The 1,093,939-nt window shown below is 51.6% G+C and overlaps 69 protein-coding genes and 4 long non-coding RNA genes across 173 annotated transcripts; 43 read left to right on the forward strand and 30 right to left on the reverse strand.

The window, feature by feature from the left end:
* The first annotated feature begins 1,250 nt into the window (after positions 1 to 1,250).
* Positions 1,251 to 4,407, forward strand: LOC141950442 (pepsin A-like). Its single transcript, XM_074885240.1, has 9 exons — positions 1,251 to 1,306; positions 1,566 to 1,713; positions 2,016 to 2,133; positions 2,337 to 2,455; positions 2,545 to 2,744; positions 2,988 to 3,104; positions 3,221 to 3,392; positions 4,029 to 4,121; positions 4,216 to 4,407. Exons 1-9 carry the CDS (start codon positions 1,251 to 1,253, stop codon positions 4,363 to 4,365), a joined length of 1,173 nt encoding a protein of 390 aa, XP_074741341.1. The 3' UTR covers positions 4,366 to 4,407.
* An 881-nt stretch (positions 4,408 to 5,288) lies between these two features.
* Positions 5,289 to 12,778, reverse strand: VWCE (von Willebrand factor C and EGF domains). 3 transcript variants are annotated; one of them, XM_074885216.1, is made up of 20 exons: positions 12,421 to 12,778; positions 11,322 to 11,416; positions 11,144 to 11,233; positions 10,781 to 10,909; positions 10,570 to 10,686; positions 10,379 to 10,495; positions 10,030 to 10,158; positions 9,612 to 9,952; positions 9,441 to 9,534; positions 9,286 to 9,368; positions 9,022 to 9,109; positions 8,829 to 8,914; positions 8,509 to 8,629; positions 7,966 to 8,051; positions 7,665 to 7,761; positions 7,382 to 7,464; positions 7,109 to 7,199; positions 6,919 to 7,001; positions 6,740 to 6,830; positions 5,289 to 6,128 (listed from the first exon to the last, which is right to left on the reverse strand). In XM_074885216.1, the coding sequence occupies exons 2-20, from the start codon at positions 11,353 to 11,355 to the stop codon at positions 5,752 to 5,754; spliced, it is 2,337 nt and encodes a 778-aa protein (XP_074741317.1). In that variant the 5' UTR covers positions 11,356 to 11,416; positions 12,421 to 12,778; the 3' UTR covers positions 5,289 to 5,751. The 3 variants fall into 3 exon arrangements, with proteins under 3 accessions (XP_074741317.1, XP_074741315.1, XP_074741316.1); XM_074885214.1 differs by lacking the exon at positions 12,421 to 12,778 and adding an exon at positions 12,052 to 12,406; XM_074885215.1 differs by lacking the exon at positions 12,421 to 12,778 and adding an exon at positions 12,052 to 12,404 and having other exon boundaries at positions 9,612 to 9,928.
* A 1,620-nt stretch (positions 12,779 to 14,398) lies between these two features.
* DDB1 (damage specific DNA binding protein 1) lies at positions 14,399 to 31,330 on the reverse strand. The gene is made up of 27 exons (XM_074885204.1): positions 31,176 to 31,330; positions 30,058 to 30,206; positions 29,821 to 29,937; positions 28,367 to 28,588; positions 24,994 to 25,108; positions 24,785 to 24,882; positions 23,267 to 23,425; positions 22,784 to 22,867; positions 22,490 to 22,606; positions 22,016 to 22,118; positions 21,774 to 21,849; positions 21,585 to 21,693; positions 21,241 to 21,419; positions 20,976 to 21,139; positions 20,497 to 20,604; positions 19,959 to 20,166; positions 19,679 to 19,774; positions 19,330 to 19,441; positions 18,655 to 18,778; positions 17,937 to 18,101; positions 17,424 to 17,518; positions 17,087 to 17,257; positions 16,318 to 16,427; positions 16,036 to 16,205; positions 15,687 to 15,789; positions 15,288 to 15,411; positions 14,399 to 15,159 (listed from the first exon to the last, which is right to left on the reverse strand). Exons 1-27 carry the CDS (start codon positions 31,234 to 31,236, stop codon positions 15,076 to 15,078), a joined length of 3,423 nt encoding a protein of 1,140 aa, XP_074741305.1. The 5' UTR covers positions 31,237 to 31,330; the 3' UTR covers positions 14,399 to 15,075.
* On the forward strand, positions 31,260 to 36,090 carry TKFC (triokinase and FMN cyclase). Of its 3 annotated transcripts, XM_074885225.1 has the most exons (19): positions 31,369 to 31,423; positions 31,761 to 31,884; positions 32,053 to 32,136; positions 32,223 to 32,412; positions 32,485 to 32,595; positions 32,683 to 32,864; positions 32,973 to 33,051; positions 33,200 to 33,289; positions 33,412 to 33,446; positions 33,523 to 33,607; positions 33,684 to 33,773; positions 33,875 to 33,991; positions 34,176 to 34,295; positions 34,414 to 34,551; positions 35,055 to 35,161; positions 35,270 to 35,373; positions 35,458 to 35,491; positions 35,613 to 35,702; positions 35,835 to 36,090. In XM_074885225.1, exons 3-19 carry the CDS (start codon positions 32,131 to 32,133, stop codon positions 35,985 to 35,987), a joined length of 1,731 nt encoding a protein of 576 aa, XP_074741326.1. In that variant the 5' UTR covers positions 31,369 to 31,423; positions 31,761 to 31,884; positions 32,053 to 32,130; the 3' UTR covers positions 35,988 to 36,090. The 3 variants fall into 3 exon arrangements, with proteins under 3 accessions (XP_074741327.1, XP_074741325.1, XP_074741326.1); XM_074885224.1 differs by lacking the exon at positions 31,761 to 31,884 and having other exon boundaries at positions 31,342 to 31,423; XM_074885226.1 differs by lacking the exons at positions 31,761 to 31,884; positions 32,053 to 32,136 and having other exon boundaries at positions 31,260 to 31,423.
* Positions 36,091 to 36,670: 580 nt separating this feature from the next.
* CYB561A3 (cytochrome b561 family member A3) lies at positions 36,671 to 40,950 on the reverse strand. 2 transcript variants are annotated; one of them, XM_074885260.1, is made up of 6 exons: positions 40,581 to 40,950; positions 38,396 to 38,601; positions 38,122 to 38,330; positions 37,895 to 38,049; positions 37,472 to 37,628; positions 36,671 to 37,328 (listed from the first exon to the last, which is right to left on the reverse strand). In XM_074885260.1, exons 2-6 carry the CDS (start codon positions 38,577 to 38,579, stop codon positions 37,305 to 37,307), a joined length of 729 nt encoding a protein of 242 aa, XP_074741361.1. In that variant the 5' UTR covers positions 38,580 to 38,601; positions 40,581 to 40,950; the 3' UTR covers positions 36,671 to 37,304. The 2 variants fall into 2 exon arrangements, with proteins under 2 accessions (XP_074741361.1, XP_074741360.1); XM_074885259.1 differs by lacking the exon at positions 40,581 to 40,950 and adding an exon at positions 39,887 to 40,001.
* Positions 37,933 to 43,141, forward strand: TMEM138 (transmembrane protein 138). Of its 2 annotated transcripts, none has more exons than XM_074885280.1 (5): positions 37,933 to 38,064; positions 41,182 to 41,417; positions 41,497 to 41,668; positions 42,603 to 42,678; positions 42,783 to 43,141. In XM_074885280.1, the coding sequence occupies exons 2-5, from the start codon at positions 41,290 to 41,292 to the stop codon at positions 42,893 to 42,895; spliced, it is 489 nt and encodes a 162-aa protein (XP_074741381.1). In that variant the 5' UTR covers positions 37,933 to 38,064; positions 41,182 to 41,289; the 3' UTR covers positions 42,896 to 43,141. The 2 variants fall into 2 exon arrangements, with proteins under 2 accessions (XP_074741381.1, XP_074741380.1); XM_074885279.1 differs by lacking the exon at positions 37,933 to 38,064 and adding an exon at positions 40,014 to 40,122.
* Positions 43,142 to 43,780: 639 nt separating this feature from the next.
* Positions 43,781 to 45,460, forward strand: TMEM216 (transmembrane protein 216). Of its 2 annotated transcripts, XM_074885284.1 has the most exons (5): positions 43,781 to 43,813; positions 43,997 to 44,098; positions 44,213 to 44,305; positions 44,838 to 45,039; positions 45,148 to 45,460. In XM_074885284.1, exons 1-5 carry the CDS (start codon positions 43,801 to 43,803, stop codon positions 45,161 to 45,163), a joined length of 426 nt encoding a protein of 141 aa, XP_074741385.1. In that variant the 5' UTR covers positions 43,781 to 43,800; the 3' UTR covers positions 45,164 to 45,460. The 2 variants fall into 2 exon arrangements, with proteins under 2 accessions (XP_074741385.1, XP_074741383.1); XM_074885282.1 differs by lacking the exon at positions 45,148 to 45,460 and having other exon boundaries at positions 44,838 to 45,128.
* A 262-nt stretch (positions 45,461 to 45,722) lies between these two features.
* CPSF7 (cleavage and polyadenylation specific factor 7) lies at positions 45,723 to 56,680 on the reverse strand. Of its 3 annotated transcripts, none has more exons than XM_074885233.1 (10): positions 56,615 to 56,680; positions 55,766 to 55,884; positions 51,058 to 51,276; positions 50,393 to 50,496; positions 49,943 to 50,088; positions 48,058 to 48,466; positions 47,833 to 47,951; positions 47,567 to 47,735; positions 47,264 to 47,437; positions 45,723 to 47,149 (listed from the first exon to the last, which is right to left on the reverse strand). In XM_074885233.1, the coding sequence occupies exons 2-9, from the start codon at positions 55,817 to 55,819 to the stop codon at positions 47,269 to 47,271; spliced, it is 1,389 nt and encodes a 462-aa protein (XP_074741334.1). In that variant the 5' UTR covers positions 55,820 to 55,884; positions 56,615 to 56,680; the 3' UTR covers positions 45,723 to 47,149; positions 47,264 to 47,268. The 3 variants fall into 3 exon arrangements, with proteins under 3 accessions (XP_074741334.1, XP_074741333.1, XP_074741335.1); XM_074885232.1 differs by having other exon boundaries at positions 56,576 to 56,658; XM_074885234.1 differs by lacking the exons at positions 55,766 to 55,884; positions 56,615 to 56,680 and adding an exon at positions 54,197 to 54,309.
* A 2-nt stretch (positions 56,681 to 56,682) lies between these two features.
* Positions 56,683 to 59,738, forward strand: SDHAF2 (succinate dehydrogenase complex assembly factor 2). The gene is made up of 4 exons (XM_074885281.1): positions 56,683 to 56,792; positions 57,267 to 57,490; positions 58,300 to 58,409; positions 59,445 to 59,738. Exons 1-4 carry the CDS (start codon positions 56,778 to 56,780, stop codon positions 59,573 to 59,575), a joined length of 480 nt encoding a protein of 159 aa, XP_074741382.1. The 5' UTR covers positions 56,683 to 56,777; the 3' UTR covers positions 59,576 to 59,738.
* Positions 59,739 to 59,835: 97 nt separating this feature from the next.
* Positions 59,836 to 62,106, forward strand: SAXO4 (stabilizer of axonemal microtubules 4). The gene is given in 10 exon segments (XM_074885148.1): positions 59,836 to 59,932; positions 60,094 to 60,258; positions 60,321 to 60,453; positions 60,533 to 60,998; positions 61,001 to 61,144; positions 61,231 to 61,281; positions 61,387 to 61,464; positions 61,535 to 61,639; positions 61,708 to 61,780; positions 61,874 to 62,106. Coding segments are annotated over 10 exon segments (1,440 nt in total). The 3' UTR covers positions 62,002 to 62,106.
* Positions 62,107 to 62,838: 732 nt separating this feature from the next.
* On the forward strand, positions 62,839 to 63,833 carry LRRC10B (leucine rich repeat containing 10B). Its single transcript, XM_074885258.1, has one exon. The coding sequence runs from the start codon at positions 62,839 to 62,841 to the stop codon at positions 63,688 to 63,690; it is 852 nt and encodes a 283-aa protein (XP_074741359.1). The 3' UTR covers positions 63,691 to 63,833.
* A 3,397-nt stretch (positions 63,834 to 67,230) lies between these two features.
* On the reverse strand, positions 67,231 to 101,285 carry SYT7 (synaptotagmin 7). Of its 4 annotated transcripts, XM_074885218.1 has the most exons (13): positions 101,171 to 101,285; positions 87,644 to 87,747; positions 85,367 to 85,446; positions 83,552 to 83,683; positions 82,769 to 82,984; positions 79,525 to 79,893; positions 77,004 to 77,129; positions 74,108 to 74,243; positions 73,389 to 73,659; positions 72,759 to 72,928; positions 72,137 to 72,251; positions 71,856 to 72,055; positions 67,231 to 70,288 (listed from the first exon to the last, which is right to left on the reverse strand). In XM_074885218.1, exons 1-13 carry the CDS (start codon positions 101,244 to 101,246, stop codon positions 70,184 to 70,186), a joined length of 2,100 nt encoding a protein of 699 aa, XP_074741319.1. In that variant the 5' UTR covers positions 101,247 to 101,285; the 3' UTR covers positions 67,231 to 70,183. The 4 variants fall into 4 exon arrangements, with proteins under 4 accessions (XP_074741319.1, XP_074741320.1, XP_074741321.1 ...); XM_074885219.1 differs by lacking the exon at positions 77,004 to 77,129; XM_074885220.1 differs by lacking the exons at positions 77,004 to 77,129; positions 79,525 to 79,893.
* A 27,858-nt stretch (positions 101,286 to 129,143) lies between these two features.
* Positions 129,144 to 202,301, forward strand: DAGLA (diacylglycerol lipase alpha). Of its 6 annotated transcripts, none has more exons than XM_074885189.1 (21): positions 129,180 to 129,235; positions 151,303 to 151,442; positions 160,867 to 161,005; positions 161,550 to 161,761; positions 164,149 to 164,250; positions 164,848 to 164,986; positions 168,181 to 168,268; positions 172,579 to 172,713; positions 173,571 to 173,648; positions 174,847 to 174,971; positions 176,151 to 176,307; positions 176,628 to 176,711; positions 176,832 to 176,909; positions 181,011 to 181,091; positions 183,266 to 183,408; positions 184,950 to 185,018; positions 186,066 to 186,138; positions 187,187 to 187,383; positions 187,754 to 187,883; positions 188,872 to 189,053; positions 191,535 to 202,301. In XM_074885189.1, the coding sequence occupies exons 3-21, from the start codon at positions 160,911 to 160,913 to the stop codon at positions 192,460 to 192,462; spliced, it is 3,096 nt and encodes a 1,031-aa protein (XP_074741290.1). In that variant the 5' UTR covers positions 129,180 to 129,235; positions 151,303 to 151,442; positions 160,867 to 160,910; the 3' UTR covers positions 192,463 to 202,301. The 6 variants fall into 6 exon arrangements, with proteins under 6 accessions (XP_074741291.1, XP_074741293.1, XP_074741290.1 ...); XM_074885187.1 differs by lacking the exon at positions 129,180 to 129,235 and adding an exon at positions 142,009 to 142,111; XM_074885186.1 differs by lacking the exon at positions 129,180 to 129,235 and adding an exon at positions 157,787 to 157,952 and having other exon boundaries at positions 151,427 to 151,442.
* Positions 202,302 to 214,392: 12,091 nt separating this feature from the next.
* Positions 214,393 to 278,607, forward strand: MYRF (myelin regulatory factor). Of its 6 annotated transcripts, XM_074885175.1 has the most exons (28): positions 214,393 to 214,514; positions 240,347 to 240,434; positions 241,234 to 241,560; positions 245,103 to 245,164; positions 250,823 to 251,132; positions 251,593 to 251,765; positions 252,079 to 252,202; positions 260,739 to 260,934; positions 261,381 to 261,457; positions 261,749 to 261,859; positions 262,173 to 262,263; positions 263,993 to 264,193; positions 264,840 to 264,948; positions 265,414 to 265,523; positions 266,855 to 267,015; positions 267,540 to 267,612; positions 267,890 to 267,978; positions 268,172 to 268,240; positions 268,923 to 269,003; positions 270,838 to 270,923; positions 271,132 to 271,293; positions 272,088 to 272,193; positions 272,293 to 272,381; positions 272,932 to 273,019; positions 273,293 to 273,367; positions 273,504 to 273,606; positions 274,405 to 274,479; positions 274,733 to 278,607. In XM_074885175.1, the coding sequence occupies exons 1-28, from the start codon at positions 214,469 to 214,471 to the stop codon at positions 274,817 to 274,819; spliced, it is 3,369 nt and encodes a 1,122-aa protein (XP_074741276.1). In that variant the 5' UTR covers positions 214,393 to 214,468; the 3' UTR covers positions 274,820 to 278,607. The 6 variants fall into 6 exon arrangements, with proteins under 6 accessions (XP_074741276.1, XP_074741273.1, XP_074741277.1 ...); XM_074885172.1 differs by having other exon boundaries at positions 272,088 to 272,381; XM_074885176.1 differs by lacking the exon at positions 268,923 to 269,003.
* Positions 278,608 to 279,605: 998 nt separating this feature from the next.
* TMEM258 (transmembrane protein 258) lies at positions 279,606 to 280,700 on the reverse strand. The gene is made up of 4 exons (XM_074885294.1): positions 280,614 to 280,700; positions 280,408 to 280,517; positions 280,125 to 280,298; positions 279,606 to 279,752 (listed from the first exon to the last, which is right to left on the reverse strand). Exons 1-3 carry the CDS (start codon positions 280,614 to 280,616, stop codon positions 280,172 to 280,174), a joined length of 240 nt encoding a protein of 79 aa, XP_074741395.1. The 5' UTR covers positions 280,617 to 280,700; the 3' UTR covers positions 279,606 to 279,752; positions 280,125 to 280,171.
* Positions 280,701 to 280,803: 103 nt separating this feature from the next.
* On the forward strand, positions 280,804 to 283,369 carry FEN1 (flap structure-specific endonuclease 1). Its single transcript, XM_074885237.1, has 2 exons — positions 280,804 to 280,836; positions 281,275 to 283,369. The coding sequence occupies exon 2, from the start codon at positions 281,276 to 281,278 to the stop codon at positions 282,416 to 282,418; it is 1,143 nt and encodes a 380-aa protein (XP_074741338.1). The 5' UTR covers positions 280,804 to 280,836; position 281,275; the 3' UTR covers positions 282,419 to 283,369.
* Positions 283,370 to 285,002: 1,633 nt separating this feature from the next.
* On the forward strand, positions 285,003 to 290,988 carry LOC141950447 (olfactory receptor 5J3-like). Its single transcript, XM_074885248.1, has 3 exons — positions 285,003 to 286,243; positions 286,933 to 287,124; positions 288,652 to 290,988. Exon 3 carries the CDS (start codon positions 288,677 to 288,679, stop codon positions 289,643 to 289,645), a length of 969 nt encoding a protein of 322 aa, XP_074741349.1. The 5' UTR covers positions 285,003 to 286,243; positions 286,933 to 287,124; positions 288,652 to 288,676; the 3' UTR covers positions 289,646 to 290,988.
* A 1,905-nt stretch (positions 290,989 to 292,893) lies between these two features.
* Positions 292,894 to 293,847, reverse strand: LOC141950403 (olfactory receptor 8I2-like). Its single transcript, XM_074885149.1, has one exon. The coding sequence runs from the start codon at positions 293,845 to 293,847 to the stop codon at positions 292,894 to 292,896; it is 954 nt and encodes a 317-aa protein (XP_074741250.1).
* A 1,088-nt stretch (positions 293,848 to 294,935) lies between these two features.
* On the reverse strand, positions 294,936 to 298,521 carry LOC141950405 (olfactory receptor 8U3-like). The gene is made up of 3 exons (XM_074885150.1): positions 297,545 to 298,521; positions 297,154 to 297,175; positions 294,936 to 295,019 (listed from the first exon to the last, which is right to left on the reverse strand). Exons 1-3 carry the CDS (start codon positions 298,519 to 298,521, stop codon positions 294,936 to 294,938), a joined length of 1,083 nt encoding a protein of 360 aa, XP_074741251.1.
* Positions 298,522 to 302,583: 4,062 nt separating this feature from the next.
* LOC141950444 (olfactory receptor 5G9-like) lies at positions 302,584 to 304,588 on the reverse strand. Of its 2 annotated transcripts, XM_074885243.1 has the most exons (2): positions 303,616 to 304,527; positions 302,584 to 302,915 (listed from the first exon to the last, which is right to left on the reverse strand). In XM_074885243.1, exons 1-2 carry the CDS (start codon positions 304,525 to 304,527, stop codon positions 302,829 to 302,831), a joined length of 999 nt encoding a protein of 332 aa, XP_074741344.1. In that variant the 3' UTR covers positions 302,584 to 302,828. The 2 variants fall into 2 exon arrangements, with proteins under 2 accessions (XP_074741344.1, XP_074741343.1); XM_074885242.1 differs by lacking the exon at positions 302,584 to 302,915 and having other exon boundaries at positions 303,589 to 304,588.
* Positions 304,589 to 308,355: 3,767 nt separating this feature from the next.
* LOC141950406 (olfactory receptor 5AP2-like) lies at positions 308,356 to 311,812 on the reverse strand. Its single transcript, XM_074885151.1, has 2 exons — positions 310,901 to 311,812; positions 308,356 to 308,388 (listed from the first exon to the last, which is right to left on the reverse strand). The coding sequence occupies exons 1-2, from the start codon at positions 311,810 to 311,812 to the stop codon at positions 308,356 to 308,358; spliced, it is 945 nt and encodes a 314-aa protein (XP_074741252.1).
* A 4,333-nt stretch (positions 311,813 to 316,145) lies between these two features.
* LOC141950407 (olfactory receptor 5AP2-like) lies at positions 316,146 to 317,105 on the forward strand. Its single transcript, XM_074885152.1, has one exon. It carries the CDS (start codon positions 316,146 to 316,148, stop codon positions 317,103 to 317,105), a length of 960 nt encoding a protein of 319 aa, XP_074741253.1.
* A 2,978-nt stretch (positions 317,106 to 320,083) lies between these two features.
* LOC141950449 (olfactory receptor 5T17-like) lies at positions 320,084 to 321,541 on the reverse strand. Of its 2 annotated transcripts, XM_074885253.1 has the most exons (2): positions 321,486 to 321,541; positions 320,084 to 320,945 (listed from the first exon to the last, which is right to left on the reverse strand). In XM_074885253.1, the coding sequence occupies exons 1-2, from the start codon at positions 321,539 to 321,541 to the stop codon at positions 320,084 to 320,086; spliced, it is 918 nt and encodes a 305-aa protein (XP_074741354.1). The 2 variants fall into 2 exon arrangements, with proteins under 2 accessions (XP_074741354.1, XP_074741353.1); XM_074885252.1 differs by lacking the exon at positions 321,486 to 321,541 and having other exon boundaries at positions 320,084 to 321,013.
* A 3,205-nt stretch (positions 321,542 to 324,746) lies between these two features.
* On the forward strand, positions 324,747 to 327,976 carry LOC141950448 (olfactory receptor 9G19-like). Of its 3 annotated transcripts, XM_074885250.1 has the most exons (3): positions 324,747 to 324,771; positions 326,480 to 326,492; positions 327,052 to 327,976. In XM_074885250.1, the coding sequence occupies exons 1-3, from the start codon at positions 324,747 to 324,749 to the stop codon at positions 327,974 to 327,976; spliced, it is 963 nt and encodes a 320-aa protein (XP_074741351.1). The 3 variants fall into 3 exon arrangements, with proteins under 3 accessions (XP_074741351.1, XP_074741352.1, XP_074741350.1); XM_074885251.1 differs by lacking the exons at positions 324,747 to 324,771; positions 326,480 to 326,492 and adding an exon at positions 326,781 to 326,797 and having other exon boundaries at positions 327,040 to 327,976; XM_074885249.1 differs by lacking the exons at positions 324,747 to 324,771; positions 326,480 to 326,492 and having other exon boundaries at positions 327,041 to 327,976.
* A 3,354-nt stretch (positions 327,977 to 331,330) lies between these two features.
* Positions 331,331 to 332,329, reverse strand: LOC141950445 (olfactory receptor 5AP2-like). Its single transcript, XM_074885244.1, has one exon. The coding sequence runs from the start codon at positions 332,327 to 332,329 to the stop codon at positions 331,331 to 331,333; it is 999 nt and encodes a 332-aa protein (XP_074741345.1).
* Positions 332,330 to 333,562: 1,233 nt separating this feature from the next.
* Positions 333,563 to 337,053, reverse strand: LOC141950408 (olfactory receptor 5AR1-like). Its single transcript, XM_074885154.1, has 4 exons — positions 336,175 to 337,053; positions 334,293 to 334,317; positions 333,906 to 333,953; positions 333,563 to 333,627 (listed from the first exon to the last, which is right to left on the reverse strand). The coding sequence occupies exons 1-4, from the start codon at positions 337,051 to 337,053 to the stop codon at positions 333,563 to 333,565; spliced, it is 1,017 nt and encodes a 338-aa protein (XP_074741255.1).
* A 4,998-nt stretch (positions 337,054 to 342,051) lies between these two features.
* On the reverse strand, positions 342,052 to 344,490 carry LOC141950450 (olfactory receptor 5G25-like). The gene is made up of 2 exons (XM_074885254.1): positions 343,575 to 344,490; positions 342,052 to 342,068 (listed from the first exon to the last, which is right to left on the reverse strand). The coding sequence occupies exons 1-2, from the start codon at positions 344,488 to 344,490 to the stop codon at positions 342,052 to 342,054; spliced, it is 933 nt and encodes a 310-aa protein (XP_074741355.1).
* A 2,147-nt stretch (positions 344,491 to 346,637) lies between these two features.
* Positions 346,638 to 350,234, forward strand: TBX10 (T-box transcription factor 10). The gene is made up of 12 exons (XM_074885155.1): positions 346,638 to 346,680; positions 346,898 to 347,002; positions 347,348 to 347,492; positions 347,770 to 347,851; positions 348,040 to 348,122; positions 348,211 to 348,503; positions 348,771 to 348,954; positions 349,027 to 349,128; positions 349,198 to 349,369; positions 349,459 to 349,614; positions 349,700 to 349,767; positions 349,856 to 350,234. The coding sequence occupies exons 1-12, from the start codon at positions 346,638 to 346,640 to the stop codon at positions 350,232 to 350,234; spliced, it is 1,812 nt and encodes a 603-aa protein (XP_074741256.1).
* A 67-nt stretch (positions 350,235 to 350,301) lies between these two features.
* Positions 350,302 to 356,546, reverse strand: TCIRG1 (T cell immune regulator 1, ATPase H+ transporting V0 subunit a3). Its single transcript, XM_074885213.1, has 20 exons — positions 356,441 to 356,546; positions 355,878 to 356,051; positions 355,166 to 355,244; positions 354,846 to 355,075; positions 354,646 to 354,740; positions 354,157 to 354,283; positions 354,003 to 354,085; positions 353,763 to 353,856; positions 353,468 to 353,680; positions 352,963 to 353,113; positions 352,723 to 352,862; positions 352,366 to 352,523; positions 352,202 to 352,292; positions 352,003 to 352,121; positions 351,638 to 351,851; positions 351,328 to 351,444; positions 351,122 to 351,232; positions 350,916 to 351,036; positions 350,652 to 350,823; positions 350,302 to 350,556 (listed from the first exon to the last, which is right to left on the reverse strand). Exons 2-20 carry the CDS (start codon positions 355,992 to 355,994, stop codon positions 350,475 to 350,477), a joined length of 2,514 nt encoding a protein of 837 aa, XP_074741314.1. The 5' UTR covers positions 355,995 to 356,051; positions 356,441 to 356,546; the 3' UTR covers positions 350,302 to 350,474.
* A 583-nt stretch (positions 356,547 to 357,129) lies between these two features.
* Positions 357,130 to 359,243, reverse strand: NDUFS8 (NADH:ubiquinone oxidoreductase core subunit S8). Of its 3 annotated transcripts, none has more exons than XM_074885270.1 (7): positions 359,163 to 359,243; positions 358,346 to 358,393; positions 358,201 to 358,263; positions 357,980 to 358,069; positions 357,699 to 357,871; positions 357,466 to 357,594; positions 357,130 to 357,366 (listed from the first exon to the last, which is right to left on the reverse strand). In XM_074885270.1, exons 2-7 carry the CDS (start codon positions 358,383 to 358,385, stop codon positions 357,235 to 357,237), a joined length of 627 nt encoding a protein of 208 aa, XP_074741371.1. In that variant the 5' UTR covers positions 358,386 to 358,393; positions 359,163 to 359,243; the 3' UTR covers positions 357,130 to 357,234. The 3 variants fall into 3 exon arrangements, with proteins under 3 accessions (XP_074741371.1, XP_074741372.1, XP_074741373.1); XM_074885271.1 differs by having other exon boundaries at positions 358,346 to 358,427; positions 359,163 to 359,192; XM_074885272.1 differs by having other exon boundaries at positions 358,346 to 358,413; positions 359,163 to 359,179.
* Positions 359,244 to 359,512: 269 nt separating this feature from the next.
* On the reverse strand, positions 359,513 to 378,911 carry ALDH3B1 (aldehyde dehydrogenase 3 family member B1). 2 transcript variants are annotated; one of them, XM_074885227.1, is made up of 11 exons: positions 378,790 to 378,911; positions 374,996 to 375,190; positions 374,452 to 374,614; positions 371,832 to 371,942; positions 370,978 to 371,098; positions 370,773 to 370,858; positions 370,476 to 370,557; positions 369,765 to 370,151; positions 369,517 to 369,683; positions 369,213 to 369,312; positions 367,027 to 367,600 (listed from the first exon to the last, which is right to left on the reverse strand). In XM_074885227.1, exons 1-11 carry the CDS (start codon positions 378,864 to 378,866, stop codon positions 367,407 to 367,409), a joined length of 1,683 nt encoding a protein of 560 aa, XP_074741328.1. In that variant the 5' UTR covers positions 378,867 to 378,911; the 3' UTR covers positions 367,027 to 367,406. The 2 variants fall into 2 exon arrangements, with proteins under 2 accessions (XP_074741329.1, XP_074741328.1); XM_074885228.1 differs by lacking the exons at positions 367,027 to 367,600; positions 369,213 to 369,312; positions 369,517 to 369,683; ... (6 more) ...; positions 374,996 to 375,190; positions 378,790 to 378,911 and adding exons at positions 359,513 to 359,786; positions 360,738 to 360,837; positions 361,018 to 361,184; ... (5 more) ...; positions 366,053 to 366,215; positions 366,392 to 366,707.
* Positions 378,912 to 378,953: 42 nt separating this feature from the next.
* On the forward strand, positions 378,954 to 381,088 carry UNC93B1 (unc-93 homolog B1, TLR signaling regulator). Its single transcript, XM_074885156.1, has 8 exons — positions 378,954 to 379,134; positions 379,202 to 379,331; positions 379,426 to 379,519; positions 379,609 to 379,733; positions 379,807 to 379,989; positions 380,061 to 380,334; positions 380,578 to 380,696; positions 380,819 to 381,088. Exons 1-8 carry the CDS (start codon positions 378,995 to 378,997, stop codon positions 381,086 to 381,088), a joined length of 1,335 nt encoding a protein of 444 aa, XP_074741257.1. The 5' UTR covers positions 378,954 to 378,994.
* An 862-nt stretch (positions 381,089 to 381,950) lies between these two features.
* Positions 381,951 to 385,679, forward strand: MAX (MYC associated factor X). Of its 4 annotated transcripts, none has more exons than XM_074885276.1 (5): positions 381,951 to 382,069; positions 382,284 to 382,310; positions 383,742 to 383,849; positions 384,432 to 384,555; positions 384,645 to 385,679. In XM_074885276.1, the coding sequence occupies exons 1-5, from the start codon at positions 382,034 to 382,036 to the stop codon at positions 384,830 to 384,832; spliced, it is 483 nt and encodes a 160-aa protein (XP_074741377.1). In that variant the 5' UTR covers positions 381,951 to 382,033; the 3' UTR covers positions 384,833 to 385,679. The 4 variants fall into 4 exon arrangements, with proteins under 4 accessions (XP_074741377.1, XP_074741376.1, XP_074741378.1 ...); XM_074885275.1 differs by having other exon boundaries at positions 383,742 to 383,848; positions 384,425 to 384,555; XM_074885277.1 differs by lacking the exon at positions 382,284 to 382,310 and having other exon boundaries at positions 381,956 to 382,069; positions 383,742 to 383,848; positions 384,425 to 384,555.
* A 162-nt stretch (positions 385,680 to 385,841) lies between these two features.
* FNTB (farnesyltransferase, CAAX box, subunit beta) lies at positions 385,842 to 390,591 on the reverse strand. Its single transcript, XM_074885236.1, has 12 exons — positions 390,424 to 390,591; positions 389,142 to 389,206; positions 388,844 to 388,916; positions 388,423 to 388,514; positions 387,836 to 387,982; positions 387,648 to 387,731; positions 387,448 to 387,534; positions 387,228 to 387,357; positions 386,969 to 387,101; positions 386,520 to 386,631; positions 386,318 to 386,432; positions 385,842 to 386,201 (listed from the first exon to the last, which is right to left on the reverse strand). Exons 1-12 carry the CDS (start codon positions 390,514 to 390,516, stop codon positions 386,091 to 386,093), a joined length of 1,242 nt encoding a protein of 413 aa, XP_074741337.1. The 5' UTR covers positions 390,517 to 390,591; the 3' UTR covers positions 385,842 to 386,090.
* Positions 390,592 to 391,989: 1,398 nt separating this feature from the next.
* On the forward strand, positions 391,990 to 395,684 carry RAB15 (RAB15, member RAS oncogene family). 6 transcript variants are annotated; one of them, XM_074885263.1, is made up of 7 exons: positions 391,990 to 392,204; positions 393,689 to 393,749; positions 393,907 to 393,967; positions 394,086 to 394,163; positions 394,258 to 394,347; positions 395,012 to 395,077; positions 395,161 to 395,684. In XM_074885263.1, exons 1-7 carry the CDS (start codon positions 392,081 to 392,083, stop codon positions 395,314 to 395,316), a joined length of 636 nt encoding a protein of 211 aa, XP_074741364.1. In that variant the 5' UTR covers positions 391,990 to 392,080; the 3' UTR covers positions 395,317 to 395,684. The 6 variants fall into 6 exon arrangements, with proteins under 6 accessions (XP_074741364.1, XP_074741362.1, XP_074741367.1 ...); XM_074885261.1 differs by lacking the exon at positions 391,990 to 392,204 and adding an exon at positions 392,463 to 392,723; XM_074885266.1 differs by lacking the exon at positions 391,990 to 392,204 and adding an exon at positions 392,463 to 392,723 and having other exon boundaries at positions 394,258 to 394,319; positions 395,161 to 395,296.
* A 421-nt stretch (positions 395,685 to 396,105) lies between these two features.
* Positions 396,106 to 397,369, forward strand: GPX2 (glutathione peroxidase 2). The gene is made up of 2 exons (XM_074885273.1): positions 396,106 to 396,758; positions 396,838 to 397,369. Exons 1-2 carry the CDS (start codon positions 396,534 to 396,536, stop codon positions 397,186 to 397,188), a joined length of 576 nt encoding a protein of 191 aa, XP_074741374.1. The 5' UTR covers positions 396,106 to 396,533; the 3' UTR covers positions 397,189 to 397,369.
* Positions 397,370 to 397,885: 516 nt separating this feature from the next.
* CHURC1 (churchill domain containing 1) lies at positions 397,886 to 399,801 on the reverse strand. Its single transcript, XM_074885292.1, has 5 exons — positions 399,703 to 399,801; positions 399,494 to 399,629; positions 398,963 to 399,033; positions 398,235 to 398,344; positions 397,886 to 398,095 (listed from the first exon to the last, which is right to left on the reverse strand). The coding sequence occupies exons 1-4, from the start codon at positions 399,739 to 399,741 to the stop codon at positions 398,252 to 398,254; spliced, it is 339 nt and encodes a 112-aa protein (XP_074741393.1). The 5' UTR covers positions 399,742 to 399,801; the 3' UTR covers positions 397,886 to 398,095; positions 398,235 to 398,251.
* A 505-nt stretch (positions 399,802 to 400,306) lies between these two features.
* On the forward strand, positions 400,307 to 420,806 carry SPTB (spectrin beta, erythrocytic). Of its 4 annotated transcripts, XM_074885163.1 has the most exons (37): positions 400,307 to 400,370; positions 401,330 to 401,404; positions 404,737 to 404,934; positions 405,015 to 405,166; positions 405,359 to 405,532; positions 405,650 to 405,741; positions 405,824 to 405,904; positions 406,007 to 406,122; positions 406,337 to 406,449; positions 406,530 to 406,717; positions 406,800 to 406,917; positions 407,517 to 407,675; positions 407,751 to 408,053; positions 408,229 to 408,379; positions 408,473 to 409,340; positions 409,419 to 409,556; positions 409,651 to 410,410; positions 410,497 to 410,699; positions 410,788 to 410,878; positions 410,950 to 411,096; positions 411,197 to 411,460; positions 411,662 to 411,877; positions 411,954 to 412,043; positions 412,146 to 412,421; positions 413,973 to 414,103; positions 414,388 to 414,592; positions 414,674 to 415,048; positions 415,139 to 415,383; positions 415,482 to 415,620; positions 415,694 to 415,778; positions 415,875 to 416,071; positions 416,190 to 416,299; positions 416,641 to 416,716; positions 418,564 to 418,733; positions 418,810 to 418,983; positions 419,062 to 419,104; positions 419,719 to 420,806. In XM_074885163.1, the coding sequence occupies exons 3-37, from the start codon at positions 404,787 to 404,789 to the stop codon at positions 419,893 to 419,895; spliced, it is 6,975 nt and encodes a 2,324-aa protein (XP_074741264.1). In that variant the 5' UTR covers positions 400,307 to 400,370; positions 401,330 to 401,404; positions 404,737 to 404,786; the 3' UTR covers positions 419,896 to 420,806. The 4 variants fall into 4 exon arrangements, with proteins under 4 accessions (XP_074741264.1, XP_074741263.1, XP_074741265.1 ...); XM_074885162.1 differs by lacking the exon at positions 400,307 to 400,370 and having other exon boundaries at positions 401,247 to 401,404; XM_074885164.1 differs by lacking the exons at positions 400,307 to 400,370; positions 418,564 to 418,733; positions 418,810 to 418,983; positions 419,062 to 419,104; positions 419,719 to 420,806 and adding an exon at positions 416,962 to 417,449 and having other exon boundaries at positions 401,248 to 401,404.
* On the reverse strand, positions 420,759 to 430,248 carry PLEKHG3 (pleckstrin homology and RhoGEF domain containing G3). Of its 5 annotated transcripts, none has more exons than XM_074885181.1 (16): positions 430,147 to 430,248; positions 426,604 to 426,923; positions 426,397 to 426,497; positions 426,235 to 426,304; positions 426,106 to 426,152; positions 425,887 to 426,037; positions 424,866 to 425,000; positions 424,595 to 424,777; positions 424,431 to 424,523; positions 424,267 to 424,353; positions 424,114 to 424,147; positions 423,921 to 424,028; positions 423,710 to 423,784; positions 423,524 to 423,562; positions 423,112 to 423,401; positions 420,759 to 422,805 (listed from the first exon to the last, which is right to left on the reverse strand). In XM_074885181.1, exons 2-16 carry the CDS (start codon positions 426,883 to 426,885, stop codon positions 421,171 to 421,173), a joined length of 3,330 nt encoding a protein of 1,109 aa, XP_074741282.1. In that variant the 5' UTR covers positions 426,886 to 426,923; positions 430,147 to 430,248; the 3' UTR covers positions 420,759 to 421,170. The 5 variants fall into 5 exon arrangements, with proteins under 5 accessions (XP_074741282.1, XP_074741285.1, XP_074741286.1 ...); XM_074885184.1 differs by lacking the exon at positions 430,147 to 430,248 and having other exon boundaries at positions 420,759 to 422,661; positions 422,734 to 422,805; positions 426,604 to 427,728; XM_074885185.1 differs by lacking the exon at positions 430,147 to 430,248 and having other exon boundaries at positions 420,759 to 422,535; positions 422,734 to 422,805; positions 426,604 to 427,727.
* Positions 430,249 to 431,984: 1,736 nt separating this feature from the next.
* Positions 431,985 to 462,220, forward strand: NUP160 (nucleoporin 160). Of its 3 annotated transcripts, XM_074885166.1 has the most exons (35): positions 431,985 to 432,215; positions 432,364 to 432,574; positions 436,303 to 436,525; positions 436,753 to 436,831; positions 437,650 to 437,764; positions 438,527 to 438,685; positions 439,649 to 439,726; positions 439,892 to 439,989; positions 440,829 to 440,913; positions 441,376 to 441,444; positions 442,215 to 442,298; positions 443,165 to 443,335; positions 443,450 to 443,549; positions 445,159 to 445,324; positions 445,935 to 446,050; positions 446,158 to 446,318; positions 447,598 to 447,731; positions 448,036 to 448,106; positions 449,620 to 449,779; positions 450,452 to 450,521; positions 453,318 to 453,416; positions 453,737 to 453,856; positions 454,788 to 454,883; positions 454,997 to 455,091; positions 455,782 to 455,878; positions 455,973 to 456,078; positions 456,181 to 456,341; positions 456,938 to 456,998; positions 457,787 to 457,897; positions 458,966 to 459,089; positions 459,876 to 459,977; positions 460,285 to 460,426; positions 460,650 to 460,775; positions 461,569 to 461,673; positions 461,829 to 462,220. In XM_074885166.1, exons 1-35 carry the CDS (start codon positions 432,013 to 432,015, stop codon positions 461,913 to 461,915), a joined length of 4,185 nt encoding a protein of 1,394 aa, XP_074741267.1. In that variant the 5' UTR covers positions 431,985 to 432,012; the 3' UTR covers positions 461,916 to 462,220. The 3 variants fall into 3 exon arrangements, 2 of the variants coding, with proteins under 2 accessions (XP_074741267.1, XP_074741268.1); XR_012631027.1 differs by lacking the exon at positions 460,285 to 460,426 and having other exon boundaries at positions 461,829 to 461,909; XM_074885167.1 differs by lacking the exons at positions 431,985 to 432,215; positions 432,364 to 432,574 and adding an exon at positions 432,589 to 433,570.
* Positions 462,221 to 462,750: 530 nt separating this feature from the next.
* Positions 462,751 to 475,265, forward strand: FNBP4 (formin binding protein 4). Of its 4 annotated transcripts, none has more exons than XM_074885199.1 (17): positions 462,751 to 462,970; positions 463,175 to 463,255; positions 464,571 to 464,707; positions 464,887 to 465,082; positions 465,715 to 465,865; positions 465,950 to 466,073; positions 466,323 to 466,661; positions 467,038 to 467,248; positions 469,151 to 469,269; positions 471,731 to 471,835; positions 472,128 to 472,261; positions 472,587 to 472,684; positions 473,244 to 473,422; positions 473,833 to 474,066; positions 474,174 to 474,689; positions 474,777 to 474,934; positions 475,071 to 475,265. In XM_074885199.1, exons 1-17 carry the CDS (start codon positions 462,847 to 462,849, stop codon positions 475,159 to 475,161), a joined length of 2,997 nt encoding a protein of 998 aa, XP_074741300.1. In that variant the 5' UTR covers positions 462,751 to 462,846; the 3' UTR covers positions 475,162 to 475,265. The 4 variants fall into 4 exon arrangements, with proteins under 4 accessions (XP_074741300.1, XP_074741301.1, XP_074741302.1 ...); XM_074885200.1 differs by having other exon boundaries at positions 465,953 to 466,073; XM_074885201.1 differs by lacking the exon at positions 472,587 to 472,684 and having other exon boundaries at positions 473,750 to 474,066.
* Positions 475,266 to 475,520: 255 nt separating this feature from the next.
* AGBL2 (AGBL carboxypeptidase 2) lies at positions 475,521 to 479,550 on the forward strand. 6 transcript variants are annotated; one of them, XM_074885198.1, is made up of 10 exons: positions 475,521 to 475,830; positions 475,990 to 476,202; positions 476,292 to 476,399; positions 476,484 to 476,634; positions 476,719 to 477,492; positions 477,577 to 477,733; positions 477,846 to 477,972; positions 478,081 to 478,178; positions 478,262 to 478,371; positions 478,447 to 479,550. In XM_074885198.1, exons 1-10 carry the CDS (start codon positions 475,521 to 475,523, stop codon positions 479,210 to 479,212), a joined length of 2,814 nt encoding a protein of 937 aa, XP_074741299.1. In that variant the 3' UTR covers positions 479,213 to 479,550. The 6 variants fall into 6 exon arrangements, with proteins under 6 accessions (XP_074741299.1, XP_074741298.1, XP_074741297.1 ...); XM_074885197.1 differs by having other exon boundaries at positions 476,292 to 476,634; positions 477,846 to 478,178; positions 478,447 to 478,717; positions 478,832 to 479,550; XM_074885196.1 differs by having other exon boundaries at positions 476,292 to 476,634.
* Positions 479,551 to 479,667: 117 nt separating this feature from the next.
* On the forward strand, positions 479,668 to 483,094 carry MTCH2 (mitochondrial carrier 2). Of its 2 annotated transcripts, XM_074885256.1 has the most exons (13): positions 479,668 to 479,806; positions 479,895 to 479,979; positions 480,113 to 480,219; positions 480,394 to 480,420; positions 480,586 to 480,639; positions 480,759 to 480,816; positions 480,944 to 480,995; positions 481,096 to 481,155; positions 481,623 to 481,716; positions 481,892 to 481,939; positions 482,313 to 482,380; positions 482,671 to 482,746; positions 482,892 to 483,094. In XM_074885256.1, exons 1-13 carry the CDS (start codon positions 479,720 to 479,722, stop codon positions 482,976 to 482,978), a joined length of 903 nt encoding a protein of 300 aa, XP_074741357.1. In that variant the 5' UTR covers positions 479,668 to 479,719; the 3' UTR covers positions 482,979 to 483,094. The 2 variants fall into 2 exon arrangements, with proteins under 2 accessions (XP_074741357.1, XP_074741358.1); XM_074885257.1 differs by lacking the exon at positions 480,394 to 480,420.
* Positions 483,095 to 484,244: 1,150 nt separating this feature from the next.
* On the forward strand, positions 484,245 to 485,896 carry NUDT8 (nudix hydrolase 8). 2 transcript variants are annotated; one of them, XM_074885268.1, is made up of 4 exons: positions 484,245 to 484,474; positions 484,554 to 484,686; positions 485,218 to 485,295; positions 485,432 to 485,896. In XM_074885268.1, exons 1-4 carry the CDS (start codon positions 484,260 to 484,262, stop codon positions 485,660 to 485,662), a joined length of 657 nt encoding a protein of 218 aa, XP_074741369.1. In that variant the 5' UTR covers positions 484,245 to 484,259; the 3' UTR covers positions 485,663 to 485,896. The 2 variants fall into 2 exon arrangements, with proteins under 2 accessions (XP_074741369.1, XP_074741370.1); XM_074885269.1 differs by having other exon boundaries at positions 485,474 to 485,896.
* A 243-nt stretch (positions 485,897 to 486,139) lies between these two features.
* Positions 486,140 to 488,608, reverse strand: NDUFV1 (NADH:ubiquinone oxidoreductase core subunit V1). The gene is made up of 10 exons (XM_074885235.1): positions 488,449 to 488,608; positions 488,270 to 488,352; positions 488,021 to 488,191; positions 487,757 to 487,940; positions 487,478 to 487,667; positions 487,103 to 487,315; positions 486,851 to 487,017; positions 486,696 to 486,777; positions 486,458 to 486,603; positions 486,140 to 486,365 (listed from the first exon to the last, which is right to left on the reverse strand). The coding sequence occupies exons 1-10, from the start codon at positions 488,500 to 488,502 to the stop codon at positions 486,282 to 486,284; spliced, it is 1,374 nt and encodes a 457-aa protein (XP_074741336.1). The 5' UTR covers positions 488,503 to 488,608; the 3' UTR covers positions 486,140 to 486,281.
* Positions 488,609 to 488,978: 370 nt separating this feature from the next.
* Positions 488,979 to 491,709, forward strand: CABP2 (calcium binding protein 2). Its single transcript, XM_074885241.1, has 8 exons — positions 488,979 to 489,322; positions 489,551 to 489,721; positions 489,805 to 489,951; positions 490,113 to 490,143; positions 490,244 to 490,378; positions 490,476 to 490,585; positions 490,685 to 490,832; positions 490,908 to 491,709. The coding sequence occupies exons 1-8, from the start codon at positions 489,080 to 489,082 to the stop codon at positions 490,931 to 490,933; spliced, it is 1,011 nt and encodes a 336-aa protein (XP_074741342.1). The 5' UTR covers positions 488,979 to 489,079; the 3' UTR covers positions 490,934 to 491,709.
* A 586-nt stretch (positions 491,710 to 492,295) lies between these two features.
* On the forward strand, positions 492,296 to 493,503 carry CDK2AP2 (cyclin dependent kinase 2 associated protein 2). 2 transcript variants are annotated; one of them, XM_074885291.1, is made up of 4 exons: positions 492,296 to 492,404; positions 492,782 to 492,882; positions 492,986 to 493,118; positions 493,268 to 493,503. In XM_074885291.1, the coding sequence occupies exons 2-4, from the start codon at positions 492,868 to 492,870 to the stop codon at positions 493,333 to 493,335; spliced, it is 216 nt and encodes a 71-aa protein (XP_074741392.1). In that variant the 5' UTR covers positions 492,296 to 492,404; positions 492,782 to 492,867; the 3' UTR covers positions 493,336 to 493,503. The 2 variants fall into 2 exon arrangements, with proteins under 2 accessions (XP_074741392.1, XP_074741391.1); XM_074885290.1 differs by having other exon boundaries at positions 492,310 to 492,654.
* Positions 493,504 to 493,908: 405 nt separating this feature from the next.
* On the forward strand, positions 493,909 to 506,594 carry PITPNM1 (phosphatidylinositol transfer protein membrane associated 1). Of its 3 annotated transcripts, none has more exons than XM_074885169.1 (24): positions 493,909 to 494,014; positions 494,204 to 494,309; positions 495,144 to 495,358; positions 495,462 to 495,583; positions 498,099 to 498,320; positions 498,463 to 498,777; positions 499,202 to 499,297; positions 499,459 to 499,566; positions 499,683 to 499,744; positions 499,839 to 500,083; positions 500,321 to 500,510; positions 500,634 to 500,741; positions 500,864 to 501,021; positions 501,312 to 501,478; positions 501,863 to 502,033; positions 502,267 to 502,416; positions 502,516 to 502,664; positions 502,741 to 502,854; positions 503,067 to 503,183; positions 503,407 to 503,555; positions 504,532 to 504,681; positions 505,070 to 505,253; positions 505,551 to 505,679; positions 505,791 to 506,594. In XM_074885169.1, the coding sequence occupies exons 1-24, from the start codon at positions 493,962 to 493,964 to the stop codon at positions 506,055 to 506,057; spliced, it is 3,747 nt and encodes a 1,248-aa protein (XP_074741270.1). In that variant the 5' UTR covers positions 493,909 to 493,961; the 3' UTR covers positions 506,058 to 506,594. The 3 variants fall into 3 exon arrangements, with proteins under 3 accessions (XP_074741270.1, XP_074741271.1, XP_074741272.1); XM_074885170.1 differs by having other exon boundaries at positions 502,744 to 502,854; XM_074885171.1 differs by having other exon boundaries at positions 499,459 to 499,559; positions 499,904 to 500,083.
* LOC141950466 (uncharacterized) lies at positions 503,678 to 504,738 on the reverse strand. The gene is made up of 2 exons (XR_012631031.1): positions 504,560 to 504,738; positions 503,678 to 504,196 (listed from the first exon to the last, which is right to left on the reverse strand). It is a non-coding gene; the product is annotated as an uncharacterized LOC141950466 (long non-coding RNA).
* Positions 506,595 to 507,284: 690 nt separating the features above from the next.
* AIP (AHR interacting HSP90 co-chaperone) lies at positions 507,285 to 509,854 on the reverse strand. Of its 2 annotated transcripts, none has more exons than XM_074885246.1 (6): positions 509,681 to 509,854; positions 509,362 to 509,541; positions 508,815 to 509,003; positions 508,499 to 508,675; positions 508,270 to 508,403; positions 507,285 to 508,144 (listed from the first exon to the last, which is right to left on the reverse strand). In XM_074885246.1, exons 1-6 carry the CDS (start codon positions 509,777 to 509,779, stop codon positions 508,072 to 508,074), a joined length of 852 nt encoding a protein of 283 aa, XP_074741347.1. In that variant the 5' UTR covers positions 509,780 to 509,854; the 3' UTR covers positions 507,285 to 508,071. The 2 variants fall into 2 exon arrangements, with proteins under 2 accessions (XP_074741347.1, XP_074741346.1); XM_074885245.1 differs by having other exon boundaries at positions 508,262 to 508,403.
* Positions 509,855 to 511,504: 1,650 nt separating this feature from the next.
* Positions 511,505 to 516,038, forward strand: LOC141950425 (scavenger receptor cysteine-rich type 1 protein M130-like). Of its 2 annotated transcripts, XM_074885206.1 has the most exons (13): positions 511,505 to 511,556; positions 511,657 to 511,977; positions 512,068 to 512,385; positions 512,476 to 512,778; positions 512,863 to 513,177; positions 513,328 to 513,627; positions 513,706 to 514,014; positions 514,125 to 514,508; positions 514,592 to 514,735; positions 514,856 to 514,951; positions 515,124 to 515,207; positions 515,522 to 515,656; positions 515,835 to 516,038. In XM_074885206.1, exons 1-13 carry the CDS (start codon positions 511,505 to 511,507, stop codon positions 515,948 to 515,950), a joined length of 2,877 nt encoding a protein of 958 aa, XP_074741307.1. In that variant the 3' UTR covers positions 515,951 to 516,038. The 2 variants fall into 2 exon arrangements, with proteins under 2 accessions (XP_074741307.1, XP_074741306.1); XM_074885205.1 differs by having other exon boundaries at positions 515,522 to 515,932.
* A 96-nt stretch (positions 516,039 to 516,134) lies between these two features.
* On the reverse strand, positions 516,135 to 531,373 carry LOC141950426 (NACHT, LRR and PYD domains-containing protein 12-like). Of its 5 annotated transcripts, none has more exons than XM_074885208.1 (11): positions 531,195 to 531,373; positions 530,905 to 531,003; positions 528,368 to 528,546; positions 522,525 to 522,659; positions 521,370 to 521,665; positions 518,996 to 520,697; positions 518,325 to 518,441; positions 517,564 to 517,734; positions 517,193 to 517,366; positions 516,935 to 517,105; positions 516,136 to 516,772 (listed from the first exon to the last, which is right to left on the reverse strand). In XM_074885208.1, exons 5-11 carry the CDS (start codon positions 521,650 to 521,652, stop codon positions 516,529 to 516,531), a joined length of 2,862 nt encoding a protein of 953 aa, XP_074741309.1. In that variant the 5' UTR covers positions 521,653 to 521,665; positions 522,525 to 522,659; positions 528,368 to 528,546; positions 530,905 to 531,003; positions 531,195 to 531,373; the 3' UTR covers positions 516,136 to 516,528. The 5 variants fall into 5 exon arrangements, with proteins under 5 accessions (XP_074741310.1, XP_074741312.1, XP_074741309.1 ...); XM_074885207.1 differs by having other exon boundaries at positions 528,348 to 528,546; XM_074885209.1 differs by lacking the exon at positions 522,525 to 522,659 and having other exon boundaries at positions 516,135 to 516,772; positions 528,348 to 528,546.
* On the forward strand, positions 521,847 to 554,234 carry CEND1 (cell cycle exit and neuronal differentiation 1). 5 transcript variants are annotated; one of them, XM_074885288.1, is made up of 2 exons: positions 521,847 to 522,505; positions 544,220 to 554,234. In XM_074885288.1, exon 2 carries the CDS (start codon positions 544,389 to 544,391, stop codon positions 544,788 to 544,790), a length of 402 nt encoding a protein of 133 aa, XP_074741389.1. In that variant the 5' UTR covers positions 521,847 to 522,505; positions 544,220 to 544,388; the 3' UTR covers positions 544,791 to 554,234. The 5 variants fall into 5 exon arrangements, with proteins under 5 accessions (XP_074741389.1, XP_074741386.1, XP_074741387.1 ...); XM_074885285.1 differs by lacking the exon at positions 521,847 to 522,505 and adding an exon at positions 530,695 to 530,765; XM_074885286.1 differs by lacking the exon at positions 521,847 to 522,505 and adding an exon at positions 530,768 to 530,913.
* Positions 554,235 to 557,954: 3,720 nt separating this feature from the next.
* GATD1 (glutamine amidotransferase class 1 domain containing 1) lies at positions 557,955 to 584,328 on the forward strand. 7 transcript variants are annotated; one of them, XM_074885342.1, is made up of 11 exons: positions 557,955 to 558,051; positions 558,840 to 558,916; positions 559,283 to 559,388; positions 559,964 to 560,071; positions 560,618 to 560,712; positions 561,899 to 561,992; positions 563,755 to 563,866; positions 564,389 to 564,903; positions 573,781 to 573,953; positions 574,848 to 574,959; positions 584,198 to 584,328. In XM_074885342.1, exons 1-8 carry the CDS (start codon positions 557,955 to 557,957, stop codon positions 564,396 to 564,398), a joined length of 699 nt encoding a protein of 232 aa, XP_074741443.1. In that variant the 3' UTR covers positions 564,399 to 564,903; positions 573,781 to 573,953; positions 574,848 to 574,959; positions 584,198 to 584,328. The 7 variants fall into 7 exon arrangements, with proteins under 7 accessions (XP_074741443.1, XP_074741440.1, XP_074741445.1 ...); XM_074885339.1 differs by lacking the exon at positions 564,389 to 564,903; XM_074885344.1 differs by lacking the exons at positions 573,781 to 573,953; positions 574,848 to 574,959; positions 584,198 to 584,328 and having other exon boundaries at positions 563,755 to 563,883; positions 564,389 to 566,320.
* On the reverse strand, positions 580,298 to 588,302 carry TALDO1 (transaldolase 1). The gene is made up of 8 exons (XM_074885338.1): positions 588,128 to 588,302; positions 584,813 to 584,936; positions 584,224 to 584,331; positions 583,414 to 583,545; positions 582,787 to 582,962; positions 582,420 to 582,617; positions 581,220 to 581,365; positions 580,298 to 580,533 (listed from the first exon to the last, which is right to left on the reverse strand). The coding sequence occupies exons 1-8, from the start codon at positions 588,222 to 588,224 to the stop codon at positions 580,501 to 580,503; spliced, it is 1,014 nt and encodes a 337-aa protein (XP_074741439.1). The 5' UTR covers positions 588,225 to 588,302; the 3' UTR covers positions 580,298 to 580,500.
* A 1,500-nt stretch (positions 588,303 to 589,802) lies between these two features.
* EPS8L2 (EPS8 signaling adaptor L2) lies at positions 589,803 to 655,635 on the reverse strand. Its single transcript, XM_074884940.1, has 21 exons — positions 655,297 to 655,635; positions 633,152 to 633,216; positions 631,825 to 631,880; positions 617,685 to 617,749; positions 612,023 to 612,184; positions 610,962 to 611,111; positions 610,748 to 610,827; positions 610,474 to 610,613; positions 608,248 to 608,327; positions 607,619 to 607,745; positions 607,166 to 607,254; positions 604,786 to 604,860; positions 603,563 to 603,711; positions 603,275 to 603,401; positions 602,785 to 602,900; positions 598,986 to 599,097; positions 597,802 to 597,909; positions 596,172 to 596,313; positions 593,346 to 593,529; positions 592,399 to 592,531; positions 589,803 to 592,068 (listed from the first exon to the last, which is right to left on the reverse strand). Exons 2-21 carry the CDS (start codon positions 633,193 to 633,195, stop codon positions 591,997 to 591,999), a joined length of 2,211 nt encoding a protein of 736 aa, XP_074741041.1. The 5' UTR covers positions 633,196 to 633,216; positions 655,297 to 655,635; the 3' UTR covers positions 589,803 to 591,996.
* Positions 598,121 to 645,808, forward strand: LOC141950309 (uncharacterized). Its single transcript, XR_012630994.1, has 3 exons — positions 598,121 to 598,429; positions 599,638 to 599,687; positions 645,676 to 645,808. It is a non-coding gene; the product is annotated as an uncharacterized LOC141950309 (long non-coding RNA).
* Positions 655,636 to 659,686: 4,051 nt separating the features above from the next.
* TMEM80 (transmembrane protein 80) lies at positions 659,687 to 668,377 on the reverse strand. 7 transcript variants are annotated; one of them, XM_074884946.1, is made up of 6 exons: positions 668,040 to 668,108; positions 667,277 to 667,403; positions 665,254 to 665,270; positions 663,115 to 663,208; positions 662,913 to 663,005; positions 659,687 to 661,599 (listed from the first exon to the last, which is right to left on the reverse strand). In XM_074884946.1, exons 2-6 carry the CDS (start codon positions 667,398 to 667,400, stop codon positions 661,394 to 661,396), a joined length of 534 nt encoding a protein of 177 aa, XP_074741047.1. In that variant the 5' UTR covers positions 667,401 to 667,403; positions 668,040 to 668,108; the 3' UTR covers positions 659,687 to 661,393. The 7 variants fall into 7 exon arrangements, with proteins under 7 accessions (XP_074741047.1, XP_074741048.1, XP_074741050.1 ...); XM_074884947.1 differs by lacking the exon at positions 667,277 to 667,403 and having other exon boundaries at positions 668,040 to 668,377; XM_074884949.1 differs by lacking the exon at positions 667,277 to 667,403 and having other exon boundaries at positions 663,115 to 663,187; positions 664,218 to 665,270; positions 668,040 to 668,070.
* On the forward strand, positions 668,377 to 704,619 carry DEAF1 (DEAF1 transcription factor). 5 transcript variants are annotated; one of them, XR_012630990.1, is made up of 19 exons: positions 668,377 to 669,028; positions 670,057 to 670,154; positions 670,558 to 670,687; positions 671,533 to 671,679; positions 672,509 to 672,648; positions 673,385 to 673,450; positions 674,331 to 674,457; positions 676,252 to 676,380; positions 677,154 to 677,282; positions 682,637 to 682,887; positions 690,158 to 690,223; positions 691,954 to 692,043; positions 693,510 to 693,970; positions 694,929 to 695,254; positions 695,462 to 695,617; positions 697,766 to 697,886; positions 701,656 to 702,006; positions 703,730 to 703,963; positions 704,223 to 704,619. XR_012630990.1 is itself a non-coding variant. In XM_074884941.1 (13 exons), the coding sequence occupies exons 5-13, from the start codon at positions 672,571 to 672,573 to the stop codon at positions 693,612 to 693,614; spliced, it is 1,041 nt and encodes a 346-aa protein (XP_074741042.1). In that variant the 5' UTR covers positions 668,377 to 669,028; positions 670,057 to 670,154; positions 670,558 to 670,687; positions 671,533 to 671,679; positions 672,509 to 672,570; the 3' UTR covers positions 693,615 to 694,232. The 5 variants fall into 5 exon arrangements, 2 of the variants coding, with proteins under 2 accessions (XP_074741042.1, XP_074741044.1); XR_012630991.1 differs by having other exon boundaries at positions 694,977 to 695,254; XR_012630992.1 differs by lacking the exons at positions 694,929 to 695,254; positions 695,462 to 695,617; positions 697,766 to 697,886; ... (1 more) ...; positions 703,730 to 703,963; positions 704,223 to 704,619 and having other exon boundaries at positions 693,510 to 693,684; positions 693,805 to 694,232.
* Positions 697,256 to 711,753, reverse strand: DRD4 (dopamine receptor D4). 2 transcript variants are annotated; one of them, XM_074884945.1, is made up of 4 exons: positions 710,847 to 711,628; positions 699,061 to 699,173; positions 698,184 to 698,731; positions 697,256 to 697,535 (listed from the first exon to the last, which is right to left on the reverse strand). In XM_074884945.1, the coding sequence occupies exons 1-4, from the start codon at positions 711,108 to 711,110 to the stop codon at positions 697,333 to 697,335; spliced, it is 1,128 nt and encodes a 375-aa protein (XP_074741046.1). In that variant the 5' UTR covers positions 711,111 to 711,628; the 3' UTR covers positions 697,256 to 697,332. The 2 variants fall into 2 exon arrangements, with proteins under 2 accessions (XP_074741046.1, XP_074741045.1); XM_074884944.1 differs by having other exon boundaries at positions 698,184 to 699,173; positions 710,847 to 711,753.
* LOC141950308 (uncharacterized) lies at positions 711,684 to 716,595 on the forward strand. Its single transcript, XR_012630993.1, has 3 exons — positions 711,684 to 711,760; positions 714,357 to 714,457; positions 715,358 to 716,595. It is a non-coding gene; the product is annotated as an uncharacterized LOC141950308 (long non-coding RNA).
* A 3,092-nt stretch (positions 716,596 to 719,687) lies between these two features.
* On the forward strand, positions 719,688 to 720,901 carry LOC141950341 (uncharacterized). The gene is made up of 3 exons (XR_012631000.1): positions 719,688 to 719,784; positions 719,917 to 720,084; positions 720,795 to 720,901. It is a non-coding gene; the product is annotated as an uncharacterized LOC141950341 (long non-coding RNA).
* A 5,096-nt stretch (positions 720,902 to 725,997) lies between these two features.
* Positions 725,998 to 730,054, forward strand: SCT (secretin). The gene is made up of 5 exons (XM_074884924.1): positions 725,998 to 726,298; positions 726,834 to 726,938; positions 727,224 to 727,328; positions 728,507 to 728,608; positions 729,669 to 730,054. The coding sequence occupies exons 1-5, from the start codon at positions 726,210 to 726,212 to the stop codon at positions 729,778 to 729,780; spliced, it is 513 nt and encodes a 170-aa protein (XP_074741025.1). The 5' UTR covers positions 725,998 to 726,209; the 3' UTR covers positions 729,781 to 730,054.
* A 2,159-nt stretch (positions 730,055 to 732,213) lies between these two features.
* On the forward strand, positions 732,214 to 745,893 carry CDHR5 (cadherin related family member 5). The gene is made up of 14 exons (XM_074884576.1): positions 732,214 to 732,400; positions 732,615 to 732,793; positions 733,708 to 733,758; positions 734,075 to 734,167; positions 734,290 to 734,388; positions 735,961 to 736,071; positions 736,412 to 736,588; positions 737,062 to 737,152; positions 738,693 to 738,790; positions 739,576 to 739,782; positions 740,839 to 740,955; positions 741,844 to 741,916; positions 743,732 to 743,883; positions 744,527 to 745,893. The coding sequence occupies exons 1-14, from the start codon at positions 732,322 to 732,324 to the stop codon at positions 745,151 to 745,153; spliced, it is 2,154 nt and encodes a 717-aa protein (XP_074740677.1). The 5' UTR covers positions 732,214 to 732,321; the 3' UTR covers positions 745,154 to 745,893.
* An 8,225-nt stretch (positions 745,894 to 754,118) lies between these two features.
* BUB1B (BUB1 mitotic checkpoint serine/threonine kinase B) lies at positions 754,119 to 778,941 on the forward strand. Its single transcript, XM_074884475.1, has 24 exons — positions 754,119 to 754,204; positions 754,869 to 755,031; positions 755,532 to 755,591; positions 755,831 to 755,975; positions 756,893 to 757,089; positions 757,189 to 757,367; positions 757,483 to 757,676; positions 759,609 to 759,703; positions 761,865 to 762,091; positions 762,370 to 762,482; positions 764,125 to 764,222; positions 764,512 to 764,564; positions 765,021 to 765,131; positions 765,382 to 765,460; positions 765,845 to 765,947; positions 767,002 to 767,288; positions 768,229 to 768,398; positions 770,511 to 770,657; positions 770,830 to 770,942; positions 771,223 to 771,384; positions 772,109 to 772,251; positions 773,764 to 773,935; positions 774,269 to 774,375; positions 778,386 to 778,941. Exons 2-24 carry the CDS (start codon positions 754,889 to 754,891, stop codon positions 778,573 to 778,575), a joined length of 3,288 nt encoding a protein of 1,095 aa, XP_074740576.1. The 5' UTR covers positions 754,119 to 754,204; positions 754,869 to 754,888; the 3' UTR covers positions 778,576 to 778,941.
* An 11,991-nt stretch (positions 778,942 to 790,932) lies between these two features.
* Positions 790,933 to 830,503, forward strand: PAK6 (p21 (RAC1) activated kinase 6). Of its 7 annotated transcripts, none has more exons than XM_074884894.1 (13): positions 792,747 to 792,847; positions 793,750 to 793,788; positions 800,168 to 800,255; positions 802,873 to 803,201; positions 804,345 to 804,409; positions 813,562 to 813,770; positions 817,638 to 818,255; positions 821,433 to 821,924; positions 822,170 to 822,303; positions 825,164 to 825,290; positions 825,481 to 825,606; positions 826,277 to 826,411; positions 828,376 to 830,503. In XM_074884894.1, exons 6-13 carry the CDS (start codon positions 813,567 to 813,569, stop codon positions 828,541 to 828,543), a joined length of 2,004 nt encoding a protein of 667 aa, XP_074740995.1. In that variant the 5' UTR covers positions 792,747 to 792,847; positions 793,750 to 793,788; positions 800,168 to 800,255; positions 802,873 to 803,201; positions 804,345 to 804,409; positions 813,562 to 813,566; the 3' UTR covers positions 828,544 to 830,503. The 7 variants fall into 7 exon arrangements, with proteins under 7 accessions (XP_074740991.1, XP_074740995.1, XP_074740996.1 ...); XM_074884891.1 differs by lacking the exons at positions 792,747 to 792,847; positions 793,750 to 793,788 and adding exons at positions 798,912 to 798,973; positions 803,592 to 803,713; XM_074884890.1 differs by lacking the exons at positions 792,747 to 792,847; positions 793,750 to 793,788; positions 800,168 to 800,255 and adding exons at positions 790,933 to 791,070; positions 803,592 to 803,713.
* Positions 830,504 to 836,237: 5,734 nt separating this feature from the next.
* On the reverse strand, positions 836,238 to 884,846 carry PLCB2 (phospholipase C beta 2). 4 transcript variants are annotated; one of them, XM_074885113.1, is made up of 32 exons: positions 884,395 to 884,836; positions 880,426 to 880,503; positions 878,074 to 878,142; positions 868,837 to 868,977; positions 867,997 to 868,076; positions 867,308 to 867,361; positions 864,845 to 864,920; positions 864,177 to 864,277; positions 863,332 to 863,498; positions 862,990 to 863,136; positions 862,512 to 862,669; positions 860,271 to 860,353; positions 859,805 to 859,889; positions 858,245 to 858,416; positions 857,326 to 857,423; positions 856,501 to 856,597; positions 855,487 to 855,571; positions 854,944 to 855,068; positions 853,760 to 853,914; positions 853,155 to 853,319; positions 851,973 to 852,072; positions 851,600 to 851,704; positions 850,514 to 850,599; positions 850,320 to 850,416; positions 848,587 to 848,640; positions 846,870 to 847,077; positions 846,478 to 846,646; positions 844,738 to 844,814; positions 841,671 to 841,766; positions 840,544 to 840,601; positions 839,883 to 839,969; positions 836,238 to 839,268 (listed from the first exon to the last, which is right to left on the reverse strand). In XM_074885113.1, the coding sequence occupies exons 1-32, from the start codon at positions 884,476 to 884,478 to the stop codon at positions 838,996 to 838,998; spliced, it is 3,630 nt and encodes a 1,209-aa protein (XP_074741214.1). In that variant the 5' UTR covers positions 884,479 to 884,836; the 3' UTR covers positions 836,238 to 838,995. The 4 variants fall into 4 exon arrangements, 1 of the variants encoding a protein (XP_074741214.1); XR_012631020.1 differs by lacking the exons at positions 836,238 to 839,268; positions 839,883 to 839,969; positions 840,544 to 840,601; ... (1 more) ...; positions 844,738 to 844,814; positions 846,478 to 846,646 and having other exon boundaries at positions 846,994 to 847,077; positions 850,320 to 850,414; positions 884,395 to 884,838; XR_012631021.1 differs by lacking the exons at positions 836,238 to 839,268; positions 839,883 to 839,969; positions 840,544 to 840,601; ... (4 more) ...; positions 848,587 to 848,640; positions 850,320 to 850,416 and having other exon boundaries at positions 851,600 to 851,679; positions 884,395 to 884,838.
* Positions 884,847 to 898,551: 13,705 nt separating this feature from the next.
* INAFM2 (InaF motif containing 2) lies at positions 898,552 to 905,702 on the forward strand. Of its 2 annotated transcripts, XR_012631023.1 has the most exons (2): positions 898,552 to 899,501; positions 899,986 to 905,702. XR_012631023.1 is itself a non-coding variant. In XM_074885118.1 (1 exon), exon 1 carries the CDS (start codon positions 898,806 to 898,808, stop codon positions 899,226 to 899,228), a length of 423 nt encoding a protein of 140 aa, XP_074741219.1. In that variant the 5' UTR covers positions 898,552 to 898,805; the 3' UTR covers positions 899,229 to 899,830. The 2 variants fall into 2 exon arrangements, 1 of the variants encoding a protein (XP_074741219.1); XM_074885118.1 differs by lacking the exon at positions 899,986 to 905,702 and having other exon boundaries at positions 898,552 to 899,830.
* A 572-nt stretch (positions 905,703 to 906,274) lies between these two features.
* CCDC9B (coiled-coil domain containing 9B) lies at positions 906,275 to 955,465 on the reverse strand. 3 transcript variants are annotated; one of them, XM_074885114.1, is made up of 14 exons: positions 955,276 to 955,465; positions 950,064 to 950,177; positions 948,357 to 948,461; positions 947,551 to 947,613; positions 946,992 to 947,156; positions 938,408 to 938,557; positions 929,059 to 929,133; positions 926,273 to 926,457; positions 924,849 to 924,910; positions 924,284 to 924,337; positions 923,739 to 923,844; positions 917,967 to 918,024; positions 916,802 to 917,610; positions 906,275 to 907,872 (listed from the first exon to the last, which is right to left on the reverse strand). In XM_074885114.1, exons 1-13 carry the CDS (start codon positions 955,294 to 955,296, stop codon positions 916,834 to 916,836), a joined length of 1,935 nt encoding a protein of 644 aa, XP_074741215.1. In that variant the 5' UTR covers positions 955,297 to 955,465; the 3' UTR covers positions 906,275 to 907,872; positions 916,802 to 916,833. The 3 variants fall into 3 exon arrangements, with proteins under 3 accessions (XP_074741215.1, XP_074741217.1, XP_074741216.1); XM_074885115.1 differs by having other exon boundaries at positions 906,277 to 906,376; XM_074885116.1 differs by lacking the exon at positions 947,551 to 947,613.
* A 16,544-nt stretch (positions 955,466 to 972,009) lies between these two features.
* DISP2 (dispatched RND transporter family member 2) lies at positions 972,010 to 992,341 on the forward strand. Of its 2 annotated transcripts, XM_074885044.1 has the most exons (8): positions 972,010 to 972,117; positions 979,721 to 980,167; positions 982,436 to 982,465; positions 984,584 to 984,707; positions 985,568 to 985,683; positions 986,160 to 986,278; positions 987,234 to 987,331; positions 987,937 to 992,341. In XM_074885044.1, exons 1-8 carry the CDS (start codon positions 972,047 to 972,049, stop codon positions 991,354 to 991,356), a joined length of 4,425 nt encoding a protein of 1,474 aa, XP_074741145.1. In that variant the 5' UTR covers positions 972,010 to 972,046; the 3' UTR covers positions 991,357 to 992,341. The 2 variants fall into 2 exon arrangements, with proteins under 2 accessions (XP_074741145.1, XP_074741146.1); XM_074885045.1 differs by lacking the exons at positions 972,010 to 972,117; positions 979,721 to 980,167 and adding an exon at positions 980,693 to 980,721.
* Positions 992,342 to 993,203: 862 nt separating this feature from the next.
* Positions 993,204 to 997,892, forward strand: KNSTRN (kinetochore localized astrin (SPAG5) binding protein). 2 transcript variants are annotated; one of them, XM_074884662.1, is made up of 8 exons: positions 993,204 to 993,319; positions 994,327 to 994,459; positions 994,610 to 994,666; positions 994,892 to 994,991; positions 995,827 to 995,941; positions 996,256 to 996,317; positions 996,464 to 996,538; positions 997,434 to 997,892. In XM_074884662.1, the coding sequence occupies exons 1-8, from the start codon at positions 993,256 to 993,258 to the stop codon at positions 997,563 to 997,565; spliced, it is 738 nt and encodes a 245-aa protein (XP_074740763.1). In that variant the 5' UTR covers positions 993,204 to 993,255; the 3' UTR covers positions 997,566 to 997,892. The 2 variants fall into 2 exon arrangements, with proteins under 2 accessions (XP_074740763.1, XP_074740762.1); XM_074884661.1 differs by adding an exon at positions 993,520 to 993,581 and having other exon boundaries at positions 993,214 to 993,319; positions 996,464 to 997,562.
* A 78-nt stretch (positions 997,893 to 997,970) lies between these two features.
* Positions 997,971 to 1,016,962, forward strand: IVD (isovaleryl-CoA dehydrogenase). Its single transcript, XM_074884660.1, has 12 exons — positions 997,971 to 998,132; positions 1,000,656 to 1,000,745; positions 1,002,667 to 1,002,718; positions 1,005,470 to 1,005,639; positions 1,008,331 to 1,008,424; positions 1,008,895 to 1,009,031; positions 1,010,057 to 1,010,153; positions 1,012,990 to 1,013,083; positions 1,014,280 to 1,014,361; positions 1,014,756 to 1,014,860; positions 1,015,495 to 1,015,567; positions 1,015,710 to 1,016,962. Exons 1-12 carry the CDS (start codon positions 998,001 to 998,003, stop codon positions 1,015,841 to 1,015,843), a joined length of 1,260 nt encoding a protein of 419 aa, XP_074740761.1. The 5' UTR covers positions 997,971 to 998,000; the 3' UTR covers positions 1,015,844 to 1,016,962.
* Positions 1,016,963 to 1,044,487: 27,525 nt separating this feature from the next.
* Positions 1,044,488 to 1,085,077, forward strand: BAHD1 (bromo adjacent homology domain containing 1). Its single transcript, XM_074884957.1, has 7 exons — positions 1,044,488 to 1,044,828; positions 1,069,177 to 1,070,829; positions 1,074,001 to 1,074,362; positions 1,076,335 to 1,076,494; positions 1,077,488 to 1,077,564; positions 1,080,305 to 1,080,396; positions 1,081,804 to 1,085,077. Exons 2-7 carry the CDS (start codon positions 1,069,194 to 1,069,196, stop codon positions 1,081,991 to 1,081,993), a joined length of 2,517 nt encoding a protein of 838 aa, XP_074741058.1. The 5' UTR covers positions 1,044,488 to 1,044,828; positions 1,069,177 to 1,069,193; the 3' UTR covers positions 1,081,994 to 1,085,077.
* Positions 1,085,078 to 1,093,939: the final 8,862 nt, after the last annotated feature.

A 1,093,939-nucleotide genomic window follows, 5' to 3' on the forward strand; every position in this document is an offset into this window, starting at 1 on the left:
CAGGCAGCCCACGGAGCTGCTCGAGCAGGGCCAGAGGAGGCCACGAAGATGCTCGGGGGGCTGGAGCAGCTCCCCTGTGAGGACAGGCTGAGAGAGTTGGGGGGGTTCAGCTGGAGAAGAGAAGGCTCCAGGGAGACCTTAGAGCGGCCTCCCAGGACTTAAAGGGTCTACAGGAAAGGGGGGAGGGACTCTTGATCAGGGGTGGAGGGATAGGACGAGGGGGTGACGGTTTTAAACTGCCAGAGGGGAGATTTAGATGAGATCTAAGGAAGAAATTCTTCCCTGTGAGGGTGGTGAGGCCCTGGCACAGGTTGCCCAGAGTAGCTGTGGCTGCCCCCTCCCTGGAAGGGTTCAAGGCCAGGTTGGACGGGGCTTTGAGCAACCTGGGCTAGTGGAAGGTGTCCCTGCCCAGGGCAGGGGGGTGGAACTAGATGATCTTTAAGGTCCCTTCCAGCCCAAACCAGTCTGTGATTTGTGATATGAAGCCAGACCCCAGCAGCGCAGTTCCTCTGATGACTCCAGCATGGGGGCAGGGGGTGCAGGCAGGGGGTGCAGGCAGCAGCTGGAGGAGGCCATGGGCTTCCACCCTCCCCACCCAGAGCCCCGGGGCAGACGTTCAGGGACAGGGGTGTTGAGCTAAGAGGAGCTGCCACCTGCAACGGACAAGGCTGGTGAGGAACGGTCATGTTTGCCCATTGGATGTTGGTGCAAGATAAAGCAAATTTACAGAAACTCTGCTCTTCAAAGCAGGGCAGGGACGGTCCAGAGCAGCCCCAGGACCCTCCGGACCACAGTGCTGGGAAAATGTCATCCCCTGTGGTGGCCACCCCGGGCCAGCTAGAGCCAACTGGAAAAGAAATGCTTTTATCTAACGGCGCATGATTTACGCTGCGATTCCTCAGCCACAGTGGGAGGAAATGCCCGGAAATGGCCCCCAGCCAGCCCCACGTCCCCCTCACCAGCCCCCCAGTGCCTCCCGCTCTGGACTCAGAGTAACTGGAAGGTGCTTCTCCCCCAGTCCCAGCCTGCCACAAGCATCCCTGTGCTTTTGACCCCGGTGAAGATGAGAGTCCTCAGCTTGACATTCCCCCTGCCTGCCTTAAGGACGTTGTGATAACTTCCCCTGGAGGCGTTTGCCTTTCTTATCGAGGACGCTGGCCAAACAAGCGTGGCCAGGATATAAGGAGCCAGGTTGGGGCTGGTGGCACACTCAGTGCATCTCTTCACCTTGGTCGCTGTCACCAGTCACCATGAAGCTGCTCCTGCTCCTCAGCTTGGTGGCCATGGCCCAGTGCCTTGCCCTCAGGTGAGCACCGGGGTTTTGGGGTACCCACGCAACCGCTGGTGATCCCCAGCACCCCCAGCAGGGAATGTGGGGGGGGACAACCTGCAGCCTATTGCCATGGCCGAGGCTCCCTGCGGCGAGAACGGGCCCCGGGGTCCCACCCGTGGGGCTATGGGATGGAGCACAGGGCAAGCGCAGTGCAGGGGTACCCACAGCTCCCCCCCCAGAGACGTGTCCCTGCCTGGCTCTGGGTGACGGGTGGGCTCCCCTCTGCCCGCAGGGTCCCTCTGCGGAGGGGGAAGTCCCTGCGGCAGTCACTGCAGGAGCACGGCTTGCTGCAGCACTACCTGAAGCAGCACCCCTACAACCCGGCCACCAAGTACTTCGCCACCAGTGCCTCTGCCGAGCCCCTGCAGAACTACATGGACGTGAGCATGGCGGGGCAGAGGGGTGGCCCGCAGGGCCCTTGGCCCCTTACCCATCCTCCTAGCCTCTTACCTGACCCACTAGACCCTTACCTGCCCCACTAGCCCTTTACCCATTCCCCTAACCCATTACCCATCTTGCTAGCCCCTTACCCATCCCACTAGCCCCTCACCCACTGGTTCCTCACCCATTCCCCTAACCTGTTACCTATCCCACTAGCTCCTTCCCCATCCTGCTAGCCCTTTACCCATCCTGCTAGCCCCTTATCCACCCCACTAATCCCTTACCCATCACTCTTTGACAGAATGAGTACTTTGGCACCATCTCCATCGGTTCCCCAGCCCAGGAGTTCACTGTTATCTTTGACACTGGCTCCTCCAACCTGTGGGTGCCCTCCGTGTACTGCTCCAGCCCGGCCTGCAGTGAGTATCCAGTGGCCCCGTGGCCACTGGGCAAGGAGTGAAGGCAGGGGAAGCCCTGGGTTTTGCCAGGGAGGGGCTGGGAGCTGAGGACGGCTCTGCCCTGTCTCTCCTGAGGGACGTTGGACGATGGGAGAAGCCTGGAGGAGCTTCCTCGGTCCCCAAGGGCAGGACAGACCCTGACTCTCTCCCTTCCATCCCCTCAGCGAACCACAACCGCTTCAACCCAGCCGACTCCTCCACCTTCATCGGCACCAACGATAGCGTCGAAATCGCCTATGGCACCGGCAGCATGACTGGCATCTTGGGCTATGACACCGTCACAGTAAGACACCAGCCCCCTCCAACCCCTGGGAGCGGGGACACCAGGGCACTTCCCGCCTAAACCAAACCCTTCTTCCTCTCCCCAACCAGGTTGCAGATATCGAAGTTCTCAACCAGATTTTCGGGCTGGCTGAGACCGAGCCCGGTGATTTCTTCTACTACGTGCCCTTTGATGGCATCCTGGGGCTGGCTTTCCCAAGCATCGCCTCCTCCGGAGCCACCCCTGTTTTTGACAACATGATGAAGGAAGGACTTGTTGCCCAGGATCTCTTCTCCGTCTACCTGAGCAAGTAAGCCCCGGCCGGAGCCACCCAGCCCTCAACAAGGATTTTTTTCCTGTTTTTGTCCCACCGGGGCTGGCTCCGACACCGTTCCCCAGCAGCACGACTTCCCGTGACTCCCGGGGAGGTGACTCACCATCGCTGGCAGCGGCACAAGCACAGGAGGATGGTGGCAAAGCCCCCCTCAGTGGCGGCACTGCCAGCGGCATGGTGGCGGGCTGGGACCCCCACTTGACAGCTCCCCCCTTGCAGGAACGGGCAGAGTGGCAGCTTCGTCCTCTTCGGCGCCATCGATTCCTCCTACACCACCAACGGCATCTCCTGGATCCCCCTCTCTGCTGAAACCTACTGGCAGATCACCATGGACAGGTAATCCCAGCACAGCCCGTGGGCTCGGTGACACCCCTTGCCCTCCAGCTGCTCTTTTTGGGGGTGCAGCCCCTCGTCCCATGCCCGGGAGCCTCACCCTGTGCCCCTCTCCCCAGCGTCTCCATTGGCGGGCAGGTCGTTGCTTGCTCTGCTGGCTGCCAGGCCATCGTGGACACAGGCACCTCGCTGCTGGCTATGCCCAACTCAGCCCTCAACAACCTCCTGAACGCCTTCGGTGCCAGCTCCAACGGCCAGGTGAGGCCCCAGGGGAGCACACAGGACTTACCCGTCCCTCTTTCCCCTCACGACAAAAAGGCCATTGAATGACTCGAGCGTGTCCAGAGAAGGGCAATGGAGCTGGTGCAGGGTCTGGAGCACAGGTCTGATGGGGAGCGGCTGAGGGAACTGGGGGGGTTTAGTCTGGAGAAGAGGAGGCTGAGGGGAGACCTCATCACCCTCTACAACTCCCTGAAAGGAGGGTGCAGAGAGGGGGGATGAGTCTCTTGAACCAAGGAACAAGTGACAGGACAAGAGGGAATGGCCTCAAGCTGCGCCAGGGCAGGGTCAGACTGGCTCTTAGGAAGTATTTCTTTGCAGAAGGGGTTGTTGGGCGTTGGAATGGGCTGCCCAGGGCAGGGGTGGAGTCCCCATCCCTGGAGGGGTTGAAGAGTGGGGTTGACCCAGCGCTGAGGGATCTGGTGGAGTTGAGAACGGTCAGGGTGAGGTTCATGGTTGGACTGGATGATCTTCAAGGGCTTTTCCAACCCAGATGATTCTGGGATTCTGTGACTTGGGGGACTTCTGGGGCTCTGCTGGGTGCCCAGCTGGATCCCGCGGCTGCTCCATGGTCCCCACTGCTCCCTGGAGTACATGAGCCCTCCTGAGGTGGCCGCTGACCCCCCCTTGCCCCCGTTTCCCCCCCAGATCAGCTGTGAGGCTGTCAGCAGTCTGCCCGACGTCGTCTTCTACCTCAATGGCCAAGGCTTCCCTGTGCCACCCAGTGCCTACGTGCTGCAGGTGAGCATCCCACCGGGGAGGGGGGGACTGGGGGGGCTCGGGGTGGGGGGGTCCAGCAGCTGATACCCACCATCCACCGTGTCCTTGGCTGCAGAGCAACGGGTACTGCAGCCTCGCCTTCCAAGGCATGAACATCCCCACCGAGTCGGGCGAGCTCTGGATCCTGGGGGACGTCTTCATCCGCGAGTACTACGTCATCTTCAACAGGGCCAACAACATGGTGGGGCTGTCCCCGCTGCCCTGAGCTGCGCCTTAGGGCTGGAACCAGGGCCAGGTAGCCCATCCTGCTGCCCTGGTGGCTCCACCTTGGTGCCTGGCACTCCTGACCCTTGCCCAACACTCCCATCCCCTCTTGCCACCGCCACTGAGCATAATAAAGCTGTGGACGAGCTCCCTTGTGTCACGTCTCTCTGGGAAGGGCTGGCTCCATCATCCCAGTGCTGCCACCATGGCCCTGGGTGTGGACCCCGATGATGCCCCGCAAACCCCTCCACCGCAGCCCCAAAGAGCCCCAGGCTGCCCGGGCCACCAACCAGGCCCCAGGGCCACTGCTCTCCATCCCCACGGGCCATGCTGGGAGGTGGCTGTGGCTACTGGTGGCCAGGTGGGCCAGAGAAGGACCACGAGGATGGGAGCACAGCTGCGGCTCTGCCAGCATCCCACACCCACTTTTTTGGGGTGAAACGGTGCCTGTTGTGGCGCTGGGTCCCAAATTGGTGCTGGGAGGGGGGAGGAACTTTGTGCCACTAAGCACCATCTCTCCGTGCCGGATAAACCCCTGTGGTGCTGCCGGGAGCCATGGCCCTGGTTTGTCACCATCTCCCAGGGTAGAGCAGCCTCAGCACCTCGCAAACGTTTCCCAGGACCTGACACTTCTCACTCGGGTCAAACCCCTGGAAAGTCTCGACTAGGAGCTGCCAAAATGTGGCACCAGCTCCCCGCCACCCCCCCCCAACCCCCTTTTCCCCCCCAGCTCAGCTCCAACCAGGCTCCTGCCACGGGGGCAGGACACGTCCCTCTTGTCCCCAAACCCTGCTCAGAGAGAGCTGAAAACCTCCAGCACTCCCCACATCATCCGGGGGGGGGGGGCATGCACCCCAAAGCCCCCCCCGCAGCAAGGGGAAGCCCCAGGGCTGGCCAGGTGCAAGAAGGAGGAGGGGGACGGGGTATAAATACCAGGGTGACTTTATTGGGGGGAAAGGGGAGGGGGGGACACAGCTCACCCCCTCCCCACGCCAGGGGCAGTTCCCAGCCCAGGGGTGCGTGCTGCAAGTGGGGGCTGGCTCGGGGCACCCCAGCCCAGCCAGGAGCAGCTCCCAGCCCCCCATTCTGCACCCAGAGAGCCGGGGAGGTGCGAGGCTGGGGGGGGGGGGGGGGGGCGGGGGGGCTGGTCCTGCACCCCCAGTCTTGCCTCATCTGGGGGGCCCCAGCCCCCCCAGGGCAGATGGGGTCCGTGTCCACGCACCCATGGGAGTGGGGATGGTGTCACCCACCCTGTTCTGCTTGGCACCCCCTCCCCAGCCACCCACCACCCCGGGAGGGGCCTGGTGGGCCAGGCCTGCTGGTCCTGTAGATCCCCTCGTCCTCCTCTTCTTCATCCTCTGTGCCAGGCACACATGGCACCTGGACCTTAGGGAACCGTGTGCCCGCCGGGGCTCTCCCCGCTGGCCGGTGGCACGACAGAGGGGTCCACGTCCCCAGGGGGCCCCTGAGCCTCGGGGCTCGAGCTGGGGGTGCCTGTGGGGGCTGCAGCCTCTGAGGGGGTGTCAGGGGGCAGTGCGGCTGTCAATGGGTGCCCAGGAGGGCTCAGCATGGTCAGAGGGGGCTCCTCAGCCCCTGTGCTCCCTGGAGAGGGGCCGAGGGGGGATGTGTTGGGGAGCAGGAGCTGGGCCAGGCGGTGGCGGGGGGTCTGAGTCGATGGGGGGCTGGGGGTGCTGGTAGGGGGTTCCTCGTGGGATGGGGACAAGGACAAGTCGCCGCTCTGCAGCAGGAGCCGGACGTCTGTGGCTAACGGAGAGATGCTTTCAGTTAGCACCCACCTCTCCCCTGGGACCCCCCACCCCACCCCAACCTGCATCCAGAGAAGGGCAACGAAGCTGGTGCAGGGTCTGGAGCACAGGTCTGATGGGGAGCGGCTGAGGGAACTGGGGGGGTTTAGTCTGGAGAAGAGGAGGCTGAGGGGAGACCTCATCACCCTCTACAACTCCCTGAAAGGAGGGTGCAGAGAGGGGGGATGAGTCTCTTGAACCAAGGAACAAGCGACAGGACAAGAGGGAATGGCCTCAAGCTGCGCCAGGGCAGGGTCAGACTGGCTCTTAGGAAGTATTTCTTTGCAGAAGGGGTTGTTGGGCGTTGGAATGGGCTGCCCAGGGCAGGGGTGGAGTCCCCATCCCTGGAGGGGTTGAAGAGTGGGGTTGACCCAGCGCTGAGGGATCTGGTGGAGTTGAGAACGGTCAGGGTGAGGTTCATGGTTGGACTGGATGATCTTCAAGGGTTTTTCCAACCTTGATGATTCTGGGATTCTGTGATTCTGGGGGCACCCAACCACCCCAGCTGTGTCCCGCAGGGCAGGGGGGCACAAGCCAGACTTTATCCCAGCGTCTGGGCATCCCCGTTACCTTGGCAGGGCGGGCAGCAGGCAGGGGGCAGTGCGGCGAGCTCTGCGCAGGAGGGGGGACACAGCCTCTTCTCGCAGCTCACCTCGCCAAGCTGGCAGCGAGGGGCAAAAATCGGGGTGAGCCACCCGCCGCCATCCCCTTTGCCACCGGCACGGGCACCCCACGGGCACCCCGCTCACCTGGCAGGTACAGCGGGTGCAGGGTTGTCCCTCGGGGGTGAAGGTCTGGCCGTTCACCACCTTCCTCCCCTGGTAGTTGCAGTCTGCGGGGAGTGAGGCAGCACTCAGCAGGTGGTGGTGGTGATGGGGGGTCACCAGGTGGGGGGACAGGACCCCCTGGTCCACCCCCACCCCCTTTCCCAGCTCCTACCGTTACAGACAGGGCAGCACTCGCCCTCGGGGTGGAAGGGGTAGGTGCAGAAGATGGCACAGTCCACGGGCGAGCAGGCCACCGAGCCCAGCTGCGAGAGACGGGAGAGACGCGCGAGGGCCGGGCGTTAGCGCCTGCCGGGGTGGGCTGGGGTAAAGGGGGCAGCCCCGAAACACCCGGGAGCTTTTTCCTGCAACGGAGGAAAAAACTGGGGCTCAGCCCACGGGGCAGGAGCCGAAAAATACATTTCGCGATCCCCGGTGCAGCCCTCACCAGGCAGATGCAGCTGAGACAGGGGTCCAGGACGGAGGGGAAGGTCTCATTGTTGTAGAAAATCCTTCCCATGTAGGTGCAGCCTGTAGGGAGGAGAGGGGCACTTATGGTCCCCAGGTGGTTTGGGGACCCTTGGGAGACCTCACTGCTTGAGCCCAGGCTTGGTGGCTCTGGCTCTGCCCAGGACCGCAGGCAGGGAACACAGAGGGGGTGCAGAGGGGGATGCAGAGGGGGGCACAGAAGGCCCAGCAACCTTCTGAAAAGCACCCACCACCCCCATCACCTGCCGAGCAGTCGGGGCAGCACTGCCCGGGGATGCGGATGGGGTAGGGACACGTCTCCACGCAGTCCGTCCTCTTGCAGCTCACCGAACCATCTGCCTGCAGGGGAGAAGCACTTGACAGAGACCTTGGGCTGCCCAAAACCGCGGGGTTTAAAGCCCACAAAGCCGGGGAGCTGCTGGGGAGCTGCCAGGGACCACGGCCACGAGCAGCCCGGCATCCCGAGGGAAGGAGGGGGGCCAGGAGCCGTGCGCTGGGGCAGGGGCAGGTAGGAGGAGTGAAGCAGAGCAGGTTCTCATTCACCTGGCAGATGCATAACTCACAGGGATCGCCCGGAGACCAGATCTGTCCGATGGGAAACTCCACCCCGTTATCGTCCACAAAGCAACCTGGGAGTGGCGGGGACGGGACCCGGGGGGACATAGACACCCCCAGCCTGTCACCCTCCTGCTGCACCGCTGGACTTGTGTGTGGTTGCCACCCCGTGCCCGCTGCCCACCTCCAAACCCCGTGGCTGTGCAGTCCCCCCAAGGCCCTGCCGGACCCTGTGCACCTCCACATCCAGATCTCCCACTTTCCCCTGCTCTCCCTGTCCCCAGGTGTCCCCTAAATCCCATCCTCCCTGTGCTCAGGTATTTCCAACCTCCCACCCTCCCCATACCCCAGTGTCCCCCACATCCCGCCCTGCCCATCCCCAGATGTCCCCCCCCAGCCTGTCCTCACTGTCTCCCACATCCCACCCTCCCCATCCCCAAGTGTCCCCCACATCCTGTCCTCCCTGTCCCCTAGCTGTCCCCCTCCATCCCACCCTGCCCATCCCCCCAGTACCCCCCAGCGTGGTCTCACCGGCAGGGGGGGCTGGGGGGTCCCGGCAGGTGAAGCAGCACTGCCCGGGGCCGAGGTGCTGCTGGTGCTGTGGGCAGTCCAGCATGGGGCACGGGGCGAAGGAGCACTCCACCTCACCCCCCTGGGGACACAGGGACACATCACCCGCAGGGACACGTCACCCGCTGGCCCCCACAGCCAGACACAGCCCCGTACCCTCCCATCTTGCCTCAGCCCCAAGCAAAGGCTGGATTCCCCCCCGCCATCCCCATCAGGATGATGCCTGGAGCATCCTTGGGGATCCCCAACCCTGGGGACCCCTCTGGCCCCCCAGGACCTACCCGGCAGATGCAGGTGGTGCAGTCATCCCCATCCAGGCTGAACCGGGCACCATGGGCGTACGTGTGGCCCCGAAAACTGCATTTTGCTGGGGAGGAGCGAGGCAGCAGGGTTGGGAAGTGAAGCGTGGTCCCTGCTGACCCCCCACCCCAAAACCCCATCGCCAAGGGTTGGGGGGGAGCCCGGGGGACCCACCTGGCTGGCAGGAGCAGCAGTCAGCTGGCGAGGTGCTGGGGCAGGAGCCCGGGGGGCACTCGGGGGTGATGCAGGAGACGTTCCCAGCCTACAGAAGAGAGTGTGGGGCTGCAACGGGGCAGCCGAGGGGCGACGCACCCGCTCCCCGATACCGGGGCATCGTGCTGCCCCAGCACATCCCGCTTCATTGCCTCAAAGATACATCCCAGGGATGTTTTTTTTGGAGGGGGGGGATGCTCCCACCCCAGGATGGCGCGGGCTCACCAGGCAGACGCAGACGGTGCAGTTCCCGTCGGATGGGGAGAAGACGTCGCCCTCAGCCCGAGTCACCCCATCGTGCAGGCAGCCTGCGAGGCAGGAGGGTTAAGGGGGGGCTGCCCCAGGGTGTTGGGGTTGTTGTGGGGGGGTCTGGGGTTTACCTGTGCAACTGGGGCAGCAGCTCCCAGCCGGGGCGGGCAGTGGGTGAGAGCAGGACACGGGGCAGCTGACGGCCTCGCAGAGCACTCGTCCTCCCTGCGAGGGCACACACCAGCTCAGCCCGATGTCAGGCTGGTGTGGCAGGGAGAGGTGGGGGGAAGAGGGGTGCTTACTTGGCAGGTGCAGCTCCGGCACCCCGACTCCATCCAGCGAGCTCCAGGCTCCCGGGGAGCCCCCCAGTACCAACAGCGAGGAGCTGAGGGAGTGGAGGTACCAGGGGCTCCCACGGCACGTGAGGATGGTTCAGTGGTTGGGGTGGGGGAGGAGGAAGGGAGTTGGGTGCCAGGAGCTGCAGCAGGGAGGTGGGGTGAGGGGGAGCCCCTGGGGACAAGGAGGGGTCCCCCAGAGCCGGGAGGAAGCAGAACGAGGGTGGGCGGATGCTGCAGGGACTGAAGGATGGGTGACGGGGCCAGGATGGATTTGGGGTAGCCTAGGAAGGAAGGAACAGACAGCACTTAGGGCAGGCAGGGAGCTGGGAGCATCCCACTCCACTCCACTCCCCTCTCTGGGCCCGGAGAAGGAGCAGGGTACCTTCACAGGAGACCCTGTCACTGCCGAGCCGGTAGCCGGGGCGGCAGGAGCAGAGGTAGCTGCCCGGCGTGTTGTGGCAGGCATGCTGGCAAGCTCGGCGCTCTCCCGGCCGCCGGCATTCGTTGACATCTGAGGGACACAGGGACTCATCAGTACCCCGGGGCGGGAGATGCTGCACCCCGGGAAATAGCTCAAGGGGGACCCTGGCACACCAAGCTGTCCCCTCCAGCATGGCCCACACAAGGATGGGGACAAGGCGGTGGCAGCGGGGTGACGGGCTCAATAGCCACCTCTGTCTCCTGGATTTCATAGCGTGGGAAGGGAAGGGGGGCCGGCGCACAGTGCTCACCCACGCAGGAGTGCCGGTTGCCGTGGAGGTGGTAGCCAGGCCGGCAGGAGCAGCGGTAGCTGCCGATGCTGTTCTTGCAGCGGTGCTGGCACGGCGTGGCCAGGCACTCGTCCGTATCTGGTGGGGGCAAGAGGCTGAGGGTCAGGAGTCCTGGGTAGCCCCTGCTTGTGCCCCCATTTGCCCCCACGCACCCTGGCAGCTGTGGCGGTCAGCGGAGAGCTGCATGCCGGGGCCACACTCACAGACAAAGCCACCCTCGGTGTTGACGCAGAGACCTTCGCAGGCAGCACTCAGGCACTCGTCAATATCTGGGGGGGGGAGTGGGGAGAGCTGGAGATGGGGGGCCACCGCCACCTCTGGGACCCCCCTCACACACATTGGGACCTCCCCACCACAGCTCACCAGTGCAGCGGATGCCGTTGGCCGTCTCCACCATGGAGAAGCCGAGGGGGCAGACGCGGGCCACCTCCTGGCACCCGCCGTGGTTACAGGAGAGGTCACAGCCGTACTCCCCACATGTCCCCGGTGGCTCTGAAACACGGACAGAGGGTCCGCAGGGCACCGACACCACCCCAGCACGCACCCAACCTCCCCGGACCCCCCCCCCCACCAGGGACCGCACCCTGCCCCAGGAGCACCCGTACCCTGGCTAGGGATGGGGACCACGCTGGGGGATGCGACAAGGAGAGGTGGCAGGGAGCAGCGTGCCCTGCTAGGAAAGGCCGGGGATCCCGGTTTTCGGCACGGCCGGGAGCGGGTGGTTACCTGGGCAGGTGATGCCCTGCTCTCCATTCGGGCACGAGCAGAGGTTGGGGGCGATGCACAAGCCACTGCCGCAGCCAAAGGAGCAAAGCGCTGCAGGGAGAGGGGGGGGACAGGCAGCAGTCAGGAGGGCAGGGACTCCCCCCTCCCCATGCACCCCCTCCCCGAGGCCGTTACTCACGCAGGGTGCACTGCCCGCTGCCTGGAGACAGCATCCACCCGGGGCAACATCCGCTGCCGAAGCCCGAGAAGCAGACGTGGGGCCCCACGCGGCGCCTGCGCCGGGGAGGAGAGGCTGAGGCCACCCTACCCCGAGCCCCCAGGGCAGAGCGAAGGGCCTGGGGGAGCTCCTCACCCCCCCGCACCCCCAGAACACAAGGATAGGGGGGACACACAGGAGCGGTCACGCCGTGCCTGTGGTCACCCCATGCCGGGTGGCAGAGCACAGAGTCGATCCAGGGAGAGGCAGACACAGGATGAACCAGGGTGCAGCGTGACCCCAAAATAAGGTGGGACAGAGAGAGGGGATCGTGCCCAGCTCACCCAAACACCCCAACACGCGGTGACAGAGGCGGAATGTCCCCCAGCAGGACAAGGGGCAGGAGGATACGGATGCTGGGGAGCAGGACCCCTGCGAGGGTCACACTCCCATGATCCCGGTCAATCCCCCCTGGGGGCAGAGGGAGGGACGCGGGGGGGTGCCAGCCCCTCCAGCTGGGATGGGACACACGGCCGGAGCCCCGGGGGGGGCAGCTGAGGGGGTGGATGGCCGGAGCTCGGCAGGACACGGGGCAGATGGCCGGAGCTTGGCATGGCACGGCACGACACGCTGCCATCCCCAGGTGTAGCTGGGAGAGGGAGAAGGACAAAATAAAAAAAAAATAACAAAAAAAAGGGGGGGACATGGCTACCTCTCCACAGCAAAGCTGGCCGGCTTCTTCCTCCCGGGGTACACCCTGCCCTGGCCGCCCGGGAGGAACAGGGACACACAGGCAGCTTGAAAGAGCAGCTCGACCAACATGACAGGCGGCTGTGGCCGGCGGCACGCTCCCAGCGCCTGCCTTCCTGCCTGCCTTCCTGCCTGCCTCGGCGGCACGGGCGCCTACCGCATGCTGGCCCTTGGCCCTGCTCCTCCTCCCGCCCGCCGGGCCGGGAACAATGCGGGGGGTGGAGGGAGGCGAGAGCGGGGAGCGCTGCGGGGGGAAGCCGTCGGCACCCGGCTCTCCACCCACCCACCCAACCCCGACACGGGGGGACGCGTTGGCCGCGGGGATGCTCACCCCAAGGCTGGTTCGCTTGGCCGAGGCGAGCGGCTTCATCCCCGGGCCATGAGCGTGGTGGCGGCTTGAAGACGTAGGGCTGGGGCAGGGAGGGGTCCCCAATACGGCGGGAAGCAGCAGCAAGAGTGTCTCCCCCTTCTCTCCTTTCCCACATCTGGCAAAGCTCCGGCATGGCCTCTCCCCACCCCTCCTCCTCCTCCTGGCGGCACTGGGCCGCCTTCCCAGCCCTGCACAGGGACCCACCAAAGAGGAGCACGCAGCAGATAAAGGGGCCAAAGTGGAGCCGGGATAGTGGGGTGCACCCGGCAGGGAGAGGGGCGTGGGATGCTGCAGCACAGCGGTCACCCCCCAGCCAAAACCCCCCCCTCACCCCGGCCCCTCAACCCTTCCCAGGCTGGGGGCTGAAGCGAAGGTCACAGGCAGGTAAATGATTTATACCAGGGAGCAAAGGGCTGCAGCCTCCTCAGAGAGGGAGCGACTCGCAGCCTCCAGTTCCCCATCCAGCATGGATTTCCCCCAAAATTATCGATTTTCCCCTGCTCAAGGCTTGGGGTCACCCAGCACCCACCTTTCCCTGCAGCATCACCCCCTGCATGCTTTGAAATACAAGTTACGGGGTGCTGGGTGGGGGGAAAACGCTGGGTTTAGGGGTGCAGGACCCCCCAAGTGCAGCTGGTTTGGGGGCGGGGGGGCGGAGGGAAACATGAATCCCCGGGTTTGGGGGGACACGACCCCAGCCCTGGCCCTGGGGAAGTGGCTGCACAAACAGGGCTGGAGTATGGCCAGTGGCACGGGATAAACACCCAGCCCTGCCCCAGCCGGCAGCGTTCCTCGCCCATTAAAAAAAAAAAAAAAAAAAAAAATTAAAAGGGGAGGCTGCCAGCATCACACCAGCACCAGCATCCCCAATTCGGCAGGGGAAGGAGCAGTGTGCCGCTCTCCGCAGGCTAGTGCTCCCCGGGACCCCCCAATTTTGGTGAGAAACGAAAAAACCAAGCAGCTCCGGGCAGGCAAACACAAAGCCCAAACACCCGAGCGACTAAAACCAGCGTGAACACGCCGTCCAGACTCACTGCAAAGGGTCAGAGTTTGCTTCCCCCAGTCTTAAACAACCTCTCTGGGCAGAGCTATGGCCAAATATAGCCTTCTGCCTGCGACCTCCTCCGAGAAACCGAGACTTGCAGGAGCCTGAGGATGCTTTCGGCACGAGCTTGGCCTTCAGGACAGCGGCCACCTCCTGCCGCTGCAGAAAGGGGGTTTGGGGGAAAAAAAAAAAAATCTGTGTTGACACCAGCCTGCCCAGGATGGGACACGGGGGGTTTGTGGGATCTCAACAGGGTGGGTTACGAACAGGGCTCGCACACAGAGCCACGGAGAAGCTAAGGAGGAGGAGGAGGAGGAAGGTGGTGGTTGGGGATGACTCTGCCACCCTCACGCGTATTTCTGGCAGCAGCGAGCCAGGGGCAGCCCCCGGCTTGGACAATTTACAGCGTAAGTAAACAAATGGAGAGCGGGAGGATAATTATTAATCTGTAAGCGACGCACAGAGAACTGCAGCCCCGCGGGGAGGGAAGCGCTCCCCGGGCAGCCCCGCTGTGCTTGGGGATGGGGGGTGGCAGAGGGGGGTCTGTGGAGCCAGAATTACTCTCAGCGTGATCCCCTGGGCAGGGAGGATTTTTCAGCAGGGAGGATATTCAGGAGCCCTGAGATATCAGCACTAGGCTACAGCAAGAGGCGAAACTATGATTTCTTAGTCAAAAAAACCCAAAAAGCCATAAAAACGCATCTGGAAAGCAGACATGCACCCCAGCACCTTGAGCTGCTAAGCCCACTGTCCCCCTCTCGCTGACCCTGAGCACGCAACAGCATTTCAGCACGGGAAATGTCCCCCAAAATTCCCTCAGATTGGGAACAGGGGTCCCTCAGCCAGCCGAGGCCACAGCTCCACGCTGCCAGTACTGCAGAGGAGAGACAGACCTTTCCTCTTGGACTACTTTATTTGGTACAACTCAAAACCCACCAACTGCTTGAGCTTCCCAGAACTTCCCTCCCTGAGCGAGCCACAGATCCTGCGGAGAGAGGAGAGGGCTTGTCCCGCTCAGCTTCGTCACCTAGAGGCAGAGAAATCCTCCCCCTCGGCGCCCGCGCGTCTCGCCAGCCCCAGATGCTTCTTCCAGCAGCCCTCACCCTAGAGGCAGCTTCACCTCCTCTTCAAAAAAAAAAAAAACAAAACCCCAAACAAAACAAAAAAACCCCACAATGAATCAAAAAGAATCAAAAACGAAACTGAAAGCAAAAAGGAAAAAAAAAATTAAAAAATACTAAAGACAACAGTGAAGAGTGAATCCTGGCAAGGGCACCGCGTCAGCCAAGCGCTACTGGTCGGTCACCCCAGAGCGACCAGTAAGCCCAGTTCTGGGTCAGGATTGGTGAATCTAAGCAGGCAGCGCCGTGGTGCCTGACCACCACCCCCCCCAAATCCCTAGCCAGCTGGCTCCCCCCTTCAGAGACTCCTTCCCCCACGTCCCCTCGGGCAAGGGCCACCACCGCTGGTGGTCTGTGCAGCCAGCCGGGGGGTCCCCAGGGCTGCAGGCGGGGAAAAAAAATTCCCTTGCGCTACGTGGAGAAGGTGGTAGGGAACGACCCCGAATCCTGCTAATGGATCCGGGTCAGCTCCTCCACGATCTTTATCAGGTCGTCTACGGTGGCCTCCCGCTTCATGCCGCTGCCGTCGTCGATCTGTAAAGGAGAGAAAAAGGCAGCGGAGCACGGAGGGGGCGGGAGGTGCTGAGGAAGACTCCCAGCCTGTCGCGCGTTGAGGATTTACTGCAGGCCTGATTCCTGAGCTTAGGAAGGGCCCATCTCACCTGCAAGTTGGCCACCACCTCTTGCATCTTCGGCCTGCTGATGTCCAGGAAGCTTTCAATCAAGTCGCCATCAATGAACCCCGTAGCCGGTTCCGTCTTGCGTTCGGTGTGAAACGATCTCCAGGTGCCACCGTCAAGGAGCCAAACCCCTGTGCAGCAACACCCACCCACAGCTGCCCCAGGACCACCACAGGATTTGTGCCGCCTTTTTAGGGCCAGATTCATCCTTGAACCCTACAAAATAAGACTCCTCTCTACTGCAGGCAACTTCTCTGTGAGCACAAAGCACCTGGCAAACATGCTCCCACCGGAGATAAACCTCCACCCGGCGCCTGGCTCAGGCCAAATTCACCAGCCAGCCCCCAGCACTGACTGGCCCAAGCTCCTGCGAAAGGATATAAGGAGTGTTCGATCTTGCCCACACTCTTGATGACTTTATTCAGCCTGTTCTGCATGTCGAGGAGGAGGTTGTACCAACTCTCCGACAGCGAGGTCACCAGGCCTGCAAAAAGAAAAAAAAAAAAAATGGAGATGAAGGTTCAGGGCTCAGCCCGGGAGTTGTGCTGGGAGCTGGGACAAAGGAGTTTCAAAGAAAACCTCTCCCCGTTTCCTCTCCTGGAAGTAAACCAGAGAGAAAAGCGGGTTTCTGAGGGGTGTATGGCACAGAGCGTCACTCAGCTGCAGACTGGAGACACGAGGAAGGGGACCCCTCACCCTCCTGCCCAGGCTGGGGACCCCCGGCCCTCACCGATCATGCCGTTGACAGTGCCAAAGAGAACCGAGCCCTGCGTCGGTGTGGACGTCTCGCCCAGGTTCTGCATGACCAGAGAACCGTGACAGAAAACGTTGACAAACTCTCCCAGGTGAGACAGCCCCACCTCCTGCAAGTGCTGGCGCTCCTCGTCGGTTGTGGCTGCGCTGAAATTCAAAGCACCCCCCTGCTCAGCTTGTGCTGGGGCGATGGGAAAGCTTCCCCCGCTCCTCCCAGCTTTCCTGCCACGCATTACACCCCCCCTCACAGCCAGCTCACCTGTCCTTCTGGCACACAAACAAATTGAAAGCATTCTCTGCTCCTAAGAAATTGTCGTCGTCCAGGATCTCCACAGCACTCATCCAGTTTGGATTGAAGTCCCGGGCGATCTGGAAGGGGACAAAGAGGAGACACAGTGTGCCCAGATGGCCTGTCCTGTGATCCAGCATCTTTATTCCACAAAATATCCAGGAGGGAGGCAGGATCCAGTCCGTTCCTCTCTGCTAGACAGAGCAGCCGAGCGCGAAAGGCACCAGGACAAGGCCAGGGCACTCCCTGGGCAAAGACAGACCTGCCCGTGCCAAAGCCAGGCCCATTCTTAATAATTTAAGCGCACAGATTGTCTCAGTGCCTGGTCCATCCCTCAGTTACACCGCATTTACTGACAGAGACGCAGCTACAGTTGCGCTAAACCCTTCTAACTGTCCAACAGGCAGTCCAGATGGCAGCTCCCCACCCCTGGCAGGCAGCAACCTTGCACCCAAAGCCTGCTCTGCTCCAGGCTGCTGATTCATTGCCCAGTTTCCTGGAAGCCTGGGCATCCATCCCTTCAGAAACCACAGGGATCTGCCTAAGAGCATGTCCAGGTGATGCTGCTCTCACTGTACAGCCCTACGTCCTTGTCTTCAAAGGGTTGGTGAGGTGGAGTGAGCCAGGCTCCTTTTTTTAATCACCCTAAACACCATTTCCCCTGTGCAGAGCCAACTGGAAGAGGCAGCACAGGCTCCCAGCGCGCCTTCAACTACGAGGATTCCAACAGCATCGATACCTCCTCGAAGTTTCCTTCCATGGGCTTGTACGCAAGGAGGAGGACAGACCGCATCAGATCTCCCACGAGGATAAAGTCGCCCTTAGTCTTCAGGTAGAGAGCCATGATGTTGTTGTAATGGTTGCACTCTGTGCGCAGCTCCTTCTCGGCTGTCCACTCGTACAGGCGCACCTGAAGGGAAGGACACAGCTTGGAGCCAGCACGGACACCCATGCCAGCCAGAACACGCTCCTCGATGGAGATCTGCGGGGATCTGGCTGATATCCACCCAGCTGGAGCAGCTTCCAGCTCAGAAACATGCTCCTCAAAATAAATCAGGGTCTTGTGAGAGCCCTACCGTGCTGTTGATGCTGGCTAACAGCTTCCCGTTGAACTCCACCATGGAATACACAGCTCCCTTGACCTCCTTCTCAGCCAGGCTCTGCAGCTTCCCTAGAATAAACCCACGCACCGCCCGGTTATTTGCTCTGTTCTTCCAAGGGCAGCGAGACCAAGGGATTCGGGAGCTGCTCTAAACATTGCTTCCCTAGAAACTCTCTTGGAGGGTCTGTGGGCAAGTAACAGAGGAGTAACGTGACAGGGGCAGACACAAAGGCAGCAAATCCCATAATCCAGTTCTGGTGAGGGACTCTCGGACTTCTCTAGGAGATGGGGGGGAAAGAGAACATGCTGCGATAGCCTACATCGGAGCAACAGCACCTACAGATGCTGTCTGCGGGCAGCTGGCAGCAGGTCTCAGGAAAAACTCTGCCTGATGCAGGGATGTGAGTGCTCTCAGGCATGAGGAGCTCATCCCTGATCTCCCTCTCAAGCTGCTGGGCTCAGCCACATGAGAAGACCTTCCTCTTACCGTCGGAGTAGTGGAAGACGACAATGCGGCCCTGTTTGGGTTCTGCCTCCTCAGGATACACCATGGCAGTGCCCACGATGAAGTAGGTGTTCGGATCTTTGCCAAGCTTGCAGGAGACCAGGCTTAGGGCGTATTCATTTTGCAGAAACTGGTGAGCATGAAGCACTGTGCAAAAAGGGAAAGGCAGAAACAACTGGGTCCCCCCAGGTCCCAGCAGGCAGCACCTCCACGTGTGACTGGCTCTTAGGAAGTATTTCTTTGCAGAAGGGGTTGTTGGGCGTTGGAATGGGCTGCCCAGGGCAGGGGTGGAGTCCCCATCCCTGGAGGGGTTGAAGAGTGGGGTTGACCCAGCGCTGAGGGATCTGGTGGAGTTGAGAACGGTCAGGGTGAGGTTCATGGTTGGACTGGGTGATCTTCAAGGGCTTTCCCAACCCAGATGATTCTGTGTGGGCAAAACAGCTGAAAACTTAAGACACGTCCAAGGTAGCTGCCTGGAGATCTCCTTCTATTCCCCACCACCACTTTGTGCCATCAAAAATCACTATTCCTACGTCCTATGGCTGACACTCCTCCAGGAAAAAGGCTTTGACTGAAGGAAACGTGCAAGATCACAGATCCTCACAAGACCGTGAAGATCACCAGTCTCAGCCACGCACTGAGGGGCTTGTCCTGGAGGAGAAAACTGGACTAGGGCAGGGCCAGCATTTGGGAGCGCTACCTTCGAAGGTGTGCTGATCTATGATGAGCAGGTTGTGCACCTCCACCTCCTCTCCGAAGGATGTCTCATGCGGCGCGGTGCTGCTGGAGAACAGCTTGCTGGTGCTCACGCTGCTGGACAGGGCCTAGGACACAGTAAGATCAGTCACATCCTCGTGCTACTCCACATCCTCACATTGCTCTGCATGGGCTGAGGCAACTGGGGAGCAGATGAATTGATGGGGGAGAAGGTGAAGCAAGGACCTCCTCGGGCTTGAGTAAAGGGACGCGCTCCCTGCGCCAGCAGAGACGCGCAACAGGCACAGCAGAGGTGGCACTGCTGCATTAATAGAAAAGTTTATGCAGTTTTGTGGCTTCTGCCAAAGCTGCTGCCTGGAGGGGGCTTGTGCCTGCGTCCCTGGGAGAAGGAAACCACTTGAGAGCGAGCAGAAGCCTGTATGGGGGGGCTGAAGGAGCAGCACCCAAACCCAAAGGTGATCAGACAGAAGCGCGAGCACACCGAGGCTGCCAGACAGCAGCAGAGAGCCCTTGTCACCACCATCTCCTCCCAGGCTGCCGCTCAGAGCTTTGGAAGGGAAGATTGTAAAGGAAAATCTGCATCATGTTTGGCCTGAAGAATGATGATAGTCACAGCCTGGAGCTCAGGGGGGATGTAGCAGCTACCCCCGCCCCTCACCTGGGTGCTGGCGCTGGGTCTGAGCGCAGTGGTGCCCCCGCTGGCATCCTGCACCTCGATACGACTGGAGAGCACGCCGAAACACTGTGATACCTCCTGGTAGCAGATCTTCCTGCGGGACAAAGAGAGCTGGGTGGGGAGGAGAGCCAGGACAGGCCACCCCAAGGAGGCTCTGGAGACAAGAAACAGAGCAGTTCGCTTGCCCAGACTGCTCTCAGCACAAGCCACCAGTTCAGTCCGCGTGCCAACGGAGCCCACACCGGGAACGCTGACTGGAGTCTTCCCCCAGCCTTGTCCCGTGCAGCAGACTCAGGCCCTGGACCAGGCTCCCTCCCCCTGCTCAGCTCACCTGGGCGATTCAAAGAGGGGAACCGTGCGGATGTGCAGCTTCTGGATCTCATCAATGGTGCCGATTGTCAGGGTGCTGTTATTAGCCAAGGCCAAGCTGTACGGGGGGGGAAAAAAAAAAAAAAACAACTAAAAACATTAGCAATGGTGCTTGTAAGGCAGGTGGCACAGCAAGAACCTCCCTTTACTCCATACCCTTCAAAACTGCTGATCCCAGGGCCTCCGTTTGCCCAGCCCAGGGCCCCCCAGCCCGCATCACACAAAGCAAGGTGCAGGCTGACCTGTCGGGATACCCATCCGAGTTGAGGGGACACATGTAGTTCACCTCCTTCAGGTTGACGTTGGAGAAGACCAGCTTGTGGTTACTGCTGTAGATGACGGTGGGGCGGTCGGAGCAGGCAAACACGTTGGTGGTGGACAGAGAGCGGAAGGTCCTCAGGACAGTGGGCTGGGTCCCAAGAGTCACCTTCTTTCGGTCGCTCAGCAGACCTGCAGGAAAAGGAGCAGTGGTGTTGGGAGCTGCTGCAACAGAGCTCGTGAGAGCAGGACAGTAGAGAGCAAGGCGGCTGCAACATCTCAGGAAGAAATGAGGGTGGGTGAAGGCATCCTGCTGTCAGCACACGGCAGGGAAGGAATGGGTGTAAATATTGGTCTCCTTTCTCCAGAATCTGCTGGAGAAATCCACCAACTCCCAGTGTGCGCAGCCAGTCCCACCTGAGCAAGACCCCATCACAGTGAGAAAGCAAAAAAAGGAGAAATCTCTCTCCAGAAGGATGAAAGAAAGCACAGGTCAGGGTTAGGGTTAGGCCCTGTAGTCACCTGTCTCGAGGCTGAGGCCAAAGTAGAAGAGAGCTCCGTCCCCCAGGGCACACAGAAGGTAATGGCTGCTCTCAAAGGTCGTCATCAGGATGGAGCGAGGGATAATTTCTGCAGGGAGCAGGAGAAGAGAAGGCTGATGTCACTCAGCTGTATGAGGAGCAGCTGAGGGAACTGGGGGGGTTTAGTCTGGAGAAGAGGAGGCTGAGGGGAGACCTCATCACCCTCTACAACTCCCTGAAAGGAGGGTGCAGAGAGGGGGGATGAGTCTCTTGAACCAAGGAACAAGCGACAGGACAAGAGGGAATGGCCTCAAGCTGCGCCAGGGCAGGGTCAGACTGGCTCTTAGGAAGTATTTCTTTGCAGAAGGGGTTGTTGGGTGTTGGAATGGGCTGCCCAGGGCAGGGGTGGAGGTCTTTTCCAATCCGGATGACACTGGGATTCTGTGATTCAGCCATGCAGCAGCCCCAGGAGAGCCCTACCTCCTCCCAGCATCTCCTTGTGCAGCAGCTCAAACGAAGGCAGCTTGAGGATGCGGGCAGAGATGTCAGTCCAGAGCCCGATGGCGCACAGCGGGGACATGCCGTTGGTGTCTCCCAAAGGGGTGATGTCCAGACAGGCGACTTCATGCTCCATTTCTGTGCAGCTGGCAGGGAGGAGGAAGCAGACAGAGGTGTCTGTCTCGAGCCCAGAGACAGGCAGCAAAGACTGAGAGCCCTCGGGCCAGGGGGAGAGATGTGCACCCACCTGATCTGTCTGAGCTCCTGGGGTCGGATCTCCAGGTAGTACAGGGCTCGTCCCACAGCCACCACTACCTGGTTACTGTTACACGAAGCCACGCTGATGTTCTTTCCGTTGGGCTCCTTCCACTCGCTCACCAGGGCTTTGGGATCCTGACTAACCAGTCTCACAGAAGCAGAGGTGATCTGGGGAGAGAGAACACCTCTGCTCAGAACCAGAACAACATCTCCCTTCCAACATCGGTCCTGTCAAACCCTGTGCCTGGTAAGCAACACAGATCTAGGTTTAGCCCCTCCAATCAATAAGGGTTGTACTGAGAGATATCTGCGTTCCCCTAGAACCAGCTTTACCTGGATCAATTGCTGATGTGCCACGTTGCCACAGAAGAAAGTCTGCTGGTCATCCACAAACCCTGTGAGCTCCGTCTCTTCTACTTCCTCTCCATTTAACATAAGCACCCTGAACGGGCAAGGGAGCTCCGGTTACATCACTGTCCCAAACGTGGCCGAGAGCCTGGCTCAGCCTGACCCCCACCTTACCTGGTCTGGCCAACAAAGGACAGCACCAAGGTATTGTCTGTTTCACGATGAGAGTCTGACCTCAGGGGCCACAAGCCTGCAACAAAGAGAGGCCCCATTTGCTCACAGTGAATATTCCAAAAGCTGGTGGGTGGCAAATGTCCTGCCCCACACCCCAACCTCAGTCTGTGCCCCCGACATGTCCCCCCGCAGCCCCTCTCAGGCCATGGGTTGTATCCCACAGCCCTGAAGAGCTCACGCACCTTTAATCCCTGGCAAGTCGATGCTGGCGTGCTCGTGAATCCCAATGCCATTCCGGATGATCCGCAGGGAACCCTCTTTAAATGCACCCGAGCACGTGACCAGCTGGAGAAAAAAGTAGATTATCTTTACTGACTATTGCTGGGAAGTTTCCCTACTCCTCCTTGGAGTGATGGGTTCAGAAGATGAGGTAACCCATTTCCTCCGCTTCTCAGAGGAAGTTTTTTGGCAGCTGATCCTTCCCCATTGCACGAAGGCAACCTCTTCCTCCCAAACAGGGGTACCCAAGAATTAGGGTACCCACTCACACCACTCTTCAGCGTAAGACCTCAATACCATCCCTACACCTGGATAAGACTTTGAGATCCTCCAATAAATGGTTTGGAGGCTTTTCCTTCCATGGACAACCCACACATACACCTGGCCAGCCTAAGACATCCCCAGCACTGAGAAAAGAAAAGCAGAATCAACATTACCTGCCCTTGACCTTGTCTTTCCAGGTCTACCACACACATGTCAACGATGGGGCCGAGGTTGGTGAAGGTCTCCATAGCCATTACGTAGGATCCCTGCTCGTTGCTGTCCACGTTGAGCTGTGAATAAACACAATCATCGGCTTTCAACGAGCCAGACCGAGCAAGGGGAAAGGGTGTAGGGCAGACAAGAAAGGAAAATTTATCCACATACACCTCTTGAGGCCATGAAGAAAATAAATATGTACAAAATCCTGTCTGAATGCACAATGAAGGCAGGAGACAGCTGCCACGTACCTTCACAAGCTGGGAATCCCCAAGCCGAGAACCGACAAACACAACTCCGTTGTCCAGGTAGGTCAAGCACTCTGCAATGGATGTCTGGGGATTGAGAAGACACGGATGAACCACCACGAGCATGAAAAAGACCCTGGGACAGCCCACAAGCACCACATCGGAGCTGCAGCCCAGCGGGAAGACCCAGGGCACAGGAGGGGAATTTAATCCCTTTACAAAACCCACGGAGTGCAAACTTCTCTCCCAGGGACAGCACACAAGCACCAGGCAAAAACCTGAGAAGAAGGTGTAAATTTTCAAATGTCCAGATGGGGAATTTCCCAGCAACCGACAGTTCAGAGCGGCGATAACTGTGAAACATCACCCCACTCCGGGCTCCAAAAGAGACACCGTTCCCACCACTCCATCCTCAGCGGAGCATTTCCAGCCCGTGGAGCCTCCCAGCCCCACGGGGAGAAGCGAGAGGGACAGTTTGAGTCCTACCTCGCCGAGCAGTTCCACACGCAGGTCCTTCAAGGTGACAGTGCCGTCCATCTGCTCCTCCTTCTCCAGGAGCAGCATGAAGAGGCGTCCTTCCATGTCCCCCAGCAAGTAACGGGACCCATTGGGGTCCACACGGTTGTGGCACACAATTGTACTTTGCTGCGTGCAAAAGAGTTTGAAGAAACCCGTTGAAACAGCCCCAAACTGGCATCTAGCAAGGACCACTGTACACACCAGAAGGGAACAACCCCATCCACAGCACGTCGGCTGTAGTTACAGCACAGTCCTGCTCCTCCTGCATGGGGAGGGCTGGATTCACCCTTCAATAAACCGTATCAGCAAAACCAACCAGAATCTGTGGTCAAACAGGCTTGGTTCTGGTCACTAGGAACCACCTCACATTCCTAAATTAAACATGTCGCTAGCCTGTTCACAGCACAAAAAAGGTGCCAAGAGAAAACCTGTTTTCAAGCCTGTTTTCCTAACGCTGGGCCATCCACAGATGCAGGGATGCTATTTGGGACCTGCAGAGCTCCAAGCCTGCTGCAACTCCAGACCCAAGCTCTGCAGACGTTTCGCTCTGTGTGGTAGATGTTGTCTGGTCTCCTGTCAACATGTTTGGTTTTGGTTTAAGAATCCTGATCTTGCAGATCTTTATTGTACGCAAATACCCCCCTGGCCTTGAGTAGAGATGTGTCTGCGCTCTGTTGCGGGTCAAGGCCCAGATCTATGTCAGCAGAGCGTGGGTGACTCGCTTCGCCTGCTCCAATATAACACCCTCCATCACAGAGCTCCAGTATCAGTCTGAGAGCCTGCAGGCATCCAGGCAACAATATTAGTATTTCTTTACCCAAGATCTACAGCCCTTTTCTAGCCTGTCATTATTTCCAGCTTAAAAGGATCTTCTGATGACAGCACAAGCTCTGTCAGCCCCGAGCGGCACCTCAGCTGTGCTTTTTCTGCTTCCTGCACCGTTTAAATGTGGGAACCGGCCCGTTCCTCTGACAAAAACCACAAGCTCAACTTTGTCACAAACTCTGCAAAGCCTTTTTTCCTTTGAACAAGTGCCCCAATCATACACCAGCAGACTCAAGTCTCCAAGGGGCTCATTCATATCTTTTGCTGCCTGAAATGAAACCAGGTTCTGGCCTGGACCCATGCCCAAGCCACACGCTACCTCCTAATTAATCCCCTTCTTTGAGGCCCAAACAACCTTTTGGCTTTACTGCACCGTTTCCAAGCACTCCACAGAGAGCAGAGCCAGATGCTGCAGCACAAGCACGCACTGCCACCAGTACTGGGATCACATACACCCCTCAGGCCCCAAAAAAACACAGACCGGGCATCGTACAAAACATCCACACTTGCCAAACCTCTGGGAGTAAGAGGCCCTGTTAGGCTACAACTGGAGACAAGAGCAGTTTAAATTCCTGACTACAAGTAGCCCAACGCCCTCAGAGATACCTGGGAATAGAGGAATTGCCCGGGACACATTTCTTGATCTCAGTAGGCTCTCACCTTGATGATAGGTGGGGCTATAGCTAAATATTTATCTCCGTTGTGGTAGGTGATAGACTCCTGCCCAATGATGATTGCACCTCCAAAAGGCTCTGGCACTGTGCAGGGGAGAAGACAAATATCTTGTTAGAGAACCTGTGCAGCAGCGCTGAGGCATTCAGCCTTGAGGATGAAACGGGAGGGAAGATCTTTGACAAAGAACCACCAACCTGCAATGACCATGGAGGCTTCAGCCTCCACGTTCTCCTGTTTCCACGGACCTTTGTTAAACTCCTTCTCGCGCAGGGACACCTCGTACGTCTTGACGTGGCGACCCTGGGGGTCCTGAAAGAGAAGCCACATGTGACGTCATACACTGATGACGGCAACGGAGGCTCCAGAGGCAGAGCTGACCAGCAACCTGGGAAGCGAGGAGATTCCACCTCTTCTCCTGGAAAACCACCATCACCAGCGAGCTGCGGCCGCTTCCCACCCTGCCCTCCTCCTCTTCAGTCTCCCTCAAACCACACACGTGTCTGAACATCCACACACTGATGTTCTCCCTAACTTTATGAGATGTAGAACAACCTCTGAAAAAATCCCTGCGCCAAAAGACACGGAAAACTGGTTTTGTACTGTTTATAGAAGTGATTTTTCTGGGACTCATATTGATCTGACGCACAGTGCTCTAAAATCTAGGCACAAGTGCCACTCCACATCGTCACCACCTCCAGCTCCAGCAAAGCGTTCAGGAATTCAGCTCTGCAGGTGCCGGAGCAGCTGAGCTCCCATCTCAACGTTCCTCAAGCCTTTCAGCCCAGTTTCCTCGGGAAACATAATCTGCTGGCCAAATAATTCCCCTCGGTGACTCCATTCCAGTAATTCCTAGCCCAGTGGGCAATTTCAACCAAACCTGAGGCACATGGAGGTCTCCGAGGCAGTGAGTCCACGCAGGCTTCACCGAAATATGGGGTGGGTGGGGAAGAGATCCCCAAATCAGCACCCTGCTATGGGAAAGGTGGTCTGTGCTAACAAGCGCTTGGCAACCGGCGCGGGCAGGAGGCCTACAAGCACCCAAAGCACAAGAGAGGGCTTTGAACATCACCCACAGACCCATTTCAAGTCTCAAAAGCTAAGACAAGGCTCTAAATCACAGGGAGCCAGGTCTCCTTAGCCACGTTGTTCATAGAACTACTTAAAAAGAGCTGTTCATCTTCTTATTTATTATACCTCCCCACTTTTCAGATCTAAGTAAAAGCATTTTTTTCCTCCCTGTAGCCATCAGCTCTGCACACAAACGCTGGCAGGAAAGCTGGGCACCTCCTGGCTCACCCCTCACAGCCTCTGCTGCTTGGCAAATGTCCTCAGTGACGGCACTCCAGAGCCCGAGGTCCCGGCCAGAGCCAGCAGTGCAGCACCGAGGGGAGCAAAGAGAAGTCCTGGCTGACAGAGAAGGGGAAGACAGGAAGAGAAATAGTTCTGCGGGGAGGAGAAAGCTGAAGTGGGGCTGTTAAAATGGCAGAGGAGTCACTAATGAAACTTTCGATATTTCTAGACCTTTTTATTCCAAACCACAGCTGCTCACAAGCGTGGTTTTTTTAATATTTTTATGAACTTCCCCTTTTTGTGATACCTTCCTCTGGTTTCAGAGCTACACAAAAATTATCTCAGATTATGTATTCAGTCCAAATCCTATGATAATGATTAATAAATTGAAAAGGAATCAAAGCAGCAGCTTGGAAACGTTCCCCTCTCCACACACACGCAAGTCAGACACCCAGGGACCAAAACAAAGCCAGAGTTTTATGTAAGGCCTAATGAGTCAGAACTTACATCTCGCTCCTGCTGCAAAGAGAAAATTCATATTAAGAGTGTTAGACATGGAACAAGCTATTAATTTACTCTTTATTCATACAATAGAGGTTTATAACAAATGAACCCTTAATTGATTTGTTCTGACTTAATCTGTAAAGATGCCAAGATCTCCAGATAAGACCTTTTTTTACTTGATGACTACAGGGGGTGTCCAAGCTCCTCCTTTATGATACTCTTGAGTACCCAGTGGAAACTGGTGTGCTCCTGTCCACACCCTGAGACAGAGTTTAAGATTTTATCTAAATCACCATCCCTCTCTGCCTCAGTTTCCCCAGCACGCGACAGCAACGGTACTAATCCAACTCATGGGTAAGCTCAGCACTTTCCAGAGCAGCACACCGCTGCCACGAGGCTTCCGGGCTTTGGGGAAGTCACCCAGCCAGCGAGTCAAAACCAGAAATACACAATAAACCAGTCGCCCTTATTGCTTATTTCTAGAGCAAAGCCGCGAGAGTCCGTTTGGGCGCCAGGTTTCAGAGTCAGTGCGGCTGCACAGGAGAAAAAAATATGGTCCCCACGTCCACTCCCCAGTCACACAGAAACGGGACAGCCATGTGTTGTGAAAGCGTGCACGACATGGTCAGGCTCCAGTCTGCCCTGCAAGGGATCACGACTCCCTCCTCCCTGAAATAAGAGCGGAACAGCAGTGCTTTTTGTAAGAAAACCGCTCGTTTCAATGCATTAGTTGAAAATCCTTTGCTTTTTCAGATCATCAAACCCCTCCCTGTTTTACTCCTTTTTTTGGGCACACTGTTAAATCGTCACGCGAGTGTTTGCGAGGTAGGTGGGATACGTGAGGGCTGGGGACACTTCCCAACAACGAGGGAGAGCACCAGCTCCCCACAGGGTGTGGGAAGAGCACTGTCCTGACACAGGGGAATCTGGGCTGCCCTCCCAACCCATAGTTATGTGGTGACGAAGTGATTTTTTCCCCCCACTGTGTCTTTATTCAGTGTCAGGGGAGTTCAACAGCACCCACCCCTCTTGGGAAAAAATAATAGTGACTTTTGAAACAGTAAATAACCAAGTTGCTGCTTCCCCGTGGTTTGTAGCAGCAAACTCATATCATAAGAGCTAAGAACTACGCTGAAGCTGAACTAAATCACACCAGAGCCTGTGCTGTAGTCCCAGGAAGTTTCAGCTAGGTCCAGGCTAGTCCTGACCTCAACAAAGCAAAGATAATCCCTCGCCCAGTCAGCACAGCAAAGGCTCTTTGGTTCACAATAAAGGTTTAGAGAAAGGCCTACAATAATTGCCCCCGGGACAGAGGACCCAGGTGATGAGAGAGGTTATGGCCCCTCTTCACACCCCTGGAGCGGCCTCACAAATACCAAACAAAACATATTGCTTTTTTTCTTTTTTTTTTTTTTTTAAAAGGGGAATGCTCAAGTCTCTCAAGTCTAATCCAGCTGCTCAGCACTTGCTGGGAAGCCCCACGCTCTCCTCCCGAGTGCTTAACATCGGAAGCATTGGCTGCCCAGTTCTCCTGTGAGAGAACGTGGCTTCCCCTCTCCCAGAAATGGAAAAAAGCAGCACAGAGGAACCCAGATTTTCCTCAGCTACACAATGAGGCTGCAGGCGCCAGAACTGCCTCTCGCTCTGTCCGAAGCACTGCTTTCTGTTGGCTCCAGGACACAGCTGCTGCTCCAAGCCCTTTGGAAGCCCTTTAGAGACCTTGGCTGGTGCTCCAGCACCCTCCACCTGAGTCACCAAGCGAGAACAAGGTACCTGGTAGACGAAGCAGATGGTCGGAGCCTGACAGCCATAGAGAAACTTCACATCGATGACTTGGAGCTCTTCCAGGCGGATGTTAAAAGCCTTTAACTCCTTGTTCTCCCGGTCCAGGGGAATGACCTTGAAGAGGCCATCATAGAGCCGCAGGCCGATCATCCGGCACTCGGGGTCGATGATGCCAATGATGCCGGTCTCCGAGGGACGGCCGATGCGATCCTGAGCGAGAGGTCCGTGGGGAGGGGAAAGACAAAGGGAGATCAGTGTCAAAAAAAGACCACCTCCGTGGGACTCGAGCATAGCAGGTACAAGTTACCACCCCTCAGCTGAGGAAGGACTCCCTGCACACCTCCCAACAGGCTTTAAAATACCATCTGGCAAGCCAAAGGTGATTTATGCACCTCCTGCCTAAAGTAGCGGGTCCTTTCCACCAGAGAGCCCGGCAGAGCTCCCACAGCACACACTTCCTCTCTCCCGGGAACCAGGAACTCCAGAAGCAGACCCTGCAACTGGTTTTCTAATCCCAACTCTCTCCTGAACAACCTCAGAGAAGCCACATCGCTGTCCCACGCCTCTGCTTTCTGTCACTGCTGGAGAGCAACACTCTCTGCTACCGTGAAGTGCCTTGATCTCCACGACCAAAAAAATCACCCTCCAGAAATCCAGCGCTGTTATCAGCCTCCCCAGCCCCCTCGGTGCTGCTTGGCGGGGGCCGATATCAGCATCTCTGTGTGTCACGAGGCAGAACCGTGGCACAGGAAGATTAAGCACTTTTCCCCCAGCACACTAACACACTACTGACAGGACATGTCCACCTACATCTCCTGCCTGTAACCCCCTGCTCAGGTCCACCAACAGTGAGTCAGTGGAAGCTCAGTGCCTGGAAACAGATGGAAGATATTTTGGCTTGACAGCTGATGGAAACCATTTGGCTAATTACTAACAAAAAGCCAAAGAGACATGGGAATTTCTGACCTGCTCAGAAGGTGTGATTTTAATCCATATAAAACCGAAAAATGAAAAGTAGCTACAATTATTAACGATGTTGTGTGACCATGACGGTAAGAGTAACTTCAGCAGCCATGCTTCCGGTATGCAGCGTGTAGAGACCAGCCACAAATACCAGAGGAGTCATTTCCCAGGGAAAATTCTACCTAACATCAAGTTTTGAGTACTAATTCTCTTTACAGTAGGAGTATTTCAAGTTAACCTTATTATTCTGCAAAATACCCCGAGAAAACAGCTGTAGCTGTGTCGTTCTCAAGCCCTGACTCACTGCAGGAAAAAAGCCTCTGGAAATACCAGTGAACCTTATCGGCGCCAGTGGGAAGCAAAGAATCGTAAATAATAAGGCAGAAACCCATCACCCAGGCTCGCCTTCGATACTGGCAAAACAAAACCATCCCTAAGGAAGGGAATTCCCCGCTTCCAGGTGCTGCAGCTTCACTCACCTGCACGTTGCCATGGGCCCGGGTTATAATATCAATGCTGTCCCCGTTCTGCTTGTACTCAAGGATGCAGGCGTTATACTTGGCTGTCAGGATGAACAATAAATCCTTGCTCTCCCCCTGTCAAAGCAGAGCAGCAGAATGTCTTCAGGAGGGTGTCAGAGGCAGCAGCCCCGGCGCGTTCACTCCTGTCCCCCTCCCCGCAGCTGGAAAGCGGCCCCCTCCCCGCAGAGCACCCACCTTGGGGCGGAAGAGCTCCATGACAGCGGTCTTGCCGTACATCCCCACCTCCTTGACGGGCCGCAGCCCCTCTGCTGTGACCACATAGATCTCCAGTCGCGTGTTTTTAGCGATCAGCAGGTTCAAATCCTCCGCCGAGGTGAAGTGCCCTGGAAAATGGAGAGAAGTCATTGGTGAGACACAAAGAAGCGAAGAGGCGGCACCTTGGGGTGCTCTCACTGAACGATCTGCAGCAGCCTGACGATCCTGGGGAGGCTGGCCCGCAGCCCCACACCAAACACCAGCCTCCCTGCAGCACCCTGAAACCCCAGGATCTTCCTCTCAACATCTGGCCCCCTCAGGAACCACCTTCCCTGAGCTCCAACTTCTCGTCTTTCCTCAGGGAACCCCATTCCTGGAGGCAATACCCCAAAACACCTCACAATAAGGCAAGACACAGCGACAGACAGAGACATCACCTCTCCCCACAGCACCCCAACCCTCTGCTGCTCTGTAACCCCCTCAGGAATGCCACTATGCTCTCAGAAACCTCAAGCCTGTCCCAGATCGAGACACCCCACTGCACCCCCAAAAACCTCATTGCAACCCCAGTGCCCCACAGCACATGAACCTCCACACATCCCCAGTGCCCCACAGCACCCTGCAAAGAAACTCAAGACACCCCCAACTCCCTCAATGCCCCACAGCACCCCAACAAACCTTAAGTGTCCCCATCCCCCCGCTCCCGACTCCTCCTAGTGCCCTACAACCCACCTACAAACCTCAAGGCACCCCAAGGGCCTTCAACACTCCCGCAGCCCCCCCACCCCACCCCTCAGCACACCCCAAAGCACTCACAGTCCCCCCCATAAACCTCGGGGAACCCCCTGGTTCTCCTCACAGTGCCCCACAACCCCCTCCACGGGCCTCAGCACCCCCCAACCCCCCACTGCTCCCCCAGGAACATCAATGTCCCTCCAGCTCCACGGTGCCCTCCAGGCACCCCCGAACCCCTCAGCCCTCCGCTACCCCGTAGCCCCCCATCACCCCCCAAAGGCCGCACAGGCCCCAGCGCCGCGATCGTTAGGCCAGGGCGGGGGGGGGGGGTGGTGGTCCTGGGGCCGCCTCCCCAGCAGTACCGGTGACGCAGCCGTTGACGGCCGTCGGCTTCTGCGCCGTCACGACGTAGTTATAGGACATGGCGGCGGGCCAAAACGGGGGCACCGGAGCAGGGCTGGGGCAGTACCGGGAGCGGGGCCTGGCGCGGCCTCTCCGCCACCGCCGCCACCGCCTCTTCCGCCCGCCGCCGGCGTGACGTCAGCGGAAGGGGCCGCGCGGGGCCGCTCTAGGCCGCTGGGAGGACCCCGAGGAGCAGACGAGAGAGCAGGTAGGGAAGGGGGATGCTCTAGCGGGTTCCTCCTCCGGGAGGCCTTTGATGGGGGTGGTCTTCATTTAGGGGTGCAGCCCCTGGTCTCCCCACAGCCCAGGGGATCCCTGTTGGGGAGGGGATGCTCCCATCCTGGTCCCACCCCCTATCCCGGGCGGGGGGGGTGTCCCACTTGGGGAGTGCAGCCCCTCCTGCTTCTTCGACTGCACCTCGGAAGGGGGGTGCACCCTCTGGGCCCCCCAACACACCCCAAAAGAGGGGTCCCTGCTGAGGGGGTGCACCCACCCTGGTCCCCCTCTGCCCCACGGTCAGTGCCCCCCCTTCCCCTCTGCCCCAGGAGGGATCCCTGTTCAGGGGGATGCCCCCACCCTGGTTCTCCCCCACCCCAAGACGGGGGTCCCTGCTTGGAGGGGGTGCTCCCATCCTGGTCCCCCACCCCATGAGGAGATTCCTGCTGTGAGGTTTGTCCCACCCTGATCCCTCCACCCCAGGAGGTGGTCCCTGTTTGGGGACAACGCTGAACCCAGCACCCCATAATCCCTCCCTGTCGCCCTCCTGCCATCCCCGTGGCACCCCCGTGTGGGACGGGGACCTGTCCCCGCCGGTGACGGACCTTGCCCTCCCCTCAGCCCCCGCCGCCTCCCGACAGAGTTTGGACTCGGAGCTAAAGGCTGCGGCGGGATCCTCCGCCATCCCCCACCGCCCGCATGGAGGTGAGCCCGGGGTGGTGGGGACCCCCCTGCTCCCCGTCCCCCCTCCTCCACCATACCCCACCACCATCACCCCTCTGTGCCACCAGGTCCCCAAGAAGCTGGTGAACTCGGTGACGGGCTGCGCCGATGACGCGCTGGCGGGGCTGGTGGCCTGCAACGCCGGCCTCCGGCTCCTTCAGGGACACCGGGTGGTCCTGCGTGCCGATCTGGTAGCCATCCGGGGCCGGGTGGCCCTGCTCTCCGGTGGGGGCTCCGGCCATGAGCCCGCCCATGCAGGTGAGCCCCTTGCCCCTGCCACGGGCCGGTTGCCCCCCGACACAGCCCTGAGCACCCCATCCCACTCCGCAGGGTACATCGGGAAGGGCATGCTGACCGGTGTGGTGGCTGGGGCCGTCTTCACCTCTCCGGCCGTGGGCAGCATCCTGGCAGCCATCCGGGCGGTGACACAGGCTGGTGCAGGTAGGGTGGCACGGTGGGGTGCGGGTCAGGGCTTCACCCCCCATCACGGCTTCACCCCCTTGCCTTGCTGACCCCCCCTACCTCCAGCTGGGACCCTCCTGATCGTGAAGAACTACACCGGGGACCGGCTCAACTTCGGGCTGGCGCTGGAGCGGGCGCGGGCGGAGGGGGCTGACGTGCGGATGGTGGTGGTGGGGGACGACAGCGCCTTCGCCGCCCCGAAGAAAGCTGGGCGCCGCGGGCTGTGTGGCACTGTCCTCATACACAAGGTCTGTTGGGGTCCCACCGCATCCCTGTGGGGATGGGGGATTTTGGGGGGGGGCAGGGGGACAGGGGCCTCGGCCTGGTAGTCCCTCACCCACCGCTGCCCTTCACAGGTGGCAGGGGCCCTGGCTGAGGCGGGGGCGAGCTTGAACGAGATTGTCAAGAGGGTGTCGGCGGCTGCCAAAGCCATGGGTACACTTGTGGGACCCCTTGCTGCCTTGTGGGGACCCCCGGGGGGGCTGGTGATCCCAGGGGGGATGCTGTGCCCTCCCCCACCCCTCCTAGCTATTCACAGCCCTGGGGCAAACCTGAGCCCCCACCATCTTCCCTCCCCACGCAGGTACCCTGGGTCTCAGCCTGTCCCCCTGCAGTGTCCCGGGGTCCAAACCCACCTTCCAGCTGGCTAATGACGAGATGGAGCTGGGCCTGGGTGAGGAGCTTCCCCCCTGTGTCACCCCCACCCCATACCCCAGCAGGGGCTGAGCATCTCCCCCCCCACCACCAGTGTGGGAGGTGCCCACAGCCTGGGGTGATGCCCCCCCATCTCTGTAGGGATCCACGGCGAGGCGGGTGTGCGCAGGATGAAGGTGAGTGGGGCCCCCCACTTCCTCTCGCTCCTGGGGTCCCCCCCTAGTTCTGCCCTCATGGCCCCGTGCCCCCCAGGTGCTGCCGGCGGACGAGGCGGTGGAGACGATGCTGGCGCACATGACGGACCCCTCCAACGCCTCTCACCTGCCCCTGAGCCCCGGTGAGCCCCCCTGGCCCTCTATGCCCCCCGAAAAAACCCTCCAGGCAGGGGTCTCATTCTGCCCCGTACCCTGCAGGAGCCTCTGTGGTGCTGGTGGTGAACAACCTGGGCGGGTTGTCCTGCCTGGAGCTGGGCATCGTGGCTGGTGCTGCTGTGCGCTCCCTGGGTGAGTGTAGGGGCGGGTCTTGGGGTACCATTCGCTTGCTCTGACCCTTCCTGCAACACCCCCCATCGCTCACAGACCCCCTCTTTTCCCCGTCCCTACAGAGAGACGAGGGATTCGCATCGCTCGGGCCTTGGTGGGCTCTTTCATGACAGCGCTGGAGATGGCTGGGGTCTCCCTCACTCTCTTGCTGGTGGATGAGGAGCTGGTGGGGCTGATCGGTGAGTGCCCGCCAGCGGGGACAGGGCCACGAGGATCCCCAGACGCTGAGTGATGGGACAGGGTCCCCCTCACCAGTCCCTGAGGTGCCCCAGAGCTGGCTGCCTGCGCAGGCAGCGCTGGCGAGGATCCAGGGGAATCCTGCTGAGTCGGCACCCGCCGCTCTGTCACCTCCTGCTCCGCCAGACGCTGAAACCACGGCCATGGCTTGGCCCAACCTGACCATGGCGCCTGCCACGAGCCAGAGGCAGGAGGTGCTGGCGCCGAAAGAGGGACCGGGGACAACACAGCGTGAGCCCAGCACGGGTACGGGCGGTACAAATCCCCCAGCAGCTGTCACTTTTCCCCCCCCACCCCACTCCGTGACTCAGTTCCCCATCCCACCCCCCCAGGGTCGGGCAGGGGTGACATATCCTCCCCGCAGGGCCCGGTGCAGCGCGGGTGCAGCGGGTGCTGGAGCGGGTGTGCAGCACCCTGCTCGACATGCAGGATGAGCTCAACCAGCTGGACCGTGAGGCTGGTGACGGCGACTGCGGCCACACGCATGCTCGGGCTGCCCGAGGTGGGTGACGGTGAAGGGTGGAGCGGGCTATCAGATGTGAGGGGGGAGAGGGTACCCCAGCCATTGCCTCCCAGGAGTGGGATCTTCCCTGGGGTGTCCGTTCTCAGTAAATGGGGAACCCCGAGCTGTTTGCTCCAGCTGGGGAGCAGGATCTGTCCCCCAGCCGTCCCTTCCTAGGGGACAGGTTCCCCCCCAGCCATCCCTTCCTGGGAGACAGAGTCCCCGCCCCCCCCCCCAAAGCTGCCCCTTCCTATGGGACAGGGTCCCCCCCAGCCGTCCATTCCTGGGGGACATGGTCCCCACACCCTGGGTGCCACAGCTCCAAATGTCTCTGCATCCAGTGGCAGTTGCCCCAAGGCATTGGGGGGGGGGGTGTGTGTCCCTGCTTGTCCCCAAGAGGGACAGGGATCCCCAGCTGACAACAGGGGTCTCCAGGGCCCAGTGGGTCACCCCCGTGGGGCCAGGGGAAACATCCCAGCCTGTTGTTGCCTCCGTCCCTGCAGCCATCCAGGAGTGGGTGCGCGCGGGGCCCCCCCCGGCAGCCCCAGCCCAGCTCCTCTCCGCCCTGGCCGACCTGCTGCTGGAGCAGATGGGCGGCTCCTCGGGCGTGGTGAGTGCGGGGTGAGAGGAGGAAGGTGGGGGCGCGCTGCTTTGTCACCCTGTGGGGACCCCAGCTGTGTCCCCAGCATGGGTAATGACAGGGCCGGTGTCCTGGCAGCTCTACGGGCTGTTCCTGACGGCGGCTGCCCAACCCCTGCTCAACCACGACGATCTCCCAACGTGGGCCGACGCCATGGACGCTGGCATCGAAGCCATGCAGCGGTGAGTGCTGCGGGACCCTGGGCCCTCCACGGGTTCCCCCAGTCCCTCTCTAAAACCTTGCCAACGCCCCTGCACCCCATGCAGGTACGGAGGAGCTGCGCCGGGAGACAGGACGATGGTGAGTGCTGGAATCCTGAGGGAACACGGGGCAGAGCCACCTCGCTTCCTACTAGCCACGGAGGGGCTACCAGCCTGGCTGGCTCTAAGCCCCTTTTTTTTTTTCACCCTGTCTCTCCCAGCTGGACTCGCTGTGTGCTGCAGCGCAGGCTCTGCATGGCCTGCGCAGCCCCGGCGCAACCCTGCTACCAGTGCTGGCCACCGCCGTGGAGGTACGGGGGAGCCCAGCACGGCAAAGCCCAGAGCGGGCAACCCAAAGCCATGCTGGCAGGGGAAACGGGGTGGGAATCGGGGTGCTGGGTAGCCCAGCCGCATCCTGAGCGTGCTCCATGTGTCCCTGGCAGAGTGCAGAGGCTGCAGCAGAGGCCACGAGGACCATGGAGGCCGGAGCAGGCAGAGCCAGTTACATCAGCTCAGCCCAGCTGCTGCAGCCCGACCCAGGGGCCGTGGCTGTGGCGGCCATGCTGCGAGCCGTGCTGGATGGGCTACGGAGCTGAGGGGCAACTGGCCCTTGGGCACCCCCCGCTGCGGCTCTGGTGGTGATGGGGGACGTGGCAGCACATCCCATGTACCCCCAATAAACATTTGTGGTCCGGCTGAGCTGGCGCAGATAATCCATCGCCAGGAGAGGGGAGGGGATTGGGGCTTGGGGGGGGGGTTGCACCCTGTTCCTCCAGGATGTGTCCCCCTGGGAAAGGGGGGAGCCAGCGGGTCCTGTGCCCCAGCACGAGCGTGACTGCTGGGGAGGAAGGAAGCTGCTGGTCTGGCCACGAGCGGTCCCCACTGGGTGTTGAGAGGGGAAACCACAGGGCTCACATGGCCCCAGGCACGGGGTTTGGAGGAGACTCTGGGAGAAGGACAAAGAACCAGAGACAGCAAAAAAGGACCAGGGGATGGCAAAAAAGGACCAGGGGATGAGGAAAAAGGACCGGGGGCAGCGGCAGAGCCTGCCCTGCAGCACAGGGTGGCCCCAAGCTGGGGGTAATGGCCAGCATGAGCCCAGGCTGCCAGGGGAGCTGGTGGCAGAGGGGAGGGTCTGTAGGGGCCAAGGCAGGCCCTCAGAGGGGGGACACAGCCCCCAGGTAGCGTGGGTTGGCTTGGAGCTGCTCCCCAGGTACCCACCTCTCCCTGCTCTGGTTCCTGGGCCCCCCCCTTGTCCCCAAGGATGTGGGTGCAGGAGCACTGCAGAAGCCAGTGGTTTATTACGTGTCCATGAGGGCCCCGGGGAGGCTGCTCAGCCAGTCCCAGCCCCCGCGGGGCGGAGGGGAAGGCACAGGCAGCCCGAGGAAGGGCAAGGCACGGTGTGAGGGTCCCCCCTCCAGCCCTGTCACCCCAAACTGGGCCCCCACCCTGTGCAGGAGATGGTCCCGGGGTGGGGGGCAGCAGCGCCGGGCACACGGGTGCTCCTCTGGCAGGTTGTGACCTGACAAGGCTCTGGCAACTGCAGGGCCCGGGGAGGGCAACTGGTTCAGCAAGGACTAAAGTCCAGGCATGAGAGGCCAGCTGGACCCCGCAGGAGCTGGCAGGTGGAGGCGTGAGGACGCAGGCAGGAGCATCACACTGCGGCTGCCTTCATCCTCCAGCAGGCAGGAGGCCAAGGCCAGGCCACAAAGAAGAGCAAAGAGATGTCCTCACCGCTGCCGGAAGGGAGCTGAGCCCGTTCCTCCCGCGGGCAGGTGAGCGTCAGGCACAGGCAGCGGGAGTCCCTGGCTGAGAGCAGGGCCGGCAGAGCAGGCAGGGAAGTGACAGGGTCGGAGAGCACAGGGCTGGCAGCCCCGGGAGGGCAGGAAGAGACCTCAGCTGCCGCATCAGTGTCAGCGCTCGGCGGCGAGCAGGGGCTGCGGGGAGAGCATGGGTGAGCCTAATGCCTGCACCCACCCTGGGGACGGGCCAACTGGGGCTGTGGTAGGGGGCAAGTCCCCTCACTCAGCTCCCCAAAGCCACCCTGTAACCCAGCATGGCCCCACAGCGGAGCTGGTACCTGACAAGAGTCTGGGGAGTCGGCATCGGGACGCTTCCAGCTCGGCCTGGCCAGGGCGCCCAGCACCAGCACCCCAAAGAGGAGGATCAGGAGCCCCAATGTGTTGGCAAAGACAGCCTCGGCGGGCAGGCGCTTGTACTCCATTGTCCCGTTCTTCCTTGGGAGAAAAAGGGACCGAGAACTTTCCTGGATGTGCCCAGCCTTCCCCCAAGGCCACACAGCCCTGTCCCCACCCCACAGCATGGAGCTGTGCAGGTTAACCACGCACCTGAGGAGGGGAATCGCTCGCTTCCCTTTGCCTCTCCGTGCTCGGTTTCACGCCGTGCCGCTTCTGGCACTGAGAGATAACAACCCAAACTCCCCACCCCACCCCTGAGCCTCCCTCCCTGCAACGGCTCTCCCCACACCCGCCACGATGCTCACAGGCTGAAGAAGAGCTTCTCATTGATGCCTGACATACACGAAGCCACAGACAGCATGAGGATGGTGGAACCAAAGAAGACGTGGACGGGCTTGTAGAGGGCCCGGAGCCAGGTGGGAGCCCAGGGCAGCAGGAAGGCGCTGAAACCAGCCAGCCACTGCGGGAAGAGGAGGTGAGGCCAAGGGGTACAGGGGTGGCTGGGGTGGGGGGGGGCTGGAGCAGCACCCACCTGGCAGGAGAAGAGCAAGATGGTGGCCAGCCCCAACCAGCTGTGCAGCGAGTACATGTTGGGCGTCCCGTTGTGGTTGTGGAAGCGAAAGACGGCCACTAACCCCAGCACGGCTAAGCCAAAGGCTACCAAGGCCAGGGTGCTGTGTAGCACCTTCCAGGGAAGCTTGGGGCCGCTCCAGGCGGGGGGCAGGCGATACACCAGGGCCGCTGTTGGGCGAGAGGGTCAGGCAGGAAGCGTGCCAGGGCCGCGCCGCGCCACAATCCCCGCTCACCTGCGCCGTACAGCACCACCATGCCTGTCACCATCAGCACTGGGTGCCAGTTGAACATCTGGGCGCTGCCGTCCCAAGCAAAGCCACCGCGCCAGTGTTGGCACCAAGCGCTTGTGAAGGCCACGCACACGAAGCCCAGGCCGCCCAGGAGGACGCAGAAAGGCAGGAAGGGGAGATCCAGCATCTCCGCGACGGGATGGCGGCACCTGGGGAAGAATGAGACACCCGCTCAGCCTCTGCCGGGGATCTCCACCCGCACCGGCGCTCTCGCGTGTGTGCAGACACCCCCAGGGAGGAGCCAGACAGAAAGGGGAACCAGGCACCCCGAGGAGGGCTGGCCCTGGCCCAGCTGCTGCCTGGCTGAGGAAGGAGGCTAGGGCTGGAGTTGGCCAGCTGGGACTGGGCAGGGTGAAACTGGCCCCTGTGGAGCCAGGTCACTGGGCAGCACCCCACTGCGTTGCCCTGGCACGCCATGCCCAGGGGACATCAGCAAGGGCCTCACGGGGAGGGGGCAGGTGTCTCCTGTAATGCTGCACCCCCTCCCAGCCTCCCCTCCCTTGTCCCCAAGAATCCACTGATCTGACCCCCTCCCTCCCTCTCACACATGCCCTCTCTAAATCCCCCCAGCACCCTCAAACCTGCACCCCAGTTGCCCTTTCACCTCCCCACTGGCACCCACACTCCTTCTCAAACCCTCCCTCAGTACCTTGTGCCCCCCCCAGCTGCACCCACAGCACAGGGCTCACCCCAGCTGGGTGTGAGGAGGCACTCCTGTACCCCCCTGCCCCAGACCCTGGCAGCTGCTGCACCCCTTCTCCCTCCTGCCTCACCCCACCTGCTCCATGGGGGACTGGGGGGGACCCGCTGGCAACAACCACCCCCCCACCCTGCCTGGGCTGGGCGGTGGGACCAGCAAGGCCCTGCCCTCGGGGTGGTGCCCTCATCCCACGGGGCTTGCGCAGGTGAGTGGCTGCGCTCATTTGCCTGGCGATTTGCATCTGCCTCCAAAAATAGATATTTATATCTCTTCACAGGGTGGGGGACGGCCCTGTCCCTCCCCAGATCAGCCGCCCCATGGGACTGTGAGGCAGGAGGTGGGTGGGACACGGCCCCGGCGCAGCGTGGGGATCACGAGCTCAGCCACCCACTCGCTCAGGGCCTTGCGCTGCTCGTCACGGCGCTGAGCAGCCCCACGGCTCCCCCAAAGCCTGGTCCCACAGCTCCCCCAAAGCCTGGGCCCCCACAGTTCCCCGGGGCTTGGGGATGTGGGGCCTGGCCCCACAGCTCCCCTACAGCTCCTCCAGACCTGGTGACACAGGGCCTGGCACCACGGCTCCCACAATACCGGGAACATGGGGCCCGGCCCTACAGTTCCCCCGAGTCTGGGGACACGGGGCCCGGCCCCGAGGCTCCCCCAAACCCGGAACACAGGGCCCCGCCGTTCCTCCCAGCCCAGCTGCCGCAGGGCCCAGCCTGGTCCCAGGGCCGTACCTCAGCCCCGCCCGCCGCCCGCCGGGCCCCACCGCCCCCTCGGCCTCGTCGGCCACCTCCATGTTGGACGGCGCCGCTCTGGCCGCTCGTCTCGGTGGTGGCTCTCAGCCAACCCGCCCAGGGCCAGCGACCAACGAGAGCGGTGGCCAGAGCGGCCCCAGCGCCGTTCCTCCACCCGCGCGCTTCCGCCTCGGGGGTTGCGGCGTTGCCGTGGAGACGGAAGATGGCGGCCGCAGGTCAGCGCTCGGCCGCTCCCGGCTTGCGGAGGGTGGGAGGCGGCGGGGACCACCGGCCCTGGACACCGCGGATTGTCTGTGCACCGGGGGCGCGGGACGGGGCCGAGAAGCGGGGGAGCGACCCCGGGGACGGGGAGCACGGCGGCCTACCGGGGCGGGGGTGGGAGGAGTGGGTGGGCCTGGGGGCACTACAGCCTCTTAGGGACTGGGGTCGGGGGGAATGGGGGGGGACGGGGGCTGCGTGGGGACACAAGAGGGGACCCGGGGGCCACGCGGGGAGAGGATGTCTGCGTGGTGACTGCGTGAAGGGGTGTGGGGGGGGCCCCCTTTCCCCCCCAGTGTCCAGCCCTGTGGTTGCCTTTCAGAGAAAACAGGCCTCAGTGCAGCACTCTCCTGCCAGGACCCGGGGGACCCCCCGTTCTCCTGGACTCCCCCCATCCCTCCGAGCACCACCTTACCTCCCTCCGTGTCACGTCCTTCCTTCCCCAGGCAGCGTGGTCCCCGGCCTGGCTGTCAGCTCTGCCTCCTCTCTTGTCCCCAGACAGCCCAGTTCCCTCACTGTGTCCTCATCCCCTCTCTGACCAGCTGCCCCAGGCGGGGTGTGCTGTCCTGGGGTGGGGTGAAGCAAAACGATGCTGGGACACTGCGTGCCCAAACCTGCCCCTGTAGCGTGGCCTGCTCAGCACTGCCCACGGAGCCAGCGGCAGCTTTAGGGTTTGTCTGGCGTGAGAGGTGTGAATAACCTGTCTGGATGCTGCTCCCCGGGACTCACACGTCTCCCTCGTCTCTGCATTTCATCACATTTGTTTCCTGAGATCGGGGAGGGGGTCTGTGAGGCTGGAGGGTGGGAGGGAGAGACTGAACCTGCGTGTGAGAAGGGAGGGGAGACAGCTTATTTGTGAGAGACCAGGGGCAGAGCACGGCTCGGCATTGGTGTGCTAGAAACTGGCAGGAGCTGCTATTGATTTGACCTTCTTTTGGGTTTCCTGGCAGAGGAGGTTTCCGAGGTGCAGGGGGGTGTGTTGCACCCTGGCAAACAAAACCTTTGCTCTCCTCCAGGTCTTGGCCGTAGGGAGAGGCGACGCTGAGCACCTCAGCTCTGGACCATGAGCTGGCTCTGCCACTGGGGATGCCGGGGCTGAAGGCTCCAACCCCCAGGGAAGGAAGATGCTCCAGACCAGCAACTACAGCCTGGTGCTGTTCCTGCAGTTCCTCCTGCTTTTCTATGACCTTTTCGTCAACTCCTTCTCGGAGCTGCTCCGCACGGCCCCTGCCGTCCAGCTCGTCCTCTTCATGTGAGTGCCAGGCGGGCGTAGCGGGCAGCATGGCGGGGCAGCAGGGCTGGGCTCTCACCACGTCTCTCTCCTCCTGCAGCATTCAGGACATTGCTATTCTCTTCAACGTCATCATCATCTTCCTCATGTTCTTCAACACCTTCGTCTTCCAGGCTGGGCTGGTCAACCTTCTCTTCCACAAGTTCAAGGGGACCATCCTGCTGTCGGCCACCTATCTGGCGCTCAGCATCTCCTTCCACGTCTGGGTTATGGTAGGCTGGGGTGGGCTCAGGGCTGTCGGCTTCTCCTGAGGGCAGGCAGCACGGGCAGCACAGTCTGCCTGCTTAGCTGGCCACAAACCCTGTTTCCTTCAGTCCCTCTCTCACAAGAGGAAGGCCACAATCTACCACCACAGGGACAATTCAGTGTCCCCCTGTGATTCCCTGCACGACCCCCCTCTTAGGCATTGGGCTGGAAGGGCACTGCCCCATCTCAGGCCCTTGGAGCTGCTCCATCTCTGGCTGTGACCTGCCAGAAAATCCTCTTTCCCCAGGGGAAGCCCAGCAGCTCCAGCTCTGTGCTGGCACGAAAGCCCGCGCTGGGGTAATCCCTGCTGAAGTCTGTGACAGCGGCTCCTGCTTTACCTGGGATTAATCCCCAGCAAACACCAGCGCTCAGAGCCTGGGGGCAGCCCCCTCCCCACGGGCATCAAGCAGCACTGAGGGCTGGCAGGGGTCCTGGCTCTGTCCAGGCAACAGCTTCCCCTTCTGTCCCCTGACAAAATTCCCTCCTGTTCCCTGCCAGAGGTCCTGGGGACCCTCCTTCATGGGGCTCTCATGTCCCCCACCCAGCCTCTGAGCGAGGGTCCTTCCCCACCCCACTCCGCCAGGGCAGGGGAAGTATTTTGAGCTGGGCCAGGGGCCGCCCCGGTGCTGCCCACGTCATCTGGGCAAGGGATTGATGGGGATTTATGGGGATCTGAAGTCTGAAGCTAGAATAGGGCCCGGCTCGCTGCCTAAATCCCCTGAGCTGCTTAACCTTTGGGGTGGGGGGCTGCTCCCCCAGCCGGCAGTGTTGCCCCTGGCCTGTGCACAGCCTCGGGGCCAGCAGCGCACAGTGCTGAGGGAGCCAGAGGCACGGGGCTGCTGCCCCCAAACTAATGCAGGGCTTATTTTTGCCTCCTGTCTGTCTGTCCATCTGCCTCAGAACCTGCGGTGGCGAGATTCCGGCCGCTTCGTCTGGACCGAAGGCCTGCAGACTCTTTTTGTTTTCCAGCGGCTGGGTAAGAGCTTGTGGTCGCAGGGTCCCTGGGGGGGTCCTACCCTTTTTGGGGAGCCTTTGGGAGTGAAGGTGGGGGATCCACCCTCACCCCCCTCCCTCCTGCAGCGGCTGTGCTCTACTGTTACTTCTACAAGAGGACGGCGGTGCACCTGGGAGACCCCCTCTTCTACCAGGACTCTCTTTGGCTGCGCAAGGAGTTCGCACAGTTCCGCGGCTGATGGCTCCCCTCGGGCTCTGGGCGATCCACCGTCTCTCTGCGCCTCACGGGCCTCCATGGGGACGGCTCCGGCTCAGCCATCTTCCTCCTCTTCCCCCTGGGGACCAGCCCTTCCACTGATGCTGGCACAGCTTGTGCGGATGCCAGGAGTCGGTGGGAGGTTTGTGGTGCTTCTGGGCGCCGCCGCCCCCGTTGGGACTTGAGTGGTTTTGTAACGAGTAAAGAAATAAATGGGCTGCATTTTCCAGAGGTTGCCTGGTGTCTGCGCACCCCGGGCCCCCCCCTGCCTCTTCCCTTCCATCCCGGCAGCCTTATGCTGCCCTTGCTGCCACAGAACAAGGCTCACAGAATCCCAGAATCATCAAGGTTGGAAAAGCCCTTGAAGATCATCCAGTCCAACCATGAACCTCACCCTGACCGTTCTCAACTCCACCAGATCCCTCAGCGCTGGGTCAACCCCACTCTTCAACCCCTCCAGGGATGGGGACTCCACCCCTGCCCTGGGCAGCCCATTCCAACGCCCAACAACCCCTTCTGCAAAGAAATACTTCCTAAGAGCCAGTCTGACCCTGCCCGGGCGCAGCTTGAGGCCATTCCCTCTTGTCCTGTTGCTTGTTCCTTGGTTCAAGAGACTCATCCCCCCTCTCTGCACCCTCCTTTCAGGGAGTTGTAGAGGGCTCTTCCCACCTTGCAGCGTGGGACATTGTAGGTAGAACCGGAGGGCAACCAGGGCTCCTCGCTCCGCCCCACCCCGCAGTCCCTCGGCCGGGCGCGGGACTCGAACCCGCGGTTTTCCGTCCTGGTCCTCCAGAACCATAGAGAGGGGCGGAGAGAGAGGCCGGGCGCTTTCCCGCCCAGCGCTGCCGGGAGCGAGGGCGGCGGCGGCGGTTCCCATGGAGATGGAAGATGGCGCCCAGGAGTGAGTGCGGGACTGAGACGGGCCGGGCTGCGGGGCCAGGAACGTGGGGCGGGGGGGGCAACGGGGTGGGGGCCGGGAGCGGGCCAAGGCACGGCGGCACCGGGAGCGGGGTTCAGCGCGGCGGGAAGTGGGGGCTGAGGCCGGTCCTTACCACCCCCACCCACGGCCGCCGTGCTCCCACAGGCCGCCAGCGCTCCTCGGCGCCGCTGCAGGTCCTGCTTTTCCTCAACGGGTGGTACAGCGCGACTTACTTCCTCCTGGAGGCCTTCGTCTTCGTCTACAAGGGTGAGCCCCCCACCCTGACCCTCCGCGCACCCCCAGGGTGGCAGCAGCAGCCCCCCCCCGCCCCGCCCTGAGGCCCAGCGCGGGCCCTGAGGGCAGCGCTGGCTGTGCCCGCAGTGCTGCTGCTGCCGTACCCCTTCACCAACCTGGTCCTGGATGTGGTGTTGCTCTTCCTCTACCTCGGCACTGAGGCCACTCGCATCTTCTTCGGTAAGTTGAAGCAACTGGGGGGGTTTAGTGTGGAGAAGAGGAGGCTGAGGGGAGACCTCATTGCCCTCTACAACTCCCTGAAAGGAGGGTGCAGAGAGGGGGGATGAGTCTCTTGAACCAAGGAACAAGTGACAGGACAAGAGGGAATGGCCTCAAGCTGCGCCAGGGCAGGGTCAGACTGGCTCTTAGGAAGTATTTCTTTGCAGAAGGGGTTGTTGGGCGTTGGAATGGGCTGCCCAGGGCAGGGGTGGAGTCCCCATCCCTGGAGGGGTTGAAGAGTGGGGTTGACCCAGCGCTGAGGGATCTGGTGGAGTTGAGAACGGTCAGGGTGAGGTTCATGGTTGGACTGGATGATCTTCAAGGGCTTTTCCAACCCAGATGATTCTGTGAAGTCGTGGGGACAATGGGGTGTTTGGTGGGCTCCAGAGCCCCCCCAGGAACAGCTGGGACCGCGATGTGGTGTTTACAGCATCCCCCACACTGTAGCATCCTGGCTTTGTGGGGGACACCCCCCTAACTGTGTCCCCCACAGGGTCCAAGGGCAACCTGTGCCAGCGGAAGGTGCCGCTTTCCATCAGCCTGGCCCTGACCATCCCGGCAGCCGTGATGGCCACCTATTACCTGCTGCTGCAGACCTACACCCTGCGCCTGGAAGCCATCCTCAGCGCCATCCTCCTGCTTTTCTACGCTGTGGAGCTGCTGCTGGGTGTCCTCGCGCTCGTCTCCTTCTCCAGGTACTGCAGCCAGGCCGCGCGGGGAGCTGGGTGACCCCGGGGTGCCGCAGGAGTGAGCTGCCAGGCTGGTTTGGCACCAACACATCCCCCCTTTTCCCTTCTCTGCAGCGTGGATTCGTACTGAGGCCTCGTGCCACACCAAAGGACCAAGCACACGCAGCAGCAGGAAGCCAGCGGCCCCGGTGCCGGCTCCACCTCCCAGCTAGCCCCAAAAAACAGGGTGAGGGGGTGTCTGCACCCTGCCAGCTCCCCGCTTCGCCCGCAGCATGCGCCAGCAATCTGCCGGGCAGCACCCAACCCGCTGCCACCCAGGATGCGGCCCCCAGGGCTTGTGACAGTTTGAGGTATGGAGAATTATTTTTTTTTTTTTCTACTGCCTTCTCAAAATAATTCACTATTTTCCAATAAATATTTATTTTTACCTGGTGCTTGGGCACGTGGCTTCCCCTGGGGCATGAAGTGCTCCGGTGCTTCCAGCCCCACAGTGCTGCCCTGAGCCAGCTGTCGGGGGGGCACAGGAGCCCCCCAGAATCGTTATAGGACGGTCAGGGTCAAGGTCACAGAGGCACTAATACTCCCCCAAGCGCTGCTCTTCCCTCCCACAGTGGCCCTAAAACTCTCACCCCACTCAGTACCTAAAAAAAACCATCGCAGGGAGAAAACGTGACAGAAGAGCCCTACAGTGCCATATAAAAGACTGACAACGTCATCAAGTTTATTACACAATTTCCAACCTATCAGAAAGACAAACAAATCTAGTCACTGCGAGCAGGAGGGGCAGCGCCTCGCTGGGTGGTTAATAGGGGTTTGCTCTGCACTTTTCCCCACTATTTGGAAAGAAACTAAAAATTTTTTTTTTGTGTCGTTAAGTAAAAAAACAGAACTCTCCCACCAAGCGCTCCCCCCTCCCTCCCAGCACTCACCCGCTAAGCCGGCACCTCATGATACTTTAAAAGATGGGGGTTTTTTGGGGTTTGTTTTTTTGTGTGTGTGTGTGTCATTTCAACCTAAAAAGACTTCTGGAGCCAGGTTGCTCCTGCCCAGCAACAGTTGGGAGGGTAATGCCGCCCATCCAGCAGCCCTAGGGACTGTCACCCACCCTGAAAGTCACCCTGTGTCCCCTCAGCTTGACCCGACCCCCCCGGGCTCTCCCTCTCCTGCTGGAGGGACCCCTTGAGCACAGACAGCCACCCCCTGCCATGACCCCACCACCCCCCAGCCTGTTTGGAAAGGGCGAGTGAGGGGACACAGCTGGAAAAGGGGGAGCACCCGTGGGGGACAGGGGGTCCCCGAGGGCAGCAGGACGGGGCTGGGGGAGGGTGTCACAGCCTGCCCTGCCTCCTCCGCTTCCTCTAAAACAAGGAAGGCACTGCAGGAGAGGCTGGCTCCGCGCAGGACCCTGCCGGTGCTGCTGGTTGGGGTGACAATGCCGCTGCGGAATGGGGGGGCAGAGGGAGGGGGTGACCCCCAGCCCAGCTCCAGGTCCCCCCTTTCTTCCCCAGCACGCTGCTCCCAGGGAGGGTGAGGAGGGAGAGCAGTTTCCCAGTATGGGTGGGGGGGGGGAAAGGAGGAGCGTGGCAGCATCCTGTGGGACAGGGGGGCCCACAGTGGGGACAGGAGTGTCCCCAAACAAGGCTGGGAGGATGGTACGTGGTAATGACCCCGTTTCCAGTGACTCCAGGCACGGGGTGGGGAGCTGTGCGCCTCCAAAACCCCCCCCGTGAGGAGGGGTCCATCCCTTTTGGCAAGGAAAGGGCTCACAAACCTCCCTCCGTGGCCAAAAAAAAAAAAACCAAACCAAAGAAGCACCATTTCTCTTTGGGTCCGAGTGTCCGTGGAGCGGAGCAGGGCGGCCTGGGCGCTGGGGCTCCCCGTGGCTCCCTGGGAAGCGGCGGTAGCAGTGAGTGCGGGCAAAGGGCTCAGGCCCCAAAGGCCACGAGGTGTCGGTGGGAGTCCCGGCGGGAAGCGGCGCGGCTTTCCTGGGGCGCCCGGAGAGAGCTGGAGGTGGCGGGGAAAGGGTAGGAGGGGGGTGGAGGAGCGGCCTCGGTCACGTAGTCCTGGTCGAGGTGAGGAGATACGAGTCCATTAAAAACCACTTACTGCCAAACTCCTGTGGGGAGAGAGAAAGAGAGAGGAGGGGAGTGGCGAGAGCCATGCTCAGCACCGCCTCAGCCCTCGTTCCTCGACAGGGGGGAACCCCAAAACCCCTGCGGTACCAACTCACCTGTCTCAGTGGTGCCGGTCCCTCTCTCTGTCCCTGTCCCGATGTCGCTCGTGCTCCCGGTTCCGCTCCTGGAAATAGTCCTCGTGTCGATCCTCGCTGTGGAGCAGGTCCCGGTGTCGCCGGCTGCTTTCACGGGACCGGCTGGGAGAACGCTCCCGAGATCGGTGTCTTTTCCTTAGACAGAAGGAAAAGAAAAAGCTTTTGGTCACCTCTGAGGAGGATCTCGCTGGGGTGGGGACAAAAATAACGAGCAAAGCCTTAAGATGAAGTGCCTTTGGGGCACTGCGAGGCCCGGAGGGGTACCTGGAGGAGCTGCTGCTGGCACCCGTGCTGTAGGACTTGGCTTCGATGCCGTGCAGACAGTCTTTGAGGGAGGAGAGGAGGACGCGGCACCGCTCGTCGTTAGCGACACGGGACTGCTTGATGACGGCGATGGCCGTGAGGAGGGTCTCGATGGCGTCGCTGTAATCGCCTGCGGGGAGCGGAGGGATGTAGATTCACTGCGGGGTGGAGTTTTGGGGGGACATGGAGTTGGGGGGACACTCGCACACGCACACGGTCGCCATTACCTGCACTGGCACCGGACACTGCCTTGGAAATGGCGCTGCTGGAGATCGCCCGGTTCCTGTTCATGATCTCCTCAAACTCCCCTTCGCTCACAGGGGGGGGTGGCGGGCCGAGCTCCCGGCTGTGCAGGAGGCACAGAGGTGTGTGTGGGGGGTCAGTGTAGCTCCCCCCCACCTCCCCTCCTCAATTTGGTACCCTCACCCTCGCTCCGCCTCGCCCCGTCTCACCTGCTGTGGTTGTAGGGGGCCATGGCCTTGCCGTAGGTGTCCGGTGGAGGCCCCAGGGCTGCGTTGGGTGGGGGGAAGAAGGCAGGATTGAGGTGTAGGGCAGGGGGAACAGCCCCCGGGGGTGGCACAGCCAAATGGGGGGGCAGTCGGGGCGGTGGGGGCATGAGATGCTGGTAGTGGATGCCGGGCGGAGGCGGGGGGACACCAAAACCGGAGGAAAGGGGTGGCGGGGGTGGCATTGGCGGCGGGGGTAACCCCATGAGGGGCAGGGCGGCGGGGGGGCGGTTGAAAAAAGGCAGGACAGAGGGGGGTTTCTCCACGCGGGCGGGCGGCAAGGCGTTTTCCGTCGGCGTGGCACGGCCATCCACCGAGTCCACGGAGTCTCGGGAGTGGGCCCGCGGCGGCACACCTGCAAACGGCACAGGAAAGAGCCATGAGTCGTGGCTGGAGGGCTTGCAAGTCTTGGAGACCTCCTCCTCCTCCTCTTCCTCCCCACCCGCAGCAACCGGCGCAAGGACTGTCCTCTCCCGCAGCCCCAGAAAAGGGCAGCCTCGGGAGAGCTCAAGTTGCCCAGAGAAAGAGCCAGCTAGCCAAATGTAGCCTCTGCTTCCACGTGCCTCCAGGAGGGTAGCAGCTCTCCGGCAAGACCCCGGCTTGCCCGCAGAGCGCCCCAGGGACGCTCGTTCTGGGACAGCGGGGGCTTTGCGGAAGCCACTGAGCAAAGCGGGGTCACAGGGACGAAAGGGAAAAGCCACAAGAAATGGCGAGAGATCCCCAGCAGAAAAGTCGCCGGGTCCCCGAGTCCCTGAAGATTATTAAATGACCCAGAGAGCCTGCGATCCGCACACGGGTTGGGAAAGGCCTGAGCATGGAGGACAGGACCCAAGTGCCGACAGCAACAGAGCTGCTGGAGGAAGGAAAACTCGGCGCCCGTTTGCCCTCAAAGAGAGGGACAGGAAGCCTTGCTGCATCCAAAGAGGCCTCGAGGATGAGACTGGAGTGGTACGACGGCGAACGCTGCCTCTGCCCGGGCCTTGCCACTCTGACAGCCGTCAAGCGGAGCCCGAACGAGGCCCCACGCTGCCGGCAAGGCCCTGAAATTCAGCCTCCCCGTGCCCGGCGAGGCGAGGGGTGAGAGAAAGGAACACGCCCTGCTCCACCGAAACGCGAGGGCAGGTCGGGACGTGGTGTAACAGCGCCCGGCGCTGCCAAGCAGCGGATCACCGCGGGCGCTGGAGCTGAAGGGAGGGTGCAGAAGGTCACGGCTACCCCGCTGCAACTCGGCTTAGAAAGAAGGGCTTTCCTTGCGTGAAACGGGCCACGGGGGATCTACAATGACCACAGCTGGTCAAGACCTCCTCATCAACGCGCCTGTCAAAAACGGTCCCTGCGGCTCCGCGGAGCCCCCCGGCGCGGGGCTGGGGCGTCACATCGCTGCGGAGTGAGGCGAGGACCACCTATTGCCATTGTAGAAAGCCCACGGCCAGGCCCCAGCTGGAATACTGCGTCCAGTGTTGGGCACCTTACCTCCGCAGGGATGGACAAATTCTGGAGGAGATCCAGAGAAGAGCTACTAATAGATATGGAGGGTCTTAGCTATGTTGATAGGCTGAAGAGCTTAAGCCCATTCAGTTTGGAGAGGAGGAGGAGGAGGCTACGAGGGATCTTCGCAGTGTGTGAGCACCTAAAAGGGGATCATAAAGACTCGGGTCAGGATCTAATCAGACTCAGCAGGCACAGGAAACAACCCCCAGAGACTCCTGGCAGTGTCCCTCCCAACCCCGAGGCTCTCGGTGGCTTCGGCCTGACAGCTCTGCTGGGGATCTGCGGGGCCCGCGGGAGCACGGAGGTCCCCCCACCCACAGCGTGCGTTCGCCTCACTCACGTTTGCGAGCCTGCGCCTCGAACTGGGACAGGTTCTGTCGCGTTGCCAGCCTCACCTCCACCTTATCCCCATTGAGGATTTTACCGGGCAGAAGCTCCAAGAGTTTGTGGACCGAATTCTCAGAGGCGACCACCACCTCTGCGTACCTGCAGGAAAGACCGGCGGTCAGCCAGCAAGAGTGGTTCACCCCCTGATAGGGGGGTAGGGACCCCCCCCCAAACCCCGCCCCGGGCTCCATGCTTGCTGGCAGCCCCATCACACCCCACTGAACCCAGCCTGGTGTTCCATGTCCCCTCCTCCCTTTCCCATACTGGTTGGGAGTCTCTGCTTTACCATCCCAGCTCCAGGCAGACTGGGCATCACCCAGGGAAAACGACCAGCTGCCCCCCAACACGGAGGATGTGGCTGCGAGGTTCCCCCATTCCCCCACATCCCTGCCTCAGCTCTCACCCTTTTGACTGGCCATTGGCTCGGTTCTCTGCGAATTTCAGCTCCACTACATCATAGACACCAACTGAGCGGATGGTTTGGATCAGCTGCTGGTCAGTCGTCCACTGAGAGGGGGGAGAGGCTGGTGTCAGCTCCCACAGCCCTTCGCAGGACCCCGGTGCCCCCAGCTCACCCAGCAGGCTGGGGCAGGGCACTTGGAGTACAGACACCCCCTTAGAGCCCCTACGGGGAGTTTAAAATCAACCTCGAGGCTGAAACAGGCCCTGGGCATGGCTATGAGAGATCTCTCTGCTCTCTGGACAAGACAGAACTGTCCCTGTATCCAGACTTGCCCACGCAGCCCCCAAGACAGCCAGGCAGCAAGTGAGACGCTACAGCCGCTGGTCACCCACCCCAGACCAGACCCAAAGCCCCTCAAGGGGCCCCTGAGGATCACAATATCAAGGCCAGCTCATGACCCAGCTTGGGACACTGGGTCAGCATGGATTGAGGAGGAACAGCCCCCCCAGAGAGCCCTTCAGCCCCCGAAAAGAGCCCTGCAGCCCCTCAGGGGTTTCTCTGGAGGACCCTCATCTGCGTACATACCACAGGAGACCCCAAACTACCCACGCATGCTAGGAGACCCCCCTCCACACCAAGCCCAGCCAGGCAGCCATCCCACTCACCCAGGAGAAGCTGCCCACGTAGACGGCAGCTCTCTTGTTGCGCAGCCCACTGTACGTGTACAGGATGGCGGGAGATTTGCTGTTGGGCTTGGGGGACGGCTCCTGACGGATCTCCGGCGGTGCCTCCGAGCTGCTGGTGCGGCTTTCGGGGGGCTGCGAGCTGGCTGCTAGCACGTCGTCGTACAGGTCCATCTGATCAGCATTACTGAACTCAGAGTCCTGCGAGGGGAGACACTGTGAGCACCTTCGCAGAGGGGAGACCCCCGGGGGTGAAACCGCAGCTTGGAAAGGGACCTGGGGGCTGTTAAGAGCCTGAACGGGGCTCTGGAGGACTGCCCCGTTCTGCTGGAGTCCTCCCAACACCCCCCTAGCAGAAACAAACCACCCCAGGAAATGTTTAAAAGTCCTCTCGCCGCTGTGCCGCAGGTGCCCTGGGGGCTGTGGATGAACAGCTGGAGGTGAGGAAGCCTCCTTGGCCGTTGGCAAACCAGTTGTCCCAATTCACCGAGCGAGCGAGCTCTTTTGAGGCAGCACGAGCCGATTCCAAAGGTTTAGCACCCAAACCGCTTGTCTGGGGTCTGCTCGCAGTTAGGAGGTGGTGAATCACTGCCGTGAACGAAGCCACAGCAAACAGAGCTGGTGGCTGTGATCGCTCACGAGGCAGCTCCTCTCCCCTCTTTCACCATTTCATTTTCGCAACAACTCCCCCCGTGCTTCCCCTCCCTGGCCCAGCAGCCCCCTCTCAGCACCGACCACCCAAACCACACCATGCCCTAGGCTTCTGCAAGCCACCACGGCATCCATTATTCCTCCTGGGCAATGTGGAAATCCCTCTCGCACGGCTCCAGTCCAGCTGCTCAGCTCTCCAACTGGCCCAGCATTAACACAAACCCCTGCAGCAACGGGATCAACATCTCCCTTCCCCAGCAATGGGGATTATCAGCACTCCGAAGACGGGGCTTTAGGCTCTGCTTTGCGATGCTTGACATAACCCTGGAGCAGTTTTTACACATAAAGAGGCGGAGAAAAACGCTCCAGGAAGCAGAACCGTGCGGGGTTACCCCACCGGTGACCCGCGCTGGCTTGATCTTCCTCCCCTCAACTTCAAGCCTTTTGCTTTTTTGCTCCAGCCCTCGCCTCGTGCGAGCGGAGGAGGCTCACTAGGATATCAGCTGCCCTCAGCAATGAGGCAAGACCCAACCTGCTGCTCTGGGAGGCTACCAGGAAGCAGCTCACCTTTTTTTTGAAGCGTGCAAGGGCAAAAGTTCAGCGGTGGAAAACCAAACGCCCTCGATGGACGAGCCTCTCGGCAGGCACGCGCTTCACAACAAACCCAGCCTGAGGGTTGCACACACCCACCCTCAAACCCTGCTCGCCTCGGATACGCCACCGCAACGCGAATTTGCTCCTTTTTGGGCCAGCGGAGCCCTCCTCAGGGTAGGAGCTCCACGCTGTCTGCACACACAGATGCACGTGTCTCCCCTCCCCTCGGCGGCGCAGCCTTTCACGGCGTGAACCAGCCGCCAAGGAAGCTCCTGAGCTGTGAACTCAAGTGTCCTAGATCTGCCTTCCAATTCCCACTCTGTTCCGGGCTATATTTAATTTGGAGTGTACAGCGAGTGCTGTGTTTACTATGGATCTTCAGACTAATTGCTCACCCGGATTCAGCGTGAGCTGAGCATCATTGCATGGTACAAATTACTACGTTCATATCTATCCCACGGGAGCAATGCACAGGTCTTGTGCAGCACAAAAACCAGAAGCTCTGCTCCCAAATTTTTAGTTCCAGGACTTCAAAGGCAGTTCAGACAACATTTTCTGCTAGAGATGGTTAAATCCCCTACGCTGCGACGGTCAGGGAACTGCACACATAAAACACGGCCCTTTGTGAGCTCAGGGGAGAGACGGTGAAGGGTGCTCAACACACAGCTTTCAAAGGGTCATAGAAATCTAAAAATCAAACCCTTTTCCCCCCCAGACACTCTTCTTGACAGCAAAGTGTCCATTTCTAAGGCAAGTTGTAACTTTTGCATCCGGCTATTTCAGCTGCAGAGCTGATAAAAAGGTTACAAGAATTTCAACAGGGCGCAGTATTTTTGTACTCGTTTTCTGAGTGTGTTTGTTTAATCCGCCTCCCACACTCCTACCTCCACTAAGTGCCTTTGGACACGGCCCAAGGCTGGAAGATTTCTGCCTGGAAGTTTCAGAAAGTTGAGAACAAAAATAGTGGGGAGGGGGGGGCTAGAGGAGAAATCGCTCAGAAGCCGGGATACTTCAGCTTGGGAGTTTTTAGAGACCCTCTGGGATCTCTAAAAAACCTTTTTTTTGAAAACTAACAGCCTGATGGGAAGATGGTGTAGAAGTACTCACAGTCCAAGCGCTCCCAGACCACTCTGCTGGTCTCTGCCCCTCACTGCCACCGTGAAATTTGCAGATCCTCGCTCGAAACGCATGGTACCGAGAGGCTTCTCGCATCACCCGCCAGCCAACCCCTCTGTGGCAAACGCGTCCCGAACCCACGCGTGACACCTTCTGAGGGTGCTCTGGGACGCAGCTCAGCGTGCGCTGGGGGATTTGGAACCACGTCGGTGGCCCACAGAGACCACGGGGCAGCCAGGGCACCTTCCCCCCCACTCCCCCTCCACGCGGCATCATGCACAGATTAACTCTGGGTTTCTTCCTGCCACCGCACAGCCCGAAGTGAGCGAAACACCACGCTCGGCGGCCCTGATAATCACTTCCAGCTTTAAGAAGCTTCTGTCTACTTGGCCATGTCAAAGATCTTTTGTGTACTGTCCCCTAAACCCTCCAGTTCAATCTTTCCACGCCGTTTCCCGGTGCGCAGCCAGGCTCACTCCATCCTCCTCTCAACGCTGGTTAACTTTTTTTACTCCCGAAGACCCCCAAGACTTGATTGAGAACAAACCTGACCCATCAGGGACCCTCTCAGCTCCCCAGCAGACATTCCCACGTCCACTCAAGCCACTGCTTTTGTCACGTTTCCTGCTCCAGGCCTGCCGGGGGCCAAGCCTTCGTAGGAATGCCTGTCTGCAGGCACAGGCAGGCCAGGCAACACTGCGCCGTCTCCGCAGAGCACCCGGGGAAGCAACACCAGAGTTCTCCTGTGAATTCCTCCCACCTGTTTGTTGTTTATCGGTCGTCCTCCGAGACGTTACAGACTTTCCAACTCACACCCGCCAACGTCACAGCTCTCCTTCTCCAGACGGAAGGTACCACGTCCACTTTCACTGCTTCCCTTTGGCGTTCAGAATAATTGCCATAAATGACGTTTCTTGGTTATTCTGTGCACTTCCAAACTCCAGCCCAGCCACCTCCACACATTTTCTTAATCTGCACTTTATTCCCCCAGCTCTCCCTTTCACTCCCAACTCCAGATACACCTATTTCCCCATTCTGCTAAAAGCAAATTGCATGAAAACATACAAATTGAGGCAGTTCCTAAGCCAGAGCAGTTCCGTTTGGTCCCAGCACGGTACTAGATAGTTGAATACACAGGGAATCGGGTTTATTCCGGGAGTTTTTCGGGATGGATGCAGGAAGTGGTATTTCAGAGTCAGAGGGTGTCTGGGCAGGGCTGCCCGGCTGCTACAAGCAGCACGGACATTTGCTTTGCACCTCACTTTTCTAGTGAGGTTCCCATTATTTTGGCAACATTACAGCCAGCTTGGACCCTGCCCTTCTCCCAAGGAAATTGCTCTCAGCAGAGAACTCCTGCTTCTTCCCAGGCAGCTGGAAAGCACCTTGCAGTCCCCTTGGCTCAGAGGCAGTTAACAGAGTTTCCACCATTTCGCTTTTCCCCCGAAACGTTTACTCACGGCGTATCCTCACCCGATAACCTCCCGCCTCCTCAGAACAAAGGGTTTATCACCCTCAGCCCCTCTTCAGCCCTCTGGGAGCTCACGGCCATTCCCTCCTCCACGTGTTTTGTTTCCAGTTCACGCAGCTTGCCCTCTAGTGCAGACCAACTTCCCTCTGCGGGCTTTCCATGGCCATTTTTAATCTTCAAACATCTGCATTCACACCCGCTCTCCCGGATCCCCAAACTCTCTAAAATCTGCTTTTTTAACAGCTACACCCCCCCCCCCCCCCCCCCCCCTTCTCTGTCATTTCTTCCCACGGGTCCCAGACAGCCTCAAGGTGGGAGAGGTGGCACACGGGCACCTCTCCGACCGCAGCCAGTCCCTGCCACAGCTTCCCAGCCTCTGTGGTCCCATGGGTCCCCTCACCGTGCAGTTCCCTGGCAGGGCCTCTTCCAGTTTAGATTTCTCATTTCTCCAACCACGCTGCAACTATCCCCTTCAATCTCCGCTCATCACTGCCCTGGCAAACATCCTGGTCCAAACCCTGCCTCCCCCTCCCAACCGTTTTGTGACCAGCCACATGTTGAACCTCTGTGGAAACCTGCAGAAAGACTCTTTATTCCCAGCTCGAGATGACAGAATTTAGGATTCAGGAATGGTCCCAGCCCTCGGTTCCCCAGAGCGACTCTCCAGCGTTGTGCCACCCTTCCCCGGGCACAGCAGCCACATTTTCTGCCTCCGTTCTGTGCGTACGCACCAGCTGATGGGTACATCCACCCTAATCGCTCCAGCGCCTCGCTAACCAGCTGGCTGACACCAGTTATGATGCTCTCCCCCAAAAAAGGAGGATGTGCAGCCCCAGCCCCGCAGCCGGACGCGTCACTCACCTGGTTGAACTCCTCGTCGGCGTAGATATCAATCAGATCCACCCCCTCGGACATATTTCCAGAGACGGGAGCAGGAGCCCGGGCTGGGACCGGGGCGAAGCAGGAAGATCAAAGGTGACCTGGAGCGGGGTGAGGAGGGGGGACAGGGTCAGCGAGGCACTGGGGACCCCTCTGCCCCCCGCTTCCCTGCAGGCACCAGCCACCCCCTCAGAGGGGCCCACAGCCTCAGCCCAGACCCACCCGGGGGCCGCAGCAGCCCCTCACCCTCTGGCTGGGGCAATCCCACCTCGACCCCTCGCTGAGGGCCACCCCCGGGGGGAGGGGAGGCGGGCAACGTGGCCCCGTTTCCCACAAACCTGACAGATCCCTGGGGGCAACAACCCCCCCCTCAGGGGGCAACACCCACCCCCCCAGGACCCTCAGTCAACCCCCCGCGCCCCCAGACCCTCCTTAACGCAAACGCGGGGCACCAACCCCCCCTCCCACCGCGACTCTTTCCCGGTGAACCCCCCCCCACCCCAGGCAGCCCCTCCCCAGCAGCGAGATCACCGGGGGGGACCCGACCACTCCCCCCGCCCCCCGCCCACACCCGAGCTGGGTCCCCGCCCCGGGGCAGCGTCGCCGCCGCCACCCCCCGGCCCAGACACCCCCCCCCCCCCCCCCCTCCGGGGCCGAGACCGCCATATCGGCCCGGCGCGGCCCGTCCCCGCCGAGCGGCGGGACCCGGGGGAGGGGGGACGGGGACCAAGGGGTGGGGGCGAAGGGTCGCGGCTCCCCCCGGCCCGGTCTCCCCGCGGCCCCGCCCGTTACCGCCAACAGGCCCCGAGCGCGCGCGCCAACCGCGCTCACCGCCACCGCCAGCGCCGCCGCGCCACGCCACGCCCCCTCCGGTTCAAGGCCCGCCCCTTCCGGCCCGCCCCGCTCTGCCCCCCCCCTCCAGCCTACCCATAGAGTCGGGCCGCCCGCTGTCACAGAGCGGCCCAGACGGAGGCTAGAGCGGCCCCGCGGGGCTATGGCGGCGGCCAGGGTGAGGCCGCGAGGGAGGTTTACTGGGCGTGAAGGGGTGTTGCTGGGGGGCGGTGAGTCCCGGGGCAAGGGCAGGCGGTGGGGAGGAGCCGGGGAGAAGTGGGGGGTCTGGGGGGGTCAGTGTGTGGGATGGGGGATCGGGGGCAGCGGGATCTGGGGGGTTATAGATGGGGAATCGGGGGGCAGCAGCGTCTGGGGGCGTTGTAGGCAGCAGGGCCCGGAGTGAGGGGGCTATGGGATCGGGGGCAGCGGGGTCTGGGGAGATTATGGAGGTTTAGGGGCAGAAGGGTCTGGGGGGTTACATGGTAGGGGCAGCATCGGCAGGGAGTTATAGGATGGGGGGGCAGCAGAGTCTGGGGCTGATGTGGGATGGGGGACCGTGGATTTTGGGGGGGGGGGGGGTGTGCACGTGTGCTGGGGATCCTCTGCTGTGCAGGAGCAGCCAGGCCTGACGCTGTCCGTGTCCCTTTCCCAGCTCTGCTCCCTGCCTGGGCGGGCTCTGTGCCGGCACGTTGTGTGGCCAGTGTGCCTGCAGCGTGGCTACCGCGGGGACTCACCGAGGGACTCGGGGAAGGACGTGCTGGAGATCCCCTTGCCCCCCTGGCAGGAGCGTCCCAACGAGCCACTGGAGACGAAGAGAGCCCGGCTGCTGTACGAGAGCCGCAAAAGGGGGATGCTGGAGAACTGCATCCTGCTCAGGTGAGGTGCGGAGTGCCCCGTCCTCCCTCCTGGCTTCACAGCCACCCTCCAGCGCTTGTCTGTCCTTCCCCCCAGCACCCTGACAATTTGTCCCAGGGGCAGACGGGGTAAGGGGGTGGTGAGTACTTTACAGGATAGATAACATCAGCCCTGGCGAGCTAAGGGAGAAAGACCAGTCGAGTTGAGTGTAGCTGCTGTGTAGTTCAGCTCCCTAAAGATGTCACAGATTTTTAATTAACAAGGAAGATCCCCAAGCAGGGGGGGTTTGGGACTAAAGCAGTGGTCAAGGGAGAACAGGCTGGGGTTTGAGGCAGGTCGCTTTGGACCCAGCTCCTCCGTGACTTGTGGCGTCGTGGAGCGAGCTGGGTGCCAGCCAGGCTCTTCCTCCAGTCCCCTGCACTCACCCTCACACATCACAGAATCATCTGGGTTGGAAAAGCCCTTGAAGATCATCCAGTCCAACCATGAACCTCACCCTGACCGTTCTCAACTCCACCAGATCCCTCAGCACTGGGTCAACCCCACTCTTCAACCCCTCCAGGGATGGGGACTCCACCCCTGCCCTGGGCAGCCCATTCCAACGCCCAACAACCCCTTCTGCAAAGAAATACTTCCTAAGAGCCAGTCTGACCCTGCCCTGGCGCAGCTTGAGGCCATTCCCTCTTGTCCTGTCGCTTGTTCCTTGGTTCAAGAGACTCATCCCCCCTCTCTGCACCCTCCTTTCAGGGAGTTGTAGAGGGCCATGAGGTCTCCCCTCAGCCTCCTCTTCTCCAGACTAAACCTCCCCAGTTCCCTCATCCTCTCTGCAGCCTCTTCGCGAAGGAGAACCTGAACCGCATGAGCGAGCAGCAGCTGAACCTCTACGACCGGCTCATCAATGAGCCCAGCAACGACTGGGACATTTATTACTGGGCCACAGGTACGGCGTGGCTGCCCGTTGCCCTGCCCGCTCCCAGGCAGCGCCGTCACTTGGAGCTGTGGGCGCTGGGTTTGGGTGGGGTGGGAGGGGTGGGAGGTACTTTGGGACAGGCCGGAGCCATTCTCTTGCAGAAGACACCCAGTTGGGTGGGAGTGTTGATCTGCTCGAGGGCAGGGAGGCTCTGCAGAGAGACCTGGACAGGCTGGAGCGATGGGCTGAGGGCAACTGGGGGAGTTTCACTAAGGCCAAATGCTGGGTTCTGCCCTTGGGCCACAACAACCCCCAGCAGTGCTACAGGCCTGGGGAGGAGTGGCTGGAGAGCTGCCAGTCAGAGAGGGACCTGGGGGGGTTGATTGCCAGCCGGCTGAACAGGAGCCAGCAGTGTGCCCAGGTGGCCAAGAAGGCCAGTGGCATCCTGGCTTGTATCAGCACTAGCGTGGCCAGCAGGGACAGGGAAGGGATCTTCCCCCTGTACTCGGCACTGGTGAGGCCGCCCCTCGATGAGTGGGTTCAGTTTTGGGCCCCTCGCTCCAAAAAGGCCATGGAATGACTCGAGCGTGTCCAGAGAAGGGCAACGGAGCTGGTGCAGGGTCTGGAGCACAGGTGTGATGGGGAGCGGCTGAGGGAACTGGGGGGGTTTAGTCTGGAGAAGAGGAGGCTGAGGGGAGACCTCATGGCCCTCTACAACTCCCTGAAAGGAGGGTGCAGAGAGGGGGGGTGAGTCTCTTGAACCAAGGAACAAGTGACAGGACAAGAGGGAATGGCCTCAAGCTGCGCCAGGGCAGGGTCAGACTGGCTCTTAGGAAGTATTTCTTTGCAGAAGGGGTTGTTGGGCGTTGGAATGGGCTGCCCAGGGCAGGGGTGGAGTCCCCATCCCTGGAGGGGTTGAAGAGTGGGGTTGACCCAGCGCTGAGGGATCTGGTGGAGTTGAGAACGGTCAGGGTGAGGTTCATGGTAGGACTGGATGATCTTCAAGGGCTTTTCCAACCCAGATGATTCTGTGACTCTTGCTGCTCTTTCCTGGTTTTCCCACAGAAGCGAAGCCCACACCGGCTGAGTTTGAGAACGACGTGATGGCCATGCTGAAGGAGTTTGCCAAGAACAAGAAGAGGGAGCAGCGGCTGCGGCAGCCAGACCTGGAGTATCTCTTTGAGCCACCCCACTGACAGGTTGGGGGGGGCTGCCTTCTCCATCCCCACCCCCTGGAGCAGAGGAGGGGCACGGGGCCCTGTGGAAACACTGATGCTGCTGCCTTCCTCGCGGCTCTCCTCCTCCTCCGGCAGCAGCTCCCTCGGACTCAGGGCACGCTAAATAAAGCTGTGGCTGCTAGCCCTGCTGCTCCTGCTGCCTCCCTCCTGCTGCGCTGTGGGAGCAGGGCTCTGCTTGGGGCGGGGGTGGCAGCGACAATCCGAGCTTGCTCGGGGACATGCCAGCTCGCTGCTGTCTCCAGCTCCTACCTGTCCCTTTGAAACCCTTTTCAGGGGACCCAGGGGAGGTGACCCCACACCTGGAGGGCGCAGGAGGTTGGAGTGGGGCATCCTGCTCCACTATACCCTCTGTGGGGTGTCCCAGCGCTCCCCGAGCAGCGGTGACAGTCTCCAAGGTCCCCACGTGTCACCATGCCGGTGACCGGGAGACGGAGTCACCATCCCAACGTCCCAACTTCCGCGGGGACATTCCACAGCCCCCTCCTCCATGGCATCCGCCCGTCCGTTTGTCTGTCCCCGTGCCGAGCCGCGGGCCTTGGCGCAGGACTCGCCTGCCGCGGGGCTGGGCGCCGTCTCCCCCTCGGTGAAGGCACGCGCCGACCTCATGAACTTTTACGCCATGACCTATGCGGTGGCACATGGTAGGGAGTCCTGAAGGCCTCCCTGAAAATTTGGGGGGGGGGCTTTATTCCCCAGGGCTGAGCCTCTTCTCCTAGCTGTCACCCAGGCCAGCTGCGTTTCCGTCCCCACTTTGGCCACCGCACCGAGAGCGGCTACGTGTCCAACAACCACCCGACCATCTCCTGCCTGCTCTGCCCACGTAGTGCAGCCCAGGGGTAGGTACCCCTGCTCTGGGGGGGACACAGGGGCAAGTTTCGGTGTTACTGTCACAGCCCTGCTGGCCTCCTGCCGCAGCCACTGCCAGGACACGGCCACCTCCACCACCGCTGACCACTTCAAGCCCTTCTGGCTCCCTGATGGCCGGAGCCTCCTGCCCCAGCACATCCAGCAGTTGGGGAGTGGGTACCCCCACGGGTCCTCCCTTCCCTTCCTCTGCATCGGGGCGGTGAGTCCCCGGCACACGCGGCTCCCCCAGGGCTCCCCCAAAGCATCCAGGAAGCACAGCACACGGAGCTGCTGCACTGGTCCTGCCCAGCCAGGTATGGTTTTGGGGGTGTGGTGGTGGTGGTCCTGGGGCCAGCTCCATCCCCAGGAGGTTTTGGGATGTCGGTGGTTCCAGGGCCAGCTCCAAGCCCAGGAGGTTTTGGGGGTGTTGGAGGCCCCCTGCCCTGCATCACCCCTCCCTGCCGACCCCCAAACACAGGGGTCAGGCAGGGCCCCCAGGCTGTGTCCAGCTACTAATGCCATGGCTGGCTGTGGGGCTGGGAAAAGGGGGGCTCCCCCCTGCCCTGCTTGCTCCCCACAGATGTCCTGCAGAAGACGACCATCGGCACCAAGGAGCAGTCAGGTTTCACCAGAGCCACCCCAAGGAGCGACCATGTCCTGCCAGCCCTGCCAGCCCAGCCCGTGAGCCCCCTCCCCACCACGTCCCCTGTCCCCCACCAGCCCCCTGCCCCTCCTGCACCCCAAGGGATGCTTTTTCTCTCCCGCAGCTCGGCTTTAGCATCACCATGACAGATTTCCTGCCCTCTGCGTGCAGCCACGTAAGCAGGGCGAGGGGAGGGGGCGGCAAGCCCCCAGCAGGCAGGGCTGGGGGTGCAGGCAGGGGACACGCGTGTCCCAGCCACCCCATCTCCATCCTCTATCAGGGCAGTGAGATGCTGCTGGCGGGCTCCGAGAGAGGCAGCGGGTTCAGCCGGGAGGCGCGGAGGTGCCTGGGCACGGCGGTGAGCATGATCCCACCCCGCTGCCCATCTCCATGCACCCTCCCCAGCCTCACCTGTTGTCCCCACGCAGACCTTGCCTGCCGTGGGCCACCCCGTTGTAGTCGTCTCCCGAGGACTGCAGGCACCCCGAGTGACCCAGGCTGGCCTGCTGGGACAACAGGTTGCTGGCAGGAAGGTGGGTGCAGCCATGGCCCTGGCCCCGGCCCTGCAGGACCATGCACCCAATCCCTCTCTATCCCCCAGGAGCTGTCGGGGTTCACCAAAACCCACGGCCAGTACGTGACCCCCCGCCCGACCCTGTCCCGCGCAGCACCAGGTGAGTTTGGGGTGACTCTGGGAGTTGGGGAGGGGGGCTCCTTACCCCAGGGGGACTCCAGCCTCACCATCCCATCTCTCCTGGATTTTCCAGCCCGGTGTTGGCGGGATCCAACCTGGATGGCAAAAAATGGGGGTATCCAGCCCCAGCGCCCCAGCAGCTTCAGCACCAACAACTGCCCCACGGGGCTGGGGGACATCGTTGGCCACTGCCCGGTGTAGCCCCCCCCTCCCCTCCCCTGCACCCCAGGGGTCCCAGCCTCACCTTCTTTGGGGACACCACCCAATCCCTGAGAGCACATGGAGAAATAAAACCCCAAAACAGTCTTCCTGGGCACAGTGTCATTGTCACCTCTGGCCCTCCAAGACCCCGTGGTGAGGCTGCGGCTGCCCCCAGCCCTCATTTTGAGGGCTGCCTGCACCCCAAAGGCTGACAGGAGGATTGTAGGGGGGGGTGGTGTGTTGGGGGGTGCCACCTGGCCAGCAGCCGCTGGAGGGCTGTACGAGCCCGGTTTTCTGCGCCGGCTTTGGGATGACACAGCTGATTTGCGGCAGGCGGGGCTGGTTGGGGTGGGCAGCGGGAGGAGGAGGAGGAAGAGCCCCAACTTGTCCTGCAGGGTGGGCAGCCATGGCATTGCAGGGGGGTGGGGGGGTGTCTTCATCCATCCCCTCCCTGGCCGTGGGGCGTGCAACCGGGCTCCGGGGAGGAGAGGGGGGAAAGGGCAGCGGGGAGGGGTGGCTGTGCCGGGGGGGGGGGCCTGCAGCACCTCCCTGGGGTTCCCAAGGGACGCGGGCGATGGCAGAGGGGGACACCCCCACGCGCCCCCCCCCAGCGCAGCGCCCAGGGAGATGCCGAGCCCCGGCTGCCGGTAGGGGGCGTGGCCTGGCAGGGAAGGGGGCGTGGTCTGGGAAACATGGGGCGGGGCCAGATGGGGCGTGGTATTCCCACCGGCCAGGTACCCCGGGGGCGTGTCTCTCCCCTCAGGCCCCGCCCCTCCCGCGCTCCCATTGGCTGCAGCCGGTTGCCTTAGCGACGGCGGCGCGGGCCCCGCGGCGGGGATGGGGAGCGGCGGGTCGGCGGGACGCTGGGCCTCGGCCGAGGGGCCGGACGGGGACGAACAGCGGCTGGAGGTGCGGGGAGGGCGGGTCCCGGCGGCCCTGTGGGCTCAGCGGGGACTGCGAAAGCTTTACCTGAGCGGTGCGGGGCTGCGGGAGCTGCCGGCTGAGCTGGAGGAGTTGAGGCACCTCCGCACGCTGGCCCTGGATGGCAACGAGCTGATGGAGGTGCCCGAGGCCTTGTGCCACCTGCCCCGCCTGGCCTACCTCTACCTGGGCCGCAACGGGCTGCAGGGGCTGCCGCCCGCCTTCGCCCGCCTGCAGAGCCTGCGCTGCCTCTGGCTGGAGGGAAACTTCCTCGCCCGCTTCCCCCGCGCCCTCCTGCACCTGCCCGACCTCCGCAGCCTCCAGCTGGGTGACAACCGCCTGGCCCGCCTGCCCGCCGGGCTGCCCCGCATGGCCGCCCTGCGAGGGCTCTGGCTCTACGGGAATCGCTTCGAGGAGTTTCCCCCGGTCCTGCTGCGGATGGTTCACATCCACGTCCTCGATCTGGATCGCAACCGCATCGCTCGCTTTCCCGACCTGACTTGCCTCTCTGCCCTGCAGCTCCTCTCCTACGACCACAACCCCATCCAGCAGCCGCCCCCCGTCGGGGATACCGTTCAGCTGGTGGGTAACGGGGCGCAGGAGTTCATGGAGGCACGGCAGGAGCGCCTGCAGAGCCTCCAGCAGCAGGAGGAGGAGGAGGAGGAAGGCACTGAGGCCGCACCGGCAGCCCCTGGGGACGGCTCACCGCTGCTGGAGGACGGAGAGAGCAGCTTTGCAGCCTTGCCGGGCTCCACGGAGGAAACATGAGCCGCCACACTGCAGCCGGACACCCCCAGGGATACACTACAGCGGGGTGGGGAGCCTTCTCCGGGCTCCCAGAGCCCACCATCTCCCAGCTAGCGCTGCTGGGGAAGATGGAAGCTCAGAACCTCCCTGCGAAGAAAAACAGATGGTCCGAGGACCAGCATCTCCCAGTCAGGACAGCCAAGAGCTGCCTCCTGGATCTGCAGGGCTTGTGGATCACGATCAGGATCCATGAGCCCACCTCAGAGCATCCCATGTAACCGCAGGGTGCCTTGGATGGGGACAACAGCCCTCTGCCATGATGGGTGACACCCCTCCCCCACGCCCCAGACCCCACTTGCCTGCTGGGCAGGCCCTGGCAGGCAGCACAGTGCTGCTGCGAGCCAGGCGAGCACGGGGACCTTCCTACCACCCGCCATGCACCTCCTTTGCTCCTGTTTGTGTGGGGCAGGACGGGGAAAAAGCAATGCTGTTTGCATCCACATGGGCCCCGTTGCCCTGAAGAACAGCGAGGTTTGGGAGCAAATGCCCAGAGCCCTTCTCGCCCCCAAGACCCCCGTCCTGCTGCTGGAATTGGGCTGGGGGAGGGAGAGGTCTCCGCCGGGCTCCTCCTGGCCATCAGGTTGGGGAAGGAGCAGATGGAAACTGCCTGTCTCAAGCCTGGAAAGGGTTTTGCCTCTGTATGGGAAGAGGAGCCCCAGCTCCAGCTCTGTGTCCCTCAAAACGGGCACCACAGCCCGGGCTGCCACCTTGTCCATCCTCTTCCCCTCCCTGAGTGCCCTTTGTACCAAACTCAAGCAATAAAAAGCACAAACCCAAGAAAAACTGGTGTGAGAGAAACGTGATGGGGTCTGTCTCCGGAGGGGAAGGGCCTGTCTAGGAGCCGTTCAAAATGCGGCGACACATCCTGGTGCGAGACTACCAGCTCCTCTGATTTTTTGAGATTTGAGGGGGTCCCGTTTTCCCGCTCCGGCCCGTCTCCAAACCGCTCTCCCCCTCTCCACTGAGCCACCCCCCGTGTGGCAGGCGAGCTCGGCCGCGCGGGCACGGAACGCTCCCCCCCGAGGGCTGGGGCTCGCTGGAGGTTTCAGACCACGCATCCGCTTTTTCATTGCGAGGGGTTTGGGGTTGGTGGCTGGGAGGCAGCCAGCGCTCCTGCCACATCCTCACCCGCGCTCACGGGGCGGATGCTGCCGGGTTTCCCCCCCTCCTCCTCCTCCTCGCTCTGCAGCAGGAACCGCGGCTATTTTAGATGCGGTGGAACAGCCTCGGCTGGGGGATGCACAGGGTCTGTCAGCGCTGGGCCCTCCGGCAGCAGAGGCTGACGAAGCCTTTCCAGTGGTAACGAGGCCCCATTTCCACTCCCGCTTGTGGACGGTGGATTTGGGGTTCGGCAGGAGCTCGGCTCACTCTTCCCCCTCGGGTTGTGGTCGGTCAGTCCCTCTTGCCACCCACGTGGCTTGTAGCCATCCTGGCACAGGCCACCCAGCCCCACACATGGCACCCTGGGGGTCATGCCATCGATCTGGGGTGCTGCTGCTTTGCCTGGGGAGACAGTGCTTCTAATTAGCCGCTAATTATCCATCACCCCACAGGGTACTGGCCCTGGCAGAGCGACGCAGAACTCCGAGCCCCAGATCTAAGTGAATTTCTGCCTGGCACAACCCATCTGCTGCCACCAGCTCCATGTCTGCTCTCAGCAGGGTGAGGGGTGCAGGTGGTCCTGGGTGCCACCAGCCTGTCCCCACATCAGTGGCTGGGCCCAGAAGCTCTGACACATGGGGAGGGGGGGGGTCCCTACCTCCCTACACCCTTTTCCCACCACCTCAGCCTTTCACAGCCCTGGAGTTTCACATTCTGGCTGGGGAAGGAGCTGGGTGGGGGTCCAGGCACCGCGCTGGCACAGCACCAATCGGCGCGGCGACACGAGGGCCAGAAGCTGCCGCAGTCAGCGGAAACCTCACATGTTTCTGCTACGCACAAGTATTTCGGGGACGCTGGCATCGTCGAGCCCCAGCACCCGGCGAGGCGTGCGCGCAGTGCATCATCCATACGTCTGTCTCTATATATATCCCTGCCTACTCGCCCGGCCCCGCGTACAACGGTTTGTGGCCTCGCTGCAGCTGGGATCACGCTGCTATTTCCATCTGCTCCCGCTGGTTCCGAGCACAAAGGATGGGGCTTGGGGATCGCTGCGGCTTGGGCCGGCTCTGCGCAACAGGAGCACCGGGGTGGCAGCATGAGGCCAGGCGTATTTTCTTTTTTGCTGCGTTCAAAGATGTAGCGGGATAAAAGAAACGCGGCTCTGGCGTAACACAGCCCAGACAGCAGCCAGGCTCAGTGGCACCGCGGCCGTCGGTAGCTTGTTGCTGCCAAAATCTCCAGGTTTGGCTCAGCTGGACATAAAGCAGAGCCGGAACAGGTGCAAGCAGCAGCGTCCTACCCTCCACTGGGACACAGGAGCTGGCCAGGGGACAGCCTTGTCCCCTGCTGCCACCAGTCACCTCATCCCAGCGCCTGAAAAGCTGATCCGGAGGGATGGTACCCTGGGCATGGAGCACGCGGCTCTCCTGCCATCCCCGCGTTTGGAGTTTCTTTTATTTATTCAAGACCAGTGTTCAGTGAATTATTTAACACAGCCACTCGAGCCTTTGCAGTGCAGCCAGCACCCCAGGCAGCCACGTGCCCCCTGTTTTGCCACAGGCAGCTGCCCAGGATGTGGCTCCCCCCACCCAGTCCCTGCCTGGCACCTCATCCCACCCCCCCCAGCTGGGATGGGCACTCACCTTTCTGGCCCCGTTGCTGCCTGTGGGGACCCGCTGGCTGTGTCACCTGGCTCAGCACAGGCTGAGGCTGTCAGGATCGGCCCCCAGGGCTGGGGGAAGCCCAAAACCCCCATCAGGACCCCAAGCCCTTGCACTACCCCCCAGGAGCTGCCACACAGCACAACCACTTCTTGCAGCCACCACAAGAAAGAGCTTGCTTGGGCTGCTCTTAATGAACCCTCACTAATTGCCCTCATTAACTGCCCTCATTAGCAGGCCCAACCCTGCAGCCCTTGCAGGTGGCTTTCCCTGTCCCCTCCCTTTGCAGGGACTCTTCAGATTGTTCTGCACACACACACCCCCCCCCCCCTCCCCGTGCCCCCTTCACCAGGGGTCCTCGAGCCTGCCCCATCTTTCCCCCTCCTTGTGGGTGCAGTGGGGGGGGATCAGTGCTTGGGGGGATGCTCAGTGCTGGGGGGGTGCTCGGTGCTTGAGGGGGGATGCTTGGTGCAGGGGGGGTGCTCAATACTGGGAGATGCTCAGTGCTTGAGGGGATGTTCAGTGCTGGGGGTGGTTCTCAATGCTGGGGGGGTGCTCAATACTGGGAGATGCTCAGTGCTGGGGGTGACACCCAGTGCTGGGGGATTCCCAGCCAGGTGCAGGTGACACTGTGACCCCCCCATCCCTACTCTGACAAGCGCCCGCTGTGGGCACAGCTGCCGGGGGACCGCAGGAGCCATCCCCCAAGTCCCCGCCCCAGCCCAGAGACGAGGCACACTGGCAGTTACTGACTGTCCTTTATTACTGAGAACAGGGGCTGCCTCCAGAAAACGAGGGGCCCCGCTCCCCAAAAATAGGATTCTGCAAAGAGGGCGCCCGGACCCGCACACCCCGGCCCTCGCCCCCCAGCCTCCCCGCAGTGCCAGCCCCAGCCTCTGCTGCTGTTATTAGAAAAGGGGGCAGCTGGCCACGGCCACCCCCACGCAGCAAAGCCACCGGCAGCGGGGTGACATCGCCAGCTGGGCATCCCCTTGATCCAGCCGCTCATCAGGCGGTCTGGGCTTTTGTCTTTTTTTTTTTCTTTTTGTGTCTTTTTTTTTGTCTTTTTTTGGTCTTTTTTTTTTTTTTCCTGTTTTTCTGTATTTTACACACCAGTTGGATGTTACCGTCACATGAAGAAGAGAGATACCTGAACAAGATAACGGCTAAGAGCTCTAGAGTTAAAAATGAACACACAAGCCCTGGGGAGCCGACCGCAGACAAGAAATCCTTCCTGGAGGAGCGGGGTGCCCGAGGGGCGATGGGTGGGCACCCAGCTTGGCACAGTCCCTGCAGGCACCTGGGCCACGCCCGCCCACAGGGAGCCCCTGGGGTTTGGGGGGGTCCTGGCACAGCCCACCGCGGTGCCTGGCCTTGGGGTGTGTGGCCTTGCTGCCCCTCAGCTCTGGCCCCTTCCCCAGGCATGTAAATCTCTTCTTTTATGTTAAAAAAAGAGAGAATATGATAAAAATACAAATGTCCCTAAAAGCATTATTATTACTGTAGTAGCAGTATTATGACTTCTCTCCAGATTGTCCAAAATCGTCTAAAGAGGGACTGTGGGGGCTGCTGAACCCTTCCTGGCTGCAGCCACGGGATGGTCCCGCTGCCACCGTGTCCCCAAGGTGGCTTGTCCCCAGGGTGGCAGGGATGTCCCCCCTCAGCAGGAGAAGGGACAAGCAGCTGGGCACCCTGGGGACGTTTTGGGGGCCATTCTGGTGCAGGTTCTCCCCCTGCCCCCCGCCCCATGCAAGGGAGAAACCCCACGGAGCACCTCGGTGGCTCAGCGGGTCCCCCTCTGCCAGCACCCTGTGTCCCCCCTGCAGCCCGTGGGGTGGCATTAACACTCAGGGAGACATCCCTGCCCTGGCACAGGGACGATGACAAGGGGGTGAAACACTCTCCCTCCCTAAAACCGGGCTCTCAGCTGTACACAGCACCCCAGGGGACAACCTGTGGCCTCGGCGGGGGGGGGGGGGGTTGGCTTGGTGACACCCTGTGGGGGGGGAGTCGGTGTCATCCCCGTGGGTGCAGGAGGAGTGAAGGGTGGGTGGTGCCACGGGGGAGCAGGAAGACTGAGGATGGGGGACCCCCAGCCAAGGCGGGGTGGCTCGGTGCTGGTAGGCATCCGGCTGCCTCTGGGCTCGCTCTGGGTGCCTCCGCACCCATGGGTGGCCGTGCCCTACCTGAGATGGCTGCAGAGGTGGCAGCACCCACCTCTCCCCTGCTCTGGGAGGGCTCGGCCGATGTGTCTCCGTTCAGAGGGGGACAGGGGGGCTGACGGTGCCTGGAGAGGCTCTGCTGACCCGGCTGGGGGCACCCCGAGACCCCTCCCCGAGGACACACACACACACACACACACACTCTGCCCACGGGGACAGGCAGGGACGTGTCACATCACACCCCACGAGCCACATCCACTGCCGTGAGCCAGCGCAGGTCGGTGGGGAGGACCCTCAGGGCACGACCCCTCTGGGTGACCGCCCATCTGTCACCCCTGCCTCGCCCCCCCCAAGAGCTGCCCCGAGACCCTGCACCCCATGGGGCTCCCGGGTGGGTCTGTCGCCACTTTGGGGAGCCCCTAGGACTTGGGGAGCAGGCAGGGGTCTGGCATGTGCACCCCGGGGGGATGTTGGCACCGTGGGGACGCTGCTGGCATTGCCCCTGCCAGGCTGGCTGGCCCGGGGAATGCCACCCACCCAGGACTGGGACAATGGCACTTGCTCCATCCCTTAGTCCCCAGGGACCCCAGTGCTGGCCACAGGGCTCACGGGGGTCCTGGACCAGCCCCGGTGCCTGGGTCAGCCTGGCTGGAAAGGGATGTTCTGGGGCTCGGCATCCCCCCAAGGAGAGGGGGGCACTGCCTGGCTTGAGGCCAGGCCCTTGCCCAGCCCAGCGGGGACGTGCCCAGTAACGGGGGGAAGAACTGAGGTGGGGACAGGATGAGGGGTCCCCATGCGGGGCTGGGGGGGGTGAGCCCCAGAATGGGGTTATCGACCTCCCGCTCCTACCGAGCCCCAAGACGGAGGTAAAGCATCAAACCCGGCTGAAGGCAGTGCGCAAACGAGCCCGCTTTGGCTAACGAACTGTGTCATGGCTTCCGATCCCAGGAGCCTGCGCCTGGCCCGGGAAAAGGGGGGCTGCCCTCCCCCCCCCAGGGTGTCCCCCCAGCCCAGCGTGGGCCAGGGGGGCTTGGGGAGGGTGGCAGGGACGTGGCAGGGCATGGGGGGGCTCCACAGCCCCGCCCGGGCGACGCTGACGGCTCGGAGAGGTTTTATTGAGCTGAAAGGGGAGGGGAGGTGGGGGGTCCCTCTCACACTGGCAGCCTGGCCCCCTGAAATGGTGGGGGGGGTGAGGCTGGGGAGGGGCAGAGGGGTCCCAAGGACCGGGGCTGGAAGCACTGGTAGAAGTCCTGCCCGGTGGTGGGATGGGGATGGAGCGGGGGGGGGGTCATTGCTTCTGGCACCCTTCTCGGCCGGGGGTGCTGGGCGGCTGCGTGCCCTCCCACACCCCAGTACCAGGGAGAGGCAAAAGCGAGGGGCTGGGGGGCTCCGTCCCCCCTCCTACCGCAGGGTCCCCACGAGTCCGGGCCGCTGTTCCGCCGGTCCCTGGGCTCCTCGCTGGGATCCCCATGGAGGGGTGACGGGGGGCTGGGAAGGGGGTGACCCCCTGGCCCAGGAGTTCTGGGGCACTCAGGCTTTCAGCTGGTGCCACTGTGCCACTGCCTGCCGGGGACGGGCGATCATGTCCTTCCAGTGCTTCACCTCCCCAGGGCCGCTCTTCCAGGACAGGTAGATCTGCGGGGACAGGCAGCCCTTGAACCCACGGCCCCGCATCCCAGCTCCTCCAGCCCCATCCCGCTCCCCAGCGCTGCCGCTTTCGCCCCCCATCTCCTCCCTCCCCGCTCCCTCAGCCCGTGCTCCCAGCTCCACGCAGGGCCAGGTTAATTTTATCCATTGATTTTCCCTACGGCGACATGGAAAACGGTGCGTGCCAGCCCTCCCTGCAGCTGACAGCTTGGGGAGCTCGTGCTGCCGACCTGCTTCGTCATATCGGAGTGGGGCTCGCTGCTAATTACACAATTAAAAGTGATTAGCAGGCTGCTGGCCACGGCGGGGTGGCCAGGGTGTGAAGGCCACGCTCCCCTCCTCTGGCTCCACCGCCGGCAGCACCAAAGTCCCAGAATCATCTGGGTTGGAAAAGCCCTTGAAGATCATCCAGTCCAACCATGAACCTCACCCTGACCGTTCTCAACTCCACCAGATCCCTCAGCGCTGGGTCAACCCCACTCTTCAACCCCTCCAGGGATGGGGACTCCACCCCTGCCCTGGGCAGCCCATTCCAACGCCCAACAACCCCTTCTGCAAAGAAATACTTCCTAAGAGCCAGTCTGACCCTGCCCTGGCGCAGCTTGAGGCCATTCCCTCTTGTCCTGTCGCTTGTTCCTTGGTTCAAGAGACTCATCCCCCCTCTCTGCACCCTCCTTTCAGGGAGTTGTAGAGGGCCATGAGGTCTCCCCTCTCGCACCACAGTGCTCCCGGCAGCTTTAACACAAAGTGGAGACATCACAGGCACCATCTGTCTGTCCATCCATCCCACCTGCTGGCTGGCACTGGGCTCTGGGCGCAGCCGTGCCCATATCACCGGCGATGTCCCCACACCGGTGACGCTGGCACCTCTGTCCCTCTCCAGCAGCCCGCGGTGCCGAGCCGCTGCGGCCACCCCCTCCCAGGTTTATCCCAACCTACATGTTTGTTCAATTACAGGGCTGCGTGTGGGGGTCACTGACGCTCTGCGGTGAGCAGTAATAATGGAGATTACTGAGCTCATTTGTCATCATTACCCTAACAAGCGGAGAGTTTGATGGATTTAACGTAAATCAAACTGAGGGGGGATGAACTCCTCCGTTCCTGGCATTGGGAGGCAGTGGGTAGTCCCGGCATGGGGACATGGCAGATGCAGACCCTGGGGACACCTGGCTGAGCCCTGTGCCTCATCCCTGCTCTCCCGCAACTGGGGACGGTAACGATGTCGGTGGGGGGGGAGCTCTGGCTCAATTTTTGCCTCACTATAAATAGACTTCGGACAGGTTGAAGCTCACCCTGGCACGGGCTGTGCTGCAGCACGGCATGGTGGCAGGTGTGGGGCATCACCACGCTGGGTGGGGGCCACCACATCATCCCTCGGCTTGTGCCGGGTGAGTCCTTGCCACCGCACACCACGGCTGGGACTGGAGATGGCACAAGGGGTCCCCTCCACGCTCCACCTTCCTTCTCAGCTTCCTCCCACATCAGCCCAGGACCTGGCTGTCCCCCAACATTGCTAAGGTCCCCCTCCACCCCGCGCCAATGCTGCAGGACCCACCTTGCCAATGACATCATTGCGGCTCAGCCTGTCCTTGTCCATGACGGTGATGACGATGGTGGTCTCGCGCAGCCGCTCCGTGGGGATGTCGAAGGCGAAGGACTCGTTGAAGACGGGGTTCAGGCACCGCTTCATGACCACCGTCTTCTTCTTCTCCACCCGCTTGTCCTTGTACATCAGCCACACCTTCACGTAGGGGTCTGGAGGGGAGAGGAGCTGCGCTCAGCCCCGGTTGGACGTCGGGCAGCGATGCCCGGCGTGGCGGGAGCCGGAGCTCGTACCTGACGTGCCCCCGATGTCCATGGCTTTGAGGTTACGCGCTTTGATGATGTTCACCACGATGGAGTTGGCGGAGGGGTTGTAGCACAGTGACAGGAGCAGCTCCCCACGGCTTCCCTGTGGGATCCACGGGGGATGTTAGGTGGGCACCCCAAAAACACCCACTCCTCACCGCGGCACCCAGCCCAAGCACTGACAGGACACCCAAAGCACCCGTGTCCCACTGTGGGAGCGGGGTGCTGGGCTGGGACACCCCCCCAAGAGCTGTCCCAAGGGTGGACTTTGGGGCCGCACAGAAAATCAGAGCAGAGGGAACCAGGGCCATCCCCAGGGGGCTGTTTTCTGGTCTTGCTAGAGACAGGAGAAAAAGAAAACTTTCATTTTAGATTTGCCTGAAATGGCTTGTTTTCACCCAAAATGAGACACTCATTTTGGGCTACTTAGTGCCTTAATATAAAGATTTGGGAGGAGAAACCTCCCCATCAGGTGTCAAAACTTGCAAAGCAGAAAACATCCCTGTTGGGGTAGAAAGAGGGTGGCCCTGTTGGGACACCCCAGGGACAGAGGGTGGCCTCCCCCCTTGAGGACTGGCCCCGGGGGGTGGGAGGAGGACCAGGGCCTTACGCTGCCGTCACTGCAGGGCTTCAGATCCTTCCAGAAGGTCTGCATCTGGGTGAGGTCCACCTTGTTGAGGGGGATGGACACCTCCCCGATGGGGTCATTGCGGCTGAAGCGGTCGTAGTCCAGGACCTGGAGGTACAGCACCCGCTGCACCACCTTCTCGTAGGGGAACCCTGTGCCAGAAACAGAGGCGATGATGAGGAGTTGCCCCTGCCATGGCGAGCAGCACCCCTGGCCATGGGTGCTGGTGTCACCCTGCCTTGCCCGTGCTGATGGGGAGAAGTGGGTGCTGGGCAGTGGTTGAGGAGCAGCGTGGGGCACCTCTCGTTGCTTCGGGCCACCATGGTGGCCACTAGCAGACTCATTTCCCCATGTGCACCCACCCATGGGTGCTTTCTGAGGCGGGAAGGAGCCTCTCCCCCCATGTCCCCTTTATGGGGTGCAGCTCAAACACCTCCAACCTGGCCTTGATGGCTTCGCCAACCCATCTCACCACCGATGGCCACCACACATCACCAACGGCCACCACGTTGGTAGCTCAAGCTGAGTTGATCCAGCCCGGGAGGGAGGACAGAGGATCCCACAACCGCTCTGCTCCCACCCCAGTCCACCCCAGTCCATCCCAGCCCATACCTTCGAAGAGGAAGGTCTCGTTCCAGTGTGGGTTGAGGTTCTTCCGCTTCACCTTGGTCTCCAGCTTGTGCTTCTTGTCGGGAAGCAGGTAGATCTTGACAAAGGGGTCGCTGGTGCCGCTGAAGTCCTTGGCCGGCAGCTCCTGCGCCTTCATGATCTTGACGGTCAGGGTGGACTCCTGGAAGTTGTAGCCGACGCTGAACTGGATGCGGCCCAGGTTCTCCCGGCTGATGCCATCATGGCCCTCATCGTCCTCAGAGCCTGGGGAGAGCTGTGGCCAGGGGGAGGAGAAGAGTAGTGAGTGCAGTGCCGGGGGGAAAAGACCCTCATCCCCCCTGTTTCAGCACCCGAACCCTAGCCCCGCGAGCTGTCAGAGGGCATCAGCCTCTCCCCAGCTCCCCGGGGCTGCCATCGCCTCAGATGACTCCTGGCTCTGCTCCGGAGTGCCAATTAGCCAAATTCCTCCTGACAGCCCATCCCTGGCGCTGGCCCCGGGGTGAGGGGACAGCCACGTCGCCTCAGCTCAGCCACGGCTGTGCTGGCCATGGCGCCCGGCGGCGACGGGGACTTGGCAGACCGGGCCGGGACGTGCCAGAGTGTTTGTGGCACAGGGCAGGCACGGGGAAGAGCCGGGGGGGTAGCAGAAGACACCCAGGTGGTGCCCAGGGTGAGACGCCATCCCTGGGGAGCCCATCCCCAGCACACCCCCATCCACTCACCATGAGCATCTCGCTGGTCAGGGAGTTGACCAGGTCGGAGACGGAGGAGTGCGGCTCTGTCTTGCGGTCGGACTCATCGTGTGGTGGCTGCCCGGTCACCGGTGCCGTGTTCGCCGCTTTGCCGCCAGCTGGCAACCTGGGGAAAGAGAGGCAGCGCCTTAAGAGGAGAGATGGGCTGAGAGCCGAGGGCGAGACAGCGAGGGGCTCCCCGGGCACCCTCTCCCAGCGGATGCTGCGCCCGGGCTGTGCCAGCCCCCGATGGCCGGGACATGGGCAGAGCTGAGCTGGTGGGATGCAGGGGGCTGCGCTGCCGGCGGCTGCGTGCAGCCCCCCCAACAGCCTTCTGAGGGGCCGAGGCTGGTGCAGGCAGCTGGTTCTGCCTGCGGTGCTGCCAGGCAGGGCTGGGTGCCAGCCGGTGCCCTGGGACCCACGGCACGTCACCTCAGAGCATGGCAGCAGGTCCCACGCCGTCCATGTGCCCCCCCTTGCCCCGGCCACATCCCACCTGCAGCGGCCAGGTGCGTGGCTGACCCATGGGTGCTTCGTGCTGTGGTGTGGGCTCAGTGCCCGCTATAACCAACCCCCCCCTTTCCTTCTGCCATCGAGCCCTCCCTGGTGCCCCGGCTGTCCCTGTGCACCCCGGCTGTGGCAGCCGGGTTTGGGTGGGTGGGGGGCCGTGCCGGGACGGTGGGCACGGTGCCGGCGTGGGAGGGTGGGCAGCCGGGAGCTGCAGCGGGCACACACACAGAGCAGCGATGGAGGTGGGTGGGCACACACCAAGGCCACGCTGCCACGGGGACAACAAGGGACACAGGCACAGGGCGGCAGGGACGGGGCAGCCCTTGGCTGGCTCCCACGGTGCAGACAGATCCGAGAGGGGAGGGGATGCGCACACAGACAGGCACCCAAAGATGCACCCCACGCTCCCACCCACCCACCGCCGCGGCTCCCGCCCGAGCCGAGCCACGGTGATAAACCAACAGATGGACCAACGGACGCAGGGACGGCCCCAGCGTTGTGGCACGCTCAGCGGGGTGAAGCCACAATGCATGCCACAAGACACCCACCGACACGCCAAGCACACACAGACACACGCCAGTGGAGACACTGGGGCGGGGGGCATGACGGGGACGGAGGCACACGCAGCGGCACGGGGCGGCAGCCCCCTCGCACACCCACACACACGTGGCTCGCCCACCCCGGTGGGACGGTAGCCAGGGAGGATCGGAGAGCCCGAGGTAGCTGGGGAGGCAAAATTGGGTTAAAAACAGTGAAAATGAAGGCGGAGGAGCCGGTGGTGGGGAACGCCAGGCGAGGAGGTGCTGGTGGAGCCGTGGGTGCCGGGGCAGTGGTGTACACCGGCGGAGGTCACGGCCAGCGAGAGAGAAAGAGCGGGAAAGAGCAAGAGAGAGGAGGAGAAGCATCGTCCAGCGCCGGCCTGCCAGGAGGGAAGGGGGAGAGAGGAGCGGGGTGGATGGACGGACGGAGAGTGGTTAGTCGCCGGGACAGGAGACACACCGAGGCGCTGGGCTTGGAGCTGCTGGGGACGGGCTGGAAGGAAGAAGCTGAAAAACGGGGATGGAGGAGACGATTGGAGGCAGAAGAGTGGGCGGCCAGCAGCGCCGGGTGGGCAGGTGAGAGTGGAGGGTGCCGGAGCATGACCCCTCTGTCGGCTGCACCCCCCCAAAACATCCCGCGGGGCTCGAGGGGATGGGGAGCAGGGGGGAGATGGAGGCGGGGAGGCCATGCGTGCGCTGGGATGGGTCTTTTGGACCAGCGATCTTGGCGGGGAGGAGCGGGGAGCAGGGTCTTGCTGCAGCACAGCCACCCACCCCCCCCGTGCCCGGCATCCAGCATCCCCCATCCCCTCGCCCGGCACGGGGCAGCCGGCACGGTATGGGCACGGTACGGCACGGCGTTCCCAGCAGGGACCAGCTGCGCAGCGCGACGCCGGGGAGGGAAGTGCTAAAAGATGGAGCGAAACTAAGCCGAGCAGGGGTAAAAATAGCCAGTGGGCGAGAACGGTGCCAGTTCATTAACACGCTGAGCACGCCGGGGAGGCAGCGCCCGCCGGCTTCACACCTCCTCCCCGCTCCGGAGGGGATTAACACCCGCTCCCGGTGGCGTGGGGCCCCTCTGCTCCTGCCAGCCCTCGCCGGTGGCCGTGGCTGGGCTCCGGTGCTGGTGCCGGATGCGGTGCTGAGCCTTCAGCACCCCGGGAAGGCGTGGAGCAGCCGGAGGGGCTGTGCCGCGCTGTCACGCTTGGAGGAGAAAGGGGGGTAATGTGTGTGTGTCCCCCAAAAAGCCTGCGGTGCTTGCTCTGCCCCCGCCCCAGGCAACCTTGGGGCTCGAGCAAGGGCTGAGGACATGCCACCGCAGGGATGTCCCCGCATCCCCGGGGGGTTGCTGGGCTGCAAACGGCCCCGCCGGGCTGGAGGTCGCGGCAGCACGGTGCACAAGACATGCGTTAGGGTGGGACGCAGCATCATCGGGGGGTCCCCCCTGTGTCCCCTCCTCTGCATCCCATTCTCTTCGTGGCACAGGGGCTCTTGGCCTGCCCTGCACCCTGCTCCCGAGCCTGTGTCCCCCCCAGCATGCAGCCAGGGAAGGGGGGGGGGGGGGGCTGGTGGTCGGGGAGGGCAGGAGGGGCAGGACAGGGAGGGAGGAGGAAGGGATGGGGGGGTCCTCTCGGTGCCGCTGCTCCGGAGGCAGAACCGTGGGTGCTGGCGGGGGAGAGCTGCAGATGTCACCGTGCCCGCTGCCCGCTGGGCCACCCTGTGCCGCTCCAACCTTCGCGCTCCACCGAGGCCAGCCTCCTCCTCCTCCTCCTCCTCCTCCTCCTCCTCCACCCTGGGTCTCCTTCCTCCTGCGGGACTGCCCTCGTCCTCGCTCATACCTCTTGTCCCCCTGAGCGTTCGGCTGGTTCGGCTGTGTCCCAGCGGGTTGCAGGTCGGGGATATTGGCAAAGTCATCTTGCTCTGAGAGTCCCAAAACCAGGGATAACACCACCATCCGGCCTTCCCTGCCCAGGCGGCCCCGCAGGCAGCGGGAGAAAGAGAGAGAGAGAGAGGAGAACAGCATCAGGCAGAGAACAGGCAGGAGCGGCGGCACCCCAAGCTCCCCTGTAGGGCGAGGGGACCCCCGGCTCTGCCTGCTGGCCCCTGCGCAGGAGACGATGGCCAGGATGGGCGCAGAGGGCTGTGGGGAGAAAGGTGTCAGCTCTGGGGAGCACATGGGGACTGCCGCCACCCCTCTCCTCCACCGGTCCAGGCAGGGAGGATGCCAAAGTCCTGCCGAGGAGGAGGGAAAAGGTGCCCAGAGGGGCTGGGGACAAGGGACAGCACAGAGGGAGCGAGGTCCCAACATCCTTCCATGGAGGAGGAGATGGCAGTGGCATGGTTGAGGCTTTTTGCCCCGCTCCAGCGCCGCCGGCGCAGCCTCCCCGGGGCCTGTAACCGCATTTACGTCGCGGCGCCGGGGAGGCAGGCGGGAGGGTAAACAGAGTAAAGAGCAAAAGCAAAGTTAATGGCTTGGGAAAGCGAGGATGGTAAATGGCAGCGGCTCCTCCGTGGGGAAACGGCACGCTGGCTCGGCACGTCCCGGCTCGGCGGCTGCTCCCCCCCCTCCCCGCCAATTAAAGCTGGAACCAGTGTCGATGCTGGGTAAACAGGGAGGGACGTGACCCTCTCGATGGCTAATGAGCCACATCTCGACATCGGGAAGCCGCAAACGGAGCCGGTGAGGAACCTCTCAGTGGGAGAGGGCAGAGCCAAGGGACACCGACTGGCTGGCAGTGAGGAGGGGGGTCACAGCCGGTGCCAGAGCTGGGAGGGAACCCCAGGCAGGGCTGCAGGCAGCAAGCCGGGGTGCCTCTGCCTGCCTGGAGGGGAGTTCAACCCTCTCTCCAGGGCTGCCTCCACAGGCAGGAGGGGGGTGGGCAGCCAAATCTGTGTGTCTTGGGGCCTTTCCCACCCAACCCTGATTCAGAAGGTGCTGAGCTGACTCACGCAAGGGCAGGATCAGGCTTGTCCCCCTCTTCCAAGCACTACCAGCCTGTGGGGAGCTCAGCTGGGACATCAGCATCCCCCCTCTCAGGGTTCCGGGGGGCAAACGGAGGCCAGGGGGGAGTAAGAGGACCCTAGGGAGAATGGAAGCCGGGGGGGACTGGCTCTGCGGAGGAGTGACAATGTCATGTGCTGAGATACGGCAGTAGCACGGGACTCAGATTAGTCCTCGGCGCTTGAGGTTTGAAAGCCAGCGCTGATCCAGGAGATAGGGTTAAGACAGATTAAAGATCACACGGCTACGGCAGCTCCGAGCTGGCTGCTTTTGCAGCTCCCAGCCTGGGCGGAAGGCAGCGGGACAGGCAGCGATATCGGGGCCGAACAGATGGTCACCCCTGCATGGGGGCTGCTGCCAGCATGGCTGCCACTCCCCCCTTCCTTCTTGGGGCAATGTCACTCCCTGGGGACCACGGCGGTGGCATCCCGTGGGCTGGAACATCCCTGTGCTCCCTGGGGACCGAAGGGGACCCGAGCACCTGCACCAGCCAGTGATGCAGTGGGTGACCCGCAGCAAAGTCATGGGGAAAAGCAAGTTGGGGGAGTGGGTGAGACCCTTCCCTGAGCCCCCCAGGCTGGGTAAGCCGTCCCTGCACCCTGTGACGGGGCCAGAGGGGAGATGGCTCTTCCCGCTGGCCCCGGGCAGCGTTTCCCCAAGGTGGTGCCAGCTGAGTGAGAGTGGTGCCAGAGGAGAGAGTGGAGAGCAGAGGAGACAGAAACAGAGATAGATGAGGAGAGAGCAGAAGAGAGAAATGAGGAGAGAAATGAGGAAATGAGGAGAGAGCAACAGAGAGAGCAATGGAGAGAGCAACGGAGAGCAGGGGAGAGAGCAGAGGAGAGAGCAATAGAGAGAGCAACAGAGAGCGCAATGGAGAGAAATGAGGAAAGAGATGAGGAGAGAGATGAGAGAGATGAGAGAGATGAGAGAGATGAGGAGAGAAATGAGGAGAGAGCAATGGAGAGAGCAATGGAGAGAAATAAGATGAGGAAAGAGCAACAGAGAGAGCGACAGAGAGTGCAGAGGAGATGAGAGCAGAGGAGAGAGCAGAGGAGCAACAGAGAGTGCAGAGAGCAACAGAGAGAGATGAGGAGGGAGATGAGGAGAGAGCAACAGAGAGTGCAGAGGAGAGAGCAGAGGGATGAGCAGAGAGCAATGGAGAGAGCAACAGAGAGATCAGAGAGATGAGGAGAGAGCAACGGAGAGAAATGAGGAGAGAGACGAGGAGAGAAATGAGGAGAGAAATGAGGAGAGAAGATGAGGAGAGAAGATGAGGAGAGAGCAACAGAGAGCACAGAGAAGAGAGCAGAGAGATGAGGAGAGAGCAATGGAGAGAGCAGAGGAGAGCGCACACTTACAGGAAGGACTTCATGTCCAAGCCGCGGTTGCGGATTTGCCCCACCACGTGGTCCCAGCTGCCGGGATTGGAGCGGCTCCGGCCGCCAGCCGTCCGATGCTTGGAGCCGGCGGCGATGCCCTGGCGTGCCTGGCCGCCGCGGGAGCCCCGGGGGTTGCCGGCGCCGGCGGAGGAGCCGCTGTGGGCCTGGAGGTGGCCCAGGCTCTGGCTGGTGGTGGGCTGGCTGTGGTTGGTGCGCTGGTGCTGGCTGAGGGGCTGCTGCAGACTTTGCTGGCGCATGAGCGTGCGGGGCCTCTGGCATTTGGGGTCGCCTGCTGAGGTGGGGATATACTCAAGGGTAGTGGCTGTGGACAAGGTGGAGTCCTCGAAACTTAGGGAGAGGAAGGGCAGAGGAGAGGAGAGAAAGGAGAAGAAGGTGAAGGGGCAAAATTGGAGGAAGGAAAAGAAGAGAGTTAGAGAGAAGATGCCCCAGCGCAGGGAGCGCTCCGGCAGGGGCCAGCGGATGCAGCGACTGGTTCCTCTGCCTCTCGGCCCCAGCTCGGCCTCGCCAGCGGCACGGGGCTCTCGCGCCGCCGCCATCTCGCCCGTCCTGCCTCCCGGCGTGTGTGTGTGTGGGGGAGCTCGGCCGCAGCACCGTGGCACCCGGCCGGTTGGGTGCCCTCCCGCTCCCGTGGCTGCTGCGCAGCCGGCGCCTTCCCAGCACGCCGGCCGACCTCGTCTGCGAGCTAATTAGGGCTGTTGCGTGAAGGCGAATCCCCCGGCGCCCGCTCACGTGCTGCCAGCCAGCCCGCCCCGTCCCCATCCCCATCCCTCCCAGCCCAGCACCCTCGCCGCCAGGTCTCAGCATCCCCCATCTTGCAGGACGGCGCCGGCCAGGGGCTCCCACAGCGATGGGGGGGGCCGAGCCCCCCGTAGCCATGGCCATGCCAGCACGCCAGGTGTCCCCAGGGCCAAGCCAGGCTGCCAGCGGAGAGGGGTGGGAGTCCGGCCACACTCCCAGCCCCCTGATTCTGGGATCCTGGTGGGACTGGGAGAGCGGAGGAGCCCAGCCCTGCACGGACGGGCTTTTTTGGGCCGGCGGAGAGGGAAGAGCAGGCGAGAGGCCGGCGGGGGAAGCGGCGATGCCCATCGCTGGCCATGCAGCCGGCCCTGCACCGTGGCAGCAGCACATGCATGGCACAACCCATGCAGCCGGGTAGGAGCCCCGGGCACGGTGCTGATGCCCACGGCAGCCTGCAAAGCTTGTGGCTATGAAACTGGGGGACCAGCCAGCCTGGCAAAAGCCCTCAGGGGTCTTCGATGCATGAAGGCAGGGGTCCCCCCGAGACCACCATCCTGTGTGGCACCAGGGAGTTGCCTTCAGCAGCAGCCACCGACCTTACCCCGGTCCCTGCGCTGCCCGGGGCTGGCCGGGGTGGCGAAGCTGTGCCGTCGTGCATTGCCAGCAGCAGGGGACAGAGAGGGAGGGGGGAAGGATAAATAGCTTAAAAAAAAAAAAAAAAAAAGAGGTGAAGAAAGAGTGAAAGGTGAGAGAAAGAGAGAGAGGAGGGAGGGAAGTTGAGAGGAGTGGAGAGCTGGGACAGATCCAGCCCCACGGCCGGGGCTGAAGGCACACGGGGCACTGCCCGGGTACTGCGCCACCCGCCCCCTCCCCGCGCCTGCCGCCGACCTCCTTTCACTTTCCTATCAAATCCTAAATTAGTTCAATTTACAACCTCTCAGTCACAGGAAACTAAATCTGGCTCCTCTCGGCCCGGCGCCAGCTGGAGGCGCGAGCTCCTGCCAGCACCGTGCCAGGCGGCAGCACGCCCTGCCCGCACACCCTGCCTGTGCCCGCTGGGTGCCCCCGGTACCGGGAGGGGGTACAGCGGCCAGACCCCCAGCATGGCCCCACCATGAGCACCCCCAAACCCGAAGGCTTTGCGCAAAAGAGATATGGAAAGGCGGGATGCTCCACCACCGGCTTCCCCATCCCCTTAACTCTGCCCTCGCCACCTGTGCCAGCCCAGCGGCTGTCCATCCGTCTGCCTGTCCATCCGGCTGGCTGGCTGTCCAGCTCCCAGCCCCTCCGGAGCTCCCAGCCAGGACAGCAGAGCCCGTCGCCACGCCGGCGTGGGCCGGCTGTGAGTCAGCAGGAGCGGAGGTGCCGAGCGGCGTGCGGGCTCTCGTCCCTGGCTTTCGGCACGGCAGCTGCACGACGCCTTTTCTTCGCCGGCCCTCGCACATCCTGCCAGAGGAGCGCGGGCTCCCAGCGGGTTTCGCTTCGCCACCAAGACTGAGTATGGCTGAAGGCTCCACAGCTCCCCCTCTTCCTCACCTCTCCCTCCCGCCTCCCAGCAGCCGAGCCGCAGAACACCAGCATCACGCCAAATGGGCAGCCGCGGCTCCGAACGGAGGGGGGGACACACCAATTTTTGGGGCTCCAGGAAGCATTTGGGATTTGGCCAAGGCGGCAGGACTGGAGTTTCTCTTTTGAAAAGGCTCTTTCCCTGCCAACGGGTCTGGAAGAAGCAGCGGGGATGAGGCATGTCAGCCCTGGGAAGCGCCTTTGCCATCGCCACCGACCTTCCCGGCACGGGGAACCGGAGCAGAGAACAGAAATGTAGGACAGAGCCCACAGCCAGATAAATCACCACCATTTCTCCCGACAGAGCTACCGTCACTGCCAGCAGCAAAGGGTCTTGCTGAGACCTCCCACCCAGCCTGCCTGGGCCACTGATTTCCCCTAAATCTGAAAAACCACCAACTTTCCCCAACTCTCCCTCGGCATTGGATGGTGGAGCCGCAAGTGAGGCGCCGGGTCTCATGGCTGTGCTGTGGGTCAGGGGAGCGCTGCAGAGGGATGAGTCTGGCGATGCCACGCGCCATCCCTGATGGCCACGTCCCAGGGACAGGGACATGGGAGAGCAGCTCCTGCCCTTGGGCCATCACCTCTGCCCCAGGGAGCCCCACTGGGGATGCTGAGCCACTTCCCACCGGCACTGGGCAAAGCCAAAGGTGCTCTGCTCACCTAGTTGGGGCTTGAGCCCTGCAGCCCCCTCCTCTGCTCCCCTCACCAAGCCAAAATGCTGCTGAAACGCTGCTGAAACACCGCTGGGGCTTGGGCAGCCCCCTCAGTGTGATGGGCTGAGGGATCTCTCGGTGGCCCCCATCCCAAGCGCAGCCCACAGAGGGGTGCCCGGGCACGTTGGCGCGGGGGGTTCCGTGCCGGCGCGTGCCGTGCCGGAGTGTGCGTGCTCACTCACTTGGACAGGCTGAGCTTCCCTGCGGCCAAGTGGCTCTGCACCGTGTGCCAGCGGCCTCGCGCCGCCTTCCCCGCGCCGGGCTCGCTGTGGGCAGAGACGCTGCTCCTCATGCCGTCCTCGCCGAGCCGCTGCTTCTCCCCGGGCCGGCCGTCGCGCTCCCCTGCCAACCCCGCGGCGGCCGACGCCGTCAGCTTGGCCCCTGATAACAGAGAGCCACTGGGCCGGGCCGGTGGCCAGACACCCCCCAGATAGACACGGAGGGAGCCGGACAGACAGACGGACGGACGTGGAGGGATGGGAGCCATTTGATAGGGGTGGGTACGAGGGGAGGGGGACAGACGGACAAGAGACGGACAGACAGACAGAGAGAGAAAGAGAGACATCAGCACTGCAACAGAAAAGGGGTCCTGGCCGCGGGGTGTGCGGGGGCCTTGGCAAAACCATCCAAAATAAAGGAGTGGAGGGAGGAGGACGAGGGTCAGGACAGAGGGGGTCCCGCTCGCTGGCAGCCCAGCCCCGGGGGGGACCCGTCCCCACGCCGAGGGGGTGCCCCCAACGTGCAACCCCATCCTGCGCCGCCGCGAGTTGGGGGGGACCCGCTGCCGCCCCCGGGGTTGGGCGGGGGGCGGGGGGAGAGCGGGAAGGAGGGGTTGCTCGTCTCCATGGGGCTGCCCATGGGGTGGCGTGCGGGGAGCCCAGGGGAGAAGGAGGAGGAGGAGGAAGGCGAGTGGGTGCTGCTCATATACTCACTACACGGAGCAAACCCGGTAAGGAGAGACTCACTTGAGGGAAAGCCGCGGATCACCGTACGGGGCGTAAGGTGAAATGTTTAGTATAAACTCCTTGGGAGGGTAGGAGCTCCATTTCTGCTGCACTGTGTTGTCATTGTTATTCCAAAAGTCTCTGTCTAGATCGCTACAGCGGCCGGAGACCAGGGGAGAAAGAAAAGGGAAATACAAGAGAGAGAAGCTGAATTCCTGTAAGAGGGGAGGAAAAACAGCCCTCTGCCCCTGGAGCGCAGGGATCCTGTGGAGAGAGATGGGGCACGCGGCCGCCCACCCCTTGGCCACCGACACCACGCGCGTGCACACACACACACACACACACACACACACGTGTGCGCACACACGGACAGACGGACGGATGGACGGAGCGGGGCAGAGCTGCAGAGAGACAGGAGCAGGTGGCTCCACCAGCTGGGAAGGAAAGAAGAATGGTGCGGGGTTAGAGAGGTGCCCCGGCGAGCGCGGCACCGGCGCGGCGTCCCCGGTATGTGTGTTTGTGTGTCCTCGGCACGTGTGTCTGTGTCTCCTCAGCACGTGTGTCTATGTGTCCTCACCTCTTCAGCAGCCGAGTCCTGGAATCGCACGCTGCTTGGTTAACCGTGACGCTGCTGCGTGTCGGAGACCCCTCTGGGTCCCCTCCTGCCGAACCAGCTCGCTGCCGGCACGGAACCTGAACCTCCGGGCTCCGGTGAGCTGCCCACAGCACCAAGTTGCTTGGCCCCGAGCTGCTTGCCCGGGGCTGTGGAACCCAGGGGGACTCGAAAAAGCTGCCGGTGCCCAGCCCTGACACCCCTCGCCGATGCTCGACGGCGACTCCGGGTTGAGCCCGTCTGCCTGGACCCTGTTGGAGCTGGGGAGGGAGAGCTGTGTGTGCCACACCATCGGCCAGGGATGTGCCTCTCCCTCCAGTGCCAGCTCTGGTGCAGCTGGGAGCAGGCAGAGGGGTGCCTGAAGTAGCCCCAGTGGCCTGCACCCCAATAACCCCCTGAGCGGGAGGACAGGCCAGCCAAGGAAGGTTTGCAATAGTCACACTCCAGGCAGGGGCTATTTCCCTCCTGGTGATCCAGCCTCAGCTCCTCCCAAGAGCCCTGTGGGGTGCCAGGGGGTGCGGGGGGCAGAGCTGGAGCTGGGGTGCCCAGGAGACCCCCCATCTCCCTCCATACCCAGCACCGTGGGACACCCCAGCTCCACTCTCCTTTCCTCACCTCATCCTGTGGTTGGCAGGGCTGTGCCAGGATGCAGCACTGGGGTCAGGGCTCAGGCCGGGGTGCCCCTGGGGACACCCATGCTGAGGTCCCCACGGCTCCATGCCCGTGGCTCTGGGGGGTGGTACCCGAGGGTGCTGGAGAGACTCACCAGCTCTCCCAGTCTCCCAGAGCCCCTCTCCCACTGGGGCTGGGGGACCATCCCAGTCTCCCGCAGCTGCAGGAGGAGCGGGGATCAGCGATGCTTTGGCATGATGGTGGGGACGCCCCACCACTCGCTCTCCCCAGAAACCCTCGTTGCTCCCCAGGACAGAGCCGGGCAAGCAGCCGCTGCCAAACTCCCTCTGCCAGGGCTGGGCTTGGGCACAGACCCTCCTCGCTGGGACGGTCACCTCTGTCCCCAAAGAGGGACCTCCCTGCTGCCGGCGGGGACGGCACCGATCTGGCACAGTGTCCCCAGGAGGGCAGAGCACCCACGACTGGGGGATGGCACATGGCAGAGGGCAGGGCGCTGAGCGGGCTGCGGCTGTGCCAGCCCCGTGGGCAGCGAGGCTCCTGGGCACCGCAGCCCCCTGCCCCTCTCTTCCCCCCCCGACCTTGGCACCTACTTGATGGTTTTCTTTTCACTGCGGCCTCGGCTGGAGTCTGGAGTCCCCACAGTCTCCAGGGAAGTCTTGTAACGCTTACCCTGCAGAGAGGAGAGGAGAGGGGGGTTGGGGGGAGGCAGGAAGAGCCCCACCACACCACGGCAGAGGATGGGACCTGCCAGGGTGGCACCACCATCAATTTTGCCCTTTTCCCTTCCAGCCTCCCAGTTGCTGGGCTCCATCCCACCGAGCCGGGCAGCAAAACTCCTGAAAGCTTCATCCCTTGGCCCTTACGAGCCAGCAAAGGCACTGGTGGGATCTGGCCTGGCCACCCTGGCTTCTGGGCACCGTCCCCAAGGGGCTGGGGGGGCTTGTACCCTGCGTCACCCCAAGGACAGAGCAGCAGTCGCCGCCTGTGTACCCTTCCACAGCCTCACTGGGGGAGGAGCGGGTAATTTTAGGATTAATTGAACCTGAATTAATTGAGTTCACCTTCCCCATCGAAAGGGAAGAGCTGCCATATGATAATGAAGCAGGCGCTCGCTCCTAACTGGGGCTTGTAATCAGGGCACTTCACTGTGATTTCCGACGGCAGGTTCAGCGTGCTGCTCCGATCCAGGGCGGACAAGAGCGCAATTAATGCCAATTAGCGAACAATTAGAAGCGGAGGCTGCTCTGCGCAGGTGCGGGGAGGCCGAGGCAGGATGGGAGCAGCTGCCGGAGCAGGCTGGGGTTGCGGACCAGCCCTCCCACCATGGTAGCCCTGGACCTGTGAGCATCCCTCCTGCAGGAGCCAGCCCTGCACGCAGCCTGCCCACGAAACAGGGAGGATTTCTCCCTTCTCCGTAGCCTCATCACCTCTGCATGGAGCTGCCTCCTTGGCAATGCTGCGTCAGAGGACTCCCTGCACCCTCAGCACGGGTGTCCTTGACCAGCCGTGGGCTCGTCCTGCTGGGAGCTGAAGGGATGCCCAACCTATTTGGGTGCCCATGGGCTAATCCTGCTGGGGGGCACAGGGATGCTCAAACTCCTTGGGTGCCCAGGGGCTAATCCTGATGGGAGGCACAAGGTTGCCCGACCTCCTTGGGTGCCCATGGGCTAACCCGGATGCCCACGGGCCATCCCGGAGGGAGTGAGCCCTGAGCCCTGTGCTCAGCGTTGTCCCCAGCCAGCCACAACACAGGGCTTGTGGGGTCACGGCAGCAGTGGCTGCTGGCCCACGCTGTCCTGGCACTAGCCAACCTGGGGCTACCGCGTGGGCGCAGACCAGGGCCAGCCCGGCAGCCACTCAGCGGGTTTGGCCATGGTTGCCACGCAGCCGTTCCAGCTCTGTGCACTGTTGAGGGCCGGCCGGGACACGGCTTTCCGTTCCCAGCAGCCTGAACGCCTTCGCGGCCAATTTATACTTATTTGTTCCTCTGCCAGCTTCGTCCTTCAGCACAACCGGCCCTTCTCCTCACCGCTTCCTCACCCTCCACCACCTCCAGCCTGCCCTTCCCTGGGTGGCACCAGCTGGGCTTGGAGACCATTTGCCACCTCCTCACAGCTCCCATCACCCCCCCACGCTGCCTCATCCCTGCCAGACCCCCTCTCCCCTTCCCACGGCGCGGGGGGAGCTCCTGGCACCGCCAGGGTGGGCATCTCCCGCCCGGGAGGAACCGCCGCCATCGCAGCACTTGACCCAGATTTGAGTCTGATGGCGAAGGAAACGCGGCCGAGCACGCGGCCAGATCCTGGTGCTGCTCCGGGAGGAAGAGGAGGAAGGATGCAGGAGGGAGTGCTGTCCCAAGTCAAAGGCCCTCCTGATGCAGTGGGGCTCAGGGAGGATAGCTGGGTGCCCTGGGGGGCACAGCGGGCAGCAGGGCTGGCTCACGGTGGCCAGTGCTGCCAGTGACGGGCTGGCCACCTTCCCGCAGGGCTCTTCCAGGCAGGAGCCAGCCCAGCAGGACAGGGGCCAGATCGTTACTGCTTGTCGCAAATATATATATATATATATATATTTGGAAACTTCCCTTGATGCCGCACAGTTTCGCCCAAACATTTAATTATCACATCTCCTAAAGAGAAAAATAAAAGCCGCAGCCGGTACCCGCCGCAAAACCGCTCTCGGCAACAGCCTCTGCCTGCTGGTAGCCTCGCTGCCCAGCCGTGCACCCCAACCGCCCCACAGCGAGTACCACCCCCCGCAGCGGGACCCCCACCCCAGCCATCACGACCCAGTACACCCCGAGAAGGGCGGAGGGGGTCCCCTGTGCCCCCTCCCCACCCCGGGCACCCAGCCAGCACGGGGACACTTACCAGTTTGCGCTGGCACCACTGGCAGATCCCGCAGAGGACGATGGTGACGCTAAGGCTGACGGTGATGATGGCTGAGACGAGAAGGACGTCGCGGGAGGGACCCCCTGCGGGGGAGAAGAGCAGAGCCACCGCTCAGTGAGGGGACAGAGAGGTGGGGAGCGAGGTCAGCCCCCCACCCAGGGGTGACCCCGGCGTGGGCACAGCACCCTGCACGGAGCACCCGGGGAGAGCTGGGCAAGAGCAGGGAGGGCAAAAAGGGGGGGACGTGGTCTAGTTAAGAGGCTCCAACCCCAACAGATGAAACACCCCGGCACGGTGGCCCCCCCCTCTCACCACCAGCCCTTTCGGCTGGCTCCAGGCTCCCAGGGGGGGTGTCCTGGCCCCCCACGCTCCCCGGGAGGGCTGGTTGGAGCAGAGCGAAGGCTTTAATCTCTGCTGGCACCCTGGGAGTGCTGGCATGGACGGCAAAGGTCACAGCATCGCCACGCCACAGCAGCTCAGCACCACGGTTGTTGCTTCCCCGTCCCCTTCCTCTTCCTCTTTGCCTTCCTAATACCCATCCCTTCCCCATCCCCATTATTTCACCTTCTCCACTCTTTTCCCCTTTTCCTTCCTCTTCCCCTTTCCCTTTTGAATCGCCACTCCTTGCCCCTGCCCATCCCTTCCCCATCCTTTCACCTTCTCTATCCTCTTCCCCTTTTCCTTCCTCTTCCCCACCTCTTCCTCTTCCCCTTTCCCATCCCCTCCAGACAAGCCATTCCCAGTTTCCTTGCTGGATCTGTGTCCTGCATCCACCCCACTGGAGGGGTTCCCTCTTTGGGTCAGCCAAACCCACACAGATTTACAGCAAATGGCTCTTGGTGGGGGCAGGAGGAGGGGGTCGGCGCTGGGCTCCTCTGCTCCTTCCCACCTTGGCCATGGGGACAACCTTGGGGACCCCAAAAAGTGGGGATGGACCCCTCTGCTGCTGCAGCATCACCCCCCACGAGAACTGGGACAGTTTCGGGGCCAGGCAGGCATCTCCCACCCACCCTGCTTCTGTTTCGCACCCAACCAGCCCTGTGGGCAGGAAAACTCCCTTGCCAGACCCCGAGGGACCTGCCTGCCTCCCCCCACGGCCCCCACCCCAGCACAGGATGTCCCCAGTATCCGTCAGCCCCGGCACAGCCGCTGAGCTCACGGCCACACTGCCAGCAAGCGTGATGGCCCTGGCACTGTGGGAGGATTAATAAGGACTCAAGGTGGCTTGGGGGGGGGGTGGGTGTCCAGTGGGACCCCCAGCCCAGCTCAGCTCCCCCCGCTCCATTGTGGCATCCCTGAGGGCACCCCACAGCCAGCTCTGCACCCCGGGATCGGGACAGGCCACTGTTTGAGCCACAGCCCGGCGGTGGGAAGCATTGAGGCCAGAGCAGCTCGCCTGTGGCTGTACTGCAGTATAAATATTAAACAATAATCGTTAATAATTAATTTGCCCGCAGACCTTGTTATTATAATGAAATTTGCCAGTGGCTCAGAGGCTGGGGGGAGTCAGAGCGGTCCAGGCGGCCGGATCAGGGGCTCAGGCATCCCCCTGGCACCCCGCTCCTGCCTGGGCATGCAGACAGGTGCCGAAGCGGCCGCAGCCCCACAGCCCCCAGTGGAAAAAAAAAAAAAAAAAGAGAAGCAAAGGGGATGGTGACAATAAAGAGGAGTTTTATAAAAGCCCCTTAAGTAGCCACACGCCTGGCGCTGAGCCCCTGCCAGGGCGGGATAGAGGGACAGGAGGGGGGTGAAGTCACCCCGGGGGATTTTGGGGGACAGGGCTGGGGGGTCCCGGGTTCTGGGCCATTAGCAGCCCCCCGGCAGTGGCACAGCCAGCCGGCACATGTGTTCCCTCCACCCAAACCCAGTGAGGGGGGCCCCACCATCGCTCCTCGGTCACGAGGAGCCTGTGTATAAAACTCACTTAGCAACTGTTGCCTAGGAGGGAATTTGGGACCAGCCCTTAATTTCAAACATTTATAAACCCCGGCTAGATAAGCTGCTGGGGGGGATGTAACGCAGCCGCACCGGTGGGGAGTGCTGGGGCAGCCCCCTCCTTGGGACTGCGGGCCCCAAGCAGTTCAAGTTTGGCACACGGGCTAACCAGGCAGGCTGGCGTGGCTAGGAATGGGGGTGAGCCCCCCATAAAACGCTGGCTCACAAACACCACCACCCCCCGGCGCTCCCCACAGCCCTGCTGCTTGCGTGGGGACACTGTGACGTGCTGAAAGCAGAGTGTCCTGCCAAAAGGCACGTTAGGGACTGCAGTGAGAGTGACCCCTCCAGCCTGGAGCTTAGCCCGGAGCTTCAGGAGATGCTTCAGTCCTTATGGGGTCAAGTTCATCCACAGTGTAATCCAGCGAGAGGGAAATCAAAGGGGAGAAGGTGAAGGGGGGGCGCGCGCTGCCTGCGGAGGTGCTGGTGTGGCACAGACCCGGCTTAGGAAGGAGAAATCCCACACGGTGTCCGGCCGCTGCCACTGAGGAGGTCGGAGGGGGACGTTGGCGCACGCCGGTTCCCACGCACCAAATTCCCAGTGCCAAGCTTGGCAGCACCCAGTGAACCCGACGCTTACACCGGCACAGACCTGTCTGCTGCGGGGGGGGGGGGGGCTCCACGCCACGATGTTGGGGGGCTCGCTGACAGCACAGCTACTAGCCCCTGGCAACCTCCAGGCTCAGCCACGCTGGCCCCTGTGCAGCCCTCCCCGGAGGGGACACGCATCCCTCAGTCCATGCTGGCTGCGTCCCCAAGGCTGGGGGAGAGACGCTGGCCCCGGGGGCTGCTGCCAACCACAGCACGATTTAAATGACTCGTTTTCCAGGCAATTAGCAGTGGTTAATTAGAGAAGCCAGAGCAGAGCCCTGGGTCCCTGCCGCCGGGCGCTGCGTGGGGTCACCCACACCATCAGCATCCCAGTTGGGATCCTTGGCATGGGGATGCCGTGGGGTGGGTGGCCCTGGGCACGGGGGCACCGAGAGGCCAGAGGGTACTCAGGGACCTGCATGGCTGCAGCCCCAAGAGTGGGTGACAAATGTGGTGCTTGTTTACCGTCGCCTCCTTCCCCCACCACTCGCCATAAATCTCTTGGCTCTTGCTGGCTCAGATACAGCCGGAAGCGTGCAAGACGGTGGTGGGGGACCTTAGCCCCACGCACTGGCGGGGGGGGTCCACACCCCTGTTCTGGAGTCCCTGCAGCCACATGCCCCCCCCCCAAAATCACACCAAGAGCACAGCGAGGGGTTGTTCCATGACCTGGAGACCCCCACGTCCACTCTAGGAGGCCATCAAGGGCTTGAAGCACTGGGGGGACACCAGGACTTGGGTCTCCCCCACCCCTGGCACTCGCTGGCAGAGGAGGGGATGACTGTGGAGGGTGAGGAAGGGGCCAGCACAGCCCTGCGGCTCTTTCATCAGTATTCAATGCATCTTGATGGGATATAATTCCACTTTTACAGCTGGTTATTGATGAGGGGATTACCTGCCTCGTTAGCGCAGCAGCTCTTCAGCATGGGATTTGCGGGGAGCAGCAGTCGGTTGCACCTGGGGAGGAAGGGGTCCCTGTGCTGGGGGGAGGGTGCCTGTGCCAGGGGGAGGGTCCCTGCATACAGGGAGATGGTGCCTGTGCCCGGGGGAGGGTCCCTGCATACAGGGAGAGGGTCCCAGTGCCAAACACCCTCCTGTGAGAGTGCACCTTCACATGGAGGACCCACACCCTTGGCCAAGCAGGGCACCATCCCCAAACCCTTCAGGGTCCCCCCGTGCCCCACAGCCCCCTGTGGTGCTTGGGAGAGGTGACAGCATGCCGCTGTGTGCCCATCTCCCCTAAGCCGCTGTTCCTGCAGGCATGGGATTAGCTGCCTCCAGAGCACGAGCAAGCTCCAGCCTTTGTGGCTGCGGAGAAAACACTTCAAAACCCGACCCGAGCACAGGCGAGAGGCGCAGAAATCCAAGAGGGATTATTCTTCTCTAAGCAGCATGTAAGCTGGAGATCCTGTAAGATCGGCCCGGCGGAGGCGAGGCGCTGGCGGCCACAACTGCTGATGCCAACGGATTCAACACGCGGCTGAGCGCCAGCACGGCGACGCGCAGGGAGGCAGCTCTGTGCCGGGGGGGTGGTGGGTGCCAGTGCCACGGCAGAGCTGGGTGCTCCAACCTGCTCTCTGCTCCTCCCTGGCTTCGGTCCTTCTCCCTGTGGCTTTGGGCACTTTGGTGGCCTTGGGTATGTTGGTGGCTTTGAACATCTCGGTGGCTTTGGGCATCCCGGTGGCCCTGTGCACCTTGGTGGCTTTGCACATCTTGGTGGCTTCATGCTCCTTGGTGGCTTTGGGCATCTTGGTGACTTTTGGGCATCCTGGTGGCCCTGCACATCTTGGTGGTCCTGTGCACTGTGGTGGCTTTGGGCATCTTGGTGGCTCTGTGCATCATGGTGGCACTGCACATCTCAGTGGCTTTGGGCATCTCGGTGGCCCTGTGTACCTCAGTGGCTTTGCACATCTTGGTAGCTTCACGCTCCTTGGTGGCTTTGTGCATCTTGGTGGCTTTGGGCATCTTGGTGGCTTTGGGCATCTTGGTAGCTCTGTGCAATGTTGGTGGCTTTGAACATCTTGGTGGCCCTGTGCACCTCAGTGGCTTTGCATATCTTGGTGGCTTCGTGCACCTCGGTGGCCCTGCACATCTTGGTGGCTTCATGCACCTTGGTGGCTTTGGGCATCTTGGTGGCCCTGTGCATCTTAGTGGCTTTGAGTATCCTGGTGGCTTTGGGCATCTCGGTGGCTTTGGGCTTCTCGGTGGCCCTGCACATCTTGGTGGCTCTATGCATCATGGTGGTACTGCACATTTCAGTGGCTTTGGGCATCTCAGTGGCTTTGGGAACCTTGGTGGCCCTGTGCACCTTGGTGGCTTTACAAATCTTGGTGGCTTCATGCACCTTGGTGGCTTTGGGCATCTTGGTGGCCCTGTGTGTGTTGGTGGCTTTGAAGATCTTGGTGGCTTTAAACATCTCAGTGGCCCTGCGCATCATGGTGGCTTCGCACACCTCAGTGGCTTTGCATATCTTGGTGGCTTCGTGCACCTCGGTGGTCCTGTGGGCAGCCAGCTCTCCAGGACAGCCATCGGTCACAGCCGGCACAGTGAAACCCTCACGCTCAAGGGCACCTACACCCCTCTTCCCCCTGCCCGCCTTCCCCGCAGCAGGGACACCCTGGCTCCCTGTGCCCGTCCTAGACCTCAGAGTCAACCCCCAGCTCCCCCACGGCCCCCAGCTCCCCATCACGGCCCCGCACCAAAGCCCACGGCGCTGGAGAAGCACCTGGGCACACGGCAGCACTGGGAGGGCAAAGCACCCACGAGGGGCACCCAGGTGAGGGTTCCGGCTCCTGGCTGCTCTCCCGAGGCTCCTGCGCAGAACAGAAAGACTGGAAATCTCCACGGAGTGGCAAGTGGCCAAGGGCATCAGGTGAGCAGTGGGCACAAGCTGGCAGCATCTGCTGGCACCAGGGCTGGGGCGACCTCTGTGCAGGTGCCCCAGGGCCGTATTTTTGGGCGCGGAACCCAAAATGCCCAATTTGGGGCCAACCAGGGAGGGGTGGGCATGATGTCTACCTCATGGCTGCTCGGTATTCCAGCCCCATCTCCCTGAGCATCCTCCCACCCGCCCTGGCCCAGCAGTGAGACCCATCGATGCGGAGCACCCCGGGGGAGAAATCAAAGCTCCATGGAACTCCCCCCTCCCCAAGTCTCAGCCGCCTGCTGCGCTCTCTGGAAGCGGCGATCAAAGCCTCTCTCCGCAGCCAGCATGCCACAGCTCCACTCAGAGAAACTTCTCCGTGTGCCAAGCCGCCTGCCGCCGCCGCCGAGCGAGCAAGCGAGCGCCCGGCGTGCCAGCCTGCGCCGCTCGCCGCCTCGCCAAACCGGCAGCGGAAACGCGTGTGCGCCCGGGGAAAATGGGGGGGGGGGGGGGGGGGGAACGGGAGAAGGTGCCAAGCGAGCGGCGCATCCCCCACCACCACATTTTGCCGCCAGCCGTCGCCGCCAGTCGCCGCGCTGGGGTGGGATGTGACGCTGAGCCCGAATGGGGAAGATGGGGATGGGGAGGGGATGGGGCAGTGCTGTGGAGTCGGGGAGGGGAGGGGGCCTGATCCTGCCCTGCATGGCATCGCAGCATCCTCTGGCATGGCGGGAGGGCTGTGCCGTGGCGGAAAGCTGCTGGGCAGGGAGCGAAGTGGCCACATTGCCACGCCGGGGCTTCCCAGATGCTGTTTGCCTGGCGCCAGGCCATTAATTCCTCCTCTTTTCATCCTCCCACTCATTTGCTAGATATTTCCCAAACCTCTTATTTTTAGGTTGCAGCTGAAAAGCTGTGAATTTTCAGCTTTCGCTCCTGTGCAGGATCCCGGGCGCAATGCGGGTGGGAGCAGGGCAGGGGAGCTGCCCGATGGGCAGAGCAGGCAGGAGAAACCCACGGCCCCAGCGCAGGCAGAGGGAGCAGGGCCGGGCACGGCGGAGCTGCCAGGAAGCAAAACCTCCAAGGAGGGACGAGGCTTCACCACCATCCCTGGAAACAATCCGATGGGCATTTTGGGGCTGTTCTGAGCCAGGCTTGGCGTGCCGCGAGGCAGAGCCGGGTGGCCACAGAGCTGGCAAGCTGAAGGGCTTGTGATGGCTGGGTCTGGCCGTGCCATCCAGCCAATGGGGTCTGTGGATGCTGTGGGGACAGTGGGACCCCCACAGGCCGGGGTCCTGGCCAGCGTCCCACTGTCAGATGAGCCTCGGGGGAGAGAGGACCAGCGCAGCGCCACAGCTCAGCACCCCAGGCGTGCCCGGGGTGAGAGGGAAGGGAACAGGCGTCTGTTCTCCATCTGTGCATCTGTCTGTCTATCCGTGCGTCCCCCTCTCCAACACATCCATCAATCTCTCCATCCATCCAGCCCTCGTACACATCTGCTTCTCCATCCAGCCATCTGTCTGTCGTCCCCCGGAGCTGTCAATCTGTCCGTCTCTGCCTCCCCCACACTGAGCTGCCTGCCCTGGGGGGCTTTGCCTCTGGATTAGCACAGACAGCCCCCCCACCCCAGTGTGGAGCTTTGCCTCCGCTGGGGACCCCGTGGGCCAGGGACAGGCACCCACTGAGCAGCACCCTGCACAGGCACCTCTCCCCCAGCACCCACATACCCAGGGCTGCCGCGATGCCAAGACACCTGGCCCGAGGCTGGCAGTGCCCGTGGGCACCATCCCTGCCACACGGGCTCGGGGGGAGGAGGACACCCCCCCAAAACACCGCACAGCTCTTTCCCAGTGCCTGGGTGCCACCAGACATCCCCTGTCCCAGCCTGCTGCCACACATCGACGTGTCCCTCGGGCTCTGATGCCCTGGTGAGGGGCAGAGCGAGAAACTGGTGCGACAGAGGACAACGGGACGGGCATTTTGCCGTTAAAGCTGTCAGGTCCCTCACGTGGTGCCTTCATGGAGCAAGCCCCCCACTCCCGGTTTGGCTACGGCACCAGGGTTGTGCATCAGCCCCGCAGCCCTCCCCAAGGCCCACGGGCACCGCAGCGGCCGGTTCACCCTCCTGCCACAGGCCGTAGCCACTGGGATGGGCTGAGCCCACAACTCCCCATAGAGAAGCGAGCCAGAGCTCCTGGCACCCCTGAATCAGCTTGGTCATGGCGAGAGGATGCTCAGGACACCCAGCACCTCGCCAAACCCCCAGCCAGGCAGCGCTGCCCGCTGCCATCCCCCCCTGCCTGCACTTTCCCAGCACGCCAGCAGCTGCCGGCACGCCGCAGCTGTGCCTCTGCCCTGCTCCGGTATGCGGCCGGCACGCAGGCTGCATGCACGACACGTTCACGTGCTGCTCAGCGAAGCCACAAGGCCCCGAGCGACACGCGCACGCAGCCGTCACCGGCCCCGTGGCACAGCAAACCCCACGGTCCCCCCCCCACGAGCCCCCCCCCCTGCACCGGCTGCCACCCGTACCCCCTCCGGGGCAGCCGCAAGCAGGAACTGGCGGTGGAGGGAGAATTTGGCAAGTGAAGGCGCTTCTTCCCCCGATGCTGGGCTATTTTTGGCTGAGGATTTCCGGAGAAGCATGTGGTTTCTCTTCCTAGTGGTCCCCACCGCATCTCTCCTCCCGAGGAGCGCCTAGACCCCTTCCCCCCGAGGACTTGAGTCCCACGGGGTTTGCATCCACCACTGCCCCCCCCCATTTCAAACCTTGCTCCTGACGGCCTCGTGATGCCCCTCGTCCCCCCAGCTTCTACTCAACCCCTGCTCCACATCCTCTCTGCTTCAAAACACGAGCCCCGTGGTCTTGGTTGTAGCCCCAGCAGCCCCCCAGCATTGCCCCCCACTCCAGAGGCAGCCCCAGCCCCACCTCACCGGGGTGCAGGAACCTGTCGCGGGGCGGCGGAGCAGGCTGGGCTCTCCCAGCGAGCGGCACTGCCAGCTCTCGGGCTGCCGTCGCCGCCACCACTTAGCCTCTCGCCCCAGGGCCCTCCATCATTCCTGGGCACTTCGGGTGACAGCGGGAGAGAGGGAGGCAGAAAGCCAGAAGCTCCCCGGGGACAGGAGCGAGCAGGCTCCGTGTGGCCGTGCCCAGCCCCACGAGTCCCCGCTTGCTTCCCCAGCTCCCCAATCCCCCTCCCTGGGCAGTGTCCTCCCCAGCCACCGCTGCCCGGGGCCCACATCAATGCTGAGTTTGGTGGCCAGACCATGGGGACAGGAGCCCCGCAAGAGAGGCTGGTGCTGAGGGGACGCTCAGCATCAGCCCCAAATCAGGGCGCTGGGGGAGGAAGAGGAGGGTTGGTGGAGAGCACATGGGAAGATGGAGAAACACCGCTCAGATGAGAGGAGAGAGGAGGCAGAGGAGGGGAATAAAGGGCTGAGGAAGGCCCCAGATGGAGGATTGGGGACACAGAGGTGTGGGCAGGTGCCTGGGGGATGTGGGGCTGGTGGAAATCCTCCCGCAGACCCCGGTCCCTGGGCTGCATCCTCCAGTGACACACGCCGAGACCTTGGGGGAGCAGGGACCATCACCCATTGCCCCCCCTGCAGCCACCAGTGTCCCACAGACCCAGCCGGAGGGGAAGGGCTGTTCACGCTTCGTTTCAGGGGTGCCTGGAGCCCTCCCCAAGTGCAGCCTCAGGGCTGTCCCCATAGCGTCCCCTGCTCGGGAGGGCAGGGATGAAGGGCTGCTGCGCTGCACTGTCCCTCTGCCACGGCCCCGGCTCCATCTTCGTCGGCGCGATCGGCCGCTTCCCTTTCAAACCTCATTAACTCCCCCCAAGGTGACCCTCTCCCTCCTGCAGAGGGCGAGCAGAGCCACCCTGGGGAGGTGGGGGGGGGGCCCAAGAGGGGATGGGGTGCTCACAGAGCACCCTGAGCTTGCAGCCGGGCATGCAGCACCCCGTTACTGCTACCAGCCTGGCACCCACAGGGATGCAGGACCGTTGCTTTGACCCACTATTCCCTGAGCCCCACCCCAGCCCCACATACGCCCCTTGCAGCCCCCCCAAGTCACAACCTGGGGAGCCCAGCCCCCCCCATTTGACGCCTGCTCGACGCTTTCGCCGCCGCTCTGCCTTTGCACACAGTCCCCGCGCACCGGCGGCTCTTCGAAAGCCCTTCCCCTGCTGAATCCATCTATAATAGATATTGTAGCTGAGCCCCCAGGGGCCGGGGGGGTGGCAGCGATATTATCTGCATCTGTCTTCATTCCCCGCTCCCCCGCCCTTCGCCGCCAGGCTGAAAAGCCGCGAGATCAGGCGGTGGAAAGCCGCCTCCAGCTCCAATCCTGCTCCTTGGTGTGGTGGTGGTGGGGGGGATCAGGAAGACCTCCCAGCTGGACCCCCTGCCTGGTTGTGGCTCCCCCCCGCCTCCCCTCCGGCTCTTGTTCTTGCTGTTTCTCAAGCCGTGTGCAGGGCCCTGGGACACACATGTCACACGCCTGCACGTGGATGTCCCCCCCCCCTCCCCTCCGGGCACGGGGAGGCTGAATGGGTCTGGAGGCGGTGGGGGGAGAGGGAGAGCGAGCAGGACCCCTGGGAGGGAGCAGAGAGGGGGGGGTCAGCATCTTCACGGACCCCCCACTGCCACGGGGGAGCTGCCGTGGGGGGACGTGAGTGCGGGGGGGACACAAAGGGACAGCGTAAGGCCACGGGGGGATGCTCTGAGGTGCATCCCCCAGGCTTGAGCCCGCTCCGCGGCGCAGCAGAGGGGCAGGGAGGTGAACCCCAACCCCGAGTGGGATGGGGGTACCCGGGAGGGGGGGGGGGTGCTGGAGCCGGCGGTGCCTGTGCCGTGTGGGACGCGTGGCTGCAGCAGGTGCCTGGCTCCCAGCGAGGCCGGTCAGCCCGTACGCTGCCAGCTCGCCGCTCTTTGTCTGCTTTCCCCGGCTGGCGCGTTTCCCCTCCATCCTCCCAGCCGCTCCCCGCACCCCCCGGCCCCCCGACTCGCTCCTCAGGGTATTTCAGCTTATTTTAAACCCCACTTTTGGGTTTTATCCCAGCCCCGGGGAATCTGCTCCCACAGCCGCCGGTGCTCGCAGACCTCTCCATCGCCTGCCCTCAGACAGCGCTGGGGGAAAACAGGCAGCTGCCTGGTTATTGATTCACCACCTTCACCGGGGCCGCCACGGCACAGCGTGCTCGGGCCAGGAGCCTGGGAGGATGGGGACGTGGGGCAGGGGGTCTGGAGCCCCCCAATACCTGTTTGATGCGCTGAAAAAATGAAGAAGTTGGGGTGCAATCGCCTCCCTGGAAAGGGGATGGAGATGAAGGGGGGGGTCTCGCACGGCAGCGGGGAGGAGGGAGCTGCCCCGTGGTCCCGGAGCTGGCGTGGGGGCCACTGGCCCTGTGGCACTGGGGGCACCTTTGTCTTCAGACCCAATCTCTGCTTCGTGCTCAGCCACGGCTCTGCCGACACGGCTAGCACAGGCGATGGCCCCATCAACCACACAGCCCCCCGTGCCCCCGCCCCAGCAAAGCCACCCAGCTTTGGGAAACGCCTTGGCTGGGTCCCAACCTCAAACACCTCCTGCCAGCTGAGGCCAAGCTCCCTCGGGCATCTCCCACCCCCAGCATCACCCCCGAGCTCCACTTTGCCCCCCCCAAGCCCCCTGAGCACCAAAGCACGGCACAGATGGCAGCAAAGTTTCCCAAATTTCCCCATTTTCTACCCCCCCCCACCCCCCCCCGCCATGAAACGCAGCCAGTGCTGGGGGCCGCAGCCACTGTCCCCCACACGGTGACACAGGGGATGAGGCCAGTGCCACCCTCGGGCAGGGATCTGTGGGGGCACGGGTGCTGCTTCACCCAGGGATGTGGCATGGCAAACGCCCAGCTCTTGCCAAACCCAGCGGGGGGGGTGAGCTGCCAGCACCCTCCCAACCACCATCGGTGGGGGGGGGACAGACCCAGCACCCGCACGGCACCGCGGGCGAGCAGTGGCACGGGAGGAAAAGCAGGGGTGCAGTGAATTTAAGCAGGGGGGAAACAGGGAATTTAAGCAGATGGTGTCCCGGCACCAGCCAAGAGAGCTGCTGGCACAGGTGCACGTACCCCCGGCCCCACCACAGCACCCCCTGGCCCCAGGCACCACCCCACAGCCGCGGTCAGTGACGTGGGAAAATTTCCACGTGATGGGAGACCCGGCAGCCAGGGACCACGGGGTTTGGGGAGGGGGAAGAGGGGGTGTCTGCCTCCCCCCCAACCCCATCAGCTCTGCCTTTTAACCTTGCAGCCTGCCAAGCGGCACCGGCAGCAGCACAGCCAACCGGCGGTGGCCCACTGAGCGCTGTCAGTGGCCCACCGAGCGCCAGTGGTGATGCCAGGGGGCAAACTGGGGGTTGATGGCGAAGTTTGGAGGGGAAATAACATGGGTGCAAACCTCGGGCACCGGGAGGGAACGGCAGCCCTGCCACGCTGCTACCAGACAGACTCATGTCCCTGCTCTGCCACCGACCCCCCCAGGTGACCTTGGGCCAAGGCAGCCGGTAGCACTCGGAGGGGACATCCCCAGGGGGTGGCGGGAGGGGGTCACAGGGACGGGGTGACAACACCGAGCTGCTCCCGGCCTGCAGCAGGCGGGAACGTTCAACCTGCGGGCAGGTGGAAACTTCACCTCAAAGGTGGCTTGTCCGGAGCCACCAACTCCCGGGCACGGCTGAGGGTGTCACCTGCTGCGGGTGACAATGTGTCGCGGTCCCCCAGCGTTGCCCCAACCTGCCGGTTCCCGCAGGCCTGGCTCTGCCAAGCGCCTGCAGCTCGCCCCAGCGACACGCACCGGCAGCACCCGCTCTCCCCGCCTCGGTGCTCCCCCGCTCCCCGCCGGCACGTCCCCACGCCATCGCAGGACACGTTGTCCTTCTGTCCGCCGGCGGCTGCTCCCCAGGGCCCCGGGGCCACCGTGGGTGATGGCTACCAGGCCCCGGTGAGCCGCGGTGCACCGGTAGCATCCCTTCGCCTCCAGCCCGGCTGCCGGGAGCTCAGGCAGCCCTCACCGGGCAGCCGCACACCCAAAACCTCGCCGGCATCGTCCCAGATTTCTCGGTACGGGGCCGAGCGATGCCTTTCGGAGCATGAGCTCAGCAAAACGGCGCTGGCAAAAGCCCCTTCCCCAGTCGCCCACCCTGGTCAGGCAGAGATGTAGCGGGACGGTGCTGGGGATCAGGGTTAGGGGACCCCCAGAAGGATGGAGGGGGGGGCAAGTGATGGGGAGCGGAGTGATGTGCTGCCAGCTGGATGTTTGTCCGGGTGCTGGCACCCAGGGAGGTTGGGGGGTCACCCCGGGGGGACTGGGAGCTCACTCGGGGTGGGGGGGGGGGCTGGAGGCTCACCCCACGGTGCTGGGGGCTCACCCCAAGGATTGGGGGCTCACTCCAGGGGGATGGGGGTTCACCCCGAGGGGCTTGGGGGCTCACACAGGGGGCTGGGAGCTCACCCCAAGGACTGGGGATTCACCCCGGAGGGCTCACCCTGGGGTGCTGAGGGCTCACCCCAAGGGCTGGGGGCTCACCCTGAGGGCTGGGGGCTCACCCCAAGGGCTGGGGGCTCACCTGGGGGCTGGGGGCTCACCCCGGGGTGCTGAGGGCTCACCCCAAGAGCTGGGGGCTCGCCTGGAGACTGAGGCTTTGCCCGGATCCGGGGGCTCCCCCCAGGAGCGGGGTGCTGGGGTGTCCCCGGGCGGGGGGTGTGTGTGTGTGGGGGTGCCGTGGACAGCAGCTCTGCAGGGCGGTGACTCATTTAAAAGCGGCGGCGGTGACTTTCTGCCCAAACTACCGTTAACTCCCGACCGGCCGCTCCGGCAGAGCCGCAACCGGGGAGGCGAAGGGGAGCGGGGGGGGCAACCGGGCAGCGGTTGGGGGGGGCGGCACGGACCGGTCCCGCCGGGCTGGGGGCAGCGGGCGGCGGCGAGTCCCCCCGGGGTGTGTGTGTGTGTGGGGGATGTGGATGGAGGGGGGGTGTCCGTGTGCCCCCCCCCCTCCCCGGGGCTCGCCGCGGGCTCACCTGCGCTGGCAGCCTCCGGGTGCAGGTACATGGTGGCGGGCGGCGGCTGCACCGGCTCGGCGGGGCCGCGGCTCATCAGACGGCGGCGGCGGCGGCGGGAGGAGGCGGCGGCGGCGGCGGCGGCGGCGGCGGGAGCGGGGGGGGGGCGGCCGCGGGGGGCGGCGGCGGGGCGGTGGGGGCCCGCATGCGGCGGCGGGGGCAGGCAGCCCCGTGCTGCCCGCCCGCTGCCTGCCTGCCTGCGTGTGTGCGTGTGTGTGTGTGTGTGCGTGCGTGTGTGTGTGTGTGTGTCCCGATCGCGCATCCACTTGCTGCTCGCTGCTGGCGGGAGAGGAAACTGCAGCCACCGGGGGGGGGGGGGGGGTCGGTGCTGCTCACGGAGAGGGGGGGGACACGAGTGGGGGTGTGTGTGTGGGGGGGTATGGTCATCGGCAGGGCTACAGGCAGGGACACCGGAGGAGAAGGGGACACACACACACACACACACGACGACACACGCACACACGCGGAGACACACCCGCAGTCCTCCCCCCCCCACGCAGCCCGGGGATGGGGACACACACACCCCCACACACACACACCACACAGGCACGCACCCACGCACCGCACCCACGGGGGGGAGGACACACACGACACACACGACGCACACACACACGACACCGCGCACACGCGTGGTGACAACCGCGGGGCACCGTGCGGGAACACTGGGGGCTTGCAGCACGGAGCCCACGCGGGGGTGCACGCCCCCCCCCCCCGGTGGCACCCCCGGGGAAGCCCAAGGACACCCCCCGCACCGCGGACACCCCCCTGCGTTACCCCCTTTCCCCCGCGCTGCCACACACGCCCCTGGCCACCCCCGCCGGTTCCCCGTTGCCCCGCTCCGATCCGATGAACTCCAGGCCGGGTTTTCCCGGTGCCGGGGCGCGGCGGCCACTGCCGGGGCATTGCGGGCTCGGCGGCGGCTGCGGGCGGCGGCAAACCCGGTGCGGAACACTAGAGCGGATTCGAGCCGTGCGCTCGCTCCCGTTATCTACCGCCCCCCCCCCCCACCCCAGCACGCAAAGGCCATTTCTGCCCCGGCGTTTATTGCCACGTTTGCCAGAGAGATGCAAGCGAAGAGCAAACAAGCAGGAGAGCTCCTCCGTGGAGCTCTCAGGGGGGGTGAGTTCCTCCGTGGAGCTCTCAGGGGGGTGTGAATAATAGGGCCTGCCAGGCACCCCCACCTCCAGCCGTGTCTCCGGGGTGCTGGCTTGGGGGTTCCCGGGGTGGGAAGGAGCAGGGTGGAGGAGGACACCCTGCAACTTGGTGCAGGAGGTGCCCCCAGACAGAGGCTATGGGACAGGGGTTGGGAGCTTTGCTCCCAGGATGGGGTCTGTGCCTGCTTCCCCCTTCTGCTGGGGTGAGAGGGCCAGAGACTCACCCCAGCTCGGAGTGACGGAGCTGGGACACTCGTCTGGAGGGTCTGGGGCTTGGGGGAACCTCGAGGGACCGAGCCTAGCCTGGCCTTGTGGGATGGAGGGGATCAGGTGGGAGCTCTCTGGACTCATACTGGGCTGGGAACAGCCGGAAAACCATCATCGCAGTGGGGGAGAAGCTCTTGGGACTAAACCGCGACTTTCCTTGCCCACAGCCTGGCTTTTAAGCAGGGAAGGAAGAAGAAAATATCTCTGTATAATAACGTTTAACGCAAAAGAGCCTGCGGAGGAAACCCTGAACCGTCAGGGACCGGATTTAGGGATGGAGCTGAGCCGGGGGCAAGCGTGACCCCAGCACCGTGGGCTTTCCCAGCAGCAGGGTGCCGGCACTCGGCGTTGCTGACTCCGGTGAGGCCGCGTGGGTGCTAAGGGACGTGGTCTCGTGCGCCTGACTCACGCCGCGGGCTCCTTGTAGCCCGCCCTGGCACGCTGCCTGTCATGGAGCTCGCTGCGGGGCCGGGGGGCTTCTCCCAGCCCTTTGGAGCTGGGCCAGCAACAGCCCATCTTGGGGGTCGGTGCCAGGAAAGCCGTTGCCCGTGCGCGGGCGGCAGCCGGTGCGGCTCGCTGGGGAGCTGCGTGCCAGGCAAACTTCTGCACGTACACCCAGGCGAAGCTTTTCCAGCGAGGGGGACGGGTGCCAGCCTGCTGCCAGCCCTCCGAGGCCACAGGCGGGCTGGGGATGAGGGAGCAGCCCTCTGCCCCTTGCTGCTCAGGGGCTGGCAGAGTCTCCTCACAGGGATGTGTAGCTTTATTTTGATTTCCCCCCCACCACCACCCTTTGTGGGAACCTTCTCATTAAACCCTTGGCACAAACCCTTGATTTCACTCTGCTTTTCTCCACTCGCTTCCCACACACTCTTCAGCAAGCTTTAAAATCCCCGTCCCCGCACGCACAGACATCCCGGCAGCACCGTAACCTCCCGCACCCACACAGCCGCTCTCCGCCGCCGCCCGCCGTCACTTCCACCAGGGCCAAGTGGGTGTAAAACGCTGCTGACTCACGGCAGAGCCAGGCCCGGCGCCTCGCCGAGTGCCACGCGTGAGCCTCCACCATCGGCCGGGCTCCTGCTGCGGGGCTGGCACCCGCCCGGGTGCTCAGCAGCACCCGGGGATGCTTTTCCCTGCCCATTAGGCCACCATGGAGGGAGAAAGTTGGCTAAAACCAGAGCTTGCCCGAGGTTGGGGAGGTGGCTGTGCGGGGAGAGGAACCCCGATTCACACTTGCCCTGCGGTCACCCCCATCACTCCCGGCCTTCCCAGGGTGGAGATATGAGCTGCCCCCAGCCCTGCCCTGTCCAACCGTTCTCTCAACATACGACCCTGCAAATCTCTGCCCCCCAAACCCCTGCCCCCCCCAAACTCCTGGGTAACCTGAGCCCCTGCCACCCCAAATTTCTGGGTACCTCAAACCCCTGGATAACTGGGCCCCTGCCACCCTAAATTTCTGGGTACCTTGAACCCCTGGGTAACTGGGCCCCTGCCATGCCAAATTTTTGGGTACCCCAAATCCCTGGGCAACCTGAGCCCCTGCCACCCCAAATCCCTGGGTACTCCAAATCCCTGGGTACCCCAAACCCCTGGGTAACTGGACCTCTGCCATCCCAACCCTCTGGGCACCCCAAACCCGTGGGCAACTGGCCCTGGGCCATCCCAAAGCCCTGGGCACCCCAAGCCCAGCCCAGTGTGGCCCCCCTCCCCTGGCCACAGGGCAGGCAGATGCTCCCATGTCTCCGGCTGTACCGGGGCAGCACCATGGGGACCGTGGGTGTCCCCCCGGGGCTGGCCTGCTCCTGCCCACTCCCCAGGGCTCGTCTTGGGGAGCAGAGCAGCCCGGGCGCTGCGGAGAGCAGCTCTGGCTTCCAACACTGCCTGAAACCTCACTGGCAGCCTGGAGAAACCACAGCTCCTCTGCCAGCCCCAAGCATCCTGCCCCGGCCCTTCCCCGCGGCGCCAGCCCGGGTGTGGGGAGCTCCCCCAACCCCCAGCCACGGCTCCGGTGTGGCCAAAGCTTCACCAACTCAACCCAAATTTCTCTGGGAGGTGCCGGCACAGGGCTCCCCAGCAAAGGCGGGTTCCACTGCCAAATTTCAGTTTTCAGTTCCCAGCCACTTTGGCTTTCACACTGTTCAGAAAAGAGTCATTATGCTCCTTTCTTCTTTCTTTCTCTTTTATTTTGTCGATGGGGAGAAAATGGATATTTCTTATTCTCCCTTCCCACTGAACGGGGAGAACCTTTTCTTTTCTTTTTTTCCCCTCGCTCAAGCCTTTTATACAAATTAATCTTTGGGCTGAGGCCAAGCCTGGGGAAATTTCATCTAAAATGATGAAATTTTCAGAGCCTAACGGGAGTAATTACAGGGGGTTAGAAAGCAAACTATTTCTCAACTTTAACAAGAGCAGGCTGTGACCCGGCACTTGTTATAGCTAATAAAAATGTTAATGAGCCAGCAGCAGCAATGGGGCTCTCCCATCGCTCCTTCTTCCTTCTCTGCCGGTCCTGGTCCTCTGGCCGGGGCGGAAGCGGAGCCTGGAGATGCGGCGCTGTGTTTGCCTTCCTGTGCAAACACCACGCGGGGCAGAACCGGTCAGGCAGCTGAGCGGGATCAGCGGCTGCCGAGCTCGCCTGTGTGCTGCCGTGGGTCCCGGGGAGACACGGGCTGTGTGTGCACGGGGAGGCGAGCGGCAGAGATTTGCTCCAGGGGGGAGGATACTCATCCCTCCGAGGAGTTATGCCGGTGTATCAATGATGCCCATCAACAAACTCTCCAGCCTGTGTGTGAGCAAAGCACCTGAAACACGGGGCTGTGGCTCCCCGGGTCAGCTGGAAACCCACGCACAGCAGACCCGCTTGGCTTCGGTTGCCACGGGCCAGTCTCCCTCTCGCTGACGAGCCGTGCTTCTCGCTGGGAGCCTGAATAATTGGCCCGGCGGCGACTTAACGCCCTGGCGTATATTTTAATTACCGAGAGAGCATCCGTCATGTGCCACTCCCGCAGCGCAGCTGCTCGGCACCGCGTCTGCTCGGGCTTGGAGGGAGATTTCCATTGTGGCCGGCGGTGTTTGCCATGGGCACAGCCCGGCCTGTTTGCTCGCGCTGCCAGGCCAGCCCTGCTGCCGGTCGTGAGGCTTCCCTGCCGTGCCACGCCAGTGTAAAGAGATGTCACAGGGCGCAGGCTGTGGTGACACTTCGGTGCCCAAGGTGTGGTGGCTCTTCAAGAAGCTGTGTTGGGGATTTTGGGGTTCTCAAGGTATAGGTTGAAGCCATCAGGGCTCTGGATGATGAGCCAGGAGGCTCTGACACAGAGCGTGCCGGCTGCTGAGATACTGTCCATCCAGCCCTGGAGCTGCGCTTTCTGTCGGAGGAATTCATTACTGCTCCTCTCCCAGGCAGCAAACATTATTAAAAAACCAAAATAAACACAACCAGAAACATGAATTATAATGAATGTGCAATGCTGGAGACGGTGGCATGGCTGGAGAGACGGAAGCCAGGGCGGCCGAGGTGCTGTTCCCCACAGCCCCAGGTCAGCATTGCTGACCCTGAGCCACTCTCCAGCCCCCAGTGGGTCCCCCACCCCAGACTGTACCCCATATTTATGCTCCAAAGTTCCTTTGTCCCCAGGCTGTGAGGGAGGATGAGCAGTTATGGGGGTTCCTAAACCCCAGACAACCTCCCTGGCCTCATCCTGAGCAGCCCTTGGCTGCCAGCCCCGATCTTGGGGAGGGGGTTTCATGTGCTGCCTGGGGGATGTTGCATCTCGCCTCCCCTCCTGCCACCCTGTCCCCACCCCTTGCTGCTGCACAGTCCCATTTGAGGTGTTTATATACCTCAGCTTCCTGGCTATCCGATGCTTCTTGTCTCTTTGGGAGCAATTTTGACTAAAAATACTTCTGGCTAAGCTCTCTGCTCTCCCGGAGACGGCTGCCTTCCCCGGCAGCAGCGGGGGGCTCAGGTGGGATTGAAATGTGAAGTTCCCCGCAGCGTCGCGCTGGCACCTCTGCCTCCGTGGAGCTGCGCTGGGAGCCCCAGCAGTGCCGGTGTGGTGGTGCAGGGAGCCGGGACGGTGCTTGGTACCGTGGGGATGGCCAGTTTAGCTGCTGCTGGTGTAGCAAGGAGGGCTCTTGGCTCACTGGCATCGCCAGGGCGGCTGTAAAGCACCGAGGAAAGAAGGGAAAGGCAGCAGGTGGAGGCTGAAGGTCGTGGTTTGGACTTTGCCTGTGGCACCGTCAGGAGCAGCTGCTCAGCAGGCAAGACAGGTGCCAAGGCCGCACCACGGGGCTGGGTTCCTCCCCACTGGCCCCAAGCCGGGAGATGCAGGGAGACCCTATAGATTCAGTGATGCCCCAGGAACCTCTGCGGTGGGTTTCGGCCAGGGCTGTACGGGTCCTGCGCCCCCAAAACCCCGCAGACGAGGTGGGCAGCTCAGGGCAGCCTCCTCGAGTCCAGGCTTGTCCTTTCTGGCAGCACAGAGCCAAAAGCTGGGCTGTGGCGGGGTCCTTCTCCGCAGCCGGACCTTTTCCCCTCCTTCTCCCTGCACCCCGCTCACAGCGGGCAGCATCTCATCTCCTTTGTGATGCCATTAAATAAAGGGATAGATTGCTGGAGCACTTGGCCTGGAATGAAGGACGTGTGGGCACCCATCACCTCTCAGCCCTGCACCCAGCACTGGGGGCTGCTGTAAAATCCTGGCCGACGCCAGCATCTACCCAGGGCTGGGGGGAGCGATGCGGCGGCCGCCCAGCAGCCATCGCCTGAGGAAGACTTTCATCTTCTCGGCCCTCGGTTTGGAATCAGGTTTCGATCGATGAAGAAACGCTCGCTCCAGCCCCGTGGCCCTGACTCAGCAGGTCCCAGCTGGCTGGTGGGGCTGGGCACCGCGGTTGCGTCCCGGCGCCGGCGGCTCCCGGAGTCTGACCAGGAGGGCTGGCACTGGCCGGGTCCCCTTGCAAGGGGTTTGGGAGTGACATGTGCACCCACCGCTGTCCCCAGGGGAGCTGGGAACCGTGGCAGTGGAGCACAGAGAGCCCCGGGGACGTGTCTGTGGTGGCCCCGCTCTCCCAGGACAAGCCGTACTGGGCTCAGGACAGCCTGGGAGTGGTTTGCAGCAGCATCAGGCCCCGCTCTTCCCTTTGACCCCCACCCACAGCCTGTTGAATCCCCATACTCCCTCCTGCTGCTTTCAGAGCCCTTCAGGGCTGGCCTTGGGTCATCTTTATTTCATGAGTGCTGGAAGTTGATGGTTGACGGCTGGGAGAGGCAGCGCTGGAAGAAGACAGTGCCCTTGGGCAGCCTGGCCGGGGCACAGCCACGCTGCTCCTCAACCACTGCCCTTCCTGCCCGCCCCAAAGTGCTCCTGCGATGCCAACATGGGCCTGAGAGCTCATGATGCAGCCGAAACAATATCTCTCCGCGTCCTGATGTTTGTATAATTTGTGGTACGCAGCCCCGTAATGAGTGGTGACCTCTATTAGGCATGCTATTAGTCTCATCAGGAGTTCCTAAAGTACATCGCTGGGGTTTTTTTGGTGGGTAGAAAGGCTGTCAGGTTCTGCCGAGAAACTGTACAATTAGGAATAAATCATTCCTGCGACGGCAGTTGCTGATGGATCGGAGCCGGTGGGGATGGCAGTGATGTGCAATTTCTCTTCCCATGGCTGCTCTCAGCCATGGCACGGCTGCAAGGGCAGGAGCGAGGTCGCGTGGGACCAGCCACTCTGCTGGAAAAATCTGATAGAGATATAAAATGAAACATCTGCCTGAAAATCAGAGAGAGATATATAAAAGGGCCAGAGAGAGAAATCGCCCCGACTCGCAGCAGCTCCCCAGCTCTCTCCCACATCTGGGCACCCCTGTGCAGCCACCTTGGACATGCTTTGGGGTGAGCCCCCCCCTCCAAAGCCTCATAAGATGTTTCGGCAGGGCCAATGAACCCTTGCTTTGCCCTGGCATCAAAGAAACCTCCTCTCAAGGAAGCAGCAGGGTGGGCAGAAGTAGCCTGGAGAAGAGAGAGCTCTGGAGAAGATCTCGTCTGGAAAGACCAGAGTCCTGGGGGAGGGATGGGCTTGGTTTTGCAATCCCTGTGCGGGATCAAGGGACTGCCACAGGGGTGTCTAGCAGAGCCCTGTCCTCTCAGGGGACAGTCACCGGGGAGCAGGGACCAGCCTGTCCCCAAAGCAGGACCTGAGAGGGAGAGGAGAGAGCCTGGCTGCCCATGCACATCCCCGGACAGCACGGAGGTGGGACTCAGCGCTGCCACTGCCCTTCCTTGTAACCACAGAGGGATAATTTGTGGCCAAGCTCCCTTTCACAGAATCACAGAATCATCTGGGTTGGAAAAGCCCTTGAAGATCATCCAGTCCAACCATGAACCTCACCCTGACCATTCTCAACTCCACCAGATCCCTCAGCGCTGGGTCAACCCCACTCTTCAACCCCTCCAGGGATGGGGACTCCACCCCTGCCCTGGGCAGCCCATTCCAACGCCCAACAACCCCTTCTGCAAAGAAATACTTCCTAAGAGCCAGTCTGACCCTGCCCTGGTGCAGCTTGAGGCCATTCCCTCTTGTCCTGTTGCTTGTTCCTTGGGTCAAGAGACTCATCCCACCCTCTCTGCACCCTCCTTTCAGGGAGGTGTAGAGGACAAATCTCAGTGCTACCAAATCCCCCCCAGGGCTGCTGGCACCCCCACAGGCCCTGGGCACCTTTTGTCCCCCTGCAGCCCCTCCTGGGCTGGCTAACACATGTGGTGGCATCTTCAGCGGCTTGGGAAGGGGCCAGTTTCTTAATGCAAGCACCACGGCCCTGGAGCGACCGCCTGGCTGGAGGGTGCGGAGCCGCTGTGCCCTGCGCTCCCGTATCTCCGTCATCGCTGATTACATTTAAAGAGGCTATTAGAGGGGTTTGGCACAACCTGTTCTTAATAAACCCGTGTTGCTCGCCGGCTATTAGAGACCTTTCTCCTGAGCGCTTGCATTAGTGAGTACGCTCCACCGTAAACAGCTGTTTATTGCCAGGGCGGGATGTCAAGCTGATTTTTCCCACATTTGCTCTTCCTGTAGCTGGGACAGGGGTCCCTTCCCTTCAGCCCCCCTGCTCCCAAATTCTCCCTGCCCTGGGTGCCCTGGATTTCTGGATCCGTCACAGGCAGGTGCTGGAGGATTTTCCTGCAGGGACACTGCCTGGCCTGGACTTTGCTCCGACACCTGCGGCAAAACAGAGATGTTTGGTTTACAAGCGGATGTGGCAACACTCAGCCACGCATCATCACCCCTGCCCTGCGCCGTCACTTTTCCATGCTCCTCCGGCTCTGGCTTGGCATGAGTTTCCCACACGCTTTCCCCACCACATCCTGGCTTCATGGCTTTCCCCGAGTCCTTTTTGCAGCTTTTCAGTGGCACATACCCCGTTCCCCTGCCCAGCCCGAGCTGATGGGCAGCTCCAGGGTATTCTCCAGGGCAGGAGGTTTTGGCAACGCCCACGGGGATGTTTGGTGCCCAAGCCCTTGCGAGCAGCATGCGATGGGTGCGTATGGATTGCAAATGCAGACTTGGGCATGGTGAGGGCTATATATTGGCATCACACAGGGCTACAGAGAGGAAAAGTGCTGTGCTCCCCACAGCTTGGGAAAGGAGCGGCTGAGGGAACCAGGGTTGTTTAGTTTAGTCTGGAGAAGAGGAGGCTGAGGGGAGACCTCATCACTCTCTATAACTCCCTGAAAGGAGGGTGCAGAGAGGGGGGATGAGTCTCTTGACCCAAGGAACAAGCAACAGGACAAGAGGGAATGGCCTCAAGCTGCACCAGGGCAGGGTCAGACTGGCTCTTAGGAAGTATTTCTTTGCAGAAGGGGTTGTTGGGCGTTGGAATGGGCTGCCCAGGGCAGGGGTGGAGTCCCCATCCCTGGAGGGGTTGAAGAGTGGGGTTGACCCAGCGCTGAGGGATCTGGTGGAGTTGAGAACGGTCAGGGTGAGGTTCATGGTTGGACTGGATGATCTTCAAGGGCTTTTCCAACCAAGATGATTCTGGGATTCTGTGAAAGGGGGGAGCCTAAGGGCTTAGAGGGGACAGAGTGGGTGGTCATGCTGGAGGAGAGGAGCTGGCAGGCTCATCCTTCTGTGGGGTGGGTGAAGGCACTGGCAGAGCCAACTGTTGCTGTGCCAGGCTGGGGATCATTCTCTGCCAGCAGAGTGGAGAGGAGGAGGGGGCCGTGGCTTCCTCAGGTAGCTGAGCAGTCAGGGAGAGGAGATAAGTGGTAATGAGGGGATTAGCGGTTATTAAATGGTAATGACCACGCTCAGAGCTATAGTGGGGATGCAGATGCTTCAGGGTGTGTTTAATAACCTCTTGGTCCCCCGCTGTGCTGCTGGCTGGGCCCTGGGGCCATGGAGTCGGTGTCCAGGTGGGTGCTGAAGCAAGGAGCTGGTGGGCCCAGCTCAGGCCGGGGTGGTGGGGGAGCCCTCATCCCTCCTGGCAGCCTCACTCTTCCCCTGTGCCACCCCGAGCAGCTGTCTGTCAGTCCTGCAGACCCGGCCTGGGAAGGCCATGCTCTGTCCTGCCTGCGACTAACTCCAAATGGACTTGTGCCACTGTGTCCCACAGCCCTCCAAGGTCTCCTGCTCCCTGCCAGTGTTCCCTGTCCTTGGCTGTTCCCCCAGCCTAGCAGGGGGATGGCGGCTTCACTCCGTCCTCTCTACACAGGGGACAGCGTCAGAGAGCAAGACAGCAGCCCCTAACCCATCTGATTTCACCCTGACACCATCACTAGAGCCTCTGGCACCTGATTTTATGGAGGGGGAGGATTTGTGTCCTGCAGTTGGGGAGGGGGACACTGGAGAAGGCTCCCTAAAACAGGCTGGTTCAGCTCCGCACTGACTCCCCGGTGCTCAGCCCTCATCCGAACACACCAACCGCCCGGGGAACACGATCTGTTGGGCAGGGAGAGCTCACAGCAGCCACATCAGCCGAGCCACTTGCCGGCAGATGTTGGGGCTGTTAACACTCCGCATGCTTTCAGCAGCCTGCGGGTTCCAGCATCACGTGCTGCTGCCTGACACCGGTCCCCTCCTGTCCCTGTGGTCCACCCGAGGTTGGCAGCAGATGTCCGGCACTGGGCCCCTCCGGTTCCCTCACCCCGTGGCACAGAGAGCACCAGATGGGCCGCCAGCGAGCGGCCTCGATGCTCCAGTGCAGCGCAGGAAAGCAATTCCCGACACGGCAGGGAGCAGCGGACAGATGAACCCGCTGACGGCACCTCCTGCCCCAGCACGGCTGACCAAGCCCGTTATCCCCGTGCGGATGGCGCGGGACCCGTTCCACGGTGCAGCAGGCTGCCTGAATTCCCAAAGAGGCTTTAAAAGGCAGCACCCGCCTGCCAGCGCTGCTGAGCACCTGCTGCCTTTGCCTGGATGCGCAAGCCTTGAGCATATTTTGAGAACGGGCCATTTAATTGCCTAAATGTGGATTTGCAGCGCTTGAGCAGCGCCTGATGCTCTCCCTGCATCCCCTCAGAGCAGGGAAGGAGCTGGGGGGGGGGCGTCCTGGCATCCCCACGGCGGGACGCAGCAGCTTGTGGCCATGGAGGTGGCAACAGAAGGGTCTGCGACCACTGCAACTGGGGGCTGTATCGCAAAGCAGAGGCAGGAGCTGGAGGAGGGCATGGGGAGTGAGGGTTTTTCCTGATTTCTGGGCTCTCGACTCCATGCAGGGAAGGCACTGCAGGCTCAGATATGCATTGGGCTTAATTGGGCTCTGTTGTGTCTTGCCCTTGTTAGTGGCAGCTCGTCCTCGACAGAGAGAAGGAGTTCTCCCTCCCTGGGCAGGGCTGGCCTTGGGGCTGGTGCGTCCACCTGCCCGGAAGAAATCCCTCCTGGAACATACTGGGATGGGAGTGGGTAAGGTAAGGGATGGGATGGGATGGGATGGGGGATGGCAGATGGGGTGGGATGGGAGGTGGGATGGGATGGGACTGGAATGGGAAGAGATGGGATGGGGTGGGGTGGGATGGGATGGGATTGGGTGGGATGGGATGGGATGCGATGGGATGGGATACAATGTAATGGGATGGGTTGGGTTGGGATGGGATGGGATGGGATGGGATGGGATGGGATGGGATGGGATGGGATGCCTAAAGTGCCCTTCTGAGGAGCATCCAAGTGGGGTGTCTCCATCCACTATTGATGTTTTGGGGTTCCAAGTGTGGGTGAACCCTTGCTCCCTCATGGCCAGCAGAAACGCACCCCATGGCAGGTTATTCCTGCTGGGTGGCACAGAGGGGAGCACTGGCACCAAGCTCAGCCCTCCTGGGCTGTGGGGGGCTCACCAGCCTGGGGGACTGCGGGCAGGGTCCCCACCCTGCCGTGGAGGCAGAGGGGTCAGGTGGCTCAGCCCACAGTCCCAGCCTGGCAGCTCCAGAGGCAGGAGCTGGCAAAGGGCTGCACAAAAAGCTCCTCTGCCCCTTTCATCCCTCCATCCTCATCCTCTCAGCACATACCAGGCTGGCATGGAGGGTCTCCCACCCCTCTGGGGCTGCCATGGGCCCTGTCCCGCCCTGGGGAACTTCTCCCCGTGTGACTCAACCGTTGCTGCTTCCCCCAACGGAGTCCCGCTCCACGGCTGAGTGTCACCCGCTGACGCAAATCCTCCCACCCCCCAACGCCGGGTGCTGGATTTAGAAAGGTTTTATCGGCGGTGTCAGGGAGGAATCAGACACCCCCGGCCGCCGGCGTAGGGGCTGCCGCTGGGCTCCCTGCTGCTGGCCTCGGAGGGGATGGGGGTGAGAGCCCTCGTGCGTGGAGTGCCGTGGGGAGGACACCCCCAGTTGTGGGGCAGCGGGGAGCGGGGGGGCGAGGGGGCCCCTCAGCCCTGTGACAGGGTGTCCCATCCTCCAACCTCCTCCAACCTAACTCCAAACCCCACACACAGCCCTCCCCCAGCAGCACGACACCGAATTTCAATTCCCGTGCACACGGGGAGGACCACGATGGTGGGGCTGGACACGAGTGGGGATACAGGTGCCCATCTCGGGGCTGTTCCCATGTTTCTTGTGCCTGCTGATGTCCCAGGTGATGTCCCATGTCTTGCCACTATCCCATCACACAGGAGCCAGCCACAGGAGAGCCCCATGGCAGCAGGGCAAGGCAGGAGCCCAAGCAGCTCCCGGAGGGCTCTGGTAAAGCCCCAGCCTGAATCCAGCCCTTCGTCCCATGGGATGTGGGGCCCTGAGGGGTGAGAGCAGGGCTGGGGACAGAGCTCGGTTCCTGCCAACCCCAGGGTGCTGCAGCCTGGACCCCTTCCAGCATCCTGGGGATAGGTGTGAAGGGCTGAGGTGAACCAGGAGCACTGGGAAGCACTGGGAAGCACTGGGAGCATTGGGATCACAGAGGGAGCACAAACAACCCCAAGAGGAACCCCAGGAAGGACTGGGAGCAACAGGAGTACCAGGATGCACTAGGAGCACTGGGATGCACTGGGAGCACCAGGATGCGATGGGAGCATGAGGAATCCCAGGAAGAACTCCAGGAAGAACCCAAGGAAGCACTGGGAGCCACAGGAGTACTGGGATGCACTGGGAGCATTGGGATCCCTGGGACCACAGGGATGCTCCAGGGGCACCAGCATCCCGGGGAACAGAGAGAGCACTGGGATGCACCGGGAAGCACTGGAAGCATCAGGATCATAGAGGGAGCACAAGGAACCCCAAGAGGAACCCCAGGAAGGACTGGGAGCAACAGGAGTACCAGGATGCACTGGGAGCACTGGGATGCACTGGAAGCACTGGGGTGCACCGTGAGCACAAGGAACTCCAAGAAGAGCCCCAGGATGCACTCGGAGCAAGAGTACTGGGATGCACTGGGAGCATTGGGATCCCTGGGAGCACAGGGACACTCCAGGAGCACTGGGATGTACCAGGAGCACTGGGAGCACTGAGAGCACTGGGATATGATGGGAGCACGAGGAACCCCAGGAGGAACCCAAGGAAGAAGCACTGGGAGCAACAGCAGTACTGGGATGCACTGGGAGCATTGGGATCCCTGGGACCACAGGGATGCTCCAGGGGCACCAGCATCCCTGGGAACAGAGGGAGCACCGGGATGCACCGGGAGCACCGGGCGGTCTGAAAGCTCCTCCTCGTGGCTCCCGTGGAGAACTACCGGGCACCGGCAGCGGCCGCCGGGAGAGCCCCTGGGCACGGGGACGTGGGGCCATGGCACGATGCATCCCTCCCTACCCCCTCGGCAACCGTGGGGTGACAGGGACCCCGGGACGGGACAGGGCTGGGGCTGTCCCTGCAGCCACCCACGATGGGACTGTGGCCGCAGCCCCGCTGGCTTCCCACGGGGACCCCACCAGTGTGGGCCACTGGCCACACAGAGCCACTAGCCACCCCAAAAGGACCCGGTGCAGCCCTGGGGTAAGGTTTCTGCCGGCTTCCAGGAAGGCATTAAGTTAATGCATGAAATATGATTTCAGGCCGCGGTCCCTGACTGGGTACGAGAGTGGGGAGCGAGGCAGGAGTGCTGCGAGTGGAAAATCACTTCTGCTGCGAGCAGCAATTTCTTTTTTTTCCCCTTGCTGGCAAAGGTAGTTGAAATAAGAGGGGGAGAGGAGGAACGGGAACAACCAGGACCCTCAGGGCAACATGCAGTTGTGTTTCCAGAGCGCTGTGCCCTTTTCCCTGCACCATGAGGATGCCCAAACAGGCTGTGCCAAATGCGTTGTGTCCCCATCCCAGGGAAATGGCCCTGACGTGCATATTCCCAGCACCAGCCACAGGAATCCCTCTCTGCCGGGAGGGAGCAGGGCTTGGCATTGTCCCAGACCTGGCTGGCAGCAAAAGTAGAGGAATAGAGTGGGGCTGGGGTGGTTTTGGGACCCCGTGGTGGGGTTACACCTCTGCTCATCACCCTTCCCAGCTGATAGAAGCGGGATGCTGACAGGATCGCACCCAGCTCTGCTGCCCAACTCGCACGGGAGGGGGTGGCCGGTTCCTGCATGGGCAGAGCCGTCCCCTCCGCCCCAACGCTGTACCCTCCAGTTATAGATACACAAGGAAAAATCAATACCTGGCTGCAAAAAAGGGCAGCTGCGAGTCGCTTTTTTTAGCAAGCTGTCCCATTTGCATCCTTCCTCAGCCCTGACCCAGGGAGACCGACCTCTGGCTAAATTAGCTGCGTCGTCCCGAGGGAAACAGGCTTTAAAAAGCAGCAGCCAAAGACGAGGAGGTGAGGCTGGCCATGCTGGAATATTCCACCGCAGCCACCCCTTTCCTTGCTCCTTGCTGCTCCAAGCCCAGGCTCCTCGCAGGGAGCTCAGACTGGTCCCTGATGGTCTTGTCCGCCTCCCGGAGCAGGGGGATGGGGTCACTGCCAGCAGCCCTGGCCCCTCTTTCCCCTGGGATCATTTCCCAGAGGGAAGAAGGGATGTGGGCAGGAGCAGAGCCTGGGGAGCCCTTTCCCAGGGCTGCTGTGGGGTGGCAGCCCCAGGCTGCAGCCCCTCTGCTGTGGGCTCAGGGAGGGCTGCCAAGCAGAGAGCACTGTGGGGAGCAGGAGCAGTCCCCCAGGAAAGGGGGAGATGAATGGGGGACCCTACAGGTACAACCCCAGGATGGAGAGGGGCTGGCCCTTTCTCCCCCACCCCAGAAAGCCCGTTCACGCCCCCTGGATTACAGAAGCGCCGAGGCAGGGGAGCAGAGCATGCCGACATATCTAGGTCACCAATGTGAGCAGCGAAATGAGCTCCCTCATTAGCTGCCTCTGTCTCCGCATTGCACCTACGCAGGGCCAGGGCGTGCAAATCGGCCTCTGCCCTGACGAGGAGGGGATTTGGAAACCCCTGAGTGGGGGAGAAAGACAGCTGGACCCATTATCCCAGTGAGATTTGGGCAAGCTGAAAGGTGGGGAGATAATAGGGTGGCAGGTTGAGGGGGGAGAAGGCATGGCATGGTCAGGGATGGGCAGACAGACAGACAGATGACAGCGGGGAGGTTTGCGTGTGTGTGGGCTGAGCACGGGCTCCAGCATCCTCAAACTACCCTCAGTTTAGGGCTTCCCTGCCTTTGGTGGAAAGATTTTCTTGCCTGTGCTGGAGGTAGGCCTGAGCCCCAGCTGCCTTCACCAGTTAGCCCAGGTGCTGTGCATGAGCCTCCCACCTGGAGCAGATGAGAGATAAAATACACCCTGATAAAAGAGCAATCGAGGGCAGCAGAATCTCTTTAGGAAGAGGGCAGGCTGGTTTTTAGCTCTTTGCTGTGTCTGTGGGGGTGGCTGCAACCTGGGGCTGTGTAGCAGAAGGTGAGTTACCTCCCAAAGCCTGGCTAGACCATGTGGCCCTGAGGAGGGACCAGGGTTTTTCCTCCACCTTTCTCCTAAATCCCTTTTTCCCCTTCAGCGCTGCCCAGCTGTGACTTGCTCTGCCTGAGAGTACCAGCCCCAGGTGTGAGCATGGCCCTGTGCCCTTTCTGGGTGAGCTGGTTGTGACTTGGCTGTTGGGTGTTAAACTCAGCTGTGTGGCCTTAAAACCTTTTCTTGCTTTTGTTTGATGCTGCTTTTTGTGGCTGAACCCCAAACTGTGGCCCTAAAACCTTTTATTGCTTTTGTTTGATGCTGCTTTTTGCAGCTGAACCCCAAACTGTGGCCCTGGGCTGACTTGAGCCCTGCTGTAATGTCACTGTAATGCACAAGCTGTGTCTCTGCCATCAGAAGGGGACATGACCCTTAATTCTGGGAGGGTGCTTGTGGCTGAGGACACCCTGAGGTGCCCCAGCCAGCCTCTGGCTAGGAGAGGCAGCTGGCTGGCAGAGCCAGCGACGTTCCCTGTGGGCTGGGAGAGCACAGCAGGGAGGAGGCAAGGAGCTGCGTAGGGATACTGTCTGATATGATCTGGAGTGCAACTGGCAGCGAGAGCACTCCTGAGGATGAGTCAGTGTCACTGATAACCAGGCTGGTGACCAGGCAAAAAACATTTCAAGGAGAGATTCTGTTAAAGCTCTGCTTTGCACACAGGGCTGCATTGCCAGTGTGATCCCCAGGAGCTGTCTGCTCTGGGATGCAGACCTTGGGGGGGTGACCCTGAAGTGTGTCAGCACCCCGGCATTGTGATGGGGCTGTCGCAGCAGTAGTGAGAGCAGGAGCCCTCCCTCTGAGTTCCACTCCATGTCACCTCCTGCCTGTGCTGAGCCTTGCGAATGGCTGTAGTACCAGTGTCCTCGGGTGATGGGTCAGCAACAGCAGGCAGCAACTGTGTGGTGCTGGGTGTGTAATTGGTGTCACCATGAGCAGCTGAGGCCAGTGCTTTTAGGATGAGTAATTACATCAGCCTAATTTTGAAAATCGGGCTCTTCATGTCTTGCCAAGCTCATTTGCAGGACAGCCCTGTCACAGTTGGAGTTGCTGGGCCGATATCCAGGCAGCTGGCAGCCACGATGCCCGTGTGTCCCTGCCAGAGGTGGACAGAGCACAACTGCCTGTCCCTCTGCCCCAAAAAAAGGGGTTCAGTGCCCTGTGCAGGAAGGGAAGGTGTCCCCCCATGAGCACCCAGGCAGACTGAGGCAGAAGGGAGAGAGGACACTGAAGTCCTTGGGGATGCAGGGGGGACTGTGGGGTGCTTGAGCAGAGGAAAGCGAAAAGCTTGGGGCAGGATCTTCTTCTTAGCTTCTGCATTTACTTTTTGTTCATGTCCTTGGTATCTTGGTGGTTGTAGGGTGAGGAGAGAGGATCCAGGAAAACATACTTGAGTCTTTCTGTGCTTGAGTGAGCTCCAGATGTGTCTGAATGCCCACTCACCTACGTGCGAGCTCTCCCAGGGTCTTCTGAAATATTAACTTATTTTTAAGGCAGATTTCTGCCAGGAAGAGGTGGTGTGTTAGTGTCCCGGAGCGAGGGTGGTTTTGACTCCCAATGTGGAGGCCAAGCCCATCTGCGGCCTTTGGGGACAGTGTGTCCCATGAGCTAACAGGCTCCTTTGGTCACGCTGAGCTTTGTGTCCTCCTTGGAAGCAGCCAGTGCCTGGGTGGTGTAAATCAGTATGGCCTTGCTGCAGTCAGCGTGTTTCACGCAAATCACATGGATTAAGTGGTGATGGGGTGAGGTTGTGCACAGGGGGCTTGTTCCTCTGGCTCCAGTGCCAGAGGAGAGCTGCAATCCTCTGGCCTGGTTGCAGATGCTCCTCTCTAAGCTCTACCACCCAACACCCAAACATTCCTGCTTGCTGTTGCATGCCTGAACTTGAATTTGAGCAGGCACAAAAGGGGCTGGCAAGGAAGCGGGGCTGTGTGTGCTCCTGGCAAACCCCCCGTTACCCTGATATATGGCGACAAGATGTGCTGATGACTTCTCCTCCCCGATAGAACCACCAGGAGGGGATGAGATGGAGAGCGGCCAGCCTGGGGACAAGCCCGTGGCATGTGAGTGGTGCTGATATATTCTATCTTCTGGACTTGTCTAAGCATCTGTTTGTTTGTGTGGGTTTATCTCAACAGCAGCCGTGGCAGTTTGGCACGCAATATGGTAGCTGCTGCTATGTGCAGCTTCTTTGAACGTAGCTCCAAGATGTAGCTGCCTACACAGCCAGCTGAATGGTCTGGGCGAGCGGCTCCGAGCTGGCACTCACACCTAGCCTCATCTTCTCCCCTCCCCGCTACTGGCCCTGGTAATCCATGAGGGCCCGAAGCGTGGCAGGGATGCGGAGGTGCTCCGTGGCTGGAGCTGTGTGGTGCTGAGGCGGCCAGAGCAAATTCTTCGTCCTCTGCTTGGCAGCAGGAGCGGAGCAATCCTGTGAAGTGGCTGATCTTGTCCCTGCTGCTCGGGATTCCCCCCAGGGCTGCATGTGTGTGCGGAGACGTGGGCTCACTGGGAACGAGGGCCTGGTGAGGGTCTCATGTGGGCACCTGCTTACCAAACTGTTGAGATCTGCAGCTCCTTGTGGACCTTCTGGGGTGATTTCAAGTCTGAGAGGCGCTTGTGACAGTGGATTGGATGGCAAAATCACGATTGCTGCCCCCAGAACCCTCCCTTGCTTCACAAATCCCTCTGGTTTACGCCCTGTGGGTGTGGGAACTGCTGGGGACGTGGTGATGGGAGGCAGCCCGGTCGAGCCCGAGGGGAACAGAGGTTCCCCAAACGCCCAGCTCTGCCTGTTAGACCTCGCACCCCTCAAATCCCAGCACAGAGCTGCTCTCTGTTCGGCATTACACAGTGGTGCGTGTCTCAGTTTGTGAGCACTGCTGCCTTTGCTGCCAAGTTTTTTTTTTTTTTCCTCCTCTTTTCAGCTCTTTCCTTCAGAGGCTTGTTTATGGCCGTCAGGATTTGACAGACTCTTGGCACCCCTCCCACCCCCAGCAAATGATACGGTAGCAGAAACCCCCGCCCTCTTCCCCCTGCCCTGCCACTGTGGTTTGAGACCTGTTGGGAGGGCTGTCTTTGCAGGGAAATCAAGTTGGGGACTTTTAGAGCCAGAAAAGACCTGGCACAGGGATGACAGCAGCAGAAGCCAAAAGGCTCAGATGGTTTTAAATGTCAGGGAGAGGTGTAAATGTATCTCAGAGACAGCATGGCCAGGAGCTATGGTATTTTACAGGCAGCCTGATCTCCAGAGCCAGCATCCCCGTGGCTTTCCCCTCTCCTGGAGCTGTGATTTTTGCCTGGTCGCTGTTGTGTGGCAGTGCTGTGACTTGCCCGTGCTGCACCCAGCCTGGGAGTGTGGGGATGATGCAGGTGTCTGTGGCCTCTGGTGAAGAGGAGCTGGATGAAGGGCTGGCGGGGTGGGGGGGGAGCTCTTGATGAGCAGAAGTGCAAGTTCATCTTGTCTCCTGCTGCTTGTGTGACCTTTTTTGCTCTGAGATGATCTACTCTGACACTCAGAGGCAGAGGGAAAGGGGGAAATGGTCATCCTCTTGCTTCTGCTGCTGTGTATTTGCCTGCTCTTCTCTGCCACCCCCCCAAAAAAAGAGTTTTAAGCCTCCAAGAGTCAGCAAGTTCTCTGTGCCAGCCATCTGTCCCATTTCCCTTAGCAACCATTCGTCCTTTTCTCCTTCATTAAGTATCTGAAGCAGATCCTGACAGTCAGACCCTCTCTTGTTTCCCTTTTTGCCTTCATTTGGCTCTCTGGTTCATCCCTCTTGCTTGTCACCGTTGCACAGACTCCTTACCTAGGAGCATGATGCCCTCCCATGCAGGGGGCACGTCCGCGTTTGTGTTTTGACAGGATCTGTGTTTGCTCACGTTCTGGGCGGGCTCTGGTTTCTGTGCCTGCCTGCTTGACTATTTCTTTCCAGCCTGATCTTTTCCAGCTCCTCCTTCACCCTCATCCTGATCCATGTGCTGCCTCCTCGGCCTGTGTCATGTTTCTGGGGCTGCGCAGGGAGCAGGGATTGGCACTATTTATGTCTGCAGCACATCTGGGCTCCGACCTGCCAGGCTGCCTGCTGCAGGGTAAAGATTAAACAGTAATTCTTGGGGAAGAGACTTTGGAGACTTGGAACGGGAGCTGTGACGTGTTAATTTGATGGCTGCTGTTTTGGCTGATGATGTGGGTACTGAACTAGTGTCTTCCAGAACAAAATAGCTTAAATTACAGCAGCTGGAGGGGAATGGTACAGCTGGGGCTCAGGGTGGTCCCAGCACCCCATCTCTCAACACTTGCACACCCATCGTCTCTACTCCTGGCCAACACAGGTGAGCAATTGCATTTCCAGCATCGCCTGGTCAGATTCTCCCTTCCTTGTGCTGCCTCTGCTCCCTGGCACGAGCCTGCAGAGGAATCCAGCACCCCCGGAGATGTGGCACCTCTGCTTAACAGCCCTGCTGCTTCACCCTTGCTGCTTAGTTTGTTATCTTTCTGCTGTAGTTTGACCCAAAGGTGCACAAGGAAGGATCAGCCTAGGTTTTGCTGCTCTTCTCCCATCAGAAATGGGTTCTGGGTGGTGAGGGCAGCTCCCAGAGGTCACCTGGATGCAACACCTCAGCTGGGCTGGTTTGTGCTTCTGCAGCAAGGATTAAGGGTGCTGGGACACCATAAAACCAAAACCATCTCTCACTGTGGCTCAGCAGGGCTCTGCCAGAGAGGTCCTGGAGAAGACCCACCGGGGAGGGGGGAGGCTGCCCTCGGCAAAACCAAGATCATCCTGCAGACTGGAGGCCACAGTGGTGACATCTGAGGTTCTGCTGTAAGTACTGAACAACCTGTATTTGAGGGTGGGAGGATGCAGTGCTCTGCTGTGGTTCATGGGCTTGTACAAAAGGGAGCTGCTGTCTGCAAGGGAAAACTGGGAACTTCTCTGCAGGATAATTATTCTAGGATATTGGTCTTCATAGCAACCTCTGCTTTGCTCCTAGGCCCCTCTCCCATCTGCCTGATGGGCGGTGATCCCAACACCTCCGTGCACTGCTCTGTGGAGGAGCTGTGCTCCAATACTGTGAGGAGGATTAGGATCTCGATGGGAAGCACAGTCTCCAGGCAAGAGCAGAGACTCCCCCTCTGGCAGTTCAGAGCTGGGCTAAAGCCAAGTGGGTTAGAAAGGTCTCTGAGGTCCCAGAGAAGGGAGGGATGGCTCTGCAGCCTGGTGTGAGGAGTGGGAAAGGAGCCAGGAGCAGAGCCAGAGAGGAATTGTTAATGTGAAACCTTCTGGTTCAGTACAACTGCCTCAGCCCTGTTAAGAATCTCCTCCAGAAGTGACCACAGGTTCCTGAGCAAGCAGAGAAGGGAGGGAATTTGGCCTAATGGAATTATTCAAGTGCCCTGGCTCCAGCTGCTGCTTTTTAATTGCATCTTGCTGATGTCCAGAGATGTGGTGAACAGGGAGGGGTGGCATCCTCTGTGCAGGGCCCACATCCGACAGCAGTATTCCCGGGCCCTCTGGCTCCCTGGAGAGCTGGGGAGGCTGCAGGTGCTGCTGGGTGAGGAAAAGGCAGACTTGGTGCTCTCTTATAACTCCTTCTCTCTAGCACTGACAGGCACAACACAGCTGAACCGTAAACTTTCCTATCCTGCTGCAGCGATTCCTGTCACAGGAGGTTAGCAAGCTCCTGACAGTTGGGAAGAAGCTCGTTCTTGGTCAGCCCGTGGGGTAAATTCTCATGGTTTGGTATCTCGGCCAGAGTTCCTCTGCAGGGAAGCTGTGTTAATGCCACCTGACCGAGTCCCGCGGAGCCCTGGGAAAAGGCCAGCTCCTGCTTGTGGGGGTGAATGCATCCCACATCCCTAAAGCTCCTGTTAAAAATCCTGATTCATTTCTGGGCTAGAGCTTGCCTTCCAAATGGGGTTTTAGCAATGAGGATGGAGCCAAGGGCATTTGAAAGGTGGGTGGTGAGGAGAACGAAGAGAGTATGTAGGAATTTGGGGGGGGTCAAGCAGATAAAGAAAATGACACCTGAATTAGGCAGTGCTGTGAGGAAGCCGGCTCCTCTGCTGGGCTGCCAATGCTGCCAACACAACGTCGTGAGTCAGGTCCCCAGCATGGGGAGCTTGTGGGTTTGCATTTTTTCTCCCCTCTGAGCCTTTAGGGTTCTTTTTTTTTTTTTTCTCCTGCAAACCCACGAGGCTTTACAATCCAAGGTGAAAAAACAGACTTCAGCACAGGGCAACACATGCCTTGCTGAGAATGAGGGGTTTGTCCAAGAGGGAGGGTGCAACAGAGTTGGAGGATGGTGGCAAATGTCCCGGCAGCCCAGAGCATGGCTTTAACCACTCACCAGCCCTGTTTCTGATGGAGAGGCCACCTGCAGCTGCTGGGCAGGAAAAGGCCCTGAGCTTTGCTAAGCAGCATCAGCAGAGATGAGAGAACTCCAGTGAAATGTTATTTAACGTTCCTCTTCAGTGGAGATGGCCATTTACCAGTGAGAAATTTCTGGGCTTGAAGAGTCACAGCTTGGGTAATGCTGGATAATGTCCTTGGGAGGGGGGAGCGCTGGCGGGATTTATAGCAAGTCTTTGAGGCTTGGCTTCCATAGTTAGATCTGGCACAAATTTAGAAAAGCAGCTGGAGGATGAGTTTGTGCTTGGAATCATTAGCAGCAAAGGCTGTGCTGAATTACCAAATGCAACCTGGGGGAGAAATCATTTCTAGGCTTTCTGTCAAGGCCAGTAAAATAAATACGTGTGCACACGTATGTATTTACTATATGCCAAAAGTGAACCCGCAGCATTGTAAAGGCATGTAGTGCCCTGGTTCCCTGTGTGGGAGACGGCTTGCGGAAGGGAAGGATCCTGCGGAGCAGTGCCTGAGGAAGTAGCTCTGTGGCTGGAAAGGTGCTCTCACCTGCTAAGGCAGAGCTTGGAAACCTCATGGCTGGGCCAAAGGGGCAGCTCAGCAGCTGTGCTGGTGTGGAAGGGAAGAGCTGTGCCCGAGAGAAGGAGCTGCCAAGCTGGCCGGGAATGTGCCAGCAGCACTCTACCCTGCTTGCTGCAGTGGGAACTGGGTGCTGCTCCACACCTCGGTAAGGGTAATTGCCACCCCTCTGAGTGGAGAGTCCCTGCCTGCCTTTGGGTGGCATTTCGGCTTCTAGAGCGGCCTGTAAACCCCTGTGTGTCAGTCTAAGAGCCTGAATTTGCGCTTTCAGCTTGTCTCCAGCACATCTGTCCCCAGGTTAGACTGGCTGAGGCTAGAGAGGTCTCACCTCTAAAACAAGCCTTAGCTTACAGTAGGAATTAACTTGGTTTTAGGGGTTCAGGCACACAGGGTGGGACAGGAGCGAATCCAGCCACCTGGGCTGCTCCTTGTTAGACTAGCCTCTTGGCTTTCGAAAGGCACAAATAGGGGGGCAAGGCACCCAGCTTGTGCTGCGTGGGAGTTTGTTGTGTCCCAGGAACAAAAAACCTCTCCTGGGGTGCCCTGACAGCAGTACCTGTGGAGTATTTGAATCACTCGTAGCCCTGCTTGGACTTGTGCGACTTTAGGCCTTTACATGGGTGTTACTGCTGACTAGTTTAGCTGTCAATGTGCCTGTGAAAGGTTAATGAGCATCTTTTTAACAGGAGGCGGGGCTGGGGGCAGAGGCCTGAACATGTGTGGGGAGGTGAGAGTGCGGGGTGACTGTGCTTGGTGCCCAGAGAAACCGTGGAAGGCTCCAACCCAGCTTGGGGGAGGTTTTTGCAAATATGTTGAGCACAGGAGAAACACTTTCATTAGGACAGTGATTTTTAGTTAAGATTCCAGTAATGCTGTTTATCTGCAGTGCTGCAACAGCTGATCCTGCTGTGGGGGCATTAGCACCTGCTAGTCCCTGCCTTGAGAGCTTTATGGGGACAAGAGAGGGAGGAAGGAAAAGACGAGAGGCTGCTCTGGGAGGTGGTGGCTTTGTGTGTTTGGGATTACAGCTGCTTCTGTGCATGACAGGGCAGGTTTCTGGGGAGATCTGATGGTGAAGGACCTGGGTAGCTGGTGTGTGGGGAGCTTCTCTGAATTCAAGCAGGATCAGCCTGAAGGTGCTGGTTTAGAAACACTTTGGTAGTAGGAGATGGAGGCTGATGGCTCTGGCTAACGGCGGGTGGGAGTCACGCTGGGTAGCGAAGGAGAGCTGACAGGCAGGCTGGGAGGCACAGCTACCACGGGCGCTGGAAGCAAACACAGGCACTTCATGCTTGATGCAATGGAAATGGGGGACAGGGATCCTTCTGGCTTTGGGTTTTTAAAGCACTTCCCAAATCCTGGTTGTATCTGGCATTGGCGTCATCTGAAGGAAACTCAGTGTGGCATTTCTCTGAATTGGTGGTACTTCTCCCTGGAAATATGGTTGATGTTTCTGAGAGAGACAGTGGGTGAGGTACCAGGGTGTTTGCCTCTGAAGGGAATATTGGGGTAATGTTAATGTCCATCTTTTGGTGATGGCCTGTCCCCAGTGACACCTACCCCCCTTGAGAATTAGACACTTCTTGCCAAGACACTTGTTGTAGACACCCCTTTGAATTCAGCCTTGTGAAGCAGTGACCATCATCTGGAGGGTCCTCTGCAAGGGCTGGAGGCTGGTTTCTCCTCACACCTTGCTCAGGCATCCCATACCCTCTGCTGCGGAGAAGCTGTCACAAGCAGCAAAGAGATGGCTTTATCTCCCAGTGCATGTGATGGAAGAAGCTGTGGGATGATCATTTGGTGGAGAGAGTTTGTGCTAATGCAAAAAGTGATCTCAAGGCACTTTTAGCCTGCAAGGAAATAGAGATGAACCTGGCACAACACCTGCAGCTGATGGGGTTCACCCTGGTTTGGTGTTCTTCAGGGCTTGACAGAAGGCGGGATGGTTAGCCTGGATGTTTGAACCACTGTGTCAAGGATACTACTGTGCTCTCTGAAGATCCCCTGTAGGCTTGTTAAATTTTTTTCCTATGATTTTATTGTAATCCTCATGGAGCAGTTCAGGGAAACTTGCAAGGTTGGGATTGAGGAGGAGAGAGGCTCGTTACCACAGGAGTAACGAACTGTCTGGCTCTGACTGGGAGGCAAGCAGGAGCAGGAGTTAAGAGCAGCGCGACTGGATGTGCTGTGCTTGGGGGTGGTGGTAACTAAAACAAACTGAATAATAATAATAATAATAAAAAGCTTCTCATGTATGCAGCTATTTTTGGTAGCTGATGGCTCCTGGGTCTGTATGCTTCAGAGCCTTGTTACTTTTCCAGATTTCCTGGAGGAGGGGTTTGTTTTGCTTTTAGGTTTAGGAGAATGTGATCCTTAACCCTGGAATCCCACTGGCTTTCTTCAGGACCCCAAGATCAGAAAAGCTGAATGGGTTCTTCGTTGATCACATCCTTCTCGTGTGCTGCTGACATCTCCGGAGCTCCACCGAGGCTGCCTACAGCAGTCTGGACTTTCCACTTGTCCTGGAGAGCTGGTATCGGTGATTCCAAGGCCACGGTGACAGACCAGCCTTGTGTCATCCCTGTCCGTGTGGTTGAGGTATGACACGCTCCAGCTTAAAGAACAACACAGAAAATGTCCCCCGCCCTCGTGTTCCTGGGTTATTCCTCAGCCAAGCTTCACTGCACAAACAGTACAGAACAGTCCAAGGGTGAGTAGGGATGGTGAGGGCCAGCAATTTATTAAGCCAGTGTTGCGGCTGAAGGTTTTATTGTGAAACCGATGGCGGTGTGTCAGTGGAGGTGATGTCCTGATGGAGAGGCAATAAAGCAGGCTGTGTAAGTGCACCCTAATAGGCATGTATCCGAGCTATCCGCTGCGATAACCCAGCTGATATATGTATCTTTGATGCTGTAACTCTGCTCTCCTACATCCCTAAGATGTAGGACTTGTCGCTGATGCATGTACTTCTCTGCGCCATTGCCCTGGGTGCTCAAAACCAAATTTTTTCATTTTCCCCAGGTTGGGAAACTCGTAAGCTAATGCTCTTGCTACAGAGGATGTAGGTGGGGACTGGGTTCAGCAGGGCTAAAACGGTTCTCTGGGGCTTAGCAAACATCCCATCTCTCTTGCACTGCCATTAATGTCTTAATCAAGCAGCTTTTTTTCTGGCAAGTAGTTATTACCCTGAGTGCTCTGCCACCCACCCTCGCACGCAGTGATAGAGGGCAATGCCCTTCGCATGGGGGCAGAGACGGGGGATTTTGGAGGGGTGTTAAGTCCTTCCCTTAACGCTTGAGGGAGTGTTAAGGAAACAGGCTTACACAAAACAAAGTCCAAATTTGTTTGTAAATTGTGTCACTGCCATATAGGAGTCTGGAAAGAAAGCACTGCCGATAGCCGTGATGTACTGTGTTGCTGGAGCTGTGCTATAAATACGGTCTGGCCCTTGCTAACCGGCAGCTCTTTTGTGGAGCTGAGTTAGATACAGACAGCTGGGGCTGCTCGCAAGCAGAAAGCCTGAGCTGTATGAGATTAATTGCCAGTGATGACTTGTGTACATTAATTGGCAGGATCTGGGCTGGTATGTACTCTATACCACCACTTGAATTTTGAAAGTCTTGAACAGCCACTGATTGTATTTTCATTAATAAAATAGACACTTATAATTTTCCTGAGATTCTTGCTTCTGTCTGCTCTAGGTTTCAGCGCTTCCCTGCCCACCGGATTGGCACTGCTTTGCTGAGAACGGTTCGTGCTGAAGGAAGACCTTGGAAGTGCCACATGCAGGATAAAATGATTTGTCTAAACACTATATTTGGCACCAGCTTTTCATCTAAACCAGAGCCACTTTACACCTGTCTGGCAAGATAAAGGGACTTAAAATGACCGGGAGTGTGATTTTATGCCTGAACGGTATACAAAGACCTCAGCATAAATGAATACCAGAGCTTCAAAGCTTTTGCTGAATGTTTTTCTACCACCTATAGTACTGTCAGGCTTTTTTATTTTCAAGGTACAGTGATATCACCGAGCAGACCATTTGAAGGCTGTTCTACTTGATTTAAGGAGGAATGGACAGACAGGTATATGCTGCTATCCCCCGCTGGATGAGCTTAACTGTTTTCTGGGACATGTATTCCTACCCACAGGAGACTCTTTTTTTTGCTACTTTTCTAGTCTTTTGCAATAAGAGCATCTAAATGATGTCCTTGGCTGATACTTCAGTACTTGCTACGTTGAGGCCACTGCTGTGTCTGACCGGGGCTACCGCTGTCCTCCTTCCCACCCAAATGCCGTAACCAGGGGAAGGCTGTTACGGTGAGTCCATCCGTATGAGGATTTTGTTGGTAAGTGTATGCGTGACCAGGAGGCAATTGCACTCAAATTGCCTGACAGTGCTGGCTGGGCTGCACAGAGCTGTAAGCGGTTACAGACAAAAAAACCCCCACCTTATTTTCATTTCAGTCACGTTATAGTTTGAAGCCTTTTGATTAAAAGGTGATTAAATTTCAAGCCCAGTGATGGTAAATCGTTGCTGTCCATGCTGGGGATTGAAAGCAGCGTGCCAAGTGTGTGCGAAGTCGGTAGCTGCCCTGGGAGGCTGTAGCAGAGAGGGGTCCTGGCCTGGGGAGGGTCCTTGAGGGAGGCGTCCATGTTGTGCTGGGGGGCTTTTCTCAGGGAAGAGATGTTGGGAGAGCCAGGTATGCGCAGCTTCCCTCCTAAAGGCTGTCCTGAGAGCCAGCGGATGGTGTTGCTGAGGGAATAAAGCCCCGAGTGGGATGAGGGAGGCTCCGGCTGCCACAGGCTGCATGGCCGGGACGTACCGCTGCCTGGGGGCTGACGGTGGGAGGGAAGGGGGCTCCCTCAGGGGGCTGCCGGCCCTGGCGCCAAGCAGAGGGAGCTGGAGGATGGTTGTGAGGGGGCTCTGTCCGGGCTCGGGTGCCCCGGAGGTGAGGGCGGCCGGGCCAGCGGTGACCGCGCGTTACTCGCCGCCGGGGCCGCTCCCCTCAGCCCGCGGCGGGAAGGCCCGGCCCGCCCGCGCCGCCGCCTCAGGCCCGCAAGGGGGCGCCGCCGCCTCCCGTACTTACGCGCTCAGCCCCCCCCCCCGCCCCAATCGCCCCAGCCGTCGCCATGGTGACCGCTGGGTGCGTAGCGGCCCTTACGAAGCTGACGCAGTGGGCGGCCCGGCACGGGCGGGGGCGGCCCCTGCACGGGCGGAGGCGGTGTTAGAGAATCGGGGGGCCGCGAGGCCCCCGGGATGGAGGCGGCGGCGGCGGCCCTGGGCCTGCGTCGCTGGCGGCGGCGGCAGAGAGGTGAGGGGAGGCGGGAGGGCGGCGGCGACCCCTCAGCCCTGGGGCCGGCCCCGGTGGGTGTGTGTGTGTGGGGGGGGCTGGCAGCGCCCTGCCGCACCGGCGGGGCCTTCCCAGCGGCGGGAGGGCAGGTCCCGTCGAGCCGTGAGGGGAGGAGGCCGTTGTGTGGGGCGCTGAGGGGCGAAGCGGCCGGGGGTGCTGCCGGTGCTGTCCCCCGCTCCGGCGGTGCTTTGTTCTGTCCCGCCCTGCTCGGGAGGCGGCTGGCAGGTGCGGGCGAGGTTGGCGGAGCTGTGCCCGGAGGGAGCGTTTTCCTCCCGTGCTGCGGGGAGACGCCGGGCCGGCTGGGCAGGGGCGGCCGGGGGTGGGTGTCTTCTGAGGGAGCCGCGTCGTTCCCTTCTATAGGGTGCAATGTGGCCTGCATCCTATAGAAAGAGGCGGGCTTTTCCCCCCAGACAGGTGCGAGGCAGCGCTTCAGGCCGATGGTGGGGTCAGATTTGGGACCCAGGACCCCAGTCCAAGCTGGCCTGGGCTGTCAGTGCTAGCGCGGTGTGGGAGATTGGATAGGCGTTGTGGTCTGATTGTACAGGGAGAAGCTGCTGGTAGAGGGTGGGTGTGACACATGGATTCTTTCAGCCTTTATTACTTCACAGGGATGGGTATCTGAAACAGCTGGCACTAAAAGTACTTCAGTGACCTCGATCTGCCACAGTGGGTGATGAGCCCAGACCACAGAAATCCCCAGTTAGGGTCACAGAGACCCACATGCTTGTAAAAGTAAAGGATATATCACTCAGAGGTCTTACAGCTGGGATGTTGCTGGGCTGCTCAGCCAGAATTCATGCTGTGCCCATTCTGCGAGTTGGTACCTGCTGGTGTGTTTGGGACAGGCTTCAGTTGTCACTTGGAATATAAGAATGGTGATGGCTGAGTCTGCAGGTCCTGATAGGTGGGATGGTGGTACTTAGAGCCAGCTCCAGTTGGGAAACAGCGTAGTGATTGCCAAAGATAGTATATACAGCTTCTGGGATGCTGGAGTGTTTGTAAGTGTTGCATACTGAACGCAGCAAATATCTGTTCGATGGATTAGCCAGCATGTTAAAGGAAATGGTTCCGAGGGAAAGTATAACCCCTGCCAAAGCGGGAAGGACATTACTCACCTGCCAGAATAAAACCTTGTGTTACCTGGTGATGAGTTGCTACATCCTGCTGTCATTTTCTGGTAGAATAGGGAGAAGTCTCTGAGCCTGTGTGGTCAGGCCGAGTGTTTTTAAAATAGTCGTGGTTGGGAGATAATGAAATTGGAGGAAGTGGTTTTTGTACAGACAGAGTCTTTAATCTCTCTGTTTATGACGATGGCTTCAATGAAATGCATGTTAGTGGGGAAGTGTCTACACTGCTGAGGAAGTTTGTGATTGGGGAAGAAGGAATATCTGGGCACTGGTGGCGAGCCTTCTAAATAGAAAACATTACCTGGGTGAAGTTATTCGTTGTCCTAGGTGTTAGCTTTCTGTGTCATAAAAGTTACATTGATTAGATTACTGCTCAGCCCAGTGAATATGTGTCAGGTTGTAGTGGACAGGCAGGCCGGTAATGGCTAACGGGGACAAGAAACTTGAACAGCATCTGCTACATGGTAAATAATGCATATAGGCTGGAACTTCTGTAATGAAAACTCTTCAGAAGGGAGTAGGATGAATGTTCCCCTTTAGATCTGTATTTAAATAAAATAAGACATTTTGGAGTTACCATCTCTGCTGTTTTACAAAAACGTTGCTCCCTCCGTAACATGCTAGAGAGTCAAAATTACAGATTTGAGGGTACAAACTACATATGTATTGCTGGTACTGATTTTGATAGTGCTGACCTGCAAAAACCAGGTTTGATCAGAATTCCATTTTAGGTTAAGGCTAGATCCTTTTGACTGCTATCTGCAGAATCAAATCAGAAGTCACAGAAACGGGGGTTGCTGTAAGTCCCTGACGGCTCAATCATTGCTGGGAAGTGGGCAATGAGAAAGGCAAACCTCACTGTGCTGAGTCCACCTGTTCTCTTCTAGAGTCCTAAGAAGGAACTGTTGTGCAACAACATGATCTGAGGGGTTAAAATTGAGAAACGTGCTGCTCCCGGAAGAAACGTGGGAAGGATGAAATACTCTCTTCAATTAAAAAAGTTAGTTAAAACAAATTAGGGAAGAGAAACAGGGTAAATAAAAATACCTGTCAGTCTGTTTCATTTAAAAAAAGTAATGAATGTAGATATCAGACGGTTTAAAAGTGTTGAGAAGACTTGTCTTCAGCAGATAGTGTATCTGCATTGTACTAAATTTTGGCAGAGTTTTACTTTTTAGGGAACTTTTTCAAAATTCCTATGAACAAATAGTTATGACAAAAAGAAATCTGAGTTGTATGTAAGTGCACTGATATGCTTTTGGATTTCACATGGGAATATAAATGTTGCATTCTTTGTGCTATGTCTACCTTGGTTTGGTCAAAGACCGAAGAGATTTTTACGTATCCCTTAAACGCTGTACCTCTAACTGGAGACGTAAACTTGCAAGGCCTCTACTGGCCCTCTGATAGACCCACTTGACTTGCATGTTTTTATCAGTCCCACCTGCCTTTGCTTCCCTCTTGTAAAACATTACGGCATTCCCTGTGGGATCCGAGTGTGTGAGCTGTGAATTGCTGTTGTAATCCATGTGAAGTTCAGGTTGTGTCTCTGCTGTGACCTTTAATCCCAGGGTGCTGAAGGGACAGATGTTTAATGGCCTTTTATAGTGCCAAGTGTAAAAACAGGCAGAAGGGAGTTTCCTCTGCAGCCTCATCTTAGAAGTGAATTAATTTTGAGTTAGCTCATCAAAACTAGGTCACTGTGGTTTCTGAGTTCCAATAAAATTGAATGGATTTGCAAACAAGATTTATACCCTTCCAAGCCTTTGTGACTTAGAAAACTTTCCTTAAAGCAATATAAATACCAATCTTCTTGGTTTTGCGGGTCTCTTCCAGGCAAGCTGGAGACCTGTAGGAAATACAAGGGTGCTAACGCTTGAGAGAGCAAACCCCAGCGTGCTCGGTACGCTGCTCAGCTTTGGGCAGGTACCAGCCTGAGAGGCTTCGAGTCATTTCCAGACCTGCCTACAATTTATTAAACTTCCTTGCATTGAACCAGCAGTGGTTCTGTTCTGTCTTCAGACAGGGGAAGGATGTTTGAGGCTTTTCCCTTGGGGTAGGAAAGCTTTATATCTACCCTAGAACAAGCAGCTTTGACTTTGGGGGGTCTGCACCCTGCTTTTCCTCTAAGAAAATGGCATGTCCCCCTTCTCAGCTTGGCACCTAGGTAGTAGCAAATACTACTGGGTTAAACTAGCAGTCTTGGATTCTGACAGTGATCCAGCAGATGAATAAGTACATCCTGAGCTGGATTCAGCAGTGGGGTTTGAGGAAGTTACATTTAAAGAGACAGCAGTTGAGATGCTTGGAAGAGTGAAACTATTTTCATCTCTTTTTAGACAGCTGCGGGGCTGGAGTTTTTAGAGAGCTGCGGGAAAGGAGTTTATGAAAGTGCTCTTTGTGCTATCAGGAGCGTGACAAATGGACTCTTGGGATCTGTGGATAGCTTTGGGATGTTTATTCTTGCTGGAATAGATTCTTTGAGTAAATCAGACTCGTAGCTAGTTTGTGCAGATATTTTCTTTATTCTGTACTGTACATATGTGATACTGTAATTTGTGTGTCTGCCAGAACAAACATACATGGCACATGATTCACGGTGGTGGGAATCATGATGCTTCTAGTTCTCCATTCTTTCACTTTCAAGCTAACACTTTTTGTGCATTTCTAAAGAGAAATCAGAGGAAAAAAATCCTGAAAATTTGCCAGGTGTGGTATCTGTCCAGCTTTGAACTTTTAAGATGGAAGAAACTGAAATTATTTTTGTGATTTTGATAAATGGAGAAATTCGCCCACTGAAAAACTAAAATCAAATTGCTATGTATTTTAGGAGCACGAGTATGGCTGGGAGTTGAGAGTCCACTCACAGGGGCACAGAGTCTGCTCCCTTTGTGCAACCATGTTGATCCTGCTTACTAGATCTCACTCAGCTTTCCAGTAATACAATATATTTTTTGTCTCTTACAGCAGCAATTGCTCTACATGTAATTCAGTAGTGCAAGATGGTAAGCATTCTTATTCTGCTTGCTTGTTTGAGCGCCTGAGTTTAAGTCATGGTGCCTGGCATCTTTATCCTAAGCTCCTTATAAAACTAAGTGTATATAAGAACCTACTCATAATTGATCTGTTAAAAAAAGAGTCTATAATACTGTGGACTATTTAATTAACTATTTGAAGCATTATTACAAGCTTTAGAGAATGATAACAACGCATGTGAAAATTGATGGGTTTGTATTTTAGAAGCAACATAAAGTGGAATATATCCTAATATAAAATGCATACAAAACTTGAGTTTAAATGCAAAGCATAATGCTGCCGTACCTTGTTGATGGTTTTGAATAAAAGGTAGAATTCCTACTGAGCTTTAGAAAAAACGTGCCCTCTATTTTCAGTCACTTCTTTTTTGTTTTATCCTTTTCTCTCCCAGTTGAAAGGGGCGCGGGTCCCTTATCTTGTGCACTGGATTTATTTGAAAAGATGTCATGCTAAAAGATTAAATAAAAGAGGTTGCTGATTATTTTTCTCTTCCTTGCAGCAAGAGTAGAAAATCTGCATGGCAAGCAGAGGCTGCTTGACTAACAAGGAGTTTTGGCATGGGCTCTTAGCCCCCAAGCTCCAGTCTGTCTGCTTTTACACAAATGCTCCTTTAACTGCTCCTGCAGACTCTTTCAGACCCCTGGACGTCTTCCTCCCTCCCCTTCCATGGGAGTTTGTCTCTCTTTGGGGAGCCCTGACCTTCTGGTCTCCTTCAGGTTGACTACAAATGCCTGTGGAATTGCATGAGAATTTGTGGCTTTTAGTTCTGTTCAAGCTGTTAACTCAGAAGCCAGCCTGCTTTTGGTTTTTGCATGTTTCCTTTGTGTGAAATTAAAACTACACGTAGATTCCTCACTGATGTCTTTGACCTTAATAAGAATTTCTCCCTGAAAACAGGGTATAAGATGCGATCTAGAATCTTAAACTGTCATTTTCCTTGTGTTCTTCACTTGGCATTTCATCAGGCAAAGGTGCTGTTCAGCAGGCGATGATAAAAAAGCCCAGTGTGACTAACTTCTAGTAAGCTGATAATATGATAAGTCGTATCAGAGTTGTTTAAACCGATCTCCTTTCCATAACCTTACGGACGGATCCACATCACTGCAGAGGACTGCTGGTGGGTTGTTGTGGGGATCCTAGCAGAGCCCGTTGGGTGGAGTTTGTGCCTTGTGTGTGGTACGTGTAATTTTAAAATGCCTTCTGTTTCATAAGAAGTTCTGTGAGCCCACTCCTGTAGGTAGAGGATTGTGCTGCTGCAGGCACTTCCATTTTCTCCGAGTCTTCCTCAGAGTGAGAATGTCCTTGTGCCCTGAGGAGGTACGAGCTGAGAGCTGTCGGGCACAGTCCTGAAGGGTATCTACATCAGTCCGTCTTCCTCTACACGCTGGTTTCTGTCGGGGCATTGGCATCTTTAGGGGTGAGTAAGCACTGATGATCCTTTTCAGGAGTTTGTTCTCCCACCGTTGTTGGTGGGATAGCTTATTTGATACGGTTTGGTGCTCTATGACATGCGAGACGGCAAGGTTTGCACGGAGCATCTAAACAATGAGTGTCATATTATTGAAGAGCTTGTAACTTTTTGCTGAACAAGAGCAGAGACTTGCTGGTACTGAAATTGGTTGTATGAGATTCTCCTCATGTGAAGACACGGTGAGATAATTCTAAATAGTGTTTATGGTTACTACAAGTAATGAGCTAATGGATAAATATGAGAAGGCTACCTTAAATGAATAGGCGCTCTAAGCGTTTGCCCTGTCTCTTTTCCTCTGTAACATGTTTCTTCCTTGATTTGATCTAGAGGTATGATTATCAGCACAGACCTGAGAGATCCTGAGTTTAGACCCAGGCAGGCTTCTAGACTGAGTCCTTATTCTTTTCAGAAGAACAACAAATGTGCAAATAAACTGGTGAATCCCTTAGGCCACCTTAAATAAAATTGAACTGGATAATAGAAAGAAACAGGGAAATTCGGGACCTTGCTATTATAGTGTCATTGCAGTAAGTACAATAGAAATGGTGAGGCTGGTATGAAAAAAAAAAAACTCCAGCACTTTTCTACCCTGAAAGGTTTCCATTCAGATCTGTCATGCTGCTCCATGTCTGTTAGAAGTTGGAATTTACACAGCTCTGCATCTTTTAGGAAGAAGAATGAAATCTAATATTATGTCATGGCTTGTCTTTTCAGCACAGATCTGTGTAACGTGCTTGCTGGTGTTTACAGCCATAGATACAGCCTTGATGTATTTTTGGAATATAGATTCCAGCTCAAAAGTCTGAGCTTCTGGAGGCTTGTCTTTTCCCCATGTGATCTGCCAAATGATCTTGCAAAATTGTGCTGTTTTTTCTCATGGGAAATTAACTATTTCACCTCCCATAAAATAAGAGCAAGTCAGATGCTCCTTATGAGTTTGCAGCATCTCAGCCAACTGATGACTGTCCCGAATAAAGTGAATCCTACCTTCTTGTGTTGTCTTCTGGACTATATTTCTTGGTCATATTGGCACCCCTTAAGTGTTCTTCATTGAAATTCAATGTAGCATTGTCTAATAACTTCCCTTTATGCTTAGCTTGTGTTTGTCAGTATCCAAAATGTATATTCTTTCCTTTTTGAAATCTCAGATTTCAGTGTTTGAAAATTCAGATGTGAGAAGCAGTAAATGAAGTGAGCTCGGTGCAACTCTCCATCACTAAATGGTTTTGGAACAGTAAGCGGACCACTTCGCTGCTTCGCTGCTGTTGAACTCAAAACAAGACCTCTTTTAAAAGTGCACCAGCCAGCCTTTGAGAACTTCAGCTTCAAACTGTCTGGAAATGGCAGAGTTTTTCTAGCCCAGTGGTCTGCTTCTTGTTCCAGGATATCCCTGTAAAGAGGATGTGTCCTTCCATTTCAACAGTCCTGTGTGACTGCTTTACCTCTCAGCCAGATTTAACCTTTTAAACTACAGTACCCTTCTTGTGACTGTGTTCTGCCTGATTCAGTTGTTTGTCACCATCTCCATGGCATCCAAGCATCCGCTAATGACAACCACTTTACTAAATGAGAGTATTCAGATCTGAACCTCTGTATTTTTGCTTGGAGGGGAAACATGTGCCCATGATCCCCTGTCAGAGGAAGTAAAAAAAAAGTTCCCATTTGCTCTGCTGAATGGCGGTAGGTTACATCCTTAAAAGAAAATGAAGAAGCAGTAATTTGTGACTTCTTTCTTAAGGTCCTGTTGTAGTGGATGTTCTTTTTCTTCCAGGAATAGAATGGAGAATAATGACAGGTTTCTTTGAGAAATTCTCTGTGTGCTGTGGGATTGCTCTTTCCCTCACCTTTGTCGTTTTTACTTATTTTCTAGCAGAGAAAGAGGCTGCTCTTTCTTTTCAAGTCTTCCTTCTGAGGTTAATGTGGGGCTAAAAGTATTTGGCACATGAATAATGAAGTGCATAGGAAGCAAGAGATGCCTTTCCCGAGATGTTACGTTCATGTTCTAAAACTGGAAAGAGTAGAGCTTTCCTGGAACTTCAGTGACATGAGAGGAGCACAGGGCAAAATGCCTTTGTGTGATTGTGGTGTTAAAACGTCATTCTGCAGGAGGCCATGGGCTTCTTTCTCCAGAAGCACTTTCCCCTCTAAGTTTTGTGCCTATTCCTGGTTTAATATCTTGCTTTCAGAAAACGATCTTTTATCCTTTTTTTTTTAAACAACAAACATGCTTTCTTCCAGATCAGAGAGCAAAGCCTTTTGAACAGCTGGGGGGGCCATAATTGAATTTAACTCAATAGGAAATTGGGACATCCACAAATGCAGTGTTGTCCTCGGTTCTTCCAAATGTTACTGGTCTGGAGGAGTCTGAGGTAAAAAACTTTGCTGGTTGCATGTAACTATTTATGTTGCTTTATAGGACCCCAGCTCTCTGCTGGTGGGAAAGAGAATTTATTGATTCTTTGAGGCCTTGGTGTGACTTTGTCTTTCTCTTGGATGAGGGCGGAGGAATTAGTACAGGCGGTTTTGGAGGTGGGAACCACGTAGGATGCTGCAGAAAATGCTCGTTCTTCTGTGAACGGGTGGCTGAGTAAGTGTGGTGCATGCATCTGAAGTGCCTCATGGGAGCCTGCTGGTAATATTTACAGAGTTTGTGAATTTGGAGTATGCGGTGTATGAGTTTGCACGCAAGCCCAGAAGTGTTGAGTATGTTTAATTTGCCCCGGTGAAGGGGGGCGTGTGAGCAGAAAGCCTGAAAATCCACTGTGGGGTGGGTGGCAGGTATTTGGGGGGAAGAAACTTTGAATATGCATACTTTGGCAGTTTCTCTGTAATCTAGTGTGCAGGATGTGTATTTGTATATGTGCAGGTTGTGTTTCTGAGGGGTTAGACATATACATTGAGGAGCAACGCCACCCCTGCCCTTCACGGTGTAAGGAACTGATGGTTTGGGTCCCTGGCTTTACTGGCTCCTCGGAGGTTCATTCCCTGGAATGACTTGAAAGCCTCTCATTAGGAACTCAAAGGTATATTGCATCTAACCTTTATTCCTTGGGAGGTGCAATGCTTATTTTGTGATGAAGTACCCTAACCAGGTCCTCAGGGGGATGATATCACCACAGAAATAGTGATTTTTTTTTTCCTTCTACTGGGAGTGGTGAAGAGCAGAGGAGTTCAGCCTGCTGCTGTGTGCTGTTCTTTGACCGACAGATTGTCACATACTTGTTCTTCTGCGCTGTTGTGTGTGGCCGGGCCTGCTGGTGGAGTAGCTGAGGGTGACTGGGCGAGCTTCAGTGGGTGTTTCAAGGCAGTAGGTGTTAACAGAGAAATAAAATGACAAGGGAAGTGTCCAGCGTCAGGGACAAGAAAAGGAAATAAGCCTTTGAGGGACTTAAGCTTCTGGCAAAATGTGAACTGAAAGCCCGAAAAGGACTTGGTGCTGTTCTGCATTTTGAGGTGATGCTGTAGAAGCTGGGGAGGTAAAGCAGCAGATCTGGTCTGAGGCTGCTTTTAATGACTGAGCTCTCAAAAATAATTCTTCAGTGGAAGGAAATTCACTGTGTTTATTCTCTGAAATGAGTATGCATGCTAATATGAAGTGTTAGATTACTCTCTTTAAAGTTACGTGACAGCTACTACTGGATGTACAGGGCGCTTCTGTTAGCTCTTCTGAGGTAAGTTGCTCCTCAGGCTGAGGAAAGAGGATGGAGTTGCCCAAGGAAACATCGAAGTCTCTCCAACACTGAGTATCCTGGACTTCCTTCTCTGAGCTACCTCAGCTAATTATTCTCTGAAAACATTGCAGTGTTGTGCAATGAACAGTCAGTGTCCTTTGTGTCCTCAGCTGCAGTTTTTCCTATGAAAAACTGGTTTTCCAGCTGCTCTGATCATCTTTCTTTTCTAGTTAACTCTTTTAATTTGTTATAAACAAAAAAAGACTTGAAAGCAGAATAGTGGATGGGTTTTTAGTTGAACAGAGGACAGCAAGAGAAGGAAAGCTGTAGTCTTGCTTCCCACTTAAATGTGTTCATAAGGAGTAAGGCCTTTTGTTGGTATGGTCGCAGCATGAGACAAGGAGGTATGCTTTGTGGAAAATAACATAGTTAAACTGAAAGGGAAGAAATTGCATTGGTTCCTGTTGCCGTAGCTGCAGGTTTTTTGCATTTTGTGTCACTGCTCCGTATATTGTGTCAGTGAAATGAAATCCTTTTGAGTGCAAAAGCATGAAAGGGTGTGGTTAAAGCAATCAGGAACCTTTTCACTTTAAATTACCTGATTTATGACGTGAAAATATCAATGTTAACATAGATTTGTTTTGCAAACCATTCGACTGTAAGTCACCTGGTGTTATGCCAAAACACTCCCTCTTGACTAGCATGTGAAAATACAGCTCTTGAGCCTCTGGTCTAGACCACAAGGGCTAAATGCTTCTGAAGAAAGAGTAAGTTGAAATTTCAGTTCTTTAAGCAGGCACCATTTCAGTAATACGCTTCATTTCTGTTAGTATTTGAGGAAGTCTTTTGGGAGGGGAGTGTGAGTGAACCCCCTTTTCTCTTCCTGTTCTGTTCTGGAGTACTTTCATCATTCCAGTAAATCTGGGCTTGCAGTTTTTGTTGACTGTATGAACTGCAGATGGGTCTCCTGCCTTTGCATCTGGAGGCGCGAGCCTCTTGCTATGGAGAAGGTGCAGTGCAGGAGGGTGAGATACTGGAACTCCTGGTTGCTCAAGTCTGGAGAAGCAGGAGATCCTGTTTCCAGAAAATGCCCCATTTGTTTCCCTGTATTTTAGATGAATATGCTGGTGTTTGCTCAACTGCCTCGCACCTGACTGCTGCTTCTGTGCAGGAGTTTTCCAGGAGTTTGCATTTCATAATGGAGTTTTTGGTTAAACTCTAGATTTTTTTGAAGAGGCAGTGACAGCTGCCAATTAGGAGAGAGGAAAAGGGAGGAAGATGTGATTCTCCAAGACTTGGTGGTCCTCAGGGCTGTGTGGCTGCTGCTCTCTTTTTGTAAGGAGCAGGAGTAGAAGAGATGAAAACAGCATTACCTTTATCTTGTCTTCAAGTGTTCCTGCTGCAGAGGAGCAAGGCTACAAAGACTTTGTTAGATATTTCTGCTATTGGAAAAGGTTGGAAGCAGTTGTGGCTTTTACGTTCCTATGGGAACAGATAGGAGATGCAAGGGCTTGAATTCTCAACTATAAGGGGATTTGTCAAGAAAGGTGGGAAAAGAATTTAATTTCTGATTTGAGTGGGAAACTAATATTCATTCTCTCCCCGACTGGCTCCTGCCTGCAAGTTTTTCTCTGCTGAAGAGGAGACAGGATTTTGTGTACTGTCTTCGAGGCTGCTTCACTGCTCCATGGCCACGGAGTTAATTACAAGTTGGACAGTGAGATGTCTGAGTCCACCCTGCTGCTGTTTGACTGACTCAGCGGTTTGGTGCTCTTTTTGTATGGCGAGGGGCAGCAAAAAGACCACATGTCTCTGCTGGATGAGAATGCAAACACAGCAGTGGTGCTTGTGGATCAGGGTTAGTAACCCGGCCTGAATGAATGCTCCAGACTAAACTATTTCTGAATCCACTTTTACCACCTCGTTTAAAGTAGATAAGATGTTGAGGGCAGAGTCATCGGGTTCTGTTTCCACTACACTGAGCCGGAGCCTGTTGTTAAAGCAGTTCCTAGCAAATTCAGGACTTTGCCCGGTCCTGTCTAGCACGCCTTTCTTCCTAGGGAGATTAGCCTACATGCTGTAAGTAGGTTCTTCCTATTCAAAAGGGTTGGGTGGTGGTAAGATTCATGGTGTATCAAGGAAAACAGCTGCTTTATGCGACCTAAGAGGAATTGCAGTCCCAAAGTTAGGTTGGTCTGTAAATTGAAAAGGAAATGGCGCAGAGAAAGGAGCTTGATTAATGAAGAGGTTTAGGATTCTAACAGTAAGTGTCTTGTTTCCAGCTAAATTCAGTGGAAAGCAGGCACCTGCCTCGGGGTGATGCCTTGCTGGCTCTTGGATGGGTGTACTTCCTGGTCAGCAAGAGCTCTGAAATCTGTTGGCATTGGCAGTTTGTCGTGGTAGCTAAAGGCGCAGGGAAAGAAGGGGTGTTGGTCTTAAAATGGACCTTGTCAGGTGAGTAAAACCTATAATTTTGCATTTACCTCTTAAAAAAAGTTCCCTTTAATGCTCTTATACATAATTTTTTAGTGGCACATCCTGGTTCTTTGACTGTTATAAAGTCAACACAATATGGCCAGTGAGCAAAAGTAGGACTGTGGCTCGCATCTGATCGCATGAGCAGTCGGTGTGGCATCTGAGCCTGCGTAGGGCTGCTCGGTCAGCGCTGCCGTCAGTACTGTTCGCTGGTGCAGTGATAAAAAGAGGTGTTGGGGCCCTCACTGAAGCTGTTGTGCTCGGTGGAGCTTTTCGCTTTGGCAGCTTCCAGGGCCATTTCTGCCACTGTGGCTGGGTTGCGGTCAGCACATCTGGGGACTCCTGCCCATAGGTTACTGTCTCTCATTTTATTAAAAGGGGATGTCTGTCAAGTCCTCCCTACCCCCAAAACTATGGGTTTTTGATTAGTTGGTAGCTGGCCATTAAATATACCTGCTTGGTGCTTAAAAACTTCACTCTCCTGTGCTTAGTGCGAATAATATTATTTCTTCATAGTCCTTACATTTTCTGTTACCAACGTTGTAAAATGGAATTTGAATTAAGATCACTTCGGTGTGCAGAAAAGTTTAAGTGCTTCAGTTGAAGAATAGCTCTGCTGCCTTTGTAGCCTTTATACTGAGGGAGCTTTACTGAAGACTTGGAACTATTTAGAGAACATGATTTCACCTTCCTCGTGGAGGGGGGTAAGCCCACCCTGGAAATGTGGGGGTTTTTGAGCTTCTGTTCTTGACTGCAAAATCACAAAATTTTAGCTTGGATTTCTTTAAAATTGGAATGTCAAAAAGTTGTAGGCACTTGAAGAAAACGGGAATATTAATGGTGTGCTTGTGGTAGATGGCTCTTGTGTTTCTCCAGTGATGGATAGCACAAAGGTCAGTGCAGCCCTCTGGCAGCCTGGAGCGGGAACATGATGCCTGGTTGCTGTCAGCTGAGGGAGGAGTGTTAAAGCGGCAGGATCTTGCTGTACTTACTCAGTGTCTTCAACTTCTTCCAGTCTCTTATCTGATGTCTTCTGGATTCTTTGACTTCCATCCTGGTAACGCTTTTGTTTTCTAAATCCTTTTCCAACTGACTGGGTCAGAAAGTAAGTTGTTGTCTGTTTTGTTAGACGCCAGTTCTGGTAGCCGAATGGAGGCGAGGCTGCTTCAGTGCTGTGGCCCAGATCCAGCCAAAAGCAAGGCCGAGTGTGCAAGTCCCAGTAGGCCCTCACATACATACACAACGTGTAGACAAATGTACAGTTATATACCCTCTGCTGTGACAGCCCGGAGAGGAGCCAGGGCAGAGGCTCTGCTGCTCTTGTCTAGGTTAACAGGGTTCCCCTGCCTGCCCTGGTGCCTCTGTGCTTATGGAGATGAGCCTTTGGTGGGGTGATGGCTCCTATGATGGGCCTGGGAGGAGCCTGGGTGAGGGTGTTTTTTGGGTTCCCCCGCTTGCCATTGTGCCTCCGTGCTCCTGTGTGTGTAGGTGAGCTTTTTATCCTATAACCTAACACAGCTCAGAGCCCAGATTGTCTCTCTGCCCCTCCCCTGCTTCTTTCTTGTACAGCCTATCACTGGTGGAAACGCATAATTTTTTCAAATTTTCCATTTTGCTGTGTTTGTCTCCTCCCTGGCATATTAGGGTAAAGCATAGGGAGAGGAGGAGGGAGAGAGGGAAGAAGGCATGTATAGGCTGCTGATGTTGCAATTTAAAACCTGCTTGTGGAAAGGGAGTGGGGTCGTTCTTGTGTCCTTTGTATACTTTTTTCCTTTTCCAGATTAACTTCAGTCTGGCAGCTGGAACACCTTTAAAGTTTCAGTGGTGCCAGGAGAGATCATTGAACTGACGGTGAATTATTCATAGTGTCATTCCACCAGTATTCTTATTGCCTTATTCCAGAGTGATCGTTTTGGTCTATGGTATCATTCATTCAGTTGAAGTAGGATACGATATACTAGTGCATTCTCTGCTCCTGGCTGTGACAGGAGTACAGCAAGGAAGGAAGAAGCCTGTGGACATTAATTTTTTCCAGTTTAAAGAATGCTTGAATTCATCATGTGTTGGGCAAGTCATTGCTCAAAACTGGATGCTGTAGCAGACTACGCTTTCTGGGTCTGTCTGCTCTCCTGTTTTCTTCTTTGTAATGAAAATAAAATCATAAATTATCTGTGCAGCTTTCTGCCACATGATGTATTGGGTGTTGTGCACCCTAAGATATACAAAAAGATTAGTTGTTCACGTGAAAAATAGCGACACTAATATGAATAAATAAGAGTTTTTCATTATCTTGCTTCCAGTGTTAACCCAATCACTAACTGGTTCTGCTAATTAATTCCCTGTGCAGTGAAAATAATGCAGTATTTTCATGAGGCACCCTTTTGTAATGCACCTCTTGGCATATACCCCTAATGCTACAAGTTTCAAAGACAGCATGTGAAAAACTGAACTGCCTGATGGACAGCTGCATAGGGGAAAGGCTGGAGAGACCATGCCTGGATTCTTGAGGTCGCCAAAACTTGAATGTCAGATGTTAGAGGCATAGATTTTTCACTGGAGAAGGTGGGTTGGCTGTGGAGTGTGGGGAAGACTGTCAGCAAGAACGTTGTGAAGGTGTGCGAGAGGCTACCTGGCACCTAAATGCAGTTGTCATGCGATCTGTCACTGAGTACTCAGGAGATTGCCTTCTCAAGGAGATTGGGATTACAGTCCTGTTTTGGAAAAGAATCGGAGCCATCCCATAAGACCCTAGTGTAGCTTTGTCCTTGCATCCTGTTGTACACACAGATCTCAGGCTGTGATCTGAAGAGAATAGTTTGCTAGTCCTGTGGGCTGTGCTTGGTGGTCTGTGAGGTCCATGCAGAGTTTAAATCGAACAAAATGTTTCTGCAAGAATGCAGGCATAATTCCTATAATTCCTTTTCAAAAGGGCTGGGAACATTTTCCCACATTGCCCAGAAAAGAACTGTAGTTAATCTCAGCTTGAATGTTTGTGCCTGTGTTCAGCATTTAAGTGGCTGAGTGAAGAAATTGAGGAAAAGAAGCAGCACAGGGTTATGATGCAGAAGAGCTCAGACCTGGGCTGGATTTATGCCTGATACTTAGGTGCTTGATTATACCTTAATCAGCTGGGTTAATTGCAACAGAATATTGCCTGAGGCCTTTGAGCTCTAATCAAGGATAAGGATCTGAATCAAGTACTATAACTGGAAGAGATGAAATAAAGATTTTGGTTTTTTCCAGGCTTTGAAAGTTCACTTGCAACAACAATAAATGAATTAGTTACCAAACCCCAGATCTTGTGATCTCTTCCAAGATTATCATAACACTTCTCGCCAAGGACTGTTTCGGGCATTTACTTCTGAACCCCAATTGAAAAGCTTGAAATGAATGGACATTTCATGGTTAATTGTAATATAATTAAAGGAAAGGGAAAAAAGTCCACACCTAGATAAATCCTGCAGAAGGCATTGCCACAAAGGCACTAAATTTAATTACAGGGATAATGATGCATTGCCTGCAGCATAAGAGGAAAAAGTACTTTCTCTTCTAATAACCTAAAACTGTGTCGGCTCAGAGCCAATCACTTGTCCTGGAGTATATCTGAATAAACATCTTTTTTTTTTTTTATAATCCTGTTTGGATTATAAATTCAAGTGTGAAGTCTCATTTAGCATTTGAAATTCTTATCTGCTAGACTAGAGGAAAGGTGGCTTCTCTTACAGCAATCAATTTAAAAATGCATCCTTTTCCAAACAGCTGTTGGAGTAGCAAGCCTTCCCATTTTCTGAGCTGTTAGTAAGCACTCTGGACAAGATTTGGGGTCAACTTCTGTTTTTTGTCTTTCTCATTGATGGAAAAATGAAATTGCTTTCCTTTGTTTTACAAAAACTTCTAAGGTATTGATGTCTTAATTTTGCAATAGAAGTTAGTTCAATAGAGAGATTTGAAGGGGACCATCTGGCTTCTGTCCAGGACAGGCAGCAGCCAGGTCCCAGAGCAGTCACCCTCCCACCTCTTGTATTTGTACCTGGGAGCAGATAACAAGGTTATCTACAGCTCTGAGGATGACCCTGCTGATTTTCTTCAGGAAAGATGACATTTTTCTTGTTCAGTTCAGACAGGCAGGGACTTCAGGGACAGTGAGGCCAGTCCGCCCTCTTTTGTAAAACGAATAGCACAACTGAATCAACTGTGAAAATAGGGTGCCCTTTATTTCTCCCAGAGGGTCTGTAGCTGGGTGCCAGGCGAGCTGCCTGGCTGGGCTCTTTGGTCTGGCAGATCTCTCCATGCTCTCAGGTGAGATGACTGGTCTTGATTCTTTCTCCTTTGCAGTTCACTGGCACCAAACTAATGCTGTTTAGACAGAGCTTGTATGTAAGTTTTGTCCACTTCTCTTTTGCAGGGAGAAAATACCTAGCTCCTTTCCCGCTCCCTCTTTTGTGATCTCTGATCTCTTTCATCTTATTTTCATGATTCTTGTCTCTGTATTTTAGTAACCATGGTTTTGAGTTATGTTCTGAATAGTCTCCTGCTGCTTTTTTATACCTCCTACCATAGTCCTAGCAGTCCTTAACACCGGAGTTGGACTCCTGTGTGTGGCTAGTTCATGTTTCCTACACTCCATTAGCTTGGGGAAGAATTGTTCCTGATTTTCTTTCAGTATAACCAGTTGTTAGCCACAGAAACAGGCAGTTGCAATCTGTGCTTTTCAGTTCCCGTCTGTACAGCTGCTTGAAGCCACGGAATGCTTTTTCAGGGTATTTCTAGTGCTGCAGCTCTCGTCACGTGGGATGTCTGCTTCTGCCTCACCTCCTGTCACCTTGCTTTTGTCCATCTTTGCTAAACTCATTCTAGGTGCAGAGCTGGATGGCCAGGAGGGCAGCAATGTCCCCATAGTGACAAGCTTTTCTAGCTCCTACCAACACAGGCTTAAGGACTTCTCCAGCAGATGCTACAAGAGCAAGCGAGGAGTATATGGAAACAAGGAGAGTGGTGGCAATGGGGAGAAAAATGTATGTGTCTTCATGAAAATATCAAGGCAACCTTTGGGACAGGCTAGAAACACTTACTTTGAGATCTTATACAATGAGCTGCAAGCTATGCCATGCATGCGTTTGAAGGGGTATGCCCCCCCCAGTCTGCTTCAGGTAGCCTTCTTCTGGAGCCAGAGTAATGAAGTGCAGTAAATAGTTTATGATATTCCTGTTAGAGGCTCAAGAAAAGTCAGCTGGAAAGTATCCTGCAGCTGGGATCTTGGAAGAGCTGTAAGGCAGAGTAAAGAGATGGTTGGTATATCAAGGAAACACCTGAAGAAAATGGAGGAGTGTAAATTTAGGAAGTAAGTGTGAAAACATGGGCATGCTATGAGGAGGAGATGCATGGTACCCTGAGTTGAGGACAGGAATGTATGGATACCTGTAGCACCGAGTTTGTCAGACATTTGGGGAGCAGAGGATGAGATGGTAATTAGCTGTTCCAACTCCAGGGTCTGTAGTGATGATCCCACAGAGAAAAATAGGCAGAAGTCTATGCAAGTTCTGTGACAGAACAGGAAAAAAGTTTGGGTAAATGCATATAAGACAGTAAGAGTATTGGCAGGACTCGTAGCTGGAAAATAGAATGCTGTAGAATTTAGGAGATTTTTCTAAAATTGAGCTGTCTAATGAAATAATTTCTGAGCTAGAAACTGAATTATCTACTTGTCTATGGGCTCTCCTGGGGAGCAGCGGGAGGGGATACTCGCTAGCGCGGGGTGGGTTGAGCTGCGTGTGCTGTGTAATGGCCAGGCAAGGTGCAGCCACCAAGGGCCTGGAGGTTTTGTAGATGAGCTACACGTGCAGATTATGTGCTGTTTGTGTGTGCAGAAGGTGCTGTGTGTGGGTGTTGCGGAGGAGGGATGTGTGTGCTGGTGTTTAGAAGTGTAGCTAAGGGAGGCTCTGTCTGAAGAGAAGGGCTCTGGGTTATGGAAAGATGTATATGTGGCTTAAATATGACACAAGATCAGAGAAACCTGGGCTTGATTCATCCTTGCTTACATAAGCAAAATGAAAATAGGATTCCTGCCTTCTATCACACGCATCTAAATCCGAGATTCAGGAAGAGTCTAGCTACTTCAGCTTGGCAGCGTTCAGCCCAGGATTTCAGTTTTATCTTGCTGCGTCATTAGGGAAGCGCTGGATGGGCAAGAATTTCTAGGAGGAGGAGGAAGCATTTGGCCTGCTTGTCCCAGTGACCGGTGGGTGTGGGATTTAGGCTGTTTGCTTTCTTGTGCTCCTTGCAGCTGTGCTGCACATGTGTGGTTACAGCATCTTTAGCTGAAGCACCAGCTGGAGAAAGTGGCTAGAGGGAAAGCAAACTGCTAAGTCACAGGGGAACTGCCCAGATTTGATTTCCACTGGGTCTGAATTTGGGACTTAATTTCCTAAGCCGGGAGGGAGTTGGAGCTGCACGCGCTGAACAGTTGGTGATTGTACTTCTTGCAGGCGCGCTGCGCTCTTCTTCGGTGATCTCCTCTGGGTTCTTAATGGCCAGGCCTTTTGGGCTAGAGAACAGCTGTCAGCATCTGGAAGGAGGAGCTCTGCTTGTCTCAAGATACTCCAGGGCATCTTAGCAACAAAAATGTGGAGAAATGGAGGGTTGCAAAGCATTGTCATCAAGGGAAGCACAGAAAATGTGGAGACTGAAAAAGAAAAGGGAATAAGAGAATGACAGAATAATGGGGGAGTGGGTTGCCAGAGGAGAGAAAAGATGCATGAAGTCAAATGGATTGGGTGAAGAGACAAGGGGGGCTTTCAGAAAGCGGAGTGCACCCGTGTGTGTGAGAGCAGGACTGCGCTGAGCACAGGAGGTGCTGTTACTAGCAGGCCTGGGACTACGTCTGGGAGAGGAGCTGCGTGTAGGAGAAGCATGTTGGTGTGTGTGTAACTTTGGAAGGAGGCTGCTCTTAAAGCTCGGGTGTGTACAGAGCAGGGCAGACTTCAGAGGGTCTCTGTGAGGTGACTGGGATCTGGGTTCCTGCAGCACTGAGCCCTGGAGGGTGTTATTTATAGCAGCAACCACTGAGGCAGGAAAAGTTTGCTCAAGCTGTCATTTGTGTGAGCCGGAGCTGGAGTCTAGCTCTCCCTCCCTCCTGCTCTTGCTTACTTCAGATTTTCACTGTAATTAGCAAGCTTTACATGAGCCGGGTCAGGGCTGGCAGCTTTCTTTAGAAGACTCTGTTCTCCAGGCAGGAATAAGGAAAGATTTTTTTTTTTCTTCTTCTTCTGGGAATACTTAGCCTGATCATTTGTTTTATTTCAAGGGCTATTCTCATGCACTGAGGTGGAAGCCACGGGATGGGAGGGGCAGAACCACATTTTTTCTGAAGTTGCAGCAGCAGAAGCCAGCATCTGAAAATTCAGAGTTAGGCTTTAAACTTTGAGCTTAGGAGCGATAGAAAAACCTTTTTAAGATTCTAATCTGTACTAATTTGGGCTTGTCTAGGATAAGAAAAGCATGTTAGTCAATACAAAGCTGTTCTACTGTTGTTTACCTTGAAAGCCTCTTTCCTTTAAAATCTGAAAAGCTTCCTTTTGAGTACCCGAAGTGATGGATTGAGAACAGTGGAGGGTCAGTGTACAGATACAGATGGTTAATATCTGTGTTTCTCTGACAGACGGTGGCAATGCTCTGTTGTCACATGCTGTAAAGCCTCTTACAGTGTGTATATGTAAGCGATATCATCCCAGTCAAGGAAATTTCCAAGCTGAAATTCGCAGTTCTCTGCTATAGGATTTTTGCAAATAGGATGTGGTGTTTATGCTATGTGGGGTGTATGTTAAAGGTGGTCACTGCTGTGTTGATGCTTGTGTTGGTAAAAATGCCTACCTGTGCATGTGTTTATGCCTCCTGAGCAACACACATCCTTCACCACACAGAGCTTGTTGCTTCGGTCTTTGATCTTCGCTTCATTAATGCCCCAGGGAAACATTCAAGTGAAAGTGGATATGTGCCATGATATGGGCATGTGGCCTGGGTTCGTGCCAGGAGAAGCCCTCCTCTGGAAAGCAGCAGTCCTCTGGAAGTTATATTATTAGACTTCACAAGACCTCCTTGGAAAAAATGGATCCAGGGTGTTGTGTTTTTTTGAGGTTACTTCTGTGAAGCCAGAGATATACTGCAGAGGGGGGATGATGGCAATGTAGAGTTAGGTTTCTAGATAGGATGCCGTACATATGGCTTTAGGTTCTCTTTTATTAAATGTGTTTGCAAGAATGACTGATACTCCTGCTTGCAGTGTGTCCCGATGTTAGATTAAATTTTAGGGAAGGCTCTAAGAAATCCGGAGTTATGGGCAAGAAATAGAAGAGATTCTGTTTAATAAGGTGCAAGGCTGATCCTCTCAGGAGGGATAAGCTGTTGGAAAGTGGGAACCTGGGAAGGTTTGGGGAGTAACGGGGGAGGGCAGACATGTCCATTTGCAATGAAATACAGACATTGTATTTTTTGGGAAATCACAGCACTTGAGAATATTCCCTCTTTGAAATACTGCTGCAGAATGAGGTGGGCTCCTGGAAGAGTGTGTTGGTGTCTGTCTACTGGGAGTTTGATTTGAACATTGGAAGAAAATGGATCAGGGCTCGGGGGAGACTGGTAGAAGAGGTGGGCTTCTAGGACTTCATGGTTTTGGAGTGACCTGTTAAAAGGTGGTTGTGAAATAGGTTAACTGCATTCCTGGGTCTGTTTGTGGGAGTGGAGATGTAATGGGAGAACATTTGGCAAAGGGCAATTTGTTGCGAGTTAGAAGTGATCCTTAGTGGTGAATGACATGGAAAAACGGTGACAGTTTGAGTCATTTCCAATAACCTAGAGAGAGCTCTTAAATTCAGATCTCATCCTGGGTGGTTTAAGGACATGACACAATATGCATGGCCTTTGGGGTGTATGACCTCCATGACCCAATCTTTGCAGTCTGATTTCTTAGGAATGTAAGATATAGGTACAGCCTTGCCCAAAGTTATGAATATGAGGCAAAAGTGGCAATCTGAACCCAAGTAGAGGCCCAAGATCAGCAGATGCATTTTAATGCAAATGTAAAAGAGACCAGAGAAGCAACAGGGGCCAAATGTTTGATTAGAAACAGGGCTGTCAGCCCAGGGTTCTATGATCAGGGACATGATTGAGGGAAATGGCTGAAATAAACAGGCAGCACCAGTAAAACGAGAACAGATTGTATCTGAGTTAAGGTTTAGACTGTTTGAAGCCAATTTCCAATGTAGTTGAGCCTGGCAGTTTCACAGAGTTGGCATCCACATTTAATAATTACAAATTGTATTAAGAAAACGTGCATTAGGGTTTAGTTTACCGAAGAGCTTGCGACATAGCAGTGATTCTCAGCATTTTTGACTTGAAACCAGGCGTAGACCTGCCTAACCACTTAGTAATGGCATGTGGGAAAGGAAAAATCACAGAATAAGCTGTGAAGCACAAAAAGAAGCGCGATCTGTGAATCCCAGTGAACAGGGGGTTGTGGTGTAGAGTGAGGAGCTAAAGGCCCTGAAATTTTGCACGTGCCCCTGTTAGTTCTGATTATATCCCCTTCAGCGCTGGGGGGGAGGGAGAAGAGGCACTGGTTTTAATTCCTTAGCACCTTCCCCATCCAGAGACACCTTCCCTTCCTGTATCAAGCTGTCCTTGGATGTGAGCAGAGCCAGCGTTTCCTCCTTCTGTCCCAGCAGTTGCACACGGAGGAAACCGCTCCACAGTGATTCCCGTCACTCGAGAGCCTGGTGCTGCCTCTCTGCTGCTTGAACGGGTGTGCTTCTGCTCGCCAGCACGCTTTTTGGGGAGGGGAGCAGGGAAGGACTGCCAAGGAGTGGTGGTGACCGCACAGTTTTCCCGAGTTTGGCACTGATTTTCTGTTCTCCCACTTCTTTCACTCTTCTCGTATTGGCAGCGGTGGTCCCTTTAGCTCCCGTAGAATGACTGGTGGCTTTCCCTGCATGTGACTCATCCTCTAGGGAATTCCTGAAGCAATGAGTCAAGTTATTGGGAAAACTGTTTGCCCACTAGCGTAAACTAGGAAGCCAGGGAGCCTGCCTATGGTATCGTAGAGAGGCAATTACTTTTCAGTGTGACTGGGATTGTCCTCTCTATTCCTAAAGGCAGGTCACTTCAAGAATAGCTGTAGCAGCCATGCATCGCTGAATATATTTATTTTCACCTTGAAATATGCTGCTCCTGATCTTTTTTTCCTGTTTTTTTAAGGTGGCTGATCTGATAAGCATTCCAGGGTGGAGTAAAACTGACAGATTTGAATTTGCCAGTATTGTAGTGAAAAATAGCTTGCCTAAAGAAATGAGGCTGTCAGATTGGCACCAGTCAGCTACATCTGAAACACTCCTTTCGTAAGTACCGTTTACCACTTCATTCTGCCCTGGCTGACTTAATCCAGCCCTTGTTATTTTTACTATGGATGAATTAACGGTTGTGTGGTTTACAACCATGAATTAACAAATTTTGAATATAGCCGTGGGATATTACAACAAAAACAAAGCACTTTGATCCCCAATAATTGTGCCCAGGAAAAATTAACTATTCTACCACATATGTGAGCGTGGGTTGACCAGGATTGTTTGCATTGCCTGCTGATAGGAGCCGGATTTGGGGTGCCCAGCTGCTCAGCATTTTTCAAAGCGAGGTGCTTGCTGTATCTACAGACTTAGGTCAACTCATCCAAATGTTCTTTCCACGTTCTTTCCCTGCCCCATTCAAGACAAGCTTGTCTTGTCACTGGTTGCTGACTATTAAACATTAGCAGATTTTATTACCCTGTAGAACAGTAAGTTCTAATTAAAATATAAAATTAGTTTCACTTTTTAATACATTTTTTTCCCCCTAGCAACTTGGACATTATTTTTGCTCAAGCTTGGAATCGTCAGAAAGCTCAGATTGTGGGCTTTGCTAGCACAAAATGTAGGTGGTTGCAGATATGTCGGCATTGATACAACGATTGGGTGTTGTTTTTAACTAAATTAGTGTCAGCAGACTTGGATTGTGCTCCTTCTCCACTCCCAGGTTTTCAGTAAAGTGGCTCATTTTAAGGTAAGTTTATCTGTCAACTTCTGTTGTTTCTTGACCAGTTATTCATGAAGACTTTTAATTTTCTGTAGTCTGACAAGTATGAAGCTTGGAGTTAAATTGCGCTCCTACTGAGGTCAAGGAGAAAAGCACTGATAATCTTGGAGCTATAGGGTGAGGCTTTTTTCATCTCAGAACATTATTCTTCCTTTAATTTGGGCAGTTGAAATGTTTCACAGTGATCACTGTCTTTATGTAGTAAAATCAAAGTGCTCTTAAGAGGAGGATTGTGCTTATCCCCTGCAGACTTCTTCCTTTTTGCCCATGGACAAATCCCAGCCTCTGGGGTATCCCAGCTGGAAACAAAAAAGGGGAGGGGAGACTTCAGATCCTGCTAGTTTGGGTTTTTTCCTGTTTATATACCCATCTTAGTGCAACTAAGGCAGGTGGCACCTTGGCAGATCCACCTACTAAGTGCACTTGCTGGAAAAGGGCTCATGAGAGGGGTGCTGAGCATGCTGCCTGGATAGCGGTGTTCAGCCTGTGTGTCCTGACACGGGGGGTGTTGGGAGATCTCCCAGAGGGAACCATCATGATCTACAGTGTCATTGGTTTGTAGGACCATGATGTCTGGGAACAGGCTCTGAACTGGTACCAGTTGATTAGAGGAGGAATATTTCAAAGTAGAGAATTTCTTTGGTTTTACTTCAGTGGATCCTTTATCCTCCTTCTAACTGGTGGTTGTGAATAAGTGCTGTGAATAATAGTGGTTTGGTATCATTTAACTCTACTTAGGACCTCTCTGTACTCTTGCACTAAATCCAATATTTTTTTCCTGAAAACACCACCACTGTGGACAAGTACATACCAAGCAGATACATTGGTTGTTCTGGTGTCTCTATAATAAAAAGTAATTGTTCAGAAAATGTATTCAACTTTGCAAAGAACAGCTTTATTCCTGAAGACAGTGGTGCTATGGCTGGCCAGCCCTCCAAAAGCAAATGAGCCGCTGTCACAGGCTAAAGGTGAGAATTTTATCTGGTTTCTCCATTTGCCTGTGACTCCATTGAATGAAGGAAAATGGATGTTGCCAACTTGCAGTGTATTTGTTGGGTTTTTTTCATAAATGGTCACTTTCTCTCATGTTGTTGGACAGGGGAAAAGCACTAATCCTTGCAGTTGCAGAAAAATGCTTGAAAACTTGAACCCTTTGCGTGCAGAGCCCCAAAATTAAATATTTTAAGGGTAACATCTCTTTTTAAAAATACTCGTGAATTTTGACATCTCGGTTAACGGCTCAGACTACCTGGGATTATCTATACTACTGCTCAAGAGCAGGTGATATGTCAGCGTTGGGCCCTTTGCAGTGTGTTGTGCACAGCATTGTTCTACAGGAAAATAACCAGTTTGGAGCGAATAGCAAATCTGATACTAAATCTTCTGCGTTAGTAATATGGTTTTGAGAGCTGATTTTTTTTTTTCTTGTGAGAGAAGAGGGACCATTTAAGAAAAACTCTAAGAGGCTTTTGAAATTCGAGGGTATAAATTGTAAGGCTGCAAGGTTCAAGAAGGTAGCAGATGTTGTCTGTGTTTGAAGGTAGTGTGGGACTCGTGAGAGCTATTTCTACCCAAGGCAAGAGGTGTTTGGAGTAAGGGACAAAGGGGATGGATTTATCAAGGAGCACATGCACTTAGAAAACATCTTGATGTGTTTATGCTGCCTGAGGCAAAAGGGCTTTAAAGAAACATTAGGGAGGAATAAGCTGAGAGGGAGATGGGCCAGTGTTGGGCCAGCTAGCCAGTAGTCTGTTCTTGTTACTACCAACATATTGTTGTGACCATCACCATTGCACTTCCAAGAGTGTATTTATGCCAGCATTTATGATTTCAGCTGGTGGGATGTCCAGGTAAGTTCTTGGCCCCTGGGTTTTGAAGGCCAAAGATGCGATGTACTCTGAGATGTATTTTGGGTATTTTTGTCAGTGGGCACTATTGTCGTTCCAGATCTAACCTAATCATATTAGTTCTGTAATGATGACATTGTAGTGAGACGATTGTGGTGCGGTGGCCTTATCCTGGGGGAGCTGCAGCTGAAATGTGCTAAGCCACAGGAGGCTTTTTGAACCTTCCCTTTCTCAAACCTGATGGCTTAATCCCACGGCTCTGGCACTGTCTTTCATTTTATTTCCTTCTCCTTGGAAAATGGGAGACTGTAAAGGAGAATCTTAAAAGTAGGTGTGAAATTGGTATTTCAAAATTAAAGATCCCATTGATTTTTACCAGTGTTCCCAGCCCATGCTCAGTGGTCTGTGGCTTGGTTGTAAATACAACTCTTAAATTTTATATTAATTCATACAATATTCTTCAAAGTACAGATCTGTTCCCTTAATCATAGCCAGTCATGCTAGAGCTATCCTCACAACCTTCTGGCAGCTGCTGTACCATCTTCCCCCAGGGAAGGAGCTTTCGCTGCAATTCCTGCAGACATTGCTCGCAGTAGAGACCTTCTGCCACTTGTAAAAGGCAGCTCTGTCTTGGGAAGGGCTCATCTTCCTTTGGTGCCATGTCATTTGTCCCCACCTTGTATTGTGAGCCTCTGTTCCACACTGTGTGTTGAGTAGGTATTTCTCCCTCTTGTAAGGTGCTCTTAGATATTCCCAACCTGGAAGGGCACTTTTTTGAAGGTTTGGGTATTTTTTTCATCTGTCCTACCCATTTATTTCTGCTGTTTTCTTGCTAATGGTTGTCATGGGTAAATTGTGCAGGACATACACAGCAGCCGACCTTTCAGTCTCGCTCACGCTGCCTGCTGGGTCCTGCAAGAGGTGCTGGAGGAGAGATGGGTTCGTATTTGTGCAGACACAGGCAAGCGAATGCCTCCTAGCCAGCTTCAGGATGTTTTGTATGGATGTAGCCACATCCCCCCTTCTCCCTGCAAGGGAAGAACAATTCCCAGATTGTGAAGAACCAAGCTCAGAAACAGAAAGAGCTCCATTTAAGGCCCTTAAAAATAGCTGGATGAGGACCGATGAAGTTTGATCCAAGTTCTAATTGATGATTTCCATCAAGTACAGTAGGCGCTTCTAGAAAGACATGTTTAATGGGAACAGGAGGTTTTGTAAGCTGCAGGGGTAGGGACCCAACCTGGGGTAGAAAGCCCATGTCCCATGTGGGCCATCCTTGTGAGGAAAGGATGGATAAGGGGTTCAGGTAGGGGGGTGACTTGATGGGGTTGGGACCCTATCTGTTAGTGAAGTGTGATTTCAGGGGGAGGGTTTGTATTTTATGAACCAGCAGAGGTTTAAGGGTCAGGAGCTGTATGGTTAAGCACACCAAATGTTTTTTATTTGGTCATCCAAATTTGACAAACATACTTATTTTAAAATACTGTTGCTTTTTTAGTTCACTTCAGCATAAAAACACTTTGGCATGTGCAAGAAGTATGGAGAGCTTCAATAGCTCTAATAAATAACTGCAGAAAGAAGAAACGCAGGTGTACCAGCAAGGGATAGAATGTGGGTCTGCTTGTAGAAGGAGATGCTGTGCTGTGGAAGAGCACTTGCAGTTGCCATCTTGTGTGGTAGGAGGCAGAAGGCACTTCTAGAGGACCCAGCTGGATGGAGTTAATCTGGCGCTGTTCAGACACTGTCCTGGGCCTCCCTTGGGCTACTCAGGTGGCTCTTAGGGCTTACTGTGGAGATGCCCCAGTTCTTCTCCTGGGGCTCTCTAGCCAGGCTGCTGCACCCTCAGGACAGGTGTCTGGATACCTGGGCAGGGTGACCTGGTTGTGCTGTCAGGGGAAGGGAGGGTGCCTCTGCTGTGGCAGCACAGGCAAGCGGAGGAGCAGAAAACAACTCCCCAAGAAATGCTGCTGTTTGAGCCGCCGTGACACAAAGCTTGTTCTGTTTCAGTTTTCCAGAAGGATTTTCCTAAGCAGCTCTAGCTCTGGATCTGTGCGAGCCGGCAGTCCTGGGCTGTGACTTCTCAGCGGGACAGCAGGTTGGGGCTGGGACATTCCCTGGGAACACGGTGGCATTTCATCCAGTACTGCGGGAGCGTGTCCCTGGGAGGGCCAGTGTGCCAGCACACGTGGCTGGATTTCTGTGGGACGGCAAGGGGCTTTGTCCTGTAGTGACTCCTGCAACCATCTACAGAGCTAAGACCTAGAAATCTCCTTTCTTTTGGGCTTCCTGTAGCAGTGAAGATGAAAGTCTGGTTTCTGGGCTTTGAACAGTTGTTATTTTGAGGTAGTTTGGATGAATAATACTGTAAGACTCTAGAGTTGAGGCAGAATTTGGGGAGACCAGCTGAAAGAGGGTGCTGACAGATATGAAGCACAGATGAGATGGGATTGCTTTCTCATAACTGGGTCGCGTGCAGTTGCAAGCAGGTCCCCATCTCAAGCTGGGGGCAAAGGTGGGTGATGAATGTATCGGGCTAGCAGGGCTTCCGCCTGCAAATGCCTCTGCGCAGACATTGTCAGTGGTCTGTCAAAGTGAGAAGAAACTGTTGGCACTGGTGGATCAGATTTCAGAGTGGTGTTGGCCTCCCATCTTTTGTTGGACAGAAATAGCAAGTTATGGTCTGAACTGCAGCAAGGTTGAGTGGGGACCAGGAGGAGGTTTTTGGGCGATGGAGGGGGGGATGCTGAGGGAGCCTGCAAGCCCTTTGTGGATCCAGGGATGAGGCTTTGCAGGGGGTTAGTGTGTTGGGCTGTGTGGGTGCAACTGTGCCTCGGGTGTCTGCGTGATGCTGCGAGCTTAAAGCAAATCTGCTTGTGGATTTGGGTGGTGGGGAGTAGCTGATTGTCTCCTGGGGTGTTGGCGTGGTGTGGGTGGTCTTCTGTGGTGCAAGATCTACTCACAGCCCTTTTCCTTCAGCTATGGCTGTGTTTGGCTTGTGTTTACGTGTATACCTTCTTCTGAGGCTAATGTCAGATGTGATGGGATGTTGGATTAGACTAAATCTCCTAGGTTTAGCTGGAATGTTGTCTCGCTGTAGCATTTTTCTCCCTTGCTCTTTTCTAAGCCTTTCCCTACAGACAGCTAATTCTCCCCTTCCCCCACATCCTGTCATACCCCAGAGCATGTCACAAGGAATTAACGGCTGAAAAGGCCTGGGAGAGGCTGCTCCTCTGGAACAGTCTCTCCTTTCTGTGACCAGGGTGGCCCCTCTCTGTGCCCCTTTTGTGTCCCATCCAATTCCCATCCCCCTGGCCATTCAGTACATGCCAGAGGAAAGACCAGCGGCCCTGAGCCTTTCCCAGCCCTGATGCCATCCGCTGCAGCTGAAGGGCTTCCCGTGCATAACCGGGGCTCCAGGACAAGCCCGAACGGCTACCACAGCGCTCCTGGTGCTGCCGGCTCCTTGGTGGCAAGAGGGAGGAGGTTTGTGCTGCTGCAATTGCTGCTGTAGAGCTTTCCTTCTCTCCTGTCTCTGTGCATCTCTGACAGCATCGCCCGCTCTCGCTCCCAGTCCTCCTTCCCACAATTCACATACAATCTCCTCAGAATAGGGATGATGTCACTTCCTTCTAGAGGGTGCTGGGGGTGTGGAAGGGGGGAGTCACGACCCCTGGCTCGGTGGCTTTCAGCAGCCCTGATGAATAAATGAGGTTGCTGTCTTGGAGGGAGGGAGTTGCTCTGAAGATGATGCCAGGCTCTGTCGGCAGGCAGTCACCACACCATCCTTCCCTTTGCCGAGTGGGAATTTCAATGGCTGCAAGAAGAGTTTGCTGCTCCCTCCTTCTCTTGTGATGTCTGTCTCCGTGGATATGCACTTTTCTTGAAATACCTTTACGGGAGAGAAGAATGTGCAGCAGCTGGACCACATGCCATGTAAGATTTCTGCTTCCATAGATCTTTCTCTGATCCGAGGGTGAAGGGCTCTGGACTCTTGGCACACAAAGCTTGTGCCTGCATGTGCTTCCCCCTAATTTCAGGGTTGGGAGCTTGGGGCTTCTTGTACTGGGGTTCAGGTTTCAAGGTCCTGGGAATTTTTTGCTCTTTGCAGCAATTTTAGGGGCAGTGCAAGGGATTCTTGATGCAAAGCTAGGGTCAGTGGTCTCAGGACTGTTTGCACTCTGACCTTCTGCTTTCCTCACAGTTCCCCTGCTAGATCATATCTTCATATTAAAATGTAGTTCCTGGGATGAAGCCAAAGAGTCCACACACTGAGAGCTTTAGTGTTTTGGGTTTTTTTTTTTTTGTGGGCTTTACGGTCTCAGGCCTTCTATAATCTCCTTTCTTTCCCAATTGGGGGCAAGGCCCCAGACCTCATGGTTTAGATTTTTAATAGACAGTCTTTGAAAATTGATTGAGACTCTTTCTGCAGTGCACAGGGAGCCTGGTAAGTATACAGCTAGGAGTGACAGTCCCCCAGTGAGTATTCTCGTGTGTGACAGTGAGTGACAGGCTGCTCTGCTCCATCCCCATCTGTTGCTGTGGATAAGGAATTCACATTAGATGTTTGCTGCTCTTGCCGATACCCTGCCTCTTAAACTGGCAGAGGGTGGTGAAAGCAGGCAGAGCACAACTGCTCGCGTCTGGAGAGGTGGAAGAGTTGTGGAAAGCGTGTTGGCGGGATGCAGCCATAAGCTGAGGGGTGCTAGGAACTGAGGTCTAGAGCTTGGCTGGGAGGTGCTGCGGTGGCCAGAGGCAGAGTGGATGAACGTGGATCCACGTCCCCTGAGCGGAGAGATGGTCAGGATATAAGCGCTTTGTTACGGGCGGCGCGTGGCAGGCAGGCGGGTTGTTCGTGGCAAGGCTAGAAGAAGTTGCCAGATGGCCAGAGGAGTGAGCAGTTTGAAGGTAGAGCTGCAATGTACCCAGTGCTCTGATTATTATGTGCTAAGGAAGTGTGAATCCAAATGGTGTTGTAATTTCACATTTGCTTTGTTTGTGGAATAGAGCGTTTCCTTCACCCAAGTGAGTAACGGACTGGAAGTGTGTCAGCCTGTTAACTATGGAATCTCCCAGAAAGTGTGAAAGATTTGTGTAGGTTTTCAATATGTGGTGACTCAAATGGGTAGGAAGGTCTAGTCCACTGGCCGTGGGTGTTGGTACAGGAGGGGAGACCCCTCTGTTTTGAGATGTTCTGCACAGCAGGTAAGGGATGGGGTAACCACACCTGACTGGTGAGGAGGTTTTAGTAGGACAAGGCCAGCTTTTGTTACTGCAGCAATCAGTGCTGTGATGGTTTTGTGACCGACCGCAGCCTAACACTTGTGTTACTTATGAAGCTTCAAATTAGTTTAAATGTGATCATGTTGCTCCCTTTCTTTTTTCACGCAGAGCACTAAATTCAAGACATCATATACAAGTTTGATTATTTTTTTTATTTTGCCTGGTGCATGAGGTATAGCAGATGATATTCCCTCTGAAACGCTGTTGGAAATCCTGATTACATTGTAAGTAACAAATGTGGATAGTCTGCTGTTATGCTCAGAGGCAACAATCAAATTGCCAGATCGGTACAAAGAGCAGTTATTACTTTGAAGATGGGGCTTTGGAGTGGCGTGGTCACCGCAGGTTGTGGATGGAGCACTCTGGCTGCAGTGTGTGAACATGAAGATTGGGAGGTTAGTGGGGTTGGAATAGAAGTGCTGTGATTTGGAACTGAGATACATCAGTTGGGAGAACCTGGCACTCTGGAGATGATGGCTTGGAGAGGAGAGGCACAGGCCAAGGCGTGGTGTCCCCTGGTCCGTGGTAGCGCAGGAGAGTACTGGTAAGAAGTGGAATGGGGTTTAGGGCACGGAAGAGAGGGACAGGACTGACCGCTGCAGTCAGGAGATCACTGGGGGCAGACTGCATAGACATGTTTTCAGAAACCAGTTTGACAAAACCAAACAGGATGACATGGGTCATGGTTGTAGAAGAAATGCAGAAGGGAGATGGGGTATGCCGCTCTGATGCGGTGGACTTGTACTGGAGCAGGCTGGAGTGTGTACAGCAGAACTGAAATGGTGTGGGAGAGCTGTGCTGGGAGGAGGTGTCTGGATAGCCCTGTGGAGTCTCGTGACTTATACCACTGCTGTTTCTTTTTTTAAAGGGTTTGTGAAGCTTTAAAAATAGGAGTACAAACAAAATGTGGGGAGGAACAGCCAGCTCCTCAATCTTCGACCTTTTAATTGTTAGTGCCTGTCAGGGCCAGTGTGAACACAAAGGAGATGTGAAGCTGGCAGGGTGCTTCTGTGCAAGTGATGCTCAAGTGAGAGATCTCCTAGGAGCTTGCTCCCTAGCTCTGAGTGCTTGCTGTTGGGAGCCAGTCAATAGCTTCTCCAGATGCTGCCACTAACTGCTAATGGGTATTTTGGCTTCCCGAGCCAAGTGAGGGAGGGAACTGTTGGACAACAAGAGAAGAGGCTGGCAGGAGGTGTGCCTGTGGAAGAACATGCTAATAGGGCCTTTCTGTAGAGTTGAGGCCCGTGTAACCTGTCCAAAACACACCAAAACAGTGGCTGCTTACCAACATGCAGCCCTAAGAGGATTCCAGGTAATCTTGTGAAGTGGAGCTGGTGATTATGTTCAGTGAGTTACACACCAGCTTCACCTGATACTTCCCACTCTTCAAACTGTACATTCCTCTCCTGTCCTGTTCGAGCATGCCATGCCCCCTGGTGCTGGAAGGAAGAAGCTCTGTCATCTTTGGTGTAAAACCTGTAGCTCTCAGGTGCAGCCCTGCTGGTGTCTAGCTCTCTGGAGGGGGTTGAAGAGGGTCAGCAGCATCTTTGAGTCTGTTCTTTTCCAGGAGGTGAGTGTCGTCCCTGCTGAACTTCCTCAGACCCGCTAGCCATGCCAGGGATTGTCGTGTTCCGCCGTCGCTGGTCTGTAGGCAGCGATGACCTGGTTTTGCCAGCCGTCTTCCTCTTCCTCCTGCATACCACCTGGTAAGTGAGAAAGGCAGAATGATGGTTTGAATTCTCCCATGAATTCTTTTTGCTATTCCTGTTTCTTGCAGCTGTAATTCTTCCTGCGCTTATACATGCGGCTGGAAGGCTTGTTTGGGGCATTTCTGACAGACACCAACATATTTCCAGCTTCTGGTTCTTTGGAGAAGTTCTGTTCTAAGTTCTAGTTCCAGTTCCAAAGAGAGAGCCTGACCAGAGCTCCCCACATCCTCCAGTGCTACCCAAGGTTGTCCACTGGAGTTTGGGGCTGTGTTTCTTTACAGGGGTTCAGGGAAAAACAATTGGAGTGGCAATCCTGTGGGATAATATGACTTGCCACAGATCATCAAATTGTTTTGACTGGGGTAGCAGGGCCTCTGGATGGCTTGTGGGGAGGAGATTTCTGGCCTAAATTCATATTAATTGTAAGTAGCTGCGGGGACGCTGAGGATCCTCAGTGGCTTTGTGAAGAGAGCAGGTGTGGGATGTTACATGCAGCTTTCTTTGGCTTACTGCTGGTAACAAGCTGGTTTGTGACTGGCAGGTTTGTGATCCTCTCTGTGGTGCTCTTTGGGCTGGTGTACAACCCCAACGAGACCTGCTCGCTTAACCTGGTGGACCACGGCAGAGGCTACCTGGGCATCCTGCTCAGTTGTATGATCGCAGAGGTGGCAATCATCTGGCTCAGCATGCGAGGCAGTATCCTGTACACAGAGCCCCGGGACTCGATGCAGTATGTGCTCTATGTCAGACTGGGTAAGAGGCAGCGGCCTGAGGCCTCCTAATGACTCAGCCTCCACACTGCCATCTGCTAGCGCAGAAGACTTCTCTCCCCACACCCTGACAAACACACAGCTTCTGAAAGACATCCAGATGGCCACTTGTATGTGATATGCATCTGAATACATCACATATACTGCACCCTGTCATTGCTGTAAGACTCTCATGCAATGCCCCAAATATCTTTCTAGCAAACCTTTAACTTGTCATCCTCATTGCGATGCAGGTACATCCCTTTCCTCTAACAAAATATGCTCCCCTTCTGTCTCGCAACACAGATCTGCCAGTGAGATGCATCTACACCTCTCCCCCACCTTTTTTCCCCACGTTTTCCTACAATACAGGCATATGTCAATGTAAATCGTGGGGGTTCTGACCCCGAGGCATGTGCGTGTCCTTGCCTGTCATACGGACACTTAAGTCTACACCCACCCACCCTGAGACATATACTTGACCTCTTGGCTCACGTGTGATGCATCTCTCCATCCAGCAACCTGCACTTCGATACTCCACCTTCAGGCACCACGAGATAAATAGGTTTACCACCTGCTCACTGGTTGCGTCCTCTCTCAGAGTGCATATTTGTCTTCCTGAAAACATTTCCTTTCTCACTCACCCACTAAGAACTAGACCAGAAAAGCGATTGTTCCTTGATCTCTTTCAGGGCTTCCCTTTTAGCTTGTCTTCCCTTGTCTGTTCCGTTGTCTTCTGGGTACAGCAGCTTGATCAGTTTTTCTGTGTTGAGTGAAGATTTTAAGAGGAAAAACCCTTTGGAGACGCAGATCTGGTTAAGCCCATTTCAAACAAAGCTTCTCATGTTTTTGCAGCTCTGTTTTGGCTGGATTGTTTTCATGCTGAATTTGCTAACATACGGGTAACCTTGCTTGAAAGCTCTGTCTGGGAGACATTTCAGCCTTTTGAGTGCTAAGTGCAAATCATTAACATGAATAGCAAACAAATCTTTCTCTCCAGTTTCCCAGACACACTGCAGTCTCCCTAGGGAAGCAGTAGAGCCTGACAGTTTGAGAAGCACAGTGTTAAAACCAGACTAAACGGGGCAGGGGAAGTAGAGAGAATCCAAAGAGCCATTTTCCTACCCAAGAACTGTCCACTTTTCTTCCTTGTCTGCCTTAAACTATACATGTGTTCAGGATTTGTATTTACACTGTATCTTGGGTCTTGTATATACTTGTTTTGTGGGGCTTTTTACTTTTAATGGCTTCATCAGTTCTGATGATAGAAATAGGAGTGTGACCATTGTGTGGGCAAGGTCCATGTGACTGTCCCATTTTAAGCATTTGCTGTTTAGTGCAGATAAATCTGGGGAAAGAGTTCCAACAGGAACCCAGAAAAGTCTCATCTGTGCTATTGTGACTCCTGTCCTGCAGCAGGTAATCTGAGGGGAGACAAGCCAAGGTATGCAAAGCCTGGCTCAGTTTAAGAACATAGGTTGGGCTGATCAGGAACCAGGACCAGCCTGTTCCTTGCCCACTGCTGTTGAAAGCTTTGCCATGTGTCTGTTGGAACTGGTCTTTCCAGGCTAGTGAGAGTCTGTGGTGAGCCACTTACAGAAAGATATGGGGCCAACCTGTAGATAAGGCGGGTGGATGGTGAGGCAGCTAGGCTGGAAGGTGGGTTTAGCCTCAGCTCCACCAAAGGCTTGCTAAGCATTACTAAACAAGCTATTTACCCCTTCTATACCTGCTTGCTCACCTGTACTTTAGGGTTGTAATGTGTAGAGAAAGTGTGAGGATGGGCACTTCAGAGTTTCCCAACTTTTTTGTTCAGGGGAACCACTGTTAATCCCCAGTTTCTTGTTCATTACCAGGGTAACGAGCAAGACTGAGGAGCTAGTAAATGACTCCCTAAGGACCATGTCCTGGAAATTATTACTGGAAGGGCTGCAAAGGGCAGAGGTGCTGGGAACATCTGCTAAGTGTAGTAAGCAGAATTAATCCTTGATATACACTACTATTTATTTCGTATCTGTTTGAGGTAGTTGAGACCTAGGTACTATTACATGGTGATTCTGGCTACCTAAGGGAGCCTTTCCACTGTCCTGGGTGGAAGGAAAGGTGATCTGATTCCCAGCTCTGATACAGCCAAGGGCACTGACAGCTCCATGTTTGTGTGGTCCTTGTGTCATTTAGGAGTAGTTAGTGGTAAGAACACATTACATTTTTGGTTCATTTCCTTGAATATTACCTTCCAAACCATTGGGGCCCAGTCCTGTGATCACTTATTCTGTGCAACTGTCCTGCTAAAGAACCTGTCTTGGGGTTTCCTCCCCAGAAGATGGGGAGAAGCAGTCATTAATCCTTAGAGAGACACTGCTACTATCCATTGTGTTCCTTTTGTTTCAGCTATCTTGGTGATTGAGTTTGTGTATGCTATTGTGGGCATCGTTTGGCTAACGCAGTACTACGCTTCCTGCAATGATATCACAGCAAAGAGTGTCACTTTGGGTACGTATTTGGAATGAGGTTTGTGTGCATTCCTGTGTATGCGCAGACGTCCTCTTGCCTTGGAGAGCTAATTCATTCATGCATGTGGGGATTGAGTGTTGGAAGTGGATTGTAGCTCTAAATGTGGTGCTTGTTTTCCTGCGACATTATTGCTCAGAACAGTTGTTCTATTCATTTGTTTGTGCTGTCTGTGCTGAGGCAAGAATTCATGTTCCCATGGAAGGGTCTGGTTGGGGAGTCTGTAAGACCTGCTTCTCCTTCAGTTCAAAATGGCTTTACTGTTTTCTGGGAACTCCTTTTCAGCCTCAGCCAGTCTCCTGGGGGGGGTGATGCTAATGTCATAGTCCCCCTAGATACTCAATGAGTATTTAACAGCCTTCCGCATGGACAGTCTCCTAAAACAGCTGGAAAAATCTAGCTGTGGTTTAGAAACCTTTCCAGAGGATTTCCTTTTGCTGCAGCTGACTGCAAGAGTGTTTGGGTAACTTCCTCTGCCCTGCAGCGATCGAGAGGTGGGTCTGATGTGTGTGGTGAAAAGCAGGAAGCGATGCTGCCAAGACTTACAGGCAGAGCACCGGACTTCTCTTTTCTTTGCAGGAATGGTGGTGTGCAACTGGGTTGTCATCCTGAGCGTCTGCATCACCGTCCTGTGCGTCTTCGACCCGACAGGTCGGACCTTTGTCAAACTGCGTGCCACGAAGCGCAGACAGCGCAACCTGAGGACATACAACCTGCGGTAAAGCAGCGTTTCTGGAAGGGAGCCCTGCTTATTTTTTTTTTTCAGTTCTTGACATTCTCCTTGCCTTGCTTCAGGGAGTATTTGGCTTCAGGCTTCCCTTTGGTGAGGGTGGTTGTGGGAGAATGCAGCTCACGCTGTCAGGTGCTGGGTGTGGGCATCTGTAGCCAAAGAAGGCAAAGCAACGTGATATCTGGCTGGATTGTGTGTTAGTCACTGGGTTTGTGGATCCTTATGAGCCCCTTGGGCCAGTGCTGACCACAACAACAGCTTGTTTTCCCGTCCTGTACCAGTGTTTTGCCTGGTAACGGTGAGGAAGTGCTTAATTTTGCTTAGGTTGAAGCAGCATCTTCTTCCAAAGCCCCTTTCTTCCTTTATTTTTGTCTTCAACATAGGACCTTTTGGCCTGAGGTTTCTTGCATTTGGTCTTGGCCAAGAAGCAATTTCTTTTGTGTTGGCAGTCAGATCTTTTAATTAAGAATTGATTACATCTTTGAGCTACCCAGATGGGGGTATGAAAGCTTTTTTTCACCAAGCAAGGCATTTTTCAGAAGTTTTTTTTCCAGTAGCAGGACAACACAAACAGGCTTTGTTTTCTTAGGCAGTCTTGACATATGTAACTGTCAGCAAGGAATGTGGCTTTGTAGGACTTGAGGGCATTAGGTTTTGAATGCTAAAAAATGAGACTTTCAAAAATACTCTGCAGATTTTGCATTTCTCACGAGGAATGTATATTGAAGAGACTGTTTTGAATACATGCTCTTCCACTGTCTTGAAATGGGATCCTTCAGGTGGTTGTCTTGAGGAAAAAAGAGTTTTCTGAGGAGCACGCAAGCAACTTTTGTTTGAGGGAGCCCAATGCAAGACATTCTTCCTACCCTTTCCAATCTGTTACTAACACTAACCTTGAATGTTTGGAGTTAGCACCCTGGTAGCCTAACATGTTCGGTCGCTGCGTTGTCATCAGGACATTCCCAGGGAGATGGGAGTGAGAGGCTGTGATGCTACTGTGGATCTAGTACCCCACGCTCCATCAAAGCTGGCTGGCTTGGTGCATTATTTTTCTGAAGGGAAACTGAGTGCCACAGATTGCAAAGTTTTTTGCCATAAAACTTAAATGTAAATCAAAACAACCCCCCCAGATTATCTCCCCTGCGAGGAGTTTTGAGATCCCAGACAAGTGAGTGGAGGTATTTGTCCCTTGGGCCATGGCCAGGTTTTTCCCTCCGGGCCTGTAACATTTTCAGAGAGCTCCTGCCTCCTGTTTGCAGATTTCCACTCTAGAAAGGGAGTGTTAACAGATGTTAACAAGCAAAATGCTGTGGGCTATAATGTGAAAGGGAAACATAAAATGTTACTATGTGTTCACTACTGAAGCGATTGTTTTCAAAGAATATGTTATGAAATTCTCTGCCTCTTTCTGGATTGTGATGCTGTAAGATGCTGAGGGCTAACCATTCCTATTGAAATCCCTCGGTCTGCGGTGGTACGTGCTTTCTGATGTACAGCGGTAGTTTGACCTTTGTCTTGCACTTAACTTGAGCCATATTTCCTTTATCTTAATTCATGAAAAAATTTGTTTTGTTTGTCACATTAAGGAGATGTGTAACTTTGGCTTCTTTTTGTGGTATTCTGCCGTAGCTATTGGACTTTGTTACACAGTGGTTTTCCTTTACCAGTGGCATCGTGATGTGTGTGGGCTTTTATGTTCTTGCAGAGCTAAGAAAATAAAACAGCAAAACAAAAGGCTCAGCTAATTGCACGGAGGGTTTTTCTAAGAAACTTGCTTTAGAGCTCGTATTAAACATGTGGAAGTTCAGTGTTAGGAAGAAAGAATTTGGGAAAGGTTGGAGTGAAAATATTGTGGAGCACACTTGCTTGTTCAACCCCCGCGGTGAAGTTGTGAAGTTCTTTGCATTGCTGCCCAAGTTCTTTGGCATTTGGTGGAGCAAACTGAGTACTGCCAGCTCTCTTAGGACACTCATGTTTCCTGTTCCTCTTTTGGAGTCTTCCTTGGGGGTTATGGATAGTTGTTTTAAAATGTTCAGACACAAGTTGCCGGATTGCCCTGCAGGATCTGCCCCTTCTGTTGCAGGCAAATACTCCTTTACCAGCATCTCTCTTTTTTTCAGGTGCAGCCCACTTTCTGGGCTTTTCCTGATGGGATCATATGCCAGAAAATAGAAGTGGTCTTTTTAGATTAGTCTGACCTGTGTTGAGTTAGTCTGTGTTCACATTTAAAAAAGACCCTGCATGAGAGGAGCCATGGACTGTAGGTAGGTAGCACAGTGCTCTGGCAAAGAATCATGCACTTTGACGCCACAGAGCCTGACTATTGTTTGCAGGTGTGCCAGCCAAAAATAAGGGACTGTCACCCAGCAAAATGTAGTAACTAGGACAAGCTCAGAACAGTGGAACGAACTCAGCTATAGTTCATTTTAAATAGGGATGTCCAATTAGCTAATTTTGAAGCTGAAATTGAAATGTCATAAACCAAATGTGGGTTGAGCTAAACCTTCTGTACTCAGCCTTTTTTAACCTTTTCTAAATTGAAAGAGAGCCTTTAGCTTGCTTTCTTTTTTTGATTAAAGTTATGCACCATACTTGAATAAACAGTGCAAATTGTTTCAGTTCTGAGACTGTATTGTGTTTAATAAATAACCTTTTTCCAAATAAGCTATTTATTGGAAAAAATTGCACAGCTCCTCCTATACGAAATGCTCAGGGTCTTTTGTACCGTTCCCACCCCCTCACCCCAAGGTGCAGTTTTCCTCCCGAGTGGTAGCACATCCCAGCACGTGATGTAGCTGCCAAGTTGCCAGTAGACCCTCCTTCCATCCCAGAACCGGGTGCTCCTGAACGTCTTGCTTCCAGCAGATATCACAGAACAGCAGTAGCTTTGTTGTGTCCTGTCTGAATGTGATGGCCATCGTGTAGATAAACACAGAGGCTTTATCCTGACCAGAACAACTGGATTATAAATGATCTCCCCTGTCCTATAAAATAAGCTGAGTTTTTAATCTCTACATGGTCTCCTTGTCTCTGTTAGATCAGGATAAATATAAGAATATGATTTAACACGCATTTTACCAGCAATAGCATAGGCTGTGTGACTTCATACCAAATCCTACTATTTGTTTGCAGCCATGTTCTCCTGCCTGCCCTCACGTGCGTACTCTACCCTTTATTTATAGACACCGCCTGGAAGAAGGGCAAGCCAGCAGCTGGACACGCAGACTCAAAGTTTTTCTTTGCTGCACACGGACAAAAGACTCGCAGTCGGTAGGTACCAGATATCCCCTGGCAGAGAGCAAGCGCTGGGTAGGGCTGTCGATAAGCGGGACTCAGCAGAGCGTGGCAGTGCGGGGTTCCTGCTGTCAGCCCTGGGCAACGTGTGTCTCGCTTCCCCGTGTGTGTTTGGTGAGATCTGGAGGCGCAAGGAGCCCAGTGAGCCTCGACAGTAGTGCATGCAAGGACTGGAAATACCTTCCAAGAAGCAGCAAACTGAGCTACCCTCAGAATGACCAGGCTTGAAATTTTGCTGCACGCAGGTTCTTCTTCCTTTCTTTAGCCCAAGTAGCCTGAATGACCCCTTGCGTTTCTGCAGGAGGGTGCCTGGGTATTCCGTGCAGAAAGGAGCTAGTGTTTCTCTCTAGGTGCAGGTGTGACATCGCTGGGTAGGGCAGTTGTCTTTTCAAAATTTCTAGTCTTAACCCTCTGTTTTTGAGTGTTGCAGCACGCTCTAAGGTTAGTAGCATTGAAAAGCAACGTTGTTAAACTCTTCTCCTGAAGTTGTTCTTTACCTCGCTGTTGCAGCAAACTGGGATAATAATTTTAAGTGAAGATGTCAGTGGAAGAAATACATATTTTCACTATGTTTGGATTCAACATTTGACAGTGCTTCAATTTCCCTTTACCAGCCATTTTGCTTAGGCAATTTCTGCCTCATACACTTAAGTCTCATACACTTAAGAAGGAGAGAGACCTCTTTGAAAATGGGAAAATGTAAACCTGTCAGAATCAGCAAAAGCAGACTTCTGGATTACTAACAGTCAAAAACTATGACTTAACCCAGAGATTCACGTAAAGGTCATTGGTTTGAAGTTTTCACGTGCTACAGTTGGGATTTTCCCTTGCTGTTATCAGCAGGGAAGGGTAAGGGGCTTGATATCACTTCCCCAAAAATTAGCAGCCTGTTCTCCCTGGAAGCAGTGGGAGCAGGTTTGTGCTGTAGGGTGCCATTCAGCAGGACTCCTAAGGACCTGCTGGAGAGCTGAGTGGAAAATTTTGCTGATGACTCGTAATTCTTTTAAGTTGGTCAGAATTATGAGTATTTGAGAACTCTTGAAGGACCAAGCAGAACCAGGGAATTGTTATCAAAGATAGAAGAAAGTCATAAAGGAAGACGAGGTGATGCATGTGCATCTGAAGAAACAATTTAAATTACTTGCATATGCTGGGCTCTGTATTAGTTACAACCTCTCAGGAAAAGAGCTAGGAGTTATCAAGGACACTTCAGCAAAGACATCAGTGCGCAGCAGTGGCCAAAAAATCAGAAAAGCATTCAGCTTCAGTAGAAGGGCATAGAAAATGACAGGGAAATCACCGAGGTACTGACCACATCAGTGATGTACTCACTAAATATAGCCTGGTGTTTGGTCTCCTAAAAGATGCATCAGAAAAAGGAGCATATTGGAGGGGGTATGAACTTGTACAGGAAAAGAAATGAGACTGGGATTTTAACCTCAAAAGGAAAAGATGTAATAAGATGAAGAGCTGTGTGAAAATAATAGTCAGGTGAAGGCTACCTAAACATTTGTTCATCACAGATGGCAACCAGTATGAATTAGATTAAAAGGGGTTGTTGATAAGTGCTGTGTAGTCATCTGCAGGGCGCAGTTTCCGAAGTGTGGAGGGCTGCAGGAATTATTGTAGCCCTTTAGCAGAAATCCAGGCACGTGTGCCGGCACACTGGCCCTCCCAGGGACACGCTCCCGCAGTACTGGATGAAATGCCACCGTGTTCCCAGGGAATGTCCCAGCCCCAACCTGCTGTCCCGCTGAGAAGTCACAGCCCAGGACTGCCAGCTCGCACAGATCCAGAGCTAGAGCTGCTTAGGAAAATCCTTCTGGAAAACTGAAACAGAACAAGCTTTGTGTCACGGCGGCTCAAACAGCAGCATTTCCTGGGGAGTTGTTTTCTGCTCCTCCGCTTGCCTGTGCTGCCACAGCAGAGGCACCCTCCCTTCCCCTGACAGCACAACCAGGTCACCCTGCCCAGGTATCCAGACACCTGTCCTGAGGGTGCAGCAGCCTGGCTAGAGAGCCCTGACAGGCATCTGAATGGCCTGGTTTCTGAACAACTCTATTTTATTCAGGAATGCAAAATATTTCACTTTGTCAAGCTTTTTTTAAACAAACTTTTCATTCTGCAGTGACTGTTTCTACTTTTTTTTTTAGTTCAGGATAAAAGCAGATACCAGAATCTTCAAATTCCTTGTGCTATTGAATTTCCATTTTACATTCAGCTTGAGCACTTCCCAGGCTCTTTTCTTTGCAGAAACAAGCCCTGACTCTTTGTGTCCTGGCATGACAGTGTACGGAATGAATGTGTATGTAATGGATCAGAAATGAATCCATTGCTGTCTCTCCCAGTATTCATGGAAAAAATGTTCTAGCAGAGGATCATCTGGGCTGGAAAATAGTTCTGCTGAGGGGACATGGCATCAGGGCAAGAATCCATTCAGATGGGTCTGGAGTGAAGTCTGAAAGTGCTGAGTCTCCACCGGCCCTGCCAGCCCCAGAGCCCACAGGGTTTGTAGCAGAACACTACATCAATCCTAGAATATAACATCAGGTGCTCCAGCAAAAACTCTTCCTTCAGAACAGACGTGTTGAACTTCCATTATGGCCCTTTACTTGGGTCAGAGTATTAAGGGGTGTTGAAGTCCCTTTGGGTTAATGGGTGTTCATCATATTTTACTTCAAGGCTGTTTGCATTTCTTCTGTGCTTATAGGAACTGTGCTAAGATTTATGGGGTCAGTACTTCAAGGATACTGCGGTTGTAATGTTGGAGAGGTTAATGCCAGTCCATTTGCTCTTCAAAGGCACGGCTGGTATGGAAAGCTGCACAGCTGGCACCTGAAGCTCCATTCTTAATGGTGATTTAACTTGCTTTTGTAGGCAAGTGAAAAATGACAGAAAGTAATCTTGCACTCCAGGAGTCTGTCAGAGATAAAAGAATGTAGGTCACTTCCTGCAAGATTGCTAGGGAGAGAAAGGATTTACTTTCTTGCTGGTCAGTGAAGAGAAGTGGAGAGATCCTGTCCCAAAACCCAGCTTTTCTTCAAGTGCACAGCTTGGGCTTTCTACAAACAGGACCGCAGTTGTGTGGCTTTACGTGCTGAGTAAAGAATGCGATGAAAACATGGGCTGAAAGTTCAGGATAAGGCGATGACAGACCTTAGTAGGAAAGAAGTCAAAATGACTGCTGGAGTACTGCAGCACTTGTTCAGTCCCGTGTTTTGTTGATCCACCCTCTGGGTCAGCCTTGTCTTTAAGCTTGCTGGTCTGAGCGATGGCCAGAGCACCATTGTCTCACAGTCCAGCCCATCCCCAACCTCCCAAACTATTCTCACTGAAGATCTTGTGAGGTTTTTTTGTAGTACAGAGCAAAAGGGAAAATAATGTTTCTCCTCAAAATATCCGTCGCTCTGCTTCGTAGCCTTCGCATGACCCTCTCAGGTCACTTCTACTTCTGTTCCTCCTGTGGTGTCTTCCCTTTTTGGGTTTGGTCACCTCCTATTCTGGGAACTCTGCATTTAATGACTCAGATCTTTTTCCAGATTTTCCTTTTCAGGCCCTTTTTGCTTGGGTATAGTCCAAGATAAACCTGGAAAAGCCTGGTAATTTGGTCAGCTCCTTCAGTACCAAGAGCTGCCATGTGTAACAGCCGCTTGTTGTAATTAACTCCTTGAAATCATGTAGCAAAGAGCAGCTACAAGATTGTTCAGTGGCAGGATTCACAAGCTGTCACTTTGTGATGTGTCTGGGGTGGTGAGGTCTGGGTTAAGTATGGGCAAAACGATCCCAGGGCAGAGTTACAAGATTGAAGAGACTGTTAAATAGGACAAAATCTGTGCTTTTTTTTCCCCCTGAACAGGCTTTGTTCAAATGGAATTGCTTTTTAAGGAGAAAGGATGACTCTGGGGTGACACTGGATTGGGATTTGCTTGGTTCTCATCTTACTTTCTCTGTCTTGTTTACAATGTAGAGATGAAAATGTTTCCTTTCTCTCTCTTCGTGTCTGTTTTGATGTCAAGGTGGTCTGCTTGCCCACACATAAGTACCCAGCATAGTACAAATTCAGTCTCAGCTGAGGCCTCTGAGTGTGACTGTGTAAAATAAATAAGAGATATTAATATGATTAGACCAGATATGGTGTTCCCTGAAGGAATCGCGTGGATGTTTTGGAGAGAGTGCTACAGAAATGAGGCCATTGCTGCCGCATTGGTTCTCCTTCTGTGTCCTGTTTTGAGGCTCCCCACACCCAAACTCCTCCTCCTAAACTCTTCTCTCCCTGGATTTTGCAGGACGCCTACTCTGAAATCGCCTACCTTTTTGCTGAGTTTTTCCGAGACCTTGACATCGTCCCATCTGACATCATCGCAGGCCTGGTTCTTCTGCGCCAACGTCAGCGGGCAAAGCGCAACGCTGTGCTGGATGAGGTGGGTGGAGGGGGCCCGTGGCTGCACCCGGAGGCAGTGGGCATCTTGTTTAGCCTCTGACTTACCTGCTGCTCTTGTGGCTGGGTGTGGGAGAGCTGCATGACTCTGCCCACCTTGTTTCTGTTGTGTGATGGGCTATTGCCAGTCACTGAGCTGTCAAATAAAAATGCAAACGACTTTAGCAGCTTTTTCTGAGACTCTCAAAGGGCCTAACTGATACTGAATCAAGCTTGTGAAACCTGTCTTCTAGGCAGGTGATAAATACAGTTTTAGCTCTTGACCCCAAAGGGGCATGTGCCTTGAAGAAGGTGGTGGGTACTTGGAAGTGAATGGGAAGATGACTCCTCTGTAGGGATGTGGAGAAGACTGCGGCATCTGGGTAAAGCTGCAGGAGGAACTTCAGGGAAAAATTCCTGAATTTCCAAGCCGTTACTGGTGTTGAGATTTGGGGATTGTCACAGAATCACAGAATTGTCTAGGTTGGAAAAGACCTTGAAGATCATCCAGTCCAACCATCAACCCAACATTAACAGTTCCCAACTCCACCAGATCCCTCAGCGCTATGTCGACCCTACTCCTAAACACCTCCAGGGATGGGGACTCCACCACGTCTCTGGGCAGCCCAGTAGAAAATGGTTTTGTTTTTTTTTTTCCCCCGAGGTGAGGTTCAGACAGAAGTGATCAGATCAGGCAGAAGTAAGAACAGAAGAATTGGAACCAGTTGAGGAAACTGGTTGGGATACCTGAAGGTATCTTACCTGGGGTGCATAGTGCTTTCTGTTTCTCAGGTGTAGATTTTGGTAGATTTTGGCTTGGTGTCGCAGTGAAGAATTTTTATCTATGTTTGTGACTTACAGGCAAACAATGACATTTTAGCTTTTCTGTCCGGAATGCCAGTGACCAGGAACACAAAGTATCTGGATCTGAAAAACGCGGTAAGTCACTGGACTGCGATCTTGCTCACTCACCACGCTTCCCCGTGTAGCCTGTTTTCTTTTTCTCAATGGCTTCTCTTACTCCTTTCTGCCCCTTTCTAGAATAATCAAAGAAATTAAAGATTAGTACAAGAGAATCTGGTAACAACACTTGCTCTCTGGAGGCTTTTTGTCTTCAGATCACTTGTTAAAGCTTTCTCTGTCTCTCTGTGGGAAGTGGTTGTATTTCCACTCTGATGGGGGCAGGTAATGGGAGGTTTCTCCGAAGCCAGTGGTGCGAGTTGAGAGCTGCATCCAGGAAGGGCCATGCAGAGCTTCATCTGGAAGCACCAGCAGGCAGGGCTCCACCTTGGGAAGGGCAGGGAGCTGCCTGGAGTGAGATAGAGCCTTCCTCCCTGGGGCTGATTGTCGGCAGTTCTCAGGATGGGAAATGGCTGCGGTCTGTGTGATTTAAGCTTGGCTTTTCTCCTGGCATGCTGCTATTGCAGCCCTTCGTTGGGCAAACTTCACTCCCCTCGATTAGGTGATATTGCTGCAAGAGGGGCAAGACTGACCCCATCGCAGCATCTCTGATCAAGTGATTCTGTGATTAACCTGCTTGTGGCTGTGCTGGACTCCGGTGTGTTTAACACTAACACCCTGCTCATGTTCAGCCTGTCTTCCCTTTGAGGAAGAGTGTGTGTGGGGAGGGATGTCAGCAGAGCTTGTAGGAGACAGCACTGAGGCGTGTGGCCCCGGATAGGCTTTATGGTCTTCCCTGGGCATCTTACAGCCCATGACTCTGTGGAAGCAGCATATTTAGAGAGCTCATCTTCTTGGGATTTAAACTAGTTTGTCTTCTCCTCAGCTAGGGTAGGGTGGGGCAAAACCCACCTTCCTCTGCAGCAGGGTGTTTGATACACAGAGAATTTCTCTAAAACTAACTTCTAGTTTTGTTAAACAGGTAGCTGGGCCCTTCCGCTCAGGAAAAATAGGTGTACCTGTCCTGAGCTGCTGTTGGGAGGGGGAGGATCTTGCGCAGCATAACCAGTTTGCTCTCCCGCAGTCACTTGGGAATGCTGACAGTGGTGCTGAGAGAGAAGGCTGGCGCTCAGGAAGAAGGGGGCATGTGTCTTAACTGATGGGAAAAGGGAAACAGTGGAAAAACTCACTACCTAAAAGCGAATAAGGCCTTTAGTGAGTCTCCTGTCTCTTTCAGCAAGAGATGCAGCGGTACAAAGAGGTGTGTTACTACATGCTGTTTGCCCTGGCTGCCTATGGCTGGCCCATATACCTGATGAGGAAGCCCACATGTGGACTCTGTCGCCTGGCCAGATCCTGCTCGTGAGTGGCCATCCTGTCTATCACTGCCTTCTCTTCTTCCCTTTTCCCTTCTGTTTTTCCGAGATTTAGAAATAGCCTTTCTTTCATCAGTTTGCTCTCCGTCATCCCTCAATTTTTTCCTCTTCCTTTTCTCTTCTGCTTTTTCCCTCTTTTCCCTTCTCATGCTTTTTTCTTTCTATCTCTCAGTAACTCTGTGCCTTCATACTCCAACATCTTTCTCCTCAATCTCTTCCTTAGTTGCTTCTCTGCTTATTTTGTTAAATAAACCGGACTGTCCTATGCTCTATCCTCTCTGCACTAAGGATCATGCCAGTCCTGTGCAGTTTGACCAGCCAGCGGAGAGAACTCATCTGGCACAAGACTGCTTTCACATTGAGGCAAAATAGCCATCTTGGAGCTCAGAAATCAGATTTATTGGCAAGCCCAGATATGCAGGGAGTTGACATTTGGGTCTTTATTAAAGCATCGGCAAGGCTCGGCCAGAGTTTGTGCTGTGTTCTCTATGACTAATTGTTTTTTTTCTGCTATGCTGTGTAGTGCTCACCTCATGGTAGCAATGCTGTAGTTCAGGGTTGCATTGTTTTAAGTGTTTGCTTTCAGCTGCCATAATGCTGCCATCAGATTCTCTTTGGGGTTGAGCTTTTTGCACTTAAGCAGGCAACTTCTGTACTGAACCCATTAGGAGGAATGTGCTTCCTTTTGAGTGCTTTTATTTGGGAAGTGTCTCATAAGGGAAAGAAGGAATAAAAAAAGTGCACTTCTGTTTTTGTTCTGGGACGATTCTAGACCTGCTTTTGGTTATAAATAGATCTAGATCAGGGGAAATGCTAGCTGCTTTCTGTGCTGAAGCAGTGTAGGACTGTGCTGTGAAGCATAGTATCCCTTGAGGAGAGATCCCAGCCCCACGGTCCATTGATCCTTTGGGGACCGGTTGCACTGTAGCGCGCTCTGGTGCTCAGAAGGAAAACTACATCTGATCCCAGTGACCCGTTTTGATGCTGAAACACGAGTTGTGTGCTGTTTTGTGCAAGAGCTCCTACAAAGCGAAGGAAATCACTACTGTTGAGATGAGGCCAGTGTGGCATGCAGGGTCGTCTTCTCTTATCTCTAGGCATTCCACTCTAAAGCCAGTCTCTTCTACGTTCCTCTTTTCCTCAAAGCTATTTTTTTCCTCTGCAGATGTTGCTGTCTCTGTCCTTCACGTCCCCGCTACGCACCCAGTGTCACCATTGAAGAGGATAATTGCTGTGGCTGCAATGCCATCGCCATCCGGCGCCACTTCTTGGATGAGAATATGACCTCGGTGGACATTGTTTACACATCTTGCCATGATGCAGTAAGGAGAATCTGCAACCCCCTTCATATTTGGGGTGTGCTCCGATTTACTAATGGGATTTACGTGCTTCCAGAGGTAGTGGTGCAAAGAAGGAAACTTAAACCTTTTCCTGACCCTAGAGCTTCCCATCCTCTCTCTGCATCAAGAAATTCTGCCACTTGGACAGAAATATTTACTACTGCCAAAAAATCAGATCATTCAGAGGAGTGCTTACCCATAAGGCATAACCTGTCATGCTGCTCTGCCTCCTTTTCCCTGAGCAGGAGAATAATTAAACAGGAATGTCTCACCTGATTGTTACAGTAGTGGATCTTTTCCAGGTTTATGAAACGCCTTTCTATGTGGCTGTGGACCATGATAAGAAGAAGGTGGTCATTAGTATCCGAGGAACTCTGTCTCCAAAAGTAAGTGCACTGTGCAGTGGCCTCACGTACCCTTGGCCAGCCTTCAGGAGAGTCTGAGACCTTCCTGGCTCGCACTTGGTGTTTGACTGACCCGAAACACGGCGACTCCTTTTCTTCCAGGATGCCCTGACTGACCTAACTGGGGATGCAGAGCGCCTTCCAGTTGAGGGTCACCATGGAACGTGGCTGGGACACAAGGTATGTGAAAGAAAACAACAGCAAACCCCAGACAAAAACCCACCTTTTTTTCCTGATGTTTTGACTTTTTAATTATAGGCCCAAAAAAAAGTGGTCTTAATTGCTTGAGGTGCTTTTCAGAAGGATGTTACATAATTGCAGTGAAACGGCTTTGAGATGTTAAAATGAAATCCTTAGTGTAACAGTTAAAATTGCTATGTCTGTAATTAAAAAACCCCATACAATTAGTAAAAAAACAAACTGAAAAAGGCATCTGTGGAGACATAGAACAAAATTATTGGAGCCATTCAAATTATTTTTTTCTTCCAACTGACCTTTTCAGAATTTGCAATCAAACACTGAGAATGTGTTTAAAATTCTGTTGCAACGGGATGGGCATTGAACCTCGTAAAAGGATACTGGCAGGACTTGCATCTGTGTAATTAGACTGATGCTATGTGTCCATGTTAGTGATGAGGACTGGGCTGGCTAAATCAATTTATTCTAGAGCTGACCTGTGCCCCAGTCCAGCAAAGTAGTGACACACATGCTGAGTTTTAAGATTATCAGGAATTTGGCAGCCTCTCAAGATGCGGTGCCAGATTGGGAAAGAAAAATACAAACTGGAGGTTGTGCTTGTTGGAAGGAACGTAGCGATTGCTGGAAATGCTGCTGCTCAGAGGGACGAGATGTTGCTGATCATCTGGTCGGGGTCCCTTCAGGGCAGGACATGGAGCTTGTAACTCCTTGGGAGCCATGAGCTGGGAGCTCCTGCTTCATTCATGATGTCCTGCCTGAATGCCAAACCCCTTCTCCAGGCTTCGATGCTCTGCTTGAGGAAGTAGAGTGTTAGTAGCTGGTAGGTAACCATGTACTCAAATGCTTGGCTGGGGGTGGGTCTGATAAAGAAGTGGTTACCCAAGAGTGGTGTTTGGATGTTCTGTGCTCTCCAAGTCTATCACAGTGGGTCTTTGTGGAGATAGTGTTGTGTACCCCCGATTTGGCTAATGGGCATTTCCTTTCTTTCCCCCAAAATGAGAAAATTAATCAACCTGGTGCTTACATAGGACATGTTATGGAAACATATATAGATAAAAATATCTACAGAGAGAGATATACAGAGACACACTATATATAGATAAATGAGGTTATTTTGTAGCATAACTGATATTTAGCTCTGTGAATCTTTACTGTTTAACATTTCTGAAGCATTACGTCTGCTGTCAGTGATAATGTCACTTGGCTTTGTACGAATTCATTTAGCCCAAAATGACTTTGCACAATTAGTGTGATCAACAGTTTGTACAGAGAAAGGAAGGTAAAAGGAAACCAAAGGGAAGCAAGGGGGTTTTGTTCTATTTTTAATGCACGGAAAAGCTATGAATAGATCCTTGGAGAAGTTCGCTTTTCTTTTGATCTTTATGTGAAAATATCTGTATGCCAGTGACTTATATGAAACATCATCAGATCATTCCCTTTGTTCTATATTGAGTTTTTATTTGGCCTTTGTGTTATTTCTTTTTTGATCGTTGCTAGTAGAGAAATATAGCTTTATCTTCAATTATTATCAATATTAATCTTCAGACAATAATGTACTGTTGATTCCTGAGGGAAACTAATGGAGATAATAGAATTTAAAAATGTCTGTCTCAATGCATTTTTAATGTCCAGTAGTCAACTTTAATACAAAAATAAATGAAGTGTCTTGCTAACACATTTAATTTGGAGAAAAGTACTTGGCTGTTCGGCAGCTTCCTGTAAGTTGTTTGATTTCTGTTATTTTTCTTGCTGGTTCTGTCCAGCAGGCTGGCGTGGCCTGGTATCTCCACCTGCGGGCCCGCCTGTCTCTGTGCTGCACGTGGGGTTGATCAGACATCCGACAAATTAAAACGCTTGATGGTTACGTGAGCTGCCTTAACACCCCACCGGTACCACGGCTGAAAGTGTTTGATTGCTTGGGTTGCTGTGAATGCCACAGTTAAAATATATATTAGGTGTCTGAGCTATTTTGGGTCAAAAAACATAGCTGTAACTAAGGTTTATGGGTTAGCATGCCAAAAAAAAAGGTATTGTCAGAATTCAGAGGGGAAGTTAACCGTGGAAAAAAAAAACTTTAGCTTCACTAGTTTTGAAATAAAACCCACTGATTTTTATAACAAATTAATTTTAAAATATTCATCAGTCAAGGGCATGAATCCATACTTAATTCTCTTGAAGTTATATAGACCAAAACTACTAAAATGAAGATGTTACGGAGGTTTTTTCTTGGTGTTGACCCAAGTGGGATGACAAAGAGTAGCTGCCCGGAGGAAGCCCTGAGAGCTCAGCCATGAGAACAGCTCTCACCAGTTTGATGGACCAGTCAGTAACAGCAATAACTTTCAAGCTCTTCTTTCTACCAATAGAGCCCCTCCGTGGGTTTTCACACAATTCAAATATCGTAGAGCAGTTTTGTGCCTTCAAACTGCAAAGCAATACCAAATATTTTCCCCTTCACTTTCCCTAGATCTTCATTACATGTGAGGTTTGAAAATTAAGCACAGATTCATTTGAAACTTATGAGACAGTCTCCATTTTAATGGAAAGTCTAAATGTAACTTTGCAGTGATAGAAGTCTCATTCCATAATATTAAAATCACTGTCTATATTAGAATATACTTTAATTATCAAAAATATAGCTATAAGGCTGACTAACAGCCCATTAGTAATATCACCATGGATTTAGGTCACGCTTTTCAAAAATAGAATCCTAAATTCACGTTAGAAATTTATAGAAGTAGTCTGCTGTTCACTTCTCATTAGAGTTGGAAATGGAGACTCTTCTGAACGCAGTGGAAGCTGGCTAGCTGCTGAGAGATCTGAACATGGGCATGAAATACCTCGACATCTGCTTTTTGATAATGATGGTGGCAGTACAGCTGTCCCATTTACAGGCTCAGCAGAATCACCTGCATTCTGCTATTCCTCTTCAGGAGTCAGAGTGGTTTTGATGCTGTGTTTGATATTGAGGACTTTGAAAATTCCACATTTCTTTGCTTTTTGAGAGGGCCATTAATTCTTTTATGTCTCTGAGATTAAACAGTGCTCAATAACATTCACTTTGTACTTAAACTGTTTTCAGGTATGGGTGTAATGGAAAATAACAAAGGAGATTATCTTCCCTGGTTTTTGATCAGTGTGAATTATTTGACATCTGTAATCACCAAATTAGATGATTTCTGTTTACCCCTGTTCACCCTACATCACTGTTTTTCAGCCTTTGTGGTTCAGGCTTGCTTACTGCTGATTTAAACAGTAGTAACAGCATAACCAAGGATTTATGCAGCAGACCAAATTCTAGGTGCTTGTTTATAACAGATCAGCTGCAGATTAGAGAGGGAGAAACACTCTCCAGCTGCAGCCTCAGCAGAGAGCATAGATGTTTAGAACCAGACTAACAGCTTGTTTCCCATCTTCCAGCAGTTCGTAGCTTCTAGTGAATAAAAACCTTCAATAATTTGTGATTAATGCCCTTTGACAGCTGAATCCCCTTAATAGTTGTTGCCTTCTCCAAGTCATCAATAATTCTTCCTATACAGATAAATGCTGCTGCTTTTTCCCCTCCAGTAGTGTCTTGGTGTTTGTATTATTTTCCCTGTGAGCTTGTTAAGCTAGTTCATGCTTTTGTTCAGATTTAAATGGACGAGTACAGTTTTGCTGTTAAGGCACTGACGTGCAGAAAATCAAAGTTAGTTTCTCCACTCTACTGCAGGTCCCAGTGTCTGCTGAACTAACAGATACACAACCGTGTCTTTAAGAAGTGGGTTGTTTTGTGTGGGTTGGTTGTTTTTTTTCCCTAGACTTTGCACTGTGAGCCCAGGAATAGGTCCTTTGAGTATTATCTTAATTTAAGAAATGTCATTACTTCCAAACAGTTTGTGGCTCTGGTAATCAGTGAGCCAAGACATCTGCCTCATGAAGTCTGTTCCTAAATGTGGAGTGGAGCCAGTGTTCTTCCTCAACCCTGACATGTGCTGTGTGGCACTTACTCCGCGTTCGGGGCAGTGTAGTCTCTGCTAAATGTTTAGACCAGGGCTGATACTCAACCGTTAATATCCTGTTCTGTTTTCATGTTTCCCTCAGGGAATGGTGCTATCTGCTGAGTACATCAAGAAGAAACTGGAGCAAGAAATGGTGCTTTCTCAAGCTTTTGGACGAGATTTAGTGAGTATTGGTTTTCTTTTATTCTTGCAGACTATACAGAAGACAAGATTTCCCCAAAACACTGGTTTTGGGGAAACCTCCATGTCCCTGAATCTGTTGTACTAATTTCTCAAGCCTTCCTTCAGTTCCTATCCCTCTGGATTACCAGACAGGCAACTAGTTACTCATTCCCCCAAGGCTTTTTTAGTTTGAAACCACGAATACTGCAGAGCTGCTGATTTTATTTTTTTTTTCTCAGGCAAAGCTAAGGCGGGAAGTCCTATTTAGTGGCAAGGCAGGACAGGGCGCATTAAAAACAAATCAACAGGAACTAAAATCCCATCTCTATGGAGATTCTGTTTGGAGACAGCAATGGGATGCCATTCTGACTGTGTGTGCACATTCCTTGTGATAGAGTTATCAGAGAACCCAAGAGAGGTGTTACGAAGCAGCGTACCTTACTTTGTCAGTAACAGCAGTCTGTCCCTGTTGGGGACAGAACTTCTGAACTGCCTGATCCTGCTGTCAGCCAGCTGTCCTCTTCTCGTGCCCAAAGAGTGCCTTGGCCTGAACGTGCCCATGGGGGAATTAGCAATAGCTTAAGGGAGAGAGAAAAGAGGGATAAAAGCCTCAACAGTTCCCCAAAACTTGAGTGTCGTAGCAGTCAGCACTGAAGTGTCTGCCTTGTGATGGTTGGTAGATGTAGGGAGAGATACGTAGGCATTTGACTTCTTTATATGGTGCTTTATTCCTCTCTGCCCAGACAGTGAAAATTGGTCTTAAGTGAGCTGTTACTCATGAGGAATTTTTCCTGATGTCCTATAGAGCTCAGTTGCTACCTGACTTGTAAGGATATGGTGATGTTCGAAGCTTTACACTTTGGTTGTCTCTGTGTGTGATAATAAGTATCATATCCTGGTCTGTTTGAAGTTGGCTTTATGTACGGTGGGTCCAACTTCTAATTGAAAAATAGTGTAACTAGCTGGACGTGACCCACAAGGATGGAGAGAGCTTGGTTAATGTGAGATGGAGCAACTGGCTTGCATGTAGAAAATTAATTACTGTCTGAAGCTGAACTCTGAAGAATATCTGAAAGAGTGCTGTGGCCAGAACAGATTCCATCCCAGGTCCGACCAAAGGTTCATCTAGCCCAGTATGTTGTTTCTGACAGTTGCTAGCAACAGAAATTCAGGGAAAAAGTGTAACAAGCGAGGTCCATAAAGTCTTAAATCTCCCCCAGCCTTCACCTCACTGACTGTAACAGGCACGATGGTGGCTTAGAGGTGGTTTTGAGAAGGAAGATGACACAAAGATAGATCTTCTATTCTGCGGCCTGGTCTTCTGTTCTGCGTGTGGGTTTTTATCTTACACGGAAGTCCAAGTGTAGCCACCACTGTGGTGACCTGGGGCCGTGGAGAGTTGGATGCTGGATTTTCTCTCCCTATGTAAAGCCAACAGGATGCTTGGCAAAACAAGACTGAAACTTTTCAAACATTGTCTTAGTGAACTTCTAGGTTCTAAGCCATGCCTAGCACTCTAGCCTCTAACAAGAACAGTCCAAAACGTTAGAGAACAGTTTAGTCTCTGAATTACTTGGGTGGTGGCCAGCTGCTGAGAGCGTCTAGACTTAGACTACTGTTCAAACTGCTAGTTAGGATTTCTGTTTTTCAGCCTGCACAAGTGATGGAATTAATGAAAGCAAGTAATTTCTAGAACCAGGGAGACCTCAGGTGTGTGAGCCTGGCCTTGGATATTATCAGAAGGCTGTCAGATTTGAGGAGGAACGAAAGGCTTGTGTTAAATCCTAAATAACTCAAACGGCTTGTGCATGTCTCCTTTTTCTTCCTACCTTTTTTCTTTTACGGAAGACACAGTTGGTCGAACACTGACGATGGAGATGTAGGAGAGAAATACCAGAAAGGAATGAATTCTAGCATCCCTTCAGAACAAGCATTGGTACAGGGCAGGAGTGTGCTGGGACTGCCACTGTGACTTAAAATAAACAGTGTAAATTGGAACTCTGCTTCCATTTCAAAACCTAAAATATTCTCCCCAGTTCCCACGGGCGGAGGAGCTGGTCAGCTGGAGTCTCATGTACAGGAAAGACTCACAGCTGGGGAAAGGGACAGATTTTTGAGGGTTGTGGACTTACTTTTCAGTCTGACCTCAATTTCATGTTTTGTTTTTGTTTTCAGGGAAGAGGAACAAAACACTATGGCCTGATTGTGGTTGGCCATTCCCTGGGGGCTGGCACAGCTGCCATCCTGTCCTTCCTCTTGCGTCCGCAGTACCCATCGCTGAAGTGCTTTGCCTATTCTCCCCCGGGTGGGCTGCTGAGGTAGGTGCTGGGGCAGGAGGAGCAGTGAGAAAGAGAAAGGGGGATTGTAGTTATAGCTGGATCCTGTTTGTGATGCTCTGAGGAGCAGTAAAAGACAAGTCTCTGCCCTAAGAAGCATGAGAAAGATGGAGGCAGTCTGTAGGAGCTGAGGGTTGTTGACAGCTTTTGCTCTGTGTTATAGTTTAGAGTTTACTTTATGATGGCGAGTGGCCACTGTCCCAGATATTCTGGTTTATGGCTTAGTTGTCTGTGGCTGTAGCTCTAATTTCATTCTGACTAGTGGGAAATGCAACCTGAGTGGATGGGGTGCAATTTCCTTATTCTCTGCCCAGTGCCAGTCTGTCCTCTCCCCATCTGCTGTGAAGAGAGGTACAATAAGAGAGATATTTGACCGAATGTAGATGTCTCCATCAGTTGATCTAGTTGTTTGGACTCCTTTTGCAGCTGACAAAGAAATTGGCACTTCTGGAGTGTGATTTCTGTCATTTTAAAACAGGTGCCTAAAATAGGTCAGAGGGATTGTGCTTCTTGGGTGCATGTTTCTCTCCCTCGGCTATAGGGGGAATCTGGGGTAGCTGCCTCAGATCTCTGAAGAGAGGGATGGTGAATTCCTCCCACTGTAAACTGGAACAGACCTGCTGGTTGTGTTATTTACCTGGCAGCCCAACAAAAACATCCCACTTGATTGCAGTGAGGTGAGATAAGGTCTTTCTAGTGGTGACAGACATCATGGGGGCACTTGAAAGCAGCTATAGATTTTCAGAAGCTTCTTGTGATAGTTACTGCATCATGTTCCAGGAGCAGCCAAGGGTTTTAAACCATCCTGCTGACAAATCTGGATATTGGCATGCCTTGTTATGATCGTAATCCCTGGTCTTCTCCAGCTGTAGAGGAGTTGTTCTGTAGAATGTTTCATGAGAATTTTATAGCTTTCTGCTCAGAGCTTCCACTCCTGAGATCCCTTGATAGCTTGGGTCACGCTGTGCTGTGTTACCTCAACTGTTTGAGACTTCAGGGAGGTGCCTCTGCCACACTTTTGTTGCACTGTGTGTTGTGCCCAGGATCATCTCTAGGTCAGCCTCTGCCTCTGGTAACCGGTTCAGAAGGTCTCTAGGAAGGCAGCTGATTGCAGAACCTTAATTTCCCCTTATCTCAGTACTCAGGTTGCTGCAGAAAGTGGCCATCTTAGTTCTACAGTGTCTTTATAATGTAGGAGGATGGAATATCTTCCTTTCTGCTGTCCTGACTATTCCCAAACTATTGGAAAACAACCATGAGACATGGAGTTGGAGCACTTCCTTTTCCAAGTATATTCAGAGCACTACGCACAGTAATGTTGCCTGGGGCGTGGGATGTGAATATCGGGCTTTTCTTTATCAGGCTGCAAGTCCCAAAAGCCTGGAACAACTTGGGCTGTGGTTTTTATGACCCTGGTTCACTGTTTGGTAACCTCTCTGACGCCAGCAGCAAATGGGGAATGAAGTGCAGTTTGCTGCTAGCGAAACACTGTTTGCTTCTTCTTGGTCCTGTTTCTCTTCCAGTGAGGATGCCATGGAGTATTCAAAAGAGTTTGTGACTGCAGTCGTGCTTGGCAAAGATCTAGTGCCCAGGCAAGTTGAGAAGTGTCTGAATTTCTTGATGAGTATCTGCTGTTCTTTACCAAAGTCACCTGTTTCCTATCAGAAACACCTAGATCATATCTGTCTCCAGCTTCCTCATTTACCTGGCCTTGTATGCTTCTTTCTTGTTGTCCTGGTTACCTGTATTGCTGCATCTTTTACCTGGACACCTAAATTGGTGTTTCACACGCCTTTTTTCTAGGCATATCACTCCCCATCTCACAGCTGCCTGTATGAAAGAAAAGGGTTAATAATCGTGCCTCTGTAATTGTGCTCGTTGCAGTATCTGACATGTCAATGCCATCTTCCTGGTTGCCTGTGTTCTCTTGGACGTCTTGACACTCTGTCCTCAACTAGATGTGCTGTCATCTCATTTTGTACTGTTTGTCCCTGAATACCTGTTCCATATCATCTCGCATCTCCAAACCAGCTCCCTCATTTCTTGTGTCTTGGCATTTCTCACCCCTCATCATCTCCTGGGCATGTTCTGCTGAACAGGGCATTGGACTAGGAGCCAGGCAACTTGGGTTTCACTTTTGCTTCTGCCCTGTTGTGTGAGCTCAGATAAATGGTGATGTTTCTGTCCGTACAATATAATGCATGTAGAATTCAGTGGAAGAAAAGTCCTACACAGTATTGAATATGCCTTTTGGTAACCTGTGTGGCAAAATCTTGTCCATCCTGTAATCTGTTTCGTGGTGTCCTATAGCTGTGACACCTTTCTCATTTATCTGTTCTGTGTCATCCTGTTCCTTGCTCACTTGTTTCTGTGACTGCATCATTTCCCTTGTTATCTGTTCATTGACCTCTCTCATATCTGTTTTCACTGATCTGATTCTGCTGTTACGTTTCATGCTTGTTGATTGTCACGATGGTTTTCCGTGGCCTCTTAACCCTGGTTTAGTGGTCCTGGGTGATGCCACAACCCACCTCTGAAATGATCTGCATTATGATGTTGTTGCATTTATCTTTTGTAGCACAATTTCTTGTTCTTCTGTCCCTCCCCAGCTGTTGTAAACCCATCTTCCTCTTTTCCAGAATCGGTCTCTCTCAGCTGGAGGGATTTCGCCGGCAGCTTCTGGATGTTCTTCAGAGAAGTAACAAACCGAAGGTAAGAGTAAAGATTAAAACACCTGAAGGTGAGTCTCTGAGTGGTGATGGTAAACTTTTAGTGTCACATGGCAATCCTGCAGACTTCTCCTGCCCTCCAGGTCCCCTCAGGGCCACTGTGATGGCTGTTTGGGTAACCAGAGGAGTGATGGCAAGGGCTGGAAGGTGGCCAGAGAGGTCAGGGCAAAGGGCTGCCCTCTGTTTGCAGGCTGTGGAATGATTCTGTCTCCTGTGCTGTAGGTTCAACATCACAGGGCTGAAATAACTGAGCAGGAAATTTTCTCAGCCTGTTTTAAAGTCTGTGTTCTGACTGTAGCTTTTTTTTTTGGCCAGTAACAGTGGCAACAGGCTAGGAAGTACAACAGTTGTCTGCGTACAGACACTGCTGTGTGCTGTCAGGGTGGTGCTGTTCTAGGATAAGTGGTCTCTTAATGTTTTGGAGGTAGGAAATGTGGAAAGTTGTTCCTTCCCAGGCTTCTTTACCATTGCAGAGATGGAAAAAACATAAGACATTAAGTTTTTTTGGGGTGAAATACTATGTAGAGGGAGAAAACTGAGCTTACATTTATTTTTCTTGTTGGCATTCTATGGTTTTTATGTTTTGGCTTACGGGGTTTTTGGTGAATGTGTGTGTTTTTAGGATTTCTTTTAGTGCATAAAGAAAGGCTTAAACAGAATTTTTCTGTTTATGTTGTATAGTCTTCTGCTTATTTTTGTACATTAAAAATTCTGATTCCATCTACCTTGTTTATCCTGGAATATATTAAGTTACCAGTTGGCGCTTGCTCTAGATCCTTAGCTCTACAAAAATGACCAGTAAAAAAAGGAAGGATGAGATGTTGGTACTAGTAAGGTTAAAACTGGGAAAGGAAGAAACAGCTTTTCTGGGCAGGATTATCTCTATCTCTAGGTCTATTTAAGCAATCAGGGCACAGGACCTGTTTTTGTCTTTTCTGGTATTAGGCATTCAGTTTAAACCTACCTTGTGAGATGACTCCGCTTTTCTTTGCTGTTTTTCTCTCCTCTCTCCTTTCTCTTGTGTTGGACAGTGGCGAATCATCGTGGGTGCTACAAAGTGCATACCCAAGTCAGAGCTCCCCGAAGAGACGGAAGAAAATTCCGTAACGAGTAACCGGCTCTGGACTCACCCCAGCGATCTGACGATTGCCCTGTCGGCAAGCACACCGCTCTACCCGCCCGGCCGCATCATCCACGTGGTGCACAACCACCCTGCAGAGCAGTGCTGGTGAGTGTGCGCCGAGCTGCCGAGCCAGCCTGTGGGAGGGGGGGGAAACTTTCTTTTGGAAAAAACTCCCCAAGACAAGAACCCATCTCTGAAGGAGGTGATTTTTTTTTTCCCCTGTTGTCTCACAGTGACAGTGACTGTGCCTATGCAGTCAAAATAAAAAGATAGTTGTGTCACTGTTGGCTAGCGCAGACTTTTGGAGCAATGGCAACAGCATGTGTACTTTAATATCTTCTCCCTCTGTTTTTCCTCCTGTTGCTTTTGCTGTCTCTGCAACCTGCTGTTTCTTGTGCATGCCAAAATATTGGCCGGCTCTTTCATCCCTGACTCCCTGTTTTCCCCTCTGTTTGGACCCCAACTCCTCTTCCAGTTGCTGCGAGCAAGAAGATCCCACTTATTTTGCGATCTGGGGTGACAATAAGGCATTTAATGAGGTGATCATCTCGCCGGCGATGTTACATGAACACCTCCCGTACGTGGTCATGGAAGGGCTCAACAAGGTAACGCAGGAAATTAGGACTGGGGGTGGGGAGGGATCATTCAGTGCAGTAACACGGGCTGGTGAGACAGCCAGGTTTGGGCAGGAAAGGCTCAGCATCGTGGTGCCGCTGAGGTGAGCTGTAAACACAAAATGGAGTGAGGGGGTTGTATGTGAGCTGATTAGGCTGCTTGGTGCCATGCCAAAGCTCTGTGCTTGTTGGAGAGCCAGGGAGGTACCTTCGGTGGGGTCTGGTTTTAGTAATTCTTATTTCAAGAGCGCTTGGGTGCCCTAATAAAGAGAGTGCCTTGTCCCAAGCATTTACGTACACAGAAGCAGAGCTGGGTGTTTAAATACTTTAAACAGTATTTTTAATAACAGTATTAAACAGAGGGGAGGAGGGAAGGGGATTGTGCTGGGGGCAACTGTACACAGACTACTAGAGTGGAATGTAATGAGGTCTGGAAATGGAATGTAGATCTCCATCCCAATACACAGAGTCCCAGACTAGGTCGTCTTTCCAAATTTAATGTCATAATAATGTGAGGTTGGGTTTTTGGTTCCTTCTCGCAGAAGCTGCCTGTTACAGACCACAACTCAGGTGAAACATGAGCTGTGACACAAGTCCGCCCCGCTGTTAGTCTGAGGGGTGACTGAACTTATCTATAATGGTTGTAGAACAGGTCTCTGCTGCTAAGCTCCAGTTTCTACCTATCTCCTAGCACGGAGATTTAGCCAAGTCTCCTCTGTCCTGCCTGTCTGAAGGCTGCTCCTACTACCTCCCCTCCAGTCACCTCCCCAGCACTGGATTCCCAGCAGGGCATTCTGACAGGACAGAGTATGTCAGAATTCATTGATATATAATCCTTCATCTCAAGACCTTGCCTGTGGTTGCAGAAGGTGTTGGTAAGAAACAGAGGCAAATCCAGCTGTTTGAAAGTCCTGAGCTGAGAACAGCAAAGCTGCTATTGCTTGTAAAGCACTACTCTTCCTCTGCTTGCCTTGAATAGGTCTTGGAGAATTACAACAAGGGGAAAACAGCTTTACTTTCTGCAGCCAAAGTGATGGTGAGTCCTACGGAAGTGGATCTCACCCCAGAGTTAATCTTCCAGAGTCAGCCCTTGCCTAGTGGACCCTCAGTGCAGATCGGAACAGGAGCTACAACAGCGGACAGAAGGAACAGCAGTACGAAGTAAGGATATGTCTTTGGTTTCTTTGGATGGTTGTTGGCTCAAGGTGTGGGTCCTCCTTCTCTTGGGGCGTTGTGATTCATGTTTGTGGAAAGGATAAATCCAAGGGCTGCCTTTGTGGGACTTCTATTTAGCTTTGGTAAGTCTTGTGTCATGTTGGGGGGGGGAAAGAATCCTTCGTGCTGCTTGAGAATCTGTGAGTGCAGCAAGGTCAGGAGAACCTAGAAGTTGAGGGTATGGAAGAAAACTTCCTTTTCTCCTTATCCAGACAAATGAGGTTTTCCTGGAAACAGTAAAGGCAAAGCTTGCTGGCTTGCAGCCAAATTTCTGTTTCCTTGTGTGATTCAGGTGCCCAAAGATAACCTATATGGTGATCCTCAAAAGCTGAGAAGCAGTGAAAGCCATAAGCTTACCAGAAGATATGCATTTAAAGCTACTTTATAAAATTACACAAGTCGCATCATAAACAGGACAATCTGGTAACGTGGATGTGGGTGAGGGGAGAGCAGCTGGTGTCCTGTTTGAGGGACGAGAGCAGGAAGCTCAGTCTAGTGGAAAGCAGGCAAGGGGAAAAGGCATGTTCTGAGTGCTGAAGGGGTTGTTTTCTGAACACCTGGAGCATCACTCAGCTCTGACACCAGTAGTCTGGCAAAGGCCAAAAGGTAGAGGAACATCAAGAAGGTGTACAGAGGAGCAGTTTGGAGAAGAGCTCGTTCTTTGTGGTGTAAACAGCTTTCCTCCAGGAGCAAATGGCAGACAGACTCCTTGCAGATTTTCAGATAACATTTGAGGCACTGCAGGACCGCAGACTTAAAAGAAGCAGAGAAAGTAAATATAAAAATGTGGGCAAAGACTTATTTCAAAGTTGGAATACATGACTTCCATCACAGAATTGTGTTTTGTAGGGCAAATTTGCAGACAAAACAGGGAAGATGAGAGAAGGAAGATGGTTTGTAGTCAGAGACAGCAAATGGGAGTTGTGAGTGGAAACAGAAGACAGGATTGTGGCTGAAGGGGGATTATTTCTTTGGAAGGGATGTGCTTCTGTGGAAATTTCAGGTAGAGAGACCCAACAAGAAGCTCTGTGTGTGTGGGAAGAGGCAGGGTGAGATGGTCTGTGCTGAGTGATGGGCAGCTGAGTATCCTTGAAGATAACATTAGTGAGATTTAAATTTAAAGAAAGATAAGACAGCAAATCATATGAAAATGGTAAGGTTCTTGTCACAGAGAGAGTGAATGGTCAGGGACTGTGCAGGAGAGCTTAGAAACAGAACCGCAGCTGTGATGAAACAGCAGGAACAGGGATGGGCCCATGTTTGTGGAGGCTACAGTGAGCCTGAGAAGATGAGCTAGGTCATGCAGTGGTTTCTGTGCCACAGCCAGCACAGACCCAAGGAGCTGCTTCCCTCTGAGCAGAGGGGGAGTTCTGAGGTATGAAAGGGAAGGAAATGAGGGAGATGGCACAAAGGCTTAAGGGAGGCACTAGAGTGGAAGCAGTTGTAGGCTGGTTGTGTTTAATTCAAGGTTAGGGCCACCTTACTGTGTCAGACTCCCTCTTTTGGGGGTCTTGAATCCTGTTCTCAGATCACCATTACTCTACTGAAGTTACAAAAGAATCAAATATTGGCCAAACTTCTAAGCCTTTCCCTATACCTCATGTCCTTTTGGCAGGTGCAGCAGTCTTCTGTCAAGCTCAGGCTCTTTTCCCAGGTATCTTCTTAAGTTCTTGTCTTTAGGGCTGTGGCTTTGGCTGCAGCTAATCCCAGGTTTTGTGTGTGCCTGGTGTGGGGAGCTCCTTCCCTGTGTCTGACACCTCCTTTCTAGAGGAACCTGCCTGAGCCTTTAAAGTCTTGGTGTCTTTCTAAAGATCTTTACTTGTCTTAAGCTGAATAAATTGCTTTTTTACCTATTTTAAAGTCTGCTACCTGAAATAACTGAATTGGTCATGGGCAATCCTCTAAAAGCATCCTGGCATTTATGTTAGGGGAATTGCCAGCACGGACGAGGAGGCGAAGGCATGAAACTGGAGTGGTTCCGGAGTGTGAGGGGAAAAAAAGAGAAAGTAGTAGGTTAACTGTAGGCTAGTCCTTCAACCTCTCTTGCCTCAATCCTCTCAATAGAGAGGTGTCGGGTGAGAGAGGGTTTGTCTGCATGTCTGGACACTGCGCTGTGGTTTTGGGTGCTTCAGTTAGAAGCAAGTTTCACTGGGAGCAGAACCATGGTCCTAAGTAAAAAGGGTGCTTGAGAGGGAAGATGTTTAGCCAGGAGAAAAGGGAGAAGGGCAAGAACCTGAGTTTGCAGAGGGAAGAAGCTGTATCTAATGTTTTCAGCTGGGAGGACGGAGACATCGGAGGTTTCTCGCAGTCGTGGTTAGAGCAGTGTGCCCTCAGGGTGTAGGAGCAGCTCTGTGCCCAGGACTCAGTTCCTCTGGCCTGCGGTGGTGTGGAGCCATGCAGCCTCACGTTCTCTGTTTCTCATTGCAGGAGCAAGTCCCATTCTGAAATCAGCTTGGAGGGGTTTTATGAGACAAAGCCACTTTCTCCTGTGCAGAAAGACCCTGTGGAGCTGCTTCTCCTGGATACAAAGGAACGTCTGTCTGTGGAGCTGCAGGACCGTCGTGCCCCTCTTGCGACCATGGAGAGCCTCTCAGACAATGAATCCATCTACAGTTTTGATTCCAGGCGCTCCTCTGGTTTTCGGAGCATCCGGGGCTCCCCCAGCCTCCATGCTGTCATGGAGAAGGATGAGACGCACTGCTTTTATATAGACCCTGCTATCCCCGAGGAAAACCCCTCCCTCAGCTCGCGGACAGAGCTGCTGGCTGCTGACAGCCTCTCCAAGCACTCCCAGGAGACTCAGCCTCCCGACAATGTGCTCAACAGTGGGGGCACTACCCCCCAGCGCCGCTGCAGTGAGGAGGGGGCCAGCAGTGAGGGGGACCGCGTTTCCTTAGCCCCTCGTGAGGAGCTGTCTCTCCAGAATGGACGGCTCTCTGATGTTCCCAGTCCCCAAGTGCTGGAGTTTGCTGAGTTCATAGACAGCCTCTTTAATTTGGATAGCAAAAGCAGCTCCTTCCAGGACATCTACTGCATGATGGTGTCAGACAGCTCCAGTGACTTTGCAGAGATGCCCAAGTCTGTCAGTGATCAGGAGATCCTGTTGAGGGCACAATATGAACCCAACCTAGTCCCAAAGCCCCCGAGGTTGTTTGCAGGCTCAACAGATCCTTCGTCGGGCATCTCTGTCTCACCCTCTTTCCCCCTTAGTTCATCTGGAGAACTCATGGACATCACTCCCACAGGTGTGAGCAGCCAGGAGTGCCTGGCCACTGACAAAATCCGGACTTCCACCCCCTCTGGGCCCGTAACCAGCCCTGCCAAGCAGGACGACCTCATGATTTCAGCCCTCTAGTGCAGGGTAAAGGGATGCGGCTCTGCGAGCTGATCCCGTAGGCTGAGTGCTGGGATAATACTTGGAGGAGAGGTGGTCATCAGGCAGTTGGGGTCGGAGGAGACAGCTGGAAACGTTCCTTCTGGGGTGACGCAGTGGTGGCACACTGGTGTCTGGAGGATGGATTGTGCTTGAGTCCCACGCTTGCAGCTGAGAGAAGCGGCGTCGCCTCATGAGGCCTGTTACGCTGAGAGGGGTCTGAGTCGCTAAAGGTAGATGCAAGTTCCCTACCTCAGCCTGTCTCATTTCATTTCAGAGGCAAATTCCTTACCCCAGGGCACCTGCTGAGTTGGGGAGTGAGATACCCTGCTTCAGGGAATCCTCTGGTGTGAAGGGCTGGATTCTCTGAACCTCGAGGATCGGATAGACAGAAGCGAGGGGGCCAGGCCAGACCCCACCCCCTCGGTACTGTGTCAGTGGGGTTGGAAATGAGCGGATTGAGACTTTGGGCCCTATTGCACTATCATGTCGGATCTGGCCCAAGATCCAATTCGTCACACTTCCATTGGGAATGCTTTTGTAGGACACTCTCTCCTCTTCTAAAGCCATTGGGGCTGTATTCTCCCCAAATGCAGTCTCCCCTCCCCTGGCCGGCAACAGCAAGAACAGGGCTGGCACTGTGTTTTGTCTCCCCTGAGTACTTCTGTGTTCAGTGACGACCAGGCTGCTTCCGAGGGGGAAGGACACTGCTCTGAAGAGCCAAAGCCCTCAGCCACGTCCCTCCTTTGCCAGAAAGAGTTCTCCTGGATGTCACCATCATTGCTTCTCAGTTCCCTGGACCACCCTGAGCTGGCGACGCTCCTGCGGGACTGACAGGATTCTCATCTCAGAGCTGCATGGATGGATCAACTTAAAAATTTAACAGGCTTCTCAACACCCAGTGTTATTTGCCAGGCCCCTTGCAGAGCCTGGGAGTCTCCTGGGCTCCGCTGGGTCCTCACACCACCCATATGCAGTAATCACAGACCAGTGCCAGCCTCTGTCATTGGAAGTTCAGGGAAAAGATGAACTTTTTACTAAGTATTGAAATCTCTTGTATGTTTACAGAGCTGCTAAGCTTTTTGGAAGGTATTTATTAAGCAAACAGGGAGGCTTTCCCTAAGCAAAAAGCATGTTCATTCTCTCCTTCCTGTGCTGTTCCCTCTGGGGACTGAGGGGAGAGAGGATGGGCAGGTAGGACCGCAAGTCCCCCGCTTTTAAAGCGGATCGGAGTCTGGGGGAAGCTGCGTGTGTCCCTTGCCCACCCTCCTCATCCGCCTCCCAGTTGCACAACACCGCATTGCAAAGCTTGAGCAAGTTGCTACTAAAACTACCTGAGCACTGCTGTGCGGAGCCTCAGTGCCCGGAGGAGCCTGCCAGGCCTAACTAGGTAGGCGCTTTCCGATGATGGGAGCAGGAGAGAAACTACCTATCTCAAAAGTCAAACATACTGTGACCTGTAGAAGGCCTTTAATTGAGAAAACACCTTCATATCAAAGCTCAGCAGAGTTGCCAATCAGTCTCACTGGAGCTCTGCCCTCCCTCACTGGAAAAGAAATTGCTATTTTAACTTCTTGGCAATGTTATTGCCCTCCTTTTCCCTCCTTAGCTGTGATATTTCCATTGTAAGAGGATGCTGTGCTTCCCAGGAGCTTCTCTCATGACAAATCCTTCAGCTCCTCTTATCCCCCTAGTTGTGCTCCTGGAGTCATTTCTGGAAGCCCCAGGCACGGCTCAGGGCTGTGCTGGCCTGAGTGTGGCGCAAATGGAGTCACAAGTGCTATCAAACGCCATTGAGTCAGAATGAGAGCACTTTATAGCCACTGTGCACTGAGGTAAATGACTGCAGGTGCATGGAAGCGAGCTGGACTTTGTGTCCAAGTGCCCATCTCCCACTCCGTAATTCAGTGTGGGGTACTGTGTCCCCTGCTCCTTACAAACTACAGGGCCTTCAGAAGCACAGGGGCTTTGTTACACGGGCAGTAAAATACTGTCCCTGGGTTTAGGTTCCAAAGGTGACCTTTTCTATACTGTCTCGAATTGGAGGGAAGAAGCCCCTCTGAATTCAAAGTAATTTGTAAAAGAAAAACGCTTTCTTTCTGAGCAACAAGAAGTTACTTTTTTCTTTGTAGGTCCTTCAGAAAAGAGCAGTGTTGTTCCCCTTGCTGAGAGGTGGTATGAGTCAGGAGCTCAGATAGAACAGCTGTAAGTGCCATCAGATCATCCACTATTGCAGACCACAGGGTAAGGCTGAACGGCTGCACGCACCCAAGAAACACTGAAAAGGTAGTGTCCAGGAATACGCACAATAAACTGGGTGATTTTGAGGGGAAAAGGGGAACTGTGGGTCAGGGAGGCTGAGGCTAGCAGGCTGGCTCACCTCCTGATGCAGACTGCTGACATGTGCTGATGGGGTGGGGAAAAGGAGTTCGTTTCTGCCTTTAATCCTCGGCAGAAGATGGGTAGTAATAACACTTAGCACTTAGGCAGAGCTTTATATCTGCAAAGCACTTTACAAACATTAATGACAGAATCATCTCTGTCCCTGGCAGTGAGGTATTAGGAGCTGGGTATCTCTGAGACTAGGTGGAACTACTGGTGCCCTACCTGAGGATGGTGGGGAGGTGACTCAAGGTGAGGAAGGTGGATTAATCTCCATCTTAAGTAAAAATTGTTAATTCAGTAGTGACCTAATGATGTTTAACGGGTCGCAATATTGCACTAGAAAGTCACTTCTGACCTGGGCGTACCTCTGCTATGTCCTGGAAGACACAATCATCGTGCGTGACTGTTTCCTTCTCTGTGCCATTGGAACTGTGTCCCAGGGGACTGGGGTTACTGTGCCCTGACCAGCTGTAGCAGGAAACAGCCTGGCATGCTGCATATTTTTTTTTTTCCTTTGTGCTCTGTGATTATTAGGCTTCTTCTGAAAAGCCTGGAAATACCTAATGCTTGTGACCTGGGCTTGCCGTAGATCAAGGTGGTAAAGGTGCAAAAGAGCCCTTTTAGTTAAGGTTCTTGTTATATCAAATTATGGGTAATTCCTGTTTTCTGTTGTTCTCTCTCAATGACAGATCTGTTCCCAGTCTTCACAAAGTAAATCCATGTTCTTTGCATTATTTCTGCTTTAAATGTCTCTCTGTGTCTTGATTCCCATCACTCCTTTGCTGTAAGAACATTGGGACAGGCTGATCTCCTGTTTCATCCTGGAAGAGCATATCTAGAAAGTTAAAATAAATGCTAAGCCTCTAGCTACCTCCTTCATTTGTACTGCACACTATTGCCTGCTTTCTCTGCCCTTGTTCCACTCTGATGTGCAGCTGTCTTTGGAAACGTGAAGCATCTTCAGATTTCTTAATCTCTTGGCTTCTGGTTCCTACTCTTAAGCTTTGTGCCTTCTAATCTTTTTCTATGTTCCCTTGATATTTCAACGGGATGTTCTGCCCCATGTGGAGGCAGTGCTGGAAGCGCAGTTCATAGTGCCTGACACCCTGGACCCTGGCTAATAAGCAGCCAACAATTCACCCAGTTCAATGGCACATCCTTAAAATCCCCTCAAAGAGTTTTTGGGTAGAGGGGAGCCAAGGCCACGCAGTTCCTGGAGAGCAGAGAGTGGGCTTTGTGCCCCTTCAAATGAATGTGCAGTAAGTGAAACCCTCCACACCAACGCAGCCTTGCCAAAGAGTGCAGCAGGTTCTCTGCCCTTCCTGTGATCCCTTGGTGCAATTTCAGCTGTAATTGGCACTTGCTGTTACATTCTTGTTCGTGATATTCCACCAAACTGTAGTGGAATGTAACCCTGAAGCATTTGGGGGCAATATGGGAGGCCCTTAACTAGGTACGTGTTAAACTCCATCCAACAGCTTAGTTAGGAATGACCTCTGACCCTGCTGCAGGTGGGCTCACAAGGTGTGAAGGGTTTGGTGCTGCTGTCCATTTTTTGCACCTATAAGCTGCGCTCCACTCCTTTTGAGTGTGTCTAAAGTGGCATAAAATGATCCCATTGATAATATCCCAGTGAGTTTTGATTGTCAAGGCCTTAGCACGTAAGGTTGGCTGGCTGTGGTTTTGGAGGCTCATCTGCATCAGTAAGAATTGCTTCTTTTGTTGCTTTAATTGCAGCAGTGCCAAGAACTTAGGCATGATCCTGCTGTGCTGAGTAATGTACAAGTGCTGAACAGAAAGCAAACCCTTCTCCAGTATTTACCATTATCCCCACTCCTCTGGGAAGCTGCCCTCTCCATTTGGAACATACATTTGCTCCAAAACCTGCCACTCTCTAAACTTTCCTCTTTTCTTTGCTCCCTATTCCTGTCACCTAACCAGGAGCCACCTTCTTTCTCTCTCTTGGTTGCTCTCTCTCAGGATGATGGTGTCTTAGTCCACATCCTTGACAGCACCACTTAAGCACAGGGAAACTATTCCCCATGATCTTTTCCTGACCCAAAACAGCTGAATGGGATTCCTGTCTTGATTCACTTGAGAGCGCTGCTGCCCTCTGAGGCTATATGGAAGGGTCAACACTCAGAAGTTCTTCAGCTATCTAGCTTTTGCTTACCTGGTCTGTGATCAGTAATTTCAATGTTCATTCATAATTTCTGCAACTTTTTAAGAACTGGTTTTGAAGTAAACAGGAGTTGTATGAGATACTTTGCTCTCTGCAGAGGACTGAGATGGCAAAGGCGGTTGTGAGTGTAGATACACAAATCCAGTAACACCCATCTCTGTACTTCTAGGACATAGTTGCAGTAACAGCTGAAGGTCCCAAACAGGAGCAGGATTTAGGTGGGAAGTAGGTGTTGCTGTCACCGAACGAGGGCACATAGGGAGGAAAAGCACCAAGCGCGGGGATACAGGCTCAGCGTGTGCTCCTTGGAGCTGCTGCTGCTGTGGGAGTCTGACTTGCTGCCGTGTCCTGTCTCTATCAAAAGAAACAGAACAGGGCTGATCTGTATCAAGCGCAGCAAACTGGATGAATATGGCATTACTTTTTCAAATATCATCTCCTAATAAGGTTCCCCTCTGCTCAGTTTCTCTGTTTGTAATCCAGACCTAATTAAGAGAGGTTTTTAAACCTTCCCTTAATGTCTTAAGTGATTTTGTTTCTTTATCAGGTGCGTCTGATTTTTTCACTGCTCTAGATTCATGTGGACCCCAGTCTTAGTGCTCTCTATAAAGCTTTTCCATGTTTCTGGTTACTACTGCTTCCTACTTTTAAATTCATTTTAATCCTTCCTCGTATCCTGCTTTTAGATGGGGCAATGGGATCTGTACACGTTTGAAAGCATCCTGTTGATTTGTAAAATGGCTTCTTCTAATATATTTCTTATGCACTTAGATGTTTTCTCAGCTTTTTTTATCTGCCTGCAGGCAAAGACCAATATTTTCATTGAATTGCCCACACAGATACCCAATTTAACTTACAAATTGGGGCATATGAATAATCAGGATTATCCCTTGCAGTGGTGATTAGTTGAGGTTAATCATTGCTGAAATGCATGTGTTGGTGTGTTTAGAGTTTCTTTTGTGGCTGTATCTCTACGGGGAAGATGGGGAGAAGGAACATCAGTTCCAACTAGCCCAAAATATACAGGCTTTGTCATTTGCTGTTGTGTTGGCAGCTTGATAGTTGCCCCTTTCCTAGGATAGCTGTTAGATCTTTCTCATAGCAAAACAGGACACGTATTACCTATGCAAATTCTACTTGGGTTCCTTTACACAGTTTAGAAGCTGAACGATTGGCTTTTTAGATGTAGTGAAATTTGGAGTGTCTTAAAGTTTAGCTGCTGAGCTTTCTGCTGGTGGGTGGATGCCACATGCACGCGTAAGCACAGCACATCCTCACCAACGCGGCCCACATCGAATCCCAACAGAACAATGGTGCTGGAGGGTGTTCTGGCCTATCCTCACATGTTTCCTTGGTCAGCAGAAGCCTTTGGGTTTGCTTTGGGACTCAGCTGGGCTGGTGCTGGGTTGGCTTCATTCTTACGCCTATCCCCCGCTGAGATATTCTCTCGCCTTGGTGGCAAGAGGACGTTCTGCCTTTGCAGCAAGGGTAGCAGTGGCATTTGATTTCCTTGGGGCTTTTTAGGTATGGTGGTTGCAACTACTGCCCGCGGAGCATGTTAAGCCCCACAGGTCAGTAATTTGCTGATAAAGTGGTTTAGAAGTTTTTAAATATAATGCAGAAAGTGGCAGACATTTAAAATAACCTCTAACCCTCAACAGAGCTAGCAGCTTTGCTTTTTGCTTAAAAGCTCCTTCAACTGTCCTCTCATCTGTAGCATTACGTTTGGTCCTTTCTGCTCAGACAACTGAAGTCTGAGATGGCTTTTGCTGGCAATCCTTCCATGCTGTCACTTGTTTGTCATCCCTTCTATTTAAATTCACCCTGCTAAAGCTGGATTTTTGCTGAGAGCTGTTATTTAATTATGCTGCTGCCAACAGACTCTCACAGAGCTTTGCACTTTAGGAAGTATAGAGACAATCTCTGCGGTCCTCTTTCTAGTTGGAAAAGCATAGGGTGAGTGGATATTTGTTGGCTAAACACTCCCTTGTTAGAGTTCTGTAGCAGCAAAAGTAACGAGGTACAGAAGTACAGGGAAGTAAAAGGGAAATGAGTCTGATACCTAATGTACTGAGCCTGAAAGCTCAAGACAGATTTAACACAGATTGAACAGTTTCTTAGCAGTGGAATGTCAGCTTCTTCCCTGCTCGCAGTGTACCTGGTGCCTCTTTAGCCTGCCTAAGCAAAGGGAGGGTTGGAAATCCAGCAGCGGTTTTGCACAGACTGCTCCGATGCTCTGACCGAAGGAATATCTGGCCCTGAAGCATTTGGAAAGCACTGGCTCAATCGGGCTTGGGGCACCTTCTTCTCGGAGCCTGCGCGGCGCTGAGCCGCAGCGCTGGATTTAGGGAAGAGCTGCATCTCTTGTGCCAAAGCTCCCTCTCACGGCGCTGCGGTGTGGAGGAGGCGATGCTCCAGCCATCCCGCTGGAGGCAAACGCTTGCCTGCTCTGGGCAGCGATGGGAAGAAAGAAGGAAAGAAAGCTGGCGGCTGGGAGATGGGAATTCCTTGCTCTCCAGTCAGATGGTCATACTGGTGTTACAGGTCAAGTGAGGTGTGTTTCAAAGAGGCTGTATCAGCACTTACTGGAGTCCTTTCCTCCCTTTGCCAGGTCCTGAGGGGTTGTGTCTCTGCTCTGGTTCCCTCCAGGGAGCAGCCGCTGCCCCTGGCAGTGAGATGGGGCAGGGACAAGCCGGAGGGGCCTGTGGTTGGTTTGTTTGTTTGCTTCAGAGTTTTATATTCCCTGAGAGTAACGTTTACTGAGAGTAAACGTAAACCCTATGAATTTGTAAACTCTATGTCATTAGAGTGGAGAAATACTTTAGGAAGGAGATCCCTTGCTGTATGAGAGCAGCCCACTGTGCGGAGGGCAGAGTGTTCTGCAGAGCGGCGAGGCTGTTGCTTCCTTGCATGGCAGGAGTACTGCAAACTGCCAGACGTGCACTGCGCTGCTTTCTTCCCCGGCTCCCTACTGTATCTGCACCCAGCGCTTCCCTGAGAGCTGCTACTCTGCGCAGGAGGACGTTGCTAGCCTAAACTTAGGTGCCGCTTAAGGGCACGCACCCTGGAAATTCAAAACAATTGAGGAGAGAGCAATTCCTTGCTTTGTCATAGGGACTTGCAGTCCTAAAAAGCATCAGCTGTCTCCAAGCACTTTGCTGTCTCTGTTGGTTTTTTTTTTTGCTTATTTTCTTGAGTTCATACCTTTTGTGCCTTTGTTTTTCTTTGGCTTGAGGCCCAAGCCTCCTGCTTGCGACCAGACATCTGCCAGCATCCTTTCCCCCTCCTGTGTGTTATTTCTTCTCTGGGTGTACAAAAGGGAATGCAGTGTGGCCAGGGACTGGTTCAGCGTTGCCCTTGCTGCCGGGCCCTCTCTTTCTGCCTTGGCTAGGACTTGCTGGATTTTTCCTCACTGTCTCCTGCTGCCTCAGGTCGTATCCAAGTGCCAATAGCAAAGCCTGACCTGAGGCAGGCTGTTTCCTCGACCCCACACTGCAGTTACCCTGCCAGCCCGCTCTGATCTAGAACCTCATCTTGTGCAAAGCAAGTGTTTTCTGTGCAGTAGGGAGAGAAGACTTCCTACCACTTCTTACCTTTGGTGTATGTGACCTCAGTCAAGTGTTTAACAGGTCTGTTCATCAGTGAAACTTCCTCTCAGGTCTATTAATGAGTAAAACTCCTCCTACTCTTCAAGATCTGACTCTGTTTTTGTAAGAGCTTATGCTGAAAGGGACTTAACATATTCTGAACTGTCTGCTGCGGTTTTGATTTACTGACGTTTCTCTCACTGGCTCTGGAACAGCCATCTTCCAAAGGTAAGCTCTCTAAAGAGAGTGTTGGGCATTTTTGCTGCTTTCATTGCTGTGTTTGAGACCTCTGACCTCACCGTGTCATCCTGTGCTCTGTTTTTCATTCACTGAAGTTTTCTCCCTGCCCAGCCTACCTGTATGATGAGGGGACCTCTCTCTGGCTACTTATTTATTTCTACAAAATCACTAAACACAGAGCAGCACAGGAACCAGGCCTTCATTTTGGTTTTTATTGGGAATCTGCTGCCCTGCCTTTGCACCGCGGGCGTTGTGCAGTTCTGATGGCTCAGAGTCGGAGGTGCCTGGTGCACGTGGCCGTACCCAGAGGAGCATCGCTCGGCACTCAGGCTGGCGTGGTCTGTCCTGGTGCACTGCTTCGGGGATGGTGCGTTCGCTAGGCCACTACCACACACCTTTTTTGGGTCTTAACTCCTTTATCGGTATGTCCGCAGCGCTTGCTGGCCGCTATCTGGTGGCAAAGTGGCCCCATCTGCAGCTACTGAGGCTACGGCTTCCCAGCTTTTCCTCCACAGATGCTGCAGCTGACTGAAGAGGTGATGTCCAGGGAATAGGCTCAAGCTCCTGTCCTAGTGATAAACTTAATTACTAATGTCAACACAGGTATTATTGGTGATGGGTTGCACCTCCCTGACTGTGTGCATGGGGCAGCAGAAGAGGAGCACTCTGTCCTGTAAGACCCTTTCCTTTGGCTCAGCTCTCTGCTCCGTGACAAGCCGCCGGTCCGGCCTGTCCTCCCTTAGGGCTGTGAGCGAGCAGGGACAGCGAGACCAGAGGAACTGGCGGCAACTATTTCTTTTTCTCATCTTTTTGTGCTTTTTAGTGCTAGCTGTGTTGGGTGGAGCCCAGCTGGATGGTCTCCATGCGACAGGAGCTGTCTGCTGGTGGGTTGGGGGGGCTCCACGCAGCAGTGGCAGACAGTAACTCCTTCGCCTCCCGCTTCTGTCAGCGGACACCGATGCCTCTATGGAAAAGCCCTTCTGCCTGCTCTGTCACGGATCTCGCATCCCGTGCAGGGGCAGCTCAGGGTAGGGTAGCTATGAATTAACTGTTCGACCCCAATTGCCTCTTTATAGCTAAAGCCTTTTGCATTTATGGGAGAAACAGCCCTTTTAGGGAGCTCTGAGTGGCTCTGCCTGCCTCTTGCAGAGCCCAGAGCACTTGCGTATGCAATCAGGGGGGAGACAGCACAGGATCCTGTGTCCCCATGCTCAGCCAGGAGGTCACTGCCTGTCCCAGGAATGCTGCCCTCCGAATCCCTGCTCCGAGCTGCCCCAGCATGAAGACTACAAGGAAACTAAAGCACTCCTCATGTGCCATTCTTACGTGACTTTTTGTACCTATGTATGAAAGATCCAAACTAATATTGCTGTAAAGAAAGATACAGATTAATATAGCATATTATATAAAGATATATGTATATAAAAGTTTCTGTATATTGTATGGCACTGTGTATAAAATGGATGTAGAAGCATGACTGGTGTATGTGACTGTTCCCAAGTCTGACCTGGAGAATGATGGTTGTGATTTGCCTGGGGTTATGTCTTAAAGGATTGTGCGTGAGCTTGAGAGTTGGAACAAACAGCACTGTGCTCTCTCATTGCAGGGGGGTGAGGAATATGGTGGTGGCGCATCGCTGCGGCTCTCTGGAAGGCTCTGGGGAGCGATTTTGCTGCCACTGAGGCTGATCGTCACCTTGCTAGCTCTGTCTGTTCTGGATCTCAGCCTTTGGAGTGGGAAAAATGCTTTGGGGAATATCTCTGTCCCTTGAGATCAGCTTGACACTTTTACGCCCTGCCTTTCTGTGCAGCAGTCTGTCCAGCTTGGCCCTATGCAGCCAAGGCTGGAAACTGCAGGAGACTCAGCTCTAGCAACCTCTTTTCTTCAGAAAAACTCAATGCTTTGAGTTGCCAAGTGCTTGGATTCAACATGCCATACAAAAGGAATGACATTAGTGCAAACAAAGGCAGTTGGTTACAAGGGGCTCCCTGGAAGAGAAGAGAAAGTGGCAGGGACAGGAGGACTGAGCGTGAGCGAGAATAGCGTAGAAGTCTGCACTGTAGAACTGGAGCAAGGTGCTGGGATCCTTCTCTAGAGAAGGTAAGTTCGAATTGGTGAGCAAGAGTTTCACAGAAGCCTGGCAGCAAGGGCCCTGCAGAGCAAGAGCCATGTTCTGCGTAGGTTTGTAAAGCGGGGTCTCGGGGCACGGAATAACGCCATAGTAACTCATGCTGGGGAAAGGGGGAAGTGGTGCTTGTGGCTTACAGGGTCAGAGAGGAGGAGAATAAGGGGAGCCAGTGGAACAGCTTCAGGGGAGGAACAGGAGCTTTCTGACCAGCCATCAGAAATCCAGGCAGGAAAAGGAATGCCTGGAGGAAAGTAATCCTATTAATGGCTGCATGGAATAGTTTTTATGGTTGCTCCTGAAGAGACTAAGTACTATCAGGGAATTAAGAGCTCAAAGGTGGCTGAACTACTGAGTTCCTATAAAAATGCCTATAAAAAGTGCTGGTATGTATAAGTGCCTGCCTGATGCTTTGGGTTTGTTTTGTGTTTTTTTTTTCCTACCGGTAACTATATCAGTCTCATAAAAGGATATTGCCTCTTCTGTAAACACTTCCTCTCGTGGGGAAAGAAGAACATAAAACTCTGGATACTACCCTTGTATAAACATAAAATAATCCATGCTTAGGAGTGACTGTTTTAATACAGTTACTAAGGAGAAAAATATATGAATGTGTACATAGCAGGCATGGTGGATGTTGCTTTAAAACCTGTTTTACTATTAAAAGCCTTAGCTAGTGATGTAGCTGCTATTTCCAAGGAGACTCTCTAGCTATTTGGTATGTCGGTAGCAGTAGGAAAAATTTCCAGCTTATTGAGAAAAGTGTTTTTCAAGCTATTGGCCATAAAGCATTCAGAACTGCACCAGAAAACAAAATTTTCAAACAATTGGTAAGCCAGACTGATGCATTCCCCAGCAGGTGAAGAAAATGTGTGAAAACTAATGGAAATATAAAAGTAGTTAAAAGCTGTGATTTAATTGTTATTTACTTATAAATGGAAATGAGCATTGCACAAACTAGTTCATTAGGGTTTTTTCAAGGATGCTAGGTTGTACTTCAGTTAGAGAAGAGAAAAAGGAAAAACAGTGATCTGAAGGTGATGGTACAGAAAGCATATGTTAAAAAGTCACTCCACAAAAGGTTATTTAATTAGTCTGTACTTCTCAGGTGATGGTGGTCAGTTGTGTTGCACAAAAAACCTTACTTGACCAACTGACTTTTCTTGGGAACAGTGTTAAGGGAAATAAAACAAGTTTATGTATGGAAGGATTTCTAGCTGGGTGGTATCTCTGGCTTTTAGTGCTTTGATAACTTAGTGCTTTCAATTAACTGTACAAAATAGAGAAAATGTGTAACTTGCAATTAGAGATGCTCACTTGTCTTGTGAGGTCAGGTTGGTACAAAGAGATCAGGAGCCAGGTCAGTCTGCCTCAGTGTAAGGAGAAACTTGGAAAACTGTACAAGTGGAAGAAGGGCATGTAGTGGTATAGGAGAGGAAGAGTGTGGGTCAGAGCTCGTGAGAGGCCACAGCAGCAGACCTGGAGTGTATTGAAGGATGCGGTGGAGGCCCACATAGCCCATCCTGCTCTCAAACCACTCGTGCAAGAGAATACATAGGCTCTTCTGGCAGCATTTGAATTTCCCTGCCTTTTCCAGCAATCTCTACTTACAGCTTCCTTGAAAGGCAAGCCCAGCTTCTGTGGGTGGGTTTTTCCCATCAAAGTCAGCAGCGGGGCTCGATCAAACCTCCATTTCCTTGTCTGGAGATGCAGAGGTGGATGTGTGACTCTTCCCGCCATTGGCTCTGAGGTGCCCGGTGTTGGGCAGTTGTGTTGCAGCAGAGGGTGCTGTGCCCGTGCTGGCAGCGTTGCTGGCCTTGGGCCCTTCCCCTGTGCTGGGGTTCCCAGTGCTCAGCTGAGCACCCCGGGACTGAAATATTGCTCTGTGCCCGCTCCCAGTGCTTGCTCTGCAGCTGGCAAGTGCAGGCCTGTGGAATAACAATAAGAGATGTGAGGGGCCTCAGGCAAACAGGGATGCAGTACGAGCTCCTTTCCAACCTGCCCAAAAAGCTTTGGCCTAATTTTTTTTGTGCAAATACTCTCCCTCTGCCCTAGTTCTGAATCCCAGTGGTGCTGGTTTGAGCCGTTCTGCTGGTCTCCCATGAAGGAGAGGTTGCCCGGAATGGGTGTCCCTCACTGACGACCATCCTTTATTCTTTTTTTTTAAATCAATGGTCGGTGTTTTCTCCATCTTGGGAACAAACCTCTTGCAGTTAATGAATAACCAGCAAGAGATTTATCAGTGCAGTTCTCTTGCCAAGAGGAGATAACAGCATGAGCCCGCAGCGGTCTGCTTCCGCCTCCAGCAGTGTGGGAGCTGCCTTGGGTGTGCGCAGGGCGTTGGAGAAGGGGGAGATTGCATCCTCTACTGTCTCACCCATCCGCGGGTGATACCCAAGGCAGCTTGCAGGCAAAGCACGAGGACACTCACAGTCAGAGCAGGCCACCTCTGAGGACAGATCTCCTCGGGCTGACAAAGCTCGGCCTGCCTGATCTGTCTGTTGGCCTTTGTGGTGGTGTGTGTTGGGTCACCTGGAAGGACCGAGGTGGTTGTGTGTTGTTGTACGAGTGCATGCTCTTGCGTTGGTGTTGCTGATGAGAGAGTACTGATCTGCAGGGGCTTTGCTGAGGACATCTTCCTCAACTTCCGTAGTTCATCATGTCCACAAAGGCCTCTGTGCCCTCACTTTGACATTTCTGTCTGGGCTGTGTGACAGCAGAACCAAACTGGTCTCCTGCCGCAGCTGTGTGGTGATTTGAGACATCTTGTCCCAAAACTATTGGGGGGTACCTCTGCTTGGCTTTTCCCTGTGTTTTGGACACAATGCTCCTGGGAATGGAGGCTCTTCACTGAACTTTTTTTCTTTTTTTAGACCCTCTAGGCTGAGGAGGAGGCTCCCAGCAAGGCCTCCTGGAGTCCCAGTTTGCCTAGAAACTGGCAGGAATTGCCTGAATCATGAGTGAGAGACAGCCCAAGCAAGCAGCATTTTGTTTAGGTGGCTGCACAACTTCCATTATGAAATGCCAGCGTTCCGCACAGCTGGTGGGGGGCTCTCAGAATAACCACGCTGAGGAGTGGAAGAATTGCAACAGTGTTCGAGGCAAGGAGATGCTATCACACAAAGATGAAAGCTTTCAGGCAGCTCGGAGGGAGAGACCCACAGAGAGGAGGGGAGATGCGTGTGGGGGCCGAGGGAAGAATTAAACATACCGTGATTTCACAGGGTTGTGTTGCTGATTGCTGCGCTGGCTGCCTTGGAGAGAGCTGTAGAGAAGGATACTTGTGTGCAAGGCCAAAGGAGGATGGACGGTAAGGAGAAAAAGGGTATTTAAGGTGGGAATATGCGTTCAGTGTAAAACCAAGGAAAGACTGGTTGGACATGTGGTACAAGCTCTGGCTCTTTAGTTGGTCTGTATTTAGTCTTGCTCAATCAGTTACAGCAGCCCTGTTCAAGGGAGAGTGAGTTGGGAATGTTGGGCAGTTTGGAGAGTTGGCTGCATCCACCAACCCTTCATCCAGTGCTGCCTCAGTGCGTGAGCAGGGAGGACTATCCTAGGCTGGGAAGTGCTGGCCGTAGGGCGGGGGGCATCTTGCCACAGAGAGAAAAGAAAACCCCCCCTGCCTGGTGGTGGATGCCCTCCTGAGGCTGGGCAGAGGCTTTGCTTCCACGTCTGGGCTGTCTCAGCGAGGCAGGCTGGTCCCGGGACACAGGAAGAGCAATCTAGGATGTACCTTAACGCATCCCTGATAACAGTATCAGTGATGTTGAAGCTAACAAGGCCAATGACCCCAGAGCAAATGACACTCTGCTTTGTACTGCACTAACCTTCCCTCTCACCGCTCTCTTTGCATTTCCCTCTGCCTTTGCCTCCTCAGACAAAGCCCAATTACAAGAACAGGAGGAAGGTACCAAGTTCAACAAAGGGAAGTTTTTGGTAGAGCGTAGTAACAAGAAAGAGCAGTGTTAAGGCTCTCATCCCTCATGTCCCCAGCTCAGCAGAGATGTCTCAAACATCCCACTATTTGTCCGTTTGAGCCACACAGACCCCAGCGCTCCTCCTGCCCAAGACCAGCGGGTGAGGTAAGAACAGGATGGAATAACCAGCATCTGAAACCCTTCCCGTAACCTCTTGCCAGCCAGCTCGCTCCCTGGGCCACACGTCCTCTGCCTGGTCATAGCTCTTCTGTACGCCTGCTGCGGTATCTCACTGGCAGATTCCACTGTATAGCTCAAAATCTGACCCTCATCTCAACTCCTCCTACTGAGACCACAAAATAATCCACACTCAGCTACCCCGATCAAAGAGATTGTGCATCAGCCCTTGGCTGCGAGCTTTAAGGTGCTGCGTCCAATCTCAGTGACATTTCCAAATCTATTTTCTCCATCCTAGCATCCTTCCTCTCCGCATGCCGCTACACTACACATTATCTGGAGGGATTTCAGTCTCAGGTGTTGGCTGAAGGTGTTAGAGATCCTTATTTTCCCCACACAGGCTAAATTTAGCAGTAAGCTAGGCTGCCCTCTGTTAAAGGCTGGCACAGAGGTACATATTCCATCAAATTCAACAAGACCCGAACCAGATTTCATTATTTCAGAACAAGGAAACGCAAGAGGTAAGAGTCCTTGCTCTGTGACATACGGCTGGCCCAGAGCGTGGGGAGGACACGGTGCAATCTTGGGGCACATCCCATTCATCCTGCGAGGAGATGTGGAAGAGAACTTCTCTCTGTGTGGCGCAGACCCTGACAAGAGCTGGTGGAGGGGCTTTGCCGGGCTGCCCCACCTTGGGCAGTGTTGTTTAGGAAGCAGTTTAGCTCCTCGCTGCCACGTGACGTTGACGTTCTGCTGGTGCTTTGCTCTTGTTTCTAGGCTTGATTTTTCAAAGGTGCAAGGGGCAGTTAAACACTCAGTTCCTACTTAAAACTGATTCCAAACTCCCGCTGGTGCCTTTGGAAACTTCATCCTTAGGTACATGTGAAGAGGGAGAGCACTTCAGGAGTAATAAAGTTGGAGAGTGCTGTACAGAATAGCAGTTGGGTTTTGTGAAACAAGAAAGTAGGTGCCTTCTCTGGAGCTCTAGGAAGGAGGGATTCCTGCACTCTTCAGAGCACTAAATTAATTCTTCCTGCTCGGGCAAATCAAGAAATACTGCGCTTGAATTGCTGCAATGTTCTAGCTTTAAAATCTAGAAACCTTTGTAGGTTTCTTGTGTAGGAACAAAAGTTGCAGCTGTTGATAGCTTTTAGGTGATCGTGTGTGTTAGATCCCTACGAAAGGGACTGAGGACCTGAGTGCAGTTTAGGTGGCTGTAGCCTCTCAAGAGCATCCTGCACGCACTACAAGTTGGAAACGTTTGCCTGGAGGATCTTTCCTAAACACCAGCGCTTGCCTTGCAGCCCTAGAAATTCAGCTGTGGGCTTTATCAATCCTTTAACAGTCTGATGAGCTCTTCTCATGCTTGTGTGAGGATTTACCAAAGTGCCTTGAACCAGTTGGAGAGCCTGTAAGGTTTGCAAACTCCCCAGCTCTGCCTGGCAGTGGAGTGGTCCAGTGAATTAAGCATCGTAAAGCAAATCTGGAGATTCCCAGTCCTGAGCTTGCTTGTGACACTCACTTGTTGTGAGACCCTCCAGAACTCAGTCACAGAAGGATTCATTCCCAAATGCAGTCTCTGTTTTGGGCCCTCTGCCTTTAGATACCAGCAGAACTCATGGTCTGGAAATGCTGCACTCTGTTTCATTCGGTGGAACTCAGCCAGAACTGCAGGAGCTGCTGCAAATGCTGAAGGTGGTTTGGAAAAGGTCTGAACTTGAATCAAAGGCCGCCTTTGGAAAGCAGGGCCCTGAGCTTTGCCAGCTCTCCTGTACAAGCAACGCTCACCCACCGCCCTGCAGAGGACACGAGTGTCACTGCTAGATGTGCCTCCCCACTCCTGAGGAAGAGATTCCTCTCTGTTCCTCAGCCCAGCTGCATCTTGACTGTGGTGGTCCACGAGTAGCGATGGCTTCTTGTTGCTCCTTCTGCATGGGGATGTGCCTTTCTGATGGCCTTGGTCAGTAGAGAAGAGGGATGTCATAGAAGGAAAAAGAAAAAAAAAAAGGTAAAAACTTCCCCAGTGCCGTCTGCTTTCCAGCTAACTTTGTGTGGCTTCTGCTCCAAAAATCTAATATTTTGCTTGTCCATGGAAACAGGCTGTGCTCCAGGGAATCCAGACCCTTCCCATACACAGAACTGCTGACACTTTTGCTGTGTTCCTCCTAACTTTGGTTGTGTTGTCACCTGGGTCACACATTTAACTGTTGTTATTCCTTCTAAGAAAATTGCACCCAGTTTTAGGCACTCTTTTTCTCCTCTTGCCAAAGGAAGAGCTTGACGATCCATGTTCTGATTCTTGGCCTCCTGTTAATCTTCTTCAAAGCACCATTCTGGTAGCTCAGGTGGTGATGGTGCATCATCTTCATCTCCGTAACAATGAAATAATTCCTTCAATTTGTGTCCTGTTTGGCAGCAGGGTTCTGGGAAGTGCTGAGCAGGAGGTGGAAGCCTGTAGAGAGGTGGATGACCATGGGAGAGCACAGAGTTGTCCAAGGTCAGTGTTGCATCAGAGGCAGCTTCTTTGCCAGCTTGCTGCCTCCTGTCACTGCGTTCCCATGGAGTTACTCATTGAAGCCATAGTCTTTACTTGAAGGTTTTTGATCTCTCAGTGATCAGGCTGAATTCACTGCCTGACTCAAAGAAGCATTGTTGCACCAGATAAGAGCAACAGCTCTTCCCCGGGGAAGTCAGGTGGGGTCAAGGAGAGAAGTTTTCACTGTCCTCTGCAGCCAAATCAACCATGGGAAATACAAGTTCTGTGCGTCCCCTGAGGCTGTGCTGACACAACCCTGCTCAGATAGAAACTGTGGAGCAGCGCTGAGGCTGCACGGACCAGCCCCAGACAGACTCTCACCCAAGCACCCGGTAACCTTGGCAGCTCCTGGAGATGGGTTGTTCTCCCTCTCACCTACACCGCCGCAGGTCAGGGAGCCAGGATGGTGGCCGTGGGGGTGGCTGCCAGGTTACGCTCGCACTCACCCTGTGGGCAAGTCCAAAGACCCTTCCTGCAGTGGCCAGGAGTGGCCACCACCCCCGGTGACTCCCCAGAGACTTGCCAGGTCGTGGAAGGGGGCAATGGGAGCTGAGCAGGGGAACTGCTTCAACATCCTCCTGAATTGCAACTCTCTTAACCCTCCTGGCATCTGTGAAGAGCAAAACTCTCTGCTGTGGACAGTAATGTCTGATATTTGCCACAGGCTGCCTTCTCCAGCCCTTCTCTGCAGCCTCAGGAGTGACACTGGATTGCTCATGTTACAGTTTCTCTGCTTTTTAAACCTGGTGATTACAGCAACCTGTGGAAAACTCTTAAGGGCCACATGTGCTGTGGCTTAGCTTCATTTTTTACTCGTGTAAAATGTGACGAAATCAAGAGTGTTTATCTTGTTTACAATTTTGCTTCTGCTTGCCTGTAGGCATGTTTTAGCAGGGGGAAAAAACCCAACACCCAAATGCTTTCATGGATTACATACCATTGCACTCTATCCTGGCAGAGGAGGCCTTGCAGTTGTTCTACTTCTCACCTTGAAGGTGTGGAGACTCCATCAGAGGATAAAATCAGTCAGAGAGTTTGTCTTGTCTAAGATAATGGGTGTTTTTAGGATGTAGCTGCTACCCTGTCCTGGCTGACATCTTTAAAAAAAAAAAAACAAAAAAACCAATGTCAGGATAGTTAAGGAGGCTGTCTAAATCCAGTTCAGGTGGTCCATGTGAAAGTTTTAGTGCATCCTATTTAATGTAGTACAAAATCTCTACAATATTGCCTAACTGTCCTTCTTTTAAATGCCGATGAGACTGATTAGCACAGTCTGAAGTTTGGGGAGGTGATTTTTGTAAACCTGCTTCCCGAAGGAGGCCAGACAAATCCAGCTAGTGAGGAGGGAGGACTGCTGGTGTCTGACCACCTTTGACTAGGGCACAGCCCCCTTGCACCTTGATTTTTGCTGTAGTGAAATTCAGCAACATTTGTAGTGACCTGAGATCAGAATCAAAACTGATGTAGCCTTAATCTACTGAACAAATGGATATACACTCTTGAGCATATGACACCTAAACCATTAGGGAGAGGTACCGGGTATTCCAGCATCTCCCACTGCCAAGCAGCAGCTTGTTTGGCATCTGGTGGCACCGTTGTGTTGGGAGCAATATTCCATCTCTTGACCGAAGGGCCCTGATCAGCTGAACCTCACGTTAGCGTGATCTGTGGTTCTGCCACCCTTAGGGCACGTGCCTGCAGCCCTCCCGCAGGGACTGAGATGTCTGTCCATGGAGGGAAGATAAAAAAGGGCTTAAAAAAGCCTTCCAACTGTGCTGGAGAAGCCTGGCTGGGAGCTGGGGTGTGGGGAGGGATGGGCTGAGGGGGAACACTGCTGAATTATTTTTTTGTTTTAAACTGGACTTTGAAATTTGGCGCTGGAGGGAGCAACAGCCACACCTTCCATGAGTAATATCCCTCCACCCCCTTCTTGGCTCCCGCTCCCAACCAACCACATGGGATAGGGCGAGCGGTGTTTAGAGAGAGCATGACCCGGAGGAAATGAGGAAGGGAGGGGGGGTGTGTGTGTGTGTCTGAGGGGGAGAGACGCAGTGAACAGCGAGGACATGGGCTGGCAGGGAGGGAGAGCAGCAGAGGGGAGACAGCAGAAAGGAAAGCAAACAGCACGCTGTGCTGGGGATTTCTATCCCTTGGTGCTGCCTTCTGGGCTGCAATAGTAGATCAAAGTAACACCTTTTAACTTTTCTGGGTTCAAATCCCTCTAGTAGCTCTTGGGGATTACACAAGCACAACCCTGAAGTACTGGATTCTGAGCTTGTTGCAGTAAGGGACCAGCTGCTCCTTCCCCTTTCAGGAAGGGATGAGGTTGGGTGCATTCCTTGGGGCCATCAGGAGCATGTGCCCAACCTGACTTTTTCCCTTTAATTAGGTCCAGGAAGGGAGACAGCGACGCTTCTTGGGACAGAGGGCTGAGCAGGACTGAGAGGTAAACGGGCATGGAGAAAAATGAGGTGAGGAGGACACAGACCATCGGTACCTTACATGATTCAGACATCAGAGAAAGAGCAGAGATGGGTGAACCGGCCCTAGGGAGGGAGTTAGGCCCAAGTGGCTTGGGATCAGGAGACAGGCTGCCTGCTTGGACTAGAAGTGCAGCCACCCTAACCTCTGCCTTGCCAGTGCAAAGTGGGGCTTAATCACTGATGGATCTTACTCTTAGCGTAACGTAGTAGGTGAGACTGTGCTGATAGTACCACATGGGTGAAACCGCGTTGAGCTGCTGGGATCCCATGGCCCTGCGCTGGGTACAGATACCTGGCTGGCTTAATGCTGTTGCCTAAAGGCACCAAGTTATTTCAGAAATTATTTCTGGGCTGTTGGCCTGCCTGTTCTTATAACTTTGTAGCACAGACAATAGAAGCGAGTGTTTCTCCTGCTCCCCCACGGTATGCACTTAGAGTATTTATCAGGATGGTTTGCTGGGGGTGGCAGCTGCTCTGCTGGGGTTTGAGTCATTATTGGGGTGCTCCCAAAGGGCTTTTCACCTCTCGGTAGTGGGGTGCATGGTGCTGGGAGGGCTGGCTGGTTTCTTCTGTGTTATGGGGAGAGCGTGTTGTGGGGCCAGTCACATCACTACTAAGGAAAGGAGAGAGGTGTCACAGTTTTATGTTGAATGAGTCGCTGTGCAGGAGTTTGCACCTTGGGGGTGGGGAATCCCAGGTGACAACCGATGCGGTCGGTCCAGAGGGTTACAAATCCGAGGCCGATCGGTCTCAGGGTCATTTGCCTTTCAAATCTTTTGATCATCTTTGGACCCAGCTTTAGGGTGCAATGCCATAACAGGCAGGAACTTGTTCTTCTGCCAGCTTGGCCTGTTTACAGGTTCTCTTGCTGGCTTTGACAGTCACCGGTGAAGTGACCCAGAATAGCCTTGGCCTTCCCTTGTTGTTTTATTGTGCCTGAGCAGCTGAAGCTCCAGTTCCCTCCTGCCACTCCTATAATTTATTAGATGTCTGAGAAACATGTAGGTGATGCACCGTAGGCCTGATGCCACAAGAAGATGACTTACAGGTGGGCAACGTTGCAGGGAACCCTCAGGGAGTAGAGAGGAGGTTCTGCAAGTAAGACTGGACTCTCTGAGCTGGACTCTCAGGTTCTGTGTGTGCCTGTGAACATCCTCTGCTGTGTTCTCACGTGGAACTTGGCTGCACAGGGCTGTGTGCCTTCGGGAAGGTCTGTTCCAGACATTTTCACACAGGAGGCTCATGCTGAGCAGAGAGAACATGCTGCTGCGAGGACGGGGGACTGCGGGTTGGGGTTTGAACTGTGAGCAGGAGCATTTAGTTTTGGAGTCTGATTTCCTAGGGCCTAACAGCTAACCTGGCACCAACCAAATTTAGGCCTGGGCTAGCACTCAGGCTCCGTGGCGAAAATAAATTTTTGCTTCCTTCCCACGCAGCTTGTGCCTGAAGATGGGGGAGGTGAGTGTGTGCGGAGGAACAAGGGGCGTGGGGTAACAGAGAATAACAATTGTCTTAATGGAAAGAGAGAGGGAGAAGAAAAAAGGGCTGTTGAGCTCTTTCTCTCCATCCCCGAAATAATAGACCTATTACTATCCCCAAACCTCAGCCCCCCTCCCCTCCCCAGAGAAGAATTGGTCACTGCACAGCTGTGTGAGCGAGAAAAATATATTTATATATATAAGAGAATCTGCCCTTCTGAATTGGTTTGTGGGGATGGACAAAACCTCATTGTGCGCTTTATCTGCCCAGAAGAGAATGGTCCCACAGTCTTTGCCTGGCAGGGGCTCTGCGTTTGGTTAACTGTGGTCAGATAACTGTAACTTCATTTAGATACTGTACTGTTTGTTTTTTTTTTTTCTTTTCGAGGCATTATTATTGATTGTGGGCACATCTGGGGAAGAAAACACAACTGTCCCTTCCCCCAGCCCCTGTGCTGGAAGGATTTTTTGGGGGGTGATTTATGGCTGGGTTTGAGCGCGGGGGGTCAGCCCCCTGGGGTTGCTGGAAAAAGCCATCGGGGTGTGTGTGTCGGGGGAAACAGGTCCCGGGAGAGTGGGTGTGGGGGAGCCCCGAGTACCGGGGAGGCGGGAGGAGGAGGAGGAGGAGCAGGGACCCGGAGGGCGGGGAGGAAGGGCGGGAGGGAGGAGCGCTCGGCGGCAGCCCAAGTTTGGGGGCAGCGCTCGGCGGTGCACGGCGGAGGCCGATGGGCAGCGGGCGGCAGCGCTCGGTGCCGGGACCGGGACCGGCTCCGGGACCCCGGCGGGGCGGCGGGGTGGGACGCTGAGGGCGGCGGGGGGGAGGGATGCCCCTCTGCGGGCACAGAGACTAGCCCGGCTGCCCGGTGCATGGCCCAGCTATGGAGGTGGTGGACGAGACGGAGGCTCTGCAGCGCTTTTTTGAAGGTAAGAGATGACCCGTCGAGTCCCAGCTCGCCCCGGCCGCACGCGGGGTAGCCCCTGACCCCAACCCAAAGCACTCACAACCACCCCATCCAGTGTCCGAGCCCGTTCCCTAGGCAGAATCCAGGCGTAGGGCTGCATTCTCCGGTCACGCCGAGGTGGGAGGTTGTGGCACGCCGAGGGCTGGGGAACGCGTTGTGTCAGACGCGAGATGGCTGGAGGACCTTGGGGTGGCCCTCGCCGCTCCTCAGGGCGGGCGCAGGCTCACGGTGGCAGTAGCTTTGGCATATGGATTGTGGACGTCACTGCGGGGCCAAGCTCCTGGCCACCCCCTCTGCTCACCGCAGGACCCACAGCCTCTTTACCCGTCCCGCGGCCACTGGGCGCAGCGTGTTGGCAGTGGGCTCGCCGCTATGTGCTTCGCTGGGGCTGTTGCTCCTTTTTGGTGTAGAAGATCGCTAATCCCGCAGCGGCAGACCACACGCCATCTCGGAATCGGTGTCCGGAGGCCCGTGTTGTTCAGCCAGGGCCCGCGGCCCCGTCGGGCACCGTGTGTCTGGGGATCAGAGTCTCTTTCCCATCAGTGCACACCAAAGGCAGCTTTTACTGAAACTAAGAGCGGAAAAGTGGTTGTAAAGAGGATTTGGCCTCCCTATCAAGCAGGGGTGAAACACGGTGGCTTGTGGCCACTGAGAGGTTGGTGGGGCTGAACTGTGCAGCTGGGGAGGTGTCGGGACCCTGATGCCTTTTGTTGTCCCTCCCTCAGCTCAGTGTTTCTTCTCCCCGCTCTGCCTTTGTTGGCACTCATCACTCTTCCTTGTTGACTGCATTGTTGCTTCTCTTCCTTGGTCGTTGGCTTTGTTTCTCCCTTTCGGGTGCTGCGCCCTGCACCGCGTGCCCCTTGTTTCGGTGGGGCCGTTTGCCAGGAGGAAGTTTCGGTTGCACAGGCCGCACACCTTGCCACGAGCCCCTGGTGTGCTGGTGGAGGGGGAACAACGTGCCCATCCTCGCCGGGCTCTGTGCGGTCAATAAATCCTGTTGCTGGTGGCAGAGCTGGGGTGGACCCTGGTCTGCGGAGAGCCCGGCTGCATGCCTGGGTCAGCTCCAGAGCATGTTTCCCCTCCAGAGTCCATGTCCCTCGCCTGCGGTGGGATCGGGCAGCGTGCCCGGGGCGGCTGGGGAGGGGGCACTGTGTCCCTTCTGTTTCTTTGGCTCGCAGAAGGACTTAACCTGAGGAGGAAAGCGAAATTGGACCACAAACAGAAGATGCTCTCGAGAGCGAACAGAGGCTCAAGCTGCTTACTTCTCACTTTCCTCCCTTCTGGCATCCGTGTGATGCCTCAGTAACGCATCGCTGCTTCTTCAAAGGAAAAAGCATCCCCTGTTTGTTCCAACTGTGATTCTGGATTCCCAGGAGCGACAGGATTAGCGAGGATGGGAAGCCTCGCCACGTGGGCTCTTATCGTGTGCTCCCAGCCCGTGTTCTCCTCGGCCTTCAGGGCCGCTTGTTTTGTTTTTAAGGTTTCGCTCAGATCAGTCTCCTAAATCCTGCCCACCCACCTCCTGTCCTCTGGGCACCCAGCACCTCCCCAGCATCCTGCGCAGCCCTTGCTCAGCACCCCAACGTTATTCACAGGCATTAGACTTCAACTGTCTGTCTCTTCATTTGCAGAAGTGGAATTTCTCGCTCGCTCTCTCCCCCAGAGCATCTTTTTATAGAGCGGAAGGTTTCTTCCTTTTTCTGTCTTGTTCTTTTTTTTTCTGGGTGCTGTGGGTGATCCTGCTTGAGCCAGGGGTCAGACAAGATGACCTCAAGAGGTGCCTGCTAACCTCAACCATTCTGGGATGCCTTCTCTCTCTTGCCTTCTCTCTGTTTTTTGTCTTTTTGTGTGTCTTTTCCTCTTTTGAATTAAGACCATCTCATCACTGTAAAAACTGAGAGTGAGGGAAACCGGGGATGAAAGATATTTCTTAGCCTCTGCTATTTACTTACTTGTGTAACTTCCTTTTTAGAACTTCCTAGAGCTTCATTTTTTCGTGGAGCCCAACATGGCTGTTTATTTAATTTGGGCAGCTAGATCCCTTTTGTTCTTAAAGAGCATCTGTTACAACACTGCATTTGAGGGTGAGAGGGGAAGAGGAGAAAGTTTTACCACGAAGGATTGCTGCTCAGTTCAGTTTGTGCAGCGAGTGAAGAAACAAGGTTCTTTCCTTTTGTGCACACGTTAATCATGGTGCTCTGAAGGAGTATGTGGCCAAACTGATCCTCTGTTATTTGGAAGGGAAGGTTAGCGCCTTCAATTGCTAACTTTGTAGCACGGAATTGGATTTGCTCTGGAATCTCACTGTGCCGAAGAATTAATGGTTTCTGGACATGTATTATATAGTGGTCAACAACAGATCTGTTAAAGTTTATTAATTTACAGGAATAAATTAATTAGTAGAGCCAATTCCTTGCTACCCCATCACTTCTTTAAAATGTGTCTGCTGATTCCTGGGAGAACACATGTTCAAACTATATTTTTCTCATACGGTGAAATATTTTTTATTCTCACAGATCATCACCTCACCAAGTGGAGATTTTAAGCTAAAGGGATTTCTTCCTGTACACTGAAAACCCTGGAATAATTTGGGAATTCCCTTTCCTTTGCTTGCCTCTGATTTGCCCGGGATTTGAGCTTGCTGTAAGCAATCCCACCATATTTAAGAGTAATCCTTTAGTGCTCGTATAGCACTCGGTATTTCAAAGTGTCAGACGAGGATTAACTGGTCTCTTCTTGCAGACTTTTGGGGAGTGGGGGCTGTGCTGACTGAGGTGTGGAAGAGAGTTGGTGTCTGTGCTGATTCCAAATCCTGGCATTTGGCTGGCTCCAGCAACAGTGCAGCAGGTCCCACTGCAGAGCAAGGCTCGTTTTGGGGAGCAAGGGCTCCCAAGATCTCAGGTCCAACTGCCTGTCTCTGGTTTTCTCAGCTGCAAGAGATGGACCTTTATTTTCACGAAGGGGGCTCTCGGTATTTGCTTGGGCAGGATATCCTTATTTCCCTCGAATGTAGTCGTCTGCTCTTTGAGAGTGAGAGCTGAGACATGCGAGGACGGAGAAGCAGAAGAATGTTGTGAAAAGTTTAGAGCTTTGTTCTGAGGTTTGGGAAAGGAGTTAGGGAAAAGCGGATGCAGTCTCTGAGAGAAGAGATGGACTGGGTGTAACTTCACGCCCTCCTGGGGTGAAGATGCTGTGAGTGCAAGTCTGGCTGGCAGCGTGGCCTCTCAGAGTCCTCGAGATGGGCCTGTCCTGCGTGAAGTAGATCGGGGCTTTCCTGGCTTGTGTCAGCACAGCTGGAAAATGTGTTTGGTGGTGCCCAGGACCATCCTGCTGCAGAGAACTTGGGCAGAACACTTGAAGGCAGAGAGCGTGGGATGCTGGGTGTTCTGGCAACAGAGGTGAAGGAGCTCAGTTTGGTCTTTCCATAGTATTGGGAGTGTTTACCCAGAGCATTTGTATTTTGTATCAAAGGAAAAGTAGGGAGTTGAAAGCGTCTGACCCTTGGCTGGCATCCTGCTAGAAACCTTACCTTCCTCCCTGCCTACCACTCGCGTAAGGGAAACAGTTACGACAGAGCTCAGCTATTTGGGATCCCGCTCTCTCTCGGCTAATTTATGAGATAAGAGGTGGTTAAAGAATGTATATCAGGAAAGATGTGCAGAGTAGGGCTTGGGGGGCAGGGGAGTGGGTGGTTTGGCAGATGGCTGAATGGGGTTAGAGCAAGAAATGGAGAAAGAGCAGTGAACGCGAAAAGTTTGGAGGTTTTGGGGTTGAACTGTAGTTGGGAAAGATGGCAGTTGGTTAAACAGAAAGGGCCAGATTTCAGTGAGGGAGAAGATTTCAGTCCTGTGGAATGAAGCAGCTCTTTATGATTTTGCATCGAGCGTGAGTGGCTGGAACGTGTGTCTGTCGAGCGGCCGCGTGTCTGTGCCTGCGTGAGTGGGGCTGCGGATGCTGCTGGAGGGGTCACAGGAGCCTCCGAGCAGGGAGCGAGCAAGCGAGCGCCGAGTGTTTTATCAGCAAATGTGTTTGTATTAGCGAACGGTTTTGCCCGTAGGAGCGTGTGTACACGCGTGTTAATGGTATCGGCTACTTTCTTGGTGATTTTTATTGTGCATTGTGGAGCACTTTCTGTATGGGAGTAGGAAATTCCGCCTTGCAGCCTTGCAAGAGAAGTCTGGGCCATTTCCCCATACTCTATGGATGAAGAGATAGGAAAGGATGAGGCAGAGAGTTAAACCCAGGACTCGCGGGTTTGCACCTCGTCCATCGTGCCGTGTGGTAAGGGTCGGGTCTCTGCGTGCTCTGCACCTGCAGGAGGATTTGGTGGTGGATGGGAACGTGCGAAGAAGGACTTCACGGGTAAAACTTTCAGGGATGTAAACCAGTGAAGCTATGAGCTTAAGGGAAGGGGAATAATGGTTTCTCTTCAGAGCCAGCCAGCACCTCGTGGTGGGGGGAAGCATCCCTGCGCCGGCAGTGCTGGTGAGCCCCCCTGCGAGTTACAGCTCGCTGAAGCAGTTTCAGTTTCTGCCAGGCAGGAGGTTGTGGGACTGTGAAAGAGAGTCACAGAGAAACAAGGGGCTGCTTTGGGGTCTTCCTGGCTGCTTAGGGGTGCAGGGGGGACCGTGGTGGTTTCCTGAGGCTGAAAATACTGGGGGCAGACAGGGCAGGAGGATGGTAGACCTGGGGCCTTGAGAGCAAAGGCTGTGGTGTCTGTTGTGGTGCTGCCTGGTGGGCAGAAGCCATGCACAAACCAGGACAACTGGCCCCATGTATGTTTTTAGGTACCTGGGCTTGGCATAGCAATGCAACTACAGCAGATCAGAGCATCTAGTTTCTTTAAATTAGTTTTAATTAGCTTTTCTGGGGAGCTGGGCTTTGTGCTCGCTATTTACCCTCTGCCTGCCCAATGGCTGCCTGACCCTCATCCCCCAAATGCATCCCCGAGCTCTGGTGCTATGCTGGAGCGAGACTTCCCTGCGCCACTCTCATGGAGCTGGTTGACGTGGCAAGAGTAAGGGCAGCGGGAAAGCACTGAGGAAAGGCCATGGAGAATCGCGAGCTCCGTGCGAAAAGCACAATGTGATCTTTGCCACATGTCGCTGCGGGTGTTTCATGCCTAGACCCGACTCTTGGAGGAGCAGGGTTGGGGAAGTGGTGGCTTTGCGGTGTGACAGTCTCTCCGGGGCCTGGCTGGCGCAGCAGGGAAGGTAAGAGGCTTTGTGTGGAGTGCTTTGCTGGACGGAGAGAGCCCGTGACAGAATGGTCCTGGGGAACCTGGTACAGCACAAACACATGACCATCCCTCCTGGTAATCCCCTCGCAGACCCAAATCCCAGCGTGTAGCCGCAGCCTCCCAGCCTCCTCCCTGGCCCTCCCACTCTTCCCTCAGGGAATAGAAAAACCAGCAGGCAGCAGCCCTGGGACCTGGAGAAGCTGAGCTAGGCAGCATAATGACAGAGGGAGAGAGCAGGGACACAGCGGGAGCTTGACATCTGCTCTCGCCATGCTCAGGATGCGCTGGATCCGAGCAGGTAACAGCACAGCTCCCCCGACCCTTCCACGGCTCAGCTTGCTTTCCCCTCCGCCTCTCCATCTCTTTCTGCTGTGGTTGTTTTCTGGTCCTCCTATTTCTGCTCTCTTATTTCAAGCTTCCCCTGCCCACCCGACTTGGTGTCTGCCTCTGGTCAGCACGTGCCCTCAACAAGAGCAGGTAACATGAGGATGCGGGTGAGCCCAGCTCCATCCTAGGGCCTAAGCAGAGGAGGGAGGAGAGAAAAATGTTCCCTTGAGCTCATCGCCAGCAGCCTGCAGCACTTGGCTGAGGCCCAGGGGACATTCCTGGGCACAGGGGGAAGCTGCCATCTCCATCCCAGCAGGACCAGCAGCAGGAGGGTCCCAAAGTCTTCAGCCAAAGCACTTGTCCTCGTCCACTCCTCAGGGCAAGGCTAGTGCAGGACAATCTGCTACTTCCAGTCTTGTGACTGTGCTGATACTCCTCTCGGGTCTGCCCTCTCCCCTCAGTTTTCCCAAAACTCCTTTTTCCTGGGTGGGAGAAGGACAGGAGACATCCAGATGGAGTAAGGCCAGAGAGCTGTTGGCAGGAGGGTGGATCCCGTAAGATAAGGGGTGGGTTGTGATTCAGAAAGAGCGACGTGAGCACACACCCGCAGAGGCTCCATCGGGGATGGAGAGAGGTACTTTGCCCGTGTTCTGGTTAATGTATCTTCCACAGGTTGGTGTTCTGGGAGCGATGCCTGGACGTGGACCAGCAGGGTGTTTGGGAGGAGAGGGAGCAGGGAGAGGTGGCCGTCGGGGCAGGGTAGAAGGGAGTTGTGCTGGAGGTGTGACTGGGCTGGTGGAAATGGGCTTGTTGGTGACTCAGAGATCCGGCTGCTCCGCGCTGCTCCCCGTGCCTGGGCTGGAGTTGTTCAAGGGCTGCTGCCCACAAGGATGTGGGAAAGAGATGCTGGACAGGCAGGAGCCGTACTGGGATGCTGGGTAGGCAGGGTTTCCCTCCGCTCCCTTGTCCTTTTCTCCTAGAGCAACGCATTCGCCGGGGCTGGCCTTCTGGGCCCAGTTCAGTCATCCCAGCTGCCATGTCACTGGCTGCAATAAACGTGGAATAAAATGGCTCCTGGACATGGTTAGTCTGGAGAGAGCTGGGCATCGCCTGGAGAAGCACAACCCCACCCGAGTGGTGCATAGGGAAGTTGCTCTCCCCATGGGCTTTCTGCCTCCTGTCAGAGCTCAGTGGTGGTCTTTTTGCTTTCTGCTTTCACCCTGTTTTCTGCCCATGGTCACTTAGTGAGAAAGAAAACCGGAAGAGGCCTTTCAAAGAAGGAAGAGGGATGGGGCCCTGCTGTTCTTGCCCTCTTCTGGTTAGGAACCTCATGGATTTCTCCTGCTGGGACAAGACTAGAGTGATGTGGAGCTGGGAGCTGTGCTAGGAAGGCTGTGGCCACCAAACCCCTGACCCGCTGCAGGTATCTGCCCTTCCTCTGTGCTGCCCAGCCAGGGTCCCAGACCATGGCCTGGCATCCCTCCAGCATGTCCCTGCCTGGGGATTTCCCTGCCTGGGGATGGCGTTTGAGCTTTGCAGAGCTTGCTGGGTAACCCCCTTGCCTCTTTCCAGTAGTGTTGCTGATTGGACTTGGACTTTGCACTCTCTGATAAGAACCCCGGTAAGCTAAATGTGTCTGAGGAATGATTAACTAGCCTGTGCGTTGCCAGAGGACAGGGGAGCAGCTGTGACTAGAGACACAAACAGGAACAGGCCTGTGGCTTCTGGGCCCGAGCTGGTGCTTGCTGGATGCCCCCGCCATGCGCCAGCATCCTTCAGGAGAGAGAAACCCACACTGAGGCCTCTGTGGTGCTTTCCCAGCACATTCCAGAACTAGGGATGGACAGAGAGGGATGAGGCTGTCAGATCAGCAGGGGAGGTGCAGGGTCCATGGGAGGATATTGCTGCACCGTAGGGAAAAGGGGGCTCTTAGAAGTAGAGGGTGGATTACATTGGATACCACCTTGGCTATCTGGTGGCTCCCACTTATGGTTTCATGGATATACCCTCTTATTCCTGCTGTCTGGCACATTTTGGCATATCCTTGCTTATCCTCCAGACCTTCCTTCTCCTGTTGGCACTGTTTGCCCCCCACAGCAGGGACAGAGGATGTCTTGTCTGATTTGGAGGTGGATGATCTGGTCAGCCCAGGACCCCGTGCTCCCCGCCACCTTCCAGCCCACCCCGGAACGCATTCAAAGCACATTTGAATGAAAAGCTTCCTTCCCAAGGGAAAATGTAACGTGATACTCAGGGTCCACCACTTATCTCGCTGAACTTTGTCTGTTTTGATGCAGTTACTCAAAATGGCGAACGGGAGAATCTGCGGGGCTGGACCAGCCCTGACTGCAAAACGGAGCTGCCAGATTTGTTGTGGAATGAGGGTGTACACTTGCGGATTTTACTGACTTTGGGGGTGATGGGGAAGAGGGCTGGGTGGAAAGGCCAAGGCTGGAGTTTTAAATAGCCCTTGGTGTGCCCGGATCCAGGATTTGAGGGCAGAGGCTGGGGTGAACTGGGGAGAGCAGTCCTGGGAGTGCCACGTGGCTGTGACCGTAATCCTGTGGCATGGCCGGGGCCAGGAGTCATCTCCTCTGGAGCAGCCCAGCATCAGTCCTTCACATCCCAGTTGCTGGGACAGACCAGCTTGGTCAGAGGAAAGCTGGCATCAGTCTCTGCAATGGTTAAAGTTTTCTTAGCCTCTCTGGCACATCCTATTTTATTTTCCCCTCCACTTTTCCCCTTCCTCATCCCCTGTGCTCTATCCAGTCTTCTTTTCAGCTGGTCTCATCATTCATTTGCAGTGTGCTGAAGGAGATGTACAGAATTATGCCCTAAGTGATTGCAAACTGCATCAGTAGGAAGAGGAGGAAAAAAAAAAAAAAAGTGGGGCTGTGGTTGCAGACCAGGGTGTGGTGTGAACAGAGACTGAACAGGCTGGCTGGAGTAGTGCGGGGTGGGACCAGGAGCCATGTGCGATGCCAACAGCCACGGTCTAGCTTTGGTGAGATCTCTGCTTTTGTTAAAAACAGTAATTAAAGCAATTTTTGCTGGGACTGGGGTTTTTTGTTTGGATTTTTTTTTTCCTGTAGAGTCTTCTGTCATCACCCCTGTGTTGCAGCAGTGTATTATTTTAGGAGACTTGGAGTGCCAAATTGATCTGGTTTTCTTACCCAAGGAGATGATGATGGAAATTAGAGGAGGCAATGCAGAGGGCATGGGGGTGGGCATGGGACAGGATTTGTTGAAGACACAGGTAGGGCTTCCAAAAGAGTTTGAGGCCTAATTCCTGCAAGTTTTCTGTCTGCTTTGATGGCAAGGACCATAGAGCACGCCAAGCCGCTCTTGCTTGCGGCCTTGAGAAGTGGACATAATGTAAAGAGTACATTCAACTTAATTTAGAATATGAAGACTCGCTTAGTTTGTGTCTGACAATACTTATTAATCAACAACTATCATTTATGACTTGTAATCCCATGTGCTGATTGCAGCTGACTGCTAGAAATTCAGATAAACAGGAAACCAAACAATTTATCAGCCTGCTTGATCTTGGCTTATCTCTTCTGTTATGACAAGCAATGGTTATGGACATTGATTCAATAAAGCACTAAAAAGTGCGCTTAGACTTTATTGGAAACGAAGCACCTGCTTAAGTAAAGCAAAAGCTTAAAAACTGTGCGTTATGAGGGCCATCAAGCCATTTCACAGTTGGCTGCTTGCTGATAATATATATAATCAATGCTCTGCTCAATATAAAAACAGAAATGGTCTTTTCTCTGATTAGGTCCCATCCAAATCAAAATTTGAGGTCAATGAGAAGTTCTGGGTGGGGAGGAGGTAGGAGGACTTCTGTCCATCTCCCCTCCCTCCTGTCCATTTTAATTCGGTCTTTGGAAAGGGGTGTTGGAATGGAAGGTGGACGGTGATGAGTTTTCACATGTAGCATAGTGGAACATGTAGTGAAGAGAGAGGGGTGATAAATGATGTTTCAAAACTCATCTCGTTGGTGTTGAGGGGCTGAAGGGACACAAGAAACAGCAATGTGGGTACCTGCAGACTGGGGACAGCTTCACAGCCCAGAATGAGACATTTGGGTGCTGGAGGTGGTGCTGGTGTGCAGGGGCTTGGGAAGAGGAACTGGTCAAAAGTCAACCCAGTCCAACAGGATGGTCTTGGGGAACACCAGGGTAGGGACCTTTCCTACTCCTCTGCTTTTAGACACAGCTACTGCAGCTCTGGTACACCCAGGACATATCAGTGGCTGCAGTGGATCATGGATGACCACTGGTAGAGATTTTTACGTTATTTTTACCATGAATTTTCAGCACAGCTTTCTTAATTTAGTCAAGGCACAAATTTGTAGGTGATCAAGACATTGGGCCAAGCTTGGCTTTGAAAGAGATGAGAGCGGTGCCAGTGCCAGCAAGCTGTGCTGTGTGGTAAAGTTGATACCAGACACCACAAATATTTCCCACCACTGGGGCAGAGCAAGGCCTTGTCAGGAGGATATAACATGTCAGCTGGAATGCTTTCAGTTGGCTCTCCGAAGGAGAGGAGTAGCGGGGTTTACTCAGCTTTTTTGTTTAAACCCTATTCTCTCCAGTTTTGGAAACCAAACCACACTGAGAGTGAGCTTTGAGAACTGGATAGTAGGACTGAGATAGAGAAAGTTGGTCTGACGTGTCCTTGTTTTGTGTTTTAAGATGCGGTTGCTCAGCCAGTGAACAATCAGATTTAGCAAGTGAAAAGGGGCTGTGAGTTTTAGGGGTGCAGGTTGCTCCCTGGGGATAGTCACTGCCTGAAGGAGACTTGTGGAGGTCTCTGTTTTTCATAGAATCCCAGAATCCCAGGTTGGAAGGGCCCTCAAGGATCACCTGGTCCAACCCTTACTGGCAAAAGCCTGGTCTAGCCAAGCTGGTCCATTCACCTGTCCAGTTGAATCTTGAAACTGTCCAATGTTGGGGAACCCACCACTTCCCTGGGGAGATTATTCCAGTGGCTGATTGTTCTCAGTGTGAATGTTGTTTTTTTCAGAACTAAACCCCAAGTTTTGTAGAAGTTGTTTCTTTTTTGATCAGCCTGTTGTTTAAACAGGTCAGGGTGGTGGATGTTGGTTTAAGGCTTTTGTCAATGCAAAATCTTTTTGCCGTTTCACAGACTTTATAGCACTCAATAAATCCAGAGGCTTTGTGGCAATGAGCGGGTGGGAGGTCTCATGTTGTTAAGGTGTTTGTCCTCATTGCTGGTTGCATTGCAGCAGGTGTGAGCTCCCAACCTCTTTGGACTGGCAGTGGGAGACTTGCCCTCAAGTTATTGTGGTTCAGGCGGAGCGTGGAGGAGCACAGAGATGAGCCTCCCTGCTGACAGAGGCAGCTAAAGCCCACCTGGGATAAAGTGACCTCTCCTCTCTGTTTTTATCCCACTCTGCTCCTCTTTTCTTGCTTGCTAACTTCATAAAGCCTAGGCAGTGGCAGTACGTCTTTCAATAAAATCACCTTCTGCTTTTCCTTACTTTGACAGTATCATTTCTTAAAATAAAGATGCTAAACTGGCTTTCAGGTTAGAAGGAACTCTCAGAACTTCTAGCCTGACCCATGTAACAGCTTTGAGCAGTGCAACTTCCACCTGAAACTGTGGAGGAATAACAGGTTTGGTGTTTTTTTACTGCCGCAGAATTTATCTGTGAGGTTGAGGTTAACACCCTAGCTTTGCCAGGAGAACTGCAGGGCTTCTCATCATGTGCGGTTGTGGGTTTGTGTTTCATCTGCAAGAAAAAAAGCCAACCCAACCAACCAAAACCCCCATAGCTCTGGTTTGGGGCTTTTACAGGAAGGAATACGTCCTGTTGAACTGTGAGAAAGTGGTCGGTCTCTGCCCTTGGCTCAGCCCTGAGAGTCTGTATGGGCTGAGGACTTCTCTGAGGGACTGGAGAAGTCAAAAAGACTTAGTACTAGAAGTCAGAAATTGTCAGTAGTTGATTTGCTTCTGCAGTAATCTTTTTTTAAACAACAAACAACAGCAGAAGTTTCCAACAAGAGCGCAGCACACAGGACAATGAGCACAGGGTGTGACTTGCTGGCTGGTCTCAGTACGGGTCTATAAAAGCAGGTTTTGTATCCATCCTGTCAGAGGCAGAGGTGAAGTCTGCCAGCTCCTTCCACACATCTTCAGGTCTGTGTGCTCTTTTCTGAAGGGATAAGTAGGGGTCTCTTCCAGACAGGACGCTGGGCACATCTGTGGATGTGGTTTTCTTTTCTGGGCTACACCAACGTTTTACAGCATGAATCCAGGCAGTTCCCTGCTGCTTTGCCTGTGTCAGCCCTTTGTGTAACAGACTTGTACAGTTTTGGGGCAAGATCCATCTCTTCCTTTCTTGTATTCATGTAGCCCCTTGCACTAGCGACCACACAGAAAAGAGGCCAGTAACCTTGGGAATTTCTTTCGCCCCATCTGGGCAGAGATGTCCCGAGGATCAGGGCTCTGGACACTGTAAAAATGACTGATGGAGGCTGCTGTGGTTGTTCAAGAAGTGTGTGGACTGTCCTTCTGGGACAGGGTCTGCTCTGCTTTTTCCCTTCTGCTGCGGGGCCAGGGCAGCGCGTGCTGGCGTGGTGTGCGGGAAGAGGCGATGGCACGGCGGTACCTTGGACAGCAGTGGTGGCCCGGTGGGGCCTTCCCGGTGCCCTTCGCCAGCCAGGGCAGCTCCAGCCCTGGGGACAACCCTTCCGGTCACAGGGAGATGGCAGGTTGATCAGCTTCTGCAGGACAACCCCACCGGCACGGGGAGACAGCAGGACAGATGCAGGACAACTCTGCCAGCTTGGGGAGCTGGCAGGACGCTCAGTCTCTGCAGGACAGTTGCAGCCCGTTTCCCGTTCACAGATGCAGTTGGGTGGAAGAGCTGCAGAAAGCTTACGGAGCACCTAAAGGGAGGTGCAGGGGGAGGTGCAGGAAGTGGAAAGTCCCCTCTAGACCTAAGGCATGAGCACCAACATACTTTGCCAGTGACGTGGCGTTGCTCCTCCTGCTTTGTGTGTGAGCAGACTTCTAGGAGAGACCCAGGAATCTGGAGAAGGGGAGGGTGGCTTTTCTATCATGACAGACCCCCAATGAACCTCCAAAAGAAGTGGAGTGAGGGTCTGACAGCGTCTGGATCCAAAGACATACCAGGGTCTGTCACAAAAAAAAAAGGAAAGTGGGGAAACAAAGCTTAGAAAACTTCAGTGTGGGGGGCTGTGCTCTCTTGGGGGAGTTTTGGGTGACTGCAGCTCTAATTTATCTTCTTGGCTCAGCTTTCCCCCCCAAGTTGGTCACAGTCACCACTGCAGCCATTTCAGCCTTTTAGATCACCTTTCACTCGTAAGCTCCCAGTGTTGTTCATAGTGAGAAATTGTCCTGCAGCCTTTGGAGGGAGATTATCTCTGGAATAAATGTTAGCACTTCTCTTCTGAGGTTAAGGAATGGTTTGTCACTTGTGTGTTAGCTTTCAGGGAAGTTCCCTTCACAGCTGGGGACTGGCTGAAAGGCTTGGGGCAAGGGCTTGAACCCAGCATGCTGGGCTAGAAGAGGTGTCTGGTGGGAGTGGGACAAAGTCAGCACTCTCCCTGCTCCCCTTCCGTGGACAATTCATAATTTATGGAGCTGCAGTAACACATGCTGTGAATGAATTTTGCTAATAGAACTCTCTTGGGAGGATCGGTGAGCTACAGTGGGGATAAGGAAGTAGGATAATATTGTCAAAAGTGTTTCTGAATTGCTGAAAATCCTAAATCACTAAGTTACCTCTGAAACCATAACTGAAAGTCTCTAACTCAGTGCTGTGGAGAACCTGAAGGGCAGTCGAGCAGTGAGTGAGCCGCGGTTGTGGTTTTCTGTGCTGAGAAAGTTGGGTTTGTCTCCCTGAGCTTCTTGTATCTGAGACACTTGTCTGCTGCCTCTGTGTTGTGTTAGATTCAGAGCACTGTGGGCTCGACAACTAGGAGGAGCCTCCGAGATATCTGAGAGGTAGAATTGCTCCTAGAGCATCTCTTTGAGAGTAATTTGTTATAGTTTCTGAAAGGTGGTGACCAGTAACGTTAATATTCATATTTACTGCGGTCAGACATGAGGGCCGTGGCCTGCTGTGGGTGTGTGTTGCAAGCACAGAGGAGCAGATGGTCCCTGACCAGCGTGTTTTACCTCTCTGGGAAAGCTGTTGCTTCCTGCTAGGAGCAACATCTTATTTCATGGCTGACACTGTCAAATCTTGCACTCCGACTGCTGTATCCTCCTCACAGGGCTGAAACTCCCTCCCAGCAGGCTCCTTTCTCCAAAGTGAGTTCATGTACCTGAGGATTCAACCACTGCTCAGCCTCCTGGTGATAAACAGACCAGACAGGGACTTTTGTGAAGCTTCTTGTGCATCCCAAGCAGCGTTATTTTGACCTTTTCCCAAAGTCTCTCCAGTTTTTCCATGCCCTCTTCCAAACAGAGGTGAGCCACCGACTCCAGCAGCAGTACGCAGAAAAGCCAGGACCATTTCTCTATCTTCTGCTTGATGGTCCCCTCGTGCACGGAGAGTTCTGCAGTCACCGTCAGAGCCATGACGTCGTGTCGAGGGCTTGCGTGGCTGTGGTTAGTCCTGAAAACTGACAGTCATTTTTTTTTCCAACAGTTTCCCAGCCCGTACATGCTACTTTCAGGCGACTGTCTTGCTTTTTGCTGTTATTATGCAGCAGCTCGCTGTCACTTACCAGATGATTCAAGACTCTCTGTAAGAATGTTTTCCTTGCTTTGCTGTGCTGCCTTCAAACTTTGCCAGTGGAGAACAGCGATAAAAAAAAAAGCTGAATGGCTTTGGCCCAGGTACAGGTCCCTGGGGGTCTCTGCTAGTAACTCCCCCACTCTTTGATGTCTATATTAACAGCTGCATTTTAGCTCTGTCTGTGACGCAGTGTTTGATCTCTCTCACGTTCTCCCTGTCAGTTCCACGCGGGGGAAGTTTCCGATGGGGATGTTGTTTGGCATGAAGTGAAACACGCAGGAGAAATTCAAGGCTGTAAAGGCTGCAGGGCAGGGGCTGTGTGGCTGATATTGAATTGAGAACACCTCAGAAGAGCGTATTTAGAGATCTAAAGGTGCTGCCAGTGCCACAAGCACTGAGGGAGAAGATGAAAAGTGGATTTTGCAGGAAAGCCGGGCTTTCTGCTCCATTTCTGATGAAGTCAGCCGAACGGCTGTGATTCAGCCCAGCTGGAGCTGTGGCCCTCGTTTTTGGGGAAAGCAAAAGAAAACGCATCTGGGGGAAAGTGATTCCAAACATAGCTATTCAAAGGGAGAGAAACAGCCTCCCGGCTCCTGGCTGTGACAGATGCTGGGGCGGCGTGGGATGCAATAGCACGGGGATTGTTGTGCACGGGACAGTCGCAGGAGACAGATAATGTTGGGCTGATGGTAGTCAGGACTGGAGGAGTTGGCCTGGGAGCAGTTGTGGTTAGAAGATAGTGAATGGCCCAGCTGTGAAATCCTTGTGCTGTTTAGCACAAGGGACGCTGGCGGTGAGTGGAGATAAGAAAGGGAGCATTCAGGTCAGGCTCTGAGGAGGGCAGCCAGACTTGGAGGAGTGTGGAGCTGCAGCATTGTCTCCCGAATGGAAGTGCTGAAAGTCCAGACACACAGGGCAGAGCCCCAAGGAGCAAGCTGGGAATGAATGACCTTATGCCAGCCTGGACAGAAGGCTCTAAGAGGTCTTTTAATCTATTGATCTAATGACTCATACAATTTGTGTAATTTCCTTGCCTTCCCACTCTTCCCTCATAACTCAGCTCTTTGTCACAGTTCTGGCTGGCAGCAGGACAGACTTCTTCGCTCAGGACCTCCACGCTGCTTTCCCCAGCAGGTGCTTTAAAACAGCAGCAGCACGTGATCTCTGCTCTGGAGGAAGGAGCTGGGTGAGCGGTGCCGGGAAGCAGCAGCAGTTACTGCCTCTTGTCCTCTGCGCTGGAGGGCGACGGAGGGAGCAGAGGAGAGTTGGGTCCCGGAGATCTGCCCGGGCTGGGTACCAGGAGAGGGCTCTTGATTTAGTTCACAGGTCCCCGACCTTCCTCATGTGTCTCTTCTGCGCTCAGTCCTTCGTGAGAGGGTCTTACCCATCATCATCCATCCCTTGTGCTTCTGCACCTGCAGCTTGTGCAGCGCTGCCATGAGGTTTATCTCACTTGGGGCATATCTCACCCTTATTTCAGTCCCAGTATTGCCTCCACTTGGCTAATGCGTGGAGACCACTCGTTCTGCGCAGCAAGAGCCTGAGGAGCTGCTCTGTCTGCGGGAATGTGTGCAGTCGGTGCCTCCCACCCCGGGCCCAGGGTGACCTCCTCATCCTTTCCTCCGTGTGCTGCCCTCCCCACACAGCCTCCTCGAGCGTGCCAAGCACTTTCCCTCTTGGTTTGGACCTCTCCAGACAGCACGCTGCTTTGAAGTGAGACCCAGAACACACAGCGAGCTTGCAGGGTGGATGGGATCCAAGCAGCACGTTTGGTATCTGATTTGTATTGTCTGGTAACTGTTTGCTAAATCCCTGGTGCAAGAACTATGTTCTGGTGCTGGAGACGGCTCACAGTTAGTCAGAAAATGCAAACAACACTTTTTTTTTTTTTAAAAAGCTTTTTTTCAGGCTGAAAGCCTATATGGAAATAGCCAGCATGGCAGTAATCCCTAGGGATTTTTCTAAAAAATAATTACTTTTAATGGCATTATTGCTTGTTATTTATTGTGGGTGGCTAGAGGAGCTTGGCTTAGCTCAGGAAAAGGCAAAACATGAAGGTGACTGAGCTAGTCCACAAACACTTGGTTGAAAAGTAGCTTTCTTGGAGCAGAGAGCTCTTTAGTCTGGTAGTTAAATGTATGGAGATCGTGTGAACTAAGATGAGGGACTAAAGGGTGGAAATGGATTCATGTGGCTCCTTCCCCAGGAGGTGAATTAGTCAGCTGAAGCCTAATTCAGAATTTCTTCTGCCCAAAGGACGTGTTCTCTACAGTGAGAAACTGGGGCTGGTGGGGGACAGACACCCTGAGTAAAATTCTGTGTCCTGCATGGTTTGGGGATATAAGGGTTGGTCTTGTCTTAAGATGGATGAAATCAGGGAGAAATAGTGTCCGCTGTGTCCTGCGGTCCGTGACTGCCCTGTACCTGTGTGTCTGACTGGTCCATGTCTCTTGGTTGTGTTGCTCTGCTCTTAAATCCTGGGAAGTGACCTTGGGCCTTGGGAAGTTTGTGCCACGTGTGCAGCGGAGGTAGATGAGGATTTAACGGCAGCGACGGTAGAGGAAACCCCACAACATAAGAAGCTTTTGGTGCCCTTTGTGATTTTCACAGAATTTTGGAGCAAATGCTATTGCAGTGTAGCGCTGAGAGCAAGTGCTGTGTGGTTGCACGTCCCAGCTGTGCGCGAAGAAGGAAAAGCCTGATGACCTGACACTCCTGTTTGTGAAAGATCGGTGTTGGTTGCACAAAAGTAGTGATGGCCCTCCCCAAGCCCTGGCAAAAGTCCCATCTAGATAAATCGCTCTGCTTTCTTACACTCGCTCTCCTCTGGAAGCTGTCCAGGCTGGACAGGAGAGACCTTGTTGCCTCCCAGTTCCAAGGGAGGAACGAGACGCCCGATCTGGACGTGGTGTTCCAGGCGATGCTTGGCTGCCTGTAGGCTTGTATTCTCTTGCTGTTTGATTATTAATCTTCCTGCCTAAGGATTGTTTTGTGCTGGGGGGTTTCCAGGAGAGGCAGCGCAGCTCCAAATCCCCAGTTCCCCATATGTGTGTGGTGTGCATGTCTTCAGAATTGGGCTGGAAGTGGGCTCTGGAGTGGCTCCTGGATCTCCAAGTTTCCTGAGAGCCTTTCTAGGAGCCATGAGCCCTGTGTTGGTGGCCCTGCAGCAGTTTATGGTTGTAGTCTCTACTTAATGCCAGTATGTAGCTGGTAATATATTTTTTTTTTTCTTGTATTGCTGATATGCTCTGGTAATAAATCACACTGAAGATAGTGGAAAGAGCTGTGCTGGACCTTCACTGCCACAGTGGTGACAGGGAACTCCTGCAGATGGGTGTTACCCTATAGAAAAAGGTCACCCCTACCCCCCAAAACTTGCAATCTAGGTAAAGTTAGTGGGCTGCAGAGAGGAGCACACAAGAGCAGAAGCTTTGGCTTATGTCTCCTTTTTTTTATTGTCCAGTCCTTTAACTGCAGCCCACTAAAGCCTGGTGAAGCGGGGTGGCCACATCACCAGTGTGCCGTAAACCCGCTCGGGGCACAGCTGGAGGAGCTGGGTGCCTGGTGCTGCTCTGCCTCAGGTCAGGTGAGCCCACCAGCACGAAAGGGCCTCGCAGAAGGGAGCCCGAGGCTGTGCTGAAGAACCTTTTCCCATACCCATTTTCCTCCTGGACTGGGGAATGGAGGTGCGAGGGTCGCAGAGCCGGCCTCGTGCAGCGGTACCTCCCTGTCAGTCCCGAGCTTGGGAGATGCCAGATGAGGTGGCCTTCTCTGGTCCTGTTGTCCCCCCTGCCAGCCCTCCAACACCCTCAGTTCAGAGAGGGAGATAAAGGCGTTGTCTTCTGCCTCTGCGGGACTCCAAACAAACAGGGCAATGTGCCCCCCTGGGCAGGCACCTTGGACCCCGCCAAATGGCGACGCTTGTGTGGGTGCTGCTGTTCCTGCCATCTTAGTGCATGAATGGACAAGCAGGGCATTGACGGCTGCGGGGACACACACAAACGCTCCACTGTGTCCCCTCTCACACCTTCCCCTCCTCCTCCTCGGCCCTGATGCCCAGAGGACAATGGCTCTATCCATGCCAAGGTTCACAGCTGGCAAGGGCGGAGGAGAGGCCAGGACAAGGGTGGAGAGCCGGAAGGAGAAGGGACTCAGGAGGGTCCGGAGGGAGAACAGCTCAGGGAGGGAAGCAATGAGGGGAGATGGGGAAACTCAAGAGGGACTGGAAGAGGGAGAGAGGAGAAGGTGCTGAGAGGTGGCTGGCGGAGAGGACAGAGAGGGCAGGAGGAAGAACAAAGTAGAAAGAGGAGGGCTGAGGTGGTTTAGGAGGGAGGACAGGGCTCGGTCATCAATTCTGCGTGGAGCTGCCTGCCTCTTCCCGCAGGGCTCCCTGAGGGACCTGCCAGTGCCCTGCTGAAGAGCAGCGGGATGATTTCCTCTGGCTCCGCACACTGCTTCTGTCTTGGGATGTCTCTCACCACACACCTTGTCCGCCCCGAGGCCTGGGAGATGGAGAGAGGGTGTTATCTCTCTATATACACCTAGAGAGGGTATTTCCACTGGCTCGTATCCCCTTCCTGCTGGTAGGTCAGGAACAGCAGTGCTGCGCAACGGGTACGGCAGTGAGGGTTGCTGTGGGCCTCAGCCCCGACACGTTAAACGGTGAGAGACGTGTTCCAGCTTATCCAAGGGCACTTTTGTCAGATAAATTCTTCTGTGCATGCAGCTAAGGAGTTGTGGGCCTGTGTGAGAGCAGAAGGAGCTTTTCCGGGGATGTGGAGATGCTGCTGCAGATGGTGCTACTGACTGTGGGCACTGGGCTGGCGATGGTTTGGTTGTACCTTGTGCCAGTGCGGTTCATTACTCGGAGTGTTTTGCCACTGGCACTGGCTCACTCTTTATCTGGATTGTTGCTCCAGGGTCTTCCTGGCCAATGGAGACGCTGTGATGCTTTTTACTCACTATGGTAAATCTGGAGTCTTGGCTAAATCCCACCAGTCCTGTATCTCCATTCCTTCTGAGGCGCTACCTTCTCTGCATCCCGCCCGAGCCGGCATGGGATAGTTTCTCCTCTCAGCAGCAGTGAGAGGATTGCAGTGGGGTTGGATGTGGGAGCAGGGTGATGTCTGGGAGCTCACCAGGAGAGCTGCCAGGGAGGAAGGGGCCAGGTTCAGTCTGGCTGGGTACAGTCTTGGCCTCTCCACGGAGAAGGTGTGGGGGAAGGCGTGCGAGTGTGTTTGTATGTGTGTGTTCAAAGCTCCTCTCAGTTGCTCCATTCGTTAGTGACACACAAATTAGGCTCCCTGGAGCCCACACATTCTGGGTAATGGCCAAATTCTCAGGAACCCCCATCTCCTTAGACCTGAGCTTGGTGTTTTCCCCAGGATCCTGTCCCACAGACTCCCAGAGCTCAGCCTTGGCTGTGTTTGTGGTGTGACTTTGGATCTTGGGTTTTCTGCTCTGGCGTGAATGGGGGATGCATGAGCTCCCCCATGGCTTTGGCAGGGCAGGGCTGTCCTTGGTGATGGGCTGACAAGGGAATGTCCCCAGGATGGGACACAGGGTGGTGGCTGGACCTCTGCATCGACTGGGACAGTCCTACTTTTTGTGATGGGAAGGGCCACACGCTGTGTTTGCATGTGTGCGGGAGAAGAGTGTCCTAAGGCAACTGAAACTCCTCGGTGATAGTATTTAGGAGTGAGTAACCAGCTGGTGTAGCTCAGTGTAGCTCCATCAGCCTCGGATCAAGTGAAGGCCCCTGAAGTCAAGCACTTGACACCACATAAAAGTTTCCCCCGCTGGCAGCCTGTGCAGAGCCCAGGAGGGTGTCCTGGAGGGGGCTGAAGGAAGGCGATAGAGGGGTTGGCGTGAGGAGGGGCTCACCCCATGGAGGAACCATGCTGCGATTCAGGAAGGGGGCCTGGGGGCCCCTGTCAGTGCCTCGGGCAGCCAGGGCTTCGCTCTGGGGTGGTCCTGAGAGTGCTTTGGGGGAGACGGGGGAGTGGTCTGACTTGGCGTCCCGCTCGGGTTACAGGAGCCACTTCTGCTGGGAGTGACTGGTTATCGTTACAGTCAGGTAATAAAGAGCATTAATTAAGGAGGAATGCTGGGCTGGTATCTGAGGGGAGGCAGGGGCTGCAGGGTTGCCATCTCTCCCGTCGGAGGGGATGTTTCCACCACTCTGGACCCTCTGGGCATCCCAGGGTTGGGTACAGGGAGAGATGGAGACATCATCCTGCTGTCCCTTATCCAGGGAGCTGCGTCCCCATGGCTGGCTCTCCCCAGCTGACAGATGAGTAGCCCAGGTCTCTGGGCAAACACAGGATTTTGTCGTGGCCCCTAGCTGTGGCTCACTTAAGGCAGGGCCGGCACGGGAGGGATGCCATCCCCGACCAGAGCAAAGCAGGGCTGCTGTGCTGTGTGGCAGAGCCAGCTGGGCTCCTGCTGCTGGGCAAGTAGGTCTGAAGCCGAGCACTGGCCCTGCAGCTCCCCGGGCTTAGGCAGTGTTTGGTTAGCTAGCCACGGCATGGATTCCTCGTGCTCGCCGCCAGGCCGGCAGCCAATCCGCCAGGGCCGAAGGATAAACAGGGGAGGAAGCAGAAGGGGTGCTGAGCAATGCAAGGCCCCGGGAATGTGCCGATGCGGCAGCCCGGGCTGCCGATTGCACAACGCCTCGCGCAGGGACGTGCTCAGGGCCGCACCAGGGCTCTACACCTCACTGTGGCACCAGCCGCCCCGGCATGACTGAGCTTCACGGGTGATGCCGTGCCAGGTAATGGCTGGTGGGTCTTTGCACCCAGCACTGTTTGCTGAGGCTGGCTGCATTCATCCCGCTCAGCTCTGTGTCTCACCAATGCTCAGCACCCGCTCCAGTGCGTGCCGGAGAGCCCCTGGGAGAGGGAACACTGCACCTTGCCACGTGGTACCATGAGCTCCTGGGGTCTCCTGGCCCGGTTCCACCATGCACCCACTGGATATTTTGTTATCGTCTCCCTATTCAGCAGTGGTTTTGTCCCCAGGGTGCTCTGTGCCTCAGTTTCCCCGTAAACACCCTGCCCTAACACCAAGCAGAGGTCCTTGGGCAGGTGGATGTGCTTTGCTGCTTGCAGTGACCAGCTGAAGGACTGTTCCAAAAGCTGTGGGTGAAGCCAGCACCATGTCCTCTCCCCGCTGTGCTGTGGCTGACGGCTCCCTGGCCTGGTGGGGCCACGAGCCAGCTGCCTGCCCTTTGCACCACGTTTCAGGTGAAGGTTTGCAGGCAGCAGGGTAAAGGACCTGGCCCGTCTGTAGGTCAAGGACTTCAAAGCAACAACCCGGTACTATGATCTCCTGGGCTGCTCCCTCTCCTGGTGCGTCGCTTGGTTCTAGGGCAGGGCTGCAGTGCTCCTCCAAACCCTGGAATCGCAGCCGCTTGCCCCCGGCCCAGCCATGCTGGCAATGGGGTGGGAGGTTTGGCTGCCGCGGTGCCACTGGAGCACTCCTTGTCCTGTTTGAAGTGGATGTGGGGCAGCATCGCAACTGATGACGTTTGCCGCGCTTCAGGCAAGTGTTTTGGAGAAAGAGCTGGACTTTCAGAGCAGCCCGTGGTGGAGGCCGTCACTTGTACCCATCCGTTTCGGGCTGAGATGTCAGGGAATGGGAATGTGCGGCAGATGGGCTCACCAGGGTCACCGGTGTCCCCCCACCCTTCGCTGATGTTCTGCAGCCCCTGAAAACGGTCGCCCTCGTTGTCATCTCCAGCTTCCCACATCTGGATCTTGTTAGCAGACCCCAGGATGAAGATCTTTAGCTCTCTCCCTTCCTCCCACCCCCAGGTGACCCAGGCAGGATTATGGGCGATTAAAAGACAGGCAACAGAGCGAGAATAGGTGGGGGAGGTTATAAATAGAAATACCATAAACTTATCAGCCTATCACTGGAGGTAAATTCTGGTTTTAATCTCTCAGACCTGTAAATATGACAACTCACGGGGGCCAGACACCGTTAACTCTTTCATACCCCCGTGGCCGCATGCCCATCGCTGAGGAGAAGCGGGATGCAGTGGAAATGAATCAGCACCCCTGAAAACGGGGTGGGGAGCAAGTTCTTGAGCCACAAGGATGTCACCAGGAGGGATGAGCTGGCAGCCCCACGCTGTCGGAGCAGGGGCAGGGAGGAGACAGTGGCGCGGGAAGCACCTCCGTTTGGATGTTGTTCGTGTTTGGAGGTTTGGGGAAGGCAGAGAAAACCAGTCCAAACATTGGGATTCCTGACATTCTCACACGTATGGGGGCCTCTGCTCGCCCGGCTCTGCTCACGAGGAGGGTGCTGCGGGTTTAACATCTTCTTGTTCTTCAGTCAAAGTTTACTTTTTGGGGATCTCCTCAAGTCTTCTGCAAGGCAGGGGTTAGAAAGCAGAGCAGACAGAGGGGTGACATGGTGTGAGGGGGGGGGATGGGGGTGCAACACGGCAGTCAAAAGGGAGGACAGGACACAGGGGCCTGGCAGCTTTGGGAGTTTCTTTGCATCAGCACTGACTGAAGGAGTTGTGAAATAGAAGGTTGTCCTGGAAGAGTTTGCCCTGAGGAATCTCCATGTCAGGACAGGGAGGTCAGGGTGTTAGAAGGGGCTGAATTACTTGTCCTGGTACCCTCCTGCCCTGGGATGTTCACTGTGTGCAGAGAGCACTGATAAGCTGGTTTGCAAGGCGCTGCTCTGGGATGGGAGGCAGAATTCATCCTGCTGAGCTTTGGGGACATCAAAGGGGTTACGGGTGACAGGAGCTCGCAGCAGGGCCGTAGATGGGAGATGCTGTGTGGGATTTGCTGCTGTAATTCCCACAGCGAGAGGGTGAACGCCGGCAGCACGGGGCAGCTCAGAGCTTCCCTGGGCTCCTCTGTCTCTCTTTTGCTGTGATGAGGAGATGTGGGAGTCTTGTCTCGTGCGGAGCCACGTGGGTATCGAGCTTCCCAGGGTCCCTCCTTGGTGGCTTCCTGCTTCCTCCTAATCCCCCCTTTGGAGGGGGAGGGTCCTTAGGAGCTCGTGACTCTATGGAGAAGTATTAGCTTTTAATTAATCACCTAAGCTGGCTTTTGGTGAGAGCCTGGCCTGCATGGAAGCTACAGGCAGTAGGACATTCCTTGTGCAGGTTTGCCAGCGAGACCCACTGCCCTGACATCCCCTTTCACCCTGGCTGGTGCAAGTGCCTCTGTCCCCAAGCAGAGGAAAGCCCTTTATTTTTAGTGGGCAGCCCCTTCCCATGGCACATGTGTGGCTGGACCCCGCTATGGCTGTTATCACATCTCAGCTCCCCAGCAGCGCAGCTGATACACCTCTCACGTCACGGTGCTTATCTCCCCCTCGCTTGGATCTCAGCTGAGGGCTCCTGAAGGTGACTTTTAAGACAAGGTAGCAAAAAATTAGGAAAGCCCAGCACACTGCTGTCTATCGAGGGCCTCCTGTCCTTTCTGGATAGGTCCTGGTGTCCTCTTCTACCACGGAGAAGCTCCTGGAATTTGAAGGCATGAGGCAAACACACCGGGGTCAGACTTTTCTTGAATAGGCTCCATAGCTTGTGGAAAAGCATCAAAATTGGTAAAGTGCCTTTTTTTGTTTCTCTGAACCTGGGTCCCAACCCTGGAACTTGGGATGAAGACAAGTTTTCTGATAGCTGTTGCGGCGGATGTTTGCCAAACGCATCATGTGATTTAGAGTGCGGTCTCTTTTGGCCAAGAGTGAGGCAGCAGGGAGTGCTCAGCCCCTGGCAGAAGGGTTTCAGCTGATGCTGAGGGGTCACAGCGGCCGGGGAGTGGCTGTTGTAGGAGAGGGGCCTTGGTAGAGCCACGCGTGGTGAAGCATCGGGACCAGGCTATAGCAGAGGTCCTTGGGGACGAGTAAGGTACATGAGCACCTATGGTGGTGGCCATCGGTGAGCTCTTCCAGCCGACCGTAACTCAAAGCAGGACAACAGCGTGGTTGCTACCACGTCACTGCAACTTCAGGAGATGATGTGGTTGTCACAAAGTACCACACCCGTTCTGACCTGGGGTCTGCAACTGTAGAAGCGAGGTGCTGGCACCGCGTAGGACCTCCAGGCCTGCCCTGTCCTCTTCTCGCTACGATGCTCGCCTGGCAGCAGCACCGCTTGTCCCTGCTCCATGTAGCAATGGCAGAGCGTCACCACCTCCTCCCCCGACTCCCCGGGCTCTGCCGCAGAGGCACACAGCACACAAAGGGTTAGATGTCTCGCAAGTGTGAATGGCTACCCAGGTTTTTTCCCCTCTAGTCAGGGTTACTAAGGGAGAGATCCCTCTATCCGCGCACACACCCTGTCCGTTTGGCAGAATTCCTAGCTGGATTTATTTCTGCCGATTTGCTTGTCTTGGTATGAAAGGGATTTGCAGAGGGGAGAGCTGCAATTGGCCAGGGGTGGGCTGAAACCCCCCATTCTGGGTTTTTGTGGTTCAGCGACTGACCTTTCCCTGGCGCATGGTCTGCGGGGGGGAGGCGGGGGTCAGGGTCTTCTCCTGGGGGTGAGGGACATTGTGCTTTAACGTGGAGCCGCGGGGTCTTTCAGGAAGGGGCCATCTTCGTTATCTGAGCTGGGGGAGGTGGGGGGAGCTGGGCCTTCTCTTCCACTTTCTTGGCAGTGTCTTTGGCACCGAGGGCTGGCACCGACCCCAGAGGGCTGCAGACTCCCACTTCAGAGAGACAGATAAAGAAAGCACTTTCTGTCAACAAAACCCAGCCCAGCTTCCCCAGAACAGGAGAGCAGAGGAGGAGCTCTCTGGGAGAAAGGAGAGGGAAGTCCACCGCTTGCCCGCGTAGGAGAGGAGAGGGAGGAGGGCTCCTGCGGGGTCGGGAGCTGATCCAGAGCTGTCATGGCAGCAGCAGAGAAATTCCAGTACGTTCTGCAAAGCAGAGGCAAGGCTCCAAAGGGAAGGGAACCAGCTTTCCTGGAGCAACCCCTGAGCCCACGCTTACAGCCCTGCCTCTGCAGGGGTTGCTCTCTCCTGCAGCCTGCAATGGGGAGCCCCTCCGTCAGCCCTGGCGAGGCCAGCGGCTTCGCTGACAGAGCTCTTGCAGGCCACGTCGGCGCCGTGTTGGTGGTGGTGGTTGGGCAAGACCTGGCTCTGGTGCTCTGTGGAGCCATGTGTCTCACATAGCTCTGGCCTGACCCTGTGATCTCCCATCTCCCACGTGTCCTGAGCCTGGCCCTGGGAAGCCCGCATGTCCCACAGCCAGAGCGGGGCTTGCAAACTGCTGGAGACAAACCCCACCCCTGTGTCACCACCCCGGCTCATCCCACACGCCCCGTCTCTGTCTGGTTTTATGCTGGGATGCAGATGGGTATGGACGGATGGCAGTCCTCAAACTGAAGGATCTGCTGATCTTCTCAGATCAGTTTCTGAGCTCTGCAAAGGTCTGGTGATGTTTCTCACCTGCGAAGCAAGGGCCTTTCTTGTTCTTCTCATGGCTCATGCTTCCACCTCCTCTCCCCTCGCAGGCCATGACATTAATGGAGCTCTGGAACCATCTAACATCGACACTAGCATCCTGGAAGAGTACATCAGCAAGGAGGACTCACCAGATATGTAAGTGCTTCCCTTGCTCTGCAGCAGGAACAGCCTTCACTGTTGTTTTCTGTGGAGAGACATTGAGCAATTTCCAGCCCTACGATTTGGGGAATCATTTAGAAATCACTGTGCACGCCAGCTACACCTCTGTCCCTCCTAGAATCCTCCTTTATTGCTCTTTGCTTCCTTACTCATTTCCAGTTCTTCTTCCTGTCTCTTCCTGGCTTCTTGCCTTTGAATTTCCCCCGTCTCTTCTGTCCCCTCGCATTCACCTCCTGAGGGCACCGCAAAAGACTTTTCCTTAATTTGAACAATGGGAAAGCAAGCGCTAGGAGCTCGGTGTGAAATCCCCAGCACGACACGAGTGTGGAGAAGGGAAGGGTCTCCCTGTGTGCACCAACATCGGCAAAGGTGGGGAGCAGCCAAGGTGATCTGGGCCATGGGGTGGGAGCAGGATCGTTGGGGCTGACGGGACAAAGTGGCTTCCCTGAGCTGGCCTGTAAGTGGAAGCACGGTGAGCAGATCCTGTTGTCTTCACAAGCTTTGAGGTTGGTGTCCTGGGCGCTTCTGGCCTTTACAGCTCCACAGGTGGATTTTGCACCCTTGGGGTTGCATCCCACCAACCCAAGTGATGGACCTGCCCCCCTGTACGCTCCTGCTGGTGCCACCACAGCGCTGCCTGTTCTGCTGTTTTCTGTATCTCCCAGAGCACCCGAGTGGCTCCATCCCCGTTGCTGCACGGCTGGGGAGGGGAGGGGTGGGCAGAAAGCACCATCTACCTGTCCCTCTGCTGAGGTTGTCCCCTTCTCTCTCTTAGCTGTTTCCCTGACATCCCTGCTTCAGTCAGCTATGCACACCCCCAGCCCTCCAGCTCAACCACCATCAACGCGCCTCTTGCCAGCTCCATCACCAATGTGACCAACCCCGCTTCCAGCGGTTCCCTCCACCTTCCTCCCCCGGGCAGCCAGCTCCCCATCCGCCATGCTCCTCTTCTGGCCAACCCTTGCGGACCCGGCTACGGTGCTCACCTCAACTGCAATAACAACAATGGCATGGTGGTGCCCAAGGGCTACCTTGGTGGCCACTGCCTAAACAACGTGGTCCCTCCAATCAAATCAGAGCCCAAGGCCTCCTACGCACCTGGGTAAGTGGGGTTGGGGTGGCAGAACAAAGGCAAATGGTGGGACGAGTGTTCTCCAGGTTGGTGGGGCCTGGAGGGTTGGGGTAGTTTGTCCCACCGTGCCTTAACTGCTGGCACCATCAATCTGTGTGAAGCCCTTGCTTCAGAGAGATGCTTTTTTACATGTGTAGGTCCTGAAGTTTCCTGAAAGGTTGTTTGGTGGATCTTGTCTGTGTGCATTGAGTTAGAGAGGATCAGTAACGTCCCCCACGTCTGCAGGTGGTGGCAGTGCCATCGGCTCTGGGTGACCAGGATACCTATGTTGTTCATCTACAAGTGTGTGATGGGAGAATATCATAGCGTTGTATTTTTTTTAAGAAGGAAGAAACAAAGAATAAATTTGAACAAGACAAAAATCAGTCGCTAGGACGTTCCCATGAGTATCCCAGGAGATGTTAACTAAATTAAGTGGAGAGATGTACTTCTCTTGGCCTGATGTTGTAGATACTCCACTCAAGGGAAGAAAAAAATGGTATCTGAGCTGGGTTTGTACTCCTTTGCAACAAGCTCTGGATGCAGACCTGCTGAAGGGCAAGAAGATGACCGGGTTTTAGTATTGCTGATGGACTCAACTGGACAGTTAGTCCTGGCAGGAGAAAAGTTGTGATTCTTGCTCTCTGGGATGGCCTTGCCTCGAACAGGCAGGAAGGGACTGACACTGGCAGGCCGGGAGAGCACAGCGACATGGCAGCTGCCATCTGCAGCGGCCAAAGGGCCAGACAGAGACCGTGTCCGCAGAGAGCACTTGGGCAGGCGTGGCACGCTGAGAGCGTGTGGCCCTACAGCGGTGTCTGGGAGAGAAGCTTTACTGCCTGGAGACCCAAAGGGAAGAATGTGTCTGGTCTCTCCCTTCTCATGCACCTCTCTGGTCTGGGCTGCTCTCCCCCAGTCATAGGGAAGTGAAACAAGAAGATGATCTGAAGGTGGACAGATGAAAATCAAAGTGTTCAGCAGCATGTTCAGCAGCAGGAGGCCCTGACAGTCGGCAGTAGCCACACTGCAAGGAGCCGTGCCACGGTCCGACCTGTCTCTGCAGCTCAGGGGATGGGTGGCCCTGACATGCTCTCTGCACAGCCAATCTCTGAACCTTCTCCAGTGGAGGTGGTGGATGTAAGGGACAAGGGGGCCAGGACAGCACCAGGAGGACTCATCTCTGCAAGCCCCTGTCTGGCTTTTCTCCCTCTGCCTTGTGCCCTCTGGGGTTGCCAGCGAGTGCGGCCTGGTGATACTGGATTTGGAAGCCTCCAGCACACTGAACCAACGATTCAGCCATAATGCAGCTCCATTGGGATGACTTTGGTCCTTTGGATGAATTTGGAAAGATCTTCCAGAAAGAGACAAGCTAAACAAAATCTGCCCTATTTTGTCCCCAGTCCGGGGAGTTTTCCCTTGCTGTGTACCCAGAAGGCTACGTGCAGCTTAGGGGGAGCCATGCCCAAAAGCTTGACGTGATGCCTTGTCGTGTCCCTTTCTTCTGCACGCACCTGACATTCTCCAGGATGTGAGAGGTCCTGAGTAAGGATCACAGCTTGCAGTGGAGACCTTGGTTTGGATGTAGATGAGCTGGATCAGCTTTGATGGCAGCATTTCTTCAGCATCGCAGAATGTCTCTTCCCCGTTGTACTGGGCTTTTCCCAGAGGAGCAACATCTCACGTGTTGGATACCAACAAACCCTTCCTTAGACTAGACACATCCACACTACCTCTCTGTGTGAATTCTGCAGTGTCCACCTTTCTTTAGCAAGGCCTTTTCCAGCCTGAATTGTCCCAGGCCCTTTTGTTACTGGCCAAAACTTGGCTTGCTGAGGCATAAATCCTGATAAATTCCTAGGAAATATAGCATGAAGTCATGGCCAGCATGGCAAGGAGCCTGGCAATAGGGCTGGTGGTAGATGCTCCAGACCAAGTGTAGGAGGGGAGCGGTGGAAAGGTGCTACAAGTGAAGGTGGAAGATGAGGGAAGTACAGGGAGGGCTCTTTGTTGGTATTATGCCCTCTCCAGCTGTGTTCCACTTACCACGGAGAACCCATTTGCCTGGTCTTGGGCTCCTCTAGTGCAGGAAGGGCCTGCTGGGTGTCTTGGTTTGCTGCTGTAGTAGTGGGTGCTGTCAGGAGCAGAGTTTCCGAGGCATGTGTGTGGTGTACTGCAGCCCAAGGGGCCTCGTTAACTTTTTGGCCAGCTTTCATCCAAGAAGCACTGGTTTGTCTGGGATTATTTTGCAGCCACAAAGCTGGTGGTGTAAGATGGGGGAGTGGAAAAGGATCCCCATTGAAAATCTACTTGTGATGAGGAACGAGGTGTCAGGAGATGGGGAGGAAAGCAGCCATGTTTGTCTTAGATGGAGCAGACTTTGCCGAGGAACTGGGCTGCGGAGGCTGTGTGACACCAGCGATGGAGCAGATATGGGTGGGCAGACAAGGTATCTCCCTGCCCAAGATCTCCACAGGACAGAAAACGCTGCAGATGCAAAGGTGAAGTGAGCTTTTTTCTAGAGGACAGGCAACGACAGCTCCAGCCACCAGCGCCACCGTCTCCCTGCCCATCTCTGCGGCAGCTTTGGCTTGCAGTGACCATGGCTCAGTCTAGCTGGGAGCAGGGCCTCAACTTTTTCTGTGCACTTGATCTCTAAAATGTTGCTAGAGAAGAACCTGAGACAGGCAAGTCCTTTATTTGTGCACCAGGGTGGTGGAAATTTTACCCTGAAGATGTGTGAGGCCCAAGCTTCTGCTGCAGTGGGATGCATGTTGAGGAGGGGCTGCAAAAAGAAAAAAGAAAAATTGGTTCAAATGAATTTCCAAGGAGATGCTTTGGAAATGGCTGAAGAGCCCAGCTGACTGGAGTCTGTGCTGGCTTGAGGTAAAATAAAGAAGGATGAAAGAGCCAACTGGCTCCCTGCAGTGCATCTGCGCTGCCACCACACATGACAGGGCTGGTCCTTGATCCTGCCGTCCCCGAGCCGTGGGTGTGCTGGAGAAAGCAGCTGAGAGCTCCCGCTTTCATTTGGTTGCATTTTGCAGTCAGGGCCAAATCCTGCTCCTGGTGATGTTGGAGTAAAGCCAGGGTGATACAGCCAGCAGCTGTGGTGGTGCTCAGGTTCGTACAGGTCACAAGGCAGAATCCATCCCATGGTGCATCAGATCCCAGGTCCCAGCCCAGCTGCCCCCGAGCCTCCCATTTACCCAGGGTGAAGCACACCGTCCTTCTCCGGGGAACGGATGAATTTCAGTTTGGCTTCTTTTAACTGGAGGTCTCACTGGCAGGTCAACAAAATGTCTGTCCCGGCTCCTGAGGTCCAGGGAACCACTCTGGGGAGCGGGGTAGCAGTGACAGCGCTGGCAGTCCCGAGCTCATCAGCTGGACACGCTCAGGGTGTCGGGGAGCTGCTGCGGGCACTGCTGGGATTTCCAACTGGAGCCTGGAGGGTGCTTTGATCAAACTGGACCTATCAGTTGAGCTGGAAGCTGGTTTAAAATGACCTTCCCTTCTCTTTCCCCATTGCTCTGCAGCACTTTACCTGACTCTCCCCCCGACTCTGGATCAGAAGCCTACTCCCCTCAGCAGGTGAATGGTAAGTGCTTAAAAAAGAGAGGGGTGGGGGGGGAAATTAATAATCCAAACCCCAAACCTGACGTCCTCCCCCTCTTTGTTCTGTGAAAGTGGTTGGCTCTGAAATCTTTATCAGACGGGAGAAAACAGGCGGCTGCAATACGTGGGGAGATTATCAGTTAGTAAATATCCCTAGACTTTCGCCTATTGTTCTGCTGCTAGTCTTTGCAAGGGGGGAGAGCGAGCAAGAGAGGGAACGGGAGAGAAGGCAAGGTGGGAATCCACTTACACGGGGAGAGATCGGCGGTGTGGCTTGTCCCCAGGCAGGGTGGGATGTGGAGCCTGCGAGCCTCCTTGTCCTGCCCTCCACCTCGGGTGAGCGAAAGGCCAGGATTGTGAGCGCGTCCCTGAAATGGAGCCTGGCTCGGGGAGACAGATATGAACCCGCCGTTTAGCAGTAAGTTCCTTCCCAGCCCTTCCCTCCCCTCCAGTGGGGCCAGTGGATCCTGGGGGTCTTCTGCTCCCCCTGCAAAGGGTAGGGAGAGCTGAGTGCCCCCAGGTGCAGGCAGGGTCACTGCCAGGCCCTCCTCACTCCCCCGGGGGAAGCAACCGAGTGTTATTTGGTTCCTCTGGTGACCTTCACTGCTCTTTGGTGGAAGAAACTCCTTGGTGAGGAAGGAAGGTTGCTTCTGGGCTCCCTTCCCCCTCGGCAGCAGCACCCTCTTCCCCAGGCTCCAGCCCAGTCCCCACCAGGAACAGTGCCTGCTCTTTTTTTTTTAAATGGAAGAGGTCAAGAGTTCTGTTTATCTTGCTAAAAAAAATCCCTGGAATTCCTCCTGGCCGTTCCTTAAATATAACAAAGAGGCCGGGTTGCTCACCACAGGGAGAGCTACTTTGACGTGCTGGCAGGAGCACCTCTGCTTGGGGAGGAGAGGAGGCTCCAGAGAGCAAAGCAGCTCCTTCCTCGCAAGGGAGGGATCAGATTCCCAGACCTGGTTTTTCCCTGGAGTTGGGAGTGCAGAGCATGGGTCCTGTGTTTGGCAAATGCATTGACCCCTGTCCCCACTTTGGTTAGGAGCCTGTGGAGACTGCGACGTGCTGCAGACACAGTGAAGAGGCACTGTTGGCTGTGAGGGCGTGTTCTTGGACACCCATGTGTGTCCCTTGAAAGCTGCACAAGGTCTCCCAGCTTGTACCCAAGCTGCCAGTGCCAAGGCTGACCATGCTACAGGGTCAGGATGTTCACTTAAAATGATGCAAAGACCCATTTCTTGCAGTGTTTCGTAGGGGAGGATGCGAGGCTCCTCTCCCAGCCCCGAAGCGGCTGTCCTTCTGCGTGGGTTTGGTCTCTGAGGGTTGTTCTGTGGCTGTTGGAAGTTGTATCCATCAGCCAGGCTGAGCGGTGCCGAAGCTGCCCAGCCGGTTGCGTTGTTGAGCCATGCTAGTCTTTGCTCCAGGTTATGGGTGGAAGTTGAGTGTTTGTCAGGATGACAGGAGCAGAGCTGGGTAAGGGGGATGTCGTGATAAAACAGAGATGCTCTACCCCAGGGATGTCACTGCCAGCCCCGGCCATTGCATGAAAACAAGGCTGCTCCTTGGTCCTGATCCCCAAACTCCCGAGGATGGAGACCTCCCATCCTCCCCGAGCTGTAGTACGTCCCTGAGACACCTCCAGAAGGGCGGCTGGCCCAGGAGAAGGATCCGTGAGCATGGGCAGAGGAATCCAGCTTGATATGTGCTGGAAAAGGGCAATGAGAGATCTTGACAGGTAGCAAAAAGCCTCTGAAGGGAGCAGAATGGGCGAATGGGTGGAAGCAGCCCTGCCCTGGCAGCCTTCAGTAGGAAGGCTCAGCGTAAATACATTTCACTTTTCCAGACCTTGCAACGGGAGGAGTTTTCTGATTCCTGGTCAAGTGCTTTGGCCTCATTAGTCAACCACTGGCTGGTTGTTCGGAGACCAAAGTCCACCCAGCCCAGCGTCTGGCTCAAGGCTGGCTGGTGGCACCTGCTTAGGGGAGCAGCCTGGAAAAGACCCAGCAGATTTCTTCCCTGCTATCCCCCTCCATGTCCCCATAGTCTCTAACAGGCTTGGACAGTCCCTGGATGTGTTTTCTCCCTCCTGCTGGTGCTTGGCATAATCAGATGTCCCCAGCGGGCTGCAAAGAAGTTTTGTCTTGCACTTAAATCACCTGCAGAGTCACTGTCCCTTCCTCCTCCCCAGAGTCAGTCCGTCGTTTCTGCAGGGACCTTGGTGTACGCTGTGGGGACACCTGAACACTCAGGCTGAGGCAGACACACCTCCAGCATTAGGCAAAGGCTGTGAAAACAGATGTGCTTTGGCCTGGCAAAGAAAGGGTGGGTGGAGGCTTCTTTTGTGGGGCTGGGGACCAGGCTGCGAGCTTCCCACAGCCAGGGAAACCCTGCGAAGAGCTCCGGTTCTGAGGCCATGGCTCAGCTGCACGTTTCATCACTGCCTGGGCCTTTCAGTTCCAGTTTCTCGTAGGTGATGTGCTTCAGCTGGGCATCAGCACCTGGCTTGCTACCGGGTTTTGTTGGTGTGTGAGATCCTGGGGAGGTCTCAGGAGGGTAAGCTGATCTTTTTGCTGCTCTTCAAAGGCCGATGCTGTCAATCTCCTTAGCAAGCACAGGCTTTGGGAGTGGTATTGAGATCTGTTTTAATGCTAGGATGGGAGGGAAGGGCTTCCATGCAGGAGAAATGTTGAACTTCCACATGAGGCTTCTGTTACCCACTTCTCCAGGAGATGCCTCAAATTCCCACTCATCTACATCCGGGATGTTCACTCATTTTCCTGGGAAAATTTGTAAATTCTTTCAACTCATATTTTTCTCAGCATTACATCATCAGCGTGTGTTGTTCTGATGAGTTTCTCTCACATGTAAAATATTGAGTATTGAGATTTTTCTGTGCGTGGATTTTCTTGCGCAGGTCTGCTCACACTCTTTGTCAGCTCATTTCTCATGTGTCTTGCACTAAAGTTAGTGATCGTTCTTTTAGTTTTCCTGTATTTCTTCACTGCTTTTCTTCACTTGCGGAATCTAGCTGTGGAAGGTTTTGATTGTGCTAAAGAAGCATGTTCCAGGTGGAAAGTTTCTTCTCTTTACAGTTTCTTTCTCCTCTTCACAGTTTCTGCAGTGAGGGTAGAGAAGCTGACATAAGAGATCATTGCAATTCATCAGACTCAGATCTTTGCCTTCCACTTGCTCATGACACAAGCTCACTCTATTTTAGGCTGCATTAAAACATAAAAATAAGGTGCTGAAATGACTCCAGAGCTGATTAATCTCAGAACGTTTGAATACACACTTAATCCTGTCATTAAGGCTGAGTTCTGATGAGAGTGGTGTTACAACTTCACCGGTGTGGTCACTAGTGGGACCAGTCCTTTGGTGCTGTGGGCAGCGTCAGACAAACACCTGTGTTCAAAGGAGACAGAAATCACATCCTGCTCCATCTGAGGTGAGCGCTGAGCCTGTTCCACGTCTTGCCAGCACACCAACTTTCTCACCAACGCATGTGTTTTTCTTTAGTAAAATTACTCATATTATTTCCTTTGGTCAAATCACTATTTCTAGGAATTCTCAAGGCACGTTGGGTGAAATTCAGCCATGTTGCTTTACTTTACGCACTTTACTTTTTGCTCCTAGCCTCCAAAAATGTTTTGGTTCTAGTTAAAGCCCTCAGCTGAGCACTGGTGTTGCTGTGCATTGGGTTTATGGGTAGCTGGAGATCCAAGCAGCTGCAGAAAGGCAGATGGATTTGCATGCACCTCCACACACCAAGCATTTCTTTTGATGGTGATATAGTCAAATCGACCCTAATCATGGCATGGCTTGAGTATCCAATTCCAAATAGAGGAGGAGAAAGGTAGGATCCCATTTGAATGTCCCTTTTTGTTTATTTAAATTTAGAGATCAAAGTCTCCTTCTGGTTTAAATTAAAAAACAAAACAAAACAAAACAAACAAGTGTCCCCACAGGAATCCCCACCAGTGGTGCTGATGAGCTGGAGGTGTTCAGGTCCTTCAGTTGTCTCTTCTTTTCCCTAGTAGTTCCCATACCTGTGCATGCTCTCGTTGGAGAAGAGCACAGCGATTGTCCTTGCACGGTTGTAGTCAGTGAGAAGCCTTTTTTGGTGCCTCTGGCCCAAGCTGGGTGTGGGCATCCCTGGGACATCTCTGCTGGGACTGTGGAGTGTCCAGGCACCATGCCGAGCTGGGACCCCGAGCTCTCAGCCGAGCAGTGCTCTGTGGGGTCAATCTCACCCTCAGCTTCTCAAGGCTCCCTCAGCAGGTGAGACTCTGGGTTCTGGGCAGGGTGTTGTGGCCCACAGCTACGAGGAGCTCTAGCATCATGAAGTGGATCTTCTTTGCCACAAGAGCATATTGCTGGGCACTTTCCTTGGGCCATGCCCAGAATCAGTAAAATTAGGCAAAGTTCAGGTGCTCTCTCTCCAGCTCTGCATTTCCAGGCTCAGGCTTTGGATCCTGTTGCTGATTGCTGGACCTTTGTCCCCAGCTGTACTTTCTGGTCCATGCAGTTCCTTGGTGCTACAGGAATATTGTAGTTGATGGATTTTCTATTTGAAGGGAAATACAAAACTAAAACAAAAGCTGCCTGGGAATTCCTAAAGTCATGCTTTCATTGCAAAACATCCACACGCGATACCTAGGTTTAGCAAATATCAGGAATGCTTGTGGGAATCTTCCCTGGTGTCCCTCAGCCTGAGGACCTGGTTGCCCTTTGAGTTTTGGTCCTTTGAGCTTCAAGGTGAGCATTTCCTACTTCCTTTGTGCTTACCCTGTCCAGTCTCACTCACCTCTTCTCAGAAGATGAACAGAATCCCAGAATCATCTGCGTTGGAAAAGACCTTGAAGATCATCCAGTCCAAGCATTAACCTCACACTGACTGTTCCCAATTCCACCAGATCCCTCAGCGCTGGGTCAACCCCACTCTTCAACCCCTCCAGGGATGGGGACTCCACCCCTGCCCTGGGCAGCCCATTCTAACGCCCAACAACCCCTTCTGCAAAGAAATACTTCCTAGTAGCCAGTCTAACCCTGCCCTGGCGCAGCTTGAGGCCATTCCCTCTTGTCCTGTCGCTTGTTCTTTGGTTCAGGAGACTCATCCCCCCCTCTCTGCACCCTCCTTTCAGGGAGTTGTAGAGGGCGATGAGGTCTCCCCTCAGCCTCCTCTTCTCCAGACTAAACCCCCCCCAGTTCCCTCAGCCACTCCTCATAAGACATGTGCTCCAGAATGGTACAAGACACGTGGTTTTGCAGTGTTGTGTGCCCCTGTATCAGGTGGCCATCCAGGACCCTGCTGTGTCCTCACTCTGTAAACGCCACTTGGACAGGCTGTGTCTGAAGTTGGCAGCCAAGGCCGCTGACATGAGAAAGGAAGCCCTGTTCTGGTTCTCAGGCTGGGCAACCCTGGCAGTGTCTGAGGCCATTAAGGAACCTGGGAGAACAAATCAACGCAGGGCAAGGTGGCCATTGCAAGGGACATGGGGTGGCCGAGGGGACACGGCCGTGCTGAGGTGAGGCAGAGATGTGGGTTCGTGAAGCTAACCAGGACTGGGACAGTTCAGGGGCAGAGGATTGCTGGACCTGGGCTTAGGACATGCTGGTCTAACAGCTATTCCACTTTATTTCCTTCGAGATCCTCACCTCCTCCGGACCATGACCCCCGAAAACATGTGCCACATGACTCCCCCTTCTCGCCTGGAGCACCCTCCTCCTCCGCCGCCTCCACCTCCACCCCCCCACCTCCAGGGTCCCCCGCCGCCACCCCCTCACCCACACCAGCAGCAGCACAACCCTCACTACCCCGGCCTGCAGCGGGACATGTACATGAAGGCTGAGCCCCTGATGCCGCCGTACAGCATTGGGCAGGGCATGGCTCCTGCCGACCTCCACCACGCCCAGCAGTCGCAGATGCTGCACCAGCTCCTCCAGCAACACGGAGCAGAGTAAGGCCTCAGGGCGCTGGGGCTTTTTGGCGTGATTTGTGTGATTTGGGGAAGCAGTGTGGGATGAGGGGATGGGAGCTGGAAGCTTGCAGAATGCGTAAGCAAAATGAGTGGCTTTAACTGCAAATTAAGGAGCGTGCTCTGGTTCTGGGGAGGCATCGAGGTGGAAATGGCCCAAAGTGTGGGGCAGGGGTTTGCAGTGCACGGCTCCAGAGTTGGGTGGTGGGGACAGATGAGAGGAAAGCAAAAATGTGGCTCTGTGCCCAGGTGGCCCAGAGCTTGATGGTTACAGGGTGGGTGGGCAGAGCCTGGTGGGAGAAGGTGGTGATAGTGCTGAAAGAACCCGTGGCTCCTTGCATGAAGGGTTTGGTTTTTAGGTGAGATCCCAGCTTTTTTCCTGGACACGGCTGTTACCTCTTGCTTCCCTGCTCAGCCTTTGCTTTCCCGCGGGTCTCTGCAGCCTCCCGGTGCACCCTGCCAAGAAGCGGAAACACTCCGAGTCACCCCCCAACACCCTCAATGCACAGATGCTCAACGGGCTGATAAAGCAGGAGCCAGGTATGGGGTCCGTGCCACTCAACCCTGACAGAGTCCAAACGCCTCCCTGGCATCAGCCGGGAGCGCTCTCACCAGGTATGTGGTTTTTGCCCTCCCTATCCCCCTCCCCTTAATATCCCCAGCATGCAAACCCCTGCTGCCAGCCCGGGCACCCCTGGGCGCTGGGGGGAGGGCGCGTGGGCACCGCAGGGTGCCAAATGGGGGGGCTCCCGACCCCGGCTGGGTCCCCAGAAGGGGAGAGCAGGGCGGTGAGTTCGTCCTGGGCCAGATCTCGTGCCCATGGTGGTGCCCTGGCAAGCTTCAAGCAATGCCAGTTGCTTCCTTGTGCTCTTACCCAGCTGGACACTCTGTCAGAGTGACTGAAATTGGTATTTTCCCCTCACTGCAGGCCTGATTCAAGATAACGACAGCTTGAATGGCTCCTACTTGGATCCCAACTACCAGTCTATAAAATGGCAGCCACATCAACAGAACAAGTGGGCAACTCTGTACGATGCCAACTACAAAGAACTGTGAGTAATTCATCCACCTTTGGAGAAAGTCAGATTCGCCTTTTGTGTATCAGTGGCAAGGGACTGGGGTTGGGGGTGTCGTACTCACAAGATGGGACAAGGATTCTCCTGGGTTTCCCCTTGTCCTCTCCTGTCACCTGCTGATTCTGCTTGCTTGCGCTGTGGTGGAGATGCTCTCTCCACCGTACCTTTGCCATTGGGAAAGTGACTTCTCTGCATTACTGCAGGGCTGATGGAGGATTAAGAAATGGGGCTCGCTCTGTAGGAGCCAGCAGAAAGCTGTTGAGCAGCTACTCAGACCTTGCTCTGCCGTGGAGGGTTGCACTGGCAAATACAGTCTTGTCCTGAGCATGGTTTGGGCCAGCAGCACCCTTCCCTCCTGCCCAGGCTTACCAAGCTCCTGGATTTTAAAATAAGTATTAGGATTTCCTAGACAATGCATAGCAGGAATGGCTGGAGGTAATCTAGAGCCACTTGAGCACAGCTTGAGAGCAGCATAGAAAGGAGTGTGAGGAGGAGAGGGCGTGGTTGATGGGCAGAAGGGGGAAAGGAGAAAAAGAAAGGAAGAGGGAGGGGGTTGAGGAAAGCTGGGAAGCCAGGAAGGGCAGCGAGGTGGCAGAGAGGCAAGGGGAGTGCATGGAGAGGAGAACTGGGGTGGCTGAGGCAGATGGGGGAGCAGAGAGCGGCTGGGTGGGAAGGTGGGCTGGGGGGGCTGTGCGGGGCTGGGAGCTGGACGGAGAGCCTGGGGCAGAGGAGGGTGGAGGCAGTGCATGGCCAAGCTGCACAGGGGAAGAGGAGTGATCAGGAGGAAACCGGTCTGGATCCTCCCTGCATTCCTCGGAGGTGACAGAGAGCTGGCAAGCAGCAGGTTGGGTTCCAGGAACCGCTTGTCGAGCAAATGAACCCCCCCATTTCCCCTCCTGCTCTTTCTGCACAGCCAGTGGCTGGTGGGAGTCCTCTTGAGGACATGGAAGAGGGGGTGCTCTGTTATCTGTGATACCAAATAACCCAAGACTATTATCACACCTTGCCTGGATGGTGCTCAGGATGGGAGCCAAGGACCCAGGCGAGGCCAGAGGCAGAGTAGGATCTGTGACGTGCAGGGAAGCTGCTGCTGCAAGCCCCAGCCCTCCTGCACACAGATCTCCCTCTCAGCCAGCCCTAGCCCTTGTACCATCTTCGATGCAGACCTGGTGGTGACTGGGGCACACTCTGGGCTGTTCCCCTGCGGAGAAGGGGCTGTTGCAGTTGGTTACTTCTTTGGTGACATCCTGTCATTTGCAAAGACTGCGTTTGTGGCTGTTTCCCTGACCGCAGCAGGAGAGAGGTAATTTGGGGAGGTGGTTACTTCTGGTTTACTAAACTGTTTCCATAGAGGAAGAAAGTCCCACCTTCAGATGGAATATCAACTACTTCTGGGAACTTATGAGCAGCTCTGAGGTCCAGTCCTGTGGCCCTGCCCCTGCTCTCCACCACCAGTTTCCTTTTCTATAGACTGGACCAGGCCCCAGTTCCCGCTTTCCCGCACTGGACAGTGTTTGCATGCAGCTCCCACCTCCTCAGAGCGCTGCCTGGACATGTCATCTCCATCATTTGGTTTTCAACCAGGGCCTGGGCATCACTGGGCAGTTGTGACGCTGCTATTGCTGTTTTCCTACCTGGCAAAACCACCTTTGGCTTCTGCTGCTGTTCTCGCTTCTCCCAGACTGTTTTTGTGCCAGTACTGTGAGCCTCACTATCTTTGCCCCATGTCAAAGGGCTTCAGAGAAGTGGAAGCACCAGGAGAAGCAAACCCCTCTTCTCTAACTCAAGCAGTGCTTGGTCACAGCCTGCCAGTCGCTGGAGTGGCCTCTCTTCCACCATCGATTTCCTTTCACTGTGTGGCAGAAGCACAAATGCACCTTGTGTAGTCAGCAGGGTCCAAAGAGCCCTGCACATCGTAGGAGCAGACCTTCCGTGTGGCCTTGCTTTTCTCTTTCCCATAATGAGTCCCCCTTTTCCTTCCATCTCACTGTTTACCTGCGCTGGGTAAACGGTTTCTCACCTGAAACGCGTCATGAGTCTCTCAGCTTGTCACGGACCGTTTGCAGGTGTTACAGTCCCTGTTCCAGAGATTTGCCGTGCACCCCAGTATCATAACAGGTAGACTGGCAGAGGCAAACTGCACAAGATTTTCTGCTGGAGTTCTACAACCCGCAGCTTTTAACTTCTGCAAACCCAGCCCTGCTCTACCATGGTCTTTAGATCTGTGCTCGAGATCACTTGCCTAATACCTGCTTTTAGGATTTAGGGTGAAAGCCAGAGCAAACCTACTTCTGTGGCATTTAGGTCATCATCCCGTTGTGTAATGAATAAATTCCTTTTAACTGACTTCATGTAGATTTTAGGAAACCACGTGCAGTTTGTTGTGGTGCTGGATTTGACCAGAATTAAGGGTTAAGGTCCAAGGGTTGATCGATTAATTTTTAGTTACACACCACCTTGGTGGACTCTTCCTCTTTGCGGTGGGTTCGAGGCCAGGTAGCTCTAGGAGAGCCTGTGCAAGCTCAACCTACATCTCTTCCTAAATGGAAGATCACTTAGTTCTCCTGGTGCAGCACTGCACCAGAATAGATCTGTGAGAAACACCAAAAGATCGCTCTCCCCTTCCTTCTTCCATAATGGCATTTGTTAGGTTGACTAATTCATGTTTTAGGAGGTAGGAGTCTTCTGCCTGCCTGCCTTTTGGGCGTACTCAGCAAATGAGCAGGCAGCTGTGTCTCTTCGAGATCCGTGAGTATTTCTGCAATTTAGTTTCCTCTGAGATCATAAAGCGAGGACCAGCCATTCCCGGTCCGTTTTCCACTGGAAGCTGTCCTCTAGTTTCTATGTGCTGTTAGAGTTTCCTGCCCCTAGAGGGAACATATTTTTTTCCCCTGTGATCCAGGTGCCCACAACCTTTTCACAGCCCCAGGAATTTGAATCATCTGAACCATCTGATTTTTCCCACTCTTGTTCTTAAGAAAAGAGACAAGGAAGGTTGGTTTAAGAGGGAGACCATCGGAAGCTGGTCAGGTTCTTACCCCAGCATGGTCCGTGGTTTAACAGCGTTTGCAGGGCAAGTGCTATGCAGCCCCCATGGAGGGGAATCGTCCATCTTTGGTGCCTCAGAGGGAGCCAGTCCAGTGATTCCTGCTGCACAGGAGAGACCCAGCTCTGCTTCTGCATCTAGGAGTGACGCTTTCTCTTGGGCTAGTGGAGTAATTGCTTTGTCAGTACTTTATTTAATATTTTTTTGAACCTATACAGGATAGTTTATGCTGGTGCCTGTGGATTTACGTAATGTTCTGTGCTAAGTATAATCTTAAAGGGCAAAAAATACAATTAAATGATATTCCATGTTCTCCTCCTCTTGCACATTCAAAATTAGGTCCCTTAGTATAGAATCATAGAATCGCTTAGGTGAGAAAAGACCGTTAAGATCATCAAGTCCATTAGTAACCATCGCTGAAAGTTTTTTTGTTCCTCAGAATAGTTTCCTGCTATGGTTTGTGAGGATCAAGAGCCCTGTGAGAATTTGTTCCAGCTTGTATCAGCACTGTTCAAGCCCATTTAACAGCTCTCTCTTCTTATGCAGTGAGTGTAGCTGTCACATCAGATCATATTTGTATCTTGTGTCTGTGAATATGTGGAAAATTTCATCTTTGTTCAGGCATTTTCCTGACAGAAAGCTAGAGTCAGGGCCCTTCAACCATTTCTCTTTTTCTGCTGTTCTGGGCTAGATCTTGGAGCCAGGATCCTTCTCGGCCATTGCCGTGGCTTGATGAGATGAGGACAGAAGAGGGGGGGTCTGAACTTATTCTGTAGTTCCTAAGTAGATTTTTCTGCCTTCTTAGAGACTTGTACAGTGAATTTTGTTGTGTGAATGGCAACAGATTCCCTGTCCCCAGGCAGGCGTGGAGAAGTGGAGCAGCCCTCTGCAAGGAGAAGAGCAAAGGGGAGCTGGGCTCCCACAAACCACACAGGTTTAGTTTTGACACAGACTTCCTAGAAGTAGGCTGGATTAAGGAAATGGAGGAAAGGAAGGAAGGATTGCTGCATGGATTTGAGTGGAGGTGCCTGGAAATCTGTGTCTTGGCTTGCTGGGCTTGTGTCTCAGGCTTTGCTTATGTGGGTTGAGGAATCTCTGTTGGTCGAGAGAGACCGAAGTCTCTGGATTAGTTTTATTGATAATATGTTTCTTTTTGGCCTTTTGCACTGGTTTTGTGGTTTCAGACTCACTGAACCTTCAAAAGGGTTAGCTGGTTTCCAGCAGCGGTGCCGAAGAGGCCTGGAACCAGGCAGCTCACTAATTTACTCCTGGGAGCAGGAGTAATTCATCTCCCTGACAGCATGCTCTGATAAATGCCAGCAGGCTCCCTCCTCCCTCTCCCCGTTTGTGTACAGTTTGAGGTAAGGCAGCTGACGAAGGGCAGTGCAGTGCTCCACAGAAACGTTTCCACGCTGAGGCCAGAGCCTCTCTGCTCTGACCCGTGGAACTGGGCTGGGGCCATTCTCTTCCCAGCAAGCAAACTGGTGCTCTCCCCTGAAGCTCAGGTCTGCGGGCTGAGCCGGAGCTTTCAGGCTTCGACTCCTTGGTTGGAAGAAACGTCTTTAAAATCAGCACCAAACCTGACCTTGCTGCAAATCCTCAACCTCACCGCGGGGACAGAGACCAGTGTGACGTGGTCCAGTCCTCCTGGGTGCGTTTTGGCTTTGGTGACTTGGTGTGTTGGCCAGTTTGGCTAATCCCATGGTGGTGGATCGCTGAGGTCTCAGTCTCTCATGCTGCGAGTGTATCTCGGGCAGCTGAAGGGACCACAGACAGTGCTGAGCTGTGGACATGCTGGTGGAGTTGTGTCAGTCTAACATGGACTGGGTGAGACGGCGGCATCGTGCTGCTCGACTTGGAGGTTCCTCCATCCTGGTGTTTGTATCCTGGAAGAGAAACAAAGCAGGGACTGTGTGGAAGTAGTGAGTGGCTCTTGAATTAGGGTTCTCCAGACATTGTGTCTTAGGAGTGGTTGAGATATTGGGGAACCTAGAAGGAAGGAGAGAAGTGGGGGAGATTTTTCTTCCAGAGAGGAAGCAGTAAAGGCATGTGAGCATCCTGACAATCCTGCTCTCATCCACAGATCCCAGTACAGTTCCATTTTCATCAGAGACACATTTCTCCTTGCAGTGACTTTCCCTTTGTGCTTTAATGTGGAGGGTGAGGGCGCTCCCTGCTCCCCTAAGCGTGGATGCCAGACATGGCTATGGAGAGTTTGTAACCTCTCACCCTCACTCAGATTGAGAGAAACCTCCCCTCCTCTGATCCTGGCCTTCTAAGTCCTGCCTTAGTCTGCTTTTGTCAGGGGGGGCGTTTTTGGTTAAAATAATCCATTTGACCCCAGACCTTTTATTCCTGACACTTTGCCCCCTGACCCCTACACTCTCCTTGGGAAAAGTCAGCAGGGTTTTGGCTGCCCCCAGGGCCATTGTCGGTGGCTGGTGTCATTCCTAATCCCAGGAACTGCTTCTGCCTCGGGGTCTCCTGCCCTTCCTTCTCCTATCACCCCATCATGGCCGCCTGGGTCTGGGCAGGGTGGTGGTGACTCCAAGGTCCCTGTGGGTTAAGATGAAGGGGAGGATGATTTTTGTTTTATAAGTGTCACCACAGTCCTTATAATGCCACAGGAGGTGATGTCCTCGCACCACATGGCAGTGGGGGAGTGGGTTTGCTGCTTCCAGGTGGGATTTACGTGAGAGTGAAAAAACACTGGAATAGGAGATGCGGGGGGGTACCCCACCCTGCAGTGGGAGTAATCTGAGAGCAGCTCCTTGGTTCTGAAGACAGAGGGCTGGGGAGATCCTTGGCCTCTCTCTGATACCTGGAAAGCAGCTCCTTGCCTCCAACCTGCCCCAGCGCAGGGATCCTGCTTTGGGGGATGCACCAGCCACAGCTATCAGGGAAAACTCAGAGAAAAGGAGACTCTGGAAGGACCAGGCATTTCTAGAAGACAGAGGGGGAGCCTGACTCTCTCCCCTCTATCAGCACATGTTTAGCAGCCATCAGTTTGAGTGACATTAACCAGAGCATGTTCTGGAAGCACCCATGCTTTGGAAATGTGGTCAGACCCTCCCTCTCCTCAGCTTTCTCTGTTAAAAACCAGTGGGGCGAGTGGTGAACGCTTGAGGGTCCTGGGCAGACAGAGACAGACGTGGGTCTTGGTGAAAACATCAGGGAATAGCTCTGCCACCCCCAGGGTGAGCACAGAGGGTGCTCAGGCCAGCCCAAGCCACAGCTCCCCATCAAGAAGAGCCAGACGGAGAATTTGGGTCTGAGGCTGGGAGGAGGGCGAGAGCATAGGGGAATTCTTCTCATGCTTCTGGGCTAAGGTAGTGCTCTGTTCCCACCGTCTGGTTTGTGTTCGGGGCACGGCACAGCAGCCCCTGGTCCCTTGGGTGCAAGAAATGCATAAATTGCTCTTGGCCAGCCCAGCATTATTCATGGCTGCCTGGAAACACCCGCAGGTTTCATCCACGTTAACCCCTCACATGTGTGTGTGGGGAGAATGGCTTTCTTCCCAGAAGGAAGGAAGGGACACCAGGGAAACAAGAGTGACCTGTCTGTATCTCCTGCTTCCCAGAGCCTGCTGAGGTCTGGCTCGTCCATCGCCGTCAGTCTGTCCACCTCCCCTCCCCTTGCTCTGGGCAGTACCAGTCTGGCTGCCTGTATTAAGAATTGGAGGTGGAAGTCAGAAGTAGTTTGCTTTTGTGGAAGAGTGCTCCATAATTTTTAAGCCTGATGTCAAAAGCTAGGCTGAGCTCCCCTTTACCTCATCCATAGCTCTTTAATTAAAAACAATGAGATTTTGGTGTTCTGCTAGAACTGCTTGATGGGGCGGGCGGGATGAGAGGCATCTCCATCCCCCCTTCGTCGGGCAGGCAGCACCCCGGGGGCCCACCAGCCCAGATCTGGGTTTTTGGATGGTGAGAGAAAGGGGACTTGCTGCAAAGGCCACATATTTCCCTTGTTCCCATGGTAACCAGCCCATTAAGGAGATGTAGATTAAACCTCCCCAGCTGGTGTGTGTTCATCGGGCAGCCAGGCCCCCCTCCTCCGCCTCCTCCTCCTCCTCGTCCTCCTCCTCCTCGTCCTCCTCCTCCTCTGGACCTGCCCACTGGGAGCTGGAAGCTTTTCATGGCAGCCGGAGCAGGTGGTTGTGATTTCGGCAGGAATCCGGCACGCAGGCGGTACCGCCTGGTAGCAGGGCCAGCGCAGGTGACGTCGGGAATGTGACCAGTGAAGCAAGCAGAGGTGTCGGACCACCCCAGGGTCAGCCTGAGCTGCTTCTCCAAGCAAGCAGCATTCAGGGGTCTGCTCCAGGCTTTGGGCAGGCTCTGGAATTTGGTATCTCTGGTGTGTGTTGAGCCAGGGCTAAGCAGCTGCACTTTTTGGGAGCAGCGCTCAGAAAGGGGATGCTGGGCTGTTGTGGCTCAGAATCACAGAATTATCTGGGTTGGAAAAGCCCTTGAAGATCATCCAGTCCAACCATGAACCTCACCCTGACCGTTCTCAACTCCACCAGATCCCTCAGCGCTGGGTCAACCCCACTCTTCAACCCCTCCAGGGATGGGGACTCCACCCCTGCCCTGGGCAGCCCATTCCAACGCCCAACAACCCCTTCTGCAAAGAAATACTTCCTAAGAGCCAGTCTGACCCTGCCCTGGCGCAGCTTGAGGCCATTCCCTCTTGTCCTGTCGCTTGTTCCTTGGTTCAAGAGACTCATCCCCCCCTCTCTGCACCCTCCTTTCAGGGAGTTGTAGAGGGCGATGAGGTCTCCCCTCAGCCTCCTCTTCTCTAGGCTCATATTATACTATGTTTATAGTACAATAGCATATAGAGGGGTGGTTGCCCCAGAATCCTCATCAAATCCCAGGAACCATATTCCTTTCCAGTTGAAGACCCACCTAAAGCAAAGCTTGCAGCTCGCTCCAAGGAGGTATATGGACCTTCCCTGAACTCCCATCCCTGCACAGCAGGATGGGTTCTGTGTGGGCTTAGGCGAGGTGTTGGCTTCGTGTCAGGCAGGGCCTGCCTGTGCCAAGCAGCCCTGTGAGCACCCAAGAGCAGCGTCAGCACACGGGAGGAGGGACAGATCAGAGGCTGTCTCTTTTGCCTCAACACAACCCTCCTTCCCCTCCCACGTGCCTGCTGTGCCTCAGGATTATTTTGTGGCTGTTATGCGTGAGTATAGGTGGCCTTCACAGTCTGTGGTGAGGTGGGACTCTTCACGACACAGTCGCTGTTCATGTGTGGTGGGACATGGAGGTGAACTGTCCCCCCAGCCATTCCCGCCCCGCAGTCAGGTGCTTCACATGCACCCCAGGATGTGGCCATGGACCACACCACGTGGATCCCTCCTTGCCTCTGCCGCTGGGTGCATGGCTTATCTCCTGCCCCCCCCTGCAAGCGTCAGCCTCTCGTGGTGCACACAGGACTCTGCGCTAACACCTGCTGCCTTTTCCACAGCCCAATGCTGACCTACCGCGTAGATGCTGACAAGGGCTTCAACTTCTCAGTGGGTGATGATGCCTTTGTGTGCCAGAAGAAGAATCACTTCCAGGTCACGGTCTACATTGGCATGCTTGGAGATCCCAAGTATGTGAAGACCCCCGAGGGCCTGAAACCCTTAGAGTGCTTCTACCTGAAGCTGCACGGAGTGAAGGCAAGCGGGAGATAAGGGCCAGTAGCCAGCAGGGAGAAGGGGTGCTTGGCAGGCGGCTGGGGTCAGGCAACACCACATCTCATGTGCTAAGTTGTAGGGGAGTGTGTAGGAGAGTGCTGAAGGCCAGAACAAGGCAGATCTTGAAATATGAGTCCTAAGATGGAGTCAATTGCTGCCTGGGTGTCTTCAGGGCTGCCTCTCACTCACGTTTGACTCTGGAGGTTTATAGGCACTTTGGGAAGATCCTTTCACCCTCAACCCCGCCCCTGCCAAGGGAGGCACCCACACTTGGACAACGACCACACTCAAGTTGGGTGTTGCAAGTCGGTTGTACTGAGTCGTAGGAGGGCTGGGCAGACAGCTGGCCCGTGCTGGGGAGAAGGAGGTGGGAAGGGGAAGGTCTCAGCTTTCTGCTCCTTGTCACACGCCCAAATCTTTCTCTCCAGCTAGAGGCCCTGAACCAGTCAATCAATATAGAGCAGTCGCAGTCTGACCGCAGCAAACGGCCCTTCAACCCTGTCACGTGAGTATTGCCTGGGGTATGTTCACGTGGGGAAGTGCTGCTGGGGAATAAAGAGGAGAGGGTGAGGAAAGGGGCTGAGTTGGAGCTCTTAGGATAGTGCTGTGGGTGTCATGCTTTCCAGTTTTCTCCTCTGTTTCCCACAGCAAAGGTTTTCTCTCTTTATATTCCCTGCTCTGCTCTGTGCTCAGCTCATAGACCTGCCTTGGTGGAGCAGGCCAGGAGGTAGCCATTCCCCAGAGAACCTCCTCTCCCAACATCTCCTCACTTGCTCCTCTCTTTTCCCTTCCCCAGGGTCAACCTGCCTCCAGAGCAGGTCACCAAGGTCACCGTGGGGCGGCTGCACTTCAGCGAAACCACGGCCAACAACATGCGGAAGAAAGGCAAACCCAACCCAGACCAGAGGTGAGGAGCTCAGATGCCTTCTTCAAGCCATCCTGGGCGCTCGAGGCCTGTCCCCAGCCTGGGGAGCGTGGCTGGAGGGAGGGGGACATGTCCTGAATTGCCCATCCTTGTCTGTGTGAAGGAAAAGAGGTGTCTGCTGTGGCCACGAGAAGGGTTTCCCCCATTGTTTGAGAGGCTGGGGACAGTCCCTGTGCCCCACAGCACAAAGAGAGGGGTTGTGCCAAGCCCACCGTGACAGATCGGGGCCTCTGCCTCCAGAGGGGAGGCAGACTCAGTGCAGGATGGCACCCTGACCTCTCTCCCCTCTTGGCAGGTATTTCATGCTCGTGGTAGCTTTGCAGGCACACGCCCAGAACCAGAACTACACGCTCGCAGCCCACATCTCTGAGCGCATCATCGTCAGAGTAAGTCCTTCTCTCCTTCCTCAGCCTCTGGAGGTGCCCCACAGCCCTTTGCTGGGCAATCCTCCTACCTCCCTCTGGATTTTTGGTGCTTTCTCCACCCAGCCCTTGCCTACCTTCTCCAAACCATCACTGCTTTGCTTGTAGCTCTACCTGGAGGGGTTCTGGCTCCACATCTGCTTCATCAGAGCAGCCTCAGGGCATGCAAGAACCTGTTACAGGACAGGGAAGGGAGCGAGGGAACAATGTTGTTGAGACTTTGCAGCAGGGACAAGGCCTCCAGGTGCAGGAAGATTGGGGACCCTCCCAGGACAGCACCTTTGGCATGTGCTGAGGCAGCAGTGCTCAAATGCAGAGGAGCAGGAAGAGGTAGACACCATCCTCGGGGCTCTGCGAGAGTGCTCAGCTCCGAGACATGAAGGCAGGGAGTAAAACACAAACAGATGGACCTCAGAGTCTGCAAAAAGTAAGTCCACAGTGAATTATGCAGCCTCTGGGGTGCCCAGCACAGGACTGCAGGGAATTGCAGGCAGCCTGGACTGCCCTGTCTCAACCTGCAAGCGGGACACAGAACCATAGCGGCAGGGCAGAACCCCAGGGTTTGGGACCCAGGAACAACAGCCGTGTCACTTGGTCTCCTCCTGCTGTCCTGTGTGGTTCTGGTCGGGGCTGTTGGAACAGCTCTGGTAGCTGAGATAATAACAGACAGCTCAAGAAAGCAACGGTATTCCTTTAGGGAGAGCAGCAGAGCGGGGATAGCCTTGGTTCTTGCGGAGAGAGGCTTCGACAGGGCCAGCCGATGTGTGCCAAGGCTGTCTCTGCTGTAAGGGCAGGCTGCGCTCTGTTCCCTGGCTCCCTGCCCCTGCCACTTTGCTTTGTGCTGCTGCAAAGCTCTGTCTCACACCTCCATGGCCTCACTTCTGCTGTGCTGGCTCTGCCCTGCCTGTCTGCCCAGCTCCCTGCTGTCCCTCCCCTGAAGCTGGGGCTGCCACTACTCAGCCTCAAGGTCTTCCTCAGGCTGTAATTCAGGGCGCTGCGGGCTGGAGAGGGCACCCGTGCCGGGATCTCGTGACCTGGACTGTTCATCCCTAAAGCCCCCTCCCAGTTCTCAGGGTATTGGGATAAACTGGCTATTAGGAAGTATTTCTTTGCAGAAGGGGTTGTTGGGTGTTGGAATGGGCTGCCCAGGGCAGGGGTGGAGTCCCCATCCCTGGAGGGGTTTAAGAGTGGGGTTGACCCAGCGCTGAGGGATCTGGTGGATTTGAGAACGGTCAGGGTGAGGTTCATGGTTGGACTGGATGATCTTCAAGGTCTTTCCCAACCCAGATGATTCTGGGATTCTGTGAAACACACCCCAGTTTCAGCCAAGATCTTTCCTGTCTCTGCTTCCCTCCTGTGGAGCAAGGACACCCTCGCTCCTGGGTGCTCCTACTTATGCCAAGCCTTGTTTCGCAGCTGTTCTCCCCTCACGCTAATGGGAGGTGCAGTGGGGTGCCTGGCCCTGTCCAGGCCACCGCATCAACTTGGGGCTCTCTGACATCTATCTCTTGCCCATGACCTCTCCTGCTATATGGTCCTTCTGCACCACGCCTGGAGGGAGGGTCTCTGGAGCTCTCCTGCTGTCCTCCCTCCATCCGCATCCCAGAGTGCCTCTTTGCCCAGCAGCACCGCAATGTTTCTCCCCCTGGTTTCGCTGCTGCTTTTCAGTCCCCACTTTCCTGCCTCTCCACAGGCCTCCAACCCCGGCCAGTTTGAGAGCGACAGCGATGTGCTCTGGCAGCGGGCACAGCTCCCTGATACTGTTTTTCACCACGGCCGGGTTGGCATCAACACCGACCGCCCCGATGAAGCCCTCGTGGTCCATGGCAATGTGAAGGTCATGGGTTCACTGATGCACCCCTCAGACGTCCGAGTGAAGGAGGACATCCAGGAGGTAAGAGCCCGGCAAACCAGGGTAGGTTTGGGGTGATCAGGGATCTGAGGAGGCACTGCAGGAAGCATCAGTGTCCTTGCGAGCCTGTTTCAGCTGCTGATTTTGATTTAATCCTTATGGGCAACCTGAGCTCTTGTTGAGCAGATGGGAAGTGCTGTAGAAGTCTGTCTGTCCCATACGCAGCCTGTACACTGTGTCTTAGGGAATATTGACTCTTCCAGAACTAGCAAACGCAGAAGTTACAAACCTGGAAGTAGATGAGTATATCAGATAGCATGCTGGGGTTTGCCAGAGCCTGGGTGAGAGGCTCAGCTCTGCTCTGAAGGACTATCAGCTGGATGTGCCTGTCTAGAAAAGCTGGGTAGAGCCATGTCTCATATTCACGAGAACTGCCCTGAGCCTGGTTGTGCAACGGGACTCAGTCTCCTCCTGGCTTCCCTACCCCTTGTCTGGTGATGATAACTGGAGATTAACCCCCGTGTAAATGCTGTTTGTCCTAATGTCTGGCCTGAGCAGGGTTCAGAGCTGCCCCGTGCTGTCTCACAAAGACATTACCGTGAGCCATAGTGGGTTTTGCTGCTCGGACTCAGAGTTCTGAGAACTGAAGAAGCAACACCCCACTTAGGAGTTACGTGTTTTCTCCCAGGTGGACACCACAGAGCAGCTGAAGAGGATCTCCCGTATGCGGCTAGTACACTACAACTACAAGCCCGAGTTTGCAGCCACAGTGGGCATTGACAACACCTCTGAGACAGGTACGGGCCCTGTGTCACACCCCGCTGCCCTGCTTGTGTCGTGATGCTCCCCAACCCACAGCACCACTTTGTTCCCAGTGCCGAGCAGCACAGCTTTGCCCTGGGGTGGGCATGGGGTGGGAGAGAGGGGGCTTCTCACCACCTGAAGTTCAGGCATCTAATGAAAGTCCCTCTTCAGTGAGCGGGAGAGAAGATGGTGCTTCCCACAGGTGGCTTACAGGGCTTCTGCGATGAGGCTTGCGGAGAACAAAAATACCAGAATTGCAAATGTCACTGCTTGTATGGGCTGCCCAGGCCACGGGGCCTCCGAGGAGGCTGCCATGGGCCGGGGTGAGGGGAGGGACAGCCCTTGCGTCATCCCCAGTGAACAGGGTTACTGCCAACAACTGCATGGGCCAGAGAAAGATCTGTGGCAGGAGGAGCCCTGCCCAGCCCACCTTGACCTACTGTGGTGTTTCCACACAGGCGTCATTGCTCAGGAGGTAAAGGAGATCCTCCCTGAAGCTGTGAAGGACACTGGGGACCTGGTCTTTTCCAATGGGAAGACCCTTGAGAACTTCCTAGTGGTGAACAAGGTCAGTGGCAGCCAGGAGGGGTGGGGAGGCTGAGGAGGCCATTGAACTTGGCTCAAGGGTGTTGCAGAGCTGAAAATGGATGAGAGAAATTGTGATGCCTGGGAAATGTTTCTAAGCCAACACCACCCATATGAGTTGCAAACCTGGCTGGTCTTTCAGATGTCAGGAGCAGGCCTGGGTGGACGGCAGACATCAGCAGGGAGGAACTCGCCTGATGTTGGTAAAAGTTGGCAGCATCTCCCTCAAGAAGGGCTCCTTGTTGGCAGCCTCCTGTAGGGAGGCTCTTCATCATAATCTCTCCTTTCTAGATAAGATAAGGTGGTTATGTCAAGATAACCTAGAGCACCTGGCTGCCTGACCTCTCCGTAACCTGTGGCAGCCTGTTTGCTGCTCTGGGCATCGAGGGGACAACGTCCCATAGGACACACGGAGGGGACAGCCTCCCAAAGCTGCCAGCTCTCTCCTCCATCACTCTGTCCAGAGCAGGAATGGCCAGGACTGACCTTAGGGCCTTGTTTCTCCTTTGTGGAAGCCTAAATCCCTACAGTTATATCCCCAGCCAGCAGAACCTGTGAGCATGACCTTTTCTGTCCCACCTACACGTGGCCAGGCCACGGTGTCCAAGATCCTCTGCGCATGGTGCTGGACCAGGACACCAGTGAGATGTTTGGCCTCGGGGAGCTCTGTGTGGGGTAGTGGAGTGGCAGAGCCCAGGGGTGAATAAGGGACAGGGGTGATACCACAGTGTCAGTACGTGGGACGTGGCTGCACAAAGTCAGGGCAGGAGGAACGTTCTGCCTTTGCCAGAGGGGCTTCAGGAGGAAGGTTGCTCTCCAGAGGCTTCTGGATTTGGGCTCTCCCTTGGTCTGGATCAACTGTCTGTTGGATAATGCCGCAGAATAAGGCTGGCAGCTTGCACTGTAGAGCAGGAGTCAGACTTAGAGAGCTGGGGAGGGGCAGAGAAGTGGTAGATGGGGAGCATTGCTCCTGTGATTTGCCCAGGGGCTCCTGATGATGTTGGGGACTTTGTATCTGTCCTTTGTGACTGAGGAGGACTCTTTGGATTAGCACCAGCAGGAGACCTCAGGGATCCTGCACCGCTATTTACTGTTTTGGTTGGGTTTGAAGAGGTTATTTCTTGTTCTTGCACCCAGGGGCTGTGCAGAGATTAGATGTGCCATGTTGGATGATTCCCTGCCCACAGAGCTGGGTGTTGTGTAGCCTCTCCCCTGGGGCAGGGCACAGGAGAGCAGGCAGGGTGGCCAGATCCATGGGAGCAGGAGTGCCTCCACGTGCCAGGCCACTCAGCCTGCCGACCTGTTCCCTGGCAGGAGCGCATCTTCATGGAGAACGTGGGAGCCGTGAAGGAGCTCTGCAAACTGACAGACAACCTGGAGACTCGCATCGACGAGCTGGAGAGGTGGAGTCACAAGCTGGCCAAGCTCAAGAGGCTGGACAGCATGAAGTCAACTGTGAGCTCTGGGGCATTCAGGTACAGGCACGCTGAGGGCACGGGAGCCGGAAGGGATGTTTCCTTTTCAGCCCAGACAGCCCTGAGCGACAGCTCAGTTTGAGAAAGGGGAGATGAGGAGGAGCTGTGGGGTGTTGGCAGTTGTCATGTGGCCTGGGGTAGATTCAGGGAGCTGAGATCGGTGACACCGGTCTGGCAAACACATTCCAACAGCCTGCTCTTAGACCAGCCCAGAAAAAAACAGTATGAAATTGCCTCTGCGTTTCCCTAAAGTAAGTGAGCGGCTTTCTCAGGGCAAAGAATTTCTCATGCTTCCAAAATCATACTGACCCTGGTCAGTTTATGCAGGTTTTGGGGCAGAATTCAGGCTCTCTGGGCAATGGGCCAGCACTGCACCTCCCCCTGAGCAGATGAAGTAACAAGAGTTTGTGACCGGCATGCCACACAGAGATCTCTCCCCTCCCAGAGAATCACATTTTTGCCTGGGAATCACGTCGAGTGCAGTCCCTGCACAGCTCAGCTCTGTTCCTCCTTTCTCCTTGCAGCCAAACGGGAAGCCAGTTCAGCCGTGCGGGAAGCGTGCCCCACAAAAAGAGACCCCACAAAGTAGCCAGCAAGGTAAGGGACCGCTCCCAAAGGAGCAGTGCTGTGCCAGGGAAGGCGGCCTCTCGTCTGCGTGGTCCTCGTGTGTTTTCTTACACACACTGCAGGAGACACCCTGTTTGTTCCCATTTCCATTATTTTTGTCCATCCATAATGAAGATGTTTTCTGGCTTCTGCTCTGTGAGGGTTCAGGGCTTGCAGGGGAGCAGCAAGAGAGTTTGGGTGAGATCTGTGCAATGACCGGAGCAGTGAGGAGTCCTGAGCTGATCTTGGGTTTTTTTTTCTCTCGCAGTCACCGTCGGTTGTCCCAGAACAGGCCTGCATCAGCCAACGCTTCCTCCAAGGCACCATCATTGCCCTGGTCATCATCATGGCATTCAGGTGAGACCATGCGCCGGGGCTGCTGCTTGGCCGCCGCCTCTCTCCAGCTCATCCGTTTGGCCCGTGCCTTCCATGGGGTGTGGACCTCCGACTTCTTCCATGGGCTGAAATCCCTTGGAAGCAGATTCTACCGTGACGTTTCCCTTTCCACGCGCCCGCCCTCAGCCTGCACCTCTTCTCTCTTTCTTTCCAGTGTGGTGTCCATGTCCACGCTCTACGTGCTGAGCTTGCGCAGCGAAGAGGACCTGGTGGATATCGACGGGTGGGTACTTCTGGGCTCTGTGGGAGGGATGTGGTGACCGGGGGAGTCTGACACGCAAAAAACAGCTACCATGGGGTTACTGAGCACAGTTCCAGTGAGACAAGCTATAAAGCCAAGCAAACGCATCCACACATCCAACCCTGATTCAGTTAAATTATCTGCAGCAAGAAATGAGGAACGAGGAAAAAGAAAATACCCTGTTGTTTGACTGCAAATCCACTCGTGGCCGGTCTGAGTGTTCTTTGGATGCCTCTTCAGCTGGACTAAAGCAGCATCGTCCCACTGATTGCAGTGGGGCTGGGCCAGTCTGTACTAGGCAAGAGTTTTCCTCTGCAAACGGTGTCCGTAGCGTGGAGAGAGCATTGAGGGAACAGTCCTGGTCCGGCAGGCGCGTGCACGGGCAGCCTGTGCTGGGCATTCCCTTTTGGCACACTTCACTCCTTTGGGACCTCGCGTTACCAGATAATGAGTCTCTTTTTCTCTCTCTTCTCCCTGACCTATTTCTCTCCCTCCTGTTCTGTTACATCTCTCATCCAACCCATTTTCTTTCCACTTTGTCTTTAATTTTCCCATTCTTGTCTTTTTATTTCCATTATCTTCCATATCCTCTTTTGTTCCCCTCTGTCCTCCTCACCTTCTACCAACCTGCCTTTTCTTCCCGTCTCCCTTCACTGTCCTGTAGCTCTTTTGCTGTGCCCACTGCCTGTCTCCTGGCCCTCTTTCGGCACAGGGGTCCTGGGGTCCCGATCGCTCTGTGTCCACGGTATGTTACTGTTTCATTTTACTGTTATTTAATTGCTGCATCCCTTCCCTCAATTCCTCTTCTTTCTTCCATCTGCACCACAGAAGACCAAGAATCTTTTAAGCAAAATTGGAAGCAAAGAAAGGGATATTAATATACTTCAGGAAGTGGGACTCTGGGAGGAAGGATTATGGACCCCATTGGAAAGGGGAAATTAGGACTAGGAGATTGAAGAACCAATTAATCAAAGGCTAAATAAAGAAATTATGTACTACAGGTAGAGCAGGAGCAGACAGTCTGAAAGGAGTGGAGGGAGTATGTAAAAAGAATGAAGACTTCGAAGAATTAGCCAAAAAGATGTTTCTACCCTCTCTCCATATGTGCGTAGCTTTATTGTGGAGGGTCACTTTCAAGTACAAGACAGCTTACTGTGCAAAAGGAGGACAGCAAAAAACCTAAATTATTTCTTTTTATGAGCCATCACCACTGGGAATGTTTGGAAAGGTACTGAGAGAGTTACTCATTAGGTACAGACCTGTAAGGCACCTCAGTTAATGGAGTCTGCAGGGCTGCTGCAAAATACTTCCCTTAAAAGGAAAACGGGCCCTACCTGTCTGTCAGCACCCTTTGAACAAAACACTGCATAAAGAGCGGTGGAAGGCACAATTAATTTGTTCTTTTAAGAACTCCACATCAGAGTGTTTCACAGGAAGCTATTAAAAAAGTAATTGCTTGTGGGATGCAAGGTAAAGCCACGCATGGGAAGTGTTGATGAGGCAGTGGAGGAACGTGGGGAGTGGGGGTGGGTTTTTGGCTGGGGTGAAGGTTTTCTCCAGAGGCTGGTGCCCACATTCCCTCCAGGAGAGCGGCGTTGAGTTTCCTTCCACCAGAAAAATAAATATGTGTAGTAAGGTAAGTCTTGCAGGTGACAATGTGCTATTTTGATTTCTCTAAATGAGTAAAAGCTCCATTTATCTCTGAGAAACCTTGAGCAGTGCTAAGGGGACAGGCAAGACGTGGGTCCAGGGCAAGAAAAATGTGGGACAGATAAAACCGAACTGGGCAGGGTCTGGACAGGTAAAATCTTTAACATCTTTGTTAGGAGCTCAGTAAAAATTTCTGCTCAGTGGGCAGTTACAGCCCATGAAGGCCTTGGTTTACCCCGTGTCTCTGTAGGTGGTAGCTGATGCCCAGAAGTGGTTTTATGCTGGGCTCCCGTGCAGACATGGGAGAAAACCAGCACCAGGCAGCAGTTCCTTCCCTTTCCCATCTGCCTGTGGTGTCCTCAGCTCAGATCTTACTAGTTCTAGTGAAACAGCTGAAATTACGTGAAATCAATCTGGGTGGGATTGTGTGTATTTCTAAAAAACAAGGTGAGGAACAGTCTGTCTCTGAGAGATAAGGGGCACCTCCCTTAGGGAATGGTGAGTGCTTGGAGCCCATTACGGCTTAACGCCTTGAGACTGGAGCACGTAAATCCACCCCGGAGATCGCTGCTGGAAATCAAGCACCCTGAGTACACCCTGTTTCACAGCGAGCATTGAGGGAGTGTTGCTGGTGTCCTCTGAGCCAGCTGAGCCTCGTCTCTGCCAGACGTGGGGCTGCCACATGATCTGCTGTGGCATTTCCTAGCTCTCCTTGCTGCCTTCACAGCTTGCGTGCCTCTCCTGCCTTGCCTTTCCCAGATCCCTCCAGTCCGTGCTCCTCCTCACCCTTGCGCCCTCCTCATCTGCTCTTGCTCCATGTACCTGCTTCCATCGCCCCACTCACTGCTACAGCCGCTTCTCTCTTCATGTACAAGTGACACCCTTGTCCCCCATGGTAGAGGTTTTCACCATATTTTCCTGCATTTCAGGTCAAGCCAGAACTTTGATAAAACGCAGATGGTGCGCTCCACAGCTGCATCAGACGGAGCCGGTGGCAGGACCCCCACGCACCATGGTAGGTCGCAGAGGGCTTGGCAGACACACACGATGGTGGGTTGTGGTGCAAAATGGTGAACGTGGCTGCTCTTCCGTGCCAGGGGCTCGCTGGTACGGTGCTGCCTTCGTGCTGGGAGGTGCTGGGGCTCTGGTTTTGTGGAAGGGATGCTTGGTGCTGCTCCTGTTAGATGCCTCTCCCCTGGGTTTACTCCACGTTTGCCCTGCAGTTACAGAGGATGCGCGTGACTTAGCCTTCGGCTCAGCTGGTCGCAGCCTGCTAGCCTGCTTCAGCCCACCGTGTTTCTCCATGTGCTGCTCTGCTGCTCCCACCAACGTCTCCTCTGTTGCCCTCTCTGAGACCAGCCCCACTCATGCCACTAACCGGACAGGTAAGTACCAGCCCAGGCACCCGGGAGGTGCTGGAACAACACCGAGGTCTGTCTCACCGTTGCATCACCTCATATCCCCAGCCCCATCTCACCTCGTGTCTCACCTCTGCACGTTACGAAAGGACGTGCAGCCTGCCCTTCAAAATGCTCCGGGTTTCCTCCACACCTGCTGCCTGGGTTGAGACCCGCGCTCCAGCAGGCAGCTGCGGGGCAAAATGGGACTTCCAGGCTAAACAGCCTTTGCTGCCTGCGTGGCAGGGTTCAGACACCCGTGATCATGCTGCCAGGGGTAAGTGGGGGCTGGAAAGTCTTTGGAGCTGCCTGTTTTGCCAGCACAGAGTCTAACCTCGCTCCTGTTTGCTCAGAGAAGGGTTCTGACACGCCAGGAGGTGTGCTGCCTCTTGCCTGCCCGAGCAGGGCTTTTCCAAGCTTGCTCGCTCCATCATTGTTGCTGCTGCGGGAGGAAGAGCACCTCAGGCAGTCACTGTGGAGCCGTAACACCCCCGGAGTCATGTCTCAAGCTCACCTTAAACACCATGTCCTACCCAAACACAGGGCTGTGCCCCTCTGTGTCCCCGCAGCCTGCTCTAGCTTCCCTTTGCTGCAAGGATCCCACCGGCGCCGTCAGGCTGGGAAGCCTGGGCTGCACGCAGAGGGGTAACAGGGGAGGTGACACGGGGACAGGACAATCCCAGAGCTGGTAGCTGTTCTCTCTGCGCTGGCCTCAGAGGTCGGGAGTGCTGCCAGCCTCGCTCTGCCTCTCAGCACCACCTTCCTCTCCCTTTTCTTCACAGACCAAAGTCAGACCTCACTCCTGCCAGTGACAAATATCAAAGCCAAATCCAGGGGCATCACTGGGAAAGCGACCTCCTACACCAAGTGGCCAAAGACACCTGACAGGTCTCAGAGCTTCGGCAGCCCCAATGCCAGCCCCTCCTCCCCCTTCACCCACATCCAGGGCAAATCCAAGTACATCTCCAACCTCTCGCTCTCCCGCAGCAACTCCCCGCTGGGGCAGGCCCGGCAGCAGCGCAGCGTCAAGCAGCCGGTGAGCGAGTGGCCTCGCACGGAGGATCCCGGCACGGATGGTAGGTGGACTCTTATCTTCTTCCCTCCCTGCAGCAGCACTGTGGTCCTGGGTTCTCTCCTGGGGTGTCCTCAACCAATCTGTCCTGCACAGCACTCTGTGTCCCCATCCCGCAGCTTGTTTGCCCCCAGATTCAACCTCCAGCCCTGCCCTTCCTCCCCCACGCTGTCCTATGCTTTCTGGCCATATTAACCAGTTGCTAGTTCCCTTCTGAGGCTGCCGTACCGGTGTCTCCATTCTTACCCCCATCTCGGCTTGCTCAGCCATTTCTAAATTGGATTTAGAGGAAGAAATGCAGAGATTTGGTCGTGTGAGAAAGGCGTGTCGATGCCCAGCCCTTGGTATAGTCCAGGGCACCCCTTCTCCTGCCTCTCCGTGCCTGGGACATGGCATTAACGCAGTCAATCTGACAATCTGACCCCCTCTCTGATGACAGGATGATGAGGAAAGGTGTTCTCAGTGCCAGGCATCCCTTCCAACCCTTCTCGCTCGGGGTACCCCAACTGCCCTCCCTTCTGCTGTTCCTAAATAGCCTCTTCTTGCACCCACAGGGCCAAGCCCAGTGCTGCGCTCCATCCGCATCGTGGAGATCGATATGGCCATCCAGTCCCAGTACTGCGCAGCCGCCGAGGCATGCAGGTGAGCGCCACAGTGGGAGCTCCAGGGGAAGCAGCAGATGGGCTGTTTTCTGCCATCCCCCCAAGACAGCCCCTGCTGCTCCTCGGGCAGACAAGCTGAGGCTCCGAGTCCTTCTCTCAGAGTGCAGGAAAATTGTGTTTGGTGATGAGCTCATCCTCAGGACGCTCTCCCCTCAGAAGTCTCAGCCCAACAGAGATTTTGGGGCCTGTCCTGGCCCTCTCACAGCCACCCAAAATGCTGTGGGGAGGCCTAATGCTCTCTCTGTGTCCCCAGGACTGGAAACTTCACCTACCGCATCCCTGTCAACTCGCTGACAGCAGTGAACACCAACCTGACCCTGGAGATGAAGTGAGTGGACAGGGCTCAGCTCTCAGCCGTTTCGGGACCCCTGAAATCAGCCAGATACCATGCCATGTGGCCATGGTGTCTTCTGCCTGAGCTGGGGAAGAGACCAGCAGAGTCTCACTGTCTCTTGTCTCCCCAGCTCCTCCTCCGCTGTGTCCATCGCCCTTTGTGGCCTTGTCTCCAGCAACCCCTGCCAGGATGTCGCAAGCACGAACAGCTCCACTGATGCCACCGACGCACAGGTAAGGAGGGTACGGCTCACAAAAACCACATGCCTCGTGTCATCCCAGCATGCCGATCCCTCCAGAAAGGACCACGGGAGCCTGGCTAGGGCAGCACAGGAGGGAATTCATGCTCCAACATAGCTGTGCGCTGCGCTGGCTAACGTCAGCGACCCTCAGGCACCCCTGTAGCCCCAACAGGGAGGTGTCTGTAAACCTACTGCATGCGGTCACCCATCCAAAATCATCCCACGCAGCCCCTCTGTGTGAGCCCCGGGGCTGTGGGGACAAGAGACCGGTCCTCTGTCACTTCTCCCTCCCTTTGCAACACTGGATTTGAAAGCATTACACTGGACTGAACGTGGACAGGTCTGCCACGCGCTGCCGACACGTGACTTGGCTTCGCGGCAGCCCCAGGCTAACAGAGCTCTGCCGAGAGGCCCATCCTCTCCCACAAAGCGGGGAACGGCAGCAACCAGTGGCCCTTGCTCTCGCTGTTCTCAGAAAGCAGTTACATTGGGTGTATTTGGGGTATTTTATGGTTACAAGTTCTTAACTTGCTAAACTACTGAATTTATTAATTTTTTTTAAGCTGCCGTAATGCATCCTAATGAAATCCCATTGGGGGGTGGTTGCAGGTCCTCATCAGACCCCCGAGTGCCTCCTTGCCCCTCAGCCCAGCTCACCTGCTGACCTTGGAGAGGTCACCTCTCCACTCAACAGCGCGAGCTGCTGTGGTTCCCTGTCAGTCCGACCTGGGAGAACATCCCCCAACGCTCAGCCCCCATCTCATCCTGGCTCTTTTATTTTCTTCCCCAGGAAATGACGCACCGTTGGCCTCTCGTGATGATGTCTTTCCAGGAGTTTACCTACCACTTCAGAGTAGCCCAGCCTGTGAGTACCAGCAGCTGCTTTGTCCTTCCTCTTGCCCAGGGCCAAGCGGAAGGAGAGTGATGGGACCACGGCAGGTTTAGCGGCCACAGCGCACTGAGAGGCTTCCACAGCCCTCTCCGCCATGGCTGTTGCCTTCCACAGTTATGTGGGTGGTGGGGGACTGATTTTTCTCTGCCCCAGCTCCTAATTCAGGCACAATTCTGCCCTTGTGTCCTACTCCTCTCTGTAAGCTCTTTTTCTTGCTCTCTCTCAGGGCCAAGCCAACTGCAGCACTGCTCCCGAGCAGCTGGGCCACCTTTTCACTGACTATTATTTTCAGTTTTACTGGCTCTGTGAGTGAGTCCTGGCAGCACCAGTGCCCTCTGGTTGGAGAGAGGAGGGGGACTGGTGACACTGGGGAGACTCCTCCTCCGCTAGCCCCCCAGCCCCACCTTCCCCCTGCCTCCTGTGTGGGGCGTGGAGCTGGTTTGGTTGGGGCTGGTGACGCAGGCACTGAAGCACAGCACACGCGGAACACAGGACCTGAGCCACAGGAACACAAACCAACCCTGTGGCACCTCCTGGGCTCACCTCGCACCCACTCCCGCCATCCCACGCCGCCCCCAACATCTCTCTCCTTCCCTTCTGGGGATGCTTGTGTCCTCCATCACTCCTCCCTCCCTTTGCAACACTGGATTTGAAAGCATTACACTGGACTGAAGGTGGACGGGTCTGCTGCGTCCCAGAGCCCGGATGGGAGCTCCATCCTCTCCTGGCCCAGCGGTCCCAGATGTCCCACATCAGTTCTTCACCCAACACTGGAATTGCTCAACACTGGAGCCCTTTCCGAGAGCGAAACGCTGGAGTTTGGCCTGGAAAGGAAGGCTGTGCCTGGACGTACTGGAAGTCGTACGTACACTGGAGTTGCTGTTCCTTCGAGTTGGCCCAGGGCCATCCCCCGCAGCCCCACTCCACAGACCCCCAGAGACCCCCCGGACCCACAAACAGACTGTCCTCTGTGGACAACGAGAGAAGGTGCAGCTTCAACGTGAGCCCTGTCTCTCCCCCTCCTTGCTGTACTCTAACTTGCACCGTATCCAGCTCTGGATGAACTCAAGAACCCCACTAAAGATGCTGCTGAGGCTGTGCCCAGGCCAAACCGCATGTGGGGATACTTTGCCATCAACCCGTGGTGGGAGAAAAATTACCCTGAGTCACCTGCATTATCGTCATGGGACCTTTTTTTTTTTCATTTGGCAACAGCCTGTGGCCTCTCACAGTGTGTGTGGAGCTGCCTGGTCAGCTCTCAAGCCAACACACCCACCTCTGCCCAGATGTGAGACAAGAGCCCACTGGCAGAGCCTGGTGCGCCCTGCAGAGCAAGGCCGAGGCGCTGGGGACGCGTGACGTGGCTTCGGGGCATAACAGCTCTGCCAGGCACGGGAGAGGCCCATCCTCTCCCACAAAGAATGGCAGCGACTGGGGGCCCTGGCTGTCACTGTTCTCAGAAAGCAGTTATGTTGAGTGTATTTGGGGTATTTTACTGTTACAAGTTCTTAACTTGCTAAACTACTGAATTTTTTTTTTTTTTTAAGCCGTATAAAAATGGGTCTCTTAATTCTGTCCCTCTTGAGCTACGTGTGTCTCACATAAGAAACCAAAGGGGGCCACTGCTAAGCTCCACGTTAAAGCTTGACTGCGACAGCGGGGCTGGGACACGTCAGAGCGACTGACCAGCACCATGCCGCCTCCTCCTCCCTGTCCTGCTCCAGCCCCTCTTGCTCAAAACGAGACGTCTGCCTTCCCGAGGCCGAGCCACCGCCAGGCTCTTCCACCCGAGACACGTTTCTTTACAACAACAGCAGCCGCGGCTGGGGAAAGGCGTCAAGGGGGAAACACTTCGGAGAGGAGCACACCTTGCCCCTCGCAGCCCCCTCACCGGATGCAGACAACTCGAACCAAACTGGATTTGGGAAGCTGCGTCAGGCTCTGGCCATTGCTTTTTGGTGCTTTCAGCAGATTGCAGCGATCCCTCCCTTTGCCAAGTGCTGGCCGTGGTGTTACCAGCACCGAGGAGTGAGTGGTTGGCCCTGCTGCTCCGGGGAAACACGCTGCAAAGATTTTTGGGTTTTTTTATCCAGATAGAGGGATGGTTCCTGTGCACATCTTGCGGGACACTCTGCGGCCGCCTCTCCCATCTGGGGAGTTTTATCTCCCATCACCCATCTCAGAACTTCTTCCTGAGCTTGGCCCAGCAGAGCAGCCACAGCCCTTGCAACATCGCTAGGAGTTGGCATTTCTGCCACCGAAGGCTCTTTATTTCTGTTTCAAGGTTTTCATTCCCACCATAAAAACACTTTACCGCACACTGGTGACGCTCTTGAGTTACTAAAACACCCCAGACAGGCAGGAACCAGAGGGTGAGCAGGGAAGGCCGGGCAGCCAAGCAGCAGTGAAGCTAAGGGACTACCCTGAAAAAAAACAAAAAAACAAGAGGTCCCAAGGCTTGGGAGTGCTGATCACGAGCAGGTCAGCTCCACGCTCAGCAGGGTTTGCTGTTTCTCCCTGCAGCTGGGAAGGAAACGCTCTGATGTAGCTCTCTAGCTCACTGCTCTTCCCTCCCTGAGTTTTTTTTGCTTGGCCTTAAACCGGGAAGTTACTTTCTTGGCAGCTTTTATCCTCCATTTGGCAATCAGTGGCCCAGTCTGGCAAGTTCTTATTCAGGTGATGGATGCCACGTGCTCCTCGACGTCTGCTCAGCTGAGAGGTAGCCTTCTCAGACCTGCTTTTTTCCCTTGTATTATTGAGCTGGGCTTAATGCCTGCGCGCTCATTTAGCCCCTGTGGAGGTAACTGGTGGTGTTGTGAGGGCCAGAGCGGAAAGTTCTGCCTGCAACCACCACCAACCCCCGCTCAGGGGTGGGCCTGGCTGAGGGCAGCCCAGACCCATGAGCACATCTCGCCCCACCGCGGGGAAAGCAGCTCCTGGAGGGGAAAGAATCAATCAATCGCTAAAAAACGTGCCCGCAGCGGTGGCCCAAGAGGAGATGGAGCCTCTCGGGTGTCCCTGCAATGCTTCGCCATGGGGTTTACAAGGGCCCCTGGCAAACCAAGTGCCTGAGGGCTACGGGAATGTCTCAAGTGCCTTTTTCTGCTACCAGGACAGCCCGAAGGAACAGCGTGTTTCCCATATGTGTGTAAAACGCTGTGTGCCTCAAAAACAGTGGCCAGTTAGCTCAAAAACCTAAAGTGCAAAGGCCAGCCCTACCCACGTCCCGCTGTTTCACAGCAGAGCGGCACCGGGCTGACAGCAATCCCCGGTGTCAAAAGGAGAGGGATTCAGAACGTGGTTTTTAGCATCTTATAACGCAAATAGTTATCTTTTGCCTTAAAGCGTATCCCAAAGTGTACGCCAGTTCTGCCAGCCGCCGCACGGCAGAAACAAGCTCAAAAGGGGTTTGTAATAATTTAAAGGGTCACAGGATTTGCATCTAAGCCCGCGGAAACAGCTGTTTGCATAGCCTCCCCCCCAGGGTGCCCCTTCCCCAATCAGTAACAAGAGAGGTAACAATCAGGCCTTTCCCTGTATGAGACGGAGGGAGCTCTGAGCCAATGTCTCCAGCTTGGGGAAAACCCTCTTTTTCCGCTGGAAACGAGACGCTTCATCTCTCCAGACATTCCTGGCAGGAAGGAAGACAAGTGTGGAAATGAGGCCACTTGCCAAAGTTTGGCTGTTTCGGAGTTTGTTTCAAAAGCAAATTCACATTCTGTCCTACTGTTAGAGCTTAAAGCCTGTAAATAGAGACTATGCCACCACTGCAAGAATTAAGGAAAAAAAAAAAAAAGCAAAGCACTAATTTGTTTGGTTTAAATGTTGCTGTCACAGCTTTAATCACTGTATATTGCCAGCAAGTTTGTAGAGTTGCATTCTTAGCAGGTATTATTGATTATCGGTTTTTATTTGTGGGGAACAAGCGTGGTTTCCCTCCTTTCTTTCTGATTTATATTTATATTTTGCTGAATTTTGAGTGCTGAGTCTCCGGATTCCCCACTTCTTTTTGTTTGTTTGTTTGGCTTATTTAGACTTTGTTTTATGCTGGAGGTAAATATGCCCATATAAATAAATATATAAATACTGCTTTGTATCCAAGGATGGCTCCTGGCGCACTCCTCCCTTGCTATGAAATAACAATCTTTCAGGTCAGGAGCTACAAAACTGCTTCCCACAAGCCAGAGGAACAACCCACCCCGTGTCATTAACCAGCAGGAGTTTCCAGTCATGCCCATGCAGGGTCAGGACACCTCGCTGCTAAAGAGCTCTCGTTCCTCACGCGTCAGAGGTCAGGGCCACGTCCAGACGCATCTAAGAGCGCCCGCAGAGGGAAAGCTGCCTTCCCAGGCAGGAAATTAGGGCTTGAAATCTCTAAGTCACCTGTTGAATTTCTGATTTTGACATCTAATTGCTTTGAAATCCAGGCTACAAATTCAAAGCTACCTATAAAAATAGTTAGGCATGCCATAAACTCCTCTTTTATAGGCAAGGCAGTTAATTTGCTACTTAACTGAAGGGCCCATCCAGCTGCAAGATTATTCTGACCTGTACTTCTTCAGAATTCTTCCCAAAACCTCATTTCCCACAAACACAGCTTGGCTTACCCACTACAGTGCCCCCCAGACACTCAGTATATCTCTGGCCAGAAACTGCTCTGCACACGCCCTTTCACCCAGAACAACCAGTACGTCCACCATCAGCTCCGGTTCTAGCATGGGAGGGCCCCAGCATGCGCTGCCAGGGGAAGCAAAGCACCTCAGAGTGGTGCCGTGTCCCTCTCCTGCTTTACAAGGGGCCACGAGCGCTGCTGGCTCGGGATGAGAATGGGCACAGCCTTCCAAAAAGAGGGGACACGATGGTAATGGAGGTGAGGGATATAAAAGCAGGCTTAGGAAGCAGCAGGAAGCACTTATTTTCTAGAGTCTAGCTGCACTAGGGTGCACGGTGGAACTGAAATGCTTCTGGGCATACAGAGCTGTGGAAATCAATGATAAACACTGGGCCCGTGCCAAAGCACATGGACCTTGTGCCAATATCAAAGTGGTTTGGAAAAGCCAGGTGAAAAAAAAGATCTAAGACAAACCCTGAGTCCAAAGGCAGGTGCATCACAGAGCTGGCTTTATTCAGGTTTAGTTTGTTGGGCTGGCAGAAGTCACTCGCCAGGAGCACAGCCCACACCTGATCCAGGCTTTGTCGTTGAAGTATAAAAGAAATACAAAAAGAGCTTCTGCCATGCTTCTCACCTGGAATGAGAGATGGAAGAGGTCGGTGAGACAGCGTTCCCCAGGGCCAGCCTCTGCACTATTAACACCACAAATGACAATACCCAGCAGACGCAATTCCCTGTGCCTCAAACGGGGATGGACGCCCGTTCTGCCCACAGTTAACATGGCCACGGACACACTCTCCAGCCAAGTTACCCAACAGCTGCTTTGCAGCTCGGAGCAGCTGCGATGCTTAAGCCCAAAGGTCGCTGCTGGGATGAGGCCACAGCCTTTTGCTCATCCTAACTTTGCACCCCAAAGAAAAATGGCTTTTGTAAAGCTCAGCTGTCACAGAGCTGCGTTTCCAGGATCCCCCCACACCCCAGAGCGTTAAGACCTCGGGCAGCTTACAGCCATCAGGATTCACGAGGCGCTACCGGTGCTCCTCCACCCGGGCCTCAGACGTAGATACCGACCCACAGCAGCAGAAAGAGGACGCCGAAGCCCATGAAGAGCGAGGCCACCAGCGAGATCAACAGCTCCTTATAGATGTCCCGTGTGTACTTGGTAGAAGTCACCTCGTAGCTGCAGCCCAGGGGTTAAGGTAAAAACGGAGGTAGAGTGAGGTGAGGGGACCACCCGCCTGCTCCCCTGTCCCACACACCCCCCCTCCCCACCTCCAGCCCGGGGATACACGAAAAACCAGGCGGTGAAAAACATGCCGATAGCCAGCAGCACCACGGTGAGGTGGGGGAAGACGGCCGGGTTCACCGGGCTGGTGTATCTGCTCATCGCCTCCAGCTCCTGCGGGGAGAAGGAGAAGGTGAACGGCGCCGCCAGGGGACGGGATGGGACGTCGGCCCCTGAGCGCGGCCGCAGCCCCAAGTCGCGACCACTCACCATGTCGCCCAAGTCCCGGTTCCCGCTCCGCTTCGACACGTCGCCGCCGCCACCACTGCCCGCCCTTCCTCCCTCCTTCCACCGGAAGCGGAAAGGGAGCGCAGGAACAGGGCATGCCGGGATGGGTGGGCGGGGCGAGTGGGAGCCGCTCGCTATTGGCTCCGCCGGCTCCCGGCGGGCATTGCGGCGGAGCGCGGGAGCGGTGGCGGGATCGAGCTGCGGGGTAATGGCGGCTGGGGGAGGCTGAGGCGGGCCGGGGAGGGGATAATGGCTGTTAGGGGAGGCTGCGGTGGACCGGGGAAGGGCATAATGGTGGATAGGGGAGGCTGAGGCCAGCCTGGGTGGGGGGAATTAATGGCGGCTGAGGCGGGCCCGGGGAGAGTATCTGCGGCCTGGAAGAGGCCGCAGCGGCAAGGTGGGGGGGTAATGGTGAGGCTGTGATTAGGAGAGGAGGATAACGACGGGCCGGAAGAGGCTGAGGTGGGAAGCAGGGCGATGGCAGCCAGCGGGGGCTGCACCCCATGGGGTAATGGCTTGCCACCTCCCTTTGGCCCCTGCTGTTTAGGTGGTACAGCACACCCACAGCCCTGCTGTGAACCCCCTGCGCCCCCCAGCACCGTGAGCTGAGCCTGATCCCAACATCCCCTTTTCTGTTCCCCAGGATGGGAATCCATGGCCTGGCCAAGCTTATTGCCGACGTGGCTCCTAGCGCCATCCGGGAGAATGACATCAAGTCTTACTTCGGCCGGAAGGTCGCTATAGATGCCTCCATGAGCATCTACCAGTTCCTGATCGCCGTGCGACAAGGAGCCGAAGTCCTTCAGAACGAGGATGGCGAGACCACGAGCCACCTGATGGGCATGTTCTACCGGACCATCCGCATGGTGGAGAACGGCATCAAGCCGGTTTACGTCTTTGATGGCAAACCCCCACAGCTGAAATCGGGGGAGCTGGCGAAGCGGACTGAGCGCCGGGCTGAGGCTGAGAAACACCTGCAGGAGGCTCAGGAGGCCGGGGAGGAGAACAACATCGAGAAGTACAGCAAGAGGCTGGTCAAGGTGACCCAGCAGCACACCGATGAGTGCAAGAAGTTACTAACACTGATGGGAATCCCCTACGTGGAGGCGCCAGGGGAGGCCGAAGCCAGCTGCGCTACCCTGGTGAAGGCTGGGAAGGTCTACGCAGCTGCCACGGAAGATATGGATTGCCTGACCTTTGGCAGTCCCGTCCTGATGCGGCATCTCACAGCCAGCGAAACCAAGAAGCTGCCCATCCAGGAGTTCCACCTGAACCGTATTCTCCAGGATCTTGACCTGACCTGGGAACAGTTTGTGGATCTCTGTATCCTCCTGGGCTGTGACTACTGCGAGAGCATCCGCGGCATTGGGCCCAAACGTGCTGTTGAGCTCATCAGGGAGCACAAAACCATTGAGAAGATTGTTCAGCAGATAGACACCAAGAAGTACCCTCTGCCCGAGAACTGGTTGCACAAAGAGGCCCAGAAGCTCTTCCTAGAGCCTGATGTTGTCAACCCCGACACTGTTGAGCTGAAGTGGACCGAGCCGAACGAAGAGGAGCTCGTCCAGTTCATGTGTGGGGAGAAGCAGTTCAACGAAGAAAGGATCCGCAACGGGGTCAAGAGGCTGAGCAAAAGCCGGCAGGGCAGCACGCAGGGCCGGCTGGACGACTTCTTCAAGGTGACAGGCTCCATCACCTCAGCCAAGCGCAAAGAGCCGGAGACCAAGGGGTCGGCCAAGAAAAAAGCCAAGACCAACAACGCCGCAAAGAGCAAAAAGGGGAAATAACCAGACTGGCCGACCACACCCCCCTCTGATTGGTTTTTATGCTCAACCAGGAATTTTAGGCTAATAGCAAATGGTCGTTTTTCTGTTCTGCGTGTTAGTGCTAGGAAGGATCCTGCTCAAGTGCTTCCCAACAAGGCTAAGTTAGTGAATCAGATAAGTGTCTTCCTGCGCAGCAGTAGTAGTTTATGAAGCGAGGAGAGAGCTGAAACAACCACAACATGGAGGGGTGAGGAACCAGGGGGTCCCGTTCAGCAGCAGCGTTCATCCATTTGAGACTCGATGAGACCACCAGGACCAGAGGTGATTCCCAGGCCGTGGAGTTAAAGGGAGGTGCTGATCACAAACACCCTCTCTGATTTAAGAAATAAAAGTGAACAGTTAGAGAGCAAACTGGGTACAAATGGTAAAATTTCTGCCTGACAATCCATCCAAAAAAGAGGTAGGTGCAAGCAGCAGAGGCTGAGGGAGAAACTGGGAGATGTGAATGGAAGGCAAGGTGGAGTTGGGAAGGAGACTTGAAATAAGGAGGTAAAATTCTCCCTTTGCTGAGGATTGGGTATAGGTTCATTCTTATTGTAGTCACTTTTCTTTGTTTAAAAAAAAAAAAGTTGTAATCCTGGTTCCAGCAAAGTTCTGCCTGCTCTGAGTGCTTAAAGCGAGGGCAAGCTGAGCTGAGACTGCAGCTCTCCAAACCTGAATTTGGCTGGTAGGTTCTGTTTGATGTTTAAAAAGAAAAATTGTCAGTAAACCTAGAATGGAAGCGTGTTCACTCCCTGGTTGCATGAGGCATCCTTCTGTGTTGTACACGCAGAGACAGGTCCCAGGCTAAGAAGAAAAAAGGATAGTGCCTCTTTTTTTTTCTTATTTTTTTCTGTATTTGCATAGCCTTTTCCTCTTACTTGTCTAAGCAATGTGCTGGGTTTTGTTTTCAGAATAAAATTTATACACAAATACGGTGTTTCTTATTCTCTGAAGAGGTGGCTTAAACCTTGCTGCTGAAGGCTGCACAGGTGAAGGAAAATCCCAGTTTTAGAGGGAAACCTGTTAGTGACAACAGCCAACAAGTCAAGCACAGGCCTGAATACAGGAAATTTGAGTTTTAAGCTTCTGGATGCTTTGTAGACATCAAAGATCTGTGGGTGAACTCTGCCAAGTTACAAAATAAGAAGCTGGGCTTGTTTTGCAGGGGAATTCCATTAACATTGCTAAAATAATCCTGATTTTTAAGCCACCTCTGAAATTTTCTTAAATGTAATGTGAAGAATGGCAGCAGCTGCTGCACGTGGAGCTTCTCGAGTTGGCTGGCTGCGACTTGCCGTGAGCGTGGGAAAGGGCACCCAGAGCAGAGCACCCAAAACTTGCAAGTCTCGGTGGTTTTTCACAGAGTCTTGGCTTAACCTTAATTCCAAGCCCTAAACTGGAGCTATTTTGGCAGGAGGAAGCCTGGATGTTTCCAGCAAGGGCAGCTGTAGCTGGTGTGCTTTGAGAGGGACATCTTCTCTCCATGAGCACTTATCCCATCACATTATTGGCAAAATCTGCACCCAGAGAGCCAGGAAAGTGCTGCAGGGAAAATCAGATTTAAAAATCAACTTGAGGGGTGATGTTTTAGCATATGGTCTGTATATTTATATACATAACTATATATATATTTAACAAGGCTTCTATCTGCAAGTATTTGTGCTTTCAGCCTGGAATCCTTGTCACTGAGCCACAAGCTTTTTTTCCCTCTGCTGGAAAAAACCTGCTCAGACAGTTTAAGTAACTTCTAAACGTCCTTTCACTGGTTTGTGCTTCCTGAGGGAGGAGTGGAGCCCAGGTGAAGGTCTCACTGCAGTCTTCCCCAGAGGCTGTAAGGTGCAGCCTTGCTGGGCAGGTTAGTTTGAAATCTTGGCTCTTCTGGGATGTTTCAGTGTCCACCATGTCCCCCTCCCTCTGCCTGTCCTCCCCCTCCCAGGTACCCTCCACCCTCATTACCTTCCATCCAGATTTACGCAGTCACCAGGGTGAGTTATCCCTACACTGTTACAACACATAGTAGGCTATACTACTGGTACAGGACAGTATATATGATATAGAGTAGCCCATAGTGTATGTTCTGTAGTGGGATATATAGTAGGCTATACACTTATGATACACAGGAGACTATCTACTACATGAGTTTCAAATGATAAAGATACTTATCTTTTGAAATGTGTTTATTACATGTAGAAAGCTGTCAGTGAAAAGGGATTGAAATTTTTATGACGTTGCTAAGATCTCTGTTGTGCTTAACTGATACTAGCCCAGGAGTCACCGTGGTTCAGACATTTTATCTACTCACATTTCATTACTTTATATTATGTTATTTCATTTCAAAGTGCAGTAATGACAAAAAGCTTAGGATTGTGTTTGCTTGATGTGTACTCTCTTAAATGTTTCAATCTGTAATTTGTCCTAACAGGAGCTTCATAATTAAATAATCCTGTTTTATCTGTGAATACCTTGTGACCACGTGGAAAGGTACAGTGAAATTCTTTTGTGGTAAGGAAATTAGTGATTAAAAAAAATAGTATTTGGAAGTAAGAGTCAGGAAAATGCTTATAGCAAGGAAGTACACTGTCAGCAGCAGGAAAAAAAACCTGCAAACTTGCTGTTTTCAACCTGACCCTGGTCTCCATAACTGGTTTCAGAGTCCTTCTTCATCCTGCCCACTTCTTGCTGACCTGAACAGCATTTACCTCATCACGTTATGACATGTCACGTTGTTACGATGCCAAGAATAGTTCAAGGAATGAGATGGGAATGATGGAACATTTCTAAGAAAGTTTAACTGCTTTTTCACATACCTTTAATTCGCTTAAAGAACATTAAAAGTTTGCTGCCTATCCTTTTGTCAAGGGATGCACACAAAGTGGCCTTTAAGTGACTAATTTCTCTAATGAGCCTGAAGTAAAATCATGCACACGATCACCCTGATGACAGAAACGCACTTCAGTGTTTGTGCACTTGGCCTGTGCTGTTACACCCAGGTACACGTTGTGCTTCGTACCTTTGGGTTGAAATGCATCTTCCCCTCTGTGGCTTCCCTTGGGGCGTTTGGTGAAGGATGCAGGAGGGATCTCCAGCCACAGAGGTGATCTTGAACTTCAGAAATCAGGTTTTTCTAAGTCCAAGCCATGAAAACTATTACACGTGCAGGGAGGGAAAGTGATTTCTGTGCACGTTTGACTTTGGTTACAGCACTCACGCTTTCAGCTACCTTCAACTGGATAGTTTAAGTGAAGCTCTGAAATTGCACAGTTCAAACAGGAGAATAAATTCCAAACCCTAGCATCCTGTTAAGTGTTATTTAGCACACGCATATGGCTTCTTTCCCACCTGTGGCTCAGCACAGATGAAAACTTCCCCCCCTCCACATCAGCACTGAGCAGAGAGGTTAATGAGCCTTGCACAGTAGCTGTGGGGGACAGGACCCAAGTCCAAACTCCTTCCAGACTCTTCTGAGAGTTCCTAATGATCCCCTCCGTGGCTGGCGTGAAGCTCTTTGCTCACCTCAGATTTACTTCAGGGATTTTTTTAGTGATGAGGGCCAAAGAAGTAAATAAACCCAGAAGCTGTCACCCTGCACAAGCTCCTCTGGGACAGTGTCACCACCCACTCTGGTCAAAAACCGGGTGCCACGCGCTCGGTCTCACTTTGGAGCGTCACATCTGCAAAGTGCTGCTTCCCTCCTCCTGCAGCACCAGTCATTTGAAGAATGGGGGAAAACAGGTCACATTTCTTCTTTTTGCCTTAGGACGACGCACACATCGCGTGCAAATCTCAGAAGGATGCATCTGGAGGGTGGGTAAGAATGTGGTGTTATACAGGAAAGCAGGATTGTAGGCACAGGCTTCAAATGTAGAGCAAGATTAAAGCCCCCCAGCATGCAAGTTTACTGATCCAGGGCAAAAACTCCATTAGCAGAATAGACCTAAACTGTATTTTCCATATGTCTGACTTTCTAAGCATTATCTTCAGAGCTTTCTAAGTATTTGTCCCCATCTTACTGTGATAAAACCTCTGAGAAAACATTTGAAAAGCTGCTCTTCTGCCCTGAACATGTGTAAACTGAACAGGGAAGACAGCTGGAAGATGAGCAGGACTGCGCTATGCAGCAGCACGGAAAGCCCCGTAGCCTGGGAGCGTTACACGGGGCTCAGCCCGTGAGGAAATAGTCTTCAAGATATTTCTCTAGAAAGAATAAAAAGACACTGCAAAGCTTAGAGCAACCTTCTGCTTCTGCCTGTGCTGCAGTATCATTCCTCATTTGCAGAAGGCGAGAGCTTGGTCCCAGCAGTAGGGTTGGGTGGATCTGTTACGGATTTTTTGTATATAAGGATGTTTGTTCTCAAAAGATGTGAAAGGGAAAAGCAGCTGCAGCCAAAACCTAGACATATCCTACCAACTATTTCTATGTTGGAACCTCATAAATATTTGTAAAGTGAAAACTGTCTGTTAGAGATACATGTAAGAATCTGGTTTTGTACCAGAGAAGTGGAGAGCAGCGATATATCTGAAGCGTGAGACAGCCACCCTGAGGGGAACCGCTAAACCCAAGAATGACGATTAAGTAACACACTCGGTGGCACCAGCTGCGTGAGCAGAACTGCCAGGCATCACCCACGGCACCTGTGCAGCCCCGGGACTGTGCTGCAGGGGGAACAGCAACATCCCCTGTTTCGGTAAGTCCCAATCGCACCTTTACAAAAGGTATTACAAGTAGCTTTGAACCTCAGGAGCCAGCTGAGCATTTGGTCTTGTTATTTCAGAGAAATAGTTTATCCTCTCTCCCTGCTGCAGGAGGGGAATTGCAGGGATGATCCATGCGGAAGAGGTTTTACTGATGGGGTGGTTGATTAAAGCTTGGTCCCAGCAGTGGGGTTGGGTGGATCTGTTATGGATTTTTGTACATAAAGATGTTTGAGTGTTCTCAAAAAAATGTTCATTTAGTGGAAAAGCAGCTGCAGCCAAAACCTAGAAATATCCTACCAGCTATCAATCTTTTGCTCAGATTTTGCTCTTTCCCTGTTCTTCAGCTCAAGTACCACACCATCGCCTGCCTGCTTTGTAGTTCATGTTGTTTTCACTACCAGTTGGGGTTTTTCCGCCTTATATTTTCTGTTCTAAACAAAGATTTCCACTACTATCACACTGATAATATTGTTAATTAATACCAGTACCACTATTGATACCAGAAGCAAGTCTTTCAGGATTCCTAACATCTGCTGTGCTCTGCTAGAAAGAGTAACTGGCACTGGAGGGGCTTGATTAGAAAAAAAATCCTGGGTGCAAGGTGGTGTGGGGTTCAAAAATAAAGGCACCAGTTTTCTTTCTGCTATATGGAGCCTTCTGATAAGTGGTTTGTTTATTTTTTTTCCCTCGCCTCCTGGATTCCCATGAATACAGCTAACAGCTTTCTATTACATATATAACACATCATGTACAATTCATTTCTCAGTCTCACAATTGTGAAAAGCAGCCTGAAAATGCCTTCCTTCCCTACCTTGAGTGGAAAAAAAACATGTAAATAATAGTTGAGCTGGAGCAGATAAAAAATTTGAGTGTAATAAAACCCTGTTTCACTGTGATTTGCAACACTGGGGGGAATATTTCCCTCTGTGCTGGAACCTGACCAAGATTATCGACAGAAATGTGGCAGCTCAGCCTGTTCTTGCTACACTTGACCAGGAATTTCTGTCCCAGGCTGCCAAGTGACCCTCCCAAGTGCCCCGCAGCTCGCTTGCTGAGTTGGTGTGAGCAGCTGGGGCAAAGCTGAGCAGAGGGCACGGCGCATTTGGGGCACCCAGGGTTGGCATAACTCATTTTGTTCAGTCTTCTCATGAAGAAAATTAAATACACTCCCTTTTTCTGCCTCCTATTCTAATGAAGCAAGGTGACAGGTTAAATTCTTCACTGCTTCTCCAGTTTTCAAATCATTCAATATTGGTTGTTTTTTTTTAAAAAAAAAATATTTTTTTGATTCAGCCTCCTGATTAAAGGGAGTAAGGACAAAATGCAATTTCTGAAAGGTTTTGGATGAGTTGCTCTGCCTGTGAGGATTTATTGAGACCCTAAGCACAGGTCGATGTTATCTCAAGTATCAATGTACTTTCAACGGACAGCCTAACGGAGCACGTGCTGTTAGCAGCATCCTCAGCAGTCCGTGCCATCGCTCTTCTCTATTTCACTCTTTCTCCTCCTTCCGACAGGTGTGCTGCTACGAAGAGCAGTAATATGGCTCAAGGCAATCACACCATGGTGACCCACTTCATCCTCCTAGGACTGACAAGTGAGCCTAAGCTGCAGACTCCTCTCTTCTTCATCTTCTTCACGATTTCTCTCATCACACTGATGGACAATCTTGGGCTGATCACGCTGATCAAGACAAACCCCCAGCTGCACACCCCCATGTACTTCTTCCTCTGCAATCTGTCTGTTGTTGATCTTTGCTACTCCTCTGTCTTCTCTCCAAAGCTGCTTGTTGGCTTCTTGGTGGAAAAGAAAACCATTTCTTACTCTGCCTGCTTTGTCCAGCATTTCTTTTTCCTTGTGTTTGTGACCACAGAGGTGCTCTTGCTGGCTGTGATGGCATACGACCGCTACGTAGCCATTTGCAACCCACTGCTCTACGTTATTTCCATGCCCAAGAGGGTCTGCATTCAGCTGGTGGCCGGGTCGTACCTTGGGGGGATTTTGAACTCATCAATCCAAACGTGCTGCTTGCTGCTGTTGCCTTTTTGTGGACCCAACGTCATCAACCATTACTTCTGTGACACTAACCCTCTGCTGAAACTCACCTGCTCTGATGACCACCTCAACGAGCTTTTGCTTGTAACCCTCAACGGGACCATTTCCATGTCTGTGCTCATCATCATCCTCATCTCCTATGTGCACATCCTCTTCTCAGTCCTGAGGATGAGGTCTGCCGAAGGAAGGCACAAAGCCTTCTCCACCTGTGCCTCCCACCTCCTGACTGTGACCTTGTTCTACGTGCCCGCAGGGCTGAGCCACATGCAACCAGGCTCCAAGTACTCGCTGGAGATGGAGAAAGTCACCGCCCTGTTTTATACCCTGGTCATCCCGATGCTCAACCCTCTGATCTACAGCTTGAGGAACAAGGATGTCAAGGATGCACTTAGAAAAGCAACAGCAAATAATATTTTTGTGAGTTGCCTGCTGACCAAACTGACCCCAATCAGTTGATAAAACCCCTGCTGCTTCCCTTTTTTAAAGTCTTAAGTCAGCTGTCCAGAGGAGTAAGGAACAACTTCTATTTACAGAAGCAGGTACAGCAAATTTTAAGCATGCTTTAAAATCTGCAGAGACTCAATGTTACCAAACATCCAGCCATTACAGGCCTCTGATAAACATTTCCTTGTCATCTCTTGGGGTTTTTTCCTGTAAAATGATGTCATATCATGGGAGGTGGTAAAAATAAGCTCATAAGGAATTTCCCTCTTAAGCATAGCTTCTAAAGAAGTTGCACTGATTCCTCCAGAGGCAAGTTTAAGGACTGGAGGCTTTTGGGGAGGTATATCCAAAAAACACCACCAAAAAAGCCACCACACACCTCACTTTGGGCTAACTACAAGGAAAAAAATTTCTTTTGCTTCCAGGGGAATGTGCTATGGAAAGTAAGAAAAGGGAGGAGAAGCAGAGACCACTGAGCTGCTGGGGGATGAGAGCAGCAAGTGCTGTGCTCTAGCATCAGGAAGATGCAAAATCGGTGAGTGACCAGAACGCCCCAGCATGGCTGTGTCTGTGCTGAAAAACCTCGGCTGCTTTGCCTCCAGCCCTGGAGGGACCTTCCACCGTGCAGCTGGGAGGTTTCCCTGCTGAACTCCCAGGCATTTTCCTCCCTGGGGGATGAAAGCTGCAGCTTGTCTCTGCCTGTACCCAACAGCATAGCAGGGCTCTTGGCCACCCGTGTGGATCTCATCCTACACCTTGCTTCCTACAGCTGCAAGACGTTTAACTCAGCCAAACAGGTTTGTTCTGTGAGAGAAACAGGCTTCATCTTCCATCTGCTTTAGGAGGAGAAGCAGCAGCAGCTGGGAGTGGTATTTCTCCCTATTAGCAAGGAGTTTAGCAGGATTGACTGTAACTAGCAATGAAGAAATTTCTCCCCGCTATTTTCTTGTCATGGGGTGGTTGTAAATTATATTTCCTCCCAGCTGACTCTTCCCCAAGACAGCTGTAAGGCTGAGAAGGTGCCACGAAGGGATGCTGCAGAATCTCATGCTCTCCAGAGCAGAGACAACTGACCATGACCCAAGAGAGACCCTGAGCAAGAACTGGGATGCCACATCCCCACAGAGAGAAGAGCGAGGTCACCTGTCACTTAATGTTAATTTGTACATGGCTGCATCTGAGTTAGTCCAGACATTGTTTTTTTCATAGCAAAAATAAAAAATAAATACTCCTAGCATGATTTCTTTTAGATGGCAATAGAAGCCATGACCTAAGCACACCCACTGTATTGTGATACCAATAATCCAAACCTTTTTTTTTTTTTAATCTCAGATGCAAGATTGTGGATACCTTGTATAGAGTAAAATAAAAATCTGTCCAGAGCATGCAGCTGAGCAGGGGCCATTTTTCTTAAGAGCCAGCCTCAGGAAAAGGTGGGGGGCAGGAGATCTTTGTAACACTTACCTTCCGTAACAGCTTGCTTTATCCTCAGCTTGGACACTACAGGGTCTTGTCTCACGTTAGGAGTTGTTCACTCTATTTGCATAATGCAACATGGCTCGGGGAGCAGCGAGGACCAGTTACTCCCTAGGGAAGGCAAACTGGGAGCTGAAGGTGGCCACGACACAGGGCACGGTCCCACAGCACCCAGCACAGCAGCAGCTCCCATTGATAGCCCAGGGGAAACCGAGGGCCAAATTCAAGCCAGGAAAGCTGAAGACCAGGACAAAGCACAGCTACAGCCCAGCTCTGGAAGTGGTTAAAGACCCAGGGCTGAGCTTAAATAGTGCCCGAGCCTGGGGCAGAGTGTGGGTGGAGGCCCCAGGTGATGCTGGCCATGGCAATTACGGTGGGTGCACTCCCTGATGTCTCAGGGAGAGGGGAACTGGGTTTTTTCCCCACCCAGGCCCTGAACACAGCCCCAGCACCATATCCAGCGTGCTCTGAGGTGTCCCCGTGCCCAGGGGGTGGAAGGACAGAGCAGAGAGGAGCGATGAGCTTGTGATTCTTGTCCCTCCTCCTGAGTCATGCAGAATAAGGTGCTTCAGATGTCACATTCTCATTTTCTTGGGGAAATTGTCCAAATGTCTCTACTTTTCATGAAAACTCCATTGCAAGCTTTGATTAAAAGCTTTATAATTTCACTTAAAGCTGGTTTTAACTGGTTGCCGTTGCATTCATTCATTATTCATTACAGTTCTTTTAAGAAGACTACGGCTTACAAAGCTACTTATTTTAAAACATAAAATTTATTCACTTTGTCATTATACAAGCTACATGTTCTTCCAGGAATTGTGTAGTTCACTAAACATACAAGGTGTGTCTCGATTAGGTGTTAAAAAACCTTTCTCTGCTTTTTTAAAGCATCTTCCACCTCAGCCACGCAATGACATTCAGAAGAGTCATAACTCAGTCACACAAGGCATGAACCTGATACTGATCATCCAAAAAGGAAAAGATTAGTAGATGTAAAGGCAACACGTCTCAAGAAGATTTTGGGTGGGACACAATTCTGGCAACGTGCTAATGTACATGTGCCCCCAACAAGTCGTTAGCACAGCTCCAGGTCCCCTGAGCCAGGCCCATGGCTTTGTGCTTTCTGATGGTTCTTCTAGACATTGGTCAAAAATTGCATCTGAGGCCACAGCTGGACCTTCCCCCTGCTGTCACCAGGTCACTCACATCAGATAAACATCCCCCTCTCATCAGGGTCACCTCCGGCAGCGTCCTGCAACCCTCTCAGCCCCTTCTTCTACAGACAACTGCTATGTCCCACTTGCAGCCTTTACGAAGGGGACCTCACTGATGCCTGTCTCAGCAAAGCCTTCCTAAGACCAGGTTTAATAACCCTCCTAGAAAAATTCAGAGTCTGGGCCACATTGCAGCTCTCCATATATCACTGACTTAAACAGATTCTTCAAGCTTATTTAGGATAAATGATTATGAAGCAGGCAAGGGAAATATTAGTAATTATTTACCTCCAATTTGAGCATCCTTTTCGTGGGCAATATTTTCAGTTAACACAATTTAGACACAAAACATCGTGGTACTGTTTCAGTTTTGCTAGGAAAGCATTGACAACTGTTAATTATTGAAGACTCACACCACAATTAAAATAAATTGACATAGTTTGAAGAGAACGATTTGTTATGGTGGTTCTCCATACCCTGTGCTTGCTGTGTGATCTCTTTATCTCTACGCAGACCAGTAATGACCAATAATGCACATTCCTTCATTACCCAAGAGCTGAAAATGCATTTTCAAAGCCTGGATAGACACGGCACCAACTTTCGCACCCACAACCTCCTCAGGGCCCCCTTCACCTCCTTGTTCCTCAGGCTGTAGATGAGGGGGTTGAGGGTGGGGGTCAGGACAGTGTAACACACTGAAACCAGCTTTGCCCGATCCCACGCACACGGCTTGTGAGGCTGGACATAGGTGAGCATCCCCGGTGCGTAGAAGATGGTGATGGCAGCCAGGTGGGAGGTGCAGGTAGAGAAAGCTTTAAGCTTCCTCTTGGTCAAAGGGATGTGCAGGATGGTGTGAAGGATGCAGGTGTAGGAAACCAGGATCATCAGGGCAGAGCCCATGATGTTAAGTCCAGCATTGGAGACATGCAGGATCTCGTTTGTGCGGGTGTCAGAGCAGGAGAGCTGCAGGATCGTGGGCAGCTCGCAGAAGAAGTGGTTGATGCTCCTGGCCCGGCAGAAGGACAACCTCCCCGCCAGGACAGTGTGCCCCAGGGAGGTGAGGGAGCCCGTGGTGTACACCAGCACCATCATGCCGGAGCAACGCGCCCTGGTCATGGTGGTGGTGTAAAGCAGCGGCTTGCACACAGCTGTGTATCGGTCGTAAGCCATCACCCCCAGGAGGAAGCACTCACAGATGATCAGAGCAAGGAAAAAATATATCTGGGCAAAACAACCCAAAAAAGAGATGTGGCTGCTCCCTAGCAGGAAGGTCTCCAGCGCTTTTGGGATGACAGCAGAGGAAAGGCAAAAATCTATGAAAGATAAGTGGGTCAGGAAGAAATACATGGGGGTGTGGAGCTGGGGGTCGGCGTTGATTAGCAGGATCATCGTCAGGTTCCCCAGTGCCATTAAAACATACAGGGATAAGAAAATTGTGAAAATGGTGGTTTGTAGCTCTGGGACATCAGAGAAGCCCAAGAGGATGAAGCCAGACAAAACAGTGATGTTTTCTCCATCCATCATTTCTACAAGTTAGATGAATTTGCATAGAAATAAAATGAATCAGTGAAATAAATCCCTAAGAGAGAAATACCCTGGAAACATGGGAGTTGAATCCATAAAGTAAATGTAGTAGAAAATGCTATATTTTTGAGACAAATGCAAGGCAACTGTATTTCTGCCTTTAGCCCAAGCTTCGAAGCCAAAGAGATGAAGGAGCTATTACTCACATATTAAAAGAGAATAATTCTGCCATGATTTATATACATTGTACAGATGATACACTAAGAAACATCAAAATGTTTATTCAAGTATAAAAAGTCAAATAAACACATTCCAAAATGTGGAAAACAGAGAAGATACAGATTCTCACCACTGACTTCTGGAAATTTTAAGGATTTTTTTCTTTCTTTTTTTTTCAGACTGGATTAGTGCTCTTCTGTGGCCTCATTAGATCTGATGCAGCCTTTTCATCATGAAACAAAGCTGTGCACTTGAAATTGTTGAGGTTTTTTTAATTTCTAAATTTATAGGCTTTTGAAGAAAAACCCCTGCGTGCGCTGGGTCAGAGGTGGATCAAATATCCACGTAACAATGTTAAAATATATTATATACAAACCAAACTTTTTAAAGCTTCATCTTGGATATTCCCATCTCTCCCATTCAGCTCCTCTGCAGATTAAATATCTGATGGAGGATCTATCTACAGATGTCCACATCTCAGCTGAAATGTCCCTAGATCAGTTGTAGATGGGGTCAGAAGTGTGGTTTTTTCAAACCAACCTCCTCGCCCCTGCTAGGGCACTTGGTTTGACACCATGGATGCTCTTGGAGATCACAGATGGACTCCCTTTAGCTGCAGCTCTACCAGCACATCCCAGCCATGAAACAGCATCCACTCCCCCAGAATAAGTTGAATTAAAAAAATACAGAATGCAGAAATGAGTTCAGGAGGGTAATGAAGTCCCAGTGCCACTTGTCTTACTCTACTGACCTCAGATCTTTTTGGTCAATATCGCTTGGTAATGGAGACGTAGTTGTAGCTCCGTCTGGACAACTCGTACCCTTGAAGCACACGTTTCTGTCTTTTGGCAACAATTTCCTCACTGGGATTAAATTGATTGTGTCCTAGAGGTGAACGTTTCCATCCCGTAGAGGCAACCTCTGGTGACCAGCTCATACGTGAACGTGCAGCCCTGGAGAGGACAATCATATCTTAAACAGCTTCAAGGTTAAGAACATGCTAAATGTTAAAAAAATATTTAAACATTCAATAAATTATTTATAATAAAAAAAAATATTTAAAATCTTGCCAAGTACAGATGGAGCTACTCCGGAACATGAACCCATGCTGCAGGACTTCACAGAGCAGAAGCTTTTATTCTGAATTTTCTTCTCATCTCAACAGAAAAGCTGGTTGCTGTTCAGACATATAAACAAAACAGAAGTATAATTAGGGGGGGTTGGTTTTTTTTTTTGGTTTAGGTTTGCCAATTTATCATTTGAATACAGAAATTTTAAAAAAATTACTACTGAGACATGAAATTAAAAAAAAAAATAGGCTCCTTGTAACTTATTACACCAAGTCCAGCTCCCACGAAAAGGGACTGGTGTATATTTTTGAGGTGTTAATCAATACAAAGGCATTTTTTGCAATATGAAGTATACAAACAGCTAAAGAGATAAAGCGGACGAGTCACAGTGGAGACAAAGTGTCGTGAGATGTGTTACGGGTTAAGGGATAATGGAGAGAACAACGAAGCACCGGGCTGGGTCTTCTTACACCACCTGCACTTAAAAATGCTTTCAAGCACGTGAGAGGCAGAACGACTAGGGTCACCAAGTGGAAATGTCAAACCCTTTTTTACCTGCTTGGTTAAAAGGAAAGGTGTTGGTAGATGTGGTGCCTGCAGCTCCTTGAGAAGCCCACCCGATGGGTCAAAGCCACGGCAGGAGGAGAGATGCTCGGGAGGAGATCACCCAGGCTGGCTGGCAGAGGGGTTTTATCCCAGATGAAGCATTACCTCAGATGTTTGTGCAAGCCGCTCTCCCTCAGGACCCTCATCCAGCTGATAATTGTTTTGACCTGATCAGAAAAAGCCTCTTTCAATTCCACCCCCAAAACCTTTTTGGCTGCACCAACACCTCCAAGACCAGCTCTGCTGTAGAGACCTACAAGGCTGCCCATGCCACCAAAGACAAGTCCAGGGCAGTTTGCTTTTTATTTATCCAACTACCACAAACTTCTCTATTTCAGTCTTTCACTGAGGAAGCCCTTTGCTACCAACAGGGAAACCTGATGGATCATCTAATGTTGCATTGAAGGGTGCTGAAAACAAACCTGATGGACCATCCACTGTATGAACGGTTTGAGCGTGGCCATGGGAAGCCCTCACCAGCAGATATATTTATTTCCATACACTTTACTGACGACTGTACAACGCTTTGCTCAAAAGCATCATTTTACACAGTTGCTTTGAGGATATAACAGAATTAACTCAGATTTACCAGTTTTATTCTGACGAATCCTGAGAGCCAATGTTTCCTGAAAGCTTCTACTAGGTGAAGAGACATTATAAAACCCCTAGGACAAATATTAAATGATAACTTTGTCCCAGACATTTAGAAAACACAAAGGATGGGGCAGATGTGAGAGAATACCGAAATATGAGAGTGTGGGGAAGCAAGATGAAGAAGTATACAGATGGGTTTAGATGTTTTTAATGTAAATTTGTTTTTCTGCTGGAAGGCACCAGACTATTAGTCTTGGAAAAAAGGATTTCCCCATGTTTTTTAATTTCTTTCTTCCCCATTCAGCACTGGGCTAAAACCAAGGCTTGTGGACTGGGAAAAGCAACATAATAAGGGGGAAAAAGCCCTCACTCAACTTTAGGACAAAAAAAAGAGATTTAAATTTTATTTTTTTTTTAATATATGGAAGGAAAAATAATCCACTAAGAATACCTGCTTGGGTAGGGTGTGCATCTGCAGCGTGAATAATGCAGCTTGAAATCCCAGACGCAGACAGCTCAATACTGCACTTGCTCCATCTCCATCGTAAGATGACCCCAGGTCACCAGCACCGTGGCTGTTTGGGGGAAAGGAAGACCTAAAATCCTCCCTCCCTCCCTCCCTCCCTCCCTCCAGCAGTCTGGCTCTTTACAGGCCTAGCTAAATTCACAGCAGAGCAGAGGCTCAAATATGTCTTGTCCGCCATTACCATGAGTGCTTTGGTGACCAACACACCGTCACAGCATTATTTCATGTGACCTTACTTTGTGGTCTGAAGCTAAAACTCCTGAAAAAAATCAATTAACATCCTCCTAATACCAGGAACATCACCAGAGGACACCTGTTAATATAAAACATGAGAGATCAGACACTACTGGTTTGATGTCACCAGGGCAAAGCCACCACCAGCATTCTCCTTTTTGTTCTCTCAAGCCTGAAATGTTGATTATTATTTTTAATTATATTTAATTAATAAATAATATCTATTTCAAGTCATATTTAAATAACATTTACTTTGGATAATAACTTTCTGCCCAGCACACGGTCACTGTCAGGTCTCACGCTACAGCCAAGGAAAGTCCCATCCCTCCTAGTGCAGGGTGTGCAGGGTGAACTCCTTGGTTCAAGGAGAAATATGTTTTCCAGGTGTCCTGCTTCCAGGTGCACTTAGTCCCTACTTCCTGAAGGTGCGATGTCTAATCCTCCTCACCATAGCCCTCTCCTCTCAGCTGACCAGGAACCATGGATAGACAAAGAGGAGAGGACTCTACCTTTTGCTTTCCTCATGGCGTTCTTCATGTCTGTGTTTCTTAGGCTGTAGATGAGTGGGTTCAGCATGGGGACTGCAACGGAGTACAGCATGGAGACCACATTATCGTGCTCCGAGGAGTGTCTGGAACTGGGGCGCAGGTACATGAAGAGGGAGCTCCCGTAGTACAAGGCGATGGAGACCAAGTGAGAGGCACAGGTGGAGAAGGCTTTGTGCTGACCAGACACGGAGCGGATCCGCAAGACAGTGGAGAGGACTGACAAGTAGGAGACTAGGATGAAGACTGTGGTGCTTAGCACATTGAACCCCACCACGGCAGAAACCATCGCCTCGTTGACACGGGTGTCAGAGCAGGAAAGGGCTAGCAGCGGTGGTCCGTCACAGAAGAAATGATTGATCCTCTTGGACCAGCAGAACGGGAGACGAAATATGGAAGCTGTGTGTATGGTGGAGCTGATCACACCAGCTAAGTAGGCACCAGCCAACATCCCAACGCAAAACCTCTGGGACATGACCACAGAGTAGAGCAGGGGGTTACAAATGGCCATGTAGCGATCATAAGCCATGGCAGCCAGCACATAGCACTCAGTGGTGGCACAGGTCGCAAAGGAGAAGAGCTGAGCAGCACACCTAACGAAGGAAATAACCTTTTTCTCCACTAAAAAATTCAGCAAGGTTTGAGGGATGATGGTAGAGGAGTAACAGACGTCCAGGAGAGACAAGTGGCTTAGGAAGAAGTACATGGGGGTGTGTAGGCACGAATCAATTCTGATTAATATAATTACTCCCAGATTTCCTATTAGAGTGACCACATAGATGACAAGGAATAAGACAAAACACATCACCTGCAGGTCTTCTCGGTCTGTGAAGCCCAGGAGAATAAACTCAGATGCAAATGTATAATTATCTTCAACCATATTGAATATATAAGCAGTTCGGCTGTTTTATGTATTTCAAATGGAAAAGGTTAATAGGCCCAAATCTGTCAATAATGTTAAGTATGTTAGTTTTTGTCTATCAAGCAGCTACACCACTTTAAGTCAATATAAGGTAAATTCTCTTTGAGAGAGGAAAACCTCAAGTTCCCAAGGCCGGTCTCCCAGTTCAGCCTTAGCTAAACACATACAACCATCAGCAACACACCTGGAAGTGGGTGAATATTTTAAGGCAAGGAAGGAGGGTAATGCCATACCAGAATAAAACATAAATAAATTACAGGGCTTTCTCATAGCTCCTCTCAAATCATTGACACATGGAAGTCCATGATTTTCACAATAACTGCTGGAAAAATGAAATCAATTCTCATCTTTCGAGTGCGCCCAGTCCAGTGTGAGTACATGAAGAATAAATATCTGTTCCCTGTGTCCCGGAAGACCTCTTCTAGGTGAAAGCACTGGAAAGTGCAACTTTCCTTAGTGTAATTTTTCCTCGTGTAGGATGGTGCAGTGTAAGAGCCAGGATTTGTCTCACCGCGCTTTGCTTTAGACGCGATGCCTAACTTGGAGATAAAAGATAAATTCAGGCTTGCTCTCTCTGCTCACCAGGGAGAAATCAGCAGCTCTTAAAATCACACTCTATGACAGATAGAATAAATAAACATTGATTTTTCCTGGATAACATTAATCATTGCTTGACAGAGTTACACCAGAGAGCAAAACAAGAGTGCATACTGCTCAGCATCTGACAAGCAGATCCGAACTTAAAAGTCATAATTATTTGATGACCCTTTGCTGAAGGGGTGAGGTTCACCTCCAGATCCAGACATCTCATTTCAGATATCCTGTGAGCAACATGTCTGGTCTCCTGGAGTTATTAATGGGGATTTAGAGCTGCTTTTCACTGCCCATGTAGAGATGCCGGAGGCAAAGCTGCGTCTGAGACATCCGCATGGCACTGGAAGATGTATTACAACTAATGAAAATCGAGCTGTTTGGGTCTGGAGCTGAATCCTCCCCCAGAGGCAGCATCCACCTGCCTGGATGTAGACATCTACTGCCATTGGAGAATTGACCTGAATTTTACAATTAACTAAGGCTCACCCGCACTTTTTCTTACTTGACAAGCCAACGGCTTCGTGTGGAGCGATTCAAGATGTAGATATGAAACCCAGGCGGTGTATGAGGCTCCTGCCCACCAGGAATCACATCTCCCTGTGACTTGAAGACATCTGACTGGAAGGGAGATAAATTAAAAACCCATACCTTGCTGCCTCAGCTTAGGTATTATTCATGCTGACAGGCAGGTGGTTGGTCCACACTCTGCTAAATAACCACCAGCAAACCCCAAATATTTATCACTGTCCTCCTGGGGAAAGGACCTAATTTGTGGCTCCCGATTTCCTATTCAAATTTGATAAGATCTTGCATCTCCTGGGCAAGCCAGCACAAGACCTTCCAACAAGCTGCCCTAGGACTCACCCAGCAGCTTGTTAGTGTTTTCCAAGATGTAACTCATGATGTTCTAGATTGGAGAACGACCAGCCACTGCCAAAACCCCAAAGCCGAGCAAAGCCTTGTAGTGCATCTCCTGGCTAGATGGCCATTAGCCCACTCTCATGGCCATTATCCTCAAAAGCTCCATGTGGGAACAAGGGGAAGGTGTCAGATCTACAGAGCTAAAATACATTGTTAGGGTAGCTGGTGTTTTAAGTCTTACAGCCCAAACTAGTGAATGCAGAAAAGCCTCGTTAATGGGATGGTTTAAAATGTGAAGCAAAAGCACCCTGCGCTCACGCCTCCAGCATCCCTCTGGTTTCTCAGGGTGACCATCTCTGCGGGGAAGAGTCTGCCACAAGTCCTGGGGATCCTGCAGATGCCACAGGATGAAGCAGGATTTTCACAGCGGGATTTTCTTTCACTTTTCTCTCAGCTCCAGCTGAAGCAGTTTTTATACTCACAGCTGCTCCCCGCTCCAGCTGGACCGGTACACCAGGTCTTCTCCCATGCAGCATCTGCCCGTGCTTCCAGAGCTTTGCCCTTCGCAGCGTTCACAGAGCCAGGGATAAAACAAGTCGGGGATAACAACCTCCAGGGAGCTGTCAGACCAGGCGAGGGTCAGCCCCACCAAGCCCAGAGGGGTCCCGAGATCCTCCACTGCCTGGTCAAGATACAGCTAACAGGGGTTTAAAATTGACACCAGGAGGTTACCTTTAATAGTTTCATGCATCCTAAAAAAAAATCACGAAAGGTAGTTTATTGTGATATCTGTGCATAATGTGCAATATCTGTATTCAAAAACCTCTTTTTTTCTTTTCCACAGAACAGCTCTTCTTGGAAGCCTTCAACCCTCAGCGCAGACTGCACATGATGAGAAATCCAGCACTCCCTCTTTTCATTTTATGCTGATGTTTAGAATGAAAAAAAAAAAAAAAGCACCTTATTTTTCATTTTGATGTATCTGCCTTTATTTTTCAAACAGAAACTCTTCCCATACTTTGCTCCCAAAGATGAGAGGGGGCTGCACCCCTGCAGTGCCTTCCAGAAAAGGACAAAATTCACCTCTTCGTCTGCTCAAAAAAAAAAAAAACAAACTAGTAGGGAATGACCCCAGTTTTGTCCACCCAGCACTCAGCAGGTCATAGCGAAGGGTGGGTTTCTTCCCTGTGAAGGTCACTAGATGAATCCACTGTGCTGACCCAGGAACTGGGTAACTATATAGGCAGCCTCATCCATTTAATTCAACATCCAAGAGCACTGAGGGCAGCTGCTCACCAGGGATTATTTAGGTAATGATGGATGCAATTTACATAAATCAACAACAGAAAATTAAATCCTTCACCTACATGGGATAAAAGTTCAAATCTATGTATTTTCATTGGCTTTTATTGTAAAATCTGGGATAGTTTTGTCAGGACTAAAGATGTGCTGGAGGGACCCTTTCTGAGAGTGATCTGTAGGAAACAATTGATGTAAGAGGTAATAATTTAAAATATCAGGAATTATCATTTCAAGTTGTGTATGGTTAGCCCAGGCTACTTAAGAGACAAATAATTCATAAAGCAGAGTGAATTTGATAATCTAGATTTCATACAATCTGAAACCTCGCCCAAGAATTGCATTAGGGGAAAAAAAAAAAGTGCGGTTTAAAGCATCATTTCTAATGCGAAGGGAACTTGGTGAGGAGCTTGTTCAAACATCTGACATTGCCCGTTCATTTTTAACAGGCTCAGAAGCTGATGCTGAGAAAAGAAACAACCTAAATGTATCAGCCAACTATAGAGGCAGCATGATGGTCTTATTTTATTTATATGCTATTTCTCAGTTCCCTGAACAAGGACAAGCCACTTAGCTACCCGAGGCTTGCTAGCACGTAAGAAAAAGAAGTTTTTACCTATAATAAAAAGGAGAAGATATTTCCAACAATGTCCAACAGATGGTGATGATGTATAGGAAATCCTGCTCAGTATTTTCCTATCCACTTACATAGAATTTCCCCCCTCCAGCACCCCCTTTTGGTATCTGAAAGGGACTGTTATGGCCATTTTGCATCTCTTGGGCTGACAGCCGAGCACAGTGATACATAGAAGGAACAAAAATAAGTCTTTCACATATAAACAGGAATGGATTTTATTCAGAAGTAGATGAAATGCAACTTCTGAGAAGAAAAGGGGCACCTGAAGAACAGGCATATTTGTACACCGTCGTGCCTTGCCAGCAACAGTAAGTCAGCTTCAGGCTGGTAACTTTAGTATCAAAAATAATAATAAAATAATAATTTTTTTAAAAGTTCTAGGTGCTGACCAGGGCCACATCAACGTTTAGGTTAATTTTCACTGTGTTAGAGAGTATTTTTCCCACTGTTGACAGTCAAGTGACTGCAGACGGCAAATACTCATCCAGGGCCCAGCCAAGCCTTCCCCGTCCCAGCCGATCATCCCCAAATCCCCTCCCAGAGGAGCTTGTTAAGGTGATTTGATCAGGGACACCTCTTGCCTTTGAGTGATGAGTTGCTAAAGAAATATAAAAGTTTTTTTGGGGCAGGGGGGGAAAATATTGTGGTTGCTGTTCCCTGGTGGCATTGCATTTTCACAGCCACCACAAGTTTCTGTTCAGAATACGGTGAAAGGGGGGAGATGCAGTTGCTGGCAGGAGTTACTTCTTGCATAAGACTTTTTTAAATCACCCTCAGGTTTTTTTGTCTCAGGGTATTTCATTATTTTTTTTCATTTTTTCTGTTCCTTTGTTGTTTTTTTTTTCTTTTAATTCCTTTTCCCCATTGCCTCACACTAAAGTACAAATCTCTGGACGCAAACTCTACAGATACTATTATTGTCTTTGTTTTTAACAAACCACTGTGCGCATAAATTAGAAAACTAGTTAGAGCTTTGTTTCAAGGCTTCAAAAGGCAGAAGTTGTGTGGGAAAAAAATGAAAGGACAAAGGCGTATCACTGCCTAAAAAGAAGTGACAAAGATCAATTTAACTCAGCAGCCTGCTTTCAAAGACAGACCTATTTAAGAATTTATGTTTTATTCACTTGGCTTATGCACGATATCCCATTACCTCCTAACTACATTAAAACTGCAAAGTTTATCCATTTAGATCTTGTGTTTCCATCCTTCCTAGGAAGAGCTTTTCACGGGAGCTGCCTCCCTGACCCAGCCCATAAATCACTGAGACTCCGGATAAATTTGGGATAGGGAATAACAAGGAAAATTAGTAATATGTGTCTGTTAACATACACATTTAACACAAGAATATATTGTATTATACATAAATATATATATAAATATATAGTATAATATACATTTAATATGTATATATGTATATAACTTGCCAGTCATAGGACCAGAGACCTCCTAGATGTCCTTTCTGATCAAAAATTATTCTATGTCCCACTCAAAGCACGGCTGACTACCCAGCCACATCAGGTTGCTCATGGCCTCATGGAGGCAATATTTGAGTATCTCCATGGGTGGAACCTCCACAGCCTCTAGGACGAATCCCTGTTACCCACATTCCTGTATCAGGTTTTATTGAGGAGGGTTCAGAGCCTGACTGTGATTCTTTCTGCTGTTCTCCTCAGAGCATCCTTCACCTCCTGGTTCCTCAGGCTATAGATGAGGGGGTTCAGCATCGGGATGACCACCGTGTAGAAGACGGACACCACTTTGTCAGTGTTCAGGGAGTATCTCGAACTGGGGCGTAAATACATAAAGATGGTCGTCCCATACAACATGGTCACCACCGTCAGGTGGGACACACAGGTGGAGAAGGCTTTTTGCCTGCCTTCAGCTGAACGGATCCTCAGGATGGCAAAAGAGATGAAGATGTAGGAGACCAGAATGGTGGAGATGGTGCTGAGCTCAATGATGCCGGCCAAGGAGAAGAGGATCATCTCATTAGTGTACGTGCTGGCACAGGACAGAGCCAGGAGGGGAGGAACATCGCAGAAAAAGTGATTGATGACATTGGAGCTGCAGAAGGGCAGCCTAATGATGAAAGTCATCTGTATAATGGAGTTCAGGACACCCCCGATGTAGGACCCCACCACCAGCCGCACACACAACCTCCGAGTCATAACAGAGGAGTAGAGCAGGGGGTTACAGATGGCCACATACCGGTCGTACGCCATGACGGCCAGCAGGAAACATTCCGTCGTCACGAAGACGATGTACAAGAAGGCTTGGCCCATGCAGCCAATGAAGGAAATGGTCTTCCTCTCCGATAGAAAGTTCACCAAGGTCCTGGGGGTAATCACGGAGGAGAAGCAGATGTCAACAATGGAGAGACTGCCAAGGAAGAAGTACATGGATGTGTGGAGCCGTGGGTCACGTCGGATGACTACAATTATCCCCGTGTTGCCCAAAAGGGTGACGGTGTAGATGAGCAGCAACAGCACAAAGAGGGCTGCCCTCATCCCCGCTTGGTCACTCAGGCCCTGGAGAATGAACTCTGCCACTGAGGTGTGATTCTGCTCTGCCATTCAGGGCTTCACGTCCACCGAGGAAGGAGAGAGCCTGAATATATAGGACAGGGGAGATCATGCCTTTATTTATTTGAACTGAAATGGGATAGCTTGATAATTTACACGCTGTGCAGCCAGACCACTCATTTCCAGGGAGCTAGTGGGATGGACTGCACTGTAGCCATCTGCTCTGAGCTTGGCCTCCTTTACAGTCCGAGGAAAGAGGGGTCCCCTTCTGAAGGGAGAGCATCATCACAGCTTTCCCAAACACCTTCCCTGCCTGCAGCAAGTCACTGCGGAGGATCTCTCGCTTTCTCACTGTGGGCAGAGCTTTGGGCAGGTTCCTTTGTAGGGCAGAATCCCATTTTGGTACCTACAGTTTGATGAGATCAATGGATATCGCAGCAGATCGGGATTCAGGTGACACAGACCAAATCATCAGCTCCGCCCTTGACCGCCGGTGATTAAGTTTTTCACCACGTTTGTTTCCCTTCCTCCCTACTTCAAACCAATCATGATAAGGTGCCCAGAACAAGACAACTCTGATTTTAGCAGCAGCTTATGGCTATAATTTTAATAGCTTTGAGAAGAAGTAAAAATACTGTAGCTTTCCTTTGTTGCTTTTGAAAAAAACACTGAGGTGAAGGAAAAAATTTGTTAGGAAATAGGGAGGGAGAGAGGAAGGGCATGTTGCACAATCCTAAAACTCATTCAGGACATGAGAAGTTTAATATTACAGTCTCAGAAACATTGGGGAGATGAAACCACAGAGACCATGAACAAAATTTGGGTCCAAAGCTGTTATTTTGAACTGGGGTAAGCATCAAACAATTAAGAGAATATACAGTTAAGAGACTAAACACCATAAAATCTGTCTTGATTTCCCCATGACATTCAGAGCAAAGGTACTAGCCATGGTGTTAGGGTCCAGTATAAAGAGTTTATGTGGGTTTAACAAATGATGAATCATCGCATCCCTGTTTACGGCTCCCCTTGCCATGACGCAGTAGTCCATGGCACCATGAACTGCCACGATATGCTGATGACTTTAATCACGCTTTGTATTTCCAGAAGAGGACTGGGAGATGAAACCTGATTTACAGAAGTGATTTAAGTGTCAGGAGGTAGCTGTGAGTGTTTATGAGCATGAACCAGCTGTAACGGATTAACTAAGCCCAGACAAAAGTGTGATTCAGTTGAAAAAGTACGGCTGAGAGCACTGGCAGAAGGCACAAGGGAGGGGAATGGTCAAGGGGTAAAAAAGAGCCAGACTGAGAATTCACTGTTTTAAGATGCCATCTGAGGAGAAAAACCTTCTCAGAGGGAGCCTGATGGTGGCACAGCATGGCATCCTGGTGGTTAGGGCACTCACGAGGACTTTTCTCACCCCTTTTTCACAGACTGTTTTGGGTTGGAAGGGAGCTTAAAGATCATCTAGTTCCACCCCCCTGCCCTGGGCAGTGACACCTTCCACTAGCCCAGGTTGCCCAAAGCCCCGTCCAACCTGGCCTTGAACCCTTCCAGGGAGGGAGCAGCCACAGCTTCTCTGGGCAACCTGTGCCAGGGCCTCGCCACCCTCACAGGGAAGAATTTCTTCCTTAGATCTCATCTAAATCTCCCCTCTGGCAGTTACCCCTCATCCTATCCCTACACCCCCTCATCAAGAGTCCCTCCCCCCTTTTCTGTAGCCCCTTTAAGTCCTGGGAGGCTGCTCTAGGGTCTCCCTGGAGCCTTCTCTTCTCCAGCTGAACCCCCCCAACTCTCTCAGCCTGTCCTCACAGGGGAGCTGCTCCAGCCCCCCCGAGCATCTTCGTGGCCTCCTCTGGCCCCGCTCGAGCAGGTCCATGTCCTTCTGCTGTTGGTGCCCCCAGAGCTGGACCCAGCACTGCAGGGGGGTCTCCCGAGAGCGGAGCAGAGGGGGAGAATCCCCCCCTTCGCCCTGCTGCCCACACTGCTCTGGATGCAGCCCAGCACACGGGTGGCTTTCTGGGCTGCCAGCACACGTTGCTGGCTCACAGGCAGTTTTCCATCCACCAACACCCCCAAGTCCTTCTCCTTGGGGCTGCTCTCCAGCCACTCCTCACCCAGCCTGTATTTTCAGCAGGCAAACCCCAGCAGCTCCTGCCTCTCCCTTCAGCTGGAAGAGGAGTCAATGCTACAGAAGGGACCATGGATCTGTGCTGAGCCAAACTCACTCAACCCCAGTTGCCTTATTTTAGGCACCTAGTTAAGCTGCTTGCCCTAATGAAAATGCAAAATACAGGTTTCTGTCCCTGATAACATGAAGATTCAGAATAAAACAATTAAATCTTTACAGGATTAAAAATGAGAATCCATCTTACCCCACCAGATGAGCACCAAGATCAGAAGACTCATTGAAGAACCATTCTCCATCAGCAGAATATTTCTTTAAAGAAGCATTCTTTACTTTCTAAGGTGAATATCACTTTATTTCAGGGTCAGTGGGTGGGTTAATCTTTCCTTAAGAGCATTCTCCTCTCTTCTTCTCCTAGGCTCCTTAAACATAAGCACCATGATTTCTGATCTTTTTATTTCAAAATACTGGAGTGCATCCCAAGTGCATCCCAGCAGAAATATTTCATTTTCTTTAATCAAAGCAGAGGAGCAAGCCTTTACCTGGTGTAAAAATCAGAGCAGCCTCCTCAAAGGTAACATTGCTGCAGTGATTTATACCAGAGCAGGGTAGTCCCAGCAGAGCTCACCTGGACCTTTCGGGGAATGGTCGCACCTACCTCTGGCTGGGGGTCACCTCCTCTTACCAGCTGTGAGGTCTCTTCCACTTTGGATGACTCTCCAGGCTCAGGATGTCTGCACAGTAAATCTGGTGGACTAACCCTTGGAGCCATGCTCTTAGCTTCCAGATAAACAAGAACGTCTCTCCTGAGCATCTGAGAGCCTACTGCACTTTTTCATCTGATGAAGTTCTTCACTTGCAGCAACGTGTTGCTTTTATGTATCTCTCTACAGGTCTTTGTGGGCAACGGGCACTGCTCCTCAGGGAGCGAATGTTTGTCATGGCTTTGGCTACAGTTCAGGTCTCTAAGAGAGGGGAATCCTGATGGTATACTGCTGGCTCCTTCATGTGAATCCATGAGAGTCACAACAGTCTAAATGACTAATAAAGACTTAGCCATGTATGCAGGAGGATGCAAAATCCTGTGCTAATTATTGTCACAAATATCAATAACCTGTTACAACACTCAGCAGCCTCAAGGGACAGAAAAGGTAGAGATCCAAAAAATGACAAGTTGTTCTTCACAAGCCTCTCTGAAAATCAAGGGGGAGGTAAGAAGGTGCATCCAAAGGGCAGTTTACTCCAAGTATCTTAACCACCTACTGCAAGCAGCTTAGGCTGTTGTAATTAGCTCTGGATGGGTGCCTGGAGCAGATGGCTGGGATTATAGAAGATGAAGGCTGACCCAAACCTACACACAATGAATGAGCCTGAAAGGCTTCCAGGCTACTGACAGGTAAGAATGGGCAGGTCTATACAGGACCCACCTGTCAGAACACGACTGACAGTCCATTAAACCTTTTTACTATGCTCCAGATATTTCCAGAAATATCTCAGCTGCCTGTTATATCCTCCCTTTAGCAGAGAGCCAGGTCATTCTGCTGCTCCACCTCTACTGCAAGATCAAAACCTTCTCATCACAGACTATTTTGAAAAGTGATGGTGCTAAGCCAGTTTTTTCTGCAAACTTTTTGTCTAGCAGAAAATTTATAACATATTCATGGTAATTTCAGTGTAATTCATCTCTGCTCAACACACCCAAGAGATACCAGCTTCTGTCAGTGTCTGGAACATTTTCAGGAGTTTAAAATTCACACTGTTTCTTTCAGTATAGCTCTTTTTCCCTTTAAATGATAGAAGCCCATGCTTTTAGATTAAACTGACAGCATGGGTAGTCACCATGTAAGCAGCAGTCCATATTTGGATCATATTTGATCCATAGATGGGATTTATTCATCTATCAGTTGTCAACAACGTTAAGTGTAGACATATGAGCCAGCTGCCTAGGCTCTTCTTGCAGTCAGAAATGGAGGTGGTGGTTCAGCTGTTCAGACATGGGTGCCCAGGACTACCCGAGACTCCCCATACATCTCTCCTGCTCCCCTAAAGGGCACAAGTCTCCCTACATTTTGTACCATATCTGCCAAACCTGTGTCCATATGTCCTATGGTGTCCTCAGGTGGAATTAGATGGATCAAAAGACTCAGTGTAGCCCAAGGGAGGGTTTGTCATGTCCAAAGGAGACCCACACATGCTCACATGAACAAGCTCTCCGTCAGTATTACTGAGAGTGTAGAGGACTGGCTGAGAGATGGACACATAGGATGGTTTTGGACTCACCTTGCTGCAGGTCAACATGACCTATGGACCTACACATGAACTATAGGTGTCCCAGCTTCTTTTCCAGTCTGTGAACTCCAACTGTGTGATTCAGTTGGCCAAAGGGGTGGCTCAGGCAGAAACACTACAGGACTTACAGGACCCTGTGACCTTCTGAAGGAGCAGCTGGAGCCCAGCAGGAAACTTTCAACTGCACTGGGGACCAGAGCCAGCACAACCAGCAACAGACCAGCACCTGCACCAGCAAACCCAAATATTGACAGAGAAGAGCAACGCAGAGAGTTGTGCTGACTCCAGACAGGGTTTTGGTTGGGTGTAGCTCTACAAAGGGCAATATTTTAACAGCAGGGTTTGTATTTGGGGAGTTTGCACCAACACTTTCACCACCAATTCATATTTGTCCCCACTCTATTACCAAACCTCCAGGTACAACTCAAAACACCCCTTCCTTCTCAAGAAGGTCAAGAAAAACATGCATTCCAGTTATTTCCAAAATAAACTTTTCTTCTTACAAAAGAATGACAAAGAAGGAAAAACAAGTTGTAGAAAGCAGTTACACAGTTATCAGTTAAAAACCTTTGAAATGTATATCACTAAATTCTTCATCTCCCTTGTATCAGCTATGCAGCTCTGTTGTATATTGCTGCTTCTAGGGGTATTTTTGGCCTATTAATTTTCCTCTTATAATGGAGGTAGAAATGGAAAGGAGGAGTTTCAAATAAAAACCCATGAAAACTACATAAACTGAAATCTGACATATGGAAAGGACGTGACTTATAGGCTGGGTGGGTTTCAGCCCCCATAAATTCAGATGTCTTGAAGTTAAATGTCAGAGTCATGTCACATTTCCTATATGCATCATACTGTGTCTTTATGCAACATAGTTCACCCAAGCCATTTCCCATGTTTATTTTAACAAGAATCATGGTCTTTCGTTCCTGTTAGGGAGGGGGAATAAGATCAGATTTAATGTTTACCCATTAAACTTCAAATTTGGCCAGTTAAATCCCACAGCTAATGGTCTTTCAGATACAGGTAACTACATGCTTTGAGAAAATTAGAAATATTAGGTTTATTGCAACTAATGCACCATGGCTTTATTGTACATCCTTAAGTTTGAATATATGTACTGAAAAATTCCACTAAACAGTACATTTAGGAACTGTCACTGTCCAATACTTAATGTTGTGTATTAACAAAGTCATTTGAAGTATTTATTCATTATAAAACACATTTTGAAGGCTTGAAGTGCAACATTTTTAAAATACCTTTGAACATACTTTGATGGGTCAATATTGAAGAGGATTCGGAGAATTTCCTCTCAATTTCCACCGCTTCCTGCAGATTTAGGGAAACATTTCCTCCTCTCCCATCCAAGCCTCCTTGGTCTGCTCCACACGTTCTCCTGCGTGCTCCCACCTGTCATGGGAATTACCTGAAAGCACTGAAGTTCACCTTAAATCTGTAGATCCCATCTCATGGCTAGAAGAGGCACAGCACTTGGTAGGGATGTAGTCCGCTGTGCTGAGGATGACCACGAGCAGGCTCGGGCCAAAGACAGCTGAGAAAAAAATGGTCCAAGTCCTCAGCAAAAAATCTCACAAATGTGTTATTTTTACAGGGCTGAGCCTTGTCATTGTATTTCCCTTCAAGAGAGAGGTGACTTGGGGTTGCCTAAGAAATGGCAGGTCCATGAGAAAAGCCAGCATATGTTTTTCTCCAAATATTCAGAAAAAAATCTGGACATTTTAGCACATTCCCTATGAACTGACCTTTGCTAGGTCTTCAATGAGTATGTATTTCTCCTGTTATGAAAAGCGCTATCTAGAGGCTGAGGTATAACAAAACAATCCCACATCAATAGAGCCAAACTACAAAATGGACAATAATATCCAGAAGAATTAACACAGCTTCTCTCTGATGTCAAAAAGACCCCAAAGCACAGACCCCATTCCCATCACTGCCTAAATGTCAAACCATTTACCGCTTTAGCAGGAAAATAATTACTCTCCCCACTGCTCTCTTCAGAGCACTTTTCACCTCCTGGTTCCTCAGGCTGTAGATGAAGGGGTTCAACATCGGGATCACCATTACATAAAAGATGGAAACTATTTTGTCCCTGCCCAGGGAGTAGCTGGAGCTGGGCCGCAGGTACATGAAGAGAAGGGTTCCATAGAAGATGGTGACAACCACCATGTGGGATGCACAGGTACCGAAAGCTTTGCACCTGCCCAGCGCAGAGCCCATCCTCAGGATGGTGAACAGGATGTGGCCATAGGAGATGAGGATGACTGATACAGTGGTGACCTCATTGAAGCCCCCAAAAGCAAGTATCAGCGCCTGGTTGAGGCGAATATCAGAGCAGGCCAGTTTTGACAGTGGTGGCCCATCACAGAAGAAGTGGTCAATGACATTGAGGCCGCAGAAAGACACTCTCAGCCCAAACCCTGTGAGCACCACAGAATCAAAAAACCCAACTGCGTAGGAGCCTGCCAAGAGGGAAACACAGACCTTCCGGGACATGACAATAGAGTAGCGCAGGGGGTTGCAGATGGCGACGTAGCGATCATACGCCATCACAGCCAGGAGATAGAACTCCACAGTTACAAAAGCAGCGTAAAAATACAGCTGTGTGAAGCAGCCAGCAAAAGAAATGGTCTTCCTTTCTGATGAGATATTCAGTAGCATTTTGGGTGTCACAACTGAGGAGTAGCACAGATCCAAGAAGGACAAGTTGCTGAGAAAAAAGTACATGGGGGTTTGAAGCTGGGAATCAAGCCGGACTACAGCAATGATGCCAAGGTTTCCCACCACGGTGACAACATAGACGAGCAAGAAAACCACAAAGAGGGTAACTTGGAGGTCGAGGCGATCCGTGAGCCCCTTGAAAACAAATTCTGTCACCGTAGTCCAGTTTTCCTGAGCCATCAGTGTGCAAGAGACTCCCAGCTCTCAGACAGGGAGGCGATTTCCATGGGATCAGTTATGCTGACTTGATCCCTTGCTTCGTTATTAGTGGTTTTTAAACCTGTGGTCTGTAGATAATGAGGACATTTCCTAATGAAACACTGCCAGATATCCTGGCAGGATGCTCAGTTGGCCCACAACCACCTGGCCATGCAGAGACCCGTCTCCTGACTACATCTTCCATCTTAAACCAAGCTTTTGTTGGTTAAAACCAAGCTTATCTTTCACCTTCATGCACTGATTTGAAGGAAAAAATAAAAACAAGAAAGCAAGTTTCCCCTTGGACACCACTATGGTCTTCACTATGGGCATGATTTCCATCCATCTGCAGTTTTCTCCACCTTAAGAGACGAGCAGCTCATATTCATTAATGTTTGTTCTGATAATACACAAACTGGATGAATATTAGTGGTCACTCTGATTTTCAGGTTGATGATGTCCCAGAGACTCTTTTTATTATCCCAGGTAGCTCAGGGTTTGAATTTGTTGCTCAGGGCGTCTTATTCTAAGTGCTCAGAAACAAAAATAATGTTTGGGTTTTTTTAAAAAAAGAAATGTGATTACTAATAAAGTTAGTGGCTACTTTGGGAAATAAACTGCATTTCAATAACTGCTCTCATCTCATAAGAATACACGGACAGAAGGGCATATGTATATATCTTTCCTTTTCCAATATCTTCCAGCTTAGCTGGTGACTTGCTAAAAATTGTGCTCTTCCCTTTTTTTCTATCATTTAACTTACTTTTTAAGCAAACAGTAACTTCCCAAGTACTTTCAAACAACAGATTACCATGCCAAATTAAGGTTAGAAAGTAAAATATCCTTTTAGAAGAGAGTTGTAACATAAGTCTGTATCTCAGACATTTGAGAGCAGTTCAAATGTAGCTCCCCTTTCTCTCCAAGAAAGCCTCAGTTTGCCTTCATACCCATCTGGAATGGACTTCAATTTCTTTTTCATTCCCTAGTCCAGGCCTCTGCTTGACCCTGAAGACTCTCACTGCCCCGGGTTCCTGCTGCCACCAATTCCACCACCATCCCCCAAACAGCACCCGAGATGCCACCTCTTCTAATTTCCTGTAGAAGATCCAGACTTTTTCAGTCTGAACTACTTTTGTGCCTGCCTCTGCTGTTAGTTTCTCCAAGGAGATAATTCAAAAGACAGATAGAATCTGCACCTTTTTATTTCTGAGGAAAACAATACAGAAAATTAGGCAATATCCTATTAAGTTCACTTGAAAGTGTGTGTACTCATCTCATAAACAGGATAAAATAATTACTATGTCCCCAAAAAGGATTGTGCCTGAAAAGAGAGTAAACACATAAGACATACTAAAGATCTCTTCTGTACGTGTGTATACTTGTCCCAGTAAAGCTATTACCAGTAGCCAAGGATACATTTCCAAAGAGAAGTGGCAGTTTTTGCTCTTGTGACAATCACTGCTACATTTCTTTGGCATTGCCTCTAATCAGATCTTTCTTACCTGCCTGCATCACACAGAATCATCACTGACTTAAGAAAAAAACTTATTTTTCCACCTTCTAACTTGCTTTATAAATCAGAGCTTCAGGGAAACAAATTTATTCTAGGTTTTCTTTTCTTCTCTCTTTAATGCTACATGGTGTTGAACATCCATGTATGGCTGTGTCTCCCAGAGGCTCCTGTCTTCACTATTTATTGCTTTCCAGCTTAGGTGGTTGGGGTAAGCTGCCAACAGCCTCGTTGGGCACATCACCCCATGCCAATCACTCTTGTTTTTTCTCCCCTTCAGATATAATTGGAAAGTTCCCTTAGCGATTTCAAGAGTTAGATGTCTGGAGCTATTACTTCCTCAACCCTTGAGATGGGTTGTCTTCTGGGAGCCAGAATACACTGAGATCGGAAACTGCTGTGAGGTTATTGAGAAACAACATCTCTTAGAGACGGCATCTCAGCATCTTGTAGCTATGGAAACACTCAAGCCAGAAAGATTTACCAATCCTTACTAAGTCTTGAAAATCATAAGGAATACTCTACCCATTTTCAAAACAAAATGTTACCAACCTACTGAAGACCATAATTCTAATATCTAATTAGGAAATGAAGGAGGTACTAAAGACCAGAGAATAACACTTGAATATAATGTTAAATTTATTACTCCGTTCCCCTCACTGAGAATACTGTCTCCCATAGTACACATGGTCTGGGTGGAGAGAGACAGCCAGAGGAGCCCTGGCTGAGCTGTTGGGTGCTGAGGGTGATGGGTTGTACTCTGCCTGGGGGCTGGGGAGTGTCACAGGGGTTTGTCCTCTTTAATCTCTTTAAATAGACTCAAGGGGGACACCATGGTGTGCAGGGGACCATCCCACAGTACCTGAGCAAGGCGAGTAGAGCAGACCCAGACACCTGGACCAAATTCAGCCAAGACTCCAGAACGTCAGGCAAGTTGGTGATGATGAGGCAGGTCCAAAGTCAAGCCAAGTCAATCCCCTGGTTGGGTCCAGCAATTGCTAAGCAGGTCCATGATCAAGCCTAGGTGCAGACCAAACAAATCCATAGGCATACACACCTACTGCTAAACTGGAAACCAGGACAGCTCTAGCATAACCCAAAAGAGAATTATGCTCCCTGGGCTGAGCTTAAATAGAGCTCATGGGCAAATGGGCAGAGGGTGGTGATGGAGGCCCCAGGTGAGGCTGGTCAGGGTGATTAAGGCCTATTAGTTCACTCTGGGACAATTAATTGCTCTCTGAAAATGCCCATTTCTCACCATTGAGTATAGTGGAAGCCCAGAGTCACCAGCTCAGGTGTGAACATCTGGGCTATAGGTACCTAAATGTGGATAATCCCACCCTTGTTGGAAAACTGGGCTGTCTAGTGTCCACAGAGGGACATCAGCAGCTCTAGAGACAGACAGTTGTGCTTTATGTACCATTTGGGGATCCTCTGAAAGATCTGAAATGTCTCTTAAACCCATTTTCGTTCTGTAAGCAAGGTCAGACCGAAACCTTTGCATGCTCCACAAGTATCTCAGAAGCATCATACAAGCTGGTCATCACTGTGCAGATGTGCATCCACATGACGTCTTTCAGATACCCGAAGCAGCACAATGGCTTTCAGAATTGTATTTCAACTTTTTCCTTTTTTTTTGCTTTGTTAAACCCTGCCATGAGGAGCCCCAGGGGCTTTCTCCCAGGAGAGCATGAGGGACCATATTTACAGTCCCATCATCCACAAGCTCAGCTACTGGAGTCTGGGAAGTCACATCGGGTGGTTAATAGAGGTTATGTGGACACGTAGATGCTCTCTGCTGCATTTGGGATAAACCCTTGACTCCCATCACTTGATAGCAGTGGAGGCACAGGAGGAGCCGTAACGCCAAGACAAAGCAGAGCCTCGCCTGCGTTTAGGCAGTGGGCTTTCTTCTTCATGTCCTCATGTTCTCTTTTTTTGGGCTCTGTCGGAAAACAGCCTCACCAAAGTAGGTTTTCTTTATAATAAGAGCGAGTAATGGCTTATGCAAATTGTTTTTCTCTTACTTAAGCAGCTAAAGCAAGATGAACTGGTTTATTCAAGTGTTAAAGAAGGACGTGTCTTATTTTGTTATAAAGAAATGCAACATTTCAAATTGTTAGCAGAGTATAGTCATTAACAAAGCAGCCTCTGGAATCACCACTTTTTAACTCAGTTCTCAAGTAAGCATCTTAACTTAATGCCCATGGTTTTAGGATGCTTCAGTGTGCTGGAATTCATAAAGGTATATAAATCATGAATTTACCAATGTGGATTTTATCCATTGTGAATGATATATAATAGTTTGATAAATGCAATTTGAAGACTGGAATAATAATTAAAAGCCAAGGGAAAATGTCTGCAGGTCATTAATGTTGTGTAATCTGTGATTTCACTGGGACTGTGACTTTCTCTTGCTCCAGGTTTACGTGTGCTCCTATGAGGTTCCTCTGAGGTGTCTTCTGAAACAAATTTCTTTCAAACTGAAAGTTAATACAGATCTGATTTTTTTCGTAAATCTGAAAACACACTTGCTAGAATAAATCCATTGTTTTAAGTATCCAAGCACAGAAAAACAAAATTGCCATTATTATTGCTTCAGCTCACTCCCTGTGCTTTTCTAAGTACCTCAACTGAAAAACAAAAAACATGTACAATTTGAGTTTAGAAAATACAGCAGAATATACCAAAATGGGGCAGTTAAACTGGTAATTGATTAGAATGAAATATGGTCCAAAAGTGAAACTCTATTTTTTATCATTTTGATATTTTTATTCCTTTTGTCTCAGCAGGTAACATCTGGCCATGGGAGGAAATCACACGCAGACTAAATTTGTCCTCTTGGGAATTACAGACAGTCCATGTGTGCAGGCCCCTCTTTTTGGGTTGTTTCTATTGATTTACATTGTCACTTTGGTGGGGAACATGGGGATTATGGTCTTGGTTTGGGTGGTTCCCAGCCTCCACACCCCCATGTACTTCTTCCTCACCCATTTTTCATTCACCGATGTCTGCTATTCCACAGTCATCTCCCCCAAAATGCTCGCAGACCTGTTATCAGAGAATAAAACCATTTCTTTTGCTGGCTGCGTGATGCAGTTCCATGGCTTTGCTTTCTTTGCGACTGCTGAGTGTCACCTCCTGGCTGTGATGGCCTATGACCGGCATGTTGCTATCTGCAACCCCCTCCTTTACGTGACAGTCATCTCCAGCCGTGTCTGCCGGCGGCTGGTAACATCGTCCTACCTCATTGCCTTTCTTAGTGCCATCATCTACACAGGCTGCACCTTTGGGGGTTCCTTCTGCGGACCCAACCAAATCGACCACTTCTTCTGTGACATCAGCCCCATGCTAAAGCTCCTGTGCTCCGACACCCACAGCAACAAGATGGTCATCTTTGCTTTTGTTGTGATAAACGCAGTGGGCACAAGTGTGATCATTTTGCTCTCCTACATCTGTATCCTCCGCACAGTCCTGAGAATGCACTCAGCACGGAGCCAGTCCAGAGCCTTCCACACCTGCACCTCCCACTTGACAGCAGTTTCCTTATTCTACGGGACAATATTCTTCATGTACCTACAACCTGCATCTAGCCACAGAAGCCTGGATAAGGTGGCCTCCATCTTCTACACTGTGGTCACCCCCATGCTCAACCCATTCATCTACAGCCTGAGGAACAAGGAGGTGAAGGGTGCTCTGGTGAAGTGCAGGAGAAGGATGTTAAACCACTGTCAACATAGAAGAGTTGTATCAGCTAGGAAGTGAACAATTTATCTTAAGTGAGAAAGTTTATGATGCATTGAAACAACTGGATTTTTCCCTAAGCGTAGCAATTTTATGTAGGTTCTTCCACAGTTTCTGCACAAAAGTGAATTACAGTACTGAGCCCTGAGAAATAGATCCCACAAACACATCTTCCTTGGAAGGAAACCAGGCAGAGTGGGAGCCTCAAACTTTATTTCACTTTGCAGTCACCATCCTGTAGGAAGAAATTTCTCTGAATTATTCCATGCTTTTTTTCTCACAGGAAGCATGAATCATGTTTTTATTGATTTATAACTTCTTTTCACTGATAAACATGTATTTTTCTTGCAAAATTATTGACCTTATCCCTAAACTCCAATAAAATTCCTCACTGTTACCTGCCAGGTATTTATTACAGTTAAGCTGCTGGGGTGGGAGGGAACATTTTGGAAGAGTAAGTGTATTTTGAAATTTGCTTGCCCAAAAAAAAGGTAAGATAAAAGTCTTGAAAAAATACAGTGCATTTGTTTCTGACTTAAAAAGTGAAAAAGCTGGTGGGAGTCAGGATTTCAAGCTATACCTTTGAATATCCAGGGGAATCCCTCCCTAGACTGCACACTTCGGCATTCATCTTCACTTAAAGGAATGAAGTGTAGGCAATATAACTAAAATATAATTAAAAATACACAATGAACTATGCTGAGACTGCCCAGTGTTAAGGACAATTTCTGCACAGTGATAGTGTCAAGGGGGGCTGCTGTTCATTTTAAGTGGTGTTTTACATTCATCTTAAGTGCCATTTACTTAAGTGGTGAGACAAATGGAATTACACCCAGAGATATGCATCAGTGTCCCGCATCCAAACACCCAGCTCAGGCTAAAGCACACCATGAAAACCAAATGGCGTATTTCGTTTAAAAATTAAGCATGTGTCTAGTTTCCATAGTTGAAAGACAATCCTGAACACATAATCTATGGGTAGTTGATAGCTGTCTGGGTCTGAAAAAAAAGCCAAAACCCAGCAGTTCTGCAAATTACAGCTCATTGAAGGGGAGATAGAAATGGCCACAACACTGAGGAGGGACCAGCAATCCTTTATCTTTACCTGGCAGGCACGTAAGAGAAAAAGCACCCGGATTTCTGCTCGTACTAATTAATTCCAAAGGACATTTGTTGTTTCTTGTGTGCACACTCATAAGCATTTGTGATTAGGTGCAATTCTGCAACTTCCTTGCAAAATCTGATGAAATTCAGGTTGGATGGATGAGTTCAGCATAGGGTCTTCCTCCTCGCACACTTGATTTTGGTTGCCCCTTGCCTGTTGATGCCACTCGGACACCTTCAGGAGGTGTGATGAGTTACCGACCCACCTGCCTTGTCTGCAGCAGGGAAACGCTGCAGCAGGAAAACATCTTTCCCTTAGCTGTTGTGAGTAGAGTAGGAGTTAGTTTATAGTTGGAAAGTAGATAGATGGTGAACAGTCTCTTTTCTGTGCTCTGGCAAACAACAGCGAGAGGGGAGACGTTGTCTTAGGTCTGAGGGAAAAGTGGCTTCCAGCTGCAGCTGAATGTAGGAGCCAGAATCGATATATTTAAATGCTAAAGAACCTGGCAAGACAGAGACTTTTGATATCAGATAGTTTCTTTCTTTTAAAACCCTCACCACACATTGTTTACTTCCTTCTATTTTGGAGGATATTTTTGCTTATGCTATACATAATAGAGTCACAGAACCACAGAAAGCCCAGGTTGGACCTTGGAAGATCATCTGGTCCGACCTTTCATGGGAAAGGGAGCCTAGATGAGAAATATAATATGTAGGGCTCATTGCTGCTTGATGAATTACCCCACTCTGGGTGTCCTTATTGCTTCTTGTTTTTAATTAAGTTTCCAGAGCAGAGACAATTAAAATGCTCAAAGGTTTACCCAGACTTGGTGTTACGCTCCTAAAAGAGGTCTGGGTTGCCATAGTCTTGTGTGTGGTGGATCCAACTCAGTGAACTTCCAAGAGGAACTTCAAGTCTAAAGTGCAGGGGAGGCAGAATCATAAACTGCAATATGAGAAACAGGCTTGTTTTTTGGAAACACTTTTTCTACTAAGAGCATCATTGAATTATTTTGCTTCAATCTTTGCAGAGAAGGAATCTACAAAATGTAGAAACCCATGGCTGTAGACACAAACTTCCCGCACAAAATACATAATAGATGTCCTCTCCGTAAGTGGTTCTGACAACTCAAAAATCAAGCAACTCTTTTGGCAGGAAGAGCTGGAAATGTGCCTCTTTGCCCTGTGCCTCAGGTGCAGTTAGACCAGTCTGAATGTTTTGGAAAGAGAAAACTGGATGCCCTGGAGATCATTCAAAACCTGGCCTGTATTGACCTGAGCATTTACAACTATATTCATATAACCTAGACTTATCTATCTAAAAATTAGTTATGAAACCTTAAGCTTTAGATATCTTATCTAGCTTTATCCTTTAGGTAATAGGACAGATATCTCAGAGCAGTGCCTAACATAGATGAGATAAATGCTGGTTTTTCCTGTAAAAAAAAAAAATGTATTTCATGAATTAATTTCATTAAATTGCCTGTACTTGTACAGGAAAGATTCATTGCCCTTTAAAGATAAGGGAGCAAGGCCCTGAAAATAAAGTGAGGTCATAAGGCAGGTTTTAAGCTATAAACTGGGAGATGCTCATGGCTGTGGAAGAGCATTTTGACAGGGGTATCAAGGAACCTGGAGCTAACATCCAGCGTACATCTGAAAAGACCAAGAGAGGGGAAAAAAAGTTACACATAATAAAGTACAGAAGACTAATCAGAGTGTCTATGGTATCTGGTGACTGGCACAAGCCAGTAGTAGAAAGAAAGAAAGACTTGGAAATGTTACCAAACAAATCTGGAAGCCTAAGTAATGGAGTGGGGAAACAAAAATCCTCGGTTCAAGTGAAGCTATGGTGTCCTCTGTCACAAAACCAGCAGATAAATATCATGCCAAAGCTACTTCCACATGACAAACTCCTTCAGGGCATTCTTCACCTCCCTGTTCCTGAGGCTGTAGATCAGGGGGTTCAGCATGGGCACCACCAGCGAGTAAAACACAGCAAAGATCTTGTCCGTGCTCAGGGTGATGCTGGCCTTTGGTCGGAAGTTCAGGGCAAGGATAGACCCGTGGAAGATGGTGACTCCGGCCAGATGGGAGGTGCAAGTAGAGAAGGCTTTGTGCCGGCCCTTAGCAGAGCTGATCTTTGAGACAGCAGAGAGGATGAAGGTGTAGGAGACCAGGATGGCTGAGATGGTCACCATCTCCACCAGTCCTGCGAGGCCAAATATCAGCTGCCTGTTGAAGCGTGTGTCGGAGCAGGAGAGCGCTAGAACAGGCATGAGGTCACAGTAGAAATGGTCAACCTTGGCTGGCTGGCAGAAAGGCAGGCTGAAGGTGAAGTCCGTGTGCACCAAAGAGTGTAACAAGCCAAGCACGTACGAACTGGTCACCAGCAGGATGCAGACCCTGGGAGACATGATGGATGGGTAAAGCAAGGGGCAGCAGATGGCCACATAGCGGTCATATGCCATTGCAGCCAGAAGGAAGCACTCGGTGGTCCCAAAACCTATAAAAAAAAAGAGCTGGGCGGCGCAGCCAGCTAGAGAGATTGTTTTCTTCTCCATCAGAAGGTTCATTAATGTCCTTGGTGCCACCACTGATGAGTAGCAAGCATCTAGGAGAGATAAATTGCTAAGAAAAAAGTACATGGGTGATTGAAGCTGACTGCTGCTCCTGATCAACACAACCATGCCCAGGTTCCCTGCCAGTGTGATGAAGTAAATGAGGAGAAACAGGACAAATAAAGGTGTTTGTAGTCGTGGGTTGTCTGTCAGTCCCACGAGAGTCAACTCCGTAACTTGCTCGGTTTGATTTTCCTCAGCCATCTTCTCCAAAAGCACTGTAAGTTATGTTCATAGAGCCATAATAAAAATAATAAATTAATGGAGAGACTCAGCACCTAAAAAGACCAACAATCCCCAACAAGCCACCGGCATGTCCATCCACCCATGATGGCAGGGTACAGGAGGTGCTTGCAGATGACCACACACCTGTCGTAGGCCATCACGTCCAGCAAGAGGCACTCGGTGACCCCCAAAACAATGAAGCAGCAGAGCTGGGCTGTGCACACCGAGAAGCTGATAATTTTTTCCTCCATCAAGATCTGCACCAGCATTTTGGGGAGGATGACAGAGGAATAGCAGGCATCAACAAAAGCCAAGTGGCCAAGGAAATAGTACATGGGCATGTGAAGGTGAAGATCGGTCCTATTAATATAATTATCCCAAAGTTCCCAAGAGGGTCACTGTGTACATGGCCAGGAAAGCCAAGAAAAGGGGGACCTGGAGATCCGGGTGGGTGGTCAGCTCCAAGAGAACGAACTCATGCACACCAGTGTGATTGACAGGTGTCATTCTTTCTAACACATTCAACCTGTGGGAGACAAGTAAAGTGATAGACAATTATTTGGGCAGCTCAGCAGGACCCTCAGCTTCCTCAGTGTCACCAAAGGGAGACAGAGCCCTTCCTATCCGAGGGTCATAAAATGTCAGCTGGACTCTGGATATCTCTCGGAGGAACAAAGCCTCTGTCCAGAGGCTTTGAAAGGATCCTGAAACCAAAACCTACTTGTCAAGCTGAACAGTGAGAGTTCCCACCTGGGTTTAGCATTTCATCTCCTACACAGCTTCCTATTTGTGCCTTCCTGGGGACACTTAACACAGGAGGAAGGTCAATACACTGGGCATTTCTTAGTAATAAACTTTTTTCTTTTTTTAAATTAAGATATTTAATGCACCTTTTTTTTCCTTAGTAAATAACAGGTACATTTTGAAAATAATCTGTCTTTTAAAAATAAACCAACATGGAACAATTCAACTCGCAGAAACACTTTTCCTGTTAACTTTCATTTCCCTTTGCAAAACAAAGCAGAGCAAAATTGTACACATTTTTCTTTTAAAGCTGATACGAACACACAGTTTTCAGTATACACAGTCTTGACAGCCCCATAGGAAAGGAAAATCACGCTGGCACAGTGGTGACGGGGAAACTAACTTGGAAGTCGAGCCAAGGTCATACAAGCCAACACAGGAGCTGAGCAGGGCAGGGAGAGGAGGTAACGCAGCCTGTGCTGCAGGTAGTGAACACCCTCTTGCCTTGGCCATCAGGGCCATCCCTTGCCATTACAGAGGCACCTATGAAAAGACCAAACACCTACATGTCTCCTTGCTTTACATCATCTAAACTTTCAAGCAGAAGAGTCCTCTCCCATGTAGGATTCCTTCTGTTCTTCTGTCTTGTTGCTATAAATGAGATATCTTACACCTCTGGTCCTTTCTTTCCTCTCTCTCGCTACCTTCAAGTCCATAAGATAAAAAGAAAGGGGTGCTTACTTTAGTCCCATGATGTCCCTTCATGTCACACCGTTTCAGAGAAGGTCCAGGGCTGAGGACTGGCCAGAACAGAAGATGCCCTCACCTTAGACATGACTTCTCCAACAAAACTCAGATCTTTGGTGCAGATCCATGCAGCTCCTTCAGCACCTGGGATGAGTTTGGCTGCTGCTCCAGACGATGACCAAGGTCATAATTCGTCTACAAACAAACGTTGAGAGTGCATTTTAGAACTCTTTTCTTAAAAGTCGCACCGAGGTTGATTTGCTGCTGCACCTTCCAGAGGGCAGACAAGCCCCCTCTGTACTTTCTAGTGTTCAAGTGATATTTATACTCGTTCCTGTGACCTTGGAGGCATTCGAGTCCATGGTGAATAGAAGCCTGACAACAAGCAAAATCCACCTGGAATATAAGTTTCTTCATCTCCAGGCTCACTAATGAAGCCCAAGAACAATTTGCTTTAAATATCTGGACTTAAGAAAATGTCTTCCCCCCTCTCCCATGCTGAGGAGAGGTAGTGGATGAAAAGTGAATGTCTACATGATTCACCAAAAGCAAATCCCAACTTTTTTCTGCAGTTACTCCTCATTACTATTTAACTTTCTCAAGTGTCTTTCCTAGTGACACTTAAGCTGGATTTCAGCAACCAAAGACATTTTTTGCAACTATTTCCTGCTGTCATGATCTCCCCTTGTTACCACCGTCTTGCTCCAAAAGCCACCTCAAATGTTGATCTTTGTCTTTGCTGGCTTTGGTAAGACAGTAATTGTCCCTCTACTAAATTTTTTCACGGTTTGGTGTTTTTTTACTTTTGCTATGAGCATTGATAAGAAGAACAAGGCAATATCAATCACCTAAACTCAAATCAATACCAGAACTGCAGTCTTACCTAAACAAAATTCTTTTCACTGAGATCTGTCCATGGGGTCCAAGTGCCATGACATGTATTATCTACAATACTGTGGTCTTGATTTAAGGATTCACAAAACACTTTTCTACCTGCTTTCTCAAAGAGATTTAGTTTACAGAGCTGGTGGTCCCTCTGTATTAGTTTGTTTGACTTTCAGAACCTCCAACAGCTGCATTTCAGGGACCACTTATTTCCGCTGTTATTAGCGGGTCTGTCCATATGTGTATTTGTTTGATAATGAGAATTCAGAGCTGTTATAAACCCCCTCAGACAAACTCTGCTTATACCCAGGCTGCCTGGTGACAAGCTCTCCCCATCACTTCACAACTGGTGTCAATGGCCCCATGGCTAAGAGGGATGCCTTCATCTAGTGAAATATATGAATATTTAAAGAAAGGCAGCGATTATTTTCAAAGTTTCTCACAAGTAGGTCTTCTATTAAGTTCCAAGACAGACTTTTTCTTCAATGTTATTTTTTCCTAATGAGATTTGGGGCCAAAACCCTCGGCAGGCTGTGTACAGCCACTGCAGCCATTACATCTCTCTGGGATACAGGCAGCACTTAGGAGCAGTTGAACACGACCAGCTGGTAATTTCCCCTTCTGAAGTCACTCTGCCTTTATCTGGCAGCAAACTCACCAAAGACCTACCTGATCCCATATTCCCAGCTTACCTAAATGCCACTGGGTCCCTAGCTTTCCACCATAATTTGAGTCTAGGAGGACAAGAGTAGCATTTTCTGTCCAGTGTCCAAGGTAATGTCAAAAGTAGGAAAAGTATCATCAGCTTAAAATATTACAAAGTCTGCCAGATTGTGTCTGTATTCTTGCTTTTACTCCCTATTCTTATTCTGTTCATTAAATCTTAGTCACTCAGAAAACATATAAAAACACAATCTGTGCTCAAGTGTGCAACAATGCCAAAAATCCTCTAATGAATTTTAATTTAAAGGAATGCAGAAAGCAAAACCTACAAAAAAAAAAAAAAAAAAGAAAAAAATAAGCTACTGAGAGTCTGTGTGGCTTCTTTCCCTAAGATACCTAGCAGTTTTGGGTCTCTAGCTCCTAAAAATTTGTCCTGAGAGTAAGAGAGAAGACACCCAAATTCATAAACAGAGTTGTGATTAGGCTGGGACAAATCTTTCACCTCCAGAAACCAGCTGGTCTGCATGGGTTAACAGCAGCACACAGCTCCCTCATAAGCTGTGCTTGAAGTTTCATTTCATTCCACCAAAATCTATGCAATTTCAACACTGACTTGATGAGCACTGAACTGCTCAAAGGGCGAAAAAAAAAAATGAAAAAGGTGAGATGTGAAATGAATCATTCAATGGCATCAGCATGTGGTGCACGGTCTGGTGCTCGTCACCAAGGCCAGTCCCCTGGATCAGCGTGGGATTTCTCATTGTGCATCCCAGCCTGCAGGAATCCAGAAAGAAATACCAAAATGAAATTGAAAACAACATTTTTTGAGAAATGAAAAGCTAATTATGGGGTTGTATTGTGTTTTTTTTTTTCTTTTTCCAGATCATTTATAGCTACCTCAGTGCTTTTATTTAACATACCAGCTGTTGAGTTTGAGCATGATTTAGCTCAATATTGTCTTCTAGAGGTGTAGACTTCTTCATCTGACCATCCTCCACCCTGTTGCCAGGTGCTCTAGGAAGCAATTCATCTTGTTCCAAAATAAGCATCCCAAATAGCTTATCCAAATATTGTATAAAAGTTCCCACTTCTCCCCATTAACTGCAGACTTCAAGTTCTTGCACCAGGAAAAAGTGGTGTCTGTTGTCTACACCCTGGTCACCCCCATGCTGAGCTCCCCCAATCCACAGCCTGAGGAACACCAAGGTGGAGGATGCTCTGGGGAGACTCCTAGGAAGGCTTCTTGTTTCCTCCCAGATGCAGACTGGTGAAAAGATATAATCAACTAAATTCAAGTAACTGGGATGTTCTTGAGATTGCACTTTTGTTCTGCAGCTGTAGTGATGAAAATAATGAGCAGGTAACATGGAGAGCCATGAAAACTCTGAAAAGTCTCTTTCTGGGGTGCAGGGAGTAACTCAGGGGGTCTCAGGGGGATGCACAACTGTGCAGCAATATTTTGTTCGGTGCAAAGGCCATAGTGAATAGCTGAAATACACACCTCAGGGACTGGGTCCTTAAGGAAACACGGAACGAAGCAACAGATAAATACCCCCAGCCACACGCCACGGGCGGTGCCAGGACAGGCAAGGACATACCTGCTTGCTCTGCCCTGTGAGATGAGCTGGTGCAGGGATGTCATGCAGAGAGCATCACCGCACTTTTGTTCTCGTGATCTCTAAACTTGTGATCCCATCAGCGCTTGCTGGACAAGACCATGAGTAAGTATTTCAGGGCAAAAGCAGCCAACAAAGGATATGGTGTCACAGATAGACAAAAAGACAAACCCTCAAGCGGATTAATTTTCCTTTTCTTTGTCTCCTCATCTCTCTGCCTATCCCTTGTGTTACCTGATGACAAATATTAGAATCAACATATGAGACCAGATGAGAAAACCATCAAGCTCACTGCAACACTAGGGGTGCTTGGAGAGGGTTTCACAAACCTGGTTGGAGCACAGGGAAAGTTGCAAGGAAGCAGCAGGACACAGCTCATGTTCCGGTCTCCCTATGGAAGTGTCAATCACTTTCATTGGCTATGAAAGAGCTTAAATAATTAGTTTTTGGCCTGACAATGTCAGGTGAAATGAATTACAACTTCAGTAGATGCAGGTGTGTCTGTTCTCAGGTGGGTAAGCAGATGCACACACTAAATTACTGCTGCTTTCAGTACAATAATGTGCCTAAAAAGAGATCTTCCCAGATACACACATTTGTAATTATGACTTTTAAGGCGTACATCCAACCATTCAATGTTTGCTCATGGGAAACAGAAAACTTAACGAGATGGTGCTTTTACTGGTATGACTCAGGAAAACAAATGTAATGACACTGTGTTGGTTTGTACCAGATGGCAAGTCTACAGGCATTTGTCTTCAATGTGCACCTCCAGTTTCTCCATATATAGTTCAAATTAAGCAGTCTCAGTGTCCAAGTAATTTAATGCAACACCAAGACTGAGATTTCACATTCACAAAAGTCGGGGAATACACAGTCAGCAAATACCTACAGAGATACACGTATACATATGTACATGTATATACCCACCCATATTTTCATAGCCTGTTTCCTGTAAATATTTTATTCAGAATTTAATGCATTATATGCAATTTATAGAAATTGTTTGTGTGCATACCCGTATGCACTGCACCATGTACAGTGTACGTACGTTCACAGCAAGTGCAGCTTTCAAAGTGATTCAAAGTAACGCAAACACCAAACCTTTATTTGACATAAAATAGCACAACCAAAATCATAACAGTGCAGCCCTTCTCAATACAAAATTTACTCTGCTTTTTTTCTTTTGTCTCTGTGTCTGTGTGTGTGTGTGTGTAGCTGCGTTTTGGTACAGAGAACAATGCCAGCAACATGGAAGCCCTTCTCTTAGTCGGTGTCTCCAGACCCTGCACTGCAAATACCAAATAGCCACCGTGATCCGTGTCTCCAGGTCAGTGCCTTTCACCTGCCCATGGAAGAGAGGAACCGCAGTTTGGTCACTAGCTTCATCCTCCTGGGGTTCACTACTGACCCGAAGCTGCAGCTTCTCTTGTTCATAGTGTTCACTTTAGCCTATGTCACCACCCTCATGAGCAACATCACCCTCATCGTGGTGATACGTCGTAGCTCACAGCTCCATACTCCAATGTACTTCTTCATTGGGAACTTGTCCTTCCTGGATCTCTGGTATTCCTCCGTCTACACCCCCAAGGTCCTGCTGAACTGCGTCTCCGAGGACAAGAGCATCTCCTTCACTGGGTGTGCTGCTCAGTTCTTTGTCTCTGGTGGCTTGGCCTACACCGAGTGCTACCTGCTAGCGGCAATGGCCTACGACCGGTATGCAGCCATCTCCAACCCACTGCTCTACACTTCTGCCATGTCCCAGAAGCTGTGCATGGGGATGGTGGCTGCTTCCTACCTCAGCGGCTTTGCCAACTCCACCCTCATTACCAGCCGCACGTTTGCCCTCAGCTTTTGCGACGCCAATGTCATCGATGACTTCTTCTGTGACCTGCCACCTCTGGTGAAGCTCTCTTGTGATGTGACAGACAGCTACCAGATGCTTCTGTATTTCATCCTGACCTCCAACGTCATCCTCCCCTCCGTGCTCATCCTCATGTCCTATGCCTCCATCCTGGCTGCCATCCTGAAGATGCGCTCGGCCAAGGGGCAGCACAAAGCCTTCTCCACCTGTGCCGCCCACCTCACCACAGTCACCCTTTACTACGGCTCCATCCTCTTCATTTACACTCGGCCCAGCTCCACCTACGTCCTGGAGAGGGACAAGGTGATCTCTGTGTTTTACACAGTGGTGATGCCCATGCTGAACCCCTTCATCTACAGCCTGAGGAACCAGGAGGTGAAGGAGGCACTGAAGAGACTAGTGAAGAGACAGACAGCTTCTTAACAGAAGAAAACCAGGGATTACATCCCCAAAGATGCATACAGCAAGAAGTATACCTATTTTTCTTGTTTGTGTTTTCATTTGTTGTTTTTCATAATAGGTGCAGGAGCATGCAACGTAGGAGCATAAGCTCTTCTGATCCCGAAGTGCTTCCTGATGGACAGGAGATGTGACTGTACAGACAGACCTCCTCTTCTTCCCATTGTCCCCATATATAATTTATATCTGCTATAAAATGGGATCTTAGTAGTGGCTGGACTCATTGTTGTACATCATCTTCTTCACCCTGTGCTTTATATGGATTAAATATTCCTTACTTATGCCCAAACCAGGCTGTCTCATGAAGTAACATGCCTCTGCTCCTGAGCTGTCCCAATTATTTCTTCATGATGCCGTATTGCACCACATAAACATACTTCTTATAGTCCTACACTATTTTCCCAGTGAAACGTTCACACCAGTGTGAATAGGGTGGGTCAGACTGGAAGAACCAATATCAAGAAGCACAGAGGCATCTGGGATTGAGTTCAGTTGCCTGAACATAGACTATTGACACCCTGCAGATGCCGCTGGGGATGCCTCTGAGCTTTCAGATGTCACTCCAGAATGGCCCACCTCTTCTGAAGGTTGCATGGCATATGTGTCAAGTGCACACCAAGGTCCTTGGCACCTCAGAACAGAGCAAATGGCACCAGATTTCTACATGAGGGCAACCAAACCCAGACCTGGGGAATTTCACTGCATCTTGCTCCTTTCCTGCACCTTTAGCAAAAATTTCCCAGTACTGCTTTGTAGGAAAACATGCAAGAAAGGTGAAGTGGTTTCTTAGTTATTAAAGTATCTTTATTCCCTTTATAAATTTTCAGTCCTACTGAAAGAAAAAAAAAGACACAATAAAGCTATTATTATTGTTGTTGTTGTTGTTATTAACTGTTGAGAGGAAGGATTAGGTGGTCTGAAGTAGATTCATCTCCTTCAAATTTAGATAAATAAAAACTGAGTGTTTAAGTCAGAGTTCCATGTCTCCATTTGCGATGAATAAAGGTGTGTTTCTATTTTTCTGTTTTCTGTTCAGACAAAGAGTGCAGTTTAAAGAGTTCAAGTTTGAAGATCTCCCAGCTTTCTCCCTTCACTGTGTTTTCATTCACATTGCAGACTGGGGTCAGGCTACATGAGCTGGGATCCTTTTGGATGAAAACAAACTGAAAATGGGCTTGAGGGGGGCACCTAATGCAGTTAGACCTCCAGTAGGTGTTCAGATCCCCAGACCAGAATAAATTGAATCTAGAGAAAACTCTTCTGAAATGTGTATATTCATGTTACCAGTCCTTTTGATGTTCAGATCTGCTCCCGTGCACCACATCCGTCCTAACCATCTGTCCTAGGATGTGTTAAAACACCTTCTTATTCCCATTTTAGAGGGGATCTGGCTGACTATCTCATAATTAGACAACCAAATTTTTAGATGTTGAGAGCCAGGTGAACCCATTCCCATGTTTATTCTCCAGCCCCAGATTTGTAATGGTAGGAAAATCATGTTTATGAAAACCAGTCAGATATGGAGGATGTATGTAGTGTACTTCAACTTGCCTCACAGTTTAAGAATTAAAAAAGATACAAGCAAATCTATCTCAAGGCAATTAATGAGAAGAAATTCAAAGTATGAGGTGTCCTTGATGAGGTCCAAAGGTGAGGGGAAATGCAACGAGCTTCCCTGGCTCCCTCTGCTAGGGGGTCAAAAGCAGGCAGGGACAAATCACCCCATTAGCAAGAACCAAAGGAACCACTTTATCTGCACATGTCATGAAGACAAAGATGTCTCTTTCTTTAACGAGAGTGTATGACCAAGCTTGTACCGGCACAGAAAGCCCTCCAGCAGGCCTGAGCTCCAGGCTCTCGCCATACAGGTGGTTACAGCTATTTCCATCACAAGTGATGCTGCTCCCCTTCCCAGAGCAAGAAGTGGTCGTTGGGGACCAATCACCCTTCCAGGAGTCATCAGTTTAACAAGACCTTCTGGGGTTTACCAAGAAAGTTTCCTAATCACCATGAAAGCTTCTCAGCAGGCTTCTAGTCAATTTACCTCATTCTTCTTAACAAGCCATGAGAGACTAATTAGCAGGGGCTAACAAGAAAGAAACTTTCTTCCTTGTTAAGGACAAAGTGCACTTCTACAGTTGTCTTGTTTGTCAGAGCCAGTCCAGGCCCCGAAGCTGGTGAGTTGGAGGGTCAGTGTGTTGGCATGTGACTGTATTAAGGACAATTGTGTGGGCCTGGAGGGATGGAGAGCAATGGTCCTCAAGGTTTCTCTGATTAAAGTGCCTGCCCCTCATCCCCAAAGTTAAATTCCCACATGCAGACTGAGGTCCTTCTTTCTTGAGGGGGGTGATGCAGTGACCCAGCAGCACCCTGAGCTCCATGCTGAGGAGGCATCATGGTGTGCTTGGTGGGAGCACTGGTTGTGGTGGGAGCTTCTACCATGCCAGTCTTGGGTCTCCTCAGGACTGCTTCTAAATATTTCTATCCCATATTTGTTCCTGATCAGCACTCTTGTCTCCTATTGATCTACGGAATTAGCCATACTGTAGTTGCTAAAGTTTATTAGTCATTCCCCTGCATCTCGATTTATTTCAGAGGGGAGATCACACAATTGCTCAAAACTAAACAAAAACAATTATAATAAATCCAAACTAAGATCAAAATGCCAGGATAGGAAGCGGGTGCCTGACGAGTGGGTAATTTTACCATTAGTAGCAGGAGGTGCCAGATGATAGCTCTCTGGTCCTTGAGCAAGAACACTGCAGAAGTTTCTCAAATAAATTTGAGAGTAAAGCTACAGTTGAGCTAAAATAAGTTGCAGAAAAGGCCTGACAAGCCTTGTTACAGTGAATTGTTGTTGTCAAACCCAGTGTCTATTGCTTGTACTGGAAGCACTAAATTACATGAGTCTTATGTTCAACAGAAATGTGCCCGTTGTTTAATATGAAGAGAGCTCTGGTCATCATGGTCACGCTGGAAGTGATAAGTGTTATTTGTTGTCATTGCTCAAGACAACAGTGGTAATGCATTCTCAAACTAAAAAGGGTCAGAAGGGCTTCAATTCTTGAAATTAAAATAATGTCAGGCTGTAAATACAATTAAAAGTAGCTAACACATCCCTGAGACAGGTCAGTGAATGGCCTAATCCAAGAGGAGTTAATGACCCAGCATTTAGCATCAAGGCAGAGGTGTCCCAACACAATCGTCCCCAGTAGCTCACAGGAGAGCACTGCTTCTTTTATACCATAGCAGTACAGAAATGGAAACTATAAACAATTCTGAGGTGACCTCTCAATTCCTCTGATGCACCAGGAAAAATTATTTTTCAGATGCACAGTTCCTCACCATCACTCTCCCCAGCGCATTCTTCACCTCCTTGTTCCTCAGGCTGTAGATGAGGGGGTTCAGCATGGGTGTCACCACAGTGTAGAAGACAGAGGCCACTTTGTCGAGGTTCTGGGAGTGCCTGGAGCTGGGTCGTGAGTACATGGACGCAGCAGATCCGTAGAAGAGGGTCACGGTAGTGAGGTGGGACATACACGTGGAGAAGGCTTTGTGTTTGCCTGTGGTCGAGCGCATCCTCAGGATGGTGGCCAGGATGTAGGTGTAGGAGATGAGGATGGTCAGGATGGTGACAGACAGGTTGAAGCCAACCACAATGAACATCATAATCTCATTGACAGTAGGGTCTGTGCAAGAAATGGCATAAAGTGGGGGCCCCTCACAATAAAAGTGGTTGATGGTGTTGGGACCACAGAAGGAGAGCCGAAGGGCAAACCCGGTGTGGATAGTGGCATTCACGATCCCAGCAAGGTACGAGCCAGCTACCAGCAGCACACAAACTCTGCTGGACATGGAGACAGCATAGAGCAGTGGGCTGCAGATAGCCACGTAGCGGTCATACGCCATCACAGCCAACAGGTAGCACTCGGTGGTGGCAAAGACCGCGTAGCAGAAAAATTGTGCGAGACACGCAGAGTAAGAAATTACTTGTCTTTCTGCTAGGAGATCTGAGAGCAGTCTCGGGGTGATGGAGGAGGAATAGCAGATGTCTAGGAAGGACAGGCTGCTCAGGAAGAAGTACATGGGGGTGTGAAGCTGCGCATCCAGCCTGATTAACGCGAGCATCCCCAGATTCCCCACCAGAGTGATCACATAAATCACCAAGAAGACCACAAAGAGGACAGCCTGGACATCCCCCTGCTCTGAGAACCCCAAGAGAACAAATTCAGCACTGGGGGTGTGATTTCCTTTGGCCATCATCATGACACAGTTGCTGTAGGAAAGCAGAGATGCAGCAAAACACAGAGTCAGCATATTCCTGTTTTCCCCACAAAAAAAATGTTAAAGATGTATTATTTTTATCAGGAAATACAAATTTCAGAGACAAGAACTATTGAACAACTTATTCAGTGTTTGCCTCAAAATGCATTTTAAAGTAAAGAGAGTGCATGATTGCATTTATTTCTGATGGTTTTATTCTGGTCTAGTCACTATTAATTTGGTTTGATAAAGTCACCGCAAATCAGAAGGTTTATTCTACCTCCTGAAGAAGTTAAGAAGTTTGTTACTCCTCTGATCCAAAGAGGTAACCACAGCAATTTATTCTGACATTAGAAATCTGTCTGCATTTATAAAACAAACAAACAGACAAACAAACCTCAAAATCAAAAAAAAACCACCCTTGTTTCAGAAGATTGGAAGAGAGAAAGGACTGGTGAGAGATCATGACATTCTTTAAATAATTTTCTTTAGAAGAGATCAAGACATTAAATAATTCGATTTAGGAGAGTCAGGACAAGTTGAAATAGAACTCTAATTTCTTCCCTTCCTTCCTATGAAAGAACTCTGAAATTAAGTTTGAAACAGGAGATTTCGTGTAAGTATTAACCCCCCTATAAATATGCTGAAACCCATATCATTCTTGTGATGCCACTGAACTGAGAAAGACAGTGGAAACAATTTTAAAAGATTGATACCAGTGTAAACCCCAACAATGCTACACTGCCATTATGAACTGATAATGTGATAAGATGCTGATAATGTGGGGGGTTTTTTTTTAAAAAAAAAAAAAAAAGGTAAAATTAAGTTCATGTCTCCTTAAAACAGGAGTTAGGAATAGTCACAGAAATTGCTCACTGAGGGTTTTTGAACTGTTAAATAAGATACCAAATTACACCCTTGGAAAGGACCCTTCTGCATGAGGAAAGTTCAACACATGTGCCCTTGCTTGACTTACACATGAGCCTCCCTTAAATCTGGATTTAGTCAAACAAATGTTTATATTTCTTCCTAGCATTCAGTCAGTTGCAGAAACTTTCACACCCGTCTAAAAGAATTTGAAGTTTGCCAGACAACTCAGATAGTGCTTCTATGCCATTGTTAGGTGTTGGAAATATGAGAAAAGCTAAACAGTGAGAAATCTGTCATCTTCATAGCAGAACAAATAGACCATGCACCATCGGTCCTCTTATCTGCTTCATGTAAAAGGTCTGAGATAAACCAGAACTCGAGGACAGCAAGGGGTTTTTGCCACCACGATAACATGCCTCACACCTCCGATGCTTTGTAGATCCACTTCATCAGCTCGTCCAAGCTGCTGTCCTCTCCAGCCCCTGGACAATAATTAGGAATCCCAGTAATCTTAATTAAAATAATCAACTGAGATTGAGGGGCTGCTGACCTCTGGCAGTGCCTATGTATCTCAGTTGGCTTTACTCATGGCCTCAGCTAGTGTCTGCCTTAAATTTGGGAAAGCAACTTATAAATGTCTGGGTTTCACATGGGATATTCTGACCTTGGGTGACTATTTCGTGTGAAAACAGGCTCCTGCCTAAAGTCTTCCCCTTGCAACAGATCAACCCTTTGTAACATTATTCAGACTAAAACTCACCTGTTTGCTCACATCTCAGTTTTTGGTTTATCAGAAACGTGTTATCTCCTAGACAAAAATTTTATCTGAGAAATAAACCCCAATTTCTCCCAGTGTTGGTGTTAAAAGCAAAAAAGATTTGCCAGTCATGAAGGCCATCAATACTTGACCAAGAAAAGCCGCTGTTTATAGGCTTCTTTCATTGAAGACCAAGGGTTTTGTCACTGCCCTCCCCTTGGTGTCATGCAGAAAATTTCTCTTGGGAATTGATGACTTGGGAAACAGCTCCTTAAGGAGACATGCACTGATAAATAAACACAATTAGTTTCAGCAAGTTAAATGTAAGCTTGAATATTTTTTCTCACTTCTTTATATATGTATAAAAAATTTTTATATATATATATAAACTTATCTCTTGGAATATGTAATTTATCTCTTGGCATCACAGGGAATTAAAAAGAACCGGTGTAAGAAATAGAGATTCAAGGATTAAGAAATAGCTCAGTATTTGGAGAAGTGTTGCAAATGCTATTGAGGAGAAAAGGAAAACTATTCAGGAACCCTTCTGCTGCAATTTGTTTTAACATTATCTGGGATATCCTGTTGTTTGAAAACCCGGAGAGTTAGATCCAGGCATCTGAGAGAGTCACAGCCAGGTTCATGGAGAAAAGTTTATCTTTTTTTTCTCTTAAAAGAACAAAATGGTACTAGTATCTGTAATTAGATCTTATAGGGAATTATTTCCTACCCATCCCGGAAAAAATATAAACCTTTCTTCAGGAAGTTAATATCTGGCATTAGTGACCTTTACATCAAAGCAGAAGCATAGCTCTGACACTATCTTCATCCATTTTGCTTTTCTGTTCTTTCCAGAAAGTGTTTTGTGATGCTGAACTGAATTATAAATTACTGATTAAAAGCTAGTTTCACCTCATTTTTGAAGGACTCCAGAACACCACATGGTGAGCTGAAGTTTTCCCCTTAGGCTTAAACTGACTCTTCAGACTATGCCCCGAGTGTGACTGCTCTGAGCAAAATCCACATTTGCTGTGTAGCTGTGTCGCCCATCACCCTCCCCTGCCAAGCAGCAAGCAGAGAAAACTATACATTTTTTCCAGAAAAATTCATCTCACCCTGATGTTTAATATAGATGAGATGAATCAAAGCCCCCAAATGCATCGTTCTCTCCATAAGGGGAACTGATGGTGACTAATTCAGATGTGAAGGCCTACAATTAGATAGGATGACTCCTGGACCAAGATGACTCAACCCCTGAAACCTGGAAGCAGAAATTATGAATAAACTGCAGCTGGGATGGAAAATAAACTTTGCCTGGATAGAGAGACACAAGGAAAGGAGATGGTGGGGGAGTTTTGGACAACGTTTGGACATCAGACAAGTTGGGTGCTTCTGACTACAATATATGGCCAGAAGCATGGAGGCTTTCTGTCCTGTCAACACCAGATGACACCCTGGGAAAGCCAGGATTGCTCAGACAGTGTCTTGAAAGACTGTTCTGGACCAAGTTGAGTGACTACTTGTCATGGGATAAAACTCCACCTTGCTCCTAGGCAAAGGAACATGTCAGCGTGGTGGCTCCAGGCTGGTAGCTCTCCATGGGGGAGACCCATCCAGGAAAGCAAGATGCCCAGTGCAGGTGGTCTGTGTGCAACATATATGTAGCATGGGAATGTGCTATCTTCCTGTAAAGACTATTCTTGGACTTATCAGAGAAAATAATACATCAGGTTTGTTGTACAAAAGCAAAACCTTAGGCAACTACTTAGAAAATCTGAAAGACATTGTCCCTCTCCAATATGTAGTCTTTATTTAGCTTGTCTCCTTCTGCTCCAAGCCAACTCTTTTAGAATTTAATATTTTTGTAACATTGAGGAAATCCTCTTTGGTAAAAAGTATCAACTGTGCATGTCCTGGAGCTGCTTGCAAATTCATTTACTCCAAAAGTTTCACTGACAATTTAAGTGTTTTTAGGATTGTCTGTCTTTCCTGCACTCTTTCCTTCTTTCAGACATTGTAACTACAGGTAATTTATTTTCCAAGGGACCTGAATTAATTCATAATTCAAACTCTGCGGTGTTCAGCACAAGGTAGAGCATGTACCAGGTGTGCAGAAATGTACAGTGCCCTTCTTCTATCAGGTGTCAGCCTTATTTCTTCTGCTGACTACACTGTGGCAGGTGATATCTGCTTTGGTTTGGTTAGAACGGGATCTGTGGGAATATAGGGAGGAGAGGAGCTTGTTCATAGCTCTTTTAAGGGTGCTCCTCACCTCCTTGTTCCTCAGGCTGTAGATGAAAGGGTTGAGCATGGGGGTCACCACAGTGTAGAAGACGGAGGCTGTTTTCCCTTGATCTTCCACATGTCTGGAAAAGGAATGGAAATACAAGAAAGCCGCAGAGCCATAAAAGAGGGCAACAGCCATGAGGTGGGAGCTGCAGGTGGAGAAGGCTTTGTGCCTGCCCTCCACAGAGCGGATGCTCCAGGTGGTGAACAGGATGCAGGTGTAGGAGATGCCAATGGCCAAGACTGAGGTTGTTATGATGAAGCCAATGCATGAGGCCATCACCACCTTGTTGAGCCAAGTGTCAGAGCACGAGAGCAGCAGGAGAGGTGGGATATCACAGTAGAAGTGATTGATAAGGTTTGGGCCACAGAAAGAGAGTCGGAGGAGAGTGCTGGTGTGCACGAGGGCATTCAGGATCCCAGCAGCATAGGACCCCACCACCAGCTGGACACCAACCCCGTGGGACATGGCAGCCAAGTAGTGCAGAGGCTCACATATGGCCACAAAACGGTCGTATGCCATGACGGCCAGAAGGATGGCTTCCGTGGTGCCGAATATCGCAAAGAAGAAAAACTGTGTGATGCAGCCATTAAAAGAAATAATATTTCTCTCTGCAAGGAAGCCCAACAGGAGCTTTGGACTGATGGATGAAGAATAGCAGACATCCAGGAAAGAGAGGTGGCTGAGGAAGAAGTACATGGGCACATGAAGCTGAGAGTTGGTCTTGATGAGGACAATCATCCCCATGTTCCCCACCAGCGTGGTGATGTAGATGAGTAAAAAAATCACAAAGAGTAGCTCCTGCAGATCAGTGAAGCCCAAGAGAACAAACTCGGTCACACTTGAGTGGTTTCCCCCAGCCATTCTCCTGGTGCCAGCACAGAGGAGACAAAGAAACACGAAGAGGTTAAATAATTTCTTCCAGCTCATGGGAATATGTAGTGCCTGAGGCTAATGCAGGATTTGATGTTTCCTGGATGAGTGCACCCACTCATTTGGAGAAAAAAATACTATACTTATCCTCAATAGGCAGGTTGAAGATTCAAAATAATATGTTGAAAAATAATATACTGACAAAATAATAGCCAAGGGTTCATATATGGAAAAAAAGTCTTAAAGCTTAAATCTTAAAGCTCTGGCTGGCCCATTATGGAAATAATTGGTCTTGCAAAAGATATTGCAAATGATGTCCTCCCATGAACATCCAAATTCTTTCTAATATGTGGGCAAGTTTGGGAGGATTTCCTTCCCTTTGTTGGGAAGGATGTTCTTATTTAGGGACAAGTAAATACAATAATATCCTGCCTTAATTTGCTACATTAATTAGTGTTGCATTAAATAGATAACAGACCACACTGAAGTGATTTTCTGACTCTGTAGTGATATGTTTGGGTCAATTAAAATGAGACCAGCATGCCTGATTGCAATTTCATGTACATGGAGCTTCAAGGGAAAACCACCTCCTTCTAATCTGAATTATACTTGCACATCATCTTCCTTGCATCTCTTGGATCTGCTAATATCAGGAATTTTTATCCAAAATTTGAGTTAGGAATTAAGATTCAGACATACAGGAGTATGCATTTTGTCCTTCAGGAAGGACCTGAATAACTTCAATATTGCTTCATGGAGAGGTTCCTGCTTCTGCAGGGAGTGGACACACCGGTTAAGGAAGCCCTTCCCCATCCAGCAAAAAATTGTCTCAAAACCTCTTAAAATGTCACCCTCTCTGGTCAGTGGCATCACAAGTCATGCTCAGAGACATACTCACTGGTCCTTGAGCTGAAGTTAAAATACAAGCTCCATCAGTCTTTCCAAAACCAGGAAGGTTTCCCTATTACATCCTCTAACGTGGCTGGAAGATTTAAGTTTTACCCCACGCCCACAGGACAAATTACCAAAGGGTCTCTGGGGCACCTGAAAACAGAGCGAGCCTTCCCCAGAGAGCCTGGGATAAACACCGAGATTTCTCTCCGAGGTTTTAGGGACGGGATACCCAGGGCACATCAGAAATTATGCCTGCAGAGCCTGAGCAATTCAACTTGTGTACACAACATTGTAATGAGGAGTGAAACACAAGGCAGTGCATTTTTGCTGAAGGCCTGAATTTGAAAGTGTTTTTATTATTCTCCAGGAATATGGGAGAAAAAAAAACAACACTAACTGTAATGGATTAATTTAATGAAATTATTGCTTTATATTTGCAGTGATCAGTTAGATTCATTTTCTTTTGTACTACATATTTCCATAGAGCAGATGCGGAAATATTAAAGAAAAAGTGGATCGAAGCACAGATATCAATTCGACATTGTGTTGTCTTTTTTTTTTTCCAAGATAACTTGTCATTTCCCATTTGCACTTGTATATGTTCTGCTTCCCAGGAGGTGGAGTCTCAGAGCAGGTCCTATAAGCAGCAATTGCAGGGATGCAGCTCGGAAAGCCTGTCTCCAAGGATAGGATGCATCACCCATGCGTATGTCAGGACAGTGAACTCAGGCAGCTCCCTTCTAGACATTTGCAGTTAGGTGCATGAATTCCAATTAGTACTTTTTTTCCTTTTTTTTTTTCTTTCTTTTTTTACTACCCATCTGCTGGTCACACACTTTAGTGTTCAGTATCACTATAATTTTACCTGGTACATTTTTCTTCCTCTGTTCTTATTCATGGGGGGTTTTTTTAAAAAAAAAAAAAAAGACTGCTTTTCATGTTATCCACTAGAGATTACCTTAAAATATGTGCATTGCCTATTTGAGAAATGAGTATTACTATTTATTCCCTTCTCACTTCCCTCTTTCCATCACCCTTGCTATCTGTTTTCTAGCACCAAGATGACCATTTCTTAAGGACAATTCCTCTTCTCCCATCACCCTTCTCAAAGCAGCTCTTACTTCCCCATTCCTCGAGCTACAGGTCAGAGGTTCATTGCAGAAAGTCCCTTGACTTGCTGCCAACACTCTTCTCAGGGTGTTGGTGGGCATCATTGCTGCAGGGACATATTGATGGCTCATCTTCAGCTTAGTGGCCACCACAGCCTCCACGTCCTTCTCTGCCAAGCTGCTCTCCAGCCTCCCCTGGAGCTTCCCCATGGGCAGGACTCAGCATTTTCCCTTTTTGAAATTTGTGTGATTCCCATCTGCCCATTTTGGACAAAAACACTGCCTTTGAAAACCCATTTTGCATCATGTGCTTCAAAATTCAAATATCCCCAGGATAGACGTTCGGTGCTTGTGAAAGCAGGAAAGAAAACTGGTAGTGTGACATGTTCCTTGTAGAAACGAGCCGCTGACTGCAGACAGGGTTATGCTAAATTGCTTTATCACCTTTAAACAGGTTCAGGAGATCCAGCTGCAGACATCTACACCCACCTTGGGCAGGGTGAAGGAGGAAACTGCTGTTTCCCATTGCTAATGTCTCACACACTGGGTGACCATCTCCTCATCCTCATTGATTTCCTTCTTTATCTTGGGTGGTATTTATGTAACTGCATGTAGACATCTCAAACACACAACAACATCCAAACCAGCCATTCTCAATGCCACTGCTAGTCCATATAGTGTAAAACACCATCCATCCCATCTCAAATACCCAGATTTTATGGCACACAGAAGCATCTCTTCCTCTGGGGTGTCTGCCTTAGATGCACGTGCTGATAACTGCAGGTGTCTAAAGCCAGCTTAGTCCTGCCCCATGTCTCTCTGTCCTTGCTCAACCAAACCTTCCCCTTTCTACTTTCCCTCTTTCTCAAGAAATGCGGAAAATTCAAATTTCTCTTTCCTGGGTTCAGAATGTCTTTCTGAGACACGAATAAAGACAGACACAGAGAGGAACTCACCAGTGTTTGGATAGGGTCTCCTTGCTTCTTCCACCAGGACCTCAGGAGGGTTTTTTGCTCCAGGACAGTAACTGTGTCTAAACTGAGCCATTATAATTGTCTTTTGAAAATGAGAGATGTCTTGGCCATCAATTTTAAAGGGAGTAAGGCCAAACCAAGACTCTCCCTTTCATCTCTGTACTAAGGAGAACTGAAGGTAGTTTGGTTTCCAGCTAGCCTGGAGAGAAAAGGGTTGTGCTCCACATTCCTAGTTCTTCTCACGCATCTGGAGGACACACAATGGAGAGGAGTCACCACCCCAGTGCAGATTTACATGTTTGTAAGCCAAAGTCTTCAACTCCTTTTTAATTAAAGAAAAAAAATATACATTGTTTCTGTGCCTTTTTTCACCCACCAGCTAGAGGAGACCTCCAGAAGGGGATTCATTTCATCCTCCTTTAGATTCAGCTCATATTAAGACCCAAATCCAAGTGTCTGTCATTACCTATTTGTCAGCTAAGGTCTCATTATAGCTAACGCGATTCTGGCTGATACAATCAGCAGAGTTGATTGATCTCTTCAGCTGACAAAATGTAGGTGTCTGCCTCGCAGCCAGCCACACCAAACCCCACTAATGGACTTGACCAAATCTTTCTTGGTCATAAAGGGAGCCCACATACCCAGTCAATGCGTAGAGGTGGCATGGTGTTTATTTAAAGTTAAGGAGATACATCCTCCCCCTAAAGATATTTGAGATGATTCCCAACTCTAATCACTAAGTACCTAAACAAGGGGAGGTGGCTCCTACCCCTGCAATTGCAGTGTTTGCTCAGCTCTCTCTTTAAAACAGATTTAAGTGAATTGAGGCAGCTCTGCCTAAAAGCAAAGCCTAGCTGGCTCCAGTTAAACTCTGAGGTGCAGTGTGTGCTTTCTGCAGGGGAGCCAGAGGACAATTTCAGACACAAGACCCCAGACACACTATAACTATGGTGTTAAAACAGTTTTGAGTGCCTTATTTCTGCTTTCTTAAGTAAAATGAATTCCAGTTGGAAACTCATTTGCATGTAGAGTCCTGGAGCATTTAACCTGACACAAAGATGAGCTTAAACACCTTTCTGAGGATGTAGCTGTAGCAGCTCCTGCCCTTTCAGAGGAGAGGAGCTCCAAAGCAATTGGTGACTATCAGTGTGAACGCAAAATGAGATGCAAGATGCCAGCCATGTCATTGCCTGTTCATCATGACCCATCAGGAAAGGGAACTGCAATGCTGGATGCTCCCTCTCCCTTCTGTAACTCTCCTCTTGGAGCCACGCGGGGTATTTCCCACCCTTCATGGTCTAACCCACGGAAGTCAGCAAGGCCGTTAGACGCAGTTAACCACTGGTTTCCCCAAACACAGCAAGCACTGCTTGCACAATGAGCAAAAAGCTTTCGGTTTTGAGAGCGGCGGCTCCAGCAGGAAGCCACAACGAGCAGAGCAATAGTGCTGTAGCCACGGACTTGTGTTTTTAAGACACTAAGAGCTCATGTTCCTGTTTAAACACTGGGTGATGGTGAAGGCAAGACCAGCTGGACACGAAGTTATTGAATATTGTTGTATCTTCTGTAGGTCACTGCAGCAAGAAGAGATGCTCTGGGACTGTAAATAAAACATTAAAAATAATCTTGAGTCCTTTACTTAAAGAAAAAGGTGGCACTCTTCCCTAAATTAAATAGCATCCTGAGGGTGACAGTTGCAGAGGTGCAGAGGTTTGGGAGAACAGCAGGAGTTGTTCACAGTAGGTGCTGATGAACACATCTGGAGGCATGTGAGATGACGAAGAGAGGGGAAACTTGTTCACTACGGCTGTGTCCAGGCTCTCATCGTCATGAAACAGGTAGTCTGCATGTCACATGAAATAACTATGGCTAAGTGCAGTTTTGTAACCCATTTCAGGGATGAAGAAAGGATATATGGAGAAATTAGTTCTTCGTGATTTGATGCCACCAGCAATTGCTCCATGTGCTTCATGTTGCAGATAAAGGTGGATCTGAGACTTTCTATCATGAATTTACAACATGGAAAGTTCTAGTTAGAAACAAAGGGAGGAAAAAAAACCACCGTAAGAGTGGTCAAACACTGAAATAAGGGCCAGGGAGGAACCTCTGTTCAGGGTGGTTCCCAAGGTTCAGCAGGACAACGGGGTGTGAGTTAGCCCTGGCTGGTGTGGGTGGCTGTACCGGACACCTCCCAGGGTCCCTGTGGCGGGGGACAGAACAGCCCTCAGGGCGGCCCCAACAGCAGCACAGCTGATAAGAGAGGAACGGGAGCACAAACAGCCTGGGAGGACATTTGCCCCAGGCTGACAGGGCTAGCCAGGCACCCGACCGTTGGCTGGATTAAATAATAACCAGGGAATTATCAGGAAGCTTTGGGAACAAAGAACGATTCATCTGATTGACCCTTGGTGCTCGTTAGTTGTGTGTCATTAATAAATCAGCAAACTGCTTTGATCCTGACTTGATTTAATCCAGCTGTGCAGCTTCTCCCTCCAACCCAAGGGATTACCTGTCTCTAGGCTAGCACTAAGGCTAAACCACTGCTCCAGATTTCACCACAGTCCTGACAGAGGCTGCGGTCTGTACGGGCCTGAGGTAATACACAAATGGGAGTATTTCTGCTTTTTTGATGTATGCAACACTTGTGCACCACCCGGCAGCTCTCTCTGAGGGAATGTGGCAGGAGAGACATCAGGGCAGGCAATGGCATTGGTCCAGGCTGGCATGGACTATACCATATTTATACCATAAATAAATACCATATATATGTTTATTATACATATAAATACCATATATTTATTTATACCATAAATAAATACCATATATATGTTTATTATACATATAAATACCATATATTTATTTATGCCATAAATAAATACCATATTTAAATTAAACTTTTAGTTGTCTAAAATTAAATTGGATGTATGGTGCTGTTAATCATTTAATGAGGTTTGAGTATGAAAAAGAAAAATTATTTCCTCCATAGCTTACCAGCTATTGGCTGTCATCTCTATTTTTCTTGCTAAAGGTGTTGGCATCCTGAGGCCAGTTATTATGGCCCTTAATGACTTTACAACACTGTCTTGAAATGGAATTTCATTTAGTAGAATAGTAGAATTCACCCCCTGTTTACTCTGATTTTCTAAGCAAAAGGGAGAGCAACACATGAAGCTCATAATTTGAGTCCAGCAGACTGTAGAAATTTTTGCAATATTCTTCCAGTTTAATTTGGCCTGGGTTGAATAACTGGTAAAGGGCAAAATTTAAAATGAGGATAAGTGTATGCTTGTAGTTCTCTGCCTGTGTCTTCATTTGGTTAAATTAACTACTAAATATAGTTAGCAAGGTTTGGAGAACTGAAATTATTAGTATCCTGAACAGATGAGGATATTGAATCAACCAGTGCAGCTTCTAAGTCAAAGTGCAAAAGACCCCCAAAATGTTCTCAATCTGAGATATTTAATCAAAAGCTGAGACTATCATCCACATCTTCAATCTGTCTGGCCATAAATTTACAACATTCAAGATCATTTTATTTTTATGAGTCTCCTCAAAGCCTCCTTCACATCCTTATTCCTCAGGCTGTAGATCAAGGGGTTCAGCATGGGAGTCACCACAGTGTAGAGAACCGCAGCCCATTTATCTTCTTTTGAGCTGTCTGAGCTGGGCTTTAAGTACATTAAAAGCGATGTCCCGTAGAAGATGCTCACAGTGGTGAGGTGGGAGGCGCAGGTGGAGAAGGCTTTGCGCTTGCCGTCGGCTGACCTGATGCTCAGGATGGCGAAGATGATGGCCATGTAGGAGACCAGGATAGCCAGGCTGCTGGACACACCGAATAAAAGTGCTGAAGTCCTTAGGAAAATGTGGCTAAGGGTGGTGTCGGAGGTTGAGAGTGATATCAGAGGGGAAATGTCACAGAAGAACAGGTCGATGACGCTGGAGCCGCAGAAGGATAAATTGGACATGCTGATAGTCTGTCCTATGCCATTTGTCAACCCCATGAGGTATGACCCAGTCACCAGCTGGAAACAACATTTTGGGGACATGACAAGGGGGTAAACCAGGGGATGGCAAATGGCCACGTAACGGTCATACGCCATCGTAGCCAGCAGGAAGCATTCGGTTATCCCAAAAAGATCAAAAATGAACACCTGAGCCACACACCCAGCATAAGCAATGCCCTTCTTCTCCAATACAAAGTCAACCAACGTCTTGGGGGTGATGACAGTGGAAGAACAGAGGTCTACAAAAGCCAGGTTGCCCAGGAAATAATACATGGGGGAGTGGAGCTGAGGGCTGGCCCTAATTAGCACAATCATCCCAAGGTTCCCCAGGATGGTGGCAAGATAGGTGAGCAGAAACATCAGAAAGAGGGTGACCTGGGTCATCAGGTTCTCTGAGAACCCTGTTAAGCTGAACTCAGTTGCTTGGGTGCAATTGCTTTCTGCCATTATTGGATGTGTGAAGGAGTTCTGCGTGAACTCCTTGCTGAAGGTTTCTTCTACAACAGGCAGGTGGAAAACCCTCTCCCCAGTGGGATCTGCTCGGAGACAATCATACAAGATCTAAAGGAAGAGTTTAGGCACAGACCAATTAGAAACAACTTGCCAAAAGTCACAGCACACCATGGGTAGAACAAACGGGATGCTGCAAAAGCAAAGCTTTGCTCAAGCTGTAAAATGCCGTGGCACAGCATGGTGCGTGGTCCTCTGGCTCACTTCTGGATGTTCAACAACGACCTTCGTGAAAAGCTGTAGGGAAGTTACACACCTGAGTAGCTTTACCTTGGTGCTGCATTTCGTCCCCTTCATTAGCGTTCAGCCTGGGACTCTGAGACCATCCAGCTCAACCTGAAACACAGAGAAACACGGTGTTTTTACAGCGCAGAGTTGATCATTCACCCTCCTGTTGGCATTTGCCAACCACCCACTTCCTCCCTCTTTGCTGGGACTTCTTCCTAGCTATGAAACCTTACACAGAGGTTTACATTTGTTTCCCCTTCCTACTGACACACTGTTTCAGCTATAAAAATTTCTCCTGGGTCTTTGGACTGTTCCTAGAGCCTTCAAAAGGAAATGGGTAACCCCCAAAGGTAACCACTGTCTCCTTGAAAATATTTGGAGGGGAAAAAATCATCTTTTAGACCTGGCTCATCTCAGCAACAGTAAGTTGCCTAAATGTTCTTTACAGGAAAGCTTCTGGTCCTCATCCAGGAGCCCTCTGTGGTCAGTGGGGAGAGGAATCCTCCTGAGCGTCCTCTCCAACAGGGCGATCTCCAGACTGCCCTTCTCAGCAGTTGTGTGATGAGGCTACAGGACATCCAGATCCTTGGTTTTGGTGGAAAGTCCAGAGTATCATAAAGAACTGAAGCCCAGGACCCTGCAGGTAGGGCATGAGATGAAGACAGGAGCTGTTTCTTCTTTGCAAGAGAAAGCTACAGGGGATGTGTGGCTCAACATGCACTGTCCTTGCTCGTGGGTCTGGTACTGGGAGCTCCACCTTGGGCTGAGAGATGATGGCCCTCACTTACATCTCAGCACTATCTCTGCTTCCTTCCTGATGCTCTTGGAGATGGATGTGAAGATGCGTCTGCCTGAAGCTCTGCAGGGGAGCTTGAAAATAAACCACTGTCAGCAAACACCCTTACTATTTCACACAATTTGGGGATTTGGGGACTGTGAATCTCTTTGAGCCCCAGGAGAGTGACAAAGCCCAAAGCAGGTCATTATCTTTTCTCTGCGCTTCTTAGTTTGGAGAAGTGTACCCGGAGGAGATGACCTCAGCTTGAGTAAGCAACAGGGCTTTGGGCTCTCTTCAGAGCAAACCACAGAACAACACCCCATCTTTTCTGTCCAGTTTTTGAGCATTTCAGAGACATTTACAGCTCCACAAGTGCCATATTTGATATTATCATGCCAGGGAGCTGAGGGGGACCTCGCCGATGGGACACACAGTCCCGCAGGAGCTGATCCAGGGCTGGTAACAGGGTCCGTCAGCAGTCCCAGGCACCATGGACGATGAATGACTTTTCTACCCATCTTAAAATCCTTAGACTCAAACCATAACTCACAAGTTTGGCTGAAAGAAGCCAACAGAAGATGGTGGTGAACTTGCTAAAGTTGAAGTAAACACTGTCCACTGCTCTTCTTTTTGCCCACACTGCCATCAATCCTCTCATCACCCAAGGCACTCAGATTGGTCAGGCATGACTTACCCTTGATACATCCATGCTGGCTACTCATGGTCACCCTCCTGTTCTTCCTCTGCCTGGAGAGGGCTTCCAGGATGGGATTTGCTTCATAATCATGCTGGGGATTGAGGCAGCCCACAGTCCTTCTGCCCTCCTTCTTGATGATGACCTTTAACTTCTTTCACCCATCATGCTGGAAACGCACCAGCCACAAGGGAAAACTGAGAACATGAGGGAGAGGTGCCCAAAACTGGAAGGAAGGTGATGGAAAGGCTCAGATGGGGAGCATGGTAAAGGACTGAAAGGGGCAGCAAGAGGGGAAAAGCCCCTTCTGAAGGGATGAAGGAAAGCTCTAGGGCTGGCCCTGTCTCTGGTGGCTCTGATAGAGGTTCCCAAGCCCAATTGGAGATGCGGGGTACCTCTTTCTACAACCTTTTCACAGCCAGCAAAGGTGAGTGCCAAGGGCAGCAGAAACCGTGTGGGATAAGGTCAGACGTATTTTGCAGAATGGGAATTAGCTTAGGCACAGAAATCCCTGACCCACACCTTTTGCTGAGCACCAGTGGGGCAGCAGGCTGAAGCCTCTCAAACACAAAAGGAAAGTAAATGTTATGCAGATTCCCACCAGAGTTCAGCCAGATACGGGCTGTCCCTCTGCTCTCTGTAAGGAAAAACTGTTCAAAGCGGGCCCGGGTTAGACATCACCTCGGACACCAAGAATTGGTGTTTTAGACTTGGAGCTAGAGGCTGCCCTTCCCTGATGGTGCACCAGTGTGAGCAAAACCCCACAATTCAGGCAGCGTTTGGGATTTAAAACCCTTTGAAGGATATATCCTCGCCTTTTCTTTTCTCTCCAAGGAGAAAAATCAGCTACAGGAGCTACGGTGTGAGGTCTGGTCCTGCCTGAGGCAGAGCCCCCTCCATCCTCCTCCCTGCTGTCAGCGCTGCCTCTCGCACCTCCTCATCTCCCCGCTCGATACCGGCCCCGCGGCCACAGCCCGGCTGACAGCGGGAGATGGATGGGGCCAAGCCAGCACCGCGGGGCATGGGACACGTGCGGGGATGTGACGGATGCAGGGGGGCTTGGGGGGAGATGGTCTCTCCCTGCTTTGCATCAGTCTTGGTCCCAAAACCCAGTGCTGCCCACGCAGTCCCCATGGCCACCCTGCAGCGTATGGGGGCTGGAGGGTTTCCTCTCCATTACGATGGCTGTGGGAAGGATTTAAGCGCCGACACCAAAGCAGAAGTGAAGGCTGAGTCCAGGTTGGAGAAAACAGCCACACTGTGCAAAGCAGGGAGGGGTTTCAGCCCTTGCCCAGTGCCACCATCACCAGGGTACTGCTGGGGACAGAAAGACATCAGCATTCCCGTGAGGACATTCGCTGTTCCTTCTAGACCCATCCCAGACCCCCAGCATCCCTCATCCCACCCAAATACACCCCCGTGACGTGCAATGTGATGGTGCCCATGGCCCCATTGCCGTTTGGAGGGGAGCAGGGAGCTCTGGAGTAGACCCTCTGCTTTCCGCACCCCGCCCCAGCCCTGTGTCTGTCACCTCCCCACATGCATCCCTTGCCCCCATGGCACCAGCTTGTCCCCATCCATCTCCCACTGTCAGGCTGGTATCGAACATTGCGATGGCAGGCGCGGGGTGGAGGGGGCTTAGCCCCGGGGGTCCCAGGACAGAGACAGGACCAGGGATGGGGGGAAAGTGATTTTCTCCCCTGTCCTCCTCGGGGCTGCAGAGGCTTTGCACGAGCAGCCAGCACGTAGCGGATGCCTCAACACCTCGCTGTGATTTTTAATACAGGGTGCTGACGGCAGGCTGTTGGCTGAGCAGCAGGTGCACAGGCAGCTGCCGCGTGCCAAGAGGGGTTTTGCCCAGGGGAGAAGGTTGGAGCAGCCCCCATCTCACCCCACTCAGATGCGTGACGTGAAGGGGACAAGGGGACCCCGAGAGAGCTGTCTCTCCCAACCCAAGGTACCCCAAGAGCCAGCTGGGGACCAGCAGTGGTCCCAGTAGTCCCAGGGCCACCGCTTGCCTCCTGTCCATCATCATCGCATCAAGGCGCAAAGGCAGGTCGGGGAAGGGGGCCGTGCTCCAGCCGCTGCGTCTCCACCCCCCGAGCTGGGGCATAAAACCCCCGACAAACTGCGGGGGACAGTCTGGAGCTGGTGCTGCACTGGGAAGGGGCTTCATTGGGGTCCCCGCTGCCGCCGTGCTGGGGGACGGAGCCACGGACACCTCCTGCCCGCCCGCTACACCCATGGCAGGTAAAACCCACTGGCGGTAGCACTCCCCCCTACCCAGCAGCAGGGTCCCGTGGTGTTTTCGGGGTGCGGGGGGTCACCCAGCCCCACAAGACAGTGGGGTGGCAACAGGGAGGGGGATAAAACCCCATTACAGTGGGGAGCCAGGACTCTCCCAGTCCTCCCACCCTCTCCACGGAGGGAGGACGCAATGGGGCTGCTGGTGGGGTCTGCTCCCACATCTGGAGTGCAGGATCAGGCCCTCCCCAACACTCCCTCACCCCTCCACAGCCTTCCTGGGGGGGCCGGGCGAGGGCCCCCCTTGCAGCACCGGCCTGGGGTGGGCAGGCGAGGGGCTGGGGACCAGCGGCAAGAACCGGCGCGTGTGTCACGCCGCGGCACGGCTGGAGATGGGCAGCCTCTGGGAGGAGTTCAACCGCCTGGGCACCGAGATGATTGTCACCAAAGCGGGCAGGTAGGTACCAGACCAAGGCAGGGGGTTTGTCAGGGTGGGGAGCACCCCCTTCCCACCTCCCTATCCCCACAGGAGGATGTTCCCCACCTTCCAGGTGAAGCTGTCGGGGCTAGACCCGTTGGCCGACTACGTCCTGCTCATGGACTTCATCCCACTGGATGACAAGAGATACAGGTGGGGACGAGGATGATGGGGGGGGGGGGGGAGCGATCCTGGCGGTGCTGAGCCCCCCCTGCCCCACAGATACGCCTTCCACAGCTCCTCCTGGCTGGCGGCGGGACGGGCTGACCCCGCAGCCCCCGGCCGCGTCCACTTCCACCCCGACTCCCCAGCCAAGGGGGCCCAGTGGATGCGGCAGATCGTCTCCTTCGACAAGCTCAAGTTGACCAACAACCTCCTGGACGACAACGGCCACGTGAGGACCCAGCCCTGGGGTGGGTGGGGGCATCATGTACCCCCTGTATGGGGGGTTCCTGCCCACCTCCCCTCTCCCCACCCCCCCAGATCATCCTCAACTCCATGCACCGCTACCAGCCCCGCTTCCACGTGGTCTTCGTGGACCCGCGACGGGACAGCGAGCGCTTCGCCCACCAAAACTTCAAGTCCTTCAGCTTCCCCGAGACCCAGTTCATGGCGGTGACGGCTTACCAGAACCACCGGGTGAGCCCCGGCGTGTGGAGGGGGGCGGGGGATAGCGGGGTGCCCCACCCTCCCCAGGACCCCTTGACCCTGCTCCCCTCCGCAGATCACCCAGCTGAAGATCGCCAGCAACCCCTTCGCCAAGGGCTTTCGGGATGGTGACCCCGAGCCGTGGTAAGGTCATCCCCCCCTTGACACCGCCCTGATGACACGATGAGGGGCTCCGCAGCCCCCACCCTGAGCCCCCCCATGTCTCTTGCAGGTGCGGGGTGCCAGCAGGGTCCCTGCTGGGTGCGATGCCCCGCGCCAGGGCCACGGCGCTGCCCTCCCACCCCGAGAAGCAGGAGAAAGGTAGGGGGGCTGAGGGGGGGCCTGACCCCCTCTTGCTGTCTCTACCCCCCCCAGGGGCTCCCCGCAACCGTGGGGCACTGGCTGCCACTGTGACCCCCCAAACATCCTCACCGGGGGCTCCCCCTGGCTTCCCTGAGCTGCCCACACCCCCCTTCCAGCCCCTTGCCTGCCCCCCTGGTGTCTATGTGGGGGCCAAGCCCCGCACCCTGCCCTACCCCCTGCCCCCCTTCCCCCCACTCAGCACCTACAGCACTGCCGCGGCCCCCGCCTTTGGCTACGGGCAGCAGTGATGGGGGGGGGCACCCCCCACCCCCCCGGACCTCCTTACCCACAGGAGAGGAGACAGAGACACAGAGCTGGGGACGAGCCACGGTGACGGCTTTATTCACTGCCAAGGAGGGGACGGGGAGGATGCTGCAGCTGGACCCCCGCTGCGCCCTCCTCAGCCCTGGGGGTCTTGGGGGGGGAAACCCTGCCCCCCCAGCACCCCCCGACTGAGCTCCGAGCCCCCCAGTATCCACAGGGCACAGCTACTCCCAGGTGTCAGGCGTGAAGGCGAAGGGGCACAGCTTGTACCCGGCGCCCACATAAAACTTATTCTGAAATTCCACCCTGCCGAGGAGAGGGGCCGGTGAGAAGCAGCGTTGGGGTGGAGGGGGTCAGTCACCCCGTCCCACCGGCCCCCCCCCGCCTTCAGCTGGGCTCACCAGTGCAAGCGCAGGGCATGGAGGAAGGCGGAGAGCCCCTCCATCACCAGAAGGATGGCCACAGTCAGCACGGCGAAGGCAGCAAAGACAGGCACCAGCACCACGCCGCCCACGTAGTTCAGCCGCACGAAGCCCTGGCGCATCACCATGGTCCATAGGACCTCCGACAGCTCTGGGACAAGGCGGGGTGGGACAGGGACAAGGGGTGAGGCTCTGTGTGGCCCTGGGTGGGGGGGAGCACAGGAGGGGCTGGAGGGGACTCACGGGCGTGGGCCAGGCTGAGGGCCCAGAGCCGCAGGTAGGACGCGGTGTTGGAGACGCAGCCCAGGCAGTACTCGATGGTGTGGATCGCCTGGTGCATGAAGATTTCGGCAAAGTCCACGTGCTGTGGGGACAGAGGAGACACAGAACATCAGTGGAGTGGGGGACCACGGCCACCCCCCACCCCAGCGCGCCGCGGTGCCCCTCACCTTGGCATCGGGGCTGTGCCCTCCACTCTCCACGTCCTCCTTGGTGGCGTTGACAGAGTTGCCGGCCTCCTGCCCCTCCAGCAGCGGCTCCTGCTCCTCCGTGGCCACCGGCTACGTCGTGGGGGGGGGATGGCACCGGCGGTGAGACTCTTCTGTGCACCCCCGCCCCGGCTGAGCGCCCCCCCCCGCCGTGACCCCAGCCTTACCGCAGGGGGGCCCGTCCTCGGCACGCGTCGCCGGCAGCACAAGTAGAGCGGCGTCCCCAGGAGCAGGACGGGCACCGACGCCAGCGCCAGCACCACCAGCACGGTCTGCACTGGCACCTGTGGCACAGGGGAAGCGGTTCGGGGTCCCCTACGGCACCGGCTATGCGAGCTGAGAACAGCCCTGCTTGTGACGTGGATGAGACCCCGTCCCCACCACACCAGCCCCACCAAGGCTTCCTGTTTGGAAGTTCCCCAGTTTGGGCAAGGAGAAGGGTGGGCACGGTTGCCCCCCATCTCGGCATGGTGCTACCTGCCCCTGGTAGAGTGGGAGGTTCGCAGCGTTGGAGGTGAAGAGGAACATGTCAATGAAGTGGATGAGGATGCTGGGGGCCTCCAGGGAGTTGGCGGCGCTGAACTTGACCCACTTGTAGAAAATGAGGAAGACAAGGTAGCCAAAGAGCGCCAGGAGGAAAACCATCTCGGGCAGGAGCTCCAGCACCAACCGGTGCCACTGCTGGAAGTGCCTGGGCAGGGGGACATCAGCCGCGCTCAGCCCGGCATGGCGCACCCTCGCCTGTCCAGATGTAGGGGTACAGCACCCCACTTGCCCACCCCGAGTCCCCTTAGCGTGACCACGGGTGGCCAGAGCCTGCGGGCACAGCCACGGGGACTCACATGTGGTTGAAGACGCCCAGCATGACGCCAAAGCCCATGTGCACGATGCCCAGCACCACCGACATCTTCATCTTGAAGGAGTTGAGGAAGTTCAGGTGGTTGGTGGCCAAGCTCCAGATCTGTCATGGACAAGGTGGGTGAGACTCTGGGACACCCCACCGAGGGTCCCACCTCATCCTCTCCCCCAAGGGACACTCACTGGATCGATCCCGAAAGGATAGGGCCCTTGGAAGACACCAGTGACATTGGGGTCCAGGGTGAGGGATGGGTGGGTGGCGAGGTAGGCAGAGCTGTGGGCAGAGCGAGGGGGTGTCAGTGCAGGCAGGGACCAGGCAGGGTTCACGGTGGGGTTGGGAGTCCCACCTCCAGAAGGAGTGGTTGGCCATTGCGGCCACGCTCCAGGCAGAGGGGAAGATGACGGTGGCTTTGCTGAAGCACTCGTTGTAGATGAAGCCGGTGTAGATGGAGAAGGCCCCCATGAGCAGGATGAGGTAGCGCCCCTCGAAGAATGTCAGCCAGATCTGGCGAGGGCAAACACGGCTCCCACGTCCCACACCACCTCCCTGGCACCACACTGTCCCCCTCTCACCCCACCAATCCTGCCCCACACCACCAGCCCCATCCGGTACCACCAGCCCCATCCCGTACCATCAAGCCCATCCCACGTCCCCAACCATGTCCCCCACCTCCAAAGCTGGCCCCCCACCACGTCCCCCTCACCTCGTTGCTGGACTGCCGCAGGCTGGGGCTGTTCTCACGCAGCACCATCCAGAGAGCGAAGAGGAACATGAGCAGCCCGTGCCCCACATCCCCAAACATGATGGCGAAGATGAAGGGGAAGGTGATGATGGCGTAGGGTGCTGTGGGGGCACAGGGACCATGTCACACAGCCCGCCCCGCCCCCCCCCCCCCATCCCCTCCCCAGCCCTGGGCCATGGCAGGGGGCTGAGGGTGTCTTACCGGGGTTCACCTCCTGGTAGCTGGCCACCCCATAAGCGTCCACGATGCTCTGGAAGCCAGCAGTGAACTTGTTGGTGCGGATGAGGGTGGGGGGGCTCTCTGAGGTGGGGATGCGCTGCACGAAGCACTCCACACTCGAGCCGCTCTTGTACTGCGTGGAAAAGCACCAGGCCTGACCCACGGCATCCCCCTGCCCAGCACCCGCCCCACCATGGCAGGAGGACACGGAACGCCGAGAGACCTCTGGCATGAGGATTGGGGGACACCAAGTGACCCCAGCACAAGGACATGGGGACACCAACCAACCCCAGCACAAGGACATGGAGACACCAAGCAACCCTTGGCATGAGGACATGGGGACATTAACCAACCCCAGCACAAGGACACAGGGACACCAAGCAACCTCTGACATGAGGACATGGGGACACCAAGCAACCCTTGGCATAAGGACATGGGAACACCAACCAACCCCAGCACAAGGACACGGGGACACCAAGCAACCCACCGATCCCTGGCGCAGGGCATCCTGCACTTGGGTGAGGTCCCGCACGGGGCACCAGACCTCGGCGATGAGGCACTTCTCGGTAACGTCGAAGCTGCACTGGTTGAGGACGAGGTAGATGGCCTTCATCTTCTGCACCTGCACCCGCCAGGTGGGCAGCGCCAGCGTCACCTTGTCCAGCACCTGCGCCAGGTACTGCTCTGTCTCCTCCAGCACCTGCGGGTGCCCGGCGCGGGTCAGGGATGGGTGGGGGGGTCCCGGCGTGGCCCCTCGGTCCCCCCAAAAGTGCCCAGCTCACCACGCTGAGGTCCTGGATCTGGCTGTGCAGCCCGCTCATGGTGTCCGCCCGGCTGGCCTCGCTCTCCGGGTAGGGGTACATGTGGCAGTGGAAGCTGGGACAGACGGACATTGCCATGTTGGGGGGGTGCTGGGGCTCCCCGGGGTGGTCCAGCCCATCCCCGTGCTGGGGGGGCTGGAGTGGGTCTTGCTAAATAAACCTCTGCGTGGCCGGATGCGTGGCACAGGGCCACTGGCTCACCAGTCTGAGATCTTGCGGATCTTCTGCCCGATCTGCTCGCCCCAGTAGGAGATGAGGAAGATGACCCAGGTGATGCTCTCGCCCTGGGGACAGCACAGGCACGTCAGTCCCCGCCCCCCTTTCCTGCCAGCCCCCACCCCGGTGCCCCTCTTACCGTGGCCGGGTCCTCCATGGGCTCAGGCATCTCCACGAAGCTAGCCACCAGGTAGCCACGGCAGGCGCGCCACAGCAGCCGCTCGAAGGCGCTCACCCGCCACGGGTGAATGACACCAGCCACGAAGCTGCGGGGACACAGCGGGGGCACTGGGATGGGCACAGCTCTGCTGCTGCCCCCGCCCCACGGCCAGGCGTCTGCCCCACGGCTCCCCTCACAGCTATGCCCCACGGCCACACCAGTGCCCCGTGGCCCATGTCCAACCCTTATCCTACAGCTTTCTCAGCTGCTCCATGGCCATGCCATTGCACCACAGCCAATCTCCAACCCTTACCCTATATCCTTACCCACTATCCTTGCCCCATGGCCAAACCACTGCCCCGTGGCCCATCTCCAACCGTTATCCCACACCTTCCTCAGTTGCCCCATGACCACCCCACTGCCCACGGCCCCTCTCCAACCCCCACCCCACATGCCAGCCCCTCTGACTTGATCTTGCGGTCAAGGTGCTGGTGCAGGGAAGGGTCGAGGAGGGGGTCACGCTCCGAGAGCGCCCGGGGCCGCGGCGGAGATCCCAGGGGAGCCTGCAGTGATGGGGAGCAAAGAAGATGAGGCTGATGAGGGGTGGAGACGGGGAAAACGGGACACAGGGTGGCACCTCCGGGACGTGCCCCCCCTCCCAGACCCACCGGCCAGCTGGTGAAGCGTTGGCCCTCACGCAGGACGTGGAGGTACTGGCGCAGCTCCCGCAGGCGCCCGCGCAGGGAGGCACGGTTGTGGCTGACCTCCCGCAGCTCCTGCGCCAGCTGCTCCGACTGCTCCTGCACCCGCAGGGCCTCCCGTGCCAGCGGCGCCCGCGGGCTCTCGGGACACGGCCCCAGCACCCGCCCGGCTCCCCGCAGCTCCTGCTGCAGGAAGGCTGCGAAAGCCGCAGTCAGATGTGGGATGGGGGGGTCAGGGGGGTACCCCTCCTCTCCCCAAGGCAGCCCCACGTCACCCCAACACTCACTGAAGGTCTTCTCCATCTCCTCGCAGCGCCGCACCTCGCCCACGAAGCGCCGCTGGAAGGCACTCACTTTGGGGTTCAGCTGCCGGGGTCGGGGGGGCACGGTCACGGCACAACACCAGCGGGATTGGGGGGGGCCAGGCAGCCCCAGCACCCCTGGCCCAGCACCGTGCCACAGCCCCCATTACACCAAGCCACCCACCCCCTGCACCCAGAGCACCCCAAATCTACAGCACCCCCAGCATCCCAAACCACACCCATGGCACCCCAAACTATCTGCGTGCACCCCCTGCACCCAGGGTACCCCAGACCAGCCACCCCAAACCCACCCAGACCAACCCCCCTGCACCCCAAACCACCCACTCCAAACCCCTTGCACCCACAGCACCCCATCCCGCCCAGACCAACCCCCCTGCACCCAGGGCACCCCAAACCACCCCCAACAAACCCCCTGCACCCAGGGCACCCCAGGACACCTGCACCCACCCCCTGCACCCAAACCCACCCAGACTGACCCCCCTGTATCCAGGGCACCCCAAACCACCCACCCCAAACCCCCTGCGCCCAGGGCACCCAAACCACCCAGACCAATCCTTCTGCACCCAGAGAACCCCAAACTACCTGCAACCACCCTCTGCACCCAAACCCACCCAGACCAACCCCCCTGCACCCAGGGCACCCCAAACCACCCCTGGAGACCCCAGCCCCTACGTACGTCCCTGAACTCGAGCAGCCCCCGCTCCCCCAGCTCGCTGACGCAGCTGTAGGCCGAGGCGGACTGGAGGAAGAGCTGGGCCAGGCAAACCTCCTCGCTGCGGAACAGGGACCCCATGGTGCCCCCCGGGGACCCCGCTCCCTCCCTGGTGTGCAGAGGTGCGAGGGCACCCGCCTGGAAAAAGGCGAGGGGGGGGCACAAAGGGTGAGGGCTAGAGGGGGCTGGCAGAAGCGCTGAGGGTCACAGCGGGGGTCCTGGGGGGGCTGCGGAGCTGGGGTGTCCCTGGAGCCGTGGCCAGGGGGAAGTGACCCGCCCCAGTCACACGCGGCTTTTCCCAGCACTGGGCTTGCAAAATACTTTCCAGTCCCGTGTGTCCGCCCCCCCACACACACCCCGCACCCCGTCCCGCTCAGCTGCATCTGAGTCAGGGGCCACCGCATCCCCCGGGACCGTACCGGGCACCGGCCGCCCCCTCGGTGCGTGGGGGGGGGGGGGGGGGGGGGAGCTGTCCGGGACCCACCCCCCCACCACCACCCCTCCCCGTGGGTACCGCCCCCCCCTACCCGGGAGCCGCGGGGCCGGCCGGGCTCGGCACTTCCTCTTCCCCAGGAAGGGCCCGGCCGCGGGGAGGGACCGAGAGGGACCGACCCGCCCGGCCCCGCCGCTCCCCGGGAACCCCCTTTCCCGGGAGCGCATCTCCCGCCCCGGGCCGGGCCACACACTCCCCGCCTCCGTGGGAAGCAGGAGGCCGGGAATCCTCCGAGCCAGGACACACCCCCGCCCCCAAATCCCCCGAGGAGCCGGGAAACCCCCAGCCGGTACCACCGGGACCCCCCTCCGCGGCTGTCCCGGGAAGCTGGGGGCTGGGAATGAGTCCCCCGCGGTCCCAGAGCTGGCTGCAGGCAGGGACAGCCCCTCCCTGGGAAAGAGGGGCTCCCCTGACCCCCCTCAACCCCCCCTTGGTCCCTGCGTGCCCCCCCCAAACCAGCCTTACCGCACAGCCTCCCTATCCCCTCCCTGTCCCGCAGCTTTCCCTGCGACCGATGCTCCCCCCGTTCCTGTACCCCCACCCTGACATAGGCGATGGCATCTCCAGGGCCCCTGTCCCCCTCCCCAGGACCCCCAGCCCCCTCCCCAAGATGCAACCACACACCCCTGGGGCCCCCCCAACCCCAGGCTGTACCTGCCCGGGGGGTTCAACCCCTCCCCTGCCCCAGCACTGGGAAGGAAAAGACACGGAGAAAGCGGGAGCTCCAGGTTAGGAAGGGGCTGGTGCCCCCAGTGCAGATGGGGGTGGCAGAAACCCCCCCAGACCCTTTATTAGGGGAGCAGGGAGGAGACGTGGGGTGCCCGGCCGTCACCGGTACAGGTAATCGGCCTGGATGTTGGCCGCGATCTCGGCCTCCCACTTGTCGCCGTTGTTGAGCAGCTTCTCCTTGTTGTAGAGCAGCTCCTCGTGCGTCTCCGTCGAGAATTCAAAGTTGGGGCCCTGCCGGGATGGGAGACATTCACCCTCAAGACTCGCCAGACCCCCGCAGCACCCCAAAACACCCCATCCTGCAGCTCGTTTCCCCCCCTCCCAGCTCACCTCCACGATGGCGTCCACAGGACAGGCCTCCTGGCAGAACCCGCAGTAGATGCACTTGGTCATGTCGATGTCGTAGCGGGTGGTGCGACGGCTGCCATCAGCACGGGGCTCGGCCTCGATGGTGATCGCCTGCCGCCAGGTTTGGGGGGTGGGGGGACCCCCCCATCATCAGCTCCTGCTCTGGGGACACCCAGGAGGCAGCAGGACGATGATGAGGGTGGAGGAAGGCTCACCTGTGCTGGGCAGACGGCCTCGCAGAGCTTGCAGGCGATGCACCTCTCCTCTCCCGAGGGGTAGCGGCGCAGGGCGTGCTCCCCGCGGAAGCGCGGGCTCAGCGGGCCCTTCTCAAAGGGGTAGTTGATGGTGGCCGGTTCCCGAAAAAGGTAACTCAGCGTCATGGCCAGGCCTGGAAGACAGAGAAAGAAAGGGAGGGGGGGTTACGGCACGCTCAGTGGGGGCGCTGAGAGGGATTTAATTCCACCCGTGGTGGCACCCAGGCAGCTCCAGGACTTACCTCGGAAAAGCTCTGTCCACAGCAGGGTCTGGGCAGCCCGGTCGGTGATGGCACGCATGTCTGTGGCCGGTTCCTGGATGTTGACGTACTCTGTGGGGAGAGGGAAGCTGTGCCCACCCTGCAGGGAGGGGGGGACCTGTGCCCATCCGCGGGGATGGGGTGCACAGAGGCCCCCCAGAACCAAGGGGGAAGGGCCAGGGGGGCAGCGAGCCCCTACTCACTGTAGGAGTCCCTGGAGGGGGTGGTGCTGAGCAGGCGCAGGTAGCCCAGGGGATGTGGTGGGCCTGGGTGAAGGGGGGAAAGAGGGGTCAGGGGGGATTTTGGGTTGGGGAAAGGGGGTGAGGGGGTGCCCGGTGTGGCTCTCACCTGCATGGGCAGCCCGGTACAGCAGACGCAGCGCCGCCATGTCCGGTCCTGCTGCCGGCAGAGGGGCCCTGCCTGATGCTCACTGCCAGCTCCACAGCAAGCGGCTTGAGGGGGGGCCCAGGTCCCCCCACTTCCCCCAGGGGACCCAGGTGTCCTGACCCCCAACCCTCCACCAGAAGAGACACAGACCCCCTAGCACCCCTCCTCCCACAAGGCACCCAGGTGTCCTTCCCCCCCAAAGGGATTGAAGCATCTTACCCCCCCACCCCCCGCGAGAGATCCAGGTGTCCTGACACCCCCCCCAAGGGACCCAGGTGTCCTCCCCCCAACCCCCCAAGGGATCCAGATGTCCTGCTACCCCTCCCAAGCCCCCCAAGGGACCCAGGAGTCCTGACACCCCCCAAGGGACCGAGGCATCCTGATCGTGTCCCCCCGCCAATGGAAAGAGATGTCCTGGGTGTCCCCTCCACCTCCCCCAATGGCCCCATGTCCCCCCCTAAGGGACCCAGGCATACTGTTACACCCCCACCTGCCCCAAGGGACCCAGGTGCCCTCCCCTCACCTCCCCAAAGAACCCAGGGATCCAGGCAGCCTCTCCCACCCCAGAGGACCCAGAAGCGCTGCCCCAAGCCTCCCCATAAGGCCTCAGGCACCCCCTGTGTGTGTGTGTGTGTCCCCGGGGGGGCCCAGGCGTCCAGGTCACCCTCTTTCCCCCCACAAACGGGATCTGGGGGCTACGACAAGCCACCACGGGCCACCCCGACCAGCCGCCTCCCGAGGGCCCCCCCGCGCTGCCCCGGACTCCCCCCCCGCTCACCTCCCCCAAGGACCCGGGCGTCCTGACCCTGCCCGCCCCCAGAGCGCACTGCGCAGGCGCGAAGGACAGGTGCGCAGGCGCAGCGCGGCACCGGGGTCACGGGGCGGGGACCCGGCGGGGGAGGGCGGGGCAGGCAACGCCAGAGTCGCTTTCCATTGGTCGGAGGTAGGAGGGTGGGCGGGAAGATGGGTGGGAGCTTCGCGGATTGGGCGGGGCGGCGGCGGGGCGGCGCGGCCATTGGCCGGGCGTGAGGCGGCGGGGCGGGTCCGAAGTTTTGCGGAAGCGGAAGCGGGTGTTTAGCACGGTGGCGCGGCGCTCGGTGGCGGCGGGGAGCTGCGGGAGGCCACCGGTTGCAAGGAAACGCCTTTTATTGCCCCTGGCCCCCCGGACCGCCGCCCCTGGCAGCAGGAGGCGTCATGGCGGCGGCCCCTCAGAGCAGGATGCAGCTGCCTTTGCGCTTCACCTCGGAGGCGGCGCGGACGAGCCCCAGCTTCTGCTGGCTGTAGGGCGGGTAGCGCAGGGTGATGAGGGCCTCCCGGCCCATGCCGCGGTGCAGGCAGCCGCGGTGGTGGGTGAAGGTGTCGAAGGTGAATTTGCCGTGCTGCATCCCCATACCGCTGTTTCCTGCAAGGCAGAGCACAGGGCCCCGATTGGACACCAGGAAACGAAGCAACAGCCTCTTCGGCTGCCTCTTTCCAGCGGGAGACTTCAGCAAAAAGGTTCAGAACAAAATTTAGACCTTTTCAAGGCCTGCAGGTTTACAAAAGCTTCGCGTGAAGCAAGAGGGAGGGCCGTCACAAATTGCACATCTAAGTAAGTTTGCCTTAAAAATACCACCCTTGGGTGATTTGTTAGATCTGAGGTGGGATGATGGCAAATGCTTGTAAAGTTTTTCACCCTCACAGTATCTCTGCTGTGCTGTGAGCTGGAGCCCCTGCTGTTTACTCCTCAATAAACTCCTTAAGTCCTGCATTGCATAAAGGAACATGTGTACATTTGGGATTTCATAGGAAGTTGTGTTCAGACCCACAGCCCAAAAAGGAGATCCATGAAAAACTGAAGTTCTGAGTTCCTGAAAACGGTGATAAAGTGACAATTTCCAAGCTCCCTCCTGCAGAGACAAGGGGTAGCACAGCAGTGGGATGGGTGCGACAGGCTGGCTGCTGGCGCCCTGCGGAGGCACTGCGTGTGGAAAGGAAGGTCTAGAGATGTTTCTGTGGTGGCCACATTCAAAATGCCCTGTCTTTTAAACAAGACATTTCCACATACACAAGGAACAATGTGCTTGGGATGGCAAACATGGGGAGAAGGAACCTCAGAGTGCTCCACCTGTGTTCAGCAGAAACAAAGCCCCAGAGCTCAGCCCTGGTGCAGCAAAGCAGAGGGCTTCTGGTGGGGCCCTACCTGGTGCAGAAGGATTTTCCAACAGACCATTAAGCCCCCTGGGCCCAGGCCTGAGTGCCCCGTCTCCCCCGAGACCCCTCCTCACTGTGGCCCACACGGCTCAGCACCAGAGGTAGGATCACACCCGGCTCACATTGGCCGGGGCTGGCGGGTTAAGGGATTTGGACCTACCGATCCCACCGAAGGGCAGCGAGGTCAATGTCACGTGCATCAGGGTGTCATTGCCACAGAAGCCACCGCTGCTTGTGCGCTCCAGCACCTGGTTCACCACCTGGGAGGGAAACAGAGAAGGTGGATGTGGGTCTCGTGCCCTGTTCCCAGCCCTCCAGCCGCAATCCTTCCACCACAACCAGGGCTGTCAGCTCTAAAAAAAATTATTGGAGCCTGAACACGGCTGAATACACTTGCCAAGGGGCATGGGGCAAGCGTAGCCCTGGCCTGTATGCTCTACCTTGTCATCGGAGGAGAAGGCATACACAACCAGCGGCCGCTCACGGCTATTGATGAAGTCAATAGCTTCATCCACATTGGCCACAGTGACAATGGGCAGGACAGGGCCGAAAATCTCCTCCTGCATGATCGGATCGGAGGGCTGCACGTCCACCAGCACCGTGGGAGCTGCAGAGAAAGAAACCCGAAGGCATCAGCCATGCCCGGAGGTTGGAGATGACACCTCGGTCCTCTCGCCAAGTCCCATACCTCCTTTAAGATAGGACACCTCACCATGCTCCCCCATTCCCCTGCAAACCTTCCCTAAATGTCACTTCCATCTAGAACCTCCCCTTAGCTGCAAGACCCTCTACAAAATCCAAGTCTGCTCCATTGAAAGATAAAGACTTAGGTGAAGTCCAAGCCCTCACCAATGTAGCGCTCCTTCTCATCCGTCTGTCCTCCAATGACTGCACGCCCGCTGCGCAGCAGCGTCTGCACCCGCTGGAAGTGCTTGTCCCCCACCATGCGGCCGAAATCAGGGGATTCCTGAGGCTTGGGGCCATAAAAATCAGTGATGGCCTTATGCAGAGCGGTCAGCAGCTTCTCCCGCATCTCCACGCTGCACAGCACGTACTCGGGCGCGATGCAGGTCTGTCCCGCGTTGTAGAAGCGGCCCCAGGCCACCCGCCGGGCCACATTCTGCACATCGCAGGTGTCAGACACGTAACAGGGGTTCTTGCCCCCCAGCTCCAGCGTCACCGGTGTCAGGTGCTTGGCAGCAGCTGCCATCACGATCCTCCCCACAGAGGGGCTGCCTGTGGGCCAGGAAAAGATGCATCACGGGGAGGATCCCACCACACTACAGCCCGACCCATGGGCTTCGCCTGATGAGGAACCAGATGAGATACGTCAAGTCCCACTCCTGTCCTGCACCCACCTTGGTGTGCAGCTCAGGGCTGATCCTGCGCCCCCAGCACCCTCTCCAGCTCTACTGCATCCCCCAGTTCAGCCATTACAAAACCCAGTTATGGCTGTTAGATCCTCAGACAGGTCTGTGGCAGATCCTGCGCTGGATCTGGCCATCAGATCCTCAACACAACGAGCCGTGCCGCCTTCACAGGCAGGCAAGGGGGCCTGTCTGCAGGCAGGCTGCCTGCTGTCTCACATCGAGGGGCAGGGTAAGCCACAGCAGGGTGTCAGAGGGAACCCCTCTTTCTCACTGCACAAGAACCAGGCTCTGCTTTGGCCGGTGGGACGTACCAGTGAAGAAGATGTAGTCGAACTTGTTCTCCAGCAGCCTGGTGGTGTCCTGCACACCAGCCGTCACCACAGCAAAGCAGTCCTGAAAAAGGAGAGGGAGGGTCCCCTGCTGTCAGCATCTTCCCAAGGCCACGCTGTCCCTGTGCCCCCCCCCAACAGCCCGGGCTGGTGGGCACCGGCTGAGCGTGGGGGAAGGAGGTACGGCAGCACCTGAAACCCCCCGGGGTGGTGCTGGTGTGTGCACGGGAGGGTTGGGGACAGCACGGCCCTGGGACAGGGCCAGGGAGAGCTGCTTACATTGTCCAGGTAGCTGGGCAGCACTTCAGCCACAAGTCTCTCTGAGTTCTTGGTCACCTCCGAGGGTTTGACAATGACACAGTTACCTGGGGGGGGAGAGACAGGCTGTCAGCGCAGTGACATGGTGACTGCCAGCCCTTCTGGCCCCCCAGCCTGGGGACAAGGTGCCCTTGCCGGTGCCCGGCACAGCCTGGATCCTCCAGGTTCAGCTCACCGGCAGCGATAGCCCCAATGAGCGGCACCAGGATGACGTAGATGGGGTAGTTCCAGGGCGCGATGATGAGCACCACCCCGTACGGGTCCTTGCGGATGAAGGCCGAGTCCAACTGTGTCACCTGTGGGACACCCCGGAGTGCTCCGTTGCCCCACCGCTGCCGTGCCCACACCCCACCCATCTCTGCCTGGCCAAGGGGGTCCTACCCCCCATCATATCCCTCATTTTCCCCCTTACCAGATTCTTGTCCACGTGCTTGTCCTTCATCCAGCGGGACAAGTTGTTCAGCGTCTCATGGAGCTCGTTCTTGCAGAGGAGGATCTCGGTGAATTCGGCTTCAAAGGGCGGCTGCAGACAGAGCACCCTACATGTCAGCTCTGCACGTGCTGCAGCACCTCTTACCCCTACCCTGCGTATTTATTTATTTTTTTTTTATTCAGGATTTAGGGCGCCAAGCCCTTCGTGTCCCACGGTGGATGCACAATTCGCTCTCACCCCCGAGCTGCACGGCACAGCCCGCCACGGGGAAGGGGGGAGCCCCACCGCACCTGCAATGTGGGGTGTTGCTGAGCTCCAGAGTCCTGTTGCGGTATCACCAGGCCTGTCCTGTAGGTAGTAACCTGCCTGCGGCCAGGCTTTCCCTGCTGGGAGCTCAGCTGAGGTCCAGGAAAATTAAGAATTTGGGGAGGAGAGGGGTCTGTGAAGGCAGTGGTGGCATTTGGGGGAAGAAAGGGCTGGTCTGGCTACTGAATCCTGTTTGGTCTGGAGGCAAGAGCATCCCAAGTCACAACCCCTTTTTCTAGCACATGTGTTTTCACATGCAAGCAAAACAAGTTGATGGACTCCAGCAGGACAGACTGGTTTTTACAACCTGCCAGAGAGCAACTCAGCTGTCTTCAAGGATTTAGCCCAATCAATAAAAGCTCAGAAGACGTCCGGGTGCAAATCCTGCCACCACCCCCTTTCACCTGGCTTTGACTTTCACTCTGTGGAGGTGTCACCGGCGTGGGAACAGCACCGGTGCCGAGTCGGGCTCTGCCAGCAGCTCCTCACCTTCGATCAACAAGGGACCCCTCAGTGTTTGTCCCACAGTTGGGTTTCTTCTCACCCAGGGGTACGGTGGCAGGTGAAGGTGGACAGGGACTGGTGGGGAGGTAGCAGGTTTGAAGGATAAAACCAGCCGGTCCTGGGGGATATCCACCACCCAGGTGTCAAGATTTGGGAGGAAATACAGGAGAAAAGGGAATATCCAGATTTTGGAACCTGTTTGTGGAGGGCTTTTTGGTAGTGAGCTGAGAAAGTGGGGAGGAGATTCACAATAGTCTGGGAAGGAAGGAGCAGAGGAAGCAAAGGTTGTTCTCAGCAGGGAGGGAGGAGTGACGGTCACGCAGAGAGGGAGCCCAAAGGGCAAAGAGTTTGGGGGCAGCACAGCCACGTGGCTCGGCACGACATCAGGAGGAGAAGCAGGACCAAGGGAGAAGCTGGGCTGCCCCTCCAGGGAGGGAGAAAGGGGATAACATGGGCAGACCGACACATTGGATGGCTCTTCCAAGGAAAAGGGAACCTCAGGCAAATGAGGAAGCAAAACCAACACTAACGATGGCTCTTGGCCCACTGCGGTGGGCATTGGGGTGAGCAGGGTGTCTCAGGTGGGCTGGAGCAGTTGGGTTTGTGCCGGGGCTTTCCAAGTTGAGGCTGGAAAACACCAAGCCTGGTACCTCACTGTAGAGTAGAAGAAAGAAGAAGCAGAGACCCAGCGACCAGGAAGGGTCCAATGAGTCTTCAAGAATCCCAGAATCATCTGGGTTGGAAAAGCCCTTGAAGATCATCCAGTCCAACCATGAACCTCACCCTGCCCGTTCTCAACTCCACCAGATCCCTCAGCGCTGGGTCAACCCCACTCTTCAACCCCTCCAGGGATGGGGACTCCACCCCTGCCCTGGGCAGCCCATTCCAACGCCCAACAACCCCTTCTGCAAAGAAATACTTCCTAAGAGCCAGTCTGACCCTGCCCTGGCGCAGCTTGAGGCCATTCCCTCTTGTCCTGTCACTTGTTCCTCGGTTCAAGAGACTCATCCCCCCTCTCTGCACCCTCCTTTCAGGGAGTTGTAGAGGGTGATGAGGTCTCCCCTCAGCCTCCTCTTCTCCAGACTAAACCCCCCCAGTTCCCTCAGCCGCTCCCCATCAGACCTGTGCTCCAGACCCTTCACTAGCTTCATTGCCCTTCTCTGGACACGCTCGAGTCATTCAATGGCCTTTTTGGAGTGAGGGGCCCAAAACTGAACCCAGTCATCGAGGTGTGGCCTCACCAGTGCCGAGTACAGGGGGAAGATCCCTTCCCTGTCCCTGCTGGCCACGCTAGTGCTGATACAAGCCAGGATGCCACTGGCCTTCTTGGCCACCTGGGCACACTGCTGGCTCCTGTTCAGCTGGCTGGCAATCAACCCCCCCAGGTCCCTCTCTGACTGGCAGCTCTCCAGCCACTCCTCCCCAAGCCTGTAAGAGGCTGGATGAACTGCAGGCAGAAGGATGCAGACAGGAGGCAGCATTGCTGCCTTCCAAAAATATTTGGAAGTATCGTCTGTGTTTACCCTGTTTCTGAGCATCCTTTTGCAAGCCTGGGCTGGACAGACCTTTGGTCTCACTCCTTGTGTGAGCTGGGGCAGGGGGTTACTAAGCCACGTCTGCTCTCAGCACAAGAGCTGGCTGCTTAAAAATAGGACAAATGATGCGGATCCCCCCAGTCCGGAGCGCGGTGAGGATGGGGAGGGTGTGCAAAGGGAAGTTGAGGGTGGGGAACAGTAGATGATGAGCCCTGGGTGGGGTGTGAGGCTCTGGCTGTGGGTGGATGAGCTGGACCAAAGGGGGAACAATCAAGCTGGGGGGTGGGAAGAGGGGGGCTGGAGCTCTCAGGACTTTTGGAGACGTAGGGGATGGGTCTGCTCTGCTCTTGGTGACCCCGACATGGGAGGGGGGGAGCAAAGAGGCAGGGAATGATGGAAAGCCGGGGGTTTGGGGCTCTGAGAGCTGCAGCTGAGCACTGGGAGAGGGGAATTGGGACAATGTTGGGTGGAAAATCCAAAGCAGGGAGGACTCAGAGGGGGTGACAGGAGTTGGGGATGAACCTGCCCAGAAAAGACGTAAACTGAGGCTGGGAATGGCAAATTACAGCTGGACGCTCCCCACAGCCCCGCTCTGCCCACACTGCGGGCAGGGCTGTGGGCAGGGCAGCCCCTCAGCTCCTCTGGCCATGGGGTCCCCCAGTTCCCGGCTCCCCTCTCACCCTGCCCATGTCGGCGGCGGTGGCCTCCAGGATGTCCTGCTTCTTCTCATCCAAGAAGCGGCCCAGGGCCTCCAGCTGCGCCACGCGATATTCCATGGGCCGTGTCTTCCCCGAGAACCAGGTTGCTCGCAGGCGCCTCACCAGCCCAGCGTAGGGGTTCCCGCTGCGGGGATGGGGGTGTCAGGGGGACCCCCCAGCCCCATCCCAGCCCCTCGTGCTCCCGGTGATGAGAGAGGAGCTCCACATTGCTCCACCCTCGCACCAAACCGGAGCCCTGGGGTGAGGGCAGAGTGTCCGCACCCCTCCTGCCTCCCCTCTGTCCCGGCCACAAGCTCTCACCTCCCGGCATCGCCGTCCATGCTCCCCTTCCCGCCATCACCATCATCCTCCGGGGCTTTCCCGGCCCCGCTGCTGCCGGTCTCCATGGTCCCACGGGAGTGGCACAGGACGAGTTACACCGGGGTTGCCCACAGGCTGGACAGGCAGCCGGCGGTCTTGTGCTGTTTGGGATGCAAACCGCAGGTCCCCCGCCCCAGCTAATGGGTTGTTTTAACCCTCCCCAGGAGGTGGCCTCGGGGAGCCCGGCACTGCAACTGGGACCCTGCCGAGTCGTGGGGCAGGCAGGGTGCAGGCAGCCACCCCAGTCCCCGCTACAACCCGCTCTCCCTCAGGGGAGGGAGGCTGACGGTTTCCTGCTCTGCCCCTTGGCTGCCTGCCCCACCGCGCGTCACCGCTGGCTCCGCTCCAAACCACTTGGGATGCAAAACGCACCCCAAACCCAACCCCAGGGCACCCCACTGCCATGCAGCCCCACACACAACCCCAGCGGGGTGCGATGGTGGGGCTGAGGGTGGCAGGGGGACGGATGGGGACACAGAGAGGGGGTCTGGGGGTCCGGCCGGCTGCCAGATTCCTGCCCAGTTCCCCCCCAAAAGACGGGTGACTGAGGCATGAGGCGAGGCCAGGCAGGAGAGTTCAATGCAACGTCTTTACTACAGTTGGAGGGAAAAGCAACAACCGGCACCGGGGGAAAGCAAAGGAAAGGTCTGTCTAAGAGGTGGTGGGGCTAACAGCCAGTCCTCAGCCTGGCAGGGTCCGTTTCTCGAAGTACAGGGCAAAAAAAGCCCAGAACTTTTTGCCATTTCCAATGTGGCAAACGGTCCGGAGCTGAGGCAGCTCAGCAGGAGCGAGATGTCCGTCCCCACCGTCCCATGTGCAGCAGGGTGGCAGTGAGGCAAAAAGACATGGACTAAGGTGCTGTGGAGGGGGGGGTTCGCACCCCAGTGGCAGAGCACCCAGCCAGGAGTGTCCGTGTCGTCCCCCCACCGCCGAGTCCGTGAGCAGCAGGGGACGCTCAGAGCAGCGTGCACGTGCCCTTGCGCTTGATCTCAAAGGTGGCCGTCAGCAGCCCCAGCTTCTGCTGGCTGTAGGGCGGGTAGCGCAGGGCGTTGAGGGCCTCCAGGCCCATGTTGCGGTGCAGACAGCCACGGTGGTGGGTGAAGGTGTCGAAGGTGAATTTACCATGGTATTTCCCCAAACCGCTGTTTCCTGCAATGCACAGCAGAGGTCCAAACTTGCTATGGGACTCTTGGTCCTGCCCACGCCGAGCAGCGGCGAGACACAGAAAACTTTACAGGCTTTGCTCAATGCAAACGCTCCCGCTGCTGAGCAACGGGGGGACGCAGCAGCAGAGATTTCACCCTTCCCTGCACCTTTTCCAGTTCTACAGCTACTCAGTCCAGCAAATCCTTCCACAGCTCACCCCTGGTGCGTTATTTTTACTGCCTACGTGTATCTACATAAATTTTGCTGGGTCTATGAGGCTCCATTCCCCTCTCCAACCTCTACAGTGCTCTACCGTACCTACCCCCGGTTAGGAGCCGCCAGCGTGGCCCCTACAAAGAGCAGCTTCTTCCCAGAGCTCTTAAAAAAATTGGAACCACATTGGCAACGCCAGTTCTCCCAATTCCTGTGGCTGGTTTAAGCTCGGGATTCCACGTCGTGGTTAACAGCCCAGTGACTTCACATCCAAGCTACAGTGGAAGCTTTGGTGAACGCCATCTCACCCCGATGACTTCAGACCCTTCACCTGACCGGGCTGCTATAAAAACGGCTTCACCGGATAATTTGAGGCCCTTTGTCTGAATCATTTCCATAAAGATAAGTTACAGGATGGGAACCACCAAAAATTGTTCCCTGAGCCACAGTCAGGCGAGGAATTAATTGTGCTTTGCTGTCACGGTGTCTTATTATGTCTGAATCAGCCCTCAGCCCCGACAGAGATGCTGGGCACGTGCAGTGTAAAAACGAGGTATTTTCCCCAGAGAATATTCTGGGGAAGAGACCAGGACCCTGGGAAAGTATCGCTGGGAAACAGCAGCAGCAGCTCCCTGTATTCCTGTGCTCTTCCCTGGGCAATGCTACAACCAGGGCCCAGGGCTGGGCAGACTTCACTTTTCACCTGGAAAAACAATTGTTGTTGCCCCTGGAGAGCAGAAACTCCCTCTTTGCCCAGGACAACCTCCAAGTTACCACAAGCAGGTTCTCCAAACATTTATAAGTGTTTTGCTCATATTTACTCCTAAAAGGTAGAATGAACGTACAAGCCAGCTCCTGAGCGACCTTAAGGGCTCCTATCCAGCACCCCGCTGTCTGCAGGAGGGAGCGGCACGAGCCGGACGTGCTCCCACCCAAGGGGCAGAGTGACGGACAGACCGACGGGAGCAGCACTTGAGGAGCTCCCAGGTGAGCCTGAGCAGCGCAGGAACCCCACCCCGGCACAAAATTCACTCACCGTGCCCACACTGCTCAGAAATACCAGGGAAATAATCAAGTGGTAGAGATTTCCCTGCTTTCTACGTGAAGAATTTGCAACGCTGCGCTTGAACAGAGAGAAGGAACTTCAGAGTGCTCCATGTGTGTTCAGCAGAAACAAAACCCCAGAGCTCAGCCCTGGTGCACTAAAGCAAAGGGTTTCTGGTGGGGCCCTACCTGGATTTTCTGACAAAGCATTAAGCCCCCTGGACCTGCAGCCCAGGCCTGGGTGCCCCATCTACCCCGAGACCCCTCCTCACCATGGCCCACATGGCTCAGCGCCAGGGGTAGGATCACACCTGGCTCACGTTGGCCGGGGCTGGGAGGTTGGGGGATTTGGACCTACCGATCCCACCGAAGGGCAGCGAGGTCAATGTCAGGTGCATCAGGGTGTCGTTGCCGCAGAAGCCACCGCTGCTTGTGCACTCCAGCACCTGTTTCACCACCTGGGAGGGAAACAGAGAAGGTGGACGTGGATCTTGCACCTTGGCTCCATGAGCAGCGCTTGGCAAATATCACCCAACTCATCCATCACACCACTGTCCCGGAGCAGCTGGGCTCAAAAAACCCCTCAGAGCTCGCTGAGGTGGGCACTGACTCCACCACCCCATTTCCCTCATCCCCCTTCCGCTCTGTAGAACCGCACGCACCTTGCTGTCGCAGGAGAAGGCGTAGATGGCCAGCGGCCGCGGCCGCGCGTTGATAAAGTCAATGGCTTCATCCATGTTGGCCACGACGACGATGGGGAGGATGGGGCCGAAGATCTCCTCCTGCATGGCAGGGTCAGAGGGCAGCACGTCCGCCAGCACTGTGGGAGCTGCGGAGAAGGGTTACAGCAACGTGTCACCCCGGGCGCACGCACGGGTGGGCCCACAAACCCCAGACCCCAGGCCCTCACCGATGTAACGCTCTTTCTCATCCGTCTGTCCTCCAATAGCCACGCGCCCGCTGCACAGCAGCGCCCGGATGCGGCGGAACTGCTTGTCCCCCACGATACGGCCAAAATCGGGGGATTCCCGAGGGTTGGAGCCAAAAAACTCAGTGATGGCCTCGCGCAAGGCGGGCATCAGCTTCTCCTGCATCTCCACGCTGCACAGCACGTAGTCGGGTGCGATGCAGGTCTGTCCTGCATTGAAGAAGCGGCCCCAGGCCACACGCCGGGCCACGTTCTGCACGTCACAGGTGTCAGACACGTAACAGGGGTTCTTGCCCCCCAGCTCCAGAGTCACCGGCGTCAGGTGCTTGGCAGCGGCTGTCATGACAATCCTGCCCACCCTGGGGCTGCCTGTGGGCAGGGAAGAGATGCGTTGCGATGAGGATCCCACCGCCTGCGGGATGTGGTGCTCTGGGGAGCCGCGGCCAGGGGAAATGCACCAAGTCCCCCCAGAGCCTCGGAAACACACCCCTTGGATCCTCCAACAGATCCTGACATCAGATCCCCGACACAATGAGCCGTGCCGCCTTCATGGGCGGGCAAGGGGGCCTGTCTGCAGGCAGGCTGCCTGCTGTCTCACATCGAGGGGCAGGGTAAGCCACAGCAGGGTGTCAGAGGGAACCCCTCTTTCTCACTGCACAAGAACCAGGCTCTGCTCTGGCCGGCAGGACGTACCAGTGAAGAAGATGTAGTCGAACTTGTTCTCCAGCAGCCTGGTGGTCTCCTCCACGCCAGCCGTCACCACAGCAAAGCAGTCCTGAAAAAGGAGAGGGAGGGTCCCCTGCTGTCAGCATCTTCCCGGGGCCACGCTGTCCCTGTCCCCCCCACCAGCAGCCCGGGCTGGTGGGCACCGGCTGAGCGTGGGGGAAGGAGGTACAGCAGCACCTGAAACCCCCCGGGGTGGTGCTGGTGTGTGCACGGGAGGGTTGGGGACAGCGTGGCCCTGGGACAGGGCCAGGGAGAGCTGCTTACATTGTCCAGGTAGCAGCTCAGCATTTCAGCAACAAGTCTTTCCGTGTTCTTGGATGTCTCCGAGGGTTTGACAATGACACAGTTACCTGGAGCAGGGAGAGACAGGCCATCAGCGCAGTGACATGGTGACCGCCAGCCCTTCTGGCCCCCCCCCAGACTGGGGACAAGGTGCTGTGCTGGGCACGATCCTCCAGGTTCAGCTCACCGGCAGCAATGGCCCCAATGAGGGGCACAAGGAAGAGGTGGATGGGGTAGTTCCAGGGCGCGATGATGAGCACCACCCCGTACGGGTCCTTGCGGATGAAGGCCGAGTCCAGCTGCGTCACCTGCAAGAAAGGCCACAACCTCAGCACCAGTTCCAGCGCCTCCTGCCCCGCCACAGCCCAGCACGCGGCACTACCCTCCCCAGCCTGCTCGGCCCCTTCCCACCACAATTTACAGAATCACAGAATCATCTGGGTTGGAAAAGCCCTTGAAGATCACCCAGTCCAACCATGAACCTCACCCTGACCGTTCTCAACTCCACCAAATCCCTCAGCGCTGGGTCAACCCCACTCTTCAACCCCTCCAGGGATGGGGACTCCACCCCTGCCCTGGGCAGCCCATTCCAACGCCCAACAACCCCTTCTGCAAAGAAATACTTCCTAAGAGCCAGTCTGACCCTGCCCTGGCGCAGCTTGAGGCCATTCCCTCTTGTCCTGTCGCTTGTTCCTTGGTTCAAGAGACTCATCCCCCCTCTCTGCACCCTCCTTTCAGGGAGTTGTAGAGGGCGATGAGGTCTCCCCTCAGCCTCCTCTTCTCCACACTAAACCCCCCCAGTTCCCTCAGCCGCTCCCCATCAGACCTGTGCTCCAGACCCTTCACTAGCTTCATTGCCCTTCTCTGGACACGCTCGAGTCATTCAATGGCCTTTTTGGAGTGAGGGGCCCAAAACTGAACCCACTCATCGAGGTGTGGCCTCACCAGTGCCGAGTACAGGGGGAAGATCGCTTCCCTGTCCCTGCTGGTAATTCACCTCCCCCTCTTCCCTTCCAGGTCAGCCCAGAGCTTCGGCCTTACCAGATTCTTGTCCACGTGCTCGTCCTTCATCCAGTGGCACAGGTTATTCAGGGTGTCGTTGAGCTCGTTCTTGCAGAGGAGGATCTCGGTGAAGTAAGCCTCAAAGGACGGCTGGGGACAGACAGACATCCCATGAGCATCACCCCAACACCGACCCCATCTCCTCCCCTTCCGCAGGAGACATCTCCCCCCTCTTCCGCCCATGAAGAGGAGGAGAAGCTTTAAGCAGAAGTTGCTGTCACCTCCTGCAACCCCCAGGGAATATCACAGTCCCTGGAATTTTATGAAAATAGGTGTATGGCCAGAAAGAAAAAAAAAAAAAACACATATTTAACATCTTCACAAGATTTAACAGCCTCCTGAGCTCAGCATCTGTGAACTGTTCACCTGGCAACAGGGCCCTGAGCCAAGAGGGGACCAAGCAACGTCACCGGAGCTCCAGGAGCTCCAGAGAAGCTGGTACTGGTGTGAGAGGCAGCTCCGCGGTGCTGTCCTGGGACGGGACAGTGCTCTGGCACTGGTGCATTTGTGTCCCTACCACTTGGGGACATGAGCTGGAAACAAAGCCCTGAGCTCCCTCCTACAGCCCATGCACAAAAGCTGAACTTAAGCCCTTGCTTTGTTCCAAAAGAAATACAAATAGACGCCTTGTGACAGAGCTTGGTTGAGCGCCACCAGACCCCCATTCCAGGCAGAAACCCCCCTGTAGCTGCCGGGGCTCCGACACCGAGCCGGCACGTGGCTGGGAGAGGCAGGCTGGGTGAGACACCCCGGTCGAGGAATTAAACAAACCCAGCAGGTTTCTCCAAGATACACTGTCCCAACAGGCAATGACTAAATGGACAGTGACTCGGGAGCGGCAGCGGGATGTCAGAGCCAGGATCACAGGGGCCGCCGAGGCATTTCCTGCCCGCAGTGGGTGCTCCCCGCTGCCGTAAGCGCAGCCGCAAGACACAGCTCAGGACTTCTTGTGGGAGAAGCGTGAAGACACAAGAAGATAACTCAGTAAAGCCCCTCGTCGCCCTGGAGAGCGGGAGGAGCAAAGCTCCCGTGCTGCAAAGCCGTGTTGGCAAAGCGCGGTGGGCTCCACCACGACATCCTTTGGACTCCTCCAACCAAAAAGCATCCCTGGGCAGGAGCCTTCCCCCGTCACCACAGCAAAACACCGCTTTGAGGTTAGAAAGTTCTCTTGTTCCATCACCAAGCCCAGCTCAAAGAGACTTTCAGGTCCCCAACGCCGCTCAAGCGCCTGGATAGGCGCCGCTGCCAGGAGGCCGAGCTGCTCCTCGACGTGAGGGCTCACAGTGGGCCCATCGGATGTCTGGTGAAGCAACGGAGCCGCTCTTGGCCCGGGCTGACAGTTGCATCACTAGGACGATGAGGAAATTGCCGATGAAGATGAGCCATTATGGGTTTGGACAGGACACGAAGGTTGTAAGATGGGATATTAAGTCTGAGGTCATCCAAGGGCCTTCAATCATCGACAGACAGAAACCGGCATCCCTGGAGGGGAGGTACCCACCTCAGAGACGTAAGACCAGATGAATTGTCCATCTAACTATGAGGGCCCGGCTGCATAACAAGCATATTACTAGACAACCGGCTCTAATTACATACAATTAGGAGAGATGAAGGACGCACTCCAAGTGCTGATGCCTATCAAGCCCTGGCTGAAGGAGAAGGCCCTCACCTCAAACAAACAAGGCAATTACAAGCTTTGGGAGATGTCAGGGTGTTGAAAGCTGTGTCTGAGAGCACGGGCTGCTGCGCCGATACGCCCACAGATACAAGTCCTTTGGGTCCGAGTGTTATCTCTATCAGATAAGACCAGTTACGCTGCGCCAGGGCAAGCCGCACCTCTGAAAACATTTCTGAATACGTGAGCAAAGCGTGGGGTGGGCTGCAGCACACGCCAGGAAGGGAAAAAGTGGGAGAAAAGGGTCCTGAAGCAGCTGGACAACGAAGCGAGCTGAGAATCCTTCCGCTTCCTCAGCGGATCATCCGGGAGCTCCTGGCATGCCGCAATAGCCAGAGCCACATCCAGATCCCTGCCCGTGCCACCGCACGGCTCAGCGCCGTGCCAGCGAAACCAGTCCCTGCGAGGCCGATGAGCCCTGAGCAGCCCTGGGAGGAATGTGCAAGGCCAGCATGTTGCACAACACCGATAATCCCAGGTGGGACCGGGCTGGCAAGGAGCAACCCCAGGACATCACCCTCTGCGGTGGTCACATGAAGCCACCGGGGGCTCGATGCATGGGGGCGAAGCTCGGGAATGCCAAGGTTCCCACCTCGTAGCGGCCAACGGGGGCTTTGCCCGGTTTAAGCGCAGCAGGGACAGGCTTAGTGGCATCGAGCCTGCCCTACACACGCTTCTGCTAACCCTGGCTGTGGGGAGCTCTACAGGGACCCAGCACCCATGGGTGCTCCCCACAGACCCAGCACCCACGGGAGCTCCCCACCAGCCCTGGAGCACATCAAGGGGGATGCAGGACCCTGACAAGGGGAAGCCCAATGCCCAGAGCTCCACATCTGCCCCCAAGAAGATGCAAAACCCAGACAAGGGGCGTACAAAGGGCCCCAAAGACGTGACCCCAGTGTTCAGCACCCAGATTCCTCTCACCTTGCCCATGTCGGCGGCGGTGGCCTCCAGGATGTCCTGCTTCTTCTCATCCAAGAAGCGGCCCAGGGCCTCCAGCTGCGCCACGCGATATTCCATGGGCCGTGTCTTCCCCGAGAGCCAGGTTGCTCGCAGGTGGCTCACCAGCCCGGCGTAGGGGTTCCCGCTGCGGGGATGGGGGTGTCAGAGGGACCCCCCAGCCCCATCCCAGCCCCTTGTACTCCCAGTGAGGAGGGAGAGGAGCTCCACGTCACCCCAGCCCCGCGTCGCCCCAATCCAGTATCAAACTGGAGCCCAGAGTCCCTGGGGAGAGGGCAGGGAGTCCACACCCTGAGTCTTCCCCTTGCTGCCAGGAGCATCTCCCCTACGGCACCATTCCTTGTCTCCTCCCTTGGGCCACGCTGGGGTGTGGTGGCCCACGGACCCCAAACTTGTCCTCCCAGCACCCCTCATCAGCACCAACCCGGGGACCCCCCGCACTGCCACAGCAACCTCCCTGCCCACCTCACCCCAAGCACCCCATCTCCCTTCTGCCCCTCGCTCTCACCCTACGGCACTGCAGATCTCCGGCCCCTTCCCGACGCCTCCGCTGCCTGCGCCGCAGCTGGCAGCTTTCCCAGCATTGCTGCCCACCGAGCTGCACTTGCCGTAGCCCAGGGGCTGCTGGCCAGAGGGCTCAAGGGACTGGTACATGCCGAGCTGTGGCGAGGAGCTGCTGGTCTCCACGGAGAGCGTGGTGGCCCTGGGGAAGAGACACAGGGTGGGTTACGCCGGGGCTGGAAACGCCGGAGATGCCGGCTTGGTCCCAAGAGGAGTCACCCCACAGCCACCTGTGCCCTGAGCTGCCCGCGGCACCTTTGAAGGGTGACTTGGTGCTCGGGGCTGTCCCAGCCATGGGGTGACTCAGCCCGGCGCGGCTGCCAGAGGCCCCGGTGCGCCCAGCGGGGGATGCCTGAGATTCCCGGGCCCTCCCCGTGCTCTGGGATGGCCACCAACCTCCAGCCAAGGACTGATGTGGGGTCACCCCACGGGGACCTCAGGGACCCCGGTGTGGGGCAGCATCCCCAGCTGCTCCATGGGGGTCCCCAGGGACCCCGCTGTGGGGCTGTGTGAGCCAGCACCAGTTCTGCCACAGCCCAGCTCGCCTTTGGGTGATGGCATCGCTCCCCCAGCGCAATGCAGCCATCCCCAGAGCTGGGGGCCAGAGCTGCAGCCCCACATCTGCCCCCCTTCCTGTCCCACGCACCCACCCTTTGAGGAAACCCACCCAGCGGGGTGTCCAGTGCCCCACAGCCTCCACCTGCATGGGGCCATGCACAGGGGTGTCCCCAGTCTCCCAGAACCTACCGGGGGGCGCTGAGGGGTGGCCAGAAGAGCGCGAGGCCAGGCTGGCACTGCCGAGGTTCGGGGTGCCCCCTCCTAAATGCTGTGGGGCTGGTGGCCAGGCCCCACGGCCAGGGGCGGGCAGGGCTGTGCCCCGCCTCTGTGGGGCTGGCAGTGGGGAGACAGCACCCCGCCTCCGTGGGGCTGGCAGTGGGGACAAGGCCTGGGATGGGACCTCCCCCATGGGACGGTGACATTGGGGAACTCCCATGGCCACCAAACCACCACCATGAACTCTGACCCACTAGGACCCACAGACACCCCTCACCCTGCTCCCTGGGCCACCCTGACCCATGGGGACCTCACAGACACCCCTCACCCTGCTCCCCTGGGCCATGGGGACCCCATACACACCCCTCACCCTGCTCCCTGGGCCGCCCTGACCCATGGGGACCCCACAGACACCCCTCACCCTGCTCCCCTGGGCCATGGGGACCCCACAGACACCCCTCACCCTGCTCCCCTGGGCCATGGGGACCCCATACGCACCCCTCACCCTGCTCCCTGGGCCACCCTGACCCACAGGGACCCCACAGACACCCATCATCCTGCTCCCCTGGGCCATGGGGACCCCACAGACACCCCTCACCCTGCTCCCTGGGCAACCCTGACCCATGGGGACCCCACAGACACCCCTTACGTAGCTCTCTGGGACCATCCTGACCCACGGGGACCCCAGAGACACCCATCACTGTACACGCCATTCCCCCCTGCCAGGCCCTAATTACCCCACTTTGTAAACAGGAAGGGCAGCAGCCCTGCCCCACACACCCTGCCACCGTGCCCCAGGTTCAGCCCCCCTGGCCATGCTCCCCAGGGACCCACAGCAGCCCCCCCAGGGAAAGGGGAATGGGGGAGTGTGTGTGTGTGTGTCCCCAACAGCACCCCAAATTGGCACCATGAGCTGGGCCGTGATGCCTGGGGAAACCCTGGTTTTGAGAGGGGCACAGCTGTCGCCAAGCAGCCCCTGCCTCCCCGGACGATGCCACATGTCCACCCGCAAGGGACAGCAGTGGATCAGTACCCCAAATCAGCTCGTGGGGGGTACCAGGGTCCCCCATCCCAATTTGGGACCGGGGAGGAGATGTCCTGCACCGCCCCCAGGGATGGGGAAAACCAGGGGACCCGCTGCCCATCGGTGTCACCAGAGCCCGAACGGAGGTGGCTGCAGACCTGAGGGTTGCAGGGTGCTGGGGACCCAAATTGGTCCCAGAGGGAACACGCTGCAGGAGGTGTTGCACCCACAGACTGTCCCCCCTGCCCACCACTGCTCAGTTTTGGGGCCACAAACCTGCACCCCCCAGGAACAGCCCTTTCCCCCTGGCACCCCAGTGTGGCTCCTCTTGGCTCTTTTCGGGGCAAAGGGGGTCTCGGGTGGGTGTGGCTCCCTGGCAGCCCCCGGGGCCGCATCCTGCACCGTTGCTGTGGCCCTTCCTGGCTCAGCAACCTCCCCACGTGGCACTGGCTGCTCCTCCACCGCATCTCAAGAATCCTCTGCTACCGGCTGGGCCGGATCCTGCCCCCGTGACGGAGATTTCCCCCTCCCCACCCTGCCCTGGGGCACCGGCACAGCACGGCCACGGGCACCCCAGCATCGCCACCTGCCTGACCCCGGGTTTTGGGTGATGTGGGGAGAGGCATATGCCCTACCACCCCCCAAACCAGCCTCACACCCCCAAAATGGAGCGTCCCCCCCCCCGACCCAGACACCCTGCCACATCACCCGGGCCGGGAAGGGGAAGCGAGAGCAGCAGAGCAGGCACTCAGTGCCAGCCTGAGCAGGCAGCACCCACACCAGGGCCTGGTGGGAGTGCTGGGGGGGGACACAGGGGTGCTGGGGAGCGGGGTGCTGTGCAGGGAGCAGAATGGGGGCTGAGGGGGTTGGGGTGGGTGCTGTGCAAGGGAGGGGTGCAATGGGTGCTGTCCAGGAGGGTCAGGGTGCTGTGCAGGGGGGGTCAGGGTGCTGAGGACAGGCACGGGTTGGGGGTGCAACGGGTGCGGACCGGAGGCAGCAGCAGCAGCGCAGACGGGCCGGGACCAGGTCCAGGGGGGGCTGCAGGACACGAGGGGTGCGGGATTCGGGGGGCACAGGGTGCTAGGGGGTGCGGGAGCGGCCCCTTTAAACGCCCCCGTCCCGCCCGCGCTGTCCGAAAGAGGAAGCGGCGCCCGCCCCGCCCCGTTTGGCGCCGGTACCGAGGAGCTTGGGGCTGGGGTGCAGGGTCCCGGGGGGTGCTGGGTGCAGGATCTGGGGGTGCTGGGTGAAAAACACACAGGTGCACGGCGTCGGGGTGCAGGGTGCAAGGGCTGGGGGTGCCAAGACATGGGTGCAGAGGCTGGGGGGTGCAAGACATAGGGGTGCAAAGCACATGGGTGCAGGGGCTGGGGGTGCTGGGCCTATGGGTGCAGCTCTGGGGGTACAAGACACATGGGTGCAGGGTTTGGGGGTGCCAACGGGGTCCCCTGACACCATCCAGGCACCCCCCTGCAGAGCCAGCAATGGAGAAAGACCCCAGCTGCTACCAGGACGCAGCCAAGACAGTGGCGGGCGATGGGCCAGGGGCCGAGGGGACAGATACACAGGTGAGGCTGAGGGGGGGGACACCCACGGGGGGCTGTGCCCTCGGTGGCCATCCCCAGGGCTCTGACAGCCAGGGTGCCCCGCAGCTGGATGATTTTGTGGGTGCTCACCCCGACTACAACGAGGAGGAGGAGGAGCAGAAATATTTCCGCCGCAAACGCCTCGGCGTGGTCAAGAACGTGGTGGCCGCCAGCCTGGCCGGCACGCTCACCTACGGTGTCTACCTGGGTATGGCCCTGCCCCTCCCTGGGGACACCCCCACCCCCCCACCCCCCGCTGCATTGTGGGGGGCTCAGGGAGGGGGGTGACAGCCCCTGGACCCCCCCCCGCCGCCAGGCCTTCTACAGATGCAGCTGATCCTGCACTACGACGAGACTTACCGGGAGGTGAAGTACAGCAACATACAACTGGAGGACATCGACCACAAGGTGCTGATGGGCATCAACATCACCCCCATCGCGGCGCTGCTCTACACGCCCGTCCTCATCAGGTACAGCGCCGCCCACACTCCCCGCCAGCACGCCGGCATGGTCACCCACTCTTCCTCTTCCTCACCCCGGCAGATTTTTCGGCACCAAGTGGGCCATGTTCCTGGCGGTGGGCATCTACGCCCTCTTCGTCTCCAGCAACTACTGGGAGCGCTACTACACGCTGGTGCCCTCCGCCGTAGCCATCGGGGTGGCCATCGTGCCCCTCTGGGCTTCCATGGGCAACTACATCACGCGGTAGGCAGTGGGGGGGGGCAGTTGGGGGGGATCTGGGGGGCACCAGCTGAGCCGCCATGCCATGCAGGATGGCCCAGAAGTACTACGAGCACGTCAACTACAAGGAGGAACACGTGCAGGAGCAGCAGCGGGCGCCGCGGGGTGCCTGCAACACCTACGTCGTCGTCTTCCAGACCGTCTTCTACGCCTGCTTCCATGTGAGCACTGGCGGGGAGCACGGCACGGGTCGGGGTGGGGGGGCCACGCCGGGCAGCCCGGGGGGCTGAGCATCCCCCTCTATACGTCTTCCAGTTGAGTTTCGTCTGCGCTCAGATGCCGATGCTCTTCTTCCTCAACAACTACCTCTACCAGCTCAACCACACGCTCTTTGGGGTCAAGCACTGCGGTGAGCACATGGGATGGCACAGTGGACGGTGCGGGGAGCTTGCCGGTTGGGGCTGAGCCACGGCGTGTTTCCCCTCCTTGCCCCGGCAGGGACCTTGAGCCACGGCACGCTGCCTGGCTTCAACAAGACAGTGCTGCAGAGCCTGCCCCGCAGCGTCAACCTCATCATCGTGGAGAGCGCCTTGATGGCAGCTGCCTTCCTTGCCATGCTGGTGGTGAGTGCCGGGGCAGGCAGGGCAGGGGGCGGGCTGGGAGGCTGTTGGTGCCTCACCCACGGCTGCGCTGCAGGTCCTGGTGCTCTGCGGCTCAGCATATCGGCCCACGGAGGAGATCGACCTGCGCAGCATCGGCTGGGGGAACATTTTCCAGCTGCCTTTCAAGCACATGCGGGATTATCGCCTGCGCCACCTCTTCCCCTTGTTCATCTACAGCGGCTTCGAGGTGCTCTTTGTCTGCACTGGCTTCTCCCTGGTAGGGCCCGGGGACAGGGCGGGGGGTGACAGAGCGGGGACAGAGCGACGCTGAGCCTGTCCTCGCTGCAGAACTACGGTGTGTGTGCCCTGGGGCTGGAGAAGCTGGCATACCTCCTCATGGCCTACGGCTTCTCCGCCTCGGCCTGCTCCAGCCTGGCCCTCTGCATGCTGCGCCTGCGGCGGCAGATCCCGCTGCTGGCCGGAGCCCTCCTCCACGCCGCCCTCCTGGTCACTCTTTTCTGCTGGGCACCCGAGCCCCGGAATCTGGTCCAGGCACCTCTACTCTACGCCATCATCGTGCTCTGGGGCACAGGGAGCGCCCTCAACAAGACCAGCATTAGCAGTGAGTACCGCGAAGGTCCCTGACGCAGCCTCTCTTGTCCCCTGGCACAGCCAGGTTGGCCCCCAGCTCCCCGACGCATCTTCTCACGTCCCCTTGCACTGCAACTTGGTGCCCCCCAAGCTCCTTGGACCTGCTGACAAGGAGCAGGACAGACCCCCCACGGCTGCGTCCTGCTAACAGTGCCCCAAGAGGGGACATAAGCACGGGAGGGGAGATGCTGACAGCCGGTCTCCTCCGGCACAGTCCTCCTGGGCATGCTGTACGAGGACAAGGAGCGCCAGGACTTCATCTTCACCATCTACCACTGGTGGCAGGCCCTGGCGATCTTCACCGTCTACCTGTGGTCGGGGCTGCCCATGAAGGTAAGCGGGTGGGTGGCCGTCCCCGCTGTGTCCCCCCAACCGGTTCTGTCACCTCTGGGGCCTGCCAGGCTTAGAGTGGGGGTTGCAGTGCCACGCTAATCCCCTGTTTTGCCCTCCTGCAGGCCAAGCTCTCCATCATGCTGCTGACACTGGCAGTGGCAGTGGGGACCTACCTCTGGATGGAGCACAAGCTGGCGCAGCATGTGGCGTACCGCCTGCCCCGCATCCCCCGCCCACGCCACAAGATGCGCGGTTACCGCTACTTGGAGGAGGACGACTCGGATGAGACAGGCTCAGAGGGCGATGGCAGCAAAGACGACAGTGATGACCACCCAGCGGAGGCCACCAGCGGGGATGAGCAGCCAAAAGATGATGACGACCAGCTGGGTTAGAGACATCTTGTCCTGCCCCTCTGCCATGGTGCCCCCCCACTACTTTCTGAATCTGAGGAAGGGGTCCACAGCACCTCCCTGGGGCTGCCCAAACCCCCTGGAACAGGCCCAGACTTCCATAGGCCCCACTCAGGCTAGGCCTACAGCCCCCCCAGCCAGATCTGCAGAGCCTCAGACCAAGCCTGCAGTCCCTAGGCAGGCCTGCAGACCCCCTAGCCAAGCCTGCAGCCCCTCAGGCCAGGCCCACAGAGCTCCTAGCCAGCCCCCTAAAGCCTCCAGCCAGGCCCACAGACCCTCAGACCAAGCCTGCAGCCCCTCAGAACCCCCAGCCAAGCCTGCAGAGCCCCCAGCCAAGCCCATAGAGCCTCAGACCAAGCCTGCAGACCTCCTAGCCAAGCCCACGGAATCTCTAGCCAAGCCTGCAGAACCCCCAGTCAAGCCCACAGACCCTCAGAACACCCAGCCAAGCCTGCAGAGCCCCCAGCTACATCCGCAGACCCTCAGACCAAGCCTACAGACCCCTAGGCAGGCCCACAGGGCCCCGCCACCCCCTGAGTTACCACATGCAAACAGCGCCCGCCTCCCCTTTGCTCTCCTCGGACTCAATAAAAGCTCTCTTGCCCCCCACCTGCTGCGCTCACAGCCGCCTTACTCTGTCTTCGCGTCGTCACGGCCTCACCGCCCTACATGAGGGGGAAGAGGCATCAGTGCCGCCCCTGGGCGGGAACTACAGCTCCCGGCGTGCACCGCGCGATGCACGCCGGGAGCTGTAGTTCCCGCCCAGGGAACATGGCCGCCCCGCCTCCCTCCGCGGACTCCCACACCCACAATCCCCCGCGCCCTAAAGGGTGGGGGGGCGAGCGGTCACGTGTGTCGCCGGCGGCGCATGCGCGCTGCGGGCTGTTGTTGTGGCGGCGCGGCCCGCGGCTCACCCGGCCGGTAGCGATGAGCGACAACGATGACATCGAGGTGGAGAGTGACGTGAGTCGGTCCCCGCCACCGGGACAACACCTTCCACCCCCCCTTTTTGCTGCCCGCAACTCCGGGGAAAGGGTAGCGGGGGGGTAACATTTGGTTTCTCTCTCTCCTTCCCCCCCCCCCCATTACGGCCCCGTTTCCCGGTGCTCCCCCCCCACCGCCACCCTCCTCTTCCTCCTCCTCTTCTTCCTCCTCCCCGCTGGCCTGGTCCCCTCAGGAGGAGCAGCCGAGGTTTCAGTCCGCGGTATGTCGCTGCCGCCCCCGGTACCGGGAGCACGTGGGGGCGAGAGGGGCGGGGGGGGGGGGGGGGGGGTGCAGTGCGCCTGCGCTGGGGGGGGCGGGGGGGCACACGACACACACACACACACCTGTGGGGCCCTGTCTTTTGGGGGGGGGGGGGGTTTGGGGGCGTCGTGTGGGGGCTGGAGCTCTTGAGGGGCAGATGTGTGTTTGGGGAGGGGGCACCTGTGGGGCTGCAGCTCTTGTAGGGGGGAAATCTGTGGGGTTGGGGGTCTTTAGGGGGGAATCTGTGGGGTTGGGAGTCTTGGGGGGGGGGGGAAATATGTGGGGCTGGGGCTCTTCTGGAGGGGGGGATGACCTGTGGGGCTTGTGTCCCTCGCAGCAGGGAAATCTGTGGGACTGGGTGTCAGAAGAGGGACATACCTGTGGGGCTCTGTATCTTAAGATGGGTGGGAAGTGGGGGGAACCTGTGGGGCTGGGGCTTTTGGGGGGGACACACAGTTATGGGGTTTGTGTCTCTTGAGGGGGGGAAAACCTGTGGGGCTGGGGCTCTTGGCGGGGAGGGGCATAGTCATAGGTTTGGGGGGACTTGTGGGGCTGGGGCTCTTGGGGGGGGGAAGGTGGGGTTGTGGGTTTGGGGTGTAACATATGAGGCTTGTGTCTCCTGAGGGGCATGTGTTTGGGGGGGGATCTGTGGGGCTGGGGCTCTTTAGGGGAGGGGGAGTGTGGGGCTGGGGCTTTTGGGGGGGAAGTGAGGGTGTTTCTCTTGAGGGGTGGGGTGTTATGTGTGGGGCTGTGTCCTTTTGGGGGGAGGAGATGTGGGGGTTGTGTCTTTCGGGGGCATCTGCGGAACTCTTGGCGGGGGGCTGTCTCGGGGCAGGGAGACAGATCTTGGGGGTGTATGTGGTGGGTATGACACGTGGGGTTGTGTTTTGGGGGGGGCACTTGGGGTTGTGTCTCTTGGCAGAGGGTAGATAATGGGCCTGGGTCTTGGGAGGTGGGGGGAGATATTTCGGGGGGTGTAGGACAGAGGGCTGCGAGGTGCTGCAGCCCCTCGGGGCGCTGCTGTGCTCCCCCCACCCCTGGCAGGATTTGGGGCGCCCTGGCAGCAGGAAGCTCCCTGTGGGCTCCGACGGGCTGGGGGAAACCGAAAGCAACGGGAGCCGCCGCCTTCCCACGCCCTGGCGCTGCCGCCCCGGCTCCGGGCACCTCAGCCGGAGCTGCCAGCGCGGGGTTTCGGGGTGAAGGTCGGCAGCCGGGCTACTCCTGCCCGAGCAAAGCGGGGGTGGCTACCGCCACGCTAACGAGGCTTTTCCCGTTGGTTTCTGGGACTCAGGGGGCTGCCCTGCAGCACCCACAGTTGTGGTTTTCCCCCCCCACTACCCCACTGCCGTGGTGCCACCCGCTCAGGCTCCCCTTTCCCTTCCCCTCGCAGGCCGACAAACGGGCTCATCACAACGCGCTGGAGCGCAAGCGCAGGGACCACATCAAGGACAGCTTCCACAGCCTGCGGGACTCCGTCCCCTCCCTCCAAGGAGAGAAGGTGAGTTTATGGAGCGTGGTGGGAGCCCGGCCACGCGCCCACCCGACCGGACAGGGATCTCCACCTCAGCGAGGGCAGTTCTGCAGTGCCTTGCCCGCAGGGCCTGCCGAGCGGCATTCCTGGGGGCAGGTTGTGCCTGGAGCCAGCCTCCGGCACCGCCGGGATTTTTTGGGGGGAAGGTGGAGGGGGTAAATCCACCTCGTGCAGCCGGATCTTCCGTGCTTGGCCGCGGGGCAGCTCTGCCCGCCAGGGATAGCGGCGCTTTGCTTGGCGGCCGGCAGCAGCCTCGGTGGCTTCTTGTTTTGGCTGGGAACAGCTCAGCCATTTCGGCGGGGTCTAGAAATGACCCTTCCTGGTGCCAGCGAGGCTCTGCCCTGCCACAGGGGTCCTCAGTTGGGTCCCCGGTTCCCCGGTTGGGTCCCCGGCGGGGACAAGACCTGCGCTTCGGTTTGCCTGGCAATGCAAAGCGACGGCAAAATCCTTTCTGCTGCGCGGCGGGTGGGACAGGGCGGACAAAACGCCATCGGTAACCCCCAGGCAAGGTCTTTATCTCGCCTCTGTCTTTTCCCACTATTGCAACAGGCATCCCGGGCCCAAATCCTGGACAAAGCCACAGAGTACATCCAGTACATGCGCCGGAAAAACCACACACACCAGCAGGACATTGATGACCTCAAGCGGCAGAACGCTCTCCTGGAGCAGCAAGGTGAGTGAGGGGGGTCCCAGGGGAGCAGGGGATGGGGGTGACACCCAGGACAGAGCCCCCGGGGGTGACACGGTGGCCCTGCCTTGCAGTGCGGGCGCTGGAGAAGGCCCGGTCGAGTGCCCAGCTGCAGGCCAACTACCCCTCGACGGACAACAGCCTCTACACCAACCCCAAAGGCAGCACCATCTCCGCTTTTGATGGCGGCTCCGACTCCAGCTCCGATTCGGAGCCCGACGAGCCGCAGAGCAGGAAGAAACTGCGCATGGAGGCCAGTTAGGCCCCCCCCGCGGCCCCCCTGCCCGCCCGCCGGCTGCGTAAGGACTCTTCTCTCTCTTCTCTCGTAGAGGCTCTCGGACTGCAGCTTCCCAAGCCCTCCCCGGCCCTTTCCCCGCTCAAACCGCAACAGCCCCGGGGAGGTGGTGGTGGGGGGGGGTGTTTGCTGGCCAGGCAGGGCCTCGCAGCACCCGCCCGACAGACTTGGGGGGCTGCGGGGGGGCCGCGAGGAGATGTCCCCTGTTGCCCTCCTACACCTAGCGTGCCCCTCTGCCCTCTCCCTTCTGATTTTATATGAGCATTTCTATTTATACCCGGGGACCACAGCAGTCCTGAGCTGAAGGGTGAGGCTGTGCAGGAGCCAGGCAGCGCCCCCCCAAAAAGGCCAGGCCCCGCAGGGAACTGTGCCTGCCCCCCACCCCCCCTCCCCAGCAAGCGTTGGGGGGTCTCGCTATTTATTTTTTGCGTCTGCAATTCCACCTGCCCCCAGCACCTGCGAGAGCTGGGGCAGGGGGGGCAGCACCTTGCACCCCTTTTCACGGCACAGAGCCGGGAGGGGGCCAGGCTGGGGGGTCTGCGTGTGTGTCCTGCCCCCTCCTCCTTCCCTCCCTCGCCCCCACACACCTCCCCTGGCCCTTCCCCACCTCCGTGGCATTTTCTGAACTCTAGTGTCCCGTCCCAGCCCCGTAGGTGACCCTGTCCCCCCCTCTGCCCCTCCCCGTTTTGATGCCATTCATTCCATGGATCTAAGGTATGTTGTACATACTGCCCAGAGTTGTCTTGCAAGTTAAGGCTTCCCTTTACTATAAGACTATAAATAATAAAAAAAAAAAAAAATTATTTTATCCTTTCCCCGTAGTAGCCGCATGTTCTTGGGGTGGGAGGGAAGGTGGCACCAGGGCAGCCTCCGGGTGGGGGCTGGGAACAGCCTGAGCTCGGTGTCACCTCCTGCCCCCATGTCCCCCAAAGCCACCATCAGTGACCTGCCCTCCCCGCGCACAGGAGACGGCAGGTGACGGTTCTGTTTTATTAATGCCAAAAAGCTCTGCCACGTCCCGTGTCCCCCCCTTCCCCGTCTCGGCCAGCTCGGCTCTTGCCGGGAGGGCAACGGGGTGCCCGGACCTGGTGGCCACGGAGCGGGCCGGTTTTTGGTATTGCTAGCACCCTGAGGACCTCGCTCTCTGCCCCGTCCGCGCCGCGGGGGGCTCCCCGCCGGCCCCGGGCAGGGCTGTTCCGCACAGTGGGGGGGGGCAGCGGGGCCCCTAATTGGCAGCAGCCGCTGTCCCTAAGCTGGGCACAGGCTGCTGCAAGAAATGCATCACCGCGCTCACCACTTTTTCCGGGGCAATGTTGTAGACAGGGTGCGTGGCCTGCTGCGAGAGAGGAAGAAAAAAACAAAAATAATAAAAAAGAGGTTAACGCCTTTTTTTTGGTGTTGGGGAGGCCGTGTGGCTCAGCCCACCCTGCCCTGGCGATACCCGGCACCTACCAGGCGGTTTTCGGGGACACCCAGGACCGTCTCATGGTGGAGATCGCCGCTGCCGAAGTGCTGGGCGATGGCCAGCCCACTCAGGCAGTAACACGTGTGGTAGAAATCCCGGGATCTGAGGTGGGGGGGAGATATTAGGGTGCTGAGTGGGGGGTTTTGGGGTACCAGGCAGTTTTCCCCCCACACTCCCTGCTCCACTCACTTGCCCGGCTTGTCGAGCAGCCCCCCGGCTGGGCACTGGCAGCACAGGAGGATGTATTCCTGCAGCGCTGACTGGTCGAACATCCAGCGTGTCATGCTGAGCGCCGCGTCGCCTAGAGGGGGAAAACCGCTGAAATGCCTGAGGGGGGGGGGTCCCAAAAAGGTACCCCCCGCCTGCAACTCAGTGCCTTCCCTGCGCACCCCCCCCGGAAGCCTTGCTGCCAAGAAGCCTGCAGGGAAGCACAGTTCAGCAGCCCACACACACAACACCAAGGAGATTTGGACGCCTGAGTTACTCCGCGCTTTGTCCCCGCGCTAAAACACCTTCAGAGACGCTGGACGTTTTGGGAAACGGAGGCGGACAGAGTCTCCTCCGGAGACGGAGACGTTTTGGGGATGGAGGAAGCTGAGAGCCACCCCCACGCCCCAAACTCCCTGCAGCCAACTCACCCCTGGCATGGAGGGCACGGTGGAGCAGGGGCAGGAGGCCAGCTTGCCAGAAGGAGTAGCAGCCATCCACCAGCTTGTTGCAGCGGCCCTGGAAGCCGCCCTCGAAGCGCATCTGCCGGCCGGTCACCCAGTGCTGCGCGGGGACAAACAGGAACAGACACCAGTGCGAGGGCAGGGACCCCCCTCCCCGGCACTGCCGATGGGCCAAAACACCCCCCACCCCCAGCCAAATCCCAGCGAGAGCCGCGGGGCCGCTCACCAGCAAGCTCCGGAGGTTCAGCAGATGTTCTTTCTTGAGGATGACCAAGGCCGCCATGCCGCAGAAGGTGTAACCGCCATGCGCCTCCATGCCTGGCACCCCGCCGATGCCACCCTCCCAATTCTGGCACCTGGAGCAGCGAGCAGCAGGGTCAGGACGGCACCAAGGCAAGGGGCTCCTGCGTGTGTGTGTCCCCAATTCCATCCCCGCTGGCTCTCACCTCGCTATCCACTCAGCCGTCCCAGCGAAGAGCGCGGGTGTGAGGATGTTGGTCAGTGAGGCCACGGAGGCGGCGCAGTAGGCGCTCCTGCGGTAAACAGGTGCTCAGAGCCGCGGCACCAGCTCCCTGCTGCGGCACTGCCTCCCCGCCGCGCCACCCAGTGTTTTGTTTCCCACCCCACAACTGTGGTGCTCACCCACCTGACGTCTACCTCGCCACCGACATGCATGAGGAAGGAGCCATCGGGCTGCTTCAGCGAGTGCAGATACTCCAGCAGCTTCTCCCTGCGAAAGCCAGCAGGCTGTGAGGGACACGCACACACGCAAAACACGTCCTGCCTCCCCCCGCGCCAGCCCCACGCCAGCTAACCAGGCCCGCATGGCCGTACCTGTCAATGACGCCAAACGCCTCCTCTGTGCCGATGATGCAGAGCGCGTTGACGGCGGCATAAGTGGGGGCGAGGTGGGGGTGCTGGCCGGGGCCCCCCCCAAAGCCACCCTGGGGGCTCTGGCAGCGGCTCAGGAACTGGCAGACGCTGCGGGGACACACAGGGGAGGGTGGGGAAGGGGCTTGGCGCTCCCCAGACTCACCCCCGGTGGTGTGAGGTTTCCCACCTGGGTGAGGGAAAACCGCTCCCCCAGTCCACAGGAGGCTCGTGGTGGCCCTGTTAAACCCGCCCCCCCCAGTTCCCCCCCCCCCAGAGGTCAAAGCTGGGGGTTATCTCTCTCCTCCATCTCCATCCATCACGAGACGCCAGAGCGCGAGGCGCTGGCTGGGAGAATAGGCAGCATTGACGGTGGCGGAGAAGACAAAGCACTCCTTTGCTCCCGCCAGCGCACGGGGACAGCGGGAGGTGGCACCTCCAGCATCACGCGGGTGGCCCGTGGGGCCTCTTGGCCGCAGCTGGGTCCGCAGTGGGGGTCCCCAGGCTGCCACTGGGGTCCCCCCAGCTCTTGCCGTGCCAGTGCCACTTACTCAGAGGCGACGGACTGGGGAATGGGCTCATCCAGCAGCTCCAAGCTGTGCAGGATCCAGTAGCAGAGCCAGGGGCGGCTGGCGTCCAGACACTGCGGGGACCAGAGGGGACAGTCAGGGCAGCCGGGGAGCCATGCGGGGCCTGGGGGTGCAGGCAGGAGCAGGCAGAGCTCCCGCAGAACAGGCAGGAAAATCCCCAGCGCTGCTGCTCCAGAGCATCACCATGGGGACATGCATGACCCAAGGGGACACAAGGAACCACTGCCTCTGCCCCCAGGCTGGCAGTGACAAATCAGGGATGGCAAACACCCCGGTGACAACTCCAGGAGCAGCCCCGGGGTGCAGGGTTGGCCCCGGCTGGAGGGCAGAGCCGGCAGCTCTGGGGCAGGACACCCAGCAGTGCTGCTGGCAGTGCAGGTACCTCGTAGGCTTCGGTCAGCTGCCGGAGGCCTCTCTTCAGGTAATGGAAGTGCTTCTCCCGCTGCAGGATGAATCTGGAAGACAGGCAGGACAGGCAGAGCGCTGGCAGGCAGGACAGCCCAGCTGAGAGGGGACACGAGCCCCGAGCCGATGCCACTGTGCTCAGGGCCTGTGGCCAGATCCCACTCGAACGCCTGTGGGAGCAGCCAGTCCCTCGCTGGGGGTCTCGGCAGCCACTGGAGTCACTGGTTTTGAGGGGTGTTATTTATTTATTGAGAGTTTCTGCCGCAGGAACTTACTGCGAGGCGTGATGGTTTGTCTTGCAGGCGTCAAAGACCTCCTGCACAATTTCTTCCACCTTGGTCTGCCGCCGGCCGCAGCGTGGAGGAGAGCAGGGCGAGGGCAGGGGAGAAATAAAGAAATAAAGACCACAGTGAGCTCTGGAAAGCGGCTCTGTCCTTCGCAAAACATGGGCCCGGTCTGGGGAGGCTCCTGCCCCATCCCAGGGGTTCATCCAGCTCACGGCCGCTCCCTGTTACCGGCAGCACCATCTCATCACCTTCTCTGGGAAAACCAAAGCAACCAAAAGCCGCTCGGTCCTGCCTGCCCATGGAGCAGCTTAGCGGGAGCTGCCGAGGAGCTTTGCACCCAGGATTAGACTTAAGCACCGTCCGCTGTTACTTTTCAAATGCAGCAGTTTTAAAAACAGAGTTCGGTTTGTCCCAGGAGCCTCACGTCAAACACCCCGGCCACCCTCCTCCTGCTAACACTGGGGACTTGTGACAACGTCCCCTCATTTTAGACTTGAGCTTAACACGCAGCACCCCAGCCGGTGGGTCCCAAGGCAGGGTAATCCCTGCAGCCCTCCAGAAAATACCCCAGGCTTTAGGGGGGGTGAGGAGACGGGGCACACGGGCAGCCCCCCTCCACCGTGTCCCGCCAGGCTGGAGGCGAGCAGGAACCCCACGGATTGAGAAACACCAGTGTCACCTTTCACCCCACCAGGCCAGGGCTGGATCAGGCTCAGGCGGAGCAGGGAAGGGGGGGGGTCTGGCTGTACCCCAGGACCCCCTCACCCTCCACCAAGCTGGTTTTGGGGTACACGTGTCACAGCCCCCGGTGGGTGACCCCCTGGGGCTGGGAGGTAGCAGTCCCCCAAGCCCCTCAAAACCCCAGGGTGCCCGGGCTGCTTTGACAGGCGGGTGTGGGGAGGAACTGGGGTAGGGATCACCCAGCCCCACGGCACCCCACAGCCCAGCCCCACAGCACCCCACAGAGCCAGCCCCATGACAGCCTGGCACCCCACAGCCACCTGGCCCCGTCAGAGCCAGCTCCACGGCACCCCAAATCCCAGTCCCACGGCAACCTGGCACCCCAGAGCCTGGCCCACTCACAGCCAGCCCCACAGCACCCCACAGAGCCAGCCCCAGGGCAGCCTGGCACCCCACAGCCTGGCCCCCTCACAGCCACCCCCAGGGCACCCCACAGCCCAGCCCCCCGAGCCCGGCCCCCTCCCGCCGCAGTCCCTCGGCACCCCCCGGCCCGGCGGACTCCCCGCATCCCCCCCCGCGCCCCCCGCACCTGCTCGGCGGAGGTGGCGGTCTGCAGCCCGTCGTCCCGCAGCCGCCGCCGCCCGCCGGGAGGAGGTGGGAGGGGGGGGGAGGCTCCCGCCATGCTGCGGGCGGCTCGCGCCGGCGGGGGCAGCGGGACGACGGCGGCCGGGCGGGGACACTTAACCACGCCCCCAAGTCGGCCACGCCCCGCCCCGCTCCGCCCCGCCCCCGCCCCGCCCTGGGCGCGCATGCGCAGAGGAGGAGCCGGCCAGAAGGGCGGGCGCTGCGTCACGGCGCTGTGACGTCACACCCCAGCTACCTGACTCCGGCAAGGCGCCGCGCTGCCGTTATTGCGTCATCGCACCGCATCACAACGCTCCGGCGCTGCGTTGCGTCATCACATCACCACGGCATTGCGTCATCGTGGTCCCGCCGCCGCGCCTCGTGCCGGGCCCTCGTGCCGTGGCGCTGCCTCACGGCGGGCGGGTGCTGCGGTGTCACGGCACCCTGTGGCGGGGTGGCGTGGCGGGGTCACCGCTACGCGGGCCCGTGCTGTGCCGCCACGGCCTGCGCTGCCCTGCGCTGCACCCAGCGCCCGCCAGTGCACCCAGTGCTGCACCCAGTACCCACCAGTGCACCCCAGTGCCCACCAGTGCACCCTGTGCTGCACCCAGCGCCCACCAATGCACCCAGTACCCACCAGTGCACCCCAGTGCCCACCAGTGCACCCTGTGCTGCACCCAGCCCCCACCAGTGCACCCCAGTGCACCCAGTGCTGCACCCAGCGCCCACCAGTGCACCCCAGCGCCCACCACTGCACCCCAGTGCTGCACCTAGTGCCCACCAGTGCACCCAGTGCCCACCACTGCACCCACCCCAGCACCCACCACTGCACCCAGCGCTGCACCCAGCGCCCAGCACAGCACCCAGCACCCCCTGCAGCCCCCCTCCCGCCGGGGACCCCCCAGCCCCCTGCGCTGCTCCGGGTCCCTCAGCCCCAGGGACACCCCGGTGTCCCCTGATGCGGCCCTGGGTGCCCCCCCAGTCCCTCGGTGGGGGTCCCCTGGGGCTCCCCTAGTCCATGTGTCAGCCCAGTGTCCTCTGCTGCACCCCCGGCCGTCCTCACCCCCCCGCTCTCTTCTTGGGGGGGGGTCCCTGGTGCGTCCCCGGATGTCCCCACCCCATATTCCCCAGTGCATCCCCCGTGTCCTCCCCACGGTGTCCCAGAGCATCCCCCGGCGTCCCCCCCGGTGCATCCCCCGTGTCCCCCCCCCCATTCCCCAAAGCATCCCCCAGTGCACCCCTGATGCTCCCCCCCGTGTCCCCCCCGTCCCGGTTCCCCAAACCATCCGCCGGTGTGTGTGTCCCCGCCCCGTTCCCTACATCATCCCCCGGTGCATCCCCGGTGTTCCCCCCGTTCCCCAGAGCATCTCCCGGTGCCCCCCGCATCCCCTTCCCGGTACCCCAGACCGTCCCCGGTGCCCCCCACCCCCCCGCCGGTGCATCCATGTCCCCCTCCTTCCCCCCCTCCCACCTCATCCCCCGGTGCATCCCCCCCCCCCCCTCCTCCTCCGCCCCGCGCTCCGCCCCGGTGCCAGCCCGGCGCGGCGGTGGCGGCGGCGCAGCTCTCCCGCCCCCGGTAACGGCGGCAGCGGCGGCCCCGGCGCGGCCCCCCCCGGCCCGCCATGGCCAAGCAGTACGACGTGCTCTTCCGGCTGCTGCTGCTGGGGGACTCGGGCGTGGGCAAGACCTGCCTGCTCTGCCGCTTCACCGACAACCAGTTCCACCCCGCCCACATCTCCACCATCGGTACCACCGGCACCGGCAACCGGCAACCGGGGGAGGGGGAGCGGGGAGCACCCGGCAGCAGCGGGGAGCTGGGGGGCGGCGGCACCGGGGGAAAACGGGCAGGTGTGGGCAGCGGGGAACGGGAAATGGTGGGTACCGGGAGCATCGGGGGGTCGTAGCACCGGGGAAGTGGGGAACCGGGGAGCAGGGGGCACCGGGAAACCGGGAGCAGTGGGAGCATCGGGGAGCCGTAGCACCGGGGAAATGGGGAACCGAGGAGCCGTGGGCACCAGAGAATGGGGATACCGTGGGCACCGGGGAACGGGAAGACTGTGGACACCGAGGAACCGGGAGTACTGGGGAGCCGTAGCACCGGGAAACCGTGGGAACCGGGCAGCCGTGGGCACCCGAAAACGGGAAGACCGTGGGCACCGGGAGCACTGGGGAGCCGCAGCACCGGGAAAACAGGAGAACCGGGAAGCTGCAGCACCGGGGAACAGGGGAACCGGGCAGCCGTGGGCATGGGGAAACGGGAAGACCGTGAGCACAGGGGAGCGGTAGCACCGGGGAAATGGGGAACCGGGCAGCCGTGGGCACCGGGAGCACCGGGCAGCCACACACCAGGGAAACGGGAAACCGTGAGCACCGGGAGAAATTTGGGAGCCGCAGCACCAGGGAAATGGGGAACCGGGCAGCCCTGGGCACCGGGAGCACCGAGCAGCCACACACCAGGGAAACGGGAAACCGTGAGCACCGGGAGAAATTTGGGAGCCGCAGGAGCAGGGAAATGGGAAACTATGGGGACCGGGCAGCCGTGAGCACCGGGGAACCGGGAGCGCTGGGGAGCCGTAGCACCGGGAAAACAGGAACACTGGGCAGCCGCAGCACCGGGGAAATGGGAAACCGTGGGAAATGCGCAGCCATGGGCACCTGGGAATGGGAAAATCGTGGGAACCGGGAGCACCAGGGAACTGGGGAGTGGCGGCACCGGAGAACTGGGAGCACTGGGCAGACACAGCACTCGGGAAATGGGAAACTCTGGGAACTGGGAAGCTGTGGGCACCGGGAAAACTGCGGCACTGGGAGCACCGGGCAGCCACAGCACCGGGAAACGGGAAACCGGTAACACCGGAGAGTCACGGTACCGGGAAACTGGGGGCACCAGGGAGCTGTGGAACCAGGAAACCGAGGGCACTGGGCAGCCACAGCACTGGGGAACTGAGAGCACTGGGAAGCCCGAGCACAGTGAAACTGGGGGTATGGGGAGCACTGGGAGCACCCGCCGGCGGCAGGGCTAGACCCAGCGCCCGCACAGTGACCCAGCACCGGGGCCGCTTGCCGGGCCTGGGACCAGGTGTGGGCACTGGAACCGGGCTGCTACTGGAGCACTGGGCCACGGCAGAGCATGGGGTGGGCCAGGAGAGGGTGAGGGGACTGGAGGGACCCTGGTGACAGTGATGGGGGGACACCGGGGCACCCCGTAACCGCTCCCCTCCCCATCCCAGGCGTCGACTTCAAGATGAAGACCATCGAAGTGGACGGCATTAAAGTGCGGATACAGATCTGGTGAGTGCTGGCGCCGAGCCCTGGAGGGGGGGAGGATTTGAGGGGGCAGGTTCCCCGAATCCCGTGGCCCCCCCCACCCCCTTACCAGGGTGGAGGCTGAGCCCTGAGTAACTCATGCCGTGAGTGGTGGCACTGACCCCGCTCTCCCCGGCTGCAGGGACACGGCAGGCCAGGAGCGGTACCAGACCATCACCAAGCAGTACTACCGGCGGGCACAGGTACGGGGCAGGGGGGGTGTCCCCCCATCCTGGTGCATAGGAGAGGGGAAACTGAGGCACGGGGGGGGCTTGGGGGGGGTGTAAATTCTGCCCCCCCCCCGCCCCCCGCCCCCCGCAGGGCATCTTCCTGGTGTACGACATCAGCAGCGAGCGTTCCTACCAGCACATCGTGAAGTGGGCCAGCGACGTGGATGAGGTGGGGGTTCTGGGGAGTCTGAGGGGGTCTAGGGCGCCCCCCCCCACCATGGCGGGGTGGGGGGTGTCCCCTCACCCCGCCTCCTCCTCCCCAGTACGCGCCCGATGGCGTCCAGAAAATCCTCATCGGGAACAAGGCGGACGAGGAGCACAAGAGGCAAGTGGCCAAAGAGCAAGGGCTGCAGGTGAGCGGGGGCTGGCGTGTGCCCCCGGGGGGGGCAGGCCCCCCCCTGCGCCCCCAGGGTGGCCAGGCCCCCCCAGCATGGCCAGGACCCCCCCTATGAGCCCCCCTTGCTCTTTCCAGGGACCCCAACAACCTTCCTGCAGCCCTGCCTGTATCCAGGGATCCCCCCGGCACCCCAAGCATCCCCAGGACGCCCCCCCCCAAGAATGGCCAGGCCCCCCCCATCCTCCTGCAGTCTCCTGTGAAGCCAGGGACCCCTAAACCCACGCCGCCCACCCCTCAGCCCCCAGTGTGTCCAGTGACAACCCCCCCATGGGCTCCTGCACCCCGCAGTGAGTCCAGGGAACCCTCCACAGTGCCCGGGGCTGGTCTTAAGCCTCTCAATAGTCCCCCCCTGGGGACCCCCAGACCTCCCCCCGCACCTCCAGCATGGCCAGTGCCCCCCAAAAACATCCAGTAATCACCCCCTGCAACCCCTGCACCCAGTGCCCAGCCCCAGGGGACGCCCCTACGCCAGCCCCCCCCAGTGCCAGCATGGGCAGCACAGCTCGTCCGTCTGTCCATGCCCAGCTGTGTACAAGCTGGGGGGGGGGGGGTGCTGGGGGGTGCTGACACACCACCCCCCCCAAAAATCACGGTGCTGCCGCCGGCCCCTCGCCCTGCAGCTGGCCAGGGAGTACGGGATGGATTTCTACGAGACCAGCGCCTGCAGCAACCTCAACATAAAGGAGGTGAGGGGGGACTGGAGGGGCGGGGAGAGGGTATTTGGGGGGAGTACCCCAGCTCACACACCGCTCCCCCTCCTCTCCCACAGTCCTTCACACGGCTGACGGAGCTGGTGCTGCAGGCGCACCGCAAGGAGCTGGAGGGGCTGCGGGCCCCCCCCCGCACCCCCACCCTGGCCCGCCTGGATGAGGACGAGCAGCAGCCCCTGGGGAGCGAGGACAGCCCCAAAACCTGCTGGTGTTGAAGCCTGGATCCCCCCTGACCCCCCTCCCCCGTCCCCGCCGGGCTGTGTTGGGTGGGGGGGGCACAGAGGGGGCGGGATTGGGGCAGCCCTGATGGAGGGGCGGGAAAGGCGGGGGGGTGCCTGGTGGCAACCCAGGACCCCCCCCCCCCCCACCCAGAGATGGTGGGGGCTGGGCAGGCGTGGCGGGGGTCCCCCCCCATCCCGGCACTCATGTGGGGATGGGGTGGGGGGGGTGGGGGGTGTCGCGGGCGCTGTGTGCCCACCCTGTACCCGTGGCCCCCCTCCCCCCTCGATTTTACACACATACACACACACACACACACACACACACACAGAGTTTGCAGAATAAAGGTGATGCTGGAGGTGGCCAGTGGCTCGTCTGCTGCTGGGGGGAGGCTGCGGGCACAGTGCCATGACACTGTGGAGCCCCCAGCACTACGGGGCAGCCACTGGCCACCGGGCAAGTGGGGCAGCGTGCCACGGGCCGAGCCAGGCCCCGGCAACCTGAGCGGTTATCAATAATTGAGGCTGCTCCGGGGCTGCCGGGACGGTGTCCCCTTTCCAGGTGGGGGGACAGGTCCGTGGGACACCATGATGGCAGGGCACCGTGCCCCCACCACTGGCCTGGGGGGGCTTTTCCCACAAGACAGCCCCGGTGGGGACAGGGACATCGCCGGTGGTGGCCACCAGGATGGCGGCGGCCACCAGGAGGGTGGCTCTGGGACCACTGGGTGCTGGAACTGGTGGGCACTGGGGGGGATGGCAAGCACAGGAGGCCGCGCAGGTGATGCCAAGGGGATGCGCTGGGGCTGCCTTGTCCCCCCCCCACCTGGGTCCGAGTCACCCCATCCTCCGCCCTGCACAGCGCCAGCTCCCGGAGTCCTGTTATTTCCCGACTCCCCCGAGCATCCCCAGCCAGAAGCGCCGAGCCCCACAGCATCCCCCACCTCGCGGGCGCGGGTAAGAGCAGCCACGTTGTACCAGACCATGCCATGAATTATTGAGGCAGGTAGAAGCATCTCCTTGGCCCCACGCCACCCCTGGCCTCTTCCTTTCCCCGCCCTGGGTGGGTGCCAGCGGGTGGGACGGCTCCGGTTTCTGCCAAGTCACGGCAAGGCGAGGAGACCTTTGGAACTGGTGCATCACGTGGGCACCAGGCAGCCCTTAAGACGCCCCGACGGACACGCGGGGAAAGGCAGAAGCGTGCGTCCGCAGCCATGACCGTCCCCATCGCCAAGTCCTTCTACGACCTGAGTGCCACCTCCTTGCACGGGGAGAAGGTGGATTTTAACGTCTTCCGGGGCCGTGTGGTCCTCATCGAGAATGTGGCATCCCTCTGAGGCACCACGGTGCGGGACTACACCCAGCTCAACATGCTGCAAACCCGCTATCCCCGCCGCTTGGTCGTGCTGGGCTTCCCCTGTAATCAATTTGGCTACCAGGTAAGTTCTCGGGGGCCACCGTGGCGCCTGGCGCGAGGAGGGGGGCATGGCGCTGGCTTTTTTCCCTTCCCCACCACAGGAGAATGGCACCAACGAGGAGATTCTCAACAGCCTGAAGCACGTCCGGCCGGGAGGCGGCTTCGAGCCCAACTTCACCCTCTTCCAGAAGTGCCAGGTGAACGGGCAAGACACCCACCCCGTCTTTGCCTACCTGAAGGCTCACTTGCCCACGCCGGCCGACGAGGTGGCCCATCTGATGGCCGAGCCCCGTTTCTTCACCTGGAGCCCCGTACGACGCTCCGACATCTCCTGGAACTTCGAGAAGTTTTTAGTGGGGCCCGAAGGGGAACCTTTCCGGCGCTACAGCCCCCGCACGCCCACCGCCCAGTTGGAGCCTGATATCCAGCGTCTCCTCAAACTGGCCAAGTAGGGCCAGTTCCAGCATCCCCCCCCACCCTCCACCGGTTGCCACCCCCTCCCCGGGACAGCCCCAGCTCTCCGCCGGGTGACAGCCCCCTCCGAAACTGCCGCGGGGAGGGGGCTCGATGGGGGCAGAGGGCCGGGGCAACCGGGGCGGCGCGGGCTGGTGGCAATAAATGAGCCGGAGGGAGCGTGGCTGTGGCCGTGTGGTTTTTGAGGGGAGGGGGCTGCCGTGGGGAAGGAGGAAGCAGCCCCGCGGTGCCAGATCCAGGAAATGGTGGTGCCGGGAGCTCCCCGCCGGTGCTGCCAGGGCTGGGTGCCAACAGCAGCACCTCACCGCAGGGGAGTGATTTCGGCACCCAGCTCCTTCCTGCCCCCGGCAGGGCAGGGATGGGTTACACCCCCCAGGGAAATGGGCCCCGCGGGGCGGGTGGGGTGTGCAGGGACCCCACACGAGCTCCACGAAGCCCCTGGAGGAGCGAAAATAATAAAGTCACTTCTCAGCAGGGTTTGGGACAGCGCCGGGGAGCAGAGTGGGCTCTGGGATGCGGAGAAGGGCCAGATCTGCTACAGGGGGAGGGATTCCACAGGTTTGCAGGAAGGGAAAAGCCCCCCCCAACCCCTGCATTGGGCCCCAACACCCTTCACTGACTATGGGGTGTCCAGAGGAGTGAAGCCCACTTCCAAAGCGCTCCTGCCTGCACCACTGAGCTGTAACATGTCACATTTATTGCCCACACACACATGGGCTCCTGAGGCAGGATGGGGCGGACATCCTTTAGGACCCCTTTTTGGGGTGACAAAGGACCCCCCTCATGTCTTCAGCACAAGGGGGACTCAGGCCACAGTGCTTCACCCCATCCCTGCAGCTGGGGCCGCATGGGAGCATCCGGCATCGGCAATCAGCCGCATCCAGGCTGGAGGTTTGGAGAAAAGACTCATGTAAGGGATGATGCTGCAGCCAGGGCTCGCCCAGGGATCCAGGGAGCTCCCAGTGCCGCGGTTCTGCGCAGTGGAGAGCGGGGAGGGAGGTCAGGGGCACCCAGGGGCTCATACCAGGATACAAAGCGGGTTTAGAAGAGCGGGGTCATCTGGCGAGGGTCGTCAGGAAGGATGCTGATGGAGTCCTCGGCCCGGCCGCAGAGCAGGCACAGCATGGTGTATTCCTGAGGTGGGACAGGAGAGAGGGGGGGGCTGCCGTAACCATGCTCTGCCACAGCCCCGTTCCAGGCACAGCCAGGGAAACCCGAGCTGGAGCCGGCACCCGATCCTCGATTGCAATCAGACCTGGGGGGATCTCGTTTCATCCCCCAGGATGAGCCCCACCAGCTTTCCTGAGCCCATTTTCCAGCGTTTAGCTGCTGAATAAGAAATGTGCCAGGGAGGAGGGTTGGGAGAACTGCAGGCCCCCCCGCCCCACCATGCAGCCACATTTTGCTGTTCTGGGCCACGCACATCACCGACATCCCCACGCAGGGACTGCGCAGGAGGCAAGAGGTGAGATGGGCAGCCCCCCACAAAGCAGGGACTAGTGCCAGGAGGCTCTAGGTAGCCCCGAACACAGGGACGTGGCTCTGAAATCTTCAAAGCCAGCACTGTGGCTTCTGTCTGAAGCTGCGTGGCTCCTTCCTGCAGCTGCCGGGGTGGGCGGGAATCAGCTGGGCTGGCCACAGCAGGGTGGGTTTGGAAATCCAGAGACAGAGGAACAGCCCAGGGCTCAGTTTAGGATGTTCCTGGAGCGGAAGAGGGGCTGTGGGGGGAGAAGGTGGCTCCCCCGGGGGTACCTGGTAGTCATCCACCACGCTGAAGGTGTACTCGTGGCGCGCGATGAGGTGGTGGCAGTTCTTGCAGAGGTCTGTGGAGGAGGGAGGGCGGCAGGGTCAGGAGCTGAGGGGATGCGGCTGCTCCCAGCCCTGGTGCTGCTGTCCTGGGGGTATCCCTCCCCCCCTCCCCAAATCCCCTCAGTCCCCTGGGGACAAGCCCCTACCCTCTGTGCCTGCCCTCACCCCCTGGGGCACTGACCTCCCCCCAGTCCCCAGGGGGGTCCCAGAACATCAAACCCCCCAACTTCCCCTCTCACACTTAACCGCCCTTCAACTGCCATCAGCTCCTTGACACCCCACTCCTCTCCCCAAGCCTTCAGATCCCCCCAGGCATCACCTCCCCAGCCCCTGCGGCCCCCCAAAACCATCAATCATCCCCCCACGAGTATTGGGCCCCCAAATTAACCCTCCCTCAGCAACCCCCACCCCCCCCCAAGCCCCACACCCCAAGGCCCCAAGGGTCGTCCCCCCTCAGCCCCCATCCCGGCGCACGGTCGTAGGTGACGATCTCCTCCCCGCCGTGCAGGCCGGCGGCCCGATTGCCGAGCAGCACAAAGTCCCGGCGGCCGCACTGCGCGCACCCCACGAAGTTAAGGAGGAAGGAGCCGCCCTCCAGGCAGGTGGTGCCCTAGGACGACAGCACACGGCTGGCACCGGGGACAGGCCAGCTACCGGCACCGGGCCCAACCCCCGCGGCCTACCCGCTCCGGGTACTCGGTGCCCACGCAGCCCCCGCACATCCCGCCGCCGCCGCCAGCAGATCTCGCGAGCCTTCCGCCGAGGGGAGGGGCGGGGCTTGGCGCCGGGGGCGTGACGGAGGGGTGTTGGCTCCGCCTTTGTGGGCAGGGCTAGAGAGCAGAGAACGGCGTGTGTGGGGCGGGGCGTGCGCTGGGTAGGCGGGGCTTGAGTACGGATATGGTATATATGGGCGGGGATTGCACTAGGGAGGGCGGGGTTAATTTAATGGAGGCGGGGCTTATATTGAGGGGGTGGGGCTTGAACGTGGAGATGATATATGGGCGGGGGTTGTTCTAAGGGAGGCGGGGCTTGAGTGCGACAAGTGTATACAAGTGGGCGGGGCTTGTGCCGAGGTGGGCGGGGCTTGAGCATGGAGAGTGTCTATATGGGCAGTGCTGGTGCTGAGGAGGGCGGGGCTTGTGCATGGAGATTGTATATGTGGGGTGGGGCTTGTGTGAGGGTGGGTGGGGCCAGAGTGGCAGCTCCCATCGAGGGCAGAGTTAAGGTGAGGTGGGTGCAGGCTCTGTTGGGTCCTTAAGGGTGCCCTTAACCAGAGCCCGCCCCCGCCCCGGGCTGGGCCCCTGCAGGACTACCTCAGACAAGGTGGGATGGCTAGGCCAGCGGCTCAGAGGTGAGCCCTACAGCTGTGCATTTGGGTAGCCAGTGCTGAGTTAGGGTGGTCCTAGGACTACCTGAAGGCAAGTGAGGCTAATTGTGGGGGTGCCTGGGTTAGCTGGGGGACACCTGAGCTAGTGAGGGACACCTGGGAGTATCTGTGGAGTGTCTGTGGCTAGCTGGGGGACACCCAGGTCTAGCTGAGGGGTATCTAGGGCTAGCTGGGGGTCACCCAGAGCTAGCTGGGGAACACCTGAGCTAGTGGGGGGCACCTGGGAGTATCTGTGGAGTGCTTGGGGCTAGCTGGGGGACACCCAGGGCTAGCTGGCAGGTACCTGGGTCTAACCCAGAACTAGAGGGGGGCACCCAGGGCTCGTGGGGGATGCCCAGGGCTAGCCAGAGGGTACCCAGGACTAGCTGGGGGGTGCCTGGGACTATCTGAGGGACCGCCAGGGCTAGCCAGGACTGTCTGGGGCTAACCAGGGCTACTCAGGGACAGCTGGGGGACACCTGAGCTGGTGGGGGACAAGCAGGGCTACTTGGGGGACACCTAAGCCTGGCTGGGGGATTGCCCAGGGCTAGTTGGGGGACACCCCCCCTCCCAGGGACAGCTGGGGTGTGCCCCGGGCTAGCTGGGGGACAGCGGGGGCTGACGGGGGAGCGGCGGGGTGGTACGGTGGGGCCAGCCCGAATTACCGGGGGGCTAGCCGTATTGAGGGGGGGCTCAGCGGGGCCGGCCGGGGAGCCCCGCCCGTGGCAGCGGGGCGCTGCGCCGCTCCGCGCCCGGCAGGTGCCGGTGGCGGCGGTGGCCGGGGGGCGCCGTTGTGCTGCATTGCGGGGCGGGCGGCCCGTCCCCGCCCGCCTCCGCCCGGCCCTCCCGGGGGGGAGCGGGTCTGTCTGGGCCGGGCCGCTCGCTGGCCCAGGGCAGGAATGTCCCTGCGCGCTCAAGATAATGTTATTTATATCGCGGCACAGGGCGGCTCCGCTCCCCCCACCCCGCTCCGGTCCCGGGCCCGCCGCCGCCGCTCGTCCGCCCGCCGCCCCGCGCAGGTGAGAACCGCGGCCGCCCCGGGCACCGGCGGCGGGTACCGGGATGCGCCGCCTCCGGGGGCTGGAGCCGGGGGGGGCGGGTAACGGGAGGAACCGGAGGGCACCGGGAGGCGCCGCTCCCCGGGGAAAAGCGGGGGGCACCGGGACAGGCTGCCCGCCCCGGGGACACCGGGTTTGGGGTGCGGCACCGGGGGCTGCGGGCACAGAGCAAAGTTTGGCGAGGGAATCCCTCCTGGGGGGGGGGGGTGCTCAGCACCCCCTTTTCTCCCCCGCAGTGGGGGGCCCGATGTCACCCGGTGTGTCCCCTCCCCGCGGGGGACACCCGGCTGCCGGGAAGGACGGGGCAGGTGAGCGGCGGTGGCTTTCTGGGGACACTTTCCGCAGGGTGACAACCCCCAGTGGGGTCCCCAGACTGTGCCGGTGGGACGTGGTGGGCGAGTCGGCTGCGGAGGAGACGTGCCCGGGTCTCGGTGGGGCCCATCACCCAGTCCGCTTCAACCACTGATTTTTAGCAGCTGGACAAACTGGAGTTACTCGGAAGAGTTTTCTGGGTGCCATGCCCTTGGCCCCCCTCGTCCCAGGGTGGTGGCAGGAGGATGCTTGTGGGTGGCTCTTGAGCTGGGGGAACTCCTGCCCGCACCCCAGTAAGCTGGGGATCTGATTTCCCAGCCCTCCTTTCAGGTGGCTTTTGCCTTTGCAAATCTCCAGCTCCTGGAGTCAGGGGATTGCAGCACCCTTCGCTCCACTGCATTAAGCCAATGAGAAGTGTTTGAGGGGGTGACAAGCAAAGGAGACCCTCTGCAACCCCAGTGGTTGCCAGCAGAGCCCCCTGAGGAATATTTTGCAGCTATTGGGTGTTTTTAGGGCCCCAGCTGGTGATATTGGGGTAGGCGAGGAGGTGCAGAGCGGCAGCTCCTAAGAAGGGAGTGGGGCTCGGCCCGCGCCGTGCGCAGGGGAGGCCTATTTATAGCCAAAAATGTCTGTGGAGTGTCAGCACGTGTGTGTGTCACTGCTCGGTGCGCTGGCGGGTTAGGTGACATGGAACAGTCCTGGCATGGCCGGCATCCGCACCGACTCTGGCCCTGGGGAAACCCAAACCTTCACCCGCCGGGTGAGAGCGTGGCTGGAGAGCCACGGCCGGAGCGGGGCATCGCCAGCCGGAGGAGCTGTGCCTCGCCATGCCTAACGACCCCATGCTGTGCCGAGCGGCCCTGCGGAGCGGGGACCATCTGCTCCTGGCCCTGGCCGTGTGCCTGGGAGGCAGGTGGCTGTCGGGGGGCTGTGGGGATGCCCCCCAGCTCTTCTGCCCCTTCCCAAGGGGGCTAGACCGCTGGCTGACTTGGTGGGGATGCAAAATAAAAGTGTTAATTGGTGAAGCGAAGCAGCCGGGGCGATGCCAGGCAGCGGGTGCCAAAGGAACCTGCCAGGCTGTGGGTGGAGGTGATGGGGCAGCTATTTCGGGGTGTTTGGGGGAACCCCTATGTGCTTTCATGCACTGGCAGCCGCTGTTTCAGCAACACACTGCGGTGGTGAGGGCTGAGCCAGGGAAGGGTCTTGAGGGTGCCGCGGGTGGCAGGCACCAAACTGCTGCCCCGGCTGCGCTCGGGGTGCAGGGGGGACGTCTCCCGGTCCCGGTGGGGGGACCTCGGCGGCAGCACAATGCCAGCCCTTTGCTGGGAAGTGCTGATTCACGGCGCCGAGCCGTCGGCCGGAGAAGGCGACGCTGCCCTGGCCCCGGCCGCAGGATGCTTGCGGTGGGGCTGGCACCCTGGCACTCTCGGCTTTCCTCCTGCCGAGCTGGCAGAATGGCAATCCCCAGGCGGCGGGTGCCGACGGTGGCATGGCTCTGCCAGACGGGGCTGTTTGGAAGGCGCCGGTGCGGCAGAGGGAGATTTAAAGGGTTGGTGAGCGTCTGCGTTTGAAATGCACGCTGGTGGCTCCCTTGGGCCCCGCTGTGGCTCCCTTCAGCATCATCATCTCCTCCTCCTCCTCCTCCTCGGATGCTCGTGGCCCCGCTGTGGTGGTAGTGGTGTGGGGGAGGCCCAGCTAAGGCCAAGGTCTCCCACTGGGATGGCAGCGCTGGGCTGCAGCATGCCGCAGAGACCCAACACAACTCGGCACACCCAGCCCATTCCTGGTGCCCAGGCAGACCGGCTGCAGTTCCTGTGCTTTTGGGTGGGGGGGGTGTCCCCAAATTTGGGCTTCCCCAGGGGTTTCCTCCTGCAGGACAGGAGGGCGAGCCTGGTGCCACGGCACGGAGGGCTGCGGGCCCTGCTCTCACACTCCTGCACACGCTTGCATGCCCTTGCACACTCATGTGCTTTCTTGCATGAGTTCTCATGTCCTTGCTCGCATCTGCACGCTCCTGCATGTCCTTGCTCACACGTGCATGCTCTGGCATGTTCCTGCATGTCCTTGCTCACATGTACATGCTCTGGCACGCTTCTAACATGTCCTTGCTCACACATGCACACTCTGGCAAGCTCCTACATGTCCTTGCTCGCATGTGCATGCTTTTACATGCTCCTTAATGTCCTTGCACACTCTTGGGTGCAAGCCAGTCCCTGAGGCGAGGCCCAGCCTGCGTGGCTGTGATTAGGGTGCAGGTTGAGGAGATGGGGCCCAGCCCAGCCCTTGCTGGCCCCGATAAAGCTCCCCTGCCTGCCGGCTGTTGGGGGGTCCCTGGGGGCCGGGTGACCATGGGCTGTCATGGCTCATGGGGACACACGAGGGGTTTGGGGGTACTCAGGTTTTCCCCAAGCTGTGCCATGCACCCCAGGGCTCCTGGCAGCTCTGGGGTGCTGAGGGGAGTCCCAGCCTGGCTCCCCGCACCCCTCGGGGGCCCCCAGCAGCCTCCTCCTGCCCAGCCCGGCCACTGACAGCTGCTCGCTGGCATTTTTAGATACCAGCCATGTCCTATCTGTGTCTCAAATGTCCCCGGGGGCGAGCAGGCCCCCCCCCCCCGGCAGCTGTCACCCGCTTTTTGCTGCAGGCACTGGCAAAGTCCCTTCACCCTGCCGGCATCGGGGTGGGTGCGAGCAGCACCTGCTTCCCCCCTGGGGGCACCCAAGGGTTGGGGGGACGCCCCTGGGGACCTGGCCCAGGATGCTGGGTTGGGGGAGCACCGCTGTAAGTCGCTGTTGGCATGGGGGGTTCGTGCCAGCAGGGCAAGTCCCCAAGCGTGCAGCACCCAGGTGCCCCCCAACACCTGGGTGGGGGCGAGTTTAAATCCCTCTGAGCAGCTTAACCAGCAGCTTTGAGCCACAAATCCCCACGCGCGGCAGGGCTGGCGAGGTGCCGCAGCGATGCCCATGGCCCCCCGCTCTCCCCAGGGGCCTCTTGCCAGTAGCCAACGGCCACCCGGCCGGGGGACGCCGGGACCATGACCTCAGCAAACGACTACGAGCAGCTGGAGCTGCAGCAGCCGTACAGCCGCATCAATGACCGCTGGGAAGCCTCCGACGATGAGCTGGACAATGACAACAGCTCGGCGCGCCTCTTCGAGCGCTCCCGCATCAAAGCCCTGGCAGGTCGGGAACGGGTCTCGGGTCCCCTCAGTCCTCCCAGGTTCTCCCTGCCACCCGTGCCACCATGCCCGCTCTCATTGCAGATGAGCGGGAGGCCGTGCAGAAGAAAACCTTCACCAAGTGGGTGAACTCGCACTTGGCTCGCGTCACTTGTCGTATCTCAGACCTCTACATGGACCTCCGGGATGGGCGGGTGCTCATCAAGCTGCTGGAGGTGCTGTCAGGAGAGCTTCTGGTAGGACTCCCATCCGGCCGGAGACCCTGGGACCCATGCCATGCCATGCCATGCCATGCCATGCTCCACCAAGGTTGTTGACCTTGGCGTTGACCAAGGCTCCACCAAGGTTGGGGTGGCAGAGGGGTGTCCCAGGGCAAGGGTCAGGGGTGCCTGGAGTGGAAGGGGAGGGTGCTGAGTGTTGTACCCCAGCCCAAGCCCACCAAGGGCCGGATGCGGATCCACTGTCTGGAGAATGTGGACAAGGCGCTGCAGTTCCTGAAGGAGCAGAGGGTCCACCTCGAGAATATGGGCTCCCACGACATCGTGGATGGCAACCACCGCCTCGTCCTTGGCCTCATCTGGACCATCATCCTTCGCTTCCAGGTGGGACCGGGTTGGTGGGGGGCACCCCTCAGCTCAGCACCCCATGGTTCATTCCCGGGCGGGAGCCCTCTTCCGTGGATGTCCCCTTCTGACCCCAGAATGTCCTTCTGCCCCCAGATCCAGGACATCATCGTGCAGACGCAGGAGGGCCGGGAGACGCGCTCTGCCAGGGATGCGCTGCTGCTCTGGTGCCAGATGAAGACAGCGGGGTAGGTGGTGGCACCCACACCGCACTGTGCCACTGAGCGGGGGTGCCCAGAGGGTGACGGTGACACCCTGTCCCCATCGCAGGTACCCCCACGTGAACATCACCAACTTCACCTCGAGCTGGAAGGACGGGTTGGCCTTCAACGCCCTCATCCACAGGCACAGGTAGGCAGCACAGTGGTGGGCACCGGGATGTGCCAGGGCACCGGTGGCACCAGGGGATGTCCCACGGGAGCGCCACCGCTGTCCCACACCCTCTGTCCCCAGGCCTGAGCTGGTTGACTTCCAAAACCTGACCAAATCCAATGCCCGGCACAACCTGGAGCACGCGTTCAGCGTGGCAGAGCGGCACCTGGGCATCACCCCGCTCCTCGACCCCGAAGGTGAGGCTGCCGCTGCCAACTCTCCTGCCTCGGTTTCCCCATTACACCCTGGGACACGCCCAGGACCTGTGGAGAGACAAAGAGGCTTCCACCCCGTGGAAGGGGGGTCTGGGTGGGGACCTCACGAGGCCGTGGTGGCCCACTGCTATTGGGGTGATGCCGGGGCAGTGCAGAGGCTGGGTGAGTACTGACACTTCTCGCTCGCACTGGGCAGATGTGTTCACAGAGAACCCCGACGAGAAGTCCATCATCACCTACGTGGTGGCCTTCTACCACTACTTCTCCAAGATGAAGGTGCTGGAGGTGGAGGGCAGGCGTCTGGGCAAGGTGAGGGAATGGCGCTGAGGTTGCGGGGTGGTTTTGTTGGGGGTGCCGGCACCCCGCGCTCACCACCGGCCCTGCTGCAGGTCATTGAGCACGCCAAGGAGACGGAGCGGATGATCGAGGGCTACGGGGGGTTGGCCTCCGACCTGCTCACCTGGATCGAGCAGACCATTGTCTCCCTCAACAGCCGCAACTTCGCCAACTCGCTGGCCGGGGTGCAGCACCAGCTGCAAGCCTTCAGCACCTACCGCACTGTGGAGAAGCCCCCCAAGTAAGCACCCCTGAGCCCCCCATGGCCGCGTGGTGGTGTTGAGCACCCATGGGTGCCCCAGGCTGAGCTCTCTCTGGGGCAGGTTTCAGGAGAAGGGCAACCTGGAGGTGCTGCTCTTCACCATCCAGTCGCGGATGCGAGCCAACAACCAGCGTGTCTACACTCCACACGAGGGGCGCCTGGTCTCCGACATCAACCGGGTACGGGCCCCATCCCGCAGCCTGCCCGTGTGCCGTGCCCTGCCGCAGGGACGGGCGGCTGCTCCCATGACACCCTGTGACTGGCGGGGCAGCTCTTCCCCTGGTATCTCTGGGGACTTTGCTCCCCAAGCTGTCCCAGGGGAGGTCAGGGCTGTCCAGGGACAGGTTGGGTCAATCTCCTGGGGGCAGGTAGGGTCCATCCCAGAGCAGTTCAGGTCCTGGGGCAGTTTAGGTCTGTCCTAGGATGCATCCTAGGGTCCATGTTTGGGGGGGCAGTGTGGGTCCATCGTCTCCTGGGGGCAGTATGGGTCCATCAGGTCCATTTTTTGGGAGCAGTTTGGGTCCATCATCTCCTGGGGGCAGGTCAGGTCCATCTCCTGGGGCAGTTCGGGTCCATCTCCCAAGGAAGTTCAAGACCATCCCAGGACACACTGAGTCCATCCTCGGACAGGTCAGGTCCATCCCAGGGCAGGTTGGGTTCCTCCAGCCACACTCCCACCCGCAGGTCTCGTTGGGGTTCACCAGCAGACCAAGACACAGGGTAGGTGGGGGGACATGAGACACGGGTGCCACCCTGGTCCTGTGCCACCTTCCCCCAGGCCTGGGAGCAGCTGGAGAAGGCAGAGCACGAGCGGGAGCTGGCGCTGCGCACCGAGCTCATCCGGCAGGAGAAGCTGGAGCAGCTGGCACGGCGCTTCGACCGCAAAGCAGCCATGCGGGAGGCCTGGCTGAGCGAGAACCAGCGCTTGGTGGCCCAGGTGAGACTGGGGACACCCATTCTGGGGACCGGGGCACCCCACCAGAGCCTCACCACAGGCTTTGTGCTGGGACAGGACAACTTCGGCCAGGACTTGCCAGCAGTGGAGGCAGCCAAGAAGAAGCACGAGGCCATTGAGACGGACACGGCCGCTTACAAGGAGCGAGTGCAGGCCATTGAAGCGGTGGCGAAGGAGCTGGAGGTGGAGCGCTACCATGATATCCAGCGCATCAACGGGCGCAAGGACAACATCCTGCGGCTCTGGGAGCACCTTCTGGAGCTGCTGGCTGCCCGGCGCCAGCGCCTGGAGATGAACCTCGCCCTGCAGCACCTCTTCCAGGAGATGCTTCATAGCATTGACTGGATGGATGAGGTCAAGGTGAGCCACAGGTGTTGAGTGCCACTGTGCATGGGGTGCCTTTGTCCCACTGGGTGTTGGTGGGATGCCCCTGGGGAGGCAGCTGAGATGCTGGGGTGCTGGTGGCAGCTTTTGGGGAGCAGCGGGTGTTGTCTGCCGGAGCTGGCGGTGGATGATGGCTGTGGCTCTCCCTCAGGTGCAGTTGGCATCGCCCGAATCCGGGAAGCACCTTCTGGAGGCGGAGGAGCTGCTGCAGACCCACCAGCTGCTGGAGGGAGACATGGCCCTGCAGGCAGAGAAGACACGGGCCATCAGCGCCGCTGCCCTCCGCTTCGCCGACACCGAGGGTAGGTGCGCTGGGATACCCCGGGACCGCGGCACAGCCGGTGAGGGAAACCAGGACACCCTGATGATGGGTGCCCACCCCGCTCCCTGGCCAGGCTACCGTCCCTGCGACCCCAAAATCATCCGGGACCGTGTGAGCCACCTGGAGCTGTGCCGGCGGGAGCTGCAAGTGCTGGCGGCCCGGAGGAGAGCCTTGCTGGAGCAGTCCCGGTCCCTCTGGACCTGCCTGTGGGAGCTGGACGAGGCAGAGGGCTGGATCAAGGAGCAGGAGCAGCTCTACTCCTCCCTGGACTTCGGGAAGGACCTGCCAAGCGTGTTGCTGCTCCAGCGCCGACACGCCATCCTTGAGGCCGAGCTGAGGAACCGGGGCGGCCGGCTGGAGCGGGTGCTCGCGGCGGGCGAGGGGCTGGCAGCGGCAGGTCGGGCGGCCGGGCAGCTGCGGGAGCGGGGGGCGACGGTGCGGGCGCTGTGGGCGCAGCTGGAGGAGCTGGCAGCTTTCCGCTGGCGGGGTTTGCGGGAGGCCGAAGGCTTCTTCCAGTTCCAGGCAGAGGCAGAGGAGCTGGCAGAGGGGCTGCAGGATGCCCGCCGGCGGGCGGCCGCTGAAGAGCTGGGCCAGGATGAATCCCGCACCCGGGTCCTGCTGCGGCAACACCGGGAGCTGCTGGAGGAGATGGCGGCTGCCCATGAGCAGCTGGACGGGCTGGCCCGGCAAGCCGAGGGCTTTCCCCCAGAGCTGCGGGCTGGCCCCGAGGCACAGAGCCGGCTGGCGGCCCTGCGGGAGCTGCACGCCGAGGCAGCCGCCCTGGCTGAGCGGCGGGGCCGCCAGCTGCAGGATGCCCTTGACCTCTACACTGTTTTTGGGGAGAGCGATGCCTGTCACCTCTGGATGGGGGCCAAGGAGACCTGGTTGGGGCAACCGGAGGTCCCCCAGGCGCTGGAGGACCTGGATGTGGCACAGCACAGGTAGGGGCTCCCACAGTGGCACTGCTGCTGTGCCGTGTCCCAAGGTGTGGTCCGTTCTCAGCCCATTCATCCCTGCAGGCTGGACGGGCTAAAGCAGGAAATGGCCACCGTGTCTTCCCAAATCACCGCCGTCAACCAGGCAGCCGACGGGCTGCTGGCGAGTGGCCATCCCCGCAGCCCCCAAGTCCGGCAGTGCCGAGAGCAGCTCAATGAGAGGTACGGTGACACTGGGATGAGTGGGTGACGCTGGAGTGGTTAGGCTGGTCCCCACCAGCTGCATCCCCCGCTGTCACCCGCCTCCACCATGCAGGTGGGACCGGTTCAGGGAGCTGGTGGCCGAGCGTTGCCGGGCTGTGGGCTCAGCGTTGCGCCTCCTCAACTACCGTTTGGAGTGCGAGGAGACCCGGCAATGGCTGCGGAGCAAAACCCAGGCGGTCCAGGCCACCGCCGAGCTGGGCCAGGACCTGGCCGGCGTCCTGGCCACCCAACGCAAGCTCTATGGCATCGAGCGGGAACTGGCCATTGCCCAGGACCGCCTGGCCACCCTGCGCTCCCAAGCCAACCGCCTGTCAGAAGAACGGCCCGAGGTGGCTGGGGAGGTGGCCGAGCGGCTAGCGGCAGTGGTGGCCGCCTGGGAGGAGCTGCAGGAAGCCTTGGGGGAGCGGGCAGCCTCTCTGGGGGAAGCTGGGCAGCTCCGGCGCTTCCTGCAGGACCTGGATGACTTCCAGGCTTGGCTCTTTGGGGCTCAGAAAGCCGTTGCAGCCACCGACGAGGTGCCGGCCTCTTTGGCTGAGGCGGAGGAGCTGCTGCGGCGGCACGAGGCAGCGCAGCGGGACGCAGAAGAGCATGCGGCTGCCTTTGCTGCCTTGGTGGAAGCGGGGGAGCGGGTGGTGGGGGAGCAGGAGGACCCCCAGTATGAGGGGCTGCGGCAGCGTCTGCGCGGCATGGAGGCCGGCTGGGCCGCCCTGGGCAGGATGGCAGAAGCCCGGCACCGCTTCCTAGTCCAGTGCCGCGGCTTCCAGGAGTTCCTCCGCGATGCCAAGCAGGCGGAGATCCTCCTCACCAACCAGGTGGGTGCCCAAGGTAGGTCCCGGGGGGGTGTCCGCGGCTCATGGGTGCCCCAAAAAGGTGCCAAACCCCTGCTGTGCCCCCCCAGGAGTACACGCTGGCCCATCTGGAGCTGCCCACCACACTGGAGGGTTCGACTGCTGCCCTGCGCCGCTTCCAGGACTTCCGCGCCAGCGTGGAGAGCAGCGCTGAGAAGGTCCCCGAGGTGGTGGCCAGCGGCACCAAGCTGGTGGACGAGGGGAACATCTTTGCCGAGAAGATCACCAAGAAGTGCCAGGCCCTCCAGGAGCGGTGAGTTCGGCGAGGGGCCGGTGGGCAGGCAGGTGGACGGTGTGCAGGCAGTAGCGCTGATGCTGCCTGTCTCTGGTTGCTCTGCCAGGCACAGGGCTGTCGTGGCCAAGGCGGAGGAGGCTGCGGGTTTGCTGCAGGACAACCATGAGCTGCAGACTTTCCTCCAGAGCTGCCGGGAGGTAGGGACAGGGCATGGCTGGTGGAGCCAGGGGGTCCCTGCCAGCTGAGCCCTGACACCCCTGGTCTGCAGCTCGACACCTGGGTGGAGGAGAAGATGCTGACAGCGCAGGACGTCTCCTACGGCGAAGCCCGCGGCCTCCACGGCAAGTGGCAGAAGCACCAGGCGTTCATGGCTGAGCTGGCACCCAACCAGGGCTGGCTGGAGAAGATTGAGATGGTGGGTGCTGGCACCGGTGCCTGGAAGCCTTGTTACCCCCCAGCCAGGTGGGAGGTCTCTGTGCCACGGTGGCCACCAACCTCTTTGGTTTTGCTGACAGGAGGGGAAGGAGCTGGCAAGCCGCAAGCCGCAGTACAGCGAGGTGGTGGTGCGGCGGCTGGCCGAGCTGCGCGGGCGGTGGGACGGGCTGTGTGGCGCTGCTGAGGAGAAGGGCCAGCGGCTCTTTGAGGCCAACCGCTCGGCGCTGTACACCCAGAGCTACGGAGAGCTGGAGAGCTGGCTGGGGCAGGCGGAGGAGGAGCTGCGCGCCACCGAGCAGGCCAAGGACCTCACCGCCACCAACCTGCTGCTGAAGAGGCTGATGGTGGGTGGTGGCACTGCCAGGCGAGCGGCTGGGAGGGAGGAAGGGTGTTAGCACCTCACCCTTTCCTTCATGCTGGCCCCCCACCGTTCAAGGTTGAGGGGTCTGAGGTACTGGGTCATATCCCCAAATGGGGCTGGCTGGTGCCTTGGGTGTCCCCAGCCTGGCTCTGCCCCCCCAGCTGACATGGCTCTGCCCCACCAGAGACTGGAAGAGCAAGTGGGAGCACGGATGAAGGAGCTGGAGGATCTGGGGTGGCAGGGCCTCCCCACTGCTGGGGATGTGCCAGACACTGACGGGCATGAGCAGAGGCTCCGGCAGCGATTCCTCGATCTGCTGGAGCCGCTGGAGAGGAGGAGGAAGGAGCTGGAGACCGCCAAGGCCATATACCAGCTCGGGCGGGATCTGGAGGATGAGACAGTGAGCATCCTTGCTGTGGTGGGGTTCGGCGTGCTGGGGGCACCCATGGGTGCTCAGTGTGTGCTCTCGCCTGCAGCTGTGGGTGCAGGAGCGGCTGCCCCTGGTGAGGTCAACGGAGCACGGCACCGACCTCCCGAGCGTGCAGCGCCTGGCCAAGAGGAACGAGGTGAGCCCAGGTGCAGTGGCCAGCACCCACCACCCTAACTGGTCCCTTGGGGCCACCCATCCCATGGGTGAGCCCCACCATGACCACCCATCCCACGGGCAGACGCTGCAGAAGGAGCTGGCGGGTCATGCCCCCCGCCTGGCCGAGGTGCTGAGCCGTGGCGAGGCAGCGGCAAGCGGCGACGAGCCCAGCCCGGAGCTGGAGACACGGGCGCAGGAGCTGCGGACACTGTGGGAGACGCTGAGGGAGGAGGCGGCCGCCCGGCACCGGCGCCTGCGGGAGGCCGGTGAGGCCCAGCAGTACTACCTCGATGCTGGCGAGGCCGAAGCCTGGGTCAGCGAGCAGGAGCTCTTCATGGGAGCTGAGGAGAAGCCAAAGGTGAGGGGTGGCTCCACGTGGTGCCCCTGTGTCTTGGGGGGGCTCTGTGCCATGCTGGGTCATCCTATGTCAAGCCAGGCACTGCCGTGCTTAACACCCGGTACCATGCTGTGTTATGTTATTACATGCCATCCCATGCCATGTTGTGCCATTACAGGCCATCCATCCCATCCTAGGGCATGTCAGGCCGTGCCATTACGTGCCGTGTCACACCGTGTTCTAACACACTGTCCATCCCATGCCACGTTGTGTCATTACATACCGTGTCATTACATGCTGTGCTGGGTCGCTGGGCTAAGGCCAACTGGATGAGTCCTGCACTTGGGCCACAACAACCCCCAGCAGCGCTACAGGCCTGGGGAGGAGTGGCTGGAGAGCTGCCAGTCAGAGAGGGACCTGGGGGGGTTGATTGCCAGCCGGCTGAACAGGAGCCAGCAGTGTGCCCAGGTGGCCAAGAAGGCCACTGGTATCCTGGCTTGTATCAGCACTAGCGTGGCCAGCAGGGACAGGGAAGGGATCTTCCCCCTGTACTCAGCACTGGTGAGGCCACCCCTCGATGACTGGGTTCAGTTTTGGGCCCCTCGCTCCAAAAAGGCCATTGAATGACTCGAGTGTGTCCAGAGACGGGCAACGAAGCTGGTGCAGGGTCTGGAGCACAGGTCTGATGGGGAGCGGCTGAGGGAACTGGGGGGGTTTAGTGTGGAGAAGAGGAGGCTGAGGGGAGACCTCATGGCCCTCTACAACTCCCTGAAAGGAGGGTGCAGAGAGGGGGGATGAGTCTCCTGAACCAAGGAACAAGTGATAGGACAAGAGGGAATGGCCTCAAGCTGCGCCAGGGCAGGGTCAGACTGGCTCTTAGGAAGTATTTCTTTGCAGAAGGGGTTGTTGGGCGTTGGAATGGGCTGCCCAGGGCAGGGGTGGAGTCCCCATCCCTGGAGGAGTTTAAGAGTTGGGATGACCCAGCGCTGAGGGATCTGGTGGAGTTGAGAATGGTCAGTGTGAGGTTCATGGTTGGACTGGATGATCTTCAATCCAACCCAGACGATTCTGTGATTACACACCATCTCATGCTATGTCATGCTGTGCCGTTACATGCCACGCCATGCTCTGCCATCCATTCCACCCTACGCCATGCCGTGTCTTGTCATTACATGGCGTGCTGCATTGTTACAAGCCCTTACATGCAACCCCATGCCATTACATGCCATTCTGTCCTGTGCCACCCCATGCCATTACATGCCACCCCATGCCATTACATGCCATTCTGTCCTGTGCCACCCCATGCCATTACATGCCATCCCGCCCTGTGCCACCCCATGCCATTACATGCCACCCCATGCCATTACATGCCATCCCGCCCTGTGCCATGCCATACTGTTACACACCACCACACCAACCCTCTGGGCCATGCCACGCTGTACCCCCCTGAGCTCCCTGATGCATCACATGGAGGCAGGACGTGCCTGTAGGATGGGCACCAGGGCTGGACCCTGGTTCCTCTCCCACGGCCGTGCCAGGTGCTGATGGGTGCTGGTCTCTGCCGTGCCACAGGATGAGGAGAGCAGCTTGGTGATGCTGAAGAGACACGTCCGGCAGCAGCGGTCCATCGAGGACTACGGCCAAACCATCAAGGAGCTGGCGGGGAGGGCTCAGCAGCTGCTCTCTGCCGGCCACCCTGAGGGGTATGTGCCATACCACATGTCCCCTGTCTCTCGGGGTGACCCCGTGCCCTCAGCACCAGGGTGGGTGGGTGGTTTGGCTGGAGCTCCAGCAGCACTGGCCGCCCCGGTGCCTCACTTCAGCTGGGTGGCATTGCCCCGGCTGTGGCAGGAAGGGGATGGCAGAGGGACACGGGGAGCGCAGAGTGGGTTCCTCCCCTAAAAACCCCCCAGTTGGCAACATGGGTGGGTCAGGGGCACCTTTTCCTGGGTGAGAACTGGGGTGTCTGTGTGCCGGGGCCGTGCAGGGAGCAGATCATCCGGCTGCAGGGCCAGGTGGACAAGCACTACGCGGGGCTGAAGGAGGCGGCCGAGGAGCGCCGCCGGCGCCTGGAGAACATGTCCCACCTCTTCCAGCTGAAGCGGGAGGTGGAAGACCTGGAGCAGTGGATTGCCGAGCGCGATGTGATTGCCTCCTCCCAGGAGATGGGGCAGGACTTGGACCACGTCACGGTGAGGACACCCAGGGTGCGAGTAGCAGGGCCAGTGTGTGGTTTTGGAGGGACAAACTCAACTTTTCTCTCCCCTGTGCAGCTCCTGCGGGAGAAGTTTCGGGAGTTTGCACGGGAGACAGGCAGCGTGGGGCAGGAGCGCGTAGACCGGGTGAACCTGGCCATCGAGGACCTCATTGATGCCGGGCACGCGGAGGCGGCCACCATGGCTGAGTGGAAGGACGGGTTGAACGAGAGCTGGGCGGATCTCCTGGAGCTGATTGACACCCGCATGCAGCTCCTCGCCGCCTCCCACGACCTGCACAAGTACTTCTATGACGGCACCGAGCTGCTGGCCCTCATCGCCGCCCGGCGCCAGGAGCTGCCCCAGGACCTGGGCGAGGATGCCAGCACGGTGGAAGCTTTCCACCGCATGCACAGCGCCTTCGAGCGGGACCTCCAGCTGCTGGAGACGCAGGTGAGGCTGCACCCCAGAGCCGACAGGGCTACCTGGCGTTGCCGCTGCCGGCACTCAGCATCCCCCGTGCTCTCCGGTTCCACCGGGTAGGTACAGCAGTTTCGGGAGACAGCGGCACGCCTGCAGACTGCCTACGCCGGGGAGAAGGCGGCCGGCATCCAGGAGCAAGAGCAGGAGGTGGCACGAGCCCTGCGGGCGCTGCTGGAGGCGTGCAGCGGGCGCCGGGCCCGGCTGGTGGACATGGCCGACAAGCATCGCTTCTTTGGCATGGCACGGGACCTGCTCTCCTGGATGGAGAGCACCGTCCGGCAGATAGAGACGCAGGAGAAACCCAGGTATGGCTGGGACCCGGCGCTGTTTGCTAGGACCCAGCGCCATTGGCTGGGACCCAGCACTGATGCCGCCACCGACACCATCACCCCTCTGTCTCCAGGGATGTCTCCTCGGTGGAGCTGCTGATGAAGTACCACCAGACCATCAGGGCTGAGGTGGATGCCCGGGGCAAGAACTTCACCACCTGCATTGAGCTGGGCAAGAAGCTGGTGCAGCGTAAGCACCAGGACTCGCCCGAGGTGAGGGCAGCCGGGACTGGAGGGTGGTGGGACGGTGCCACCGGGGCCACCCTGTGACGATGTCCCCTCACAGATCAAGGTGAAGCTGGTGGAGCTGGTGGAGAAGAGGAAGGCCATGATGGAGATGTGGGAGCAGCGCTGGGACCGGCTGCGGCTGTGTGAGTGTGCTGGTGGTGCTGGGGAGGATGGCGGCTCGGCCTGGGGGTAGTGGTGGCGGTGGCAGGGGGCTGAGCACTGCCTGTCTCTGCCCGCAGTGCTGGAGGTGTGCCAGTTCTCCCGGGACGCCTCGGTGGCTGAGTCGTGGCTCATGGCACAGGAGCCCTACCTGGCCAGCAGCGACTACGGGCAGACGGTGGACGCGGTGGAGAAGCTGCTTAAGCGGCACGAGGCTTTCGAGAAGTCCTCGGCCACCTGGGAGGAGCGCATCGCTGCCCTGAGGAAGCTGACAACGGTGAGGAAGGCTCAGGATGGGCCACAGACAGTCCTGGCTTGTCTCTGCCTGTCCTGCCTCAGTTTCCCCACCCCACATCCCCACCAGTCCCTAATACCCCCGCTCCCTTCCCCGGCAGCTGGAGCTCCTGGGCGGGCGGACGCTGCGTGAGGGGCTGGCGCGGGACGGGGTGACGCACCCTGAAGCTCCTGAATACCACCTGGATCTGGATGGGGAGCTGGAGGCCGGGTAAGAGACACCGGCACCAAGTGCCCATGGCAGCATCTCAGGCGGGGCAGCCTGCAGCTCCCACCTGGCACATGGGCATTGTTTCCAGCACCCCTCTTCTCAAAGCATTTAGGGTTTATTTTTAGCAATTTGCCATTTTTGAGCAGTAAATTGATGCAGTGAAGAGAGATGAAGGTTAAACCCTGCCATGTCGGGGCTTTCAACCCTTGGTGGGGACCAGCAGCCAGCCCCAGGTCCCTGCAGGCCTACGGCTGTGTTTCCCCAGTGAGATCGCTGGGAGGAGGATTTTGGGGGTGCCATGCTCTGCTGGGAATGCTGAGAGGGCTGCCTCCCTGCCGCAGGTCCGAGGAGGAGGAGAAGAGGAAGGGCGTGAGCACACGGGACGCCTCTCCGCCCACTACAGATGGACCAGAGCCGGTCAGTTCTCAAGTTTAGCTTTTTCCTTCCCTGATGACAAAAAAAGTGTCCCCACGTGTACCACAGGCTCCTGGCAGACCCCATGGATTCTCTGTGGCCATGACTGTGGCCATGGCGTGTCAATGGCTCCCTGCACCCCCAGCCTTTGCCTTGTTCTTTGCCTTGAGTTGAATAAATGCTAAATGACCCCAAAAAGGCTGGGTGGGTGTGCGGGTGCTGCACCTTCCCCTTTGCCCTGGCTCCAGAGGCAACCGCGGAGTCCCTGTGGTGGCTCAGACCACCTCTGCTTGGGCCAACTGATGCGGGCTGGCACCCATGGGTGCTGGGTGTCTCCAGGATTGGGGCAGCAGCCAGAGACAGAGCATCCGTCCCAGGGTGGGCTGATCCCGGCCATCATCCTCTGCTGCTGGTGAGTCCCGGGAGAAACCCCTGGGGGACACCACCTGGCCCTGTGGCACCCAGCTTTCCAAGCACCCAGCCCTGGAAGGGGACATCGCGCAGAGCTGCCCGTGGACACACAGCAACGGCTCTGCTGGCCCTGCTTACGTCAGCCCCATGGCACATGGCCCTTGGGGCGTCATCACCCCATGGAGATGTCACTCTGTGAGGCATTGTCACCCCAAGAGACATCATCACTCTATGGGGCATTGTCACCCTTCAAGACATCATCACTCTGTCACCCTACAAGGCATCAGCACCCTGTGAGACATTGTCACCCCACACGGCATTGTCACCCTACAAGGCGTCGTCACCCCGCAGGGCACTGCCACCCTGTGTGACAGCCACCTTGCGCTCGCTGCCACCCTCTCTGCTCCTCCTGCCTGCTTGGGGATAGGATTGCTTTCTGGTTGCTCTGCCTGCTTGGGGACAAGAACCCCTTCTGCCTCTTCTGCCTGCCTGGGGACACAGGCATCTTCTGGCTCCTTGGGGACAAGATCTCTTTTGCCTGCCTGGGGACTGGATCCCTGAGTATCTGCTCAGGGAGAAGATAATTTCTGCCTGCTTGGGGACACTGGCATCTTCTGGCTCCTTGGGGACAGGGTCCCCCTCTGACTGCTTGGGGACACTGGCATCTTCTGGCTCCTTGGGGACAGGGTCCCCCTCTGCCTGCTTGGGGACATGGACATTTTCTGACTCCTCGGGGACAAGGACCTCCCTCTGCTTGCTTGGGGACACAGCCACTTTCACCTGTTCGGGGACAGGAGCCCCCTCTGCTTGGGTACAAGACTACTGCCTGCCTGCTTGGGGACACAGTCACCTTCCAGCTGCCAGGGACAGCTGTCCCTCCTCCTGTCCCTCTTGGCAGGACACACCTCAGGACCTCCACGTGCTCCCTGTGGTGCTGGCAGATGTGGCCGTGCGGGGCTGGGACCCTCCCAGGGCGCAGGAGGAGGGGACGGGCACCCCAGGATCGTTGAGCCCCTCCTGTGACACCCCCTTCGCCAGGCACCATGGCCCCTGACTGGACTCTGTCTGCCTGCTGGCATCCCCCACTGTCCCCAAGCCCCCTGAGCAGGGGACAACACCGGGGTGGCTCCCAGGGCTGTCTACCTGGCTCAGCTCAACCCCATCACCCCAAATCCATGGGGGGCCCTGACACCAGGGTGCAGCTCCCAGGGCTGGAGCATGTCCCAGCCACTCGCTGGGATCCTCCCAGTAGCCACCAGTTCTGGTGTATGGGAGCTGGTGGAGTCACTGGTACTGGGAGAGCTGGCACCCACCACCGGGCCACTGGCTTGGGGACCATGAGCCCCCACTGGGGACGGGGAGGGGATGGGACCGCAGGATGTGGCTTTTGGTGGCGGGCGGTGACATCGTGGTGTAACAGGGCTGTTACTTCGCGGCAGCTGATGCGGATGATGGGTAACGAGGAGCCGGCGTCACCGAGCCCACGGCCACCACGGGAGGAACCAGAGGAGCCGGCCACGCTGCCGGCCCACACCTGCAGCATCCAGCTGGAGGGTTACCTCGGCCGCAAGCACGACCTGGAAGCGGCCACCAAACGGGCATCCAACCGGTAGGCATGGTGGCAATGGTGGCAAGTGCCAGGCGGTGTGGGCACGCACCGGGCTGATGTGGTGGTGTGGTGGCAGGTCGTGGAGCACGCGGTACTGCGTGCTGCGGGGTGGCCAGCTCGCCTTCTTCAAAGATGCCAAAAGCCGGGCGCTGGGGTTGCCCTGCCACGGCGAGGAGCCCCTGGGGCTACAGGATGCTCTCTGCGAGGTGGCCGCCGGCTACAAGAAGAAGAAGCACGTCTTCAAACTCAGGTAATGGCACAGCATGGTGTGGCGTAGCATGGCGTGGTGTGGCACACAGCTCACAGTCACCTCTGCTCTTGTCCCCAGGCTCAGCAATGGCAGCGAGTGGCTCTTCCATGGCAAGGATGAGGTGAGGGGCATCCCGGGGTGGGGCATGGGGTGGCTGGAGATGCCCAGGGGACAGAGGGGACACCCAGGAGGACCCAGGGTGGCTGGTGGTGCCCAGGGGTCATGGTGGTGGCCAGCAGTGCTAGGGGGGACACAGGGTTGCTGGCAGTGCCCAAGGGACATGGAGGGGACTAGCAGTGCCCAGGGGGACACAGGATGGCCAGTGGCATACAGGGAGGGGGGGCAGGGGGACATAGGGTGGCTTGGTGATGCCCAGGGGACATGGGGATGGCCAGAGATGTCCAGGGGGACAGAGGGTGGCTAGTGATGCCCAGGGGACATGGGGGACATTGGCAGTGCCCGGGGGACATGAGGGTGGCCAGAGATGCCCAGGGGACACAGGGGGGACCAGTAGTGCCCGGGAGGGGACACATGGTGGCTGGCACTGCCTGCAGGGCCATTGGGTGGCCAGAGGTGCCACGAGGATGTGCTGAGGGGCTGACGGTTCCCAAGGGGGACACAGGTGGCTGGAGAAGATGTGGGGCAGCTGCCATCACCCAGGGGGACATGGGGTGGCCGGGAAAGTGATGGGGGGGCCAGGGTAGCCCCCCCCTGAGCCCGTGCCTGTGCCCACAGGAGGAGCTTCAGGCCTGGCTGCAGGGGCTGAGCACAGCAATAACCGAGTGCCGGAGCAGCCGGGGGAAGGCACAGAGCCTGCCCCTACCCCTGCCCCCGGCCCCGGCCCCCCCTGAGCCCCCCCTACCCCGCAAGGACAAGGAGAAACGGTTCAGCTTCTTTCCAAAAAAGAAATAACCCCCCCAAGGCGGGGTGGGGGGGGGGGACACATGACAAACACCTCACGCCCTGGGAAGCTGTCACACTGGCAATGACCACGGCCACGTGTGCCCAGGGACCCGCGTGTGCGCGTATCTATAGGTGCAGCTGGATCTATAGGGGCAGCTGCCAGGCTTCGTGCACGTGCAGGGGCCGTACAGCCCCCGTACGGGCACATGGAGACGCAGCCCTCACCCCTGCAAGCGCCCGCGTGGGCTCATGTGTACGGAGAACAGCGCGTACGCGCGCGCGCCCATTGCACACGTGCCTGTGTGCACATGTGTATATATATATTTATATTTATATATATACATACATTCCCATGCTTAAGGGTATGCACACACCGACGTGGAGGTAACCACAGATTCTAGACGTACGGCCCCGTGGACACACCTGTGTGCACCCAGGGGTGCCCTCCCCCCACGCACACACCCACATCCCTGCATGCACACGTGTGCACATGTGTGTCCCCGCATGCAGGTGCACCCACCCCTCCGCGTTCACGGCCACGGGTGTGCATGTCCCACACGCGTGCATGCCCCCCCCCCTCCCCCCACCTCACGGGTCTGCTGTGGGTGCCCCCCCAAAGCCATAACACACAAACACCCCCCACCCCCCACAGTGTGTGGGTGCAGAGGGGGCAGCCCCAGCCCCTGTGGGCACCAACCAAAGAGTGTCGGCGTGGGGGAAGGGGGGGCACCACTCGCCATCGCCCCTTGCCCACACCCACCAACCTGTGCCCCCCACTGGCGCTGCCAGGGCGGGGGGAACCCTCCACCCTGCACCCACAGCTGGGCTGAGCAGCCCCAGCGGGGGAGGAGCGCAGGCAACCAGAGAGGAACTTTTGGCTCAGTTTGGGTTTTTTTTTTCTAATAAAGATGTGAAAGCGAGCTGGGCGCAGTGCTGGGCACCGGCGGGGGAGGGTGTGGGGTACCTCTGAGGACTGGGGGGGCCACGGGGTGCCCCTTCTTCCAGGTAGGTTGGAGGTCCACAGGGTGCTCCTTTTCCTGGGTGAGCTGGGGGTTCAGGGGGTGCCCCTTCTCCTGGGTAGGTTGGGGGTCCATGGGGTGCCCCTTCTCTTGGGCAAAATGAAAGTCCGTGGGGTGCCCCTCCTTCCAGATAGGTTGGGGGTCCATGGGATGCCCCTTCTTCGAGGCAGGTTGCAAGTCCACGGGGTGCCCCTTTTCCTGGGCAGGTTGGGGGTCCATGCAGTGCTCCTTCTCCTGGGGTTTCGTGGGACGCCCCTTCTCCCCCCTAGCTGGTGGCATCGAGGGTCTGAAATTTCTGCCGCAGGTCCCTGACGAGGCCGTGGCGAGGGGGTGAGGGGGGCTCAGGGGTGTCGGGGGGCTCAGGGCAGCGCTGCCGATACTCCTCAGAGGCCTGGTAGGCTTTGCAGCGCTCCACCACCGCCTTCAAGCAGATCTTCTCCCGGGTGGTGGGCGAGCGGATCTGCACATAAGCAGGGGGCTCGGTGGGGGCCGGCAGCCGCTCCAGCACTAGCACCCGCTGCCCAGTGCCCAGGGGGGCCTCCGCCGCCACCCACAACGCCCCATCACTGCTGTGCCGTGCCGGTGCCGGCCCGGGGGTGCTGGGCCCCCCTCCTGCCTCGGCGCTCCGGCTCCGGCCGCTGCCCCGCTCCTTCTCGGCCGGCCGGCCACCCCGGCACGGCCCCTCAGGCGCTGAGCGGCTGCGGCTCACCGGCGGGGGCCGTGGGGCACCGAAACGGGCACGAAGCTCCCGCACGTCAGGCCAGGTGAAAGGTTCGGCAGCGCTGGGGCTCGAGGGGCTGCGGGAGGCAGCCGGGGAGGAGGATACCACCAGCCCCCCGTCTTGTGGCACAGCTGCCAAGGGGGTGCCGGTACATGGGTCCCCCTCCTCTGGCTGGACTGGGGTGCTCCGGGCACCGGCACGGCGGCTCTTGATGCGGAGGCTGTATTGCCGCGCCAGCTGGTACACCTTGGTGCCAGGGTGCGGGGGGGTCAGCAGCAGACGCGGCGCTGGCCCGGCTGGTGGCCCCTCACCCCTGGCACCCAGGTCGTCCTCCTCGAGGATAAGCAGCGGCTCAGTGGGCTGCAGCCCGTTTTCCCGGCATGGCTCCTCCGGTGACACCTCGGGCCCTGCTGGCACCAGCTGGGCGGGGGGTTCGGGGCTCGCCGGACGCCGGGGGAGGCCGTTGAGGCGGGAGATAGAGCTTCGCACCAGCCCCTTGGGGATGAAGGAAAGGCTCTCACGGCGGCGGACGCTGAAGCCAGCGTCCCGGTGCTCGGCATGGCCGTAGTAGCTCTTGATCTTGTCGAGGAGCAGGCGGTCCCGGCTGGAGAGCACCGATTCCCGGCGGGCTCCAGTGAGGGGCTCGGGTGAGGGGATGGTGCTACAGGAACCCCCGGGCTCCCCAGCCTCGAGCTGGGGGCCACCATCCAGGCTGAGGGCACTGCCGCTGCGGCTAGCGGGCCGCCCCGCCGGCCCCTCCAGCGCCAGGCTGCTGCGGCGGGAGAAGCTGCCACCGCCGCCGAACCGCTCAGCGATGACACTGGCCTGGTCCAGCACTGAGGGTGGGAGGATGCTGCTGGCGGCTTCTTCTTCCTCCTGCTCTTCTTCCTCCTCCTCGCTGCTCAGCCCCTGCAAATCCTCCGCAGCGCGTTCCAGCTCCCCCTCCCCACCAGGCAGCACCGGTGCCGGGGTCCCCACCAAGGATGGGGTTTTGGGTGCCCCCAGCCCCTCGGGGTGCTCCACGGCACTGCCGGCCTGGGGAGGGGTGGGTGGGTGGGTGCTGGGTCTCTCGGGACCCCCAGGCAGGGGCTGCGGGGCCGCACTGACCTTCTCACAGCTCCCCGGCCCCCAGCTGCTCGGCCGCTTGGGTCCCTCTGCTGCCGGTGGGTGTCCCCCAGCCTGGGCAAGAGCAAACGTGGGGTGTCATGGGCTGTGGGGGGAACCCCCAGCTGCTCCAAGCAGGACCGCGGCTGGTCCATGGCTGAGGGTCCTGCAGCAGCCCCAAGAGGAACATGGGGTGCCCCAGGAGTGATACAGGGTGCCCCAGGAGTGCTGGGGGTGCTCCAGGGGCAATGTAGCGTGCCTTGGGAAAAACATGGCGTGCCCCAGGAGTGATGCAGGGTGCCCCAGGAGCAATACGGGGTGCCTTGGGTAGCACTCTGCTGTGGGTGCCCTCCCCAGGGTTTGGGGGGCCCAGGCGGGTACCTGCTCCTGGGGTTCCACCAGTAGGTCCCCGGACCTGGGCAACTCCTCCTGGCAGTCCTTGTCCAAAGCCACCTCCTCCTCTTCCTCCTCCACCAGGCCCTCAGCCACCGCCCAGGCTCTGGGGTGCTGGGAGGGTTCCCCCACATCCAGAAGAGCCCCGTTGCTGCCAGCGTGCTGCTCGGGGGCAAGCGCCGGGCTCAGCGCCCTGTGCCCCCCCAGCAAGTGGCGTGCCAGGGTTGGGGGGCACCAGGCACCCCAATCTACCCTCTGCCCTGGCCTTACCTTGAGCTCTGCCAGCCAAGAGAGAGAAAAGCAGAGGTTAGGGAGGGACAGCACCCCAAAAAGCCCCCCTCCACAGCCCCCAGTCCCCTTCTGCCCACCCCGCCCCGTGCCAGCGGTCGTGCCGGCTCACCTTGCTCGCCCAGCTGCCGCAGGATCTGCTTGGCGGGCTCTACGAGGAGAAGGCGCCCATCCAAATCGGGTGACAGTGGCATCATCCCCGCATCCACCAACCCGTCCCCAACCCCACCAGCATCCCAAACCCAGCTCCCAGCCCCTCGCCCCAACTGGGGTCCCCACTCCCCGCTGGTGTCCGCACCCGACTGCCTGCGCCCCGTGGGCCCGTGCAGCCGGTCTGGCAGCGTCTCCGCACGGTCCCGGCACTGGAAGGGCTCTGAGGGGACAGGGACACCCGTCAGCACTGGCACCCGGTGCCCACCATCCCCACGGGCATCAGTGTGACCCGGCAGTGGCTTCACCCTGGGGAAGGGACAGTGGCAGCAGGGACACCGGGGACATGCAGCTCTCACCAGACTGCCGGCGGCCCTGGCGCGGCTCGGCAGCAGCGTCACCCAGGGGCTGGCAGGACCAGCTCTTCTTCAGGCGCTCGGGGCTGCAGCGGGGCAGGCGCGGGGGGCCTGCAGGAACAGGGGGTGACACTGGGGGATGGGGGGGGGACAAGAGAGGGCAGGGAGGGGACCACGGGGCTCCGGCGGCACTCACAGAACAAGTCCATCTCCAGGATGGCTTCCTTAGCCTGGGGTGGAGGGAGGATGGAGAGAGGCGGGGGGTGAAACCGGGGTGCAGTCACCCCCTCCTTGCCATGTGGGGGGGGTCCCCGGTGCCAGCGTGGTGCCCGCCCCCCTCCACCCTCACCTTCTGGGGGATGATGGCGTGGTGGTTCTCCAGGATGAGCCGCTTGATGTGGTGGGTCCACATGCGCTTCTCCTCCACGCTTTTGGCCTGAGGGGGACAAGGAAGGCGGTGGGGCTGGGCAGGGGAGGGGTCCTTAGGGTGCCCCCCACCCCGTGCCCCCCTACCTGCAGGCTGTGTTGCTGCTTGCCATGCTTGTAGTGAGCCAGGCTGAAGCAAAGCGAGTCCCGCGTGCTCTCGATCAGCATCAGCGAGGAGCACTGCGGGGAGAAGCCATCAGTAATCCCCAACCATGGGGGCACCCCAGGCCCCCCCCATCCCCAGCACCCACCGGGATGTGGCTCTTGTAGATGTAGTGGTCGCCGCGACGCTTGGTGATGAGGAGGGTTTTGTCAAAGAGGAAGACGGCGCGTTCATGGCGCACCCGCTGCACCCGGAAGGTGCCCTCCAGCACCAGCTCCCCATAACTGGTCAGGTCTGGCCCCTTCCAGCCCAGCAGCAGTGACTGGATCTCCTGTGTGGGTCCCCCAGGGACGTGTACATCAGGTCACCTGCTGCCGTGGCGCCCACCCAGTGCCACCTGCCCCACCGCCGGCACCGACCTGCTGGCGGATGGCGTGCTCGTGCTTGCGCTTCATGTCGTTGATGTACCAGGCGACGCAGGTCATGGTGTCGATGGCCTCCAGCACCACCTCGTAGTCGTCACCCGACTTGTGCTCAAAGTGCTTGGCGATCTCCTGCCGGTAAAGGATGCGGTGTCAGGGCAGCGCCAACGGGGCTACGGTGCCCAGTGCCAAAGGTGTGCTGTGCCAGCGATGTGTGCCACACTGGGTGTGTGCATCATGCCAGGGAAATGTGCCGTGCCGAGTGCCCATGTCATGCCGGCGAACTGGGCTGTGCTAGGGAAGGGTGCCCGTGCCACGGCAGCGGCCTGGGCTGCGCCAGGGAGACGTGCCGTGCCGGGAGCCTGCACCAGGCTGTGCCAAGTGCCTGCGCCGTGCCGTGAGCTCACACTACGCCAGGTGCCTGGACTATGCCAGGTGCCCATGCAATGCCAGGGGATCAGGCTGTGCCAGGGAGATGTGACGTGCTGGGTGCCTGTAGACTGCGCCAAGTCTTAGACTGGCTCTTAGGAAGTATTTCTTTGCAGAAGGGGTTGTTGGGCGTTGGAATGGGCTGCCCAGGGCAGGGGTGGAGTCCCCATCCCTGGAGGGGTTTAAGAGTCGGGTTGACCCAGTGCTGAGGGATCTGGTGGAGTTGAGAACGGGCAGGGTGAGGTTCATGGTTGGACTGGATGATCTTCAAGGGCTTTTCCAACCCAGATGATTCTGTGGGTCTGTGATTATGTGAAGTGCCCATGCTGTGCCGTGAGCTCACACCATGCCGGGTGCCCAAGCTGTGCCAGGGAAATGTGCCATGCCAGGCGCCCAGGCTGTGCTGTGGCGGGTACCCAGGCTGTGCCGGGTGCCGGTGCCACACCAGATCCCTGAACCGTGCCAGGAACTCACGCTCTGCCACATCCCCATGCCACGCCAGGCACCCTGACCGTGCTGGGTGCCAGCGCCCTGCCGGGTGCTCACCACACCGTGTCATAGGCCCACGCCGCGCCGGGCGCCGACTCACCTGGAGCAGCAAGTGGTACTTGAGGATCCTCTGGACGGGCTTGAGCAGGTAAGCGCCGAGGGGCAGCGCGTGCCGCAGCCGGTCCTGGCACTCGCGGAGAAACCGAGCCTGCGGCTTGCTCCTCATGCACTCAGCCAGTGCCGCCACCGAGCTGCGGGCAGGGAGCGGGCTCAACCCCCTGCCCGTCCCCTGCCCGCCTGCATCCCCCCAGCTACTCACCTGGGGTAGTTGTTGCAGTACTGGGTGTAGATGGCAAACTCCTGGCTCTGCGGGCAGCAGGAGCGCGGTGAGAGCGCGGCATGGCCCCGCACCCCCCACCCCGGTGCCCCCCACTGTGCCCACCCTTACCCGGGTGACGAAGCAGACGGCCACGGCCACGGGGTCACTGGCGCAGCTCTCCAGGTTTTGCAGCAGGGTGCTAGGGGAGAAAGAGGGGACAGGGTGATGGCAAACCCCCCCCAGGGGTGGCACCAGCTGTGCCCCCACCCTGGCAGCACCGGGAGCACCCACCTGCTGAGCTCGTAGATGTCCTCGATGTTGCCGAAAAGCGCACTGACCTGCTCTGGCCGCAGCACCGGCTCCTCCGTGTCGATGATCTTGCCCAGGTAACCCTGCCAGGGTTGGCAGTTGTGGCACCGGTGCCACCACCCAGATGCACACCCACCACCCCCCCCCAAACCACATCCGAGGGGTGTCCCCCCCTCTCTGAGCACTCACCTCCACGATGCTGCGCAGGTCGCGGGCGTAGGTGCGCTCCGACTCCACGATCTCCAGCACCACCCGCCCCAGGTAGCTGTGCTCGGCCCCAGGGCTGCCGAAAGGTGCCAGGGGGTGCCTGCCGCGGGCGCCCGGCCACCCCCCCGGGGAAGCGTTGTTGTTGCTGTTATGCAGCCCCTCAGCCCACGGCTCGGCCCCGCCACCGGCCGGTTCCTCCATGGCACGGCCGGGCTCCGGCACCGGGCTCAGGGCAGGGCGCTGCGGGCAGGCAGGCACCGGCATGCCGGCATCCCCCAGCACCGGTGGGGCACAGGGTGGGTCTGGGGGGGGAGAGCAGCGTGGTTAGGGGGTGTGGAGACCCCCTGAGGTCTGGGAAGTGTTTGGGGCTGAGGGGGGCTCACACCCCACCATGGTGATGGCTCACAACCCCCTGGGGTTGACCTGATGGCTGAACCCTCCAGGCTGGTGGGTGCCAGCATCCCTGAACCCCAAAAATCCCTGGCTACGGATCAACTGAGGCAGGATACGGCCCAGCCGGATCCTGGCACAACCCACCAAGGTCTGTCACCTGCCAGGGCCCTGAGATTTGGGGGGTCACCTCCACCTTACCCCAGAGCTGGGCGATACGCCCCAGGAGTCGGGGGCCATGCTCCCACAGGATGAGGTGCCCTGGTGGGACCGGTGCCATCGCCAAGCCCCCACCCGCTGCCACCCCGCGCCGGGACCGTGCGTCATTGCCGCGCCCACGGGACACCTTCCTGGTGAGCTCAGCGCTGGCTCGCCCTTCCGGACCGTCGGTACCGTTGGCCGCTCCCCCGTGGCACCGGGATCCTCCTGTGTCACCGAAACCACTCGGTGCCACCCAACCCGTTGGGGCACCCGAAAACCAGCCGCCAGCGGCAAAGCGTGCCGGAGCGGTGAGGGCTCACGGCCGTGCTTTGTGGCAGAGGGACGGTTTGTGGCAGGGCACCAAGCCCGCTTACCCTGGCAGGCGGGTGGCCTCAGGGACAGTGACCTTCAGCCAGGCCACGTGCCGGCGGCGGGGCTGCCCAAGCCCCCCGGCACTGGGGGTGCCGGCACCCAACCGGTCAGGCCGGTTCCCGCCTGCTCCTCCCCGCACCCACCGTGCCGCATGGCCGCCGTCCCGCCACTGCCTTCCCCATGGCTTTCCCGTGCAAGCCAGGAGCCCCCCCAAAACCCACCGTGGTGCCCCCCAAGCAGACCCCAGCCCCACATCCCCAGGTTGTGCCCCAGCCCGGGCCCCCAGGTGCCGGCACAGCTGGCTCTGCTGTGGGGCACCCCATCACTGGGTGATATGGGGAGCAGCCCCCCCAAACCCCAAATCCTTCAGCCTTGCCCCAGCCCCACGGCCACCTCAGCCGGGGGGGGACAGCCTCACGGGCAGCCCATACCACCGGGGACACTGGGGCCAGCAGACCCTGAGCAGCCACCTCCAGCAGGGTCCGACCCCCATCCCCACCCATGACCAGGTCCCTCCCGGGGGACAAGAGGGGACACCCGAGTGGCACTGGGGCGGGGGGCAGACAGGGGCACAGCTGCTCCATGCCAGCTATGAGGGGACGGCACCCCGATGCCCATGGGGGCTCCCCCACACGATGTCCAGTCAGGGATTTGTGGCCACCGCAGCTCGTCCCCGAAGGCCGCCCCCGGCTGCCCTAATCCGCTCAGCGCGCCGGGATTACGGCGCCGGCCCCACGTCACAGGGACTGCGGCCACTCGGCCACCACTGGCCCGCCCCGCCGGGCAGGGGGGGTTTATCCTCTTACCTCCCCAGCGCCACCACGGTCTGGCCAGAGCTCCTGGGCTTCCGCCTGCTCCGGGTGGGGATTAGCCCTGACCTTCACCCCTGTTGCGCCCCCCAACTCCCCCCAAGTTGGGGGCTGCCAGACCCCCTGGGCACCCCCAGCTCTGCCGCAGGGGACGGGAGAGCCCCTCGGGCTGGATGTGGCCCCTGGGTGCTGCCGGTGGCACAGGCAAGGACACCGGGGAGCTGCTGCCTGGCTCCGGCACAGTGGGTCCCCAAAACTCCCCAGCTGGGGGAAACTGAGGCAGGGGCTGGGGTTGTGCCAAGCTGCCGGTGCTGGCGTGACGGAGGTGGGATTTTCTCCCCACCGTGGGATCGCCGGCCTGGTTGCACATTCCTGAGCGGGAGACGGGGCACGAGGCACGGCCCACGGCGCTTTCCCAGGGCCCCGGCACGGCACGCCAGGAGAGGAGAGGGCGGGCAGGCCGGGGGTGCCGGCTCGGGCAGCCGGCCGAGCGGGGTCGGAGGAGAGCCAGCCTGGCGGAGCCATATAAGGGAAGGCGGTTCACCATTTCCAGGCATTTTCCAGGATCCCAGCGGCCCTGGGAAGCGGGGAAGGTCGCTGCCGCCTCCAGCCCAGCTGCCATGGCTCGGCGCAGCCGTCGCTCCCGGCCCCGGCTGGCACCGCCGGTGCCCGGCGGGCACAAGCTGGGTGCTGGCACTCCTGCTCGCGGCATCACGGTGCTGCAAGGTGGGCCGACACGACGGGGGTCCCCGTGCCGCAGCAGGGTGTCCCCCACACCACGGCACCCACAGCACCATAACTGGGCGGAACCAGAGCCCGCGCTGGCAGTGCCACGCTCCCAGGACCCTGCGGGGCTGCCAAAGCCTCTTAGTGCCGAGTGCCGGTGGTGGCCTGCGTGGCCAGCAGCCACTTAATCCCACCAGAGGGGCGCAGGGCACCCCCCAACCCACCCGTGGCTAGGGGTCCCGGTGTGGTACCCCCATCCCAGCCCCCTGTTCCACTCCTGGGGGTCACCCTACGTGCCGCAGCCTCTGTCCTGCACCCCCTGGCTGGGCCTGGGGTCCCCCCCAGCCCCATAGCTGCCTGCCCTGGCTCCCAGCACCCCCCAGGACCCAGGGCCCTGCCCCACAGCTCACCAGGACCCTCCACCCCCACGCTCCCCCTGGCACCCACAGCTCCTGCCCCACTGGGACCCACGGCCCTGGGCACCCCAGGACCCATGGCTCCCAGCCCACTGGGACCCACAACTCCTGCCCCACTGAGACACAAGGCACTGGCCCCACTGGCACCCACAGTGCCGGGCACCGGGACCCACAGCTCTCTGTCCCACCAGCACCCCCAGCACTGAGCACTTCAGGCCCCACGGCTCCTGCCCCACCGGGATCCACGTCTCCTGCCCCATGGGGGTGCAACAGCTCCCACCCCACTGGGACCCACGGATCCGGCTCCACTGGGATGTAATGGCTCCCACCCCACTGGCACCCACCACAGCGGGCACCCCCACGACTCACGGCGCCTGCTCCACCGAGACCCACGGCTCCCACACCATCACCCCTCCACGGGGCCGGGCACCCCCGGGGACCCCTACAGCTCCCGTTCCACCGGGACCGCCACCTCCTTCCCCACCGGGACCGACATCTGCTTCCCTCACGGGGACCCCGGACGCCGCACACGTCGTGTCCCGTTCCCGCCGGCGCGCCCCGTCCCCGCGCGCCCCCGTTCCCTCCGCCCGCGCGCCCCGGGCCGGACTCACCGCGCGCCCCCGTTCCCGCTGCCGCCGCCGCCCCGGCCCGGCCGTGCCCGCAGGAAGCGGCGGGAGAGCCCCGGGGGCGGGGACTGCGGCCGCCCCGCCCGGGCTGCCGGGCTGCTCCGGCATCGCCCCGACCCCCCTCCCGCTCCCGGACACGGTCCCGGAGCCTCCGGTCTCGGTATTGTCCCGGTACGGTCCTGGCACTGCCCCGGAGAGACGGCGTGGGGGGAGCCCGCACCCACCGGGGCACCCCGTGGGGTCCCTGCCCGAGAGGACACGGACACCCCGTGGGGTCCAGCCCCCGGGTGCCACTGGCCACGGGGCCACCACCGGCCACGGGGCAGATGTGGGGCACCGGGAGCAAGACACCTCCCCCCGCCTCAACCTCGGGGCCGGGGGACTCATCCAGCGTCCCCTCCATCGCTGTCCCCTCGCCTGCGCCCGGCACCGCACCACCTCTGCCATGACACCTGAGCCCTGAAAGCCAACTGGCACCATCTCCTCATGGGTCCCGCAGCGGCCTGGGGGTGCTTCGACCCCCCCAAAGAAAACAGGGGGGCAGTCGGAGCCCCCAGCCCACCCGCAGCACCCCGGCGTCCATGACACCTGTGCCGCCACCAGAATGGGGCCATTCTGCAGGCGGTGGCCTTGTGCCGCCGGCGCTGGGCTCCCGCTCAAAGGCAGGATTGTTTAGGGCCAGCCGGGCCCCCGGCACCGATGCCATGCGGCATCACAGGCCAGTGGGCTGGTGGGGCTGTGGGGGTCCCCGTCGCCCTCGCCGGCACGTGCTCTGCCAGCAGCCTGGCCCCGGCGTGCCTGGCACACACCGCGCCGTCCCTCCCCAGGGCAGGGGGGTGCTGACTCCTTCGCCAGGGCTGAGGTGTGGGGGAACAGGCGGGTGCTGGAGGGAACAGCACCCCCTCCCCTTCCCCTCTCCCCTTCCCCTCTCCCCAGAGTCTCTCTCCCCAAACCCTTCTTTCCCAAACACCATCGCCAAACCCTCTCCCCAAACCCCCCTCCCCACATTCCCTTCCCATAACCTTCTCCCAGGACCAGACCCCCTTCAAACCCCACTCTCCAATCCTCTCCCCCTTCCCCTCTCCCTAGACCTTCTCTCCCCACTCCCCCCCCCGAACCCCCCTCCCCAGACACTCTCCCTAGACCCGTCTTCCCAGATCCTCTCCCCATCTTCCCTTTTCCCATAAACCCTCGCCTTTCCCTCTCCCCAGATCCCCTCTCCCCATACCCCCTCCCCAAACCCCCCTCCCCCAGACCCCCATCCCCTCTCCCCAAATCCCCCTCCCCAGACCCCTCTCCCCAGACCCTCCTCTTCCCATAAACCCTCCCCTTTTCCTCCTCCTAGACCCTCTCTCCCCAAATCCCCTCCCCAAACCCCCCTCCCCTTCCCCTCTCCCCCAGACCCCCATTCCCTCTCTCCAAATCCCCCCCAGACCCCTCTTCCCAGACCCTCTCCCTAGATCCCCTCTCCCTAGATCCCCTCTCCCCATACCCTCTACCCATACCCCTTCCCCTCTCCCCCAGACCCCCATCCCCATTCTCTCTCCCCATATCCCCCCCCCAGACCCCCATCCCCATTCTCTCTCCCCATATCCCCCCCCCAGACCCCCATCCCCATTCTCTCTCCCCATATCCCCCCCCAGACCCCCATCCCCATTCTCTCTCCCCATATCCCCCCCCAGACCCTCTCTCCACCCCCCTTCCCTCTCCCCACATCCTCCCGCCCCACACCGCCCGCCCACCAGGGGGCGCCGCAACACACCGCCCCCAGCCCCGCCCCTCCCCGTCACCCCCCGCGCCTCCCTTTCCCGTGATGCCCCGCGCGGGCGCGGCGGGAAGGCGGCCGACAAGATGGCGGCGGGTTTGGCGGAGCGGAGCTGCCTGGAGCTGAACGTGGCGGCTCGGGGCCCCCCGCGGCGGGTACAGGAGGTGGTTTTTACCCCCACGGGGACGGCTCCGCTTCCCGCCGGTCGCTATGGGGACAGCGCGGGGGGTTTCTGCTACCAGGAGAGCGGGCAGCTCGCCGCCGTCACCAGGAACCGCTTCGTGAGGTGGTGAGTGCGGGCCCGGGGGCAGGCCCAGCCGCGGAGGGGGGCTCCCAGGCCCGGTTGGACTCCTCCCCCAACTTGTGTCGGCATCACCGTCCGCTTTTCCCCTCCCTGTACCCGCCGTCCTCACGCTTTCCCCGGTTTGTTCCCTCAGGACCACATCGGGAGACACGGTGGAGCTGGTGGAGGAATCTCTAGACGTTAACCTGTTGAACAACGCCGTCCGCCTCCGCATCCAGGGCTGCCCGTTTCTCCCGGGCGGCGTGCACCTCTGCGAGGTGCAGAGCCACTTGGTCGTCCTGCTGATCACCGGGCAGACGGTGCATCGCCTTCTCCTGCCGCATCCCGCCCGCATGTACCGCAGCGTGAGTACCGGGGTGCCCTGCTCCCTGCCTCGGTCCGTCACCTGCCCCCGTCCTGCCCTTCAGGAACCCTCAGCGAAGCCCCGAAGCGCACTGCAAAATAGCAAAGGCCTTGGCGTGCTTCTCAGCGAGGGCACAAAGTGCTGTTTCCCACCTGTACTGCTTTTGGCCAGGGCAGAGTTAATTTTGGCTGTGACCACGTTAATTTTGGTGGGGATAGAGTTAATTTTCATCATAGTAACTTGTGTGGTGGCGTATCTTGGATTTGTGATGAAAACAGTGTTGATAACATGCTAATTAGTTTTTGCTCAGTGTTTGCACAACCTTAAGGTCGCATCTGTTTCTCACTCTGCCCCCCTCGTGTGAATGGATTTGGGGGTGTGTGGTGGTTTGGGAGGGGGCACAACCGGGCAGTTGACCTGAACTAACCAAAAGGATCTTCCTTGCCTTATAACATCATGCTCAGCAATAAGCGGGAAAAGAGAGTTTTTGGGGGGTTAGCCATCTTTTGCCTGGGAACTGGCTTGGGAGTTTGTCTATCCAGCCTTTTTGTCCCTTGTTTTCTTCTCTCTTCTTCTGCTTGTCCTTCACTTACTAAGCAACTATTTTAATTTTTTTTGTTATCTTGACCCCCAAGTTTTCATGCTTTTATTTTTCCTTTCCTCTTCCCCTATCCCACTTGGGAGGGAGTGATCAAGCAGCCTTGTGCTGGTGACAGCCAACGTGGCTTCACTAAGGGCGAGCTGTGCCTGACAAATCTGATGGCCTTCTACAACGGGGTTACAGCACTGGTGGATAATGGAAGAGCAACTGGTGTCGTCTACCTGGATTTGTGCAAAGCTTTTAATGCTGTCCCACACGACATCCTTGTCTCTAAATTGGAGAGACATGGATTTGACGGATGGACCACTTGGTGGATGAGGAATTGGCTGGTCACAGAGTTGGGGTCAAGGGCTCCGTGTCCAAGTGGAGAGCGGTGACGAGTGACGTTCCTCAGGGGTTGGGGTTGGCACCGCCGCTGTTTAACACCTTTGTTGGGAACATGGACAGTGGGATCGAGGCACCCTCAGCATGTTCCTGCCAACACCGAGCTGTGTGGTGTGGCCGATGTGCTGAGGGAAGGGATGTGCCATCCCGAGGGACCTGAACAGGCTGGAGAGGGCGGTGGGCAAACCTCATGGAGTTCAGCAAGGCCAAGGGCAAGGTCCTGCCCATGGTCGGGGCAATCCCCGGCACAAACACAGGCTGGGTGAGGAGTGGCTGGAGAGCAGCCCCGAGGAGAAGGACTTGGAGGTGTTGGTGGATGGAAAACTACCTGTGAGCCAGCAATGTGCGCCGGCAGCCCAGAAAGCCACCCGTGTGCTGGGCTGCATCCAGAGCAGTGTGGGCAGCAGGGCGAGGATTTCTCCCCCTCTGCTCCGCTCTCAGGAGACCCCCCTGCAGTGCTGGGTCCAGCTCTGGGGGCACCAACATCAGAAGGACGTGGACCTACTTGAGCGGGGCCAGAGGAGGCCACAAAGATGCTCGGGGGGGCTGGAGCAGCTCCCCTGTGAGGACAGGCTGAGAGAGTTGGGGGGGTTCAGCTGGAGAAGAGAAGGCTCCGGGGAGACCTTAGAGCGGCCTCCCTGGACTTAAAGGGTCTACAGGAAAGGTGGGGAAGGGACTCTTGATGAGGGGGGGAGGGATAGGACGAGGGGGTGACGGTTTTAAACTGCCAGAGGGGAGATTTAGATGAGATCTAAGGAAGAAATTCTTCCCTGTGAGGGTGGTGAGGCACTGGCACAGGTTGCCCAGAGAAGCTGTGGCTGCCCCCTCCCTGGAAGGGTTCAAGGCCAGGTTGGACGGGGCTTTGGGCAAGCTGGGCTAGTGGAAGGTGTCCCTGCCTGTGGCAAGTGGATGGGACTAAATGATCTTTAAGGTCCCTTCCCACCCAAACCAGTCTGTGATTCTGTGATTAACCCCCAACACCACTCTGACATGGGGATTCACACAAACCCTGTTGCCACCATCATGCCCATCTCTCGCGGGCTGCCGGTAGTAACGCTGGAGGTGAGCTGCTGATGAGTATGAGGCTCGGCTTTTTCTGAGCCCTTTCCAGTTGGGCTGGATTTTTTTTCCCTGCCGAGCAGACCATATACTGGTTTTGGCTGGGATGGAGTTGGTTTTCTTCGCAGCAGCTCACGTGGTGCCATGTGGCGGATCTGTGACCAAAGCGGAGTTGGGGACACACCGCTGCTTGAGCTGTCGCTGAGCAGTGCGTGCACAGCATTGGGGGCTTCTCTGTTTCTCACTTTGCCCCCAAAACAAGCTGGCTGCGGTGGGCAGGAGGCTGGGAAGGGGCACAGCTGCGACAGGGAGGGGACAGTCCTGTCCTGTGCTGTGACACCGTGTTCAGTGACACGGAGGGGAGGGAATTGGGACAGGTGACGGTTGCTCAGTGCCTGACTGGGCGTCGGGCTGCTTGGAGGAGGTGGTGAGGGGATTGCCTTGGCACCACTCAGTTTGGTTTTATTTTCTTCCTTTTTCCTTTGCTTATTAAATCATCTTTACCTCGACCCACGAGTTTTTGCTGCTCCTGTTCACCAGTGGGGCCCACGGCTGGTGATAGTTTCCTGCCAGCTGGGTCGGTCCACCACGACCGATCCGTTCCAGAGCTCTGTGGTGGGGATTTGTCCCCTGGGCCAGAACCCTCTGGTGTTTCCAGAGGCGCAGAGCTGGAGCCTGTCAGACTCTCCTGAGCGTTATGGAAAACTCTGCACTTTAGTTTCTTAATCTCCAAACTTCTCTAGTTAAATTTCTTTATAGATGTTATAAACTGCTAAACTCCCAAGATTCTTGAACAGATACAGCAGGTGTGTTCATCAGTGGGGGGTGGTTCTCTGTGTGGAAGTGAAAACTGCTGGGGAAAAGAGTCGGATAGGGAAAGCAAGCTGGAAATCTCTCACTTTATTTGGAACTGAATGTACTCAGACCGCTTCCAGGGGAGGCATCAGACTTGCAGCATTTGCCCCAAAGCTGAGGGTGTTTCAGATTGGTGATAACCTGAAATGAGGCTTGGAGGTTGGAGGTGGCTCTGCCAGCAGTCCTGGGGCCCAGCCTTATGACAGTGGGGACAAAGTACCCTTAGGAGGTTGGGACTGAGTGCTTCAGAGGGAGGCCTTGCTGCATTTGCAACTTCCCCTCTGTATGCAGCAAGGTATAGAATCTTTTTATTTCATATGGAAGATGGATCTTATGCAAAGTTGACATCATGTTTACCCCTTTGCTGTGACCTTGTCTTCTCACGTCTGCTTCTGGCGTGTCTTGTCAGGTCCCTTTCCTCTCTTGGAGAGCTTATCCAGTTCCAGACAGCTTTCCCAGGGAATGACACCGTGCTATTGCAGAGCTGCTCTTCACAGGGCTCGTTACCAGCGTTTTTCTATGAGCTGTCTCGAAGCAGCTTATGTATTCCAGGACTCCTCTGGGGGTGTTGCAGTATAAGGGAGAGCACGAGCATTCTGCTAGAAAATTGTGGGTTTTGAAATCCCTTTCCTATCTGCTCGTAAAGAGCAGCGGTCGTGGGTTAACAGTAAGGGAAAAAGGAGTGGTAGTGGTGAGAGTTCTTACCAGAAAAATCCTTTTTATCAAGTAGCAGCATTGCAGTTGCTGTTCCACAGGTGTCTGGTTGTTTTTTCCTGTGCCTTGCGTATGTGTGCTCAGGATTTGTACTCTCTGCCATTTCCCTCCTCCAGGAGCTGATAACAGAGAGCCAAATGCAGTCCGTGTTTACAGATATCGGCAAAGTCAACTTCAGAGATCCTGCAAATTACTACGTGATTCCCAGCGTGCCGGGCCTGGCGTCCAATTCAGTCGCCTCGGCGGCATGGCTTAGCAGTGAGGGGGAGGCTCTCTTTGCTCTGCCCTCTGCTTCGGGGGGGATCTTCGTCCTTAAGCTGCCTCCTCATGACGTGCCTGGTAAGGAGTGGGATCAGGCTGCCTCCTCGCACCCACCTCTGCAAAACGCCACGCAGTGTGGCATCCCTTCTTTGAGGTTGATATTGTCTTTTTGGCGTCTGTGTCGTACAAATTCCCCCACGCAAAAACTCTATTACGTCATGCCTGCGAAGCCCCTCGCTGGTGGCAGTAAATATTTTGTTAATGAGTACTCAATACATTTCTTAATATTGCTTTTATTTTGAAAGGAACGGTTTCGGTTGTGGAATTGAAGCAGAGCTCAGTGGTGCAGCGTTTCCTTACCGGTTGGATGCCAACTGCCATCAGGTTAGTGTCTGGTGATGAAGAAGTGGAACTAATTTTGTCTTTTTGATTCCCTCACCTAGACTTTCTAGCCGAAGTCAAAGAGAGGCGAGTCAGCATCTATAAATACTCTGCTAGAAAAAGTTAACTGGCTCGCAGTACGGAAGTTGGGACTTGAACGCTGGATTAGTTCATCTTAATGGGGTCCTGCTGATTGTGTGTCTGTGTCTACGAATATTCTATTTAGTAATTGGCCTCCGAGGATTTGCCCAGGATATGGCTCGCAGCCAGCGTAGATTAAGGATTACAACAGTTGTACGTTCTTGCCCTTGTCCTGAAACATCAGGCTTGTTCCTGATGGGCAGAGGTTATGTGTGGATGACACGGATGCTCTGTGTGCAAATGGGGCTCAGTGTTGGGTTGTAACCATTACGGTATTGTAGAGTGCAGAACCAAATTCTGGGCCCCGTTACTTGGAAATGGGAGCGAATCCCCTGATTTCCTGAATGACTTGGACCATCCGTGGTGTGTTGCTTGGGGCTGGTGGGATCTTTGCTTTCCTCTGGATCCTTCGCCCATGTTCTGCAAGCTCTAGGCTGGGGAAGCTGGGGATGTGCTTCGGCTCTGCTAGAGCAGGTGATGAACTGGGTGTTACTGGTGTGCTGGGCTCCTCTGTGCCTCAGACGCTGACCCACACAGCACTGAAACACTGCGCTCTCCTCCTGCTCTCACACCCCTGACTTATTTCTTTTTAAACGCAGTAGATAGAAACCCCATGCCTTGGATCTATGCACTAGCCTTGATTTTCTTTTAAACCGTTGAAATAAACTCTGTATTTTCAGAGGTGACTGTGGCCCGTCGGACCTGCCTATCAGCCTCTCTGTTCACTGCCTGGATCACGATGCCTTTCTCTTTGCTCTCTGCCAGGACCACAAACTTCGGATGTGGTCCTATAAGGTGAGCAAAGCCTACGTTCGCGACGGTAACGTCTTCCATCACTGCTCAGGTGACGGTCTGAGGCTTAAGGAATGAAAACTGAGTGATTGGCATAGATCTGATCTGCCATTAAATTGTCACTGAACCAACTTCTGCACGCTGGGATTCAGGGCAATTTGTGAAAATTGTTGCGACGTGTGTTCGTAGCCACATTTGGGAAGCAGGTGGTGGGTCTTCTCGGCGACAAAGCCTCATGCGTAGGGTAAGAGTCAATATTTGGTGATTTACAAATGTACTGGAGCGTTCGGGAAGGCAGGCAGGAGCGCTCCAAGGGCCGAGGAGGCACACCAAATGGATTTTCTACTGCTTTAATGGTAATAAGAGCGTCTTTGTAACGTGGCTGCTTGTCAACAAGAAGTTAATAAAAGCCTCTGCTTGCTGCGTGCCACTTGCTCCAAATATCAGTGCCAAAGCTAATCAACCAGCACAACTGCTTTCACGGCTCATCTGCCCTGGAATGTGTTCTGGGAGGGAGGGGAAGCTTTATCATCCATGCCTGGGCTCCAAAAGCCCGTGTGCTCAGTGGGAGAGGGCACAGGTGAGACGGAGAAAACTGAACAGCGTTAATCAGTGGTTTGGGTGTGCGGATGGATGCTTTTCTTGCATCCTTTAAGGGAAGATCTGGGCAGGCTTTGTCCAGAAGGGAAAGGATGAGGGAGAAGAGCAGTTTCTCAGTCCCGAGTCTTTCCTATGCTGCTTTCCTGATACCTTTGTTTTGCGTAGGATCAAATGTGCCTGATGGTTGCAGACCTGCTGGAGTTCATGCCGGTCAGCAGGGACCTGCGGCTCGCGGCTGGGACCGGGCACCGACTGCGACTGGCCTTCTCCCAGTCCCTGGGGCTTTACCTCGGCGTGTACATGCACGCGCCCAAGCGAGGGCAGGTATGGAGGGACGGGGCTTGCTGTGAATGCCTTTTTCTTAGGCTGCATGGAAAATATATCATTCCTCCTTGGATTTGGGTCTGTAAGGCAAAAAACAGGGACATGTTTCATGTCTGACCCTCTGGAGAGAGCAGTGCTTTCTGAATAAACATTTTTGCTCTCAGAACACTGCAGGATACACATGCCCTGGGAGTAGAATTCCCTGTGTGACTAAGCTGATCTGTGAGTGCTAGTTCACGTGTTCACCTCCTGTTCTGGTAGGATCCTGGAAGCACATATGTGCCGTGGGAAAAGGAAAGGTCTGAAAGGAGCTAAAAGCTTGGAAATACTGATAGTGTGTTTATGTTGGGCTCCTGGGAGCATGCGACGCATCGCTGTGCATTGCCAGACGTTGACTTCCGTAGAACTTCTGCTTCTTGCAGTGAATAATAAATTTAGCAGGATGGGAATGACAGCAAAGAGTGGTCTCATCTGTTGGACAGCTTACCCTGCCCGTTCTCCAGGGAATCCACATGCGGAGTAGAAGTATTGTGACTTCTGCTGTCCCGCTAGTGCTCTGCTCGCTGTGGTGAGAACACGCAGAGCTTGGTTTGCGACAAGCGGCCTGAGGATTCAGGGCTTTTCCTCCTTGGTCGTCTTACTTGCCCACGTCATGTTGTCACTAGCAATGCCCAGCAGTGGTGGCGTTACCTTTTTTTTTTTTTTTTAGGTTAGCCTTTCAAAAGACGTCTAAAAGTCCTTCAGGTTCTGGCAGGGATGAGCGTCCTTGCCGAGAAGGCTGAAGCCAGCCCCGTCAGTACGTGGCACAGGGGGGTCAGCTCAGCCCTCCTGCCCCCAGCCCTTGGGGCTCTGGTGGCTGTAGCGTCAGGCAAGGAGAGGGACTGGAGAAAGGAGCTTTCCCATGACACTCTGGTTATTGGTTTAGTCGTCCTTTAGCAAACGATTTACGAGGTGTGTTTGTAGTTCTGTGTCTTCCAGCTGGTGAGCACCGAGAGTAACCGCTACAGCCTTGACCACATATCCTCCCTGTTCTCCTCGCAGGTGAGTGCTGGGGCTCGGCTACCCCAGAAGGTGCCAAGACAAAGAGTTTCTTCCCAAAACCTGCTTAAATGATACGAGGGAACGTTTTGCTGTCATTAAGTACACATGTCTCTCTGCTGTACTTGAGTTTATGATAAGAAAGTAAATTTGCGCGCTCTCTCCTAGGAGACTCTTGTTGACTTTGCCTTAACTTCGGCTGAGATCTGGGCTCTGTGGCACAACGAAGAGAACCAAACTGTTGTGAAATACATCAACTTTGAGCAGTGAGTTTCTGTGCCAAATCTAGTGTTGAGAGCCTTGTGGGGGTAACTGCAGGAGCAGCTCCACGCGCTGCTCCTTAAAAGCCCCGATCCAGCTCCTCGACTCCTCTCCTGTCCTGCTTTGCTGCCTGAAGTGTGTGGAGATGCAGCAGTACTTAGTTCTTCCATGTCATGTGCACAGCTGTTTCTTCTTGCGGTGCATATTACATGGATTTTTTTTTTTTTTTTTTTTTTTGGTTTTGCTTTATAATCAAGCTACAGCTCAGCTACAGGAATGTGAAAAATGTGAGAAGCCGAGCAGCAGACTTGCTGGAAGTGGAGTCTGCTGTGAGCATGTCAGAGGGAGGGCTGTACTTCACAGACAGCTCCTTCAAAACATAACCCTCTGGTCTCTTCCAAGAAAGATCATGTTTTGAGGAGACCAGTGATGTGAAAGAATCATCCCCATCTCTGTAAAGCTGAGAGGGCAGGCTTAGTGCATAGCCAGACCAGGGAGTTAAAGAGTGGGTGAAAAAATGCTGTGAGTATGCAAGTTTAGGTAGAAGAATCTACTGGTCTGTCTAAGAGTTGCTTGGTGAGCATGTGTGATGGGGGGAATGTTGATATAAATGAAGGAATCCAACCTATTCTGTTAGCTTAGGGCTGGGGATGCTGCCATTAAGCTCTCCTGGCTAAATCTGTCACTTGTCACTAGTCAAAGCTCCCGTTCCCAGACCCAAAGGTTGCTGTAAAGTCTGTGGTCGCTGTTGAAAGCGACAGGTTTGGTTCAGGTGGCCGCTCCCGGGCGCGCTGCGTGGGAGCGCTGCAATGCAAAGCTCATTCTGGTTTGGGTTTTCTTCCAGAAATGTCGCGGGCCAGTGGAACCAGGTCTTTGTGCAGCCCCTGCCTGAAGAGGAAGTGACAGTTCGACACGATCAGGACCCCAGGGTGAGTGACTATAAAATAGCAATGAGAAGTAATGAAGCTTCTCTGCCCAGGAGAACATTAGGACAGTTCAAGTGTACAAATTATATTGATACAATCTTAAAATTACTCTAAATTAAAGGGGACAATCTGTAGCCTCTATTACCACAGCATTAAAGTACTAAGCATGGTTATGAAACCAGAAGTTGAGGGCTGAGGAGAATTTCAGGTCAGTCAAGAGAGAGCCTTGAGACAAGACATTGTGAGTAAACAAGGTCTGGAGTGTGCGGGAAACAGTGTTCGATCACAGGAATTGCTGAGGGCTTGGCAGAGGTTGGAGCAGGGTGTGGGCATGAACTGCAGCAGGAAAGAAATACAGATCCAGGGGATGAGTTTGGGAATGGGAGGAAAGACCAGAAACAGTATCTTAAATGCTGTCTTCCTGACGTGTGTTTTCCTTAAATTGTGATCTTTTTCTCCTTGCAGGAAACCTACCTGGAGTATCTCTTCACGCCTGGCCGGTTCACAAATGCAGCTATCCAGAAAGCTTTACAGGTTAGTAGAGGGCCTTTGGTGCACTCTCTGTTCAGCTTCTCCTTCTTGGCTGTCTTGATGTGAGGCAACAGGATTCCTTGGAGCTCTTGGCAGGCATCAGTTTGCATTTGACAGTTTGTAGACCTGTCAGTAGTCACTGAAGCAAGTTAGCGGCTGTTGTGCCATACTTCAGCTGGTGTGTACTGACGGCAGGAGGCAGAACGTTGTTTCCAGAAGACAGAAGACTTTTTTTCTTTTTTTTTCCCCTTAGATAGCACAACAGGTCGCTGAGCTTGTGTTTCATTGCCTGCTGCTTTAGCCAGGTGAACGGAGACTCAGCCTGCTGGAGTGCTGTTTCTCGGAATACATCCGCTCAGTTCTGGCTCCTCCAGGACTGTTAAGGGCAGAGCAAGGCAACACATGGTGCCTTTTCAGGAAAAATGGAAAAGCCAAACTTCCGCTACTCTGACCGTTTTGATTCTTTGTGCTGTGACCTTACGGAGGCCTGTAACAAGGTACAGGAGAGAGCCACTGCGAAAGTACGCAGCACTTCTCTCCTCACACCCCAGTGCGCTGCCTGCCAGGAGGCTTCCTCCATTCCACAGGAAGAGGGAAGCTGGCTGTACATCCGTGGACCCCACATTTAGCAGCCAGACATGTTTTTTAATACTTTTGTCCCGCAAAGCACTGGATGGTGCTGTCATGCTTGCTTCACGTCGCTTGGTGCTGCTTGAACCTCAAGGAGACAATGCTCTTCCTTAAAAGTAAAAGTTTCCTCTGCTGCTTTTCAGATCTTTTCTCAAGGAACTGAGACACACATGGATCTGACATGGGACGAGTTAAAAAAAGAGGTTACCTTAGCCGTGGAAAATGAGGTGAGATTTTTTTTTTTTTTCTCCCTCCATGTTTTGTTCTTACACTCACTGTATGTACTGTGGTGGTTCAGTGAAATTAAGTGACATACAAAGTGACCCCAGGCCTTGTTCTGTCCTTTGTGTCTCCGAAGGAGTTCTGTGACTTTTTAAAAAAGTACAGCTCTTCATCTTTCCTGCTTGGCTTTTCCATTCCCTTTTCTTTTTTGGAGTCCTTTCTTCTTTCTTGCTGTTCTGCTGTCTCTGCTCCCTGGGTGTGCTTTGCTGGGTGCACACTGTGTGCTGCCCGTTCTCAGGTAGGGAGCTGTTGCTCATGATTTTGGACACCTGAAGATAATCTGCTTAGGGGGACCTATCTGAAAGATCAACTGGCTGTCCTTTTGGGTCTGAATTTCCCCCATTTTATGCTACTTCTCTGTATTTTACTCTTGACATGCCTGATTCTCTAGGCCAGCACTCCTTCCACCTCCGGCTCATCCTTGAGGCTGCTCAGACTGTTGCTGAAAAGTTACAAAAAAGGCTGTTTTGTATCCTCTACAGCAATTGTTGTGCATGATTTTTTTAAAGAGATCTGCAGTGCTGCCCTTTTTCTTGATAACAGCAGTGCTTTGTAATTTAAGGTTGTATAGAAATGGTTCTTGTGGGCTTTGTTCCCCTTGCTGTTAGCTGTGTGATTTGCTGCTGTAGGAAAAAACTTACATTTTGACAGTAAGGTAGTGGGGAAGAGAACTGTAACTGGTGTTTATAAACCTGAACCATGTAAAGGTGTGACTCTGGTCATGAGAGACAAGCCAGCAGTCTGAACGCTACAATTTTTCTCACTGGTTCACCACCTGTATTCATCTGAAGTCTTGTTTTGGTCCCACTAGTTCCAGGGCAGTGTGACTGAATACGAGTGCTCGTTGGAGGAGTTTTGGCAGCTGCAGGTGGAGTTCTGGTCCAAGCTCTACGCCTGCTGCCTTCAGTACCAAGAAGCACTCTCACGGCCCCTGGCCCTGCACTTGAACCCCTACACCAACATGGTGTGCCTGCTGAAGAAGGTGAGGCTGAGCAGCGCGGGCTCTTTGGCCGCTGGTGATCTCCAGGGAGGAGTTCTTCTGAGCGAGGTGTGGATTTGGGGAGCTCAGAGAAGGGTTTTCTCCTCACCTTTCTAGGGCTCCCTGTCTTTCCTTGTGCCCTGCTCCTTGGTGGACCATCTCTATCTCCTCTCTAATGAGCACCTCCTGACTGAGGACGATGCTGCCATCTTCGATGGTAAGTGAGGAGACGTGGAGCTCTTTCATTGTTGGAGGCTGAAACGCGCATGTCAGGGAAGCCCTAGGCAGAGGGATGTGGGAGCTTCTGTAGAAGTGCTCCTGACTTCATAATTATCTACACAGAGATAATTTTCTTATCTTGGCATTCGGAGGGAGTTTTATTTGGTGAAACCTGCCATTGTGCTCAGGCCAGGAATTAGAAAATGGTATCAAGGCTGTGAATTTGCTGTGCCTCGTTTCAGATAACTTAAAGAATTTTAGGTTTCCAGCTGCATGTTTCTTGGTGACAAGGACCTGCCTTGGTGGATCCTTTGCCCCTGTGGCCTTACAAACTGCCTGTGCAGGCTGCGGTTATCCAGTGCCCTCTTCCTGCCCGCTCTCTGTGGGACAGATTGGCCAGGTTGGAGCTTGATAACGAGCTGGTGGGGAGAGTGGGATGCAACAGCTCGTGTTTCTGATCATGTGGGTGACCCCCAATATGAACCTGCTTAACGTTATCTCAGCTGGGTGCTCGCTCAGCTTGGCCACCCCCCTCCAAGAGCCACAAGACCTGCTCTGACTCGGTGCAAGTGGTTTTGTTTTGTAAAATTCCCCAATCTTTGTGTCTTGCTGATGGAGTAAACTCCTTTCAAAGACTGCCGACAAAAAAGAAACTTGTGAGCCTCTAAGCACCCTGGCATGCTGGGCTCAACTGCCTGGTTCTGCAAACTTAGTTTTTAGCTCAATGTTTTTTTATAAATGTTTTTATGTAAGCTGTGGAGAGGGACTGTGCCGTCTCTTGTCTCCAGGAAGCAAATGCCAGTGTGTGGAAAAGTTGTCATTAATATTGTCGCCACAGTGCCCTCTATGCTTTGCTGGCCGTGGAATGACGTTTCACAAGGAAAAAGGCAACGGAAAATGTTACCTAAGCTCCACTTTCATGCTCGAGTGATTTTTATATTTTTGTAAAGAAGAATCATCATCCATTTGGTTGAGCTATTTCTGGCGCTGAGGGAAGGAAAGCTGGAGGCCTGGGCTGGGTTTGGGAGGCTAGCAGTTCCTGCCCTGTCTGTTCTAAACTTCTCCAGAAAAAATGCGACTTAATTTTAAAAACGCATACATAAAAGATTACATTGCAAAGCAGTGATTTAAACCCTCAGTCCTGAATTTTCAGATCACTTCTAAGGATTTGAAAATCCTCTGTCAGCTGTGAGAGGTGGTGCTGCACATGAATAGCAGCTGTAATGAGCGTGTTCTGCTTGGCAGAGCTAAGCTATCTGAGCCACTTGCTCTGGGTTGTTTTTTTTTTTTTTGCTCTTCCACTGCACTAATTACTTCCTTTCAACCTGTGGCTGGAGAAAATCCCCTGGAGGGAATTTTGTCATTTTATCATTGCATCCGTACTTTTTACTTTCCAAATAATAAAGCCCAAATCTTTCCCTTGTCAACTCCTAAGGTTTAATTCGGCCTTGTAGTCAGCAGGGAAGGGTCAGTTTGGCACGCGGGACTGAGACCAATCTGCTGCTAGTAGTTTGCTGATAGGAGCTGAACTAACTGGTTTTTGAATGGTCCACCCACCTTCGCTTTGAAATCTCTTGTAAATATACAGTTAGATTCTTTCATTACAGATTTGGAGATGTCTCGTGATGTTGTCTGTCTTGTCCAGTGCCTTCGACTGATCGGAGAATCAATTTCCATGGAAATGGCATTCATAATGGAAATGGCTTGCTCCCGCCTCCAGCCTCCAGAAAAGGCTGCAGAGCAGATCCTGGAGGACTTGATAGCTAATGACACGTAAGGAGATGTTTTTGCAGAAGCTCCCTGGCAGCGAGGCAGGGATGGCTGAGCAGGGATTGCCTGGAGCTGGCCTTGACTGACATCAAAGCACACATGGGATGTGCGAGCTCTCTCTGTGCTGTGGGAGACTTTTCCAGGTCCCCTCAGAGATGGGTATCGGTGACGTTAGCGGGGTCTTCCATCCAGAACCCCCTTGCTGTTGCTCGGGGCCCTCCTGAAAAGGCATTTTGGGGTTCTCAGAGGTAGAGAGCAGAAGAGGAGCGAGTTCCTTTTAGGTGAGCATTGCAGTGTGGAAAGCAAGTGCCTGCAGACGTTGGGTAGAAGGTCAGATCCTTGGTCAAGCCATGTGGTTACTGTGCTTACCTCCTGAAATCATTCCCCATGGAATGCCAGCCATCTGACTTGTTATTTCCTGGTAGCCTGGGGGAGTGGAATAAATAGACTGGTCCCTGCAGGCGCTGTAATAAAACTCCAAACCAGAAGAGGATTCCCATCAAGAATGTCCAGGCTGATCCTTCCAGGGAGGATCAGTAAGGGAGGAAAGGGAGCCCTCTTCAGTTTAAATCTCATGTTGCTGATGATGATTATTATCTTTTTCACTTTGCAGGGAAAACGTGATGGAGGACATACATAGCAAACTGCAGGAGATCAGAAACCCCATCCATGCCATCGGAGTGCTCATCCGAGAAATGGACTATGAGACCGATGCTGACATGGAAAGAGGTGAAAGCTCGACAGCGGGGCATTTGGGATGGGAAAGTGGCGCTGGGCTGGGCAGGTGTTCTTGTCAGTCTAGTTTCTCCCCTTATCTCTGTGATTTTATCTTTTAGCTCATCATCTAAATATGCGCATGAACCTCTCCCAGCTGTATGGTAGTGGTACTGCTGTCAACGTGGTTTGCTGGGGGGTATGTAAGATTGCCACGATCCGTTTCCTGATCTGTCGGGACCTGTTGATCCTCCAACAGCTGTTGCTGCGGCTTGAAGATCCCGTGAGTACAGCCCTCGAAGCTACTGCTACGCTCTTTGAACTTTCAGATCTGGGGTTCTGCTGGTGCCAGACTAAGCTCTGTCTCTTCCCACAAAACACTGGAGGCTGTTTGAACTAGCCCCAGGCTTGGGCAAGCCCTGTTCTCTCCTCCAGTCGCTTTCTGTCATCCTAAGCAAAGCAGCGGTGCGCTGCGCTCACACCCTAACTCTTTCCACGCTGAACATCCAGGAAGCAAAACTCTTTTGTTTCCAGCCTCCCATCTGAAACGGTGCTGCCTGAGCACATACAGTTCTCCCATCTATTCCCCATCCCTCCCACGCTGCTGTGCACACGATTGCAGCCTTGTTCTCTGGCAGTGCAGCACCTTTTGTGTCACGACAGCAGTGTTTACCCAGAGGTTTCAGCCTCCCTCAGGCTGCTCCAGCCAGTGCCAACGGCCGCCGTGACGGCAGCAGTGTTTGTGGTCGTGGGCTGGGTCCTTCCCGTTGGCCCCGTGGCTGCACAAGGGATGGTGCTGATGGTTTGGGTGGACGCAGGGGTGCGGAACAAGTGCCCAGCCAAGTGGAGTGTTGTTTAAACCAATATTATTTACTTGGAAACGTTACTGCAGTAGTTTCTTGGTGGAAAAGAAATCTCCTTCCTGGATAAGGTTGCCCTGGTAAAGCACGTCACAAGGTGCCCTTCTGGAGCCAGGCTCTCTCAGGGCACGTGACCTGCTGCCTGCTTGACGAGGAACTGCTGCTTTGCCACCTGGACGCACTTGTGTCCTTCAAAGTGTGGATTGTTTTTCTCCCCGTGTCACCCGGCTGTGCTGCTCTTGGCTGGAGCACGCCGGGATGCAATGCCTGGGCAGCAGGGCTTGGCCCCGAGATGACCTTTGCCGCAAAGCCATGATTTTACTCTCAACCATGTTGTCGCAGCAGTGCAAAGCACCTTTTTGCTGGTGGCCCTGGCATCAGCAGGTGTTTGCAGGCTGGAGAAGCGCTCGGTGTGCGCGTCACTTTGCATGTTAAACTTTCCCCGGGGGGGCTGAGCCACCAGAATAGTTAACTCACCCCTTGGTCTGAGGTGACGCTGTCATTTGTGACTGGGTTATTCTGGTGCATGCAAGAGTCCTGCTGGTCTCCTGGGTGGGTTGAATTATCTGCTGGGCTATCGACCGCCTTGGCCTTGGCCAGAGGGACGAGCTGGGCCTGCTACAAACCTCACCGATTGCCCTTGTCCTGCTGTTGCTCTGGGCTCAGCCTCTCAGTGTTCCAACCTCTCTGATTTGCTTGCAGATGGTTTTGGGAGGGGGACAACTGTTCCAGTCTCAGCAGGACCTGCTGCACCGCACCTCGCCCCTGCTGCTCTCCTACTACCTGATCAGGTGGGCGAGCCAGTGCCTGGCGTCGGACGTCCCCGTCGACACGCTGTAAGTCTCTGCCGTGCCTGTTCTGTCTTTGATTGTTGGTTCCTGCTAAATCCACCTGAAATGCCCTTCCTGGCATGAAAAGCTGGTGGTTGCTGTGGGAGTATCACTCTAGGATCCAGGTTGTGCTGGGGAGGTTTTTTTTTTCCCCATGTTTTGAGCTGACTCTTTGCCTTGTGCTAATTCTGCTGTGTGAGGTCTCGCTGTTGCCTTTTTCAGCAGTAGGAGTCATTTGAGTTGAACAATGAACGCAATTAAAGCAGGAGGCGTTTTGTTGTCCCTTCACTGATGGCTTTTTCTTCTCTAGGGAATCTAATCTGCAGCATCTATCTGTGTTGGAGTTAGCAGACACCACTGCTCTAACACCCCATAAACTAGGTAAGATGTCCGCAACTTGTCACCTCTTGGGTTGTTATTTATACCTCTTGAGCCGTGTCTCTGCCACCCAAGGGAAATGCTTCATGCAGTCAGCTAACGGAGCACGTGGTTGATTGACCCCACTTTCTGTGGAGATGTTTGTTGTGCTGCCCACCAAAAACCACCACCAGCAGAGTATCTTGTAGCATTGGACTCGGACCAGAGACGTGGATCTTATTCTCAGCCTGAGGAGGATGGGAAGGCCTTGCTCAGTCAAACTTTATGAATTCTGGCCCTGGCAGTATCAGCCAAGCTCAGCTCTCACTCCTGTACGTTACAGTGGCTGTAGTGGGTCAGACCAGGTCTGTCCTGCTCGCCAGCCTTTATCCCACAGCGACCAGGAGCAGCAGCTCAGGTGAACGAGAGAATATTAGAAATACTTCCCAAAACATGCTTGTGCTTCCAGCACTTTGCAGTTCAGTGTTTGCCAGTACCTCAAGGGGGAAATTGCAGCTAATAATTCATTCATATTTTAAAAGTTTTGCTGCAAAGACACATGCTTTGGATTACTGTCTTGGAGGAGAAATCCTAACAGGGGAGAATATAAGGCAACTTAATTAGGAGGATGCGTACCTTGAAGTGGTTCCAGAGGGAGGTGGTGAGCAGAGTAGGGGAGAAAATGCACAGGTAGGAGCCTGCCGTAACTAGTCTCAGCCTTGAAGTACAGACACTTCAGAGGGAGCTGAGAAAATAGGGGACAAACAGGCAGCAGTGCCACGTGTGAAGGGCTGTGAGCTGGGGAAGAAATTCCTCTGCTTGCTGACAGGCCTGGGGCATCTGTGCTCTTTGTCAGCAGGCTGCGATCTTCAGAGTCTGAACGCTCCCTGAATGAGAGTCTGGGTTCAGGAGGCAGTTGCCTTGACGTAAATGTCAGAGCATAAAAGCAAAATTGAAAACATCCTTTGTGTGTGCCAGTGTCGTGGGTTATTTCTTGGCCCGCTCATGAGGAAAGTCCTGTCTGGCCACTGTGCTTTGGGGAAAAATATGTGAAATGTGGGGAAGCTGGAAAGGAGGTGGCAGCTTGGGGAGAGGCGTTGAGAACAGTTAGCTACTGGGAGATTGGACTGCTTAGGGTGCTGGAATGAGGAGGGAGGCATTTGAACAGGGCCAGATAGCCAAATCAGCACTCCCTCAGCCCTGCCCTGCAGCACGCTTGGTCGTGCTGGAAAGCTGCAGATGGGTCGTGTCACGAATAGCGCAACTAGAGAGAGAGCAGAGCCCTTTTTATTTTTTTTAATTGAGTTGCGGTTAATAAACATTGCAGTATGTGGCTCTTTGATCTCCTGCTACTCCCTCTGACTTAACCAGACGGCAAGAGAAATCCAAAACCAACAAGTTCGAGTGCTGAACGTGCTTATTGTTTTGCTTCAGCTTAATCTGTGATGTTTGGGCTGATGAGCACAGCACAGCGTAGAAAGCCTGGGATGTCTGCTGCGGGCCCTCTTCTCAGTGTTTCTTTAACTTGTATTTTTAGTATCCGGCCCTCAAACAATTGTGGAGCTGTTCTTTCAGGAAGTGGCCAGAAAGCACATCATATCTCGACTCTTCTTGCAACCAAACACCTCTTTGGCTGAAACAAGTTTGAACTGGCCCCATCTCATTACCGCGATAGTGGCTGACTTTCTGCCACTCCTGTATCCTTGGCTGTAAACCCCCTCTCTGTGAGGTGCTGGCTCTTGCTGGGCCGTAACCAGGGGGAGTTTCTGTACGGCGCGGCAGTGCTGGAGCCGTTGCGCATGGAGGCTGCATGTCACGGCCCGATCCTGAGTCTGGGAGCATTGGTGGGCCTGTGGGAGGAGGGTTGGGGCTAGCAGAGGGGTTCGGGTGGTGGGCTGCGGGGTGCTCGGGGGCTGTAAGTTGGCCGTCTCTGCCACCAAACCCCATGCAGTTCCAAAATCAATGTTTTCCACACCCAGATTTTGAAGATAAGTCTGCTGAACAACTGACTGTTGTTAGCGTTAGTGAGATTTGTGGGTATTTTAAGATTTCTCAGAATCCATCCCGTTTAGGTGCACAATAAAGGATTTGAGTTTTTGACTTTAAGCCCCTGAGCTCTAGCAACTTGACTTGGTGAGGGGCGATGCTGGGACATTTGGAAAGGTAACAAGATTTGGGCAGTTGTGGATTAGATGTACTAATGGTTTTGTTCTAATATGGATAAATCTGATTACAGAATAATGACTTTATAAAGAGCAGCTTAATCTTCTCTCATTTACCCCCCTCCAAACTGAGCACGAGAGGCATGCCGACTTTTCGACTAGTTCTCCAAGCTCTCCGGGCTGGATTGTTCCTTAACCTCTGCTCAGATGGCCCAGCAATCCCAGCTTCCTCTTCCCCGAGTGCCTGATGGGGAGCTGCCAGTACACCCAGCTGCAGGTGAGCGCTCCGCTCCAGCTCCCTCAGAGGAGCTGACAGGGGAAGAGCAGGTGTGAGTGCAACAGTCTCTTTCCATGTGTGGTTTTCTTGCAGCGGCAGGTCTGCGCTTCGGCCAGTGCAGAGGTGTAACGTGGCATGAGCTCCGTGCACAGCCGCCTTACCTCTGCTTAGAAAAAGCTCCCCAAAACCAGCATCTTTCCAGTTGTTCTGCTTCCCCCTAGTCGCTGCTCTCTGAGCTCTGACGTGAGCTAATCTTCCCAAGCGCTCTGCTTCCATGTCTCCCTTTTGGAGATGATGGGCTGGAAGTTCATCCTGCAGATAAAATCATACTGCAAGGAATGATTCTTTTGGAGAATTGTTAGAAATCTCATAACTATCGCAGTGTCAGTGCTGTGAAGAAACTGTAAGGTAGCAAATATTTTCCGTCTTCCTCGTGCGTCTGTCTTGTTTCCTGTAGTGTCCACCTCTAACAGAAGGGCTTTTTGCTAAATACCTCATCCCTGGAAAATGCCACAGAGTGTTTGCTGGGAAGTGATTTAAGATGGTTGTCTTACGCATTTCCTCTTTCATCTGTTTTCAAGAAAATCCATGCATAAGTGCTTTGGATTATTATATACCCTTTTCGTGGAGGAGTTCAGTCTCCCAGGGCTTGTCTGACAGCGTGGTACTGCGTGCAAGAAACATCTTTGTGGAGCTTGTTTAAATATCACAGCCAGCCCATAATCCAGCCGCTCGCTAGCTGCTGATGTGCCCACAGCCTTTCCTACGCTACCCCTGCAAACAGACTGCCCGCAGGACTGGGGGTTCTGGTAGCAGAAGTAGTTTCAGGAAGGCTCCTCTATTTCTTAAACGTCCTTACTAGTAAAAACTGGTGTAAGAAACATCTGACATCTTGGCAGCAGGGCGAGTGAACTACTTTTTTGTTTTCTGGTGTCTCCCTGGACTGCTGTATTTCAGACCACTTTTTTCTCCACCGTCCCTTCCCGTGCTTTTCAAGGTCTTGGTGCTTGTAGCTGCTTGTGCTCCAGTTCGGAGCTGCACGGTTTCTTGTTTGCAGCGCCATGTGACACATTTCATTCCCCAACTGATGGCAGTCCTTGAGGCATGCAGGGCTAGGCAGGCTGTTATTAATGAGATGTTTTTTTCTGTGCTTAGCAGAACCTTTTATTCTCAGAGTCCCTTACACCTGGGGCTGAACTGCTTTCTTTTGTGTTCGTGTTGCTGCCGAGAAGAATGTCAAATCTACAGAGCTTTTGAGCCAGGAAATGCCAGGACACTTTGAGCAGCATCATTCTACCTCCTGGCGTATGTTCGCTCTCGTGGCGCGAGCACGCTTTGAATTTTCCTGCATTGCTTTCGCCTCACTTGTGTCCTGCCTCGAGGAGATACGAGAGACTTTTATCTCTGCAGGAGCAGGCTCTTCTCCCTCCTCCCTGCTACCTTCTGTCACACTTACTGATCCCAGTTGGTCACGTAAACTTGGATTAAGTGTTTTGACCTCAGGGAGCTAACACCAGATTTGCTGTGAGCGTGAGCTCGGTGACCCAAATAGAGGTGGAGATACAGGAAGCACCCTGCGAGTAACCGGTGTGCACAGAGAAGGTCTAGTGACCAAAGCGCTGGCCTGGGCCGAGGGCCAGACCTCTCCTCATTGCTTATTCTGTATGACAAGCTGTTGAGCAAGCCTGGGGTGGGATTTATCTGTTGTAGCTGGCTAATCTGAGCGGTGAATCCGGGCTCAGAGGATGCATTGCCACGTGGCTTTTAGTGGACCCGTGGCTGGGGTAGGCAAGGCATATGTGCTGGTGCTTTACGCACGTGTGAAGTTGCGGGTTGGCTGGTGAAACCTAGGCTTTACCGCCAGGTCCTGGCTTCTCCTCCTCCTCCTTTCCTGCTGAGTCCCGGAGCCCTGCTGGTGGGACATCTCTGCTTCTCCAGGTATGAAGAGCAAACGCCACTCTCCGAGGCATGAGGAATGCCAGCTTTTGAGTTTTCATCGTGCCTCCTAGCTGCTCTTGGATAGGTGGTGACACTTTGCAGCCCTTATATTATCCTGACAGAGCAGGCACAGGGCCAGGCTGAGTTGTATCGCCCTGTAGTTTTGGCCAGCATCCATGTTGTGGCTTTATTTATGGTGTGTCCTTGGTGTTGTCAGCATTCCACTCCATGCCTGTCAGTTTGTTGCTGTAATCCGTGGTCTTCCTTGACTGCTCTCCCCCTCCTGCCCAGATACTGCTCTTCTAACACCTACTTTGCCTGTTCTCCCACTGCCTTCACACACGCGCGCTGCCGTTCTTGCTCTGTGCACACCAGGGTAACGTTTCCTTTGCAGTTCCCTGGAGCAGGTTTGCAGTGGTTGTAGAGCACGTTGTGTCTGATTTTGGGGGATGTTGGGTGCTGTTTCTGAGGCACAGGAGCTGTTCAGAGAACCTTGTTTACCGGCAGCACATGGGGGATGTCTCCCCATCTGCGCGCTGAAGGAACTTTGAGGCTGGGGAAACCAATCCTGACCGAGTAAATCGGTACCAAGTCATTCCATGCAGACACTACTTAGAGAGAGAAAGAGAATTCCTGCTTGGAAAGAGAATCCCTGCTTGGTCTCCAGCTTTTCAGGGAGTGATTTGAGACTCAGAAAACATACTGAGCTGGAAGAGCGGGATCTGTGTGAGCACAGCAGCTAAAGGGGCCACCAAAATGGTGCTTTGGTGTTAGAGACCTAACCCTTCCTCTGGTAGTGGGTGCCTGCAGGTCACAAGCAAGTGCTGAATCGAAACTCCCGTTCCTCCTCTCCTGTAGGAATACATTCGCCTGCTGCAGCCATGGTGCCACGTGAACATGGGCTCCTGCTGCTTCATGATGGGCCGCTGCTACCTCGTCATGGGCGAGGGGCACAAGGTAAGGCCCCGGCCTCCTGGTGCTGCCTCTCTCTGGGGTCTGGGACCTTTTTCCCTGGGAGGGTGGAGGTGCACAGGTAGGACCAGCCTTGTTTCTGCTGTTCAAGTCAGGAGACATCCATCTCATGCTCTGTCTCCTTTGAGCAGCAGGTGGGATGGGAGCAGGCCGGTGGGATCTGTTCATGGGGAAAAGTTCCCGTTAGCTTGGGGCCAGCGGGTCTTGTACAGTGGAGCTGGAACAGGCAGCGCTGTCCTCAGTACCACAGGCTGGGTCAGTCCCCCAAGGGGCACGCGCAAGCTGCTTTTTTGGTCTGCTTCTAGGCTTTGGATTGTTTCTGCCAAGCTGCGTCCGAGGTGGGAAGAGAAGAGTTCTTGGACAGGCTGATCCAGCCTGAGGAGGGTGAGATAGTCTCCACTCCACGTCTGCAGTACTACAACAAGGTATGGCTGAGCCGGTCCAGCGGGCACCATCCTGACCAAGTAAATTGGCACCAAGTCGATCCACGCAGACACTACTTAGAGAGAGAGAGAGAGTGAGTTCCTGCTTGGAGAGAGAATTCCCGCTTGGTCCCCAGCTTTTGAGGGAGTGACTTGAGACTCAGATAACATACTTTTTTGTGAGGTGAAGCCTCAGTGTAGTCTGTTTACTTGCTTTGTGAGGCTGACGATAGGGTGACTGCAGTGTGAAAGCTCGGTACTTTCCACCCATTATTTCCTAGTAGCAGAGGACTTTGTTATCCAGCAGAAAAAGGGAGAGATCCAGCTGCTGGAGGCAGAAGCCAGACGTGTCCAGGCTAGATGTAAGATGCTGCTTAAGGGGCAGGTTATTAAGCTTTGAGGGAAATTGAAATGAATGTCTTTAAATTGAGATAGGATCTTTCTTCTTGCATAATGCCATCGTTCAGACAGGCTGAAAGCTCGGACCTAGGCTCGCTCTAAGGGATTTCCTGATTTTAAAATCCAGCAAATGCAAGGATTGTCTGGTGCCCTTGGAAAGGGAACTTCTCTCTCTAATACATCTGCTTGCGTGCTTGAGGAATTGTTTACCCCTCTCTATCAGGGGTTTACTGTAAATGTCAATGCTAAAATGTTTCAGAAAACGCATGTGCAGAGATGAATCCTCTGGAAAAGCCATAGCCTGGGCCTGTTGTGCAGGGATTTGGTTCAGACCATTGCAGCTTACCAAAATCTTTGCTTTTCCAGTCTAATCGCTTAGAAACATTGGCAAAATCTTTGGGCTGCTCTTATGGTTAGTAGGGGCAGGAGTAGCTCTTCAAAAAAAACAAAGGAGGAAAAAAAACCCAACACCCTCGCCAACCCAACCCGTGCTTCAGTACCGCTGCAGCCAGTGTTTGAGTGTTGTCTTCTCCAGGTGCTGCGCTTGTTGGACGTGGTGGGGTTACCAGAGCTGGTCATCCAGCTGGCTGCCCTGGCTGTCATGGAATCGGCAGATGACTGGAGAAGCCAGGTACAGGTCACTTCTTTGGCATCAAGATGTTTCTTCAAGGAGCTTACACGGGAATTTTTTTTTTCAGTTGTGTAACTCGAAACATGCTGCTTTGTGCTATTTGGTGTTTTCAGGCTACTTTGAGGACTTGCATCTTCAAACATCACTTGGATTTAGGACACAACAGTGAAGCATATGTAGCCTTAACGCAAAACCCAGATCCAAGCAGGTAGGTGATAGTTTTATGCCTTTAAGTTCACTTGTCTCAGAGGTCCATGTACCAATTTTTCCATCAGACTGGAAGGGTAGGACTTGGCCACTATGTTAAGCAGTTCTGATTTAGCTTGTGTAAAGGTGTGTTTAAAAAGACAAAATTCACTTTTGTAAGGACAGCTGGGATCGGCATGATCTCAAAGGAGGAAACTGGCGGGGAGGGGAAATAAAAGGTGATTCAGGGAAGAGCCAAAAGAATGGCTAAAGGATGGCGTGTAGCTTTGTTGAAAAGCTTTAGAAGTCCGGTTGATTTAATTCAATAAAGACTTGGAGTTTAGTTTTCAGCTTGAGTACCATCTGGGAAGTGAACTGGGTAGAGGAAGCTTCACCCTAGCAGAGGAGGATGTGATGAGCAGGAATGGCTGGAATAGACGTTCAGAGGAGAAGCAGGAATGTGTTTTCATTGTGCCTGAGGAAAGTCTTGCCAAATAGAGCTGAGGGAGGGAGCCCGCCCTCTTGAGAGACCTTTGCAGAGGATCTCTGCTGTCCAGGATCTCTATTTCCAGCACAGGAGAAGTCTGGAGGGACTTCTTGGTTCTAAGCCAGGAAAAAAAAAAAAATCAAACCCTCCGGAGCTGGTGACAAAGAGACACGTTGGTGGCTGAATGCCTGCATCCTGGCAATGGGTTTGTGCGTCTCTCCGCAGGCAGCTGGACTGTCTGCGCCAGCTAGTGGTGGTTCTCTGCGAGCGCTCCCAGCTCCAGGACCTGGTGGAATTCCCCTACGTCAACCTCCATAACGAGGTAATCGGTAATCGGCCTGCGCTAGGGAGAAAGGGGGCCATGAGCGCTCTCTTCAAAAGGGTTTTCCACCCCTTTGAGCCTCTCTGTGCTGCAGGTCGTGGGGATCATCGAATCTCACGCTCGAGCGGTGGATCTGATGACCCACAATTACTACGAGCTGCTGTACGCCTTCCACATTTACCGCCACAACTACCGCAAGGGTAAGGCATGTTGTAACAACCCACCTGCGTGGGGACACCGCTTCCCCTGCCCCTGCGGGGTGGCCTGTCCTGGGTCTTGCCTGATGTTATTCCCCTTCCCAGCTGGCACAGTGATGTTTGAATACGGCATGCGCCTGGGCAGGGAGGTGCGGACGCTCCGAGGGCTCCAGAAACAGGGAAACTGTTTTCTTGCTGCTATTAACTGCTTACGGTTGATCCGCCCAGAGTACGCCTGGATAGTGCAGCCAGCTTCTGGAGCTGTGGTAGGAAACGCTGAGCTTTCTGTGAAGCCTCTAACCTGACTGTGGGGACACTTACAGCTGTATGTTAGGGAAGGAGCTTCCATCTTTCTGATGAACAGAGGCATTGGCCACCTTAATCTGCTGCTCTCATCTCCTTGGCCAGCCCGCGCAGCGCTGTCTTGTCTCGCTCAACAGAGATCAGTCCTACCCATCACCCTTGTGTCATTGCCCCTTTTTGAGGGGCAGGGTGGGAGCAGAATAATCTTTGGGAGGGGCTGGTGTATTTATGTGGGAATATATCACCTCTTGTTGAAGACAGCACATTTTTGGGGGGAGTCAGTGACTGGAATACCAGTAAAAAGAGAATTACTGGAATGTAGTTTGTGTTTCCGATCCCTTTGCGGGAGGTGGTGACCGTAGCCTGATCAGCTAATGCTGTGCCATGTTTCTGATAGCCAGAGATAAATGTAACCTGAACTGCCAAGTGGCTGTGCGGCTTTTCTGATTCAAATCAAGGCTTGAAACGGAGAGCAGGTGCTGGGACTGTATTGTATCGAGGGAATCTGTCCTTTGGAAACTGGGTGGGCCTAAACCCTCTTTCTGCTTTTTCCTGCAAGTACGAACGCCCTGGAGCATCCCCGAAGAGAAGCCACGATGGGGAGTGCACAGCTGTTCCAGGTAAGTGCCCAGTCCTGGTGCTTCCTCCAACTCTTGTCAGAGCAGCCTCTCCCCTGGCCTCAGCGCTCCGCCGTTCCCCTGCGAGCGGACAGATGGCTCAGGGCAGCTCTCACCACTCTCAGATCAATAATTTGGGGGATTGTAACCTACTTAACTCTCCCAGCGTTAGCGTCTTCCAGTTGCTGTATGCTGCTGTGTAACTGCCATTCCCCAAGGAGCTTCTGGGCACGCTGCTCTGCCATTTGATGTCTTGTCAGCACTTTTGTTTTCAGTGGAAATAACTTGTAATTTAAAAAAAAAAAAAAGGCCTTTGTGAGGCAAATTTCTAGTTGTTCAAGACTTCTTGTTTGTGCTCTTGGAGACCCTCCTGATGTAGTGAGTCTGCTGGGAAGGTCTAAGGTCTCCACTCGGCCTGTGTCCACCAAAGCACGGGTTGCTGGAGTCAGGTTAGACCATAATCCTCAGCATTACAGTAGAAAAATTTAAGGTCAGGTATTTTTAAAACAATTCTTTCTGAATGAGCTCTGTTGTAGCGTATGCCTGGCAGTCAGAGCAGCAGCTGTTACCAAGCATTAAATTAACATCTCTCATAGAGGAGGAATGGGAGGTTTACATCAAGATCAGCACAGTTCAAGGTAGCGAGGAAGGGGCAGCAAAACCTGACCCCTCCTTTGGCGCTTTCTGGGGCACGACTCCTCCTTGGATGACAGAGGGGTGTAGACATCTTGCACAATGCTCAAGGAGCCCTTTTTAAAAGGCTGAGAGCCCTTCGTGTCCATCTGTTACAGCAACTCGCCAAATCGAGATCCTGGAGCTGGAGGATTTGGAGAGGGAGTGTTTGTTGGCCCGGATCCGGCTGACTCTGGTGCAGCACGACCTGTCGACAGCGGCTGTGGCAGGTAAGAGGGACGTGGCGCAGCCGCCTCTCACTTCCCCTGAGGTTTTGCTCCTTGCTTTCTGTTGTAGCTCAGGTGAGGAAGCAGCAATTTTATTCTGACCCAGAGACAAACCCAGGGGCAAGGACCGTTCAGTTTGCCTCTCTGGCATGAAATCTTGCCACCAAGTTCAGCAGCTTTGGAAAGGCAGCTCAGGAGAACCAATTTTAAGTTTTCCACCATTTTTTGGCTTGGCCAAGTTCTAGTAGTGGTCTGCAGTGTGGGGCTGGGGTTGAGCTCATGAGTTGGCACCAAAAGGCATCTTTTTGTCTTGCTGGAAATTGCCCCCAGATGAAAAAGAATTAGAAAGCCCTAGAGAAAAAAAACATTTGCTTAAATTATTGTCCTGGATAATCCTGCTTCATGATGTGCTGTTAGCTTATCAAAGTGGTTCCTCGTTGGGGAGTGGAAAGATGCAATTCTCCCACCCTATGAGTATGTTCTGCCACTCTCTGATACGGGTTATGCAACACGTACGCAGTTTTCCCCTTGAAGTGTCGGGAGATGACGACTTCCCAGTAAGGGATTGCAGGAAAAGGATAGAACAGCTGCTTTGAGGGCAAACTTGGAGACGCAGGGAGCTGAGTGTCACAGTTTCATCTCGCCTCCTGCCGCTGCCCCTCTCACCTGTGCTGGCAGAGCTGAGCTGATGCATTGTTTGCTCGGATATGGGCCTGCTGTGCCAGTGACAAGGCTGTCCCCCCTCCCAGCTCACCTAAACAGCGGCAGCATCGGACTGCAGGCCACACATTACTGCTTGTGTCCCTCTCCAGCTGGTGCCTGATCAGGGACAGCCCCGTGGGTCACTGCTGCTTTGTGCAGTCCCTCCAGGGATGGCTCCTGGTCTCCCAAGATGCTCCTGAGGCTGTGAAAGCCTTGAGTGTGTGATGAGAAGTACTGCTGCAGGGTTTTACATTGGGCTGTTAGCACGGGGCCGCTGTAACTCTGCTGCTGAACTGCGTGGAGTTAGGCCCCAGTTAAGCACTGGGGTGTGAGTGGGTAAGGTGCTTACCTGGTCCTCCTTCCCTTCAGGAAACTCTACACCCGAGGAAACGGTTGCTCTCCTGGTCCGGGCCGGCCTCTTTGACACTGCCGTCACTCTGTGCCAAACATTCAAGCTGCCCTTGACGCCTGTCTTTGAGGGACTCACTTTCAAGTACGTACCGAGCTCCTCCCTGGCCTCGGGTGAGGCGGCTGGAGCGACGCGGTGCTCGGCGGGGCGCAGCCGACAGCTCCCCGGGGTCCAAGCCAGCCCCATCCCGACCTGTCTGCTCGCCGTGGCTGCTGGCACTGTGCGCGGCCTCAGCAGCTGCTGGCTCAGGGGTTTTGGGGTGAAACTTGCCCTTTTCACCTGAAAAGGAAAAATAAGAGAGCTTTGAGCAGGTGGGGATGAGGGAGAGATTTCCCCTTAGGCTCAGGGGAAAGAGCTGACGTTTGGCAGTCGCAGGAGGTGCCATCATCTGGAGACCTTTCTGGAGAGCTGACTCCTGGCACACTCCTGCTGACGCTTACGGAAGATTTGTTGCCGCTGTTGAGCAGCTTAAAGAGTGGTTGGCAGAGCACTCGCTCTTCTGTCTGATCCCTGCACTAGCTGTTTGCTCTCATGTCTCATCTCCCACCCCAGCATTCCTCTTTTTTGCCTCTCGGTGCTTCCCAAAGATGCGTTGTGCCTGCAGAGCTGTCCAGGAGCTCTGCTGCGACCCATTCCTGCGCCTGGATGCGCTGAGGGCACCTCGTACCCAAGCTCAGGCCCTAAAACTTGCTAACATCAGAGTCATTATTAATTCCTCTCTGGCACTTAGAGAGCAACTTAGAAATCACTCTAAGAGCTGCCTTTTCCTGCCAGGCCACCTAATTTATAGCTGTTCTTGGGAATAGTCCTGCAAGGGGTGGTTTTGCTGGGCTCTGAAGGCACTCACATTTGCTCTGCTCTGTCTTGCAGGTGCATCAAGCTGCAGCTCGGGGGGGAGGCAGCGCAGGCGGAGGCCTGGGACTGGCTAGCGGCAAACCAGCTTTCCGCCCTGGTTACCACCAAGGAGTCCAGGTAGGTCCTTTTCTGGGCGGGAGAAAAGGAGAGCCACTCTTTGTGAGAGTGGATCATTTCAGGAGGGAAGAGCCTTGCAGGAATCCAGAGGGTCCCAGATTCATAAAAACCCCCTTAAAGCAGACTGCGGGACTGGGACAGCGCTGTCACCGCGCTCGCCCCAGCCTGTTGTACACAGCACACCCGGCTTTGCTGGGCCTTGAGCGCACACAGGGGACCTGAGCAGATCTCCTGGAGCACACCGTGGCCTTGCAGACGGTGGCAGGGACTGCTGGCATGGGTTCCGAAGGGAAAAATTGCCTTGCAGCGCCACAGACGAGGCGTGGAGGCTGCTGTCGTCCTATTTGGAGCGTTACCCATCCCAGAACAGCCTCTACCATCGCTGCGTCATCAACAAGCTCTTGGCACACGGGATACCTCTGCCCAACTGGCTCATTAACAGCTACAAGGTGAGAAGAGGGAGAAGGTCACTGCTTGGTACAAAAAAACAGCTGCTGGATCACCTTCGCTTCAACAGACACCTCCTCCTTGCAAACTTCACTCCTGTTCCCAGCTCTAGGAATCTGTGCCAGATGCTTTGTGCCTGTGACCGAGGCTCCGCGCAGGATCCTCTCAGCATCGTGGCGGCTCCCAGGCACATTCCCTCGCTGATGTTTCCCTCTTTGCTTGCAGAAGGTGGATGCTGCCGAGCTGCTGCGGCTTTATCTGAATTACGACCTGCTGGAGGAGGCTGTGGATTTGGTCCTGGAGTATGTAGACGCTGTGCTGGGCAAAGGGCACCGGTATTTTGGAATCGAGGTGAGCTCATCATCAACAGGAGATGTGCTGGACCCTTCTGTGGGTGCAGATCCTGCTTGGGGTTTGGGTGAGGCTGCCCCTCAATGACTGGGTTCAGTTTTGGTCCCCTCACTCCAAAAAGGCCATGGAATGACTCGAGCGTGGCCAGAGAAGGGCAACGGAGCTGGTGCAGGGTCTGGAGCACAGGTCTGATGGGGAGCGGCTGAGGGAACTGGGGGGGTTTAGTGTGGAGAAGAGGAGGCTGAGGGGAGACCTCATCGCCCTCTACAACTCCCTGAAAGGAGGGTGCAGAGAGGGGGGATGAGTCTCCTGAACCAAGGAACAAGCGATAGGACAAGAGGGAATGGCCTCAAGCTGCGCCAGGGCAGGGTCAGACTGGCTCTTAGGAAGTATTTCTTTGCAGAAGGGGTTGTTGGGCGTTGGAATGGGCTGCCCAGGGCAGGGGTGGAGTCCCCATCCCTGGAGGGGTTGAAGAGTGGGGTTGACCCAGCGCTGAGGGATCTGGTGGAGTTGAGAACGGTCAGGGTGAGGTTCATGGTTGGACTGGATTATCTTCAAGGGCTTTTCCAACCCAGATGATTCTGTGAGTCTGTGATATTGTGCTTGTGACTTTGGTGATGGTGCTGCCGGGGAAATGGGGATGGGTGATCCCCCCCGAGAGGAGAGGGAACCCTCATAGTGGGACCAGTAGGACAAACGGGTGTCAGGACATGGTGCTTGGGAGCTCTGGCTGTGGGCCGGGAGCGTTTTTACCAGGAGCACGACACGACAGAAGGGTTCCTCTCCCTTCCAGTTCCCCCTGTCTGCCACGGCCCCCATGGTGTGGCTGCCCTACACTGCCATCGACCAGCTGCTGCAGGCGCTGCGGGAGAGCACCACCAACCATTACAACGTCGTGGTAGGTTACACCTTCCCCAGGGAAATAACGGGGTGCGCTCGCCAACCCCCCTGCCGAGGGCCGGAGTCAAACCCCAGGGGATTTTTGGGGAAGAAGGAAGGTGGGGAAGAGGGGGTGGGCTGACTCTTCCCCCGCTGGCTTTGCCCCTTGCCCAGCTCTACCAGAAGCTGCACGACAAGATGGAGGACTACCAGCAGAAGGTCAGCGTGGCCACCTGTGATCACCTGTACCGCCGCAACTAGCCCACCTCTGTCCTTTGGCCCAATGCCTGCTCCAGGTGACATCCCCAGGGGCTGATGCCATCCCACCCCGGTGCTGGTTTTACTCGTTTTTTGTTTGTTTGTTTGTTTTTCCATTAAGAGTCCAGCGTGGCACCCCACTGTCCCTTCTTGGGGGGTGATGGTCGATTAGCGGAACTCCAGGGTGCAGCCCGCACCAGGGCAGCCCCCTTGCTCTCACCCTGTACCGTATGCAGCGGATTTTGGTGTTTCTTTTATTTATTGTTGTGTTTTTGGATGAACTTTAATAAAATCAAAGTGTTATTACAGGTTTGTGTTGGGATGGATGCTGCTCCCCTGGCACCCCTGGGAGCACAGTGGGGATTTTGGGGGGTTGGGAGGGTAAAGCAAGGAGGGGCTGTGGGGCTCTGCTCCCTGGAGGAGTTCATTCATGTAGGGTACTCTATATGGGCTGTGCTATAGGGCAGGATGGAGCTATAGGCCCCAGGGGTAGGACTGTGCCATACACCACAACAGAGCTATGGCTGAGGAGCAGCACTGTGCTATAGGGCAGGATGGAGCTATAAGTCAGGGACTGGGTCCTATAGTGTAAGCAGGGGCTATACCCCCCTAGGAGCAGCTTTATGTTATAGGATAGGATGGACCCTTGAAGGGCACCAGGATTGGGCTATAGGCTCAGCGAGCAGCACTGTGCTATGGGGTAGGATGGGGCTATAGGTCAGGCCGGGTCTATAGGCTCGAGATAGGCGGCAGCTCTAAGCCCGAGGGGCGGGGCGACGCTCCCAGCCGGGGGTGGGGGGCGGAACTTCCGCTACGCCCCACCCCCTCAGCGTCATGACGCGGCACGCAGTAGCCCCGCCCCTACCGCCCCCTACCGCGCAGGCGCGGCCGCAGCCCTGAGGCGCCGCTCCCGCCGCCTCCGGCCGCCACCGCCATGGGGAAGAAATCCCGCGCCGCGCCGGGCCGCCGGCCCATCCTCCAGCTCTCCCCTCCTGGCCCCCGCCGGGACGAGGCGGCGGTTCCGCCGGCTGAAGGGGCCGACTCGGGCTCCGAGCCGGGTAACGGCGGAAGGGGATGGCGGGAGGTGAAGGGGGGGGGCGCTTTGTTGGCGGGGCGCGGCCTTGTGGAGGCCTCAGCGCGGCCTCCTCGTAGCGCTGCGGCCTAGTGACGGGACCGGGACCGGGGGAGGCGGGGCGGTGCCCCCCATCCTCGTCTCCATCAGCCTCATCCTCCCCCAGTTTCTAACGGTTCTTCCCTCACAGATGAGCCCGAAGCGGTGGCGGAGCCCCCTCGCAGCGCGCCCAACCCGCCGCCCCCCGCGCCCGCCGCCGTTAAGCCCACAGGTACGAGGCCCCTCGGAGAGAGAGACGAGTTATAAACCCCCCCGAAAAAATAATTAGGGGGGTGCCCCCCCTGGTTTTTTTAGGGAAGAGTATCCCCCACCATCTGGTATTCCTAAAAAAAAAAATGTTTTTTTTTTCTCCTAAATGTGTGGTTTTGGAGGGGGCTGCGGTTGTTCCCCTCTCCTTAAGTTTTTTTTTTTAAAGGGGGCTGATTTTCCCCTTTTAAGTGCTATTTTTTTTAAAGAGGGATGATTGTTCCCATTTAAGTGCTTTTTTTTTTAAAGGGGGATGATTGTCTCCATGTAAGCCCTTTTCTAAGGAGGTGTCATTGTCTCCTTTGAAATACTTTTTTTTTTTTTAAAGGGGGGATAATTAATTTCTTCATAAATAATTTATTTTTAGGGTTTGATCGTTTCTTTTTTAATTGTTCGGGTTTTTTTGTTTGATTTTTTTGGGTCGTGTGTGTGATTGCTCCTTAAATGCATTTTTTTAATTTACTGTTGGGGTAGGGCGATTACCCTGTTTAAGTGCTTTTTATCTGGGGGAGTGGGGTGATTCTACCCCCGATTTTGGGGGGGGAAGCAGGTTTATTGCCCCTAATTCACTCTTTTTGAGGTGGTGGTATGATGTGAAAGCTCCCCCCTTCCCTCCTTAAGTGATTTGTGAAGGGAAGAGGATTTCTTACCTTAAAAATTTGGATTAGAAGGTATTTTTCCAACCTGTGTATTTTTTTCGGGGCCAGGTAGGAGGAGGAGGTGATTTTTCTCCATCTATTGTTATGATTGCCTATTATTAGCTATTAAATACATTGAATAATAATTTAATAATTAAAATATTGGTGTTTTGGGGAGCGATGACTCCTCCCTCTGATTTTTGGGCAGGATATGATATTCCCCCCAGTTTTTTTTTTTTTTCCAGAGGTGGGAAATTGTTTTTTTTCTCCTACTGGTGTTCTATTGGTTTTGTTTTATTTTTTCCCCAGGGAAGGTATTTCCCACTCTGAGTGTGGTTGTGGGGGGCTTGTTCCCCCTGATTTTGGAGGCCAGCAGGCATCCCCAGGGATCTTTTGAAGAGGGAGGGGCGGCATTTATTCCCTGAATGCTCACGGGGTGGGGGGTGCCTGTCCCCCCAAACCATCCCTGCCTCTCTTCATGGGGCCGCTCCCCCCTCGCAGGATTAGTGGGGTGACAGCGGGAACCCCCAGAGTTTGGGGTTCAGATCTGCCACCCACGGTGGTGGCTCTGAGGTGAGATGTGCTGCCCCCCCCCGTCTCACTGAGGCTCCGCTGCCCTCCTCTCCCCCCACGCCTGGCCAGGAGGTTTGTGTCTGCTTGGCGCCTACGCAGACAGCGACGACGAGGAGGGCGAAACCCCGGAGAAATCGACCCGTTCTGCGGACGCCAATGGCAATAACTCGGCAGACATCGACAGCACGCTGGCCAACTTCCTGGCGGTTAGTGCGGCTCTGGGGAGTGCGGGTGGGCGGGAGTTTCCCCTTGGGAGGAAGGTGGGGGGGAGGTGGAAAGACGGTAGTTTCACCATCTGAAACATCATTCTCTGCCTGTAAGCGCTTTTTGATTCTGCTTTTGCCCCCCTGTGGGATTTGAAGTTGATGTCGGGATGTTTTTCCAGGAGATCGATGCCATCACGGCTCCTCCGCAGCCTGCTGAGCCCACTTCCTCCTCCTCCTCCTCCTCCGCACCACCCCCCACGCCTCCCCGCCCCGAGCCCAAGGACTCGGGGAGCCAGTCCTCAAGCACCACCAACGGCGCGGGCGCTGCGCCGGCCCCGGAGTGGCAGTACGACACACAGTGCTCACTGGCAGGAGGTGAGCGCCTCGCCCTGCTTGGGTGGGGGGGTCTGCTGCCCCCCACTTTGCTCGTGAAAGGGAGCTGAGGGAGGTGACAAATGGCTGCCCCTGGTAAAAGGGGGGTGACAATGGCCTGGGGAACCGATCTGGTTGGTGGGGGGACGCGGGCTTGGTGCACCCTATGGGTGACACACAGGCTCTGTGTGTCCCCTGCGTGACAGACATGGGCTCTGTGTGCCTCCGTGGGTGATGGATGCATGCTCCATGTGCCCTGTGGGTGACACACAGGCTTTGCCTGTCCCCATGGGTGACAGACATGGACTCCCAGTGCCCCTGTGGGTGATGGACACGGGCTCCACATGTCCTGTGGGTGACACACAGGCTTTGCGTGTCCCTGTGGGTTACAGACATGGGCTCTATGTGTCCCCTGGGTGATGGTCACAGGCTCCATATGCCCCATGGGTGACACACAGGCTCCATGCAACCCTGTGGGTGACAGACACGGACTCCGTGTGTCCCCTGGGTGACGGACACAGACTCCACATGCTCCATGGGTGACACACGGGCTTTGCATGTCCCCGTGGGTGACGTACCTGGGCTCCCTGTGTCCCCTGGGTGACAGCCTGTCCTTGTCATGTCCCCCCCGGCAGTGGGAGAGCTGGAGATGGGCGACTGGCAGGAGGTGTGGGACGAGAACACTGGCTGCTACTATTACTGGAACACCCAGAGCAACGAGGTGACCTGGGAGCTGCCGCAGTACCTAGCGACGCAGGTTCAGGGCCTGCAGCACTACCAGCACAGGTGGGTGAGAGCCCCAGCCCCGCAAGGGCAAGCCCAGGGAAGTTATCCCCCACCCTGCCCTTCACTCCTTCTCCTCTTCCTCAGCAGCACCGTGGCAGGTGCCAACGGCAGCTTCGTGGCAGCTGCTGAGCTGTACCCCCAGGAGAAGGGGGCTGTCCCGGGCACCATCGGCCGTGGGGCCAACCTCACCAAGAGGGAGGTGAAGAAGGTCAGTCAGATGGGCCAAACACTGGGTTTTGGTTGCCACAGGGCTTGTAGGCACCTCTTTGGGCTTCCTGGACAGCGGGTGGGTTACTCCGCTCTGTTCACAGCCCAGAGAGGGGCCCTGGGAGCACAGGGCCACCTGGGCTCCTTCCTCTGTGGGCTCCTTCGCTGCTGGGGGGAGGTGGAGGGTTGGTAGGAGGGGGCAGGGAGCTGCGGCCACTGCTGGAAAACTCACGCAAGGCTCGGCCTGCAGGAAGTGAACGAAGGTGTGCAGGCGCTCTCCAACAGTGAGGAGGAGAAGAAAGGGGTGGCTGCGGCCCTCCTGGCACCGCTCCTGCCTGATGTGGTGAAAGAGGAAGAGGAGCGCTGGAGGAGGAAGGTGATTTGTAAAGAGGAGGTTGAGCTGCCCTCAGAAGAGGAGGCAAAAGCAGAAGAGACGGCGGCTGCCCCCGAAGAGCCAGAGCCCAGCCGGGATCCCCTGGAAGACACGCTGCAGGAGGATCTCTGCAGTGTGGTACAGTCAGGGGAGAGCGCTGAGGAAGAGGAGGAGCAAGACACCCTCGAGCTGGAGATGGTGCTGGAGAGAAAGAAGGTAAGGGGAAACATTTTTATCACAGAAACGAGGCTGCACGTACAGCCAGGGAATAGCTGGAAAGAAACTGGAAGCAGCAGTTTGTGTCTCTGTCCTGCCTTCTTTGGGAGAGTGACCTCGCACCCCCTGTGCTGCTCCTATACAGGCTTGGGCCCCATATAGATCCGGGCCCTGTATAGATCTGGGCGCTGATCAGCCGCAGCTTCATGCGGAGGCTCTGCTGGCGATCCAGCAGCTGTTGGCAAACTCCTGGCTCTGTCTTTGTGAATGTAGTGCCCTAATGCGAGAGTCTCTCCCGGGTGACTTGGAGCCACGGCTGCTCTTCAGGGCAGGCTCGGGTCCCTGAAGCGCCGCTCACTGTCGCATCTCTCGGCAGGCGGAGCTGCGGGCCTTGGAGGAAGGCGACGGCAGCATTTCGGGCTCCAGCCCGCTCTCCGACGGGAGCCAGTCGGCCTCGCAGGATGCAACGCGCAGGCTGGCCTCTAAACGAGGGAAATGGAAACTGTTTGTCGGAGCTGCCAGCCCCGAATCAGCGAGTCGAGGCTCCAGCAAAACGGGCCGGGAGAGCCCGGAAGTGGGAGAAGCAGGTAATTGGAAAAACTCCCTTTGGAGGGAGGAGCGGGTGTTTGGAAAAGCCGCAGCCCTCTCCCGCCGGGGGCTCCTTTCCCCGAAGATGTGCGGGGACCCCCACGCGACGCGTAGAGGAGCCGGGCCGGGCGGTGAGGTACGTGTGCCGGGCGGCTGTCACCACTGTCACACGCAGCCGAGCAGTCTCGCTGGCTCGGGACATCGCGTGGGAGTAAGCTGACGCTCTGCCAAGCTCTCTCCTTTATCCTGTAATTAAAGAAAACAAACAGGAGAGTGTTTATGTCCAGCGCTCATCAGGAAAATAGAGTGCCCGTACTTGAGGCTTTATCAGGAGAGGGAACACAGAAGTGCGATAATGGCTTTCTCACGCCCTGCCACCTTCCGCTTTCCTCCCACCATTACAAATCCGAACCATGGCACACGGGGAACTGTTCCCTTCCTCTTTCCAAGCGCGGTTTCTGAGCCGCTGGCTGACAGTCACCAAATTTGAGACAGGAGTTCCCCAAGAGCCGCTCCGGCTCTGCGCTTGGTGCGTAGGGAACGTAAGGCAGGAGTTCGCTGCGGGCAGACCTGGTTTGCAGAAGGGTTGTCTGATGCCATGTGTGTCTCAGGACACATCACTTGAGCGACAACAGTCCCTTGGCAGAGCTCGTGTTCCTGTTGGGGCTCTGCTTTCCTGTGGTTTTTCAGAGGCTGTTGTCAAATATAAACTAAGAGCAGTTCAGCGGACATTGCAGAGCGTCGTATAAATTTATTGCCTTGGGGAAACAGCATGGTTGTGACTGGTGGTGCTCCATGACAGCCCGCGTGTCGCTGCCTCTCCTGACCCTCCCGCGCTCCCCGAAACATGCTGGCCCCTGTGTTTGGGAGAGTGACCTGTGCCCGGCAGCCCCGGTGCTCCCAGATATGCCGGTCCCTGCCCGGCACGAGGAGGGAGACAAGCCCTGTGGTGCAGAACACTGCCTGAATGAGACACAACTGCTTTTCCCAGGAAAAAAAAAAATAAAGGGTACAAAAGCACCCTGAGCCCGGAGTGGGCTGTGTCCTGCTGAAGTGGGGGACGGTGCCAGCCCCAAAAGAGTGCCTGCCCCAAAACACATGTCTGCTTCAGGTAGAAGTGTGATGTGGGTGGCAGGTCTGGTGGTAAATCAGTGACGCTGTTCGTCCAGGGTGGTTTTTCTGCAGAGTTTTCCCTTGTGCCTCGCCACATCCCTGGAGCCAGCTCCTCCCGGCAGTCCCGGTTTCCCACTTCCCTGGGGAACAGGAGCTCTAAAATAACTCATGTACAGCTGAGCCCCTGCTGCTGAAGGGTGCCTGAGGGAACTGTCCTGCCCTTGAGGCCACTCCAGGAATGTGGGTTTTTCCCCCACCACGAGCCCTCACAAAACTTCTCTCCCTGGAATTTGTCGCTCGGACAGTGAATTAGTCGCAGTTGTCCTGCGATGCTGCAGAGGCAAAACCTTACGGTCTTTGACAACTTTTTGGGAGCTCTTGAGTCTTTGAGAATTGTCTCAACTTATTTAATACCTGATCCCTTTTCTTGACAAAGTATTAAACCGCCAGAGTTTAACCATTGCCTGCCTAGCAGTTAGTTAGCTCTCCCCATGCTTCCTTCCACCCCCGTGCTCCGGACCCTTCCTCCTCCCTGCCCTTGTGCAGTAGCAGCGCTTCCCGCGCTGTTCTTCCGGAAGGATCCTCCCCATCAAAACAGAAAGGCAGTGACCTCTTTCCTTTTTAATTTCAGGCTCTGGTCGCTGGCTCCTGTAGGAAAGAGGCCCCGGCTCTTTCCCTGCCCTCTCCTGCAGTGGCTTCAGTTCCCTGGCACGGTGTCTCCAGCTGGCTGTCAGCAGCACCGTGGCGGCAGTGGGAGAAGGGCTGACCTGTCATTTCTTCTCCCGCAGCGACGAGCACAGAAGCAGCTGATGCGAATTCAGACAAAGAGGCAGAGTCTGAGGAGCCCCAGGAGAAAGCAAAAGCCCAGGGGGCACCAAAAATAGAAGAGGAGGAGCAGGACCTAAAGGTACGGAGACGCAGAGATGCCTGTCGGTGAGATCCGTCCCAGCTCGCGCGAGGGATGTGGCCGGGCGCTTGGCCTCTGCCCCGGAGACGCTGCCGGGCACTGGGGACATCTGAGCTTTGGGCTGTGGGTTCGGACTGGCTGGAGCGGCCTTGGCCACCTCCCGCGCTGCCGATGGGACGGCGCCAGGGGCCTGCTGCAGCTCTAAAGCTCAGATCCCGGCGCGGCTGCAAGAGCAGCTCGTCCTGGCCTTGTGAAAGAACAGCCGTGCAGGATTAGGCCAGCAGCTCTGCTGCCCTGTGTCCTGCCTCTGGCAGGAGCCAGCAGCAAAGGCTTGAAAGCGTTTTAAAAAAAAAAAAAAAAAAGGGGGGGGCGGGGGGGAGTTGTGGGGGGCATAAAGACTGAGCCCTGGGTCTTGTCCTGAGAGAGCATGAACACTTTTGTCTTGACTTTCTTTTCACCAATAACAATATTTCAGTCCTCTGGCACGTGCCCGTTCAGTCGTCCCGTTTCCAGGCTGAAGACTCCTCGTTCATAATCTCTCTGTGTCTGGAGGCTGCCGGTACCTGTCCTTCTGCCCCTCACCCAGCGTTCCTTTTTGAAGTTGTTAGATTTTTGGGGAAGCCCCACATTGTTAGAAATGGGGGAAGCCCTGGGGATTTCTTCAGTATTGTGCTGATATTTTCTCTTCCGAGCCTTGGTTTGCTCTTTCTGGCTGCGGCTGAAGGATTCCCAGAGCCCCTTCCTGACCCACAGTAGTGACACACAGAGCTACAGGCTCTGGGTGACAGTTATGCTGAGTGGTAGGGGAGATCTTTTCTATTTGTCCTTTTAATTCCCCGCTCGCTCGTTACCAGGAGATAATTTGGCTCCTGAGCAATTTGGTTTCGTTAGCAACCGTTGACACCTCCCTGGGCCAGATGGTTTACGGATGGGGAATCGCCAGCTCGCGGTAGAACCCCGGTGGGAACCCGCAGTGAGAGCTGACCTCGGGCCCTGCCCTCATTTCCTACTGCTTCATCATTTTTCCAGCGTGAAAGGGCTTCGTTATTGTCCTCCTGATGGATTTAGCATCTCTCCCATAAAAGAACTCTTAACAGAGTTGTGAGATGCGACATTCCTTGCCCAAAACCGGAGCCTCCCTCAGTATAGCATCTACATGAGGCTTGTCTGATTTTTTTAAAACTTAATTTATTTTAAAAAAAAAGTAAAAAAAAAAAAGCCTGCAGCAGGACCACACTCATGCCTGCCGCACCCCAGATGGCTACCGAAAGCCTTTTAAGCCGGCCCGTTTGCCATCCCTCTCCTCCTGGTCCTGGCGGTGCGCTGTGACGGACTGCGTGCTGTAGCGTGGTGCTTTCCCACGCGGGATCCCTTTAGAGGTTGGAGGAATGCCGTCTCCTCGGGTAATTGGTACCATTTGCTTCATCGATTTGGGGTAATCTCTCTTCTGCCGGCTCTCTGGTTTGCAGGAGATCCGCTGGGCCCTCTGCTGCGAAGTCACCCTCTGCTGTGGGATCTTCCCTGGCTTCTCCGTAGCCACGTTAAAACACGGGAATTCATTTCCCCGCTTCGGGTTTCTCTAGTGCTGTTTGTCTGTCTGGCCCGTCCTCCTCTGGAGACAGACTCTGCGTTGTTGGCTTTGGGGACCTTCCAAAGCCTCTTCTGAAGAGCAAAAGGGAAAAAAAAAAAAAGACGACATTTTTAGAGCCCTCCTTAAAGCAGTGGTGGTGCCGCTTGCAGGCATCCACCCTGTTCCCGCTCCTGATTGTTTCCTGGCTTGTAGCTGCTTTCCTGCAGTCGCTGCAGGCGGGGGGATGGACGTGGGGGTCCCTGTGGCCCCGGGCAGTGCCCCACTTGGAGTTTTTGCTCCCGCGGGACACCAGGATCAAGGAACGGCGGTCGCTGTGGGCTGGCCTGAATCTTAACATAGATCCTGTCTCTGCTCAGGAGTAAATCCAGAGCTGTCGCCCCTCTCCTGCGCTTTCCAACTAGTTCCTCCAGAAAGCAATGATTTATAAAGCCTGAAATTATATCCCGGCCCATTTCCTTTGGGAAGCGATTGAAAGATTAGATTTAATGCTTTCCACCCTGGCGATTGCTCTGCTGTAACTCCAGAGCCGGGCGCTGAAGCGGACCCGAGCCCGCACCCTCCTTGGGCTGGGGTGGAGCTCTGATTGCGCCCAGGGGGCCGGGAGCAGGAGCAGGGCGAGGAGTTGGGGTTTGCCGGCGGCTCCAGAGGAGGCCTGGTCCTGCCATCCCGCAGCGACGCCATCCCTGGGGCACAGGAGGTAGCGGGGTTTAACGGAGGGGGTGACAGGCGCTGACGTTCAGGGTGGCACGGCGGAGGGGCCGCAGGCGGTCCCGAGTCTCGTTTGCCGGGGAAGGCCTCGAGCCGCGGGGCCGCAGCCCCCGGTGCCGCTACCGGAGGGTGGCTCCTTATTCTCCCCTTTCTCCCTGGCAGTTTCAGATCGGAGAGCTGGCAAATACTCTGACTAGTAAATTGGAGTTCCTGGGCATCAACAGACAATCTATCTCCAACTTCCACATGTTGCTGTTGCAGACAGAGGTAACCGAGCCTTCGTCCCTCGCTCCGGCCTTCTGTTCTGAAGCGGATAACAAATACTGTCCGCCGTTCGAGCGCCAAGGGCCGGTGCTGCGTGAACCTCGTGGCAGCAGCGCCACAACCGCGCTCCTGCAGGGCCCTTCCTCGGCGGGGGGAGAGCATGGCTTTGCGCAGAGGCGGTGTCTTCCCCCCCGAGCCCCGTGCCATAAGGGAGCCTCCCGCAGCTCGAGTCCTGTCCCGAGAGCCGCTTGCAGCCTCCCTCAACGGCTTTCCCCCCCCGGTTCTTGCCCTCTAGACCCGCATTGCAGACTGGCGAGAAGGTGCTCTCAATGGAAACTACCTCAAACGCAAACTCCAAGACGCAGCCGAACAGCTAAAACAATACGAAATAAACGCCACCCCTAAAGGCTGGTCCTGCCACTGGGACAGGTACGCGCTCTCCTACCTTTCTCACCTTTCATCTCTGACATCTCAGACATGATTTGTGACCATCACCACCCGACGACGTTGGCGCCGTCCCTCTCGGAGACTGAGAGCAGCTTCTGTTAGCAGTGCTGGGCAGGCAGAGAAACATCCGGCACTCGCAGAGTTTGGGCCGACCACCAAACTGGAGGATCCAAACGGAGTGCTCAGTGCTTTGAGACGGAGCTGATTCCCTGATCGGACAGAGCTGGTTTTCACTCTCGCGAGTGTAAAGCGCTGTGGAGGGCGGGCCTGGGGGGTCGCGCATGCGAGAGCTCTGTGAACTTTGCAGGATCTCTGGATCACCTCTTCTGACCAACAGCTCTGACAAAGGACAAACTTCAACTCATCGACGGAACGAAGAACAAGATTTCTGTCTCCTGCCAGCAGGTCAGACCCAAACATTTCTTTGTCTATTTGGCTTTCTTGATTAATTTTCCTTTGTTTGAAATCTTTGCTCTTTTGTTTTTCAGCTCCCAGATCCGCTCCCTCTCTCTAGCATTCACTGTGTGTTTGACACCAAGAGTATCATAAAAGCGACCTCCGCGCACCACGGGGTAGGGGGGCAGCCGCTTCTCTCCATTGGGCTGTTCCCCGGTGCCTCTTCTTGGAGGGCGACTTTTCAGCCAAGGCGTCGGCTGAAAGTCCCGATGCTAGCGAGAGACGTCGCTCTGCTGCGCGCTGGCCTGCTTTCTCAGCCCTCCCCTCCCTCGGAGCGGGGGGCTCAGGGCGACGTTCACGCAGCCAGCAATGCAAATAGCTTTGAGCGAGCCGGCTCGGGTCTCTCCTGCCTCTGTCCTCAAAGTTGTTTGTGGCGTTTGGGAGAGCGGCAGCCCTGCTGCCGAGGGTCTTCCCTGCGAGAGCGCACCGCTGTCGTGGGCAGGCCCGCCTCGGAGTGTCGGTGGCGGGGGAGGGAATCTAAAGCCTCCTTCTCTTTCTTGTGATTTAGGGAGCATAGACGCTATTTCTATGTTAACGAGCGCTCAGGAGAGTCGCAATGGGAGTTCCCTGACGGGGAGGACGAAGAGGAGGGACAGCGAACCACCGACAGAAAAGCCGACGGTCCTCCTAAACCACCTCCAAAAGACAAAGGAGAGCGCGCAGGGGACCCCGCCGAGCGCACCGCAGGTACGGTGATGTGGGGGGGGATTGCTGCGGTTTTGGGGGGAGTCCCAGCCCCAGAGTGGTGTGTTATGGGGCCTTGCCGAGCGCTAGAGCAGGCAGCAGCGCCAGTCCCTCCCCGGGCAGTGGTTTGGGCACCGCACCCGAGCTGTCCCCAGCAGTTTTCGGCACGGCGGTGCCGGGGAAGGCGGCATGCAGGTCGTCGGTCGAGCCCGTGGCCTGAGCTCTGCCTGCCCGCTCCCAGGCAGGGCCTGGCAGGGAGGCAGCGGGCAGGAGCAGGCAGCGCGGTCCGTAGCGTGGGTTTTCAAGCCTGTGTCAATATGTATTCTTCAGGCTCCCTTTGTAAAGAATCCTTCTCAGGCCAAGTTCCTGCTACGTCTCTCATGCCGCTCACTCCATTTTGGACTCTGCTTCAGTCCTCTGTCCCGGTCCTCCAACCTCCCTTGCCTTTGGAAATGCCTCCGCCGCCTCCGCCTCCCCCAGACTCGCCCCCGCCGCCGCCCCCGCCGCCGCCACCACCCGGAGAAGATGGTGAGATCCAGGAAGTGGAGATGGAAGATGAGGGGGGCGAGGAGCCACCCGCCCCAGGAACGGAGGAAGACGCTCCCCTGAAGCCTCTCCTGCGCCCCGCTGCCAGCAGCAGCAGCCAGGTGAGCGGTGGCCAGGCGAAGCCAGTCTCGGTGCGCGGAGGCAGGGCGACCCTTGGGGCCATGTCCCTCCTCCCAGCTTGGCACTGACGTCTGCGCGCTCTTCCCAGGGCGCTGTCGAACCAAGCCCGACGCCGCTGCTCTCCGCCAAACCGCAGAAGAGGAAAGCGGTGGAGATGAACCCGGGGCTGCTGCAGCGAACAGCCACCATCGGCAGCTGCCCCGTCATCTACAGCCAGCCCCTGATGGCCACCGGCAAGTACCAGCCTTCGGCCATGCCCCTCGCCTCCCTGAGGCCTCGCCAGCGCCTGCAGGGCGAGATCCAGGGCCGCCCCAACCTCCGCATCGCGCCGGGCCACGCCGGCCCTCAGCCCGCGGCAATGGGCCTGCAATCAGGTTACCTGGGCGTGCCGGCGCCCGCCACCTCTTCCGTCATGAGCTACTCAGAGTGTGCCGCGCCCGTCGGCCTGGCCGCTGCCCCGGCGCGGGGAGCCCTGCCTGCCACTGGCACTGCCGAGCAGCCGCCGCCGCCACCCCCGCCGCCCCCCCAGACGCCCCCGCCGCCCGTCCCCAAGGCGCCGCCACCGCCGGAGAAGGAGAAGCCGAGGAAAGGGCGGAAGGACAAGGTAAGCGGGTGCTTCGGCGCCACTGCAGGGTTGGGGGGAGTTTCCTCCCATGTCAACCGCCCTTCACTTTTGGCGTTTCTGGCGCAGGGTAAGAAGGGGAAGACGAAGATGCCGTCGCTGGTGAAGAAGTGGCAGAGCATCCAGCGGGAGCTGGACGAGGAGGAGAACTCCAGCTCCAGCGAGGAGGATCGGGAAACCACAGCCCAGCGGCGCATCGAAGAGTGGAAACAGCAGCAGCTGATGAGGTAACGGATCCTGGAAGAGTTGGGGGCTGCCCCCGGTGCCGCAGCCTGGGGCGGGGAGGTGGACACGTTTCCTTTGTCTCCTGCGAAGGCAGAGAGGGGGGAGACCCACACCTGAGGCCCTGTTTTGTCCCCGCAGTGGCATGGCGGAGAGGAATGCCAACTTCGAGGCGCTGCCAGAGGACTGGCGAGCGCGGCTGAAGCGGAGGAAAACCGCGTCAAGCACATGAGCCGCGCTGCACCTTTTTTGTTTTTGTTTTGGTTTTTTTTTTACAGATGTACAGTTCAGAGCCCTTCACTTGACCATTGTCCAATAAATTGTAGCAGTTTGGGACGTGCTGTCTGGTTGAGCAGGGGCTCTCCCGGTCCCTGCCATGGCCACGGGAGGCTGTTTGGGGCTGGCGGGCTGATGCCGGTGTGGCCCTTTGTGGCCCTGCTGCTCTGGGTGTCCGCCAGGATGGCGAAATCCCTCTGGCTCCTTTCCCAGCTCCGCTCTGGGACCGCCCCGTCCCTCCCCGCCGGTCGCTCAGCGACCGCGTCCTGCCTCTGACCGGGACCGGAGAAGGGTCCTGCCGGACCTCTGGCAGCCATGCGGCCCTCGGGGCACCCCCCTGCCCACCTTGGGGAGGGGGGACTGGGGGGGTTTGACGGGGGGCTGTTCCCCGAGCCCTACGACAGCTTCATGCGCAGCCACCTGCGCTACTATGGCTACTTCCAAGGTGAGCCCTGGCTACGGCGACGTGGCACCCCCCGGTGCCCCCCCGCCCCCTTTGGGCTGCAGCACTGCTCTCCCCAAGGCCAGAAGATGGGGGGACAGAAGACCCCTGCGGCCCTGGGGGGCCCCTCCGAGCAGCACCCCGACCCCGGCTGCCTGTGGGGTCCTGGGCAGGAGTTGAACCGTGAGTGAGACCCCGTAGCCCCCCCCAGCACTGGGAGCTGCCTCCTCTTGGCAACGAGAGCATGGGGTGGGGGAGCCTTCCCCTGCTTTGGAGGGGTGGGTGCTTTTGGGGGGTGTCCCCACCCCAACCTGACCTCTCCCACATCTCGGTTGGAGGCAGGAGTGCACCGGAACCCCTCTGCAGCCCCTCCTGATCTTCCTGGGGGGCTGGAGCCAGCCCCCCACCAGCGCACGTCGGCCCCCTCAGCGCGGCACCGTGGGTCCCCGGGAGAGCCACGGGGTCTCTTCGCCCTCCCCTTGGTGCGGGGCCCCCCACCCGCTCCCCGCTGGCCCATCGAGTGTGAGGTCATCAGGGAGACGATGGAGCACATTGGTGAGGGAGCGCTCCGGCTGGCCCCCTGCCTGCCCCCTGCGCCAGCCCCCGACCCTGCCCAGAGCACCCATTTGTGCCTCCCCCCCCAGAGTGGGTCCCTCCTGAACCAGAGCCCTTCTGCCAGCCTGCGGGCCCCGAGCAGGCCCCGGCCCCCCTTGGTGAGGAGCTGGGCACTGTCGTCTACCACCTCTGCCCAGGTAGCAGGGAGCGGGCAGCACCCCTGGGTGCCCCCTTGGCCTCCCCAGACCCCCATCACTGTCCCTCTGGGCTTCCCCCCGCAGCACCCCGAGGCTTCTGTTTCACCCGCGCTCGGGTTGGGGGGGCCCCGGGGCCCCTCTCCTCACCAGCAGCTGCCTTAGAGGGGCCCCAGGACACCACACTGCTCTTCGAATCGCGCTTCGAGAGCGGCAACCTCCAAAAAGCTGTCAAGGTGTAAGAAAAGGGCCAGGGAGGGGGGGACAAGGAGGGGGCAGCAGTGAGGCCGGGAGCCAGAGCATGGCCCGTCCCACCGTGCAGGGGCCCCTACGAGTACGTGCTGACGCTGCGGCCGGACCTGTACACTGCCAAGCACACCCAATGGTTCTATTTCCGCGTCCAAAACACCCGGCGAGAACCTCTCTACCGCTTCACCATTGCCAACCTGGCGAAGCCCAAGAGCCTCTATGGCGAGGGCATGCGCCCGCTGCTCTACTCCCAGCAGGACGCCCAGAGCCGCGGCATTGGCTGGCGCCGCATCGGCACCGACATCCGCTACTACCAGGGTGGTGGTGGCGGGGAGGAACCGGCTGCCTTCTGCCTTTCCTGGACAACACGTTTCCCCCACGACGGCGATACCTGCTTCTTTGCTCACTCCTACCCCTACACCTACTCCGACCTGCAGCGCTACCTGCGGGCGCTGGCGGGCGACCCAGTGCGCTCGCAGTACTGTGCGGTGCGGGCGCTGTGCCGCAGCTTGGCCGGCAACACCGTCTACTTGCTGACCATCACCAGCCCGGCCGGCGCAGCAGCGGCCAAGCGGGTGGTGGTGCTGAGCGCCCGCGTGCACCCTGGGGAGAGCGGTGGCTCCTGGGCCATGCGGGGTTTCCTCGATTTCCTCCTCAGCGCCCACCCCGATGCCCGGCTCCTGCGCCGGCTCTTTGTCTTCAAGGTGGTGCCCATGCTCAACCCCGATGGGGTGGTGGTGGGCAACTCCCGCTGCTCCTTGGCTGGCCGTGACCCCAACAGGGCTTACGGCACGGCGCTCCGCGGCTCCTTCCCTGGCGTGTGGCACCTGCGGGCTATGGTCGAGAGGTGAGGTGGCGGGGGGTGACGGGGAGCCGGCAGGACGGTGCCACTCCCGTGGCGGTGCCAGTGGCCTTATCCTGATGCACGCAGGGTGCTGGCGGAGCGGGAGGTGGTGCTGTACTGTGACTTCCACGGGCACAGCCGGAAGAACAACGTCTTCATGTACGGCTGTGACGGCGGCGGGGCTGGACTGCGGCTGCACCAGCGCGTCTTCCCCCTGATGCTGAGCAAAAATGCCCCTGACAAGGTGGGACGCTCAGAGCTGGGGAACGGCGTCTTCGCCGCGCTTCATGGTGACACCAGATGGTGATGCGGGGCGTCCTGGCGGGGGGATGTGCTGACCCCAGGGCCGGCCCCAGTTCTCCTTCCCCAGTTGCAAGTTTAAGGTGCAGAAGAGCAAAGCGGGGACGGGCAGGGTCGTCATGTGGCGCATGGGCGTCTCCAACAGCTACACGCTGGAGGCAGCTTTCGGGGGCTCCACGCTGGGTGAGGCGCTGCCGCTGGCCGGGGATGCCGGTGTCGGGGGTGCTGGTGGGCGGGCAGTCCCCGCGTTGGGATGCTGCCGCTTGTTTTGTTGTCCCTTGTCCCCTCCAGGCGGGAGGAACTCGCACTTCACTGTGGAGGATCTCAAGGCACTGGGCTACCACCTCTGCGACACCCTGCTCGACTTCTGTGACCCCGATCCAGCCAAGGTGGGCCGGCAGCCCGGACTGCATCACCCAGGCCAGTCCCGGTGCTAGAGGGAGGCTGCGGTGACGCTGGCTCCATCCCGCAGTTCCAGCAGTGCCTGGTGGAGGTGGATGTGCTGCTGCGGCAGCGGCTGGGCCGGGAGCTGGGATCTGGCAGCGGCTGGAGCGACGTCTCCCCTTCGGAGCTTGAGTCCAGGTATGACCCAGCCACGCTGCCCCGCTGACCCTGCAGCGCCGGTGGGGGCTGCAGGTGGTTGTCTCCCCCACACAGCACCAGCGGCTCCGACAGCTCTGTGTCCGACGGGCCCCCGGCTCCCCTCCACGGCCCAGCCCAGCCGATGAGTCCCCGGGTGCCGCCATTTTCGGGGCAGAAGGGACGAAGCGCCAGGGAGGTGCGAGGTGTCAGGGGTGCAGACGCCCCGGCACCATTTTGCCATCCGGCACAGCTGGAGCAACGGAGGAGGAAGCGGCTGCGGAGCCGGAGAGCGAGGAATGCCCTGCGCCAGACAAACACTCTCTGCCAGAGCCATGCCAGCGTCCCAGTGAGCCTGGGCCCACCAGCACGGTCCACCCTGTCTCAGAGGGGACAGTCCTGCAGGGACACTTGTCCCCGGTGCTGTCCCAGCGGGTATAACCCCTCTTCTGTGACCCTTAAGCCGCCTGTCCCTGGCACCCGGAGGGGAAGCAGCGTGGCAGGAGAGGAGCCTGGAGCTGGCTGTGGTGTGACCTTTGCCTGCGCAGCGGGAGAGGGAGATGGCCACCACCCCGCCGTGGTGATATCTCAGCCAGACAGTGGCACAAGTGCAGCGTCGCACTGCCAGTCACCGCTGAGCACCCACCACCCCCGTGTCACTGGTGATTCCTCGCAGGATACAGCCCCGGGAGCTGAAATGGGGCTGTTGCAGCAGCGGCGCGAGCAGCCGGGAGGGCAGGCAGCTGCTGCCCGTAGGCACAGGGTCCGGCCCCGCCTCACTGGCCCCAGCAGGGCCTGGCCATCCGCCACTGCCGCACGCTGCTGCGCCTGTGCTCGGGATTAAAGGCAGTGCCGTGGCCAGGCCTCTGTGTGGTGACGCCTGTTTTCATCGTGCCATCGCTGCTCAGGGGCTTCCCCGTGGCCCCCAGCCCTCCAGCCTGCCCAGAGGCTGCTGCCACCCAGGCCCTGCCACCATGGCAGTGCCTCAGGCCCTGCAGGCTCTCTCACCATGGTGTTATGTCAGGCCCTGTTGCCATGATGTCACCTCAGGCCCCCTTACCATGACATCACATCAGGCCTGCAGGCCACAGAGAGGCCTCAGGCCCCACTGGTGCCGCAGGCCCTGTTACCATGGCGACACCTCAGGCCCTGCAGGCCGCAGTGACGCCTCAGGCCCCGTCGCCACTGTGACGGACCCCCCCGCCCCCCCGCCGCCCCTTCGTTGCCACGGCGACCCAGCCGGGACCCACCCTTCTGGCCGGAAGTGGCCTGAGGGCGCGCCGGAAGTACCGGGGAGCGGAAGCGGAAGCGGCGGCGGTGTCCTTCTGGGCCGTGACGCCGGGGCGGCACCATGGCAGACGCGGCCTCGCAGGTGCTGCTGGGCTCGGGGCTGACCGTGCTCTCGCAGCCCCTCATGTACGTGAAGGTGCTGGTGCAGGTAAGGGGGGGGGGGCCGGTAACGGTGAGTTGCAGGGGGGGCGGCACCGGGCCCGGTACCGGCTGCAGGCTGCCTGTTCCCGCCGCAGGTGGGCTACGAGCCGCTGCCGCCCACCCTGGGGAGGAACATTTTCGGGCGCCAGGTCTACCAACTGCCCGGCCTCTTCGCTTACGGTGAGTCTGCCCCGGCGGTGCGATTCCCCTGTGTCGCCCCCGCCCCGCGGGGCCGCTGGTTCCGTGGGGATCCCCCATGGAAAACCGAGGGGGACGGTCCTGTGTGGCCTGAACGGGTCCCCGCTGTCCCCAGCCAAGCACATCGTGAAGGTCGATGGAAGAGCGGGACTCTTCAAGGGCCTCACCCCCCGCCTCTGCTCCAGCGCCATCGGCACCGTCGTGCACAGCAAAGTGCTGCAGGTACGGGGGGGGGACACAAACACACAGGGACACGTCCAGGGGTGGTGGCAGGGGGCTCTGCCGCTGGGAGCTGGGGACGCAAAGACCCCGTGTCACGCTGCTTCGGTGGGGCTGGCACTGGCAGAGCCTCCCCTGTTCTCCATGGCTGCGCTGACCCTGCCCTTTGCTCCCCAGCGGTACCAGGAGGCTGAGCAAGCTGAGGTAGGTGTGAGGCTGCTTCCCCCTGGTGAATCCTCCCTCGCCATCTCTCCTTCCCTTCCCCTCTCACTCCCTCCTTCCCATCTGCCCCCGCAGCTGCGGGTGCTGGGGAGGGAGCGGGGCCTTTTGGGGGGCTGTTCCCCGCCTGATGCTTCTTTCTCTCTCCAGCCAGGAGCCAGCAAGAAGGAGCCCGTGTCCTCACTGGAGCAGGTCCTTAAGGAGGTGAGGAAAAGGAGGAGGAGGGTGCTGGGGTCCACTCAGGTGGGAGAGGAGCTCGGTACAACACCAGCACCGCCGGGCTCTCTGCTTCCCCCTCCCCCTGACACCCTATTTCTCCCCAGACCTCCCGAGAGATGGTCGCTCGCTCTGCCGCCACGCTCATCACCCACCCCTTTCACGGTAGGTGCCCCCCTGACCCCCCCCCACGCCACCCCATAGCTGGTGTGTGGGCCCAGGGACCCGGGTGACACCCTGGAACGTCCCCATGTCTCTCCCTGACCCCCACGCTGCCTGTCTCTGCCCGCAGTGATCACCCTGCGCTGCATGGTGCAGTTCATTGGCCGCGAGACCAAGTACAGGTATGGGGTGGGGGGGCTGGGGCTGCTGCAGTGGGGGGGGGGGCTGCCTGTCCGTGGGGGGCCCCCTCTGACCACGCTCTCCTCTTCATCCCCGCCGCAGTGGGACACTAAGCGCCTTCGCCACTATTTACCGAGAAGAGGGTGTCCTGGGCTTCTTCGCGTAAGTGTTGATAACCGGCACCTTGGGGCGGGAGGGGGCACAGTGGGGTGTCTCTCCAAAATCCGCGGGTGTTGCTCCTCGCTCCGGCGCTGCAGCTCTGCTCTGCGCTGGCCTCGGGGTGCACAGTTTCCTGTTCTCCCCTCCCTGGGGGGCTTCCTGGCGCTGATCCGGCAAGCTGCCACCTTATAGCCACCGGCCTTGGGTTGTGTGGGTGACGTCTAGTGCCTGGGGACATTAAAAAATTTAGAGCAAAGATTTAGTAGCCATTCTCTGGAAGCACCGGCTGGGGGGTGTTTTGGGTCCCTCTAGCAGCTCCTCTCTGTCAGCCTTTGAGCATCCCCATTCCCAGAGCCAGGGGTTCCCCCTTTGGAGGAACAGCCGCTCCCAACCGGCTTTTCCCTGTCTCTCTACACGGCCGGATCCGGGTCTGCCCTGGGCTCACGTTCCCGTTGCCTCTTTTCTTTCAGCGGCCTCATCCCCCGGCTCCTTGGGGACATCCTTTCGCTCTGGCTCTGCAACATGCTGGCCTACCTCATCAACACGTACGCGCTGGAAAACGGGGTACGGGCTCCGTGCCCTGTTTGGGGGGGGGGGGGGGGCGGGTGCTGGGGGAGGCATGGTGACACTGATGGTGCTGAAGGACAGGGGAGGCTCAAGGGACAGTCCAGGGTCACACTTTGGGGTGGCAGCATGGCTCTGGAGGGGGTTGAAGATGACTCTTTTTTTTCTCCCACAGGTCTCAACTATGACTGAGATGAAGAGCTACTCACAGGCGGTCACTGGAGTGAGTACAGCCCACGTGCGCGCACGTGTGTGTGTACACCCACATGCGTGACCTGCGGGCAGGGAGAAGAGAATTGAATCCTCTTTCCCTTGGGAAACGGTGTGTCCCTGTAATCCTGCCTGTCCTGCAGCTGCTGGGATGCTCCGGAAGGATCAGCCCGCAGGGGAGGGAATACTCCGGGGAGGAGATGCGGGACCCTGCGTGCCCGTGGGCTTACGGCTTTGGCCTTTCCTCCGCGAAGCCTGGCCCCGTGTGAAGCCTGCGGGAAAGGGCATCCTCCTGGGGGTTCCCTGGGTATCTTTTTGGGGTTCGTTCTCTCCCAGGGGAGATCCCTGCAGGGGCCGCTGCCGACCAGCCCTGCTCTCCCTTGCAGTTCTTCGCCAGCATGCTGACCTACCCCTTCGTGCTGGTCTCCAACCTGATGGCTGTTAATAACTGCGGGTGAGTCTGCAGCCGCCCCGGGGCAGGGCTGGTGTGGGTGACAACCGTGTCCTTCTGTGGGTAACAACCGTGTTCCTCTGCGCCTGATCAGCTCCCCGTTAGCAACAAGGTTTTAAACTCCTGCTGCGGTTGATCCCTCAGTGGTAGCACTGCGGTGGGGGGGAGCCTGGCCTTGAAAGGGCCATTTTGGGGTTCAGCCCAGCGCGGAGCTGCGGAGGGGATGGGTCCTACCCCACCAGCTTGGCCCTGGGTGGAAATAATTCCCCGTGGGTCTCCTCTCCCTCCCCCAGGCTGGCCGGGGGCCTCCTCCCCTACGCACCCACCTACTCCTCCTGGCTGGACTGCTGGGGTCAGCTACACAGGGAGGTAAGTAGCTGTAGCTAGGCAGTGCCGGGATGCCGCCTGGCCACCAAGAAAAGGTGGGTGGGAGCCCTGTGGGGTTTGGGGCGGGCTGCAGCGGGGCTCGGGGTAGCCCTGACTCACCCTCCGGTCGCCATCTTCCCACTTCCAGGGCAACATGAGCCGAGGGAACAGCCTGTTTTTCCGCAAGGTGCCCGCAGGGAAGCGATACGTGTGGGAGGAGAGGAGGTTTCGCTGAAGCTGGAGCCAAGAGGGGAGTTGTGAAGCCGATGTGGGGCTCTGCAGACAAAGAATTATGAGAGAGTGGTGATTTCTATACAGTTTTTTTAAAATCATTTAATGCTGAGAGATGAACGTGGACGTCTGAGAGTGTCTGTCGTGGGGCTGGGGGCTTCCTGGGGGTTGCTGGCCCTTGTCCAGCGTTCCTTCCCCGATCCAACCACCTTAGCAATGTCCCTATATTCCCTACATATTCCCTGTATTCCCTGTTCTTCACTCGACCCCAACACAGCACACTGGATCCGTCCCACGAGCCATCATCCCAGCTGTCCTTCTGTCCCCCCTTCTTTTAAAGACCGGTTGTACCAGCGTCACAGTCCAACTAGCTGAGGGGCTGCCGCCAGCCTGGGTGGGGTTGGAGGTGGCTTGTTAATGGCTGTGGCTAATTGTGGAGTGGTGGCAGAGCCCTGGGAGGAGACCGCAGTCGGGCGTGCCTCAGTTTCCCCTCCCTCTCGGGGCTGTAGCAGTGGGGGTGGAGATCAGATCGATCCCAGCGTCAGCGGTTTCTGGGCGCAGCACCCATGGGGGTGTCACAGCACCTCCGGGCATGAGGGGACAGGCGGCTGATGACAGGGGGAGGGATGGTGACATGGCTGGGCTGTGAAAAGAGGGGGGCGAGGGGTTGCACACGCGGCGGGGTGGTTGCACACCCAGGGACAGGGTTGTGCACCTGGGGGGGAAGGTGCTTGCACACCCTGCAGGAGGGTTGCACAGCTGGAGAGGGGGTCACACACCTGGTGGGAGGGCTGCACACCCAGACAAGAGGTTATTGCACACGTGGGAGGGTATAAAGCTGGGTGGTGGGTTGCACACCTGCCAGGGGTTGTTCCACACTCGGTGTGGTTGTTGCACACCTGGTGGGGGCTGTTGCAGAGCCAGCAAGAGGGTTGCATGACTGGAGCTGGGCTTGCACACCTGGCAGGGGCTGTTGCACACCCAGCAAAAGGGTTGCATGGCTGGAGCTGGGCTTGCACACCTGGCAGGGGTGGTTGCACACCTGATGGGGTTGTTGCACACCCATCAAGAGTTGCATGGTTGGAGCCGGGCTTGCACACCCTTTGGGGGTAGGTTGCCCACCCAGCAGAGGTGGTTGCCCACCCAGGGAGAGGGTTGCACACCCGGCGGAGGCGTTGCGCCCCGGGCGGGGCCGTCCCACAGCCGTTGTAGGCGGAGCCGGGGGCGGTCGGTCCCGGATGTCCTTCCCCCCCCGCCCCCCCCGCCCCTCTCCGGGGCCAGCGTCATGGCGGACCCGGGGACGGGCGGCGGCGCGGGGGGGTTGTTGAGCAGCGGGAGCGAGCGGCGGTGCCGGGCGCGGCTGGCGGCGGGGGGGCGGCGGGGGACGGCGGCCGCGGCGGCGGCGGTGCTGGTGCCGCTGTGCTCGGTGCGGGGCCGCCCCGCGCTGCTCTTCACGCTGCGCTCCCGCCGCCTGGGCGGGCCCCACAGCGGTGACGTCAGGTACCGGCGGCAGGGAGAGAGTACCGGGACCGACACCCCCCCTTCCCCCCCGCCATGACGGTGCTATTGTCTCTTGCAGTTTCCCCGGGGGGCGGCGGGATCCGGGGGACGGTGACTCGGTGGCCACGGCGCTGCGGGAAACGCGGGAGGAGCTGGGGCTGGCGCTGGGACCCCCGAGCGTCTGGGGACAGCTACGGGCGCTGCCCGACCTGGTACCGGGTGACAAGGACAGGGGGACGCGGCGGGGGGGGGGGGGGGGGGGGGAGCGGAGTGGCTGGGGACACCCAGGACACAAGGGCAGGGTGGCAGGGACACGGGTGACAAGGGTTCAGGGGGACAGAGACACGGATGACAAGGACAACGGGGGGACAGGGACACGGGTGACAAGGGTTCAGGGGGACAGAGACAGGGATGACAAGGACAACGGGGGGACAGGGACACAGGTGACAAGGGTTTGAGGGGCCAAGGACATGAGTGACAAGGGTTCAGGGGGACAGCGACATGGGTGACAAAGGTTCAGGGTGACAGAGACACAGGTGACAAGGGTTTGAGGGGCCAAGGACACAGGTGACAAGGGTTCAGGGGGACAGGGACACGGGTGACAAGGGTTCGAGGGGACAAGGACACAGGGTGCTGGCTGCAGGCCTGTTGGGTGACAGGCAATGGATGTCTGGGGGTTAAGGTGGGCGGGTGATACTCTAGGGAGGGGTTGTCACCCTGTCCCTGTCTGACACACCTCCCAGCGGGGACAGACGGTGGCCCCCGTCGTGGCCAACCTGGGGCCCCTGGAGGACTTGACGCTGACCCCGAACCCCGATGAGGTGGGTGACCCCACGCCGGCCGCGTCCCCTCCCTGGGATGCTCACCCCCTTTCCCGGTGACACCAACAGTCCCAGTCACCCCCTTCCTCGGTGACACTGACTGTCTTGGTCACCCCCTTGCCGCCTGTATTGGCAGGTGGAGGAGGTCTTCACCATGCCCCTGGCTCACCTCCTGCAGGAGGAGAACCAGGGCTACACCCACTTCCGCACTGCCGGCCGCTACAGCTACACCCTGCCCGTCTTCCTCAACGGCCCCCACAAGGTGTGGGGGCTGACGGCCATCATCACCGAGCTCACCCTGGAGCTGCTGGCACCTGACCACTATCGCCTGAAAACCCACGCGCCACGCCACAGCTCCACGGTCTGACGCGGGAGGGGACAGGGTGGCCCCCAGCCTCTTTTTTTGGGGGGGGGTGTGTGTGTGTGTGTGTACAGGCGGAGCTCTCCCCAGCTTGTTTTCATCTGCCTGTAGCCCAGCCTCGCCACACAGGCAAGGAAGGGGCTGCGGTGGGGAAACTACACCGACCCCCTCGCTGTTGGTACTGCTGCCTATGGGTGATGTCACCCGCTGTGATTGAGTAAAAAAAAAGCAACGTTTGGATCCACTTGTGCCACAGCCTCCAAGTCATGGAGCGTGGGGTCTCATGAAAAGCCACGATCCCCCCTCTGGGGGGATCCAGACCGTGGCTGCGTGATCCCCCAATCCCTAGGGATCCCCCTGATCCCTGGGGATCCCCTGCTTCCAGGGACACAGGACCCAGAGCCACCCCCCACCGCGACCGTTCCTTCCCACCATTTTCCATCTGCCACTTGCTCCTGCCCCTCTCCAGCAAAGAGGAGCCCGTCAGCACAGCAGCGTTTAATGAGGACCCCTCAACGCAGCCCCAGAACCTGCTGCGAGAAGCCCCCCACCCCCAAGAAGCCCCCCTCCAGCAGGAAACGGCAGGGCCACTGCCACCAGCAGCCCTTGCTCTGTTGCTGGCTCCTCACGCTGAGGCCGCTCGGGCTTTGGCCTCCCCGTAGCGCCGCATCCTCTCCTCCAGCTCAGGACGGAAATGGCGGATGAGGCCCTGCGCAGAGCAAAGCAGATAGGTTAACGGGGTGGGGAAAAGCTGCCCACCACCCCCAAACACCCTCCCACCAGCCCCAAATCCGCCCCCACCTGCACAGGCCAGGCTGCGCCGTCGCCTAGGGCGCAGATGGTGTGGCCCTCGATCTGTTTGCTGATCTCCCACAGCGCGTCAATCTCGGCTGCCTGCGCATTGCCCTGCACGAACCGCGCCATGACCTTGTTCATCCAGTCGACACCTGCGGGGATGGGAAAGCCGTCAGGGACCCGCAGTGTGCCCCCCCCCACCAACTTCCCTCCTCACCCCACATTCCCCCCAATCCCTGCTCACCTTCTCGGCACGGGGTGCACTGCCCGCAGCTCTCATGCTTGTAAAACTCGATGAGGCGAGCGATGGCTTTAACGACGTCAGTCTGGGGAGGGAGAGGAGGGTGAGGACCCTGCCATGGCACGGGGGGGGGCCGGGGAGGGGGGCTCCTCCCTTACCGATTTGTCCATGACAATGACGGCGGCTGTGCCAAGCCCGCTCTGCGCCTGCACCAGGGAATCGAAGTCCATCAGCACGGTCTCACACACCGATTTGGGGAGCAGCGGTGTGGAAGAGCCCCCCGGGATGACAGCCAGCAGGTTGTCCCAGCCCCCACGGACACCGCCTGCCAGAGAGAGGGGGACAGCACGGGCTGAGCTAGGCCCAGCACCGACCCGGTGTGGTGCATCGGGGCGGCCTGTGGCGCTCACCAGCATGTTTCTCGATGAGCTCCTTCAGCGGCACTGACATCTCCTCCTCCACGGTGCAGGGGTTGTTGACATGACCAGAGATATTGAAGAGTTTCGTCCCCGAGTTGCGTTCCCGCCCGAAGCCAGCGAACCAGGTGCCCCCCCGCCGGCAGATAGTGGGGGCCACGGCCACTGTCTCCACGTTAGCCACCGTGGTGGGGCACCCGAAGACACCTGGAAGCAGTAGGAGCTCTCACCAGCTGCTTCATCCCCGCAGCAGGATGGCAGCCTTGGGACAACTGGTTTTGTCCGGTCACCGCCATTTTGTCCCACTCTCAAGCGACAGCTAGAAATTAAGGCTCGTGTTGCCAAGAGCTGGGAGAACCGGGGACATACCCACGTCGGCGGGGAAGGGGGGCTTCAGGCGCGGCTTGCCCTGCTTGCCCTCGATGGACTCAATCAGGGCCGTCTCCTCGCCACAAATGTAGGCTCCAGCTCCCCGCACCACGAACACATCGAAGGCGTACCCCGAGCCACAGGCATCCTGCCCCAGCAGCCCAGCCTCATAGGCTTCCCGGATGGCTACCTGCAGCAGAGAGGGGCGAGTGGGTCTGGGGGTTCCCTCTTCCCAATAGTAGGGTGTCCCCTGTCCCCCCCACCATCCCTGCCGCTCACCTGCAGGTTGGAGGCCTCATTGTAGAACTCACCGCGGATGTAGATGTAGGCGGCGCGGGCGCCCATGGCGCGCCCTGCCACCAGGCACCCCTCCACCAGCTTGTGGGGGTCGTGGCGCATGATCTCCCGGTCCTTACAGGTGCCTGGCTCCCCCTCATCTGCGTTTACCACCAGGTACTTTGGCCTGGGGGGGTTGGGCAGGCACCATCACGGCCAGGCTCCCCACAGGGAAGGGGGCTGCAGCGGTGCCGGTACCGGTCTCACCTGCCATCCGGGGGCTTGTTCATGAAGCTCCATTTGAGGCCGGTGGGGAAACCAGCACCGCCGCGGCCACGCAGCCCTGAGGCCTTGATCTCGCCGAGGATCCAGTCCACCCCCTTGAGCAGGATCTCCTTCGTCTTGTACCAGTCTCCGCGGCGCAGGGCGCCCTGCAGCCTGCGGGCAGGGCTCTGCCGGTAGCACCGGGACGGGCCGCACCGGGACCCACCCGCTGCCCCGCCCCCGGTTACTCACCTCCAGTCGTGCCGCCCGTAGAGGTTGGTGAAGATCCGGTCCTCGTCCCGCAGCGACCCGAACTGCGTCTTCTTGGGCGCCGTCTGCGGGGAGACACGGACTCAGCATCGGTAATACCGGTGTACCGGACGGACCCATCCCGGATCGCCCCAGCGCTCCCCCCTCACGTCCCCGCTCACCGAGAAGGAGGCGGCGGGCAGGCGCCGCAGCGCCAGCAGCTGCCGGGCAGCCATGACGGGGTGGCCACCGGCACCGGGACCACCGTCACCTTCAGGCGCCCCTGCAGCGTCGCGCCGGCCGTGACGTCAGCGGCGAGCGCCGCGCAACAGCGACGCCACCGCGCGGAGCCATGGCGGAGGGCGGGGCGTAGTCACACGGCGGCGGGGGTGGGCGGGACGTAGCGCGGGATGGGCGTGTCCCCACCGAGGGGGCGTGGCCAGGCTGGCGCCGCGCCCGCGCTGCCACGTGCCCCGTGCCCGGGCGCGGGTCGGGTTTCGGCAGCTGAAACCGGAGGCCCCCGCCCGCCCCCCCCGGTGCCCCCCGGGGCGCCCCACACCGACACCCCCTTCCAGCACCCCGGGGGGGGGGCTGCGCTGCTCTGCCCCAGCCCCCTCAACGGGTCCCGGTCTCCCCTAGCCGCTCCCTGGTTTGGGGCCATGTGTCGTCCCCCCCCACGCTGCCGGTGGTGGCCTCGTCCCGGCGAGGGAGCAGGACCGGGGCGAGCGCTGGGCCCCAGGGATCCGGTTTCCCTCCTGTCTGGCCCCGGGGGTGGGGAGCAGGGGCTGGCAGCAGGCTGGGGAGACAGGCAGCATGTTCTTCTTCTTCCGCGGGCCCCAGCGGCGGGGGGCCAGTAGCCCCGCGACCCCCTCTTACCGGGCCACCTCCCGTGGCCCTGGCAAACGGGGCAACCGCTGCCTCCGCCTGGCCCTGCAACGTGGGGGGCAGGGGGCCTCCAGCACCCCGGGACGGTCGAGCCACGGCGGCACATCCCCCACAGAGAGCCAGTGGGCTGCCGAGGAGCCGGGGTCCCTGCCACCCCCCACTTTTGGGCAGGTAACCAGCAGCAGGGTGGGGGGGTGAGGGTTGGGGTACGGCAGAGCTGAGGAGGGGGGCCCGAGTGCCCTCACCGGGAGGCTGGGGAACAGCTGGGCGGCTCCCCACATCTGGAGCAGGGAATAATCCGAGGGATTATGTGTGTGTGTGGCGTGTGTTGTTCCCCCCCCTCGCCTGCCCTGCATATATCCTCAGATATTCCATAAAAAACCTCAAATCCCCACGCAGCCACAGCCGTTATTGCCCCCCCCGTGGCCCCGGCCCTGGCTCGCCCCGGAGGGGTGGCAACCCCCAGGACTGCACCAGCCGGGCCCCCGGGGCCAGGCATGCCCTGCGGCACGGGGGCTACCGCTAGCCATGGGCAACTGCACCAAGACCCCTGAGCGGAGGCTCCCCAAGGTAAGGCCAGCCCGGGAGGGCAGCAGAGGGGGGGAGCCCTGGCGTGGCCACCCCCCTCCCCATCACTCCCGCTCTACCCGCAGGACGGGAAGTCACGCTCTGGCCCCCCAGTCCCCGGTGATCCCGAGGAGGTGGCGGAATCTCCCCCGTTGCAGAGCTACTCGGTGCTGCAGGGGCTGGTGGGGCCGGCCTGCATCTTCTTGCGGCAGAGCATCGCCATTACCCAGCTGGTACGTGCTCCCCCCCCGCCACGCCGCCTCTTCTTCCCCATGCGCCTGCTGTGCCAGGCACTGCGCTGCCAGTTGCCGCTTGCCACCCGTGAGCCGGTGGGGGATTTGGGGCAGGAGGGGAAGGACTCCACTTTCAGCTCTTCCCGCTTTTTCTTTCTCAGGACCGAGAGCTGCGGTCTGAGGAGATTGAAGGTGAGGTGCTGTGTCCCTTGGGGCTTGGGGGGGGGGGGCTTTGCCCTGGTTGTGAGCTCCCCCGGTTGCGGTGCCGGCGGTGATGCCGCGCTGCCCGCAGAGCTGAAGCAGGCCTTCCGGGAGTTCGACAAAGACCACGACGGGTACATCAGCTACAAGGACCTGGGCGAGTGCATGCGGACCATGGGCTACATGCCCACTGAGATGGAGCTCATCGAGCTGTCCCAGCAGATCAGTACGTGGCGGGGGGGCCCCTCCGCCCTGCTGGCAGCCGGACAAGCTCCCGGCGATCCCTGTCCCCCCGCTTTGGTGACACTCCGCTTCTCCTGCAGCTGGGGGCAAGGTGGATTTTGATGATTTTGTGGAGCTGATGGGCCCTAAAATGCTGGCAGAGACAGCGGACATGATTGGGATCAAGGAGCTGCGTGACGCCTTCCGCGAGGTGAGGGGACGGGGCTGGGGGGACAGCCTAGGCGCGGGCAGGCCGGCAGGTTGCCGGCACGCCAAGGGCAGCCATTGCCGACAGGCGCTTGCCCCGCAGTTCGACACCAACGGGGACGGGCAGATCAGCATGGCAGAGCTGCGGGAGGCCATGCGCAAGCTGCTGGGACAGCAGCTCAACTACCGGGAGGTGGACGAGATCCTCAAGGATGTGGATCTCAACGGGGACGGCCTGGTGGACTTCGAAGGTAAGGGCTTGGGATGGGGCTGGGAACATCCCCGGGAATATTCGGGATGTTTTGTACGTGTTTTCCTGCCGGCAGAGTTTGTGCGAATGATGTCGCGCTGAGGGCAGCACGTGCCAACACGGGACCCGAGCCCCTGCCGTGCCTTACAAAGAGGAGGGGGCCGCGGAGGAGACACCCAGCTCCGGCTGTTGTGGTGGGGGCCGTGCCAGTGCAGCGCAGTGCCCGAGCCTGGGGCAAGGCTCTCGCTTCTTCAGCGCCGGAGGTGCTCAGACTCATCCTTGGCCGCACGCCTGCCTGGCTGCCGAGGTCCAACCACGGCGCAGGGCGCCGGGGCCGAGGCCGGGCCCCTTTTCGGCACAGACTTGGGAGGCATTGGCCACTCTCACCCTGATTTCTGCTCCCTGCCTTGACCTCACCCCACCTGCTGTTCCCCAAAACTCAAAACGCACCGGTCCGCTCTCCTCCAGCTGCACCCCGGCTTTGCCAGCTCATCCCTTCATCCTTCATTTTGACCCCCATACCCAACGCCGAGCCCTTCATGTTGACCCTGCTCCCTCCACGCTGTGATTTAGGGCTGACCCTACGGCGTAACTTGCCACCTCTCCCTCCATTACCACCGTTTGAGCTCAGACCTACCCCAGACCCTGCTCTGTCCTGCCCCGCAAGGGTCGGGTATCCTTCTGCTTTCGGGGCTGTGGATGCTCTGTCTGGTCCCCAGCACAGAGGAGACTCCTCAGGGCTTCAGCACCCCCCGGCCAGGACATCCTTGAGGAAAAAAAACGGGAATAAAGTGTTGCTGTTCTCCACCCGGGAGCGCAGATGGGAGGTGGAGAGGTGCACTGCAGGCAGGGCCGGATCCCCGCCCTGGGGGGGACAGTTTGGGGTAGTTTTTGCACATGTTAGTTAAAGAAATCCTCTGCTTCCGCGTTACGCACCCCACCTGGGGGGCGGGGTGAGGGGGGTGTGTTTGAACAGATGTATTTTTTCAATCTTTGCCCTTTTGAAATTAAAAACTCTCTACGGACTTTTGTTTGTCTTTTGAGTTTAAATAGAATTTGCTCTCTCCACGCTTGTCCCCCCACCACTCGCTGCCCCCCGCCCACCGTGTCTCCCCACGGCAGGAGCCCCGCAGTGAGGGCCGCACTGGGCCCAGGGAGGGCCCTGCCCGTCCACCCCGCAGGGAGCCGGGACTCCCCGGCACCCCCTCACCTGCGCAGGCCTGGGGCTGTGGGGGCGGCCCAGGGTCCCCCAGGGCCGCGGTTCCCCTCAGCGGAGGCCGCCGAAGCCCAGTGGAGGCGGTACCGGGGGTCGCAGCGACCGAGCCCCCCCGCTCCCTTCCCGCCCTCTCTCCTGAGGGGATGAGGCAGCGCGAGGAGGGGGGAAAGGGGCGGAGCCGACGCCGCGTGTCTCCACGGTGACTGGAGGCGGGCGGCGGCGTGATGACGTCGGCGCGGCGTCGCGCAGCAGCGTCATCAGGGCGAGCGGCAGCGGTAGCAGTAGAGGGGGGCGGCCGGGTCAGGCCAGGCCAGGCCGCGGAGGGCCCTGCGCAGCGGAACCGCGCCGCTCTCCCCGGTTCGGGGCTGGTTGGGTCCGTGGGGTTGAGCTGAGAAGCGGCGGCGGCAGCAAAACCAACCGGTGGGGAGGTGGGGGCGGGGGGGGAGCGCGGGGGCCGCTCACCGACCCCCGCCGCCCTCCAGGGATCCGGGAGCGGCGGGCGGGCGGCTGTTGGGGATGTCCTACAAGCCCATCGCTCCCGCCCCCGCTACCCCCGGAGCCGCCAGTGCCAGCCCCGCCCCACCGGGGCCCGGGGCACCGCCCGCCGGTGAGCACCCCCCCACCCCGGTAACCGCGGGGGGGGGTGGGGTGGGGTGTGTACGAAGGAAGGGGAAGGGAAGGTGAAGGGGCGGAGGAGGGGGGGGGTGCAGCCGGTAACCCTCCGTTTCCTGTAGCCACGAGTGTCCCGTCGCCCTCCGGCTCCGTCCCCGGCGCCGCCGCCCCTTTCCGGCCCCTCTTCAATGACTTCGGGCCGCCGTCCATGGGCTACGTGCAGGTGAGGTGCGGGGCGGCGGTGAGGCGCGGGGCGGCGGCGAGGCCGGGGGCGGCGGGGCCGGTCCTCAGCCCCTCCGTGTCCCCTTTCCCCGCCATCTCCGCAGGCGATGAAGCCCCCCGGGGCTCAGGGCTCGCAGAGCACCTACACCGACCTGCTCTCCGTCATCGAGGAGATGGGGAAGGAGATTCGGCCCACCTACGCCGGCAGCAAGAGTGCCATGGAGCGGCTGAAGCGGGGTACGGGAGTGGGGGGGACACCGGCTGGTCCCCAGCCCTGTGTGCCCGGGGGTCTACTACCCCGCGGGGGGGGGGGTGTGTGAATTGGAGCAGGATGGCCGGGGGAGGGTGGAGGCTGATGTGGGGTGTCCCTTTGCTTCTTCCCACAGGCATCATCCACGCCCGGGCGCTGGTCAGGGAGTGCCTGGCAGAGACAGAGCGAAATGCCCGCACGTAACGGCTGCTGTCACCTGGGACCCTCACCCCGGGATCCCTGGTGTCCCTGCCCCACTGGTGGGGGGGGGGGGGCTGCTGTGCTGCCCACTCCCTCCCCCCCCCCCCTCACCCTGCGCTCTCTGCTCTCTTTATAAATGCGTGTTTTTATAAATAAAGGACATGGTTGGGACTCTGCCTCAAGCTGCGTCCCTGCAGCAGCAGGGGAGGGGGTGGTGGGTGCTGGGGTGACCGTGGGGACTCGGTGGTGACAGGGGGACACGGGGGGGATGTGGGGGGGGGATGTCGGTGCACCGGGGAAGGGCCGGGATGGGGAAGGGTTTAGAGCCACTCTGGGGCGGGGTGCGTGTGTGTGTGTGTATGTGTGTGATGTGTGTCCCGGAGCTGTGACAGGGCTGAGAGGTGCAGGAATGAGCAAACCCCTCTTTTAACACTAAAAAAAGGCGCTTTTTTAAAATAAAAACCCCATTTTTTTTTTCTGAGCCTGACGGTGCAGGGTTGGTTCCGGGGCCGGGGCGGTGGGGGGGGTGTTGGTGCCGTCACACGCGGAGTGCCCTTGCAGCGGCGCTCGCCACCTTCCTGTCCCTGACGTCACGCTCCCCCCCCCTTCCCTACGTCACGGCCGTTTCCATGGGAACGGGCTGTGATGTCATGAGCCGAGGGGCCGGTGCGGAGCAGCACAGGTTCGGCGGGGCCGGGGCGCGGTGGGCGGCGGGGGGCAGCGGCGGAGCCGAGCGGAGCCGAGCGGGCGGGGGGCGCGTTGCCATGGGAGCGGGGCGGGCCCGGGAGCGTCGCAGCGGGAGCTGGGCCGGGCCGGGCTGAGCTGGGCCGGGCCTGGCTGAGCCGAGCTGGGCTGACGGCCGCCCCCGCAGGCGCTGCCCGCCCCTGCCCCCCGCCGCCATGCTCATCAAGGAGTACCACATCCTGCTGCCCATGAGCCTGGAGGAGTACCAGGTGGCCCAGCTCTACATGATCCAGGTGGGGCCCGGGGGGTGCAGGGGGCTGGGGGGGTGAGTATGGGGGTGCAGGGGGCTGGGGGGGTGAGCCTGGGGGGTGCAGGGGTCCGTGGGCCTGAGCATGGACGGGGGGGGGGCGGGGCTGAGCATTGAGGGGTGCAGGGGCTGTGTGGCTGAACGTGGAGAGGGGGCTGGGGGACTGAGCATGAGGGGCTGAGGGGTGCGTGGGGTTGGGGGGCTAAGCATGGGGGTTGAGCACTGAGGGGTGCAGGGGGCTGTGGGGCTGAGCATGGGGGTTGCAGGGTCTGGGGACTGAGCTTGGGGAGTGCTGGGGTCCATGGGGCTGAGCATGGGGGGAGCAGTTGAGCACTGAGGGGTGCAAGGGGCTGTGAGGCTGAGCATGAGGGGCTGGGGGGTGCAGGGGTCTGTGGGGCTGAGCATGGGGGAAGGCTGAGTATTGAGGAGTGCAGGGGTTGGAGGGGCTGAACATGGGGGGTGCTGAGTGTTGGGGGGTGCAGGGGTCTGTGGTGCTGAGCATTGGGGGGCTGGGGGGCTGAGCCTGGGGAGTGCAGGGGACGGTGGGGCTGAGCCTGGGAAGTGCAGGGGACTGTGGGGCTGCTGAGCCTGACGGGTGCGGGGGGGCCTGTGCCTGACCCCAAAGGATTGGCAGGGTGCAGGGGTGTCAATGAGGTTCAGGTGGGTTTGGGGCCACTGGGCCAAGCAGGGGATCTGGGGGTAGGTGTGGGGCTGGGGGTTGTGGGGGGTTACAGGTGAGGTGCCAGGCCTTAGGGACACGCAGGTTTTGGGGTTAGGGGGTGCAGGGGGGGCTGTGCTCACCCAGCGGCTCTCCCCGCAGAAGAAGAGCCGTGAGGAGTCGAGCGGCGAGGGCAGTGGGGTGGAGATCCTGGCCAACCGGCCCTACAGCGACGGCCCCGGTGGCAGTGGCCAGTACACCCACAAAATCTACCACGTGGGCTCCCACATCCCCAGCTGGTTTCGGGCCTTGCTCCCCAAGGCCGCGCTGCAGGTGGAGGAGGAGTCCTGGAACGCTTATCCCTACACCCGCACCAGGTAGGACCCGCCGGGACTGTGGGGGTGGGTTGCGGAGCTGTGGACATGGGCTGTGGGACCGGTGGTGCCACCGGGCTCATCCCTGTCCCCCCACATCCCCCAGGTACACCTGTCCCTTCGTGGAGAAGTTCTCCATCGAGATCGAGACGTACTACCGGCCAGACGCGGGCCAGCAGACCAACGTCTTCAACCTGAGTGCGGCTGAGAAGAGGCAGAGGATTTTGGGTGCGTACGGCTGGCTCGGGGCGCCGGGCAGAACCCCAATGCCTGCTGGGCTTCCCCCGTGGCAGCTGGGTGTGTGGGTGTGCTGTGACACCCGAGGAGCTCGGCTGCGGTGCACTCGGCTTTGCTCTCTCTGCCGGCCCTCATGATTTGGGGACAGCTCTGGGGGGACCCTGGCAGGGGAAGGTGTCCGTGCCCCGAGCTCCTTTCCCCAAGCTCCCTGCCCGCTCCCTTGGCAGCGCTGCTAAACTAGAGTTTGCATTAAAAACATTTTGGGGGGCAATGTTGTTCTCCGCCTTCTTCCCTTGCCTGTATATTTGTTTGCAGCCCTCTTCGTCCTCGTGCCAGCCTGCTCCTCTCTCCCTCCATGTCTCAACCCCTGTCCTACGCGGTCTGGCATGGATTTGCCTTCCCAGCCCCTCTCTGGGTGTATGTGGGAACCTGCACCCAGCTCCCGCAGGGCGTTTCGGATCAGCTGGAGAGGGGGGAGCTGGAAAAACATGTCCCTGTTTTCCCACTCCCTGCCCTACTTCCCCTGCTCCCCAGGGCTTCGCTCCAGATCGCTCTCTGGGTCCGGGTCCCTCCGCCACTTGCTGGGGACACCAGTGGGCAGAGCTGGGAGCCTGGGGTTGGGATTTCTCCCTCGCCGGTGGGTTTGGCACTAATTGCTGCGGCCTCCCTTTCCTGGCAGCGTCGATCTGGTCGTTTTAGGCGCTGGAGTGCAGAGCGTGATGCGCTGCCTCTTAAAATGGAGGCCTAAAATAGGCACTCGGAGGAAATGATTCATCTGACCTATTTCTCTCATTGGCTCTTGTGGCACCGGGGACGTCCGGCCAGGATGCCGGAGGCTTGGACCGGGAGGGACAAATTCTGCCCCTGCCACTACCAGGCAGCAACCAGGGCTGAGCGGATAGCACGCAGGGCACGGCCCTGTGCCCACTGCCTGCTGCCCTGCCTGATTTTCCTCCCCAGTACCCGTCCTGTGGGCTTTCCACAGGCCATGCTGCGTCTCGGGTGGCTGCTGCCTGCCACGGGGAGCAGGGCCGAGGTGGGACCGACGCGGACACTGACCCTGCTGGGATTTTCTCTGCCGGCTCTCGCTTTCACCCTGGTGTCCCATAGCACTGACAGATTTAAACCCCATCTCACGTTTCAAAGGGCAGCAGGGTAACGCGGTCTGGGCTGTCAGGGCAAACCACAGGGATAACCGTGTCCTCACCGATTTTTTTTGTGGTGATAAAAACAAACAGACCCGCTGGTTGTCAAGCGAGTGACGCTGCCGGGAGCCACTCGGGGCCGGCAGGTCCTGTCCCGGCTCCTTGCTGCCGACCGCGGCGTGCTGCTGTTGCCGCTCTGGGCCAGCCCGTCGGGCGCTGATTTAAGGGCTTGTGTTTGCCACACAATTTGGATGCCGTGGGCGCTGCTTTCCCACCCTGTGGTGTGTTTTTCAGGCTGGGGAGGTTCAGAGGGGTTGTGGCACTTTTTGTATCTCAGCTGCCCACCATGGGAAAAGCCCCGCTTCAGAGCGCCTGCCCTGCAACCGTTCCTTGCTTTCTGAGTCTTAAAAGTCTTTTTTCCCCCTTTTTTTGGCCCAAGCTGGAGGAAGAGGCAAGCAGGTGCCTTGGGGGTGTCAATGGGGGCAAATAAATGCAGGGTCTGGCACAGCCTGGGGATGGGCTGGGGGGACTGGCTAGGGACAACTGTGTGGGAAGGTCCTGGGGGTCCATGGGGTGCTCTGGCACCCCCCCAGGACCCCCCCAGACTGGGCTGGAGGGAGCTGGCTTGGAGACGGGGCTGGAGCAGCCAAACTGCAGGAGGCTTTGTGCAGGGTTGAGTCCGAGCAGCGCCCCCCAGGTCTGTCAGATTGTGTTTTCCTGGGTGCCATCCATGAGCCCCCCCCTTTAGTTTTAGGGAGGCCACCTTTGTTTTGAGGCCACCTTCATTTTGGGGAGATGGGGATGTTGCCATCGCACCCCCCGGCTCAACAGGGGCTCTTCCTGGGTCACAGGGTGGTTTTGCTGTGCCCTGTACCCCGTTATTGGGGGTCCCTCAGGTCTGGGGAGGTGTGGGGGGGGTGGGGTTCACCACTGTGCTGACCTGCTTGATCCAGCTTGTCCTCTGCACCGGCCCCGGGGTTGCTGGGGCCGCTCTCCCAGCTGCCAAATCTCCCGGCTAATGCGCCGGGAGATTTGTGTGTCAGCCCCGGCTCGCCACACGCCTCCACGCCTCCCCCCGCGGCCCCCAGGGCCTCTCGCAGTCGCACTGCGCTGCGGGGCGCTGGATCAGGCCCCCGTGCGGGGACAGGACGTGTTCGGCTACACCCAAGGGTGCCTTTGATGTTATCCCTGCAGGATAGAGAGCGTTGGCGTTGGGCGCGCGGCTTGTGGGAATAATTTGACACATGCCCCCCTCTGATTTTTGTGCCTTTTTCCCCGCTTTTCTGCCTGAGGGGGGCTCCCCTCCGCTCGCGTCCCCTTGCCTAGCGCTGCGAGGTGATGAGCGCTGTTCCCCTCTGCAGACACCATCGACATCGTGCGTGACCCCATCTCCCCGGGGGAATATAAACCCGAGGAGGATCCCAAACTCTACCACTCAGCCAAGACAGGCCGGGGCCCGCTGGGGGACGACTGGCTGGAGGTATCCGCCGGCGGGCCCCTGATGTGCGCCTACAAGCTCTGCAAGGTGGAGTTTCGCTACTGGGGGATGCAGTCGAAAATCGAGCAGTTCATCCATGACGTGGGTAAGTGTGGGGCAGCAGTGGTGAGCCCTCAGCACCTTGGCACTGCTTTAGGGAGGCAGAGGGCAGGTTTAGGGAGCCCCCAGGGCCATGCAGGGCTTGTTCCCCCCCCCCCCCCCCCCCCCATTCTTGCTCCCCGTCGCAGGTTTGCGGAAGGTGATGCTGCGCGCCCACCGCCAGGCTTGGTGCTGGCAGGATGAGTGGACGGACCTGACGATGGAGGACATTCGGCAGCTGGAGGAGGAGACTGCGCGGATGTTGGCACAGAAAATGGCCAAGTGCGGCGAGGCCGAGGAGCCCCCCACTGCCGGGCCCAGCCCCGAGGGGCGGCCGGAGCCCAGGGGTGCCAGTGGGCAGGAGGGGGCTGAGGTGCAGGGGGTGGCCGATGCCTCCCCTGATGATACCTTTGCCAAGCAGTGGTCCACCTCTTCCCGGTCTTCCTACTCTTCCCAGCATGGAGGTGAGAGACCAGGTCCTGCATGGGTGGGGACCTCCAACGCCCCCTCCAGTTGCTGGTCTTCATAAGAGATGTGTCGGGGGACCCTCTCTTGCCTGGCATGGGTGCCCCAGGGATGGCCCTGGGTCTCCCAGGGGGGCTTTGGCTGCCCCAGGGGTGGCCCTGGGTCTTCGGGGGGGGCTCTGGGTGGCCCTGAGTCTCCTGGGGTGGCTTTGGGTGCCCCAGGGGTGGCCCTGGATCTCCTGGGGGGGGATCTGGGTGCCTTAGGGGTGGCTCTGGGTCTCCCAGGGGGATCTTTGGGTGCCCAGGGGTGGCCGTGGGTCTCCCAGGAAGGGATCTGGGTGAAGGAACAAGGTAGATCTGTGGGGCAGGAGCGAGGTCTCACTGTTGGGGGGGGCTCTGGGCGCTGACCCCATGCTGGTGGCAGGGGGGGTGTCTCCTCAAAGCCTGTCCGAGTGGCGGATGCAGAACATCGCCCGTGACTCCGAGAACAGCTCTGAAGAGGAGTTTTTTGATGCCCACGGTACGGTGAGGCAGCTCTGCAGCCGCAGCTCAGCGTTTTGGTGGCAGGGGCCAGGCACCAGCTCGGGGTGGGCTGGATGCGCCTGGTAGCGGGGGTCTTGGGGTGGGGGTGCAGGCATAGGGGTGCTCCCCACACCCACGGTCCCCTCCCTGCTACCGCAGAGGACCTGTCCGACAGCGACGAGGTCTTTGCGAAGGAGATGACGAAGTGGAGCTCCAACGACTTCTTGGACACGCTGGAGCGACCGGCGGAGCTGGATGAGGTGCTGGGTGAGCAGCAGGGGCGGGGAGTGTCCCGGTCCCAAACCCCAGTGTGGGTGTCCTGAGAGGGGGCCGACCCTCACCTGGACACCCCATCCGGGCTCACCGGGGCTGTGTGCTCGCAGGGGATGGAGCCAGCGCCGCCAAAGTGGATGGTGAAGGATTGGGGGTGTCTGGCTTCCCCGAGGTGCGTGCCCGGCTCGTCCCCTCCCTCAGGCCGTGCCCCCCCTCCACCTCCCCCGCCAGCATGTGTGCCGACAGCAGCGCTCTCCCTCCCGCAGGGTGGCTCGGCGGAGAGCGCGGCGCAGGCGTGCCGGATCCACGCCCTCTTCCTCATCCTCCACAGCGGCAACATCCTGGACCAGGGAGCGGGCGAGCCGGGCTCCAAGCAGGCGGATGTACAGACACTGGCGGCCACCTTCGACGCTGTCACCCGTGTCCACTTCCCTGAGGCGCTGGGGCACGTGGCGCTGCGCCTGGTCCCCTGCCCACCCATCTGCGCCGCTGCCTACGCCCTCGTCTCCAAGTATGGGTGGTAAACGCCCTGTGCGGGGTGGGGGGGGGGGGCTGCAGGGTGAGGAGGGGGCTGTCCCCTTGGAAAACCAGAGCGGTGGGAGGGGGACTGGGGAGGTGGTGGCCTCAGAGAGGGGACTTTTCTTCTCCCGGTGGGATGGGGATAACTGGGTGCAGCATTCCAAGCATTGTGCAGTGGGACGGGGACATTGGGGCAGCCCCGTTTATCCCGCTCTCATGTCTTTCTCAGGCTAAGCCCCTACAGCCACGACAGGGACAGCCTGTCCAGCAGCCAGGACCACATCCCACTGGCGGCCCTCCCGCTGCTGGCCACCTCCTCAGGGAGCTACCAGCACGCTGTGGGCGCCGTCATCGCCCGCGCCAACCAGGTGTACAGCTCCTTCCTGCACTCTGGCGAGGGGACTGGCTTCTGCGGCCAGGTGAGGAGGGGGGGATTTGGGGGAAGCTTTGCTCCGGGGTCCAGCTGGGGGCTCAGCTCCACTGGGAACTGCTTTCAGAGGGTTTGGGGGCTCCATCCTGGGCACGGGTGCTGTCGTTTGCAGGTGGTGCTGCTGGGGGACTGTGTGGGCAGCATCCTGGGCTTCGATGCGCTCTGCCAGAGCCGGGCGGGCTCAGGGGGCAGCCGCAGCAGCAGCCGCCGCGGCAGCTTGGTGAGTGCCAGCACCCCTCCGCTGCTCAGGGAGGGTGGGAAAGGGGGTTCATGCCCTTTGGGGTACAGAGGTGCCGCTGGTGGCTAAGTGGGGTTGGATGCTTGCTGCCTCTCCCCCCGCAGAGCACGGAGCCCGTTTCCCCCGAGCTGTGCAGCAGCAGGGACCCGCTGGCCGATGGGGCGGACGGAGCCGCGGGGTCGGGCCAGGCCAGCCCGGAGCTGGGGACGCAGCCATCCTGCCGGGAGCAGGGGGACAGCCACCATCACAGCTCCTCGTGCAGGTGAGAGCGAGGGGGACAGTCGGCAGTGCCACAGCCCGTCCCCACGGCAGCCCTGCTGATCTCCCCACTAATTTTTATGCTTTATGGAAAGGGCAAATTTCCCACCTGCACCAGCCTGGCAAGGAGCATTGCATGGGGGCTGCCTGCCCTGGGGGTGTCTTGCTGGAGCTCTTCTGCTTCCAGCAGCTCCTCCAGGCTAACAGGGTCATACTAAGCCCAGCTTTGCCCCCGGGCTAGTGGGAGCAGGATGGCACCGGCCTTCCCCATGCCCACTGGCTCCACTGTCCCAGCCTACAGGCCAGCGAGGCCCCCCTGGAGGCAGAGGCACCGCGGATGCTGGATGGGGCGGAGGGTGCCGGCACTCGCCTCGACTTTAAGGTATCCGGCTTCTTCCTCTTTGGCTCCCCGCTGGGGCTGGTGCTCGCGCTGCGCAAGACCGTCATGCCTGCTCTGGATGGTGAGGACCCCCGCCAGCCGCGGTGCCAGCCCTTGACCCTCCCCCAGGGCTCAAGCCCTCATCCTCAAGTCATGTTCCTCCTGCCCCCCACAAGCCTGAGCCCCCTGGGACCTCCTCAAAGAGGGTTTGACCCCCTTGCACGCCCAACCCTGGCTGTGCGGGTGTCGGTGTGTGCCCGAGCGTCCCCTTCCCCGCTCTGTGCCAGCCCTAGCCTGTCCCTCGGCTGTCAGTGGTGTCCTGGGTTTGCCTCCCCCAGCCTTTCCTCTCGCTGCCTCCTGCTTTCTCGCCTCTCTGGGCGCTGAGCTCCCAACTGCGCTGGTCCATGCCCATCGGGCTTCCTGCCGCACAGGCCGGGCAGCCCCGACCCCTCCTTCTCTGCCTCAGTGGCCCAGCTGCGTCCTGCCTGCGAGCAAATCTACAACCTCTTCCACGCGGCCGACCCCTGCGCCTCTCGCCTGGAGCCTCTCTTGGCTAAGGCCTTCCACGCTGTCCCGCCTCTCAGCGTTCCCCGCTACCAGAAGTACCCACTGGGTGATGGCACCTCCTCCCTGCTGGGTGAGCAGCCCCCCACGCTGGGCTGATCTGGGGCACCCTGGGGTGTGTTACGGGCTCCAGCGTTGTGCTGGGGTACCCAGAGCACCCACAGCACTGCCGGAGCCCAGCTGGTGTGGGGGGAAAGTGGTGTGCAAGCCCTGCCCACCTCTCTGGGGCTGTGCTGGAGGGGGTGTCCCAGGGTGGTTGGTGACCCCAGAGGGGCTGTGCGTGTCCTCACTCATCTCTCTCCGCAGCGGAGGCCCTGCAGATGCACTCTGCCCTGTTCCTGCCCGAGGTGGACATGGCTGCCCCCCCTACCCCCACCGGCAGCTTTGGGGGCTTCTGGAGGGGCAGCGAGCCAGCAGAGCCCCCCACTCCTGCCAGCACCAGCGAAGTTGTCAAGAGTAAGTGCCACCCCCGCCCATCCTGTCCCATGCCGGCACCTGGGGACGCACGACGCGGCATAAGGTCCGGCGACGGATTCATCTCAGCTCTCCCTGCAGTCCTGGAGCGTTGGTGGGGCCTGAAGCGCATTGACTACTCGCTGTACTGCCCCGATGCCCTGACCGCCTTCCCCACCATCACCCTGCCCCACCTCTTCCACGCCAGCTACTGGGAATCCTCTGACGTGGTGGCCTTCATCCTACGCCAGGTACGGTGGGCACGGCGGGGCGGGCGGCGCGGCTCACCGGGGCCAGCGGAGGCTGAGCTGGGGCCGTGCCGCTCAGCAGGTGATGGAGAAGGAAGGACCGCAGCCAGCAGAGAGCGAGGAGAGCTCGATCTACAGCCCCGCTATCCCCCGGGAGAAGTGGCAGCGCAAACGCACCCAAGTGAAGATCCGGGTACGTGCCCCGTGGCTAGCAGGAGCCCGACCCCTTGGTGGGGCTCTGGCCAGCCCCGTGGGGCGATGCAGCTGGGAGGGTTTGCTCCCGTCTGCCAGGAGGATGTCGGGACAGTCCTGCAGCCCAGCAGGGCCCATGTGTCCCCTCGGGGGCTCCCTTGGGTGCCACCCGTGGCGCTGGCACAAGCCGCTGAGCCCCTTGTGTCCCTGCAGAACGTGACGGCCAACCACCGGGCCAGCGACGTGATCGTGTGTGAGGGCAAAGCGCAGGTCCTCAGCGGGCGCTTCATGTACGGGCCCCTGGATGTGGTGACGCTGACCGGGGAGAAGGTACCACTGGGCTCACGGGTGCCACCAGGACCCCGTCAAATAGGGTGGGGATGTCCAGGAGGGGACATGGGGCTGGTGTCACCCATGGCAGGGGAAGGGATGTGGTGAACAGGACCCCATGGGACATTGTGGGATGTGGGGAGAGGGTTGTAAGGGCTTGTAGGTTGAGGACGTGGCAGGATCTGGAGGTTCAGTCCATGCTTGGCCCTTTTCCCTCCCTCAGGTTGACATCTACATCATGACGCAGCCGCTGTCGGGGAAGTGGCTGTACTACGGCACCGAGGTGACAAGCGGCAGTGGGCGTCTGACCTTCACTATCCCTCCAGACAAGACTCTGGCCATCGGCATCTACCCTGTACGCATGGTGGTCAGGTGAGATGTGGGGGTGCGGTGCCATCTCAGTCCTCCTCGTCATGACCTGGACTGTTAGCCCAGAGAGTCATAAAGATTCTGTGATCCCCTCAGGTTAAATTAAGGTGAAACGACATCAGACAACCAGTTAAAAATGTTTTACCTGCAGTAGAAACAGCTTAAACTTGGAAGAGGATAGTAAGCAATGTGGTCTCTTATAAATCTATAAGAAAGAAAAGAAAAGAAGGAAAATTAAAAAGAAAGGAGAGAAAGAGGATCAAAGAAATCCGGATCATCACCCCAGGTTCCAGTGTTGTCTCAGGTCTGGTAATCTTGGGTGATGGGTGCACACCCAGCAAAGTTTTCTGCAGCCTTTTAAATTCATCTTATCAGCTGATTTGTATACGAGACGAGGAGAGGCAGGTATTCCCCAAACTCATTTCCATGAGAGACGAGGAAAAGGTGGAAGATGGGCTCTGTGGGTGCATTGAGGGGGAATGGGGTACCTTAACCCTTCTGTCCAATTGAGTCGGTGGTCACAATCTCCCGCTACCATCTTCACCTCTTCCTCAGTTTTGTTTCTTGGGCAATTATCCAGTCATCAGCTCCGTCTGGTGTGGGTTGTTTGTCTCTCTTAACAATATTTTAGCTCTTCTTTGAGGCTATGGTAGTAAAAGTGTAGGCATTAACCCGAACATACGGTTTTACTCAGTCTACATCTCCCCCCTTCAAGGCTTATCTAGGGAATTTGGCAGTAAACCACAAGGGAGCGGTGCCGTGTGCCCTTCGATACGCTCTGCGCTTCCCTCAGCAGATAATTAATTCCTTAGACTAACCACAAACACCACAGCTTGGCCTTGAGGTTTTCTGTGTTGATGAAAGTTTGAGGCAATTCCTTCAGTTCCTTACACTCCTCCAGCCCTTTCGGCAGAGATCCATCTGCCTGCCCCCCACCACAGCAGAGCCTCCCCTGAGCCTCCCCGCTCTCCCATCCCAGGGGGGACCACAGCTACGCCGAGGCGTACCTGACAGTGGTGGCCCGGGGCACCGAGTCGGTTGTGTTCAGCATCGACGGCTCCTTCACCGCCAGCGTCTCCATCATGGGCAGCGACCCCAAAGTGCGGGCAGGGGCTGTTGACGTCGTACGGTAGGTGCCCTTCTTCAAATAAGGGGAACAATCTCCTCCTCTTTTCGTGGTGCGGTGACAACCCAGTTGGGGTAGCAGGGGCACTGGAGCAGGCTGCCTTCCCAGGGATGAGCTGGGGGATGTCCCACTGTCCCCTCACCCAAAGAGTTTTCACAGCATCTCTGCGCTGGTGCCTTCTCGTGGGAAAACAGCCCGCTCTCAGTTTCGGTCCTGAAGCCTCCTGTGATACCCGCAGCTCTGCTGTGCCTTCAGCCTCGCCAAAATCCCTGGGAGGAGGAAGGTTTTGGAGGCAGCACCCGTGTGTGATGTGTTGGGAGATGCTTGGTGGCTCCTGCCAGCAGGACTGTCCCCTCACGGGCTCCTGGCAGCAACACGTGTCCCCTCATAGGCACTGGCAGGACTCGGGCTACATGATCATCTACGTGACGGGGCGCCCCGACATGCAGAAGCATCGCGTGGTGGCTTGGCTCTCCCAGCACAACTTCCCCCACGGTGCAGTCTCCTTCTGTGATGGGCTCACCCACGACCCCCTGCGCCAGAAAGCTGCTTTCCTGCAGAGCCTGCGCACCGAGGTGGGGACGGGGATGCTGGCAGGGAGCCAGGGCGGGGGACAGGGGGCTGATGAAGGGGTAGCGTGGGCTGTGCTGCAGCCCAGGGGTTGGTGGAGATGCTCGGAGCTGGCCCACGCTGCGCTGGTGGAGCTGACCCCCTCTCCCAGGACCATGCTCAGTGCACAGAGGGGCAGCTCCTAGCCCGTGGGCGTTGCAATCCCCCCCCACCCCGTAAAACGAGGGTGTCCTAGTCCCTTGGGGGTGGCTCTTCACATGGGAAGGGTCACTCCCTGCCCTAACGCTCCTGTCCATGGGCAGGCGGAGATCACCATCGTCGCCGGCTACGGCTCCACCAAGGACGTCTCTGTCTACAGCTCGCTGGGACTCGCGCCGGCGCACATCTACATCGTGGGCCGGGCCGTCAAAAAGTTCCACAACCAGTGTCAGGTACGGTGGTGGGGCTGGGGACAGACTGGGGCTGCAGAGGACAATTGCTGACCCCACCAGGGCATGCCATGCCCATGGCCACCAGCTCAGGCTTGTCGGTGTGTCCCACAGTTCCTGTCCGAGGGCTATGTAGCCCACCTGGCCCAGCTGGAAGCAGTGGCCCTGGCCCACTCCCCCAAGGGACCCCCGCGGCCTGTGCTGGGCAAAGGCACCTACGGCTGCCCGGCGCCCGTTGACTTCCTACGCAAGCAGAGCCAGCTCCTGCGCTCGCGGGGCTCCAGCCAGGCGGAGCGGGATGGGGGGCCCCCACCCGCCCCCCCTGGGCTGCCCCGGGCCAAGCCCCGCAGCGTCAGTCTCAAGCTGGAGGGTGAGGAGTGAGGGTGGTGTGGCCACTGTCCCCTCCTTCACTGCAGCCTTAATTTCCCAGCCAGGAGCACCCAGGGCCGGAGTCTGCAATGGGCCCTGAGCCCAGAGGAAGGAGACGAGGGTGCTGGGTCCCCCCAAGACTGAGGGGCCCTGGGAGAAGGTGCTCCAAGGGCCGGAGCAATCCCCTTGGGGCTGAGCCACCCCGGTCCCCCCTGTTGCCCCCCACCTCTGTCCCCACCCAGCTCTGTCCCCATCCTCCTGCCCTGTCTCCCCTGCTCCTTGGGGGCTGCAGAGCTGCTGCTGGGCAGTGCCCGGGGTGGGGGTTTGTCCCCTAGGGAGCCGGTGCGCTACCCCCCTGGGGTCATCTCTCCCTGGGCAGCATTGGGCGGGCGGGCTGTGGCTACACCCCAGGGCAAGTGGCACCTCCCTGCTCCCCCTCTATTTATTTCTGTTCGGTGTCGCAGCCGCGGGGCAGGGGAAGGGCCGGGGTTCAAAAGCGGTTCCTCTGTTCTCTTCGTTTCGCTGTGAAATAAAACGATGTAAAGACGAGGCGCCGCGGCCCCGTGTCTGCTCTGTCCCCACCCGGCCACGGATGACAACATGGGGGCCGGTGGCTTCCCCTGCCAGCAAAGCCCTGGCCCCAGGGAGCCAGGGACACGGTGTCACGCAGGGAGGTGCCCTTGGGGGACAGCTCTTGGGTCAGGAGCAATTTAGGACGTGTCACGGTGGGGAAAAGATGCTGTCCCTGCAGAGAAATACAGCCTGGGGCGTCTCTGGGATGCTGACACCGAGCATCATGCAAGCGGTTAAACCTTTTGCACAAGAGGAGGTGTCAGGGCAGGGAGGGAAGGACCATGGGGGCAGGAGGAGGAAAGCCGCAGGGTCACCTTCGGGCTGGGCGTGGGCCAAGGGCTGCGGGGTTTGGGGTGCTGCAGTGGCACGGGCTCAGCTTTGAGCTCCTGTAATGTGGTGCTGTGGGGTCACCCCCAGGCCAACATCTGTCTGCGTTAGAGATGCTGTTACACCCCGAGCCCAGTACGGAGAGTTTTCTTGACTCTGCACCTCAGAATGGTCATTTAGCAGCTGTAACATCCATGATGGGGGCTCAGTTTTGCAGTGAGTTTGCAAGGCCTTGGGGCCAGGGCTTGCCAGGCTCCCTCCTCCTGACCTGTTTCTGGCCTGCCTGCCACTTCGTTTTACCTCATTTACCTCTAACAGCAATTTCTCTAAGTGACCAGGTGCCTGTGACTAGTTTTACTTTGTTTATCTTGGCATATCACGACCAGAGTTTTATATAGATAGAGGTAACAAGCAGTTATTCTATATAAAATATTTACGACGCTGACACGATGATGTAGTATAGAGGAATTGTGGGCTGGGGATGATAGCAGCAGCCTTGAGACATGATGATGCAGGACGTGGTGCAGAGTACAGGCAGGAAGGGGTAAGAGCTGGGGCCAAGGCTTGGCACCGCAGCCCCCGCGGCTGTAAACAGCTTGGCCAGCCCCAGACACGGTGGCTCGGCCCAACGTAAAGTATAAAACCATCAAACAATGAATAAAAGAGCTTGGCAGAGAGCAGCGGGCTTGGGCTTGTGTCACCCCGTGCGTCCCTTCCCGGCGTGACGATGAGCGTAGTCTAGAGCCCAGCCAGGAGCTTCACCTTCAGCTTGCGCCTCAACCATGCGCTGCGCTTGCTGTACACTGCTTAATACTGTGACTTAAGTGCACTGCTGTGTCACCGGGCTGTGGCGGGCTCCCGGGCCACTTGAAATGACTTCAAATAAGTAAAACTTGTATTAAACATTAATAAATGTCAATGACCATTCCACATGTGGAATATCTAAAAGAACCTGTTCAGAGAGCGTTGGGCTCTCCGCTGCGGTCGAGGGTTCTACTGCGAGAAGATGCCCTTGAAGCGGATCTTGTCCTCGGCGTCCTTCTCGCGCAGGCGGGCATCCAGGCTCCGCAGCTCCTTGGAAACGACGGGGCGCAGCGAGGGGTCGAGGGCCAGCACTTTGGCAAAGTCAGCCTGCGCCTCCGCCACGTTCCACACCGCCGCGTGGGCCTTCCCCCGCTTGAAGTAGGCCTTGACGTTGTCTGTGGGGAAGAGAGCTGTTGGGCTGGGGGAGCGCAGGGCAGGGGGGGTCCTTGTCGGTACCTGCCAGCCCTGGCGGTGCCCACCGCAGCCAGCCAGGCTGGCCCGTGGCTCCTTACCCTCGTACTTATTGAGAATGGAGGAGCAGTGATCCAGCACCTCGTAGTACTCCTCACACTGCAGCTTGCATTGGCAGTAATTTAACAGCAGGGGTGTGATCTTCTGGTCAAGCTCGATCCAGTCCGGAGAGCCGGGCTGCTCCTGCAGGATGAGATGGAGAGTGAGGGGAAGCTCCCACGCTGGGAGGGATGTGGGGAGCGCTGCGTGCACCCCAGATTAGGGCCAGCGAGCCCCACCTTCATCTGCAGGTTCTTGAGACAGGCGATGGCATCGTAGTATTTGGCAGCTGCCTCCTGCACCTGGCCCTGCCGGTACAGCTCGTTGCCCTCTTTGTGGATCACAGGTACAGCCTGCAGCTTCTCCTCATCCGTCATGGCCCACGGGTCTTGCTGGTAGGAGCCGGGTGCCTCCACCTGCCGGCACCACATCATGAAGGCAAAGCCACGTGGGGTGGGTGTTTGCAGCCAGCCCCGAGAGTCCCCAAAGCCCCGGGGCTGGGAGAGGGAGAGCCTTGGCCTCCCATGCCTGTGCCAACGCGAGTGGGTGCCTCACCTTGAGCACTTCGATGTCGAAGATGAGGGGCTGGGGGTTCTTCTGGAGCTCGTCGAGGTCGGGGTAGCCCAGGGAGTAGTGCTCGTGCAGCTGGGCGATGCTGCAGCAGTGCCGCTGCCCCTCCAGCGGGTCCTTCCCTGCTGCGATGTTGCGCAGGCTCTTGGCCACCAGCGGGTAGAGCACCACGTGCTGTGGGGCGGGGGGAGGCGGCGCTGGGCCGGGGCTGCACCGGGAAGGGGTGGCGGCGGCGTGGGGGGGGATACACCGGGGCAGCCCTGGCCTCGCACCTCGGGGCTGGGGCACAATGAGAGCGCCCCGCCCCTTGGGCGCAGGCCCCGCCCCTTAACCGGGATGCCACGCCCCCATGTGACAGACCCCGTCCCTTAGCCCTCACACCACGCCCCCTGGGTGTAGGCCCCGCCCCATAAACGGCACAAGCCCGCCCCTTAACCCGTACAGCCACGCCCCCTGGGCAAAGGCCCCGCCCCAACCCGCACGCCACGCCCCCCGCAGCTCCGCCCCTTCCCCGCCGCCGGCCCCGCCCCACCTTGGCGTCGCAGCGGAAGCGGGCGCGCTCCCCCGCCCGCATGGTGCGCAGCGCCGCCTCCCACACCGGCAGCTTGAACTTCTTGCCGGCGATCAGCTCCATGGGTTTCCCCCGCGCCCGGCTGTCGTCCAGTGGCGTCTCCTCATCCCCGCACCGCAGCGTCCGGTAGTGGAAAGTGGCCTGAGGGGGAGAAGTAGGCCGCGGCGTCACCATGGCGACGGGGGGGGGGGCGCGCATGCGCGCCTCGCCCCGTTACCACACACACCCCCCCTCCCACCTCCGCCTCTCCCCCCGCCAGCCCCGGAGGCGCGGCTCTGACCTTGGTGCCGTCGCGGAAGTCGGGCAGCGGCCCGGTGCCCTCCCGCAGCACCTCTTTGTGTACGCCGTCCGCCCGCAGCTGCTCGACCTGCTGCGCCATCGTCCCCGCGCCCCGCCTCGCCTCGGCTCTCCTCGGCCGCCTCCGCCGCCGCTCGGCTCTTTCCGGAGCGACGCGGCCGCGCGGCGGCGCCCCCTGCCGGCGGGGAGTGCGCACCGCGGCGAAGGGGGCGGGGCCGGGAGCGCCGGGTAGTGGGCGGGGCCAGCCCCGGGGCACCGGGGGCGAGTCCGGTTCCCGCTTTGTCCCCGGGCCCCCCGTGAGGAGACAAGAGGGGAACTGCAGAATGCAAACACCCGCGACGCTCGGCCATGTCCTTGAGAGGGCCGCGGGGTGGGGCGGGGGGCGCTCCCGGTGTCACCGGGGCCTGTGGCCAGGGTCATCTCCCACCCTGGGGGACACTGACGCCCTGTTGTCCCCCTCCTGCCAGCCCTGGAGGCGTCTCCATCCCCGGGGCAGGTGGGACAGGCAGTCGTGGCAGGCCCATGCCGTGCCATCGGGGACATCCCGGGTGACACAGGGTCGGCCCCACCAGCCGTCCCGGGGTGATACGGGGATGTTCACAGGTGGCAGGTCCCCAGCCCCCCATGGAGGCCGGTGGCACATGGCGGTGCTGCCCGTGCTGCCTGCAGCTGTGCCCCCGCAGCCCCCCGGCCACCTGTGTTTCCTGGCTGTTGCCACACCAGCCTCCCGCAGCTCGCTGGGCCCTTCCACCGCCATCATGATTTGGGGCCATTACTGTGCTTTTGGTGGTTTTCCCCAGGCTTGCGCAGCTGCAGCCTTTCCGTGCCAACCCGCTTGCTGTGTCGCCTCCTCCTAGCTCTGTTCCGTGTCCTGTGACCACTGGAGCCTGCTAGGTCCTGTGGCTGTGGCTCAGTCCCATCCTCATCCTCACAACCAGGCCCTCGAGGGAGCTCCTGTTCCCCTCCACCTCCCGTGCCCATCGGATTTTGCTGGTGCTTCGTTCCAGTGGGCCCTGGCTTGGCTCTGTGCCCGCCTCGGCGCTGTCACCGTGGGCAGATGCTGGTGTGCGAAAGCACGGCGTTATCGGTAACGCTGCAGGTGGCCAAGGAGCCACATGTGGTTGATGCCAATGCTGGGTCCCCGTTTGGGGGGAAACCACCTCCTTCCTGCCCGTGCTGTGAGGCAAGCGCGGGTCCGCAGCTGCAGGCAGCACAGGCAGCACCGCCATGTGCTGCCGGTCTCCACGAGGGGCTGGGGATGTGCCACCTGCAAGCACCGTGGTGAGCTGAGGTGGGGGGCTGCTTTCACCTCAGTGCCCCCCCTGGGGTCTCCAGGCACCCCAGGGAGGGGAGCACCCCAAGGATGGGTGCTGGCATGCTGGGGTCTTTGGGTTCTGCCCTGTGCTGGCACTGAGGGTGGCCCCGTGGAGGCTTTGGTAGGTTTTGGGGTGAATCCTGTCACCATCAGGACTTGCCAGGCTCCAGCAGCAGGGTCAACCCCACAGGGGGACACGGGTGGGAAGGGCCCATGTGCCCTGTGCCAGTGGCAGGTACCCTGGGAGGGGGAGGGCTGGCTCCCCTCCGGAGACATCCGGGCGCTGACCCACCATGGTGAGGTGTGTGACGCCAGAAGCGGAGCCGAGCCTCATATTTGGGCACGGAGCAGGTTATTGGAGGCCGGGGCCCCACCAGCTGGTAGATAACCCGCCTGATAACAACTCAAAAGGTGCTGCCGCCTCCATTGGCTCCCGGCTACGGTGCTGCCTATATATCACCCGCCCTGTGCCGGGGGGTCCGGGACGGCAGGATGGTGCCCGTCGGGGTGCTGGGGCTGCTCCTGTGCGTGCAGCTCTGCAGGGGTGAGCGCTGGGGCGGGGGCAGCTGTGGGGCAGGGGGGCAGCCATGGGGCAGGGACCCCCATCCGGCCCCGGGCTGTGCTCAGCACCCGCCTTGCCGCAGGCACCGAGGAACTGCGGCTGGTGGGTGGCGGCGGGCGCTGCGCTGGCCGGGTGGAGGTGAAGCACGATGGCAAGTGGGGCTCCGTCTGCGTCTACGACTTTGACTGGGATGCCCGGTGGGCTACCGTGGTGTGCAAGCAACTGGGCTGCGGCCTGGTGGCCAGGGCGTCCTCCTACGCCCCGTTCGGGCAGGGCACCGGCCAGATTTGGCTCCAGCCCTTCTTCTGCCGAGGCAGCGAGACGGTGCTGCAGGACTGTCCCCATTTCGGCTGGGGCAAACACTTCTGTGGCCACGAGCGGGATGCGGGGGTGACCTGCACAGGTGAGGTGGCAAGGGGGGATTGGCCATGCCGGGACACCTGCCTGGGGTGTCCCTGGGCAGGGTGGATGCCATGCTGGTGCCCCGGTACAGACGCAGTGGAGCTGCAGCTGGCGGCTGGTGAAGGTCCCTGCGCCGGGAGGGTGGAGGTGAAGCTGCAGGGACAGTGGGGCTCGGTGGGAGATGAAAACTGGGACATCAACGACGCTGAGGTGGTGTGTCAGCAGCTGGGCTGTGGCTCGGCCGCCCGCGCCTACTTGGCCAACACCCGCTTCGGCAGCGGGGACGGCGTCATCAGCCTGGCTCTGGTCGACTGCCGTGGGGATGAGGCTGCTCTCTGGGACTGCGAAATCCGCGGCTGGGGACCCTACGAAGGTGTCCACGAATTCGACACTGCCGTTGAATGCCAAGGTAGGAGCCGGGTGGCAATGGGGCAGGGGGGGAAAACGCTGGTCCCGGCACATCATCCGTCCCTGCTGAGCCCTGCACCTCTCCCGGCAGGGTTTGCCCGGTTGGTCGGCGGTGACAGCGCCTGCGCCGGGCGGCTGGAGGTGCGGCGGGGCCAAGCCTGGACTGGTGTCTGCGAGGACAGCGTGGACGTCGAGGTTGCCCAGGTGGTTTGCCGGGAGCTGGGCTGTGGCGCGGTGCTGGCTGTCCCTGGACCCGGCCGGTTTGAGGCGGGAACTGGGCCGCTCTGGCAGGCAGGGTTCAAGTGCGCCGGCACTGAGACCCTCCTCGCCACCTGCACCCGGCAGCCGCCCCACAGCCAGGACTGCGCCGGCCCCGCCAGCATCATTTGCTCTCGTAAGTGCTGGGGACGCAGAGGGGTGTCGTGGGGGGGTGTCCCCACACTGTTGTCCCCCCGCCAACACCCTTTCTCTGCTGCAGCCTACGCGGGTTTCCGGCTGGCAGACAACAGCTCAGACTGTGCCGGGCGGGTGGAGGTGGAGGTGGGGGGGACGTGGGGGTCCCTCTGTGCCACTGGCTGGGACCTGCCCGACGCCCACGTCCTCTGCCACCACCTCGGCTGTGGCCCCGCTGCCACCGTGCCCCCGGGAGGCTCCTTTGGTGGGGGGGACGGGCCGCTGTGGCAGGACACCTTCGGCTGCATCGGGAGCGAGCGGCACCCAGGCGAGTGCCCCACAGCAGTGCTGGGGGAGCCCGCCTGCCCCCCTGGCTACACTGCCGCTGTCAACTGCTCAGGTTTGTACGGCACCTGCTGGGAAAAGCCTCAAGGGGCTTTTGGGACACCTCAAAAATTGGGTGCAAAGGTTGCAGGGCCATTTCAGGGCCCTGCCATCCACTCGGGAGCCTGACGCTGCTGGTGCCATGGCACCGCCGGGGATTTTGCAGGCGTTGCTGAGCCCCTGCGGCTGGTGGAGGGGGAGAGCCGGTGTGATGGGCGGCTGGAGGTCACTGCAAGCCCCAGGGTGTGGACACATGAGCCGGTGGGGCTGGAGAACACCTGGGGTGCCAGTGTGGTGTGCCAGCAGCTGGGCTGTGGCGTGCCAGAGAAAGTCTACGCTGTGCCGGGCTCGGGCACCGCAGGGCTGCGGTGTGCTGGCACCGAGGAGAACCTGGCCCAGTGCAACATCTCGGGGACGGCCACTGCACCCACCAGCAGCCCTGAGGAGGTGGCCGTCGTCTGCTCGGGTGAGTGTCCTGGGAGGGGCTGGGGGGTGCCAGCACTGTGAGCGGCTGCCGCAGCCCGGTGCCCTCTGTGCCCCGCAGGCAGCCGTCGGGTGAGGCTGGCAGGCGGCCCTGGGCGCTGTGCCGGGCGGGTGGAGGTCTACGTCAATGGCACTTGGGGCACCGTCTGCCAGGAAAACTGGGACATGCCGGACGCTGCCGTCGTCTGCCGCCAGCTGGGCTGTGGAACGGCGCTGTCGGTGCCCGGCTCGGCTCGCTTCGGTCCCGGCATGGGGCCACTGTGGCCAGATGCCGGTAGCTGTGCCGGGACCGAGGCGTCTCTCTGGGACTGCCCGGCCTCAGCACAGCGCGACTGCCAGCGTGGTGGCGGGGCGGGTGTCGTCTGCTCAGGTCAGTGCCGTGCGCCCTAAGATCAGGGCCCAGGGGGAGCATCCCCCTTTTTTTGGTGGGGGGGTGTCCTGGCCTGGCTGTGCTGTGACCCCCCCTGCACCCCCTTGCAGAGCAGCTCTCCCTGCGGCTGGTGGGTGGCAGCAGACGGTGCAACGGGCATCTGGAGGTGCTCTACAACGGCACCTGGGGCCGCGTGTGCGCCAACAGCACCAGCCCCACGACTGCCGCCGCTGTCTGCTGGCAGCTGGGCTGTGGGAACACGGGGAGTCTGGCAGCTGCCCCCACCCAGGACCCAGCCCCCGCCTGGCTGGCCTGGGTGGGCTGTGAGGAGGGGGCCCGCTCGCTTTGGCAGTGCCGCTCAGCACCCTGGCACCTGCAGGCCTGCAGCCCCGGCAGGGACGCCTACGTCGCTTGTGACAGGGACCCTGACGGCACGAGTGGGATGCCCACCCCGTCCCCAGGGAGCCGCTGCACAGATGGTGCCACTTGCACAGGTAGCTCTACCCGTGCCAGCAGCGCGCCTGCGCCGGGCTGGCTGGGGTCCCCCTCCTCACGTTGCCTGGCGATGTCCCCACAGATGTCCCCAGCACCACCACCCCAGCAGCAGTGGCGGGGACCGTGCCAGTGCCCACGGTCCTGTGTGTGGTCCTAGGGACGCTGCTGTGCCTGGCCCTGGGTGCCCTGGCTGTGCAGGTGTACCGTGCCTGGGCTCAGCGCCGAGGTGGGTCCCAGTGGGTGGGTGCCGAGGCAGAGCCACTTTGGGGGTGCCGGGGATCCCGCTCTGCATGGCAGCTCAGCGGGTGACCCCTGGTGCCCCAGTTGAGCACTGCGTGTCATTCAGGCCCCGGCAGAGCTGCCGATGCCATCTCGGACGCTGTCTACGAGGAGCTGGACTACACCCTGATGCCGGAGTACCAGGAGGTGCAGACTCGCTCAGGTCGGTGCAGCCCCACCGTGCCCAGTGGCTCTCCCCAAAACGGGGGGGGCTCAGCCCCACAGCTCCACCGCAGCACTGGCTCGTCCCCATGGCATGGGGGTGTCCCCTGGCCCCACTGCCACTCACGGTGCCGGCTCCGGGCACCCCCAACACCCCGTCCTCCCCCTGCCAGGCTCCCCATCGGAGGGGTCGGGGATGAAACTGCCGTATTACACCGAGGACAGCATGGAGGAGAGTGACCCCAAGGCAGCCCCAGGTGGGGGCATGGGGGCAGAAACCTGGTGGGGAGCCCCGGGGAGAGGGGATGGGGCCAGGTGCTGGGGGGCGGAGCAGAGGGGACACTGTCCCCCCTTGCCCAAGCGAGCCCAGCTCAGCCGCAGCTCTAATTAGCACCCAGCAAAGCATCACCCTTCCATGCTGATTAATCCCCGCTGCGGCTCTGGCTGAGGGCTTGCAGTCCCAGTGCCACCAGTACATCCCTGCTGGCATGGCCAGAGCGGGGTGGCATAGCCAGACTCCTGCCACGGCCTCCAGTTCACCCCTGGCTCCCCGCCCCCGTGCCTGTCCCAGACTCCCCTGCCCAGCACAGCCTCCCGGCTGGCTATGACGATGCCGCGGCTGTGCCGGAAGGGTCCCCTGCTCCTGGCACCAGGGACATCTCCAAGGGGGTGGCATGGAGGACCTGGGGCTGTGTCCCACCCACAGGTAAGAGGGGCCACAGCTGCCCTGGCCCCTGGAGAGCCGCCTCTGGGAGGCTTGGCTGCAGTGGTGGGAGGGGGGCAGGCAGCAAATCCAGGGGGGCTGCGGCAAGACCCCAGCTGGGGTCAGGCAGGAGGGACATGAAGCAGTCCCCCTAAGGCACCAGCTTTTGCTGTCCCCAAAGGTGAGAGCTGCCCCCCCCAAAGTCCCCCAGGAGCCACAATGGACCCCTCAGTACAACCCCCAGGGGACACAGACTATGATGATGCTGGCATCAGCACCCTGGGGACATCACCGTGATGTCTGGGGTCACCCCAGGCCACACCACAGGAGACCCTGGGGACATGCGTGCAGGGTGGTGGGGCTCCGTCCCGAAGATGGGGTGGCCCTGGCCACACAGGTCACCTCTCCCCACCCAGGACCACAGCATAGCAGAACAGCTCCCGTGTCCCTCCTGCGAGCAGCACTGCAGGGATTTTTTTTTTTTTTTTTTATTATTTCACTGTGAATTTCTCTTTTTTTCTATTAAAACCCAAAACTGGCTGGACAAGCACTTCCAGGGTTGGCACCTCGCTCCTGGGTACATCAGCCATCCCGTGGGGACATGGGGCAGGAGCTGGACCCACAGACATATCCCCAGGCATGGCTGGGACATAGGGGGAGGACGGGGAAGAGCATGGGGAGGGAGGATTCCTGGGACTGGTCCCAGGGCCTTTAGTTGGCATCGGCAAACACCCACAATTCCCACCGACACGTCAGGGGAGACGGGAGAGGGAAGGACCCGGACCAGCCAGATGCAGGCAGAACCTCCTGCCCTGTGCCCCCATGCGTGGGGCTGGCTCAAACCTCCTCCAACTTCAGCAGCAGTGAGAACTGGGCTAGAAATGGCTCCGGTGGTTGCAAGGAGCAAGGAGGGGACCTCTCCTAAAGGAGGGGAGAGCCTTCCTGCCCCCTGGCCCCCCCGCACCTGGCAGGACCCCACGGTGGAAGGGCAGCCGGGCCATGGCCCCCACCTGTGGCATGTCCTGCTCGAGGAGGTACCCGATCTTCAGGTCAGGCTTCAGTGCCCGGACTGCGGCCAGCTCCCGCAGTGCTTCCTCGTTTAACCCAGACGTGGTCAGTCTTTAAATAGAAGAAGAAATGGAAAAAAGGTGTTAAAAAAAACCCCAAAACCCAACCTGTGCTTTCCTGAGCGCTGGGATGCTGGTATCCCCCTCCCTGCCCCACAGCATCTGACCCCAGGGTGCTGGCACGGGGATGGTGGGTGGGGAAGGGGCACCTTACCCCAGGGCCCGCAGCAGGCAGGCGGGATGCCGGAGCTGCCGGCAGAGCTGCAGGACGCCATCAGCTCCCAACTCGTTGTCGCTCAGGTCCAAGCAGGTGAGGCTGGGGCTCTCCACCAGCCCAGCAGCCAGGGCTCGGCAGCAGGCGCCCGTCAGCCGGCAGCTCCCCAGCCTGTGGGACCGAGACAAAGGAGGACACGGGGTTTGAGGTGCTCCGGGTGGGAAGGAGGGAGCCCCGGCCACCCCTGCAGGCCCTTACCGCAGTGTCCGCAGCCGGCAGGAGTGGTGCCGGAGCCCCTCACACAGCAGCTGCACCCCAGCATCGCGCAGCCCCTCGCTGAAGGATAAATCCAGCTCCTCCAGTTGCGGGCTCGTGCCCAGCACGGTGGCGAGGTCCTGGCAGCAGGCGCTGGTGAGGCGGGAGTACCACAGCCTGCCGGGGACACCGGGAAGGACCCTCAGAGCCAGCCCAAGCCCCCCCTCAAGTGCCACCCACCATGGTGACAGTCCCCACCCCGCTGCTTTCAAGCTTCTCGCCCTGGGAGAGGGGGACAGAGGGATGCTGCCAGCCCAGAGGGACTTTTTGGGGTGGCTCCCCACCCCATGGGTTTGGGTGCCAGGGTCACTCACCGCAGGACGCGCAGGCGGCAGCCGGGCTGCCGCAGCCCCCCGCAGAGCAGGCGCACACCTCCGTCGCCCAGCGCGCTGTCGCCCAGCTCCAGCCGGGCCAGGCTGGGGTGTTCGGCCACCAGCGCCGCCAGCTCCGCGCAGCAGCTCTTTGACAGCCCGCACCAGCGCAGCCTGCGGGGAGAGGCACAGAGAACGGGGTGGGGGAGGCTCATCACACCTGCCCCACAGCCAATCAGCATGGAGGGACCACACCCTCCCACCCCTTGCAGGGCCAATCAGCTTGGCGGGACCACACCCTCCCACCCCACAGCCAATCAGCATTGAGGGACAACACCCAGCTGCCCTACAGCCAATCAGCATGGAGAAACTGCACCCATCCACCCATTGCAGGGCCAATCAGCATGGAGGGACCACACCCACCCACCCACCATATGGCAAATCAACACGGAGGGACCACACCCACCCTCCCACCATATGGCCAATCAGCATGGAGGGACCACACCCACCCACAGCCAATGGCGGCCCAGACTCACCCCCCAGCCACTGGTGTTCCCCAGGAGCAGCCGGGCACTGCAAGGGGGTGACTGTGCCCCCGTAGAGCCCCCGGGGCAGCACCCACCCACTCCATCCCCCGTTTTGGATGCCCCCACCCGCACCCCAGAGCCAGCCTGGGGTGGCCAGGCCCCAGCCAGCGCACCCACCACCCTGTGCTGGCAGCAGCACAGTGGCCACCATTTTGGCTCAGCGCCGAGCTCTCCTACCGGAGCGCCTGCAGGTCGGTGCCCGGGTGCCGCAGCGCCTGGCAGAGCAGGTGGATGGGGGAGTGCAGCTCATCAGCGACGGGACAGGGACATCCTTCGGCTCCTGAGGCACCGGAGCTGCAGGGAGACAGAGCCCCAGGGGGCATGGGCAGCCCTCCCTGGCACTGGGAGCTCCCAGCTTCGACACCGGCACGCAATGCCCCCAAGCAGAGCTTGCCACCAGCTCATGGGAATTCTCCACATGAGGGTCCTCCATGGCTTTGGAGATGCAAAGGATCACGAGTGTAACTGCTACAGTCACCTGCTCTCAAGAAAAGCTCGGGGCGCACTTAAAATTTCAGCGCTGGGGATCTCCCTTTTGCATGCGAGAAGGGGGAAGTGAAGCCGGAGCAACACCCGGGCGCAGCTGGGCCTGGTCAGCTGGGGAAGTTGAGCCAAGATGTTCCATCTCCATCAATCCCACCACATGAAGCCGATGGAGGAGCCTGCATGATCCTTATTCTCCCAAAAGAATAAGTAAAATCCTCTGCTGAGGAACTAAACCCCCAGGGAAAGGACAAGCTGGTGTTTGGGTGGAAGGAACTGCAATGCCTTTAAAACCATCCTTTGGGGTGGAGAAGGAGAAATCTTTGTGGTTTTGGGTTGCTAGAGCAGAGAGGGGCAGCACTTACCAAGGGACAGCTGTGGCCAGCTCCTCCTTGGGATTCTGCTGGTCGAAGGAGCATCCCCGGAGCGTGACACAGCTCAGCCCAGCCCACTGCCTGATGCAGAAGGAAAGAGCCATTTGGTCGTACAGCGTCAACTTGATGTCCTGCAAGTCTATGTCCGTGAAACAATCCAACACACTTTGCGCAAAGCTTTTCTCGTTCATCTCGAACAAAAAGTGGAAAGTGTCCAACTCCGAAACCTTCAGGTCTTGGCTGGGATGGGAGCTGCTTCTGTGCATCCCCTGGAGCCACCTCAGCATATCTTCCCTGGCTTGCGGTGAAATTCTACACCCAATGGTTTTGTCCATGTACTCTATCGATTTTTGGCTTACCAGACCAAACAGGAACCGCACTGTTAAGTTCAAATCCTTCCTGGAGTCGCTGTAGCTTTCTAACAACATATTTACATCCTTCATGAGAGCCCCCGAGTCACCGACTGTTTCCTCATCGTCCTCCAGAACGTAAAACATCGCAGCAAAAAACTCCTGGAGGTGCAGGTGGGTGAAGCTGTAGACCTTCCCATGATCTACACCTTTCTTTGATATCTTCTCGTTGAGGAAGAGGGGGAGAAGGTCTGTCTGGTCCAAGCCACAGTCCTTGATCTCCTTCTCCTCAAAGAGGACCTTGTGCTTCCAGATGCCATTGGCAGCCAAGGAGCAAAGCTTGTGTAGGAACCGCTGGAGGTCCTGCGGGTTATCACTGCTTCTGCACTTCATTAACTGGGAGAGGTAAAACATGCTCATCCATGTGGTGGCTTTAGAGCACTCGATGAGGTTTTTCTTTTTGTAAAGCTCTTGTTTAAGGATGGTGCAGACGGTCCAGCTCATGACGGGGATGACACACAAGCTGTAGATGATCTTGTTGCCTCTGGCAAACCTGAAGGCCACATTGGCTTTATCGTCGTTCTCAAAATACCTGTGGAAATATTCCTGCCTCATGGCTGCCGAAAATCCCAGTATTTCTGCATAATACTCACCGTCCAGGCACCGTCCCAGGCTTTGAAGAGCTGTTGGCCTCGTGGTGATGAGCAAGGAGGACTCAGGAAGAACAGTCTTCTTCAACAGGCTCATGAGGGTGATTTCCAGCGGCTTCACTTCCATGGGGTCAGAGCTCAGCTCATCTTCAGGCCGAACCAAGGGAAATCCCAGGGCCTCAAAACCATCAAAAATGAACAGGATCTTCTTCTGGTCATCCAGGATCTTCTCAACTGGCATTCGCCTGTGAGGGCAGCACTTTGAAACCAGGTCTGCCATGCTCGCTTCCTTGGTAAAGGCAATGTCTTTACAGTCTATGCAGAAGACGTAGTCAAACTGCGCATAGATGGTCTCTTCCACCCACTCCACCATCACCTTCCTTACCGTCATCGTTTTCCCCATCCCCGGGGCGCCCACCAGCACCACGACCTGTGGCGTTTGCCCATCTTTGTCGGGTTTAAACAGCGTTTGCGCGGTGACGGTGATAGTGGCTGGTCTGTTGCTGGTGTCGGCACATCCACGGCCTGCGCCCACAGCTTCACGCTCACCTCCACGCTCGCTCCGAGGCTTCCTGGCGATGGTCAGGGCGGCATAGCGGCTGCTGACAGACAGGTTCTGCCCAAGACAGGAGTTCACTTCTTTGTACCGGAGGAACGCCTGGACCACATGTTCTCTGTATTTCCGCTTGTACTCTGCGCCGGTGAGAAGCAGAGTCAGTCCCAAGCACAGCCGGATTCCTGAGGAGTCCCTAACCAGCCCAACCACGCTCTCGACACACCAACGGGACACTTGTTTCAACACTCAGGGCTTTTATAAATCTGGCAGAGGCAATAAGGACATTGTCTGTGAGAATTTAGGGCCTCTGGTCAGTTGGGGGGGTCCTTCCCCTCTCCTGGGTCCCCCCATCATCCTGATCCATCAATCCCTGTTTTAACCTCATCCACCCTGGGAGCAAATGCAATGGCCTGGGGCCACCTGCAGCCTCCATCCCCCTCCGCTCATGTCCCTGGGGCCAAAGGCACCATAACGGGGATGCCTCCGGCTCCAAAGTGTTACCAAAGGTGATCTCTGCAGAGAAGTCCTTAATCCCCAGCCTGGGAGGAAAGGATCTGCCCAGCGGGCTGCCAGGCGATGCTGAGAGCTGAAGGCTCTTCTCCAGGTGAAGAAGGAGCCCGGCAGTAAGTGGGGACAGCAAGAGGAGAGGTCGCTTACAGCCCCCACACTAACAGGGTCACAGGGGGACATCTTTGTGTTTCCAGGCTCCCTAGGAAGCTGAAACCTGCTTTTACCAACTTCTACCTGTCTCCAGGATCTCTCAAGGGAAAAAGAGACAAAGAAAAGCAAAATGTACACCGTCTCCCTACCTTTCACCTTCTCATCCAGGAGTTTCTCAGCGAGGTCTCTCTGGTTCATCTCTTCAAACAACCCAATTGCTATGTCCATCACGGCGTCTTCGCTGTAGTTCTTGCCCATGCAGCTGACAAGTGCGCAAGGATGGGTGGCCTTTGCCAGTGAATCCTTGGGGATATTCCATCCTCCTTCTACGTGAACCTCCAATAACTTCGTCTTAAATTCCCGAAAGTCTTTAAGTGTGAGACCTTGCAGTGCTCGTAAGAGGACGGCTAATGCACGCTCTTCCCCTGCCATCACGGGACGTCACCTGAAAATATCCGCGGTTAGAAATTACGGCTACGCTACGGCAAGAGGTTTTGGAGCTCGGCACCGAGTTTGTCCTGTACAGCCCCGTTCTTCCTGCGCTGGAAAGGCTGGGGATGAGTCACCCCGGCGTGGCAAGGTCACAAGGGCTGTGGGCACTGCAGGATCCGGCACTGTGGGCATGTCCCCCCTGGAGACAGGAGAGAGAAAAACACCCCAAAAAGCATCCTGGGAGTTTTGTAACTGGACTGGGAGCTGCAGCTCCTCGGGGCAGAATCACCCCGGGGAAAAGTCTGGTCCTTCCCCACGTCCCCGCCTGCGCCGTCCCTCAGTGCAGTGTGGCCGGCCATGCCGCAATGCCCTCACCGTGCTGCCAGTGCGGCGGGATGGCCAGGCCCTGATGGAAGGGCTCAGCGCTGCCTGAAATCCCCATCCTGCATACAGGCAGGGTTCACGCGCTGCCTGAAATCCCCGTCCTGCATACAGGCAGGGTTCTGCTTTTTAACAGCAGTCTGACATCCGGCACACCCTTCCTCCTTCCCTGCCATGGGGCTACTTGCCAGCTGGCCACCACAAAACAACCTGGATGGGCAATTTAATACCTGAAGGACTCCTGGCAATAAGCCCACAAGGAAGATGCTGTTTTGGGGGAGAAGAGGCGGCTTTAGGAAAGCACACCGATGCTTGCAGACACTGCAGTCCCTCTCCTGCCTCTCACCTCCCTGGTGCTGGCAGCTCACCCTTCTCACAACAAGTCGTGGGTTTGACTGAAAAACCACCGAGCCCCTGAATTTCTAACCCTTCCAGAGTAACCGCTTTGCTTGGGGTCCCCAACCTTTTACTGGTAAGAAAAGTCACAGAACCTTTTCCTCCTCCCTCTTCGAGACTCCTCATTTCTGGTATTACTCTTCTCCTCCTCATTTCCAGTCTTCTGTGTCTTTAGGAGAAAAGTACCATCCTGCAGCTCTCTTGGAGCAGATCCGGCTGGAATTAGTTTCCTGTAAATTCAGGAAATCAGAGGGAAGCTGCAGTTTCCTGCAGGGATTACTGCCTGCTGCAGCTTTCACCCTGGAGTGAGGGGGACCTCTAAGGGGACCCCATCACAGGCAACATGAAGCTAAATTTAGATGCTTGCAAAAGCAGAGTAGGATAGAGAAATTAAAAATAGCTGCAGGAAATGGAGAATTAGACTGGGAGCTGTCAGAGGAGGAGGATTATTGGGGTGAAATGTATGAAAGGGAAAGGAAAAAGGAGCTGGGAACAGCAGTCGCTGTCCCAGTGTAACAGCTATCCCAGAGGCTGTGAAACTGCAAAAATAAAGCACAGTTGTGGATTGGAGCGTGGCACTTCCAGAAATGTTTCAAGCTTTGGATGGAATAAAAATGAAATATGTCAGTGCTTAGAGCTTGTGCTACACCAGCTTTTGCTCCAACATGCACTAAGGGACTGTATATGCCCTTCTTGCTTGAGCACGTTAAGTCAGATTGCCCAGCAGATAGGTAAGAAACCAGCAGCACAAAGAGCAATCCAGAAACTGGGAGAAGATGGAGAAGATTTTTCCGAATCAATACAGAATTGCTAAGATCCCATCCCACCAGTCCTTTGCTGGTGAGGCACAAGGCAGCTCTGGCGATGGATCACTGGAATTCGGTGCCCAAACGCAGGGAAGCCTCCCTGGGCTCGTCTGGTAGTGATCAAACGGAGTGGTGCTAGTAATTATGGTCTGGGTTCAGGAGAAAATGGGAAAATTTAACATGGGCCAAGCAGGACCTGTGGCTTTCAGTAGTGAGGGGGGTAGACACCAGAGCAGAGGAGTAGGGAATGTTTGGGAAATGGCAGTGGCAGGAGTAGTGCATCAGGATAAAAATGTATCAAAGGTGTTAAGGGCTCTGGAGAGTGTTAAAGGATTTACGAGGAACTATGACAAAATGGGATGGGAAGGAAAGATGGGACTTGCTGGAAGGAGTGATGCCGCAGCTGAGAGGAGCCATGGCAGGACATGGTGATGCTCCTGCGCCTCTGCCACCCACCAGCCGGACAAAGTCATCCGTAAGGAGGTTGGCTTCGACCCAGCACTGCCCGCACAAATGGGTGTCTGTGTGCCAAACACATGGGGGCCCTGGGGGCTGCCCGGGGCTGTACCCAGGAGATCTGAAGGTAGCAACAGGCTTTTGATGCAGCAGTGAAGATCCCTTTACTTTAGAAAGCAATTGGAGGATGGACTGTGGACTCTTATTAGATTTTTATGGTGAGATTTTTGTGTCAGTAATACAGAAACCAGACAAAGGCGGTTATAAAGGGTGAAATGATAGAATTAAGCTTTGATGGAGGCAGATAAAGAATGATGGCAAGAGCCACCCCAGGAGGTTGGCAGAAAACCCCACTGTGTAAAACCCATTGCGCCTGCTGAACTAGTGGGACTTCCCAGCTCCCCATACAAATACTCATATCCTAATGAAGCTGAGACTGCTCTGAGTGAAATCATTAAGGGTTATTTTAAACAAAGCCTTTTTGAGAAATTACAAACCCTTATAATTTTCTGCTGCAGCCTGTTAGAAAGGCTGATGGAAAACCCTGGCAAATGCCAGTGGAGTACTGCCAAAGAAATGCATTCCCCATGAGAACAGCTCCTAGTTTAGCTGATATGCCAATGATTATTGCTAAGTTACCAGAAAACAAGTGGGTTCCAGTTATAAATCCAGCCGTTTCTTTGCCTTCCTGCTTACTGAAGAATTAGTTTTCAGATTTGCTTTTGCACTTGGAGAGAAGGAATAAACCCTCGCCTAGGTACTGCTGGAGCTTCACAACACACCTGTTCATATCAGAAACCTGTTCAAACTATTGTCTCCAGGGGATAAAGAAAAAACATCTTGTGTGGATGATATTCCAGCAACTGGAGCTACTGAAGAGGCGAGAGGTGTCCAAGTTTTAAAATTAGTGAGATCAAACAGGATTTGAAGTCAATTTGAAGTAGGCACCATTAGTGCAAGCTGAGGATAACTACTGGGAATTACAATTGGCAAGTCAGGAAGACCAATAGGTACAAGTGTGGTTAAAGCTTTGCATGAAAGACAAGTTTTTTTGTGGTCCAGCCCAGCTGAGAACACCATTAGGAGGATTTAATTTCTGACAGCAGCACATCCATATCTGTGCTGGTATCTGCAGACTGTTGTGGGAATCACTGATTAAGACTCCAGAGTGGAAGTGGAGCTCAGGACATGATGATGCCCTAACTCAAGTGGAAAAAAGCTGCTCTAAAAGCCCCAGCACTAAAATGCCCAGCACCAGGAAAGCACCTTTCAACAGGAATTTTGGTTCGAAGGGAGCAGAAAAGCACAGCGGGTACCAGCAGCACGTGAACTGTGTCTGCTTCAGGGTCTGGACACAAAAACTCCACAGCAGCCTGGGCTGGTCTGGTCTTTGGGGCTTCCACCCTCACAGTCCCACCTACTCACACCCCTCCCAGGTTTTAGGGAAATTCGGCAGCAGAGTGTCATCTACACGAATCCCACCAGGCACTGATGTTAATGGATAAGAAGGTGCTGTACAGACCTTAAAAAAAGCAGATCGTCTCGCTCCTGCCCTAACCCAACAAGGTGCAGACTGCACCGTTGAGAACAAACCCAATTGTAATTATTGGGTATGGGTGCAGGGGTTCTTTTTAAAGAACCCAGCAATAAACCAAAGGTACACTTCATCGATGAGAGCACCAGATAGAAGCAAGCTAAAAATAGTCCTCTGCTGCTATTAATAGAGCAGGAGAGCAAGTAGTAGGGAAACCATTAAAAAAAAAATTACTCCAAACAGAGTACAGGCTATTATAGACATTACTGAGAGACAAACTCTCCAAGCAGAACCCATTGCATGTCTTTGTGGATAGTGATTATGTTAATAAAGAAATAAAATACTGGTGGTATGACTGGATAGGGGGATAGGAAGCATGATGGGGAATGAAGAAAATCAGATTTTTCTTACAAGCTCAGAAAGACAGCGGGAAGAAAATATATGAAATGTGTGTTAAAGTACATGGGAAGCCTGAAAACAATACTGTGAAACTGTTTAATAAACCAGATCATCAACCAGCTGAGTTCAACTGCCGCAGTCTCGAGCCACGGGAAAGTCTGCAGCACCCTTGCTGAGCTCGTGAAGACGACCCGCTGCTTGTGGATGACCAGCAGAGGTGGGGAACAGGTATCTGCAGGGCAGACGCTGGGTATTGAGGCAACTCCCCAGGCCTCAGCTGCCAGATTTTACCCATCTGGAGCTGTATTTTCTTTCAGTTTAACCAGAGTAGCCAGTAATTCCTGCAATAGGATTTTTCATGATTAAATATCTAACCTATGGCCTGTTGTGGTCTTGCTTAGCTTGTGGTCTTGCTTAGCTTGGTCTGACAATTTAAAGCAATAAAATAACTTGGGATCCAAGATTAAAAACTGTTACAGCTCTCAAGGGAGCCTGGAGAATTACAGCTCTTGAGATCTGGATCCACCCAGGCTGGGGACTCAGTTAAAGCACTGCAAAAATGCTCCAAAATTATAATAACCTAATGACCTTGGTGGGTTTATTTGCTTATAGGATCAGCCTTGTGGGACAACAATTTGCAGAGAAGCAGCTAGACATGGTGAGAGACACTGAATCCTACAACAGCTCCCTAAGCAAGTGTGTAAATATAGGAGGAATTTGCAAAGGGGGTAGGGGAGGAAATCAAAGAAGAAAAAAAAAAGTGTTTGGAACAGATGGAAAATTAAACTCTAGCAGTATTTGATTAGTTAAAGGCTGAAAGATTAAAGCATATATATATATATAAAATATATAAATATATCAAGTATAATCTTACTGATGCTAAAGGCAAACAGTTTACCTAACCGGAAGTTATATGGCGAGATGAAAATATGCCATCACTGTCAGGTTATGGGGAGGTATATGGAAAAACTTCTTAAAGGATGAAGTCTTATAGAAATACTGCTCTGTACCTCTCAATGCACCCTGCCATACAGTTAATTGCACTTACATTTTTGCAAAATTTTATTAATGATAATTGCAATATACTATAGAGCTAGAATGCTTATAAGTAAATATTATTATTGGAGAGCTCACTAATTATGTGAACTGTGAGTGAAAGTTAACAATACTATAAATAAACTTAGCATCGCCAGGAGGAGAGCATCAGAAAAGCCTCTGCTGGGTGAGGCTGGGGATCAGGCCTGCAGGGTCTGCACTGGGTGGGCAGGGCTGGAACAGGGTAGGGGGATGCCCCAGACGTGGGGTGCACCTGGGGACTCATCAGGAGATGGAACCAGAGATAGGCTAAGGAAAAAAGCCACAGCACAGGTACAAGGTCCATGAAGGAGACAGGACCAGGAACAAGGCTGCAATGCAGAGCTAAGATCCTTCCTAGAGTCCGGCCCAGAGAAGGGCTACCTACAGCATGGGGATAAGGGGAGTGCATGCCCAGGGCTGAGCTTAAACAGAGCCAGGGGCCCACAGCAGTGGGTAGGAGGCTCCAGGTGAGGCTGGTTAGGGCTTTGAGGCTATTAATAGCCCTCAGGGGCAGGTAGGCTTGTATTTTCTCTGCAACGACTTTCTGTGCAGGGTATTAAGTTGGGCAGTGTTTCAGTTTGCTGCAATAACTGCAAACCCACCTTGGCTGCTGCAGCAAGCCACTCCACCACAAGAAATGTCCTTCATCATGCTTCCCTGGAAGTGCAGAGGTAAGGAGAAATGGCTGCTGCCCAAGTGGCCGCAGGTTTTTGCTGCTGTGTAGCCTTTTCCTCCCTCTCCAGCCATGGGTGGGTTGGAACTGGGGCTTTAGGAAAGGAGAGAGGGTCTCTTGAGGGTTTCTGATGCCCAGGGATGAAATGAGTGTGAGCCTGATCTCTGTGATTTGCTCTTCTGCTTTTCATGCTCCAGTTCATGAGCAGGGTATCTGTGTGTTGGGTGGGAGGGGGTAAACCTGTGCTGAGGAGGAGATGGGAACTGGGGAGTTGGGATTGAGGCAAAGGAGAATTTTGCAGCTGAGGCTGTTGACTGCCTCCAGCTTGCGTGGGGCTGGCCTTTCAACCAGTCAGGATGGAAAAGAAAATGCTTTGGGGGGATGTGTCTAGCAAAGCTGCTTTTGAGGGATGCTGAGAAAGGAGGGAAGGATGTTTTAAGGAACACTGGGAGTTTAAGAAGGGGGGGAAAATAGATTCCTTACTGCCAACACCTTGTTAGCCAATTGCAAATGGTGCAGCTACTGTGGTGAGGTTTGTGGGGTCCCTGCTGGGTGGATCCTGCTGCAAGGGAATAGGACATTGAAGCCAGGAGCAGGGCAGAGCTAATGGGGAGGTGGTTCAACCCAAACAATGGCTATTCAGGGTTTCACAGACCCCAGAATGAGCCTGGCTCTGTGGCACCACGGGCTGAGCTGTACCCATTGAGCCCAATTTCCCTGCTCAGAGCCTGCCATCATCCTGTCCCTCTGGCTTGCAGGACATCAGGTAAGTCTGGGAATAAATGTTTTTCTCTGAAAGTGTAGGGCACATCATGTTCTTTCCCAAGGATGCTGTTCCCCCTGAGCAGGGCTTGCAGGGGGCTCGCCAGGAGCCAGGGCTGCTCTTATCCCTGCTAACTCATCCTGGGGTATGCTGAGAGGGAGGAGGGAAAACCAGCAGCACAGTTTCTAAAGATTTCCCTTTCCATCTGACCTTGCAGAAGCTGTTTTCACCTTGCTGTGTCTTGATCTGAATTGCTGCTCGCTGTGCCTGCGCCGGCGCTTGGCTCTCTCCCAGGCTGTGTTAGGGGTGATGTGACCCACTTGCTGCAGGGAACCTTCCTGTGCTCGGTGCCAGGGGATTTCCGGGTGCTGACTTGCTCTGGGGCTGCTTTCCTGGCTTCTCCTTCTCCCTGCAATGGGAGGGGGTGAGGTTATTGGTTTTACAGCTCCTTTCCTTTGCTTCCCTTTTTTCTACGTTGCTAAAAATATTAAAATTCAAAATCTGAGGTATACAATACAGATTCAAAAAGTCTAAGGTGTATAAATACATCATGTGGGGCTGTTTATCTCTGAAGGCAGAGGCAGCATGTGTGAATGCAAGGAAATTGCAGCTAGAACCCCCTGGCCTCAGCTCATCCAGGCTCCGGGGACTGGAGCTGGTAATTTCTGCTTGCAGGAGGCTCCATTCCTCCTCCTGCTGCGCTGAGGGGATGCGCAGAGGCCGAGGATATTTCTGCCTGATGTAGAAGTGACAAAAAGGTTTTAAGACTTCTGTGCACAGCTCCTGGGAGCAGCGGTTTGGGTGTCTCTCCTGCATTAAATCACAGATTTTTCATGGAGAAACTTTGCCCCTCTCTGCTGCTGTCAGATCAGCAGATTTGGGAGGCGTTAGAAAGGGGAAGCAGCTGCTTGCAGCCACTGAATGGTCTTGGCTGTGCCTGGCATGAGTCCCTAAAAGAGTGGGGAGGGCTGGCAGTGCTGAGTGTGTGACCAGACAGGCAGCAGAGGGGACATCAGCATCAGCTACAGCTAATCCCATCTGTGCCAGCTTCTCTGAGCTGCTGGAGCCGAGGACTACAACAAGATAACCTTGCTCATCCCTGCTCCACAGGAGTGTTGGTAGCTGCATCCAAAACCAGCCCCTGGAAGCATGACCTTTCCTGGGAGATTTGGATTCCCACATCCAGCCCCCATGTTTTCTGCAGTTTCCTTCAAACACAGGCAGTATTGATTTTATTTTACAGGGGGATTTAAGCAGCCTGAGTATTTTTAAGCATATTGGCATAGGTGAGATGCACACCAGCTTGGCTTTTGCAGGCAGCTTGGCAGAGCCAGTGAGGGTCAGGGAAGAAAATACTCATTTTTTTCTGGAGTTTCTGCCCTACTACACAGAGTATGTTGGTGGCTGAGCTGTTCCTTGGATGCTGTTTATGGGAGGGAAGAAAACACAGTGGCCACAGAAATAACGTGAATTATTCTGCAAGTGGTTAAGCTGACAAAGTTGGTTTCTTATGGATTTTGGAGTATAATCTCCTTAAGATGTTTACACTTTCTAAATATTGCATGAAGCTAGTCAGTGTGTGCCAAGTAACTGTATGGAGGAAGACGGGCAAGCATCCCATAGCTCTTATTTCCTGAGAAAATTGGGCTAAAAGAGCTCTAGACAGTCCCAGGACCTGGCTGCAGTTTGGGGTACAAGCAAGATTTGTCCTGAGCGGTGTGAATTTGGTATTTGGGCCTGGCTGGAGGAGGTGAGGCTGTGACAGAGGGCTGTTTGCTTTTAACCGATGTGCTGAGAAGCACCGGTGCGGCTAAGGAGGAGGCTGTTTGTCTGGCACAGCCTGGCTGGATGTCTGACAGTGCTCCACAGTGGGACCTGGGCTGCGTGCCCAGCTCTGAGCTAGCCTTGGGCTGCCCCCAGTCCCTCACAGACCTTGCAGGACTTGTATGAGGGGGGGTCAGACCCTGGCCTGCTGGGACAAGGAAGGGTCTGTGGAGGAGGGAAGCAGAGCTGACACAAAACTACCCCAAGATGCAGCGTTTTAGCTCTTTTCCTCTACTGTGCAGAGCTTCCCCTTGGCAAGACAGATTGTAGCCCCGTAACTCACTGCTGGGGGATTGTCACACCCAGAAATCCCTTATCCTTGTGGGGGGAGCCCCACACTCCTTTCTTCCTCTTGTCTACACACAAGCATCCCAATTTAACAGGTTGACTCCCTCCCCAGTATGTTCCCCCCACTTTGTGGCTATATTCACTGTAATCACTGCAAACCCAGGGAGGATTCAGAGAGGCGAGTGAGCTGAAGCAGACAGGGGCTCAGTGCTGCAGGGACAGCCCCGAATTGCCACTGCTCAGCCCCAAATAACAGGGGACATGGAGATGCAGCTGGCCTGCCTTAACTGTCCTGCCAGCCCCCCCCTTGGCATCCAGTCCCAACCCTTCCCTCCAGATTGGAGTGCTGTCTCCCCCCCCCCCCCCTCCTCCCCTGCTCTCCATCTTCATGCAGTCTGCAGAGGTGCATTGTGGGAAACTCCCAAGTTCCCCCCCCCCCCCCTTCCTCCCTCCCTCCTCTCTGCGCAAGAGCCAGCTCCCAAGGTGTGACTCGTGCAGCCGGCCAGAGGACAGAAGGTAAGGGCTGCTGCTTTCCTCCGCGCAGGCCGGCACCCGGGGGGGCTTGGGGCAGAGCTGCCGGGGGTCCCCAGCCATCGGTGGAGAGACGGGCAGCATTCCTGCTCGGGGTGACGTAGTGAAAGAGACGTAGATCTACCTGGTCAAGGTGAGTGTCCGCCACCTCGCAGCTGTCCGGGATGGAGGCTGGGGGCTGCCATGCCGGCCGGCTCGGGAGCGTGTCCCCACGCAGCTCTCCCTGTTAATAGGCAATAATGCTTTTTTTAACCCAAAACAATAAGCACAGTGAGGATGGCTGGCCCTGAGCAGCTCCCTTCTCACTCCAGCTCTCCTCTTCTGCTCCCTGAAGGTCAGGCAGCCAGAGAAGGCAGTTCCGCAAACGCAAGTGCGTGGGAGCCTGCCTGCTGCCTGCCTGCTGCCTCCACGTACCTGCGATTTCTTCCGCAAAGATCTCCTGCGCTGCCTTTGTGGGATGTGCTCTGCTTGCCTGCTCCAAGCTGAGCTGGTCACTGCCAACAGCCACCCGGGCTTCAGTGAGGGGAAGGGAGAAGCCCTGGGATGGAGAGTGGGGTTTGATGCCGCAGGAGGGCTCTGAGGACGGAGGAGTGGAGCCGGCCATGTGCCGGAAACGGGGCAGCTGGGAGGGAGGAAGGGAAGCAGCATTCCGAGCTAAAACCTTCCAGCCTTGGCAGGAAAGCCTGTACAGCTCCCTGAAAGGTTTTGATCGGGTTTCCAGCTGCATTTTCTCTCCCATCTGCATGGGTGGTGGGATTTGTTTGCCCTTCACTCTGCCTGGGTGAGTTTAATAACTCTGTTTAATTGCTGTCAATCCTGAGGCAGGAGGCAAGCCTAGCTAGGAACAGCCAGCAGCCCTGGTGCTCAGTCTTCACCTTTCCCAAGGAAGGAGCTGGGGGTTTTCTGCTAGGTGGGGGGGCTTTGATATCAAAGGGGTATCCTTTGATATGACCCCTGGCTTGTGCTGGAACAAAGTTCACAAAGAGAAATTTGCCCAGAAAACACCAATATGGAGAGAGATGACAGGCAATAGTGCCTATTTTAAGCTAGGGAAGAAGATAACACCAAATGAGCAGGAGGGAGGGGGACACCAGCTCAGGGCTCCTGTTTCAAGGTGTGTGCTTCCAGGGGTGAAATGCATGGGGGGGGCAGGGGGTGTCTTGGGATTTTCAGTCTGATGTCCCTGCCTCTCTGTGCATCTGTGTGCATCCATGCCCTGTATGTTTGCAGAGACCTGTTGATCTGGTCCCTGCTCCTGTTTCATTCTCTGTGACCATCTGGTAGCTTCTGGTAGGGTTGGGGGTGGGAAGGAAGAGGATTTTTATTCTTGAATCAAGGTGAGCCTGGTAAAACTTTGGCATTGGGGCAAGAGGAAGAAGCCCTCCCCGTCGCAGTCCCGTTTTCCTGGGTGGGGCTTGGGCAGGATGCTGTCAGGAGAGGGAGGATGGACTATACTGGATTGAGCTCGCTGCTCCATCTCAGGACTGACCTCCAAAAGTCTGACCTTCACAGGTTTGACCTTCAACGTTTTTCATCTTTCTGTTCTCAGCCACGGTGCTCAGCACCAGCCTCTAACCCCCTGATATTGTGGCAGGATGGGGGAAGAAAATCCAGAATTTCCCTAAATGCGGATATTTCTCCCTCTGCATCCATCCTCTCTGCTGGCAGGCTGCCAGGAACTGGGGGAGGGGGGGGGGTGGTGGTGCTGGTGAGCGCCCTGGCGTGCTCTCCCCATCCTTGGTCAGGCGTGGGGGCAGGCAGAGGGGTTGAAGGGGAGGGATGGAGCTCTCTGAGCAAGCATTTGTGCCGGCAATGCTTTGGCCATCATTCCCTGGATCCTTCCCAGCTTCCTGCAGGGAGGGAGGGATTGAGCACTCTGGTTTTGCCGCACAAGGTAAGCGATGGGCTTTACCCCAGAACGTGCCAGGAGCCTCCCTGGAAGGTCACTGCCTTGTGTCGAATTGGCCCCTCGTCTGCCTGCAGTGGCTTCTTACATTTCAGCTGCAAAGCAACAGTTTTCAGGCTGACGCATGCAGATCTGTGGGCTGTCAGATTCGGAACCTGGCTCTGGTCATGCAGAATTGCCTCCTTAATCTTTTTGCCAGCCACAGCTGAGCCACACAGGAGGGTGACACCGTGAGAGCCTGGTGCAGTCCTGCTTTGGTCAGAAGGGATGGGTTAGTCAGGATGCCCGTAAGCTGTTAAATTTGCTGCTGCTTAGTGAAGTGGTTGGGGCTATTTTACTGTGTCAGAGCTGACACCCTCTCATCTTTTTTGTTTGTGGCTATTGCATTTGAAAGATACAGGACCCACTGACTGTCGGGAAGGGGGCTTAAAAGCATTAATCTGTTACAAAGGACATCAGCTGCCTGCATCTGGGTACCAGCTCCTGGCTTCTTGGGGAGCAGCACCCCAAACTGGAAGCATTTGCCCTCTTGGCTAAGGCAGTTAGTTTCCCAAGTGCTGGCAGGCTTAGTATAAAGAGCAGGGCTGTGGTGGAGAGGAGTGAGTTGTTCACCTTTCTCCAAGAGGCAGAGAGGAGGCCTGAAACACATGCTGATCCTGCCAGAACGTTATTCCTGAGGTGACATCACAGACCCAACGCTGAGCAGAGAACTGAGGCCTGCCCCATGGCCCCAGCCTGGGTGTTAGGATGGATGTTGTGGGGAATTGCTTATCTAGTCCCTGGGGAGAACTGAGATTTTGGGGGTGGCAGTAACCTTCCTCCTGGAGCAAGCAGCTCTCTGGGAGAATGGCTGAGCAGAGCCAGAAGTGGTGCAGACCTGCAGGTGATGGAGGAGGGGGTGTCACTGATGCTGAGCTATGAAGCTGTGGTTGGAAGGGTGATAATTACCGTTTCAGTAGCAAGGCTGCAACAGGAGGCTGCTGGGCCAACTTCTGCTGGGGCTTTTGGGCTCTGGTGCCCTCCCTTCTGATTTCACAGGAGGTGCCAGCCTGTCCCTATGAAGGGATGTGCCACTTTTTGGTGCAGCAGCTTGTCCCCACTGCCACAGAGCTGCTGGCATTGAATTGCGGGCTCTGGGAGGGCTGGAAAAGCAGTATAAAGAAAGAAAATGAGTGTGTTTGCAAAATGCTGAGTGTGGCAAAAGTCAAGACATGAGGAGGTGCTGAGGGTGGGATGCAGGGGTGACAGAGCAGTCTGGGATGCAGGATGCACCCCGATGTCTGCCCATGCCTGCCTGCCAGACGTCACACTTCTGGGTTAAGGCTCCGTGGTTCATGTTGCTGGCTGTGCATCTTTCACTGTGTCTCCAGAATCGCTCCCTGTTGAAACTACTCCAGTGCTTCGCTCCAGTGTCTTGCCAAATAGCTGTCATGGAAAAAAAATAATTCTGGCTGAAAATCCTTTCCTTTGTTCCCCTAAATTTCTGTCTTGAGGTGAGTGATGCTCAGTTCTGTCAAACCAATATTTGATTCTGAGAGGGGGCTCAAACACAGGATTAAAGCTAGGACAGCACAGCAAAGTGAGATTCTCTAAAATTTAGTTATGACAGACTCCCTTAGGCAGCTTGTGTACTGTGCTATGACCCTGAGAAGCCAGACTTTGCAGCAGAAGGGTATTTCCAACAAAATCTCAGCAAAGTATCTTCAGATTCTCTCTAATTCTAGAAATAGCTTTGCTGTAAACTGTGGCTGAGACTGCAGCTGCTCCAGCTGCATCACGAGGGCTGGTGACACTTGGGTGACCAGGCAGGTTGTATGGCCTTGCCAGGTGTGACTTCTGCTGACAGCAGGTCGGGTTCACATGGGTGTAACTTGGTGCCCAACCCTACGGACATCAGTCAGAGCATGTGGTTGGTACCACTGGAGAGTTTGAGACAATCTTCCATTTCCCGAGGCTGTTTTGGTAACGCTTTCCTGATTTCTGCCATGTTTTGGGGCAGCTGTGAGCCGAGGCATGAGGAGGGGGTTTGTGTTGGTTTTGTGTCTGTGCCAGCATAGGGTGCCAGGCAGCGCGGAGTGCGGGTGATGAGTAACCCCTTTGGGACTGTGTGGTGAATACTCTGATGGAGGAGGGAAGGAGTGGGCTTGGTTGGGGTTTTTTTGGTAGCACCTTGTCTATTTTTAATAGAGTTGTGGGCAGGAAGCTGAACTGAGATGCAAGTGCTTTTCAGCCTGTGTTGCTGCAGAGAAATGGCCAGGTTGGTGCCTGTGAGGTGCTCTGGATGGAGATTTACAGACAGTGCAGCAGGAAACGTGCAATGGGAGCTTGCTGTGGGTCTGCTGAAGGGCAGGGTGAAGCAGCAACAAGCCATCCTTCCTTTGATGCTGCAGGTTTAAGGGCAGAGTCAGGTTTATCATTTCTTATGGTTCTTATTGCTTTATTTTCACATAGGGTGAGAGAAGATAACAGAACAAAAATGTAGAGTATGTTTTTGCTATGTACATGGCTGTGTACAGGCGGAGTGCCTGAACAGTGTAGCTTAGAGCTGTGGTTTGGGTTTAAAAAAAAAAAAAAAACAAAAAAAACAAAACTAAAGCCCCTGGCGGGAGTATGGTGTGTGTCTCTGCAATGTCGCCTCCCTCTCTCAGAATAAAATGTCTGCGACGTCTGTCCCAGCGAGATCTTTGGGGTCAGGACAAGCATGGCTTGCAAATGTGATGCTTGGCTCAGATGCCATCTGCGGAGATCATGGTGTAGAAGGTTTAGCCTTTTTCTGGGCTCATGCTGGTGGGGAGTGTATCAGGGCTGGCTGCGGGGCTCTGAAATGCTATGTCACCTGTGTGGGGAGCGTGGCTGGGCTGTGGCAGGGCAGCTTTTGGAGAGGACACAGGCACCTGCGTTGCAAGCTGGGACTTTGCCCCATCTCTGTGCAGTCGGTGGCCCAATGGGGTGCCCAGGGCCTGCATCCCCTAGCTGTTCCCTTTGCAGACATAAAGCAAAGGCAGTTTTGCTGGGCTACAGGAGCCCATCGTCTTCCCACACCTTGCCTTGGTGCCAGGTGTAACCCAACCTCTGAACACAGATGCGTCACCTGGGCTAGGAGAGAGGTGACACATCTTGGTGGCACAGGGAGCGAAGGGAAGGGTTCTGCGAGGCTGGCCGTGCTCTGGGGGGGATTCCTGAAGTTTTGGTCATTGCCAGCACCAGCTGGACAGGCAATGAGAGCCCTGGGTCTCAGTGCAACTGCAGGACTGACGCAGCCGAGGAGCAGAGGCTTTGCTGGCAAATCTCCCCCTGTGGCAGTGATTTGAAGCTGCTGCTGCCGCCTGTTAAAATACTTTCAGCATCTGACGAAGGGCTTGTTGGAGAGGGAGATGTTTAATCCAGGGCCGGGGGGAGGGATGTGGGGAGTAGCAAACAACAGATTGGGAAAAGGATTCATAAATATCTCATCAGCGTGAAGTGGGTCAACAGTGTTTGCTGTAACTTGGTGCTGCTGTCTCCAGGGCTTGGCTTTGGGAGGGCTGGGAAGCAGAGCAGTCTCCCTGCACAGCCTGGTGCTGGTGTACTGAGACTGTTTGAAAGCATCTATGACAAGAGACTTCCGCTAGCATTGTGCTTGCGTTGTGTTTCATCACATTTGCTGTGCATTGCGTCAGGAGCGGGGGGCCAAAATAGACCATAAGGGAGCTAAAATCCTCCTTGGGGAGCTGCATTACAGCAGCTGAATGAACACAAGCTCCTTATGTAAAGCTCTTTTAATATTTATGGTAATACTGAGAGGCACTGCATTACCTCATCTGTCTTCACAGTACTTGGAGATGGGGGAAAAGGCTTAGTCACACTACTCTGTTATCACTTATCTTAGGTGCTTGCCTGGCATCTCACTGCCTTTAACGTGTTCATTCCCTCAGCAGCTCAGAAGGGGGGAGACGTGCTATTTGTCCCCACTGGAAATGGGTTGTTGAGGCACTGGGAAACAAAACATGTTGCTCAGTTGCAGGAGGAGGCAGGGATGCGGCAGGGGACTAACACAAATCCTTCCAGCCCTGACGGATCACTCCCCATACAGCAGAGGAAACGGGCACAGACCCCTGAGGACGCTTTCTAAAGGACAGCATCTGGCCCTCCAAGCTGCATTTCGTAAGGGTTAGACAAGAAGGTCAGGAGCCCAAGCACTGACCCCCTTGGAGCCATCAGCAGCTCCCCACCTCAGTGGGGGGAAAAAAGTTAGGCCTTGCCTATCTTTGATCTCTCTTCACTAATGCCACATGCACTCTGTGGACTTCCTGATCCAGCATGAATAGCCTGACCAGCCATAATGACCGCTGCTGGCTGTCACCTGCGGGATGGGCAGAGCCCTGCAGGAGGATCTCCCTCCACTGTGCCACAGAAAAGGTTCAGCCACCTTTGGTGATGCAGTTGGTATTTCTTTATGGAGAGCAAAGGTCTATTTGTGTGCACAAGTTAATGAGCAAGGTGGAAAATGAGACTGCAAGAGCTCAGCCTCCCACAAATCAGTCACTGTTTATTCCTTCCCTGTACTGCATCAGCCGGCTGGTTTGGATGAGCTGCTGCGGTGGAAGAGGTGAATGGGATCCTCAGTGTCTTGGGCAAGGTATTTCCAGAAGAGACGGGGATGTTCAGTCTAAACTGTTGGGTCTGAGTCGGGGCAGGCACTTGGAGTTCAGCCTGGAGCAGGGACAGAGCTGCAGGAGTAACTGGAAAAATGGAAAAGTGCATCTCAGGAGCACAAACTGGTGAAACTGGGCTTCTGTGGCCAAACGAAAGGAGGGCAGGGATGTAAGCTACCAAACAGCTCGGGTGAACAGGTACTGAAATGAAGCAGAGCTACGTAAATGAAAAGACATGACTGATGATTCTCATTGGGTTTCCAGAAGCAGTGGGATGCCCCAGTGACTGATACAAACTCTCTGGCAGGCCGATGTCCTCAAAGGACAGTGGAAGTGCTACATTTGAGCCAGTCAGGTTTTTAAGGTGAATCCTATGGGGGGAAATGTAGGGCTAGCCTGGCTGTGAGTCAGCAAGTTGATTCTAATGTCTACCTTAAAATAACTCTGAAGTGTGATTCCAGCTCTGCCTTCAGCTAGCAGCTCTGGAGGGACAAATCCTGAGGGTTTTTTTAGGTGGGTTTTGATGGTTTCTTACATGATGTTCAGTTGAGCTAGCCAGGACTTGCACTTCCTCCTGCAGCCTGCTCACTTCAGCCCATGCTCACAGTCCCTCCTTTCCTTAACTCTCTTCCAAGTCTCTTTGGTGCATGAGGACATTTGCTAATCTTTGGGAGAAGAAAGGGAGGTGAGAGTGATCTTAAGCCTCAGGATTTTAGGAGGGACACCCTAAGCCCTACGCTGTGGCTCTCTGAAATAATCCCTTCTTCAGGGCAGTGTGCTTGACTGCAACCTGTTTCTTCTTTTGCCATAAAATGACAAGTGGCAATGAACTGGCATTGCCCTGTGGCCAGTAACCTCAGAGAAGCCTTAATCTGTCAGAACAGGCTACCTTTCACTTGGCACTTTCCTCAGCACTTCATGAACTCACCTTAGCCATGTGCTCCTGCTGATTTTCCTCTGACCGCTTCGGTCAAGACCTCTTTGGTGATGGTAATACTCCATATGATCATGCTGTCTTCCATCTGAGGGTCTTGCACTGGTGAGTTCAGCCCCCTGGATTGTATTGATTTGCACTGAAGGAGAGAGTTTGACATGCAAAGGTCACGTAGGAAGCCTGTGGCAGCACTTGATCCCCCCAGTAGCACCCGTGATTTCTAACAGTCTGGTCCCAGTCACTTCAGCTCATCGCTGCCTTATCTTTTGTAGTCAGAACACTACTTCTTTGTTGTTGTTTCTTTTTCCCTTTTTGGGAAATTCTGTGTTTTCAGGTGCCTCTTTGCAGTGGCCAAATTCTAATTTTCCTGTTTATGTGCACAGACTGCCACAGGAACAAAATCTGCAGACTTCAGTCTAAAATTACCTGCTCTTCACCTACCAGCTGGTGCCGGCGCCTCAATCTGTGATGGTAATTCAATCCTGTGAGCCAGTTTTGGCAGGTGCAAATTGCACTCACCAAAGGGAAGCTGTCTGAGAAGAGGGCCATTTTCTGTCCCTTAGAAAGCTAGTTTGGTCTTAAATGACCAAATGCAAGCCTGCCAGCTGAGACTTACAGAACCTGCTGAAGGGACCTGAAATTTTGGTATTCAGTGTATGTTCTTCCTCCATGACTCTGAAAACCTTTCACTGTGTTGGTGTAAGAGCAATTGACTGAAGAATGTGATGAGGACTGAGTTGGGTGTTGTGTTCTCAGGTTCAGAGCCCTCTCCTAGCTTCAGGAAGGAGGGGCCTGGTCCTGAGAGGCACAAGCCATCTCCTCTAGCACTGCTGAGTGCTTTCAACTCTTGCTGACTTCCAGCTATGTCATTCCAAAGGGAATTGGGAGCAGGCCGGTGGCAGCCCTTGTGTCCTTGCAGATGACCTCTGTCCCCAACCTGTGGGAGTCAGACTGCTACGGTGCCTGGCTCAAGCAATGCAGAGTTGCAGGATGGTCTCTGCTGTGTTTCAGCTGCTTCAGGCTAAGGGGTTTGGGGGCTGACAGTGGAGATGAGGCAGGAAGAAGCATTAATATCTGCCTAGTAATAGGGACCCAGTTAAGTCTTTGCCCAAAAGCCAACACAGGCCATGCTACTGCAGAGAACGGGGCTTTGCTACTTATAACTCTTCACTTTGCCCCAAAAAGGCAAACCTTCATGCCTTTTTTCCAGACAGGTGGGAATGACAAAAGTGAAGGGGATATTAAGTAGGTGTTAAGGAAGAAGATTTGAGGCTATATAAGGTCTTTCCTGCCATCTAGGGCCCTTTCAGCCCGGTATTGCTACAAGTCAGACACGGTCAGTAGCTATTTCTGAGACTGATGCTTTCAACTGGAGGACACCTGGAGTGTGTGGATGGACCTTTGTTGCCAGTATCAATTCAGATACATAACCCCACTGTGCCGGCTGAATTCTTTCTTGCTGACTAGTCTGTCAGTGTGGCAGTTGAGGACCCAAAGGAAATGGGCTGCTTTTTGTGGAGTGAGGGAAAAACCCAACACATGAGCCCTGTGCTCAGCACTGCTATGACCCTATGCACATCTGTGGGGTGCAGCTTCCCACCGCACCCCAGACCCCATGCTCTGTAGCAGCTGCTCAGCCTTACAAAGTTGCTGCCTTTTCCTTCTGACTTGAAACAACGAGGGGAAGGTTATAGGGCTCGGGGATGGGGCTGGTCTCTGCAGAGGGAAGAGGACCTTCTAATGGTGCTATGTTACAATAAAGCTAGCAATGAGTCATCCGCTTTGTTCGGTGCAGGATTGATGCAGCTTTCATCTGTGCACACAGGAGACAGATGAATGGATGTATTTGCTAATTTGCTGGGGGTTTGAGGCAGAAAAGGTGCCCTTCAGGGAGCCAAGGAAGGTTGTTCCTTATGTCAGCCCTGTTGCTTTGGCTGGGGCCAGCTTGTTGCACTGGTGAGTCTGACTGCACTGACCTTGAGAGCTGCAACAAGCGGAGGCATCCCAGGAGGGCTGTGATGTTTGTGTGCCTCTTCCTGCAGCAGCAGGAATTTGGAGGGCTTTTCTTTTCCTTTCTTTCCTTGATCACTGGTTTAATGATCTCTGCTCCCTCTTCCCAGACTGGGGGAGAGCTGGTTAGCTGCTGGCAAGTGAAAACCTCCCTAGAAAGGCATAGATTGTTAAACAAAGAAATAGCATGGGGGGGGGGGGGGGGGGGGGAGAAGGGAGGGAATGAAGTCTCTCGCTCACAAAACCATATTCTCAAGTGCTGCTGTCTGTGTGGGAGGCAGAGGGGGAACTGGAAGGGGGAGGAATGGGTAGACAGGCAAAGACAGCAACTGAGATGGAGAGAGAAGGGAGGAATAAATAGATGTGAGGAGCTATAAAGAAGAAAGCAAAGGTGGAGAAACAGGTCATTGGGGAAAAACCCTCACACTTGTATGTGAAGGCTTAGTTTTGGAAAATGAGGAAAGCACCTTTCTTTTCAGTCTGTGGGACACAGAGGTGCTTAAAGATGAGCAACATGTTCATGCCCTTGAAAGCAGAGGATTGGGAAGGGGAAGGAGAGCAAAAGAGAAGAGAAGATGATACCCAAGGTAGGGAGTCTGCTTGGGAGGTAGTTAATAACATACAGAAGAGGGTTAAGTACTATGGTGGAAGCGGATGTGCTGCTAAGAGTGCCCTGGGTCTGGAGGAGGAGGAGGGCAGCACCAACGGCTGCAAACCAGCATGGTGCTAGCCCAGCCAGTGGCTCCGGTAGCTGTACTGCAGCTGGTGGGGGCAGAAAGGCTGCTGGAGCTTCTCAGCTGCAGAGTTTGGCAGCATCTGCTCAACCAAGCCAAAGGGTCTGGAGAGATGCTGGGCAATTCTGTGGCTGGTCCCAGGGATGGAAAACCACTGACAGAAAGCCCTTTCATGTCGACACTTCAAAACTGCTGATGCTGATTCTTGGCTTAGTTTGGTTTCTGCATCTTTTAAAACCTTTTCCAATCTGCATGAGGGGCTTGCATTGCTTCTAGTGGAAACTCACTTAGCAATCAAGAAGCTCTTTAATGAGCTGTTGGTAGCAGTGCAGAGCGTGGCTGCAGGACAGGGCTCCATGGCACAGCACAGGCTCTGAGCAAAACCAGCTTTCCTGCTTTCAGGAATCTGGAAACCAGATCTGATCAATGAGGGGTGTAGATAAGCTGTGAGGTACTTGGGCTGTGCAGAGTCCCCATTTCTCAGCAAAGAGGCCAGTTTTCCCCCTCTGTGAATTACCCCTACCATCTCTGCCAGCTGCACGTAGCTTTTCTAGGGAAAGCAGCAGTTTAGTGTTTGGTTCGTGTAGTATAACCACACAAATACTAGAGAGTGTGCGAGTAGTCCAGCTAATTGATGTCAAAGCAACTAAGCAGGTAATTTAATATTTGACATGATTAATCTGGCTCTCCCTGCTTTAACCTCTAAGCCTGCTTCAGTCTTGGGCTCCACTTGCTATTTCTTTGTGTCGTCATTGTATCAAATGTAAAATGAGGACAAATCGCTCCTAAACCAGAAGAGCAGAGTCCTGCAAGTCCTGGATCTATGTAGGATTTCTACTGAGCAGAACAGTATGAATGCTCTTTGGAGGCAGTAGGAAGGAAAAGGTGATGCAGGTGGTATCTACAGAAATGTTACAAAATGAGTAAGGCGAGGAAAATATTCTTGCACTTGGCCAGGACCATGTGTTTATCTAAACTCCCAAGCCACAGAGCAGGTCTTAAGCTTGGTGAGCATCTGGGATTGTGTTTGTGTGGTACAAGATGCCCAAATGTATGATGAATATTCAGTGAAGAATGAAGGGAGAGTGGTGGTGGTTTGGGTTTCCAGAATGGTTTAATATCACAGACTCAGAAATGTAAGTATTGTTCAGCTGCAGTCAAAGAGACCATGCTTTATTACACCCAAAGTAGTTCTGGCCTGTATAGACCTGCTAGGGAAATTTGATTGCTGACTTTTAAACAAGTGAAGGGCTGGGCTGGTTTGATTTTTTTTTTTTTTTTTTTTTTTTTTTTTAAATTCCCTGGTAAGAGCTTGGAGTTAGACGGAATTGAAAATTTAAGGGAAGAGTAACAACTATCTTGCTTAATGCTGGCTATGAAACCCTGGGGGCAGATTATCTGCCTCTCATCTTTCAATGTTTTATTTCAAAACTGGCCAGCTTGGCTCATCTAACACCTTTTGGAGACTTCATCTCAGCAAATACTACCCAGCTAAAATTCATCCTCTCCAAGGGAGGTGTGTCGTGTAGGTCCATGGAAAGCCTTCTGGAAGTGCCCGTCCCATCTCCATGCTACAGGAAGAGCTGTAGTGTGCGGCAGGCTAGTGTCACAGTCACCATAACTGGTGCAGCATGAGAGCTATGGACTTCCATGATTTTGGTGCTGCAGTTCCCTCAGTCAACTTCAGCTGACCAGTACTGGAGAAGATAGTGGCCATCAAAAAATGGCTTACAAGGGAGACCAGGAGTGGGGGGAGTTTCTATCTTAGACCAAGCCGTAAGATGTTGCCCAGCTTTTCTCTGGACCCAAACCTGGTATTTCTGTGCGTAGGTTTCCTCCAGGCCAGCATTTCTGCCTAGATGGAGATTAAAACACCACCTTTGTTAGCCTGTTTCCCAGAAGAGTTGGCAGCACAGACCATTGTTGCAACCCTGGGACCTTCTTCCTGTCTGTCATTAAAGGAGTGATCTGCACTCTGGGCTGCTTTGGAAGAAACATCTATCTGTAGAGGTTTTTGAGGAGCCTCTTTATTTCGAAATCCAGACAGCTAATAAGCTCATATTTCACTTAGCAGGCAGAAAGCTCTCGGCAGGCTCCTGGCAGCGCTGAAGGTCAGCAGGGAGGTAATGAAGCAGGCGACGCAGATCTAACTGCTGCCTCTTGTTTACTCATTATTTCCGAAGCTCAGAGTTGACATGGTGCTGCACCGCTGGAGGCCTGATGGCAAGCTGCCCAGCGGCTGCCTCCTCTCCTCCCGTTGTGCAGAGGTGTAGCCATGGGAGCTCCATCTCCTGGCTCACCCTGCCTAGTGAGGCTTGTTGGGGTGATGTTTTTGTTGTGTTTTTATAACCCTTTGAAGCCCACTTTGTCCGTTTGCTGAATTCTCTGGGTGCAGCCATGCTGTTCACTGCTTTCATCAGTTCCCTGCAGAAAATGGCTCTAGCTAATCACCTGCAGTACATCTCCCATCCTGATCAGCTCTGTAGGCGAGCCCAGCCAACCACTCTAAGGAGGAGACAGGAGTGAAATCTCTCAATCGTTTTCCAGTAAATTCATGCTGCTGCACTGGGGTCCTTACACTGGTTTGCACCAGCTGAGGATCTGGCGCTTGTTTTGTTTGGCTGTGGCTCCACCAGAAATGCTGACAGCAATAATCCTTGTAGCTCTGATACCTGTGACAACTGAGGAACTAATCCTGCTTTTTTTTTTTTTGCACTACCCATCTGGATGGAGACTATCACACAAGATCACATATTAACCACTTCCTAAACTTAACTTGGGATAATGCAGCAAAAAGAAAGGTAGAGGGTGAGATACGAGCAGGGAGGAGCTATTGATCTGCTTTCCCATCGAACAAAATGTTTTCTCCTTACCCAGGAGGGAGAGCGCTGTGGTGAGCAAAAGAAAAGTAAGATTTATTTGGTTGGACATGAGAATATCTTGCCACTGACAAATTAGCATCATGTACATGGCCAGGATGGACTTATCTTGATTACACACTGAGCCTAGTTGTGGCACCCATAGGTGATAGTCTGACTTGTTTGATATTCTTGCAGGTACAGGCACTGTAGTAGATGCTTTGAATATAGCTCATAGTTACTAAAGAAAGAGCCAACAGTTTCCAGTTTTGTCTTCTGTCCTCCTCTATTGCCTCCAGGTAGAGTGGCATTGGCTTGCTCTGTCCTTTCCCTCACCTCTCGTTGCTCTGCTTCCTCTTCCAGGTGCCATATCATGTCCAGATAGGACACCACCAGTGTGAGAATCATCCCAAGACAACTGCTGCAAGGCCTTGAGCTCAGGTGGTTCCTCTTTCTCCAGCAGCCAGGCAAAGAAGAGCTGGGATAGCCCTGCGCACGTGGTGTCCAGTCACTACCCACAGCGCTCATAGGGATGGATTCCAAAGGCAATGTCCGAAGCGGAAACAAACCTGACATCAAGACCCCCAGCTCCGGAAAGCCAGAAAAGCCCAACCCTGGGCCTACCACAAATGCAGACAAGAAGGAGATCCCCAAAGAGCAGCCTGCTCCTGCCACTGCCACCTCTGTCACCAAGAAGGCAGGTGGTGATGCTGCTGTTGTGAACAACCACAGCAACCTGAAACCCAGCCCTGCCGCCACGGAGACACAAGAGGCCACCGGCCAGTCCCCTGACTCTGACCACAAGGGAAACAGCTCCGAGGAGTCACCAGGCAGCATCTTCGACAACATGAAGCCCTTGATCATCGTTGGAGGAGTGGCGGTGGCTGCGCTCGCTGTGATTGTGGGAGTGGCGTTCCTAGCCCGGAAAAAATGAAGACCGAGACGGGGTGGGGATGAGAAACCCAACCCAGCTGTACAGCTCCTTTTGAGACAAATGCATGCAGAAAAATTCTATACATATCTATATATATAGAGCGAGCGAGCTAGATAGGTCAACAACAAACACCAACTGCAACTTCAAGAGTCTTGTTCAAGACAACTGTGCCAGTTTGACCCAGTGTGGGTAACTCCATGCACTCAGTGTGTTCTTTCATGTAATATATCTTGGCTTATACCACTGTGTATAGATTACAGCTTCTCCTGATTGGTGTAAATGACGGTGTCCCCTCCCCTCCCCTGCTGTCCTCCCTGGGAGACACCCCCACCTCTCTTGCAGTCCCCTGTTTTCAAGTCCAAAGTGTTCTACGTCCCATCCAGAGTCCCCACTTTGTGTTTTGGTTTCTGTTTGGTTTGTTTTTAAGTTGGGTTGTGGTAAAGAAGATGTAAGGGTAGATGGGGCCTAGTGCCAAGACCCAGTTTGCCTGTCACTGTGTGTTGGGTTGGTGTTTATCCAGCACCCCTGGGGCAGGGGAAGCACTGGGCAATTGCAGGCAAAAGGCAGCTCCTTGACCCAAACAGCAAAGTGTGTTCTCTAACAGGTGTCTTATGTACCTGCTGCTCATCAACCCACCTTTAAAAACCCAACTTGGAAGTGCCCCGGAGAAAACAGGCTGGCTGCAGCTGGGGGCTGAGACTGCAGCACGGTAGAGCTGAATACGCAACTTGGGACATCACATCGGGTCACTTCTCTGGCTGAGCTGCCAGCGGGGGAGTGAGCAGAGGGGCTGTACCGTGACCGACGGCGCAGTCAGCAGCGTGTGGAGGTACCTGGCGGAGCCCCATGCCGACCTCAGGCAGGTGGCCGGTGCCATCTGCTTGGTTTCTTGCAGGCTGGCAGGCAGCCTTTAGGATCCCATGGCTCGCCAAGGTCATATGGGCAGCGTTTGGGGATAGACTTTGTTTTGGATCTAGTATTTCCTAAAGTTAGGCTGGGCTTTGCAGGATGCTGTGGCCTCAGCCCAAGCTCCCTCAAGGTCAGCTGGACTCTTTCTGTTTGTTCCTTTAGGCTTTGAATCAGGCCTTTCACCTGATTTTTTTTTTTTTTTTTTTCTCTACTGAAGGCTATGGTCTCTTGGTACAGGAGAAGGTAGAAAAAAGAGAGACGTGAGCTGGTTTTAGGGGCAGAGAGGACCTGTGACCCCATGTGAATAACACTGACCTGCTTTATACCAGGGAAACCCTGTTCAAGGGCACTGGAGGTCTGTCTGTCCTGGGGGGATTTCTTACCTCCCCCCTACGACAGTAAGAGGGATCTGTGACTCCTCCACACTTTGAAAATGGAAACAAATTCCCATCCCTCAGGAACAGCCTGGTTTCACTGGTGAGTACCTTGGCTCTAAAGCCAGACCTTGTGAGGGGGAGAGGGAAGGCAGGCGACAAGAGAGGGTGTTTAGTGCATTGGCTGATGCCTTTCCCCTAACACCATGAGGTGGGTGGATCTTATTCTGAAAGCTGCCATTAGACTACTCTGAGCTGCTGCGCTACTGCAAAAAGTCTTACAAAAAAGCCCTTACATTTTGTTTTTAAATTAGATCAGAGATTAGATGAGCTCAGAACCACAGAGTCTCCGGAGCTCAGCAGCAGTTGCAGCCAGTGGGGGCAGGGTTTTGGAGCAATGGTTAGCAAGGGGTTGTGACAAAGTGGAGGGAGTTCAGTTAAGAAGCCTTAGTCATACATATCTAACTGAGCCTGGGTGTATAAATTCAGTGAGTGCAGGGCCAGAGAAGGGTGTACTGTACGTTCCTCAGGTACTGCCTTTGAGGTATCTGCTTCGGGCAAGGTTACTGGATAGGATGGTAGATGTGTATAACCTGAGCTGGCAATTCTTCTCTTGGCTCATGTCTGTCTTATTTACCTCCAAGTTTGGTTGGCTGAATGCATATGGTTTTCCCCAAACAAAATGTCTTTTGATGCAGCCTGGCCATTCTTATGCTGAGCTTTGTCATTCTCTTTTTTCCCCAAGGCTCATAAAATATTCCCAGAGGTGCACAGCCTCTGGGAGTATCAGATGCTGTCTTCTGATGAACAACAGGCTGCAGTTTAACGTCTACCTCTACTTTTACCAGTACAGAGACAGGGGGTTGCGTTCACAGTGTTTTTTGGAACAAATGCTACAGCCCCGGGTGAAATCCTGGTACCTTAAAGCACTCTCTGCATGTGTTGTGGATGTGTCTCCTAGCAGCTGTGTGTCACTCACAGGCTGGAGAATTTACTCGGTTTGAAGCAGAAGGGTCCATGGTGGGGTGTTTCTGTAATGCCATTTTTGTCTAGAGAACTGATTTCCCCTCATCCTGTTTTGCAGATGTTCAGAGGTTATTTGGGGGTGGGGGGGGGGGGAGAAGGGAGGGCAAACAATAGCAAATGGATAGGAAAGGTATTTGGAAAGCAGAGATGTGAGAGAACCTAGCTCAGAAGCAGTCCCAGCACGGCTCCCTTGTAGCGCCTGCAGTGGGGCTTTGCCAGAGGACATGGTGAGTCTGCGGCATCTACACTAGAGTCTGGGGGTGCTGCAGAGCCCCCAGACCCTGACTATGCTCTGGGCACATTCTCTTGCCATCCTGGGGAGAGACCCCATTGCATACCTGCTCCCCCTGCTCCTGCTTGCACCCTGAACTGTTCATTCTGGTTCCCCACAAGAGAAATTTGGGTGCCCAAGCCAATCTGCAGTGCAGTCCTGCCAGGAACCTGATCTCTGAGACTGGAAGGCCTGTGCCCACTGGGTAACGTATCCAAACTGCCGGGGTTGGGATGTGGGGATGGCTGTTCCTGGGCTCCTCTTCCCTTGGATCTCTGAAGCACAAAGTTCTTGGCTGTAGGGAAATTTTGCTTATGTTGCTCATGAGGAAGGGAAATCGGTCGCTCCTGCTCCAATTCATGTTTAGTCAAAGTAGGGTGGTGATTTTCAGACAGTGACTTCTGTTTTCAAGTGGGAGGCCTGTCTTTGAGAGATGCTTCTACTTGTCCTGTCTGTTCCCTCCCTCTCAGCCCCGGCATGTGATTATATTTTTAGCAGTGTGTGACAACATTACAGATATAGCATCTATCTATTCTGCCCTGACCAGCATAGATAGATAGAGGGAGGAAAAAGAAACACCTGCTTCATCTGAGTCTCCTATTTTACTTCCTAAAATGTGTTTATTTCCTTGACAACAGTTTTTGTTTTCTTTGGCAACTGAAGAGGGGAAAAACAGTTCTCAGCCGACATGGGCCTTAACCATTTCAGTCCACCTCCAACCCCCCCTGCCCTTAGAGCTCTCAGATGCAAGGCCACTAATTTCATCCAGAAACACACCACAGAGATGGTGATGGGATGGGACTGCAGCTCATCAGCTGGGTATGTAACCACATGCGAACCCTCCCTGGGCAGGGAACGTGGTACGTCCTGTTCATAAGGGATTTTCCACTTCCTGTGATCACTTAACCATTGCAGTCTGCTGTCCAGATTCACTACCTGAACCCACCTCTTTGGCAGTTTGGTTTGGAAAACACCTGTGTGTGTGTGTATACACCACCCTGCCTTGAAGAATGTTCTGCATATGTATGTATACATGCATATATGTTTATATTACTGCAGTCTGGGGAGGAAAAAACAAGCCAACCTGGAGATGACTCTTCATTTGTTCCCCTGCATTCACACAAAGTGTCCGTGATGTCTTTTTTTGTGCCATTCGCATCATGCCATGCAGCACCTGAATTCCTTTTTGGTCCTGGTTTCTTCTCAGTGCAAAGAATGTATGGCTAGTGAACTGCTGAATGTCCGATGTGTCCGTTTGTGCTAGAAGCTCGAAATTACTGTTCCCCTCCCTGGATAGTCGTGTGGGCTACTCGCTTTAAAATAAGGCACTTTTAGACTATACTGAACTATACCGGACTGTGTTGTGGCGCTTTTTGAGGTGTGGGTCTAGTGTTGATTTGAGTCAGGTAGCTCAAGCGTAGATGATATACAAGCTCCTAAGCACGCAGCTGGGGCAATGCACTTCAGTCCCGACTTGCAAATGACATCCTCTTAGCAAACACCTCCTGTTCTGCCTTAATGTGCCAGGCTGTGCAGTGGTTTCATTTTGAGAAAACAAATGTCCAGCGAGAACTAGGCTGAGAAGAGCAAATTCACCTCTCTCAGAATCGAAGGGAGATTGAAACCAAATTTGTTGAAGCAGAAGGCTTTAAATGACTGAACTCGCTGTGCTAAATAAATAGTTGTCTTTTCTCGTACTGAGCACATGCCGTTATTTGCTTGATGTTATTCTTTGTGTGGTGTTTGTGATATGAAGTCCTTCTAGTGATATCTCCGTGGGGAGAATGAACTAACGCTTAAAACTAATCAGATTCTGTGCTTGGGATTTGAAGAGATCTAGATTGCTAGTTTACTCTTTTGATAAGGTCTATAAACTATAAATTTGCAAAACTGACTTCAGACATTGTAGTTTATCACTAAAACTATAGGTTCGATTACTACACCTGATCTCAATCTATTTTTAAGGAGCCATAAGTTTTAGTCGAATATAAAAATATCATTATGGTCTCTTGTACAACTTAGAAGGTTTTTGATGCTTCTAGCTTTAAGAAAGATGAAACAGATTACACTTCTGCTTCCTCTTTCTACCGATTTAACATGCTATGGACAAGTCCCATTATTCCTAACAGTTCTGCAGTAGGATGCAAACAAATCTGGAAGCCAAAGGATAATGCAGCAGCATTTTCAGGAGGGTAAGAATGTGTTCCTGCAGGTGCCGTTCCCCTCTCGGGCTCACACTTAAAGCACTGAACAGTCGCTTGCCCTGAAGCACTTCTTGGTTCCCTTAGGTTGAGTGATAAATTAAAAATGGGTTTATGTCTCTGCTGAATCAAAGTTTAGGGGTTGATCCACAGGCTACTGAAAACAAGGGGTGTTTTCCCATTGGCTTCACCATGGTCTGCTCAGGCCTTTGAGATCTCATTGGCACCAGGGATATGATTGCAGGTCATTGTAAAATGTAAAATCATTTCAAGGGCATGGGTTTTTAAAATGGACAAAAACATTCCTTAGTCCTTCTGCTGAGTATAGGGAGTGTCTTCTCTGGTATTAGCTGAGGCAGCCATGCTCACAACCGCGCTTATACCCACTTTAGTATTTGTGTATAAACAACAACAGTGTAACTAAAGAAACCTAGAGTTGGTGAGAGATGATTTCTAAAAATTTCCCTTCTTTTCCTGGAAATGCCACTGGCATTTAGAAATCAGCATCCTTCTAACTGTTCTTAGAATTGCTTGAAAATAACAGTCCTGAAGATCTGAGAAAAAAATTATTCTTCAAGAAAGAAACCAAAAAAGGCAATGAAAAAATGTATTTGAAAGGTGAAATTCTTGGAAATTCAATCAGCTCTACAGAAAGCTTCAAGATGGTGCTTCTGAGAGGGTATAAGAAACAGTACAGAGAAGTGCAGAGAAAAAAGCACATGACATCATTATCTTAGCAGTTTTGGTAAGGACACATTAACTTTTATACCCTATCCACTTCTATTTTTTCCTAGGACAAAAGCAAAAATGACCAACTCTGATGCCATGCAAATTAACCTTCACTAACTGACTTTTCCAAATGCATTTTTTTCTGTCTCTGTTCAGTGTTAAAGGGTTAGTGAAGTAAGAAAAAGACCTGAAGTATTATACAACCAACTTCTTATGATTAAGGGAAATTGCAAGTTTATGATTTGGGCATTTTGAAAGGCTGCGTTCTCTTTTCACATGCTTTGCTATGAAAAGGACTGAAAAATCCAGCCTACTCACACTTTGATCCTCTTACTCTGTGACTTAGTCATGCTGGAGCAGGGATGCTGGTTCCCTTCCCAAGCCACGTAGCATCTTACTGTGGTCTCACTCCCTTTGCCACAGAGCTGGGAGAATTCTCCCAATCCAGGGAGAGCCGTCCTCTGTAGGGGTAGGCAACAGCACCACATCATCTTTTCCATGAACTGACTGCAGTTCTGTTGTACAGGTTGGGCACCTCCCTTCATGAAGAGAATTGGCTTTGATGTGGATAATAAAAATTCTGTATCAAAGTTAGTTAAATTCTCAGTGCAGGAGGCTGGAATCTGGATATTTCCTGTTATTTACACCAGAGGTATTTGGTCCTTGACTCAGGGAGTTGATGCTGGAGATCTGACCTGGGCTGCCTGCGCATTTTAGGTCCTGCGAGTGGCCCTCGATTGACAACTCCACTGCAGGAGGTGAAGAAGCCTGCAAACCGATCTTCTGGGCCAGGGGCTGCGGTACCAGCCCCTTACTTCAGGACTTGTGCTCTCTGGGTTGTGAAGAAGCCAGGAGAGGGCGATGCGAGCAGCGTCTGCCAAGCACTGTGGATTAAATACTGGTGCTCTTTTCAGCCTGCCATCAGCCCCTAAATGCTTCTCTTGCAGTGACTAGTTTTGGCCCATCATTCTTTGTAAAATCTCTCCTGTCCTCATTCAGTTGGAGATTAGCTCTTTCCTGAAGTTCATCTGTTTAAAGTATTAATCACTGAAGGGAAGTTATTTTTTAAGTGGCATTAAGGGCAAAGAGCACAGACTAAGGTGTTTTAGTGTCATGACGAATATGTGGCAAAAATGAGAGGGTACTTAATCCAGGTTCATCAAACTGAAGGTAGCTATACAGAAGATTATGAGCTAGATTATCCTGAATTGAGCAGCCCAGATGATGACAGAAGGTGCTACTGAGGGTACTGCAGTGGAACTGAGACACCGGCTTGGAACATGCCCCATGTGCCATTCAGCTGGGCTTGGCTGGGTCTGTCCAACACCATTTTTCTATGTCTTTTATTGCATCTTGCAGTGGTTAGCTCAGATCATGTTACCTTGATTGACTGGCTCTGGGGAGTTTAATCTGTTGAGCAAAGGGGTTGTATGGTGACTTTTTCCTCTTTTTTAGCTCATCAGTCCAGCCCTGTGACCTGCTTTTCTTTCTAATGTCCAAATTCCCAGGCTGTCGGCTCATGCCAGATCTTCAACTGCTACAAACTACGTGGCTCTGTTGGTTTCTGGAGATCTGATTCATTGCTTGTCCTTTACTGCTACTTTGGCTGCTGTGCTGTATTCCCTTTCCTTTCCCTATTTTCTTCCCAGGCAGCTCTGCAGATGTGGCCTCTCCACAGCCAGGCAGAAACCCTGCCCCCAAGGCTGAGCCAGACTTTGTGTAGCCCCACCCAAGAGATACAGGCAGCGTTCAGCCACTGAGCACCTCAGGGGAACGCAGAGATACAGCAGGGAACGTACAAAGTTTTCATCTGCCCTGATCGTTGAGGCTTGAGGGTCCGAGTCTGCAAGATGCTCTTGGCTGCTGCAGGAGCTCAGCAGGTGAGAGAACCACGGCTGGAAGGTCCCTCTCTTGTCCTTGCTCTTCCATGTCAGTAAGTCGCTGCATGGCCACAAGGTCTGCTCAGGGTTGGAGCCTGCCTGCCAGCCAGGTGAGAGGTCTGACTGCTCAAGAGATGCTACCACAGTGTCAGCATACACTACGCTCGGCTGAAGCTAGAGCTTCTGTAGTCTTCCAGAGCACCAAAACCACCGGCAGAGAAGAGGTGCTTAAGAGCTGGCTCTCAGCTGAGTCAGGGACCTGCATTTTTCTGCTGGCCCTGAAGGCTCAGGTCCTGTGCCAGGGGCATGCTGCAGCTCACTCTCATCCTCTGTTAGCCGCAGGGCTGCTCAGGTGTAACTGTTTACAGCAATGCAAGACTGCTGGGCCTTGAATATTCAACTCTCATTCCACTAACCATGTCAATAGCCTGGCACCCAAAGCCTGCAAGCTGTGTGGCACATCGTAGCCATTGGCGCGTGGGCTCGGCTCTACCCTGTGTGCTAGTTCTGCTTGCTGCTTTGGACTGTGTGTGCTCTGAGAGGCAGTACTTGGGGACTCATGAGCTCTGTTCTTTGCTATGCTCTTCAAATTAAATAGATTTTTTTTTTAACTGAAAAATCTAACTTGGGTTAAATGGGATTTAGACCAACATATTACTCTTGCTCCTGTTTCTCTTTCAGTTGCTCCAAGCCTGAAATTCACAGACAATGCCATTATTTTTTCATTTCTCATAGCCCCAGCACAGCACACCAAGAATAAAGTTACAGGTTCTTCCTGTCTGTGCATGACGACACTACAGTACCAAAATGCCCAGTGGAAAGAGAGGAATCTTTAATCATCTTTGCAACATTAAAGACCTGCATTGTATCCCTGGTTTTGCCACAGCAGCTTCGAGCCATCGAGTTTCTGAGGCAATTTGATAAGAACAAGGGTGCCATACAATTTTGTCATGTTAAAACCAAACAGACAAACAAAAAACCCAAACAAACCAACAAGAGAATAATTTGGTTTTACTAAGTTTTGAGCAGCCCTTCTTAAGCCTGGTGCCTGGTTAGGACCGTTTCAATTGAAATATTTAAAAGGTGCAATCTCAACTCCCCAGTGAAAACCAACTCTCTTCTAGTGGTAGGTGCAGGTTGTTTACAAATTTGTGGAGAAACTAAAATTGGAGAAAGGGAACTTGAAGGTCAGATTACAGGGGATTATTTTTTTTTCCTTTGGTTTTCTTGGATTCTGTTACTTTTTCAGGGATTGATCCAAAGCCCTCAGAAGTCAGGTGGAAAGCTCAAACACTGGTAGTGGGAAACTGCTTGCTGCTGCCTTGGGAGCCCCAGGCATCTTTCCAGTGAGCTCGGTGGGTTTTGAGGCAGCCCCTGAATGTGTTTTCCAAATGACAGTAATTTTCAGAGTGACACCTTGATTTCTTCCTTGTACAAACAGACCTGCTTGTCACTTACACATATTTACCTGTGTTCAACATACAGGTTTGGTTTTTTTGCTTTTGGAAACAATATGCTGCTAGACACATTTCCTGGAGGGAAATGGACACCTACCTACACACAAAGCTATACAGCTAATTTATACCTTGTTGAATTTATAATCTTGTCTATGCTTCTATGGACACTTTGTATGGGCTGCAGCTCAAATCCTAAAATAGTCAAGAATTTTTCCTTTCCCATATAGTATTCTATTTACTTTGACTTAAAAAAAAAAGCGTATAAATGCAATAATGCAGGTAGACTAGAAATACTAGATTGAAAATTAAAGTAGTTTAGCTTGTCCCATTGTGACTGACAGTGTTGTACGACACCCAACGCTGTACCCTAACATTTTCCAGGCTTTCTACGTAGCTGAATCTAGTATTAGCTTTGAAAACCCATTGTATGAGTGGTGGGTGGATGGGTTGGAAACGTGTGCTTTCTACACACTGTATGTTACTCACATCAGAAGCTGTATGGCCACTCCATATGCTGTGAAACTGTAAATGATACCCAATACACCTGTAACTCTTACCAGGATTGTGAGAAATAAACTATATATAGAGATATATATACACCCATAGATATATTGTATAATTCCTCATGTGAACATCTTTGTGTATGTGGGGGTGTGAGTGAAAACGGCTGTTCTCCCTCGCTCTCCTTCCTCATGTTTGTGTTTCCTGCAGGCCCGGTATTTGCTAGGATTAGCGATCCCAGGGAGAACTGTACGAAAAGGCAGTTCCTGCCCCAAATACCCTCCAGCCTGCCCAGGGGAAGCAGCCAAAGGAAGGTTATGGTCATTCCCACATAGGAACTAAGGTGTAGAACAATTAAAGACTTACTCAGAGCCACAGAGGAAACCCCTTCTGATCCCAGCGGTCCCATCCTGCAGGCTGGTCTCCAAGCTCTGTTTGCTGTGACCTCTCTCCTGCTGAATTAGGGTGTGCTCTGATTTGCTTGGTTTTGGTTTTAAGTTAGCCTGGGAGCATCCCTCCTCACAAGTAAAACATCCCCTGAGCACGTGGCTGATGACTGGGGGGTCCCTGCATATCAGCTCAAGCCAGGGACTCCTGGCAGAGGGGAGGTGGGTTTCAGCAGTACGCATCACCGTGAACGGTTGCTGTCATGTTACACCAGCCCCAAACAGGGTCTCTGCAGAAGTCTGGAAATGAATCTCTTAAGAACTGGGAAGACAAATCTTGTAAACTCCTTGGGGCAGGAAACAGAGACATCCTTTAGTTGCAAAAGCATTAATCATCTGAGATTTTTGCTGCAGAAACACAGCTGAGGACTCAAGTTTTAGCTTGTCTTAATATTCGTAAGAGCAGGAGAGCAAATAAATTCTTCTTTTCTGAGTCTGAATCCTGAATCTGAGAAGCTGGGATGGGTGGGTGCCCAAACCCTCCCCACTACCCCCAGTTAGGGTGTGTGAAATAGCACATGCCTTGGGCCAGCGAGGTACGGATAAGCTCTCTGGGCAGAGGTGGTAGCCTCTGCTGCGAGAGCGCTGCTGCGAAGGGGCTGAGGCTCTTCTTCAGTTCCTTGGCTGGGGAAATGCACCCTCTTCCCGTAAGGGCCTGGCCCAGCTCTTCTTAACAGGAGCAGGTGAGCAGCTGTGGCTGGGAAAGCAGCAGGGATGAAACGGCAACAGGCGATGCTGCGACTTGGGAGGTTTCCCTGTAACTTGGAACCACTGGAGGAACCTGCACAAACTGTCCTCCTTGGCCTGAGATAAAACAATGCTCACTCGGTAGAGAGGAGGGGGGAATGGGCCGGGGAATCTCTCTCTTCTGTCTCTTTCAAACAAAAATCATCTCTATTCTCGCTGCTGAGGAAGGCAGTGGCACAGACACATCACTGCAGTTGTGGTGCCAACGTAGGGAGCAAAGTTAGCATCAGCTTCGTGCTGATTTCAAACATGGATATCTTCCACCCATCCGTTCTGTGTTTCGTCTACTTCTTTCCCTCTGTATATTTACAGAAATTTAAAAAGTATGAAAAGTGGAGGCTGTGTTTACAATTACTATGCATTGCTTTTCCCTGCTCCCTTCTACTCCAGCCATCATTTAGCCACAGAAAATGAAGCGGTGCCAAATCACAGCGCTTTAAATGAGAAACGCAGCGGTTCTGTTTTATCAGACCGGATGGGAAGAGGAAGCACTCAGCTGACTTAACATAACCGTAATGCCCAGGCTCTATCAAAAGAAGAGTCTTCATGAAGTAGCAAATAATTTATATTGTCCTTGTGATCCTGTCACGGCACTAGTTACTAGTCATGTTTGTTAACCTCCCAAATTAAGCAGAGAGGGGCTGCAAAGCGTACCTAGTGCTTGCTGGAAGAGAATTCAACAGAAGACTGCTTGCAAACCGGTGCTCTGGTAACACCGAGACATTGGCACCTCCTGAGCAGTGGAGGATCAAGTATTAAGACATCACTGTACAATTTAATCTCCCAGCAACTGGGGTGCTCTCACATGCATTTTTTCTGTCTTCACCTTAAATTATTGTCAAGTCCTCTAATGCTTTGTGTTTTGAGCAGTCTAGGGAGGATGAAAAGAGCGGATGGAGCAGGATTCAAGACAGCGGTTTTCTTTCTGCTCTTGGATTTAGAAGGAAAGTACTGGATTCACACGGAAGGAATAAGGAGCATAAATGCGATGCTCCGTGCCATGAAGGCTTAGGCTGCTGGAGTGGCACTAAGTCCGCTGCACAGTAGCTAAACTGAACAGTGAAAGATAGGCTTTGGGTTTGTTTTTTTTTAAAAAGAATCATTTTCTGGTAGCTAAGCTGGAGCAAAGGGAGAGGAACATCCAGGTATCTCAATGGTTAACCACCCTACGGTTTCAGAACACGCTTTTGAAGGGAAAAGGAGACTGACGGACAGATGCCTGATGGCATAAGCTACATTTCCTTTAGCAAACCAGGATAAAAATTAGGTCCTTTCAAATAAACAAACAAAGATAATGGTAGAATTGTACTGTCTTCATTTTATATCTATCATTTTATAACGGCATTGTCTCTTTATAATGCACTAGCATTCATCAAGAGATAAACCTAATAAATTAACACAGAGATGAAAAATGCAAATCCAGAAACCGAGCAAGGTTTACAAAAATTACTTGTCCTCCAGTGAGCCACAGAGCTGAAAGCAATGACACCTGCAGTAAATGAACATTTTTCTTGAAGAATAATGACTCATTAAAGATTAAGAGTGTATGCAAACAAGGCAATCTGGACCAGATATGAGGATGGGAAGGACAGCTTCAGGAAGGTTTGGATGACTTTATTTAGTTTGCAATTCTGATGCTTATTCCAGCAGCTCTGGGAAATCACCCTGTTCTTCATCCATGTTTTTCACACATCATTTTTTTCCAGCAAACCACTCTGACAGGTCCGTATGCATCTTGTACCATCCTATATAACATAATTAATTGTGGCTTCTTCAGGGATGCGAAAGAGCACAAAGTAGGTCTGTGCCTCCACAACATCCCTGAGGTTATTCATCCAGAGGGTGAGAGGTATCAAGAGCAAAACCTGAGATATAACTTAAAATAACTTAAAAACAGCTTAAGCCAGTGACTTAAAAACAGCTTGGATTTATCAAAGGGAGTTTTGTTCCTCCTTATCTCATGTGTCAGAAACACACCACTAGCACAATAGACCATGATTTGTGGTGGCCTGGGCTCACTGGGAAGGCTCCTCAGTCGGCTGAGGAGGGACTTTGTGTATTTGGAGCAAGGAAGTTTGAAACCCAATGCTACATCTGGATGCGGCCTCTCAGCTGGACTTTGAAAATTGGCTGACATTTTGACATTAAAGCCTGCTTTTGCATTTCCAATCCACAACATGGTGTCACCAACTTCCCCTTCTCTGAGGTGCAGTGGTTCCTATAATAATCTTCAGTGTTTCAGTCCTGCTGCGTATCAATATCAGTTGGGTGAAGGAAAAAAAAAATACAATCAAAACCCAATATAGAACTTCATGAGGAAAAGGGCTGTACTGCTGGAGCAGAGCTTGAGGAGAGCCGCTAAGGCGACCACCATGCTAACTATGAAGGGGAAATAAAGCTGCACGAAGCGGGGAGGGGGGAGGCAGGTGGGACGTGCCACCAGGTGATCCGCATGATCCACCGTGGTGCCTCCGAGCGGGGTTAAAAGGCACCGCGGCCCCTCACGCCCGCCCTGCCGCTGCCCTCAGGGCTCCCCCTCACGGTTTCCCGCGCGCTTCGTCCAAGGGCCGCCGGCAGCGCGCGCGCGTCGCCCGTTCTCCCCGCACTGCGCAAGCGCGGCCGCATGAGGAGACGGCCCCCCCCGCCGCCGCCGGGCGCCGCCATGTCGGACCGGCTGGGTAAACCCACCTGTCTCATCGTCGCCAGCGCCGCCGCCGCGGGTGAGACGCGCTTGGGGGAAAGGTGTTGGGGAAACCCCCATCCCGCCGGGTCCCGCTTCTCCCTTCGGCGCGTCCCTCCGTGCGCTCTCCTCCGGCCTGTACAGCCCCCCCCCACCATGGGGTGCAGCGGCCGCGCAGCGTGACCGGTTCCCTGCGTGTGGGGGCCGTTTTCACGCTCACGGGTGGTGTGTCCCCCGCTTTGCAGGCGTGACTGTGCTCTGCTTGTGTCGCCCCTGTGTCCTGGGCCGCGCCGGGCATAGGCGTCGCCAGTCTTTGGGCACCGTCCTGTCACGCGTGTCCGCGCCATGGCTTGTGTGTGTGCGAGTCGCTGAGCTGTGCAGACACGCGTGTATGCTCCCTGCTCTGGAGGGGAAGGTACCCACGCTGCTCCTGCTTGTGCAGCCGGCCTGTGCACAGCTGGGCTCGCTTTCCACAGGCCTGTCCCTCCGTGCCCAGTGTGAATACCTACCGTTTCCCCTCAGCACGAACCTGCGTCAGAGCCCACAGGCAGCTGGGCTGTGCGTTGTATGGGTCAAGCCAAATTCCCTTCGCTTCTGCCCTCCCTGTAACCCCCAAACCCGGACAAAGAGAATACCTGTATCCTGTATTTCTTAAGAGCTCACTTATAAGGAAGGCTGTGCATTTGATGCATCTTAAAATAACCCTCTGAAAATAGTGAGAGCTTTTAAGATGAGCAAAACCAACCTTGTGCCCTTTGCTAGATAAAATGAGCTACTGTGACTGGGATTAAAATATAACTTTCCTTAAGTTGTTCGACTCTTTTTCAGGTGTGTCAGCCCAGTCCTTCCTTCACTGCTTTACACTGACTAGCTCTGCTTTTAACCTGCAAGTTGCAACTCCTGGGGTGAGTAAACATGGGCAATTACTGTGATTTCAGTCTGAAACTAATGGATTTGATAAGAGGCAATTATATGAAACTTTTTTTGAGAGGTGTTCTATTTGCTTTACAGATTAAGGGACTTTTTTAAAAATTCTGTTTTCTTAATGTTGAAGTGAATGCATGCTTCCTATAGTATGGTTCTGAATGTCTCTGTACAGTATCTGTCACCCACAAAGAGCAGAGGGAAAACTATTAGAAAAAGTACTTCAGTGGGGAAAATGGAAAACTTTGGGTTTTTGAGAGCTGAAGTATCACAAAATCCCTTCAAGAACTATAGTGGGTGTCTGTGCGGTGATCCTAACCACAATCTTTGAACCGTGTTTCCCCTAGGGGAAGTCCATTGATTTTGTGGATGTGAATGAGAGCAACATGCGCTGGATACAGGACTTCCGTATGAAATCCTACGCAAACCCTGCCAAGTTGGAGTCGATTGATGGTGAGGGCTTTGCTGTTGGCCAGCGTGTCAGCTCCATTTATCACAGAAACAGATGCTTCTTAGTGTTAGGTCTTTAGGGAAGAACAACACAGAAAAAGTGTAAAACTTGTGTTTTAAGAGGAAGCCATGGCAACTACAGTTGCTATTTTTTTGTTTAAGAGCAAGTCCTGGTAACTACAGTTGTTATTTTCTTATCTTGGATTGGTAATTCTTTCTTATTATATATATATATATACACACAGAATATATATATCCTCCCTCGTGTGTGTGTATATATATACAGGCTATATATTATTTTCTTAAATATTTTGCTAAAGTAGAAGCTAGCAGACATACTGGTTTTAAGCTTTGTCTGGGTAAGAATGTCTCATTAAAAATGTATATCGTTTGTCCTAAAAAGGACCTTTTTCTCTACTCCACATAGATCTGTTTGTTTCTTTAGCTCATTCAGTTTATACAGTTTTTGACTGACTTGTAGTATTGTCTTAATTTTGTCAAATCTGAAATGGATTTAAGTTCGGGCTTTTTTGTTTGTCACTTGCATTGCAATTAGTTTATTCTTTCCTCCTTGCTAGGTGCTAGATACCATGCGTTGCTGATTCCAAACTGTCCCGGGGCTATGACTGACCTAGCGAACAGTGGGTACCTGGCTAAGATACTGCAGCACTTCAGCACTGAGAACAGTAGGTGAACATCATTAGATGTTTTGTTAAATAAAATAGTACTACTGTATGGCTTGTGTAAGACTGTTACCTTCCAGTTAATTAAAAATGTTTACATAGTTGAAGAGCATTCAGAACTGGAAAGAGTTGCTTTAGAGAAATGTATCTTCTCTTTAAAAGTATCCCCTTTATGTAAATGTATATAAAAAACACAGTAGCTTTTCCGAGCTTGTGTCAGAGGAGGGTTCTCTGCCTTACAGTGATACAGACTCTCCAAGTCAGTGGGATTCAAGGCTCGGAGCCGAACGTGGGATGTACCAGGTTCATCATTAAGGCTGTAGTTAATCAAGACTTGTGTGTGCTTCTTGTTTACCATATGAGTCTGTGTTTTTGTCTTTGGTGCTGTCTCTGGACTTGGAGTTAACAGCTAGTAATATATATACTATATGTAGTGTAATTTTATGCAGGAAGGCAACATGCTGTAACGTGAAGAATCTCACATTCATCTGTGTTTTGGTTATTTGGAGATGCTCATAACTGCTCAAAGATGCTTTGGTTTTTCTCTAGAGCCTATCTGTGCGGTTGGACACGGAGTTGCAGCTTTGTGTTGTGCCACCAATGAGGATAAATCCTGGGTATTTCAGGGATACAGCCTGACAGGGGTAGGTTGAGCTTTCACCTGACTTGTGCTGTCTGGGGGCTTTTTGCTATGCAGGGGCCTGTGATTTCAGGTGATGGTGCTGGTGTTTCTGGTCTTATCCTACAATTTCCTACAAATACAAATCATTGGTCTGGTACCCTTGGTTTGTGTGCAAGATGTGGAGAGTTGTTGGAAAGGTGGCCCAGCACCGAGTGCATGAAGGGATTGTCTCATTTAACTGTCATATGGAGTGTTTTCCTTGTGATTGTTCAGTAAATGTTAAACTGAATCAACAAAATGCTGGAAATTACTGCTGCGGCTCTTTGGATTCATAGTTGAAGGCTTTTAAGAATTACTTTTTTCGGTTTCATGAATGGTGGAGGTAAGTTATATTTCTCAAGGGGCACTTTCATTTTGAAAGGTAGAGAAAGTTTTAGGAAAAACCGCTGTTTGTACAAACTGGCTTGTCATTCAAAAAGTAGCCAGATATTGTTGGATGTTTTGTTTAATGTACAGTCATATCTCTGACCTCGCAGACCATTTATACAGCAGTTGTACCTGTGTGCCAAGGTGATGCAAACCTCTATAGTACAACTTCTAGGATTGAAAATTTACATGCAAAGTTAAGAAATTAAGTTTATGGGACTCACAAAAGCTGTTAATGTCTTGATGTGCTTGTATTTGGCATTACAATCCATGATAAAATATTTTAAATAAGGCATGATGTGGCCTAGCTATAGTTGCTATGGAAACCATAAAATTCAATTTCCTCCTGCGCATATAGAAACTGAACTAAGTACTCTTAATTTTTCTCTCTTCATTTAAGCCGTTTCCAATATTCATTCCAAAGCAGAACACTGTTATTTGGACTCTGCAAGTGGCACAGCATTTGTGTCCAACAGCCAAACAGGTCGCGCTTTCATGAGCTAATTGCACACATTGTTCAGTGTCCAGTTGTTGTGTAGAAATTGCCTGTGTCATTCTTTTTGTCTCACTTCAGAATTTTCAGTTTATTCCCTACAGAAAATCCATAGAAGCTGCTTGCAGTCATTTGATTTTATGCTTCATTTCTGTTTCATTTCCTGTGTATGGTTGGGAGAATCATAGTGGGAACAGAAAAATAAATTGCAGGGGGAAGTATGTGTTGGTTTTTCTTGGCCTTTTTTATAAAAAGCAAGACAGACTTACTTCCTTTTGATCTTTTTCAGCCCTCTGTGTATGAACTAGTAAGGCAGCCCAATTTTGCGAGTTTGTCCATTATTGTGGAAGATTTTGTGAAAGATTCTGGAGCTACGTTTAGCGGTATGTCACTCTCTTGTTGTCCAGGACTTCATGTTTTGGAAATGAATGTTTGTGTGCCAATTTTACACAGCTGAACAGGCTTCTGACAGGATATCTCATCTTGCATTCCCATTTATTCGATATAAATGAATACCCTTAATGAATATTCCAAAAATGCGTATTTTAAGAATAAACGCCACAATGCCACATGTGGAGGAGCGGGGCAGTACAGTACAGCTCACTGATCTCCGTGGTTGTTCATATTGTTTTACCCCATGGTAAAGATGAGGTGGCTTGTCCTACTGTGAAGGAAGAACATGTGCTGCAGGGAAGGGTGTGTGCTGGAGAGTTGCCCTCCACCTGCAGACCCCCAGTCTGTGCCTGCAGGAGAATGTCTGCAAATGCTTCATTAATTAAAGCTGGAGGCACTATACTGAATGTTTTTGGTTGCTCTGATTAGTTGGCTTTTAGCATCAAGTATTTTACTCATAGCTAGATCTGGTTTTGTAGTATTTTCTTGTTCCGTTACTGGTCATCTCATTAATTATTATTAGTCAAAATGTAGGAGTTTGGATTTTGCAGTTCAAAGTCAAAGTTCTGTCCTGTGAGAGAAATTAAATCCGTTAAAGCACAGAAGCGTCCCTTTTTTCCTAGATTATTTCTGGATGTGCAGGGAAAAGTGTCATTTTCCATTACAGGCTGCAGTCTTGCAATAGTGAAGAGTGACAGGCAGAATTAAATAATGAGCTGTAAATGGCCCTATTCTTCAGTTGTAGCTGTCCTTCAGTCTCCTATTTTGTTAGGTAATTTTTTTAGAGCTTGTCCTTAAAGAGAGTGATGAGATGCCTGTGGTGTATTGAAGTCATATCCTTTATTTAACAGAATAGTGCCACCCATTGAATTGATACAGTCTGAGGTGGCTAGATTAGAGACTCAGCATTTGGCTTGGGTTTGCTAAGAAGAAATGCCACTATCTTACCAAATTGCTATATATTCTTTGTTTAATTCTCTTCCCTCTGTGCTACTGTCAGCCTGTTTGTGTTTAAATAGCATTTTTATGCTTTTTTGAATGAGCTGCTGCTGCCACCTTCTGCATAATGGGTTCAGTACTGACAGTTTAGAAGCTGCTGTCTCAGTGGTATCTGTTGTGTCACGTATGCTTGGTTGCAGTGGTGCTGACAAATTAAGAACAGGAGAAGCATGTGAGGTCTGAAGGCACTTAGCCTGTGTTTAGACAGTCAGTGATTGGGAGAGGGAGAAGAAAATAAGAGTAGTTCATTGCGACAAAACAATGGCTCTATCTGAAATGAGATAACATAAAAATACTAGTTGGAGTACTGAACAATTGCTGGTGGATATTAATATGTTGGGGTATTATAATTGGCTAGAAAATAAGTATCTTCCTGCAGGCTCATTGTAGCATGGTGATTACAATTTTGGTGTCTTGCATAAGAAGAGTTTATATTGTATTGCAGGGTAATTACAACTTCATATACTTTGAAGTTTTCATTATGAAAATCTCTTGATATATGCACTTTACCCATCTGATGTTGAGTCAAGGTCCTGCTGTCCTTTCTGAGAAGGACTTTCTAGTGAAATTGTTTGAGAATTAGGGGCTTGAGATTGTCCCTGTCTGTTGGGATTATAGATCAGCGTGTCAGTCACCCAGCAAATTACCTGGTCAAAATAGTTATCTTTTGTGTTAGTTCTATCAGAGATGTGATACTGACACCGAAGTAGTGTCCATTAACACAATGCTTGTTGCTTTTTCTCCTGTCGTTAGCCAGCAGTCCGGATGCTGTACATGTCGTGCTGGACAGGCACCTGGTGACAGGACAGAACGAGAATTCCACTCTTCCTGCGGTCCAGAATCTTCTTATTCTTTGCAATGTTAGGTGAGGCAGTACGAGAGGTAAGAGCTAGGAACAGACAGTGGTGAGCATCTTGTAGTTTGGGCGATATTGTCCCTCAAAAGAACTTTTTCCCCTTGGTTAACTGCTGAAGTGCATCATCTTTGTTTGATCATGCATGTCTTTTGGTAAAAGACATTTGTGATTATTAAAAAAACAATAAGGTAAAATGGTTTGGGAAATGCACAGCTATCTATCAGGACTGGTAAAGTAAAATGCAGAATAGGCTTCACTAAATGTTTCTGTTAAGAGAAACATTTCTTGTGTGTTGTTCTTTGTGCTTTGTCAAGCTAGCATTTAGTCAGCTATAGTTTAGGATTCTGGGAATGAATGGATTTAATTTCTTCAGTAATGGCCTGGCTGTTTGACTGTCTTTCATCTTGTCAGATAGAAGAACACATATAAATAACCACCAAAATCTTCTTTTGTTCAGGTGAATGTGTGTTAAAAGTCCTTTCCTGGCTGTGGACTAACAGGTCGTGTCATGTTTGGATGTGTTTCATTCAGCAGGAAATGAAGGAGCAGGTCTCTTTGCAGATAGGATGGATGAAGAGCCAGCAGGCTGAGGATTTTCTTGTCTGTTAACTGGATAAAACATCCCTTTAAATTTCTGGCCTGGATTATGATGTGACTGTGGCAGTGAAGTGGCAATGCCAGGTTTTGCATATATAGAATGGATGAAGGTTGTGAATGAGAAAACTTTGAAGTGCATCACACTTCAGAAGCAATTATGAAACCACCTTGCATTTTTGTTACTCCATCCTTTTTCACTGCTTCTCTCTAGACCCTTACTTTACAGATGTGGGAACTGTGTCTTGTTAAAATAAAAGAAGTTGGTGCTACGAATACAAGTTGCTGAAGCTGAAGACCCTACTCTAGGCTGACATTATCCTGATTGTTAGTAACTGCCTCAAAGAGCACTTGGAACTCTGAACCATCTGGTGTTTGTGTTTCAGATATCAAAATCTACACCTAGAGCTTCATGGAAATGCAATTTCAGATGCGTTCTCACCTTCCTTTTGGTAGGTCAAAGTTACTGCCTGAACTCTGAATGTGTCTGGGACACTTGGATATACTTGAAATAGGGTGGAAAATGCTTGGCTGAACTCTGAATAAAGCAGAATCAGTTGTCTGAAGGCAGCTCACTGTGGTGATCCTGTTAGCATAATGTGCCCTTGTTTTCTTCCTTGCCTGTTCACATTATTGGACTTCTGTTTAAAAAGTTTGCTCAGCTGTTTTTAAATGGTCTTCTGACTGGTTATTTGTTCTCCTTTGTGGTGCTTATGTTCTGAATTTTGTTCTCTGAAATGTTTGAAATATTTCTCTCTGGCGAGTACATTGCAGTTGTCTTGCTGGAATCTTATGGACAAAAGAAGAGGAAACATAGGCAGCTAATGTGGATCACAGCTTCTGAGGAACCAGCTGTAAGATGAAATCTGTCCTTCTCTTTCCTTCTGAGCAGCAGATGTGGCTTGAAGTTGAGCATGGAAAGGAATAATCAGACCAAGAATATTTTTCACTGTTGCAGGCTCAAGCATACTAAATCTATGGAAAAGTAGACAGATTAACGTTTTTCCTTCAGTCTTGGAACTGCGGGCAACACTTCTTCAGTGCTCTGTGAGGGAAAGGACCTTTGTGGTTGCATTTTTTTTTCTTAACAGGACAATATGATGTATTGGTTTATAACCAGTTGTCAAGCAGGTTAATTTTAGGTCCTTTCTGTAGAAATTCAGTTTCAGTTCTGTCTTAAGAATTCAGTGTGATTTTTTTTTTTTTTAAAAGATTAACAGCTGTGGGATTTGTTGGGTCTTTTACTGTTATATTTTGGACCCCAGCTTACAGATTTTTTGCTTTGATAGAAATTAAAAACAGAATTTGAAATTGAAATTGGGCTTTGGTAGAAATTAAACTACCAAATAGCCTTTGATAGCTTAAATCTTCATTCCTGACAAGTTTTCTTAGGGATTTGTTGACCTCTGTCACCATCAGGGCATACTTTCTATCTGGATTTTGTAGTGAGCTGTCCACTGAAATGATGTGGAAAGATTGTGTATTTGTATTGCAGTAGTATTTGGAATTGGGGTCATTTTGTGTTGAACATTGTGCACCTACAGCAAGGAGATGCACTCTGCCACCAAAAGCTTCACGCTTCATGCCCTGGACTCCACTGATTGCCTGAACAGGGAACTTAGCGGGGCTGAGTCGGGTCTCCAGGGGTCCTGGAGGAGTTGAGTGCAACTGATGGGGCTTCTGAGGTGAGGGAGCTTTGCCACACCTGATCGAACCCCTGACTGCAGCTGCAAAGTGAATCTTGTTTCTGAAGTGGTTGTCTGAGAGGCTCCAAGTCTGTATTACCTTTGAGGCTGTGCGTCCGTGTGATTCTGTCAAAATCACTAGACCTTTTGTTGCCTGCCTGCAAAAATAGAATACTGCTGTCTACCCCGTGTCCTGTGTTCATTCCTTAATTGTGAAGTTCTGTCCAGGCTCACTGATGAGCTGCCAGGTGAACAAACAGTATTCAGACCACTACAGGCTTCGATCAATTCTCTGTTGTACTGTTTTCCTTATTCTGTGGCAGTCAGGCCCTGTTGGAACTGCTTTGTGCCTGTTTCAGGAAGTACACTGATGGACGAAATACACTGCCTCTAGATTTTTGTAACACTTCCTTCTTCCCATATGGGAGCAGGTAAAGAGGAGTTACTGTGTGTATCTTCATTCTTTCACATCTCTTGTGCATTTTTTTATCTCCTCAGTAATTTAAACTGTCCCCAGTGTTGAAGCTGTTCTTGCAAAATAGAGGGAGAATTGCATGATCCTGCAGAAAGTGTCAGGAGAGATGATGTGTGTGCGCCTGCAGCTTTCTGATGGGGAGAGAAGGATGTGGGCTGTGTGGATGTGACCCAACTTCCAGCAACAAAGCCAAATGACTTTGGTAAAACAACCTCTCTCATGTGGATGGTGGACTAGCATTGTGCGATCTTTAGAAATTACACTGGTAAATTGTGAGCAATTGGTGGAAGTTTTCATACCGTATGACCAGTTTTACCCAAGGATTGGAAAAAAATCATTCTCAAACTGGGAAGGGAAGATCAAATTGAAGTAGAAAATATGTGAAGCTGTGTAACATCATGCCAGATACATTCAGGAAAGTTTTTATTCTGTTTATTTGGGGTGGGTGTTATATCAGTGGATTAAAATGTGAAGACAGTATCCATAACTTTTGCTCATTATAGTTTGACTTTGCCATATGCATACAGAATTAATTGCATTCAGTCTGCTTCATCAAGAATGATATATATATATATAGGGAGTTGATGACCTTCATGGTAAGTTTCATTTAATTCTTCATTCAGGAAAAGCTTTCAATGCAGCAGTAAGCCCCTTGACTCTGCAAAACTCTTCAACAGTTCATCAGGCTGTTTCTAGTTTTTACTTATTTTGAAATGAGTTAAAAGCAGCAGGGTTGAAGTACAGGCTTCAAAGGCAACAGTGTATCTGTGTCTTGAGGTGTTGTAGCATACTAGCCTGCTTTAGTTCCTTGCTAATTTTGATCTGCAAATGTAACCTTTGAGATTTTTAGTTGATGTGTTTTAAGATTAAAAAAAATAATGAAGTAACATTACAGGAGGAGTAATGATTTTTGGGTAAGTCTAGCATTTTAAACTTCCTGTGTGAAGAATTTGAGTGCCTCAGTTTGTATCTTTTGTACCTTGTGCTGGGCTTTCTTCCTGGTCAAACTGGGAAGAGACCAGTGAAGTATCACATCCCTGGCACCCGAGCAGTGATATTTATCCTGAGTTTATTTTCCAGCACTTGACTTAGAATGTCATGCCTTAAAACGGCGTGTATTCTCCCTGGCTGTAAGAATACAGTGTGCTCAGACTGTTCAGTGGCTCAATTTTAAATACTTGCCTAATTAAGCATAACAAGGCTGTGACAAATAGCAGCTGGGTTTTGGGGGGGTGTTAGCACAGATGAGAAATGTTGCTTCTTATTGCCTAGTGTCTTAGCTTGTGGTAGAGTTTGTGTTGTCTCTGCTCCACCACCATGTGTGCTAATCCTTAGCTTAAAGTTAATTTGAATGTAAAGATACATGTTTATGATCCCTCTAGTGATCTGGGTTAGAAATCACCAACTTGAACTGATGAGAAATCTGCTAGAGGCAGTATCAGGAGGCCTCAAAACATGCCAGCTCTTGACATATTCATTTAGCAGGTGTTCTGCAGTGTGGTGGTTTTCCCCTCTACCTGGCTCGAGGGTAGCAATTTGAGCACGGCAGGGAGGAGGAGCATTTGGCAATGCTTGCAAATGCTTGGTGTTTTGCTGTCTTTGTGATCAGTTGTTTATAGAGGATTCTGGCATTTAAACCACATGAACAGGCCCTTTTGTCCCAAAGCCAGAAACTGCTTCTCAAACAGATTGAAAGCTTCAAATTCTGGAGATTTTCAACCCACACAAATCCTGATTGTTTCAGTGTTGTGCTCTGGAAGGCTTGGTGCTTTGGCCCTAGGGGTGTTATCAGCTAGGCTTATTTCCTTGGAAATCTGTTCCTGGTAACATCCAGCTGCTGATTTTTTTTTAATTTAAGGAACCACACACATGAGTGTTAAATCTTGTCTGGGCTTAATGCATGGGAGCATATTCTGTACTTTCCTCTGAAGTTCTTATGGGCAGACATTGAAGTATCTGTTAGAAACATCAAATGCTTCTGCAGTGGAGCAGAAACATTTGTGGGATGAATCCAGAGGGACAAGGGGCTATCTCAAATGATTTATCCCTAGGATAATCTTTACAGCAGTTGGCTCACAGCTGAACTTCAAGGTCCCTTCCAACCCAAACGCTTCTGTGATTCCTGTATTGCACCCCCACAAAGGATTTCTTCACCAGAAAGACAACACATATCACTGTGCATCCCAGCACCACACTCACCACTAAAGCTGTGTAGTTGGTCCCTGCAGGGAAGAAAGGAAAGGTAGAGAACCTCTTTAAGGTAATGGGAGCCTTTACTGGCAGTTTTACACATCAGTTGTAAAGAGGGAGGCTCAGAACACTTGCCAACTGATGCAGCAGTTGGAGTGAGCCCCAAGACCTGCTGTGAGCGTGACCTCAATTTTCATACTTTTTACATTTTAATTCAGCTTAAGTCTTGGCTGTAACAATAATAAAAAGGTCTTATTTCTAGTTTGATGTAATGTTTACAGGGCAAAACAGATTAATAAGTGACATGAAAGATGATGAGGAATGGCCAAATCCCCAGCAGCTTGGGCTTTGATCATGAGTCCTCTCTGCTACCATACCTCCCCTATAGCATGATACTGTAGCTGCAGTCAGGGGAGGTAGCTTAGATCCTCTGAATCCAGAGAAGGTGTCAGAGACAACTTGGGCAGACTCAGCTTTTCTGCGAACCGTTGTCTCTTCAGAACACATAACAAAACATTTGCTTGTTTTAAGGGATTCCTTACAGGATGTTTAAACTCAGTCCTTGTCACTGCCTGCAGCTAATGGTTGTTAGGCATACTAGCACTCCGTTAGTGTATTAAAATGTTTAAATAAGATCCTTTTCCTGGAACTTCCACAGTATAATCTTTTAAAAAAATAAAAAAAAATTGAACCTTCTGCTTTATTCATCTTGGGTGCTGTGTGATAAGCTCTGCTGTTTGATTCTGGGTATCAGAGTGTTTTTCTGTTTAAATTGTGGTATGTTCTGTTGCTGATGAAAGTGCCCTTTTGGCTTTGTACAGGATTGTCTGCTTTCCTCAGTGTGGACTACTGTCAGCTTTGAGCTCCCTTTTGGCTCTTGCAGCCCCAGCAGTGACAATTAACTGAGAATCGTTGGGCTTTGCTTGTGTGCTTGCCCTAAACAGCAGCAGTGAGCCAAATGGGGTAATCCTGGTAGGACAGATTTCCACTGCTCTGTGAGAAATTACCTGGCTGCTGTACCTGTCGTACTGCTGTCCCAGAAGGCTACACCCGGTGTATTGTGTCCTCTGCACGGCTAGAGTGTTCTCTGCAGGAAAATGTTTAATACTAGTAAGAAATAAAAGGGGTTTTATGGCAAATGCAGACTAGTAGGTCTGTAGGGCATTTCATTTCAGCTTGAGGGTTGGTGTGTTCCCGCAGTTCCCCTGGCTGGGATCTCTATGCTGTCCCCTAGGATGCAGAGGACAATGTCAAAAGGACCTGTCATCCTGCCGGGACCTCTGAGGCACTGCTTTCTCCTCTGTAGGGCCAATGCATCAAAACAAGTACCAGAATAAATGGAAATGACTCTTTGATCCTGATTTGCTTTAAAATTTCAAATGGTACTGGTCAGATAGTCTGGCTTGTTTAATGGAGTCTGTAAGAGCCTACAATGGCTGTATTTGATAATCCTTATAAATGAATCTCTGAGGACTAATTTTAAGTGAAATTCTATGTTGGGAGGCTAAAAATAAAGGAATGCACTTACTATGTTGGTTTTGTGGACCTCTGCTCTCCTGTACCTCTCCTCTTGCACTTTTGTTTCAAGAACACAGGAGGTACTGAGAGCAGCTGTTGGGAGCAGCAGCGTGTCTCCCTCAGCAGAGCGGGTCGTGGAATGCAAGAGGGAGATGAAAGAGGAACGAAAAGGTTTTCCACACACACCCCTCCCCGCCCCCTGCTTTGCGTGTTTGCATAGAGCTGGGTTGAAATGGGAGAGCTGCCACCACAGGGGAAGGTTGATCGCTTTGCGTTTGTGCTCATCGGCTAGTTCCTGCTCCGAATCTTGAGAAGAGGAGCCGTGGGATGTTGCAGCATCCCCACGAGGTGGTGGTGCTGCTCTATACAGACCTTCGCGCTCTTCCTCAGCCACCAGCAAACTCCATCCCTGAACACCAAGTGCAAAGATGTTGGTTTCCTCTTGTGAATTCCCGAGGAAGATGGGCCTGCCCCTCCTGGGTGCCTGGGCGGGGCAGATAGGCTGCAGCTGAAAGAGGGAGGAACCTGGGACACCCCCAAGGGCTACACTAGCACAGAATATATATATATATTAACAGAGTGCTGCACACTAAGCTCTGCTGTATGCAACAAGCTCTTTCTGTGGCTTCCCAGCAGTCTGCGGCCATAGAGTCTGCTTTCCCATGCTGCTGCTTTTCTTAGGAGGATGAGGGCAGCGTAGTTAGAAATCTTGTCATCAAAGCCTCAATCCTTTGTCATCTCCTAAAACATCATGCGCTAATGCTACCCTGCATGCTTTCTCCTCAGCATCATCTGTTACTAAACCATTTTTCTCCCCAAAGTTCTCCACTTTGCAGTTTTTCTTTGTGTAAAGCCAAGGGCCAACCCTGAATAGTAGCAGATTCTTTTAAGTTGTTTGTTTCTAATCTTGAACAACTGAATGAAATCTAAATAGGTGTGCTGCCACTGTAGGTGAGTTTGAGCCTGGGGAGTGCTCTGATCTTTTGATCTAGATCAAACACCAGCAATATAAACTGGGGTCATGTATCCCTGGGAGTAAGAGACAGGACTTGTGCTGCTCAGGTGCTGCAGAGGTGAAGCTGAATTCTTGGCTGAGGCACAACATCCCCAGCCATCAGTGCAATGTAATGCCAGTCTGAGTGTCAGACTGCCTCAGAGTGGTGTTGACTGGAGCAAGGTAAGAGTCCTCTCTGCTCCCTAGAAATGCTACATTTCATTGGACAAAACTGCTTGGAGGGTGCTGTGATTGTGTGAATTTCACAGGACGAATAGGAGACCCCTTTGCAAAGACTCGCTTTGCATGATCCAAATACATCTGAGCTCAGACTGTAACCTTGATCCCAGTGGTAAAGCAAAAACAGAATCAAAAAACAAAACTTCAGATTGTAAGCTTCCTTCAATTATACTGAAATCAAAATTGAGCAGCAGAGCCCACAGCAGCCTCTAACAATCCCCACCCTGATGGAATTGGGACCATTAAACCCAGAAGCCTGCCAGGGCCTCCTGCAGTTGCTGTTTTCCCAGGGGGATGTTCACAGATGCTGTGCAGAGACCCTCTGTGAGGCCCCGTGTGTACAACCCTGAGGGGTATAAAAACAGACTTTTGTGACTTTTTGCTTCTATGCAAATTGTGTGACATACCAACTGAATGTCCTTGGGGATACATTTACCTGTTAAAGTGAACTGTAGAGGAACAGAGCTCAGAGCCTTGCTCCCTTGTGCTCCTGAAGCATCGTATGGATGGATCTCCTGCGTCCAAGGCTTGGCTGTCAGGGTCACCGTTTGCCTTGGGAAATCGTCAGCTCTTTGTTCCACAGGATATATCCCATCGTATGTCCGAGCACAGCCTTCCGGAACCAGGAGGAAGACAGAGCTGAAACACAGGCTTGGCCTTTAGCTGCCCGCTGGGAAATGGTGAGAACCTGATCACCCTGCCTCAAAGAGAGTTAGCTTTCACCATAACAGGTGAAAAGGATTTTGCTTGCCAATGGAAGTATGCAATATGGAAAACAAACAATAATGCAACACAGGTAGAGCAAATTCGTGAGCTATGTGAAATTAAATTTATGCAAAGCATACAGACAGAATGAAGAGAGAAACAAAAGTAAAAAGGAGAATACTGGTGTTCTTTCAGACAACGGTTATTGTTGATCTAAGGAGAAATTATCTAGGAGGACAAAACCTATCCGGTATGCCTCAGTTTCAAGACAGGTTGGTATGTCCGCAGAGGAATCCTCTCCATGTACGTTAGTTCAAGGAGGAATGGTTGTGCTGCCAAATCTCTGTTCCATTGTTTTCCAGTATCAAAGTAGTTAAATTCATATAAAATAATTGGGCAGAATCATATCATAAAGATAAAATTATATTCCATGGCTCCTCAGAGCTCAGCAGTGTCTTCCTGCTTTTTGCCCTTGGACTGGCTGCTTTACCTGGCTTGTCCCTCCAAAACTTCCTGATCCTTTTACTTCCACGTAAGCTACAGTAAAGCTCATTTGATCTGAGCTGCCAATGAATTAATAGTTACTTAAACTACTAATCAGTTCTAATCCTATTCTAACATTTATCATATGCTATTTCCTATATTGTCTCATACTACATATTATTTATAGGTCTATTCAGGCTGCATAGTAAATCTGAAACTGTGAGCTGTGTGCTTTGATTTTAATCCCCAATGCCTCAAGCCGTGCCATGGGCTGGGCAGTGGTTCATGGGGCTCAGCCTTGTCGCAGAGCCCCGTTTGGTGTCAGGATGAGAGCAGGAGGCCCCAAGCCTGGCCAGTTCCTGGCCGGGGACAGCTCTAACGTACTGCTGAAGTGTTGGGTGCCTGCACTGGGGCATCTCTTCAGTGCAGGGACTGTATTTTGTTTTTTACACATCTGTGTGTCAGAAACCCCTCCAAGGGGGCTCTTAGCTCTTACCCATGTACCCTAAGGAATGAATAATCAAATGAGCCATAGGGAGACCAGAGCTGAATTTGGGATTATCTGTCTTCTATTTTTTTAATTAATTTGCTACAAATTGCACTTTTATGTTGAACGCATTTTCCACAACTTTGTACTGAATATGACAAACACTTAACCAGGAAGAAGCAAAATCATTGACATTGGTTATTTCACATTTTCTCTTTGAAATATAAGGTATTTCAGCTTTTTCACTTCCATTTACCCTGCTGCTTGTATGTCCCAAATTTATTTTTTCAGATTTGCATGTTTTGTGTGTGGTTTTTTTTCAATTCTGTGAGCAAACCAGAAATCACATACTTGCCAGCTGTATTCTGTGCTCCCAAGCTAAATTGCACAGTCTGTTAAACAAAGTTTGCTTTCTCCATTTCTGCCACTTATTTCCCTGCCTGAGAATTACAATGATAATGAGTTCAAAATGTCTGTTTAGATCATTTGCTGAGCTTTGATTACACTCTGCTGGTTTTGGAGGCTCTGATAATTAATGTTTTTCTCTTGCAGGAATACTCCAGGATTCTGATATGTGCTAAGATCTCTGATGCCAGGCACTACTTGCACAGAAACTTACGGAATCCCACTGCATAGGCAAGACCCACACGTACAGAAAAGATACAGCACTGTTTCCTCTTGGAATTTGGAAATGGAGGATAGAATGAACGTCCTTTTCCAGCCTGGTATGCCAGCAGACTCATAGGGTGTATTTGCACTCTCCCTGCAGTTGCAGGAGGTGTCCATGAATGCAAATGTGGCCTTGCCTAAGGGGGTCTCCCTCTCTCGCTCGCCTGTATGTTATTGACAGTGTTGCTCTGGCAGTCCCCCCTGAAGTCAGGCCTAGCCCTGCTCAGCTTAACGCAGAGAAATTCCTGCTTTGTTTGAAGTGTGGGGTCTCTCCCCCTGACTGCCTCAGAGGGTGAACTACAACCTTACACATACGTGCGGTTTGTAACACTCTGGGGCCTTAACCTAAGTGCTGCTGTTTCGACTACAGCTGGAGGAAGCATAGTGCAGAAGTTTGCTCTGTGAGGAAGGGGGATGATGGCAGCTCTCTGTGCTGGCTCCTCTCCTGGCCTGGGGCTGGGGCAGCCCATCTTGTGGGGAGGGCCTTGTAATTGGGCTCTGATGTGGAGACTTTCTGGCCCAAGGGGTTGGAAAGGTTTAGTCTTCATGGCTGGGAAGTATTACTGTCTCTGGGTGCGTTTAATAAAGGGCAAGGGCATTTTAAAGTGTGTGTATTGGTTCTTTGGGGTTTCCAATCACACACACGTTTTTATTTGCCCCTACTTGCTGAGTCTGAGCTTATCCTTGTGGCTGTGATAGCTAAAAACCTTTCTGGGAGACAACACTCATCTGCTCCTGATTTCTTAATCTGAGGAGGTATGGGGATCTGGGAAGCCACTAGAAGGGGTTTGTAAGCTGGGTTCAGGTGGGATCCTGGGAGAGCGCTCTTCATCTCCTGAAGAGAGATGAAACTGACACAGAGTTACGGGGTAAAGCTGCTTTGTGTGGCTGCATAAACAGATGTATAGGCTGAAGGTTGATGTGGTTGTTGGGTTTTTGCTCCATTTCAGAATGGACATGGACTTTGTGACTTAGCCACATGCATCAGCCACCTCACATCTAGCTTGTGCTGAAGAGAAGCCCCAGTGCCAAAGTGGGAAGCTGCAGCTGCTTCCAGAGCAGGTAAGGGATCCTCTGATAGTGAACGTTTTAGGCATAACTTGTCCATCTCCAGGCCCCTCAGCTCTTGAGGGGACCGTGTGTCTATAGGTAATCAGAGTAAGGTTTGACTGTTACTGAGGCACATTTTCCTGCCTCCTCTTCCCCTTTCACTGCAGTATTTTATTGTCTCTTGAGCAACTTTTGGAATGCTTCAGAGTTCTATTTGAACCCCACAGTGTTACTGACCCTGGCCAGCTGTGTCCCTGCTACGTGAGGTGACAGATCCAATGGCTCTGCAGGTGGTGTGAGGGTGCAGGGCATTTGCCTCATTTGAGAGGAAGAAGGGGTATTTCTTGCAGAGGCTCAGTGTCTCTGACTGCCCAGCTTCACAGCAGCAAACCCCCAAATTCTGGTGCCTGAATTCCCACCCTGCCATGGTGCGAGACTGGTTGCTCAGAGTTGTGAGGTGTTATCGGCTCAGCAGGGCTCAGGACACACGATTCCAGAGCAGAAAGCTTTTACTGGGATCCTCATTCCCCAAGTGACAACTTTGATCATCAGTATTTTAGGGCTGATTGGGAGATATTTTTAGAAAAAATTGTTGGTTCCTTTCTGATTGAGAAAGTTCCAGGACAAAGAGGCTTTGGGGAAAGTGAAAGGGCAGCAATTTGTCAGACAGCCCTTGCCTGGAAAAGATCAGTCCAGCACGTTTATCACTTTGAGCTACCAGTTTCCTGTGTGACAGTAAGGAGGTGGGTACCCTCTTTGAAGACTTCCCTGCGTGCTCATCCCACGACGGTTCATCCCTGTCACTGACAGGGCTTTTGTCCTAGTAATCATGACCCAAAATCCAGGATGTAAGACACAATATAAAATAATGACATATACACACGATGGCATTTGCATTTTGAAGTCTGTTGGTGTGTGCTGGCAACCTACACAGGGGCTTTGGCTAAGCAATGAGTCCATAATGCCACATGCTTGGAGAAGTCTAAGGAGTCTCTATTGGACTTCTCTGAGGGAAAGATGTAAAATAGGTTAAATTGAGAAGGGACCCACCTGAGTTGTGTTCTCCTGGGAGGAGGACTCCAAGCTGTAAGAGGATCCCAGGTATGAGGGGCACATAGGGAATGTGCTGCCCTAGGGCAGCAGGATTATCCACAGGGGAGAGACCAGGTGCCTTCCAGGCATTCCCTGAGCTATTTAGTAGCCACAGAGATCAAGGGGACCACTTTGTGATGGGAATGACTTGATTGCCAAGTGAAGTGCAGGGTGGAGGGGTCTGGCAGGTGGGCTTATGTTGGTGGCTTCAATCCATGGACCAAAATAGCTGCTTCCTCTGCTCTGGGCTATTTCAGGGTTTGGAGTTGGCCTTTGCACAGAGGTCTTTGGGCTCCAATTAGCACAACTCACCCAACCTCAGTGGGGAGGGGAGGCTGGCAGTTTGCCAGGCATGTGATGGTATTAAATTGTAAATGAGAGAGAGTCCAGACAGCTGGGCTCTGCATTGCAGGTCAGCAGAGGAGTCAGAGCTGTCGATGGTCGTTATTGAAAGGCGGGCTAAAGATTCACAGGGGTTGGAGGTGATTCAGTTAGTGGTTGTGTCCATGAATCTTCATGGTGCTAGAGGAGAGTGCCAGGCAGGCAGCAGTGTCAGAAAAATAAAACAAACCCACTTAAAAACTCTGTAAGGCACCTGGTAGGACTGGGGAGAAGATGTAAGCAGCCCTCAGGTGAATGAGTTTGGATTTTATTTTTTTTTAAGAAATAAAGTAGCTTGCCAGAGGTGACATCAAATGTTGCAGTGTGACACTGCACCTGGACGTGTGGGTCATGTTTGTCTACGTAAGGTGTCTGGAGGAGCTGGGTATTCAGACACCTGCTGACCTGTGCTGTGTGTGCAAAAACCAAATATACAGGTAATGGGGAAGAAAACATTTTTTAGGCAGCCTGAAAGGACAGCAGCAGTCCATCTGGAGAATGTAAGTTAAGAGGGTAACCTTGGATTCTTTTGATTGTTGTCTACTTTCTAGTTCTGTTTGAAAGGACTGCATCTTCATAAACATGTGTCTTCCCCACTGACTTTTCAGTGACAACTAACACTTCTGTTTCTGAAGAGTTATACACAACATGTAAAGACCTTTTGGGGAGTTTAAACTGATGCTGCTTTGCTGATTTCAGTGGAGCTCTACCTGTATTCACCAGGTGTGGCTCAGCAGGTCTTCCTGAGAAGACCTAATACAGAAGTCCTGTGAAATAGGAGAATACGTACTCTGCAAGCAAAGTGGGAGGAAGGGGACTGGATTGCAAAGGATTTTTGGAGCAGGATTAGTCCCTAGATAACCACCATTCCTTTGGGCTGTGTTCCTAGGAGCCAGCCTTTGTCCAGATGAAATGAGTTGGTTTTGGCAATGAGAGAAGAAGCTTCTATATCAAAAACTACTGTCAAATCCAGCTACTTCTGGATCTGACCCTTTGTCAGTAGTGGCTAAAGCCTAGGACAGATGCAGAGAAATGGTTGTACATCAGGTGCAGATGCACAGCTGAGCTGTTCCAAGAAACTGGCATGTAGCTCTCTGTTCTTATGCAGAAAATATGTGTTGGTGCTCCAGGGCAATCTGACAGCACTGCATTGCTTTGGAATTATTTTTTTTAAATGACAAAAAGGTATGAATCTCAGGAGAATGGCTCAGCTGAAGGAATCAACAAAAATATTCCTGTTGATGCCAATGGGCTGGTAAACGCGAAGTCCAGACAGGCGATCCTTCTGTGTTGCATCAAGAATGAAGCTGGTATGAAGACTGACCAGCCAGGGTCAGGGCTAACTTGGGTAGCTCAGCTTCATGCAGCTTCTCTGCTGTATAATCATGCCTGAACCCTTCCACCTGTAAGAATGCAGTAGCAGCCTAAAATACCTCCTAATTCCTTTGCTAAGAAGTCAGGCATTAGGACATGCTTGCCTTGGTTGTAAGACAAGCTGTGGCAGGCTGAGAATCATTCAGCTATCCAGGTGAAGTTAGAGACTGTAGAGAGCTTACCACCTGTCAGTGAACGTGAGGAAGAAAGATCTGGTTTTGAGGGAGACCAGCAACAGCCGCACAGGCCTCTCTCTACAGCAGGTCTGTATTTGCCACTTCTACAGCCCCAGATCTTCCTCTTCAGAATATGGGAAATACTTGAGCTCTTCATCACTGACATTGTGTTTAATGTTCACAAGTAGGCTTGTTGCTGTGGGGAAGTATTTTTGTCCGGCTGAGGATCCTCATCCTACCTTGTTCATCTGTTCTGATTATTGTAATAGCAGTTGTTAGAGAACACGTTGAAGTGCCTGCTCATGAGTTGTGTTGCCTTTCAGAAGTCATCTCTGGTTGCTCTGGCTTGCCATGGGCCTCAGTGGTCTGTCATTTCTACAGCTGTCAGTTTCACAATGGTGCTGTGCAGCTTTATTAAAGCTGTCCCAGGGAGTGCTGATTCTGCACTGATTTGCTTGCCTGAGAAAGTCATGACTTCATGCTTTTGTAACTGTTAACAGTTGGAGCCAAACTTGCCTGTCTTGGAAAGTGTGGTCTGCTAAGAGGCTAGACCTCTCCTTGTCTCATATTCTGGAACAGAAAACAGATGTTGAGAAAGCTTGAGCCACAGCAGAGAGCCTAGACTTGTACTTGGCACCTCTGCTGTGCTTGGAGTTGTTTCCTTTTCAGCAGGATACAAATACTCTGTTAACAGTTTGTAATGACTGCAGTGATCTAAATCACAGTGCGCACTTTGACTTGCAGTGGTAGGTCGGATGGCTGTGTGGCACAGTGGAGGGAGCTGGGGGCAGGGTAAAGCTTTTAATGCTAGCTTGACCTTTGAAAGGAGGAGAAGGTCACCTCTCTCCGGCAAGCTGGCTTTCTACACTGGCCTGCTTCTCACTGTTACCTACAGCTGTAGAGCAGAGGAGTCTGGCTCAGTGCCCCGAGGTGGCTTCATCTCCCTCTGGCAGACTGGAGCTATTCCCAGCCCCGTGTGCAGCCGGTCCAGGGCAAGGCTGGGAGGCTGCAACACCCTGTAGATGTTCGATAGGGTTCTGTTATCAGACCTGCATCTGGTTTGTGGCTGTACAGCCGGCTGTGGCTGAAACAACACTTCCCAGGTTGTTATAGCAATGTCCGAACAATAGTGCTGCTGTGTCACACTGATGTTAGTGGTTACCTTGTTCCCTTGGCTTGTTTTTCTTGTATTATTCAAGCTGGATGTAGTATGGATGTATAAGTATTGTAGCCTCAGTGCTGCCATTTTTTTTTTTTTAAGAGGTTAAGTTAAGCAACTATCAGGAAACAGTTAATTGTGTCTACATATAAACAGGAACCTCATGTCTACTCTTGATGGAACTGGCCCTATATAAACTAATAACAGATTTATTTAATTAGTCTTAATGAAATACAATGAAGAATGAAATATAATGACGTGCATCCCAATTTAATGGAAAGCCCTGTAATTGGTAAGTGCTGCATTAGGATTAGGTCATTACTGAGGAAGACTGTCACACAGCTCTAGCTCTTTCCCAAAAGCAGCAGCTTAAGGACAATGAGGAAAGGAGGGGGTGATAGAACTTTAAATCAAAACCCACAGCACAGAAAACCCAGACATAAAATCCTCATTTGTGGGTGGGGTTGGCAGCAATTCCATGACTGTTGCATAAAGAAAAGCAGTAACTCCTCCGGAGACAATATACAAAGCTCTAACAGCCAATCTTGAGTTGTATCCACATGTTCACTCTGTCAGCTCACATTAACCAATTGTCAAGTTATTTAACTGCTTGAGAGACTTAGTTACTTAATTTTGAAAGCGTAGCCTTCAATAACACCAGGATACTTGTAGCTCATGCCTGTGTTGTAATCAAAGTGGCATTTTCAGCTTCAATGCATTCCACGTTCTTGCTGTTACCTTGCTTTAGGCTCTTAGGCAAGCAGTAAACAAAACAAGTATTTGACAAAATTCCTAAAAATTGCTTACGATACAGCTTTTTCCCCCTGTTAAAAAGCCTTGAAATACTAATTATGATGACATTCACAAGGTTTACCAACCAGTAAGTCACTACTGCTGCCACCTTAGCTGCAGAAAGAGGAACGGAAGGGATGGGAGGCTAGTATGCGTACATATATATATATGTGTGTGTGTGTCTCATAAGAATACTTGTGGGTTTTTGGAGCGCTTTTGAAACCTGTAACTTCTCTTTAGTAAAACAGTGTGAAAGACAAACCTGTTTTCTTAATGTGTTAGGACTGCAGACTTAATTAGGAATTTAATACAAAAAGTTAAAAAAATAGTGTCAGGTGTCTCTTGCAGCAGTGAAATGAACACGTTACAAGGAGAGTCTGTGTTAATTTGCATGTATTGACAAAAGTGCCACAAAAATTTGAAATTCTATTTGTCCCTTTGCAAATTGATAAAAAAGCATAATACAGAAATCTATCCATACATAGCATAAGACTTTTACAGATAAGACATTTATACATCTGTTTAACCTCAGGTGATACACTCATTCAGCCTTGACCACTCAGGAAAATTCTGATTTTTCTACTTTCCATTTTCAGCACTGAACATTCGCTCCTAGAAAGAGAGAAGTAAACAAACAGCTGAGTAAGAGTTTGGGAACCATGCTTTAGCAGTGCAGACTTAAGTCACTATTAAGTAGTTGTCAGTCAGAACAAGACTTCTTGTTAGAAGTGCCTAGATCAGGTATACTTGGTGTATCTTTTTTCCCCCCAAACCATACACAATTCAATTAATCCCATTTGAAAAACTCTCCATAAACTGACAGAAGGCTTTCATGTGGCCTGGCTGTACTCACTGTATCTGTTCTTGGTGCCTCCTAGTGCCAAGTACAAGCATGATTTATTTCCAGCTCACTGTCTGAAGGTTATTTACGTGTCTTGTACCACTGCTCACAGCCAGTGAGTTTAGAATTAGACTTAAGGGACTTTTTGCTTTGACAGTAGTGTTATCTTGATGAGCTGCCAGTCTAAACACTGCCTTGAGCCTCAAACAGCAGGTGTGGCTGTATACACCCAGCATGAATTCTTTCTTGAGATGTAGCGAAGTTTACCAAGTTCACTTAAATTAAGTGGCCAGTTTTCTAGCTGCCTGTCCTACTAACGTGTACTGCCTGTATAAAAACCTGATCAGATTTGCTTACGAGTTCCTAACCCTCAGCTCTACCACAAGGAACTGCGGGTTTGCTGCGGTACTTGCAGGAATGTGAGAGGTGACAAGAGACAGCATGATGTAACATCTACCTTTAACATCCTCTCCAGCTTAATTGCATCTGCAGCAAATTTTCTGATCCCATCAGATAATTTCTCCACAGCCATTTGGTCTTCGTTGTGGTGCCAGCGGAATGCCTTCTCATCCAGGTGGATCTTCTCAAGGTCGCATGCCTGAGCTGTGCAAGGGGAATTGAAAAAGAGACAAACTGTATTATCAGATTATTATCAAATGCCACAGGCTTCCTAAAACATTCTCAAGATTCTGACCATCTCTAGCTGTTGAAAAATTTCAAACACCACTTTCAACATGACTTGCTACAGGAGCACACTTTGGGATGCAAGACTGAAAATGCTCCTGATCTGGTTTTGGAGCAAAAAAAAAAAAAAGGTAGCCTAGATAATCAGTTTCTCTTAAAATACAATGTTTATGTGTATGCCATTATCTTGTCTCTGCTTCTGAATGGTATGGTACTTTCAGGCCTATTATCAAGAATTATGCAACAGTCCTACTGCAGTGAGACATTCTAAGCAAATATGCTGAACAATTAGGTCTTTGATTATCTGGCAGTACCTAACAAAAGCTCAATTGATAATGTGCCTACAAGGCAGCTAGCACCCTGTAAGCAGCAAGCCATGGCTACAGCTGGGCACAAATTCATCTTCTGAGTTGTAAAGTAGAATTTTAATAAGGCTACAGAAAAGCAAGAGTAGTGCAATGGGAGCATACATTCAAAACCATCGTGGCACAGTATCACTAGATCAAATCACTTTATCTTGCATATGATTAGTTTCTGGAGGGAAAACACACATTTGGCATGTCCAGAGCTAACTGCGTCACTGATGCAATATTAACATAAGATTAAACCACATTTGGCATCTTTGCTAATATTCATATGCTTGGGATGAAATTTTACTGAAGTATGAACTTCCTTCTGCTCTCCCTGTCCTCCCAGGAGAGGGTGCCCAGTGTTTAAGCACACTCAAACCCTACGGTAATTCCAGTTAGTGTACCCAGTGGGACCCAAGACCCTAAAGAAGCGACTGTGTGTGTCACCAACTGTAGCAGCACTGCAGTAACGAGGCTGCGGTATTGCCTTTAGGGAGGGGTCAAGACTTCTCCTTAAAGCAGAGTAGAAACAAGCACCACAGAGCTGACTGGAACCACGTACTCTTAACATTCAAGAAGAAAGGGAGGCTGCGCAAGCCCGTGTTATGTAGAAGTAGACTTACCCTCTTTTACACTGAGTCTGGGAGTTAACTTGACATACTCTTTACTGAGCTCTGCCAAAAGCTTGGGTGAAATAGTGAGATAGTCACAGCCTGTAAGCGCTCTTATTTCTCCAGTATTTCGAAACGAGGCACCCATCACAATAGTTTTGTAGCCAAACTTTTTGTAGTAGTTATAGATCTTAGTGACACTCTTCACTCCTGAAAAGGAAACATCAGCAACTTTCAGAAGAATTCATTAGGAGTACAAATGATTATTTAGAACATGCTCAAAACCAATGGTTTTTCGTAAGAGGATTTATATGAGAAAACTGCAGTTTGAATGAGTAGCTACTGTATTGTTAAAATATATCTTAAAAGGAAAGCTTACCCGGATCCTCTGAAGGCTCATAGGTTTTTTTATCTCCATTTGCAACGTACCAATCCAGGATACGTCCTACGAATGGGGAAATCAGAGTAACTCCAGCTTCAGCACAGGCAACTGCCTGAGCAAAGGAGAACAGCAAGGTCATGTTGCAGTGAATCCCATACTCTGCTTCCAGAACCCTGCAGACATAGGCTGGCTTAAAACGGCAGTTTACTCACCTACTGAATTTATATCCTAGTAACAAGCTGGTAGGTTAAAACTACTGAATTTCTTGGCTTAAATTAGACATGTGGTAGTTTATAAGCTTTAAAGTTTTAAGCTAACAGCAAATGTTTTGCACTGCCGGACTCTGCTTTGTTTAATGCTGTTCCTTGAACCAAACGCAGACAACTTATCATAGTATTTCAGGAAACTCTCTTTGTGGCCTGGCCTTTGTATGAACAAACTTCTCCTATTTCAACAGGACGCTGTAGCAGAGCACCTTGCTTGCTAGCTGTAGCCCTAGTAACAGATTTCCTGGTGCAGCGCTTTCAAAACAATTTTTTAAGTGCAGAATGCATTTGTCAGGTGCCTGTGAACAGGCAGAAGAAGCATGCTATGAATCAGCACACCAGGTACAGGAACACTTACTTGCCAGCCTGGATTCCTTCCCATGTTGAAGAGAGCTTTATGAGAATACGATCTTTACCAATTCCTGCTTCCTTATAAAGGTCAATGAGGCGCCTGGCCCTTTGAATCATTCCTTCCTTATCGAAGGACAACCTTTGAAACAAGAGCAGGACTGCTTAAAACTGACTTTTTTTTTTCTTCCAATGCTCCCCCCCAACCCCATTGAAAAACATCTGTTTTATCAGCATTTATATGCCAATAGCAGGTTTTTGTTCTCAGAGATACTTCCTGGATTGTGAGCCCATCAGGTAGGTGTTTGACAGCACTGCTACTTTCTGATTCAGAGGATCCAGAGCTCCAGATAGCTTTCCTTGCGAACGTTATAGATTAAAGTTTTCCTCAAGTTTTTCATAATGAATGCAGAAGCTGAGCATTAGAAGTGAACTGGCAATGAGTAGGTTAACAGAAGAGTCCTATGCAAGTCTTGAAATAAATTGTTAAAACAGATCTCTTGGTAAATTGGGAAGATGTTATCACACAGAAGAGAACAAGCAAAACTAAGTATACTGGAAGCATGAGGTTTCCCTTGCTTAACAACAGGAAGATTACAAAGTTCAAGCACAGCATTACTTGTTTTCATAAAATTTTGTCACAGAGTTAGAATCAAGCAAACTAAAGGAAATCCATGCTCCAATTAAATATTAATGATGTAAATACTTGCTGGTCTTATAACAGTGAGCTGTCTAGTCAAGAACATCTTTCTCCAACTCACATCATGTCTCTTTTTGTATGTACAAATATCCAGGGTAACCCAGAGGAAAAAGAGCCAACCTTGCATCTACTTCTGTGGACACACGGCCAGGTATCCTCTTCAATATTTCAGCTCCAAATAATACAAAAAGTTTGTCACAAGCATTTTTGATCTGCTCCTCTTCTGACCTGAAAACCACAAAGAGCAAAATCATTTCTATGGGGAAAAAAAAAAGTGCATTCACACCTTGCCATGGATTTGAAGATCAAATTTCACAGCCCATTTAACATTAAATTCCAGAGTTCAAATAGCCACTTCTGCTCTGCTCCATGGTTATGTTCTGTTCTCTCTGTACCACCTGAAGTATTAGCCTTTGGACCCCATTTCATATAATGCTGTCAACTCAAGAGTGTTTTCCTGAGCAGTCCCAGAAGGCCACGTGTAGACTGGTAAATGGAGATGTGCTTCTTCAAAGCACATCTGAAATGGGTGTAAGAAATTTTTCTTTAAGGATTGAGGCTTTTTGTGGTAGGAGATACACCCACGAGTACATGAGGGGAAAACCCCAGTACATTGCTAGTAGTGCTAAACACTATTTCTATAAATAAGGCATATTAAATATAGATCTACTGAGATTAAAAAAAAAAAAACAAAAACCTCTTTACTTACCCACCGAGTTTTTTCCCATAGGCAACAGCATCATCCACAAGTTCCTGGTAAGCTGGCATCTGAGCAGCAGCTAGTATCAGAGATGGGTTTGTGGTGGCATCCAGGGGCTTGTACTCATCAATTGCTAAGGAAATAAAAATAGCCTGTTTAAAACAATCAGCAAGCCTGAGCAATTAAAAGCATGTTGCTCAAATATATGAGAATGTAAACACTTAATGGCTGTAGGATAGTAGCGTTCATGACAGAGCAGACTAGTGCACAATGTTTAAATAGCACTGCCTGAAAGCTGGCCAGAAGTACCAGAACAAGGTTAACAGAGCTACAGTAATAAGATGCAGCAAAGTTTAGTCACTACTATAGAAATAAACTTGTAGAAATGACAGATGAAGAGAAGTAGGACTAATTTTCAACTTCTTCCATCTGTCCATATCATATTCACCAGCATAGCTGAGTTCCAGGAATCACAGGGGGGAAGTAAAGACAAGGGGATCTTTCTTCCCTTCTAGCAGTCAGGCATTTGGGTTTGTGTTTGTCTACAACTGTTAGAACCAGAACTGAAGAACTACTCATCTGTTAGGCTCTAGCAACTTTTCTTACTGCATTTTAAAACTTTTTCAAATAGCTGCCGACCATTTCTTAGTAACTGGTTCTTGGAATTTCCTTGTTCTACCAGGCTTCCTCCCTTACAGGAGATACTTGACTCTTTGGCTTACCTTAAACCCTGGACTACACCTATTTCAGGTGATACCAGTTGTTTACCAGAGTAGGCTGGGACCATGCTTTGTCTGGCCCTAATCACAGCTGAGCTGCCTGGCATGCAGAGCCTGACTCAGCAAAGGGGGGAGAGCCTCTGCAGGCCCTTCAGTGATTGCTGCTTGCAAGCTCCCTTGTTAACCCAGCTAAATGTCAAAAATAACAAAATATTACCAGCTCATTTACCTCAGCGTTTTTACACAGGGATGAAAACCCAAATTAGACAGTGCAACTTTATTTTTTCAATCATAGAAGAAAATAAGTATTGTTTTCCATAGCTCCCTTCTAGGCAATGATCGTGATCCTGGAGCAAGTCCATTCCATACAACCAGGTCCTTCAAAACACACTTTAATTTTAAAACCCAATTTAATTTTAAAATAAAGCAGTACACCAATGAAACTCAGTTCTGAAGCATATGCAGAATTTTAGAGAAGTGTATTTTGACAGGATTTGTTCCTTTCCAGCCCTGCAGCATTTGAAGACTCTTACGGGTCTCTGGCAACACACATAAATTGATCTCATTAAGTCTGTCACCCAGTGTTCCTTTAGGTCTGTCAGAAAGCAGTTAGCAGCCTGTGTTTTAGCTGTGCAGTACGAGCTTTTGGTGGGGGATCCATGACCATTGTGCCACCTTTCCTCAGCGTGAGCACAAAGCAAGCCAGGCAAAAGGGCGTGTTCTTGTCCAGCTTAATTAAAAAGCAAACCTAGTGCAGCTACTACAGAGGCCACCACCACTTACAGCCAGTACTTGCTTCAAGAGCCATTCAAACCAGCATCCTTTCCTACATGGCACCTTACCAACATGTTTCTCTAGTGACAAAACTGGGAACTGGTGTTAGCAACAACGGCACCTTAACCAGGATCAGTGTTTAATGTGGACAGGGAGGGTGTCAGATGTTGACTGTAGCCTTGTTTGGACTGTAAGAAGGATCCACGGGTGACAACAGGCAGCCAGAGATCGATCAACTGCAAAGCTGTTTCAGGGAGCTTGTTCAAACTTTGCAGTGGGCAGTGCTCAGCCTCCTTACTGCCACCCATAGAAGGATTTTTTTTTTTTCTCATTATGCTTTTTTGAAACCAGGGTACTGTTTTAAATTCATGCAGTTTCGGCACATGCTGGGCTTTAGCCAGGTTTGTTGCTACTCAGAGCTACACAAATCTGACAAGGCTAAAGTGATCTGGTCACTCAGCGTTTCCAACTCTCTTGATGCAATGCTTGATAAAGCTGCATCAGTGCTCCGAACCCGTCATGGTGTGGTGCTTGTCTCTCATATCAGACTGTTAAAGGCAAGTGATAGTTTCTCTGTAATGTTCCACTCAGCCCGACACTTGAAATCAAGCAATTTGAAGCATTTAACAGATGTACATTACCTAGAGTTAGTGCAAATATGTAAATACACACACAGAGCATCACAAGGCTCGCGTCTGAGGTGTTGCTACCCCTGTGCACTCCTCATCTTAAGTTTCCTAATACAAGACATTTGGCAGCTGCCATTTAGGATTGTTTATTCATCACCTATAGGATTAGGTAAGCAGCAGACAGATTACCGCAAGCCTCGGTGAGGGCAGAACAGGATTTGAGTGTTGCTCTACGCAACCCAGAGACATTCAGGGGAGGGATTTTTCAGCTCTGATGTACCGAGAAAGTTGCACGCCTGTGCAGGCGCTCAGGCAGCGACAGCTTCGGGACAAGCAGCTTTATAGTCGAATGCCACCTCCCTCCCTCGGAAAGGAGCACGCTTGCTCCTTCTCATGAGATAAGGAAAACAAAAGCACTCTTGAATTAATTTCTTTGCTTCATAACTGCTTTGGTTCCATCATTTGAAAAAAATAAAGCCAGAATCTGCATTGGTTATTGGAAAATACAACTTCGTTAGCCCCGCTGAGCTTATCTTGTCGAGTCTGGCACTTAGTAGTACCAGCACATGGCGCTGGGGGTTGGCGCACACCGTAAGTCAAAAGGGGGAAAAAAAATATCACTGGAGGGTCTGGCAAATGGGCGGGATCGGCCCTACGAGGTGCGAAGGCTCGGCAGGAGCATCATTAACCGGCCAACTCAGCTGCCGGGGCGCTGCCTGCTCCAGCTCCCTGGGGACCCGGTGGACCGAGAGCCACTCGGGCTGTCGCCACAGGAGGGACGTCACTAGCCCAGCAGCCGGGAACGCGCAGGCCGCCCCCAGACCTCAGCCCAGAGGACATGGGGGTGGCTCGACGCTTCCCACCGGGACGGGTCTCACCGGGACTCGGCAGCCCGGACAGCGGATCCCGAGGGCAGCCACCGGCGCCATCTCCGGGCTGCCCTTGGCCGAAGCCGTGCCGCAGCCTGCGGCGGAGCCCGCCGAGAACGGCCGCGGCCCCCCCGCCCCGCGTTAGGTAACGGCGCCTTTCCCAACACCGGCCTTGCGTAACGCGCCGCGACCGGCACCGAGCGGCGGCGACCCCTCCGCCCCCTGCCAAGGTAGTTCGCTCCCCCGCGGGCACTCGCCCCTTCGGCCGGGCGCGCCCACTCCACGGAGCGGGGGAGTGCGGTGACAGGGACCCCCCCCCTCGTCGCCTCTCACCGTTGAAGTCCCCGCTGTCGGCTACCACGGTGGTGTGGTGCTTGAGCTGGTCCAGCACCGACTCCATCTTCTGTCGCTTCACGGGGGACACCGACATAGTCCGTACAATGGGGGGGGCTCGCGCCGCCTATAAGGAACCCTGCCTGCCTGCACCCGCCGCTCGCTCCCGACACCCGCCGCCCCGCGGGGAGGGGCGCGCCGCCCTCCCGCCGCCAATCCCATCCCAGGAGGGAGGCGGCAAACCAATCAGGAGCGCGGGGGCAAGACGGACGCGGCCCAGAGGAGCCGGGATAGGACGGGGGGAAGGAAGGCAGTTTCTGATTGGGTGGTTTGGCGGCTCGTGAGGGCGGGGGGGGTGTCACTCTGGCGACAGGCGATGCGGCTGCCTCTGCCCGCCATTGCCCTCAGCGGGGAGAGGGCAGCGCGGCTCTTGGGGAGGTGCTGTCTGGGTGGGCTGGGGCTGAGGGGGACCCTTCTGTCCCCAGGAGCTCCTGTGGAGTTTCCTCACGGCTGGGCATGACGCCCGAGGCGCCCTTCGGCCATCCACCCCTCAGCCATCCGTCCCTCTTGGGCCTGTGGGGCCGCTCGGGGACAGGGCACCTCCGGTGACATAAAATGGCGGCGGGAGGGTTGGTGAGGGTGAGGCGTTCCTCGCGTCCAGCAGCCTTGAGGAAGGATTCGCAGCTGTGCCACGCCTGTTAACCCACTGCAGGAGCCAAGCGGTGCGTTTACTCCCTTAGTGTCATGGCGAGGCTCAACACAGCTTCTCAGCCAGGGTTCCAGCCTGCACTGCTGTGCTAGAGAGCCCCCCTAACCCAGCCAGGCACGCGTTCTTGAGCACCTACGACTGTTGATTTGCCTAAACTTCATTTAAACTTCAATCCTGTTAACCTGGTTGTGCTTCTGAAACAGAGAATGAGACTTGGCTGGAAATGTTGCAGAATCTGCCACTTGGCCTTTAAACAGAGGCTCTTTGGATCATGCTGTTCTCCCCATTTTGTCTTGTATTGTTTCAATTGTGGAAACTGCCACAGTAATTTCCCTTCCTGATATACATGGATATGCTTTGGTACAACCTCCTTATGCTTTGTCCAACCCAAAGAGAGGATAATGGAGGGAGGTGTTAGGTTTAAGTCCTGTCTGAATTCCGTGACTATGTAGGAAACGTGTTACTGTCTCCAGAGCCCTTTGCCAAGGAATGAGAGAGCCTCCCTTGTATATCCCTTTCCCTCTCTTTGTTCTCAGCCCTGCATTAGCTGGTGGTGACCAGGCTTGGGTGTTTTCAGCTTGCCAGTGCGCAATGTAGTCCTGGACAACATCTGTGTGTGTAAATGCTGGCGTGTTGTGTCAGGTGCATGTTCCAGAGGTAAAAGAGGTTTGTTCTTAAAACTGACGAGAAAGGGGATGTTTTGGATTCAGCTGCTAGCTCTCCTGGCATTTGGTTGCTATCATATGTGGGATTTTCACCAACCTGTTTTTAGACACGAGTGATTATCAAGGCCATAACATCCTTCCTTTTGATCGGCAGTCCCCCAGAAGCAAAAGGAAACAGGCTGTTTCAGATACTCTGCTGTGTATCTTAGAGCAACAAGTCATTATGAAAACCAGCCCTTAACAACTGTTTTTGCATCCTGTTGCTTTCGTTTATATCTAAGTGAAAGAGACAGAGCTGGAGTTATAAGTATAACTTAACTATTTTAATAAATCTTATACAGTGCATGGTTATATCATTTTATCCTTCGTTCAATTACATTAATGTACAGTGCATTATAGCATTATCTGCAGGCAGTACAAATATAACAGATGCACAGCTCAGTCATATGGAAATTTTTAAAAGTGACTTCTGCAATAAGGTCTACTGATATATTTATTTTACGAAATGCTCCCATGGTTCCCAGCTTTACAGAACTGTTGTGTACTCTTCTATTGTAATCCCAAGTAACTATAATCCTGTGTGAATTGTTTTCCTTTATACCCAAAGACAAGAATGGTGTTGTGTTTCCTAGCTCACCATTTGTTTTTATTTTCATTTTAGAAATTATTTAGCCTCCTGGGCTTCTAACACCAGTGGTTTGCCAGTGTTCACACCTGCTTCCCATCTCCACCCTAATCCAGGGCTTCTCCGGAGGATTGTCCTCTTCATCCCTCCCTGACAAGGTGAGTGCACTTTGCAAGTTCCAGCCGCTGTGGCAAGCCAGCAGGGTTGTGACTAAAACCATGATCCTCCCCTCTAAGTTCTCTGCCTGCACCCTAATTCTGCTGGTGCTAACAATGTCCTATTTGAAGATTATGAAAATACACCATCCATTAGAAACATTTTTGGAAGCACAAAGCTAAAATTGAGAGGTGCATCAGTATTCTCAGATTTAGACATGTGTTCCCCAGGCGCTGCTTTACAGCTGTACAGCTTTTACCATTAAGTGTGAGAGGACAGGCCCAAACTGTGCAAAGACCTAGGCATGTGCTTAACCTTTAAAGGAGGTGGGACCATTCACAGCATGTAAAGGAAAACACCTGTGTAAATCTTTGTGGAATCTGGGCCTGAATTCTCGTTCAGCCAAAGTTAAGGTGTGTGAATGAGAGGGAAAGACAAAGTCTTCCTGGTCTGCGAGCAGTTCCTGTAGATGTGTTTGCTGTACTGCGTTCCTGTCAAGTTGGTCTGGAAGTAAAATATAGATATAAATCCAGCATGTGCTAAACTTGCTGTGGACAGGAAATCTACTATATGGTTGCTTGTGCTTTTAAAACTTTGAGTAAATTATTGATGCGTAATGGCTTCATTATGTTTCTAGGGAAAGGGATTTTTTCCTCATCCCTATTTGTAGATTGTAAGAATGTATTTCACTAGATAGATATATACATATGCACATAACATGAAGAAAAACAGGAAGTGAAGAACAACAGCCTCTACTAAATTAGATTATTATCTTTTTTTCTTGTGGCCATTTGTATTAAAACAGCCTTTCCTAGTGTGCTTTTGTTTCTTCGATATTTAGGAAGCATTTCAGATTACTCTTTGCAATGAAAACATGAAGGTGGGGACGAGTGGCAAACGCCCTGGGAAGGGCTTTGGGAGTGACTGGGCTGGGAGCAAATGGTAGGGGCTTATCATCTCCTTGTTTGAGGCCTGGCTTTGGCAATACTGCAACTTTCTGACACAGGATCAGTGCCAAGGTGAAGGGCTGCACAGCTGCCCTGAGCCCCAGCCTCTGCGTAAGCAGGGATGGTCAGGCTGAACTCACCTCTCTGCAGGTTCAAATCACTTCAGTTGTCACTCAATTCTAGCCTCGTCCACCGAGGGGGCACGGGGGTGACAGAAGGAGGACAGTGAATTGTCACAGGGCCTTTGCTAGTGGGCTGCAGGGGATATCTGCCACAGAGAGGGAAATGAAAAGCGGGGGAAAAGACTTATTTCTGTGGTCTAGACTCTAAACATTCAGGCTGGCTTGTTCTGTGCTGTGTGCCATGCCCTCGCTTCCTGAGCCATGCTGGCGAGGAGGGTGGGAGCAGGTACAGCCCTACCAGAAAAGCTTTGTGGGGTCTTTTTTGCTTGAATCTAGCCATTGTCGTATATTCAGACACATGTGAATTCTGATCTGCTCTGATTGCATGCACGTAAAATTTCAGTATAAAATATATAGTTATAAAAAAAAAATACTTCATGCAATATTAAAACACCTTTCCCAATGCGACGTGTGGTCTTTTTGTCTACCCTTATCAACAGTGTTCAAGAAATTATCACTTTGATGGCAATTACACTGCCAAGTGTGGAGCACTGCTGTCTCTTGTCTGGACTGGGGATCGTTGCTTTCACTCCTTTTTCCTGCACTACTATGACTGACTAATAGCTGAAATAAAGTAGATAGATTTTAATTAGCGGAATCAATCCTTTCCTGGCGACGCTTCATGATTTCTTGGAGCTCTGACTCCCCTCTGCTTTTCTAGAATGGAAACAAAAGAGGAAGTTCAGGCTGTAGTTAAATTATAATATTTAACTAATTCTGTAAGAGTAGAGCTGGTTTGGAAGGGCTGAGTGATACAGGTAAGAAGGCAGATTCATTAGTGGAGACAGGGTGATCTGCCTTACAGATCTGGGGTTTTTTACCTTAAAAGAATAATTAGCATTTTTAGGTGGTGTGTTTTTTTGGTTGTGTGGGCTTTGGTTGGGTTTTTTTTAAATTGTGTTTCTTAAAATGTCTGTTTTATGGGATGTCTGACGCTGCTGATACAGGCACCCATTCAGGCAGGAGTTGTCTGGGAAAGCTACTTACCTCCAGTTGGTTTTTCTCCACTGTGATTTTACTGTATACTCTGTTTCCCTCATCACCACATACTTTCTTCAGCTCCTCTCTGTTGAGGGAGAAGAGCTGAGCTCCAGTAAGGATGCCAAGGTGTTCCACTGTCCTGGGAAGACACAAAGCGAGGACATGATAATTGTGCTGCACGTGGCCTCTTGCTAAAGGTGAGGAGTCAGAGGTAAAGGGATGAGGAGCAGCTGAGGTGCAGCCGCTGCACCAGGAGCACAAGGCCTGGGGCTGTGCCAGGGTGGCAGCTGTTGGGTAACCAGTGTCACCCTGGCGTCCACTGTGTCCCCAGCCCCGTGGGTACTGCCGTGATTTCACTCCAGTTGCACCACGTTTGGGAGCAGTCCTGGAGTTCCTCTTAGCTCGCTGTGCAGAGTGTGAGTTGTAACTCGTAACCTTTGACTACGTGCAGCTTTTCGGTCCTTCCCAGTGGCTGGGAAGATTTGCTAGCCCCAGCTGAGGGTCTGCCTCTTCCTCAGAGACAGGCAGTCATCTGGAATTCACATTTCAGGCCACAGGTTTAGTTAGTTAATTAGTTATTTTTCTCTAAGTTCAGCACTCTGAACTGGCTAACTGGGACCAGACAAGCACCAGCGGTAGGATGTTGTGCAGCGTTTGGCCATGAGGTGTGTGAATAAGCAAGACCATTCCTTTATTTGCAGCTACTCATTAGGTCTTTTGCTGCACTGTAAGACAAGGTTTATGTGATAATGTATAAGAAAGGGAGTGAGTTTGGGCTCTGAATGTACTGGTTATAGAGTCTGGATTTAATATGATTGAAATCTAACTCGCAACACAGGCTCTGTAAGTAAATACCAGTGACTTGTAATCCAGCTGAAATGTTGCAAGCTGCCTCTCCCACTCCTTTTTAAACGAAGGACCAGCATTTCATATAGTAGTAAAGCAGATCTTACTCTTTGCTGAATGACTTTGCCTCCAGCCAAGCTTTGACTTCTTCAGTGCTGGATTCGAAGGTGAGAGGCACAAAAACTTGCTGAGGCTTTTCCACTTTGAAATTCCGCTGGGGAGGCTGAATTTTATTGTTTGTGATCTTCTTTAGCAACTCATCGTTCAGCTCATCCATTTGATGAATAAGTTCTGGCAAAACAAGGCACAAGGTAGAGAGTAGGGAATTAAAGCAAGTCTTCACTCACAAATCCTATTAAATTAATGTGTTTGCGGGGAAAAAGTAAAGAAGATCAAAATGTGGCTTTGCATTGTTATTAACTCTGTAAATACACCAAAGGAAAGTGCTTTTGTATTTTAGTTTTCAAGAACAAGTGTAAGTGCTTTGTTAGAATAGTAGGTTGAGCAATGACTTTTTGACCTTCAAACTGCCATCAGGAATGTGCAGAGGGAGACCGCCACAGTTTTGGAGGCTGGCAGACGGCTGGAGCAGGCTGTGGGAATCTCCCCTTTCCTCCCAAGCCAACACTCTCAACTTCCCTCAGCTTTTGAAACCTCACTTGCTCTTTGGAGAAACCCAGATTTCTGCAGCTCTTCTCCAGAATGATGGAGAGAAGGAATCGCAAAATAACAGCCAAGTGCTGGTTGTCCACATAGTGATCACTGAATCTAAAAAGCTGCTCAAGGGGTTTTTGCAGTGTGACTGCCCCAGGACAAGGGCACGGTTTGGTACGAGCACTGCGTGCCTGAGATTTTGGCCTCATTGCTTCAGCAATGTCCATTAGGCTAATTAGAGAGTCTTGGAACAACTACTGCTCTTCCTGGAAGAAAGGAAATCTCTGGTTCTGATGTTGGACAGCATTGATATAGCTGTATAATTTCTATCAAAAAGTGCATTCTCTGTCATGGTATATACCAGCAGATTCTGACCGATCTCGTTCAACAAGCACGTATCCCCCAGTCTGTGTTTAACTGAGTAGAGATTGGTCTGGTGTGAAAAAGGAGAGCTCACACCTGCAGAGGCACTTGCTTTTAGTCAACAGGAACAAAACTACCCATCAATCTGCCTGGGAAATTCTTGTTCAGAAGCACTTCTTGGGGGAAAAGTGTGTTGTATTTGGCAAAATAGTAGGAAAACATTTTGATAAGAACACATTCATTTTGTGTGACTGGTGTCTGTAGCAGGTGGTGGTAAGGACCTATATTTTCACCTGTTTTATATACAGATTTATATTGGGATCTATCTTGTTTCTTGTGTTGCTGACCTATCCTGTTCATCACGCCTCATTCAAAGGACATAAAACCCTGCAACACCAACTAGCAGAAGTTTGCTCAAGGGTGTAAAACCTGATCTGGCAGTGTCTTCTCCTACTGGTGCTGTCAAGTGGTGTCAAGGGACAGGGTCCCTTTTCCCTGATGTCTGGTGTTGCTGTTGTGTTTTTGCTTCAGTTTGTCATCTTCCTGTTTTTGAGTTACTTAGTTCCCTTCAGGCTATTGAAATAAGGAAATTGCCCTGCAAACTTAGCAGCAGGGAGGGGAAAAAACCCAGACCACATGAGACAGCAGAGGTCAGGGAGGCCTGACTCGCTGTTTCTGAGAACGAGGTTCCCATTTTTCTGCACCCCTGTGTTGCCATTTATTTTCCTCCCATTGGCCCTTCGCTGTTGCCTGATGTGGAAGGCCAGTTCTGTGAGTGCCTACAATTAGCATCTTGGTTTTGAGCTGTAGCCCTGCTCCCTCTGCTTTTCAGTCCTCTCTGCTACTTCTAATAAGTAATTTGCTGATCCAGGTCCTCAGAGCTTCAGCTTTTGCTGTGCAGCTACATAGAAGTGGCAGGAAGCATGAACTGGAGTGAGCAACACACTCATAAAACTCCAGTGACACATCATCTAACACCACTTTTTCCATGAAACTCCTGAAAACTGTAGAGTAACTCAGTGTTATTAACAGATAAGTGTCTGTGATGCTCATATTGTGGGACTTTCCGTCATCCCAAAACGGCTTCTGCTTCCAGGAGTCCACGGTAGCTGAACAGGGGGTGAACCCCAGTTGTGGCCTTGGGGAGACAGCTTGCTACAGATGTCCATGGGGTGGGGTGTGATAAGGGGGTGAGGTGAGCAGGGCTCCTGGTCTGTCTCACGCTCTCTGACCCCGCATAGCATGTGGGAGTGATGTGAGTCTCGTATGTGGCCGATCTGCTGGCTGGGATTTCTCTGAAACCACAGGAAGGAACGGGCCAGGCAGGTGCTGCGTGTGTGGCAGGAGACAAGAGCAAAGGAGGTGAGAGAAAGGGATTGACCTGAACGTCTGTGGTTGCTTAGACACGCTTAAACGTTTTGGCGGGGAAAGGAAACTCTCCTTGGGAGAAGGAGAAAGGTCAAGCTGGAAGGAGGGTTACGGTGATCACTTTTTTGCCCTGCTTGTCCCAGGCTGCCTGAGATGTGAGTCAGTGAGCTCCTCAGGGCCGCTCTGTTGGCTGTTGTACTAACTACCTGGAGTCTCCTCTGTACATCTCCTCCAAAACCACTGCTGGTCTGTTGCTTTTCACTAAAAGGTGCAGTCACTGCTTGTGCAGAGCCTTGTGGGAGGGGACACACTTGGGTAAGTCTGGTTACATGCACACAGCAACCAAAACCAGCGGACAGACCGTTATGGTGAATGTGAAGAAAGAAGGAAATCCACCGGGACAGAGAGTGAGCAAAAGGATGCGCTCACATAAACTTTTCAGTTAAGTCTGGCAATGCAAAGCCACGGTGCCGTGCTCTCTGGCTGCCTGAGGCTGCTCTGTGTGGGGTAAAAGGCCCGGATGCTGCAGCACAGTGTGGGACACATACGTTCTTTGGCGTCCTGGGGAGAGTTGCGCGATAACATTTCACTTCCCCATTTATCCCCAGCGTAGCTGGCAGGTAGCTTGTGAGTTGGGCTGGATGGTCCATATCCCCTGGGGCTCAGGTCTCCTTTGTACCTCTGGTTAGACTAGGTGATAAGAAAGAAAAAAAAATGGTGTAAGAATTTTTTTTTGCCATTTTTCATTTTCTTAGATTTTTTCTTCCCACCCATGATAGCAAATTGAGGGACAAATTGCCATGTGCTGATCTGGGGCCGCTCAGTTGAGGCTGATGAGAGCTCAGGTGGAGCTGCATGAAAGAAGTTAATTTCTGGGGTTGCATGGGAACAAACAGAACCCAAACCAAAGGCCGAAGACTGAGTGAAGGCATTTACATCCCTGGAAAACATGTCGCACTCACCATGCGGAGAGGCATGGTGTTTTTTCCTTGCTCACTACTGCTGTGGATGACTGCTCTCACATGAGTGACTTGGCCCTTTAGGCTTTGCTATGCAGAAATTACTGCTCGTAGGGCTTCCTTGGAGATGGAGAGCAATGGAGGCAAAAGGATTTTTATATGAAGAGAAAACAAACTGAAATCCCATCTGAAGCTAAAGCATCACTGCTCTAGTAACTGGATGTTAAGTGGGACCACTGCTAGTGCCCATAGCAGTCTGGAAAGAGTTTTTTTATGTTTTCTTGATTAAACTAACAGGGCTTTTGTTCAGAGGCCTGCTGGGGCACCTTATGCTTTGCCCAAACTGTGAAATACCAAAGTGGGGATGCAATTCTGTGCTTCCTTAGGGCATTTTGAGCTCTCCACCTTCACATTTTTGCAATGCAAGGTGCTTGAGAGCCATATTCAATTAAAACTCGCTTAGATGGTATTTCCATCTGCCTCCACTCCAGTAACTTGTTCCTGCTGCTGAACTGAACTGGATGTGGGAACTGTCTGGCTTTAATTTAACCTCCAACAAAAAAATCTCAGCATTTTCGTGGCAAAATTTGCTTTTATGGCTGCATTAGCTCTCTTTTCCTGTTCACAGCACAGCTCTGAAAGCAGCAGGGTTTTGCAACAGAGGAGGTGGTAAACCATAGGCTGAGAAGTACGTGGGTTTTGGGGGGAAAGCCCTGACAAAAGGTGGAGCTTTTTCAAGCCACTATGGCCAGCAGCTGTTTGGTGACACCTCAACACGAGACCTTTTCTGTTGAGGTGACAAGTCATGGTGCTAGGCTCGGGGTGCACGTCCCTTTGTGCTAGGGTCTCACTTTGTAGCAGGCTACTGCCGATAGCACAGGACTCGGCCTTCACCCATCCCATAATCTCACCTGCCAGGCACTGCTAGCAGCAGGCAGTGTGCTTGGCATCTTGGAGTGGGAGGAAAGCGTGAGGCTGCTGCATGGATGGGAAGGACGGGCCTTGTTTGGGGAAGGGGAAGGTAACGGTGGCAAAGTGTGAGAGTTTTATTATAGGAGACTCAGGAACCTCCAGGATCCTGGTTCATCTACTTGTGAGAGTTCATCCCAATTTGTGCACAGCATCCTAAGGAATCCAAGGAGGTCTAATTACAAGATATTCTCAGAGGCTGATTATGCCCTGCAGGTGGCTATCAGTTAAATATCACCTGACTACAGACCTGTTCGAGTTCTTCCAGTTTCACCACATCCAGGATATTATAAGGGACATAACCAGCCTGCCCACTCCGGTTGAGCAACTTCCACCACTGCTTATTATCTTCCAACACCTGAGAAAGAGAAAAAAATTAATTTGCTAGCGAGAACATCAGATTTCTGGCATACATAAATGGCATATAATGGAAATAAGGCACACAGTAACATGAAGTTGTCAGAATAACATCATTGAGGGCAGGAGCTGGCAAATAGACCTGTTGCACTCATTTGCAATTCAGGACTGAAGCCTTTCCTGAAAAGCTGAAAGAGCTTATCCTAATGATGAGCAGGAGAGCATCTCTGGGGGAAAACAGATCTGGGGTGCTGAAGAACTCATAGTTCCCACTTAATTTGACTGTTTCTCCATCCTTTTTTTTTTTTTTTTTCAGTGACTGAGTTTGTGTTGTCTTTTTGTATTAAAAAACCAAATCAAGAGTGACTCCTGCCCAAGATGCCGGCGTGTTGTTATATAACTTGAATCACATGTCACATCATAAGACATAATATAATCACATCATAACCATGATGAAGCAAGGAGATTGCCCATTGCTGAGATATCTCCTAGTGCTCCTCCCCCTGTGCTCCTTCCAGCAGGTTTGTTTTGACCCACAGCTGTGATTTTTTTAAATGTTTCTTTTTAAGTAATCTTCCCAGAATGGATGAGCTTTGCTGGCAAGACCCACACATGTTTCTCGTTCTAGCTACATTTTTCTCAAGTCATAGATCTGTTACGGTTAGTGTGTAGATCGAGACATGTCCTACATTCTCCAGCTGCCAACAGTGTTGTGGCAAGAGAAAGGTTATGAAAAAGGATCTTTTCACAGAAAATAATTCCTTGGAGAGGGGGGAGTGGTAATAATGAACATAGGCCCAGCAAGGGGGTGAACAGTGTACTACAGTGACTTGTTTTTCTTCCTCCTCATTGCTAATTAAGATGTGACTGATGTGTTTCAGCTGAGCAGATGACCCAGTGCATACAGTCAGCCTGCTCCAGCTCAGGCATAAAGCTTTAGATTTGAGCAAAGCTTCACATTACTGCTCAGAAAACACCAAGCAAAAATGAGCTGGCACTTGCCAGTATGTCAGGATCTCTGTCCCATTCCTGGAAAGGGGAGGAGGGTGCGGCTCTTCCCCCAGCGTGTTCGCTTACCTCCAGGATTTCATCCTTAAGCACTGAGAGTTCATTGGCATTTCGCGCGGTGAAATCGTAGCGGATTTTGGCATATCTCTTGGGCAGAGCCATTCCCTGTGCCTCAAAATTCCTGCAGGAGAAAAATAAAAAGGGGGGAGTTTTACTGGAGGCCCATCTAATAACTAGGGCAATATAGGTTCACTGGTAAAAGAGTAGTGAGGGCTGTGCGCCAGTGCAGGTAGAGAGACAATTGTGTTTGTGTTAGGAGGGGGCAGTGCCTATTTGCTACTCTATTTTGAGGAAGATTTTCACTCCTCATTTTAGTGAAACACCCTGTATTTGGGAAAACAAAAAAAGCTGTAGAGCTGTTTGGTTAGTGGCCTTTTTGGGGGACTATGAGGGGGCTGCTTTCAGGGTGGAAGAAAAGACTTCTTCCCCTGTCACTTGTTTCTTTGCTGCAGCAGGGGCTGGGGAGACTGACAGAGAACAAACAAAATGCTCTGATTGCACCTCCTGTGAAAAATAAGTGTGAAACCCTCATGTCCTGATAAGTGGAGACAACTGCCCCCTTTGCCAGAGTAGGGGAGAAGCAGGCAGCAGCGCTGGGAGAAGGGGAATTGAAAAGGAGTGTCCCTAGAACTGACTGGAAATCTGTGGTTTTTTTCATCAGGCAGTGAATGCTGAGCTACCGAAGCAGAATTCTGCGAGTTCCCAGGAAAAGTGAGTTTGAGTGTTTCTATTCTAATATACATTTTTGAGGAAAAGGAATGTGTTTAAGTATTTCTGACACAAGAATATATGTTTTTCAATGTTGAAATGACTTTTCATTTGAAGAGAGAGACAAAATAAATACAGTAGACTGTCAAAAATGAAAAATGGTGGAAAAAGTGCAATGAAAGATTTCCTTTGACCCAAACTGAAATGGTTTATTTTTTCATAGTTTATTTTTTCTTTGCCTGGCTTAAGGTAGATCTCATCTTTTTCTTCTCTGGTTAGGATGGCTGTAGTGTTCTTTTTTAATTCCAAAAATGTTTGCAGTATGGAAAAACTGCCTTGCCTTGTTGTGTAAGGACGGGTAGGAACTATTTTAATGCACCTCCTGTGGATATGTCTGCTTATGCCTTGCAACCCACACAGCCACCTGCAGCAGAACACTCCTGGGTGCTGTATTCACAGTGGGCACGCCAGCAGTGGGACAGTTTCTCCTCCAGTTTATGTCAAGTTCTGTGTAACTTGGTGAAGCTGATGCTTCCACTATGAACTCTGGTTTTTAACCTGATGTTTTCCATTGCTAAGTTCTTTGTTTTGGTCAGTGATTTTACATCTACGATCTGTGGAAATTCGGCTCTTTGTGGACTGCTTCTGAGGTGTCTGTAAAACCTGACTTTGAAAAACAAGCCCATTATGCTTAGTTTCAGGTCATTTTACTGTCTGCATTAGATAGTTTTTGGAGGTGTGAAAAAGGCTGAAACCACTGGTTCAGTGGTTTGATAATCATGTTTATGGCTGTAGTGTTGTCTTTAGTTCACTTGATTTGGGATAACTCTTGGTCTAGTTACAGCCCCGTGCAATATGTGAGTTGTAAATCTGTAGTGGGGAAGAGATTGGAGCAGACTGATGGAATCCACCAGTTAGGAAAGGGAGTGGTGGCCTTTCCCAGCAGTGCCCTGAGGGCAGGGAGGAGGAGAAGCCCTAGTTAGGTAGAAATGACTTCTTTTGTAGCATTCCAGAAGGTAAATGAGTTATGAGGAAAGAGATGAAGGCTGGAGGAGTTTGAGGCTAATGTGTACTTTAACATGCACCTAGATTTTACACAAGTGACCTTTGTTAATTATTGTAATATTGCTTGGGGCTTTCATGACACTTCTCTGCAGCTAAAAGCCCTGGTGTAAATAACAGTACTGCTGCATGGGTATTTTTGTTAATATAGGGTCTCTTGGTTAGAAAACTAGTTCAAACTACTCTGAAAAAAGCATGAGTATAGCAGGAAATATGTCTGTCCCAGGACTGTGATCTTGTCAAGCATCAGGGCAGCCTCGGCTGAGGTCTGTTCTGGCCTGAAGAAGGCATCTAAGGACATTCTCAATTTTAGCATCTGCTTCAGTGCTATTAACTTTGATGTTTTTTTCTTAAATGTTATCCATAAGGAAAACTTGCTGTTGAGAGGCTGAAAGATAGGTAAAAATGTGCACAGCACCTATCCCAGGAGAAGAGGGATCCTCAGCTGTGCTCACACTGTAGTTGGATCTGGGTGGTGTCTAAGGGAAATGGTCACCCTGGCAAAAAGGCGCCCCGTTTATAGTTTGCCTGTGCTGAGACTAGCAGATGAAAATGTTTCCTTACACGTATTCTTTACCAGTCACTAAAGATGGACTTAAATGTTCTCATGTAAACTAAGTTCTCCTTATTTTTTGTAACTTCACTGAGAAAAATGGAATTGGAGAAGAGAATTTGTTACTGTAATTCTTTCTCTACTCAACCCTGTATCTGTACCATTTTATGGTCCCACCAGGACCTTTGGGGGGCTGGGGGGGAATGGAAAGAATAAGTTATTTTGCTGATATAAGGTATTTTGCTGTGAATTTGAACTTTGTTGTAGTAATAGAACTTATAAATCTTTTAGATTAGAACATGAAACCAGAAAATAGTCTGTCTTGAAGGATTTTCCCAGTTGAGAGCTGCCTACAGAAAAGTGCATGGTTAAGTGCTTTGCTGGGTCTGGACTTCCAGCCTTTAAAGATCTGAAGTCGATAACTTCATGTCAAATCACTGCAAAGCGGAGTATTGCAGAGAATTATTTTGCAATTTGGGAAGAGTTTGTTGACACTCTCAGATCTCGGGAAAATTTCAAAGGCGTAATGTAAACAAGCAAGCAGATGAAAAGCCTCTAAACTTATACCACTGCATAACTAGTGATGGAAAAGTAGCAGTGAGGCAGAGTGTCTGGTTAAATTGTGAAAGAGCCATCTTGGAAAAAAGCTTGAGGCAAAGCGGTGACCTGGCTGGTGCTGGGTTGGGAACTGAACTTTCCAAGACTTCTGAAGAAAGCGGAGGTTTTTCCCCAATTTTCTGGATTTATTTCATTAAGAAGCGTTGTCTGAAATTGGCGCCCTGTCAGTTTTCCTGATGGAGAGATGGGCAAGACTGGAAATATTCTCATTTTATTCATCCTCTAATAAATGCTTTTCCCTTTTGTTGTGTCTAAAGCAAAAGGAGGAGCTGCTGCCTCCAGTGAAACAAGATGGCACAGCCTCAGTTAAAATGTTTTCCATGCAGTGCTGAGGTCAGGCTGCTCTTTCCCAGCACTGTGTTTTTCGAGCGGCAAGCTTGTGTGTGCTCATGCCTTAGTACAGATTCCTCCCATAAGCAGGTTCTTTCTGTGCAAGCTATTATGGCTTTAGGATGAATGGAGAGATAGTAGCTTCTCTAAACGTATGGAGAACAGAAGCACGGCACGGTATCTTTGGCACGTGATCCTTAATATCGCTTTGGTGGGCTGAGGTTATGAAACAAGACCTACTCATTGACTAATGAAGTCAGTCAATGTTTTTGCCTCTTGTGATGGAAAACACATGTAACCATTTCCTTGTAGACCTGCTGGTGATTAAAAAGCAGACAGTGTTTACATGAATAATCCCTCATCTGATCTTTGAGTTCTCTTGATCTTGTTAACAACTCTGAATTAATAATGGCAGAAAGTTATCTACCAGGATGCCAAAACATCCTGGTGTCACGATATGTTGGGGTGGGGGGGTGGTGTCATGAGGTTACAAGGTGGGAGCCAAGTGCCGTTGTCAGGGTGGTGCTGATACGTTACCTATTTACATGCTGAGTTACGTTCTGTTTAAAGGCATCCACAGCTTGTGTCTGATCAGTGGTCTGGCCGCGCTTGAGTGAGGAGTTACGGTAAGGATATCCATTGGCTGATGATAGCTGGAAAGGCAAAAATGGAGTCAGTGTTACCAGGAAAGAGAAAAGATGTATTGGAGAAAAGGAGAGTGAGTGGCAGATGGTCTGGAAGATTTTGATCATGATGAGGTGCATCCCAAAGAAATGGTCTTCAGGCAAACCTGTATCTGTGGGGCTCAGTTACGGTATAGTATCCTATTCCCTGTTGATAGGAGGTGAGGCTGGTTATTGCTGCCCTTTTCTGGCCTTAGTTTCTTTCTATATTTGACTGGAGTGACCAGATCCGAGTTTTGCACCGACTACTTGTTACACACCACTGCAAAGTCCACAGATCCATCTCTCTGAAAAAGGGGGAGGGAGCGGAAAAGAAAAGAGGATGACCGGGGTCAAACACTAACCTCTTCTTGCAAGTGTCCAATGTCTATTTCCCAGGGAGCTCCGCGGAAGATTTCTATGGGTGGTTCCCAGCCATTGCGGAATTTGGGGATGTAGGTGGGGATGTTTGCTTCTCGGGGCCATTCAGCTCTAGGACATGAAGTGCAGAATATGTGGTGAGATTCACAAGGAACATGTCTCTGAAAACACGTCAGGGAGAAGCAGGGACATCGGGGCATCCTTGATCCTCTGTCCCCTCTGCCTTTCTCAAGAGCTTGGGGAACCTGGTGAGATGGCAGCTCTGGCCTCACCTGGATCTGGTCCACGTCTCTCCCAGGGAGTCCCAGAGGTTTATCTCTTTTGGTGTCAGGTGTCCTCGGAGGAAATCTGTGGCGTCTTTAGAAAGAAGCGGGCTGACAACAGACCTGGCAAGCTCAGGGCCACCACAGCTACTGATGATCTGGATTAAATGCAAACACACGCAAGTGTGAGAAATCTTGTAGGAAACATTCAAAATTATCAAACCAGCACAAGCCCAAAGGAACAGAAATCAAAGACAGAAAAATCAGTGGCTCTGATCCTTCAGAGTCTCTGTGCCTGCCCACTCCAGAGGAAGCCCATGTACCCCCCACGGTGGGTACCTCTAAAACTAGGCCAATTCATGTGAGACCTGCACTTCCAAAGTTCTCCTCTATGCCTCCATATGTAAGGGTGAGGTTTCACAACGCAGATGAACTAAATTAATGGTCACTGACACCCGAAAGGGATGCTGTATTCCCTCAGCATCCCCTTATCCTTGCACTGCACTGATAGTACTTGATTGGCGGATTTTGTCTAATTGATTTTTCTTAATAAACGAGGTATATAGTTCTTGGCTATGTTCTCCATTGTATAAAATGAAAGCCAGAGAACAAGCCTTCATGCCAAGGGATGGCTTGATTCCTGTTGACAGCAGCTAATCCTTAGATCAGCTCCATTGTCTCAAGAACCATCAACCTAAATCTTTGAAGAAGACCGGATAGTTCAGAGGAACACAAGAATTTTTTCTACTGGAGTCAAAGCAAGGTCTGATCTAAAAATTAGACGTTGTTAGAGACAGGATACAATGCAAGCTAGCACTTTAAAAAAAAGAAAATCAGTTGGTATTTCTGTGTCCCTTCTGGCTTCTTTTTCAAGTTGTGATTCCTGCTTCCTATTTTCAATGCAAATATTGAGTCATGTTTGCTTGAAGGTGGGATCAGGCGAATTCCCAATGGGAACCATGACTGGCCTGCACTTTTGTTCACCATGAGTCTTTCTTTATTAATGTGGTGGAAAGATTCATATTTGCTAGGGTTTGTGTATTTACTTCAAGCTGGGAATCAGATCAGAGGCCAGAAACACTGACATTGTTGCTTCTAGACTTTACTGAGAAAGCTTTAGCCAGTTGTGAGCAGTCTTCTAACTCTTCTGCATAACCTAGCCACCTGTAAGTGTGAAAGCAACAGTAGAAATAAAAAGTGGGTTCACAGTGAAACCTGTGAATAGGATTTACCAGTTCCAGCGGCCCAAATAGGAAATGCACCAACTCTGAAGCGCTGGGGTTCTGGATGTGCTTTCTCAGTTTGGCCTGAAAAGAGAAAGGAAACCCAGTTTAACCCTAACCTGATTTTTGTGTTCTCTTTTCTGTCACATGGAGGGATTGTTGCTGATTGATATTTGCCATAGTTAATAATGCAGCCTACAAAATAAGGAAACTTTTAACAGTGCATCTGAAATCAGGGGAAAAAGAGTACGTGATTGGGGAGCAGTAATTGTTCAGTTTTAGATCACTTTTATTTTGTGTCCCTTCCGAAGGGTGTTGAATTTTGGGAGGGGTGGAGTACCTACTCTGTTAAAATCAGTCCCTTTGAAACTATTTTGAGCAGAAGCAGAAAAACTTCGCTTATTTTGAAAGTCTTAGTAAGGAAGGGCCAGACCTACTGCTCCTGACTCTTTGCAAAGTTGAAAATCCCACTAGTTTCCGTGAATGAAAACAACAGAGCAAAGTGTTTTTTGGGATCCCTTGGCAAATTGCTGACAAGGAAAAATCTCCACTAAGGTCTTGCCTGCAGCACCTAGAGCTGCCCTGGCCACTGAAATGCTTGGTATTTGGAGTAGACTGTGGTGGAATGGAGGAGCAAATGCTTAGGGTTATTTTACTGTAAGAATTGTATTTCATTAACAGCAATCAGCTGAGCTGTGGTGAGAAACCACTTCAGTCTGTGCTTCCTTTCATCTTCCTTGTGTCCTCTGCTAGTGTCATTGCTGCAATTGGAACCAGACTCCTGCCTCCTTACGGAAATGAAAAGCATTTTAAACACTGGTGATTAAACACTCATGTGGAAAGTGTGAAATAACTGATGGTAATGAGGTGACTAAATGAAATGGCACTTCCCAAGGACTTTGCAGCCACGTGGCACTTGACAGCAGTGCTGGGGCCATGCTCCACCACTGATTCCCTGCTCTCCTTCTTACTTGCCCCCGGCCTCTTGCTGGGAGACCTTGTGGGTTTGTGGATACGTGGACAGCAAAGTCCAGGGCCTGAGTGCAGGGAGAGCTCGGGCACATGTATGAATTTCCTACATGTTGGCTCCCATGCTGCTGACTAGGGAGCAGCAGCGGTGCTGAGCTCGGGGGCTGTGCGCCAGAGCGTTGGCACAGATCCGTGCTTGTGGCTGCGTTGCACGATGGGCAGCGTCCGGGGAAGGACCTGAACTCTGGCGCAGACTTGGGCTGTGACTAAGGCTTTGGCTGACCACACTGACTCCACTGTATTTCTCTCAGTGGTCAGAAAGGGCTGGGATGCAATAGCCCGGCTGAGATTTCTTTATGCTTGGAGAATCCTCAGCTGCTTCTTCAGGGCAGCTAACATCCCGCTGGGGATGCATGGCATGGCCTTCGCAGGGCGCCTGACCGGTTTGTGTGAGAGCAGTGATTGCTGGCCAGAGCCGCCACCTCTGGGACTCCATTCTGGTCCTGAGCAGACAAAAATTATGTGTATTTGCTTTTAAAAGAAAAGGCTGGAGCTTGGTGTCCTGCGTTAAGATTGTTTACAATCTCTGGTTTCCGTACTAATAACTTCTCAGGAGGGATCTTGTTAGGCTGTTTTTACTGGGCAAGTTTGGTCAGAACTACCAGAATTTTCTTCTGGCTTGTTACCCTCCTGGTCTCACATACTTCACTAAGTGGAGCTGGCAGCACTGGGAACATCTTTATGCTCCTGCTTTTCATCCCCTTCTTAAGATGGCAGCTCCTCCAGGGGAGAAAGAGAGGAGCCAGGAACCTGAGGGCAATGGGGGACATCAGTTATTGTTAACTGGAGACTTTCCAGGCCTCTGGCGGAGGCAGCTTTACAGCTCCTCTGTAGACAGAATTGGATATAACAACTTAAAGTAGATAAGACTTTTTCTTCTCTCTCAATATTTGCAGTCCTCTGTTTTATGCCTTGTAAGGATAACAAGGACTACAGCTCTTGCAAAACTACCCAGACTTTTAAAGGCCAAAAACAGAAGTGAATATCTGGAGTGGAGATGTCTATATAAACCTTTGCACAGCCATCAGCAGGGTGGGCATGGCAGTTCTTGGCGCTCTAAGCTCACAGCTTCACAAATGCTTTAAGTCAGGAGTGTATCTGAAAAGAGATCCTGGCACTGCAAGGCCCCTGGCTGCTCAGTCCCATCCTGGGCTTTATGCTTCTAATTTCAGCTTAACAACTTGGCCCAAGAAACCTGCACAAGCCTGGCACAATGTTCTGGATTCTGAAGAATCTGGAATTCACACCTTTGTCCCTTGATAGTGTTTTCAGTTCAAATTTCACTTTAAATGCTTACTCCTGTGATAGATGGGAAAAAGATGTGTTACTGCAAGGGATGGAAATACCCTCTGTGTCTTACCAAGAGGTTAAAAGCCAGTTTGGTTTTCTGGAAGCAGTCGATGAACTCGGCCTCGCTTGGGGGTCTCGCTCGAAGAGTCAGCATGCCCTCTTTCACGAGAAGGTGGAGAGAAAGACACTTTAATTAGAGCATCCCTTTTCAGGACAGTTTCATCTTGCTGCCATGCAGAAGACACAGTAATAATGGGTTCTGAGACTAGAACTACTGAAAATCAAGGGTTCAAGAGAAGCCAGAAGTCTTTCTCTGTGTTGGAGGCTTCACTAGGCTCTGTGTGCTCTACAGGAGGCCCCCACAGACCAAACACCAGTTTGGAAGGAAACTGGTGTAGCTGCTGTTGGGTCCACAGCCATGCTCCTGCATCGATCTGGCCTTGCTCAGATGTGAGCTGAGGTCTCCTCCCAACTGTCACCCGTGCCCCTGTGTTCCCCCTTTGTTCTAGCTGCTGCACTGTACCTGCTGGCCCTTTCTTCTTGTTCTTCTTCCCTTTCTTCCTCTGGTTGAGCTGTCTGAATGCCTCTGCAGCCTTCTGAAGCCTGGCGACAAACACTTCAATGTCATCCAGAGTGCAGTTCAGGATTTGCTGTGAGGACAGAAATGTGACAAACCAAGGTAAAAGAGAGTCCAAAGCGCACGCAGCTGGGAAGCCCCTATCCCAGAGCATGCTGCTCTGTGCCCACTTTGTTTCCTGGAAGAATGCACAGGAATGGGGAAACCAGGCACGAAATGAAGCTAAATTCATCACTTTCCAAACACAGAGCTGTGCCTGGTTGTGTGCTGTACTTGTCAATGTGATGAGTGACCCCTCCTAATGGACGTCTGGAAAATAACCCCAAGACTGTGGTGTGGGCTGGGAAGGAGCAGACTTTCTGAGGTCAGCAAAGCTATCTCAGGTCAAAAGAGATTGTAACTGACCCAGTGATGGAGCTTTGTTTCTGTTCACCTTATCTTTATGCACGGTAGATATCAGTTTAACAATGGCTACATTATGCGTAAAATGTCTGCTCATGAAGGAGCCCCTTGCTTCCTTCCTCTCTTCTCCCTCTCCCTCCACCCATTGACTCTGAACCGTTCTTGTTACCAACCGTTTCTTTTTCAATCTTCTGTGCTAAGATGGCTCGGGACTCTTCATGGTCATGAGAGCCGGAGCCTCGTCGTTCATAGTCTGCGAACAAGGGAGAGAGAGAAAATATATTTACTATCAGAGGTTGAAAATAGGCTCCATTAAATGCAGGGACCCATGGGATGGTAACTCCCAGCTTGGTTGTTTATTCTGTGTATGAGAGCACCTCAGGAGATAACAGAGAGCGGGAGGTTATCAAAGGTGCTGATTAAATCTTCCAGGGTCACAGCACCTGCCTGCCAACCCTCTGTGTTGATACGCTTCCTGTTTTCAAATATAAGCAGTGAAGAGCAGCCAGCTATGGGCAGAGACCTCCAAGCTGCAGTGAGTCACTAACTCCTTTGCCTTTGATGCATCTGAGCATATTTATGGTGGCAGAGGAGCTGAAGAGCCATGGCTTGTGTGGCGGAGTGCTCCACGTGTATGTAAAGAACAATTAGAGTTACTCTCACCCTCTCTTCTAACCCCCAGCTCTCTGCAGGAGCCTTCCTCATCCCAGAGGTACCCGCTTAACTAAATAGTAATTGAGGAAGAAGAAATAAGATACGGAAGTAAATGTAACTGTCACTTGCTAGAAAGCAGCCTGCCAGGAATTCTGCGTGCCTGATGTTTAAGCAGGCCTATGCACAAATCAGTATTTTTGTACAAACTTGTGTGCAGTCTCTCAAGTGTTTTTAATGGGTATTAAAAAAATCCTCCTGGAATTAAAAAAACCACAGGCACCTCTCAGCTTCCAGAAGACAGACATGCAGTGAAGGGGTGATATTTCAGTGTGAACAATTGCTCGGGTCGCCTCTTGTGAAAAGAATAATGTGTCAGCTCAGTGAAATGGGGTTTGAAAGGGCCAGCACAGCAGATAGTTGGACAGTGGGATATATAAAGTGGGAGAACTGGGGAGGCAGTTTTGGCAAAGGACTGTGAAAAACGTACGTCATTTTGAAGTGTTAAGATGAGGTGAGTAGTTGTGACAGGTTTTGTAGCAAAAGCAATAAGGTGTGTTTCAAAGGAGAAGCGATCTCAGCAAACAGGCATCGTTCAAGGCTTTCTCCTGTTACCTGCTTTAGTGCCAGGCTCTGTGTTCTCAGAACCAGAAATCCTGCCTGGGTTAATGCCTGGCTCTGCTGACGTAAGCACCAGACTTAAAGCACTCTGCTGAGCATCCTGGGAAGCGCAGAGTTAAGGGCGGCTGTTTCATTAAAAACTGCCACGCATCAGGATATAGATGTTTATACATGGTCCAGCCCTGAAGTATAGATCTTATTTTCATTTTGCAAAACTGAACATGAAATAGGCTCTCCATTCAGGAGGCCAGAGCAGCTGCTTGGCTTCAGATCCTGTCCCAGGGAAATCAGTGTTTTCTCTCCTCAGCTGGTGTTTGGAGTCTCTTGTGGTATCCTGATCATGTATTTTCCTTGAACCTAGAGATTAATTCTAAGAGAAGGTGGCACAATAGGCACTGATAAGAAAGGTTGATGGTTTGCTCATCATTTTAGTCAACTTGAGCTTTTGTCTGAGAAAAGCTCCTGGTAACAGAAATAAGTTCTATTTCTGTTACTTCTTTCTCCACAGAGAAATACAAGTTTTTTCAAGCCAACTCAAACAGGCTGAAGGTTTTAGATTAGCACATGAGAGAGGTGAGTTTAGATCTGCATTTCCACACTCTAGGAGAATTCATGCAAACCACTTGATTTCAGAGGGTGAAATCTTGGCTCCTGTGAAGTCAGCAGAGCCAGTAATTTGCCTTTCTGACCAGGTCTGTCTTGTCTGTATGTTTTAAGATCACCGGTGCTTGGTCCAAACTTCATGTGATGGCTCAGTTTTATGAGGGGATTTCACTTATTTTGGGGAATTTCAGTATTCCCCAGAATACAGGTGTTGTTACAAGGAGTTTCTAGGAGTTTTGATTTATTGAGTTGCCATTGAGATGATGCCTACTGCTAGCCCAGTGGGTAGAAATGCTTGCTGCAGCCTCATTTTTAGGCATTTATAAAGCACAGCCAGAGAGGCAACAAAATGTTGTGCCTTTGGTATGTGTCTGTGTTACTTTAGAACAGCGAAAAGACACTGGTCTTCCCTGTGTCCCAGTGGTACAGGGCCTGGAATGACCACGGGCCATTCCAGAAGGGCTGGCTGTCTGGGCTAATGAGTCCCCCGACCCCAGGACAGACCTGCTGAACACTCCCAGTACCTGGATTGTGCTGGGAAGGAGGTGCCACCCGGTTCCTGTTCATTGCTGAGCCTCGTGTGTCGTGCTGGATGGGGATGGGAGCCGGCCCTTGCGGCGGTGGGAGGATGGATTGTCTCTGCCTGATCTTTTCTTGGTTTGCTCTGCAAGGGAAACAGTGCAGAACAACCCTGTCAGTGGCTGCCGATTCTGTTTCTGAGAGACTGGTGTGCGAATGCACCATTGTAAATGGGGCTTTTTAATTTTTTTTTTTTTTAACTCCCAGCTGTATCCTTACTTGAGTGTCTGTGGCCGTATCTTCTTCCCATGCTTGTGGTCTGCCAGGGCACTTTCTATGTCCTCGTGAACCATCTCCGCCTCAAAGATAAAACAGGGATGTTTTTAAGGGCTTTGCTTCAGAAAGGATTGAGGGCTCTAAGTGGGCAAAGCAAGAAGGGGCTGGCAGAGAGCTAGGAGCTCTGTTTCACATGGGCAAGGAGGGCTCTACTCACCTCCACCTCGTCGCAGTTGAAGAAGTGGATGTCAGGTTTGTGCTGCTCTGAATCCTGACACACCAGGAGGAGGATGGAGGAATAGCGCATCTGATTCAGCACCGTTTGGCAGTGCTGGACTGTCGGCAGAGGAAAGTCCTCCAGCTCCTCCTGGGAGAGAAAGAGAATCGGGTCAGGCAATGGGGAACTGTTGAACTGATGGGGAATGGTCCTGTGTGAACTCCTGGGATCCCTGTTTGAGGAGAGGCAGAGCTTGTGCTTCTCAGCAGTGTTTTGCTGTGCTCTTCAAAGACACATGTCAAGGTTTGCAGATGGGCAGTGGCTTGGGGCTGTGGAATAGGGGAGAGGTGGATGGCAAACAGAGGTGAGCTCTTGTTCTCCTCTGAGTCCTGAATATCGGGCCCAGCGTGAGACTTCAATAACTTGAGCTTTGTCGCTCACCATCATCTTGTTGCTGTGCTCTACCTGCACCAGTACACTTGTGCATCTCAGCAGAACACTGGGAGGAAAGATGCTTTCTGTGAGGGCTTACCCTCCTTGGATGACCTTGGGATAATATTCTTTAGTTTTTCATTGCTAAAATCAGGGCAGCACCATCCCTCTCCCACTATCTGGCTGCTCTTTCCCCTCAGATTACATGCCCTGAGTGCATGCACATGTATCACTTGTCAAAACGGGGCACTGTTCTCAGGCAGGCGATCCTGTGTGTTACTTTAATGCAAGCAATATGTCCTCCCCTCTCTGCTTATGCTTATCAGGTCTCTGTGGACCTGCAAGTCTGCACCACTCCCACAGAAAGCAGATTTACTGTTGTCCAAGAGCACAGCTCAAGGTATCTTTCCCCTGGAGTATCTGTGCTCTGGAGCCGTAAATAAATCATCCCACACCTACCTGCCCTTTGAATGAGAGTCAGCCAGCCCCCACACACCCAGGAGTGGATTTTTGTAGTGATTCACCCTTCTTTGGGCTCCTTAGAAAAGGCCCTCCCAGGCAGAAGGCGAAGGGCACACTCTGCACCCCATGTGTTAATCTGTGGGGAGCTCTCACAGAGCTGGCTGTACCTGCGACTCGCAGTCCAGCAAGCGGATGGATTTGTCGTTCACTTGCAGCAGCATCTCCTGTGTCCAGATCTTCTCTTTTGAGTTGAGCAAGATGAGTTTTCGGATAGCATCATCCACCGTCACAATGGACTCGCTCTTGTCCATGATGAAGGTGGCCAAGTGCTGAAGTTGGGAAGAAAGAGGGGAAAAAACACGTCAAAAAGCTTTGATGGTGTGTGTACCATAAATCAGTGGCAAAACCATCTCTAGAGGCTTGAACTTTTGGTTCTTTATAGCACAGGCATGAAAGAGTTGCTGTAGAAAGTGTACATTCTGGTTGTTAGTACCAGCCTGTCCATAGTGGTGAAAAATCAGGGTTTTGCAACACAGCAAGGCTTTTCATAATGAGTTTCACCACTTGCATATTTATCTCATCATATGTCAACTCTAGCAGCTCTGGCCCCTGACCAGCAGCATGTGTTTGCAAATGCTTTGTACGCATGAGTTAGTCCCCTGGCTTTTCTGAAACTGGCTTGGAAGTTTAAATATGGTAGTTAAGCTTCACTTGCCAAGCTAAAACCACTTGCATTTTTCTCATCTACCAGATCTCCCTGTGTCTAATTTGTCCCAGGCAAAGAGCTTGCAAAAGCCATGGGCGAGTGTTAAGCCTCCATGGCAAGGTGGGATCCACGCGGTGCGTGGGCTTTGGCCAGATCCCCTGTCCCGGGTAATTTGCCAGGCAGCACAGCTGAACCAGAGAGCTGCTGCGCTGCAAAGCTGCTCCAAACCTGGCAGCTGACTGCACCAGCCCCTCATGTTACTTTCCCTCAAAAATTACCCAGATCAGCCCTTGAGATAGTGAAAATTGGCCTTGCTAACTGTAAGAAGCGATTTTTTTTTTTTTTTTTTTTTTTGCTACTTGGCTCTGTCCTGCACTGTGGCTTTTTTAGAATTTTTTTCTCCCTTCCTCCCTCAACCTGCCTGCTCCCAGCCTGGCTTCTGTGCTGCCCTCCCCTCTTGCTCTGTCTCGTGTAGGCCCTTGGGCCGGGAGCCGCTCACATAAGGCGTAACATCCCAGCCATGACTGCACTCGCGTGTTTTCCCATCCCTGCTCTGGCTGTCCCAAAGCATGTGCAATCCAAACCTTGCACTTGGCTCTTGCATTTACTAAGAGCTGCACCTGCAGGCTTTGGGTGGCTCCTGGGGCTCCCTGCGAGGGGACTGCTGGGCAGGGGGATGCTGCAGAAAGGAGAAGTGTGTCGCATCCAAACGGTGCGTGTGATCCCCAGCAGTGGGTGAAGGCCACTCCAGAAATCCAGGTAACTTATTTATCTGCACTCTGATCAGCAGCCGGTGAGGGCAAGCGCTGCTCTCTGTGGATGGGGAGAACACGCGTCTGCCAGCAGAGGGGACTGCAGGGCAGGAGAAGTTGGGAGCCTTGTCTGTGCGGAGCAGCCAGGCTGGGTTCTGTGGACAGCAGAGTCAGGCCACGTGTTCAGGTGACAACAGGGGAAGGGAAAAAATTCAGGAAGGAAAAGGAAGTGGTGCTGTTTCACCTTGTTCCCTCTGATGCCTTGCTGTGTTCCTGGTGAGGAGAAGGGAAGGAGAACATGCCCGACCGGGAAAGAAGCTGAAGCTTTTCCCTGTTGTAACCAACCTTCTGCAGGAGAGAAAGGCAGGAGGTTTTCGGATGGACAAGTTATAGGCCTGACCAAGGCATCTGTGCCGCAGCTGGTCCTGGGGCCTATTGCCGGGAGGTTTGTCAGGCCAGGTCTCAGCTCTTTCTCTCTTGCCTGGAATATCGATGGCCCATCTGCCAGTGTGACCCTCTCACCCTGCTGCTTCTGCTCAGTAGCATTAGGATAGATAACAGGTTGCTGCTGAATCAGCTGTGGCTCAGAGCCACGGGGCAAATTAACCCTTCTGGCAGGGAGACCCTGCACGTAGAGCAGATGTGGGGCTGCGGGCAACAGTGGGGCAACCCCAGACACAGTCCTGCCGGACTTTTAGTGTTTGCGTGGATGACGGCAGTGGAAACTCCTGCTTGTCTTTGTGCAAATCCTGCAGCCTGGTTTCAAAGCAAGGGCTGGAAAAATGGGGTGTGTTTAAAGCAAGCCACAAATTGGGATGTGAAATTTGGAGAGGCTTTGTTGTCTCTAGTACAGGGATGAGTTTGCCTGGCTTTTTCTCCCTCTGATCTTCGTGTCTTCTCCCAGTGATTGCACATAAGCTTTTAAGGGTTCTGGCAGTTTCTTTCTGGTGCTGACTCTTTGCCTGCAGTGGTGCTGTATCAGGGATTGGGGTCCAGCATAGCACAAAAAGACAGTCTTTGTCCCAGAAAACTAGCAAGTAAGAGCCGCAAAATGCGAGAAGGAGAAACGGATGGGGAAAAAACAGTCTCTTCCCAATAGCACTCTCAGCTCATGAGCTGATTAAATAATCAACGGGTAGTGTCCATAATTGGCACGCGCCTCAGAGGGCAACGGAGGAGGATGAGGAAGTTGCTTGGGAAGTTGCTTCGTGTACTCAGAGCATGGAGCCTTGGATGGTTGTTGTGGCAATCGGCTCCAGACAAGGTGGATGCAGGGGGAAAGGCTCTGGTAGCCAGACAGGCAGAAAGGGCTGACTCTTTAAATGTGGTGATTGATGGTGGGAATTAGGAGTGGAGAGGATTTGTGGTGACCCATTTGTTGTTAAGGTGGTTGGTGGATAATTCACAAAGACTGGAAAGAGCAGAGAAGAGGATAAACACTGCGGAGTGTAAGACCTAATCCAGTGTTCATAAGGCAAAGGTATTGGGTGAGGCACTGTCTAAATAAAGCTCCTGGCAGGTATTTGAGCTGAAAGCTGAGATTAGCCATGCAATCAGATATGAAAAACATGTTCATGTATATGTTACTGTAATTGTAAAATAGTGCACGAAAGGTATTCACAAAGTCAATATTATCGGTGCAGAGGTGACAAACCCTCTGCTTTCTGCGCAGTGAAGAGAATTGGTTTACACTTGATGACAGGCATACTTATCTGTTCTATTATTTTAACTGCCACGTTTACAATCTTCATAAATTCCTTTGTTGTTTACTGTTAAGTAAGTTAGTTTTCATGGAGGGGAAAGCCAATTGTCTAACCCAGATTCATTAGAAGATTTTTTTTTTTTTCTTTTCCATTTACTTTAGATACTGGTAAGAGGGAGAGAAACTCTCTACTGTCCTTGATTTATCTCATTAAAACCCCTTTTCATCCAGATGGATATTCAAATATAGTAGCTTTTGTCAGAATGGGCAATGGCTCCATCCCCTATTAAACTTTGATCAGCTTATAGATTACTTCAAAGGCTGTAAAATACTTCTTGTGAGGAAACCTCTTCCTACCTCACTGCCTGCCACTGAAATTCTGTTTGCCTTGGTCAAAGTTCAAGGTAGAGACTCACAAGTGGGTGGCATATGGCATAATTAATGAAGAATTCATGTACGTGTCACTGTTTAAAGTCCCTTCTCTGCCTCCATGAGTGACTTTGTTTGGTAGGAGTCACTGATGGGGATGGTTGGCAGGGCCACTGATGAGACGGCTGCCCATCGAGGTAGTTTCTCTGATGGAAACCAGGGCTTCTTTCCAAACAAGCATTTTTTAAAGGTCTAAATTTCATTTTAAGCAACTGAACAGGCTCCTTGATTTCTAACTGCGTACTTAAGCTCTCTGCTGGACTGGGGTCTTAAACCAAAGAGAGGGCCCTATCTACTAAATATGAACCTCATGAAGTGTTTTCCTTTCTTGCCTTGCTGGATTTTCAGCAGTGAATGGTTCAGCTGGCCTCAGACAGGCACCTTTGTTCCCACTGTGGCCTGTGCTGGCGTGTTGCGTTACAGGAATCCCTGGGCCCGGGATGGCCAGGCTGGCTCCTCTCTTTGACTGGATGTCTGTGACACTGGGAGATGTATTTGGCTTAATGCCTGTCATGGTTGAAAGGTTTTGAGTTACTTGAGAGGACACAGTAGCTGAGGGAGAGCTGAAAGATGATAGTTGATGTGGTTGCTGTTGTTTGGGCAGATGAGTTCCTGTAAACACCATGGGAACCCTGCTTTTAACCTGTCTGCCCGTGCTGATCAAGAAGAAGCACGGGGTGATGAGAGGGACAACAGCTCTCACTACTCTCCCTTCAAATGCAGAGGAGGGAGAGAGGACATAGCTTCTCCATTTCCTGTTTACTTTTACAGAATTTTCCTGGTCTTTTTAACATCTTTTTTTCTCACTGTTCTTCTCTCAGCAAATTAAAGTGTTGAGTAATTAGGGAATCTTGATTATTCAGAAAGGAAATAAATTTTTGATAAATGATGGTTTTGTATGCCATTTTCAAATTACATTTAAAGTAGAGAAGAGATCCATATGTGTTTAAACCAACTTCACATTCTCTAATGATCATATTTGTCCTCCCTTCTTGTCAACCATTTCCCATCTGCAAAAATTGTCCAGCTGAAGGACTGATTAGTGCTGGCTCTACAGCAAGTCCCTGAGACAGTGACCTCCCAAACACATGTCACACCTCATAGCAAGAGGACAGAGTTACTGACCTCAAAATGTCCCCGGACATGGTCCTAGGTGTAGCCCAGCAAAGCAAAGGTGACAAGCCAGTAACTCCTGAGCCTTTAGTATGGGTCAGCACACTGGCCATGCAGAAACAGTGGCCAGTGTCTGTTTCTCTCCCCATCACCAAAGCAGTCTGTCTAATGTGGGATTCTCTCCCACTTGTCAGTTCAAAGAAATGTGCGGGATCCCAGGGAGGGCCAGTTAAACGGTCGCATGTGGGAGAAGCCATCGAACTTTGGACCCACCTTTGTTACAGGATTTGAGTGTGATTCGGAACTGTGCCATGGAAAACTCTTTGTAGCCTTGGGGGACCAGAGTCTATTTGCTTGGACTTTCAAATAGTGCTGTACTGGGGGGAGCAACTGCTGCTCTCCAAAGCAAGGAGTTGGAGAGGAACAGCGGAGACATAAAAGATGGCAGGAGAGCTGGTGCTGATTTTAGACAGATCAGGCAGTATGTAAGAGGAGAGGAAAGAAACAGATTCAGTCCAGCCTGAAACCACCAACTCCTAAGGAGGAGTGGGGTCCGTCTTGGGAGAGCAGTTGTCTCAGGACTTGTGCTGTTCTCATAGTCCTTTAGTTTATCTCCTTAAAGTGTCTGTGGTGAAGAAATTCCTGTGGTCTTTACTTTCCTACACTTTTGTGCTTGAAGAAATTGGATGAGAAGCCCAGAGGACCCCATGTAGTAGTATGTTACATGGCATTAAGAGGACTTGTGTGGTCTCAGCCCCTGGGTCCAGGCTGGCAGGACCATAGTGACCCACAGCTCAAGGAGTGAAACTACAGCAGATGGCTATGTCTGGAGTGTGTCCTACAGTCCAGGAGCTACAGAGAATGAGTGCAGCCAGCTGGGTGGAAGCACAGGAGACAAGTTTATCTACAGGCATCAGGGAGGCAGGAACTGCAGAAAAGAAATATGAGGTTTCAAGCAGGTTTGCTACTTGCCTCTCTCAGGGTGTGAAGAGCAACACTTATTGTAAGAAGGTTCCCAACTCCTCTTTGGCCTAATGAAGGCCCAGGACAAATGAAACGTGTTACGTGACCAGCATCTATCACTGACGGTGAGCTTTCAGCCTCTTAACGTTTCGTTGCATACTCACCTGTACATGGTACTGTGAAGTCTCATGCATAATGACATTGGAGTTGGAGTATTTTTTCCTTTGTTCTGCAAAGAAAAAGAAAACAAGCCTTCATTGTAGTGTCTGTTTAGCAGTATATCAGGGTCTGAGAATTACAGCTCTCATGATGGGGTGCTACAGTCTTTCTCACACTCTCTGAGCTTCCAGCTTCAGTTAAAGTATTTGGAATAATAAGACATATTAATGATATTAACTTTTGTAACAAGGATTGGCAAACTGGGTGTGTAGAGTACACATTCCAGTTGTATACCCTAATGCTGCTGCTAATTTGATTCCTGGAGGTCAGCACCATTTGTGGAGGAAATTAAACCTAGTGTAAAGGAAAGCCCCAGACAACAAATGATTAGGGAAGCTCTTGGAAGAGGGCTGAGGAGGTGAGGAGTGGCTTGAGAAGGCTGGCAGAAGGCTTCTTGCAAGAAGAAGAAATCCAACCACAACCCACCAGTTTGCATGTAACAGCCCTTTGAATTGTCCTCCAGAAGAAACCCTCTGCACTACTGTGACACTTTTAGTTTGCTTTCTTGCATCTCCTGGCAAGCCACAGTAAAGGGCTGTAGTTACAGATAGGAAGGGCTGTAGGGATCAAGGCCAGCCACTCAGAACTGGAGTTTCTTGTACTATATCTTTATGCAGCAACAAATCTCCATTACTTCCTGCATTTCTCAGTGGAAAGTAGCAGTAAAGAGCAATTGGGAAAAAAACTGCTTGGAATTTCACAAGGCAATTGAATATAATCCTGTAAGAATTTACCCTGCCAGCTCTTACTCGCTGATTAATTTGTACTTGTTCAGGGATTCCTTATAAATACTTTGCTTGAATAGCAGAGGAGTAACTATCCAGGCCCAGAGTGATCTGGGAGCATCCCAACTGAAAACGTCTTCCTCACCAGCAGAGCAGATCCTCTGATATCTGGTTTGCTTAGAAAATGCAATGGCAGTTTTATATGTTTTCACCCTTCTTAAAGCCTGTGTTAGAATATCCTCTCCTCTGTAGCAACAGTTACGACCAATGGGATTTCATAACACAGCAAACGTTAGGGCTCCCCGTGTTTTAAAGAAGTATATATTAATCTTGGTTTAGTTGTGGTTTACTTCAAAGCTCTCTTTAATGCCTTCTTGGAGATGTTGTCTTCTCTCTTGTATTCCCCTTTTCTTTGAACACGGAACCTGTGGTCTCATTTAACAAATTTTACATTAAAGAGGCTGGCACTTAGAAAATGAATATCCTCATAGGAACTCATTCGGTCAATTTTCAAATTAAAAAAAAAAAAAAAAAAGATCTTTTGGAGCACTTCTTGTCTGTTGGGTGCTCTCACTCCATGACCTGCCTTGGTTTGGGGCTGTGAAATGCTGGTCAGACACAAGGGGCAGTGGAGTTGGGATCGGGGCCTGGGACATGCGCAGGTTTGCAGCATGTTTTTTGCTTTGAGTTCCACCTGTGAACCTTTTCCCCAGACTCCCCTTGCATCTCCATTACGCTTTGATTTCTACTTGGCTTCCCTGGAAGGAGGGTGAGCATGGCCCTGAGCTGGGCTCGGGAGGCATTGCCAGCAGGTGTCCCTGCAGAACAAGCACTGGCCCAGCGGGCTGCTTTCCTTGGGGTTTTCACCTTTCTCCGTGGCCAGCACAGAGGAGATTTTAAATTGAGCTCCTTTTGGTACTTATCCGAAGATGCAGGGCTGAGTGCTGGTAGCGAACTTGGCTACAGCTGCAGGACCATGCTAAACATACAAAGATAGCCCAGAGACAACAAACAGGAAAAGAGATGCTGCTGCTTTCGTTTGGAGCCTGGCAAGGGTTGATAGAAGCTGATTTCTAATGCTTTTTAACACTTTTCTAACACTCTTTTAGCCTGAGGTGTGCCATCAGCTTGGCAGAACACCCGAGTACTTTGCGCTTAGTATCTCTGTACCTGTGACAGAAAACACAGCAGCGTGCTTTGCCTCTGTGGCTAATTCCTAGTAGCCCTGAAGTGGCTGCTGTTTGCAAGTAGAAAGGATTTATTGGTGGGCATGTCAGCGGAGACGTTAATGGAGATGGCAGGTCTCCGAGCCCGTGCCTTTTACACCACCAGCGCCAAGTCAGAGGTGGAGCAAGGACATTTGGGGGGGAGGAAAGACCTCAGACACCCAGCACAGCTCCCTGCTCAGCCATTAGCTTCCAGAGTGACCTTGACTAAATTAATTAATATTTCAGCACGGCCACTTCCCACTTTCGGCTCGCATTGAAGAGTCAATGGCGTTTTCTGTGTGTTTTAATTGCAGTCTGCCCTACTTCAAATGTGGGGCAAGGTCTGGTATAGGGCACACGGCAATGCACACCACAGGGATTTGTGTCTGATGTGAGTAACTTCTTTTTTCTCTTAGTAACCTCAATTTCCTCACCAACCATTCCTCGTGTAAATAGATGACACTAATGGAAATGAGAACACTGCTCTGTGTGGGATGGAGACAAATTTGGATTCTAAGACATCCTGTCCCCCCCCTTTTTAAAAGGGAGTGGAAAGGCTAAAGTAGCTGGTCTGGGAACAAAGGGTTTTTACATTAGGACAGGCAAATGTCTCCAGCCCTGAAGGGAAGGGTGCAGAGCCACGTCAGGAGCTGATAGTCCCCGAGGAAGGGAAGGTGTACTGGGGGGACGTGGTTTCCAGAGGGAGGCTACCGTAGGTCTGTGTTTCTGGTAGGAGAACAGCCTGTGGAGCTGTAGCAATGGTCAGGGCTGCAGCTGGTTGCCTACAGACTGTCTGGGGTCCCCTCCAATGCCTTTGCCTCATCCTTCAAGCTCAGAGAAGCTGCACATATCATGGTCAGGGCAGATCTTAGCATGCACCTCTGAGAAAATGTTTGGAGATGCCCTTGGAAATCTTGGGAACCTGTCGAAATCTGAACTCTGCATAGCCTGACCTCCCATCACCTCCACTCGGGGGTGAGCTGACTCAGAGTGATACAGTATACTTTTCGGGTAACAAGAGGGCAAAGGCCCCTTTAGCCATTTGCAAGCCTTTTCCAGACAGAAGCGACCCCGGGGCAGGGAGAAAATGCAGATGTTCCCCCTCCCTCTGTTGAGTCTCCCTGGGGGAGTTTCTGCATTACCTTTAAGAGTTTAGAACTAGAACAAAGTGCCTCTATTTTGTCTCAGGATGCCATTCAAGTGATGTCCCAGAAACTGCCCAGGGTGAGGAAGGGGGTGTTTCTGCATATTCCCTTTCCTGTTCCTTTAAGATGCCTGCTTGTTTCTTCTCCTGAAATCCCTTCTGTCTCGTTGGCTTCTACCTGGCCCCCACACCCATGGAAACTTTTATTTTTGTGTTTCCTCCCGGCATCTGCAAGTATAACCACACAGCCTGAAAATAACCAGGCTTTCTGGGGACAGCAGGATGCCAGAACACTGAAATCTCCTTCTTTCCTAGCATTTAGTTTTGATTTAAATACAGGAAGAAGTAAAGATCCAGGCTGCTAATCACAAAGTAGTCAGTCTTAGGCCACATCTATCTGAGAAGTGTGGATGCTTTTAAAAAAAAGAGGGTTATTTTTTGTTTTGTTTACTTCAAAGCAATGTGGTGAAACATTGCAGACCTTCCTGTGGATGCATCATTATTTGCCCTAGCTTAAATCTGACTCATGATGGGCTGAACTGAATAGGCCATGCACAGAACGATGCCTGCAGGGAGATTTGTGGCTGTTTGCCTCCAGGGATCAAGGGGGATCCTTTATGTTGGAGAGGTGAACTCCCTTAGCCAGAAAAGACTTCAGAAGACAGGTCACTTGTCCTGGGTGGCTCCCACACTGCCCTTCTGCACAGCCCTGTCCTCGCTCTGCTTAATTTTGTATGAACGAACACTGGCACGTTAGCATCAGTAGCTCATTTCCTCCCGGTTTACCTGACACCTCTCCTACTCAGATGCTTTGCATTTCTACAGCGTCTTGCAATGGAGAAGACCCGAGAGCCATAAGTGTTATCCAAGCCATACCCTGTCCCCAGGAGGTGGAGAATTTGCATAATCCCCATGTGATAAATAAGCATTACAGGAATATAGTGATGACTTTCCCCAAAATGAGATGGCAGCTGCTGTCAGAGTTTAGACACCAATCTGCACCGCTGTTTAAATGACTTATCTTTTGCTGTGCGCTTTTAAGGCTGGAGCAGTAGAGGACTCTTTAGATATAACACAGGCTGGGCTGCAAAGGGCAAGGAGAGCTCCAGGGCTGTGGCACTAGTAGAGCAAACATCTCAAGGTGATAAAAGCTGGCATGAGCCTGCAGTGACCACCACTGTACTTTTTCCCTTCTGTTTGCCAAGAGAGCCAAAGAGATGGGAAAACAATATAGTTTTGTCCCTTGCTTTTGGTGTCTGGCAACAAAAAAAACCCTCACAGCACAGGGACCCTGGCTTGTCTGGAGGGCAGTGGCTGGTGTGATCCACTGCTGTGGCCTAAAGAGCAACGATGGGTAATTTCACAGTTGTGCCGTTGCTGAGCCCAAACGCTTGCTGGGTGACTGGGATGGGTGATCCAGAAAGATTTGAATGACTCGAGCATGGATGCCATGTGGGACATGCACACAATTCAGCAAATTGTCTAATCTCTTGCCTCTAAGGTTTTGTTACGGAGAACCCTAAGACACCCCTTTCAGGGGAAAAAACCCTATATACTGTTCTTTAACTGAGTTCAGTTCAGTTGTTCAGTCCCTTCCTAACCCAGCTAGCTTTAATCTTGCTTCGTTCTCAGAGGTGTGGGGAAAACTGCAAAGCCATTCTCTGCAGAATATTATCTATCGTCGATATCTTACGGGTAAATGTTGCTGTGGAAATCACGTTTCCGGCTGGCACCAGTGGCCACAAGAGGAAACGGAAAAAGCTCAGACCACTGTGGAGGTAGCAAGGTGGATTTTTACCCAAGGGCTCAAAATGGTGCTGGGCTGAAATTCCAGTGGCAAGGCTAAAATATTGACTGGAAGGGAAAGTGTCCTCTTTGGCTTTATGTTAAGGAGTGGAAAGCAGGAAAGAGGGTAATAAGTAAGGAAAGAAGCAGAATCAGTGCACATTGTGGAGGTACAGGGTTATCAGCTTGGTCCAGGAAGCCAAACTACATCTTTCATGACAAGTTCCCTCCCCATTTCCATGCAACACCCCTTTTTTTGCAGGGAGTTAGGATGTGGCTGTGAACACTCCCTTCACCCTGATGGATTTTCCATAAGAGATTGGCTAGTGGGATAAACTGCCCTCTGGGACCAGCTTAGAGCTGAAATAACTTGGTTAGAGTCTCTAGGGATGTAGAGTAGAGCAAAGGAGGGCAGAAGTGGGCTTGTCTCTCTTTGTGCATGGCCTCTGCCAGACCAGTGAGGCAGAGCATCCCCAGTACAACCTACCAGTTAGGCTTGAGGATGGGAGAATGGAGGGTTGTAGGGGTAAGACACCCAACGGGGAGCCTGGGCTTGAGCCCTGCCTCTGCTGCCGCTTTCCGAAATGGCCTGTGAATATTCCCAGGGGGGAACATCAGCCTAGGGAGGAGGGAAGCAGGGTCCTCTAGGGTTCAGCTTCTCTGACCCTGAAGCAGAAGCACCTGTGGTTGCTGACTGCTGGGGCACAGCTCTACAACCGTCTGTCTCCACACAAAAGACACTTGTGCCTCTGCATATTGGGTCAACAGGCTGAATGGGCTGCGCTCCCACCACACTCTGCTTCCCCCAGATTGTTAGTGGGTTATAGCATTTTTTGTCCGTGAGAGGGCAGAATGGCCTCGGGACTGCCGGGACGCTACATTTTCCCGGTGTTTCAGGGGAATTTGAGCCCTTCTTTCCTGCTGCTGGCAGGGGGAGTGCCTGTGGTGCTACACTGAGCTCCTCGGGGGTTACATGCTGCTGCAGGCAGGATCCCAAAGCTCGGCCCAAGATACCATCTCTTTCCGTCCATTTACATTCTGAACTGTTCTAAACAAAAACTCAGTTGTGGTGTAAATAGGTGCCTCTGTAACAAATGCAGCCAGTTACGCCAAAGCTGCAAAGGCCCAAGCCTCCCCTCCGTGCACATTCTTCTCATTAATTAGCAAGTTTTATCACACAGGATCCTCCCTGATCCTCCCAGGCTCTCCCCGTATTTGTTTTCAGCTGTTGCTGGGCAGAAGGCAGAGCAGAAAAAGTGGGGGATGGACAAGTCCTCTGTGAAACGCTCTGTAAGGGGCCAAAGGTGCATCGCAGTAGGTTTGTTTTCATTGGCAGTATCAAACCAAGGATCTCTTCTTGATTCCCTGCATGGCACTAGAGACCTCCCTGGCCTCCTCGTTCATTGGAACAGCCTAAGGAAAGTCCCAGCTGTTGCCTTCTGGAGCTTGCCAATTCTTTATATTATCTATACGTTATCTAGCAGTGCACATGCTGTTTATAGTAACTTGCCAGTGTAGCATGAACTAGTCTTTGTGCCAAACCAACAGGTCAGGACACAGCCCTCCAGAGGAGAAGCAGAGCAGCAAATGCCTCCGTATGCTAATAGAAATGATGCAAATTTGCCGGGTCTGTGTGATACAGCAGCCTTAAGAAATTGCATCCATTCCCAGGGGCTGAGCACGGGGCCAGATCTGATCTGGCAGTCTGACCACGCATCTGCGGCAGCGCAGCGCTGCTGACCTGACAGGTTCCTGCTTCCTTGCCGAGTGGGAGGATGCTCCAGGTTCTGCCGGGTTAGTCAAGGATCTGGTTTCGGGCACTGCACAGACCAGCTGTGCCTCAGCTCCTGACAGGGAGGCATCTCCAGGTCCCTACCTTGCTGCTGCTGCAGAGGCTTCCTGGCTCAGGGGTTCCCATGGCCGGCTGGCGCAGGGAAAGCTCCATTTTAGAAGCATCTTTGCAGCTTCTTGTGAAGCATCAAGGTCCCTGGTTTTCCTGTTAGCACCATGGTACATTCTGAACTGCCAGAGTTGTCTGTATTGGTGGCTGTGACACTGGGAATCACTCATGGCTGGCACATTAGTACACGATTTGGAAGCTGCTGAAGTGAATGAAAAGGCTCTCATTGAGGTTGGGTGCAGCCAGAGGTATGAATGGTCTGTGGCACCAGGGAGCTGCTTTACTGATAGCAGTGTCAGCAGCTGCGGGGAGGTGTCACAAGGCTGAAATTCCTCCTTGGCATGCTTAATATTTGCCACTAACTCAGACCCAAGTGCTCACATTCCTGTTTTATTAGCTGAAGACACAACCCACTCTAGAAGAGCAAATAAAAACCTGACCCACCTCCTGGGTTGTGCAAGGACTGAGTACATTGAGAAGCACTGCGTGTTTGTGTCCGGCGTGCCAGGGAGCGCAGGGCGGTATGTACAGTAGCGTACTGTCTGCTGGGCAGGCACCCAGGGGCTGCTCAGCAGAAGATAATCAGGGTATTGGGGAGCTGCAGGGGAAGCTCCTGGGTAGAGGGGTTCTTTTTTCACTTTACAACCAGAGCTGGAAGAAATATGCCGAACTATTTTTCACCAAACAATCCAAAGTGGTGTTTTCTGAACTTCCAATAGCTGGTAATGACATTTTTTGAATGTCAGAATATGTTTAGTAAGATTGAGGGAACCTTGATTTAGTTAAACTCATGAATTTGCTTTACTTGAGGACCAAAAAAACCTCATAATGAAGTTTCCCCTTTTTCTTGATTGTTATTGACTAACACAGCTTTTGTTCCCAAGGTACTTGGGCATATCCAACAACCCTTTTCCAATTAAGAAAATATTCCTATGAATAAACTCTGAGCAGTTACCCCGTGCAAGGAGAGAACTTGTGAAAGATAAAGGGCCACTGGAGGTGCGGAGCGGGCACTGTGGCGTCAGAGGTAGCAGATCCCTCTACCACCCCCTGTCACTAACTGCCATCCCGAAGTCCCGGTGATGCAGACACGAGGGCTGCCTGCATCAGGGCAGGGCAGTTTCAAGGCAGCTCTGCAGCCAGGGCTGAGCCCAGCCAACTCGAGTTTCCAGCCGGCAGCACCCAGCGCAGAGCCTTCTCCTCCCAGTAGCTTCAGTCAGGGCTGGGCTGAGCTGAGCTTACACCTTCCCCATCTTACCCACCACTGGGTTTTGATCTGAAGAAACCAACAGGAATGCTGGCTTCCTATTTTTCTTCCAGCCCTGTTTCCAGTTGGAGTATTAAATGTCCGAGGCTTTGAATAAAGGGGTCACCCACAAGGCAGCATCAGAGGGGAGCCAGGGTAATCTGAAGCTGGAATCTCAGGTGGGAAAGGGAATGTGAAGAAAGAAGCTGAAATGGTACCGAGGGAGCAGTGGGGAAGGACAAGGGAGTTATTCAAGGCTGGCAGCGGAGGAGGTCAGGAATTAGTATCTCGGGCACTGCTCTGACTTGGACCTGGGATCAGCACTGCCCAGGGCTTCCTTGCGGTGGGCTGGGGAAGCAAACAGCAACAGCACATGGGAAAACTGCGCTGCCTTTCACCCCACCTACTGCGGGAGCACGTCGGCTCCCTGTTACTGTCCCATTGCACTGGGCAAATGTGTCCAGGCATGCTCCCTCCTCTGAGCAGCTTTCAGCCTGTCCTGCCCAAGGGCAGGAGCAGGGGAAAGCCATGCCCAGAAGTGAAATGTGCTGGCCACGGTCATGCAGCTGGTTGGAGACAGACACAGCTGGGTGTCCATGTGCCCTGTGCAGTGCTCTGGAGGTCCTGGGCGAGCAGAGCAGGTACAGCAGACGCTGGATCTGGGAAACCCCTGTTAGGTTGGTACCGCTGCGGTCAGCACCAGTTCCCTCAGTCCCCCAATCATTTCCCAAAGGGGAATCTGCAGGGCAGGCCGAGAGAAGTGGTTCTTTCTCTCTGTCGCAAGGAGTCTTGATCTTTGCTGGATCTCATAATTCCTCTCCTGTGGGATGATAGCTTTAAAGGGAACAGCTGCTCGGTTAGTCGGGTGTGAAGTTACTTTATCCAGAATTGCAGCCTCACTGCTTTACTGATGGCAATGCAGGCCTGCTTCAGGGCACGGGCTGATGTCTCAGATGAGTCGGATGTGCCACAAACCAATCACCTGGCCTTCCCACTGAGCTATCAAACCTGAGAAATCATCTTAATGAATGCTAGTGCTTTCCATTTCTAGCTTTTGCTAAAAGACACACAGAATGGAGCTGCATCTGAGGGGACAGTGGCCCAGTGATGCTAAATGTGAGCTCACATCAGCATGGCACCATTCAGATGCTGCCCAGACCCCCTTGGGTTTAGGCACATGCGTGGTCCTCTTGATCCAACGGTGTAGCTGAGCAAGCTCGGTTTCTAGCCACCACTCCTGCCAGGGATGTATCTTGCAGACAATAGCAGTGTGCGTTTAAATCTGTGCACAAACCCTTTTCTAGAGGGTTGTGGGGAAGGGACAGCACCTCAGTGCTCAGTGCGACTGCCACGTGGCCTCCCGCTGAAATAATTAACAAGCTCATGGTTTGGGCAGGCAATAACTAATAGTAAATAATGACCCTTTGTTGGTCATTGTGCCGAGCCATCAATAGTAAATGCACATTTACAGTGCAGCTGTAGGGAAAGCAAGACTGCCTTGAGTGTTCCTGTCCATCGGCTCTTGGGGCCGTCGGTGAGTTGGCACGACTCTTGTCTGGGATGGGCGTCTGCTTCACACTGTGCTCGCCCAGGGTGTGAGCAAGGCTGCAGGAGAGCCGGTGGCAAGGAATTACAGTCTGGGGGCCACACTGGGGGCTTGTGAGTCTTATCTCAGAGACCTCCATGTGTGGCTGGGGGCTGGAGGCCCTATTAGGAGACAAGAGGGGGGTCTGTGGAGACCCTCAGGAGTTGGTTGGTAACTGTTAAACATAATTTACTCCTTTGCTATCTGTGTATTCTGCCTAGCCAGGGCCAGTGTCCCCTGCCAAGCAGCCACTGGTGGCTCATGGGTGCAGCTGGCACTGGTGGAGTCTCCTCTCCCCATGGCTCCCCAGGCAGATGATACCTGTCCAGGGCCATGCCGGGCAGGCGGGGATGGCTCTTCTCTTTGTGTTAGTACCCCGTGTCCTGTTACAGCACCGAAGCCGTTCTTGGGTTACGGGGGGTGTGCAGTGTCAAGTGATTGTACCTCACAGGCTGCTGCTGTTCAGCACCACGTTCCTCCAGCCTAACTCATGCTACAGGCAGTTTCTCTTGCTCCAAAATCCCTTTTCCAGCCCTGTACCCTGACAAGTTTTGTTTTTTTCCCAGAAATGAGTGTATTAAGGATGGGGGTAGGCAGGTTGAAGCCTGCTGGCTGGGTCTCACAGGTTTGGATGAGAGATGAGCACTGCCCTCCTGCCAGGCTGGTGTCTCACATTTCTGCAGTGCCCCTCCACGACCCACCCCTCTGCTCTGCGGCCCTGCTGGGGAGGGGGGGGCAGCCTGGTTTGGAATCTGCTGGGCACTTCTGTGCCCCAGCACTTGAAGTGAGAGGCATAGACCCCCGAGGAGTTGGCCAGGGGTGCTGGAAGGTGGCTGAGCACCGCAGGGACAGACACGGTAGCCAAACAGAAATGGGCTGCTCTGAGCGCTGCTGCAGAGCCATTTCCTTCCTAAAGCTCCATGAGAAATCCACTGTAGTCATTCAGCTGCCCTCGACTCTGTGCAGCTTCTCATGGTTACACTGCTTAACCTGTCGGGGGAGGCAGCGCTGTCTGATCCACCATGAAAGCCATTAGATGAACGCCTGGAGGAGTCCACCTGGGTGTCACCACAGAAAGAGGTGGCAGAGCCTGCTGTGGGAAGCGCTATGCAGAAACACTTCCCTCCAGTCCTTCCCTCGGCTTCTGCTACAGCCACGCTGGTTTCCCCCCCACAGGCTTTCATCTAGGTTCAGAACAGACGCCAGTAAGTGGAGAAGCAGCTTTATTTATTTATGGTATGCATTAACATTTATTCAGCTGGTTGCTGTGCATTGAGTAAGGTGGCAACTTGATAGGTGCCAGCCATTCCCCTGCTGCCAGCGGAGCCGGGGCTCGCTGTGTGCAGGCAGCCACAGACACTTCCAGAATGTGGAGCTGAGCAAATGTGATGCAGTTTTGTTAAGGGGGGGAGGAGAGGGTGAGTATCCTGCTCCCATGACAGCCAGGAAACTCCACTGAGGATGGCTGAGCACCTAGAAAGTATATCCAACTCTGGTAGGGGTAGAGCTGAGGGGGAAGATATCTCAGGGCTTTAAGCCAATTTCTTTGCAGAATTCCCTGGAGACTTTGCTTATCTCTCTGCATCCCTCTGCTCACCACTGTGAAGAAAACACAGTGGCGTGCCATGTACTTGATGATAAAGGCAGTTACAGCAGGCCAGGGGTGACACCAGAGCAGCCACCCTCCCCACCCATCACCAGCCACGAGGCCATGTCCTGTGTGGACCTATGTGGCCCTGGGAGTTTCACACTACGTCCTTGCACCCCCCAGAGCAGATCCCCCACCTCTGTCATCCAGTTGGCTTTCTATGTGCAGCCCAGAGCTGCTGCTTCAGCCTCACCACGATGCTTTTAAATATTACTCGCCAGGGTCTCACTTGAGGTAGCTTTAATACTGCCAGTAAATCCCTGTTGGTACTGGGGGGACACCTTGGCCCTCCAATCGCAGTTGTGTCCCTGCAGTTGGCACTCCTGTCACGTTAGGCCAGTAATGAAGCTCAGGCTGGGTTAGCGTTTAGAGCCCAAGTGCCTGAGCTAATGGTTCAGTACGTGCCCTCCTTCCTGCCATACCTGCTTGGTGGTGAGAGGTACTCTACTGCAGAAAAAAACACCTCAAAGCTAAACCTAAAGCCTGGTTCACCTAGGAATAATATTTAGACATATGTGTGCATTGGAGCATCCGTGTGCATTACCCAGTGAGCTTTAAATGCAGCAGATGTCTGTCTGCTGTGAATTTGGGAGTTGTTGCACTCATTTCTTTGGAGGCCTAGCAGCGTATGCAGGCTGAGGGTCCAGCCTGATTACACTGGAGAAAAATGGAAATATGAAAAGTCTTGTAAGCTCCAAATATCCCTTAGCAGCATTGTAATCACATAATCAAGGCCAGCTCAGCTTGATGTGATTTGTTTCATTATGAAACATAATTCTCCCTGGAATTTTAGTTCTTGCCTGCCCTCCACCCCAAAATGTGCCAGCTCACAGCAGAAATTAATGTTGGGGGAGGGAGGATCCAAGTGTGAATGGGACCCAGGCATTTAAATATTGGGTTTGACACATGCTGAGTGTCCTTTGATAAAGGCGTGCTGAATTAGCGGGGCAGGTTTCAAGTTCTGCCAAGCAAAAACCCTGTGGATGTGCTCGTGCCGTGCAGGGCTGAGCCGGCCAACAGCCACAGGCTTAGGCAGTCAATGACTGCAGACCTCATACTGTGTTCCAGAGGTGGCAGGGAAATAACGGGCAGCTGATTTACTCCTCCTGAAGATTTGGCCCATGGACTTATGGTTCTCTTCTAAAGTTTGCTGGAATTTGGTCAGAGAGGTCCCATCCTGGTGAAATTTGCTTTTGGGGTGTGTCAGTGCAAGAAAAATTTAAAAGATGTAACTCGGTGTTGAAAATGAGAAATTGTGTGTGTTCTAAGGGCAGTCTGTCAGCCTTCTCTTTTGGTAGCTTCCACGGCAGAGGCGTGTTGTGGTGGTCCCTGCTCGTGGGGCTGAGGCACCAACTCAGCCCTGCGCTCACAATTGGATCCCACCCTGGAACCCTGACAATTGGGAGTCCTGGGCTGCCTCCACCCATGGGTGCTAACCTGCACGTGTTCCATGTTTCCAACACAGCTGTCAGCTCTTGGTTTCATTTTTACACGTCTCTGTAGGGCCCTTTATTTATCTTGCAGCTATAATCTTTCTGCCCCTGATCAGATCTGCAGGAGCTTTCAGCGCACAGCAAAAGAAATGATGCTACTTGGAGGTAGGAGGAGCTTGTCTGAACTAGCAGTCCTGTGTGCAGAGTGGAGCGGCACCCAAACGTTTCCACGCTTCATCCTCCTACTTCTTCCTAGGCTTATCATGTGTCCTTTCATCTCCAGACTGACACCGTTCAAACCCCCACTTGGCACCTGCCCTTCATGCAGCATCCAGGCCACAAATAGCCCTGGCCAGTAACACCAAATTTCTGTTCTACCTTTATTCCCGTGTTTCACTTCTTTGCAGCTAACAGAAGTTAACAATGACTTTGTTTAGCACTCCATCCACCACGTACAGCCCCCGCCTTCCCACCAGCATCCACTTCTTCCCAGGCAAGATAGGTCACTTGTGTGACACCGCTCCAGGCCACTCCACACTGATAAACCTCCAGCCAAAACCATTCAGCAACCAAAGCCACTTCCCAGGACAAATAAACCACCTTCACCTCATAGCTGCAAAGGGAGCTTTCTGATCAAAGCTCTCCAATGAGCACACCCAGCCTGTTTGTACCCAATGAAAGCATCAACTGGGCAAATCTACTGCTCTCAGGTGGGAGACTCTGCAGGCTCGGACTCCCCGAAAGCTGCTAGTGTTCCCCCAGGCAAACCCCCATCTTATCCAGGGAGTGATTGAGGGAGGTGACTTCTCACACAACTTTCTCCTTGTTCTGCCTACCCCATGGGCCAAGTCTTCACCTGGGATACGTTAAGAGAGCTACTAAGTTCAGGAATAACTTACTGATGCCTAAATGTTCTCCACGGCTCTTCACCCAGTGACTCGCTGGCTCCTCTGGAGCTGGGGTGGTTATAAACAAGCTGCATGCCAGGCTCTGTGCAAGCACCCATCCTACCCACTCCCTCTACTTCCAAAGAGCCAAAGGGCACTGGAGTTTTCATGCTTCACTGCATAGTTAAAAGAGGATAATCATTAACCTGCTGAGGACAGTCTTTCTTTTGTTAGGCTCTTTATCAGGTTATCTTGCTAGCATAACAGGAGAGGATCTGGGTGACGAGTGGGGGTGAGGTTCTGTGTAGCTTGTTCTCACAAAATCACAGCTGTCCCCAGCATAGGAGGTGGTGGCACAGAGGTGAGGGGCATTTTGCTGCCATGTCAGGCCAGCCTGTTGTGTATGGAGGTCTGGATTCACGTGGCTTTGAGCTTTGGCCTCAAACTCCCCAACATCCGCATCCAAATCTCCAGAGGTGTTTTTGCTATAGGAAACCTTAAATGTGTTTGTGGGTATGACTTACCATACAGGTCCTTTGCGCTCAGCTTGGAGGCTCCGTCCGCTCTGCCCATGCTGCCACTGTAAAAGAAAGAAAGTACAAATAAACCAGCAGCTCCTGGATCTTTTTAACATCTGCTTTCATACTGCAGCTGTCCCAAGAGGGTCCAGCCCTGCCTTCCTCATCATGTCTGTCAGATGTGGCGCAACTCCAAATTACCAGGCAAAGCATTTGCTTGTCTGACCGTGGTGGCAGCTCCTCTGCAACCCTAGCTGTTATCCACACCGCAGGCACATGTCACTAAACCCAGCAGCTGGAAACAGGAGACAGGAACCCATCAAGGCCTGTCCCCGCTAGAGTTACCTTCACACACAGTGTCCCCTGGCAGGACATTGCTTCTGGAGGGGTTGGACAGCAGCTCCCAGTGAGCAATAAGGGGGTTGTCACTGGGAGCAGCACAGGTAAACAGAGACCCCTCCATGGGATACCTGAGGCAGTGTCAGTGCCAAGATTAAGATCCCTTATTAACAGACCCTTTTGAGATCATACAATCATAAAATAGTTGGGGTTGAAAAGGACCTTTTAAAAGTCTAGTCCAACCTGCCCTGCAATGGGCAGGGACATCTTCAACTAGATCAGGTTGCTCAGAGCCCTTGAAGGCAGGTGCTCAGATGTAGAACATGTCCCATGTAAAAATGTGGAAGGACATAATTGTGTGTAAACATTTGAGTTTTGGGGTGTCGGATCTCTAAGCATGGGTTACATCCCCTGTAGGGCTGCCCCCCTGCCCCATGCCTGGGTTGTACGTAGGAGCGTGCAGCCAGGAGATAAGGGTTTCTCCACTCAGGCCTGGCAGGGGAGGATCAAGGCGGGACCTCGGGTTTTCAGGTTCTGTGGTCGGGCTGCCCTGCACGGTGCAGTGAGCTAGTGGGTGGCCAGTGGCTACTTTCTGTTCTGTCTCCACAGTCCCGAGGGCAGGCAGTGGTTCACGGTGCTCATACACCTACACCCTGCTTTCCAGAGACCAGGAGTGTGCAGGAAGGAGGGAGAGGGCTGGTGGGTCTGGCTCCATCGGGAAGCTGTCACAGGCTGCCATAGCCCCCAGGCCACAGGTGGAGAGGCTCCTGGTGTCCCCCTCCTCTCTCCACACCTAATGTGGCATTACCAGGGCATGTGAGCTGTGAGGCAGTGATGCTGGCTATGGCCACAGCTTGTGAGGTGCCCAGGAAGGGTGAAACAAACACCAGAGACTTGGGAGGCAAGTGGGACTGCTAGGAGCATCCCCCCGGCTGGTAGGAGGGAGCGGTGGTGCCAGCTGTGAGAAGGGGAAGCCCACCACAAAGATCCTTACTTTGATGAGCCAGGATTGCTGCTGAGGGATCCCTTGAGACTCATGTTGCTTCACAGGACAGGCAACTGCAGCAGAAGCAAAAGAGACAGGGTTAAGTGATTAGAAAACATGCTCTCAGATTGTTTATCTGTGTGCGTGCTGCCCTCCCCGCCTCTGATCTGGGGTCTCCAAGCAGGAGCATGGGCAGATGAGAACGGTCAGGATGGGGTTTCCTTGCTGCTCTCTGCCCTGTGGCTCAGACACCCCTCACAGCTCTGACCTGGGCTGAAGATGACACATCCCTGGATGCCTTTCCGAAACCAATTTCCACCTCTCCCCTCTTGCCCATCCCTTCTAGGCACACCCCAACTTTGTGGTATTTCAGCACGTCCTTTTCTAGCAAAGCAGCCCTGCCTATGGTTTAGCAGGGACTGATGTGGCCTTTGCCTCTATGGTCTGTCAGAGGCCATTAGCAAACATACGTGTATCCCTGTGGCCATGTGCTGATGACTGTCAGTGTCCTGAGTCATTTTTCATGCCTAAAGTGCCATTATCTTTTGTTATGTGGCAATTTTAAACTCTATACCAGCTGTTAAAGTATCCTTACCAGGGTATTGCCCACACAGAGAAAAGTGAAATAATTGTGAATGCAGAGTAAGGATGGAGAAAAATTTACTGTGATGACTGAGTGCTTGGTGAGAGGCAGATAGGCTCAGTTCAGATTATTTTTTTTACCTCCTCTTTTGAATGAGAATTGTAAATAACGTGAGAGAAGATGTGGGAGAGATCCAGGCACTGCTCTGAGAGCAGAACTGCAAGGGGAAAAAAAAAAAAAAAAGGAAGGGTAAAACAAGGTATAATAAGACCTCAGAGGATGCTTTGTATTGGCATCCAAGATATTCACCTCAGCTCCAGTGCATGAGTTGAAGGAAAACCAAGACAAAGTCTTCAAGTTTTTTTTATTCACTTCTGAAAAGTTCCGGGAGCACCTGCCTGTGGGCTGGGCACTCAGCACCTCTTTCTTGCTTCGCCTGGGTCGGACCCTGCTGACCTCGTTATAAGGTGGTCAGAATTCAAAAGTATGGCCTTAAAATACTTGTTGCTGGCCTGAAGGAAGAAATTCATCAGTGTCTTCAGTAGGATTTCCTGCGAGGGGACCTTTGAATGTGCTTGGCATGTGCCATGAGGCCACCATGAGAGCCATCCCTGGCAGGCAGTGGAGCTGCTTCACAAAGGTTTTTCTTAACTGAGTTTAGGCTAAAGTGTGCGTAATCCCCAGGGAGTACTTGGGAGTCATCCCTGCCACCTGGGATTTCCCCTTTGGAGGCTGACTATCTCTGCTGCAGGGCTGCTTGTATTGTCAGCAGAGGTTCTTCTAGATTCCTTACGTATCCGTTTTTATTCCTCGTGTTGGACACACTCATTCGTAGTATTTTGCTCTGTGTGTTTCACCCTGAGGTGAGGGCAGATACAGAGATTTTCTCACTGATCTTAGCAAAACTGCAGGCCTGTCAGAGGGATATATTTTGTGGAGATCCAGTTCTCCAGGCAAACCACATGGCGTGGGTGCGTGCCACACATTGCACCCCACTAGCAGCGTTGTCCACCCGCCCACAGGCATGTGTACACACAGCCTGGATGGAGGGACCCCGGCATGGTTTGGGCTCAGCCTTGCGGCTTTCAGCCTGCTTTGTGTCCCAGTAATACTCCTCAGCACTGAGACACTGTTAGAAATTACTTTGAAGTGCATTTTGTAGCTAGTACGTTAAATTCTCCCTTTTTTGTCTCTCTTGTGGCTGATACTAAAGTCCATGCAGACGCACACGCGCAGATATAAATTCATATACACGGTAGAATAGAAACTTGGTGTTCTGCCAACTCCTCTAAGTGTAATGAAACCCATCCCTGTGCCCAGGCTTGGGTACCTGTGAATTTTTCCTCTGTTAATAGCTGTCTGCTGGTTTCCTTTTACAGTCCTCAAACTGTTCCTATCTCCCAGATCTCTGTGTGCATTAGCATAAGATACCTAGAAGAGGGAATGTGCTCTAATAAACCCAGCTCTGGTCTGTTTACTTTACATCATCCAATCACTTTAGTCCTGTGGCTGATGATCATAGCTGGGAATGTTTCTGCATATTAATGTAATATTTCTGGCTCCCTTTCACTTACTGCCCCAGGGCCATGTCCTTAATGGACTGAAATCCAGGTTACTCCAGCAGGTAAGTGGCACTGAGTTTGGCCTGTGGAGTTCAGAGCTTGCTCCCAGGCTCCAGCTGTGAAACAGCAGGAGGAACCAGGGATGCAGCCAAGGTCACCCTAGTTTTTGTTTCTCCTTCATGAGCTCTGTCCAAAAGACAAACTTTGGGGATCTCCTTCTGCTTTTGGAGGAACACATCTGGCCAAACCCTACGTGGCTGCCAGAGGAGCAGACCCCGTGGCAGAGGTTGGTGCTCAGCTTCGAGGGTGAAGCGGGACCAGCTATAAAATGAGCTAACTCTTTATCTCATGGTAGCTAATAGAAAGTGCTGCCGGGATAAGCTGCGCTCGCCAGAGGAAGGCAGGATAAGCTACCATGCACCTCGGCTAGTGGAAACGCCACCAGACCCCACAAGGTGTCAGAAGGACTTGCCAACACGCTGCCAGAAGTATGCGGTGGGAACACCCAGCACCCATGAAACGGCAGGAAGGGTTTGTGCCGCGTGCAGTCCTGTTTTTATACCCTGACACTCCAAAAGTCTTCCGCCCAGCCAAGCAGAAGCCGTAATGCATTAGCACCGCTGATATTTCAGCGAGGGGCTGATTATAAATTGCTCCTTCTGACATGGCTGATCGAGTGATTCCTTGTCCGTCTTGGCGTTTATAACGCAATAAACCCCAGTGTCCCCCCGCCCTTCGCCCAGCGCTGTTGGAAGGTTGTCCTCCCTTCCAGGGTGTCTGTATCCAAAACAGGGTGTGAAACTGGAAGCAATGCAAGCGCCTGCCAAGTCAGCAGATCCTTACCCTGCTGGGCTCCCTTCTTTTTATTTATTCATGCTATTTTCGTTATTTAACCTTTGCCTGGTTCTTACCGCTGCTTTAAGGGCCATGTCTGTGTTCAAATTCGTGTTAATCGAAAGGAGGGTGTGGTATGGTGCTGGCTAAGTTAAACCAGGACAGAGCCTTGTGCCAGAACTTTTAATTCAGTTTAAATTGCCTGATATTAATTGAATCCTAGCTGGCAGACTGTGGGGAGGGGGGGCACTTTTCTGAGGGGTTGGAGACTTTATAATGATTTTGCTAAATCGAGAGACAACTGGACTTGAATAAGATGAAGCAAGGGCTGAGAGTACTTCACCTCAAAATGCAGATGGGGCCAAAGATAAGATGTGAGAGATGAGAGGGGGTTATGGCCAGGCAGCTTGTTTCCCCCTCCCCGTGAGGACATCCCTAAGAGCTCTGACAGTCTGCAAGCTCTGACACACGCATAGTCTTCTCCCTGCTGTCATTTCAGCTGTGGTTCAGGCTTCCCTAATTAGAGGGTTCCTGATCTCGCTCTTATCTCCCTGCAGGGCGCAGCTGCTCTCTCCTCCTTCCCCAGCCGGGCGAGCATGCATAGGAAGGGAAGGCAAAGAAGAGGCAAATTTAGCCCTGCAATGTGTAGCTGCACAGGGCTTGCCTTTGACTCAGCCTTATCAAATCCAGTTTCGAGACCGTGCACTCACTCTTTTTGTGGTGCAGGGCAGTGTTTCTCCATGGGTCACCAAAAAAGCCAGTTAAGCCCTGCATGTGAACACAGTGTTTAAGGGGATTGGGGCTCCAGCAGCTAAGCCAGGCTCAAATTCTGACTGCGGGGACGGGTGGTAGCACTATGGTTCTGCTGGGGTGACTTACAGGGGAAGCTTAACTGCCTGGCTAAAGCCTGGTACCATGACCCATCCCAGGCCAGGAGATCTCATGTGATGAGACAGCCTCAGGGAGGCCAGCAGAAGTCAATGCAAGGGGACATAAAGGTGGGTGAAGTCGCATTGTACTTTAAAACAAAGGAAATCTCCCTCCCTGACTTTCCGGACAATCTTATCCTTGGAAGTCAAATATCCTCCTGAAGACACACGGAGTTGTGATAGGAGCCTGGCATTGTTGTCTGTGCCACATTTCTGTACTTTTAGAGCAAATGGAAGCAGGCCATGCATTGTTTTGACTTTCTTTGAGTCTTTGAAGAGGGAGCTGCAACATTGCAAGGGTGGAGAAGCTCTATGGGAGGTGAAAGAATAACAGCTCTCTACTCCATGGGCTGGTCGCTGCTATTGTCGTGCATTATTTTTATTAGGAATACTTCTCCCTTGTCTGCTGTGGTGATACATTTTTGTTCTTACAAGCAAATGGAAAGGGATTGTGAAAACTTCTGGATTTTGGGTGAAAATTGGACAACTTGAAATATTAGTGTCTTTTTTAGGGCTATTATGATTATAATCACTGTTAATAACAAAAGCAGCATCTAGTGTTTGTGAGTGTTTTTCATCATGACTCTAAGACTACCTTTAAGAGTGCGATCAGATAGAGCGAGCTGGAGAAGGTTTGTTGGTATCAGAGGCTGTTAGAATAAATGATTGTAGCGGTGGAGAAGTGCTGGGCAAAACACAACAGGTTTTGCTGGAACAACAGTAGAAAAATATGGCAAAAAACCCAAAACCTTAAAAACTGACAAGCTACCTAGGAGTAAGCTTTTCCCTAGCATGCTCTAACCCGTTTCTAACAGACATTGTCTTTGTTTCCATCAGTCATCCCACTGAAATCTGCCCAGTGTGACAGGATTTCCGAAATGCCCACAAGCTGGTATTGAAACATGTTTTCCTACCTGGAGCCATGGTACTGTTACTGATGATTTAACCGATGTGTCACAAAAAGGGGTTAAATAAGGTTTGATGTCTGTAGCCTAAAATGTTTCTTGACCGAGTTGGACCACCTAGAATGATGCCAACATGCAAAATGGTCCCTTATGCCTTGTCAAGTCAGTCCAAAGGGGGTGGTGGGGAATGGCTTCACTCTGCAGCACATGTAAGTGCTTGAGGACGAGGCAAGGGAAATCTCTGCACCAACTAGATTATGGGGCTTGGACACTGGTGAAATATATGTGATGGAAACGCTGCCCAGGGGCAGGAGGGGGCAGGTCTAACGAGGGTGCTGCTGTCTGTGCGTGTAGCCTGTGCCAAGTGGATGGGTCAGGCAGAAAAGCTAGATTAGCAAAAGCCTCAGCAAGTAACATAAAGCGTCAGCTAGAAACATTAGCTGGTGACCACATGATGTTATCTTTTAAACTTCCCAGGACAACAAAGCGCCGTCTGTTAGGGTTGCTGGATGTTTTCAAAAGGGAATGTCATGCTGGGGAAAGCTGTTTGACAGACTGTCCCGCAAAGCTAAGTCTGCTTGTACCCACACAAGAGCGAAGGGAGCACAGGTGCTGTCATACATGTGTCCTGCACTGTCCTTGCTCCAGACAGCCCCCCGGCCCCTGAGAGTACCCTGCCCGACTCCCACGATCTGTCCTGCCCACTGTGATCGTATTGAAGGACCTGGCAGATGGGCAAGGCTACAATCCCATGTCAATCCACTAACAAATAACTTTGGGGTGTTGGTGAGGCACTGGGAGCTGTGTGTTCAGCGCTCCTCATGCGGCACCAAACGATCTAAATCCACACAATCTGGTTTAGATCTCTAAAAGTGCTTGTGAGATGGTCTCTGGGAGCCTGCGGCAGACTTGAGAACTTAACCTGGGTCTCTTGTGTTCTGGTCCAGCCTCCTTATGATGAAAACACCCTTCTCCTGCTTTTAGTTGCTTTTCTGAATCTGTCAGCAAGGATGCCTGTCAGGGCTCACCAAAAGAAAGTCAGACCTGCTTGGTAGGGTCTCTACCAAAAACATGTGCTTGTAAAGAAAATCATCTTTGCGTTAGTCAGAAAGCATCAGGGGAAACGCAAATCCAGAGCAAAGAGGCTGACAGCCAAACAAATTATCATGTTGTTGTTCAGTTTTGGTCCCCACTATGCAAAACAGATGTGGACAGCCTGGAGAGGGTCCAGAGAAGGGCCACAAAGGTGATCAAAGGAGGAGTGGGCAGCCATGTAGGGAAAGGCTGAGAGAACTGGATTTGTTCAGCTTCAGGAAGAGAAGGCTCTGGGGAGACCTTAGCAGCATGTTCCAGTATCTAAAGGGTGGCTGCAAAGAAGATGGATCCTCCCTTCTTAAAAGGAGTCATGTGGGGAAGATGAGGGGTAACGAGTACAAGTTACTCCTGGTGAGATTCTGATTGGACAGAAGAGGAAAATTTTTCACACTGAGAACAATCAGCCGCTATAATTGCCCCAGGGAAGTGGTGGGTTCCCCAACACTGAACACTTTTAAGATTCAGCTGTTCGGGGGCTGGGCCAGCTTGGATAGACTAGGCTTTTGCCAGTAAGGGTTGGACCAGCTGATCCTTGAGGACCCTTCCAACCTGGGATTCTGGGATTCTATGATTGTTGTTGTTGCTGCTCCTTTGTAAAAACAATCAAGCAAGGATCTTGTCCCATTTTAAGACTGAAATTTCCAAACCCTGTCTTTGCAAATCAGACCTTGCAAATCATGGTGGTTTAATGGCACCAAGTCAGAACTTCATGACTGTTTTAACCTGTTGCTGGTGATTCCTGCTTTGAAAAGGGGAACACATCCAACTGCTATTTCTCAGGGAGTCTGGTTGACCCCAGGAGTCCCCATTCTTATCTGTATTGTTTGAGATGTCTTTACAGTGCCCCAAGTTTTGGAAAGCAGTGAGTCCTGTTGTCCTTTCCCTCCCCCCACCCATGGCACCCCCTGTTCAAGTTATCATTACAGTGACAGAGCCATGAGATCGCAGGTCACTTTTGGAAGATGTTAGCCCCTATGGAACAGGTGAGCATGAATTGTGAGTGTAGTTTTGGGGTGTGCATGGCGTGTAGCATGTTACACTAGTTAGTCACGGGCAGTGCGTACAACCTGCTGGGTGTCTGGAAGAAACACTCCCTGCTCTGTACATGGGATTTTTCACATTGCGGGGATTCTCCGGAAGACAAGCACCTGGATAAATATAACCCAGCCCAACAGGTCAGCGCAGGTCTGAGCAGGGAAGAACCAAACGTTCTTCAGCCTCCACGGGAGAAGCGGCAGCAGCTCTTTTAGACTGAGGCACCTCAGATCTACAGCCACCCCTCTGCTGGCTTTGGTGGACCCTGATTGCCACTTTGTGTTTGAGTCTCCACCTCCTTATGCGCTGTGCCTTTCTACGCTGGGCCCAAATCTTGCAGAGCATCAGGATAAGATTTATACCCATTGCTGAGGAGCACACCCAAGTAGTCTGTGCCTTGTTCACACGCTGCCTCAGAAACAATAATTTGTACTTAAAAAGTATTTCCTGGGAAAATGTTTAGGCGGACTTCCTAGTGTCAAGAGGGAAACACCCACACGCTTGTCCGGCACTGGGCTTGGCATGAGCTGTCCCTGGGAGCCCACACAGCCCTGCTAGATTGCACTGGAGGTTTGGAGGCAATGCATCTGCTACCTTTACTAGTGATCCCCCAAGGGGCTGAAATGGAGGCTTGGGAGTTAATTTTCCCAAACACAAACTGATACTGTGGAGCCAAAGTGCTGATATTTACAAATTGCTGATGCAAGATTCACAAACTACCTAGAGAGACCATGGGAAGTTACCTCCTATGTCCCTGCACGCACATACTTGTGTGTGGCTCTTTCCAGTCTGTAGGTGATGCACAAACAGACCTTAATTTAGGTCCAGGTCAGGAGTCTGGGCAGCGCTGGAGGCTCGTGGTGCCCACAGAGGTTGGTGTGGGAAAGGAAGGCTCTGCAGGCTACTTGAACCAAACTAGGAGCTTTTTTATTCCTGCCAGAATGTAAAACCTTCCCTCAAGAAACACAACCAAAAGCAAGTCTAGACAGTGCCTTGCTCTATAAATACCCAGGGAAAATGCACAAATAGCCACAATCTCCAAGATCTTGGGGAAAAAACTGGAAGCTAACTCTACTACCCCTCTGCAAGGCTTGTTTGCAGAGTCCCTGTGCTGAGTCACAGCTCCTGAATTTACCCTTTTCCTCTCTGTTGGAGGAATCCCGCAGAAGCCGGGTGGAGGAAAAATACAGAGCAGGTTTGGGCTTGCTGTGTGTCTGCTGAGCCCGTTTCTTGCCAGAGGTACCAAGCTGAGCATTATCTACGCTTGGGCTGCAGCTTAGCAAGCTTGAGAACCAGGCCCAGAAATAGCACGCCAAATATTAATAGATGCTTTTGGAAAGATGGAAGGAGACAGATGAGCGTAGCTTGTATAAAAGCTCATTAAATGGTTTGAACTAAAAGACCCAAATTCAAAACTACCTGAACGGGAGAAAGTGTAATGTGAGTCACTTGCACTCCCTGAGGAGAAAAACCAACATGACGTGTTCCCTAGGCTTCCTGGGGAACAAAGAGTGTTGTGGGGAATTTTGTAGCTTTTTTTTTCCTCTTTCCTGTTTTAATTTGTACCTACACCTTCTGTGAGCAAAGCCTGTCCCCTCGCCCTGCGACTGGCACTACTCAGCTCCTGGCATATGGGAGCCGTGGGGAGACAGGAACCATGGGAGGCTGGTGCTGGCATGGGACTGTCTGGCCAGGATGCAAGGGGAAGGCTGGAGGGCTCCAGCCATCGTGCGCTGGTGCTGGCAGGACCCAGGGGCGTAGCATGCCCGGTACCCAGAAAGTTTTCTGAAGAAATGCACTGGTAGTTGTCATGCTGAAGGTTTCTCTGCCCTGCATCCTTATTCAATCCCCAACCCCCAGAATGATCCCTCTTCCTAGCCTTGTGCTAGGCTCCAGGAGCTGGATCACCAGCAGCAAGGGGGTTATAGCTGTGGTTTTTAGAAGGGAGGAAGGATTTGACACTGTGACTCTTGATGAAAGGGATCCTTTTTCTTTTCTCTGTGTAGAAAGCAAGACTCAGACATCAGGCCAGTAAAAATAGGGAGTGACTCTGCATTTGTGTGTCATATTCCAGAGCAGGACGGGTAACAGCCCAAGGCACTGCCCTGTCCTGCTCCAGCCCAGCCTGAAGGAGAGCATTGAATCACCTCTGTGTTCAGGCAAAACACCAAACCCCTGCGCCTAACTGGCAGCGTGCTCGTGTCTCCTGGCTGCAAGCACTGACTCCTGGAGCTGTTCCTCACTGTATAGTGCGAATATCTCTCAGTTCTCTTATGGCTTTTCCAGGTTTGAAGGCATTTGTGAAACAGCTGGGAGACTCAGCAGAAGGCTGGCACTGGTGGGGCAGGATGGACTAGTGTCTGGGGATGGAGAAGGTGTGAGGGTTCCTGCTGTGTCCCTGCAGCTTCACGCAGTGGTGTTAAGACTCTGATTGAGGGCACAGCAAAATGTTCTTCTTTATGGTGGCACTTCAAGGAAAAAAAAATAGCTGACTTGCTCAGGGCTGTCACATCCATGCTTGAGAGGTGGTGATGTGTTTATGTGAACCACCCGTGGCAAAACTGCTTCTTCCAGAAGCTTTAAAGCTGTCTGGTCCAACCATCAGCTGCCACGTCTGCACTAATAAGACCTGGGTGGTCCTTGTTAGTCCCCAATGGGTATCAGTCATTTATTGCCAGCTGTGGCCATATGGGTAGGTAAGAGATTGGCCTTTGCTGTCATGACTGCTTTGAGCTAATCACTCAGGTGCATTAATTGTCCATTAAATGGTTGCTTTAATGTATAAGTACACTGTGACGCCACCTCACATTAATACTGTGCAATCCTTACAAGCTAGCCTCAGCAATCCTAGTCTATTCTTGCTTTTACAGGAGAGCTGTAAAGCCTAACAGATAAATTTGGCAGGCTGATTCATTTTCCATGTCTCGGTAAAGGCCTTAGCCCCGGGAGGACCGTGATACTTAAACCTGAATGTCCCTTGCCTGGCTAGTGCCAGCCCAAATGGGGCTGAAATGCTTCAAGGAAGGATGGCTGGGTGGTATGGCTGGTCTCTCACCAACCCTCAGGAGGGGCAGAAGGAGTTTTGTTTGTAAATGGACTCCTCCATGCTGACTGGTTCATGAGCAAGACAGAGGCGTTGAGATCAATGGGACCTTTCTAGAACCTCCTCCTAAAGGAAGGGCATTTTTGGTCACTCCCTGAAACGCTGATTCACTTGCCTGGCAGAAATTCAGGCATGCAGCAGGACAGTCAGTGTGCCAAGAGCTTTTTCTCCATCACAGAAAAGCTTGTTATTAGGCTGAGAGCCACTTTGGGGGCCGTGTTTAGCTTCAGTTTGTCTCCAGCATGGCCGTATTGAAGTCTCTGGGATTGCAGCAAGATGTAGAACATGACTGGTAAATCTGAACCAAGAAATACTTCTTTCTCTCCCTGTGTAGGAAGGTCACACTATTGTACCTTTCTCCAAAGAAAGGGAGAGGGCTGCAGCCTGTCTCCCTCTGCCTATACCACTGAGTAACTGTTTTACTTTGTTCCCTGCTCCCTTTCCAGATGTCTGCTTACAGAAGTTGGGGTTTGGGGAAGCTAATGCATCAATAATTTTAATTTTCTGCTGTAAAACTCGCCCTGGGGTTTTTACTGGGAGGGTGGGGCAGAAGATTTGGGGGAGGAGATTCATTGCTTGAAAATCACATTTTCAAGGCTTTTCCAGCCTCCTTTAGGCTAATCACGACAACATTTGTTGCCATCTCTTCCCACCCCATTTTGTGCTTCCCACTCATATCCTGTCTGTGTATTTTTGGCCACTTGCTAACAATTCATTTGAGCTCAAACTTGGCACATGGGAGCTCAGCTCTGAGTGTCACTGCAGGAAAACAAGCTGATATCAGTTTAACCAGCTCGGTGACCTGGTGGCAACTACGCTCGCAGAGATATGGCAGGGTTCAGGTCAGCTTTTGGTGTGATGGGATGGGGTTGTTACTTGCAGGGTATATTCAACCCCTCAAAATGCACCTGGGGCTCTGACCAGGTATCCTTCTCTGGTGCAGGCGACAGCTGCATCTCCCAAGCGCTGCGAGCTTATTGAGGGGCTGCTGCTGGTTTCCTCAAGCCTTTCATCCCAGGTTACCCTGAGATTCCAGCTTGAGTGGTGGGAGCCACAGTAGGAGCACAGGCAGCCAGAACTGGGCCCAGCCCATGTAGCAGAAATAAGTGTCCACACTGACAGACCACAGCTCGCCCGTGGGGAGACTTTGCTGACGTACCACTGGGCTCCTGGCTCAGGGCATTGGCACTGGCTGTGGATGCAGCTGGCAACAACAAGGGTATATCATCCCCGTGGCTCAGGGGAGCGGGCTGTGCTCCTGAGGCTGGGAATACGCAAAAAATGTCTGTGCAGCAGCACTTGGGCATTTTTCAGTAGTAGTCTAATCTAGCCTTTTTCCTTCTGTTGTTGGTATTTTCATATATATGTCATGGTAGATAAAATTCTATATGAAAAATTGTGAGTTACCACTTCCCAGTCATCTCTGAAAAGCAGAAATGGGAGTTCATCAAAATGTGCTTTTATTGTCAGTCATTTATTTGTTTTACCTGCAAAATGCTGAGACTTTTGGATTCCCACGGAGAGTCCCCATAGGAACCATAATGTTCATTGCTGATGCAAAATATGTTCTGTTGCAAAATCTTTAACCAAACTTCCATGCCCAGCTGAGTGTAGCCCTGCTCTTGTCTTTGAATTCAGATTACAAAATGCACAGTCAGAGAACAGTGAGGGGAAGAGAACTGAGTGTTATTCTCAAAAACCCCATGCAGGAAACTCGCTCCTTTCTATAGGTCACAAACTTGCACCATCAGAGATGAGATTTCAGCTTGCCGGTGTGACAGAGTTCTCCTCTCTCCTTCAGCATGTCCTTTAGGCTCTGCAGGGCTTTGCCCCCCTCAGTGAAAGAACACTAGAAAAATTTACAGTCTCACAAAGAGAAATGGAACAGCTACAAGGGGGTGAGCTACCGTGGCTCGGAGGAGAGGTGCGGGGCAGGTGCCAAAGCGGGAAGGAGCCGCCGAGTGTGTTGGGGAATTGAGGCAGTCGGTGCCTGCATTCCCGACAGGGATGGACGCGAGTGCAGCTGATCTCAATGGGCTCATTCCTTGCCTACTCGCTTTCACCTCTTTTTTGAGCAACTCGTGTTTCTCTTGACCGAGCTGCAGCATTTGGAGCCTTCTGTCAGCAAAGTCTGCTAGAGGTTCCTCGTATTAACCCTTGGCATGCCGTTAGATACAGCAATCTTACTCTGGTAGTTCCTCTCTCCTGCTTTTAAACTCCTGCTTGATTTTCACTCTGAAACCTGGGCTACAGACGAGCAAATGGTCCTGATCCTCTCCTAGCAGCTTGCACCATAGTGTGACAAGTTACATTCTTGGTTCCAGGAGCAGCTTCAACACCTCCCACCTTCCTGCTGTCCCTGGCCACCACCTCATCCCCAGCAACTGTGTGCAGGAGCACTCCAACTCAGAGCAGGAACTGATGGGGCTTCAACCCCGTTCCCCCAGCATATAAATTTTTTTTTTAACTCGCTGGTTTATTTTCCAGCCGGATCAGCTCCAGAATCTGACTCAGCCCAGCCCCACAAGCACTTGTGCACAAGGAGTGTCACAGGAGTGTGAGCAACTGGGAATAGCTCAAGCCAGCCTCGCTGCCAGCTGTGGAGCCTCCCCCTGCATGTGTGCAGGTAAACCCTGGGCTTTTACAGGGTGATCATCTGTCATCAGGGTTGATTTCTGATGTTTGGGCTTTCAGTAAAGCCACCAAGCTCTGTGGATGAGGTCAGCAGGAGGGGTTTTTGCAGTATGAACAGCCAGTTACACAGTAACCAGAAGAGTCCCATGAGAGATCGTTCCAAAACAAAAAAAACCCCAATGTTCCTTTTGCCCTTTGTTTCATTTAGAATAGAAGGATGTGTGAGGCTGGGTTTGTCAAAAGAATTTAAAGGGCAGTTTCTAATCTTACGGTGCAGAAATGTTTTAACAGTCTTGCCGCAAAAAATTTAATCTCCTGCAAGGGAAAGGCACAATTGGTCCCTGCAGCAGAGGCCTGCGACGAGAGTCTGTGAGGGAAGTCTGTTCGCTGGGCTAAGAGGAATCAGGAGTGATCACAGGGCTGGGAAGGGTAGAGAAGAGTTTCCGGCAGTGTCTTGAAGAGGAAAGGTTTCACTAACCACTCCCACATGCCCACAGGGCCTTGGCACAGGGATTTCTAGTCCCGAAAAGCTGGAGCTCTGCAGGGGGACACAAAGGAGACGCTTTCTTCTGTGGGAACCTTAGCACTGTGGAGCAGGTTGTCCAGAGAGATTGTGCCATCTCTGTTCTTGGAGATTTTCAAGAACAGACTGAGTCAAGCCCTGTGCAACCTGTTCTGATTTCAGAGCTGACTCTGCTTTGGGTTGGACTAGAGACCTCCTGAGGTCCCTCTGGCCTGAATGACCCTGTGATTCTGCAAGAGGAGAGGAGCAAGGAGCAAGAAAGCCCTTTTATGCCAGGTGGGCAAGCTGTGTTTGCAGGGGTTAGGGCAGCTGGAGGATGGCACAGTCATGCCAACACAGGCCACATGGATTCTTTTACAGCCAAAGGAGGAGGCAGGGGTGGTGATTACCACAACCCGTGGTTTAAAACCAGTGAGCTCTCCTCACTGGACTGACTGTCTTTAGGGTACACTGATCTTTAGATAAGACACAGGTTTATGGGTCACCTCTGGAGCAAGGAAAGCTTTGCAGAAGCAGGGTCGTGTCTAAACGTGCACGTTGAAGGACCTGGCACATTCTGGGAAAGTCATTTGGAGGGAAGGCGCAGGTGGCCCCAGGAGCACAGGAATATACGTGGTTTTGAGAGGGACAGGGAGCCTCTGACTGAACGAAGAAACCGAAGTAATTTATCCTCCACCTCAGCAAATACCAGCTTTCCTGACAGCAGAGATGCGACCCTGGGAGCCAGCCCTCCCGCACAGTTCTCCCTCAGCTGTAGGTAAATATATATACACGTCATTTTTAGCCCTTTCAGTAATAACCCTTCCAGGCCTGGCTTTGGCAGGGCCGCAGCCCTCCTGCCCACAGCTGTCTGTGAGAGGCTGATGCCAACCTTTCACGAAGATCTCTTTCAGTGTCTGCAGCCCTGGTGGGGCTCACTTGGGCTACAACAAAGTGCTATTCCTGGTGCTCCCCAGCCAGGTCCTCCTCAGTCCTGCCCTGTGGGACTAACTGTTGGCAAGAGATCAGCGTGGGCCTGTTGTTAAGCCAGATGTCATGAGCTAACCAAGTCCTCTTTTAGCTTGAGTTGTCAGATTCTGAGACAGGAGGACTGGAGTGCCAGTCGCCCGTGTGGTGCTGGAGCAGAGCACGGCCTCTGTGAGCAGCATCTTGGCAGCTACATGCACTTGTCTTGGCAAGGACTGATCACGTTGGCGTCAGCGTCACACACTGCGCTCTAGGGAAAATACCGGGGCCTGCTGAGGGTGGTGACAGCCCAGACCTCTCCCACAGTCTTCTCCACGGCTTTAGATCGTTCTTCTAACCTTTGACCGTTTGCTCACAAGGTCTTGGCAGGCAGGAGCAGAGAGCAGGAGTGTGTCTGGGCTTGTGCCAGGTGTGGAGCAGATGTTCTGGGGGCCTGTCTGGTCTAGTTTGCATGTGACTGTGGCAGGTGGGCTTTGACCTCTCAGCTCATTTCTTCCAGTCACCCTCAGTCCTCACTTCCTAGGCTGTGATTAAACCTGCACCACATTTCCTTCCACTGTGGCTGGAGCTCCTCTCCTCCCTTCCATCCTCCCTTTTGGCTCAGAGGGGTCAGAGGCAGCTACCTGGACATGGGGTAGTCCCTCAGCTCCCTCATCACCCATGCTCAGTTCCTGCTCGGGCAGCAGGTTGGGAGCACACACGCAGCTGTAGCACAGGCGGATGCCTAGAGGAGAGGACAAGAACAGGACAGGCGTGCAGGAAGCCTCTCTGCAAAGTTTCCCAGCCTCCAGCAGTGGGATTTAAGAACTCTTGGTACCCTTTTTCATCCCTGAATTTGTCCAGCTGCATTTGGCCAACCTGTGTAAACTTTTGACATCCTGAATGGCCTGTGGCAAGATGCTCTGCACAGCGTGCTCAGCCGTCTCTTTTTGTTTATGCTGCGCTTGCCAGCTGCCAGTTTTGTGGGATGCCCCCCAGCTCTGTTACTGGTAAACAACTGCTCCCTTCTTCACTGTCTCCATGCCACAGGCAGTATCACAGATCTTGAGGAGAGCAGCACCTCAGCCATCTCTTTTCCAAGCTGAAGAGTATTGGAAGTTTCGTAACTTAAATCACAGATATGGGGCCCTTCCTTCTTTATTTTTAAGCTTGGAGCAGATGCAGCAGCACAGAGGAGCGGTGGGAAAAGGGTGCTTCCATGTCAAGAGAGGATTGCTCAGGCAGCTGATAGCCCGACCACACCTAGGGTGTTACCTGCTCACACTGGCAGAGACTAGCAATGAGCACAGCTCTGGTACATTTACTCTCAATTTATCCTGTTGAACCTGCTCCTGCCTAGTTTAGTGCAGCAGCTCATCTGACTGAGCTGCAGCTTCTCTGGCATTTTTCTTTTTTTCAGCTGGTGAAACTTTATCAACTTTTTTATCAAGCCGTGGCAACTCACAGCAACAAACTTGGCAGTCCTACAGATCTACAGTTAACCCTGAGAGCCTTTCATGTCACATTTACTCTCCCATCCTGCCCCGCTTCTATTGCAAAAAGGTGGGAAAAAACTCCAACCCAACACTTTCCCCATGTTATTCACATCCAGCCTGCTCTGGCTTCATCAGAGTGTCTGGTCGGCGGGAACTGGATGCTGGACTGGACCTTCCCTTCACCAGTTTGGGTTCTCTGCTACTGAAACTCTGCAGGGCCAACTGGAGAGTGCTCACTTACACTGTTTGGGAATCAGCCCTTTCACTTTGGTGGGGCAAATTTTTGTTTCAGATATACTACTAGAAGGGTTTGTGTTCTTGGGTGTTGGAAAAAGAGGTGAATCAGCAGTGCACCTGCCTGTGTGGTTGGGTACTGAGCCCATCTGGAGATCATCTAGAGGTGCTGGGTGCAGGTGCCTGGTGTACAAGACTCCCTCCCCTGGCAGCCCCAGGGACCAGACTCCCTTTTCATGTGGATCTGAGCGTGGATCAAGCCTGTTGAAGCCCATCTAATCCCAATCAGCGGATTTTCTTGGGTGCAGTCCAGGACACAGGCTCCATCACAGAAGTCGTGCCTGTGTCAGATATTAAGGGCTGGAGTCTCAGCAAGGGACAATTTGCAAATTGTGGTCAGTGTACATTGACTGAGGAGCCACCTCCTAGTACCTAACCTTGCACCAGGCAAGCAACATCCACACCTGCACAGGCTACCTGGAGACATGTTACTCCTCTTCCTTCTTCAAGGAATTTTGAAAGTCTCATATCTCAACCTAGAAGCAATGCCACGAGCATCAGGTACTGAAAACAAGATGAACTGCCTTGCTGTGTGAAAGTCAGTGTTACAGATTAACCTGGGGGAATGGCCAGAGACAAGTCCATTCACTTCTTCCCCAGAGGAAAGCATGAATATCTTTCTAGGGAACAGAGAGGTTTTAATTAGTGCTCCCTTCTGCATAAAGCCTGGCTCTCCTACTCTGTCTCCTCAGATGAACACAGCTATAATTAAGAGGCAGCAGTGTCAGGAATAAGAGCAGGCTCCAGCCTGTGATTTATTAAGGGATGTCGTGGGTGCAATTACCTTTCTCTCTTCTCCTCTCCCCAGTGTTTTTATAAAGTGAATTTCCTGATGAAAGGAGTGTCTCGGGATCAGGCAAATGGATGCCTCTGTGTTTACAGCACAGACAGAGCAAAGGCAGAGTCACTGCTTTTTCCTCCATACAGTTACCACCGAAAGCCTCAAACCTGACTTAGAGGATTTTGTGTCCACAAGTCGCAGTTCTGGCCTAAGCCCCAACCCTCTGTGACCACCTGTGAGCAACACCAGGCCCAAGGGCAGCACCCACCAGCGCCCTCCTCATTGCCAACCATTTCCTGCCAGCAGTAGTGGGATGAGGAGTGACCCCGGAGGAGTCCTGGTGAGCAGCAGATTAGGACAAGCCACTTGCATTGTCCCCAGCAATGAGGTGGGTCAGGGTTTGGCTTTTTATTTGCTGGTGCAGGAATCTGGGGGAACCGAACCCACGGCTTTGGGTGGCAGCTCTGGTTCTCCTGGCAGCCAACACCTCTAACACATGAAGAGGTTAGAACTGTCTCGCTTCTGGTCATCCTCAGGGAGGGGAAAGCTACATGTAAACAGTCTGGGGGAGGGTGATGTTGACTCGGACTGTGCCTGTTCGCTTGATCTTAATCGCTGTCCTGTCAGCAGCAGTATTTCACTTTCTGAATTACTCAGCAGTGGCAAGCATTACTGCTGGGTGGCTGAACTTTGGTTTATTGCCATTCAGATAGTCTGCACTTTACCTTTGTAGGATATAAATCTGGACAGGTTGAGACTGATAAGACAGAGGGGAGAAAAATAAAGAAAAAGGAAGCAGGAAGAACAAAATTCAAACAGGTTCAAATTATCGAAAGCTTTTGGGGGCCAGTACCCCACTGGAAACCAAAAAAGGGAAAGCATTCGCTGGCCCTTTCCAAGGTGGTGTTGAAAGACCTCAGCCCACCAAATGTGGAGTGTTACTACTCCACCAGCCATCGAAAGATCTGCCTTCACCTAGGGCAAGGCTGGGCTGGAGACCTGTGAGCCACGAGGGCTCATTTCTGCCCATCATGACAGCCAGGGCTGTTACAAAATCCTATCTACTGCCCCTTCCTGCCTTGGTGCCCATTGCCCTGACAGTGCTCAGCTCCTTCAGCCCAGCTGAAATTCCAGAGAGATGCTGTGGCAGTGCACTGGGGGGGGGGGGAAAGGAGAGGTGAATAGGTGGGCTAACGCCTCAGCGGGTGAAGACCCAACCATGGTCTGGATGTGGGAATGTGCTCCTGGCACCTGGCATGAGGATTTCTGGCATGTTTGCCCATCTCGACAGGGTAAGGAAAACCTTTGTGGGAGATGCTTGTGAGGGGGTTGATTTGTGGCGCTCCTCTGTAGGCAGTGATGGGTGAAAGGGCACAGAGCATCCCAAGCTGCCTTGCCAGCTGGGGCTGACCTTGCCCTCTGATGGGATGTGGAGCAGCCCAGCCTCTGCCATCAGCCTCTTGCCTTGGGCAGCTGTGAGGGTCCCCCTGGTTCAACAGTGGCTGCAGAACAGTCATCTCCAGGCTTTGCTTGGTGCGTCAAACCAAATCAGGGCCAAAGTAGCTTGTCTGGCCACTTCAGTCACTGTTCCAGGGCAGCTGAGCAGGCAGAGCCTGTGACTCCCCACCTTTGGCTTCCTCTTCCCGTGGGTTGGAAGCTTTTTTTGTCTTCTCCCTCAGCGGAACCTCACAGGCAGCAGGCACGTTGCAGTAACGCCCTTGGGAGCATTTGGGGAATGGGAACAAGGGCTGGGCTCTCCTAGGGAACTGCAGTGCGGGTAAATGGGGAAGATCTCCAAACCGGTCCAGCACTCAGCTACACACCCTTCCCTCCCTCCTGAATTGCAATTCCTCCTGATTTAAAATATCAGGAAATAAAAATACCAGGGCTTTTTTGGCTAATCCCCCCAGCATTATGCATTTCTCCCCCAGCCCAGGAGAAAGGAAGCCTCTTGCTGCCATGGGAAAGGACGAGGTCTTGCATTGCGCACAGAGGTGGCCTCGTTCACGTGGGAGCAGCACGACACCAATGCATGGGATCGGCTCTCTCCGGGATCCCCTTCGACTCCCTCTTGACAGTGATTTGATGTCAGGGAATGAAATATTTTAGGGATAGATGAGAGCATACTTCTTCCCTGAGTTTACCACTTCAAACCCGCTGCAAGCAGAGTTGCTGTTCACAGCCTCCTCGCTACATGAAAATCCTTAACGCTCTGCTCTGCAGTCATCCTGACAGATGAAGAGCTGTGTGGCCTTGTGGGCAGGCGCAGATCCAGGAATTGTGATCTCGGGCCTCCTTGGATCTCATCTCCCGTGTCACTCAGGCGTTGTACAGGCCCATTTCTCATGGTGCAAGGACTCTTCTATAACACAGTTGGATGAGCAGGGAGGGTTTCTGAAGGTACCACCCTTCCCCCCTCCCTTCGAGTGGGAGGCTTGAATACCTCCTGGGCAGGCAGGTGGGTATTTTTCTGGGCATCTGTTGAACCTTGGCCAAAGCAGGGTGGTTGAGGAGGCTGTGCTGGCAGTCACGTGCTGCTAGGTCTGCCCGGTGCTGCAGACACCCTGCTGCTGATAAAGCTTTACTGCAGAGCAGGAAACCATCTCTGTCACTCTGGAAAGTCTATGGACTTTCTCTGGCACTTCTTCTTGGGGACGCTAGGGAAGACTCCTAAGGCTTGAGTGTTTATTTAGAGGGTGATTATCGCCAATCACATCAAATTCACAGGCTAAAGGCCGTACACTAACATCTGCCCTGGAGTTAAGAGCAGTACTGCTGATTGCTGTTACGTAAAGTAGACGTGAGGCCAGACTTCAGCCCTGCACAAGGAGAAAACTGCTGAGTCCTCATCAAAACCACAAACGGCCCTGACCTAGCACTTCGAGGGAGACCATGGCATGGAAGAGAGAAAGAAGCAGAGAGCGTGAGGGAGACACGGCTCCAAAGCAGCAATCCAGCTCCCTGGGGATAATACTCCGAGGCTCCCCCACACACTCAGGCTTTGCACCCGGACTTATTTTATATGGATGTTTCTCAAGCCCACACAAGCTAATGTGTATATTCTCCCTGTTTTGCTCTTTTCTTTGTCTACCACAAGGACTGAAACCTCCTGAGTCCTTTAGCGCATTAGGGTCTCTTCTGAGTCTTTGTCACTTCCAGCCTGAATTATCCAGTGACCGTACGAAAAGCACTCTGTTTTCCAGCACATTCAAAGCCCTCTCATCCAGGGTCAGATGCTAACAAACTCCTGGCAGATTTGGCCCTGAGGCCATCCCCCAGCAGTGTCTCCTCCCCTAGATGTAGAGCCCGGTGACTCTGCCAGAGTGGAGCTAGCTGGCCCGAGTCCCTCCTGCACAACCCCTCCCTGGCTCTTCGTGCCCATGGCTGAAGCCGGGCAGACAGCTGCAGTGGGACAGCCCCACAAAATGGTGGCTGCTGTTAACGTTGCCACAGAGAGTGTCTTCTCCGCCACGCACCTGCCTGCATGCAAGCGAGCTGCCACCCGACCTGGCAAGCTGGTCCGTACAGACCAGGTGCCTGCATCCACGGGAGTCAGGCAGATGGAGCCCCAGAAGCAATGATCTGTAGCACCTATTTCACCAGGATCGGGGCCAGGTTTTGTCACTCTGACTGATGGTGAGTCGTTTGTAGTCTACAAATGTGGGCACCAACAGAGAGTCTGTCTGCCTCCATGGCCCAGAAGACATTTCCTCCTCGTGTTGTGCAGCGGCCAGGTGGCTCGCTGGTGTCTTTACCATGCTGGGTGGTGACTGAAAGCTTGTCTTGGCAAACTGCTTTATCATACCAAGCAAACGGGTGTGTGTCCATGCATGTGTGCACACAGCAGCCCCGCTTCACCCTCTTTCACAGCTGTTCCCTTCCCTGGGACCTCATCAACATCCAGTTCAACCATGCCAGTGCTCAACTTTTTCTGAAAACACCCCCAGTCCCTTTGATCTCTGTGATTATATGACAAACCTGCCCTGTCCTGCAGAGTCCAGCAGAGCGGATCTTGCACTGGACTGCCTGTGGGTGCCAGCTCGTCCCTGAGGGCTGGGATCCAGCCCAAAGAGCACTAGCTCCTCGGCCAGCAGGGCTTCCTAACACTTCAGCGGTGGAAACCGGCAGCAGGTATGACCCAGGCCCGACCACAGCAGGGATCGAACTGTTGGTGTTATCCCAAACCCCAGCTGAAGCCTTGGTTTTAAACAGGGTGAAGCAATGACCTTTGCCACTCACAGACACGTTCCCACAGTGGATCCCAAGTCCCTTTTTGCAGTCCTGTTTTAAAGGGCTCCTTGCTTCAATATTGCTGTCTGCCCTTTCTGTGTGTGAAGGACTAATTTTTCTCTCTGATCAACTGAAAACTCGATCGCTCAACTAAATGGAGCCAGGAATGTGCTACTGTGGATGGCAGTCACGGGTGAAACCCTGCGTTGAGTCTCTGCTTCAGCCAGCCAGGCTGGTGTGTGTCAGCTGGAGGCTGAGCCTCTCGCTGTCATTTCTTTAACTCCGAAAAAGTCCTTTTTAGGGGCAGATACCACCAAAGCAACCCAGCACTGGAGCTCTCAGATGAGCAACCGCTGGCGGGATCTGATCCCTGTTACAGCCCTCACTTGTGCAGTTTGAGAGCAGCCCAGCAATGCAAGTGTTACTCCCCACTGCCCTAATTAGAGCAGGGCAATCACCATGTTTTACTACTGTGTTGTCTCACAGTTATTTCCAGTATTTAAAAGTAACGTCAGTCAAATCATTCGTCCCTGAGCCTTGTCCTCGGTGGAGTTTGCACTGGCATTTTCCAGGCAAATAAGTGAAAGGGGACAGGAGAGCTGTGCTCCAACTCATTAACGCAGATGAAAGCTCGCAGGGAGCCAGAGCTGTTACACCAGGGAACGGGGCAGCTCTGAGTGAACCGTCTCCCCGTTTTGAAATAGGGTGATGAATCTTGTCAAGGTTGGGGGCAGGAAGACCCCACCAGCCGAGAACTGCAGCTTGCCGAGGTGCCCGGTGGGGAACAGCAAAAATTCTCTCCGTATGTGTCTCGAATGGAGGAAACCCCGAGGTTTGCAAACAAACAGCTGCTCAAAACTACTGTCTCCAGACTTCAATTAGGAACAAAAAAGAAAAAAAAAAAGCCTGTTCGGTGCCAGACGGACATTTTACTGCCAAGAAAGTGCCACCTACTGGATCTGGCCCGGCAGGGAAACGCAAGAACGGGAAACAAACCCCGAAAACATAATGCTGGAAAAATTACCTTTTTTTACCCTTTTAAAAAAAAAAAAAAAGGCAAAACTATGCACTGACAGTTATCCCAGGCACAGCTCCCTCTCCAGTCCCGCTCCTTCCGCAGCTGAATCAAGCAGACTTTTGAAGCAGACAAACATCTGGGGGTGAGGGGGAATGTGAAGTTTTAGGGTTTTCAGGGAGGGACTTACCGGTGCTGAGAAGCCGCTCTTGTCTCCTGCAGTTCCCTCGGCTCCTGTGCGTCCTCTCCCAGTGAACCGTGCCCTCCTAGTTAAATCCTGCTGCCATTCTCTGGCAGCCAAGCTTCCTCTGCCTCCCTGCACAGCGCTTCGCCGGCGAGCCTAGTGCCCCAGCCCAAAGGATGGGGGGGGAGAGCGAGGCAGAGCCCACCCGGCGCCCCAGCCTGGGGGTCCCCGTGCCGATGGCTTCCCTCTGCCCTTTCGTCCTGGTGCTGCTCGCCCTGGTTGTCTGAGAGCAGGTGACAGAGGTTTCTTGGCAGAGGAGAGAGGAGGGGAGGGATGTGGAGGCAGCAAGAGGTGGAGCTGGGACCCGGAGCAACAGGTTACTGTATAACTAGGAGCTGGTGGCCCAGACGAGCCGGCTGCATCCCCACAACGTGCCGCGGGCAGCCAGGGCCTTCGCCCACTCCCGGTGTGAGGGGACCAAAAGCCGAGCCGAGGCGCTGCCCAGGAGGGACGGGTTAAACTTCAGGTTTCTTTCGCCCAAAAATATTTTGTACCCAAAGGGGAGGTTGAAGGTGGGGAGGGGTGGCAAAGGAGTGCTTGGAGCTGGGTTTTCCATCGCCGGTGAGGGAGGGGATGTGCTGCCAGAGCGCCTCGTGGGGGGAACAAGGCACCTTTTGTGCAGCCCGGTGCTCTCCTCCACAGCTCCTCACTGGCTCACGGGTTGTTTTCCTCCAGCTTTGCTCTGCCCTGACGTCTTCAGTGGGGAAAGGTGCTGTGAGATGGAGGGAGAGGGCAAAACGTCCTTTCTCTCCAGGTCCCTGAAGTAGTCGGGGGTGAGGAGCAGAGCCCCCATCAGGGTACCTCACTCTGTGGCACTGTGCTCCTTAGGGTTACACGGCCATAAAGCCCCTCGTCTTGCCCCAGCTCTACCATGAGCTGGTGGGAGGTAGCGGGCCTGGCTGTGCCACACTCGGCCCCCCCTTCAGCCCCCGGCAGTGGGCACAGGTAAAACAGCTTTGGCAGAGCTGTGCCAGGGCTACAGCGGGGAGAGGGGAGGGATTGCTAAACCCACCTCTGGGAGGAAGCAAGGTGAAGCAATTGCCGTGGTACAGGAGGGGAGTAAAGGGCTCACTGGCCTTGGACATCAGGCAGAGGTTTTGGCATCAGCGTGGTGCAGCCTGAGCCAGTTCAGCCCTTGCGTCATGGCCAGTGTTGTTCCTGTGCTCTCTGGGAAGGGTTTCTTTAGAAGCCTCAGTGTCATCGTGTAATCTCTTGTTGCTTCTCTCTTGCTCCTCAAAATCCAGAAGGAAATTTTAAAAGATAGCAAGGCCGCTCCTGAGTTTATCTTGCCAGACTGCGGAGAGGATGTTTGAGTTGTGCTTGGGGTCTCCCATGCAGACTGTGTGTTTGAGGGCCTAGAGGGACCCTGAACTCTGGGAGATGGTCTTTTATGTGCACAGACTTTCAAGGAACACCTAGTTTTGTTTGTCTCAAAATTAAAACGATGGGATCAGCTCATGAGCTGATCATTAAGCTGGAAAATATCAGCTAAATGTATGGGTCTTACAGACGTGTCCGTGGCAGTGTGGGATCCATCTGGTTAGCTGGTCCTCTGTAAAAACTGGGGCTTTCGAGAGCATTTTATTAAAGTGCATGTGCACTGCAGGCCTTCCTACTGGCCCCAGGGTGTGTGCTGAACCCATGGCATGTACATGCTAGAGAGACCCCTTGTCACTAGCCCTGGGGACGAAATAGCTGCAACTCTGACACTAGAGAACGAAACAAGGAAACACTTCCACCACGGGACACAGGTCTGGAGGAAGCCTGGCTTCCTTAACTCAGTGCTTGTTGAGTTCCCTGTCGCCGTGTTTTTCTTTGGTGCCTGCCGCGCTATGGGGGCTAGTGCTCAGCTTGCTGCCTGGCCCACGTCCAGATGCCGCGCAGGGGAACCGCCCCGGGTGAGTTGTTGTGGGAGGAATGCCGCTTGGTGAGCTGGACGGGCAGGGGAAGAGCCAGTTACAATTTTGGCAGCTCGGTTTTGACAGGAGAACGACCTCTTCCGCTGCGGGAGAACGTGAACCGATACTCGGGTGTGACACACCCGCCCAGCACCCCGTCATCCTCCTCGCTGTGATGTCGGTGAGGTTCTGGGGGATCTGGGTACAGGATGCACCATGAAAACACGGCCAGCCCTAGGAGAAGTAGCATTTAGAGAATGCCAGCCACACCGCTGTGCAGGAGGATATCGGGTCAACAGAAGGGAAATGCAGTAGGAACATCAGCTGTGCTGGAGCCCGGCGAGCCTTGCCAGCTGAAAGGTTTTGTGCAGGAGATCCCTACCCCCTGAAATGTGTCATCTGCCACCGGGACATTTCAGTGGAACTGCTGGGCTGGGCTGACTTTCCCAGGGGATGCAAACAGCAAGTTTGGCAGGATTGTGTTGGAGAAGCCATTTAATGTTTGAGGCACTGACCACTTTCTATCTGGCAGCCTCGGCTCCACATTCATGAGATGGGCACAGTGGGCTTCCGTGAGGCATTGCGCCCCGTAGGAAATCTCTAACTGCTGAGCAGAGGCGGCAACTTTTCCTCTGGGCGGGGAAGAAAACCACAATGGTGTTTATTACATCTTCCCTTCCACAGCTGATGCTGGTCCAAGTGGGCCAGAGGCAATCGGTAATAGGGGAATTACTGCGCGGTGGCGGCTCCTGGACGCCCGCTCTTGACTTGACTACCTGAGGTGGAACCAAACAAGCGCTGTGTCCTTGGCCTTGCTCCTTCGGCCACGGCGCGAAGCCCTTCAGTGCTGTGACAAGGACGATGGTCGCTGGGGGCTGTACCACTTCACCTGGGTTTTGGTTGGTATGTTGTTTCTGCCTGCTGAGGAACACAAAAAAGCTGTGGGCCAGTAAAGCCCTATCTCTTGGAATATCTCCGAGTTTGAAATCCCAGGAGGCTAACTTGCCTCTCAGGATCAGCCTTTTAAATCAGGTTGGCGGCAGACACCCCTGTGATGGCTTGAGAACAAAGACTTCTTCCTTGCAGAGTAAACAACACCCAAACCGAGCTCCTCAAAATATGTGTTCCTCTAGATTTTTAATGCTGTTTTCATCCAACTTGCTCATCCTGTTTCAGAAGGGCTGGGCCTCGTAATTAAAAGCTCCAGCAATCTTATGTCTAGCAAATGTCATCGATGGCTTCACTAGGCCATGCCCTGCTTCTCTGAGCAGTGGGAACGGTTTGGAAAGGAGCTTCTGGTTAGAGAAGCTCGGTGATACCGGGACACGATTCACTTTGGGTCTTTAGACCAGCTCAGCATGGAAAGAAGCTGTCATGAAATCAGTGTCACCAGCATAAATGATGATTCCCATTCAAAGCCTGTCAATATTCTGAGATGAAGGAGTTGTCTGGAGCTTACAAACTTCTCTGTCCTCCTCCTACATTCATCACAGAGTGGGGGGCTGTCAGCAGCTGAACTACCCCAGTATCTGCTCATCTAATCAGAAAAATGTTTCTGGACCATTTTATCTTAAACTAGAAAACTGAAACAGAGCTGCACCTTTTGAGGTTGGTGCCAGCTGACCCCCAGCAAGCACTGAGAGCTGTCCAGGACTCTGACATCTGCAGGCCATCAGGCAGTGCTCTGAAATGAGCTCCAAAATTTATGTTTACTATCATATGGATATATTTACTCCATCGCTGACTGTCAGCAAGCATCGTCGCTCTCTGCTGATTCTTGTTTTTCATCTAGATGGTTAGGGAGCAAAGGATTCACCACATTTTATAATATATATAGATGTCTTTTATATATATAATATATATATGTTTTATATACATAATTTTTAATTTTTAATATATATATTTTAAACCCAGTTTTATAAAGCTTGAGGAGGAGGCTGCTTTACTCTGTGTGGCCCAGCAGACTGTCCCAAACTCTTACTGTGCTGTGGGGATCAGCAGAAACACCGTCACCTGATCAACACCTTCACCAGAACCATTTCTGAGGGTTCTTTTCTGCGTGGATCAGGCCAGGCACCCAGTTTTGTGGTGCAGCATCACAAATGGTTGTAGGGCTGTAGCTGGGGGAGTGGTGATCTGTGGTGGGGTCAAACACCTCAGGGTAGGAGCACCTTCTGCTAGCTTTACTAGCATCTCCTGAATCTACACCCTGGGTCTCTGCTACCAGTTGCACTAATAGTTTGTATTTATTTTGTTTGTAGTAAGCACCACAAGAAGGAAGGAAGGCAAAGCACAGAGGCTGCATCTTGAAGTTACCATGTGTGACCCCATCTGCTGCACCACCTACATTCAGGTAAGACAGAGTTTCACTGAGCAATGTTTCCTTTAAAATCTGTCAGATGTTCTGTTGCCAGACCTTTTTATGAGGTAGGTGTAAATACCAGGAAAAAAGAAATGCTTTTATTTGTACACATACAGAAAGGGGTTTTGCTTGGTATGCATTCATCGTTGACGGGGTAGATGCGGCTCAGTGTCTTTGTCGTTCCTCTGAACAAGTCTGTGATGAGCACGTTCCATTATGCCAACCAAATCTGGGAGGACAAATAACTAGGCGGGTGTTTGATTCATGCAGATTAAGCACAGAAACATTTGGTCATTGGGTTTCCTGGCTGCTCCTCAGCACCCGGTTCTGCTGCTTTTACGTTGTCTTCACGGGTGCAGCCTTGCTCCTGCTGATCAGCAAAGGGCTGGTTGTGCCACTGACTTACCAGGATTTGGCCCAAGTGGGTTCCTGCCAATGTGTGTTTGGATTTTGCCTGCTGGGCAGCGTAAGGTGGACAGAAGCTGGTGTCACCTGCCCCTTGGAAGGGGCTCCCCCGGGGATGGCCGAGGGATGAAACTGGGCCCTTCCACAGGACCTTCTGCATTTTTTGTTCCCTTCTACCACCACTGGGAAGAGAACAGCAGTGCGGCTGAGGTGATACGGGGCCAGCACCGCTGTATTTCCAGCCCCTGGGTAGTGCAAATTAGCGCAGACGTCAGGCGCTCCTTCCCAGCGCAGGCGAGGGGCTCACAGCAGCAGGATCAGAAGAGTCCTTTGCACACATCCAGTCTCGCCCAAATCCTCCTTTGTGTAGCTTCACTGTAGCTTAGGAGCTGAACAAGATGCTCTGCACTTCAAACACTTCTTAGATCTAAACCATTATTTATTTGAATAAATAAATACAAAAATAGGAAATTCTGAATATAAAACCTGCTTGTACAAAACCCCCACAAACTCCCCAAGCTTTACATTAATACATATATATTTTTGATACAGTAAAAAAATCTGAAATTGCACACAGTTCTTCATTTAAAAGACAAGGCTTGCATGTAGTAACTTTTGCAGAATCATGGAAATAAACACATGTAACACCAAACAGAAATACACCTAATAAAATAGGACAGAAGGGTGAATGAGTGGTGAATATTTATCTTAAGGCCATCCAATTTAATCAAACATACTCTCGCACTACGGGCCTCTGCGTCAGTAAGAACCAGCTGCCCAAACCCTGTAGCTCAGCTCTCCAGGTACGTGTAAAACTCAGTTCAACTCCCTCCCACTGGGCTAAGTCAGGTACTGCCCTACTAAAGTCAGGGAAATTACCACTGGGGTCTGAAAACACAAATGAGAGCAGCAGAGAAATTGTGCCCTCAAACGGGAGCGTGTATGTAGCAAGGCAGAAATGAGTCCAGGCTCTATTGGCCTGATTAATTTCTGTGTCACTTTGGTTCTATGTTGCCGCTATACAATAAAAACTCACATCATCTCAACAGCAGGTACATAGGTGATGCACTGGCTACTATTTTGTGTTGGGAATGAATATTTAGTATCAGTCCCTGATGAACAGCAGAGCGTTAAGTGTTTTTGCTGAATCACCTCTTGCATTTGCCCATAAATAAGTGAACTGATGAGATAGTGCAGCACAGCTGCTAGACAGGATGTTTTACCCAGCATTCAGGGAGATCTCTGCCCCTCAAAAATTTGTACTTTAAACAGAGGAAAGTTTTAGGGGATTTTTATATGCAAAAGAATTAAATATTTGAAATATAAAACCACTCTTGTAGAAGAAATGTGTTGAAAACATGCTGAAAACTGCTAGGGTTTAGCTGACAAAGGCAGCAATGGCTATGACCTTTAGTACTGACTCAAGCCCGTATGTAAAGAGGAGAACAGCATTTATAATGACGTCTGCTTTCAGTATGTAGGTTTGCCACACCAGGAAATACACAGACAGAATCACACTTCCGACCGTGATCACAAGACTGAGTCCTAATGGAGCCTCTTCTTCTGTCAGGTTACCCATTGAACCTCAAAGGAAACAAAAAGCTGATATGAGTCTTTGATTTCTTCTAACAATATCACAAGCCACAAGTCAAGAGTATTCCTGTTCAAAAAAGGCTCTAGCCCTTCCAACTCAGAGTACACTGAAATACTGGCCTGAATCAAGGCTCTGTCAGTAAGTGTACGGATAAACCCAAACACCAGTGGACAATCCATCTCTTGCTCACCGAAGTTAATCTAAATAAAGAGCAATCAGTTGATAAAGTCAGGCTGCCTAACTTTTCTTACCACAGATAATCCGTTCTGAAGCTACAACCATTCTGATCGCTCAGCTTCCAGTCAACCATCAAACCTTCCCCCAGTCCCCCCCGGCCCTGCGCTTAGCATGACAACTTGGTGACTGCACTGCACATCTATGAGCATCCAATCCTGATTTTAAAATCTTACGCAATATAGGATCTTCCATATTCCCAGCTAATCTCTTCCTATTTCAATTGTTCTCACTGTGGTGAAGCTACACTTCTCTCTTCCTTGCATCTTCCTTGCAAGCTAGTCTCAGCAGATTTTGTTGTTTAACTACATTAGACTGAAACTTGCTTCTTTATTCATCTACCAGGCTCCAAGCAAGCACGTGCAGAGTGCTTTAAGGCAGCTGGCTAAATTCACCCCTACAGCAAGTCAGCTGAATTCAACAGAGACCCACCTTGCATAAATGTCAGGAATATTGAGCACGGATTTTAATAGTAACTTGCTTTTTTAAAAAAAGGACTTTATGACGTTTTAGTAAGGTCTGGGCAGGGGTCAGGAGGCACTTTACGCTGTTCTTAGTGAAACGAAGATGTTGAGACTGGCATATGTCTTCAGAAGGAGCGAAAGGAAAAGGTGCAGGCGTGGTGGCAGCCGTACGCTGCTCAGGGATGTCCTTGCCATCCCCTGCTCCACAGGGCTCCCGCCATTTGGTTACCTGTGCAGGCTGCTGGAGCAGCTGAAGGGAGCTCTGTCGCCTCAGTGAGTGGAACTCTCCGAGTTTCAGCACGTTCATTCTCACACGGCACGCTCGCTTGTAAACAGACTCCAGCTGTCCCAGTTCTATCGCTTTCTGACAACCTAGCTGTTCTCTTAATGGTGTTATAGATTATATTTCATATGAGAGCAGATTCTATTTGAGCCTCTGGCCAAATCTATTGATCAGTCAGATAAAGTTTAATGACATAAATGAACAGTCTGCAAATATCTGCTAGTCTGCTAAAGTAGCATGTTTTGACACACACTCAATTTCAGAATGATTAATGTTTGAAGATTATATTCCATGGAAAAGGCACGGTGATGACATGACATACCCAAGTATAATCGGAGCACTTCAAGAATGGCCATAATGAAAAGCAATGCAAGATCTGGAGCCAAAAAATCATCTGGATAACTGAAAACTTGACCTGTAGAATAACACAGTGTAAATAAGCCAGGAAAACACAGTAGGCTGACAAACCACAACTATCTCATAAGCACACAACCTACTTCTGTGTTAGAATACATGCAACTTACTTTTATAAATAATCATTGCAAGAGTTGCCACGAAGTAAAAGATGTAATAAATCCCATTTACATAAAATAGAAACTGTAAAGGAACAGATGACAGCTGATAACTGTTGTTAAGGATTTCTCATAGCAATGCAGTGGGATCCATTTCATAAAATCACCATTTCCCAGAAACCTCAAAATACACTGCTGTGCCTTTTTATACTAAATGGTTCAGCTATGACTGGCCTATTGGTAGGGTTCAGAAAGTAACCTGAGATTGCAAACACCGGGAGTTAGGATAAAAGCTTGCTGTTTCAGGTTTGGCTTTAGTTCCTTTTTAAAAAAAATTTATTTGGTATGTAGTGGGGTATTTGTTAGCCTAAGGAAATGAGGGGGGTGTGCATGTGTACATTTCCCCAGACAACTTCTGTACCTGTTAGTCAGCCTTAGGCAAGTTGACAGAGGGTTGGCAGGCTCCAATATATCAAATTCCTGTACGTTCTTGAAAATAGGTGGCTCTGTGAAGCAGACAGGCCCTTTTACTGCCCACATGATGGAAAGTCTGAAAGCTCTGCTCCTCATTACGTGTCTGAGAAAGGCCATGAGCTCAACTTTGAGATGCAAATTTGTAAGGAACAGACTTCCTTAATTCCCTGCTCACAAAACTAACTGCTATATACTGTGAGATAGTATTTAGCTTTAGTTATTTGTCTGTCTATGTGGATCCACTGCCAAGGTATTCGAGAGCTCCACAATCCTTAATGCATCCTCAAAATGCCCCTGAAGGGCAGGGAATATGGCACACGCTGTCGTACAAATAGGGAGAAATTACTTGCAGGCTCAGGACAGATTCCTCTCACCTGTAGCCATGCCAAGATGAGAGCCATCCTAAAATTAGAGTCTGAATTAGCTGCCTGGGCTCCCTCTGGAGTCAGTGGAGATGAGCACGTTCCTAGCAAAGCAGCTCCCGAGCAGCGTGGGATGAACCACTGGCCAGTGTTAAACCATGCCAGCTACAGGAGTCGAAATGCCTCGTTTACAGGAGGTACCTCACAGTTAAATGTCTTCAAGAGCCCCCCCCGTCCCCCCGCAAAGGCACAGTTCCTATATAGCAGGTACATACATACTGAAAGAATCATTTTCTCTTGAGACGCAGCAGCATGTTACTAATGCAATAGGGGAGACATGCGCAGGACATTCTGGAACTCACCACCACATGGAAAAGTTCCAATATGGCTCCTAGAATCCGGATTTGGTCATTCGTATGTATTTTTGATAACCAAATGATACTAAATGCCTTTCTTAGTGTTACATAATACAGTGTAATTTATATAAGGAAGTCATCAGTGCAGATTCATTATTTCCACATCTGTCTTTCTATACTTAAAATATTCTTTATCCTCCCCTCTCTCCCCCAGCCCTTCTCAAATCCTCTGGATCTCTCCAAGCAGGGACCTCAGCCCAGGTGCCTTTTACAGGAACTGCCCATCCAGTTTCTGAACAGAGCACCCACCCACACACAATGAATGTATTCCCGTTCCCAGAGAAGCTCATTTTATTAAAACAGAACCAGGTTTTTGTGTTTTTCCAGTTGAAGGAAGGTGGAGCAAAAAATTACTAGATAGGTTCTAGGCATGGAAATGTCTGAAGCCAAGGGTGTCTCCTCTTAGGAGGTTACTTAGATCTTGGCAGAAGTAAAGGTAGAGTGAATTAACATCAGAGAAGAGGAAGTACCACTGAAAGCTGCTTTTACTGCCTCTTGTTGGCTGTCAGCTGTCTGTGAGGTGTGCTGCATGGGGTTCATGGCCATCAGTCCACAAATCCAATTTTCAGCTTTGCTTCCTAAGGAAAGGAGAGTTACACGATCCTAAATGGTGGGTGCCAGCCCTCTGTCCAGACCGCAGGGTGGGTTAAAGGGGTTTCTGCAGGAGTGGGAGCTGAGCAGGGCAAAGCCTCAGCTAAACCCCAGCTAATGCTGCAAAAACCATCTTCCCTTGGAAGAAATGTTTTCCCAGTTTTGCTTCCTATAGATGGTACTGATGATGGAAAACTCAAAGAATAACACAAAAATAGCATTGTGCAGATTTAGGAAGGTATGAATGCTTTTCAGCCAGTCTTCCTGACGATTCCCGCATGTGAGGGATAAAGGTACAAAAAGGATACAACTGATGAAGTTCTTCCTTTCCGTTGAGAAAGAAAAAATAAAGAGAAGAAAATCAGTATTTACTGAAAGTGCTGCAGAAACATTCAAACAAGTGATGTTACTAGAGAGGTCAAGCATGTTTGGAGAAATGTTATCCTCAGTTCACTGAAAGACTTACTATTTGCTCAGATCATGCAGCTCAGGTTCTAAAAATAGCTTTTTCAAATACATGAATTCTAAAGTAATTTGGGGGAAATCCCTGTTGTGAAGTCACTTTCACAGAGGAACCCATCTCTTTCAAAACACAAAGTACGCAGGCATTACCTAGAACTCGTTTATCCTGTCCTTTCACAGCAGATGACACTTCATCCCCTCTAACTATGCAGGAACAAGGGAAACATGCAAGGGAACCTGAATGTTCCATTTGGTTTTAAATTGTGAGAAAGCATTCATGTAGAACACAGGGCTCCCTGGTTCCTCTAAATAATGTCCTTCCAAACCGGTTCCCTTCAAAAGCAAAGTCATTCTATGTAAAACCTTGGTATGTTCTGATCACCCACAGAAATTGTACCAAATATTTTCTATAAGCTAACCGATTTTTTTTTTTAAATACAAATAAAATTCCCTTGCAACGTGATGGCACTGACCTACTGAAGTACCTCTTAAGTAACTCATTAACATTCTTAGCCTCTTTCAGACACATGAAAAGTTAAAAATCCCTGTTTCGGATAGAGCAAAACTGTCTGTGAAAGGTTTCATCCATCTTCTCAGAGACATCTCATTATCATCAAATCAGTGAGACATACGTCACTATCTTCATCCCTGGGCTTCTTGAGGTTAATGTCCTCATCACCTAATAGTTTTATGCAGTTGGGCCCAAATTAATCCCCACTAACTTTAGGCACCTAATTGAGGTATCCAATTTGGGAACACAGTGGAAATAGGCAAGCAATTTTAGAAGGTGATTCATACTGTCTATGATCTGAAATGCCTCCTGGACGTGCTTCATCTGAAGTCCCAGTAAAGGGACTTCAGGCTCCTAACAGACTCGTCCCTTCACTTAGACAAAATGTGTTTTGATGAACGCTTTCTTTCGTTTTGCAGAATAGGAGTTAAAGGTTTCATTACACATCCTGTTCTACAGTGACTGATGGTTTTGTGTTTGTATTTGTACATCTCTGAAAGATGCGTTTGTATTTGTACCCTGGTATAAACCCTCACAGGAAGGTGTAACGCCTTGTGTCAAGATGCTGTGCTTCCTTTCTTCCACAGCAATAAGATGTCTCCATTTTAAAGTTATTTTAGACTGTGAAGTAGGATGTTGATTTGAAATACCATAACTGCATGTGCAGGCATGTTATTATTCCAAAGTGTCCAGACAAGGAACTTTTTCTGTATAACCAAACACCAAGCTATACCGGTGTAGCCTCATCCATGCTGGGCACCTACGCTGTCGTGATGCCAGTGGTATAATTAGAGTAGGATAATTTTACTGTACAGGCAATCCCTAATGAATTCCCTAATGGTAGTTCCCAACTTTTTTTTTTTTTTTTTTTTTTTTTAAATCATTTTCCACAAGAGGGCACTGACCACATTCCTGCATCTGTTCCAAGGAGGGGTTTGACAGCCACCATTACTTGGAACATGCTGCCTCCCCCTGAGCAACAGGGGACATTTCACACGGCTTAAACATTTAAACCCCACAACACACCTGTGAAAGGGATACTGCAGTTAAGTAGTAATTATTATGCCAGATGAATACATAATTTCAGGTATAACAGCAGGCTGCTAAATCCAGCCTCCTGAGACCGACTCACTGGTAGGATTAATGAAGTCTGCATTGCTGCTGGTGGATTTTTATATTGGAAGTGAGCATTCTGGCACGGGGGAAAAAAAAAAAGCACAGTAACAATTTTAAAGCATTTATATGAAGCACACAGACTTGCAGCAGCAAGAACAGTGCTCTGCTAAGGGCAGCATTTGCATTAGTGAGACCCGGTGTAGTGAGTTTCCATGGCATGCAGGTTGGCAACGCATTTCTGCCTGTTGGAAGGCTTGTATGGTCCAGACAAAAAGAGAGTGTAACACTTGATCCCAGCTGTATGAATTCCTTAACGTGACTGGGAGTGACGCGGTGCACGCTTACTTGAGGTAGAATATGGCCCATTTTCTAAAAAAGAGGGGTTTAATGCCAAAATTATATTAAAAGCATGCAGCAGCTATAGTTAACATTACCCAATGCACCTCATTACACAAACTTAGTTTTTAGGACTTTGGCAAAGGCTAATTGTTCAAGCCAAAGTTGTAAAACCAGCTTTGTCTACCTAGGGCTGAAATTTATGTTTTGGGAGAAGACCTCTGACCTCTTTGAAAGAAGTGGAAATTAATAATTCTGACCGCACTAATGAAGAACTTTTTTTTTTTCCTCTCTGAATCCCACTGGTTCGTAATTTAAAGCAAAGACCTGATTTTCAAGGGATGTCACTCGGCCTGAGGAAAACGATTTGCCTATAAAGGTGCTCCTCACCCCGCACAAGCGCCGAACACCTGCTGACGCTGACACAGGGCCCGCAGCTGCCGGGATTTACCTCAGCGTGTCGGGGCTGTCACGATATGGCTATAGGGCTGCGCCTAGCTCGAGCTCGGCCCCCACCTCGCTCTCGTCGGTGTCCTCCCCGCCCGGGGGCAGCGAGGTGAGAAACAGCCCCCCCCCTCCTCCCCGGTCACCCTCCGCCGCGCCGATACGTAAGGTGAGGGGGGGGGGCGGGGAAGAGCTGTCGGTAACGGATGGCAACGCGCCGCTCACCTCGCCTCACACCCGCCATCTTGGCGGCCCGCCCCCGCCGAGTCCTCCAGCGTCCCGGCAGGCTGTGCGTCCGCGCGCGCCTGGGCGGAGCCGGCTGCCCTCTCCCCGCCCCCTCTGCCTTCGGGTGCGATCGGAGCGCTCGGCCCGGTTCGGTCGCTTTCGGGCGGATTCGGGCACTGCCCGTTCGGGCGTCTCCGTTCGGGCCGGCGAAGGGGAATTCGGGCGCGATCGGAAAGGACTCGGCACAGCTCGGCTCTCCTCGCGCCCGCCTCACCCCCGCCTTCGGAAAGGATCGGAAAAGACTCGAGCGAGCTCGGGATTCTTCGCCCCTCTCTGGGCCGGACCGCTCGGGGACTCGGCGCTGTTCGGGCGGGCTCGGGTTCCCCACCCCAGCTGTCAGGTATCGCTTCGGGCCGCGCTTCTACGGACTCGGCCGGGCTCGGCTGCGTCCCGCCTCGGGATTGGCCAGCCGGCAGGAAACGCGGGCCCCGCTCCTCGGGACCGCCGAGCGCCTTCGGACGAGGCCTGGGAAGACTCGGGACACTTCGGGCACCATCGGCAGCGGTTCGGAAACGCTCGATTCCGCCCGGGGAAGACGTTCGGAACCGCTCGGGCGAGCTCGGCGCCGCTCGCCAACCCGCCGAAAAACGCTCGAGTGAGCTCGGAGGACCGGGCCCCCCCCGCCCCGCGGCCCCCTCCTCCCCCCCCGCGGGACTCTCCCCAGCGGCGTTTGGGGGGGGAGGGGGGGGGGAGCGGCGGGCGCTGGGGCCCGCTCGGGCGGGCTCGGCTCCCCTCGCCCGCCTCGGATGGAGGACGCCGACTCGGCGGCGAAGCAGCTGGGCTTAGCGGAGGCGGCGGCGGCGGCAGCCGCAGTGGCGGCGGCCGCGGAAGGACCCGAGCAGCAGCAGCAACAGCCGCCTCAAGCGGCGGCCTCGGCGCCAGAGGCAGAGCCAGAGCCCGAGGAGGAGGAGGCGGCGGCGGCGGCGCAGGTGACGGCGGTGACGGTGATGGCGGCTGATGCCGAGCACATCGAGATGGGAGCCGAGCCCCTGCCGAGCGCGGACGAGGCCGCCGCTGCCGCCTTCGCAGGTCAGGGCGGGCGGAGTGCGCATGCGCAGCTCCCCTCAGCGCCGGCAGCAGCGCCCGCCCGTCCCGCCGCTCTGCCCCGGGGGGGACGGCTCCGGCCCCCACAGCCACCGCCGGGCCCGGGCCCGGGCCCCCGGGCCCCTGCAGCGCTCCGGCCTGCAAATGCCGGCATTTACCTCAGGGGGTGCAGGGAAGAAAGGGCAGGTCCGAGCTGAGGCTTGAGTCACTCGCCGCACTCTTCGAAAATTACACGCTCCTCACTTGAATGCTACGTAACGTGAAGTCAAATGAGCAAGAGCTGCCTCTGCACGTCTGAAATTATTTTGACCCCGTGTCCCATTAGCAAAGAGCTCTGCAACACGCAGAATTGTGAAAGCAAGCTCTGATGTGTGGAAAGTTTCAGAGCCCTTCATACCTACATTGGTATCTCCGTGTGAGCTTAGATGGTGTTTTTTTCACTCTCACCCCATGTGTGGTCCTTAAACCCCTCTGATTTTAGCTAGGCAGTCAAATATACATCATAGAAACATTTAGCTGTATGTTTGGGCAGTTTTTAACTGGACCAAGCATACAGGTAATGGCACCCTAGAATGTATGGCAGAGGGAGAGTCAGTTCTCTTTATCTTGATGTTTGCCAGCCACCTTTCTTTTAATAAAAAGCATCACAGTTTGGTTTTTTTTTCAGTACAGATGCAATATTCATTTTTCCCTTAGTTCATCACATGCTGTTAGGGTCTCAAGGAGATTAAAGCACGTTCAACCCGAAGCTTAGTAAAAATCAGAATGATTGTGCTTACAACAACTTAAAAGATGTCATGACAAAATTTTGAATAGGAAGAAGGAAATAAAATCACATTTTTTGATGTTCAGCTGTTTATCAGGCTCTCTGGATGCAGCAGAATATTAACTTCATGCCTGTTTTACATTTCAGAAGTCACCACAGTGACAGTAGCCAACGTTGGTGCCTCTGCAGACAATGTTTTCACTACATCTGTGGCAAATGCAGCTTCAATTTCAGGACACGTGCTGGTAAGTCTGTCCTCTCATTTGAGGGCCTTAGCAAAGTCCCATGTACTTTCTTAGTGTAAATGAAGAGCTTGGTTTGCGTTCAAGCTGTAGTAAAGTCAAGGATTTGTTTTCATTGCAGTGTACGGGCTTTAGGCCACAAAACCATTAGCTGGACACATACACTTTTTAATTTGTCACTTGGCGAGGTTTTTTTACCTTTCCAGCCCCATGTACGCATTCTGTAATGGAACTGATGACCCGGAACATGTGACCTTTGAACGTGGTTGGCTGAAACCCCAAAAACTAACCTAATAACTGCCATACCGATTGGTGTTTCAGCGTGCCTTTTGAGAAGATTTGGGGGAATACTAAGACACATTGATATTTTAACTCTATGAATTTAAACTCTTTATTTCTTTTGTAGTCTGGGAGAACAGCCCTCCAAATTGGGGACAGCTTGAATACTGAAAAAGCTACTCTCATAGTGGTTCACACAGACGGCAGCATTGTGGAAACCACAGGGTTAAAGGGGCCATCAGCACCCCTCACACCAGGTATAAGGCAATCTGTTTTTGAAGTGTCCTTCTCTTGGAGGGGTCGCTTTTTCTCCATTTTAACTGTGTTAGAATTAAAAAACCGTGCATAATATTACGCAGTTGCCTTGTAAAGATCGTTTGTCCTGTGTTCACATGGTGCTTCTTCTATTTCTTGGGAGTAGAGTAGAATACTTTTTTGGTTTTTTCCTGTCAGAAATGTATTTAATTTTCTTATTCTTTGCCCTAACCCTTGCAAATAAGCTTCTTGAAAAATCTTGCCCTGCTGCTGGGCTGTTGCATGCCTTTCTACAGTCATCCACCCTCAAAAGCAGATGGATTATTGTAATATTGATAACAAAAATATGGGTCTCATAGCTCTGCACGTGGGTTCTTTTTAAAGGGTCCTCGAATAGAGTTTTATCTCCATTCAGTCCACTTGCTGATATTTAAGTGTCACAATAGCTGATGTCTTTATCGCTAAGGTTTTGTTCACGGCTGCTTGGCAGTTTCCTTTCTGCCCACAAGACGGCATGGCAAACCTTCAGCGGTCTGAAACACGTTACAGGATCGGCCTCTGGGAAGGGGAAGATCCAGCCAGCTGCTTACACCACTGCAGGTTACAACCTCAGCGTTTAATGCGCTGTTAGAGCGTGTTTCCTAAGATGCAGTTTGCTTTATTTTCAGTCATTTTGAGAGTGTTCAAGCTGGATTTTTTGCGGTGCACCATGTAACTGGCCTTGCTGTGGAGAGGTGTCAGCTGCTTCAGTTAACCGCTTGACACTTGCTGTAGCCGAGCTGAGCATGTGAAGGTATGGCCAGTGTGCTTTTTGGTTGCTGTCACCTTTCTCTTCTTCTTTTCAAAGGACCGCAGTCTCCTCCTACTCCTTTAACATCTGTCCAAGAAAAAACTGGAACCAAGTATAACTGGGACCCGTCTGTGTATGAGAACGAGCTCCCGGTGAGGTGCCGGAATATCAGTGGTGTTCTGTACAAAAACAGACTCGGCTCAGGTAACAACGACCTTCTCGGATGAGGAAGTGTGACTGCTCCTTCATTTGGTGCACTCTTCTTTTAATCAGGCTACTTTTAAGGGCCTATTGTGAGGGGAAAAAGAGACAGTTTCCTAGCCAGCCTAGTCCCTTGTGATATTATTGTTCTCTTCTGGTTTGTTCTTTCTTCAGAGTCTTTTAAACTTTTTTCTTAAATCTGTGAGGATACAGGCTGTTGTGAAGAGCGTCTCCCTGGTGATAGGTTGACTCCTCTAAGATTTTCTTTGTCTCAGAAGTAGACTTGTGTTTCTACAAAGCTCTACAGAATCCCTGCTGGAACAGAAAATAGAGAGTTTGTCTCCTAACGGGACTCCTTAGCTGCCTTAGCCCCTCCTCTTCTCTCCTCTCTCTGTGGGAAAGCTGAAGCAGCAGCAGAAAAAATTGTCGGCAAGCCTGACTGCACGGCACAGCGCTTGCTTTGTGGATAGAGAATTTTCTTCACGACCAGAAGGATTAGAAATTTGAGTGCAAATTAAGGAAGGGCTTAAATTTATGGTGTTTATCCAAGGAATACTTATCCTGTTGTGGATGAGTAATTTTTTCTAGACTTTTGATGCGTTGGTGAGGCCCAGAGTTGGTGCTCTCTAAACACACACAGTCGTTGACACAGCCAGGGTAATAAATGGGCATGATTATCCCAGAGTGATGAGAAGTAGCAGATGGGCATATTCGGTGATTGCCATAGATTATCTGCTATTTTGTCCTGCAATTTCAGTATTTACTTCTTCAGAAAAGCAGAAAAGTGATTTTTAACCTTTACTAACAATTTATTTCATCCATTTTATTTCAGGAGGCCGTGGTAGGTGCATTAAGCAAGGGGACAACTGGTACAGTCCTACTGAATTCGAAGCGATGGCAGGACGAGCCAGCAGCAAAGACTGGAAGAGGAGCATCCGCTATGCTGGGAGGCCACTGCAGTGCCTTATTCACGTAAGGTTAAGTTTGTTTCCTCCTTTCTGCAGGAAGGGGCAGGTGGAGTCTGGGCAGAGCCTGCCCAGCACTGCAGTCCAAACCGTGTGCGCTGCCTCTGCAGACCTATGTGTGATGGTGCCAGGGGGCAACTCAGAAGCAGCATTTTGATTTGGTTGAGAACTGGTGATGTGAGGGGAATTTTTCTAGATGTGTTTTCAAATAGCACAATACAAATCTTGCTTGTACTTGAAAAGGGGTCGCAGTTTCTGCAGGATGAAGTCCAGCCTTGAGCTGTGTCGCAGAAATTGAGAAGTAAGCTCTCACCCATGGTACTGTAATTCAATAACCTGATCTGCTTAATTCTGTTTGCCTGACAAACATATTCTTCACTCGCACCGTTTATTGATTATTGCTTTGGGTCCTTTGTTTCCTGCAGCATCCAGGAGTCTCATGGAGAATTTGGCATTGCCATTAGGTTGACAGGTGATTTCTGCTTGGGCAGAAACTTTATAAAGTCTCAAATTCACATATCCTTGCCTTTTGATTTGAAAATTGTTTGTTCTTCCTTCACTCTTCCCCTTATCTGCTCGCCCCATCACCGAGATGTAGGGGAATGGGCCTCTGTCATTGCAGAGGGCCCCGAGGAGGGAGTGGGTTCGTCTCTCTGGGAGCTGTCTGAACCTTTTAGCAGAATACAGTCGTACTCTCGGTGGTTTTGGTGACTAATGCTGAACTAGAAATCTTCTAATTCCAGGATGGGATTTTAAATCCTCATGCTGCCTCTTGTACTTGTGCTGCTTGCTGCGATGACATGACTCTGGTGAGTTGTAGGTTTTACATCCATTAGTTTAAAAACAATTAATCAGTCAAGCTGCCACAGCCATTTGCCAGCAGGTCATGAGTGTCCTAGAAACGTTCATGAGTCCTGTGGCTGCGGCGTGCTTTGTCCATGCTTCACAGAGAACGGACAGAAGGAACTGCTAGCACTATTGCATAGCAGCCTCAGTAAAACTGGATAAAAGTTATTGCTTTCTTCTTTTTTTTTTTTTTTTTTTTCTTAATACTTATATAGAATGCCTTTGGGGGATGTAAAAACTGTGATTTTTGATTCAAATTTCATAATTTTTTGAGTTGGAAAAAATGTTTTTATAGGGAAGTAATGTAATACTCTATGTTGGGTCTATATTTTCATATTAAACTACTTGGGTTTTTTGTTTATTTGTTTGTTTGTTTCAAAAATGAGGTTAAAGTCCTGAAAGCAGAAGTCTTCAGCTTGCCTTGAAATAGTGTTTTGCATTTCTTTTCTGCTATGAACTGGATGATTAGCTTGTTTCTTAGACCTGAAGCTAATCGCTTCCTGTCTTCCTCTCACTCTCGTTCTCTTTTCTTCCACCACCTTGTCCAGCAGTCAATTCTTTGCCCAGTTCTGCTCCTTCAATAATAGTGGGAAGAGGCTGAATCTGTGCCTCTTGAGATGGAGACAACTGAGCGTAACTTTCTTTTCACAAAGTTTTTTTGGTTTGGAGAAGAATAAGTTTTTTGGTCTGTTGTTGCAAACCACACATCTTCCATGGGGATATGTGCTGCTTGGCCTTAGCTGCATCTGGAAAGATGAGAGTGAACCCAAAGTCTCCAAAGAGGTGCCTCAGCTCACCTTTTACTTTTTTCTTTGTAATTTCTGTTTTTTTCCTTTTGCCTAGAGTGGCCCTGTACGACTCTTCGTACCATATAAAAGGCGGAAAAAAGAAAATGAAATGCCTGCAACTCCAGTGAAGAAGGATTGCCCCAAAAACATCACTCTGCTTCCTGCCACAGCTGCTACTACATGTAGGTTCTTTTCTCCTGGTAAAAATTGCTTCCCTTTTTTGATGAAGAATTGCTACACCAGATATTTTATGTCTATCAGCGGCCCCTTGGAACTAGCCAACTGAGAAAAATGTCTTATTTTTTGCCACTTCCTTTTCATTGGGTAGTTTTGTTGGCTCAGTGTCTTTAGCTAATTTCACTTCCTATTGTGTAGAAACTAGCACAGTGTTGCCACATTGGGACTGCAAGTTGAGTAGGAAAAAGTGCAACTCTAGACCTCCGGGAGACTTGGTTTTAAGCATCTTGACATCCTTTTGCAGTGAGCAGTAGGTTTCCTATTTTCTTCTGAGAGAGTTCTGGATTATATTTACCCCCTCTACATGCCTGGCCATTCAGGGGGAGTTGTGGACTCCTGGCCTTGATCCATAGTGGGTTTCCTGTAGGTTTTTCACAGACAATTGAGAAATATCCTCCTGTTGAAATTAGGTTGAGGGGAAGACTGTCCCTTTTCTGCTCTGCTGGAAATCCCCATCCCATCCCCAGAGCTTGGTTTTTGCCCTTTAGAAGCTGGTGGGCACTATGGAGTGAGATTTATGCTATTTCTTGAAATACATAGAAAAGTAGGTTCTAAGCACCTGGAATGAAATCCACAGCCTGAAAGTCGTTAATGAAGGAGGCAGAAGGTGATGCTTTCATCTGCAAATTCCTTTCTAACATTCGGCACACGCTTTGTTACTTACTGTTTTTGATTGTCAAACCATCTGTGTGAGAGCAGAAATTAATTTGCAAGCTCATCCAGCTCACACGTTCCCAGTCACATTTGTGTGTCCTCCTGCTTTTATCACACTAGCATCATCTGGATGGTAACATTACAAAGTGAATTGAGGAGGAAGCAACAGAAATCCGAAAAAGAACAGCCAAAAGTAAGATTAGATTACTACCAGCAGCAGGAAGAGAAATATGCAAGGATTTTGTAGAATTTTGTTTTGTTTTTTTTCATCCCCCAGAGGGGTTTAGTCTGTGTTGGTTCACTGATGTGAGGTGCTGTGAGGTTGCAGGTTTATTCATGCTGGCATTGGGAGAGAGGAGGACTGATTGTTTTGGTTGTAGCCACGTATTTCACCAGGCATGAATCTGCCTAAAAATTGAATAATTGTTTGCTAAAAGATCCTTCTGGCTGAGCAGTGTGCTGCAGAATCAGACCATTACCAAGGAGTGGTGCCAGATTAATTAATCCTGCTTAAAAAGGGTTTAAAACATTTTGGAGCCACTCAGGAATATTCATCCAAAAGGATTTTGTGACTTGTTCCTTGCTTTGGCCAAGCATAATATATCACTCTGTGTAGAGAGACAGCTAAAATTGTCCAGCTAACCAAACTGTTATAGGATTAATTGTAATCCATGTTTTTTTTATGTTGATTTAAGTAGTAAGAACCGCTCTTACTAAGGTTGGAATTAATTAGGGTGAGCCAGAAACTGGTGGGTTTTGTGGCCCCACTGAACCATTATGGTCAGTGTTAAGTTTTTGCTCATCTAATAATTGAAGAGGTGGTGATTTGGGAGGCAGCGTGTTGTAAGTGAACATTCTGGCCCCGTACACCCCGAGAATAAACAGAGTCCTGCAGGAGGCCAGCAGTGCCTTCGGAAGCCAAACGGGGTTTTTATTCCCCTTTCCAACTGTATTGGTCACAGGTGTGATCCAAACTTGGGTTGTCGCAGGCCACTTACTGATGATTCAGAACAGGGATATCAACAGCTAAACGACCGAGGCCTCGCGCTGAGTGTTAATTATGAAAGTACTTCTAATATTTCCAGTCACCGTGACTCCTTCTGGACAGATCACTACCTCTGGTGCTCTGACATTTGATCGTGCATCGACAGTGGAAGCCACAGCAATTATCTCGGAAAGTCCGTCCCAGGGTGATGTTTTCACTGGAGCCGCTGGTAAGAGTTCAGGTGTATGTCTGCTAGACATACCTGAGAAGGAGAAAAAAAAGTTTTGGTCGCCTATTGCTATAGGAAGAAGCATTCTGAATACTGCACAAAGGATTTCTTAAGAGCTTACAGACAGACTATATGTTAACCCGCTGTCCTTCCTTTGAAGTGATTTCAGCAGCTTGAAATCTTACCAGTTGCACAAAAGAAGTTAGAAGTTTTGTCCAGATGTTGCAGCTGCTAATGTACACCGCTGCTGATTTTTTTTTTTTATGGTTATCTCTGTCATTTTTTTCACTACTCCTTCATCCTAAAATACTACCAAAAAAAAGAAAACCAGCTGAGTGTTGAAACTAAGTGAAAAATGCTGAATAAATGCTGAAAAATGCTAGAATAAATCAAACAAAATATAAATGCATGACATATATTTTAGTTCTCTCAGTTTGATTGATACATGGGATTGTGAGCTCTGCTGAGGGAACTGTCCTACCCCGAGAACCAGAGTTCAGAGTCCTGTGATTATTGTAAATACAGAGGTGTGTGTGAGGGAAGGCAGCAATGGCCTTTGCCTTTAAAAGTGAAAGCAGAGATGAAACCAGTACAAGGTTGCCTTGCTTGCTAAGTGTGTAAGATCATGCTCCTGTTTCTCATTTACAACCCCTGGAATTATCATAGAGTGTAGGAACTTGTCTAAAATGTAAAAAAAATATGCGTGAAAGAGGCATAAGAAGTGCCTGGGAGCCGTGTTGTGCGGTGATTCATAATGCCATTGTTCTCTGCAGTTCAGGATACCAACGTCCAGCAGCCCTGCCGGGTCAATCACCCAGAACCCCACTATCCCAGTTACCAGGACAACTGTCAGATTTCTCCTTTTCCTGAAGCTGCGCTGCCGACGTCTCATCCCAAAATCGGTACGTTTTAGGTCCATCACGTGCAACAGTTAGCAGTGCTTGAATTTGCTCTCTAGTCAGTGAACGTAAAGATTGAGGCAGAAAAATTAACTTTCCTCTCTTTTGCTTATGAGTTTTGCGGTTATTAAGATTTGGAGAAGCAGATTTTTCACTCCCTGGAAAGTTTTTCACTCTGTTATTGAGAACTTTGATTTGTTGGTTTCTACCAGAGGCTGTTGTGATCCTGCTTCCTAAATCATCTTGCTGTCCCCTGCCTTTCCTAAGGCTTTTGCTTCAAGGCTTTTGTCACCACTTGGGCATTGTGGTGAAACATTTATTTAGTGTTTGGTCTGGGGAGACCGTCTCCTTTAAAATTGCGTCACAGAAGCTTTTCTAAAAATTCCCACATCTCTTTGTGAATCCACTGATGCGTGCTGGAGGCAGTTTGGGGCAGGATGCTGTTCTCGCATCCACTGTCAGGTTTCCATCCCTTAGCACTAGCACTGACGTTTGTGCTGGAATGATGGGTGCTGCTTAACAACTGCAGTGAGAGCCACCCTTGCCGTGGTCAAACCGATTCTGGAGTAAAACCAGAAAAGATGGTATGAAAAACAACAAATGCAAATCAGTCCTTTAGTGTTTGATAGGATGGGTTAAACCAATTATCAAATAGCTCTTCAAATGTTATATTACGTAAAGTTGATCACCTTTCTGACTGATAAATGAAATGAATATGATGCTATTTGAGTGTTGCCTGTACTGATAGAAACTGGAAGTGTTGAAGAAACTGGAATTGCAAACTTGGAGTGCTGTTATTGCTTTATGTGTTTATCGAGCCTGGGCAAGAAATAGAGCAGGGAACAGTCTGCCACTGGCCAGCAGATGGATTAGGCGATTATAGGCCTTTCACTTCTCTAATTTCTATGATTCTGTGAAGCGATCTGATACTTACTGATCTCGCTGACGCAGAGCTGGAAGACAGGCAGGTTTTGATCCCTGTTACTGTTCTCTCAGACATCAGGAAAAGATCATGTAAACATGTTGTATTCCTTTGTGCAGTCTGACGTCTTTCTCCTTTAAAGCCTGTGTTCTCCCCTCTGTGTGACCTTTTATTTACTTATTTGGAGCAGCATAGTGCGTTGCTGGTCTGTCCAGAATGAAATCTTGTTGATTTTAAGTCTTAGTCAGACCTTGATGTTACTAATTAAACATTGATTATTTTTTTTCACTGGTGAATACTTTCTCCTGACTGATACACTTATGCCAAAATGAGGAATCAGAAGCAATTCCTGCTAGATAAGTTATCAAATGCCATGCTGGGATAAATATTGTGCTGGAAATTTAGCAGTGGGAAAGGGTCTTCTGCAAATAGCTACTGATAAAAGACTGCTTTATCTCATATTCATATCTAAGTGCAAATAGTTCTACGCCAGTCATGTGCAAATTGATTGAAATTACTATTTTAATTAAGGGCTGTTGAGCGTAAAATGACCATTTACCTGTGTGGTGAACTTGCAATGCTGTGGGTCAGAAAAGGTCGCACATCTAACACACAGTGACCTGCAGTACTGCTGGTTTTGAGACTCATTCTTTCCAAATCTCTGCTGGATTCTCTCAGCTTTTGCTGCTTGCATGAAAAATACCAGGTATAACTTGGGAGTCTGCTCCAGGCCACCACACCAGGAGGAGCGGGTGGATGAGCTCGTCTATAGACAGAAAGGAGCAGCCTCATGTTTACAAGCCCTGGCCCTCCTGGGGGACTTCCTGATATCTGTTGGAGGGACAACCCAGCAGGGCCCAAGCAATCCAGGAGGTTCCTGAAATGTGTTGATGAGCACTTCCTTCTGCAAGTGATGGAGGAGCCAAGGAGGAGAGATGCTGTGCTGGACCAGCTGGTGGGGAGTGTGAAGCTCAAGGGCAGCCTTGGCTGCAGTGACCATGAAATGGTGGAGTTCAGGGTCCTTAGAACAGTGAGAAGGGTGTGCAGCAAGCTCACTACCCTGGACTTCAGGGCTTCACTTTGGGCTCTTCAGAGATCTGCTTGGTAGAGTAGTGTGGGATAAAGTCCTGGAGGGAAGAGGGGCCCAAGAGAGCTGGTTAATATTCAAGGATCCCCTCCTCCGAGCTCAGGAGTGTCAACATCCTGACAGAGATGCCTGGGGGGCTGGAGCAGCTCCCCTGTGAGGACAGGCTGAGAGAGTTGGGGGGGTTCAACTGGAGAAGAGAAGGCTCCGGGGAGACCTTAGAGCTGCCTCCCAGGACTTAAAGGGGCTACAGGAAAGGGGGGAGGGACTCTTGATCAGGGTGGGGAGGGATAGGATGAGGGGGAACGGTTTTAAACTGAAAGAGGGGAGATTTAGATGAGATCTAAGGAAGAAATTCTTCCCTGTGAGGGTGGTGAGGCCCTGGCACAGGTTCCCCAGAGAAGCTGTGGCTGCCCCCTCCCTGGAAGGGTTCAAAGCCAGGTTGGACGGGGCTTTGGGCAAGCTGGGCTAGTGGAAGGTGTCCCTGCCTGGGGCGGGGGGGGGGGGTGGCACTGGTTGGGCTTTAAGGTCCCTTCCCACCCAAACCAGTCTGTGATTCTATGAAAAGGACTCAAGAGTCAATACACTTAAATCAGTTGCTGTCTTGGAAAATACTCCGTGTTCAATGTAGCCCTGTGAGGAGTCTGGTTTGTCTGCCGATGTTTTGCTAAGGAGAGGTTCACTGTGAGCGGAACTGCTGGAACTGCAGCCTGGCACAGGCAGGTGTGTGGGCCAGCTGCTGTTCACGACAGTATCTACAGTTGAATTTTTTCAGGACAGTATTTACAGTTGAGTTTTAAGTACCATCTGAAGTGTAGTCAAGATTTTTTCCTGAATGGGGGGCGCTGCTGTTCTGTGTTTTTAACTGGGCTGTGCAGTTTGCTGTTCTGTATCCCCGTCCTTCAGTGAGAAAGGTTTGGGGCTTGTTTCTGCCTTTCTTTTTGGAACCGCTTTAGACAGACCAGTGTGACTGGAAAGCTATTATCTGTAATGACATCCAAAACAGATTGTGATGGGAGACTGATAATAAAATGATAATAAAGTACTTTTCAGACACTTCAGCCTCTATATTTTGGTCAAGAACTTCCCCTTTAGTAAAATTTCTTAATTCTGGTTTCAAGGAAAAGAATCCGGATCCAGTAATGAAAATGGATTTTAATGGAACCAGTGGTCAGTACCTAGCAGCAGCAGCTCTCTCTGCAGGGCACCCCCCTGCAAGGCTGGAGGTGCTCAAGGCCTGTGAGTTATCCCTGGGCGTTATCTTTGGGGCTGGGGGACAAGCTGCCTGGCAGAGGCTCTCGAGGTGTTAAGAGTAATGGTTCTAAAAGGAGAGCAGGCACAGGAAGGGTGCAATCGGCATTTAAATGGCTCAGCGCTTCTGAAGGGATATTCCCAGCTGTGTTGAACGTTTCTCTGAGGGCCATAGCATCCATCAGTTGGAATGGTCCCGTGTTTATTATATGAATGTGACATTCGCTGTTTAAAAGTCAAGGTTGTTAGTTGGCTTTTGGTGCCTGGAATACTGACAGCTCTTCCCCTGACAGTGCAGAACCAGGAAGAAATGTGGTTTCTCACCTTGCAGTACTCACTGTGTTTTCTGTGTGTCGCGTCGTTCTGAAACTCCTACCTAAAGATGTGAGGAAAAATCCTGAAAGGGACTATTAGTAGATTTTGGGGTAATGAGGCTGCACAGCCCTGAAGTTGGTGGTGCCCTCTTTTTTTCTAGTAAACAATTTAGTGAGGAATTTAGAGGTTGGCTGTTGGTAGATGTGAATGCCTTGGACTTAATTTTATGGCAGGTGGTGAGTATTTAGAGTTAGAGTGAAATTTTGGAAAGGTAAGGCCAGTAAAGCCAGGTAACATTTATTCCAGGAAATGTTGCCTAAGGTGAGCTTACACTGTGTATTGTTGGGTTCCTGGATCTAGATTTAATTTCCTCACACTGTGGTCTCCCAGTGTCCATGCAGATCTACTGTTCTGAAAAGTAGATGTCTCAGTGACACAATAACTGTTTTTTTGAAACATTTGCAAAGGTGAGGCTAAGACAGACATTGTTTTCTAGGACTTTAATTTTCCAACACAGGCTTTGGGAAAGGGAGGACTGCAGAGCCCTGATAATTGAGGGGGTTGGAGGTAAGTTCAGGGGAAGTGTGATTGAGTTACCAGGACAGGAGTTTAGCTTCGTTTTGGTGCTTCCTACCAACTGCAGCTACTGTTAAGGTTATGGTTAGGGTCTGAAAAAGTAAAGGCTGTGACACCTCAGTAATTGGTGGGTTTTTTCTTCTTTTAATGTCCCTTGGAGTATGTTTAGAAGTGTTGCTGGACTTCTGTGCTTTTGTATTTTGTTCCGTACCCGTAGCATTCTAGCTTATATAGGAGTGAAGAGTTGTAGTTAGGAATCTGGAGGAAAGGGCCATTGACAAGAAATTTCTTTCTTGAAAACTGCCCAACACAATCAGTGTAAAGCAAATGTCAGGAGATGTTAGTGCCTGAAGCTAAAACTTCCATCTGGGCTCTTATACATTCACTCTTACTTTTGGGATTAGGCAAGGAGAGGTTTCAGAGCTGCAATGAGAGTTGCTGGTCAGAATACCCAGGATATGTGAAACAGATACCTATAGCTGTGTGGTATGTGTGTTTTTATGGCCATAGTTTGTTTTACGGGTAGGATCCAGGATGAAGGGGTCCAAAGAAATTACAAGTACTGGGGTTTTTTTTTTGAAGGGCTTCCCAACTGGTGGTTTTGGAAAGTGCGTGTTTGTACTACATGTGATTTTGAGGTGATGATAACTGTCTTGGTTTTATTCCAGTCCTGGGCCAGGGTTATGGTTAAGATCAGAATTCAGGATGTATAGGGGAGTGTGGTGTGGATCCGTGCCTATTTTTTGTAGTTTTGCAACCTGAGAAGTGACATCAGGATATTTCAGAAAAGTGTTGGGTCACTGAATGACCTTACTTAGGGGTAGTTAAGGGAAACATTAAGTGAACATTGTGATGATAATGGCAGAGGAGTCCCTGGCAATGCTGCTTTCACTGCTTCCTTGTGCCTCTCTGCAGCAGTGCACCTCCCAGAGGTGTTAATTCCTTCCCAGGGTAAACCATACATGTTCTTCTGTCCTAGGGGTTTGAGGATGCCCCAAGAGCTTGTTCTGCACAGACCCATCTGTGCACTTTGGGGCACAGAAGGTAGGTCCGTGTGGCTGCAACTTACCTGGACTGGAAATTTTTGCAGACCGTATTTTAAAAAACCAACCAAACAACACAACAGAAAAAAACCACCAAAAAACCCACTTCATGGAAATGAAATGTCCTAATTCTCTCTATATTTTCTTTTTCTTTCTTTATATTCAGTGTTAACCTCGCTCCCTGCCCTGGCAGTGCCCCCCACGACCCCCACCAAAGCCATATCCCCATCGGTGGTGAACGGGCTGGAGGTGACGGAGCAGCGGAGCTGGCTGTACTTGGAAGAGATGGTCAACTCCTTGCTCAACACCGCCCAGCAGCTGAAGACTCTCATTGAACAGGCCAAACAGGCCAGCTCCTCCTTCCGCGAGGCTGCTGTCACGCAAGCGAAAATTCAAGCTGACGTGGAGAGGAAAGAGGTAATTATGCCAGAGGAGGTGAGAAGACTCAGCCGAGGGCGTCTTTTTGGCTGAGTGATGAACAGAGCAGTACCTCACTAGGTGTCACTGGCTGTGACAGTGGTAGCCTTTAGAAGTTGTTTCTCAATGTCCTGAGAGCAGTATTACCAAGAGAAATCCGAGTTATTCGTATCATGGGGAAGGAATAGAGTGCTCTGGGTTTCCAGGAGCTGTGGGTAGCAGGCTAGTAATACAAACTGTTTGATGTTACGAGTCCTGAGCTCTCCCATCAGCCCTCCTGAAATTTATGAGACGTGGGCACTGAATCCTGGTGTAGGAAAGATGGTGAATGTTCAGCTGTGCGGTGGCTGTTTTCTTTGTCAAGTGAGTGGGGCTATCAAAGAGGCTTTTGGTGGCCCGAAGAGGCAGAGGGGTAAAAAGAACAGCAAGCTGTGGAGTTCATGGGGAAGATAAGCAGTAAAGTTGAGATGTGTCTTGCTGAGCATTGTGCAAGCGAAGCTGATCTCGCATGAGTCCTGTGGTAAGACTGCAAGGCTGGCTGGTGTTACAGGAGCATTGGCTTGCACCCAGTGCCCCTTCTCTCCTCTGCAAGAGGTTATCTGCAAGGACTGCCCTGTTCTCCCTGCTTTTTTTCTCTTTAATTGATGCATGGTAGGGACCCTGGATTCTTCTGAGCACCAGCTCATGCATGCACCCTGAATCTGGCTCCATGCACTGCTGAATGTGTTCCCCTTCTCCCCCAGATCCACAGCTGCTGGTGTGGACTTGAGGGAGAGAGGTGGGGGGCAATGTTCTGTGAAACTGGTGTCGTTGGCGTTAGCTGAACTCCCTTCCTGTACGCCACACTATCTGCTGTTGCCATCGGCGTTATTGCTAACGTCAGCTTTCCACTGAATTCATAGGCACGAGTGTGCAGCAAGAGGCCTTGAAGAAATGTGTGTGGGAAGACTTTGCTGAGAACTGAGAACCCCTATGACAGTCCTTGCAGCATCTTTGATATTCTTTGCCACGTTGTCTCTGCTAAACTCTTCTGTACGCTGCATCCTTGATGTGCAGGTGTGTGATACCTTGAGAGTCTTAATTCTTCCCTGCCTTCTGCCTGGGCAGAATGGGTATTTGTGCTGCTGTCCAGGTTGGGCCGTCTCCTGCTAAAAAGCTCTGTAGAGCAATAAAAAAAGATACCAAAAAATCAGAAGCTTTGACACAGTTCAGAGATGAACATCTGACTTTGTTTAACTTCGCTCTCTGCTCTTTTTCCAGTTATGTGCTGTCTTCCCTTCTGTTTATCCTTACAGTGGTTTCTGGAATGGCTGTTCAGAGTCCATTCCCCTCACCCTCTGATCCAAATCCACCTCATTTCAGTGTAATTCTAGTTTCTTCTTGTCCCGGGAATGGGATTTAAAATCACTCCTGAGTATTGATTAAAGCACTGAGTTTGCAAGGCAGGGATGAGCACGTCTTTGTTTCCAGAGGAAGCCCCTTTCCCAGTAACTGTTGAATCCCCAGTTGTACAACTTGTGTGTCTTCCTGTTCTTATTGTGTAATGGCTACCTCAACAGTTTTGTATTTTGATAAAAATATTGCTCATGGTGCTATTTTTTTAATATCCAAATAACGATTCTCAAGCTTGCCGCTGTGTGCTAGCTTCAGGAACCATCTGGATGATACTGCAGATAGCTATTTCTGAATTCCTTCAAGTGACTTCCATTTTTGGAAGAAACTCCGGGTTTCTGGGTACAGGGCTGGCATTGGAAGTAATTACAATAAATGTCAAATAATTGGCTGTCTGCTTTTGTGTTGGTCAAGGGTGTTTTTCTGATTTCATGAATGCTTCCCCAATTTGTAACGCACGTCTCTTTCCCACCCTGAGTATGTGTGTGGTCAAACTGTTTAAGGTATAGAGGGAGAAAGAGGTGTCTTCCTGCCTTAGTAGTTGTTGATTTTTGCTGGACCAATTTAATACAAGGGAAATAGGTGCTTTATCACTACATTGTGTTTGTTACACTGACAGAACTTCCAAGGGCTAGCAAACAGGGGAACCTCCTCACCACCTCCTCCGTTTGCACGAGCGGGGATGTTGAAGGCAGCGGTGTGGATGCTTCTCTGTAGGAGGGCCGTGGGTTTGCAGAACTTCTGTGCAGCAGGATGTTCCTCCCTATTTGGAAGTGAAAGACTGTGTCATTGTATGAGAGCCGCAGAGCAAAGGCTGTACAACAGATTAAATTATAACAGAGCTGTAGACTCAGCTCTTCCTGGAAGAGACACTTAATATGTAGCAGGATTAAAGAAATCTCTTGGGAACAGGCTGGTTCCCAAGTGCATACACAAACTTCATGGGCATGACTGTAACTAATAGGTATCTTTAGTTTTCACAGCGATGCAGAGCTATTCCCCAGTTCAGTGTCCCAGCTCCTGAGGATGTTGAGTTCAAGCACTTTTGATCTTGTAACTGTCCATATCCCTGACCATGTCCCTCTGTCACCCCTGCGAAAGAGGGAGATGAGCAAGGCAGGGTGCTGGGGACGGCGCTGTCATCACCTGCCTTCCAGAGGGAGTCTGAAGTGGCCCCGAGTTTAAGCAGAGTAGAGGAGAAGTGGCAAGAACAGCAAACACGTAGGAAAACTTACTTGTGTGCTAGTTTTGTTTCAGTCTTCCTAGAGAGTGATAAATTAAGCAGTAAGAATTTTTAATCACAGTTTATATGCCTTGTATATTACAAATCACTCACTGTATTGTGTTTCACTTATTATACTTACTAATTAATGAGCTTTGGAGTTCATTAAATATCACAAATGAGCCAGTCTGCTCCCATACAGCAGTTTGGTTGACTTGGCTTTGAATACCAGAAGCTGTACTGCATACGGAGCAGTGGGAGGTGCCAGTGGGACTTGCAGAGCTCTGAACTGGGAAAGGCAGGCTTTTGCTCCCAGTTCCCTTTGAGCCAGGGAGGCGTTTGTGCTGTCTGGATGCTTATGTTCTTATCTGTGAAGTCAAAAGAGCGGACATCATGGTTTCATTCCGGTCACGCTTGCTAATGATATTATCCAGGACTATTCAGAGGACTCTCAGGAATACATTATTCCCCTCATTTATATCAGTTTGGAGGTGGAAATGCCAACATCAGAGAGGAACTGTGGCAGGAATGGGATCAGCTAAATGTAGCAAGTGAAAACCGTAAAAAATTGTAAGTGCAGCATAAATTAGAAGCATCTACAGTCACGTTTCTTCCTTAAGATGGCATGTCTAATCTGAATTTTGCAGGAGGATTGGATCCCTAATTGCAGTTCCCAACACATGGCGATACCTAGATACAGAGTCCTCAAAAGCAAGAGGGGGGCTGAATTGGGATGTGCTGAGCGTTTAGGCGTCAGGCTGTACAGTAGTGGAATATAAATGCCTGTCTGCGTAGGCAATTAGAGAAAGTATGGAAAAATACACTTGCCTTCCGCTCTTCTCTGATGTCTGACATGAGGGGTTTTTCACTCTGCCTCCCTACTACACAATTAGAGCCATATAACACCCTGTGTCGGGGCCTGGTGATGTCCTTAGCGGTTCTGAAGAAACTATAGGTCAGATTCCAAGTGCTGGAGCTAAAGGCCTCACCAACAGAGTTTTTCTTGCACATAATTTTGTAGTTTGTAAGTCCTTGCATGCACTCTGTTGATATCTTTGTCCTTTTTAATTTCTGTAAATTTGTTTAAGGATCATGGCGTGCTGGGCAGATTTCAAGACGGAGGATCTCTTCCAATTTTTGTTTCTATCTGTGCCACAAGTTATTTAGATGCCCCTGGGTAAGTCCTTGGCCTCTCTGGGCCTCGGAGCCTGCTCTTTTTAAGGGTAACACAGAGGGCTTGCATAGCAGTTTGCAGTGGTAGGATCTCTGGGTAAAAGGCTGTGTAAAAAAGCGTTAACCTTATAAATCCTAGAAATAAGAGCAGTTTGTAAACCTGAAATCTACAATTTCAGAATTTATGAAAATCTCTCTTTTGCAATAATTTCTTTTGAAACAAAATTGTGCAGGAGTTTAAGAAAGTGGTTAAAAATACCTTGCCTGTTGTGTATGCTGTCTGCAGTATCTCGTGTGTCTGTTGATGAGGACTCCTTAATTAATAAGCAGAGCCCTCACGGAGTTAGTTCCAGACATGAAGCTGACTGTTCAAGAAGCGGCAATGGCCATAAGCCGTGTGTGTAAACAAGAGGCGCGGATGCAGCTGGTGCTCAGCCTGCGTGCGGCTTCATATTGGCAAACACCAAATATAAGTTACGTTTATGTTACTCAGAAGTCTTGGGGAATGACATTCTGAAAGAAAAGCAAACCATAAACCCCCCAGCTCAGTGTTTATATGAAAATGTGTCATGCTTCTTGCAAAAAAATGAAAATATCAAAACGTTCGTAAGCTTTTTCTGAATTGCAGCATTTTGCATGGGATTGATTACCACTGCTCTGTCAGAACTTCAGCCAGCTGTTAAGAAAAAGTTCACCACTATCACTATTAATTAGCATGTGACTGAGTGTATCTGATCCTCTGAACGTTGGTTTTGATGCTTTTTTTGATTTAGGGAAAAACGGAAGAGAGTGAGTGGGGCAACAAAGGCTCAGTGTCTCTTACAACAGGTATTTGACAACTCACAGGACTGGCCCGAAGGGAGTGGATTAAAGACAGTACTTTGCACAGAGGTCTGTGTGCTTTGGCAATGTAATTTTTTTGAGTGTGCGTTAAGCCATTGTTTCTATCAGATAAACTTTAGGAGGGGGAGAATACAGGAACTCACCAAGTTCTGTGCCAGAAGACATTGCTGGAAGATAGTAAAGATATTCAGGAAATGTGTTAAACAGTTTTTCTGTATAAATTTAACAGAATCGGTGTCGAAATCTGACAAGTGTTTTAACTGAAATAGCCCTCTGTGTAATGCAGTGATGCCTTCAGAGCCCAGCCCATTTGAAAACAAGGTGGAAGATTAAATCAGCTAGCAGCTGGACTGTCTGAATTCCTTTATAGAAAGATTAAAACAATTCAGGGCTAGAGAGTATGAAATTAACCTAAAAAGGGTCAGGTATTTAAGAGTATGAAATTAACCTAAAAAGGGTCAGGCATTTAAGAAATGTAGCTCTAGTAAGCAAATCATGGTTTGCACACTCCAAAGCAGCAGCAAAAACAGTTGAGAATTGGAGGTTTATCGGTTTTCTGGAGCTGGTTGTGTGAGAGATCTGGATGTGTCTGGCTTGATCCTCTCTCTTATCACACCTTTTCCTTCTTCATAGTTTCTGCATGGCTCCAATTCTTCACCCAGCAGGCTGTGCTGAGCCAGGGGACTCGCTGTGGGGGTAGATAAAAAGGAGACAGAAGGGGGTTAAATGTGGAGTTTCCATCGGGAGGTTTCGGGGACCGAGAGCAGAGGTGGAGGAGCTGCTCTGGCTCAGGCAAGGCTGGACTTCCTCTTGAAGCCTTTCTCATTGGCAGTCTCCCCGGAGAACGGGATTAGCCGCACGCACAGAGGATGAAGTGGAGTCTGGCAGTGGGAAGGGTTTTAATTCGGGAGCTGCGGCGCTTTATCAGAACCAGAATTCGGCGTGTTCAGCCCCGGCGCTGTCTCTGCACGGGCTGTCACAGAGGGGACGGTACGAGCTGGGATTGCGTCTGTGGAGGTTTTCAAGCTGGGTTGAAATTCCAACTCACCACATGCCTTGTTATCTGTATTTCCACTTTCTTCACTTAAAAGAAGTTTAGAAACGTTACGCAGTTTTCCTAGGCCAGTTCTCTTATGACGGGTCATTTGTCTTTCATTTAACGGTGGAAAGCTCACTTTAACCTTTCCTGAAGAATCCGCAGTTGCCTGCCAGCCCAGTTCTCTGCCTGAGTGCAGGGAGGCAGAGGGCAGAGGCTGCGGCCCCAGGCGTTGAGTCCCAGCTCACCGATGTTAATGATTCTCTCAAGAATCAAGTAGTTTTCTTCCTGAGACCTAGCAGGATTGATTCTTAGGCCAGAGGCCACATCTCAAGCTTGCCGGTGTATTCCCCATCTTCACAAGAATGCTTTTGATTTGGACAGTTTTGGTTTTCAAAACAGGAATTTTGAAATCTCCATACACATGGTGCATGTTTTGCCTACACAGTACTGGAAGCGCTGGGGATGTGCATGGGTCCTGTCTTGCTAATTAGCCTGGTCTTGCCTATTTGTCAGATAACAGCAGGACCCAGTCACACCCCTTGCAGTCTGCAGCAAGAGGTTTCCCTGCCACCTCCTTCATCTCCCTAGGGTTGTTTAATTTGAATTTGTGTCCTGGTAATACAAAGGTTTTGCAGGCTGTGATTTCACAGGAGAATAAATACTGTAATGTCAGGTCATAGAGACACTTGTAAATTAAGCCTTTAATCTCCTTATATGTTGGGTTGTACTCCTGGATAAACCTGCTTTGCCTGAAGGTGGGGGTTTGGCTTTTTTCTTACTTTTTAACTGTTCCCAATAAATTTAAAATGGTTAGCACATAATCATGTCGGCATCGGTTGTGGGTTCCTTTGGGTTAGGACTCCTGTCTCTTGGCAGCGTTGGCTGCTGAGCGTGGCCAGGCGGTTTGTAAAGCTGCACCTGGTTGGACTCGAACTGGTGTGAAGTGGATCCGCAACACACCCGAAGTGTGTTTTAAAAGTCCCCTCCAGAGGACTGCTTAATTCAAAAACTCTTTGAAAGCCCTTTTATGCTTCTGTTAAAAGGAGGAATAATGGTTAGGGTTGATGCTGTTTCTGAAGTCTTGGGTGTGTTCATTTTGTCTGGTTTTTTTCCCTAATCCATTCTGCTGGGCTGTGCCATCCCTCCAGACTCCTTTTGCCTGTTAGAGGATTAGGATCACTGGACTTGACCCAAACTTTGGCCCAAGAAGGTGGCACTTGGCCCTACTACCTTGGTATTTTCCTCGTGTTCCCTTTACTAACTGCTTAGGTCCTCATGTGAGAGGTGCAGTTCCCCCGTGGCAATTAAGCCACCCATTTTAAGGGGGAGTGCTTGGCTGGGGAGAGCAGGGTTTGAGTAAATGCTGTACTTAACCAGCAGTTGGTCACCTCAGGCCGTTTTCTCACAGGCTTCATCTGTCTCCAGGTCAGGGCACAGTGTGCCTCTCTTGTAAGGGCAGAGTGAGGTTCCTCTTCAGCTGCATTTTTGGGCTTGCCAGAAGCAGACTCGGTGTCAGGACCCTCCAGGCAGAGCACCCTTTTCAACCCCTCATGTCACGCTCTGGCAGTGAAATGACAGGTCTGGTGTATTTTTCCTTGCAGCAATACCAGAACCAGTTATTTCAACAAACAGAAGATGTGGATGGGAAGACAGAAATCATCATCAAGGTAAGCTGGGGATGTCTCATTTTATGAAGGGTCTCTTGGTCTTGGTCTTGTTCCAATTCAAGATGCAGAGTTTTTTATCACTGCTACAGAAGGCACGTATTCTGTTTCTGGCCTTGCCTTCTGGCAGAGATCTGAGCTCTCCCTAGCAGGACTAATGCTCCATTCGAGCAGAGCGTGTCCCCTTTCCCAATCCTTCCAGGTTTTCACAGTCCTTTATCGTCATCTGGCCAGGTTAATCGATCTCACTTACCTCTGATGGATGGCTGTCACTGAGGCGTGGCAGGAAGGAAACTCTATTCCTTTTTGTCCTGTGAGCTGGTTTTCAGAACTGCATGATTCCCTCTGGCTTTGGGACTGGGAGCATGAGTTGAGTTAGTCCAGGACCCATGGTTTAAGCCCTTCCAGCTGTGTTAGTTGTCTTCCTAAGATCTCCAGGTACAACCACACACACTGTGTATTTTCAACATTTTCCAACACTGAACAGGTTATGTGCAGCCTCGCTCAGGTAACCCTTTGGGACCGGCTTTGCAAGCCCCAAAGTGCAGCTTTAAGCCCCTTTTTGGTGGCCTGAATCCCCAGCTGTACATCAGGAATACAAACACAGTTCAATCACAGCAACTATTAACTGTAGGTACCTTGGTAAGATGTGAGCAGATGTGATGAACTCGGTGTTAATCAGGGCGCTGATTGTTGGGTTTGTTGTGCTCAAAAGAGAGAAGGAGCTGGTGGGACTAAAGATACTGCGATGCCTTCACAGCCAAGAAACGCTTCCTGTCGCAGCCTCACACTGCGGCTCTGACGTGCTAATGATTTGTTAGTAATTTAATGAGATGGAAACAGAATGCTCTGTGAAGTGCTTATTTTTGTGGTAGTTCAATGATATTTCCACTTAAATATACAGGTTATGTTAATTGATGTCACTGAGATAAGATTAAAGCGATAGACACAAAAACATCCTTTAAAAACCAGGTGTGAATCTTCACCCATGTATCCTATCTCGTCTTCTGGGTTTAAGTCCTTGCTCCTGTTACAGCTTTCTTAATTTTACTCCTCTGTCTTCTCTTTCCCTGTTGGGACGCTGCTTATGTAGCTGTGCTGCAGAGCGGCAAAGGAACAAGCCTGCTCAGCCCGTGGGAATGATCCCTTTTTCCTCTCTGAAAATAGGGAAAGATTAAACGGAAGGGTCCCATCCTTCTGCCTATTCTTGTCCTTCCTCAGACCCTCTCTCAGACGTATGCAACGAAACCACCAACCAAATCTGCCTTTAAAACTTTAAATTTGAGATAAACTCAGCTTGGGTATCGGTGGCCTGTGCATAGCCTGGACCACTGCTTGGCCCACACCTGCCCTTGGTTATGAGGGACCCCCGCTGCAACCTGCAGTGGTTGGTAATATCCCCCCTGTGCACAGGGAGGCACCTCTGTGGCATGTGGACAGATCTCCACGAACACTCAGTGTCTCACCCAGGGTTGGGAAGGGCCTCTTGCCCACCAGAAAGGAAATGAGAAATACAGTTCATTTTCCAAAGTGATCCCTGCGAGAATGGCGAGGAGAGGGGTCTCTGAAGGCACGTCCAGAACCCACCGGGCCTCTTGGTGTTCGTGTGTTGAGGATTTATTGGGAAATGGAGGCTCCTGCGTCACGTCACGTTACAGCACCTGTATTACACTGCGGTGATCTCCTTGATGTTGTTCTCTCTGACCTGGTCCCTTTGTCATCCCCTTTCACAGCAATCCTGTGTCAACTGCGGTCGTGAGGCAACGAACGAGTGCACGGGGTGCCACAAAGTCAACTACTGCTCCACTTTCTGCCAGCGAAAGGTAAAAGCTTGTTTGCGAGTTGCAAATTGTGTTGTCTGGAGGGGGCTGTGTGACCCTGGCGAGAGGCAGACGGCTCTGCCCGCAACCTGAGGGGCATCAGCGTGGCCAGAGGAGCGGGTGGCAGAACTTCCCGTGGCGCACAGGCAGCCGGAGCACGAGTCCCGTGCGGGTTGGCAGCCTTGGCACCCCCAGCCCCTCCTGCAGCCCAATCTCCGAGCGAGGCTGCGGCGGTGGGGCAGGGCTCGAAGGGGTGGGGAAGGTCCCAAGATTTGCAGAGATCTTTTCAAAGGTGATTTAAAAATGGATCTAAAAATCAGAGTAACACCAGAAATGGGGGTGTGGTCACCTGTGTGTGAGATGCAGGGATCCGTTAGCTGGGAGCGCTTTTACAGCCCTGCCCTGCCGCTTCCTGGGAAGCTGAACACTCAGTACCTGTGCTCCCCCTGTGTCGCAGAGGACACAATTCTCTTCTTATTTACATTATTTGTGATGCTACAGATGATACAGTGGGATGAACTGTAAGATTTTGAATGTAGGAGGTGGAAACAGGTATGAGGAAGTATGGTGGAGGAAGCTGCTGTGCTTCATGTTTTGTGCAGGTTCCTTACCAAGACCCTTAATGCCCTGCTTGAGAGGAAAGGATAATTTAATCTGGCCAGGGTTACGGTTCTGCGGGCCGTCCGAGTTCAGTCTGAACCTCCTGAGGCAGGGTGTATTGAGTAGCTGAAGAATTTTGACTGTTTCCTTTTGTCTGTAACAAAGTGAATGGTGGCCAAGTTCCCCATCTGCACAGCAGAAAGATTAAAATCCAAAGAAGGAACACAGAGAGCAACGCCACTGTTGTCCTCAGTACAAAGTGCCCTGAGAGTCACCTTTTGTCCCCTCCCAGACAGGCTGTCACCTCTCGGGGGACATCTGCCCGTGCCGGAGCCACTGCAATAGGGTGGGAGAGCATGAAGTGCTGTCAGTAACAATTCCCTTGAGCATCCCCCTGTCCTTGGGAGCTGCACTGGGCGGCCTCTGGGTTGGGCAAGTGAGAGGAGTGTTCTGCTCATTCAGACTAGACCTTATGGTCGGTCAGTCCCATAGGAATTGAGCTCCTCTCCCTTGCCACTGCCGACCTAAGACCCCTCCTGTGGTGCTGCCCTTCAGGTGCGCTGCCTTGTGTGAGCTCTTCCAGGAGAAGGTTTAAGCTAAGGTTCTGACTCAGTTTTAGTAAATTTTCCATGACCTAACTGATATTGATGCCCTGTTTTGGTTTTTGGGTTGAGAAACCAACGTTCTGCTTAGTTTGTGTCATCTGATACTGACCCAGTGTGTGGTTCCTTTCCTGTCCTTTGTGAGTCTTGTCTGGTCGAGCAGTAGAGACCCGCCGTAGCCCGTCCGTGCTGGAGAAAGCGCCTCTCAAACACAGCACCCGCTGGGCCCTTTCCCTTCATGCCTCTCCCTCTGTCCTTCCCCCGCAGGACTGGAAGGACCACCAGCATATCTGTGGCCAGTCAGCCGCAGTGACGGTGCAGGCCGACGAGGTGCACGTCACCGACAGCGTGATGGAGAAAGTCACCGTCTGAGCACACCTACCTCTTCAACCGCTCCCCGGGGCCTGGTGCGGCCGGCTGGATCGGCAACCCGGCGTGAACGGTCTGTCCTTTACCAACCACACTCTTCTCACTAGCAAACTCATTTTTGAAAGATTTTTTTGATACTGTGACAGCATTTTGCCGACACCCGATCCCTCTTTCAAAACTTTGAATAATACAGAGACTGTGAAAACCTCATCTGGAAAAAAACCCAACCCCCACCTAACTGCAGCCTGGCAGCTGGGAACCACCTTGGGCTTAAGGAAGCTTTGCCTTGGCCAGCTGGGAACCTCCACCGTGTGGATTACGGCAATCTCGTCCTCTCTCTGGAGATGGATCCAAAGCAGGTGCTGCACTGAGATTTGCCAGTGTTTCCTCCTCCCTGTGCCTCCCTACCTCCTGTTTGAAAAAAGAAACGAACCTTCATTTGGTTTATTTAATTGCCTTCAAAAAGTCGGTACAAGTTCTTAGTTGGCCATTGGAAGGACTTTTTTTTTTTTTCTTTCCTGTGTTCCCTCTGTGCTGGGCAAATTTGGAACACATGGGAGCCTCTGCACTTGAATAGAAGTGAAAAATAACACATTGTTAAATAAAATGCGGTGAAAGCAGGAGCGTGCCCGGCGGTGCTGTTTAATTCCCTCGGCAGCACTTTAACATACCGATCGATGCAGGAAGCGGCTGCCCCGCGGCTGCGGTTACGCGCGTGTCTCTGCTCTCTGGCCCTGCCGCAGCCTCCCCTGGGCCTCCGCTGCAGCTGGTAGCGTCCGTCTGGCCAAAATCCGACCTGACCCAACCCGGAGGGAGAGCGGATTGTCCCATCCCCGCCTCTCAGCTCCTAATTAAAGCACTGAGCATTAGGAAGTTACTTGCTTTGTTCACTGCAAGAAAAATGTAATTATTAATGTATTTCTTTAATAATTTAGGCTAATCAGGCACCTTTATTTGTGTTTGAAGATTAACGCCCCAGGCTGGAGGAGTCTCAGCAGACACCCCTCCCCTCTGGTTGGTTGTTTTTTTTCAGCCTCGGGCATTACGGCTCTGAGGGGTCACTTGTCCCACCCAGTTATTCGGGCGATTCTGTGTTGGTGGGTGAGGGGGGTTGTTGTTCAGCTGACGCTCCCGGCAGGGTCACCCCTGGATCACGGAGTGACCCAATCCAGCACCAGCAACACCGTCAAAAGGAGAAAATTCTATCCAGAGTTACAGGAAAGTGATAATAGAGAAAAATGCGATGGAGAATCCTTAAGTCTCACACTAGCGGTTTCTGACAAGTCCGTTCCTTCCTCCGTGACTCTTGTTACGCAGCTCCCGGGGGTTCCAGGGAGGTGGCAGCTGCTGCTTCATCTCTTCCAGCACTTGCTGCTGCCGAGATCTCCTGGGACGTCCCATCGGCTGGGTTCTGCCGTCAGCAGCAGCTGCCCAGTGTCACTTTCAGGGTCTTTACTGGAAAAGTTTTTCCTCTGAACGTGGAGCTTGGCGGGCAGCAGCGTGGAACAGGCATCGGCAGAGGAAGGCAGCAGCATGCTGGTCTCCTCCGACAGAAACCGCTCTCCAGTGGAGAGCTGAGCACGAGCTGAAGCGGGAGGGGAACAGAAATTACCTGCGTAAAGCTCCTGGGAGGGAAAGAACAGGCAAGTCCTTAGATTCCCATAGCAAAGCGCTCGCTCCCGCTTCCCAGAGTAACACTTCAGTATATCTGATAGTTTCTTCTCACACTGTTAAATTATGATTGCCTGTCTTCTAAAGCTTTGAAGGCAATTAGCTAATTGAAAAGATGGTCTTAATTGAGCCTGCAGTAATACAGCTAATTTTCTTGCCTCCGTCTATTGTCCATTAAGGTTCTGACTACAGGGAGCGGCGCAGAATGTTCAGACCTGCCTCGGCAGCGCCTCTGGTGCTTTGCCCCTGGGGCTCACGCGCGTTCTGCCCGCAGAGCCGTCCCGGAGCAGCCGGGCTCTGCGTGGGTTCAAGGTCAAGGACGGCTTCGGGAAGAGGTGAGCTGAGGGGCCAGGTCCCTGGCGCTGCTGGTCCCCTGGGCAGTGACCGGGCAGCAACTGCCACAAACACCTGAGTCCTCCCCTGTCCTCATGAAACAGCTGCTGCCCGAGGGAAGCTGGGCCTTGGTTACCCTCTGAATTTTGGCTTTACTGCACCGTTTAAGGGGAAAAAAAATTTGGACGAGAGCAGGGCAACTCTCCTAAATGAAAAAAATTGTAGGCGTGAGTCATCGCTAGTTGAAGCTCTCGGGAGCTTCCCCTCAGAGCCCTGGTTCTGGGGCAGCCATGCCCCAGCACAGCGGCAAACTCCAGAACACACAAATCCACAACGCAATCACCATGGGAATGAATGTGTTTATTTGGGGATGACAACTCAATCGAGCAGTTGTTACTCTTAGGCAAAGAAAAGCTTCAGCCCTCCCTGCAGTACTTTTTTCTTTTTGTTTCTAAGCAAATTACCCCTCGGAAAGCAACAGCCCTATACAAAAATCGTTACCCAGACGATTGCTGGTTTGTGCAATAATCATTGTCTTCCACCTGAGCCCATGAGGATGCATCAGCTGCTCCCTCTGGCTGCCCCAGGGTCACCGCACGCAGGGTTAGCGACAGCGGAGCCTTCCCTGCCCTCACCTCAGCTTTCTCCAGCTCTTGTCTGAATTTGGGCATTTTTCAGCTAGGGCAGCTTTCCTGTATGGGGGCAGGGGGGTACTGGACATGGCCGCCTTGTTTGGGGGATTTTTGTAGGATCTTCATGTCCACTTGAGTAAAATGAGTAAAATCAGTCTTTGGATTTACATTTACAATGGGTAAGGGATAGATGCACCCTCCCCAGGCCCGGGAACACCTGGGAAAGGAGTTTCAGAGGCTTCTCCCCTGCAAGCTTCTGCCTGCGTCCCCTTGGAGTCCTGGTGCTGCCCCCCCGCAGCTGGGAGAGGCCAGAGCCCTCCGAAAGCAGCACGTGGGGCTCCACTGCCGCCCAGTCAGGCTTGCCAGTAACATCCTGCCAAAAAACTGTAATTTATGATCCTCGTCACTTGGTGCCGGGCTGAGGCTTTGCCTGGAGCCACCACAGACCTGAAGGGGCTGAAGAGGGCTGAGTCACTGTGCTTCTGCCCCTTCCTGCACCCCCGGGGGGGGCTTTGCTGGGGCTCTGGAGGACATGCCCTGTGTCTGAGCGGGTGTCAGTGGGGCTCCCTGTTGTGCCCACGAGCTTGGTGTGGCTGCACCGTGAAATCCTCCAGAGCTGGATGGTAGCACGGGAGGGCTCCCCGGGGAACGCTCCCCGAGCTGGCACGGGCAGGATTCCCCTGTGCAGGGGGAGTGGGGAAACTCCTGCACCTCTCAGGGCCAGGGCGGGTCATACCATGTGCAGGGGCAGCCGGGAGAAGCCCAGCCCGGCCCGAACACCAGCACCCAGTGCCGGAGCCGAGCTGAGAGCCGTCCCGGCTGCCGGCGGCGGCTCTTCCTGCTCACCTCGAGCAGCAGGTGCTAAAGAAGCGGCTCCGCCTGCGCTTCCCGGCGGGAGCATCTGAGCGCAGCGTCCATGGGTACTCACCTGTGAAGAGGAGCTGGGAACCAGCCTCCCTCCGCCACCCCCTCTCCTCCTTCCCGCCTCCCCAGCGACGACAGCAGCCCTTAGGCAGAAATAGATCTTTAATGAACTTTACAAAAAATAGCCCAGTTGTTCCTTCTCCCCTCCTATGCTGGTGGGCTTAGCAGAAGAGGTGCAAGACTTTGCGGAAGAAGTTCCTGAACTCCGCGTTGAAAACAGTGTAAATGATGGGGTTGAGGGCGCTGTTGACGTAACCCAGCCACGTGACAGTGCTGGTGACTTGGGTGGGAATGGTGCAGGACTTGCAGAGCGCCCTGGTGATGTGGACCACAAAAAAAGGCGTCCAGCAGAAAAGGAAAGCACCTGCCAGAAGGATATGAAAGAGGGAAAGTGATGTGAATGTTAAAAGGGGTTTAATTTAACAAAGATAAGAATGGAGACGGCTCAGAGCGCTTTGGGGAAAAGCAACAGATGTGGTGATATGTGGAGCTGGGCTTAACGCCCAGACAGAATATTTAGGATGTATTTCTCATCCGAAATGTTGATGAAGAAAAGTCTAAGTTACGTTATTAGTTGTGGATTCGCATTTACAGTACCAGGAGGCACAGGTTCCCCCTGAAGGAGCGGGTGGATTATTCACACTGGAGGCCTTCTCTCCTGGGGTGGCGTTGGGGATGGAGCTTCTCACCGGATAAACAGCCTCTCGCATTGGGGGTGAGTACGGGGCGGGGCTTAAGGCCGCTGTTCCACAGGAACAAGGGGAGGGGGGAGTCAGAACGTGAGGGAGGAGGCCCTGGGATGGGTGGGACAAGGTGGCTTTTCGCTCTCCCTCCCCGAGGAGGAAGCATGGTTCTCTGGTTCTGGGCGCGCTGGCGCCCGTCGCGGCCCAGCAGGAGCCTGTGAAGCCAAAGCTCGCGGCGGCGGGCGCAGATGGGTCCCACCAGGCCGAGTGTCGCCGTAGAACGTGGCGCGTTTCCCACCCCGCCCCGGCAGCGCCCGCCTGCTACTCACCAACGACGACAGGCAGCACCCGCATGGCCTTCCGCTCACGGCCATTGATCTTGGCCCGCTTCCGACTGTGCCCTGTGTGGTGGTACTGGAGGTGGGGGTAGGAGACAGTCTGGATCCCGTTGTTCACCCCACAGTCCCCCGGGTGCTCAGGGTGGGTGTAAGGGTTGCACCCCTCGGGCTCCAGGCCCGTCGGCTCTCGCTCGAGGAAGGTGGAGGGGCGATACAGCTTCCGGTTGGCCCCGTAGATGCTGCCCCTCAGCTTGGCCTTCCTGGCCTCTTCCCAACGCTTGAGTCCGTGGAACATGGCGCAGTACAGCACCAGCATGACGGGGCACGGGATGAAGAAGGAGCAGATGGAGGAGTACACGATGTAGTTGTCATCCTCCAGCTGACACAAGCTGGGGTCCCGGTTTGGGACGTTGTTGAGGCCAAATATGACAGGGGATGCTACAGCAAAGGCGAATATCCAGGTGGTGGATATGAGGATCAGCTGCCGCAGGTCGATCTGGCGCCGGTTGTAGTTCAGTGGGATGGAAACAGCGATAAACCTGCCAGTACAGGGCGGTGTCACCACTGGTAACAAGCGAGTGGTCCCAGAGCTGCTCGCCACTGTCTTTCCCCCCTTTAATTTACTTACGTAGCCAAGGTCCGGGCTACAACCAGCCCACCCCTCAGAAGAGCACCCAAAGGGACAGCTCTGGCTTGGGCCCCCCCCAGGGGCACTGAGGGGACACCACAGAGATGGGGAGGACACAGTGGGGCTGAGCACCCTCCTGAGGAGAGAAGAGGAGCCTTGCGAGGGCGTGTGTGGGAGCAGCTTGGTGCCAGGACACAGCGCTCCCCACTCCGGCATGAGGAGGAGGAGGAAGACACTTACCGATCCACGCTGATAGCACAGAGGTTGAAGATGGAGGCTGTGCATAGCATCACGTCCATGGTCATCAGGGCATCGCACAGCACCGTGCTGAGGGACCACACGCCGCCCTGGAACTGAAAAGATCCCCGGGGTCAGCAGATGCCATGTCCCACTGCCTTTAAAATGACCCGAAACGCCTCCGTGCCGGGGCGCCTCAGCCGCTCCCGCTTTCCCCCGAAGCAGTGGCCTGGAGCCGAGCAGCCCTGCCCGTGGCTCGGTGCCACTCTCCTGGCAAAGCAGCGGCACAGGGGCTCAACCCCGTGCGAGGGCTCGCAGCCTGCTCGGGGCTTCGTGTTCTGGCCCGGCCCAAGGGTTGAGCTCCCAGACATGTTGCTCTGGGAAGATCTGATGCAAGCAGCCCACAGCCTTGGGTTAGTGCAGGCACAAAACCCCCAAACCCATCAAGCACCACCCCAAAATCTCTGTGGTAAGGCAGGGCTCAGCGTTCACGGTGCCGCATCGCTAGCTGCCGGTCCCTGAGGCAGCAGGGAGAGGCTCTTCAACAAGTGACAGAGCACAAAGCTTCCACTTTCCACATCCAAACTGCTCCACCGTCCTGCCTGCAGCTGCCGTGAGCAGTTCTGTGGTTCCGTCCCGCCACGCCAAGCGCGGGGCCAGGCTCCCACGAGCTGGGCAGATACAATCTCTTGCTCCCTCTCGCCACAACTGCAGGCAGCCGGGGCAAAGCAGAAGCGAGAGGACGTGACCAGACGTATGTCATTGGTCTGTATTACTTGGGAGCATGGACTCTGCTATACAAGAGATATCAGTCAACAAAAAAATCTATGCTACTGCATCCCAAATAATCCCCAGAAAAAAAAATCAAAGCCAGAAAATGCCCACAGGCTTGTGGTTTATCAATACCAGCCCGTGCAACACGAACGTTTGCTCCGCAACGCTCTGTGAACCTGGCTGCTGGAAAATGGGAATGGAAGGAAAAGCTCAAGGAGCACAGAACTCGCACCATGGGGAAACCAGGAGGCCTCAGTGGGCTGTTCCCACCACGGCAGCAGAGAATTTTCCCTCCCAGTTTGGGACTGCCCGGCAAACTCCACCACCCTTTGGGTCCCTCCGCAGGGAGGGGCAAGGTAAGACCAAACCCTGTGCCAACAAATAGGGATGGTTTCAGCTTGAAGATGAAGTGATCAGCAGCAACGCCCGCTTGCCACGTCCGGCCCAAACACGGGTCTACTGGTGCCTGGTCTCCCTCACGCCCGCGCTGGGCTGTGTATCATATACACATACATCTGGGTTTTTCTTTAGCTCACCCTCCTTCACCACCCTGGTAACACAGAGGCTCGGGGTCACCCTCTCAATGGGCCAAGGGCAGAATGGAAGGAGCTGGGCTGTTGCAGAAAGCAGGGCCAGCGCCGAGGAACGGCCTCTGCCCGGGGCCAGCAGCCCCTCGGCTTGTGGCCACCGTCTGTGCTGGCCCCTCCCCTGCAGCCTCACCCCGACACCCCCACACTGTGTTCGGGGAGTGACACCCCTGCCCATGTCACCTAATGACCCCTGGTGGGGTCAGAGCACGCCTGGGCAGTCCAGCCCCTCTGCAAAGTCCCATATATACAGAATATATCTCTGTATATTTGTTATATAAAATACACACATGTATACAATTATATGTTGTATACATATATGATACTAATAAGCTATATCTTATATATTGCTGTAATAAGATATATAGCAAACATGTATACATATTGTGCATATATAGGGGCTTGAAATGTTTTTCTATAATATATATCATTGCAATATATAACATTTTATACATTATAATTTATCCATATATTTCTATATAATATATGCTATATATGTAATACATGTATATTTACAAATTAGATTTAAAATCACTATATTTGTTATTAAAAATTAGATTATATACAAATAAATATAAAATGCCCCTGGGAATTTGCAAAACATCAAGCACTATATATACTCTATACATACTCTTACTATTATAAAAATATATATTATATATGATAAATATTACTATAACATATATATTGCTACATGTAATATATAATTTACTATCTTTTTAATCTATATATGATGTGCTATATAAAAATAATTTTATATATTTATATGAATTATAATATATATTTAGTATAATATATTTTTATCCATCTCATTTATAAATGTATTAATGTGATGTATTATACAGTGCATTAATATATAGCAATATAATATAGAACATATATAAATAATGTCTCTATTATATATCCTATACTATGGTAATATGTAGTAAAATACATAAACCATACATAATATATTATTATATACTATGTGTTCATATTTACAAAACAGATCCCAGAATCCCAGGTTGGAAGGGCCCTCAAGGATCAGCTGGCCCAACCTTTCTGGCACAAGCCTGGTCTAGCCAAGCTGGCCCAGCCCCCGACCAGCTGAATCTTGAAACTGTCCAATGTTGGGGAACCCACCACTTCCCTGGGGTGATTATTCAGGTCTCCAATTGTTCTCAGTGTGAAACATTTTCCTCTTGTGTCTAATCGGAATCTCCCCAAGAGTAACTTGTACCCGTTACCCTTCTTACAGGGAGACAACGAGGGGAGGCTCCATCTCCTTTGCAGCCAACCTTTAGATACCAGACCACGGTGCTCAGGTCTCCCTGGAAAATATGCACATTATATGTGTATGTATGAAATGAGAGTGGGGAGCCAAAAAAAGTTATTCAGCATCGTAGGAGAGGGAGCAAAATGCCTGCCACTGGGCACAGGGACAGCAGAGGTGGTGCCGAGGGTGTGGAGAGGAGTTCAACCCACATGCCAGTGCCAGGAGAGGAGTGATGGGATGAAGCCAAGAAGAGAAATAATTAGACTGTCACTGTGTTGTCCGAAAAGTGGCTTCGTGGCGCAGGGTGCAATAGGTCAACGATCACACACTCAGGTGAGACATCGCTTATTTATTTCAGGGTTGCGCAAGCCTGGGTGCTTGGGGGTTTCCCACAAATCAAGTACCCAACGGGACTTTTCATGCTGTATTCATACACAAAACTTGCAGAGTTAGTAACTGTCCCAAGTCCATCCTCTCTATGATGATTGGTTAGTAATTTACATACAATTATAATACTGCTGACAGAATACTTCCACTACTGCGCATGCTCAGGGGAAGGGTCTTCACCTGGGCAAGGGTCTTGACCTGTAGGTGTGATTTTTAGTGTTAGAATGAGGGGAGTTCAGCAAAGGACACATGGACCTTGCGTTTGCTTGCCAAGTTGGCACTGTATCCTCTTCAAGGGCTAGTGGCTCTGGGATGTCCTTGCCCAAAGGCGGCTATCGACTTGTTCTGCTGATGAGGGATGCCTTTGGCTTTAACGTAGACAAAGAACATCTTCCTTGAGCTAAGCATAATATTTCTACATTGTTCTAAAAGTGTAACCTTCAACAACTGTGTTTGGTTCTAAAACAGGAGAAGTAGGGAAAAGGGCTCTAGTTTAGCCTCCATAACCCAGAAGAAAGTCACCCAGGGAGGCGGGTGTCAGCTCCCAGCACTTACACACAGGTGACACCAAGGCTGAAGAACAAGCCGGAGGCACGTCCTGCTGCCCGAGCGACACCGCTCCCCGGGGCACGTGGCCGGGGCGAGCCTGGCACTGCTGCAGTCTCTCTCCAAAGCAAAGCTGCATAACAGCCAGCGCTCAGGCAGCAGAACTGCTGGCCTTGCACACGGTTCAGGAAGTGGGTATGGATTTGTTCACATATAAATGCTAAACAATAGGTTCTGGTTTTGTTCATCCCAGCGCACAAAACAAAGCCACGGGGGGAATGTTCTTCATGTAACGCTGGGCAGGGGCAGAAACCCCTGCCCCTGCCCGGAAGAGGGGGCAGGCAGCTCTAAGGATTAATATCAAGCACTACTGATGTCACACACAGGATTATGATTAGTGGAGCTGTAAAGCCAAAGTAGACTCTGAAGAAACTGTTTGGCTATTTTTATACAGCCATCTCCTTGAGTGGTAGCCCAGGGGAGGGCTGGATTCAGATCCCAATGCTTCATTCAGCCTTTTCTCCAGCACAGATCAGCCACCCCAAATGGATTCTGGGAGCTGAATCAGAAAAAACAACCCTCAAATTTTTGCCAAGCTCACTGAGATCCTGACAAGTTCAATTCAGATTATGAGAGAGAAAATTTGATTCTGGGCTACAGTTTTCAAAACCTGTTTGTGATTTTGGGGAACTAATTGATTCTGAAAAGGACAAGAGCTCTCAGGGTGCAGCACGTTCAGAGGACACACAGCCTTTGCTGTGAGATTCAAGTTGGGCGCTCAGAAAATGCTACAAACTCCCTTTCCCCACCAACCCCCGAGACTCTGACTTTGGGGGAAGCGCTGGGAGAGGACTCCCTGTTATACCTTGTTTCCTGCCTGCCCACCTTAGCAAAATGTGCCAAGACTCTCTGCAACAGGTGAGTGACTTTGGATTAGAGGCATAGCTGGCTTTGCTGGGTCATGTGATTAAGTGGTACCTAATCAAAGGAGGTTGCAGAAGATTAGCCCATTGAGGTACACAGTGTAAGGCTTTAGGGATCATAAACAGCTCAAGCTGCCTTTAAAAAGTGCTCCAGAGCAACTCCACTTTCATCAGCTTTTCTGCATTCTCTGTTTTTTCAGCACGAGGCCCCTTGTTCTTCTCCCGTGAGGCACGATCAGCAGTGCTGCTGCTGAGGAGACACAGGCAGCTGGTTGCACAGCAAAACAGACGCTCTACAGGCAAGCTGTCTCCCTTCACAAAATAAAAGAAAGCTGCAAATACAACCCCACAAGCCAGCCTACCTGCTACAGCTTTTCTAAGGCTGATGACAAGCTGCACGGCTCTGGCGGGAATAGAGTCTGAGCCTTAATGAGGTGAGGTTTGCATATGAACCACCACACCCAAACCCTCCAGGCCTCCCTCCTGGAAGAGGGTGGGAAGTGGTGAGGGTCACACTCTGCCCTTAGCTCAGCACTCTGTGGCAGGCAAGGAGGGGTTACAGGAAAGCGGTACGGATGGCCGCTCTGGACGCAAGCCAGGCCCCTTCCAAAGCGGGGCTCCAGGTGCTTTGTTTAACCCACCAAGGTTGGCAACGCCAGCAACCTCACACACAGCCACTGTGGTCTCTTACAGGATACCAGTGTCTCGCTGCAAACAGCACGTGGGTTCTGGATCAACCACGGTGTGCAGAGGAGGAACAAATCCAGCTGCTTCTCACAAAGAATAGAAAGAGGTTACAGAAAAGATTTTCTAGGATGGTGGATGGCGGGAGATGGACTTGACTTCTCAAACACCCTTGCAGGGTGCCTTCCCAGCTCATTTTGATGTCCCTATTCCAAAGCACAGCTGATTTGTAAGAAAAAATCTGCCCTCTCGCAAACAAGCCTGATGCCAGAAGAGCTCTTACACTCCTGAGGGCATGAGCCAGGACAGGGCCAAGGGTTTTACTATTATCCCCCATGATAACAGCTCGTCTCAGTCCTGCCACATGCTTCTGCATGGCACCACAGGGCACCTTCATACCTGCCCCTCCTGCCAGCCCTGCAAACAGGCTCACTAAGAAGCAGAGCACACAAAGTGCTCCCTCGGTCTTTGGTGGCGATGGCATCTGAAATAAAACACGCAGGCAACAGCAGCCTGAAAGTGAATCAGGAGTTGCCCGGCTGAACTTCCAAACAAGCACCTGCCTGCCCTCGGTGAGGCCACAGCTCAAGCGCGTAGCACGGAGAGACTGAAAGTGCTAATCCTAAGAGCCCGGGGCTGCTGAGCTGGCTATGACACCAATCAGAAGAGTCGTAATCCTTTCAAGTGGACAAAGTCCAGCATTGGAATCAGAGAATTGTCCAAATGCCCATGAGAAGCTGACTCTGGGCCTTTTATCATGAATGGTGATGACTGCTGCATTCTCCAGAAGACACAATGCAGCCTGCAAGGGGAGAGGAGGGAGAGGGAGTGGGACAAGACAAAGGTGGCCTCTTGTCTGCTCTAGCATTGTTTCTTGACTTAAGTCATTGAGGTCATGGTTTTTCATAAATAAGTCTGATCATCCACCTGAAACATTATGAGGGCCCACCATTCAAAGACATCCCCCCCCCCCATTACTGGTCACTGAAAATAAAATCCTTAGCACTGGTTTGTAAATGCTGGCCTGTATCACCTCCCCAGTATTTTGTTCAGAGACTGTGTGGCTCAGACATCAGCCAGGCCTAGAAGAATGTCTAAGTCCACTAAAGCTGTAAGATTCCAGGAAAGACCGATCTCAACTACTTCTGCAAAAAGGATGACATGCATTCACAGAGAGCCACAGAAAATTTGAAGAGTAGAGGTCTGGTCTCTCATCAGAAGAGCTGCATCACAGGCAGGCAACATGCTGCAAAAAAGAGATCTTTCTACATCAGTGGTACACTGACACCCGGGAAGTTTTATGCAGAACAGCATCATCCCCACCAAGAAAACAGCCTGTGTAATTAGTGCTGGCTGCTCTATCGCCCTGAGGATCTGCGAGGCAGAGTGCCTGCTTGGCAAGACTCATCTTCCCTGACCTGTAGAAGGAGCCGGGTAAACACACAGACCTGCTAAAAGTGTTTCCCCTTTTTTGTAATCATTTCACAGATCTTAGTGGCAAAGATGTTTACATAACCACGCCAGGCACGGCTCCCGCAGCAGCTTCCTGGATCAGCCCCCTTCCACAGCTCAGGCACTTGCCGTGGATTAAGGAGAGAGCAGACCAGAGGCCCAGTTGGCGGGGCGAGGCAGGTAGGAGGAATGCTCTACAGCAGAGCAAGAGTGGAAGTTGCTCAGCTTGGCACCTGCCCTAATTGCTGGGAACGCACGCCTCTGGTTAATGAGGGCTGTGTAAGTGGCTGCTGTGGCTTCTGCCATTGTCACAGAGTCTCTGTGCAAAGGAAGCAGCTAAACACAAAGCCAAGCCTTTGGAGTCCCGCAGCTCCCTCCCTGCAGATGGCAAAGCCACTCCAAGCCTGATATATTCTGCACTACCTCCGCAGCACCTTGGAACTCTGCTTGCTCCTGTGTCCTCACTGCCTCAGGGGAGCCATAACCCCCATTTTCAGTGCTATCAATGCTTCAGGCAGACTCTGGTATCTTCTCCTGGCCTCTCTTCACACAAAAGCAGGGCTTTGCCCCTGGGGGATTATTGTGGACCCCTGGGAGTGCCCCAGGCCACCTTCTTCCCCATTGCTTCCCATCATCCTTGCCTTACTGGCACTGGATTGCCAGGAGGGCACTTCACACTCTCATCAGAAAGACAGAGCCGCTGCAGAAGAGCAGTCTACCTTCCCCATGGATTTTTACCTCTCCCTGTCATACTGCTAAGAGCTGAGACTCCCAAGCAGTTTGGAAGATAAGTGCCTCCTGCATATCAGGGCAGCCTGCTGTGTGGTAATTAACAACCAGCAGACACTAGAACATGTCTTTATTCTGTGTTTATCAAGTTCAGTGGAAAGCCCTGGGCACATCTGCATCACCACACTGTGATCTGGCATTTGATTGCCTGTGTACGTACCGATACCTGCACACTGGCTCCGGCTCCCCCGTGTAGCAGCTAACGAGAGAAATAGCAAACAGCACTAATCCACCTCCACCCAAACCAGACTCCACACAGAACGAGGAATGATCAGGTACAGAAGTTCAGCTTGTTTTCTTTAAGGATGGTGTATTTCTGCACAAAAGAAACTGGCTGTCAACACTGCCCTGTCAGGAATTCACTTCACGTCCACAGTCTCAGGAGCTGTTCAGTTTGGCAACAGATGCTTTAAGCCCATGGAAAGCTGATGTCTCTTTCCTTCCCATCCATAGGGTGACTCTTGGTTACATCAGGTTGTGGAGGATCAGAACTGACAAATGTCAGCAACTTTTGGATTTATGGAAGACCAGTTCGTAACATCAGTTTTAACCCTTTCTCAGTAAGGCCCCACGCGTTAACTTGAGCTGCTAAGGCAGGTAAATTTGACAGGACAAATTAGTGAGGAAAGAAATACAGCCTGAAGAACTCCCAACAATGCACAGTGAATGCTAAAGAGAGAGATTTAGGACAGGTCAGGTCTCAGGGGAAAACGTTCATCTTGCAGAGAGAAGGCCGGTCTGTGGGGAGATCTACAGCCTTTCCTGCATGCCTGGAGAGAGCCACACGGCTCCCGTTCAGTGGGAGACACTGATTTCCTACACCACTGGCCTGTTTCCAAAGAAGGCTCTCAGCCAAGGACCATCCATTTTTATACTGGTTGAGGGAACCTAGTGTGACAGGCCCACAACTGCCCAGCAGTAACAGACACCATCTCCTGCTCACCGTCAGAAAGCCATCGCACCACCGATACGCCGCACGTGTGAGGACAGGACTGGAGCAGGTTTGCATCAGATGACCCCATTGCCCTGCCCTTCTGCCCATCTCCAGATCAAGGCCGCAGTGATTGTGAAATGGTACAGAAAAGAAACAGTTGTGACCACACACACCAATTTCCCCCTTGTCTAGCACCTGCTTTCAGCAGTCCTCCAACCCTGCAGGTACAAACAAGGGACGTCCAGAGAGAACTGACACACAAGTTGGCTTCCTACAGCCAAGACTTCTGAATCCTCACCATGGGCTAAGAGTTTAGCTGTGACAAAAAGTTATGCTGGCTCTCTCCGAAGTACAAAAGAAGAGTATGTGTCAAAAAAACGCTGCTAATGCATCGGAATAAGCTTTCTTAACAACTAGAAATAACAGTCAAGATCAAGGCTTTTCCCACTGTGCCGTCTTCTGTGAACAGCAGCAGAGGATAAGCCACATCTCATGGGAAGGAATCCCGTCCCTGCTGAAGCTGGTAGGAGATCTGTTGTTTTGTGGGGTTGTCAGATGTCACCTCAAAAGTTAAATCCCTCCAGCTGTCTTCTAAACCCCTGATGGGAGGGATGTTTTCAAAAACCTAACACAAGAAGCCATCTCACAGGAAAAATGCACAAGGTGACCAAGCTTCTGCTGAATGAAAGAAGTGATCAGAATTTATTGTTCTGTTCCTGCTAAACAACAAGCAAAAAAACACCCTCTCAGTCGGTTTTCAAGTTTTCCAACAAGCCCTCAAAGTCCACCTTTATTCTCTCAGGAGCTGTACTAAAATTAAAAACAACAATCAGACAAAAAAACCCCCACACCAAGCATAAAGGTTGTACCGAACATTCAGGACTGTCCGTGCCACATCTTCAGTGGCTAAATGCAATGGTACAGAATGCAAGTTGAAATCAAGCTAGTTTTAAACAGCAGCAATCACTAAACCCTGCACCCCCCATCCAAGCATCTGATTCTGATCGAGTTTTTGCTTTTGCCTCCAAGAAAAGAAAAAAAACCCACAACACAAAAATTCCGTCCCCTGGCACTGACTCAATGGCTACTCTCACTTTTCCTTAACATAATTTAGAACAAAATGAGCTGCAAATCCTGCACCAACATATAGATTATTAAAAATGAACATGGGTACTGTGGGCTGAGCCCAGAGAAACTCAGAGGCACGGAATGGATACTGCTTCAACACAGACAACAGCCTGAGCTGCCTTCCATCTCAAAACCCCGCTGCTTGTTCGAGGAGGCTGCGACTGCTGCGTGCTGCTGCCTTTCTCTCCACACCCACCCCGTGTCTGACCGCTGAGTGGAAGGAGTGCCGAGCCCGGGACACGCTCTTTCTGCAGGGTCCCTCATGCTTTGAAAAGCCTGCCTCGTGGCAGGAGCTGCAGAACTTGGAGGGAAAGACAATTCTGTCATATGCCACCTTCATTCCCTGTTGTTTGATATCCCAGGTGCAGAGACGTGGAAGAATTACACCACATAACTGACATTTATGAACAGCTATGGAAGTGAGCACACGAAGTATCGTCATAGCTAAGGACAGGCTGGACAGCCCAGGTTTTTAAAGCTCGTCCAGGGCTGAACACCCGTCACCTGAGCATCCAGAATTTGTGGGATGTCTGTGGTACCCAAGGAAAGCCCCACAATGCTCGTGCCCAACTGGAAGCATTTTCGGAGGTACCCCAGAGTATGTTAACCCGCATATGCCAGCAAAACTCAAGCCTGCAGGCTAGAGGAAACCACACTGGTGGGTGAGTCTGCCCACAGAATCAGGAACCAGAGGCATGCAGAGACAACAGAAAGAGCAAGAGAAAGAAAGAGAATCCCAATTAGCAAAAAGTAGCTGAGAAGAATGATGAAGACAAAGGCTTTCTAACCACCAAAACTGAGTTAACGAGGTAAAAGCAAAACCACCAAAACCAAACAGCATGGGTGGAAAGAGAGAGGGGAATCTAATGCTTCTGTTCTTCACTGGTTCTTCTTATGGGTCCCCAGCTGAGCCTATCCCTCCAGAACACCTCTGTCTCCAGAGAGGTCACAATGTCCTGCAAAATCCTAGGACCGGGCAGAGAGGCTAAAAGCACCCTAAGCTGTAATCCACAGCCTGCCTTGCTTAAGAAAGTACAGGCCCATCCCAGTCAGGCGCTGAGCGGCAGTCCTGGCAGAGGAGAGCGGGGGAGATGCTGAGGCCTGAGCACTGCTGGGACTCACATCAGCCTTCAAGGATGGGAACAGCGCTTGGTCCCACTCACGGGGACAGCCCCGGTCACTCCCCGAGGAAGTGCTGATGCCACCACCTTACAAATCACGTGGCTGTCAGAAAACGCAGGGTTCGTCCAACATCCCCCTGCCCCCAGACTACAGCTTGCTGGGGCTCTCACTGCGCACAAGGTTGCATCCTGGCTCTCCCCACATCTGGAATGAAAAGGACTCCTCTTTTTTCCACACCACCGGCTACCGCAAGGACAGATGCATAAAACCTGCTGCTTTGGTCTGTGGGTGCTTTCAGCCACTGGAGCAGGGAGCGAGCCACTGGCTGGTACTAACGGGCAGGCTCTAGTGAGCCTCCTCATCCCAGTCCAACCAGTCCTCCCGCAATCTCAAAAGCATTATCAATCCCCTGGCAGTAAACATTTATCTCTGTTAGAGAGGCAGAGGGAGAGATGCAAAACCACTCAACCTCAGGAGCTCCTGTTTTTCTTTCCTGCAGCCTCCACAGTCTTGGAGGTGAACAGAAAACCTGACCTGCAGCCCCCCGAGGTGGCTCTCCGCGACCACCATCACACACAGGGTCGGGCCTGTGCCAACCAGAGAACCTGTCAGGACGGGCGACCGGAGCCACCTTGAATCAGGGTGACAAATCCCACCGAGCTCCCTAAAAAGACAGCTGCCCCTACTCAACTCGACATGGAAACCTGTTTCCTGGCTAAAGATCTGCCTTGTCACCAAAACCTGCTCACCTTACACCAGACAGCACAGCACAGGAGCTCTCTATCCCTTCCTAACCATTTGCTGATGGCAACCTGGGAAGTGATGCAAGGGCTGCCCGGAGCTGCTGCCCCGGGCCCGGGCAGACACCCCGGGCCAACTCCAGCCGGTGCATTCGGGGCTCGGCAGTCGCCCGGCAGGACGACGGGGGAACCCAGGAACTTGCCCCAAACCGGCTGCCGCTGCCACCACTCGCTGTCCTCTCTCCTCCACGGGAGACTAAGCGGGAAAAGCCGCGGCGGTTGGAAGCGGCACAAGCAGCCCCGCAGCGGGGCGGGGGGTCGGAGCTGCGAGGCAGGGGCTGAGCAGCGGCACCGCCACACCGGAGCGAGGGGCTTTAACCCCCGATAGCCGGTCTCCTGCCGATCCCACCCCGGGCACAACATCCGCAAGCCCCCAGTCGCACCGGTGCCCGCTCCCCCCGCCCTCACCTCGGAGTAGACGTAGAGGGGGAGGACGAGGAGGGCGAGCAGCAGGTCGGCGACGGCCAGGCTGACGATGAAGTAGTTGGTGGTGGTCTTCAGCGCCCGTTCCGTGCAGACGCTGAGGCAAACCAGCCCGTTGCCGCCCACGATGAACAGGATGAGGACGATGCCCAGCACCAGGGCGGCGATGTTGTGGCCGCCCACCGGCGGCGGCGGCAGCAGCAGCGCGGTGCCGTTGCAGGGAGCGGCCCCGGTGCTGCCGTTCCCCATGGCGCCGCGGCGCTGCCCCGGCAGCCCAGCGCATGGGAGCTCCCTCGACCCGGCTTAGCTAAACTCGGCTCGGCTCGGCCCGGCGAGGCTCTGTTCCCACCGCCGCCAGCCGTGCGAGGCTCCGGCGGCGGGCCGGCCGGCCCCAAACTTTCCGCGGAGCGGGGAGGAGGAGCAGGAGGAGGAGGAGGAGCTGCCGTCAGACAGCCCCACCCGGCTCCGGCCCCCGCGGCTCCAACTGGGTCACCAAGCGGCTTAGGGGGCGGCGGGGGGGGGAGGCTGCCGGTGTCCCGGTCCCCCGGGGGAGCTGCCGCCGCGGGGGACCCCCCACCCGCCCCCGGCCCGTCGTGGCGGCTTGTCCGGCCCTGGAGAAGCCCCCTCCCCGGGGGATGCTCTTCGTGGGACCAACCCCTGCTTGTCTTCCCGTGGCGAGGCGAGTGGTCTCAGTCCTGGGCTTTACCCAACAACAACAACAGCAAAACCGGGATTAATGCCGTGCCCTTCACTGCCTAATTTACCCCAGCCTCCTCCTCCAGTGGAGGAGTCTCCTGCTCTCAGGATTAGGCTTCACGTTGCCTCTTGAGCAGGAGCAAAAGAACAACTCTGCACTGACACAGCTCAGATTTCTTCTTTGATTAGCCACCCTCCTCCAGGTACAGCAGCAATCGGTTGGTAGTTCCTACTCTGTGCTTCCTGCCGCAAAGCAGCGGCAGTCCCTCTGTGAGTGATAAAGAAACAATACAACATTTCCTTCAAAGCTAAAAATGACGATAAACCCAAAAGACTTTACATTGACATGTTTTAGGGTTGGTTGGGAGGTTTTTTTCTTTGGTTTTATGTTTTGTTCTTTTATTTGGGCTTATGATTTGCTTGAGTTTTTTGCATGGCACATGTTGGGCCATTGAGTGACTCCTCTTATAAAAGTGCCATAGTAGGAAGATAAAAACCAAGGACTGGGTCTCCTACAGTGAGATTTCTGTACGTTGGACAGAATGTCTTTCTTGTCATGAGCTTGACCACGTGTACGTGACTCGGTAGTAGCAGAGGCACTGGCCCCACAAGCACTGTATTGCAAATGTGGTGGTAGATCAAAGGACTCTCAGGTCTTGGCTGGACCCTCACAAAGAGGGAAAAAATCCAACCGGTAAGCAAGTGTCTATAGAGTAGAAGGTTGTTTTAAGTCAGCCTGACCTGAAGGTATTTTCCCCAGGAAAATCAAAGCAGTAACGGGAACAATGATTAGAGAAATCAGTGCCCTTAGCATCTGATCTGAGAGCATCTGAAGGACTGTAAAGTCTCCAGAAGTCCAGAAAATGCAAACACTGCCTATTTTAAATGGAGGGAGATGAAAAATCATGGCACTAAAGAGCAATCAGAGTTGCTTCAATCCCTAGAAAGTAACAGAACTTTTTTGTTTCCATGCTAGACCTAGGAGCACTTGGAGATACCGGGAGAAATAGTAAATATCATGCTCTCAACTTTACCTCTAGCTGCAGTCTCACACGGCATTCTCTTAAGCAATGCAAGAGGAAAGAGTAGGGGAAATTATTACAGGTTGGGTGAGTAACTGAAAAATTGTATTCCAAGATCTGCGCAGAATCTGGTAATAATTGACCTGAGTGAGGTCAAACCAGAGAGCCCACTAATTAAATTTGAAGGTACTACCAAGACAGGAGAGGCTGTGAGCATCTTGGAGCACAGAGAAAGAATTCAAAATGGTCTTGATAAATTGGAGAGACTGTCTGCCAAATGCAGGATGTAGTCAAAAGGAATTTTGCATCTCTCCTGTGCTTGGGTGGCAATAATCAACTTCAGAAATGCAGGATTGAGGAAGCAACTGGATAGGCAGGAGGTGTGGGAGCAAAGGTGGTATAGCAGGTCATATGCTGAACATGGGGGTTAGGATGTCTTACTGTTCAAAATGAGAGAGAAAAAAATTCTCCACTGGGCTAATGCTGTTTGTGAGGTACCTGAGCACCTGCAGTCTCAGGCAGCCTTCCCTCTGCTAGCCACACTCATTGTCATAATTATGCCAACTAAAATAAGAGACATCAATTATGATTCCTAGCAGTAGGGTTTGGGGTAGCGTGTCTCATTCCCTGGGACAAGCACTTCCCCGCTGCAATGCTACAAGCAGCAAGGCAGACACTGCGTGTGCTTGGCCCTGACAACACTTACTGTGCCTTTTTTTATTGATTAACGACTGGGGTGACTGGTGTGGGGAACCACAGTGCCCTGTCTGACCCCTGGGTATGTGCCCCCTGCCCCCCCTGCCATGGGCACTGCATTCACCCCGCACAGATGGACAGGAGCTTGGCACCATCTGCCAGAGATGGAGCCTGAGGCTGGGGAAGTACAGGGGAGCTGTGACACCCCCCCACCCCCCTGCCCATTTCTAGCCCAGATGGTCTGGGAGACATGGGAGCTGGTCCAGACTCAGTGGGCATCTTTCCAGCTGTGCTACCAAACCTCAGATCCGATGTTAAGGGCCAGCTAGCCATTCAGATCAGCCTGGTGTGGGTGGGAGACAGTGGGAAGAGACATCCTAGCAGGAAAGGGTCATTTACACTAACTACATGGAGGGGGAGAACTACTTTATTGGCAGCTTTTTATAAGGCGAGAAGCTTCTCAGAGCTGTTGATAGGGTCCAGCTATCAGAGTCTCATCTCATCTATTAAGAGACTTGTGGAAGAAATCCTCTCTCCAACCCCCCACGCTTGCTTCCCCTAATTCCCTTACTCTTTCTTGAAAAAGGACATCATTAACCCTCAGCTCGTGCAGCATGGAAAAGCCAGAGCCCTGTTTTCAGCCATGGGGATGTAGTCAGATCTAGGTACCATCCTTTCCCTGGAGTGGGTTAACAGCAGTTGATCCACAGAGTTTGTTTTACCCAGCTGCCTTGGGCTCCACAATTTCATGCACGAGTAGGAGAAAATTACCTTGCTGGCAATCTGACTTGCCAAACACTGTCTCCAGAGGTGTGGCTTCCAAGTCTTTTCTAAAGCCAGCAAGAATGCCATCCCTTTAGTAGCTACTGAGTTGTGTTACCCCTCTCTCCCATCCCCAGTGTCGGTTTGCCATCCTCACATCGATCCCAATACCCATGGATTTGTCTAACCATAACCCTCCTCCAGCTGACCCAGCTTTGACACACATTTAAATCATCATGCAAAGACCAAGCTCACACCTGGTTTCACTTGTGGGTACTCACATGCTTTCGACTCTGCCTGTATTTCTGCATTCCTTCAGGAACAGTTTGTGCTGGACTTAGGTGGGCACAAGCACAGCTGCACATCTGCCACGTTAAGAAGAGCTCATTTGGCAATACCCTCACCTGCTGTGAAGTTCAGGTAAGGAAATATATGTTATCCAGTGCAGTAAACTGGGATGAAACTACCCCACCAGTGTTTTTTAAACCCATATGTCACGACGGTGTGAGTTTGCTCAGTGGTTTCTATCACCTGGTCACAGTTTTCTGGTCTGATGGTTGGTCTCTAAAACCTAACTGCTGGCACAGTGGCTGCTGTCACAGCCTTCACTCAGTGAGGAGAAGGTACAGTGGAACCACCTTTACTAGAGCCCTTTTACTCCAAGAAATCAACTCAAATTAGCCAAAGGAGGTCCTGAAGTGCATTAATGAAACTGCACTGAAACCCTGTGTGGACAGAACACCCTTAATTTATTTATGTTTAAACTACCTGAGCAGCAAAGAGAGCAGGATCGAATTGTGACTGCAGCCTTCTGCCTTCCCACAGGGATTACTGCCATTTATCTAATCCACTTTAACAGTTAATTTATATTCATTATCTTGATTTTCCCTGTGGGTTAGTGCAGAATGACTCTTAACTCTCAGTGTGGAAGCCCTTATTTGAGACTAACAGTGCCTTAATCCTAAACTACTTTAATCCTGGTGTGGATTAAACTAATGTGAAATAAGGCTTTTGACTTCCAAAAAAGAGCAGCCATGCAAAGCACTAATTAGGACAGCTCTTCCACTGCGGGCTCACAGGCTACAGTAATCCTTGCTCACTGTTGCCAGTCCCCCTGTGTCTGCCTGCTGCCACTCTGCCCGTAGTGCATCCCTTGGCAGATACAATGGCTGTAAACCACACCCTGCGAGGCCAGCTCCTAGCTGGCCAACTAGCCTGGGCCCGCTGATTTGGCTTTGCTGTGTGACAGTGCCTCCAGGGGAGCAGTGAATCCTGGAGAGCAAAGGCTAGCAGAAAAGCACCCTTTTTTTCCGTTGGCAGGTATAGGCATTAGAAACAATCCCTCTTGGATAAGAGGAACTGTGCTCCTAGCAGAGGAGAAGGAAGGTCTAATACATCAACATATCCAAAGAAGTCATCTCATGTCACTGCAAGAAAAATAAGATGATAAAGGACAGAGTCATTGGTCACCCTCGTGGAAAGCAGGAAGAGTTTTATGTCAAAGTGATGGACAGGGAATGCTTAAGAGCACCTTTGGAGACTGTCTGATGTGGTCAGTGGTTTTGAACAACCCTTTTTTTGCTTGGATGCACATCTTGCAGTGTCCTGGTTCCCCCGTCACACTATGACAGCCTGCTGGCTCAGGGTGGGTGAGTTCAGAGGCTGTCAGAGCCACCCACCACTGCTCTTTTTGTCAGAAAAAGATGTCTTATTCTGTCCTAAGTAGGTGCTATGAAGGACACAAGGTATGAACAGCAGCACCTACTGCCAGCACGGACACCCCAGCCTAACATAAAATCGTTCCTCGGTTTCCCCCTTATAAACCAGCAGACTGGTCCCCCACCCACTCCACCAAAGAAACGTCTGTCCATACACCTGGGATGGAGCCTCTATACAAACCCATATGGGTGCTTGTCAACTACAGGGAAATGAGACTCTGGTACCCAGTACCTCCTAGGACATCTGCCTTTCCTTCTGTGCCACGCATCTGCGACCCCAGCCTGTGGCATGCAAAGACTTTGCTAGCAACCGCAATGTCACCGTTGCTGCCCTCCAGCCACCTACAAGCTCAGCTGCCACAGACTCGCTCATGGCAGCGCAAGGAAAGCACCCATTTCTTATGCAAACCAACTAAACAGTGGGAGAGCTGCCTTTTCCCTGTGTTTTGGAGTGTGTTTTTAAAAGAAACTCGGGAAAATGAGCAATGTGGTTAGTCTGCAGCAAGCAGAAAGAGGCTGCGGTGGAGCTGGTCCTCAACAGCCAGCCAAGGAGCCAGGAGGACCCCCCCAGAGACTCTCCCAGGATGAGTTAATGGAGGATTTGATTGCGAGCCAGTTTGAAGGATGAGGAAGGTCACAAAGTGAGGCATCTGTCAGAGTCTCCCAAAAGACATGGAACTTTTATCACAGTAGTTTTTCACACTTGAGGCACTGAATTTTTAAATAGAAAAGGAGAACAAAATTACCTGCCAAAGTTTCATCACAGATGTGCCTAAACTCAGCTGTTGAATAGTACCCTGATAGCTGGGCAACAGATTTCTGGGACTATCTTCAGCTTCAGAACAAAGGGAGGAAAATAAAGAGCTTTTAAGGCCAATCCTGTTCCTTTTATTTGACATATTTAGCTGAGCAGTTCTCTGTGAAAGTATCATCTGCAGCAAAGTCCTCCTGCTTTACAATCTGCCTGTAATGCATTTTCCAGAAAAGAGACAGAGGCAGCATCCTGCCTTTCAGGTTAACCTTTGCAAGAGAGGGACGACGTGGCGTGGCTGTCTTGGCTTTCCAGGCTCTCTCGGAGTCAGGACTCTTGGAATTCCCCTCCAAGAAGCTGCAGGGATTTATGTAGACACTGAATAGATCTTTTGACATTTAACATTCTGACAAGATATGATAAATCCATGTAAGATGTAAAAACTCATGCATTTTTAATGGTGATTAGCTGTGGGGATGAAACTACAAAGAAAACAGCTGGATTTTCTGTCTCTGTTAGCTGAGAGTCAAAACTGGATGTTTTTGTGGATGCCTAGTTTCAGACTAAGCCACATAATTATCTCACACAGGGGTAACCTGGTGAAATACAAGCCTTTGTGTCATAGGGCAGATCAAATTAATATACTTCAAGAGCTCCTACCGCTTTTAAAACCTCAGTGAGCTCATTAGAGCCACTTGTTATGAAAAACCTCCTGGGGAGGAGGAGGAGAAGCGCAAGGCAACACAGGCAGGGAGAGGCATGCCTGGGAGCAGCAAGCACCTACGAGGGCATCTCCTTCCACCTTCCTCTTCACAAAGCCTGTTCTTGTTCCCCTGGAAAAGATGTCCTTTGCGAAGTCCAAATGCAGGCGAAACAAAGCCCAAGCAGCTGTCAGGAGCTGCTGTGCTCACTGCTGGCACTGCACACCTGGAACAGCTGGCCAAGCCTGCCTGCCAGCCAGGACACGCAGCGCGTTGTCCTTATAATTAAAATTAATTCCCTGAAGTGCTTTCTCCTCTTCCCCAGACACAGCAAACAGCTGGAGGCTGAGATTAAGGATGCTGATGCCAATTAGAGCTGTGATAAGGCCAGACACATAGGGAGCAGTAGCGCACAACTCTGCTGTGGAGAGACGAGACGGCACTGGGAGCTCCTCTGTGCCGAGGTACAAGACAGCTTCCAGCTGGGCCCGGAGCAATGCCGGGCCGGGAGGGCAGGGGTGACCAGAGCCATTCTGGGGAGGAAGCCACCCAGTCCTGTCCCGTTATGTCTCTGCAGTGGTATGTGTTGTCCCATCCATGCATCCTGCACTGTGGAGACTACCTGAGGACAGGCAGAGTGCACCCACTTTGGCAGTTCTCAGAGGAGGTTTGGAAGAAGGCCCATAGGGTGTTAAAAAAATAGCAAGAGATTGATGGGGGTGGCAGCTTGGCTCTGCAGGTCTTCAAAAAGCTCTTTGGTGACAGAGAGACAGCCAGGATACACACACAGTTTGGGAAAACAGAGCTCCCCCTCTTCCTCTGAAAACTAGACTGTGCCCTGAGCCTGGCTTTTGCTTTTCTGGATCACAGTGCCAGCCATGGTAAAACCAATCCTTGTTTCTCTCTACCATGTTCATTCCCAAGCAGGGAGGAAGATTTGCTCGCAGGAGGGACGTGTCTCGTAGCAGCCCTTCCAAATTGAAGGCTGCCTCCTGCTCGCCGCAGGTGTGAGCGTCTGCAGGACGAGCCTGGCTCAGCCCCAGCATCCCCAGGCAGAGCATCTCTAGGGAGGCGGACTCACACCCTTAGGGGATCCTCTGGCTTAGCACCCAGCCCTGCTCCAGAGCCAGGCGATAAGGAATGTTCGGGCTTGCTTCCAAAGCACCTCTCTCATCCCATGCCTTGGAGAGCCAAGGCACTCTGCCAGCACCCACGGTACCACTCATGCACAACTGGGGTACTCTTCCCCTTTCTCTTCCCAATTCCTAGCAAAATGTTTTAAGCTTTTTGTTTTGGTTTGTTTTGTTTTTCCAGTGTGAGCCAAATGCCTAATATTTGTCCTAATCTCTTCTTTCAAAAGAGCTGGGTTTTACTGCAGATTTCACCCAAGGATTTGGCTGGAAGAAGACACAACTTGGATCGAAATGACTGAGGTCTGCTCTAGCACAGCCCAGAGCTCCTGACACAAAGGTTGTGCTGTCCTTGCCCCTGGGTTGTGCTGCCAACCATGGAGATAACTAGCACATCTAGCATCTTCCCTCCAGACTTCAGAGCAAGTGGGCACACTTTCAGGAATGTGACATTTTATGCTTTTTGCCCCTGCAACTTAACTTTCTTTTTAAACTAGTGCAAATCCAGAAAGGTGCCATATGTTGCAGCGAAGCACAACACTTCTCCCACCTGCCTGGTTGGACTCTGCTGCCCGGCCAAACACAGCAGAGGGGAGACACAGGCAATCTAAGCAAACCCAAGAACAGCTTAGGAGCCGAGCACTATACAGGCGGATAGAGACACAGCCACGCACATCCTAGATCTGGACGCATTGTTTGCTTAGAGTAATTTGTCCCTTGCTGAATCCCACGCTGCCATGGAGGGGTGTGTAGCCTCAAGGACAGGGCTCTCCCACACTGAGTCTGGGACTTGAATGAAACCCAGATATCTTGTCATACTGGGCATGGGGAGGTGTGTACTCCCTGCTTACAGACTGAGCCTTATAGAGAGGGATACAGCTCATTTGCACACACAGAGGCACTGGGAAGCCAGAAAAACAGAGTAAACATGGCTTTTCCCTCTGTTTTGTGCATTGCTTTAGGCACAGACCTCCAAAAGGGACCATGAGGGGCTGACGTGCTTCTGTGACACTGGGTTTATTCCAAGACAAGGATTGCTCCCTACCCTGTCCAGGGTTTGGGAATAATAGCTGAGTCCACCTTGGGGTTTGGGAGTGGGGTAGGTGTTTTTCTGAGGCCACAAGACCATAAGGGACTGTGGTTCTCCTTCTCCCTTCCTCTCCCAAGCCTGCCTACAGCTGCCCCTGCTCACGCCTTCCTCCCATCCCACTCTTCCCTTTTGCAGCCAAACTTACAAAATCAGGTGGTAAAGATTAAAACCACTCCTGAAACCACGCTGGGCAAGAAAGGAGCATTTAGAAGACTAATTCCTCCAATCCCCTTATTCTAATTAGGGTCCTTTCTCTTACAGACCTGAGAGTGGTCCAAAAAAATTACTCCAATCTGCTCTCAGTAGCTAGCAGCGTCACAGTCAGCTCCTCGGCTTGGGGAATGCTCACCTGCAGAGGTACACGAGAAAATCTGCACTACACACATGGACTCACACACATACATATTAAGAAAGAAAAAAAAAAATGGGGGAGGTAGAAGTTCCTGAACAACCTGTAAGCTGATTAAAGGGTATTTTATTTTTACGTAGGGAGGATTTAGCCATGCAGTTCCTAGTACCATCTGACCTCAATAAACTCCCATGCTGTCACTCGGTGCTGCCGTTGGATGGGGTCATGGCCTGTGCTGGGGCTCCTCGAAGGTCAGCTGCACCAAACAGCTCCATCGGGACTTGCGACACCATTGCTGGATGTGTGTGGTGGGTAAGATGGTCCTTCCCCAACCTTCTCAGCCTGTCTCGACCCTTGTGCACTTAGTCATCTCAAAGCCATGGACCCCAATGAGAGCAGTGCAGAGGCTGTAGGAACATTCTGGGATGTGTGTTTTGGCCAGCCAAGGCCTCCATGAAGAAGAGCAGCCCCAGCAGATCCTGAGTGGCTGCAGCAACACAGCTGGGGTCTGGACTGTGGACAAGCTGGCAAGGGATGCTACCTTGTAAGGATTGCCCTGGATAAACACCAACCCCAAAGGCTGGCTGGGCTTTCCTGGGCCAAGGCAGGAGCAACAATGTCCACGTGACACTGTAACAGCATTTATCCAGCCTGTTCTTAAAGCTCTCTGGAGGTGGAGTCTGAATGCATCCACACTGCTCCTCCAGCCAGAAAGTCTTTTCTGATCTCCTGTATCAATTCCTTTGAAGTGTGAATGGGAATTTCTCCCCTTCAGAACTCAGAATGACCTCCCAGAGCTCTGTGTGCTGATTTTTGAGAGTCTGCCTGCATCCTTCTTGTGGTGTGGGCTCAGGATACCTAGCTGTACGATGAAACCCTCTCTTTTTCAAAATGCAGTTTCTTGTGTCTTTTCCTCCAACACAGAAAAAGGCCAGGCTCAGGTGCTCTCCTTAGATATTGCCAAATTTGGGGCTAATACATTTAACATAGTTATAAGATGCTGTGTTTCGCACTGCAGGTTTGGTGACCCCTCCCTCCCACTGTAAAGAGGAGAAAAAAGACCTTCCTCTGTGCCACTCTCAGCTTTGATGCCCTTGGGATGATGCCATTAGGTACCCTTTGATGCAGAGCCTTGGTATGGAAGTGGGGATGGCGCTTCTGTTTTGTAACCTCTGCTCACTGCCACGCACGAGGGTGTCCCCAGCCAATAGTGGGGCTGCTGTGAATAGCCCTTGCACCTGTGGCAACTGGATTTACTTAATGCAGCTCACCACAGGTCTCTCCACGCTGCACATGTCAGGCGGTGTCAAGCCTAAGCACAAGTGACTGCACAAAGATCCCGGTGGCTTTACACCTGGCAACAGCCTCAGGACAGCTCATGTCCTGCTCAGGGATGGCGCCAAGGCTCACAGATCCCTTCTCCCTCCTGCTCTGGGGCGTCTCTCCCTGCCCCTTCAAGGAGTGTTGGCACACGGCCTCGGCGCTCCTTAGTGTTACCACTTTGCTGTATGTCCTGTAACCGCTGTGTTACGTCCCAGGAACAGGCACATCACTCACTGGCAGCTGGTGGCAAGGATCAGTTCGGCCCTGACTTCTTGCAGCTTTGGGTATGAGGGCTGTGCAAGGAGCAGGGATCAGGTGAGGGCAGTAATTTCCTTTTCCTTTGCCATTCTTAGTCAATGACTGGGAGCTTTTCTCTGCAATGCTGCATAGATGGGTTAGATTACAGTGATTAATGGATGATTTAATCACGCTTTGTGCCTGCTGGCTGCAGCAGGGGGAATCTCCACTCCCACTTTGAATGCTCACACAAATGGAGAATGGAAAAAGTGCAAATTCACAAAGCTCCATTCAGCTGATATTGCTAAGCAGTTTTGTTTATCACTCCCATTTCCATAATGTCTCCTGATGGGAGTTTAATGTTAATTCTGGTTAAAGGAGAATCAGATGTTGTTTCAGGACTGGGGATTTGATTTGGGCTCCAGTTTATTCAGGTATAAGTTTCATCTTGCAAAAAGCTTTTGAGTTTCCTTGCATGGTCCTGAATTTCCTCATCAGCTGCATTTAGGCTCAAGCCCGTGGTTGTCACCTGCATTATGTGGCAGCAGCGCTGGACACAGCCACACTTTCCCACCCCATCGCCTTTTCACTCTGCCACTGTTGCTGCAAGGCAAACCCTGCTTTTTGTTGCAAAGTAGATAAATCAGGTTACTTAGCTCATGTTCTTTCAATCCCCAGAAGCTTTTACTCTCCTGTTACTCACTCTCTGCTGCCATCATGGGGCCACTTCTCCAGCGCAAGCTCTTCCGTGTGCCTCTTACCTAGACCCGTTTAGTTTCTCATGGCAAACGGAGTTTCCCCCAGAGCTTGGGGGCATTTCAGACCCATTGAGGTTATTGGCAAAGGACGGAAAATCACATTAGTCATTTTTAGCTCCCTATATGTTGTTTAGCCCTTTTAAAAGAAACTTTTTCCCCTCCTTGACTTGTTCTTACATGGTCTTTCTCAGTGTAGATGTTTGGCAACACCACTAGCCCAAGCTGAAGCTGGTCACCACCAATGCAGACATAAAATATGAATCCAGAGAATATGAAGATTTAAATGCAAAGAACAAAAAGACAAGAATTTCAGATGTCACTAATGTCACTGGGGGCTCCCAAAGCAGGGCTGGGTGCCCAGAAGAGCTTTCAGCTGCCATGGGAGAAGGATGCGACTCACACCCCATCGGCGCCTGGTTGTCTAGTGATGAAATGCATTGAAAGAGGCCGTGACACTACAGCGAGCTGTATCAGAGCGATGGTGGGAGCACTGCAGGAGGAGTGCCAGATGAAGCGAGCAGTTGTTACACAAAGGAGAGGGAAATGGTTGGGAAATGCCTGCACGTGTGCAGGACTGACCCGCACTGTCTCAAAGGAGGAAATGCGCTCCCCTGTTCAGGTGGTCCTCAGTCCTGGAATGGGACCTGGAATGTCCCTGCTGTTTCTTCCCCTCCCTTTTGCAGGGGTCCAGCTGCAGCCTGCGGTCACAAGCAGTCATGCTGAGGCTGTTGCTCATCAGTGCCGGGGTTATTCTTCCAAAGGAAAGATGATGGGGAAAATCAGGTCCCTCTCGGCACTCTAGTCATGGAGACACCCTCTGTTTTTTGGGGATTTTTTTTGTAGACAAGAAAAAGTGTAATATAGCTCCTATTTCTCCAGTTGGAAGATGATTTATTTATAACGATTAATCCTTCCAAGCTACTTTATACAACATAAAGAAGCAGAGAAAGGGCGTAATCCTATTTTCTCCCTCCATTTACAGGTCACCTTTAGCAGCAGTATTTGAGAGCAACCAGCTTCAAACCCCAGCAAAGGCAGGGAATATATTCAGGATGTTTTCTATGCATGTATAAGTATGCTTCATTCTCTGAAGCTGTGATACAATCTGTTCTCAGCAGACCTTTCCTGGCTGTGAAACCACACAACTGTGAAACCACAGCTTGAAAGGTATCGTCCCCTTGTGCTGAAGTCAGCCCTCACCCAATGTTTGCCCTAAAAAAGTGACACATTGTTTAGCCAAATTGCAGGTACACACATACACTCACTGACAGTTCCTGGCAATTGCAAACAAAACCCAAGCCAGGATTAAAAAAGAAGAACAGAAGATCAAGCTTCTATCAAGAGGTAATTAAAGCCAGGAGGAGAGATAATGATGACAATCATAATGACTCAATTGGTACAGGGATGTTTGCCCAACAAATTACTGTCATTACAGACAGAAGCAGGAATTATTACCCATCAGCAGAAATACAGTCCATCGAACTGCTGCAGATGACCTGATTGAGTTTAGAGAGTAATTAAAAGGACATTGCAGCCTGGATGCATTATTTGCTGTTAATCATGATTACTCATATTCATATGTTTACCCAAATAATTGCTTCTGATAAGGGCTGCAGATTTATAGGGGGCCATGGAGAGGAGTGGGCCAGTGGCGCATCGTAGCCGTGAGACAGCTGAGAGCCTGGAGTGACCACGGTTAGGTGAGTACGCTGTGCTGACACGGTCAGGCTGGACAGGCTGCCTTCTCCTCTCTTTCAGCTTTTGGGTGGTGGATTTTAGGCCTCTGTGACACTTTGCTGAGCCATTGCCATGAGGCCATCCACCTCCTGAACAGCAATGCTGGTAATATGTGGGGTTTTCCTCCTCTGCATCAACCAGAGGAAAGAACAGAGCCCAAACAGCAGCTAGACCGGATGGCTTCCAGAAATACGTGGTCTATAGTTTTAGGTAGAGCACAACAATGGGCAGGAGCAAGAAGGTGCGCAAACCGGCTGTGTACCAGCCTTTTGGGAAGCTCTCTTAGAGGTCCTGCTCCTCCAGGGTGGTGGGAGCCTTGATTCAGCAAGGTCTTGGGGTGCAATCTGACATTTCAGCAGTCAGACTTGTCTGCTGGAAAGGTCAGAGATGCTCCCAGGTCCTGCGCTGGCTGGGTGCACACTTGTTCAGCTAAAGGTCCAAGTTAGCTATGGAGTTTGCATTTCTTGAAAGCCAGCATCACTGGGGAGGGCAATAAAAAGCCCGGAAGTATCTTAAGAAGGTTAAACAGCTCTACTGTGACCACACTGAAGATCTACCTCCTCCCTGGGGTCTGACTGATTAAAAAAACCAATGCAACACATCATTGATACACAGGGGAAGTTCCCCAACAGCCATTACTGATCCTAGCTACTTCAGCAAGCAAATATGATCTGCACAGGGAAGACAAAATTATGTCCAGAAAGGGAAAAGACAAGTCAATCCACTGGATTAGCAGTTAGAAATGTTACGAAGAGAGGGGAAACTCTGGAACTAGGGATGGGGTTTAAAATGGGCTCTTAAATGTGGTGCTCCAAGACAAATGTCAGCCCAGGGTTGGCACAAGAAAGGCCGAAATGCTGTGGTGAGATCCTGGCTGGGGGTCAAGGCGTTGCATGGCAGGTATTGTACAGAGGAAAGGACAGACTCAGGACCCAGGTTTCCCTTCCCTGAAAGGTGGTGTGCTCTGGGTTTGGTGGCTGTTTTCAGCTCTTCCACATCCTTCGGCTGGGAAGTGGTACTGTGGGGTCTGTTTTGTTTGGGCTCCAAAAAGAAACTGATCTTTGAAACATCCTTCTTGTTTTACCTATTCCATCCCCCTCAAAGCCAAATCTGGCAGGCAAACACAACACTAAAGCATCAGAAGTGTGTGTGAGATGAAGCTTATGGCTCCTTAATCATGCAAAATCTCACACCTGTCTGCTCTGAAACCCCCATTAAATATTTGTGCTGTGGCTTACAGTGAATAAATTTCTGTACAAGTCCCCCCCTTGTCCTTCCTCCTCTTGCCTCTTCTCATCCTGCTGTATCTCTAGAGTAATAAACAGGCCCAGAAGGGCAGCTAGAAAGTGTTCAGGAAACTCTGACAGCCCTTTAATTCTCTTTGTACTGTCTAGTATCAGACTAAAGTAAAACCAAAGTGGGAGGACTTTGATATTGGGTTAGCAAGTACTGTTGGAGAGTTTCCAGGACAGTGACTAAGAAAGCCAGGTTTGCTTCTTTGCAGGAGGAAGGAGGTATATTATAAATTACAGATGTGCCTTCTGTGTAATCCTTCGGGAAATGTGAGTACGCTCTTATAAAGGCACATACACATCTCTGGAGGCACAGGGCTGCAAAAAGAGCCTGGAAACAAAAGGGAAAAACATCCAATGGCTTGTGATAAACAAAATATGCTTTTCTTTTGGTTTTATTTCTGTAAGAAGACAAAATACAGGGTTCTGCTGCTACTGAAAATGTGTGTTATTTCTTTTTTTCCTTCTTGAAAGATTAGAGGATAGGCACTTATCATCCCACACAAGAGCCCTTCCCTTTCCGTGTGTGTAAATGAACTTTTATTTGGTACATGCCATTTTTTTTGTCTGAAAAAACCTGAACAGCTTTCTCCTGGGCATCCTCTAGATATACTAGTAGCTGTCTGGGACGGATGTTTTCATGGGCACTTTAAATCTTCTCCCTGAAGGCTCAGCTCTCAGAGACTTATCGTAGAATGGGGTTTATTCCATGGTGTTGTGCAGCTGATGGATTAACTCACATGATACCTCCCTGTGTATTCAAGGCATATTACACTGACTCACAGCAAACTCCAGCACAGACGTCATCTCACACAGCCAACCTCTGAGCCGTGTTCCAGGACTGTGTGGTGGCGGGATAACAACTACAAACAACTTCCAACTAACTGGCAATATGATTTGAATTGTTCATCTTGTACATTTTAAAGAAATACTATCTTTGCTGGCAGGAATTCCTGCCTACTTTAGTTATAGTGGTGTTATTTATACAGCCATGTCTTCTGTGTGGCATGTGAACTGTACCAGACAAGGACCAAGGTCATTTGTTCTGCTGCTTATAAAACCTTGTGCTTTAATTCAGGAGAGAACATGGTTTCCCTGATGACTGGTCTGTGGCAGCTAATTATTCCCATGATTGTCCTATCACACTTCTCAGCATCTCTGCCATCCCGGGAGAGGTAAGCATTTCTTGTGCCTCTGCTTCCTTTTTCACTGTGGCTTTTTGTTCGAAGAGCCTGCTAGCTATAAAGTCAGCCTTTTATCTGTCTTTCTTCCAGAACTTGCATCTGCTTGGCTGTTGGAATTTTTTCTTCCCTAAATTGATTTAGCTAAATGAGTGCAAATGTTGTAAACATTTTTTCTCACTTAAGAATGGAAACATTGATTTTACTTAATCCAGGAGAAAAATCAGGACCCCAAACAGATCAAACTACAGTAAAAAAAACACTCTTGAGTCTGTTTTCCTGCTAGGTCCTTATACAGGCTGATAGAGGTGGAAGTTTCTAATAGCCTAGTGAGGAAGTTTTCCTCTGTGATGGTTAACAAAGATATTTCTTTTAAACTCCTATAAGATTTGCCCTTTTTTTGTGAAACTTTGCCAAATTGGAACAAATTCTTGCCCATCTTTGTTTGGGACCCTCTTTCCTTGAGGGAGCAGTTTTAAATGCCTGTTCTCTGGTCTTAAAACCATGCCTTTTCTCTTCTGCTTCCCAGGACTGAGAGACATGCTGATGGGCTCTTCCACAGTGAGCTCAGCAAGATGAATGGCAATGCCTACGTGCAGCAGCTAGTCAAACACCTGGTGGGCCTCAAGGAGAGGTAAGGACCAGCCAAAAACACCCTCCTGGTGCATGGAAGTCTCCAGTGGGAGGTGAGAGCCCAGTAATAAGGGGATGCCCATGGGGCTGAGCTGTTTCCAGCTCCAGAGCCAGGCTGAGCACTGGCCTCATCCAGAAGATGCCCAAGATGAAAGGAGACAGAAGAGGAGAAGGGGAGTGATACAGGGCTCCTTGGTGGGGGGGGGGGGGAGAGAAATTTCTGTGTCTTGTGATAAGTCCCACAGCTGGAAGGAGCAGCCGTTGTACTGTATTTTCCCTGACACAGGTCCCAGAGGCACTCAGATGGACTGTTTACCAGTGAATACAGCAAGATGAGAGGAAATGCTCAGGTTCAGAAATTCATTCAAAATCTCATGGGCCGCAAGCGCAGGTAAGAGCTCTGCTTCCTGGGGAATGGGAAGGCAGCTTGGGCCATGCAGGCTGCAGGGAGGCAGGTCTCTGCTCCAGGGAAAGGGGGGTGGCATGGCCAGTGGTTTGGAAAACTCAAGAAAAGGGCAGGCAGGCTGGGGCTGGGACTGGGACTGGGACTCCTCCTGCCAGGCTGCGCCTGGAGCTGCTGTGCAATAGCAGAGATACCCACCAGCCTGTCTTGCCTGTCACAGCCGGCAAAGCGGGACACAAACCTCCTCACTGAGGCCATTTCTAAGCATAAAACATTATCTATTGCATATGCATATCAATCTTAATCCATAGGACACGAAACTTTATATCAGATCACAGCCTAGGATTTTTTGTTTGCATTTTGATTTAGCCTTTTGGGGAAAGTTGTAGGTGATTTACCTACTTCAAATAAAGTACCCGAGAAACAGCAGATAAACGGGCTCTGTAACAGAATGAGGAAGACCTCTGGGTTTCACAGTCCCCACCCAGGGCTCTGACTGCCAAACTGGGCAGGCTTTAGACATAATCATATCTATGGCCAATATGGGGTCTTGCATCCAGCCGAAATATGGGGCCACTGAGGCCACATGTACGAGCACATCATCAGTTATAGGTGGTGCACCGTGATACAACTCACAACTGCTGCTGCCCTTGCCGCTGGTATGTTATCAAGGGACAACATTGCCTGGAGAGATTTTTCTTCAAGCTCAGTCCTTTCTTGATGGCAGAGACATAGCACATTGATTCCTTCCCATCTGTTCAGGGTGCTTTGATATTTTCTGGGGCATGCACCACTAACAAAATCCTGGCAGAGGTAGTAGATTTTTAATTTCCAAATGCTGGAAAAAGGTACACATCCATGGATGGAAGGACATGTCGGTACTGGGTAATGAGGCAGAGTGCAAGTGCATATTAAAACCTGTCCCTTTGCCAGCCAGAAAGCATCTGAGCCTGATTTGAAGAGGATACTTCTTTTTCTTCCTGCACAGCTATGGTGACAGTCAGCAGGTTAACAGAGCATGGACCATGCAGCAGATCCCTGGAGGGGTGAACCCGCCTTCCAGAGAGCAGCGCTGCTTTACAGCTGTGGTGGTTACACTGTTTGTTGGTTTGTGGGTTTGTTTTATTTTTTTAAAAATAATTATTAATTTTCTCTATCTAAACCAGCTCTCCAGGCCCAGCCAATGCAGATGTGCAGGGGAGAGAGGAAGAAAACAGCCATGAGGAACTTTGCTTTATGTGGTTGTACCAGAGCTTTCTAAACACCAGGTAGCTGGGACAGATTTCTCATCTCTATGGCCCTAGTCACCAAAGTTTTGAAGCCGAAAGAAGACTTTTAGTAACTTGTAAATGCCCAGTTTTTGCCCCAAGTGCAGAAATCTGACGTAATGCAGCAGATCAGAAGGGCTCAGCTGATATCCTCAAAAATAACCTCAAAAATGGGAAGGGTGGAAGATTTTTAGAATTGTCCGTATTTTAAAATCACTTCTGCCTCATTCCCCATCAGCTTGTGAGGCACTGTCTGGGGGACTGTCATTGCTGAATTGCAGCCCTCCATCCCACAGTTTTGTACCTCCTGTCACCCTGTCAGCAGCCACACCCCCAGGGGTGGTTTGCAGAGCTAGAAAAGCGAATGCTTCAGTCTAACGGCAAGGTGGAGTGCAGCTGTGTGCAATCTCAACCGATTTCCATGCCTGTGTTCAGGGTTATCTCTATTTCTACATGCCAAACCCGCCTGGCATTCAGTTTTGCCTTACCTAAAGCACAGCTGGCATTGAGATTTACAGCTAAGAAGTGGCATATAAAAGCCAGTTATTAAAAATACTAAAACCCAGGGAAATGAAATAATATTTTTTTCTAATCACAGAGTTGTCATCCTGGACTGAAACAATTGTTCATCCCATTCGGAAACCTAACAGTTAAAACAGAAAGCCTTTGCTACCCTGTCTTGATTCAATTAGTGATTCAAACAGACATTTCAGGATGGGCTGTCCCAGCATCTGGACATTGTCTCTTCCTAGTGACCAACCACTTCCCATTAGACATCTCATTGTTAAATCACTAAAATTAGGGGGAATAACTGTCCCTTAGTACCTATTGTCCCCTTAGTACCTCTTGTCCACATAGATTAAACTGGGATGGTAACACCAAGAGGCTCGTCTGTGCCTTTGTGGGGTGCCTGGCTGCAGGCAGCCATGATGTGGGTCCCTCCATCATACATCTGCTCCCTGGAGTCACCTTTGAATTTTACGAGGTGACCTTGTCACACTTCTGGCAGTCTGTGCCCCCAGCAATAACAAACTATCACTCATTTTTTCCCTTCCAACAGCCACTCAGACAGTGATGCCAGGGAAGCTGCTGCAATTACCAGCCGGTATGTTTGTCCCATCTCTAAGCAGCTGGTTGCAGACATGAAGGAAGACACAGACAGTTTCGACTGAAGGTGAAAGGAAAGAAACAGCCAAGGAGACAGTTTTGCATGTATATAGCCTTGAAAATAAACAGGGAATCTACTGAATTTGCTTAGGAAAAACTCTTGAGATCAGCAAATAAAAATTCTGGAAAGCAGCCAAAATCCAGTAAAACCTCTTAGATTATAGAGTGAAACACATGTCAGTGTGAATTGTTGTCAGTAGATGGAGCCTAAATGAAGCACATCACTTCCACTTCATGTTAGCATCTGGCTGCCTGCTTCTGAAGTCTAATAAAGATTTGTTAGCTACGCCTGTGCTTCGGCTCCTCTTTGGGAAACAGTAATAAGGGCGGTACCATTACTAGGTGTTGGAATTAGGAATTCGAGCGGGGGGGCGAGAGGGATTTTGCCAGGCTTCGCCCCACCCGAGGGAATGCTACCAGGCTTCCCCCCTCCCCCGCCATGAGGCATCTTGGCACTGGTTGCAGCCCCCGGCCATATCTTGGTGGCTGGGACCTGGCCCTGCCCACAGCCCAGCTGTACAAAGAGGGCAGCATCGGGGTCTCCCGTTAGCAGAAACTCAGCCAGGTGCTAGATGTGATTGCAAAGAAATATACTGAGAGCTGCACAACATAGATACACACTGTAAATATTGTTTCCGCTCCATTGTGCCCCTGTAGTTACTGGCTCAGCTTTCTCATAGCCACTAAAGATAAAGCTCCACTAGGAGGAATTTGCTGCCATTTAATGAGGTTTACACGTCACCCCTGCACCACGCTGCCTGGCAGATTCCCTCCTCTGATAGAACAGTGTCCTGGTTTCGGCTGGGATAGAGCTAAATAGTGCTGTGTTTTGGCTTCAGTATGTTTCTTAGCAACAACTGAAAACATCAGTGTATTATCAACATTCATCTCATACTGAACAGCACTACTCTAGCTACTAAGAAGAAAAATTAGCTCTATCTCAGCTGAAACCAGGACAAACAGAAACACCACCTTTCCTGTAAAACCAAAAGACTTTGAAGAGCAGCCCTAAAACAAGGCATCTTCAGCTGCAATCATGTGTGCTTACTGCAGAACTGCTCAGTCCATTCTGCACCATCAGTTTTCACCATTTGCGATGTACCTGACATCTGCAAAGCAGCTCATTGCTCTCAAATGTTCATCTAAGCACCCATTCCCTAACCGTGATGCTGAAATGCTGCTCTCATGGACCTTAGCAGTTGTTTATTTTGGTCTATAGGAAATCTCTGCTAGGAAAGTGACCTCTTGGAGAACTTTTGGAAGGAGTGTTGACAGTCTGTATCTTGTTAAGTCACTAATGGCCATCTGGCTGAAATGCAGCACCTGAGAACTTTCTGAAATCAACTGGGATTTTAAAAGGAGCAGTGAGAACAGCTGTCCCTCTTCTCCTCCTACACAATGGGCAAGTTGAAAACAATGGTCTTTCTTTACACAAGGGGCCAAACGCCTTGCCATGTGATATTTGGCTCTGAAAAATTTACTCAGAAAAAGACAGGACAAGACAGTGGAATAACATGCTATTGAGGCTTCAGGAAGCTGCTGAGGTGTAAATCATTGGAGCCTGGATGGAGATTCTGGGGAGCAGCACTCCAAAGAGCCACTGGTAGAAGGAGATGTGTGTTGTCTCTACAAAGTTGCTGGGCAATCACTGGGCTGCAGCGGAGCCCCATCACTGTTTCTGGATCCACTCTGCTCACCTTGTGATGGTACTGTAGTGTGGTGGGAGTAACAAGATTGTCTTGGAACCATAACTGATTATCTCAACCCAAGGGCTTACACAGGGCCTAGCTCCTTCCTCTACCATCCAAACAGAAGAGCAGCCAAGATGGCTTTGTCTCCACTGAAACCTTTGCCTTTTCCAGAAATAAAGATAAGGCATTTGAGAGCTGGCTTTTAAACTTTTTTTTAAAAAAATAAAATCTGTTTTTCAGGAACAACATGACAGACTGCAACAAGAAGAGAGAAACTGTAAGTCATGGGCTATCGAGCAAAACCTGTTGTAAAAGGGAACATGGACCATGCAGAAAAACCCTGGCTGAAATAAATTAGCTATAAGGGGTATAGTAGCATCATTATGACTTTTTCCAGGAAATGACCTGACCAAGACAGACCCCATCTCTGGCACATCAGAAACATAAATTCGCTCACTCCCTCCCCACTGGGAGAGGCTGGAGTATACAGACAGCTTCCCAAGCATCAGCCCTTGTCCTCCTTCATGCTCATCTTGGGTGGCTTGGCTCTGAATTCGGAAATGCTTCAAATATATCTTTGTTGCTATAGAGACCTTAGGAGAGACCCAGGAACAAAGTAGGAACAGGAAGTTACGTGTCATCATGTTCTATGACTGAAAGATATTTACATCTTTCAATAAGTCATCCAATGAGTCAAAGAGGCAAAGGTTGAACTGCAGCAATTCACTCTAGCCAGGCAATGTTTTTGCCTTCATGAAGCAGTGAACGCAGAATACAGCACTGGGAGAAACTGGGAGAGAAGAGAATCAGTTTAATCAGAAACAGGGATTTTTTTTCAGCAACTGGCAGCTCACCATGGCTGTTTCTCGCTGGCTTCTCACTGCTGTGCTCTTTCTGTTGCCGTTCGTGACACAGGTTTCAGCACAGCAACAAGGTAAGCTCTTGCAGGAGGTCCGTGATCATGGAGGAATAACCGTCACAGCAGCAGGTTTTGCCATTATAGGTGGGAGATGTTTACTCTTACTCTGAGATAGGTTTGTTCAACAACCTTCTCCCCAGTGGTAACTAGAGGGGTCTCATGTCTCACCCAACTCTGTCACAGTGTGAATCCCTGGGCAATTTTGTGTCTCATTTGTATGCTTTTCCAGGATGTTCTGTCAATAATAATGAACCAAGTGTTTATGAGAATAACCCTCCTGGCTACGTGGTGACTACTATCCACATGGAACCAAACTTCACTGTAATGATCGATCCTACTTCCCCCGATGTCAGTTTTTTCACTATATGGGGGTCTGAGCTGCAGCTGAGCCGAAGTGTGGACTATGAGGTGAGCCTTTAGCTGGCAGGCTGTAAGGATGAGATGGATAATGTTGGGATGCAATGAGTTTCAATCTCGGCTCTTGGACTTCCAGGGATTCATAACCTGTTCCTAAAGGATCTAGGAAATAACTTTGAAAAATAAACCTATTTCAGCTGGGTTTGAGTTCACTGCTTGGGAGGTCAGGCCTTCTGCAAGCAGGGTATAGGGAGGAGGGGGATGCATGGTATGCCTGCTGTCACCTTCCTTCAGTGAGTCTGTATCAATTAAAGCAAGGGGAAGTTTTAAAACCAAAAATGTGACAACTGTAGTGTTCAGAGCTCTCCAGGACTCATGTAAAATGATCCCTGTTTGCCTGTAGAAAATAGAGCCCTCAGCAGTGAGGCGATCTTGTGTGAAGCATAAAGGCAGTGTAAAAGGTCAGTGTGTTCAGTTAGGTTGCTGCTAAATTATTTTACCTTCCTGGAGTGCTCTGTACACAGCCACAAGCATCTTTAAGCTGCCTTTCCCCTAATGTAAACCCCCACATTTATTTGAGTGAAGAACAGCAGACAGAGTTAACACCCTGCAGGCGACACTGTACTTGCTGCATGGTACATTTCTGCTTCATTCAATTTAAAAAGAAATCTCTTTGAATTCACCTGGAGTTTGAGAAAATGGCCAATTAGCTCTGCTGACATGTTACAGGAATCACAGGGAGAGAAGCTGGAAGAGTGGTCTGCTTTGACTCCATCATAAACAAGATCCCAGCACTGATGTATGGCTGTAAAGGAAAGAAAGGAAAAGTTAGATATGCCTGAAAACAAGATAAAGCCCAGCAGCATTTCTGATTCAACAATGTGTATATTTGTCTCATTTACTTTCGAAAGAGTTAGTATGTTTTGGCTTGTTTCTACAATGTCTGGGTTTGTTTTTGCATGCAGAAAGACACCTTGCTGCTGGTGTACCTGATTTGTCAGAACGCTGCTGGGCAGGTGAGTGCTCTTCCAAACTCAGCCCTGTCACAAGGCACTGCACGGCAGCACATGCTTCCCTCTGCTCTTCCTAGGCCGCAGACTGGGATGAGGAGATGTCCTTTTCTTTGCAGACATACACGCTCCTCTCACAGTCAGAGAGTGCCTAAGGCTCTGTGAATGGGGAGGGGGTAGGAACAAACTCACAAACCCCAGCCCCATCCAGCCCGCATCCAGCTGTGCTCCTTACACCATCCCCTCTGGTCACTGCAAATCAGGATCAGCCCCTAACAGTCTTATTTTTCTCTTTGATTCTCTCACTTTGCCCTTTCCTCAGAGCGATTCGTTGCAAATTCTTGTGACCATTCTCAACATGAACGATAACAGCCCAATGTTTAAGCAAACGAATCTCACCGAGGTTATTCCTGAGGTAAGCATTTTACAAAGTGAAGAGGGCACTGGGTCACCCAGTGCTGTGGGACTAAGGAAGGGTTAGCAGGGAGAAGTCTTCATCCCATTTCACAGAGAATAACCACAGCAATTTTGTTTCAGGATACAAAAGTGAACACAACCATTGTGGCCCGTGAAGTTTTAAGTGCTAGTGATGCTGACCTGGATACCATCTTTTATGAACTCGCAACAATAGTGCCGGTGAGCATCTTTGTTCTTTGGGGGAAAATGGTGGCTCTGGAGAAGTCTTCGTGTTTAATTCAGAAAAGCCCTAACTCTGAGGCTAAGGTCACTGTATTGCATTTAGTTCCCTGACAGCTTCTGCAAGAGGTACATATTTTGTAAAAACCAAGTGTCGGTTTGGTTAGCAGAACAGAGCAATTAATACTGCAGGTATTGAATTATTTTACTGCTCACACTTGTATTACACTGTATAGATTAAACTCTCATCTAGGATATTCTGAGCCATATGATCCAGGGTAGTCTTGTTGGGATGGTCTGTAAACACCTCAGCAGAGACCTTTGTACCTCACAGAGTTCAGAACTGTGCTGAGTTGGATAGGGAAGAAGGAGCTATTTTCCTGTTTGACAACAGTGTCCATGCAGAGCGAAGATAACATGAGCTGCCCAAGACCGCACAAAAAGTCTGTGGCAGAGCCAAAGGCAGACTCTACTTTCCCCAGGTCCCAGTTTAATGCCTTAGTTTATTTGCTCGTAAGGAGTTTGCTTCATTTCATGGGAAATGAATTGTATACACTGTTAAATTGATGCCAGCCTAGAGTACAAGGGCCTGCTAGAAACTTACAAAAAAAAAAGTAAATTCAAGAGAAGAACAAAATCATAGGATGGTTTGGGCTGGAAAGGACCTTAAAGACCATCTAGTCCCAACCCCCTGCCAGGGGCAGGGACACCTTCCACTAGCCCAGGTTGCCCAAAGCCCCGCCCTACCTGGCCTTGAACCCTTCCAGGGAGGGGGCAGCCACAGCTACTCTGGGCAACCTGTGCCAGGGCCTCACCACACAATTTCTTCCTTATATCTAACGTATATTTACATTTTAAAAAAGCATTGTGGAGTGAGCAGGCAGTGTCTGACATTCTGCCTCCATTAGCTCCATAACTCCATGGATTTTAAGGGTTGTGAGCAGAAACCACATGTTTTTGAATTTCAGGGACCAGACTTTGCCATCACATTGGTGTAAATCCAGAGGGATTTAAAAATTCAGAGGAATTCTAGTCAAGACATAAGATTAAAGGAGAACCCAAGCAAGTGCAGAAGGTTATAGAGAAAATGCAACATATCTTATTTCAATTTGGCTTTACAGTTGCTTCCAAAGTTCAGTTGTGCTAGGCTAAGGCAAGTGATCTTGCTAGCTCCCAGAGGCTGAGCCACCTTTGACCTGTTTTGTGCATGGATGTGAGAGTGCTTGGCTGTCATGGTCCCAAAATCAAGGACTGGTGGCAACCTGTTCAGTGGAGGAAATAAGATTCTGTCCAGTACCTGCTGGGCAGGTAGCCAGGCAAAACAGGGGATCTTGGAGAAGAAAACTCACAGGGACATCAACAAACCTTTCTGACAAGCCAGCTATCTCCAGTGTGCAATACCAAAGATTAAACAGATCTGGCACTCTGACACTGTCCCCCCACCCGCTCCCCCGCCTCCCAGGTCCCTGGGATTAAAGGTCTGATTGGCTTGACAAACACAGCAATGAGCAGTACTTTGAACATCTCTGTAACTGAGTCTGCTAACAGGGTTTTTCCTTTTCCCCCTGCCAGGGCACAGATGGTTATTTTGCCATAAAAGGAGTTAACAACCCAGAAATTTATTTACAAAAAGCATTGGACTATGAGAAATTTAAATTGACAACGCTGCTCTTGTATGCAAGGGTAAGTTCTTTAAGAAGAAAAAAACCGCCTTGTTTGCCCCAGTCTCTCAACTGAAGGGTAAGTCTGAATGGGAATCTCTGGGATGGCAGGAGGGAGGGTGGATACTGAGGGAGGTGAGTTTGGAGCAGTCTTCCACCCTCCATAACTACGCAGTGCCAGACTTGCATTCAGTACACCTTTGGCAGCAGAATGAGATAATTCATTGCTTTAGGTAGGCTAAGCCTTAGACAGAATGGAGTTACAACAGCTAAAAGACCCTGGGCCACTGGCTTTTGCAGTTGGGTTCTTCTTTTGGCAATAAAACTTGCATCTCACGAGTATGCTTTGCCTTTGGGTACAGGACAGGCCTGTGGACAGCACCGAGACCACCAACACAGCTACAGCAACAATAAACATATTTATTGAACAAGCTGACACCAAATCACCCTGGTTCCTACCCTGTACCTTCATTAACATGGACAATAGCATTTGCATCAGCAGCCCCTATACTGGGAGGGTCAATATCTCCGAGATGTCGGTAAGCAGGTGTGATCAAACAGTATCCTTGATGCTATTCTCAAACAATATCCAGATGCTATTCTCAGTAGACAGTGCCTAATGATTTCCATGAGCTCATGCTGATCTTCGGTCATAAATGCAGATGATTCAGCATGACAGGGAGCCTTCACCATCCTGGGAAGTGGAGGTTCACCTCCCCAATGCCTGCCCTGCCAAGCAGCACTGCTTGTCCTTGTTCCTGCAGCACATCACTGGAGAGGCGAGAGCTGGGAGCCCCTTTGCTCTGGGCTGTCTCGCCTCTGCCCTGGTACAGCCATCTCCCAGCAATCAATGCCATTCTGCCCAGACAAAACCACTAGAGCCATGGGAGAATGGAAGAATGGATGGGAGGATGGAAGAACGCCGCAAATGGGAATGGGAGGATGGGAGAATGCTGCAAATGCTAATTTGGTGCTGTAGTGTGGAATGTAACACTTTGTCTTGTTATTGCAGACAGAACCACTCATCTTAGAGCCGGGGCCTATCTATGCTATTGATCCTGACTACACTTTAAATGAAAAAATTGTGTACAGCATTGTTGGTGGTGAGTAGAGGTTGTCACCTTCCACAAACTGCATTGCTCATGTCCCCTACATTACCTGCCAAGAGGAGATGCCCCCCATGGCACTTGAGAATTGAGGGGGATTTGCCCCTCTGTTTCTGCCACAGAAACATAACTAGATCCACAGGACATTATGGATTAAGTAGAAGAAACAGACTGTACAGAGAGGAAGAAAAAGAGAATTAAGAGTCCTACAAGCCAATCTCAATGAAATCTGTTTCAAAAGGACTTTGGTTTTTGGGGAAATGAGACATGTTTTATCTTTAAGCTTTTAGACTTGATTTTGCCAGTCTGGTCACACCAGTCACACCACTTTCAGTCTTTGAGCTGAACTTAAAATTCCCACATCATTGAATAATTTTTATTCCCCAGCACACTGCCACTATCTAATCTGCTCTGTTTTAGTCTTGATTTCAGAAAGATTACTTGAATACAGTCAACTGATTGCCCAATCATTGACTGGGCCATTTATTTCATTCAAAGGATTTCCTCTTTTTTTTGTTTTTTTTTAACAATAGTGGGGTTTTGAATAACTATCAAGGCAAAGGTAGATCATATTGGTCAGGTGAACTGATCACTTGTTCATCTCCCTTTACCTGTGCCACATGGCACCACATCTGTGAACATCCTTCTGATAATAAATACATTAACCTTAAATTCCACTGGCATTTTGGAGGTAGTGTGGCCTTCCTACCCTGCAGTCAGTAGGGAATCCCAGACTGGGGAGTCCTTGTCTAAATACAGCTCACGGTGTCTAAGTGAGGAAGAGAATTAAAAATTTTGCTTGTATATTAACATAAATCCAACACAGATGTTTGTGTGATTAAAAGACAGATTAGAGATATAGGAAGCTGATTTCTACCCCTACATCAATACAAGAAGGTTTCTGTGTTTAGGCTCCTCTTGTAGTCAGAAATAAGCATTTCCAGAGCAGAATGCAGCTCACATTGAGCCCAATGTTCACAGTAAGTCAGATAAATCATGCACTGAGATGCCATTTTCTCTTCACAATATATGTAACAAAGTCACATAGAGATGTCTTCCCTTTAGATGCCTAGAGCTATTTGAGACAACTCCCCACCCAACTAATCTTTGTAGATTGGCTTCTTGCCTTTAAAATAGGAATAATCCTTCCCTTATCTCTCCTGAAGAGCAGTTTGGGTTCAGTTAGGGTTTGGGCTCAGGTTAGGGGAACTCGAGACCTTCAGTCCTCAAATAGTACCAGAGGCTCTAGGCATTTAGCAGAATTTAAGCTGGCTATATCTGGGCCTAGGCTCTGGAAACGCAAAGCTTTGCTGTCCTATCTCATCTAGGTGGGTTCACACACATCTTCTCGATGCTTTTTGTCTGTTGAGTCCCTCTGAATCCCTGGTCAGTGCTGCCAGCTCTTGTAGCAGCCAGGCAGGCAAGGAAAACAGCATTAAGCCCTGGGGGTATTGTCACTAAGATGTGAAAAAATGAGTCAATGAGCTCCAGGTCACTTTATGAAGGTATCTGATGATTGAATTTCCATTTTCTTTAGGGGATACAGACAAAGTATTCTCAGTGGATGCAGACACAGGGAATTTAACTATGAACAAAGTAGCAACTTCCCCAGACTCATACCTATTGCAAGTCATGGTAAGTCTGATGACATTGCAGACAACAACCCAGCATAGCTGGCTTTCGAGGAAGCAGCAGTCTTGATGTGACAGGAGTCAGTTGCGTTACTAATTAAAGCTAACTCATTACACCCTTTCTTTTGGAAGGGCTTAGTACTTGACCACTGTCTTATACCTACTTACATTCAAAGCTCTTGCAGGAGTCAAGGAATTTTCCCTTACACGTGGGTTGCAACATCAAAGCAAGTTAACCAAAAGGGGACATGCTGATGAGTTGGAAGCATGGAGGAACATAACTGGAAGGCTTTCATTAGGCATGACTGGAGCTTGTGTTATGGTAGTTAACATAACTCAAGCCTAGAGACAAGGTTGTCTTTGGGCTAAAGATCAAGAGGAAAGGAGGGAGTTGAAAAGCACTCCCTGCACACATATCTAGGACAATGTGGACTCTTGGGTAGCAACTGAACTGACCCAAACCCTTGCAAAGATGAGCAGACTCTGCGTGCTGGTGCTGGAATCTCACTGCTTTGTACTGGAGCATCACAATTTGTCCAGATGTAGCCCTAATGGAGGGCCATATCTAGACTGGGGTTACACCAAGACTGTGTGGAGGGCCAACAGCAGAAGCAAATTATAAACCACATGGACTCCAAACCGTAAGGCCATCTGTGACAGGCCTGTCTCAAAGCTCACTGAGAGTGACAGAAAGAACCCCATGGGCTGTGATGGGCTTCAGATCAAGCCTATCCTATGTTTCATCACTAATAGGAAAAGGCTAGCCTCTCTCTCTCTCTCTCTCTCCAGGCCACCCAGGTCAACAACATACAGAAATACTCCGTAGTCAGTGTAGAGATTAAGGTCGTCAATAAGAGCAACTACCCACCCTACTTTGAGAGCAGAATCTACAACGGGACAGTATTTGTTGGTCTGGCCCCAAGAAGCTTTGTCTTCCAAGCTGGTGATCCTTCAAGCCCCCTGATGATAACAGCGGTGGATGAAGATTTCCCTAACGTAAGAAACTGAAGATGCACTGCATTCTTTCTCACTGCTTCAGGCGTAAAGCTGGATCAGAAAACATGACGAAGGGGAGGCAGGGAGAAGCAAACACATTTTCCTCTAGTGTTCCATATTCTATTTCCCTGGAAATTCCACATAGGTCAGAACTGCTTATGGTGTGATGTAATGTGGAGAAGCTGCTGGACTCCTCTCTTCCAAAAGCCAGTCCCACCCAGATCTGTGTAGGTGAGCTGATCCACTGCAAAACAGTATGCTGAGTAAAGCCCAGGGTTAGCAAATACTGTGAACAGGTCCAGATTGGAATTAGGGCTGGGTGAAGTGTTTCCTTGAAGAGTTCGGGGTGGTGGGATCTTAGGTGTCCTCTCTCTGCCAGGTCAAGGAGAGCTATATGTGGACTGGCCTGGGAAGAGGAGCCAGTCCAAAGACAGCAAACTAGCCAGGGCCTGCAGTCCTGGGCTGGAAATTGTTCCCCTTCTCCCTGTAAGGGCTCATTTTGAAAGAGCCATTCTTGAACAAAGTACTGGGAGAATGGGGAAGAGATTTACTGACCAGCCATTCCCATCCCACCCTATTAAATAAAGAAAAATGTGCTAATTTTATTGATACCAAGGCTTCCATAACAAGACTGGGGACCTACTAGAGGAATAACACCCTAGACATAAGGGAAAAATTGTGCAGACCTCAGCACAAGTGTTATTCTCCATGTACAGCCCCCTCTGGCACTGTATTAAAGGCAGAACTGATCAAATTTACAAGGTCTCTTGCATAGATGTGTTTTGCTTGGGCAAATGCTAGAGATACCAACACAAGATGGGTAAGACTTTGGATTTTTTTGGAGGCAACACTTTTAGGATACATTCTTGAATTCTGAGCAACAGGATGAACACACAAATTCAACCTTTCTCACCTCATCAGTCCAGATTTATTTATTGTGCTATACACCTGCTCACACTTCAGGTGTGTTTGGCAAGTCCTGCCAATGGGTTATTACGGAGATGCATGCAAAGCACAGACAGGGTGGTTTAATCAGTCACTCTTCTGGCTTTTCAGAAAGTCAACCCAAACATTGAGTACTACATAAAAGACAGCACCGATTTCATCGCAACCAAAGATGGACTCGTCCTGACAAACGTGATGCTGCAGTCACCGGGAACTGTAACCATCAAGGTAAAGCAGCTTCATTATCTTGCCGGGGTCATGGAGGGAAGGGGTAGTTTCTACTAGAGAAGTACCAAGGGTGGAATTTCATTAGGTAACACAGACCTTGTCCCAACCATTTGCATCATAAATGTACAGGGATGGAGGGAGATGAAGCAATAGCAAATTTAATCTGTGGGATACAGGCTACATCTGGTACTAGCTGTAAAAATGTTTCTCCAACCCTGTGGAAAATATCATTGGAGACAAGTAAAAAGTCAACCAGGGAGATTTTAGGAGCCCCCCTCCCACGCTCTGATTAACAAAAAAAGGAGGGTGAGCAAGTGGCTAGGAGGTGGATGTGTAGATATGGTTAGGGTATGATTGCTGGCATACATCCCAGCTCTAAAGGCTACAGCTCCAAACTTGGGAATCCTTTGGTAAATCCAGTACTTTTTTTTGCTCAGGTCAAAGCAAGCAGTTGTTAATAACTTTAGACTAAGAAGCTAGATACTCACTTCATCCATCTGCCTGCCAGTGGCAACTGGCTCCCTAAGACCTGCCTAGCACAACGCCACGCCCTGTGGAGCTCTCTGAACCAGCTTGACTGTAGCACTGGTTTAGCTACATGGGCAGGGCAAGAGAGAGGTGCCAATGCCTGCCCCACACTACCTCATTATCCACGTGCAGCACTGCGCTGCAAAGCTGTATACAAATGATGCACCTGGTTCTGGCCCAGGACAGGGAGAGCTCTTTTTCCTCTGTGACCAGACTGTCCAGCTACAATGCAGGGCTATCATGGGGATGTGGTGAGAATACGGACAAAGTACTTTGTCCACAAAGGGCCCATTGCATACCTTAAGAGTGAGCTGGAGATCCAGGAAGTCCCTAAGCTATCTCTTTCGCATGTTCACATAGGCTGTTGGAAAAGATATGGTGAGCCTGCAGGAGGCAAGCACTGTAATCGTGGTGGAGGTCATCCTTGCTGCAGGTAGGCTGGGTGTCTTTGTTTTCTGCTTTGTGGAGATGACTGGGGAGTCTTTTCCACTTCTGTGGGCAAACTGGCAATGACAGGTCAGCCACTGAAGTCTGTGGACCTGGGTTGAGGCCAACCCCATACCTACAGGAGGTTCTATGGTGGCTACAAGAGAAAATGTTCAAACATCATCTTTATGACATGGCCACCACCTGCCTCAAACAGCCTCCTGAGACTTTGAGTGCTGTGTATTGTAGTGTTTTTTCCTGTTATTCCAAAACTAAATCTGGGGTTACTTCATGCTGTTTTGTGGGTCAGAAATAAGCCAGGATGTCTTGTCATGACAAAGGAGGGTTGCCCTGACACCTTGATACATCACTGCTCCTTTTTAGCCAAAAATTTCAGCACAGAAAATTTAAACCACAGAAGATAATGATGCTGTCACTATGCAAAAAAGTAGATTGAAATGACCCTGAATGGCTCAGAATCTATGAGAGGAATTGTGCTTTATTCTATACTATAGGCAGCACTCAGGGAAGGCCTAAGCAGAGCTGAGATTACCATTTCCCTGGCCAATCTGTAGGGTATTTAACCCTCAGCTTGAAGAGGTGGTGCTAAGGAATGTGCATGCAATGGGTTGGAGAGTCCTTTACTGAGCATTCCAATATCCAGGGAGAAACTAGACTCATTTTTAATATACTCCCCTTCTGGGAAGTGGTAACTATACATTGGCCTCTGGTCTCCAAGACACTGGTGCCAGAGCCAGCTCACACAGATCTCAAGGTGAGTCATTCCATCAAGCTGAGCTAGCTTTCGCAGAGGCACTGTGTGCTGCACAGCACAGGAGTTAAGGGTGGCAGAGTTTCACACCAGCTCTGTGGGCTGTAGCTCCCTAGAAGACATCATTAAGAATCAAAAATTCACTGACATCCTAAACCCCCACCAACATATTAATGATAAACTGAGGGTGCAATCAAATGCGGAGGAAATATACAAAGTCCATTGTCATAAACAGGTCAGCAGCACAACAAAACTGTGTTTCATTAATGATTAAACTTTAAAGAAATTCATTTACACTACAAAATGAAGCTGGAAAACTTAAATATAAAGAACCCCACTGAGAACAACAATCAAAGGTGATTAACCCCGAGGAAGTTACTGTCTTTCCAGTATAATGTTGATCTCTACACAAATATGCTTACACTGAACAGCGGCTGAAAGCATAACTGCTCCTAAGAAGGCTGGTGTACACTGCTACAGCTGCAAAAGGGCAGGAGAGCCTTTCCTGTCCTGGGGCCCTTTGAATGCTTTTCCTATTTCCTATTATGCTTTTTTATTTCTTACTTTAATGTGCTCATCAGTATCAGAAGTGATGTTCTGGATTAAAGGAAGCTTTGCATTTTCACACACATATGTACAAACATAGCTCATTTTTGCTTTCTGGTATAAATGGGTGAAGTGGGAAAGTAAAAGACCTACCTAGCTTTCCTCCATGTAACATCTACTTGCCCAATACAGTCATATATATATTAGCTTTGATAAATCATGGGGTAAAAGTCATTGTTCTGTAAATGGATGTTATTTCCACTTCACGTGACTTATTGGAAGTTATAATATTCTGAGTGGTCACCTTAAAAAAACCCCTCTGCTTTTAGGACCGCAAACGAATGGCCTTCTGTGATATTAGACATATCACTGTCACATTCTGCAGCACAGGATACTTCTTTGCCCTTCAAAAATTGGTTGGAGCTTCTCCCACGATGAAGTGCTGTGTTAAAAAAGCTAGCTTCTCTTTTTAGGCTTTGTAACACTGGTTTGTTTCTCTTGCAGCTACAACCTCCTCTGATAAGATACACACTGCCCAGGATATGGCTATCTTAGGTGGTACATTAGCAGCACTGCTATTAATTGCTTTAGTCTTTCTTGGAGTGATGATATATAAACAGTATGGAAAACCAGTTAAAAACCTGGTAAAGAAAAAGGTAAGTAAATGCCATGTTTTTACCTGAATTTCTTAGTTAGAAAGTGGGATCTGAGAAGGTTTTAAAGTATGGATGGGCTGTCCAAATACTACACGTTTGTGTGAAGGTGATGAATCACTCCTATCCTAAAGCCTGGGCTTAGACAGTTGTCTGCACCTGAGCTATTTACTTTTGGCTCTCTCAAGTCCCTGGCAAACTGGTTACTTTGAAGTTTAGAGTGTAATTCATCTGACCAGATGTTGGTCTCTGCCTTAGGATGGGACTGTCAGGAGCCTAGACTCTACTGACTACAACACAAGTCCAGAACACATAGCTCGGGTGAATAATAAGTCCTTCACCCTGAGTGAGGTAAATCCCACTCCAGAGTAATACCTCAAATGGATGGGTACAAATCGGTATACATTTCTGGTGCTCAGCACTCCTGGAAAATGTGCCCATGCTTATCTGAAAAAAAAATTCAGAATTTGTCACTAAAAAATAGTTGTTCTGGGGAACCATATCTTTCCCTGGCTTCAATTAGGTCTAACGGCAAAACAAGCTGAAGCTCTCCTCAGCAGTAGCTCAGTCACTTCAGCCACCCCTTTTTTCCCCTCCTTGTTTCTTTTCCTTTCACGGCAATCATAAGGTGTCTCTCCTCCTGTAGTTCTCCAACGAAATCTCTGGAGGTTACCAGAACCAATCTTACAAGGAAGATGAACACCCAGAGGTGAGCACCAAACAGCATGGGACGTCAGAAAATGGCAATGGCCAGTGGATGACACCTGTGCAAGAGCAGCCAGCACTCTCCTTGCCCTCTTCTGATGCAGAAGAAATTGGTAGTCTCCCACAGGCTTCTATAGCTTCCACCATCATCTCTAACCAGGGAGAGAAAGAGGAAGAAGTGGAAGAAGAGAAAGAAGAGACTGAGCATGAGATAGAAGAGACTGAGCATGAGAAAGAAGTGAAGTCTATCCTCAAGACAGACAGGCACGTGGCAGATGATGGCTACAAAGCTGTGTGGTTTAAGACTGATGTGGATCCAGATGCTGGAGAGAGGGTTGAAGTTATTGAGGACAATGCAGCAGATGGCGATGATGACAGTGACCAAGATCTGCAGAAGAATGAGAATGAGGAGGAGGAGGAGGAGGAGAAGGAAGATTATGACAAGGATGATCACCACAGAGGGCTGGGAGTGTCCTTTGCCTCAGAGCCCTCATCACTCCCAGCTGCAGAAGTGATAGTCAACATGTCTCGCACAGATGCAGTGACAGGAGATGACTATGACATATAATGGAAATAGACCTGCACTCTCTCCCCAAAATGGGGGAATCTCAGCTGCTCTGCTGACATGAAACCTATTTTTCTTCTCAGAGGGGAAACTGGAATGCAGGAGGACAAGGCTGCCTGTCCTGCTTGTCTGAATGCAGCGGTTAAAGCTGGAAGAGATTACAGCTAATTCAACCTTTTAGGGAGACCTTGAAATATCACTTAGGATTTTGGGGAGGGGAACACGTCTCATCTCTCCATCTTTCTGCCTGTTCCCCACAGGCCCCTTCATCGCATTTCCCAAACTGGCTGCAGGTACAGCAGAGATGTAGCTGAACTGACTTTGAAGCAGTTAGCCCAGCTCATGGTAGCAATTCAGTTACACAACCCAGTGTTCATCTCCTGTTGGTGGGTATCTAAGCCAGCACTGACTGCTTGCCTGTTCCCTTTGGGGTGTTACAGTTTGGTGCCAGCTGCAGGACATAAGCCAGCGCAAGTCACCCTGACCCTGCAGTTGCTCATATGACTGTAGCCAGGAGCTCACTCCAGGGCTTGGCTCTGTTCTCTGCTGTTGCCACTCTGTGCTCCCAGCACAAGCAGCTGGCATGGGCCACCACGGTCCTCGTCCTGCCAGCAGCCAGGAGTTTACCTGCTCAGGAGCTGCTGTTTCCTCTGCCACCAGTAGGCAAGGACTGATCATGTGTTCTTTACTGAAGGACTTTGTCATCATTTTTTCTGTGTCATAAAACCACTAATTGTGCAGTATTTCTTTAGCTGTCTGTCTCTTATCTGTCAGGGAAAAGAAGAGCTCCTGCCAGTACCTGCCTGCAAACTGCCAGGGGTATTTCCAGCTCTCTGGGCTTTTGGCAGCAATAAGTATCATTCCAGAGCTGCTGGATGTGGGGTCAGCACATTGTTTCCCATCATTTCCCTTGTCCAGCAGGGCTCAAGGTGTCCCTTTTATCATTGCTGTGAAGGTGGAGGTCAGCAGAGCCTCCAAGTGCCAGGTGCCACCGCCATTTTTCCGCTTCTCTCGTCTCAGATGCCAATCCCCTTGCATACCACCCTTCTCCATTCATGAGGAGCCCAGCAGGCTCTTTTGCTGTAAAATACCATCTTTCAAGCTTCATTTAGAGCTGAGATGCAGCCTGAGAGCAGAGGTGGTTCACTGAGAGCAAGTCAGCTCTGCTGTGCTCTGCTTGTGAGTTCAGGCTTGATCTAGAAAGCCTGCTGACCTCTGGATTGACTTCATGGGGTGACAGCACCATAGCGTGTTGGACCCCTCCTCCCTCAATCGTCCCTCATCTTTCAGCAATATTGTGTTCAGTTACGGTCCTGCCATACAGCTCCAGTTCAGCAAAGTGAGCACACCATTTCCAGGCAGCACGGGGAGTAAAGTCTTTGATGCTCTGGTCTAAATTTACACCTCCCATCAACCAATCTCTCCCCCCAGCTGGCAACCAAAACCTGGGCAGATTTCCACGGTCTGAGAATGTGGCTGTGTGCATTCGCATCTTCTGATCTATTGGCACAAAATTGGTGCTGCTCCTTGTTTTCTCATGTTGGGGCTAGCTACAGAGTAGACATGGGCTGTTGAGCTTTTAACTTCCAGTAAAAAGCTCAGGAGTTTCCAAGGCAGGGATGTAGCAGAAGGATCACAGGTCACTAATATTTATCTCACTTTCTCAGCCTAGCACAACAGCACAGGATTGCAACAAGGTAAGTCTCATGGTAGAGAAGCAAAACCAATAAATAATCCTACCTTCTCCCTACAAGCCAATCTCCACATTGCTGTCATTACTCCAGATAAACCCTTGAAAGAGAAAAACCAAAGTATGGTTGCTGGGATCTGCACGTACACCAAAGCACAAATGATTCCCACGGAGGCTTTTATCCTCTTGGTCCATGCTTTATTTCTGTATGTCTCCCTGTCGCAGTGTTGCTAGTGCTCTGTTCTGCTCTCCGTCCTCTGAGGAGTGCTGCCCTTGCTGGGTGGACTTCAGGAGCTGCCCTTTTGCTGAAGGTGGAGATTGAGATGTGGAAAGCTTTCTTCCTTACTGCAATAAAGCTATTTGCCCAGAAATTACAGGTATGGTTTATCTGATAACAGAAGGTGGGGAGTGCGCCCTGTGTTTGCTAGGTAAGCATAGTTCCTCCAGTTATCTCTAGCAAACATTTCCCATGGGACCAGTAGTTGCTAATTGCTAGCCCACTGCCCCAGTGAGGGTAGAGCCCAGCCTATCCCCATGCTGGTGCTACTCCTAGGAGGACTGCTGCTGGGGGGTTAAGCTAGAATGTTTTTACTCTAACCTCCTCCAGGCATTTGTTTTTTTTTCACCTCTGGCTAAAGGTCCAAAAATGTGCCACTGGCTTGCTGTGCACCAAGAATCAGCATCTACAAGGGTTCAGTGGTGCTAAGTGCCCAGCTGATTGGGGATTGTGTCCCAGGTCAGTGGCTGCCAGAACCCAGCTCACATGGAACAAGGGATCATCTCTGTGGAAGCGAAGCAGAAAGCTGAGCTAAGAAGCAGATGCTGCACTAATGCACCAGTGAGTGCTCCCCATCAGATGGGCAAAGGGAACCCACCCAGCACTGTGCTTTCTAACCTGTGTGGGTATGGGAAGAGACTGGAAAGGGCAGAGGAGATTAAAGAGATGGAGCAAAGTGCAGATAAAAGCAATCTGATGTTCACCAGCCCCTCTGCCCCAGCTCTCTGCAGCAGGGAGCAGTGCTTATCAGAACCCAGCTATTGTTATCCACAGTTATGTTACATGGGTTGCAATTGGCCATTCTTGCCTCAGTGCATTAATAAGGAGCTTTGAATTATTTTAAAGCATAATGACCTGAAAAGTGACTGACTGGCATTGGGAAGGAGAACTGCTGATTCCCAGATCCTGTCTGTCTTTAATGAACCAGGAAGAACATTTCTGAGAGAAGTGCTGACACAGCCAGACCTGTTTACTGAAAGCGAGGGACAGGGGACAGGCTCCAACTAGTCCCGGTACAGCTGGACACATGCAGTCAGGTACTGCTGGTCTGGTATCTACAGCAACATGGTGAATTTGGCCCCACCAGCTGCTGCCAAAGGTGATACCAACCACAGTGATGAAGGGACATGGACATATGGACACACAACTCCCCAGAACAGCTGCCCCCTAAGTGTGCTAGAGCAGAAATACCTCCTCATTTCCTGCAGCATCTTTCTAGTCTCGGGATTACCTGAGACAAAACTTTCCTCTCACTTTTACAGTTGAAGACTGTTTTTCTGCGGACTATCCTTCTCTAACTCTTCTTTCTACATACCGGGAGAAAGGAAAAATGTTTTTCTGCTTGTCCAAAAGACTGTTTCTTGACACCTGTGACCAGTGACTGAACTGAATGGATTCCACCAGAAGGCAGTTTGTGTGGGCTGACACAGTGTAGCTGCTCCATTTCCCTCATTGCTATGCCATATGTGATCTATTCCTCTCCGCTGGCACACAGTTGTTGGTCTGTCTTCCCTCTGCTGCTGTATTGTTTGGGCTTCTGGGCACATGTGTAGGCACACTGATTTATGAGCTCCTGCGATCTGCAATCTGTAGTCATCTGTTGGTGCTCCACCTTCCCCTCATTGGTATGCTTCTCATGCTTTTGGCCTTTCCTGTTGGCACACTGTTTGAATCCAGGCACCCTCTGTTTGCTCTTCGTTGGCTGTTGGTGGTCTGGCTTCCCTCTGTGCAATTGAAACCCTGTCCCTGTGCCGCTCACCTGCTGGGCTCGCTGTTGGCAGTTCGTTCCTCTGCAGGCCCAGCGGCTCTGTCTGTCCCCCTACAAGCTTTTATGTTCTTGTTCTTTCATCATGCAAAATTCGTACTGGAAATACCCAGAAGTTTGTGCTTAAGACAAAAGTTAAACCGCAGCACTCAGAAGCGGAAACGTGTGTTCAAACAGTGCCATCACATGGACAGCAAAGGCATCTATGTGTCTGTCTTTTATTCACAGCTTGAATGAGAAAGCAGAAAGTGAAGGTACTTCTTCCAATTAGACCCTTCCTTCAGAGCCCTGTGGTGAATTGGGGTGTCCTGTCAGCAGGAAGGTTTCAGTCACCTTTCCTCCCTTGGGATAACAGCCGAGAGAGGGACACAGAGAGGTTGGGGGCTGTCTTCCTTTGCTTGCACCTGGATGGGCAGGAGAGACCAAAGGAAAATGTTCTTGAGCCATTGCTTCTGGTGCTGATCCTCACCACCACTTCTCTGACCCCACATCCTGTTTCCAAACTTGGGTCTCAAAAGAGGTTTTGGCACCTCTTTCTTTTGTTCTCTCCGCTGTAGTGATGTCCAAGGACCCCTATTTCATTCTGCAGCCTCTTCCCTGCAGGTACACTGGGAGCCATCCCCACACCCTGCCACATGGTTTCTGTTGTCCTATACCTCCAGGAGACTGTGGGAGTCCCAGCTGTTTGGCTGGGGTACACGCAGGGAATTAAGAGTCTTCTTCCCTCTTATGGAGGCCCTGCCAGGGTCTGTCACCCTGCAGGGACACCAAGAGCAGTGAGCAGGAGAGCTCTGAGTAGGAGGTCACAGAGAACACTGCATGTGACTAGCCGCATGTCAGCCCCAGTGAGCTCTCCTGCCTCTTCCTGGCCACCAGCAGCCTGGATGGAGCCTGCAACATGAATGTGGGGGCCACGGCACACTGTGAGGGTTCAGAGACACGTATTTCACCTTTCCAAGTATGCTGCAAAAGATCACGGCCTCACGGATGATAAAGTGTATGTTCCTGGTAAGAAGGCAAAAGAAAACCTTTCCTTCCCCTTGTACCATGGTGAGTTTGGGAGCTGTCCTTGAAGAGGGTCTCATCCTTTGATGGAGCCCATCATCTCCGTGATACGAATATCAGCCTGGCACACCCCACAGTCAGGATGCTGGCACACGAACCAGAGATATCTACAAAGAGGGATCACATTTTTCCTTCCCAGTCTAGCATTGCTCAAATCCTGTGGTACTAATCTGACATGCAGAGAAAATTAGCAACATCTTCCATCATGCTTCATTCATTCTCTTATTTTTGGGTGAGATTTCAGATTTGATTTAAGGAGGAGTCTGGTATTTCCTGTGTGTTTCCTCCAGGAAATACCTCTCCTGGGAGGTGGGTCAAAGATGAGATCCCTACAGGTCTTCTGTTTACGCCATCATAATTTCTGAGAGATGTGAAATCTCCCAAATCATCCTCCATCACTTGAAGATACCATCTCAGCAGTAACCCTACCCAGATGAAAGGGAAGCGTCTAAACCACAAATTGGAAATAAATTTGAAATTCTATTGGGAAAAATAAATTGCATTAGTGGAAAAATATTCTCATAATATCAATGTTATGTGAACATCAAATGTCAATAAATTCTAAGTATATCTTTAAGATTCACCTTTCAAACATAGAAATCGGACAGGTCCAGTTAAACCAGTCTTCCGTTTCTAACATCATTACATACAGGCACAGTATTTGGTATTTTTCAGTGTTATGCTGTATCCATTCAAAGGACATGAAGTTCTGTAAATATTATGTCTATGGCAGTGGTAGCTGTTGTTTTTGTGAGGAGAGCTAACCAAACTTGGCAGCAGGCAGAGCTCAGCCTCTTTGAGCTATTGCCTGTTAAAGCCTCCAGATGTTCTTGTCTCCTGTCTTGAGCCTGCCCTGACAGTATTTTTGCTTTAAGAAAATCATTGGAAGTGGATGAAAAAATAGCAGACTGAAAAACGGTAGACAAAACCTTTCATTTTTATCTTACCTCTAATGTGTTATGGCTATTTCTGACTTCTTTATGGGTTTTTTCAAATGGAAATAATATACAACAAAGAAAATTACTGATTTTAAAGGGGAAGACTCTTCTTCCCCTTTCAATCTCTCTTTGTTTTTTGAAAGGAAATGAAGTAAAATGTGAAAGGACCAAGAAGAAAATGAAATCTTTTATGTTCAAGTCCATCTGAGATTACACTAAATCTGGTTGGATTTGTTTGTCTGTTTAGGCTGGGAAGGTTGACTAACTTTTTGCATTACTGTACAACAATCATGTTAATTTAGAAACATTTGTATGAGGAAAAAAACCTAAGTAACAGAAATGTTTTTATAAAATTGTTTGGATCAGTTGGAAGACTTTAGATAAAGCACAGTAACAAAATATTTCAGTTAGCTTTTAAGTAAATATCATAGGTTCAGATACAAATATTATGAGGAGCACTATGACATTTCTGGGTCAGGCATAAAGTTTCATGCACTGGTTTCCACATGGACCCTTTTCTGTGCAGGACTGAAAAGCATTTAAGTGCTTAAGCTAAAGTGTTTTTGGATAGCAAACAAGTTATCTAAGTACCTTTAAAAGCTCCTTAAACTCCAAAAACATTCAAATGTTTTTGAAAATTTATCTCTACAGGTAGATTTAAGAAATCTCTTTCACCCCATCCACAATCAAGCTTTGATTTTTATTTCTGTACCAGCTTAGAATATTTAATATCTGTTATGCAGATCTATAAAGAGCCAATTCTGGTCTTTAACTTGGGCTTTGATGACTGCCTTTCCCTACTGATTATTTTATCTGACTGTTTTAGCGATGTAAAGGTCAGCTAGGGCAGCGCCTCTGACAGATGTAAACCACTAAGGAACAAATTACAGAGAACTAGGAATCTTCAGTGCTTACTTGCTGGAGTTAAAAACTAAACCAAAAAAGAACTCCAACTTCTAATCATCTTACTGCAGTTTTTCTCCATAGGTTCAAAATATTTTCTCACAAACTCACATTGATATTAGCTAAAAGGCACAGAAGCAGGAGTGAAAAACTGTCACATAGCTTGCATTATGAGAAGGAGCATTAATTCAAGAATCTGGATTCTCTAAATGCGTGTAAGACTTAAAAGATACTAACATACTGCATGCAATGTGGCAATGTGGCTCAGAGAGTTCATTTTTTTCCTTCTAATGTAATGCCAGTTCTAAGATCTTTGAAAAAACGTATTGCAATGTAAAATGTGAAATTTTGCTCAGATTTCTTTTCCCTGCAACAGCCTGGAGTAGCACTTTCTGATCTATGGCACACGACCACGCAGGGCAGGATTCTAAGGAATTTGGTCCACTGTTAGCACAACCCTGGCTTGACAGGGTAGGAAAATCCACAAATCTGTTGTCCACAAATCTACAGGGGGAAAAATAACAGTTTCAGTGTGACGGTGGTAGATGCGGATTTGAGATTACGGATGGAAGCTGAAGGGAGACTGAAAGCACTGCGGAGAGGACACAGCTGCCGAGGGAGATGATGCTCACGATGTTTCTGAGCTTTGAGCACCCTCTTCTGGAGTAACACACACCTAAGAAGTGGCCACTTCATTTTCATTCTCAGCCTTTACAGAGAAAAGAAGCAACGTCCCTTCTTGGCTGCCAGGGAAAACTGTAAAGCTGAATCAAAATCAGCAGACGCAAGCAGGGAATTTAAAAAAATCAAGTAAAATACAGAGACATTTTACCTTCAGGAGGCAGAAACAAAACAAAAATTTTCCAGTATCTGAAAATTCATTTCTGCTATCCCAAATTCTGTCCCCATTTAGAACTGAATAACCTCATGGATTATATCAGGGCTTCACTTGGCACAGCTGACAGCAAGTGCATCAAAAAGGGATCCTTGTGTGTGTATATGATGAAAAAAACCCAACTTTGATTCTACTCAAACTCGGAGGACTGTCCTCCAAGACAATCGCTGTTGTAAAAAGTCAGGATTTTCATAAAATGTAAGCATTTGTTACTAACTTTGGGTTATTGCTCTCATCTCTGTTAGTCGGACATGTTGCAGCACGCACCTATGGCTCTGTATCTGAGCCATAACTCAAGACTAGAATGAGTTACTGAGGTCAGTTGTGAAAAAAAAATAACCTTTTACTTATGAAATATTCAACTTGCTTTATGAAATTTTTTTTTATTGATCACCTTTCCAATAATATCAGGCAGCTAATCTATATTACTCACAAGAAATTTCTGTCCATGTCTAAGGCAATTCCTTTTTTCAGCTTCCCCGTATTTCAGTTTCTGCAGATATGTAATGCAGAAAGGAGCAAGACATCTGTACATTTAAGACCCTGAAGATAGCGGACTTTATTTAGATCTCAACATTCACTTAAAGATAGGTAAATAACTAGTCCTAACTCACTTCAGTCAGCCTGCAGAAACACAGGGCAGTGCTGAAGAACAACTTGTAACTATTGTGGGGAGCTGTAAAGCACTTCAGCCATCTTATTAGGTTGCTAACTCTGGATATGCCAAGGGCAGAGCAGAAAAAATTGTTCTTTCACTGCACGACCGTGCTCGGGCACTGGAAGCAGCACAGCAATATTACTGCAGCTTGTTGGGCTAATTCTCTCGCCATCCTAGAGGAAGAAGGCAATAAAACGGGCTGAGCACCACATTAACACAGCAGTACTGCCTCTGGGGCCTGAGCTAGTACCTCTGTATACACCCTTTTGTTCAGACCAAAGAAGTTACTTGGAGCCAGTTTGGGCACCTCAAACGCTGCATTGTATTTGACGGGCATACCTGAAAAGATGTTTTCTGACAACAAAGCCGAGCTAATGGCTAGTTGCATGCCGAAAGGAGTGGTCCCCTCAGAGAAAATAGAAGAATTGTCTCGTTTTTCTGTCAGAGAAACAACCTGGAGAGATCAGCAGATTTCGGTCATCAGCAGAGCCTCTGTCAGGTCAGACGAGCACCAGAGCTGAGCAAGGCAAGCAATGGGAACACATACGAGCAGAAAGAGGAGGAGGCAGGAGCGTTCTCTGTGGCGAAAGCTGCCTTTTAGATGAGATTAATTACAAAATTAACGATTTATTTCTCCTTGGCGGAGGCGCGTGCCGCCTGAGGGGAAACTCTACTTCCCATGATGCAGCGGTGCGGCAGGGCGGGCTCGGGGCGGAGCCAACCCGGCAGCGCGCCCTGAGGGGGCGGCCAATGGGGAGGCGGCTGGCGGCGGTTGGAGTTTGAATTTTGAAGGGGCTGAGGCCGAGCTGCCGTTGGGGTGTGGGGCTCGGGCGCTCGTCAGGGACGTGGGATCTTCGCGCTTGGTGTGTGGGGCTGTGGCGGGCGGTGTGGGCTGAGGGAAGCCTCTTCCTCCCTCCGGCCGCTGCGGGAGAGCGTGGGGCTCCGTATCCCGGCCTGAGGGAAGAGGGGTGGGGGGCACGTTCCGGTTGCGAGCCGCCATTGTGGAGCTGCGGAGCAAGCGGCTTCTCGCTGTGTGGTGGCGGGGAGTTTGCTCGCTTCCACGCGGTGAGGGACGGTCTCCGCCGCGCTCCTCGTCCTTGCTGGCCGTCGCATCACCGACTCGCCTGTACTACCGGCCCGCTGCAACTACTTGTAGGTGAAGAGCCTGAGGGACCTGACTCAGTTTACGGTGTGGCTGGAGCTCGCCGCTCGCCAGCCTCAGAGAGGGTGTTAATCTCGGGGGAAGGAAGGGAGCACGCAGGTGGGGAGAGAAACAGCTTAATCTTAGTAGCCTTTCCTGCTGGCATCACCTGCCTGAGATTCTTCATTGTAAAGAAGTGCTTAGCTCTTGTTTCATGTGTTTCCCATGGAGGGGAATTAAACGCCCAATTTCCTCTAAAAGTTGGGGACCGAAATGGTTGCATAGAAAGTGTGGTGGATCAGGTAAAGAAAGCCAGGTCTGTCAGGTTTCGGGTTAGTATCCTACCTAATGAATCAATTCTTTGTTGCTTTTGTTTGTTAACACAGAATTTAAAAGAGAGGCTGTCATGTCACAGGAGTGCAACGATGAGTGGGAGCTGAGCAAAGAGAATGTGCAGCCCCTCCGGCAGGGACGTGTCATGGCCACCTTGCAGGAAGCACTGGCTCAGCAGGAGACCTCCACCCACACTGCGGTTCAACTCAAAAAGCAGTGAGTGATGTTTTGACACCTTTCCCTTTTATCTTCCTGCCTCCTCATCATTTGTTCTATGTCTTGTTTAACTGTACTAATCTCATATACATTAAAAAGGGCATAAAAGAACAGAAGTTTAGTAACTGACATCTGCTACTATCACACTCCAGGTATTTAGGACTGCTTGCTGTGGGTGCTGTACAGTATAGCCTACTATTTTTAGGTTTGTGATAGAGCATTTAAGCAGCAAACACCAGGGAGATTTGGTTGTGCTTTTAAATGTATTCATTAAGAAAAGTGTGTATTTTTTAAAAATACATTGGAGTATTGGTGGATGGAAAATTGCTTTCCGTTTAGCTCAAGTCTAAATATATTGAACCTAGCCTTTTTCTTTTACACCTACAAAATGGTATCAGTGAGAGCCAAGGTCTTAGTTTACAGAGTAGAAAATGTCTTTACAGTTATACACATGTATTGAATGGATAATTTTTTTTTTTTTTTTTTTTTTTTTTTTTTAGGGAGTTTGAATTGGAAATCCGATTTTACTCTGGAGATGATCCACTGGATGTCTGGGACCGGTAAGTTTTCCTTTTACTTCAGAAGAAAGAATAGAAAGGTCAGATACCCTTGTAAAAGTTTAGGAAAAAATATTGTAATTTAATGAAAAACTCATTAGAACATAAATTCTCTAACAGTTTTCTTGAATCATATGTTGTGTTTCAATATTATGCCTAATTTTCTTTCTAAATCTCCTTATGTTGTACAGAAACAGAAGCTTTGTATCTTATTCAGAACTGACTTCCTATTCCATCTCTAGGTACATCAAGTGGACAGAGCAAACCTTCCCCCAGGGTGGAAAGGAGAGTAATCTCCCAGCACTATTGGAAAGGGCGGTGAAAGCACTCAATGAACAGCAGCGATACTACAAAGATCCCCGCTATCTTAATCTCTGGCTCAAGTTTGTGAGTATTTTGTGAATATGTCTTGGATGTTTCTTTTTCTTGGTACTTGGCATGTCATTTGCACATTTAAGCTGATTTTTGTAACGATAGAGTCAAAGAACATGATGTACAACTAGTGCAGTATTAGAAGTATTTCTCTGCAAACATGTTACCTGCTCTTGAGTTACACTTCTCATTTTCAATAGGATCTTCAGACCTTTTTTTAGGGTCATTCAGTTTGGACAGCTACAGACTTCATAAATCTTGTTTTGGAAAAGCTAATTTGAATGAATAGAGCTTGATTACTTATTTAAGGAGAAAAGGAATTGATTTAAAGATGCATTTTAGGTGTGTTATCTGTCTTAACAGTTATTTTAACTTCTGGTTTGTATCCACATCCCGTGTTTAAGCAAAACCAAGCTGAGTGTGTTCTGGTCTTGCCCTCTCTCTCCATTGCTATACTTTTTGTTGTTCTCATCGTCTTAAAGCAGCTTTTCTCCAGGTTTAGCTTTCTGAGCTGATTTACCAGTTCTGAAACTGATAAGAAATATGTTGTACTTGATCTAAAGCTAAAATAACTATTCTGAGGAATACTAATATGACATAGTTCAATCACTGAATTATCTCGGATAAAAAAAGAAACTGAAGAAATTACTGACTTTGAATATGTAGGCTAGAATTAAGTGATTGGTAATAATATTAACAAATATATACATGCAGTCAGAGGTTTTTCTTGTTATTATCCTTCTGCTTTGGAATTCCTTTCTTTAACCTTGTGTGCTGTGCCACGATACAATTGCATGTCCTGGCCTTACAGCTGCTCCTGTAAGACTTGTGCTGAAATCAGTTGGGGTCTTGCAGGAGCCATCAAAACTCAGACATCGGCTTGGAATCCTTTGTAGTCCAACATGATTACTGAAATACTTTGGTTGTTTCAGGGAGATTGTTGTAACGAGCCCTTGGATCTGTACAGTTATCTACATAGCCAGGAAATTGGAACAACACTGGCACTACTCTACATCACTTGGGCAGAGGTGCTTGAGGCTAGAGGAAGTTTTAAGAAAGCAGATCTGATATTCCAGGAGGGTCTTCAGCGCAAGGCTGAACCTTTGGACAAACTCCAGTCCTATCATAGGTAAGCTTCTGGCTGAAGGGAAGAACTTGGAGTAATCATTACTATGTGGGTCAGTGGGTACAGTGAAGTTTATGCTGACTTCTCCAATATTTTTCTCAGGCAGTTTCAGACCCGTGTTTCTCGGCAGACGCTGCTGGGGCTTGAGGAAACTCCTGATGAAAACGATACTGGTCTTCTGGGAGCTATGGAACCTCAGAGAAGTTCATTGGCAGATCTAAAAGGCAGAGGGAAGAAAAAAGTGAGAGCCCCAATTAGTCGTGTAGGAGATGCACTTAAAAGTACGTTCAGTTGCTGAAACCACATATTATTGGAAGAATTACATCTTTTTGTTGTGGATTTTACACTTGAGTGTGATAGTTAAAGGTTAATTTGCATAAATCTTTTTGCTTATAGCCACTAACCAAAACAGAAGCTTCCAGACTCTAACTTCTCAGCAGCTTTCAAATAATCCGGGTTTTGCTGTGTTTGATGAAAATTCATCATCTGGACCTGAGATTCCTGTACTTACACCACAGCCATGGACAGCACCTCCAGCCCCGAGAGCCAAGGAGAATGAACTGAGCGCAGGACCTTGGAACTCTGGCAGGGTAAGGAGTCTCAAAGTGGACTGGCAAAAAAGAGGAAGGTGTGTATAAGCTGTTGACTTCTGATCCCTGAGACAAAGGTCATATTCTTTCTTCCTTGCCTGGGGTATGTGTCTATTTGTAACTACAGATCTTCCTAAAAAGTTTCTGTCTGTGTAACCTATTCAAGTTTAGCAAGCTGATCTTGCTAGAATAAGTTAAAAAAGCTCTCTGGAGTTCTTAAATCAAGAAATTATGATTGTTGCTAACCAGAAAAATTGGTTGAGATGCCCTGCCAAACTGTTTGGAGAGCAGAAAAAGAATATAAGAGGGAAAACACTAGCCAAAGAAAGGGAGAGAAGCCAGGCATTAGTTAATTCCGTAAGAAAGAGGAGTAAGAGTTAAATTGATACCATACAGTACAACCTGAAGGAAGAACTCATTGCCTATCTTATGGAAATGAGGCATGTACAGCATTCTGCAAGTCTGTTTTGAAGTGCTTGTGAGGAAAACAGAAGAGTGGAGATCAAAAGAATTTAAGAACTACTGTATCAATGGAATATTTATCTGGACAATAGAGGGAAGCTTGCCAATAGATGAAAAAAGGATGACAGAAGGTAAGTTCTGATGGTTTAAACTAATGCTGGAGACATGAAAAGAAGCAGCTGTGCTACAGGTGTTTAAGCTGTTCTAGAGAAATGATTGAAGACATCTGAAGGAAATTAATCCTATTAAATCAAGTTTCATAGGTTCTTAGATAACCTCCAGTGTTCCGCTGTTCTTTGTAGATAAGAGGATGAATAGAAAGTTAATCAGATGATAAAAATATTTTAGGCTTCTCAATATAGAAGTCATTATAAATGAAGCTTAGAAACAAAAACTAGGATGAGGGGAGGGAAGCAAATGATCTGAAATTGATGGAAACTCCAGGAAGAATTACTGCCAGATACAAAGCAATTTGATTAAACCTGTGATTTACTGAACTTTTCCATTCACTTAATTTAGCTGAGAAGAATGAGGAGGAAGAATTATTAATGTAAAACTTTTATCAGTTGCCTTGCTTTGGACTGCTTAACATGTTCATTCTGGTCCCCAAATGCTTCTGTGTTCTTTTAATGTTTGTCCTTAAGAGTTTTCTCTGTTCCCCCCCCTTCATGAAATTTGTTAGCTTTAAAAAAGCAGCTTCAACTAGCAGAAGACTTTGAGGATGTTTATTTCCCCTGCACTGAAGTGTGGTGCTCATTCTGGCTTGTATTACACTGAAAAAACAACCTTTTGTAAATGCTTTGAGATATTAAAAGCTGCACAGAGGAAAGAGGCTTCTCTTATTGCTGGTGTGAAGATGGCTAAGTGTAAACAGTTTGAAATATGGTAGTGAAGAGAAGGTAGGGAAATGTCCCCACGATGTAACTTTATCTGCCTAAATGTCAAAGGGAATATAGTAGGCAGATGAGTAGCATGTTGCCAGACTAAATTCCATCTGTCTTCTCTTAAATAATGGACCTCAGAAGCAGTTAAGTGATTTTTGTGGTGTTGGAATGGCCTCTGAGAGGAAAATTGAGAAGACTGGAGGTTCTTGGTGGACAGCAGAAGGAATACTATTATAAAACTGGGACAGTCTTGGCTGAAAAATGAGGACCATCGCATTTCTGGAAATCAAACAAGAGGAGCAATGGAATACCCAGCTTGACCAGCATTCCTTCAGAATAACAGAAACTAGGTATTGATGAGGACACACAGGAGGAGTGTGTCTTGGTCTGTAACTGTTTATGTATCAGAAGAGAATTAATCTTGTAAATTAATCTTGGAAAAGTCTATCAGGTTTGTTTTTTTTTTTTTAAATAACAAAAGCTACAAATGAGCTGAACACCAGAAAAAGGGAGATTCAGTGTATAGAGGAATGTAGAGTCTAAAAATGAATCTTTAAGCCGTTAACATTGACTTTCCCTTCCTCAGCGCCCTCGCAGCAGTGCGAATTCCGGTATAGAAGTGCCCTGCCCACTGCCTGGTTTCACCCCATATGTGGAAGAGTCAGCTCAGCAACAAGTCATGTGAGTCTTCAGTTTGAAATGGGGATTGCATTTGAAATTATCAAAGCTGCTTTGTAAAATTCTGGCTCGTTTTGCCAAGTATCCAGATCTACAAGAATCTAAAAATCTGGCCACCTGGAAGCTCTTAGTGCTTTGGTTTGATGGCAGAGGCTGCAGTGGACATAAGGACATGGAAAGTATTTGAACACTGCTGCTCATTATGTGGAAGCTTCTATCATATTTATAAATGCTAAATAGTTTAATGGCTTAATTCAGTGTGTTTACACAAAACCAGAGTTACCTCTCTTAGGATGCTGTTTGCAATGAAAGCAGCCCCGGACTGAGATGGCTTATTGCTGTTTTCCAGTATCTTGGGACTCATTCTCTTTGGAGTTGTATTCTGAAACAAGCTATCAAAGTTTCCATGACAACAATGTTGCTTAGGTTATGGAGGAGTAGTGCTGTTTTGCCTGAAATAACCTTCCTGCTTGTACAGTGCTCACTGAAATGCTGATAAATCCCAGGAGATGGGGTTGTTCTGTTTTGTTAGAGCAGAGTACAAAGCATTATTTTGCAAAGCTGCTTAACTTTCTTGTTCTGTGGCTAATGATGGCCATGGAATATATAGGCTTTTCCTGAGAGAGAAGTGGAAAAGAATGTCTGATATTGCAGACAGCTTCCTTGGCTTTGGATCACGTATAATCAAAGCATGTTGAAAGGTGTCTACCAGTGGGTTTTTCATGTGGCTTTTGTTGCATGTTGACTGCAGAGTAGCTCTGACCAAGGACATATCATAATTTAGTTTAAGAATATGTAAAAAAAAAAAGTTTCTGTCTAAGCTATAAGACTATTTCTTGCTCCTGGCAGTCAGTGATGCCATGGAATTAGATCTCTTGACATGCTGGTCTCTCTTAGATGAACACTTGTTTACAGAGGTAGCATCTTTTTCTGCCAGGGAAAAGGAAGGGGTGGGTGGGAACTGAATGTCACATGAAATTAGCTGTAAGCAGCTTGAGCAGAGAGTTTGAATATAGTTTTATGCTATATAGTTGGAAGCTTAAAAGCAGATACTTTTTTTTTTGTCTGCCTTTGAGTCCATTTCCTCATGATGGTGTGGCCGTGAACCAAATGAAGGCTGAAAGTGTTGTGTTGAAATTGTGTAAATATGATGCAAATCATGCCATAAGTTGTCATCTGGAGATTTGGGTAGAAGGACCCTGTAGTGATATTGGTAATAAGCCCCCACCCCACAAATAAAAGCTTTAAAACCCCCCCAACCATTAGGAGCACCTGTTTGCCTCATCATCTCCAAGATTATTTTAGGGTGGAGTCCATTCATATGCACAACAAAACAGATGTCTTGGAACTGTGCACTGTGTTGTCTTTTGAACTAACTATTTACCCAGACCACAGTTTACGTATTTCTCAAGGTTGGTTGTTCAGAACATCTTTTATTGAGATACAAATAATTGCTGAAGTCATGTGGATTACTGGTATCTGTAAAACTGTACAAATTCTGCTTCCTCTTTCCTGAAACTAGTGTGTAGCGCTTTCAGCACTTTCAAGCTAAGTTGACTGCTACTAACTCCTTTCACTGTACAGTGATGGGGTTTTTGTAGGGTTTTTTGGTTGTTTTTTTGTAATGGGGCACTTAATTTCTGTTACTAAGCATGCAAAACATTTTCCTTGATTCCCCTCTTATTGCATCTTAAATCTTACATTTTTTCTTAACCTAAAATGCCAGGCTTAATCTAGTCCAAGATCTTCCATTTTTAGTCCCACTGATTCTCCCCCCCCCCCTCCCCCCAATAAACTATGTTTTGTAGGATAATCATCCTTGTCACTTGTGTGGTCACACAGATCGATGGAGCATAGATCATGATCCAGAATGCACAGCAGCAATTCAGAGTATCATAAGAATTGTATTTGCTCTTGACTGGGCCCTATTAACAGTTTGTTTGGGGTTTTTTGTTTTGGTTTTTTTCATCACACAATTCTGAGTCTGCTTGCCTTTTATGTGCTATCACTTAATTTTTCATGTTTTTTCTATCAACAGAAGAGACTATCTTTACACTGTTCGACAGCCAGATTCAGAAATTAGCCATTTTTTCTCCTGTGCTTGTTTTTCTGTGTTACAGTGAAGTACATATAATCAAAGTAATAACTGCATGGTTTTTTTCAGGACTCCCTGCAAAATTGAACCCAGCGTAAACCATGTTTTAAGTGCTCGCAAACCTGAGAAAGAGGAAGACCCACTGCAACGAGTGCAAAATCATCAGCAGGATACTCAAGAAAAGAAAGAGGTGGTGATGTACTGTAAAGATAAAATTTATGCTGGAGTTGAAGAATTCTCTTTGGAAGAAATCCGAGCTGAAATCTACAGAAAGAAAGCAAAAAAGAAAGCAGAAGGTATGCTTCTGTATGGGATGATGTGAGACTTTCTGAGATGGGATTGTAAAATTATACTTACTTTTTATCAGCATACAGCTGTCTGTTATTGCCGCTGCTTTTCTTATTCAACTGGAATAGCTATTTAACTTCTCTGAGGTATAGAGAAAGTAAAATGTCTGACAGCTTTGCGTGTAAGCTGTGAAATGGGGAAAGAAGCCCCTTTAAAAATAATTTAGGCTTTAGCCACAGATTGCGTGTGGAATATGCTTTGTGCCTTATAAGCTTTTCTTCTTTAGAGGAGATGCAGGCCATAGCACAGCAGAAGGAAGAAATACAAAGGAAAATTGAGGAGTTGGAGATGAAATTAAAGAAGAAAAAAGATGACAAGCAGCAACAACCATGTGAACAGGTGTTGTCCTCGTTTAACTGTTCTTTTACAAATAGCTACTATTTGAAGTAAAAGTACCAAAGGAGGAACAATATCTACTATGTTTCTCTTTGGCTAACACTTTTAAAACTTTTTTTGAAAGGATGCTTCAGACTATTGTATACATACATTACCCGGTAAATGAATGCTCAGAGAAATACTTCTTTTATTCTCCCTGACTTGTTCCCAAGCCATATACTTTCACTATAGGAATGTAAATCAAAGACTTCAAATTTTGTAGTGTTACTTTACAAGTATTGTTAAATTATTTAACAATTGGACAAGACATCTTATGTTAAGGTATAGACTTACAAATTTTTTTAAGTAAAGATACACCAAATGCTCAGGGGTGAATTGCTCATTCTTAAGCTCTTTTGTGTGCAGTTTCCTTTTATATAGAGAATTGTGGTGTAAAAGAAGACAGGAGAAGCAGCTGGAACTAGGGAAAGAAGTGAAGGGTTGCAAAGTGGTGTGGGCTAACCCGGGTAGGCAATCACACACCTGCTTGCTCACGCCCCGTCAGTGGGATGGGGGATAGGATTGGAAGGGTAAAAGTGAGAAAACTGGTTGAGCTAAGGACAGTTCAATAGGTAAACCAAAAGCTCTGCACACAAGCAGAGCAAAATAAGAAATTCATTCACTACTTCCCCTCAGCAGCCAGATGCTTAGCCATTTTCAGGAAAGCAGGCTTTCATCACGCATAATGGTTACTGGAAAGACAAATGCCGTAATTCTGAACGTCCAGCCTTCCTCCAGATTTTGCTGCTGAGCATGATGTAATATGGTACAGAATATCCCTTCGGGTCAGCTAGCTGATCTGTGTCCCCTCCCGGTGTTGTGAGCCCCCAGCCCGCTTGCTAGGCTGGCAGCATGAAGAACAGAAGACCTTGGTGCTGTGTAAGCACTTTCAGCAATAGCTCACCAGCGTGTTATCAACACTGGTGCTATGTTTTGGGTTTGTGACTAAAACATACCAGCTACTGTGAAGAAAATTAGCTCTATCCCAGCCAAGACAGTACACAAAGCTGTATCTGATTTGTCTCCAAGTCTTATAGGCAGTAGAATGCTCTATTATGTATGAGACTTTTTTTTTTTCTATGCAGACCAGTCTTGAGCAGAGTATCTGTCAAGCAAGTGTACTTCAGTCTGTCATTGCTTGGTAGTGTTTAAACCACAGTTTTCCTACAAGTTGCACATAACAAGTAAAAGTTAATTATTTTAAAGTGTTTCCTTTTCCCAACTTTGTCAGCTGGGCTCATAAAGTGTGTTCTTGCTTTTGCACTCTCTCTTGAAACACAGTAGTAAATATTTTAGATAATGAAATACAAAGTGTTGTGAATTTGATGTAAGCTATGTAACTGATTAAATGTGTCTTTAATAGCTGCAGTATAGCTAAAATCTCCTATGAAAGTTATATATGGTTGCAAAGAGTAAAATTGCACATTTTAACTACGCTAAGCAATAAGAATGTACTTTTTTTTGTGCAAGTAAATTAAGTACAAATGGCTAAAGACAACTATTAATCCATCAGGGTTTTAACGACCTACACAGGATTGTCATAATGTTCTTGGAACCTTGTTGCATGGCTTGTGATTCCAACCAAAATATGGTTTTGTTTCTGCAGCCAACAGAGATAACCGAAGCTTCACCACCTTTGGGACTGCAAGGATTTACTTTTTCCAGTGCAACAGAAGTTGTGGAGAAACAACTTCAGTTGCAAAGGTAGTACGAGACTTTCTGTGCCAGCGATGAGAAAATTTGTGGGAATAATTTAGTTAAGAGTAGCATAGATCACTAACAGCCTGCTTCCCCAGGCAGAATGGAATATAACCCTGGGCATCAGCCTGTAACCAGGATCTGTAATCTGTCTTTATATATCTTTGATTAGTCTGAGGGATCTTAACTTCCTACAGGTAGAATATGTCAGCTTGGCTTGCCCTTTTTACAAAGTTTACTTATATTTTACACACCTTCATAAAACATAAGAGACAAGGTTGTATCTTTTTCACAGTGAATTCCAGATCTCTGAAGATACTCAACTACATAAACCATCTTGTTCTGAGGGTAAGTATTTAATTTTTTTTAACATTGAGGAGAAGGCTGTGTTGAAGGGAAGTGTTCTTTTATATGAATAGCAGGACTGCAACAAACTAAAACCAAAAGTCTAGGTGGATTAGAAGAATGAAAATGAGAACATGTTAGTAGTTTCTTTAATCATATTCAGCAAAAGACTGAGCATCTGAAGTCTGAGAACTGTCACTATTTGAAAGGACTTTGAAACAGAAGAGCTTTTTTCTTTTAATAGCTGAAGAGCTTTCTTCACACTTTAGTATGTGCAGTTTTACTAAAATCTAAGAGTTTAACATGAAGAATGATACTATCTTAAGTTGTTTTTTTTTTCTTCAGAGGATTTGGTAGAGGAATACAATCAAAAATTATTTATTCATTTTTGTTGTTGGGAAGGGTGCATGCTGGAGAAATTTACTTTTGACCTGAATTGACTGCTGTTACTGTTGACAGAGGTTATCCAGTCTCTTGATGTATGCCCAGATACGCAAAGGGGAAATGTGTTTTTAGACTCTGAGGATGAGCAGAAGGAACAGAGAAATGAGGCCAGCCTTGGGAAAAAAGGTACAAATTCTGAAGCATATTCTAAAAAGAGCAAGCTAGCTAACATAATATGGTGGCAAAAGTGTGGTTCGTTAATGTGACAAAAGCAAGTCTTTTTTTTTAATAGGTTTCTTTAAATGTCAGTTCTGTAACTTCCTACTAGAACTGGTATTTTTAAGACTGTATGAAGTGTTTTGAGTAGCATTGGATACACTGTTGTGGAAAAACTGTTGATACAACAGAGCCTCTTGGCTTTTCTTTACCTATGTAGGTCTCCTTCCCCCACCGGATCCTGCTGTGCTTTTCTCCATATTTGATGAATCCTCTACTTTGAGAAATCAGAATACAAGGTAGAATTACTCAAGGCCTAGATTTCAGAGGGAGGGAAAACTCCAGTATCAGCCCACTTTCAGTAGCAGCTGAAATACAGTACTGTTTCTTGTATGGATCTGGGGTGGGGTTTTGTTTTGTTTGTATTTTTTGTTTTATTACTCTACTTGGGAAGTCCATGATGAGCAAATACTCTCCTATTGTTCCTCCTCAGTCTAGAACTATTTAAGCTGCTATATAAACTTTCTTCATTCTGGAGAGCTATATGTATTGCAATTTACTGGTAGTTCTGTAGTAGAAAGTGGTAGATTGAAATTATCAGTAGGCTTAAACTCTTGAGAAGAATCTGTTGAAGATCAGAAGCTACTCTAATAAATATTTAATGGCATGTAACTTTATCTTAGTTGTTCTGCAGATCATACACAGAAAAGTTCCCGGCGCCCTCTTGCTGTTCGTAAACCTTCAGATTCTGTAACTGCAAAGGAAAACATGCTGCCAGACGCCTGTGTAAGGCCACAGTTTACCTCACAGCAGATTTCCTGTCCAGGAGAAACCACCATAGAATGTCCTACTGTTGAACTGAGTGAGACTGGCTGGACTGACACGCTGTGTGATAAGCAAGGATTCTAAACTTCTCCCTGTCATGGCAATAGTGATTTGGGTGATGTTAAGATTACACTGGAAATTTCATGTTTCTATTAGGCTTTAAGGTGGCTAATACAGAGATAAGCAACTGATTAGTGGCCAGGATTACTCATGCTGAAACTTTAAAAAGTTTGTCTGATGAAGGGTTGCACTCTCAAACACTACCTCCTGTTCCATCCACTTTCTTCCCAATGCTTTCAAACAAGCATCTTAGCTCCTGTGTTCCTCACCCAAAGTACCATACACTTGACTCCCTTAAACCTTTGTGTCTTGTTTCCTAAGCTATGTGTCTGTCTGTGGCAGCTTTGCAGATGTTTGTAAAGCTTTCAGTAGAGGTGGTAGTTGTTGTCTCACCAAAGGACTTAATTACTGCATGCCACAACAGACCTTTAGACTGGTTGAGTGAGAGGATTTTATTCTGAGCTGAGAAAGATTTTTGTGTACAGCTACAATATGAAATACTTAGTAGGCTTAAGCATGGTAGGCATCGTGCTGATTTGGGTTCTAGAGTCAGTCTGGATAACTGAATATTTCTGCTTTACATGTTCTATGTGTCTTCGGTGCCCAAGGTTTTAGTAAATGCTTTAATAATGTGCTTATAACTGTACTGAAATGCAGTTTTGGGGTGGTAGATACTAAGTAGCCTTTTAACAGTTCATGGCAGCTCTGCAGTGAGTAACAAAGCTACCCTTTCTAGCTGGAAAAAACCCATGCAACTGTATTACAGTGAGGGTTCAATTACTCAGTTTGAATGAGCAATGTAAGTAGAGTACACAAAGACTGAGGGTCAGATTCCTTTTGGAAGGTGGTAGGGTGGAAGAAAGGGGAGACAGAAATGTTCAGTTTTTAAATAAATTAAAAGAAAATTTGTCATAAAATCTACAGGCTTTTCACTGTCTCTTCCTACTTTTTTCAGGATGAGCTGAATGGAATTGAGCCTTTGACTGAAGATGCAATTGTGACAGGCTCCTACAAGAACAAAACCCTTTGTGCCAACCCAGAAGACACGTGTGACTTTGTCAGAGCTGCCCATCTGGCCTCAACGCCCTTTCATGGGGTGGTAGCTCAGAGAGTCCCAGCTCCTGCTTTTTCGCAGTGTGACCTGAAGGAAGACTGCCCAGAACCTAAGAGTGCACCTCTGAACGAAGAAACACCCGTTTGTGAGGGAGCTTACAGTGAAGCTCTTTGTGTAAACAAACTGAGGTAATTAACAGCAAAGCATCTTAAGCCCCTTTTGCTGTGTGTCTTTCATTGGTTGTGGATTTATTATTCTGTTGCTGAAGAAATGATTTTCTGAAGAGATCAGAGTATCCTGAAGACAGCCATTTCTCTAGCTCAGGGTCCGTTTTGCCTTGAACAGATTTAAGAGGTGATAGCAATACCCACTTGGCTTTTCAGCATTACTGCTGTGGGACTTAACTCCATGCTTTTTCTACAGAATAACTTGCAAAGAAATTAATAAATGCATTCTGTCATTGTAACCAGAGATTAAAAGTAGAATCATCAGTTCCTTTTATACTCATATGCTTCTGTAGTTATTTTAGTATACAAAATGCATCTGGTGATCACGGCTTAGGTTTCTTCTACAGAGGAGAAAAGCTGGAGAGAAGAAAAAAACTGGAAAACTACCTCCTGTTTCTTATCATTGTGAAGAAAAAAGCATCTGTTGTATGGGGTTTTCTTAATTTAGAAATGTTGATTTGCTACCTGTTAGCATGTAAACGTGTATACCATGCTGAAGGTGTTTGTGTACTTGGCAAGTTCCCTGGGAAACCATGCTGATTATAATTGGGAAGGAAGAGCAAAAGTTATTTCCCACCCAACCCTCCACTGCTTTAAAATCACTGTAGGACTGAATTTTGGTAGTGAAGGGAGCAATAAACATTCAGTATGTCTTCTGTTGTAGCAGTCATATTTAATGGAAGAGAAGATAAAATTCATCTGTAGACTTAAGATTCTGAGTATAAACAATCATGAAGCTAAAATGAAGCTCTGACATGACTCTTGGTTTTCCACTAAGGATGAGAAATGACTTGAACATAAGGAAGGCTGGGAGTGCACAGAATCCTTTCATAGTCACTAGGCTGACATTATCTAGACACTATCTTCTGAAAGTCTGAGTAGTTGATGACTTTATTTACAGCCCGATCATGGAAGCAAGCCTGGAAGATACTCGCTCGTCAGGTTCTTCTGTCTCCTCAGGATCTTCTCTTTCCTCTGTTACACAAATATCTACTATTAAATACCTGCATATCCCTGAGAAACTGGAACTTGCCCGGAGCTTGCCTGCTGAAATGGCTCCTGATTCTGGAGGTATCAGTGAAAACATTACTGGTTAGTACTAAACTGAGTTTCACTCACAACAAATAACTTGCAGTAAAACTATGGTGCTCTTTCTGTACTTCCTATATTCTACTCTGCTTTCTGTGTACTTTCTGTTACTTTAACTTGTGACTAAACTTGTGTCTCCCTTGTCAGAAGTAGTAGTGAGGTATGCAGCGTAGCATGCTTGTCAGCATCCAAAGATGTAAATATTAAGGTGACGGAGAAGTTATTTAAGGTATTAAAGCAGGGAGTGTGTAGGAGTAATGAAGTCAAATTCTGAAATGAAAGATTTGCGCTGGGTGGTAGTGAGAACTTTTAAGACTGCTTTGTTTTGTCTTGATTTTTTTTTCCCGTCTGTAATCATACCATGTGTTCTCCTGATGTGCTGATAAGCGCCACATTGGAAAAGGTGAATATGAATTTGAAATCTAGTGAAAGTTGCATAATTTTGGTTTTAAATTTGCACTCAACTTTGCTGTAAACTACTGTGCTGCTTCGCAATATGTTTCTTTTTCCTATTGGATGAAAACAATACTGGTACTTCAATAGTTAATTCTTTTTCTTTGAGCCAAAGACCTTTGTTTCTCTCTGTAGTAAGTCTTTATATTACAGTTAGAACAGGAATGGTCGCAAAAAGCCTTCAAAATCTGGCCTGTTGAATTAGGTTTGTGTTGAATGACAGTTTTCAAGGTGTTCAACCTGCTTTAACTCCTTTGATTTCAGTTTATGATATTTTAATTAGAATTGTGTATCTGAAAATTCTCAGTCTACCTACTCTAGAGAAGAATACATTATTATGTGTCTGCAGACTATGATGAAGCATGCTTGGGACCTGGAATGAAAGTACAATTAGGAGAAGTGTGTTGTCACAGAAATAGCTGAAACGTTTTGGATAGATCTTACACTCATTTTTTTTTCATATGCACTAATCTTTAAAGCAAGATGAAGAATCTTTACTGATTCTTTTCAGAAAAAGAAGGCATTTGTTCAGAGGCTTTAATGGTCCTTTCTTAAACTTTTGATGATTCCTGTTGCTTTTTCCTTGCTTTGCACATCTCCCTTGAACAAGCAGTTCTCAACCTGGATGTAGTAATTCTGCTGAGGACTCCTTAATGCTGCATAGAGCAGAAAAATTACTTCAGATGTCTGTCAGTTTATTCCTGTAAAATATGCCAGTAAGTTTCATAGGTCTGTGATGATTAAATAGTAGAACACCTATTTAGCCTTCTCCCTACCACATTTCCTGGATTTACTTTCAAGGAATTACTTCCTGAGCAGTATCTTACTAGAATGCTTTTCAAATAAATATAACAGTAGGTAATGATACTCTGATTCTAACCTTTGTACTGTGAAAGCTTGAAATGTCACCCATGACTAGTCATAGTCTTTGGGAGAGGAAGTCAGTAGAAGCTGTCTAGTTCTGCTGTGTTTGCCTGATCATTTGAGTTCAACACTTCTCAGGCTACCTTGGTTTTGTACAGATGAACTCATCTATTGAATGATTTTTTCTCTCTGTCCTGTTATGCAGGAAAATAAACCCAGACCTACGTGTAATTATCTTAAGTGTCTTCCAGGAGGTAAAAGCTATTAAATTGTTAATGTCGCAGTGAGAAGCAGAGTTGGAGTCCAACTTTGTTTTCCCTTTCTTATGTAAAACCCCTGCTGTATTCAAAGAAGTGAATTTCAATAAACCCCTTCATTTAAAAATCACAAACTGATCGCTCACTCTGGACATAAATTTAAAAAAGGAGTGTTAATTTACAAAATGAGTGTCAATTCTGCTGTGGCTGAGCAGGCGTACCTAATCTAATTTAGAGCTTTGTCTCTTGTGAAAGATACATTTTACGTGATGCTACAGTAGAATCATTAAGACCTCAGGATGTCAGTAAGGTAGCTTCAAAGGTGAGTGTTATGTTCACTTCACAAAACAAGAAACTGTTGGAAAGAGATCAACTGACGTGCTGAGAGGTGATGCAGTAAATCAGTATGCAGATAGAAAGCTTCCAATATCCAGGTTACTTTTTCTTGACAGATACAGTCAAGTCACAGAGACTCAACACCTAGTTTCAGCTCATCTGTTTCTATTACTTCTCTTCCTAGGTGATGCTATAACTCAGTTCTTGTGGAGTGCTGAACAGCGTAAAAAGCTTTTAGATCCTATGCCAGAATCGTTGACTGCCGCTCCAGATTTTCATTTGGAGACTGGCGCTCTGCCTGTCATGGAGCTCGAGAAAGACGTTGAGCTAGGTAGGTTATGCCAGACACTACAGTGCAAGGGATCTATTTATGTTCTAATTGGTTTGAAATGTACTTTATATTCACCCTCACTAGTTTTATGTGGTGTAGATGGGGAATAACTTGAACAGCCTGGGTACATACATGTGCTGTGACAGCTCATAAATGTAAACTTTCATAACAGGAAATGAGACTTACTGTATCAAATGGGAATATTGGGCCAATGAAGAATACAAGATGTGTTTTGCCATTCCAGCCCACTTCCCCCAGTTGGATGCAAAGGGATTTGCAATAAAGGTAACACATAATAATTATTATACAAGAAGTGGGTAATGTTAAAATCTCCTCAGCCAATATAAATTGAAATGTAAATTTGGTCTTAACTTCTGAACGCTGTGCATGAAGTTTGCTACTTCAAGTTCTCTTTCTAATTGTTGATATAGATTAAAAGTTTCTTGACTGTGGAAAATGTCTTCCTTGGTAAAGCGAGGAGGAAGAAAAAGGATGAGAAGAAGTAAGATCATCAGCAATTTTCATTATATTCCAAAAATAAATGTTCTTATGTACCTTCTTGTAGGTGTATTCTCAGCCTGTGCCTTGGGATTTTTATATCACACTTCAGTTACAGGAGCGTCTGAATACTGATTTTGACCAAAGCTTCAGTGAGAATTGCAGCTGTTACTTGTACCAAGATGGCTGTGCTATTTTGCACAGGGATATAAATCGCTTCACGCTTGGGGTCAGTACAGACAAACAAAGTACAAATGTAGAAGACATGAACTCTTGCATAGCATGCCGTTAGGGAATTTTGTTTGTCATTATGCTCATTGCTGAAGATGGCTTCGCATGTTTAATCCTGCAATCTAGATTCTCTGATTTTTGTTTTATCTATGCACAAATTGGGGCTGTCTATTCTAGCCTCAGAGCTGGTTTCTCATTTGTAGATAATTTGCTTCTCAGAGACAAACCTGAACTGATTTTTCACATTTTCTTTATTCATGAGTGATAAACAACCTGAGCCAAGAACCACACATTATTCCACAATGAGGTTTGCATCTAAAACTCTTGTTTAACTTGGTATCTTTCAATGAGTTCTAGTCTTCCAGTCTGCTATTGCAAAGTCATAGCATTTAGTGTCTCGCTGAAGGATTTACATTTTAAATAAAGTCTTGTAAGTGCATTTTGAATTGTTGCATATAAATAGAATACAAATTAAAGTCATTTCAGTCTTCAGTTCAATTTCCTCCTCCTGATCTTTTGTCCACTTCTAAATAATAGTGCCTCCTAAGAGCTCATGAATTTAATTCTGACTGGGCTGATCATGGGCAAAATCTGATTATACTGAATTTGGGGTAGAACTGTTATCTCTGTACAGATGAGTAGGAAAAACAAGGTGAGCTATAAATATTCACTTAAACTAAGGTAGAATGGCATATAGATACACATTTATTCCCTGTTTTCAGGATGTTATTCGTGGCTGTAAATCCATCACGGAGGAGGTTATCCTACTGGTTGTTTATAACCTTCTGGGTGTGGTTGAGAAGCTGCACAAAGCAGAGATTGTCCATGGAGATCTGAGTCCAGAGGTGTTTTTTCTGGGAAACAGGTTTGTATCTTTGTATGAATACAGGAGGATGTATAATGCTCAGTTTCAGCTGCAGTGCTTGTTCTTCTGTAATTTCTCCTCTTTAGTTGGGGTACTGATACTGCAGTCCAATTTTTGTAGGCTACAGTGTATTCTGAAAATAGGGAAACCACTTTGTTTAGCAATAAACCTATCTTTTTATTTATTTCTATAGAAAAAGTAAACAATGATGTTGTAAAGCTTAGCAAAAACATTTTGTTTAGTGTATTACCTGTGTTCTCAAGTTTCTGGTGTGTTTACTGGTGTGCTAGAAAGCTGACTGGATATTGGTAAATAACTTGCCTTCTGGTTTTACTTATCTGAAAACCAGGAAATTAGAAGACAAAGGGCAGGTGGGACTGGAATATCCAGACACTCTTAAACAGATTCCTTACCCTCCACTACAGTCCAGCTTGTAACCTGATGTGCAGATTTAGTTTTCTTTAAGCTCTTTCCCATATTATGTTAACAAAGTCACATATTCCTTGGAATGTGATCTGTGAACTAAGTGTGGGAAGATGGTAACTTTGGCATGTCTGATGATTCAGATATAATTCCTTTAGAAGAAATTCACTGAGGCTGTTCTTAGTCTTCACTGATACGTTAAAAATAGCTATTAACTTTATATTAATTTTGAACTTAGTTGTCTAACATGCACACCCCCAATATATTTTATTTATAATTTCTTTAACTTATTCATATTATTTATTAATAAACTGCATCTATGTACTACTGAAGTTTTAATATTTTTTTCACACACCCAAATGGATTGTCTTGCACACCCCTTAGGGTGCACGCATCCTATTTGGAAGTCGCTGATCTAACAGTGGCTTGCTGGACTTGGATCTCTCCCGCTGGATTTCTCTGCGGCAAATACAAACCAAGATAAACTGCCAAAAAGTTTAGGATAATGGTTTTTTAGATAGCAAAAACTATACTAGGACAAGTGCATAGTATAAATTACAAAACAAGCTCACAGCATACAAGTGTGTAAGAAGAGGAGTAGTGAGAAGTGTGGTCTGTTTATGCTGTTGGCTTGGCAGTACGCTGTCATCTGTGCAGGTACTCCTTGCTGCCCTTTCTGTTTGTCCTCCCTGGTGTGTAGACTAGGAAAGGTTTATTAGAGTATTATGGAGCTTAATTCTTTCTGTATAAAGTACCCTTGAAGGAGAGGGAGGAATGCTAACACTATGCTATTCTCCCCTTCCACCAACTATGTTTCAGATAACTGTGACAAATATCAAAACAGCCTCATCATTAACCCTTTAGTGTCTCCTATTGCTTACTCTGGAGATACCAGTATCACCTCTAAGCTTCAGGCTGCCAGCTGGTTCCCCATCCAGGGATAGTCCTTTCAGCAGTAGTTCTTAGGCTGACCATCAGAGGGGAGCATTGACATAGCTAAGACTCACATTCACTGTGCTGTTAAATTTCATTTAAAAAAAAAAAAAGTTTGCTGGATTGTCTTATGCTTCATTTGCTTCCTCTGCTCAGGATCTGTGATCCATTTGCTAATGATGAGATGACAAGAGCTCTGAAGATAGTGGATTTCTCTCACAGTCTAGATTTGAGATTACAGGCTCGCGTAAGCTTGCCCAACAGCTTTCCCATATCTCAGACCCCCCATGGACAACAGCTTCTGGCGAAAAGTTCTCTTCCTTATCAGGTGAGTCTGTTTAGGAGGACATTTTAGTTTCTGTGGAAAGCTCTGGATCAATAAATGCTGAATAAGGAGAATTTTTCATCTGAATAAATCATTGGCAATAAATGAAGGGACTAGCAGCACTGTTGAGTGCCTGGGACTACTATATTTATTTAGGAATCTACAATAAGACCAGAACTTTACTTTTTGAATTTTTCTTGCTTAGCAGGTCTCCAGAAGAGTCTGATGCAACGACCAATTTAGACTTAAATGTGTAAAAGTGCCAACAGTAGAAATCTGTAGTGGATTGCAGAAACTGATGGAACTTGAACTTTCCAATGTTTGTTGTGATTGCAGGTAGACTTGGTTGGCATTGCAGATATAGTCCACTTGATGCTCTTTGGAGATCATGTCCAGGTCTATCAAGAGAATTCCATCTGGAAAATCAGCCAAAATGTATCGAAGTAAGTCCTTTTGCAGAGGAGGCTGCTGGGAAAGAACAGACTTCTAACTTCCTTCGTTTTCTTTACAGTGGTACCATCTTCAAAGCTTAGAGCACAGAACTTAGTGCTGTTGTTGTCAAAAGCATTAGTTCTGTGGGGACTTTAAATTTTGAAGCTACTAGACTTGTTCACTGTATAGTAGCCTTGGTTCTATGTAGGAGACAATTTTAAGCTGAATATTAGCCTAGCAGCCCAGTTAAGATGACTTTGCTTTTCCTATCCTTTCAGACCAGACTCTTTAGTCTCTCTTTTCATTTGATAGACCAAGCTTGGAGAAGTTTAGAAGTGGTGAGTGGAAAAAAATTACACAAGCATGTTGCTTTAGAAATGGAGATTTTTTTTTTCATTCTAGACTATATTGAAGGGCTACTAAGACACTGATGCCAGGGTTCTGTCTGTAACAGTTGCAGAAACAGTATACGTGCACAAGAAGGAAAATAATTTAAAATTAAAATTTAAGATGCATGTGCAAGCAGCTTCTTTTTGGAAGCTGCTGTTTGTCCTCAGGTATTAATTTCTACCGCTCTCTTTTAGTCACATGTTTTGTCTATAAAACTACTCTGCCTTCATCTACCCTTTGTTTGTTCTTAGACTAAACACTTGTTCATTTTGTTAGTCACATCCTGCAGAATTTTCTGCCTTAGTGTGTCATAAGGCTTTTCCAGAACTCTCTGCTCATGACAGAAATTACTTGACAGATAGCTGTATCATGGTTTATTAGCTACACCCGTGGTGTGGATATAGTTCTGTAACCACTGCTTTAAGAAAACCTACTACCAGTCTGGGAGTTGGCCAGTTCCCTAGCAACCTGCATTACTTTGAAAAAAATCTCATCATCTTAAGCTGTGTACTGGGAAAAAATGCTTTTTTTCTTTACTGGGCATATATCTGGTTTTCTACTACTGATAGCAGTATGTACAAGGCTACAGCCTGCTTCTGCTGAGTACTGGCCATGTGTGCCACACCGTACCCTGTAGTGCTTGTTTTTTTCTGCAGAGGATCAACGTGCAGGACTAGGCTGTGAAGAACAAAATCACCAAGGGTGATTGCTCTCTGAACAGGTGAATATCAGTGATGCATAGGTTGGCAGTAAATACACATCTTATACTGCCTTTCTTTCAGAAATACTAAGAAAAAAAAAGGCAACTCAATCATTGACGGAGACTGGCATTTGCTCTCTACTGACAGATATTCTCACATGACCTGTCTTTGAGCTATGTGAATCTGACGTGCTCTGAAAAATAGGACTCCTATTTTTCTCCTATTTTTCCTATCTGAAAAATAGGACTCCTTAATTTCTATCAGAACTTGGTCTGTTTTTAGCAATATCCTGTTGGGATGGAAGGACAGATTTCTGATAAGTGTTGCCTTTTTTAATTTAAATTTTGTTTACTTTTTTAATTCTGCAAAAGATTAAATTGGGCTACTGCAGATGAAGCCACACAAGGCCTGAGTTGGGAAGGTAGGAACAGGGTGTTGGGGACCCAATCTGGATGTGGGTATGGGAAAAATGGCAATAACTGTCTAGATAATGAGCAGGAGGGCTGAGCAGCAGGTATAGTAAGTCTTGAGTTTGGAAGGATAGGGCTGGCTGTTATGGGGAGTTTGGAGAGGAGAGGTCGGTTGGAAAGGAATTTCAGTCAAAGCTGGGGACACTGGATTGAAAGAAATAGGATTCTGGGTAAAAGTAGAACTTGGAAAGAAGGTAGAGCCTGGGATGAGTTCTATGTAGCCAGAACCAGGCTGTGATGGCTCATCGCTTGCTGGGTGCATCAGTTTATAACCCTGCTTTGGAGCTGAGAGCACAAATGAGGAATTTCCATTTTCTTCTACTTGCTTCTGAAAGTGTAACAGACTATTCATTTTCCATACTTAGTTTTCAATATCAAGAATTCCAAGAAATGTTTGTACAGGTGCTTTAGTTACATGTTATACTTAAGTCTTACATCAACAGTGTAAATGAGGCCTTTCATTATGTGGGAATAAGGAATCGGCCCTGAATCTTTTTTTCCATTCACACATAGATCTTTTAGGCTCTTATTAATTGACAACCTCCAGTCAATTTGAAGCTTTCAATAAATTCTCAAGTAATCTCTGACAAGCAAGTTTACTGCTGCAGGGAATCTTCATCCACCAGAAGAGGCTGCACAATTAAGCACTTCCCTGAGAGAAGAGTCGGCTGATGGATATTAATCTTGCGCTTTACCCTTTGCATACAGTCACCCGTGAGGACACAGGATTCTTCTTCCTGTTACTTTTAATAATTCTACTTTTCTTTTCTAAGGATCATGTTACTTCTGTCCTTTCTGCTAAAAGTTCAATAAGTGACTTGGAAAGTGGTTTTTTGTTTCTCTGGGGGTTGGTTTGGATTTATTGGGGTTTTTTTGACAGGATAACTTTCCTCTAAGAATGTTCTGAGAATTTAGGCAGTGGCAAATAGAAAGAAGGCTTCTTACTAGCAGGCTGACTGGTGTTAAATGCAACCACGACCTCCTTATCTTAGGAAGGCTTTTAAAAAAGGACTTAAATATTTTGAAGTATTAAACAAAAGATAGTAGAATGACTGGTAAAGCCACTCATTTTACTACCAGTTCAACAAAATACCAAAGCAGTGGGGAATTGCAAGGCAAAGCACAACATTGATCTTCTGAGGCCAATGGCACTCACTAAAGCAGAACCCTCTTAAAAGGTGACAGAATGAGTGCAAAACACTTAAATGTTGTAGGAAGAACTTCTGGAAGGGTAGAATGTGAACTCTGATCAAGTTTCTTTTTTTATTTTTGAGCATTACTATAAGGTTGACAACCTGTTTTTCAGGGGAGGGGTTTTTAGCATGTTACCATTATTGAAGAATGGATTTGGAGATTTTTCAGTTCCAGGAGTGGTTTTAGTTTTCACTGTACTATTTTAGGAAACTTCATCTGTGCAGGCTTATGTGAGGCAGTGTATAGAAGCTCTGTTTGAATTTTTAGGACTATTTTTGTCACTCATAACTCCTTAGACATCCTTACCAACATGTAACCTCCTCTGCTGTGCCTCTTACTTGTTGAAGTCCATGAAGAAAATGGCCTCAAGTCTTACATATTTTTTTTTCTTGGTTATGTTCTGTATGACTTAATTATTTTAGAAAATGTAAGAGTTACTAGTGTAATAGCACAGGCCAGATTCCTTCTGAGACTATAGCTGCTGCTGTTGTGTGAGTCACATAAAGCAGAGGCAGATAATTTGTTCAAAGCCAATGTAACTCCTGGCTGGAGGGAGAAAAGTGCTTCAGTAGTCAGAAGCAGTGCGGTCTATGGACTTCAGTGTGAGACTGAAGAACAAAGGGTTAGCTCTGATAGCAGTTTTCTGAGACTTTAATGAGTCACTTAACCTTTTTATTCATGTTGTGTGGGTATATCTGGGAGAGAGGGATTTATTACTACTAATTGTCTTTGAAATGTTACCTATATGAGAACTCTGGCAGATAGAAGGCAGGGGAAAAAAGTAAAACTGGCTGTAAACCACTCTATCTTTTTCCTTAATTCTTTAAAAAAATTCTTTATTTCTCTTGCAGCTTTCCTTTAATATTGACCTGTGAGGGATAAGATTTACCTCTACCCCTTATTCATGAAAGAAGTCTGCCAACTTTGTTGGTTCAAAGAATGCTTTTGATAACTCCTTAATTTAAAAGTGCCGTGGCTCAATGTGAATGGTGATAGTGGTCAGGTACCCTGGAGGAGGTAACTGTAAAAATAGTGGTTTTGATGGGCCTGTGAAACAGCCTCTCTGGTTACTATCCAGAAGCCTACTGGAGAAAGGGGCCCACATGTTTTGAACTCGACAATACATTCCTAGATTTCTTTTACATTTACTCATGTGACTGAAATTATTATTTCAGACTTGGTTTTCTCAGGACATTTAGTGCTGAATATAAGTGGAAATTGTTGTGTATGCCTACTGTTTCACTGAAACTGCTCTATTTGTTTTAGGACTGTTGACAGTGATTTCTGGGGTAAACTTTTTGGGAGAATTCTGAATGCAGATGGTAAGTCCACAGTGTCTCTGCTGAGGGAGTTAAGAGAGGAAATAAGTGACATGTTTGACAGCCGTTTCCAAGAACGTCTTTGTGAATCCTTAGCTGCACTGGGAGAATCTTTCCTCTTGGAGAACTTCCTGTGATTTCATAGAGGACAAATGTATTTTGTATTATAGAGTGGAATTTGTTGTTAACTTTTTATTTATTTTTTTCAAATGTAAGTACGAACAGTGATTGTAGCCATTTCTGCAATACTTCATGTGGGATTCACTAAAGAATGTTGATATGGCATCAGTGCATAGATAACCTCCTAAACCTGCTACATGAACTAGTCTGTCTGAGCAGTTTGCCAGAGAAAATTGGTTGTCATAACTGCCCCCTCCCCTTGTGTAGCTCCTTAAAAATGTGTTTAATACCCAGTTCACACTGCAGTTTCTGAAATGTCTTTGTCCTATGTTTAGTTGGACTTTTAATTGGTGTTCATCAATAAAGTTGTATTTTGATAGCAACTCTGTCATATTAAACATTACTGTCAGATGATTTCAAAACACTTGATTTATTATCTGTGCTGGAGTGTTTCTGCCTGACTGGGAATTGTTTGTGACTGCTGGATACAAAAGCCTCTCATTTGGTGGCAGCTTTCATAACCACACAGGACTTCCTGGACACTTGGAAACAACTTGGATGATTCTGCTTGGAATGTGCTCTCATGGATGACTGTTGTAAGAAAAAGTAGATGAAGTCACGAGTGAAAAAGGTGCAGACTTTAATTTTTGTTTCTCAGTGCAAGTGTTTTATTTACTTTTGCAAGGGCTAGAGTTACTGGCTAGACTGAGCATTTTTCAGAAATCTCACTGAAGTCTAAATCTGCCATAGGTGCTGAAGTGTGTTGCAGGCTTCTGTGGGAGGTTTTGTGGACAGATATTTGTGTTAACCTTTTATGCATTGTATTATTGAAACCAATACACAGGCTTCATTTTATTCAAGAGAACAGAATTTACAGGATCTAAACCCAAGATGCTACATACCTTAAGTGTAGAGGAACTTCTCAGACTCAGGATTTACTTCCTCACAGCTTCTCCCACATACAACAGTGAGTGTAGAAGACTGCATCACTAGTAACAACTTCTCCCTATGAATAAAATTGGCTCTAAGTGTGTTTTTCATAGGGTTAAATTCTCTGGCTATGGTTCTGTTTGATTCTCCCCTCTTTGTATTATCTAAATTCTGCTCTGGAACTTAATTCCATATTTTCGAAGTTGCTAATAAGCCACCTTCTTTCCTGTTCTTTCTGCATATGTCTGTTGCTACTCCTCTTGCTTTGACCTGGGTTCTTTTTGCTCTTCCAGATTACCCAAAGCCTTCTTTATAGTCCCTTTTGGAGGTTATATACTCTTGTAATTCAGGAATAGGACAAATGCACTGATAGACAAGCTTTAATATATATCTAATGTAAACTGCTGCAAAATTTTTTTTGTTCATTAATGCCTCAAATAATGCTTTCTGTAATACAAGTCATTAGTTAGTCATCTATTGAGCAAGCAGACAAAATAATGATCTATCTCTAGCCAGTGTTTGTAGCAGAGATCACTGCTAAAGCAACTAGGAGCTATGCATTGGACTAACTTCTGTTAGCTCTAAAAGGATGTGCATGTTTGTTACTGCTTTTCTTTAGTTGAAATTTGTTTTCTTTTTCTGACCTTCTAACTTCCTTTTAGACAAAGTTTGGGGGATCTCACTTACTGTCCTCTCACTTTCAGCCTTTTCAGTTTGTCCTGCAACACCGATAAGAAAACCACGTAGCTTAGGAAGAAAATGCTCATCCCACAGATTTCTCAGGCAAGATGTGTTTCCAGCCACCACAGAACACCTATTTCCTAAACCTTATTCAGACAGAAAGCTTTTGAGAACACTCTAAACACACAGATAAGAGCCCTCAGCAGAAGTTCAGTAAAGGAAATTTGTTCTTCAGGTCTCTAAAATCTGTAAGTGAATCTATTTGTCTTTACGCTAATGAAGTCTACTTTAAAGCTGAAATGCTCTGTTATAACTCTTACATTGACTTGGCATGTTTTCTTTCTGAGCAAGAAGTGTGCTAATCCTCCATCTAACACAACTACCCTCAATCAGTTGCATGATATCATGTCCTGTTACTCTTCATGTATATCCCAGACAACACCAGTGCCTTATAACTAGAAAATTATTGGAACTCCCCTCCTCCCCAGTACTGTAAAATAAGAAACATTTAGCAAGGGCATTGCACAGTTCTCCATAAGAAACAAACACACACAAATAATGAAGAGGAACTAGCAGCTATAAAAAGAAAGAACAGACATGTTTCTTCTGCTGCTTGTTCCCAGTTCTACTCTGCTGGAACTCCACATCTCTTCCACACAGGTTAGTCTCTGCCTACCCTGTCCTCTGAGTTGATTGCACCAATATGTAAGAGCAGCTCAGGGAGGTCTTTTGGACATCCTTGCTGTATCTCTGTTCAAGTTTTGTTCTCCAAGCAACATGATCCATTACATTCCTTAGACTTATTTTCATATATATGTTTTCATATAATAAACACTGTATTCAACCTTGTAGTAGCTCAGACTTCATCACCATTTTTTTTAGTGATAACCTCACTAGGACTTCTAGGCCTGGATATCAGACATGACTTCACCCTACCCTCTACCCCTTGTGGCTCTTCTTGTCATCTTGGCAGCTGTAGATGCCTCTCTTCCTCTGAAGGTTTTAGGACAATTTTGATCTCCAAGCAGCCTGGGGGCAAGGCTGGTCTCTTCTATTTCGTGAATGGTCTATTACAATCCTGGCCTCTGACATCTCAGAGCATGTTTGTCTTATAAGGATTCAAAAAGGGATGCTTGGGAAAAAGTTGTCTAAGGTTGGAGGCAGACAGTTACTTTAAAAGGAGAAAAAAAACCCCACCCACAACATGGCTTTGTGCCTGCTAATGTGTGCTTAATACCAGAGGGTAAATAGGTTTGATCATGTTCAGTTACCAGAAAGTAATACCATTGGCAGCTGGAGAGGAGGGTGCCAAGTTGACTAATGTTTCCTGGAGGAAATGCCACACACTTGAATTCCTACACATCCATTCTACTTGTCTTTGACTCTTCTGTATCTGATGTGAAAACACCAAACTCATTAAAATAAATTAAAGGTGAACTCGGCATAAGTAAACTGCTCTAAAAGTTTTCAGCAGAATGAGATTTCCTTAATCATACAGTTGGTGGATATAACAGAAGTTGTCAATATGGATGTTAGTCAAACAAAGTGCCTACTGAATTTGGCCAATGTGTGGTTAAATTTCAGAGTTGGAAGAGCTCTATCATAAATGTAGGAGATGACAGACAATTGTAGAGGAAGATACACTATTTCAATGTCCTAGAAAATAATTTTTTTTTTTAAAAAAGGGACTTTCTAATATATTTTTTAAATTGGAAAATGGAATAAAATTCATGTAGCTGAGAGAAGAAAAAATACATATCCAGAATGTTTGAGATGTTGCCATTCTTCCTTAGCCTGTTTTCCACTTGAACACAAAGTTGGTTTTGCATGTATATTAACTGGAGATATAGTAACAATATCCTGCTCCTTGGCTACTGTTGCAATAGTAAATTTTCATCACTGAGATTACTTATTAGATGCAATTCAAGTACAGTCTAAATGCTATGCATGATATTACACTTGGAATAATGTTATTGTCCAGATGCTTTTTCTCCTACCTGGGTAACCTGTGGTAGGAAAGTTACTTTTTTTTTTTTTTTACGCACAGCTTATTTCCCTGCTTCTAAAATGTTTCAGTAGTATCACAGGTGTTTGACAAGAAAGGTCAGAAGAAAGGAAATGATCTGTAATGCTGGACACTGCTGGAAAACACATATAGATCCTCCTTCTGAAGTCTGAGAATCTTGGTTTTTGCCATTTTTCTTATGATCTATGTGCCAGCAGCAGCACTCTGAGCTTTAGATCTGTCCATAGAGTTCTGACTGGCCAGAGAGGGGGAAGAGAACAGCAGACAAAGCCTGCCCCTATTTCTTTCTTATTTCTTGCTAGGGACAGTGCTACAGCAAAAGGTTCTTCAAAGGCTACAGAAAAGGGTCAGGATACAGAAGAACTGAGCTTTTAACTTTTTCAGAAATTAAGACCAACTTGACTGATGCTCTGGATGCCTTGATGAACATGCACTTCACAGAATAGCCCTGCCTGCAGTAACCCACTCAAACCCCAGATACTTGGATCTCGAGACTACGGAATACTTGGTGTGCTTGTCTGCTGCTCAGGCTCTGGCATGTTTGTCTTTATGGCTTGTCTCTTTTCTGGCTCTGAAATAATTTGTTGGTATTTGTAGGGACTCCCGTTTCCTCTGCATTCATATAAACTGTCTGCTTTGATTCAGAAGCAGTAAAAGAGTTAAGTCAGTAACATCCACTCTGTTACATTAAGTGGAAGGGGATCTAGAAATAATGGCAGAGAGTCACTGAGCCCCAAAAAGCTACAGATAACAAATCTAGGCTAATCACACGTGCATGAGATACACATGTACTGGGAGTGGGGTAAGACCCACAGGTTTGAGCTGTTTTCTGCTCATCAAGCTTTGGTAGCTGCATCTGGGTTGGAAGGAGGGGCTTCCACTGTTCTAGGGCTCATCAGGATCACTGTCTACACCTGGGAAATACAGATGATACAGGTTACCTTGTTAGTATTTATGTGTTTTAATGACCAACAATGTTACATAACCGTATTACCTCTACTTGAGTATGTCAGTTGAAAGAGTAAGAAAAAGCAGATCTTGGTATTGAAGAACAGAAAAGTGATTAAAAGAAGTTTTAGAAGCCAACAATAAGAGTTCTAAAACAATAATACTAAAACAGAACTTTTTAAAGTACATCTATATTTACAAAAAGTCTGTTGCAAGCTCTGAAACTAACTTGCTAATACTTTACATCTTAGGAGACCATTTTAAGGAAATGTGTCAGCTAGACTCACCACCTGCTGTCCTAAAAAGGTGTTTTATTTGTAGGAGATTCAAAATCCTAAAACTGGGATAATTGGTAAAAGTATTTATCAGCTTGGATAGATATATTCCAAATGCATTGATATCTGAGACTTCTCCTAGCTTGGGGTCTGTGTTAAATAGAAAGATTAGGAAAACCACCTAGAGAAGTAAGTACACACCTGTTGACTGATAAATTATCAGAGGTGTAAGCTGGCTGTGCTAGCAGGTGTGATTACTTACAGAAGATTTCCAGAATGAACTAGAAACAGTAGCTTGCACTCCCTTTTAATTGGTTACTGGATTGGTGCTACAGCTGGGGGTTTGGCTACTTAGCCCATCCCACTCCTACCACTTTGGTGCCAGTGCCAGCAGTAGGTGCCTAGAGCCTGAGGAGCAGCGCAAAGCAATTCTAGCCAGTAAGTCAGCTTCCTTGGGGCCCAACTGAAAACAGCATGGGGAATAACCAGGAGGAGCTGGAGACACGGGCACACCTTCAAGGCTCTGGGTTTTGGCGTCAAGGGGCCGTGGGGGGATGGCTCCTGTGGCTGCAGTGCTGGGATGGAAGGACATGGGCTCTTTAGGGGGGACAGGCAGGGAGAGGAGGAGGCAGGTCACCCTCTATGTCAGTGCCCAGCTGGAGAGCACCGAGCTCTGCCTGGGGATGGGTGAGGAGCCAACTGAGAACTGGTGGGTCAGGATTAAAGGGAGGGCAGGGACAGGAGACCTTATAGTGGGGGTCTGCTCCAGGACACCCCACCAGGAGGAGTGGGTGGATGGGCCCATCTATAGACAGACAGGAGCAGCCTCATGTTCACAAGTCCTGGCCCTCCTGGGGGACTTCAGCCCCCCCCACCCCAATATCTGCTGGAGGGACAACCCAGCAGGGTACAAGCAATCCAGGGCGTTCCTGGAATGTGCTGATGAGAACTTCCTTCTGCAAGTGATGGAGCAGTGAAGGAGGAGAGGTGCTGTGCCGGAACTAAATGATCTTTAAGCTCCCTTCAAGCCCAAACCCATTCTATTATTCTATGATTAATGTGTGTCTGCTGTAATACTTAAGTGTTTCTGTATAAATTCAACTGATGAATAAGGAGAATGCATTTCATGAGGCTGGTGCATGAAATCCCACAGTTGTATTTACAGCTTTTGATATGAAATCATACAATGATGGAATATTGTGATTGTAATCTATGTTATGGATTCATATAAATTCAGGATTTCTTAACAAAAACTTGGCAATGCATAAAGGATTACATCGGTAGCCTTAAATTTACATGGGACAATAAATAATTTCAAGACTAAGCAAACCTGTTATGTTTATGACTCTTGTCAGGCTTTCATTCTGCAAAATATTTAAGAACTTACCAGGTTTTAGACACAGAACCCAAAGCAGCAGTATTTGTTCCCTAGTCTCCCAGACCAGCAAATCTCTGAGCTCTTCTTCCATCTGATAGAGAACAAGCCATAAAGAGGAGGCACAAAGATCTTATCCCTCCAATCAGGACATAGACAGAGTGTGCTCCCAGTAAGTGGGAATGCTCCCTGGTCCCACAGATTGGACACAGCCAAGGAATTTTTGTTTTTATGGCTCTCCTAAGCGTAGGTTTCTTCTTGTTCTCAGAAAATTGCATGCTGGATACTGTGAACAACTGATGTGATTTGAATCTGAATGTCTGGAAGGTTTGAACTATTTCAATAAGCTGAATTATTCCAGTTTCTACTATCTTTATATTAATTTTGAAATTGACTGCCATTATTTTCTACCTATTGGATGTGTCACCGTCCTTACTACAGCATAATATGGTCTTATGTAAGAAAACAAGTCTGTTCATCAACCTTGTTAAAGTTTTTGCACAGTTGAGAAGAGACGGTATGATCATGTTTTAAACAAAATTTTAAAAAGGCTTTGGTGAGCCACTTTAGACTAAAAGTGAGAGAATTATAAAAGCGAAAATCCTAAGTATTTTTTGTGAAGAATACTGTCATTTCACATTTTGTGTCATTCTGACTGACCTACCAGATTTTGGGTTCCATACACTAATTAATTCTGCTTTGGTTCTGCCAAACCTACTATAAATCAGATCCAACTGGTTTTTAGTTCATTAAATTTATGAATACTTTTAGAAGTAGACAAATTACACCTTCTGCATGTGCATCAGCAAATAATTCTAAATCTTTCCTCTGTGCTGCTGCTGATTTCCCAAATAATAAATATTCCAAAATGGCTTTGGGCTAAACTGTAACTTCTGAGGTGTTGCGCTCCATGCTGTGCACTAGTGATTTCCCCAGCGATGGTTCAGTGCCAGCGATGCTTCGGTGTACAAAAGCTTAGTGTTCTTATTCTAAGTGAGTTATTTGACTGTGGTCTTGAGAATTGGTGGTTAGAGTCTCTCATTTAGCCTTGGGCTATGGGCAGTGCAGTTACATTAATGTGCATGTGCTTAAAACAGTCTCTTAAAGATTGCTGAAGGAAGACTGAAGCTCCTTTAACGGTTTCATTCTCTTGGTTCTTACTATTTTACACTCATTGGTTAACGTAGCAGAATGGCATGTTTAGAAACCTAGAAATAAGAAGGTTTCATTTCCATTCATTCTTTATCTGATAGAATATTTTAAATTATTAAAGAAGCATGTGAACATTGAGGTCACTCAGTAAGACCAGGGAAGAACGCTGTTTCTTTTGTTAGTTCTAGAAACATTTGTTCCCTACTCTCTTTTTGTAATAAGTACCATCCAAAGCTATTTAATTATTGATCCTGTGGCTCCAGCTGGTATGGAAGTGTGATTTACAAAGCAGGATTAGCAGCTAAGTGACAATGCTGATGAAAGACAAATGTTAGTCTTTGGTTTCTGTGCCTGAGCTTATGTTTGCTTTTCCAGCGCTTTGGATTCTCTTGATGCACAGTTCTTCAGTACCTCTTGAATTGTGTAGTTCCTTTCTTGAAGTTAAACTAGTAATGTATTTTGATGTAGTGAAATACTTTAAATAATCATTCACTCAGGAATAATTTCATAGAGGGGAAAAAAAAAGTGTTGGAGTACTGCAAAATTCAGTGGTGGCTGGATATGGCTTGTTGGTACATTTCCTTGATATCCAGTCAAAATGGATCTGGTGAAGACACTCTGGACCATTTTGCCAGCCTGGATTAGTACTGTACCTGTACTGTGAACTGAACTGGCTACAACTTGTTCTTTCATTAGGCTGTTCCCATGGCTTCACAGGCCAGATCTGCTGATATCCTGTTTGAAAAGATAAGTATGTCAGGGATTAAATCCAACTGTAAGTAGGCACCTATTGTTTTAGTGGCACATCGCCTGCTCCTGCTATGTCTGGAGGGGAACCGGGGAAGGCTTTTCTTCATACAGCTTTGGTGGAGTGTGCCATATTCTTCTATCTTGGAAACTATTGCTTAGATCCTGTGCAACTAAAAGCAGCCGTTTTTATATCAAGATGTAAAATGTAAGTGTCAGCTGAAAGTAGTCTTGCCTAGCCTGAAACAGAAAACGTTAGTGGCAACTGCTGTGGGCAGCTGTAAAGATGGTTTCTCATTTGCTTAACATATGGGGAATGTGTAACAGGAATAGTCCATTTTTATGCAATTAAAAAAGTTATTATTCCTCCTCATCTCCTGGGAAAGCATATTTTTTACTTGGTGAGCTAGAGAACAATAGAAAACACTGTAATCCTGTTCTCAGTTCTTTCAACAGATAATTCCCACACAGTGGAAGATTGGAGCCATCTTCGTTGCTTCTTGTTTATGAGCATTCATTTCTGCTACACATGTGCTCCATGCACCAAGATCAAGATGTTTTTTTGCTTCCCATCAGCTAAACTGAGGAGATTTTTATCAAAGTGAGCAGTATATCTATATACTTTTAGACTGTCTGAAAATTGCTTCATAACTTTCTCAATTACAAGCTTAAGTTTCTGTGGTCTTTCTCTATATGGCATATTCTGCACTTTCTTAAACTTTATTGTGGTTTCCACAATGATCTTTCCTGATGTATTGGTATCCTTTCCAGAAACAGATGCGTAGTGATACGCGTAGAGGGGAAAAGGCAGAACACTGCCATGTGATTGGGAACACACTGTTGCATTGGATGAGGCTCAGGGAAGAGAGTTACCATTTTCCTTGCTCCCCTAGTAAATTCAAACTGGTCCTCTGAAAATAGGAGACAGCAAATTTGGAAATGGTGTTTGAGTAGTTGGACTTGTTGTAAAGAGAGGTAAGAAAACTACGCGTCCCCTGAATCTTCTTGCTATTTCATTACGGTAAAAGTCAAGCTGTTTGGTATGGTGCTGTGGATGTTTTGGCAAAGCCCTGTTAATGTTTCTGGCACCTGTAGTTTTGTTAAACTTCTATTACTGAGACAAACAGGGTTCTAGACTGAAGGCCTACCTTCCACTGTCAGCATTGCTCCTGGCTTTGCACGTGATACCGGACAAATCATTTAAGTCCTGAGGTTTTCTTATTTGTAACACCAGTATTATACTTTTATGTATATTTTCAAATCTAGATATACATATTTATAAATGTTTCACTTCTGTGGAGGAGAAATGGTTCACAAAACCAAGGTAACACTTTGATACGTTTAGTTGCTGGTTTCCTAACCTGCATTTGGATGAGTAATTTCTGTTGCTCCCTGTCACTGTAGTGCTTTTGGGCAGCTGAAATGTACAATGCAACCAGTAACATTTCACCAAAATAGGTTTTGGTTTTGATATTAGTATCCAGAGAGTAAAACAGGGGAATGGTTGCTCTGACTGATGCTGTTGTTTAAGCTGGAGTGTAGCTGTTCTACCAGCTGTTAAGATCCAAGCTGTTCTCTTTGAAAACTAAGTTATTTTTTTAACTCAAAACTGAATTTTGGACCTTGACCTGTATCTTGGTGAAATAATTCTTAGCATCCAGCTTTTAGGTATGTCACTGTCCTGTCAGATTTTGGCGTGATAGATGGTTGCATGTTTGGTTTAGGTGCCACAGATGTAAATAATACTTTTGACATCTATGATAGCTTCCCTGTCTAAACCACCCTTTATTCCTCCCAATTTTATTCCAAATCCATTCTAAAATTATCTTTTTTGTTCATGTCTAAGTTTATCACCTTCCCTTTTCTATCTCTTTCTGTGTTTTGCAATTTTTATATGCGCTAAATGTTTCATTACATGAGGGTTGTGTTAATGTGCAATGGCACCCCACATAGTCAAGGCAAAACCAACAGTCACAATTATTACTCAAAGCAATTATAAGCAGTATGAAGCCTTTACATAAAAGACGGTATCTGTCCCCTCTCTTCTTGTGGCGTGCTATTGTCTTTCCTTTCAGAAGCGACTGTATTTTGGTAATGCTGCATAGATTTTTCAGGATAGAAGTTACTATACAAATACGAGTGTTATATGACCTCAAAAATAGCTGTGAGCTGGAAAGCTAAATCCAGCTCTAATGAATGAAGTCCGAAAGCTGACAGCATTCAGCAATTTCACAGGCTCAGGATATTTTCTAACAAGAAAATTCATTTCTGAGACTTGTTGACAGAAACATCAAGAATGGAACTGCTGCCTTTGCCTCCACCCACCCCAGCAAAGAGTGGGGGGAGAAAAGCAGCTCTTTATAAATAGCTCTGTTCCTGTCGTATTTGTAAATTCAGTGCTTTTTGTGTCAATGACATCACCCTCTTCTCCATGGCAACTCTCTACGATGTCAAAACTGCAGGGCACCATCACAGAAACTTAAACCAGCAAATGAACGGGTTGATTCAAGATGATTTAATTGAGAAACAGTGCAGGGGGGCTACAGGAGGGGGTGGGAAACATGAGCGAATGGGCTACTGTCAGCTCTGCTTCTCTGGAAAGCTCGCATCTGTGATGATCGTCTCCTAAAACTCTGCACTGGCTCTTCTTTTTGTAAGCCCTTGCCAGGAGGAGGAGGTGGGTGGGTGGGAAGGCATGCAGGCATCTTATTCTCCATCTCTGGTGTGTCTGGAGAGAAGCACTACAGGTGACTAAGCAGGAGGAGCCTGACTGACTCACTCCTGAGTTATTTTCTCACTCCCCTTTTCTCCCCCCTCCCATCTTTTCTGTTTGTTTTTTAGCTTTCACCCAACAGCTTGTATTTTTCCCCAGGCCCTGATGAGAAAGAATTAGCAGCAGGCTTTCTTGTTACCTAATGTTCACAAAAATGTGCTTGTGGTTATCCAGGTGAGGAAGTAAAAGCCAACTCTAAAAGCAAGAAAAATGAATTGTCTCTTGGATACAACACCTTTATCTTAAAAAAAAAAAACAAAAAACAAAAAACAAAAAAACCCCTTCTCCTTTCTGAATGTTGTCCAGGAAATACTAAAGTAACTGACATGCCAGGAAACTGTAAATAGCTGGCTTCTTTATCAGACTACCTCTGGAAAATACCTAATTGCCTCACTGGCAGCCCTGCTGGTTTTGACTTGATTTCTAAACCCACTGCGGTGGGGGGAAGCTATTTCACTTGCTGTCTTGATTACAGAATTGGATTCTGCTGGGTTCCATTTGGGACTCAAGTAGCAGGAACATAATGGTTACATCTGCAGAGTTTCAGCCAGTGTAAACTGTCACTGCTTCATTCAGCTTAATAAATCTGTCCTAATTTACATCCCTATGAAGTCTAAAGCCTTAGAACAGTTTACCTTCCTCCTTCTGCAGGGTGCCATGAGATCTGTTGCTGAAATTTAGCCTGCAGAAGTGTCAACTTGATATTATATTTTGCATTTTTGAAATTGCATGGCATGGACGCAGACAAGTTATGCAAGATCAGCACAACGCCCACAGAGTTCTTGTATCCAGAAAGGGACACGGCAGAGCTTACCAGATCAATAAGTAACACTTTGGTTTGCCTGGGCGATGGAGCAATGATGTATTTGCTGCTCATGGGCTGCAGTTTATACCTCTATAGGGCAAAGGAGTCTTTAATCACAGATTCTCAAAGCGTGAGGCTTTGTTATGTCTGTTAACTCCCTCCCCGCCCCGGAGTGAAGCCTAAGTCAGCCATCCTGTGATTTCAAGGCTTAGTTAAGAACTATGCATGCATTTCCCTTATACACTAGAATCTTGATTAGTATCTTGCTCTTGCCTTCTGTGCAAAATGTCACTCAACAGACAGTCCCATCCTCTTTGCTGAGATCACAGCATCAGCCCACAATAAAAAAGGTCCCAGAAAACATTGATTCACTGCATTACAGAATCTTGATAGTGGTATGTGTCTACAGTGAGATCTCCTCAGTTTTAACTGCAGGGTTTTAATGGAATTTATCACTGTGGTCTCCTCTGTCCTCCAATTGTGAGGGTATTTTACCTTCAGTGAATTCTTCTAACCCTTCTGCTGAGGGCCAGGAGGAGGGGGTGTTGTGGTGCTGGTGCCCTGCACAGCGGCTGGCAGGGGACGGTGCTGGTGAGGAAGCGACTGCGAGCTCTGTGTGTTTGTGTGGCCATGAGACTGAACCAGGAGCTTTCTGAAGAAGCTTGAAGATGAAATTGCTGAGAATTTTTGCCTGAAGCAAGGGATGTTTCCCGTGTTTAAGACAAGCAGCAACCTGCAGTCAGACGGAAGAAGGGACTGAATTCACTCCAGAAGTATTTCTCTGAGATCTTTTTTTTAAGGTAAGACTGCTGTTGTGGGACGTAGATGGGGCAACAGGGTCCAGCATTCTGAACACTAACACTGAGATGACTTTTCAAATTTTTTTACCTTCCTAAGCTGTAGAACTGAGATAAATCACTGATATCTCTGGCACTCCCTTTTTAGGCTGGAAATTTAAATCAGCCAATAAGAACTAATTTTCTGAGGTCTGAAGCCATAAAAAAGGGATGAGAAGGAATGCTTTTAACACTGCCTTTTGCCTGCCTGTATTCTAGTGGTGAATAAATGCCATTGCCTGTGCTTCTAAATCATGTACTTAAATAGTAGAATGATGGGCATTGTAGGAACAGTGGGTAAATAAAAGTAAAATTTAGTAAATAGACATAAGCTTATGGTTTATTAATTTTGTTTAGTGCTTTTAAACATTGATAGAGTGTTGTTCTGTAGGAGGCAAAATTAGGATGGTTCCTGCCTTCGGAACTTGAAGGTTTTTAATAGGCTTGGTTTGGAGAAATGCTATTGAAACAAGCAAGGGGAGATAGGTTATTTTTTTAAAGCATCTATTTGAATTACACCTGAACAACCAGTTTGTCACTGTTGAAAACTCTTTGTCGAGGGGCCAGAAAGTAGTAGAGCGCTCCTTGTCCCAGCTGGAGGCAACTTGTTTGAAAAGCCTTATTTAAGATAGAAAAAAAAATACCTTGAATGTACAGAGATGGCTCTGGAAAAAACTGGTGAGTAATGTCTAAAAAATCTTGTATCATCAGTATTCCCTCCTCCCCTCTTTAAACCAAAAACTGAAACTCCTCCTAGTTGGGAACCCTCCAGACTGAGAATTGTGTGCTTAGGTTGCGGTGTATAATTATAGTCCTTGAGGAAAGTGCAGTAGAGCACGGATTTTACAAAGGTGCTGGAGCTGTTGAGGAACACACTTGCTGAGCCTGGAAGTGCAGGGAAGAGTGTAGTCGTGAGTCTACACTTTCTCTTTGCATGCTAATTGATCTAACACTTTCATGCAGTTCCATTTTTGCTCTTGGAAAAGGAATAAAACGTGCTCATAAAAGCAAAACCATCTTCTATTTAAGGGAAGTAAGTGTAGTTAATAAGCTTTTGCACCTAAAGCTAAGAAGGAGGAAAAAGCCTTGTCAAGTCGGTGAGAAGTGAAATCAAACTGCTCTCTGACTTGTTGCCTCCTCTTCCCTTCCCTATGTAATGTAAGGAACAAGGAACGGAGCGGTGCCCAGGGGGGAGCTGAGCTCTGTGAAGGTTGCAGAGTGCTTAGGTGAGATTGCCAGCGGAAGGGTACTTGTGCCCAATACTCGGGCAGGGAACGATGGCCAGGAGGGTGTTTGGTGCCAGCAGTCCTTGCGTAACGTTATGCTGGCTCCGCAGCTGGCTCTGCCAGGCGCTGGAGCAGTTAATGCAGTTGGATGCTGTTGCTGCAGTTTGATTCCACTTTGTAGAAATAGTTGAGATGGGGATATGCCTGCCAACTTCACAGTCAGGAGTCATCAGTTCTGCCTCTGACACTTGGGGAGCATGAATGAATAACTCTTAAAATATTAATCTAGGGCAGCTTCCAAGAATCCTGTGTACTGGAGTCTAGAATACATTGTGATCTGATTCATTATCCAGGGACAGCAAAGTCTTTGAAGAGGTGTTTACCCAGTGTGTGGACACACTGAACTTCAAACTCCCAAAGAAAACCTGCCTTGGCAACTTTCAATAGTATATTTGGAGAGGATAGACGCGACATCAGAGGGTAGGGGAGCGACAGACGTGCAAGCAAGGCTACAGGTGAGCAGGGAAACCAAAGAGGGATGGCAGTAGCTGTGGGCTGGTGCACAGGACAGCACGGCAGACTATGGCTTTGGGGGGTATGGAACATGCTGCTGCTTGGGGCAGTGTCTCTTGACATTGATTGAAACTGGAATTCTGCATAACCAGTGTCAAGCTCCATATTATCTTCCATGTGATGGTTCTTCAGTAAAATCTTCTGTTTCTTTTTACTGATAGGATTTGGTGGGAGAGGAGGCTCTTTGCAGTTCCTGAGAGAACTGTAGAGGAGGGATAAATAGGAGGAAGCCAGTGATACTGCTGGAGAATACAAAGCACAGCAAGCCAGATAAAGGTGCTCTTAATTGAGGAGGAGGATTGGTATTTAATTAAAACTACTGCTAAAAAACAGGCTCTTAGTAGTAAAATAAATAATAGCAGGACATGAGTAATTCCTCTCGGGGGAATGTCGGAGACAAAAATTACACTAATGTAATAATAAAAGGGACCTGTGTGCAATTGCTCAGAGGAATAGTAACAGGATAGAATGATTTTTCACTGCTAAGAAGTTCAAATGTGGTTCAAGTCAAAAGGGACTGAAACTTGTTAAAGCACACGCTCCTCAGGGCTCTTGGGCCATTTCAGAAGGCAGAGTTGTCCGAGTTACTGAACCTGCCATTGATGCTTTACTTGGCAATCCCAGCAGAGAGACGAGAGATTGAGCTCCTTCTCTGCTTTAGCAAATGATGGCAAGTTAAGTGTGTCGCTTGCACTCCTGCTGCTCAGTCAGTGTGTTTTCAGTGAATTAAAAATATTTCAGGCTCAGACTTAGGGCAATTGAGCCATGTGTCGTGTACCTGGAGGCAAGAAAGGACATCAAGCCATCTTTTGCTCCCTTATTTCCCTCCCACCCCTTATTTCAGAGCTCTGTCTGCATTCCTCAAGCTGTGATGCCCATTCTGGTAAGGTGGTTGAATGGTGTAAGCTCATTAACCATTCTCAACTGAGTAATACACAGTGACATAATTTCTTTTCCACAGCTGGCTTGCATAACGCTGCACTTCGGTTTTTGTTACTTTTTCCATTTCATCCTTTTAATTTCTATGACATCCATCTGTTTATCAGATAAGTTTAGAAAAAATTGGGAAGAAAAAAAAAAATTAAAAAAATCCCAGAATACAGAGAGAAAAAACCACACAAGTGAGTGTAAAGGGGATTTAACAAAGAAGAGGTATTGGGACACTGGAACGAGAACTGCTATTGCCCAAGGCAGGAAAGTGAGAGAAGATCCTGGATACTTGGGGACCAGAAGAGCAGGTAGTAGAAGCTTTTTCTTTTTATTTTCTTCCTGCTTTCCTCCTTCCTTACCCCAACCTGAAGAAAGAACCCAACCCACCAACCACCCCTCCACTCCCTGCAAAAAAACAACCCAAAAGCCACCAGCCACCCTGAAACAGCTGGCATCCTGGCTGCCTGAAAGCTGTCTTGTTTACAAAGACTGGCGTGCATTGCTGTAGTCAGTTATTGGTCATTTCCTTAAAAAAAAAAAAAAAGTCTCTGACAAGAATTCATGTTCCTCTGGACTTGCTTAAAGTGTAGCAAGGAATAGTGCTGCTTCAACCAAAGAGCACTTTGGAAACAGTTGAGTGATATATTTTTCTCCTGCAGGTGGCCAAGGGGAAGGAATCAGCCTGTGAATATCTGAGCCGCTCACAAGCACAGCCCAAAAAACCCAAGTTTAGTCACAGGAAAGAGCAAGGTGGTAGTGGTTTGTGGTAGATATGGGAGGTAATTCCTCATCTGCTCCAAGGAATCAGCTCTGATCAGTGTCATTGCTACTGGAGACCCAGCAGAGGTACTGCAGTTGGCATCCACTGGCCAGGGGCGGGTGTCCTGCCGATATGGTGTGGACATACCTAAACACCATTGTGTAAAAAAGAACTTTTAGTTCTTAAAATGAAACATACTGTTTCCAACTAGAAAACAAACATACTTGGCAGTTTCAGCAGAGACAAGTGTCTCCGTGAACTGATAATATCAACATGATGGCTCTGAGCTCAATTGTTTTTCCCCTGAGAATCTGGTTAAATTGGACTGTCTGTAGTGTCAGTGTTAGCTTACTGATGGCCTTCTAGTTTTCAGACTTTCCTCTCTGCAATGCACAATGCCTTATAAACAACTGTATTTTGTTTTTCTTGTGCTCTGTCACCTTTTTCATTGAGATGAAAATTTTCACAGGTCTCACTTACTAATCCCTTCTAAATCTGATCGTATGCATGTTACTGTGTCCAGGAGACAGAACTAACTAGGCTGCAGAGCCTTGGTTGTGTTACTGAAAGGGTATGGATCAGGCCACTGTCCTCCCTGCTGTGTTGTGGGGATGTTTCTTCTCACCTGTGCTAACCTTTGAGTCTTCTTTCAAAGCTGTGACTTTTCAAGGCATAGCAGGAGCTGAGGGTCTTCTACAGTGGAGCTGAAGAACTGTGTTTAGATGGGGAGAACAGGTATGAATGTCTTGCTTTAATCTGGACCAGGAACAGAGGGGTTAATATTTGTAGTGGCCAGAAGGCACTACACAGAGCTTAAAATAGTCAAGATCAGGATAATTTGGCTTTAAAAACCATCTGGGTCTTGATTCAGTGCTCATTAAAATTCGTCGTAGCCCTATGATTGGCTTCTGGAAGAATTAAGCAGGGTGTTACACTTTATAATGAGCACTTTGGGCCTTGTCTAAGAAAGTACATAATTTCTAACATTATTGTATGCATTTAACTTATTTGCTGTAATGTACAACTTAGAATAAGAATCTTTCTAGCACTTGCAGAAGTCAGGGAAAAAACTCTGTTTTCAAGGGACTTTGGATTAGATCTGAAGAACAGATGTTACCGCAGCCTCTGGAAAGAAGTCTCTCTGGGCAAGTCATCTTTGAGCTGTTCATGCTACAGCAAGCTGTCCAGTTTGGGTACACACATAATTAATTTGGAGAAATTGCAGCTCCTGAGCGTGTAGTGAAAGGTGTGGAAAATCAGATAGCAAACCTAGATGCTGTTATGGAATATTTGGGCCATAAAATGAAAAATGCATGCTGTGTTTATACGTTTAGGTTTCTGATGAAATAAAGTAACATCACAAATAGTTTAGATCTTGTACCACCTCATCAACCCTAGATGATAGTAGACAAGATGCTTCCATTTGTGACTACTGTGGAGGAAACTTCCTGATTTCTGGCACTTTATTATAAAATATGCACTGTTTGGTGTTAACAGAGAAGAAAATACTAATTCTGCTGCTTGCTCCCAAATCAGGAATTTGCAAAGCTCCTTGGGCTTCTGTGTTCTCTTCTAAGTTCTAAATATGTTCTCCCTAAGCTTCTGCAAAATAACTGCCTGAGTGACGTAAAGATGAGCCAATAACTTATTTAAAGAACACTGTCATTTATTTCTGTGTCATTTAAAGGCATGTTTTTAAAACAGTCTCTTAGAACTCGGGGTCACCTAAATTATCTGGCCACTTCTAATTTGTGGTCTGTGATCACCTCCATAATGGGTTGTGGCTGTTCTTGGACTGAGATTCCTATTTGTTGAAAGAAGGAAATGAATTTTCCAGATAACTACCCAAGTATTTCTATAGGAAATCTTTGCTTAAGCACTTGGGCACAACTGTTAGCCAGGCTTTCAGCTTTCATCAAAGTTCTGAAAAACCAAACAAGAAAATGCTCATTTTGAGTCTTAACAAGCATTTGTTTTTAAAGGTCACATGTGGAAATGAACTAAGTTAATACTTTTTTTATTTGAATACATTTCTCTGAATTCATTTATTTATAGAATTTATTTGGCACTCTAGAGAGCACATGAACAAGAAATGTGTTTTTGAATTGGTAGTTGGATGAATGATGATTAAGTAGGAGGTTAACAGAATTTTTTCACTTATTTTTTATGATGTCATCTTCAGAATCCCTAGATCTGCAGAACAGGAGACATACCGTTGTATTTACAGCTTAAATGGCTGTGGCTTATGTTGCTCCTTTCTTAACTTTATTATTATTCAGAATCTGTATAATTCCTTTAATTTTCTAGCTATATATAAGTGGATTAGTTTCTGGTGTTATCTTGAAGAGGACCCTGGTTCCTGGTTCAGTTGTTCTGCAATGGTTTCACTCCTTACAGCAGCCAGCAGGACCTAGACTTGTTCCAAAGGAAGGATTTTTGTTGTGACTGCAGCCAAATGCCAGTGGGTCCGTGTGTCAGGTAGGCTCGTGACTCTCTTCAATTTGGACTCCATTAATCATCTGGTAGGGTTTTGGTATGAAAATGTTCTTACAATCCCAGAAACAGCTGGCATGTTTCAGTGCTTTGTAGCACGCATTGCCTGACTGTGGGCACATTTTAGTTTCTTATTGTGGAATCTGACAGTGTTAATAGTTGCACAAATGTTTTGGATAGTTTTGAATTTTATTTTTTTAATGGAGAAAATGGTGGTCGGAAGCTTTATTGTGTGTCCACCAGCCTGTGTTCTGCTGAAACAGCGTGCCCCAGAGCAACCAGCATCTCATTCTGTCTTATGGTAGTATTTAGGGTATTAAAAACTGCAGCCTGAATGAAGACTGAAGGATGTCACAGCTAACATATTTTTCTACACTATATAAATAAATCTCTAAGTGGTGATTATAACCATTTAATCCTTTGCAACCCGTCCTGTGGACTCCAGTGCCTTCAGAGCTCACGGAGATAGGGGAGACTGAGGGTACAGCATTATGACATCCTTGTCTCAGTGGCCAAACAAGAAGGCCCAGTTCCTGCACTGCAGGTCGCTGGCTTCTGAGTTGTGGTGACACGACTGTTGGTGTGGCTGAGCTGTAAGCCAGACTGCTGAAACAATCTGAGTTTAAAAAGAAATATTAATTAAAAAAAAGAAAAACAGGTTTAACCCTTCACCTACCTCCTATTTCCAGTAAAACCGAAAGATTTTGATGCAAATAGTCATATGGATTATCTGCATGGCATGGTCTGCAGGCAGCTGTACAGTGGCACCAGCACAACCAGGGGGAGTGAGCTGCAGTGTAAAAGTCCAAATGAGTGGCAGGCAGCAGTGCTCAGCAGTGAGAGGAGAGCAAATGCTCTGTCCAGCCTCAGCAACTGGAGGGAGTTGAGATAAATTTTGGATACTCATCCCCATTGCAGTGGTCAACCCTCCCCTCTTCTCTTCCTTGGATTCTGCTCAAACAGCCGCTCTCTGCCACTAGCAGCCTTCCTCCAAAATACGCTACCCATGCACCACCGTAACACAGAGCACCCTCCTGCACTTGCTGTAGGGTGGCTGCTGCTGGGAGGGTGACCGTGACACCCATTCCCTGGCACTGATGAAGAGCACAGCTCTCCGAGGTGGGCTGCAAGCGTTCAGCTCCCTGCCTCCACAAGGCAGCAAGTGGGACGGGAGCTGCCTGTGCTGCGCAGAGCCACGTGCCTGGATTTTGACAAGCATAAGCTCCAGCCCTCAAATTATTCTGGGCTCTTGAGAGTTGGGTTTGAATGTACCCAGAGGTAGAGAGTGACTAATAACAGCAAATGGCGTTAGACTTTTGCTACCGTTATTTTAGCCACTAGGAATTCTCTGAATTCTGGTTAATACTTTTGCAATAGCTGACTGACCTAGTTACTCTGAACAGAAGCTGTAGTCTGTATTCCTTTTACGGCAGCCAGGGATTTCAATCTGCATTTCTATAGAATCTTTAAGGATTGCAGCATGCTTGAAAAAACAACAGATTAAGCCGCCTCTGTTCTGTGGGAGTTAAACGTTGTCACGGTCATTTTACCAGTGTGCAAAATGACTTTCCCAAGGTGACCTGGCAAATCTGTGGAAAAGGTGGGCTACGCTGGCTTTCTGCTGTGATGGTGTCTTGCAGGACTGATTGTCTTGACTTCTGTGGGAAGCAGCAGATACACCTTTGTACAGGGTGGCACAGAATTGCCTGGTGGAGCATGACGTTACTTCTATTATAACCTAATAAGTCTATGAATTTTTGCAAGTAAAAGATCTGGAAGAAGTGTGAGATGGCTGTGATCCAAGCTGTATTGATATTATCTGCAGGGAATGTCTACCAAGCCACAAGAATTTAACCAGTAGCAAAACAGCATGTGCTGTGTTCAGGTGATCCTCTTGAGCTTTAATTTCAACTTCACATCAAAGTGGGAGTTAAAATTTTTAAAGAGTCTGCTGTTTTCTTACTCTCTTTAAACTGAATCTGCTTTCTTGGCTATGTTCTCAGCTCTCGCTGCCCCAGCCCAGTGTTCTCTGGCAGAATCTGCAGGTCCTTGTGCTGCTTCCTCACTGGCTATGCTTTGCTCCACCACCGGAGCTGCCTGTGATTCTGCCCTAGTGCTGATGAGACCCTGAAGCAGCACAACTTTTCTTCTTCCATGTGACCCAGCGTCCTTTGTATTTGGTGGTCGGCATGCATACGGTGGAGAAGGACTCCACGCACCACACTGCCCTGCCAGATTTGAGCACGGGGATGTGTCCTGGTCTATAACAGCACACAGTGCTCTGGCAGAGGCGATGAACTTGATAAACCAATTTCCAGTTCGCCAGCTCTGGTGCATTTGGTTTTTATTTTGAATTGGGCCGAAAAAATGGAAACGGGATTAGACTGTAAACCTTGGAGACACTTAGAAGGATGCTGAACGAGCTCAGGCAGTGGGAGAGCAGATGAGGCTTTGTCCTGCTGGGATCTCCAGGACACTTCATAATGTCAGTAATGCATAGTAAGCAGGAGGACAACCCTAACATTAGAGCTGGCAATCCAAATAGTGCTCTCTCGAAATTCTCTGCTCACTTCTGAATGCAATAGCCTTGGGGAAAGGTAGCTGAACTGTAAGCATTTATTTAAAGTGAAACTGCCTCTGGATTGCTGCCTCGTTATCTCCAGTCCTGGTTAATGTCATGTGTTGATTATGAGACTTGCAGACTTGATTCCTATCTTGTGCTTCCTCCCACCAGTTGATGCTGATGCTTTGTGAATTTGTAACACACCCTTTCTCCTAGTGACCCCTTTGTCCCAATTGTTGGCATATTTTTTCACTTCCCTGGCCAGCTTACTCTGGATTTCAAGAACCATGAAAGAGGGACTGCACTTCTTTGATGGAAGTGCATTTGTGCCTCCTAGCAAATCCCAGAGCTCGGAGGAGCTGTGCCAGAAGGTCTAGCTCTGAACCACAGCCTAGCTCCATGGCTGGAATTGCCTTAGTTCTTACTGGGATTTCCTGAGTGCATCAGATTTACTGTGCCTTGGTATTAGGCTTCTCCTGGAAGCTTTGTTGAAGCAGGATATATTTTTCTTAACAGCTTGCCCAGTTCCTACAAGCTCCAAAGAGGTGGCCAAGTATGTTTCTCCTGGCTGAGGTAGAGGAAAGACCTCATATATGGTATGTTGGTAAGTTGGCCTTGGTCTCTAACTTTTTTTTTTTTAAGATTAGAAGTGCCCAGTCTTGCCTGTTGGCATACCAAAATTTCAAAAAGCTTTTTTTTTTTTTCTCTCACAAAATTCCACTCTGGTAGAGATGAAATGGGCTTAAATGGAATCTATTGCAGCACCAGTGCAAGACATGAGGTGCTGGTGCTTTCCTGACACAGTGATGTGGATGGGCAGGGAGAGAAAAGAGGCGAGATCAGCAGTTTTGATCTGAAATTTGCTATGCTTTGTGTCTGGGGAGGGGACATGGAATACGGAATGGCCTGGGCTGTGTAGATAAATCAGGCAGTCTGCGATGCAAGCGTTTAGTCAGTGTACCCTGCAGCACTTCTTGCTTGCCAGTTATGGCTGCCATAGCCGAGACAGACAGGACCTGAATGAGCAACAGAGAGTATAGCAACTGTAGGAGGAGTGGGGTGTGTATGCGTGTGTTTATATAAATGTGTGAGTATAATTATTTATATTATCTTGTGCAATTCTCTAGGTAAGAAGGGAGCAGTGGGCAGGGAAGGAGCAGTTGAAATGTTTAATAAAGGGACAATTGCTAAAGGGGAAAATTAGAGATGCATCAGTTTTACTGGGAAATTTTTCTTCAAAGTGTGTAGGGACCAAACTTGTGAATAGAAAGACTGGAAAGTGTCCTAATTTTTCATTAAGATTGTAGGCATCAGAGGTTCACACCAACTCAAAGCTGCCTTGGTTTCATCTAAGCTTGTGTCTTGACAAGTAAAATCAGGCTCTTCCATTTACAAAGAACTTGTGTCTTGTTCTAAAAGACTGTCTTAGCACGTAAGCCCATGAAATATAATCCTTATGCAAATCTGAAGCCAGTTCCAAGCCTGGGTGACTCCTTGTAGAATATAAATGACGTTTCTTTGTGACGCTCCCAAAATTATCATTGCGTAGATGACTCCTCACCAACTGGCATGTCAGCAAAGCACAGATGCAACAGATGACAACGACAGTTTGCGCTCGCTGTCGCCTTTCCTCCACACCTAGCAGGATTACGCTGTTTCCTCATCTCTGATCCTCCACGACACTGCTTCTGCCTTGCAAGTTCCAGTCTTTTGGAGAAAGAATGCTGTCCCCCTCTCTTGATTGTAGTTTTTATTTACTATTATTAACATGAAGTTTCCCTTTTTTGATTACATCTGTGCATGGGGCCTGTCCTGTAGGAAGAGACAAGCTAATCCCCAGAGAGAAGGGAACCTGGCTAACTTTTATTTCCTGTACCCTAGGGACGCTGCCGTGAGGTAGCAGGCGGGAAACCGCAGGCTCTGGCAGGCAAGGACCTGCAGTGTAATGTAGAAGTGGTGACTGCAATTTCAGGAAGCAGCCTTCCATGATTTAGCTAGCAGGTCTGGAAATAAGGATTATGAACCTCAGACCATCAGCTATAATGCCAGGGTTTCCTTCACGTTCTCTATACGAACCCCAGTTCCGTTCCTTCTCCATACTATTACTGTGGATCTTGTGCATTCCAACTAGATCTGTGACTCTGGTTGTTGTACAAAGACACTGCAGCCTAGTGAGGTGGGGTGAATAGGTGGGAAGGAAAATGGGAGTGGGGGAATGTGGCAAAAAGATCCCTGGGCTGGCCCACCTCTACTGGACAAGCCACTCCCAGCAGAAATGATGACAGCCTAATGATTATTTATGATGAACTTTAAGGTCCCTTCCAACCCAAACTATTCTATGATTCTATAATTTGTAGCATGTCGTTAATTTATTTATTTTAAGGGTGGTTCAACAAAATCAACATTAAAAAAAAAAGAAAAAAAAAATCATGGGGGTGGATTTTTAAGGCTTTTATCTCTGCTCTTTGGACCTAAAAATATCTTAGGGTTAAGCCAGCATTGTTAGAGGTTTGGAGAGGCCAAGAATCCTCTTTATTTGCTGTGGAGAAAGAGCAGCTGATGGGTTTGCTGACATGAACTCTGATCTCTCCTGGGCTGTAATCCCCAAAGTGTCCTCTAATGATGTCCCCTTCCACCTCTGCCCATCCACCACTGGTAGTGGTGGAGCTGGTGTCCTACTGAACGCAAGTCAAGTCGCTTGGGGAAATGGCTGTTTCCAGGAGGCAGTAAACCCCTAGGCATGGCACAGGCAACGCAACAGGATTATAGGGTAATACTAGACTTCAGACTTCGCAGCACTGACTCATGCTGAGCGAGCGACAGGGGAAAAGTAAAAACGCCAGGTCATGTGCTGCTCATCTGCAATGCAAATAAATTGGTGAATTTTTCTGTAGCCAGCCATATAGGAAGCAATCAAAGCTTTCCTGCCGGGAGTGACAAGGAATTGGTGACAGGTCCTGAAATCTGCAGCCAGGCGACACAGGTGGAGATGTTGGGATTTGTTAGAAACTGCAGCAGCTCTAGGCCCCGAGGCTGTGGAGCCGAGAGAGAAGAGCTAACGAGCAAGTTGGAGCTTTAATAAGTCAGCAGTGAAGGGAGGGGGGGGGTAAAAAGGGCGGAGGGGAATGGGAGGTGATCTCCCCAAGGTTCTTGCCTGAGACCCAGCAAACCTCAGTGCCCAGGTGTGACTCTGAGCTCTTTCTCTCTCTCATCCCCTCTAGGGACCAAAAAAGGAGAAGATGGTGAGGAGAAGGCAAGATGGTCCCAAGAGGCTCTGCTGTCGGCATCTGTCATTTTCGTTGGAACACGAATCTGAGGTTTCTCCACGCTGAGTGCTGCTGTGTCCCATCTACTACCACGCCCTGAAATCAAACTCGGCAGCTTAGGTGAACCAGGCACTGTACAAACATGTCAGACTTGCCTCCACCCCTTTTTCTTCTCCCGCTTTCTCCTGCCGTCTTTCTCGCTCAAGTTTATCGGCGTGTCAGCAGATTCCGGTGGCAGAGTGTTCCCACCTCACCTCTGGTTACGGAGCAATGAGGAGTCAGGGGTAAGCTCCCTCCCGCAGATTTGGGGATCGACACTGACTTGCTTGCTTGCTTTAAAGCAATAACACCATCATCCTAATGGCCGCTGTTTCGTGCGATTTGTTTCCTCTGTTTACAGAGGACTAGGTTTGTCAGTTTAAACTAACGTCTCTACTCCCCAGCGGCTGTGCTGCTACGGCTTAACCCCTTCCCTTCGGAGCTAAGCCTTGCCACCACCAAGAATGAGCGTAATGATCACACGTGTGTTGGCAGTGCCAGCCTCGGGCAAAGTGAGAGGGGAATGGTTCGGGGGGTCACACAATTTTTTCTATCAAGGGATGGTTCTGGAAGGGAAGAAAAACCAGGAGCTGGATTCCTTCGGGAAGGAGTTTACTTCATCTTTACTCCTATAGCCCAGCAACACCGTCCTCCAATCGGCTTTGCTGCATGACAGTGGGAGAGTTTCCCTCCAGACCCTTCTTTCTCCTCTCACTTGGAATTGTCCTCTACCGGCGTTGTTGCAGCAGGACTACCAGTAAGATCTTGTGTTTTTTGCTTTCCAGTGTCTTTTAGGTGGGCCAGCGTATGGGTCTGTGGTGCCTGGGGTCTAGCGATTTAGCCTAATGACACTCAAGATGATGCGGAACGCGGAGAGGAAAATGCGTTGTTGAATCTTGCAGGGTGATGCTCTTAAAACACTGGGGTGAAGAAGGGGTTAAAATTACTCTGGATGATGCTTGCGAAAGCAGACAGCATGTCAGGAACATGCATGCTCATTGCTTTTATGCGAGACATGGCAATATCTCCTCTTAAGTCTCTTGTATCTGCAAGGACCCTCACTGTATCTTCTGGAGAGGTCTAATTGACTCAAACCCCCTCACGTCGCTGCTCCTGACCTGGCTGCTGTGCCAGCCGAGATCCTTTCAGCACACCTCCTGAAGCTACCTTGTAGTACTCGTGTGTGTATGGGTGCTTGAGTGTATTTTGGCTATCTGAAAGCTGGCTAATCTCCTCCTATTTCAGTTACAAACTACAATTCTATTGGGCATTTGTACTTAATTATTTTTGCCAGGTGGTAACCAACAGATACAGCCAGGTATTTACAGCTACAGAAAACAGTCCTGTCTGTTAATGTTTGCTGATATGTTTGCTTTCTTCTCTGCCAGGACATTAATGCTTTAATGTATTTGGGGACAGAGTACTGAAAAAACAGAAGAGAAGTTTGTGGCTGGTGAGTGCAAGTTCTCAGGTGAGACTTGGGGGATGTACGTAGAGCAAGAGATATTTGCTGAGTTTTCCTCTGCTTTTCTGAGTTTTGTGCTTGGGTGAAACCTGAGTCAGCCCCTCCACAGCTGCTGGGGAAACGAAAGTTTTTAACTCTGCTGCATGGCTCTTCCCTGTCCCACTGAAAAGTCTCATTCTTGATGGTGTGATGAAGCTGTATATTGATTTTAATATTCTGCACTGCCTTGGTATGTGCGTCCTGTGCACTAAATGTGAGCAATGGTTTATGTATCTAGTAGCAAAGCTGATTAAATAGTGGAAAGAGCTATCAGCAATAGTAACTGTGCTTCCAGGTGGAAAGTCTGTTCCCTGTACAGGGGTTGTTTCTGTCTAGATGGGTGTGAGTGAGTATGTATGTACCGGAAAAGAGTATCCTGGATCCTGCTGCCAATGCTTGCAAAAGTGAGAAATGTAACTCTCGCTTGTTCACAAAATGGTTTCATGCCCAAGGAGAAGCACTGTAAAAGTTTGGCTGTCCTGCCTCCAATCAGGAAAAAAAAAGAGCACTTCTTAACCTATTACTGTAATGTGCTTAGGGAAATTCTCAACCAGAGAGAAGAATTAAATATTTTGTGCAAATTGCTTAAAACAGTTGGACTAGCCTACACCAATGCAAGTTGAAACTCAGCCAGGTTCTGAGTTCTGCATTGCACGTCATGGTTTCTTGAGGGTACTGACAGAGGTACCGTGCTGAAGTTTCATCTCACTTAGAGCTGCACATCAGTTCTGTGCAGGCACAGGTCAGCAAGAGCAGCTGAAGGCTAACCAGTACGTTGTGCTGCACAGCACTGGTAGCTGGAGAGAGTACAGCAAACTTTCAGATCTTGCCAAGGGAGGTTCTGGACTGAGGGACCAGTTTTCTTGTCTGTTGCTCTTGCACCCGTCTCACTGGCTTCTAAGTTATTGTATGGACTCAGTGCAGTGGAGGACTGAGGAATCAGGACTTGGCTGACACAGGTCTTGTTTTTAAGGAATTGCTCAGTATGGTTTCTAAAGTTGCAGGAGGCTCATCGTGTGGCTTGAGGGCTAATGCACTGAGACTGGGTCATGAGTGGTGATGAAGTTCTGAGGCTGACCTTCCATTTGTCTGGCATAAGAGAGCAGTGTGAATGTAGGGTGATGGCAGACTAAAAGTTCAAATCTATTTCCCTCAAAAAAAAAAAAAAATCTCAGGAAATTACGTTTGCCCTAGGGCTTGAGCCATTTTAACTTGTAGTGGTAGTGATTAGATTATTTTGTAATGAACAGATGAACAGGGTGTAGCTGTAGACAATAACAGTTATTTATCTTCACTTGTGTTATGAGTGCACCTCAGGTTTTAATGTATGGAGGGCTGTGTGAATGTTCATACTCATGGCATGTGTTTTTTCCTTTCCAAACAGAGCAGAATAACTGATATTCCCTAGGAGAAGACATGTCTGTTATGATTTAAATTTCCATATTGGTGTTGGCAGCAGTGAGTAGGAAGGCACTGAGAGTCAGCCAGGTTGCGGGGTTTAAGCTAGTCTGTCTCCTCCATGTTTTGGGGCACACTGCCTGGGCTGCAGTTTTCCCATCAGTTATCCTGTGGGGATAACACAACTAAACTGCCTTGCAGGCTGTTGACAGCAGTTAAATATATATGTATCTCACTTTGGGAGAACATGGTGATCATAAATAGGGACTAAGATTCTTTAGTGTTGTTTGGAAGGAAGTTTAACTCTTGCCTCTATACTTGGGTGGTCAGGGGAATGATGGGAATGTCTCTACCAGCCCTTTGCCACGCTGCTGGACGGAGGACTGTGATCCAGGACGTGTGTGGTGGCCAGTGCCTGGGCTGGAACAGGTCTGCTTGCCAGCAATCAGCCATGGTCACCAAGCGTGCAACTTGCTTGGCTCCTGCCTGGTGCTTCCCTACAGTGAAGTCTGTTCCATGCACATTTGCAGAACTATAGCTTCCCTCTCGTAACCCAATGTGCCAGAGGCAGCTGGCTCTGCGATCCGTGACGTGGCACGGAGGAGCACAGGGAGGTTACAGTGCTCGGATGGAGCCGCAGGACGTGGCACCCCGTGTTCTGAAGCGCTTTGAAGCAGCGTGTTCCCCAGATGCAGCCTTGGCTCCTCCGTCTGCCATGTGACCCAGTGTGCCAGATGTGGCCCCTTGCACTTGTCCCAACATAACCTCCTATCTGATACGTAGATACTGCTATTCATGTGAATTTTTGGAGACAGAACCTTAAATGTTCTTATTCTAATCTTGGTAGTATTTTTATGCTCATTTTGAATGGATTTGTCACACAAGACAGTGGAGAGTGAAGTCTCATATCCTTCAAGCCTCATCTTGAAGCTCTTTGGTATCCTGGATTAACAGCAAAATACAGCCACTTGTTTTTAACTCTGCTGCATCCTTCATGGCAAAATAAACCCATTTGAACCACTCCAGTTACTCTTTGGATGTGGAACTGTGAAGTGTGTATGTGCAAGGCAGGTGTCAAAGAGATGCAGTGCTATATGGTTTTGTATATCCAGAGCAGGACATGGTCACATCCAGTGTTCAAAAGGTGGGGAAAAAGGGTCATAGCTGTTACAGCGGCTTATGTCTCAGCCTTATGACCTGCAGCACACATCCTGCTGGCTTTGGGTGAAGAGAATGCGATGAGTTGCAGCCTTCTCTTGGTGCTGCAGTGGTATTTGCTAGCTGTAATGCTCTCACAAACCAAACACAGATGGGAAGAGGCTAACCTTATAATGAAGGCATTGGATTGCAATTGAGGTTTGGGTGTGCTTTCTGTCTGTGCAGCTGGTTTCTGTCATGGTGTCTAGACCTACGTGCTGGTGTCAAGATCAAACATGTGGTCAGAGCGTGTCTTGGCTCCCACTGGTGCTGTGCACCCATGGAAGGTGTGTTGGGCCTGGATCTGGCCTTGATATGAAGTTAAAAAGCAGCCAGGAGACATACCTGGAAGCTCTTTTATGTTTGCTAATCTAGACATAGCTGGGAAGAAACCGGGCTAGTAATTTTTTTTCTGTCTCATCTGCAAATGAGGATAATAATTCCTTTTCCTTACCTTTTGTCTGTTTAGATGAAACCTCTGGAGGGTGGGGCCTGACTTCAGAGACTGGCACAATGGGACAGTGACTTTAGCTGGGATTTCTAGGGGACTGTAAATAATGGAAAACTTTATTATCGTCAAGGAAAAAAGCCTATTAGCATTTGGGACATGCCTGTACTGGTTTCAGAAAGTTCAAGAGGTCTTTTCTTTACAAGCGCTTTTATATGTCCCAGAATGAATTTGGTCTACTATAGCTAAAACACACCCAGAAGTATGTCACTGAGCAGCGTCCAAAACAAGCTTAGCAAATAGGCGTTCACTGTGTTTCAGGTTTTAGTCCTAATTTATGAGCAAGAAATGGACCAGGGGAGAAAGAGGCACCACCATAGCCTTTAGACCCTGTTCAGTGGAGGCATGGCAAAAAATGTCAAGCGGTTGTGTTCTTTTTCTCATTTGTCAAAAATAAACCCACCAATATAACAAATATGTCTCCCCCTAAGCTTATTTCTAAAGTAATATTAATCTATATGCTCGTGTGTGTTTGGGCAGGATTTAGAGCATTACATCAGTTTGCTGTGCTGCTAGTTCACCCCAAAACATAGCTTTGTTTTTGGGGGCTGGTGAGGGAGAGAGAGAAGTGGAAGGAAAGGACTTGAAATAGAGGAAGTGATAGCACAGCAAGCAAATATCCACTCTTCCATTAGGAGGAAAAAAAGTACCTAAAACAGTATTTCTAAAACTAGAATTGCAGACAAATGTGGAAGGTGTCATCATGACAAGGCTCTGTGCTCTGAGATCCTATTTCAGATTTCAGACCATTTTGCTGTTCTTTCCCGCTTTCACTCACCCTTTGTTGTCATTTCTTGCTGCGTGAAGTCACATTCAGATTTGTACACTCCTCAGGGAAGGAACCTGTCATTTTTCTTTGTCTGCAAACTGCTATGAACATTTATGGCTTGTTATAAATAACAATCATGTCGGAAACCTCAGGAGGGTAATCATTAGGACTTTAGGAGGTATGGAATACAGTGAAATGCCATGTGTGCATATTCACACATACATGGGCATGAGGACATGCATATGTGCATACAACATGCATTGAGAATGGCCTATTTAACATGCACTGCATCTGAAACGTTTTATGTGACAGTAACCTGCAGAGTATAAAAATATTCCTTTTAATTGGTGGATTCTCTGGGATCTTCTTCATCTTCCTACTCCAAGCTCAGTCTGCACGTTGCGGTTCCTCGGGTCCTGTAGGAAGAGCTCTCCTCCTCCCCCCTCCTCTCGTAGCTGGCCAGAGTAGTTTGGCATATCAGCTGAGCGAGTACTTCGAAATCATGGGAACTGCTTTCTTCAGCCCAGGGACCAAGCGTTATCTCTTGTCCGGGGCGGGAGGAATGTAGCAAGCTGCGTCCAGATCTGTGATAGCAACGCAATAAGCACTGATGAGTGAGTTCAGTTGCTGCAGCAAGGAGGGGGAGGGAAAGCTTATTTTTAACTGGAAACTATACAAGTGAGACTGAAGTAGCTCTCTGCTGTCTTCCTATCATCAAGTGTATGTGTGAGCGCATGAGCGTATGAACATAGTTAAGTGCAGTGCATGTATGCTAACGGAGTGTGTAATTGTGTGTGTGCAGGGTGGAGGCAAGTCGGATGAAAGGACAGTGCATGCTAGCTGCTTTGTCTGGGTGTTTGAACTCGTGTGTTCTACTGAGCAATTCCTGATAACATTTATCTACTTCTTTTTTCAGTGGGGTTGATTCTTTCCTGTGCCCTGCTCCTCGGGTTGCCTGTCTCCCAGCCATTCCTCTTTCCCTTCCTAACTCATTCCCCTTTCTCTCTTCCATCCTTAATCTTCCCACCCCTTCCTCTCATCTGAGCCTGACCCTTCTCTCTTCTCGCCCCTCCTTCCCAGCCGATCCCTCCCTCTGCTCTGGATCTGCTGGCTGTGGGATTTTTTTCTCATGCTCACTGGCAGATGTGACAGCTTTTGGAACTGTATCATCTAGGAACAGCTATATCTGGAGTTGACAAATCTAACGTGGTTTCCCAGGCAGCAGGAATGGATCGCTGAGAGAATTTCAATCTCCGACTGCTTTTGTCTTGTGGTAGTGACTTTTATTATTTATGTTTGTGACATTTCTTACAGTACAGTTGTCAGCAGTGAATGAAAGACTAAAGTCTAGTAGATTATTATAAAATCAGTGTCACAGTATTTGTATTATTGTATTAAAGGGATGCTGTCTACGTTTAAATACAGGTTTGGCTTGATTTACAGAATCTTAAATGTGTAAAATGTTCTTACGAATTTCTTACTGAATTAGAAAAGGCCTGTTTTATGTATTTTATTTAAACATTCTTTAGCTGGATATTGGAAATACAAGTAAATAGCTCTTGCATGAAAACCACGAAGTGAAAGGAGACTGGTTAAATACAACCCTCAATGAAATGCAAAACCTACAGAGATTATTACAATCCATTGGATTTCAAATAACTATTTTTAATGTATGAATTTAATTTGATCTTAACGCAGTGTACCTTTAAACCACCTGTCTGATATGGCAACGTCTTTATAACCAAAGATTGATGCTGACCATATAAAGCAAGTGTCATTGGATACCCAGGGGTATGTCGTATTTAGAGTTGATTACATTTTGTTTTTAAGATGTCTATTATAAGCCAATAAGGTAGATGCAGGCCATGTCAGCTAGTGACCCTAAAATTGACCATGAACTTAGTAGATGCTTCTCTCTGGGTTTAGGAAGCGTGCTTTTGTATATAGGATCTAAGTGTAGTCCAGGTGTTGATTGACAGGTATAGGGATTTAATGTAAACATACAAATGTAATGTTTATGCTTATGCAAACTGATATGCTGGCAGAGAGCCACTGTTCTATTTGGGGCCAAAAACATCACCTGGGCTTTAAAAATTTGCATTTTGAAATAGTTTAGCTAGAATCTTTCTTCTCATGGGGAAATGATTGAAATGATCAGAACACAGTTGATGCTACAAGTGCTAATGGTTGTGGCATTCGTAACACCCCATTTTACAGGACCCCTTGCCACCTGAAGCAGTTAAAGAGCAAACTTGTAAGACACCGTGTGCTATGCCCTGAATATCTTCTCCTTACGAAGATGAGATGAGGAATGAAGCTGTAGAGAGTAGGAGCAAGAGAAGGAAAGATACTGGTTAAAATAGTAACATCGCTCTGTCTGGAAATGCCCCTGTTCTGGTGGATCAAGTAGCTGTCATGACTGACATGTAGTCAACGATTCAGAACTGAAGCACTTGATAGAATACTACAGATATGCTTCCTGCTTTCCTTGGAGGCTGTGAAAGCTCCTCAGTAGCACCAGCTGTTGGTTTGAATTGTACTAACACCATGAGCTATTAGAATATCTTTCCTTTCCAGGACTGTCTGCACTTTTTTCCTCAAAGAATTGTCCTATTGCTTTAGTCTTGATTATTAGTTAATATGCAGCACTTAAGGGGCCTTCGAGATGAATCACTGTGTTTGAGTAGCTGCTTTACAGACCTGGAGCACAGATGCTCTTCCCATAAGCTCTCCATTGAGATGTATTTGGGTTTTCCTTGGAACATATTCTGAGCAAAGATTATTCTGGCTCCGAAACCTCTTCTAGGCAGAGCAGTTGCTTCCAGCTTCTTTTGTAAGTGTTTTTTTTTAGTTTCCTAACCTTTTGCTTTCTTTTTCAACTGTAAGGTATCTTTAGTAGGCTTCTGGACACAGTATTGCAATGGACGTTGTCAGTGTGTGAAGTCTGTATTTCACCAAGGATGGATTGCATGATTGGGGGTGTAGATGGTGTAAAGGTCCTTCTGCGCCATACGAACACTTCCCATCCCAGTGACTACAGGATCCTGGTAACCAAATTTTAAGCCAGTGTGTATGAGCCTAGCACTAGGAAGCAAAGTCATTGCTCACCTGGTGGCTGCACTTTGCTCCCTAATCAAGTTTTAAGTGGAACAACCTGGAAAATGTTTGACATGTATTTCACTGCGGGGTAAAAAAGCACGAGGTGTGCTGGTTTTTGAGACCAGTGTCCTCTAGAAGTGTGCTCATGTCTGCACCACAACATGTTGTCTCTGTATGTGTTCTGTGTCTCTGACCCTTGTAAATATTTATTCAGCACAAATTGTTGGAAGATGTACAGGGGAAAAGCGATCTCTACAAAATTGAAGATCAAGTGGCAAAAACCCTCTACCTGCTGTCCAGGAAGAGGTGGTGTTCATTGCTTTAGGCAGTATTAGTGAGAGGCAAATGCTAATATTAAAGATGTGGGTGGAAAGGGAGGAGCACATAAACATTTCTTTTTTTCTACTGGTAGATATTAATTGCTTTAAAGAAACCTGTACAGCTTTTTCCCAAGCTAGAGAGCTTTAGCACTGAACTACCTAAAATGTTTTGGCACTGGGTCTCTGTTTTGTCTCGGCTCCCTTATGGCTCTCATTGTGCAGTTCATCCTGTGCATTGACAGAAAGCATCTTGGAGAGGAGATGATGAGCTCTGGGGCATGCCATTTCCATGGCATCCACAGAACAGTAATCTGCCCATTAAACATGTTTCTCCAACAGCAGATAGGAAAATGTAACGTGGTATATTTGTAACTTTAAAGCCATTGAACCAGTCAGTGGAATCACAGAACAATTCAGGGGAGAGGGGACCTTAAGAGATCTGTAGTCCAACCCCCTGTTCAAAGCAGGGTCTGCTCTGAGAGTCAGACCAGGTTGCTCAGGGCTTTGTCTTCAAGAGAAAACTTGCTCTTGAAGACCTCTGAGGATGGAGACTGCACAGCCTGCCTGGGCAACCTGCTCCAATGCTGGACTCTCCTCATCGCAGAAAAGTTTCTCCATCTATCCAGTCAGGAGCAATCTTGTTTTGATTTATGCCTGTTGTTTCTGACTCCCACCACTCTCCACTGTAAAGAGCCTGTCTATCCACAGAAAATCTCTCTACCTCTGAGCTGTTTCTTCATGGAAAGAGTAACTTCCCCCTCACCTCATTTTCCCTGTCTGTCTTTTGTGAAGAGATTGTGTCTATCCATCACAGTTCTCCACTTACTCAAGCTTTCCCACCTCTGTGACTGTGTGGAGCTCCGATTCTTTCTTTTCCTTCATACCTTCCCAATTTCAAAAAGGTGTAAAACTTTTGCCTTTCTATCTACATCTCTCTTTTTTTTTTTTTTTTGGCTATAAAGTCTAAATGCAGATTTTTAATGTCTCTTCTGTTTGGGTATATTTAAGTGTTAGCTGGTTTTAGCTTGTTGCAATTGTAATGGCCTTTCACACAAACTGTCTCTCTCAGCCCCCAAGGGAAAGGAATCTTAGTTTTTAATTTTAGCTTCTTCAGCTACCTGCTGACAGAGTTTGATTTCCACTACCACCACCTCTCTCTCTCTCTCTCTCTCTCCCAAGCCCTCTGTCTAACCTAGAAAAACTGAGATCCAAAATCAGTCCTTTGGCAACAACTTTGTCTTTAAATGGGAATCCAACGTATATTATTTACTTGGAGTGACCAGTGAGAAGGCACCCTAAGCCTTGTTCCTAACCACCCTTCATTCCAGGCTTGTACTGGAATCAACACCATCTAACTGGCTGGACTCCAAAGCCATTTAACCTCAGTAAAAGCCTGTAAAATATAAATATGTATCTCTCATATATATTTAAAATGTTTATATCGGGCAATATGAATTTGTAGAAATAAAGGAAGCCAAGTAGTAGGAGTTCAGCCATAGACATAACAGGCGCCTGTTTCTTTTCTGAAATAGGAGCAGTGTTTCACAGTGGGCAGAGCACTAGAAAGGTCACTAGAAATCCTAGTTCAGCCACTGGCCTGCTAGGTGGTCTTGAGCAACTCATTGCTCTCTTGTTACTTCTGTTTCCTCATCTGTAAAAGCAGATGATCAACTCTTGTTAAAGTGCTGTTGCTGGAGAATGTTCTTAATACAATGCAGTTAACTTATATAATTTATATGTGATAGTACTGATTTGGCATATTGGACTTAGACATGCAAGAGCACTGATGGCATTTCCTTCTCTGATTTAGGCATCATGTTCCGCAAGAAGAAGAAGAAACGCCCGGAGATCTCGTCTCCGCAGAACTTTGAGCACCGTGTCCACACCTCATTTGACCCAAAGGAGGGCAAGTTTGTGGGCCTGCCACCTCAATGGCAGAATATTCTAGACACGCTGAGGCGCCCCAAACCAGTGGTAGACCCTTCAAGGATCACGAGGATGCAACTCCAGCCTATGAAGGTAAGGGAGGAAGGCTGTGCTTTCCTGTCCCCTGGGCTTCCCTGTTCCTTGGGGAAGCCCAAGTTGAGGCAATGTTTCCATTGCCCCATATGTATTTAAACGGGGCTGAGGGTGGGATCTGTAAGGAATTCCTTGGCTAGCAGGTCTCAGCTTTGCTGACATGGTCTTTTTTTTGAAGTGATAGTAACTTCATCAGAAATAAGGACAGTCATATCCTTAACTGCGGTAGTGGCACTGTTCAAATAACCAGCTGGCTGCCTGTCACTGTAACGAGGACCTGTGAAAGCTCCCGTGGTAGCTGACAGGGCCTGGGATGTGTTCAGCTGTTGTACAGGGAAGCGAAGAGGAGAATTCGTGAGAGACCTGTTTTAGCATGTTTGTCATTCTCGTGGGTGAGCAAATTTGGCTGGTAATTAAGTTGACAGGGAAGCCTGAGTGGGAGAGAGCGGGGTAGCACTAGCTCACTGTTCATGGATGGCTAAGCGAATGAGAGGCAACAGGGAGCAGGACTAAACCAGGGTTTAGGCTAAAAGGGTTCATAAACCAGCCTTTTAACAGAAAGTGGGACATAGGAGAATGTCCTTAAAGCAAGTCATTCAGTAAGGAGAAACAAGTTACTGATCCTTGTAGATAGATGAATTTAGATGCTCTCTTGCTTGGGTGGCTGTTGATAATGGCATGTGCAGACTGTGTGTGCTCATAAGTGACTGCATGGACCTGCTGTGTGAGGAGAGGCAGATTCACGATGACCCCTTGGAAAAGGAAATGAAAGATGGTGACAGAATTATTGTGTTTTAAGTCTTGCTAGCTTGTGGGAAGTTTTTGTTCCCGTTAAAAAAAAACCCTACAGGGGCCTAAAAACTGAAAGGTAAATTGTAAAATAGAGACGTTACTACTTGGATTTTAGGAGGAACATAAAAGAATATGGTTGTCTATTGGATGAATATATTTAGCTTTTTGTGTACAAATGCTTCAAACATGGGGACTAAATGGGACTACATTTTAGTATAATGCAAGTATTAATGCAAAATCAAACCTGCAATTTAAATGGCACATCAGGATCTTTTGAGCAGAATGCTGATTTAGAAAGGAAAAACTTTCTTAGGAAGACCAGGTAAAAGAAAAAGCTAGGAGGTATGCCTTCTGTTTTGTGGTGTCCTGAATGTGCTTTATGGTTCAAAATGTAGTAGGAGATAGGACCACAATCCAGAGAAGAGATGAAATGTGTAATAAGAGACCAACTTGGTTAGATCAGGAGCTCTCTAATGAGCTTAAACTGCAGGAGGATTGCTCAGAAGGGTGGAAAGTAGGTCAAGTTCTAAAGGGCAAACAGAAAAGAAATTTATGTAGGAACAAAACTGGAAGGCCAAGGCACAAGAAGAGATGTTATTCTCAAAGAACATAAAGGGCACTAAGGAGGCATCATAAGTACACTGAGGAGGAGAAGGAGGATGAAGGAAAGAATTTGTTCACTGCTCATTTTGGTAGAAAATTAATAAGAGATGACACTGAGAATTCTTAAATGTTTAATGATTTTGCTTCAGTCTTTATTGAAAAGGTTAACTGTGATCAGCAGGCTAACACAATTAGCACGAGCATAAAGGGATAAGAACGCAGGCTAGAATAAGAAAACATGAACAGAAATGAGACTTCTTAGATAAGTTACATATTTTCAAGTCAGCTGGGCCTAATGAAATTCAAGGAATTGCAGATCAGTCAGAATAATTTCAATTCCCAGAAAGAGACTGGAACAAATAAGCAAGTAATCTATTTGCAACCACTTCCTAGGAGATAGCAGGGTAATTGCTAGCAGCCAGCATGGATTTGTCAAGAGCAAATCATGTCAAGCAACCCAATTTCTGTCGATCACAGGGTATCGGGCTTTGGGTCAGGGAGAAATGATGGCTCACTCCTATATCTTGACTTCGGTTAAGTTCTTCACACTGTACCTACGGCATTCCCAGAGCAAACTGAGCAAGTTTTCTCATGTATTAGTAAAAGTATACTCGAGAGAATAGTGTGAGGCATCACTGTCAAAATAGAAATGTGCATGAAGAAATTTATTGGAGTTTGTCCTGAGTCTAATACATGGTCGGTACTTTCATGTATGACTTACTAAACCTGTAGATGGTAAAAGCTGAAAGGAGGTGCAAATCTTTAAGAGATCAAGGACACAATACCCAACAGTCTTTAGAGAAGAATCTTAAAGTAACACTAGTTTCTTTTTTTTTTTTTTTTTCCCCAAGTAAGTCCAAGTGGAAATACTCTCTTAAATTGCATCACATAGTTGATTATTTCTGGTAAACTCTGTTTGAACAAATTCCTGTTCAATGATACCAATCAATAGTAAGATTTTTTTTAAGTGCTAATTTGCCCTATTAGGCCAAGTCCTTATTCATCATGTTCTGGATTCAACTATCATAGTTTTTCCATTTTTTGTCATGTACTGTGTGTAGTTTGTAAAGGGTCGCTTTTCTGATATGTCTGGTGTTTCTAATGGATGAGTTAGAATGGACAGAAGACTCTTCCCGCCCCACTGACAGCTTTCAGTCTGGGTTTTCTGACCATTTACTTTTGATATTTTTTTTTCCCCTATCGAGTTTGATGCAAAAGTGATGGAAACAGTTTGAGGAGTTGGTGTCCTCAGTGTGTTGTTAAGGCAGCATTTGACAGCAGCTGGGGCCATGCAGGAAGGTGCATGGATGTGGTGAGGGAGGTACATTGCTGCAGTAGGACTGAAGAGCAGAATTTCCTGCTGCAGGTGATCATGTGTATGCAGCGGTATGAGTTGGATTGTCCTTTCTTCGCCTTGTCTGACAAAATCTTCTGTTCTGCCTTTCATTCTCAGACCCTGAGCAGACTGGGCGCTCACTTTGTGCACTGTGGTGGCATTCTGTTGAAATTGCTGGAGCTGCTGTTTTGCACCAGCTAAATGTTAGGCTCAGTGTAATTAATTCAGCATCTTTAGAAGATCCCTGGAGTTCAGTTAGCAAACAGGAGATTGCCATCACTCCAGGGAAGGACTTTCCTCAGGCAGAGATTCATGAAAGTGTAGGAGTGATCCTATGAATTTCTGTGAAGAAATGAAACATTTTGTTTCCCAGCACTAAAAAAGCTTCTGTAAGCTTTTCAGTTCCAGAATAAACAAGGTAGAGCACTACATAATATACCGACAGCTTCAAGTGTCCTACTTGTATAGTGCTGTTGCTTGTTTGGATGGAAGCCTTGTTTTTCATCATTTGCTTACAAGGCAGTTGTGAGCTGTTGTGACCCTTTGTTCATCATTTTTAATTATAATAGCTTGGCAGAACAGAGGAGGGATGCAGTGTTGGAACAGAGTGGTCTTCACTGGATGGGAGTAAGATGCATTAGCAAAAACCAGGCTAAGGGAGGCTGATTACTGAGAGTGCTACAGGGGAGAGATGAACCTTGTGTTGGAGTAGCAAGGTGATTTTTGCAGATGGAGCTTATGGCATGCTGTAACCTCTTCTGAGAATATTCTCAGGAGCTTGCTGAGCCTAAGTTAGTGATGTAGCGTAGCACAATTTCAGCACAAGAGAGTCAGGAGTGCTAAAAACATCCTAATTTTGCTTTAATGTTGTCCTTTAGAATGTGAGTGCAGCAGCAGAATTCACTGTTCTGGCTGAAGGCACTGCTGCCTCTGACAGAAGGATGCAACCCAGTGATTCCTTTTTTTTCTTTTTTATCCCCTCAGTAAAGGACAATGAAAAAAGACACAAAAAATCATCTTTTTTCCCCTAGATTCCTTGAGTTGTCTTTGGCTAGACAAACAAAATCTAACCTTTGTCAAGATAAGCTGAGCCTCAATTTTTACAACTCTTTTCCCCCTTCCCCTTTGTTTTGCAGACTGTGGTGAGGGGCAGCACTGTGGAAGTGGAAGGCTATATCTCCGGGCTACTCAACGACATCCAGAAGCTTTCTGCCATCAGTTCGAACACTCTGAGGGGTCGGAGCCCCACCAGCCGGAGGAGAGCGCAGTCCCTCGGGCTCCTGGGGGAGGACAGACCTCCCGACATGTATCTTCAGAGTCCTGAAGCAGACTGGGCAGACAAATATGGAAACTACCTCAATTGCAATGGTGGGAGCAAGGTGACCCGGAGGCAGACTATGTGGCCAGATTACAAACCCCGGTTGGAAGGACAGTCTCATCCCAACGGTATGGTAATGAAAGCACAGTCCCTCGGGCCTTCGGAGTTCCAGGGTGCTGACGGCAGCTGCCTCCAGCGTGCCTCTGGTTTGCAGCACATGCCAACTCTACCCGGGGAGAGCGAGAAGGCGGGAAAAAAGAGCTCAGAAGAGTGCTGGCCTCAGCCTTGTCTTGTGCGACAAGCAAACTCCAGGCCCTCAGGGGAGGGCAGCCCTAGCTCCAAATCAAGGGAGAACAGCTTGAAGAGGAGGCTGTTACGCAGTGTATTTCCCTCATCCAGCGGCTCAAACAAGTCAGGCTCTTCCCTGCAGATAAAGGTAAAGTTATTCAATATTTTTGAGTGAGTGCAATGTTGACTTTACAGTTCCAGAGGTTACTTACACAGCTGAACAAATTTAATTTGTTCAAACATCATGCAACCATCTGTTATTGTTATGATTAATGCTGGAATCAAAATAGTCCTGGACAAGGGAAACACGTAGTCTGCCTAAGTTTCACAGAATATACTGCTAGGCAGAGCTCAAAATGGCAGCCAGATCTACGTGAGAAGGGCTTGTTAGCAGAGCTGTGCTTGCAGGAGTGTAGGTTGGGAAGGACGTAGGGAACTTACTCATTTTTGCCCTTCTGTAGTAGTAAAGGCATGACTTAAATGCCGTTATACTAGCATAAATGTGCTTTTGCCATTTGAGAAATTGCCATAATTTACATTAGTAATGTATTCTTTTGCCTGTGCAAAGTAGAGCTACCTCAGGAGAGCTTGTTGGTTATAACTGTATCTGCCAACCTGCCTAATAGGAACATTTCCATCAGCACCCACAGTACTGTCAAACAGGAAATCTCACTGTTGGTTTTTGGTAAGGATGGGACAGCTCATAGCTCCATCTCCCCCAGGAAACCTATCCTGAATGAATGACTCACTTATTAAACTTGGAGAAAAACTCTGTTTCCTGTTACTGGATAGGAAATGTAGCCCTTCAGGCCACTGCCTCTAAGTCATCCCAGGCTAACCCGGCTCTCATTGTCCCTGCACAGCTGCTGGGTGGTTTCAGAGGCTGTGCTGGGCTGGTGTGAGGCCAGGCTAATTTCTAGCAGGCGTGGAGCCCCTGAGCTGGGAGGAAGATGACAGGAACCACTGGCCCAACAAAACTGACTGTTCTGTAGTGTATTGCAGGGTGGGGCTCTCTCCGACCCATCCTTGCGTAAGGATGAGACTCAAGGCTTCCACACAACTTTCTCCCTGCAGATTCCCTTTCCGAGGGAGTGGGATTTTAAAGGAATGCACTTCTTGTATAGCACAAACTACACTTACTTATTGCTGTCTCTGACTCTGGGCTGATCTATGCTGGCTGCAGGCCTGTCCCTGAGTACTTGGGAGAACTGACTGTTGCTTTCTTCTCTAGCAAGTGTATTTGCCACGCCTCAGCACTTGCACAAGAAGCAGCGGAGGTTACCAGTCAAATGGTGTGTGCACATGGATGTGTTTGGGTGTGTTTGAACTCGAGCTGCTTGAGAGAGGAGAGACCTTGAGGTTATCTAGTCCATCTCCCTGCTCCAGTGGAGGATCTGCGCCATTGCTGGCAATTTTTTATCTAAACTGTTCTTAACAGCCTCCAATGATGAAATCCTTAGACTCTCTCACAAATAGAGATGATGATGTGTAATTGTGATGTGTAAGAAATGCAGCATTGCGGATGAAATGGAAAGGGGATATAATTGGCTGAAAATGGGGAGGTGGGTGTCTCGACAGGCTGTCTGTAGTCACCATGGGAAGGTCGAATGCTCTCTCCTTTTGACCTCATATTGGGTGAAGGAGTAGGAGAACCAGTGACATCTCAAAATGTCCAGAGACTGAAAATGTGTATATAGGGGCTGTCAAATTACAAGAGCAGGAAATAATACTTACATGTGGTTAGACAACATGTGTGAGCTTGCATGCATGTTGTGTGCCCTTTTGCATGCTCTAGGTTATATAAACCTTTTTTTTTTTTTTTTTTTTCCTCTCTCCTGAGACAAAACACGAGTTGGGAAATAAATACTTCGTTGCCATGAGCATGTCTCTACAGGACTGCAGGGGTGGAGCTGGTAAATGAGGAGGAAGTAACTTCTGACAGGCAGTTTGTGTTTGTGCACTCCTGCACCCTGATGTCAGGAGCTACTAAATCATATTTTCAGGGCCTGTGTGTGAAAATGAGCTACATGTGTGTTAGGCTTATGCAGATTTTACTGTTGACAGAAATCCTTGATTAAAAACCAAAGTGCATAGAATTAAATTCTATACAATTATTTTCTGTCTGAGAGAAAATGAGTGCTCTTTTTAAAAAACTCTCTATTGGCAGTTTTCGGTTCCCATATCCATATTATTAACTTTATTAATAATCTGTCTGAACTGTGAGAGAGAAAAAGCTTGTTGCTTTGAAGTTTTTATTTTGCCCTATAATATAAATGATTGGCTTGCTCTTTCTGAAGTTGCTACTTTGTCAGATCCATTATTATTTCACATATAACTAAGTATATAATGTATTTTATACCTAACCTGCTAGATGATGTTGAATTTTAATTAGTCACCATTTCCAGGGTGAGTATTAGCACTTCAGGATTTATCCTTCTTGGGAGACCTGTGTGTCGTGCTAGCATGGGAATGTGTATCCTGAAGCCACACTGCCGCAGGCTGTGATCTTACTAGATCTCATAAACTAAACAGGGTTGGGCCTGCTTGGTACTTGAGTGGGAGGTCTCTGAAAGCCTCGAGAGCTCTGGGAAGGAGCACTGCTAATCCAAATTCATTGCAGGTCGGTTTTGAGCCGGTGAGATGGCAAGGTGGCAGGTGGCTCTGTGTAGCTGGAGTCTCATGCTGGCCACCCATAGCTGTCCTGGTTCGTGGTGCTTTTCCCAAAACAGAGGGCTAATTCTGTGTCTGAGCGACAGGAATGCTCCACAGGTACCAGTGGAAAGCACAGAGAGAGTTTTCAGTAGGCAGAGCGTAATTACCCAAGGGGAATTAGGCCAAGACATCAAAGTGATTTACAGCTTTGGCATGAATCCTCTTCCCTTTTATATATAGGAAGATCAGAGGCATGGAGGGATAAAGGATTTTCAAGTTCTCTGCAACACAGGTTGCCCCTGAGTTTTGGTGGCAAGGTTGGAATGCTTTTTAGCAGCTGTTGTGGTTGTTTTTTTTTTTTCCTGTGGGTTTTGGTTTTTAGTGGTTTTCTTTAAAGCATGTGCTTTAAAAGGTCCCTTTTAAACTGCCTCAATTTGGAGGTCATTAAAGCATAGCACCCATCTTTAACTGGTTCTTGAAAACCTGCATCCATGTGGCTTCCCTTAGTCATGCAGCATACGTTGGGCAGACTTGGAGACAAGAACCTAGAGCTCTTGGCTCCAGTCTGCTACACCTGCGTGGCATGACAATCAGCTGGCTCCCGACACTTCTTTCTTGTTTATCTAACCATCGCTTTTTCTTTCTTCCACTTTCGTATTTGTTCTTCTCAAAGCCTAATGCTTTCTTCAGGCCCCAGCAATGGGGTTCACCACGCAGCCCTGCAGCCAAAGCCCAGTCTCTCCCATCAGATCAGCCTGCCTCCGATTTCCCCAGGATGATCTCGGAAGCTGGGACACCCCAGAAATCACCAACAGTGGAGAAGGCAATTGCAGCGCCTCAAGGCCGGCCGTCACCCGCAGGGTCTCCCAGGAACCGGCAGACTCAGACTAGTTCTAGCAACCTTCACCTTCCCCAGGACTCTTCTGTGAAAGGGCAGCTGGCCAGTGAGGACCCAGTGGTTGTGACTCACGAGCAGTTCAAAGCTGCCCTTAGGATGGTTGTGGACCAGGGGGATCCCCGGACATTACTGGAGAATTACGTAAAGATTGGTGAAGGGTCCACAGGTATTGTCTGTATCGCTCGAGAGAAGCACTCAGGGCGGCAGGTGGCCGTGAAAATGATGGACCTGAGGAAGCAGCAGCGCCGGGAGCTCCTTTTCAATGAGGTGAGTGTAGTGAGGAGAGGTGGGGTTCTGCTGTCCACCGTAAAGCCATGGTAACAGTCAGTGTGGTAAAAAGAAGGGAAGAGCAGGAGATGTCTTGCTTTTAATAGAATTATGCTAGTACCAAAAAAAAATGACTGGGGGTCGGAGGCTGCTGTGTTGTAGGGTTGTGCGTGCTTGCTTTTTTGGATAAGATTAAGTGTTGTTAGTGCTTTTGTGGTGGTCACTTGTCCCCTGTGTTTTTACAGGTGGTGATAATGAGGGACTATCAACATGTCAATGTAGTGGAGATGTACAAGAGCTATCTAGTGGGAGAGGAGCTCTGGGTGCTGATGGAGTTCCTGCAGGGGGGAGCCCTCACAGACATTGTGTCTCAAATCAGGTATGAAGCAAAGTCTGAAACATCAACGCTCATGTTCCCACCTGACAGGCAAGAGCAGTAGAATGGAGATTTTTGGGAAGAAGAGTTTCCCTCAGAGACCTTGTGTTTGCAGTGCTCTGAAACTACTACACTTTGTAACTGTCATCCCTCTGAAGTATGCAATAATACTTCTGATGAAGAAGGACATTTACAGTACTGATCCCTTTAGATACCCACTATTCATCTGCTTGATGACCTTCCCTGTAAAACACAGTACTCATAAAAAGTATTGTTTACTGTATCTGTTGAATTCTGGCCAGGAAGCTCATTGAATAAGTATTAAAGAGCATGCAGAAATAATTTTTGGTGGTGCAGCCTTGGTGAGGTTGAATCTGTGGCTAACTCCTCTGGAGAAGTGCAGCAGGGCCTTGAGATCTGGACTCCTTCCCAAATTTCATTGCCTAAAGATAGCAACTACTGAACACTCTCCTAAATTTGTTTTCTTATCCACACCACTTCGTTAATGCCCAGAGCATTTCTGTGTGGCAAAGAAGTTGTTCTCAAATGGGCTTTAGACTCCCACTCCCAAGGTGTTCTGGTGATGCAGTTGTGACGATCATGTCTTACCCATGACCCTGGAGCATCCTCCTGCTTCCGAGCAGTCCTGCGAGGCTGTAAACTGGTGCAGGGAAAGCCAATGAAAAGACTTGACCAGGAAAGTCTGTAGGATAAGCTTTCCTCTCTTGAAGATTCAGAATCTTAATTGGATTACAATTAGGTAGTATGGCTAACACTAATTATATTTACTTTTTAAAAATCATAGTATACCTTTAATTCACTTATGTGCTTTGACTAGCCTTTACTGATGCTGTGGTGGATTTAAGGCATGTATCTTGCTCTGTTGGGTTCTCTGTTTTGCAAGCACATCTGTGACGTGTTTGGGAGGCATAATAAAGCGCATTGTCCTCTGTAGCCTCCACTACCCCACCTGTAAGGAGTGTCTTGGAGGCATTTAGCTGGCCAGGCCCTCCAGCACTGAGCTCGGAGGCACATCTTGGGGGCTGAGAACCAAGGTGTCACTAAGTCGTGTGCTTACTCCTGGACAGGAAAAAAACCTGAATCCTGAAGAGTGCTGAGTTATGGCATTGCAGAGCCAGTGAAACTCTTATAACTCTTAGCTGGTATTAGAACCAATGGAGCTACAGATAAAAAGAATTAAAATATTCTGAAGAGGTTTATGAAGGGTCTGTGTAGTTTATATCCACCAGTGAGACTAAATTCCATTGTGGGACCTCGGCCTAGATCGGAGTTATTTTACGAAGCCTTCCTTTGAACTTTTCAATGAACACTTGTTTTTCCATGTAGTGGAAACGGGATCTGTTATAACCATACCATTTATCAAAAGTAAGCTGCAGGCCTTTATCAGTTTTTCACAGGGAGGAAAATACCCTCATTCCATTCATTAAACATTTGCTGAAGGTGATAACTGATTTGCATCTCCAGGAGTGAGGTAATCCTCTACTAATCTGTTTTACACTATGCAGTCACTTGACTGAAACCAAATTCCATACGTGACAAGCTGAAACTACACGTCTTTGTTATCTTCTAGAACCACAGAGCTCAGAAGTGCATCAGCTTTTCTTGCAGCTCATGCGCTGTGAAATGACAAGCACTGTTTCTCAGCGGGTTAGGTTCTGTATTGGGGAAATCCCGCAGTTGGCCTTTGTCCCTCTCCCTTTACAGCTTAAATCATACTGGCAAAAGTATCCCCCTGCCATCCTTCAGATAGATTTGCCGTCAGCGTGGCACGGTGCAGCCGCAACATGTAGTCGTCCTGGTCAGATGGTGGGTTTGGTGAAGATACAGAATACCAAACAAGCCACGGAAGGATAAATTTCTCAGCTGAGAAATGAATGGGTAGAAAGTGCTTTTATGTCTTTAGAAGATACTGGTACACTTTGCACAGTTCTGCCTTCTGAGTGCGCTCTTCTCCTCAGTCTTACTTGCAGACCTGGATTAGAGGAGGTGTCACTTCTGTGTCCTCAACTGAGAGTGGTTTGAAACAACTGCTAGAGACAGGCTGAGAATCAAAAGTACTCAAATTGGGTACTTCAGCTATTTTTTGAAATACTTGACTTCTAGCATTGCTCAGTATAAATGTGCAGAGAACACTGTCACTGTTCCCAGTTGTAGGAGATAATTTTAATTTCTACCATTTTCACTTATATTTGATCATGAAGGTTCTTGTGTTGGTATTCCAAACAGCAAGAGCTTCTAAAGAGAAGGTCCTTGGTGCCCAGACTCGGTGTGCTAACAAAGAGAGTGGTAAAATCCGGGAGTATCCTCCCTGCTTGTGACCTGTGCTACCTTTAGTTAGGTATCAGAGGATCCAAAGTGTCCAGCTGCATGAAACCTGTAAAGGATCCCTATATTTGCTATCAAATTAGTGTTTAGATGCTTTCTGGATAAAGTTGCACAATAAGCCTTGTGAACAATAGCTTTTCTATATTTGCGTAAAAAAAAAAAAGCTGTCTCAACAGTTACTGCGGCACCTTGGCATGAAGACGCAGCCTTGCCTACCAGAATTGCTTGAAACAGCATCTTGTGGAATGAATTTAGATACGAGATTTAAAATGCAATTTCTCTGTATTAGACTTACGAAAACTTAAAATTGCGAACCATCAAGACAAAAATGTTTTCAACAGTAAAAGACAGTCAAAGAAGAACAGTAAAAGTGAGATAGTTATGGTCATGGGGAACCAAGATATATGTATCTGCAATTCAACTTCAGAATTGCACTGTGCGTTTGAAGAGGACCCGTGAGCAACTGCTGTCCACTGCCCAGTGCGATGCAGTTAAACTCCTGTGTCTTTAATTTCAGGCTAAATGAAGAGCAAATTGCGACAGTGTGTGAATCAGTGCTGCAGGCTCTGTCATATCTTCACTCTCAGGGTGTCATTCACAGAGACATTAAGAGCGACTCGATTCTTTTGACACTGGATGGAAGGGTATGTTTCCTCATACAAATTGTTTCCTGTCTGCTGCTGCCACAGCCTTAATCTGTCTCCTTATTTCCTTTCTGTTCACAGTCTCTTGTTTGTACCTCGTCCTCTTACTCCCTTTGTCTTGTCTTTTGGTGTTTCCCTCCCTGTTGTTTGAAAATTATTTTTAAGGTTGGTTGCTTTTCTCTTTGTACAGGTCAAACTCTCAGATTTTGGCTTCTGTGCTCAGATCAGTAAAGATGTACCTAAAAGAAAGTCCCTAGTAGGTACTCCATACTGGATGGCTCCAGAAGTTATTGCAAGGATACCATACACTACCGAGGTACGGGACCACTTCCCTAATACCAGAAGAGGTAGCAAATTATATTCTGGGGTGTTGCAGGAAAATAACTCTTGGCTTTTCTAGGAAGAGCCTCTAGAGTCTGTTTAAAATATAACTATACTACTATAAATACAACTATGACTACAGATTTGATTGTGATCACATCAATATTTCCTAAAACAGTAGAAGAACAGGTTGTTCTGCTTCCCGGAACAAGGTGTAAACTTATTCTATTCTTATACCTGAAGCTTGGCATAGACTTGTACCTGCTGTAGTGTGGACAGATGTTAGCCAGGAGCTGCCTGTGATGTGATATGGATCAGTTAAATCAATCAATGCCATGAAGGGAGGGGAGGAGCGGGGGGAAGGCACAGATGTGAGCTCTGAAATTATGGGCAGGTGGCAGGAGACTGATTAGTTTTGTTTACCAACCAACCAGGTGTAGCACAAGCAGTTACTTGCAGACCTTTACATGTTGCAACACCAGCGTGGCTCAGTTCTAGGTGGAAAGCTGTCTTTGTTAAACTGTGGTAAGGAGGCCACAGTTTAGTGGGTTAATGTTTTACTCTCTTGATGCCATTTGTGGGGGTGTTGCTGTCTTTGTGAAAGCTTCAAGGCAGGGACCTGTTGCTCTGAACGGTGTGTACTGATGGGCCATTGGCTTCCACAGGTGGATATCTGGTCTCTGGGAATCATGGTGATAGAGATGGTGGATGGAGAACCCCCCTATTTCAGTGATTCTCCAGTCCAGGCAATGAAGAGACTCCGTGACAGTCCTCCTCCCAAGCTGAAAAACTTCCACAGGGTGAGCACACTGGCAAGCACTCTTAAACCTGATGATTATCATGGGGAAACATCCGTATCAGCCGTTCCCAGTAAAGCTGGCTGTGAAAGTCATCTTGCTAGGACATGTTTCTTGGGGAACTTCTTTGGCCCCGGTGCCTCAGTGGCCGTGAGCTGCTGCTGACAGCTAGTGGCTGGTTTGGGAAATAGCCCTGATAATGTAAGGTCACTTGGGCATAAACCTGCTAATGCAAATCAAAGCTGCTTCAGGCAGGCCCAGCAGTTAATATCTCACTGATGTCGATAGAGTAGCTCATCTTCTAGGGAAGTAAACAGGAGGATCCTTGCTCTTGAGAGTTTCTGGCTTTGCAGCTTTCAGGACTGCAAAGGCTGTGTTATGGTCAGAGCTGGGGAGCTCAGTGCAGACAGCAGCTCATGGAGACACTGCAGCTGCTTTGAAGATGAACTCAGCTTCATGGTTTCTTATGAAAAAGTAGCAGTGACATAAGAAATACAGTGATTACCTTTTAGTCACCACTTAGAGCAGTCCTCCTTTCATTTCAGTCCAAGCCTCTGAGATCAAATAGCTTCTGCAACATTCTGAGCTATCCGGCCTTTCCAATTAATCAGAATATCTGCAGCTGCTAAAACTGAATTATTTAACAGAGTAGACTGCTGAACTAACAGCATACACTCAAACATCAACAGCTGCTCTTCCCTCTTTGCCTTTGCAATGCTAATTAAAATTTCAAGGTCATGTTCTGGACCCAGAGCTTGCACCCTTGGGCTGTGTAAGGCCCGTTCTGCCCTGGGTCACACACCGTGCTTGGTGAGGTGACTCGACCACGGGCTGCAGAAGCCAGAGCCGTTTACACTCTTGCTCTGCTCCATTTTTCCCTGGGAAGCAAACTGGCTTCCAGCAGAATCTGGATTGCTGGGCTGGTGGCCGTCCTTACTGTCTCCCCGCAGTGTGAGTGGAGCTCAGCACCAGCGGTGGGTCCAGCCCTCCATTCTGATCAGAGTTAAAGGCTCCCTGTGGCCCACCGCTGTGGTACTGGATGCAGCGGGTTAAACAGACGTCACCTGGGATAATCTCTGCTGCTTTCCTAAAGCAGAACTAGATTTACTGATAAGAGCTGGATCCTGGCACTTGTACTTAGCTGTGTTGTGCCTTCTCCCTCTAGCAACCACGGTGAAGTTGTTCAAAGCACTCATGCAGTAAGTAGCAGCTCAGTGTGAACAGGATTTCATGATCTACTTCTGAGTTAACTGGAGCTGGGAAAATGCCCCCAGTCTAAAATGGATATAATTAGCAGCATTAAAATGAATAAACATATACCAAGTTCATCTTTTATTCACTTTTAATGATGCAGATGATTACCACTGGCAAGAGATGTGCAGTGCCTGTAAGTGGTTCTTGGGTCTTGGCTACTCAACAGGCTTTTACACATCTTTCAAAGGATAAACCTGCTGAGGTCATTTAGTTTTTCGGTACACTGCTGCAGTTGCTTCATCTCCTTGTACTGGCAGCATCAGGTTTCCAGACTCTCAAAACCTATTTAACTGCTTTTTCCACAATCTGTGGCCGGTAAAAGAATGAATTGATCAACACTTCACACCCAAGTGATGTGCCTCGGGTAGCAGGAATTCTGTTGCATTTTTGAGCTCAAATGCAGAAAAGATTAAATAACCAAATGGGAAACAAAATTAACTTAAATGGAAGGACATGGCGGGCAGTCTTGTCTTAATTTGCTGTGCTCCATTAAAAAAAACCCAAGCTGTATAAATGTTGTGCCTACTGGCGGCAGAAAGTTATTACTGTCACATAAAAAGCATTCTGTCTCATGTTACATTTCTGTGCAAAAGCAGGGTTACGAAGTTGAAATGTGCAGGATCCTTTAACCAAACCTACCTCAGCAACCTGTTGCTGCATGAACTGTTGCCTGGTTCCTTACGGGGTTGACTTGGTTGGTTGCTTTTTCACAGACCTCCCCAGTTCTGAGAGACTTCTTGGAAAGGATGTTGACACGGGATCCGCTAGAAAGAGCAACGGCACAAGAACTTCTGGATCACCCCTTTTTGCTCCAGACAGGACTTCCAGAGTGCCTGGTCCCCCTTATCCAACAGTACAGAAAGCGTACCTCTACCTGCTGACTTGACATAAGGGAAAACGCTAGGAAAAATAAGGTTTATTTTAAAAAAATAATTAAAAAAATCAAGAGACCAGGCAGTCTCATCTTGTGAATGGTGCTTGGGACTTGTCAGTGATCATTTTAGAGGATGAATGTGAATACTGTCCTTGCATTCTCAGCCTTTTGTGGCTTCTCTGTTGCTGAAGACAATCAGTGGATACTAGATCCAAATAAGACCAAGTATGTCTCAAGAATAAAGTGGGTGTTTCATGGCTTGTAGATGGCTTCTTCTGAAGAATGGTATTTTAAAGTGGAGTCTGAAGTTGCGTATCTGAATGTCTGCAAGTTCCTGCAAACCTTGGCTGCTGACTACTGAACTGGAACAATATTTCCCAATTACAAATGTGATCTTTGTTTCCTTCATTGTACACTGGAGTCTTGAGCTGACTCAAACGTACGTTTTCGGGCACAGACCCCTTTAAACTCTCAAACAATGCACAAAGACTTGACAATTTTTTCCTCTGAGACTTTTTCACAGATGATTTTAATTTCCTTCAGTTAAATGTGGACCTAGAAAACTGTACATATTTTCCTAGGGAGCAGATGTGATATGTATATATTTGGTTTAAATGGCTCTTGCATCAACATGCTTCTCTTTTGCTGAGGAATATGTATGGTTTAGTGGTCAATCTTGAATCCATTTCATGATCTTAAACTTTTGGAGGGGGAAACCCGTGGCTACAGGCCTCAAAACAGACTCTGTCACGACAGGTGTTCTCGCCACCAGGATCTTGTGGTTGAAAAGTCACCATATGCGACACCTCCAGTGCTGGTTGGAGTGGAGAGTCTGTGAAAGCTTGTTCCTGTGTTTGGTTTCCAGGCACCTTTCTTTCCCAGTCCTTTCTCCCGAGAGAGGCTGAGAAATGCTGCCCTGAGACAATTGTTGCGCAGCACTTTGGGAATGCTCTAGGAGACTGAATGAAAACGTTTCAGCTGCCCTGCACATCCCAGGAGAGATTTTTGTGTTTGTGTGAGGTGGTTTGTTGAGCCTCTGTCTCCCCTGCTTGCTACTGCAGAACATGGGGAGAAGAGAAACTTTTGATGTATGTTTCGTTATTGGTATACCCTTCCCCCACCATCCCTTTGCTGATACATTCGGAAGGTTACTGGTTGTGTAAACAGCTCTTTCAGTTATTTTAAAATAGATTTAGGTATTTTGTATGATACACTTTCTGAGCAGTGAGATAGTCAAGGTAATTGGACTCTAGGTCAGGATGTAACATTGTACAGTAATGGTGTGTATTGTTGTGAGGTCTCAAGAATATAATCTTAAGTGTGGAACTGGGATCCTATTTTGAAACTCCAGATACAAATTTATGGGAATTTAAGTTATTCTTTGGACAGTCCTACTGTCTCAGAAACTAACATTTTCTTCAGAAGATGTTAATCTCTATCCTCTGCTATTTACTCCAGTTACAGATCCTGCTTCAGAATTGAAGCCACAGTTGATTACTTGAAGTAATTTGGGATGGAATTCATCTGCACTGATGCCAGCCATCTAAATGGTGGGCACCCAGTCTGCGAAGCATATAGGTTGGCTCTGTAGGCCAAGGTGAGAGGAACACCTCCAGAGGGTGATTCATCTCTTCATCTCAGATACCTGCTGGAGGATGAAATAGCTGTCTCTCGATCCCACTCTGCCTGTGGCCAGTAGAGCGATCATAGGTGGTTTGCCTAGACTGGATGTCTAAGTTTGGGGCTGATGAAGTTGGTTGAAATGAATTTATTTAGCTCCTCCTTAGCTGCACTGGAAAATTTTTGATGTAAAATGTTTCTGTATTCCAGATATACTGCTTTTTTTTATGCAAAAGAGCAGGGCTTTGAAAAGATTTATAATTTGAAACAAACGATCCTGCTCATCTGTAGTTGTGAATCCTTTGCACTTGTGTTTCAAATTAAAGTAGATCTTGATTTATTCATAAGCCTGTTGCAGTGCTGAGATGCTTTAAAGTATGTCCACAGTTCAGAGATGTAAGGAAAGCGTGAACCTTCAAGTCTAGTCTGACTTACCTATTCTGTGGCTATATGGCTTTTAAAACAAGAAGAGACTGTAGCAGAAGCCTGGATCCTGAAACAAACTTTACTTGCAGACAGGGATGACAGGTTTAACATTTAACACCACTTTCTACTTTGGCCCAAGTCTGACTAAACACAGTGAGGGAAGGTCCCTGAAAGGTTGCATTCAAGTATCTTATGAAATTTTAAAAACTCATTACCATGTTTGTGAAGAATGCAGAAAGCATCCATCTTCCTGTCCTATATAGAACTAAGTGTCTGATTCTTGTGTTTCTCTCTTTACAGTTCGTGCATGACATATCACCAATTAATTGCTCCATTACTTAGATGACTCTGGAATCAAATATAAATCCTAAGATAAACCTAGGTTATTTAAAAGATTGAAGCTCTGTCTCCAGGGCCAACAGCTCCTTCCCCAAGGAACCAGGCGGCCAGTCAGGAGAATTACGATGAGCAGAGCAGGTTTGTAACTTGCTCTGCAGTAGTATTCAGGAGTGAGATTTCTTGTATGCTAAGTGATATCTAAGTATATAACAAAACGTAGCCTCTTCTCTGAAGAGCTCATAGCCTACTCAGTGGGTAATTATGCTTTGAAATGTTTTCTCTGAATATCTTTCCATGTATGCTTTCAACAAGGTTACACTTACGTCTCAGGGTTTTCTGTTGTTTTGTGTCATGTTTCACCTGAATCATTCCCTTTTATTTTTCCTTCCTGTCAGCCTTGCTAGTATTGAGTCTTTTCCACGCTGCCATAGCCCTGGCAATCAGCATATAGTAGGCCTTTGAAGGTGGCAGGTTGAATTTATATGAACAATTTGCTGAATCAAACGGGGAGTCTGTGGCTGCTGTCATCTCCCAGTTGCGCTTGTTTATATATGATGGTGCCTGTCCTCCTCAGGCAGGGCTCTGTGCTATCGAATGCAGCAGCTTATTAGCTCATTTGTTTCAGAACAGGACAAATCTTTCTCTAGAGGACCCTATCTTTTAACCAGTGATTACAGAAGGGCCCTAGATCAAATGAGCCTCTCGACTTTTAAGGTTGTTCAGTCTGGGGAGAAGAATCCTGGAAGCCCCTGGAGCCTGGAGAAAGCATTTTGCTGTGCTCTAGGTCCTAGTCTATAAATGGGGATAATAATAAGTAGTGAATCTTGACCATGTGGGGATATGTGTGGGGCAGGAGAGGGTCTCTAAAACAGAGTAGCTACTGGGCAGCAATTCCTTCTGTAGTAGCAATGGTCATGTCAGCACTGTATCTTTATTATGGAGGTAGAAGTTAATTTTGGATCATTCACTACAAATTGAGCCTGAACTGTGGCTCTCAACTGGATACAGTTTGTAGGAGTATCTAGAGCAGCTTGTGGTATGCAGAGTGGCCATGAACTATCCGAAGGCAGAGTTTCCTGTAATTGCAGCAGAGGGAGCAGAGAGAACTGCCCGTACACACTGTCCACCCTTCAGTTAAAAACTGGGGCATCGCAGTTGTGCAAACTGGAAGGGAGTAAGTCCCTTTTGCTTACAAAGGAGGCCAGGATTGCCAGATATTTGTTTGGAGCTGTGAAGAGACATCAAAGGCTTCTGGGTCCCTCACTGCCTAGGGAGTGATAATAGAAATAAAGCTAAAGCAACCAGCTAACAAGCATTTTCTGGCTATTTGCTTCTCAGCGTTTGGTTGACAGCATCATATTCATAGGTATCTGCATCTATTCACCACAGCAAACTGATTTGCTTTAGCAATGACCTTCAGGCTGTCACTCGTGTCTGTGAAGTGCTCTGAAAACGTGAAGGGCATGATGATAACAAAAGCACTCGCAGCCTGCTGAGCGGAGCTGTGCTCGTCCAGACTTCGCCACTGCCACCAGTTCCCACTGGATTGAAGAGACAGCAAGGGAAGCTTTCCCCTGGCTTGGGCTTCTCGTCTGCAAGTGTGTGCCATGTTAGTGTTTTAGGTTTTCTTTCTTTTTCTTCCTGAGTATTGGTGCTGAATTCTCATGAGGGAAGCTGCCTGTAAAGGTGTTGGCCAAGAGACGAGTTTGACTGCTGTGTCTTTTGATAGTAATGCTCTTATTTTAGAGAGTTCCCGTGCTGATCCTTCAGGTACAGTGCCTTGTGTTTGTATCCCTTGTTGTGGTTGGAGTCCTCCTTTGCTTAGGGATCCCCATTATTTATTTTTTTTAAGAATAGAGTACAAAGTTTGGGCTCCTGAAAGTGAGTATTCTGGGCTAGAGGATTTAGTGGTAGAGAAAGAGATTTAGAATATGTCACATAAAAGATGAAAATGTGGAAAGAATCTAAGATGGTGCCTAAATCTGCTGTTCAGTGTCTGACTGGCACTATTGTCTAATTACCATTGAATTTGGTTTCTGTATGTAGCAACCTCATTTGCAGAGGCCTGTCAGATCCAGCTACCGTGTCACCCTGTGGTCAGTAAGTGTTCTACGGTAAGCAGAAACACAGGCAGGGCTGCACAGCTGCATGAAGAAATCTTCAAGGACACCTCAATCTGTGGGAGGAAATAGTCTGGAAAGTCAGAAGGTGGCATTTCTCCTCGGGAGTACGTAAGTAACCAGTAACTGGTGTGACTCTGTGAGGGATGGTCAGAATTCATTGTGTGTTGTGTGAAACCTCTACAGTAATACTTGGTTTAGTGCCTTTATTTACTTTTGTCCATTTCTCATCTTGCAGAACTTTCATCCCATTCTGTGTAGAGACAGTGTTCTGCCCAGAGGACCGTCGGCATGCCTGGCCTCTGAGGCACGAAGGCTGCTTCGCTTCAGGGGGGAAAGGTGTTGATGCAGAACATGGTTGGTACTTCATCCGAGATGTGGCTTTTCTTACAGTTAGTGATTCTTCCATATACACTCTGAAAAGTACATTTAGAAAATATTTTTTTAGCACTAAGATGTAATCTGCGTAAAACATTCCACCTGTTTTTCATGAAATTCTGCATAAATCACCTGTTAAAGCTGTGCCAGGGCTTTGTTTAATAACAGAAGGGTTGCAAAATAGAAACTGTGATGTGGTGTAAGGGTACGAGTCATCACGGTGTGTTTTCTTCCCCAGGCTTCAAACATCAGAGGACATTAATAACATGAATCCAAAATGCTGAAGTTAAGTTTTCTTACATCTGTGTCATAGAATAGCTGAGCTATGATTGCTTTTTGAAATGTCCACACCTTTAAAAAAGCCTTATGAAGAGCGTTTTACTCTGGCGTTGTTTCAGCCCTTGCTTTGGCCAACCAATTTGTGTCATTCAAAGGCTGTCGGAGTGCTGACGTTCTGCTTGGAGAGGATGGTAAAAAGAGCTAAAAAGGTCAGAAGAGTAGAGGGATGTGTTCAGGCTGCTGTATCACCCTCAGAATGCTCACGGGCAGTATGAGAGCTCTCACTGAAGGGTGCTGCTGAGGAGTTGGAACGGTGCAGTAATGAGAGGATGGAAATAGGCTGGAAACAAAGTGCTGCGGGAGTTGGCATGGGCTGGGGGGAAGGAGCCTGTGGCGACGGGGACCCTCCTTGTGCAGGCTGCAGTCATGCCGGTGCTGTGGGTGAGGAGCAGCCTTTGAAGTGAGATTGAACCTGCCCCACCTGGCTTAGGGCATTTGTGTTGTCTTGTGCTGTCTGGAGGAAGAGAGTCCTTCCACTTTTCACTGCAGCTGGGGCTGTCCCTGTGAGACACCTTCTGCTTCTTCAGGTGGTGGTGTCAGGGGAGGGAGGAGTGAAAGCTTCCAGTAACTCAGGCTCTGCTGTTCTGCCCTGGCTTTACGTGTCTGTTTCTGTAACATGGGTTTATTCTGTTGGGTTCATTCACTTAGGGCTTTGGAGGAAAAAAGTAACCCCTGGTGCTTTGGCAGTGTGCAGAGAGAAGGGAGCACCCTGTGTTTGGTCTGAGCGGGGTGTCTGGGTTCCCTCTAGAGAGATGGGATGAATTGTCCTTCAAAATAACCCCTGAAAAACTTCTCTGGAGGGGTTTGGGTGGCAGCATGGAGCGCGTGGCTGAAGCTGGCGACAAACCCCCTTTAGCCAGCACGAGAGCTGTGTTTCTGCTGTGCTGGATGCTGTGTGCGGCAGGAGGGAGGGATAAACACCAAACCATTCAACCTGTGTTGAGCAACATGTGCTGCATAACGACATACAGAGCAGGCAGTGGCTGTTGTGCCCCTGGAAGTACAGTTAGAAACAGCTCTGAAGGGCTCCTGTTGTCAGCAGTCTCGGGCAGTAGGACAGTGAGTGCTGGGGGTGTATTTATGCTGATGGGATGTCTGCATGTACTTAAGCTCGGTTCCTTGTTTGCCCGGTTTCATCCCTGTGCGCTGGGTCCCGGGGAGAAGCTGCAGCCTCCATCGTGTGGCTGAGAAACGCAGGTTGGACTGTTCCTGACGTCTGGAGAGAGACGGTGCTTAGCAGAGACAGGAGCCCCACGCAGGGCCAGGGCTTTTCTGGGCAGGTTTTTGGTGTGTTTCTCCATTTGCAGCCTTTCCTCACCGTTAGGGTTGCAGTGGCCCTGCTCTGTGCTCTTACCAGGGAAGCCCCTTGTGCTAATCCCCTTCCCGAGACCATCCCTGATCTCTGCTGCCTGCCCCAGCGTGGGAGGCAGGGGGCTAATGAACATGGGCTCCAATTTGGAGCTGTCAGCGCTGCCGGCTGGTTTAAGTCAAAATATTAAACTGCTTCGTGGCTGCAGTTCCACCTTGCTGTGATCTTTGTCGTCTTTTTTTGACGGCCTTCAAGCGCGAGTTCAGCCTTCAGGGATGGAGCCTGTTCTATAAACCAACAAAGCTGATCTAACTGGAGGAATATTTTACCACTTCGTGAAGTCAAGCATCAGTCCTGGAACAGCAAAGGCACCTGCTCTCAGCAGAAGGAAACAGCCATTGATAAATGTAAATCCATGGCAGAGCTCTGCTGTGCTGGTGAAGGAGCCCAAGCAGCCGTGGGGACGCGCAAGGAAGGGACCCGAGCCCACGCTGCGCTACCCGGGCGCTGCTTGGCCAGAGTTTTGTGAACCTCTTGCTGCCCACAGTGAGAAATGTTCCCTGTGCTGAGCTCGCTCTGTCCGGGTCGTGCTGCGGCCGGAGCCAGGGAGCAGCTGCGGGGTTGTGCTGAGCGTGTGTGAGGAGCGGGAGCTGCTGCGGGGCGTGAAGGACCCAGCTCCAGGCACAAGACGTGGTGTGGCCGTCCCAGCGCAGGGACCTTCCTGCTTGTGCAGCCCCTTGGCTTGGGCTGAGCTGGGACTGAGCCAACGCGAGGGGTGTGAACGCACCAGAAGAGTTTTGACTCTGCTAAAGTTGCTCTTGTGACCTGAGCTTGGGAGGAGGAGGAGGCAAGGTCATCTGTAGCAGCTGGGGGATCAGGAGCCATATTTGGACTGTGAGTAAATTGCTTTGTTAGATTTGGTTATTTAAGTACAATAAGGAATGGAATGAACTAGTGCAGAGGAGAACATGTGTGAGAAGGATATTAGGTTTAAAAAAAACCAACCTCACCGCATGTTTAATAACTGAGGAAGTTGAATTTGAGAACTGTGAGCACAGATGGCAGAAAACTGGGCACCTGATGTCTCTGTTAACGTGTGTGTGCATCAGGCAACATTTGGGACTTGCTCCCATATCCACAAACTGCAATTAAAAAAAAAAAGGTGATCTGTTTTTTTAAGAAATGTAATGGTTTATTTTGTTTAGAAAATAAATAAGTCAGAAATGTACAATATATAATTCCAGTATTACGCTAACACCGCAGGGGAGGTCTGGCCTCTGCTTGGATGTCAGACCATGCTTGGAACATCTGGTCTCTCATACCTACTTGGGCTGGTTTTTTTGGTTTTATTTTTTATAGCAGCACTTCATAATGTGTTTATCAGTGCAGTTTCTAGGTGTAACTATTCTCGTGGAATACCCGCTGCCTGCTCTAGGTTTGCTGTGATGGAGCTCGCTTTTCCAGAAAAGACAGAAACCTGAAGAACAAGTTGAGGGGTGAGTGGGGACTTTATTAGATCATACTGCAGTGTGGCACGCACTTAAAATTTTGGGGAGAGACACTGTTGCTCCAGTCAGGAATGTGTCTCTTCTAGTATTGTCTCAAGGGCAAAGATTTTAATAACAGGAGGATGGAAGAAGCTCCTTTTCTCACCCGTTTCTCTTCTATGGCTGGATTTAAAGGCACTGTAAGGTGGCAACAAAGGGGCTTGAGTGGCCAAATAAATCCACTGAGGGGTTGGTTCATCGGCACAAGGTTCTCCAGGCTGCTGGTGCCAAGACTTGGAGCAGCCACAGATCTGCTCAATTGCAGGTTGAGGTCAGAGGGGTTTGTTGTTATTGTTTTGGGTTTTTTGTTTCCTTGAACAATTTGGAAGAGCTGACCTACAGTACCTTATCTCTAGGATAGTAAAATAGTTGCAGTTCCCATCCCTTTTGTATCCCTCAGTGTATCTTCTTCCACCTCTTGCTATTTACAGATGTATGTCCAGAAGGGGTTGACTCTTCTGGGGGCAGGGAGGGGTGTCAGGTCAGTCCCCCTCCTCCACTTGTGACATCAGGTGACCACAAGTGCCTCATTTCCCAGGGTCCCTGCAACCTGGTGCATGGAGACTTTGGCAGGCCAACCTCCCAGCCTTGGGCTGATGTTATTTCAGGACATGATGGAGGAAGGCCAGGATCTGGCTCATTTACTGAACTATTGCTATTTCCTGCTTTTTTAGGATCCATAAGAAAAATCTGTCTTACATGGTGCTAGGAAAGAGCTGGACCATGTTTCCAGTTCCTTCCTGAGTGAGAACTTGCTGTGTCAATGCTGTTCAGTGCACAAAGTCATAAAACTGGTAAGAGAAAGTGTGTGTGGAGGCAGGGGCTTTGCTGCAAGTGCTGCATGCACAGAACCAGCCTTTGCTCTCCTAGAAAGTGGAAGCACAAAGATGGCTGAGGAACCTCCCCTCCTCCTGTGAGACAAGACCAAGATACGAAAACCCTGACCTCCGGGTGTGTTCTGCTGGTTTTGTGTTAGTGAGGACAGACAGTGGCCTGTCTGGGCCAGGGCTAAAAGAGGCTGAGGAGCATTTGCCCTCCCCTGTCCTTCGGGGGGGGGGGGAGGGCGGTGCTTTTCATTCAGAGTTAGGCTGTGGGCTGAGACTTCTCTGAGATGTCACCAAAGGGGGAGCAAACAGGAGCAGGGTGCAGGCTTCCCCCCAAGGTCCTAAACACAGATCTTGGAGGAGTTTGGTTTTCCCAGCAGCAAGGACCAGATTGTGCAGCTCACTGCTGAGCCCTCCGTTGTCATTAACGGGACTGGCAGCAGGGAGAAGCAGCAGCTCTAGAGAACTGCTTTCTGCTGTGTGAATGGATAATTCAATGTGTTTCCTTATGAGCTGTACTCAGCTCTCTGTGTAAGGGAGGCTTATGGGTGGTAGAGCTGGCTGGCTCTTTATCTGAGCAATATAATTATTTTCAAACAGTTTAGAAATTTTGTTGTAATCCTAAATCCATAATATGGAACTAATTTAGCTTCATGAGAAAAAGTTTCAGTGACGCTCTAAAACTATCAGATTGCTGTAGATGAGAACTCCTGCAAGTGTGTGTGATAACTGAACAAAGGGTGAGGCTCTGACTCCTCAGAATATGCCTTATAATGGGCAGAGCCTTCAGGGGCTGCAAGTCCGAGGACTTGCCTGAAGGCTTGTGAGAGTCAAAGTTAGAACCAGCCCCAGGGAATAGAGGGGGTTAGAAGGAGAGGAGGAAGAAAAGCTGCCCCTTTCCACAGAAGGAACTGCTGGTTTGTTGTGTGGATGCCAGGCTGTCCTTGTCTGCCTGGGGGCAGGGAAGAAGCCAGCAATGGTTGTGCAGGGACAGAAAGGACACGAGGGTCTCTCAAACGGACCTTCCCTCTTCTCAGCAAGGCTGGGTGTGGGGCTAGAGGGAGGGTGCAGGTTTTGCTGAGCCCCTGCTGCCCCCAGGGAGGTGTTCCAGGAGGGTTTATTCTGGGCTGGTTACTGGAGTGTCTCAGTCATGTTTCCTTCCACGGGATCTAGCTCTGAGACCACACTGATGGGAAGAGATGCCTGTGATGAACAAGGAGGGAAGTTTAAAGACTGAAGTCTGAATCCAGACTGAAATATGAGTGTAGGTGCTGCTGTGGATGCCAATAACCGGCTCGTCCTCAGCCCCAGGCCCTTTCGTGCTGCTTGAATACCTCAGTGCTAAGGCTGTGGAAGACAGAGCGCAGCGTTGCTGAGGGGTGAGCCCTTCCCACTGCTGCCAATACCCAGGGTAATAAAGTAGTAAATTCCTCAAGGATTTCAGGAGTTCCCCAGAGTGGAAAGGGAGAGTAGTAGTTTGTCAAGCTGGTCTTTAACTTCACTATATACCTCCATAAACCTTCTTGACTTGAAGTGGAACAGTAAGGGAAGCATCTCTCACAAGATGCTTTCTTCAATCTTGATGCTTGTTTCAGCTCCTGGGGGCACGGGCAGGGCTACTGTGACCCTTGACACCTCTGCCACTGGGATCTTTTCTTCCTGTTGTTCAGTAGAGCCTCCTTCTCCCTCGGGAAGGCCCTGAACTGCTTCCTTCTGAGTCTCTGGCTCTCCAGGAAAGCCTGCTTTTGCGTAGTTCTTCACCATCTCCTGCACCTCCATATTCAGAGTTTTCAATTTCTCCTCATACTCTGCCAGTGCCTCCTGCTGGAGCTGCAAACAGAGACATCCCATCATCTCCGAACACCAACACCAAGCAGCAGTTACCAAAACGTTCTCTGGGAGAGACTGACATGAGGAGATATTTGCACTTGGCAATTTTGGTCTCAACCCTATTCCCAATGTCTCCCCCCCCCGCCCCCCCCCAGCAGTCTGTGGTGGCCCTGAAGGTGGAAGCAGGAGGATTGCTGATTTATTCTGTTTTACACCCCAGTTTGGTGAATGGAGACCCCACATTCACTGCGCATCAATCTTGAAAGAACATGAATGTGTTTTGAGAGTTTGAGGAGCTCAGGGATGAGACTCATCTCTAAAGATGCATTTCCATCCCACTTTAGGGGGTTTTGGTATGATTAGATGAATGTTAGTGCTGGCACGGGGTGTGCAGGAGCGCAGTGCCCGACTTAGATCTGCGTAGGCTCCTGTAGAGCCACCTTCCAAGTCATTCATTTTCTCAGTGTACTGTGGGGAGTGGGTGGCTGCAGAGTGTGTGTGTAGGATGAGTGTAGCGTTAATTAAAGAATGTGCACGAAGATTGGTCCCTGCAGTGCTCTGGATTTACTGTACTGAGTAACAGCATTGACCCTGAGCTCCATCTTTGCCTTTACCTGGCTTTCCTTCTCCTTGATTGTTCTCAGATTATCTGCCTGCTTCTCTTCCAGTTTCCGCTGATACCTGGCTGTCTTTTCTGTCACCTTTAAAAAGAACAAATTAAAAAAACAACTCAAAGTTAAGTTTTTATAAACAAATGCTTTAGCCATCCCAAGCTTATAGCAGCAAGATGCAGGGTTGTAGAGCACACACACAGTGTCACCCCATTCCTGATTATGAACAGTTTCTGCTGGCTCCGAGGGGACCTGGGTGGGACACAAGCCCCCAAGTGCCAGTGCATGTGTGAAGGGGAGGGGGCTCTGAAGGGCAAAGGGGACATCCTTAGTGTCTCCTCCCCTTCTGCAAAACTCTGCTCGTTATTAAATAGATGCAGGGTTATGCTGCTAATTAATTGTGCTTCAAAAAAATCTCGGAGTTAGAAATGCAAAATACCCCGGATCTCTGACCAAGTGGGGGGGACTGCAGGGTTTTAGTCAGGGTAGTAGCTGTTTTCAGCTGCGCTTTGGCTGACTGAAGTACCTGCTGCAGGAGCAGTGTAATGGGATCTAAACACCCCCGAGCACTCTGGCTTGGTGAGACATGCGGATGCTGTGCATGAGACACCCCCACGGTGCAGAAAACAGAGATGCTGTGGCAGACTGGCCCAGGAGCACTCACCAGTTTGATTGTTTGCACCACTTCCTGAATGTGAGAGTTGTTAATTTCTTTCTTCAACCTTTAAAGAAAGGAAATGTATAAAAACCTATAACCATCTGTTATCTTTATATAAAATCTGTTTATCAATAGTGATAAAGTGCCATGGAGTCAGACAGGACTGCTGGTGCCCACACAGACAGGTGTGTTTTATTCTCAGTGTCCTCCCACACTCAGAGGTTTCTGTAATTTTAGGAAAGGCAAATAAAACATCATTCAAATTTGACTGAGGCATAAGACAAATAATTGGATGCAAAATTCTATTTTTTTCAGTTTAACAGACAGCAAAAGGACCTTTCTGTAAGCTGGAGGCAAAGGAGGTATCATAGCCCCTTCTGTACCCCGGGACAGGTGAAGCTGTCATGACTGACTGGTGTCACAAGTACCTGAACAGGCAGGCTCAGGAGCAGAGGATTCTTTTGATGGAAGGCTGCAGCCATTACGTGGCTAAACACAACCTCTGGAGTGATCAGACACGTTCTAGAGAGGCTGGTGAAGACCTGCTTTTCATTCCAGGGGCAGAGAGATACCCACCAAGGCTCGAGGGGAGGTAAGAGGCATTTGGAAGGGCTCTTAGGCTTCAGCTGAAGGGACTGGAAGGTGCATCATCACATCAGCAAGCAGCTTACGTGTTATGTCAGAGACCCAGAGGGGCAGGTGCGTGGGACACTTGTCTTCAAGGTACAATTTCCCCCTCTGGAATCATTCCTCCTGCATTTCCCTATGAGCTCCTGCGCCCTGCGGCAGGGCAGGGGGCATTTCGAAGGCCCTGCTCCTGCAGTAAGTCCAGGCAGTGAAACCAATTTTGCTGACTGCCTTGCACAAAAAAAAAAATTAAAGCCTACGGAGAAAGCTCCAGAGGCCACTGTCAGCGGTGACTGCAGGAATGTCACCGCTCAGCTGGGGAGCAGATGGTTGGCTTCGCTGCATGGCATCCTGGGACACGATGGAGAACAAACGCTAAGCTGGGAGCGTGGGCAGCCCCATGCACCTTCCCCCACCCCTGCAGCTCTGCCACCACCCGTGGGGTTCCCATGGTGCCAGGGACTGGTGTAGCACCATCCCCTGCCCAGAACCATCTACCCCAGTACCTCTCCTGAGCAGCCTTGTCGCTGGTGTTCCTCATCATGGTCTGGATTCGGTCCACTCTCTTTGCCTCCAGCCTCTTCTTGATGTCTTTAATATTGCTGTGGGGAGAAGGGAGTGCTGTGAGAGGGGGGGCTGGTTACAGACCCCAGAGACTGAAGCAGCGCTCTGCCTTTGCTCTCTGGAGTGCTCTACTGTTTAGGAAAGCAAAGTTTAAGTGATTGTGCAGCAGAAAGCCCTAAGTGTTAAGCATATTTTAAGTCCTGTAACTTTTAAAGGGAATCATAACAAAGGGACAAGAGAAAAATACATGTTATATAATTAGGTTGCATTGTGTACCTACACTGAGTTCCTCTTGAGCAGCAGGAGAGCTGCTGAAAGTACCTTCATCACTGCTAAATTAAAGAAAAAAAAACCCAAACAACTACATGTCTGTATAGCAGACCTAAAAAGACCACCTAAAGCAAGCAGAAAGGCACTAAACTATGGGATGTGACTTGCAAAGCAGAAACCATAAACACTTAAAAATCATTTGATCAACCAGTAAGATGAAGAGAATGAAACCTACACTCTGTGCCCCTGACAGAAGCACAGGGGCCATCACAAAAGCTACCTGCAGGCCAGGGAAGGTGAGGAGACAGAGGAAGGTGTCACTGTCAGGGTGTCAGAGGCTGCTGGCCCAGCACCTCATCTTGGCCCCCCACGTTCAACATGGTCACAAGAGGATGCGGCTAAGGGGGATGCTTCAGAGACATGTAAGAAAGAACACGTGTAGGATGATCCTCCCCTCCTCCCCCTTCCCAGTTTCCAGTCTATCCTCCAGCTTCTGTGCATTTATGTCCCACGAATGTCTCTACTTTTGGACTTCATAGCTCCTTGCCCTGAGAGGAAAAGAACTTCATTTATATGCTGTGTGACAGTACTCCCTGAGAACTTCACTGGGTGCCCCACATTTCTTCTCTTATGAGAAACAGTGAGTAATCACTTCCCTATTCTTCTTCTCCATACCATTCATGATTTTACACACTTCTGTCACATCCCCCTCAATCATCTGTTCTCCAAGCTGAGTCCTATTTAATTTCTTTTTGTGCAGAAATTACTCCTCACTGCTGACTGTCCTTGCCACCCCCTTCTTGCTCTTTCAAAGCTTTTTGTTCAAGATGGCATACTGAAAAGGTGACATAATGCTGATTTTGAATTCTTTTTTTTTTTCTTCTATACAATTCCAAAAATTCTATTTGCCACTTTGGCCACTGCAGAGCGTGAATGATGAGCTGTTTGAGACTAGTATCCACAGCAGCTGAAGATATCTTTCCTGAGTGACAATAGCTTACCCCTGTGTACAGTGGAGCTATGGTTAGGTTTTTTTTCCATTCACATTATTTTGTATTTATTCATACTGAATTTAACTGCCATATTATTGCCTGTGGCTCAAAATCTGTGGGATCAAGGCACCCTCAGCACATTCCCCACTGACACTGAGCTGTGTGGTGTGGCCAATGTGCTGAGGGAAGGGATGTGCCATCCCGAGGGACCTGGACAGGCTGGAGAGGGGGGACAGGCAAACCTCATGGAGTTCAGCAAGGCCAAGGGCAAGGTCCTGCCCATGGGTCGGTGCAATCCCCAGCACAAACACAGGCTGGGCAAGCAGGGGATGGAGAGCAGCCCCGAGGAGAAGGACTTGGGGGTGTTGGTGGATGGAAAACTACCTGTGAGCCAGCAACGTGCGCCGGCAGCCCAGAAAGCCACCCGTGTGCTGGGCTGCATCCAGAGCAGTGTGGGCAGCAGGCCGAGGGGGGGGATTCTCCCCCTCTGCTCCGCCCTCAGGAGACCCCCCTGCAGTGCTGGGTCCAGCTCTGGGGGCACCAACAGCAGAAGGACACGGACCTGCTCGAGTGGGGCCAGGGGAGGCCACGAAGATGCTCGGGGGGGGGCTGGATCACGCCCCCTGTGAGGACAGGCTGAGAGAGTTGGGGGGGTTCAGCTGGAGAAGAGAAGGCTCCAGGGAGACCTTAGAGCAGCCTCCCAGGACTTAAAGGGTCTACAGGAAAGGGGGGAGGGACTCTTGATCAGGGGGTGTGGGGATAGGACAAGGGGTGACAGTTTTAAACTGCCAGAGGGGAGATTTAGATGAGATCTAAGGAAGAAATTCTTCCCTGTGAGGGTGGTGAGGCCCTGGCACAGGTTCCCCAGAGAAGCTGTGGCTGCCCCCTCCCTGGAAGGGTTCAAGGCCAGGTTGGACAGGGCTAGTGGAAGGCCATGGCAAGGGGTGGGACTGGATGGGCTTTAAGGTCCCTTCCCACCCAAACCAGTCTGTGATTCTATGATGATCTTTAAATCTTTCTGCAGCTCCTCACAGGCAGCTGTAGATGTGACTGTACTAGATGACACATTGTTAACAAACCATTACCCAGGTACCCAACCTGTGGTTCTTAGTCTTGCCTGAATACACTGAATAGCTGAGAGAAATGGAGAATCTGATTTGATGGAGGACACAAAAAGAGGAAGTTTTGCCTGACACAGCAACTAAAGGCTGAGAGAGGACTTAATGGAAGGGAGGAATGAATGAGGATTTTAGCTTCAGGACAGTGTTATTATGGGGACAAATAGATAAATGCCTGGCTAGAAACTGGTGAATTGCTTCTGCCAGTTTAAGTACTGGAGCCAATTCACTTTGAAGACTGAGCTGAGCAGTCTCTGGAGGGGATTGTGGGTGAGGTACTGACTGCAGCAGAGAGAGGTGACATCCAGTGACCAGCAGTTATTTCCTATCTTTCTGAATTAGTCAAGGCAGTGCTGCAGCTTGAACGCTGGTACCCTGCCTGGTGCCTTGTGGCAGGAACAGTCTTCTGAGATCACAAGACAAGAGCTCTTCCCACCACTGCCCCCGTGTAACTGTATGAGACTCCGTGTCATGTTGCTGTGTCTCAGTTTCTCACCAAAGTAAAAGAAATGCTTCTGGTCCCCTGGATTCACTACTGTCTGCAGTGCAGTGCTGAGAGATCCAGCAGGAAGTGCTACCCCAGAGAAGAGCTGTGTGTTATTACTTTGTTATCCAAACACTATGTTTACCTTTCTGATGACTCCTTCAGTGCCTTCAGCTCAGCAGTCTGCTTCTCTCTGGCTAGCTCTATTATCTTCGTAACTTGCTGTTCAAGGGATGAAAACAAGATCAAAACCAAACCAAGATGAGACACAGCACACTGTCCGTATCGAATTACCCCCAGATTCAGCTTTAGCCCTCCCTGCCCTGAATTCCAGGGCCCAGCTAACCCACGAAGCTTTGTGCAAAGCTGCACATCGAGTTCACGCCCTGGGGACGCGCCGTGCAGCAGGACTGGCTCCGCCCAGGCTCCAAGCCCTCGCACACCGCCGGGTTATGGCCACGGACAGCTTCCTGGCTCTGTGCAGAAGGCAGCACCAGATGCACTGCACTTGGGGGTCTGTCCTTCTAAATAAGAGGCTAGCAGCGAGGGGATGGCCTTGTGTCTTGTGGAAACAAAGTTCTGTGGAAATTCCTGGCAGAGGAAGCATCAGTGAAACCTGCCTGCACTGCTGCCTGCTGAGAGACAGCCCGGAAGGGAAAGCCCTGGCTGCTGCACTACCTCCTGTGCAGTCAGAACTCAAGGGTTTTATTTCCTTTTTGTAGCCTTGCCCACTAAATCTCACAGTTTTTAACAGAGTTGTGAGACAAGGATGTTTTACTCCCTTGGCTTCTCTCTGATGATAAGCATGATTTCCAGGTAAGCTGGTTCTCAGGAGGCAGGTTTTTTCCCCCCTCAGGGCTGGTATAGGCTGGACCAGCCAGTCTTGTAGGCAGCTTGCAAGGTGCTTGTCAAGTCAAAATGCACCAGGGAACCTAAGATTTAAGACACATGATGCAAACTCCTTTAGAAAATAATGATAGGAAAAGGCCTCCAAATCCTGGAATTGTCTCCCTTTCATTGGAACAGAGGGTGCATCCCACAGTTGTCACCACCATCGTGGCCTGCACCTTGTCTCCAGGCATTAACTGTGGCCTTTGCTGGGGTCTGAGGGTGCAGATAACACGGGTTCACTTGCAGGACTCACAGGAAACACCCTACGTGAATGCTCAATCTGACTTCTGCTAGCTCAAACAGCAAAACACTTCCCAGATTTCAAGAGGAATGAGATCCAGCCCTGCTCTCAGTGCCAAGGGGTGGTCCGGGGAGCACTGTCCCCCACAAGGCTTTTGTGTTATTAGCACAGATGAGGCAAGGGCAAGCACAGAACACGCTGGGGGGGCTGCTCTGTCCCTTACACATCGGCTGTCCTGCTGGGGTGACGGCAGCACGCACAGTTGTCCCTGCACGTGACTAATGCTCTGATGGTTGTCACTGGTGAACCAAAAACATGCCGGTGTGTCACCCAGCTCCAATGGTACAGCAGCCTACAGGGAGCCAAGGTCCAGCCTCCTGTATCCGTGCTCCTAGAGAGCTGGCACCTGGCCACCTATGAAGCCAGTAAAGGCCACTTAACTCCAAGCTAAGCTATCAGAAGAGTTTAAGCAGATGGAGCCTGATGTGCTCTAGGGCACTGCTGCTCATTTTTTTTTTTCAAATTACAGATCTATAACAATGTTTCTGCTGGATTTTTATAGCTTCTAACAAATAAACCTCACTGTCCACATTCTCAATTATCTTGCATGGAGCTGACAGTTGCTCTGAGGGGTGTTTTCTGCCCTGTGGCCACACTTCCAAGCTCAGAGTTTAGTGAAGAACTTGGGTTTTCAGGCTGTCCTTGCAGGGGCTCTCCTAGGCTATGGTTTCTGTGGACATCTGCAGTCCTTACCTCTGTGGCGTGCTGCTCCTTCCTTCTCCGAATCCCATCGTGGTGTTCCTCCTCCAGGTGGATGAGGTCCAGCTCCAGCCTCTCTCTCAGTTCCAAAAATCGGCTATCAACTCTTTCTGCCATTTCTACAGGATTTGCACATGTACCAACATCACCTGTTGACAAATTCCTGCAGAACAGACACAGCAGCTGTGCTGCTTCTAGAGACACCGATACAATCCCGACCTTCCTTCCCACCCCATGCTCTAAACCCAGGGAGATGGGGCTGCCCACGCCGCTCTGTGCTTCCCACAGAGAAGGGCAGCCCTCGCTTCTCCTCAGGATCCCTCTGCTTCCGTCTGGGGAGGTGACGCCCAGGCCAGGCCCTGCTGGAGACCCTCTGCTGTATTTACCTCTTCTGGGTTTTCCTAGAGTGTATCATCCTTTTCTTGCCTCCATAGCAGACAGGCTCCGAAAAGAGTACAGAATATTTCTGCAGCAGCTCCTCCCTCCGTTTACTTGCTTTCCGCTCCAGCTCCTTCAGTTCCTTTTCCTGCTTCTTCAGCAGCTTCAGGAAGAGCTTCATCTGCTGCAGTTCTGCGAGGCTGGCTGTCTGAGGCTCTAAAACACAAAATAAAGAGAGGCTGTTTTCTCTCACCCAGCATTTCTCAACCTGCTGTGATGCCTTTTGGGGTCAGACAGCTTTTTTCAGCACTGCCTTCATTCAGCTTTTCCTCCCTCTTTTCAGCAGCTCAGCTCACCATCTGCTGCAGGCATGGCACGGGGATGGCCACAATTGCTGCCTTTTGGTATTTTGGCCAGAGGAACACGCTGGTGGTGATGTGCCAGTCTTGTGCCTTGCACCCTTTTCCACAATTCTAAGTACCCCAAAGATAGCGCAATTGTTAAGCTAGTTGGCAGCTCTAATTATAAGGGAAAAGCTGTTATCTCGTTACTGCTTTTTTTGCAAAACTGAGTTACGTGACAGGTGCTTTCATCCCTTCCAGTTTTAATGCCTGGCATTTCTTCAGTTGTGAGGAATAAATGAAAGAACTTTTGAGATAGATGAGAACGAGAAGGGAAGGACGCCTGTGAACTGCTGGAGAACTTATCTGGCTGTAGCAAGTCAGTCAGATGTGGTTATCTGGGGCAGAAAGGCCACAGGGAGTTACCTTCTCAAGGGAAGTAACTTTTTTTTTTAGCTTGGAATGTGTGAAAATTAACAGAACTTGTGGGTGTGGCTGCTACACAACACTGTGCGGTACAGGGTCAATTCCTTCTAAAAAGCTCGTGTTGAGAAACGGAAGCGTACAGCTTAACTGCAAGTCTCTCCGTCAACAAGTCTAGACTCAAACCAGAGCGCACTACGCTTTCATGATGCCTTTTACCAGAGCACATACTAAAGTAATCATAGCCCTGTCCTGGGGAACATTTTTCTTTAGGAATAACTTTTAAAAACAAAACTTAATGTACGTAACAGTTACTTGGCAACATATCCCAAGTGCAACAGGTTTACTCTTGTGCCTTCAGTTCTGTGGCATAATTGGTCATACCAACTGGTGGTTTGCCTTGATTTGTATCACACTGCATTAAGCCACAGAAAAGCAGAACAGTAACGTTCTTGCAGAGGGTGCACGTGTGCTGAAGACCCCCCACAGCCACACCACGTCTGGTTTAGTGAGGGTGAAGCAGCCATCAAAGCCAGCCAGCGTAGAACGTGTGGGGCAGCTCCAGCCCGTGGCCTCAGAGGGCTAAAGCTGGAGCACCCAAAGCTCTGCCCTACCTGTGCAGACGCCAGTGACCCAGCTTGCCTAAGGCGTGGACTGTGGCAACCCCAAGCCTCTCTTCTCCTCCAGACCTGCTGTGAGCTCAGTCCCAGCCCGCGAGCTCGCCACAAGCCATGGCAGTTGTCAAAGGGGCAAATGGTGCCACAGGCAGGGAAATGGGGTCCCCGAGCCCAAAGGTTCACATGGTTTATCTTTAGGGCTGGCTGCGATGGGCAGGGAGGGGTCAGGTCTTGGTTAATTTGCAAAGAGGCTTCATCTCTCTCCTGGTCAGAAAGAGGCCAGAGAGGGAGTGTACAATGAGCAGCAGGGCCTCAGCCCATGTGAGCAGCATGAGGGGAGTTACCTGCCATCTGCGTCACTTCTAGCATGTTCTCGTCCCTGGCGAACGCTGCAGCTCCTGAAATCACAAAAGAGGTTCCTGTTTATGTTCTATCTTGGATCTTCGAGTTGAAAACGGATAGTGGAGAGCTCATCAAGTACACGGGCCACATGAAGGGTGTTGGTGTAAATACAAAGGAAATTATTAAGCTGCTGAGATGCTTAAATGCTTGGGAACTTTAACAGGCACAGCAGAAAGGGAACAGGATTCTCTGCCTTGCCAGAGAGAAAGAGCATTTGCTTTGTATTAGCTGAATATTCTAGTGGTGATTTGGCTCACGTAGTTTTGGTTTGATGTTCTGCTCTGAAATTTGAGAAAACTGATTGTTTTGATACCAATATATTTGAAAGGACACTAACCACATTGATACAGTTAATATGGAAGAAATACTGATTAGCTGTCAATTACTATAAAACACAATGGAAGAGAATGAGATAATTATGTGTATGGTGGGGACATGCTCTTACCTAACCTGAAATTACTCTATCAATTAATTTGTATTAGAAGCATGTTTGAGGAACATTCCTCAAATGCACTTTCACCAGTCCTACACCTTTAAAGTTTGTTGACTTGTTTTGTAAGGCCAAGAAGGTGCTGGTATGAAAGGAGCAAACAGCGTTAGGAAGATCTTTCTCTGATAGAGTTTCTTTAAACCTAGTAATAAACGCTGACTTTGTCTTTTGATTTCTATGGAAGCAAATCCATAACTTTTTTCCAATTCATCTGACTAGTCAGAGTTCATGTAGTTTCTGCCCTTGTTATGTTAATGGGTCCCCATTTAATCTAGCAGTCAAAGCACAGGACTGCTCCGTTCCCGCTCTCGCAGAATGCCAGATGTGGGATCTGTTCTCTCTGAACTTGCAGTGGATCTTATAAAGAGCTTGGTGTTCATTTGAGCTGATGAATAAAATTACTGATCTCTAAAGCTCCCAAGTATTATACTACTGGACTCTGGTGCAAGTGCAGCTTCACAAGACAAAAGAGTTTTCAGGGGATCTAAACATACTTAAAATGTCAGAAATCAACAGTAATCTCCAGAAAGAAACCCTTGAAAAGAACAAAGAGGTGAAGAGCAGTGAGGTATTATGGGACAAAACCAAGCCAGATCTTAAAGCCTTTGTCTCACAAATATCCAGAATTATCAGGTCTTTGCCCAAAATCAGTATCAAACCCCCAATTTCACACTTGAGATGAGAGGCTACACCTCTGCCCCAGTCCGCTTCTTCCTTGGACGGCGGTTCCCTCTTAACATAGTTATCTCCAGGGAACTCTGTGCTGAACCTGAAAAACCAAGGTCCTCTACCCGCAGCCTCAGCAGAGGTGCAAGGTAGCATTGGAACGGCAGCCCTGGCCCAGCACGAGAGCCCTGCCGTGGGGGGGGAAGATGAAGTTCATGCTGTTGGGCCTTCAGCTTGTTCCCTGGTGTTCTCAGTAGGTACCTGACATTACTTTTCTTATGTGGAGCATAAGCAGTATGAATGTCACACTCGCTCCAGGGGAGTGTCCAGCCCGAGCCAGGGGATACCTACAGCCCTTGCCATTAATGACAAGCACCAGAATTTAAGTTGGTGACTTGCCCTGAGAGGTTCTGACCCCATTACCAAGAATCTCCACCCTCCAGCACTGGCTCTTTCTGGACTTTTGAGCGTACAGGCTTTCCCTTCCACTTTTAGCTCACCCCACACCCACAGGTTTACCTGCAGGTCCATTTGAAAGAGGAATGCTGAATTTCCCAGTGGAGTCTGGCATGCCGTTAGTTTCAGCAGATGGGAAGTTCCTCGGTGTGCCAAGCCTCTAAAACAAAGATCAGAAGTAAATCAGAGCTCTATTATTTCAGGCTGAATCCATGCAACATGGTTTACAGACAATGACAGAACTTGGACAAACTTACCTCCACTGAGCCATCTTTTAGCTTGACTGATCTCTTGTCTTGCAGACTGAAGAACTTAATGGGGTTGGAGAGAGCAATAGTCAGATCTAGAAACAGAGAAGAGGGCTTTGCTTGGATTATCAAATAACTCCTTGCACTTTGATTTTCCTCGCCTTCTGCTTTCCTTCCTGGCCTAGGACAGGGAATTGTGGCCAAGGGATATTTGTACTCTCTACTTGAAACAAGCTTCTCCCTGACAGCACAGAGGGAGGGAACCATCTTCACGTCAGTCCCATCTGAGGTGGGGGCTCACAAGTGATGTTCCAGGCAGCTCCATGAACCCAAGAAGAGCATACTGCTCCCAGAATCCAAAATCAGGTTAAAACTTTCCTAACCTGCACAGCTCCTTGCTCCAGTTCCAGTCCAATGCTGTATAAACCTGGTCTTTTTTATCAATATGTGTTAAACCCGTCAATTTCACAGGATTTCCCTCATGAATAAGTGAACCTTATGTAGGAACAGGGCAGGAGAGAGTAAACGTGAAGTATTCACAAGAACTTCTGTGGCTGATGCTGTTACACTCTGCATGACCTTTTGTTCATAATTGTTAAAGTTTCACTGTTAACAGCTCCAGTGGGGCTTCTTTCCCAATTCTGCTCTCTCTGACCATCCCCTTTTAAAAGGAAGATCACTCTATCTCTGTACCAGCAAGAACCTCCCTCTCTTCAAACAGGGAAGAACAACGCTCCTGTGCTCCCTAAAACCCTGTTCTTGTCAGTCCCGATAGTTATCACCTCGTCACTCAAGGAAACCTCTTCCCTGCCTCTGAATAAAAGGAGTAAAAAGCCTGACCCATTCCAAACCAGAGAGACAGTCACATCTGCGCTGCACAGCAGGCCTCAGCTGTACTGGGAACCAGTCCCAGCGCAAGCAGTCACTCTCTACTGGTGGAAGCGAGGGTGTGCAGGATGCTGGCAGGCACTCCAGTCCCACCCTGACAAGGAATTAAGGGTGCAGCAGGAAGGCACCTCCTGGACTGGGAAAATGCTTCTGGATCACAGTTTGGACAAAGGCAGAGCACCCGCCACACACTCGCAGGCACAGTACCTGCCCAGGCGTCAGGAACGTAGTCCTTTACTTCCAGGTACACAAAGAGGGAAGGCATGGTCAGGGGCATGTTGCTTTCACTGCGGAGACAAACGTGGTGATAGCCTGAAAACAGGAAGCAGAAGAGGTCAGCTGACAGAATCTGTCCCTGCTCGGCAGGGTGCTCCAACAGTAAAACTATCTCTTTACAGGAGGACACGGTGAATATATTATGGAATTAAGCCGAGGGTGTAACAGGATGGATGTGAAGGCTCCACTGCCTACAGGAGTGGAGATTAAGTAGCAAAATATGCAGATGTTCTTATCTTCCTTACAGCTTCCAATGGATACGTCTCAAGGGCACAAAAGCTGAAGGAATTTCCACAAAATTTACCTGAGTGCACTGCAATAACAGGAATGATACGATGACCAATGAACTTCCCTCCTTCCTCCCAAGCCACGATTTTGAGAGACGCCAGCTCGGGCATCATGATCTAAGGGAAAAACAGAGTCAGGCACCAGTGTCCTCCCCTCTAATTCCTAACAGCAGAGTAGCTTTATGAAGCAGGACTTTACTCTCTCCTCCTTCCAACAAAACAATGCCATCGCTCCAAGGAAGTCACTGCCTATTTCTGCGTCTTGTAATTTAAGGCTACAGTTTATCACAGACATAACTGAATTCACAGAAACTCCACAAAACACACCTTCTCAGAGGAGAGACTGTAGAGGATCACAGGAGGGCAGTTTACCTAAAGAAAAAACGGGGCAGCAAACCCTCCAAACCACAGCTTCCATGAAGTGGTTCACCAGAGAAGGGAATCAACTTGGAAGGATAATTTAGCAAGCATGGTAACTTTGCCATGAGGGCTCTTGCCTCCCTCCTCCCCCATTTTCTTCTGCCATAAAATGAACTAAAAATTATTCTGCCAGAACTGATGCCTGGAAAGTGTTTTCTGAAATGAGGATAATATTTAACTGCCGCATCCCAAGTAGGCTGAAAATATCTGCTGTTTCACAGTGTGCTTGACAGAGATGAATCGTGTATTTTGCCTTTGTAATTTCCTGCAGAAAGGCCAAACATTACTATCACCTTTGACTTAACTTGCCTGTACCCTGTAGCTGGATTAGTGACCACTGAATTCTTGTGGACAAACAGGGCAGCTTTCTGTATTCAGGCACAACTGAAAACCTCCCACTGGTCCCACCCCTCCTCCAGTTTGTCTGTTTCTCATTTACAGTTTCACCACAGACACCCAGTTCCTTTCTGCTTCCTGGTGCTTGAAGTTTTCAAAGCTGATTAGCCAATTCAGTCTGAAGTGCAGCACAAATGGAAGACTTCTGATACCTGTTATTTCCAGAAACATCCCCAGCTACCCCTTGTCAATGAGAGCTGGTTTGGATACTGTTGTTTGGTTGTTATCTGAGAGCGCAACACGTAACGCCTCATGTGTCTAAAGCCATGACTGAGATCTCCAGAGAGGAGTCCCTTCTGCTGGCACCGACCTCTCAAGAGGCAGTGCTTGTGGCCAACAGTGTCTTTAAGGATTCTGTCTAAATTACCATCAAATGTTATTACCTTTTCAAAAACAAAAGCCTCCTCTTTCCATACAGGGTTAATGGAATTGGCAGTGGAGGTCAGCTTGGTTCTGTATTTGCGCTTTGTGTCCCTTGGCAACCCGAACAGCTCTACTTCCACATATGTCTTCACGCTGCGGTCGGAGAGGAACTGACCAGAGAGGATCTATGAACAAGCAGAAATAATCAGCAACTGCTGAAAAGAATAAGCCAGAAGAACTTGCTCACACCCTCCCTGCAAAGTCACTCTCCCACCCCAAAACATCTTTTCTGCTGCAGCTTCCAGTCCACAATAGGCTTTTCTTTTACCTCCACCCATGTTTCTTGCTCCAGCACTTCCTCCAACCTCCTCCCTCCCCATCATCACAGCCTTGGCTTCTTCCCTGTGGCAGATGCTAATTTTCCATTTTCATGCGATTATGATTAATTTAAAATAGTGAAACGACTGGGAGTTGCCATGGTAACACTCTCCCACAGGACTCTCTGGGTTCATTTGCCACTAAGAACTCCACTGGGTAATAAATAGCAGGGACATAGATGCCAGTTGTGTATGTGGTGCCAGGAACTGGCTGCCCGGGGAGGAGCAGCACTCCGGTTTGTACTTGCCGTGACAGACAGGGTACTGGCCACCACCACGTCAATGCGGTCCACAGAGAAGGGGTCAAACTGCTTGTCTGGACGCCGCATGAATTCATGCTTGAGCAGGTAGCCACACTGGCCGTTGAACTCAAACAGAGCCATGTTCTGCTGCATGGGGCCATCTGAGACAGAGGAACACAATGAGAAAAATTTCTGTGGGACCTCATCAGGTGGCTTGTGTGCTACGAGCGAGCTGAAAGATGCTGTACTGTTACAGCCCCTGCTAGCCAAAGGCTCACAAAGCCATTTCAAAAACTAATTAAGCCTCTCAGCACCCTACAGGGAAAAATATTACAGCAGCTGTTGCAAGAAAGGTAAGTGGTTTGCTTACGATTGCACCATAAGTCATGGGTAGAACTAAATTAAAACCTACTTTTATTAGAAGTACCCGCTATTTTTGGGTGTGAAGTAAATAGTTGCCTGAACCCCTCTACTCTTTCCCCCTTTCACTTTGGGCCTCCTCTCAGTCCATCTGCTGCGCCATTTCTTTTGAGAACAGTCTTGTGGTTTCTGCACCTGCCTTCAATACGATGTCCTCTCCATAACCAATCTCTCACTCTCTCCCTTTAAAAGTGGTTTCTTTTTCTCTCCTGCTGATGCTATGGCTAGTCTCCTATACTCTCTATATGCAAGATACTCCTCTGAGGAAGGAAGGGGGTAAAGAACAGCTTTCTCTGGATGTTGTTCTTTCCTTCTCATGCTGGTTGTGCAGCAAGGAAAGGCCCTTCTTCCCTGTTCAGGGCAAAATGCTGGAAATAATAGCACAGACAGGCCAGTTCTGCAGCCAGACGGAGCCAGGCCTGCTGCCTTGCAAAAGCAGCAGCAGCTCAGGGGAAGAGGGAGCTTCCGAGGCGCCCGCGCACGTGATTTAGTCTGACATCAGGGTACCCAGCCACTGGATGACAACAAGTCTGTGTACGTGTGTACGCACACGGGTGCAGGCCCGGCGTCCTGGACACTCTATGCCAGGTTTGTGCTGGGTCTAAAAACGTGCTTTGGGTCTGTGGGAGCCAAGAGTCAAAGATCACCACCCCTTTGGGAGAAGGCACACAGAATAAACGCGTTCTGGGGAACAGCAGCGGAGGAGGAGACAGCAAACACGAGCACATGGACGCAGCCACGCAGAGGCTGGAGGACGATGTGACACTCACCCATGGTCTGGAAGTTGAGTGCCACCATCTGACAGCCAACGTTCCAGAACATCTGGGGCAGGTAATTGGAGGAGTCCATCCGGGTGCCTTTGGGGTAGATCCGGCTCATCTGTCGCTTGTTATATCTACAGTTGCTCTATTGGAAACAAGTCTGGAGCACTCTGTGTACTCTGGGGCTGGCTCACGTATTCAGATTATGACAATTGTTCAAGCTCTGCTACCAATTGCTCAGAGCTTTCCAGCAGTAAGAGAGGCCCTGGCAACACCAGGCTCCTTTCCTGTACCCTTCCCACTTAAGGACAAGGACCTGGCACCCTTGGCGTTCACCACAGCAGGATGCATCCTGTCAAGCAGCTCTGTGAACAGCCCCCAAGTCTTCTGGGAAGATCCCACATCCCACCTGCACTTTGTATCTCTGAGGAAGAGCCCACCAGGTCCTGAAACCAGAAGTCAGTTGCAGATGCCCCAGCCTTACCCAAGCTTCAGTTAGTTCTCACACTCCATACAGCCCAGTGCACTGGACAAAGGCTGCCAAAAGGATACTCCACAAACTGCATGGGGAACTTGGTTAGGAGATCGTAAGCCTTCAGCTCCGTAAAGGAAGAGATGACGTAACTCCGGTTCTTCTCTAGAAACAGGAGATAAGCCAGTGTTTAGAAGGCAGGCGTGCCCAATCCCCTGGTCTGTGTTTGGGGACTGAGGGTCCCAAGAAGCACTTGGCCTGTTTACTCCCACTTTCTACCAGATACTGTTTCCTGTCAAGGCAATTTACCTTCCTCTGGTCCCTTGAAAAGGGACTGAAGAATAATACTCCAAAAAAGGTGATTTATGTTTATCAGGGAGACAATGGTTGTGCACTACAGGACAGGAACTTCATGGAGTACTGACAGGATTGGCTTGTAAAGCTTAGATGGCAATAATTTGTCCCTCTCTTCCTAAATTTCAGTGACATTTAGAGAATAGCTCCGGCCTGGAGTTTTAGTTCCAAGTAAATCCAAATATTCAGTCTTGCCCAAAGTTCTTTATTTTGTCAAGTTTCCCCTTCTCTCCTCCCTTATTTTTTTCTTTTCTTTCAATCAAATCAGCTCACTCAAAGATAGACCTAAATGTGGGAACTGCTTAGAGGAACCTATTGTGTATAAAGAAATTGCACGTATTTTCAGTGCTTCAAATGTTTCTGTCCAATCACCACAGAAGAGGAAGATCAGTCACACCCATTAAGAGCAGCTGGGCTCAACCCTGCCCCCAGAAGCAGCAAAGCGAGCCCACAGAGATGTCACTGGCCTCTAGGCTGTTTCTTTTCATCCTCACTCATGTAACTGGGAGCAGGACCAGGCATCTCCCTGTCTCCTCCTCACCAATTCCTTACTACAGGGTGGAGGGCAGAAGGAAAGTGTTTGTGACCACATGTGTGTTGTAGGAGGGAGGGAGAGAACACGACAGAAAATGGGTGAGAGGAAATCACCAAGGCAGGTGGAGAACAGCAGCATCTGAAAGCACTAGTGGCCTGGCCAAATGGAAATACCTGGGGTTCTGAAAGGACAGAGTTTGACTTACGGGCTGAGACTTCAAAGGAGTCAAATTTGATGGGCTGTATGTAATTAACTAGGCTGGACATCTCCTCGTATGCTGTCACTTCCAAACCAGCAGTGCCCTGAGCAGAAAACAAAATCCAAGAGAAGGCGGATGAAGAGACCTGTGCTAGAGAGGAAACAAAACACACCTGGGCTTCACAACCAGAGGGCTCCAGTAGCTGCTCTGACCACAGCACACCAGTTTCTTTGGCTTCCTGGTCCTACAGTTACACTGTGGGCAGCACAGACAGGGGCACAGAGTTTCTAGGTAGCTTGGCAAAAAGTGAAAGCGAGGCATACGGAGAGGTATCAGTCAGCATGGAAGCCCAGGACCTCTTTAACCTATCAAAGCACAGAGGCTGGGACAAATTGTTTTCCCTCCTCTCTGAGCGGCACTATGGAGATGGAAACGGAAAATGGATTTTTTTACTCAAGGGAATGCTGATCTCCTTACCCCTTCAGCAACAGCACTTCATGTTTTGGTAACAACTTTTACCAGACTAAGGCTAAGCCTCTCCAAACACCCTGAAGGCAGACAGTTATCTCCCAGTCATGCAAAATATCAAAGCCAGAGTCAGTAATAACAACTCTGCTGCCATATTCTCTACGCTTGCAACATCATTTCTCTTATTCAGTTTCTCCCACAAAAGATGTGTTGCACAAGGGAAGGAAACCCCCTCATTGGTCCTAGCACAGTTCATTCCCCTTTGCATTTTGGATTAATCTCTATTCAATACGGTGAGGCCCCAGAGAAAACCAGAGGCCAGAAAAAAAAACAGAAAAGGAACAGAAACAACAGAGACAGTACCTCATCTGACTGCATCTTTTTAATTTCCTCTTCATCCAGGTTCCCGAGATGTTCATCCTCTTCCTCTGGTTCCTCTTCAGCCACATCACCTGCCCAGACTAAGCACACACAGCTCACATCAGTGGGGGGCACGGCAGACTGCGAGCATCGAGAGCCCTGCAGAACCTCACAATCCAGGCATGCAGGAACAATAAGTGGCAGAACCATACAATTTTATTAGCCAAATCCAAACGTGAACTAGTGTGCTCAAGAGACCAAGTCGTTCTCCCTGCAGGCTTCCCTCATATCCCAGGAGTGACAGTCACAGTGCTGTTTTCCCCACCAAGGTCACACACACATGGGAACAACTGTCCGTTTCTGGGTGCTCTGTAGCAGCACTTGCCTTCGTATAACCTCATGTGCTCCTGCCATGACAGGGACTGGAAGTTCACTGCCCCACCTCGGGTTCCCTGAGCCCAAGAGGTGACAGCCTTGAGACTGGAGGAAGGGAGGAGAGTGGGGCTGAAGGTTCGATAAACCTCCAAGACCCTCCGGGTGAAGAACTAGGCCATGGTGAATTGGTGGGTATTGGAGAGCTACAAGCAGTAAAAAAAAAAAAAAATCACCCAGCCTCCCATCAAACCACCAGCCAGCGTGTTATCAGTGAATTACCAACTCCTGCAGCCGTACACCTCAGAGCAGGCAGGAGAGTTGACTGATGGGCAGGACATAAGTTGATTGTCTCTTTTGGTTGGAATGAAGTGCTTGAAAATATTCTGAATATTTAACTTATCCTCCAAGCTTATGCTGCTTCTTGAGATAACTGAATTAATAACTAGTACTGCTTTGCCTCAAGCTAGTATTAGGTGATTTGGAAGGTCTCCAGTGGGCCAGACCTGCTCATCTAGCTATACCAGTCCCATTTTCCCTTCAGACATACCAGTATCTTCAGCATCCATAAGGGTTGGCTGCTCGATGACTTCTGGTTCCACATTCCTTCCTTTCTTCAAAGAGTTCTGCCTCTTCCCAGAAATAGATTGGTTCTTTTTGTTCTTAATCAAGATTTTCCCTAAGAGATCCTTAGGACTTGGCAGAGGAACTCCTGGCTTCAGCTGCAACAGATAAACTTCATGTTGAATTTTCATCACGAAGACAGATTTCAAACACTCATCCCTCCTGTCCCTCCCAGTACCATTCCTCTGGCCATTTACTGGTGCACAGACACATCTCACCCACCGTACACTTTAATTTCTCCATCTGCCAGCATATCCCACTATATATATGCAGATTTTTTTCCTAAGACTTCACCTCTGGTTTCAGACCAGCATTTTACCCCTCTCACGTTCTGCTCCCTGCACATACCATGCTGTTCCCAGCCACCTATCCTGCACCACAGCTAAAAAAACCACCTACATGGCCTGAAGGCATCCACATACCTCTGGCCTTCACATTCCACCTCCTTCTCTCATTATCCCACAGCCTCAGTCCTAGATCAGCACTCAGGCCATATTTAAATGCTCTGCCTACAGCAGATTTGAAAAAAAGATCCCAGAGTAGGTGGCTCAAGACAAGGATGTGTGATTCAGACAGTGCTTCTAGACCTACACTCCCTGTACAGATAGCAAGAGGCCTAGTAATAATTTAGCTCATACCCTGAACTATTTCTCACTCACCCAGCCCATTTCTCCCTATCGCCTGGACAAGGACATGGGTCTGGCAGTGGGCAATTGTCAGATTTGCTCACTGCTTCTTTTCAGCTCATCTTTTGATCTCTGGGCTTTAAACTAGGTGGTTGGGCTAGGAGCCTCAGCTCCCTGCTCCGCTGCGTGTACCAAGGAACTGCCTCATGCTTTGCAGAACACAGGTGCTGCCCATTATCTGTAAATTGGTGTCCATTCCCAAGGCAGCTGGAGCAGCAAATGTGTGTGGGGATCACCACAGACATCACTGTGCCCACAGAAATCCTTGCCTGGACCAGTAAGGTGATGACTTGAGTCAAGCAGAGTGGGAGCTTTACTCAGCTTATTCTGAGCACAAAGCTATGCGTGTTGCTGAGCCGCCTGTCTACGCCTGGAAGGGGGATTTCCAGGCTGGGAGCAGGATTGAGAAGCATTGGTAGAAGAGCCTGACATGCTACTGAGCCCGTGTTCCTGTTTCTTCCCAAAGCAAGTGCTGGCAGACAGATCTGAAACAGTCCCGTGTCCTCTTGGTACAACTGGTATGGCTTGGCTACCTGGAGCTCGGCTTCCACAGGCACTCAAGTCACAGGGTGTTAAACAAGAGCAGAGTCAGGCAAGTGCTCAGGAAAACCTCTGCAGCTGAGAGCTCTTCCCTCCACTTGCCGTGCTGCTCGCCCTATGAACCAGGCCTATTTGTCCACAGCATCGTCTTCTCTTTCACTGTCCTTGCATCTGTTGTGGCATCTCCTCGCACCAGGAGTGACTAGTTTTTTCACAAAGACCTCCCTGTTAGCCAGTCTCCTTCCCCAACTTCCACTTACCGGGTATTTTTCCAGCGGCTCCGTCAGCAGCATATCTCCAAATATGGTTCGGCAGTACTCAGCCATCTTCGCCTGCTGCCTGGGCCTAACGAACAGAGACCAAGCAGGAGTGAACAGGGAAACAGATGCCCAAATCCAGAGCTTAGCGTGAACAACCATCTCGAGATTCGACTCTACCCACAACACCATTCCTTGCCTTCACCCAGCCAGCCACCCAGATCCTGGAGTCCCTTCCCAGGCCGACTCCCATTTGTTCATACTCTGCCATCCCGAGCTAAAAGGCTGCACAACTGTGGTCACTCTCACTCTGCAGCTTATGGCTCAACTTTCAGCTCTGACCCACCTCCAGTTGCTTCAGAAATCTTAATCGATGTTTCATTTCAGCTCAGGAACCCACTTAAACCCACCAGCCCTGGCCTGTATACCTTCTGCTCTCTCACAACTCCCTCCATCACTAGATACTCACGAGTCCACGTGGTTCTCAAAGGACAGGATGACAGGGTAGAGAGACGTTTTAAAAGCACTTTCTGCAATGGCCTCAATGGCATCCTAAATGAGAGGCAAAGGCAGAGAAAAGGTCAGCACTCATTAATATCAGAGACACACAGCTGAACAGACTCCAAATTGTTCATTGTCAGGAGTTGGAACAGTTCATGAAGAGCTGCAGCCTGTGGGAAGGACTAATGAGGGAGAAGTTTGTGGAGGACTGTCTCCTGTGAGAGGGACCCCACACTGGAGCAGCGGAGGAGTGTGAGGAGTCCTCCCTCTGAGGAGGAAGGAGCAGCAGAAACAACTGGTGATGAACTAACCACAAACCCCATCCCCTGCCCCCCTAGGTGGGAGGAGGGAGAGAAATCAGGAAGAAAGTTAAGCCCAGGAAAAAGGGAGGGGTGTGGAGAATGTGTTTTTAAAATTTGGTTTTATTTCTTATTATCCTACTCTGATTTGATTGGTAATAAATTAAATTGCTATTTCCCCAAGTTGAGTCTGTTTTGCCCATGATGGTAAATGGCAAGTGATCTCCCTGTCCTTATCTCGACCCAGGAGCCTCTTTCATTATATTTTCTCTCCCCTGTCCAGCTGAGGAGGGGAGTGACAGAGCAGCTTTGGGGGGCACCTGGTGTCCAGCCAGGGTCAACCCACCACAGTACCTGCCTCTGAACCTGTCCAGTTTTGTGTCATTTCACCTGCTTATAAAATCCTTCTGTCTAGCAACAGAGAACACTAGAATGTTCAGTAACCAGCAGTGCTGACATTTCAAATGCAAATACCATGGAAACATTCTCAGCATTAATGATGTAAGAAAAAACAATCATATTTTCCCCAAGCCCCTGTTAAACTGCCACAAACTCTCCACTATTTTCTTTTCTGGTGCTGCTAATTGACATGGTAAAGAAGTGTCGTTTGCTCCTTTGCAATTCCAGTCCCCAGCTCCCCAAATCCCAGTTCAGCCATGATCTGAGCACTGAGGGAGGCTGCCACAGCTGCTCCTCCACGGACCACTTGCACTCTTATGACAGAAACCTCCAAGGTTCAGAGGAGGAGAAGCTACAGAAAAAGCTACTAAAAGGCCACAGGCAATGGTAAAAAAGGGAGAGGGGTGTGCAGGGGAAGATCTACATATTATGTAAAACTAAAACCTGGGCACACGCTGTGTTAACGGGTTGTAATTTCCTTGAGGTACAGTCACGTGCTTTAGCAGAACTCTGCAATTACAGCAGCTACAGCTGTCATTATTTCTCCTATCCGTAGTGAACTGCTGTGCAAAAAGCAGCAGTGGTACTACAGGATTTGGGAAATTACTCACACTGAATATCACAATACCTCTGATCTTTTTTTTTCCCTCCACATAAATATTTTAGTAATAGTGAAGTGCAGGAACTGGGGGGAAGATATGACATAAGAATAAATAGCTTTAAAAAGAATCTAAAGTGCCTCTGCCTGTTGGCAGCAGCTGTGTAAAGGAGCACACAAAAAAATAAGTGCAATGCACTGATTTTTAACCTACAAGCTGTTTATAACTTCTGTGGTTAAATGCCCTCTTTCCAAGGCAGAAGAGGCTTCACTCTGTGCCTCTGAAGCCCAGGAGCTGCATCCCTGGGGAAGCACCTGCCCAGCGCGCTGGAGGGCAGCCGCTCCACTGAACACATTCCCCACACTCCTGTAATTAGGAAGTAATTGAAACCTGTTCCTCCAAAGCCCTGCCATATGAGGCTGTAAGCCACAGAAACTGGCTGTAGACCAGTTAGAAGATAAATGCATTTTAACAGCTTGTTTTCTAAAAACCATCTTTGTTTCTCCAACGTGCATCCAGCCATGAAGCCACTGCCCTTGTGCAGTTTTCTGCCCATACACCCATCTTGGTGCACAGCCCTGGGCACGCAGGCATCTCTACTCAACCACCTCCCCATCGCTTCTACCTCACTGCCCGCATTTCCCTCATTCATTCATCTTCACCCCACCAACCACCTCTCTTCTGGTCCTCCCACTCCACAACTGTACACAGACTCCAACATGTTGCATATCTGTTCATCTTTCCTTCTATCTACACATTCATTCGCTCGTCACCCTGCCATCAATCTTCTCCTCTCACACATCTCTGCCCTCAGCCCATCCATTCGACAGTTCCCTCAGCCAGCCTCCTCAGACAGAGATCAGTCTCAACCCAAGCAGGGGAAAGCACGCACGGGGAAAACACTTTCCATACCTTGAAGAGGATCTCAGTTGTCATGGTGAACCCGTGAGTGATGATCGGCTCCTCATCCGGGGGACGGCCCTTCCAGCAATCCAGCTCCACGCAGCGGCAGCCAGCCAGCAGCGTCTGGCGATACATTTCAGGAGAGGAGATACCAGAAAACTGACCAGCTGGAGGGGAGCAGAGCAGAGAAGGGAGGCTTGACGTTAGTTCTTCATATGGGACAGATTCTGCATAAACTGGAGCAACAGAACTCTCTGCCATCCTTGAGCAGGTGTATGCGGCAGACTGACAAGATGTTTTTGGTTACAGGGTGACATTTCTTCCTCTTACACAGCATTTATGTGCCAAGCTCCTCAGAAAACGTTACAGCCCTCAGCCCTCCAAAAGCCAGGGCAGGTATGTCTGCCCGGCTGTCAGTACCACTCACCCCTCCCCGGCAGTGGCACGTACACATCGGAGCCGCAGCAGACCCTGGAACCGTCCGTACCTGTTAGATATGTGTTGTGTGATGAATTGATGAAGTAGTGTGAGAGTGGCTGGGTCATGTCCTGGTACAGCACCAATTTGTCCAGGGCTATCACGTTGTTCTCGGGGCCACAGAGAAACCAGACCATCCCCTCCGGAGACAACTGCCCTACAGGGAAAACAAAGCTGTTCATAGCACCGAAACAAAATGGTTCTGGCACCTCCTTACCGTGCTGCGCAACACAGGGACTTGTGAGAATCAGGCTGATCGGTCCCTGGGAAAGTCAGGGCAGCAGAAGGTGCAAGATGTTCTGCTCTTTTCATAGTAGCTCTACAGCGAGGCTTGGGGCTGAACAAGACTCACCTCTCTGGATGTTAATTCCGCTGGGCTCATATTTCTCTATCAGGCTCTGCACCTGCTCAGGTTTGGCTGGTGGGAAAAGGCTGTCATTGAGGCGAGAGTCTCGCTGCTTCTTGTTGATAAACTTTGCCAAGTGCTCTTTGGTCATGTAGGGCTTTGCCTTTAGGTGGCTAAGGTGAGAGAATTACAGAGGAGCAGAGGTGAGGCCTGTGTATTACCCAGAAAACAAAAGAGATTGGTCCTTCCTCAGGTTAGCAACGGGTGTCTGTGTCCCTGGGCCCACAGATTTCTGATTTGTCTACATTTCTTCCCGTAAATGATGCTTCCCACTGTGGCCTTTCTTCTTCCTCACTAATTCAATACTGTGAAGAGGTTGTACTGAGGGAAGCACAAAGCATATTTTGAGCCTCTGACTTGAACTCTAAAGGGACTTGAATTTCAGAGCACACTGAATTGCTTGCTCTATGAAATCAAGACCATTTAAGAAGTCACAGATTTAGCTACTTGAAAGTAAAAAGGTCACTGGCTACTTATGAGGATCTATGGTTGCCACGCTGTATGTGGCCTTGTCTGGGGCTAGCCACAAGCAGTATCACAGTAGCATCATCTAGTGTTGACCTGGAATCAACCCTTAAGAGTCCCTGTGGCACAGTGAGGTCTCACCCTTTTTATCCAGGCTGTGGGTGAAAGTGTTAAGTGCACTGGCAGTGTTTTGTGACCTGGGTTCCTGCCCATCTAATGCATGAGACCAGACAAACCACATAGCATAGAATCCTCTCGCCTCTCCTTTTTGCTTATCTTTTGCCACAAGAGGTCAAGTTCTCTGCCGTGGCTTGAGGGAAACTTACTGTGAGGTAAATATTTCATCAATCTCAGGTCGTGGACACAGATTCATGAGGAAAGTTTTATACACGGTCTCAGGGAAGTCCTCTGGGTTGATGGCATCATTCTGAGAATGCAACAAAGACACGTTGGTATCGCAAACCCATGATGGCACTGACCTCTCCGTTAACGCCCACAGCCCAGCACTTGTTTTTGACAATGTAAGGAGGAACTGGAATGTCTGGCAAGGTGTTTGGGAAGAAACAAGTGAAGAAGCACCATAATGCCCTATTTCAGAAGGGACAGTTATTTCAACTGTCCCTTGGTGCCTCTCATCTGAGGGTATAAAGCTGAAGCTTGATACAGTGGTCAGAGGCCTGGACTGTACTCTGCGGGTTGGCAGAAACACCAAGATTAACTGTCAGATCTGCTGCTTCAAAGAGCAGACAGCGAAACAGGCAGAGGGAACGTGCTGCTCCTTGTGCCACACAGCGCAAGGGATGGAGTCGCAAGCATTACAAACAATAAGATTTGATCCTAGCAGGCCTGCAGTTAAGGCATGGCAGCTACTGGTCAGGAAAAGGTTTCACAGCAGCTGAGAGCATCTGGGCTGATGATTTTTTCATAGCCAAGGGTAGGCAAAAAGATTATTCTCAAACTAGCAAGACCTTTGGTTACGTAGTGAAACCCTTACCTTGCCCTTTGGAAGATGACAAGCAGTTAATGCTGCTTCCACCCTCTTTCTGTCTGCAGGAAACATCTGAAAAATACTGACCAGACAGGGAAAAAAAAAAATCACCACAACATAGCAGGAGTGAAGTCAAGAAGCCTAGGTTTGGGCAGCTGGGAGCTGCAGCCAGAGTGCAAGACACTCAAAATGCACAGCAAAGGAGACTGACAAGACGACTGCAAACATGACCCAGAGAAGACAGATGGCCTTTCTCCAAGGGAGTAACTCATGCACCAAGTCTCACAAACTTACAGTGGATTTTCTGACTGCTGCCTTAATACAGAAGTTCTCTATTTCTGCTATGGACTCTGCAAGAGCCCAGTCACTAAACTGCATCAGCTTACTTTCAAAACCCCTCCCCACTGCCCTTCCCCTGCCCTCCTGGAGGTGCTCCTGGGGGTAGCAGGCCTTGTGCCACCAATTCCCCAGCACGCCTCCCCCCACAAGACACTACGTGGTAGCTGGCAGTAGCAAGGAATAACTTTGTAGTCAAGACAACACTCAAAAAAAGCAAACAAACACTGTGCACATTTGCTGCTTTGAAAGCAGGCAGAGTTTTCTGGAACCAAAGGCTTTCCATGAATTTCAGGAGCAAACTGATCACACAGGTAAAGAATCCAGTGTACTATTACATGATGAAAGCGAAGTCTGCTGCTGCAGAAGCTAAAGCTCACCTCCAGTTTTGAAACCTGGGTACTGGTCAAGCCTCCAGCTTAAAGCAGCCTCTTTGCTGCACTGTGGAACAGTAACAATAGCTGAACCCTCCCTGCTTTCAGAACATCCCAGTCAGCAGCAATGAGGTCTCCTCCGTGGATAAATTTAGATGTCAGCTCTATTAAGCTCCTGGCATCACAGCTGCTCACAGCCAAAAAGGGGAACAAAAAGTGCCAAGTGTGTTGACAGGTGGAAAAGTGTTCAGTGGGAGCTGCAGCAGACTTATGCAAACTCGGGGACTATCATTCCCAGGCTGCCCTTTGCAAGGCAAAAATTGCAGCACCCTTGTTATGATTCAAAAGGGATTTAAATGTCTAAAGAGAAAGGCAGATGCTCAGGGGAATTTTCAGAAGAATTCAGACATGGAGTTTTGAAAGCCTTACATATACCCGTACCTGGAGATACTGAGTATTTTTATAAATTTGGCTCTTAATCTGGACTATTTAATCATGTAATGCTTTACACAGTAAAGCACTTTTACTGCTCTGCAAGAAAGACCAACCAGGGCACTGAAGAGAGGTACAGCCTGTACCAGATATTTTTCCTAGCTTATTTCAGAAGAATAAGCTGTTTTCTCCCTGCAGTAATGCTACCTTGCTTGCATTTTAAAGATCAATTCAAAGTACTCTTCCCTAGTGCGACTTATTCATTAAAGACTTATACATTTTTAAAAGCCTTCTGATGAATACACTGTTTTCTGACAAAATGAAATTCTGCTGGTTGGTGGTTTAGAAAACAAACAACAAAAAAATGTTTATTGTTGAATAATGATCAACCATCCAGGAGCCCATTTAGCCAGCACAGACTTAATCTAGAATGGTTATGCAATATAACACACAGTCGGTACCATATTTATCACAGGTGATTAGTGCTTTCCTCTCGTGATGCTGTAATGCTGCATAAACCTCGAAGCAGAGTGGTTCAAAACTTCCCACTGAATAGCCACAAATGCACTATCTGCACATCCTTATTCTTAAAACAAAAGATAATTTGTGCACCCAAAAGCGAATTGAACATGGCAGTGCAGCCTTTTGTCACTCATTCATGAGCTGAATTAGCACGGAGGAACCCTAAGATCAGCCAGAGAGTGGTTTTACTAGGGAAGACACCAAGCAGCACAAAATCAATTCTAGATTCATGCCAGGCAGTGCAGGGGAGAAGTAATAGGCTGGTCTTTGCTTCAGCAAAGCAGCCTTGGCTAATTCTAAAAGCAGTCCTACCCTGATGCGCAAGGCCAACCCCACATGTAGAAAGGAGACAAGTGGGAGCAACGGACCCCTACTTCAGGCCAGCTGGGGAGTCAAGCAAAAAGTTCTCCTTATATTATACAGAACTCCTTACATGAAAGGTAAAGTGAGTTCTACACTTCATTTGCCTTTCAACTCAGGTTTGCAAAACCACCTGCGATTGGAATTTTACTAAAGTTGCTTGGTTTTGTAGATTATTTCTCAGCAACAGCCAGGAAGTGAAATCCATGGCTGTTTAAGGCAATTTCTTGCTGTAGATGAAGGCCACAAAAGGTCTCCTTTCCAGACCCAAGTTACATCCCAGGTGCAGCAGGAGTCCTGTCGTGGCCTGAATCCAGAGGGAATGCTCTCTACCTCTTCAGGGCAGAAGGAGCAAGCAGCTGAAGCCATTGGGCAACCACCCTCTTACCAGCTGCTCTGCCTTTAGTCTGACTGAACACACAATGAAACAAATATCCATACTCACTTCCTGACAGGAATCTTCCCCTCTGCATTGAGCTGCATCTTCAGCTTCACCAGGCTGTGAAAACAAACAAGATTGCAAAAACACACTTGTACAATCTTAGAGGTCCTAGTAAGTAAGGAGAAAGAAAAAAATATGCGATTGGGAAAACAATCTAACAGTTAACTCAAAATCAGGGTCCTCCAGATCATCAGCTTAACCTCAGACAGAACCTGTTCCCGTTTCTTAGGAAGGAGAAACAGGCAAATTATAACAGCTTAGGTATCAGAAAGATTCCTCTGAAATATAAAATGTAGACATGAGATAATGATATCTCCTATTATTTAGTGTTCCTCAGTGATCCCAGGCTGCCAACCAAACAGCATTACAGAGCAAAGAAAGACAGGCAGCACGTTGTTGGGGTGAGTGCTGTGACTGCGGTGGGAGACACCTTGGAGGCTCAGCATTTCAGCCTGTCTAACACCATGTGTGTGTGTGACTGGCTCAAGTACTTCTGTGTCAGGCAGTTGTCACGCAACATATGGCCCAACTACCAACCCCCTGCCTGTGCCCTGGGGCTCCTAAGCTGACACAGGACTTGTTTTGGAGGCTGTCAAAGGACCTGGATGCTAAGAAGCCTTTTCTTTCTAGTACAGACAGGAAGGGCAGTACATGACTGTTTCAGAGAACAATATTTGTCAGAAATCACTTACATTTTCTCTAGGAAGGTGTACCGTGAAGCGTTGTACGTGAGGGGATTCCGAACGATGGCCATAATATCCTCAGCCCAGCTCTGGGAACAAACACACACACACACAAGGCAGAGGCAGTTGGGCGTTATGGAACTGCACCAAGAAGTATGCAGCAACAAATGTGGAAAGGGCACAGAACCATGGAACAATTTGGGTTGGAAGGGACCTTAAAGCCCATCCAGTCCCACCCCCCTGCCCCAGGCAGGGACACCTTCCACTAGCCCAGGTTGCCCAAAGCCCCGTCCAACCTGGCTTTGAACCCTTCCAGGGAGGGGGCAGCCACAGCTTCTCTGGGCAACCTGCACCAGGGCCTCACCACCCCCCATAGTAAAAAATTTCTTCCTTATGTCCACTCTATATCAACCCTTCTTCAGTTTAAAACTGTTACCCCTTGTCTTGTCACTACAGGTCTTGGCAAAAAGGCCCGTCCTGATACTGCTGGACTCCAAATCCCAACAACTGTGCCCTGGGCTTGGCTCTATCACCCTCCTGCTGCCTGTATACACCAGCAGCTGAAACTTTTCCACTGAGCCTCCTCAGCTCTCTGTTTATCCATACAAAGCACATGACAGACAAATGACAAACCAAATTTCTCCTACTGGTCCTTCTCCACACAGGGCAGAAGTTTCTAGAACTATGGAGGTACCAAACCTTACTGGAACATTAACCTGATTGTTTATAACCTTGCCAGTAACACTGACAGGTTCAGGTTCCCTGCCTTCCCCTCTCCTTTCCTGCTCCCCATTTAATGTCCCAATCCTTCACGTTTCCCACTGCTTCCTTGCCCTCAGGACCTGATACCTGGCCAACGTTCTCCTTGTAGGACACAAAGTTATGGAAAGTGAGGTCAACCATGTCAGGGCCAGATACAATAGTCAGAGTCTTAAGCAGGAAGGTGCTGTGAGGGTAATCCAAGTTAAAAACCTCTCGGAGCTTCTGGCACTGCAAAAGAAACACAACAGATGGGGATGAAGGGAGAATGCAGCAAACTGTACCTGAAAAAAAACAGGACCCAAGCCAAACACTGACCCAAATTCACAGCGAGCTTTTCAAGGGCTGCAAAATTGTTTGATATAATCTCCCTTTCCTTGGCTTTCCTTAATTTTCATCTTTATTCTGGAACCTGCATTACCTGGATCCTCCATGGAACAAAACATTGTGACTAACATCACTGTACAAACATGCTGTTTTGGTCTGAAAAAGTAAAAGCTGGAGACTGCTCTTAAAGAAATTCCTTCTGAAACTTCAGCCTGAACCTGCAGACAAGCAGAGGAGCATTTGGCCAGCTCACACCAGAGGTGCATAACCAAATTACTGCAGACAGTTATTTGTCAAAACACACACTAAGAAAGTCTTCTAGGTTAGAGTGATACCTTTTGCTGTAACCTCCGTCCACCACAAGAAAGATGTTGTTTGGGACCTGGAAGGTCTACCAGCTTTAGACCTGGTCACTGGCGAGATGGGCTCTCTCCCTCCAAGCCACATTTTCTGCTAGTTGTCAGTTGCTAGAAACATTTTTTTCCATAGCAATTGCAGTGTCCTACAGCAATGGCTCACCAGAGATTTGTTTTGTTAAGTATAAGGCTCATCTGATTAGTCATACTTGGATTTCATCACCATATGAAAGTATTTATAGAATCTCTTTAAATTATTTAGCATTTTCTGCATTCCTACGTAAGGCGTCACTAAGCCAAGGTATCCTGGAGTTGTACGGACGGTCGCTATTTATAATGAAAGGATAAAATTCCCATGTGCTGGAATAAAGCGCAGCAATTCATTATCTAAAGCGCAGGATAAATCTGTAGGGAAGCAAACAGGGAGGCAGTCAGAGCACCTGCTCCTTCAGTAACTAAGGGCAAAATCCATGGTCTGGGACTGTTAGCAGAGCAGGTCAGAGTTGGGAGTTTAACTGGAGCTGGGATCTGAGCTCTCACTGCCTGCGCAAGCCCACAGTCAGACACGTGGCTGAGTTACTGCGCGTCAACAAGTCAGAACATCAGTAACACCTTAACACGTTACGTATCGCGTTAGCTTCAGCAAAAGAGGTTTTAGCTAAATGACTTTACCTTTGTGTTTGCTATAAACTTAAAGCACATAAAGTTAGTCGCTGCAGTTCAGCTCATGTTTAGTGACTGTTAAGCTGCTACTAACTGGACAATATCTGAATCCCTGCAAGTTGAAGAAAGCAAATTCTATGGACCCCAGTTTAGCCCAAACCAACTAAAACCCCTAGACGCAACCATCCATTTGCATCCCATTGCGATTCAAATGGAAACAATTCCATTTCTGGCCCAGAATTTTCTCTTTACATTTAGACTGCAACAGCAGAAACTCCAGAACAGCTCAGCTTCAGGCATTCTTCTGTGTCTGCACCATGTCACACACAGAGCTGCATATATATTTGATAAGGAACTCTGCAGATTTTTTTTCCACTGCATTTTTCCAAATTTCTGGAATGTTTGCAACTTTTGACACATCTGTAGCAAACAGGCATCTTTAGGAAAAACAGGATGGCCTGGATTGTAACTCAAGATCACCTGACTGCTGTTTCTTTCTTCGTAAGAGCAACTCTCCGCAAGGGTAACTCTGAAACCTGTATAATCCAAGAGCATTTGGAGGGAAAGAAGGAGGAAAGTAGTCAGCCACCCAGAAGATTTGCCTATTTCCTAATAGTTCTGGAATTTCTAAAATGCCTCATTTTTGCTTCGTGAGCAAGTTTCCTTCCCAGCAGCGGGCAGCACCCACATACCCACACCTCCTTTTCACGCTCATAGTGACTTCTTGATGGAGCTTAACTTTTCATTCCAGGTGTCAAAGTGTTAGGATTTTAACTTCAAACTTAACTTCATCTTGTAACCCACTGGCATTTGTTCAGCTTCCTTACCTCTAGGTGTTGTAAATTATATGAAGCTAAGACAATAGAGAACTTGTGGTTTATGCTGAGCTCATTTCCTGTATTTGTTACAAATCGGCTCCTCCCAGCCCTTCCTCCTCTGCAAGCGGGTGTCACTTGGCTCCCCAGCAAACGTTTTGTTCACGCCATATCCCTTGCGAGCTGAACGCTGCATCAGAGCTTTTGCCTTTCTCTGGCTGGGCTCCCCCAGACAAACCTGACACAGGCCATGTTTGGTAACGGCCTGATACCTGATCACCTTTCCAGAACAGCTGTTCACCATTAGCCTTTGCCTCTGCAGGTTTTTATATGCCATGCTCTTCATCAGCACTAACTTCTGACATCTCCTTACACCTTGGTGGAGTCAATAGCTCCATTTTATGAGTAGCAGACTGCAGCAGGGAAAGGAAAGGATGATCTTGTTAGGGATCTAAATTGGGTCATATTTTCCTCCCAGCGACTGCCTTCCTGCCTGGCCTTAAGCGAGTCACTCGCTCACTTTGTGCTGCCTACTCTACATGAGGCTTATCTCCCTCACGGGATAAATGCAGTGATGTTGGTGTAAAACTGAATGAAGATGGTGAGAGAGGACCAGAGACCGTGTCCAAGGGCATAGAACCTGATACCATGGCTCTTTCATAACCTGTGCTCCTTTAGCATCTTGGTGCTGCAGCTCCGCTACGTAGTTACTTAGTGTCACCTTGCCAGTGGCTGTAAAGGAAAGATAGGAATTGCTACGTGAAAAGCAGGACAACCACATTAGCCACGCAAATCAGAGGAAGGGAAACATGCTTAGCAAATCCACTTAAAAAACCCACCACCAAGCAAACAGAAAACAACCCACCACGAGAGCAGCTGAAATACAGATTCAGCTTTCATTTCACTTCCCACCCTCCTGATTTCCCTAAAATCCTCATCTGTACAAACCAGATTCATAGTCCAGAGAAAAAGCAAATTCTCATGCAAATATAAACAAAGAGCCAGGCCTAATGCAAGAGACAGAGACAGTCCTTTCTCTACTCGAAATGGGACACAGCAAATGACAGTGGGGATCCACCACAGCTGCAGGAGCTCACTGCACACTGACAATTTTCTGTCTTCATGAAACACGCTACACGATGCAGTGCTTGCGGTATTAGAAGCCAGGACGTGACAACAAGTCTTCTCTTTTGGAGAAGAAAGGTCTTGTTGGTTGCCAGAAGGGAAAGGGAGAACCAAGATTATTCAAACACCTTTGGCTCTGCAGGTAAAGCTCACGTCCTCGTTAGCAGCACCACTCTGTCATGGGATTCAGCAACAGGACCGTCTGCTGAGCAGCGGGGAGGGCTGTCCTGCCACCGCCCGCACTGCGGGGGCCAGCCTGTCTCTGCGCCAAGCATCTCAGCGAGCCAAGGCAGAAAAAAAATACGCAGATGAAGCACTCTCAGCTCTCAGTGCTGTCTTATCTAAAGGAACCGGAAAATGCAGCAGCACACAGATTCACATGGCACAAAATAACCCGCGGCATTCTGGAATCGAGCAGGAACAGACCACGAGGGAGAGATGCAGACTGTGCATCCTCAGTAACTTCTGTCCCTGTGGTCTAAGAGCTCACACTGCAGAAAGATGGAAGAGGCAGAAAAAGGGCCCAGCATGGCAAAAGGCCATTATCCAGATGTGCCTGTTTCCTTGCTTGGCCCCTGCTGCACTATTTATAAATCCTTTGCAAGCCACAGCCTTCTACCCGCTTCTCTCTGGCATGCACATTTATCAGTTTGTCTCCCACCGGCTTCTTGTGATCACTCTTATTTGGACATCAGACTTTTAGTTCCATCCTGAGCTCACGCATGTTGCTGAATCCACAGCACAGTGTGGAGATGGTGCTCAGTGCCCAGAGCTGCCGCCTTCCCCCCGTGATGCAGCGCAGCGACCGACCACCCACGGCGTCTCTGTAGTCCGTGGCTCAGCCCCACATGGAGTGCTCCCTGCACCCGTGGTTCCCAAATAGCACTCCTCCTACTTTATCATCTCAAAATTGGATGTGTGAAATACCTCGGTGTCATTTTCTCCCTTGTACATGTTCAGAGTCTGCATCTCCGGGTTCAATAACAACAAAATGCGTGTGGAGGATGAAACTGTTTTATAATCATGACAGTCAGAAAATACAACTTCTGTTTTTATGAAAAATTATGCTTGTTTCAAAGCCAATGCCTGCTGAAATGTCTAAACAAAACCCAAGATGAAGCCAACAGCCCAGCAGCCTGGCCTAAAAATCATGTATTTTGGTCCTAATTATTACATTCTCTGACAGTGTTCTGGGGTCTTGGTGCATCAGAAGAAAAAACCAAAATAGAGCAGCCATTATTGTTCCTTGTTACTCAAAGGAAAACACAGAATTGCATTGTAAATAACATCTTGATCTGCTTCGGCATGCTGCTGAACTACATTCAATAGCTTTTTATCTTGTCTCATTTATGTTCAAAGTCCCTGCTAACTCTTATCTTTATTACTCTTGAACTTGTGCCAAAGTTCATTCTGCCCTGTCTCTCAAAAAAATTTCCATGGAGAAAAAACACTGCAGAACACCGAGTAGCTCTCAAAGAAAATAAAGCAAAGGGGGTGAGAAGGGGAAACCTGCACGTGCACAGGAGAGGTGACGGGAGGACTCAAGGGCTGTGTGTGTGCTCATATGCCAATATGCCGGGAGCGGGGCGTGGTACAGGAGAGCCCTTCTCAGAGCAGGTTCAGTTCCAGGAACTGGTTCCTTCTGGGGCAAATGGCAGTGGCCTTCTCCCTGGGAGGCGGCTCCTATTGTCACCAACCCTTATTGGTTCATCCCTTTCTCAATACCACCCTTACCACAGCGTCAGGGAGGGGCTCCCCCCAGTCCCTGCCTCCCAGCTTGCAGGGACAGTGCTGTGACCTGGCCTGGCCAGGGAGCACGTACCACAGCTCGTCTTTCCAGAAGTGGTTTTCCGCGTGGGCGCTTTGGTGTTATTCTTCTTGCTGTGTATAGAGAGGTTACAAAGAAAAACCCCAAACCTCTTGCTTCGCAGCAGCTGGGGAGTTACTGAAAGCAGGGAACTCCCAACATCCACAGTACCACCACCTGCAAGCAGGGAGACTCATCTCACCTACATTGGTCTGAAAAGCTCAGGGCATGTTTCACCCTCACGCAGCTCCAGCTACAGCCACAAAGAGCACAGACCCTTGCAGGGGAAAGCAGCAGCACAGATGCCCTCCAAGCACCTTCCTTGTGAATTCCTTCAGTCCCAATTCAGTGTGAAAACCAGACCATGAGCTTTGCTTCAGAGAGGCTGTGGGTTTGCCACGGTGTCACTAGCAAGGGAAGGGAGAGGAGGGGAAAAGGATGCTTGAGTTGTTATTGGTACTATCCAAAGCTCTTCCAACAGCTATGAGCTTGTTCTGGTCTTAAATATCACCCATTTTCCCCTTCTCCTCCACTCTTAGCCAATGAAACAAGTAACTATTTGTATTAATTTCAGCAGTTCTATCCCACAACCATTCCAACCATTCTTGTGTAAGAGGGGAGACAGCACCCTTTGTCATTCTCCCACCCTTCACCTCTAACAGATCTTTGTTTGCTTTGTCACACCAGTTTTTCATATTTATGCCTTTCTGTAATGATGCACCAGACCTAGCTGTCCTGTGCAGAGGGTGTGGTGATTCATTTTCACTGCTTTCTGCATTCCTTTGAGCAAAGTCTATTCTCAGGAAAGCCAGCTGAATACACAACTGAGGGCTCCAAGGAAGCCCTGCAGAAGCATCGTGGATAGTACAGCCATGTGTAAATAAAGCTTCCAGGACTGGACGGCATATCTCTCCCACCATTTTAATTCAGTGGCCATTTCAGTGCCCACACAAGACTTCCCATCATCCCATAAGAGAAAGGTGGATAAGGAGCCAGCCTAGTGCGTTCTACTACATGTTGTCATAGAAATGCCAGAAAATTCTCTGAAATAAAAAGGGGGCTTATTTTAAATGGGTCGCCAAGATGCAGAATTCAAAAAGCACTTGGGATTTTCACAGCAGAGGTTGTCATCAAGCACATCGTTTGTGCCTGTTGAGAATACTTAATAAATCGTTTGGTGCTTGACCTTTGTTTCTTTGTTTCCAAGAAATGAGCTGTAGCCAATTCCCAGGACTGTAAAATACTGTCTCTGGCCTATTACAATGGCTGTAATACAACAGCTACACCAGGTCAGACCACGGACCCATCCAGATGCCTGGGGAAAAGTATAAGAACAGGTCAAATGCAACGATACTTCCCTGACACATTTCTGCAGCTTCCAGCAATTTACGATTCAGCAACTTCCTAAACCAGAGGCATTACCTTCATTTAATAACCCTCAAGGGGCACTTCCTTCTTGTTCTGCCTTTTCAAACTCACAAATGTTTTCATGACCCATGCAGGAAGGCATCCCACAGCGCAGCGACACGAGGTGTAAAAGCAGCACCTCCTTCTGCTCATGCTGAACCTGCCTTTGGAAAATTCCACTTGATGTGTAGTTCTCACACTGGAAGAAACACTGAGTAACTACTTTGTGCTCACCTTCACTCAACCCCTGATTTTACAGCACTCCACAATACTCCTCCACATCCCCCTCATGGTTTTTTTTTTTGCCAGACTACAGTCTCTGTCTACTCAGATGCTCTTCCTACAGTAGCCATTTCATACTTTTATTAATCTTGCTGCTCTTTTCTACCTTTTCCAGTTCTTTGTCTCATTTGAGACAAGGCCACTAGAAATGCACAGAAATATGGGTGCACACGTGTACACAGCGGCATGATTTCCCAATTCTTTCCTTATAATTCCTAACATACAACTTTGATCAAATACTCCTGAACGCTGCGTTGATATTTTACCATAGTCATGATCTTGTCTGAGTAGCACTAGCCAAGTCAGAGCCTGTTATTACAGGTTAGGATCAGGGTTTTTTTCTGTGTGCATTGCCTCATTTTTATCTGTACTAAATTTTACCACCTATTAGATCAGCCAGTCAACCAGCATTTCAAGGTCTTTCTACAAATCAGTCCTCATTTTATTACCCCAAGTAATTTGGTACCATTGGCAAACTTTGTCTCATCCCTCTACACCTTCTGTGGATCATATGAACACAGTATGTCACAGGCCCAAGCACGGATCCTTCTGGGAGTCTGCTGGTTCTCTCAAAACCTTTTTCTTATTCTCCATGCATTTTACCATGCAAAGATATCCTCTCTCATTCTGTTCTTTAGGAGCCTTCGCTTATGACTGGAATCACACAAGCCACTTTCCAATTTTATTGAAAAGATTTAGAGCTCACTGTGGAACACAGCCACTGCTTCCCCCTCCTCTTTTGCATTTTGTTACCCTGGTACTGCTCATGAATTGCCTCATTCTTTTCACAAACTTCTTGGTGCTTTTATTAAAAATCTCTTTTAAAAGGACATTTTTTGTTTTTCTCTAGATATGGAACGTGGTCATCCCAAAACTACTTTGAATTACTCTTAAACTGGGGTTGGTCTTGTTTCCAGAGCAATTCCTTGTTTGTGAGTGAGGACTCATTACAGAAAGATGCTGTTTGAGTAGAAATTTCTTCTGTCTAGAGGCAACTGATACTGCATTTGTGCCAGCATGTTTCTCCTGATATGCTCCAATTAGTCTTCCTTAATTAACTGCTAAAATCTAGGACATTCTTCTCCAGCCTAGCTGTTGCCACCAGGACATCCACCTATGGCCTCAGGATTTACACCGTCAATTTATAATCTATAGCAAAGCTGAATTCATTTTGTAAACAGGTTATTCCCGGAAGTTTAAAGACACTAGAAAATAGTATCTCGTGCCTCTCCTTTAAGTTGGCCTTTCCCTTACCGCGTTCTGTCTGGAGCGTAGCACCTAGCTCTACAAACTTCAAATATTTCATTCTCTCAAATGAAAAAAACCCCACAAACTTCTGAGAGCTTTTTTTCAAACATTATTCCCACAAAGCAAGTTGCAGACAAAGTTTTAGGCTTGTTGAAAACTCAAATATGTTTCATTTTAGTGAATTTCCAAGAAGAAACACTGTTTCTCAGAAGGAATTATGATTTTTAAGAATTGTGTAAGATGGGTACTGTTCTTGAGCTCTGCTGTGCCTTTAGCACCCACCTCATTATGGTCTTCTGAGAAACATCAGCCTTGGGGGAGCTCTGAATAGAAATTTTCAGAGCAGAATTAAGAAAACAGCTGTTCCACTTACGCAAAGAGGCTGCTCAAGTCTCTCAGTATATATTGCAAAATCTTCCCCTTTTGCGTTAGACCGAGAATCACCTATGCTACCATACGGAGCTGTTATCTTTACTCCTTTGTTTCCTTTACACATTCTAGCTTTACTTCAATTTTCTGCTTGCCTTTTCCATACATGGAAAAGTTAAAAACAAACAAAAACAGACCCAGAAGAAAGTCCTAACAAGGACAACTTTGCTGCAGGAAGCTTAAATTACAACTGAAACCAAGAACAAAGCCATAATCGTGTGCTTCCCTTAGCCTGCCACCCTGCAAGCAGAGAATTTAAAATTATGGGGGGGGGGGGGGGGGGAAGGAAAGAGAAACACACACTAGTTTTTCTGAAACTACATTTTCTTCCCTTTAAAGGGAAAAAAACCCACCACACACTGCGTTGGAATCTCACTGTAAGTACAGGTTTGTAGCTGCCTTGACCCGGGCTGTGCATCTTTGCTCTGGTGACTCAATGCAGAAGCATCACAAGTCTCCTGCAGGACTCTCTGGGGTGGCTCAAGGGGACATAAAGGCCAGGGCAGGATTAAAGCTGGTGCGATGCATGGTGGTGGGACCCAACGCCATGCACAGCAGAAAATGAGGCTTTTGGCAGGCACTCTGGAGGGGAATTGTTGCTTTCCCAGCATTCTGGCATATTCTTTCCAACAAGCTCATATACCCTAGTCTGGATATGCCTTTCTTTTGGGTGCACAGAAGACCCCAGGGAGTTCAGGGACGAGAGTAAAGACGGCTTTTCTATACACAGTTGTGATGTAAGGAGACAAGGTCCTCTCTGCCTCCTTGGAGCAGAAAGCCAGGGTAAACTGCCTCAGTTCTGCCAAAGCCCCGGGCAGCCTTACCTTTCCCATATGAACCACTGCCAGAAACAAAGCTGTGCACTCACCTTGGGGATTTTGGCAAATCGCCCCACTCGGGTATCTCGGATGCTGGTGATATCCAAAATTTCCATTTCCTACAACAAAACAAGGACAAGGAAGATTAGGAGACCCAAAGGAGGAAGGAAAGAAATCCATTGCTAAGCCCTCAGAAGCTGCAAAGCAGGTCTCAGCCAGCGCGCTTCCCTGGGGAAGAGCTCTCCCAGCAGGACCAACGCAGGCAGGGAAACATCAGATGCTAGTGTGCCACCCTGGTAGGCTGGCTAGTGTGGAGCTGGCAGTGGTGGTCTGCAGCACCGTACAGGTTTATACAGGGAAACTCTACCCCAGTTAGAGTCCACGTGTCAATACAACCCAGAGTCTCCCACCACTGCTGCTCTCGGCCTGACTTCGTGCCTTCAAGATGGAGCAGCTGTGCTGGAAGGCAGGCAGGACCACCTCTCCCCACGTCGCTCCCAGCAGACTTTCACCTAATCTGGTCTGAAGCAATTCCCATGAGGACATTTCACAGCCTTCCCTAAGGTAGCCTGCTCCACATCCTCACCACTGCCTAGTTGTCATGTTTATTTTGTTTGTTCTTTTAATATCCAACCTGAATTTCCTTCCTCTGTTGCTAATTGGTCTGCTCACCATGGGCCTGGAGAACAAATTATACTTGTTGCAGCAGATAGTATTATTTTCCAAGATCACAATAAGGAACAACACGGATACCGTGTCTTCTGGCTGTATCCCCATTTTATTGTCAAACGGGATGGAAGTTTTACTCCTGATTCCACTCCTTTCTGAATCCCTAGGGCAAAAGTGGTGCAGCTTTTCTTCCTTGCTGTTCATGACAAGCAGATCTTAACACGAGTCAGCCAGCAATGAATAAGCCACACAAATTCAACAAACTATTGACCACACCACTCCACACTATCAGCCCACGTCTTGCCCCTGGCTGCTGCACTCCTGCCAGTCTGCCCCAGCTCCCTCCGACAGCCAGCATTTGCCCACCACCTTCGCTAGCTCACAGTCTGCAGATTCCCTCAGAGAATAGGAAAGATGCCAGACAAGTGCTTTCCCAAGGATGTAAAACATTCTGTTGCTCCACTGTGGCTCTCAAATTTGTTCACAGTTTATTTTAGGTGTTAATCAATGGCATTTTCCAGGAACATGAGACCCCCTCCAGTCTGGGTTTCCTCACGTCAGCTCTGCTTCCTTACCCCAGTGCCTTCCCAGGTAGCTAAATCCCTCATACCACTAACCCAGTGAAACACCTCACTTTTAGGGGTGGTAACAGCTCCCCTTGCCCCATTCTCTGCACTACTTCAGTGCTACCACTTCTTCCTGCTGTCTGCTGGAGCCCTTAAAGCAAAAATTCTACTGCCAGAAGCGGACCTTGAAAGGGGAATGAGCGTGACAGACGGCTAAAAGGAGAGTACACCTTCGAGAGGGATGTGACAGCCCTCAGCTCCATGACACTGTTCTCAGAATACACGGCTGTGTGGCACTGGGGCACAGTCTTCTGAGAAGGCAGAGCTCACCAACACACACCAGGTCTCTCGGCCAGGGCGCTGCATGGGACGCCTGTCTCTGTCTCTTTATCTACCATGCCTCTTCAGCATGTAGGTCACGAGAAGGAAGTAGAGCTGAACCACAGCTCTGTTCTGGAAAGCAGAAGTAAGCCCAGCCTTCCACCTCCAGTCAGCTCAATCTCTCCACCCCTTGTTATTACTCAGTAGCAAGGAACTGAATTCTTTTTCCTAAATTTGTTGCCAACAGCCGGCATCCTGTGGGTTACCTCCGGCAGCGCACACACCACCCCGGCTTGAGAGGAGCACAACTCGCTCTCCAGACTTCATGTAGTCTCTACATCATTAAGGCCACTATTTTTTTTTTAATTAAGTTTTCTAAAACCCCAACAAGTCAGTTAATTACAGCACAGGCTGCACATGAGTTACACATTAGCTCAAGCTGCATACATCTAGCCATTTCCTTTCCAGCTGCACCACTGCACTGGCTGGGAGAATCCTTCAGCACACTGGCTAACGGGCCATCGGTACTGCTGTTCTCCATGCAGCCCTCTGAAGCACATCTAACGAACTTCGCAGGCATAAGATTCCAGCGTGACAAGCACAAAAAGGCCACGCTCATCTCTCTGGCATGTTTGCAGCTTAACTTCCTGCTCTTTCCTGAAGACAGGCAAATCTGCCATTGAATAAGCACAAGACTCCCAGGTCCTTTGTGGGGGAGTTCCTGCCAAGTGGAATGAGTGCGGTAGTTTGCTTCTGAGCGCAGAACTCAAGCACTTATGGTGTTTTCATCTTGCATAAACTTGAACTGACTATTTGGAGTCCAGGCTGTCAAGTCTTAGCACATACCTTATTCTGATCAGTCCAGTATAAGTAAAAGCCCTTTGGATCCACTCGAAGAATCACAGGAGAAGCACTTGCTGTTTCCTGACAAAAAAACCCCAACAACAAAAAATAAAACAAAACAACAAAACAGAAGAAAGAAGGTTAGCACCTTACATGACTTGGAGAACCCATCATGGGACATAAAGTTCCTAGTTCAAATATAGATCCAGTCAGGTGAATCATCCTCCGTGATTTATGGAAATGAACCAGACAATTTAGTACATCTCCAGAGTAATACTGTGGGGCGCTGGAAGCTGATCTCTGCTGAAGCCTGAGTCCCACCTAACACTACGCATTTAGCTAGAACTCCTCTCTTGGAGCTTTCTATATGATGAATTAAGAGAAGAAAGTACCTGTAGGTGCAATTGTTGCATGTGAACTGTCTCCCCTCCAAGGCACCTGTTTCCTTCTCCGAGCTCCAAAAGTCACCCAGGCCAAGCAGAGCCAACATCCACCCATGGCAGCTGCCACCAAGGCGCTCACACTTGTCACGCCAGCTCTCTTTACAGAGAAGGGGCCTAGTCAGGAAGGGTTCAAGGAGGGGTCCAGCTAATACAGCAGATGAATCTGCTTTAGGTAGCAATTCTTAAACTCCATGGACTAGCTGTTCACAGACTGTAAGAAGCAGCAGCTATTTAAACACCCACACTACAGGCACAAAATTAGATTAAATTATTCAGGGCTGATCCTGAACCCTATACAAAAGGGAGGCCCTTCACATCAGAACCAATGCATATGCTGCAGAGAAGACAGGCTGCTGTGAGGCTGTGTACTTCGCCTCTGAATAATTACACAGCTTCTCCATGTCCAGTTAAAGACAACTTCACTGACATTTTCAAGACAACATCCATTCCCCTCTCACGGGCAAGCCTGTGCTAAGAGATGAATTAGCGTGAGCTCTTTGGAGACAGAGATAAAGGATGCCTGGTGCCTCTACCGGGGTCCCCGCCCATTTGCTCATTCAGTCGAGATGACTCCTCACCGCGTTTGACCTCTGGTGCCACAGAAGACAGCATCATAAGATCTATCAGCCATTTCTAGGAAGGCTTCATATTCAATTCAGGAAGCTGAAATACCCAGCTACAGAGACGAAACCCATAATGGAACTTGGAAATTGTATTTGTCACTTGGCCTTGGGTTCTTCAGTTTGTTAGTGAGCTCATACCTCAGCGCATCTGTATTTCCAGAGACCACCACGTCCAGGTTCAGTATTCTTCATTACAGTAAGCTGCTCATGCCCCTGTGCACCGTATGTTCTCCTTTCGCTCCCTGTCCTGCTCACGCTGTACTCGGGACAACATGGATCTGCACAGCACAATCCCCATGTTCCCAGAGCTCCTGGTTAGCTCCCCGAACTCATGGCCACAAGCCACGAAGAGCAGAAGAGGCACTGTGGTACTACTGAGGATTGCGCCGTGTTTCTAGATTAGCCTTATCTCCTATGAAGCAGCTTTCTTGAAAGCAAGCTGAGGCTGCAGTAAGGCTGCTGACGGCTGCCCTCCTGATCAGGGACACAGACAGCTGGGGGGTGCAGGCAGACTCTCCTATGGGGTGGCTCCCAGCACCAAAGGAAATGGTGAATTCTACAGAAGATGGTCTGGCAACCAAACAGGCTGCTGCTCACACTGTGGAGTTCTACTCTAGGGCAGAAAGCAAGTGTTGTCTGGTAAAATCCTGTATTTCATAAACTTTAAGATTTTTGCTTCTACTACAAGGGCTAAGAGTCAGCATAGAGCCAAAACCACATACATCTGCTCTGCTTAAGAGGTCAGCTACTACGTTGTGCCCCACCTCAGGTTTTGAAAGGGTCCCCAAGCTGGTTCTTGAAACAAACCATGTAGTAGGACTTAACCTCTTCAGCCTGCCTGGCAGCCCCAGCTTGCTGGGTGCTAAACAAAGCACAGCCAACTTGCTCCGTACCCCAGGATGTTGCAGCTAACTCAGTGGGACAGGCCAGAATGGTCCTGCCCAGCGGAGATCCTACTGCACTCTCCTCTAGAGAACACATTACAAGTGCTGGACACGGTGAGGCACCACAGAAAACGTGTGGGTTTGCTTTTCTCAAGAAACAGTTGGATACAGCAAAGGCTCTAGTCCAGTCCCAAACTGCACAGAGGGATGCAAGGAGCCACTCTGATCTACCTTCAGTCCTTTGCCTCAGCTATTGTGGAAGGAGCTCCAAACTGTTACCAACAGCACAGCCAGGTCAATTCAAAGAGTGAGACAAAAAACCCCACAGACCCATGACGTCTGAAGAGCAGCAATCCTGCAACCCGGAGCTCCTGCCATCATCCTTTGCAGCCTGCTCTAACTGTGGAGTGGGAAAGTGTGAGGAGATGAAGCAACATGACCAGAACAGCCCACCTGTGGAGGCAGCCTTCATTATTGGTGGAGGTCAAGTCTGTAAACTACTTAATTAGAGGTAACCTTTTAGGAATGTTTACAAATCTGTAAGCCTCAGGGGAAAATCCACACAGGACTTGAGCTCCCCAACTCCTACAGTTACTGCAGCAAATAAACACTTGGTGGGTCTTGGAAGCCCAGCTTGACTCACCCTGGGTTTCAAGGGAACCTAATCCCAGTGAGGTTCTTAACAGCTTCAAGTTTTTGGGAAAGTAGTCCCCAAGGACTGAGCATAGAAAGTCAACAGCAATTTTGCCAAGTTTGGCTACTGTTATTCTCAAGCCAAATCCCTGCTCAAAGTCAAAGAAGCCCCAGGTGCATTCTGGAGGCAGTGGCCCCACAGGAAAGAAAGGGAAGGCTGCGCTTTCCACCATACCCTGGTGCCATCCTCCTGTTTGTGTACAGCGAGTGGAATAACCGCTGGCGATATTCCAGCCTGCCTTCTGCAGCACCCATCCTTTCTGTCAGCTGCATCTCACATTGCTCTCATTTCTCAGCACCGCTGGACCACCCCTGCTTACACTGCACACAAGTGATCTCCCCTGCACACGCTGCCTTGGGACTCAGAACTCTATTCCAGCTTTACGCCCACAAAAGTAAGCGCTAATCCCTCCTGCGCTGCTGCTGGAGGCTCCTTCTAATGTGTCTCATTTGCAATACCACATCAAATGTTTTCCCCAGATCTTGGTGAATAATCATAACCTGGCCTGCCCCCTGTTTTAGCAACATTCATGCTCAGTAGCAAACTATTCATACTCCAGACAAAATGGATGGGTGGCTGCTGTCCTCTTGCTTGTGGGAAATACTAGTTTGCCTTCTTAGAAAGGGGGACTACTACATTCAAATTAAACTTCTCTTCTGCCGTTTCAGACTTTCTTCCCCTCACAATGAAAGGCAAACAGAGACTGGAAACCAGGTCTTTTGAAGATACAAGAGAATGCTGAGTTGGAGAAGCAGCAGCTTTTTGCAACACCCTCCATGGTTAAAGCACAGGCCCCTTGCTGCTTGGTCACTTCACGCTTAGTAGCTCACAGACCCACGAGCCAGGCTGTCGTGGAAGGACACAGCTCACCCGGAGCCACTCCAGCACCAGGGCCATTAAGAGGAAGCAACTTGGAGCCCAATTTCCTCTCTATCTGCAAAGCATGGAGAGTCCATCAGTTCTGGAGTAAATCCTACCCCTCACGCTCCTCCGGACAGTACGAATGCAGCATGTGCCCCTCGCCCCAAGGAGACCCCCAGCAGCAAGTGCCTTCCTGAGGGCTGGTTCACACACACAGACAGAACCCCGGGGTCCTACACCAGGGAAGCTGTGCACACAGACCATTTACTTCCATCCTCCACAAGAATGAGAGGTGCAGAAGCCACATCACCAGCCCCGACACAGCCCTCAGCTCTGTTCTTCTCAGTTCACTCTCCCCATTCAGACATCCCTGCTCTCAGGTACAACACACAGCTCCCAGCCTCCCCTCAAACCCTGGCCCTACCAGCACACGTACAATCTAGCGAAGCAAAAACCCCAGTACTCACATCGTCCCACTTGATGAAGCGCTCACCCTTGGAGAGATACTCCTTCACCTCTGGGGGCTGCAGGACAGGCGTAAGCACTGACATTCTGTCCTGCAGATGTGCTCCTCGGCCACCAGAAGCAAAAGCAGCTGCAGTTTGCTCCTCCTTGGCCCCCTCTCCTCTATCTCTGCCTCTCACATGGCAGGGAGCTCTGCCATGGCCACTGTTGGCATCGGAAAGCAAACAGCCTCTTATATCCCAGCCAAATTTAGGAGGGGCAGGGGCAGGCAGGCGAGGACCGATGAATCTGCATTGTAAATCAACGGCTCTCCAAGCATGCACACGGAGCTCAGCACAAGGTCACCCAGAGGAAAGCTTGCGATGGGTTGGGATGCCCGCGTGGGCAGTCACACACACCGGCTCTCCAGGAGGGACCTACTCCTCAGAGTTGTACTTGAAGCGCACGGTTTGTAGCGCTTCCGTAACTGAACTTCCTTAAATGTTCTCTTTGACAAAGTGCAGGCATTGCCAGCCGACACTCAAAATATTTCAGCAGATGTGGTTACGGAACAGCTCAGGCTTCAGCTACAAGCAGACTGCCCCCTTCATGTGACAGACCAAATACCACCTAAAATAAACTTACTCTTTGCTCTGTACAGACTCCACTTCTGAGGCCACTTGCTGCACTGTCCAGTCTAACTTTTTTCATTTCTCTTATGGGTTCTTCTGAATATCAACCTGAAAAGTGAGACAGACCAACAGAGCAGATGTAAATTCCACAGACAGATGAAAAAACATTCACAAGAGTCCCTAGGAGCTGCAATATTCTCCAGATTCACTTGGGTCTGCTGCAGATACTGTGGGAACACAGAATGAGAGAGATGTGTAAGGTGGGGATTATAACAACAAAGCTGAAGGGAAGTGGCAGGAAGCAGGACAGAAGGTTAATGGCAAAGAGGGCAAAACCTGCTCCTGACCTTGGAATGAAGGAATTCCGCGTGGACAGCGGAGAAGAGGAGCGCTGGTGGCAGATGTGCACTGGCTAACCAGGAGGAGAGTGGCTTGTGAGAAGGGTTGACATGGGCAAGGTGAATTTTAGTCAAGGCAGAACCCCACAACCAGCCAGCAGTGGCGGTAACTGTGCAACTCTCACTGTAACAGGATTCCCAGCCACATGGTGGGGTTTCACCTCTGTTGTCTCCTGTGAAAGTCAAGGTGTGGCACCTGCCATTGCTCAGGAGGGACAAGATACTGTCAGAAGTGGTGCAGATTCTGAGAAGGGTGGACAAAGAAACTCCCAGTGTGCAAAGGGAGCCAGCTGCATTGTTCTGCTGCTGCTTTCCCAGCCTCAACTTACCCAGTTTGGTGAGGCCAGCACTTTGCAGCAGACTGGACAGCTGGGGGAAGGCCAACTGAAGGAATCCTAAGGGCATTCTCAGATGTTGGTGCCATGAGGCAGGAGAGATTAAGTGGACCTATAACAAGTGCTCTACCTGTAAAAAAACAAAGATGGCAGCAATTATCAGAGATACACCTGCTGCAGAAACAGAGAACCCTGAAGAAACCCAACACCCTTTGTTCATTTCTTTCATGGGTTTATCTGCCTGACAAAATGGGAACAAGAGAGTTTCTCCATTTCCAGCTACCATCGAGTTTTCTGCATTTACCAACACATTTTGCAAGGCACCATGCCTTCCAAGAACTAGCTATCCAAGCGAAGGCTGTTAGCTCTACTTTATTAGTGCAACAAACTGAGGTGGCTTACCCATAGCTGTGGTTGCTCGGTATCAGGGCCAAGATGAGGGACAGGGGAATCCATTGCCTCCAGTCCCATAACCAAGCCACACTCATGGTATTAAGCTTCCTTTGCATGTATGTCAAAGTGACACATGCTTCTCGGGCAGCCAGCTGACAGAGCACAGAGGTACTCCAGGCCCAGCCAAGATGCCCCCCTCAGAGAACACTGTTACTCCCAAGTAGCAAAGCAGCAGATGACAGCATCTGCCCAGATCTCAAGGGCCGAGCTGGAAGCACCCAGGGATGTCAGCAACAGCCTGGGACTTGGCACAAATGAAATGCCAGGGGTTGCTGGACAGGTTTTGTTCTCTGCGCTCTTCCTGTAAGCAGTTTAGGAACAGACCCCAAGGCCTAGGTACATATAGAGAAAGCCCACGGGAGCACAGGAGGCTGCAGTGAGGAGTGAAAGTGTCATGTGTGTGTCCCCCACATGATCCCTTCTGCAAGGCCAGAGCAGTTTCAGGGCTGCTTAACTTTGACTTAGGGAGCAGCTGTGAAAAGGATAAAGAGCATCAACCTTGCTCAGAAGCACTGCAGCCCTGCCATCCTCTGCAACACTGACAGCACTAAAGGGAGGCCTTGGAGGTCACAGCTGTGGAGAAGGGAAAGGTGGGATGAGCTCTGGTACCGCCAAGAGCAGAGGGACTGCAAGTGAGATCAGTCACAGCTACTGGTTCCAGTGGCCCATCTGGTATTTACCAGTTACCATCGTGGCTTTGTGAACCATGCCCGCTACCTGCCAGAACCAGGGCCTCGCGGAAAGGCTGCTTCTGTTCTGCATCCTCTCACACCTGGATATTCAACAGCTTTCTCTGTCTCATCAACAAACCTAAAGTAAGCAAGAATCCTGCCACAACTTCACTTGCTTGTTCACTCAGGGCCAGCTTCCCCTAAGCGATAAAACAATAAGTTACAAAAAAACCCCCACAACATGAAGAGCAGCGACCGAGTTAGCAGCTGTCCCAGGAGGATGCCTGGTGGTGTATACACCAACTGCCAAGATCCCCGCTTGCATAAAGATGGTCACAAAAGCTGAAGCTCACTTCCTTTTGCATAACCCAGCCTCCTTATCTTTCATTTCACACTCCTTGCTTGATGTGGGAGCTTCTGTCCTTGCACGAAGAGATGGCTGATGGAACAGCGATAGAATAAAGCAACAGTCCTGCCCTCTGCTGAAAGCTCTGATATCAGAGCAGGCAGAAGCAGCAGCACTTTGAGCAGCATTCATTCTAACCTTTATTTTCTTTCTCCTGCAAGGCCCATCACCCACTGTATGCTCATCCTACATCCCCTCTGGTCAGGGCCCTGTGCCTCCTCACCTTCACAACTGTGTATCCCACCATCCACTACAAGAGTTTTGATATGCAAAAATTTCCCTTTTTTTTCTTCCCTCGAGACTCTTCCTTATCTCCCTGCCCTACCTATCCAGCAGCCTCTACCTCCCCCAAAGCACATGCAAAGTAGTCAGCATTACCCTTCAGAGATTTTACAAGGTAGGGTCTGTAGGCAGTGCTTTAAGCCATGCTGCCTATTAAACCACCTTGACTGGATGGCTTCCGAGCTCTAGGAAATTATTTTGTAACCCCAACCTACTCCTAGCACACAGAGAATCTGTAAGAATCTCTGCCAGCATCGTTCCATCATAACTAGACTTTGCAATGTGTAACACTGTCCTCTAGTGCACAGCTATGATATTGCACACCGCTTCGGCATTGCCTTCAAACACCAGCAATAAATTCACAGCTAAGCAAAACCGAGTTCATCCTGCTGCTCCTTTTTCTATTCTGCCCTCTGAGCCCTGGGAATCCTGAAAGGATTAATGACACCATCAGGACCAAAAAGGCCCATATTTCCTCACCACCCCGGAGAGAACTGCTGAGTGCGTGTGTCCTACTTTGAGCCCAAACCACAAAGCCAAGGATTCATGACAGCTCGCATCTGACAGCATGACTCTTCAGCTTGATCTGCAAAAGTCTGAGGGCAGCGGACTACAGCACAGAAAGACGAGTGGCCACAGATGCCACAATACCATAAAAGCAGTGAGGTGTTGTGTGAAAAAAACCACCAAAACCAACCCCAAACTATCTGACCAACCACCAAGCCATGGTTAGGTCCATTGCTAACCGTTTACTGGGCAGAAATATGCTGCAGGGGTATGTTATGCTTACAGCACTCTGATGGTTTTCTGCATATTTCCAAACTGCTGAGTGATGCTCACAGGCCATTTAAACACCCTACACATTACTGCAGTACAAAAGTAATTGCTGCATAGGGATGACTGAACCACGCCATTCCCAGCTGCTAGCAAAAGAATGAAACCTTCCAAGACAGGTCATCAACAGAAGAGGAAGGAGGAGGAAGAGCAGCAGCAAGCAGAATGTGCCCATCTCATGTTACCTTGCAGTAAGTAACAGAGCAGCAAGAACAGGAAAGCAACTTCTACCAAACCTGGAGGTGAATGCATCTAATTGCCCCCACAGTGCTTACCTACAGTATCAAATACTGAACTGGAAGTCAGGATACTGGGGGTGGAAACCCCATTTTGCTCTTGATCTTATCAACTTTTTCTTCCTACTCTACCAGCCCAATTTAAGCTGCCTCTGGGGATGCATCCGCTGCCTGCCGCAGCAGATTCCCAGTCCTGGTTGAGACCTCAGCACTGCTAGAATTCTTCTGCCATGCTCACATCCTCATTGCTTCTTCTTTTCACAGTCAATCTATTACTTCTACAACCAGGACTTTACTCACTCTACTTTCCTTGGTTAGGCGTATTTTTTTTCCACTTGCGAGAAGGACAGATCCTAACGCACATTTCACACGTACAATCTCCTATGGAAGGTCCAAAGCAGCAAACCCAGCTGCCACAGTAACTGTGTCTGCCTGGATGAGTCAAGTCCAGAAGAACACAGTCCCCTTGGGCAGGTCACAGAGAACAAGGCACTATTTCAGCTGCACCTCGGGGGACTTTGAAGATCGAGGTCAACATCTTAAACTGACAAACCAGTGAGACAGCACCTACGGCAAGACACAAACTTAACAGCTTTAGGAATGGGAGAAGTTACATGTTTTGCAGTTCAACATGCTCGTTCTGAGTTGAGACAAACTATTATTCCCAAAGCATCAGTCTTCATTGAGAAATAAAGAACGAAGAATGAGCTGACAAACAACAGCTTCTGTTCAAAGTATTCAGGGTGTAGGAAAAAAACAGATCCACTAGAGAGGGGCATGCTTCTTGCCCCCTCCAGACAAGAGCCCAACCAAGAGCCCTGGTGCAGCCTCAGGCACTGAGCATGCTTTGACTCTTCCCCTTCAGAGAGCTCTGCGGCAGCCTCTCAATGCAGGATTTCAGGGGGAGGTAGCAGATGGGTCAGCTTCAGGGCAGGACAGGACTGAATCCACACTTCCCTGAGCACATGCGGGTCCAGAAAGAGCTGAGCTCGCTGGCTGAGAAGCAAAGGGTATCAGCTTGGTTCCCCATCAAGCTAAAGCAGGTACTGCAGCCATCAGCCCATGGCTGGCTTTTCATCAGCACAAATGCACCGAGTTTTCAACACAGATTTATAACTGTGTCCATATATATAAGCCCCAAAATGCACAGACTTCAAAAGGTAAAGCATCCCAATGAATCCCACCCAAGAGACAGAGGCTCCCATGCCAGACTACCCCTTGGTGCAGAACCATTCAGAGTCAGGGATGAAAGAATAATAAAAATTTTAAAAAGGCTACAAACTTTCTTTGCACTGCCCCTACCAGCTGATTCCAAGTGAAGCAGCCTCAGACTGCTACCCAAGAACCTCGCTGCCTACTCAGCTAATGGAGCTGAGTATGTTTCACCATGGTCTTCCCTCACCCTTCCCCAAACTTCAGTTCTCCAACATAGTAGACCAAAAAAATCTGCTTTTGTAATACCCAGCCTCAACCTTTCAGTACTCCCATCCTCACTGCAAAGGCCTTTGCACACTATATTCCAAACTCTTTGCCTCCTCAAGGTGAAAGGTGCTTGCGAAGCAATGCCATGTTCAAGCTTAGGCCCACAGGAAAGAAGGCATTTTCCTTCAGGGGCTGCAAAGTCGGGTGGGTTCGCGGGTAGGTCTACAGCCTCCACTGTTTTAAGTGACTAATGCAAAATCAGACATTCCCAAGTCTTACAGGCCGAGAGCCACTTTCAGCCCCAACAAGTTTCCACCTAGACCACTGAAGCTGTTGCTGAAAAACCTCAGAAGGCACAATGGCTCCACAGCCCATGGAAGGCATCACATGAAGCTGATTTACACCAGCTGATATCCCCAGCTATGGTAAAGGTGAAGCTAAAGGGGCAAGATCTCACCCAGGCATTGTCCTTTGATAATCACCTGTGGGTGAGCCAAGGGTTTTACATCAGTTCCTAACGAGATGATAAAACCCATTTTGTTCACTTTTGCAGAGAGGTTTGCTCTGTTGACACATCACTGCCGCCCACACAGGCAGGTTATGGACTCAGCCCAGCGTCACTAACTAATGAGCACGGGAATACACATCACTTCTCTCCTAGAGACTCATCTCCCCACCTTACCAGGAAATACCCTTCTTTTTACCTTGCTTATTGTGTTTTTTACATAGCTCTTCTAGCCCCAATGAGTGCAATCAATGCAGTATATTTAAATCATGTCTTGTTTTTCTAGAGGTCAAAACGAGACCTTGAAAACCATTTTTTTTATTTCATCACATTATCAGACTGGGAACAAACACCACACACATGCACAAAACGACTACACATTCTTTGAAGACAGCTCTCTAGGAAGCACTTAACACTGCACACAACTCCAGCCACTCTTTTTTGAACAGTCAGATAAACAGGGGAACATGAAAAAGCAGCAAATGGAATGGAAATTGCTACCAGAGCACAGGGAAGGTCTCTCAGTAGGTCATTCCATGGTGTTCATGGTGCATGAGTGGCCAAAGGCAGCAGCATGTTCGCGGGCTAAACTGGCAAACACAGGGCTGGGTGTGCCACTGGGAACAGAGGGTGAGGGTGTGACAGGAGGCTTCCACCTCACCAGGCACGTCCACAAAAAGTCCCACAGCTTCCCAGGGATGAATAGCAGCTCCAACACCTGCTCCCCGATGGTACTCAGGGCATACATGGCTGGGTTAGATGTCTGGTTTGATGTTGTTCTGCAGTTCACAATTTGTGCTCTTTAAGATCCCGGTGAAAAAGCTGCAGTTGATCCCCAGGCTCACATGACCGTATTTTTCAGCTGACAATGATGCACGCACCATAGTCTGCAGAAAATTGAGGAATAAAACTCATTTGGACACCACTGTTGGAAATGTATACATCCAGAAGAGCAGATGATTATCAAACCACTGCATCTGGAATAAATATTTTCCCGAGCAGAATGAACAGTGGCTTGTAATACAAAATTTATCTGAAAACAGCATTAACAAGGAATCCCACTTAAGCTCATTGCCAACAAATCTTCCCCCTTTTCACAGGTGTACAACAAACCAGGACTGAACTTTCTGCTGACATCCTCCCTGCTTTTTCCTCCTAGAAGCATCAGAATTGCCTCTCCTAGGAATTTGCAGTTCCATTTCCTGTCGCAGCCTGAACCAGGATGGCAGAAGTGTGAAAACAGTAGGATGTAACAAGTAAGAATCAGCTCCAGGAGAACTGGGAGAGGTTTCAGATTGCTATTTTAGTTCAGTTAAATAACCCTTCCTTGCACAGGGTTATCAACATGAGTCCAGCATATTCTCCTTATTCAGCTACCAAAGCCAAGCACACAGAAATAGAAAAAGTCAAAGTAACAGCTGCTTTTGATTTTTTTTCTGCAAGGAAAAACTACTGTGAGATCAGGGAGCATTAACACATTCAAAACTACATTATTTTAACTAAGGTGAAAACCCATGTTGACCTTGTATATAAAAGAATCTATTTCAATCTTTAAAGCAGTTAAAGCTTCATGTTGCCTTAGTGTAACTCAGCAAGGAGCCAAACCTAAGCTCAGTCAAGCTGACTTTGAAGAATGAACAAGTAGTTTGGTCTAACCAAGAACTAGGCTGCATTAAGAGCTGGCCCCAAAGGTGGCTGGAGCAATCACGCACAAATGAACTACTGAAAAAGCACTCTTCTCCATCCTGGGGGGAAAAAAATAATGAAATTATCCCAGATTGAAAAAGCAGTAACCCAGCCTAAACCAGGATCACTTTAGCTTCAGGGCTGCACCATGAGGTCATGGATAAGGCTTTCCAAGAAAATCCTGTGCCAGTGCTTGTAAGGGCAACCACAACTTGGTGCAACTCTGAATAAAGTGTTGTCAGTCTGCAAATATTGTAGGTTGTATTTTCAGACAACCTGTATCAGTGCTCTCCCACACATACAGGTGAGCAAATACAAGATCAGATAGATACGTGTGTAATCTATGGGGATACACAGGGAGAAGCACAACTCTACACATTCATTCTCACACATAAAGGTGGGTGAGTCCAGCTTCTTCAGACCATGAAAACCAAAGATGCACAGTCAGATTACATGGCCATTAATCATCGCTGTCCTATTGCTTGAAAAGTGGTGGTTATTTTCAAAATACAGCCCTCAGAACCCTGCTCAGATGTTAAGTGTGTGTGGGTCTGTACATGCACATTTCCTCATTGCAAAATGAACAATGAAGAGCTAATTTTTGACTCTAGATTCCTCCACAGAGACTGTGTTCAGAGTCGCAACCACAGACAGCACAGGTTCACACCCAAACTTTTTTTTTTATTAAAAAAACCACAACATTCACCCTCTTGAAGCCCTGCACTTAGTGAACTTTCCTCTCCACAAACCAATGTGTGAAACCTACAGCTCAGCCCGCTGGAAACCCCTGGGACTAGAGCTTAACATCTGAACAAATGGCAAAGTTTCTTGTTTCAGTCAATGCCTAGGGCACTGTCAAGCCACCCTTGACAGGCTTTTCTCAGTTTCAGAAATGTGTCATGGAAACAACAGGCCAAAGACAACTCATGTTATCTGGGAGAACTCCCTGCCTCCAGAAAGCTGCCTGAGACTGACACCAAACAAAAGCAGAGCCTCTGAAATGTGAACACCTCTGCTATAAAGCCAGCCAAGTGGCTCTCCCCACTCCAGCTCTGAATGACTGTCTACTCACAGGAGTTTCTAAATGTTAAAAACAACACAATAAATCCCTTTCAGACATACTTTTTACTCTCAAGAGTTTTCCCACCAAGGAAACATTCACTAAGGCTCTCCTGCAAGTAGGACCGACTCTTTATACTGTGCAGATGGCTCACAGGGCAATAAAATGTCTCAAAATGGGCCTCACCAAATTGATGAGACAAGGTTGAAGCCGCCAATGCATCGCTACCTTGAGCTACCAGCAGCTTCCTGCCCAAGGCCTCTGTCCTGAGCAAAACCAGACCTCTTGCTGTTACATCTCAAGTTCAGCATCACTTTTACTATCTTCCCTACCCACCCCATGATCCCTGAAGATCACTTCCCAAGGCAGCACAAGACAGTGGGTTGTGCAAACTTCACTTACCACGGCTAAATCAGAAGCCAAGGGAATTAAAAGAACATTCCCAACCTCCCCCCATCTGTTACTGGGTTAACAAGAGAGACAGCACCTTCCCATGTAAGACAGAGGAGGTTTCAAAGTGTAAGAGGAAAATGCCAGAGAAGAACTTAATCTGATTCCCTGCAGGCTCCGAACAGGAGACTGGAACAGTGAGAAATAAGGCGTATGCCCTCTGGAAGAGCAGACAGCAGAGCATGAGGGATTGTCCCCCATCAAGAGCAGAGACGTTCTCTATGACTGAAGGCTCAAGCCTAGCAAAACACTTGCTCAAGGACTTCAGCCAAGAGAGACAAATTTAAATGCATCTATTTCATCCTTCAAACATTGTGAGGCAGGTAGAAAGACCTCATCCCCAGCTCACAAATGTGACCAAGGAGACAGTATAAAGCTTAAAAAGCAACATACAGCCAATTAAAAAGTTCATTCGTTATGAAGTATATAATCTGTCTGTAGAAGTCACACTGCCAGAGGCAGACACCAAGAACAAAAACCAGGGCCAGACAAGGGAGCGTATAACATCACGGTAGTGAATTATGATTGTTCCACAGGCTGAGTAGGGCGATCACACCGCACACCTCAGGGAAGAAGCTGATCATCTGTAGGGTGTCACATCAGATTGTCTCCTAATGCCAGGGTCCAGGGAAGGCAGAGCAGCCGCCTTTGCTGAATGAAAAGCACAGGGACAATGGGAAGCCATCCAGCCCGCACCTTGTCCCAGAGCAGGACCAGCTGTGACATCTGTCAGAGAGCTTCAGGAGACCTCTGCTAACAGTGGAGACTCAACCACCCCTCCCAGGATTCTAACCCAGTGTTTCAAGGTCTGTACAGAGGTAATATCTTTGCCCAATAATCCTCCCTTAATTAAGTCTTCTCTGTCCTGAAGCACTAGATGCTATCCACTGACCCTGAACACAGGAAATCAATAACACAAGTTTATTTAGCTACATCCTTCAGGGGCCCTTGGAGAGCAAATAAGCATCCCACTGCAAAAGGCAGCAGCAGAATTCAAGCCACACTATTTATTGGGGCAGGTGGAACACCAAATCTTCAACAGCCTGTCTCAGCACTTGGGTTTTCAACTAAACACAGGTGTAAGGCAGTAAGTAGCAGGCTCATAAGTAAATGAGTTTTCTAGCAGACCCTCAGACCAGAGAAGTCAAAAATTAAGCTTATAAAAAAATTAAGAAGAATTAAAGCTTATAAACAACAGGACACTGAAGAGTACAGTGTTGGGACTGTCGTGGGGGAGTGGGTAGATGTTCAAGGGCCATACTGCTCTGCCTCACTGGCAGGTCCAGACCCGGGGTGCACCACCTGCCCTTGACTCCATTTGCCTTGCGCAAGCAATCTCTTTTCTGTTCTTTAGGGGAAAAAAAAAAAATCTCAGAGAGGACTAATTTGCAAGCTTTGTCTAGTGTCTGACACATTCCCTGACTTTACAAGACCTCTGAGCTCCACACCCCAGAGCTCTGTTTCTGCACCACAGGAGCCTGCTCAACACCCAGCTTGGCATTTTTGCTAAAACCCAGCGGACAAAGGAAATATCATTAATGCAGCTCTGGCTTCCTGGCTCTCATTTGCCTTTATGGGTGGTTGTTAGCAAGGAGCTAAGTTTAGGAACAGAAGGCACACGCCTTCTGGCAGCTGCCTGCACTCGAACAAAAGGACCTGGAAAGAAACTCACACCCATTTGTTCACAGTAAAAAGAAAAGCTTACACCTGACTTTGGCAAAAGCCAGCAAGATTTGGTATTTAATGAACTTTAGTTGCTCCTTGTTTTACTCAAAGCTGAGACAGCAGAGGGTCTGGCACAGAGAAGAGAGCCTTAAGAACACTGAATTTCTTTAATACTACCACAGAATTGTTGTCTTCTAGAAGGGTAAGTCTACACTGCAGCCAGGAGGCACGTGGCAGCCTGAATAAGCAATTAATCAGTTCGACAGGGAGATGAAGATGCCAGGCTGGAGGTAAAATGTCTCCAGAATGACATGGCTCAGTTTTAAGAGAACTACAGACCTGTAGCCCTGAGGAGTGGAGGGGAGCAAGAGAGTTGGGAAGGCAGGAGGGAGAGTAACTCACATTGAATTATCTATTGCCACATTTTCTAGCTGGAGCAGCTTTAGTTGCTCCTAGACTCCACATCAAAATGGTACTAGGGGTAGTGGGATCTCGACCACAGCACACCCAGTACCTTTGCTGGGACTGTTTCTACAACTCCACTGCATGTCCTTAGCCAAGCCAGTCTGCCACAACCTCCACTGATGGCAAAGGGGTGCTATTAACAGTTGGATTTATAAACAAAGTTTTGGTGAGCAGAGGGGAAAAAAGCAGCACCAGTGAAAGAGCAGCAGCTGTTTGCAGAGACATTAAGAAGGACTGGTTTCCTTCCTAGGAGAGGAGAAATTAATTTTGGGGCACAGGACTAAGATATACTTATTACCTGCTTTTTATTTATTACATTGATCCCTACCACCTCACTGCTTCCTTCTGTGCCTATTTCCTGTACCAACATGCTGACTCTTTTAAACATCCTTTATCAAACTCAACATAACATATATTTGAATACCTAGCAACACCAGAGCTCTGATTTTTGTCTCCAACTATGAGACACTACAACAGGGTAGAGCTAAGCAATAAAGGAGGATGCAGCATCTTAAATGCAGGAAGACAACACGGACTAGACAAGCATCAGGCAAAAACTGTCAAGACCTCATTCAGCCCCAGAGGAATGCCTGTGTCAATCCTCTCCCCCAGAATTCCAGAACTGGAATTAAGGAAAATCATAGGGAAAGAACTTGTGGGAGGTAGTAATTCATCCTCCTTTCACCAGAGGCAGTGATAAATTCTATCAGTGGCAACACCAGAGATCACAGACAGCACAAGAGCTTGGAATGAACCTGTTTCTCACAGGTGATTTAAGGAAGAACTGAGCAGACACAGAGGCAGCCCCATGAGGCTCTGCCCCTCTCCATCACATTCAACAGCAGGAAAAGGCCAGCAAGAATGTGAATACAGAGCAGCAGCTGAGAGGCTGGATTAAAAACCAAGCTGAAGATCTAAGGAATTACGCTAGACAAGAAAAGGTCCAAACTCAATCTTAAAATACTCTGTAGCACAGAAGCCAAAAAGTCTCAGACCTCAAAATAAACAGCTCAGTGACATATGCAAAGCAGAGGAAAGGTGTGCTGAAGTCCTAATCAAGTTACAGAATTTTTCTCTGAAATGCAAAGAAAAGATGGAACAGCAGACAGCTGCTGACTGAAATAGGAGAAGCAAGGGGAGAAGGGGTTTGAGCAAACCCATCATTGAGAGAAAACAGACTGAAAAATTAGAAAATCCATTTTGTAGGAATTGCTGTAAATTCACATATAACACTTAAAGATATATAGCCCAAGGCAATTTGTGTATAGAATCTATAGAACACCACAGAAGATGCATTTCTATGTCTCAGGAAGGCTTTGTCAGTAGGATGCCCTCAGCTCCTGCTACTCAGGTGTACAAAATTGGACTCAACGAGAACACAGACAGGTGTAATAAATCAGGGCAAGCGAGGTAAGGGGGCCAGCTCATGCCACTCAGGTGTATGAAATCTGACTTCAACAAGAAAGACACAGTCAGGTGTAATAAATCAAGGCAAGGGAGATAAGGGGGCCCATAGAAAAGTCATAATACATACTAACAAACATTCCCTAGACATACTGGGTTAAAGCAACATGTCATGAAAATTAAGTATTTCAGGAGGATAGAACATGTCATTAGCTGTAGTTCAGAATTACAGAATCATTTGGGTTCAAGGGGACCTTTGAAAAATCATCCAGTGCAGTCCAATACCCCTGCCACAGGCAATAAGCTCATCATTGCAGCACTACCCTTCCACATGCATACAGCAGCCCCAGAGCTTTTAGTCAACACAGTCCACCTTTTCCCAATTACAGGTATTCTGAGGTTACTCTGTTTTATTCCCTAATATACCTTCTGCCCCTGTAGTCTTCCTCAGAGCTGCAAGTTCCATACTTCTTCCTGCAAAACCCCAGAGGTTTTCCCTTTATCTCCCCTGCTGTCAGCCTCTTTCAGAACTGCTCCAGCTCCTGGTTTAGAAGAGGTTTTCTGCTGCAACACACCTGACTGGCCTAAGATTTAAGGGAGGGAGAAAACGACTGTAAAAGGAGTAACTAAACCATTCTCAAAAGTAAGCCTCTCACACCATAAAGAAAAAAATAAGAAGGCTAATCTATACCCTAGAATGATGTTTCAGCTGTCTTCTGAACAAGCCAATGTAATGGTTTTGAGGGATTAACATACGGGGAATAAAGTCAACCCATATCCTAACAGCTTTAGCTTATATCAGTAGGTTTGGGATCAGCCCAATGTGAAGGGAACTAAACCAGCCTCTCTCTCCAGAAGCTGCTCCTTAGCCAGGGCGCCCTTCAAGCTCCACAGAAGTTGCAGGCAGGGAGACAGCAAGAGGTAACCCCCCTCCAAAAGAGAAAGCTGAGGGGAGATATCTGACCTTCCTCCTCGAGGCCTCTGCCAGAAGCCCTCCTCACGCTCACCCCTCCTTGCAGCACTCCTCCCGCCCCACTCAGGGAGGAGGAGGCCCTCCCACCCCACAGGCCCCGGGGGCACCCGCCGCGGCAGGCAGAACCCCAACACACCCTCACCCGCGCACCTACCGCTGCCCTCCACCCCCGGGGCTGGCCGGCGCAGGGCAGGGGGGCTCCAGCAGGCAGACAGACCGACCGACCGACCGAGATACCGGCGAGGCACAGCGCCCGCCATCCCCTCACATCCCCTCAGCGGCGGCCGCGCAGGCGCAGTAGCCACACCCCGTGGCGGGGGGCCACCAACCCCTCATCGCCCCTTTAACCACAACCCTCGCCCCCTCCCACTGCGCGCGCGGGCGGGCGGGCGGTGTTGCCCCTTTAAGCCCCGCCCCGCCGAGCCGCCGGAGCAGCGCGGGCCGCGACACGAGGCGGCGGCATGTCCTGAGGTGGAGCGGGAGGTGGCGGCGGCGGAGCCGGGCCGGGCCCCACCACGGAGGGGTCGGTGGAGCAGCGGGCCAAGGGCCGGGCCCCCATGAAGGAGAAGGAGGCGGGGGCGGAGCGGGGCAAACCCGCCACTTACACCGGGGACAAGAAGGCGCGCATGGCGGCCAAGACCAACAAGAAGTGGGTGCGCCTGGCCACCGTGCTGGCCTACGTCCTCTCCGTCTCGCTGGCCGCCATCGTCCTCGCCGTCTACTACAGCCTCATCTGGCAGCCGGTACGCGGCGGCGGCGGCGGCTCCGGCCCCGCCGTCACCACCTCGCAGCCCCGCGCCTCGCCGCCGCCGCCGGGCCCCGCCGCCAGCCATTCGCCCGCCGGACCCGCGCAGGAGCCGCCGCCACTGCCGACGGGCCCTGACCCCGGCCTCGCCGAGACCGGCCGTCCGGACGCGTCGCCGCCGCCCGGGGCTGAGGGGGGCTCCGCCACGCTGCGCCGGGTGCGCGGGAGCCCCTGAGGCGGCCCTCGGCGCTACCCCACCACCACCCCCCGGCCGGGCCCTGCGGACTGCGGGGAGCGGCCGCGCTTCAGCCCCGGGAGGCCGGTGCCGCGCCCGGGGGGCCCTGCCGAGCCCGGGAGGAGCGGGATGCAGCCCCCCGGCTCGGCGGGGGAGGGAGGCCGGCGGCACCGCGACCCCCGCCGCGGACGAGCCCCGAAGAGCTCGGGCTGGAGACTGACCTGGCGCGGGGGTCGGCGGGGGAAGGAAGCGGTTTTACTTGGGAGAACTGCGGTATCTTTTTTTTTTTTTTCCCTCCCCCGTTCTTCCTCAAAAGGGAATTCTGTGGCTTCGTTTTTTTCCTCACCAGGGCTAGCTTCTCCCTTTGAACCTGCATTGAATTCCTTCGCTGTTTATGCCAGTCTGTTACCTATAAAAGGATATCGGTGTCCAAAATTCCTCAACTATTTACAGGATCAGCTGGGAACAATATGAATTTAGAGGCTGTACTCCATTGTTTAAGTAAAAACAGTTTTGTTTAACGATGAGCATAAACTTATTTAAAAACATGTGAAAGGTAAATTGACTTGTTTACTATATTAAAATATTTTCCCAATATGAAAGTCTCTGTAATACAGTATGTTCTCTTCGGGGCTGGGAGGATGATTTGGGAGGCATGTTGAACAGGAAGGGCTCACCGGGTAGCAGAAATGGTTTGCTGGCTGTAATGAGCAACTGTGGCATATAATGTTGATTCATTTGTCGTTGGTCTCCTTAGGTGAGGCTGGAGAAACCTCCATGCGAGCCTAACTCCTGCTAATCCTGGCGTCTAAGCACTGGTGATGAGAAGAGCTTTGGTCTTCCCTGACAGAAGCCGGTGGAGCGCTCACAGCGGGCGCCGAGGGGCAGCTGCGGCGGTGGGCGGCGCGGTGCGTCCTGGCTTTTACACCCGTGCTCTTCCCCGCGTGGGGTGGCTGAGCCCACGCACCATCCCAGCACCTCGCTGGCTCTGTGGCACCCTGGCGCCGGTGCTGTCGGGAGGTCGGTCTGTGCCAGCCAGCTCGTGATGCGCCCTGGGCAGGTTTTCCTCCCAGCTTGAGGTTTTCCTGCCCTGTAGTCTTCAGAAATGTTCTGTGTGCAAAAAAAAAAAAAAAAAAGACCTGTAATTACTGTGGGATGCGAGCTATCAACTAGGAAACTGCAAGACCTCTGTCATTGTGAGCGGCTGCTTTTCAGATTGATGCTTTCGGTTGAATGCCTTAACTGTGAGGCTGCCAGGCTGTTCTGCGTCCCTTGAAATGATCCCTGGAGTTGAGATTTCCTCTGCTGAGGGATGAAAACGTGCTCAGATGTGGTGTATGTGTTTCAGTTGTGCAAATCGTGAAGGTTACTGTAAAATATGGGACTTTACTTTTTTTAAAGTTGGAGGGGAAACAGCTGTATCATACCTGGTGCTGCATTAAGCCTGTGTCATCAGCTGGGTGATTCCTTTACAGCATCTGTTCAAGGTAGAAACCAGGAACGGAGGGTTTCCAGAAGGAAATCGAGCAAAAGGAGGGAGTGGTTTGGGTGCGATCTTCCACCCTCCTTTTCTGTTTTCTGGAGAGCACGCAGGAAAGTTGGTATGTTGTTGGTGTGCTAAAGAAGGTGGCTAGCTGGTGGGAAGGAAAAAAAGATCATACTTAAGTCATTTTTGCCAAAAGCATGTGTGTGTGACCATTGCCACCCTTCTGTAGGGTGGGTAGAAGAGCTGGTGAAGGTGCTGCAAGCCCGGAGCCGCCGCTCTAGCAGGAGGCTGCCCTGCTCCCCTGTTACCTCCTGAGCTGCTTCTAAACTCTTCCAGTCCATCGGCCGCAGCGGCAGGGGTGCTGGTGTCCTGGCAGCTGCACCGGATCCTGGCTTGGGCCAGGCAGTTGGCCGGGTTTAGCCCCGTGTTTGTCTGTTCTTGCAGCAGCGGGTGATTTTGTTCCGTTGGTTCTGCCTGTGGTGCGTGGGTACCCGTTTGTGGGGCTGCCACACGCGTGAAGCAGCTCTGGGCCCTGCTGAGGAGGGTGCTGCTTGTCTCCTTGGTGTGCGCCTCCGGTTGTAGGGGGAAAGGTTTCTGCAGTGCTCTGAGGGAGGAACGAGTAAAAGAGAAACAAGCCAGGCTCATTGCTTGGTGCCAATCGAGTTTAGTCTTTGTTGGCTCTAGTACTAAATGCAGAACCAGTTGGGAAGCATCTCTGGGAGGGAGCTTGTGTTTTAACTTTTAAAACCTTTGAAGATAAATAAAAGCTGGGTGGAAAGACACAGATGCTGGGATTTCTCTGGTCCTGGCCTGCAGCTGAGAGCTGGTGAATCTGTAGTGGCTTTGACGGCCCATCCAGCATATGCTGGATATACAAACTCCTGGCATTTTTCACTTTAAATACAATTGCTCTCAGAAGACTAATAGAGCATGGCTGCGTCGAGCAGATGGAAGAGGAAGTGAATTGAATTAAATGGGCTGCGTGGCCCTCTTCCAACTTGTCATGTAACTGCGGAGAGATGCCTTGTGTTCAGGAGCAGGAACAACTCAAAACTCTTCACCTGGTTTGCGGTTTCGGTGGCACGGGATGGTTGGGACAATGACAGCGTTCAGATCTGCTTTAGCAAAGGGAATCGACCCATTGCTGCTGGCTGCCTCCCTTTCTGGGACTAAAAATAGTTGATGAGCCAGGACAAAGGTGGTTGTGGCTGTCTCCATTCCTGTATGAAAGTGCAGGCTTGATGAGTTTCCAGACTGTGTTTTTGCATCTTCTCCTCTGCTGACAAATTGAGATTTAAGTGAAATGCTTTTATTTCTGTACCTGTTACAGCTGGCTTTGGAGCATCCTGTTACTTCACTGCTCTTGTACTCAAGGGGGGGAAGCTTTGGCTTGTAAAGACACAGAAGGATTGTGGGCTGCTGGCCTAATGGCCAGGGAGCTTTTGTGATTTGAGCAGCCTTGTTTTCCAAAGCCCTTTTGGGCCTAGAGTCTTCAGCTAAAATCCCTTCTCCATCCTTTCTCTAGCCAGGAATCGTAGGCCTCGTTAGGAAAAAGGTCCCCCTGGAGATCCTTCTGTTGCCAGCCTGCGATGAGCCAGTCTTGGTGCTTGCTGCTCTCTTTGTGGCAGACTGTCCAAGAAATTGGTGACTAAGTGCACTTTGCAAATACTTCTAGTAACGAAAAAGGCTCGTCTGGACTGGTTTCTAGGTGTAAGCTAACTTTTACAAATTCAGGGTACTAGGGATTTCTGGGGAATTAGGTTGGCTGCAACAGATAACAGCTAGATTGTCATCTTGGACTGAGAATTTTTGCATTATGTTGCCATCTTTGTGCTGAGACACTCATCTGCAACTGAACATAGTTTTTTAGTGCCCTAAAATGGTGCGGTCTCCAGTCTTGGGTAAACCTGAGGTTTAAAAGGCAGACTGTCATGTTATCTGTTGTATTACTTCAGCTCCAATTCAGTCTTTCCCTTCATTGCTCCTCAAAAAAAAAAAAAAAAAAAAAAAAAAAAATTTAGTTCACTTAGTGTAATTGTATCAGGCGAGATAAGGCGCAGGCTTTTGTGTTGCTTCCTAGATAGAAATCACTGTAACCTCGTGCTCTGTACTGTTATTTCCTTGGAATTGCTGGTGAGGGTTAGTCACTTTACACAAATGCTGTCCTGCATGTGACTCGCAAACAGAACCATATCGTATCCCCAGTGTGTACAGATCTGCCTGAAAGGGAGTTGTCTGAAAGTCAGTCTGGACGAAGAAGATAATCAAAGACGGGTGAAATGTTGGGTCTTAGGCCCTTGGCCTTAGTGATATAAGGAAGTTAACAAGTCTCAAAACTTCAATCTGTGGGATGCTCCTGTAAAAGCGTGATGGCTGTGAGAATAGGGATGAAATAGTGGCATCTGTGCTTCTATTTTTTTACCCCAGTTTTTTATTGATTAAACATGCTAATAATGCTACCTTTTCCTCCAAGATTTGAGTCTCTGTCATTTAGGGCTTGAGTTCCAGATTTTCCTCCTCTAAGAGCCTTTAAAAAATTGTGGCAGAGAGAACAGAGATCACCGTAGTTTGTGCTTCAGGTGCAACTTAGTTCTGAAACACGGTGACAGAATGTATCATTGTCAAGTGTCAGGGGAAGGTAAATACCACAGTAGCTTTAATTTCTTGATTCTTAATCACAGTAATCTCTTAAGAGGATGGAGAGAAGACCAGGTCATGTTCTGCTGTTCCTTTCTGACTGAGAAGAGTCTCGTAAGGGAGGAATTGGACTTGTGAGAAAATTTCTGCCGATACTGCCTTGTCCAACTCTCACATGATGACGGTGACCCTCCAGCACTGTGTAAAGCTGCCTCTGCTTAGATCCTTGCAGAGGGATTTGAACTGTAAGCTCTGAAATAATGGAAGCGCTCCCCAAAAGGAGGAATAATAAGTGAAGAATTATTAATGTGTCCCGTCAAAGGTGTATCTAGAACAGAGGATGTTTTCTTGAACCTTCTTGGTTCCTTCCTTGCATGTAGATGCCTCTTTATTGACGTAGAGTACAGCCCTCTGCCTGCACACGCTGGTCTTGCCCCATTTTGCTCAATTTGTTCCAGGAGAGTGCATTTGGTGTAGCTCACGTGCAGAGGCACCAGAAGAAAGGGAAATAGCTGGAAAAAAGGTTACTAGAGCATGTAATACTCTCCAGCAGCTGATTACATTTTCATCTTCTAAAGCTACCTCTTCCCCACGCGTGTTCTCTTGCAGCCTCTGCTGATGTAATGCTTAATTACCATCTTAATCCCAGGTTCCTGGGGCTGGGCTGTATTTCTGACAAGGTGGTGGTATTTTTACTCCAGATCTCGGCTTAATTCACGAGAGTAGCTGAAAAGCAGTCTTGTGGTGTAGTGTTGATAACAAAGTCAGTGGCTGCTGCTGGGCGTCGGGGATCTCCTTCAGAGAAGTCAAAACCGATCTCAGTGGGCCGCTCTGGAAAGGGTCATGCATGGGTGGGGGAGTATTACCGATAGCTGGCTGCGAGTCCTGGAGGTGCTGGAGTGTGTGGAGAGGGGAGTGGTGTAAGAAACAGTCGTACCCGAGCTAGAGCACAAAGCTGAGGAGGTGAAGCTTGACTTCTGGCCGTTCCGCGTGTCTTTGGAGCAGTTTTGAGAGAGCCTCGGTCGGTTGTCATGTGGCTGCACTAAGCTGGTGTGATGGCAGACGACTGCAGAATTCCCAGAGCGTTGGCTTTGCCTGCCAGTAGCGGCAGAGCCTGTGAACTGGTGGAGCTGTTGTTGTACTACCTCTCCAAGGGAAGGCAGCAGGCAGCGTTCTGAACTTCTCAGCAGTGCTGTACCCTGCTCCTGCTCTGTGCCTCTGACTTAAAAAGCTTTTTATGTAACTTAAAAAGCACTAACCACTGTATTACGCACTTTAAATACAAAAATTTCTGACTAAATGCCAGTTTAGCTTCAGGCTCCTATGACATTTGCAACCAATTTATCTGGAGGGGAACTGGTGTAGAAAATCAGTGAATTTCTGTTATTTCTGCTTCTAGACTCTGCATAGGGCTTTACTTGCTGGTGGTCTGGGTGGATACGCTTCTGCTGTAGGTACTGGACTTGCTGAGATAGGAACAGAGAGCGGGAGCTGCTGGTGGGATCATGTTGTTGGTTCCTGCTGTAATTGGCTTGGTAAAGCTTTGGAAACTGAAGTATCTCCAACTTTATCCAGATGTATTTTTGTCCTTGGCGTGGGTTTTTTTAAATTGATGTCTTTATACAAGAGCTGATTCACTAGTCTGGAATCAATTTTGATAACGGATTTTAGCTACAGAGCTACCCTGTTGAGATTGATGGTCAGTTTTGCCAACTAGAAGAGCGTCTAGTGGCAAGCTGGTTTTTCAGTTTCAAGAAAAATGTGTTCTGCCTGCAAGTCGCTGCTGCTTGTCTGTTGTGTGGAAGAGCTAGAAGAGCTTTCACAAAATCCCTGAGCTACCAACCACTGCTGGGAGGAAACAGGCACCTCTTCAGGCAGATGAGTTTGCACTCTGCCAGCTGCCATCACTGTTTTCTGGCAGGAGAAGGGCTGTGGCAGGGAGGCAGCTTGGCTGCCTTGGGAGGAGCCTGGTGTTAGGAGCGGGCTGCTGTTGCTCGCTGAGCTCTGCAGGTGAGGTCGCTGAGAGAGCCCAAGCATTAGGCACTTACCTAAGGGGTAAGCAATCCAAATTGGAGCTGTTGCTCTAAAAAGCAGAGATTACTGGTTCAATTCAGAAAACTCTACATGTGGGACTGAGAAACAATAAGAAACTGGAACTTTTTCCTCATTACAACTTTTATTTCATATAAATAATCCCTCTACATCAGATTTTTCAGTCCTTTCTCTCACCGTAAAGAAGAAACAGCTAGCCACAGGTTTCTGAAAAATTGCAATCCAGGCACCAACCAAAGTGCATTCGAGCGAAGTGTTAATAAGCAGGAAAAAAAATTACACTTAGAACAGGCAGTATCTGTACAGTCCCATCCCTGGAGCTTGGTACAGACTCGGTCCTTCCTAGGCATTGGTAAATGCAAAGTTACTTGGATTTGCAGGAGAAAAAGGAGGGAATGGGGGAAAGTGACGGTTTTCCTTTCAGAAGGGAGTCTAGGGCGAGAAGATCCCGCAACAACTGCAGTTGGGTTTATCTCTACAGCTCAGTGCTGGGCCAGGGGCACTGTAAGAGTTTCTGGCTGCGTGTCCGACTGCTGCTGGGGTGCAACAGGATCTTGATCTGAGACTTTTGCAGGGACTGTGAGGCAAGCCAGGTCCTGACCTGTGCTGAGGATGACTGACTGGGCCAAGACTGAGGTCAATGACGTGATGTAAAAAGTAATAATAAACAATTGTAAGCAGGTTTTTGAGCCAGTCAGATAAGGGAAATCAGCCTTTAATAGTCATGGAGAATCTCCACGACCTGGAGCAGTTTTACAATCTGGCTTTTATCTATCTGTTCTTTTATCTGTTGGAGAAGTCCAAATAAACTCAGTCTGGGCTTTGGAGGGGTGAAGATGTTTCTACTGATAAAACATGAAAGCTGCACACTCTGTTTCTTGATAATACCCGGTCTGAAACCAGTAAACTCTCCTGAATTTGGCACGGAGAGGAAATTCCCAGGCTTGTCCTTCATGAGATAGGTGCTGTGGATCTAAGTTATGTGGAAAACCAAAATGTTTATCTGTGCAAATATTAGTTTATTAAACCAGCATACAGTATTTCTGTCCACACGTGCCAACCTTATCACCAAGGCAGTCTGCCACTTTGGTTAGCGAATGCATCCTGCAATGAAACCCAATAAATCTCCACGCATACGCGTCTGCATGTACGTTTACTCCTACATCAAGTTTTAGAACAGTGCTTCAAACTCAGGGCGATACCCTCTCTGCTCTGTGTTTCACAAGTCAGAAACTCTGTTGTGTTATTCCTTGTGCCTGCCTTCTCCGGAATCGGTAGCTGTATTTCAGCCAGGTCCTAGTTTGCTGTGAGTCCCGTAGCTGCGTGGAAGCCCAGGCAGCTGAGCTTCTTGCACATTTATGCCTGTAAATACTCATCCAGATCCGCGGTTTGAAAGGTGTCTTTTAAGGCCAGGTCAGAATGTCTGCGCGGCAGGTTCCAGGGGAACTGCTGCCCTCTTGTTCAAGCACAAGGCTATGAAAGGCACAACCAGGAAGGTGAAAGCAGTTGACAGGAAGCCTTAGACCTTCAGCTCTACTTTGGCCTGGGTCCTGCTGCTGACTCCTTTGTGCGTGTGGTGGAGAAAGAAGGTGGTAGCATTTGTGCTGTCCTTCTCCTGCCCTGCTTGGCACATAGAGCTGCAGGTATCTCCGGTTACCGGAGCCTTCCTGGTCTTAGGAAGTGGGCAGGGTGTTTTGTGGGGCTGCAGACATACCTGCTCAAGCTAGCAGCCTCCTTCCTTAGAAAAAAGCAGAGTGTCCCGAGGTGCAGGTTGGGCTGCTGCTCCTGCTGAAGGGAGGAGGCTGTGGGTGGCATGTGCTTCCCAAAAGCACCTGCACCCCGCAGCTGAACTGAAGAACACTTGCTCCCCTTCGTGCCCCACGGCCCACGCCACTACCACACGTCTCTGCCAACACTTCAACCACATACAAACCCCTAGTACGAGAGCTGCTCTCCACGCTATTTTTTCATCCACCTACTGAACTACAACGTAACGCCTCTCACCCTGTCTCCTAATGCTCTGTCAGTTTGCCTGCTCCCTGCCCAGCAGCAAGGGAGAGCTGGCACAGCCCTGGCTGTCCTCCCGGCGCAGCGGGGGAAATGGGTGCTGTGCCCAGAAACCTAAATCTTAACTTTAAACAGAATTAGTTATTAAATAAAATAAAGTGCATCCAGTAGACATTTCATTGGCTTGCCACACAGCTGCAATATCGGCAAAACAAATACAAAAGATTAACTGATGGTGTTTTCTTTGTAGGCTGGGAGTGTGTGTAGCCTTCCCTGTGCTTCAGCATACGGGGAGGAAAGGGTGATGCCAAAACTGGGAGTGGGGGTGGTGAGGGGGACCCCCGTGTTGTGAATGGGTGCTGAAGGGCACAGGGCAGGTGCTGAAAGCTGATTTCATAAAAGGTAAAAGAGCGAGGACAAGCTTGTGCTCCTCTTCTCATCCACCGCCTTCAGCACGTTATCCTGTGAAAGGAGAGCAGAGACAGCAGCGGGATTATCAGTCTTTGGGGAACTGCTGAGCAGTAAATTAAAAATGTCTGCTGAGTTTGAGCCTGACCCTCGTGCAGGGCTGGGGCTGCCTGGGGGACACCACTGCGGCGTAACCCAGGCATCTCCTGCCAGATCCGAGGGGAGCAGCGGGGCTGCGTGGCCCGGGGGTGAACTGAATGACAGCTCGGGATGACACACGCTCCCCGTCCTCCTCTGCCTCAGGTAAGTCTGCTTTACTCTCTCCTTTTGTCCCAAGTACAACAATCTTCCCATCTTTCTGTGTGTGCTTCTACAGCACCTGGTGCAACAAGAGGAGGGGCTGGGTTTGGGCAGGGCTTTGTGGTCCTCTCCTGAAACCTGGCCTGGGGGTGCAGCACTTGTGCTCACCCGAGGGCAGAAGGGGGTATCAGCTTTTCTCTAGTGAAAAAACCAACCTGTGAGTGGAGCCTGCTGTCCTGTAGCTGCCTCCAGACCCAGATATGTTGGTTTTAATTGGGAAAGGCAGACTTTTTTTTTTTTTTCTCCCTCTAATTGCCAGATGCTTGGGTGCTGCTCAGAATTGCTGAGATGGCATTTTCCTGCATCCACGTTTAAATCCATAGCTCTGCCTTTTGCTGATGCAGATTTCAGTACCCAAAGCTCCCAAGAAAGGGCAGAGGGGCAATATAAAAAGAAAAACAGATTAAATATCATGAAGGCAGAAGAGGCGATAGTAAGCTTGGCTCGCATGAAAAGGAAACCTCTAAAGGAATCATTTAAGGTCACAGCCTCCGATATCTGATAAGGAACCGCACTGAAATCATGCCCGAGGTACTGAAATGACCAATGCTGTGTTCACCTAAGAGGCGATCCTAAGACTGTTGCTGGAGACATTTTTCATTGTCCTGTATGTGTGCAACGGACAGGATTGGCCGTGTCCTGCTGCTGAGGGGTGCTCAGTGTTGCAGCAGCTCACTTTGGGATTATAATGCTGCTGGGAAGGGCCAGGAAGCAGCTTTTCAGAGTTGCATTTGGTGGTCCAAATATTATAAAATCTGTTTGACAAGTCTGAACTGACTCCAGAGCTAGCTCTGTTTATTGTTAATCTATTTTACTACTAATGGTTTCAAAAGTCTCTTTGACAGCCCTGTGTTATTAGTGCTGGTAGACAATTCTCTTTCCTATTTCTGCAATGTTATCCTTCCAATACAGACACCTTTCTGGGCATGAGTGAGTCTTTACAGCCACGACACTGGTGGGCTTTAAAGTCATTATTTCTCTTAGCAATCAGACATAGTGATGAGCATTTCTCTCATTTCACACTGTATCCTCTTTTCCACGCGTAACTCAAGGGCTGGCTGGAGATTTAGCAAGTTCTGCGCTGCCATGGCTGCTGCAAGTCCAGGCTCAGGCAAGCGATGGGCTGTGTGTTGCCCAGGGCTCTGCCACCCTCAGCGAGGGGGTTGGTGCCAAGCTGCCCCCCATGCGTCGCTGCCACTCAAGAGGATCAATGCAGTTCACTGCTGGGCTCTCCCAGTTCCCAGCCTGACCAAGCCTGACTGGACAGGGGACGTCCCTGGGATGGCTTTCACAGCCAAGCCAACCACGGTCTGTTGTAGGACCTACTGGTTACATCTCATCTCACGGGGGGTGGATCTATACGATGTCCCTGAAAGCTGCAGCTGGATGTAGCTGATGAGGCCTGGAATGTGGCCCTTCTTCCTGCAGCTGAGATTAGCACCAGCCATCCTCTGCTTGGGTTGGAAGACAGAATTTTGTTGGGTCTCTCGTGCGGCAGGTCCAGAGTTCCCAGTGGCAATTTTGTTCTTGGTGGACCACTCAGTGAAATACCACATGGCAAACTCAGACATGATGTGCAAGGACCATCTGTTAGACATCATCATACCAGATTTTCTCACTTAGCTTTTTTTAAATAGAGATATATATATCTGCTGTTCCAACATACACTGTAAGGCCGGAAATAAGACCAGTAAGATGATGAGACATTTTCTACCTAGCACAGGCCACTGGACACCCTGGAGTTAATTCCCATTTGAATTAGAACTGATTTCTTTAAGGGGAAAAAAAAAAATCCTAATCCTGTCTAGATTTGCCACTGGTAGAAAAACTATCACCGCAACCCTCGATGAGCTTAAATATGTAAAGAGAGTCTTTGGAGGAGATTCCTGTTGGAGTGGTTTAAGATATCGTCACTCCCTCCAGTCTATCTGTTCCTTCCCAACAGCAGAGCTGGCAGGAAGGGGGATGGGCCTGTGCCCCTTGGCATGGCCGACCACAGCATGGTGTGTTTAACCCCCTTTCACTGGGGTTTACATTAAGAGGGTTAACGCAGGTGGCAGAGGTGGGGGCACGTGCTCCCTTCTGCCAGCTCTGCAGTAACAGCAACTGCAGGCTACAAGAGCAGCTCCGTTTTCAGTGTTTAGAATGGCAACAGCTTGCTTGTTAGAGCCCTAAATTATGTTTGGGCTTCAGTAAGTAGCCATAAGGAAGTACAGTGAGCCAACGACAAGCTTTGGCCCATGACTCCCAACGCGTTAACAGCTTCTAACGGTTCCTTCTCCCCTCAAGTCACCCTGACAAACCAAGGAAGAGACAGAAGCTCTTGCAAGGTGCCAGAGATTTAGGAGTAAAGAGCCTATGCTTCCAGGCGAGATGTGCGCACTGATTCTTCTGGGTGTCAGTGAAAGCACCTGCTTTGACAGAGGTCACCAACTTTGACAGGACCACACACAACTTTGTCCTCAAGTTCATCCTGTTGCCGTCACAAGCACCATGTCACCCAACCCCTGCCAAAGCATGCTGCTCAGGCCCGCTGCCAAGGTGACAGTGGTCCTTGCTTTGGCCACGGTGTGCTGCCAAGTCCTCTGTCTTCCGACAGGTAACAACCTTTTTCTAATTTTCCCATAATTCACGGGCTTCTTCAATACCTTGATTCTCACCTCAGCATTGTTTCCTGGCTTGAATGTTTCTTCTCTTCGCTGGTGTTTACTACCCCACTGTATTTATGCAGATCACAACTCCATCACTTTCTGCTTTCACTTTGCTAGACTAGAGAACCATACCCTGAACATCCCCAAAGTCCTGCCCTGTGTTTCTTCAGTCCAACCACATTTCTCTTGAACCATTCTCACATAATCCCTGTGTTTTCCAATGTTAACAGTATTTTCCCATGTCGTGCCATGGAAAGGCTTTCCATCACTCCAGACGCACGGAGGTAATCGTGGCAAGTCCTGTATTAAACCATACCACTCCCTAATTCTGCACAAGGACTAAACTCTCCACTTGGGTGGTACATGGTCTGGGAATCTGAAATGCCCGTAGCATGATGGTGGGCTCTGGAGGGTGGTGTGGGCTGCAGGAAGGACGGGGGAGGCCGACGCTATTCAAGTCAAGCCCTTGAGACCTCAACCCTGCCAGTCCGAGGCCGACTTCCGAGATGTAACAGCGGACGGTATCTTCTTGTCTCTTGAACCTTGAGGAAGCTGGTTTGTTCTTTGGTAGCTTCGTAACTGTACTGGGAAGCGTTGGTTTCTGCTCGTACTTCTTCCTGCACCAACCTTTAGCACTGGTTTGCATCAGAAAGCTGACCTCTTCCGACCTCCTCAGTCCTGCAGCACACAGGCCCTGCCTGCCCCACTCCTGTTTACGTCAGCCAGAGCTGCAGGGTCAGATCCCTGGAGCTGCTCTGGAAATCTACCCCCAGCTGCATTTTCTCTAAAGATGTTAAGATTAATTTTCTCAAGAGAATTCAGGGAAAAGCTTCTGTGCTTTTTGTGTATCGTTTACTTCTCTGGGACTTTCTGGACATTCTCCAGGGATTCCAGTCCTGCACTTCGGGTAAATATTTATTCCTTGTTATTTGAAGCAAAGGATGAAAGCCCCACCACACTCTCTGCACAGCATCTCCAACTGGTTTGAAGGTGCTGGTGATTTTTAGTGCCATAAATAGATATTAGCAGTGGAAGCTGTGAAACCCACATGGTGGCTGCTCGCTGCAAGGAGCTGCTGCTCCGTGGAACTGGATTGAGCAGCAGCTGCAGTGGGGAGTGAGCTCTGCACCCCATGCGCCCCACAATGCAGGGAGCAGGGCAGGTGGAGAGCACGGTGTCATCGCTGATCACTGATGGCTGCTGTTACAGACACCTGCTGTGCTTTGGGACACGCGGCATCCGTGACCAGAGGGCACATCCCTGGCATCAGGTGAAGTGACCTGGTACAGGATTTTCTACCGGACGGAAATTCTACAATATCAACTTTTTAATGGCATGATATTTATACATTCCTTTCGGGGCTGTATTTTGCAAAATCATACCATCTCTTTCAATGCTGATTTTCCAAAAATTGCACCGTATCAAAACTGAATCACCAGTATTTAAAAACATAACATTAAAATTTTCTGTTTTGAAAAGGTTTAACGAGGGCTCCAGTTTGGGGTTTATGAAATACGAAATGTTGGAGCAGACACGTTCCTGGTGCACGAATGGCATTTGTCAAATCTCTATTTTTCACAGAAAAAAAAAAAAAAATTCTCACTGGGAAGTTACCTGCTACCTTCTGACAGGAAATTATTAACCAGTCTTGATAACCCATGATGGAGCATCCCTCCAGATGCTTCTCCTTAAGGCTGGTCCTATCTCATGTGGGTCTCAGTTACAATAATCGGTTTTGCTCCAAACTCTCTGTCCTCCAAGACAGCAGTCATTCAGACTCTGTATAATTTGGATTCTTGGCACAGACTTTGCTCATGTTTTCTATCAGGCACTTCAGGGCATTCCCTGGTATAATGGTTACATGGACACAGAACGCAGGAAAGGTTTCCAGCTGGCCTGGGCTTACCAAGCTGCTCAGTACCTCCTGGAGACTTTGCATAACAACAACCCATTTCCCTTGCCACAGGAACTCCTTCATCCACTGCTGGCACAACCCAGGGTGAAACCCACCCCCTCCTTCCCCTGCTGCAGTGGGACAATCTTGTCATTGTGTCGGCCTGTCAGGTCAGTACAGTTAGGCACCGACGTCTGCGATTCTGTGTAAGCATCAACTGGTAAAAACTCTATGTGAGGCACCAGCCCGCAACCTCTGGATGGGACTATGGGCCATTCACTCAGGACTACCTGTTCCTTTGAGATTATATTCAAGTCGTGAGAGGAAGCAAATAATTAAGGTGGTTTGGGCACCTGAATTCATGGTACTAGGCACAAAAGGAATAAATAAATTTTTAATTTTGCCTTCTAACAAAAAAGCACAGCTCTGTTTAATGCTTGATCTTACTGCTCTTTCAGCTTCCTGAACGATGCTCTTTTCCTGGTTCTTGCTCAACCTAGCTCTGCCTGATAATGCTGCACTTTTTATTAGATGGGCTGAAAAAGGCAGAATCGTCGGCCTGCCACATGCAGTTACGTTCATAAAAGACTCCAGCGGAGGCAGCGATGTCTCCCTTGGGGACGGCCACACCTATTAAGTCCCTCTGTGGGCCACAGGCAAGGGCTTTGCTGGAGGCAGGTTTCCTGTGGGACAATCCTTGCCCTAAAGCATCATCTGGAGTCAGCTGCAGGCTTCAGGCTCAGAAAGCCAAAAAACCAAACAGGAAAACCCTGCCAGGGATTGAAACACACCTCAAACAGGGGCAATCCTGAGGGATCTGATTCCAAAGAATTGCTGTGAAATAACACTTCAGGGAGAATTACATGAAGATAAAGTAGAGCTCTGCAGCTTTTTATACGTACGGTGCTCTAAAACTGATCTGTCTGTAGAGCACGAGGAAGCAGAAGCCCAGGGAGAAGGGAAGTGGCTGCTACCAGCCGGCAGTTATTTCTGCCTGCCATCTGTGTCATTATGCAGCCTGTCATGTTGATTTGGGAACTTCAAAGCTATGGCAGGAATAGACACGAGACCTTTTTGCTCCAAACACACTGACAACTTAACTGACTTGAGCCAAATGAGCTTTTGCTTTTTTGGTTGTTGTTGTTGTCGTCATTGTTGCTGTTTTGTTGCTCCTAGGAGCCCTGCTGTCAAGCTGCGCAGATGAGCTGTTGTGAGCTAGTGCTAGAGAAATCCAGGTCTTGCTTTCTTTTTTTGTCTGCCAAGGGATGTTCCTGACAAATTGGACACAGGGAGCAGTTAAAGCCAGGTCGCTCTGTTTTCCTCTTGGCTCTTCTCCCCACTACAAATAAATCATGGCAGAATTCACTCTGTCTGCAAATGATCTGGTTTGGGAAAGCCAACACTGATAGTGGCCCGTCACTGGTGCAAAGGGAGGGGTCACATTGCTTCATGGTGACTTCAGCAGACAGGAGGTGACAGCAATGCCCTGGAACACCATTAAAGCCTAACAGCCAAGCAGCACTCATGCACTCATTCTCTAAATGCTCTTGCAGTTGATGGAATGAAAAAAAACCAAAACCCATCGCTGAGATGGGGGACACAGAAACTGCTGCACTGGCTCACGCTGGCATCTCCACGGTGCCAGCAAGAAAGTCTGAGGCTTCAGAGGGAAGGGCAAGAAACCTTCAGATGAAACAATCACGGGCCGGCGTGCTCAGAGAGGAGAAGCCATTATATCTTTGCTGTGAATTAGTGACTGGTGATTGCTCTAAGGGCTATAAAGAATGAGAATGCATTCTCCCGGCATAAGATTTGATGGAGCTGTGCCTGTTCCTGTGATCCTGACACGGGTCAGCACTGCTGCTTTTGGTTAAAGGCTGCCTGTCCCCACGGGACCTGCCATCCGTATCCTGCACGGGCTCCCCTGAAATCTGAAGCATCTCCTAAATTACAGGATATTTCAAAACCAGAAAGTATCTTGATTTACTTTGTCTGCATCAAAAGGTGGTATCTGATGCGGAGTGCATAGTTTAGGCACACCTGGAAACTCAAACTGTTTGGAAAAGAAAGGAAAGTGAGGCAGGAACGTGCTCTCTTGTGGGGCACGACCAGGCAAGGGAGAATGAGCGTTGCAGCGAGGAAGGAGATAGATGGAAGGCAGCCAGGATGAAGTGGTAGAGAGCAACTGGGACACCAGTTCACCCCTCATTTTTCCCATGGCATCACTACACTTGATGTTTCCCAAGCAATAAATATTTTCAGAGAGCAATACTGGTCTTGAGTTCCAGCTTAACCAAGCAGACGCACAAGTGCTTAAGTGCAAACACCAGGTTAAGTCGCCCTCTCTTCTCCAAGACATAAGGCTATGTTTATAATTAAGCCTGCCGTAATGAATTCAGCGAGGAGTGATGAAGGCAAGAGCCACGCTCAAGGGCCCTACTACCAAACCATAGAAATCTCCATTGCTGAGATGAAAATGTGCTACTATAATTTATTGTTTCTTCTTAGTCAGAATTAAACTTTTCCTGAGTGAGAAAAGTAACCATTAATTCCTTCATCCTGTACTTTGGGGGGATTTTTGGTAGATTGGAGAGGCATGGCCTGGACAGTAAACCCCTGCTATGTGCATCCAGGTGTCTCTTAACATTTTCCTAAATGCTGTTGGAATTAATTTCCCTCACTTGAAGGAATTTTAGTTCAAGCACAGAACCAGCTCCTGCTGGTTCTTAGTGTTTTGTCTTTTTCAAATAGCTGTAACGCTTGCGCTTCTCCATGCCTTTTGAATGGTATTGGATTATAGTGAAAGTCTCTTTGTTAGCAGCTTAACCACTTCAGCCCTAAGCTCATTTGTACCTCTGGGACGAATACTAAGCAATAACCTGCGACAAGCTGCTGGGCCAGGGTCTGAAGAAAAGCCTGGGAAAGGCACTTGGTAGGGGCGATCTGCATGCCTAGGTTTGAGCAGCTCATTGCCTGAATTGCCTACTTAGGGAATAGAGCCACTGCCTCTACTTAAAGGATAGAGCCAGGAGTATCCTGAGAGCAATTCATGTGTTAGACAAGCTGGATTGCGTTCTGGAAGTGCTCACCTCTCTCCTTTGAAGAGAAATGAAGCCCAGATCTTAAGTCAGGTGCCTCTGTGCTCAGCCTGAGTTAGGTGGAGTGAATTGCAACCTTACTGCCTAAGCTGGGGGTGGAATCACATCCTGACTTCCCGCTCTGACCTACCGCCCGTGAGTCTGATATCCCAGTCTCTGTGTGGCATTGCCTGGAAAAAACATGTCTTGCAAAAGTAACTGCTGAAAAGGCCCTACACACTCTCCTTGCCCCCTCCTCCGCATTTCTACCTTACTTTTCTGCCTGTCATACTTTGTTCTTTTTCCCAACTTTTCTTGTTCTGCATTTGCCTTTCTTGAAGAAATGTCTTTGCTTGAGTAAAACCTGGAACACTGCAACGTAACCAGATCTGTTCTTCCTTCTTTCTGTTTGGTTCCCAGGCCTTTTCAACAGGAACCATCTCACCCTTTGTATTTATACACTGCCCTGCACATTAGCGTTACCACGTGTATAATTCACAGTGCAGCATTCACAGATCTTGTGCTGGGAAGAGAATCCCAAATGCAGTTGACCTTCTTCAAACCACTGTCCATGAGGTGGGCCTCTATAGCTTTGCGAGTGTTTTGGGAAAGGGACCACGCTGACCTCAAGTTATTCTAGTTGTGATCACCCCAGAGACAGATACAAATTCATCCCGCTATCCTTTCTGAGGTTATCCTTTCCCAGGAGCAGTTTCAGTTTGTGCCCTAACTAATGCATGTCATCAACCAGACTCAGCAGTCCAGTTTTCTGTCCAAATCTTCCTGACTTTCCATTGTTTTCCCATCTGCTCCAGGGCAGGTCTTTGTGAGGCACAGATATAAACTACCTGAGGGATCCATATCACTGTTAATGAACACTTCTGGATAGTTATCTGGTGTGATGCCATTCTGGCCACAGAAAATGGAGTGGTGGACCTGTACTATGGCTGAGAGTGTTAATGGGCAACAAACACACCTGGGGAGGGGGGTCAGGAACTCACCTTCTGTCTCAGGCAAGCTGGTGCAATCTTTGCTAGTTGAGAATCTCCCCACTGTCTTTGTCCTGGCAATCCTCAGGCTGGTCCCCTTCCCTGGACTGTGACTTTGCTGTGTCCTGCTCAGACACAACAGTCTTGTCAGAGCTGGCTTTCCTTGGGGGCAAAGGCTCTCCTCTGTGTTCAGTGCCTTCAGCATCTTCACCTCCTCTCAGTGCAAGCGTCTGCCCCTGAAGGGCAGGGTTTGGGGTCACTTCCTCCCCTCTTTTTCTCATCAGCTGTCCTTGACCTGTATCCAGTCTGTCTCCCGCTGTGTCCAGCTTTCCTCCGTGGCTGTTGGAAGAGTCCTCACTGGACTCCTGCTCTGAAGCTGTGTTTTTCTCTAAGCCAGCTCCATCTGAATTCAAGGGCAATGCCAAGGTCTCCTGGCTGCCATGCCTGGTGGCTTGCACAGTGCCTGGAAGGCTGCTCTGCGCAGCAGTGCTGTCGGTGCTCTCCTTCTCCTGGGCAGCATCAGCAGTGCCAGGCTTCCCGCTGGTATCTTCCCCAGAGCCCTCCTTGCTTGGCTTGGGCCCTGGCTCTGAGTCACCTGTGCTGGCCACAGACGCCTCCACACTGAAGCCCTTCGCTCCTCTCCGCTCCTCCTTCTGGCCATTGTGGGCAGACTGGACCTTCCCGCTTCGTAGCCTTTGTGATGAGGAGGCCCCATGATCTTGGAGGCTTGGCTGTTTCACCTTCTCCTCTAGCTCAGCTGTGCAGTTCTCTTCCACCCCCTCCTCACCTCTGCTCTTCCGCTTGTCCATACCAAGGCTCCTCTGAGAAAAGAAGGAGATATTTAGCTCAGCTTATTAAAACACCAGTATACGGTGTTCCTTGCCTACGATAGTTCTCAAAACTTGAGGAAAAATTTGCAGAGGTGATTAAAGGATATAAAAGGATGTAGGTGGAGAAGTGCTCAGGGACCAGAATAAGTGGGGTGGTTGTACTGAGCGAGGGTCAGTGCCAGCAGTGAAGTTGCTCTCACATGGTGCCATCTGGGGCATGCTAATGAGGGGGGGCTTTACCCCAACACAGAGGGTTCCCAGCTCTGCACTGGCTGAGAGCCTCCAACTTGCCTGTTGGTGCATGTTTTGAGAAAACTCAGCAGCCAGCCTTGAACTCCTGAACTCACCTGGCCATCAAAGTCATCCTTCAGAAAAGACATGTCCTCGCCTTCTTTTGCATCCCATCTGTCAAGAAAAAATATAAATCAGAATTTAGGCCTTCAAGTTCTCATATGGCAAAGCCACTCTCCCTGCCTGACACCTGGGTAGGAATTTCTCCCAGGGCCACGCATTCCTCATCTGAGTCCCTGACCAGGCAAGGAGAGATGAAGGCAGCAGACAGAACTGGTCCAGTTCCTCTTGGCACCTGCAAAGCACTCAGCCCATCCAGAGAGCTCATCTGAGGCCACCAAATCTTAATGATCTGGTTGTTAGAATTCTAAATGTAATGAAAATGTAAAATCCAATTGCCAGAACAGACAGTTGTCGTTAGACTAATAAGATATACAGTTTGCTTATGCTGATGTCTGCCACAGTTTTGTCCTGCTCGCTTGGCAGTGCCCAAGTGTCCCGGATCTCCACAGCAGGAGACACAGAGGGAGACAGTGAAGGATAAAATTGCTTTGAAGCAGTTTGGGAGACCAGAGATGCGGACATGTGCAAGCAGACTGCAAGAATGGCCGTAAGGATCAGACTGAAAGCCCAGCTGGCCTGGGATCTCTTCCCCTCTCAGCATCACTAGCAGAGGCTTAGGGTAGAGTTTGGAAAGTGGGCAAACACATTTAATGCCTCCCCAGTACCCTACCCAGCACCCAGAAATGTGCAGCTCTGGGATTTCCTGAGCCTGAGATGGTATCTCTCTGCCGAGTCATGCTCAGTAGACAGTCTCTTCCAAGGATTAGTGTAAGTGCATTTTGACCCCACAATAAATTTGCAGCAGCTACAACATCCTGTGCCAAAGAGGGCCACAGCTTAGAGGCTGTGTGACAAACTGGTTGGTTTTGCTTGTTTGAAGTTGCGAGCGTGAATATAAATCTGAATTTGTCCATGCAGTGCTGCTGGGCAGAGAGGGGTCTTACAACCCTTACCTTCTTTAGGCGTGCCTGGTGAGTTGTATCTCACACAAACATTTTATATGTATACACATATATAATATAGATATATACAATATACACATATTTCTTCCTGCCCCATACTCTTAAAACACAACATGTGCAAAGGTGTGTGAGATTTAATTCTTCTCTAGGCAGACTCTGCTGGGCTTACTGGCCTCTTCATTTGGCAAATTTGGGCCAAGATACAAAAAATGAAAATGCACACTGAGGTGACTGCAGTCAGGCATTTCCAGAGGCAAATGTGTTACAGTGACCCCACGTGCCCTTGTGAAAACTGTGGGAATTATATCACCAGCTCCACCACACCAGCCCACTAAACTGCTTCACGCTCTCTTTTTATCTGGTGAAGTCCTTCCGGCAGGAGCGAATTGCCTTTGCAAGCACCTCAGGGCTCTCTCAGAGTGTAGAGCTGGGTCCCATGTCCTTAATCAGCCAGAGGGCGAAGCTGCTTGGTGCAGTCCTGTGGGGCTGGGACTGAGCCAGCACCCAGACCACAGCTGGGGAGGTTTGTCCCCAATACCAGGTAGGTCCCCGTCACTGGCTGGGCCAGCTCCAACCACAAAAGAGCCCCTTTTCTCATAAGAAGCTCCCACCACTGGGGTTTTATTTTCAGTGGTGCCCTACAAAAGCTCTGCAGGTCAGGCCCTATGGGCAGAGCCCATCATACGTAGCCAGCCGCATTCCAGGTCAGCGTGGGCTGCCCTCGCCACTGGTTCTGCTCTGCGCTCAGCATCGGTGCTGGTGGGGCTGAGGAATGCTCTAAACAGAGTAAAACCTTGCTGACTGCAGGTCTCTGCCTCTCCTGCTCTGTCTACCACTGCATGAGCCAGTCCAGAACAGACCACCCCCACAGGTCTAAAGATAGCCCAAACTAGCTAGACAGCAATTTTGAAATATTCAGCATCTCCGCCTGAGATGTTCCTCCTCTCCATCATTACCACTAACACACAGGAGTGTTATTAATCACTAACAGGCACTGAAGATGCTCAGCACACTCCCTAGCATGGCTAGTCCTGTCCCTGATAGATATTCATGTGGTTACATGAGCAGAATCACAGGATCCCTTCTAGATCAACAGAGGACACAGAGGATGCAGTGGAGAGGAGATAAAAATGAACGGCCATGAGGTGAGATGGTGGGCAGAAGGAGAGCTATTCCGAAGTGATTCTGGCAGGATGGAGCAGTTGAGTGGTGCTGAGGGAGGTGTCTGTGCTGCAGCAGAAAAATGTTTGGGTTCCGCATTTCCCCTGATTTTCCCAGGTCCACAGGCGAAGACAAGGACTTTATGGCAGGACTCCATGTTCCAGCTACTCACATGAGTGGTGTTTAAGATACTTCTTTGTAGTTTTAAATGGACCATGATTTTCCATCCTGGTAGCTGATAAATATGAAGTACAGCAAATGAGAACAAAAAAATAAATTGTGATACCTCCTGACCCCATTTCTAATGGAGGATGCTCAGGGAGGAGTATGATGTACTGTTTTACTGTGAGATAAAATGAGAAAAAATAAAAAGAACAAGAATAAAGAATGTCTCTGTGGAGACAACAGTAGATAATATTTTATAATTTCATCAGCAAGAGAATTTAGACATTTAAACAGGATTCTAGCACCAGCCATTTTGGGGCCTTAAAGCCTTTAAATGGATATGAACAATATCCTGATTGAACCCAGCAGCCCTAGAGGAGTCAGATACACTAAAAAGCCTCTGAGCCTCTCACTGGAGGCACAAACATGTACTGGAAAACACCTTCTCAGCCTCTTATGAGACAAGAAACAGGCTGTGGAAGCCCATGACAACAAGCCAGGCCTCCTCTCTTCGACATCCTCCCTGCAATGCAGCCTCTGGGCCTCCCACGGTGCTAAACCTGTGTGTGATCTGCCTGGGTGACCAGATCTGGCTCTGATGTGCTTCCGGCAGGCATGTCCAAAGCACAAGGGATCTTCAGTCTGCTGGACCCACTGCATAAATCTGCTGCTAACAGGGGGAGGTGAGAAAAGCAGGGGAATAATAATGTATTACTGCAGCAGGTAGAAGTGCTGATACCCTGGTGTAGCCCTACTCGGTTTGAAACTATGTCAGCTGGCCTGGCCGCTGGCAGAGAGGAGGCTGCCTCAGCAACCTGCCCAGGCTCTGGAGCAGATGGGCAAATGGAGACCGCAGCAGGAAGAGATTCTGAAAGCCAATAGCAAGGGGCAGCTCCATGAGATGTCATCAAACAGCACTCCGAGCTGGCCAGCCAGAGGCTCCGAGGCTGTACAAAACATCACATCCCAGCCCAATGTTAGTTCTTTGAATTTCTGCCACAAGACAGCTAGCCAAGGCATTCCTTCTAGGCATGGCTCAGAGCTCAGCATAGAAGGAAAAAGAAGTGGCTTAAGACCCTGTTAGGATTTCTGGAAACTAGTCAGCATCTGCCTGTCACAGGCACACTCTGGGCCATAAGTCAACCTTTGCTGAGGAGGAGAGATGATGAGCAGGGATCAGGCAGGCTCTCATCCCTTCCCCTGTGCCTGACCAGGGCAGAGATGGAGTCCGAGGCAGGACCTGAGTGCAGGCGACTGACCCACAGGCCGTGGCACGGAGGCAGCAGATCAGAGTGTGATCCGACCGCCTGCTCTGCCTATAAAAGGGAAGCAACAAACTCTTTGTCCATTCCAAGAAGCCACTCAAAATCAACACTGTTTAGCCCAAAACTGGTGTGTGATTTTAGGAAAGCTGGATTCTGTAAGAAGTGCTATCTTTTAGAAAGGATGACGACCTAAAGTCAGGTCATTTGTGGCTGTTTAAAATCCTACAACCAGTGTGGGGGTAGTAGTGTCTGCCCAAGAGCTACCTGTGCTCTTACATATAGTATCAGGTGAATGTATTTTTTTAATTTTGTTTCTCTCCTCCAGTGCAGCTGTTGAAGTAATTCCTGTACATAAATTTTCTTTCTGTGTCTCTCTCTGTCCACGTCCCTGTCCCCAGTTTTCAGTTCTTCCCTCACTGCCTTGCAGTCTGTCCCTTTATCTCCCTCTGTCCAGCTCCCTGTCACTGTTTTGACTTCTTCCCTCTCTCCCCTATAGCTCATTACTTTTTAAATTTTGTTTCTGCTTCTCTCTCTCTGACCAGCTCCCTGTCCTTCTTTTTATTATCACAAATAACCAGATTTCAGTGGCAAACTTCAGCTGTGGAGCCATGTTTACTCCTGAGGGTAGTTGTTGAGGTCTGGGAGTTTGGTCTGGCGCCGACAGGTCGGCATCTTCAGGCGGGGCAGAACTGCATGTAATCGCTGTGTCTTTCCTAGTTTTGAACAGCAGCGTCCAGCCTGCAGTCTGAAGCCTTCTAAGGTATTTACAGAAAGTAAGAACAGAAAGAAAATCTACTGCTGTGCTCATCCCTCTGGGAACAGCTGCAGTCCTCCCGTGCTGCAGTCAGCGGTGAGGGGAGAGCGAGCCCAAGCACAGCTCATCAGCTTTTCTTTCCCAAGTACATTTTACTGGGATGGAGCTGACGAGTGGGAAGGGGTGAAATAACTTACAAACTAAGCTAACTGGATTATTTCATGCTGTTGATCCTATTCTTCATCAATTCATGAGAATTACATTAAATTTTAAAATGCATGATTAATTAACAGGGCTTAGAGAGACAGAAGATAACCCATCTTTATGCTGTAAGTGACTTCCCAGTCTACAGCATAACCAGCTGAGGGTTATGGCTGCTCAGGTGCTTTTCCTCAAAGCGCAGCCACTGGAAACAAAAGCAACATTCTAAGATCTTGAGGCTTTAATGCAGTGCCAGGCCCTGCATGTTAGACCTGCCACAGAGCAAAGCCCTGCACACACAGACCCTGCCCAACACTCCTCATTGCAGCCAAGTCACTGCAAGCAGGAGCTGACCTCCAACTAATTAATTTCTTCTGGGAAATGCTGCGAGGGTCCCAGTGAAGCACGTACCTGTTTATGCAGCTGTTTAACTGCACAGTCATAACGAAACTGGATGGTTGAAGCCTGCTAATGTTAAACGCTGCCGGAATGGTTTTGTGTCTGGGTAAATGAAGAGGCTTGGGGTATGTAATCAACTCTTCATCCTTTTGTTGTCCGCTAAAGGGCACGGCAGTGCTGCGAAGACGATCACTGTTATTAAACCGTCAGTGTGGCTCCAGGAAACTGGAGACTGTGCTGAAATTTAATTACGGAGAGCAGCAGGGGAGGGGCCCCCTGGGAGGATGTGGGCGAACCTGTAAAATGCACTTAGTTTTGCTGATATTCTGAAATTACTTCTGTGCAAATTACTGTATTGCTGCCCACAGCTGGTAGGAGCAGGCCACTTCCCTCCTCACCAGGTTAGGGATCTTTAAGAGTGGTTTAAGAAGGAAAGACATCTGTACCACAGTATCAATCCTAAGTACTATTGGTTCAGTTGGCAACTATCTTTGGAGGCGGCTCCTACCCACCAGCAGTGCCTGGAAGTCAGATAAGCTGTGTTCAAAAGCTTGCTGGGGCACGTGCCACCACTCCCCAAAGCTGGTCAGAGTAACCCTGACCCCCCCAGGCTGTTCCGCAGAGCTGATGCAGTGGGTCAGGACAGCAATGACGCACCCCACGAGTACCACAAACCCCACTAAGTGAAGTCCTGCCAGACACGGTCCAAGCCTGCGTGAACTCATCTGAACAGCTGCTGCTATGGAACAATAATATTTTTTTTTTTTTTGTCTGTCCTTCTTCACAATTAGGCAAGGAATGAGACCTGAGCATATCACAACCACTAGATCACGGCACTGCTGCCAGCCTCCTCCTCACCTTCTGGCTCTGCCAGTCAGCCTGTCCTTTCCTTTGGCTCGGCTGCTCACAGCAGGCACTGCTTTCGGGCCAGGATCGCTCACATTCACTCCATGGTGTCCTCCACCTAGAAGACAGGTTGGAAATGCCATGCAAGAGCAGGCAGAACCAGCTGATGGACCACCGAAGGGGCCAGCATCCTTGTATCGCTGGAAAGTGCCTCTGGAGGGGGAAGCCTCTGAAGCTGTGTGCATACCGTATGTGTATTTTCTAAAGTAATAAATACAAATTGAGAATTTAGGGGTGTTTCTTCTGCATTTTTTATTCCAAATTCCAATTATAACTTTAAATCTTATTCTTTGGATACAGTCTTCCTCGTGCTTTCTCGGAAGGCCTGTTCTTGCTCTCCCTTGCCACACAGCACGAACCGTACGACAGAGCTGCAAGAGCAGCCACGCGGTACGATCCCCAAAGGCACTCCAAGCCCACGGCAGCGCCCGGAGAGAACTCTCTCTGTGAGGGCGTATCAGAGGGGCCGACGCAACCAAGTCGTGTGGTGGACTCACCTCTCCCGTCGGGAGGAAAGGACCTGTGCTGAAATTTCCTTGCGTTTCTTCCCCCTGAAAGGACAGAGCAAAGCATGCACAGAAGTGAGCGAGGTTCTGTCATGGACACGCAGCAGAAAGCCTGATGTTCACATAGGGTGTCACAAGGGAAAGCTTTGTTCTGCCAGTCCATCTCCTGAGAAACAGGAGTTGTGATGGACTTATGCTAGTAAAGAAGCCAGCATGTGCCACAGGGATCAGAGATGATGTGCTCTGGAATAGGATTGCCTCTCAAACCAGTGTTTGGGAAAGGAGGCAGTGCTGAGCCTCCGTATTGTGCTGTACGAGGTTACAGAAGCCACTGCTCTCCCTGGGAAGGTAAAAAGCACTAGCACCCAGACGCTCAAATCCCATCCCCTGAGCACTCTGCAAAGCAGAGAGGGCTGAGACCCCAACACTGCGCTCAGAGGCGTTTGCCCAGGAAAGCAGAGTTTTACAACCGACAGCCACGACAGCTGCTGGCACTGGGATTCGCACGATCAGCATTCATTAGCGTCAGGACAGAGTCTAGGTGTCCCTTGCCAACCTTTCTTATTGCTGGGATTATCCAAGGCTGGCTCCCCATCCTTAACAAAGTCCTCTTCAAACCTGCAGGTTAAAAACAGGCATTGTCAGACCTGACCGTTCTCCTCCAGTGTGCAAAAGCATGGGCAGGAGACCTCGAGACGACGCAGGCTCCAGCCTTCGGCCCTTCTGCACCTGCCTACTGGCAAGTATGTGCAGGTTTATCAGCAGGAGCTGAAACTGCATGCACTAACCAGGAGAAATGAGGCTGTGAGGCAATTCTACCCCAAAGGAGAACCTCTAAAACCTTTACATCAGCACCCATATGTATATATTTAAATCTAGGAACGTCCATGAAGTCTATAGATGCCTGTAGGTTAGCTGTACCACACTCAAATGCAGCCTCCCAAGCTTCCAAATACAGTCTGGAGTACCTTCAGGATTTGTCAGATCAGACTCATTTGGTTGGTTTCTAATCCTGCTTGTTTTGTATTATGGCTTTTCTCTTAAAAATTGGAATACATGAGAACAGTAGGGCTCAGAGCTGTTTTGCCAGCAACACTCAGCACCCACTTAAGCCAATTCACCTCCAATTATTGGGGTCTCAGTGACTGAAAATCTATGTATTTGGTCCCATTCCTCAGCCAAAAGACTGGCCCACCTGTCTGCCCTGTCCACGCTTTTTTAATCAGCAAACCTATGTAAGAGTCCCTAACTCCACACCCTCTCAAAATCTTATCCTGTTGCAGGTGCCAACTCATGCTTCAAAGCTTTCTACCTTCTGTGACTCAGCTGAACAAACACAGTCAGAGGGACGGTGTTTAAAGCAGGGAAGTGTCAGACCCCATTAAGAGCTCTCCCATATTGCTGTCCCCAGCATCTCCCCACCTCAGCGATGTGATTCCCCCACACCGCAGTGCCTGAACGGGCTCCATTTATGAGGTGTGGAGGATTTAGGCATGTTGGCCTGTCCTGTGATTGAAAAAGAGAAACAAGCAGGGCAGTGAGAAAACCTGCGGACGAGCAAGGCAAGTTTGCCCACCCCTGTTTCTAGAAGAGTACCTCCACCCTCCTGCCACTGGATTTGCCCACATGGAGGTGGAGAGGATCCTCCAGATACAGACTGAGTGCTGACCGATGCTCCCCTCCCTTCCACAATCCAAGTCCTGGTGGGACCAGAGGCAGGCAGTCTTTGTCAGCACACAGCATCTCCTATCAGGAGATATTCTGACCTCACGTCAGAAAGAAAATACAAGAATCACTCTGATACCTGGTCCCACTGACAGACATGGTCAGGAGGAGAAAGAGACAGCAGTGTGGATTTGGTCGGGGAGAGGCACGTGACAGCATGGGATTTGGTCAGCAATAAATATCTGCACAAGATCTCATCACTGGCTTTCCATGGCCTGCTGCAGACAAACCACCCCAGGACAGTGGAGGACCTACATGTGCTCCGACTTCTCCACATCCCAAGCCCGTCGCCACTCGCCCTTCGCGTTCTTGTGACGTGCCAGTCGCTCCAAGTCAATCTGATCTCTCTCCCTCTTCCAGCGGATGTACTCCGAGCGTTCCCGTCCAGTCATGGGGAAACTCAGCTCCCCGGGGCTCTTCTGGCCAGACTTCCCGCTGTCCTAGTGCAGGCAAAAGAGCTCCTCGTTAGTTAAAATGTCTGAAACAGCTGCTTTCAGTGTACTTTGTACTGTCACCACCAGAAATGCTCAGTAATACTTGGAAACAACTTGGAGCAAGGTCAGCTTCTCTCTCTAAAGTGACATGCACAAAGAAGGGCTCTGCTTTACCCATCACCTAAACATACTGATCCCAGGGCTGGCTGACTTTATGGAGAGAAAAACTGAGGCAGGGGGATGTTACACAGCTTGCTTGGAGTCAACGTTGTAAACCCACAGACAACCATTCCCTCCCAGGGATATTCACAACAATAATGAAAATCTGTGGCAATGTTATTTCTGAAAAGTTGTTTCACTTCATCCAGACTACATGAATAGTGTTACATTTCAAAGGATTAAAATTGCTTCCACCTAAACCCCTGAATTTTGCCATCTGGGTACTTTCCTGTTGCCTTAATGAGATGGGGCTTCACTGCTGTTTCCCTAACCTGAACCACAACGTTTCTCTGGCTCTTGTAGCGGTTCTGACCTCCTGATCTGTGAAGCAGCTGCCATAAGATGTAGTTTTTCATTCTAGATATTCAGTACATGATTACAAACTTTTAAAGCATGCCCTGTAATTCTGTGTGCAAATGGCCACAGGATTGATTTGCGCCATTTGTACTTGCAGTCACTTTAACCGCAGGCGTAAATTAGACAGTGGCTTTCACCCGCTGTGTTCCTGCTCACCTCAAGGTTTTAAAACCAAACGTTCTCAATTTTTCCTGGAAGAGGCACTTTGCTAAGGTTTACTTATGGCATATAGTTAGTTCCTGGAGTGCTTGCAACATCTCCCAGCAGAGCTTGGTGGGTTGAACTCTCACAGAAGATGCACCAGGCTGATGAATCCCCCCACCTAAAGACTTTGGGACACTTAAAATCAAAGTTATGCCTACGAAATCCTTCACACTACAGGGTGGAGAAGGAAGACGCCTTCTGTAACCACCAGGCACCCACAGCCCCAGGGCTGGGGCCAACCCTGTGCCCAGGGCAGGCAGCACTGCAAGTGCCAAGAGCAGCGTTCCCGGAGCAAAGGGGCTCTTCACCTTGGCTGCTTTCAGCCTCTTGGTTTGTCACTCCTCCTCACAACAGACTAGTTTAGAGCTGCCACTGTTCAACAATTTAGAGCTTAATGAACAGATAGTTCAGAGCTGATGGAGCATGTGGAGGGAGGTGGGGGGTAACCCAGCTGTCAGGTTAATGGATGTGGTGGAATCAGGAGCCAACTGGCCACAGTGTGTTGTCAAGCAACACTGCGTAGGGACCAGCTTAGCACAGAGTTGAGTCCTAGGGTGCTAATTACCAGCGGGTAATTCATCACTTCATACACATGCCCTTCCACACCAGCCACCCTCACCCCTTCCCCAAACAGGAATTAACTCCTCCTCAGCGTTGCACTGCGGATAAAAGCAGAGCAGCAGGGAAGGAGTGACTGAAAGCCCTGTTACCAAGGAGACCCACCTGTGTGGGCTGGGGATGGGGCGGCAGTAACTGCTCCCCCATTCCTCAACTGGCAGCAGCTGGGGGACCTGAAGCTGCAGACCCAAGAAACGAGCAATGAGAGCCCCACAGGTACCCAGGACAAAACAAGGGCAAACACTCAGCCCTGGGTTGGGGCACAGGCCTGGGGGTGTCCCCCCCAGGTTCCAGCCCCACAGCACAGTAAGGCACAGGGGGTCCTGCCCTGACACGCCTGCAGAGGAGAAGCACAAAAGCCGAGTGTCACACAGCTAGAGAGCAGGGCTCAGCCTCCCGAGCTGGTGGGTGAGGAAAGCGCTCTGAGCCATTACCTTGTCCTGGAGCAAAGGGGAAGACAAAAGTGAGGGCAAGACCAAGGCTGATGCCCACATGCTCTTGGGGGTAGATGCAGAAGCAGCTGTGGGGCCTGCAGAGTTGCAGGGGGAAGGAGCTGGTCCCTGACTGGGGGCTCATCCCAGTTGCAGCATAGCCATGGTTAGCTAGACCACAGGGCTGTCCTGCTCCCCTTTTCTGCTCTGGGGGGTTCAGCTGGAATTAATGCTTAAGAGCCCATCTGTGTCCTCCTAATGAATCACACTGAGGTGGGGCTATTCAATTTGTGCTCCATTAATTAAGAGCATCTGCAGGCTCAGGGGAGCCAGCATGTCCTCCAGGGTTTGCATTAAGCAGTCAGTGGGAAGGCCTGTGCTTTAATTTACCTCCATCCTACTCAGCTTCTGCTGAAGTGAGGAGCTGTAGCTAACACAGCCTGAGCCTTTCAACCCACAAGCAAATGGTTTTGGGAGAGCCCCCAGCTGGGGCTGTGCTGCTGCAGGGGTGAGCGCGTTCTCCTCTGCGCCGCCCCTGCTGCCGTGCTGGGGACTTCAGCAGACCCAGTGAGGTAGGAAGGGCAGGTCCTTTGCTTCAGGTGTGTTAGCTGCTCAGCAGAGCTTTGGATGACGAGAGGGATGAACAGCGGGGACCACCTCAGAGCACACTGCTGCTTCCTTTAGGGCTGAGGTGACTCTTACTGGTGGGGAGGCACATCCTACCGGTTTCCTCTTCCAAGACAAGGGTCCCCCCAAAGGGACACAGGGCCCCACTCACCTTCCGGCCATGCTCACTTTCTGGGCCTCTGTCACTGTCCGATCTCCGCTTCTCTGCTGTTCTCCTCTCCTCTGCCTGCAAGAGCACGGACACAGGAATTATTTCAAGGAGGTCTCCTGGCAGGGGAGTCGGTGCCTGACCCTGTGCTCATCAGGACTTGTAAGAACTGCCCAGAAAAGGTCAGCAAAAGGGCAAAGATTGGTTTCTGGGGCCCTGAATCAAACTGATGTGGAAAAAAAGAAGTCAGAAAGTAAGGGATGTATGAGGAAAAGCATGAAAAAGGGATGCATTCCCACAGGTCCCTCCTCCTCCCAAACTAGAGGCAGCGAGGTGTCCTGTATGGCCCAGTTTCTCCCCAAGGCAGATCAAGTTTCAGGTACCTTTTCAGATTTGGGCCAAAGACCCAGGTTATGGTTCAACTGTACAAGAGCTGGCAGTCCATCTCAGATGCAGGTAGAAGTCAGCATGGTAAAGCTGGGAGTGATTTTTGTCCCTGTCAAACACGGTGCCCTTCTCTGGGGTCTGTCTCTGCTTCCTGGGTTTAGCCATGCTGCCACCAGATTGGCACTAGATTACTACCTCTGCTCTAGGGTTGATAGCCCCCTGGAGGTGAAAATTAGCCCCTACATCTTAATGAGCTACAGACACTAAACACGAGGCACGCCGTGGGCCAGGCAGTTCTCTGCCCCTCTGTGGGACTGATAATAGAGATGCAGCCAAGTCAGAGGCCAGGGTGGCATCACAGTGGGTCTTAGCAAAATAGTCTGCAGAGCATAAATATCTTTTAAGAAAGGCTTTCTGCCCTGGTTAGACAGTGTTGTCGGGGTGCCACCAGGAGGGCTGCTGAGCCCCTCAGGGCAGGGGGTCGGTGCTGGCCCAGGGCTCTGCCCTGGGGCGGCCGCACGCCTGTACGAGTGGCTCCCACTCCCACCCAGGCGCTGCCACACACGTGATTTGCAGGAGGGCGGCTGCCAAGTGGCACAGCATTTATCACGGTGGCCTCCCCCTGGTTTGTAACCCTACATGGCAGCCCCAGGGCTGCCTTGCACAAACGCTGCCATGAGCAGAGAGGCCCCAAGCGTGCTGTAGCCCCGCAGGCCCCCTCGTGCCCTGCTACGGGGCTGGGGAGCGTGTGGGGCTGAGATTATCACGCTGCCATTTTGCACCGCCAAGCAAAACTAAAACACAAAGAGGAAAGTCACAGCACAAACTGCCGGGTCAGCCGTTCCAGAAAGCATCCATGCGGTGAGGTCCAACCCAGGCTGGAAACAGGACTTTTATTCCAGTGATTTGCCAGCCCCAGGTTTAGCCCAGCATTACGGGGCTGGCTGCGGGAAACTCGGGACACCAGTCCTGATACCTGCTGGCTCTGCCCAGCCTCCAAGGCAACTCATCCCTGCTGCAGCCTGCCCCTGTGTGCCCAGGGGGAAGGGGCAGGGAGCGAGATGGGGGCCATCTTTTGGGGGATTTTCTGCATGTGCTGCATCTGAGGCAGGTGCAAGTGTGTCACGGACATTTCCCTCAGTGCACGACAACTTCCCAGGTCTGACTGGCGTGAAGCTGGTGTAGCTCCAGGACAAGGGGAAGCTGGTGTAAACAGATCCTTGGAAATCAGGAAGATGTTAGCTATATTGTCCTAGGATTTCTCAGCAAAGATTTGGGGAAAAAGTGCAGAGGAGTCTGTACTGAGAGAAGCCATCCCTCACCATATCCTGACCTGTTGCAAAATGGCCAGGATATGGTGAAAGATGATAGTGGGTATTTATTTCAAAATGTTGCTGCAAAAACTTATGTAACTAAAAATGCTCCCTCCAGGCTCTAAGTCAGCTGCTTGTGCAGCCCCATTTGCAGAACCTAGCAGCAACAGATCTAACTAGTCTCTGCAGCTCCAGACTGAGACTTTGCATTTATAGAGAGAGTAAACCAGCAGAAACCTGGAAACTTTGTTTATCTGAGGAGGCTGGCTGGGGAGCAAGGTGCAGATGGATGTTTAGCCTTTAAAGCAGCTGTAAAAGAAACCATTTTAGAAAGTGTACAAAGGAGCCAGCTGCTGCAGAAGAGCTGGAGCCCCTCCGTCCCTGGGGAAACCTTGTGTGGGAGGAGAGACACAAGAGAAGGAGCACTGATTGCCTTGGAAATGCCAAGGACAGCTCAGAACTGGTGGGGAAACTGAGGCAGGGAGCTGCATGGGTGTGCTTATTGTTCCATCTGAGTCTGCATATTTCTCATGCAAGCTCATGCAAAGAATGATTCGGTTTGGACCCTTGACAATGCCTGATTGTGTCCCCAAAGACGGGAACCGGAAAGCCGGAGCATCCGCACAGCCGGAGCACTGAGCCAGGGTGTGCGTAAGCTGTGGGGGGAGCAGCGTGCCTCTGCCTGTCTGCAGCCCAGCACAGTCTGACTTCAGCCCCGGCTGCCAAGGAGCAGCGAAGAGCGAGCCTGTGCCTGGGAAACGTGGGACGGCCCGGCTGAGGGACCAGGCTGCAGCGTGGGACACCGGAGAAGATGCAACTCCTGCGCTGAGACATCACCCCGCAGGCTGCCGCGTGTTGGGCACCAGCTCTTCACGTAGCACTCTGTCACAGGGATGCTGCACAACTCGCCATCCTTTTACACGCCTCACTCAAAGCCAGGCTGCCTTTTTCCTTACTCTGCTTCTATTTTTGCTTCTCAAAGGGCACTGTGGAAAACAGAGAGGACCAAAAAATCTCATTCTTTTCCACCAGGAAAGCAGGTCTGAGCGGTGCAGTGAAGAGAACATGGTTAGGTTTTCTTTCGCTCCAGCTCAGAAGGAGATTTTCACATTTGCTCCGTGCTGCCCCAAAGCTGCTGTTAGTCTGTTATGACACACCCAGGCTGTGGGGAAGCAAAACATGTTTTTCTCCTCCTTCCTCCTCTCCGCCCCCAAAATTATGAAATATGACAATGACTTTATCATCTCATAGTTTAACTGTTCCTGCACAGCAGGGGAAGAGATGTGAGGGAACCAAAACCTAAAGTAGGCAGAGAAGATTATGTTTGTTTATCCTGAGATTTATGCAAGGATTTCTCAATTTCTCAGCCACAGAATGGTCCGGGGTGGGACAGCGCCTGCTCCTAACCAGGATATGGCCCCGGGATCCCAAATGCTTCTTGCCGCGGGGTTTGTCTGACATCCCGACCTGCATATACCCAGCCAGCGTTAACGTGCAGTGGTGACAATGCTGATGCTATTATCCAGCCCTCTTAATCATTGTTTTGTACTAACAGTTCTCCTAACCAAAAGGTTTGACAGGCTTCAACATCTCTGGGCTACTTCACTGTCTTCTTATTTCAAAAATAAGTACCAGCAGATGTGTTAAATTAACCTTTTGGTACCCACTTCTCCAGGCACGTGTCGGCACCAGAACCGGCATTTCTGCTGCAGGAGGAGAGTTTTGTGAGAGCTTAGAGCTGGTTTTCCAGGGCTCAGATCCCCTGCTGGGCAGGATTTTTGAAACTAGTACATGTGAGGATTTTTTTTTCTAACTCTTTTGAAAAATCTGCCTACTAATTGTGCTGCCTGAAGGGAGGTAAAGACTTCTCAGCCCCCCTTTCTGCCTATCTTCCCCTCCCATCAGCAATGTAAAAGCAAGTGTTTCTCCCGCCACAGGTTTGGTTCCTTTCCTATGGAAGCACCAGAGTCAAGACTCATCTGTGTAAGTCCCTGCAAGCAGCTTTAGTGTTTCTTGATTACAGATGTTTCTGATATACCATCCTGGGAAGCTCTGTTAATAAAAGGACAATTTAAAAGCCCTGAAGCCCTATCAACTGTCCATTTAATAGATCATTTGTAACCTGCTAATTAACCATTGTGCTCCACTGGTCCCGGACTGCTGGCTCGAAGCTCTAATGTATTAATGATCCTGAAACACTGCCAGAGCATGGAGTGGCTTTTTAAGAAAACTGGTGCTAAACATTAGGCATTATCCCCAGCCCTGCTTGCAGGGAGAGCCCTGGTGCAGGCTTAGGGGCAGCCAGGCAAGGGCTGAAGAAAGGGGAGAAAGGGCCCTGATGTGGCACTTCCAAGCCAGCAGCAGTGCTGGAGGCCGTGAGGTTGCATCAGTGGAGTGATGTGCTCAGGCCGATTCATCCTGCAAGGAGACAGGACAATCTGGTCCCGCAGCCCTCTGTGCTAACAGAGTGAAAGAGGCTTTCACTGGTAGAAAAAAGTAGGCTTCAAGAGGGCAGGGTAATGTAAGGCACTGGGGCTGTTTCTGAAAACAAAATCGTGAGAACAGCTTTTTTTTCCTTGCATTTCCTCTTTGGCAGCTTCTGCCACAGCTGTGCGCTGCCAGCTGCAATGAGGTCTTGGGCTGACAAGGTGGTGCTAGCTAGAAGCACCAAGGGTAGCAAGAATGGGAGTCTTTTTTTTTCTTTTATTTAATTTCATCATGAATAAAAATAAGAGAAAAATGTGGGATAATGAGGATGCCCATCAAATGTTTTAATAGGATAAATGTGGCAAATGCAGAGAGGAGGAGGAGGCAAATTTGACAGTAACCAGGCTATGGGATGTTACTGAAGGGGAAGTGACAGGGGTGATCCTCTCTCCTAGGCACCACAGGCCTCCGTGGGCAGGAGAACACAAATAACCCAGAATGAGCAGGGAACCAGCTGGGGCATGAGGCGAAAAACCCCAAAGGATGGACTGTGCTGGTGTAATAAGGGAGACTGAAATCTAATCTTTGAATTGGGGGTCTCAGCTCAGGTCCTAACACACAGCTACTCAGATGACGACACTGATAACCCATCAGGCTTTCCTAGTAGCTGATCAATTTGGGAATGAAAATGAAGTTTCTCTTTTGGATTAACAACTAATTAAAGGATAGAAAACAAAAAGTGGCAAGAAAATGCCAGTTTCCATGGTAGAAGATTAGCAGGGGTGTGCCACTGGAACATGTGCTGCGCAACATGCTCATAAATGGTCTGGAAAAGGAGCTGAATAGAGAGATGACAGTTTGCTGATGATACTAAATCATCCAGGGCAAAGAATGTAATTTGCCAGGAAAGAGCTGCAAAAGATCTCTTGACATTGAACGCCTGCATCATAAAATTACAGATGAAATTCAGTATCAATAATACAAAATAACTCACAGGGAGAAAAATGCCCCTTCTTATATATACGCACACAGTAATGAAGCCTGCACTACGATTAACACTCAGGAACGAAATTTTGGTCTTATTGTGACTAGTTCTCTGAAAATGTTAGCTCAATTATTTAGAAAAAAAAAAGGAAAGAAAATGCAAAGTTGTTAGGAGAACAGAGAACAAGCCAGAAACATTGTTAATGTCACTGAGTACATCCACAAGAGCCCACAGCTTGAATACCACATACAGTTCTGGTCTTCTTGTATTAAAAGAATATAGTAAAAATAACAAAGGCACAAATGAGGGCAATGAGAGTGATCGAAAATATAGAGCTACTTCCTCACCAGACGTGTCTAAATAGGGTCAGCCTCTTAAGCCTGCAGAAGAGATGGCTGCGGGGAGATGTGTAACGGGTCGATAAAATCGTTTGTGCTTTGGGAAAGTGAGCAGGGGATGATCTATGCGCTGCTTCCCGTGACGCAGAGACAGCAAATGGAGTTATCAGGTAACAAGTCTGAAGGAAAAGAAGGGATGCATGTTTCAACACAGCTCGTCACTTAACTGCAGCTCCTGCCTGGAGATGTTGTGGGGGATAAAGTTTAGATGGACTCCAAAAAAAAAAAAAAGATTAGAATACAAGCAAGAAAAAGCCAGTCATGGAGGAAGATGCTGTTCTTGGGAGAGGAGGCCCCTAACTTGGGGGCTAGTGAGCACAGGAGGGGAGAGATGACCGTCGGCTTCCCTGGTCTGCTGCTCCTTCCCTGTCGCAGTGCTGCTGGCTGCCCTGCGAGCGTGTGGTACTGGTGCAAATGCTGCTGCACTCCCACTCCTGCTAGCACATGGCCCGCGCTGGCAGGTCCCAGCTCTGTGCCACGCTAGGCTGGCTTTGAGTGGCAGAGCCCACCGGGGCACGTTTCCCTGTTTACCAGCTGGTTCCCTGTTTACCAGTTTTCCTGAAGTGACGCGGCGCTGAGCCGCTCAGCCTTGCTCACGCGCTCGTCGTCACTGCAGCTCGAGTGGCAGAGGCACGCTACAACCCTGCTTACGTGGGGGGAACTGAAGGCCAGGGCTGCCAGGGTTTGTGGGTGCTCAGATTCCCACCAGTGCTGGTGGGATTCGGCGTCCGTTTCCAAAATGAATTGCCATCCCTGTGACACACGCTGAGCTCTGCAGGCTAAAATTACTTAATGGAGGTTTTATACATTTTGGTATTACTAACTGATCTGCTCTCTGCACTGCAGTCTTCCAGCGCCTCTTGGAGAAACACATCACTCTGAGGCGCAGCATGTGAGACAGACTTGCCAGCTTTCAGTTTTTCAAGCACTATCGCTATCAGAAAAAAGAAGTCCTAGTTTAAAACAGTAAACCTTTACGCAGCTTAGGAACAGCTGAAGTGACAGGGTGGGCCAGACCAGATCTCCCCTGACTCACCCAGCCCAAGCTGGCACGATGTGAGAGATGCCAGCGTGACCTGTCACTTCAGGCCCCATCTGCTTCTGTCACTGATCCTGCGAAAAGGGTGATCAAGGGCGGCTGGAAGAAAGCGGCTTGCAGAGGTGACCGTGAAATCCAACCATTTAACTCTTACAGCCACATCCCTTTGTCGTGTTGTAAGGTGCTTGTGTTCTGAGAGCTGGTTTTTGTCTGGCCTGTTGTAGGTGTTGTCTGAGGTTGCACAATTAAAATGTTAATATGAAGATATTTTCATTAAGTAGGGATGGAACAGGGCCTGATTAGTCTAGGGAAATCCCTAGGAATAAGGAAATCTCCTCAGCTCAGCTGGACTCTGAAACATATCCAGCTGGTAATAGGTATTGGAAACTAGAGTTTCGAACACTTCTTCTAAATTATAAGAGGAATCCAAAGAACCACAACAAATACTCCCACAAAAGCCCATTTTACGATAAGCTCATTAGCACTGTGTTCTGGTGCCGCCATTTCCCAGCCGTGGGAGGTGTGCTCGGTGGAAGGCCTGTGCTTGCTCCCCGCCTCCCGTGCCAGCTGGCAGAGCGCGTGGTCCCTGAAAGCACTCTGCCCCCAGGGAGCAGTGAGGTCCCCTTCTGCTCCTTCTGAGCTTGCAAGAGCCTGGGGGAGGCACGCTTCAAAGCTCAGCAACAGAAAGCAGGGGACAATTTTTCTGTGCCAGCAAGAAGCATGATGCCATTGCTAAATGGGTCTTGCCAGCAACACTAGTCCAAGATTGCTGTTGAGCCAGACGGTCTGTCCAGCCAGAAGACCAGGTGATCAAGCAAAACTAATCTTTCTTTTCAGTCTTAAGTAATGCTGAGGGCAGATACTGCTCCTTGGTGGTGTTATTCGATCACTAGAGTTATATGACGCCTCTGTGGCTTTCCTGCGCTCCTGACAGACCCTTCTCTTGTTCAGCCATGGCGTGAAAGCACCAAAGGGCTCTGCACAACCCTTCTCCCTGTGGATGGCCTCCCTCTCGCCTCCTTCACAGCCCGCTGGTGCTAGAAGAGTGCTCGAGCTTCAGGCCTACCCTCTGCCAACGGAGCGGCTGGCTTTGGATTAAGGGGGAAAAAAATGGAAGATTTAAATGAACTTTGGTATCTGAAGAGGAGCAGCATAGAGTTGTTTGCATTCCTGGGGATTATCAGGATTACCTTCTCACCCAAGATGTGTGAAGGAGACCACTGTGGCTATGTACAGTCAAGGAAAGGAGCGATTGTGGAGTTCTGTGAGCTCCTTGCACCGCTATACGGAGGTAATTGCATTCATTGGGAATTAAGTTAAATGAATGGTAGCACAGTGGGAGCTGAAAGTAGCAGGAGCACAACCCAAAACACCAACCTCTGCTGAATCACCAGAATCAAATCTCTCAGGCATTAGGGACTTCACACCCTCTTTGCCAGCCTGCGGTTCAAAGCATCGGATCTTCAGCGGTTCATGTAAGAAGATGTGGGCAGACGTGGCTTTGAGCCAGTGCAGCTGCAGGCCTGCTGTCATCAACACTCTGAATCGAATTGCTTTGGGGCCCGTATGAGCAAGGCAGCACCAAAACCACGTACACGGACCCTCAGCCTCAAATTTCACGTTCCGTAATGAAAGCATAAGAGAGGTGACCTCTTCCAGGGCTGTCCATACACTTAAAACAGGGCTCGGGCTCTGAAGCCAAAATCTAGGCACTCCTCCTGCTGCTCTCTCCTAGCACAGCGCCAGCCTTGCTGACCTCAGAGACAAGTATTTAAACAAGCCTGTCAAGAGCATAAGTGGAGACGCTTGCCCGGCACCTCACAGAATGACATCTGACAGCCTCAAGGCCAGCTACAGCCCAGGCACGGTCATGTCACCCTCCTCATGTCTAGGTGTGTTCATGAGGCCTCGACTGAAATGGGTGACATCTGCCACGTGAACCTCTGGCAAACAGACGCTCAATCAGGCAGCCTCTGTAGGTTTGTGGCATTCAGAAAACTGTTTGGTAGCCAAGAGAAAGGGGCACATGGGCTTTCAGAGGCTAAGCGAACTCTGGGGAGGAGGAGAAGCTGAAGATGAACGTGGGCAGCTAGGAGACAGTTGGCTGCTGTCCCAGAGAGGGTGCTGCACAGGTCTCCCAGCGTTCCTGGGTGTGTTTGGCAACTACACTAAGTGTTGTTTTCCTTCATAGTCTTTGCTGACCCTGTTTGCTGCAGGCATTCTTACTTATCTGTGCAAACTCTCAAATAGGAAAATATCACATGCCTCGGTGTGTGTAAAGAGGAAGGTATTTGCAAAGAAGTATTTGAAATATGTTTCAAAGATTAACAAAGTTCAGCCAGCTCACCCAGTAGGTTGTGGCCAGGCACAGCAGGACTTGGGTTCAAAGCAGATATTGCCCAGCTCTGTTAACTTTTAAGTCGTGCAGTGAGTCAAGAGGACAGTGCTCCTGACCCAATCTGGTGTATGGCCCCAAAAAGAAGTTGGTAAGAGACAGGAGGTGAGATTCATGCCCCAAATCTGGCAGTGCTTTCACCAATCCTCCCAAAACAGCATCCAGTGTTTCTTATGGACCCAGTATGTTTGAGAGCCTGCTAGCTCTAGCTAGGATCACAGAGAGGGAAGGACTGTAGCCTTTCCTCTTTCACAGTGATGGAAGCTGGAGAGTTTTATGGTGTTAAGCTCCAGACTATCACTATATAGTGTCTCCCAGTGTCCTGGTGCTGGGCTAGCTCCTGCTCTGTCTCCAGGCCAGCACAACGAGCAGGTGCCGCTGCAGTCCAGTCATTCGCAACGCGCTTACCTTTTCCTTGTTGTCCATGGTGATGGCAATCTGCATCCTTCTCCCCCGGCGGAAAGCCACCAAGTGGTCTGTCTCTTCTTCGCTCAGGTCTGGCACTCTGCCTGGGCCAGGGAAGCACTCAGCGCGTTTCTCACTGACGATCCGCTTGCCCTGGAAAGGACCGGATGAGTTAACAACACCCCTGTGAGCCCGGCGCAGTGCCCATCCTCAGAGAGCAGCCGTCCCCAATCTGCAAAGGGTTTTGGTCTGGCAGAACAGAAACTTGAGCTGGATAGTCAGTCCTCGTGGTTTATAGGGCCACCACCCTACTTGAAGGGATATGGGATAGTACATAGGCATGTTTAACTGAGCACAACTTAGGTAGGGTGTGATTTACCCTCTTCCGATGCTTTGCAGCATGAACACTGATTGACATTTTTATTTTAGACAGGCGAGCCATCTTGAATTTGTCTTTGAAACAAATGTGAAGTTGTCCTCTCGCCAAACAACATGTCCCAATAAAATGTGAGGCTACGCTGGAGCAGAAGCCTAGAGGGTGAAAGAGAAGGGGAACAGTGGTGTTCTCTCCAACCTTGCCCACAAAGGAGTTACTACCCTGAAGTGTATTAACACCTGATAATTTATCATCTTCTTAGTCATTGTGCATTCATATTTCTGGAACGATTTATTCAGCAGTGGAATAGTTTAGAAAACTGATACATAAACTCCTTGAACAAGGGCAGTTTACCCCTTTCAGATATTATTTCCAGCTGTCTGTATCAGTTCATGACTTCATTGCATGGATTTACATCTGGTTCTTATTTTGTTAATTATCTTTGTTGCTGGCTGAGCTCCTGCCAGTGCCCTTAGCCATCACTTCCACAAAATGAGCACATCTTTTGTGCAAAAATACATACTTTTTCTCATTTAAAAGTATCATCTTACAGTTCCATCATGTGCCTTTTTATTTTTGCCTTACAAGGAAATGAGAGACTTAATAAGTCATCTCCATCTTTATCTCTGATCTTTTTCTTTTCATCTGTATGATTCCTCTGCTTGAATTTACCAGGGATGAACAAACCTCAGAAGCTTCCCTCTCTAAAGGATGGTATGTTTTACTCTGTTTTTCTCCTTGGACTTCCACGCATACTGGAGTCTTGATTTCAAAGGAGCTCAAAATCCCAAGTAAACTTCCGTGAAACTTGGGAACTCTTTGTTGCTACGAACTTGGTTTCAAAAACAAACAGCGCACACTGACCTCTGATTTGTACGGGAGTCTTGCAAGCATCAGTGGGTTTGCCATGACATATGACATCAAGATGTCCTGCATTAGCCTCATCTTCTCTTGGCTCTGCCAGAAGTGCAGATGTTAGCATGGGGGGAGCCTTGCTCTAGACAGCCTCCGTCAGCAAGACCTTTTTTATCGCTTGTCCAGTCATCGAGCTTCCTAACACATGATAAATGGTTTAGGAGGTCCTGGAGTATTTCCAGCATCAGACCTTCAGTCTCTTGTTTATTCTTCTTCCACATCTGTGTAATGTTGCTGTCTCAGCAGAGACAGTTCCTGGGTTAGGCCAATGCATGCAAGAGGAGGAGTGGGTCCCTGCACTGCTGTTGGCTCTGTCTGCCAGAGCCATGTGGACACGGTGGGAACCTTTTTATACATTCCCTTGAGTACGTACAGCTCTGGGCTTAGGTTTCGGCTGTAGCTCCTAACAAGTTTTGCTGCCCTTAGTAGGACCTTTGCTATTTCTGCTTTTCTTGAAATAAATGAAGCCACATGTTGCGTTCAAAGCAAGGATCTGCTGCCAATCTGCTCAATGCCATTCCGGTACTTTCCATGTTGTTCTCTATGTTTGTGTCAGGGCAGTCTCCTACTGTGGCTGCTGCCGAGGACCAACATCTGTGAGCCATCCCTAGAGATGCCAAGATGTTTTTCCGGAGAGAGTAAAATCTGACAGCCAAGAGAATAGGCAATCATTTAAATGTGGAGTACAACTGTCTTGGCATCTCCCATAGCCAGACATTTAGGTGTACTTTTACCTGCAGCCAGGATATATATCCTGGAAAAGTCCCCATACCTATAAACCCTGTGAGCTGTTTTAAAGGTTTTAGTCTATGCATCGGTCTTGAGAATGATATGAGTTTATCAGAGACCAGGCAGAGCCAGAAAGTCCAAACCAGAAGCTAAACTGCTCTAAATCCTAGCTTTACTCCCTCTCCATGAACAGGGCGTACACATCCCGTTGCAGTCACAGCATTACAAGTGATTGCATTACTGCAGCTTAGTAAGTGACTGCCCGATTACTAAACTAAAGCCAGCACTGGTTGAAGGTGTGAAGGTCAAGGGCAGCTTTGGCAGCAGCAACCAGAAGACAGCGGATTTTAGGAGCCGGAGAGCAGTAAGTCAAGCAGCACACCAGAGACCATGGGCTTCAGGAGAGCAGACGTGGAGCTGTTCAGGGACCTGGCAGGCAGGACGCTGCAGGAAGCTGTCTGGAAGGGGAAGGGAGCCCGGGAGACCTGGCTGATTTGTGTGGACACAGGAACATCAGTAAGGACTTCCTGTTGTACAAGGAAATGAGCAGGTGTGAGATAACTTGGAAGAGAACTCTTTAGCAGGGGATCAGACTAAATGACCTCCAGAGGTCCCGTCCCACCTCAGCTACTCTGTGGTTCTATTATCGTGTCCAAGCCTGTAGCCTGCTTCAACTGTGACGTAGAATGTACTCGGGTTTTACACCTGTATATGTGTGTACAGGCACACAGGCATGTGTGCAGGTGTATGCAAGTAATGAATTTAATACGCAAGAATGAATTTAGTAATTTTGCCTGTTTTCTGCAGCTCTGGCTTTTCTACAACTAGAGCTAGGTAGTACAGACCAGAATTCAGGATCGGGGAGCCATGAAGCTCACAAGCACTTAGGTCTTGGCTTTTAAGCGGAGCGGCACTTGCTTCTGAACGACTGAATCGCATCATGTCCAAAGGTAACGTATTTCCATTGCCAGAGCTATTAGTCAATACAAACACAGGATGTTTTAAAACGAAAACAATAATTCAAATCCTGTTTGTGTTCTATGATTCATATATTTTATTCCTAAATTTCACTGAAACCGGAGACTGGAATTAGAATGGTCAGCATAGGATTCCTGCTTGTAGTCAAAGAAACCAACATGGTTTTTCTTTATGTCAGTGCAAATCAGTATTAATGAATGTGGGTGGAAGAAAAATTAACCTTTTGAATAAACTGTCTGGGTCTTGCATTTCAGACCACAGAGCTGGGCTGGATAATTTGAAGCTGCAAATCTCTTCTGTCATCCCCTCTGGGTTTATGGGGCAATGTCTGTGGCCACAAGAGTATCCTCTGGTCTCACTCATGTTGGCAGTTACGCTGAGATGATGTAGGAGCTCAGAAATACAGTATTAACATGGTCATTTTAGGAAGCTACTGTGTATGAGCACTCATGGGCCATGCCAGTGCTCTTACCTTGTGACAAACACAGGAAAAGGCAGTTTTATTTAACTCTTCCATTAAAGACTATGTAAATGGACACTTCTTACACAGTAGTTTGCAAAGTTACGCTAACTGAATCATGTGTCTTCCAGATATATGAACAAACACTTCCCACTGCGATGGAAAGGCAGCGAAAACTGAAATCTTGTCATTCGCTCTGAAAACCTGAGCCTTCCTATTTAAACTTTCCCCCACAGCCAGCAAGGATGAAGTGATAAGAATCACTGCATGTGCTTCACAGCTCCCCTTTGTAAGGAAAACTAAACTCTTTCTTATGTGTGGAAGACATGGAAGAAAAGTGCCTAGCAGTTTTTTGAGGCCCTTTACACATCATGGGTCTGTGACTTAACCCCAGAAATGTCAGTGGAGTCACAACAGGGACAAATACAGCCTCCCTGTTTTTGGAGTTGGTGTATACAAGACTGCACCTCTCTTTTTTTCTCTCCCCACACCAGCCTCTCCTCTTCTAAAAACTCATTCCTCGCTCACATCTTCTGGGGAGGAGGGCTCAGTAGAGAAATCTGGGCAATTGCCCAAAGCAATCTGTAAAGCAATTTTCAACGAAAAGAATCTCTTTCTTTTCCCCAGCATCTGCCTCACTGGCAGCAACCCTCCAGCCAAGGAGGCTGCCTGCTGCCACCGAGGAACTCTGCTGCCCAAGCGAGGCGCTGCGGTTTCCTCAGTGTGCAAACAGTCCCCATGAGGACGGTGTCCTCCCACTGTAAGAGCAAAGCTCTTGGGGATCACGGGAGTGCCTCAAGTGGGACCCTTCTGCACAGGGCCCAGTCCTGCACGACTGTAATACAGTTGGGGAAGAACTGAGATCTGCTGACATCCTCTGAAGGCAGCCGGGCACATTGTGCCATGCAGAACAGGCTCTTGGTTGCTTGCTGTCCCGTCTCCCTGCAGAGGCTGATATACAGTGGCTTTGCTTTGGAACCCCCGAATCGCTCCAGCCTGGCAGGTACTTCAGTGCTGAAGCTGTACATCGCTTTGTTCTTCAATGGTTATTATTCCCAGGAAATATCTTTGCTCCAGGCATAATCCAGAATTTCCTGGGACATTCAGGGCAATACATCTTTCCTCCTTTAAGCCCTGAGCAGGCATGTACAGTAATCCTAGGCTGTACTGCTGAGGTTAGTTAATGAACTGGAGAGCTGGGCTTGCTCTGCCCTAGACAGAGCACTGATAGGAGGTGTTCAGCATTCTAGTTACTGATTTTTTTTATTAAGAAAATAAGCCCAGTGATGGCTCAGCAAGGTAACAGCAAGCTATTAGTCCATAACTTGGACATCAAACATTAATTCTAGCTTAAGTCAACAGTTGTTCCCTAGAGCTCTTCAGTGTTTAGATGGTGACGGCCCATCCTTTAGACAAATAACATGGTCACAAATAACTCTTGCCTGGGAGGCCCAGCACTGGGCGGGTATTTTTGAAGATGGCTTCATCTGAGAAAGTCCTTCCTGGGGAGGGACATAGGCCCCGAGTGCAAGCAACAGCAAAGCCACTATCTGAAAACCTGCGAACCAATGCAGAGGACCTCGTACCCAGATAGAGGAGCCCAGATACAGGAGCAGGACAGGAGCCTCAAAGTACACTGCTGGGTTTACCGGGAGGCGGCCCCTTCCTCAGGCTGTTAGCTGCTAAAAGTCTCAGTGGGAAGGCTGGCGTGTTGGCAAAGCCATTAAACCCTGCAGCTTATTGAGCAGATGGCAAGGAAGACTCGGAGGCTGATACAGGAAATAGGTATTTAGCAGAGCTGTGATAGCCAGACACATACAGGCTGGGAGACCACCGGCTTTTCTAGGTAATACCTTCTCTCCCTCCCTCCCTCGCTCCCCATAGCGCTTCTGGCTACTATGCGTTGCCTGAAGGCACATTCTGCTTAATGTGCCGTCATGTGTCTTCTTTCGCTTGTTTAATTATTTTAACAATATCAGTCATTTCCTAGATTGCTCGTCCCACATTGGGAAATCCCGGTCCTCGGTGGGCTAGCTCCCAAGACGAGGGATGTCAGATGAGGAATGCGCCCGTGCAGAGCCAAGGGGAACAGAGGGCAGGGCCCAGGGAGCAGCAGTGCCTGGCAGAGCCACCCCTTCCCCTCCACAGGGCCTGTCCCGCCTCACTCACTGCCCACAGGAGCTGTGGGACTCTGGCACTGGCTATTTAGCTGCAGTCAGACAGAACTGCACTGCTTCCCTTGTAGTACTTCACCAAGAAACTGTAAATAGAGAAGTGCCCATCTTACGTCTGAGGCATGTCCCAGATTGCAAAGGTAGTGTTAAAAACACCCGCCTGAGGAGTGTCAGGGAAAAGAACGTGGGGAACAAAGCAAAACCCTGGACTTCCATCTAGTTTGTGCAATTTTCCAGCTGACTTTCCTCTGGGTCTTCTCGCTTTACAATGATTTGTGGTATTTAGGATTGGATGTCAATGGTTTTCTGCACAGCCCAGCTACTCCATTGCTGGAACCTTGCCATGGTCAGAGGAAGGATGGTGAGGCCCAGTTAGTCATCCCAGTATCACCAAGCAAGTCTCTCCAGGGACACCTGCTCACTGGGAAGCTGAAGCAAGTTATCTACCCTCTTTTAATCTTCAGCAGCCCAGAGGATGCTTAACAGGGCAGCAGCAACAAATAAGCTTGTACTTCACATGATATTTAATACAATTTTGTCCAAATCCTAATAATTCTTCCCTCTCACCCATTACAGTCCTATGCTCGTCCTACTCATCCGTTTTGAGAACTATATTTAAAGTAACTAAAGGAAGGTTCTGGATTGATGCCACTGGAACATTCACCGATAAATCAGTTTTCCTCTGTCATCAAGTAAGGCTGCTGGGTTGTGCTTTACACCAACGCTCAGGAGACCCTGTGAAAGGTGCTTAATGCAAGCAAATTCATAGACACCGTACAGCAGGGACCTTATGGGGAGTTTCCACCGAGGTCTGCATTTCCAGCTGAAAAATCTCAGAGGTCTACTAATTGTCCATGCTGAAAAACACTGGCACGGAGTTTAAGGCAGCAATGTGATTTAGCTGCCAGTGCTTTGCGCTAATACAAATCCCCATCTTGGGCTTGAATTCTGAGCTGTAGATGATGGAAACGGCTCCAGGGGACACAGTCTGTCTGCGAGAGCCGCTCACTCTGCAAATGTAATTGCTTCAAATATAAGTCCCCCATGCAGAGCTACACGGCCATGAGAAACCTTGGAGGAAAGTCTCAAGTATTTCATTGGGAAAGTTCAGTCAGTAATGAGGAATGTCAGATTTCTATGTACTCCCTCGTCTAAGAAAAAAGACAATTTTCCCCCTTACATCAGGAGGTGGTTTGGTGATGCTGGAATGAGATTTCATTTGAAGGGGATGTCCACGCTACCAGAAATCTATCTGGAACAAAGGAAATGAGAGGCCTCAGTCCCTTTCTCCTGAAAAATCACTCTGAAAGGTGCGTTATTTCCTAAATGATTCAATTCCTTCAAGGTAACATATAATGACTTTATAATGGCACAGTGATTGTGGCCTATTTCTCCATGGAAAGGAAGGGTAACTAGGTCACAGAGAAACAGAAATGAAAAGGCATTCAAGGCACAAAATCACAAAAATATTTCCCAGCTGCCTCAGCAGGAGAAATGGCTCTCTGCCTGTTGTTTACAGCCCAGGTTTTCAGCACTCCTACCCCAACGCACTGGGGTAGCAGGAAGGGTGGGGTTTCGCTTCATGACCCTGGGAATGCCTTTGGCTCAGACCTCAGTACAAAAAAGCCCACTCTCATTTTTCGGGCCAAGCACGTTGCTGTGCCTGAAAGGGGACCCATGGGAGCACCATTTGCTGCCACCGTTTCCTCTTCGGCTGTGACGGAGGTGGGAGCTGACCTCGGGTGCCCCACTGTCTCAGCAAGGCCAGCTGAGGCTTTGTGTCTCCTTCACACCAGCACGGTCAGCACAAAGGGGCTGTGCTCACCTGCCTGCTGTGTCTTCCCTTGTCTCACTGCTGTCTTAGTCTTAATCAATAAATAGGTAAGATCACCTCTTGTATTCTTTCAGAACATATTCAACATCAAGGAATACCACCTGCAGCAATAATCTGCCTCCAGGGACTCACTAACTAGAGAGCTTCCTTGAGTGCCCACACAGGTGCATTTGTGCAGGCAGATACTACATTTTCCCAGAGAAGGTGGCACTTCTGATCCTCATTCCTATTCATCTCAGGGGCCAAACTCACTAACTCCAGAGAGAACAAGACCAGTCCCCTGAGATATACTCCAAGCAAAGAAAAAAAGAGCGTGAAGCTCATACAGGCACGTACTTCCTTGGCCGTGCTGCCAATACTAACTGCCAAAGTTCTATCAAACCCTTCCTGGCAATAAGTCCCGACGTGCTGAAGCTGCCACTGGGATCATTACATCAAGATGCACAGACTGCACGAGGGATGGGCTAGTGCCCAGGAGGGGATGCTTTGGGATTTAAAAAATGAAGTAGCATTTTTAATTACTTTTGCCTTCTCGCACGATTTTTCATTAAGTCTGCAAATACTGGGCCACAGTTTCTGCCCATCACATTGGCAGTTGCAACAGATACTCTTGTCACTTTGTTTTTTCTTCTGCATTTAGGACTTTCTGGAATACAGTAACCGAGGGAAATGCTGCTGGTTTTACCACCAAACGTCACTGCCTCTCTGGGAATAGCTGGGGAGTAATGCAGCTAAATCTGTCCGAGCTCCCACGTATTTCCACCCCCTTTCCAGGCACAGTGGCACAGTTTAACAAACCTGCTGGTGGCCCAGGAGGGCAATGAGGTGAATGATCTCTCAGAAAGGGAACTGGCTATGTGTGGCTGGATGGAGCTGCTGGGAGATTTAGCAAGGCCAGCAAGTCAGAAATGGGGAGGGAAGCGGGTGGCAGCTTGAGATGAAGACTGTGGCTGTGCTGAAGGATTGAGAAATGAGAGAAAAGGAGCGGGAAGGGAACTATTCCCTTGGGGGATGAGGCACCTGGGGACTTGCTGAGCAGAAAGCTCGAGTGAGAGTCAGAACAGAAGCCCCTTTGTAAGTCAAGAGGTTGCGGTGTAAGAGGAATCCTATTCTCTGCTCACCTTGGCTTTGTTGTCCATGGTAACGGCCAGCTGCATCCTCTTCCCCATCCTGAACGTGAACATATGATCTGCTTCCTCCTCCTCCTCCTCCTCCTCACTGCCAATGCCGAACCCAGGGCTTGTAGGACAGGGACTCCCCCATTTCTCACTCACCACCCTTTTGTCCTGGAAAGTGAATCACTTCTGTTAGCAAATCCAGGCCCCTCGGCTCACCAGTGGGATTCCCTTCCCCAAACACACCTGCACGCGCGCAGGGAGGCCAGCTACCGAAAGGCAGGCCTTGCCCTGAGGACGCTCGCTGTGCCCGGCGCGGGGCCGTGACATTCCTAGGGAACAAGGGGCTCGTTGTCTGCTCAGCAGCGAAACCCACAATTACAGCGGGTTTGGAAAATCCTTTGCACTTACAAATCTGACATTTCAGACTAAAATGTCAGAGTTATGGGAAACAAATGTCATCCTCCTCTCTTTCTGCAGCACTCTGAGTTAGATCGGGAAAGCCTAAGTCCTGATGGAGATGGCCTGGGAAGCCAAGTGGATGGCTCCTGAGGGTGGTGCTCACCATCGAGAGGGCTGGGCTATCTTGTCCATAGTGTTCAGTCTGGGTAATTGCATCTTTCAGGTCCTGTATGAGAGAAAAATGTGTGCAACAGCGCACCTGCGGAGCAAAGCGAGGGCCGGGGCGTGGCTAAGAAGCGAGCCGTGCGCTGGCCTGGATCTAACAGCCCAGGAGCACTGACTGCACGCAAGGAGGGTGGGCTGGCTCCGCGAGCTCCGCGCGAGCTCTGGCAGAGGACTTCGCCCAGGGGTTAAAGTGGGACTGGCCAGGTGGTTCACCAAGCCCCGCACTGCCGGGAGGGGTGGACAGAGCTTGTCAGACACAGATTTGGCCCAGTTAGGAAGGGAGCGTGGGACTTGCAGGCTTTGCGCCAGCTGTGGGAAGCCCCATAGCAACCAAGGGCTACTTGCTTTGACCACAACTTTGCCCAGCCTACGGGCACTCTCAGAGGCACTCCGGATGCCCCCAGTGACACACATCCACCTGCCTATGTTTCTGCAGTGATGCTGACACCTGGGACCCGTCCAGAGCCAAATGTGCCTGTTCACACATTCATTCATTCGCCTATGAATTTGTAGTTCCGCGGGCCTGGGTACAGGTGCCTTGGGCATGGCTGGAAATTCATGTGCATCGACTAAAATCACACTGAGCACACACCTCTGCAGAATTTTCACATCTGTTTGCAAGGGCTTAGGAGCCCTATGCCTGGCCAAGCTTTGCTGTGGAGGCTACTGCTTTCAGAACTGTCACTTTGCTGAGGTAGGACTGGAGTGAGAGCTGGCCTGTGGTGAAGGAGAGGCAGCACTTACATTGTGAGCTTTGGTGATGGTAATAGTGAGTCCATCCTGCTTGGGTCTCCGGGAGGTAACAGCCATTCCCTCCTGCTCAGCTCGCTTTTTGTCCTCTTCGATTTCCTGAAACATAAATACCCTTATCATCAGTATGTACCTGGATGCCTACAGATGTTGTCCATTTTCCTGTTTAGGATTTCTCCTAAATGGACCCACCTCCACCTCTAAGAGGGAGTGGACCAACTCGTGTCCAACATGTGTGCCCTTGGGAGGGGTCACAGGCAGCTCTGACCTGCATTACCTGTCCCTGTGGCACAGGGTAAATCTCGTATTGGCTCAGAGTGTCCCCCTGGTCTCAGCACACGTAGTGGGAAGCAAGCCCAGAGCATGGGGGGTGCTTCCTGACCGGCAGGGAGATGATGGGTTTGAGGTTCGGGAAGGATTGGGTGTAGGACCTGTGGAGAGGCTGGAAGACACACCGGGCCTGCAGAAAGGGAGGGCCGTGCTCAGGAGCTGTGGTCCCTATGCCACTCTGGGGCCAGGGCATCATCTGTGGCCAAGGGAAGGTGGCTGAGATCTGACTATCTACTAGGCAGCTTCTTCCAGAAGTCAGATGGTAGAGGCAGGTGGGCAGCATTTCGTATGGGGTAAGAGTTCCTCTCCCCCAGCTGCCCATGGCTTTCAACCCTTCCCAGAGCTTTCCACTACGTACCACTTTTTGCTGCCACCACAAAAGGTCCAAAATGGCTCCTGTGGTATCAAAGGAAATGTCTTCTGAGCAAGACCCAGCCCAGAGCACCACTCTGTCTCTCAGCTCTGGACCCAAGACACAAAGCCTGCTCTGGGTTTCCGGGTTTTCAGCACAGCTCTCTGCCAAACTCGAGACTGCCCACCCAGCCAGCAAATGTTAAAGAGCCCCTAAAGCCAAGTGGCCTCGGGCACAGGCAGGAGAAGGTCCCGGACAAGCCAAGGGGGACCCTTCTGCCAGGAGTACCCCCAGGCTGTCCTGCTCTGCACTGCCCTACGCAGGCACCCACCGAGAAGGGTAAACAAATCCGCAGGGAGAGCTCTGGGTCACCACAGCATCCCCCAAACCAGCTCACACAAGCCAGGCTGGGTATCTCCTCCAGGCTGCTGGGTAGACTCTCTTGGCCAAGGCAGGACAAAAAAACAGCTGGAGGGCTTCCTCCTAATTCAGAGGGTAACCAGCAGGCTGCTAAAGCCTTGATTTGCCTTCATCTTCCTTTTTTTTCATGGCACCATTTTTGGAGATCTCTGTGCTCCACGGAAACACTGGGACCAGTGAGGATAGAGCTTCAACCCATACCCCTGCCCTGGTAGGGAAGATAAACCTATCAAACATCTTGAGGATGCAACCTCCTGTGCATCCAAGAGGATAAGCATGAGGCACTGGGAAGGACAGACGAGAAAAAAAGTCAGGGGAGTAGAAGGTGAAGGGGCAGGAAAGGTGTGATGCAGGTAGAGGAAGACGGTAGGGTGAGAAGAGATGCTGCAGCAGCAAGGCAAGCGCCAGCAAGCTCCTTTCCAGTGCAATTCAGGAGCTGGAGCTAAAGGCAGAGCTCTGCTCACCCACTCCGAATCCCTTCTGATGTAAAAACTGTATTTGTATAACAAAGTCACTCCAACACTGCTGACCATTTTCATTACACTGGGAGCTGAGGACTCCAAAACAGAGCTGGCAAAGGTAAGAACCTGCAGACTTACCTGGTATCGTCGTATGAGTGCTTCATTCTTTTTCCGCAAAGCCAGTATTTTCTTATCGAGTTCAACATCCTTCTGCTCTTTCTTCCTTAACACTGCATCATCCACAGCAGCATCCTGAAAACAGGAGAAAACAGTCATCACACCAACAGGACAAAACCCGCTCCTTCTGTTGAGATGGTGTGGGAAGTGGAAGAGTCCTTCCCCACCATTTCTCCCCTTGGTCCTCCATTAAAAAGAATACTATATCTTGTAAACTGACTTTTTCCTGACAGAACTGACCTTTTATTTTCCTACGATTTTTTTTCAGCAATGAGGTAGTTAGAGGAAAAGCTGATGTCCCAGTTTGATGGCTGTCAGTAGGCTCCAGAGTTAACACACTGCTTAGCTGCATGCAGTAAATGACACCTCTCCCTGCTGTTGGTGCAGGTGTTCCCAAGCACATCAGTTTCCCTCCATTTACATTCAGAGAGCACCTTGATTACCACCGGGGATAATGAATTGGATTTTTTAAATTCTACTGACAGCAGTGTCTAGCAAAAATTAATGCTGATGAGCATCAACTCACTGCAGCAAGCTGATCCATATCGTCTAGACTCTGCCCGGTGTTTGCATGAAGAGCAAGGTGGCAAGGCTGAGATCTCCAAGGCACTACAGGTTTATTTTTAAACAGCGTTTTTGTGCTCTCCTTATCAGCATGGCATCTGCATGCTGCAGAGATCTCATATTCCCACTCCTTCATTCACACAGAGAGCTGGGTAAGACAAAGTGAGACTGAGGAGGGGAGGAAAGGAACCCCAAATCTCTGAGCAGCCATCGCACGTCTGGGTACCTCTTCTGCTGACATGGCAACTCTAAGCACCACCAGGCTACCCCCCAGCCCGCCTTTGCCGTTTGGCCCTGTGCAGTAAATCTGCCGCAGGGGCACTGCAGCAAATCCAGCTGCATCCAGCAAATCCATATTGCCCACAGCGCCAGGAAAGTTTGGAGGAATCGAGAAGCAAATGGAACAAAAACGTCGCCCATCTCGCTACAACCAGATGTTGCTCCTGCGGGCGATTCACAGGGTTGTGCCCCTCTGAAGCGGAAACAGCCAGCACGTGGTGGAAAGGCACGGTGACGGTCCCCAGGGGCTGGAAAAGCGGTGCCAGCGTCCTCTGGGGCCAGGGTGGTGAAACAATCCTGGCCCCCTCCTCGCCCTGGACCTGTCGGGGTCTCTGGGGCTGGTATCAGACCCTGATCCAGGGCACCTCAGACCCCGGCTGTACCCCGGGGGCTGGGAGAGGGACCTGTCTGGGGCAAAGCTGCACCCCACCCTCAACCCCAGCCTCCCAAACCCTTCCAGCCTCAGCCCAGCGCTGACCTGATGGCTGCTGTAAGCCTGGTCCTAAAACCAGTTGCATGAGTATAGTGGGGATAACTGGTGAGGTTTCAGTAGCGGGGGATAGGCTGTGGGGTGACCTGTGAGGGGACTGAGGAGGCGGAGGAAGAGGAGGAGGAGGAGGAGGACAAGGAGGAGGAGGAGGGGGAGGAGTAGAGGCCCACCTGAGTGGGGACACCAGAGCAGCTGCTGCCGGTGGGGGAGCCTCCAGGCACGGACCCCATCACCGGAGCTGCCCTCGCCTTGACGAAGGGAGAGGATGCCCCGTGCTAAGTGGGGCAGAGAACAAAAACATGGGGGTGAGCGGTGCTGGGACAGAAGCAGGGGTGTTTTTCCTAAGGGGGTGTTTGGTTTTTCTTTAAAACCAGTATCAATTGTTAATAAATGGTTGATAGGCAAATAAAATTCCCTGAAACAATCAAGTGGTTTTGCTCACGATGCATGGGCAAGGCATGTTTTTTGCCCATCCCTGTTGGCTTCCTATCAAATTCCTCATAAAAATACCAAGACCTTCAAGACAACTGTCGGTTTCCCCGTTTTCGCGGGAGTGAATCACCGCCACCTCCCTGCGAGTATTTCTGCTGCCCTCGCTTCTCCAGGGCCAACAGCTCCCGGCTGTGCCCATCCCAAGGGCAAAATCCCCACAAGCATCCCCTGCTGCAGGCTCTGGAGCATTCAAGGCTGGGAAGAGCTTCTGCAGAGGCAGGAGGGGGTTTTCCTTCATTAATCATGACATAACAGGTGTGACCTCCTTCAGGGAAGGATCTGTCAGGGGCCAGCCACAGCAGCTGGGGACACGGGATCTGGGTCTGACACCCGCCATGCCCTGGGAGCCTTCATGCCGGAGGTGACTCAGGCAGCCAGGCTCCCCAGGGTCCAGCCTCCAGCGGTAGCCAACGGGCTTGCAAAGCCCTTCTCCTGGGAAGGAAGGGTTTCTCTCACAGACCTCAGGTGCCTTTTGCCTGGTCCTAAGTAGGTCACCAGAGGAAAAACTGGAGCAGTGGAGGTCTGGCGGAGGGGATGGAGGGGTGCTGTCAAACACAGCCCTTCTTAAACTGAGCCAACACGCAGTGAAAGCCCAAGGCTTGACGGCAAAGAGTAAAACCACAGATGTGGTAGCCCAGGGGAGGGAAAGCCTTTGACTCTGCTCTGTGTTCCCAGTTTGTGAACTCTATCCAGTGTTATACAGGGGCTCCTGCCTCCTGAAGATCTATGTGTTTATAGTGTGCCAGTGCATCAAACGAGGCACAATTAAGGTGCTGGGAACCTGAGCTTTGATTTTTGTGTGTCATGTAGCATTTTGTCAGGATGGGGATATCCTGCCCATTTGAAAGCACAAGATTTTAGCTGAGCTGCAGGAATTACTTCCTTAACACAAGAAGGTTTTCAGCTACCTGGGAGGTGGACACCGAGTAAGAATGTAGGCATGTTTGATCAGCTGGCCCTTCAGAAAATAATTCTAGGTAGTGTGTGGGAATACAGTCAGGGGTTAGCACCACTGCTGTTCCAAAAGCATCACAGGCCTCCCGGGAACCAGGGCTGCAAATCATCCCATGTGCCCAGCCAGACTCGCCTTCAAAGGAAGGGATCCAGCTGCTGAATCACCGCACATCCCTGCAATGCTCGGTCTTCCTTTCCAGGGCTTTACATGAAAAAAACCCCAAAGCTAATGACATCTCAGCTCCCGTCAGGCAAATCTGTGCTTGATCTGCAAAGAACAGGGCCACGGATGGGGGGAGAAGTCTGCGTACGTAATGTTCTTTGGTGAAAAGGGACTAAAGGTTGAAAATGTGATAGCATCACAGAGGAGGTGGGCTGGATGTCAGAAACCAGAGAGGGCAGAGGCAGGGGAACCAGTTTGCTAAAGCAGATCTCAGATCTGCCCAAGCGCATCTTCACTCACCTCCCCAGTGAGGGGTATTTTATTGGTGCTGATTTACCAGCCCTTGCCGAGGGCTGCTCTGCCAGGACACAGGCACGCATTTGTGTTCAGGTGGAACAACAGGGACATTTAAACCGCCTCCACACGCTCTCCTGCTGGACAATGGGATTTTGTCAAGGTCTGTGGGAGAACGAAACACGTTTTTCCATTGCCATCAATCAACTGGCTACGCGACAGGTGAGTAGACTGTATATGTGGGTGGATACACTTTCATGGCCATTTTGCAAGGCTGATTAAAGCCGAATTCAGTGTTTACCTGAACAGAAGCTATTCTCTGAGCACTAAATTGGCAGGTTTGCTGTTTGCCAAGTGCTGGGGTGTTGGCTGCTTGAGGGTGGGATCAAAGTGGTGTATGCCCTCAAACACACCCCTTTCATCTTCCAATTCCTTTGAAGGGGCACTGACAGAGCTGCCGGCTCAGGAAGAATTTAAAAATTCCTGCAGAGATTGTATTTGTGCTCTTCTCTTTTCAAAGGCAAAAGATGGAAAGGACCTGTCAGGCCGTCCTCCCTCTCTGTGCAGGACTGCACATTTGTCAGCATTTTGTCTACGTTGCAACACAGCTTGTGCTGGGGGGAGGGGGGGTCTTTCCATTTCCAGCTGGAAACAAGTCACTGGGAGGAAAGTTTTGCTGGTATTCAGCACTTCTCCCCTTTATTAATGAACCCATTAAGGTATTTCTCTCTGCACAATCTGGGGAGCTGCAGATGAGAGCGGTCCACTGCCCGCACACCCCGAGGCCACAGAGCAGCCTCGCTGCATGCAGAAGCGTGGAGCAGCGTTTGGAGCCCACGCACCGGCTTGCAGGGGCTCACCCATTGTACGGTTCAGCCAAGTCAGCGTTTGCTCGTCAGCCGCTGCTGCGAGCCAGCCACTAACAGGGGGACGTGCCCTCTCCTCCGCTTCTGGAACCAACCCGCCGCCCCAGCCCATGCTGAAGCTGATGCCCAGGATGAAAAGTGGCTACACCGTGCCCTCCCCGGAGTAAAGCTCTTCCGGGGAGCCAAGGTGCCCGTATGTCACAGCGATGGGAGAATTATAAATGGCTTTGGCAGAACAAACGTGCGATGGCTTTGAATCAGAAAGCAGCCGAGCCCGATGCCTCCTAGATGGCAAGGCAGAGCGAGGAAGCTGCAGAACGAGAGGCCTCTTTCTCTCACAAATAAAACTGTCACAAAAGGAGAAATGGAGAGCTAGCGGCTTCGTGCTTCAATTAAATGACGACATCTCGTTCTGTCATACCCCCACTCCTAAGTGGCACACACACTTGCTACGCAGCTCATCGGGGGCTGGAGGGACGCCTCGCTCCAGACTGTCTCTGCGTGCAGTGTTTTCCCGCATACTTCTACGATCGCCTGCTTCTACAGTGAGAGACCTTGGAGGCAGCAGGGTTGGAAAAGCGAGAAAGACAGAAGGTGGGGGGGAGGGAAGAGGAGAGTGGAGTGGGGCCCTGAGCTAACATGCTTCTGCGTAAGCAAATGCATCCGCTCTTTTTAAGAAATATCCTCTGGCTTGACAGCTGCAGCTGAAACCCTTGCCGGGATAGGCACCATCCAGCACTCTCTGGGTTTCTGTTTGCTGTCTGTCCCAGCCTCCCACCCTCCCGGGAGGCACATTGTCCTGAGCCAGCCACCGCAACCTGCCCCGGCGACGGACGTGCAAACCCCGGCACCCAAAACCCACACACACACCCCCAACACCCCCCCGCCGACACAGTACGGCTTGTTTGCTCCCTGTGCGTGCTGGCAGCCAGGCGAGGAAAAAAAACAACAAAGCGACAATCACCAAAAGGCCACCCTGAAGGAAGCGAGTGCGAGTCCTTCCATGGGCTTTTTGGGTGAGGGACCCCACCGCCCCGTGCCCCTCCCAGGCCCCACAAAGGCAGCACTCACAGCTCGGTGCATGTTGGACATCGGCGGCGAAGCCCAGCGGATTCCAGAGCAGAGCTAAAAGAGGAGAGCCATCAGACGGCCTTTCTCAGCACTGGTTGCACAGCATACAAGATCATGTTTTGATTACAAAAGCCTTGTCTGGGCTCCCAGCCAAGAGCACTGGCTGCCTAATATACCAAGCACAGACAGGGTTTTGAGTGCCTGTGTCCTCCTCTCCAATCTCACTCTCTTTTTAAAAGAAACACTCCCCCTTTTCCCCCCTCCTGACTCCTTTTAACTTCCTGATGCCACAAGCCCTCGTTCAAAGTGGGAAAAGCCAGGCGAACAATGAAAAATGGATCAGGCAAACAGCTTGACTTCACTTCGTGGCCATTCACGGGGTCGTGTTATTTGTTATGCATGGCTAGTTGCACGCCTGGCAGGGGATCGGGAAAGTATCTGGGGTCCTGAATGTCTTGTGAGTGCGCGTATGTGCATGAGCCTTCAGGGGAAAACAAGTGCCAGATTTGCCTTTTTCTGTTTAATTTCAGTATTCTCCAGGAATGATTTCCCTGCTTTTAAAACGTGCCTTTCTTTCAGGGTGGGAGCAGAGCGATGCTGTGGGGTGGGCATTACCAGCTGGCACCATGACCAGCAGAAAGCACACAGTCAAAGGAGAGGACCCCCTGTAAGTCCCCATCCGAAAGCTGCCAAAATGACTCCCAGAAGAGTCACAAATAGCGGGGCTTTGGGAGAACGGGGGCAGCATTTAGCTGCTGCATCATGGGTTGCCACACTCAGACCCTTATCTCGGCACCACGTCCTGGCTGTGTGCTATGTCCCCCAACCTCAGAGGGACCTGCCTCGAGTGAGAGGCAAACAGCAGATGGGAGCACACGGGGGAATATTTAATTGCCCAAGGACCGATGCACACCCCAACCTTAATGAGGGCCCTGCTACATTCATGTGGTAAAATAAACAAGCAGGCCCACTGCCGGTACCTATCCACTCTAAGACTTTTGAGCAGCTCAACTGCTGACAAAATTCAAAAAGTTCAACCCAAAATCCAGCCTGGTTCCAGGGAAGCCTTCAAAAGACTTTGAAGAACTCTGAATCTGGCCCCTCCTCTGCACATAACTCCAGCTCTTGGAGATCAGGGCTAAGGCACTAAAGGAGCTGGAAGCATGGCTCAGTAAAAGCGCTTAGAGGGAAAGGCTGACCCATATTAATTAGTAGCTACTCAAATGATGAAAGGAAGCTGAAACCATTTCCCAGGCAGTGCCTCTGGATTCAGACTCAACAAAGGAAATGAAGACTCTGCTGTGGATGGAAAACTGGGAAGAAGACACTTTGGTAGAGCCCAAGTGCTTGTCAAGAGGTTTGTGATGGAAAAGCCCGTGCAGGAGGTGCGGAGCCACGCGGGCTTTTCCTTGCCCTGGGAACATGCTGCTGCCTTGGGTTTCCAGGCTAGCACAGTCCCTTGGCGGGGCAGAGGGGTGGCCTGGTTTTGGTGGGGTTGGTGGCCGCAGGGACAGGGTCAGACCTGGGAGATGCTGCGGGGCTGAGCCAGGGGGTCAGCATTCATGGAAACACTTTTTCCAGCGACAGAGCATTACCCCATTTGCAGGGTGCCGTGTTCCCGGGCTCGAGGAGTCTGCACACGCTGCCAGCGCCTGGGTCCAGGTTAACACAGGACCCCCCCCCATTATCCCCAGTTCTTTGCACAGGGTGGGGTAAACGCCACATGCCGTAGCTCCATTGTGCTACCCAGGGATCGCAGCAAGGGGACCATGTCCTGCCCAAGTTGTCAAGGCTTAAGCTAAGTGCTTGCAAGGAGTTTCTACAGACCTCAGAGCCATGACATCCTAGGTCTCTGCTGTTACCATGGGTGTGGCCAAGCTCTTCCAGCAACGAGCAGGGCCATGAGCAGGCATGAAGAGCCCTAAAATACCTTTGCCTTTGCTAATGTCTCTGGAGAGCTGCAGTTCCCTCCAGGGCAGTGTTGGCCACTCCACTGCCCAAAACACAAAGAACTGACATTTCTCAGCTGGCCTTTGCCATGTCTGAGTGACATAAATAACAAACATCTACTTCTGCATTGTCATCTGATGCCAATGAATGCTCGGTTAACACTGCAGACACAGAAACCCAGGAGCAAAAGGACCCAGTCAAGCGAGCAGCATCTACAGCTTCAGCAGTGGGGCAGAACAGGCTGGTTTGGGGACCTGTTTGTGCTCTTGGGACTCTCACAGGATGTAGAAAGCAGAACCTTATAAATATGCTGAGATTTGTGGGGTTATATGCATGCACATATATTTGCTTATTCCTGGTGTCATGGCCAGAAAGGGTTGAATAACACCGCGGCTGTCCTCAGCTTGAGGGCTTGCTCTGAACTGCCAGGACCTCTGATGTGATTTAAGTGCAGTGTCAATCCCAGGATTAGCATGGCCTTCCCATGGGGTCTGTGCCTGCCTCGGGGTAAGGGCAATGCTCTGGGACCATCCTCCCAGCACCAGGGAGCACCAGCACCCAGAGGTCTGCCACTTGGGAAGGACAGGAGCCAGAGATGGTCTCCTGCTCCAGTGAGAAGGGCGTGCTGGATGCCTGGGAATCTGGGTGTCCTGCAGGACCTCGGGACACACTGAGTCCTGTCCACACAAGCACCCCCACCTTGGTAGCTGGAGCACATCTATGCCGCTCTCTCGGGCAGTTGGTGGCAGCTATTTCCCAGCATGCAGCAACTTGACAGAGTGCTTCAGCCAGTGAGTGTATATCACACCCATGGCCAACAGGAAGGACGTTTGGAGAAATGAGCTTTGTTACTCACTCAGGAATTTGTCCACCACCCCTAGAGTTAATCCCTTTATTCTTCTAATATTGCCAGAAGACCTTTAAGAGGCAGTATGGCCTGATTCTGGGCTCTTTATTGGGCTCTGGCTGCTGTGGACTGGCTTGTGCCACCTCGGAAGCCTGCTCAGCACAGAAGCTGTGGGGTGTATCCAGTGTAGATAACCCAGGTTGGCTCTGCAGTTTCTATCTTATGGAAAGAGGATCTATGAGCACTTGCTGACTGTTGGCAGCCCCTGAAGGGGCAGTTCCTGGAGCAAACAGCAGCTTGACTTCAGGAAAGCCTGAAAGCTGGAGGAATTGAGGACATAAGGGGGTTTTTGCTGCGTCGCCCTGCTGGGGCTGTGCCACGCAGGGGCTCAGCTGATCTCCCTGAAGCACAGCCCCCAGCTGCCTGCTGGGAGCCCCTGCTCTCCACTCAGGGCAAAGTTTGCTGGAGATTTTTCTGGGGCAAAGGAAGGAAATCAGGGCAAGGACTTGTCCATTTTGTGCTAGTGATGGTGAAATAGTCCCTTTTTCTGGCTGCGCCCTGCAAAGCCTCTCCCTCTCAGTTTCAGCACAAAGAACCATCCCTGACAGGAGCTGTCCCCACAGCAGGACAGCATTCAGCAGCTGGCAGAAAGTATTGCCCCACATTTTGACAGCAAGACTATTTGATTCTTCTCTGTCTCTGCCTTACACAAAGGCTGAAGGAAAGAATCTAATTCCTCAATAAACCCAAACCTGACTGCCCTGAGAAGCATTCCTGGCATCCCTTCATCAGCCCTTCCACCAGCAGGAACCGCCTTGGCTTGGAACCCTCTTTCCTTTTCCTTCTGCACTCTGTGAAACTCCTCCAAAGCCACTCAGTCCCATGCTGCCACTTTTCCCAAGTGCACTTCACCCATCTTCATCTTGGCGTGGCTCCATTTTTTGCACGACCGCTCTTTAGTCAACAGATGGCACTCGGTAACTGCCGGGAGAAGCTGGGAGCCGGCTGCCCAGAGCCCACGGCAGCCGGAGCGCGCAGCCGGCTCTTTTTGGGGGCTGCTTTTAGATGGTGTATCGGGGCTGCAGTAAGCGGCGTGGCCTAGTTTCAGCAGCGCTCCTGCACGCTGCCCTGAGCAGGTCACGCTGCCCGAGGCTCCGGAGCAGAACCATCCCTCTCCAAGGCCTGTGGGATGGAGGGAGGGATGGGAACACGCAGGATATCAAAGAGGAGTTTTCCCAGCAGCCCGGAGGCATCTTTCATATCAACCACCGAGCAGACTGCCCTGTGATACGCAAACTCCTCCGTTCCCTTCCTTGCTTACCCCCGCGCTGGTCCTTCAGCCAGCTGCAACTGTGGGATGAAAAAGCGTTTGAGGCACTTCCTCCGGCCAGCCAGGAGGAAGGTCAGTGTATGCCCCAGCCTGGGAGAAGGGACCAGCCAGAAACCTTAAATGGGCTTTAGCTGCAGAGACTCCCAGGGATCAAAGGACTGCTGAGACATCCATTTTTAAATGTATCAATATACAATTCAAATGAAACCTGCCAAAGCTACTTAAAGGATATAATAGCAGCGTGGTCCTGCTTAAAATCAGTGAGGATCACAGCTGCTTGTTGGTACTAGGGGCTGCCTTCCCACAGTGACACCAAGCACAGAAACCTCTGAGGATGTGTGGAGCAGCCCCGTTCCTGCCGGAGGACGAGTTTGTCCCCTTTCCCCCCTCCCTGTGCACCATCCCAGCCTGCAGGTTCTTGCCCCACATCCTGTGGGTGAGATCTGTGCCTACCCCTGTTTAATGTCACCTTGAATAACTCAGCATCTCATCACCTCACCTGACATTTTCTGCTCCTGAAAAACTTGTCATTCTAGTGTAGGGCCTCTGAAGCTGAGCGAACAATAAGAGGGTCTGTCCTCTTAGTTCTGCCCACTTCCAGACACGCACAGCCGGGCCAAATGCAGGTTTGCTGACCCCCTTTGCTACCCCAGCCTTCAGATGTAGGACACATGAGCCAGCCTTGGGAAGGGCGCCAGGCTGTGGAAAGTGGCCGGGACAGCCAGTCAGGCAGGTTCTTTTCATCTTTTATGGAAATGTAGTCCTTGGGGAAAGCACAGAGAGCTGCAGACAGCAACTGGTTCTCCCTGGGTGAAAGCTGTTGTCAGCAGGGGCCAAGGGAGGTTCCCCATTCCAGCCCATGGCTTCAGCCCAGGTCTAGGAGGACGTGGGCAGCCCAGTGGCCTGTAACTTGCAGTTCACAAGCTGCAAATGATCATGCCAAGAGCCAGCAGGGCCTTGACATGGTCATTTGCCCCTTGTGAACTACAAAAAGTCAAAATTACTCAACACAGGGCTGTTATGGAGCTACACCAGTGGTGACATGACCCACTTTCAGTCTGATGCAGGAAGAAAGAAGTAGCAAACTCAGTGGCTGTTCTCCAGGCCCATGAGTGCCTCTCATCCCAGTTAACCTCAATTAAAACCTAACAAACCATTTCACTTCCCTTTGCCAGCAGAACTCAAAAGCAAACTCCAGAGACCAACCTTGGCTCCAGGGCCTAAACTGGACTGAAGACTCTTCGTGGACTCCAGCGGCGTCACATGGCGCTGATGCTGCATGGGTTCAGTCTGGGCTCAGTTGCAGGGAGACCGGCTTTTCTTGAGCAGAGGGTTAAGCTGCGGAGCTGAGCTGGAGAACAAGCCCCGGAAAGGTGCAAGGACCAGCCTGCAAGAGGCACAGAGATGCCCGAGAAGGGAGGAGATGAAAAGGGGAGTCAAGGTGGCAATTAAATATTAAAGGACCAGTTCAACATTAGTACTTGGGTGGAGAGAGTGGGTGGAGGTGCCTGAAGCTCTTGCTGTGCTATGCCTTGCTGGCTAAGTACTTCACTCAAGTGGCAGAAAAGTCTTGAAATTGCAAATAATCCATGATCCAGCAGGATGGGAATCATGGTTCAAGAGGATGCATTAAAACCCAGCTGGAGACACTGGTCCTTCTCCCAGCTGTGGTCAGAATTTGAAACCTTATTCAACCCTTACTTATTCAAACCCTCATTCAAACCTTATTTCAACCCTTACACAAGCTGAGGAGGCTCAGCTTGTGGTAAATTTATATCACATTTACTGAGGTCCAAGAGGAGACCACACAGTTACTCTGGGGAGGTTTCCTAACTGGCCACATCACATTGTACTCAGAAAATCCCCTGCAAAACACTTGGGGAGCCATCATATGGGCTTGCCTGGCTCTTATTTTTCTCTGGGCATCCATTTCAGGTCTCTGTGTGAGCTCCTGAGCGAGGGGGCCCTTCACTGGGAACGTGGACGTTTTGTTGGTCCTTCTGACTTGGTCCCTGCAGCGTGGCCGAGCACGTTGCTCAGGGATGGGGGCACCATGCAGCCCAAACACATGGGATTAGACTGGGCTAAAATACAGGGTTTAGAAATGGGTCTGTAAAAAGGAAAAAATTCCATTTCCTTTCTCCCTGGAATACTGCGTTTCCTTCAGTACCTTCAGAATAACATCCCTCCTTTGACCTGTTGTTATTTAAACCTTTTGTCAAAAAAGGTTTGGAACAAACATTTAAAGATGCCTTTTTCTGGAAGCATCAGCTGAAATATTTTGAGCATTTCTGAAGCTCAGTTTCTAACCAAAAAAAGCAGAAACATTTCAACAATTTGAGAGATGGAACCTTCCCCCTCCTCTCTCTTACTTGCTCTTGAGCCAAAACAACTGCTTTTTGTCCACCCATGGCTCTGATTCTCCTGAAATGGGCCATTTTTGCCCATTTCCTCTCCAAAATGTCAACCGGGTCATCCCTGAATGACACTGATTCGCTGGCACTGCTGCCATTGGGTCAGAAAAGCTTGGTTTGTGCTGAATCCTGCAAGTCCTGTGGGGCTGAGACTGGCACAGCAGGGATCAGCAGTTTACAGCCAGCTCTGCTCGCTCAAGTTTTTCTCCCATTGCAGGGGACCGTACAGGAGCCAGACCAGCTGTAAACTTGTGGGATTCAGCTGTAAAGCTCCTATTTGTGGTATGCCATGAGTTAGGGTTGTTGTTATGAAGTAAAAAGGGCAAATTCACAGCTGAATACAGGTTGGGGGATTGGTTTGTGGTTAATTCTCTGGTTGTGATGGCCCTGGGCACACGATGCGTTGGGTCTGGGCTGGTGTCGGCTGCTGCCCATGTTGCATTGACGAAAGCTCAGAAGGCTGAGGAATTGCTTGTGCCAGCAGCATGGAGTAGCTCGTGGGAGGAAGCTGAACAGTAGCTCAGCTCTGATCAGCAATTAAAAAAACAATCAGGAATCAGCCCCGCAAGGATGGGATGTCGTGATCTTCTGTTGGGATCTGCCAGCCCTGCGCAGGCAGGAGTTTCTCCTGGCAGAAGAAAACCTTGTTAGTGCTGCGTTCAACAGCCAGGATTAGGGTTGTATTTCAGAGTGGTTCTTCTGTCCTTCATTATACCTGTCCTACTCCCAAGGGCAGCTTTGATCATCACCTTCACCACAGTCCAGAAACCTGCCAGAGCCACCAAACTGATTTTAGGGAAACCACCCCTGCTAGCACTAGCTTTTCCCAACCAGCTTTTATGGTTGAAATTTAAACTCATCCTTGCCAAGACTGTAATATTTCTATTTTGAGGCAAAGCTTAGATAAAGAATGACACAATATGGTTGTAAAATAAATAGCTCTCCCCATGTTAAAACTTCCTAGCTGACACCACTGGTCACTCATCTGATTTTCTTTTCCTCGGCATGGACAGACTCATGCAGGCTGAGACTTTCTCTTGTCCTTAAATCTGTTAGCACTGCCTTAACACCCCTAAATGAGGAAGGGGAGAACAGGAACCCCTGAAATAAGCCTTGCCACAACAGAAAGAGCAACACAATTCTCTCTTCACAGGGCTGGAGCAGGAGGGCAGACAGTTAAATACTCCCCGGAGCTCTCAGGCAAACTTCCCTACTGAAAAATTAGATTAGCAAGGCTGAGAGTCTCCTGGTAACTGCTACCTCGGCCGTGTTTGCCGAGTGGTGATAACACAGGTCATATCAGCCTGCAGAGCCACCAGACAAAGCCACGGGAGCTGGCAGCACCTGTAACCTCCCGCGAACAACGTCGCTAATGAAGCCAGTGAGCTCAGGGGAGGGGGGACCTCCGGGTCGGGAGGGACACGCCGGAGCTGTGCGCACGGGGGAGCAGCGCGCGGCTGCCTTTGGAGGAGGCTCTGCGGAAACATTTTGAATGCAAACACTTTTGTCTGCTGACACAGGAGGGCTGTATGCAAAGCCGGGGACTTAAGTCTCCAAGGGCATATCTACCTCCATCTAACAATACTTCAGGTAGTTGGAGGGGTTTTTACAAGATTTTGTTTCCCATTGGGGAAATGTCAGTTCAGGAAAAGAGACTTTTTTTACATGAAAAGCCCTGTGCCAGCAAATCTCCTGTTTCAAAAACATTAGTATTCTGAAATCTCAGAGCTGTGGCCCTTTTTGTGTTTCCAAAACAAAGCGCCCAGACCCACAGCCAGCAGAAATGTGCTCGTCTCACCTGTGTGCTCCTGAGCATCCATCAAAATCCCCCTTTTGTGCAAAGCTGCGCCACTGTACAGCTTAGAGGCCAAGGCACTGCCAGCACGTGGTGCCTCCCAGTGTACTCCTTGTCGTGTTTATTAACAACTCGTCCTTCTGGAGTGAAAACTTGATGCCTGAGACTCCCTGACCTGCAGTGCTCCCTTTTCAGCAACAATTTACCCACATCCAGCCAGGAGCAGATACAATCTGAGGAAAACAGGGTGTGCAGGGATGCAATTGCTACAGCAGAACATTTGTGGTTTGCTCCCTTCTCTATCAGGATGGATGGTGGCACGATGAGTCTCAGCCATGTCCCGCTTCCTCCCACATCTTCCTACCGGGAGGGTTGTGAACGTTTATTCATTTTGGGAGTTCAGGTCTCTTGGATCTGCTGGGGTTTGCTTCAAACACTGTGTGGGCTCTTCATATTCTCCTTCACGGTTCCTGTAGAGGCTGTGTCTAGCTTGCTGCTCTTGCCTGGAGCGGAGAGAATGGAAGGCTGTGTTAGCAATCTGGGTCACACAGCACATGCAGCGTCCTCCCCACCTGCAGCAGACCTCGTGTGCTGCGAGTCAGGACTGACAGCACACGGGAAGAACTCCCCTTTCTGGGATGGGCACAGGAGGGACAGAGCAGGACTAACACCACAGCAGGGCTTTCCCGAACACTCAACCCCTTCCAGATAAGTGGTCCCACACCTTTATTTAATCTTAGGGTTGAAAAAGAGGGTGTTAGCCCCATTCAGTGCATTGCCATGGCAAGATCTCCTTTCCTACACTCCCGAGACACGGTATTTCAATGCTAGGCTTTGGTGTGCTCTGAGACACTTGGGTATAGCGTAGTTTGCAGAACCGGGCCTGAAATGTGGGTTTCCTGTGAACTGCAGGAGCCTGGGAAAGGGGAGGGCTGGTTTTGCAGTGTTTGATCTCACACAAGGATTCGGCCAAGTCCTGGCAGAACCGCACTGTGCAGGCTGTTTGCAAGATCCTCAGTTCCACCAAAAGTCAGCTGTGATTTTCAAACCTCTCTGAAACTGAAGAAGGTATTGGAACAGACACTGTTAGTCAAGGTATGTTGATACATCCCAGTGTCTTCTCTGGCCTGCCCCAGGCTGAGAATTTATGTCCCAAATCCTCATAGGAAGACTATTTACGCACAAAGTATGAATTAGTCTGGGATATCTGAGGATGCTCTGAGGGAACTGGCTCACTGTCAATCATGCTGGGAAATGGTGCGAACATATGGGCTGCTTCAGAGCAAATGTGGCTGTGCTCCCAGCGCAAGGCTCCGCAGAAAATGGTACAATATATCGACAGTGAGATTTTCCCTGCCAAGACAATGCTGAATTGGGTCTCCATGGGCCTCCTGCCCCTTCAAACATGCAGCAAACTCATCACATCTCTTATTTGCTTCAGTTTGCAATGTACTGGTGCCCAGAAACTTAATTGCCATATGCCTGGTACCTCCTCAGCCCATGGTATTGTGTCAACAGCCACTCAAAGCTTTTCAGCACTGCAGGAACCTTGCAGTCACCCTGAGAAGCAGGAAGGGCCCTGCCTGGATCTCTCCCTCCTGTGCTGCGTGTGGGTCGTGTTCCAGCACACACCCTGGGCATGTGTGATGGACAGAAATAATAACTGGCCATTAAAATTGCCCGTGAGCCTGATTCCCCAGTCCCTTTGAAATCTTCTGTCTTACACCGATGCATACGCTGTGGAGGATGTTTCCTACCGGCACAGACACCTCTGCGCAAATCTGGGAAGGTGACAGCCCTCCAAGCCCCTCCCAGGACAGTGGTCACAACCAGCTTTGAATAAATGGGCACTAAATCTTATTTTTTCAGTAGCTATATTTCTAAGGATTCACAGCATCAGTGCACCTACAAGCCAGAAAAGGGCAGTCATGGACCAGTTCATCTGACTCACGTAAATGGAGTTGCAAGAAGGGAAAAGATGGGCTCTGCTGATTGCAAATGGCCACAGAGACACGGCCTTCATGCACAAGCGTTGCTCGTGCCGTGCTGCCGGCGCAGCGGATCAGCACAAGTCAGGGTGGCTCTGTAAGGGAGGGCAAACACACATCGAGGCCTTTCTCTTTAGGCACCCCACACAGATGGTTTTGGCATAAGTGTCAGCTTAGATGTAAGTGGCTGCTCGGATAAACAGGCCTGACTCAGGTCTTGGCACTCAAACCCTGACTAAAGCACATTTCTATCTCTAAATTAAACCCTCCTGAAGTTGCAGAAGGTGGGTAGCTAAATTCACCTGTAAAATAAGCTCTGCACAGTGAAGGTGAGTGGGGCTCGATTTGCTAACGCAGCACCAGCCCCGCCAGGGACCTGGTCTCTGGCTCAGGAAGAAATTTCATGGGCTGAGACAACAGGAGGTTTATGAAGCAGAAGAGGCCAGGGCTGCTGCTGCTGAACCCATGGAAAGCTTCCAGCACGGGAGGTGTCTGGCACACTGTCGCTGGCTTGGAGGAGTAAAAATACCCTTGCTATTTTATTGCTCCAGCGAGCAGTGACAGGCCAGGGTTCGAACATAGCTGGCTGCAGATCTGCGAGACATCGCACTTTGCTTGGAAACCGACAGCCTGCCGCAAACCCAGTCAGCGTGGGTGGCCACGGAGCAGGGCTGAGCAGTGGCCGCCAGTCTTGCCTTGACCACCGTGACTCCAAGGGCTCAGCTGTCCATGAAACTCATAACATGAGTGATTTTGCACCGTCCAAAACCTGGCAGTGCTGCCACCATCGCAGGCAGGCAGCTCTGAGCGTGGTTTTCCTGAGACCCAGCGTAGCATTGCCTGCAGCGAGCAGCAGGGATGCATCCCCCTCCAAAGAGATTGATCCAGACCGATCTGTCTCTGGCCTGCTGACTCACCCGTCATGCTTTGCCAGGCACTGTGGAAGAAAACATTCCTCTGGATGAAGGATGAAGCTTGAAGGAATTGTCTTGTGGGCATCATTTATATCCCTAAAACAGTCTGGGAGCCCCATTGGCTCATACTTCCTGTAAACTCTTGGATTTTTTCCATAAGGAGATGAAATCTTGGGGTTGGCACATACCTCCCCTAGAACGGCACTTGAGATCTGCTCCACCAGGCTCAAACTGGCCAAGCACAGAGAGGCCACAGACTGGGAACATTGTGAATGGCAACAGGCACTGGGGATGGCACCAGGTTCTGGCTGGTGGTGTGTGCTGATGGGCACAGGCAGCTCCGCCACTGCGGCACTGCAGGGGCAAGAGCCAAGTGGATTTGGAAGAAAGAGACTCCTGGCTTCCAGGAGGGTGCCCCCCCCCAGCCACTCCCTCCCAGCACTGACTGCAGGTGGGGGCAAGCCCAAGCAGCAGGGCCAGGCGGAGGTCTAGGAGGAGCTCCTGCTCCATGCCAGACTGTCCTTGGACATGGATGGCATGGCACGAACGCAGCCGTATTTGCAGCAGTCTGTTCGCATCCGTTGCCAGAAGGACGGCAGGACTTGCTGTTTCTGTCTCTGTGCTGGCGCTGGCTGCTCGCAAAGCCAGACACACACAGCAGCGCGGGGAAGCAGCAGAACGCGGGTGTCTGGCCAGAAAGGCAGGGGCTTGTTTTGGAGCATTACTGTGCAACATGGCTGCACCGGCTGGCGGAAATGCCTCAGCTGGGGGACACCCATGTGGTGTGTACACACTCGTGCTGCTTGTTGTGAATAAACCCAGAGGATTTGCCCTAACTGGAAGAAGCACCAGCATGCAGGTAATATTTCCATCTCATTTTCCTGCCCCAGGTGCTGGGGGCATCCACCAAACCACCGAAATGGCTATTTTAAACCCCCAGGGCCCTAAGTGACTTGGGTGCCAGGAGAGCACCACTTGCTTTTGAGGATACCTTTCTCCTGCCTGCGGCTCACACCACTGACGGGCGACGGGAGCTGCTCTGCTCGGAGCTGGACAGCACCCCTCTGCGTGTCTCCACGCAGCATCTCCCAGGTTTACCGACACAGCGACTGGTGGAAATGTGATGGTCTGTGTTGTAGAGGAGTGAGATGACCATCGCAGCTCTCTCTGCTCTAAAGCCCAGGCCTGTGTTTGTGCACAGCTCGGCGACGTTTTTGTGAACAGGAGCCTCTTTGCATACAGGGCCTGCGTCTGGCATTAGCCACATGCACGCATGGGGGCTGAGAGAGAGGTGTCTTCAGCTGCAATAAAAGCAGCTTCATTTTTTATTCCCTGTGCCCTGCTCTTATTTTTCTTCACTTGTCACCTCCTCTACTGAACAACCCCTTATGGACTTGGGTAAGGGCTCCTTTGCCTGTTACCGAGATGCTCTCAGCTTTTGTCCAAGAACTGGCTTTCTTTCACAGGCTGCTGCTGACACTGTAATTTTCTTTCTGTCCTATTCTGAGGGAGCCAAATGTCACACAGGGACTCGGAATGACTGGCAGCCATGGGAAGAAAAGCACACGTTGCTCCAGGGGCAGGTATCTCTGCTCACTGTGCCAGGGTGATGCCAGCCAGGGCAGCCTCGTTACCAAGCAGTTATATAGTTTAGAACCACAAAATAGCCTGGCCTGCGCCTCCAAAGGGGCTGAACTCCGAAACACCTCCTGGGGCAGCAAGAGGGAGAAACAGGTGCCAAAACCAATGCCTAAGGCTCAACAACAGGTTGTAGGTCCACCTTGATAAAAGAAGTCAAGGCCTTATATTAAACGACTATATTTGCAGTGTAGCAAGAAGGATTCTGGCAGCTCAGGGACCCACAGTCAGTCCGAGGATACAGATGTCTCAGAGGGCGACACTAGCACTGCAGAAGTAGCAGCAGTGGGCTACCAGGAGCTGTTGTCCCCTGATCCGCATGGACGTGTCGCTGCCTGTTCCTGACGAGCCAAAGAGGAACAGGAGCAAAAGCAGAAAGGGCAGAGCACAGAGGGGACTGTCTTGTGACAGCGTCAGTGGAGATGAACCGCAGTGATCCGAGCCAAAACGACTGCTGGCAAATGTTAGCAATCAGCCAGGAGACTGCCCAACAGCGGGAGCCCGGGACAGCCACGCTCCAGCACCCTGCCCTGCGTGGGTGCTGCATGGGCTTTGCCCAGCCACCGGGCTGTGAAATGCTGAGCGCTGCTAACAGAAGTCAGGACATCGTGAACCCAGCTAAATTCTGCTTGGGGAAATGGTGATTTGTGCTGACGGAAAAGGAATTGTGCTGAAAGTACCTGTGCTAAGATAGGGCCCCGGCAAATGAGCCACACTGAATGGTGACTGTAGCGCAAAGCAAAGCCATTGGGAAATGCTCTTGGTCACGTCTGCCAGCCCATCAAGTTAAAGCCTTATTCCGCCTCTTTAGAATGCTCTAAGGATATGCCTGGCTTGTACTCCTAAAGCTTGGCTTGTACTCCTAAAGCTTGGCTTGTACTCCTTTGCACACTACTTTGCACACACACAGAGCAAGTGAAATGTCGCATTCCCTTCTGACTCAGGCTTCAAGAGAGAGAGGAGAGCTGCAGAGACAGTGTTGTGCTTTTTGTTTGTGAAAGAAATGCAAGTGGATGGTGAGCAGGAGGGCCAGGAGAAGCAATAAGCTGTACAAAACAAAGAAAAGAGATGCTTCAAGTAAAAAATGTATCAAAGCTCAAATGCAAAGTTTTTTTCTCTTATCTCTTTCACAGGTCAAGCAGGAGAGGTAAGAAATCTGTCTTCAACTGCCACAAATACTGATTAGTGTCAAAAATACCCATGTCTCCTCCCAGGACTCTGTTACGCAATCCCTGGGCAGCCTTCCTACCTCACCCTGCCTCCTGTGGAGGCAATGGGTATGAGGTGGAGAGATGTTTGCCCTGGCTCTCCCAGGAGCCGTGCTTTGTGCTTTCTGACCTTTTTCCATGTGTGAATACCTAAGCCTTTTCCTAGCAGAGGTTTCTAGCCCTGCTTGGGGAACTCAAGCCCTGAGCCAGCAGGCTTTCTGCTCTTGGATACTTCTCATGGAATGAGGAGTAGCTGATGGATCCCACAAGTTTCTCTGGGTCAGCAGCAGAGAATTGCTGTCTCAGATGACAGAGGGGTTTTTGCAGCACAGCAGCTTCATAAACCTGCCTCACCCCTCAGCCACCTCTCACATCGCCCCCAGTGCACCTTCGTCCCATTCACCTGTTCATATAGTATCCCTCTCCTTTCCCCCTCTCCTCTTTTCCCTGCTCACCAGCTTTTTTCTCTTTTCCACATGAATCCATTAAATCTGTTGGCTTTTTTAATATTTCTGACCCCGCACCTCCCCTTTTTGCTATTTTTCCCTTTGCTTCTACATTTTTTTGGTTCTCTCTGTCCCTCTCGCTCACCCTCCTCCACCTTCCTTCGTGTTGGAGGGACACCAGGGACCAGCTGGACCCGTGTGATGCTGGCAGGTCTCGGATGTGGGTTGCCATGGCAAAGAGCCAGTTCCTGTGCTGATGAAGAGCAAAAAAAAGCCAACGTGACGTACCAACCAAGTGCTCCAGCCCCGGTCGTGTAGCAACAGCCCTGAGAGGGATGGGGCAGCCCCCCAACTGCCTCCCGCAGTGCTTCGCAGACAGCTGGGAGCATGAGCCCTGCTGTGGCCCCTGGGTAAGGGCAATTAAAAAATAAATCCATGTGTCAAATACCTTGCAGGCCACAGAAGAAACCTGGCAAGCTGTGGGAGTGAGGAGGTGTGATCACCCCCACTTCACAGACAAGGAGTTCACACATCAGGCTGAACCAAACTAAAAGCTGCAAGATGCGGCTGTCTGTCAGAAGTGGTGGGATGTTTGCAGTTCAGCCTATTCCCACCACCCTTTCCACTCCCATGGCTTTATTATTATCATTACTGTCACAAGTATTATTATTTAGCATTGGGAAGAAAGGAAAGGAAATAGCACCCATGTCCTTGTCATCACATTAATGCCAGCCAATCTTTTCAGCAGATACCAGGTTTCAGTCTTTCCTGCTGGGCCACGTAATACAAGCTGCTCCATAGCTGCTCCTCACAGCGTGTCGGATCCTACCAGGCAAGCAATGTTTCTGTGGCTAAGGTTCAGAAAAGCAGGCTGGTCCCCTGGGTGCTGGCAGCACCCTGTGACCCAGTCGGGCAGGGATTATCACGCTGGGATCCCCTGGGTGCAGGCAGCACCCCGTGACCCATCTGGGCAGGCATCATTGTGCTGGGACACCGGCACTGCCTGCAGCCTGTCCTTGGAAACTCCCTCTTGATGGGTTGGGAGAGGCATCAGCCTATGGTCAGAGTCACCCACCCTGGCATTGGGAAAAGCTTTTTGTTCTTTAAACTGTCCTGGGCATTAAGGCAGGAACGGCTGCTTCTAAGCAGTTGGATGATTAGTGGGAGTTATAGGATACTCTCCAGTCTAATTCTCTCCCTTTTTCTTCAGCTTTATTGCAGCACATGAAGCAAAAGGATGCCACCCTCATAAGAAAGGTCACTGCCACAGTGAGGTCCACAGGCATGGCCATGAGAAAGGAGAAGGTCATAGTCATCACCATGGCCACACACAGGATGGTGAGCAGGGAGAAGGTCACTGCCACTCCCATGGCCACACACACAGTCACATGAAAGGCCCAGGCCCTTCATAGCACAAGTAATGCCATGGTCATTGGCATGGGAGATGCTGCGGAAGGAGCAGCCACCCCGAGGATTCCACAGGCTCCGTGGGCAGCTCTCCCCACGGCACAAGGGGACGGTGGGTGGCTGCCACGCAGCCCAGTGCCATTTCATGGTATCAGCAGACAACGACAGCAGGATCCCAGGGAGGTGAACGTGTCTGACCTCCTTGTGTTCTCTGTGCTTTCGACTCAGTTGTTTCCAAACTACCATCTATTTCATCAAATTGCTTATTTATTGCATGCTGCTGAAGTCCAGAGGGTGAACCCACACACTTCAGAGCACTGCCCTGCACCTGCCAGGCCGCCCAGGAGCACTTCTGGGAGCTTTCCCACCTTGGGCCAAAGCATGGGCATGACTCCGCAGGGCCGAGGGACCTGCCACCCAACGGGATCTGTGCGCCCTTTGAACCTGCAGCCCCCCTCGCTGTTCCCCCCGTCCCACCCCCGGCGTCAGGACCTGCGCGCTGCTCAGGGTGAGGCCGGGAAGGGGATTTTGGGGCCGGGCGAGGCGGTTTGGCCCATCTCGGCACAGCCCCTGCCCCCTTGCCCCGCCATGTGCCCGGCGGCTCCCGCAGCGCCGGGGGTGGGAGGGACGAGCGGGGCGGCCCGGGGTCGCCTCTCTCCGCAGCCCCCACCCCCGCACCCCCCTTCCGCGCTCCCGGGGCAGGCGGCAGCTCCTCCGCGCCCACCCCCGCGGCTATTGGCCCTCCGCGCCGGGCCCGCCTCCGCGGCCGCGCAAGCGCCGCGGCGCGCCGGGAGCGTTCAGCACCGCGGGTGCGGACAGCGCCCGCCGCCGGCCATGGAGGCGGCTCCGCGCCGGGAGCCGCCGCCCCCCGGGACGCGCCGCGGTCGCCGCCCCGCCTCGCCCGGGTAAGGACCGCGGGGGACGGGGCTCCGGTGGCGGGGATGGGGCGAAGGGAGGTGGGGGGGGGAGCCCCTCAGCTGCCCCCCCCACCCCGCCCCGCCTCGGGTTTGGGGTCGGGAGGTCCGTGCGGCCGCCGCCCCTGGGAGGGTGGGGGATGCCCGGGCTGTGCCTCCCCGGTGGGTTCTGTCCTGCCCCGGGGCGAGCTCTCCGTTCCGCCGCAGCGGACGAGCTGCTGGTGGGGAAGGCCGGCGTGGCTCCGAGTGCTCGCTGCGCTAGGCTAGGGGCAAGCAGGCTTCCCACTTGAACGGGTTTTTTTCTGGAAAACCCCGCAGGCCTCCTCTTCCCCTCCCTGCACCATACGCTCCCTTACCCGGTGTCTTAAACCAGGCTGGCAGCCATGGTCATTGTCATTTTCTGGAAACACCAACAAGCCCATGGCCACGGGCAAGGAGCCATCCCCAAATTTCCAAGCACGCTGCCATTTGTTAGACAGGAGGCAACAGACCTGCCGAGCTCCTCAGATTCTTTCATCAGAGCACACCCTGAGGCCAACAGCACACAAACCCCTTCAGAAAGCCAAAGAGTTTCACTTCTGCCTGGTCCAGGATGGCGGTGCTGAGCCATCCCCACCCACCCAGGCAACCAACGGGGCAGCCCCTTCTCTTTGGACAACGGGGAAGGTCTCAGCCAGAGGCTGGGGCGCTTCTGGGTCTCGGTGCTCGCGGGGTGACTGTCACAGAGCCCAGCGCTGGTTTAAGTCTTGGGCATTCTGTGGGGTCAGAGCTGTCACCGAAGCCCCATTAGCTCTGCATGCCTGGATAATCCTTGCTCGCTCAAACAGGTCTTTGGAAATGAATGCTGCAGCCTGTCAGAGTTTACCTACAGAGATAAGCCCTCTGAACCAGGTGTGTTTAGAATTTCACTCATGTTGCTCACTCAGGAACTAAAATTTGTGGCAATAAAGCACCAGAAGATAGTTCGCTCACTCTCGAGCATGCGTATACATAAAGGCTTCTTTATGCAAGGCTCTTAGAGCCGCGACAGGGCAAGCTCGGTACTCCCCGTGCTCTGCTCCTGGCCAGCACTCTTTACCAACAATGCTCAACTCAGCTTCGGAAAAATACAGATGTTTGAAAAAGCTGTCTTCCTTCTGGCTTCCTTCAGACTGGGAGAGCAAGGGGGTGTTTGCTTTTCCCTTCCTTTTCATTTTGTTTCTTTTTTCTTCAGAACAAGGCTTAGAAAACCTGATTTTACTGGTGCTTACAGTGCCAGCACAGATAGAGCAGACTGGGTCCGGAGCTATCCTGGTACTGAGGACTGGGTGGGGACCCAGAGCCCTTCGGCTGCTCGTATCCCACCCCACAGCACCAGAGCTGCCCGGGTGAAGGTACAGCTCTTCACACGAGTCAGTGGAAAGGATTATAAAACTAAACTTTTCTTGGCAGACTACGTGGGAAGCAGAGTTTTGCAGACTCATTAATTTTTCATGATGATTTAACATACTCAGGAGTCTCATTAACAAAAAGATTGTAGGTCTTCTCAAGGGTATGCACTATCCTGCTGCAAGACCGAAAAAGCAAAACAAATAGCAACTACACAGACATTTTTCAGTGAACGAGAACATGACCCAGCCTGAGGAGGCGATGAATCGCTCAGGAGGTGCCCGTCTCTCCCTGCCAGCTAGACAGGGGAGCTAGGAAATGAGGTGAGAGGGAAACACAGTGAACTCTCCCCTACCCTCTGGAAAAGGGCACTCTTATCTCCTTAGAAAACATGAGCCAAGAAGCTCTTTTTTCTTGAGAGCTCCAGTGCTGTTTTGCTGGGGCTATGCTCAAAGAGAAAACCTCTATTTAAATCCCATTATAAAAACCTGTTCTTAAAAAGTCATTTACAGCTCTCAAAGAACAAGCCATTAGTCTAGATGGAATTTGACCTGTAGCAAGCACGTGGTTTTAATTCAGAAAGAATTTATATTTTTTTTCCATTTGGGAAAGCTTGAACAGCTGATATGCAAGTAAAACCTTGCTAGAGGTAAGAAAAAAAAGGGAAAGAAAACTAGCTGCTTTTTTTAATGAATGAAATTTTGCAGTGCTTAATGTCTAACTGAGCAAAGGTTCCAGGGAAAGGAACCTTTCCAGGGAAAGGAAATGGCTCTGGCTGTAGTCAAGACACTGACTCTTGCCCTTTCTCTCACTTGTTTTTATTCCCCCTTGAGATTCCTCTGTCAACAGGAGAAGTTGTAGTTTGACTCGGGCACCAGACAGCTCCATTCACTAGGTAGGTGTTTCCCACCTTTCATATGCAAAGTGCTGCTTTCCTGATCCTCTGCTTAGTATGCAAAGGGTGAGATAATCTATTAAATGAAAAAGAAGTGCTTGTAGAAACGGTCTTGGGGATGAGGGTGGAATTAGGAACACCAATAAAGAAGCCATTCCTTCAAAACGCTGAATATTTTTGGCCCTTTTCTGTCTCCGAGACACATGCGCTCTCCTGCTGCGGGGCTCACGGAGAAGCAGGAGCAGATATGCACCAAAAAAACGTGTGCTGTCATTTCCGTGCCCCGCAAAACCACCTCTGCCCGCGCTCAGCTCCCTGTGCTGGCAGAGCGAAGCCATCCCGAGGGGGAAGGGGCTGGGGGCAGGCGGCCAACACGGCATGTTTCCAGCATGGAAACTTTGTGGGGGCTTTGGTGCTCAGGCTGGGGGGTGGGGAGCTGAGGCCGTGTCCTGCTGACACCTCTGCGGGGCCCTGCCTGAGCTCCACAGCGGGAGGTTGGCCCCTGCCACAGCCTCTGCAGTGCCTACCGCTGCTCCGTGCCCCAGCAGAGGTGGAACAGCAGAAAGCTGTCTCCTTCAAAATCCTGACCTCATCTTGCCTGTTTTCTTGTGGGAAGAAGCTCCTGTCCTTTTGCTGGGTGCCCCCCAGGAGGTCGGCTGCCTATGCCCTGGTACTCCTCTCAGAAAGGCACTGCCGCACTCAGAGCGACTCGGGCCGTTTCATAAATTGGGTTGTTATACTGTCATTAGACATCTCAAGGGAAGAGATGGGGAAGCAAGAGCGTGAGAAATGCAGCTCATTGCCGTGGCTCACAGGAGCAGTTAACTCCCCTCTGTCCCTTGCCCTACACCTCCTCATCCTCTCTTTTCCCAGCATCTCTTTGGTTGACTCCAACTGAGCTTGGAGAAGGAAATGGAAGCTGCCACGCTGCCTTGATAGGCTTTCCTGTGGCTGAGAGACCATTTCTGCCCACTCAGTCCCAAAGATGTCAAATATCTGACACAGTCCAGACTGGGAATGAACATTAAAAAAAAATGTTTCTCTTCCCCTGATGTTAGTCTTTGTCAGCGTCAGCATGGCAGAGTCCAGTGCAGTGCTCTGCCCACCTCTTCTCCTGCCTGACAGTAAACAGAGAGCAGAAACTCCTCTACAACCATTTTTCTAGCATAGTTCAGGGTCCTGCGGGCCCAGAAGAGTAACAGCGACATGGCTGCAGGCAAAGAAGGACCAGCCTACGTCTCTGGTGCAGACCTCAGCATATCAGACGTTAAGCCCGCCAGCACTACGGCTAATTGGGAGTGCAGCGAGTGAAGACTCGAATTCTGCAGAACTGCCAGCAGTGATTATCCAACCCCATCAGTATTTGTGAGCTCCAGGTTTCCCTGGAGATTTTGGATAACGAAGGTCACATCGTCATGGAGCTGGAAAGAGATGAGCATAAGGGAACTCATATCCCGAGGGTGACTGACAGAACTGTAATTGTTTAGTCTGAAAAGGAGATAATGAAGAAGAGTCACGAGTGAATGATTTGAACCAGCCAAAGTTATTCTAAAATATGAAGTCACTGAGCAGGCAGGGGATTGAGTTAAGAGACAACATGCGGGGGAAGAACAGAACTTGACAGTGTTTCTCAGCAAAGATGGTAAACAAGGAGAATGGGCTTTCATGTGAAATATTAGAAGCAAATATATTAACGTATGTGCATGAAAACTGGAGGCAATCTGCAATATCCAAGAGTTTGGCATCTGCTTTCCTCACCAGGAGGTTTTGTAGCTGAGGGGTTTTTGGAGGAGGAATTTTTCATTTCACGTTTCCTGCATCTCCCTAACCATCTGCAAAGTGTTTTTTGTGAAAGCCTTTTTCTTCTGTCCAGTGTTACATATTCACCATCAGATGAGGCAGACGTGGCACTACAGCCATCAGACTAATTTAGTTATGAAAAGCCTCTAGTCCCTGTCTCCTGTGCAGATCCAGCAATTTAAACAAAAAAGGACTTTTTTTTACTTTGAAAAAAAAAGAACACAAAAATTGTACAGGTGTGGGAATACTGAAAGCACAAATTGTCAGTGCAGCAGTGTCTCTGTGAATTATTATGCACATTTTTGGACATATGGAATAGAAAAGCATCTCCTATTTAAAGTGTACAAAAATTAGGAAAAACAACAGGGTCAAGGCAGAGGGAAAATAGTAACTTAAAAGCATCAAAAAGGGAGTGAGAAAAGGGAGTGAGAAAACCTTGCCAAAGCATAACACTTACCACAGTCCCAGCTCTCAAATGAAAATTCTCTGACCCAGGACTACTAGTACAAAACTACAAACCCCAAATAAGATGCACCTGCACTTGAGTCTCTGGACACCTGGGGAGAGTGAGATGAGTTACACTTTGGGCTGGAGAGAGGGGATCGAGGGACTCACCAGGCCCCACTCTCTCAAACCAACTCTGCCCCCGCAGCTCGCCAGAGCTGTAGGGAATGTGGTGGTTAGCATCTCCCAGTCAGGTTGGTTCTACAATTAGTAGAGATGGGCAACGACTAATTAAAGATGCCATTTTATCTGTTGACTACTACAGACGGTAACCTTTCCTTTGTCTGTCTGCAGTGCAGCTGCCCTGTGCTGCACCAGTACAGCTGAACCTGAACCCCTCCCAGTGCAGGGATGACTCTGATGAGGCTGTCACAGCTCCAGACAGGACCTTAGATTACATCTCCTGAACAGCTCTGCTGGTATTTGATTTATAACCTCATGTATTGCGTTCATATACACCAGTGACAAATCTGTAGTCTTCTGTTGTAAAGTACCTTTATACAAAGCTATAACACAAATCATGCGCTTGAAACCCTGGGTAATCCTGCCACTAATCCACCTGTGACAGGACAGCAAGGACTTCACGCAACGTGGCTGGTATTATTTCTTCTGACAAATTCTTGGGTGGATGGGATGTCATTGTCACAGTCTGCCCAGGAGCTCCTGCTTCTCCCTCTCGCTACCTTGAACTAGCTCGAGTCTTACCAGCACTCAGGGCTGTGGAGCAGAGACAACCAAGCACTGGACCTGCTGGGGACAATCATTCTGGCTTATCTCAGTGAGGTGTGCATGCATCTGCCTGCTGCATTGCTGGCACCAGCTCCAGTGCAAACTTTGACTTCTTTCAGTCACTTTGTGTATCTGTTGTCACACGAAACGTTAATGGCCTCACAGATTCTGTCTGACATTGCTCTTTTTGGGTGTACGGCCTCTTCTAAGGCAGCTCACTTAATAGACACTGGTATTTGCCAACTATTTTAATATCATTTTGCCATTTCTTCTCTCCTTCCTCGGCCACTACCAAAAAACATTCAGCAAAGGAATTTGACAGCCCAAAGTAAAATCCCCCATGTAGTTCCCCCCTCCTGCCAGAGCTTCAGAAAATCTGCATTTGAACGTCGGTTATTGCTTGTAAAGTCAGTTTCATTGTAATGAGGGCCCACGAACACGCCATCCATGTCTGTAACTATGCTGCAGCTGTCTTCTGGCTTAAAAACTCAAATTAGCTCTGGGTGGTGTCTAATCAGTTGAGACTTCGTTGTTACTAGTCCCTGGACTGGTACACTGTGCAAGTAAAGCTGAGCGAGATGTCTGTGCCATGAGTCTCCACATCAGCACTGGTGTAACTGCTACCACAAACTACTACCTCTGTTGTAACAATTTTAATGAAATAAACCCATTTTGTACAATCATGAAATATAGTTTCTCAGTATTGATAAACTCAATTGGTGTCGGAAAGTACATAGCACAAGCTGCCAAGGCCAGTATGTCCCTTCCTTCTGGAAAAAATACCAATTTTCAAGCAGTACTGAGCTAACAGTATTCTTCAAATCCCTTTTGGCATTGATATTATCATGCCATTGGGTGCAATTCCAGAGACTCGTAATTGATAAAATTCTGTCTTTTTCTGTGGTTGTCTGAAAAATAAATAAGAGGGACTCTGCCTTCATTTTTTCCCACATCACATCAGGTGCCTGAGGTTAAAGTTCATCTCACTCTAGTCTTGCTCCAGCACTCATAATTCTTTGATGACTTGAGACACTCTGTGATTCTCGCTGGCCCGATTCATTCGTCATCCCTAGTCCTCGATGCCAGACACTAGGGCAGGACATATAAGTCAGCTGTAGACACCATGGCACGTGCTCTGAACAAGGCCCGGACGCTACTGCTGTTTCCCTACTGCACTTTCTTTTTGAGCTCCAGGTTGCAGGGTGCTGCTGAACCTCCTGCACACCTTGGCCAGCTGCATCTCTTGAGACAGCAATTCCTGAGGCGTTTCTGGGGTCAGTGTGACCTCAGTCTATCGTATGTGAAGGGGTTTTTGGTGTCACACAGACTAAGCAGTCCCTCAACGTATTATACAGACTTTCTCTGAGCTAGCAAAATCTCTCAGGCTCCATCAATCAAGAACTGTAAGGATGAAATATTTTTTTAAATTCCTTGGAGAGAAGAAAGCACATCCTGCAGAGACCTCATTGCTTGGGAACTGAAGTCTGCAAATGTTTTGTCTGAGTAAATTGAGCAGTCAGAGGAAAGTCAAGCTTCAAAAGATCCTGAGAGATCCTAGTCCATCTCCTTCCTAATACCAAGACCGTTAATATCTGTTCCTGTCATCCTTGGGAGGGGCGTGTCTAAGATGTTCCTGAAGAGCCCAGTGGAGAGTCTGCAGGACGCGGAGCCATGAGGGCACATGCCAGGCTGGAGGCTGAAGCCCCTTTCACACCATCACGGCCATCAGGTTCACTGTTCAGGTTTTTTAGTGCCAGGGATGATTCACTCTCCCCCTCTCGCAATGTGGAGCAGTGCCAGTCCTTCTGCAGAGCAATCAAACAAATTCATCTTCCCAAGAAGAGCTGATGATTGAGTGTCTTCTTCAAATGCAGTCTCCTCTGGTTTCCGTTTCCCTGGATCTCTGTAGTCACTCTGTGGTCCTGCATTAGGACCCTGCCATTATCACCAGCCAGTGTGTTCTGCTCCCTCCACAGTGAAATATCTTGGAGAATTCTTTGAGGGGATGTTAACCCAATTTTTCAAAATTTTGGAGCAACACACACAAAATGTGATGGATTCTCCATCAGTTGGAATCCTTGAGTGAGTCACGGATATCTTTATAAAAAGCATAATCCAGCTCAGCCTGGAGACTGGCTGTCAGTACAGCAAATAGCGGGTGAGGTTTTACATCTTGTGTTACGTGGGAGGCCTGTGAGAGTCTCCCGTTTGCAGGATGCGATTCCCCTGCGTAGCCTTTCTACCGCCCTGCTGTTTTAACAGAGAAGGGTTTCACCATACCCTTCTTTTCTCTCACAGAGAAAAACAAAATGCAGGACCTTGCCAGACCTGTCTCGCCATGCCAGAGATTGGGAACACCGAGCCCAGCTACAGTGGCACTTCCTGGGAAAGAATCTGCCCGGTCCATCACTGCCCCATTCCTGCATCCCCCAGGCTGGGGGGAGACCGCCTGCCCTCCTCCAGCCACACGCTTGGGCCAGTCTCCACACAGTCCAACGGCCAGGTGCCGTCGAGCTCCCAGGACTCACAGCAGCATCACCTCTACTACCCCTGCACCCAGCAGAAGCCCCGAGGCAGCTACGGCCTGCCCCCGCTTCCTGGGCACGGCGAGAGGCCCATGTTGTGTTCCCACCTTTCCAGCGGGGATCCTGCACCAGCTTCCCACCACGAGGCCTCAGAAACCTCCTGGAAACAGTGGTCCCCCGGGCAGCGACGGCCGGTGCAGCATCACATAGTAACAGTCAGGTGAGAGGCACATGTGGAGCAGTTCAGGGGCTTCCAGAAAGCATCTCCTGAACGTTGTGGTGGGAAGCGGGAGGGATGGGAAGGGTCTGGGTGGGGATGCGCGAAACCTGGGCTTGCTCTTCAGTTTGGGACAGCAGCTGCCCCAAAATGCACATAGGGATCCAGTCCGCTCTCTCCATCTCTGTGGAGAGTGTATAGAGAGCTGCCGTTCCCTAGAGCTGCCATTCCTGAGAGCTCCCGTTCCCAGAGAGCTGCCGTGCCTGAGAGCTGCCATTCCCGGAGAGCTGCCGTTCCGGAGAGCTGCCGTTCCCACACCAGGGAGAGGCAGGATTTGCTTCTCAATGTGACTCACTGGACAAAGCCAAGGTCACTCGGCTTGCTCCTAGATCGTGCAGCCCTGACTATGCCCATCTTTTGTGATATTTGTATTTTCTCCTTTTGTGCTGCAAGACATCCAGCTGGCTAATTCTTTTTCTTGGCAGAGTTTCTCAGTGATAAGAGCAGAGTTAATTTCTTTTTTTGCCCCCACCGCTGGAAGGAAGAGGCAGCAGATGGTAAGCACCAGCTACACCTGAACAGTGAGAAGAATGAAAGTGGGGAAGATTATATGGTTCTCCAGGTTGGTCAGCCACAAGGGTGTAAATTCTGTCCATGGCAGAATCGGGCAAACTCCATTTGTGTGCAGAGCGCTGCGGAGGAGACTTGCCTGGGCAATGGATGTTTCTCGGGCAGTGCTGTAAGGACACATACAGGTGGATGTCCCCAACAGCCAGAGCTCCAACCTCTGCTCCCTCCAGCCAGCATCATCCTTCCTCTCTGCCTGTGCCTTCTGGAGTCCACTTTTGGCGCTGAAGACCACGATCGCTGTGCTACCAGAGCAGTGGCCACCAAAGTCTGAGAAAAGCTGGCACAGGATTCCTTCCTTGCCTTTGCGCAGCCGTGCAGGGTTAGGCACAAAAGCCCTTTATGGTCCCATTTTCTAGCCATCAACAGAGGATTTAATTTGCTTCTGTTTGCAGTGTAGAGCAATTGCAGTGAGAGGAGTGGAGCCTGGATCCTTTTTAGCTCGCACGCTATCAACAAAATTGTCAACGATGTTCTCTGTAACAGGTTATTTAAGTAGGAAACGCAGCTGGATTGCAAATCCCTGGCAGAATGTGCAGCACTAGCAGACAGAAAAGCGATAACATAATAATGCTAGAATGGGGGTTTTAATCCAAACAAATCTGCTTGAGAAGCTATTGTGAGAGAATTAGCACAGGATGGACAGTGTGCTGCCAGAAAAAGACCTCTCTAATAATCTGGTGAGAATTTTTCTTTGCTCCTCTCTCTCCCAAATCTACCAAGCGTTAGTGTGATGAGGAAAACACAGTATGATTTATTACACGTGCCCCTGAGAGTGACTCTTCCACAGGGAACTCTCCTCCATTGCTTTTTCATTTCTTCCATTCATAACAACCTGCCATGAGGGATGAGCTGCCACATATTTCATCACATACTTCAAGGGGCCATTTCAGTGGAAGCAGAGAGCAGAATGAAAGGTCCCTCCGAACATGGTGACCCACTGAGGTGCAGCTCTTCTTGCCCTGAGGGACTCAGTAACAAATGTAACCTTGGATTCCCTGGGGAAGGAAAAGCTCCTTTAATTCGTCCCTCAGAGACCTACAAGTAGGACTGACAAACGCTCCTCTGGGAAGGAAACCCTGGCAAAATGTTTCAAGCAGCTCCACTGGCCTTCTGCTCCTCTAGACTGGACAAGCGCTGACTTTGGAAGGGCCCAGGAGACAAGTGAGACCTACCTCTTCGGAAAATCCTTCCTGAGATAAACAGGAAATAAAAACTATCTATAGGCATTGCTAGCCCAGCTCATGAAATTTAATACAGAGGTATGCTTTTGTCAAGAAACAATTTAAAAATTTAGTAGGAAAGCACTTCAGCAGCTAGATTTTCATGGATAAGAGTTCCAGTGTGATTTCTATGGGATTACAGTGCTAATGTCTGTTACTTTCTATGGGGTTTCCTTAGACGGGCAAAAATGAGGAGTGACTACGTCTTCCCATCCTGTTTGGTTCCAATGCAATGGGAGAGGAACAGGCTCTGTTAGTCATTAAACGAATCCATGCAGTGCCAGACTCTTGCAGCAGTGGCTCAGCCTGGTGCTCTCCAGCCCCTGGAAGGGTTACCTTGCTCATTAGCAGCCCCGCACTGTGCTTCCTAGGAAGATAATAAATGAACGCATCTTTTTTTTTTTTTTTTCTCTGTCTGCAGACATGACAAAGCTTTCAGGATGCCAAAAAGGTATGTTTAATATCAAAAGCTTCCTGTCCTTCCACCCCATTATCATTGCTCTCCTACCATGCTGTTAGGAAATGCAGAGTGCTACTGCTGGTGACACCCTGGCAGGCCCAGCTTCAGAGGCAAGGTCAGCGCCCACCGCTCAGGGCTTCCCATCCGCCTGGAAAAACCTCAGTTTGCTTATGAGATCAATTTAACCTGCATTAATGAATAGCAGAACTGTCCTGATAGCTGTTCTTGGGGCAGGTGCCTGGCTGTAGTCCATACAATAGCTTTTTATATATATAATAACCCTGTATGAATGTGTGTGTATGTATATGTGTGTATATGTCTGTGTACATATATATAAAAGATTAATCCAGCTTGGCCCACCAGGTGAGCAAGCAGGAGGATAGCTCATCCATGAAACAAGTTCACCTTTTCAAAAGACAGAGGATTTTTAACACATTTCTCAAAACTAAAATAATTTGATTGCTTTCAACTTCTGTTTAGAAGCTGATTTTTGTAAACTATTTTTTCTGGAGGTTTAGGTAAGTATCTTCCATCATCACATACTGCAGCCGATTCTTTTTTTTCCTTTTTTTTTTTTTTTTTCTTTCTGGTAATTGGACATGGGATCACCCAAAACAGCCTCCATAAATTAGGTATGCTAATGCGTAAAGGGCAATTTTTGTTCATTTTCATAGCGAAGCCTTAATCTATGAAAACAAACTTGATAAGGCAGTCTTAAATTGAAAAAAATACCAGGCCTGACCAAAAGCTGTTTGAAGGGCTTGGGAGCATTTCTAATTAGGAGAAATAGCTGCATTATTTGACTCAGTGAAGTTGGAGGCAAGAGGAGCAAAAGAGCAGGCAAGCAGGAACATTACACCTCGGGGCTGATATGCACTGGCACAGCGGCTTTAAAGTTCATAAATATTTCACTTCCCCGTGAAGCTCAAATATTTGTCAACTCTTTTTGAACAAAGGATTTCTTAATACTTCAGAAACACATAAGAACACAGAAGAAATACCTAGAACCTGCCAAATCAGAGCAGGAAACCCATTTTGGTATCTTATCTCTTAACAGATATTTTAGAGGAAGACACAAATCTTGAGGCAGTAAAACCTGCATTGGTAAAAATTGTGGGATAGTAACTTTGATAGATCATCCTATAGGAGACACAGATTGTCCCAGAAGAAAAATAGAGCTTGGATGGAAAATTTTAGACCAGCTTTTAAGAACAGGGCAAAAATACTTTTGGGCAGAGTAAGCTGCTTCTCTGAGAAGGGTTTTGTTTGTATAGAAATGGCATTAAAACCATGTGTGGCACTGTACCATGCTGATACGTATTCCAGGCACAGCGCTGGCCCGTGGGCTTGCAGGAGTTCTCCAGACCCTGAAGGAGACATGCCCTGCTGCACTGCGAGGCTCTGCTCACAGGCTCAGCGTTTGGTTTTGAGGCTGGTGTCAGGGGGAGATTCACTCCTCCTGCGGATGCAGAAGCCACTCGTCCACTCCGGAATGCCGCTGGCAATCCTGGCATCGGTTACACAGCACCTCGGTGGTTTCCATCCCTTTCTTCTGCGCAGATGTCCGTACAGTTCCCAGCAGTAAGGCAGGCCCCTACACAGTGACTGAATTTAGACCAAGGACAACGGACTTGCTATAATTATCTTTAGAGGACCCTTCAGAATAGCCCAGAGACTTCCCAGGGTCTACAGGTTGAAAATCTCTAGGCCAGACTGTTAGGCAGCTACTAGCTTAGATGGCACAACGGGGAAGAAAAAGAAAGAAGCTCTTTTTAAATGCAATCTTTTAAGTTAAATATTTAAAGCTTCATTTTGCCCTAGGATGCAGGAGTCTGGTTTTTATTATTTCTGATTGAAAAAGCCGGAAAATATAAGGAGGCAAAATGTAATTACCCGAGTTAATTAGAATTGCCTGCAAACATCCAGTTGGAGGTATAATATGTTAATAGCTGTACTAGAGCCTCTAAGCTCTTCAATAAATAATTGCTCAAACCAGAAAGCCTTAATTCTTTTACTTCCCTCTGCTAACACTGCATTGGTTCAACAGCAGGTTTTGTGCTAATAGCAGAAGCGCCTTAACAGCTGCATTTTTTCTTCTGTTGATTCCAGTTACTCTCAAATGATCGCGGAGTGGCCCATAGCTGTCCTGGTGCTGTGCTCAGTGACGGTGGTGGTTTGCACTGTAGCTGGCCTGCTTGTTGGAAATTTGCCTGACTTCTCAGAACCCTTAATAGTAAGTCCCTACAGACGCTACGTCAATGTGAGCGTGAGGAAAATCCACAGGCCAACCAGTGATATATTCTTTCTGCCATATAAAATGAGCCTTTACTTCCTTCCTTCTCTGCAGGTAGAGGCAGGGAGGCAGGGCAGTAAATCAAGGAGGACATTAAAGCCACTAGAAAAAATGACCATGTTTATAAGAGATCTGCTGTCCTTAACCCACACCCTGACAGCCACCAGCCCATCTCTCAGCAATGCTGGGAACTCGCCCCAGTGCCCTCATGGTGGTGTGGGGACACTGCCAGCACAAACCGGGGTTGTCCTTCTGTTGCCCTCCTGCTGCTGGAAGGCCGGGATTGCCCAGAAGGACTGGCTAGGCTGGCGGAGATTGGATAGAGGGCCTGGCTTTGGCTCCTACAGCCCGTGTGCGAGGCTCTTGAAAGGGAGAGGCTGCCCCGTTCAGAGCACTGCTCCACAGGGCCCTGTTTTCCACGCAGGATCCCATGTTTCCTAAAATCATCCCTGTCACTCGTTAATGGAAGAATCCTGAGAAAATAAGAATAGACTAGAGTTTGTCCAGGAAGAGGAGAATTACTCCCATTTCTGTAAGTGGCTAGTTTACTTGAAGAGGATGAGAAAAGTCTTATGAGATCAGGGAGAGAGAATTGTAGCTATCTTTGCCCAGAAAGGAAAGGAGAAATACTTTTTTCTGTCAGCTCTGGGATGCAATATTTCCAGGCAAAATTCGATTTGTGATTCTCTCCAAGATGGAGTAATAATCTCATATAGTCTCTGTGCCTAGGAGGAGGATTAAGGAAAGCTAAGCTAAACTAAAATGCAAGCTGATGACAAAGCCTTTTTGCTTGGCTGCAGGGTTTCGAGCCACGAGATACTGACATTGGCAGAAAGCTCGTTGTGTGGAGGAATGTAGAGAGCCATACAGGCTACAAGAAGACCTTTTCCCTTTCTCCCTATGCCGAGAAGAAAAGGTATGTGAGTTTGGTTTGGGTGGTTTGGGGAAGATGTTGGCTGTCAAATTACAGATTCAATGTTCCAACATATCTATGTGAATTACAACATATAAGCTACGCTTAAGAGTGACCAAGGCACTGCAGAGTTTAAAGTCTGTTTGCCTGCAATGGACTTGGGGTCCCTATTCTGGAAACCAGCAACTAGGCTCTAAACTGTTCAAGCATTACTTCACCGTTTACCTTTAAGAGGCTGCAGAGGCGACTCAGCAAGTCTGCACAAGGGGATGCAGGTTCTCACTCAGTCTCACAAAGATCCCTATAAAGGGGGACAGTCAACCCGATATAGAAAAGCTCCCACCCAAGCAATGCTCTTTCAAGACTGTGACGACTCTTACTGCTGCAGCAGTGTTATGTGTGGCACCAGAGCCTTGTCAGGGAACAGAACTCAGAGGCAGGTGATCTCTAGTTCCAACACTAATCTGCTCTCTTGCTAGCTATGATGACATTGGCATTAGCAGAGGACAGAAGGCTGCTCAGGGAGAACAAGAAGCGAGGACGCGGAGAATGGTGGAACAGATCTACGGAGCGGATGGTTTCTTTTGTGGTCCCCCAGGTGAGTGAAATCTTGACAGGGTAGTAAGTATTACACACCCAGAACTCAAGAGCATACAGAACTGCCAGAGCGGTTTAGGAGACAGGGAAATGTTCTGCAAGTGCTCTGAGCAAGCAGTGTGTACACCACCCCATGACAGCTCAGCCACCTTTTGCATACGGACCTTCCAGCACTTCATAACCGGGCGGTTAGAAAAGGCTGGTTCTGAAATTCAGGAGAAGAGTTGTTTCTCCTTCTTAACTTTTTGCCATACTTCTTTTTTCTCCCTTTAGAAATATACCTTAAAAGCACCAGTAAATGACTAACGTTTTCACTATTTACCCATATAAAAAGTGAATACTCTGAGAAAATGGTGTAAGCCACACTCCCTCTTTGTTCCCACTCCCTCTCTGTTCCTTTTCTTCTTGAAATTTGCAAATGGCATAAAAACTGGAAAGAAAAGCAGAAAACTCCAAGACACCCAAAATTTGTCCCCAAATGGGCACTAGGAAGTAGAAGAAAGAGGAACAGCATGCAGATACGTTTACTCTCTTCTCTGCCTCTATTCCACCTCGGAAACCAGGCAAACACCAACCCCGCAGGTCCCTGGCAGCTCCTGGCTGAACTCAAGCTACTTGCTTGTGACGGGGGTGCAGACCCAGATGCCAGCAGTCGCTATATCCTGCTGACAGCACGGACAGCATGGTTTGGAAATGCCCCAGCGCTGCTCTCCTGCTGCTGACAGATGGGCGAGGAGCAGAGGGCAGCTCACACAAGGCAGATGCTACCACTCACTACAAGCCACTGCCTTTGTGACCTGCCTCCCTTTGGGGAGTCCTCTGTAGCAGTCATATAGACAGTGATATATATTTTTTTTTTTTTTTTTAGAATGAACGGAGAGTCTACTCCAAACAGCTCGGCTGATTCACCTTCATTACCTAATCCTTTAATATTCTTTTCTTCTTCTTTATTTCAGAAAAGAGCTATTCCCAGCTGGTATTTATGTCCACAACTGCTGGGAGCTTATGGAACTTGCAAGCTATTCAGTCCATGTGTCAAATTGAACAAGACAAGGTTAGTCATGTCAGGAAGAACATATATACACACTGTCTCTTTTCTGGCTGCCCTAATCTTTAATCTCTAGTTGAAAGGAAGCCAGACAAAAGTAACATAAGCTACAGAACAGGTTTCAGCCTAGAGGACTCCAAAGCATTTTACCTACTTAGCAATACGTGGATGATTCCACCTGTCGCTGAAGTCCAGCTGCACAGTAGCAGCTGCCATTAAACAAGAATAAACGGACACTGAGCAAGAGCTTGGTCCAGAAGCCAAAGGTGTCCATCAGAAGCTGCTGGGAATTTTGGGCAGCAGAACCTAATTACCGAAATGGAGCTGTCATCTTGGAGACTGTGACAGCAAGTTTTGCAAGTGGGAAGTTTAATTGGATTAGCTGTGTTTGCCATAGGATCCAAGCTTTCAAATCAGAGGTTATAAATAATGGACAGGGTTTAATTTTTGCAAAAGGCTAGCACGTTTCCATAGCTTTAGCATTTGCAGTTTGTCATGGGGAGGATGGCAAGCCATGGCTGGTATACCTGGAGGGGACTATTACTGCAGGGAGCAAGGAACACTACGGGGCTGTGAGAGGATGTGACATGATGCTCCCTCGTGTTTTTCAGATACGCTCACATGTTCATTTTAGAGACCTCTGCCAACGTACTGAAGCCAACGAATGCTGCCCAAGCTGGTCTCTGGGGAACTACATTGCTGTGCTGTACAACAGGTCCTCGTGTCTGGAGATAACCCAAGGAGACATCTCCCACACCCTGGCTCTCCTTCGTGCCTGTGCTCCAGACTACCACAAAGGTACCCTCACTCCATCTTGCATAGGTCCTGAGACCGTGCGACAGAAACACTCTCAGTGTGCCCAAGTCCCAGAAAAATGTACCCGCTTCAATGCCATTTACCAGCTTCTTCACTTCTTGGTTGACAGAGACTTTCTTAGTCCCCAGACGATGGAGTACCAGGTGCCATCTCTCAAATACAGCCTGCTCTTTTTGCCTACAAGGAAAGGTGCATCTATGATGGGGATCTACTTAGACAATCTTGAATCCTGGGATCTGTTTGATAACTATACATCTATCACTGGAATGGACCTGGGCCTTAAGCAGAAACTATTCCAGCACTACCTTTTACTGGATACTAAGTATCCAGTCCTGGCAATATTAGCTATTTTTCTAAGCATTTCTTTTTATTTACGCTCAGTCTTTATTACCTTGATGGTCCTGCTCGCTGTTGTCAGTTCTTTAATGATCTCCTACTTCTTGTACAAGGTGGCCTTCAGATTCACCTATTTCCCTTTTGTAAACCTGACAGCAGTCATCATTCTCAGCAGCCTCTGTGCCAACCACACCTTTGTCTTCTTCGACCTCTGGAACCTCAGCAAGAGCCAGAACCCTTCCGCTGGGCTTTCTCAGTGGGTGAGTCAAACCATGCACCATTTTGCGTATCTCATGCTGGCATCTTGCTTCACAACGGGTGCGGCCTTCTATGCCAGCTACATTAGCAATATAATAGCCATCCGCTGCTTCGCTGTTTACATGGGCACCTCTGTGCTGGTGAATCTGGTGTTCATGATGACTTGGCTTCCTTCTTCGGCTGTGCTGTATGAGCGCTACATAGCAACGACCTGCATTTACAAGCCAGAAGACTATTGGAACAACACTGGCCATAAGAGAGTCTCTCTCTCCCTCCACTACATTCTCAGGGGTCTCCAGAACACGCTGTCTGAAACCTCCAAGCTGCTATTTGAAAAGCTTCTGCCGTGTGGGGTCATCAAGTTTCGGTACATCTGGATCTGCTGGTTTGCTGCCTTAGCAATAGGAGGTGCCTACATTTCCTGTTCCAACCCCAAACTCAAACTCCCGACTCTCGAGACGTCGTCTGTCCAGGTGTTTAGACTGAGCCACCCCTTTGAGAGGTACGATTCCGAGTACTGCCACCAGTTCATGTTTGAGAGGCTGGAGCACGGAGAAGGGCAGCGCATGCCTGTCACAATAGTCTGGGGCATTCTGCCTGTGGATAATGGGGACCATTTCAACCCAAAAAGCAACGGCACCCTAGTGACAGACGTCACCTTCACAATCCAAAACCCTGATGCCCAGAAGTGGCTCCTCGAATTCTGCCAAAAAGTGAAGAACAAAACTTTCTATTACCCTGATGCAGAGCAGAAATCTACCGTGTGCTTCATGGAGGAGTTCCTCAGGTGGATGGACAGTCGCCAGTGCTCCCAGCGAGACCACAGCTTCAACCTTTGCTGCAACCAGTTCTCTTTCCCTTACGGAAGCGAAGTCTTCCTACACTGCATCAAAATGATGCTGCTGGAACAGGGCAGGGAAGGGGCAGAAACGTACGATCTGGGCCTCAGGTTTGATGGGGAGGGAAATCTCGCTGCCTTAGTGCTGCAGTTTCAGACTATTTATCACTATAGCTTCAACTACAGCAAAGCCAAACAATTCTATGAGGAAATCAACCTCTGGGTAACAGAGGAGATGAAAACTGCCCCCGTGGGGCTTCAGAATGGATGGTTTACCAGTAAACTAGAGCTATACAACCTCCAGCACAGTCTCAGCACAGAAACGATGGTGGTCATGGGGCTCTCCATAGCCGTTTCCTTCGTGGTGCTGCTGCTCACTACCTGGAACGTTCTCCTTAGCGTTTTCTCTGTTACTGCCATCGCGGGCACTGTCCTGGTAACCATTGGCCTTTTGGTCCTCTTGGAGTGGCAGCTCAATGCAGTGGAGTCTCTCTTCATTTCAGCTGCAGTAGGTCTCTCCGTTGACTTTACCGTCAACTACTGCATCTCCTATCATCTGTGCCCCCACTCTGACCGCCTGAGCCGAGTGGCCTTTTCCCTGAAGCAGATGAGCTGTGCCACGGCCATGGCAGCTTCTGCTCTCTTCTCTGCAGGGGTCATTATGTTGCCTGCGACGGTCCTGGCGTATAGGAAGTTGGGGATATTCATCATGATGATCAAGTGCATCAGCTGTGGGTTTGCCAGCTTCTTCTTCCAGTCGCTGTGCTGCTTCTTTGGCCCAGAGAAGAACTGTGGGCAGATCCTCTGGCCTTGTGCCCACACCATGAAAGACTACTATGATGACTCAGGGCTGAACGGAAGCTTTGCCTGTGGGGGGAGCGAGAAGCAAAACCGGTTGCGGAAGGTCCAGGAGTCCAACACTGCAAATGAGCAATACGAGCTCCAGCCCCTGTCCAGAAAACTGAGCGACAGCTTTGACAACAGCACTTCCACGAGCAAGCTGTCCAACCGGCCGTCAGTGCTCTCTGAAGACACACAAGTGGAAGACAACAGATGCCCCAGAATGGGAATGCACCCCTCCCTTGAAAGGGAGAGACAAAACCTGCAGGAGACCCTTGGAGACCAGCAGGTTGGCCTGTGCCAGTGTCCTGCCTTGCAAACTTCCTCTCCTTACAAGCACAGCAGCTCAGAAGCAGAAATTCACAGGGAGAGACTCTGCCGAGATTGTCGATGTCGAAAGTATGGTTTGAAAGCTTGGGATGGGTCTGGACTGGACCATATCCAGCCGGCTGGCATGAAAGAAGAAGGGCAGCTCAATAAATCACAGTGCTCTAGTGACACTGCCCAGCAGCAGTCGGATTATACCTCAGACAACAGCCATCTCCCTGCCGCTGACATCTACAAAATTCACAGATGCCTTTGTTCTCTTGGCAGCTCTTTTGACATGCTCAACATTTCCAGTGAGACGTCGATTAGTGATTTTGAGCAAGGCCTAAAGCTTGCTGAATCAGCCAGTTCTTGTCCTGATGTCTTAGAGCTGTCTGATTCGTACAGTCAAACAGAGAGAGGTTACTTGAACGGGAAGAGAGATACCCTGCGGCTGGACCTGAGGGAGACTGTCTTTGATATCTCTCCAGCAGCATCGCAGCAGAACAGCTCTTCATGGAAAAATCGATTTGGATTAGGGAGCGAAGATCCAGTTGTGTTACCGAACAGCCAACCGGACATGCCTGATGTTTGGATCAAACGATCTAGCGCACAAAGTTCTGCTTACAACAGCTGAAACCTTGCAGAAAACAAAACTGTACTGCTAGCAAAAGGGGAAAGCAAAATCTCTTTGGAACTGTAAATACCAGTTTTTTCCTCCCACCTCTCCTAGAGCTGAGACTATTTCTTAGTATTTCAGCTGTGCAAACACCTGTGTTTCCACAGAACCAGCAAATCTGATACTAGTGAGAGGATGCAAGATCAATCTTGATGGCGTACAAGCCCTTTGACCTTCCAGTGTCTGGTGCCATATTCACAGCTGTACCACAAAACTTATCAAGGAAACCTGTTTTGTCATTTCCTACAAGGTGGTTAGATTTTGTTTTCTTGTCAAGGTCACATAGGAGAGAAATAACGACGTGAATCTGCACAGATATTTAACAATGGAGAAAGAGAGCTCATTAAAAAAAAAAAAATAAATTCCAAAACCTGAACCCGCAACTACTGAAAATCTAGATATCAAGTGAAGAGAGTATTGTTAATAGAAAAAGAAAGTCTTTCATTTTCTACTGAATCAGAAATTGCTTTTATGTGAAGTCCAGGTTCACAGATCTCATCAAAATAGTTCAGATATTATAAAAAAATCTTGTCGAGATTTCTGAGTTGATACAGTCTCTTACTGATCATGGAGGAAGGAGGCTGCAGAATCCAGCCCAAATCTGTTTTCAGTAACAATTTCCATTTGTTTTATCAGAAGAAATTCTAGTACTGCCAAAGATTTTCAGTGTGAGATTTCCCCTTTGAGAAAAGTGTCCTCATCCCCTCAGTGACTTGGGTGCTTTGTGTGTCAACTTCATAGCTGTTTCCACTCAAGGCATTCGCCATAAACATGTAACTTTTTAAAATTTGCATATCTGGTGAATCTTGAATTTTACATCTTTTTTCCTCTACCAGAAACAAACAGGAAAACAAACACTTCCTTGCCTTTATCTGTTGAAAAAGAGAAAACATTCTCAATACAAGTTGACATAAAATAAATGCTTATGACAAACTTTCCTAAATCTGAGTGGTTTCATTTTCACCGAGAACACTGTGGTTCATTTTCTTCATCTTTTAAATGCCTAATATATTTTCCAGTATAATCAGCAAAAGGAAAGTATACATTTTAAAAAGATTTGCTCCTTCTGACACCCACAAATTGTTTTCCCTGTTCTGTGGGAGACAGGCCACAACTGCCCAATGTCAGTTAGCAATATGCTCTTTTAAAGCTGGTAACAACATTTTAAATATACAACATATTTCAGGTTTGTGTTTCCATAGTGCAGTTCTCGTACTGGGTGCTCAGGGGGGTGTTTTGGCAAGCAGAGCTGCCCTCGGGCTGTGAGCAACACTCACTGAAACCCTCTCCACACAGGAGCTGCTTCCATTACTATCTGGGGGCACTTCTCACCCATTTTGAAAACTGTTTGAAAACACTGCAAAAACATCTAATTACACTGGGACACATTCTATACAGATGCCTCCTTTCCCCTTATCATGTGGGAGGGCAATTTTAACCACCCCAAACGCAAGCAGCAGCACCAACACCCTGATGGCACAGGAGGGAGGATTCCATGGCCGCCAAAGTCCCCCCCATGAAGGCCTTAAGGGCTCTGGGCCTCAAGTGCCCAACCGAGGCGGCGATGCAGCAGGAGGCTGGGAAGGCCCTCACCGTCAGCAGCCGGCTCCCCTGAGGGCAGCTACGAGGGGAAGCAGTGTCCCACCCGGCTGGGGACCCCACCATACCCGCGGCGCCTTCCCTGAGGGAAAGAGCGAGAGAGCGGGAAAAAGCGCTCATGCGCACCCCCCCTCGCGGCACCCTCCCCGTGCGCACTGCGCCTGCGCCCGCTGCTCGCTGGTGCGCATGCGCGGGGCCGCGCGGCCGTTTGGGCGGCGGGTTCGATTCAAACGGCGGCTGAGGGGGAGCGTGGTCGCCATGGAGGGGGAGGCTTCCCGCATTCCCGTCTACAGCGCGCTACACCGTGCCGGCCCGCCCGCAGGTGCGTGCCCTCTCCGGGAGGAGGGGAAGGCGGGCTCTGCCCTGCCTTGCTCCGCCGTGGGGTACCGAAGCCGCGGGGGCGAAGGGCCGGTGTCGGGGAGGGGAGTGCGCGCGCCTCTTGGGGAGCTCTGATACTGTTTTCGGCTGTGGTGGCCGTTGCAAAGTCTAATTTTAGGCTTTATTTAACTGCTTTGTTTCTAGTTAAGACTTCAGTTCACGGGTTTTTTGCTAGACGGACTCCAGTGCGTGTCCTGCTCGCTGAGGTTGTGGATCCTTTCCTTCAGGGGCTCTTACTTCGATAAGTCTTTTGATACTATTTATAGCATTTGAGAAATATGGGACACCTAGGCTTCACGTTAAAAACATGAGAACTAGTCCGTACCAGTGGAAACTCCCATGTTACTCTACTATAAATGTGCTTTTGGGTGTCGTTTGAAAAATAATTACCTTGGGGAGGGAGGAGAGGGAAAAAAGCTTCCTAAACCCACTATGTGAACAAAGCTTTATGTGCTCAAACATCTGTGGTTTAAAGCTAAATAAACTTTATGTGAAAAGTTAGTTCTCTATAGTATTATTTTAGAAATTTATCTATTCCTGCTGAATTGAGACATGGTGCTCTCTTAACTGAGAGTTCCCTGTGGGCTGTGTTTTGTTTTGCTTCCAGTCCTGAACAGTTTTGCTTGGAACCCTGTGGCATGCTGTCTGCTTCATGTTGAGACCTCATTTATTACCACACTTGCATTATCACTTTCAAACTTCCTGTCATTAGTGCTAGCCTGCTAACTATGTTTTAACAGTCTACCATCTGAGCTGTCGGTGGCTTGTTCCAGACCCTTAATCCTGGCTGAAGTTTGAAGACTGCCCTTAGTTGTCACTACCTTAAAGCCTCCATTCTAGCCAGATATAATTGTGATTTACCTCAAATGGAAGGCTTGAAATACAGTAGTTCTGTGTATTATGGAGATCTCTTTTAGACCGTAGTGTTTTCATTTTGTCTTTTTCTTGCAGAAATACAAATGGCTTTTCCTTCAAAGAAACAATGTGTCAGCAAAACAGCAGATCTAGAGTTCAACAAAGATCCTATTTCTAACTTTAGCTCAAACATTCCAGCAGACGGTGTCTTCAAAGCTACAAACCAAGGGTAAATGAAAGGAAAATATTGATGGGTTTATTACTTGGCAAATGTCCTAAAGATGGCTTAGCATTTTGCAGATTTTGTCAAACTAATTGACTTGGTAATCTGCGAGAATTCAGTGATCTTCTGCTAAATGTATTTTACCCGTCTTTTAAGGTTGCCTAAATCTGCCAAGAAAGCAGAACCCCTTTCAAAGAAGACAGCTACAAAAGGGTATGTTTCCTCAAATTTCTGTTAGTTGCCCTCATGCAGTAATGCTCCCTCTTGGAGGGTTATGATGAGCTCTCACCCCTGTACAACTTTCTTGCCAAGTTTGCTGATTAAAGCTCTTGTCAGAAACAAGAACAAATGCTTCAAAAAAGAGCATGTTTATGGAAGTAAAAGAGGTGTGCAATACTGATATTTTTGCCCCTAAATCTTTGATGTTTGGCTCTGCAGACCTCTCAGCAGATACAGACTAGAAGCAGAACTGAAGACCAAGAACCAGCTGTTAGAAACAGCCAAACAACAGCTACACTCCAGACTAACAGGAGCACAGGTAAGGACTGGAGGAAAGACTGAGAGAGCTGGGACTGTTCAGTGGATTCTGTTTCCAACAAATAGGACTTTCTTGAAGCAAGTTTAGATTCAGAATTGCCACTTTGTTATTCACCACCTCTTACCCATCACTCTAGGACACACTTAGCACAATTTCTGTCACGTGCCAGAGGCCCTACTAGCAACCTTCAGCTGTAAAACCTCATTTGATTTCCTAGTTCTCAACCAGTTACTAATCAGTGAGATGATCGTTCCTCTTGTCTCACAGCTCGATTTCTTTACGAGCCTTTGAGACCACCTATGAAATGTTCAAAAAGCTTCTGCCACCATCAGCTGGATCACCCTAATCCAGATGCTTATTGATTCTCTTGGAGAATGGCATTCAACTGGAGGTTGATCAGCTTATCCGATTGCCTGGCAATATCTGAACTGTGTAGGGAATAATGCTGTGGCTTAAAGATTTGAAGATGCCCTTTTCTTCCCAATGTTTATACGCTCTTCAATGCATCAAACTCTTGAATTATTTATATATATGAGAGGGAGCACAAGAAAAGATATGCTAGGGTTGCTTAAAAGGAATTTATCTCTAGGATCAAATTCTTCCAGTAGTTGCTATGACATGTGAATGTGATAAATGTACTAATCCTGCCAAGAAGCAGGAGTATGGGTCTGCAACAGAGTAATTTCCAGCAGTGGTAGAGACAGAAGGGCAAGATCTGGTTCTTGGTGCTAGTGGAGCACTTGTTAAGCCATGAGCATCACACTCAGTATTGCTGACTAATGGGAACAAAATCTCCCTGCAAACTTGGTTCACGCTCAACCTCTGTTAATGACAGGGCACTATAAAGGAGTTAAAGGAGGAGAATGAAGCCCTGGTACAAGAAATTGAGAAGCTCAAGAAATTTCAGGAGACTTGCATGGTGATTTTAGAAAGCAGAAACATTGATCCTGGTAAGGACTATGCACTTCAAATACCATTCTGGTACTTATTCTTCAGAATTTTTTTTTTTTCTTCCTCCTGTTGTGACTGTTCATAAGACATTCAGACTCTGCTTCCTTGCTAAGGAAATACGGCTGTAACTCCTGGGGATTTTTTTTTTCTAGCTTAAGAGAAAAAGCTACTTCCTGTAGTAGGCCCTGTCCTGGATAAACTTTAAGAATAATGTAGTCTTTCTTGTTGTAGAAATTTACTTTGCAAAGCTGTTTGTTCTTACACACAAATTTATCTGTATATTAGAGGTTCACTAATGCATCTCATAAATTAGTTACAGGTGGCAACATTTTGGAGGAGGAAGAAAAGACACAAGAATGCCAGAAGCAGACAATGGTAAGAAAATTTTGAAATAGCAATAGGACTTACACGGGCTTTGAGAGGTCTGTGTGCTACTGCCCTTTTCTACCGATGTTGTGGAAACAGCTGCTGAGACTTACATTTATTGGCATTGTGTTAAACTCTTCCTTTTGGCTCTTCAGCTGTTAACTGAGAAGCTCATAGAAGAATTGAAGCAATTTAATCAAACAACTGCAAAAGAAAAGGAGGTGCTTCAGGTAAGGCTGGGACTTTGTTTCAGACTCAGCCAGGTACGGAGTGAGATTCTGAAGGTTATTTTGCTTCTCCCAGGGCTGCTCAATTCTCCAAATGAACTAGAGGGTGAAAGCCTGCAGTATTACTCATCTTTTGTTTTATGTGCATTAAGAAAACAATGTGTTACTCCCCTTCTATGTAGAGGGCTTAAAGCAAAGTTTATGGTGGGGCAATGTCAGTTCTCATCGCGGCCATTTCAAGTAGAGTCGCATACAGTTGAACTTGAAACAAGGCAGAAGGTGAAAGTGATAGAAATGACTGATTGCTTTCAAGTTGGGCTGAATCAGTTCCAGAGTACAGATGGGAACAGTGCTGGGAACGTGCTCTGCTCAGAGCAGCTCCTCTTGGGAGAGCGTTTTCAAGCCTGTGTTGCAGGAGGTTGGAAGCACCACTGGCAGGATGCTAATCCACCAGTCTGGCTGTTATGCTGGAATTCAGATTTGGTCTAACTTGGAGGCTGTTGCAGGCCAGTGGCCTCAGGCAGTCTCTGGGAACTCAGAAGTACGCATGCACAAGCAGCTTCAGTAATATCGTCGATATACCAACCAAAACGGTCATTAAATTACACCTCTGCAGTTCTTGGTGAGAAGCTTCAGAGCTAATCAATGAAATCGCTATTATAGCAGACTTCCTAGATTTTGGGAATTTATAAGATAATTAAATGGCAATTAAAAGATAAATTGCCATTTTCTGCAAGGAACTGTCAGAGACATCCCAGTCAGGCAAGGCTAATCTCAGTTCAGCAGGCAAGACCCTGCTGAAGAGTTCAGATGCTTTAGTCAGAGCTGCTTTAGAGCTTGGCTTTGCTTTTCGGTACTTTATTAGTAAAACGCCGCATGCCCTCACTTCTTTCCCCAGGCAGCAATGGCCAAGTGGCGATCGGCCGGAGAAGGGAGCCAGCAGTCCCTGGAGAAGCACGCCTCCTTCCAGGCAGAAATCGGGGAACGTTCTGCAGCGCTTGATGAGTTGGAGCTGCTCCTGGCTGTGTGAGGCACGAGGACGGACTGTACTGTATTTTTTTTTTTTTTAATTTTTTTGGATGTTTTACTCCTAACTCCGTGGTCTCTACTTCACAAACCTAGCTCTTAGGTTTGGCGGCCTAAACCTGGGAGCGGGCCGCTGGGTGGTGGCGGGGAGCTGCGGTGCTTGGCTACCCCTGGGGCAAGACCAGTAGCCCTCGTTGCCCTTCCCGCGCCGGCAGGGCCCTGCCCGGACTCTCTTTTCCCTCTCGCCTCGCTGATGCAGCGCTCCTCCGCTTCGGTCCCTCAGCATATTGTACTGATTACTGTTTTTAACCCATTAAACGTACTGGAAGGATGTGGAGACGCCCTGTCCTGCCGTCCGCGCCGGGCCCCACCGGAGGGGCGGGGCGTTCCTCGGGGGGGCGGGGCTGCGTCTGCGCACCAGGGCGGGCCCGGGGCAGCCATGGCGGCGGCGGTCAGCGCCGGGCTGCGCGGAGCTCGGCGGTGCCAAACGCTGGGGCGGTTGTTGCGGCGTGGCTGCGCGGGGCTGGCGGTGGACGATACCGTCAACGGGCTGAGCGAGGAGCAGCGGCAGGTACCGGATCCGCCGGGCTCCTGCGGCCGGGGGCGGCCGCCGCCCTGAGAGGGGAGCGGGAGGACGCCGGGACTCCGGCGGCGCCCCGCCCCCCCGGGGGTGTGACGGGGATGACGGGCGGTGATTGGCCGCCGCCGGGCGGAACCAGCCTATCCCCGGGCGCGCAGAGGGGGCGTGGTGCGACCACGTATCCGCCGGGCGTGGCGGGAACCTGCCCCGGAGGCGCCTCCGCCATGGGACAGCGCACGGGGAAGCACCGCGTAAAAAAAAAAAAAAAGTCCGCTGCGTGCGCGTGGGGCCTGTTTGATCAGGTATAATGACCGAAATATGAGCATCAAAGAAGCAAATCGTAGAATCACAGACTGGTTTGGGTGGGAAGGGACCTTAAAGTCCATCCAGTCCCACCCCCCTGCCCCAGGCAGGGACACCTTCCACTAGCCCAGCTTGCCCAAAGCCCCGTCCAACCTGGCCTTGAACCCTTCCAGGGAGGGGGCAGCCACAGCTTCTCTGGGCAACCTGTGCCAGGGCCTCACCACCCTCACAGGGAAGAATTTCTTCCTTAGATCTCATCTAAATCTCCCCTCTGGCAGTTTAAACCCGTTCCCCTTTGTCCTATCCCTACCCCCCTGATCAAGAGTCCCTCCCTCCTTTCCTGTAGCCCCTTTAAGTCCTGGGAGGCCGCTCTAAGGTCTCCCCGGAGCCTTCTCTTCTCCAGCGAACCCCCCCAACTCTCTCAGCCTGTCCTCACAGGGGGGGTGCTCCAGCCCCCCCGAGCAATTTTGTGGCCTCCTCTGGCCCCGCTCGAGCAGGTCCATGTTGACTGGATCTTGTCAAATCCTCTCAAAAGAAGTGTTGCGGTTCTCACAGCGTGTTCTCTTGCCCCATGGGGGACCTTAAAGTTTAGGATAATAGTTCTTAGCTTTACTGTTTCCCCGTGTTCTACAGCAGCCCAGTGCCAGCCGTCACAGCGCTTACTCCCTGCTGCCCCAGGGTGTGGAGGGAAAGGTAGCAGCTTCAAAGGGTTGGTCCAGACAGGCTTCTGCTAATGCAACTCTCTTCCTTGGTGGTTCTCAGGTCTGGAGCTGTAGCCTTATTTTCTAGATAATTATGACAGTGCAAGTGTACAGATGTACAAAATAAACTTTCTCCTTTCATTCTCTTTTCTTACTGTAGAATTATTCTTTACCAGGTTTGTGTTCATGGTTTGTAGCCTTATGAGCTCGTATTAACTTGATGTTTCTTTGTGCTTCTACAATCAGCAGGTGTAAAAGGAAGAAAATATTATTGTAGTTCATATCTGTCTGGTGGAAAAGCTGAAAAAAAAATCAGAAATCAATCTTCAGTAATGCTAGTGAAGCTGTGAATTAACAGCACTAACTTATAAACTGGCTTAGAGTGTCAGGGATATCTGTCTGAGTCTATTCCTTAGTCTCTAATTGATTAAGATATTTCTTTTTATTGTGGTTTTAAGCGTTTTTTTTCTTTAAAGCTTTATGCTCAAGTTTTCTGCTGTCAACTCTGTAACAATGGAAACATATCTAATGTTTAAAAACTTAAGAAAAAAAATCAACAGAGGGGAAACTTGTTTGGTGGTACTGGAACCCAAGGTCTGGATAGCCATGGAAACTAGCATATCTTTTTAATTAGAAAAAAGAGGCTGCTTTAGTTGTGAGGTTGAGAGAAGGGCAGAGGAGCCTGGGTATATTTTGGTTTGTTGCTTCTGCCCCTTCTGCAGGCTCTGGTTATAGGGTTTCAGTCTCTAAGACTATCCCTTCACCAGCATTAATTTGCAGGAATAAAGGACCAAAAGGAAAAATGGGATTATTAAGATCTATCGTAACATCTAGACAAAGTTCTTAAATCTCCAGATTAAAAACATTTCAGATGTTGGCCATATTTTCTTAGTGTGTGTAAGACTTCTGCAGAATACATGTATGTAAGTACTCAGATTTTAAAATTTAGAAAAAGATTTTGAGATTTTTAACACTTGGATCAATGAGCATACCTGACTTTATAAAACTTTCCGTCTGTAGAAAATAGTAAGATAGCTAATGTAGTTCCAGTTTGATACACTAACACATTTTAATTATTATGCATGCTTATTACAGGCATTTGCATATAATTAAATGAAACCACAAGCAGCTCCTGAATAGGGATAGTACATCATAAGCTCAGTTCATCAGCTTTCAAAGTTTCCTGACCAAAAACATCCCCTGAAGCCCTAGTGCAGGCAGCAGTTAGGGAGCATTCTGTCATGTTGGGGTAAGGTTAAATGCTGAGAGGAACTTAAGTACATCAGTATCTTGTCTTTGAAAGACTAAAAGGCTTTTCCAGGGGTCTTTTAGCCAGTAACATTGATTTCTTTATGTGAAACATTGAAACATTCATTTCTTTATGGTCTTGTGCTCCTGGGTTTGGGATCCTGAAGTCTCCTGGCAGGGAAATGTTGGCAGCATCCTGGGGAAGAAGACAACAGTATATGGATGAGATGTAACGTATGTGTTTCTCCATCTCTCTTCCCAGCTTAGACAGACCATGACAAAGTTCTGTCAAGAGCATTTGGCTCCGAAGGCCCAACAGATTGACCAGGAAAATGAATTCAAAGACATGCGGGCAAGTATTTCATGTGTGCATTTAAAATAGATGGTGGTGAAAGCCTGTCTGTACTTTGATCCTGTACATTAGTTCAGACAAAGAATCCCAGTCCATACCACAGGAACATATGCATTAACTTTTCAGACTTGAAAGCCATAGAGAAAACAATCTTTTGATTTCCTGTTTAAGCTTTTGTTAACAACTTTCAGCAACCTGGGGAAGAATGCAGCCAGCATGCAATTAAAAAAATAATAAAAAAACCCCAGATTGATAATGGTCTTGTTTGGATTCTTATCGTTGTATTTCTGCTTGGCTCCTTCAGACTCCTCCTCTAATACGTGCTTTGTATTCTCCTGGCTAGGGCCCTTTCTTGGACATCTGAGTTTCCTCAAATTTGTTGTGAAAATATTGTGTGCAAATGCTGAAATGTAGAGTTGTTTGACTGTCGAGCTGAAACTTGCCTTCCTAATAAAAACAACAAATTCTGTGTAACGGGAGGGTTTGATTGATGAAAAGGAGAGATCTAACTATTGGTTTTCATAAGCTCCACAAGACTTAAAAAGCTCAGAACATCTGCTAGGATTTCCCAGAGCTCTGATGTTGACATTTTCAGGGATATACGCACAGCTTTGAAGTTAAGTATATAAATTTAGTCTGGCACACCAGATGTCATCCAGAGCTATTGAATAATACTTTTTGAAGTCTCTGGAGACTATTCACTGATAATTATCTTATCAGTGGACACTGAGGCCGTGTGACAAGCGTTCACCTGTGTGTCCATTGTGTAGTGGGGGAGAGGCTGCAGTCTTAAGCAGCAGTGATGAGGTGGCCTCTCCAGCATATGCGTGGTCCTCAGTGGTGACATCTTTTGCTGCTGCATTGTGTCATAGCTTCCCTCTTTCTCTGCAACACCGTGTGCCAGACACAGCTGACGTGTTTGTCTCAAGTCAGGCAGCAGCTCTGTGCCTCGAATCGTCTGCCTCTCGCGTGAGTGCTGGTGTTGCCAGAATGATAAATCTGGGTAATGGGCAAGTGGAGGAGGCAGCAGTCAAAGAGGACAGCTTGTGCCCTGGCAGATGAACTTTGTAGCCTACGTGTGCAACTAAGCAAAACTCAGTATTGCTGTCCAGTCTCTGTGTGTGTCCTGGCAGGCTTGAAAACCTATGGGTTATGTACTTGAGCAGCCCTTGTGGATTCAGCTCCTTTAGCTTTACAAGTCCAAAGTGTTCACAAATTCTCTGTCGTGGTCACCTTTTCTAACTCCTCTAGCACTGCCTGGGAGGTGGGCAGCACCTCTGACTGCCCAGCTTAAACATTCCCTTTTTTTAATCTCTCCCTAGGAAGCCTCCTTGGCTTTAGTTACGAGTTCCTGTTTTACTGGAAGAGTTAAATTGCCAGCTAACAGCAGTTCTTCTAAGTATAGCCAGGGTTTCAGTCATGGATAACTTATGCTAACTACTATTTGTGGCAACCACAGCCTGATAGGCCTACACAGTGCTGCCAAAGCACAGTGACAAGGATCCATGAGGTAAAAGACAAGCATAAATTTGAGTCATAACATCCTAAATTATCTTTAGCAAGAGATAGTGGATGAAAGCCTAGAAGTACTGTTTTTGAAATTAATGGGAGGCTTTAATTCATCAAAATTCTCCTGAGTTAAATCTTAGGACCTGTCCTTCCAGAATTAAATTTAGGTTGTGAATGTTTGCTGAATTCAACAGACTACTCCTGTGTGTAGCATAACTAATGTTAAGTCTGTCTGGGTTCTTAGTCCAAAGGATGGAGCTGCTGCTGCAGGAGGAATAGGTATCGGTGTATTTATCTCTGAGATATCACACGAATAAGGTAAACTGGTGTGTCCAGTGAGCTATCTGGGAAATCTTGTTATGCTGATGCCCTGACTGTGAGCCTGGACTGATTGCTTGTTCTGTATTTGTAGGAGTTTTGGAAGAAACTTGGGGAACTGGGAGTTCTGGGGATCACAGCTCCTGGTAAGTCTGTTCCCACCTTTTACCTTCTGGTGGGTGATTCCTCAGACAAAAGAGAGACTACTTGAACTCACCCGTTCCAGTTCGTAGCAACCTTGTCTGTGATGTGATGTCCATTTTGTCCAGAAGCTCCTACCTTCATGGTTTTTAAAAACTCTTTTTGACAACTTTTTTATCCTTCACTAAATCAGCATCCTTTTTCCTCGTTAGACTTCTGAATGATTACAGAATGCCTTTTACAATTTAAAAGTGCTGTTCCAAAATGGTTTCTCCAGATATAACCTATGCAACTCAAACATGTTTGTGCTTCTCCAATATGAAGCGCTTGCTGCAAGTTTTGAAGAACGAAAGCTATAGATAAAAGTATCCTAGAACAAACATCCATCTCTAATAGGAGAAGTTAGAGGGTATAAAACAATGCTGTGAAAAGCTGTGATAACTAATGGAGAGCTGACCACATCCAACCAGTCAGAAAAAATCAGGGTAAATCTTATTCAGCCTTGTCCAGGTTAGTTGAAAAGTGTTTTGATTAATGTTATAGATTACTGAGGCTGCTGTGGTCATGCTGAATGCACTAACACAGTGTAATGAGGAGAAGCCCTTAGTGGAGAAAAGCAGCCAATGGGGCCTTTATTTCCCCATCGTAAAGTCTGTGTTTCTAGATGTGCGTCTGCAAAGGCTTCTGCAGAAGCAAGCTGAATAGCAATGCGTTGAAATAATGCCGCTGCATTTCTTTCAGTGGCACTGCGTCTGCTTGAAAGAGTCTGTATTTCTGCTTTCTTTCTCTTTACTCTTCCCAATTTACTGCTGCTCCTGTTTTTTCTCACTCTTACCTTCTTTCTTCTTTGATGTTGTGCCTGAGGCTTACAGCAGTTTCCCACACTATAAATAAGCCATCCCCTCATGAGTCCTGTCCTTTTTGATTTCCTCAAAGATTTGCCTCTAAAACCCTCCTATGCCCAGATTTTTTTGCCTTATTTTTGATTGTATAGTTGTGTGCGCTTTCTTTATTGGCATTGGTTTTGTTGTAGGAGGTGGAGACTGGGATTTAGGATGTGAAGATAATGTGAAATCTTCTGAGGGCGTATGCTCAATTAAATGGCATGATTGGGCACCAGTGCATCAAGTCTATTAAGGGAGTGTTTTAAATAAGTGCTTTTTGTTTTCTTCTTAAAACTAAGAAAACTACATCGGTTTGTAATTTTCCAGTTATTTTATAAAGAGCTAAGTTAAGAAATGCAATTATGGAGCTACCACGGAACAATAATACAGGCATGTTGTATATAAAGAGTAATTTTGAAAGGGCAGCATCATTCTAAATCACACTGTGGTTTGTATTATACGAGGAGCCGTCTGGCAGGATTATTTTCTTGTACCTCTTGCAGGACAAAGCAATCATGGGCCAGTAGTGCTTAGAGCAGGCAGTTACCTTTCCTTTCTCGAGGCAATAGCACCAACCCCATCCATTCTATAGGAAGGAACAGAGAACTCTCTTGTTTTGGCATATGTAAGAAATTGTCAAACACGTCTTTTAGGATATTGATAGTAGAACCCTAAACCCTGATTTGTGGTAGAGAGAGGTGATTTCAGAGGATGAAGAGCCCTGCAGATGAGGAGTCAGAATGAGTGACGTGGGAGGAAAGGCTGCGTGTAACGCCAGTGGCGATTGTGTTAGTTTGATGAGGTAGGGCAGTAGCCCTCCTCGAGCCCCGGTTACGCGCTCAGCTCTTTGGTCACTCTGAGTGTACAAACACATTCGCTTCTGCTGTTGTTACTGCTTGCTTACAGCATCCGTGTTGATGATGAGTAAGTGCTCCTGGATTAACTCCCTGACTGCTTTGCAGTGTTTATGTCCTCCTGTTTTAGTTCTTCTCTTAGCAGTACAATCACTTGCTTCTTGCCTGTAGAACAAAGCTTTTACACTGGGCTGTGACTGTATTTGTGCGTATATAAGTGTGTGTGTAGGTATATATATGTATATATTTATGTAGGCTGTCAGCTGCTCAAGGCCATTATGCGTTTCTCAGCCTTCTCTTTTTTCCTGCCTTCTCTCTCCCCGTTCTACTGTGTGCCTTTAATCTTTACCACCGGTTTTAGCCTCAGCTCAGTGGGCCTATCTAGGCTCCCAGTTACGATGATTGTGCTGCTCTGTCTGACTTCATCTTCTCTTGAAATCCACGTTCTCGCCACTGGTGAATTACATTCTTGTTTTGAATTGTCCACCCATCAAAATGCTGGTCTCCTGGACGTTTGCGGGCTTAGAAAAGTCCTTAGTGCCCCACTTTTTGATCAGTTTGAGGATTCCTCACTTGTTTAGGGGTCCTTGTTTATAATTAACAAGCATGGACTTCACAAAGTTGGCCTGTGTTCCTTTGTCCGCAGGTTGCCACTTTGTGATTTAATCTTCGTGATAACATTAAAGGTGGTTGGCAAGAAGGACTCACTATTGTGCAAGTGTCAGTAGCATGTTTTAGATGTATCCTTACGCATGTTGTATGTATAAAACTATGCTGTACAAGTAAATTGTTGATTATGCTGAAGAAGCAATATCACTGTGCCTTTAAGGTAAGAAAATTGAAATTCAGAGCGGATGGGGAAAGCCAGAGGTGCCCAGCTCAGGGACAGTGTCAGTCAAAACCAGAAGGTCTCTTCAAGTATCTCAGATCTCATGCAAGACTGAGCCCGACCTTGGGATCCAGCACACATGTGATATACTCCGTGGTGGTTAACGTGAGGTTTCTCTTCTCTTTTCAGTGGAATATGGTGGATCTGCTTTGGGGTATCTGGACCACGTGCTGGTTATGGAGGAAATTTCTCGTGCATCAGCAGCTATTGGGCTTAGTTATGGTGCCCACTCAAACCTTTGTATCAACCAGCTAGTGCGTAACGGCAATGAGGCCCAGAAAAACAAGTACTTGCCCAAGGTATGTGGCTGGAAGAGGGGGGAAACTGGAAAGCATTTGGGTTTTGGCTGCGTGCAAGAATGAGTGTCTTTTACAGTGTGTTGAATTGTAAGCACTAGCCGATTTCAGTCACCCAGCCTTTAGGAAATATTGTACTTGCCAAACTTGCCCTTCTCTAGCTTGTTAATTTTTGTCCTATTAATCCATCATTAAGACCTCAGCCTGTGCCAGGGTCCATGTATGTAGGCAGCATAGTCCAGCTCCCTGGAGCTGTGTTACTAAATGAGGCTTTGAGGTGACACTGGATGATATTCTACCAACTTCCCAAATATTGATATTTCTGGATGAAAGTCATTGCTTTCCTATTTCCTATTCTCCATTTCTCATTGCCCAAATTCTTGGTTTGCCTGTGCTTATGAACTACATGTGAAACTTCTTCATCATGTGGGGCACTGATGTTTGTGACTCATAGAAGCACAGAATGGTTTGGATTGGAAGGGATTTTATCACAGACATACATATAGAAGCTTTTCTTCTTGCCCTTGACATCCCTGGCCAGATTTAAGTCTATCAGAGCTTTGGCCTTCCTAACCTGATCCCTGGCTACCTGGACAGTTTCTCTGTATCCCTCCCAGGCTCCCTGTCCTTGCTTCCACCCTCTGTAGGCTTCCTTTTTGTGACTGGGTTTGTCTAGGAGCTCCTTGTTCATCCATGCAGCCTCCTGTCATTCTTACCTGACTTCCTCTTTGTCAGGATGTTGACACTCCTGAGCTCGGAGGAGGGGATCCTTGAATATTAACCAGCTCTCTTGGGCCCCTCTTCCCTCCAGGGCTTTATCCCACACTACTCTGCCAAGCAGATCCCTGAAGAGCCCAAAGTGCTCTCCTGAAGTCCAGGGTAGTGAGCTTGCTATGCACCCTCATCGCTGCTCTAAGGACCCTGAACTCCACCATTTCATGGTCACTGCAGCCAAGGCTGCCCTTGAGCTTCACACTCCCCACCAGCCGGTCCAGCACAGCATCTCTCCTCCTTGGCTCCTCCATCACTTGCAGAAGGAAGTTCTCATCAACGCATTCCAGGAATGCCCTGGATTGTTTGTGCCCTGCTGGGTTGTCCCTCCAACAGATATAGGGAGGGCTGAAGTCCCCCAGAAGGGCCAGGGCTTGTAAACATGAGGCTACTCCTGTCTGTCTATAGATGGGCTCATCCACCCGCTCCTCCTGGTGGGGTGGCCTGGAGCAGACCCACTATAACGTCTCCTGTTCCTGCCCTCCCTTTAATCCTGACCCGCAGAGCTCGTGCTCTCCAGCTGGGCACTGACATAGAGGGTAACCCCCCCTCCTCCTTTCCCCGCTTGTCCCCCCTAAAGAGCCCGTGTCCTTCCATCCCAGCACTCCAGCCATAGGAGCCATCCCCCCATGGCTCCCTGATGCCAAAGCCCGGAACCCTGCAGCTGTGCCCACGTCTCCAGCTCCTCCTGGTTATTCCCCATGCTACATGTGTTTGCACAGGAGTGTTTCAGTTGGGCCCCGAGGAAGCTGACTTACTGGCTGGAATTGCTTTGTGCTGCTCCTCAGGTGCTCTCCTGCTGCCCTGGGACCCCTCGCCAGGCTCTGGGCACCTACTGCTGACACTGGCACCAAACTGGTAGGAGTGGGGTGGATTGAGGTTCCCCAACAACTTTAGTTTAAAGCCAAAAGCATGTTAAACAAGTTTCAGTATTTAAATGCATGAAGAAACTTAACTAGTACATTGAATCCCAGCTACTGAAATTATCAGTGCAAGAAACTTGATTTAAACCACATGCAAAGTACAGTGTTGTTTCCTCAAAGCATTGTGCAGCCCGCTGATATGTAACCCTGAATTGTCCTCGTTGCTGCTCAGGTGTGTTTTAATGCCCTTGTTCACTGCCCTTCAGTGAGATGTGCCATCACTTTAGTTCTTACTTGTCTTGGTTCATGACAGAGGTACTCAACTAGTTTTGAGCAGATCATGAGGACTTCTGTAGAAATGCATTGATGGATTGAATTAGTTGAACATGTATGTTAAGCATTGAGTCTGTTTTTAAAAATATAAGGGATCAAAAGGAGGAGAAGACTGACAAAAGTACACAGGGAGAAAAAAAATGGAAGGAGAAAAGGGCAGGATGAAAGGAACAGTGAGGAGGAAGCAACAGCTATGCCAGAGCCTGGTATGAGCAGGCACAGAAGGAGGGTGTCCATCTGCTATTGTGGTGCGAGTGTGGGGGAACGGGCTGTCAGAACGTTGCTGAGAACTTTGCAATCTCTTTTCATCCCCCTCACTGGCCTTTTGTATTTAACAACTCTTGTTTATGTGGAAGGGCAGTCGTAAAGCACAGAACAAGGAGCTTGTGAAAGGCATATGTCTGCCTGCATGGTTCTTCTGGCACCTTCCCGGGGGTGGTGTTTTATAAGCAGGGCTGCACTCATCTAGCCCAGACACGAGTTGAGTCATCCTTCTTGTCCCACTGTGACTTGATTCTGTGCCCCCAGCACAGCAGCACAGGACAGCTCCCTGCGAGGACTCGACCAGGAGCAGCAGCTCTTGTTTGCCATTCTTACATAGAACAGCTACTGTGGAGATTCAGTGCTGAAAAGAAAAAAAAAAAAAAAAAAAGAAGGCAGGCTGAAGAGGGAACAGAAACAATGCAACTATTCTTGCTCCCTTTCTTATATTTGCTTTTTCTTCCAGCTAATCAGCGGGGAGCACATTGGAGCCTTAGCAATGAGCGAACCCAATGCTGGATCTGATGTTGTGTCCATGAAGCTGAAAGCAGATAAGAAAGGTAAAGTCTGTCGTGTGCTGCCTGGATAGATAGCTGGTGTAAATAACATCTCCAGTAAATTTAGACTGACCTCCCCAACCCCAGTGAGATGCAGTGCTTAGTCTTGGGTGTACTAGGCCATGTTTGCAGGCCTGTGCTGCCTCCCAGGAGATTCACTGTGTGATTAAGCCAGGTAGTGAAGACACAGGGGGGATGGTTGGAGGTCTAAAAGCAGACTTCCAGTTGTCGTGGTGGAGGTTGGTGGTGTGATGGAACCAGTGGTAGGTGCCTCAGTTTGTCAGGCATTTGTTAAACTGTATTTGGACTCCAGAAATTAAGGAAATGAGTTTTCTTGAACTTGGGAAGGATTTGTGCGTGTTGTTTGTGGGGGTCTTAAAGGGCATCCTTGGAAGCCTGTTTTGAAATAAATGGAGTGAGGGTATAGGTGTTGCTCTGTTGTGAGCTAACAGATTGCAGCTCTTTGCTTCCAGGAGACTACTTTGTGCTGAATGGGAACAAGTTTTGGATCACCAATGGGCCAGATGCAGATGTTCTCATTGTTTATGCTAAAACTGATGTTAATGCCGTTCCAGCCTCCCGAGGTATAACTGCCTTCATTGTGGAGAGGGTAGGTTTAATCATTCTCACAAGCTTATTGTAGTGTGGTTTTCAAAACTCATGCCTTCACCCTAACTGGCTCATTTAGAAGCCAGCTAGTTTTCTTTCTATAGCTGTCAGCCCCTTGCTCAAAGACAAACTACTTTCTGCCTGAATTTTACAAACCCATGAGACTAGTCCTCCACCCCAGTGACATGTACTGCACTGGCAGTCGGGCTCTCCTGGATTTTCGTATCCAAGCATGTAACCACTCTTTAGCACTAGCAATGTAGAGAGAATGGACAAGATTCTGATATAAAGGGCCTTGTTCGGTGCCAAAAATTGTCAGAGATATTGGAGGCCTTGTAAATACATCCTACTATCCCATTATCTAACTTCGTGTGGGGTTTTTTTAAGCCAAGACATTGCTCTATTCATTTCTTCCCCCTATTTTCTTGCACTGCCCCTGTGAAACCCTGAAATGACCCAAACATGCATGCAAAGCAGTACAGGCCAAAGGGAGCAGAAACGGGCTGTTCAACGGGGAGCCCTTGGAAAACAGGGATCTGTTGGGTTTTTTCTTCCCTTTTAATTATTTGAGGCCATGCTATACACATTTCTGTCACCACAAGGAAGACAGGAAGCCATAATAAAATAAACAGCACTGGAAGTATAAAATCTCAAGAGATCAGTAGACCTTCTGATGGACTTAACCTGACTTAGCTCAGATAATGGCAAAGCTTGCAGCCCTTACTCTAGGAGAGTCAGGGTTGGCAGCTGTCCAAATAAATATTTATTTAATGTTTATGTGCATGAGAAAATGGATGGGCTCAGTTCATATGTGCCCCCCACGTGTGCATGTTTCTCTCCTCATTTGCTTCCCCTGCACTTGCACTCACGCCTGTTCTTCTTCCCAGAGTGGGCAGTTCCCTTTGACTCCCTCTGGTACCCTATGCGTGTTCGTCTGGTCAGGGAAATTTCGCAGATCTGTAGTGATTTTATTTATTCTGCCAGAATTGAGCTTTGAAATGTGTTTTTACTATCTTGACCTTGCAGGGAATGCCTGGTTTCAGCACAGCCCAGAAGCTGGATAAGCTGGGAATGAGAGGGTCTAATACCTGTGAACTGATCTTTGAAGACTGTAAGATTCCGGGTGAGTTGGGTTCAAATCATGGTGCTATGCATGCGGTGGTTTCCTGTCTTCTTGATCAGATAAATTGGATCGCTAATTACATGCATGTTCAGACTGTGACCCAGAGGGCTTTGCAGATGGTTATCTGCTCTTTGGCAACCGCACAACAGAGCCGGTGAAACTGGAAAAGTGCAGTCTTCTGGATTCCAGGGAAGGAGCACATCCCTTGCCAGGTCACTCCTGTTTCTCTCTCGTGGGCCTAACTCTTAATCACTGCTTCTGCAAAGCCTAGGTGAGGCTTCCACAGAAACGTTTTTGTTTCTGTTGGAACTCCTCGTTTTGTGTATAGGAGAGCTTATTTGCCTTGAAGTTTGGTTTTTTTCTCCAAAATTACTGGAGACTAGCCAACGGATTTTGGGTTTGCCTGTAACATTTCTGAGTTCTTTTAGGGTCAGGGCCTGAAAATGGACACCCTTTTCCCCATTAGTTAGTACAGCAGGGGCCACTGTAATGACCATTTTTGTTACTCCAGTGGCTATTTTTGCTGATAGAAAAATACAGCCTCTCTATAGCAAGTGGAGGATATGCCTTATCTGAACTCATGAAAATCCTAATTGCATATCTGCAGAGCAAGTAACTCTCCTGCTCCCCATACACCACCAAAAGCTGCTTTGCAGTAAGTGGAAGAGTTTCAGCTGAAATCTGACATTTCTAACTTTATTGGATCCCTCTGCTCTGAAATCAGAAAGGCCAGTGCCCCAGTCTTCAGATCATCTCCTGGGTAATCATCTGTACAGAACAGCATGTTCTCATGGTAACGGGATTTCCATTTTCGGATAACTCGGAGAAGAACATCACTGCAGTGTTGAAAGTTAACACACTTTGCACTCTGGCCATTAATGCCACTTCTGATCTTCTGCCTTGGAAGCTGAGCCAGTTTGATGCCGTTTCCTATGTCTGCAGGATCTCTCAGATCAAGATGTCCTCTAGCACAGCAATTCCATCCACTGTACAATAACGTGGGTTTCATTGCCAGCCGTGCTCCACGGAGTGGCTGGTGTTTTATTCACAGTAAGTGTTGTCCTTGGATTCATTCGGTCATTTGCATTGGTGAAAGTTGGTTCAGAGCCCCAACGTTTTCTTGGTTTTCTGCTGTGATACGCAGCCGGCAGGTCTGCTCACCTTGTGCAGTCAGCACACATGTCCTTCAGCTCACCACATACCCACCCATCCCTGTCCCTGGACGTACAGGAGGGTGTGCAGGCTCTTCAGTCCTTTTTTAGCTGTGAGAGGTCATTACTCATGAACAGCTTTCTCACTTTATTATTACTGATGCTGAAATTTGTGTTCTGTTCTTCAAAGTACTGTTTGCTATTAGTAATTTTCTTTCTTGTCTGTGGGGCTTTTGAGCTTTTTCTCTGAAAGCCAAGCTTCATTCTTCTTCCTCTTTCTAGCTCCAGGATCATGAGGGTGGCCCTGCAGAGGCTACAAAAACATAGAATCACAGACTGGTTTGGGCTGGAAGGGACCTTAAAGCACATCCAGTCCCACCCCCTGCCCTGGGCAAGGACACCTTCCACTAGCCCAGCTTGCCCAAAGCCCCGTCCAACCTGGCCTTGAACCCTTCCAGGGAGGGGGCAGCCACAGCTTCTCTGGGCAACCTGTGCCAGGGCCTCACCACCCTCACAGGGAAGAATTTCTTCCTTAGATCTCATCTAAATCTCCCCTCTGTCAGTTTAAAGCCATTATCCCTTGTCCTAACACCCTTTTCAATAAGCAGGAGACAAGGCAGTCCGTGAGCTTCTGAAAACCCGATTATTTATTCCAGGAGGCTATCTGCATGTGTCCAAGTCCTGTCTCATTTTCACTTTGCATATCACACCTCTGGGATCGCTGGTGATCAAAGCCTGAAGTATATGTCGGTTCTCCTATATGGTGTGATCAGTGGATAATCTCTGTCCATCTACAAAGCACAGCTGTTAGGCTTTAAGTTCTCTCCTGATTGTAAGAGTGCAGCCTTGCTGAGATGAGCCTTTTGTTCCTGCTTCTCTTTTTATACTTGTTAACATCAGCACGTGCTTTAGATTGTCCTGCAGTGAAACCGTTTCTTGAGGTTTTTTTCCTCAGACCATTATCTAATGTGGCTGTTTTCCTGTTTCATTTTCACAGAACTAATACTTGTCTTTTTAAAACGTTTATTTATAACAACTGCAATGTCCTGTTCAGCCCCGCTCACAGAAGGGGGGGTAATGTCTGTATTCTCCAGTTGTGGAATATATATCACTCCACTGCATGGTAAGAGGTGAGCTTTGACTGCTTGCCTGTGTAAGCGTTGGCTCCTGTACTGGGAATGCTCCCAGAGGTGACCCAAGTGTGTCAGAGCAGGATCTACACTCATTTCAGATGCAGACTCAGCAGACATCAGGTGGTGCTGCTGTCCCTTTGGGTTAGCTACAAAGGACTGGCCTGGTGAAGGGGGCTCCCACTTTGTCCTCCCAGGCTGTTAAGTCTTCTGTTCCTGTTGGTACAAATGCTGAGCTGGAAGATCTCTGGACAGCACCTTACTCTTTAGAAAACAGGCAAGAGAGTAGCAGCAATTGTAGATGCACTATATAACATTTTACCGCCTTTTCTTTTTTTGGCCTTGGTTGGATTGAAAGGACATTTCCATGCTAGGAAGTGTACGTAGCCAAACTCAGCGCCTGTCTGCCTCATCCTGAGTGTTTGTGTCTCAAGCCAAAAAGAAAGGTGAACGGGACGGAAAGTTTGAATCCTCTCTCCAACAAACACAGGCCCTCAGACAACAGCTTACCTTAGTTTTGCGCATAAGTAAATCCCTTTCCTTTGCCGATTGCAGCTGAAAATATCTTGGGGACGCTGAGCAAAGGAGTCTACGTTCTGATGAGTGGATTGGATCTGGAGAGACTGGTCCTGTCTGGTGGGCCGCTGGGGTAAGGGGCTGTTATCTTCTACAGCTTGTAAGGCCAGAAGGATCCTTTGCCATCACCTGGCCCCGTGGGTCTCCAGGCAGGGTTGCAGCTCTTGGTAGGATGCGTCTTGGATGGAGAACTGAGATACTGGGGCAGCTTCTGAGAGAAGAGGAGAGGCTGGGTCAGGGTTGTGGGAAGGGAGCGAGCTGCAGAGGAGGCAGGAGCAAGGAGATCCCAGGTGCTCTTTAGCTTTGTTGTAGCTGCTCTGATGGGCTCCTGCTGCAGGGGACTTGGCTCAGCACTCCCAGGCAGCCGCGGCTTTCTTTGCCTGTGCTTCACCTTTCCCTCTGCTCTCCTCACCTCTTCACTCCTCATGCAGGTTCTGTTCAGTGTGAAAGCATCTATGTGGAACACCCTCTGAGGGGCAAGGGATAGAAGAAGCAATGCCAGAAAAACAATTTGCAAATCTCTGCCTTACAGAGGGCACAGGCCACAGACCCTCCAGAGCATGCTTTTGAAAATAGTAGCCTTGATGTAAACATTTCCAGAGATGGTGAATCTGCCTTGATCCCCAATTGCTGGCTTGTGTATCCCTGCAGTATGTATTATTCTGGGAATAACCAGCTTATTTGCATTACCAATTCCTTAAAATCTAAAACACTATCCAGACTGTCACATAGAAGGACCACTGGACTGGATAAAGGGTTTGTTCTTCATTTATTCAGTCCTTAAGCTCCCCACTAATTACTTTTACCATACAGTCCTTTTGTCCTCTCAAGTGGTCTCTCTGTACTAATCCTCATGTGGAAAGACCATCTTCCACAAAGCAGAAGGAGGACTTTTCACCCTTCTTGTTCCTGCCTACACTTTTTTATGGTATTGACTAGTGCTCCTTGAGTTGGTGGTCTCTGGAGATGCAGGGCAGCACAACCTGTCCTGGCTACAGTTGTAAGGAAGCTCTTCAACTCTTCATCTCCATCCCCTCAATTAAGAAGGTAAGACCTTACCACAAGATGTCCCAGATGAGCAATATGTAGAGCACCAGGGAGAAAAATGGGACCTTTGCATTTTATTCTTAGCATTGTTTGAGTGGAGCTGTAGGAAGACAGCAGCATATCATTTTGGGTATAGAACCTTTTTGCCTTAGATTGCACTTCCAAAGGTTAATTATTATTAATTAATAGTTCTGTTTTCCTGCATATCTGTGCTTTTCCTAGGCTCATGCAAGCTGTTCTTGACCACGCAATTCCATACCTACATGTAAGAGAAGCATTTGGACAGAAAATTGGCCACTTCCAGGTGAGACAGAAAAGGAATTAGAAATTTTTGTCATCTTGCTTTCCTCTTCAAAAATGAGAAGACAAAGAGCTCTGTCGTGGGAGGGCTTTGCATGGAGAAGGTTGCCTGTAGTTTGTACTGGGGCTGCACGTTGTGATGATGTGGTGAGAAGGTTAAAGGGTCTCTGAAACTGTTTACCTGAAGCCACTGTTGGTGGGCGAGGGGCTGCGGCTGACGTTGGGGGGGGTTGTGAACTGACAGAACCTCCAGCTCACTCACGTCTGCCCGAATCCATGTCTTCTTGTTTGTCTAGTTTCTCTGAGGTAGTTTGGGGAGTGATGATCCCCGGTGCTCATGCAGAGAATCATCTCCCCCTCACTCATTTCATGTCTCGCTTGCCTTCTGCGACATGCAGCTCATGCAGGGCAAGATGGCTGATATGTACACACGGCTGATGGCGTGTCGGCAGTACGTCTACAATGTGGCAAAGGCCTGTGACCAGGGCCATTTCAATGCCAAGGTGAGCTGGCTTCCACCCGGGCTGTGTCTGCATCTGCGGGGGGGTTCCTTTCCCTTTGGTCCCACATCCTGAGCAGGGTGGAGGTTCTGTACTGGGGGTTAAAATGACTTGCTCACAGCCCGAAGCGTGGTTTTTAGCCCCCAAAGAAAAAGAAAGCCTTGTTCTACAAGGTAACAGATTTAGCAGCATCCACAGGTGTTTATTGGAAGCCCGAACACAATATCCTGGCTATTGTAAGGGGCTGTAGCAGTTATTTCAAGGTGGTGGTGTCTCCACAACCAGCACTGTCACCACCCCTCCACCAAAGGAGGGCACCAAGTGTTTAACAGTTGGAGCACAGAGCCCTGCATCCCAAATCAAATCACACTGCTCTCCTGTGGGTATGATGTGCATTTGTGAGAGACCAGCTCCCCTGCTGCACTCTGGGTTTTGTTTTTCTGTCTTCACGTGGCCTTTACAGACCTGACGCAGTGTTCTGTAGTGACAGAAAAGCTGCTGCGGCTTTTTGCTCTCTGGGGAGTGAATCCTGTGCCTTTGTGATCGAGTAGTTCAGGCTTGTCAGCAGCTGTCTGTAGGGTAATGGAAAGCTTGGAGAAGGGCAGGTGGCCCCTTTCCTGACTGCCCTCTCCTTTAGGACTGTGCGGGAGTGATCCTGTATTCCGCAGAGTGTGCTACCCAGGTGGCTCTGGACGGGATTCAGTGTCTAGGTAAGTCCCTGGCAGCATTTGTTTCTTTGAGTGATGGCTGGAGAGAGCCAAGCATGGTGCAAGAGCAGTGCTCTCTCCCGTCCCACCCTCAGCCCCTCAAATCAGAGAGAAGAAATGACTTTTGATGACTTTTTGGTTGCAGGTGGGAACGGTTACATCAATGACTATCCAATGGGGCGTTTCCTGCGTGATGCCAAGCTCTACGAGATAGGGGCAGGCACCAGTGAAGTGCGCAGGCTGATCATTGGCAGGGCCTTTAATGCCACTTTTAAGTAACGTCCACCAGTGGAGAGGCAGCACCCTCACCACCACGAGGCCTTTGACCGGAGAGGCTGAAGCGCACAATTCTTTTTTTCTTCCTGCTTGTGATTCTGGGATCGACACTTGTGGCCTCTCTCCTGCTCTGCAAATAGATGCTGTTGGACTGGGCTTTGACAAAATGAATCACATGGTAGCATGGAAGGAAAAGTGGGGTTTTTTCTCTTCTTGTGATCCTCCTGATTCATCCTGTTCATAAACCATCCTGAAGCTCAGCGTTATGGGGCAGATGCTCACCCAGGGGATGTGTCCCCATCAAACCAGGCTGGTGAGCACTGTGCCTGAAACGAGGGGCAGCCACTGCTAGGCGCAGAAAGCCAAACCCCCCTCAAAAAAAAAGGAACGATTTTGTTCTTTTAAAAAAAAAACTGTGTGCCATTAAATAGCATTTAGCATATTCCTACTGGCAGGTGAAATTTCCCATTGTGACCTTCCAATGGGATTAATAACTTCCATTTTGGGAACTCAACGCCAGCAGCACGGTGGGCGTGGCTGTCAACGGATATCCAGGCATCACTGACGCACAAGCAGTGTTTTAGGTGATGACTCCTAAAACCTCATTTCATACCACATCTGTTTTCTCTGCATACTTCCTTTCCTCTTCCTGCTGCTTCTCAAGATATTTCAGCACAGCCCCAAGACTGGGCAGCTCTGACTGACGGCCTCCCGCTGGGTTATTCATTCCGAGGTGTCACCATCCATCACTCTGGGAACAGTTAAAACGTCAGACCTGTATTGTGACATCCGTGAATGAAGCGGGCAGGAGGAGGTTGACTTTTTCGGGTTGGGGTTGTTTGTTTTTTTTCCGAAGGTTGTTCTTTCGACAAAAGCATGTACTCACACTCCACCTTCGGTTGGCTGGAGAAGTCAGAGCGAGCACAGCGGTGTTTGTGGGTGTTTTCAGTGCATATTATGTACAGCAAATTGAAGTTTACCTAGCCTTATTAAAGCAAATGGCACAGTATACTTCCAGCCTTAAAGAGTGAATCACAAAGAGAAATTGGATGTTGTAAATATGACAGAACAATTAATTAAACAGTTGCCATGTAGGCAACTTCCCAGTAGTTTAAAAAAAGAGCTTTAAGCTTTGTGTATTTTTTGGTTATAATTTACATCCGTCTCTACTAGGTGACAGTAGACTAATACAGAATTTTAAAATGCCACCGATTCAAGAAAAATTCACCTTCCTGAATTGCCATGTAGGTCACCAAGTGTTTTATATTTATAAGAGTTATAAAACTTCACTTTATCCAGAGATAGAAACAGCATCTAAAGTCATGGTGGCAGTGCCTTCTTCCTAAACTTCATGTTTATTCAGCTGCAGTGGATGGCTGTCACTCTGGAAGGGTCCCAGGGTTTAATTTTCAAACTTCATCTCTGGATGGAGGTAGCAGAGAGTGGACAGAGGTGACCCGTCAAGAGTATCTTGTTGAGCTGCACCTAAAAGTGCTTTGGAAATGAGCCTTGAAACACGAAGTGCGTTACTCTACATTAATGTAAGAGTTTATTTAAGTGACCAGGGACTTGTATTTTATCCCAGAATGACTGCAGATATCGTCTTCTGTACGTGCAAGTCACAAACCGCTGCAGTTGCTACACCCCAGCGTGGTGCCCTGTGACAGCCCGAGGGCAGGAGTTCCCACATTTGCCCAGGTGATGTGGGCAGCAGATTGCTGCTTCGATGAGCGAGGGCAGCCCCAAGCCCCAGAGCCCGTGTCCCCTCCAGCGCCGCTGGCTGCCCCTCTGCTTTCTGGCTGCTGGGACCGGGGCAGGTGCGGGGCAGAGCTCATCTGCTCTCTGCAGTACCTGCAGCTTCTGTATCCCAGTAAAAGGGCAAATCTAACTGGAAAGGTGGTGGGAGCACTTGCAGGGGCAGGGAGGAGCACAGGCATGGTGTCTCCAACACGTGTTGGAAACTCATATTTTACCTGTATGTTTTTCAGCTCTTTAATACGGGGATGAATCACTGCAATTTTCCTTGAGGGCTTTCCAAAGAACAGAGGAACTGAATCACTGTTATGATCCAGCTCTGGCCGGAGGAGCTTCTCTAACGAGCGTTAGAGCCACGTCAGGATGTTGTGAGATTCAGATCGTTAAAAATAGGTTTTCTGAGGCAGAAGGGACCTGCAGATTTTTAAACCTGTCCTCTTAACGTTGGAGAGGTCTCATTTTTAATACACATAATAAATAATGCCTTCACTTTCTAGGCTGATCAGCACCTTGGAGTTAAAGGTGAAATGAATCAATGTCTAACACATCACAGGACGGGGCGGAGGGAGAGGTTCATAAATCTTAAGCAGGGTTTTGTTAATCAAACCTCCCTCACTTCCCCAGCAGCACTGCACAGGCCGCCGTGGGAGAGGGACGGCTTTCCTTGTGCTGAGCAGGTTTCGCTGTGGTGTAAAACGAAGGGCTGGGGAGGGCTCTTCAGGAAAAAAGAGTTTTCATTTTTATTTGATAGTAGTAAAATCAGCTTTTTCTGGGTGCCCTGTGCCTCTGGGGGTGTTTCCCAGCAGAGGTGGGTGCAGACCCTGTGTGGTACCCACTGCAGTGCACCTGGGCTGGCAGCAGCAGTGGGTACAGAGTTGCTTTTCCTCTTTTTTCCCAACCACAGCTTTTTCCCCTAACTCTCATTTTCAAAAAAAATACATTTATAGTAATACATCTGGGCTGTGCCGCAGGCCTCCTCTGGAGAGCAGCAGAGCTAATAGGGAAAACATTCAAGGGCGCTGTGCCTCTGGACGTGATTTTAACGGTGTCTGCTCTGAATTTGTAATGGAAATTGGCCTGGCCTGATAAGCCTTTGGCTGATGGCAGGGCAGGATTGGATGTGCTGCACCTTTCCTGTATTTTGCACCTGGCTGGCTACTAAGCAGAAAAAGCATGGAGAGCAGAGGGTATTAGTCATGAAGGTAAACACAGAGTTTTAGCAGTGTGTGTAAAACGGGGGGATTTTGGATGCGACGGGGTTGTAAAGAAGCATCTCCCAGCTCCCTGGGAATCCACAGACGCCCCCTGCCAGCTGAGGGAGTTCGAGGTGCTCCCACAGTTGGTTTGTAGGTGTAAAGCATCCATCCTGTAGCAGCTGGGTAGGTTTCACGGGTTAGCAGTTGATCGATTTCTTGAAAAACCACACTGGGTTCCCCTGCTGAAGCTGCTGGCTCCTGGAGCATCCAGCTCAGGTGATTTATTTCTCGCTGGGGTGATCAGAGCTGCTCTGCAGCCTGTTCCCGATGGTTGAACACCTGATGGAAGAACAGTCTGAGCATCATGTCCTGAAGGCAGCAAAGCTCTGGCTCAGTTTGATCTCTTACAGGTGAATTTTGCAGCGGAAGGGATTTCTGCTGAGAAAAGCTCCACTTGGACCCCAGGATGTGCTAATCTCAGGATCTCAGTCAGCTGCTGCAGCACAGCAGGCGTGTGAGGCCAAGGCGTTCACAACAGACAGCAGGTTCTTGACCTGTTTTGAGCACAGGAAGGGCAGGAAGGTGCTGTGGCTCTGCTCCCTTCTAGCTCCTCAGCTGTACAACTGGGCTATGGTAAATACTGACAGCATTTGCATGAGGAAACTTGTTCTTGTGTCCTTAATCGATGCCCCTTTGCTCCGTGAGTCCTCTCTGGGGCTCTTTGCAGGAGAAGCCAGCTTATCGTGGAAAAGGTGGGCTTGTGCTCAGCTGTGATGCTGCTAGAACAGGTACTGAAACGTATTTGATGTAAACTCGTGTTAAAAGGGAAGTGGAAGATGTAGCAGAGATGACAGGCTGTAACACCTCCGGTGTCCTGTCTTGTGCTCCTCGGGGTGGATGGGACCGTGGCTTCCTTAAGCCCTGTCCAAAACTGGAGTTTAGACAGCAGCCCATGTTTTTGGGGACACCCACAGCGTCAGGGCAGTGGTTTTTTTCTAAACACGCCAAGGATATTTGTTTTAAAATGTGTCTGCAAGGTAGAAACTGCTGCGGAGGGGTTTGGCTGCAGTGAGACAGCTGGGCTTTGTGTCACAGACTATTTGTAAAAGGAGCTACAGCAACAGTGCAGGGCTGGACTGTGCATAAAGCAAATCTCATCCCATCCGGGAGGCGGGAGAGGGACCCATGCTTGAGCAGTGTCCCAGGCAGGCCAGTGGTTGTCCCCACTTCCCAGCAGGGACCTGTGTGGGTTGGTGGTTTGCCCCCCCACACCCCAAAACCACCTCCCGAGTCCCGCTGGGGCTGCCAGATGGGATTCCCAGGCTGCTGGAGATGCTGCTCGCTCGCAGCAGCTCCCTGCAGAGCCCGGCTCCCTGCTGAGCCTCTGTACCCCGTGTGTTCGTGTCTGTGTTGAGTGTGGCAGAGGATGCAGTTTCTTGCCTGTGGGGCTGGTCCCTGAGGGGAAGGGAGGCTTTGGTAACCCACGGGGAGGACGTTTCCCTCCTGCGCCAGGCTTTGCTGTGCAATTTCAGTACAGGGTGACATATAATGAAAGTGTCACTGAGTCTCGTTTCCGCCGTATGGAGGAGATGTGCTGAGGCCAAGCCCGGCGCTCATGCCCAAGTGTTGTGCGGCATGTTGCTGCATCCCTGCTCGCCAGCATCCTTCCTGCTCCCGCCTCCCTCGCGAGCTCTGCGCCCGCCGCTCTTCAAATCTCTGCTCCTTCAGGCTCCCGCTCACCCCACAGCCTCCCCGGGGGCTCCTGGCAGAGCTCCCCACTGCTGCAGCACCCCCGTGTTTCCCACGCGTGGGTGAACTGGTTTCTTTGCCAGGGCAGGGGTGAGAACTGGTGTGGCCGCACGCTCTGGCAGCCACACGTGCAGGCAGAGAGGGCCCGATCCCCTATGTCCTGCCTGCGCCGGCAGTGGCTCGGCCAGGGCCATTGCAGGCAGCTGCCAAGGAGGGAGCGGATCCTCCTGCCCAGCTGTGCCGGGCCATGCTTCCCCTCGCAGCGAGGCACCCGCTCTTCCTGAGCCATGGCCGGGCAGGAAGATTAGAAAGAGATTTCTTTTTCAATATATAAAAGAATTCACAACTGCGAAGGGGAGACAAAAACATTCTTGAGCCAAGGGGACGATATTGTGCGAGGGAGGCCGGGGTGGGGGGGGGAGCGGGGATTACTGCAGCGGAGCCCGGGGTCGCACCGCTTGCACCTGCTGTTTGCTGAAAGGCTGATGCTGAGCAACAAGCAGCTGATGCTGAGGTCCGGTTGTCAGCCTGAATGGGGGGAAAAAAGCCTCGGATCGGTGCGTTCGCCAAAGGAAATGGCAGGCGTCCCATCCGCCAGGCTGGAGGAGGGAGCGCGGGCCGTGGGGGGAGAGGAGCCGGCCCCCCTCTGGCACGGGGAGGGCTGGGCACCCCAGGGGTGCAGGTCCGGCCGAGGGTTCATTGTCTCAAAGGGATCCAGGAGAAACGGGGTGATCCTGAACCCCCGAAGAGTACAAGCTCTCCCCAAGCCATCCTGCTTGCTCTGGTGAGCAGTGGGGGTGCGACATGTACCCCCCCAACCATGCTCTGAAGCCACCCGGCCCGTATCCCCGGCAGGAGGATCTTGCTGTTCCCGGTCGCGTCAGCCCGCTCTGGCAGGGACAGTGACAGTTGCACAGATGCTCCCTGGAGCATGGGGACCAGTGAGTGTCACTTGCATCTCTTGGTGTTGTCACCCAGAGGGGCTGAGGTGCCGTGGTGTGAGCCCAGACCTCTCTGGGCTGTAGGACAAGCACCGAGACACCCCGCTCCTCAGAAACTCCATTGGGGCATCGCCTTTGTCCGAGCAAATCTTGCACGGAGGCAGGCAGGGAGGGAATTTGGAGTTTCTGGTGGGCGTTTCAGTGGACTGATGGGTTCTGTCCTGCACAGGGATGTCTGGTGTCAGAGCTGGGACAGCCCGGCCAGGAGATTTCCCAGCCCTCTGCAGAGCTGGCTGCAGCTGCCTCCCTTAATCGAGGCGGGAGCCAGGATGTCTTCCTGCAGCTGTTGAAGGGATGGAAATAGCTCGCGTGCCCCGGGGTGTCTGCAGGGCGAAGGGGATTGTGCTGGATCAACGCTCTCCCCATGAGCCAACCATCCCCTGCAGCAGCTGTGCCGGGACAACGCACAGCCGGGTCCTCTCCTGCCTTGCCGCAGAGCGCAGAGCTTCTCCGGAGCGAGAACAAGCCCATTATGGGTCAGAAGAAGCTTGAGACCACTGGGAAAGGACAAAGCAGCAGCTGTCTGGTGAGTCCAACCTAGAGAAGAAAAGCAAATGGTTATTTTTTTCAGCCCAGTGGGATCCCTGGTGTGATTTAGCACCTGGGTGCTCATGCCAGTGCGAGGATTGGTGGCTGTGCCAAGGGGCTGGTCTGCCCTTGTCCCTGCAACAGGACCCACTCAGGAAACCCACAGGGACAATTTCTTTTGCTGTATCCCTTCCTCTGGCTCAGCTGAAGCCCATGGCATTGGCCGGGGAGGTTTGAAACCAAAAACCCACCTGGGGCAAACCAGTTGCTCCCCTCTATGTTGCACAGGGCTCCGGGGTGAGGCTCTTTTCAGTGTGGTCTGTCTGTCTGGCTGACCTGGTGGTATTTCTGTCCTTAATGGCTGTGCAGGCAACAAGGCAGCTCTCGCCAGTGCTGCAGGAACAGCCTTTGTGCAGCTCCCCTGGGCCCCATTTCACCAAGGTGCTGGCATCACGCCGCCAGCTGAACGCGCTCGCCTGGGGCTGGTTTTCCCAAGAGCCGGCGTTTCCAACACGGCTTCGCCGAGAGCTGCCCAGTGGGACTCGCAAGGGCTTGTGAAACTGCAGCTGTGCTTGCAAACCTGCAAGAAATACAGCCTGTGGGGTCCAATCCTGCCCTGCTGCCTCTGTGCAGGAGGGCACAGGGCAACTTGCCAGGCTCCAGCAACCCCTGGCTTGCAAAACAGCTTTGGGGTGGCTGCCCACAGATTTGGGGTGGCTGTTAGCAACAGGCAGAATGTAGAGCAGCACCAAGGCTGCTCTGCTTTATGCAACAGCCCACAGCAGCCACCTTGGCTGGCGCAAGGCTTGGGGATGTGCAGAGGTTGCCCTGTCAGCTCTGGACAGTCCTGACTGTCCCCAGGGAGGTCTGTCGGGTTGGGGAGATGCCATGCAGAGGGGATGATGGGGTTCTGCAGGTTTGCAAATGGAGGGGGGGGGGGGTGTCAAACCCAAACCCCCAACTCGTTACCAGCCCGTCAAAGAGCCTCGGTGGGGGGGATGCCAGTGGCACCCGTCAGGAGAGGGGAACACGGGCGCTCGCTCCGTGCAGCCACCCCCTTGCAGCACTACCTGGGTGGGAGAGGAAAGAAACCGCTTTTTGCTTCATCAAACAGCCCTGACTCCAGCAAGGGCAGCTTCTGAAAAGACCCGGGGCTGGTGCTGAGAGGGGGTTAAGGAGGGGGCACAGCCCCAAGGCTGCAGTTATCAAGCCCCAGCCCTCCAGGCAGAGCTGAAATCCCCCGGCTGAGCCCTGCAGAGGAGCTGAAAGTGCCATTAATGAGTGAGTGTGGCAGCGGCGCTTTTCCTATTTGATTTTGCAGGTCGTGCCCCTCTTGCTGGAGCTCCGTTCCAGACCCACGAGATCAAGAGAGGAAAAACCCGGCTGGCGAAGCAGCGAGATACTGAGCTGGGTCCCGCTGCCAGGGATCCAGCCCATCGGGGACCGTCACCAGCATCACCCGCCCCTGCACACCTGAAGCGGTGGGTCAGGCTGGGGCTGCCGCTGCCCTCAGCCCTGTGTCCATCTCCCTGGCATCGGTGTAACATCGGGGCAATCCGGGCAATATTCACGTGGGTGGAATTTGGACCAAGCCCCCAGATCCAAGCAGAGCCGCCCACCAGGCGACGTTGAGCTCAGCCCCTGAGCCAACAGCACGTGTAAAACAGGAAGGAAAGCATCCCCTTATTTCTGTTCTTTATTAATGCTGAGCAGAGACAGGTCTCATCCAGATGCTTTCCAGGCCTGTGCATTGGGAGATCCCACTGCGAGGCCACTGAGATATCACCTGTGTTTCGGGGAGTCCTGGAGCTCATTAAGAGCAGGATTTTGCAAAGCACCGCCCTGGGAAGCATCCCTAATCCCTCTCCTCACACACATCCACCGCTGGGAATGGGATGCCGGGACAGACAGACCTTTGCCCTGGCCCTGTGCAGCCACTCCTATTCCCTCAGCCTCCCCCACACCATGATGTTTGAGGTCTGTCTTTAAACTTTTAGAAGGGGAGAGGTTTGAGAGGCAAACCCTGACCTGAACGTGAATCTGGAGCCTGTTTCTAGAGAAAAAAAAGGGCGCTCATGGCACTTTCTTTCCTGGATCTCTGCGGGGACTGTTTCCCGCTCCCAATGCTGGGACAGCCCCAGCTCCCATGTCCCTGCTGCGACATGGTGCTGATTCCTCTGCAGGGATTCCGGTGCCCGTGGGAGCAGCCGGGATCCTCCTGGGACTCGGCACTGGTTTCTCCCCCGAGGAGGTGGCTGCCATTGCAGCACGAGGCACCCACCCTCCTTTACGCTGACTTGGCATGATTTGGAAAACCGGCTATCACCGGCAGCAGGGACGTCTCCCTGCAGCTTTCCACCCGATTGCTTCTGTTATCAGAAAGCCCCTTTCATCTCCATACCTCTGTTTTCTCCACAGCAGCATCGCATGGGAGCTGTAGGCAGGATCAAGCCCTTTTTGCCCAGCATCCTCTGCACACATGTCAAAGCCCCAGCGCCTGCGAAGGCCCCGAAGCTGCTGCCGGCAGCATGTTGGGTCCCCTCTTCCTCTGCCCCGGCCCCAGTCGCAGGCCCAGGCTGGAGCTGAATCCCCTGGACAGCCGGCACGGGCGTCTGGGCGATCCCCGGGTGCAGGAATCCTTTGCCTTATTTGCTTTATTTAAATTTTCTCCCCAAGACAGGGGTGCAATGGAGGGAGGCTCTGCTGCGCTGCAGAAGCTGAAGGAGGCAGAGACAAGAGGATGATTAAAAAGCTGATGCACTACAGCAGAGCTTGTTTCAGAGTTGCAAAAAAAGCTGCTTTCTGTGAAGTGCAAAAAATGCTGGGAGTTCAGCCAGATCCCACCTCTGGGCCTTTACAGCAAGGGCAGAGGTGGCCTTGATCCCCCAAAATGGGGCACGGGGCAGGACAAGCCCTGGCACCCAGGACCGCAGCATCCATCAGGGAGAGAGGACTCATGGGCCTGCAAGCTCTCGGGATCCGAGGGACTCATTAACTCCATGGCAGCCACGGGTTTGCCAGACTAATCTATCTGATCCTGCTGGATAAATGCTTTATCCATCAGAAGGGGCTGAGCTGGCCTAGAAGGTTAAGTAACTTGCCCAGTTGCCTGCAGCAGAGCAGAGCAATAAAACTTGTGGGCTTCTGAGTCGCCATCATCTTCTACCCATCCTCGTGGTTAAAAAAAATGCAGCTTGGTGCTGTTGGGACTGGATTTGGTGTCCAGCCATCAATTCTTCTTACAGCTTTCTCTGTGAAATTAAAAAGCTCTTTAATGCTTAATATATTCTCCTCTGCAGGTACTTACATATTGCAATCAAATCCCCTCCCAGCATTCGGGTGGATAACCCAAACAGGTTGATCTCTGGAAGTGTCTCATGACGGAGCTTTTTCTCCAGCATCAAATCATTTCTGTGCTCGCTCGCTGCAGCTCCCCCCTTCCCTGATATCCCTTCCACACCTCGGGCTCCCAAAGCACATGCTGCAAGGTCAGTCCTGGACTGCTCAGGTGGACCGAGACCAAAATCAGCCTTGTTTTCCTCTCCCTGCCTGATGATTGAGGGGGGATAAAGAGGCAGAAAACCTGCAGAGCTGCCAAAAAAAAAGGCTGAGCAGGGATTGCATGCAGGCAAGTCATTGCTGTCATTAGACCGGTATCTTTAATTGCTGCATCTCTTATTCTGCCTGAGCCCAAAGAGCTAATCCCAGGTGATTACAATGGACAATGTCATTTAAATCAATTATCTCTCCATTCAGAGCCATCCAGCCTCTCCTTCCTTCACTGTACATCCAGAAGCCCCATAATTTATTCATCCTAGGCTGCACTTAAACATCTGCTCCGGTGCCATTTGAGTTTGGCAGAGCATTAGCTTTAAAATTTTATGAAACGTAGTGCAGGTGGCAAAATCAGAAATTAAGGATTATAATCACAGCAAGGACGGGCTGGTGAGCAGGACTCAGCCGTGCTCCTTCCTCTGGGGCTCCCTTCAGCTCCGGAGGAGAGACGTGAGGGAAGCTCCTGGGGATTTAATGCCTGTCAGGTGCGCAAATCACATATTTTTCCCCATTTTCCCATTTCTGAATGGCAGGTTGGGGGGATCTTTACATCCTCACTGCACCTGGGAGTGCTGCAGTCGTGCGGGTGCTTAAAGAAGCAAGGAGAGCATCTTGCTCTTGCTGGTCCTCGGGGCTTTGTTGCTTCGTCATTGCTGCAGCAGAAGTCTTCTTGCAAGGGGATTATTTTCAGCAGGCGAGCTGCCAGTGAAGAAGACACCTTTTCCTTTTTCCCCACCAAAATGGGACTAGGAGGCATTAAAATAATGCTCCACCTCAGCCGTACTAATGGGAGGAAGGAAACCATGCTAGAGCCATGTCCCAGTTGCATCTCTAGCCCTGCACGTGGGGATGTGGCTGCTGGAGCGGTGCTGGGTACAAACCTCTCCAGGAGCAGAGAAAGCCCCGTCTTCTCCAGCACCACATCACCCTTTTTCCCCATAAAAAGGGGTGCTTCCACCCCATAAAAAATGTTATAAAACTGGAAGTCTATATAAGCATCTCCTCATGGGGGTCTCCTCAGCTGATGGGTCCCTCGCTGCCCGCGGGGGGTCAGCGCGAGCAGCGGAACCCGCTCCCCCTCGTCCCTGGCCACAGCAGAGGCTGCGTCAGGAGAGACACCAGCTCAGCTCTTTGAAGCTGCAGTCTCGGGTAGGAAACCTGACTGGGTTTGTAGGAGAAAGTGGTGATATTGCTACAGAGAAGAGTCTGCCTGAAGGGAACCAGCCTGAGCATCCCTCCTAGGATGCGCCGGATAGAGGTGGAGTTTCCTTCCTGTTCCTGCCCCTACCCCAGTTTTTCTGTCCTTGCCTTAAGCAACTCTAATCTCATCAGCTCATTTCCAGGCTACTAATGAAAATACTAAACAAGCACCAAACCTGAGTCCAAATCCTGTGGGACTTTTTTCATTTTTCTTCCCAGGTGCTTTAAAGTTTTTGGGTTATTTCCCGGGACCAGGAGGGATGCTGACGGACACCGGCGGGTTTTCCCCACACCCAGATTTCCCCCGCGGGGAAGGACTGCTGCTCAGCTGGGGAGATGCTGCGTGTGGGGGCCGATGTGCTGCGGGCTGTCGTAGATTTGGGATGCTCTTGCTTGGCCAAAAGGTAAGGATGTCTGATGTGGTCCACGACTAATGATTTTTTTAAAAAATAACAGAAAATCTGAGATTTAGCTGTGTCCCCCAATTCCTGTTTTCACCACAGAGCAACAACCCTCTTTAAAACACATCTATTACTCACAGCAGTTCCCTGTGTTTATAGCTAATGAAGAGGGCTTTGGAAAGAAAATATTTGCTTTAGCAATTCCTCTTTCATCTATTAACCCCACTTTCCATCGCCAGCGCATAGCTGGGTTGGAGGACAGAGGCGGGGGTGGGGGCAGGGGGTCTGGCCGGGGGAAGAGGAGTTTAAAGGGGGTTTAGGGATCTGTACTCCATGCCTCTGGTCTGGGGCCATGGATACCAAAGGGCTTAAGGATCCAGCGAGTCCTGACCTGTCTGGCGTCCCGACCTGTGGTGGAGGAGAGGAGACGGGCAGATCGACTCCTACTCCTCTTCCCAAACTTAGAGGAAGACCAAGGGGATTATAAAGTCCTTGGCTGTTCTTTGATGCCTGGAAAGCCTCTTGAGTACACGGGGTTTTAAATCTATTTAAGCACCTGGAAGATAACAAGGTGATAAAAAGCAGCCAGAGTGGGTTTGTCAAGAAGAGATCACATCAAACCTCTCCGATTTCCCTCTTTGACAAGGAAACTGGCCAAGCGCATGAGGAAGAAGCCACAAGCGGGACATATTCCGCATTCTGCGAGCACCAACTGTTTAGCAAAAATGAGCATTTCTTTAAGTTTCTGCCATCGTTTATCAATCAGCTGTTGTTATTTTCCTTGTTTGAAAAGTTTTGTTCACCTGCCCCAGGAGCAGCAGCAAATCCAGGGGAGCGAGGAGACAGCAGGTCATGGGGAGCCCTTCCAGCCTGCGCTGAATCATCCCATGATAACCTACAAATACCAGAAGGACCCCGAGAGATGGGCCCAAGATAAATAACCTTGGGTATGATGTGCTTCCAAACTCAGGAGAAAGTTCATAGCGCGGACATGGAAGTGATTGTCTTTGCTTCTAACTTTGTTACTTTCAATCAGTTTTATCTCCCCCCCTGGTTTGAACAAGTCCACTCTCAGGATGAGCTTTGTTGCCTATTTTAGCTTTGAAAATTCATCTGGCTCCCGATTCCCTGTGCAATACCAAATTTTACCCCATCAGTGACACCTTTTAGCAACTTTTCCTCCAATGAACTCAGAAAGATGCTTTTACAGGATGGGGCTGGCTGAGACCAGCTCCAGCACCCTGAGCAGGTGGGAGCCCCGGTTCCCCCGGCACTGGGGGCTAAGGCAGCTCTGGCAGCACCTGTGACCACAGTCGTGAGCTGAAGGAGTATTTGTCACTCACTGTTGCTGCTCTCAGGTGGGGTTTGTGTGTCCTGCCTGGGGAGGCCTTACCCCACCAGCCCCTCGCACTCAAATCCATCCTCAGCATCCCAGGGGTTATTTTCAAGTGGATTTTTGTACTTCAAAAGTCTCTGCTAGATCCCGTGGAATCGCAGGCTTAGGGCTGCCAGACCCGGGGCTTGAGTCTGTGGGCAAGAAGCCTGTGTTGGGGTGTCAGCTGTGGGTGAGGAGCTGGGACCCAGCTGGGTCCAGGACAGGGGGACTGGGGGCTGGCTGCAAATGGGGCAAATCCAGCAGGATAGTAGGTATCTGAGGACCCCAAGGTACAAATCTCAGCACCTTCAGACACCTCCAGCTGGGCCAGGCTTGCTCGGGTCTTCATTTACAATTCAGAAACCGGGTCCCCTGTGAGTCTGGCGCTGTCACTTTGATGGAGTGATCTGTAACTTCCCTGGCTAATTGTCAAAGCGCCGCATTCAATCCAGGGCACTCTCGTCTTCCCCTTGGAAAGCGTCTTCTCCTACCTGCGCTGGCAGGAGAGCGGCACTGCTGCGCAGGGGACACCGCATCATTCCCATAGCAACAGCCTGGGAGGCTGCAAAAGGAGAATTATGACTTTGTTCCCTGTTCTGGCACAAGGAGAAGCTGGGCTTTACAGGATTAGGCAGATCCCAGCTCAAACATCCAGTGTAACACTGGAGGGAATAATGAATAGTAATAGCAGAATAAATGGCTTTTGATATAAGGCTCTGTCCAAACAGCACGAACAACCCACCTTGTTTAAACTTGGTCGATGCTGACATGGTTTCCATGCTAAGTATGACCCTTGGGGGTTTTTTTGAGCTTGTCAAACTGTGTCCACCCAAACCAGCATTTTGCATAGTTTTCTGCAAGCAATTCCAACAAGAAAATTGCACTGACCTGCATGAGCCAACCTAAAACGTTTTTCCCCTCACGAGCGCTCTGATACAAGGACCGTTTTGCCCGAAACAAAGGATTCGTGATCGGATTGCAAGGTGGGTCTTCACCAACGCAATCACCCCATTGAGGGGCAGTGCAGGGTCTCCCCCAGCGCCTCGGGCTGCCCATTCCAGCCCTTCCCAATGGCCAAACCCAACCAGCCCATGGGCCGCGACCGGGCGGTCCCCGCTGACCAGGCACCGAAAACTAGAGCGATGAACTGGTGATGGAGGAGATGGCAAAAAGCAGCTCAGGACTGAAACACAAGTGAGTCTCCAATTCCTCCGGTTTGAGTGTTGGGCCAGGACAGAAGCAAGGCTACGCCACCAAGCACACTTCATAGATACTTCAGAGGAATAAATATGTCATGAAATTTGAGGCTGAGAGCGATCGTTATCATCCAGTATCTTCCTGACAAGACGTTTTCCCACAGACTCTGGCACTACGTCTGTGTCTGATGGCTGAACTTGCATCTCATCTTGGTATCAAGGCTCCTCACCCTGGGGAATGAACCCTTTTTCAGATTAATTTTGTTGATAAGTGATCACCCCGACTGCTGAGAGCTTCCATTCACTGTCTGAGACAGTCAGCTCCACTGGCCAGCCTAGAGTTCAACAAAAATTTGCCTTAATGAATCAAAGTTCCCTTTACTCCAGGTACATTTATATCTCAGAAAAGCAGAAATTTTCACACCACGAGAATACTTTGGACTGGTGGAGTACAGGTCCTCACATGAGTATCTAATGAGGATATTGGGGTTAATTACTACTTTTACAAGGGCTACAGCAGCCGGGATGCTGATTTAAGCCTCTGGCCAAGCCCAGGGCCGTGACCACCCGCGGCCGTGACCACCCGCAGCCGTGGGGCAGCACCTGCAGAAGGACCCCCATTGTCCCACACCCCATCATCCCACATCCCATCCTGCAGGGAGACACTGCTGTCAGACATCTGGAAAGGACCTCAACATCGACGGCTGTAGTGGCTCTGCCGCTTTCCCAGCTTTTTGAGAAGCTGCTCCTGCTCCCCGGCCGCAGCGTCTCCATGCTGGGATTTCTCCGTGTGAGCGTGAGCTCGTGACCCTTCCCCTGCCAGCCCCGCACCGCCGGCAGCCGGCACCTCCGACACTTCCCTGGGAAACGTCAAGCACATGTAACGAGCTGAGAAAATCCACTCAGCTCATCTCTCTCACTGCTTCCCTGGCTGAATTGCGGGGGGAAGCAGCCCCGTTTTCCCCCGACTTCCCATTATCCCCCCCAAAAAGCCCTTTTTGCACAGCTGTGCCACGTTAGCATCTTGTGGAGCCCTCCTGATGGCTCCTCTGGCCTTTATTGCAGCCGCTGTTGTGTTTCCTCGGGTTATTTGCAGGAAGCCAAGTGCTGACAGTGGTTTCTTCAAATCCCAACACATTTCCCAGGGAAAAGGAGGCCGGTGAAGGAACAGGCTCCCCGGCTCCGCTGTTCACAACTTGTGACCTTGCCAAGTTATTTAGTGATGTTTGCTGCTCAGCACCATCACGGGAGACAAACCCAGGCTGAAAAAAAGAAAAGAAAAGGCAAAAAGTGACCAGAGAGCAGAGCCACAGCATGAAACTCCTTGTGGCCATCAGCCCGGGGCTGGCGGGGAGATGGGACCCGGTTTTCAGGCTCTCCTAAGCAGAGAACCCTTGGCCCTGCTTCCTGTTATGGGCGCCTCATTCCCAGGCAGTAAAGCTGCAATGGTTTTTCTTTTCCCACAGGATCAAAACCGATCCTGATGCTGACGTGTGCTTCAAAGCCTGGGAAGAAATGGTGGATGATTGCCCCTTCCTTTTTTCCTTTCCTTTTTCCCTGTCATTGTAATAAAACAACAGTAGGGAAAGATGTGGGAAGGGAAATTAAAGAGAAGCCCAGTGCCTTTCCAAAGGGTACCTGCTGAACACTGGGAGCTCATCCCCCCGGAATACCTCAACACGGGATGCGCAGCCACATGCCAGCAATTACAGTCCCTGGGGTTAAACCAAGAGAAAGGACAGAAACAGGAATTGAACTGGGAACCCAGCCTACTGCGCCACGGCCTCCTGCTTCCATCCAGGATAACCAGCTCTGTGTGTTGCACCCGAACAAGGCACTGGAATACTGTGCTTGGGGGATCTTTAGTGAGAGGTGTGCTTCTGTTTCCCCCCTCTGCAGAGCCCGGCTTGCTCCGATCATCCCTCGAGGACAGCACGCTGTCTTCTTCACAAGCCCCCAGGAGTTTGGGCTTTCCCAGGCAGCTCGGTCCCTGCGGTTTGTCCCAGCTGGGTTTGGGTGTATCAGCCCTGGTCTGGGGGTGAGGGGACAGCCCCGTTCCAGGGAAGCTGCCACAGGTGCACGGGCAGGGCCCTGGGTACCGGCACCTCCGACTGAACCCCATCCCCAGCCACCGCTGGCTCAGGGGAGCTTTATTCTTGCCTGGTGTGCTGCCAAGATTGGGTCTTCCTGGGAGTTGAGAGCACAGGGCAGGATGTCTCCACGGTTGCCCAAAACCCCACCCAGCCCCTCTGCCTTCCACAGTCCTCATTTTCCCCTCCCCTTCTGCATTGCCTCTTCCCACTCCCTTTCCCTCTCCCTCTCCTTCCTCCTGCCCAAACCCTCCTCTCTTGCCACTTCGCTCCTCTGCTCCTCAAGTAAATCTCCTTCCCCTCACTTTTACCTTTTCCCCTCTCTTTTCTCTCGCTATTTCAGGCCATGCTCATCCCCTCTTTTCATTCTCCATGCCCACCCCTCTTTCGTCCCCTCAGGGCACGGGGCGCAATTTCACACCCTCCAGATCCACCACCACCACCACCAACCCAAACGACTCCCGGCGGCACCATGACAGCCCCAAATCCCCGAGTGCCGCCTGATTTACTTCCCACAGGAGCCACCAGCCCCGGCCAAACCCTCCTCCGCTCCTGACTCTCCCGTTCTGAGTATTTGTTGATTTAAGCCAGCCCCTCAGGGATTCAATTTCTGTGCAGAATGCGAGGATTTAGCCATACAGCCGATGTTAATGCTAATAGGATTTGTACAGCTAAACTCCAAGCCTCCCAGTAAAACTCTCTGCCCCGTTGTTATCTTTAACTCTTCTGCTGCTCGCCAGGTACCCGACCTACAGGCGCCAACGGATGGAGGCGCAGATGCTCCACAGCATTCACACAGGCTTCAAAATGTGGGTGCTGAACCCTAATTCATCCCTGCGACCCATGGGAGTAGCCAGCGGTTGATAGATGATGTGCTACGTGTGTTTTCCTCCTCCGCTGAGAAGTTGGTATTGTCTCAGTGAGGCTTTTGGAGCTTTTACTGATGTCTCCACCAAAAGCCCAGGGAGGTGTTGCTCCTTCCTCGTGCTGCTCTGACCTCAAGCTGCTGAAAATAAGGAGTGAAAAACAATCCCCAGGGCTGAAAACATCTGCAAGTGGGACACTGGGTGGACCTCGCAGTGTCGGGCATCTCTGGGGACAAGGTAAGAGTACAGGCCCCAGCAGTGGCATTTTTTTTCACATTAAAGAAAAATAAATAAATGAACAAATCGTTATAACTCAGCCAAGCCTCTCGGATTTGGAGACTCGATGGGTGTTGTGGCGGGTGTCCCCGAGCAGTGGGGGTGGATGGGTTCAGATGTCACCGGCTGTGATCTGACATCGGGCCGGCGAGCGTCGGGAAAACCGGTGGGACCGTGTGCCCACAGCCGGGAAAACCCCCCCGGGACCCCGATCCCCGCCGGCGACGAGCGCCCGGAGCTGCCGGGCCCAGAAATGGGAAACCCGAACGCTGTGGCCGAACCCCTCCAAGCCCGGCCTGATCAGTCTGGGCTCATTTTCTGTAAACCCGGCCCAAAGATGGACCCGGGAGATTTCCACTCTCAAAAAAAAAAAAAAAAGTGGAAGATATTTAGAAAATAAACTTTTTTTTCTCGGATATGTTGGGGTAACGCCCCCCCTGATCCCCCTCCCCGGGAGGGAGCGCAGCCGCCGCCCCCCGCCCCGCTCCCGGCCCCGCTCCCGGGCCGCGGATCGCCCCCGCCCGATCCGGTTCCGCCCCTTCCCCTCTTTGTCCCCGCTCTCCCCGCCCCGGGCCCCGCCACCTCCCCCGGGCCCTCCCGGCGCCTGCACCGGCACCGGCGGGACCCGCCGCCCCGGGCATCCTCCTCCCGAACCTCCGGGCATCCTCGTCCCGGCCCCCCGGGCATTCTCACCCCGGAACCTTCCGGGCATCCTCGTCCCATCCCCCTGAGCATCCTCACCCCCGGACCCCCAGGACCCCTCCACCCCCCGGGGGAGGCGCAGCCCCGCCCGGTGCCGCTGCGATGCCCCGGTTGCAGCGAGGAGGGGGGTGAAGATGGGTGCGAGCCCCGCGGCGTGGAGGGGAGCAGGCAAGTCTTTGCTGAGCTCATTTATTTCAACGCCTAGGTCAGAGTTTGTTCCATTTAAAATTGTTGTATACACACACAACTGAGATTATGTACATATATACTATTAGTGAAATTATATAGACATTAAACCCACGCTTTTGGCGTGTCACACTTGCCAGCTCGGCTCAGAGACCCAAACTGAAGCTGGACCCATCCACTTCCACCGACAAATTCGCATTTAAGTTTAAATTCGAGCTTAAATTTGAGTAATTCAGCAGCCAAAGCGGGACCAGGATCCAGCGCTGCCCTGGAGCCGCGTTGGCTTCGTGGTGAGCAGTTCGTGGGAAGGGGCAAAGGGACACGGGGATGGGGTTTGTCAGGGAAACCGTCCCCGCGGCTCTGAACAGATACAGCCAAGAGACCTGTCACATTTAAAGGCAAATGCCACTTCAGAGTTGCACAGTTTTCCATATTTAAACTGCACATACTTATTCACGTTTTGTTTTCAGTTTATAGTGTGTTTTTTTTCTTAGAGGTGGCCTGCAAAAACTGCTTAGCATTTTCCTCATTGGTCCCATATAAAAAACCATTTCAGAACTACTCCAACCTCATTGTTTCACGTTTTCTCTCTGTTTAAAAGAAAAGGGAGGAAAGCAAGTTTCCCGGCTCATCCTGGACCTTCTCGAGGACACCTTGTGACTGCATTCCTCCCTGAGGCTCTGCAAAAAAAGGCTCCTTTTTGCAGAACTGCGTGAGGAAGAGGGTTATACATATGTTAATTTAAACACCTGAAAGAGTTTCGAAGCCGATGAGTACAGAAATCACTCACGCTTCCTGTTTTGGTGAGCTCCGTGTGTGCAAAGGAAGGTGTAGTTTCTTATGGAAATGTGAACATCTGGCAACCCCCTTTCAAATTAAAATTAAAGTAACATTTCTGATAGATTATGGGATGATATTCTTTATAGACCAGGGAGTGGCTGGCAGAGCCCCGGGAATGCTCCCTTAGGGATTAGTCTGGGCATAGGTAGATGTGCCCAATCCTGGCCTTTATTATATATTAGATACCACACATCCCAGTCCTGCGTAGCATGAAAGCAGATAAGCAGGGCCTAGGAAAATTCAGGACGGAAGTTCCTCAATAAAGCAGAAATGTGCCCAGGAACATGCTGGATCTATTCAGGTACGCCGAGCTGCAGGGGTGTGTGCTCGGGGATTTCTCCCCCCTAAAACCAGGGAGCTGGGTACGTTGCTCACAGGAAACTGGGACAAATTCCCTAGAAACAGCTCCACAAGCCTGACCAGCAGCAGAAGCCATACCCTGGGCACTGGTACAGTTTTCCAAAGAGAAAAAAAAAATAATATCGATGCCGTGTTCTGCTGTCCTGCGGCACCCACTCCTGCGAGGGGTTCCCCGTCCCACGGTGTGGCACCACTCACCCAGCTGACGGGGTTTGCCCCTGCCCTTGCCCCATGGGCAGTACCTGATGCTTCGCTTGCGCATGCAGCCCCAAAGACAATAAACACTGTGGGAAAACAGAATCTGGCTCGGGGTGAGGGTTTTCCAGCGGCGATGACACCGTTTCAGCCCCTTTCAGTACTTCAGATGTCAAGTCTGGCTCTCGGCAGCACCCGTCACAGTTTCACGCCCTATTTTATTGCTGAGCAAATTGCTGCTGTCACCTCCTGCCCCGGGATCCTGGTGTGGGAGTGGTGCGGGCCAAGGTCCAGAGGGAACGGGCTCTGCGGGGCCTCTCGGGCACACGCTGCTCCCTCAGCCCGACGCCTCGCTGGGCATCACCCCGTACCAGGCACTTGGGGAAAAGCTTGGCCAAGTAACGGAGTGCTGGGGGTATTTGGACTTCAGATACCGGTGATAGGATCCTCCAAGCTCTGACACTAACTCTAGGCCCCTAAAACAGTGTTTGTTGTCTCTAATTTTGTTCCATCATGTTATTTAGTGGTACCGGTACCGCTCCTCGTGCCCTGCACCAGGTGGGACCGCCATGGGCCGCTGGAAGTGATGGGGGGTTTATTTTTCTCATGCCAAAGTACCCCCAGGTGCTTTCCAATGTGTCTTTAATGCTAAAGCTTCAGCGCTGAGGTACCTCAAGAGCATCATTAGAGATAAAATGCTTAAGGCAGCTCCGTGGTGGAGGCACAGGGGGTTGCACTCCCAAAAGCCTGGTATCGCAGAGTCCTGAGTTAACGAGGTCTCTGTGACCACAGGCCAGATTTGCCCAGTTTACAACCAAATTGTGGTACACCAGCTCAAATTAAACCAGTGCATTGATGTGAGCCAAGAGCTGGGTTAGTTGTATTTTAAATCTTTGTACGTGTCTAAGGCTTGGCACGGAGCGAAGAGTGGCAGAGAATCTGTCGAGGAAGAAAGCCCTGGGTTCACTATAAAACACTTTCAGGGCTGAATTGCTTCGTAAAGGCTGAGCCACCTTTAGTCGGAAAACCTGAAGAATTAATCCATGAGTAAGAGCAATCTAGAGATAAATGCATTCCCTGCGTGCTCAGCGCTCTGACTCGGCAGAATAAGGAAGCTGGGGAAATATCGTCCCCAGTTTCAGTCAACGCACCACTATTTCTAAGGTCACAATGTACAAAACCCCTGCATGGGTTTTCTTTGAGCCTGGATAAACACCCCCAGTTTCTAGTTTTTAATGTAGCTGCTTTTTTTAATGTGAGTGCACTCTAAAGGAGCTGTACCACATCAGCTTGGACTTTGGGGGAAAAACAGCTTTTGTGCAGACGCTGGCCAAGGAATAGCCCATTCCAGAGAGGTTTTATTTCAGGTGGCCATCGAGCAATGAATGTGAATGGATGCAGAGTGGACTGAAAACTAGAAATTGCTTCTAACTACCAGGGAACCTCCCAACTCCCCTCCCTGCTACACCTGAAGTGTGCAAAACCTGGCAGGCTCTCCTCACCTTGCTGTGGAGATTTAATAGAGGGAAGTCTCCTGTGAATTGCATTTCATTATTTTCACAACATACACTGCAGACACCACTACGAAGTATTATCATAAATAATTCAAACGAAGCTACAAATGATAAAGTAAATGAGCAAAGTCCAGTTTGAGAAACATTATCTTCCTTTTTGCCTGCGTCGTCTTTGCTCAGGCGCCGATTCGCAACTCCAGTTGTTTGCAGCCAGATTCACCACAAACTAATGAGGTTCTGCCCAACAGCATCTTTCAATGAACGTGAAAATTAGGATAACAGGAGGGCTTCTTCTGCAGAGGTCACAAAATTCCCAGCCAGCTCGTAATATTTGAAAGGGCTGCTGTGGGTACGAGCTTTGCTGGCGGTGACACTCGTGTCAGGTTGGAGAACGTAGCCCAGCTTGGTACCGGCGCACGCCAGAGCAGAAAGGCTGAGGAGGGATGATTTGCCTGAGCAGCTCGAGCCACTCACTTCTAAAATCAAATATCCTGGCTGAGGGCTGAAGGCTCAGCGCTCCTCGGTGCAGGAGTGTCCGTGGGGCGAGCAGGGCTGCTCTAACCACCGCACCATCGCGCTCCCTTCCCTTGACTCCTGAACCCAGGATTTTGCCTTTGCCTGGGACACACGAGCGTGAGGATGTCGGTGCTGGGGCTGCACGGAGGAGCACCCAGGATTTCATTCCCAGCTCAGCCTCTCGTCCTGCTCTTCGTTTCCCCAAGGCTCTCTCGCCTACTCTAAGGCCCTGCCTGGCCCAGGCGTTAGCACAGCTTGCGGATGTTTAGCTGCTTGTGCAACACCTCCAGTAAGCAGAACAATATGATCTTCTCTGCTTTCAGCGCGGGGAGCCAGTGCTGCGGCCGCCGGGGCGCAGAGGAGCCAGCTGCCGTGGTTTAAAAAGCTGCCACCCCTCATCCTCCCCGCTTTTCCCCCCGAGACATCACCCCCCCGACGGCCCAGCCAGCAAAACAGGTCGGTTTAACGCAACCGATCGTGGAGGAGCAGACGTGGGTCCCCTCCGTGCCTGGGAATGTCACTGCCACGTCCATGTGCTGGCACGAGCTCCCACCCGAGGGACACAGAGAAGAGGGATGAAGTTTTTACTGGTGATGCAGCTGTTTCCTATGGAAATACAGACCAGCCCCGCGCTTGTGCCTTCAGGATTTCTTATTAGGTTTCCTGTATGAGCTCTGCGCAAGGGAAAAAGTCCACGTTTTGAGTTGCAAACACAGCGATGGTTTTGTTCCCGATGACTTACCCAAGCTGACTATATCTACCGCACTGCCCCGAGCCCAGTGACCGGCCGCGGAGCGAAGGACGGGCTGCGGCCGCTGCAGCCCCGCCGAGCGCAGCCGTCGCAGGCAGCTGCGCTTGCAGCCCGCTAAAGCCCCATCCTTTAGCATCGCCGCTTGCAGATGGTCATATAATTACTGTTTGCTTTCCCATCATGTCTTTTTGGGACATGTGTTTTGCGTTCGGATTTCTCCAGCCTCCCTGTTTTTGTGAATCACACTTCATAAAATAATGGCTACCTAGGGAACGTAAGGCATAACATTTTATTCTTCCCATGCATACGAATTTTTCACTAGCGCTGCCACGATCCGGCTCATAAAGCAGAGTCTTCAGTTTTAATCCTTATTTTGCAATATACTTAAGCACACACCTACATTCACCTCTGTCCATGATAACACTGAGGTATGTTTTTAACTCTTACTCCTATGATTTTCTGCTTTAATTTAATCCAGGTCTCATTTCCTGGCTGTGCTGGTCCCCACCAAGCTCATCTCAAGCAGAATTCCTTGTCCCTCTGCTTTTTTCTATCAAAAAATTTGTCTATCGGAGCCTGTATATTCCTCACTAAAGCACTTTAAAGTCTTAAGATGAGAGGTGAAATACAAAATACAGCATAGCAATCCCCTTTCTTTTGCAGTGCACATGGGCTGAACTGCCCTGGCACTGTTGCTTCTAGACAACAGCATCTGATACAAGCAGCATCAACTTTTCTAAAACTAAAATAAAATATAAATGAAACCTTCACAGCAGTAAGAAAGCTAAAAACCTACAGATGATTCCCTGAGACACAAATAGAGCACTTGCCATTTTTCCAGGTAGGTAATGAGATCATGTATGATACCTCTGTGCTGGCAGACCACTCTCACCCAGCCCAAATCCCTCCTGACTTCTTCTGATGGAAAAGGGGAAATATTTCACCCAACTACGAACGAGCACAAGCTGATGTTTAAACAGAAATCTCAAGGGAAGCTGCCTATGTAACCACAGCTGGTATGCTGCGTACCTAAATCCTGACAGCCAATTTGCTTTTTTGGTGTAATATAATTCCAAGTCAGCCAATAGAGCTCCACCAGGAATTCATTTGGCCTTTTGTATTTACTGGGGTAGCCCTGGAGCGGGGAAGAAAAGGAGGGGGACCACTAAAAACCATTTCTCTTGCCACAGGTGCCAGTGCAGCACAAGCGCTTTTTATGTTGAGACATCGGGTGGGATGGGTTGGCTTGGGTGATTTGGCTTCGGGGGTGCTGGGCTATTTGAGGAGACACCTGGAAAAGGAGGGAACCACAGGGGATGCATCTGACACCAGTGGAAGTAAAGCAGAATTTTTAACCCAGGGCCATCACCATGCTTGGATAGGAGCCACGTAAAGACACGACTGCAGGGATCCTGAGCAAATGGGTGGGTTTAAGCCTCATCTGCGGCCACAGAGGCTGCCTGAAAAGGTGGGGGGTTCCTGGAAAGGTGAGGGCTGCCTGGAAAGGTGGGGGCTGCCGATCCTCCCCCTTGCAGACGCACCGTGCTCTTCCCTGCAGCCACATCCCTCCCCGAGGCCTGGCCGAGGAACCAGTCGGTGCAGGATCCTCCAGACTGCTGTAAGTTGTTGCTTTTAGTGCGTGAGCTTACTTGGTTTTAAGCCTGTTGCTTAAGCTTCTGTTCCTGTTCCAAGCTGCCCGTGGAATGGGAGCTTCCCATCAGCGGCGGGGCAGTTTGCAGGCGCCATTGCAGGTGTGCACGAAGCTCCGGTGTTGTGTTTTCAGGGGTGTGCTGCCTCCCCGCCTGTGCTAGAAAGGGGTGTCCGCAGCCTCCTGTGAGCATGGACACCAGAGCTTGAGGCTTTCTTGCTCTGTCCTTGCAGCATTGCTGGGGGATTCTTTCCTCTCCTTGGATTTTTCTGTGACTTTTCAAAAACTTGCCACAGTTGTTCCTGAAGGTCGAAAGAGCTCTAAGTGTTGTTCTGGGGGTGCACAGGGCAAACACCCCTTCTCCTGCCTGGGTTGAGCAGGGGGATGCTGGGGCTCTTCCCCGGTCTCTCCGCTGTTACGCCCCTGGGGGATACATTGAGCTTTTACTGCTGAAACTAAGAGTCAAGAAATGTGAAGATCCTTTTCCCCCAGTAGCCCTGTGTTTAGTGGTGAAACCTCTTTTCCCTTCCTTTACCTTTCAGCGCTGGTTCAGCTTTGCATGTCTCTCCTACCCCAAACCCTGCTGAGATGAGGGGTGCAATGAGAGAAAATCTGGCCTTCAATCTCTGCGGCTACCTGGCCCATGCTGGAGCTGCCCCAGCTCCTCCTACAGCTGTGGGGCTTTACAACCTCCTTTGCCAACAGGGACAACCTCAGCAAGTCGCTGCTGTAGCCCAAATAATGAGACGGGGAGTATGGTGACAGCAGGTAGCAGAGCAGCCCTGGCTGTTGTCCCTTTCCCAAAAACGAGGCCACAAGTCGGGGTAGGAAGATCTCATGTTGGGGCTTTGGTGGTTTGTTCTTCCTCGTTAATGAGGGAAGGAAAAAAAACAAACCCCCTGTCTCGTCTGTGCCTCTATGCTGACAGGTTGAAGAACAGCAGACACAGCCATACTGTTCTGTAATCAGCAATTAGCTTTATATTTTTTTCCCCTCATCCCTTTGAGAAAGGGATGAGGAAGGGCCCCACTTCAGAATAAATTAGTTTCTCAAAAGGGAGGGAGGTCTGCAGACGGCTTTGTTGTGCTTTCCACTCTTGTACAGCTCTAGAGCACACAGTCCTCCCTCCTCAACCTGTCCGTGCTCCAGATGTTCTCCTATTCTGAACACCTGGAAGAAGGGAGGTGGCCTCACGTCCACCTTCACCAGAAAAGCAGCTGTTAAATGTCTGATATTTATCGTTAGACGTCAGTGTTAGTTTTGTCCAAGTATTTGCCTCCTGAACGCTGTGACGCTGTAGGTTTATTGCTGGTTTGTGGGAGTTACAATGCGGCTTCGGCTAAGTCAAACGTGGACCAGGCGTGGTGGTAGGAAGGTGTTGGGGGCTATTAAAGAACCACTAATTAAAACGTGGGGCTCATTCACGTGCCCTATTTCTTCATGAAGTGCAAGAGCTCAATGTGTGTGCGAGGGAGGAATTTTACACCTGCACTGTCCCCCCACAAAAGGATTTGCTGAGCAGGGAGGATTTGAGAAGCTGTTGGTCAGGGTCAAGGTCTCCTTGCCCCTAACTCAACCTCCTGGACAGCTTCTCCTTTTTGGGGGGGAGAAAACCTCTGCCCTGCTGCAGCCATTTGCTCCCTGGTATGGGCAGGCCTTTTCTGGGGGTGGTTGTCTGAATCCTGATTTATCCCCAAGCAGCCCGTTCCAGTTGTGCTTGTTTTTCCCTTGCAGCCTCATGGTGGGTAGCTCCGTGCAGGAGAAGGGTTTTGGCAGCCTGTAGCAGTGCTCTGAGTGGCTCCGCTCCTCTTTCTGTGCAGAACCAGCCCTGAGCATCCCTGCTAAATTATGGTATCTGCGCAGTGAACACCACAGCAGCAAAACACAGTTCCTGAAACTTTGTCACTTCCAGTCTCTTCATTTCCCTGCTCCAAATTTCTGAAGTCACTCAAACACTTCTAACAACTGGGAGGAGTGCTCTCCCTATTACACTAAAATTTACCTCACTCCGGTGCTCAGCAGCGCTTTAGTTACTCCCGTTGGCTGGGGCTCACAGCAGAGTGGAGGACTCCCCTAAAACTGTCATTTTTAGGGGGCACTTTGGCAGTGATATGAGCTGCCTTTGCTTTCCAGTGCAGTGCAGCACAGCTCTGGTCTGCGGAGAGAGGCAACCCTTCGCATTTTGGCAGTGGCTGCATTAAACGGAGCCGGTGAAAGCCTCATCCGGAGGGGATTTTTCTCCATCGCGGCCCCAAAGGGAAGCAGGGAAATGGGGTAATCTCAGAGTGTTCTTAAGGAGCATTGCTAACCCCTAAGGCAAGGGATGGCGAGCAAGAGTGAGTGTGCAGCACTGAGCGACTGTCATGTGCTTTTTGCCACAAACCCACTTATTTTAAAAAAATAAAAAGTTTAGTCCTGAGGCTGCATCTTTTACCCCACCAAGTGCAGGCTTCAGCGAGTGACTAAACAGAGGGTGTGACTGCATTGTAAAGCATGGGCACAGCCCCCCGGGGACAGTCTCCTCAGGGAAATCTGGGAGGCATCCTGATTTTTCCACCTCTTATGCTCTGCTGGGTACATAACGTGTTTGCTAACTTCTCATTTGCTAACGATCTGGTGGTGGTCTCATAAACACCTCCTTGCATGAGTGCTTTCCCATGTGAATACTGCCTAAACACCCGGGACAGCTTATTGTTCACTTCCGAGTATACTAAAAGAGGGGATCCGCTACGATGGGGAGGTGCAGCCCTTGCGGGCTCCCAGGGTTGTAGCTGTTTAGGTTATTTATTTTAGCTCTGTTCTTTTCTGCTGCATCACCAACGATTGGTATTTGTTTCAGGCAGGCTTCTGGTTTATTTGTACATCGCAGCGCTTGCTGCTGGGGACTCCTGTGCCAAGCTCTGACCCTCTAGAGGGGCCTCCTCTTTGCCCAGGGCACTCCAGAAACACCATGGGGAGCACAATTTATCCGCCCAGCTCACATTCGCTGAGGTACCATCAGGTACGGTTTGACTGGGCAAGAAAAAAGTGCTGATCCCTTTTCCTACACATGCTGCCCTGCCTGAAGCTGGTGCTGCCAAGCCCGTGTTGTCCGCAGCGTTACCTGGTCATCGCGTGGGAGCCACTGCTGCCCGGAGCTCACAAATCCTGATTGCGGAGCACGGTTGGATTTATCGCTCATCTTGTACACGGAGGAAGAGAAACCTCAGCCTCAAATTTCAGATAGAAAGGAAACCACGCACTTTTGGAGTCAGTGTCTCCAAATAGCTGAGTTTTCTCTCAATCTTCTCCTGCGTAGCATCCAGGTCCTGCAAAGATCATACCGGTGGTTGACCCTGCTCTTGCTTGCGAGGTCCTTGTGGACCAAGGGCCACAGGAACAGAGACAGTATTTTAGCCTCCTGAGTTTCCTGCAGTTTCGTTGCATTTCAAGCAGACCCTCGGAGCTTTGGGGGTTTTAACTCATCGTGGGTGTATTTTTCTCCCCTGGCACACTTTGGGTTGCTTGTCCCATGTGCTAGTTGCTTGCTTCTCACAGGTTTCCTGGGTTTAAAAGATGTGGGACAAACAAAAAACCCCATTCTGCAACTGATGGAGAGACTTCAGCAGTAGGAGACTGCGGTCCTGCCAGAGATACCACCACATCACTGAATTGCCAAGGTGTGTTGCACCCCCTTTAGGTTTTTAAAGCCATTTTTGAGGAGAATATGGAGAGTTAGGGACGTTCTCCTTGTTGGGAAGAAGAAGAGCTTGCTGCCGTCTCTCAGGCCCACTGGTGGAGCCCATGTAGACCACGTCCTGGCGAGGACACAACGCGTCCTGGTGGGGACAGGCTTTGTGGGGAAGCACTGGGGCACCTGGTAATTCCCCGTTGGCTTTTCCCCCCTCAAAGGAGCGGGGCATTTCACCCATGTGGGGTTACAGGCTGCTTGGGGGGCGAAGCAACCAGCTGAGGAGCCTCCTCGACCTTTCCGTGGCTCTCCCGGGGCTGAGGCGGGGGGAAGGCCGGGCACCCAACGCCGCGTGCCCTCGCTCCTCTCCTTCACGACAGCTTCCAGCCAAAACCCCCTCAGCGCCTTCAAACTTTTCCCAGAGTTTGGATGCAAGGACCGGGTTTAGTGGTGGGGGGAACCACCCGCGGGCCTGGCGGGGTCCCCCGCGGGGTCCCAAGCTGTGGGCCCCGGCTGCCGTCACTCTCCGGGCCGCGCAGGCCGGCGGTGGCCGGGCGGGGAAGGCGCCGATAACGGCTCCGGGGTGTGAAGGTGCCTCGGGGAGCGCTGGCTCCGCTGAGGAAACCGCCGGTGGCGGGGCCGGGGCTGACAGCAGAGCGCGGGGCCGCGCCTCACGCTCCCCGTCCTGTGGGGGAACCAGCGCGCTCGGGGGCTGCCCCGGCGCCCACAGCTCGGCCGTGCCCCCCGCGGAGGAGGGGGGGGGACCCCGGCACCGCGGTGCGGGGAGGCGGCGGTGCGGGAGAACCGGGGCCGTGAGGGGGTCCCCGGGGGGGGGGGGGGGGGGCGGGGGCGGTATCGGGACCGGCGGGAGGGGCGGGGGGGGGAGTGAGCCCGGGGGGGGGGGAGGGGGGGGCGGAGGGGCGGGGACGTTCTCTGCGATTGGTCGGTGGCGGCGGGGAGGGGCTCTGGCGATTGGCCGGCGCGGCGGAGCGAGCGGCGGAGCGGCGGGCGGCGATTGGCTGCGGACGAGGAAGCAGGAAGGAGGACGGAGGGGCGAGCGGCTTGCGGGGAGTTCGCGGCGGCGAGCGGCGGCGCCTCCTCCCCCCCCCTCCCCTCCCCATATCCCCGGTACCCGCCCCCGGCCTCTGCGCGCCGCCCGCCCGCCCGGGCCGCGCCGGATCGCGACGCCCTGCGGCGAGGGAGGGCGCGAGGGAGGGCGGGCGGCGGTGCCTCATCCCCATCCCGCAGCCGGGCGGCTGCCGAAGAGGCGGCGGTGGAGGAGGAGGAGGAGGCGGAGGAGGCGGCGCTGACGCAGCAGCGTGGAGCCCGGGACTCGGGCGCCCCGGGAGGGCTCCCGTCGCTGGATCTCTTCCCCAGCCGGGGCCTGCGGCAGCCCCGCGGCGCGGGAGCGCGCCCCGGTGAGTCCCCACGCGGCCGGAGGAGCCCGCGGCGCCGCCTCGTCCCCTCAGCCCCCGGGAGCCCCGGCGGGGCCGGGAGCAGGTGCCGCCGCGGGGCATAGGAGGGGGAGAGGACGCGGGGCCACCGGGAACTTTCCTCACCGACTGCGGGGGGTGGTGCGGCGCCGCGGTGGGGGAGCCCCGGTGGCGGCGGGGGGGGCATCGCGGCGGGCGGCCGCGGCTCGGCGCCCCGCGGGGAAGCGGCCTCGGCGGCAGGTGGGGCCGGGCCGGGCCGCCCTCAGGTGCGGGCGGCGGTTGGGCGCGCGCGGCGGCCGTTAACTTGCGAAGTCCCGGTGGTGTGAGGCCGAGCTTAAACCCCCCCCCCACATCCCCCTCCATCTCCCGCCGACCCGGCCCGGCGCGTCCTCGTCGTCCCCCCGCCCCGGGGCCAGCCCGTCCGGCCCCGGCAGGACAAAGGCGGCGGCTCTGACAGGCGGGGGCGGGGGGGGCAGGCCTCCGCGCCGGGCAAGTTGTGGGGGCCCGACGCGGTGCGGGCTCGGTGGTGGGAGCTTATTGCCCCGTGGTGGGTGTGTGCACAGCGGGAAGGTGGCTCAACATCGCCGGTTTTGAGGCGATTCCCGAGGAAAAGGGCCGGGAGCGTGGGGTTGGCGGAGCCGCTCTCCGCCGGTCCCTCTGTGCCGGCCCCTCCCGGGGCTGTTTCGGGGCGGCAGCCGAGAGCAAAACCTGCTCTGCCCAGCCAGAAGTTTGCACAGGGTGGACGTGGCGGTGGGTTGGTGTTTTGCCCCCCCCCCCCCCCCCCCCCCCCCCCCCCCCCCCCCCAAGCCTGAGCGTGGAAATAAAACCCCTCGCCTGCACGGCCGGTAATTAATCGGGCAAGTTCGTCGACTTTCCCCTCGTTTGCTGGAAGGTACCGGCGGTGCCGTGCCGGTTGGGAGCGGCGTCTTGTCTACGGGAACGCAGGTGGCATCGAGCCTCTTTGGGCGACGGCGGCGGAGTTTTTATTTTCACCGTGTTTTAACCCCCCCGGCCTCCTCTCGGCTGCACTTGCCGTGCGTTGCTCGTGGCCCTGGACATCTCTCTTTTCCTGTCGGTAGCTCCGGTGGCCGAGAGCTTGTTTCCTTTTCTCCTTTTGTGTAGCGGTAGCTCCTAATGGAGGCAGCTCCGCTGGCTCCCTCTTTTCCAGCTGCTTCTACAAGGCGCAGGAGCCAGCACATGTGACTGGGCAGATCTCGGCAGACTAGCAAGTGCTCTCCGGGCTACTGCTCGCCAGACAGCCGCCGGCCGGGGATGCCTGTGCCCCGGCCTGGGGAGTCGCGGGGACCCCCTCTCTTTCAAAAGAGCAGCCGCGAAAATTTGAAAAATACGGGCATTTGGGATCTATTCTATTTGCCTTCTTCCCCCCCCCACCCCCCCCCTTCCATCTCTCTCTTTCCAGAGTGCTTATCTGAAAGAGGTTCTGGTTTGGTTTTGTTTTAAAGAATACAGCTGCCCCTCGTGCTCGCTCTCCATCTGAAGTCATCATTGTCAGGAGCAGGCGAAACCTCAAAGCGAAAGGCTTTTCTGTGCTTTTGCTAGCCTGGTTAATTGATCTGTCCATCAGTTTGCCACAATTAGAAAGCGCTCGCTCCAGACTGGCGGGCTCTGTGTGATCTTTGGTGCTGTGGTTGCGGGACTGTGTTCTGGGGTCTCGGGTTTTTATTTTAAGGTTTCCAGTCCTTACGGTTGTGAGAGGTAGGGTGACACGAACTGTATGATAGACTGATGCTTTTGAAATCTTAATGTGATTTAAATACCAGCACGCTGCTGATCGCTTTAACAGAAATATCCTGCTAACATATTCATCCCGAGCCATCCTTCACGTTTGTCATGTCCCGGCTACCTGAATCGTTCTCGAGCTTTGGCTGGAACTGTCTAAATATTTGCTTGCGATAGGAAACTATGTGTTAGTCTGATTTAACAGGACATTTTGGATTTAAACATTGATTTCTGTTTGTTTTCCTAATGAATTCAGTGCAGCATTTTAAATGGAGCAGCAGCATAGGCTTTCCAACTGCTGTTCTTGAGCAGAACAGCATTAGTACCACAGTGAAGTGTAGCATCGCTTATAGGTGTAAAATCAGCCAGAAAACACCAAACCTGCAGGTGAAAATAATTCCCTCAACTTTGTGAGAGTGGATCCTTTCTAGATCCTCTGTTTGCCGTGGCTTGGTGGTGACAGTTGCGCAGAAAAATATAATGCCCCTTAGAAATGAAGCATTTGCTGGGAAAAACAGTCACAACCTTCCTTGGTCCCGTAGCAGAAATGTTGTTGTTTCAGAAGCCATTGAGGTTTTTGCATCCAACTGTATTGATTAGTCTGATGTTGGTGCTCTGTCCTTCTTACCAGTCATCTGCATCACCTTCCTGTCTCCAGTCTGACAGCCCTCTTATTTCTTTGTTTTTTTAACCTCTCTGGGCAGAATACGTAAGCTAATTTTGTTTGCTGTGATGGTGTTAATTGCTGCTGTGTGATTCGGGGGCTGTACGAATCGCGGGACACGTGTGCTGGTACAGTCTGGGGATATCTGATTTAGATAGCTCTTGGCGATTATTTTGGGGAAATACACCCTTCAGCAAATGCTTTTCAAATACTACTGCAGCACTGAAAATAAGCCCTTAGCAGCAAATCTATCCAAGGTAAACAACTGAAAAATAATTAGAAGTCGTAGGTAATACCAACATGCTCACTGTTTGGTATTAAGTTCAGATCACAAGGAAATGAATGAATGATTATATCAGGTGCTGCAAAAATCAGGAGGTATGCTCAGATGTGCAAATATTGCATCCAAAAGGAGCTGTGCGGAGTTTTTTTGCCCCATCTGATACTCGGTTAACCATGGTGATACACCCCATGAGTAACGATGGGAACAACCCCCGCTTCGTGCCCAACCAGCCAAACTAATTAAGTCACAACTATCATATTGTTAGTAATACATGAAGCGGTAGTTCAGATAACAGGGAAATGACAAAAACTGAAAGTAAACACCCCAAAGAAGTCATAAAACTAAAAATAGCTTCAAGCGCAAGGTGTGCGCTGGGTGCCGTAGGCTGTCACGGGCCAGGGGAGCCGCATGTGTGACGGCCAGGGAAGTCTGACAGTCCCAGGGGCTCCCTGCCGAATCCCGAGGGCTTTCTGACTGTCTGGTCGGGTCTTCTGCTTCACCTCGCCATGTGTCTGCGTACCGGCAGGTTATAGGTGACCTGCAAATAAAATGGTTATATTTGCCTCTGCAGATTTGTGTCTGTCTTCAGATATTTCCTCTAAGTGTGAAGGCTGGGGAGTGTTGGTAGCTTCTGGATGCAAACTGTATTTAAGGGGGGTGTAAAGGGGGACATTTTGTAGTCGGGGCTCAGGAGGAATTGTGCCCCTTGCTTCAGCATGAGGCCTGTAAGGCTTTGGGCAGGGGGGGAGTTTCTTCAGAAATGCTCATAGCTATCCAGCGCAGCAATCTCCTTTTTCATTTGGACCAGAGGCATGTTTTTTAATGACAAAAAATATTAAAATTCATGGCCAGATTGCTACTCTGAGTGAATGAGTTATCTGTAACAAGACCGTTACAATTTCACCCTCTAAGCTTTCGCACTTGCAACCCCCGGTACTGGCAACTGATAGTCTTTAAATGGGGAAAATGCATTTCAAGGTAATACGACTGGTTTTATTTCTTAAGATAGAAAGAAATGTGATTGTCTGGGGCAATGCAGTAGGCCTTTATCCAGTTACTGGCCAGACATGATATTCTAGCATGAAGCTTTATTATAAAAAGTGAGTTGCAGTGATATTTCACATGAGAGTGGGGGGAAAAAAAAAAATCTTCCATTAGGAGAACAGGACCATGGAAACCTTTATCTTGCTGTAAAGAGAAATGAGGGACTGATGTTGTTATTAAGAAGTTAAACCAAAGGATGTCATTAAGAAGAAAATATAAATCTGATTTAAAATTAATTAATTTTGCACCTGTTCTCTCTCCCCTGTCAGTATTTGTGTGGTTGGAATTTAATTCATCTGTTACATGTTGTTTCTTCTCTTGCAACATGAGTGAAAATCCATACAAAACAGGAGAGAGTACCGAGAGCTGGCGAGATGTAAAAAGTGTGGTCAGCTGAGTGAAGTAAGCAACCCGAACCTCTTTTTAAAATCTCTGAACTATCAATATTACAGCAATAGCATTTCCAAAGAGTATTTTGAGTTAAATCGTAGCGGAAGCCCCTCTACTAGGGATGGCAGCGCTGTGCTCTGGTTCTGGCAAAATGTAGCTGAAAATGAGGATAACTTGTCTGGAGAAGCAGTTACATTTCCCATATTCAGCTGATCATTGATATACATTGAATTTCATGAAATCTTTGATAGAGGGTGTGTGGTTATTAACTCCATGTGAGTTGAAAATAAGACAAGGGACGCATCTGATTTTTGCCGGGGTTCTCTTGGGTGTGAGCCCGCTCGCTGCTTAGGCAGGCGTTAAACAGCCTCTCGGCGCTGGGGAACTAAATGTGTCTCCTTGGCCAGTTAAAAAAAGGTGGAAATGTGCAGTGGAACACGCCGTTAAGTGCGGTGGCACAGAGCAGCGGCGCTTGGTGTCTGAGCTGTGCCGTCAGCAGTGGAGTATGGAGAAGAAACACCTCTTTGGCCAGGGAAGGAACTTGTGTCAGCTCACACGAGCTCACTGGGAGCACAGAGCGTTCAGGGCCTTATGTCTGCGCTTTTCACGCGTGGCACGGCCGGGTGTGCCGCTGTTATCTGCTGCTTTTTAAAAATTCTGACTTAGAGGTGCATTTTCATGAAAGGCTGAGCTCTTGCTGAGGGCTGCTTTCAATCACTCGTTGAGGAATTCTCCTTCCTTTGCTGTTTAAATTTCCCAGCGCATCTTGAGCCTTGCGGTACGGGCTCTCCAGAGGTGTTTACTCTAAGACAGCTTTGGGGTGGGGGTGTGTTGAGGTGCTCTCCTGCCCTGCCGAAAGGAGTGCAGTGCAGCCCGGGTGGGCTGTTCTCCTGCTGCAGCAGGTCTGGGTGCTGCCTGGTGTTGTGGGTGTAAGCGGAGCAGGTGGACTCCTGTGTGGCTGAACTGGAGTGGTTTTGGTGTTGAGGAGCCTGGGATTCACGTTAAATGTGTCATGTTGATGTTTCGGTTCAGAGCTGCCAGTTGCTGTATTCCTTGTGTCCCAGTTCTCTTGAACAAAGGTGTGACTAAACAAGAAAATTAGGATATTTTTATTTTTATTTTTTTTCCCCCTTTGTAAGCCACATCACAGGAATGCTTTCTGGCACCCATTGTTCTTCAAGCAGTTTTTTGAAGGGCTTTCTCATGCTCAGCTTTGAAACTATACAGCTTGCCCAGCTCAGCAGGCTTGATTATTATTATTTTTTTTAATAAAAGATCTTGGCTTCTAGTGACTGTGTGTGTATCAATATTTCAAATTATTCACGGTGCTCTTAGAAATAAAAAGGAGGCATTTTTCCTAGCATCGATTGGCATAAAACAGCTTTGCTGGTGGCTTATTTTTTGGTGTCTGAATTATCATCCTTTAAATAAAATCGCAGTGCTAGAGAAGCATCGAGATCCGTGGGCATCGCTGAACTGTGCTGCTTCATACGTACACCGTGCATGGCCTTCTATTGTTCCTGGCTGTGGCCTGTGTGAAGCGCTGAAAATAGCAAGCTTTAGCCTGCCTTCACGCAGCACAGCATTATCCTCTGCTGCTTGTCTTCATTGTGTCTTCGAGTGCCGGCGGAATACCTGGAATAGGCTTAAATTGGCAGCGGAGAAAAGAAATTGAGAGTTGCAGGCATGCGAGGAAAAGATGGTTGAGTTGACTTTTGCAGGCTGAAAGGGAGAAGGCGCTGCTGCAGGGAGCGCGGCCGAGCAGCTGCAGCAGCACGTTGCTGGCAGAGCAGGCGGATGCTGCCCGAGCTGGGAAGCACCCTCGCACGCCGAATCCTCGCCGGGGAAGTTCGTTAAACTAAAGAGCGTTTTTTAACTAGACCCTAAAATGGAGGGGGCTCGACGCTTTGCGAGAGCGACGGTGTTATATGATCGTTTGCTGTATTAGGGCAGTTGGCAGATTGAGTGCATTCTTGCCGATTTAGGTTTGGGAATACCGTAAAAAGGAAAAGGATTTGGTGGGGGAGTGGGTGGAGGGGGGCACTGAGGCATCTCCCTCTGCGGAGGGAGGATGGAGAGGCACCAGGGGAGTGCAGGCAGCGAGGAATAAGCAGCAATAATCGCATATCGATAAACACGCAAGATTTGGAAGGAGGAGGAAAGCAGAGGCTTGTGTAGCAAACTAGTGGGCAGCAGGAGTTTTATTTTAAATTAAAAAAAAAAATGGATGCAAGAGGCGTGTTTGGTTTAGTTTCTTTGTTTGTCTAGCTCAGTCAAAATCAGTTCAAAAAAGCAATGTTGGAGGTGGTTCAGAGCAAGGAGGCACAGCAGATCTCTCCAAGGTGAGCAGGATAGCAAAGGGAAAGGATTTGTCAGCTGTGATCACATGTAGACGGAGAAGAAGAAATTTTCTTAAAATCCTGGCTAAACACCGGGTGCCAGGACAGGTATAAATCCCCAACTGGGTATTCCATAGATTTCAGCAAATTGCATGAGCAACGGAAGCGAACCAGGCGTTTCAGGGATTTGTGCCCTAAATAATCACTTAGTAACCCCAACTCCCTAATTATCTCGAGGTAGTACGTACAATAACCAAGCACGTGCTGGGTAGAGCGCCTGGCGAGGCAGAATGTGTAATGACTGCTGCCTGCCCCCCTTTTCCCTCATGAGAGCCCTGTTGTCTTGTCTCTCCCTTTCTTAGATGCTGGGTTTCCTGAAAGATCTCTAGGAATGCAGTTATTTGGGATTTCTACTGCTCTTCTTACGTTCTGGTTGCAAAGAGGTGAATCCTTTCAAATCCTGTTAGAGGACAGACGGTGTGATTGGGAAAGCACTGTTTAGCCAGCCGTTGGGGAAAAAAAAAGCCATTTTCATTTCTTGCCGTTTCCATTTCTTCCCATATAGTAGAAGAAGAGCCAGGGAATAATTCCTGCTTCAGAATAAATTACCAGCTTTGCTGAAATTGCAGTCTTGACACCTCCGGGGCTATAAAGGTGTGATAGAAAACCTGCCCTTCTTGGTGCTGGGAGGAATGAGGCTGCGGGTCAGCATCAGACATTAGGAATAATTTCAGCCTAGCGTTGAAGTTTTTGATGCAAGGAGTGTAATTACAGTGTGGACAGTGCATCGCTACCTGCGAAAGGCTCTTGTCTGCGCTCAGCATATGTGTGATTTGCATCAGTTGTCCTGCCTGAAACCACTAATGAGCTTAAGAACTCTTCTGTTTTCTTGGCGCTTAACAAAAATTAAATCCTTCCCTCCAAACAAAAATGTCGTGTGCTCAGCCTGATGCTTTCATGCCAGCACAATGGGTAATCGCTGACCTTGCCTGAGATGCCACCTCGAAGCTCATTACTGAGTAATTAGGTGCTTCTTAACCTTTCCACAAAGTTTGGGGGTTTTGGGAGCGGGGTGGGGGCTGTTTTTTTTGCACTGATGGCATGACATATCCCAAGACGCGGCCTTGAATTTCAGGCACTGGGCTGTTCCAAACTCCATCTGTCCACTAAGTGAATGTCAATCCAATTTAAGCTTGCATATGTTTCCAGGGAAACCATCGGAGGCGATGGTGAGAAGTGGACCATGGTGGGGCAGGGAAGCAAGTGCAACAGCAGCATTTTTACTTTTCAGTACTTAAACATGATTAAAACCTAGTTAGCTCTAATAACCCTATATAGGGTAGGGTTTAGAGTACTTGAAGGTCAGATAGTTTCTCTTGGAGGAGTCTGGGTTGTGTGTAAATGAATTGTAGTCAATTTAAAAATAAAAAAAAAATGGGAAAGTGGCTTCAGGTGCTGTCCCCAAGGTCTCATTCCAGCTCTTAGAGCTTTACACTTTCCCATATAGATTATGGTTTTGTGCAGTGCGGTCCTAATTTTCTTGTCTTTCTAGCAGGCCAAAGAACTCATGCGGCCGTATAAAAACCTGTCCAGCCCCTCAGCTGAACAAAGCAAGCTGTAAATGCTTTCTCCCTGTTATACCCAAAGGAGTCTTTATATGTATATTTAGACACACCCCCCCCCCCCCCCAATACAAATGGAAAGTGTTTAGGTAAATTAAAGATCAGCATCCTGGTCATGTTAAAAGAGCAACAAAGCATCTTGGTGCTGTGCGCTGGTGTATTTCTGCGCTGTTTTGGAGGGCAGCAGTAGTGGTATACCTTGCCTGAGAAGCAGGAAAGCAGATGAATATTTGGATATTTGCTTGTGATCACTCAGACCAGCCAAAGGTGCTGCCGTGCCCTGAGGGCTCATCTTTCATCCAAGGTGTGAGAATTTCCAGACGCTTACCAGCTCCAGCACGCTTAGCCTTTCAGAGATACAAAAGGAAACCCGTAAAGTTAGACTGAGCATAAGGCTGCATAGGTTTGGTGGTGTTTGTTTCTTTCTGCAGACCCTGTGGGCCCTGTTGACCACAGCAGAGAACCGACAGGACTCGTGGCACGCTCCGTGTCCACGGGGCTCTGAGGAGCATCGCCCAGCTCTGCTAGTGCTCCCATGCTGTGTGGCAAAGTTGTAAGTGGGGTGGGAGGCAGTAGAGCGGTCTCGAGAGTCACAAGCAGAATTTGCACTGGATTTTTGTTTAGATGAAATGAGGTGGGAGGTTTTTTTCCCCCCATTTGGAGGATTCGTCTTTAATTGAGAGTTTAAATTCTGCAGAAGCCAGAATTGTAAGTCTGCCTGGCTTTCCAAAGAGAAGCATCTTTCTGCCTGTTAATACAGCCATTAAATAAAATGTTTATCTTGGTTATTGAAATGAGTAGCAAGGTTCTCACTTTGGAGCTCTAAAACGAGATATTATCTGTCATTTTAGTTTAAAGAATGCTGCTAGAAAGCTTGGGCTTAAAATGTTTTACTGTGACAAATAGCTGAAGCAGGAGCTGAAATTCTGGTATCTGGGGGTATCCTGCGTGGGTATATTGTATCCTTGTGCATTGTAGCTGCAATACGAGGCAGAAACTCCTCAGCTCAAAGCTGTTGTCCAGCATCAGACCCTCTTTGGGTCAAATCTCCAGAGATTTGGACTGCCAGCAGCTGGGCTCCGGGGAGGTGGGCACGTGGGCACGGTGCTTCCTGGGAGTCATGCTTGGGGCTGAGATGTCATGGTAGCACGGTGGTTCTGGCTGGCGGCGGGGGGGCTTTGCAGCACGTACGTCCTTATCAGCTGTTTACCTTCCACGTCTGGGCACAGCATGGGAAAGTAGAGCTTCCTGCAGCTTTCTTGTACCTTCCAGCAGCTCCTCGAAACTTTCTACCAGTTCTTCTGCTGTTGACTGGTAGCTGCGAGTGTCTCCCGCTGCCACTTTGGCTCTGCTTCAGCTGGCAGTCCTTGCAGCTGCAGGCGTCCCTCTCTGGTTGGCTCTCTGGTCAGATTTACAATGGTCTAGCTTCAGATTTTGTCTACTTGTACCCCAGCCCGCTGGAGTCTGTAGCTCTAAACTGTGTGTGTCTTTTACCCTAGTGCTGTTGTGCTGGTGACTTGGGTGTATGAGGACATTTCTTTCTTCCCCATCCATCTGCCCCGTGTGTTGAACATCTCAATGTTCAATCAATGTTCTCAAATCCTGTAGCTGACAACCAAGGGATAATACAGATTTTTTTTTTTCTCTACTTGTCAGTGCTAGGAGTTCCTCAAAAGTTTTGCTCTTTTCTTCTCTGTTACGAATATATTCTCCTTGAAGCCAGAGTTGGAGGAAACACGGGGGTGTCTTCAAAATATTGGAGCACTCATTTGTGAAGAACAGCTTGCGTAGCACTTGTAGGAGTCTTGTCCCCAGTACTCACTGCACTTAGATGTTTTGAAGCTACAGCCTGACTTCAAGGGACCTTCCTGAAAATCCAGTTGGAGGTACCCATGACATTTCCATAAAATTAGGCTGAACTCTTTAAAAGCTTTGTGGTTCCCAAGAGGAAGTCGTAATTTTGCTCCTTTGCCAGAGATCTGATGGTTTATCCTCTGGAGTTCACTGTGACTTCATGGTGACCTGCACTGATGTGAAAATGGAAGTCTTCAGAGACTTGTTGTTGTTGGGTTCCCCCTGAGATGAGGCTGTGCCTCTGCTTTGGGAGAAAATATCTAAATGGGCTCCTCTTGTAGCCACAAGTTTGCATGGGGAATGTCCAGGTATGAATAAAGTCGGAGTAACTGTAGGTGAGATTTGCATTGAAGCTGGAAGTCATATAATGAAACTGTTTTGGTCTCAAAGCAAATCATAGCTTGTGGTGCTCGGGAGTTTTATCTGTGGCAGAAAACCCTGAACCACTGGTGGTTCTCTTGTAACACGTGGTATGGAGTTCCTGCAGCACTTGTTTGGGTTAACTGACTTTTTTTTTTTTAGAGCCGTCTTATGAGAAGTGCTGTTAGCCTGAAATTGAGGCACTAGATGGATGTGGAAATTGGGAAGAGACGCAATACTGAACATGTGTGCTCTTAAAAATAAGTGGTGAAAATCGCAATCAAGCTTTAGAGCACCTTTGCCGCCTGCACGGCCCCCATCTCCCTGTGCCCGTGGCAGCAGTGGGTGTAAAGAAGGAACCTGGGGTGGTCGTAGTCAGCCCTGCTGTGGGGCAGGGGGTGAATTGTACCAAAACATTGCTGACAGATGTTCTTCTAACTGCTTTTAACCTCCACTTCTTTAGGCAATCTCGTGCTCTTTCTAGCTCAGCAGGAAGGAGACATGTAGGAAAAGGCTTCTGAATCTCTCTCTTAAAGTGCAGTTTAAGTCTTCTCATTCCCTAGAGAATGCTGTATCATCATCTTCTTACATGTTATGAACTTTCTTCTCCACCCTTTTTTTTTTTTTAATCAGATGACATAAGCCCCTACACCCTCTCCTTGCTGGCCACCTCCACGTCCTTCGCCCTCGCTGCTCCCTTGCTCGTCCGGTCTTAGGCGCAGCACAGGACGCCACGGGCTGGCTGGAGCCTGCTCCCCTCTGGACTCCTTCCACACTGTGCTGCCGGGCAGCTGCTCCAGGACAGGGTTTATTTTTTTCCCAACAGTGGGATGTTGTTCACTCATCTAGCTTGTGCTCATCAGTAAACCTCAGCTGCTTTCTGCAGAGTGCCACCTTGCTGCCTCTTTTGCATTTGTGCCACTGACGATTCCTGTCTGTCTGGCATAGAAGTGCGTTCATCCCTGTTGGTGGGCTCTTTAAATTTATTTTATTTTAAACACTTTTCTGGTCCATCGAGATCGAATGTGAACCCATAGTTTGTCTTCTGACTTGCTTGCTGTCTCTCCCAGTATTACCTGCAGGTGAATCTGTGACTTCCTAATAAAATACAGTGTGACTTGCTAATGAAATACTGCGTGGTCTCAGGCCTGTCCCCAGGGAACCTGCTATGTCTGCTGTTGTGTTTTGTCACTGAATTGTCAGGTTTGGGGAAAGGCCAGGTTTGAATCTACCTTATGGTGGTTTTCTTCAGGCCATGTATCCCTCGTTGGTTCCCAGGGATGTCTCAGGGATCAGCCTGAGAATAACTGAGAAGCAAAACCCAGCGCTTTGCTCCTACAGCAGAGCACTGGATGTATTAAGTGGCAGGAACCAGGCAGGTTCAGCAGATGATTCCCAAATATTTCTCCTTGTAGACAGCTGCCATTAGCACTGTCTGCTCACGTGTCACTCTTGAGGCACACGTTCTGCATAGGATCATGTGGCAGAGGTGGGTCTGTGCTGCAGCCGAGGGAGCGTAACCTCCCAGGGCCCCCGTGGGACACGGGGCACCTTCCTCAGCCAAAACCCTTCGTCATTCAAGTCATTCAATCCGGAGCTCTTGGGATTGTCTGTAATTTATTCATCACTCTTAATTGTTCTGATTTTAAGTTTGATTTTCCTTCCAGCTGTGCAAGATGCGACAAAATCTTAGTACTTCGGTGTGATGTAGTTTAAATGGCTCACCTTATTGAAAACGTCTTATCACACCCATTGCTTTGAATGCTAATTGTGTTTAATCACTCCCTTTCTGAATGGCCAAATAATGTCACGCATGTATAGGTAGATAAATGCAAGTTAATGAGTGGATATAAAACAATCACTCCCAGCACAGGTCTGCAAATGCTGTCTGGTCTATTTAAAGGTGATATTTGTTGCCATGACTGATCAAACCTGGGGCGCAAGCAAATGTGCGTATTTAAATATACCTCTAACGATATGGGTAAAGGATGAAAGAGCTGGGCCAGCTTCTAATGGGAGTTAAATGGGCTCTTGTGGAAGCAGTGTTCCAGTTATTGGGCTTCTAGTTGTTGAAAGTGGCTGAATTGCCTATGTTGGGCTTGTGGCTTCTGTTATTTTAATACCACTTAACAGTTCTTGTGTAGAGACACACAACAACATCCAACTGTCTTGCTTGAGAGTTTTTGCTCATCAGATCTCTGACAACATCATGCCAGTTGCTGGTCGCTAGAAATGCTCTTCTAGCTCTGCTGGGACCTTTGGCAAGTGGGTGTTGAGTCCCTCTACTTTCTTGGGCTTAAACTAGCAAAATTAAGTTTGTGCAGGGGACTGATTCCTCTGCCCGGGCTGGGAGTGGCGTGGCAGCTGTGGTGTTTGACGTGGTGGAATGGTCCACCTGTGGGACTTGGATCTCCTCAGCCCAACCCCTAAAAATTCTGGAAAGAGCCAGTGATGGGCACTTAAAACCCTGAAGTGCTAACTGCTTACCAATGAAAAGTGTAATCGCCAAGCAATTAACTTCAAGCACTTTGTGGCTGGTGGATGTTCAGTCTGGTCTGATGGAGCCATTAATAACTTCAGGTTCCAGACTAAAATCTCATCCCTTTCCTGTATGAGTGAGAGTACCTTGGGCCTTCCCACACGCTCCACGCTGACTCCCTGAGTCTGTAACCATCTTCCACCTTTCTACCTGCTGCCTCACCACAGCATGTGTGCTAATTCCCTTAATGGAGAATTAATAAACAGCCCTTTAAAAAACAAAAAAAACCAACCCTTGTCTGAATTTAGTCATAGAGGTGAGTGTGTTAACACCACCTTAGGAATTAAGGAACTTGGTCTCCTTTGAGAACTCCAGATGTTGCAGCACCATCCAGTTGTGCTAATTTTTTTTTGACTGCCCTAATACATTAAACCAGTTGAGCGGTGAAGTTTTAAGAGGAACTTTTTCACTTACCTTGTACTCATTTGTTAATACTCTGCTCTTGCATTAAAAGAGGGAGGAAAGGTTTTACGGTTTAGTTAGGCTTGGCAGTTTTATCTTGGTCAGAACTGTGCTGCTAGAAGATGAGTGAATATACACCTATAAGTACGGTGTTGATTAATACTGTATTTTGTGAAGGAAAAAAAATTGTGTGTGTATTTTAAAATATTTTTTAGAGGTGTTTTCAGGTGGGCTCGCTTCTTGAGGAAACGTATATGGACACCTGATAACTTCTAGGTACTGGGATGGTAATGGGTGTCCTATAACCTTACTCTTCCCTGCTTAGAATTCCCAAGTTTCTAGACCTGCAGAAGTTCTGCCCAATTTGATGAGAATATCTTAAGCTTCAGCCACATCTGAACTCTTTTTCTGTAAATTCAAACGCGGCAAAATCAGCTTCAAGTTTAAGCTCTGCTTAGTGTTCAGTGTGGTGCTGTGGTTTATAAGACATACAGGGAAGGAAAGTGTTTCGTTACGGGGGTTCCAGTGGGAATGCGAGAGTTTTGTAAAGTCTTTCTTTGATTTGAATTCTGGATTGGGATTGAAGCTCTCAAGTGGGAAACTGCTCAGCATAAATAATCTTCTGTCACCTGTGTCCTCAGCTGGGGAGGCGTGTGGAGGATGCTGGTATTTCAAGTAATGGTAGGAAAGTGAGAATAGAGAAATAGAAAGTCTGTTTTCTTTTGAAATGGCTGTTGCACTTTGACTATAAAGAGGAATCAAAACCTATGATGGAGGAGATTTGAAATCCCAGAAAGGTGTTCTGCTTTATGGACAATTTTGTATAGACCAAGCTGAGGCTGAAGTAATGGGATAGTACTTTTAAAACTGCATAGAAACAATAGGTATTTCCAAATGAAAGATGATACTGTCTTAAGTACTTATTCTACAACTGAAAATACATTCAGATTACAGTTTTAGTCTGAAGAGGTAGTTCTAGTCAATGTATTTCAGCTGGGGATGAGTCAGAACACAGGAATCCTTGAAAATATTACATGAACTTGTTATTTAAGATAGCCTTTTTTGCCTGCCTGGGTTTAAGGCAAAATTGTACAATTAAGGTAAATTGTAAGTCGAGGTTATAAACATGCGTGTCTGTTAAATTTTAAAATACAGTCTCTCTTCTGCACTCCTCTTGCAGATGATCACTGATAGTCAGCTGCTGGAGCTGCATTGCCAAGGATTCAGACACAGAGGTGGGGCACTGCTTTGTCAGAGAGTTTTGAGGGATGCTCTGAGGTGAGGAAATAAGATGAAGATCATTTAAAGGGAAAAAAAAAATGTTCTTGAAGTTGCATTTTGGGTCAGATTTTAGGATGGTTAATTAAACATTATATTGAAGGAATGCCTTGCCCTTCCCTGAATTTCCTGCATTGTTTCTCCTCCCCTAAAGCAACTTTTGAGCTTGTTGAGTAGTAACATGTCTGTGGATCTCAAGGGTGTTGTGCTGACAGTTTCTAGTTGAAAGAGTTGAGAGTGAATGGAGACCTTTGTGGAGGGAGACGTACCGGAGAGAGGAGAAGGGAAGTCCAGGTCCAGAGAGAGGACGGCAGCGACAGCTTTGAAATGGAGAGGAGCTGGCAGGGATGCACCTGCCCTTGAAATTCCCAAAGGCAGCACAGTTTTGCAGATGCATGTGTAATACATGAAATTACGGCGCATCTTGAATTATTTAAGCTGAGCAGCTTGGAGGAAGTTCCTAAAGAGGTTGTGGAAGAGTGTGATTGTAATATACAGAAGAACTTTAATATTTACTATAGAAAAATCTTGCACCTTGTTCTTCAAAATAAAGACTTGGAAATAATTTGTTATTCCGTTTTGTCCGTATAACCAGGAATGGTGCCAGAGCTATCTGAGCAAAGTGACATATGATTGATATTTTACCAGACTCAGCCTTCTGCCGTGAAGGAATTTAGTTTGCATTTTGCATATATGGAAAATCAGATGCGCAGGGCTTAGGGTTTTTTTTTTTTTTTTGAAACCTTGATTAACTTGATTGGCAAAGCTTGTGCTCCTTCTAAAAACATGACTGTCAAAGCTGTCCCGAAATATTTTTGACTCGGTTTTTCAAACTACTTATAGGCATCTTACAGGGCGTTGTTAGCGTAGCTGTCACGTAGGCAGCTTTATGTGGAACCTATTTAAAGTTCTAAGAGGCAATTCTTTGTAAACGTGTGATATTCAGTATATCTAGTATTTTATGTGTAGTAGTAGTTGCTGCTAATCTTCTCTGGGATATTTCAGAAGAGCTGCAAAATCCGTGTAAGCTTTAGCTTTCCTGTTTCTCAGGTGGTCAGTCTGTGCACATCCATCCTTTCCAGTGCTTCTCTTGCCTGATCTCTGTACTCTGCCTGTCTCTGTTAAAATGAGATCTTAATGACTGAGTCACTAGGCAGTGATACAGCGAAGGCCAAGTGTCAAAGCATCTCTTCAGCGTGAGCACCTTCGTTCGAAATTGTCAGCCTTAAGACAAGTTAAGCCTGATTTTTCACCCCCACCTCCACGTACTCATCTCCTATGCTTGCAAATGCCAGGGATTTCCTTTGCCTTACCTGGGCTTTCACTGCAGCAGCATGGTTGGACCTGGTTATCCATGGTTCTCATTATTTTTTTATTTTTTTTTCAGATTGGTTTTGAGAGGTGAGAAGCTGATGGTGGGCTTTGCACTGCGGGAATAATTACAGTGTTTACATTGGCATAGAAGTGGTTTCTGTTTGGGGAGGGGGTTGGCTTTCTGTGTGTACGCTTGTTTGCTTGTGTCTTTAATGACACGATCACATATTATTTTTCCCCAGAGCCCCTGAACTGCTCAGTGCACAGAGTTTAGAGAATAACATCTAAAGCTGGTGGCTACTGGCCCCAAATTTTGGAGTGGCCGTGGGTGTCCGCTGCTGCAGCTGAGAGGCTCTCTTGTAGGAAGAGCGAGTGATGAATGCAGGAGTAAAACGCTGTTCAGGAATTGCCATACCCTTAAGACAAGCTCAGTGTTTTGTTCTCCTCCTGGTGCATCCCTCTTTAACCTGCAGAAAGGCAAAAGAAATGTGTCCGCTCTGAATGAGGGAAGATGATCATTTTGTCCCTCTGTGAGCAAACTTGGGGGACACAACAAAATCCTCATCTCCGATTGCTTCTAAGTTTTCCTTCTTTTGTAGTGAGTTTGGAGTTTTGGGGAGGTGAGCGTGGCTTTGCTTGTGGATAAGCCCAGCTTTTGCATCTCTTCTCCAGAGAGCCGGTATGAAACCGTGGCTGTGCCCTTGCCTCTAGAGCTCTAAATTCACCTGAACCGATTTTGCAGTGCTGCAAACAGCAGAAGCAGCAGAACTTTCTGCAGACATACACAAGGACACTGCTTTTTGTTTGGGTCACAAGCAGAAGGTGGGTGGCAACTACTGGGGGTGGGAAACCTTCAGTTCTTACAGACCATGGGAAGTGGTTTCTGCAAGTGTGGTCTTGGCTGTACAAATAGGTGTTTCAGTGAAGGCTTTGCAATCAGAAGCTTTGATTTTGTTTTAATGCAAATATGTAAACACACGGCGACTGTGAAGCTTGATCTGGTTTGGGGGACTGATGTCTGAGTTGCTGAGGTCACATACTGTTTCCCACATTTATTTTTTACTATAGCATTTATTGAATATTCAGCCCAAGTGGCAGCCTTTCTGTGAAAATGTAACACAGTGATACAGCTTCTTAGCATCGGTAATGGGGAAAGGAAAGCCGGTGCCTTTCTGAGAAGGAATGTGCTTTTTCCAGGTGTTGCATTAGTCCCCCAGACAATGTACCATGTCCTCAAATTTGAGGAAACATCTTCCCGCTGTCCCCCAATCTTGTACATCATTCTTTTCTGCTGGCATTGAAAGAGCTGGCTTTTCTCAACTAGACGTGAGTTGAATTAAGCAGTTTACTCCCAAGTGAAAAAACTTACTCAGCAATTGAAGTTAGTTGTACAGTTCTTGATACAATCTCTCCTCCGAAAGCGTGTGTTTGCCTTTGCCAAAAGCTGTAAGCCTGAACCCAAACCCGGCTGTGGCTGTAGGGGTATCGGCACGGCACAGCTCCTGCCGCTCGTGCGGTCTTGGGAGCTGTGCCGAGGCGTTAGCAGTGGCAGGGCCTTCCCTGCCTGCATGCTGGGCCTCTTTGGGCTTTCCGAATGGCTTTGGCCAGGGAATTTGGAATTCCACTTTCTGTGTTTGAGGCTTTTAAAAGGGCCGCTTTCGCTGGGGCTGGTAAACTACTGCGGTGCTGGTCAGAAGCGCTGCCCGGAGAGAGGGAGATTGGAGTCCGGGATTCAGGGAGCACCTTCAGCCCAGGGCTCAGCGCCTGCTCCGGAGGCTGAGAAGGCTCCTGCTTGTTGGGCTCTCACATGCTGAGGTCGGGCTTCAGTGGTGCAGCAGGGATTTCTTTTTTTTTTTTTTCTTTTCTAATTCCTTGTGAACGCTGCTTGCTGGGTCTGTGGAGAGTGTGAGAACAGCCAGAGAAATTTAATTTTGGCTTCCCTGCAAAGCACTTCAGAGCACTGCCACTAGGCAAGATTTGAAACCAGATAATCAGGGCTAGGACAGGCCCTCCCGAGAAATCAGCTGGGGAACTTCTCTGCCAGGGTGTTACCAGGTCTAGCTCATGTTTATGCAAGTGGTCAGCCCTGCAAGTAGGGACTGCACCCCAGCGTGTTTCACTCTCAGCTTGCCATTGCTTTCAGACAGGTATAGCACCTTTTTTTTTTTTTTAAAGCATCGAGTTATAATTGCAGTTGTTTGAGCACTGTAATTTATCACGGCCACGTGTGTTCCGCAACACTCCCAGCTATGTGGCTGGAGCACATAAGCTTTCACAACGACATTATAATTACTGGTGTTGGACCAGGGAGTGGAGCAGAGCCTAGTCCCATACAACTGCCAGAGATCCTCTCTCAACTGTGCGAGGTTGCCCCAGATCCCTCTTTCCAAGCCTTTTTGCAGCTCCAGAGGCCTGGGCTGTGTCCTCCGGTGCAGTATTCACGTGGTTTTCAGGAGGTGCTGGCGAATGGCTAGGGCTGTGTTGATGAGCGGGAGGAACAAGCCTTTTCTGCAGTTTAATTAGCTCTGTATAAACAGTTTACCCTAGAGCATGTGGATGATGGAGCTTTCGATGGGCCTCCGGAGAAAAATTGGGGTTGGACCCTGGGAAGACAAATTGCAGCCTGCAAGAATTACAGTTTTTTTTCTAAATGTTGGAGATTGAAGCGATGCTTCCGCTGGTGGGACTTGCGCAGCGTTTAGGTGATTCAGCCTGGGATACCTGACGCTTCTGTGATTTATCCGGATTTCTGAGAGCTCCTGGGAGGCTTCTTTCATGCAACACGTTCCTTATAGCACTGAGAATTATTCGACTGTAAAAGCAGCAGGGAGAAAGGAGCCAATCCTCCAGATACTTACAGTTATAGGGCTGTTGTCATAGCATAAGCTGTGCCAATTTAAATGGATATAACTTCTTGAAGTAGACTGGGGCTGAAAGTCGACAAAACGATGCTGTGCACAGAAAGGAAGATTCATGTTGTCGTAACTCTTTGTATATTACTGAAGTGCCAAATGGATTAGGAGCTTTAAAAGCTTTAAATTTCTGTGCTTTTGGCATCGTCTCCTTGGAACGAGTGCATCTCTGTAGTGAAGCTTTGGAAAGGAAATGGTGCTTGAATGGGTAGTCCCAGACTAGTTTCTTCTAATTTCACTTGCAATCAAGTGATAGAGAGGGAGAGACAGATGCTGCAGCTGCGTGATTACAGAAAATGCAGCTGTTAACACACTTGCTTATTTTCCTACTAATGAGGCATCAACTCTCTTCTGATTTTGCTGTTTGGGTAGTGGTTTTATTCTAGCAGAAAATTGGACCAGTGTTGTTTTTTTAAAAATTTTTCTTTATTCTGATCTGGTTAGGGTTCAACAGCTGTCGAGATAATTTTTCAGAACTAGTCCAGTTTGAGGAAGGAGGCAGCAATTCCAGCTAGCTTTAAAATGCTCTGTGGGCTCTGGATGCAGCTGGTTAGACCAAGGTGCTTCACTGAGCTTGTTTCATTTCTGATAAGAATTGTACCTAAATGTCTTCTCACTGTTAATCTGGTTCCTCAGCTGCAGGCTGTAAATGGGTGGTTCTGTCTTAAGTATCTTCACTTTCCGTTCTTCAGATTATCTTGTGATTTCTTGGAGACTTCTGGGCACAGTTGGTTTTTCTTCTTTGCTTTGCAAAGCAATGCAAAGGTGGAAGGAGGATGAAGAGCTCTGACACTCTCCCAGCTGAAATGAGAACAATACTCGCTGTAAGTAAACTTGGTGTGACTCTGATTTTGAGGCACGATACCCTTGACTGTTGGATGGTTTCATTTTGAGCAGCGTTCAAAAGCTCCACTTCCATGTTATGCTGGGGAAAGAAAAGGAATTGCTGGATCAGAGATAAGCCAGTAGCCTGAGCTGCTCTGTGCTTTTTGCCAAGAAGGGAATGAACAGAAGCATCCTCCTAGCAAAGCAATCCGTGCAATACAGTCAATTTTGTAGGCATGGAAAGGGCTCTTAGTAGTCCAGTGTGCTAAAGATTACTTTTGTTCAGCAGAGCAATCTAGTAAGACTATTTGGTGCCCGTTGCTGGATGTGTGCTTGCCATGTGGGTGAATTGTTGGTTTAGTAGTTTTTTGATTCGTGCCTGTCACAGTACCTCTCCAAAACTGGCCGTGGCATCACTTTAGCAGCCTTGTAGCAAGGCTCAGGGTGGCTCCCTCTGCACCGGTGTGTGATAAATCATGGAGAACAGAAAAATGCACGATTTTCTCCAGGCTGAGAGTGACTTCTGCGGAGAGGGGAGAGAGTTTCTCCAAAAGAGATGTAGAGGAACAGATCTAACACATTGCACTTGGCTTCTGTGGGATGGAACCAACTGTTGGTATCTTACCCCCCTCCCCACCACTGGTCACGATGGTTTGTAATAAGTTCATGTTGTGTATAGCTCTGGAATAACAAGATTCGTTATGGTCGCTAAACCTGGTTGTTCCTGCCTCCATTAAAGTATTACATCAGAAAAAGTACTTGGGAGGATAAGCGATGCTCCAGCTTCTTCAAACCACTCTGCGGCTCATGGCGGTGGTTTTACCGGGTGATATAGTGGGGAAGTTCCTGGGGTAGAAACTGAACCTTTTTAACCACGCTTTGTTACTGATCCACTCAAAATTGGTTTATTTCCACTGATAACATACTGATAATATTGAGCCAGCACAGAGCAAATGGGATTCAGTCGTGCATTTGACAACAAACAACTTGCCTGACTTTGGACTTCAGTTTTGTAGTGGGGTGTGATCTGGCAGAACGACCTTTTCTTGGTCGCCAGACTGAGTAGGTTGGTGAGAAACTTGGCTGATTTTTTTTTTTAAATTTATTTTATTTTTTCTGTTTAGCCAAGGAATCTGTGGTGGAAACTGAGAGTAATGCTGACTTCTGCATTTGCTTAAGTTACTTTGATTGTATTTCTGCATGTTGTCCTGTGTTTCTGCTGTAAAGCTGGATTTCAGGGGGTTTACAGTCATGTGGAAGTGTTGTTGGATGGTACTGGTGTTTTCCTTGCTGGCACTTAAAGGATTTGCTTGGCTGTAATGCCAAAATATGTGGAGTTGGCTTATTTTGTCCTTCCACAAATTTCCGGCTATGTAGTTCTTCATCTGTAGATAAGCGCTTTGTAGTATTAGAGCAGCTGACCCCCGAGTGTGGGGGAGAGAACTTAGAGACCAGATGCCAAGAAGATCTATGCAGACATAACCTCCTTTTATTAAAAAATAATAAGTAAAAAACACCAGCTGCCTGTGATTGCTTGATTACTATTGTGCATAAGAACTTGTCATTTCAAAGAGCTTATGCGGCTGAGACTCTTAAAATGGATCGCATTGAATCTTGTGCTCTTCTTGCTTTAAAGCATGTTTTTTCCTCGATATCTCTGTTGTCATCTTTGCATGTTCAACTTGAGTGTTTCTCTTGACGTTCCTGGTTGCAGCCTGTCAGTGATGAAAGCAGGGTTAGAGGATTAGCTGTAAATGTGTGACAACACGGCAAGACGGTGCTACCTGTTCCGTGCTGGAAGACTGGTCTTGCGTCTGGGCTTGGGAGAAAGGAGGTGATTTCTTGCAGTTCTGGGAAATGTATGTAGGAAAAAGAGGAGGCGGGGGGAGGAGAAGAATCAGTTTTCATCTTGGGTATTGCTGCTTAAAGCATTCCTATGCTTAGGTTCTAGAAAAGATATTTAAGCTGTTTTTTTGTTTTGGCATTCCTTAAGGGGTCAAACAGGGAAGACGGTCACTGTGCTGTTAATGACTACTTCACTGGTGGAAAAATCCCCTCCCTTCAATCTCTACCAGACCCTTTCTAACTTTAGAGCAGATGTGGTACGAACAAAGTCATGTCTGTAGTACTCGGTTTTTGATAGATAATCTAATCCGTTCGAATACTAACGGGCTGTAAAGCCCCAGCAAGTGCAGGATGTGTGGTGAGTGGCCAGAAGGTCAGACTGCCACTTGTGAAAGTGTGAGGAGAAAGAGAAAGGGGGCTGATCCTGGTTTTTAAGGCAAGCCACGGCTGTTTGGTTTGGGTTTTTGACCTCTGCTGAGCACCTCTGCCAGAGGCTCAGGCTCTCGGTAGGGACAACAGGAAATAGGATGAGTTGTGAGAAAACCACTGGTCTGTATGCCTGGGAAAAGTTGCCCTCCCCAGGGTGTGGTTATATAGGATGCCTGGTGTACCACTGCCAAGCCCTACTCTGCTGGATTTATTTTTTAAATTACAGCCCTCTTGCAAACTCCAGAGTTTGCGTGTGGTCAGTTTGGCCTCTTGTGCAAGAAGGATTCCAGTTTTGGAGGAAATTGTCTGTCTGACTTGATAAGCATCCTCCTAATTTCCAGAACCTGTTTTTCTTATCAGGAAAACATTGAATGCACATAAATGTTTGCTCCCCACAGACCATGCGTGTTTAGGCACTAGCTGAGGGAGGTATCCTGTGTGTAACAGGGTGTAAGGGGTCAGGGACCCCAAAATATATCAGGAAGAGCCTGACATCTAGAAAAGCAATGTGCAAGCCACAGTGGCTTTCAATTCCTAAGTTTCTTTTAGTTAATGCATATATAAGCAAGTCAATTAAAACACATTGGGCTTATTTCAAATAGATAATCTAATTATCAGCTTGATTAAACCATATCAAATGAACAGTTCTTCTAATTCGGTAGCTTTGTTCTAATCACTGCAAAAGCAGTACTAGCTTTAATTAAGAGCCTCAGCAGTGGCAGACCGGTGTTGATTGTATCAGTTGAGGGTGTTCCAGCAAATACCTGATTTCAGGGAGGATCGAACCGTGCCTAGGTTGATGCTGATACGAAGACTGACTCCTTGGTGCCAATAAAGGGAATCTGACTATTTAATGAATACCATTAAATGCAAGCAATTGTCCTTTTCTGCTGTTTCTAATGCTCAGATACAGGCTTAATTAAATCTATTCCAGTATCACTCGATTAGGCTGACTTTTTAAAATGTTTATAGGTTAGTGTCACCTGCCTGTATCCTCTTTTAGCTTTAGACATGCAGCTTCTTATGTGAACATGTGTTCCTTCAGACTGCAAAATTGCTTAATTCCTCAAAAACCTGACGCAAGCCTGCTGCAGGTCGCTTGAAGCTGAAATACAAGAGTACAAAGATGTGGTAACCCTTCTGCTAAAAATGGAATGGGAAAACTGAAAATCAAGATTTAGTTTGCGGGACAACTCGGGAAGCCGGCACATGGCTGAAGGGGCTCTCTGGACGGTGCTGCTCGTCTCGTATTGGTTCCTTACTAAATACTTAGAGGCTGTGTAGCAGCACGCTCCTGCTCATGGTGTGGTTGGGAAGCCTGGGATGTCCTCAGTGGGTGCCTGGGTGAGTGCACAGCCCCTGCGGCTGCGGCTCTGGGGGAAGGCAGTCGGCAGTTGTCTCCATTTCTTCTGGCTTTGATGCTTCCTCCCCGCCTTTCCACAGAGAGCTCTTGAGATGTATTGCTTGGAGGAGCCATCCTCCTCCTGAGGCTGACATGCCTTGGGCATTCGCAGGAAAAATTCCCTCTTACTCTAAATCAGGGCAGGACTATTTCTGGCATGTTCCACCTGGCAGGGAAAGTCCAGATGTGCTGAAGGTGTCCGGTCTGCCAGCAGCTTCATTAGAGTGCTGGGTGGTAGTTTGCTCAGCCATGCCTTCAGCGAGGCGGTTCCTGTTGGGGTGCAGATTCTTATCTCTCTATTTTAGTAATTTGTGTTGGTTTTGAACAGTGACTTGACATAGCATCTAGATGAAAAGTCAAGAATGACATACAGATGAGTAATTCGTTTTCCTCCCATAAACATATTTTTAGGGTTTCTCTGCCAAACGGGATGGTTTGGTTGTTTAATGTCCACAACGTTTATAAAATGCAACTGTAGGGAATGACAACAGCAGTGAGTAGCCAGGTTCTAACCTGCATAGGGATTTGCATGTATTTAATTTATTAATGTTGGCAGATCTCTGCTTAATAGACCAAGTTTACTTTTCACATGAGTAGGTGGACTTTTTGTTTTTCTTTTGTCTAATTGTTTCAGAAAACGACAATGAAACAGCCTGCCTGTATCAACATGCAAGCAGTCAAATACCTGGGATTTATTTCTGCTGTATGCCCCAGACCAGCATTCAGATCAGCTTTAGTAGATTTGATGAGAATTTGTAACGTGTTAGAAACAGCATCGGTGTAACAGGGCACGTACTTGGGCTGGGAGCTGGGCGAAACAGCTTTCTGGCCATACCCTGGTTTTCCCAGCTGCTGTGGCATTTGCCGTCACCGCCTTGCTTTTAATTACTATCGTGTTGTATGGCTTAATATTAAACCACATCTCATTGCATCCTGTTTCTTAATTGGCTTAACTGGCCATCACCCAAAAAGACTCTACTGTGTATAGAAACAAGCTTCCCCAAATATTTCCTAATTGGCAGTTGGTGCTTTGTGAGGAGACGGGTCCCTCTCGGCGATATTAATAGATGTTTTCTTCTGTTCATTCCCAGGATTGGACATTGATCCTATGACGCATGCCCGGAAGAAACAACTTTTCCTTCTGAAACATCCAGCTGGTTCTGCTGGCCAAGCTTCATCACCAACAGGCAGCAGGAGGATGGACAGGACCGACGCAGAGTGTGGCGAGCAGAGAGACGGGGACGCCACCGAGGCTCCGAACTGTCCGAGTGGGTTTGTGGGGACAAACAAAAGCAAGAATTTGCACGAAGTGCGAAAGACGTACCCACTGCGGAGACGGCTGCTCCCCTCGGTGAACAAAAAGACCTGCAAAGTGCTCCTCACCAGGCTGGAGGATGTGGCTGGATCTCTGTCGAAACAGACCCAGAGCTGTAAAAAAAAAGACCTTCCCAGTTGGATGGAGGGTTTGGGACCTGCTTTGTTCTCCGAACAAGTTCAGCCTGTGGGAGCAGGGAAGAGTGATTCATCTGGGGAAAAGTGCACAATAACTTATCCAGGGACAGAGCAAGACCTTGATACTGCTCCTTCAGAGCCCAGGAAACGCAGGCTGGCCTCGCTGAACGCGGAGGCAGTGAACAACCTGCTTTTTGAACGGGACGATGGCTTATTATCCAGCAGGCGTTTTCGGAGGGACTCCATTAAAGCTGGTGGAGACTGTACCGTTAAGAGCTTGCATTGCAAAGCTGGTGACAACTGGACTACGCTGGAAAAAACAGCTGTGAAAACAGGTAAAGGAAAAAACCGGCATGAGCCCAGTCAGAAATGCAATAGCTGTGACCATTCACTGGATGAGGTCTTTGATGATGGGACAAAGAGGGAGGATGGTGCCATCTCCTATCATCCCACCCCAAAGAGACTGGCCAGCCTGAACGCCGTGGCCTTCCTGAAGCTGACCCATGAGAAAGACCAACCTCTGAAGCCGAGGAGTAAATCGGACGGAGAGGGCAAGTCCGAGAACCACTGTTCAAAATCTACGCTCAAATGGGCCAAGGCCGGCAGGAAGAATTGTGTCAAATCCAAGAAGGAAATGGCTAGCTTAAAAATGGAAGGTCAGCACAGCTGGCGAGGACTTACTCTAGGAGCTTTTGGGAAAGGAGAGCAGCAGGACTCCTCTAGGCTCTACGGGACAGCAGAACCTGTCCCTTACGAGTCGCTGTCTAGCTCCTACGCTAGCACAGAGGGTTTCTACCACAGACTGCCTTTGCTTATGGGTGGACAAGCTTCCATGAAGCCGGAGTATGGAAGACCGGGAGAGAAATCCCCAACCCCCAAACAGGAATTTCATCAGCCTTCCTTTCCCGTGCAGCAGTTCCCTCCCTTGCCCGTGCCCGGAAATCACACGGATTGTGGATGTCTCTATGAATCCTCGGATCTGACTCCGCTGAACGGGTTTTACGTTTATTATGGCCAAAGTGGATACAGTGGCTACTCTCACTGCTCCGTTTACCCCAAGGATGAGCTTTCACAATCCGCTACCTGCGAGGGGCTCTTGGTATCGCCCGGTTCCTTGCCATCAGGTGCTCACTTCCAGCCACTCCACTGGTGTAACTCTCCGTACTGTTGCGGAGAAGGAACGGCAATTAACAGTTACAGCGTCTGTGGAGTCGTGCACGTGCCAGAGGGCAGGATTAGCAGCGTGCACACAGGACGGAACAGCTACCCCTACAAAATGCCTTTTGCAGCAGGTAAGGTGCAAAGTGCGAGCAAATCTTGTTCAGCGTTCCTAGGAGCAGAGGGCTGGTTCAGCACAGTGGCTAACGAACGTATCTCGTTGCCAGGAGGCAAGCTCCCTCTGCGCGTGGTGCCTCTCGGCTTGGCAGCCAGTCTGCGGCTCAGAAAGGATCTGCGTTTCACCTCCCCCCATTTCTAGCCCTGAGGGTTTTTTCCCACTGAAAGGTCTTATTGCTGTGGAAAGCATAGAATCGGTGAAAGGATTTGGGCAGTGAGAAGGTGACTCATGACTTGTCATGCTGGAGCTAACCGCTTAGCTTTGATCTGTGTAAAACGAGTGGTTTTTAGTTCCTACATGCTCTGCGAGGCTTCTCGCCGTCCTGCTGTGCCGCTCTGAGCGGAGGGTCAGAAGCGCATTGGGCTGAGTTACTCTGTTCCCAAAAGCTCACTCTGGGGACTGAGGCATCCTTGCAGAGCAGAGCGGCGTGAGGAAGCAGGCATCGCCTTGGTCGTTAGACTCTCACTGATGCCGGCAGTATGGGGATTGCAGTCTTCTAAGATTTTATACATCAGATCTGGCTGTGTAACGATTCAGTTGAGTCTGCTGTTAGGACAGATGCTTGAATTTCACTGCAGTGCTATAAGCGCTGGGGACGGTGTTAGTTTGAGCGGTGGTCCCTTTGCCCTTAAATCATGTCTGAAAATGAGAACGGGTGACTGTGCAAGAGGTGATGATGTAGTTATTTGCCTGGTTATCTTCTGTCCTCTGTCTGTTTTTCAGGCTTTGTCCTCCAATGTGCTTTATCTTGGAGCTTTGCCTTTGCTATTGAAAAATATCTTTTGAAATATTTAAAACTGGCTTGTGTGGGGGTTATCAGACACCAGTACTTTGTGTAAAAGCCATCCAGCTAGACAGTGCTGCCGTCTGCAAACGGCTCGCTCTATAGACGAGGCTGCTTCTTCAGCTGTTGGGAGTGTAAACAGTTAGCCACGTGTTCGAGTCAAAAGGAGGCACGACTTACCCACTTAAACCAGATTTTCAGGTAGGTGGATGAAGTTTTGGTTCAGAGGCTTTGTCATCTTCCGTTGTAAGAAGCTGCTGAAACTCGGGAGCATTTGGTTGAAGTATAATTTCCGTTTTCCCTAAATATCCCTGCTGTCATGGTGCCGCTTCCTACAGCAGCAGCTAGACAGTGTTCGCTAGTGGCTTCGTGCTCTTTAAAGTCGAACACTTGCAAGACAACTAGCTCAGAATTGTGTTCTTGTCTGACAGATTTCTGTGTAGTGCCCTGAGGTCATGTCAGTCTACTTTGTTCCTGACATTTTGCATGCTGGTGCCTCTGACTTTGTGCAACCAGAAGGATGCAGGGTGGTGCAAACAGAGGGGTTTTCGGAGTTCAGCCCTCCCTGCGAACTCGGTAATTTCTTTTGGTGCTGGCCAGGGCCGTAGTGGTTCCAGGGGCACGTATTTACTAGCGGTGTGTCACCCCACTGCTAAGGTCTTCCTTGGTGTGGTTTCCTTCCTGTGAGCAACTTTGATTTAAAAGCCTTCAACACTGGAATAATTTAGACTTTGTTTTGTGGATCGAAGCGTATAAGGAGGTCTCCTAGAATATGAACAGGTATTTACGCTTAGGCATGGCTATGTGTGTGCACCTCTGAAGTCTCATCCTTCCCTGAAGTGGGTTATTTTACTGAATTGAGATGTTCGTCTGGAAATACCCGTGTGTAGTGCAAACGGGGAGATCGGGCCGCAGTCTCGGGCGGTCGTGGCCTGCCGTACGCAGGAGGGAGGCACTGCTTTCCCCGTCCCACCGGTGGTCTGCCGCCTGCCCTTTGAAAGTGGGGCAGTGGGGGCTAGGCAGGACAGGCTGCAAGAGATGCTGTAGCACCAGCTACAGGAGGGGCTGGAAGGGGGCTACAACCAAGTAAGGAGTCACAGGGACACCAGCAAGACCAGCTCTGCACTGCTTCCCTGAACTTTAGTAGATACTTCTGTGAAGCTTCATCCTGCTTTAGTTCAAGCTTGAAAACTGCTTTTGTAAGCAAAATACTCAAGGGGTGATTCACTGCTGTGTGGTCCTGGGCCTGCCAAGGCCAGGCAGGATACCTGAACTCGCATCCTGATGGCGTGGCTCGCTGCGGCGTTTGCTGCTCGGGGTCGGTAGTGATGGCCCATAGCAGCCCTCACGCTTGCGGTTCAGCGATGGCTTTATTGCAGCCCTCTTAGGGAGGGTCAAGTGGGAGACAGGAGGCAATAATTTCCTGTTATTGCAAGGGGATCTCAGCAGTTATTCAGCCAGAGCTTGGTGACTTCAGATGTTTTTTCACTTTTAGATTTTTTTTTTTTCAGCTCTGCAACAGTGCAATCCCACAGGTCTGCTAGGACATGCTCCAGTCTGGAGGCATCTCCTGGAGGTTGCCTGAAGCTGCCCTTTTTGTTGCCCCAAAAAAGGACACTTTCTGATTTAGGAACTAGGGGTATGTTGTATTTTGGTCTGGAAGCTTTCTTCCTGCTGACGGGAGGTAATTGAAATGCGACGTGCTCTTCTGCCAGACACGCTGGCCTGGGTTGAGGGCCTGTTTTGTGCTGGGATGCTTTGGAGAGGCAGCCTCAGCTGACTCCTAACCTGTCGTGGTTAACGCTTCTGCTTTAGGGACACGGTTTCGCTGAAGGCAGCAGTGTATATCATCTTAACGTAGTTTTGTTCCACGTTGTTTCATATATCTGGAGTTAATTTGGAGAATCTTCTCAATTTTCCCTGATTAGTAGAATTTGGCTTTTTGAAAGAAGCTGGCTGCTTCTGCTAGTGTGGCTTAATCCTTCCCATCATTTTGATAAGCCTTTTATTTCTTTTATACATATTGACAGGCTGGAACTGCTTTGGACACTGGCCAACCTTATGTGTATTATTGGCTGGCATTACTTTGGGGGATTTCAGATGGGTTTGTTGTAGTGCAGTGTCATCGGCAGCAACACATTGGAGCATCGCAGGCTTAGAAATATCTTTGCAGTTAGAATCCAGCGACAGTGCAAAATGAAATTACAATGTGAAGTGTCTTTACTGCTATAATGCAATAAAGGGAATTTCAAGGGAAAGTGGTGGTAGTTTGGGACAGTTTTGATTGTGTAGCCGTCTTCTATTTCAAATGAGATACATGTCTCGTCTCTTCCTTTCTGCTAGAAGGCTGCAAGTCTCTGGACCAGCTGAACCTCACAATCCCCGTGGCAGGGCACCCCGCCTCACCTGCCCACCCGCTCTCAGGATGTCCTGTACCCAGCGTGCCACCGGCTGCAGAGCCCGTTCCTCATCTGCAGACCCCCAACTCTGATCCTCAGACCATGGCCCGAGAATGTCCACAGAGCTCCAAGCCTCCCAGCGGTTCCAAATCTGGCCTCCGAAACACGACGGGCTGTCTCCACGCCTCCGACAGCAAGGCAGCGGGAGGCCATTCCCACCCAAAGCAGCAGCGCATCAGCAGGCGGAGAGCTACCAATGGCTGGATACCCGTCGGCACAGCCTGCGAGAAGGCCGTCTACGTTGTGGTAGGTGTTGGGAGGGCTGGTTTTCACGTGTGTATGGCTGTACCTGTTTGTGCATCTTCAGGGTTCTCAGTTCATGAAGACTTGAGAGCGTTTTGGGTCTCGCTTCAAGGTGGGATGGTCATTAGATGCTATCTAGAATCATCTCTTGGACAAGCAAATGGTACCTTTGGGCTGGGCTTTGAGGCCGAGCTGCTGTTGGCTTTGTTTTTCTCATGCGCCCTGGTATTACCTTGCACAGCATGACAGGTGGCTTGGAAAGGAAGGAAAACCTGCTACTCCTGTGCTAGCATCAGCTGAAATGCCACGATGATGAACAAGTCTGGCTTCGGTGTTTGCAAGGGTGGCACCTGCGAGTCCACCCTACAGAGAGATCGTCCTCCGGCCTCTTCCTCCTGGGTCAGGGCAAACCTGTTTGAGGAAGGTTTTAGCCTTGTTAGAAGGAGCAGTTGTCTAAAGGTGGCTCTTGTAAGGTGGTGGCTCTTCTGATGGTGTCTGTAGCCCAGCGGGGATCTCCCAGAGAGCAAGAAGGACCAAGACAGTATCCTGGCTCCCAGATGGAATTTTTCTAGCACCTGATATCGCCCTTGTAACTTATCTCCTGTTACGGCCAGTCACTCCTTCAAGGATTTCTTGTTTGTACTTTCCCATTTGTTGCGTTCAGGGGCAGAGACTGGCTCCTGCAAGATAGATTTCCTGCCAGAAAATTTAATTAACTACAGTAAAGTCCACTTCAGATGAGAGAGAAAGCAATATCCTTCATGTTATTAAAACATAAGAGCTGTGGGCTTGAAAGGTGGGCCCACGTGCTGCCTGGGAAGGCGTGATGAGGCGTTGGACTGCATGTAGGAAATGTGAGCAGTGAGGAGAGTGGTGGTGCGAGCAGACTCGTCTGTGCTGTGGCTTGGGGTGACCTCGAGCTGCTGAGAGCGTTGTCCAGGACGGGTTTCAGAGCTTCGGCTCTCGGGGCTGCGTACAGGTGCTGAGGGCTGCACAAGGATGAAGCCTGTGAAAGCCAGAGACGGGCCCCTTGCAGCCGTTGCTCAGACTTTGACACTTGGAAAGGAGCAGCACACCCTTAATCTCCTTAAGTCCTGGCGAGTAATGCTTCCGACTTTGCCTGGGCAGTCTGGCAGGAGGGTTAAACCCATCCTGCTCAGACATTCTGAAATGAATTTTTAGAGCAAAAATTAAAAAATAAAACCACAAGTTTGTAGTCCAAAACGGGATCATTTTGTAATGTTAGAGGGCACGAAGGAAATGTTAGCAATCTTGGTAAGGAATGCTTTATGCCTGCCTGCTGCTCCCTGCCCCCTTCAAGTGAAATGTTTCATGTTTTATTTGTTTTCTTAACAATGTTTATGTCACATAGCATTCAAAATATGCCTAGTTTTCTGTGCCTTTGAATGTGAAGGAAATGTACACCTACAGGTAGGCAAATGGTGATTTTTCTGAAGGCTGGGTTTTTTTTGCATGCAGAATTGGAGGAGTAATTGGTTTTTAATTTGAAATAAGGGTATCAATTGCAGAAATACATGCTTTTGTGAGACCTGCTGTCTCCCACCGGTGAGCTGCTCCTTACTGCCAGCACTATGTAGGAGAAATAGTTGTGTTTTGCCTCTTGCTTTATTTGAAAATGATGGCCATGTGTAACCTGTGAGTGCTTGGATAATATTTCTCAGTGAACTTTCTTTACCTATGAATGCCCTACCCACAGAAAAAGTAATTTGTTGGACCTGATCTTTGTTGTTATAAACTGACCTGGTGGGGATAGAGACACCATGAGTGGTCTTATGCTGTATGAATTCCCTCCGAGATCTCTTGGAGTGGAAGCACTTAAGCTCTGAGTAGGCTTAGGCAAGCTTTTAGTTTGCAGCAGGACCAAAGGAGTCTTGGATTGGGGTAGCAAACAATAAACTAACTCTTTGCCCACACTCAGGCTGCTTTATTTTTTGTATGTGTTGTAACGGTACAGAATGAACCAGAGCCGGCCGTTCGCAAGAGCTATCAGGCTGTGGAGAGAGACGGGGAGATCATCCGGGTACGAGATACTGTCCTCTTGAAATCGGGACCCCGGAAGAAATCTATGCCATACGTTGCGAAGATATCAGCACTGTGGGAAGACCCCAAAACAGGTACTGTGCCAAAAGAGTGTGTATTGCTGCTGCGCTTGACAGATGAGGGTGAGCTGGAACCGGGGAAACAATGGATCTCAGGAGAGCGGCGAGCTTGTTAGGGTACTCCACTGCTGCCAGCCTGGGTGGTGAAGAGGGAGAGATTAGCTCCATGGCTTTCGTTTAGATTGTTCCAGGAACTGAAATGCTCTTTAATCACTAGCCTGGGACTGGTAATCAAAATCTTCCTGGTCGTGAAAGCACATAATATCTGCCAAGTGCCCGTCTTAGCAATGATCTCCTTTATTATTTCATTGCCGCAGACATCTCGGGAGCTGCTGTTTACTCAGATGCTCAATCCAACATCTGGGCTGGGAGCTGGTGTGCAGCAGAAGCTCTTGATGGGACCCCAGTAGAAGGGGTGATTGGAGTAGCGGGGTTTTGAGGTTTTGATGTTAAGGTCCCATGTCTGCCTAGCGATACCTGAGCCAGGGAAGCCATGCCAAATATTGTAAAGTACAGGTCTTGCTTAAAAGTTTTTTAAAAAAAAAAGTTATGTGTAAAAGAAGTGATCAGCGTGTGGTGAGGCCCATCTTGGTGGTGTCATCCTGCAACAGCAATGCTGGCCATTAACCCAGGAGTTAATGCTGGAAGTACTGAGCTTTGGATGAGCATCTTTCCCAGCTCCTGCTCTGAACGGATACTTTTTTTCAGATGGAAACATTTGATTTTTGTAGCTCTTTCTTTTTTTTGTGCCTGACCTCTTCGTGATGATGTAACACAAGTAGAAGGGGGTGAAGGTGTAATGGAATAGCAACGTGACTGACTTCATACAGCTTCTTGCTGTAACAAAAGGACACCTAGTTCAGCATGAAATATTTATCACAGCACAGCTGCCTCTACGTGAGCGCTATGGGAATGAAAGGGATGAAGCAGGAGGAGGACACTGGATGTTAGTGGGAAAACGCTATGAGAAAACGGAGGCTTGATGTATTTTAATAAATGTTGTTGCAGGGGAGCTGATGATGAGCCTCCTGTGGTATTACAGACCGGAGCACACTCAGGGAGGCCGCAATCCCAGTATGCACCAGGTGAGCCCATCCCACTGCAAAACCCGGGGCGAGGGTCTCCTGCTGCCTCTGTATTTCTGCAGGAACTGGGGGAATTAGCCTGAGTATCTCCTGGCATTCCTGGGTGGCCTCAAACTCCGGGGGCTGAGCTTCTGTTCTGAGCTAAATGGAGCTGTCTCTTGGCTGTGGTGCAGCTGTTGCCAGATGTGTTGAGTGGTGGTGTCCTATGGATGGGCTTTTCCCCAGTTTATTGTCATGTGTAGAACCTCTGGGCTGTAGAAGCTGCTGCGTTCTTTACGTGGCTGCCTCTAAGTTTTAATGTTCCTCCCTTTAATCTGAGAAAATCCTGTGCATTAAGTAAAAAGTTGTTTTTACTGTTGCCTTAGGAGTAAAGAAGAGTGAGTTTATACTGAATCAAGATCAGACACTTTTCCAAAAAGGGCATTCTAATTCACCCAAAAACGCGGAGCTTGGTGCAAAAGCTCCTGCTGCAATTCCACAGTACACTGGAATCCCGATATCATAGGCTGCCTTTTTTATCATAAATCCCTTAATCTGCTTCTTAAACTCCAGAAACTTGTTTGTTTTTGTGCAGAAGCGTGGATGCATCATCCTTACCCTGTATAGATTTATGATGAGAATTAAAGACTGACTCAAGGATGTTGTGCCAGTATAATAGAGTTCGCTCTTTAAAAGGAAAAACGTGTGAATCATTATGTCTTCACGCCTTGCTCTGCTTTGCATGGGCTTGTGTTGGGTGACAGAACAAGCTGGTTTTAAATTGAGAATGGAGGATTTACTGCTGTTTTCAACCCACCAAAATACTTTGTGTCTCTTCCCTTTTTTCACTTTTTTTTTAAATAAAAGGGAAGGGAGGGGATGAGAGCAGGACTGGGGAACAGCCAAGGAATTGTACCTGCCTGACTTGCAGGGCACAGATGAGTTTCTAAACCAAAATGTGGTTCCTTATAGTTTTGTGGTCCATAGACAAAGCGTGACTCTATCCAGTTGTGTTTTAGTGTAGCGAGAGTGCCCGTAGTCTGGCCAGGAGGAATTAAGCCAATTTTTTGCACACCTGCTTAATTACACAAGACTTCAAATGAGAGTGCCGTTTGGGCTGAGTAGCTGGATCGGGCTTGCCAAAGATGACTCAGATAGTTTTGATTTAAGGAGCAGACCAAAACCCCAACGTGCAGAAGCGAGGTGTGGCATTTTCAGTTTCTCTGACTAAGCCTGTCCCCAAACGGTGACCCTTTCCTGAGTCTTCACTTCCAGCCTGCCTCCTCGGGGCTGTGAGCAGAAACAAAGCCTGCAGGTAACGCTTCCAGACTTGTGCAGAGCATCCTATTCGCAGAGATCATCTTTGCTGATCTAACCACACCTGAAATTCTTTCAAATGGCTCTGTCTGGGTTGCCCCATATCTAACCAATCCTGCCTGCTGCAGAGCCAAGTTTCCTAAATTACCCTGGGAAAAAAGGCTATTGCTGCTTCCCTCACTAAACCAGCCTTTTGAATGGAATTGGGATGAGGAAGGGTTGGAAGAGAGGAGATTCCTTTAGCTTTGATACAGAGGTGGATTAGAAAGACTGGTCGTAGGGTTGTAGTAAAGACAGCAAAGTGGTATTTAAGTTCCACTTCAGTCCTTAGCGATACAAATGAATCGGAAGGGTTTCCAGCACAGGAAAGGGGAAATGAGTGAAGCCCATCCCTGGGAGCTCGGAGGATTGTGTGGACCTGCCTGCAGCAGCGTTGCTAGCTGGGTTTGCTGGATGCGCTCTGGAGGCTCCTTCCACGTGGAGTCTGCATAGAGTCAGACTTTGGGGAAGCTGGAGCAAAGGCACCTCTTGCAGGGGCTTTTCTGTGCCTCTGCAGCACCTTCTCTGAGGGACTCGGCCTTCCTTCCTCTTACCTGACTCGTTGTCATTCCCAGGCCTCGCAATAGCGCTTTCAAAAGGCTGCTTGTATTTTTTTCCAGTGCAGCATTGCAAAAGCTCGTCTCCCAGGACACATTTCAGCGGTGGCCACAAGCTGTCAGCCCCGGGAGGAAAGAGGAGGCTGAGTTGGGGTAGCTGGAGGCGGCCTGGCTGCTCAAGTGTTTTTGTAATGCTGGCAGCGTGTGTGGGACTCGGAGTGCTGGCCTCACAAAGTGTGCTGGGCCGCGCGAAATGATGGGAGAACTCTTAGTGCTTTGCTCACGTGTTGCTGGATAAGATTCTGGTGCACATTATACATGGGTCCCAAAACACCTGGAAGGAGTGGAGACCTCATCGCCCTCTACAACTCCCTGAAAGGAGGGTGCAGAGAGCTGGAGATGAGTCTCTTGAACCAAGGAACAAGTGACAGGACAAGAGGGAACGGCCTCAAGCTGCGCCAGGGTAGGGTTAGACTGGCTCTTAGGAAGTATTTCTTTGCAGAAGGGGTTGTTGGGCGTTGGAATGGGCTGCCCAGGGCAGGGGTGGAGTCCCCATCCCTGGAGGGGTTGAAGAGTGGGGTTGACCCAGCGCTGAGGGATCTGGTGGAGTTGGGAACAGTCAGGGTGAGGTTCATGGTTGGACTGGATGATCTTCAAGGGCTTTTCCAACCCAGATGATTCTATGATTCTGGTGTCTGGATTACATGAACTCTTGGCTCTGAAGAGTATCTGCTATGAGCATGCTTTGATAGATTTCCCTTTAAGGTGGTGGGTGAAGGTGTGGAGCTGGCCCTACCTCCCTGGGGCTCCTGGCCAGCCGGGTGACCGCATCCTTTCTTCTCTCACAGAATGAGATCTTTGCATCCCGGCATCAGGACGAGAACAGCGTTGCCTGCATAGAGGAGAAGTGCTATGTGCTGACCTTCGCAGAGTACTGCAGGTAGGTGGTGCTCTGAACTCGCTGCTGTGCCCCAGACTTTCAGCTTACTCCAGCTTTTGCCTCTCTTCCCACTCCCAACCATCGCCCAGCAGAACTGTCCCAGCCCTACAGACGCTAGCCTACCAGGAGCTGGATGAATTACACTCACCCTACCTACGAGTTTGGTCTGAGGGTGCTGCTTCTGCTCCAGATTCCTTACAAGTCTGTTTTATGTCATATATATGCGTTAAGGGGCTCACAAATGTTTGTGCTCAGACCTGGGTACTACAGCACGTGAAGAACAGTGCAGGAAAATCTGTACTTGAGCTAAAAACTAAGCAGGGCTCTGTCTGCCCTGTGGCCCAGAGGCCATAGCTAGCCGAGAAGCCTGCTGATCCACTTGTGTCAGCGCTGCTGCCAGATCTCTGAGCATGGCTCTGCGTGTTCGGGCAGCAGCAGCAGCACTCAAAGTAGTGACTGAGGCTTTTCGTGTCAGGCTCTTGCTGATGGAACTGAAACTTTGTCAGCAAGAACTTGCAGGTATCCGTCTTCGAGACTGCTGTCCCTTGGTGGGTGGGTGTGCAGGGCAGCGTGGAAGTAGGGGTTGAACGGACACACAAATCCAGAATGCAGAACAGGGCTTTAAGTCTCTTCGGTTTTGCTGGGGGCATCTTATTAGTCAGATCACAGAGCGGGCATTTAAGCCCTAACGCATTTAGTCCTCCTGCTCCTGGCCTATGGTTCTGCTGTTTGAATTCCTAAAAACAAACTGTTTTACAAACTTTATAAGCTGAATTTTGCTCTTTCTTTTGAAAACTTGGGGGGGGGGGGGGGGGGGGAAATCCCACAACCAAAAAACCAACCCACAAACCAAACAAGCGAAAACCCAAGCAAACCAAAAACCAAACAAACAAAAACCCACAAAACCAATCAACCAAAAAACCCCTCAGCTTTGGATCCAAACGGCTCATTTCCTTTCTAACAGCCCAGTCCTCTGGAATAGCTGTTGGCAGGAATGTTTTCATGCTGTTGTGGGTAAGGTCGCCTCAGAGATGCTCCCTGAAGGCATCCTGATTTCTTCCTTTGCCTAAACAGCCTGATGCATAAGCCTTTTCTGGGGCTAATTAAGAAAAATGAGGCCAAAGTCGTAAAAGCAAGGTGGATTAATTGCAGTCATCTTTTGTACTGTATGGCATCCGCCAGTATAGAAATATAAACTGTTGTGCTGCTTCCTGCAGTTCAGGTGGGATCAGGAGCAATAGCTGCTTCACGTCCTCTTGAGCAAAGCTTCGTTCTCCTCCACACTCCTCCCCTTCCCCCCCTTCCCCCTGGGCAGCCACGGTTGTGGCTTTAGCCGAGATAGGCTGACACAAACTGTGGAAGATGCAGCGAGTCCGTGCCAACTCTTCTTATGTAATATCGTTGCAGATTTTGTGCCTTGGCAAAGCGTCGAGTCGAAGGGATCCCAGGCAGGAAAACCATTATGGTTCCTCCCTCGGAAGAGTACTCCACACCCCTGCACCGCAAGGTGCCCGAGGACACTGACCCCGAGCTGGTTTTCCTCTGTCGTCACGTCTATGACTTCCGACATGGGCGCATCTTGAAGAACCCACAGTAGCCCTGTTCCTCGGTGGGACCGCGGCGAGGCCGAGCAGCACCGAGAGCCGGCGCGGGCCGAGGGTCTGGGACGTCTGGGCGCTCTTGACGACTTGCGTCATGCTGCTGGCGGACGAGAGCGCCCAGCGCTCGTTCCTCGGACTGAAAAACGTGAGCAGGAGCAGATCCCTGTGGGGGAAGGCAGCAGTTGAAAGCACAGCACTTCGTTAAAAGCATAAATGAAAATATATACTTATAAAATAAATGTATGTATATAGATATAGGTATTTGCATAGGTAAATCTATATCTATATATGTATCTAGAGATGCATATATTGGGAGGGGTTTGCAGGGGATAAAAGCCAGTAAACTGAATGCAGAGCCATCGCTGGTGGGAGTGGTGGGCAGGAGTGGGAGGGATGCTGTGGCGTGTTGCGTGAGTCAAGCTGTGACAGTTCTGTGGTTTCATGCCCTGATGGGAAGGGCGAGGACTGAGCCTGGTCCCGTGGCAGAGCACGGGAGGCTCCTTTGTCCCACAGGACAGGCTCTGAGCATTCCCAGTGGGTGAGGGCAGCTTCAAAATACAGCAGTTGCTTCAGAAGCTGCCTGGACGCGGAGTAGCCTCATGCCATGCTTGAATTGGTTTTGCTCTGCCCGGGGAAGAGGCGTGACCCCTGTTTTCCCTCATCTCTTTCTTCCCCTCATCTTGCTGTTCTGCGATTCACTGCCTGGGCTGGGGCTTGGCAGCCAGGTTCGGGAGCCCACTCCGTCGCAGGGCGGAGAGGGAGCTGGCAGGATCACAGGCTTTCCGTCCCAGCGTGGTGTCAGGGAGAGCTGTGCCTCTTGCCGATGCCCCAGCTGTGCCCCAGAGGGGCTCGTGGCCCGTAAAGCCCAGTGCCAGCAGCCACAGGACCTGGGAGCACACACTGGGCTCTGCTGGCAAGAACAGTCTTTTCTCTTCTTTTCCTCTTGTGGCTTAGGGGCCGTAGCGATAGAAGTGGGTTTACTCTTTCTCCTGGTTCATTTTCCTGTAACACTGTTTACAGTCCCTGTTTAACCCCATACGTCTTCAGTGGGAAGGAGCTAGAGGCCAGAGGGTGGAATGGCAAACCCTTTTCTTGAGTGTTTTCAGCTTTTTTCAATTGTACCCCCGTCCCGTTCTGTGACTGCCCTGACCCTGGGCGGACTGTCGCGGCCCTCGGCAGCGCTGCCTGGCAGCCTCCTCCCCTCCAGACTCATCCAGGTGTCCGAGCAAGCTCACCAAAGTGGCTTTGTGGCTCCTGAAAGGAACTGAGCGTTGGTAAAGGTTCGCACCGACAAATGCGACCCGAGCCCCACAGATATTGCCTCTTGCCTTACGTGTATAGACCCTAGATAGACATTAGTTTATCTTCATGCAAACTGTTGGAGTTAATTCTAAAGCAAACCAAAGGACAGTGTAACAGTCCCTTGAGTCGCTCGCGCCAGGCTGGGAGTCCCTTTCTAGATTGCACTAACATAAAGGAGAATTAACACCGTCTCGGCCCAGGTTCCTGCTGGCTGGAGTCACTCACTGAAACTAGGGATCTGCATTTTTCCGGTCTTTTGGGGCTTCTGAACTAGTGTGAAATGGTGGAAGTGTTCATACTGGTTTGCTGTTGTTCTGTCAGTGGAAGTAGCGCTGCCTGTGCTCCCCATAGCTGCCGGCGCGGTGGGAACGGGGAGCGGGGGGGCTCCCTGGCAAGCTCCAACGGCTGCACCTCTGCCTGGCCTGGAGAGAGAAAACCCCACGGCATCGAACCCCTTACGTGGAAATAGTTTAACACAGGAGTTCTCCAGAGATTTTTTTTCTCTACATACCAAAGAGGGGAACGTGTCCAGAAGACGATGACTCGCGAGGAGACGACAAGGTCTGGCCCTGCTGCGGTGGGTGAGCAGGGCATGCGTCTCCCTGCTGTCGGTGGACAATTCCTGCTCAGTGTTGCAGAGGATGCTGGAAAAGCCCTCTTTGTTCTTGCCTGCCTAGCCCAGGGGAAAACCCCCACCTCCGGGAGGTTTGATCCTCAGTGTGCGAGTGGGAATTTGCTCTTATCTCATTTATACCTCAAGATACTGTTAGTGTCAAAGTAATTGCTCAGATTTCTCCTTAACAATTAACTTGGGCACTGGTGGTCTCTTGGAACGATGCGGTCAGGCGGCTGACGCTGGGGGCTGGGAGCGCTTCTGGGGCACTGGGAGGGAAGTGCTGCGGGGGTGCGAGGGGGTGGTCAGGGAAAGGGGCCTCCGGTGCTACCGTGAGAGGCTGTTCAGCGGCTCTTCCCCTCAGCGGGGAGGGCAGGAGAAGCAGAGCTGCTCCTGCCCATCGCAGAAGGGGATGGTGGCTGCACGGTGCGGGGGGAGCAGAGCAGAGACATGGGAGGTGTGGGGAAGCCCCACGGGCCCACCCGTGACCCCCCGGCACCCAGCCTGCGCCCGCCTTCCTCGAGCAGAAGTGCCCTCGCTTGCGGGACACTCAGAGAGCCCCCCAGGTGGGTGAACCCCCAGCATCGCTGTGCAGTCCGGGAAGGGTCTGACACCCAGCCTTGGAAACCACAGAAACTCGCTGAAACTCTCCTGACCCCTCTCCCCCCTGCTCCCACCTTTGTCCCAGCTCCTCTCCAGGCAGAAGAGAAACCGTCCTCACCCTGGGCCGGGCTTTGGCCCGTGTCTGGAGAGGACAAATCCTGACTCTTCTCATGTTAGAACCCGCTTCAGGCCAAGAACATTGTTCGAGATTCACGTGGTTGCTTATGCTGTTGTGCAAACAGCATGTAAATGAATTGAAATGTCTTATCCATAATGAAAATATTTCATGCTTTTTTAATCTATTAGATATGGAAATATTTTTTGAAACTGAAAATGCAGTCGGTAGAATTTAAATTGAAACGTAATACATGTAAAATATATTTTAGTTGATAATTTTGTAAAATGCACTTTTTTGTGTCTCTTCCCTGGTTTCCCAGATCTGTATTTCAGTGTTTACAGATGGAATGAGAACATTCCCTATACCCTCCTTCTGTGAGAAAGATATATTAGAAGTAATTCTTAAAAAATAAATTTGAAAAATCGTATTGATTTAGAAAACAAACCCGTGCTGCGCTGCTCTTCTCTTCCTTGCCTGAACTTTCCCTTCGGGCCCGTTGGGGCGCAGGAGCTGGAAGCCTTGGGAGGTGCCAGCGTGGAGCCGGCTCGGAGTGAGCGATGCGGACGCGGCCCGGGGAGCAGCTCCTGTTGGGTTTCTGGGTGCAGATGGAGCGAGTGGCCGGGGGCTCGGCTGGGGGTGACATGGGTTTTGCCAATCTGCTCCTGACAGCTGCTGTCACAGGGATATTTAAGCCTCTGCCTTTCAGGCAGGGAAGGTGCTGGTGGCAAAGCTTGTCTGGGCGAGGCTCGGCGCAGCCGCCCGTTCTTTGGGCACCCTGGAAGGAAGCGTTTTGGAACATTGCTTTCAGGAAAGCACCTCGCCGGGAGCGCGGTCCCTGGGAGCCAGCGGACAGCTGGTGTGGTGGCATCAGCTCCTGCTGTTGGCGTGGCCCGGCTGCGTGGCACCCACCTGCCCTGAGGACGGGGCCGGCCGCTGCGCAGCCTGCACAGGTGGTCCCAGCAGGGCCGTGAGGAGCCCGAGCTGGGAGCAAGAGCGAAGAGGAATCAAATAACCCACTTGGAATCGTGCGGCGGGGCCAGCGCCTCTGTGAGGAATGGGAGCTGGGTGGCCTGATGGAAACATCCGCATTTCATCCCAGGTGAGAGCTGCCCGCGGGCGCTGATGGCGAGGCATGGGGTGTGAGGCCGAAGCTGCTGGCATGCGCAAGGGGTGTGCAAAAGGGTTACAAGTGCTCTTGCGCACTCATCCTCGGTGAGGACTGCTCGCACGGTCCCTGGGTGGTGGCACGGCTGTTCCCCCACAGTCCTGAGCAGTGGCTCCTCGAGCTGTCACGGGCTCTGCGCTACGGCTCAATGAGCAAAAAAGGCTTTTTCAGGGTTCCCTGCCTGGCACTGAGTGAATGTGGGGGTTCACCACCCACAAGGGAATCTCTCCTTAATAAAAGCTTCTGTAACACTCCCCACATATCTGGGAGCCGGCTGGTCCAGCCTGGCCCCCTCGGCTGTAGTTAACTTGGCGTTTTGGCCACCTTATCTGGTCCTGCAGCACCAACCGAACGCTTGACGCTTTCTGGCTGCCTCCCAGTTTCCAGGAAAGGCTCCTCTTAAGCTTTCATGATTTTTCACTCCCTGCTGAGGTGGTGTTTGGCACTTCCTGGGGCTGTGGCCCCTCCTCTGGCGGTGCCTGTGCCCGTGGCAGGGATGCTTGTTTGCTGGGGCATCAAGGAATTCACCCCAAAACCGTGGGGACCTCAGAAAGGGCTCAGTGCCCTTCCTGCGGCGAGGCGCTGCCCACCATCTGCGTGTGGGTGGGAGGCGACGTGGTTTAGTTCCTGACTGGGCGGCCAGGCCTTAGAGTTGGCTAACTCTATAAATAATGCCGTGTATTAATTAGAGCTGGACCCTTGCATGCCTGGGGAGGGAGAGAATAAGTTCTGGGAACAAAATGAGCAGGAAGAAAAAGTAACGTCTGTTACCGACGCTGAATTAGCTCCTAATTATAGAGAGGGGAGTGAACAGCGAGCGTGGTTTGTGGGGTGAATGCAGATGGGCTGGGCACGGTCACCACAGCCCTAACACGGGCCTCGGGTCCTGGCTGCCATTCTGCCAACCCGGGGAACGGTGCAGCAGCAGCAGAACCGGGTTTTGCAGCATGTTTCACTCCCGGGTTGCCTTGAATATGGGGTGTTTTTGAGATGATCCCCTCAGGGAAGCGGGTGCAGGGAGCTGGGACTGCTGCTCCCAAGCTGCTTTAGTCCCCGTCCCCTGCCAGCCCTGCCAGCATCGCAGCCTGGTTTTATTAAGCTCCTGGTTGGACTTTGCCATGGGATTACGACTTTTGCTGGAGGATCCCTGCCTTTTGCTTGTGATGTGCCCATCACATTTAATGAGGAGCCTTGTTAAGCACAGCTCCTCCCAGGAAACTGCGGGCAAGATGGGCACAAACCTGGAGAAGTGGATAAAAATAAGAGAATTCAGGCTGAAAAAGGGAATGGTCTTGATAATGAAGCGTATCAAGCTGTGAATTATCTTCCCAAAGGGAGTAAGGAGCTCGTCCTGTGACATTTAAATTTGCAAGCTGGTGTGGGGCCAGCGGGTGTGATATTCTCAACCCTGTGGCCTTGGATTTTTGCTGAAGAACCAATTTGAAATTTTCCAGTTGTATTTAATGTGACTTGCCTGCCCAGAGGCATCAGTAATGTGGGTGCCAGAAATGGAGCGGAAACCTGTGCCCCACGTGTGCCCTGTGCCTCTGGCCACCTCCGGCGCTTCGCCGGGTGGACACTGTCTCTTGTAGGGGTCAATTAAAAAAAAAAATTTAAAAAAAAAAAAACCAAGAAAAAGCTTTTCTGTCTCAGCTCTTCCCACGTGGCGAGCCGTCATCAAAGGGATAATCTGTGGCGGACTGAAAAGTTGGGATTAATGTCAAACAAAATTGGATTTAGGGTTGAAATCTGCTACCCGAGGGAGCTGCGCTGAGTTGTATCCAGCTCTCCTGTATCTGATGTTCAGCAGACTCCTGCTCTTGTACCACGTCTGACACTGCCAGGGACTTTCTGCTGCCACGTCGGTGGAGTCCCGCTGGCCCCAGGGTCATCCTTGGAGGGGACACCCTGCCTTGGCAGGGGTAGCCTTGCCCTGCTGGAAAGCAGAGAGGTGCGTTGCCCCCCCTAATCCCGCACTGCTTTGGCCAGCTGAGAATCTGGTGGTGGTTCCGTGTCTGGTTTTGATGCCCCAAGGGTGATGAAGGTAACGTAGAGCCAGGCTGCAGCCTTGTGTCTCCCCTCGTTTCCTCGTGTGGTGATGGGGGGATGGAGCATCACCAGCCTTGAGGGAATTGCGGGGAGAAGGCGGCGCTTGAAGGAGCAGTTACGGCCACAGGCACCTGCAGGGGCTTTGGAGGAGGTTTGGGCACTGGGACAAGCACCCTGGGTGGGAGACATTCAAACGCCCATCCTGAGCTTTGGGAACTCAGCCCTTTGAGAAGCAGCGGGATGGTTCGCCCATGTTACTGCTGTGGTTTCCTGCAGCCTTGGGGGTGCTGGTGCAGCTCTTCGCTCCCTGACTTGGCGCTCGGGTTTGGAGCAGCTCCTTTCACCAGGGGAGGTGCCAGCCGGGCTCCTGGCACGTGGTGCTGGGGGGGGCTTTGCCACCACATGCCTCGCTCTCCACACCTCCCACCAAGCAAAGCTGAAGCGGCGTCCGGGGCTCACGCCACTTGCCGAAGCGTCTTCCCACCCGGAGAAAAAGCCACGAGCTCCTGGCTATGTTCAACTGCTGCTTTAATGCCTCTAATTATAATTGACTGTAATTGTGCCAAAATTCATCCCAGCCAAGAGACGGGAGCAATTTGGACTGTCATATTAACGTGACGGAGCACTCAGTCACTCTCCCAGCTTGGTCCCTTTAAAGCGGCTGCTGATAAATGAGCTGTGCTGGAGCAGCGGCGCACGCCTCTGCCTGAGGTTGGCCCCAACGCCGGGGGCAGGATCAGCCCCTGGCAGAGCTGGTGCCACCCAAGGAGAAGGGTGCCTGTCCCTGTATTAGCCTGGTGTCCCCGTGGACCTGGAGCACGGGTGATTTCCCATTTGCCCTCTGCCTTTCTCGCCCCTTTGGTACAGGAAAAAGGTTCAGATGTTGGCTCTGCTGCTCCTAATTCTTCAGCTGTGCACCAGCGGCGAAAGCGAGACACCAGCTCTGCTCAGCGCAGGCTCCATCTGATGGGAAACCATCCGCAGCCTCCCAAAGCCACTTCTTGTATTGCTCCCACACCGGCTGTTTCATTCGAAGCTGAATAAAAATGAGGTTAAGCTTTTAATGTTCATCTCTAGCTGCTGTTCCTGCCCGTTGCCGCATCCCTGCGCTGCTGCGACTGGAGGCTGGAACAGTTCCTTGCTGCGGCCTTGGGGTCTGGGAGCAGCAGAAAGCTGCAGTCACCCCCCCCCAGCACCATTTTTCCAGAAACATCCAGGTGTGTGTTCCTGGAGGCCATCCCCTACAATAACAGGTAATTCCCATCTGCCCCGGGGAAGGGAGCTGTGCTGGGAGCCTGTGTGGTGGGGACCGGCTGGATCACGCCACTCCAGACTCCTGCAAACCCCAGAAATTCAGCTACATCAGCCCTTCATGTGAAGATTCTTCCTGTAACACCGTGAGGGTGTTTAACCGTGGGGTGGAAGGCACATTCTGAAATGCGGGTCGAGAGCTCTGCAGGGCCCCTCGCTTCAAACACCTCTGTGCAAAGCGTTGGGGACGGCCACCAGCAACGGCAAGTTCAAGGGCCATGGTGAGTGCTGGGCAGTGTGTTGAGGAAAGTTGTCAAGGAAAAGGAAAGCAAGAGCCCAAGATGAGGGGAACGAGGAGAAATGCAGCTAGAAATGTTGCCTGCCTCGCCGGGAAACGTTTCCATCCCCTCTCCATGTGCTGAAGGCGGGACAGGACCCGCCAGCTTCTGTCAAGTCGCAGTGCTGCGCCCAGGACAGGCCGCGGGGAGGTAATTAATAACGGGAAATGCTGTAACGATGATGTGCAACGTGGGATGAGGTACCGGCTCCTGCGAAGCCAAGGAACTCGTGTGGAAGCGAGGGGTGCGTTTGTGTGACTTGTTGCTATAGAGATGAGATGGCTTTTCCGTCAGAGCCTCCAGTGAGAGCAGTTAATCCATTTTTAAGAGGAAAGGATATTTAATAAAGGAAACAATTTAAACTGGATTTACAAGATATGGTGAATGGAAGCACCATTTATTCTGTGGCTTCATATTTAATTTTAATATCTCTATAAACCTCTCCAGAGTGTTCTGCAAAAAACAAGCTGGAGTTGGAGCAGGTTCGACTGCCCAATAATTCTTAAAAGCAAATCAATTTAACAATGCTGGGAAAAAAAGCCTGCATCTCAATGAGTATTTTTCCACTCTCCATAGTGGCAGGAGCACTGGAATACGTGTATTAGAAAATAGACAAACTGTTTGAACGGAGAGGTATTTTTGAAAGGATATCGAGCAAAAACTTGGCAAGACAGTGTTGGGAGTGCCCAGTTTCAGCTGGTGCCGAGGTCTCTGCAAACTGTTCTGTTTGTTGCGTGAGATTCCGGAGGAGGTTTACGATGAACATAGAAAGTAAATGAGATGATGCTTCACCCGCAGCGGCCAGGCCGGCTGCTGTCTCAGGCCCTGCAAATCCCCATGCGACTGCATCCCCCGGCGAAGGGCTGCAGCATCTCCCCACCACCACCCAGGCTCCAGTTCAGCGCCAAGGACACAGCACGCTCCCATCCAAAAGCCTCCCGAGTGCCAGGTGGGCTGTGGAGGTTTTTTTCGTGCTCTTGGTATGTCAGTTTGTGTTTACCCACCAGGGGAAGCGTGTGCTTATGGCGCTTAATAAGGAAGCCAGGAACAGCACGGTCAGATATACAACAGAAGTAGCTGTTATCTGGGCCCCAGCCGACTCACATGTAAAATTAATTTGGTCTTTTGGATGTCAGAGACGCCTGTCACAAGCCCCAGCGCAGGGGATGCGGTGCTTTTCTGCGGAGCCTTTGCAGCAAGCTGGCAGAGCAAAGCCCAAAAGAAATTAGCCCCTGTGCAAATGTCTGTTAAACACCGGCCAGATTGTTAGAAGGAGTTTTCTTCGTTGCTCTGAGTTTTCTCCACACCTATAAATAATATGGTGCATAGTATAGTATTCATCAATAATCCAGCTTTTTTTCATGGCCATGCTTGCCGCTGTTCCTGGCTGAGCAGGGATGCAGCGACCACGCTGGCTCTCGGCCGGGGCAAGGGCAGGCACCTGCCTGGAGATGCCGGAGGAAAGCTGAGATGGGGCTGGCAGGTCTGGGGACACGGCACCTGGCAGCCTTTAGCACTTGATAAATGAGAAGGTTGCAGAAACTCAGCAGGATTTCCCGCTGGGAAGCAGTTTGTGACTCCCCCCAGAGCTCTGCTGCTTCACACGCTGGGAATAACGTGGGTTTGAAAACATCAAGTGCTCTCGGAAGAGCTGGTGAGGAAACTGTCCCCCCCTTCCCCTCCTGAAGGTAAATTCTCCCTCCTCCCTAATGCCACGGCTCAGGCCACAAGAGCGCATTCTCTGGGTATTACCCCATCTCTGGAACACACTGATTTTTATTTCTTTTTTAATATGCAGAGATTGAAGCGCACAAACCGCTGCCGTTTCTCCTCCGTTGGAAGCACTAGGTGTCTTTTGGGCAGCCCCTGAACCCTGATGTGGAAAGCAGAGTGCGATGCCCTTTGCAATCCCGTGCCCATCAGCAAGAGCTGCGGCGAGAGCACTACGGAGCAGCGGTTTGTGCTTTCAGATCTCCCTTTCCCTTTACTTAAGACCTTTTTTTCCTTTTTCCTTATACACACACACATGACCCCCCCAGGCAGGGGAACCAGCCATCCTCTGTCATCAGTGGGGCTGAGGATATCAACTTCTCAAGGAGGGGACTCTAAATTGCTCAGAGCGAGGGTGATTTAGCAATTACGTGGTTTTCCTGTCCCAGGCTGGGGGGTGTTTCTCTGTTACCGAGCACAGCCCCCTTCCGTATCGCGGGTGAAGTGCAGTGAGTAAGTAGGGTTGAATTCATACCACGCTGTATAATTGCAGTCTATAAAAAGGGAATTATATGGCATATTAGAGCCATTTATTTTACCATATTAGCCGTTTTCATGCATGCAAACGAGCATGGTTGGGTTTTGTTCTCGCCTCCCTGCGAGGTGAAAGCTGGGATGCCCTGTGGGATCCGATTTCCCAAGGGAATCCCTGACTCGGGAACTCCGGGAATCGCCTGAATGCCTGGTGACAGCAACCCCCTGGGCGTGTGTGGGTCTGGGAACCAGGTCCAGGAAAGCAGCAGGGCTTGCCTGCACGCCCACCCCGCTTTGAGGGACTTCATTGGACAACAGAAAGAGACCGCTTGCTCCCAACTGATTTTTTTTTTTTTCCTAATATTTCCTAAAATTTTCTTGTAATTTTACTTTATTCCTTTGCAAGGGGTTCCATGAGAAACTGTGATCTAAGGGAGATAGTTGTTGGCCTAGCTGGAGAATAAACCCCTTTTCTGCTACCTGAAGGTCCTGGTGAAGATGGTGTGGGGGGTGTCTGCATCCCCGAGGAACTGCTGGGGTGGTACCACTGGCTCTGCCCCTGCTGTCCTGTGCAAGACGTCCCCGCCGGGCACAGACCCGGGAGGTGTGGGTATAATTGCCTGACAAACCCGGGGCGGGGAGAGGATTTCTGTGTTAAGGGGTCAAAACCACTGGCCTTAGTTATCTCGTGTGAGAATTGTGACACCTGGATCAGATTCCTAATAGGTTTTCTTCTAAAATCTGGAAAGAATGCGACATTATTTATACACGGGGAGGGAAAATAAACCCTTTCCAGTGGTTTTCTGCAGAAAGACTCATTCCTCCACAGTAAGGAAGCAAGAGGAAGCAGACTTATTTTATTCCTCTTGATGTTTATTTTAAATTAATCCTGTTGGGACAGATGTTAGACTGGAATTCTTGCTCAAGTTGCTTCCGTTAGTTGATCTAATTAACAATGGTGCATGTTTTATTATAATTCATTTTTCACAAGGGATGGAATTTGCTTACTCTTTTCTGTTTCCCTTTACCTACATCCTGAGTTTCCTCCCTGATTTTCTTCTCTTCAATGCTCATTTTCAAAACCACCTTTATGCTGATATATTTAAGGCTTGAAAACATTGGAAATGTCTTTCCAAATATGCTGTTTATAGGAACGTTAATCTTAATCATACATGTTTATTCATTTAAAAAAAAAACAACCACACACAGAACAACCAAAACCTACAAAAATCAACCTTTGCTTGCAGCATCTCTTTTTGGACCTCCCTCCCTTCTCGTGCAGGTTTGTGGTGGCAGCACCGTGGCCCTTCCCAGCAAACCTGGGATGTAACGGCGATGCTGCAGCCCCTGGACAGCCCAGGGCTCGCTCAGCCCCCAGCTCCGGCTGCACAGAGGCTGCGGTGGAGATTGGAGACAGGGATCTGCATTGCGAATATTCGGCTGCGGCTGCCATCTGGTGCTGGTTTTCCTCCTCACTTCAGCTGCCACCCTCCCTGTCACCCCATGCCTATCGCCTGCAAAATCTGGGGGGTTATTTTAGCGAGCGCACTTCTGGCCTCACTGGTGCCGTGAAAGCACAGGTTCATCGGCAGCATGAGGCTGCAGGGGGATGTCCCGTGTCTGCGGAGCACGGCGCAGCAGCAGCGAGTTCTTGGCCGGTTCCTCCGCACAAATTCTGGCTCTCGAGAGCTGCCCAGCTCGCCCCGTCCCAGGTGACCTCCTGAACGCTCCTGGGGCACAGCGGGGGAATGGAGGCATTGATTTCCTCACCCAAACCCAACCCTTTCCCCATGTCCAAAAAGAAACACGGCCGAGAGGTGAACAAGGTGCTGTTTGCCATCGCCGCTGCAGCCCGAGGCCTTTATTGGAAAGGTGGGTGGATACACAATGAGCAGAATTGTGACCCTCGTGCGTTAACAGCGTTAGGAAATACTGCATTTAATGGAGATGAGTCCTGGTGAAACGGGTAGGCTGGGGGCTCATTTTGGTTTTTTCCTTTGCTTTTCAGGCTGCTGAGCCGGCTCCTGCACGGGCAGCATGCATCCCGTCGTGCCCGGGATCGTTCAGGCAGACATCAGGGAGGCTGCGCTCCCCCCGATCCAGTAACGGCTCCTCTTCCTCCCCCTGATCCAGTAACGGCTCCTCTTCCTCCCCCTGATCCAGTAACGGCTCCTCTTCCTCCCCCCGATCCAGTAACAGCTCCTCTTCCAAGGCTCAGGTGGGTGCTGAAAGGTTGCAGGAAGATGCTGAGTAACACTT

Source organism: Strix uralensis, chromosome 15 (assembly GCF_047716275.1).
Source record: "Strix uralensis isolate ZFMK-TIS-50842 chromosome 15, bStrUra1, whole genome shotgun sequence".
Classification (NCBI taxonomy): domain Eukaryota; kingdom Metazoa; phylum Chordata; class Aves; order Strigiformes; family Strigidae; genus Strix; species Strix uralensis.

Bases quoted from the DNA above. Each gene is read 5' to 3' on its own strand.
- LOC141950442 (XM_074885240.1), top strand. From the start codon at position 1,251: ATGAAGCTGCTCCTGCTCCTCAGCTTGGTGGCCATGGCCCAGTGCCTT. The intron at 1,714-2,015 runs GTGAGCATGGCG...ACTCTTTGACAG, and splicing joins CCCTGCAGAACTACATGGAC to AATGAGTACTTTGGCACCAT. The intron at 3,105-3,220 runs GTAATCCCAGCA...CCCTCTCCCCAG, and splicing joins TGGCAGATCACCATGGACAG to CGTCTCCATTGGCGGGCAGG.
- VWCE (XM_074885214.1), bottom strand. From the start codon at position 12,161: ATGTTGGTCGAGCTGCTCTTTCAAGCTGCCTGTGTGTCCCTGTTCCTC. The intron at 6,831-6,918 runs GTGAGCGGGGTG...CCTCGCTGCCAG, and splicing joins GCACCCGCTGTACCTGCCAG to CTTGGCGAGGTGAGCTGCGA. The intron at 6,129-6,739 runs GTAACGGGGATG...TCTCTCCGTTAG, and splicing joins CTGCTGCCCGCCCTGCCAAG to CCACAGACGTCCGGCTCCTG.
- DDB1 (XM_074885204.1), bottom strand. From the start codon at position 31,236: ATGTCCTATAACTACGTCGTGACGGCGCAGAAGCCGACGGCCGTCAAC. The intron at 30,207-31,175 runs GTACTGCTGGGG...TCCATTTTCCAG, and splicing joins CGTCAACGGCTGCGTCACCG to GGCACTTCACCTCGGCGGAG. The intron at 16,428-17,086 runs GTATCGATGCTG...GTCCCCTTCCAG, and splicing joins TGGAAGGAAACTTCGAGGAG to ATCGCCCGGGACTTCAATCC.
- TKFC (XM_074885224.1), top strand. The intron at 32,865-32,972 runs GTCTGTTGGGGT...TGCCCTTCACAG, and splicing joins GCACTGTCCTCATACACAAG to GTGGCAGGGGCCCTGGCTGA. The intron at 33,992-34,175 runs GTGAGTGCCCGC...CTGCTCCGCCAG, and splicing joins GGAGCTGGTGGGGCTGATCG to ACGCTGAAACCACGGCCATG.
- CYB561A3 (XM_074885259.1), bottom strand. From the start codon at position 39,948: ATGGAGGTGGCCGACGAGGCCGAGGGGGCGGTGGGGCCCGGCGGGCGG. The intron at 38,602-39,886 runs GTACGGCCCTGG...ATTCTTCCCCAG, and splicing joins GGGCGGCGGGCGGGGCTGAG to GTGCCGCCATCCCGTCGCGG. The intron at 37,329-37,471 runs GTACCAGCTCCG...CTCTCCCCGCAG, and splicing joins ACTCCCCAGACTCTTGTCAG to CCCCTGCTCGCCGCCGAGCG.
- TMEM138 (XM_074885280.1), top strand. From the start codon at position 41,290: ATGCTCCAGACCAGCAACTACAGCCTGGTGCTGTTCCTGCAGTTCCTC. The intron at 41,669-42,602 runs GTAGGCTGGGGT...CATCTGCCTCAG, and splicing joins CCTTCCACGTCTGGGTTATG to AACCTGCGGTGGCGAGATTC. The intron at 42,679-42,782 runs GTAAGAGCTTGT...TCCCTCCTGCAG, and splicing joins TTTTGTTTTCCAGCGGCTGG to CGGCTGTGCTCTACTGTTAC.
- TMEM216 (XM_074885282.1), top strand. The intron at 44,099-44,212 runs GTGAGCCCCCCA...CTGTGCCCGCAG, and splicing joins CTTCGTCTTCGTCTACAAGG to TGCTGCTGCTGCCGTACCCC. The intron at 44,306-44,837 runs GTAAGTTGAAGC...TGTCCCCCACAG, and splicing joins GGCCACTCGCATCTTCTTCG to GGTCCAAGGGCAACCTGTGC.
- CPSF7 (XM_074885233.1), bottom strand. From the start codon at position 55,819: ATGTCCGAGGGGGTGGATCTGATTGATATCTACGCCGACGAGGAGTTC. The intron at 47,952-48,057 runs GTGAGACGGGGC...CCTCCTGCACAG, and splicing joins GCCCCCTACAACCACAGCAG to CCGGGAGCTCGGCCCGCCAC. The intron at 47,736-47,832 runs GTAATGGCGACC...CGCTCCCCGCAG, and splicing joins AGTGTCCGGTGCCAGTGCAG to GCGATTACAGCGACGCCATC.
- SDHAF2 (XM_074885281.1), top strand. The intron at 57,491-58,299 runs GTGAGGTGCGGA...TCCTCTCTGCAG, and splicing joins GAGAACTGCATCCTGCTCAG to CCTCTTCGCGAAGGAGAACC. The intron at 58,410-59,444 runs GTACGGCGTGGC...GTTTTCCCACAG, and splicing joins CATTTATTACTGGGCCACAG to AAGCGAAGCCCACACCGGCT.
- LRRC10B (XM_074885258.1), top strand. From the start codon at position 62,839: ATGGGGAGCGGCGGGTCGGCGGGACGCTGGGCCTCGGCCGAGGGGCCG.
- SYT7 (XM_074885218.1), bottom strand. From the start codon at position 101,246: ATGAGCCGCGGCCCCGCCGAGCCGGTGCAGCCGCCGCCCGCCACCATG. The intron at 85,447-87,643 runs GTAAGTGTCCCC...TCCTCTCTGCAG, and splicing joins AGTGGTGCCAGCGCAAACTG to GGTAAGCGTTACAAGACTTC. The intron at 77,130-79,524 runs GTAAGTGTGCGC...CCGCCTGGGCAG, and splicing joins TTGGACATGAAGTCCTTCCT to GGAAGGCCGGATGGTGGTGT.
- DAGLA (XM_074885190.1), top strand. From the start codon at position 160,911: ATGCCAGGGATTGTCGTGTTCCGCCGTCGCTGGTCTGTAGGCAGCGAT. The intron at 161,006-161,549 runs GTAAGTGAGAAA...TGTGACTGGCAG, and splicing joins TTCCTCCTGCATACCACCTG to GTTTGTGATCCTCTCTGTGG. The intron at 176,910-181,010 runs GTATGTGAAAGA...TGTTTCCCTCAG, and splicing joins GAACGTGGCTGGGACACAAG to GGAATGGTGCTATCTGCTGA.
- MYRF (XM_074885172.1), top strand. From the start codon at position 214,469: ATGGAGGTGGTGGACGAGACGGAGGCTCTGCAGCGCTTTTTTGAAG. The intron at 241,561-245,102 runs GTAAGTGGGGTT...ATTGCTCTGCAG, and splicing joins AAGGCCTCCTACGCACCTGG to CACTTTACCTGACTCTCCCC. The intron at 267,613-267,889 runs GTAAGGGACCGC...TTTCTCTCGCAG, and splicing joins CCCACAAAGTAGCCAGCAAG to TCACCGTCGGTTGTCCCAGA.
- TMEM258 (XM_074885294.1), bottom strand. The intron at 280,299-280,407 runs GTATCCCCGGGC...CCTGGGCTGCAG, and splicing joins TTCACCGCCTGGTTTTTCGT to CTACGAGGTGACTTCTACCA.
- FEN1 (XM_074885237.1), top strand. From the start codon at position 281,276: ATGGGAATCCATGGCCTGGCCAAGCTTATTGCCGACGTGGCTCCTAGC.
- LOC141950447 (XM_074885248.1), top strand. From the start codon at position 288,677: ATGGCTCAAGGCAATCACACCATGGTGACCCACTTCATCCTCCTAGGA.
- LOC141950403 (XM_074885149.1), bottom strand. From the start codon at position 293,847: ATGATGGATGGAGAAAACATCACTGTTTTGTCTGGCTTCATCCTCTTG.
- LOC141950405 (XM_074885150.1), bottom strand. From the start codon at position 298,521: ATGGTTGAAGATAATTATACATTTGCATCTGAGTTTATTCTCCTGGGC. The intron at 297,176-297,544 runs GTGAGGAGGATT...TTATATTAACAG, and splicing joins GCTGAGAGGAGAGGGCTATG to GTGTCCTCTGGTGATGTTCC. The intron at 295,020-297,153 runs GTATTAGGAGGA...TGTCCTCTCCAG, and splicing joins GTCCTCTGGTGATGTTCCTG to GGCTGCACGTTCACGTATGA.
- LOC141950444 (XM_074885243.1), bottom strand. From the start codon at position 304,527: ATGGCAGAGCAGAATCACACCTCAGTGGCAGAGTTCATTCTCCAGGGC. The intron at 302,916-303,615 runs GCAGAAAGAATC...AGCTCTAACTAG, and splicing joins AGGATGCTCTGAGGAGAACA to TTTTCTAATTTATGCGCACA.
- LOC141950406 (XM_074885151.1), bottom strand. From the start codon at position 311,812: ATGGCTCAGGAAAACTGGACTACGGTGACAGAATTTGTTTTCAAGGGG. The intron at 308,389-310,900 runs GTGGGGAGAGTA...TATCATTTAAAG, and splicing joins AAAGTGCTCTGAAGAGAGCA to GGAAAAAGAGCTATACTGAA.
- LOC141950407 (XM_074885152.1), top strand. From the start codon at position 316,146: ATGGGAGGAAATCACACGCAGACTAAATTTGTCCTCTTGGGAATTACA.
- LOC141950449 (XM_074885252.1), bottom strand. From the start codon at position 321,013: ATGGCTGAGGAAAATCAAACCGAGCAAGTTACGGAGTTGACTCTCGTG.
- LOC141950448 (XM_074885250.1), top strand. From the start codon at position 324,747: ATGAATCATTCAATGGCATCAGCAT.
- LOC141950445 (XM_074885244.1), bottom strand. From the start codon at position 332,329: ATGCTGACTCTGTGTTTTGCTGCATCTCTGCTTTCCTACAGCAACTGT.
- LOC141950408 (XM_074885154.1), bottom strand. From the start codon at position 337,053: ATGGCTGGGGGAAACCACTCAAGTGTGACCGAGTTTGTTCTCTTGGGC. The intron at 334,318-336,174 runs GTGAGGAGCACC...TGATGCCAAGAG, and splicing joins ACAGCCTGAGGAACAAGGAG to ATAAATTACATATTCCAAGA. The intron at 333,954-334,292 runs GTTTATATATAT...ATTTTTGTCTAG, and splicing joins TTACATATTCCAAGAGATAA to GAGATAACACGTTTCTGATA.
- LOC141950450 (XM_074885254.1), bottom strand. From the start codon at position 344,490: ATGGCAGAAAGCAATTGCACCCAAGCAACTGAGTTCAGCTTAACAGGG.
- TBX10 (XM_074885155.1), top strand. From the start codon at position 346,638: ATGCGGGGTACCTCTTTCTACAACCTTTTCACAGCCAGCAAAG. The intron at 347,003-347,347 runs GTGAGCAAAACC...GCTTTGCATCAG, and splicing joins TTCCCTGATGGTGCACCAGT to TCTTGGTCCCAAAACCCAGT. The intron at 349,370-349,458 runs GTGAGGACCCAG...CCACCCCCCCAG, and splicing joins TCCTGGACGACAACGGCCAC to ATCATCCTCAACTCCATGCA.
- TCIRG1 (XM_074885213.1), bottom strand. From the start codon at position 355,994: ATGGGGTCCCTGTTCCGCAGCGAGGAGGTTTGCCTGGCCCAGCTCTTC. The intron at 353,114-353,467 runs GTGGGTTGCTTG...TTTTCCACGCAG, and splicing joins ATGCCCTGCGCCAGGGATCG to TACAAGAGCGGCTCGAGTGT. The intron at 351,852-352,002 runs GTGAGTCCCCGT...CCCCCTGCCCAG, and splicing joins CTGGGCGTCTTCAACCACAT to GCACTTCCAGCAGTGGCACC.
- NDUFS8 (XM_074885270.1), bottom strand. From the start codon at position 358,385: ATGGCGGCGCTGCGTCTGCTGTACCGGGCTGCCCATGCAG. The intron at 358,264-358,345 runs GTGAGAGCCACA...CCCTTCACCCAG, and splicing joins GTACCGGGCTGCCCATGCAG to GCCCACCACATCCCCTGGGC. The intron at 357,595-357,698 runs GTGAGCCTTCCT...ACCTGGCGGCAG, and splicing joins AGGCCGTCTGCCCAGCACAG to GCGATCACCATCGAGGCCGA.
- ALDH3B1 (XM_074885227.1), bottom strand. From the start codon at position 378,866: ATGGGGGTGATGTTGATGCCCATCAGCACCTTGTGGTCGATGTCCTCC. The intron at 375,191-378,789 runs GTAAGTCTCGTC...TCTCTTCCCCAG, and splicing joins TTGCTGTACTTCACCTCCCG to GGCCACCACGCTCTCCGTGG. The intron at 371,099-371,831 runs GTAAGGCCGAAG...CCTTTCTTGCAG, and splicing joins AGCACGTGGACAAGAATCTG to GTGACGCAGCTGGACTCGGC.
- UNC93B1 (XM_074885156.1), top strand. From the start codon at position 378,995: ATGTTCCTGGCGGTGGGCATCTACGCCCTCTTCGTCTCCAGCAACTAC. The intron at 379,332-379,425 runs GTGAGCACTGGC...TACGTCTTCCAG, and splicing joins TCTTCTACGCCTGCTTCCAT to TTGAGTTTCGTCTGCGCTCA. The intron at 379,520-379,608 runs GTGAGCACATGG...TTGCCCCGGCAG, and splicing joins CTTTGGGGTCAAGCACTGCG to GGACCTTGAGCCACGGCACG.
- MAX (XM_074885275.1), top strand. From the start codon at position 382,034: ATGAGCGACAACGATGACATCGAGGTGGAGAGTGAC. The intron at 382,070-382,283 runs GTGAGTCGGTCC...TGGTCCCCTCAG, and splicing joins ACATCGAGGTGGAGAGTGAC to GAGGAGCAGCCGAGGTTTCA. The intron at 382,311-383,741 runs GTATGTCGCTGC...TTCCCCTCGCAG, and splicing joins AGCCGAGGTTTCAGTCCGCG to GCCGACAAACGGGCTCATCA.
- FNTB (XM_074885236.1), bottom strand. From the start codon at position 390,516: ATGGCGGGAGCCTCCCCCCCCCTCCCACCTCCTCCCGGCGGGCGGCGG. The intron at 389,207-390,423 runs GTGCGGGGGGCG...GGCCGGCGGCAG, and splicing joins CCGCCACCTCCGCCGAGCAG to ACCAAGGTGGAAGAAATTGT. The intron at 386,632-386,968 runs GTGAGTTGGCTG...TTCCCCCTCTAG, and splicing joins CCGTGCCCTCCATGCCAGGG to GCGACGCGGCGCTCAGCATG.
- RAB15 (XM_074885261.1), top strand. From the start codon at position 392,480: ATGGGGATACCGTGGGCACCGGGGAACGGGAAGACTGTGGACACCGAG. The intron at 393,968-394,085 runs GTACGGGGCAGG...CGCCCCCCGCAG, and splicing joins AGTACTACCGGCGGGCACAG to GGCATCTTCCTGGTGTACGA. The intron at 394,164-394,257 runs GTGGGGGTTCTG...CCTCCTCCCCAG, and splicing joins GGGCCAGCGACGTGGATGAG to TACGCGCCCGATGGCGTCCA.
- CHURC1 (XM_074885292.1), bottom strand. From the start codon at position 399,741: ATGTGCGGGGGCTGCGTGGGCACCGAGTACCCGGAGCGG. The intron at 399,630-399,702 runs GTAGGCCGCGGG...CTGTCGTCCTAG, and splicing joins GCACCGAGTACCCGGAGCGG to GGCACCACCTGCCTGGAGGG. The intron at 399,034-399,493 runs GTGCGCCGGGAT...CCTCCTCCACAG, and splicing joins GGAGATCGTCACCTACGACC to ACCTCTGCAAGAACTGCCAC.
- SPTB (XM_074885163.1), top strand. From the start codon at position 404,787: ATGACCTCAGCAAACGACTACGAGCAGCTGGAGCTGCAGCAGCCGTAC. The intron at 406,718-406,799 runs GTAAGCACCCCT...TCTCTGGGGCAG, and splicing joins ACTGTGGAGAAGCCCCCCAA to GTTTCAGGAGAAGGGCAACC. The intron at 410,700-410,787 runs GTGAGTTCGGCG...TTGCTCTGCCAG, and splicing joins TGCCAGGCCCTCCAGGAGCG to GCACAGGGCTGTCGTGGCCA.
- PLEKHG3 (XM_074885181.1), bottom strand. From the start codon at position 426,885: ATGCCGGTGCCTGCCTGCCCGCAGCGCCCTGCCCTGAGCCCGGTGCCG. The intron at 424,524-424,594 runs GTGGGTGCTGGG...TTCTCCCCGCAG, and splicing joins TCTACAAGAGCCACATCCCG to TGCTCCTCGCTGATGCTGAT. The intron at 424,354-424,430 runs GTAGGGGGGCAC...TGTCCCCCTCAG, and splicing joins AGCAGCAACACAGCCTGCAG to GCCAAAAGCGTGGAGGAGAA.
- NUP160 (XM_074885166.1), top strand. From the start codon at position 432,013: ATGGCGGCGGGTTTGGCGGAGCGGAGCTGCCTGGAGCTGAACGTGGCG. The intron at 436,832-437,649 runs GTTAGTGTCTGG...CTGTATTTTCAG, and splicing joins TGGATGCCAACTGCCATCAG to AGGTGACTGTGGCCCGTCGG. The intron at 456,999-457,786 runs GTAAGTGCCCAG...CATCTGTTACAG, and splicing joins GGAGTGCACAGCTGTTCCAG to CAACTCGCCAAATCGAGATC.
- FNBP4 (XM_074885199.1), top strand. From the start codon at position 462,847: ATGGGGAAGAAATCCCGCGCCGCGCCGGGCCGCCGGCCCATCCTCCAG. The intron at 465,083-465,714 runs GTGAGCGCCTCG...CCCCCCCGGCAG, and splicing joins ACAGTGCTCACTGGCAGGAG to TGGGAGAGCTGGAGATGGGC. The intron at 474,690-474,776 runs GTAAGCGGGTGC...TTTCTGGCGCAG, and splicing joins GGAAAGGGCGGAAGGACAAG to GGTAAGAAGGGGAAGACGAA.
- AGBL2 (XM_074885193.1), top strand. From the start codon at position 475,521: ATGCGGCCCTCGGGGCACCCCCCTGCCCACCTTGGGGAGGGGGGACTG. The intron at 476,635-476,718 runs GTAAGAAAAGGG...CCCACCGTGCAG, and splicing joins CTCCAAAAAGCTGTCAAGGT to GGGCCCCTACGAGTACGTGC. The intron at 478,372-478,446 runs GTATGACCCAGC...TCCCCCACACAG, and splicing joins CCTTCGGAGCTTGAGTCCAG to CACCAGCGGCTCCGACAGCT.
- MTCH2 (XM_074885256.1), top strand. From the start codon at position 479,720: ATGGCAGACGCGGCCTCGCAGGTGCTGCTGGGCTCGGGGCTGACCGTG. The intron at 480,220-480,393 runs GTACGGGGGGGG...TTTGCTCCCCAG, and splicing joins TGCACAGCAAAGTGCTGCAG to CGGTACCAGGAGGCTGAGCA. The intron at 480,421-480,585 runs GTAGGTGTGAGG...TTCTCTCTCCAG, and splicing joins AGGAGGCTGAGCAAGCTGAG to CCAGGAGCCAGCAAGAAGGA.
- NUDT8 (XM_074885268.1), top strand. From the start codon at position 484,260: ATGGCGGACCCGGGGACGGGCGGCGGCGCGGGGGGGTTGTTGAGCAGC. The intron at 484,475-484,553 runs GTACCGGCGGCA...TGTCTCTTGCAG, and splicing joins CCCCACAGCGGTGACGTCAG to TTTCCCCGGGGGGCGGCGGG. The intron at 485,296-485,431 runs GTGGGTGACCCC...CTGTATTGGCAG, and splicing joins TGACCCCGAACCCCGATGAG to GTGGAGGAGGTCTTCACCAT.
- NDUFV1 (XM_074885235.1), bottom strand. From the start codon at position 488,502: ATGGCTGCCCGGCAGCTGCTGGCGCTGCGGCGCCTGCCCGCCGCCTCC. The intron at 487,941-488,020 runs GTGAGACCGGTA...CAACCCCCCCAG, and splicing joins AACAAGCCCCCGGATGGCAG to GCCAAAGTACCTGGTGGTAA. The intron at 486,604-486,695 runs GTGAGCAGGGAT...CCATCCCCGCAG, and splicing joins GTGCACCCCGTGCCGAGAAG to GTGTCGACTGGATGAACAAG.
- CABP2 (XM_074885241.1), top strand. From the start codon at position 489,080: ATGTTCTTCTTCTTCCGCGGGCCCCAGCGGCGGGGGGCCAGTAGCCCC. The intron at 489,952-490,112 runs GTACGTGCTCCC...TTTCTTTCTCAG, and splicing joins GCATCGCCATTACCCAGCTG to GACCGAGAGCTGCGGTCTGA. The intron at 490,379-490,475 runs GTACGTGGCGGG...CTTCTCCTGCAG, and splicing joins CGAGCTGTCCCAGCAGATCA to CTGGGGGCAAGGTGGATTTT.
- CDK2AP2 (XM_074885290.1), top strand. From the start codon at position 492,564: ATGTCCTACAAGCCCATCGCTCCCGCCCCCGCTACCCCCGGAGCCGCC. The intron at 492,655-492,781 runs GTGAGCACCCCC...CGTTTCCTGTAG, and splicing joins GCCCGGGGCACCGCCCGCCG to CCACGAGTGTCCCGTCGCCC. The intron at 493,119-493,267 runs GTACGGGAGTGG...TTCTTCCCACAG, and splicing joins CATGGAGCGGCTGAAGCGGG to GCATCATCCACGCCCGGGCG.
- PITPNM1 (XM_074885169.1), top strand. From the start codon at position 493,962: ATGGGAACGGGCTGTGATGTCATGAGCCGAGGGGCCGGTGCGGAGCAG. The intron at 499,567-499,682 runs GTGAGCAGCAGG...GTGTGCTCGCAG, and splicing joins GGAGCTGGATGAGGTGCTGG to GGGATGGAGCCAGCGCCGCC. The intron at 503,556-504,531 runs GTGAGATGTGGG...CTCCCATCCCAG, and splicing joins CCTGTACGCATGGTGGTCAG to GGGGGACCACAGCTACGCCG.
- AIP (XM_074885245.1), bottom strand. From the start codon at position 509,779: ATGGCGCAGCAGGTCGAGCAGCTGCGGGCGGACGGCGTACACAAAGAG. The intron at 508,676-508,814 runs GTGAGGCACCCA...TGGTGCCGGCAG, and splicing joins TCGACATCGAAGTGCTCAAG to GTGGAGGCACCCGGCTCCTA. The intron at 508,145-508,261 runs GTAAGGAGCCAC...TCTTCCCCACAG, and splicing joins CATTCTCAATAAGTACGAGG to ACAACGTCAAGGCCTACTTC.
- LOC141950425 (XM_074885205.1), top strand. From the start codon at position 511,505: ATGGTGCCCGTCGGGGTGCTGGGGCTGCTCCTGTGCGTGCAGCTCTGC. The intron at 511,978-512,067 runs GTGAGGTGGCAA...GCCCCGGTACAG, and splicing joins TGCGGGGGTGACCTGCACAG to ACGCAGTGGAGCTGCAGCTG. The intron at 515,208-515,521 runs GTGGGGGCATGG...TGCCTGTCCCAG, and splicing joins TGACCCCAAGGCAGCCCCAG to ACTCCCCTGCCCAGCACAGC.
- LOC141950426 (XM_074885211.1), bottom strand. From the start codon at position 521,652: ATGGCAGGGGAAGAGCGTGCATTAGCCGTCCTCTTACGAGCACTGCAA. The intron at 520,698-521,369 runs GTAGGGAGACGG...TCACCGGCGCAG, and splicing joins CCTGGATGAGAAGGTGAAAG to AGTACAAGCGGAAATACAGA. The intron at 517,735-518,324 runs GTAGGAGAGCTC...CTCTCCCCGCAG, and splicing joins ACCGACCTGCAGGCGCTCCG to GCTGCGCTGGTGCGGGCTGT.
- CEND1 (XM_074885288.1), top strand. From the start codon at position 544,389: ATGGATTCCAAAGGCAATGTCCGAAGCGGAAACAAACCTGACATCAAG.
- GATD1 (XM_074885339.1), top strand. From the start codon at position 557,955: ATGAGGAGACGGCCCCCCCCGCCGCCGCCGGGCGCCGCCATGTCGGAC. The intron at 558,917-559,282 runs GTGAGTAAACAT...TGTTTCCCCTAG, and splicing joins TGCAAGTTGCAACTCCTGGG to GGGAAGTCCATTGATTTTGT. The intron at 559,389-559,963 runs GTGAGGGCTTTG...CCTCCTTGCTAG, and splicing joins CAAGTTGGAGTCGATTGATG to GTGCTAGATACCATGCGTTG.
- TALDO1 (XM_074885338.1), bottom strand. From the start codon at position 588,224: ATGTCGGTGTCCCCCGTGAAGCGACAGAAGATGGAGTCGGTGCTGGAC. The intron at 583,546-584,223 runs GTTGGCTCTTTT...CTTGTTTCAAAG, and splicing joins TCCACAGAAGTAGATGCAAG to GTTGTCCTTCGATAAGGAAG. The intron at 582,618-582,786 runs GTAAGCTTTCCT...TTTCCTTTTCAG, and splicing joins TGAGCCTTCAGAGGATCCGG to GAGTGAAGAGTGTCACTAAG.
- EPS8L2 (XM_074884940.1), bottom strand. From the start codon at position 633,195: ATGAGTCTCAAGGGATCCCTCAGCAGCAATCCTGGCTCATCAAA. The intron at 631,881-633,151 runs GTAAGGATCTTT...TTTCTTTTACAG, and splicing joins AGCAATCCTGGCTCATCAAA to TGGCAGCATGGGCAGAGCGG. The intron at 593,530-596,171 runs GTATGTGTCCCA...TTGTTTTGCCAG, and splicing joins TCCCCAGGACGCCAAAGAAC to AACTTATTCATCAAATGGAT.
- TMEM80 (XM_074884946.1), bottom strand. From the start codon at position 667,400: ATGGGCCATATTCTACCTCAAGTAAGCGTGCACCGCGTCACTCCCAGT. The intron at 663,006-663,114 runs GTAAGTTGCATG...GTTATTCTACAG, and splicing joins TGCAATGATTATTTATAAAA to GTCAAGTTTTCAGTTATCCA. The intron at 661,600-662,912 runs GTATGTCATGTC...GTTTCCTTTGAG, and splicing joins AGTGCTCCGATTATACTTGG to GTTCAATGGGTAACCTGACA.
- DEAF1 (XM_074884943.1), top strand. From the start codon at position 668,846: ATGGAGGACGCCGACTCGGCGGCGAAGCAGCTGGGCTTAGCGGAGGCG. The intron at 670,688-671,532 runs GTATAAGGCAAT...TTCTTTTCAAAG, and splicing joins ATCAGCACCCCTCACACCAG to GACCGCAGTCTCCTCCTACT. The intron at 677,283-682,636 runs GTACGTTTTAGG...CTTTATATTCAG, and splicing joins GACGTCTCATCCCAAAATCG to TGTTAACCTCGCTCCCTGCC.
- DRD4 (XM_074884944.1), bottom strand. From the start codon at position 711,144: ATGCGCTGGGCTGCCGGGGCAGCGCCGCGGCGCCATGGGGAACGGCAG. The intron at 699,174-710,846 runs GTGAGGGCGGGG...GGATCTTTTCAG, and splicing joins CCCTCTACGTCTACTCCGAG to TTCCAGGGCGGCGTGTGGTC. The intron at 697,536-698,183 runs GTGAGTAGCAGG...TCCTTCTGGCAG, and splicing joins GGTGCTGCCTGTCGTCGTTG to GTGCTTTCCTTTTCTGCTGG.
- SCT (XM_074884924.1), top strand. From the start codon at position 726,210: ATGGTTTCCCTGATGACTGGTCTGTGGCAGCTAATTATTCCCATGATT. The intron at 726,299-726,833 runs GTAAGCATTTCT...TCTGCTTCCCAG, and splicing joins TCTCTGCCATCCCGGGAGAG to GACTGAGAGACATGCTGATG. The intron at 727,329-728,506 runs GTAAGAGCTCTG...TATCTAAACCAG, and splicing joins CTCATGGGCCGCAAGCGCAG to CTCTCCAGGCCCAGCCAATG.
- CDHR5 (XM_074884576.1), top strand. From the start codon at position 732,322: ATGGCTGTTTCTCGCTGGCTTCTCACTGCTGTGCTCTTTCTGTTGCCG. The intron at 732,794-733,707 runs GTGAGCCTTTAG...TTTTGCATGCAG, and splicing joins GCCGAAGTGTGGACTATGAG to AAAGACACCTTGCTGCTGGT. The intron at 734,389-735,960 runs GTGAGCATCTTT...TCCCCCTGCCAG, and splicing joins AACTCGCAACAATAGTGCCG to GGCACAGATGGTTATTTTGC.
- BUB1B (XM_074884475.1), top strand. From the start codon at position 754,889: ATGTCACAGGAGTGCAACGATGAGTGGGAGCTGAGCAAAGAGAATGTG. The intron at 757,677-759,608 runs GTAAGGAGTCTC...TCCCTTCCTCAG, and splicing joins GACCTTGGAACTCTGGCAGG to CGCCCTCGCAGCAGTGCGAA. The intron at 765,132-765,381 runs GTACAAATTCTG...TTACCTATGTAG, and splicing joins GGCCAGCCTTGGGAAAAAAG to GTCTCCTTCCCCCACCGGAT.
- PAK6 (XM_074884890.1), top strand. From the start codon at position 813,567: ATGTTCCGCAAGAAGAAGAAGAAACGCCCGGAGATCTCGTCTCCGCAG. The intron at 813,771-817,637 runs GTAAGGGAGGAA...TTTGTTTTGCAG, and splicing joins TGCAACTCCAGCCTATGAAG to ACTGTGGTGAGGGGCAGCAC. The intron at 825,607-826,276 runs GTACGGGACCAC...TGGCTTCCACAG, and splicing joins GGATACCATACACTACCGAG to GTGGATATCTGGTCTCTGGG.
- PLCB2 (XM_074885113.1), bottom strand. From the start codon at position 884,478: ATGTCAGTGCTTACGCCTGTCCTGCAGCCCCCAGAGGTGAAGGAGTAT. The intron at 878,143-880,425 runs GTATGTGCTAAG...GTTTTGTTGTAG, and splicing joins ACTGGACTGATCAGAATAAG to GAAATGGAAATTTTGGATAT. The intron at 848,641-850,319 runs GTAAACCTGTGG...TTGTGATTTCAG, and splicing joins TCTTTCAAATGGACCTGCAG to GAGCTGCAGCGTTCGCCAGG.
- INAFM2 (XM_074885118.1), top strand. From the start codon at position 898,806: ATGAAGGAGAAGGAGGCGGGGGCGGAGCGGGGCAAACCCGCCACTTAC.
- CCDC9B (XM_074885114.1), bottom strand. From the start codon at position 955,296: ATGTCCAACATGCACCGAGCT. The intron at 948,462-950,063 runs GTAAGTCTGCAG...TTTATGTTTCAG, and splicing joins CACTCATACGACGATACCAG to GAAATCGAAGAGGACAAAAA. The intron at 917,611-917,966 runs GTGAGTTCAGGA...TTCTTTTCTCAG, and splicing joins AGGATGACTTTGATGGCCAG to AGGAGCCTTGGTATGGACAA.
- DISP2 (XM_074885044.1), top strand. From the start codon at position 972,047: ATGGAGGCGGCTCCGCGCCGGGAGCCGCCGCCCCCCGGGACGCGCCGC. The intron at 980,168-982,435 runs GTGAGAGGCACA...CTCTGTCTGCAG, and splicing joins CATCACATAGTAACAGTCAG to ACATGACAAAGCTTTCAGGA. The intron at 985,684-986,159 runs GTATGTGAGTTT...CTCTCTTGCTAG, and splicing joins CCCTATGCCGAGAAGAAAAG to CTATGATGACATTGGCATTA.
- KNSTRN (XM_074884661.1), top strand. From the start codon at position 994,335: ATGGCTTTTCCTTCAAAGAAACAATGTGTCAGCAAAACAGCAGATCTA. The intron at 994,667-994,891 runs GTATGTTTCCTC...TTGGCTCTGCAG, and splicing joins AAGAAGACAGCTACAAAAGG to ACCTCTCAGCAGATACAGAC. The intron at 995,942-996,255 runs GTAAGGACTATG...CTCATAAATTAG, and splicing joins AAGCAGAAACATTGATCCTG to TTACAGGTGGCAACATTTTG.
- IVD (XM_074884660.1), top strand. From the start codon at position 998,001: ATGGCGGCGGCGGTCAGCGCCGGGCTGCGCGGAGCTCGGCGGTGCCAA. The intron at 998,133-1,000,655 runs GTACCGGATCCG...CTCTCTTCCCAG, and splicing joins TGAGCGAGGAGCAGCGGCAG to CTTAGACAGACCATGACAAA. The intron at 1,009,032-1,010,056 runs GTAGGTTTAATC...TTGACCTTGCAG, and splicing joins CTGCCTTCATTGTGGAGAGG to GGAATGCCTGGTTTCAGCAC.
- BAHD1 (XM_074884957.1), top strand. From the start codon at position 1,069,194: ATGACGCATGCCCGGAAGAAACAACTTTTCCTTCTGAAACATCCAGCT. The intron at 1,070,830-1,074,000 runs GTAAGGTGCAAA...CCTTTCTGCTAG, and splicing joins CAAAATGCCTTTTGCAGCAG to AAGGCTGCAAGTCTCTGGAC. The intron at 1,076,495-1,077,487 runs GTACTGTGCCAA...ATGTTGTTGCAG, and splicing joins GTGGGAAGACCCCAAAACAG to GGGAGCTGATGATGAGCCTC.